The sequence below is a fragment of the Triturus cristatus genome, chromosome 5_1 (genome assembly GCF_964204655.1).
Source record: "Triturus cristatus chromosome 5_1, aTriCri1.1, whole genome shotgun sequence".
In the NCBI taxonomy this organism is placed as follows: Eukaryota; Metazoa; Chordata; class Amphibia; order Caudata; family Salamandridae; genus Triturus; species Triturus cristatus.
This window is the reverse complement of record NC_140587.1, coordinates 214,571,138-215,724,570: the sequence shown is the minus strand read 5'-3', so window position 1 is coordinate 215,724,570 and position 1,153,433 is coordinate 214,571,138. Positions and strand designations below refer to the sequence as shown.

Sequence of the window (1,153,433 nt, the reverse complement as noted above, 5' to 3'; positions counted from 1 at the left end):
CATACATTCTCCCCCAGTCAAGAGATCTGGGTTAAATCCATCGTTCTTTTGCCCACTACACCACCCCAGTTTAGACATGGCCATATGCAAATCAGTCTTGACCCTGTGCCTCATGGGAACAGTCCAGCCCGAACTGCCAAGCCATGTCTTCCCTGGACCGGAATCAAGCATCCTAGGACCGGTTTCTGGCTATCAGCCGTCATCAGCCAGGATAGCTTGACTCCAGTGGCGTAGTGAGCACGGGTCCCACGTCTGGGAATACCCATCCCACTTGGGGCGATAAGCGTTACAACAAACAAATGATGGACGGAATGCTGACAATGCATACATTCTCCCCCAGTCAAGAGATCTGGGTTAAATCCATCGTTCTTTTGCCCACTACACCACCCCAGTTTAGACATGGCCATATGCAAATCAGTCTTGACCCTGTGCCTCATGGGAACAGTCCAGCCCGAACTGCCAAGCCATGTCTTCCCTGGACCGGAATCAAGCATCCTAGGACCGGTTTCTGGCTATCAGCCGTCATCAGCCAGGATAGCTTGACTCCAGTGGCGTAGTGAGCACGGGTCCCACGTCTGGGAATACCCATCCCACTTGGGGCGATAAGCGTTACAACAAACAAATGATGGACGGAATGCTGACAATGCATACATTCTCCCCCAGTCAAGAGATCTTGGCAGTTCGGGCTGGACTGTTCCCATGAGGCACAGGGTCAAGACTGATTTGCATATGGCCATGTCTGAACTGGGGTGGCGTAGTGGGCAAAAGAACGATGGATTTAACCCAGATCTCTTGACTGGGGGAGAATGTCTGCATTGTCAGCATTCCGTCCATCATTTGTTTGTTGTAATGCTTTTCGCCCTAAGTGGGATGGGTATTCCCAGACGTGGGACCCGTGCTCACTACGCCACTGGAGTCAAGCTATCCTGGCTGATGACGGCTGATAGCCAGAAACCGGTCCTAGGATGCTTGATTCCGGTCCAGGGAAGACATGGCTTGGCAGTTCGGGCTGGACTGTTCCCATGAGGCACAGGGTCAAGACTGATTTGCATATGGCCATGTCTGAACTGGGGTGGCGTAGTGGGCAAAAGAACGATGGATTTAACCCAGATCTCTTGACTGGGGGAGAATGTCTGCATTGTCAGCATTCCGTCCATCATTTGTTTGTTGTAATGCTTTTCGCCCTAAGTGGGATGGGTATTCCCAGACGTGGGACCCGTGCTCACTACGCCACTGGAGTCAAGCTATCCTGGCTGATGACGGCTGATAGCCAGAAACCGGTCCTAGGATGCTTGATTCCGGTCCAGGGAAGACATGGCTTGGCAGTTCGGGCTGGACTGTTCCCATGAGGCACAGGGTCAAGACTGATTTGCATATGGCCATGTCTGAACTGGGGTGGCGTAGTGGGCAAAAGAACGATGGATTTAACCCAGATCTCTTGACTGGGGGAGAATGTCTGCATTGTCAGCATTCCGTCCATCATTTGTTTGTTGTAATGCTTTTCGCCCTAAGTGGGATGGGTATTCCCAGACGTGGGACCCGTGCTCACTACGCCACTGGAGTCAAGCTATCCTGGCTGATGACGGCTGATAGCCAGAAACCGGTCCTAGGATGCTTGATTCCGGTCCAGGGAAGACATGGCTTGGCAGTTCGGGCTGGACTGTTCCCATGAGGCACAGGGTCAAGACTGATTTGCATATGGCCATGTCTGAACTGGGGTGGCGTAGTGGGCAAAAGAACGATGGATTTAACCCAGATCTCTTGACTGGGGGAGAATGTCTGCATTGTCAGCATTCCGTCCATCATTTGTTTGTTGTAATGCTTTTCGCCCTAAGTGGGATGGGTATTCCCAGACGTGGGACCCGTGCTCACTACGCCACTGGAGTCAAGCTATCCTGGCTGATGACGGCTGATAGCCAGAAACCGGTCCTAGGATGCTTGATTCCGGTCCAGGGAAGACATGGCTTGGCAGTTCGGGCTGGACTGTTCCCATGAGGCACAGGGTCAAGACTGATTTGCATATGGCCATGTCTGAACTGGGGTGGCGTAGTGGGCAAAAGAACGATGGATTTAACCCAGATCTCTTGACTGGGGGAGAATGTCTGCATTGTCAGCATTCCGTCCATCATTTGTTTGTTGTAATGCTTTTCGCCCTAAGTGGGATGGGTATTCCCAGACGTGGGACCCGTGCTCACTACGCCACTGGAGTCAAGCTATCCTGGCTGATGACGGCTGATAGCCAGAAACCGGTCCTAGGATGCTTGATTCCGGTCCAGGGAAGACATGGCTTGGCAGTTCGGGCTGGACTGTTCCCATGAGGCACAGGGTCAAGACTGATTTGCATATGGCCATGTCTGAACTGGGGTGGCGTAGTGGGCAAAAGAACGATGGATTTAACCCAGATCTCTTGACTGGGGGAGAATGTCTGCATTGTCAGCATTCCGTCCATCATTTGTTTGTTGTAATGCTTTTCGCCCTAAGTGGGATGGGTATTCCCAGACGTGGGACCCGTGCTCACTACGCCACTGGAGTCAAGCTATCCTGGCTGATGACGGCTGATAGCCAGAAACCGGTCCTAGGATGCTTGATTCCGGTCCAGGGAAGACATGGCTTGGCAGTTCGGGCTGGACTGTTCCCATGAGGCACAGGGTCAAGACTGATTTGCATATGGCCATGTCTGAACTGGGGTGGCGTAGTGGGCAAAAGAACGATGGATTTAACCCAGATCTCTTGACTGGGGGAGAATGTCTGCATTGTCAGCATTCCGTCCATCATTTGTTTGTTGTAATGCTTTTCGCCCTAAGTGGGATGGGTATTCCCAGACGTGGGACCCGTGCTCACTACGCCACTGGAGTCAAGCTATCCTGGCTGATGACGGCTGATAGCCAGAAACCGGTCCTAGGATGCTTGATTCCGGTCCAGGGAAGACATGGCTTGGCAGTTCGGGCTGGACTGTTCCCATGAGGCACAGGGTCAAGACTGATTTGCATATGGCCATGTCTGAACTGGGGTGGCGTAGTGGGCAAAAGAACGATGGATTTAACCCAGATCTCTTGACTGGGGGAGAATGTCTGCATTGTCAGCATTCCGTCCATCATTTGTTTGTTGTAATGCTTTTCGCCCTAAGTGGGATGGGTATTCCCAGACGTGGGACCCGTGCTCACTACGCCACTGGAGTCAAGCTATCCTGGCTGATGACGGCTGATAGCCAGAAACCGGTCCTAGGATGCTTGATTCCGGTCCAGGGAAGACATGGCTTGGCAGTTCGGGCTGGACTGTTCCCATGAGGCACAGGGTCAAGACTGATTTGCATATGGCCATGTCTGAACTGGGGTGGCGTAGTGGGCAAAAGAACGATGGATTTAACCCAGATCTCTTGACTGGGGGAGAATGTCTGCATTGTCAGCATTCCGTCCATCATTTGTTTGTTGTAATGCTTTTCGCCCTAAGTGGGATGGGTATTCCCAGACGTGGGACCCGTGCTCACTACGCCACTGGAGTCAAGCTATCCTGGCTGATGACGGCTGATAGCCAGAAACCGGTCCTAGGATGCTTGATTCCGGTCCAGGGAAGACATGGCTTGGCAGTTCGGGCTGGACTGTTCCCATGAGGCACAGGGTCAAGACTGATTTGCATATGGCCATGTCTGAACTGGGGTGGCGTAGTGGGCAAAAGAACGATGGATTTAACCCAGATCTCTTGACTGGGGGAGAATGTCTGCATTGTCAGCATTCCGTCCATCATTTGTTTGTTGTAATGCTTTTCGCCCTAAGTGGGATGGGTTTTCCCAGACGTGGGACCCGTGCTCACTACGCCACTGGAGTCAAGCTATCCTGGCTGATGACGGCTGATAGCCAGAAACCGGTCCTAGGATGCTTGATTCCGGTCCAGGGAAGACATGGCTTGGCAGTTCGGGCTGGACTGTTCCCATGAGGCACAGGGTCAAGACTGATTTGCATATGGCCATGTCTGAACTGGGGTGGCGTAGTGGGCAAAAGAACGATGGATTTAACCCAGATCTCTTGACTGGGGGAGAATGTCTGCATTGTCAGCATTCCGTCCATCATTTGTTTGTTGTAATTCATAGTTTATTAACAGCATTTTCATCAGGGCGGGGGCAGAAATGTTTCTCAAATCATGTTTAAAAACTATCACTTTAAAAAAATACATACCTAAAGCATGAAGTGGTAGTACACCGTCAATTGTAATAAGCAGATTTTACATTGAAATGGCCACAAACCTTCCCACTGACATGCAGCTTTACTGCTAAAACTATATAGTGTACAAATAATAATGTTTGGAAATAGAGTTTCTACAAATATGTGTCATTGGCACATCACCAAGTAAAGTGTTCTGGTTTGTTTTGCTCCTATTTAACTTTTTGTTTGCGTCACACTTCTTAATTACATAAAAGTGTGCTTTTGTAATTCACAACGGCCAAGGGTTCCGATCATACTATAGCCAAGTCTATGTTACCAATTAATTGATGAGTCTGCTCCTGGATATATCTCCCAGGTATAAATCCTTTTTGGTCAACATTAATCAGCTGTGGGGCTATCTTAACCAATCTCCCTGCGAGAATACTCAAAGATCTTATAGTCAGCATTCAGCAGGGAGATTGGTCTATAGGAGTCCGCCTTTAGGGGGTCCTTCCCAGGTTTCAGAATGAGCACAATGGTTGTTTCTTTCCAGGATCTGGGAGCCTGACCATCGGAAGGCTAGGATTCTTATCACTGTACATATTCCTCAACACTTTCATCAGCGCTTTGTTTCCTTTTTTTTGTTTTTTTTTTTTTTTTTTTTTTTTTTTTAAAAACCTTTATTCGTGCATCTTAAAAGAACAAATACGGGCCTACAACCGTCAGGCCGGCCACGATACAATGAAGCACTGATACCCACATTAAAGCCCCCGTGCGTCAACAGTCAGGATTAACAACAAGTTATGGATCACATGCTGGAGATATCTTTGACACCCGGGGAAGGAGAAGTGAAGGTTAATTTTAAGTTTTTAGATAATTTTATCAAGAAAAAAGTCAATGAAGGATAGGAACAAAGGAGACTCGAGTCCGCAAGATAGCCTCACCACACGGGAGAGCAGCAACAGCAGTAAGAACAACAATTGAAGTAAAAACTCAAACAGTGAGGCGGTGCAGAAATATAAAAGGATAGTCACATGAGCAAGTACGCACCCCTCCGGAGCCGCCCCCACTCGATCCACCCCACACCCGGACCCCGAATCGAAGAAAGTAGAACGCAGAGACATAAAGGAAAAAAGGCCCATAGAACTAATTAAGAACAGAGTATTACCCCCCCACCCTACACCAATGCGGAGGCTACGGCCTACCCCCCCCCCAGCATAGTGCCTGTCGCCCAATGAACCCGAAATATAGAGGAGAAAGAAAGTAGGAATAGAGGAAAGAAAGTAAGAAAACAGAAAAGAAGGCGGGGAGGAGCCCACGGGACACCAGAGCGCCCCAAACCATCAGCCAATCATGGCCCCCACACACTGAGAGCCCACTACGCCAAAAAACGGCATGCGAAGATACCATGGCACCACAGTGTAAGCGAAGGGATACAAGTCGCAACAGTGCGCGCATAACATACATACAGTTCCAGTCCCAGGCCAGCCCGTCCATAAACCATGACAATAGAAATCAGTCTAGCCCTGGCCCGATCGCGGGCTTGGGATTAAACCAGCCCCTGCATGAAGGCCCCGTGTCCCGAACAAACAAAAACAAGATGGTCGCTTGTGAAAGGATGGTGAAGTAGGATCACGAAATGGCCGCCGCCCATCGATTAAGGTCCCTCTTTGCACCACATAAAATCCAAACCTGGCAAGTAAGGTACAGGAGTTCCACAAAAAGTCAGCAGTGGGCCACCGCGAACGGTTCCTCGAAGCCGTTAGGCATCTCTCAACAGGATAGTCCAGTGGACGCGGTGAGGCAGGCAACAATGAAGCAGGCAGCCATGACCAGGGGGACAAAGCATCCGCAGTTGAGGTGTAGAGCGGTGTACCCTGGGCGCCGGGAGCGCCAGGTGAAGGCACCAGTGTAACACAGTCACACACCGCCGTTGCGTCCCCGCAAGCGGACAAAAGCACCGGGAGACCCACGCCCTGTAGATGGCACACAGTACGCTCACGACCCGCGGCCGACAGTATGGGGTCAAACCGCTCACTCAGCGCCTGCAGGCCAGCGCACATCTGTAGTTGGAAGTCCCGCAGGGCAGCCAGAACGGAGCCGCATGTAAGCGGAGGCTGGGCCCCCACAGCGGCAGCAATCCGGGACGGCACCGTGGAGCTGGTGTCCGGAAGAGGGGGGGCGAAGTGGGCAGCAGGCGAGACCGGAGTATCGCCCCCCAGCCGCAAGCAGGCACTAAACGCCATGTTTTGCCGCTATACGGTGCAATGGCCGGGGGGGGGGTCGTAGCAAGGAGTCAATTCCCCTCAGGTCTACGCCGCAACGGGAAAGGCCAACAGTCGCTTCTCTTCTCGCAGGTTCCCTCCGCCGCTGGCTAGGCAATAGGTGAAGGGGGCAGCTGCCTCCCACAGCGCGGTCCTCAGAGCGGGGCAGGGGACCCGCCGCACCGGGGCCCACCCCACAGCTCCAGCCCGTCCGGCACAGGGTGCAGAAGGTGTCCGGCCGTCCCTCTCCGGGCTCGTCCGGCAACGATCCGTGGTGCGAGGTGAAATCGGGACCGCGGGGCTCAGGTTAGCGCTAGCTGGTCCGGCAACTGCGGAGCTTCCAGGGGGCCAGCAAAGGCCGTAATGGCGCAGGGTTTCAGTGCAGAGGACAAAAGCACCCAAAACTCGGGCATCCGGGCGGGCTGAGACTCCGGGAAAGCGGCAGCGCGGTCAGCGCGTCTTCGCACACGTTGCACCTCGAAAATCGGCGAGGATGGGCATCAGGATAGTAGTCCGAGGCCACGGACCGACGGAGCCGGGCGCTCAAGCGTCTGCTCCGGTCGCCATCTTGGCTCCTCTGCTTTGTTTCCTTTTAAACAAATTGTGACGTTCGAGCATAATACTCGGTTCCTCATCATATTGCTTGTCCTTTTGTGCCAAAGCTTCCTTGTATGGATCCCAGCCATCCCCTTGTGATATAAGCATGGTAAATTGTCAAAAACTTGCTGCTAATCCAATCCAACTGTATAGAACTGCTGCTTTGCGTGTGGCATCAATTGCCACCAAATAATTCTCAAATAGTCTTACCCATTGGCACCACTTAACGGTTGGCTTGCCAGGTGCTTGTAGAAAAGGTGGTGGCAAATTGATCTGTTGTGTTGAGGCCATAATTTAAGTTAAGATTAACTTCACTTGAAGAAAATGCAAAATGACAATGAGCAACAACAGAGTATTCGTGGGCAGAAATTACAGTCAGGAATTTAAAAGGAAAAAAACTCAATATAATTTAAAGAACCAGATTGACGAGTATGTACTGTCTTTGACTCCAAAGACCTTCCAGCGTCTTGCACAAAAAAGAATGAAAAAAGTATCTGTTTTCCTTGAAATGCACATGGCAACTTGTAGTGAAGACAAATGCATGCACATGAAGAAGCACGCTGAAAATGCAGGGCAGAGATGCGAGCACACCCAATATTGAAAGCCATGGTGTGCGCGCGCATATGCACGAATGTGAAGCTCTCAGGCGCCCTGCACTTGTGTGTGTTGAGGGGGGGGGGCTGGGAGGGGGGGGCACGCGCGGATATCAAATGTAGTGAGCGCGCGCGCGCACTCATGTGACCTGCAGGGCGCCAGGACTGGTCTGACCCAATGGGAGGTGTAATGTTGCCCCTTCCTTCTATGTTCTTGCCCCCCACAGATGACAGAGATTGTTGGTAGGGTTTGAAGGGTTTATTCCTAGATATACAACTCCAGCAGGAGCGCCGGTACGGAGCTCCGTTCGCTATTCAAATCGGCGCGCTAATGCCGAACCTAAGATGGCCGCCGCCGGAAGTCCGGTGACGTCACGCCTCGCGTGCAGCAGACTAGACAGCAACACCACATCTCCCTCCTTTATAACACAACAGTCACAGTCCCTCCTTAACACTAGAACAGTCTTACTTGTGGTCTAGGCTGAACTCCTCGAACCTTCGTGGCAGCATTATTCTCCTCCCGCAGCGTGTCCTCCTGCTTCCTGCGCCTGCGGTAGGGGTGTTGCCCCCCCCACTCGGAAACGCCTCTCCACTCGCTTCTCGTGGTTCAAGCCCGCACAACTCTGTCTCTCGGTCACTTAGTCCCGGAGTCTCGACTTCCCCTCCTCTTGGACTCCAGGTTCCTTTGGGAACGCTTCCTGCTCCTCCCTCTGGTCTCCTACTTTCGCTTTTTCCCGCCGGTGTGGACCCGGCTCCTGTCCCGCTGTCCAGCTCCATGTTCTGCTCAGTCTCATCGGCCCTGGTACATCTTGCCATACGATCTTGTGCCCAAATCTTCCCGTCACTCAGTAAGGCTGATGTGGAATAGGGTTCCACCACTTGGAAGGGGGGCGTGAACTTGCTGTCCCCTTTCCTCCCCGGTGTTGGCAGTTTCACCCTCACCCACTCTCCTCTCTCCAAGGCGACTTCCTTGGTGCTATGCCTTGAGTCGTAGTAGTTTGTGTACACGGCTTGTGCTTTCTCCAAGTTCCTGCGCACCACTGCCGGTGACCAATGACTCTGCACCGTGAGCTTCTTCCAGGCCACATTGTCTCGGGTGAACGGCTCTCTTCCCCTCAGAATGCGGAATGGGCTGTAGCCTGTGGACGAGGGAGTTATCCGGTACGCCCATAGCAGACGCTTGAGTTCTTTCTCCCAGCTTGCTCCCTGACCGATGGCCGCTTACACTGACCCCATTATTACCCTGTTGAATCTCTCTACTGCTCCGTTCCCCGCAGGGTGGTAGACCGGTGTGCGCCTGACGGTTATCCCGTTTCTGTCCATGAAGGCCTCCCACTTGACGTGAACTGTGGGCCGTTGTCGCTGAGGATTCCTTTGGGGATCCCTTCTCTGATGAACACCTCCGTGAGGAACCCCAGGATGGTATCTGTCTCCGCGTTTTCATCCACATGGACTTCTGGCCACTTCGAGTACCTGTCCACGACCACGGTGAGGTACTTCTGGTTGCCACTGGCGTCTTGTATGGGACCTAGGATGTCTATGGAAATCTCTTCCCACGGGTTTTCCGGGAAGTCGAAGCGTCCCAGTGGTGGACGTAGCACTTTCTGCGTCTTGTCTGCATTGTTGCATTGCTCACACGTTCTGACGTGTCTTTCCACTGCAAGGTCCAACCCTGGCCACCAATAGTCCTCCTTCACTCTTCCCTTCGTTTTCACGATTCCCAAATGTCCTTCGTGGGCAATAGCCACCACTCTAGGTCTCAGCGCCATCGGGGGTACTACTTTGTTGCCCCGGAACAGGAAACACGGGTTGTCCCCCAGCGACAGTTCTTCCCTGACCTCCCAGTACTGTTTGAGTTCTTCTCCGAGTAACCTCTTCTCCGGCCACCCCTGCGTCACGTATGTTTTGACCGCCTTCACCCTCTCGTCGGAACCGTACTCTTCTTCCCATTCCTGCTTGCTGATTGCTCTTTCGTGATCGCCCATGAACGCCACTGCGTACTCTGCCCAATTCTCTGCGTCTTGCGCCTCTGCCGATTCCTTTGCTGCCGCCCTGCTCAGGTAGTCCGCTACGCGGTTCCTGGTGCCTGGGATGTACTCTACGTCGTACACATAGTCGAGGAGTCGCAGCGTCATCTTAGCGATTCTTGGTGTTGCGTGCTCATGGCCGTTGGACGTGAGAACTTTTACCAGGGGTTTGTGGTCTGTTCGTAAGAGGAACCGTCCTCCCCACAGGAACTGTCGGAATCTTTCCACTGCCCACACGACAGCCAGCATTTCTTTTTCGATCACGCTGAATTTGCGTTCATTGTCAGCCAACGTGCGGGACGCGAAGCTGATTGTCGCTGTCATTCCTTGTGCAGACTTTTGAGTTAGCACCGCTCCTAGGCCTCGGTCGCTCGCGTCTGTGGTCAGGGTCGTGGGAGCTGCTGGGTCGAACCCTTGAATGGGTATAGCTTCACATATTTCTCTTTTCATCTCCTCGAACTCCAGCTGTTGTTCCTCCTTCCATGTGAACGCCGTTTTTTCTTTCAGGATCGACCTCAAGTGGTGTGTCTTTGACGCAAAGTGGGATACGAACTTGCTGTAGAACTCAGCCATCCCTAAGAATGTCCGTACTTCCTCCTTGCTTGCGGGCGTAGGTGCATCCCTGATGGCGGCTACGTTGGATGCCTTGGGTTTTATGCCTTCCTGACTGATTTCGTGCCCCAGGTAAGTGACATTTTCCAGTCCAAATTTGCACTTGTCCCACTGGGCCGTAAGCCCGTTTTGCTCCAGTACTGTCAGGACACCTGCTAGCCTCCGGTCGTGTTCTTCCGTGGAGGCGCCCATCACCAAGATGTCGTCCTGGAAGAACTGGATTCCTTCCATCTTGTTGAACAGACGGTACATCAATTTTTGGAAGACTCCGCTGCCGCTGCCGAGGCGAGCCCGAACGGCATCCGTAGGAATTTGTAGCACCCGAACGGTGTTTGAATGATGTGAGGTGGTTGCACGATTTGTGGAGTGCGATCTGGTGATACGCAGACGTTAAGTCCACAGTGGAGAACCACCTGGCGCCCTTGGTCTTGGCTAACATCTCATTGATGCGGGGAAGGGGGAACTTGTCCACTACAATGTTCTTATTGAGTTCCCTGAGGTCCACACACAATCTCACCTTCCCGTTCGGCTTCTGCGCCACGACTAAGGGGGCCAACCATTCCGCATTGTCGATGGCTTCGATGATCCCGTTGTCCTCTAACCTCTGCAGTTCCTCTTGTACTGCCTCCCTGGTGCGGAACGGGATGTTTCGCACTTTGTGGGACACCGGTCGGGCTCCCTCCTTAAGGTTTATTTTGTGCGTGAATTTGGTTAGCTTCCCTATGTCGTCTCTGAAGACTTCGGGGAACTCCTCCTTCCACTGCCTTGCTCCCACTCTGGGGTCCTCTTCCATCATGAGCACTTGTACGCGGCCTCCCGGGTTCAGCTTTATTCCCAGCTTCCCTTGATCCTTCCATCCTAACACTGATGGCCCCTTTTCCGCCACATACAGTTTTCCTTCGCACGTTCTGCCCTTGAACTCGAATGTTAGGGGGCAATACCCTACCATAGGTATGGGTTCCCCCGTAAATGTCACCGGGTGGATGTCCGTGGGACGCAGTCGGTGTGTTGTAACAGGTGCGAAGTCCTCCTCCCATATCTTCCTCTTTATGATCGTGTAGGGGGAACCTGAGTCTGCGACCATAGTGACTCCTACTCCCCCGATGGTCATGTCGCACCTCGGTTTCTTGTCGACCGCGCCGTCGATCCCCAAGATCTGGTCTTCTATCATCAGGATCTCTTCGTCGTCCTCCTGGCATTCTTGCTCTTCCTCCTTGCTCATCTCCTGTGCCACGTACTTCACTTGCTGCCTTGGTGTCTTCCTTCTGCATACTCTTTCATAATGACCCATCAGACCGCAGTACGTACACTTAGCTCGGAACGCTGGGCACCCTTTGTCGTTGGCGGCATGTCTTTCACTGCCGCATCTGTAGCACGTGTTGGTGCTCCCTTGTCCCTGCGTCTGCTGTTTCGCGCCCCGGGTCATGGGCTTCCTGTGCTGCCGTGTGTTGTGCTGTTCCGCCGTCGTCTTTCTCTCGCGGCTTTTCCGATCTTCTATCCTGCACACTGCTTGTTCGGGGAGTCGGTCCTTCTTTGCTGTCTCCGCACATCTCTTGGACATTTCTGCTTTCTTCACCATGGCTACCACTGTCTTAAGGGGTTCGTCTCCATTAGCCCACAGCTTATCCTGGATGGACGCGTTCGCTGTGTGCATTACTATTTGGTCCCTAATCAACTCTTCCTGGAAGGCTCCGAATTTGCACGTTAGGGCCAGCTTCTGTAACGCCGCCACATACTGGTCAATCGTCTCCCCTTTCTGTTGCGCTCTGTGGTAGAAGTTATACCTGTCGACGGCTACACATACGGTCGGGCGGTAATGGGCATCCATGTCGTCGATCGCGTGCTGAAACACATTATCGTCTGCCGCGGGCCGCACCACCTTCACCAGATCGTCGTATACTCTCTGACCTGCAGGGCCCAAATGGTGTAGCAGTATCCTCTTCCTGCGCGTGCTCGGGAACTCAGCGCCGCTTTCCTCCTCTAAAGCGAACAAGAAATTCAAGAAATACGGCTTCCAATCCTCCCACGGCATATCCGGAACCCCTGCTTTCGTGAGGAAAGGTACCGGGTTCGGCAATCCTGTCGATGTGGCACTCATCTTACTCCTTGCCTCCGTTCGCCGCGGTCTTGGGCTCGAGCTTCTCGACCCCCGGGTGCTGTCGGGGCTCCCTGCGCCTGGGTCGTCGTCTCGGTCTGTGTTGCCGCTTCTCGCGTGTTGTCCTGTGACCCCCGCCACGGTGTGTGCGTGCGCGTCGCCACGTGGACTCTCCCTGGCGCCGTTCCCCGCCGCTGGGCTGCTGCTGTCCGGAATCGGGCTCAGGAGGGACCCGTCTGAATGGATGCGCGCCCTCCTCTTCTCTCCGCGACACTGCCGCGCTCCTGCTGGTCAGGGGTGGTGACCGTGGGTGTCGATGGTGTGCTGACCACGAGGCACTCACCCTGGAGGCAGCGCTGGGCCGTTTCACCTCCTCGTCGCCATTGTAATATAGCCCCTTCCTTCTATGTTCTTGCCCCCCACAGATGACAGAGATTGTTGGTAGGGTTTGAAGGGTTTATTCCTAGATATACAACTCCAGCAGGAGCGCCGGTACGGAGCTCCGTTCGCTATTCAAATCGGCGCGCTAATGCCGAACCTAAGATGGCCGCCGCCGGAAGTCCGGTGACGTCACGCCTCGCGTGCAGCAGACTAGACCGCAACACCACAGGAGGGTCTCCCTGTCCCAAAGCGAGTGCAACAGGACTCTGTGTGAGAGCAGGGGATCCCTGCGGCAGAAGCACAGCGAGGTCCAGCAATGAAAACTGAAGCGGTAGCTCCGTCGAAGCAGGGAGCCGTTGAAAGCAGCGTGGTCCGGTGCAAAATGACAAAAAAGTAGGTCGGCGGGTGTGCCAAATTGTCCCCCATATGAAGTGATGTAGGCAGTGAGGGAATCAAAATGTGATGTTGTTTGAGTGTGATGCAAATACACCCAGACTGGGAGCGTCCGGCATCTGCAGATCTCCACTGCAACTGAATCAGTAGCCGAGATCCACAGTTGCCATTCCGCTATCCAAGCGTGGAACCATGATCAAATAACAAGAACCTCCAACATTATTATTATTGGTCACGAGGAGACCACATGGCGCTTGCCTCGCGAGGAGCGGGGCAACTAATTATATATCACAACAGCCTCCCAAACGGTGTTCTCCAACAAAATTGCCAATGCCAATATTCTGTGATGGCAACTCATTACCTGCCGCTGTGCTGCACATAACTAGCTCCAGTTCTGAGTCCGATATGACTATCGGCTTGTCTTCTTCTCTTACGGGCACCGCGATCTTGGGCACTGATAACGGCATTTTATCTAAAGCTTGATGAACACTACCAGCCGTCAGCAGTGCCCCTGCCGGCAATTAACAGTCACCGCGCCCACCTGTCCAGGCGCCCTCTCACCCCAAACCGCTCACATGCTCAGGCAAGGACCCACCTCTCCTGCTTGATATAAGCGCTGCTCCTCTTCACCTGCTAGAAGCACAGGAACACTCTCCACCGCTGCCACTGTCGCCACATCAAGCTGTAGAGGCTCTGGACCCGCATTACAAGGTACTGTTACCGCCATTCTGGTATAATTTCTTTTCACCTTGCTTTTAACACCTTTTTCTCATGGCGATAAACAAGCAAGCACAGCCTTGGAAACTCCTTCAGACCACACCCTTTTTGGGCGCATTAAACCCACTCATGCTTGCTCTAAGACCCTTGCTTTAGTAAGGTCCTCTCTGCCTTACTCTGAAGCCCCCTTAGTGCTTCAGCTACCAGGTTAACTCCGGACAAATTGGGTTACTCACCTTAAAACAAGAAACCTGCCCACTCTCAGATTGATCCCACTTCCTGGCCTACTCAACAAAAGATTGTCATTATAATTAAACGTATATAGCGCTTACTACGCCAGATGAGGCGTCAATGCGCTTTTTGGAGAGTAGCACCTACCCCGAACCCAAGGAGGATTAGTGGTGAACTAGTATAGGGAAAGATAAAATTAATTTGAGCGGTGGACATGTGAGTCGGTTATTTGGTTTGCAAAAGGATAGTGGAAGGATAGAAGAGAGAAGGGTTTGCATTTATATAGCGCTTGGTACCCCTGATGAGGCATCAAAATACTTTTTGGCCTGTCACACACTTCTCAATCAATCAATCATAGCATTTGTATAGCGCGCTACTCACCCGGAGGGTCTCAAGGCGCTGGAGGAGAGGGGTCCGCTACTGCTCGAAGAGCCAGGTCTTGAGTTGCTTCCTGAAGGAGAGATGGTCCTGGGTCAGCCGAAGGTGAGTGTGGAGGGAGATCCACGTCTTGGCTGCCAGGTAGGAGAAGGATCTTCCTCCGGCGGTGGCTCTGCGGATGCGTGGTACGGCGGTGAGGGCGAGGCTGGTCGATCGTAGCTGGCGGGTGGGTGTGTAGAAGGTCAGGCGGTTCTTGAGGTACATGGGGCCCAGGTCATGGAGAGCTTTGTGTGCGTGGGTGAGGAGCCTGAACGTGATCCTCTTGCTGACGGGGAGCCAGTGCAGGTCTCTCAGGTGGCCGGAGATGTGGCTGTGTCGAGGGATGTCCAGGACGAGTCGTGCGGAGGTGTTCTGGATGCGTTGGAGTTTTTTCTGAAGTTTGGCTGTGGTTCCGGCGTAGAGGGTGTTCCCGTAGTCCATTCGGCTGGTGACGAGTGCCTGGGTGACCGTCCTCCTGGTTTCCGTGGAGATCCATCGGAAGATCTTACGGAGCATGCACAGGGTGTTGAAGCATGATGATGAGACGGCGTTGTCTTGTCTGGTCATCGAGAGGGAGGAGTCCAGGATGAAGCCCAGGTTGCGTGCGTGGTCCGTTGGCTCGGGAGTGGTGCCCAGGGCAGGGGGCCACCAGGAGTCGTCCCAGGCCGAGGGCGATGATCCCAGGATGAGGACTTCCGTCTTGTCTGAGTTCAGTTTCAGGCGGCTGTTCTTCATCCATTCGGCGACGTCTTTCATCCCTTCCTGAAGGCTGGTTTTGGTGGGGTCGCTGGTGAGGGAGAGGATCAGCTGGGTGTCGTCAGCATAGGAGATGATGTTGAGGTTGTGTTGGCGTGTGATGGCTGCGAGGGGGCTCATGTAGATGTTGAAGAGGGTCGGGCTGAGTGATGATCCTTGTGGTACGCCACAGATGACTTCGGTGGCGTCGGATCTGAACGGGGGGAGGCGGACTCTCTGAGTTCTTCCGGCGAGGAACGAGATGATCCACTTCAGTGCCTTCTCTTGGATCCCGATGTTGCTGAGGCGCTGTACTAAGGTGTGGTGGCAGACAGTGTCGAACGCTGCAGAGAGGTCCAGGAGGATGAGGGCCGCTGTTTCGCCGTTGTCGAGCACGGATCTGATGTCATCGGTGGCTGCGATCAGTGCGGTCTCGGTGCTGTGGTTTGCTCGGAAACCGGACTGCGATGGGTCGAGGGATCCGTTCGTCTCGAGGAAGGCGGCGAGCTGTCTGTTGACGGTCTTCTAGATGACTTTGGCAGGAAAGGGGAGGAGCGAGATGGGGCGGAAGTTTTTGAGGTCGGTGGGGTCCGCTGTTGGTTTCTTCAGGAGGGCGCTGAGCTCGGCGTACTTCCAGCTCTCCGGGAAGGTGGCGGTGTGGAAAGAGGTGTTGATGATGTCCCGAAGTTGGGGTGCGATGATGGAGTCGGCCTTGTTGAAGACGTGGTGGGGGCAGGGGTCAGTTGGAGATCCGGAGTGGATGGTGTTCATCGTGCGGGTGGTGTCTTCGGTGCTGACCGGGGTCCAGGCGCAGAGGGTGGTGGTGGGGGGCGTTGGTTCGGCGGTTGGGTGCGTGGTTGGTGCGCCGAAGCTGTTGTGTATGTCGGTGATCTTGCGGTGGAAGAACGAGGCGAGTGAGTCGCAGAAGTCTTGTGAAGGAGTGATGTTGTTGTTTCCGGCGCTGGGGTTGGAGAGCTCTTTGACGATGCTGAAGAGCTCCTTGCTGTTCTGGGCGTTGTTGTCCAGTCTTTCTTTAAATGCTATCTTCTTGGTGGTGCGGATCAGCTGGTGGTGCTTGCGGGTGGCGTGCTTGAGGGCGGTCATGTTGTCTGTGGTCTGGTCGTGGCGCCAGGCCTTCTCGAGGGTGCGGCAGTTCTTCTTGGAGTCCTTGAGTTCGTCGGTGAACCAGGGGGCCTTCTTGTTGCCGGGTCTGCTGCGATGTTTCTTCAGTGGTGCGAGGTCGTCGGCGCAGGCGGTCAGCCACTGTGTGAGGTTGCTGGCTGCTTCATTGGGGTCCGTTGTGCTGACGGGTGGGTTCTGGCTGAGGGAGGTGGTGAGCTGCTCGGTGGTGATCTTGCTCCAGCTCCGGCGAGGAACCTGTTGTGGGTGGTGGTGGGTCGTGGTTCTTCTGAAGCTGAAGTGGACGCAGCTGTGGTCCGTCCAGTGGAGTTTGGTGGAGTGACTGAAGTAGACGTGTTTGCTGGAAGAGAAGACGGGGTCAAGCGTGTGGCCGGCGTAGTGGGTGGGGGTGTTGACCAGTTGCTTGAGTCCGAGGTTGGCGAGGTTGTCCAGCAGGGTGGTGGTGTTGTTGTCGTTGTTGTTCTCCAGGTGGAAGTTGAGGTCCCCTAGGAGGATGTAGTCAGCGGAGGGGAGGGCGTGCGGCCTGATGAAGTCTGCGATGTCTTCGCTGAATTGTGTGCGCGGTCCCAGGGGTCTGTAGATGAGGGTGCCTCTGAGGGTGGTCTTTGGGTCGGTGTGTATCTGGAAGTTGAGGTGCTCGGCGGCTGTGAGGGTGTCGTCGGAGTTGGTCGTGATGTGGATGGTGTTCTTGTGTACGATGGCGATGCCTCCTCCGGTCTGGTTGACACGGTCCCTCCGGGTGATCTTGTATCCATCCGGGATGGCTGTGGCGATGTCTGGCGCTTAGGAGGCGTTCATCCAGGTTTCCGTGAGGAAGGCGACGTCTGGTGATGTTGTGTCAAGGAGGTTCCAGAGTTCGACGGTGTGTCTGTGGACGGAGCGGGTGTTGAGCAGGATGCACTTGAGGTGGTTGTTGCTGGAGTTCGGCTTGGCGGGTGCGGTGCGGGTCCGGAGGCAGGAGAACTTGCAGGTTTGGCAGGTGAAGGGTCCGTGGGCGCGTTTCGGGGTGGCTCGGTAGCAGGCGGGGTCCTGTCCGGTGTTGAGTGCGTAGAGGGTGGCGGTGTCGTACGTCCGTCGTGTGGGCTGGCATCCACGGGGGCCAGGGGTCCTGGCGCTGGGCGCGGTCCAGGCGCGGACGGGCGTAGACGGGCTTGCCTTTGGCGCGCCTTCGGAGCGCAATCGGCGCGCCCGCTGCGCGTGCTCGCTGCGCGTGCGCGTGGACTCCGCCATAAATGGCGAAGTGGGAGGGAGGAGCAGCTGGGAGGCGGGAGCAGGGCGGCGAATGGGTGTACAGAAGAAAAAGGGGGCGGGCCGCAGGGGAGCAGCGGCGGGGAGTGGGGGACAGGAGAGCGGGAAAAATGGGCGAGGGGGCTGGGCTAAAAACGGGCAGACAGCGGGCACAGAGACAGGCAAAATACAACAACCAAGAACCAAGAACACAGTACAGAGTACAATACGTACAATACGTAGCAAAATCACAATACTTAGCGGGGGCGGCGGCAAGAACAAGGGAGGAACCGGCTCGGGAGGGAACACAAGCTCAGCTGCCGGTAGCGGCGAACTCGAGGCAGCAGCGGTGGGGGCTGGCACACTCACGGGGAGTCGCGCAGTGTGTGGAGCGACCGGCCCTGAAGCAGGGACAAGGGTCACAGCTCACCACTGCGTGGACTTCGCCATAAATGGCCAAGTGGGAGGGAGGAGCAGGCGGGAGATGGGCGGCGAATGGGTGTTCAGAAGAAAAAGGGGGCGGGGCTGCAGGGGAGCAGCGGCGGGAGTGGGGGACAGGAGAGCGGGAAAAATGGGCGAGGGGGCTGGGCTAAAAACGGGCAGACAGCGGGCACAGAGACAGGCAAAATACAACAACCAAGAACACAGTAAAGAGTACAATACGTACAATACGTAGCAAAATCACAATACTTAGCGGGGGCGGCGGCAAGAACACGGGAGGAACCGGCTCGGGAGGGAACACAAGCTCAGCTGCCGGTAGCGGCGAACTCGAGGCAGCAGCGGTGGGGGCTGGCACACTCACGGGGAGTCGCGCAGTGTGTGGAGCGACCGGCCCTGAAGCAGGGACAAGGGTCACAGCTCACCACTGTGTGGACTCCGCCATAAATGGCCAAGTGGGAGGGAGGTGTCAAAGGCAGAGGAGTGGAGTGACCCAAACCTACATGACGCACTACAAAAGACTATATTAGTCTATATACGTGATTTAATATTCTTGTAAATTGGTTAAAGCATCAAGGTGCATGAATTCTTTTCTTTTTACAAATTGTCAAACAGTAATAAACAGTAATAACAATGAGGGATGAAAACTCGAACATCAGTTAATCAAAATCATGATAAAATGAGGAATAACAGGCATATTCAGTCCTTCAAGGTTTTTGACCTCGTAAACAACATAAACAATATTTTTTCGTTACAAAGAAAATTCCCAATGCATTTCGGGTTAATAAAACCCTTCTTCAGGGGTAACACATTGTAGAGGGGAAGTCAATGTCCAAATGGTCCACCATTTTGAGAGCTACAACAAAACAAAAAGTCTCATTGACTACATATGAAAAAATTACAAAGTCATCAATAGGATTTGCACTCGTGAGGACTGGCTGTAAGGGAGTACTAAGTGACTATTGAATAAGAAAGAATCTACTTTTAGAGAAGTCACCCAAACGTGCCGAGAGCATGCGTGTGGAGTGACACTGTAAAAGCGGAACCAGTAACGAGTGCGAAACAAAAAACGAAAAGAGAAAAAATGAAAAATAAGAGTGCTTGGTGAAACGAATGTACTGATGAATTCAGTGCTAAAAATAAAGTGTCGCTAACTGTTATTTAATACTCACAACGGAGTCAATCAAATCTCGCAATGGAATTCACCGCTTTCAAAGAGAGACAGGTATCTGTATTGGCAAAAAATATATATGTGTGAAGGATCTCTCCAAGTCCTCACAATGTGTGTTACCTTTCAATAAACACCCAGGTGTTTTATCCAAAGTCTTACCAAAATGACCATAACGCTCCACACGTTCGGAACGGGAAGGCTGAAAAGAGGTAAAACAATGATTGAAAAGGAAACTCCGAAAAGAGATCCCAGGTAACAACCGGGATTGTAGTGATTGAAGACGCCGCTTACCTGCAGGTCAGGGCAGGTTCCGGCGAGTGCGTATTCCATCGTCAGCAGAGAACGTGCGTGTTAACGCATACGTTCCCAAGTTTTTAAAGGGGCCGTGCTTTCAATTAGGCAACTAGAATACAAAACTTTATTTAACGCTGGCGTGTGCCTAAAACTATCAAGAGTCAACACGAAAGAAACTGAAGAAAACTAAAATAGGAAAGAACATAAGAAGGAAAATAAGAAACAAAAATAAATAAATATAAAGAGGAGTGCAAATCCTTTACAAATGGAGAGTAAATGACTTCAATGCTGGATTTGTCCTGCAGTGATGGTAAAACTCTTAATGAGTAATGTTATTTTTAGAATTTTTAGAAAAGCTCTTTACAAAAAGCATAACAGTTCCACGTGGTCATTAAGGCCGCCCGGGGTCAGCGTGCCAAGTTTTTTTATCCAAACAGTTTCTTTACGTGCTAAAGTTGTGTTAAAGTCAGTGCCTGACATAAATTGAATTTTTTCTAACACGGTAAAGCGTAACTGTGGTATTGTGTGTAAGGTGTTTACCCAGTGTGTTGCTAGACAAGATTTGAAGTTTTTATTGCGTATGGTGCTTTTGTGTTCCACTATTCTCGTTTTGATTTTTCTGGAAGTTCTCCCTACATAAACTAATCCACAAGGGCACTGAATTGCGTAAATAACGCCCTCAGTGTTACAATCTGAAGAGTGTCTCAATGTAATTTTTTGGCCAGATTGAGGATGTGAAAATGTGTTGCCTACGATGACGTTACCGCATTGTCCACAGTTGTAGCATTTTTGCATGCCTTTATAGGTTTGTCTGCTGGGCAGATGCTTTGGTTTCAGTAACTCTCGAATGTTCTTAGATCGAGTATGGGCAAACAAAGGAGGGCCTCTGTACAAGTCCTTGAAATCCGTTTCCTGTGAAATAATCTCCCAACGTTTACGAATGATTTTCTTTATTTGTGACGCTTGTGCTGAGTATTTTAGGACAAATACCTTGCGTGGGTTCGTGTGTTTCTGTGCTGGTTGAAGAAGTTCTTCTCGTTTTTTAAGTGCCACGATTTTTTGAGCTTGCGAAAGCACTTCCTCTGTATATCCTCGTTCCGTGTATCTCATTTTTTGTTCCTCAATGAGTTTTGTACATTGCGTTTCCTCTGAGGTTATCCTTTTAATCCTTATGAATTGAGACACAGGAAGATGTTTTTTGAGCGAATATGGGTGTGCGCTTTGAAAATGCAGCGCATTGTTGACATCAGTGGGTTTTTTGTAAACTCGTGTTTCAAGACCTGTAGATGTTTTTGAAATTTCAATATCTAAAAAGTGAATTTGATTGGTTTGAATTTCTGAGGTGAACTGAATGCGGAGATTGCACTGATTAAGATCTTGAATGCAACCTTCCAGAACGTGTTTTGGACCTTTCCAGATGACCATGAAATCGTCTATGTATCGTAAAAGAAGAATGGTGTGCTCACGCCATATGGGATTATGAAGAATGTGTTGGTATTCAAAGTGTGCCATGAAGGTATTGGCATATGCCGGTGCCCCGGGAAATCCCATTGATATGCCTGTTTTTTGCAAGTAGAAGTGCTCTTTCCAGCTGAAGTAACTATGATAAAGTGAAAAGTGTAAAAGTTCCAAGAGGAACACACTCATGTCTTGTTCCAACGTAGATTCCAAAAGTCACCATTCCACCGCTTCGAGACCTTCATTATGAGCTATGGATGTGTATAATGCCACCACATCTATTGTGCATAGTACGATGTCTTCCTCAATTTGGTATTCTAAGGTCTTCAGTTTGAGTAAACAGTCCGTTGTGTCCTTAACATAAGTCTCCCATGATTGTACCAATGGTTGTAAATGAAAGTCTAAGAATTGTCCGATGGGTTCGTGTAGGGATCCACAACCGGCCACAATGGGGCGGAAAGGTGGTTTAGTTGCATCCTTATGTATCTTAGGTAACATGTATATGTGAGGTGTTTCAGGCGTTTCAACAAGTAACATTTTTTTAATGTTCTCAGTAATCAAGCCGTTCTCCATGGCTTTTGTTAATAAGGTACCTAAGAGACCTTTGAATTGTCTAGTGGGATCACTGTCCAACTGAATGTAAGTTTCAGCATCATTTACATGTGTACTCACACTGTCTTCGTAAAAGTCCGTATCCAAGACAACTAGGGCTCCCCCTTTATCTGCTGGTTGAAAGGTTATTTCCGTGTTTTGCTGTAGTGCGTTGAGAATCCTTAGTTCCTTTTTTGGTAGGTTACCAAATTTAGGTTTGGAGTATTTGATTTGTTCAAGATCTTTTTTCACCAATAGTTCAAAACTGTCTAGAGTTTTATGTGAGAAGTGGGAGGGAGGAGCAGCTGGGAGGCGGTAGCGGGTGGAGAATGGGTGTACAGAAGAAAAAGGGGGCAGGGCCACAGGGGAGCAGCGGCGGGGAGTGGGGGACAGGAGAGCGGGAAAAATGGGCGAGGGGGCTGGGCTAAAAACGGGCAGACAGCGGGCACAGAGACAGGCAAAATACATCAACCAAGAACACAGTACAGAGTACAATACGTACAATAAGTAGCAAAATCACAATACTTAGCGGGGGCGGCGGCAAGAACACGGGAGGAACCGGCTCGGGAGGGAACACAAGCTCAGCTGCCGGTAGCGGCGAACTCGAGGCAGCAGCGGTGGGGGCTGGCACACTCACGGGGAGTCGCGCAGTGTGTGGAGCGACCGGCCCTGAAGCAGGGACAAGGGTCACAGCTCACCACTGCGTGGATTCCGCCATAAATGGCCAAGTGGGAGGGAGGAGCAGCTGGGAGGCGGGAGCGGGGCGGTGAATGGGTGTACAGAAGAAAAAGGGGGCGGGCTGCAAGGGAGCAGCGACGGGGAGTGGGGGACAAGAGAGCGGGAAAAATGGGCGAGGGGGCTGGGCTAAAAACGAGCAGACAGCGGGCACAGAGACAGGCAAAATACAACAACCAAGAACACAGTACAGAGTACTATACGTACAATACGTAGCAAAATCACAATACTTAGCGGGGGCAGCGGCAAGAACACAGGAGGAACCGGCTCGGGAGGGAACACAAGCTCAGCTGCCGGTAGCGGCGAACTGGGGGCAGCAGCGGTGGGGGCTGGCACACTCACGGGGAGTCGCGCAGTGTGTGGAGCGACCGGCCCTGAAGCAGGGACAAGGGTCACTACTCCGGAACCCACACACGATTAGTGGTGAATTAGTGTAGGGAAATATGATATTAATTTGAGCAGCGAACACGTGAATCTGTTTGTTGGATTGAAAATGATAGTGGAGGGATAGAAGATGGAAGGGTCTAGAAGCACAAGTTACTTACCTTCGGTATCAATATATCTGTAAGAGACATTAGTTAGTGATATATACCTTACCTTAGAATATCCCCAGGCGTCAGACTGGATCCGGAAAGTTTTCATCAGCAGTACCCTGAGCGTCGGAAGGTGGTGTTGTGCGGCTCCGCGTCCGTTGTAGGCGTCGTGATCACCGGGATGACATTGCAACAGCTACTTAGCCCCCGCCCTCGCTCGCTAACGTCAGTTCTGTACATGACTTCCGCGCCAGGAACGCAGGGCCGTGCAATATACTGACCACTGGTGCATTGAAACTAGGGCCCTGAAAGGGATGACCGTAACCCTAGAAATCAGTTTGCAGAACGGGGAGTATCGGTGGGGCAGTAAGGAATCTATCACTAACTAATGTTTCTTACATATATATCGTTACCGAAGGTAAGTAACTTGTGCATCTGAAAGAGACACGTTAGTGATAGATTCCTTACCCTAGAACCCCAGCAATACCAACCCCGGTGGTGGGTCTGCGAACCAAGATCACACCAGAAAGTCACGGAGAACAGAACGGCCAAAGAAGCCGTCTCTCCGGACTTGGCTGTCAAGGCAATAATGTTTAGTAAAAGTGTGCAGCGAGGCCCACGTAGCTGCCTGACATATGTCTTGCAGGGGGACACCACATCCCAATGCAGTAGCAGCTGCTGTCGCCCTGGTAAAATGGGCGTGCAACCCCACAGGAGGTTCCTTTTTAGCCAGAGAATAGCAGGCTTTAATACACAAGACGACCTAGTGGGAGAAAGTCCTCTTGTGTACAGCCCGGATTTTCTTGGCGCCTACGTAAGTAACAAAGAGCTGGTCATCCACCTGGAACTGTTGTGTGCGATTCAGGTGAAATGAGAGTGCACGTTTTGGGTCCAGACGGTGGAGCCTTTCTTACTCTCTGGAAGGATGCGGAGGCGGAAAGAAAGTGGGCAAGGTGATAGCTTGCCCGATGTGGAAGGCAGTATCGACCTTTGGCAAGAAGGAAGGACGAGTGCGAAGCAAAACTTGTCCGGATGAACAGACAGAAAAGGAGGTTTACAGGAAAGAGCCTGGAGCTCACTCACGCGCCTAGCGGAGGTGATGGCAACCAGGAAAGCAGTCTTCAAAGTCAATAAACGAAGAGGACAATTGGGCAGTGGCTCAAAGGGAGCGCACATTAAATAGGTAAGAACCAGATTCAAGTCCCACTAGGCATCACAAAAGGAATAGGAGGGAAAAGGTGAGTAATGCCTTTGAGAAATCTGTTTAGAGCAGGGGACTTGAAAAGAGAGGGCTGATCAGGGACCCTGAGAAAGGCCGAGATTGCATAAAGGTAGCCCTTAATAGTGCCCAGAGCAGAGCCCTGCCGGGCCAAAGACAGAAGAAACAAAAGGACTTGTGAAAGAGGGGCAGAAAGGGGATCCACAACCTTTGCTGTGCACCATGCCACAAATTTGTTCCACCTGCAGGCGTATACCGATTTAGTGGAGGGATGCCTGGCTGCCAGAATGATATCACAGACTTCAGGAGGCAAGTCAAATGGAATCAACTGTCGCCGCTCAATCTCCATGCAAGGAGGTGGAGGCTGGACAGGTTCAAGTGGAGGACCGTTCCCTGCTGCTGCGACAGAAGATCCTCTCGAAGAGGCAGTTGGATCGGGGGATCCACGCTCATACGGAGTAGCTCGGGATACCAAACTCTTGGAGCCCAGTCCGGGGCCACAAGAATGACTTGGGCCCGGTCGCGCCTGATCTTCTTCGGCACTCTGGGTAGAAGTGGTATAGGCGGAAAGGCCTACAATAGACCGCAACTCCACTCGTGACGAAAAGCGTCTCCGAGCGAGTGCCGCATTGGAAATGCTAACGCGCAGAACTGCTCACATTGTGCGTTTTCTTCGGTGGCGAATAGATCTAACCAAGGCTCTCCCCACTGTCGAAAGAGACCTTGCGCCTCCTCCAAGTGAAGACGCCATTCGTGATCCAACATGCACCTGCGGCTGAGTTTGTCCACCCTGGCATTCAAAGAACCTGCCAAGTGTTGACCCACCAAGGAAATGCCTTGACGTTCCAGCCATGTCCAGAGACGCAGAGCCTCCTGACATAGGGTCCCCGACCCCACCCCGCCTTGCTTGTTGCAGTACCACATGGCGGTGGTGTTGTCTGTGAACACGTGCACTACTCTCCCCTTGACAGAGGGAAGGAATGCCTTCAGTGCAAATAGGATCTCCTGAAGCTCCAGAAGGTTGATATGGAGCCTGGACTCCGCTGGAGAAGAGAGGCCTCTGATCTCCACCTCTCCCATGTGGCCGCCACATGCCAGGAGGGACGCATCCATCATCACTGTGTGCTCCGGTTGGGGAAGGGAGAGTGGTCTGCCGCTGACCTAGTGCTGGTTCGTGAGCCACCACTGCAACTGTTGTGCTGTGCCCTCCGAGATCTGGACGTACTCGGACAGGTTGCCCTGATGCTGCACCCACTGGAACCTCAGGTCCCACTGCAGAGCCCGCATATGCCATCTGGCATGATTTGTCTGCAGGATGCAGGAGGCCATGAGTCCCAGCAGCCTCAAGGTCATCCTGACCGAAACGCAGGACAAGGGCCAAAAGATCAGAATCATAGCCCGAATGTCCCGGACTCGCTGTTCGGGAGGATAAATCCAAAACTGCGTCATTGCCCAGAACTGCTCCGATGAAGAGGAGCCTCTGAGAGGAAATCAGGTGCGACTTCGGCATGTTGATGGAGAACCCCAGCAAATGCAGGAGGTCGGCCGTAGTCTTGAGGTGAGAGACGACTGCCTGTGGCGAGCCCGCCTTTAACAACCAGTCGTCGAGATAGGGGAAGACTGAAACCCGTGATCTGCACAGATGAGCTGTGACCACCACCATCACTTTCATGAACACATGAGGAGCGCTGGTAAGGCCAAAAGGGAGCATGGTGAACTGAAAGTGTTCGTGGCCTACCGTGAACCACAGGTAACGCCAGTGGGCCGGCTAGACGGAAATATGAAAGTAAGCATCCTGCAAGTCCAACGCTACCATCCAGTCTTGCAGGTCTAGGGCAGATAAGACCTAAGTAAGTGTGAGCATCTTGAACTTCTCCTTCCGGAGGAAGCAATTCACGTTCCGAAGGTCTAAGATAGGACGCAGGCCCTTGTCCTTCTTTGGAATCAAGAAGTAGTGGGAATAACAACCACAACCTACTTCTGGCGTTGTAACGCGCTCGATGGCCCCGTTGGCCAAGAGGGCCGCAAGTTCCTGCTGGAGAAGTGCCAAGTGATCCCCCGACATGCAGTGGTACTGAGGTGGCGTTGCTGGAGGTGTAGTCTCGAAGGAGAAGGAGTAGCCCCTTCAGACTATCTGCAAAACCTACCTGTCCGAAGTGAAGCCACTCCAGTGGGGGAGGTGATGGCGAATCCTGCCGCCCACTGGCGTTTGGTGGGCCTTAAAGACCGTACTAGGAAGGTTTGGAGGCAGTGGTGGCAGAGAAGGTGGTGAACTGACCCGCCCGATGGCCCCGTGACCCACCTCGGCAGTACCCACGTCTGTAGCTGCGCTGATACTGCTGCTGTGCAGGCCTGTGGCTCTGAAATGAATGTGTTTGGGCGCCCCTGCCTTGACCACGAAAGGAGCGAAAGGCATAAGCCGAAGGAGTGCGTGTAGCCAACAGGCCTAAGGACTTAGCCGTAGCTCGAGAGTCCTTAAAGCGCTCCAACGCACTATTCGCCATGTTGCCAAAAAGGCGAGTGCCATCAAAGGGCATGTCCATCAGAGTGTTCTGGACATCCCCTGAAAAGCCAGTCGTTCTCAGCCAGGCGTGACGGAATAGCGCCACTGTCGTGGAAATCACTCTGCCCAGCGAGTCGGCGGTGTCAAGGCCACAAAGAATCGTGAACTTGGCTGCATCTCTCCCCTCAGCAATAGCTTGAGAGAGCACCGTCCGGGCCTTCTCCGGACACTGAGGCAGCACCTGCGCCACCGTATCCTACAGAGTGTGGGAATAACGGCCCAAAAGGTATGCGGTGTTCACAGACAGCAACCCTAAACTGGCGGAGGAGAAAATCTTCTTTCCAAATTGCTCCAGTTCCTTGGATTCCCTGTCCAGAGGTGCGGAAGGGAATGCACTGGGGGACGCAGAGGCTTGGACAACCAAGCTCTCAGGGGTAGGGTGTTGGGAGAGGTAAATGGGGTCGCCCAGGGCCGGGCGATGGCGTCGGGCCACGTTCTTATCCACAGGAGCCCCTGTCGTGGGCCTGGACCAGGTGCCCAAAAGAACGTCTGCAAGTGTGTCATGTAAGGGCAGCAGCGGCTCAGCAGAGGAAGACGCTGGCCGAAGCACCTCAGTCAGGAGGCTAGTCCTGATGGCCACTGTGGGGAGCTCGAGGTGAAGAGCCTCGGCCGCACTACGCAACACCTCTGAATAAGTACCACCCTCCTCCGTAGCCATGGAAGAAGGAGAAAGTGCGCCAGGTTTTGGAGAAAAATCCAGTCCACCTGCGTCCTCCAAATCCTCTTCGCAGTCCAGCTCTAACTCGCATTGGTCTGCGAGAGGGTCTTCAGACCCCTCCCAGTCCTCTCCATCCTCTGGAACCTGCAGAGCAGGTGGGAAAGAAGGTCGGTAGATAAAGGGATACAAATTCCCCATCGGCGTCGGAATTGGCATCGGTCGACACCGGTCCGGCACCGTCTCCACGTCGGGGTGGAAGCTGGGGACGGCATCAGCTGGGCGGCCGGCCGGCACCATAGGCATCGATGTCGGTTGAGGTTATATGAGGCCAACCGGCATCGGCTGTGATCCAGGCATGGATCCACGGGGGTCTCGCGGCACCGAGGCCAGAGCCGTCGACGACGTCGGGGCCGGAGCTGGCAACGAAGGAAGGCGAGGACCCCCGGTCAGGCCCGCCGGCGGGGCCCGACGGGCCAAATAGGCGGGCCATAGCAGACAGGAATTCCTGCAGCTGGGCCGGATTCATCGACAGACCCGGGAAAGCCGCAGGGGTGGCACCACCCGCACCTTCAGCCGTGTTGCACGACAGGGTAGGGGAAGGCGACTTCTTGTGCTTCATCTTACCTGACCCCAAGTGCGAAGACTTCGTCGAACGATGGATGCGGCTCCGCGGCCGGTCCCTCGACCTCCCACGGGTCTGGGACCTTGAACGGCGCAGAGCCGACTCCTGGCCCTCTAACAACTTTCGGGATCGCCCCGCAAAGTTTTCGGAGCCATGGCCCGGCAGTCGGGGCACGACGAGGGGTCGTGGGCGCGCCCCAGGTAGTAGAGACACTCGCGGTGCGGGTCCGTCACCGACATCATGCGGGTACAAGCCTCGCAAGACTTAAAACTGGGCATCCCTATACACCAGGAGTCACAAACTCAAAAGAACAGAGACAAAAAGTCACAAAAAACTCAGTCAAAAATTGACTGGGGGTACTGCTCTCTCCGGATCTGCGCTTGCTGGTGCGGAAAATGAAAGAACTGACGTCAGCACGCGAGGGCGACGTATAAGTAGCTGCCGCAACGTCATCCCGGTGATCACGCCGCCTACAACGGATGCGGAGCCGCACGACGCCACCTTCTGACGCGCAGGGGTACTGCTGACGAAAACTTCCCGGATCCAGTCGGACGCATGGGGATAGTCGAAGGTAAGTAATCTATCACTAACGTGTCTCTTTCAAATAGTGTTTATTTGGAGATTATAGCAGCAGGAGGACATTTGGAAGGAGTAGAGGGAAGGGGGAAGGGTCAGAGGGAAGGGTTTAGAAAGGTTTGCTTGGGAGATCTGAATAGTAAAAGTGGTTTGAGATGATGCAAAGAGGGGTAGAGGATCGAAGAGTCTAGAAAGGGTTATTTTGGGAGTCATAGTAGTAGAATGAGGGTTGGGATGAGTCAGTGAATGTAGATAATATATTAAGCGTGAGTGTAGGTAGAGGATATATGGAGAGAGGTGCAAGGTGAGATATAGGGTAATGCATTGGAGGTGCTGAATTGGGAGTAAAGTAACTGCTTATATACACAGGGATATGCTGTATATTTACGTTTGAGTATGGTGGTTATTTGGGTAAGAGCCAACTCTTGAGTAGTCGTGTGAAGAAAAGGAAGTTACTCGTGGATCTTATGTTTGGGGGTAAAGAGTTCCACAGTTTTGCTGCTTGAACAGAGAAGGATGTGCCACTTATGGTTTTTTTTATGGTGGGATTTGGAGACGAGGTGCCAATCTAGAGCAGAGTTCCTTTGTTTTTGTTTTTTTTTTCTTCCAAAAACCTTTATTCTTTTAAATCAGTGACACAGCTATTCAGCCGACAACCCGGAGGTACGGCAGCTTTAGAGACACAACACATGCGAGCGTCCACGTTTCACTGACAGGAGAGTCAAAGGTTCAGTTTTAAATAAACACAAACCCAAACCTAAGCACAAGCAAGGCGATAAGTACTGAAAGCATAAAAAGGGTTCCCATCAGGGGGAGCGAGCCCCATTTCGTCCAACAGACACAGATCGATAGCAAGGGAAAGGAGGGGAAGTCAGAGACTCAAGAAGACAAACACATACCAGCAAGAAGTACAAAGCCGGAAAGAAAGCTAAGGGGAGAGCTGCTCCTCAGGCGGGTCCGGGTCTGGGGGCAGGCATATGCCCCCTCTGTATTGGTTCCATCGCCCCCATACAGAGTGCCATTTCCGAGGGCGCCCTCGAGCACAATACACTGTCTTCTCCCTAAACATGCTCCAATCCATGTTTTCCATCCACGCTGTCAATGTAGGAGGCCTAGTAGAGCCCCACAGACGAGCGATGTCGCGCTTGGCTACCATGTTCCCTAGGGTCACCCATTGAGTCTGTGCCACGTCGTGGTCAGTAGGACCCCAAACATTCAGGAGACAACACCGCGCCTCAGGCTGCATGACGATGCCCGTCACCTCCCCCATCACATCGTGGATTCGCTTCCAAAACTCCATAATCACACCACATTCCCAAATAATATGTAGGAAGGTGCCCACCATACCACAGCCTCTCTTACATAAGCCTTCCTCAGAGAAACCCATATGGACCAGCCTGGGCCCCGTCACGTAGACCCTATGGAGTATTTTAAGCTGCACCAGCCGCAGGCGCGCGGGGATCGCGACCTCTTTGGGAGAAGAAACTGCATACTGCCAATCCTCATCATCGAGTTCGAGGCCATCCCTGGTCCATTGATCGCGCAACCCTAGAAGAAGATCCGCCCGAACATTAATTAGTTTCTTATAAATGAGCGAGATCGTACTCTCTGGCATATGGCCATCCAGGATCCGGTCCTCTAACGGAGAGGACTCAGGCACCCTCTCCCCTTCTACAAGGACTGACCGCAGGGCGTGGCACACTTGAGCGTATCGGAAGAACTCCGTGCTCCCCAGCTCGTATTCCTTCTGCAGCTCCTCGAAGGACTTTATCCTACCCTTAACCAAAAGGTCTCCAACCCTGGATATGCCGATCAGGTCCCATTTCTCAAACCCTTTTGTATGCCAAAGCTTTCCCAGAATATCGGAGTCAAACAGAGGGGTGGCAAGGGTAAGCTTACCCTTCCAGCCCAGTGAATCCGTCGCCACCTTCCATACATGCACGGCCACCCTGGTGGGCCCCGTAAGAGTTAAGTCCAACGACTTCGAGTACAACGCTCTGTGGTAATTACCCCCACGAAGTAACCATCGGTCCATGGCGAAGCCGGGGCTCAGCGCCGGACCATATACACCATGGTTAATCGCGCTCAACTGAGTGGCCCAATAATAACGTCGAATGTCTGGAAGTGCGATACCACCGTCATACCATGGAAGCGTCAACTTAGTAATCGCTATGCGCGGGCGCCCTTCCCACAATAGCGCGCGCTGGTGGCTTTCGACCTCACGGAAATAACTGGCCGGGACCAAGTCAAGGGTATTCTGCAGGGCATAGAGGAAACGGGGAAGAGACATCATTTTAAACAGGGCGGCACGGCCAAGGAGGGAAAGCGGCAACCGCCGCCAGCCCGCCACATCCCGTCGCAGACGTGCCAAGGGAGGGAGCAAGTTCTTCTCGTATCGTAAAATGGGGTCGGTGGAAATATAGATCCCCAAATACAAAAAACCCCGCTGGGCTATCTGGATCGGGCAGTTGCGCGGGACAGGCGGGACATCCCCACACAGGACATACAAGTATGACTTCCCCCAATTGATGACAAGACCAGAGTTCCTACCGAAAGAAGTCAAGACGTCACAAACCACTATAAGAGATTTCTTAGGCGAGGCGAGGTATAACAGAATATCGTCGGCGTAAAGTGAAATACGGTCTTCGTGGTCAGGCGACCAACGAATCCCACGTATATTGGGGTGCCATCGTATCCACGCCGTCAGCGGCTCAAGAGCAAGGGCGAACCACAACGGCGACAGGGGACAACCCTGCCGGGTGCCTCTCCCGAGCTCGAACGGTGTCGACGCCCGCCCGTTCACCACGACGCTAGCAAGAGGCCCCTCATAGAGCAACCTCACCCAGCCTACAAATCCAGGCCCAAAGCCGAACTTGGCTAGCACAGCCCACAGGTATGCCCACTCCACCGTATCGAAGGCCATCGTGGCATCGAGGGACGCCACAATAGCCGGCTCTCGCATCGTGCCCGTCCTAGCAATCACTCCATGGAGACGTCTAAGATTCAGTGCAGTGTTACGGTGCGGGATAAAGCCCGACTGATCCGGGTGGATCAAGTCGCCAAGCACCCGGACCAGGCGGTTAGCAAGGATCTTAGCAAGGATTTTCGGCTCGGCGTTGAGAAGTGATATCGGCCGATAGGAGCCACACTTGTCCCGGGGCTTACCGTCTTTATGTATGACCACAATCGTCGCCAGCCGTTGATCAAGCGGAAGAAACCCATTCACCCGCGCCTCCACGAACATGGCGCGCAGGTGAGGAGCCAACTTATCCGGGCGAAGCTTATACAGCTCAATCGGCAAACCATTTGGGCCCGAGGCCTTACCGGAGCGCAACGCACGGATAGCACACGCCACTTCGTCTACAGTTATATCGCCATCGAGGTCATCCCTATCAATGGCAGAAAGGCAGGGCAGAGCGATATCACGCAGAAGGTCACACGAGTCCTCAGTCGGCCTATCCGAGACCGAGGTGTATACCGCACGAAAATAGTCCGAGAAACACTGAACTATACCGTCGGGGTCAGTGACAACCTCTCCCCCATCCATCGACAACTCCGGCACCACTCGATTAACACGCTCTTTTTTATCCAAAAACGCCAGCAATTTCCCGGCCTTATCACCAACATCGTACAATCGACCCTGCTGCTCCCTATTGAGGGTCTTGGCAGCGTTCGTCACCAGATCCCTATATTCCAATTGCTTCAAGCTCAAATTATGCAGTGTGGCCGTTTCAACATCCTCTTCCAAGACCACTTCTAAAGCCGCTATCTCGTCCTCTACTTGTGTCACCTCGGCGTCTCTCCGCCGCTTGGCGGCCACTACCAAGGAAAGGGCCTCCCTTCTCAATACAGTCTTAAAAGCTTCCCACAAGGACACCGCAGATTCAACTGAACCCTGATTATCTTGAAAATAGTGGTCAACTGTCTTCAGCAACGCACTGCGCAGCTTGGGGTCACAAAAGTACCAGGGGTTAATGGGAGCCACCCTGCCCCCCACCACCCGGCCAATATCCAGACGGGCCCACACCGGCGAATGATCAGATATGCCCCATGCCATGTGCCTAGCCTCAGATACCAATGAGGCGTGCGCAGCCAAAGTGAGCAAGTAATCGATCCGAGAGAGACTCCCGTGGGCCCCGGAATGAAAGGTATATTGTCTCTGAGTGGGGTGCCGTAGCCTCCAACAGTCTACCAGACCAAAAGTATCTATAAAGTCGGGGAGCCACTTCTGAGCACCCCCGGTGTCCCTGGGCGAGTACCTATCGAGCATTCCAGACCCAACCGCATTGAAGTCTCCTCCCACCACTAGCATCCCTTCGGGGAGTTCCTTGCCCAGATCAGCAAACGTGGAGGCCTGCAGGGCAGGAGGGACATAAACAGAAACCAATACCAACGTTCTGCCCTCCCACCTCCCCGCCACGGCCACAAAACGCCCCCTGTCATCAGCGATGGTGGAGTCAACCTCAAATGGTAGGTAAGCTCTAACAAGTATGCCCGCACCCCTGGAGCCCGAGGAAAACCCAGAGTGAGCAATGAATTTATAACCCTTTCTGTTAAGTGCATAACATGTATTCCCTATAAGGTGGGTCTCCTGCAGGAGGACCACATCTGGCGAGGTCCGTTTCAAGAATTGCAGGACTATCCCCCATTTAATACGATCCCCTAAGCCATTGACATTCCAGCTAATTATGTTTAAGCCCCTATCCCCCATCCCCAAACACAAAGAGACCTCCACCCCCCCGGAGAACCACGATTGGACAATACTGACAACCATTGCTACGCCTTGCAAGAAAAAAAAAAAAAAAAAAACAACCCCCAACAACAACCCCAACATCCCGAATCCCCCCCCCTCCCTGCACCCCTGCGTCAGCTTACAAAGCCCCCCCAACTTGCAGTGTGCCTGTCGCCCTATCAAAAACAAATCTACAAAAAGTACCCCCAGGGAGGAAAGAGAACCTATCTTCCCCCCGCCGCCCTCCCATTACTGCAGTAGGGTACGAGTCACTGTCCGGGGCTGAGTCAAAACAGACCGACACCGGAGGTATCACTTCTGTCCATCCCGGTCGCCTTCCGCTCCATCCACGCGGTCCCGGCCGGGCTGCCGCCGAGGGAGCGCATCCAACCAGTCCCCCGCCATGTCCGGTGATTCGAAGAAGAAAGTCCGATCCTCATACACCACACGTAGCCTGGCGGGGAAAAGCATAGCATACTTCAGGTCCATCTCCCTAAGCCGCCGCTTCACCCCCAGGAAACTCTGCCTCTGTTTCTGCACCATCTGGGTGAAGTCAGGATAAAAGCTCACAGAGGCATTCTGAAAAGGCACCGGGCCTGACACCCTCGATGCTTGCAGGATAGCGTCTCGATCCCGAAAATTAAAGATCCGGGCGACAATCGGCCGCGGGGGGGCTCCCACCTTAGGCCGTCCGCCAGGCACTCGGTGAGCCCGCTCCACCGCAAAAAACTTGCCAAGGCCCTTAGGCGCAAGATGATTCACCACCAAGTCCTCGACGAGTAAATCCACGGAGAGCTTCTCCGAAGTTTCCGGGACCCCAATAAGACGCACATTGTTGCGCCGGGCCCGACCTTCAAAGTCTTCGAGCCGGCGGGCGGAGAGGTCATTCGCGGTTCGTAGCTTACGAACCTCAGCCTGGAGTTCCGAGACATCGTCCGCGAGACCAGTAGTCTTGAGGTCCAGGGACTTGACCCGCTCATTGGTTTTGCCCAGGTCCGCGCGAATCAAGTTGACATCAACCAAAATCATGTCCACCTTGTGCGCCAGGGTCTCGAATTGTCGCCCAATCGAAGATTGCATCCCATCTATCGCCCCCTTGATATCCTGCAATGATAACTCCGAGGCTGGGGATGAATCGGCCTTCTGTGCTTCCAGCGACTGTCCCGATCCACCAGGCGACCCCTTCTGCTGGGCATAGCGATCCATATTGTTGGATTGGGTATAGCCTCCCCGCCTGGTAGTCTTAGACTTCGACTTGTCTGCCTCCGATTTGGTCGACATCTCGAACAGCAGGGCGGTCAGTCGCAAAAAGACGTCCCTCACTCAGCCAGAGGAAACAGGGTCAACTAGGACGTCAGCAGCCAGCCAGGGCCGAGCGGAGGTCTTCCAGACAGCAGGGGACCTGCACGAAGCACTCCCAACCCAGAGCAAGCAAAGGGCGAGAAAGCGAAAGTGAAAGTGCAGCGGCACCCGTCCGCCTGTTCACACCTCCCGAGGCCGCTGTTGTTCAATTAGTGGCCGGGCATCCTGCCAACGCAAGCCCCTGGCATCCTTCGGAGGTAGGCCGCAATCTTCCGCCATGCACAACTTCGGTTCCCGGTGGGCGATCTTAGCCCAGACAACGTCAATCGCCCCAGCTGTGACTCATCTGCAGGATTCCGTGCATGAAAATCAGGATTTAGGACAGGATAATTGCAGGAGGGCGCGAGGGTCGCGGGAGCTCAAGGCTCACGCGGCCATCTTGGTCAAGCGCTAGGCTCCTCCTCCAGAGTTCCTTTGTTGAATTTATTTGGTGATTTTATTCCTGAAGAAGAGCGGTACAGTTCCATGTATTTCTTTGTGGGTGATACAAAGCAGCTTGAATGTGGATCTTCTGGCAACCGGTAACCAATGTAGGGCCTTCAAGGCAGGGGAAAAGTGGGCTTGTGGTTTTATATGTAAGAGTAAACCATCCTGGTAGATCGATGCCTGGCTGCCAAGACAGACTTCGGGTGGAAGGTCGAAGGCTATCAACTGTCACTGCTCAATCTCCATGCAAGAAGGCGAAGTGTTGACAGGTTCGGGTGGAGAACACTCCCCCGCTGCTGCGACAGAAGATACTCCTCAAGGGGCAGCCTGATTGGAAGACCAATGGCCATGCTTAACAGCTTGGGGTACCAGATTATCCGTGACCAGTCCGGAGCCACAAGAATGACTTGGGCCTGTCGTTCCTGATCTTCTTGAGAACTCAGGGCAGGAGTGTTATGGGCAGAAAGTCGTATAGGAGGCCTGAGCTCCACTTGGGATTAACAGTGTCTCCGAGCAAGAGTCACCTTGGAAACTCCAGCACACAGAACTGCTGACACTGCATGTTTTCGTTAACAGCGATCTAACCAAGGCTCTCCCCGCCGCTGAACGAGACCTTACACCACCTCCGGATGGAGACACCATTCATGATCAGCTAAGCATCTTACGCTGAGTTCAGCCTTCAAAGAACCTGCCTGTTGTTCCAGCTATGTCCAGAGGTGCAGGGCCTCTTGACAAAGGGCCCACGACCCCATTACACCCTGCTTGTTGCATTACCACTGGGTGGTGGTGTTGTACATGAACACTTGCATTAGCCTTTCCTGGATGGAGGGTAAAAAGGCTTTCAATGGCAATTGGATCGCCCGGAGCTCCGAGAGGTTGATGTGGAGTCTGGATTCTGCTGGAAACTAGAGTCCTCTAATCTCCACGTATCCCAGATGGCCACCCCATCCCAGGAGTGACGCCTCTGTCACCACTATCAGATCTGGTTGGGGAAGGGAGAGGGGTTTGCTGCTGACCCAATCCTAGGAGATTCTGAATAGAGGAGCAGCTCCCCAGCCCCAGCTCCACCCCCAGGCCTGCAAAGCTAGGCCTGCTGATTGGCTCCCAGGCAACCATGTACCCTCCTCTCACACCTGGCCAGGCCCCTTATGGGCTTGCTGGGTGAACCACAAAACATTCACATCCATTTTGTGAGTTGCAGTTTACCTGTGCCCCAGCAAAGTGCAGGAAGTGGTAAGGAGGCAGACTAGTGCTGTCTGTTTCCTAAAATGTAAAAAGCGATTTTCCCTACCCTTGATTGCATAATTTTTTCTTTTTCTTTTTTATTTGACTGTCTCTGCTTGTGGTTGTTACTGTTTAACAATTGTTGTTTTAACCTGCCTGTGACTGCATAATTGATCCCTGTTTCGTGTTTAAACTTGTGGTTTTTACTGGCCTGTGACTGTCTACATTTAACCTGTTGTATTGTGGGATTTGCCGTCCAAACTCTGTAGTTTTTCCCTTTCATAACATAAGTATTTGTAAAGCGCACATTCTCCCAGAGGTCTCTTGGCGCTGAATAACAGATGTTCATTGTTACCCAACTCAATGGTACTCATTTTATCGACCTCAGATGGATGAAAGGCTGAGTGGACCTGCCGGGATTTGAACCTGTGACCATGAGATCGAACACAGGCCCCTGCAATGGAAGCATTAGTCCACTGAGCCACCAGAGCCACACTCCCCGTGACTCAGTTTTTCCCTCCAAATTTCTCCTTTGCTCTGTGCTAAGACCTTTATGTTAAGCAGTGCACCCCCACCTCCCATTTTGTGTTAGCAAGTGAGTGAAACCAGCCCCCTTCCCCCCCCAGCACCAGGGATATTCTACATCAGAGGGTGCTCTGAGACAGCAGTAATCTGCTGTGAACTGTTTAAGCTGTGTTTTAAAGGGGTTGTGCACTTCGTTTTTTGTCTGAGAGTGAGTAGAACAGTATTGTTAGAGGACATAATTTGTTAAACCCTTACCTAAATAAATCCAAAGTGTGGATTGAGCCTGTCTGTCTCCTAGGAGATTTTGAATAGAGGAACAGCTTCCAACTCCCATGCCAGCAAACCTGGTCTGAGGTTGCTGGGACCTTATATAGTCTGCTAATGGTTGTTACATGTGTGCACTGATTGGTGGTTGTATCTGGTGTTTCTATTGGATTAGGGTTAGTGTTTTCATTGGTTGGTTATTTGAGGGTTCTGATTGGTTTCTGGGTGTGTGAATCAATCAATGTAGGGTTGGGACTAGGGCTAGGTTTTTTTTTTGGAAGTAGGGACCAGGGCTTCCTGTGTGATTGGTGGTTGGAACTAGGGCTAGGGTTAGGACTTCTATTGGAAGTAGCGATTAGGGCTTCTTGTGTGATTGGTTGCTGGAGTAGGTGTGTTACTAAGACTAGGGTTAAGCTTTTTATTGGAAGTAGGGAATAGGGTTTCCTGTGTATTTGGTTTCTGGAACTAGGGTTGGGGTTAGGACTTCTATTGGAAGTAGCGATTAGGGCTTCTTGTGTGATTGGTTGCTGGAGTAGGCGTGGGACTAAGACTAGGGCTAGGCTTTTTATTGAAAGTAGGGACTAGTGTTTCCTGTGTCATTGGTTTTTGGGACTAGGGTTGGGACTACAGCTAGGGACTCTATTGGATGTAGAGATGAGGGTTTTTGTACCTGATATACAAGTTACTTACCTTCGGTAACAATGTATCTGGTAGAAACGATTCTAGCCGCAGATTCCTTAATGTAGAATTATCCCTAGGTATGAGACTGGACCCGGAAAACTTTCTTGCCCAGCATCTCTGAGCGCCGGGGGGCAGTACCACGCGACTCCGCCCTGACGTCCTCCACAGGCGTGACGCCAGCGAGGTCACATAAGCCCCACCCCGGCGCGCTGACGTCAGTTTGCTTCGGAGAACTTTTCTGGCCACATCGCGGAGCCATCACAACAAAACTGGGGAGAGCATGGGAACAGTGTGCAAATAAACCAGAGAAACAAAATAGAAAGAAACACAAGGTAAGAAACATCATCAGGTGGCACCAATGCACCAGAAGATGTCAACAGCAGGCCAGAGCAGGAAAAAAGAGCAGAGCACCACCCCAGGACCAACTGTGCAAGCCCGGGCGAGGTACCAGGTGGCAGTAAAGCACCAGAAGGCCAGAGCAGCGAAGCCATAGCAAGAAAAACGCAAATCACCACACCGTGGAACCACCTTGCAAACCAAGGCGAGAGCCATCCTGGAGGTACAAGCACGTGAAAGCTCCGTGATAGAAAGAGAGAGAGAGAGGGTCTACAACCATAACCACAACCACAAGGGAAGGGCCACAAGCCAGGAACAGAGGAGCAAGAGCAATCCATCCCCAGAGTACAACGCCAAGGATGGCCATACCTCCTGAAAGGAGCAGGAGGCCAAAGCACAGGAAATCCATCCACCGACTACAGTGCCAAGGAGGGCCATAACCCCCGAAAGGAGTAGGAGGTTACCCCTGAAAGGAGTAGGAGGTCAAAGGACAGGTAAGCCATCCGCAGACTACACTGCGAAGGAGGGGGACTGGCCAAAGAGCCCCCAACGAAGAAGACCGAGTGAGGATCAGAAACTCAAAAACCAGAGGGAAAGAGCAAAGTAGGCTCTCAAGCTGGAGAGAAACCAGCTGGTGAGACGCTTGACATGAAGAAAACGAAGACAACACTCATAGAAGACAAGCCACCCATAGGGAGGCGACTGCAGACACCCAAGCAGAGGGTCCTCGCAGAACGGGGAGGAAGGGCGGGTCGTGAAGGAATCTGTGGCTAGAATCGTCTCTACCAGATACATCGTTACCGAAGGTAAGTAACTTGTACATCTGATAGAGACTACTAGCCACAGATTCCATAACGTAGAATACATATCCGAGCCATACCCAGAAGGGAGGAGGGCCTGCGAGACAGCCTCCTTACCAGGAGAGACACAGGGCCCAGCAGGGGGCATGTCACAGGGACAAGAAGGGAAAGACCAAGATATCCTAAGCCCAACCAAGGGAGAACTGCCCAACACCCCGCAGGAGCAGACAGTGCCCGAAAAAGCCTCAAGGTACATAAGGACCACCTCAACCCCTGGGGAGAAGAGGTAGAACTGGAGGCAGGGCCCACCTGAAGAAACACAGACACAGTGACAGAAAAGAGCTCAACACACCTCAGCTGCAAGCAGCGGATAAGGCAGGGACGGCTCCACCGCCAAAAGCGTAGACGGAAGAAGATGGGCACAATAGAAGACATCGAAGGCCACAATGGTGTATCAGAACAAACAGGCCTGCACTGGCATGCACAGCCAGCAGCAGACAACACCACGGAATGGTGCACCCAGGACAAGCGAGACGCCAGCCGAAGGCAGAGGCCAGGAAGCGCCAGGAAGGGCCAGGACATGCCCCATGGGAGGGGCCGGCACACACGGACTCACAAATGAAGTGGAACCAGGCAGAAAGAAAAAAAGAAAGACGGAGGATGGACCAATCCGTCCACCAGAACACCACAGAGGACCAAAGGGAACAGAAGTGCAAAACCGCTACAAAGCGATGCCGCAGACAGCAGGCCAGACTAGGCCAGCGACACAGCGATCCAGAAGAAGGAAGCAAGAAGATCGCACCTGCGACATACCGTGACGCCACGGAGAGCAGAGGCCCAATGGGCGATCACACCTCCCCAGCACATGAGAGAGCTATATAATAGCTACCATTACCCCACATAGGGCATGTTACATCCCAAGAACATGGGAACCCTCTTAGGAAAACATTTCCGCAGCAGAGGACAACAGAAAGACCTGCGGAGAAAACAGCAGACGGCTTGTCAATCAACCAATAAAGAATACACAGAAGGCCTAATCTCAGGGCCTACACGGCTTACCAACAGCCAAAACACAAGTCAAAAAAGGGCTGGACCAGCAGCCAACAGTCCCAACAAAAGGACCTGAAGGCACATCAACCACACAGAACACAGAACCGGAGCCACTCGCCACAAGGCCCCAAGAAAACAACAGAAGAACACCCTCCCAAAACACAGACCGACGTACAGGTCACTGAGGGGGAGGAGGAGGAGGACGACGAAGCCCCGCAAGAAACCTCTGAATGGCAGAATCCGCAGGGGCGTTGAACAAAAGAGTGCCATCAAAAGGAAGGTCCACCAACCGTTCCCTCACGTTTTCCAGGAACACACTATCCCGTAGCCAGGCATGTCAACGAAGGGCTACCGAAGAAGCCATAGTACGACCAAGCACCTCCGAAATGTCCAGAGCCGAGCGAAGAATAAAGGCTGCCTGCTCCCGGCGATCCAACACATGGTGCCACAGATCAACACAGGCACCCTCCTGAGAAGCGGCAGACATAAGGGACTCCGCCGAGTCCCACAAGCAAGAAGTGGCCCTTGCCAATACACAAAGAGTGTTAAGGGCCCGCAAAGCCGCACTGGTGGAGGCGAAGATATTGCGCCCCCAGGAATCTAACCAGCGGGCCTCCCGTGACGGGGAGACAACACCGATGGCAGGGAGGGAAAGGCAGTTGGTAAAAGAGGGCCCCTGGTAGAGGGGTGAAGGGAAAGACAGACAGGATCATGCGGCGCAGGACGGTGGTGGTGCAGAAGTGGCTGGGGCACCGGGTCCCCAATGGCGGGCCACCCCCAAAAGAGGCATGTGGAGTGAAGCCTCAAAGGGAAGAAGCAGCTCCAGACCACCAGAACACTGATGGAGGACCTCCAGAAGATGATCCGTGGGGAAATGGGCAACTGGATCGCCCATGCGCAAGATCCCCGCCGCCGTGGAAACAGCCCAAGCGAAGGAAACACTGGCCTCCGTAGAGCCCCACGGTGGGGAAAGCAGTTCCTCTGTGGGCGACGGCTGCAAGCTAAGGCGGCCGTGCCCCAGTCCAACCAGATGAAGGAAAGGCCAAGCCCAGAAAGGAGGAAGGGGGACCGAGGAATGGGGAACCTGAGGTCCTTCCGGCGAAGAGTGCGGGTGCGGCGATGGTGAAGAGCCGTCCTTGGAAGACGCCGGGGAAAAAGTCACGACGCGGCGGCCCGTCTCCGGAGAAGATGAAACCAACAACCGCCGAACCTCTGGAGAAGAGGGGGGCTGTAGTGAAGATTGCTATCTATAGACGTATAATGCTAAGTTAGCACAACTGCGTTAGATGTTAGAAAGCCATCTTGCCGCGTTTGCTGCTTTTGCACACGACACTGTAGTCACATGTTATTGGTTGAGAAATGCTTGCCCGACTTTGCTTCACATGAGAACGGTCTGTTGTTCACATCCCAAACAGTGAGCAGCGACCTTGGTCTGAACACTGTGTAAAGAAATAGTCTGGGTCGCTAGACGGTGCATGTTGTTGGGTTCAGGTTGATCGGCCCACTATTTAGCCATAACACGCACGCAGCTGCAAATACCTGAAAGTCGGGTGCTTTTAATATTGCAGTGTTGCATGTTTTTCATGACATTCGGAAGAAGAGCTTTCCCCGGAGCAGAGTCTAGCTGATCCTGTGATGTGATCCCACTAAGCTGATCTTTACGGTATGGGATTCCCCATTCAAGCCTAGAGACCTTTTATTAGTCTAATAATAATAATATTAGTTTATTAGCGAAAGGAAGGTGGCTGATATCCACTGTCATTTTATTATGATTACTCCTTTCATTTTCTATGGTATTGTAACTATGCTGATGGTTTTGATCTTAATCATTTGTCTGCTTATGTTAGCCAAAGTACTGCATCTTAGGACACGAGGTTTATAAAATAAACTCTTTAAACTTTACCGTGTCTCTGTTTATTCTGTTGTGGACTGATATGAGAATAATTACGAACAGGTATTTCTGATTCCCACCATTCCTGAGAATACTCTATGTCGCTTGTTCTGGGTTGTCTATACATTGGGACTGCCGAGATAAACCTCGGATAACGAATGGGACACTGATGCTGGTCGGATAAGGGGTTCTGGGTTCTGAGGTGAGTTTTTGGTACACCACAATTCACTGAGGTCCTGGTTTCCTGTGCATAGTTCTGTGCATAAGCAGAATCCCTGCAACATGGCGCACCTAACGTTTGGTCTATTTATTTGAAACGCCTTAGTAGTGCTTGTATTAGTCCACAACACCCTCACTCTGGTTTCCGGTTGACGGGAGTGAGGGTTTAACCTACCTGTGTTTCGACTAATAGGTTCATTCAAGCTTGATCATTAAAAAGGTTATTTTTTACTGAACCCCAGTGCTACTGTTGATATCGTTGATACTCGTTAGTGTGTCCTTATGGCAGTCGAGATAGCCGTGCATAGTCGTGCACCTCTATGCCGCCATTTGAAGACGTATGGGGTGCCAGATGATGGGATGGCTGTTATTTTTGTGGTGAGCGCTGATGCATCTTACCCGTATGAGTTGTTCTACTCTTGGGTGACTTTTCCGGTGGTGGTTGACGATGATACTTTTCATTCCTTTACTCACACACAGCTACCTGCGGTCTATACCCCGTATAGGACACAAGAAATTCCAATATCTGCCTGGCAGCATACCATTTGGTTTAATGGCGCCCTTCCCCATGCGGTTGCACCGGCAAGAATGGGCCTGTTGTCTATTGCAGGGGCCACATGGCCGGTGCTGGCCGGCTTCACGCCTCATCCCCGCTATCTCACGGTGGCGGTGGCTGAGTTGCGGGTACTACACACAGCCCTGATTACAGTTCATAGGGCTTTAGTGCAGTACGTGTCACGCAACGTACAGGTGGGGGCACCCGCTGTTGCGGGACAACCAACTGACCACCACACGGTGGTTATTAGTCCTGTTATGGTTAATTCGGTAATGGGCAAGCGCCCCCAGAGTAAGGATGATTTTCCTTATTGGCTTGCTGAGAAATTTGACCAACTGGAGGCGGTTTTTCCGCATACCACTCCTGTGGAGAAACACAGGATACTCACCATTAGTTTGCCGAAAGACTTAGTTCCAGATATGGCTGATTGCACAAACTGGGGCAAGGTCTTTGCCGCGACCTACTCGGAGTGCTTCGGCACTCAGTCTATGTCTGTACTACCCTCCGTCATCAAACGTTTTCAAGAGAATCACGGTGCGGAGGCTGCTGTTGAATTAGGAATGAGGCTTGTCGGAGTGTTCGATGTGGTGGCTTCCATGGTAATGGGCAACCTCAAAGGCGATGCCATGCAGTTCCAAGTACTAAATAAGCTGGACAGCGTGGATGAACTCGACAAGCCCAAGGAGTTCGCTAAAATAATTGCGCAGGCCTATAGGCAGGTGGGCCGTAGTGCGTTGGGTGTTAAACCACCCGTTATTCCTGATATAGTACAGCAAACTAAGGTGAGCTCGTCGACTAAAGACGAACGCCCAATTTTTCCTAAACAAAGTTGGCGAGCAAAGAAACAGGGGAAGCAGCAACAGAAACAGGGGTCTTGTCCTGCCTCGCCCGTGCAGTCGTCCAGCGAACGCACATATGATCTGCGCAATCGATCTCGTATTAAGTCACCTGATAGATTTCAGGTTTCTGAACATCGGCTTCATAATCCGATGGCGGAGACCGTGGGAAAGGAAGGGGTGCCCAAAGTCGTGATCAACCCCGCCAGGCTGACGGAAAGGCAAGCAGGACGAGTCTGCACATCAACGACCCCCGTTTCAGAAGAAAAAAGTTGCTGCGCTAACAGCGAGGTATGCCACAGATGGTGCGGACGCAGCTTCAGAACCTGACATGGGCACTAACGCTGCTCGACAGCGCGGCGGAAGTTACAGTAGTGCGACAAGCACTGCGTCCATATCTGGTGGCGACAGCAACTGATGCGTTCATAACTGTAGAAACTGCTGATACTAGAGTGGCTCCCCCTGATAGACTATATAATATAGTCCTTTTGATTGAAGGTGACATACAACGTACGATTAAAGGGATTTTTTTGGATAATCTGACCACTTCATATGATATTCTATTAGCAGAGGCTGATTGGCCCCCTGCTTTCATTTTAGATGCTCCTAGAGGGGAGGAGGTAATCCTCCCGTCCTTCGCGCACACAGTGCCAAAGGACCAAGCTAAAAAGTTCGCCGAGGAGTGGGCTCTGGTGCTTGCACCTGCGCTGTATCGTAATCAGGTAGGCTGGGATAAATTGTCCCCCATGTGAGAAGTTGGCCTGATGTATGATGTCACTAGTTCTAGTGTACACCTTATATCAGTCCAAACAACCCTTATGGTGATTGGTTGTAAAGTCAACCTTATAGACCAGCTATCCTAGTGGTAGCATGGACAAGAGCAGTCTTAGGCTAAACTCTGAATGGCATGTGAAGCCAGTTGTGATACCATATATAATCCCTTGAATACCAAATGAAAGGACACCACAACAGATATATATATAAAATAAAGTGTATTTATTCTAGACAATCCCTCAGCACTCTTTATGAGATTAGAGGTAAGTACAACACAGTCTTATTTAAGCATACATTAAGTCACACAGGTAAGTAATACAGTTAGGCTCTAGGGGCCACGCAAACCATATACTAAAGAAGTGGTATAAGGACCACTGTCACGGAAATAGGATAGGCCTAGGCCTAGGGAATCGCTGGGGCTACACTACACTACCAACAGTTAGGAAGTGGGAGGCCCACGGGATTCAGGTGCAGAGTGGAAACACTCACGCGTAATGCGTATAGTCGATAGAAATAGTACAGTTTTGAAGTAAGCAGTTTAAGGACACTTCTGAAGCAGCTAGAGAGTCGAGACTCGGAAACTAGACCCTAGGATAGTCACTACCCTTGTGAGCATCGAAGTACCCAAGTTACCTAGCCCACGGGCTGCGGGTGCATAGGTGTGAACTTGCTTCGGGTTTCGTCGTGGACTTCTATGGAAGCCTGAAGGAAAGTTGCTGACAGGCAGTGTTGGAAACCGGGCAACCGGGTTAGCAGTCACCAGGTTCCCAGCACAGTGGTAGCTTGGCTCGAGCGGTTGGGGGTCAGGCACCGTGTTAAGCGTACGTCACACCCTCACAATAACCATGCGTTCATCCGTTCCAAAAACGACACTACACCGTAAAAATTATGGAACACAAGATGAAAATATATATGTCTTTATCTTATTTTCTCTTAGTTGCAGGTTTCATAACATAAATACAATACAATAGGATTTTTCTACAAAAGAGCAGGTCAAATAAATAATGCTACTTTGGAATTTCAATAAATAGGTTCAGGTCATCATTAAGCAAAGAATAAATAGGGTGCAATAAATACAGACGGCAAATAAATACAGTCAGACAATAAATACAGTGCAAGAATAAATTAGTGGAAGACAATAAATAAAGCACCTTCAATAAATAAAGTAAAGCAATCAATGACAGTTACAGATCAGATCACTTTCATGAGGTAACTTGGTCTTACTTTGCCCATATACAGCTTGTGGTCATTTGGATGGCATGGGGGTGTCCCACCTAGATTGGTCAAGGCTGGGGCCTAAGCTGAGGCAGAACAAGGGTAACCTAAAGATCTGGCCCTCCAAACTTCACAGCCCCACACAGATGTCACTGCACCAGTCTCAGTTCACCCCTGGCACTCCCAGGCTGGTTCTAACACCCCTCTAGCCCCTAGAATGGTCTTTCAGGGCTCCACGGGGCCTCAGACGCCCCCTCTACCACTTACTGCCCTTTTCACGATGATCGGCTCCGCTCGGCACCGTGTCGACACCGTGAGGCGGCTCCGGTTCGATGTCGCTGGGCGGCCTCGACTCGATGTCGCTGGACGGTCTCGACTCGATGTCGCTGGGCGGTCTCGACTCGATGTCGCCTTCCGGCATCGCAGGGACACGGTCTCCCTGCTTCCGGGTGTCTCCGGAGTGCGATCTCCACTCCCGACCTCCGGCGCGCTTCACCTCGGTTTCCGGCGACTCCGGTGGGCGGACTTCACTCCCCCGTCGACGCCTCACCTCGACCTCGGGTGAATCTCCACTCGACCTCCGGCGCCTCTCCACGACCTCCGTCGGCGCCCTCACCTCGACCTCGGGTGAATCTCCACTCGACCTCCGGCGCCTCTCCACGACCTCCGTCGGCGCCCTCACTCGACCTCTGACGGCTCCGGGTATGACGTCTGCTTTCTGTCAGCGCCGCTTCTCGACCTCAGGCCCCAGGTCTCCAGGCTTCTCGACGTCAGGACTTCAGGAGGACACTGCTAAACAGGTCAGGAGCTTGCTGTTCTTCCTCTTTAAGGCCTGTTCCAAATATTCAGGTCCTTAAGATGGTTCTTCTGGTCTTGGTCCCACACAGGGCTTTAGGCTGGGCTTGGTCAGTAGGGACTAGCATCAAGGGTGGGTTTCTGGACCCCACTCCAAGCACTGGTTTCCACCCCTGCTGCCTTACTCCGACCTCCTTCTATCTCTGTCCTCTCTCTTCTCCAGTCAGATGCCAACTGCCACTCTGAGATGGCCTCCCAACATTCTAAACTGCCTCCCACTGTCACAGGGTTCTAGAATGTTACAGAAGGTTCTAGAAACCTCCAGTGGGTTCTGGTGATGTCACAGGTGACAATGGGTGGCCACCATTTTGTGTCTCAGGCCCTCAGACAGAAGTTCCAGGGGTAGGGAAAATGGCTCCCTGACCCTGCATCAACACTAAAAAGTCTGGTGGTTCCCAAAAAGGAAAAAATATAACAGGGTTTGAGGCAAAAGTGGGACAAAATAAATAATGATGAGGAGGGGCCACCCAAAGGGCTGACAGGTCTAACACGCGTCCCCCCCAGCTGAAAGTGGGGAGAGCTACCCAACCCCTTGGGAGTTCTCATCACTAAGGCGGAAATACCTTGAGAGACCGTCTGCATTGGCGTGGTCCACTCCAGGCCGATGTTCCACCTGAAAGTCCATTCCCTGTAGGGAGATAGACCACCTTAGCAACTTGGGATTCTCCCCCTTCATCTGCATCAGCCACCGAAGGGGTCTGTGGTCGGTCTGAACTAGGAAGTGCGAGCCAAACAGGTATGGCCGCAACTTCTTCAGAGCCCATACCACTGCAAAGGCTTCACGCTCTATTGCACTCCACTTCTGTTCCCTGGGAAGTAGTCTCCGGGATAGGAAGACCACGGGTTGATCCAGACCCTCTTCATTGAGTTGCGATAATACTGCCCCAATGCCATGTTCCGATGCATCCGTCTGGACAATGAACTCCTTGGAAAAGTCTGGGGCCCTTAAGACCGGGGCCTCGCACATGGCTTGCTTCAGTTTCACAAAGGCCTGCTGACAAGCCTCCGTCCAGACTACCCGTCGAGGTTGCTTCTTGGACGTAAGCTCCGTGAGGGGGGCCACAATGGTCCCATACCCTTTCACGAAGCGGCGGTAATATCCGGTGAGGCCCAGAAAAGCTCGGACCTCAGTCTGAGTCTTGGGGGGTTCCCAGGCCATGATGGCCTCGATTTTCGCCTGGAGGGGTTGCACCGCTCCCCTACCCACCAAGTGTCCAAGGTACACTACCGACCCCTGCCCGATCTGGCATTTACTGGCCTTGATCGTTAAACCTGCTTGCTTCAGGGCCTGGAGAACAGTTTGCAGGTGACGCAAGTGATCCTCCCAGCTGTTACTGAAGACGGCAATGTCGTCCAGATAAGCAGCAGAGAAACTCTCCATTCCAGTGAGGATCTGGTTCACCAGACGCTGAAACGTGGCAGGTGTGTTCTTGAGCCCAAAGGGCATCACGCAGAACTGGTAGTGGCCCTTGGGCGTGGAGAAGGCTGACCTTTCCTTAGCTCCATCAGTCAGAGAGATCTGCCAGTACCTGGAAGTAAGGTCAAAGGTACTCAGATATTGGGCAGCTCCCAGCCGGTCAATCAGTTCATCCGTCCTCGGGATCGGATGAGCATCAGTCTTGGTTACTGAATTCAGTCCCCGGTAGTCCACACAGAACCTCAGTTCCGGTTGGGCACCCGGTGGTACAGCTTTTGGTACTAATACCACCGGACTGGACCAGGGGCTGCTAGAAGGTTCAATCACTCCTAGCTCCAGCATCTTAGTGACTTCACTGTGAATACTGGCCTTCAACTTGTCTGTCATCCGGTAGATCTTTGACTTCACAGGTGGGCTGTCTCCTGTGTCCACGTCATGGACGCACAGGTGAGTCCTACCCGGAACAAGGGAGAACAACGAAGAGTACTGCCCCAGGACCTGGCGGCAGTCCTCCTACTGTTCAGGAGTTAGGGACGGGGAGAGAATCACTCCCTCCACCAACCCATCCTTCTCTTGAGACGCAAATAAGTCGGGGAGAGGCTCGCTTTCCACGTCCTCTGCTCCGTCAGTCACCATCAGCAAGATGACTTCGGGCCTCTCATGGTGGGGTTTGAGGCGGTTGACATGCAGCACCCGTAGGGGCTGGCGAGGGGTCTTCAGATCCACCAAGTAGGTAGCCTTACCCTTCTTCTCCAACACCTCAAAGGGTCCTGACCAGCGATCCTGGAGGGCGCTAAGCTCTCCTGGTTCGATCACCCACACCTTCTGGCCAGGCTCCAATTCCACCGGGTGAGCATTGTGGTCATACCACGCCTTCATTACTGCTTGGCTGGCTTCCAAGTTGTCAGAAGCTTGCTTCCACAACTTAGCCATTTGGCTCCGGAAGGCCTGCATGTAGCTCACCACATCCTGGGGAAGCTTTCTGGGAGTTCTTTCCCATCCGTCTCTCACCAGGCTGAGAGGTCCACGCACAGGGTGCCCATACAAAAGCTCGAAGGGGCTGAAGCCCACTCCCTTCTGTGGCACTTCCCTGTAAGAAATCAATAGACAGGGTAGGAGGACGTCCCATTTCCTCCGCAGGCTTTCAGGCAGACTTCTGATCATGCCTTTCAAGGTTTTATTGAACCTCTCCACCAGACCATTGGTCTGGGGATGGTAAGGGGTGGTGAACCGGTAGGTCAATCCACACTCCTTCCACATGGCCCGCATGTATGCTGACATGAAGTTGGTCCCCCTGTCAGACACAACTTCCTTGGGAAAACCCACTCGGGTAAAGATTCCCATCAGGGCCCTAGCCACAACAGGTGCAGTAATGGTCCTCAGAGGTATAGCCTCTGGGTACCGTGTGGCATGATCCACCAAAACCAGGATAAACCTGTGACCAGCTGTAGTAGGCGGATCTAACGGAACCACAATGTCGATGCCCACCCTTTCAAAGGGGGTGCTAACGACAGGAAGTGGTTCCAGGGGAGCTTTCAGCTTCACCCCTGTTTTCCCACTGGCTTGACAAGACACACACGTCCGGCAATAGGTGTCGGACGACACTTTCATTTGAGGCCAATAAAAGTATGGGACAAGCCGGGCAAAGGTCTTGTCTTGCCCCAGGTGTCCTGCCAAGGGGATCTCATGAGCCAATTCCAGGAGGAAGGCTCGATAACGTTGAGGGACAACCAAGGCCCGTGACGATCCGTGCATGGGTGCCTTGGGTTCACTGTAGAGGAGGCCATCCTCCCAGTAAATGTTATAGTTCCCCTCAACGTTCCCTGCTGCCTGGGCTTCGGCCTGTCGCCTCAGTCCCTCAAGGGTAGGACACTCCCTCTGGCCCTTGCAGAATTCCTCCCTGGTCGGCCCTCCCTCCACGTGCCACTCGGCCGGGATGGGTAGGTTCTCCAGTTCGGTAACATCCCCCTCCGCGGACTCCTGGTCCACCACCTCCAGTGGCCTATCCGTCACACGGGGCGCGGATGCCGAGGCAGGCTCCTCCTGCCCTCGGTTCTTCCCTTGGTCGGCAGCCGGCGGTGCCTTTGTTCCAGGCTCCTGCCTAAACGAACTCCCTCTCCGGGTAGTCGCAGACCCTGTGCTGACACAGGCCCAGTCAGGTGTACCCAGCATCTCAGCATGAGTCCGGTATTCCACCTCCTTCCAAGCATTATGCTCCATGTCATTCCCCAGCAGACAATCGACTGGCACGGCAGGGCTTACGGCAACTCGAAGCAAACCTGCAACCCCTTCCCATTCAAATGGAACCTCGGCCACCGGATAGTGGCCCATTCTGCCGTCAGCCATCGCGGCAGGGTGGAGCACATCGGGAATCACCTGCTCTGGAGACACCAGTTGGCTACGTACCATAGTCATACTGGCTCCTGTGTCTCTCAGAGCCTCCCCTCTTTGGCCGTTGATGGTGACCCACTGCCCATACTTTGTGGTATTTGCGGGCACCTGGATCTTAGGAACCATCTCCCGTTCTCCCAGGGACACTAAAGTGACACCCGCCCACTCCCTTCCCTTATCTAAAGGCATCTCCTCCCCGAGCACTACACTAGCTACTCCGGGGGCCTTTCCTCCGATGGGAGGGGGTGGTCTTTTCGGGCACTTCACATCTCCCTTATAGTGTCCGACACCACCGCACTCGTAGCAATGGACAACCCTTGGCTGCTGACTCTGGCCAGGATTAGGGTTTCTGGGTGGGTTAGCCCTAGGGGTGAATCCCGTTCCCTTCCCTTGGAAACTATTTTGGGGGCCTTTAGAGAACTCCGTTTTCTTTTCCCCTCCCTCTTTCTTCTGGGGGGCGCCCTGTCCGGTCTTTTGAGAGTCCCCTCCAGTCCCCCTTGTGGACACCCGGGTACTAGCCCAAATGTCCGCCTCCTCAGCAAGCTTCCGGGGTTTGGTCAGCTCGCTATCCACCAGGTGTTGACGCAGTTCGGGGAAACATTTTTCGAGCAGGTGTTCCTTCAACATCAAATCAAACAACCCCTCGTAGTCCCTCACCTCGCTGCCCTGTATCCAACCCTCTAATGCCTTCTTTGCATAGTCCAGGAAATCCACTCAATTCTGTGTGCCCAGTTTGTGGCTACCCCGGAACTTCTGTCTGTACTTCTCAGGTGTTAGTCCAAACTTCCTCACGAGCGCCACTTTCATGGTGGGGTAGTGGGTCTGCTCATCCTGCTCTAGGGCCAATAATGTATCCCTGCCAGCTGGAGGCATGTATTTGTACAATCCCCCTCCCCAATATTTCTCTGGAACCCCATGGACTCTTAAAGAGACCTCATAGGCCGCTAGCCACTTGGCGATGTCATCTCCCGCACTATAGCTGGCTACTATGTCTTTTGGCAAATAAGGTTTGGGTTCCCTGGTGATTTCTCTTTCTTCGCTGCCACCATTTGGAACAGTGTGTGCCCCGACCTGTAGGATCTGGAGATCTATCTCCCTGAGCCTCAACTCGTGAGCCATCCTCCGTTCCTCCTTTTCTTTCTCCAGCTTCGCCAACTCCCATGTGAGCTGTCTTTTCTCCCTCCGGTCAGTTAACTCTGCTTCTAATAAGCCGTTGCTAGAGACACTGCGCCCTTCCTTGAAAGTGTTCTGGGCCCCGCTAATAGGTTCCCCACCTCAGTTTGGTACAAACCAGCCCCCTCGCTGTCAGGCTCTCCATCCCTGTCCTCCTTCTCAACCTTACTTTCTCGTCGTGCCTCCCACCAAGCCCTCAAGCTGGTCTGGAGCTCACCCTTTTTTGCACCTTGGGGACAAAACACCCCCTCTCGCTGACAAAACTCTCTGCGTTGGGCCACAGTGTAAGTTTCCACATCCTCCAATACAAACTCCATTTTGCCCACTCAGGATAGAAAACAGTGGCTTACAGAAGCTATGCAGGGGGGTACCTTTTGTAATACCTCCTCCCACCACCAGAACTAAATTTGGAAAAAACAAAACTCAAAATTAGGAAGTCCGCTTGGAGAAAACTCCCGGTGTAGGCCTATGGACTACCCAAAGTTATTGTCGAGTAGACGCAAGCACAGCTCTATCCCACCGCTGAACACCAATTTTATGTTGGAAACCGGGCAACCGGGTTAGCAGTCACCAGGTTCCCAGCACAGTGGTAGCTTGGCTCGAGCGGTTGGGGGTCAGGCACCGTGTTAAGCGTACGTCACACCCTCACAATAACCATGCGTTCATCCGTTCCAAAAACGACACTACACCGTAAAAATTATGGAAGACAAGATGAAAATATATATGTCTTTATCTTATTTTCTCTTAGTTGCAGGTTTCATAACATAAATACAATACAATAGGATTTTTCTACAAAAGAGCAGGTCAAATAAATAATGCTACTTTGGAATTTCAATAAATAGGTTCAGGTCATCATTAAGCAAAGAATAAATAGGGTGCAATAAATACAGACGGCAAATAAATACAGTCAGACAATAAATACAGTGCAAGAATAAATTAGTGGAAGATAATAAATAAAGCACCTTCAATAAATAAAGTAAAGCAATCAATGACAGTTACAGATCAGATCACTTTCATGAGGTAACTTGGTCTTACTTTGCCCATATACAGCTTGTGGTCATTTGGATGGCATGGGGGTGTCCCACCTAGATTGGTCAAGGCTGGGGCCTAAGCTGAGGCAGAACAAGGGTAACCTAAAGATCTGTCCCTCCAAACTTCACAGCCCCACACATATGTCACTGCACCAGTCTCAGTTCACCCCTGGCACTCCCAGGCTGGTTCTAACACCCCTCTAGCCCCTAGAATGGTCTTTCAGGGCTCCACGGGGCCTCAGACGCCCCCTCTACCACTTACTGCCCTTTTCACGATGATCGGCTCCGCTCGGCACCGTGTCGACGCCGTGAGGCGGCTCCGGTTCGATGTCGCTGGGCGGCCTCGACTTGATGTCGCTGGACGGTCTCGACTCGATGTCGCTGGGCGGTCTCGACTCGATGTCGCCTTCCGGCGTCGCAGGGACACGGTCTCCCCGCTTCCGGGTGTCTCCGGAGTGCGATCTCCACTCCCGACCTCCGGCGCGCTTCACCTCGGTTTCCGGCGACTCCGGTGGGCGGACTTCACTCCCCCGTCGACGCCTCACCTCGACCTCGGGTGAATCTCCACTCGACCTCCGGCGCCTCTCCACGACCTCCGTCGGCGCCCTCACCTCGACCTCGGGTGAATCTCCACTCGACCTCCGGCGCCTCTCCACGACCTCCGTCGGCGCCCTCACTCGACCTCTGACGGCTCCGGGTACGACGTCTGCTTTCTGTCAGCGCCGCTTCTCGACCTCAGGCCCCAGGTCTGCAGGCTTCTCGACGTCAGGACTTCAGGAGGACACTGCTAAACAGGTCAGGAGCTTGCTATTCTTCCTCTTTAAGGCCTGTTCCAAATATTCAGGTCCTTAAGATGGTTCTTCTGGTCTTGGTCCCACACAGGGCTTTAGGCTGGGCTTGGTCAGTAGGGACTAGCATCAAGGTGGGTTTCTGGACCCCACTCCAAGCACTGGTTTCCACCCCTGCTGCCTTACTCCGACCTCCTTCTATCTCTGTCCTCTCTCTTCTCCAGTCAGATGCCAACTGCCACTCTGAGATGACCTCCCAACATTCTAAACTGCCTCCCACTGTCACAGGGTTCTAGAATGTTACAGAAGGTTCTAGAAACCTCCAGTGGGTTCTGGTGATGTCACAGGTGACAATGGGTGGCCACCATTTTGTGTCTCAGGCCCTCAGACAGAAGTTCCAGGGGTAGGGAAAATGGCTCCCTGACCCTGCATCAACACTAAAAAGTCTGGTGGTTCCCAAAAAGGAAAAATTATAACAGGGTTTGAGGCAAAAGTGGGACAAAATAAATAATGATGAGGAGGGACCACCCAAAGGGCTGACAGGTCTAACAGGCAGTCAGTGCAGAGTGTCCGGTGGATCCCAAGGCCGGGATCAAGAAGGAAGGGTACCTGCAAGCAGAAGGGACAGAGTCAAGGTCACTAGCCAGTGACCACGTGGAACCAGGAAGGAACCAGGCGATGTCGTGAAGATTGCAGGTGAAGGGTGAAGCTTGTCGCTGCAGCCACGGGTACCAGGAGATGTCGAGGATGACCAGGACCAGGAGGCAAGCTGTCCCACGAAGGCTCTTGCTGTCGGCGGCGTTGAAGTCGAACTAGGACTCACCAAGCCTTGGCAAGCGGAAACCATGAAGAACGGAGGACTTGCTCCTGGTGCAGACCAGGAAGGTCTGGGGTGCTTCTCTTTTGCAAAGAAGCGGGAGCCAGTCTGGAGGAGCCAAACCAGCAGTGAAGGTTTCAAGGTGTGTCGTCACAGAGGCCGCTAGCCAACGGGCAAGCAACCGGACAGACGCGGCAAGCAGGAAAATGCAGAAGGGCCCCACGCAGGACTCGTGGAGTGTGGGGGGCTGATCTTCGGTGCAGATGGTGCTTGGGGTTGGGGCTTCTCAATCCCCGGTGCACAACTTCGAGGGTACCTCAGAAGCTGCGCTGGAAGATACTCGCCACTTTTCCCAGGTAGCCGGTCCCACGTCTCTCGTCACCTCCACGGATCTCAGCTCGGCTGTGGATGTGGATCAGGGTCGGAGAAGTCTGGAAGTCAAGGCTCTGGTCGGGCTCTGCAGTCGGTCCCTCGTAGAACTTCAGCAAAGCAAAGGGTAGTCTCTTGATGGTGCCTGTTTGCACAGGGTAGCCACTCCTTGGCCACAAGGGAGATTCTTCAGTCTTCTTCTTTCGTCGAATGTCGAAGGTCCAGAGTTTCTGTTCAAGTTGCAGGTTCAGGATAATCTAATCTCCTGGGGCCCAGCTACCACTCTTATACTAATCTGGGGGGCTGGGTTGCCTGCTAGGTCACGCCTTATGGGTGGGACCTGGGAGGGGGGTGATTACACCCCCTTCCCTTTGTCCAGTTTCGTGCCAGGACTGGGGCTGGAGTGCCCCAGCACCGGTTTGAACTGGACTATGCATGGAGCACCTTGTGTGCCCCAGGCATGTCTCATTCCTTTGAGCCCTCCCTGCCCCAATACACTAAAGTCTGTCTGGGGAGGTGCTAGCACCTCCCCAAGCAGGAAACCTATTGTCCAGGCCTCCCTGGCTGGGAGGGCTCCCAGCAGCAGGAGGTCAGACTCGTGTCTGTGGCAGCAGCATCCATTTTGTGATGCTGAGGCTTTGGTGAGAGTTAAACAGCAAAGTAGGATTTTAACATGTCTCTCCCTCTAGAAGGGGGGAATAATATCCTCATCACCAGAAATGGTATGGGGGTATTATTCCAAAGTGTTAGACACCTTACACGACATGTTTTGATAAAGCCAAACCATAGTTACCATAACCGTTTAAGATTATAAGGCACTTTAAGAGTATATGGTAGACTATATCATAGAACAGCTATAAGGACGTGGTTCCGAAAGCTGCAGACAGGCTCAGCTCATGCTAGAGCACCATCTCACATGTTACCAAGCACTCTGCCTCCAGGATTGTTAAGGCCTGCCATAGGAGTGGCTGATAGGTACACATGTGTCTATATATAAGGGTAGATATAGGTATACTATATCTAAGCAAGGTGTGATTACACGACCTTGCCCCAGCTGAGTGATCAGCCAGTTGTGTCTGATTGGAAGGCCAGACCAGGGGTGGCATAATACATGCTGCAGCCCCTGGGAGGCCTAGGGTACACCTATGCCCTGGGTACCTAGGGTACACTGTACAGGGTCCAATAAGGTGATCCTTACCAATTGGGTATGTACCTAGGGTACATGGAGTCCATTTTAAAGAGAGAGCAGACAGCCTGAGACCCTGAATGGCAGGATCTCAGGCCAACTAAGTCGAAAAACCAGCTAGACACTAGGCAAAAAGTTGGGGGTAACCATAGTCAGATATCCACCTTCCTACACCCCAGCCATGAAATTCCGTTGCGGTCCACGCCCAAGCCACAACCCCAATATCCCATGCGTCGCGAAGCAAGACCTCGCGTCGCGGCTATCCTTGAACAATTGGAATATCAAGGTGTAATTGAAACATGTGTGTCACCAATGAATAATCCTTTATTCACTGTGACGAAGCCTGACGGGTCGTACCGCCTAGTTTTGGATTACCGGCATTTAAACTCTCATTGCCGGACATGCGCAGTACAGAATACCCACAGTTCGGCTCTCGTCGATAGTCTCATGAGCAAAAGGTTTAAAACCACACTTGACATTTCCAATGGCTTTTACAGCCATAACCTGTCCTCTCTTAGTAGTGAGTGGACGGCATTTACCTCGGGTGGCAAACAAAAACATTTCAAAAGATTACCGATGGGCTATAAAAACAGCCCTGGTGTCTTCGCCGATCGCGTGGTCTCTCTGTTAGAGAGCGTAAACCCTGATGCGTACTCGTATGTGGATGATATTTATCTCACAGATGACGAGTTGGGACCGCATCTCCGTCGCGTTGATCGCATTATTGTTTTGTTTGCAGACTTCGGGTATAAATTCAACTTTGCGAAGTCTCACATTGCGGAATATACAGTGTTGTTCTTGGGATACGAACTCAACAATGAAGGTCGAGGATTGGCTCCGCACTTCCTGGAGAAATGCGCATGCCTACGTGCTCCTACAACACTGAAGAAATTACAGTCTCTGCTGGGCTTTCTGAATTTCGGTCGAACGTACATTCCTGATTATGCCCAGCGTATCAAGCCGCTTTATGCCTTGGTACAACCTACTTTTTCCAAATCATGTTGGCTGCCAGAGCATTCAGCTATATTGCAATCATTGCAAGCTGACCTTCTTGCTTCAAAATACTTATTGACGGGTGATAACCACACTAACCTGGTAATAAGAATTGTGCCAGGCGCTGTGGGTTTCACATACTTAACGTTCAATGAGGGCGACACCGTCCCCATTGCCTACAAATCACACTTGTACACTTCGGCTGAACTGCGATTTTCCGCTGTCGAGAAAGTTCTGACGGCAGTACAGATGGCGATTCTGAAAGAGCGAGCGCTATTGCAAGGTAAACGCATGTTGGTGGTAACACCATATCCTGCTCTTGAGGCGGTGACGAAAGCAAGTGTACCAAATTCTAAAGCTTTGCATCCAAGGTGGATACAATGGGCTACTTCCTTGACATCGCCTGACATATATCTTTGACGCGGCACTTCAGACTCAAGAGTTTTTGCAGTATGAATTCGTTCATCCAGCTCCTTTGTCTTTGCGCCCGCTCGAGGATTACCATTGTGTCATTTACACTGATGGTTCTGCGCAACCGGCTACTGGATCGAAGCATGCCTATTCAGCGGCCTGCGCAATTGTGGTCGGTACTTTCGTAAATGGTGAATTCCAATCCGATGTCGTGCATACGCAGTCATTGGGTGATTGTACCGCACAGTTGGCGGAGCTTTGTGCTCTGGTGCTTGCACTAGAGTTTGCTGATCCCCGAGTCACCACTCTTATAGTGAGTGACTCAATTTATTGTGTCCAATCGTACAACGACAATCTACATTTTTGGTCTCAGAATGACTACCATGATTCCAAAGGTAGCACGATTAAGCATAAAACGCTTTGGGTTCGAGTGGCAGAACTTAAAGAACATCTGCCTCTCGTGAATGTTATTCACACTCTTGGTCACCAACGAGTTGGTGTCCATGCTGTCGGCAACAGCCTAGCTGACGAGGCAGCAAAAACAGCAGTGGCGACATACTTAATAGCAGCAGTTACAAGATCCAAAAGTAAGATCGATGATGACATCTTGGCGGCTATTGCTGCTACAGAGAAGGGAACAAAATATCCAAGGGGTTTCCCTTCTCGTTACCATTATCGCTTAAGTTCTGATAAAAACGTCCCATTAGTGAGGATTCACGACGTTGGTGACAGATTGATTCCCAACGCGGACTGCAGACCATCTTTGATATTAGCAGCTCACGAGGGCATGGCGTCCGCGCATGCCGGTGTTGTAGCTACTGTATCTCTGTTACAACAACGTTACTGGTGGTGCGGTTTATACAAACAAGCTCGCGCTTATGTTCTTAATTGTGACATTTGCCAGCAGATAAAACCTTCCACTGCGGCGCGCCCACCACAAACTCAGTTGTACATATCTAAGAAACCACTGGGTTGTGTTTATTTAGATCATTGCGGTCCATTTACCTCTGATACTGCATACAAATACATCTTGGTTGCAGTGGATTCGTGCACACGTTTTCTGTGGGTGTGGCCACAAAGGAGTGCTGATGCCCGTACTGTCATCAAGGATTTGCGTGTCTTTGTTTTGCATGTGGTACCTTTCATTCTGATCAGAGCCCTGCGTTCGCCTCAAAGGGGTACAAAGAAGCCATGAGAAATTTGGGGGTCCAAGTCAAATTTTCGTCTCCATACCGACCTGAGGGTAATAGTGTAGTGGAGCGGATGAACCGTGACTTAAAGCAATCTTTGACAGCCAGGGTTTTAGGTACTGGCCGGAACTGGCTAGCCCACTTGTATGACGTGCAACGTGCACTTAATAATCTCCCTAGAAGGTCTCTGGGTGGGCGGACCTCATACATGATGCTCTTTGGCATACGAATGTTTGTCCCGGACCTTGATGGTCTAGACATGGCGGCGTCAGCCGCACCCTTTGACGTAGATGATCACTGTGCTGTATTGCAGAATCTTCAAGAAGCCAGAGACAGTCTAGTGAAGGAACACGTACCCTCCACACCTGATGCTGCGCTTCAGATTCCGGTAGTCGGCTGGCTGCCTCGAGTTGGTGATCTGGTCCGTGAGAAGGTGGAGAACAAGAAGGAGTTCGGCCCCTCTTATCGTGCACCAGTTCCGGTGCTTGGAGTACAGGGTACATGTACAGTCATTTTACCTCCACTTCCTGGTCGAAAGGATAGCAGGTACATCTCTATTGACAATGTCAAGCTACAGCGAGTGGCCGATTCTTCTTAGTATGACACCGGCAGTTTCTTGCCCTTCGATGCTGAGAAATTCTGTTGTGGCCCCAGCTTCTGACACCTTGCCTGATGTTGCCGTCGAGATGCATACAGTTACTGGTCCTTTATTGCCACCGACACCTAGTGGTCTACCTGAAGATATTGAGTATGCTTATCCTGCGGATGTTCCATTGCCTGTTTTACAATCCACCACAGTTACCCAGTCACGATACTCTTTTGACACTAATTCAATGACTTCCATTGCCCCGTCCAAAGTTTCGATTTTTGTGGCCTGGTTCAAAAGACATTTTTTAATTCCCCCTTGGACTTACATTTGGCTGGTGCTCATATGTATTTTTTTGTTTATGTCCATTGGCTTTGTGGTAGTGTTTTTTAGACTTATCAATGGACACTACCTGAAAGAAAGATCTACAATTCGACTAATTGATGGAACTTTAGCCCCCCACTTCTCATCACATATCATGAAAAGGGACCAGACTTTTGTGAACATTACTGCCTGGCCTGTACGTGATGGGATCGCTTGGGATGCTGTAAAATTTCAAATTCATGGCCCCACTGAAGTAATCAACGTGCCAAATGTATTTCGTGTTTCTATGAGTGATGTAGTTAAGCAGAACATCCACTCGGATGATTGGGATGTACAAGTAATAGAAGCACTGTTTTCTGATTTGAAATATTATGCTGCATTTGATGCTGAAGATTTGTATTTAGATACTGCTAATTAAGATGAGAAATTCTGCTATCAACATTATGGCACACATTTCCTACACAAAGCAAATACGTTTAGAAATTTCGTAAATTATACACAATGAGAACATTGTCCCGCCCCTAGGCTGGGCAGCTCCACCACGTTAGTGGACAAATTCACATATTTTTCTGATTTCAGTGTGTCCGAATCCGGCCTCCTTTTATTTTAAGGTTGCGGCTGAGTCTGCTTCTAAAGTTAGACTGACACACACCAAATTGTTGTATTCCAAGTCCTTTATGGACGAGTTGGCAATTGGAGGATATGATCTGTGGAAAGCTACTATCGATCTTAAGTCGGTTTGGGGTTCTAAACCGTGGCAGGTACAGGGAACAGAAGCTTTGCATCGTGCCTGCCTCATCCCGAACCACATGTTATTTTTAAATTCGTCAATTTTTCAGACCACCTGTTTTGGATTGGCTACTTCCAAAAAATTTTCAGCCTCATGCATCAAGCCAAAATCCAGTCGGTAAAATACCGAATCGCAAAAATCACCCGTTAGCGATTAAAAAATACCTACTTCAAATGCATGAACCCAAAACGTGAGCAAATAACGAATCGCAAAAAATAAATCCGCCTAAATACCGAATCGCTAATAACCAAAATGCAAAATACCGAATCGCTAAATACCGAATTAGCAGTTACCGAAATCACTATTAGCTCCCGGAAAGTGCCAATAGCAAATAACGATTCGCACCCCAATGCAACAACAGTCGCTAATAACGAAAATCCCAAAAATCGCTATTTTGCCAGAGCTAAATAAGGGGAATCAAAACCTGGAGGTAAAGTTACAAAAAATAACGCAAATGCTAAAAAAAAAATTCAACATGTGCAAATGATTGAGGCAATCACAAAACCCTTAAATGTGGCCCAGGAGACCCTGTTGGCTCCCACAAAATGGCTGCCCTCTACGTGCTTGCGAGGAGGATGCGTATCAATGCAGTAGGACAGCGCAGGAGAAGGGTCCAGGAGCGAGTTTTCAGACTGCGCATAACCTTGCTCGGGCAGAATGAGGACGAGGTGTACGAGAAGTATCGCCTCAATCGTGCAATGATCATGCGCCTGATTGCAGACCTGGAACCATTACTGCAGCACCAGACACACCGGACCAATGCAATCCCTGCGCACGTTCAGGTCCTATGCAGCCTGCACCTACTGGCCTCAGGGAGTTTCCAGGGGGTAATTGCGGTGGCCGGAGGCGTATCGCAAAGCGCACTGTCACGCTTCTTCAAGAAATTCCTAGATGCCATGCTGACAATGCTACACACCCACATCAGCTTCCCCACAACCCCACAGCAGTTGGACCGCACCAAACAGGCATTCTACCAGGTGGCACAATTCCCACATGTGATTGGATGCATCGACTGTACGCATATCCCCATATGTCCACCCGCAGCAAATGAGTACATATTCCGGAACCGCAAGTCATACCACTCAATCAACATGCAGGTTGTGTGCGATGCCAATAACATCATAACGGACCTAGTGGCACAATTCCCGGGGAGCACACACGACTCCTACATCTTCCGCCACAGTGGAATGCACAGGCGACTAATCAACGGAGAATTTGGAGAGGGACTCCTGCTAGGTACGTAAAAATACGCTTCCCCACACCAACACCACACATGTATGTACATCACCAATGCTAAGTCTATGCTTCTATCTTCTAGGTGACAGTGCTTACGCCCTGCGTGAATACATACTCACCCCATACATCAATCCAGCAACCCCACAGGAACATCGCTACAACGCTGCACACATCAGCACTAGGAATGTCATAGAGAGGACATTTGGGATTCTGAAGAGTCGCTTCAGAATCCTACATAAGACTGGCGGCGCCTTGCTATACAAACCTGAAACATGCTGCCGGATAATTGCTGTATGTGCAATGCTGCACAACATTGCGACCAGAAGGGGGATACCCATAGAGGTGGACAGGAATGACGACCACTGGGATGACCAACCACCCGCCCAACAACGACAGGCACACGTCCCTAACACAGCAGAGGGCCATGGGAGGCGGACATACATCATGCAAAATCATTTTTTAAACATGTGAGAATGAAACATTACAAGTTAGTTTGGGGTGCAACTGTTTAATGCACAGTAGCACTGAGGTTTGTGCAACAAAACTAGCTATGTAAATCATGCTCCAATTGCATAAAGTAAAATAAAATGTGCCTTAAAGTCACGCCTGTGCATACTCAGTAAGTGGATGTCCATTGTTGCTCCACCATGGACCTGTATGCATGTCCAACTGTCTAGTGGCGCTTCCCACGTACCCCAAGCCTCCGCTCAGGTGTCTCCAAAGCCTCACCACGGCCTGTCCCCGTGGATGCCCGCGAACTGCGGCGCCTGGTGCTGGCCTCTGCCAGTGACACGCTGCTGACACTGGAGGCAGCCTCACTAGCGTCATCCCCCCCCAAAGCTGCAGCACTACATGTGCTGCTCTGGAAGTGTTCCACAGCAGTGGTCAACTGCCCCAGTGCCTTTGCCACATCCCCGCAGAAGTGCCCAAGGTCGACCTGCAAGGACACAGTGCGGCGTGCCAACACTGCGGTACTGTTGCTGTGGCGCGTGATAGCCTTAGTAGCGGCAGCGGAACGCAACAATTGCTGTCGGTGCCTCCTCTTCTAGCACTCATGGCCCTCCCTCATGGCACTGGTGAGCTCTTGTATATCTTCCCTGAGGTGACCATTGCCCTCTGCCACCACAGTGCTCATGTCCCTGACCGCCGTGCCCATGGACGTTACTGCGGCAGTCATGGCTCGCATTTCACGAACAAGGTGCACAATGTTGCTGCTGATGGTTGCCATGTGGCGGCTCTGCACGCGCTGTACAGACAGCATCCTCTCCTCAATGCCAGGAGTGTGTTGGAGATTCAGGTTGCCTGAGGAGACCGAACGTTGGCGAGACCTGCGCCGCTGTGTTAGCCTGGCGCGGACAGGTGGTGCATCAGGTGGTGTGATGGCGCGCTGACCGTGTCCCGTTTGTGTGGTGGGTGTTTCCATCACCGTCAAGGGTGCAACCTGGGACCTGCGCCGCGGCGCTTTGGTGGCTGTCGTGGCAGCAGCTGGTGTGGCTGGTGCTGGTGCTGGTGGTGCTGGTGTTGCTGGTGCTGGTGTTGCTGGTGCTGGTGCTGGTGGTGCTGGTGGGGTGGCAGGTGTAGGTGATGTGAGGGCATCCTGCGCTGTCTCAAGGTCTGATTCAACCGGTGTTTCGGAGATTATCAGCCGGCCGCTGTCATCTGAATCCCCAGGTGATGCATCTGTGTGTGAAACAGTGCATGGTTAGTGGGATAGTTAGACCTACGTAGTGTTGTACACATACATGTCCCTCTGTGATCCACTAAATATACTGTCTATACCCAGCTTCTACTGATCTAGTGAATGGTTATTGCATTTACCCATGTACATGCACACTTGCCTGAGTAGACTACAACTCCCATGATGCACTAGTGTTAGGAGTAAAGCTGTGTGTTGCAAAGCTGCATGCACACTCAGATCCTGCTGGGGGTCTGGAATGGGATTTACGCTATGCTGGGTATGGCAACAGGCATGCATCTTACCTTGGGCACTTGTGGCTGCGCCGGACGTGTCCATCTGGGTCACTCCCATGACGGCTTCCCGCTCAATTGTTCCTTCCACCAGCTCCTCCAGGGCAGTGTTAGCCTGGACCGTGGAAGGGCCGCCTCCCGTTCTGCTTGCGTCCCGGAGCCTCTCTGCTATCCTCTCCTTCGCACGCTTCTGCAGGTCGTACCACCTTTTTTTTAGGTCGTCGATGCTGCGGGGCGTCACACCTACTGCATTCACCCTCTCGCGGATGCGCAGCCATATGCGGCGCTTCTCCGCCTCAGGCACCTTGAGGGACAGCTTGCCGAAGAGGCGATCGTGCTTGCTCGAGACTCCCTCAATTAGGTGCTCCAGCTCCCTGTCGGAGAACTTGCGCTTGCGCTTGCGCGCAGCCTCAGCGCTGGATGGGGCTTCCTTCTCCATGGATGGTGTATTTTGGCAGCTGGAACAGTCTGTGTGGCTTCAGTCTGCACAGGCAGTCTGCAGTCAGTGCTCCTGTTTGCTCCTCTGTCGATGCAATGAGGGTGGGGCTGCTGTATTTCCTGGTTGGTGATGTAATCTGCACGTTCCCGGTGCGACGCGGTCATTTGCGATTTCGCTAATACCGAATTCGCTATTTGCTAATTCGGAATTACCGAACTCTCTATTAGCTAATCGGAGTTTGCATGCCCCGCTATTGTATATTCGGTAAAATTAGCGATTTTTAAGGAATCGCTAATAATTACCGAATCTGTTGATGCATGCCCAAAAGCAATTCCTTAATAACGATTCCTTATTTCTCGCTATTAAGGAATCGCTTTTGGTTTGCTTGATGCATGTGCACCTTAATTCTCCCTCCTTTCCGGGTCTGGGTGCTTATCCTAATTGGGGTAATCATACGGATCTGTCCCTTGCTACGTTGCAGTCATACATTTCCAACACATCCTTCAATATTTCTGAATTGAATCCGGAAGGGTGGTTGGTATGGCAAACGAGCTCAGACTCCTGTCAACATCGGTTTCTGGATTTAGCACCGGGGTATACACAAGTTCGTGTAGACCCCCGTTTTGAGTCTTCTCACACTGTAACTACCTACTCAGTAGGGAAGTTATGCCAATCTTGGCTGCAACATTCCACCTTAGCATCTGTTAAACTTCATTTATCACGATTAAACTACAAAATAGATTTGAATGATTTTGTTAAGGGTCCTGCAGTTGGCAGGTCCAAAAGATGGGTATATGCTATTTATAACGAAGTTTGGAAGCTATCACAGATTGAGGCTGCATCCAGATTACGGGCTATTGATCAAGTCAATATGGAAAAGGTATTGGCTGTAATAGATAATAGTATTAACACCTTGTCTTCCAGAATTTATACCTTAGATAATATTGTTTCATCTGTGGTAGACATTGTGCAGGATGATTTGTCTGTTTTGTATCATGGTCAGAATTAATTGCGTTCTATTATGCAGTTTGCATGGACATTGCAAACGTTAAAGGCTGGGAAAGTCCCTTGGGATTACATGAATACTTCATCTTTGTTCCTCCCTTTTAATTTAACTGCGAAACAACAATTTATGTCCATGAAAGATGCGACATATTCATGCTGCACATTGAAAAGTTAGAACCGTTACCTTTCTCTGTGGCCGAATTAAACTCCGCTGTGTGGCTTATCCACGGGTTGATTACATTACCTTTCCCCCTGTTTAAGTTCAGTTCCTGCATGAAACATTATGCCCTTGGCAGATATGAAAAACTTGGTACTGCCTTCCTGCACGAAGTTTGGTCACTCCCTTTCACGTACAGATGTGTGAGGGACGGAAAAGAGGTTTTACTTAAAAGGTGAAGAGTGCACTTCCACTCCGGATCACTCTGTAGTGTGTAGGCACATTCAATTGCATGGTGCATGTAATGTGCACGCTCCTAATTTAGCTTGCGTCCTGAAAGGGATCTCGGTGCCAGTTATAACACCGTCTTTTACGCTGCTTGCTAACGGTAGTTATTTGCTATTAAATAATGAAGCTAGCTGTGGGATGTTAGTGGGAATTCCCTACATAGTGACTGTATCACAGAGAGTAGTTTGCTGTAATAACGTCCTTTTCCCACCCCCGCATGGACGGCTCGATGTATCCATCTGGCCTTCCATTCCAACCTTGAAACCAGAGTTCAATAAGATGAGCAGAATAAGGGCTCTATTGTCTCAGAAAGAAGTCGCGTTGACTTCGTCCAGGGAAACATTTGTCCTTCACGTAGCAAATACGCGCACAGAGGTGCAGGCGCTTGTGAATACTGATCTCCCACTAACTTTAATGCCTCGTCAACAAGTGGCCTGGCTCATTTTTTTTAAATTGTGGGCTCCGGCCTCGTGACCTCCTTTCAAACTATTTTTGGTGTGATCCCGGCATTTTTTCATTCTATTTTTTCCAGCGTCTTCGGAGGTCTCCCTTTGCTTCTCGCCCTCGTAGCTGGGGTACTTTTGTTGATCTGCGCAATACGCTATGGATGCACAACTTGCGTCACACGACAGCAGGTCCCGGCTGCTCCATCTTGGTGATCGGATGCTTGAATACTATGGCACTTTACCACTGGCGACCTTAGGCATAGCCTATGGATTGTCCTTCCGGTTTCCCTACTTTACTTGTGTGCAGCCTGTCTTTCATTGCCTAGATTGTCCATTCCAATGGGCTCTGGATTTGTGCCTGTCGAACTCGGTGTCTCCTGCCCCGGATTATGATCGGCTGATGAGCCCCTTAGTAGCTCATGAGTTGGACTGTTCTGGCATCAGGATTATGGCCTGTGGAGCAGCGCATGGAGTCCTTGGGAATTGGGACATCGGAACGGCTGCAGCTGAATTCTTAGCGAGAAGTTATCTTGAAGAACACACCGGTTGCCCTCGAATGGTGCTGGAGTCTCCGGTTATCGAGGAACATGTGTGTTCCTTCCCCTTGCTGAACTGGATGGCAGATAATTTTGCAGAACGTTCCACTGATTTCCTCTTGGAAGCTGTTGCAACTTATTGTGCTTATACTTTGATGGATTGACTTTTTGCCCCTTCGTTTCGGCATTCGTCCTTCAATGATGTTTTTTTTTTTTATCATTTAAATGGTTTTTCTTTGAATCCTTTTTATTTTTTTCTTTGTTTTTTTTTCTTCGAACTTTTTCATTTACCTTATATGGACTTACAATTCATGCCCTTGGTTCCGTTCTATCACATTTGAACTCTGCGTTCTTGCAAGAGCGCCCCTACTGGTTAGTGGTCCGATCAAGGGGGGGTGTAGTGAAGATTGCTATCTATAGACGTATAATGCTAAGTTAGCACAACCGCGTTAGATGTTAGAAAGCCATCTTGCCGCTTTTGCTGCTTTTGCACATGACACTGTAGTCACATGTTATTGGTTGAGAAATGCTTGCTCGACTTTGCTTCACATGAGAACGGTCTGTTGTTCACATCCCAAGCAGTGAGCAGCGACCTTGGTCTGAACACTGTGTAAAGAAACAGTCTGGTTCGCTAGACTTTGCATGTTGTTGGGTTCAGGTTGATCGGCCCACTATTTAACCATAACACGCACGCAGCTGCAAATACCTGAAAGTCGGGTGCTTTTAATATTGCAGTGTTGCATGTTTTTCATGACATTCGGAAGAATAGCTTTCCCCGGAGCAGAGTCTAGCTGATCCTGTGATGTGATCCCACTAAGCTGATCTTTACGGTATGGGGTTCCCCATTCAAGCCTAGAGACCTTTTATTAGTCTAATAATAATAATATTAGTTTATTAGCGAAAGGAAGGTGGCTGATATCCACTGTCATTTTATTATGATTACTCCTTTCATTTTCTATGGTATTGTAACTATGCTGATGGTTTTGATCTTAATCATTTGTCTGCTTATGTTAGCCAAAGTACTGCATCTTAGGACACGAGGTTTATAAAATAAACTCTTTAAACTTTACCGTGTCTCTGTTTATTCTGTTGTGGACTGATATGAGAATAATTACGAACAGGTATTTCTGATTCCCACCATTCCTGAGAATACACTAAGTCGCTTGTTCTGGGTTGTCTATACATTGGGACCGCCGAGATAAACCTACGATAACGAATGGGACAGTGATGCTGGTCGGATAAGGGGTTCTGGGTTCTGAGGTGAGTTTTTGGTACACCACAATTCACTGAGGTCCTGGTTTCCTGTGCATAGTTCTGTGCATAAGCAGAATCCCTGCAACAGGGCGTCCGAAGACGAATCAACGACCCGACGCCGGCCCGGCGCCCTAGAGTCCGTGACCGGCGACAGGTCAACGTCGACTGGCGCCGAAGGGGACGCCGGAACGACCTCCGCCATAACACGTGGTGCAGGAGACAGGGTCAGAGCCGGGGCGGCTAAGGAACAGTGCCGAAAAGGCATCGACTCGACCTCCAACGAGGCAGCCGCCTGCGTGGAGGGGCGAGGGGGGCCTGGGGACACGCCCCGATCCCAAGCCGGCCCCAGCGGCGCCGTCAGGGCCTGCAGCCGCCGGCGCCTGAGCGGCGTCACCTCGGCCTTGGACAAGGCTGCGCCTGCCCAGAAGGGCGGCTAAGGAACAGTGCCGAAAAGGCATCGACTCGACCTCCAACGAGGCAGCCGCCTGCGTGGAGGGGCGAGGGGGGCCTGGGGACACGCCCCGACCCCAAGCCGGCCCCAGCGGCGCCGCCAGGGCCTGCAGCCGCCGGCGCCTGAGCGGCGTCACCTCGGCCTTGGACAAGGCTGCGCCTGCCCAGAGGACCGAGGGGGACTCGAGGACATGCCTGAGCCCCGGCAACCTCCCGCGACACCACAGGGAGCCCCGCGGGGTTTGCGGTGAGGCAGAGGCGCCGTGGTCCGAAGGAGGGGACCCCGAAGGGACACACCCCGATAGCACCACATCCACCGAACCTCAATCCTGTCGGCGTCGGAGCCGCCGGCGACGCCGCAGAAGTCGCCGCACGCGGCAAGGGATCCGCAGACGTCCCAGAAAGAGAAGGAGGAGGCATAGGCCTCCATCTGGGCTCTGGTCGCCCCCGTGCCGGGGAACGGCAGATAGGGTGGTGACGTGTAAGGCCGCACCACCCGCAGAGAACCCACGCCCCCAACAGGCTGGGAACCGGGCTTCGGGGTCAAACTGTGACACTTACCAACAGGTGGGCGACGCCCTTGCGGCCTGGGAGAAGGACGATGCCGGAGACGGAGGCGGCGGTTCTTGAAGACGTCCACGGGGGAAGGACGCGGCGACGCCGCTGACCTGGACATGCGTGCCGAAAGGAGCTTCATCCGGCGCTCACGTCGGGACTTCGGCGTCATGTGCTGACACGCCTCATAGTCTGTGGAGTCGTGGTGCTCCCCCAAACACCACATGCAGATGGGGTGAGGATCCGTTGCCGACATCTGGCGCGCGCAAGACGAGCACGTCTTACAGTCTGAAGGCATTTGCACACTGTTCTCAAGAAATTAGCCTAAAAGCAGAAAAAAAGAAGGCCTGAAACAGGCCAGGGACAAGATCCAGATCTGCACTGCACGCGGAAAAGAAGAAAACTGACGTCAGCGCGCCGGGGTGGGGCTTATGTGACCTCGCTGACGTCATGCCTGTGGAGGACGTCGGGGCAGAGTCGCGTGGTACCGCCCCCCGGCGCGCAGAGATGCTGGGCAAGAAAGTTTTCCGGGTCCAGTCTCACGCCTGGGGATAATTCTACGTTAAGGAATCTGTGGCTAGTAGTCTCTATCAGATTGAGTGCTTGGACTAGGGCTAGGATTGGTCTCGTATTGGTTCTAGAGTTTAGGGCTAGTGTTGGGATTGGATAGGGTTAGGGCTTTCATTGGCTGAAGGGGTCATCTGATTACTAGGTCTATAAAAGGCCAAGGCTTAGGGCGTCTCAGCCCGGGCGGAGTGGGTAATGGCGGAGAGGACAAGGGCAGGTGCCTGTTTGAGCCTGTTCGAGACTGGTTGGGACTAGGGCCAGAAATGTTGCCCATTATTAATACCCACCCTACACCAACCACAAACAGAGTAACACACCCACGCCAAATGTACACCACACACTTACTACAAACCAACCCTTTACACATATCAATGTACCAGCATACACTGCAAAATCACACAAACCACGTCTATATACCCTTCTATCCTAACTACCACACATTTCCACCATCACCTACAAACAGTACATAACTCTATCCTATACCACTAACCAATGCACTCATCACAAACACAACCAAAATCCGTACCATACTTAACTACAACCCACCCAGACACACACATCCCCACTCTAATTGCTCCTAACAGACCCCCTTTTATCATTAACAAACCCATACTCAGCCTTCCATCATTTGTCCAACCAACAGCCTCCTCTTCTTTCTACCACAATAACACAACACAACACTTACATGCCACTACACCAGACATTTTAACTCTTGCAGCAAACAGGTCTAAAACAAACTGTCTTAAATCTACTTCATCCCCTCCTACACACAACATACACTCTACTCACAAACACATCATAACCCCCTTTACCTTACAAATTCCACTCGCAAATAATAGTATACAAACAAATCCATCTGATGAAACAAATACATCAACAACTCTTTTCACTACTCCTCAAAAACAAAACATATCACACACACATCAGCACAACAAAATCTCTCAAGCACAACACCTCATAATACTTACAGTCACAAAATACAATCATACACCCACCTTTCAAACTACACAAAGGAACAAACCACAATGCCAAGCTTTCTCTCTTCCACCACACCTAACACACATACAGCAACTCTCTTCCAACCGCCTCTCATCCATTGGACAATTTAGAAGCTTACTACATGACCCACATGCTGCACCACCACCACTGACTCATACACCTTTCGCCCTAAACATACGCAAACAATATAGGCAACGTGCCACACTACTTTGCTTCTCTGTGTCTACTGCACAACAAGGTTACACCACAAAAACAACATAGCACACCAACTTACTCTCAAACACTGTCCCTACCACTTACGCACGCAGACCCATCAAAATGCCATCTTAGCCTGCTGGACGAGGAACACGTTACAGAACAGCTACACGATTGCTATCCTAATACAGATAATACTAGCACTAAAAACACACCTGCTACTAACCCACACAATACTGATAACTCTTCTACAAAACTAAGTCTCACTGTCACCAAATCACATTCTCTAAACTGTCTACTAATAAATGCTCGATCACTCTCTAAAAACAAACATCACATCTACGACCTTCTCACCGATGCTAAACCAGACATACTATTCATAACTGAATAATGGTTGGGAGAGGATATGGCTCCAGTCCTGCATGAAGCCGTTTCTCTAGGCTATCAAACGATCACCCAAAATCGTATAGGCAAAATGGGAGGTGGTCTAGCTGTTGTGTTCAGGCAAACATTACATATCACTAAAGTAGATGACATCTCCATAACGAATTGTGAGGCTCTTCTCACAAGATGCCATCCTACACCATCTTCCTCCTGTTACTTCTTGCTCCTTTTTCAGACCTCCACCTAGCAAGGCGACATTCCCAGACACATTTCTAGACACGGTTTCTAACCTGATAACAATACACTCCAACCAATGCATTCTGGGTGACCTCAACATTTGGTTTGACAAACCCAATATGACCCATCCAAAAACAATAATCAATTGACTAGACACACTGAACCTGCATCAGATTGTCCACAAACCCACACACATCGCTGGACATATCCTAGATGTCATTTTTGCTAATACCAAACTAGTTACCTTTCAAACTATAACTCCGGTCACATGGTCAGACCACCATTTGCTTGCTTTCCAACATAAAACAACACTATGCGACTCACCTAAAACCATCTTACCTCCATCCACCTATCGACTGTGGAACAAACTCAATTTGGAACACTTAGAAACACAACTAACATCCAGTACAGATCTGGAAACAATACATTCTGCTCAAAAACGATATGAGTGGCTACAGCAAGCTTTTGATATCCTAATACCACTCAAAACCACACAACAGAACAAAGGAAAACAAGCACCTTTGAGAAGTACAAAGATAAAAGACATAAAACTACAAATTAGAAAGCTGCAACGTGCCTGGCTCAAAACAAAAAACAAACAAGACAAACTTCACCTACAGAAAATTAACAGATTATACAAGTCAGCTATCAAAAAAGCAAAGAAAAGGTACTATTCAGACAAAATTCAAAATGCTAAATGTGCAAATAAAGAATTCTATAATGAATTTCGTTAAACAAATTGCCTAGAAGGAACTCAGCCCATTACGCAAGATTTCACAGACAAACTGGCAAATCATTACAAGGACAACGCAGACACATTTGACTTGTACTTAAAACAAAGACAAAGCACCAGCACTAACCCTTTTACAAAATAACAATCCAAGAATACTCTAACTTTAATACTTTCAACACATTTCACACGATGAATTTATGTACCTGGTCAAAGCAAGCAGGCCTGCCGGCAACCCTTCTGACCTGTGTCCACCGCAAACATTCAAGACAATTCTTCTAATAACCTCTGCTGCCAATCCAGTAAGAAGAATCAATAATTCCTCAACTATTGGAATATTTCCAGAAGAACTCAAAAAGTCATACATACGTCCTTTACTGAAGAAAACAAACTTGGACCCACTGAACATGGATAACTACAGACCCATTACAAATGGACCTTTCCTGGGCAAACTGATAGAAAGAGCAGCATTCGCCCAGACGTCACAATTCATTGAAGAGAATGCCATACTTTCAGAGTTCCAAACAGGATTCCGTCCGGGAAGAGGCACAGAATCTGCCCTCCTTGCCATCTGAAATGACTTGTAGAACACAGTTGACCGCAACGGGGTTGCTGCACTACTCCTTTTGGACCTCTCGGCTGCCTTTGACATGGTTGACCATGACACTCTGGTACAAAGACTCTACGAAGCCGGCATAGAGGGGACTGCTTTAGACTGGATCACGTCCTACCTTTGAAACAGAACTAATGTCATCCATACCCCACCTTTCTCATCCAAACCGTACTTCACCAAAGCTGGGGTCCCTCAAGGCTCTATCATCTCGCCCATGCTGTTCAACATCTACATGAAGTCATTACGGGTACTGATCAATCAATTTCACCTCACGTGCTATAACTATGCAGAAGACACGCAAATACTCCTTCAACTGGAATGCCCCAAAGAAATTGGAAACTCGCCAATTTTCAGTTGTCTCAGAGCCGTGGATCAATGGATGACGTTGAGCCATCTCAAATTGAATGCTTCCAAAAAGGAAATACTCACGTGTGGCGAATGGAAACATTATGTCCCGCTTGCCGCCTGGACTGATGAACTGGGATCACCACCTAAAGTATCGAAGGAAGTAAGAAACCTCGGAATGACCATGGACTCCGAGCAGCTGATGAATGCCCAAGTGGCCAAACTAACAAAATCAAGCTTTGTTACTATAAAAACTCTGTGACAAATCTTCCCCCATTTGGGATTTCCACACAAGGTCCAAACTACTATCTCCCTTGTTCTGTCCAAACTCGATTACGCCAATAGCCTCTACCACGTATCACCTTTAACAACTATGAAAAGACTACAACGGATTCAGAACTTGGCTGCCAGACTACTCTAGCATATCAAACCGCAAGACCACATCTCCCCTGCCTTGAAAGCCCTGCATTGGTTACCGGTTGTCAGAAGATCGACGTTAATCTGCTTTGTTTCACCCACAAAGCGATACATGGAATGGGACCGCTCTTCATCAGGAATAAAATCACCAAACACATTCATCATAGGAACCTCCGCTCTAGAGTGGCACCTCCCCTCAAAATCCCAAGATACAAGAAAAAAGACATGGGTGGCACATCCTTCTCTGTTCAAGCAGCCAAAATATGGAACTCTTTACCCCCAACATAAGATCCACCGACAATCACCTTACCTTCAGAAAACTACTCAAGAATTGGCTCTTCCCCAAATAAGCACCATACGCAAACAGAAATATACAGCATATCCCTCTGTATATAAGCATTTAATTCTGCTATAGATATGTACCTATATATGTGCATTGCTTTGTATAAACATGTCAAATAATTATGTTTAAAAAAAATAAAAAATTAATAAATACATGTTTAACAACAACACTTGAAAACCAGAGTTTATCGAATGCATCTTTAATCTACTTATACTTCCTTCCATTATGCATCTATATACCTTCCATGTACTTGGATCTATGTATTTATTACTTTCCTCCCCACCAAAAAAATGCATATTCAATGCAATACCCTATTTCTCACCCTATACCTCTATCAATATCTTTAATCTACATACAGCTCCTTTATGTATCTATTAACTTTCCATGTACTTATGGATCTATATATTAATTACTTTCTTCTAATTCAGCATATCCAATGCACTACCCTATTTCTCACCCTATACCTCTTTCAATATATCTTCTTCTTCAACTCTCCGACTCATCTCAAACTTCTTTCTACTACTCTTTCCAATGCACTACCCTATTTTTCACACTATACCTTTATCAATAATTCCTCTTCATCCACTCTCACATTCATCTCAAACCCCATACCACTACTATGACCCCCAAAATAGCCCTTTCTAGACTCTCCCCTTCTCTACCCCTCCTTGCACCATCTGACACCTTTTTACTATACTGATCCCCCCAAACAAGCCTTTCTAAACTCTTCCCTCTGACTCTTCCTCTCCACATCCCTTTTTTCTCATCCCAAACCTCCTACTACTGCTATGACATCCCCCCCAAAAATCTAAATCCTTCACTCTTCTATGCCTCCACTATCATTTTCAATCAAAATAACAGACTAACATATCCACTTATCAAACTTCATATTTCACTATACTAATTCACCACTAATCCTTTATGGGTTACAGAATAGCGTGCTACTCGCCGAAAAAGCACTTAAACACCCCAACATGGGTAACAAGCGCTATATAAATGCAAACCTTTTTTCCCTTCTCTATCCCCCCGCTAACCTTCTCAATCCAAATAACTGATTAACATATCTTCCACCACTCAAATGACTTTCATATTTTACTATAATAATTCACCACTAATCCCTATGGGTTCCGGAGTAGCGTGCTACTCACCAAGAAAGTGCTTCAACGCCCCATTAGGGGTAACAAGCACCATATGAATGCAAACCTTTTTTTCCCCTCATCTATCCCTCCGCTATCCTTCTCAATCCAAATAACTGACTAATATATCCACCACTCAAATTACTTTCATATTTCACTATACTAATTCACCACTAATCCTTTATGGGTTCCGGAGTAGCGTGCTACTAGAAAAAAAAAGGCTTCAACACCCCATCAGGGGTAACAAGCAGTATATAAATGCAAACCTTTTTCCCTCTTCTATCCCTCTGCTATCTTTCTGAATCCAAATATTTGACTAACCTATCCACCACTCAAATTACTTTCATATTTCACTATACTAATTCACCACTAATCCTTTATGGGTTCCGGAGTAGCATGCTACTCACCCGAAAAGGGCAGACCAGGCAAGCCTCACTCCCCCGCGAACCCCACAGGGCTTAAAAAGAACAGGCATTGAAAATGCAGTAGGTCTCGCCCTCGTTTAAATTAAAGCAATTCTGTGGCTTTTTAGCTTTGCTTTTAGTATTGTTTTGCAAGCTTTTATTTACATAACATGCATATGTATGCATATATGTCTATGTATATGTATGCATGCATTTATATTTGTATTTATATAGATATGCAGATGTATATATATGTTTATATATGTATGTATATATATACACATACATATATATATAAATGCATATGCATATATATGCATATATATATATATATATGTAAATATGTGTGCGCTTAGAGAGGTAGAGAGGTAGTGAGTACTAGAGAGTGAGTAGTAGAGAATGAGTAGTAGAGAGTAGGTAGAGAGTAGTAGAGAGGTCAAGAGAGGGAGAGGTAGAGAGGGAGAGGTAGAGAGGGAGAGGTAGAGAGAGAGAGTTAAAGAGATAAAGATAGAGGTAGAGAGAGAGAGGTTAAGAGGTAGAGACAGATAGAGGTATAGAGAGAGAGAGAGAGAGAGAGAGAGAGAGAGAGAGAGAGATATGTAGAGATATGTAGAGATAGGTAGAGAGGGGTAGAGAGGAGTAGAGGAGCAAAGGTATGGAGAGTTAGAGAGGTAGAGGTAGAGATGGCTAGAAAGTTAGAGAGAGGTAGAGACGTTGCGAGAGGTAGAGAGCTAGAGAGAGAGGTAATGAGAGGTAGAGAGAGAGGTAGAGAGAGAGCAGTAGAGAGGTAGAGGTAGAGAGTTACAATGGTAGAGAGAGAGGTAGAGAGAGGTAGAGAGGTAAAGAAAGGTAAAGAGAGGTAAAGAGGTGTAAAGAGGTAGAGTGAGAGGTAGAGAGTGAAGTAGAGAGGGGAGAGAGAGAGGAAAGAGAGGTAGAGAGAGAGGTAAATAGAGAGGTAGAGAGGGCTTCTTGGTATGAATACGCATTCTGAAGCCCTGTTTCATCCTTGCCTTCAGCTTTCATTCGTGAGTGTTGTTTGTCGTCACAAATTATGCCAAAGGCAGTGCAATGATTGTACCGAAGGCATGTCAATTTCTCCTTGTTGCCACCCTGTCTCCTTTTAGTTATGCCTAGCGGGACCTCTTATTGGCGGCGTGACACAATAGGTTTATTATTAGCTGCATTTTTTTTTTTTTTTACAACTGCATGCTACCTTTCCCTCTTTCCTCATTTCTCTTCTTTTTCCACTCTGTCATTGATTGCTGTGATTAGTCCCATGTTACTCACAAAGGCGCACTATCCTCAATCGATGTATATGAATGTAAAACTTTTCCTAGGATATATTAGGGTGACCTTGATATATGCTCTCTGTATACCTTGCAAAGATCAATAAAGTAATTGCAAATAATTTCTTTTTTTTAAAAAAAGAAACAATTGCATGCGTTTGTGTGTGGGATGCATTGTATGTTTGTATGGTATTTTGTATTGTGTTATTATTAGCTACTTTGTTGTTATGTGGGTATTTTTTATGTGCAGATGGTGGGTTATTTAGAAGGGAATATTTTGTAACTGTTCGCTTAATGCTACACAGAGTTAAGCATTTTTTTTAAAAGTTGTGTTTTGTCAATGCTGTTTGTTTTCCTAGTTTTTTGCGACCACAAGGTAGAGAGAGAGGTAGAGGGGTGCAGAGAGAGATAGAGAGCGAGGTAGAGAGAGAGAGGTAGCGGTAGAGAGGTAGATAGGTAGGAGGAGAAGTATAGAGGTAGAGAGAGAGGTAAAGAGGTAGAGACAGGTAGAGAAAGAGGTAGAGAAGTAGAGAGAGAGATGTAGAGAGAGGAGGTAGAGAGAGAGGTAGAGAGAGGGAGAGAGAGGTAGAGAGAGGGAGAGAGAGGTAAAGGTATAGAGGTAGAGAAATGTAGAGAGGTAGATAGGGGTAGAAAGGTAGAGTTAAAAAGGTAGAGAGAGGTAGAGATGTGTGGAAAGGTAGAGAGGTAGAAAGGTAGAGACAGGTAGAGAGAGAGGTAATGAGAGTTAGAGAGAGGTAGAGAGGTAGAGATAGAGGGGAGAGAGAGATAGAGGTAGAGAGGCAGAGCGAGGTAGAGGTAGAGAGAGATAGGTAGAGAGAGAGAGGTAAACAGGTAGAGAGGTGAAGAAAGCTAGAGTGGTAGAGAGAGAGGTAGAGAGATAGGTAGAGAGATAGGTAGAGAGGTAGAGGTAGAGAGGTAGATAGGTAGAAGGAGAAGTAGAGAGATAGGTAAAGAGGTAGAGAGGTATAGACAGGTAGAGAAAGAGGTAGAGATGTTGAGAGAGAGAGAGGTAGAGAGAGAGAGGTAGAGAGAGTTAGAGAGGGGTAGAAAGGTAGAGGTATAGAGGTCGAGAAACGTAGAGGTATAGAGGTAGAGAAACGTAGAGAAACGTAGAGAGGTAGAGAGAGGTAGAGAGGGTTCGAAAGGTAGAGGTAGAAAGGATGAGAAAGGTAGAGAGAGGTAGAGATGGGTAGAAAGGTAGAGACATAGAGAGAGGTAGAGAGAGAGGTAATGAGAGTTAGATTGAGGCAGAGAGAGATAGGTAGAGAGAAAGATAGAAGTAGAGAGTTAGAGAGAGAGGGGTAGAGAGAGTTAGAGAGAGAGGGGTAGAGATAGGTAGAGAGGTGTATAGAGGTATAGAGCTAGAGAGGTAGAGAGGTGGAGAGGTAGGGAGAGGTAGAGAGAGAGGTAGAGAGAGAGGTAGAGAGGTGTAGAGAGGTAGAGATGTGTAGAGAGGTAGAGGGTAGAGGGAGGCAGAGAAAGAGGTAGAGAGAGAGAGGTAAAGCGGAGGAGGGTAGATAGAGGTAGAGAGTTTTAGAGAGGTATAGAGAGAGTTAGAGAGAGGTATAGAGAGAGGTAGAGAAAGAGGTAGAGATAGAGAAGAGAGGTAGAAAGAGAAAGAGGTAGAGGAGAGAGAGTGGTAGAGAGAGGTATAGAGAGAGGTAGAGAAAGAGGTAGAGATAGAGGAGAGAGGTAGAAAGAGAAAGAGGTAGAGGAGAGAGAGTGGTAGAGCGAGGTATAGAGAGGTAGAGAGAGGTAGAGAGAGGTAGGTAGAGAGAGAGGTAGAAAGGGAGGTAGAGAGGTAGAGAAAGAGGAGAGAGGTTGAAAGAGAGAGGTAGAGGATAGAGAGAGGTATAGAGAGTCGTATATAGAGTGGTATAGAGAGTGGTATAGAGAGAGGTAGAGAAAGAGGTAGAGAAAGAGTTAGAGAAAGAGTTAGAGAGGTAGAGAGAGAGAGGTAGAGAGGTGTAGAGGTAGAGAGAGAGGTAAAGTGTTGGAGCGGTAGAGAGATAGAGAGAGGTTGAAAGATAGAGAGAGGTAGAGAAAGGTAGAGACGTAGAGAGAGGTAGAGAGAGAGGTAATGAGAGTTAGAGAGAGGTAGAGCGGTAGATAGAGATAGAGAGAAAGATAGAGGTAAAGAGTTAGAGAGAGAGGGGTAGAGATAGGTAGAGAGGTGTATAGAGGTATAGAGGTAGAGAGGTGGAGAGGTGGAGAAGTAGGGAGAGGTAGAGAGAGAGGTAGAGAGAGAGGTAGAGAGGTGTAGAGAGGTAGAGAGAGGTAGAGAAAGAAGTAGAGAAAGAGAGGTAAAGCGGAGGAGGGGTAGATAGAGGTAGAGAGTGTTAGAGAGAGGTAGAGAGAGGTATAGAGAGAGGTAGAGAAAGAGGTAGAGATAGAGGAGAGAGGTAGAAAGAGAGAGTGGTAGAGAGGTATAGAGAGAGGTGTAGAGAGGTAGAGAGAGGTAGGTAGATAGAGAGGTAGAAAGGGAGGTAGAGAGGTAGAGAAAGAGGAGAGAGGTAGAAAGAGAGAGGTAGAGGAGAGAGGTATAGAGAGTCGTATATAGAGTGGTCTAGAGAGTGGTATAGAGAGAGGTAGAGAAAGAGATAGAGAAAGAGTTAGAGAGGTAGAGAGAGAGAGGTAAAGCGGTAGAGAGGTAGAGAGAGGTAGAAAGATAGAGAGAGGTAGAGAGGTAGAGAGAGGTGTAGAGAGAGAGGTAGAGAGGTGTAGAGGGAGGTGTAGAGAGGTGTAGAACAGTTGAGAGAGAGTTAGAGAGAGGGAGTTAGAGAGGTAGAGAGTCAGAGAGGGGTAGAGAGGTAGAGGTAGAGATAGAGAGAGAGGTAGAGAGAGAGGTAGAGAGAGAGGTAGAGAGAGGTAGAGAGAGAGGTAGAGGGAAAGAGGCAGAGAGGTAGAAAGAGATAGAGAGAAAAGTAAAGAGTTAGAGAGAGGGTGAGAGAGAGAGGTAGAGACAGGTAGAGAGAGAGGTAGAGAGGTGTAGAGGTAGTGAGGTAGAGAGAGAGGTAAAGCGTTGGAGCGGTAGAGAGGTAGAGAGAGAGGTGTAGAGGGAGGTGTAGAGAGGTGTAGAAAAGTTGATAGAGAGTTAGTGCGTGGGATTTAGAGAGAGAGAGAGTCAGAGAGGGGTAGAGAGTTAGAGGTGGAGAGAGAGGTAGAGATGTAGAGAGAGGTAGAGAGAGGTAGAGAGACGTAGAGAGAGGTAGAGAGTGAGTTAGCGAGAGAGTTAGAGGGAAAGAGGTAGAGAGAGATAGAGAGAAAAGTAAAGAGTTAGAGAGAGGTTGAGAGAGAGAGGTAGAGACAGGTAGAGAGAGAGTGGTAGGTATAGAGTGAGGTATAGAGAGAGGTAGCGAAAGAGGTAGAGAGAGAGTTAGAGAGAGAAAGGTAAAGCGGTGGAGCGGTAGAGAGAGGTAGAATGATAGAGAGAGGTAGAGAGGGAGAGAGGTAGAGAGGGAGAGAGGTAGAGAGAGAGAGAGGTCGAGAGGTGTAGAGGGAGGTGTATAAAAGTAGAGAGAGGTAGAGAGAGAGAGGTAGAGAGGCAGCGAGGTGTAGAGAGTTAGAGGGAGAGAGAGGGTGAGAGAGAGTTAGAGAGAGAGGTAGAGGGAAAAGGTAGAGAGATAGAGAGAAAAGTAAAGAGGTAGAGAGAGTTTGAGAGAGAGAGATAGAGACAGTTAGAGAGTGAGTGGTAGGTATAGAGAGAGGTATAGAGAGAGGTAGAAAAAGAGGTAGAGAGAGGTAGAGACAGGTAGAGAGAGGTAGAGAGAGTTAGAGAGAGAGGTAGAGAGAGGTCGAGAGGTGGAGAGGGAGGTGTATAAAATTAGAGAGAGGTAGAGGTAGAGATGTAGAGAGAGGTAGTGAGAGAGGTAGAGAAAGGTAGAGAGGTAGAGGGAAAGAGGTAGAGAGATAGAGAGAGAAGTAAAGAGGTAGAGGTAGAGAGAGGTTGAGAGAGAGAGGTAGAGACAGGTAGAGAGAGAGTGGTAGGTATAGAGAGAGGTAGAAAAAGAGGTAGAGAGAGGTAGAGACAGGTAGAGAGATGTAGAGAGTTAGAGATGTAGACAGAGAGTTAGAAAAATAGAGGTAGATAGAGAGGTAAAGCGGTGGAGAGGTAAAGAGGTAGAGAGGTTATAGAGAGAGAGGCATAGAGAGAGAGGCAGAGATATGTAGAGGGAGGTGTAGAGAGGTGTAGAAAAGTAGAAAGAGGTAGAGAGAGGCAGAGAGAGGTAGAGGTAGAGAGAGGTAGAGAGAGAGGTAGAGTTGTAGAGAGAAGTAGAGAGAGAGAGGTAGAGAGGGGTAGAGAGAATAAAAGAGAGATGCAGAGAGAGAGGTAGAGGGAAATAGGTAGAGGTAGAGAGAAATAGAAAGGGAAGTAAGGAGTTAGAGAGAGGTTGAGAGGTAGAGACAGGTAGAGAGAGAGTGGTGCAGAGGTGTAAAGAGGTAGAGTTGTAGAGAGAGAGGTAGAGAGTGAGAGAGGTAGACAGAGGTAGAGAGAGAGTTATAGAGTGAGGTAGAGAGGGGTAGAGAGAGAAAGAGAGAGGGAGAGGAGAGGGAGAGAGAGAGTTAGAGAGAGAGGTAGAGAGAGAGTTAGAGAGAGAGTTAGAGAGAGAGGTAGAGAGGTAGAGACCGTTAGAGAGAGAGAGGTAGGGAGGTGTAAAGAGGTAGAGAGGGAGCTGTCTGCAGAGACCTGGAGTAAGGAGTTGCTGATAGCGCTGTAGTTATCCTCAACTTTCTCTCGCTCTCTTATGTCCACCTCTTCAACTCCTATTTTCCCCTTCTTCCCAAGTTTATATTGAAACGTCGCAATGTAGCTTCTCAGGATACTTTAGTCATTTACCAATGTATTTAAGGTAAACTGCCGCCGCATTTTAAGCATTCGAACACAAAAGCGTCATTCACAATCAAAATAATAGTATAATCCTAAAAAGAAAAACAACTAAGGTGCCTGGAAACAATCGTGTGAAGCTAAGCGCTTGAGGTTGACAGGATATGCTCAGACGTGAGTCCCTTGCTCACTTTGCCCCTGGATTCAAGCAAGCCTGGCTAAAGACGGCTGAAATGCCAGAAACCGGTCCAAGGATGCTTGTTTAAGGTCCGGGGAAGACATGGCTTGGCAGTTCGGGCTGGACTGTTCCCATGAGGCACAGGGTCAGACTGATTTGCATATGGCCATGTCTGAACTGGGGTGGCAGAGTGGGCTAAAGAACGGTGATGGATCAAACCCAGATCTGTTGACTGGGTGTGAGTGTTTGATTGGTTCTGATGCTCCGTCCATCACCACCCCCTTTTGTACCGCTTGGTTCGCCATAAGTTGGCAGGGTATGCTCAGACGTGAGTCCCTTGCTCACTTTTCCACTGGATTCAAGCAAGCCTGGCTAAAGACGGCTGAAATGCCAGAAACCGGTCCTAGGAAGCTTGTTTCCGGTCCAGGGAAGGCATGGCTTGGCAGTTTGGGCTGGACTGTTCCCATGAGGCACAGGGTCAGACTGATTTGCATATGGCCATGTCTGGACTGGGGTGGCAGAGTGGGCTAAAGAACGGTAATGGATCAAACCCAGATCTGTTGACTGGGTGTGAGTGTTTGATTGGTTCTGATGCGCCGTCCATCACCACCCCCTTTTGCACCGCTTTGTTCGCCATAAGTTGGCAGGGTATGCTCAGACGTGAGTCACTTGCTCACTTTGCCACTGGATTCAAGCAAGCCTGGCTGAAGACGGCTGAAATGCCAGAAACCGGTCCTAGGAAGCTTGTTTACGGTCCAGGGAAGGCATGGCTTGGCAGTTCGGGCTGGACTGTTCCCATGAGGCACAGGGTCAGACTGATTTGCATATGGCCATGTCTGAACTGGGGTGGCAGAGTGGGCTAAAGAACGGTGATGGATCAAACCCAGATCTTTTGACTGGGTGTGAGTGTTTGATTGGTTCTGATGCTAAGCGCTTCATTCATTGACTCATTCCACACTTTTTTGAAGCGCCTACCGAGTTGGCGTCCTTCGTGCGCTCCAGGGACAGCAGAAAAAGACCATAGAGCGTACCCAGTCTCAGCTTTAATCCAACAATGACGGTCCATAGAGCGCACCCAGTCTCAGCTTTAATCCAACAATGACGAGCCTTTCCATGGCAAAGCTTGTGGCACTTTTGCTTACATTTAGAAACGCAGGTAGCATGCAGCTTCACACGTGATATTAGATCAGTGGGCGGCATCTGCGCTTGTGGCATTCATTCCGCTTCTTGGCATCGTTCGTACATGCGTGCCTTTTCTGCGATTATGTGGCTACATGTGGCCTGTAATTGTAACAATTAAATAAGTCTGCTGCATGATTAAACTTATAAAGTCCTAAAGGCAAGACCTATTGCCTATGACAATGCTTGTTGTTTTTTGCGCTGAAGTAATGAAAACAATAATTTTGTACGGGAGATGCACGTTAATAAGCGGTGAAGCGCATAGAGTTATAAAATAGGCATCTACTAAAGAGCACATATACAGCAAATAGATGCAAGTGACCTGCAGGCGAGGTGTACTTTATTTAAATGTAGAAGAGATGTATTGTAAAGCAATAGTGACGCTCTAACAAAAATTGCAGTGTGGCGGTGTTTAGTTTAAATTGCATAAATAAGCAAGCGATTACTATACATAGTATGCGTCGTTATCACAGGAAAAACTATAATCGGGCGCCGTGCTCAAAAATGAATTAAAGCAGCACTGAAAAGGGGGCGTGTAGCGGTGGGGAGGAATGGGGGGTATATAAGGGGAGAAATAAAAGCGTGTCAGGCATTGTTGAAGGCAAACGTGTATTACGAAAAAAAAGTGCTTAGCGGCTAATTGAGAGACACTGTTTCCCACCGCACGTAAATGATCCAATACCGGTGCGCGGGGCCAAAAGGGGACAAGGTGGCAACCCTCAGTGTACTCCTTGCCTCCGGTGCAATTATCACACAGTGTTTTGCATCAGCCATGATTTAAAACGACCTGCACCAATGAAAATTGGAGGCAGAGCCGCGAGACGACTTCTGGAATCGTATCGATTCCAAGAAGCCTGGTAAGACGAGAGCAGCGCATGCGCTGCTTATGTCACGAGACCTAAAAAGGATTGCCGTGGTGCGAGGCCACCTTAATGATAGAAAAAAAAGGAGCAGCGTAAGGCTGCTCATAAAATACGGAGGTCTCAGGGTGAACAGTGTAACAATCTCAAGCAGATGGTGTGGTGCGGAAGAGACGACAGAATCCCCCACTTATTGTCTGTTACACACTACATCACTCCCTTAGTGAAAACACAAGATGAGGCTGGCACGACATGGTGGGCCCCTCAAGTCCCATGACCAGTGCATGAGGGATGGCAATTAACAGGACAGAGTGATTATGGCGTCCCTCACCTCCAAACAGCTGCACCAGCGGATTCGATGTCAAATATGGGAGATATGCAATGCCACATTCTCAGGTGTTGAACAAAAGCTCGAGATTATCTGACCTACCCATCTTTACCAGTTCTCCCTCTACAGTTCTGTTCCCGAGAAGTCAGAGACAATAAGCCCCTAGGAAGGAAGGAAATGGGGTAGTTCCAGAGTCGGTCAGTGTCCCATGATGGGTACCAAGGCCTGTGACTATCTTCCTGGAAAGCCTCTCTTGCAGTGTTCATGACTACACATCCAGACCCTGGTTGGCTTCAGTTTCCAGGAGGATCCTTGCTGGCACCAGGTGTTGGGCTCCTGCTACACCCACTGGTGGACCTCCGTGTGTATGAGTGTGTCCGTCCATCCGCAACCCAATCTTCTCCTCTGGATGCATTGTATCCATCACACTGTACACCTAGTATTGTGTGATAGAAATGCACATATGCATACAAGAGCAAGCATTTGTTTGAAAGATTATGTGAAAAACAGTGAATAGGATGATCGTGGGAGCTCTTCACGATTTTGTGGGTGCATTGTATCCTTCACACTGTACATCGCACCACAGCTTTACAGGTAGACGTGTGCAATATAAATCCACACAAGAGCACACACTGATTTGCGAAGCATAGAAATAGCACGGGCCGGGAAGGCAGACCAGACCCATGAGGCGTCCGCAAAGAACGCCTCCCTCCTTCTTCGGTACTATGTTGGGCATAGTACCGAAGAAGGAAGAGGGGAAACACCAAATTATCTACCATCTGTCATTCTCACGGGGTGAGTCAATTAATGATCGACAAGACCAGGGGAGCTGCTCTGTATCATATGCCTACACAAGGTACTCGACCTGATTAGAGCGATGGGTACGTGGGCGTTGTTGGCAAACATATATATTTCGCCTCCTGCCAGTACATCTCGACAGCTACCATATGTTGGGTTTTCAACTGGACAATGCATACTAATTTTACAAGTGCCTTCCCTTGGGGTGCGCCATCTCCTGTGCGTATTTTGAAATATTCAGCAGCTACCTCGAGTGGGAGGTGGGGTCACGACACCCAGCAGGGGGTGAATACACTACTTGAATGTCTTTTTGTTTATTGGGAAGCCAGGCACCGCGGAATGCGCAGACCTGCTGCACAACTTCATTGACCTAGCAGCAGAGATAGGGGTGCCATTAGAAGAAGAGAAGACAGAGGGTCCGACCACACAGCTAGCCTTTTTGGGAATTGAGCTGGATACGGTGGAAGGGGTGTGTAGGATTCCGAAAGGTAAGGTGGAGGAGCTGCAGGAAATAATACAAAGGCTGCTCACAAAGAGGAAGGCCACACTGGGAGAGACTGAATTACTATTGGGGAAACTCAACTTTGCCAACCAGGTGGTCCCGGCAGGAAGGCGTTTTGCTTGGCGTCTGGCATGACTAACCAAGGGGTTGTTAAAAAAGCATCAAACGGGGCGGCTTCCTCAAGGAGTGAAGAAAGACGTAGGGCAGTGGGCCATCTTCCTAGCTAGCTTTAATGGGACACTGATGTGGCGCAAGCCATGGGTGACAGCCAAGCAACTAGAGCTATTCACAGACGCCGCTGGGAGCAAAGGTTTTGGGGCCATATTGGGCACTGCCTGGACTGTGGCCCGGTGGCCAGAGTCCTGGTACATAGCGGGGGTCACCAAGAACATCACTTCGCTCAAGCTCTTTCCCATCATCGTTGCATTTACAATTTGGAGGGACAGGCTCACCAACAGGCAAATTACGCTGTGGGTGGACAAGCATGCGGTAGTGCAGGCCTTGAATCAACATTTGTATGCACTGTCCACCATACCCTCCTGGTACAACATCCATAGTATGCAACTTAGTCTTATTCTCAAGGTGCTTCCCATAACTTTTCTTTGAAATAATACGAAGGTGCGAACACGAGTCAAACTTCATATGCAAATCTACTCCATCAACCTTTACTAGCTCATTGGGATGTTCTTCACCTCCTCCAGCCTCCCCAATTTGAAATAAAATTTCCTTTGAACTTTCTTTAACTTCCTTTCTGTTCTTTCCTTGACCTATTTCTGCAACATTCAAAAAAAATTACCTTTTTTTCCACAGTCATTGTAGTATACAGCCATTAGCATTCGCACTGTGTCCACTTCTACCACATCTGAAATACTCTCCAGTAAACATTATACTTGTATCTTTTTCAGACTCTTTCTTTTTTACCCTCACACATCATTTTCTCTGTCTTCCCTGTCACTATTCTGCATTTCTCTTTAGAACTGTTCAATTCAGACACACATTTAAGCTTATATTCAACTCGTCTGGCCACCAAAATTACCACTTCAAATGGTGGTTCATCTTTTAACCAAAGTTCTTCTCCGATCTCATCACTCACTTACCTCAAAATGATTTGGCAAGGGATCCTTTCCTAAACTGTTTATTCCACCTCACTGGTAGCTCTGGTGGGCTGCTAAACCAAATGGTTGGGTGAATTTCTGTATATTCATTCTCTCTGAATCTAACTACTTAAAATACAGTGTGTTAATTACTACCTTATATAGCTCACATACAAATTCCCAATATACAACCTTAAGTTATGCAAATTTTCTAATTCGATTCCCTGTTTGCACAATAGTTAGTGTGCCTGCCACTGTAAAAAGGCAGTTGCCGCTGGTGTACCTATCATCGTAGATGAGTTCCTTTGCACCTGCAAATTATGACAGACGGGCTGCTAACCAGAGCAAACGTCACAAGTATGCCAGTCACCGAGTCCTCCGAACATTTTTCCTCTTGATGCTAACTGACATGAAGTTGCACTGAAAATGTACAATACGTAGCAAAACTGCAATGAAAGGTGCACTGAGATATGATCCCGTGATGACTGATTGCCACAACACCATGTCTGGAGCTGGTGACCTCCCCACTACTCTCCCCCCCCCCCTCCCCCCCTTGGAGAGCGAAGATTTGGTTCCCGTTTCGCCTAGAAATGACCTGTGCGAGTCTGATTCTGATTCAGTTTCATTGGAATCTCCTTCTGGATCCCACTTGCTGATATTGTCTCAACACCACTCTCTGGTAGCTTGGAGGGTTTCATGGTCAGTCCCAGGACTTTTGAAAGAGGCTAATGACTTCATCAAGCAGGCCTGGTCCTCCAGCACTCACAAGCGAGGCACTTCTGCTTGGAAACGTTGGTTGACTGGTGCCATGAACGGGGTGCCGATCCCGTTGGGGCAAATGTCTATCTGGTAAAAAACTTCTTGTCTTCCCTGGCTTCTGCAGGTATGGCGTACAGAACGGTTAACAATTTTAGCTTTGCCATTTCTGCGGGACATTGTCCAGTTGATGGTAAAGCAATAAGAGAACATCCCATGGTGTGTAAACTGTTGAGGGGCTACGCATGGTTCGACCTCCTCTTCCCTAATATTCGGAATTGTGGGATGTGTTGGTGGTTCTGAGATTTTTCGAATCGTGGACCGACAATATATATCTGTCCTGTAAGCAGTTATCAGCCAAGGTGACTATGTTATTGTCTCATATCTTGTAAAAGAATTTCAAATGTGCGAGCATTAGATCTGGCAAGATGTTTTTTTTTTCCCAGGAGGAGTTACGTTCTCAATTTCTCGACACACCAAATGCAATTTGTCCTCAATTTCTTATCCCGCTGTCCCAGATAATCACAAGCGGTGCGGTGTAATGTTTGAAAGCGTATGAGGGGAGTAATGCAGAATTTTGTTCTGACATGAGGGGCTCATTGCTTTGCAGAAACCCTTTCGTCCAGTTACCTCTGCCACTCTGGTGAGATGGGTGCGTTGGCTGATGAGTGCAGCTGGTATTGATGTGTCAATTTTTGGGGCTCATTCAGCACATGGCACGATGGCTTCTAAATCATTTGCTTGGGGTTCTAGTTTAACTGACATTCTAAAAGCAGCCGACTGATAGGTTGAATCTACATTTAAATCATTCTATTGTAAGCCTATTTTATATGTTGCTTCTATTGTGGCGGCTCAGCTTTGAACCAGCATAATCGGAGTCTCTGGTCCGGACACAGAATTCAAATTTTCCAACATTTGTAACAAGAATTTTCAATTCTATTAAGGACACGGAGGCGAGGACTATCCCACCCATGATATTGTATTGATAATTGCTATTATTATTGAATATTGTATTATGTTATATTGTGAATTACAGTTGATAATTATTAATCTACTTTTTCATGATTCCCGCCCTTGTGACTATATTGATTATGGAATGTCTTGGGTGAGGTCAGTTTACGTCCTGATGCTTTTACTCCCTGTAAAGAGCTGATGGCAAATGATGGTCGGATCAACAGCCTTATCTGGAGATTCAAATCGCCTGGTCAATGCAAAAATGGTTCCTGACGGAAAAGTTCAAGGTGTTCACCGGAAGGTCATCTGCTCCTGTTGGACCGAGTTCCGCTGTTGACCCAAGTTGGGTGTCAAGTTTGCTGTTCCAGATGACTGATGCTCTGTTGTTGCAGGGTCCTGAACTTTGGGTGTAGCCCGACTTTGTGGATTTCGATCTGCATTTCTTGAATCTATGCACAGAAAGAGGATGATCTTACGTTGTGCGGGGATTAATAGGGCAGTGTCTCTCTGGTTAGTCATGTGAGTAAGGTCTAATGGGAAATGGAGCATTTTAATGTAGTATTCTGATTGACTGCTGTCAAAAAGTAGCAAAAGAAAGAAGCATAATCCTCACCTCCGTGTCCTTAATAGAATTGAAAATTCTTGTCACGAATGTTCGAAAATGTTGAATTGGCACTCTGAAATTAAACTCCGTAGCACGCTTCAATTAGAACACGTACTCCTTATTTATTCAAGTGTACCACATCCCAACAAGTTAAAATGGCCACCTGACCTTTCCCAACATCGTTTTCTGCAACCGATAGGGATTACTTTGGCTGCGTCACTGACTGCAGCTGATGGAGCTTGCTTTGGCTGCGAAGTATGTGCGTTAAACTAACAAGCGGTGCAGCTTGTTTTCCTCAAAAACGTGATGCCGAACAATAGCATGAAAGATGTGCACTTCACCAAGAAGGTTGTGTTGGAGCAGGTAAAGCTAAATTTTGTATACCTTCTCCATTTGCATGACAAAATACTAATTACGTAACTATTCTAAATATTTACCTGTATTAACCGTTTGGAGTGTTATTATTAATCAATATATACACCTTAATAAACACAAATTACACGTGGGACTAAAAGCTAATTGCATGGCTAATAATTCTAATGATTAACTGTGGTACGCATATTAACCGTAAGATGTGTTGTGATAGAAATTACATGATTTATGTTGCTTTTGTAATGGTTTGTGCTCCTGGTATTGCGGAATGGTGAGTATTATTGCTTTAAATGTTGCTATAAGCTAGGAAAATACTAATATATATTGGGATTAGTTGGGGTTTGAACATTAGAATCTTAATTTCTGTATATTAATTATGTTTTATGTTTGTTTTGCTTAAGTTTGCATTCGGGCCTACTAGGCCGCGATATTCAAAATGGAGCTCGGAAGTGGCCACCGTCGTGTGAGCGCGATGTCTACTGCGCAGATTCGGATGGCTCTGAAGATCTCCAGGCGAGCTCTAAATCGGACTGCGTGTTCCTTGTCAAGGATAGGAACGTGGAGGATTGCCAAGACTCAGCTAGTGTGAATGACAGAAAATACAATGGTGATCTGTATCCAGAGGTCTACATGTTGTTACTTCGGAACTTTTTGCATGAGAACTGTACAAACTAAAAGATGACATTTTCAATTCCCTGAGAACCAAGAGAACCAGGGAACAGAGTTCAATATTTCAATTTTTAGGGATTTAGCCAATCAGGGCTCTTCTACTCCTAGAAAATGTTGCATATTATCCGAGTTTTTACTATATAAGGGGAACTTTAGAAGAGGGTGGGTAGAAGTGCGTTTCAAATTTCCGTTGGTGACTACTGGTGAGGAGGGTCGATTTACTAGCACGATTGCCTGGTCCTTTGGATACCTTTGGGACTGTGTTGTGCGAAATAACTTTTCCCGGACTGATTTGGGTCTCAGCCTGCGTTTGATTGAACGATTTCATCAGAAGGGATTTGATTTCTGCAGGGCTGACAGGTTTTGGGAAATGGTCACCGGTATCAAAATTTAGGTAAATATAAATTGTTATGTAAATGTGTGCCAAAATATTCATTGGAACTCTGAATTGATTAAATGCTGACTATGCCATTGAAAGTGAATTAATTAGATAAACTAAACATTGATTTACAGAAAATGAGTTTGTGATTCTTTTAATAAGGTATTGATTAATCAAGGGTTCCGAAGCTTTAATGTGTTTTAGCTGGTTCTAAATCACCATCAACCAGTCCAACTAATTGGTTCATCGACCAAGTGGTGGAGTGCCTTGATGTTAAAGTTAGGATTCTAATGTATATAATGTAAAGTGTTTTCTTCCTATAGGTAATAAGGTACCCCCACATGTCCAGAGCTTCTTTTCCTCCTGTGTGCAGATTCAGAGTGAGACGTATGAGTGTTGGTGTTATGGGCCCCACCAATGAATGCATGTGAATGAGTTAGTGCGATGACGGGTCTGTGACGCAGTGAGGATATGTAAATTTGCCCTTTCCGCTGACGCATTGAGGATATGTAAATTTGCCCTTTCCGCTGGAGCAGCTGCAATGCAGCCTCAGCACTTTACTTGTCACTGTGGAACGCAGTCATGCGTTCCACCTCTCGTTTATGGCCACATTGCTGGCTTGCCAGAACAGACACCCGCAAATCCAACGACGCCCCAAAATACCAACACTTCACCCAGGCTACAACTCTGCTTGTCTCCGCTCACCAGTCTTCAACTCTGCTCACTGGCCGATACTCACAGATTATTGCAGTTTCTCTGACGCACCTTTCTAGTGACCGATTTCCCTGTTGAGGTGTTTCTCAGGTTCCTCGTCGCCAGTGTAACATGCAAGAACACTATTCAGGACACTTAAGATGTTGCGGTAAGTAGATTTAATGCTGTAACACCTCATCCATCAACTGCCTCCATGTAACTGACACTAAGGAACACTCACACATTCCAAGCTAGTTGTAACTTAATGGAACATGTACACATCACATTGACTGCAGCTATAATTTTCCAGGTGATTGTGGTAAATAATTTAATTACCGGGACTTAATTTGATACAGAACATAATAAAAATAGCTCAATAAATAAGAGGCAGAATCCGTGGTATTAGAGGTTAAGAACGGGCTTTATTCCAATGGACGATTTCGAAATCGTGGACTCCAGGTTCCATCACCACGGAGGCTCAGGAAGTGAAGTACATACATTATTGATAATTAATAACTTTTATACAATAGGCATTACAGCGAAGCAAATGCAAGAGGCGTAACAATTGATAGCAAAGATAACATTTCACATGCGTAGCTGAAGGAGGCGTAATTGGGAGTAACAAGGAAACGTCATTGGTTGTGATGTTACATATGGGTGGACCTATGAAATAATTTCGCAATGTCAGCAGAAATACTTTGCAGAGATGCGCGCGCAGCAGTATGACGTGTGATTGACGTGCAGCTAGGGGGTGAAGGGGACTTGACATTTAGCTCTACATGTGGCGACAGATGTCTGGAGGGTCAAGTCAACCTAATCCTAAATCATATCTAACATCCTATGTTTAAAGAACTATGTTATCCAAAAGAGAGGCCTTCTTGGAGTAGAATCTTATTCTATACTGACTATACTGACTGTTAGTGCGTGTACAAGCGTCTAAGTGTCTACACTAGATGCGAGGGCAGGAATCTTCCATAGTAACAGGGCTATGAATTACTTGCATAAAGACAGAGAAGCCGGGCCTTTGCTCGGTAGCTGGCAGAATGTTTACTTAAGCTACTAGACAGGAATGCATTGGGCAGGGAGCGGAGCAGATAATTTCGAAGGTGAAATACAGTTCTTGGCAGGCAGCAAGCTGATGTCAGGCATCGTGAGCCGCGCAGAGGATGAGACAAAGTTCATGGTCACAGATGCAGGCTCGGACTGGAGCTTCAGAGACAGAAAGCAAGAAAAGCTTGATGACAGAATCAGGGCCTACTTGTCTGAACTGTAAAATGGCATAAGTGAACCATATAAAGGCGGTGGCCTTTCGTACTTGGGAATGGAATATCCGGCCCATTCATGGCGGATCTGAAAGAGGACATGTTAACGGTGGACGCACATGTATTTGCGTCTTCATAACTGGAACTGGAGGGAACATACATGTACTTGTAACATGCACATAGAACCGTTGGGGTCCAAGATAGGGGACATAACTGACCAGAAAAATCCATATTTCCACATTCCCTCCTTGTCCCCTACTTGCCCGTCAAGAGATATCAATCTTCATTAATCCATTGATCTGTTCATATAGCATCATTTGTTCTTCTTTCTTCTTCCGGGATCTTGAACGAAAATCTTGATGTGGAATACACGATGTGGCACACAGACCACAAATCGCTGGTCCACATTGCAGGCATAAGCAGCAACTGAATAGTATGAGAAGGCCAATACCTAGGAAGGATAGAACTCTCCATCCCCAGGCTGATAACACGCTCCAAAACCAACCGGACCAAGTCCAGGTGCCTGGATTCTGGTGTATCTGGCTTACAATCTTATGAAGGTGGGTTATGGCTTTATATACAGATGGCGAATTTTCTGGTATGAATACGCAGCAGCTTGATCCGATGACCCTACAAGCTCCGCCCCTATCGGCCAGGATGACGTCAAGGACAAGACGATTTTGAAGCACAACAATCCGCATAGCAGACTGCTCTTCTGTTAAATTGCCTAAGGCGGAAATAGTTTCGTTCACTACTGCTTCAAGGGTTCTAGTCAATCTACGTATCAGCTTACTATTAGTAACGGTACCTATATAGGGAAAGAGACCTTTATTGAAATCTGTGTATTTTTCCCATGCTGTTTCAGTGTAATCGACTATTGGGAGATCTCTCCTTTCTCTATTGTGTACTAAATGAGTATTTCTGTGATAATCAGGAGGAGCTAGAAAAACAGGTGGCAAAAGGAATCCAATGTAGCAGGTACCATCCCAATCTAGAGGCAAACGTACATATGCCGTCTGACCACACATAAAATAGGAATGGCGGGAAGCTCTAAATGTCGACTTGCCTTGATCACTGAATTCTATTACAGTGGTGCATCTACTATGGCCCATATTTATGGAGCCATTCTTTCTTACACATAATTCACCTTTTACTGGAAATACTGACATGGCGGGCAAAATTGGAGTAGCTTCGGATTCGATATTTAGGATCATAAGATTAAGCGTAAAATTACCTAATCCATATACTTCATTTTCTAGATCAGTTCCTGTTCTTTTGGGAAGTCCCTCCTTGTTGGGGTGGCAGACTTTAAGTAAAACTAAGTTCAGATTTCCCCATACCCAGTTGTCTTGATAAACTGCAGAATTTGAATCTAAGGAATTAATTAAACTAAACCATGCTCCACAGGAGCCGTTGTGTGTGAACGGGTATGGAAAAAGGGGTAGAATTCCTTTATAGTTCTGATAGGGAGGGAGTCGGCCACATATCCAACAATTTGTAGCATTGCTAACCTGATGGGAATGATGTAACATACTAATAAAAGTGTTATTGCGCAGCGCAAATCTGTATGACAATTCATGCGGAGGTAATTCACTAAAAGAATGTTCAGCAGTAATATTATAAACATGTCTAGAAATAGGATAATATATATGCAAAAATATACTTGCAATAATTATTAAAAGACTTAAGAAAAACAAAATTAATAACGTCACTGTGCAATGACTACGCAGTGATTTACAGTATGCATGTTGTTTCAACATTTTTCGGGTTTTTCCTCTATTCAGATCTAAGGGATACATGTCGGAGACAAATTCAACCGCTTCACCTTGGAGAGGACTTAAACAATCAAATTTCCTGACTGATTAGATCTGAGTTTTAGTTTATAATGTTCGTGACTACCTGAGTCAACCAAAGGAAGTTTTGAGTCAATGGGTGAAGACACACGAGGTGTAGTTTTTATATCTGATGGTAGTCCATAAAATTTCTTGATATGACTTGAATGTACCCAGCCTTTTCTGCCTTCGATCTTCACGGCTGTCCTTGTGGTGAGCAAGACCAATTGAGGCGACTTCCACCTAGGATCCAGCTGAGTCTTTCGATCAAAGTTCCTCACTAAAACGAGATCCCCCGGAATTACGTCATGGGGTTTCACCTCAGTGTTGTCAGGAAAAGCTGCAGCTACCTGTGAACGACAAGATTGTAGTGCAGACATCAAGGAAGCCAAATAATCTGTCAGCATATTACAGTCAATATCAGTTATTTTACGTGGTATAGGCGTCCCCCACATATTAGGTGGTCTGCCAAAGATCACCTCATACGGGGATAGCCCTGTTCGAGAGTGTGCTACCATTCTCATGTAAAAGAGTGCAACTGGTAATGCTACTACCCAGTCGACACCTTTCTCCCTGCATATTTTGGACAATCTAATTTTCAGGGTCTGATTATGTCTTTCCACGAGACCTGCTGCCTCGGGGTGTCGGACACAGTGGAATTTCCACTGATAACCTAACAAAAGTGAAACGTGTTTCATTAGTTCGGATGAGAACGGCTGGCCGTTATCTGAGTAGACAGCACGTGGTAAACCGTATCGTGGGAAGAATTCTCGAACTAATTGTTTGGCAGTAGTCGGGGCAGTGTAATCTGAAACCGGGTACGCCTCTGTCCAACGGGAGAGAGCACAGACAACTACGAGAACATATTTGAATCCTCGACATCGTTCCATCTGGATATAATCCATCTGGAGGATTTCAAAAGGGTGATCAGGAGGCTGAAATCCACCCTGCTCTACGGGGATGCTTTTTCCTGGGTTAAACTGACAACAGATCATACAGGTACGAACTTTTTGTTTCGCTGCTGCTCGTAAATGCTTGTTGAACCAAATATGTTGAATGCTGTCTAGCATAGCTTTCTCTCCTAGATGCGCTGGACTATGGACAGTGTTAATAATGACTTGGACCATTGAATCAGGAAGGAACCACACAGATTTTTCCTTCGTCATCCATCCTTGATCCGTTTGGATCCCTCCTAATTCAGTCCATTTCCTTATTTCGTCTGGAGTAGCATGTGTCTGTATGTCCATTACATCAAGAGCGGGATCCTTAACCATCATGCAATGTGTTGGTGTCTGGACTATTGTCTTTGTCATGTCGGATGTTTGAGTTTGAGCAGTCTGTTTAGCTGTTCTGTCAGCTAGATCATTGCCTTGAGAAATGATATCAGTAATTTTCGTATGAGCTTTACATTTCATAATCGATATTGCAATGGGTAGATGTATTGCATCTAATAAGGCATGAATGAGGGGTCCGTGCTGAATGTGGGCACCGTGAGAAGTTAAATAACCTCTCTCTCGCCACAGCACGCCGAAGTCATGTACAACTCCGAATGCATAACGTGAATCAGTGTATATGTTGACTTTTTTATTTGTGGCTTGAATACAGGCCTGTGTCAGAGCGACGAGCTCTGCTGCTTGAGCGGACAAGGTATTTATACACTTGGTTTCAATAATTTCAGTGTCTGTTGTGACTGCGTAAGCGGCCACTAACTCTCCTGTACCTGTTCTCATACATGAACCATCTACATACAACGTCAGGTCTGGATCTGACAATGGGACATCTGTCAAGTCTTGTCTGGGTTTCGTCGTTATTGTAATAACATCAATACAATCATGAGCTAGTGGGTCTGTTCCATTTACAGGTAAAAGTGTGGCAGGATTCAATGTGTTACAACGTCTGATTTCTATATGTGGCTGAAACAATGTTAATTCGTAACCTGTAAGTCGCGCTATAGTCAAGTGTTGTGTTTGCGTTCGATTCACAAGAACCTCTACTGCATGTGGTACTTGGACTGTCAATAGATGTCCTAACACTATGGCATCGCTTTGTCTGATTGCTAAAGCTGTCGCTGCCACTGATTTCAGGCACGCAGGCAGAGCCTGAGCTACGGGATCTAATGTACTAGAAAAATAAGCACACGGTTTGTGTGATCCTGCTTGTTCCTGTGTGAGTACTGACAAGGCAGTACCTTCTCGTTCTGTAACAAAGAGTGTAAAATGTTTTCTGTAACATGGTGTTGCTAAAACAGGTGCTTGGCATAGAGCTTTCTTTAAGCTTTCAAAAGCTAGTGTGTGTTCCTGAGTCCAAGGGAGGACAGTCGATGTGGCTGCCTCCTGTGTTGTTAATTGAATGAGTGGTTTTGCTAGAAATGCATACTGAGGGATCCACTGCCTACAATATGAAGTGAGGCCTATGAAAGCCCGCACCTCCTTTTGTGTCTTGGGTATTGGCATATTTGCAATTAGCTGGATACGATCTGGTGTAAGCTGCCTTCCCTCCTTGGACAGCGAGTGACCAAGGTAAATAACTCGCTGGACACAGAATTGCAGCTTATAAGGGGACACCTTGTGCCCCTTTTCGGCTAGAAATTGTAAAACCGTCAGTGATGCTTTTTCACATTCAGGTTCGCTTCGGGCGGTGATCAGCAGATCATCGACATATTGAAGCAGAGCAGTGTTGACTGGCATGTGTATACTGTCAAGTTCTCGTTTCAATGCTTGGCTATAGATGCTGGGGCTTTCTGTAAATCCTTGAGGTGCGCGTGTGAATTTAAAGCTACGTCCATTTAAACTGAATCCGAACAAGTATTGACTTTCTGGATCTATTGGGACGCTAAAAAAGGCATTCTTGAGATCAATTACAGTAAAGAACGTTGCTTCGGAATCAATAGCTGTCAGTAATGAAGAGATGTCTGGAACTACGGGGTATTGTGGTACAATACATTTATTTAATTCGCGCAGATCAATAACCAATCGATATACTGGGGGAGCCTTTGGATAAGTTCGTTTAAGAATCGGAATTATCGGTGAATTACATATATTGGAGTCGGTCTCCACAACCACTCCTTGGCCAATAAGCTCGTCAATGATTTGCAGTAAAGCCATTACAGCATCTGGGGGTAACTTATATTGTCGCATTCGTGGTAGTACCACTCCTGCCTTTAGTGTGACTCGATATGGCGTAATGTTCATGCAACCAACATCTGTAGGGCCTTGTGCCCATAAATGTGTGGGCAAATTCTGCAGTCGGGAATCCATGTCTCGAGACACATAATGACCTTTGAAATCACGTAAAAACAATCTTACTCCTTCCGGAGAACAACATATTATAGCTCCTAGAGCTTTCAGTGTTTTTATACCTAACAAGTTTTCTGGACATGATTTAGTAAGCAATAAATCTGTAGTTCTGGTCAAGGGTCCTATCGTAAGTGGAAGAGGCTGTGATACTTCATTAACAATAGGTTTTCCTGAAAAACCAAGGGAAATATTCTGTGAGCCTGAGAGGGGTGCCCCTGGAACTTCACTACGTTTTATAGTTGTTCGACTTGCCCCTGTATCAAGTAAAAATTTTCTATCTTGGCCTAATAATTCACTATGTACATAAGGTCCTTCTTGGTCTACAGGGACCTCGATAAGGGGTAAGTCAACTTCCCTCTCTAGGCTGGTTCATGCATATCGTTGATAATCAGGATAGTCATACTGTGCGGACTGGTACAGCTGCCGTGTCGTGGTTTGTGTGGCAGCAGCAGGCAACGCTGGTGCGGCTGGCACAAACTGTATAGACTGTTGTGGAGCTGACATGGCCTGTGCATGCTGCGGTGCTCCTTGTTCATTCTGATCCTGTCTAAGTGGCCGTGATCTTTCTTTTGTAATACCTGTGGCGATATTACGCTTCAGGACTGGGCAATCGTGTATGTAATGTCCTGGCTGTTTACAATAGTTGCATGTCCCTTTTACAGGTCCTGCTGAATCACCGGACTGTGTCGTACCCTTTTTATGACCTTCAGCTGGAACTGTCTGGGAGACTAGCATTTTCATTTTCGTGTCTTTCATGCGTCTTTGTTCATGTTCTTGTTCTTCTCTAATTCTATTGTAATGGTACTGTAACATTTGTAACATTTGTGATGGGGTATTACCTTGCCAGGTACTCTCGAATTTTAATACTCTATTCTTCACTTGGGGCAAGGAATTTTCAACTAATTTTGTCACAAACAGATGTGGGTATGACTCGCTACTTGCTTTTATACCACTATTTATACCAAAACATTTTTCGAATCGGGCATAGAAATCACTAGTGTCTTCATCTTGCTTTTGTTTACAGGCTGAGATTGCACCCCAGTCTTCCTTTTTCGTAGTTAATAAACGTGGCAGTACCTGTACTAATAAACCTGGTAGTGCTTTAGTTTTGTCCCCAAGCCCCGAACCTGGACCTCGGGCCTTTTCTTCATTTTCTAATGCTGTCCAATCTATCTTTTGGTCTCCTACCTCCCACTCTTTTTCCTTGAGTTTTTCATAAATGCCAGCAGGCATTAATACCTTTAATATTGTCATAATGTCGGGATAGGTATACTCTCCCATGAGTAACATGTCTTTAATTTCTCGGTGGAAACCCGCTGGGTCTTTGTCATGACTGGGTACCACTTTCTTCATTTCTAACAATTCTATTTTCGATATGGGCGTATATACATATACACGTTTAAACTGATTGTCCTCGCCCTTTATTGGGTGCACTTCTCGTAAGGGATTCTGTCTGTCCATGTAATACATCGGTCTTTCCTTGATGGGCAATGAAACATGTTCTGGACATACAAAAAGAATGTACTGCTTTCTGGATTCTAGTATTTCCTTAATTAACTTAGTACCTGAACCTCTCCATCTATTCGTGAGTAATTCAGTCAATATATCAGGTAAGGGACCAAGATCTGAATGTTGGCTTTTATATAGTATAAGAAGTTGTTGAATCATATAAATCCCAGCTAAACGCTGTTCATCTGGGGTGAGGTTCAAAAATGTGTGTGCTACTGTATCATCACCATATTTTCCGGGACTGTCAACCCAATGAACGGCTGACCTGGCTAATTCTTGTTCATCCATAGAATCGAGTAAATGATAACCCCTTCGTTCTCGCAGTAATTTGTCAGCGGCTTGGAACGAATGCTCGGGGGACCTCATATTTATTATAGGTGCTTGGAAATTCCTGTTATTATCTGGACATATCGGACGTATTGGGTCAGTAAAGTATCTAGTATTATTACAAGATCTTCCTCTACCTACATAGGCTATCGTTTCTGACTGTCCTGTGGACGGTCCTGATCCTTCTTCCTCCTCGTTTTGTTCAAACTGGTCTACCGCTAATCTTTCTTCGTGTAGGCGTTCTATTTCTTTTCGGATCTTTCTGCACATGGCTATTATACATTTTTGCCTATCATGTCTCCCTTCTGATATATTCTGGCTCCATCTGGTAAGAGTTTCCATTGTTTCCGGGTCTACCCCCGGTCGGTCTTGATTTCTGATCACACAATTTATGAGGAAACGTAACAGTTCCCCCTGTATCTCCACTTTCTGGTATTCCATAGCTCTGTTAATACTTTCAGAATCTCGCCCTGTTTGGACAAAATGATATATATTATCTAGATGCATAGTCATTCCTGGTAACTTCCCTAAATACACCGCGGCTCGTCTGATACGTAATGATGCCAGGATCATTTCGTCCTCTTTGCCGGGCACAGGGTCATATCTACAATCTATAAGAAGTTCCTTAAGCGTGCGGGCATTTATGAGTTTGGGGGTACGTGGATGTGCTGACTCTTGAAAGGTAAGTTTATTTACTCTGGGTGGCGTAGAGAAAATGTTGGTAGCACCTCCAGTAACCCCGTCTGGAGTATCGGGCGTGAAAGGATTCGTAGAACGCGATACAGCAACTATAGGTGTGGACACAGCTATAGAAGTAGCTGTAGGAACAGATGTGGAAACGGACGTGCTTGCCGGACCTTGTGTCAGGATTTGATGCTGTAAGGATACAGATACAGGATCTTGGCGTTGAACCTCCCCGGCCAACGGTCTATGTGGGGCGGGGTTAGCATACTCGGGAGCTGCGTCATCTAAATATGAGGAAAGAAAAACATCTTCTGCGGTTCTAGGATGCCCCTTAGGATGTACTTTTATTGGAAATAATGGGGGTGGCAAGTCTTTTGGTATCCCCGGAGTAGCCTTAGGTAATCCCTCGGCCAGAAGGGGATACATACCCTTCAAAAGGGCATGTCTTTGTCTGTCTACTTGTTCTGATTTCACTCGTGTACCTTCTTCAATTAATAGATTTTCTTGAACTTTATTTGAATTCTCTTTACTCTTCTCTTCCTGCCTACGTGCTTTTTCTGTACGTCTATACGATTCTTTACGCCATAATTCAATGGCGTCTTTCTGTGATTGTCTAGCTTTCTTTTTCCATAATTCTTCCTCTACTTTCACGATGCACTCTGCATCCCAGGTCCCAGCTGCGGGCCACCTCTGACTTTCTGGTAATTCCTTAGTGTAGTCTACCCATAGATCAAGAAATAATATAGCGTCTAGGCCGTGTTTATGATACATGAAGTACCCTGGAGTGTCCCTAGGAGGAATAGGAACAGCTTCTTCGAGTACCCCTTTTCTAGTTGTGATCTGTCTTAGTTTCGAAAAGAGCGGCATATTGAGAACTGGTCTGATACTTGGTCTTGAACAAACTTAATACAATAAACCACGATAATGAACAGTCATTCACACCACAATATGCAGGACGTATTAATACATTTAACATTTAACATTTTTAAATGAGCAACAATGAAGATGACGATCTAAGAAAACTTAATCATAAAACGTAATTCTCGACATTAAACGGAATTATCCTGAATTTATATACTTGATATACTAGATATACTGCTAAACAGTACAGATACACTGCTAAAACAGTGCAGACCGGATTTGTGTACCCAAACCCGTCTGGACCGGCACAACTTATGTGCACGCCAGAACGCCTCCCCAGTAATGGTACTCACCGGTTAGCTCGGAACGGAAGGCCTCGGAACGGAACTGAACTGAACTGGACCGGACTGGACTCGACTCGACAACTTCGGACACTTCAGGACATCGGAAACCTGGTGGGCCTCTGTATACCTCGGATCTTGCTCTCTCAGCTAGGCTCTGGTCGGGATACTTCGCACTTCTCACCGCCTCGTCTGGGTGTTGATCGCAGCCTCAGTCGCCCCCGCTAGACCGGAGGGAGATACAGGAAATCCTGCTGGTACGCGTTGTTGTCCGTCCAGCTGTGGCAGGAGACCGGGCCTGCAACGCACCGCCGGCGCGTGAGATGAGAAAGTGTCCCTGTTCGGGCGCCATTTATGTGGTAAATAATTTAATTACCGGGACTTAATTTGATACAGAACATAATAAAAATAGCTCAATAAATAAGAGGCAGAATCCGTGGTATTAGAGGTTAAGAACGGGCTTTATTCCAATGGACGATTTCGAAATCGTGGACTCCAGGTTCCATCACCACGGAGGCTCAGGAAGTGAAGTACATACATTATTGATAATTAATAACTTTTATACAATAGGCATTACAGCGAAGCAAATGCAAGAGGCGTAACAATTGATAGCAAAGATAACATTTCACATGCGTAGCTGAAGGAGGCGTAATTGGGAGTAACAAGGAAACGTCATTGGTTGTGATGTTACATATGGGTGGACCTATGAAATAATTTCGCAATGTCAGCAGAAATACTTTGCAGAGATGCGCGCGCAGCAGTATGACGTGTGATTGACGTGCAGCTAGGGGGTGAAGGGGACTTGACATTTAGCTCTACATGTGGCGACAGATGTCTGGAGGGTCAAGTCAACCTAATCCTAAATCATATCTAACATCCTATGTTTAAAGAACTATGTTATCCAAAAGAGAGGCCTTCTTGGAGTAGAATCTTATTCTATACTGACTATACTGACTGTTAGTGCGTGTACAAGCGTCTAAGTGTCTACACTAGATGCGAGGGCAGGAATCTTCCATAGTAACAGGGCTATGAATTACTTGCATAAAGACAGAGAAGCCGGGCCTTTGCTCGGTAGCTGGCAGAATGTTTACTTAAGCTACTAGACAGGAATGCATTGGGCAGGGAGCGGAGCAGATAATTTCGAAGGTGAAATACAGTTCTTGGCAGGCAGCAAGCTGATGTCAGGCATCGTGAGCCGCGCAGAGGATGAGACAAAGTTCATGATCACAGATGCAGGCTCGGACTGGAGCTTCAGAGACAGAAAGCAAGAAAAGCTTGATGACAGAATCAGGGCCTACTTGTCTGAACTGTAAAATGGCATAAGTGAACCATATAAAGGCGGTGGCCTTTCGTACTTGGGAATGGAATATCCGGCCCATTCATGGCGGATCTGAAAGAGGACATGTTAACGGTGGACGCACATGTATTTGCGTCTTCATAACTGGAACTGGAGGGAACATACATGTACTTGTAACATGCACATAGAACCGTTGGGGTCCAAGATAGGGGACATAACTGACCAGAAAAATCCATATTTCCACATGATGACCACTCATGTCATCCAAAGTCCTGTTGCCTTTCTCATTCTCTCTCTCTCTCCAGGGAGGGAGGTGGGCGGGAAGCAATCAGGATGTGGAGCTGCTCACTGTAAGGGAGACATGAGGAGGTGGATTGAAGGAAAGCAAGAGGAAAAACTGTGCAAGAGAGCAGAAGGAAGAAGCAAGAGGTAGAGTGGCGAGATTGATAAGGGGAGTAAAAATCAATGACAGGGTGAACGTATGTGCTAGGGAATGAATTGAAAATAACGTTATATATACTAAGAAGGGAGCGCATAAAAAGAAGGTAGTGAGAAGGAAAGGGAGGAAAAAAGTATAAGAGCATGGCCATGAAGAACAAGTTACTTACCTTTGGTAATGATCTTTCTGATGGATACTGAATGCAGATTCCTCACCTTGTGGATATTCGTCAGGCGTCAGACTCGATCCTTAAACTCCAAAGCAATACTCTTGCATGGCAGTAGGTGGTATTATGCAGCTCTGTACCAACGGTATTCCACTCTGGAAGTGATGAACGGAGCCGCTTGTAAGCGCCACTCATGCCCAGTGATGTCAGTTGCTTTTTATGGGCTGTCAACACCCTCAGATGCAGAGCCTATCAGCAGACTGGCATTACCAGTGTGCAGATCTCCAGACCGGGAACGGTTTAGATGGAAAAACAGCCCTGTTCACAGAACAGAGAGGTGGAGGGTCAGTGAGGAATCTGCGGTTAGAGTATCCACCAGAAAGATTGTTGGTGAAGGTAATTAACTTGTTCCTCTCATGCATACTTCTAACCGCAGATTCCACACCTTGCGACCAGATACTAGTCCTTCCAAGGTGGTGAGTCGTTGAACTGGGTCAGACCAACATGTTCTGCAGGACCGAGCGAGCAAAATGCCCCTCTTGACAGACCTGACTGTTGGGTTAGTGTTGCTTCATGAACACATGTACTGATACCCACAGTGAATTCTGTGACAGCAAAAAACCTCGGAGTAAGCTTCACCTTTTCTGCCATGATTTCTACAACTTGTTTCACCTTGCTAAAATCACCCTAAAAAATATTTGAAATCTTGTCTCAATTCTCATGTAAAACAGTGATCCATACTGTGAGAAGTTGGCCTGATGTATGATGTCACTAGTTCTAGTGTACACCTTATATCAGTCCAAACAACCCTTATGGTGATTGGTTGTAAAGTCAACCTTATAGACCAGCTATCCTAGTGGTAGCATGGACAAGAGCAGTCTTAGGCTAAACTGTGAATGGCATGTGAAGCCAGCTGTGATACCATATATAATCCCTTGAATACCAAATGAAAGGACACCACAACAGATATATATATAAAATAAAGTGTATTTATTCTAGTCAAACCCTCAGCACTCTTTATGAGATTAGAGGTAAGTACAACACAGTCTTATTTATGCATACATTAAGTCACACAGGTAAGTAATACAGTTAGGCCCTAGGGGCCACGCAAACCATATACTAAGTAAGTGGTATAAGGACCACTGTCACGGAAATAGGATAGGCCTAGGCCTAGGGAATCGCTGGGGCTACACTATACTACCAAAGGTTAGGAAGTGGGAGGCCCACGGGATTCAGGTGCAGAGTGGAAACACTCACGCGTAATGCGTAAAAGTCACTAGCAATAGTACAGTTTAGAAATAGATAGATTTAGGACACTTCCGGAGTAGCTAGGAAGTCGAGACAGGAAAACTAGACACTAGGATAGTCACTATCCTGATGAGCACCGGAGTACCCAAGTTACCTAGCCCACAGGCTGCGGGTGCATAGGGGTGAAGTTGCGTCGGGTTTCGTCGTCGACTCCTATGGATGCCTGAAGAAAGATGCTGACAGGCAGTCAGTGAAGAGTGTCCGGTGGATCCCAAGGCTGGGATCAGGAAGGAAGGATACCTGCAAGCAGAGGGGACAGAGTCAAGGTCACTAGCCAGTGACCACGTGGAACCAGGAAGGAACCAGGCGATGTCGTGAAGATTGCAGGTGAAGGTGAAGCTTGTCGCTGCAGCCACAAGGACCAGGGAATGTCGAGGACGACCAGGACCAGGAGGCGAGCTGTCCCACAAAGGCTCTTGCTGTCGGCGGCGTCGAAGTTGGACTAGGACTCACCAAGCCTTGGCAAGCGGAACCCACGAAGAACGGAGGACTTGCTTCTGGTGCAGACCAGGAAGGTCTGGGGTGCTTCTTCTTTGCAGAGAAGCGGGAGCCAGTCTGGAGGAGCCAAACCAGCACAGAAGATTTCAGGATGCGTCGTCACAAAGGCCACTAGCCAGCGGGCAAGCAACCGGACAGACGCGGCAAGCAGGAAAATGCAGAAGGGCCCCACGCAGGACTCGTGGAGTGTGGGGGGCTGGTCTTCGGTGCAGATGGTGCTTGGGGGTGGGGCTTCTCAATCCCCGGTGCACAACTTCGATGGTGCCTCAGAAGCTGCGCTTGAAGATACTAGCCACTTTTCCCAGGTAGCCGGTCCCACGTCTCTCGTCGCCTCCACGGATCTCAGCTCTGCTGTGGATGTGGCTCAGAGTCGGAGAAGTCTGGAAGTCAAGGCTCTGGTCAGGCTCTGCAGTCGGTCCCTCGTAGAACTTTAGCAAAGCAAAGGGTAGTCTCTTGATGGTGCCTGTTTGCACAGGGTAGCCACTCCTTGGCCACAAGGGAGATTCTTCAGTCTTCTTCTTTCGTCGAATGTCGAAGGTCCAGAGTTTCTGTTCAAGTTTGCAGGTTCAGAATAATCTAAAGTCTTGAGGCCCAACTCCCACTCTTATACTAATCTGGGGGGCTGGGATACCTGCTAGGTCACGCCTTATGGGTGGGACCTGGGAGGGGGGTGGTTACACCCCCTTCCCTTTGTCCAGTTTCGCGCCAGGACTGGGGCTGGAGTGCCCCAGCACCGGTTTGAACTGGACTATGCATGGGACACCTTGTGTGCCCCAGGCATGTCTCATTCCTTTCAGCCCTCCCTGCCCCAATACACTAAAGTCTGTCTGGGGAGGTGCTAGCACCTCCCCAAGCAGGAAACCTATTGTCCAAGCCTCCCTGGCCGGGATCACTCCCAGCATCAGGAGGTCAGACTTGTGTCTGTGGCAGCAGCATCCATTTTGTGATGCTGAGGCTTTGGTTAGAGTTAAACAGCAAAGTAGGATTTTAACATGTCTCTCCCTCTAGAAGGGAGGAATAATATCCTCATCACCAGAAATGGTATGGGGGTATTATTCCAAAGTGTTAGACACCTTACACGACACGTTTTGATAAAGCCAAACCATAGTTACCATAACCGTTTAAGATTATAAGGCACTTTAAGAGTATATGGTAGGCTATATCATAGAACAGCTATAAGGACATGGTTCCGAAAGCTGCAGACAGGTTCAGCTCATGCTAGAGCACCATCTCACATGTTACCAAGCACTCTGCCTCCAGGATTGTTAAGGCCTGCCATAGGAGTGGCTGATAGGTACACATGTGTCTATATATAAGGTAGATATAGGTATACTATATCTAAGCAAGGGGTGATTACACGACCTTGCCCCAGCTGAGTGATCAGCCAGTTGTGTCTGATTGGAAGGCCAGACCAGGGGTGGCATAATACATGCTGCAGCCCCTGGGAGGCCTAGGGTACACCTATGCCCTGGGTACCTAGGGTACACTGTACAGGGTCCAATAAGGTGATCCTTACCAATTGGTTATGTACCTAGGGTACATGGAGTCCATTTTACAGAGAGAGCAGACAGCCTGAAACCCTGAATGGCAGGATCTCAGGCCAACTAAGTCGAAAAACCAGATAGACACTAGGCAAAAAGTTGGGGGTAACCATAGTCAGATATCCACCTTCCTACACAACCCCCCCCCCCCCCAAACGAAAGGAGATAAGGCTGTCCTTGACCAGGTAAGCCTATATTGCCTAAGTGGCCATATAAGGAAGAACCAGCACTGGCATGGTTACCCCCTGTCTCATGGTCCACTAAGCAATCCCTCATCCTAAAGGTATCATAGGGTCTCCACCATAGGGAATCTCTACCTTGGGTGTGTCTTTGCAAAGTAAAAGGCTGGTGTTGAGATGGAGTACTGAAGTGAGTGTCCTCAAAGTGAGGCCTCAGCTTCCTCCAATCATCCTCCACCATGGATGCCTTTCTTTCTTTAACTGAGTTGCACTGTGCTCTCAGGGTCAGCCTCTGGCTACCTAAAGCTGGAGGCTGGGTCCCTTTTGTGGGCTTACTGGAGGGACAGGTCAGGTTTGGGGCCCTAAGGTCCCATGTTTGCCTGTGCCCAACAGAATCCCTCTGGGGGAGGACCCTAACTACCTGTAAAGGGGATCCCTCAGGAATGTTTTTACCCATCACCTGGCTAGGGCTACTAGCCAGGCAATCCTCATTCTTTTGATGGGGGGGTTCTTGTGGACAGGGGCCCTCTTGGGGTCCACTGGCCTCCCTGACCTCTGCAGCCCTGGGCTGACTGAGGCAGGGTAGAGAGAGGCAGGCTACCTGCACCAGACTGGGTCCCACCTTGGAAGGGGCCACTGACATCAGAGGCTTTGCCAGGCCAGGCCTGGCTACCTCTGGGGCAGTTCCTTCACAAGGGGTGAGGTCAGATCCCTGAGGAGGCTGACCTTTTCCTAATGTCTGGGGAGAGGGAGACTTTTCTTCCTCCCCACTACTCTCTGTTTGTGTGGAGTGATCCATAGTTTCAGGCTTCACTACACCTATGTCAGTCTGAGTATGGACTGAGACCATTACAGCCCTGCCAACCTTTTCAGGGAGGCACTCAGTTTGGGTTTGAGCTGTGACTGTCACAGCTCTGCCAGTCTCTACAGGGAAGTCTGTCTTTGCCTGGGCTGTGGCTACCACTGCCCTTCCAACCTTTTCAGGGAGGAAATCTACTTGGACAGGGGTTGTGGCTGGCACAACCCCACTACCCTTTTTTGAAAGGCCTACCATTTTGGAATGGGTGTCTTGTTCAACTCCAGCCCAAGCTGAGAGTTCTAAGTCATTCCCCAGTAAGCAGTCCACAGGCAAGGTTGGAGACACTGCCACCCTTTTAGGGCCAGTGACACCTCCCCAGCTGAGACATACCTCTGCCATGGGATGACTGTTCTGTTTGCCATCAATGTTAGTCACCTGGTATGAGAAACCAGGCAAAAGCTGCTCAGAGGGAACTAGCCTACGGGCCACCATAGTGATGCTAGCTCCAGTGTCTCTGTAGGCCTCAGCTTTTCTACCATTGATGTAGGGCTCCTGTCTGTACCTACCCAAAGTGTTGGGACAGGCAGTGAAGTTGGCAAACCCCATGCCACCATCACAGACAAGAGTAGCTGCTGTAGGGGAATTGGCTAAGCCAGAGTCCCCCTGTGTTCCCCAACAAAACCCAACCAAATGTTTGGGGGCACTCCCAACACCCGGGGGATTACTGCTGACAGTAATAGGTGGTGTGACAGGAGTAGTTGGAGGAACAGTTTTGTTTTTAGCCTTTGGGCAACTGCTGTCAGTTTTCCAATGCCCAGGAGTTTTACACTCATGGCAGTAAGGCTTTTTAACTGTGGTAGAGGAGGGAGCTTGGGACCCACCACCCTGTGTGGAGTTTTGGGGCCCTGAGGAAGATTTCTCTTTTGTTTTATCCCCACCCTTCTCTTGAGGCTTGGTGGTATCTTTCTTTTGGTCACCACCCTGATTTTTAGGCCTAATCCTGGTCCTGACCCATTTATCTGCCCTCTTTCCCAATTCTTGGGGAGAGGTCAAATCTGAGTCTACCAGGTGTTGATGGAGAAGCTGGTTCTGACAATTACTAAGGATCTGCTCCCTCATAATCAAGTTGTACAATCCTGTATAGGCCTGCACCTTGCTGCCAGTTAACCAACCTTCCAAAGCCTTAGTGGCACAATCCACAAAATCAGACCAGTCCTGTCTGTGTCTTCTGGGTGTCTCTGAACAACAACCTATATTGCTCAGTGGTTAAGCCAAACCCATCTATCAGAGCAGTCTTCAGGACTTTGTAATTGTTAGCATCCTCATCACTGACTGTGAGGAGCTTGTCTCTACCTTTGTCAGAAAAGGAGAGCCACAAGATAGCTGCCCACTGACTCTGGGGTACCTGCTGTACTTTGCAGGCCCTCTCCAAAGCAGTCATTCACTTGTGGATGTCATCCCAATTCTGATATGGGGGGACTATCTTGCTTAGGTTTCTATGGTCATAAGACCTATCCCTATCTCTAGGAATGTTGCTGCCACCAGTGGGTTCTGACCCACTTAACTTTTGCTCTCTAGCCAGAGCAAGCTTTTCCTTGGCAAGGGCAAGTTCTTCCCTCTGAATCCTCAGATTAGCTTCCCTCATTCTGGCTTCATGTTCCTTTCTCTCAGGGGAAGTCATTCCCCTGTGAGAGGAAACACTAGAGATGCTAGAGACATGGAAGTGGATGGATTCCCTTGAAGGGGATCTGTCCCTCCTGCTTCTCTGTGTAAGCCCACTTGGGGGTCTGTATGGGGGGACCCCATGCAAACTCCCATGTAAGCTTAGGTTAGCCTGGCTAAGTCTTCTTACTTGGCCCTGGCTGTCTACCTCTTCATCTGAAGTCCCATCTGACTCATCTGTGGTGGGTAGACCCTTATCTACAGCTATGGCACCATACTTGGCAGCTCTTTCAGCATCATAGGCCTCCAGAAGCTCCACTAGCTGTCTAAGGGTAGGGTTGGAACCCTGTTTTAATCTCCTGGAGGTACACAGTTGTCTCATCTCCTGGAAAGTGAATGCATCATATCTAGAGGGAACCTGTCTAGGATTCTCCTCTCCTGAGGGAGCATCAGTGTGATCTCCATTCAGGGACATGATTCTAGTGAGGGTGTGGTGTGTGCACCTACCTACACTAGTTGTATCTACTAAACCTCTCTAGTAGTTGTAGTCAGGGTGTGTTACTCCCTTCAACCTACAACCACTAAGTCCAGTAGGACTTAAGTATTATAATCTATGTTATATGTACCTAAACAATATCTGTGTGATCTTTCAATTTAGTATCTCAAGATTACAATGGTATTACAACAGCAAGCTCAGATCCCAACCGCTGCTCACCAATGTGAGAAGTTGGCCTGATGTATGATGTCACTAGTTCTAGTGTACACCTTATATCAGTCCAAACAACCCTTATGGTGATTGGTTGTAAAGTCAACCTTATAGACCAGCTATCCTAGTGGTAGCATGGACAAGAGCAGTCTTAGGCTAAACTCTGAATGGCATGTGAAGCCAGCTGTGATACCATATATAATCCCTTGAATACCAAATGAAAGGACACCACAACAGATATATATATAAAATAAAGTGTATTTATTCTAGTCAAACCCTCAGCACTCTTTATGAGATTAGAGGTAAGTACAACACAGTCTTATTTATGCATACATTAAGTCACACAGGTAAGTAATACAGTTAGGCCCTAGGGGCCACGCAAACCATATACTAAGTAAGTGGTATAAGGACCACTGTCACGGAAATAGGATAGGCCTAGGCCTAGGGAATCGCTGGGGCTACACTATACTACCAAAGGTTAGGAAGTGGGAGGCCCACGGGATTCAGGTGCAGAGTGGAAACACTCACGCGTAATGCGTAAAAGTCACTAGCAATAGTACAGTTTAGAAATAGATAGATTTAGGACACTTCCGGAGTAGCTAGGAAGTCGAGACTGGAAAACTAGACACTAGGATAGTCACTATCCTGATGAGCACCGGAGTACCCAAGTTACCTAGCCCACAGGCTGCGGGTGCATAGGGGTGAAGTTGCGTCGGGTTTCGTCGTCGACTCCTATGGATGCCTGAAGAAAGATGCTTACAGGCAGTCAGTGAAGAGTGTCCGGTGGATCCCAAGGCTGGGATCAGGAAGGAAGGATACCTGCAAGCAGAGGGGACAGAGTCAAGGTCACTAGCCAGTGACCACGTGGAACCAGGAAGGAACCAGGCGATGTCGTGAAGATTGCAGGTGAAGGTGAAGCTTGTCGCTGCAGCCACGAGGACCAGGGAACGTCGAGGACGACCAGGACCAGGAGGCGAGCTGTCCCACAAAGGCTCTTGCTGTCGGCGGCGTCGAAGTTGGACTAGGACTCACCAAGCCTTGGCAAGCGGAACCCACGAAGAACGGAGGACTTGCTTCTGGTGCAGACCAGGAAGGTCTGGGGTGCTTCTTCTTTGCAGAGAAGCGGGAGCCAGTCTGGAGGAGCCAAACCAGCGCAGAAGATTTCAGGATGCGTCGTCACAAAGGCCACTAGCCAGCGGGCAAGCAACCGGACAGACGCGGCAAGCAGGAAAATGCAGAAGGGCCCCACGCAGGACTCGTGGAGTGTGGGGGGCTGGTCTTCGGTGCAGATGGTGCTTGGGGGTGGGGCTTCTCAATCCCCGGTGCACAACTTCGAGGGTGCCTCAGAAGCTGCGCTTGAAGATACTAGCCACTTTTCCCAGGTAGCCGGTCCCACGTCTCTCGTCGCCTCCACGGATCTCAGCTCTGCTGTGGATGTGGCTCAGGGTCGGAGAAGTCTAGAAGTCAAGGCTCTGGTCAGGCTCTGCAGTCGGTCCCTCGTAGAACTTTAGCAAAGCAAAGGGTAGTCTCTTGATGGTGCCTGTTTGCACAGGGTAGCCACTCCTTGGCCACAAGGGAGATTCTTCAGTCTTCTTCTTTCGTCGAATGTCGAAGGTCCAGAGTTTCTGTTCAAGTTTGCAGGTTCAGGATAATCTAAAGTCTTGAGGCCCAACTCCCACTCTTATACTAATCTGGGGGGCTGGGATACCTGCTAGGTCACGCCTTATGGGTGGGACCTGGGAGGGGGGTGGTTACACCCCCTTCCCTTTGTCCAGTTTCGTGCCAGGACTGGGGCTGGAGTGCCCCAGCACCGGTTTGAACTGGACTATGCATGGGACACCTTGTGTGCCCCAGTCATGTCTCATTCCTTTCAGCCCTCCCTGCCCCAATACACTAAAGTCTGTCTGGGGAGGTGCTAGCACCTCCCCAAGCAGGAAACCTATTGTCCAAGCCTCCCTGGCCGGGATCACTCCCAGCAGCAGGAGGTCAGACTTGTGTCTGTGGCAGCAGCATCCATTTTGTGATGCTGAGGCTTTGGTTAGAATTAAACAGCAAAGTAGGATTTTAACATGTCTCTCCCTCTAGAAGGGAGGAATAATATCCTCATCACCAGAAATGGTATGGGGGTATTATTCCAAAGTGTTAGACACCTTACACGACACGTTTTGATAAAGCCAAACCATAGTTACCATAACCGTTTAAGATTATAAGGCACTTTAAGAGTATATGGTAGGCTATATCATAGAACAGCTATAAGGACATGGTTCCGAAAGCTGCAGACAGGCTCAGCTCATGCTAGAGCACCATCTCACATGTTACCAAGCACTCTGCCTCCAGGATTGTTAAGGCCTGCCATAGGAGTGGCTGATAGGTACACATGTGTCTATATATAAGGTAGATATAGGTATACTATATCTAAGCAAGGGGTGATTACACGACCTTGCCCCAGCTGAGTGATCAGCCAGTTGTGTTTGATTGGAAGGCCAGACCAGGGGTGGCATAATACATGCTGCAGCCCCTGGGAGGCCTAGGGTACACCTATGCCCTGGGTACCTAGGGTACACTGTACAGGGTCCAATAAGGTGATCCTTACCAATTGGTTATGTACCTAGGGTACATGGAGTCCATTTTAAAGAGAGAGCAGACAGCCTGAGACCCTGAATGGCAGGATCTCAGGCCAACTAAGTCGAAAAACCAGCTAGACATTAGGCAAAAAGTTGGGGGTAACCATAGTCAGATATCCACCTTCCTACACATACCTTGATCAAATCGCAACTGGCTACAGATATTTGCTGTACCTTGGCATCCCTAAATATCTCTTGCTGAGTCAATAAGTCGTACAGAATGCAGCTGCCCATCTCTTCTTAGACATCCCCAGACATCACTTGATTTACACCTTACTTAAAAACCTTGGAATGACTCCCCATTCATAAGAGGCGCAGGTTTCTATTGACAATCAAAACACTTTCTGGTATAGACCTGTCTTATCTGCAGAGCGTGCTGTACGGTACACTACCTCAAAAACCTTCTAGATCTTCTTAAGACAAACCCCTCAATAAGCCACATCACAGGCTGTCTTGCATGGGTGGGGGCTCTGTTATGTTATGTTACAGTTTACTGCCTAGATCTGATTGCCAACCAGCAGAAGACCAGACCAAGTTGGGTTGCCCAAAGATGATGATTTAGGCCTTTTATGAATTTAGTTTCAAACAGCTGTCACACATCCATCTGGCAAAGGTGGAGAGGAAGGCTCTAAAATTTCCCTGAGTGAGAAAGTGTTTTGGTAGTGGAGAAAAATACCCGGGAGCCATCTGCATAGGCAAGAATGTCAGTTTCAAGAAGAGAGGTGGACCATATAAATGGTAAACAGAGTGGGACTTAACGAGGAGCCCAGAGGTACACCCTTGTCTAGCTGTTGTCTGATAGAAGCTTTAAAAGGGGGGCAGGGCGTGACAGTTTGAGAACTGTCTGCGAGAAAAGAGCAGATCCATTACAAGGAACTGTCACAGATGCCAAGTTTAAAGTCCAGTTCAAGAAGAGTAGAATGGGATACCATGTCAAACATGTAGGAGAGTAGGTTCTGCTTCTTATGGTTACCCCCACTTTTTACTGATGTTTCACTGTCTTTCGACTTTAGTCTGGCTGGGACCCTGCTATCCAGGGCCCCAGCCTAGCTGCTTCCTCTCTAAATTGATTGCATGTACTTAAGTACACCACAGATTGGATTCTGGGGTACCCTTATAAGTCCCTAGTAAATGGTACACTATTTACCTAGGGCATAAGTACCCCAGAGGCCTCTCAGGGGCTGCAGCATGTATTATGCCACCCCTGGGAGACCATTTAAAATGACACCACAGGTCTGCTACAGCAGCCTGTGTAAGGTGGTGAATGCACCCCATACCTAGATATAGGTTCCCTATATCTATCCATATCACTGCACATATAAACCTATCAGTCACCCCTATGGAAGACCTTATCAATCCTGAAGGCAGGGTAATGGGTTTTATGTGAGAGGGAGCCCATGCATGAGCAGAGCCCATCTGCAGCCTTCGGAACCTTTATTACGGGGTTGTTTGTGATGCATCCAAACCATATGCTCTTAAGTGCATTATAACCTCGCGGTAAATGCTAACTTTGGAATGGCTGCACGGAAACTTGTCGTGTTTGGTGTCAAACACCTTGGAATCATACCTTCACACCAGTAACTGGTGTGGGAGGTACGATTCCACCCTACTAGAGGGAGAACCATGACTTCATCGGTACACCCGGTACCAGCTTCACAGACCCTGGCATCATAAAATGGATGCTGCTAGCCACAGCCCTCCTGCTGCTGGACGAAACTCCGGCAGGGTAGGCATAGACAATAGCTTTCCTGTCACAGGGAGATGTGACCACCTCCCAGACAGGCTTTAGTGTATTGGGGCTGGGTGGGTGCACTCCAAGAGTGCTTTGATGTCTGCACTGCGGGCACAATTGTTGTCCCTGTGCATAGTCCAGCTCAAACTGGTTGCAGGGGCTGCCAGCCCCTGCTCTGGTGTGAAACTGGACAAAGGATATGGGTGTAGCCACCCCTCTGTCCTCACTCTCCCATAGGTGGGTCCCCAGAGTTTGTCCCACCCCTTCCTTGGGTTGACACGCTAGTTCACCCCTGAGGCGGAAGCCGGGGGTCTGCTACTTATCTTTTAAAATTGTATTCTTTTGCACGGTTTGGCTGGTATTTTAATCGCTATTTGTTGTCCTACCTTGCTGCTTCTGCTTCGCGCACTGCTGGGGGAAGATCAATTTCCCGGCATCGTCACCTCCCACGTGACTCGGGGCCACGCCCCCTTTTTTATAGCCACGCCCCCTCCCGGAGGCTTGAAAACGCCGCGCTGAGCAGCAGCCGGTGTTGACACGCTAGTTCACCCCTAAGGCGGAAGCCGGGGGTCTGCTACTTATCTTTTAAAATTGTATTCTTTTGCACTGTTTGGCTGGTATTTTAAACGCTATTTGTTGTCCTACCTTGCTGCTTCTGCTTCGCGCACTGCTGGGGGAAGATCAATTTCCCGGCATCGTCACCTCCCACGTGACTCGGGGCCACGCCCCTTTTTTATAGCCACGCCCCACTCCTCTTCCCCATTACTATGCTCATCGCTCGGAAGCGCAGCGGACGAGCACAGCGGGCACTTCCTCGGCACGCCGAAGACACGCCAAAGACTAGCCCGTCTGTGCCCGTCCGGGCCCGGACGGGCGTAGGGCATACCACTCTACTTAACTCTTCTAGCCCTCGGGCCCCTTTTCACAGGTATTCGCGGGACACACTGCTTGCTCTACGCACGGCCAGACACCCCAGCTGTTGCTATTATTGGATTGAGGGTTCCACATTTAGACATTGTCTTGTCTGTCGCCCGCATAACACTTGCAAGGACCCTGACCCACTGACCATGGCTCTGCTTAATTGCAGATCACTGCCTTGTCATGCCACGGAGGTTCACTCCGTCCTTTTGGACCATAGTCTTGATGTCTTATTCCTGACGGAAACGTGGCTGACTACAGGTTCTGACCCCGACATTATCAACGCTCTCCCCCCAGGATACCTCATGTTCCATCTTGATAGGCCGGATGGGAGAGGGGGTGGAGTGGCCATTGTCTACAGAGACACATTCTTATGCAAAGCAGTGGACTGCGGCATCAACAACGCTGAAAGTTGTCAGTTTACCCTTTGCGTCTCCTCTACTGTCTCTATTTCTGGCCTCCTTGTGTATCGGCCCCCCGCTACGCTAGGGAACTTTGTGGATTCTTTCATGGAGGCTGTTATCCCACTGGCTGCTGCCTCGTCCAACTTTGTCATTCTTGGGGACTTCAACTTTCATTTTGACGACCCCAATGACGTAGTAGCAAGGGATTTTCTAAGTTCGCTCGGGGCACTGGACCTACATCTCGTTAATATGGGAGCTACTCATATTAGAGGTCATCAGCTTGATGCGGTTTTTGCTAATTCTGCGAACCTACTGGCTCTCCAGATGCTGGCTCTCCCCTGGACCGATCATCATCTCATTCCGTTTAGCTGGTTGCTGGGGAACCGGAGAGACCCCGCACCAAGACAACATATTGTGGAACGACTCTGGTCGAAGCTCCCGGTGGACAGTTGGGCGGAAGAACTAGCTAGAACCTGTCCTCACCCCGTAGATGACCCCAACACCGCTGATAAGCTCTTGGGCGAATGGCTGACTAATTCTCTGGACTTACTGATCCCGAATAAAAGGAGGCTTGTCAGGGAGAGAAGAATTGGCTCTGCCCCCTGGTATACCCCCGAACTTAGGTGCATCAGAACCTCTTGTAAAAGGCTTGAACGTGCTTGGAGGAGAGAGCAGACGGAAGAAAGCCGGGCCAATTACAAAAGGGAGTTGAGGAAATATAAAAGCACACTGAAGGACGCAAAAAAGATTTTCTTTAGCGACAGGATTGAGAGAGCAAGCAATTCTTCTGGAGAATTGTTTAAAATCTTCAAGGAACTTCTGAAAGCCCCGGTCCCTCCAGTGCTGCATGATAATCCCAAAGAAAAATGTGAGGAACTGGCCAGTTTCTTCCATTCAAAAATAGAGAAAATCTTATCTTCCTTACCCACTATTCCTCAAAGCCATGAAGCGGTGACTAGCCTCACAAGTCGCTTGATTGAGCTAGCATCTTTTGGCCCCTTCTCGGAAGAGGAGGTGATAAAAGTCCTGTTGGAGATGAAGAGTGGCTCCCCGAGTGACCCAGTTCCCATAAAACATCTTAAGCTCGTGGCTAATACCTTGTCAACTCCTCTGACTGATCTCTTGAACCTCTCACTCGCTCAGGGCACAGTGCCCCAGAGATGGAAAAAGGCTGTGGTGAAAGCCCTATTGAAAAAAACCAGGACTGGATCCATCCAATTTGACCAACTTCAGGCCAATTTCACTTCTGCCTGGATTTTCTAAAATTGCAGAAAAGTTGGTCAACCGTCCGCTCTCTCACCATCTTGAGTCTAACCACCTGCTAGGAGATTCCCAGACTGGTTTCCGCCCCGGCCATGGAACAGACACTGCCTTGCTGGCAGTAGTGGAGGAGGCAAGGAGCACTCTAGATACAGGAGGGTCAGTGGCAGTGATCCTCCTGGACTTGAGTGCTGCCTTTGACACCATGAGTCATCAGGTGCTCCTCCAACGTCTGTCAGAGGTAGGTGTCTCAGGGACGGCCCTGAAATGGTTGGGATCTTTTCTTTCTGACCGTTTCTACCAAGTCTGGGAAGGGTCAGAGCAATCTGCCCTAATCCCTCTTCAATGTGGAGTCCCGCAGGGCTCATCGCTGAGCCCTACCCTATTTAATATATATATGACTCCACTTGAAAGAGTGGTCGCCCCTTCAGGGGTGAAGAGCATCAGTTACGCTGATGATACTCAGCTGGTGGTGGGCCTCACTCAGCTGGCGGAACAACCTGAGGTGTTACACGACTGCCTTTCCAATGTTTTTCGTTGGATGTCTATCTCCGCTCTAAAGCTTAATGGAGGTAAAACCGAGCTGATGCTCCTGGGCAACTCCAGCCCCTCCATTATTGCGAGCTGCTGGCCCCGGTCTCTTGGTGACCCACCATCCCCCAAGAAGGAGATCAAGTCCTTGGGAGTATGGTTGGAAGAAGACCTGTCCTTCAGGACTCATGCCAGGAAGACCGCAGGGGTTTGCTTTGGTTTACTGAGATCAGCCCGAAAGGTGCTACCTCTGCTTCCTGATCCAGCAAGGAAGCTGTTGATACGTGGCCTGATTCTATCGAGGCTCGATTATGGGAATGCGCTGTTTCTCGGTGCTCCTGAAGCGACCTTCAAAACCCTCCAACAGGTGCAAAACGCAGCTGCGAGAGTCCTTATGGATGTTCCCAGAAGGCAGTCTGCTGCCCCGGCCCTCAAAGCGCTTCACTGGCTCCCCGTGAAGGAGCGGGTGAAATTTAAAGCGCTATGTACAGCCCACAAAATTTTACATGGCAAAGGCCCCCCCATCCTTGCTAACATGGCCCGTCCTTACAAACCCCCACGTCTGCTGCGCTCGGACCAAAAACACCTTTTGCAGTTAGCGAGAGTAAGAAGAGCTCGTTCTGGGGGCAGGCGTTTCTCTGTGCAAGTGGCCTCTCTTTGGAACTCTCTGCCCCTCAAGATTCGCTCAGAGCCCAAGATCCTACCATTTAGGAAACTTCTTAAGACCCACTTGTTCCCATAGTAGTGATTAGCTGAGTCTCTCCTTCGGGTCTTTTGCGCCGGGATGCCCCCGGGTAAGCTGAGCGCATTATAAATTTCATATTATTATTATTATAAAGTAGGAACCCCTGACTACAGGACTTACCTAGACAAAACTCTGCTAAAGAATCTCAGAACTTCTACTATTTACACGACGTTGGATGACCGAAGAATCTCCCTTGAAGTAAAGGAGTTACTCCCCTGCAAGGAAGGCACCAAAGACGCATCTGTCCGGTTTGCAACTACGCAGCTCCTGAAGGACTCCGAAGACTTTGCAACACAGGAGGTGGGTTTCCAAGCTTCCCCGAGCTCTCAGCAATCTTGAGATCCAAAGCCCTTATGGGGACCGTGCAACCCGAACCCCTGGACACCGTGCACATTTGCAGCAGCATATGCTTTTTGGCGATCCCTGAGGCTGTGCTTTGGGCTGCTTGTAGTCCAGACCCCGAGCAGTGATTCCATCGAAGATTACTTGCCTACACTCCTCGAGTGACCCGTGGGCTGGTATTTAGTGATTCCTCTCGAGGTCCCTTCGCGATCCCTTGTCCGTCGACTTGTGGGTCCCTGAGAAGGGTGCTTTGACTTTCAACGGGCTTACCTGGTTGCTCGAGACGTGCCCTGACTCTCCATTACTTGGGGAGTCCACAGGACCTTGCTGGTCCACACCGAAGCTGTTTTTCTCTCACCGCGTGGGTTGCCGTTGCCAAGGCTTGTTGGTCTCCAATCCAGACACCGACGCCCCAGCATTCGACATCCTTCGTGGGACAGCTTGCCTGCAGACTCTGGTCATCATTGACGCATCCTGGTCTCCGTGGCAGTAAAGTCAAGCTTCACCTCATTGCACCTGAAACACCTGACATCGGTGGGCATTCGTCTATCGTGCCCCTGATCACTGGCAAGTGACCCAGACTCTGTCCCCTCTGTTTTCAGGTTCTTCACATCTTCGATCCAGGCTTGGATCACACCGGACACTTTTCCTTTCCACGGCAGCAGCACTTTGCAGCAACTCTCCATTGAAGACATCGAAGATTCCCGACACCATTTGACACCTATGCACCCGGCTTCCCTGGGTTAGGTAACACGAGTACTCCAGTGCTCACGTGGGTGCTGGCCTTAGAACCTTCTAAGTCTGAAAGGGTATGTTCCAAGTCCTCTCCTAAGTGTCCTTAATCTCTAAAATTCCAACCGCTACTTTCCCATATGATTGTACGGAGCTCGCGGCTGTGTTCTCACACTGCACGCGTCCCCCATGGGTCCCCTGCGTCACTACATTGGGTGGTTCCTTGGGGTCCCAGCGATTCTACGTGCTCTGGGCACTGTGTCTAGTCAAGTCATGGTTCTTATTCCACTTTCTTTTTTTTTTTTTATAAAATGTTATTAAAGTTATAGCACAATATCTTTAATACAGTACATTTATGGGGTATATTACTTAAGCAGCACATCAATTGATGTCGAACATATCACACATTAAGGCATTCTGGGTTTTCAATTTTGGTCCGTCTCATTGCCATATATTCTGTGGGAGAAGTACATATTTCCCCCCTAAAGGTGTTCCACCCTCCCCATTTTTTATCCCACTTCTTAGGGCAGCCCCTTTTGTAAACCTCTTTTTCTGCAATCATGCATTTGTCCATTTCAGCTACCCAGCCTATCGTAAGCGGCATTCTGCTGGAACCCCAGGACATTGCTAGGGCTCGTTTAATCAATAAGTATCCCAATGCCACCCATTGCTGCTCGACTTCCGTTAGGTTGGTAGGCTCCCATATATTTAGGATTCCCATTTTTGGCAACAGTTGAATGTGTTTGCCCAAAGCATCTTTTATCTTTGTGGTGGCTCTGACCCAAAACGGGCGTATCTGGGGACAATCCCAGAGGATGTGATAAAAGGAGCCGTCTTGGCCGCATCCACTCAGGCATAACGCATCACTCCTGTTACCAATTTTAGCCAGGAGGATGCCAGAGTGGTATGTTCTGTGGAGTATTTTTAATTGTATGAGACGGAAGGAGTAGTTTCTTACCTGTAACTCCAGTTCTGTAGTAGGGGTATCTCTGTTATAGTCATAATCTATGAATAGTCCCGCCCATGTGCGGGGACCCCGGAGCAATCAAAATATCTCTTAAACTATCCTGCATTTGCAAACCTGCAAAGACACTTAAGAGACAGACAAAATAATACAGCCTAATAACAATATGGCTGCACTGGCCAGCACTTCATCTGAAGTGAACACAAAAGCCAAAATAAAGTTTAAATGTCATTTTTATTCACATCTGACATGTTCCTTTATTGTATCACACTCCCTTCACCAAAATCCCTTTAAACAATAGAGAGGAAGGGGTGGACAGACAAGCCCTATAGGCTGTCATTATGTGTCTGCTAAAAGTATACCGTGCCTTTAAGAAACTCTCCAGAGACCCCCGGTATCCCAGGATGCACAGCCAAAGCAAGTTACTTTCAGTTCTTTTGGAAGGTGTATAACAACAGGCCTGATACTGTCAGGTTACTCCACCGGGGAGGAGGGAGGGTCGCTTATGACTATAACAGAGATACCCCTACTACAGAACTGGAGTTACAGGTAAGAAACTACTCCTTCTGTAGTAGGGGATCTCTGTGTATAGTCATGATCTATGAATAGAATGGCAAGCCCATCCCAACCAACAAACAGCGGTGGAGTAAAAACCGAACACCAACAAATTACTGTGCAAACAAATTCCTCAGCGAAGCCTGTCCAACCTGCGCATCTGCCCTAGCATCAGAGTCCAGGCAGTAATGCTTTGTAAACGTATGGACCGACTTCCAGGTGGCAGCCTTACAAATGTCAGCGATTGGAACATTCCTAAGCAAAGCTGTAGTCGCTGCTTTGCCCCTAGTCGAATGCGCTGTAGGCTTACCCCCTAACGTCTTATTAGCTTTCTGATAACAGAGCTGAATACATGACACAATCCATCTGGAGATGGACTGTTTCGAGGTAGCTGGACCAGTTCTTACTGAACCATAATTTACAAACAGTTGATCCGACCTGCGGATGTCTTTTGTCTTATCTAGATAGAATTTCAACACTCTACGCACATCTAGCGAATGCAGAGACCTCTCCGCCGGAGAGGAGGGATGCTGAAAAAATGTAGTCAAAGTTATCATTTGATTTACATGGAAATCAGATATCACTTTAGGCAAAAACTTAGGATGAGTACGCATTACCACTTTAGAAGCATGGAATACAGTATACGGCTCTTGACAACACAGAGCCTGAATCTCACTTACTCTCCAGGCCGATGTAATGGCCACAAGGAAGGCGGCCTTCCAGGACAAATGCTGCAGAGAAGCCTTATGAATAGGCTCAAAAGGCTCCCTCATTAATCTGGACAACACCACGTTCACTTCCCATGGTGGAGAAGGTCGTCTAACAGGGGGAAACACCTTACGCAAACCCTCCAGAAATTCTTTAATCACAGGGATTTGAAAAAATGAGGTTTGGGACGGGCCCTTTCTATACGCAGTCAAAGCTGCGAGATGAACTTTAATAGACTGAAAATTAAGCCCAGATTGAGCTAACTGCAGCAGATAAGGCGAAATAACATCTTCTTTACAGGATGTAGGGTCAATGTCCTTTGCCGTGCCCCATAAGCAGAATCTCTTCCACTTATAGGCGTAAGAAGTCCTCGTAGACGGTCTCTTCGCCTCTTTCAAGATCTCCATACAGTCCTGAGGTAGGTTCAAGTGTCCATACTGCACTAGCTCAGGAGCCATGCTGCCAAACTCAAGGACGAGAGATTGGGGTGAACCATCTGTCCTCCGAATTTCATGAGAAGGTCCGGCCGACACGGCAGGCGACGGTGTGGCAGAACAGACCGGTGAAGAAGGTCGGTGAACCACCATTGCCTCGGCCACTCCGGAGCAATCAGGATCATCCTGGCTCTGGATTGCGACAGCTTGATCAGCACCGCCGGAATCAGGGGAATGGGTGGAAAGGCGTAGAGAAAGCTGTTGGACCAGCTGATCCATAGGGCATTCTCCAGTGTCCCTGGTTGGTAGTACCTGGACGCGAAGTCGCGGCATTTGCTGTTTTCTGCCGTAGCGAATAGATCGATATCCGGAGTGCCCCACTCTGCGAAGACGTCTCTTAGCACGCCGTCGTTTAGCACCCACTCGTGATTTTCTTGAACGAGCCTGCTGAGCGCATCGGCTTGGGCATTCTGCACTCCCGGCAGATGGGTTGCCGTGATCGTTAGGTTCCTGGCCACCAGCCAAGTCCAGATCGTCTGTGCCTCCCGAGACAGCGTGCGTGAACGGGAGCGCCCCTGCTTGTTGAGGTAATACATGGTAGTAGTATTGTCCGTCTGAACTAGCAGGGAGTTTGTCTTAAAGGAGGGATGGAACGCCTTCAGGGCCAAGTGTACTGCTCTGAGTTCCAAAAAGTTGATGTGGTAAGTCATCTCAGTCGGTGACCATATCCCCTGAATCTGAAGAGGGCCCGAATGCGCTCCCCAGCCCTGGAGAGACGCATCGGTCACTATGGTCTGGACCGGAATATCCTTGTGAAAGGGAGTCCCCTTGCAGACATTCTCTGAGGAGCACCACCATGCGTGTTGGGACAGATGAATCTTGTCCTCCCAATGCCCCCGCCTCTGGTCCCATCGATCCTCCAGACATTCCTGCAGAGGCCTCATATGCAGACGTGCATTGGGGGTGAGAAAGATGCAGGAAGCCATCCACCCCAGTAAAGAGGACACCGTCCTCACTGTAGGAGAGTGGGCTGAGAGGAGGTGCAGGGCCTTCCAACGGATAGATAAGCGTCCCTCCTCCGAAGGACACACGCTTGCGTTCAAAGTATTGACTGAGGCCCCCAAGTACTGGAGACACTGCACAGGGATCGGCACTGACTTCAACATGTTGATGTGCAGTCCCAGGCGATGAAGCAAGGCAGCTGTCCTGTTGAAACGACACTGGGCTTCCTGGTACGTGGAAGCTTTGATCAGCCAATCGTCCAGGTATGGATACACAAACACTTTGTTCCGCCGCAAGTTTGCTGCCACCACTGCCATGCACTTGGAGAACGTCCTTGGTGCAGACTTCAGACCAAACGGGAGTTCTGTATACTGGTAATGGTTGTTGCCTACCAGAAACCTCAGGAACTTGCGATGCTTTTGTGCGATCGGCACATGAAAGTAAGCGTCCTGCAGATCTATGGCACACAGCCAGTCTCCTCGATGCAACTGAGGGTAAATCTGATGCAGGGACAACATACGGAACTTTGCCCTGCGGATCCACTTGTTTGCTTGACGCAGATCTAGAATAGGCCTGAACTCGTTCTTGTCCTTTTTTCTGACGAGAAAGAACCTTGAGTAAAGACCTTTTCCTTTTTGCCTCAAAGGAACAGTTTCTATCGCCTTTTTCTTTAACAGAATGTCCGCCTCCCACTGGAGCTCTCGCACCATGAAGGGAGAGCGCACTGGTGGAATCTGTGGAGGCGGGCTGGTGAAACGAAGACTGTACCCATTGCAAACAATAGTCAGCACCCACTTGTCCCGAGTTATTGTTCTCCACTCTGCCAGGTAGTATTTAATACTTCCCCCCACCGGAGCGGGTAACGGATGAGGGGGAAGTGACTTTTCAGGGCTTCGACCCGGCCGGGTCTTTGTTCCCCGACGAGGATTGATGCTGGCCTCTGCCCCTCTGGCGCTTTTGAAAGGACTGCCTCGGGAACTGTTGTTGTTGCTGGTGTGGTTGTTGTTGACCAGACTGACGCCCTTGGCCGCATTGTTTAGAATAACGCCTGCCATAGGTGTGGTAAATATTTAAATTACCTGTACTATTTTTTATGCGGTAAAGTCTAGTAAGAATAACTCAGTCAAAATAAGAGGCAGAATCCGTGGTATTAGAGGTTCTGAAAAGGGCTTTATTCCTTACAAAGGAATTATAGTTCGAACTAGGCAACCATATTCCATCACTACGAAGGTTCAGGAAGGGATCAGCAATACATTATTGACAAGTAACAATATTTATATGGAAAGCATTGCATTAGGACAGATGCAGGAGGCGTAACAGCTGATAATACAGATAAGAATACACATACGTAATGAAAATAGGCGTAAATACAGGCGTATACTAGAAACGTCATTAAAAATGATGTCACAAGTGGGTGGATCCATAAGAGAATCCTGCAGTGTCAGCAGAAATATTTTGACAGAGATGCGCGCGCAGCCGCATGACGCGTGATTGACGTACAACTAGAGGGTGAAGGGAACTTGACATTTGGCCCTACATGTGGAGACAGACGTCTGGGGTGTCAGGACAACCTAGTCCTAAATCATATCTAATATCTTGTGTTTAAGGAACTATATTATCTGGAAGGAAGGGTCTTCTCGGACAGATCCTATTCTATACTGACTGTTAGTGCGTGTACAAGCGTCTATGTGTCTACATGCGATGCGAGGGGGCAGGAATCTTTCATAGTAACAGGGGCTATGAATTACTTGCAAAAAGACAGCGAGGCCGAGCCTTTTGCTCGGTAGCTGGAGGGATGTTTACCTAAACTACTAGACAGGAATGCATTGGATGAGGAGCGGAGCAGATAACTTGAAGGCTGAATACAGTTTTTGGCAGGCAACAGGCCGCGTCAGGCACCGTTAGCCGCGCAGGGAGTAAGACAAAGTTCATGGACACGGATGCAGGTCCAAGCTGGAGCATTTCAGAGGCAGAAACAGAAAAAGGCTTGATGGCAGAATTCAGGGCCTACTCGCCTTAACTACAAAACTAGAAAAGTGAACCACAAAGTCGGTGGCCTTTCATACTTAGGAATGGAATATTCGACCCATTCATGGCGGATCTGAAAGAGGGCATGTTGATGTTGGACGCGCATGTATTTGCGTCTTCATAGCTGAAACTGGAGGGAACATACATGTACTTATAGCATGTACATGGAGCCGTTGGGGTCTAAGATAGGGGACACAATTGACCATAAAAATTCATATTTCCACATTCCCTCCTTGTCCCCTACGGACCCTCATGAAATATCCATCTTCATCAATCCATCAATCTGTTCATATAGCATCATTTGTTCTTCTTTCTTCTTCCGGGATCTTGAATGAAAATTTGAAGGCGGGATACACGATGTGGCACACAGACCACAAATTGCTGGCCCACATTGTAGACACAAGCAGCAACTGAATAGTATGAGAATGCCAATACCTAGGAAGGATAGGATCCTCCATCCCCAGGCTGACAACACGCTCCAGAACCAACCGGACCAAGTCCAGGTGCCTGGATTCTGGTGTATCTGGCTTACGATCTTATGAAGTCGAGTTATGGCTTTATATACTGACGGCGCGTTTTCTGGTATGATAACACAGCAACTTGATCCGATGACCCTACAAGCTCCGCCCCTATCGGCCAGAATGACGTCAAGGACAAGACGATTTTGGAGAACAACAATCCGCATCGCAGACTGCTCCTCCGTTAAGTTGCCCAAAGCGGAAGTAGTTTCATTCACTACTGCTTCAAGGGTTCTAGTTAATCTACGTATCAGCTTACTATTGGTGACTGTACCTATGTAGGGAAAGAAACCTTTATTGAAATCTGTGTATTTCTCCCATGCTGTTTCAGTGTAGTCGACAATCGGGAGGTCTCTCTGCTGTCTATTGTGTACTAAATGGGTGTTCCTATGATAATCAGGCGGGGCTAGGAAAACAGGTGGCAGAAGGAATGCAATGTAACAGGTACCATCCCAATCTAGGGGTAGGCGTATGTATGCGGTGTGACCACAGATGAAGTAGGAGTGACGGGAAGCTCTAAATGTAGATTTGCCTTTATCACTGAATTCTATTACAGTGGTACATTTACTATGGCCCATGTGTATTGAACCATTCTTTCTTACACATAATTCGCCTCTAACTGGAAATACTGACATAGCGGGCAAGATTGGTGTAGCTTCGGATTCAATATTCAGGATCATAAGATTAAGTGTAAAGTTACCTAATCCATATACTTCATTTTCTAGATCAGTTCCTGTTCTTTTGGGAAGTCCCTCCTTGTTAGGGTAGCAGACTTTAAGTAAAACTAGGTTCAGGTTTCCCCATACCCAATTATCTTGGTAAACTACTGTATTTGAATCTAGGGAATTAATCAAACTAAACCATGCTCCACAGGAGCCATTGTGTGTGAATGGATACGGAAAGAGGGGCAGAACTCCCTTGTATTTCTGATAGGGAGGGAGTCGGCCACATATCCAACAATTTGTAGCATTGCTGGTCTGATGAGAATGATGTAACATACTAATGAATGTGTTGTTGCGCAGCGCAAATCTATAGGACAACTCATGTGGGGGTAATTCACTAAAAGAATGTTCGGCAGTAGCATTGAAAACATGCTTGGAGATAGGGTAATACATGTGTAATAATATACCGAAGATAATAATCAGAAGACTTAGAAAAAACATAATTAACAATGTCACTATGCAGTGACTACGAAGTGATTTACAGTACGCATGTGTCCTGAGCTGTTTCTGTCCATTTTTCTCTCTATTTCGGTCTAGAGGATACATGTCAGAGACAAATTCAACCGATTCACCTTGGAGAGGACTTAAACAATCAAATTGTCTGACTTGCTAGACCTTAGTTTCAGTTTATAGGTTTCACTCTTGGTTTGTTCAACCAGGGGTAATTTTGAATCAGTCTGTGAGGGAATGCAGGGCTGAGGGTTCACGTCGGACGGTAGTCCATAAAATTTTTTGATGTGGCTCGAGTGCAACCACCCTTTACGTCCCTCAATCTTCACGGCTGTCCTTGTGGTCAACAAGACGAGCTTCGGCGACTGCCACCGAGGCTCCAGCTGGCTCCTCCTGTCAAAATTCCTCACAAACACGAGGTCCCCCGGAACCACGTCGTGGGGCTTCACCTCAGTGTTGTCGGGAAAAGCTGCAGCTACCTGTGAACGACAAGATTGTAGTGCAGACATCAAGGAAGCCAGGTAATCTGTCAGCATATTACAGTCAACATCAGTTATTTTACGAGGTATAGGCGTCCCCCACATATTTGGTGGTCTACCGAAGATCACCTCATACGGGGATAGCCCTGTTCGAGAGTGTGCTACCATTCTCATGTAAAAGAGCGCAACTGGTAAAGCTACTATCCAGTCGACACCTTTTTCTCTACATATTTTTGACAGTCTAATTTTCAGAGTTTGATTATGTCGTTCCACGAGACCTGCTGCCTCGGGATGTCGGACACAGTGGAATTTCCATTGGTAGCCTAACAGAAGTGAAACATGTTTCATTAGCTCGGATGAGAACGGCTGGCCATTATCTGAGTACACGATACGGGGCAAACCATACCGTGGGAAGAATTCTCGAACTAACTGCTTGGCAGTGGTCGGGGCAGTGTAATCTGAGACGGGATACGCCTCTGTCCACCGGGAAAGAGCACATACAACTACGAGGACATATTTGAATCCTCGACAACGTTCCATCTGGATATAATCCATCTGGAGGACTTCAAAAGGGTGATCGGGGGGTTGAAATCCACCCTGGTCTACAGGTACGCCTTTTCCTGGATTGAACTGACAACAAATCATACAGGTACGTACTTTCTGTTTAGCGGCTGCTCGTAAGTGTTTATTAAACCAAATGTGTTGAATACTGTCTAGCATAGCTTTCTCTCCTAGGTGCGCTGGACTATGTATTGTGTTAATGATGACCTGAACCATTGAGTCGGGGAGAAACCATATAGATTTTCCCTTCGTCATCCATCCTTGATCCGTTTGGATCCCTCCTAATTCAGTCCATCTCTTTATTTCTTCTGGTGTAGCATGTGTCTGTATGTCAATTACATCAAGGGCGGGATCCTTAACTGTCATGCAGTGTGTTGGTGTCGGAACTATTGTCTTTGTCGTGTCAATTGGACGAGTCTGATTCTGAGCAGTCTGTTTAGCTGTTCTGTCAGCTAGGTCGTTACCCTGACTAATAATGTCCGTCACTTTCGTATGGGCTTTGCACTTCATGATAGATATTGAAGTAGGCAGATGTATTGCATCTAACAGAGCTTGAATAAGGGGACCGTGCTGGATGTGGGCACCGTGAGAAGTTAAATAACCTCTCTCTCGCCACAGCACGCCGAAGTCATGAACGACTCCGAATGCATAGCGTGAATCTGTGTATATGTTGACTTTCTTATTTTTGGCTTGAATACAGGCTTGTGTCAGAGCGATGAGCTCTGCTGCTTGAGCTGACAAGGTATCAATACAATTTGTTTCAATAATTTCAGTGTCTGTTGTGACTGCATAAGCGGCCACTAATTCTCCTGCATTTGTTCTCATGCATGAACCATCTACATATAATGTCAGGTCTGGGTCTGACAATGGAATATCTGTCAAGTCTTGTCTGGGTTTCGTTGTAATAGTAATGACTTCAATACAATCATGTGCCAATGGGTCTGTTCCATTTAATGGCAAAAGTGTGGCAGGATTTAATGTACTACAACGTCTGATTTCTATGTGTGGCTGGAACAATGTCAATTCATAACCCGTCAGTCTTGCTATAGTCAAGTGTTGTGTTTGGGTCCGGTTCAGGAGAACCTCTACTGCGTGTGGTACTTGTACTGTCAATTGATGTCCTAACACTATGGCGTCGCTTTGTCTGATTGCTAAAGCTGTTGCTGCGACTGATTTCAGGCACGCAGGAAGAGCCTGAGCTACGGGATCTAATGTACTAGAAAAATAAGCACATGGCTTGTGTGATCCTGCTTGTTCCTGCGTGAGTACTGACAAAGCAGTACCTTCACGTTCTGTAACAAAAAGTGTAAAACGTTTGCTGTAACATGGCGTTGCTAAAACAGGTGCTTGGCATAAAGCTTTCTTTAAGCTTTCAAAAGCTTGTGTATGTTCCTGAGTCCAAGGGAGGACAGTCGGTGTCGCTGCCTCCTGTGTTGTTAACTGAATGAGTGGTTTAGCTAAAAATGCATATTGGGGAATCCACTGCCTACAGTACGAAGTGAGGCCTATGAAGGCCAGTACCTCCTTTTGTGTCTTGGGTGGTGGCATGTTTACAATTAACTGGATGCGATCAGGTGTGAGCTGTCTCCCCCATTTGGACAGCAAGTGCCCTAGGTACACAACTTGCTGGACACAGAATTGTAGTTTCAAAGGGGACACTTTGTGCCCCTTGTCGGCTAAGAAATGTAAAACCGTCAGTGATGCTTTTTCACATTCAGGTTCGCTTCGTGCGGTGATCAGCAGATCATCGACGTATTGAAGCAGGGCAGTGTTAGCTGGCATGTGAATACTGTCAAGTTCTCTTTTCAGTGCTTGGCTATAGATGCTGGGGCTTTCTGTGAATCCTTGAGGTGCGCGTGTGAATTTAAAACTTCGTCCATTTAAACTGAATCCGAACAAATATTGGCTTTCCGGATCGATTGGGACGCTAAAGAAAGCGTTCTTGAGATCAATTACAGTAAAGAACGTTGCTTCTGAATCTATGGCCGTTAATAATGAAGAGATATCTGGGACCACGGGGTATTGTGGTACAATGCATTTATTTAATTCTCGCAGATCAATAACTAGTCGATATACTGGTGGTGCTTTTGGATCGGTTCGTTTAAGAATCGGAATTATCGGGGAATTACATATATTGGAGTCGGTTTCTACAACCACTCCTTGTGCGATGAGCTCGTCAATGATTTGCAGTAAAGCCACAACAGCATCTGGCGGTAATTTGTATTGTCGCATTCGTGGTAGTACCACTCCTGTTTTGAGTGTGACTCGATATGGTGTAATGTGCATACAACCTACATCAGTGGGGCCTTGTGCCCATAAATGTGCAGGTAGATTCTGTAACCGGTGATCCATGTCTCTAGACACGTAGTGACCTTTAAAGTCACGCAAAAATAGTCGTACTCCTTCCGGAGAACAACATATTACAGCTCCTAGAGCCTTCAATGTTTTTATACCTAACAAGTTTTCTGGACATGATTTCGTAAGTAATAGATCTGTAGTCCGTGTTAATGGACCAACTGTAAATGCAAGTGGTTGCGATACTTCGTTAACAGTAGGCTTTCCTGAAAAACCAAGGGAGATATTTTGTGAGCCTGAGAGGGGTACCCCTGGGACTTCGCTGTGACGGATAGTGGTTCTGCTTGCCCCTGTATCGAGTAGAAACTTTCTATCTTTCCCTAATAACTGACTTTGTACATAAGGACCTTCTTGATCTACTGGAACCTCAATAAGGGGTAAGCCAACTTCCCTCTCTAGGCTATTTCATGTGTAGCGCTGATACTCTGGGTAGTCATTTTGTGCTTACTGGTACATCTGTTGTGTCGTGTTTTGTGTTGCAGCAATAGGCTGTGGCTGTTGTTGTAATTGTTGTTGTGGTTGTGGTGCGGTCTGTTGTACAGCTGGCATAGGCTGTATATTCTGAGGTACTTGTTGTTGGATCTGATCCTGTCTAGGCGGACGTGGTCTCTCTTTCGTTATACCCGTAGAGATATTATGTTTCAGAACTGCGCAATCGTGTATATAATGACCTGGCTGTTTACAATAGTTGCATGTCCCTCTAACAGGACCTACTGAATCATTGGACTGTGTCATACCCTTTTTATGACCGTCAGCTGGAACTGACTGAGCAACAAGCATTTTCATTTTCGTGTCTTTCATACGTCTTTGTTCATGTTCTTGTTCTTCCCTAATTCTATTGTGATGATATTGTAACATTTGTAACATCTGTGACGGTGTGTTTCCTTGCCAGGTACTCTCGAATTTTAGTACTCTACTCTTGACTTGGGGCAGGGAATTCTCAACTAATTTTGTCACAAACAGATGTGGATACGATTCACTGCTTGCTTTTATGCCACTATTAATACCAAAACATTTTTCAAATCGGGAATAGAAATCACTAGTGTCTTCATCTTGTTTTTGTTTACATGCTGAGATTGCACCCCAGTCTTCCTTTTTCGTAGTTAATAAACGTGGTAGTACCTGCACTAGTAATCCTGGTAATGCTGTAGTTCTTTCCCCAAGCCCTGAACCTGCAGCTCGGGCCTTTTCTTCATTTTCTAATACTGTCCAATCTATCTTTTGGTCTCCCACCTCCCATTCCTTTTCTTTGAGTTTCTCGTAAATACCGGCGGGTAATAGGACTTTTAATATTTTCATAAGGTCCGGGTAAGTATACTCTCCCAGGAGTAACATGTCTTTTATCTCACGGTGGAAACCTGCTGGGTCTTTGTCATGACTAGGTACTACTTTCTTCATCTCTAATAATTCAATTTTAGTTATGGGCGCGTACACAAACACGCGTTTAAGAATATTGTCCTCACCTCTGACTCAGTTTTGTCTGCCTCTAATCTGGCTTTATGTATTCGTTCTACTTCTTTGCGGATCTTTCGGCACATAACTACTATACATGTCTGTTTATCGTGTTTTCCCTCGGATATATTCTGACCCCATCGGGTAAGTACTTGCATTTCATCCTGGTCTACCTCGGACCTATCTCTGTCTCGGATCACGCAGTTTATGAAGAAACGTAACGGTTGTCTCTGTATATCCGCTTTCTGGTATTCCATGGCTTCGTCAATACTTTCAGGGCCTTGCCCTGTTTGGACAAAGCGATATATATTGTCTAAATGTTTAATCATTCCTGGTAGCGTCGTTAAATATAGTGAGGCTCGTCGTATACGTAGTGATGATAGCAGCATTCTATCATTTTTACCGGGCACTGGATCATATCTACAATCTACAAGATGTTCCTTAAACATGTCGGATGTTGCTATTTGGGGTGTACGTTGGTTTGCTAAATCTCTAAGAGATGATTTACTTCGTGATGGTGGCGTGGCAAAAATTGCTGTCGCACCTTCTGAGGTGCTAGGCATGAAAGGATTCGTGGGGTGTAAGGTAGAGACTGTGGATGCAGGAAAAGCGGTGGAAACAGATGGACCTGTTGGATTGTGCGGAGGAGTTTGTTGTTGCGGAGGTGGGGGTGGATGATCTCGGCGTTGAGCACCATCGACAGGTGGCGTGTGTGGTGGATCATTAACATATTCTGGAGCTACATCGTCTAAATAAGAGGAAAGGAAAATATCTTTTGCGGTCTTGGGATGTGCTTTAGTCGGGAGTAATGGGGGTGGCAAATCTTTCGGTATTTCCGGGGTGGCCTTAGGTAAACCTTTGGCCAAAAGAGGATACATACCATTCATAAGAGTGTTTCGTTGTCTGTCTACTTGTTCTGTTTTTACTCGGATACCTTCCTCAACTAATACGTTTTCTCGGGCTCTATTTGAGTTCTCCCTACTTTTCTCTTCCAGTCTGAGCGCTTTCTCTGTACGCCTATGCGATTCTTTACGCCATAACTCAATAGCATCTTTCTGTGACTGTCTGGCTTTCTTTTTCCATAATTCTTCTTCTACTCTCATGATGCAATCTGCATCCCATGTCCCAGCTGCAGGCCACCTCTGACTTTCTGCTAGATCCTTGGTGTAGTCCACCCATAAGTCAAGATATAATACGGCATCTAGGCCATGTTTATGATACATAAAATACCCTGGAGTGTCCCTAGGTGGAATGGGAACAGCTTCTTCGAGTACTCCTTTTCTAGTTTTGATCTGTCTTAATTTTGAAAAGAACGGCATCTTTAAACCTTGTTACTTGGTTCTTACTCGAACTGGACTTGAACACAATTAATACGATAAACACAATATAGAACACTCATTCATACCACAATTTTTGGACACAGTAAAACATTTAACATTTAACATTTAACTTTTAACGAACAATGATAATTAGAAGAAAACTAGTTACTGACATAATACTAATACTAGATAATACTGAATTATATACATGAACATACTGGATATACTGCTAAACAGTACAGATACACTGCTAAAACAGTGCAGACCGGATCTGTGTACCCAAACCCGTCAGGACCGGCACAAATTAATGTGCACGTCTAACTGCCTCCCCAGCAACGGTACTCACCGGGTAGCACGGAACGGAAGGCCTCGGAACTGAACTGAACTGGACCGGACTGGACTCGACTCGACTCGGAACTTCGGAACCTGGTGGGCCTCTGTATACCTCGGATCTTGCTCTCTCAGCTAGGCTCTGGTCGGGATACTTCGCACTTCTCACCGCCTCGTCTGGGTGTTGATCGCAGCCTCAGTCACCCCCGCTTGGTCGGAGGGAGATACAGGAAATCCTGCGGGTACGCGTTGTTGTCCGTCCGGCTGTGGCAGGAGACCGGGCCTGCAACGCACCTCCGGCGCGTGAGATGAGAAAGTGTCCCTATTCGGGCGCCAATTTATGTGGTAAATATTTAAATTACCTGTACTATTTTTTATGCGGTAAAGTCTAGTAAGAATAACTCAGTCAAAATAAGAGGCAGAATCCGTGGTATTAGAGGTTCTGAAAAGGGCTTTATTCCTTACAAAGGAATTATAGTTCGAACTAGGCAACCATATTCCATCACCACGAAGGTTCAGGAAGGGATCAGCAATACATTATTGACAAGTAACAATATTTATATGGAAAGCATTGCATTAGGACAGATGCAGGAGGCGTAACAGCTGATAATACAGATAAGAATACACATACGTAATGAAAATAGGCGTAAATACAGGCGTATACTAGAAACGTCATTAAAAATGATGTCACAAGTGGGTGGATCCATAAGAGAATCCTGCAGTGTCAGCAGAAATATTTTGACAGAGATGCGCGCGCAGCCACATGACGCGTGATTGACGTACAACTAGAGGGTGAAGGGAACTTGACATTTGGCCCTACATGTGGAGACAGACGTCTGGGGTGTCAGGACAACCTAGTCCTAAATCATATCTAATATCTTGTGTTTAAGGAACTATATTATCTGGAAGGAAGGGTCTTCTCGGACAGATCCTATTCTATACTGACTGTTAGTGCGTGTACAAGCGTCTATGTGTCTACATGCGATGCGAGGGGGCAGGAATCTTTCATAGTAACAGGGGCTATGAATTACTTGCAAAAAGACAGCAAGGCCGAGCCTTTTGCTCGGTAGCTGGAGGGATGTTTACCTAAACTACTAGACAGGAATGCATTGGATGAGGAGCGGAGCAGATAACTTGAAGGCTGAATACAGTTTTTGGCAGGCAACAGGCCGCGTCAGGCACCGTTAGCCGCGCAGGGAGTAAGACAAAGTTCATGGACACGGATGCAGGTCCAAGCTGGAGCATTTCAGAGGCAGAAACAGAAAAAGGCTTGATGGCAGAATTCAGGGCCTACTCGCCTTAACTACAAAACTAGAAAAGTGAACCACAAAGTCGGTGGCCTTTCATACTTAGGAATGGAATATTCGACCCATTCATGGCGGATCTGAAAGAGGGCATGTTGACGTTGGACGCGCATGTATTTGCGTCTTCATAGCTGAAACTGGAGGGAACATACATGTACTTATAGCATGTACATGGAGCCGTTGGGGTCTAAGATAGGGGACACAATTGACCATAAAAATTCATATTTCCACATAGGAACGGAATGATCTCTTCTGTTCCTTGGGCTTTTCCAACCCCACGGCCTTCAGGGTTTCTGCTTCGGCCTTCATGCGGGCCGTTTCGTCATCCGCATGAGACCCGAACAACGTCGTGCCAGAGAAAGGCAAGTTAGCAATCTTTTGCTGCGCTTCAGGCTTTAGAGAGGTAAGTCTCAGCCAGGAATGTCTCCTCATGTGTACTCCATGACAGTACCCATGGGCCGCCAGCAATGACACATACCCCGCTGCACTGATGATCTGATTGGAGACCATCATGCCCTCATTCAACACCTCCTGGAAGTCTTCCCGTTTATCCCTAGGCAGGGAGTCAGCAAACTGTTGCAGGGAGTCCCATAACGATCGGTCATAGCGACCCAGCAGAGCGGAGGCGCTAGCAGCCTTCATAGTAGAGGCCGACGTAGAGCACATCCTCCTCCCCAAGGAGTCCATCTTGCGACTCGCCTTATCCGGAGGAGCTGTGGAAGAGGGCGACGTGGCATGTTGCTTCCTAGCCGCAACCACAATGACAGAGTCCGGGGGAGGGTCCACCCTGAGGAACGCCGGGTCCGAATCAGGGGCCCTGTATTTCTTTTGCAACCTTGAGGGGGCAGACTTCACCACGGCCGGTGTCAAGAAGACCTCCATGGCTGGTTCCTCCAGACCTGGAACCAAAGGGAGGAGGGGGCGTGATAGATGCGCCTTGTGTAAAGTCTCGAATATCACAGAGGTAGGGGGAACTGGTACTGTCACTGAGATTCCCAATTTTGTCGCCCCTCTCATCAGAACATCTTGGAAAGTGGCAATATCATCCACTGGCGAGATTCTAGTAGGCGGCGTTTCCGATAACGTGGGGGAAAGCCGGCCAGTGCCAGAAGAGTCCGAATACCTCGTGCCTCTGGATCGAGATCTATACCTCCGTCGTCCATGCCTTGTGTGAGTGGACGATCTGTGTCTGCTCCGTGACCTCCGGCACGATCTAGAGCGTGATCTCAGTCTCTTAGGAGCCACTGGTCGCCGAGGAGAAGGCGGGAGCTGTGGCACCGGAGGCGGTGGTGGCGGAGGTGGCGTAGGTCGCTTAGGAGGCGCCACTGGGACCCGGGAGTCAGGTGGAGGAGGAGGAGGAGGAGGAGGAGGCGTGGGAGGCTTAGGTTGCGGTCGCGGTAGAGGCAGCGGCAGGGGGTCCATTGGAGACTCTCTCCCATCACTCCTTGCGGGAGAACCCGGACTAGCCCTGTCCGGACTTCCGTCCACCCTTCTCTTCTTTGCGGGTCTACTCCGTGAAGAGGCCGAAGTGAACGAGGGGGAGCGTCCCGCTCTCCTAGAGCCACGACTGGAGATCGTAATCACTGAAGAAGTGTTACCAGGTGATCTCGTCCTCGACGTCGAGCCGTGCGTGGACCTCGTACGGCTTCTCCTCGCCGTTGAACGCAAACGGCGTCCCCTCGAGATCGAACGGCGTCTTCTCGACGTCGAGTGCCTTCGTCTCGACGGTGATCTCCTTCGCCTCGACGGCGATCTCCTTCGGCTCGACGGCGATCTCCGTCGGCTCGACGGCGATCTCCTTCGCCTCGACGGCGATCTCCTTCGCCTCGACGGCGATCTCCCTCGACTCGACGTCCGTCGCCGGTGGCTTCGCGTCGATGTCGTCGACGTCGATCCATGAGTCAACGGCGAAGGAGGCGAGCGGGCTCGCCTCAACGGCGAGCGGCGCTGGCTGCGGGGCTCAGTACGACGTCGATGGTGTGTCGACGTCGACTGTGAAGCCTTCGACGGCGACCTAGTCCGAGGTCTCGCCGGCCCCTCTCTCGACGGCGAACGTCGAGGACGCCGAGATCAAGAGCCCTGGATTGACGGCGAACACACCGGTGCTGTACCTTTCGCCGTCGACGTCGTAGTCCTCGACGTCGAATGGGATCTTCCGGCCGGTAGGCGTCGTTTCTGCTCCTATTTCTGCCCGGAGGTCCCTCCAGTGGCTGAAGCATGGGCAGAGGATGGGGAAGGAGACCTTCCATGCCCAGAAGTCCCACCTGTTCTCTGCTTCTCCTGTCCCTGAAGGCGAATCTTCTCCCTGTCCCTCAGGGTCCTACTGGAGAAGGTCTTGCAGATGTCACATGTAGCAGGGACATGTGAAGATGATAAGCAGAGAATACAGACATCATGTGGGTCCGTCTTGGCCATCTTCCTCCCACACTCAGGGCATTTATCAAATAAAGCCATGCTAAGAGTGGGTCAAACTGCACCAAATTGCAGGATGCAGCAGAGAAAGGCTCTAGATGTCGAATGAACAAACTTTTTTTATCAAAAAAAACAATTTTTATCCAAAATATCCACCCAAAAGGGTAGAGCTCAATGCTCCAGGGTCCTGCTAGCAGGAGCCGGAAAAAAGAACTGAAAGTAACTTGCTTTGGCTGTGCATCCTGGGATACCGGGGGTCTCTGGAGAGTTTCTTAAAGGCACGGTATCCTTTTAGCAGACACATAATGACAGCCTATAGGGCTTGTCTGTCCATCCCTTCCTCTCTATTGTTTAAAGGGATTTTGGTGAAGGGAGTGTGATACAATAAAGGAACATGTCAGATGTGAATAAAAATGACATTTAAACTTTATTTTGGCTTTTGTGTTCACTTCAGATGAAGTGCTGGCCAGTGCAGCCATATTGTTATTAGGCTGTATTATTTTGTCTGTCTCTTAAGTGTCTTTGCAGGTTTGCAAATGCAGGACAGCTTAAGAGATATTTTGATTGCTCCGGGGTCCCCGCACATGGGCGGGACTATTCATAGATTATGACTATACACAGAGATCCCCTACTACAGAAGCGGTGGTTCACGGCTGTTTCTCTGGGGGACATTAAGGCGGTCTGCCAGTCCTCATCGTCCAATTTCACTAAGTCTGCTTGCCAGCGATTTCTTAGAGCTTGAAAAGTGTCAGGTAAATTGTTGCAGAGTTTGCGGTAGGTGCAAGAAATGGCTTTAGTCAGAAGTGGTTATGTAAGTAATCGGTCCTCTAAAGGGGAGGCGTCTAGTAGGGAAGAGAGGTCGGAGATATTGGTGAGAATGGCGTGTCGGATTTGTAAATACCAGAAGATCTCTCCTTGTGCGAGTGTGTATTTGGTTTGCAGTTCTTTGAATGTGAGGATTTTCCCTTTGGCAACTAGGTCCCCTAAATTAGTGATTCCGATAGTGTGAGAAAGTGGCTCTGTATATACTGTTCCTTAATAGGTACAGGGTGTACAGAGTCCACAGACCCCCAGGGTTTAACAGAGGTTAAAGTTAGATATAACCTTACTCTCTAAAGTGGTAGCTTGGTCGAGCAGTAAGGCAGTATCAGAGGACAGTGTAAAGCATTTGTTGTACACACTCAGCCAGCAAATGGTCTCACACACTCAATAACTGAACTCTAGGCCAATGGTTTATATATAAAAAATATATGCTTGTTTTATTTTAGAACCAACTCTTGGATTTAAAATATACTTTCTCGACAGGAGATGTTTCATATAAATACTTTTGTATATGCAATAGACTTTAGTAAACAGTTACAAGTGGTTGCAGTAGGCAACTCTATTTCTAAACACAACAATACATTGAGCTCAATGGTAAATTCAAGTTATTTGCAACAGATTACTTTTTAGATTACTTTTGTAATTCCAGGACTGGATCCTAGATTCAGTCCTGGGTCAGTTCTCAGAATCAAGTGATGAAAGTCGATTTAAGTATTGTAATGATTTTTAACTAATATTTTGCTATTTTAAAAGTTGACACTTAAAAAATATTTCAGAGAAAACAGTCAATGATTCCCTATGGAAGAAAATTCAGGTTATAGGTACAGTATGTTCTCGTTACTTTTGTAATCCAGTACTGGGTGCCTAGACTCAGTAATGGGACCTTTATCCAAAACAGGTAAGTAATTACGTTTTCAGATAATATACGATTTTTGAAGAATATTTAAAGATTGCAGAAATCGACACTTAGAAGAAATTTCACAGAAAAACAGTCAATGGTTTCCTATGGAAGAAAATTGAGTTAAGGGTAAGTACAGTTGTGGGTATTTTTCAGAGTCAGTGCTGGGCACCAAGATCCAGCACTGGGAGCTCACCTAAGAGCAGGTGAGTAAATTCGTTTTTGTCACTCGGGTGATTTTTGGTGAATATTTGAAGATTTGAAAAGTCCACACTTAGAAGAAATTTCAGGAAAAAGCCAGTCAATGTTACCCTATGAGGAAAATAGAGTTTGCGGTTTAAGGGTAAGTACTCGACTGGCAGAGTTAAGGTTCTGGGCACAGACTCAGGGGTCTCTCAGGGTCAGGTAGGTACAGTTGGTTCACCCTCAGCGGCTCTAGGGCGGCCGGGTGCAGAGAGAGTTAGGCCCAATGTTATCCTATGAGGGATAGGGGGCCTTGTTTGGTGGCTGCTGTCTGGCAAGCCACGCGGCTGTGGGAGCTGGGCTCCTGGTCACTTACTCAGGGCAAGTGGGGAAGTAGGTAGGTGTAGAGTTTTCACTGCCAGGGCCACTCGGGCGGCTGGGTGCAGAGGGCTTTTGAGCCTTCGAGCGCTCAATGGATTTCAATGGGAAATCTCCGGTTTGGAAAAAGACTGCAAGCTCGGGGACGAGGACTCTTCAGGTGCCACCACCACTTCGAGAGGTAAGTTGGGTAGTTGGAGGATAGGTAGGCAACCTGGGATTGGGCACAGGGGGCCGCGGGGCGCCGCGTGCAGGGGTGCCTTTAGGTGTCGGGAATTCTTACCCTCTGTTGATCGCGGTTGGGGGGGCACCTTATTCTGAGACTGCAGGCTTCTTCAGGAGTGTCGAGGGAGGTCCTTGGGTGCCGGACTCGGGGTCACAGCCGCCGTGGGGTCATCCTCAGGGTCTTTGTTCACTCCGGCACTGGGCAGGCTTGGCTGGTGCAGAGTGTGCTAGGTTCGCGGTTCCGGGCTGCTGCCAGGGATTAGAGATAGGTTTTCGAGTAGAGCCTCTACTCATGGGAGTCCCAGGGGCTTAGAGCCAAAAGGTAGCCAGGTCCTCCGGGGTTGGTGAGGTTGCTGGCCACAAGAGGTGCCGGTTTGGAGCAGGAGCAGGTTCGAGGGTCGACAGGCCGGTAGGGCTGCGGCCAAAGCAGTTGGTGTCTTCCTCTTCTCGGCAGCTGCAGGGCAGATCTTCTTTCTTCTTGCTCTTTGTAGTTTTCGAATCTGGAATCTGGGGAAGGAAGGTTCAGGGTGCCCCTAAATACTAGATTTAGGGGCGTTACAGGTAGGTGTAGGGCAGGGACCAATGGGTCCCCGTCCTGGGGTGGGTACACCCCCTATCCGGCCTCTCTCCTGTGGGAGGGGGGCAGTAGCCTAGTCCTGATAGGGTAGGGCTCCCCATCTTCAAGATGGCGAGAGCCCGGAGATGTGCTTCACCTCGCTTCCCCCACCTGAGGGGTGGGGTTGGCAGGCTGGCACATCCCCTGTCCTTATTTGGGGTTTCCGGCCAAAGCTTCCCACCAGAGTGGGGGGTTGCAGGGGCCTGGGGAAGCTCACAGAGGCGGCATGCCTTTGAAGCTTCCCCCTGCCCATCCTGGGCGGGGACGAGGACTCTTCAGGTGCCGCCACCACTTCGAGAGGTAAGTTGGGTAGTTGGAGGATAGGTAGGCAACCCGGGATTGGGCACAGGGGGCCGCGGGGCGCCGCGTGCAGGGTTGCCTTTAGGTGTCGGGAATTCTTACCCTCTGTTGATCGCGGTTGGGGGGGGCACCTTGTTCTGAGACTGCAGGCTTCTTCAGGAGTGTCGAGGGAGGTCCTTGGGTGCCGGACTCGGGGTCACAGTCGCCGTGGGGTTGTCCTCAGGGTCTTTGTTCACTCCGGCACTGGCCAGGCTTGGCTGGTGCAGAGTGTGCTAGGTTCGCGGTTCCGGGCTGCTGCCAGGGATTAGAGATAGGTTTTCGAGTAGAGCCTCTACTCATGGGAGTCCCAGGGGCTTGGAGCCAAAAGGTAGCCAGGTCCTCCGGGGTTGGTGAGGTTGCTGGCCACAAGAGGTGCCGGTTTGGAGCAGGAGCAGGTTCGAGGGTCGACAGGCCGGTAGGGCTGCGGCCAAAGCAGTTGGTGTCTTCCTCTTCTCGGCAGCTGCAGGGCAGATCTTCTTTCTTCTTGCTCTTTGTAGTTTTCGAATCTGGAATCTGGGGAAGGAAGGTTCAGGGTGCCCCTAAATACTAGATTTAGGGGCGTTACAGGTAGGTGTAGGGCAGGGACCAATGGGTCCCCGTCCTGGGGTGGGTACACCCCCTATCCGGCCTCTCTCCTGTGGGAGGGGGGCAGTAGCCTAGTCCTGATAGGGTAGGGCTCCCCATCTTCAAGATGGCGAGAGCCCGGAGATGTGCTTCACCTCGCTTCCCCCACCTGAGGGGTGGGGTTGGCAGGCTGGCACATCCCCTGTCCTTATTTGGGGTTTCCGGCCAAAGCTTCCCACCAGAGTGGGGGGTTGCAGGGGCCTGGGGAAGCTCACAGAGGCGGCATGCCTTTGAAGCTTCCCCCTGCCCATCCTGGGCGGGGACGAGGACTCTTCAGGTGCCGCCACCACTTCGAGAGGTAAGTTGGGTAGTTGGAGGATAGGTAGGCAACCCGGGATTGGGCACAGGGGGCCGCGGGGCGCCGCGTGCAGGGTTGCCTTTAGGTGTCGGGAATTCTTACCCTCTGTTGATCGCGGTTGGGGGGGGCACCTTGTTCTGAGACTGCAGGCTTCTTCAGGAGTGTCGAGGGAGGTCCTTGGGTGCCGGACTCGGGGTCACAGTCGCCGTGGGGTTGTCCTCAGGGTCTTTGTTCACTCCGGCACTGGCCAGGCTTGGCTGGTGCAGAGTGTGCTAGGTTCGCGGTTCCGGGCTGCTGCCAGGGATTAGAGATAGGTTTTCGAGTAGAGCCTCTACTCATGGGAGTCCCAGGGGCTTGGAGCCAAAAGGTAGCCAGGTCCTCCGGGGTTGGTGAGGTTGCTGGCCACAAGAGGTGCCGGTTTGGAGCAGGAGCAGGTTCGAGGGTCGACAGGCCGGTAGGGCTGCGGCCAAAGCAGTTGGTGTCTTCCTCTTCTCGGCAGCTGCAGGGCAGATCTTCTTTCTTCTTGCTCTTTGTAGTTTTCGAATCTGGAATCTGGGGAAGGAAGGTTCAGGGTGCCCCTAAATACTAGATTTAGGGGCGTTACAGGTAGGTGTAGGGCAGGGACCAATGGGTCCCCGTCCTGGGGTGGGTACACCCCCTATCCGGCCTCTCTCCTGTGGGAGGGGGGGCAGTAGCCTAGTCCTGATAGGGTAGGGCTCCCCATCTTCAAGATGGCGAGAGCCCGGAGATGTGCTTCACCTCGCCTCCCCCACCTGAGGGGTGGGGTTGGCAGGCTGGCACATCCCCTGTCCTTATTTGGGGTTTCCGGCCAAAGCTTCCCACCAGAGTGGGGGGTTGCAGGGGCCTGGGGAAGCTCACAGAGGCGGCATGCCTTTGAAGCTTCCCCCTGCCCATCCTGGGCGAGGAGATTTAGCACCTTTTCCAGGATGTGCATTGTTGCAGGACCAGGAGAGCAGGGTCTCTCCTACCCAGGGGTCCAGCAACATGTCTGCTGGGTGGCAGCCTAGGCAGCCTCAGAGCAGACGTGATTTCGTAGGTTAGGTTTAAGGGGGCACCTCTAAGATACCCTCTGGGGTGCTGGGTACATTAAATCCCACACTGGCATCAGTGTGGGTTTAATGTGCTGAGAAGATTGATACCAAACTTCCCAGTCTTTAGTGTTGCAATTATGGTGCTGTGGAGCTCGTGTTTGACGAGCTCTCAGCACCATGTACTCTTAAATGGCAGCACTGCACTTATAGGGCTCAGGAATTGACCTGGGCACTGTAGGGGCACTGGGCTCCTGCTCCTGTGCCCACACCATTGGCATAAGGCACCCAGCTAGAGGGGTGACTGATGTATGCCATGGCAGTGTAGGTGATGGGCATGGCACACAGGGATGTGTGCCATGTCGACTTTGTTTTTGTCTTGCACTCAAACACTCAGCCTACAAAGGCAGTGTGTGTGTGTAAGGGTACAGGCCTCTAAGGGTGGCACAAGGTGTGCTGCAGCTCTTAGAGGTCTTCCTTGGTCACAAAGCCCTGGGTACTTAGGGTACCATTTACTAGGGGCTGACATGTGGCCAGGATTTGCCAATTTGGGTGTGGTTTGTTTTAGGGAAGGAACATAGGCCCTGGGCACCTGATTGGCAGGAGTCCAGGGCACACTCAGTCAAAGTACATTCAGCAATTCAGCAAAAAGTGGGGGCATACCATGCAAGAAAGATGGCACTTTCTCACAGATAGTATCCATCTATCAAATCCTTTATGAAAGCAGAGCGACCCTAATCGTTGCGAGGACCACAACGGCGTAGCCTTGGTGAATTGTCCGCCCAGCCCAGGCGTTTGTTGGCCTTGTGCCAAATAGTCACCGTATGTGACATGGGTCCTAAGTACCGGCTATTGCGGACTTTGCTATAGAGAGCTCCCATATAACCTTCTCGGCCTGTCTGATATTTCTCTAAATGAAAGTCTGGGTTCGTTGGGCGTCCATGGATCCAGTGGTTGATGGGTACTAGTTGAGAGGCCCAGTAGTAAAGGAGGAGATCCGGAAGGGCTATTCCTCCGTCATACCATCCCTTGGTGAGTTTCTGAAGAGCGATGCGTGGGACTTTCCCGTCCCATAGTAATGTACGGAGCTATTCTATAGTGGTGAAATAACTGTCTGGTATGGGGAATGGGCAGTTTTGAAGGACATATAAGAATCGGAGAAAAGCAAGCATTTTAAATAGAGCCGCCCTGCCAAGGAGGGACAGGGGCAGCGACCACCAGTGTTGCACGTCCTCCTGTAGCCGCTTTAGGGGGCCTAGGAGATTGTGTTCATAGAACAGTTTGGAGTCGAATGTGATAAAGATGCCCAAGTATTTAAAACCTGCCGATGCGCATTGGATTGACTATCCACAAGGGAGACTAGGTGGAGGGCCATGGAGCACATATAATACTGATTTTGACCAATTGATAGAATAGCCTGCGTATTTGCCGAAATTTGTGATGATATTAAATAAGCTGTTAAGGGAAGTTCGGGGGGATGCCAAATATATAAGAATGTCATCAGCATATAGTTATATTTTGTCTTCTATATCCTCATTTCATTTTAGTCCCCGTAATGAAACATCCCGTCTGATCCAGTGGGCTAATGGTTCCAAGGTAAGAGCAAACAATAACGGGGATAGAGGACAGCCATGTCTGGTACCTCTTTGTAATGCAAATGTGCGGGAGGTGCGATTGTTTACCCTGACCTGTCCCAGTAAGTCTTTGTATAGTAGTGCCACCCAACGTCTGAAACTTGGGGCCAAAGCCCAGCCGAGCCAGTACTTCGAAAAGATAAGGCCATTCTATCGAATCGAAAGCCATGGTGGCGTCTAATGACAGTATGACCGCCTCTTCCCGCAGATAGGGTTGACTACCCAGAACGTTTTGGACCCTTCGAATATTGAGACCTGGTATGAAACCTGATTGGTCTTCATGGACCAGAGAGGGGAGCACAGCTATTAGTCAGGAAGCTAGAAGTTTGGCCAGCACCTTGGCCTCTTAACTAATTAATGAAAAAGGCCTATATGAACCACAGTGTGTTGCTGTTTTACCTAGTTTACGGATGACTACTATGTTAGCTAATCTTTGATCTAAGGGGAGGATCCCTCTCTCTCTACTCTCATTGTACATGCTTTTGAGGTGTGGAGCTACCTTAAGAGCCATCCCCTTGAGGAATTCAATGGGGATTCCATTAGGTCCCATCGCTTTTCCAGAATTTATGGCAAAGATAGCTTTGCAAACCTCGTCCGCCGGGATGTCGGCGTCCAAGGCGTCCTTGTCAGCATCCGATAATTATGGCAGAACCATTTCTTCTAAGAGCTGGCGAGAATCCTCAGAGGAGTATGAGGTTTTGGAGGTGTATATGTCTTCCAGGTGATTTGCAAACATATCTGCTACCTCTTGGGGGTCTGTCACCTGCCTCCCATCTTCTAGTATGATTTCTGGGACCCATCTCGACTCCTGATCTCGTTTTTCTAGCCAGGCCAGCATTTTCCCAGCCCGTTCCCCGAGTTCATAAACCCTGTGTCTAGTTTGAAGCAGCCTGACTTGGGCTTTTTCTCTTGCTAGCTCTTTGTATTCTAATTGTTTATTGCAGAGTTTGTGGGATGTGTTGTCAGTGGTAGAGGTATTGTGCTCTGTTTCCAAAAGAAGCAAGTGGCTTTCTAGCCGGGTTAGTTGTTCGTTGTGGTTCCGGAGGTATCCTATTTTTAACACCAGAGCGCGACCCTTGATGACCGCCTTATAAGCCTCCCATATGGTATTCGCTGAGTCTATAGAGCCTAGAATTTCAGTGAAGTAGTGATCTGTGTGTTCGGCTAGGTCTTCTTTGATGTCAGGAATTGTGAGTAGCCATGGATTGATAATTATGGGGCCACGGGCCAGGTGTCGATGGAAGTTGAGTTTTACCCTGAGGGGAGAATGGTCGGAGATTCCCCTTGGGAGTCCCTGAAGATGTTGGAAGTTCCCTACGTCTGGGAGGAAGGTGAAATAATAGCCAATGCGGGACATGCTGTTGTGTGCGTAAGAATAGTGAGTGAAGTGAGGTCGATCTGGGTTCAACGAACGCCATAAGTCTGTAAGTCCCATAGCGTGGGTGAAGTTCGCTAGGGAAGTGTGACGTCCGGGAGAGATTTTGTGTGGGTATCTGTCGATCATGTCGTCCATGGTCCTGTTGAAGTCTTCACCTAGAACGAGTGTGCCCGGGGGAAGATCTATAAGTATTTTGCCCAGTTCTTGTAGTGCCAGTTTGCCCAGGGCTGGTGGGAGATCAGCTGAAATTATGTTTAGTTGTTTTCCTTCCCAGGTGGCCTCTAGAACTGCGAATCTGCCCTGCGGGTCGGCCCAGATACGGGTGGGATTAAGAGCTAGGTTTTTGCATATGAGGATACCGGTGCCTCTAGAACTTGACGTAAAACCTGCGTGGGCTATAAGTATGTATCCCCATTGGTGGAGTGCTTTGCGGGTATTACCCACTAGGTGGGTTTCCTGCAGTAATACCAGATCTGGTGTTTGTCGTTTAAGATATTGCAGGACTATACCCCCTCTTAACCATGCTATCCAGTCCATTGATGGATAGTTTCCTATCTGTAGAGTCAGCCATGTCCAATATTCCAAGGAAGCGAGTATGGAGCCGCTAGCCAATAGTTTCGGCTCTGGCACTGGACTCGGTGGTAAAGAGCAGTATTGACGAGTTGTCTTTGGGAACCCCTCTGTGCTACATTTTTTGACTGTCAACAAATGTTGTTGTGTGCCACGGTGAGTCAAACATTCCCCATTGATTTGTGTATATCATGCAACAAAAACCAAACTATCGAAACCCCAACCAATCCCCCTTCCCCCACTCTGCGCCCCCCACCCAGCCCCCCTGCCAGTGGAATCTGAACTATCCACTCCCCAACAAGGCAGAGTGCCTGTCGCCCTCCCACCCATTCGTGAGGTGCCTGGCTAACCACTTCCAGCCCCCGCCGTCCCTCATAATATTAATGTTATGCAATTAAACGATTTGTAATAGTGTCCAATCCAATAGTAACTTTCCGATCGTGTCAAAACAGTGGAGCTTCGCTCGGTTCTGTAAGTCCCCCAACTAACACTTAGTTTGATGCAGTTTCATGGGGTCTGCCTATGAGAATTAAGGATTATCAATTCAATAGGTGTGGATCTTGCTTCTGAGTGAGATCTATGGGACCTTACAGCTTGAGTCAGTGTGCGTCTTTCGGTTCTCCCTCCGATTGTCTCCCGCCCGTTGCGGGAAGAGTCCGTCGGCCACCAGTAATGCCACCATTATTTCGTCCATCTGGGTGTTTGCCAGCTCGGCGCCAGCCTTCTATCCAATCCCAGGCCTCTTCTGGGGACAGGAAGAACCAAGTCTTGCCTTCGGACTCTACTCGGAGTTTGGCCGGGAATAGCATGGAGTATTTGATATTCTCATCACCGAGGGCTCTCTTTACTGCTGTGAAGCTGCATCTTTGCTCAATGGAAAAATAGCTTGAGAGACGTTTGGGTTGGAGTTTATTGAGGATAAGGTCCTCAACGAAGAGGTCAGCTGCTGGCCCTTCCATTCGTTCGGGTACTCCAAGGATACGGATGTAATTCCGTCTGGCCCTCCCTTCATAATCGTCGAGGAGCTCCTCCATCCTTTTCTGTTGGTGTTGTAATTGTGCAACCTGATCCTGGAGGGCAGTGGTATCAGTCACTAGGGTTGCGTTGGTGGTCTCAACCTCCCGAACTCTAGAGTCCATCTTTTTCAAATCCGCTCTCAGAAGAGTCACCTCTATGTTGACGGAGTCAATGCGCGATTTCAGGGATGTGTGCACCTCTGCTATGGCCTCCATGACATCCTCTAGGGTAAGTGTTTTAGCTTCGGGGCGAGGTTGGGATGTTTTAGGATCATCTCCTGGAGCCATATTGGTTTCCTCACCTTGCTTCGTCCAGGCAAACTTGGTCAGTTGCTTTTGAACTTGTGTTTTGGGGCCTCTGCTGTTCGCCATGGGGTTTTACTGGGGGGTCACACCTGTAATGGCCGCTGCCTGCGCATGGGAAGAGAATTCCCTTGCTGGCCTGTCGGTGTTCCACGTGGATCCTGTGGGCCAGGAGACTAATTGAGGCTCTTGCGCAGGTCACTCTCAGCAGCCAATGTCCGTAGTTGGTGGTTGTCTGAATTGACTGAATGTGCACCCCTGTTAATTCACGGGCACCAAGGGTGTCATGTGAGCCTCGGATCCCAGCTGCAGCGGTTGGGGCAGTTGCACATCTGGGTACTTTGGAATTGCTCAAGTTTACGTGCCCCTCGCTGCCGCCTCCGTGAGGGTAGGACTTATCACTGTTGGTTTCTCACTGGGGGCCGCGTCGATCTGGGCCGCGCGGTTGCATGGCCATGTGTGTCTCCCCGGGCTAAGCGCTATGCCCCTCATCGTTCAGGACCCTGGGGAGGAGGCTGGTCCTGGGTTGGGCGCAGTTGCTGGCAAGAGTGTGCCGTATGCGGTGTCCCTGTGAGGTAAGTCTTGCTGTTGTTGGCGCCTTGCTGGGGCTACGGTGATTTGGGACGCGTGGCTATCCGGCCTATTTATAGCACACCCGGGCAGTGGGCTATAAATGCTGTCCGGGGCACCATTTGCTGTCCGGGGCACCGAGGAGGGAGCAAGTCCAAGGGCAAGTGTGTTTGCCGGCGGGAGCGTGTCTGTAGCAGTGTAACCGCATCCGTGATGGCAGGCCGCAGAGCCGGGGGCTCGATTTTGTTCACCGCACCGGCCGCTCTGTACACAGTCCGGACTACGGGGCGAGCGCTGCGTGCACTTCCTCTCACCGCCACCCCCAGCTCCTCACCTTATGCTGCCGGAGGGCCCAGCATAGCCCGATCTTGCTCAGCAGTGACCCAGAGAGGCCCCCGAGCCAGGGACCCTGGTCGGGCAGCTCCCCGACGGGAGAGCAGTGTGTGGTTGGTTCTCTCCGCAGCCCGCTCATTCCACCTCCGCACCCGATGAATCCACTTTAGCGCCGATCAAGAAAGGATCGTGGGGGCCGCAGCAGTTAGGTCGAGGCGGTCACGGCCTGCAGATCACGAACCTGGCCGCCGGAGCAGTTTGTTTTTAGGCCGCCGTTTTGATGACTCCGGGGCCGCTCCGAGTCGGGTGCCCCTCCAGGCTCTAATTTCTGTTGTTTTGCCTTGGAAGTGATGCCTCTGAAGGGAACTGGGATATGAAACGTTCCCTGCTGTTTTGGGGAAGTCTCCGGTGCGTATTTCGGATATTTTTCCGTACTTGTCGGCGAGGGCTGTGGAGCTGCTTCAGCAAGCGACCATTTCCATCGGCCGCTAGCCACGCCTCCCCTTATACCACTTTCTTAATATATGGTTTGGTCTCCCCCTGGGGCCCATTGTATATTGTGCTATTTACTGTCGTTTTAGTATCAAAACTGTTTTATTGATGGAATACAAGGTATAGAAACAAAATGAGATCGCCTACAACCCTGCGGGCCGGCTGTCTGTAATCGGACTGTATAAGCAATGCGAGGGTCAAAGTGAGGACTCCGAGAGATAAACACAGCAAGCCGCCTACAACCCAACTGGGCCGGCCGCGTCTATAGGAAAATAGTAACAGTCTGATGTTGTTATGGCCGAGCAATCATGCCTGAGAAAAAGGAAAGAGGTCGTAGGCAATAGTATGACACCTCACTGAGGCCGGCAGGCGTCGAGTAAGTTCCACGGTTTAACACTGAACAAAGTCCAAGAATAATATAGAACATGTAGAAAACCCAGCAAGAAAATCCCCTACCCCCACCCATCTCCTCAGTGAGAAAAGAAAAACAAAAGGGAAAGGGAGTGTGTCCGCCTATGAACTCAAGGTGTCGATACCGGCCCAATACAGCTGATGGAATTAGGCGGCCAGGGAGCACAGTCTTACAGGGTAGCTGCTGCCGCTTCCAGGGCTAAGTGCAGGACGCGGAGGTATTGTGGGCAGGTCAATTCCCGAAATTCAGTGGAGAGAATCGTTAAGAAAGGGACCCAGACTTTAGTGTAGTCTTTACTTTTCCCTGCAGCTGCCACTGAAAACTTCTCCATGGCTAAGAGATTCCATAGTTGGTGTATCCAGTGTGTGTGGTCGGGTACCTTATCTGATTTCCATCTCGATAATATCACCCTATGTGCAGCGTTTAATGCAAGCACCATTTGCCGTCCTCTGGTCGAGTGCAAGGGAAAGGTTAGCGCATTAGGGAGACCCAAGAGAGTGTAAGCAGGAAGCCGGGGAATAGTGGTATTAAAGGCTAAATCAGTGTCATCTAGTATCTGTTCCCAATAGCGGGTTAGTTTGGGGCAATGCCAGAGCAGGTGAAGGAGTGTCCCAGGACTACCGCATCCGCGCCAACAGAGGCCGTCGCATTGGGGTTGCCATTTCGTCAATCTAGCAGGAGTGTAGTACCAATAAGTTGCGATCTTGTAAGCTGTTTCCGTGTGGCTCGAGGAGTACGAAGCATTATGTGCCCGATAAAAAACATCCTCCCATCCTTTGTCAGACATCGTGCGCCCTAGTTCTGCTTCCCACCGTCTCTGTCCCGCAAGGAAGGGCCGCGGTAAGGAAAGAGTAGATTTCAGAAACGAGACTTTTATCGTCAGTTTTATCAACGAACGCCATAAGTCTGTAAGTCCCATAGCGTGGGTGAAGTTCGCTAGGGAAGTGTGACGTCCGGGAGAGATTTTGTGTGGGTATCTGTCGATCATGTCGTCCATGGTCCTGTTGAAGTCTTCACCTAGAACGAGTGTGCCCGGGGGAAGATCTATAAGTATTTTGCCCAGTTCTTGTAGTGCCAGTTTGCCCAGGGCTGGTGGGAGATCAGCTGAAATTATGTTTAGTTGTTTTCCTTCCCAGGTGGCCTCTAGAACTGCGAATCTGCCCTGCGGGTCGGCCCAGATACGGGTGGGATTAAGAGCTAGGTTTTTGCATATGAGGATACCGGTGCCTCTAGAACTTGACGTAAAACCTGCGTGGGCTATAAGTATGTATCCCCATTGGTGGAGTGCTTTGCAGCTATTACCCACTAGGTGGGTTTCCTGCAGTAATACCAGATCTGGTGTTTGTCGTTTAAGATATTGCAGGACTATACCCCCCTCTTAACCTTGCTATCCAGTCCATTGATGGATAGTTTCCTATCTGTAGAGTCAGCCATGTCCAATATTCCAAGGAAGCGAGTATGGAGCCGCTAGCCAATAGTTTCGGCTCTGGCACTGGACTCGGTGGTAAAGAGCAGTATTGACGAGTTGTCTTTGGGAACCCCTCTGTGCTACATTTTTTGACTGTCAACAAATGTTGTTGTGTGCCACGGTGAGTCAAACATTCCCCATTGATTTGTGTATATCATGCAACAAAAACCAAACTATCGAAACCCCAACCAATCCCCCTTCCCCCACTCTGCGCCCCCCACCCAGCCCCCCTGCCAGTGGAATCTGAACTATCCACTCCCCAACAAGGCAGAGTGCCTGTCGCCCTCCCACCCATTCGTGAGGTGCCTGGCTAACCACTTCCAGCCCCCGCCGTCCCTCATAATATTAATGTTATGCAATTAAACGATTTGTAATAGTGTCCAATCCAATAGTAACTTTCCGATCGTGTCAAAACAGTGGAGCTTCGCTCGGTTCTGTAAGTCCCCCAACTAACACTTAGTTTGATGCAGTTTCATGGGGTCTGCCTATGAGAATTAAGGATTATCAATTCAATAGGTGTGGATCTTGCTTCTGAGTGAGATCTATGGGACCTTACAGCTTGAGTCAGTGTGCGTCTTTCGGTTCTCCCTCCGACTGTCTCCCGCCCGTTGCGGGAAGAGTCCGTCGGCCACCAGTAATGCCACCATTATTTCGTCCATCTGGGTGTTTGCCAGCTCGGCGCCAGCCTTCTATCCAATCCCAGGCCTCTTCTGGGGACAGGAAGAACCAAGTCTTGCCTTCGGACTCTACTCGGAGTTTGGCCGGGAATAGCATGGAGTATTTGATATTCTCATCACCGAGGGCTTTCTTTACTGCTGTGAAGCTGCATCTTTGTGCTTGTACCTTGACCGTGTAGTCTCGGAAGAATGTGATATTTGCATTATCTATTTTCAGTGGAGGTCCGGTTCTTGCAGTTTGTAGGATAACATCTCTATCCCGAAAATTGAATACTCTTGCAATCATCAGACGTGGAGGAGCTCTGGGTTTAGGGCACCCACTGGGAACCCTATGAGCTTGCTCAATGGAAAAATAGCTTGAGAGACGTTTGGGTTGGAGTTTATTGAGGATAAGGTCCTCAACGAAGAGGTCAGCTGCTGACCCTTCCATTCATTCGGGTACTCCAAGGATACGGATGTAATTCCGTCTGGCCCTCCCTTCATAATCGTCGAGGAGCTCCTCCATCCTTTTCTGTTGGTGTTGTAATTGTGCAACCTGATCCTGGAGGGCAGTGGTATCAGTCACTAGGGTTGCGTTGGTGGTCTCAACCTCCCGAACTCTAGAGTCCATCTTTTTCAAATCCGCTCTCAGAAGAGTCACCTCTATGTTCACGGAGTCAATGCGCGATTTCAGGGATGTGTGCACCTCTGCTATGGCCTCCATGACATCCTCTAGGGTAAGTGTTTTAGCTTCGGGGCGAGGTTGGGATGTTTTAGGATCATCTCCTGGAGCCATATTGGTTTCCTCACCTTGCTTCGTCCAGGCAAACTTGGTCAGTTGCTTTTGAACTTGTGTTTTGGGGCCTCTGCTGTTCGCCATGGGGTTTTACTGGGGGGTCACACCTGTAATGGCCGCTGCCTGCGCATGGGAAGAGAATTCCCTTGCTGGCCTGTCGGTGTTCCACGTGGATCCTGTGGGCCAGGAGACTAATTGAGGCTCTTGCGCAGGTCACTCTCAGCAGCCAATGTCCGTAGTTGGTGGTTGTCTGAATTGACTGAATGTGCACCCCTGTTAATTCACGGGCACCAAGGGTGTCATGTGAGCCTCGGATCCCAGCTGCAGCGGTTGGGGCAGTTGCACATCTGGGTACTTTGGAATTGCTCAAGTTTACGTGCCCCTCGCTGCCGCCTCCGTGAGGGTAGGACTTATCACTGTTGGTTTCTCACTGGGGGCCGCGTCGATCTGGGCCGCGCGGTTGCATGGCCATGTGTGTCTCCCCGGGCTAAGCGCTATGCCCCTCATCGTTCAGGACCCTGGGGAGGAGGCTGGTCCTGGGTTGGGCGCAGTTGCTGGCAAGAGTGTGCCGTATGCGGTGTCCCTGTGAGGTAAGTCTTGCTGTTGTTGGCGCCTTGCTGGGGCTACGGTGATTTGGGACACGTGGCTATCCGGCCTATTTATAGCACACCCGGGCAGTGGGCTATAAATGCTGTCCGGGGCACCATTTGCTGTCCGGGGCACCGAGGAGGGAGCAAGTCCAAGGGCAAGTGTGTTTGCCGGCGGGAGCGTGTCTGTAGCAGTGTAACCGCATCCGTGATGGCAGGCCGCAGAGCCGGGGGCTCGATTTTGTTCACCGCACCGGCCGCTCTGTACACAGTCCGGACTAGGGGGCGAGCGCTGCGTGCACTTCCTCTCACCGCCACCCCCAGCTCCTCACCTTATGCTGCCGGAGGGCCCAGCATAGCCCGATCTTGCTCAGCAGTGACCCAGAGAGGCCCCCGAGCCAGGGACCCTGGTCGGGCAGCTCCCCGACGGGAGAGCAGTGTGTGGTTGGTTCTCTCCGCAGCCCGCTCATTCCACCTCCGCACCCGATGAATCCACTTTAGCGCCGATCAAGAAAGGATCGCGGGGGCCGCAGCAGTTAGGTCGAGGCGGTCACGGCCTGCAGATCACGAACCTGGCCGCCGGAGCAGTTTGTTTTTAGGCCGCCATTTTGATGACTCTGGGGCCGCTCCGAGTCGGGTGCCCCTCCAGGCTCTAATTTCTGTTGTTTTGCCTTGGAAGTGATGCCTCTGAAGGGAACTGGGATATGAAACGTTCCCTGCTGTTTTGGGGAAGTCTCCGGTGCGTATTTCGGATATTTTTCCATACTTGTCGGCGAGGGCTGTGGAGCTGCTTCAGCAAGCGACCATTTCCATCGGCCGCTAGCCACGCCTCCCCTTATACCACTTTCTTAATATATGGTTTGGTCTCCCCCTGGGGCCCATTGTATATTGTGCTATTTACTGTCGTTTTAGTATCAAAACTGTTTTATTGATGGAATACAAGGTATAGAAACAAAATGAGATCGCCTACAACCCTGCGGGCCGGCTGTCTGTAATCGGACTGTATAAGCAATGCGAGGGTCAAAGTGAGGACTCCGAGAGATAAACACAGCAAGCCGCCTACAACCCAACTGGGCTGGCCGCGTCTATAGGAAAATAGTAACAGTCTGATGTTGTTATGGCCGAGCAATCATGCCTGAGAAAAAGGAAAGAGGTCGTAGGCAATAGTATGACACCTCACTGAGGCCGGCAGGCGTCGAGTAAGTTCCACGGTTTAACACTGAACAAAGTCCAAGAATAATATAGAACATGTAGAAAACCCAGCAAGAAAATCCCCTAGCCCCACCCATCTCCTCAGTGAGAAAAGAAAAACAAAAGGGAAAGGGAGTGTGTCCGCCTATGAACTCAAGGTGTCGATATCGGCCCAATACAGCTGATGGAATTAGGCGGCCAGGGAGCACAGTCTTACAGGGTAGCTGCTGCCGCTTCCAGGGCTAAGTGCAGGACGCGGAGGTATTGTGGGCAGGTCAATTCCCGAAATTCAGTGGAGAGAATCGTTAAGAAAGGGGCCCAGACTTTAGTGTAGTCTTTACTTTTCCCTGCAGCTGCCACTGAAAACTTCTCCATGGCTAAGAGATTCCATAGTTGGTGTATCCAGTGTGTGTGGTCGGGTACCTTATCTGATTTCCATCTCGATAATATCACCCTATGTGCAGCGTTTAATGCAAGCACCATTTGCCGTCCTCTGGTCGAGTGCAAGGGAAAGGTTAGCGCATTAGGGAGACCCAAGAGAGTGTAAGCAGGAAGCCAGGGAATAGTGGTATTAAAGGCTAAATCAGTGTCATCTAGTATCTGTTCCCAATAGCGGGTTAGTTTGGGGCAATGCCAGAGCAGGTGAAGGAGTGTCCCAGGACTACCGCATCCGCGCCAACAGAGGCCGTCGCATTGGGGTTGCCATTTCGTCAATCTAGCAGGAGTGTAGTACCAATAAGTTGCAATCTTGTAAGCTGTTTCCGTGTGGCTCGAGGAGTACGAAGCATTATGTGCCCGATAAAAAACATCCTCCCATCCTTTGTCAGACATCGTGCGCCCTAGTTCTGCTTCCCACCGTCTCTGTCCCGCAAGGAAGGGCCGCGGTAAGGAAAGAGTAGATTTCAGAAACGAGACTTTTATCGTCAGTTTTATTAATTGACCATTTCTCGAACGGCTTCATTGGATGGATAGCCAAGGGGCGCGTCCCTGCCCCAGAGATCCAGTGTATCATCTGTGAGTGTAAGTAAAGATCAGTGGCGGGCAGATTGTAGTCCGATTGTAGTTCCTTGAACGGGATAAGGCCCTGAAGGTGAAATAAGTGACCGATACGTTTACAACCTCTGCGACCCAGTGCGCTGTGGATCTGGTATCTAATCCAGGCGGAAAGGCAGGATTTGAAAAAAGGGGAGTCAGGGGGGAGGGAAATGTGGTCAAGTTAGCCCTCCGAGAGACCCTGTCCGACGCGAGCATGGTGGGGCGCGTAACCGGGGACGAGTAAAGTCCCCAAGCGCGCGCCGGCTTCGGCAACCAGGTGTCGTGCCAGATGTGGTGACCTGTTACCGTCTGGTCCGTGAAGACCCAGTATTTCTCTGTCATGGGGCAGTTCCACTCCACCAGGTAACGGAGCAGTGAAGCGCGAAAATATCGAGTAATATTAGGGAAGGCTAGACCCCCGCTTTTCTTGGGTCGTTGAAGTTGGGATTTATGTAAGCGAGGCGAGGTGGGGCCCCAGACAAAGCACTAGACCGCTGTTTGGATTTGTCACAGGGTGTGGGGCGGGTGTTCCAATAGTAATGTTTGGAACAAATACAAGGCGCGCGGTAGGATTGTCATTTTAATTGTGGATATTCTTTCAAACCACGTCAGGTGCAGACAACGCCACCGATGGAGATCTGAGTGCAATCGGGTTAACAAAGCAGAGTAGTTCACCTCCGCTGTTTTCGCAAGACTTTTGTGGAGGGTCAGTCCAAGGTAGACGAGTCCCTCTGAAGCCCAGTCAAAAGGGAAGCGAGTCTGGAGGGCCGTAACTGTGGGCTGGTTCGCAGTGAGATTGAGGACTTGGGATTTCTGTATGTTGATTTTGAAGCCAGAGCACTGACTGAAAATCTGAAGATCTTGCATGATAGCCGGCAGGGATGAGAGGGGGTGCGCCACCGAAAAGATAATGTAATCTGCGTAAAAGCTAATCAGGTGGCGGTCTAATCCAAAGGGGATCCCTCGCGCTAGGTGTTTGTCGCAGAGGTGTTGGGCTATAGGCTCCTTACTGTCGTTTTAGAACTGTATTATTGTGTGCCTTGCTCTCCAATCTCATAAAGAGGTTAGTAGAGAGTGTTTAATAATAAATACATATATATATATATACACACCTTGTGTGGTTCTCCGTTTATTTAGTTATTCAAGAGGTTATAATCTGGTAAACCAAGCTGCTTTACATTCCTTGGAGACTTAGCCTGAAGGCTTCTCTCCATAGCTACCACTAGGATAGCTTTCAATAAAGGTTTTCTTAAACCTAATCATCAATAAGGGTTGCTTGGACTGGTGCAAGGTGCCCACTATAACTAGTGGACAGCATATACCAGGCCAACTTCTCACAAATGGTATTCAGTGGTTCGGATTCAAGCTTGCTATTGCTTTACCATGTAATCTCATTTGTGTGAAAACCACTATAGGTACATAGGTCCATATAAATCAAGTTTAGAATACAGTATGTTCTACTGAACTTAGAGTTTTATGTCAAGGGCTTAGCACACCCTTTCTACAGCTCAAGAGAGTTTAGTAGTTCCCACTAGGTTAGGTAGGTGCAACACCTCACTACACTAGTATGTCTTCAAGAGCAGAAGCCAGTGGCTCCTTGTTGACGAAGTATAGCCATCTCTCATTTCAGGAATTGAGAAATATGTGTGCATCTAGGAAATTAAAGACAGGAAAGAACCCTAGGACTCAACGCCTCATAGAGGCTTTGCTTATAGATGACCTCAGAAAGACCCCAGGGTCTGATGAGGCAGGCAAGTTGGGTGGGGCAACAGAAGATGACAGGACTGGAAGTGAAAACATACAGGGCCTGGAATCGGAAGCTGACCAGGAGGATCAAGAGGATTCTAACCTGGACAATCCAATCCTTCCTGAAGTTGAAGGTGAAGAAGGCATTAATGGCCCTCACTTTACCCCACCTGGAAGGGTTAGCAGTGTACCAAGAAGGTCTAGATCTCTTTCTCAGGAATCAAATCATTCTGGTACATCTGTAGGGACCTCTGTTTCTAATAGGACCACTACCTCTCATAAAAGGGAGTCCTCTTATGACAGGAAGTGCAGACTGCTTGACTTTGAGAGAGCAAAGCTCAGAATCAAGAGAGAGCAGCTGGCCTTAGACAGGGAATCCCTGGAGCTCCAGAGAGCTTTACAAAAGTTGGACACCTAGGCCAAAACAAGACTTTCATTGGCTTCACATGTCTGAAGACACCAATGAGTTTTGTCACTCCTCTGTCACCTGTCAAGCCAGTGGTAAGGCAGGTGGTACAAAAAAGGCCCCCCCTGATACTACTACCTCTGGTGGGGGTTCCCTTTGAGAGGGTTGGGATTGATATAGGTGGTCCCATGGATCCTCAAACAGCATCTGGGCACAGATTTATACTGGTGGTGGTGGACCATGCCACTAGGTATCCAGAGGCTATTCCCCTTAAGACCAACACAGCACCTGTGGTGGCAAGGGCCCTACTTGGAATCTTTTCCAGAGTGGGTTTCCCTAGGGAGGTAGTATCAGACAGAGATGCAAATTTCATGTCTAGTTAATTGACTGCTATGTGAAAGGAGTGTGGTGTGAATTACAAATTCACCACCCCTTATCACCCACGATGCAACGGGTTAGTTGAAAGGTTCAACAAAACCCTCAAGGGCATGATCAAAGGTCTCCCAGAAAAGCTTAGGCACAGATGGGACATACTTTTACCTTGTCTTCTCTTTGCCTACAGAGAGGTTCCACAGAAGGGGGTTGGTTACAGCCCATTGAGCCTCTGTTTGGACATCCAGTGAGGGGTCCATTGTGTCTAGTGAAGGAGGGATGGGAGTTACCTCTCAAACCCCCTAAACAGGATATTGTGGACTATGTACTTGGTGTCCACTCCAGGATGGATGAGTACATGAAGAAGGCATCCAAAAACCTTAAGGCTAGCCAGGAATTGCAAAAGCCTGGCATGACCAAAAGGCTGTGTTGACTGTTTATCAGCCAGAACAGAAAGTATGAGTGTTGGAGCCTGTGGCCCCAGCAGCCCTCCAAGACAAGTGGAGTGGCCCCCATACAATCATTGAGCAAAAGGGAGAGGTTACCTACCTGGTGGACCTTGGAACTCCCAGGAGCCCCCATAGGGTGCTCCATGTGAACAGGCTCAAACCATATGTTGACAGGGCAGACATGGGCCTGCTCATGGCTACTGATGAGGGACAGGAGAAAGAGAGTGATCCACTCCCTGACCTGCTCTCACAGAACCCTGATGATGGTTCAGTTGATGGTGTAGCCTTGGCAGGCAGCCTCACGGACCAGCAGCAAACTGATTGCAGGAGAGTCCTGAATCAGTTCAGACATATGTTCTCACTGACTCCAAGTCCGACTACCTGGTGCACTCATGAAGTGGACACAGATGACAGTCTGCCTGTTAAAAATAAGATTTACAGGCAACCTGACCATGTCAGGGACTGCATCAGGACTGAAGTCCAGAAAATGTTGGACCTGGGAGTAATTGAGCCCTCAGATAGCCCTTGGGCTAGTCCAGTAGTCTTAGTGCCTAAACCTCACACCAAATTTGGCAAGAGAGAGATGAGGTTTTGTGTAGACTACAGGGGTCTCAATGCAGTCACTAGGATTGATGCCCATCCAATCCCTAGGGCAGATGAGCTTATAGACACTTTGGCCTCAGCCAAGTTTCATAGCACATTTCTCCTGACAGCTGGCTACTGGCAGATCAGACTAGCTGATGATGCAAAGCCAAAGACAGCATTCTAAACCCCTAGTGGGCACAACCAATTTGTGGTGATGCGCTTTGGTTTGAAAAATGCACCTGCCACTTTTCAAAGGTTGGTGAACAAAGTCCTTACAGGCCTGGAAGCCTATAGTGCAGCATACCTAGATGATATTGCTGTCTTTAGCTCCACCTGGGAGAATCACCTTATCCACCTAAGAATTGTTTTGGGGGCCCTGCAAAAAGCAGGTCTAACTATCATGGCCACTAAGTGCCAGATAGGGCAGAGTCAGGTTGTGTACCTCTGCCACCTTGTGGGCGGAGGCCAGGTTCAACCATTGCAGAGCAAAATCCAGACCATAATGGACTGGGTTGCTCCAACCACCCAGACTCAGGTCAGAGCTTTCTTGTGCCTGACTGGGTACTATAGAAGATTTGTCAAAGGTTATGGATCCATAGTGACCCCTTTGAATGACTCGACTTCTAAGAAAATGCCAAAGAAAGGTTAGTGGACAGTCAGCTGTCAAAAGGCATTTGATGACCTGAAGCAGGCCATGTGCACTGCTCCCATTCTGCAAAGTCATAACTACTCCAAAGAATTCATTGTTCAAACAGATGCATCTGAGTTGGGGGTAGGGGCTGTGTTATCACAATTGAATGATGACGGTCAGGATCAGCCAGTAGCTTTTATTAGCATAAGGTTGATCCCGAGAGAGAAACGTTGGTCAGCTATTGAGAGGGAGGCCTTTGCTGTGGTTTGGGCTCTGAAGAAGCTGAGGCCATATTTGTTTGGCACTCACTTCATTGTTCAGACAGACCATAAGCCCCTCTTATGGCTAAAACAGATGAAGGGTGAAAACCCCAAACTTTTAAGGTGGTTCGTTTCCCTACAGGGGATGCACTATACAGTGGAACATAGACCTGGGAGTAACCATGCCAATGCAGATGGACTCTCCAGATATTTCCACTTAGAACATAAAGACTCATCTGCTCAAGGTTAGTTTAATGTCCTTACGTTGGGGGGAGGGGGGTTGTGTATGAGAGTAGGATCTGTTTCTTATGGTTACCCCCACTTTTTACTGATGTTTCACTGCTTTTCGAATTTAGTCTGGCTGTGACCCTGCTATCCAGGGCCCCAGCCTAGCTGCTTCCTCTCTAAATTGATTGCATGTACTTTAGGTACACCACAGATTGGATTCTGGGGTACCCTTATAAGTCCCTAGTATATGGTATACTATGTACCTAGGGCATAGGTACCCCAGAGGCCTCTCAGGGGCTGCAGCATGTATTATGCCACCCCTGGGAGACCATTTAAAATGACACCACACGTCTGCTACAGCAGCCTGTGTAAAGTGGTGTATGCACCCCTTACCTAGATATAGGTTCCCTATATCTATCCATATCACTGCACATATAAACCTATCAGTCACCCCTATGGCAGGCCATATCAATCCTGAAGGCAGGGTAGTGGGTTTTATGTGAGCCAGCACCCCATGCATGAGCAGAGCCCCTCTGCAGCCTTCGGAACCTTTATTCTGGGGTTGTTTGTGTTGCAGCCAAACCATATACTCTTAAGTGCATTATAACCTCGTGGTAAATGCTAACTTTGGAATGGCTGCACGGAAACTATGTATCCGGTGGAGACGATTCTAGCCGCAGATTCCTTCGCGTAGAATTATCCCTAGTCGTGAGACTGGATCCGGAAACTTTTTTGCCACAGCATCCCTGTGTGCTGGGGGCGGGGCGACATCACGCGACTCCGCCCAGGCGTCGTCCGCGTATGTGACATCAGCGAGGTCACATAAGACCTGCCCCGGCGCGCCCACGTCAGTTTTCTTTAGAGAACTTTTCCGCACCACAGCGCGGAACCACCAGATAAAAAACTGTGGAAGCATGGCAATAGTGTGCGAAGAGCAGAAAAATTGGAAAGAAATAGTGACTAACAACACCCCCAGAGTAGTGCCAACACCACAGAACCCAAGGGCAGGGAAAGAAGAAAGAACAAGCAGAAACCTGCGCAGTCACCCTGCCAGCACACGCATAAAAGTCATGGCACACGTAGGAAAGCCCAACCTCCCCCCCCCCCCCTCCCCATCCTGAGCAAGGAATGGGGCCAGTCCCAAGACAGACAGGGACAACAAACCTCCAAGCCACCCCAACCTAGAGGGCAACCACCTACAAGGGACAAGGGCAAGACAAGGCCAGATGACCCGTAATCAGAGGATAGCAATGGAAGGAAGGGAAGGGAGGAAAGGGATAGAAAGCTATCCCCTCAAAACCTGGAGTAGCCAGAGCAGCAGGGCACCGGAACCCCATCCTCCAAAGGACCAAGGGAGGAATGAACCGCCCCCAGATGGAGCCACCCGTCAAGAACAAGGAAGGCACTTACAGGAGACACAGCCACCCACCAGGAGGCGAGTACCGAAGACCAACCCAAGGGTCCTCGCAGAATAGGGGAGGAAGGGAGGGCCGTGAAGGAATCTGCGGCTAGAATAGTCTCTACCAGATACATCGTTACAGAAGGTAAGTAACTCGTACATCTGATAAAGACTACTAGCCGCAGATTCCTTCACGTAGAATAGATACCCTAGCAATACCCCCTGGGAAGGAGGGTCTGCGAAAGGACCCCACCAGCCATGCAGAACAGAGGGCCCCACAGGGGACCAGATCTGTGGACTAGGTAGAACCTCGCCCCTGCCAGGCCAAGGGAACCCCACAAGCAGGACCCCACCGACCCCAAGGAGATGTAGGAAGGAAAAAAGGCTGAAGAGGCTTGTACACTCACAGCAGAGGAACCAAGCGCAAGGATTGAGAGGCCGAAGCACCCCACTCCCCCACAAGGCAACATAGCTTCCGCCTAATGCCAAGACAGGAAAAGCGGAAGAAAAATAAGAAAAAGCCTAGAGGGCCCAAGGAAACTAGGGGAAAGAAGGCAAACCCACTCCAGATGGAGAGCAGCCTGCCAGCCAGAACAGCGCCAGCAGTCAAAGCCAGAAGCAAGAAGAACAGCCCGTGGCCCCAGGAAGGCAGAGTAGGCGACACCCGGCAAGGGAGACACAGGGTCATCCCAGGCCTCAGGACAGGAGCAGGGAGAGGAGGAGATGCCCGGGCCACCACTACGAGTGGCCGTACACACGACCTCAGGAAGCAAAAGCAACCTACCTAAACGCCATGGAGAACAGGCACCCGAAGGCGACCAGAACCCTCTAGCAGAGCGCAAGCCATATGACAGCTACCACTACCCCACATAGGGTATGTTAAGTCCCAAGATATGGGAACCCTCTTTGGAAGAACTTCCGCATTAGAGGAAAAAACAAAAGAGCAACGGGGAAAAAAACACCCGCGCTGAAGGCTTGACAAGCAGCCCAAGCAAAGTGGAAGGCCCAATCTCAGGGCCAAGCCTGCGCAACAACTCCTGCAGAACCACACACAATCAACACAAGGGCCGTGCAGCAGCCAACAATGCCAAAGTCCCAAGGAAGGACGTAAACGGCCAGAAAACACACTGCACAGCCAGAACAGCCAGCTTAAGAAGCCCCAGAATCAACCCAACTCAGAAGTCACTGAGGAGGGGACGGAGGAGGAGGACGGAGCCCTGCCAAGAGCCTTTGGATGGCGGTGTCGGCCGGGGCATGGAACAACAGGCTGCCATCAAACGGAAGGTCGATGAGTCGCTCGCGAATATTCTCAGGCAATACTCTGTCCCGAAGCCAAGCATGGCGACGGAGAGCGACTGAGGAAGCCATGGCCCGGCCCAGCACCTCTGAGATGTCCAGAGTGGAGCGGAGAATAAACGCCGCAAGCTTCCGGCCATCCAATGCATGATGCCGTACATCCACCAGGCCAGACTCCTGGGACGCTGCAGATCCCAGAGACTCAGCCGAGTCCCACAAACAGGAGGAGGCCCTAGCCAGCACACACAAGGTGTTAAGGACCCGCGCTGGTCGAGGCGAACATTTTGCGTCCCCAAGAGTCCAGCCAGCGGGCCTCTCGGGATGACCAACTGTGGTGGCAGGGGGAGAAAAGCAGTCCGCAAAAGGGGGCTGGTGGCTGAGGGGTGAAGGGAAAGACACGCCGGGTCACGTGGCGCCGGGAGGTGCCGGTGCAGAAGCTGCTGAGGCACCGGGTCCCCTGAGGCAGGACGCCTCCAAGCCCCCATCAAGGAAGAAAGGAGCGAACCTTCAAAGGGAAGTAAGATTTCCCTCCCACCAGAGCCCTGGTGGAGGACCTCCAATAGATGGTCTGCCGGAAAGTGAGCCACCGGGTCACCCATGCGCAGAATGCCCACAGCCGTGGACACCGCGTGAGCGAAGGCCGCACCCGCCTTCGTAGGGCCCCGAGGTGGAGAAAGCAGCTCCTCCGTGGGCGACGGCTGCAAACTAAGGCTGCCGTCCCCGAGGCCAAGCGGGGCAGGCAAGAACCAGACCTGGAAATCAGAGGGAGCCGAAGAATGAGGGACCTGCCGCTCTTCCGACGAACACCTCTGCCTCAGGAAGCGCGGGGAGCCGCCCTTCGAAGCCGGTGAAAAAGACACCACACAGCGACCAGTCTCCGGGGAGGACAACACCAATATACAGCCTGCCTCCGGAGAAGGAGAGTCCGAAGACGAATCCATGGTACGACCCCTGCGCGGAGCCGTAGAGTCCGCTGCTTGAGGTAGGATGTCGGCACCAGCCGGCGTCGCCAGACAAGGGACCCCCAAGTAACCCCGCACCGGGGACCGGAGCAGAGATCGGAGTAGAGCTGGAGCCGCACCGGCCCCAGGGCGGTGCCGGAGTGACGCCGACCCGACCCCTGCCGAGGCAGCCATCTGCGTGGGGGAACGAGACGGGCCTGGGGAGTGGCACGAAGCCCTCCACCAGCTGCGGCCCAGAATGAGGCGAAGATCGCTCGGCAACCCATGTGGAGGCACCAGGGACGATTCAACCTCTGACTCGCCCTCCGACGAGGCAGCCGCCTGTGGGAAGGGATGCGAGGGGCCCGGAGAGAGAACAAGGGTCCTCCCTCGGCCTCGACCCGGAGCGGGATGAGGAGGGTCCACCGACCCCTGTGGCTCCGCACGGTCCAGCTACTGCCGGCGCCGTAGCGGCGTCACCTCGGCCTTAGACAGGACCACCTTGTCAAAGGACAGAGAGGGGCTCAGGGATGCGACCCGAGCCCCGGCGACCTCCCGCGACACCACAGGGACCCCCGCGGGAGTTTGCAGCGAGGTAGAGACGCCATGGCCTGAAGGAGGTGCCCCAGATGAGCCGCACCCCTACAGTACCACATCCTCCAACCTGGATCTGAACCAGTTGGCGCCGGGGCCGGAGCCACCGGCGGTGCCGCAGAGGGCCCTGCGCAGAGAGAGGGATCTGCCGACGCCCCAGGAGGGCAAGGAAGAGGAGACGCCAGCAAGGCCAGCAAAGCCGCCGCGTATGTCTCCATTTGGACTCTCGACGCCTCAACACCAGGAAACGGCGGATAGGACGACACGCGAGGCCACATCACCCGCGGAGGGTCCACGTCCCCGGTAGGCCAGAAACCATCCCCCGGGTACAAACTGCGACACTTACCCACCGGGGAGCGACGCTCACGTGACATCAGAGAAGGGCGAGGACGACGACCACAACCGTATCTGAAGCCGTCCGCCGAAGCAGACCGAGGGGAGGATGTCGACCTGGAGAAACGCGCCGAGAGAAGTTTCATCCGGTGCTCCTGCCGCGACTTCGGCTTCAACTGTTGGCACGCCGTACAATCTGTGGAGCTGTGATCCTCCCCCAAACACCACATACAAATGAGGTGAGGGTCCGTCGCCGACATAAGATGTCCACAAGACGTGCAAGTCTTAAAGCTCAAAGGCATTCGCACACTGTTCCACCAAAAGGAAATGGAAGAAAAAGGGTCCCTAACAGGCCCGTAGCAAGGATCGGAAAAGGAAAAAACTGACGTGGGCCCGCCGGGGCGGGTCTTATGTGACCTCGCTGACGCGGACGACGCCTGGGCGGAGTCACGTGATGTCACCCCGCCCCCGGCGTGCAGGGATGCTGTGGCAAAAAAGTTTCCGGATCCAGTCTCACGCCTTGGGATAATTCTACGTGAAGGAATCTGCGGCTAGTAGTCTCTATCAGATACACCCGACATCGGTGGACATTCGTCTATCGTGCCCCTGGTCACTGGCAAGTGACTCAGACTCTGTCCCCTCTGCTTTCAGGTTCTTCACATCTTCGATCCAGGCTTGGATCACACCGGACACGTTTCCTTTCCACGGCAGCAGCACTTTGCAGCAACTCTCCATTGAAGACATCGAAGATTCCCGACACCATTTGACACCTATGCACCCGGCTTCCCTGGGTTAGGTAACACGAGTACTCTGGTGCTCACGTGGGTGCTGGCCTTAGAACCTTCTAAGTCTGAAAGCGTTTGCTCCAAGTCCTCTCCTAAGTGTCCTTAATCTCTAAAATTCCAACCGCGACTTTCCCATAGGATTGTACGGAGTTCGCGTCTGTGTTCTCACACTGCACGCGTTCCCAGTGGGTCCCCTGTGTCACTACCTTGGGTTGTTCCTTGGGGTCCCAGCGATTCTACGTGCTCTAGGCACTGTGTCTAGTCAAGTCATGGTTCTTATACCACTTCCTTAATATATGGTTTGGTCTTCCCCTGTGGCCCATTGTATATTGTGCTATTTACTGTCGTTTTAGAACTATATTATTATGTGCCTTGCTCTCTAATCTCTTAAAGAGGTTAGTAGATAGTGTTTAGTAATAAATACATATATATTTTGTATATATACCTTGTGTGGTTCTCCATTCATTTAGTTATTCAAGAGGTTATAATCTGGTAAACCAAGCTGCTTTACATTCCTTCGAGACTTAGCCTGAAGGCTGCTCTCCATAGCTACCACTAGGATAGCTTTCAATAAAGGTTGTCTTTAACCTAATCATCAATAAGGGTTGTTTGGACTGGTGCAAGGTGCACACTTTAAATAGTGGAAAGCATATACCAGGCCAACTTCTCACAAACACAGCTGAGAGTTCAAGAAGTATTAGCACAGCTGAGCCTCCTTGGTCAAACAATGGTCAGATAGATTCCGTTGCTGCTAGAAGGGCCGGTTTGATACTCTGGTAGGATCTGAAGGCAGATTAAGATGGCTTGAACTAGAAATTGGATTTAAGGTAAGAGGGGAGTTTGTGATTGAGAGGTTTTTCTAGAATGTTTGTGGGGGAGAGGTCATAATGGGCGATAGTTGGACAGAGGAAGGTTTCTTTAAGAGTAGAATAACAAACACCTGTTTCCAGATGATGGGGACCATGGAGGTAGCTATGTAGGTGTTCAGTAGCTTAACCAAGATATGGATGGATCAATTCTCTGCCTAATCGCTGCTTGCTGCCTGTCACTGCTATTGCCTGCTGCCTGCCTGGACGGGGGACTTCTGTTCCCAGGATTCCTCGCTCCCTGGAGGGAGGAGACACCGCCACACACGCGCTGTAAAAGCGCAGGAACATACCGCATCACGGGACGCGTGCGGGCAGCACCCGGGCCCGTCCTTGCCCGTCAGTGCCCGGAGGAGACTGGACTGGGCCACCACTCTTTCATTTTGGTCATTACTGAGGCTGCTACACAGGTGAGCAAAAGCCATTGTCATCTATTTACACCATCTGTGCTGTCCCTTTAAGTATTACCACAGTAACCATGGGGAGGCGCACGATATTACCGGTTATTAAACCGGCCACAACGAGCATTGAGAGTATGCTGGAAAGGGCTGTCAGCATTGTGAGCAATGAGATCGAGCTCACTGAGAGGCGTCTCTCCCTTGGCTTAGGGCAATCTATGCAAACCCTAGGACCGATTGTTGAAACCACTGACTCAATCACAAGCGTCTCTGATGTTCCCGCTCCGGTCTGTAAAGAGGTTTGCAATGTAACTACACCAGACTCACTTGAGCCAAATCTTGTAACAGTTAATGCCCCTCTTTTAGGGGCTAAACGCAAGAGGAAATCAGGGAAAACAGTGAGTGTGAAGAGAAAACAACCAATTTGCCCATGCTCTACCCGCACAACTCTAAACTCGTGGATTCGCTCATCTTCTAATCAAACATCTGTTGAGGCCCTCGTGCATGTCCCACCGATTGAACTGTGTTCTCATTCAATTGGAACTCAGACTGAGTCTGATTTTCAGTTTTCTATTATGGATAATGATAATCTTAGCAGGGCAATTGACATTAACCTCTAACTAACATCATTATTGACTGTGTTAAGCCTGCTCTCGATAATTTTCTATCTTCTTTAAAAGATTGTATTTTTGCTGCCCATTCTGCACAGCACGTGCAGCCTGTATCTCAGATTATGAATACTGTCCCCCGAGCTGACCCCAAGGTACCTGATTCCATCAGTGTTAGAAAGCTGGCACAAAGTGTACCCACTATTAATATCCTCACCCCTCATCAAAATACCCATGCTCCATCGAACCCAAATTTGGGAGTTAACGATTGTGTGACATGTGATAGAATTCGTTCATGTCTTGACAAGAAGGGTACTATGGGGGTAAAAAGACTGTTGGAATATATTACTAGAGTCAATAATGATAACCCGATAAACAATATTTTAACTGTTACAAATGCACCCATCTCCTCACACTATAGTAACAGTACGGATAACACACAACAAGAAGAAGACATTGACCCAATCCCTACGATCCACACCGAGGGTAATAGTGTGGTGTTAAATCTACCTCCGGAGGCTTGTCCATATGTTGTGGTTCTAGCAGGCGTTCCCCCTCTAAGGAAAGATCAGATGGAATCTTGGGAGCAACTACGCTGTAAATGCGTTGATTGGCTCTCCAAACATAGGAGATTTAGGCCATCCCTAATTGAGAACATCATTATGGTACGACGAGTGGGCTGGCTGGGTACATCCCCCAAATCTATTAAGGGGGATTGCATAATCATTAACTTTCGCAGGCAATCAGTGGCGAAAACCATATTATCATCACAGATGGAGCAGACAGATCATAGAACTAGTATATGGGCACTACCCTTAGGTTATTTTTATAAACCAACATTTGAAGCATTCCGTCCTAACTTGTATACCTTTACCTCAACTTCCAACAGATTTACACCTTTATCAGGTTTGGATTGTCAAGATTGACTGTCCACTACGCTAACGAGTGAAGTACTAAGCAATGCACCAATATTAGCACCAACCCAAAAACGCCTTCAGTTTAGTCAACCTGACATATCAACTACAAGGAATGGTGACCTGACACTTAAAATACTGAGTTGGAATGTTGCCGGTCTGGCATCTAAGTTAAATTTACCAGATTGGAAGGGGTTCATAAGTAGTCAGGACATCATAATGTTTCAAGAGACCTGGGCGACCCAGGAGGTGTTTGTGGAGGGTTTTGAATGTTTTATTATCTTGTCCCCCATTCCCACACAAGGAAGGCCCGCTGGTGACCTTTCCACTTGGATAAATATCAAGGCAGGCGGTCGTGCTAGAATTGTATACACAAATAGTGATAAATTTCAAGTAACCCTCTATACACGGGGGGCTTCACTTTACTTGATTAACTTTTATAATGATGATTTTAAAACTGTTCCCAATATGAACTTTTTTAAGTTGTTTGATGTTATCTCTAAATTACAAATTGATTGTGGTGCCCTAACTAAAGGTATATGTTTAGGTGGTGATTTTAATGTTAAAATTCCAAGGGATATCTATCCGGCCATTCAGCCTACTACTAATGGCTCACTAAGCAAAAGAGGAGAGCAGCTAGTGAACCTCCTAAGTTCGCACAATTTTCTTAATGTAATGGAGATTGCAGCTGCGCCTCTTACTGATGGATGTATAGTACCAACTTATAGAAGTCGAGGCTCAAGCTCCACTATTGACTATGTCTTTCTAACTGCTCCCCTTGAAAATTATGTGCTAAGGGCTGAGGTAATTCCAACAATACAAGGAGACCATAACCCCATTTGCACTATCCTTAGTTTCACATGCCGTCCAGCGTATGATCATACGAATGGGGCAAGTGATCTAATGACAACAACTGACAATCTCCGACTAGTGTGGCGTGGTATTGATAATAATGCACTCTTCGACAGAATGATAAAACTCCACTCGAATTTGGTCCATACCTGTCTGACATATAGTGTAGACAACACAGAGGTAGTTGATGCCTTCTCAGAGCTCTGTCTTGGAATTAAAAATATACTGACCAAGCCAAGTAGGAACACCAATCTAGAGTCAGGCTGGTTTAACGCAGATTGTCCTGCGGCTAACAGAGCACTGAGAAAGACACTTATAAGCAAACCTAGAGATATTTATCTTGTGTCGTCATTGAGGAGAAGCTATAAAAAGGCTATCATATGTAGGAAGGAGGAGCTTATTAATGACCACTGGGCTAATCTCATGTGAGCAAATGTATTGAAAAATGGTAAGAACGTTTGGAGGGCTGTTAAAGATGTGAAACTTGTGGGAAATACAGCTACACCGATCAGCTGTAACATCTCTAGTGAGTCCTGGGAGGCCCATTTTAGCAAGATCTTTGTTGCCCCGGACTCTTGCGAACCCAAAAAGGAGTACATACACACCTCCGAGATTCAGATCGAATTATCTGAAGTCGAAGAGGCTATCACTCAAAGCCTGGGGGGTAAAGCCCCCGGACCGGATGGTCTTCCGATTGACTTTATTAAGAGCTATCCCTATTTTTGGGCACCACTACTAGTAAATGTTTTTAATAATTTGAGGAACTCATCCATTCCTGAAACATGGTCTTGTAGCATTATAGTCCCAATTTTTAAGAAGGGTGACCGATCAAATCTGAGTTGCTACAGGCCAATATCGTTGATTGACAACACTCTGAAAATTTTGGGGAGGGTACTGTTCAATAGGATTAAGTCATGGGCTGAGGAATGCCAGGTTTTACACCCATGTCAGTTGGGGTTCAGAAGTAAGGTTGGCACTGTGGAGCAGTGCCTTAACCTCAATTTGATCATTAGTAAATATAATATAGCCAAGAAAACTCCTGTGTACCTGGCATTCATGGATCTTACGTCGGCCTTTGACTTTGTAAAAAGATCACGGCTGTGGCTAACCCTTTTGAATCTTGGCCTAGACGATTCGTTAGTCTCCTTTTTGGCATATCTTCATAGAGACCTAAAAGCCAGGGTGCGTATTAGTAGGAATGGTGAGATCTCCAAAGCCATCGAAGCTGGAAGGGGGGTCAGACAGGGTTGTGTCTTGGCCCCCCTCCTATTTATCTTATATATTAATGATTTAACTAAATCCTTGCTGATCTCAACTAAAGACGTCCCAACCATTGGTGGAAACAAAATCCATGCATTATTATATGCTGACGACGCAGTCTTAATGGGGCGCACCCCTAAAGCTTTACTTGCCCTGGTTCAGGACTTTGTGAAGTTTATGGCAACTTTGGATTTATGTACTAATTTAAAAAAATCATTTTTAATGTCGTGTGGGCCCAAGAAATATTCTAACCTCTCAATTGCTATAAACTCCAATCAACTACTAAGCACTTGCACTTTCCCGTATCTTGGGCTGATATTTGCATCGAATGGTTTATGGAACGACCATGTAACTCACTGCAAAAGGAAGTTCATTAACTCTATCAATACTATACTCAGGCTACCCAAGCCAAGGAATATAGAGGTAGTGCCTTACATTGTTAAAATCTATAGATTACAATGCACACCAACTGCCACATATGGAGCGGAGGTTTGGGGGAATACGATTAGTATGCCCATTCAGCGTGAAGAGAATAGATTTTGTCGCAAAGTTTTGGGCACTCCATTCTTTTCCTCCACGTATGCTGGCCACAGTGAACTCCATTTACCCTATATAGAGGATTTTATCAAAGCTCGCCCGACTGTTTTGGCTGAGAATCTGGAAGAACCCGGCTGCACATTTGACAAGGGAGATAATTTCAGATTGCTTAAAATGTGACAGAGGGATGGATATACCGTGGTTGGCAGGGGTCTACAAAAGTTTAGGCAGCCTGAATATGGAACATCTTTTTCTAAATCCTTTAGATAACAGTTCCATCAGTACCAAAATTCTGGAAAAAACCCTTTACGCTTCATATAAAGAAACAAGATTTGCAACTGAGTGCAATAAAACCTCAGTTGCTAGATATATGCAGATAGAGAATGTGACCCCCGCAATGCCTAGATATCTCTTAAGACCTATCAATTGCTGGGAAAGGGGTTTACTCTTCAGGCTAAGGACAGACACTATGAAATATTTGTTGTCATTTCCTACTGGCTTTACTCCTAACTTTGACCTTCTACTCTGTCCTTGTAATAACACACAAAAGCAATCAATGTTACACTTCCTATTCTTTTGCTCTTATTATCTATCCTCCACTAAAAAATGTTTGATCCCATATTTTAAAATTCGACATATTACGGATTATAAAGTGGCTTATGAGATGGTGCTAGCTATAAATGATGATGATCTATGTTTTCGAGTTGGATCCTTTTTAAAAACGGCGGTGCGTATGCACAATCTATGCACCCAGGTTAACTTAATTGTTTTAAATACTTGAAATTTTTGTTCTACATTAATTATGAATGATATTATATTTCTACTTTTATGGATATGTTGCTTTTATCCGAATAAAGTTCATATTGATTGATTGATTGAATTCTCTGCCTAAATACAAGATATGAATGGGGCAAGGACCTAAGGAGAAGTCCAAAATGCAGTTGTTAACCTTAAGAATCTCTGTAGAGGTGATGGGGTTGAAATTGGGCAGAGAAGATTCATTTGGAGCCTTTACTAGCTTTTGAAAAAGGCAATTTCTTGAGGCTGGGCGTTTATATATATGTTCTAAATTTTGTCTTAGAAAAAAAAAGATGCCAGATTTTCGCAGAGTTTCTAAGAAGGTAGTATAGATTCCACACTGGCAGTGAGGTATACAAAACAGAGTTGGCAATGGAAAAGATTGTGTTGGGCGAGTTTTTAGATGTAGAAATTTGATTGACTAGGAAATGAGTTCACGATTTTCTCAAGCGTTTATGGTAGCCTTTCTGGGCTTCTCTATAGATATAGACTAGGCGGTGGTATTTTAGCTGAGATTAAATGTAAATAATGGCTGTAATGCATTCATTTATACAAATTTAGCCTATTCATTAAAAGTTACAATAATCATATACAAACTTCGCATGCAGTGCTGCAGCGGTCATTGCCCTGGCCCGTGAATAAATCTGGGGGAAATCTAGATTACGACGTGTACTAGAAACAACATGCGCATGCGTGCGTGGTGTCTAGTACACTTCTATTGTACCAACACCTTGCACTTGCCTTTTCCTGCCTTTAAGGAATCCAATAACCAGGGGGCACTAGGAATGAATGACATGTGTTGGTTAAACAGATTTGAGTGGGGATATTTTTTCAAAGGCTTCAGAGATATAGTTTTGAAAATTGTCTATGTCGGAATCAACATTCCCCATAAAGCGAGGGGAATTCTAGCAAAGAAGAGATTACGTTTTCTAGCCGATTTTCAACCAGGATCTGAATAGTTTAGGAAATTTGTTTTATGAGGGGGGCAGGTTTGTCCACGAAATTTTAAGCAGAGGTTAAGTGTGCTAGCTTAAATTTCAATCGGGATAGTTTCGGATATTTGTTTTGTGAGGGGGTAGATTTGAACCAAGAAACTTTAAATGGCACGGCTGAGTGGTCTGATATTGCCAAAGTAAGTTAGGGGAGATGTGAAAGTCTAGCTGTGTTTGTGTGGCTAGCTGTTCATGGTAAAGTGTCTTAAAGATATCAAAAAGACATGTTGTGTAGGGGTTATCCTTCTTGTCTATTTGGATGTTGAACTCTCCCACAACACAGAAAGTGGAAGATTTAAGACCAAAAGGGACAAGAGTGGCTGCTATAAAATCGAGGAATATAGTGCGGTAACCTGATAGTCAGTAGATGAGGGCTCCAGATAGGTTGGTAGGAGGCTTGATTTGGGGGATAACAGCAGGCCTCCAACCTCAGTAAAGGTAACAATTACTGACTGCAGAGCATGTATATAGAAAATAATATTTAATGGTCAGTCAGTCAGTATTCTTTATTCGATGAATAAAACATCATAAAAGCACATAAATACATGGTTAAAATACAATTAAATCATGTCGAGATCCTGACTGTTACAACACATTTAAAAGAGTAAAACAACTCGTCAATATATTTCATTAACAATAAAAAAATCGAATATATAATATCATAATACACAACTTATAATAAAAAGCAGATATGCTAGATAAGTGGTAGGATCATACTACCCACTTTCCAATTTGTCTAATGCCAATAGTGTCAAATCTATATTGTTAAAAGCCCTCTATCCTGTTGGGTAAGTTGGGACTTAAGTCTCCTTATTCGTATCAACCAGGCTCTTCCAATGAATTTGGCTACGCCACATACCATCAAGGTGGAAGACGTATCAGTACAAAGGACCCTCAGCGCCATTACATGGCACCTGAGGCCCAATTGTTTACACAAAGGTTTTAACCAAATCCTCCTCGGCACCCTATAAGCTGGACAAGCAAACATAAGGTGTGCTACAGATTCTAAAGGTGCTGCACAGCACGGACAAGCCTTAGAGGAGCCACATAGGTTGTTCCACCCAGAGGTGAATGCATTTACTGGGAGGATCCCAAACCTAACTTTTAAATACAGTGATCTATCCAAGGGCTTCTCAATAAAATCAAGAAGTGGTTCAAATATCCTAGACCATTTGAACTCTAGGAATCGCTCAGTAAGAGCACCCCCTGTGCCTCTTCTAGAAGTCTCACACTGCACCCAATCCCAATACAGCTTCTTAATAACTAGCTTGGGTGGGGGGGATTGACTCCTCCATAGATCGCTCAGACCCAACAAGCCAACCATCTGTCTCAGGTTACACAGCCACTTAATCCTATTGCCTCTATCGAGTAGGATAAGATCATCTAGAGCGGCTACATAGTTTTGGAGCTCTTCAGTTCTTCTCAGACGCACCCAAAAAAGTAAAGGGCGAAGGCGCACTAATTCATTAAGGGGGCGCCTGCCCATATCAAGACGTAAAGGGATTAATGGAGTGGAGACTGGTAATGCTACAAGATCCCTCAGGAACTTGTTTTCTGAAGTGGTTATCTCCGGGATGTTCTCAAACCCCCATAATTCAGAGCCATAGAGTGCCGATGGCAAAACCTGTCCTTCATAAATTGCGAGGATAGGTGCCACTGGTTTGCTCAATGACGCCCTATGTTCTCGCAAAACCGCCCCAGCTACTCTTTTAAAGTTTAATAGCATTTTAGCCAGAATATTTAATGGTGATGCCTCCCATATGGTCGGTGTGAGAATGCTGTGGCCCTTGGACAGGTCTAAAACAATGCCAGGAACCGATGAGTCAGTAATTCAAGGAGCTTCTGGGGCGTATAAACGTATCTGAATGCGTTACCTGGCTTGTAAAGGCCAGTGGTCCTGGCGCTGAGCACAGTCCAGGGCCAGGCAGGCTTGCTTTTAGCAAGTAAATTGCACATCTGCTGAACGGGCGGACAGCAACATCTTTTCTAATAGAAGCTAGAGTGCGTCCCACCCTAGACCCTGGTGGCTTGGCAGATAACGTTATGATACAAAGTATAGGCAAATAAAATATCCCAGCAGCTGCTGCGCCTTAAGGCGGGATCTGCTGTCTGAGACCACTACAAGGAAATAGATGTAATTAAAATAAAAGTGAGAAAGAGTAAAATCATAAAAATAAAAGAAAGACTCCCTGAAATCTCTTTCCAGATCACAAGCCAGGCAACTTTTATAGTAGATACAGGTAAAAAAAATGAAATCCTGAAATGGCGCCCTTGCCTCATGGACATCCGCCAACAGGGGAGCCTGGTGTTCTTAACGGATGATAGCTGATGGGCTAAGAGGGTGTGGCTTTACCAGAGGCTAAAGTGCACTTCTGCCCAGACTGTGATGGCTTGGGAAATAAAGTATGAGATGAAGTGTGGTCAAATAAAATATCCAACTGGAGCCCTTCTGCTCCAGAGGCAGATTCCCCTGCCAGAGGTCATGACAAGGAAGTAAATAGAAATAAAATAAAATGAGAAGAAGAAAAAGCATAAACTAAAAGAAAGACTCCCTTGAGTCTATTTCTAGATCAGGAGCCAGGCAACTCCTATAACAGACACAAAGAAATAAAATACATTCCTGCAATTGGGGAATTCACACATGTACTAGTCATGCAAACAGAAGTTAGTGCAAGGTTTTGGTTATTCACATAACAGCAGAACTGTACGCGAGAGGGGCAAAAGGTCACTTGCTCACTGAGTTTACAGACAGTGCACAAAAGTTCTGTAGGTTAAGGGTTGATGGGTCCCGATCTCTTACTATCCGTTGGATAATGAGCAAAATATATTATTTGTTGTGTTACTTGTCCTTGACAGGGGGCTACGCCTAGCCCCTTAAATTTAAGCGAGTTCCAAGGTGGTTCGATCAGAGACTACTCTCTGATCGAACCAGCATGGCATTACGCCGAGATTTACAAGATTGAATAAGGACCTATTTTTGCCAACGACGATAATATTCTCTTAGATACTCGAACACTCCCTGAGGAAGCCCCGGGCAGGATGGCCGTGTAATGGGGTGAAAGACGTGTTGGCTGTCTGTTACTTCCTTGCACACCAACTCATTTTTCCTTTAATGAGTGACAATACCTATAAAAAAAAAAACATTTTCACAATGAATCAAGCTAATTGGAATTATTCCTAAAATACTACGATTACCTTTACTTGCCCTGACACCCACCTTGGAGTGCACAAAAGTGATCGCAATGAGTTAAACAGTCAAGGGTCAAAGAACAGTACATAGATTCAAAAGGTGTACACATCAAGTAAGTATGAACGAAATTAAGGTCCCACTGCATTATAATAAAAAAGCAGGAGGAAACAACTATCTAAGTCTCTTCAAAATTGCATCACAATGGGTGACTTAAATAAGGAGGGCTGATCAGGCAAATGTAAGAAGGCTGAAAAGGCCAAAAAATAACCTTAAATGATGCCCCAGGTTAAGCCTTGCCGGGCCAAGGAGAGGGCGAATAGAAGCACATCAAAAAGCATCGCCTGAAGTGGATCAACTCAATGGACCTCACACCAGGTCACAAACTTTTCACAGCCGGCAAAAAAACATCGACTTAGTGGATGGGCAGCAAGCAGTCAAGATGACATTTTCCTCTACAGGTAAGTGAAAACCAATTAGCCAGGGGTTCTCAATCGCCAGGCATGGAGGTTTAACTTGTGGAGATTCTGATGACCTGTAGCTGGGACAGTGGATCCTCTCGAAGAGGTAGAAAGACAGGAGGGCAAATGCACAGGCTCAGCAGTACCACAATCTCTGAGCCCATCCAGGCTTTTCTGAATGAGCCGAGCTCGATCTCATCTGACTTTCCTTAGGACTCTAGGAATTAGTGGCAACAATAGAAATGCATACAGGATACCAGAGTACCACTGAAGGCGGAATGTGTCTTGCGAGTAACATCAATCAGGAACTTTAGGGTGCAAAACAGCACAACACTGAACGTTCTGAGTGGCAGTGAAAAGATCCTAGCACAGTAAGCCCCACATAGTGCTAACGCCTTGAACAACCTTGTTATGTTGATGCCATTCCTTGTTGGCCAGATGGTGCCTGCTCAGGCACTGAGTGATTTGGCCAGGTCAATGATCATCAGGGATATATATCCCTTGAAGGTACAGCCCCACCACTTCCTAGCACAGTACTTGTGCCCCCACACCACCATGCATTTGCAGTACCACAAGGCAGTTGTGTTGTCCGTCATGACCTGGACATGCTTGCCCTTAATGGAAGTAATTCCAAATGACCAACGGGATGGCACCTAACTCCAGGAGATTGATGTGGTGCTTCTGCTCCACCGGTGACCAAAGCCCCTCATAACCACCTTGTTCAGATGACCCTCCCCCAAATCCAGAGGCAATGCAACCATCCCCACTGTCCGCTTCCTGTGGGACAAAGCGAATGGTCTGCATTAAGTCATGTTGGCAGCCTTCAGCCACCACCGAAGGTTTCAGGCTGCCTCTTCTGAGACAAGGACAGTATCTGAGAGACATTCCCAGTGCTGAGCAAACTGGAGGTGAAAGTGCCACTGCAGAGCCCATATGTGCCACAGAGCACAAGTTACTAGTTGGATGCATGAGGCCAGGAGACCAAGAAGCTTCAGAACTATCCATGCCAGAACACAGGAACAAGCTCAAAACATTGAGATCATATCCTAAAACTCTCACTGCAGGTTGTCAAGTCTCTGTATGGTACCGTATCCAAGATACCCCCTATAAAAGGAATCCTCTGCACTGAAGGTAGGACTTTGGTACGTTGGCAGAGAAGCAGGAAAACAGTTCTCCACCGAATGTCCATGACTGAGGCAAGTCTACATTCAACAACCTGGTGCTGAGGTACATGTATCCCCGACCAGTATAGAAGGGCAACCATCCCAATCACCTTCCTAAATACTTGGGGGGCCAAGGTGAGGTTGAAAGGCAGGATGGGGAACTGGAAGAGTTCCAACCACACAACAAAGTAGAGAAAATACCTGTCAGATTGCAGCGGGCACATGAACAAACAAGTTGTGCAGTCTAAGGACACCATCCAGTCCCCATTATCTAGGCCAGACAGAACCTGGGCCAGGTTAACGTCTTGAATAAGTCCTTTTACCGGTCCAAATTCTGCCCCAACCAGCTATCTTACTTGCTCATGAAGACATAAGAACAAGTTACTTACCTTCGGTAACGATGTATCTGGAATAAACATTAGTTAGTTAGATTCCTCACCTTAGAATATCCCCAGGCGTCAGGCTGGATCCGGAAAGATTTTTGTAGCAATACCCCTTGCGCGTCGCTAGGCGTCGTCTACGGCTCCGCGTCCGTCGTCGGTGTCGTGCGCCGGAATGATGTCGGAGTACTTAGACGCCGCCCTCGCGCGCTGACGTCAGTTCTTAGACATAGCTTTCCGTGCCAGGGACGCTGAGCCATGCAAGAGACCGACACTGGTGCCAAAAAATCTAGGGCCCTGAAAGGGAGAACCTTAACCCTAGATGTTGGTTCGCAGAACGGGGATGCTGGGTGGGTCGGTGAGGAATCTAACTAACTAATGTTTCTTACAGATACATCGTTACTGAAGGTAAGTAACTTGTTCATCTGAAAGAAACACGTTAGTTAGATTCCTCACCTTAGAATAGATACCCCAGCAATACCAACCCCGGAGGTGGGCCTGCGAACCAAGATCACACCAGAAAGTCCTGGAGAACAGAACGGCCAAAGTGGCCATCTCTCCGGACTTGGCTGTCCCGGCAATAGTGCTTGGCGAACATGTGCAGTGAAGCCCACGTCACCGCCTGACAGATGTCCTGCAAGGGGACTCCCCGTCCCAGGGCAGTTGTCGCCGCTGTGGCCTGGGTGGAATGGGCTCGCAGCCCAACAGGAAGGACCTTTTTCGCCAAGGAATAGCAGAGTTTAATACACAGCACGACCCATCGCGAGATGGTCTGCTTGTGCACAGCTTTACCCTTCTTCGCACCTACAAATCCAACAAAAAGTTGGTCGTCCACCCGGAACTGTTTTGTGCGGTCCAAATAAAATGACAGCGCACGTTTTGGGTCCAGACGGTGGAGCCTCTCTTCATCTTTTGAAGGATGCGGAGGTGGAAAGAAGGTGGGAAGCGTGACAGATTTCCCGATGTGAAAGGGAGTCACGACTTTAGGAAGAAAAGAAGGACGTTTCAGGAGGACAACCTTATCCGGATGAACCGAAAGGAAAGGAGGCTTAGCTGACAGAGCCTGGAGCATACTCACCCACCTAGCGGAGGTGATAGCCACCAGGAAGGCAGTTTTCAGAGTCAGTAGACGAATGGGACAGTTGTGAAGGGGCTCAAAGGGAGCGCACATCATAAAAGTGAGAACAAGGTTCAAGTCCCACTGGGGCATTACTAAGGGAACAGGAGGGAACATATGAGTAATGCCCTTGAGAAAACGTGAGACAACAGGGGACTTGAAAAGAGAAGGCTGATCAGGAAGCCTTAAGAAAGCAGAGATTGCAGCAAGATAACCCTTCAAGGTGCCCAGAGCAGAGCCCTGCTGGGCCAAAGAAAGAAGAAAGAGGAGAACCTCAGAAAGAGGGGCAGAAAGGGCATCCACAGCCTTTGCTGTGCACCATGCCACAAATGTGTTCCACCGGCAGGCGTATACCGTCTTTGTGGAGGGACGCCTGGCTGCCAGAATGACATCACAGACTTCAGGAGGCAAGTCAAATGGAATCAACTGTCGCCGCTCAATCTCCACGCATGGAGGTGGTGGCTGGACAGGTTTGGGTGGAGGACCGTCCCCTGCTGCTGCGACAGAAGGTCCTCCTGAAGAGGCAGTCGTATCGGGGGATCGATGGACATACTGAGTAGCTCGGGATACCAGAACCTTCGTGCCCAATCCGGAGCCACCAAGATGACTTGGGCCCGGTCTCGCCTGATCTTCTTCAGCACTCTAGGCAGAAGTGGTATAGGCGGAAAGGCGTACAACAGACCGCAACTCCACTTGCGACGAAAAGCGTCTCCGAGCGAGTGCCGCCTTGGAAATTACAACGCGCAGAACTGCTGACAATGCGCGTTCTCTTCGGTGGTGAATAGATTTAACCAAGGCTCTCCCCGCTGCAGAAAGAGACCTTGCGCCACGTCCGAGTTCAGACGCCATTCGTGATCCATCATGCACCGGCGGCTGAGTTTGTCTGCTCTGTTCAGAGAGCCCGCCAGATTTTGACCCACCAGGGTGATGCCCTGATGTTCCAGCCATGTCTAGAGGCGCAGAGCCTCCTGACAAAGGATCCACGACCCCACCCCGCCCTGTTTGTTGCAATACCACATGGCGGTGGTGTTGTCCGTGAACACCTGCACGACACTGTAGGAGAGTAGGGTCTGCTTTCTATGTTCACCCCCACTTTTTGCTTTTGCTTTACTGGTTTTCGACTTCGATGTGGCTGTGGGCCTGCTAATCAGACCCACAGCCCTGCTGTTCTCTCTCTAAATTAATACTATGTACTTTAGGTGCATAACCCATTTGGATAGGATCACCTTATTGGCCCCTGTACAGTGTACCTTAGGTACCCAGGGCATAGGTGTACCCTAGGCCTACCAGGGGCTGCAGCATGTATTATGCCACCCTTGGCCTGGCCTTCCATTATGACACAACTGGCTGATCAATAATCTGGTGATGAGGATATTATTCCCCCCTTCTAGAGGGAGAGACATGTTAAAATCCTACTTTGCTGTTTAACTCTCACCAAAGCCTCAGCATCACAAAATGGATGCTGCTGCCACAGACACGAGTCTGACCTCCTGCTGCTGGGAGCCCTCCCAGCCAGGGAGGCCTGGACAATAGGTTTCCTGCTTGGGGAGGTGCTAGCACCTCCCCAGACAGACTTTAGTGTATTGGGGCAGGGAGGGCTGAAAGGAATGAGACATGCCTGGGGCACACAAGGTGCTCCATGCATAGTCCAGTTCAAACCGGTGCTGGGGCACTCCAGCCCCAGTCCTGGCACGAAACTGGACAAAGGGAAGGGGGTGTAACCACCCCCCTCCCAGGTCCCACCCATAAGGCGTGACCTAGCAGGCAACCCAGCCCCCCAGATTAGTATAAGAGTGGTAGCTGGGCCCCAGGAGATTAGATTATCCTGAACCTGCAACTTGAACAGAAACTCTGGACCTTCGACATTCGACGAAAGAAGAAGACTGAAGAATCTCCCTTGTGGCCAAGGAGTGGCTACCCTGTGCAAACAGGCACCATCAAGAGGCTTACCCTTTGCTTTGCTTAAGTTCTACGAGGGACCGACTGCAGAGCCCGACCAGAGCCTTGACTTCCAGACTTCTCCGACCCTGATCCACATCCACAGCCGAGCTGAGATCCGTGGAGGCGATGAGAGACGTGGGACCGGCTACCTAGGAAAAGTGGCGAGTACCTTCCAGCGCAGCTTCTGAGGTACCCTCGAAGTTGTGCACCAGGGATTGAGAAGCCCCAACCCCAAGCACCATCTGCACCGAAGATCAGCCCCCCACACTCCACGAGTCCTGCGTGGGGCCCTTCTGCATTTTCCTGCTTGCCGCGTCTGTCCGGTTGCTTGCCCATTGGCTAGCGGCCTCTGTGACGACACACCTTTAAATCTTCACTGCTGGTTTGGGTCCTCCAGACTGGCTCCCGCTTCTTTGCAAAGAGAAGCACCCCAGACCTTCCTGGTCTGCACCAGAAGCAAGTCCTCCGTTCTTCGTGGGTTCCGCTTGCCAAGGCTTGGTGAGTCCTAGTTCGACTTCGACGCCGCCGACAGCAAGAGCCTTCGTGGGACAGCTCGCCTCCTGGTCCTGGTCGTCCTCGACGTCTCCTGGTACCCGTGGCTGCAGCGACAAGCTTCACCCTTCACCTGCAATCTTCACAACATCGCCTGGTTCCTTCCTGGTTCCACGTGGTCACTGGCTAGTGACCTTGACTCTGTCCCTTCTGCTTGCAGGTACCCTTCCTTCTTGATCCCGGCCTTGGGATCCACCGGACACTCTGCACTGACTGCCTGTCAGCAACTTTCCTTCAGGCATCCATAGAAGTCCACGACGAAACCCGACGCAAGTTCACACCTATACACCCGCAGCCCGTGGGCTAGGTAACTTGGGTACTTCGGTGCTCACAAGGGTAGTGACTATCCTAGGGTCTAGTTTCCGAGTCTCGACTTTCTAGTTGCTCCAGAAGTGTCCTAAAACTGCTTATTTCAGAACTGTACTATTTCTATCGACTATACGCATTACGCGCAAGTGTTTCCACTCTGCACCTGAATCCCGTGGGCCTCCCACTTCCTAACTGTTGGTAGTGTAGTGTAGCCCCAGCGATTCCCTAGGCTTAGGCCTATTCTATTTCCGTGACAGTGGTCCTTATGCCACTTCTTTAGTATATGGTTTGCGTGGCCCCTAGGGCCTAACTGTATTACTTACCTGTGTGACTTAATGTATGCTTGAATAAGACTGTGTTGTACTTACCTCGAATCTCATAAAGAGTGCTGAGGGTTTGACTAGAATAAATACACTTTATTTTATATATATATATCTGTTGTGGTGTCCTTTCATTTGGTATTCAAGGGGTTACAAATGGTATAACAGCTGGCTTCACATGCCATTCAGAGTTTAGCCTAAGACTGCTCTTGTCCATGCTACCACTAGGATAGCTGGTCTATAAGGTTGACTTTACAACCAATCACCATAAGGGTTGTTTGGACTGATATAAGGTGTACACTAGAACTAGTGACATCATACATCAGGCCAACTTCTCACATTGGTGGCAGCGGTTGGGATCTGAGCTTGCTGTTGTAATACCATTGTAATCTTGAGATACTAAATTGAAAGATCACACAGATATTGTTTAGGTACATATAACATAGATTATAATACTTAAGTCCTACTGGACGTAGTTGTTGTAGGTTGAAGGGAGTAACACATCCTGACTACAACTACTAGAGAGGTTTAGTAGAAACAACTAGTGTAGGTAGGTGCACACACCACACCCTCACTAGATCATGTCTCTTGGAGGAGATCAAGGAGATGCTCTCTCAGGAGGGGCAGGTCTGAGAAAGATCCCCTCTAGATACGATACCCTCACTTTTCAGGAGATGAGACAATTGTGTACCTCCAGAAAGTTAAAACAGGGTGCAAACCCTACCCTCCTTCAGCTAGTACAGATCCTAGAGGAATATGATGCTCTTAGGGCCTCACAGGCTGGTACCCCAGGTACAGGGGAGGGTCTACCCACTACAGATGAGTCAGATGGGACTTCAGATGAAGAGGTAGACAGTCAGGGCCAAGTAGGAAGACTTAGCCAGGCTAACCTAAGCTTACATGGGAGTTTGCATGGGGTCCCCCCATATAGACCCCCAAGTGGGCTTAGCCAGAGAAGCAGGAGAGACAGATCCCCTTCAAGGGAATCCATCCACTCCCATGTCTCTAGCATCTCTAATGCCTCTTCTCACAGGGGAATGACTTCCCCCCCAGAGAAAAGAGCATGAAGCCAGAATGAGGGAAGCTAATCTGAGGATTGAGAGTGAAGAACTTGCCCTTGCCAAGGAGAAGCTTGCTCTGGCTAGAGAGCAAAAGTTGAGTGGGTTAGAACCCACTGGTGGCAGCAATATCCCCAAGGATAGAGACAGGCACTATGATAATAGAAACCTGAGCAAGAATGTCCCTCCCTACAAGTGTGGGGATGACATCCACAAATGGATAACTGCTTTGGAGAGGGCTTGCAAAGTACAGCAGGTACCCCAAAGTCAGTGGGCAGCTATCTTGTGGCTCTCCTTCTCTGAGAAAGGTAGAGACAAGCTCCTCACAGTTAGTGATGAGGATGCAGATAATTACACTGTCCTGAAGAGTGCTCTAATTGATGGGTTTGGCCTAACCACTGAAAAATAGAGGTTGTTGTTCAGGGATACCCAGAAGACACAGACTCAGGACTGGACTGACTTTGTAGATTGTGCCACTAAGGCTCTGGAAGGCTGGCTAGTGGGAAGTAAGGTTAAGGACTATACAGGATTGTATAATTTGATCATGAGAGAACAAATCCTTAACAACTGTCAAAACCAGCTACTGCATCAACACCTGACTGATTCGGATCTGACTTCTCCCCAAGAATTGGGAAAGAAGGCAGATAGATGGGTCAGGACTAGAGTTAAGCAGAAAAACCAGAACCAGGGCAGTGATCAGAAAAAGGCAGACCAGAAGGGTAATGATCAGAAACAAAAAGACCAGAAGTCTTCACCAGGCCCCCAAAAGGCTCAGGGGGAGGGTGGTCCCAAAAAGGATAAAAAGAAAGATGGCCAAAAGAAACCATGGTGCAACTATTGTAAGTCCAACTCACATTGGTTTAGTGAGTGCACCAAAAAGGATAAGCCCCCAGCCACCATTGCCCCTAAGGCAACTGTACCCCCTAGTTCAGCTGTAAGTGGTGGTTCCCAGCAAAAGGGTGTAGTAGGGTTAACCCTGGGAACTGAGGAGGATTCTGGCCTAGTCAGAATACCTACTCAGGCTGTTCTGATCTGTGATGGGGACTTAGCTTTGTCCTCTACTATAGGCCCCAGTAACCTGGGCAAGTACAGACAGACTCCTTTTATCAACCAAAGAATGGCTCAGGCCTACAGGGACACTGGAGCTAGTGTCACAATGGTGACACCTGCCTTTGTGGACCCTGGACAGATCATACTAGGTGAGAATTACCTAGTGACCAACGCTAGCAATGCCACTACCTCCCATAGTGTGGCTATTGTTAACTTCTCCTGGGGAGGGGTAACTGGCCTCAAGAAAGTTGTTGTTAGTTCAGACCTTCCTGTGGAGTGTTTACTGGGCAATGATCTTGAAACTTCAGTTTGGTCTGAAGTGGAGTATAGGACCCATGCAGAAATGCTAGGGATAGATGCACATGTCCTTGCTGTGACCAGGTCACAGGCCAAAAAGTGCACCACTGAACAAGTGCTGGATCCTGGAACTATGGGCCAGTCACAACCCAAGAGAAAGAGCAGTAGGGTAAAGACTGTGCCTTCCCCCCTGCCTCAGGTACTGGATCAGCCCTCACAGGAGGATGATTCCGAGAGCCCTGAAGGAACTGTCCTAGAAGAACTTGAACCTGATCAGGTTGAGTTTCTTGGGACAGGGGGACCTTCAAGGGCAGATCTGAGGCAGGCTCAATTAGACTGCCCCTCTCTTGAACCCCTCAGACAGCAGGCTGCTGCTGATGCTGCAGGGAATACTCAAGGTACCCATAGAGTGTATTGGGATGAAGGGCTACTGTATTCAGAGGTTAGAGACCCCAAGCCTGGTGCATCCAGGAGGTTGGTCATACCACTGAAGTTCAGAGGCTTCCTTCTTACCTTGGCCCATGATATTCCCCTTGCAGGACACTTAGGCCAGAACAAGACTTGGGACAGGCTTGTCCCTCACTTTCACTGGCCCCATATGTCAGAAGATACCAAGGAGTTTTGTCGCTCCTGTGTCACCTGCCAAGCCAGTGGCAAATCAGGTGGCACCACCAAGGCCCCCCTCATACCACTACCTGTGGTGGGGGTTCCCTTTGAAAGAGTGGGCATAGATATTGTAGGACCAATGGACCCACAAACAGCATCTGGGCACAGATTCATACTGGTGATAGTGGACCATGCCACCAGGTATCCAGAAGTTTTCCCCCTGAGGACCACTACAGCTCCTGTTGTGGCAAGGGCCCTGCTTGGAGTATTCTCCAGAGTGGGCTTTCCAAAGGAGGTCATTTCTGACAGAGGTGCCAACTTCATGTCAGGATACTTGAATGCAATGTGGAAGGAGTGTGGTGTGAACTACAAGTTCACCACACCCTATCACCCACAGTGCAATGGGCTTGTTGAGAGATTCAACAAGACCCTAAAGGGAATGATAAAAGGTTTACCAGACAAGCTTAGGCGAAGATGGGACATCCTTTTACCCTGCCTTCTGTTTGCTTACAGAGAGGTCCCACAAAAGGGGGTTGGCTACAGCCCTTTTGAGCTTTTGTTTGGGCATCCTGTAAGAGGACCCCTATGTTTAGTAAGGGAAGGATGGGAGAGACCTCTCAGACAACCCAAACTTGATATAGTGGATTATGTACTTGGTCTCCGCTCCAGGATGGCAGAGTATATGAAGAAGGCTTCTAAAAACCTTGAGGCAAGCCAAGAACTCCAAAAAGCTTGGCATGACCAAAAGGCTGTGCTGACTGTTTACCAGCCAGGGCAGAAAGTGTGGGTGTTGGAGCCAGTGGCCCCAGCAGAACTCCAAGACAAATGGTCTGGACCCCACACTATTGTTGAGAAAAAGGGAGAAGTCACCTACTTGGTGGACCTTGGGACTCCCAGAAGCCCCCACAGGGTGCTTCATGTCAACAGATTGAAGGCATATGTTGACAGGGCAGACATGGGCTTACTCATGGCTACAGATGAGGGGCAGGAGGAAGAGAGTGACCCTCTCCCAGACCTGTTGACTCAGAACCCTGATGATGGCTTAGTTGATGGTGTGGTCTTTTCTGACAGCCTCACTGTCATCATCATAAAATACTTTATTTTGGTTCTTTTACAAACCATAAAAGTGCGTATACAATATACAATACTTTGTCAGAAAGGAAAAGCCATACATTTCACCAAGTGCCAGTGCAAAGGAGGAAATACATTGATGGTATAGGCACATAAAAAGGACAGAGTTTCACGATTTAAACATTACTGGTCCAGACAGTTTCTCAGTCTGACAGATAATTTTAAAAACTCCTTGATTTGGAGGATACTGTCACCGTGCAAAAGCTGCAAATACAAAAGTGCCGGCCTGATTTGTTTAAAACCAAGTTTTATTAAAAGAGTTACTAAGTATCACTTGCGTGGAAATTCATAAAATTTACATAAAAAAATAAAATGCAGCATATCCTGCGGAGACTTTCCGTCGCAGCCGCAAGGCGCTGCTGATTTATTAAAAATATCAGTCTTAGGTCTAATAAGCAGGTGATGGAACAGATTAAACCTGAATCTGGTCAGTAAGAATTTTTCATGTGTGGTCAGTGAACCTGCCAGGTATGGTTCAAGAGCCTCAGTAGACTTTAGCATAACAAACTTCCTCACACTATGTTTCTGAAGCTCCACTTCTTCTCTCAGGGTCCTCCTGTCCATCAAGAAGGCCTGTTTAACGAACTCCAGATCTCCCTTTGAAATTAGGCATGGATTGGCAAAAAGTTCAGATCGTCCAAGTTTTGCAAAGTTTGACTTTAAATAGTTTAGCCAAGGGGAACACATTGCCTTGTCCAGGCCCATAAAGTCCTTCACAATTAAATGTGTTAGGGGTATGTCCTCATTTAGCCATAATTTGAGCCAGCAGGTCAGGGGACGTAGAGAAAGCAGACAACATAAATATTGCGTCCCCTACTCCTCATGTACAACAAGGTTAGACGTACCAATGGGGACACACAGTAGGCGCTTCATGAATGAATTTTCCACGATCCGTAATTGCTCCCCACCAACATACCCCCAGATTTCGCTGCCATAAGATGCAGTTGCCACGGACTTAGCATTATACAATTTCAGCATGGCGCAAATGGGTTTTTTCCCCAGTTTGGCAGCAAGGTTGAAAATAGATGCATTAACCCTCACCATTTCTCCTTTCTTTTTTACAAGATGAGGTTCCCAATTTAATTTTGTGTCAAAAAGAACTCCTAGATAGAAGAAAGTTTTAGATAAGGGAATTCATTCTTCACCAATCTTAAATGAGAAGGACCTTTTTGGTTGCTGACCAACTTGTAGAACAAACGATTTTGTATTATTTACCAGAAGGTCTCTGTCCGTCATAAACAAATTAAAAACATTTAACAAGGATTGAAGCCCCTTCTCTGTTCTTGAAATTAAAACCGCATCATCTGCATAAAGAAGTATTGGAATTCCACGCCTGCCTACTCTTGGGCAGTCAGCACAAACATCCTGTAACACACCATCTAACTCATTAATATAAAAGTTAAAAAGAAAGGGGGCCAGAATACAGCCCTGCCGGACACCCTTTCCAATGCTAAAGTTATTTGTTACTCTCAGATCTTGGGAGTATCTCACGTTGGCTCTGGTATTACAATGTAAATCAACCAGAAAATCAACCAAACCGCTATCTACCCCCTTCGACCTCATGGACTGCCACAGCTTTCCCCTGTTTACACAGTCGAAAGCGGAGGACAAGTCCATAAAGGCGAGATGGATGGTGCCTTTTTGTATTACGGTGTATTTGCTTAATATCAGAAAGAGGTTGAGGCATTGGGTTATTGTCGAGCGGCCTTTACAAAAACCATACTGCGAGGGGGACATAATATTCTTTTCCTCAACCCAATCTGTAAGTCTTTGCAGTACAATTCTTCCTACAATCTTGACCATAGAGTCTATCAGCGAAATGGGTCGGTAACAGTGTGGCCTACCCTTGTCCCCCTTCTTAAAAACCGGGACAATTGTAGAAACACCCCACGATTGTGGACATCCTTCTTTCACAGCAGCATTGAAGACAGACTCTAAGATGGGTGCCCAAAAATTAGGTTCAGACTTAAATAAGTCAGGGGGAATCCCATCAGGCCCAGGGGCTTTCCCACCTGTGAGCCACAAAATGCCCTCAAAAACTTCCTCTGTTAAAAACAATTTGTTCACCAGTATCAATACAGGCAGAAGTCGTAATCGCATCCACTGTACAACAATATAACTTCTTAAAATGCGCTTCCCAATCCTCCTTGGATATATGGCTTTCTAGGCCGTCTCCCGGCTCCTGGGCCAGGAACGGTTTCCTCACCAAAGCCCAAAATCTAGTACTACTCCGAAGGGTGGCAGGATCTAGAATCTCTGACCACGCCTCTTCCCTAAGGGATTCCTTATGTCTAGCAATAATATTTTTATAGGTCTTTCGACACAACTGAACATCAGCTTTAATCCTAGGTTTTGACGCCAGTGCTGCTCTTAGATTTCTTGCGGCTTTTGAGCAGTCATGATTAAACCACCTAGGTCCTTTAAGATCCAACTTCTTTACAGGTGCTGATAATAGCTGAGACACCTTATCCGCTAGACATTGGAAAGCATTTAAGACAGTATTTGGGAGTGCACCCTCTTGTGTACAAACCGTGATTTCATCTGCACATGTAACTTTAATTTCATTATACAGCAGATCGGGGGTAACCCTGGACCATCTCAACCGGCGTCTGCGGTATTCACCCTACCAATAGAGGAGTCTTCTCTTTCCTTAGCTATCAGTGGACCCCTCATGAAAACAGTGAGAGGGTTATGGTCACTGAATTCATTAGCTTCAATGGAGAAGGATCCCACAAAAGACTGCATTACTGATGTTAACAGAACAAAGTCTATAAAGGTTCCCCTCCCATTCCCCTTAAATGTCGGGGTATCAAAGCACTTGGTAGGGGCCATCAAAGCCATCGTAGTTGTTAGGTCCAACTCATTAAGCATGTCATTTAAATGTTCCCCGTCAGTTGTATGCTCAAAATGAAAATCCTCACAACGTGAGCAATTAAGTTCTGTAATCGTTTTAGAAAGGGGATCTCCACAGGGATGCACATTGAAATCCCCCATCACTATGAGGTTGTGAATGCAATCCTTCATAGAGTTACTAATGAAGGTGTTCAGTGTTACTATCTGACTGGAAACAGTACTTAAATTAATAGCATTATAGAAATTGACCAGGCCAGCCCTACAGGTATCCCCTGTTAAAACTAACCCAATAATACCAGTATGGTTTGTTGTGATTCTCCGCACCTTACAGCAAAGTGCTATAGAAATAAACACAACCATTCCCCCTTTGGGTCTGCCCCTAGTGGTCGCTACTGCAGGGACATAATAAGCCTTATACCCTTCCAGAAAATGATTGCAGTCAGTTGACCAGGTTTCTTGCAAACAGATAATTTGGTACTTCTTAATGTACCCAATCCAGTTGCAGAGAATTAAACAATAAAAACTTCAGAGGGTCCCTGTACTTGATAATAGAGGGGTAAGTAAGCAGGGAGTACACAGTTCAAAATACAGAAGGAAAACCCCTATTAGAAGGATAACCTCTCCAATGCCACAGAAAGAATCAAAATTTTATGACATTTTTTTCATTTTTTATTATAAAAATATAAAGTTATTAATCAATTTTTCTGTTTTCAAATACATGATTCAAAATATTTCGTTCAAAAATATTCATGTGTAGCCAGCTATTCATCAGGCTACAGTCAACGAGGCAATACAAATTACAAACAGACAACAAGGCATATAAGCAGTGACAATCAGTGCAATATATCAAACAAAGTACCATACAAATGTGTAGACAATACAATAAATAAACAAAAAAGAAACAAACAGGCAGATTCGCCAATCAACAGGTACGCCGACGCGCGTTTCGGAGCCTTCCTTCCTCAGGGCGTTGATGGCATTTCAAAAGACAGAGAAAAATTCAACTTATAATAACAGATAGAAGATAATTCAATGGTGACTAGAAAGAATAAACTTTCAATGCCTCGTGAGTCTTATCTGTGGGAGAAGAGATAACTATGTTATCCTTTTAAACAATAAAATATAAAATATACAATACCAAAATATATCAAGGAAGCCAGTATACAACGGAGAGTTAGAAAACAGATCAATTAGAAAGATGAAAGGAGAATGAGGAGATATCATTTTATACACAAATAATCAAGGAAAAGAAGTTAAGCAGTCTGGAGCCATGAGAGGGTAACAGAAGAGGATGTAGAAACACCTGAACGTGTGACCCTAGTGAAGACGAATGATGTAAACACAATACACACTTGTTAATCTCAGGAGACATGTCGCAATCAGAATGACCAAGAAATGGAGTAGGCGAGGAGTAAATCGGAATCACGATAAACTCGAGGGCTAATAGATCCCAGAGTAGTTTCCAGTTCGACAGTATATGTCCAAAGGCTAAGGAGAAAAAATATCTAGATGAATCTGAGAAAACCTTCGTAGCTATTTGGCCTGTGAAGGATGTAACAGATTGAGACTAGCCAATTTATGCAGGCCATATAATAAAAGTTCGAAACAAATCCCTGGAACTTACAAAGAACAATATAATGGTTCAAAAGATGGTAAAGGCCACTGCTCATCAAGTCCAGATCTAACTGACATCAATTGAAGCCATCTAACTCTAGTTGGAATCGAGGGTCAACCTTAATTCAAAGTAATCTATAGAAAAAAACACGATAATACTCATGAGAAAGATAACTAGAGGCAAGGTAGTAAAGTACTAGGTAGATTATATACGCGCAATGGCTAATAGCAATCTGGCTAATAGTAGTTAGTGAAATAGCACATGATCAAGTAAGGCAGATTAAAAAGGTAGGCCCTAAGGTGCTACGGGAATATAAAACATCTCTATGGCCAATAGTCAATATACCGCTATAGAAACAAACCAAGTTAAAGCCCAACCCTTTTACCTCAACACAAACTAAAGGAAGGTACTCTGTCGTATAATTAGTATAATGGAGGGCGAGACTAGTGCTGTGGAGGGTACTACGTAGAAAAGCCAAGATAAATAAGCACTACGATAACAGAGGGGAAAGGGGGTAGAGTTAACCCGTTACAGGGCATCACGAATACTGAAGCAAACTTACTTGGCATATCAAATTTTTTGATGCTTTTCTCGATGTCGTTAGATAGTGTACAGAAAGTACTAACCAATGTCAGGCGCTCGAGAGGTGGCTTAGGTACTGGTGGTTCCAACAAGGCTTCCCGATTATTGTTCGAAGCTCTTTTCAGGGACCGTTTGACCAGCTTGCGTGGGTAGTGTCTCTCCCTAAGTTGCTCAGTAAGAAGGTTGGAGTGTTTGGTAAAGCCCTCAGTTGTAGAGCAGTTCCTCCGTACCCTAAGAAACTGGCCATAAGGCAAATTATCCCTTAAGGCCTTAGGGTGCTGACTGTCGTATCGCAAAAGCGAATTGCGTGCCATGGGTTTATGATATAATTCGCTTTCCAAACCTTCTGATGTTGCAAAAATGGATAAGTCCAGAAAGGCCAAACGACTCTTGTTCACCTCAAGTCTAGAGTTTGATTATGTGTGTTAATTACCTTGTCTCCACAGGTGATGCTTGCATCCTGTGATTTTGAGGATTAGGACTACTTGAGGTTGTATTTATTACTACTTCTCTAGTTTTGTTTAATTTCACTTTTTCTTATAAGTGGGGGCACACTGCACTATAAGTAAATGTATCAGTTGAATGCAGTAGCATAGTTTTGAAGCATAAAGGTCCTGAAGAAAGCCGTGGGCCACTATCCCTTTAAGGCTGAAACATGTCGACCCTCATCTAGCAGCGACTAGTTAGTACTGCTGGTAATTTTGTCACATCTTTTTAATCAAGGTGTGTGGAGTGAACTGAATTACATCGCATTCTCCACACAACCTCTTTTTAGAATTCACAGTCTCTTTTTCTGCACTGCACTTCTATTTTATTTTGTCTGGTGGTCACAGTCTCTCACGTGTCCTCTTGATGCTTTTCCGTCAACCTAAAGGGAGCAATAGAGCCTTTAACTAGTGAGGCAGTCTCTACGATCGAGAGACATACCTTTGTTCTAGTTGGATACCATATGATATAAACGATCAAGAGAGGTGTCTTTGCTCTCATTATCTGTCTCATTGGATGAGTAAGGTTGATGGTAATCCATGCTCTGCTCTGATTATGCATGGGTTTGACTGATTCTACACACCCTACTCCTTTCTTATTCTTTGTACTGTCTACCCGTAGACCCCCGATTCTCTTATGTGGTATAGTCTAGTTTTTTGGGGATTAGAATCTGGGCAGGTCTCTAAAATGTTTTCCCTTAGACCCTTCTTCTAGGTGGTAGTGTTGAGGGAGTAAAAGTACCCCAGAGGGCGTATGCAAATGCTATTAGGAGTATGAACCATTGATGCTGCTCTTAGTAAAACCGTGGCAACATGTTGAGGATGCCTGAAGTTAACAATAATACAGTCACCATTTGTTAACTTACTAGATGGTCCGATCCAATTCACCCTTCTTGTTGTTATTATTTGGTCAGCAAATTTAACAGGAAACCCACAATTTTTATTGAGCCAGGAGACCGTTCTATTCTTTAAAGAATCATGAGTTTCCTCATGGGCCTGATATGCATGGGACTCAATGGGAGGGACATTTGTAAGTACAGCCACATAAGGTGCACAGTCAGGTGGAAGATTGACATGGCGAGTTTTCTTTACATAACCGTGGACTGACATGCCCTCAGGAACTCCCGTAGCCCTTATGTTCTGCATAATTGGTGGGTTGGGATCAAATGGGGCAGGCTCAGCAGCAGATGTATACTGCCTAGTATTTTTTAAATTAACTCTGCCTGTTCCCAGACCCTTAACAGTTGGTTTATTATTCTCTACATTTGCGTTTCCTGGTGCTAAAGCCAAATGCGATGTTAGCAGCCCACCTAGTCTTTCCACTTCCAGAGCCATTATGTCTAATTTAGATAACAGGGGTTGCATCAGCTCAGTGATTTTTGCCACTATTTTTTCTTCCAGAGAATGAATTAGAAGAGCAAATGGTTCCAAATCTATATTAATACTGGTGCCACCCATACCACTACCATCCTCTGGGTCCTTTCGAGCTACCACACTACTTGGGGCTAGATTGCTCTTTCCTGCTCTAGGTTTACAATTCTTCCCCCCACGTTTAAATTGTACCTTCCTGCACAATCTTACTGGCCTAAGGGGGGGGTGATAGGGGTGGTGTCTCTTCTTCTGACGAGTCAGGTACTGTTACTGGGTGGTCTTCAGTCTGATCTGCATGTACCTGCGCCACAGTAATTGCGATAACCCTATTACCCCCTTCCTGTCTATCTGTAGCAGCTAGATCCACCAGAGGGGGAGGCAACTCTGCTGATAAGACAGAATCATTACCTCGCCCTAGAGACGCTCTGCGGGTATTATTAATTTGATTAACCTTTTGTACAAGATTATTTTCCATGGAACCTGCCCCAATTACGGGTTTATTAGCCTTAACCTTAGCCATTTTGCCAAGCTTGACAGTAATCCTCAGCACGACACAAGTTACCGGCGAATAAAGGACAAGCTAACTTCTAGTGACAAACAAATTAAAACTCACACTTTAGTGAGTAAAACAAGTCCAAAAGGTCAGAGTACAGGGTCCATGGCCCGGCCCAGCCCAGCCTCTTCTGGCCCGCCCTTTGCCCGGGCTTAGCCCGGCTTGCTCCCACGCGGGCAGTCAGGTAAAATTTATGCCCCTCCTGGTGTGCCTTTGCCGTAGGCGGCTTCCAGCTGGGACTCGTAGTCCCCACAACCCTGGCTCCCCTCCGCACAGGTGGCAGGAAGTGCGGCGGCGGGAGAGAAGCGGGAAGAGTCGCAGGTCTGCCCCGTCAGCAGGAGTAAGCAGGCGCAGGCGCAGGTGCTGGTACGAGAACCACAGGTGCGCTGGTGGCTGCCAAAGAACTCAATTGCCCACAATGCCACATCAATCCTCCGCACTAGTTCAGAAATGTAGCCAATAAGATTTAATCAGGGTTTTCGGCAAAGGTGGTTTCCTGAGGTAAGTCTAAATCCCACACAGGCAGTTACTCCCTTCGATTCCAAGGAGCACCGGCAGGCAATATGCAGACTGATGAAGCATGGAGGCGCACTAGCTCAATAAGGAGCCAGTAAGATTTTTCTCAGTGTTTTCAGCAAAGGCAGTTACCCAAATGGAGATCCGCTACGCCAGTGTAGGCACCTGCACTGGGCCATTCAGCTAGGTAAATACATAAATACGTCCGCGCTATACCGCTTCTGTGCTGTTTTCATTCCGATCCTGTTTCCCGGCTCCCACTGGTGAATTCGCGGAGCTCAGCAGCATCCCGTGTCCCGCGTCTGACATCAGCTCCGGCCTCACCTTCTCAAGTGCTGCCGCATCAATGAACTCCTCCGGTGGCCGCCGAAATGAAAACGCCCGGCGGACAAACTCCGGGATGGCTTAGTTGATGGTGTGGTCTTTTCTGACAGCCTCACTGTCCATCAGCAACAGGACTGCAGACACGTTCTGCAATCCTACAGACATATGTTCTCTCTGACCCCAAATCAGACAAACTGGTGCACCCATGAGGTGGACACTGGTGACAGTCTGCCTGTGAAGAGTAAAATCTACAGGCAACCTGACCATGTCAGGGACTGCATAAAAGTTGAGGTACAAAAGATGTTGGAGCTGGGAGTCATTGAACCTTCAGAGAGCCCTTGGGCTAGTCCTGTAGTTCTTGTGCCAAAACCTCACACCCAAGATGGTAAGAGAGAGATGAGGTTTTGCGTGGATTACAGAGGTCTCAATGCTGTCACTAGGACAGATGCCCACCCAATACCTAGGGCAGATGAGCTCATTGACAGACTGGCAGCTGCTAAGTTTTTGAGCACATTTGACCTGACAGCAGGCTACTGGCAAATCAGACTAGCTGAGAATGCAAAGGCCAAAACTGCTTTCTCGACCCCAGGAGGACATTATCAATTTGTGGTAATGCCCTTTGGTTTGAAGAATGCACCTGCCACTTTCCAAAGGTTGGTGGATCAAGTCCTTACTGGGTTGGATGATTACTGTGCAGCTTATCTTGATGATATTGCTGTCTTTAGCTCCACCTGGGAGGATCACCTGGTCCACCTGAGGAATGTTTTAGAGGCCCTGCAAAAGGCAGGCCTCACTATCAAGGCCACTAAGTGCCAGATAGGGCAGAGCAAGGTTGTATACCTGGGCCACCTAGTTGGTGGGGGTCAGGTTCAACCACTGGAGAGCAAGATCCAGACCATAAAGGACTGGACTCCTCCAACTACCCAGACTCAGGTCAGAGCTTTCTTGGGCCTGACTGGGTACTACAGAAAGTTTGTTAAAAACTATGGGTCCATTGTGACACCACTTAATGACTTGACCTCCAAGAAAATGCCAAAGAAAGTTCAGTGGACAGTAAGCTGTCAAAAAGCATTTGATGACCTGAAGCAGGCCATGTGCAGTGCACCTATTCTGAAAAGTCCAGACTACTCCAAAGAGTTCATTGTCCAGACAGATGCTTCTGAGTTGGGTGTGGGAGCTGTTCTTTCACAACTTAATATAGATGGTCAAGACCAGCCCATTGCTTTTATAAGTAGAAGGCTGACCCCTAGAGAGAAACGTTGGTCAGCCATTGAGAGGGAGGCCTTTGCTGTGGTTTGGGCCCTGAAGAAGCTGAGGCCATACTTGTTTGGCACTCACTTCAAGATTTAGACAGACCATAAGCCCCTCTTGTGGCTAAATCAGATGAAGGGTGAAAATCCCAAACTTCTTAGGTGGTCCATTTCCCTACAGGGGATGGACTTCACAGTGGAACATAGACCTGGGACTGACCATGCCAATGCAGATTGACTCGCCCGATATTTCCACTTAGAACATGAAGACTCAACTGGTCAAGGTTAGTTTAATGTCCCTAAGTTTGGGGGGGGGGGGTTGTGTAGGAGAGTAGGGTCTGCTTTCTATGTTCACCCCCACTTTTTGCTTTTGCTTTACTGGTTTTCGACTTAGATGTGGCTGTGGGCCTGCTAATCAGACCCACAGCCCTGCTGTTCTCTCTCTAAATTAATACTATGTACTTTAGGTGCATAACCCATTTGGATAGGATCACCTTATTGGCCCCTGTACAGTGTACCTTAGGTACGCAGGGCATAGGTGTACCCTAGGCATACCAGGGGCTGCAGCATGTATTATGCCACCCCTGGCCTGGCCTTCCATTATGACACAACTGGCTGATCACTCAGCTGGGGCAAGGTCGTGTAATCACCCCTTGCTTAGGTGTAGTATTCCTATACCTATGTTAGATATAGACACATGTGTACCTATCAGCCAATCCTATGGCAGGCCTTAACAATCCTGGAGGCAGAGTGCTTGGTAACCTGTGAGATGGTGCTCTAGCATGAGCTGAGCGTGTCTGCAGCTTTCGGAACCATGTCCTTATAGCTGTTCTATGATATAGCCTACCATATACTCTTAAAGCGCCTTATAATCTTAAACGGTTATGGTAACTATGGTTTGGCTGTATCAAAACATGTCGTGTAAGGTGTCTAACACTTTGGAATAATACCCCCATCCCATTTCTAGAGGGAGAAGACATGTTGAAACCTACTTACCCGGTTAAAGTTAACCAGAGCCCCAGCATCACAAAATGGAAGCAGCTGCCACGACACAAGTCTGACCTCCTGCTGCTGGGAGTGATCCCTGCAAGGGAGGCTTGGACAATAGGTTTCCTGCCTTGGGAGGTGCGAGCACCACCCCAGACAGGCCTTAGTGTATTGAGGCAGGGAGGGATGAATGAAACGAGACACTGCCTGGGGCACACAAGGTGTCCCATGCATAGTCCAGTTCAAACCGGTGCTGGGGCACACCAGCCCCAGTCCTGGCGCGAAACTGGACAAAGGGAAGGGGGTGTAACCACCCCCCTCCCAGGTCCCACCCATAAGGCGTGACCTAGCAGGCAACCCAGCCCCCCAGATTAGTACAAGAGTGGTAGCTGGGCCCCAGGAGATTAGATTATCCTGAACCTGCAACTTGAACAGAAACTCTGGACCTTCGACATTCGACGAAAGAAGAAGACTGAAGAATCTCCCTTGTGGCCAAGGAGTGGCTACCCTGTGCAAACAGGCACCATCAAGAGACTTACCCTTTGCTTTGCTTAAGTTCTACGAGGGACCGACTGCAGAGCCCGACCAGAGCCTTGACTTCCAGACTTCTCCGACCCTGATCCACATCCACAGCCGAGCTGAGATCCGTGGAGGCGACGAGAGACGTGGGACCGGCTACCTGGGAAAAGTGGCGAGTACCTTCCAGCGCAGCTTCTGAGGTACCCTCGAAGTTGTGCACCGGGGATTGAGAAGCCCCAACCCCAAGCACCATCTGCACTGAAGATCAGCCCCCCACACTCTACGAGTCTTGCGTGGGGCCCTTCTGCATTTTCCTGTCCGGTTGCTTGCCCGTTGGCTAGCGGCCTCTGTGACGACACACCTTTAAATCTTCACTGCTGGTTTGGCTCCTCCAGACTGGCTCCCGCTTCTTTGCAAAAGAGAAGCACCCCAGACCTTCCTGGTCTGCACCAGAAGCAAGTCCTCCGTTCTTCGTGGGTTCCGCTTGCCAAGGCTTGGTGAGTCCTAGTTCGACTTCGACGCCGCCGACAGCAAGAGCCTTCGTGGGACAGCTCGCCTCCTGGTCCTGGTCGTCCTCGACGTCTCCTGGTACCCGTGGCTGCAGCGACAAGCTTCACCCTTCACCGACAAGCTTCACCCTTCACCTGCAATCTTCACGACATCGCCTGGTTCCTTCCTGGTTCCACGTGGTCACTGGCTAGTGACCTTGACTCTGTCCCTTCTGCTTGCAGGTACCCTTCCTTCTTGATCCCGGCCTTGGGATCCACCGGACACTGCACTGACTGCCTGTCAGCAACTTTCCTTCAGGCATCCATAGAAGTCCACGACGAAACCAGACGCAAGTTCACACCTATGCACCCGCAGCCCGTGGGCTAGGTAACTTGGGTACTTCGGTGCTCACAAGGGTAGTGACTATCCTAGGGTCTAGTTTCCGAGTCTCGACTTTCTAGTTGCTCCAGAAGTGTCCTAAAACTGCTTATTTCAGAACTGTACTATTTCTATCGACTATACGCATTACGCGTGAGTGTTTCCACTCTGCACCTGAATCCCGTGGGCCTCCCACTTCCTAACTGTTGGTAGTGTAGTGTAGCCCCAGCGATTACCTAGGCCTAGGCCTAGGCCTATTCTATTTCCGTGACAGTGGTCCTTATACCACTTCTTTAGTATATGGTTTGCGTGGCCCCTAGGGCCTAACTGTATTACTTACCTGTGTGACTTAATGTATGCTTGAATAAGACTGTGTTGTACTTACCTTGAATCTCATAAAGAGTGCTGAGGGTTTGACTAGAATAAATACACTTTATTTTATATATATATCTGTTGTGGTGTCCTTTCATTTGGTATTCAAGGGATTATATATGGTATCACAGCTGGCTTCACATGCCATTCAGAGTTTAGCCTAAGACTGCTCTTGTCCATGCTACCACTAGGGTAGCTGGTCTATGAGGTTGACTTCACAACCAATCACCATAAGGGTTGTTAGGACTGATATAAGGTGTACACTAGAACTAGTGACATCATACATCAGGCCAACTTCTCAAAGGTGATGCCCTGAAGTTCCAGCCATGTCTAGAGGGGCAGAGCCTCCTGACAAAGGATCCACGACCCCACCCCACCCTGTTTGTTGCAATACCACATGGCGGTGATGTTGTCCATGAACACCTGCACGACACTTCCCAGGACAGAGGGAAGGAAGGCTTTTAGTGCAAGTCGGATCGCCCTCGGCTCCAATAGGTTGATATGGAGCCGAGTCTCCGCCGGAGACCAGAGTCCTCTGATCTCCGCCTCTCCCATATGGCTCCCCCACCCCAGGAGGGACGCATCCGTCACTACGACATGCTCCGGTTGGGGTAGGGAGAGGGATCTGCCGCTGACCCAATCGCGATTCGTGAGCCACCACTGCAGCTGGTTCGCAGTGCCCTCCGAGATCAAGACATGGTCGGACAAGTTGCCTCGATGCTGGGCCCACTGAAACTTCAGGTCCCACTGCAGAGCCCGCATCCGCCACCTGGCGTGAGGTACCAACAGGATGCAGGAGGCCATCAGCCCCAGAAGCCGCAGCACCAAGCTGACCGAAACCCAGGACAGAGGCCGGAAGATGGAAATCAGGGCCTGAATGTCCCGGACCCGCTGTTCCGGCGGATAGACCCGGAACTGCGCTGAATCGAGAACCGCTCCAATGAAAAGGAGCTTCTGGGAGGGACTCAGGTGCGACTTCGGCACATTGATGGAGAACCCCAGCGAGTGCATGAGGTCGGCCGTAGTCTGGAGGTGGGAGACGACTTGCTGGGGCGAGCCCGCCTTCCACAGCCAGTCGTCGAGATAGGGGAAGACTGGAACCCCTGATCGGCGCAGATGGGCTGCGACCACCACCATCACTTTCGTGAACACCCGAGGGGCACTGGTTAGGCCGAAGGGGAGCATGGTGAACTGAAAGTGCTCCTGACCCACCGTGAACCGCAGGTAACGCCGGTGGGCCGGCAGGACGGGGATGTGGAAATAAGCGTCCTGCAAGTCCAATGCTACCATCCAGTCTCCAGGGTCTAGGGCAGCCAGAACCTGAGCTAAAGTGAGCATCTTGAACCGGTCCTTCTGGAGGAAGGCGTTGACGCTCCTGAGGTCCAAGATCGGGCGTAGGCCCCCTTTGCCCTTCTTGGGAACCAGAAAGTAGTGGGAATCACAACCACGACCTACTTCTGGACCAGGAACGCGCTCAATGGCCTCTTTGGCCGAGAGGGCCGAAACTTCCTCTCGTAGAAATGATCCCCCGACATACGGTGGTTCAGCGGTGGCATGGCTGGAGGGGTCGTCTCGAAGGGGAGGGAGTAGCCCCTTCGGACGATTTGCAGCACCCACCTGTCAGACGTGATGGAGCGCCAGTGGAGCAGGTGATGGCGAACCCTGCTGCCCACTGGCGTTGAATGGGCCTGAAAGCTCGGACTAGGAAGGCTTTGAGGCAGATGCTGCCGGGGTGGATGTGGACTGACCGGCACGTTGATCTCCAGTACCGCCTCGGCGGAATCCACGTCCGCGTGCAGGTTGGTTCTGCGGCCGGTGGCTGGGCGGACGTGAGGAGGCGCCCCTTCCTTGGCCACGAAAGGGAAGAAAGGTGGAAGTTTGCGGCCGCGGGGCCGAAAGACCCAAGGACTTGGCCGTGGCCCGGGAGTCCTTGAACCGAGCCAGCGCACTGTCCGCCTTCTCACCAAAAAGGCGAGTGCCATCAAAGGGCATGTCCATGAGGGAACTCTGGACATCCCCCGAAAATGACGTGGACCTCAGCCAGGCATGACGCCGAAGCGCCACCGTGGTGGAAATCGCCCGACCCAGCGAGTCCGTGGTGTCAAGTCCACACCGTATAGCGTGCCGTGCTGCATCTCGACCGTCAGCAAGTGCTTGAGCGAGTCGTGTCCGGGCCTCCACCGGACACAAGGGCAGCATGTCCTCCACCGTATCCCACAGAGAGTGGGAATAACGGTCCAAAAGGCAAGCGGTATTTAAAGACCCCAGTCCCAAACTCAGGGACGAGAACAGTTTCTTGCCAAACTGTTCCGGATTTCCGATCCGGAGGAGCGGACGGGAAGGAGGATTGGGAGGTTGAGGCCTGGATAACCAGACTCTCGGGGGTGGGGTGTTGAGAGAGGAAACTGGGGTCGCCCGGAGCAGGGCGGTGGCGCCGGGCAACGTTCCGGTCCACAGGAGGGACTGTGGAGGGCTTGGACCAAGTGCCCTGCAGAACGTCAATGAGGGCCTCTTTAAACTGCAGCAGAGGCTCAGTGGAGCTTGCTGTCGGTTGAAGGACCTCTGTGAGGACGTTCGTCCTCACAGCCACAGCAGGCAACTCCAGCCCTAGGGCTTCGGCCGCCTTGCGCAGCACCACTGAAAAGGCTGCACCCTCCTCCGAGGCCACAGTCGGAGGAGAGATGAAACCAGCGTCCGGGGAGGTATCCAGACCGCTGGTCGGGGACCTGCGGGGCCGGAGCCGTCGACGGCGCCGGGGCCGGAGCCACCGGCACGCAAGTTCGCCCAGTCGAACCTGCGGGGCCCGAAGGCGCGCCAACAGGCGTCGACGGCGGAGCCAGGCCCCTCATGGCCGAGAGGAAGGCACTGACCTCCGCCGGAGTCGCGTCTTTCCCAGGGACCGGCGGGTATGGGGACGGATGCGGCTCCTGCGGCTCCGACGGAGCCGCGGGGGTGGGACCACCCTGACCCTCAGCCGAGTCACGCGACCGGCGAGGGGAGTCCGAAGAGCGATGTCGTCTCTTGGACTTCTTGGAGTGCTTCGACTTACCGGAAGATCCCGACGAGCGATGACGATGGCTGCGGCTCCGCGATCGATCCTTGGCCCTCCTCCTGGACCGGGACCGAGTGCGGCACAGAGCCGAGTGCCGAAGCTCGAGAAGCTTACGGGACCGCTCCCGCCTAGCTTTCGATGTCAAGGCCTGGCAATCGAGGCACGACTCAGCGTCATGGTCGGCCCCCAAGCAATAAAGGCACCGGCGATGGTGATCCATCACTGACATCAGGCGATGACAGGCGTCACAGGCTTTGAAACCAGGCATCCTACCGGCACCAGAGTCGAGTCGATAGACAAAAAAGTCAAAAAAGTTAGTCAAAAAATGACTAGGGGTAAGCTCTTCCCGGATCGGCGCTTACTGGCGCGGAAAAAAGAAGAACTGACGTCAGCGCGCGAGGGCGGCGTCTAAGTACTCCGACGACGTTATTCCGGCGCACAACGCCGACGACGGACGCAGAGCCACAGACGACGCCTAGCGACGCGCAAGGGGTATTGCTACAAAAATCTTTCCGGCTCCAGCCTGACTCCTGGGGATATTCTAAGGTGAGGAATCTAACTAACGTGTTTCTTTCAGATCATATGTTTCACCCATTGCTCTTTTCTGCCTTGGGCACTTCTTTTCTTGCCCAGTAATGAATGAACCTCTTTGGCAAGCAAGTAGGCAAGTTCTGCCGAGGCCTCATGAGAAATAGGAGGGGTTTTTACAGAAAAGGAACGGTGTAACCATGTGGAATAACCTGTAGGACCCACTGGTCTAAGGTAATTGCACACCGCTGAATAGACAAAAATGTATTCTGCCCCCCTACTAACTGTAAACGACTCAAAGGTGGAATCAAAAGAGCTTGATGGCAGTTTCACCAGGTAAGGAGGAAGAATACTAGTCTTGCCGGTAGCCAGGTCCTCTGCCACTGCCACATTTCCTACAGTCAGAAGAGGACTCGGAGGCGGCTGAAGAGGCCGATGTGGCTTCTTCTGGTCATAACCCGGTCACAGAGTAACCTTCATACTGTGTTTTCCCCAATGGCAAGGTTCACTGGACGTCTGGTAGATTCAGACTATTTGTGTTTTTCCAGGGGGACAAACCAATCTCACATATTTAAATGATTGCTCTTGCATGCTCCGTGACATATTCACACACACACACGCGCACACGCAGCACGCACGCACAAACACACATATCTATGCTCACTCTCAAAGCACCGAAGAGGGTGTTGTATTGAAATACTGTTTAAGAAACAACTGTCATGCACATTTTGATGTAATTAACTTAATCCATCCTAAAAGCAATGTTGGGTAGAGGTGGGAGTTTCTTAAAAACACAACACCGGATTCACTCAACATTCTTACTGCTGCTTTTTGGCACTTGTTGTAAGCCTACACAGACGTTTTGTCGCCATAAGGTGAATCATAGTAGCTTACAACTTACTAGCGTAAAATTTCTACCCTTCTCTTTTTAATCACAAAAAATACCTGCATTCCTAAACATATAGTTTCACTTTGCCATTGAAAGTATGGCCTTAAAACAATACATGCAAAATGCTGCATGTTAAAAAGTCAAGACTGGCTGAACGTGTCACACATGACATTGAGTTACCTGGCAGCAATGACTTTTGGGATTATACCAATTTGGCAAGTGGAAAGTGTTGTGTCATATTTTTCCCTTTCTCCCACACACTTTACCAACATACTTTCCATGTATACCAATCATTGTATCATGAATGTCATTATTAAATGAAGGGGCATTTGGCTTTCCACTGGCTAGTGATTTGATAAGGATTCCGATGAACAAGCCATTTGTCATCGGAGACAGTTAAAAACATCCCCACGTCAACGAAACGTTAAGAAAAAACAAAATATGATCAAATGCAAAACCACTCCTGTTTCTAAACATTAAAACACAATTTGACTACTCCCATGCTAATCTTCCTTGCTTCTGCCTTCCATAAGAAAGCCACATAGTGTTGGCCCCTTCAGTACTAAATACAAAAATGTGATTCTTTTTCACATAATTTACTATGGATGGCACTTAAGTGCAGGGGATAATGAGAAATATGTGTATCAATGTATGCTGACAATGGCGTTTTACCTATGCTTAAAGTGAAAACAGGAAAGCCTATTTTGTAGTCTTGGACCGTATGTAACTATAGTACTACATTTGGTTTCTCCTTTTGATCACTGAGGCTTAAAGAACAAGTTACATATCTTCGATACTGCATTATCTGGTAGAGAAAATGGGCTAGATGTACGATCGTTTTTGGCAGTCGCAAACGGGAAATTGGCATGTTTGCGACTGCTAAAAAGGGTTGTAGCATGTACCAAACCTATTTTTGAGTCGATAACCTGTTGCTGACTCGCAAAATTGGTTAAGGCGCAGGGGGATGAAAGATTGTTTTGCGACCCAATTTGTGGTCGGAAATCAATCGCATTTACTACCAATTCTAAACTGGTGGTAAGCCGGTCACAATTGGGAAGGGGTCCCTAGAGGACCCCCTTCCCCTTTGTGATTGACAGCGAAAATGGTTTTATGGGCCGGCAGTGGTTCCACAAACCACTACCTGCAAGGAAAACAGGCTCCATTTCAAAAAGAAAAAAAAACTGCTTTATTGACAAAGCACTTGATTGGGAAACAAGGAAACCCTACCCACAAGGAGCCTGGGTATTATGTGCTGTAAGGAAACAATAGCTCATGCGGATTAATACTTAATAATATAGTATGTAATCTAAAATAATGATCAAAGAAAAGAAAAAGAGGGGATTATAAAAGATGTCAGAAGAAAAGGCAAAGCCATACACGTTGGATCTTTTTATGAAGAATGTTCTTCCTTTATATTTCTGAAATATTTACACAAAAAGTGAACATAAATTTACGATACAAATTGACATTAAACAAACAAATTACAAATTAGTGTCCCAATGAAAAAAACCTTACACAGAAAATTGACATAACATATAACATACAGACAAGGTTTCCATTTCTCTTTACAAAGGCAATCACAAATAATTAATGATTCAAATTAGCAACAATTAATTAATGTAGGTGTTGATTTAGTGATTTGCCTATCGCGTCAACGGCGTTTCGACCCTATTCCAAGTTTAAAGGGTCTCGTCAGGACTGTCTAATATAGGGACACCTGAAAAGGAAATGACGAAAATGTGTCAGAAAAAGGGCCAAAGAGTCTAAAGAAAATAAAATAAAAGAAAATAAATTAATATGGGTGATGCGCCTCTCTACCTTAACGTCCAGGACTGGTCTAGCGTGTAAGTGTACAGTGACACCGTGTTGCAAGTGAAAGGATAAAATACTCACAGGTACCCGGCCGGGTGCTGTGTGAAGATAGAGAAAAAAACCAAAAATATTAAAGATCATCTTGTAAGATCATCAATGGAGAGTCCATGCCAAAATTTGAGATCATTGGAATCAACCTGGGGCTTACCAGATGTTAAAGGTCACTATAAATGTGGCAACTGTGTCGCCTGTGAATTTACAGTAAATACCAAAAAATTCACTCAAAAAATTGACGCGATAGGCAAATCACTAAATCAACACCTACATTAATTAAGTGTTGCTAATTTGAATCATTAATTATTTGTGATTGCCTTTGTAAAGAGAAATGGAAACCTTGTCTGTATGTTATATGTTATGTCAATTTTCTGTGTAAGGTTTTTTTCATTGGGACACTAATTTGTAATTTGTTTGTTTAATGTCAATTTGTATCGTAAATTTATGTTCACTTTTTGTGTAAATATTTCAGAAATATAAAGGAAGAACATTCTTCATAAAAAGATCCAACGTGTATGGCTTTGCCTTTTCTTCTGACATCTTTTATAATCCCCTCTTTTTCTTTTCTTTGATCATTATTTTAGATTACATACTATATTATTAAGTATTAATCCGCATGAGCTATTATTGACAAAGCAGTCACAGATATGGTGGTCTGCTGATCCCAGCAGGCCACCATCCCTGTGAGTGCCAGCCATTCCCAATGGGTTGCAAAATTTGACCTGCCTTGTGAATATTAATGAGGCAGGTCCTTTAAGTCCCATTTGGGAATTGCAACCAGTGCCTTTAGACACTGTTGTACATCAGTGTTTGCGACTCGCAATATACGAGTCACAAAAAATTGCAAATTGTGAGGTGCAAACACTGAGGGTCATACATCTGGAGCAATTTCTAGCCGCAGATTCCTTACCTTTGAATTTCCCAGACGTCATACTGGATCCGGAAGATCTTTGCATGCGCAGTACCCCTGCGTGCCGGTTGGTGGCGTCGATCGGCTCAGCACGTCGTCCATGTCACCTATATAGGCACCACCTCAGCACACTAAAATCAGTTACTTTTCACAACTTTCCACGCCAGGAGCATGGAGCCATGAAGTGTACTGACACTGGTGGGCCCAAACCAGGGCCCTGAAAGGAATTAACTCTAACCGCGCGGAGCGGGCAGGATGGGTGGGTCGGTAAGCATCTGCTGCTAAATAATGTCTCTACCAGATAATACGTTACCAAAGGTAAGCAACTTGCTCATCTGATAGAGACATCTAGCCGCAGATTCCCTAACTTTGAATAGATACCCAAACAGTACCGTCCCGATGGTGGGCTGTGGACAAATTCTAAACTAGAAAGTCCTGCAGGACCGAATGGGTGAAATGCCCATCCCTGTGGACCGGACGGTCCAGCCAGTAATGTCTGGTGAACGTATGCCGGGACGCCCAAGTTTCGACTTGGCAGATGTCAAGGTCTGGGACTCCACGTGCTAATGCAGTGGTTGCAGCTTTAGCTCTGGTTGAAAAAAGCCCTTAAGCCCTCAGGGGGCTCCTTCTTGGCCAGTGCGTAGCAGATTTTAATATAGAGAACGACCCAGAGCGAAATGGTTAGTTTCTGCAATTCCAGACCCTTCTTCGCTCCAACATACCCCACAAATAGTTGGTTTTCTACCCAGAACTCGTGTACGGTCAAGGTAGAACGACAATGCTCTTTTTTGCTCGAGACAGTGGAGTCGCCCCTCTTCTTTTGAGGAATGTGGATGAGCATAGAAAGTGGGTAAGGTGACGGATTAGCCCACATGGAATGGTGTTATCACTTTCGCCAAGAAAGAGGCCTTAGTGCGAAGCATCAGTTTATCTCGAAAAAAGAAAGGAATGGAGGCTTGGATGATAAAGACTGCAGCTCACTCACACTTTGGGCAGATGTTATTGCCATGAGAAAGACTGTTTTGATGGTGAGCAGACGGCGGAGACACATTAAGAAAGTGAGAACTAAATTAAGGTCCCACAGAGGCATGATGAAAGGAGAAGGGGGAAACATATTTACAAGACCATTAACAAACTTATTTACAATAGGGGACTTAAAGAGGCTTGGTCAGATGGCCGCAAAAAGGCAGACAGAGCAGAAAGGTAACCATTTAGAGTGCCCAGAGAAGAGATCTGCTGGGCAAGGGTAAGCATAAAAAAGAGTACATCAGGAAGGGAAGCAGAAAGAAGGTCAATAGACTTTTCTGTACAATGTAATACAGATTTGTTCCACCAGTAGGCATATACCTTGGTGGAGGGACACCTGGCAGCCTAGATAACATTGAAGACTTCTAGAAGAAGGTCAGAAGCTGTCAACTGTCACTACTCAATCTCTACGTAAGAAGGTGTAGAGTTGACAGGTTCGGGTGGAGGACCCTCCCCTGCTGCTGCGACACAAGATCCTCCTGAAGAGGCAGCTTGATTGCGGAATCAATACTCATGCTGAGTAGCTCGGGATACCAGACTCTCTGTGCCCAGTCCTTAGTCACAAGGATGACTTGGGCTCAGTCATTCCTGATCTTCTTGAGAACACTGGGCAGAAGTGGTACAGGCAGAAAGACGTACAGGAGGCCTGAGCTCCATGCAAGATATAAAGCGCCTCCGAAAAAGAGCTGCCTTGGAAACTCCAACTCATAAAACTGCTGACATTGTGCGTTCTCGGTGAAGGCAAACAGATCTAACAATGGCTCTCTCCACTACAGAAAGAGGCTTTGCACCACAGATGGATGGAGACATCATTCGTAATTCACTAGGCATCGATGGCTGAGTTAGTCCGCTCTGGAGTTCAAGGAACCCGCCAGGTGTTGAACCACCAGGAACATGCCCTGCTATTCCAGTTGCAGTACCACATGGCAGCGTTGCTGTCCGTTAACACCTGCACCAACCTTCGCTTGATGGAGGGTCGAAAGGCTTTCAATGAGAGTCAGATCGCTCAGAGCTCCAGAATGTTCATATGGAGTTCAGATTTCACAGGGGACCAGAGTCCTCTGATCTCCACCTGTCCTAGATGGCTCCCCCATTCCAGGAGTGAAGCATCTGCCACTGCTGTGAAATCTGGTTGGGGAAGGGAGAGAATTCTGCCTTTTGACCCAATTGCAGTGCGTCAGCCACCAGTGCAGGTCTTTTGCAGTTCCCTCTAAGATCTGGACCAGGTAGGAGAGATTCCTGTTTCTGTGCCCACTGGAACTCCAGGTCCCATTGCAGAGCCCGCATACACCATCTGACATTTTCTCACAAGCAGGATGCAGGAGGCCATGTGGTCCAGCGCCTCAGAGTAATTCTCACCAAAATCCAAGATAGAGGCTGAAACATCAGCGTCATAACCTGAATATCACAGACTTGCTGCTCCCGAGGATAAGCCCAAAACTGCACTGTATCCAGAAGAGCTCCGATGAAAGGGAGCATCTGATAGGGAGTCAGGTGCGACTTCGGCACGTTGATAGTGAACCCCAGAAAATGTAGAAGGTCCACTGTAGTCAGTAGGTGGGAGAAGACAGCCTGGGGTGAGCCTGCCTTCAGGAGCCAGTCGTTGAGATAGGTAACGACTGGCATCACTGATCTGCGTAGATGAGCTGCGACCACCACTATCACCTTGGTGAACACCCGAGGGGAGCTGATAAGGCCAAAAGTGAGCACAATGAATTTAAAGTGCTCGCGGCCTACTGTAAACCGCAGGTAACACCGATGGGCAGGCAAGACAGGGATATGGAAACAAGCATTCTGCAATTCCAACGCTACCATCTAGTCTCCTGGGTCCAGGGCAGACCAAACCTGAGCCAATGTGAGAATCTTGAACTTCTCCTTTTTGAAGAAGAGGTTCAGGGTTCTCAGTTCTAAGCTAAGACAAAGCCCTTTGTTCTTTTGGGAAATTAGAAAGTAGAGGGAATAGCAACCACAGCCCACTTCTGACACCAGAACCCTCTCTATGGCTCCCTTGGCCAAAAGAGCTTTGACTTCCTCACTGAGCAAATATAGGAAAGTGCCCCTTTTTGCATGGTTACCCCCCACTTTTTGCCTGACATATGATTCACTTTTGACTTGGTGTGCCCTGGATCTCTGCCAATCAGGTTCCAAAGGCTTGTGTACTTTCTCAAAGCTGTACTTCTGTGCCCACAATTTGCACATCCCTGGCCACATGTAAGCCCATGTAAAAGGTACCAAGGGCACTGTGACCAGGGAAGGCCTCTAAGGGCTGCAGCACCTATTGTGCCACCCTTAGAGGCCCTGTACCTTAACACTCACACACTGGCATTGCAGGCTGTGTGTTTTGGTGCAGAGAAAAGTGAAGAGTCGAAATGACACCTATCCTTGTGTGCCATGCTTACAACCCACTGCCTGAGGCCTAGGTAAGCCACCCGTCTAGCAGGGTACACTAGCCCTCAGGTGAGGGTATAGTGTCATGAGCCTTGTACCCAGTCCATTCTTAGACATTATAAGTGTAATAAAACCATAAAGAGTGTATGATCTGGGAGTTGGTCATTACAAACTCCACAGCTTTACTAAAATCTGGGACGTTGGGTAGCAAACTTCTCAGCACATGAAACCCACACTGACGCAGTGTGGGATTTAATGTAAAATGCACTCAGAGGGCATCTTAGAGATGCCCCCTGAAAAAACGACCAGCCCTGGTGTGGTTCCTGAATGGCTGCGAGCCATTTGCCACCACCACACAGGTTTCTGGACCGCTAGGTAGAGAGCCATCGCTCTCTGGGTCCAGAAACAAAGCCCATCCTGGGCAGAGGTGTCATGCCTCCTCCTCCACGATGGGCTGGGTCCACGTAGGGAAAGCCTCAAAGGCCTGTCGCCTTTATGAGTTGTCCCTGCCTTTTGCTGCCTCCCACTTTGGGCGGGAGAATCAGCAGGAAAACCAAGCTTGGAGGAGAGGTGTGCCCACCTTTGCCAACCTTACCCCCCAGGTGGGGGAGGCGAGGTGAAGCACACATATCAGTCCCCTCCATCTTGAAGACTAGGGGGTATACCCCACCCCAGGGAAGGGACCCAGTGGTTCCAACTTGCACACCCCTGTTAACACCCCTAAATTTAGTATTTAGGGGCGACCCTGAACCTTGCCTCCTCAGATTCGAGGAAGAAAGAAGAAGTACCGAAGAGCCATGCTGACCCAGGAAGAAGAGGACACCAACTGCTTTAGCCCCAGCCCTACTGGCCTGTCCAGTCAACCGACAGCGAGAAATCCAGCGAGTCCAGCAACTCACAGAGCACCTGCCATGCAACCATCTTACAGACTCTGTCTCCTGCGAGCATCGGATTTGCTCAAGCCAAGACTCACCCACAGAATCCAGAAACTCTGTGATTCTGCACCACTGAGCACCCAACGCCCACGGCCTGAGTTTAAGTGGCCCAACACCACGTGGACGTCTCCCCAGTGATCCTGACCTAGGACCTGGTGATTCCTAACCTCCCTCAAGCTTCCAGCCTGCAGCCTGAATCTGAAGGGCCTCTCTGACCAGAGCTGGTAAGAAAACCAGCTGCCTCAAGACACCCCTGCACCAGACACCCCACGGCCCTGGGTGGCTCAACTGACTGTGTCAAGGCAGCCCCATTGATCCCAACTTACCTCTCCAGCCGGTGGTCACCTTCAGGTAGTCTCCCAGCCCGAGCCTGCAGAGTCTTTTCTGAACTGGAGGTCTCCATTGGAATTCAAAGGGCCCGACGTCTTCTTGGCACACTGCACCCGGCCGCTGGTGGTGCAACTCCCGTGCGGATTGTTGGCCCCTGTAGTGCTGAACGTAAACCTAGGAGCCCTGCTCCCACACCAGAGTGACCTGCTCATAAGCAGACCCTAACCAAAGGCCCACTTAGCCCCACTACCTAACATTGGGCCTCTGCACTATGCACCTGGCTGCCCTACTGCAGCTGGTGGTGCAACCAGAGTGCCTATCTAGACCTTGGGGAACCTTGGTCCTAAACCCCAAAACTCCCACATGAGACGTTTACATGAGACCGATAACCATTTTTTCCAATAGGAACCCATGCCATGAGAGTTTGGACCTAAAAATGTTCTAAGTTCACAATTACATTTCTGTATAAAGGTATACAATTGAAAGTATATTTGACCTACCTGTACCAAGCCCTGCTTGGTTCTAGAAATAAAATACAAATATACCTTTTTTATACTTACCCAATTGGTCTGGATTCATTCTCTGAGTGTGTGCAATCAGTCCCTGAGTGAGTGAATAGAATAAATGCTTAACACACCCTCTGGATAAGCCAAACTGCTTGCCCGCACTACCACAAAGAGAGCTGTTAGTACTTACCTAATTTAGCCTCTGCTATACCTCTGGAGACTCCCTGCACTCTTCCTACAGCAAGGACAAATGATCCTCCGTTAGCTGGTCGTGAGACGGAGGCAAAGGGGGAGGGGAGGATTTGAAGGGAAGGGAGTAGGCCCCTCCAAATAATCTGTAAAACCCACCTGGCCGATGTTATAGACTGCCAGTGGTGGAGATGATGGCTGATTCTGCCACCCACTGGGCGCCCATGATCTTAAAGGGCAAGATTAGGAGGGCTCAGGGGCTGCGGTTGTAGAGGTATTGGTGGTTGTGGCAGACCTCTGGCTACTTGACCCACGGGATCAGTATGAACCGTGTCCTCACCCTCGAGTGGGGTGGTGGCTGGCATATGGTTGCCACCGTTGATAGCCCCTTCTACGAAAGGGGCGATAGGCAGTCTGGGGATGACGCATAGCAACTGTGAAGCCCAAGGACTTTGCAGCAGCATGAAAGTTCTTAAAGCGCTACAGCGCCAAGTCTGCCTTGTCTCCGAAGAGACTGTTTCCATCAAATGGCAAGTCAATGAGGGAAACCTGGACATACGCTGAGAAGCCTGATGTTCTCAGCCATGCGATGCATCTAAGTGCCACCGTAGATGAAACCGCTCTGCCCAGCAAGCCGGTCGTATCCAAACCACATCTAATGGTGAACCTCGCTGCATCTCTCCAGTCCTTGACCGCTTAGGAGAGAATGGCCCGTGCCTCCTCCTCGACCTGTGGCAGCACTTGCACAACCGTGGCCCACAGAGTGTGGGAGTAGCGGTCCAAAAAGCATGCAGTGTTTTCCAGCCGCAATGCAAGGTTGGTGGAAGAAAACATTTTCTTTCCATGGCTATCCAGCCTCTTTGATTACCTGTGTGCCAGAGGTGCAGCAGCAGTGAATGCGCCATGGGATGTAGAGGCTTGGACCATCAAGCTCTCAGGGGTGGGTGTTGGGTAGGGAATTTCAGGTCCCCAGGTGCGGGCAGTGGTGGCGGGCAATTGTCCAGTTCACAGGAGCCCCTGTGCTGAGCGTGGACCAGGTTCCAAATAAGACATCTGTTAGTGCTTCATTAAAAGAGAACAGAGGTTCGGAGCGAAAGCTCCCTGCTGTACCACTTCTGTTAAGATATTAGTCTTAACAGAAGGGCAACTCGAGATCCATGACCTCAGCTGCACGCTTCACCACCATGGAATAAGATGATCCCCTCCTTAGCCACGGTGGGAGGAGAAAGCCTTACCAGTATCTGGGAATGTGTCCAGAGCACTGGCATCACTGAGTTCCTCACACCAGCCCATATCTTCCTGACCTTCAAACTGGTATTCTAAAGGGCCCATTGACCCCTCCCATTCTTTCCTGGGGCCTAGCCCTTTAGAATAGGGCTCAGACGCCGAACTAGGACACAGGGGTCTTGTCAGTGTCAGAATCGGCAGACTCTGTTTCGGCTCAGCCTCGGATTCATGGATATAAATGGAGCTGGTGCTGAGGGCATCAGCATCAGGGCCGGTGTTGGGAGAGATTGCTGTGGCAAAACCAATGCCGGTCAAAATCTGTGAACAGATCCACAGAGGCCCATTGGAGCAGAAGCCGCCAGTGTGGAACCAGATGTGGGCGCCATCCGACCTCGCGGGCCAGAGGGGTTGGGCCACTCAAATACTCAGCGCATGGCCTCGTAAAAATCTTTTACCTGATTGGGTAGCTCCTGAAAAAGCTGGGAGGCTCGGAGTCGGCCCTGGCAACAATTCCAAAGAACCGTGCCTTGAACGGCTTAATCCTTTTGGAAAATGTATGTATTACATTTTCCAAAAGGATTAAGCAGGACGGGGAATCCCAGAGCTAATAAGAGCGCGACGTGAGAGCGTCAGCAGGTGAGGAGGTGTATGTATCAAAGCCCCTCGACCTTGGACCTCATATGCGGGCTCTTTGGACAGACAACTAGAAAACTGGGGTTCAGGTTTGAACCGTTCAAAAATATACAGCAGTTGGGAAACTGGGATTATTCAAGTCCGTTTAAGAAGGGGGTCCATTAAATAGACTATTCTTTGAGTCTGCAAAAGAAATACAAAAATAAGTGCAAATATTAACTCCTTTTCATTCAGGGTATAAAAATCAAATATACCACTAAGAAAAGTGAACATAATGACTGTCTTGATAAAGATGGAATAATCAGATACCCATTGAAACGCGTTGATGCATTTCTATACATTATCCAGAGGACAAGTTGGACCTGTAGATACAAAAAAGAGCATATGTATCCAGGCTAATCTTGCTAAAATTATTTCCAGGGAATTGTTGAGCCAAAAGACAAAGTATGCTGTCTATCATTGTTGTTGTTCTTTTCCCCTATTTTTTAGGGTTCCCTGCGGTAAAAATATTATAGGATGTTATGTTATGTCCTGATTTGATAAATTGTATCGTTTTTTAAATTATGTTAAACTGACGCATTGTGTCTTATTATAGGTGTTTTTATATAAATTGTGTTTTAATAATTTTCAAATGTACTAAAGAAATAAATCGTCTTGTTTGCACTGTATGTTATAGTAGTATCCTTTTTTGAGTGTTTCAGGGACTTTGATTGAGATCTTTTTGAAGTTTACCTATGTGTTTTATATGAATGAAGAATTCCACTATTGATAGGGTGTTTTTGTTGATTGAGTGAATCAAGGGACAATTTGTTTTTTTATATCAAACATGTGCCCTATGGGATGGGAGGTTCCAGAGTCCTTTGAACACATCTTATTCTTCTGCACGGCATACAAAAAGCAACACACAGGCTGGATCAGGACTCTTTGCAAATTTATGGGCTTTAATGACAGTATAACAGCACTGAGTGTATGCAGAACGAATACGAGTGGTCCAGTTGGCTTTTCAATTGGTACATTTTTAACAGCTATATGGTATCTGAGGTCCAAGAACATTCTTGTCCAAGAATGGACCTTAGGGATATTTTAAATTCCTCACATCTCTGTCAAGAGGGCTGTAACTTATTAGCATTTTATAATCTATTGTGTTTTATATGTACATATATGTATTTGATTTTAGTCTGTTTTATTCATATATGATTAATGGGATTGGGAGAAAAGGGTAAGCAAAGATTCCTTACCATCTTATAGAAAAGACATTCCCTCACGATCTTGGTTGTGATCTCAACTTGCATAAAACCAGCATTTACTATTCTGATGAGTCGCAAACAGATCGGTCTAGACTTGGTTTGCCCCAACAATGGAAGACATTGTCCAGGACATATTGTTTGAGCTCCTACTCGTGGCAGCTGTTCCTGCTTAAGGTGTTCGCTAAAACATTTTTTATCCCCGAGATGTGCTCTGCTTTTAACTGGGCTTCTTGAGACAGCGGTTCAGATCTTGTGCCTCCCTGCTTGTTGATAAAGTGCATGGTGGTTGTAATGTATGTACTTATTAGCACTGACACTACCTTGATTCCAGTGGGAGCGGGGTGGGGGGGGGGGGGGGGGGTTGAAGCGGCCTGTCGACTCAATGCGACTGCCTTGAGCCCCAACAGACTTATGTGAAGATTTTGTGATGTGGAGCTCACTTCTCCTCGATTTGTAAATCCTGAAGGTGTGCACCCCATCCTTCTAGGGAGGCATCGGTTGTCACTACAAAATTGCCTGCTTGAGGCAGGAAGTTCAATCCTATGGAAAGATGTTCGGCTTGAGTCCACCACGGGAGACTCCTTCATGGTCGTAGTGATCTGGATGATGTACTCAAAGGAGCCGTGAGTTTGGAGCCATTATTTGTCCAATTCTTCTTGTAGAATTCACATTTGGAGCCAGCAAAATGGTACTAGAGAAATTCAGGATGACTTAATGCCTAGAAGGAATTTGAATAGGCGAACTGAAATGGACTTACTTTACATACATTTTTCTGCTAATAGCTTTAGCCTTGTTAATCTGTCTTTTGTGAGATATGCTTTGTCCTGAATGGTGTCTAGAATAGCTCCCAAAAATGTTATGGTTTTTGATGGATAGAGCAACTATTTTTGAGGGTTGAAAGTTAAGACTAGATTCCTGAATTGAGATAGACAGGCCGTTGGCTCCTTAACCGCTTCCTGGCATGTAGGGGCTTTTATTTAACAGTCGTTAAAATATGGAAATATTTGATAACTCTTCTGCCTTAAGTAAGCTGCTAGTGGAGTAAACATTTTGTAAAATTGCAGGGCGCTGATTTGAGTCCAAATAGGAAGACTTTGATCGATAATGAATGCCTGCTACCATGAATCTTAAGAATAGTATATGCTCTCCACTCTATTTGCCTGGTGTGTTTTTTTACTGCGTATGTGACATACCCATACCAATTGTTATGTTAAGAAAATCAATAAAAGTTAGTAAATAAAAAAGAATTATTGATGCTTTGGGTGAATGAGAATGTGAAAATAAGCATCCTGAAGGTCAAGGGTTGTCATGTAGTCTTTGTGGCTCAGAAGCAGGAGGATGTCGTAGAGAATAACCATACAAATTGATTGTTTAAAATAGATATTTGTTTAACCTCCACAGGTCTAAAATGGGCCTCCATTCTCCAGTCTTTTTCTTGATCCAGAAGAAGCGGGAATAAAACCCTTCTCCTTTCTGATGAAAGGGTACTTTTTCTATGGCACCTTTGTTGAGCATTTCCCTAAGCATCTGTGTAAGATGAAGAGGGGATCGTTGTCTGAAGAGGCGTATGAGGTGGTCTATTTGTTAACTCCAATGTATGGCCAACGTTGAATAGATCTAAAACCCATTTGTCCATTATGATTAACTTTCAATGAGCCAAATAGTTTGCTATTCTGCCCCCAGTTGCTTCTGGTACAAACCTGTAAAAGGCAAGTTTGTCCTCTCACTGCTTCCCACATGTCTCTTTCCTAGGAAGTTTGCTTCCTCCCTGCAGTTTGTTGTAAGTCGCTGACGGTGGTTGCCTGTACTGCTGTTGAGGGTATTGCGGTCTGTATTGTTGCTGAATGGGCTGGCAGTGGTGTGATCTATAAGGTTGGTATCATCCTCTGTAGGAGAACATACTCCTGCCCTTCAAAGCAACATTTCCCTCTTTTGCAGCAAACCTAGCAATTTCGCAATGTCCGCTCTACATCAAAAGGCAGGTCTAAATTCTTGCTCTGGATTTCAGGTCTGAAGGAAGTAGCTTTTAGCCATCCCAGTCTGCAGAGTTCAGTAGCATTTTCCAAATTCCGAAAGCCTGTGGAAGCGGTATCCATTGCACAATCAATTTCTGAAGAGGCTTACTTGCCTTCTTGTAGAATCCTTCTTGCTTCTGTCTTTACATTCTCTGGTAACCGATCTATGTAAGGAACAGTATCTGACTACATTGGTCGGTCATATCTGCCAAGGATAGCCTGAGAATTGGCCGCTCTAAACACAGTAGTTGATATTGAGGAAAAACGCTTTCCTATGTTATGCAGGTGTTTACCCTCTCTATTCGCTGGTGTTGATATAGGAGTAGAAGAATTCTTGGAGCATTACGGAGTTTCTTGAATCTGGTTTAGGATGTCCTATCAAACAGGCTGTTGAATGTTCTGGTGCCTTACATTTTTTTATCCAATGAGCTAGGACTGCAGAACATGTGGCTTGATTCTTCATCATTTTCACAACTTCTGCACAGATATAGTCCGCATCTGGACGAGCTCTAATGGATTTTGTAGCCAGCTCTTTAAAATCCAAAAGAAAACAATATGATTGCTTCACTGGTATTGGCAACTCAAATCGTTTTGCTGCTCACTCCATTAGAGTATGGAAATTCTCAATATCATCAGGAGGGGAATCCACTGGATGAGGAGATGGCGGTGAAAGTCGGTAGCAGGTAATCGTCTCATTCATTAGACGCACCGTGGTCGTCTGATACTTTTTTTTCACCTTTATTTTTCCAGCTCCCCCCCCCCCCCAATTATCAACAATACAACGTTATTTAAGTCACTATTTGTCATAATCACATATCAAGGTACATACAATCGTTAAAACAGAAATAGCTTGCACAGTACATCTAGAATCAGTGCAATAACTGCGTTTGTACAACCCTCAGACCCCTGTCTCCAGTTTCATACGTGCAGTATCACCCAGAGTTGAGGCTATCGTTTTGTCCCTCAATGTCCGTAATGCTCCCCCATACTCGTAACAAGGTCATTGTACATTATCCCAAATCTGTGACTTGATCAGTATACAACAATATTATCGATGAGTGGGACCAGTTACTCCACACCCTCTGGTACCAATCCCTGTTCCAATTGGGCGATTGATCTCTGCAGTCTCCTTTCTACATATGAGCGATACAGGCCCCATTATGTCTTTAGGGCGAGACGAGCTGGGCATTAGGTTTGCATATACCTCGCTATTTACATTACAGTATGCTAGACTACGAAGCCATCCCTGTAGCGTGGGCACCACTCTACTTCCCCAAAGCAATGCTATCTCTCTTTTTTTCTCCAGTAGTAGTCCCAGGGCAGCGAATCGCCTTCTTACGGAAATTAACGGTGTACCCCAGCAGAGCTACCAATGGGGCGGGGACAAGGGTAAGACCAGTCATGTCGCCTAGCGTGTTGTGTATTAGCTCCAAATAACTCTTCAGTTTCGGACAGGTCCATGCGAGATGGGCGAAATCCGCATGTGGGGCGCTACATTTTAGACAAGTGTGTGGCCTAGATGGGTCTATTTTGTGTGCTTGGGCAGGAGTGAAATACGTTCGGCGGAGGAATTTAAAATGTAGAAGTTTGTGTCTGCTACTCAGAGAAATTTCCTTCGTCACGGCACAGCACTTCTTCCATTGCTCGTCAGTAATAGCGTGGCCCAGGTCACTTTCCCAGGCAGTACGAATTTTATCCTCTTTGACGGGTCTCATGTTAGCGGCTGCTTTATAGAGTTTAGAAATGAGATGGGCACCCGATTCACTATCTATTATTAATGTTAGTGGTACGAAAGCGTCAGGTTCTATGGGATAGGAGGGCAAGGTGGCACACAAAGCAGAACGGACTCGTCCCAATATAAGGTTGTCCATGAATAAAGTATCGTGGAAGTGGGTGTCTTCTGATACCGCAAAGATGTGCCACTCTGGGTATAGATCCCCCATTTTGGAGATGTCAAATTTGGCCAAAGTGCGCTGTACCAGTTTTTCTCCGGTAATGGGCAGCCTGAACGGGTTGGGGAGGGGCAGGGCAGAGGAGTATAATATATCGGCACCAGCGAACCGTCTCAGTTTGTCCCATGCCCAGCTTGTAGTGGACACCGGCTGTATGTCAGCTTGGTCTCTGGGGACACCTTTCAGTAATACAGTGGCCAATTTCTTGGGTAGGACAAAGTCCGCCTACGGGCGCAGGAATGGGATTATGTTGTCTGGATGAAACCAGGCATAGGCATAGCTGCATTGGGCTACCGAATAGTATAAGTGGAGATCGGGGACCCCATAACCGCCTCCGTCATAAGGTAGAGGGAGTACTTGCCAGTGAACTCGCGCCCGCTTTTCCCCCATACCAATCTTAGAAGGTGTGCACGTAGTGTTGAGAAGAAACCGTTTGTAAGGGGTAAATATAAAAATTTAGGGAGTACCACCATTTTAAGTATGGCCACGCTGCCAGCTATTGACAGCAGGAGTTTCAGCCATCTCTCGACTTGAGATTCCAGGGCGCATATAGCACGGCCATAATTCAGACTTAGAATCTGGTCTGTATCAAGGTGAATGTGAACACCTAAATAATTCACTGATTCTTTGCACCACTCGAGAGGGAACCCGCAGTCCCATTGAGCCATGCAACTAGTCAAGGGAAATATCACAGATTTATGCCAATGGATGCCCAGTCCTGAAAATTGCCTGAACCGGAGTATTTCTCTAATCAAGGGTTCTAGGTTGTTCTGTGGATCTCAAATATAGAGGACTGTGTCATCTGCGTATAGGGAGGCCAGCAAAGGACCCGTATTAAACTGTAGGCCTCTGTGCAAGTGCCGTTCCTGGAAATGATGAATTAAGGGGTACATTGCCAATATAAACAGAGGGGGGGACAGTGGGCACCCCTGCTGAGTGCCGCGGGAGAGCGCGAAGGGCCGGGATAGCGTGCCATTGAGGCAAAGTCTTGCAGTGGGTTTGCTGTATAGTAATGCTGTGGTGGCTATAAAGCCTATTGGCATGCCCATGCGCTGCATAACTGAGATGAAGAATGGCCATTCCAGAGAGTCGAAGGCCTTCACTGCGTCAAGAAGGATTGCCGCAGCTGGAACGTTAGGATCGATTCTATGGAGAACGGAAAATAGCGTTCTGAGGTTTAAAGAAGTTGAGCGATGAGGAATGAAGCCTGATTCGGCCAGTCATATGAAATATTCCATTAATTGAGAAAGGCGGTTTGCGATAATTTTAGCTAGAATTTTATAGTCCAAATCTAGCAGCGACAAAGGTCTATATGAGCTACAGAGGGATGTCTTTGCCTGATTTAGGGAGCAGAATGACTGCCTCACGAAGTGTTGGGGGGGTGGGGGGGGGGGGGACGAATCTGCTTTTCCAGTGCTTCGGCATATACTTCTATGAGCTGTGGTGCATACCTGTATAAGCCTTGTAAGCCTTATAAAAATCTCCAGTGAAACCGTCCAGCCCCGGGGCTGTGGAGGGCATCTATAGCACCCAGGACTTCGGCCTCAGAAATGGGCTCGGCTAGAAAGTCCTGCATGTCTTTTTCAAGATATACCATGGCAATTTCGGATAAATATGTTTCCTGGGCTGAGGAGTCACCCCCTATCTTTGTAGTGTATAGGGCAGAGAAATAGTCTAAGAACTCATTACGAATCTCTGCAGTGGAGGTGAGAGTCTGAGTGTCGGAAATGTGCAATTCTGTGGTGTATGCCTTGCAATAAGGCGGTCGAATCATCTGCAGCAGAACTCTGCCAGGCCGTTTCCCCTACCCGTACCTCCAAGCCGACTGATATTTGCCCAGACACAGCACTTCTCGGTCCGCAGTCTTGCGAAATTCAATAAGAAGGGCCAATCGTTTCCCCTCCGCATCCGAATTAGAAGTGTGGAGTGTTGTGGCGTCTAATTCCGCGAGCTCCTGTTCTATACGTGCTAGTGTGTTGCGAAGGTCTTTAACCCCTTGTGTGCCCCGCCCTTTCCCCGCCCTGTGCCGTGCGTTGAATTAGCGGGCGAGGTTCATGACGAGATAGTCTCGTCATGGGCACAGCGCAACCGCGGCCCATGACGAGACTATCTCGTCATGGGCACTCAAGGGGTTAAGTACTCCGGAATCTTTGGAAATGCATAAGGTCCTGGATATATGCCTTAAAGCCCTCCCACAGAACGGCCCAAGTGTCCACTGAGCCGGTGTTTGAGGTGAAATAGTCCTCAATAGCTGCACCTACCTCAGCATTAAAGAGAGTGTCGTGTAGAGCCCAGCTTGGGAAACTCCACTGTCGCTCATATCCCTCTGGGCGCAGTACCATATGGTGCAGTTGTACCGGGGAGTGGGCGGAATACGTCCTTGGCAGCACTGCCAGCGACTGGAACCAGCCGGCGACATCGGGGGACACTAGCCAAAAATCTATCCTGGTCAACGTGTTGTGTTGGCCCGAGTGGTGAGTATACTCCGTATGTGTAGGATTACGGTGTCGTCAAATATCTAGCCGAGATAGCTGCTCACAGAGGCCCAGCAGAGCGCGTCGCGCCCTAGGTTTGGTGTTTGGCGAGGCGGCAGTGCTATCCAGGCCAGGATTAAGAAGTAGATTGAAGTCCCCCCCTATCAATAGAGAGCAAGGGTCTAACCTCATCAGATGTGCAGTTAGTGAATGGAAAAAAATCGGGAGAGTCAGTGTTCGGGCCATAAACACACAACAGTGCCGTGAAGTGCCCCATGAGTATGCCTGTGACAATGACGTATCTATCCTCCTCATCCGCCACCACGGAGCTGAGGTGAAAAGGGACTCTCTTATATATAAGGATGGCGGTGCCCCTCGCGTAATTGCTATAGTTAGATGGTCGTCTGATATTTTGTCTTCTCTGTACTCATCAGAAGACATTACATCATCTGGAACAGCAATGTTTGAAACCAGCATTCTTTTTGGTGTATGCAGCACCAGGAAATTATGCGGTGTGCGAGGAGTTGAATCCAAGGAGAGTGAACTGTTGATGTAGCTTAAGAGGGATCCGAAATCTTTTGTGATAGTCCTGCCACATGCTCTGCACCATTTCCTCCGGAGGTTAATGACGTTTGTAGGGTTAGTAATGCTTCATATATGGAGTAGACTTATCAATAAATAGTGTTCCTGAGGAATAATAATAATCTTCACAATATTCCTCACTCTCTTGATATTTAACATGTAGTCCTGAAGGACAATGCGCTGTTCCGAAAGGTCCATCATCATCTGAATCCTCTACATCTAACAAATGAGTTGGTGGAAGTTAAACTTTGTTGTAATGATTCTCGTCTATGGAATCGTTGTTGAAGGCCTTGTTAGCATTATTGGTGTCTTCATCATCGAAAGTGTTAAATCTATTGCCATTGATGGAGATGTTGACTGTTTTCTCGTCGACAATGCCCCGTAGGTGGCATGACCGACAACGATGCCGTCATCACAGTCATCAACAATATTGTTGTCCTCGACGGGGCTAATTTCATCAAAAAAGCTGCCTTCGTCGACGTTGTTGTCGCTGATGACAATTATTCTCTTTACAGTGGATTTCACCATTAACGGCACTGAGGAGGGCTTTTTGAACTGTAACAACAACCATTGAGAAGGTTTTTGTAGGCTCGGATTTCAAAATTTTTGAGGAGACATCCTCTTTAGAATGCTTATGCAGACACTCAGTAGACAAAATACGCTCCTCAGATGATCCATAATGAGTCTTTTTGTGTTTTGTTTTAGGTGGAAAGAGACCCGTCCATGGTCTTCTCTTACTTTTTTGAAGCCATAACAACAGACTACTCTCTCTATCTTTAAATTTGTTTAAGGAAAAAGTACAGCAGGTCTTTTACCTCATGAAAAGGGTGGAGGCAGTAAATGGAGTCCTCAGAGTGCAGCCTCTTCTTGCCCACAAGCTCTGAAAATAAATATTTTGCTTGAATCTGACATTTTAGCTAGTCAGGTTCGAATATCAGATGAAATCCCTTTGAAAAATAATGTTGTAAATCTATTTCTTGATTGAAGTAGGAGTTACTTACCTTCGGTAACGATGTATCTGGTAGAGACATTGTCTAGCCGCAGATTCCTTAACTTAGAATATCCCCAGGCGTCAGACTGGATCCGGAATATTTTTTGCAGCAGCATCTCTGCGTGCTGACGCCACACTACCCCGTCCTGACGTCGTCCACGTACGTGATGTCAGCGAGGTCATATAAGTCCCTCCCGGCGCGCTGACATCAGTTTTCTTCGGAGAAACTTTTCCGCGACTCAACGCGGAGCCACCAACAAAAAAACTGAAAGTATGGGAACAGTGTGCGAGGGATGTAAATCCGTGAATAAATAAGGAGGATGGTGCAAGACACCACTGTAAAAGACAGAATTAGACACTGCCTACATACAAGTGAAAAAGCTGTGAGAAAGAACCCCGCAAGCTAAGCGAAGACCCTTCCCAAGTGCAACAAGGGAAGAATATCTCAACAGACAGAAATAGACTGTTATTACCATGCAGAACCACAGAGAGAGATAGACTGTCAGTACCATGTAGAACTGCGACGTCTAGCAAGAACGGTGCACAGAGAGAACAACAGTCCACCGCAGGAAGGTATGAAAAGAAAAGACTGGCACTTCCCCTATAGTAATGGAGGTCTGAAACAGAGGTCAACAGATCCCCAAAGACGACGACTGTAGGGGAGACCAGAACCCTGAGCCAATAGAGAAGGCGGGAGGGAGGGAAGGCAGCAGGAGAAGATAAGAAAATGAAGATGAATCACCTGGTGAAGGTTAATCAAAAGGCATCATTTTACAGGTAAGAAACCCTTGAGAGGGAGTCAGCTGTATTATGGTAACAGGAACCCCTGAGAGGGAGTCAGCTGTATTATGGCAAATCTTAAAAGGACGCAACAATGTGAGCACCCATGAGAGAAAAACCACTGCCAACTGTAAAAGGGGTCCAGCAGAGAACCCCACTTGGCAAGGTCCTCGCAGAACGGGGAGGCTGGGTGGGCGTTAAGGAATCTGCGGCTAGACAACGTCTCTACCAGATACATCGTTACCGAAGGTAAGTAACTCGTACATCTGATATAGACATCTAGCCGCAGATTCCTTAACTTAGAATATATACCACAAAGGGGAGGTGGGTCTGCGACAGAACAACAGAAAGCGGCAAGCATTTGAGCCGACAACAGAGTGACGGACAATGGGGAAAGCTGCGGCGGAACAGCCAGACATCAACCCAAATAACTCAGAAGAGCAAAAGATAACGGGATGCAAGACATCCCAAAAATGCCATAATGGTGCTACACCATACCTGTATAAGCATGAGAGGTAGAAACGGCACCAGCCATATGCCAGAACAAAAGAAAGTGAGAGGAAGAAGGACCACTCAGCGTAATGGCGCACTATCAAAGGTTGAGAAGAAACATGAAGAGATGCAACCAGAGCCTACCAGGCTAGCCCACGGAAGGAAGGCCAGAGAGGCTACAGCCAAGAACCAAAGGTCAAGAGATAGAAATTAGCAATGTTTTTCAAATTACAGGCGGAGACAAGAAACACGCCAGGTGCACACCCAGTCCCAAAAGGGGGGAACAGGGGCGAACAGTAACAATCTTAAGCACGCTGATGCAGGCCACCACAGAAACATGCGCAGAGCAAACTGCTACAGAGACCATAAGGTGGCGTAGCTAAAATAAGCATAAGGTTGCTCGACCAGGCAGCGGTAAGACCAAGGTGAAAACCAACACACAAAATACAGATATGCAGGGTGGAGATCTAGGGCGACTGACATTAGAAGAGCCGTCCCGCATGCCCAGCTGATACAATATAGCACAGCCGAAGGAAGGTGCAGCAGAGGCACCAAAGTACTAAGGCGTAGAAACGGAGGAATAATCACAGAATTTCAGACCACACCCTCCGACTGGAAGGAAAGTAACCCTTGTCCAGAAGAGAGAATCGTTCAGTAACTGAACACGAAGAAGGGAGCAATGTAAAACCGGGGAACCACCCCAGTAAGTGGAACGAAAAAAGGGCCTTATTGGTAATGCCGCATGCATCACTGGAAAGGTCCCGGAAACATGGAGATTTTGGACCAGACCTTGCAGAGAGGTGAAGAGTTAGGAAGAAGAGTACCCATGGAACTTGTATATATACCCAATTACAGATATATATAGCATAACCGGGTAAACTAGCCACAACTATGGAACATGGTTGTAGAGGAACACACCCGGTGCCATAATGGCAGACAGAAGCTGCCTTTAAAGCGTGATGAACACCCCGAAAACCTCAGAAGGAGGAGAATGAAGCAAATAAGCAAGATAACCAATAACGTAAAGAAGATGACGCCAAGGAACAACATTGAGCACCGTACAACGGCAGATAAGAACGCCAGAGGACGCCTAGAGGCCAAAGGAACTCTTAGGTCCAATTGACATAAACAGAGCTATATAATAGCAAACAAGTACCCCACACGGAGTATGCACACCCCAACAACGGGGAACATGATTATTAGGGCAAGCCAGTCAGAGGAACAATCTGTGGAACACTGCCACAGTAGGTTAACCGCCAGTTGCAAATGCATAATGCATCCAAAGGATGGGAAATGAAAGGATAATCACCTCCGACCATGCGAAAGGAAGACCTGAGGCTTACTATCAGCCTAAAACATATAACGCATCAAAAGGATGCTGAATGAAAAGGTACCACCCCAGAACAAACGCCTGAGGAACACAGGCCTAAGGGGGGGCGGGGGGAGGGAAGCCCGCAAGGAGGCGCTGAACAGCCGAGTCGGCGTGTGCATTAAACAATAAAACCCCATCAAAGGGTAAATCAACAAGACTCTCCCGGATATTTTCCGGGAAGACGCTATCCCGTAACGAAGCATGGCGCCGCAAGGCGACTGAACCAGCCATAGCCCGGCCTAAGGAATCAGCAGTATCCAAGGCGGAGTAGATCATAAACTCAGCAAGGTCACGGCCATCTCGGAGAAGATGAAGTAGGTCAACACAAGCGCCTTCAGTACTGGTGGAGAGCAAAGACTCTGCAGAGTCCCACAGGGCACAGGTAGCCCGAGCCAGGACACACACTGTATTTAGTGACCGTAGTGCAGCACTAGTGGAGGCAAAGATGTTCTGACCCCATGACTCAAGCTATCTGGACTCTCGGGAGGGAGAATGCAATAGCCAGGGCAAGGAAGGAAAGGCAGTTTGCAAAACAAACCCCTGCAAGTCGGGATGCACAAATAAGCAGACCGGATCATGTGGAGCAGGACAGTGGCGGTGCAAGACCGAACGAGCCACTAGGTCACCGGAAGCTGGCCGAACCCAGGTATCCAAAAGGGCATCATAAAGTGAAGCTTCAAAGGGCAGAAGCGGCTCCACATTCCCTGACCCACGCTGAAGGACATCAAGTAAAGGGTCCACAGACAAGGGCACCGAAGGGGGTTACATGTTCAAAATCCGAGTGGCCAAAGAGACTACTCTCAGAAAAGCTCCACCAGCCTCGGTAGCCCTCTGAGGAGAAGATAGTATCTCATCAGTAGGTGAGGGCTGTAGGCTAGCCCTCCCAAGACAGTGAGGGTGCGACCAATGCCCAACTGAGGGGAGCCCCATTGACGAATGGGGGTCCTGATGAGGCTCTTGAAGAGGCGAGGAGCCTGCCGGGTGCGGGTGCTCTTGAGGAGGTGGGGATCCTGCCGGATCCACATACTCTAAGGGAGGCACAGGCAAGAAGACATCCGACGCTTCCGGAGAAGAGTCAACAACCCAGTGTCGATGCGGCGCCAAAACTACTTTAGTTGTCGCCGATCGAGCTTTGTTGGGCGCCGTCTCGACTCGACCCAGGGTCGAGTCGCCTCCGTCCGGCGCCGAATCCACGAAAGGCTCCCCTTCCGAAGAAGAAGGCGCCAGAGCTGGGGATGCAAGCCTCCGGCGCCACACCGGCGCCGACTCAGCTTCAAACAGAACCGGCTCCGACTCCGACGAAAGAAGCGGAGGCAGAGCCGGGGAGGCGACAAGCCCTTCTTCCGAAGAAGGAGAAGGCGCCGGGGAAGCAAGCCTCCTGTGCCGCACCAGCCTCAACCACAATAGGCTCCGACTCAAGAGAAAGAAGCAGAGGCAGAGCTGGGGAGTCGAGTCGAAGGCGCCGGAACGGTGCCGACCCTGGCTCCGGGCAGGCGGCTGCCTGCCCAGAAAGCCAAGGCGGGCACAAAGCGAGGCTTTGAGCACCAGCAACCACCTGCGACGCCACAGGGAGCCCCACGGAACTATGTGGCGCGGCAGGGGTACAATGGGTCGTAGAGGGGGACCCAGCCGGGCCACGCCCTGACAATACCACATCTCGGACATCCCTGGAGGGCAAGGGCTCATTTGACGCCGGGAGCATACCCACCGGCGAGTCCGTCGGGGACCCCACAGGTAGCGGAGGCCCCAAGGACACCCCAGGGACGGGAGAGGACCCAAGGGAGGCCTGCAAAGCCGTGGCATAAGCCTCCATTTGGGCCCGAGTCACCCCAGCACCAGAATAGGGCGGATAGAGGGGGGGACGACTGTCGGGAGGCGCATATCCGGAATGGTCCGGGAACCAGTGCTCCTGACAACAGATGAAAGTGAGGTTGAGGACCTCCGCGACATGCGCCGCAACTTACCAAGAAGTGGTGAACAACGGCCCCGGGCCCCAGAGGGCGATTGATGGCGGAACTGCGTTGAAGAGGCCGTGGGACGAGATGACTCCGACCCGGACAGCCGTGCCGAAAAAAGCTTCATCCGGCTTCGACTCGAGGTGTTGGCAGGCATCGCAGTCCGTGGAGTCGTGGTGCTCGCCCAGACACCACATACAGATAAGATGTGGTTCGTCGCGGACATTTGCCGTGAACAGGAAGTACAGGATTTAAAGCCCAAAAGCATTGCACACTGTTCCAGATGCGAAGCGTCGAAAAAAGGGCCTGAAAACGGGCCAGAGGAACCGCTCACTCCAGATCCGCGTTGCACGCAGAAATTAAGCAAACGGACGTCAGCGCGCCGGGAGGGACTTATATGACCTCGCTGACATCACATACGTGGACGTCGTCAGGGCGGGGTCGTGTGGCGCCATCCCCCGGCGCGCAGAGGTGCTGCTGCAAAAAGATTTCTGGATCCAGTCTGACGCCTGGGGGTATTCTAAGTTAAGGAATCTGCAGCTAAATGTCTCTATCAGATAATTCTGGATAAATGTGCAGGGCTCGGGGAGACTCATCACACGACATGCTGTAGAAATCGGAGGTAGTGAAGTATCTGTGGAAAATGTAATAGGGGTGCTGTAGCCTGATTTGCAGGAGTTTGGTTCTTATATAATAATGGAGATAAGTTACTGAAGTGAATGTTTTTTAGCCCTTCTGGACTATGTATGCCCTATACTGCTTTTAAATGTACTGTAGGACTCCCACTATGACGACTGGGAATGATTCAAGCATGTGGACCAATGTAAGATCCAATACTGGAGAATTAAATGTACCCGTGCCCTACTGCAGTCTCCTATCCTCTGGTGACAGCAAACATCCCCAAATCCAGACACATGCACAGTACGAAGACCACTGGATACTTTCATTTCCATTTGTCGGTAGCATGAACAGGGGTCTAAGAAGAGAAAAACAAGGAAAAAGAAGTGAAAGTTTTGAGGTAGACAATGACAGATCACTGAGAGTTCAACAGTGAGAACAAATAGGACAGAGCAGTGGATCCAACTAGACTATGTTTGTTGTGAACACAGCTTATATCGTTGGTATTCCTGGCAAATCCTGTGGGTGGAAGCAAATCCCAACTGAAAGGCAAATATATTACTCCAAGATCATTCACTGGTAACACCTTTTTAATAGGTCATAGTAACTGTACAATTCATTATATTCTTCCTGAGAATAATTTATATCCCCCCCAACAAACTAAAGGGAGCATTTTTTAACAAATGTGCAATGGAAAATGAAATGTGTGCGGGGTAGGAAAGAAGCACCGCTTTGCTTTTGTACTCGCAGGAAAGAGACTTAGATAGGTTAGGAAAGTACTGACATTTTAAAATATTCAACATGGCTTTAATCTTTGTTTATAAATTATATAAAAATGGGAAACATATTGTTACAGAAGTTCATTTCTAAATGCTGTGTTCCACTGCTTGGAGATGAAGCAGAAGTTCCGCTGCCGGAGGAAATAACATGTCCATCTGTACAAAAAAACCTGTCATGTTATTCTTGCGGAAAAGGATGCAGAAGAGTTTGTCATGTTCTACAGCTAGTATCCAATTAAATGCTTCACATATCCACATGAAAGGTAAAAGATGAAAAAACCTTTTTAGTTTTTAAATGTCTTAAGTCTTGAAAATATAGCTTTTTATGTTCTTTCTCTGTAAATTGTGATTAGCATATTGTGACTTAAGTGTTGCAGAAATACAAAAATTCCAGTCTTGACAGTTTCTTGTAGTGTGTGGGCAAGAATTCTCAGCCCTTAGGTGTCCCCGAATTCTCCATACCCCAATACTTTCACTGTCTGCTGCGCACAAGAATTTTGGCTCTGTGGTTTCATGGCAGGAGGACTTGTGTGTTCTTGATGCGAGTATGCCAAAATAACTGGTTTCCATGATCTGTGGGTGTTTTATACAATCGTTGCTCTTTCACAATGCCTTGTATGGGATATCGAACCATCCCATAACTCTAAAACGAGAGAGGTACAAATATGCTGCCAGTCGTGGCTATCGGACCAGATGTCCCCGGATAGCCAGGACTACTTAGACATAATCCTCGCTGCTGGTAGGAGGCTGGATGTCATCCTTGAAGAATGTGCTTCCGTAAAAGATTTACAAGTCAGTCACAAATGTCTTAATGCGGCCTTGAATGTCCAATCATTTTCAACCTGGCCTGATCAATGACATCTAGCAGGTTTTTGGCATCCACAGCCAAAGCATGAGCCGCAGTCAGCATTTGCTTCTTGTACTCCTGCTGGAGGCTGGTCATTACGTATTGCTGTGCGAGTTTCATTTTGTTGATCAGTTCAGCCAAGTCAGAGTTCAGCAGTTTTTGTGCCATCTCAATCTGGAAGAAAAAAAGGCTCAGTGAGATATGTCTAAATAGGAAGAACTTTTATGAGATGCATACTCAACATCCAGAATTTATACGGTATGACAAAAAGAAGAAGCCAAGGAGCCGTAAATATCCTGACCATCCATTTAAGAATCAAGACAGACTTTATAAGGTTTTACAGTCTCACCTCCTCAGCAGAAGGCCAAGCTCCCTGGATCTTACCCCTTCATTCTGGAATGCCCAACCCTCATCTACAGACCAAGCTGGTGGGCCAGGTTCCTTTGAGTGGTTAATACACCACCAGAAGGGCCTCTTAAAAGGCTTGTTGATAGAACCTCATCAGTCCAAAGGCACTATACAGTCTGTGGCCATAATGTCTGAATTCCCTACTATCATGACCCACTGATACATTCTCATCTCGCTCTCTCTGTCATTAAAGTCCTGCCTAACTTATGCTCTGAGGAAATTCTGAGTTGCTAGCTGGGATGTGTAGAATAATGTAATAAATCAAATGATGAGACTAGCTGCTTGACACCCTAAGGTATTGGATGGAGCCTAGAGAAGTTGGAGGAGAACCATTACAATCCCTACTTTCCTGCTTGCTAGAGAAAGGATGTCACAGAAGTCCTATTGCTTGAGAGAGGAATCAAGAAGTAAACTTAACTAAGGACCAATAGCTGGACATCAATGATGAGGAAATGAACAGGCTTTTGTCGTAAATCAAACATTCAGAAAGAATAGGCTAGGACCTTGAACATACCGAGATCACATGTGTAGTGAGTAAATTTATAAAATACAAAATAAATTAACCAGAGTTGGCTACAAGATGCTTGGCACTATTACTCACAAAGGCGGTGCCTCCAAATCAATCTAAAATGAAGTATTTCAGTAAGTGGCCAGAACAAGTGAACACGAAAGCTTTTAATCCCTCCCTGAACAAAAAGCATATAAGCACATTACATATCACTTGGATGGCTACCAACTTGATTAAATGGATCAAAAACTGCTTCAGCAATAAGTGAAAAAACAAGCATTGGCATAGCCAATAGGTCTCGCTTTTGGGACCTTATAAATATTTAGTTATGCAGCACAATATCCTTGGTGCAACAACATCAACTGTTGCATGGCTAAACACTTATAAGGTCCCAAAGGCGAGACCTATTGGCTATGCCAATGCTTGTTGAAACTTCACTCCAGTTCTGACCCCGGGAGGGCTGGATCCCAGGGGCTGGTGACCCTCCTGCTGCTCTGGCCCTCTGGGGCATTAGCACACGGTTCACCTCAGTCCTGACTTGCTGATCACAGAAAGTAAATGCATCACTTCCATGCAGTTCTGTAGGTAACTCCTATAGCGTGAGCATAGCTTCGAGGAGCGGCCTGGCGCTCTATACAGGCAATGGGCCCGAGGGGGCCAATAGGCTGGGGGTCGGCGCTGCATTGGCGACTAAACCAAGCCTTTGGGCTGTGTTCCATGTAACCCTCCTCGGGGCATAAAGCTGCCGCTGCAGGGCATCCCCAAAATGCTGCTCCAATAGTACTGCAATTATTGTAAAAATTATTTTTCTTAAGACATCACTCTGTCTGCAAATCCTTGTGAATGTGTGTAATGCAGGGACGGAAGCCTGCAAGGGACAGCAAACCTGTGCACCCGCTTCCTGTCTACATTGAGCTGGTATTGGGACCCAGTCGGATCATCAAAGTGGCATCCCTAGAGGGACTCCAGGGGACAGGCATGAGTTCTTGGGACCCCCTCGTCAGACTGGGACAAAAATTAGGCCCCGGCTCCAAATAAAAAGGTGAAGCCCCATTAGTGAATTAGAAACCTAAAAAGTGTCCCATGCTTGCAAATTGGGGCAGTTTTGAACTTGCAAAGACACCCTGTATAAGTGTTTTACAAGGTGTGGAAGGATCCAGGCATTTGAGCTTACTGCAGATGCTCGTTTTAATATTAGTAAAATCAACAGTAAAAAACAGTCCACCAGACCATAAAGGGGGTCCACAAACTCCCCAAAAAACGGCCCACACACTGAGCTGACAGGCCAGCCCGTCTGGCACTGACTCAGTGGAAGCTGTCCCTCACAAACGGATGTTTTCACGTTACAATATTGCGTTTTTGTTTTGCCCCAGAAAAGCCTGAATAAAGTCTGAAGCACCGGACCTGAGGCTACTGACTGACTCAACGTCCTCGGACACCGGATGTTTCTTTCCAGCTTTTCCCTCCATCAAACCATTGTAATTTGAAACTGTAGTCAAACGGGTTCATTGATATGAATCAGGACTACAACTCCCAGAATGCAATGGTTTGATGTAAGTATGCCTTTCAGCTGACGGTATCTTCAACCAGAGTGAAGTTAGGTATTTGTGGTGGGTGACACCCTTCAAGCCCGTGACAGTATAGGGCCCTCATACAGCTCTGGGGGTCACCACCCCCCTCTCTTAAAAGGGTCTGGGTACTGGTTCTGTTTTTTTCCGCTTTGTGTGTCTGCGTTTCCTACACAGCAACACTTTAGATTTGCAGGAAGCACCACCCCTTGTCTGTTCCGTTGGAAAAAGAATTGGAATTCCACCCCTAGCGCCCAGCCCATTGGCTTGGCGCTTTCAGTAAATCACTACTGGAAGGCGGAGACACCGCACCTAAGCTATTTCTATGTCTTGAACCCCAAAACAACACACAAAGATACAGAAACAAGGATACGTCAAATAAAAAAGCTATGAAATGTTTTATTTAGTTTACAAACACAAAACATGCAGAAACAGGAATCTGAATGTGTTGATGCAATTGTTGGAGTTTTTGAAATATTCAAGCTGAAATCGTAATTTTAATGGAATGGTTATAACTTTTCAAACTGTAATTTTATTTCTGAAGGATGAACTGATATGCTAGACTCCAGGACACAATGTCGTGTATTGGCTCCCAGTTCGTGCTCGGTTTGTGGCGCACACCAGTGCTCCAGTGGAGGCCTCCATCCTCGGACAACATCCCCGATCCCTGTGCTGGTTCCACGGTTCAAGAGAAGGCTACCATCTTCATTCATATCCTTCAATGTCAAATTCTCTCACATTTCCAGCGCGTTTTACAGTTTTGAATTTCGCTCTTTTATATGTCCATACTTTAAGCTTCTAATATTATTTCATTTTCTAATCAGTCGTGGGCCCCCCGAGTAGGGCTAAATGAGCCCCGGAGGTCTGCGAACCCTAGGTTAGGATTTGCTGGCCTGGTCTCCCAGAGCCGGCTTCCATGGCTCCAAATACACATTTCGGCACCATTATGGCAGAGTTTAGGTAGCTGTTGACAACGATGGACAGGGTCTGGTGGGCGACAAGCTATCCACCCCCAGTAACGGAGACCCTGGCATGGAGTGACTTGTCAGTCATTTAGCGTATGGCTCTCTAGCCCCAACCATAGCATTTAATCACTTTTCACGTGTGCCCAAGATCAGGCAGTGTGTAAATTAACTGAGCTGGGACTTAGTATGCACACATTCCGCGATTAGGCACTCTAGGTAACAGAGTATGGAAAACATCTGCTTTAGTACTAATTGTACCAAAGTGGAGTGCGGGGGCTAACATCCCGGACAGAAGCACCCCCCTGGCTTGTTCTCGTGTGTCTGCTTGCTGCGGTGTTGTACACTTGTGTAACCTTGAACCGCACGCCTGGCGTCATGCTCCCTCACATGTGCCCGTGGTTGTTGTACCACCTGCCTGCAGAATCCCCAACACTGGCCAGTAGGGCCCAGTACCCCTGGGCACCCGGCTGCCTGTCAATTAACTCAAGGCTAGAGATAGGGAATCTGTAACACCCCTGCAGGCGCGCAACACCCATTGGACTCAAAGGGGTTCAGCCCCCCCCCCCCCCCCGTCGTGTGCGGCGCCCGGGATGAGACAGCTTCCCGGCGCACACCCAGCCACACCAGAGCACTTCACAGGTCTTTAAAAGACCATTTGCATGTTAATGAGGCCTCGCTGTTGTTTCACCCCTTCTAAGAGCCCCTGCAGTTCCACTCTGCCTATGGCTTAAAAGATTCAGCCCCCCCCCCCCGAAATCTTTTCTTAGCCCCCCCCGAAATTTGGCTCTAGTTGCGCCTCTGCACCCCTGTGCGTGCAATGCATATCACATCGGTGCATTCAAGCTACTCCCAAGGGCTAATGCGCCTGCAGCTGAAACCTAAGCATAAGCTGCATGCCACAGGTTAGAAACCGGAGTGAGTCCATTCCGCGTTTCATCCTCTCGGGCCGATAACAAAAGAAGTACCGTTAAGGTGTAGTTTAAAAACACAGAAAACAGCAACTAAGAACGCATTCGCAGCTCTTCGATACCGCCAATTTCTCACAGAAATGTGCAGTGTTTTTGAAGCTCTACCGAGAGAAACTGCTTCACTAAAACGTTTGTGTGAGAAAGTGCCATCTTTCTTGCATGGTATGCCCCCACTTTTTGCTAAATTGCTGAATGTACTTTGATTAAGTGTACCCTGAACTCCTGCAAATCAGGTGCCCAGGGCCTATGTTCCTTCCTTAAGACACACCAACTCCAAATTGGCAAACCCTAGCCACATGTCAGCCCCTGGTAAATGGTACCCTAGGTACCCAGGGCATTGTGGCCAGGGAAGGCCTCTAGGGGCTGTAGCACTCGTTGTGCCACCCTTAGAGGCCCTGTACCCTTACACACACACACTGCCTTTGCAGGCTGAGTGTCTGGGTGCAGGACAAAACAAAGAGTCGACATGACACACATCTCTGTGTGCCATGCCCATCACCTACACTGCCAAGGCATATATCAGTCACCCCTCTAGCTGGGTGCCTTACGCCTATGGTGTGGGCACAGGAGCAGGAGCCCTGTGCCCCTACAGTACCCGGGTTCATTCCCGGGCACTGTAAGTGCAGTGCTGCCATTTAAGAGTACATGGTGCTGAGAGCTCGTCAAACACGAGCTCCACAGCACCATAATGGCAACACTGAAGACTGGGAAGTTTGGTATCAAACTTCTCAGCACATTAAACCCACACTGATGCCAGTGTGGGATTTAATGTACTAAGCACCCCAGAGGGCATCTTAGAGATGCCCCCTTACAACTAACCTACAATCCACGTCTGCTCTGAGGCTGCCCAGGCTGCCACACAGCAGACACGTTGCTGGACCCCTGGGTGGGAGAGCCCCTGCTCTCCCGGGCCTGCAACAATGCACATCCTGGGTGAGGTGATAAATCTCCTCCCCCAGGATGAGCAAAGGGAAGCTTCAAAGGCATGCCGCCTCTTGGAGTTTCCCCAGGCCACTGCAACCCCCCACTCTGGCGGGAAGCTTGGCCGGAAACCCCATACAAGGACAGGGGATGCGCCAGCCTGCCCACCCCACCCCTCAGGTGGGGGAGGCGAGGTGAAGCACATCTCCGGGCTCTCGCCATCTTGAAGATGGGGGGCCCTACCCTATCAGGATTAGGCTACTGCCCCCTCCCACAGGAGAGAGGCAGGATAGGGGGTGTACCCACCCCAGGACAAGGACCCATTGGTCCCTGGCCTCCACCTACCTGTAACGCCCCTGTATCTAGTATTTAGGGGCACCCTGAACCTTCCTTCCCCAGATTCCAGATTCGAAAAACTACAAGAAGAACAAAGACCTGCCCTGCAACTGCTAAAAAGGGAAGAAGACACCAACTGCTTTGGCCCCAGCCCTACCGGCCTGTCGACTCCCGGACCTGCACCAGCACGGCATCTCTAGTGGCCAGCAACCTCACCAAACCCCGGAGGACCTGGCTACCTTTTGGCTCTACGCCCCTGGGACTCCCATGAGTAGAGGCTCTACTCAGAAACCGATTTCTAACCCCTGGCAGCAGCCCGGAACCGCGAACCCAGCACACTCTGCACCAGCCAAGCCTGGCCAGTGCCGGAGTGGACAAAGACCCTGAGGACGACTCCACGGCGACTGTGACCCCGAGTCCGGCACCCAAGGACCCCCCTCGACATTCCGGAAGAAGCCTGCAGCCTCAGAACAGAGTGCCACCCCAACCGCGATCAACAAGAGGGTAAGATTTCCGACATCAAAAGGCACCCCTGCACCCGGCGCCCTGTGCCCAATCCCGGGGTACCCACCTAACCTACAACTACCCAACTTACCTCTCGAAGTGGTGGTGGCACCTGAAGCATCCTCGTCCCCGAGCTTGCAGCCTTTTTCCTAACCGGAACATTCCCATTGATTTCCATTGAGCGCCCGACGGCTCAAAAGCACCCTGCACCCGGCTGCCCGAGTGGCCCTGGCAGTGCAATCTCTACACTAGCCTACTTCCCCACGTGCCCTGAGTGAGTGACCAGGAGCCCAGCTCCCACAGCCGCGTGGCCTGCTAGTCAGCAGCCACCAAACCAGGCCCCCCTATTCCTCATAGGCTAACATTGGGCCTAACTCTCTCTGCACCCGGCCGTCCTGAAACCGTTGAGGGTGAACTGACTGTACCTACCTGACACTGGGAGACCCCCGAGTCTATGCCCAGAACTTCAACTCTGCCAGTCAAGAACTTACCCTTAAACCCCGATCTTCATTTTCCTCATAGGGTAACATTGGCTGGCTTTTTCTTGGAAATTCTTCTAAGTGTGAACTTTTCAAAACTCAAAATATTCACCAAAAATCAGCCGAGTACAAAAAACGAATTTACTCACCTGCTCTTAGGTGAGCGCTCAGTGCTGGATCTTGGTACCCACAACTACACTTACCTTTAACTCCTTTTTCTTCCATAGGAAACCATTGACTGCTTTTCTGTGAAATTTCTTCTAAGTGTTGATTTCTGCAATCTTGAAATATTCTTTTAAAATCGTACAATTTCTGCAAACGTAATTACTTACCTGTTTCTGATAAATACCCCAGTGCTGAGTCTAGGTACCCAGACCTGGATTACAAAAGTAACGATAAAGTACTCTACCTGCAACTTGAATTTCTTGCCATAGAGATCCATTGAATGTTTTCTTTGAAATATTTTTTAAGTGTTAACTTTTGAAATAGCTAAGTATTATTTAAAAATCAGTACAGTAATTAAGTCGACTTTCACCACTTGATTCTGAATATTGTCCCAGGGCTGGATTTAGGAACCAGACCTGGGATTCCAAAAGTAATCTGAAAAGTAATGTAATACAAATAACCTGAATTTATCATTGAGCTCAATGCATTGTTATGTTTAGGAGATAGGATTGTTTATTGCAACCAACTGTGACTATTTACAAAAATCCATTGCTTATTGCAAAAGTATTTATATTCAACCTCTCATTCTGAGAAAGTATATTTTTATTCCCTTTGTGGTTCTAAAAATAAAACAAGCATATATTTTATATATATATAAACCATTGGCCTAGAGTTCAGTTATTGAGTGTGTGAGACCATTTGCTGACTGAGTGTGTACAACAAGTGCTTTACACTGTCCTCTGGTACTGCCTTACTGCTCGACCAAGCTACCACTTTAGAGAGTAAGGTCATACCTAACTTTAACCTCCATCAGCCCCTGGGGGACTGTGGACTCTGTACACCCTGTACCTATTAGGGAACAGTATATACAGAGCCACTTTCTCACATTGGTGGATCAGCGGTTGGATACAAACTTGCATTTGTTGGACTACTTGGTTACCATCTGATCACACGACAGAACTCTTAAAAATTGCCTTTAGAATTCTTATTGGTCTTTCCCAAATTACTAAAAGTCTTGCTAGGGCCTTGCTTAAGTCCCATTAGAATTTAGAACAATAAAAGTCACTATAGTCAGGGTAGAGGGTTAGAACTGTCAGGTTAGAATGTCTCAAACAAACCCAGCTATTAGTGATAATAATAACATGGACCTGGTGGAGGAGCTCGACCTCACACCTTACTTACACTTGTCTTTCAAGGAATTGAGGTCCTTATGTAAACTTAAAAAATTACAAATGGGTCTGCATCCAACCAAACTAGGGCTCCAGGAGCTCTTGGCTGAGTATGCTAAGGACCACCCATCTGAACATGGTGATGGCCAGTCAGATGAGGAAAGGGAAGCAGAAGAGGTTGACAACAACCCCCCTGGGCTATTCCCTAGGGAGGAGAGGGCACCCATACCCTCCCTCTCAAGAATTAGCATCTGGGAACCTAGAGACTACACAGGTGGCTCTGGTCCCAGAGAGAACACTGGGGGACCCCCCAGTGAAGAGGGCAGCCTTGTGAGGCTGGCCAAGAGATTAGAGCTAGAGTCCAGGCTCCTGGCTCTAGAAAAAGAAAGGAGAGAGATGGGTTTAGCATCCATCAATGGTGGCAGCAATAACAAAAATAAGGATAGGGAGGAAACTTCGGACCTTAAAATCCCCAAAGGGATTGTCCCTAAATTTGAGGAAGGTGATGATATCACCAAATGGTTCACAGCCTTTGAGAGGGCTTGTGATATCAGAAAAGTGAAGAAACCTCTCTGGGGGGCACTCCTGTGGGAACTGTTCTCTGGTAACTGCAGAGACAGGCTTTCTGACCCTTTCTGGGCCAGAGGCAAGATCCTATGACCTCATGAAGAAATATCTGATTGAGGGATTTGGATTCACCACTGAGGAGTATAGAATTAGATTCAGGGGGGCTCACAAAACCCAGACCCAGTCCTGGATTGATTTTGTAGATTTCTCAGTGAAGACACTGGATGGTTGGTTAGCTGGACATGGTGTGCAGGATTTTACTGGATTGTACAATTTATTCATGAAGGAACATATTTTGAGTAACTGCACAAATGAAAAGTTGCATCAGCATTTGGTAGACCTAGGTCTAATTTCTTCCCAAGAATTGGGAAAGAAGGCAGACCACTGGGTCAAGACTAGGGTGACCAAGACAACCACTGGGGGTGACCAAAAGAAAGTGGTCACAAAACCTCCCCAGGGGAAAGGTGGTGAGAATCCCCAAGATAAAAAGTCTGAGTCTTCCAAAGGGCCCCAAAAACCTGTTCAGGTGGGTGGGACCCAAACTACTCCCTATGTGACCCAACCATATAGGGGGAAGAACTTTGATCCCTTAAAGGCCTGGTGTAATACCTGTAAAAAGCAGGGACACCTAACTGTAGCTTGCCCCCAAAACAAAGCCAGCTACTCCTGGGGCAGCAAGCATACAAATGGGATCAGAGGTGTACCCTGAGCAAATCTGGGAACACACTGAAGCAAGTTTAGTCTCCTTGGGAGAAGTGGAGTTTGCCACTGTAGCTGTGTGGCCCCCCAACCTAAAGAAATACTTACAGTACCCCTGGGTGAATGGAACTAGGGTAGAAGCTCTGAGGGATACAGGTGCCAGTGTCACTATGGTGAAAGACACACTGGTTTCCCTATAGCAATACTTGATTGGGAAGTCTTACCCAGTCACCAACGCTGACAGTGTCACCACTAGTCATCCCATGGCCATGGTAACATTAGGCTGGGGGGGGGGGGGGGGGCTTACTGGCCTGAAACAGGTAGTGGTCTCTCCAAAGTTGCCAGCTGCCTGTCTGCTTGGAAATGATCTGGAAACCTCAGCCTGGGCTGAGGTTGAACTGAAGGCCCATGCAGCCATGCTGGGCATCCCTGAATTGGTGTGTGTGCAAACCAGAGCAAGAGGAAGGGTGAAAAAGTAGGTCTGGAATAATGGCCCAGCCAACCAAGAGATAAGGAAAGAAGACTGGGGAACCAGCTTCTACACAGCAAACCATTCAGGACCCCTCTCCCCAGGGAGAGGATTTGGATACCCCTGAGGGAACTGAGTCCATGGAGCTTGACCCTTACCAGGTTGAACTCTTGGGCCCAGGGGGATCCTCTAGGGAAGAGCTGTGCCAGGGTCAGCAAGACTGTCCCACTCTTGAAAGCCTGAGGCAGCAAGCTGTTTCAGAAGCCAGGGGAGATGTCAGTGGTACCCACAGAGCTTATTGGGAAGAGGGATTACTGTATGCTGAGGCAAGAAACCCCACTCCTGGAGCCACCAGGAGGGTGGTAGTGCCACAGAAGTACAGGGAGTTCCTCCTAACTTTGGCACATGACATCCCCCTAGCTTGACATCTGGGGCAATCCAAAACTTGGGAAAGGCTAGTGAGTCACTTCTAATGGCCCCAGATGCACCAAAAGGTGAAGGAGTTTGTCAGCTCCTGTGTCACCTGTCAGGCCAGTGGCAAGACAGGTGGCCACCCAAAGGCCCCCCTCATTCCACTACCAGTGGTGGGGGTCCCCTTTGAAAGGGTAGGAGTGGACATTGTAGGTCCACTTGAGCCACCCACAGCCTCAGGGAACAAGTTTATTCTAGTGGTAGTGGATCATGCCACTAGGTACCCTGAAGCAATTCCCCTTAGGACTACTACAGCTCCTGCAGTAGCCAAGGCCCTCCTGGGTGTCTTCACCAGGGTGGGTTTTCCTAAGGAGGTGGTTTCAGACAGAGGTTCCAACTTCATGTCTGCTTACCTAACACACATGTGGAAGGAGTGTGGGGTGCAGTATAAGTTTACTACCCCCTACCTCCCACAAACCAATGGCCTTGTTGAGAGGTTCAACAAGACATTGAAAGGTATGATCATGGGGCTCCCTGAAAAACTCAAAAGGAGATGGGATGTCCTGTTACCATGCCTGCTTTTCGCTTACAGAGAAGTGCCACAGAAGGGAGTAGGTTTCTCACCCTTTGAACTTCTGTTTGGTCATCCTGTAAGGGGACCACTTTGTCTTGTAAAAGAGGGCTGGGAGAGGCCTCTTCAAGAACCCAAACAAGACATAGTGGAGTATGTGCTTGGCCTAAGGTCCAGAATGGCTGAGTACATGGAAAAGGCATCCAAGAACCTAGAGGCCAGCCAGGAGCTCCAGAAGCACTGGTATGACCAAAAAGCTGCACTGGTTGAATTTCAACCTGGGCAACAGGTGTGGGTTTTGGAGCCAGTGGCACCAAGGGCTCTCCAAGATAAATGGAGTGGCCCTTACCCTATCCTAGAAAGAAAGAGTGAGGTCACCTATCCAGTTGACCTGGGCACTAGCAGGACCCCCAAAAGGGTCATCCATGTGAACCGCCTTAAACTCTACAATGATAGGGCTGACATCACCATGCTGATGGTGACTGATGAAGAACAGGAAGCAGAGAGTGAACCACTCCCTGATCTCCTATCCTACAGCCCAAAAGATGGGTCAGTAGAGGGTGTGATTTTCTCAGACACCCTCTCTGCCCAACAGCAGACTGACTGCAAGCAAGTCTTGCAACAATATGCTAGCCTCTTTTCCCTGACCCCTGGTCTGACAAACTGGTGTACCCATGATGTGGACACTGGTGACAGTGCACCTGTCAAAAACAAAATCTATCGACAGTCAGATCAAGTCAAGGAAAGCATCAACGCTGAGGTCAGCAAGATGCTGGAGTTAGGGGTCATTGAGCCTTCAGAGAGCCCCTGGGCTAGCCCAGTGGTTCTGGTCCCCAAACCTCATCAACAGGGTGAAAAGAGAGAAAAGAGAGAGATGAGGTTCTGTGTGGATTATAGAGGGCTCAACTCTGTCACCAAGACAGATGCTCACCCTATCCCAAGAGCAGATGAACTGATAGATAAATTGGGGGCTGCCAAATTCCTCAGTACCTTTGACTTAACTGCAGGGTACTGGCAGATTGGCATGGCCCCAGGAGCAAAAGAAAAGACAGCATTCTCCACCCCTGATGGGCATTATCAGTTTACTGTGATGCCCTTTGGGTTAAAGAATGCGCCTGCCACCTTCCAGAGGTTGGTGAACCATGTCCTAGCTGGGTTGGAGTCCTTTAGTGCAGCTTATCTTGATGATATTGCTGTCTTTAGCTCCACCTGGCAGGATCACCTGATCCACCTTGGGAAGGTTTTAGAGGCTCTGCAGAATGCAGGTCTCACTATCAAGGCATCCAAATGCCAGATAGGGCAGGGCACTGTGGTGTACTTGGGCCACCTTGTAGGTGGAGGCCAGGTACAGCCCTTACAGCCCAAGATCCAGGCCATCATGGAATGGATAGCTCCAACAACCCAGACCCAAGTCAGGGCATTCCTTGGCTTGACTGGGTACTACAGGAGGTTTGTGAAGGGGTATGGGTCCATTGTAACCCCCCTCACAGAACTCACCTCCAAGAAAATGCCCAAGAAAGTTAACTGGACAGTTAGTTGTCAAAAGGCTTTTGACGCCCTAAAAGAAGCAATGTGCTCAGCACCAATTCTAAAAGCTCCAGATTATGCCAAGCAGTTCATAGTGCAGACTGATGCCTCTGAGCTAGGGATAGGAGCGGTCCTATCCCAGACCAATGATGAAGGCCAAGACCAACCCGTTGCTTTTATAAGCAGGAGGCTACTCCCCAGAGAGCAGTGTTGGAGTGCCATTGAGAGGGAGGCCTTTGCTGTGGTTTGGTCCCTGAAGAAGCTGAGGCCATACTTGTTTGGCACCCACTTCCTAGTTCAAACAGACCACAGACCTCTCAGATGGCTAATGCAGATGAAAGGGGAAAATCCAAAACTACTAAGGTGGTCCATCTCCCAACAGGGAGTGGACTTTGAAGTGGAACACAGACCAGGGACTGCCCATGCCAATGCAGATGGCCTTTCCAGGTTCTTCCACTTAGACAATGAAGACTCCATAGGACAAGGTTAGTCTCATCACCTTTCGTGGGGGGGGGGGGGGGGGGGGGGGGGTTGTGTGAGAAAGTGCCATCTTTCTTGCATGGAATGCCCCCACTTTTTGCTAAATTTCTGAATGTACTTTGATTAAGTGTACCCTGGACTCCTGCCAATCAGGTGCCCAGGGCCTATGTTCCTTCCTTAAGACACACCAACTCCAAATTGGCAAACCCTAGCCACATGTCAGCCCCTGGTAAATGGTACCCAGGGCCTTGTGGCCAGGGAAGGCCTCTAGGGGCTGCAGCACTCGTTGTGCCACCCTTAGAGGCCCTGTACCCTTACACACACACACTGCCTTTGCAGGCTGAGTGTCTGGGTGCAGGACAAAACAAAGAGTCGACATGACACACATCTCTGTGTGCCATGCCCATCACCTACACTGCCAAGGCATATATCAGTCACCCCTCTAGCTGGGTGCCTTACGCCTATGGTGTGGGCACAGGAGCAGGAGCCCTGTGCCCCTACAGTACCCGGGTCCATTCCCGGGCACTGTAAGTGCAGTGCTGCCATTTAAGAGTACATGGTGCTGAGAGCTCGTCAAACATGAGCTCCACAGCACCATAATGGCAACACTGAAGACTGGGAAGTTTGGTATCAAACTTCTCAGCACATTAAACCCACACTGATGCCAGTGTGGGATTTAATGTACTAAGCACCCCAGAGGGCATCTTAGAGATGCCCCCTTACAACTAACCTACAATCCACGTCTGCTCTGAGGCTGTCCAGGCTGCCACACAGCAGACACGTTGCTGGACCCCTGGGTGGGAGAGCCCCTGCTCTCCCGGGCCTGCAACAATGCACATCCTGGGTGAGGTGATAAATCTCGTCCCCCAGGATGAGCAAAGGGAAGCCTCAAAGGCATGCCGCCTCTTGGAGTTTCCCCAGGCCACTGCAACCCCCCACTCTGGCGGGAAGCTTGGCCGGAAACCCCATACAAGGACAGGGGATGTGCCAGCCTGCCCACCCCATCCCTCAGGTGGGGGAGGCGAGGTGAAGCACATCTCCGGGCTCTCGCCATCTTGAAGATGGGGGCCCTACCCTATCAGGATTAGGCTACTGCCCCCCTCCCACAGGAGAGAGGCAGGATAGGGGGTGTACCCACCCCAGGACAAGGACCCATTGGTCCCTGGCCTCCACCTACATGTAACGCCCCTAAATCTAGTATTTAGGGGCACCCTGAACCTTCCTTCCCCAGATTCCAGATTCGAAAAACTACAAGAAGAACAAAGACCTGCCCTGCAACTGCTAAAAAGGGAAGAAGACACCAACTGCTTTGGCCCCAGCCCTACCGGCCTGTCGACTCCCGGACCTGCACCAGCACGGCATCTCTAGTGGCCAGCAACCTCACCAAACCCCGGAGGACCTGGCTACCTTTTGGCTCTAAGCCCCTGGGACTCCCGTGAGTAGAGGCTCTACTCAGAAACCTATTTCTAACCCCTGGCAGCAGCCCGGAACCGCGAACCCAGCACACTCTGCACCAGCCAAGCCTGGCCAGTGCCGGAGTGGACAAAGACCCTGAGGACGACCCCACGGCGACTGTGACCCCGAGTCCGGCACCCAAGGACCCCCCTCGACATTCCGGAAGAAGCCTGCAGCCTCAGAACAGAGTGCCACCCCAACCGCGATCAACAAGAGGGTAAGATTTCCGACATCAAAAGGCACCCTTGCACCCGGCGCCCTGTGCCCAATCCCGGGGTACCCACCTAACCTACAACTACCCAACTTACCTCTCGAAGTGGTGGTGGCACCTGAAGCATCCTCGTCCCCGAGCTTGCAGCCTTTTTCCTAACCGGAACATTCCCATTGATTTCCATTGAGCGCCCGACGGCTCAAAAGCACCCTGCACCCGGCCGCCCGAGTGGCCCTGGCAGTGCAATCTCTACACTAGCCTACTTCCCCACGTGCCCTGAGTGAGTGGCCAGGAGCCCAGCTCCCACAGCCGCGTGGCCTGCTAGTCAGCAGCCACCAAACCAGGCCCCCCTATTCCTCATAGGCTAACATTGGGCCTAACTCTCTCTGCACCCGGCCGTCCTGAAACCGCTGAGGGTGAACTGACTGTACCTACCTGACATTGGGAGACCCCTGAGTCTATGCCCAGAACTTCAACTCTGCCAGTCGAGAACTTACCCTTAAACCGCGATCTTCATTTTCCTCATAGGGTAACATTGGCTGGCTTTTTCTTGGAAATTCTTCTAAGTGTGAACTTTTCAAAACTCAAAATATTCACCAAAAATCAGCCGAGTACCAAAAACGAATTTACTCACCTGCTCTTAGGTGAGCTCCCAGTGCTGGATCTTGGTGCCCAGCACTGACTCTGAAAAGTACCCACAACTACACTTACCTTTAACTCCTTTTTCTTCCATAGGAAACCATTGACTGCTTTTCTGTGAAATTTCTTCTAAGTGTTGATTTCTGCAATCTTGAAATATTCTTTTAAAATCGTACAATTTCTGCAAACGTAATTACTTACCTGTTTCTGATAAATACCCCAGTGCTGAGTCTAGGTACCCAGACCTGGATTACAAAAGTAACGATAAAGTACTCTACCTGCAACTTGAATTTCTTGCCATAGAGATCCATTGAATGTTTTCTTTGAAATATTTTCTAAGTGTCAACTTTTGAAATAGCTAAGTATTATTTAAAAATCAGTACAGTAATTAAGTCGACTTTCACCACTTGATTCTGAATATTGTCCCAGGGCTGGATTTAGGAACCAGACCTGGAATTCCAAAAGTAATCTGAAAAGTAATTTAATACAAATAACCTGAATGTATCATTGAGCTCAATGCATTGTTATGTTTAGGAAATAGGATTGTTTATTGCAACCAACTGTGACTATTTACAAAAATCCATTGCTTATTGCAAAAGTATTTATATTCAACCTCTCATTCTGAGAAAGTATATTTTTATTCCCTTTGTGGTTCTAAAAATAAAACAAGCATATATTTTATATATATAAACCATTGGCCTAGAGTTCAGTTATTGAGTGCGTGAGACCATTTGCTGACTGAGTGTGTACAACAAGTGCTTTACACTGTCCTCTGGTACTGCCTTACTGCTCGACCAAGCTACCACTTTAGAGAGTAAGGTGATACCTAACTTTAACCTCTATCAGCCCCTGGGAGACTGTGGACTCTGTACACTCTGTACCTATTAGGGAACAGTATATACAGAGCCACTTTCTCACAGTTTGTCAAACAGGCGAAAGAGAGTGGGTGAAAAGGACGGGGGTGCGGAGAGAGGCAGCGCGGAGGAAGGAGGGACGCGGAGAGAGAAGAAAGCTGAACAGGGAGGGTTTAGGAAAACAGAGTGGAGGAGTAAGGAGAAAAGGACGAGAGGCTGCGGGCGGAAGGAGAGGGGGGAGGCATGGTCAGAGAGGAGAGATCGTTTATGGAAAAATTGCATGTAGCAGACGATGCCGCCTGGAGGGAAAGAAGATCTTGCAGACAATCTCATTGCTGGGCAATTCCTTCTTCTGGACTCCAGATCATTAGCGACGCGCGGCCGCGAGGGAGGGGGAGGAGAATTGAGGCGCAAAAGTGAAAGCAGGCTGGCGAGTGGTGTGCGATGTGCGCGCACCATGATGAGAGGAAAGCCATATGGCGCCTCTGTTCGTCATTGAGCGCATAACCGCACGCCCGGCGCCAGTGGCCTGAAGCGCTTCCCCAAAAGTGGATTGCATGGCGGCACGATGCACGTGATTGTGCGCGTGCTCGCCATGCAATCCGCTTTTGGGAGCACTTTTGGGAGCCCCTTACTAGAGTCTCGCTGAGCGATCGCTTACGCGATAGCCAGGCGAGACCTAACAAGAGTTCAATCTTTTTTTTTTTTTTTAAATTTTTTTTATTAAAACAATAAGGCAGTTACAAGCATGGGCCTACAACCACCAGGGCCGGCCGCTAGACTCAGAAAGGATCGTACATTAGGTAAAGCCGTAGGCGACACCTGGGGCCCAGCCCCGTAAATGGCTCAGGATAGCTCAAGAGAAGCAGGAGACATACATTTGACATAAATAACAACAAAAAACAAAAGGCGAGGCATACGGGCAAAAAGCATGGGTCAGGCTACATCCGGGGGACTTTTACTCCAAACCTTCAATTAGCTATCAACAGGAGGGAGTGCTGAAAGATCGGGGGGGGGGTAACGGGAAAGGAACATCTATATTCGATTATTACAATCAGTTGCAGGGAACCATCAAGGGTCAGGGGGACAGGGCAATATCGGTGTCCACTAGGGGAGGCGTACAGATACCCCCACGATACACGTTCCATTGCCCCCAAATTCTACCCCATGCCCCGGGTTTACCGCGGGCCACATATACCGTCTTCTCCCTGAACATACACCAGTCCATGTTTTCCTTCCATACTGACACGGTGGGTGGCCGCTGGGAGCCCCAAAGCTGCGCTATATCCCTCTTAGCAATCATGTAGCCCAGGGCCGCCCACCGAGTCTGCGCCGCGTTATAATCATTGGGCTCCCACACATTCAAGACACAGCGACGCACCTCCGGCAGCAGCGCCACCCCGGTGACTTGTCCCATGACCCCATGAACCCGACGCCAGTATTCCGCCACCTCCCGGCACTCCCAAAGGATATGGAGAAAGGTGGCACTGAGCCCACACCCCCGCTTGCAGAGCCCATCTTCCGAGAATCCCATCGAGACCAGACGGGGGCCCGTCACATACACCCGATGGAGAATCTTTAACTGGACCAGGCGGAGACGGGCTGGAATGGCGACTTCCTTGGGGGACGATAGTGCGGACTGCCAGTCCTCGTCGTCTAATTCCACCCCGTCCCCCGTCCACGTCTCCCGAAGGCGCACCAATAGGTCGGCCCGATTATTAATGAGTTTTTTTATAGATTAAGGAGATAGTACTGTCGGGAACATGACCATCAAGTATGCGGTCCTCGAGGGGCGAAGAGGCCGGGATCTTGGTCCCCTCCCCAAAGACAGAGAGCAGGGCATGCCGAACCTGGGTGTATCGGAAGAACTCCTTTTCCGTGAGTTCGTATTCGCTCTGGAGCGCCGCGAAGGTCTTAACCGCGCCCTTCATCCATAAGTCTCCCACTCTACTGATGCCAATCGTGTCCCAACGGTCAAACCCCTTCGTTGTCCAGAGGCTTCCCAGTCGGTCGGAGGCAAATAAAGGAGTCGCGCATGTCAGTCGCTCACTCCAGCCCATGGCTACATTGGCCGCCTTCCAAATCCGTACCGCGATCTTAGTGGGGCCCGTCAGGGTCCGTCCAGCAGAGCGGGAGTAAAGCGCCCTGTTATAGTTACCGCCGGGAAGCAGGAATTTATCCATCTCATACGCCGGGTTCAAGCCAGGCGCATACGTGGCATGGTTAATGGCTGATAGCTGTGAGGCCCAATAATACCTGCAAATGTCGGGAAGCGCGATGCCCCCGTCGTACCAGGGGAGAGTGAGTTTGGCCAGGGCGATACGCGCCCGTCCGTCCCACACCAGTCTCCTCTGCAGGCTCTCTACTTCCCGAAAGTAGGCCACTGGAATGATGTCGAAGGAGTTCTGAAGTGCATAGAGGAACCTGGGAAGGGACATCATTTTAAACAATGCGGCCCGACCCAGTGGGGACAGGGGCAGCCTACACCACCGAGCCGTGTCTTCCCTCAAACGCCGAAGTGGAAGCAGGAGATTGTGCTCATAGCGAGCTACCGGGTCCAGCGAGATGTGTATCCCCAGGTATTTAAAGCCGGACAGAGATATTTGGATCGGAAGCCGAGGCGGCAGGAGAGGGGGGCCACCGGAGATAGGATAGACGCAGGATTTAGACCAGTTAATCGTGAGACCCGAATTTCTCCCGTAGGAAGTCAGAACATCGAAGAGAACGTTAAGCGACTGCCGCGGCGAGGTAAGATACAGGAGGATATCGTCAGCATATAACGAGACCCGATCCTCAAAGCCCGGGGCCCACCGGATCCCCCTGATCGAGGGCTCCCAGCGGAGCCAAGCGGCGAGTGGCTCCAGGGCGAGAGCAAAGAGCAGAGGGGACAACGGGCACCCCTGCCTCGTACCCCTACCGAGAGCGAAGGGCCGAGAGACCCGCCCATTAACCACCACCTGAGCCATGGGTCCCGTGTAGAGAAGCTTCACCCAGCCAAGAAATCCCTCCCCAAAGCCGAATTTGGTCAAGACAGCCCAGAGGAATGGCCACTCGATGGTGTCAAAGGCCATCGTGGCATCTAAAGAAACCAGCACGGCCGGTTCGGAGAGGTACTCCGCCCTGGCGAGGGCGCCATGGAGACGCCGCAAGTTGAGGGCGGTGTTGCGATGTGGGATGAAGCCGCATTGATCAGGATGAATCAGATCGCAGATGACGCTCAACAAACGATTGGCAAGGACTTTAGCCAGGATTTTAGGCTCTGCATTTAGCAGTGAGATAGGCCTGTAAGAGGCACAGCGGTCCCGTGGCTTACCTTCCTTGGGGATCACGACTATCGTGGCCAGTCGCTGGTCGACCGGAAGGGAACCGGCCTCAAGGGACTCCTGAAACATACGACTGAGGAAGGGAGCTAGTTTATCTGGGCGCAACTTATATAATTCGATAGGTAGACCGTTGGGACCCATGGCCTTGCCCGAGCGAAGGGACCGAATCGCAGTCGCGATTTCATCCACCGACAAGGGAGCGTCCAGCTGCTCACGGTCCTCGGCAGAAAGGCCAGGCAAAGCAATGTCCCTCAGGAGAAGGAGAGAATCTTCCTCATCCCTATCAGTCACCGGGGAGTACACAGTCCGGAGGTGGTCGGCAAAACATTCCACAATCTCACCAGGCTCAGTCACACACACTCCATCCGAGACACGCAACTCCGGGACCACACGATTCACTCTCTCCTTCTTGTCCAGCCACGCAATCAGCTTTCCCGCCTTGTCCCCGGCATCATACAACCGACCCTGCTGCTCCCTATACATAGTTTTGGCAGCGTCGGTGACAAGAGATCTGTATTCAAACTGTTTCAGGCTGAGGGCATGGAGCCCGTCCGGAGTGACAACCGCCTCCAAGGCCGACTCCAGCCCCGAGATGTCAGTCTCCAGCTTCACCACCGCCTCACTCCTGAGCTTCTTGGCCACCACTATCTGGGAGAGGGCGTGTCCGCGGATTACGGTTTTAAAGGCTTCCCACAGGGACATTGCAGACAACACAGACCCCTCATTTTCAAGAAAGTATTGGTCCATAGCCTTAACCAGACTATCGCGGGTCGTAGGGTCTCGCAGGTACCACGGGTTAATGGGAGCGATCCGCCCTGCAGACCGCGACTCGGTGTCAAAGAGAAGCCACAGCGGGGAATGATCGGAGATACCCCTCGCCAGGTGCCTGACCTCTCGAATTCGACCCGTCTGCGCCGCGGGCATAAGGAAATAGTCTAACCTAGAAAGACTCCCATGTGCCCCAGAGTGAAAGGTGTATTGACATTGGGTCGGATGCATTAATCGCCAACTATCCACCAGGCCGAAGGTCTCCAAAAGACCACCTAGCCAAGCCTGGGCAGCGGGGAGGGCCCTGGGTGGGTGACGATCCAGGTCCCCCGAAACCACCGAGTTAAAATCCCCGCCCATAAGCAAAAGGCCATCCGGAAGTTCAAGCAGCATTCGACCCAAGTCCGCGAAGGTGGAGTTCTGGAGGCCCGGTGGGACGTAAATTGAGACCAGGGCAAGGGGATGCCCCTCCCACCTCCCAGTCAGACAAACATAACGCCCTCTGTCATCTGAGACCACCCTCGTGATCTCCAACGGAAGTGAGGATCGCAGGAGAATGCCCACCCCCCTGGAGCCAGTTGTGAAACCAGAGTGAGCCACTAGGCGGTATCCCCCCCTGTTCATTGCATGGCAGACATTGCCAACCAAATGCGTTTCCTGGATAAACACCACATCAGGAGTCAGACGACGCAAATACTGCAGAACTACACCCCGTTTGATACGGTCCCCCAACCCATTGACGTTCCATGACATCAGCTTCAACCCGTCCCCCCCCATCCCCTCCAATAGATCAGAGGTCCCCCCGCAAGTAGCACAAGTCCCAAAGGTGGCAGAAAATCAATACCTCGCCCTGCAAACAAAAACCACACTACAAAACAACCCCTCCTTCCCCCCCACCCCCCCCAACACCCAACTCCCCCCACCCTGCACCCCTGCGGGCCAAAAAACCCCCCCAAATTGCAGTGTGCCTGTCGCCCAACTAACCCCAGTCTACAAAAAGACCCCGGAGGAGGAAAGGGACCCGTCCCCGCCCGCCCCCCATACAGGTACTAGCAAAACACACTGAACCAAAAAAGTACAACCCAGCTGAGCAGTGCAAATTGGCAAAATCAAGGACCAAGAGTCACTCCAAAGGGGACCCGTCACCGTTGGCACCCGCAGAGGGCCCGGGACGGCCACCTCTGTCCGGCAGCGAGTCCAACCAGTCACTCACGGCCACAGGAGAGTCAAAGAAGGCAGTCCGATCCTCATGTTCCACTCGGAGTTTGGCAGGGTAGAGCATAGAGTACTTTAGGCCCAGCTCACGAAGACGACGTTTCACCCCCTGGAATCCCATCCGCTGTTTCTGGACAAGTTGAGTAAAGTCCGGATAAAAGTTGATGGATGAGTTCTCATATCGAACCGGGCCATGGACCCGCGAGGCCTGCAGAATCGCATCCCGGTCTCTGTAGTAAAACAGTTTGGCCACGATAGGCCTCGGGGGGGCCCCCGGCCGTGGCCGCCCGCCCGGAACTCGATGAGCCCGTTCAACGGCAAAAAATGTACTCAAGCCCGCAGGGGTCAGCCGTTGGAGGATGAGTTCCTCGACCAGGAGGTCAACCGGGCGGTCGTCGGAGGACTCCGGTACGCCGACGACACGGATGTTGTTGCGTCGGGCCCGTCCCTCGAAGTCCTCCAGCCGCCGGGCCATCTGCTCATTGACCACCTTGATGTCGCCGAGCGCGGCCTGCAGGTCCGCCACATCCGCACCCAGGGTGGAGGTCCGCGTATCGAGAGTTTGAACCCTCTCGTTTGTTTTGGAGAGGTCTGCCCGTATTAAGGTGACATCAATCGCCACCGTATCGATCTTGCGGGCCAGGGCCTCGTATTGCGTGGCGATGGTCTCCCTGATGCCATCAATGGCGCCCATGATGTCCTGTAGGGAAAGTTCCGAAGAGACGGATGTGCCACCACCGGCGACGTCTGAGGGGGGACCGGCCGTTACAGGAGAGCCTCTGCCCTGAGTGTAGCGGTCCATGTTGTTGGTCTGGACCGATCCTCCACGGAGGGAGGATTTAGTCTTGCGCCCCTCGGGGCCCCCCTTGCCCCCCATGCGGCCACGGACTCCGAGGGGGACCGCCGAACAAAAGTAGTTGGGATACCGGCCCTGGAAACCAGCGCCTTACCCGAGGCCACAGTATGGCGGTGCGGGGGGACCCAAGGCGATAGGCACTCTAGTGGCAGGTGGTGACAAAGCTTTGTGCAGAGGTCAGGGAAACACCCCGCCACCTCAATCGCTCCACCGGCCAGCCCCCCGAGGTCTGAAAGTGAAACCGAAAGTGGCCGAGCGGCCCCTGGCACCGCGCCGCAGCCGTTGTTGTTCAACTGCGACACGGCCCCGCGGCTCACCTTCGCCCCGGGCACCTCCGTCGGGTGGGTCCCAAAAGTTCAAACAACGATAACTCAGGATTCCCGGGTCCGATTAAATTTCTGAAAGGAGATACGTGCTCAGCCGGTCGTCATCTCCCAGATTCCATAAACCAAATCAGGATATTGTCAGGATAAATTCCGTGGAGCAGCGAGGGTCCGGGGAGCCCTGTGCTCACGCGACCATCTTGGATGCGCGCTCAAGAGTTCAATCTTAAGAGGAATTATCAGTTTCCTGTCTGGGTTGCTCCAATGAATTCATAAGTGACATTTCATAGGAGCTGCTGGTTAAAGGATGCCTTTTTGTAGATGAAACAAAGTTTCACCATAGGGCTGAAATAGCAGAGGAAGCATAGAAATGTGAGGTATAATTCAAAAAGATGGAAAGTGGACTAGGACAGGGCAACTAACATTGAATGGAACCAAGAGCAAAGTCAGGTATTTGTCAATTGAACTCCAAGTGACTAAACAATATGACAAGGTCCAACAGAGAAGCTCTTGGACACAACTACAAAGCTTGGTAAATCCTTCATATTAAAGTTAATGAATTCATCTGCTCTTTGAATTTGCTCCCAATGCACAGTTACGTGGGATGCGAGAAAGCTGCAGAGATCATAGTAGAGGATTGCACTGTCAAAACCTGGCACCAATGCTGGAATCAATACCAGAAGAATATAGCATGTGAAACCCAAGTGGGATAATTGGCGCATCTCAATCTTGAGAACTGTAATCTTTGTCATTTACCTTGTGCAATAGCCCAGAATTGTGGTCATTTGAAGGTCAGTCTTTTGCAGAGTGGGACTGACATGCTATTCACAGTAAAGAAATAAGGTTTATGAAATAAACTAGGTTGCTGTCAAATGTATTTATTTAAGGCAATAACTTGATTTCAGGGCTCCAAGCAACACAAATACATCCTGAAAATGTTATGAAAAGTATCCAACAGTGACAGAAGATGGAACCTCTGGAAAACTCTCAAAACCTCCAGAATTGTCTATAGTTTCTGCACGGAGACTGGCATCTGAAAGATCGGGCCGTGCTCTCCTCACCCTATATATTTAGAGGGCAGCATCAGCCTTTTCTCCATAGAGATGTGCTCCATCAAAGGGCATATCCATTAATGTTCCCTAGATATCGCTTAAAAGTTGGCTGACTATTCTCTAAGACTTCTAAGGAGCCCCTGGCCCTGGCTGCCGAGTTAGAGGTACTGAGCCCAGCTCCGATATGTGTAGAGATTTCCTGCCAGTCACGGACCACCTCCACAAAATGTTGCTTGAGGTGGTCCAGCAGATGTGGCATCATCATTCCAGCCATGTCCCTCAGGGTGTGGGTGCCTCTCCTTAACAAACAGGCAATGTTAAGGGAACGAACAGCAAAACTGCCAGAAGACTTTCTTCCCCACTGCTTCTAATTCTTTCGATTTCCTGTGTGGTGGGACAGCAGGGAACTTACCAGAATTATTTCTGTTTTGTACATGAGGAGGCAAGTACAACTAGGCCCCGTGGAGAGAGGTGGACTGACGAAAAGGCAAATTCTCTGGGTGCTGGATTGTATCTCCTGGACATTAAGCAGTTTACAGCTGAGGCTGATGTGGGCTTCTTCCAAATAGCTTTTGCTAGGCCATAAGTGCTTCACTAAAGGGCAAGAAAGGCTTCAATGCCTATGCGGATGTCTGGAGGACATCTGTCAGAATGTTTGCCCTGGCTTCCAAAGCGGGAGAGGGCACTCCAGTACTTCATCTGCATTTGTGAAGACAACGTAAAAAAGCCACCTCCAGGGACACACTGTCCCGTGGGACACTTCATTTCTGTTTTTGAGTTCAGATCCCTTACATTTAGCAGTACTAAGTACACCACTGTGTCAGAAGTAAAGGATGTAAGCAAATTGCAGGCACATGCATCAAAGGAAAAACCGGTCGCAAACCGGCAGATTCTCAGAATCTGCCCCTTTGCGACCGGTATTTTTGCATTTGGGATGCATCATCCCAAATGCAAAAATTGCAATTTAAGGAATCTCTAAATTGCGATTACTTAAATTGCGATTGCATTTAAGGAATCCCAAATTGAGATTCCTTAAATGCAATGCATTAAAATAAAAAATTTGCGATTTCGCTAATAGGGGGAGCAAATTACCATGATGTTGAACTTCATGGTAATATGCAAAAACTTTGAAAAATGCACTTTTGTGCATTTTTCAAACTTTCATGTTGCGCACACACATGCCCTTCGGGCATGTGTGTGCAACATATGTGCACTGATCAATTTCAGGGGTGCAATAGGGTGTCATTTTGACACCCTTGAAATTGCATGAGCAATTTGCGAGTACCTACTGGTACTCGCAAATTGCTCATGCAATCTCCAATTCATTCCTATGGGCCTGGAGGCCCATAGGAATGAATGGGACGGCATTCCTTAATTGCAATTTGCGAGTCGCAATTAAGGAATGTGTAGGAATCGCTATTTTTATAGCGATTCCTACATGCATAGGCTTTTGCGATTCCTTAATAATTGCAATTAAGGAATCGCAAAAGCCTACGTTGATGCATGTGCCAGTTGGTTCCTTAACGACAGTCATCAGTATTCAAGCTGTACGCTCTCTGGTACCTGAAGGAAATCTGATTCAGAACTGAAAATATCATGCAGTCTGCCGATAACATTGGCGTGAGGAGGTGTCTCCCTGTGTTTCTCCATTTCTTCTTGAAAAACTTAGACAAAGGTGAGCAACGACATGTGGAGGGAGAGCTCGACCTGGAGTGCTCATCGTTGGGAGGGCCATAGAAAAAGTTTGGCATTTCGTTCTTTTATGGCTTTGAGGTGCATGAAGCTGCACTGCTCTTGTGACCTCGAGTTATGCCTGGAACCTATGCACCACAGGCAGAGCTCACGGAGTCTGAATTGGACACTTACCCATTACAGTTGGGCATGAACACTGACTTCTTGGGAGGTGACATTCCCAAAGGACTGCACAGGAACGAATTTTGTGAGATCTCTGTGAATTTCCAGCAAAGTGATAAAAAGATTAGGAGAAAAGCTACGGATCTGCATTGAAGAGTGCAGAAAAAACAGGAACTGATGTCAGAGTGCCCTGTGAATTTCCAGCAAAGTGATAAAAAGATTAGGAGAAAAGCTACGGATCTGCATTGAAGAGTGCAGAAAAAACAGGAACTGATGTCAGAGTGCCAGACAGGGTTCTTGCTATATGGCTCTAGTGACATCCTTCTGGTGTCACTTCCAGTGCTGTGATGAAGCCAGCACTCTCTGGCAGCGAAGGGGAGCTATTGACATTTTCGGGACCAGGTAGAAGTATTAATCAGATGGGCCTGAATGTGGCAAAACAACAGCTAACACATTTGACAATTTGAGTCCAAACAGGGAATTTGTCAGCTCAAGCTAGGTGCAATGGTCTCAATGGGTTGACGTAATCTTTTCTAAAATACTACTTGTTGATGTCACATCTCACTCTTGAACTATTTTGTCTATCAATGCTTACAAACCTTGCCAAATGAGGAAATCTAAGCTGGAATAATTGACAGTTGCTGGTGAATCAATGTGTTTAACTTTGCGCTCACTTCCCCAAAATTGGAACCAAACCGAATGCCTCTTCTGTTTTAGACTCTTGCAGGAGGAAAATATTGTCAACCAGTTTGTTTTCAGTTTCACAATCTTTTTTTCTATTTCTAAGACGCAGAGAATTTGCGTATTAATCTTCCCTTTTTGCCACACGGAAGCCACCCGAGTCTTTCCCACGTGCTCATAAAGAACCAAAATGCAGAGGAGTTATCTGTCTTGGTAAAAACATTAACTGAGTTCTATAAAAGTGGCACCAATGAATTACATTTTGGGGGGGATTTTGTCATTACCAACAACCTTAAAGTCCCAAGGGATGACACAAGAGATGCTCCGACGTGGCAGAATGACTTTTCATGATGCTTGCTAACAAAAAGAGCGGATTTAGTTGCCCATTAAAACATGCCACCTATAAATAAGCTAAAAAAACATGACTGAAATATGAGAAGGAGGCAGATATGTACAAATAGCAGAAGTACTAGTGAAGAGTAATGTAATATAAATATTATTTTCAAATTTAAGCTTCCTTTAGTTTACAAGATGAATGAACGAAGGTTTAGCACGTTTTAGGATTGCTCCTACTGCTCTAACGGGCACATTTTATACGAAACATGAGAATCAGAAATGCAGGCTAAAGTGGTGTTAAACACACAGTCACTTGCTTAATCCACATGAAGGCTTACTCTAAATTGGAAAGTAAGCATCCTTGTTGTTCCTGTACAGAACATGGGCTGTACATCTTCTTTTATGACTCTCTGCAAACAAACATTCTAACAATCCTAAGTGAGCAGATCTTTCAATGTCATAGAAATGGTAAAGTATTTGTGAACTATTTAGTTATGTAAGCAACGAGCATTGGGCCTGCAATAAATTGTGGGAGTGAAAGGAGGGTCTCCCTCAGCTCCAGCACCGATTAATCTTTGCTGTAATGTGGCTAATGCCGACAGTGGTTGATCCTTATCAGCCTTGTTTTCTTTAGCTCTGTAGACAACATATGGCTATCGAGGCTTGTTTTTATACACAACATGGAGCCCTGCATGCTCTCCATGGCTGGCTGCTGTATGGACAGCAATACCTCGATAATTCAGGTTAAAAAATGAAACCCACAGGTGAGCGATACCCCATGGACCCTATGCACATAAAAAGCAGTCCATTACTTTTTTTGCCTAGCTATACACAGCATTTCTGTCATGGTGCAAGTGAGGAATGCATTAAGTGATTTCTACATGGGGGAGAGTCCCATGGATTCTCTTTTCGAACCAGCTCGCCAGTCCACTACTCAACTTCTGACTCCAGCACACTTCAAAACCCACTGCCTACTTTAGTGTAGTTGTGTCTTAATTAAAAAAAAACAAAAAAAAAACATCTGTTCTTAATCTCATTCCCAATGGAACTACCCCCCAACTAGACCATAGACATTCTGGCCCAGCCCCTCCCAGAACCATTCACATATTTATCAGCCTTCATTCCTTCAACTTCATTCCTCATTCCCACTGAAACCATTATTCGTTCACGGACTAGCCCATCTTCCTTATTCAGGTTCATTTCACAACCTTGCTTGAAAATGTGCAGATTAATGTCTCCTGAACACAAAAGCTATTTTAGACACACAGGCCCATATATGGACATAAAATGGAACCTTCTTCAGTCAGAAATGTATTTGCTCAAATGGCCTTTCCAGGACATCGGGATCATAGACCGAATGTCCTGGAGTCTCCACTCCTGTGGAAATGCATGAAACCGTACCATATCCAGATTGGCTCAGATGAAAGGGATTGACTGCAAATGAGTCAGGTGGTACTTCGGCACGTTGATGGTGAACCTCAACGATTTGAGGAGGTTCACTGTCATCTGGAAGTGCTTGACGATTCAGTCGAAGTAGGGGAAGACTAGCACTCCAAACCTTCAAAGGTTTGCTGTGACCAATGGCATCACTTTCATGAACACCTGAGGGGCACTTGTGGAACCAAAAGGGAGTATTGCAAACTAAAAATGCTGCTGGCTCATTGTGAATCGCAGGTAGCACCTGTCAACCTGCAGGACGAAGATATGGAAAAAAGCATCCTGCAGGTCCAATGCCACCATCCAGTCACCCTGATCAACAGCACAAAGGACCTGGGATAGTTTAAACATCTTGAGTTTGTCCTTTAGCAGGAAGGTGTTGAGATGGTGGAGATCTAAATTAGGGTGAAAGCTCCTTCCATCTTCGGCACCAGGAAGTGGCAAGCCCCTTTGACCAAATGGGCCTGCAGTTCCTGCTGCAAGACACACAGCTAGCCCTTCGTCAGTCACCTTGATGGTGGCGGAGGGTGCACCGGGGTGAGAAGAAACAGAAGGGCATAGCCCTGATGTACAATTTGGAAGATCCACTCGTTTGAGCTGAGGGCTTTCCACCCCTGGGGGTAGCTGTGTGCCGGAAAAGACACGGTAAAACCCGTATTGTTGTTGCTGGAGGTGCAGGGCACTGGGCTGCACATTGCTTTGGATGTCCTGGCATTGTTGTGATGAGCCGTGACCTTGGCAAGAAAAGGAGGAAAGCCTGCTGGGCTGGGGGTGCCTGATTTTGGCAAAACTGAAAACCCATGGCATATCCTCAGAGGGGATTAAAAGGCTGTTTGAATTGTCTGATGGTAGCAGCCATAGCATAGGAATGTGCGGTGGCTCTGCGCTTCTTATACCATTCCAGGTCTGAATCTACTTTTTTAAACAAAAGGCGACAGCCATCAAATGGCATGTCCTTTAAGGATATCTGATGTACACAAGAAGTGACGTATGCAATGCTTGAATTAATCTCAGCCACTGGTAACTACATGGGCTACATCCCAGTCCATCATTATTTCGCACACAATGCCAGCCATGGTTTGAACCCAGCCATATGCAAATCAGTCTTGACCCTGCTCCAATGATAACAGTCCAGTCTGAACTTCCAGGCCAGGTCCTCCCTGAATTGAACATAATCAACCAAGGACCAGTTTCACCCTAGTTAGGGTTGGTTCCAGTGTAACAAGGTGCATGGGACCCACATAGAGACATACCCGTTCCACTTAGAGCGGCACACTATAGTATTAAAAAGAAGTATTTGCAATGCAATAGGTCTCACATCTGCAAGAGTTTGAACTATTGGCACTGTAAATGACAATGCCTTTTATTTATGTTTTGAAAACCAGCAAGCGGTGCCTAAACACACACTTTGTACTTATAATCGTTGCTTACGAGAAGGCTGGCAGTAAAAGAGGCGCAGTTACTGCCAGCCTTGCTTTTTGTAAGCAACAACTATAAGTACAAAGTGCACATTAAGGTACTGTTTGCAGGTTTTCAAAACAAATACAAAACACTGTCATTTACAATGCCAATAGCTCAAGCTCTCGCAAATGGAAACTGGAAACTAGTTTGTTTGCTTTGGTTGCTCGCTGGAGCCTAGCTTTGGCTTCCTATATTCAGGAAGGAGCTATTATCACTCATAGAACAGGCTGGTGCCGGGGAAGGGAATGTTGGCTTCCTGCGAAAAATCTGCACCCATGCATTGGTTTTTGTTACAAATTAAGCACTGATCTACCTAGCCCCAAGAGCCTTTGTTTGGGGTACTTTTTCACATAGGAAACTCTCACCCTGGGAAATGAGTTCAAGGGATCAGGGTTGAGTCTTTAGACCCGTCACCAACTGTAGGGGCTTCCGAGTGTTGTCTGCACACATTTGTAAACCGCCACTGCTGAATGCCCTGTGCCAGGGGTCGCCATAAACAGGCCAACAAACTAACTGCCGGCTTTGGAGCTGTTGAAGCAGGATCGAGTCTCGGTGTGGGCTGGACCAATCACTTCATCTCCCCTGTGCCTACCAAAAATGAATTTGTCCTTTGTCTAATGTAACCGGTGCTAATGTAAAGCGCTCCACTACCTTCGGGTTGAATTCGCACTATATAAATCTGCAAAAAAAAAAAAAAACAAGCGGCACGCGTTTGGTTCCAAGGAAGGGGGAGACAGTGGGCGGGCTATGCATTTATCGCTCATATATTCATTGGAAAGTAGAGTCCGCATGTCTAATGCATAAGAAACACTTACATGCAAAGCACACTACAATATTACGGAGTAATGCGAGTATCTTCAAATAATACTTGAAATATAGACGGCAATATTCAGTCTGCAGCCAAGAAAAAAAGTAAACACATATAAACAGGCCAACAAACTAACGGCCAGAACTGCCGGCTTTGGAACTGGAGAAGCAGGTTAGAGTCTCAGCGTGGGCTGGGCCAATCACTTCATCTCCCCCGTGCCTACCAAAAATGAATGTGTCCTTGTGTAATGTAACCGGTGCACACATAAAGCGCTCCAATACCTTTGGGTCGAATTCGCGCTGTATAAATGTGCAAAAAAAAACAAGCGGCACGTGTTTGCTTCCAAGGGAGGGGGAGACAGTGGGCGGGCTGTGCATTTCTCGCTCATACATTCATTGGGAAGTAGAGTCTGCATAAGAAACACTTACATGCAAAGCACACTACAATATTACCGAGTATCTTTAAATAATACGCTTTATAACTGGAGAAGGAGGTTCGAGTCTCGGCGTGGGCTGGGCCAATCACTTAATCTCCCCTGTGCCTACCAATAACAAGCAGCATAAAAATAAAAAGTGTTTGCAAATTCATCCAAAAAAAAAAAAGAAAAAAATAAATAAAACCGCACCCCAGCACTCCTAGCAACCCGGCAAAGCATATTACCATTAAAGCAGCAATTACAGGCTTCTGTTGCAGGGGTGTTTCCCTGGTTAATGTTTCAGAAGATCCTGTTCCCGCTTTCAGGAGGAAGCCGTGAGCCATTCGCCATCTCTTTGGGGTTTCACTCGTTAAAGGCCTGCTCAGAAGTCTGTTGAGCACACGGTGAAGTTAACCCTGGGTTTACACCGCGAGTCCTATGTTTGTGTTGATTAGAACGATTAATCCCCTATCACAACTGAAATGTGAAGTGAAGAGAGAAAAAATGCCTTTTTGTCATCTTTAGAATATTATGTTACTGACAGGCTTATATTTTACGACGAGCTGAGAGACTGTAAACGGACACTTTTCGCTACTTCTCGTCCACAGCTTTCGTAGTCTTGGAATAAAACCAGAGCTTCCTTCTAACATAGAATGAAAACAATAAAAGGTTTTCAGCACTGGACTGGATTCTCTCCTGCTCTTGTCTGTGCGTGAGTCCGGAAGTCGGTATCAAAACAAGCTTACACTGTATCGTAACCTACCAGCCGGCCCACCCGACCTCCACTCTGACATCACCGGGCGCATCCATCTCCAGCAGCCTTTAGCGCCGAGAGTAAGGTGAAAGTGACGGCGCGCCGAAGCGTTGTGCCCACACAGCAAACGCGTGCACATCGCCTGTCTGGGCACGTGGAGGCACAGCAAAGAGGAGTCCAGGCGCGTGCACATGCCCTGTCCGGGCAGGCTCTCCGAAGGAAGACAGGGAGGGAACCAAATATGCTTCCCTCCCAATAGAAAGCAGGGATTTGGCAAGTGCGCCAGTAAGAAGCGTGGGTGGAGCTTCCACCCTCGCTTCGCAAGCCAAACCGACGACAGTAGGATCTCTCCAGGAGTGAGCACCGCATGCGCTGCATCGCTAGGCGAGACCTAAAACGGTCGAGGGAAGGCATGGCTTGGCAGTTCGGGCTGGACTGGTCCCATGAGGCACAGGGTCAGACTGATTTGCATATGGCCATGTCCGAACTGGGTTGGCAGAGTGGGCTAAAGAACGGTGATGGATCAAACCCAGATCTGTTGACTGGGTGTGAGGGTTTGATTGGTTCTGATGCCTCGTCCATCACCAACCCCTTTTGTACTGCGACTTCACCAACCCCATGGTTCGGTTCCAATGCAGAGTGGGAGCAAGACCAGGTTGTATGATGACACCCTCGGGTCCTTTTTGGAGTTTAAGAGTGGCAGGAATGGGTAGGTTTTTATGTTTCTTTTTTAGACTTGCCCTAAGATTTTGGGCACGACGACCTGCTATGGGAAAAAGCCTTCCTTTTGACTTCAACTGGTCCTGGCGCGAAGCCTTCTGATATTTGGCGGCAAGCAGCTTTGTCTTGTGCTCCCGAATGGCCTTCAGATTCAGCTGGGCGCTGTCATCACAGGCCCTGGCCTCTGAACCTACTAAGCAAAGGGACACTACGTAAGGGTCTGTCATTCGGGTATTTGCGTCCCTACATGGCTGGAACCCTGTTGTCTTAGATGGTGACATTTCCCTTGCACACTGGTACAATTGTACTGAGAAAGGACTGGAAAAGAACAAGGGTAACTCCGGATCTGCGCCAGAAGGCATAGAAAGAAATTAACTGACGTAATTCTGCATGTGTGGTGCAGGAGAACTGCCTTGGGAATATTCACAACCTGTGGTTAGAAGCATTAATCAGAATTGTATTTCTTTAGGCTCTTATCTACATTGTCATTTCAGCCTCTTCTAATACTTTGGCTAAAAGTGTCTGGAAAAACTCCTATTACTTACTGGACGGCATATGTTTGATTTTCCATTTCCTTTTAACTCAAGATAATGTATGTCTTTCCTCAATGATTTTGAGAAATAGAAGAACAGTCTATATTTTCATTGGTTTTGGAGGTTGCCATTCTAGTCTTGGTTCTACAGCTCATAAGTGGGACATTGCGATGGTAGTGCTAATTTGATGGCTCAGTGACTGCAAGTATGTATCGCAACCTAACCTTTATGGCTATGAGCAGGAGATTGACTGGAGTATTATAACCAATTTCATAGTCCTTTGCCCACATTTTGCATCTGAGAGTTTAATACAGTGTGGCTGTCTACCACAGGGCATATAACCACTTTGAAACACTTCATATACATGCATCATTCACCAAAATAAAAATCCAGAGAAAAGAGGCGAACAAGTAAGAGAAACAGAAAATCCCAAAACATGTAACTCACATTTTACTCTAGGAAACGTGGATCCACTAAATATGTTTTTCTTGAATGTAAATTGACATTCATACCCTGCCACCTTAGGGTGGACAAAGCAAAAACAAGGATTAAACCCAGATCTGTGACTGGGGTGAGTGTCTGAAAAGTTTCAGCGCTCCATCCATCATCTCCTTGTGTTTGCTTTGTTTGCCCTAAGTTGGCAGGGTATGCTCAGACGCGAGTCCTTTTCTCACTTTTCCACTGGATGCAAGTTGCCTAGCTGATGAGGGCTGTTACCCTGAAACCGGTCCCAGGATGCTTGTTTTCGGTCCTGGAAAGACCTGACTTGGCAGTTCGGCTGAACTGTTCCCTTGAGGAACAGGGTCAAGACTGATTTGCATATGGCTGGGTTTGAACTGGGGTGGCAAAGTGAGCTAAAGAACGATGATGGATTCAATCTAGATCTGAGACTGGGAGCGAGCGTCTGAAAAGTTTCAGCTCTACGTCCATCATCTCCTTGTGTTTGCAAGGTACAGTGACATGTACCAGAGTACTGAAGGGAGGAACTCATTTAATCATGTCCAAAAGTCACTTAAAGACTACTAATACAGGGACAGCCTGCCTCAAAATAATGAATCAGCTTTGGTCTAGTGCTGAAATAACCTCAGAAGACAGATCCCTCAATACCCAGTCACAACAACTCAAGTGGGCTTGAGGAAGGGGCTCAGCCACTTTAAACTGACTCACAATAAATTTAAAAATACCCAATAAAGATCACATTACCTGGAATTACGGAAGCAAGTATCATCAAAGGTGGGGATAATCCTGAGAGGCGGATCCCACTATGGCCCAGCACAACTAAAGTAGACTTGAGGATCACACTTATTTAAATATGCGCAAAGCCAGCTTAAATAAGCCCTGTAGAGGCAAAGCGACCTAGAACTGGTGAATAATATGTCCCCATAGGCTAGGAAAATGGCTGAAAAGCAAACAATATACTTCTGTAAGATTCAGAATCTAACTGTTCAACTCGTTTCAGCTTTGACTAGCATAGCACTCGGTGGACTCCAAAGGCATGCCATGTCCTCACTATCAGACAACATGTAGTCTCTTTCTCCGCAGAAGCATACAAGCTCTGGAAAAGCTTCCTTCTAGCCACTGCACCAGGCAGTCAATCCACAGATGAGTTCCTAACCTTGTTCACTCTAATGAAACTATGCACATAGACCTGCTTTGCATTTGCTACATCTAAATCAAAAGGTGCTCTGTGATTAAGGTTTTCAGATTTGACACATTGTGCATAATAAACAGAAGAAGCTTGTAGGACATGCAACAGCATTGGATGCCATGCATTTACACACAATGCAGTACTATGCTATTGCCAGAATGACAAAAAATAAAACAATTAATTTGCACAAATGCAGGATTGTTATCACCTAAGTTGATTGGAAGGTACTTTAAAATCATTTTTTAGCACATTAGTTTAGCGAACATCATTGTATCTCAAAGACTCCGACTACTATAATAACAGCATTGCAGTGCTAAATTAATTACAGATACTGCTCTGATTGAGGATCTATTTCTCAGCAGTACAATTATCCTTTTTTAAGAAATAACCTAGGATTTTAGTAGTGCAGCCTTCGCCATTTTACATACTATGCACATAAGAAGCAAGTAACATTACACTGTACCTCTCTGTGAGTGCTTGCAGGTAGAACTGGAATGGTTTCATCTACTGTTGCCAATAATGTTCTTAGTGCCAAACCAACACCCTGTGGGAAAGATTTACAATAAAATCAGAATTTAATAACAAATGCATCTTTCTGTGTAACCGTGAATGCTTTAAGGTCCTAACGGAAATATCCATGAGCTTCTAATTTCAGACTGCTATTGAACACTGAACACTATAATGAATTAAACAAATGAAAATGGTCAGTCTTGTCACTGTTAATGAATATCGGAGGCCCCTGTACAGCTCTCAGGATTCCAGTAGACTTATTTTTGGGTCACCTCAGATCTAATTCCAAATATCATTTAACTTCTGTGATTTAAGGAATTGTAACACATTGTACACTCCCACTGTTGCTTCACTGACCACTGCACCAGTCATTTAACCTTCACTGACTATGCGATGAAAAATAAAAGCAGGAACAATAACCAGTTTTGCCGACTGGCTTCAAGGTCAACAATGTTACTACAACATAGGAGCGTCAGTATTATATGCCACTCTGCTAGGGCTTTCAATTAATATGTGTTATGAGAATCCAAAGCAAACAAACACTAGTAGGTATGCTGCGAGGAAAGGGGTGATGGGTCTCAATCCCTTACTGACCGTTTTGTATTGAGCAGATATAGTTGCTGTACTTTTCCTAGACAGGGGGGAGACCCCTAACCCCCTAATCACGATAAAGTTCCAAATGAGAAGTCAGGACAAGTAAAAGTAATCAGGTAATTCAAAAACAATTCCAATACTCTGGGTTCATAGTGATAATTCTTTATATGGACGTGTTGTAGCTCATTTAAGAGCTTCTGACGAAGAAGAGCAAGAAAAGAAAAGGACAGCCAACACGTGTTTCGCCCCCTTTTACATGGCCATCCGGCCTGGAGCTTCTTCAGGGCTGTGGGGTTAATAGAGCGAACGTGCAGTTTACAAAATACAGAAGTTATGACAAAGAGAATGAGAAGGGAGGAGGTAGGGTTGTTTTTAGAAACATGATAGGATTAGGGAAAAACGTATGTCAGAGATAATCAAGATATAGAATTAAAACCAGTAGGGTGCAGTTTAGACAATTACATTAGTGATCATATAGTTGATGTACGATGAGATTTGAGAAATAGAGAATATGATGGGGGTAAAGCATAGAGGAAAGATCAGATGAAGAGGGGAAATGGGGAGGACAGATCAGAGGGAGCAGTATAAGTAAGTGGAAAAGACAGAAGAACAGTCGGTAGGCAATAGAGTGTGACGGCAGTGGACATAGTCTTATGTGTTAACATAAGATGTGGCATACGTAGAAACAGTATCAGGTGAATCAGTCTGGAGGTGGGAGACTTCTGGCACCGGAATCCTCTCTATGGCCTCTTGGTCAAGAGAGCTGTGACCTCCTTTGCACAGAAGGCACAGAAGATTGTCCATCAGCGGATCACGAGATGGTGGGCGATCTGCAAAATCCACCTATCATCAACCGGATGCCCCTGGTGGTAAAGGGGCAGACTAGGAGGCTGTTTCTGTGGTGGTGGTGGCGGACTGACCGGACCACTGGCCACCTGACCTACGAGGATTGTGGGTACCAATTCCTCGGTCAAGCAGAGGCAGGGGAGCCTGTGCGACGAGGTAGTTGGGGTGGAATTGGGAAGGCTGTAAGCCCATTCCGTGGCCGCAAAAGGCAGATTGGGATGGACGTGAGACTGCAGAGAGGCCTAAGAACCTGGCCGTAGCATGAGAATCCTTAAAGCGTTAGAGGGCAAATCGGCCTTGTGTCTGAAGACCTGGGTTCCATTGAAGGGAAGCCTGGCCATCCCCTGAGAACTCAGTCGTTCTCAGCCAGGCATTGTGCCTAAGGCCCAATTTTGTTGAAACCACTCTGCTCAGCGAGTTGTGTCAAGTCTGCACCAAGTTGTGAATTTTGTTGCATCTCTCCCATCAGCAGTAGCTTGGGAAAGTATAGCCCGGGCTCCTCCGGGACCTGTGGCAACACGCGCGCAACTGTATCCCACAAAGTGTGAAAATAACGACCCAAAAGGCATGCGGTTTTCATGGACTGCAAAGCCAGGCTGGCGAAAGAAAACATTCTTTCCAAATGAGTTAAGCCTCTTGGAATCCCTATCTGAGGAAGCAGTAGGCAAAGCGCCTTGGGAAGTGGAGGCTTGGACGACCAGGCTATCAGGGGTAGGATGTTGTGTCAAGAAGTTAGGGTCCCTGGGTGCGGGCAATGGCGGTAGGCAATCTTCTTGTTACACAAGCCCCTATGTTGGGTTGGGACCAGATAACCAAATGGACGTCAGTGATGGTGTCATTGAACGGGAGTAAGGATTCTGGTGTGGAGACTCTTGGTTGAAGCACCTCCGTCAAGAGATTAGACTTGACTGTCACCGTGGGCAACTGAAGGTAAAGTTCCTCAGCCACCCTACGCATCACCATTGTGTCAGATACTCCCTCCTCCATAGCCACAGTAGGGGAGAAAGCATACCAACAACTAGAGAAGTATCCAGGTCGCTGGCCTCGCCCAGGTCCTCACATCAGTCCACACTCCACACATCATAGGACTGGTATTCTAAAGGGACCAGCGACCCCTCGCAGTCTTCCTTGAGGCCTAACAGATAAAAATAAAGCTAAGGCACTGATCTTGGAGGCAGGGCTTTCTCTGGAATGGGAGTCAGATGACACCCCTCCAGCTCTGTTTCAGTCAGAGACGACGATGGGGACAGTCTGAATCCAGCAATGGATCTGTGGGGTCCCACCGGAACTGGAGCAGCAGGACCATATGAGGCCCCTTCCGACCACGCAGGTCTGAAGGCGGGTTGTTGGGGTTGGACCTCCCAAAAAAAAGGTGCATGGCCTATAAAACTCTTCCATCTGGGCGGGGGTTGCTCCGGCCTTTGGAAATTCAGGGAAGTACGGAGTTGGCCTAGGCGCAGGTTCCAGATAACTAGGCCTAGAACGCCCACGCTCCCTCAGACTTATTACTCTTCTTCCTATGCCTTCTACCTGACTGTCCCAATGAATTCGAGCACAATGAAAAGGAGTTCAGGCTCCGTGATAGGTCTCGAGACTTTCCCATTGACCGTTGCAGTCTCGTACGCTCCCTCAAAGCCTTCAGAGCCATGACTTGGCAATCGGAGCATGTCTTGGTTGCACTCCAAACACCAAAGGCAAACAAGGTGCAGGTCCGTCGCTGACATCAGCCGGTGACCAGCGCTGCAGGGCTTGAAACCCGACTTGCCCGAGGACATCCTCGACACACCAGGAAGTAAACCTCAAAAGAAGTCGAGAAAACATTGAGGGGTGCTCTTCTCGGGATAAGCACTGGCTGGTGCAGAAATAATATATATAGGTACAAAGATGTCACTTCTGATGCGGACGACGACAAACACAGAGCTAATTGACACCACTAACTGGTGCAAAGGGGTACTGCTGACGAATAATCTTCTGGATCCAGTTTGATGGCTGTGGAAAGTTCTAAGGTATGGAATCTACGGCTAGAAGTCTCTATCAAATAAGGCTATCTTCTGTCTTATCTTGTCTCATGCACGCATTGTACGTTTATTTCACCCGTGCTGTAACAGACTTAATTCTATAATGCTACATTCAAAGGTGTTGGATGAGCTACATCAGTTCCAACAGCAAGGTGGGCAAGTATTTGGGGGCTTATAGGCAAAGTGCGCCCTAGCCCTAAGAAGTAAAGCTCCATATCTGGTACAGCAACCCCTTCCATATGGTATGGTAGTGTTAGGGTGGACCAGGCTACTTGCCGTTATTTACCTGCCCAAGTGAGCTGCACTAGAAGGGTGGGGAGACTATTAAAAATGATTTGGTCAGTGTGATGGGTATATTCACAAAGTATATAGAAATCCATTTCGTCCCGCCATGGATAATGGCAGCTTTAGCCAACCGGTTATTTGCTCCTCCAGCTTAGAGATGGCTCTTTCATCATTTAGAACTAGTACTTCCTCAGTGTCTAGACTAATCCATACTCCCAAGTACTTAATAGAAGAGTCTGACCAGGCCAATGTGTACTGTAGCTCAAATGTATTTGTGTAAGGGGAATATGTTTAACTTTTTCCAATTGATGGAGAGTCCTCACATTCTCCAAATTGAATGAATTCCCTTAGAAGGAGATGAAGCCCAGTCTGGGGATTACGTACGTATAAAGTAATATCATCTGCAAATAGAGAAATCGAAACGGGTCTGCCACTAAATCACAGAGAGTAAGGACTATAGTCTTGGTGTAGAGTAGATGCAAGGGGTTCCAGCGCTATAGCGAAATGTATAGGAGATAGTGGACACCTCTGCTGGGTACCTCTGTTAATCTTAATAGGTGCTGAGACTTGCCCATTTAGGTATAGGCTAGCAATTGGTTTTGAGTAGTGTAATTTAACTAGTTGTAGAAAGGAGTGGGGGATACCCATACGTTGTAGTGTTGCGAACAAGAAGCTCCATTCGAAGGAATCAAATGCCTTAGTGGCAACTAGAAAAATTACAGCAGCTTCAGTTTCCAGAGATATTTGGTGAAAAAGGGCAAAAAGTGATCGCAGGTTATATGCAGTTGTTCTTCCCGGCACAAACCCTGCTTGATGGGGGAAGGACCAGGTTCGGCAGCAATGGTAAGAGTCAGTTTACTAGAATTTTCGCATTGCAATTCATCAGCAACAGCGGTCTATAAGAGTCACAATCAATATCAGATTTATTGGGTTTAAGCAGAGTAATGATTATGGCTTCATGTATTGAGCCAGGTAGTTCACCCCTCTACTGGGCTTCCATACATACAGCGTGTAGGTGAGGTGCCAATGAGTCTAGTCCCACAATGAATCGGAGGACCCACCGGTAAGCCCTTTTATACCCTAAGAAAGGGGTTAGGACGACTCAGGGGTCCACCCAAGAGGAGGAACTGGACAGAGGGGAGGATACTCCCATGTCCATTGTCCAGTTTTGTGCGGGAGCCAAGGGCTCCCTGAACTGGCTCAAACCGGAGTATGCAAGGGTGGGACCAAATGTGCCCTTCAAAGCAGTCTGGTGGCCTGGCAAGTGCCCCCAGCCCAATGAACAAAGTCCTGTCTGGGAGGTGGTCACTCCTCCCTGTGACAGGAAACCTATTGTTCTACCTTTCTCTGCTCTAGCTCAGCACAGCAACAGGAGGGCAGAATCGTGCCTGTGGTCGGCAGCAACACTAGTTTGCTAGCAGACCCTGAAAGGCTGTTACCGGGAGTACTGGGGGCTTCCCGGAGGAGCCCTCCAGTGCATGGAATCATACCGCCAACACTGGAAACTGTGTTGGGGTATGATTCCAACATGTTTGATACCAAACTTGCCCAGGTTCGGCACAGCCACTATATAGTTAGCCATCGCTTAATGACACATGGCCACTATATGTATCAAAATGGCTGACCGCACAAAGCCTGGAGAATTGACTCCGGGGTTTGTAGGGGTGTCCTGCTCATGCAGGGGCGCCCTCACACTTATAACCCAGCACCCTGCCTTCAGGATTGGAAGGTCTGCCTTAGGAGTGACTTACAGGTTTTAAGTGTAGTGACCATAGACACAAGGAAACTTATATCTGTTGTAAGTGGTGCTAGCACCAGCTTAAAAAGGCTGCAATGTAGTCACAGGTTGAGTTGTCTCTCATGGGTGGCATAATACAAGCTGCAGCACATGGAAGACCCCTGGTGTACCTATGCCCTGGTACCTTAGTATCATATACTAGGGGCTTACTAGGGTACATCAGTAGCCAGTTGTGGAGTTACCAAAGTACTTACCATGTCAAATTTAGGGAGGAAGCACAGTGGCTCTGGTCCTGATTAGCAGGATCCCAGCCAGACTAATAAAAAAAAAAAAAAAAAAAAAAAACATATCTACACCAGCAAAAAGTGGGGGTAACCATGAAAGTAGATCCTACTTTCCTACAGGGTCATAGTGATGTCAATCGGCATCCGGTAGGTCATTCACCTCCGTAGTCCCCTGCAAGGCCCACAAAGCTGTTCATCTTCGAACAGTGACCAGCGGCACTTTGCCACTAACAGCTTGTAGTCATCAGGATCCCCACAAGGGTAAGCAGTCACCTGCTGTGGCTCAGTGAGGATTTTTGTTCCTTTATTAGATTATTCACAGCCGAGTAACATGGCATATTGAATGTTAAGATCAGGTAGTCTCTTTTTTGCAGGCAGAAACGTGCAGCAATTTGGCTATAATGGGGCAGGCAGGTGTGCTCAGACGAGGTCGGGAGCCAAAGATCTATGTGCCATTTCAATGAGGAACATCTTGGATAAATAATGAATGATGCTGCGCCAAACCGTTATGTTAAAGGACTCGACAAAGGTTTCTATCTTACCGGTGTTTAGCGACTCAGCCACTCCTAATATGTGCAGGTTGTTGCGTCTTTTTCAGTTTCAATTAATTACTGGATTTGATCCACATGTAGCTGTTTCTCCTTATCTGCTTCCTGTGTCTCTTCCACAACCGATATGCAGCATTTCGCTTCTGTGATGCAGCCGTTGACATGCCTATTTTCTCATCTATGGAGGAGAGGCTGGGTTGGAGATTAAGCATTAATTGTCGGACCTCCATAGACTCCCACTCCTTGTCCATTGTGGAGGGTGGTTCTTCATTCTCTGCCTGTTTAGTTGTGTTATGCCTCTGTAACTGCATTCCAACATGTTTGATACCAAACTTGCCCAGGTTCGGCACAGCCACTATATAGTTAGCCATCGCTTAATGACACATGGCCACTATATGTATCAAAATGGCTGACCGCACAAAGCCTGGAGAATTGACTCCGGGGTTTGTAGGGGTGTCCTGCTCATGCAGGGGCGCCCTCACACTTATAACCCAGCACCCTGCCTTCAGGATTGGAAGGTCTGCCTTAGGAGTGACTTACAGGTTTTAAGTGTAGTGACCATAGACACAAGGAAACTTATATCTGTTGTAAGTGGTGCTAGCACCAGCTTAAAAAGGCTGCAATGTAGTCACAGGTTGAGTTGTCTCTCATGGGTGGCATAATACAAGCTGCAGCACATGGAAGACCCCTGGTGTACCTATGCCCTGGTACCTTAGTATCATATACTAGGGGCTTACTAGGGTACATCAGTAGCCAGTTGTGGAGTTACCAAAGTACTTACCATGTCAAATTTAGGGAGGAAGCACAGTGGCTCTGGTCCTGATTAGCAGGATCCCAGCCAGACTAATAAAAAAAAAAAAAAAAAAAAAAAACATATCTACACCAGCAAAAAGTGGGGGTAACCATGAAAGTAGATCCTACTTTCCTACAGGGTCATAGTGATGTCAATCGGCATCCGGTAGGTCATTCACCTCCGTAGTCCCCTGCAAGGCCCACAAAGCTGTTCATCTTCGAACAGTGACCAGCGGCACTTTGCCACTAACAGCTTGTAGTCATCAGGATCCCCACAAGGGTAAGCAGTCACCTGCTGTGGCTCAGTGAGGATTTTTGTTCCTTTATTAGATTATTCACAGCCGAGTAACATGGCATATTGAATGTTAAGATCAGGTAGTCTCTTTTTTGCAGGCAGAAACGTGCAGCAATTTGGCTATAATGGGGCAGGCAGGTGTGCTCAGACGAGGTCGGGAGCCAAAGATCTATGTGCCATTTCAATGAGGAACATCTTGGATAAATAATGAATGATGCTGCGCCAAACCGTTATGTTAAAGGACTCGACAAAGGTTTCTATCTTACCGGTGTTTAGCGACTCAGCCACTCCTAATATGTGCAGGTTGTTGCGTCTTTTTCAGTTTCAATTAATTACTGGATTTGATCCACATGTAGCTGTTTCTCCTTATCTGCTTCCTGTGTCTCTTCCACAACCGATATGCAGCATTTCGCTTCTGTGATGCAGCCGTTGACATGCCTATTTTCTCATCTATGGAGGAGAGGCTGGGTTGGAGATTAAGCATTAATTGTCGGACCTCCATAGACTCCCACTCCTTGTCCATTGTGGAGGGTGGTTCTTCATTCTCTGCCTGTTTAGTTGTGTTATGCCTCTGTAACTGCATTCCAACATGTTTGATACCAAACTTGCCCAGGTTCGGCACAGCCACTATATAGTTAGCCATCGCTTAATGACACATGGCCACTATATGTATCAAAATGGCTGACCGCACAAAGCCTGGAGAATTGACTCCGGGGTTTGTAGGGGTGTCCTGCTCATGCAGGGGCGCCCTCACACTTATAACCCAGCACCCTGCCTTCAGGATTGGAAGGTCTGCCTTAGGAGTGACTTACAGGTTTTAAGTGTAGTGACCATAGACACAAGGAAACTTATATCTGTTGTAAGTGGTGCTAGCACCAGCTTAAAAAGGCTGCAATGTAGTCACAGGTTGAGTTGTCTCTCATGGGTGGCATAATACAAGCTGCAGCACATGGAAGACCCCTGGTGTACCTATGCCCTGGTACCTTAGTATCATATACTAGGGGCTTACTAGGGTACATCAGTAGCCAGTTGTGGAGTTACCAAAGTACTTACCATGTCAAATTTAGGGAGGAAGCACAGTGGCTCTGGTCCTGATTAGCAGGATCCCAGCCAGACTAATAAAAAAAAAAAAAAAAAAAAAAAACATATCTACACCAGCAAAAAGTGGGGGTAACCATGAAAGTAGATCCTACTTTCCTACAGGGTCATAGTGATGTCAATCGGCATCCGGTAGGTCATTCACCTCCGTAGTCCCCTGCAAGGCCCACAAAGCTGTTCATCTTCGAACAGTGACCAGCGGCACTTTGCCACTAACAGCTTGTAGTCATCAGGATCCCCACAAGGGTAAGCAGTCACCTGCTGTGGCTCAGTGAGGATTTTTGTTCCTTTATTAGATTATTCACAGCCGAGTAACATGGCATATTGAATGTTAAGATCAGGTAGTCTCTTTTTTGCAGGCAGAAACGTGCAGCAATTTGGCTATAATGGGGCAGGCAGGTGTGCTCAGACGAGGTCGGGAGCCAAAGATCTATGTGCCATTTCAATGAGGAACATCTTGGATAAATAATGAATGATGCTGCGCCAAACCGTTATGTTAAAGGACTCGACAAAGGTTTCTATCTTACCGGTGTTTAGCGACTCAGCCACTCCTAATATGTGCAGGTTGTTGCGTCTTTTTCAGTTTCAATTAATTACTGGATTTGATCCACATGTAGCTGTTTCTCCTTATCTGCTTCCTGTGTCTCTTCCACAACCGATATGCAGCATTTCGCTTCTGTGATGCAGCCGTTGACATGCCTATTTTCTCATCTATGGAGGAGAGGCTGGGTTGGAGATTAAGCATTAATTGTCGGACCTCCATAGACTCCCACTCCTTGTCCATTGTGGAGGGTGGTTCTTCATTCTCTGCCTGTTTAGTTGTGTTATGCCTCTGTAACTGCATTCCAACATGTTTGATACCAAACTTGCCCAGGTTCGGCACAGCCACTATATAGTTAGCCATCGCTTAATGACACATGGCCACTATATGTATCAAAATGGCTGACCGCACAAAGCCTGGAGAATTGACTCCGGGGTTTGTAGGGGTGTCCTGCTCATGCAGGGGCGCCCTCACACTTATAACCCAGCACCCTGCCTTCAGGATTGGAAGGTCTGCCTTAGGAGTGACTTACAGGTTTTAAGTGTAGTGACCATAGACACAAGGAAACTTATATCTGTTGTAAGTGGTGCTAGCACCAGCTTAAAAAGGCTGCAATGTAGTCACAGGTTGAGTTGTCTCTCATGGGTGGCATAATACAAGCTGCAGCACATGGAAGACCCCTGGTGTACCTATGCCCTGGTACCTTAGAATCATATACTAGGGGCTTACTAGGGTACATCAGTAGCCAGTTGTGGAGTTACCAAAGTACTTACCATGTCAAATTTAGGGAGGAAGCACAGTGGCTCTGGTCCTGATTAGCAGGATCCCAGCCAGACTAATAAAAAAAAAAAAAAAAAAAAAAAAAACATATCTACACCAGCAAAAAGTGGGGGTAACCATGAAAGTAGATCCTACTTTCCTACAGGGTCATAGTGATGTCAATCGGCATCCGGTAGGTCATTCACCTCCGTAGTCCCCTGCAAGGCCCACAAAGCTGTTCATCTTCGAACAGTGACCAGCGGCACTTTGCCACTAACAGCTTGTAGTCATCAGGATCCCCACAAGGGTAAGCAGTCACCTGCTGTGGCTCAGTGAGGATTTTTGTTCCTTTATTAGATTATTCACAGCCGAGTAACATGGCATATTGAATGTTAAGATCAGGTAGTCTCTTTTTTGCAGGCAGAAACGTGCAGCAATTTGGCTATAATGGGGCAGGCAGGTGTGCTCAGACGAGGTCGGGAGCCAAAGATCTATGTGCCATTTCAATGAGGAACATCTTGGATAAATAATGAATGATGCTGCGCCAAACCGTTATGTTAAAGGACTCGACAAAGGTTTCTATCTTACCGGTGTTTAGCGACTCAGCCACTCCTAATATGTGCAGGTTGTTGCGTCTTTTTCAGTTTCAATTAATTACTGGATTTGATCCACATGTAGCTGTTTCTCCTTATCTGCTTCCTGTGTCTCTTCCACAACCGATATGCAGCAGGAGAAGTGTAGCTCACTGGTTAGAGGAGGCATACCCTGAAGCAGAGATCAGACCCGGGACCTGGGTTCGATTCCCGACGCGGCAGGGTCCAGAGCCCAATCGTCCACGGACTCGATAATTCTCGCTTCGGTGCCCACTCTAAGCACGAGTTCACACTATGCAGCTCTGGGCAACAAGCCTGCTTAATCTCCACAACGGCCCCCCGCGGCGGGATGCCTGGCTTTCACCTTGGGGATGCCCAGTACGGGTTATCTTACAGGGAAAAACCAGGACGGGTTCCCAATGCAAGCGCCAAGATGCCCGTAGGGTGATAGCTGCGCTCTATAAGTACATCAATCAATCAATCAATCAATCATTGTCTGGAGTTAAGAGATTTTCCCCCCATAATGCTTTGTAGAGCCATCGTAGTGTCGTTCAGCGTTATGTTGAGTAGTGCAGTCACAGCGCCTGCTTGCTCTCACTGCGACCGTAGTGCTAGGCCCTACTCTCTTCGGATGCTCTGGGCCCTCCTCACACATGGTGCAACCTCAGACTCTCTTGCTTCAAGCAGTCAGCCTCAACCATCCACACAGGTGAACCAGACAGTCTGCTATTGCGCCTTCCTCTTGTGTGCCCCACACTTCACCAAACCTGGTGGGGTTTGGCTAGCTGGCAGCTCGAGGCCCAGTCGCCCTCCTTATTTGAGATCTGTCAGCCTCTTGCACAGCCAGGTATGCATTCAGTGTCGTCAACCTCAGTCTCGCCCGACCTCAATCTGCTCCTGTAGGTCTTTGGCCCGCACGGCATTGCCAACCCCCCCCCCCGATGACTCCCTGCCCATCACTGTCCCTGGCGCAGCTCTCGGGCAGTATTCACTCTGCAGCCACCATTTTGTTGATTCCCCCTTGGGCGCAGGCTCCACTGTTGGATAGGAGCTGCGGCAAGGTTCATCTCTGCAACCAAGGAGGCTTATGGTGGCCCCTGGTCTTAAGGCACCATCAGGATTACAGACCCTCTGCAACTGATATCTGCAAGCGGAGGCCCCGATTGCCGGAGCTCCCAGGTCATGCGGCCATCTTTACTCCAAGCAGGCCATGCCCCCTCAAGATGAACAAGTTACTTACCTTTGGTAGCACTCTTTCTGGTGGATACTCTAACTGCAGATTCCTCACCTTTAGAACATGCCAGACTGCATCTGCATAATTTTAACAGCATTGCTCCTGCCAGGTAGGTGGTGTTTTGATGCTCTGTGTTGATTTTGTACAATCCTGAAGTGACTATGGAGCTGTAAATAAGTGCCACCCCTGCAGATCAACATCAGTTTCTTTCTTGACTTTGTCTGCTTCCTCGGTAGTGGAACTCCACAATAATCAGATGTACGAGTGTGCACATCTCTAGTTTTGGATCTTTGTAGATGGAAACAAGAGACTAATCCACAGAACAGGGAGGCAGAGGGGAATCTGTGGTGAGACAGAGTATCCACCAGAAAGAGCGTTATTACTTTTAATGGATACTTCTAACTGCATATTCCTCATCTTTAGATACTAAAGCAGTACGTTCCAAGGTGTTTGGGGGAGGGGGTCTGAAAGTGGGTGTGGTGTGTCTGTGGAAAGGCTCAGATCATTAGGTTAGGCAGAATTCCCTACCTGCAGACCTGGCTGCCAAGCAAAAGTGCTTTGTGAATGTATGTACTGACGCCCACATTGCGGCTTGACAGATATCGAAGCATTCTGGTTGCCAAGGAAGTGGTAGCATCCTTGGCTTTGGTGGAATGGGCGCTTAATCCTTCTGGAGGCTGCTTCTTGGCCAGCAGATTTTAATGCAGAGGACTATCCACATTGACAATGTCCTTTTCTGCACTTACTATCCACATTGACAAAGTTTTTTTCTGCACTGCCTTCTCCCCCGCCCCGGAGACCCCCTACCAATGGTTTTTAGTGCATTCTATGTAGAAACTCAAAGGTCTTTTGGGGTCTAGCTGATGGAGTGTCTCCTCCTCTTTGGAGGGGTGCAGCAGAGCAACAAAAGTTGGGTGAGTGATCGATTGTCCAACATGGAAGGCAGTCACGACTTTTGCAAAAAAGGCCGCCCTGGTCACCAATACCACTTTAACTGGAAAAAGGGTGTTGAAAGGCAGCTGCACTGAGAGAGCTTGAACTTAAATCATGCAACAAGCTAAGGTTCCGGAGACCAATTACACAGCCTCCAGAGTGCTTAATTTGAAGCAGTGGTTTCCGGTGTTCGGCACCGTCATTTAATTGTCAACATCGAGACATATGACAGCCAGCCACATGGTGGGGCGGTTTATCCAATTTTGTGATGAACACAACAATAGTATAATAATTCTGAACACATTAAAAATGACTAAAACCTGCCACCCAAAGCAACAAAAATCGCTTGGGTGGTAGGCACTAGCCATTTTTAATGTATAAAAAGTCTGAATTGTCACTAGTAGCGCAATGTGTGGTGCAAGATGCTGTGGTATCCTGATCAGGGCCCTGACACTTATTTATTTACAAACTAAGTACTACGTAGCTGACAGCTGTGCATTGGTTCGAAGGAAGTGCATATGAGGAATCTGAGAACCAAATTTAGATCCCACCGAGGCCTTACAAAAGGTTTCGGAGGAAACATACAAGTCAAACCTTTTACACACCTCATCACAACAGGTTATTTTGAAATGGACGGCTGGTCTGACAAACATAAAAAGACCAAACGTGCCAGCAAATAATCTTTAATAGTACCCACTGCAAGCCATTGCAGGGCCCCAGATAAAACCAACAAAACATCCAACAGTTTGGCCTGTAATGGTTCTGTATTGACAGTGCCACACCAGGCTACACAATTGTCTCAGTGCCTAGTGTAGTCAGACTTTGTAGATGGAAAGGTTTGGCATTGAAACACTTAAAAACGAATTGTAAGAGAAAAGTCTTCAAAGCTTTCTTAATGAAACGTTATATGTATTGTCTTGAATAAATTGAAGATGAAAAATCGTCAGTCCAGCCAACAAGTATTTTGTCCCATCAAACTTTCTCAAAGCTGCAACTGAATGAAATACAATCCTAGTTACATTGAATAGAAGTAATGTCCCTGAACTTAAGTGATTTGCAAAGTGATAGCGAACTCCATACATCCCCTTAACTGTGATCTATGTACAGTAACTTTTAAACTCTATCGGAGCTGTTTTAATAGAAATTCCAACCGTAATGGCATCCTTCACTTCTGAAAAATCATCATCTGACCCTCGCCAATATCTCCAACTATACCACACTGGTTTAAAAACTGCTCACTTTTCAATTCTTTTGCCATATTTTTATTTAGATTTTTTGCGAAAAACCAAAACCAAAAGAAACCATAACAAAATCGGTCACAGTCTAGCAGCAACATACATATACAGACCATGCATCATACAATCCCACATCGTAACCCCTTAGGGCGTCTTGAACCCTCAAGTCCCAGCCAATTACATTTCTCCGTTGTAACGTCCCATTTTCCGTCCCCTTCTGAAATGCTCAAAAACAAGAGAGTCGAGACTTATATATATAATTAAAAGAGGGACGTCCGAACGGTCCGCTAACCTTCACCCAGCCCCCCATCTAGACCATAATATGCCCTCCATTTGCCCCATAACTTGCGGAATTTCCTCGGGCACCCTCTTGCCTTATAGGTGACCCTTTCTGCCGCCATGTACATATCCATTCCTGCCTTCCACTCTTGGAGCTGGGGCACTATTGTGCCCCCCCCCCCCCCCCCCCCAGTGCGCGCTACATCCCGTTTTGCCACCGCCACCTGGAATAGTTGACAAGCAGGATGTCAAGAGCCCAAGAAGTCTCAAACCAGCTCTCACTGCGAATCATAACCATAATGTCCTAGACTCATAGTAACGGATGGAACATCTGAAACTGCAAATTATACCGGACGACTCTGATGAAGGGGAACCTCTGCAAAAGAGTCAGGTGTGACTTTGGCATGTTGGTCTATGGCCGACTGTGGCAAGCCCTCCTCCAGCAGCCAGTTGTTGAAGTAAGGTAAAACAGAATCCCCAAACTCCGACATTAATTTTGTGAACATTCGAGGGGTACTAGTAAGGGGGAAGGGCAGCACGACAAACTGAAAATGGCTCTGACGTACCTGGATAAACAAGTAGTGTCTGTGACTGCAGGACTGGTACATGAAAGTAACCACCAGCCAGTCACCTGGCTCAAAGGCTGACAGAACTTGGTCCAACATGAGAATCTTGAACTTTGTCCTTACGAATGAAGGTGTTCCAAGGGTGGGGATCGAAAACAGGACTATGGCCTCTGTCCTTCTTCGGCATGTGGAAATAACAGTAGTAAATGTAAATCCCAATTTCTGGGGCCGGAATCCTCTGTGGCCCATTTGGACAAAAGAGCCTGCTCCTCTTAATGCAAGATGGACAGGTGTTTCTCTGATAGCCGTTCTGTTGTGGGTGGCAGATGCACGGGATCAAAAAGGAATGGAAGGGCATAGCCTCATTAAAAGACCTGAACAGCCACCTGCCGGATGTTATGTTTTATCAACCCTGAAGGAAATGTCTGATCCCGTCTCCCACAGGGTGGTCGTGTGTCACGAAGTGCAAACTAAAGTGGCCTGGAAGCTAATGGCGCAGGGGAGGGGGGAATGCTAAGTTTGTTGCCCCCTAAGGCCTTGGCGTTCCCAGTACGTCAAACCTCTGGAGTAGCCTCAATAGGGACAAAACCGATGCACTGCTGCACAGGGGTAGTAAGCCCTAAAGAACGCGTCATGACCTGGCTTTTCATGATGTGCCCATGAGCATAATAGGCCTTCTTGCTAAAGATCCACAAAACAGCATATCCATCAAGGAGGCTTGCACGTTTGGCACGGATCTGTGGCCACCGTCAAACTGCCTGTTCACCTACGGGCAGGAACAAAGTTTAAACCAGGGTATTTGTTGAGGCTTTATTAAATGCAGTAAAGGTTCATAGAAAATGTGTTCAGGTTGCAAAACTTCTGTCAACACATTAGTTTTGACTTCCATAGTTGGCAGCTGTAAGTCTAATACCTCTGCTGCTCGTCTCATTACAGCAAAGGAGACACTCTCTTCTGCTGATGGCCCTGGGGAGAATACAAATCAGTGTCCGGGGAAGAGTCCAATCCGCTAACTTTCAGCAAGTTCGTGAACACATATTCATACTCACCGTGCTGGGAAAACAATCCCCACCATCTGTGTTGTCATTTCAAAAGATCAGAGTCAGAACTCAAAGGTTGCTGGAGCGCGGAAGTGCAGTTCTGAGACAAAGGCATGCTTTTATCTTCAGATGCCTCAAAGTTTTCTGCATTCAGGTAATGCAATTCCAACTAATGCAGATACAGAAGATCTCATCTTTTAATATCTGTCTTTATCTGAAGCCAACTATGTTGTAAGTGATAGAAATGATGAAGTGACAAAGTTGTCAGTGCAACACAGTACCAATATCTGAAAGAACATGGAGAACAATGATTTTATCTGTGAGTTCTACGCAGAGATGTGCCGTGGAAACACTAAAGATATGTATTTACATTTGTAGTTACAAAGGATTACAGTTTTCAACATTTATTTAAGGAAAAAAAATAGTTTAAGTAACCTGTTACGAAGAACAAGAGACCATAAGTATAACTTCCCAAAACAACAAGGCTATAGACAGGGAGAAGATTTAGCTTAGAATTTCAAATTACTTTACCATTATTAATTAGTATAAGAAAGCAAACCTGCTTTGCAGCAGAATCTTTCAAAGAAATAGTTACTGTTTCAAATGAGGTGCCAGAAACACTAGTGAATTAAGTCTTGGCTCCATGTTTCGTGCACAAGTTAGGGAATATATTTCGCCACCTAGGAATCTGAGCACCACAGATTGGAATTTTATTATTATATTGCACCAAAATAAAATACACTTGACATCCTTGCCCTGTGGGTAAAGGACTATCTTGGTTTCATGACAAATAAGAGAGCAGGCACAGAAAGACATCTGGTGCCATATGGACAGAATTTAGAGATTACCCACGCCACATTGCAATTCCCAATGTACAAAAACATACCAGTGTTAAATAATGATCCTATGGGTCGCAAATCGGTGTATGATATGAATATTAATGAGGTATGTAGCAATTTGAGACCCATTAGGAAATGCAGCCATCAAAGGAATGCTGGCCCGTAGACCATCATGACTGTGATTGCTTTTTAATAAAGCAATCGTTTTTATTTTATTAAATGCAGCCTGTTTTCCTTAACCCCTTCGCCGCGGCAGGAATTCCGCCGCGGCGCTGGGGGGGATTTGGAGGCAGCGCGGTGGCGCTGTGCTTGTGACGGAACCGCTCCGTCACGAGCCACTGTTGAGCTGTGCTCATGACGGAGTGGTTCCGTCACGTCTCCGCCCACTGCGCTAATCGCCCGCACAGGCGGGGAATTAGCGCCGCGTGGGCGGAGCGGCGGCCAACGGCCGCAGCATGACGGAACCGCACCGTCATGAGCACAGCGCAACCGTGGCTCATGACGGAGTGGTTCCGTCATGAGCAGGGAAGGGGTTAAAGGACAACTGGATGCGTTTAAAAAAATAAAATTAAACTTGGTTTCATTTATTAAGAGTAGGCAGTGGTTCACTAGACCACTACCTGCTCTTACAAAAATATTTTTTCAACATTCACAACATTTGCGAATGGTTACAACCATTTTTGAGGTGCAGTAAAAAAAAATGTTTTGCAACCATAATTCGGTTGATAAACATTCATACATAGAACTGCAATTAAATTTTTGGAAGGAACGTCCTGAACCCACGCCTTCCAAATACTGATTCATTAAACACAGATTCTGATTCGGTAACATATTACTGAATCACACTTTGTAATCTATACATTTGAAAAAGAATGTCTGTGGTTATAAAAGGCTCAATTCTGCGAATCATGCAGTTTTCAAACATTACAATGTATGTACCCTATCAGAAGATCAGCTCCATTGCTGTGAAACCAACCAAAAAGATTGTGAAAAACACTACACCATCTCCTTACCTTCACCATTGGTACGTACTCCTCTGGAGGGGCTGGTTGAATCCTACTTGACATTTCAATCACAGCTTTTACCAGCCCCGTCACGTTCTCATACACTTTGTCATTGGTCCGATCCAGGTTTGCAGTAGGTGGAGGGCTAATTTCTTGTGGCTGAATCTAAAAGAACAAATAAGACATGATGATTTAGTACAAATCTCTCTTTACAGCAGATATTCCCATGCAGCATAACATTTTATTGTACAACAAAGTAAGAAACAGAATACAGCAGAAAGGGGAACATCTTGTCGAAATTGAATGACACCTTGCAGGAATATCTTAGCACTTGTGGTTTATTTATAAGAAATATAATAATTCATTTCTTCAGGGAAGTAGAAAATGTTAAATCAATCCTAATTTTCTTAATAGACATGCCCTGGATTTGGTAAAATGTAAGCTTCTATTGTTTACCAATATGTAAAGGTTTATAGAGCAGATATGGAGTACAAAATGGCACAAGGCCACTGACTCTGCTAGGACAAACAAACCAAATACACAATGAATTTATCATTCTGGGTCAAAGTTTATGATCAATTGTAATCCAACACAAGCCATCATCAAAACTGTCCAAAAAGAAACCATATTTTAGACCAACATTGAAAGTAATTCAATTGAATAAATTTAAAGAAGAAAAACAAATTACACACTGCTTAGTTTACTATTAAATTAATACAAATAGGATCTAGGCAAAAAAATATTTGCCCTAGGATGATTTAACACCTGAATTATTGCAAGCCTGAGCTGTATCATCTATTTATGACCTTAGAAAATCATGAGATAACTTGTGGTTTGTATTATGAATCTTGTAAAGAGAAAACCCAACATCTGATGAAGAAGTACAACAGACAAAGCTTTAAAAGCTTGGTACTATCTAAACAAATTGCAAACATTAAGCAAAATGACAAATACAAGATGGATCAAGAGTTTCAAAGTACATTTTCAGGCAATGCATTTTTATTAGCACACAAAGCTTAAGGCCCAACGTAGGGTCCTTTGGAAGGGCCAAATTTAATCTAAATAGTGTTGCTCCTCCTGAGGTTTGAAGATTTGAGTTACCAAGAGTACAGTACCATTGCTACGACATTTTAACATTATCACCAACAGATTGCTAAAACACATTACACGTGCTGCCTGGAAAATGCGCTATCAGCAGTAAAGCATGTTTAAAATGAAAAGTTTGAACCTCCTGTATCCAAGTCTGGTTTTGCATCAATAAGACATGATCCTTTCAGACCCAATCTCATCGAGATAACAAATGCTTGCTTAAGAAATAGGTCTAAAAGACAATGGTGACATCCTTGCTAAAGGACTTTTATGTTTCAAGGTGCAGCTTCTGCACCCTACATTATGTCATAGTTTCACATCTAAAAGGAGTGTTTATGATGTTGATCTATAGACCATCTTAATAACACACCTTTTGTGCTCATCAAATAACTAACTTGTCAGTTGTGTATCTAAAATATTCACTGTTTGTCAGCATCTTGCTAAATATTTAATCTTACATTTCTAGATTGTTAGATTTTCATGGTCTATATTTCTCTATGCTTACTACTTTGCCCTGAAGTGTCACATTTTTAAATGTGAAAAAATTTAGCTGTGTTTTAGATCCTGTAAAACAGAGGTGGAGTTTGGCCACAACAAACAGTATTCTAACCAATCGAATTTTGCAGTAAGATTGAGTCATTGCATTTTTGATTTGTTGCAGTATTTAATTTTCCACTGTAAGGGAACTGCAACAAATGTGATCATATTGCTCAGTTTAGACCATAGCAAATGCTATGGTAACTAACTATCTACGGATACATAGAAACATGCTCCACTTAAATACTGGGTATTGAGTCGTGAGGCTTTATAGATCCTACATGAACTTATTGCAGACAATGCAGACATTTTGCAATGTGAGTTCCATTCAATGGGGATCTGTTGAAGGAATTAAAAGTCTTCACTATTAACCAAGTCCACCTTTTACCATAGGTGCCTCTTCTGTGGGGTTGTGGCTCTAATGCCTCGGATCCACTGGCATTCATGACCGTCACCAGACGAAACACTGTCCTAACCTGTGCTGTACATCTCATCTTTAGCCAGACAGATAGGATGATATAACATCTCCCTTAATATATTTGCAACAGCTAATATCAGGCAGTGGGTGACTTTCAAAACCATATTCCTAGCAAACAGACACACACACCTTCTTCCTCCCACCCCTCATATCCCACTAAAATACTGTAGTCGGGGAAGCTAATTTATCATAACCGATGCTTCAACCAGGAGAGGGGACCACATAATGGAAATAATGTGTAGATGTACTCTACATATCTCAAAGTAGATTTCATGAACTTCAGGTAAGAGCTGAAAATATGCTCAATCTGTCAAGTGTATGATCAGGGCTCCAACTAACTGGCCATTGCACAATGTTATTGTCTTGGAAGCCTAGTCCACTCCCCCATCTGAAAGTGCACTTAAAATTAGCTGCAGGGAAGTACACTTGCCAGACAAAGGCAACAAATGGAAAAAAGATACATACGGTATTAATTTACGAAATATATGCAGGATTCTAAAATGCACCAAAATTCATCACTTTTCTTGGGGAGGTAGTGTGGGCAGTTAAAGTATGACACCTTTACATCTCCGAGGGAAATGTAATTACACCAAACATCCTCTACTAATTCACAAGTACATAAATCTGCAGGTGAATGTCAATTGCATCGAATGGAAGGCCGTATATTTCAGCTGACCCTGTAATGCACACAATTATTTTAGACTGCTGGTTCAGCCACATTTCCTATTTGTTCACCAATATTGATCTGGCTCATTTGAACACTACTCTCCTTTTCAGGACTTTGGGACGGAACACTCTTCTGCATCTCTGCTGTCTATTTAAGGAACCAAAGCTGATGCCAACTTGGTTGGCTTTGTATGGTTACAACTACAGTGGTCGAGTGTCTCTGTTCATAAATGGCATCTTCATATAACTTACCACAGATGACTCCTGGATATGAAAGAGAGGACTCAAATTAAATTATGACAGAATCACGGTGGCCTGCTAGACAATAAGGATGTTTTAGCTTGAGGTGTGGTCGATGGCCAAGCACTTGTCTTTAACCCATTACTCCACCACTGACTTATTGTCAGTGAAACTGCTCTCCCACCATTGCAGCTCCACCATCAAATGAGGCCCTCCTGAGCCCCAGCACTCTCGAGTGTTGGTGTTCGAGGCCCTCCTCCACCTGCAGGCTATACCTGCGCCTCAATCCTGGTGGTCCAGTGGAACTCTCAATCTTTCTCTTGCTCCGTTTTTCTGCTTGCTTTTTCCTTTCACCTCTTTCCTTTCACCTTCGTTTTCACCCTTTTGCTGTCACTCTCTTTTTATCACTTTCCATCCTGCTTTTCACGTTTACTCCGTTTTCACTCTACTCTTTATTCTGTGCACCTCTCTACTGTTTTTTCCCCACCGCTGCTGCCCCCACGGCCTCTCGCCCCCAGCGTGACCAGCCCAAGCCAGTTTCCCCTCCCCTGCCTCCCAGCTGTCCAGCCCTCCCCGACCCCTACTTTATGGCAAGCCCGTCAGCGCCTGTCCGCGACCCGAACGCGACCAGCACCAGGAACCCTGGACCACCAAACCGCCACAACCCAGTGGCACTCTACGCACTCAACTCAGGTCACAACAACTGCAAGCTAGCATCACCAGCCGACACTAACGGACCCTTCAGCTGTCACCGCTGCTGCCACTTCTGCAGTATCGCCATGCCCACGGGTCCAGCACAACCCGTCCGCAACAACGTGACCGCACCAAAGACCCTGCAATGCATCCTCCTCAACGTCCGATCCCTCGACAAACATGCCACCGAAATCTGAGACCTCTTGACAGCACCACCCCAGACGTTGCATTCTTCACTGAAACCTGGACCAACACCACCTTGGGACCTGACATCGCTATTCCCCAAGGATACAAGATCTCCCGCATGGACTACCCTACCCGCCCTAGTAGTGGGTTGGGGGGGAGGGTTTGCCATCGGCCAAAAATCCACCCTCCGACTGAGCACACTTTACAACGTGTCCACAGACCTGATGGAACACCTACACTTCAAAATACAGGCCAGCCCTATCACCACCCTATCGGGAACCCTCATCTACCAACTCGCGGACAATTCACCAAATCCATCATGGACAGCATCACCCCGCAGATCATTGCATCCACCAACTACACCTTGCTGGGAGACCTCAACTTCCACCTCGACAACCAACAAGACCCCAACACCACATCCCTCCTGGACAACCTCCACAACATAGGACTCCACCAGATCATGACTGAGCCCACGCACTCAGCAGGACACACCCTCGACCCCAACTTCCCCACAGGAAACTATCACTTTCAGCCACACCACGAACTCCCGTGGACAGACCATCGCTGCATCCATTTCACCTTCAGAACACCCACCATCCACAGAGCCCAACACCTGCTCCCACGCAGGAATTGGACTAAAATCATCGACGACCAGCTCACCACCTCACTCGGCAACTCCACCCCAATCATCGCGGACAACGACGACCCCAACACCGCAGCTCGAACCTTGCACAGATGGATCTCTGACTCCGCCAACACCATAGCCCCCTCAAGAAGAACAACACACACGACAGGAAAGCCAGCTGGTTCACCATCGAAGTCCGAAAGTCCAGACGTACATGCCGCCGCCTCGAAAAGGCCTGGAGGAACTCCTAATCTAAAGAAGCCCACAACAACTTCAGAGCCACCACAAACGCCCACCACCACCTCATCAGACATACAAGAAAGAAAGCGATCAAAGACAAAATCTCCACGCACGCGCTCAACAGCAAAGAACTCTTAAGCATCATCAAGTTCGCCCAACCCATCAGCGAGTCTACAGACATCCCTCCCTCACAAAACCTCTGCGAGAAACTCAGCACCTTCTTCCACCACAAAATCAAGAACATTTACAACAATTTCGACGAAGACAGTCAACACAAAGAACCCTCATCTACCAGCCCTGACACCCTGAAGCCAACGATTGACAACTGGACAGCCCTCACCACCTAGGACACACTGAAGACGTTGAAGTCAATCCACTGCAGGACCCCATGGACCCCTGCCCCAACAACATCTTCAACAGAGCCTCCGACACTATCGCCCCCATGCTTCGCAACACCATCAACCGCTCCCTCGCGAATGCTTCCTTCCCCTAAGACTGGAAGCACGCTGAGATCAACCCGCTCCTGAAGAAACCCTTGGCGGACCCCACCGACCTCAAGAACTACAGACCCATCTCCCTGCTCTCGTTCCCAGCGAAAGTCATTGAGAAAGCCATCAACAGCCAGCTCGCCACCTTCATCGAAGAGCACAACATCCTTGACCCCTCCCAATCCGGCTTCAGAAAAAAACACAGCACGGAAACCACCCTCCTTGCCGCAACAGACAACATCCCCTCCCTCCTGGACAGAGGAGAGACAGTAGCCCTCATCCTCCTTGACCTTTCAGCGGCCTTCGACACAGTCTCTCACCGCACCGCAACACGCAGACTTCACGACGCAGGGATCCGGGACAAGGCCCACGATTGAATGCGCTCATTCCTCTCTGGCAGAAAGCAGGAGGGTTAGACTCCCTCCCTTCTTCTCGGACCCCACACCGAGCACCTGCGGAGTCCCCCAAGGATCCTCCCTCAGCCCCACGTTGTTCAACATCTACATGGCTCCGCTCGCCCCCATCGTCAGAACCCACGGACTCAACATTGTTTCATACGCAGATGACACTTGACTCAACCTCTCCCTATCCAACGAACCCAACGCAGCCGAACACAACTTTCAAGAAGGCATAGAAGCAGTCGCCAAATGGATGAAGAGCAGCTGTCTACAACTCAACACGGACAAAACAGAAGTACTCATCATGGGCCCAAATGCTTACGCATGGAATGACACCTGGTGGACCCCCGCCCTCGGAAGCCCGCCCACCCCCACGGACCACGCATGCAACTTCGGAATCATCCTGGTCTCCGAACACAAAATGGACTGCCAGATCAACTCTGTCACATCCTCCTGCTTCCACACCCTCCGCAAGACCTTCAAATGGCTCCCCCTCGAACACAGAAAGACCGTCACACATGCCCTCGTCACCAGCCGACTTGACTACGGCTACACACACTACGCCGAAATCAACAAAAACCTCACCTGCAAACTTCAAAACATCCAGCACGCCGCAGCCAGACTAATCCTCAACCTGCCACGACACTGCCACATCACTCAGCACCTGCGTACACTCCACTGGCTTCCTATCGAGCTAAGAATCACCTTCAAGATTCTCACCCACGCACACAAAGCCCTCCACAACACCGGACCAGCATACCTGAATAGCCGACTCATATTCCACGAACCCCAAAGGACCCTACGATCAGCCCAGCTCTCCCACGCCGTGGTCCCTCGCACCAGGAAGTCCAGATCGGGAGGCCAGTCCTTCTCCTTCCTCGCGGCCAGAGCCTGGAGCGCCCTCCCGCTCCACCTCAGACAGACAACATAACTCCCCAACTTCATGAGGGACCTCAAAACATGGCTCTTCGCTAGACCTCCTCCTTGATAGGACCCTGCGCACCCACACCCCACAGTGCCTTGAGACCCTTACGGGTGAGTAGTCGCGCTCAACAAACCTATGACTGATGATTGACTCTAATTTCAAGAAACTTGGTTTGATGGTGGAATCCCTTTTTCACAAGACTAGCATGAAAATTAAGCACGGTTTATTCCGTGGATGCTAATTTCTACTAAAAGAGTACGTTACTTACCTTCGGTAACGATGTGTCCAGTAGAGACATATTCTAGTTGTAGATTCCTTACCGTTACAATTTCCCCCAGGCATTAGTCTGGAGCTGGACATTTTTCATTAGCAGTACCCCGCGCGTCGGTAGGTGGCGTCGGTCGGCTCCGCATCAGTGGTCGTGTGCGCCAGAAATTACGCTGAAGAACCTACATAGACGCCGCACGGACGCCAGTTATTAACACGACATTCCACACCTGAAGCGCAGATCCACGATAGACACTGACGCGTCAAAACTAGGACCCTTTAGGGTTATCCCTATCCCTAGAAATCAGTTCGCAGAGTGGGGACGATAGGTGGGGTAGTAAGTAATGTACCAATAGAATACGTCTCTACCAGATACTTTGTTACCAAAGGTAACTTACTCATCTGATAGAGACTTCTAGTTGTAGATTCCCTACCTGTAGAATAGATACTACAGCAATACCAACCCCGGAGGAGGGTCTGCGAACCAAGGTCACACGAGGAAGTTCTGGAGGAGCTAATGGGCAAAGTACCCGCCCCTCCGGACTTAGCTGTCCAGGCAGTAGTGTCTGGTAAACGTGTGCAGAGATGCCCATGTTGCCGCCTAACAGATATCCAGTACTGGGACTCCACGTGCTAACTCAGTGGTTGCCGCCGTTGCTCTAGCCTAATGGAGAGGAGTTGGCCTAACGGCTAGGGCGGTCGACCTCGAATCTGGGGAACTGGGTTCGAGTCTCGGCAATGACACTGAACATCCTGTGATTCTGGGCAAATCAGTTAATGAATGTGTCCTCATGTAATGCAACTGGTGCTATGTAAAGCGCTGATACCCAAGTCGGGTCAAGTTTGCGCTCTATAAAACTGTGTAAAAAAACAAAAATAGTAGAACGAGCACGTAACCCCACAGGAGGTTCCTTCTTTGCCAATGCGTAGCATGATTTAATGCAGAGGACAACCCATCGAAAAATGGTCCTTTTCTGCCCTGACCGACCTTTCTTGACACCCACATAGCCAATGAAGAGTTGATCGTCCACCCGGAAGTCTTTGGTACGATCAAGATAGAAAGACAACGCATGTTTTGGGTCCATGCGATGGAGTCTCTCTTCTTCCTTGGAGGGATGCGGGGGCGGGTAAAAGGTGGGCAGTGTAATGGATTGTCCCACATAAAAGGGCGTGACCACTTTAGGGAGGAACAGAGCATTTGTTCAAAGCACCACTTTATCTGGATGGACAGAGATAAAGAGGCTTGGATGATAGAGCCAGGAGCTCGATACCTCTGTGAGCGGAGGTGATGGCAATGAGGACACCAGTCTTAAGGATTAGAAGCCTGAGAGGGCAATTATGAAGATGCTCGAAGGGAGCATATATAAGAGAAGTCTAGACCAAATTTAAATCCCATTGGGGCATTATGAAAGGAGACGGAGGAAACTCTAGTGAGTAAGGCCCTTAAGAAACCTATTGACAATGTTAGATTTGAACAAAGAAGGCTGATTTGGAAGTCTCAGAAAGGCAGAGATAGCCGAACGATAACCCTTAAGAGTGCCCAAAGCAGAACCCTGCCAGGCCAAAGAAAGCATGTACTATAGAACCTCCGAAAGAGGGGCAGAAAGAGGATGCCACAAATCTGTTCCATTTACAGGTGTATACCGTTTTTGTAGAGGGACATCTGGCTACCAAGATGACATCACAGACTTCGGGTGGAAGGTCAAAAGCTGTCAACTGCTGCCGCTCAATCTCTATGCAAGGAGGTGGAGACTAGACAGGTTCGGGTGAAGAACTGTCCCCTTCTGCTGCGACAGCAGATCCTCCCGAAGGTACAGTCTGACCAGAGGATCGATGGCCATGCTCAGAAGGTCGGAATACCAGACTATTTGTGCCCAATCAGGAGCCACAAGAATGACTTGAGCCCAGTCATGATTGATCTTCTTGAGCACTCAGGGCAGAAGTGGTATAGGCAGAAAGGCATAGAGGAGGCCAAAGCTCCACTCGTGACGAAAAGCGTCGTTGAGCAAGCGCCCTACCCCGCCCTGTTTGTTGTAGTTGTCCGTGAACAGCTGCACTACTTTCCCTTTGAGACAGGGAAGGAATGCCTTCGATGCTAGTCTGATCGCCTGGAGCTTCAAAAGGTTGATATGGAGATCGGACTATGCTGGGGATCTCTGCCTCTCCCAGGTGGCCGCCCCATCCCAGGAGTGACATCTTTCACCACCGTCAGATTTGGTTGGGGAAGGGAGAGGGATCGGTCTCTGACCTAATCTTGGTTCGTCAGCCACCACTGAAGTTGCTGAGCAGCTCCCTCCGAGATCTGGACGTAGTTGGAAATATTACCCTGATATTGCGCCCACTGGAACTTCAGGTCCCACTGCAGAGCCCACAAATGCCATCTGGCATGATCCACCAGTAGGATGCAGGAGGCCATGAGGCCCAACAGCCTCAGAGCCATTCTCACCGAAATCCAGGATAGAGGCTGAAACATTGGTATCATACCCAGAATATCCCGGACTCGTTGCTTGGAGGATAGATCTGAAACTCCACTGTGTCCAGAATCGCTCCGTTGAAAGGGAGTGTCAGAGAGGGAATCAGGTGTGACTTTGGCACAATGATGGTTAACTCCAGCGAGTGCAAGAGGTCCACCGTAGTCTGGAGGTAGGAGACGACAGCCTTGGGCGAGCCCGCCTTCAACAGCCAGTCGTCGAGATAGGGGAAGACTGGTACCCCTGACCTGCGCAGATGAGCTGCGACCACCGTCATTTTCGTGAACACCCGAAGGGCACTGGTAAGGCCAAAGGGGAGCACTGTAAACAAAGTGCTCGTGGCCACCGTGAACCGCAAGTAACGTCTGTGGGCAGACAGGAAGGGGATATGGAAATAAGTATTGTGCAAAACGAACGCTACCATCAGTCTTCTGGGTCTAGGGCAGAAAGGAACTGGGCCAAAGTGAGCATTTTGAACTTCTCCTTCCAAAGGAAGAAACTGAGCATACGACACAGGCCTTTGTCCTTTTTGGGCACCAGAAAGTAGCGAGAACAACCACCACGTCCTACTTCTGGCACAGGGACCCTCTCTTTGGCCCCCTTGGCCAAGAGAGCCGTAACTTCCTTGCGAAGAAGCGCCATATGATCCTCCGACATATGGTCATAGGAGGGTGGCATAGAGGGAGGTGTAGCCTCAAAGGGGAGGGATAGCCCCTTCGGACTATCTGCAGAACCCACCTGTCAGACGTGATGGACTGCCAACGGAGGAGGTGATGGCGAATACTGCCTTCGACTGGCCGATGATGGGTCTGAAATGTATGACTAGGAAGGTTTGGAGGCAGTGGCAGAAGGGAAATGGTTAACTGGCCCGACCACTGGCTCCCTGACCCACGAGGAAGCTGGGTCCCATGTCTGCGGCCATGCAGAGGCTAGACAGCTTGCATGACTTGGTGGCTGAGCTGGACAGGACATGGCTGGGCGACCATTCCATAGACCAAAAAAGGACAAAGGGCAGACTGAAAGGGGGTGGGGTGGAGCAGTGAGGCACAGTGGCCTGCCCGTGGCCTGAGATTCCTTGAAGCACTCAAGCCCCAAATCAACCTTCTCATCAAAAAGGTGAGTGCCATCTAAGGGCATGTACATCAGAGTAGATTGGAAATCCCCTGAAAAGCTAGAAGTCTTCAACCAGGCATAGAGTTGTAATGCTACAGATGAGGCAACATTTCTGCCCAGTCAGTTGGTGGTGTCTAGTCCACAACGAATGGTTAATTTTGCTGCGGCTCTCCCGTCCGCAACTGCCTGGGAGAGAACCACCAGGGACTCCTCCAGGCACTAAGGCAGCACCTGCGCAACCGTATCCCAGATGGCATGGGAGTATCGGCCCAAGAGGCAAGTGGTATTCAACGACAGCAAAGTGAAGCCGAAGAACGCCAATGCTTCTTTGACTTATTCTTGTGCTTACCTGAACATCCCGAAAATTTCGAATGGGACGAGGAGTGCGGGCTACACAACCGTTCTCGGGACCTTCCTCTCAATCGAGAATGGGAGCGACACAGAGTCGAGCGCTGGACCTCCAAAAGCTTTTGGGACTGCTCCCGCAAAGCTTTCGGATTCACGTCCCTCCAATCAGAGCACGACTTTGGGTCATGGTTTCGCACCAAGCACCAGAGGTACACGAGGTGCAGATCCGTCATGGACGTCGTCAGATGACAGGATCCGCAGGGTTTGGATCCGGTCCTACGCTGGGATGTCTCGATGCTACCAGGAGTTCAATCTCGGAAAAAACTTCGACAAAAGTTGCAAAAAGGGTAGCCAAACAAACAGCTAAGGGGTAGGTTGCTATCTACGGATATGCGCTTAGGATGGTGCGGAAAAAGAAAGAACTGATGCTAGCGTGTCCGGGCGTAGGCTATATAGGTCCTGCGACGTCATTTCTGGCCGACTATGGACGCGGAGCCGACCAACGCCACCTACCGACATGCAGGGGTAATGCCAATGAAAAATCTCTGGATCCAGATTGACGCCTGAAGGAAATTTGAAAGGTAAGAAATCTACAACTAGAAGTCTCCATCAGATAACACAAAAGTAGTGCTGGCATAAAATAAGTTTGCAGACGTGTTTAGGCTTGTTGTACATATGTCTAATCTAAAGCTATTCTCTCTATATTTCATTGTTATTTTGAAGATGAGAGTCAAGGAAATGGTTAAAGCACACCCCATAAATCTTGAATGTTGGCACATAAGGCACTTTCTTCTTGCTACCATCAATGCTGGAGAGTTCTGGGTAATCTAAATGGCACTAAGACCGATCTGAAATTTTTCAGAAAGGTATTTGTAGTAATTAAGTTGGGGAATAACGACTGCAATAAAATGTACTTGGCCTCAGTTCCTTTAAGGTCTGTGAAATGAAGGTTGCCGTTATTCAAAGTTAGTGTAAAGCAGTATAACTATTCAATGGCTTTCTGCAGCATATATGTTTTTGCTTTTTTGTGGTCATACGTTGACTAATGACTGCATGATATGAAATGAGCAGTATCTCGATTTCTCCTCTACAGTACTAACACACTTGATTCACTACCAAATCTTCAACAACAACAAAAAGAACCACCAACCTAGTCTAAAAGCAAGATTTAAGAGAAATACCTAACTTCATGTTTTAGGAGGCTCTTGAAAACTGAACTGCTGAGGCTGGCATTAAACTGAAAATTCCTTCAAACCGGTGTTAAAATGAAGAAAGTAACTAGGAAGTAACAATTCACTTCCAACTGGAATCATTATCAGCACAAGTTGTGTCTCCGTATATTGGTCTACTAAGCAATCTGAAGTACCCAAAAGTGAGATGTAGCCACTTACAAAACTTTCACTTGAATCTAAACAATGTAGATTCTAACTGCATGACAATCATGTAGAAGTGAGTTGGTTGGGTGGGTGGCTGGCATTAATTCGTGAACTTGTGAAAAAACATAAAAAAGGAAGAACTTTATTTGCCCTTCCAAAGCATGCTTAGAAGACAATAATAAAGACCACTGGTTTAAAATGTGCAATTATCCCATAACACTATTACGAATTACAAACGCAGAAGGTTGCAAGCACCAGGGTGCACCTACCCAAAGAGAAAAAAGAGCTCTCACACTGGCCACTCAAATTACTTCGCACCCTTGGTCATTTCAATGGTTTCACAGCAAAATTCCCCAATATCAATTTTTAACCAATGACCCGATCATGATTTCAGCCATACAGTACAGACCACAATAGAGTCTTCCAAGTATAGTTCCCAGCATATTGAGTAGTTCGATAATGAGCCATAGTGGACAGTATACTGCAGTAGATCAAATAAGATAATGACTATGCCTTATCCAGCACATGTACTCCATCATGGGCGCCAGACTTTAGGGAGGATTCTCCAGCCTCAGGTCTATCTGATGAGTAACTATTATGATCTAAACTCCCGTCTCACCTCAGTATTGTTGATGCCTCATCTTTATCCTTCCGTCATCTTGCACTGCTATCAGAGTGGACGGCATACCCCTCTCCATCAGCCCTCATCTGTTAGATGTCCAATTTTCTTGTTTGCGGTAACTGATTTGAGAAGACACCATGGATTTCTTGGCCCCAGTATTACCCCTCTTGAGCCAGTCCCAAAGAACTGCCGGATGCATGAAGAAATGTGATCTCCCATCATGCAGCATCCACAGCTTGGCTAGATAAATCAACATGCACTTCAGTCCCCTAGCGGCGAAACTTCTGTTTTACAGTGTTGAACGATTTCCAAAAGTTTTTGCACATTTTGCGTGTAACCAGGGAAACTTCTTATGACATGATACTCGTATCTCTGGTCATCACAGCTAAGTGCACGTTGCACGATCACATCTCTGTCTGGATGTATGCTATATTTGCCCTTGAGTAGGAGCAAGGAGGGGGCACAGGTGCCAGTGCCCTATGAGCTTGCTCTATAACAAAGGAAGTAAAGAAGCCCTCAGGATTCAAAATGCTTCTACTACAAAGTTCTAGGAACTATTCTGTGTGTTTGCGCTCAGCCCGTTCTGGGAATCCAACAAATCTTAGATTATTGTGACCAGATCTTCCCTTCGTGTCTTCCAGTTTAGTATTCAGGTGGAGAAACAAGTCCGATATGGAACAAACCACGGTCTTTAATGCCTTCATTTCAGTTTTCAGGGCCAGCACGGACTTTTCTCTGGCCAGCGGACTTTGGGGAGATCTATGCGCAGGATGTGCACTTCAATTCAGACTAAATATTTTTTGTTCTCCAGAGTAAGTTGCAATCTTTCTAAAGCACCCAAAACACAAAAAGGTACGGTGGCTATGTAGTGCTTTGTTTACATCAGTGTTACATGCACAAATCACTGATACCTTAAATTACCAAGATTCTGGTGTAGATGGTGGTAACACAAGAGAAGAAGAAAGACCAATCTTTTTAGAAGAAGCCTCTTTCACATAGGCAACCTCTCCCCAACCTGGTAGTACAATACCACCAGGGTGGACCCAACCTCATACTGGACCCGATGGTGCATTTAAAACAAACTATGTGATGGAATGAGAGCCCAATGGCTCTGACATCGACTTCTCACCTTCCATTGTCCTATGGGTGGGAAGAGGTTGCCTATGATGAAGCATGTCACATTATGTGAGTGAGGATTCCTCTCCCAAAAAGATTGGTCAATTAGGTATCAGTGATTTGTTCATATAACATTGATGTAAAAAGCACAACATAGCTACCATACCTTTTTGTGTTTTTACCTTGGGAGGAAGTGTGGTGGCTTTTACTCCCCCCCCTCTCCTTCCCTGTGTTTTGAGATCTTTCTAAAGCACCCAGTACCTATGTACATGTGATGATGGACAGCTGGGGATCGTCTTGAGACTCCCCACACTCCCCCGAAGCTTGCTTACTCATTGCTTCCCCATGTATTGCTCAAATCTGGTTTGTCTGGGTTTAAGTGCTTTATCCCTGCCCATGAATATGACAGGCTTGTCAGGAAGAGAAAAGGGATCTGCTCCACAGTCTACCTACAAGCATGTACCCTAGGGTCCTACTGCGCAAAGCCCGCATCCAGGACACCTGGCAGGCTATGGCTCTTTTAGCCATTGCATGTGCCTCAGGCCAGTGATCAGCAATCAAGGTCTCACCCTACTGCCGCCATTCTCAAGGTGCACCCAGATTGCTTCTTAATTTCCCAGAACAAGACAGGCGCCAGTGTCAACTGCCAGAGGGCAGCCCACCACAATCCACCTCAGTCCTCCGTGGTACTTGCCTCAGGAACCGATAACAAACCTCTCATAGGGTCAGGATATGGCCAGCAGACAGATCCTCCACACTATGCAACCTCTGTGGCCGCAAAGAGCTTCGAGCTTCCGCCCAGAGCGTCCGTGCGGTCAGTCCACTCAGTGTCGGGACTAAAGCGAGTTTCTGCCTTTCTAAACTGTTCTTTGCTCCGGGTCCTTTGTGGCTCTTGACATCAGGCTTGAAGGAGCTACATCGCGCAACCCCAAGTCAGCACAGGTCACTATGCAACTTCTCCTATGCCCGAGAATCTAGAAGCGCTTTGAGCCCCACAATAGGCCGCTCTCACGGCTTGCAGCGACCTTAAACTCTTACAGTCCCTGGGCAGCCTGGGACCACAATGATGTTCTGGCAATCGGCCAAGCTCCTATCACAATGTCTTAGAGGGTAGCTGATGGCTTTAAACATCATTAGGTATCCCCAAAAGAATGAGCTTCGACACAAGAGGGATAGGCTCACCCAGAATATTACTAAGCTTCTTAATAATCGCCACTCAAAACTCATGAATTAATAGGAACCCCCAGTGTGTGTGGAGGAAAGACTCATCTTCACCCAGCACCGCAAGCAGTTCGGAGACATCGCCCTTCCCATACCATGCAGTCTCTGTCTGTCCTAATAGACTCTGTGTAGAATCTTAAATCCATCATTGCCGTGATTTTATTGCCACTTCTCTAGGGTGCATCAGTGCTGCCTTCCAATCTATGTGTTTTAAAGAACAAGGGTACCCCTTATGCGAACCTGGGGTGATACAATGTGGAAAAGAACAATGGTTCGGGTTGGCCTGAGAAGGTCCGGTGAAATGAACAAGCCCTTAGGAGGGCGAAATGATTTGGTATAGGTACAAGGACTCACATTTGGAGAGTGATACTTAATATAGAGGAACAAGGGACAAGGGAGGTCAGTGTATGACACTTATTTATTGAATAAAGATTGAATTCAAAGTGCTCACATATTTAGTGACAAGAAAGCGTGGCATGCAGGTGAGGGTGGAGTCTTTAAAAGAGAACATCGCATTGGCAACAATTGAGAACCATTTTAAATTAAATTAGTACAAAATAGGTTCGAGTTGCATAGGGTCGACGGCGTTTCGAACTCAGTTATTTGAGTTCATCATCAGGACAAAATGTGAGCATATGAACTCTAAAGGTGAGAAAATTTCAGAAAAAACAAATCAATAACCAATTACAAAACATAAATTAGTCCCTGAACTTTAACAAGCATCACAAGCAATTAATGAGCGGTACATAGTGTTCTCCAAACAAAAAAGTGATGCAATTACACAAAAATGAAAAATCGGTAACCTGGCAGAGTCAGCAAGGTGAAGGAACTGAGCAGTCTAGTGCCCTGAAGGAATGCGCAATTACATGAATAGGATGTGAGGAACTCCGAGCTCATAGTGACGAAGTAACTTATAGCGCTAGGGGCGGAGGTAGGGGCATCTTTACGCGCGCATGAAGTGAAACACTTACTGAGTATATGAGCGGTAGAGTGACCGAATAGTCGTCAGCGAAAAACGTGTTCGTCGCGGGAGTGGACGTCTTGATTTGAAACCAATAGTCTAGAAAAACGGAGTGACTATGGGTTACAACTGGACAAGGCGCGTGGTGATTGAAGCAAGAATACCGCGTGGTGTCAGGGTAGTGAAGACACTTACTGAAGTAATAAATTGGGTCCAGACTTCTCAATGAATGGAAGCGCGGTGTCAGTGCCGAAACATATTCAAGCAGGTATCAGGAGGAAGTTGCCTGAAGGAAAAAGGGGGGGGGGGGGGTGTTAAGGGGGTGTGTACATGTAATTACGGGCCGGTGTCAAACTTAGAGTGAAGACACTTACTTGAGTTAGGGTTGTAAACATGCCTGCTCAGCGAGTTTAGGCGAGTTTTTGCGGTGCCGAGGAAATTAATCTGTAGGGGAGGATGCGGGAGGTTACCTTCAGGCGGATAATAGAGCCGCGAACAAGTGGAGGGAGGGGGTGTAGTTAGAAAAGTACTTACTTAATCCATGCGGCATTCGGTGCAATCAATGGGGGTCACGGGGAGTGGAGCGAATCCTGTGTGCGTGTGGTTATGCGCGGCGACTGGCCGGGTGGTGGGAGGGGGGAGGTTTTAAGGGGCAGGGTTGCCATTGGTTACTCGAGGCGTCCACAGCTGCGTCGAGCGCAGGGTGTGAGGACCCAACAAGGGTAGTAGGCTCAAGGGGTGCCTGTATGCAATTAAAACGCTAGCATGAATGGGACTGCTGGAGTTACTAGTTAATGTCGTGGAGCATGATTCCATAGTGCTGGGCAACCAATGTTGAGAAGTCATAAGTCTGGGGTAAATACTAAAAGGCCAAGGGGGGTGTGTTTTGGGTGGTTCAGTAGCTAAAGTTGCAGCATTGATATAGTAAAGGCAGCGTAGGTGTTCAACTACTTGCCCGTTTAGTCTACATTCAACTATATTCAACTATATACAATTATATACAATTAGTACAATAGGGAACAGAGAGGTTGCTTTACATACAAAAGTACAGAAGTCTCAGAGTTGGCAAGAGGAGACTGGAGTTTACAAGAGTCAAAGGCATGTTTGAACACAGTAGGTGGTTACAGAATGGTTCTGTATTCGTCCAAGGTGTTAAGTCCTTGTTCAATGGAGCGGCATTTAAAAATCCATTTACATTCCATGCGGTTAAGGATTTGCTGTTGATTTCCTCCTCTGTGGTTGTGTTGTAAGCTGTCAATCACTTGCCATGTGAAGTCAGTACCTTCCCCGGGATCAGAGTTTTCGGATTCTAGAGAGGAGGTTGAGAAAGTGACCGGCTGCCTATTTCTGAATCTACCCCAAGTGCCTGTTGGGTACCTCTGTTGATCTTGGTTGTTTTGAGTAAACTGCTTACGGAATATCTGAAGGCAGACATCATACCAGTAGGTTTGCAAGTACGCAACATCCCTGCAACTAGAACGAACCATTGTTGACTTCCAAAACTTTGAACACCATAAAAAGTCAACCAAAGTGACAAAGGACATAAGGACCTACAACAAAGAACAAACCTACCCTTACCTCAGAGAAGACTTCTTTACTCAAAACAACCAAGATCAACAGAGGTACCCAACAGGCACTTGGGGTAGATTCAGAAATAGGCAGCCGGTCACTTTCTCAACCTCCTCTCTAGAATCCGAAAACTCTGATCCCGGGGAAGGTACTAGCTCCTCTACATACAACCCCAATTTTTTAGAGAGAGGCCAAACATTCACAGGGGAGAGACCGAGAGGCAGAGGTCGAGGCAGAGGGAGGCCCAGGTACAACCTCCCCCCAGGGGAGCGACAAACACGCAGGAAATTCTACCAATGGGGATACCAATACTAACACCTTTCCCCCTCCCACCTCTCTCATCCAACATGGACCAAATGCCTATCTTCAACCTCTCCAAACATCAGCTGGCCTCGACTGACATAGCCCTACTTAGTAGAGGACTTTCCTTTGTCATCACGGAAAAACCTAACTGGTTTGACATCCACACCGAAATTCTCCAATTCTTTAGGAAAGTAAGACTCAATGTATTTTTCCAAGATAAAGAGACAACCACTAGAAATGATATCACAGGACTGCGACCCAAATCCACATTCAACCCACCTACTGGTTCGATGCCCCCGGAAGTTATTGCCTTTGAACATCTCGTACTTAAAGACTTCAACAACATAAAAACTAACTACAGGTTCACTCCCTTCAATGTTAGCCTTGAAGAAAGACACAGTCTCAACGCTCTGAAAAACCTAGATGACGTGGTGATAAAACCCTGTGACAAGGGAGGCGGAATCGTCCTACAGGACAAAACCGCCTACGACAATGAAATCCAACGCCAACTCAGGAACACGTCACATTATGAACGCCTTATGCGCAATCCTCTTCAAGACATCAGTGACCTCATCCTCACAACTACCAAAATGGCTCTAGAAGAAGGCTACATCAGCAAACACGAATTTTCCTTCCTAAACAATAAAAACCCTAGGACTCCTGTCCTATATACTCTCCCCAAGATCCATAAGAATCTGGAAACTCCACCAGGCAGACCCATCCTCTCTGGCTGCGGTTCCATTTTAGAACCCTTAGGGAGCTACATTGACTTTTTTATAAAGGATTTGGTACAAGACACCGCCACTTACGTTAAGGACACCACTCACTTTATCAATCTAATTGAATCCCAGCCTTTTGACCCCCAAACTGAACTCCTGGTCACTCTGGACATCGAGTCACTATACACCAACATTCCCCAAGACAAAGGCATAGAAGTTATCACTAAACATCTCAATCTACGCCCAGCACCTCATCGGGTCCCAACAGAATTCATCACCTCACTTCTGAAAATAGCCCTCACCAGAAACTATTTTATGTTTGAAGACCAGTATTACAGGCAATGTAAAGGCACTTCAATGGGGGCCATTTTCGCTCCTAATTTTGCCATACTTTTTGTTGACGATATTGAAAACAAGTTCATCCTCAACAACAACCCCTTCTTTAACAAAATTCGCGTATGGCGAAGGTACATAGATGACGTCTTTATGATTTGGTCAGGCACTGAAACTGAACTCCAACTATTTAGTGCATGGCTCAATAACACCCAGCCGGACCTAAAATTTACCTACAATTTCAATAAAAACAAAATTGACTACCTAGACGTCACGGTCAAAACGTCCGAGGGTGAACTCTACACTACCCTCTTTAGAAAACCTACAGAGCGCAACACCCTCCTACAGTACGATAGCTGTCATCCCAGGGCTCTGAGAGATGGCCTACCCTACGGTCAATTCCTCCGCATCCGCAGAAATTGCAGGTTCAAAGAGGATTTCTTCCAAGAGGCTGAAATCCTATGCAAAAAACTCACCGATCGCGGTTACCCCAGACGTCTAGTAAAGAGGTCAATGAAACGAGCATGGTACTCACATCGTGAATTCCTGCTGCAACCCAAAGAAAAGACATCCCTCAACAAAATCACATGCGTCACTACCTTCTGTCCGGTTAGCAATAAACTAACCAAAATGATAAAGAAACACTGGTCAGTGCTAGGCCCATTGGAACTCAATACAGGCACTCCACTTTTTGCCTTCAAGAGAGGACGTAATATTAAGGACCACCTAGTTAGAGCCCAGAAACCAGTGCACAAGGACAATACACTTCATTCTTTCCTTGGCCTCCCTCCTCTACAAGGCCACTACAAATGTAACAACTGTCTGTCGTGTGATTCCACCTGTAACACCCAGTCTTTTGAATATAATGGCACCAAACACACTTTACATTTTTTCTCCAATTGTAATTCACAAAATGTGATCTACTGTATAAAATGTCCCTGCCAACTACTCTATATCGGGCAAACCACGCAGAAAATCAAGACCAGGATCTCGCAACATAGGAGCAGGATCCGCTGCAAAATACAAACAGCACCACTTGTGGAACATTTTCTGGCCAAAGGACACTCTGAATCTGACTTCACATGGCAAGTGATTGACAGCTTACAACACAACCACAGAGGAGGAAATCAACAGCAAATCCTTAACCGCATGGAATGTAAATGGATTTTTAAATGCCGCTCCATTGAACAAGGACTTAACACCTTGGACGAATACAGAACCATTCTGTAACCACCTACTGTGTTCAAACATGCCTTTGACTCTTGTAAACTCCAGTCTCCTCTTGCCAACTCTGAGACTTCTGTACTTTTGTATGTAAAGCAACCTCTCTGTTCCCTATTGTACTAATTGTATATAGTTGAATATAGTTGAATGTAGACTAAACGGGCAAGTAGTTGAACACCTACGCTGCCTTTACTATATCAATGCTGCAACTTTAGCTACTGAACCACCCAAAACACACCCCCCTTGGCCTTTTAGTATTTACCCCAGACTTATGACTTCTCAACATTGGTTGCCCAGCACTATGGAATCATGCTCCACGACATTAACTAGTAACTCCAGCAGTCCCATTCATGCTAGCGTTTTAATTGCATACAGGCACCCCTTGAGCCTACTACCCTTGTTGGGTCCTCACACCCTGCGCTCGACGCAGCTGTGGACGCCTCGAGTAACCAATGGCAACCCTGCCCCTTAAAACCTCCCCCCTCCCACCACCCGGCCAGTCGCCGCGCGTAACCACACGCACACAGGATTCGCTCCACTCCCCGTGACCCCCATTGATTGCACCGAATGCCGCATGGATTAAGTAAGTACTTTTCTAACTACACCCCCTCCCTCCACTTGTTCGCGGCTCTATTATCCGCCTGAAGGTAACCTCCCGCATCCTCCCCTACAGATTAATTTCCTCGGCACCGCAAAAACTCGCCTAAACTCGCTGAGCAGGCATGTTTACAACCCTAACTCAAGTAAGTGTCTTCACTCTAAGTTTGACACCGGCCCGTAATTACATGTACACACCCCCTTAACACCCCCCCCCCCCCCCTTTTTCCTTCAGGCAACTTCCTCCTGATACCTGCTTGAATATGTTTCGGCACTGACACCGCGCTTCCATTCATTGAGAAGTCTGGACCCAATTTATTACTTCAGTAAGTGTCTTCACTACCCTGACACCACGCGGTATTCTTGCTTCAATCACCACGCGCCTTGTCCAGTTGTAACCCATAGTCACTCCGTTTTTCTAGACTATTGGTTTCAAATCAAGACGTCCACTCCCGCGACGAACACGTTTTTCGCTGACGACTATTCGGTCACTCTACCGCTCATATACTCAGTAAGTGTTTCACTTCATGCGCGCGTAAAGATGCCCCTACCTCCGCCCCTAGCGCTATAAGTTACTTCGTCACTATGAGCTCGGAGTTCCTCACATCCTATTCATGTAATTGCGCATTCCTTCAGGGCACTAGACTGCTCAGTTCCTTCACCTTGCTGACTCTGCCAGGTTACCGATTTTTCATTTTTGTGTAATTGCATCACTTTTTTGTTTGGAGAACACTATGTACCGCTCATTAATTGCTTGTGATGCTTGTTAAAGTTCAGGGACTAATTTATGTTTTGTAATTGGTTATTGATTTGTTTTTTCTGAAATTTTCTCACCTTTAGAGTTCATATGCTCACATTTTGTCCTGATGATGAACTCAAATAACTGAGTTCGAAACGCCGTCGACCCTATGCAACTCGAACCTATTTTGTACTAATTTAATTTAAAATGGTTCTCAATTGTTGCCAATGCGATGTTCTCTTTTAAAGACTCCACCCTCACCTGCATGCCACACTTTCTTGTCACTAAATATGTGAGCACTTTGAATTCAATCTTTATTCAATAAATAAGTGTCATACACTGACCTCCTTTGTCCCTTGTTCCTCTATATTAAGTATCACTCTCCAAATGTGAGTCCTTGTACCTATACCAAATCATTTCGCCCTCCTAAGGGCTTGTTCATTTCACCGGACCTTCTCAGGCCAACCCGAACCATTGTTCTTTTCCACACAGCCTTCCAATCTATGTCCTCAATGTCTCCCACATCACACTCCCACTTTTCTCGTTGTCTACTGAGGGTGTCTGGCATGTTGTTATTCAACGTCTTGTAAGTAAAGGGCGATAAGGGAAACTGCGCTCTTTCCCAGTTCTTCTGTTAGCAACTGCCCTTCTAGTGGAGCATATTCCGGGATGTCCTCCCCAGGTAGCCCCTAAGCCCACCATGGATGCTGTATCTGTGCATATTTCAAGAATTGGTTAGAGAACATTCCATATTCATGTTGCAAAGAGGAAAATGGCATGAGATCTCTATTTTACAACAAGTCCCCTACCTCTGAGACCCCGATAAGGTCCCTGAGTCCAAACCCCTGTAGCTTCCCCATCTTCGGAAGCCAGGCCCCCTCCCACAAAGTCGTTTTTCAGGTGAATGTACGGTTCCAGGCCAGACATTTTGTGGCTGTGGCCACTCGAGTGGCTGGGAATAAGCGCAGTGACCCCCTTTTCCTATAGAGGTAGTGCATGTATGACTGTTTCCCCAACTTCGCCTGTTCGAATCTAAAGGTAGAATGGTCAAAAGGGGTGACTATCCAATCGTTAATATTAATTAAATGTGCCGCCCAGTAGTAAGCTTCTAAATCCGGGAGAGCTATCCCCCCCATTATAGGGATTGCACTGCAGTGTCTTCAGGGCAATTCTGGGGTGTCCCCCATTCCACAACAGGGAGCACACATCCCCATCCAGCCTGGTGAACACCTCTTGAGGGACCCAGCAATAGGTGGTCTGTGGAACGTATAACAGCTTAGAAAGCAAGATTATTTTAAAGATGGCTGCTCGCCCCAGCAGGGTAAGTAGCAGCCCCCTTCATCTGTTGGAGTTCTCACGAAAGGCTTAAGTCATTCTCTCCAGGTTCCTGTAGAGGCAGAACTTCCTCTCTGGCGTCATAAAGATCCCCAAGTACTTAAATCCGTTCTCCACTAATGCCAGATGGCGTGGGGCATGGGAGCATTCATCTGTCCCCATGGAAGGTACACCACCGACTTATTCCAATTAATCCTGTAACCGGAATAAGCCACATACTCCTCAAATAATTGGAAGATCAGCGGGAGGGTCGTGTTCATATCGGTAACAAAGAGCAGGATGTTGTCTCAAAGTGTATTTGTTTCTTCGTCATCCTCTACCTCGGAAATTTTGAATCCAGGTATCGTAGGATGGTCCAGATCTACACATGCCAAAGACTCTATGGTGAGAGCAAAACAAGACCCGTGCTCAGTCCCTCTGCCAATGGGGAAGTCCAAAGACACTGTCCTATTTACCTTTACCATTGCAAACGGAACCTGGTAGAGCACCACCACCCATTTCCGATATTTGGGACCAAACTCATACTTCATCAAGGTTTGTTTCCAAAAAGGGCCAGTGCAATGCATCAGACATCTTCTCTGCGTCCAGTGTGAGAAAGACGTGTGTGGTCGGGCGGCCTCTCATCTAGTTCATCCAATTGTTGGTCCGCCTCAGGTTCTAGTGCGTTGACCTGCGAGGCATGAAGCCCGACTGATCCCTGTGCATCAGGGGTGTAATGAGGTCAGTATCATAGCCAACATCTTAAACTCAATTTTAAGTAATGAAATTGGGTGACATGAATCACAATTTTTTCGGTTTGCCTTTGGTATGGTACACAACAATGGTAGCCCGTCGGAGATTAGGAGCAGGGAACCACTGCATTTCGGCCTCCTTAAACATATTCAGCAGATGGGGACCCCACAACCCGGCATAACGCTTATAAAATTTCGCTGGGGTCCTGTTGGACCCCAGGGAATCACTGGTCTTCAGTTTTGCTATTGCGAACTGGAACTCGGTCTCTAGTGCATCTATAGCCTCCACGTTTTACACCAGGATGACTACCGTAACCAGGTATTGACTTACCTGTGGTGCCTCGGGCAGTGGTCTGGCCCTACAGAACAACTGGTAATACTGGGCAAATTCCTCCACCATGTGCTCGTCACGGTCGTAGGCCTTCCTGTTCAAACCCACAATGTTCTGCACCCACCTGGCCACTATTTCCTTCCTACCCAGCCAAGCCAGGAGTTTTCCGTCCTTATACAACTGATGTAATTTGGCAAGCATTTGCTTCTTCGTCCCTTCCTGTGCTAAGTTCTGATATTCAGCCCTCAGATTTCTAATTGTCTGAGATTGGAGGAGCCTAATACCGACCCTGGGTCACCCACTAACTCAAGAAGCTGGCGGTCAAGGTCATCCAGCGTCGCCACTGCGTGCCTCTTCTTTTGGGCTACAAAATTCTGGGCTCCATCGTGGAGGACAATCTTATACTCTTCCCACACCACCACCTTTGATGTAACGGAGCCCTTATTTTCCTTGACATCCAGCTTGATATCAACATGGAACCCTACAGCAACATCCCGGTCCTGTAGAATCCAAGCACTGACTGAGTTTCCACCAAGACACCCTACCTTGACTTCATCGTCCAAGCTTAACCAAAAGAGGGAAGCGATTGGATAGCCCCCGAGCTAGGCATTGTGCTTGTTGTATGGTGCCAAGATAATCTAGAAAAAACACTATGGGCCCTGTAAAAATATGAGTATCTTCTATCGGTGGGGTGCTTGTGACACCACAGGTCTGTAAGACCAATCGTAGCAGCAAAGCGCAATAGACGGGTATCCTGTGGGGCCATCTCTGGGGTTCTGGATCTATCCAAGTCCACCACCATGACACCGTTCAAGTCACTTCCCCTATTACATGCAGCGTGGAATTAGCTTCCAACAGAATCTCAGTGAGTTTAGTCATCGAGAATGATTGCAGCCTTGGGGGTGCATACATGATGAGCAGGGTGACATCAGTCCTTCCCCAGAGTCCTTTCACACCCACATATCTGCTGTAGGGGTCTGTCCACTGCTTCACTACCTGAAAGGGGGAGGATTCTTTTTAATCAATATAGCCACTTCACTTGCGCCAGTAGTATTCTGGCATGTGTTAGCAAAGTGTAAGTCACTCTCCCCAGAAACTGACAGTGTCCCCTGGAAGTGAGTTTCCTGTAAGAGGATGACATCTGGCTGCAGCCATTTGAAGTACTGGGCCACCAAATCCCTCTATACTTTGTCACCCAGCCCATTATCATTTCATGACAGGACCGAGATTACTTTGGTGTCTAAGTGTTGGTTATACGCCATGTCTCTGTATAGCTGCTTAATATGTAAATGCGTGCCAGTCAAGGACTGTATAGCAACCGAAACTTCTGAACTTCCCCTCCCTGAACAATTAGAACCCTGAACCTGACAAGCAACCCACAACCCTCCACCCTCTCCTCCCCATGAAACCCCCACGAGTGTGAAAAAATAAAACCGCTCATCAGGAAAGAATGAGAGGTCTGTAGCCCACCATCCGTCCCAGCAACTTAGTTCCGAAAAATATGCTCAAACACAACCAGAGTCTCCTGCCCCTGTAAGCAGTGGTTTTTCTTTTATTCTTAATCGTTGGGTAGTAGCATCAAGACTTGATGAATGGTTCAGGTCATGAATGCTCTGGTTTTTGGTCCATTATTCTCAGTTTGGCAAAGTCCATTAGGTATTTAGCATTAAGGTCTTCTCACAAGGTTTCTAGGTCTGAGGTGTGCTGTGGTTTGGACCATCTATGATTTACTAAACCTTTAACTCTCCTAGTTTGTTGACTGAAAAGGGATTTTGCTGTGATCCACTGTGCAGGGATGGGCAAAAAAGCATACTTGGAAGATTGATGCCTTTACGACATGACGATAGCTCTGTCTGCACAACCAGAGCTGTGGTTTTGGTGTTGTGTTGACAAAAAATTGAGCGTGCAGCCAGTTGTATACATTAGGATGCTCACTGCCTGGCTTAAGGTAAGTAATATGTATTTCCATTACCGTTGTCACAGAATTTGTTTCAGGTCAGTCAATCCGAAACATAAACGTTTGAAGATTATAGGATTTTCCAAGCTATATTCTATAGGGTAAGGATAATTTAATAATTTTGACCAATATTATAGTGTTGTACTCTGCTTGGTACATCCCTTACGTGATCACAATTATTTGTTGATTTTACAGGTGATATTCACACCCCATCCTTTGGTTTGTATATTTTTATAAATGATTTTGATCTGGAAGATGGTCATCTTCAACAAACGTTTTGTTTAGCTCAACTATGAAACATTTGTTTTCAGCTAATTGCTTGAATTGAAGGGTAGGTATGTTAGCCAAATGTGTGTGTCAATTGAGATTGTGGCTGTGTACTGTTCAAGGCCAGTGAGGAGATCAGGTGGTGGGTATATAATAACATGATAGATAATTATTAAATTGGTATTATGCACTTTCCATACTTTTTGTGAATAATCACAGCCTCTTTAGATAGAGGCAGCACAATTAATTGTGTAGTCACAAGGAGACGAAGAATGGGGCCAGGCCTGGGGCTTGCATATCTATTTTTGGTCCAGTCTGGGGAAAGGGGTACAAGCCAGACTTGGCTTTGGGATTAACCTGATTGGGAGGGAGAGAAGGTGTATGTGAGGGTGGATGTTAGCTACTGTAAAGAAAATCAAGTATGTGTAGGCTGGTAGGCACAGTAGTAGGTGAGTGGAAGTCCAAGACGAGTGGGAACTGGTAAATGAAAGGAAATGAGAAGAAACAGGTGCAAGACTGTAACTGTAAACCTGGGGAACTGGACTTTGTAAGAAGAAATGCCCTAAGGAATGGGTGTCAGGAACTGATGGCTGTGAGGCAGCAATCTACTGTCAAGTACATATCAACAGGACGGTTTTGCATGCAAGGACAACACAAAAGTACATCCCTTATGGCATTGCAATCAGGAAAATGAAGGGTAGCGGAAGGAAGGAAGGAAGGTAGGTAGGTAGGTATGGTAAAAGAAAGCCATCTCCCAAATTAAGATGCAGCATGGTATGAGGAGAGGGGGACTAATTTGCTTAATAGCCGAGTTAAGTGAGTTCAGGGCTGAATAGGAGGATCTATTGCAGGCAGTAAATGGCCAGCATAATTTAGGAGTTTAGGGTCCAGAAGATGCTTAGTGCCTGAGCCAGGAACAGGGAATATCTGACATGGCATCGATCGGGCCTGTTGGCTGAGCAAGTACGGCATCCAGTGGAAATGGGAAGGCGAAGGGAGCCTGCACCACCAAAGGTCTGCAGCAATTTATCCTACAGAAGAACTACAAATTATCTGGTCTGAACATAGTGCCCACAAGAATCAACAGTGGGGCTAGAAAAGCATCACACCCTTTGAATCTTCTGATTTATAGCCCAAAACAGCGTCAATGTGTTGGAGCCCTAAAGTATAGTCATGAGGAAAGAAATAATGACAACACCTAACAGTTTAGCATTAGAAGACCTGTAGAGGCACTTCCACCAGACAGATGTATTCTCATGCTGGTGCTGAGGTTTGTAGAAATGGACAGCTAAGCAGGGAGGAAATTTCATTAGATGTTTCCTTATAGAGAACTGAACTGCTGACAGAATATGCGGTCAGTCCACCACTGTAAGCAGGTATGCTGGGATGATTTGGGCCTAACATCACTACTTTGTCATGGATACAAACCATCCATTTGATTTCATCCTGATAGAATGCAAGAGAGCAAGCTCAGCCTGATCTTAAATAAATGTATTTTCTTTGAATTTTCTGAATGATTTTGGATGGGTGACATTGGCTATGATCTAAAGAAAATATAACAACATCATGTATGTGGTGTTAGGCTAACTTATGAGTAACGCACATTGAAACTATGATGAATGCTAATAATGGTATACAGACACACACGTAATGTGCTTACCCGCCATGGCTAGTGTTGAACGAAATGAGAGGGGAGGTTACAGAAATTTACCAGAGGAAAGGGAAAAAAGAAACACAATATTAATAAATCCAGCAAAGAAATGCAAAAAAATACTGTGCAGCAACAAGTTAACAAATAAAAGCATACACAAATAATGCATTCAATTAAAAATGAGCACCACAGAGTTAGCAATCATACAGTCTGTTATGAAAGCAGAACATATGCCATATGTTCAAAGCACGGACCTACATATACACACGCACCCAGGTTTTTCATGCATGCATACTAACTTTATATGCAAGATCAACTGAAAGCTGCATGCAATGCTTTGAAAACAGGCGAAGTGTGAAAAAGTTTAAAGGAGAACTCAATTTCTTTTTTATTAGAAAGTAATATGCAGGGAAAATGGCCCAATAGTTGGTGTGCTGCCTACACGGGAGTCAAATCGTCATTGTTTTCAAATAATTCCTTCAGATGTAGACATTTTTAAAAAAATGTTTTTTTAACATGGCTCATCTCTCTAGCTATCCAAAAAACCTTGCGTCACGAGGAACACAACTCACTTTGTGTGTGAAAAACAAATTCCTTCTAGGAAGTCAAAACCCCAGGCACACCGATTTTAAAAATATTCAGCTTTCTTGTTCCAACCACTGGCAGTTGTCAGTTAGGGAAAAGTCAAACATCTTTCTATTTACTTTATTTTCCAGGCATGCAATTAAACAGGAAATGCTAAGATGAGATGGCTGCCTTTGAAGGGGATTGGCTGGTTCGCATGTGGAACGCATGGAATATATATGGAATATATGCAAACAGCATATACAATTCGAAGTTGTCTGAAATAAATCCGCTCAGATAAACGTTTTGTCAAGAAGAACAATTCACTTTAATCCATATCTCCATCCAGCCAAGACATGTGGGCAAAGCCCCGATAAATGACCTGACACCAACAACAAATGCTCCTACTTTGCCAGAACTATGTTTGGTGCATACAGCAACATGCTTCACCCCCAGCATATTTTTAAACACATCAGTAGATCATTTTATCAGCCACCTTGACTAAGTGCTTAAGGTATGATACAAGTAGGGGAGAGGAGTTGGCCTAACGGCTAGGGCGCTCAACCTAGGACCTGGGGAACTGGGTTTGAGTCTCGGTAATGACGCTGAACATCCTGTGATTCTGGGCAAATCACTTAATCTCCCCATGCCTAACAAAAAAAATGAACGAGTGTCCTCATGTAACGTAACTGGTGCTATGTAAAGCGCTCGGATACCTGATTGGATTCGGGTCAAGTTGGCGCTATATAAAACTCTGCAAAAAAATTAAAAGTATGCATAATTTGCTTTTCTAAGATCCACTACCATTCGTTCAACATAGAACAATTACAGAAGTAGAAACTACTGAGAGGGTGGAAACAAAACATGTCAAAACGAATACAGGCGAAAAGTCTTCTGAGTTGCACCTGTGGTTGTTTTTTTGTCTAGGAGGTAAGATCAAGTAACTAATTTATAGATCGCAGGGCGATGCATATGCCTCCAAAATGTTAGAGAAGCAGTTTTCACTCTGATAGGATGGAAAAAATGTCTGGACTATAATCGGCAGTAAGATGTAGCATCTTATGAACTTCAGCTGCTAGCCTGTGATAATTGAGACACTTTTTGTAATTATTTGTAAGAGCTCTAATATCCAGAATTGTGCTGCTAACATTTACACAAGTAGATGATACCCAATAACTATTGACCCCACTCTTTAGCAGAATACCTCTGCCTACCAGCATTTAAGTTATTCAATGCAAATAAATCTAAGTGAAGATGAAATAGAATCTGTTTTTGGTGTGTTGGTGAAATGAGACCTCTTTAGACCATGGACCCTTCCACTATCGAAAAAAGATAATTGCCAAATCCTGCCATTTAAATCTTACAATCCTTTGAGTTCTCTCCATGCTGTCAGAAGACATTAAACATACAGAAAGGCTTCTACTATAACTAATTCACTGATGCTGGACTATTGGAATTCCCTCTCTGTGGGTCTTCTCAGGATGTGCTGGCTCTCCTCCAGAAACCTGCCTAACCTATTAAAATCATACATATATGATGTCTTGAATTTTTCCATTAACTCGGATGCCTATATCTTCCTATGCCGTCCCCATTATTGAGGTGTCTTAAAGGCTATTTGGAGCTCATCTTTAAAGGCTGATTAAAGTTTTCTTTATATTTAACCAAAATATAGATAAATGCTGGTATTCTAGTGATGTGTCCGAATTTATGCATTGCTAGAGCTAGCCTTATAGTTAAATTCTGTATCAGTAGAAATCTGAACAAACATTTTTCAGGCAAGCCCAGATGGCCGCAATTCACATAGTTGATCCTGGGAAGCATGGAAAATGCAACTACCATAACCCAAAACTGAAATTGGACGGCTCATACTTTTCCTGAGTAGTTTAATTTAGTAGGAGTATGCAGACACTACAGCGTTAATTTGTGTTTTGAAGGACAAGTCTTTGACAATCTTAAGCCCTATGTGTTTACCACATTGACAAGATTAAGTGGAAACTCAAAGTTTAAATGCCAGAAATGTGTTCCATAAGGAGTCAAGGCCACATATTAAAATTTCTGTTTTGCCCATGTTAATTTTAGTAAGTTTAAATCATCAAGCTCAACCAGCAAAACAGGGCTTAATAAATTGCTGAATCTCTTCGCGCAAAAAGCAGTGTCTCGTTAGAATACATCATATAGTCCAGGCCAAAGAAATGAATAAGAAGAATCAAAGATCGAACATAAATCTTGAAAAAAATCGGGAATAATAAGGAGTCCTGGGGGACACAGCATTTCACCTGAACTACTTTAGTTCCGGTAGTTGCCATTGGTAACGAGTTACTTCGACTTGTCTGAAACGAGACAACCAAGCAATGGCGGACTCTGAAAATAGTCAATCATGATAGCATGATCGACTGTGCTGAATGCTGGAGGTCTAAGAGGATGAGACCTGCTGGATGTCAACTGCCCAGACTCCGCCTTAATTCAAGATGGAGACCAAAGCAGTTTCAGTGCCCATCTGAGGTCTGAACCCCAGTTTGAGCCGCATTTAATAGATTATTTTGTTCTAAGATGTTTGAAAGGCACTTAGTCTCTCTTATTTTTTTGATCAAAGGGAGGAGTCCAGCAATTAGTTCAGATTGTTTTTTCTTTCTTTTTAGCAAAGGTTTGACTATACTTTCTTTCCATTTTACTACAAACTGGCAAGAATGACTGACTGTCAGCGTCACTCTTTCTGCCTTGCCATGTGAAATTCTTGCAGGGAAAATTTCAGGATGTCTAGACTTAACAGTAGTTGGATTGTATTGTATTGTCCTCATTAACGGTAGGGATAAGGTCCACTTCGGAGATCTCGTGCTTTAATTGATATAAGCTGCTGAATGTCACCAACTGCTATATATGAGCTGTCTCGTGTGTCAGGTTAACTGCAAAATGCTCAGCTGCTCAAGTAGTGAGGCCTGCACTATATAAATACGTTTAATAAATACAGAAATGATTTTAATTTCCTCAGAACAAGGATGCAAGTCTTGTTACAGGAGCAGTAGCAGATTAAATTATACCAGTTCTGAATGAGACACATTGGTTGCCAGTGGAGCAGAGTGACCTGTTTATTAAGCATCTGAGTCTGTCCATAAAGTCTTACAGTCAAGGTAAAGATATACTCAATTATGATTATAGTGGTATAGTAAAACTGAGAACCTCCTTTCCTCTATAGACTCAATGTTTCAGAATTTCAAAATCTGCTAAGAATGTGAAATAGAGTTAGGTCGGTTAAGGAGAAACACTAAACATTCCATTCCAAAAGAGCTGTGTTGCTACTTCAGACCTGGCTAATTTCAAATCTCAGGTCTTCCCGATAAGCTGCAGTACTTCTAATGAATCTTTCATTTAGCAAAAAGTAGTCACTTGAGGTAATTTTACAGTTTATGAAATAGGATTTGTAGGATTATTGTTGATTTTCAGAGTTCTTCTGACAACCAAAAAGTAAGATGGTGCGACAAGATCTGAGCCACCAACACCTATTAGAGAGAATCTACTTTCACCTTAGGATATCTCCTTACCACCACCTACAGTCTTAAACCCAAAGGGAAATATTTAACATGTCAACTATAGGTCTCCAGTTACAGGACTCATTAGATGACTGAGCTGCAAGTGGACCCTTTGGAATTAAAATGCACTTAGGCACCTGTTCCTTATCATTGCCCACCAGCCATGTTTGAAGAAAATAGAGGCTCAGGCCATGGATTTAATGGTATTGGAAATACAGGCTACACTCAGACTTGTTTATGTCCTAAACATAGAACATCCCCAATGTCTGCATCTGATGTCAAATCTACAGACCTCACTAAAGGAAAACATCCATATTGCTTCAGAAATTCCATCTATAACTGCTTGAGATGTTTGCAAGGAAAGTTATGTGCAAAGCAAAAAAGGCACCTTTGTTTCTTTCCTAGAACCGTGCCACTGGGACTTATCTGCCTCCCTAGCCCCCTTGACTGCAACATAAGTTTGATGAGTCAATAGTCTTCATCCTTCTCTTTCCCCTGCATCGTCCACCATTGTTTACTGCACAACCTTCAATGCCATAGATCGCTGTGGCTCTAGTTTCATTTCAGCAAAGAAAATGCATCAGACAGAGGTCAAATGCCAGGCTAAGTCTTCAGAGAGACTGCTTATTCTTTTAAAATTGGGATTGGTTTTTACTTTTCTTCCTCTGATTCCAAAGTATACTATGTGACAATCTTACATGGTACATGGAGTGTGAAAGGATGTAATTCTTTGTCACACAACAAAATGTAAATAGACGTAAAAGAACTGTACGCAAGTCAGAATCTATCAGCAGTTTAAAAAAGCAAAAATGAAGCACATCATTTGTCATTTTGAAATGTGATGGAAACGGATTTTAATAGTGATGCACGCATAATAAATATTCACTGAAACCCAATTCACACATTTCATTTGTGTGCTATTTTAGTGGCCATTTCGATGGAAAATGCGCTGTCTGTAAATTACAGTGCACTACCCCACAATGCTTTCATAGTGTATTTGCAATAGTGTGCTTCAAAATGCTCCGCTACACCCATACCACGGGCTTGCTGAATATATTTGCAACACTTTGTGAGAAGAGAAGATTTTTCACAATCCTGATGGCATCACTGATGTGACATTTACATTAGCACCGCCACTCTGAAAATTGTTTCAGCACCATTAGTTCAGTTTTCAAACAAACCCTATTCCCAAGCACGAAACAGGGTGCACCTTCCAGAACTTCTTCGTGCTTTTTTTTTTACTTCACAAAGCCATTTCAACAGAGAATGTGCTCACTATATGTAATCATACACAATCATTCCACTTGTGTATGATTTTCACACAAAAACCGCCGAAGAATATGGAGGGGGCCTAACGGTCAGATCTGCCGACTTTGGATCTGGGGGGGTCCAGGTTTGAGTTTTGAGGTTGGCGCTGAGCAAATCACGTAACCTTCCATGCTTAATTTACCTGATGCTAAGTAATGTCATCTGGTGCTCATGTAAAGAGCTCCAATGTCCTTGGGCAGTGATATATATACATTTCTTTCTCTCCAAAATGCACTGCTAGCCTTTCTTTTCACACAAAAATCAATGTGAGGCCTTACCCCATACTGTGGTGCATAACGGTTCACTGGTATAAAGATTTTACAGAAACCTTGTGATTTTGGTGAACTTCTGTCTAAGGGCAGCACCCTGCTTTGAAAAGTGTTCTAGCCTCAGTGCAGTTCACCCTCTGCCACTTTTAAGGACAGATCAATGTCTTGCCAGAGTGTGATAAAGACATGTTGAATGGCGTGGTCAAGGTCATGACGTCTACAAACAATTGCTCTTACAGAGGAACGCAAAAATAAAAATAAAGCATGATATTTTTGTAATTCACAGCATTTCAAAAGCATGTGTACTCTTAGATTAAAAAATCGCCCCGGCATGAAGTCAGTTACAGCTAGGTTTGTAGTTCTAAAAACTGGGTTGTGGACTAAAACGTTTGGGAAGTACTACGATAGGTGTCATCCGTGCCATCTTTGATATTATCATGGCACTTCTTTCACATTGTGCTAGTCAAAACATAAATAAATGTACTAATTACCAGCAAAAAGAGGGATACAAAAATAAATCTGGCAGAGCAGCACAATTGTAGCACATAATGGTCGGAAAGAAAAAGTAACTGATGGTTAGTAACAAAGGTGACAAACATGGAGTGGGCACTTTGAGATAGAAGGGAAGTATATACACCTCTGGCCCTTGGGCACTGCTCAAGCAGCCTTAGAATATTTTCTAAAACTGGTCATCAGATGGCACTATTAGCAGTAGAAACCGAATGATGTATTTCATTACAGAGAAAATTAAAACTTAGGAAAGTATATATAGTAACATAAAATAAAATCATCTTACTCTGAAATACAAACACTGTAATCGCCAGAAGGGCATTCAACATTTTAGAACATTGCAAATGTAAGTAATATATGTTTCGAAAAAAATAGGAGTGTGACACCTGGAAAGAATACGAAAAAGCTTATCATGCTCACACCCTCGAGTACTAAATGGGAATCAGTAGCTGGTAACCGACCAGGAAAAAATATAAGTCAACTGAGCCATCATTTTTTCACTCGCAGTATGTCTTTGGGTTTGATGCCACAGACTTATGATGATTCACATTTGAGATGTCAAAACGCTTTCTGCTAAAATAACGCCATACTGAATCAGCAAGGACAGCAATTTATATTATTTTCCACACCACTATAGCATCAGTATGGTTACTGCTTTGTGCAAAAGCCTAGTTTAGTCAAACAAATGTTTTAATTCTCCAATATTCGGACGCTTTGGAAACTTCAGAAGCTCCGGAATAGTTTTCTTAAAAAAACATATTTTTTCTAAGCATTAAGATTGACTCTGGTTAGCCAGGTGCTTGATAGTAGGCAGTTTCAAGGTGGAAACAACATTCCTGGAGTCTATTTTGGAGGCAGAAGGGAAGAAACCCCCACCAGGTCAAGAAGTGCGGAACTGCATGTGGCTATTAAGGCAGTTGTGTACCCTGCTACCAGTTCCTCATGTACTGCAAAGGTTAAAACACTGTGGGGAATACAAAATAGTTGTCTTAACCCCTTCAGCGCGGCGGGAATTCCCCCGCGGTGCTGAAGGGTTCGAGCGCGGGCGGGGCCATGACGGAACGGTTCCGTCATGAGCACAGCGCAACCGATGCTCATGACGGAACCGTTCCGTCATGGGCATGGAAGGGGTTAAAAAAGTATTTTCAACTGTCTGCAACGGATTCTGATTGGTGTACCCCAAAAATCTTACTTCCTTAGAAACCTTTAGAGATATATTTGACGTGGTAAACCTGTAATAGTGCATTGATGGGTCTTCTGCTCAATCTGGAGGCAAAATTAAAAACTGCTGCATTGGACCTTGTAAAATCAGCTTTCTTTCCATCTGCCAGGGGGCGCCAGCTTCGGTAAGAGTCAAACAATATACCCAAGTATGAAAATACCCTGGTTTTGGGTAATGTGTGACTTCCCAGCATAAAAGATTGCATAGGATTTGGTAAAGTTAACTGATAAATCCCGGTCTTTATTATCCAATTTAGATTTTGATGCCTTCCCTTGAACTCTTTTACTGCACCTTGGAACAGGGGCTCTTCAGACACACTTTGCTACTGTCCAAGCTGCCTTGAGACAGAGGAGACGACCAAGCATATTCTTTTTGCATGACCTCTGTATAAAGATCTAAATGGTTAGCCCCTGCCTGTAGACAACTAGGAACTCTTAGTCATTTAGAGGCACTACGTATCCTCAGAACAGATACAAGGCCACTGATAGTATGTGCAGTGGCTAATTCGTGGGGAGAATGTGGTTTATCAGAAGACAGATGCAAAAAATGAATTAAGCGCACTCTCAGATCAAATATTAATCCTTATTTAGTGTTTAGACCACATCTGATATTTTTTGTATATATTTAACTCAAGCCTAAAATTACTGAGAATTTGTGCAATATTGTATTCTTGCACGTTATGCATGAGCACTTTATGTATATTTACGGCTTCATACATTTTTTTTTAAATGTGTTTTTAGCTTTGCTCTCATGATTTTACCTTGTCGAAGTTGTCTCATTAACTTATTTCTCAGTTTTTAATGGTCTGGTTTTACCATCTTTTGCTTTTATATAAATAATGTCATCCATCTTGGCCCACAATACCTTACATGTAAATCTTTGTTATATCTAATATACTGTATTGTACGCCTATGCACTTTGATGGTCGTAATGACCGAATAAAGTTTGATGATGACTGATAAATCCCGGTCTTCCGTGAATGCAGCAAAGGAGTCCAACAGTGCCTGCAGGCCCCTTGCAGTTCTGGCCATTACAACTGCATAAAGTAATACAGGCAATTGACGAGACCCAACCTGTGGACAATCTGCTTGAGTGTCTATCAGGGCCTGCTACAGCTTGTTTATGTATAAGGTAAGCAAGAAATGCATCCGTGTCTCACCCCTCTTCCACTCTTAAAACAAAAGGCGCACTTCAAATCTGTAGAATAACACACCAAACCCACAGTATTAGCATGGAGGTCCCTTAAAAAATAAACCACTTCCCAGTCCACCCCTACAGATAACATAAGCTGCCACAATTTGTCTCTGTTAAACAGATCAAAGGCCGAAGTGAGGTTCATAAAAGCTAAATGGATAGAACCTGAGTGGGCAACAGTATGTTTGCTGAGGACCAGATATAGAGTCAGACATTCGTCCACTGTTGACCTGCCCGCCCGCCCGAAGACTATACTGCACTTCAGATAGAATATTGCTTTCCTCCACCCAAACACTAGTTTGTCCAGGAGGGCCTTTTCCAACAATCAATCAGTGATTTGGGCATGTAGCATTGGGGTTGGCCCTATCACTCTTTTTAAAAAAATGGTACAACAATAGAGGTTGCCCACGACTGTGGAGGGCCCACCACAACTGCAGCATTTAAAGTTTGGGTCAATAAGGGGCCCAGACCTTCGTCATTGATGTATAGGTTTTGTGCTATACCATCCCGTCCTGAGCCCTTATTCTTGGACAAACCTTGTATACCCTTCTTCACTTCGTCTAAAGTAAATAGCAGCTTGGAAATACCATCCTCCCGATTACCTCCATTACCATTGTTCGTGAGGGGGGAGGGGAGGGAAAGGGGGAGAACACTGCTTTATGTTCAGAAACCCAACTATCTTCACTGATATGCAAATCAAGAGATGCTACATCATCAGATGCAAATCGGGGGTGGTTAATAAGACTCCAAAATGTGGCTCTACTGCTTAGCGTGCTTGCTTCTAGAAAGTTATCTATTGCTTTATCTCTTAACGCATTCTTGCGTCTCCCAGTTTCCGCCTTGTACTTCTTATGGCAATTCTCAACAAGGGCAGAATCCATGGGATTTGCATTTAAGACATGTTTTAAATGTTATAACGCTTAGGAACAGATCATATCAAACCATTTCAGTGCCATATTGCCCTGCTGAGGCGCAGGAACATCCAAAAGATTGGGCACAGGGTGAGAGATGGATTTAAAGGCCCTCCAAGATATCTCTGGGGTTAGAATCACTAGTCAAACAGATTGTAAACTTGGTTTTACAGTTAGCAAAATGGGACTGATTAAAGCTTTCCGGCACTACTTGAGACCATCTGAGCCTTCGCTCCTGACCGGCTACCTCACAAGTACAATTAACCGTTAGGGGAATCATTCTCACCGCCTGTGACCATTGTTTGGATAAGCAAACTGGGTTATGGTCGGTGAAGGGGCTCTGCAGGATTGAAATATCTCAGAAGTTGGGGAAAATGGGTGCTGAAACAAAAATAAAATCAATGATTATATCGCTCCCCCTTCCTGTAAAGGTGGGGCTTACATCCAGTGTGTTAGAAGCAATAAGCTTGTCAAAGGAGAAATCAAGATTAAATTGATTCAAAATCCCATTTAGCATTATGTCTTGATGAGAATGTTCCACTTGCAACCCACAGGGGGACATACAACATTGGGTGCTGTTGGCTGCTGCCTGAGGAAATTACAGACACCGTGCAACGGGCCTTTGGAAATATAAAATTCAGCATCAGAGTTTTCCCAGACCCTGCAAAACAGCATAATAATGTCCGTAAAGTGGAAACCCCAGTAGATAGTACTTCAAACCTTCCTTTAACTGCCAGGGAGACGAAAATGATCAGAACTTCTTAAGGTCTGCCGGCCCGGGACTCAGTAGCAGGAGCAAAGAAAGACATGTATCCCTCCAGGGAGAAACAGTTGGTAGTAGCCCAGGTTTCTTGTAAACAGATGACCACAAATCTTCCAATAAATCGATCCAGTTATCCTCCTTAAATCTGGTCAAAAGTCCTGCAATGTTCCAGCTTATTAAATTCAGCATCTTGAGATTGGATCCAACTAAGTCCAAAACAGGGGGTGCAAGCGAAGACTGGACACCATTGCTTAGAATATCCTGCACTACCAGTCAATCACAGACATCGAGGGAACTCAAGGGAGCGTATCTATTCGAAGTGGCCATCTGGTAGGAAGCTGAAAGCTCACCACGCTGATCCTGGGCCTGATACTTTGAAGGGTGGCGGGGGCAAGACAGAGCCTTAGGCCTATTTAAAAAAGCCCAAAGGAAGGGCTAGAATTGCAGTAGAAATGCTGCTGTTATAGGCACTCTCAAAGGATGCAAGAACTCTCCCCGCAGTTAAGGGCCTAATAAAGTTTATTATCAGGCAGTCCCCCTCAGATACTTTCACGTCTTTTCCAATCCGATTCACACTCTTTACTGAGTTAATCCATAACATAACATGTGTATTTGTAAAGCGCACATTCACCACTACGGGTATCTTGGCACTGAATAACAGATGTTTTTGTTATCCAAATCAATGGTACTCATTTATTCGACCTCAGATGGATGAAAGGCTGAGTGGATCCGCCGGGATTTGAACCTGTGACCAAAACAGGCCCCTGCAGTAGAAGCATTAGTCCACTGAGCCACCAGACCCGGCCAGTTGATCCATCCACCTTTATGTGGCACAGAGAAGAGTGCATCCCCAAACAGTGAGTTACCTTGTTCTTTAGTTGGATATGGTTCTATGAAATAGGAGGTTTAAGCAGGGTCAGATTTCCCAGCACCACAACGTATGGCGTAGCTTCTGGTGAGAGGTTAATGACCACATCTTTGTTAGAAGGAGAAAGGAGCTCACATTTTAAATTACCAAAGTTCCCTACCATCACTCACTGCAAGGGATGCTGCAAGTTGTTACTACCAATGTTGGATCTGCGTGGCCCCTCCGAACTACGAACAAAGACAGTTTTAGCGCCCACAGCCTGTTGGGCGATTAAATTGTCCTGTATAGCGGAGACTGACAATAGTGGGGGTTGCAGCAGGGAATCCATGTTGTTGAAACATTCTCTCCTTATTCCCTGGATCCCACTCCTGACAAAAGAAGGCACCGCCAGGGGGATAGCCACTGGGGGAGAGGTGGTTGCCGGTGCTTCGGGAAGTGTCGAGGGCAATTCACAATTGAATCGCTCAGTTTCTATTGCCACCAGCCGGTCAAATATCGGTTGCAATTTGCGGTCCACAGCACCAATACGTTTCTTGAAGAAAGAATCAAATAATACCCCCATCTAATCTTTGTCAGACGCATCCACCTCCATCATCTTGGTGGTGGTTACTTGGGACGCATAGATTTGGAGCAGGCATCCACCCTCTTTCTTTTCCCTGCATACCAAATACCGGCCATGGAATCCAACAGTATCTCCGGTTCCAAAGGAAGAGGGGCTCCGCTAGGCCTCGTTGGACCTCCAGCAGTAGGCATAAGTGAGCCATGTGTAAGAATAATCAGACCCTGATCCAATAAGGAATGGGTCTCCAGTCGTAATCCCATCTCAGGGTACATTCGCAATTGCTCTACTTGATGGTAGTGGGGGCATGGGGGGAGAGAGGAGAGGGAGTGCTGGCGTTCTGCCAGTTGGATTTCCTTATTGAGAACCCCTACAGCACGTTGCAAGAACCCGTCCAGGGATGTCATAGTGTTAGGCTTCGAAGTATCTGCAAGTGGTTTACGTTTTCCTATGCTCAAGGAAAAGTGTCAAAACAAATGCTGGCAGAAAAAAGAAAGGAAAATAAAATAAACAGAAAGAGAGTGTGAGTGTGTGTGTGTGTGTTTTGGAGGGGTGGCCCAGCCCACCCTCCTTCAGGTTATGTCTATGCTCAAGCACGTGCCTGCGGTCTCAGTTGGCGCATAAGAACACTGCAGGTTTGCTTGCCCCTCCTCTTGGGCAAGCGGGCTCCTGGGTGTTGGAGTCTTTGGGGAATGCGGCAAGTGGGTTGAGGGTGTCCCACTCCACGGTTGACAGGATTGCCGGCCTCTCCTCCTCTGAAAGCGGGCTCCTGTTTGTTAGGGCTCCCCAGGAAATGCAGCAAGCAGGTTGAGGGCGTCTTCGCCTTCTAGTGAGTTTTTTGTTGATACCTAAAATATTAAGCTTTGACCAGTTGTGTGACTGGGTGGTGGGTACTCCCTGAAGTAAGCCCCACGTATTAGGAGCTTCATAAACTTCTCCATCTCCTTCCAGTGAGATGGATTGTACCTGGATAGACAGCCCAGTTAGATGCCCCAGGTGTTGGCCTTTGATTTCTGGTATCTCTTACTGTGAATAGAACCCTTTCTTGCGGTGAAAAAAACCCATTATCCAACCCATGGCTGAAGGGAGCTGCTGGAACCAAAGCATAAGCAAGAAATAGGAGACCTGGTGCATTTAAATTAATTGCCTTTGGAGCAGCAATCTCGACTGTCCATGCCGGATTGCAAGAGAAAACACTCTAAGGTAAATCTTGTGTGCTGTTGCATTGCGGACAGATGGTGAAGTCTTGTGAATCAAACTTCTTTGACTAAAAACAAGTTGCAAATGTCCAGATCCAACACAAATCAGCAGAAGTATGCATGGAATGTATATTTACAGCAACACATGCTAATATATATATATATATACATACACACATATATACAATACACACATGCATATACACACACACATATATAACACATATATATACATACACATATATACACACACATCTATACATATGCATACACATATGCATACACAAATATATATACATACACACATATACATACATATATGCATACACACACACATATATATACATACACACATATACATACACACATATATACATACACATACGAATGAGTTACTTACCTTCGGTAATGATGTATCTGGTAGAGACATTGTCTAGCCGCAGATCCTTAACTTATAATATCCCCATGCGTCAGACTGGATCAGGAAAACTTTTCCTGCAGCAGCACCACCTCTGCGCGCCGGGGGGTGGCGCAGTCCAGCTCCGCCCTGACGTTGTCCCCAGACATGACGTCAGTGGAGCCATATATGCCCCTCCTGGTGCGTGGACGTCAGTTTTCGTCTGAAAAACTTTTACGCGTTAGAACGCGGAGCCAGTACCAAAAAAATTTGAGAATGTGGGAACAATGTGCAATATGATGAAGAAATTGACAGGCGAGAGAGTAGAGCTCTGAAAAGCCACCCTGCAAAAGCGAACGTGCAATCAATGTGAAAGGAAGACAAGGCTGTTGAAAACAGCCTGGCAGAGATTAGAATGCCACATCCAGAATGGAAAATGGTAAAGTTGAAAAAGTGTGGAACGAGGAGTAAAGAAAGTACACCATTAGACATCACCAGAAAGAGACGTCCGAACCCAAATAAAAAAAAAAAACTAATGTACAGAGCCACAGATCTGAAGTAAAATGGCGCAGGGGTGGGAAAGACCCCAAGGCAATGGAGAAGGGGAGAGAGGGAAGGTGGGAAATCTCCAGAAACTGATGCCACACCGTACAAGTCAGGCTGATGGTTTGGAAGAACACATGATGTATGAACACACCGCTTACTCCTGAGAAGGGGCGGAGTGGATTTGAGAAACTGAATGAAACAGTCTGTGTTAGAGTGAAGAGAGTACAACACTGTTCAAAAGTGCAAGCCACCTTAAGGGAGGCGAGTATAGAAGGCCCCAACCTGAAAAGGTCCTCGCAGCGTGGGGAGGACGGGCAGGCGTTAAGGAATCTGTGGCTATACAATGTCTCTACCAGATAGATTGTTACCGAAGGTAAGTAACTCGTTCATCTGATAGAGATGTCTAGCCGCAGATTCCCTAACTTAGAATAGATACCAAAGCCATACCCACAGAGGAGGCGGGTATGCGACTGAATCCCATGAAGTTCTAGAAAAAACAGCGATCCATAAGGTCACTTAACACCATAAGGAGGACAGAGCGCAGGTAACAACCACAGCACGTCAGCGCGCCCGGAGGGGCATATATGGCTCCACTGACGTCATGTCCGGGGACAACGTCAGGGCGGAGCCGGACGGCCCCCCCCCCACCCGGCACGCAGAGGTGCTGCTGCAGGAAAAGTTTTCTGAATCCAGTCTGACGCCTGGGGATATTCTAAGTTAAGGAATCTGCGGCTAGACGTCTCTATCAGATATATACATACATACACACACACACATATATATATATATACATACACACACACATATATATAAGTACACACACACACATATATATACACACTCATAATATATATACACACACACATATACATATATATGTGCACGTATGAAATAAAATTACACCTTGCACTCTATTTCTCTGGGTCCGTGGTCGTCTTTCCTCGTGGATGGGAGTTCGAAGACGAAGTTATATATATATATATATATATATATATATATATTCACTGAAAAAACCATAGGTTTCACACATGTTATAGTTAGCTGGACATTTTACTGATAAAAAACCAATGAAATTCCCCCGTTATAGTTACTGTAGGCAACTATAACTCACGCGACCGCAATCCTCTGCTGATGCTAATACTGTATTTAGACACTTATTTGCCCATATCTTCTTCCATTTAATTTTAGCTATACATATATTACAAATATTTTTTTTTCATAAAGACACATATGTCATCAGCAGAGGATTACGGTCGCGTGAGTTATAGTTGCCTACAGTAACTATAACGGGGGAATTTCATTGGTTTTTTATCAGTAAAATGTCCAGCTAACTATAACATGTGTGAAACCTATGGTTTTTTCAGTGAATTAGCAAGGTTTTTTAAATGCTATTTCCTAACTATAACGTGTGTGAAACCTATGGTTTTTTCAGTGAATTTGTACGGTTTTTTAAATGCTAAGTTACTTTACGCCATTTGTGGCGTGCGCGCCCACTTAACGCAGTTCGTTCCGTGCACGGTTTTTATCAACTTTAATAAGCCCTGTACATTTGGTGGCCTTCGGCCACCAAAAGCACAGGGGGTGAGGTCAATGTGGATAGTGTTTTTTTTATTTCGATTTTATAATTTCATGTTGCCAAAATTACGTTTTTTTTCTCTATTAATAAGCCCTGCACATTTGGTGGCCTGCGGCCACCAAAAGCACAGGGGGTGGGGTAAGTGTGGATAGTGTTTTTTTTATTTTTATTTTTTTACCGTAAGCGTACGGTAAGCTTACGGTAAGCGTACGGTAAGCGTACGGTAAGCGTACCCCGCGAAATTGCCGAAAAAAAAATAAAACCGTTTTTCCTCTTGGGGGATGTTTGGGGACTCCCTCAACATGACTATGTGGGAGGGAGTTGTCAAAACAGCCCCGTAACATGTTTTTGGCCATCATGTTTGATAAACAACACTCAGTGCGAGAGACAAAATGGCGGACGCCGCTTCCTGGTTTCGGCCGATTCGAATGTTTACTAAGATCTAAGAGCCAATCAGAATCGCGCTCGCGCACGCCACCGTAAGCTTACGGTAAGCGTACGGTAAGCGTACGGTAAGCGTACCGTAAGCGGGCTCAGATATATATATTGATTTAAAGGCTATTTTCTCAGAATCTACTGAACAGATTTACACCAAACCTACAAAAGGCACTTCCTTGACCTAGGGACTACCTCTCTGCCAAATTTCTAGTAATTCTGTTCAGCCGTTCGGGCTGTAGCTCGTTCTAAAGGTCCTATGGAAAAATGCATGGGAAAAACGCGTTTTGGGACCCCCCTTTTATCTCAGCCCCCGCTTGACGAATCCCCCCGAGACTTTCAGGGTAGGAGCGGAGCGTAGCGCCCCACCTATTTTGAGAAATTCGCGAGGATTCGTCGACCGGCGCCAAAGTTATTCAAAATAGAATGTTGAGGTTTTCCTATGGAAACGTGGTCCTAACTATAACTACCTACTGGCGACCGCCAGTAGGTAATATATATATATATATATATATATACACACACACACACACATATATCAGAGCTATCACCTTCCCACGGTGGTAGAAGTCATTATATGGACTAATGTATATAGTACAGCACATGGCCCTTAAATAACTTCAAAGCCTGTGATCCAGTATGAAAGAACGCATTATGATATAGACACATGTTACTAACAAATACTCAGGACTTAACAAAGAAAAGCAAGACAGGACAAACAGGTAGATTTACCAATATGGAAAATGTCAGCCTGTGGTAGAGACAAGGCGAGATTTAATGGAGTTTTCCCAATATCAAATGTAGAAAGGAACCCAGGAAAAAGGAGGGGCTAATATTTCTAAATCCACATATCTCGCTCAAAGAGGGATTTAGTGCAGGTGAGATGCTGAAAACGGACATATTTGTTAGGAGTCTGTGTTACGTGGGCATGAGCAAAACTGAAAGAGCTTGATTGAGGCATCTGATTATCTACATACAACCAATGTACAATTGAATGAAGTTATTGGCCAGCTGACATGTTGGGTGCCTAGCATGCTTGACATAGCCGTGATGTGATTAAGCTACAACATTTGCTATTGTACAGTCTGCATTAAAACCCTTCAGGTCCATATCAATTGCAGATTCATTATCCACGTGTAAATCACGACAGCAATCACTCATTAACGACTGAAGTTTCTTTCTTCTTCTATCATGTAGTTTTCAGGCTATTTTGCCTAATAGTTCAGAGACTGGGCAGATATCTCAGAGCTGTAGCCTCCTTGCGCCTTTTTTTTTTACATGTAAAGAATGCTATACATACGATCCTGAACAAAGCTGTCATCCCTTCGTTAACATATAAATAAACTTACCTTTATTCCTTCATTATAGCTGTCTACTGGATTGTTAAGACTTGCAATGCTACCCAGATGGCTTGGGGCTCCTGGACGAGGAGGTTTCTTTGGTGGAGCTGCATGATCTAGTGAATAAAATATCTTTATGCTCAGACTTGCTCTTCGTGGAAATTAAATATAATATTTGAGATACAAATCTTCATATGGCAAAAACACAGAAATTATAATAGCAAACAGATCTACTAAATATATTGTTTTTATTATACCCATATCTCAGTCTAGTTAAGCTTAATGGTCCAGAGAGGTCTCCAACCTTTTGTGTAATAAGAGCTACTTCTGTTCAACAAAAGTCATCCCGAACTACTGATGTTAGAGTAGTGATAGTGAGCACCCCATCCAAGACTGTCTGCAGTGTCACACCAGTGCATTAGGCAGGGTTGTCTGCCCCAAAGTAAAACAGCACCATCAATTTTGAATACATCTACATGGGTAATAAAAAACATTCATAGCTACAACCCTCCAGCACTAAAATCATAATATGAGTAATAAATCTCTCCAACTCAAATAATATCTTTAAACTACTTTTGTAAATTAACCATTTTTCTCCAATCATTATCTTAGGAGGTCTGGAAATACACACATGTTCATCTCGAGTACATGCTTTTTAATATTGGGATACTAATAACTCAACAATCAAAACTTTCGAATTTCATAGTCTGGGCTGCACAGAGGAGAGCTACTCACAGGTAGCTGGAGAGCTACTGGTAGCTCACGAGCTACTCAGAGATGCCTGGAGACAATTCATTCTCCTGCTGAGGTAATCATCTAAGACTAGCGAAACTACACACAGGTTAGTTGTGATATAGAATCTAGCTACACATACAACTTTTAAAAACCTGGCTTGCATATACTGGGGAGGATTCCAAAATTGGAAAATTCAGACACAATATCAGATGTACACAATTCTAGCTATTCCAGAGTATCTCTAAATTCTAGTTGGTTATCAAAGGACAGCATGGAACTTCAGAGGGAGCTGAAAGAATTGGGCATGGGGAAGGAGTGTATCTCTGTTAGCAAAGAGGGTTTTTTCCAGTATAGGCTCTAAAAACTCTAAATGGGCCTTTAATGCAGGTTTTAAGCTACTCGTGAATCCAAACTGTGCAAAGTCTTCAGTGGACCTATAAAGCTAAGTAGGCAGAGCTTCAGCTGCTGATTAAGTTATATGTTAACTAAGGTTAAGAATCTCGACTTCATCATCGATAACAACCTCTCCCTTAAGCCTCAGGTGTCTATGGTCACGGCTACCTGCTTCTCTGTTCTCAAATGGCTCAAGAAGATCCTCTGGCTCATCCCGCCAGCCGTCCAGAGAACAGTGAAGCAGGCTCTGGTGACATCCAGATTGGACAATGGCAATGCACTATACCTGGGCGCAGACTAATCATCGATCCGTCACCTGCAGATCATTCAGAACACGGCCGCTCGTCTTATTCGGCTGCCTAGATATGCTTCAGTTTCATTGCTGCTTCACAAACTACACTGGCTTAGGGTTGATAAGCGTATCAAATTAAGGCCTTAGGCTATATGTTCGGGCCAGACATGGCTTGGCCCCTTCATACATTAAAGGCTTGGTAAAACCCTATGTGCCCACCCAACAGTTAAGATCATCCAACCTCTCACTGTTTACAATGCCCAGGTTTCATCTTGCTCGCATGAAGGGTCGCTCGTTTTCCTACCTGGGCCCGAAACTCTGGAATTCCCTCCCGTTTGCTCTTAAGAACTGTCACTCCCTACTTATCGTTCGCAAGAACCTGAAGACATTGCTTTTTAGCCGTCATGTCTGACTTTACGCTATATAGGGTTGTGGTTAGCTGCCCACTGCGGTTTTGCTTGCTGCCTTGTCCAGCGCTAGGAGGCCCTTTTTGGGCAGCCACACGCTCTATAAGTTTCAATAATAATAATAATAATGATAGAATGTCAGAAACACTTAAAAAGATGGAGAGGGTGTGCTGTCTGCACCACGTCTCTAATGGAAAATGTTTAATTCTGACAAGGTAAATAATTATGTGAAGCTTACTCCTGTCAAACAATTTTAAATACCTATGATTGAATAAGCTGGCTCGCTCACCAGTTCCTCAGACCTATCAACTGTCTCAGTTTTAGGCACTGACACTACTTCTCCATGGCCTCTTCAATTGGCCAACCTTTTCTTGAGATAAAGTCCAATATGGCCTACAGGGGCTGTTATTATCGAAAGGGTACACTGTCCTTGTTTTTGTCACAGTGCATCCTTAAATAGGTGCACCGGGCGCAACCAGGGACAGTGTATCCTCCCCTGTAGTAAACCCAAAGGATGTAGATGTTTTTGGGGGGTGCTGGATAACCCAAGATATTGCGTGCAGCCAAAGGAGCAGCGGGCAGATGGCTCCAGCAGGGCACCCATGGCCTTATCTGTCTGTGTCCTTCTTAATTTTTTCCATCATTCAATGAACTTGTATTCCAAAGAGGTGCTCACCGTCGAAAGGTTAGCTGAGGAGATATTGCACCCCTGGTTTGAAACCAGACATGTACAGCAAAGTTTTTAAGCATAGGACTAGCACAGTGCTATCCATGCCGAGATGTAAAATGACAAAGGCCTTTTACCACTCCAGGTGCAGTATTACAGCTTTGAACAGGGGTTGCTTATATTTATTTCAGGTTTGCTTGGTTGGTATTTTACCAATTCAAAGCTGTAACACTGTGCATGGAGTGGTAAAAGGTTTTTGTCATTTTACAGCTCGGCATGGATAGCACTGTGCTAGTCCTATGCTTAAAAACTTTGCTGTAGAAATGGCAAAAGACTTTGTCCCTTTCAATCTCGGCATGGATGGTACTGTGCTAATCCTATGCTTAAAGACTTTGATAGAAAAGCGGACATTTGAGGTGAGCAAATTAGAGTGTCGCTGGTGTTAAGGGTGCTCTATACAGGAGCGTCTCTCCACCTAAAGTTGAGAACTACTCAGAGTTCTCTGCTTCTTTTTTTTGCAATATATATATGTGATCACCGCAGTGACCGAAACGTGTCAGAACAAGCTGGAGCAGTTTATGTAATAAAAAAGAAATTTGGCACGTTAAGTGGAGTCCGTACCCTTTTTACCCGTTGGAGAATGGACGGTTTGGGAACTTGTTGATTGGATATATATATATATCTCAAATATATATATATCAAAATTGCTGTTACTTTATCATATATGCAATTGTAACGCCTAAATCCTTATGTTAATGTAGTATTTCAGGATAGCTTGTACTTAACAGAATTTCTTCATTCTAGCTATGAATGCTCAAGTTTTTCTTACCTGGTTTACCGACTGGCTGGTATATGTGCTGGTTAGCAGTCTGTTGAAAAAAAGAAACAAAATAAAAAAACTGTTAAAAAATAAGTCTGATTATTTTAGTCACATGCACCACAATCATGACATTTCACAATAAACTGGCATGTAGCAATCCTGTTTTATTTATTTGTACTATCAAACCCTTGAAAATGTCCTTGTAAAGTGTTCCAACCACAAACATTCCAAAGCATTTCCTGGCATGCCATCATTCTGAGGCCTTGCGGGGGACACAAAAAGAAATGTCTATAACTGCACAGTGGATCAAACCATTTGGATGATAGAAGCGAGGGTACTCATAACAAAACTCTGCACTGTTAAGAAAAGGCAGTTTTGGGACAAAGAAAAATAAAAAGGTGGCACGAATGCCAAATGGGTGGTAGATACTGAAAATTGTCTGGGAATTGATGTGGGTGATAAATAAATCTAATGGATAACAGATCTCTCTCCCCCCCCCCCCTCGCGAACAGGCCCCATGCCAAGAGTTGTTGGACAAGCAGGCTTGATGTAGAACCATATCCTGGCTGCAATTCCTGCTGCAGATTTACAGGCACAGCCAAAGAAGGAAATGGGGTAAAGGAAAATAGAGACCTAACAGAGTGGGGGGCTGAGTAGATAAAGGCAGAATGTGGGTATCATGAGGACCTGTGGTTATTTCACGACAAAAAACACTAGAGGATACAGTCCACCTTTGTAAATCAAGTGGTTACTTTTAGCTTCACTTGCATGACTAGTTATGGAACATAAGCACCAATGTGATAGAAAAGCTGGTGGAGCGGGAGGGGAGTTTTGAATCCATGGCTTACTGGAGACAAGCTACAGCCATTAGCAACAACAAAAACTAAAACCATATCATGAAAGATGCTTCAGTCTCATTCCATATAGACAAAAAGCATGGATTTTGCCTATGTAGATTGTTAGGGAGAATAGAGGTAACGTGAACAAGACAATATAACATGGGAATATTAAAGCCTATAAGGGAACCAACCTGATTTACTGACTATTTTGTGGAAATAACAGTATGTCTAGCTGCTGAAAATCTACACCTGGGATTAGCGATGCGCACAGTGTGTGAACGTCATAAAACAAAGATTAGTAACATTTTAACAAAATGGGCGTGGTTCCTGCAAGCATGCAAACTGAGCATCAAGCAGGATGTGTCCTTTCATAGGTGGAGGTCAGAGATAAGACAGGCCAAACAGTCCATGCCTAAAACCATGATGCAGATTTGGCAGAGATAAACTCATTGAAGAAGCAGTTACTTTATTTGTCAGAAGCAAGGGAGAGAGATCAATGTGCCAACGAAGCAAGACTCGAAAATGTACCTGTATCAAATGTACTTGTTAACGTAGAAATGTTCTGGAGAGGTAGCTAGGATAGGGATTCCATATAAAGGGATAATATGGGCAACATTTCCTTGGTGAGCTTTCATGAAGAAAACATATTTAGACTCCTGCAGTTGCCAATATTTATAGCACTCTTCATAAGTATTTAGGAGAGAAAATCTGCTGGCAGCAGACAGAACCCACTTCGCTGTTTAAAGATACCTACAAGTGTATAATTATGACCTAAATGTCTGTGTACCTACAACACCAGACCTTGATCATCTTCAAGTTAAGAGTGCAACTAAATAGGGAGCTATCGTAAATAACTTTGGTGAAACCAAAAATTTTTAGAACTCCCAAAGATAGAGTTCGACAATATCAATTAATATACCATCCAAGAATATATATATCATTCTATTAGGTGAAAAATCCAGCAACATTAATGCGGGTGCATTAGCTAAGTCTGATTATGTAATATGGGGCTTTATTTGCTGTGGGCTCCATCACTGAGGGACCCCACAATCCAGGCAAGAGGAGAAAACAGTCTTAGTCTCAAAATTCTTCAACATTTAACATGCCACAGCAGGGAGACACCCCTTTAAGTAGTGCCCGTCCTCACTCCTCTGATGTGCATTCCTGACAAAGACATATTAATGAACAGTAGGGTGACGCCCCTGCACCCCAATCCCATAATGCCTTACATAAAGAACTCAACCAAACCACCATCATAATCCACCCCTCCAAGAAGACGCAAAGCTGCTAGTCAACATCAACTAAAGGCACTTTCCTTAGTGGTGAAGTGGCATGTCAGCATTGTGCAAAACACCTTCCTAAACAAACAACTGGTTGTGAGTGTGTACCTTTGTGTATTACTCGAACATACATTTATGAGTAGGGTAACTGAGAATACATGTTACTGCCCTTAGCTGTTGAGCTGAGGCAGGCTGTCATTTTTCTCATACTCCTGCAGCACAGCTGTTCACCCTTTCGATCCACTTCTACTCCAGTGCAAGGGTTCCGAAAGAGCCTTCTTAGAAGGAATTATAACTTCCAAAGCATAAGAACTGGCTTATGTGGCTCTGCAGTTAAGTTAAACTAATGCGGAACCATTTAGCAGACCTGTTTTTTAGCTGTGAGCTGCCCTCTTTCACCTTAGCCTCCAACCTCGGTCAGACTCTTGCCTCTGCATTCCCTAGTGTTCACTGAACCGTACAAATCCTCAGGAACACTCTGCTGCTTCAGTTCAGAGGTAGGGTCCTGAGAGGTTCGGAAAGCTTCATACATACCTAAACATGTAACGTTCATATATCACTTGTGATGGTCCAATAAAACGTTCCTTTCGCCGCTACAGAGTTGATTCCTGTTCAGATTTTCCTATCAAGCATTTTTGAAAATATTTGCTAGATATTTCATGAATGCTAAAATAATATTATATGAAACCACAAGACATCCTTTTTAGGAGAACCATCCTATTTTATATGCATTCATGGGATTTTCTAGAGACAGGTTAAATTATCAGCTAAATCACACAAAACGGCCTACAGATTACACAGGTTTTTCCAAACAAAGTGTTCATTATGATCCGACATCACAATTATCCAACTGCATGTTCATCTGCTTTATGTCTCTATTCCTAATAAAAGAATAACCCAAAGAGTCTTTGGTCGGTTGCTTAAAATCCCTTTCTATATCTTCCCAGTGATACAGAATCACACAAACTGTTGAGACACTTGAAAAATCCAAAGAACGGAGTCCTCAAACATGTACATGCATGACCTTTATTTGATATAACAAGCTATAATGGAAACAGACTATGGATCTCAGCATCCCAGGATTTATATCTTATGGGAACAGGGGCACAGTGGTGACTAGCAGAATTGCTCAGGAGCACACAATCTCACCAACTGGGGCAAATAGGGTAAGAACTCAGGTCAACCGGTTTGACAGTGAACAGCTTCACCCCTGAATACACCACCGAATTCATGGATACAGTAGATGTGGCGAAGAGCTGGCGTCATCATCTGAACAACACATTGACTTTAATAAGAAATTAATTTTACTTTAATGCAAAATACTGATTAATCCAATTAGTATTTCTGCCTGAAATTCAAAACTATAGGCATTTTGTGCTATGCTTGTATTTTTTTCAAAGTGGATTCATTAAAAAGCCATACGGGAAGTAGTGGGTTAACAGTTTGAAGCCTCTTCGATGTGATGCACTCCAAGCTGGTACTGGATTAAACATCCTTTGTACACTACCAGTACAACAACATCTTGAGACAACACCACGGGTTAAGAGTTCTTTGGCACCAGTCCCAGCCCAGCCCCTTGTCTGGATGCTTAAGTCCTGGGAAACTGACTTCACCTCCCAGGCCGCCACATTTCACATGGACCATCCCAACTGAGAATGTGTTCTAAAAATAAGCTAAAAAGAAAACATTCTGAGGAAACCGATCTCATTCAAACATCATTACAAGGCATTCCTTATTCCCATTCTGATTTCATAGTAAAACAAACTTCACCACTTTAAGAAAAAGGGAAGATAAGCATTCAAGTCCATTGTATGTGTTTTTTAGAGAACTGTAGTTTTAAATACAAACAGAGTAATTCTTGAGATGTCACTATTAAAAATATGTACTTGAGCTAATGACAGCAACAAGAACGAACACGTTTTGCTCGGTCTTTTTTTTTGTTTTACATTCCATTCACCAGCAAGCGCACCGAAGAAACACAGATCCGAGCACTACACAGGAGCTACTTCTCTTAAGCACTACTACCGCACTTCCGCACAGAAAAAGCACTACAAACTCCACGTGTGAAGGCGAGTGAAAGATGGCAAGTGCTGGGAGCGGCTCCTGCATACGTTTACAACACTGGGAAGAGGGAGCTGAAGGTGAAGAAGCAGTACTAGGAAGAGGAGAGAGAATGGAGCAGACACGAGACAAAAGATAATAAAGGGGAAATGAGAGCGATGTAAAATGATTAAGCATGGAATAGGGCACAAGAAAGAAAAGGGAGGTAAGAGCGAAACAGTAAAAGGAGCGAGAAAGCACCAGGATTTGAGACAGAAACGAGAAAAAGGAAAACAAAGGAAATGTGATGAGAAAAAATGTATTAAAGAGATAGATGAAAAACAGGAGGGAAAATGAGGTGCGACATTATGAGGAACGGAAAGCAAATGAGAAATAAACGGAACCTGCAACAGTGGATAGAGAAAAACACACATACCATACTGAAGGGGAGACAGAGAGCACGTGCGGGAGGTGATGGGATTAAAAAACCGAGAATTTTGAGACGGGGGAAGAGGTGCAGTCATAAAATAGAATGCGGCCTTGGGAGTCCACTTACCGGGCCCTGGAGGCCTCCGTCCTCTCGGTCGATGCTGCCTCTCGAGATCCTCCCGTCAGGCTTCTAAAGAAAGACAACAAAAACGGGGCCGGCATGAAACAAAAATACGAAAACGGCAAATATCAACGCAACTCAACCCAGAGCTGTCACAGGTGCAGAGGAATCCGCCCCGTTTCCGACTCCCACCCTCTTCACAGGGGCGCCCCCGCGCAATTCCGCCAAATAGCGTCACGCGTGCCCAATATATATATATTTAGAAAAAAAACACACACACACAACGGACGGTTAAAATATCCACTCTACCATTTTCAGTACACAGCATTTGAAGTGTTGCATTTGGGCAGCGGGCGCTCGGTTCTGTGACTACTTCACAGAGAAACTACCAACCGCAGGGTAAAAAAATGCGAAATGTTTCCCCGTTTCCTGCTGGGGGACGGCTTAAATGTACTTGGCTGTATCTGCAAAACGGCAAATGGGCCCAATTACCGAGGCGCTCTAAACATTGCACAAGCCTTTCGAGGCAGTGAGCACTAATGAAGAAATCTGGACACAATACGAGTGCAACGACCAAAATTCAGATTTCGCTGTCCTTACGGCGTGCTGGGAAGGGAAACAGAAACGTGATGAATGCGGCCGAAATCCAGAAATGTTTGGAACTGCGAATGATGCGGCCATGGAGACACTGGGCTCCCACTAATGTTTAGCATTCGCTACTCGGGTGTTCATGCGTCCTTCTGATGAGCCAGGGAAAAGGAATTAGTCATAAATATGTCATAAAAGAAACCAAGTGCTCAACTATATTGCAAGTCTCTTTCGACCGATCCCCATGACGAAGATCAAAAGTGACACGTCAGCCCCGAGGGCTAATGTCGAAATGTTGTGCTGTGGAATGCACTTCTTTGGAGGTCACCCTAACACTAAAGAAAATTGCAGCAAAATATACAGTACTAAAAAAAATAAAAATCAACATACTAAACCTGCGAGCTGAAATAATTGAATCTGTCTGTCCATATGGTAGATGCGATTTCCACCAACCTATGGCCCAGTGGTAACCTTTTGGCCTCTAAAATGTTTTAGAATACAATTGTTTTTAGGTACTAGGACTTTCCTCACAGTACAACCCTAAACCCTACCAAAATGTCTTTCCTGATTACAGATTACAATAACACATTTAAATAATATCTAAGAAAACACTAGTCTCTTTCCATTATAGGCAGTAATCAAAATCAATCAAGTTTCTTGTCAAGTGCGACTACTCACCCATTAGGGTCTCAAGGCGCTAAGTGTGGGGAGAGGGGGAGTTAAAGAGCCAGGTTGAGGTCCTTCCTGAATTGTTGAAGTGATGGTGATTGCCTGAGGTGCGGAGGCAAGGAGTTCCAGGTCTTCGCTGCGAGGCAGGAGAAGGATCTTTCTCCAGCCGTGGTGATGCGGATCTGTGAGATGGTGGCCAGGGCCAGTTGGGCGGAGCACAGAAGTCTGGTTGGAGCATAGTAGGAGATGCGGTGGTTGAAGTATGCAGGTCCGGCATTGTTAAGGGCTTAGTAGGCGTGCATGAGGAGCTTGAAGGTGACTTTTGTTGACAGGAAGCCAGTTAAGGTCTCTCAGATGGCCCGTGATGTGGCTGCGGCGTGGTATGTTCAGGATGAGTCTGGCGGCGGCGTTCTGGGTGTTCTTCAGTTTCTTTAGGAGTTTCTGGGTGGTGCCGGTGTAGTGTGCGTTGCCGTAGTAGAGTCTGCTGCTGACGAATGCATGGGTGACCGTTTTCTTGGACTTAGTGGGATCCACTTGAAGATCTCATGAAGCAGGCAGAGCGTGTGGAAGCTGGAGGACGAGACAGCGTTGATTTGGCGGTTAATTGAGAGTGAGGAGTCCAGGATGATGCAGAGGTTTCGTGCGTGGTCTATGGGTGTGGGGGGTTCTGAGTGCTGCGGGCCACCAGGAGTCGCCCCGGGCGGAGCCCAAGATGAGGACTTCAGTCTTGTCTGAGTTGAGCTTGAGGCAGCTGTTCTTCATCCAGGTGGCAACTGCCTTCATCCCGTTGTGGAAGATGCTCTTGGCAGCTGTGGGTTCATCTGTGAGGGAGAGGATCAGCTGGGTGTCGTCAGAGTAGGAGACAATGTTGAGTCCGTGGCTTCTGACGATGGCTGCAAGTGGGGCCATGTAGATGTTGAAGAGGGTGGGGCTCAGGGAGGATCCCTGAGGCACTCCGCAGCTGATCTCTGTGGGTTCCAAGTTGAACGGTGGGAGTCTGACTCTCCGTGTTCAGCTGGTGAGGAAGGACCGGATCCATTCCAGGGCTTTGTCGCGTCGTGAAGTCTTGCACAGAGGGCGTGGTGGGAGACAGTGTCGAAGGTGGCTGAGAGGTACAGGAGGATGAGGTCAGCAGTCTCGCCTCGGGACCGGATGTTTGCACTTGTTTTTGTCATGGAAAAGTCTTTGGAAGTCACAAGATAGGTGACTCCTCCTTTCGACGATAGTGTGCATGGGCATCGGCTCCATCTTCAGATTGTTTTTGCCAGAAGGGAAATGATGGAGTTTTGCGAGAAACAGATAAGATGCCCATGTATGCTATATCTAAATAAGATAGTACTGGAACAGATGAAGGTAGCCGGGGAGGCGGGTGGGCATGTGTGGATCTCAGCTCTACATGCAAAGAACAGATGCATACTGGTAAGTAGCATTTTCCGTTCGAGACATATGAGCTGCAGATCACACACTATGCATAGATTGTATAGCAGTACCCATTCCTAGCGGCAACCACCAGTATCTGCTGCAGTAGTTTGAAATAATGTTTTGAGTACAGCCTGGCCCACACTAGCTTGCTGTTTTGTTTGCACATCTACACAACAGTGCTTTGTGAATGTGTGTGGTGTAGACCAAGTAGCTGCTTTGCAGATGTCATCTAAGGGAATGTTTCCTAAAAATGCCATTGAAGCCCCTATCTTTCTGGTAGAGCGGGCTTCAGGGGGAACTGATAATGTACGTTTTGCTTTGTGATAGCAAATCTGTATGCATTTGACAATCCACCTTGCTATCCCAGATTTTGATATGGGGTTGCCTTTATGTGGTGGTGAAAAGGACACGAAAAGTTGCTTTGTGTTGCAAAAAGGTTTTGTTCTTTCAATGTAATAAAGCAGTGCTCTTTTTACATCTAAAGTATGAAGAGCTCTTTCTGCGACTGTTTGTGGTTGCGAGAAAAATAATAGCAACTTCACAGACTGGTAGAGGTGGAAGGCAGAAATAACCTTAGGGAGGAATTTTGGATTGGTTCTGAGAACCACTTTGTTATGATGGAGTTGTAAAAACAGATTCTTGAATAGTGATTGCCTGTAGCTCACTGACTCTTCTAAGTGAAGTTATGGTCACTAGGAAAGCAACTTTCCATGTTAGAAATTGTAGCTCGCATTTGTGCGGAGGCTCAAAAGGAGGGCCCGTTAGTCTTGTGAGAACTGTGTTTAAATTCCACACAGGTGAGGGTGGTACCCTGGGGGGAATTATTCTTTCGAGGCCTTCCATAAATGCTTTGATGGCAGGTACCCTGAATAGCGACAAGTGTTGTCTATTTTGTAAGTAGGCTGCTATGGCTGCGAGGTGTAACCTAATAGATGTGTATGCTAAGTTGCACCTTTGGAGATGCAGTAGATAACCTATGATGTGTTGAACAGACATCTAGAGGATTGATGGTGTTATTGTGACAATATATGATGAATCGTTTCTACTTGGCTGCATAGCAGGCTCTAGTGGTGGGGTTTCTAGCTTCCTTGATAATGTTCATACAGTCAGGGGGAAGGTTAAGGTAACCGAATTCTAAGACCTCAGGAGCCAGATCGCTAGGTTGAGCTGTGCTGGGTACAGGTGTCTGATCTCTCCACGGTTCTGGGTTAAGAGGCGTGGGGAGAGGTGTAGTTTTTGGTGCGGGACTACGGATAGTTCCAGTAATGTGGTGTACCACGGTTGTCTGGCCCATGGTCGAGCAACTAGGATGAGAGTGATTGAGTGTTGCTGTAGTTTGCGCACCACCAATTCATCCATATCGCATTTCCTTTGGACAATGGGAGTGGATATCTGGCGGCGAAGCTTGGGCATTTGGTGTTTTCGTGTGTGGCGAAGAGATCTATCTGTGGTTGCCCCCACATGTGGAAAAATGGTTGAAGAACTTGCGGATGAAGTTCCCACTCGTGAATCTGTTGCGTCTGACGACTCCCGGGACATGTTGGGCTAGGAGAAAAATGTTCTGAGGAATAGCCCATCTCCATATGTTTTGCGCTAGTTGAGAGAGCTGTAGGGAGTGTGTCCCGCCTTGTTTTTGTATGTAGTACATGGCTGTCATGTTGTCGGTGTGGACTAGGACAGCTTTGCCTGATATTTGTTTCTGGAAAGCCTTCAGGGCTAGGAAGATGGCTAGTAACTCCAAGTGATTGATGTGGATTAAGTTTTGTTGAGGCGTCCACCTGCCCTGCATGGTGTGAGGTAACAGATGAGCTCCCCAGCCGGAGAGCAATGCGCCCGATGTTAGCACAATCTGTGGAACCGGCTAGATGAATGGTCGCCCTTTGGAAAGGTGTTTAGTGTTCCACCACTGGAGAGAGTGGTGTGTGCGTCCGTCCACCAACACCAGATCTGTGAGCTGACCTTAAGCCTGGTTCCACTGACGTGCGAGACATTCCTAGGGGGACGCATTTGGAGTCTTGCGGGAGGTACTATGACTATACAAGAGGCCATCATCCCTATCAATTGCATGAACACTTGAGCTGGAAGAGAGTGTTGCGGCTGCAATTTTGATATGAGGCTTTGTATGCTTGCTATCCTGGCTGGGCTGGGATATGCAAGTGCTTTTGAGGTGTTTATTGTGGCACCGAGGTACTGTTGTATGTGGGACGGTTGTAGGTGAGACTTTGCGTGGTTCATCGTAAACCCTAAGTCGTGGAGTAGTTTGATTGTGGCGCGAGTGTGATGTACACACTGATGGTATGAGTTGGCTTTTATGAGCCAGTTGTCTAAGTATGGGAAGACGTGAATGTGCTGTCTTCTTAGGTGAGCTGCAACTACTGCCAGACACTTGGTGAATACTCTGGGTGCTGTGGTGACTCCGAATGGGAGGACCTTGAATTGGTAGTGCTGACCGTCCACTACAAACCTGAGATATTTCCTGTGAGAGGTGTGAATGGGAATATGAAGTAGGCATCCTTAAGATCTAGAGTGGCAAGGAAATCGCCTTGTGAGAGAAGAGGAAGGACCTGTTGAAGCATGACCATGTGAAAATGGTCTGAGTATATGTACAGGTTTAAGGGTTTAAGGCGTAGGATAGGTCTTAGAGAGCTGTCCTTCTTGAGAATGAGGAAGTACAGGGAGTAAACCCCTGTGTTTTGCTGTTACATGGGGGCTGGTTCTAGTGCATGTTTGTGCAGGAGGGAGGTTACCTCCTGCTTTAGCAGCGATAAATGTTCCGATGACATTGGGCGCTGTGTGGGTGGTATGTTTGGGGAGGCAGAAGTGAGTTCTAGACAGTAACTCGATTTAACGATTTGTCTCACCCAACTGTCTGTGGTGATGTTGTTCCAGACAGGTAGGAAATGTAGTAATCTTTCCCTGACCGGAGTGGAATGGTCTGGGGGGAGTGGAGGGAAGTCATTGGGTAGTGGTGGAGGCGGAGCAGGTATTATTGGTCTTGGCTCTACCCTTGTTATTATTGCCTCTGTAGCCTCCTCTTTGATAGCCTCTGGTGAATGTGGTCTGGGTGGGAGATTTATAGGACGTGGAGGTATTGTCAGAGGAGTAGCCTCTTGAGGTGCCCCTGTAAGAGGAGCGACGAAAGGAATGTCTGGGAGCCTGTGATTGCAAATCTCCCATTGATTTAGCCGTGTCTGTATCTTTTTTCATCTTTTCGAGAGATGAATCCACGGCAGGGCCAAATAGATGCTCCTGGTCAAATGATTGGTTGAGAATGGAAGTCTGTACCTCCGGTTTAAACCCTGAAATGCGTAGCAATGCATGCCTACGCCGGAGGACACTTGTGTTGATGGCCCTGGAGGTAGTATCTGCCACGTCTGGAGCGCAACAAATGGAGGTGTTTGTGATGATTTTACTGAGTTTTTTCGGTTCCGATGTTTTCCTAGGTTCCGATGGTGTTTTCAGTTTCGAAGCTTGCGAATGTGAAGTCTTTGGTAGCATCTTTTTGCTCAGTTCCGACTGCTTCTTCAGAGTTGAGGGGTCGGTGCCGGTAATTTTGGGTGCCGAGAGCGTGGATGTGGAGGCAGCGGTCAGCACTGATATGGAGGAAGGTTTCTTTTTCGGTGCCGGAGCTCGAGTTTGGGCACCGACGGCAGGCTGACTTGAGCCCGAGTGGCCTGAAGGCTTTGTTGTGGACTTCTTTGCCGGGCCCGAAGACGGGGCATGAGAAGTATTGTCTCGGTGTGCACCTGGGCCCGAAGGTGTAGGTGTCACTGAAGCCTTTTTGGGTGCAGGGGGAACGGGGTCGGGGTCGACGTCACTACATACGACCCGCTGCCCAGGAGTGATGTCCTCGAGGTCGGAGTCAACAGCTTCGGAGGCGCTGACGGGGGCCTTCTTCTATTTGCTCCTATTCTGGTACATCAACGCCCTCCTGGAAGATGTCATCGGGAATGAGTGTCGACGAGCCAGCCATTGTTCTTTGAGCTTGACGATCCCGAATGGTCATCTTGGAGCAGAAAGAGGCACAAGCTGGACAGTCTTTGGCCTTGTGCTCTGGTGAGAGGCAGAGGTTACACACCCCATGAAGATCCGTGTGTGGGAACTTCAACCCACATTGAGGACACTTCTTAAAAGGAGTCCTTTCCATGAGCCAGATGGAGTGGCCTAAGTAGGTACGAAGGACTTCGTCGACTACCGGAATCAAGGACTTCGAAATTGAAGAGATGCGCGACGACTAGGGATTGCGATCGAGACAATACCGGAGAAAGGGTGAGGATTGCGCGTCGGAAGTTGGATCGGTAGCGGCACCGAACTGGAGCACGATGAACACATCCGAGCCCGATGGCGGAAAAAAACACTATCTGAAGATGGAGCCGATGCCCATGCGCACTATCGTCCAAAGGAGGAGTCACCTATCTTGTGACTTCCAAAGACTTTTCCAAGACAAAAACAAGTGCAAACATCCGGGCCCAACACCAGATGGCGATCTATGCATAGTGTGTGATCTGCAGCTCATATGCCTCGAACATGTATTTTTTTTGTCCCAGTCTTTCATTATCCTAATTTGGCTAAAACAGGTTTGTTTTGGTAGATATACATTCCTATCAGTAAGGTCAACCCTAACCACTGGGTTACATTCTGAATCCTACGTTTGTGCTTCCTCAGACCAAACACTCTTGAAAAATGCCTAACAGTATGGATGCCATGTGAATCCTACACCTTGTAGTCCCTTTGCTTTATGCAACATTTTCTACACATTGATTTGCACACGTATGATTCATTGCCTCTGTATGTGTGTGTAATGTAAAGTGCTCCAATACCCTACACTGGTATGCCGCGCTATAAAACTAATGAAATACATCTGAGAGAAGTGCTATGGAGAGATGAGAGGCAGTGTCGGAGGGTGATAGTGAGGGAATAGGTAAAGGGCCCCAACAAAGATTGTCGTATCCTTTGCACTGTAAAATCATCCTTTAATGAATAGAATTGAATATATAATGAAAAATGTGTTGTAGAATGCCCCCTTTTCGCAGTTTTCCCCCAAATGTTTTGGGAGAGAGAACCCCCCCCCCAAAGCATCTTTGTAGTGGGCAGGCCCGCTAAGCACCAATTGGGGGCTGGTCTGACAAAATTTGCCAGAGCTGCTTAGGGTTTCAAGTCCGGCCTAGCTTACAGCGAACAATGGTCCTATCTTTTGGATAACACTAAGAGGTGAATTAAAACTGCGGCAAATTGCTATACTATGCTATACTATTTTGCTGTTATTTTACTCTGGAAACAAATATGCTGGGTACTCCAAAATTGGCTAAATTAACAGAGAATGAGTCAAGGAATGCGAGTAAGTGAAAAATCTAATCCCCAAACATTAGCTAAATATCCATAAAAGTGGAAAGACAAAGGGACAATCGCGATTCCCTCACACCAACTGCGTTCGGTGCTTTTCTTTCATCATTCAAGTACATTTGTTTACTGGTACAACAGAGTCTGGTTAGCGTATGGGACCCAGGATGCTGTTTCAGAAAGGGATAAAATGTGAGCATTCCCATAATCTCCAAAGCGTAAGCAAGAACAAAGGGCTGTCTGAACCCACTGGGGTTCCTGACGAGCAGGGCCAATAGTAATAAGTGCTATTCTACAGCTGCAACATTTTCTGCATAATTATTGAATTGCCGCATGTGAAACATAATCCATCATTGTCTGCAAACTATGCAGATTTCAACAACAAAATGCTTCTAGCTCAAACGGATCAAAAGTTACTAAAGAACAAGTTACTTACCTTCGGTAACGCTTTTTCTGGTGGATACAGTATCTGCCTGTGGATTCCTCACCTTATGAATATCCCCTCTGCGCCAGCATTCCGGAAACTTTTCGTAGCTCTCTGCGCCGACGAGGTCGTCACAGCGTCATGGCTCCGCATGACGTCACCGGAGCCATAAGAAGACCACGTCGGCGTGATGACGTCTGTTCCACCCATTTTTCCATGCCACAGAGGCAAAACGGGTGGACTGACAGAGACAACATATACAGAATTCACACAAATACACTCAGTGTATAAAGAAAGAAGAAAGCTTGCACTTCAAACAAGACAATAGTAAATAAACAGAGGTAACAAAGTTTTGAGTACACATAATACGCCAAAAAAAAGAAAACCTCAGCTTTTATGGTATAAAAGGTGGACAACGGGGAGGTGGGTGGGTCTGTGAGGAATCCACAGGCAGATACTGTATCCACCAGAAAAAGCGTTACCGAAGGTAAGTAACTTGTTCTTCTGATGGATACATCTTCCTGTGGATTCCTCACCTTATGAATAGAATCCCACAGCAGTACCTCTCCCGGAGGTGGGTGTCCACCCTTCTATACCAAAAAGTCCTGTAAAACAGAGCGCGCAAAATGGCCGTCCCTCCTCACTTCGTAATCTAAGCATTAATGCTTCGCAAAAATATGGAGGGAATCCCATGTTGCGGCCTTACAGATGTCCAAAACAGGTACACCTCTAGACAATGCAGAAGTAGAAGATTTAGACCTGGTGGAATGAGCTCGAATGCCGACAGGAGGCTCTTTACCAGCCAGGGAGTAGCATATCTTGATGCACAAGAGGATCCATCTTGATAAAGTGCGCTTGTGCACCGCCTTGCCCTTCATATGACCAGCATATCCAACAAAGATCTGGTCATCCTGACGAAAGTCCTTTGTTCTGTCCAAATAGAAGCTAATCGCCCTCTTTGGATCTAAACGATGAAGTCTCTCCTCCTCCTTGGAAGGGGGAGGATAGAAAGTAGGAAGGGTAATGGACTGACCTAGGTGGAAGGGAGTCACCACCTTAGGCAGAAAAGCAGCCCTGGTTCTAAGTACCATCCTTTCAGCATATATGGTCAGAAAAGGAGGCTTTGAACTCAAAGCCTGGAGATCACTCACCCTCCTAGCTCAAGTGATAACCACTAGAAAGACCGTTGTAAATGTCAGAAGTCTCAATGGACAACTATGCATAGGGTCAAACGTAGAACCCATTAAAAAAAGTCAACACCAGATTTAAATCCCACTGGGGCATAATAAAAGGAGTGGGCGGAAACATGTTAGTAAGCCCCTTAATGAACCTTAAGACTAATGGAGACTTAAAAAGAGAGGGTTGGTCGGGCAAACAAAGAAATGCCGACAAGGCCGACAAGTATCCTTTAACAGTGACCACAGAACAACCCTGCTGAGCCAAATGAAGTGAAAAACAAAGAACATCAGAAAGATGCACTTTCAGAGGATCAATAGATTTCTCTCCACACCATCTAACAAATTTCGACCACCTGTAGGAGTAGATAGACCTGGTGGAGTGTCGCCTGGCCGATAAAATAACATCCACCACGTCAGGCAGGAGAGAAAAAGAAATTCAAGTTGCCCCGTTCAATCTCCAGGCATGAAGGTGCAGGCTCTGGAGGTGGGGGTTTAGAATGTGCCCCTCCATCTGAGAGAGGAGGTCTGCCCTTAGAGGGAGACGGAGCGGAGGGTGCAACAAGAGGTGAAGAAGGTCCGTGTACCACAGCCTTCTTGGCCAATCCGGGGTTATCAATATAACTTGGGCCCGGTCTTGGCGAATCTTCCTCAGAACTCTAGGAATCAAGGGTATGGGAGGAAACGCGTCAAGGAGTTGAGAGCCCCAACTGAACTGAAACGCGTCCCCCAATGCTCCCTGCCCCGGAAACTGGTGACTGCAGAATGACGGGCAGTGCGCATTCTCGTGAGTGACAAAATGTCCACCCGAGGAGTCCCCCACGTCCGGAAGATGTGTCGGACTACATCTGGATGAAGCGTCCACTCGTGGTCGGCGGAGAACTGCCGACTGAGACTGCCCGCACACACGTTCAGAATCCCGGCCAGATGATTTGCCATAAACCAAATCCGATGGTCCTGAGCCCAGGACCAGAGTCGCAACGCCTCTCTGCAGAGACGGTACAACCCTACTCCTCCCTGCTGGTTGACATACCACATCACAGCAGTGTTGTCCGTCAGGACTTGAGCCGACTGACTGCGAAGGGAAGGGAGAAAGACCTAGAGCGCCAAACGTATTGCCCGCAATGCCAAAAGGTTGTTGTGAAACAACCTTTCTTCTGGAGACAAAAGACCCTTGATCTCCTGATCCCCCAGATGTGCTCCCCACCCTAGGGTAGAGGCATCCGTTATCACTGTGGCCACCGATGGAGGAAGATGGAAAGGCTTTCCTTGAGACAGATTGTCCTCCACGCTCCACCAAGACAGATCCTCTGCAGCTTCTCTGGAGATCCTCACAGACTCCCCGAGATCTCTGTTGTGCTGATACCACTGCCTGCGGAGATACCACTCCCTGCAGAGACACCACTGGAGCGCCCTCATGTGCCAGCGTGCATGGTTGACCAACAGGATGCAGGAAGCGAACAGACCGAGCAGCCGAAGGACCTTCAGAACTGGAACAACCGCTCCATTGTAAAACAAGGACATCATTTCCTGTATGTTGAGAATCCTTTGAGGTGGAGGGAATGCTCGACACACAGTGGTAACCAGTACTGCCCCTATGAACAGGTTGCGCTTTGAGGGCACCAGGTGAGACTTGGTGACATTTATTGAAAAACCCAATTTGTACAACAGCTGGGTTGTTACCTGCAGATGACGACACACCATCTCTGGAGACTCTGCCTTCAGAAGCCAGTCGTCCAGGTAAGGGAAAACCGGAATTCCCAACCTTCTGAGATGAGCTGCCACCACTGCCATCACCTTGGTGAAGACTCAAGGTGCAGTAGTAAGACCAAACGGAAGGACCACAAACTGGTAATGTTGCGACCCAACCGTAAAACGGAGATACTTCCTGTGCCACTTCAGGATTGGGATGTGGAAATACGCATCCTGCAAGTCGATGGACGCCATTCAGTCCTCTTGTTGCAGCGCCTGAAGAACCTGCGCTAGAGTGAGCATCTTGAATCTCTCCTGCTTGAGAAACAGATTCAAGATTCTGAGGTCCAGGATAGGACGCAGCCTCTATCGCACCTTTTTGTAATAGGGCCATAACTTCCTTCTGAAGGAGATGCAAATGATCCTCCGCACAAAACCCTTGGCAAGGAGGGTAAGGAGGGGGGAATTCCCTGAAGGGAAGGGCATACCCATTTTCCACAAAGTCTAGAACCCAAAGGTCCGAAGTTATTAATCTCCAATCTTGAAGAAAATGGGTAAGCCAACGTCCCACAGGACCCACATGATCCAGGATGGCGGATCTAGGGGAGGTAGAGGAGGAGGAGGAGGAGGAGGAGGAGGAGGAGGAGGAGGAGGAGGAGGAGGAGGAGGAGGAGGAGGAGGAGGAGGAGGAGGAGGAGGAGGAGGAGGAGGAGGAGGAGGAGGAGGAGGAGGAGGAGGAGGAGGAGGAGGAGGGATGTCATCCAGCTCCATGAAGGCGACCTCTGTAGGATTTATACAGAGAGTTTTGTTGCTGTTGTTGTTGTTGCTGAGGCTGACGGGAACGAAAGGAAGACTTTCCAAAGCCACGGTACCTTCTGTAACCATACCCTCTTGACAGAGACTGCAAACCCAGAGATTTTGCCGTGGCTTTACTATCTTTAAATCTCTGCATGGCCAAGTCTGCTTTCTCCCCGAAGAGCTTAGAACCATCAAAGGAAGGTCCAAAAGGGCAGCTTGCACATCAGGTGAGAATCCTGACGATCTTAACCAAGCATGCCTCCTAGTGGCAACAGACGAACCCATCACCCTTGCCACTGAATCTGCAGTGTCCAGACCCGACTGGATTACTTGTCGAGCAGCAGCCTGGGAGTCCATCAAGACCTCACTCAAGTTGTTCCGATCCTCTTCAGACAGCTTAGGGAGAATCCGCTTAGCAGAGTCCATGAGGGCGTGGATATATCTGCCCAATAGACAAGTTGCATTTGTGGACTTTAATGCCATACTGGCCGAAGAAAATACTTTCTTTGCCGTTTGCTCAAGCTTTTTTGAATCTCTATCAGCCGGTGCTTGAGGGAAAGAGCCAACCGACTGCTTCGAACAAGAAGCTTGAACTACCAGACTTTGAGGTGACGGGTGAGAAGACAGGAAATCAGGGTCCCCTGGTGCCGGCCTATATCTCCTAGAAAAGGATCTAGAAACCGCAGGAGCAGAAAGAGGATTACTCCAGACTGCCAATATCGGCTCCATCAGAGCACCATTGAATGGTAAAAGAGGTTCCACCACAGCAGAAGGAGAATGAAGCACCTCTGTTAAAAGATTAGGCTTATATTCAGCCATACGAAGCTGTAGGTCCAACAGTTCAGCTGCCTTCTTGATAACAACATGATAAGGAGCTACATCCTTCGAAGGAGAAACCTTCTGCAAAGCAAAGTCCCCTTCTGAAGAGACACCGCACCACTTGCTTCACACAAATCTTCCAATAAGTCCTCAGACCCATACATTTCTCCCTCCTCTATGTCACCAGCCCGATATTGCTCCTCCTCAATAAGCCTTTCAGCTTCCCTTCTCAAATGCATCCTCGGCTGCGGTGTCGGCGCGCCACCCGCGGCATCGACGGATCCGGCAACGGCGTCGAAGTAGGCTCCGTGACAGGGACCCGCGGCGAACGAACCCTGGAAGAGGGGACGCCAAACTGAGCCGGAGACTGCTCAAGCGGCGTCGACACCCTCGGCGCCGGATACTGTCATCACAGCGCCATCGGCATATAAGGCATAAAGGGGGCCGGAGGATAATGCTGAGGCACGCCCAAATTAAATGCCGAAGGGCCCATGGGACCCAAAGGTGCTCCAGAGGGGCATGTGGCTCTGGTAAAAATACCATACATCGCATTCATGAAATGTGACGGATCCGATCCCGGCGCCGGGAACGAAGGAAACTGCGCCGGTTCGACTTCCTTACGAGGAATCTCCGGAGTCGGATCCACTGGAGTAAGAGATGGAGCCACAGGAAACTCTTCCTCTACGGCGCCGGGAACGAAGGAAACTGCGCCGGTTCGACTTCCTTACGAGGAATCTCCGGAGTCGGATCCACTGGAGTAAGAGATGGAGCCACAGGAGCAGCAGGAAACTCTTCCTCTACTGGATTCGAATCCCCATCCGAAGCTGGAGAATCAACCGGCACCGGAGAACCCAAAACAGGAGACCGGCCTGGAGAAGCCAGTGGAGACTCAGAAGGTGAAGGAGAGATAACATCCTTGGTTTGACGTTGAGGAGCAGGCGACTTCGAAGCTCGAGACTTGGACGATCGATGTCGAGACCCATGTCTCTTCTTCTTGTGCCTTCTCTTGGATCCATGCGAAGTCGACGACCTCTACTTCGATCTCTTACGACCTCTTTTCTCCTTTCTCACCTTGGACATGTACAGTTTGGCCTCTCTCTCCTTCAGCGCCTTAGGGTTAATTTTTCTACAGGATGAACAACCTTCGACGTCGTGATCGCTAGAGAGGCACCAGAGACAGTCATCATGCGGGTCAGTAATGGACATGTGACCTCCGCATTCCTTGCAGGGCTTGAAACCCGACTTCCTAGGAACAGACATAGTCGAAACAATAACAAATAAAGTCTCGAAACAAAGTAGTAGTTGAAAGACAGGAGAGTCCCAGAAAATCCGTTAGCTTGTAACACGGAAAAAAAGGAACTGACGTCTTCTTATGGCTCCGGTGACGTCATGCAGAGCCGCGCGCGGAGCCATGACGCTGTGACGACCTCGTCGGCGCAGAGGGCTACGAACAGTTTCCGGAATGCTGGCACAGAGGGGATATTCATAAGGTGAGGAATCCACAGGCAGATGTATCCATCAGAAACTGTTACCACATGTGTTGCAGCGCTGCGGAATGCCTTTTGTCGCAAAGAAGCAGCTTGCATTTCAATCGCTGATTGTTGAATTTAGGTACCAAATTGAAATTAATGGGGTGAAGCTGTTGCCCATACAGTGTTAACATGTAAAAATGTCAAACCAGTTAAGTGCTGCATTACACTGCATAATTGGCATTTTCTTGCCCCCTTAACTTAGTCAACCCTGCCTAAATTTGGTGCGCCCCTGCAGCATAATTCCAGTGGAACTGCTGATAAGTTAAGAGTGCAGGCTAGTTCTGGACGTTACACAAATCTCCAGAACTCAGTCATGAAAGAAAATGTACTTTCTATAACATGATAGAATAGTGCTTTCCCTTCTGGTCATAAGTGATAAAGATATTTATTTTGAGTATTTATATAGCACACCTCATCGGATTGAGGGTGCTTTATCCTAAAACATCTCTAAACAGAAATTGTTACATCGATATGCGGAGGGAGCAGAAAAGGTTAGCAGTAATACATAGAATCATGAAAGATAAGGGAAATGGTCCATGAATTAAAGAGTACGAAATGGGAACTGGAGAATTACTTGTCTAAATAGATGAGTCTTTAGTTGTGTTCGGAAGGTGATGATTGGTATCAGAGTTCTATTAACAGGTGAAGGATTTCTGTTGATATCTAGAGGTGCTGAACTCCATTGTTTCGAGCGGAAAGATTTAGGACTTCTTACACCTCTTTGACAGTCAAAAAAGTGAGAAGATCAGCAAGGTAGGAAGGGTGCTACCACTGATGGCCAATGAACAAGGCAACAGATTTTGAACTATATTTTAGGTAATGTGCAATATCCACTAATTTCTTTTAGTTTCTGTGTCTACCCAACCCTCCTAACAAATTGCTTTGACTGACATATCGCACAATACGGAACAACAACCCAATAGGATCTTTGGACGAAAGTCTACAGTTCAATTAATCCGTGAAAGCCCTAGTTTACTAAATTTCACATATATAGGTTTCCTTAACTACATTTTACTCAATGGTTATATCTCACAATTGCTGCCTTGAACGACTTGACAATTTAGGGAATTAATGGATTGGATGCACATTGACCGGATGAACATATGAACATAACTAAATATCTTACATCTTGTTGAGAATTTTTTATTTATTGAAATAAAGATAAAGCAATAGTTATCGAACTTCTTTCTGCACGGTGCTTCTACTCCTATCTAGAAGTTGCTCCAGAATATATCCGTCATTTTAAATTAAATGTGAATGTATGACAGTGAAATATACCTCTAGACTTGCAAGCTGCAAGAGAAATTCACATCCCTTCAAAACACAAAAACAATTTTAACATTTCTTTATCTACAGGGTGTGTACTGCCAATCCTGCTTAGGTGATGGGAACAAGGAATCTGCTACTCAGCCTCTCATTTAGGAGGACATTCTCTTGAAAACTGCCCCTTTCTTTATATTATGACAACATGAATAAATTAGGTTCAGAAAGACTATGTTATATTTGGCCAGGATTGGTGACAAGATATAAATTATGATTTTTGGATTTGGAGCAGATATAGCATGTTGTTCTGTCTTTATTAAAAAGGTCAAACCAGAAACAGTGGTAACCAAAACTATGCATAGAGTTGGTCTTGCTTTCCTACACCTGTGCAAAAATAGTGTCTAAGCATTCATGGATGCTTACAGATGACAGCTTTACTACATTTTTTCTGGTGCAGGCCAAAATAAATCAAAACTATGATACGTCAGACATTTGGCATAGGGCGTGTATCCTGAAAATGTTGTCTACAGTTGCTGAATGTGTATTCATTAAAAGCATGTTAGTTTAACAAAACAATCAGATACAGCAGCTACTGGTTTATGCCTCTCAGATGAATTCAGCCTCTTCTCGCCGAACATCTGTCAACCACCACCTGTGCCACTTCGGAGTGTAACACTGACTACTTTAGTCTTTGTATATAAGAGCTAGAAAAGCCTCCTCCAAAGTCAACTACAACAAAATCACAAAATTGCAATGATAAGTTCAGCCAATGGAACTCCTATAAAAATCCCTTATCACCACATACTCAGAAGAGCACATTTGCTTCTAGTAAACTTCTAAAATTGACTTCACACTCCTTACCACAATCCACAAGGGGATACATAGCTATATGAGATCTCCACACATATGGTTGTCACAAGAAACTGAGAACAAGTGAGAAAAAGATGGAATCCAAATGAGTGGTCTTGAAACTACTTAACATATTGAACTGTTGGATTTGATGGAAAATATACATACGTTGATTTACTAGAAACCAAGCACAATAAAGCAAGGATGTTTGGCCCCAAGTGATTGCTAGAGGGGGAGTTTAATTCAAGCTTTCCACCCATCACCTTATTGATGTTGCTGTTGCCGCCCCAAATTTATCCCAGCTCCCACATAACCAGACTTTGTTGAGAGATGCCTGGCTGCAAGGATGACATCCACAGTCGTAAGAGGTAGATTGAACGCAATCAACTGCCGCTGTTCAATCTCCATGCATTGAGGTGCAGATTGCGCAGGTTTGGGGACAGAACCTTTCCCTGCTGCTCCAACAGAAGATCCTCCCGTAGCAGTAGCCTGATAGGTGGCAGATGCTCATGTCTAGAGGTTTCAGGTACTACACTCTCTTGGCCCAATCTGGATCCACTAGGCTTGGTCGTTCTTGATGCTATTCAGAACTTGGCACTGCAGTTGCGCAGCCTGAAAGGTATACTGGAGTGCCGTGGTCCACTCTTGTCTGATTGTGTCTTTCTGATAGAGCGTTTTTGGGAATTCCAATGCAGCAAAGTTTTGATACAGCACGGTCCTGATGTTGACGAAAAGGTCCAGCCAGGGCGCTCCCCATTGTCGGATGATGTCCTGCGCCACCTCGGATGCAACCGCCATTTATGACCCACAAGGCGCTGATGTTTGAGCTTGTACGCTCTTTCATTTAATGATCCCCTAGGTGGTTCTTGATCAGGGAGATACCCTGAGGCTCCAGCCAACTCCATAGCCACAGCGCCTCTTGGCACAGGATCCCATTATGCCCTGCTTATGAAGTATCACTTGGCAGTGGTGTTGTCCCTGAGAACCGGCACTGGCCTTCCCTTCATGGACGATGGGAAGGCCTTCAATGCCAGACGCATAGCTACAACATATTTACGTGGAGCTGGGTGTCCGTCGAAGACTAGAGTCTTGATTTCCACCTCTCCCAGATGACCTCCCCAGCCCAGCAGGGACACATCAGTCACTATTGTCAGCTCCGGGTGGAGAAGTGAGATGGGTCTGCCGATGGTGAGGTTGTGGTCAAGCAGCTATCACTGCAGATCTTGTGCAGTCTCCTCTGAAACCGGGATGACATCCAACATGTTTCCTTGGTATTAGTCTCACTGAGACTTAAGATTCCACTGTAGAGCCTACATGTGCCACCTGGTGACAAAGGCAAGAAGGCTGCATGAAGCCAGTGGGCCAAGGAGCCTGCAGATGCTCTCACCATGATCCAGGATCAAAGCTGAAACATTGGGATCATAGCCGAATGTCCTGGACTCGCTGCGAAGGAGAAAAGGTTCAGAATTGGCGCATGTCTGATACTGCCTCCCACAGTTGGTTGTGGGCCACTAAGGGCAATCTAAAGCAGTTCGGGGGACCGAGAAGAACATTGTTCATGGTGAGCTGCACAATGTCTGCTTGATCCCTGTCCCCATCCAAGAAAGGACTGTGATGGCAGTTAGAGAGGTGGTGGGGTCTGCCATGGTCTATCCACCAGTCCTCTACAGTAGCCTTGGAAGGATCAAAACTTATCAGTAGGGGTGGAAAGAAGAAAGAAACACGCCGCTGCTCTGGTTTCCTTGAAGTGCTCGAGGGCAGAATCAGTCAGTTCACCACATAGGGGGACCCATTAAAAAGGCATATCCATAAGGGTTGCCTGCACATCTCCAGAGAAGCCAGAAAATCACATGATGGCAGAGCACCACACTAGTGCCCACTGCATGCCCCAAGAAATCAGTAGATTCAAGGCTAGCCCCAATTACATACTTGGCTGCATCCCTGCTGTCCTGAATGGTTTGAGCCAAAGAGGCCTGAAACTGCTCCGGGACTGCCGGCAAGATGTCGCTGGCCATTTCCCAACAGGCAGACTGCACTGACTAACCTCAATGTCAAGCAGGCCGAAAAGAACATTTGCCTCTTGAATGCCTCAATCCTTTTCCACTCCCTGTCTAGAGGAGTAGACCGGTGGAAACCTGGACCAACAAACTCTCAGGAGGAGGGTGCTGTGTACGAAAATCTGTCTCGCCAGTTGCCAGTACATTACTTCTAGCCACTTGCTTGTTCACTGATAGGCAAGAGCAAGGCTTAGCCAAAGTACCCATTAGGGTGTCAAGTGAGGGTTTCTTTAAATGGAAATAAGGGTTCAGATGAGCCTGGCCCACAGTGCACAACTTTAGTAACGACATTTGTCTTGACTTCATCAGAAGGCAGCTGCAGGTCTAGGACCTCAGCCAAACACCTAATCTCTACGGCAAATGTAGCACTCTCCTCCATTAGGGGGCCTAAGGGGCAAAATCAACTCTGCCTCAAGGGAAGTATCAAGCCCACTGGCCTCCTGCAAGTCCATATTTACACTGTAATCATCGTAATGTTGGGGTACAGGTCTTGGAGCTGGAGTGAAAGTCAGCACCGGAGCCGCATGGAACCTGAGCTGGGTCCTAGGGGCGCAGATGGTGCAGAGAATGGGTTTATCGGTTGGCTCTTTGATTAGGAGTGAGATAGATTGGCACTTTGATGCCCTCCCGACTCTCTTTGGACAAAGAGTGGAGTGATGGAGTTGAGTGCCGCTTTAACTTCTTATGCTTCTTCTTCGACTTGGACTACGACTTACAGGATGGTTTTGACCATGAAGACCTGTTACAGGAACTTCCTCAAGAGTGGGAGTGGGTCCCTGCATTTGTCTTGGAGAAAGACTTACGCGAGGTCCATGAATCCTTTTGGTGTCCCGCGACAATATAACTTCGCTTCATTGCCCTGGGTCATCTTCGGGTGTATGAGGGCACATTCTTCGCACATCTTGGAGTTATGATCCCGATCCCAAACACCTAAGGTAGACCTAATAAGGGTACATCACTTACATCGGTTTCCAACAATCACAACACGGTTTGAAGCCTGTAATCTTTGGTGGGGAAGCACACTAGGGGTAAAAAAAAAAAAAAAAAAAAAAAAAGTTCTTTAACGAACGGAAAAGGGAACGGAGCTTCGGATCTGTGTTTGAAGGCACCAAAAGACAGAAACTGATGTTGCCGTCCAGGGGTGGGGCAATGCCACTTAGCAGAGCACATGAGCAATGCTGTGAAAACTTTCGGATCCAGTCTGGTGCTTGGCGAATATTCTGGAGGTTGGGAATCTGCTGCCATAAGTATCTAACCGAAATTCCACATTGGTATACTAAGGCCTACCCTCTCAGGCCAGGACATTAGCATTTGGTCATTGTCTAAACTTGCTACATATTCCTCTATCCCCCTACCGTCTTCCCTTTGTGTACCTACTGATGCAAAGGAGTCTATCCATACTCCCCCGGCTACTCCCTCATGCTGCGGGTTTAGAAATAATTGCTTCTCCGATGTCAGAGGCACCTGTAACCCACCCCCCAGAACTAACATTAAGCCTTCAAATGTTCTTAGCAACATTGTTCATGTCCCTGTATTTCCTTCTGCAGAGGGAAGAGACCAGTTCTTGTCGGGGTGTTGGCTTAGTTTCCACCAGCCTTCGACCACCTCTGGCCTTCTCATTCTATCACGCGTGGGGATAGCAGAGCTCTGGTTGGGATACTTCAGGGCGGGCGCAGCCCCGTCTAAGTCTCCATGGCCGTCACTGATCCAGCTGCTCGTTTTGACCCATCTTCTTCCTGGATATCTTCTCAGTGCAATCCTTGGGCTGCCCATTGTATTTTGCCTTCATCTTTCCGCTATACTGCCAACCGTTCCCAGGTGTCTTTCTGGCTTCGTGAAGGACCATGATTTCCCTTCGGACAGAACCAGCAACTTCACAGGAGAGGAGTATGTTACTTACCCTGCAAGCATCTGTTCGTGGCATGTAGTGCTGTACATTTAAATGCTTTGCATACTCCTGCCATCTAGGGTTGGATCCGGATGTGTGCAAGTGGTTTTTCTTCAAAGTCATCTTTGGAGTCATGAGATCGAGCGGCGACTCCTCTTGGTGATAATGGGCATCAACACCATTTTTAAGATTGTTTTCCCAATGGTTGGCGAGAATGGAGTGTAACATGAGTGCAGTAAAGAGAAGTCCATGATTAGCAATGAAGGTAAAGGAAACTGCAATGGCCACAGGTGTCCAGGTGGGCGCATGTGAATCTACAGCATTGCATGCCACAAACAGATGCTTACAGGGTAAGTAACATAATCCATTCGAGGAATGTGTAGCTGTAGATAAATATACTTTTCATAGATTGTAAAGCAGTGCTCCTCAAAGCGGTGGCTAACCTGTGGGTGTTGCAGTTGTTTAAAAGAGTGAACGTAGGACTGCCTGTCCTACATTAGCTTGTTGGCGTGGTAGAACATCCACACAACGCTTTATTCTGGAGGTTGGGAATCTGCTGCCATAAGTATCTAACCGAAATTCCACATTGGTATACTAAGGCCTACCCTCTCAGGCCAGGACATTAGCATTTGGTCATTGTCTAAACTTGCTACATATTCCTCTATCCCCCTACCGTCTTCCCTTTGTGTACCTACTGATGCAAAGGAGTCTATCCATACTCCCCCGGCTACTCCCTCATGCTGCGGGTTTAGAAATAATTGCTTCTCCGATGTCAGAGGCACCTGTAACCCACCCCCCAGAACTAACATTAAGCCTTCAAATGTTCTTAGCAACATTGTTCATGTCCCTGTATTTCCTTCTGCAGAGGGAAGAGACCAGTTCTTGTCGGGGTGTTGGCTTAGTTTCCACCAGCCTTCGACCACCTCTGGCCTTCTCATTCTATCACGCGTGGGGATAGCAGAGCTCTGGTTGGGATACTTCAGGGCGGGCGCAGCCCCGTCTAAGTCTCCATGGCCGTCACTGATCCAGCTGCTCGTTTTGACCCATCTTCTTCCTGGATATCTTCTCAGTGCAATCCTTGGGCTGCCCATTGTATTTTGCCTTCATCTTTCCGCTATACTGCCAACCGTTCCCAGGTGTCTTCTGGCTTCGTGAAGGACCATGATTTCCCTTCGGACAGAACCAGCAACTTCACAGGAGAGGAGTATGTTACTTACCCTGCAAGCATCTGTTCGTGGCATGTAGTGCTGTACATTTAAATGCTTTGCATACTCCTGCCATCTAGGGTTGGATCCGGATGTGTGCAAGTGGTTTTTCTTCAAAGTCATCTTTGGAGTCATGAGATCGAGCGGCGACTCCTCTTGGTGATAATGGGCATCAACACCATTTTTAAGATTGTTTTCCCAATGGTTGGCGAGAATGGAGTGTAACATGAGTGCAGTAAAGAGAAGTCCATGATTAGCAATGAAGGTAAAGGAAACTGCAATGGCCACAGGTGTCCAGGTGGGCGCATGTGAATCTACAGCATTGCATGCCACAAACAGATGCTTACAGGGTAAGTAACATAATCCATTCGAGGAATGTGTAGCTGTAGATAAATATACTTTTCATAGATTGTAAAGCAGTGCTCCTCAAAGCGGTGGCTAACCTGTGGGTGTTGCAGTTGTTTAAAAGAGTGAACGTAGGACTGCCTGTCCTACATTAGCTTGTTGGCGTGGTAGAACATCCACACAACGCTTTGAGAAGGTGTGCGGTGTTGACCATATAGCTGTGTTGCAAATGCCAGCTAATGGGATGTTGCCTAGGAAAGCCATAGAAGCCCCTATTTTAAGAGTTGAGTGTGTTCTAGGGGGTGCTTCATCCTGCTGAGGTCCACAAAAGTGTCTCTTCCTGGAAAGTGTTGTGACGTAGAGCCCAGCGCCAAATGCTCTGAGATATGCGTGAGAGCTGTGGAGTGCCACCTCAACCCTCCATTTTTGTAGCTAGTACATGGTTGTTGTATTGTCCGGTCCGTCTGAACTAGAACAACTTTGCCAATGAGGTATAGCAGGAACACTTTCAATGCCATGTGTACAGCTTGAACCTGTAGGTAGCTGAAGTGGAGAGTCTGGTGCTTGGCATCCCAGAGACCTTGGACTGTGAGGTATTTTAAGTGATCATCCCAGCCTGTGAGAAATGCATCTGTTGTCTGAGTGATTTGGAGAACAGGGTCTTGAAAAGGCTACCCCTTTAACAGGTTATTGGTGTTCTGCAACAGCAGAGAGTGATGTGTGTGGCTGTATATCAACACTAGATCTTCTAACTGACCCTGTGACTGAGACCACTGTTGTGCTAGGCCAAGGGTACTTGTAAACATTTTCCCATGGGCCACAAAGTTGGGGGTGAAAAGGTGTGTCTATGTGAAGAGAAGCATATACATCTATTGGCTGAATTGCACAATGTGAAACCAGAAAACCTGGAATGAATCCCAGCTTCCACACTTTGCTAAATTGTTTGGTCCGAGGGAATGGTTTTATTTAACTTTCTCTCCATTTTCTTTTAGTATTACATATAAGAGGAATTCAAAATCCAAGATGTAAGTATGTGTGCTATACAAAACCTTGCCCTGTTTTTGAATCAATTAACTTAAACGTTCATGATAATCGGAACCTTAGGCCACCCTAAGACTGCACATAACAACTGACTTGCTTCTTGGTTCTCTAATGGCATTCTTGTCAGTGCGGTGGAGGGGGAATGTTTCTACTGTGAGTATCACTGTGCTGGGCATTTCTGTGTCAAATGCACGTGAAGTTGAGCATGTGGTAGTATTGAAAATACAGAAAACCATCATGCCTAGAAGCCGCATGACTGTGCGTACTGTGAGTTGCTGATTGATTTGAAAACAGATATCTATGTTTGGCTATTCTTGCTTTATTGAGATATGCTAATCCTAGTTGTGTGTTTAGGATTGCCCTGAGATACTGTTGGATTTGTTGAGGTTGAAGGTGAGATTTTGTTATACTGACCGTGAAGCCCCGCTCATGAAGTAGATCTATGGTAGCTTGTGTGTGTTGATGGCATAGATGATTTGTACTGGCCTTGATGAGCCAGTCGTCCAGATAAGGGAAAACACAGATGTTTTGTCTGTGCAGATGTGCTGCTGCTACTACTACTAGGCGCTTGGCGAATATCCGTGGTGCAGTAGTGACCCCGAAGGTTAGGACTTTGAATTGGTAGTGCTTACCTGCTTTTACAAATCTGAGGTATTTGCGATGTGATGGGTGTAATGGAATATGGAAATAGGCAGCCTTTAAATCGAGGGCTGCGAGAAAGTAGCGTTGTTGAAGGAGTGGGATCACATTTTGGAGTGAAACCATATGAAAGTGTTGTGACAACGTGATGGTTTAGGGGTCTTAGATTTAGAATAGGCTGTAGAGATTCGTCCTTCTTGGGGATTACAAAGTATATGGAGTATACTATTGACCCTTGATGGTGTAGTGGGACGGGTTGTATAGCTCCATTGAGAAGAGCTTCAACTTCCTGTTTCAGTAGGTTTTATGTTGTGGTGATAAGACAACATCCATGTTGGATAATGTCCAACATCAACTGGTCTGATGTTATTGACTGCCACGTGGGTAGAAAATGCCTTGGACTACCCTTGGCAAGGTTACCCCTGTCGTAACCTCTGGAGGAGGAATACTGACTTTGGCCACGTTGGTACAAGGTGAAGGCTTCTAGAGATGTCGTTTTGGAGCCCCCCCCACCCCCACTGTAGCAGCGAAAGGAGCCTCGAGGTGAAGGAGTTTGAAGGGTCCCCATGGCTTTCACTGTTATTGTGTACTTTTTAATTTTCTCTAGGGCCTCGTCAACCTGGGGCCCGCAGATATGTTCTTTATCAAAAGGAACATTCAGGATGCTCTGTTGTATCTCTGGCAAAAAAACAGAATTACACAGTCAAGCATGGCGGCGGCGTAGGATGCTTGTATTAATTCCTCGTACCACTGTACCCGCAGAGTCTAGGGCACAACGTATAGAAGTATCATAGATAAATTTGCCCTCTGCGACAAGTTCTTGTCCCCTTTTTCTGTGCTCATCGGGGAGATTTTGGAGGAGCTTCTCCATTTCATTCCAGCAAGCACGGTCTTATCTGTCCAGCAAACCCTGTGAGTTGGTGATACCGCAGTGTTTTGCAGATTAGGCCTCCACTCTCTTCCCTGCTACGTCAATGTGCTTGTTCTCCTTGTTGGGGTAGGGGCGTCTCACCCCTTGCTTGAGTGTTTACTCTTTTACAAGCGAGCCAGGTGGTACTTGTCCTCTGATATAAACAGGATCTGAGGGAGAAGGCTTGTATTTTTTGTTGACCCTGGGTGTTATTATACGGGCCCAAATACGGTGTTTGAAAATGTCTGTGTGACACAGCATCCCTTTTAACATTGTCAAGTACTGTGACCCCCTATGTGTGGATAATGTTTCAAAAAGGAAATCCTCCTATAGGGGTTCTTTGTGTATTGGATATCATGGATAGCAGCAGCCTTGTCTAATAGCTCCTGATATGTGGTGGAATCATCAGGAGGTGAGGGGCACGCTGGATATAAGTCAGGATCGGAATCATTGTCCCCTGGAGGGTACACATCGGATGTGTTCCAGGGGTCATTGTGTGGTGGTGTACCAAATGTGTAATCCCCAGCATCGTGTCCACCTGTGCCATCACCGGAGTTCCCTGAAGTGCCAGGTCTTGGGGATCCGCAATAGATCGTGGTGGAGTCTAGTGGTGGTGGTGGCAGTGAGGCTGGTTAAAGTGGTAGAGGACTGGTAGCCTTGTCCATCTTTTTCGGTGGGGTAGGTAACTCAGTAGCCTCTTGAAAAGACAACTGTCTCTTTGATCGTGGTGTGGGAGCCGGAGACTTTGTGAGGATGCGTTCAGTTTGAGGTTAAATCTGGATCTGCCTCTGTTTAGCATCTAATTTCTTCTGCAGTATATGGAGAATTGGTCTGACCAGAGTTTTGACTGTTTTTTTTGGTGTCGACTTGGAAAGTTTTAGTACTGTGTTTGTGCTTCGGCGCTGGGGTTACGGCTTCAGCCACACAACACAACCCCTCTGGACTGACCACCACTGCGTACATTTCGCCTTCTCAAAACCCACTGCACACAAGCCTACAGCACGCTCCCAGCACAGAAACTGGACCAAGGTCACCGAAGAGCACCTCAACACCGCCCTCAACCGCGCTCCCCCTTCTGTCACGACCGACACCAACTCTGCTGCCAAGGAACTCCACTGATGGATCACCGAATGTGCAAACACGCTCGCCCCCCTCCGGACCTCGGTCAGACAAGGCCCATGAAAGCCACCTGGTTCACCACCGACCTCCAAGAATCCAGACGCATGTGCAGACCTCTCGAGAAGGCATGGAGAAACAGTAAAACCCCAGAAGCACGCACCACCTTAAAAACTGACATGACAGATTATCACCAACACATCCTGAAAGAAGAATCCTGCAACCCGAAGGAACTCTTCAGCATCATACAAGAACCCACCAAACCCCCCCAGCGAAACCTCAGACGTCCCACCACCCCTCCCAGGACCTCTGCAACAAGCTCGGCTCCTACTTCCATCACATCATCAAGACCCTCTACTACAACTTCAATGAACAGAAACAAGGCACCAACACTACACCTACCTCCAGCAACATCAGCCAGTCTACCATAACTGCCTGGACCCCTGTCACCACAGAAGACACCGCTAAGACCATGAAGAGCATACACTCAGGAGCCCCCACTGACCCCCTGCCCGGCACACATCTTCCACAGAGCCGCCGCCGCCACAGCACCCAAACTACGACGCTCCATCAACTCCACCTTTGAAACTGGCATGTTCCCCGACGACAGGAAACACACAGAAGTCAAGCCTCTCCTCAAGAAGCCCTCCGCAGACCCGACAGACCTCAAGAACTACAGACCCATCTCTCTCCTCCCCTTCGCAGCCAAAGTCACTGAGAAGATCGTCAACATCTAGCTCACAAACTTCATAGAAGCTAACTCAATCCTTGACTCCTCCCAATCTGGATTTCGCAGCAACCACAGCACCGAGACCGCCCTCTTAGCCACCACAGACGACATCCACACTCTCCTCGACCAGGGCCACACAGAAGCCCTCATCCTAATACACCTCTCTGTAGCCTTCGACACAGTCTCCCACTGCACACTCACCGCCAGACTCCACAATGCAGGCATACAGGGAACTGCCCTAGATTGGATCCGCTCATTCCTCACCGGCCGAACCCAAAGAATCAGACTCCCACCCTTCCTCTCCGAACCAACAGAGACCAGCTGCGGAGTACCTCAAGGATCATTTCTAAGCACCACACTCTTCAACATCTACATGAGCCCCCCTTGCCACCATCCTCAGACAGCATGGACTCAGCATAGTATCCTACGCCAACGACACCCTAACTCATCCTCTACCTCACAGAGGAACCCCACATCACCAGACACAACTTCAAGGAAGGAATGAAAGACGTTGCATCCTGGATGAGCAGCAGCTGCCTGAAGCTCAACTCGGAGAAAACAGAAGTCCTCGTATCTACCCTCTCTGCATGCGACATCTGGTGGCCCGCCACCCTCGGCAACCCCACATACCCACGGACCATGCCCGCAACCTCAGCATCATACTCTACTCCTCCCTCACCATGACCCCACAGATAAACGCCGTCTCCTCCATGTGCTTCAACATCCTCTGCAAGACCTTCAAATAGATCCCCTCCCCGAATCCAGAAAGGCTGTCCCCCCCACCCACTCAACCAGCAGACTGGACTACGGAATCACCCTCTACACCGCGATCAACAAAGCTCTACTTTGCAAACACCAGACCATCCAGAACATCACTGCCAGACTCGTCCTCAGCTTCACACAAGACCACATCACGCAGCATCTACGAGACCTCCATTGGCTCCCCGTCAAAAAGAGGGTGTCCTTCAAGCTGCTCATTCACGCCTATAAATCCCTGCATGATAACGGACCCCAATACCTCAACGAAAAAGTCTCCTTCTACGCCCCTAAGAGAAGTCTCCGCTCTGCCGACCTTGGCCTGGCCTAAACCCCTCGCATTCACAGAGCAAGAACAGGTGGAAGAGCCTACTCCTACATTGCGGCCAAGATCTGGAACAAACTCCCCCTCAGCATCAGACGATCCCCCACTCTGCAAGAATTCAGGAAGAGCCTCAAGATCTGGCTCTTTGGATGAGATGGAGCTGCACGAACCCCTCCACCCCTCCCCCCCCCCAATCTAACCCCAGCCCATTGAGACCCTCACGGGTGAGTAGCACGCTTCACAAATCCCTGATTGATTGATAGCCTGAGTAGATGAACTGGCAAACTTTGAGCAGGCCATGGAAAGTCACCCAAGGGTACTCTTCCTTGGTGCTCAGCAACAACTAGAGGGAAGGGAAACACCATTACATTTACAACCCCGACATTGCTCCTCTCAGGGGCTGAAAGCTGCAGGCTTCGGGCTCCCTTGGAGCAGTAAGCAGATAAAAGGATGAAAAAAATGATACTAGTGGACCCTGCATTCTTGCTGGGGCATTAAAACAAACCAAACGATCTGCAGGAACTGTAACCCTTTCTTCTCCTAAGACCTCCTGCATAGGGGGTTCCCAATATTTGTCCACGCGGACAATGTCATGCCAAACATTCTGGTTACTCAAACAAGATACAGTTATACACAGCGAATTTAAATATCATCAGGGTGTCATGAAAAGCTGGGAGGTCTGCAGCATTGTGTACCAAGACTTGACACCTGTGGTCTGCAGCATAGGAATCAGTGGAAGATCTAGCGCAGGGAGCATCAGGGTTAAGTGCTACCGAGAATTTCTCTCGTAAGACGACGTTACACACAGCGCACGGGCTGTGAGGGGGCGTCCTGTGGGTTTACACAGAGTGCTGGCACTGATAGTACAGATTGATAGCACTTCCTTCTTGTTGATGGATTCACCAGGCGCACACACACACACACAAGGAGGAGAAAGGCATCTGCAGCCTTCAAGGCCAGTTTCACATTGACGGGAAGTTACACAATGCTGATAACAGATGGTGTTTTCCAGGAGCCATATATGAGCAACTGGCAGCAGGCACACATGCATGCAGAATGAGGGAATTGTAAAACACCAACATCACACCCAAAAGGATTAGGAGACACTGACAATGTACGAACGAACACACACACACACACAAAAACGCACTTGGAGGTACTGCACTGTCAATGCACGAGCACAAACAAGGATTTGGAGACACTGCACAGGCAATGCACAAGTCTGTGTGCACACATAAGCATTTGGAGGCACTGCACTGTCAATGCATGAGCACACATGCATTTGGATGCACTGCACTGTCAATGCACGAGTGGGCGTACACACACAAGCATTTAGAGATGTTGGATGCATGAACCCACACACACATTAAAGGCTAAAGACACTGACAATGTACTAACAGTAGAAAATGAATATGCTACTTACCAGTATGCATCTGTTCTTGGCATGTAGGGCTGCTGACATTCATATCTGTGCATAGATCGCCGCCTAGTGTTGGGTCCGGATGTTTGCACGTTGTTGTCCTGGAAGAGTCTTCGAAGTATCCTGGGATAGGTGACTCCTCCCCTGGACTACAGTGCGCATGGGCATCCTCTCCATCCTCAGATTGTTTTTCGCCATTGTGGCAGTGATGGAGTAGATATAGAAAGTGATGACCATGCTTACAGTAATTCTGAGAGCTGCAGCTGCTACAGGCGCCGGGGAGGAGGGAGGGCGATATGAATGTCAGCAGCCCTACATGCCAAGAACAGATGCATACTGGTAAGTAGCATATTCAGTTCGAGGCATGTGGGCTGCTGAATTCATATCTGTGCATAGAATATATAGCAGTGCCCTCTTATTAGCGGCGGCTACCAGTGCCAGCTGCAGCGGTCTGAAAAAGAGTTTTGAGAACAGCCTGTCCTACAGCTGCCTGCTGTTTTGATTGCACATCTACACAATAGTGTTTGGTAAATGTATGTGTAGTGGACTAGGTGGCTGCTCTACATATGTCATGCAAAGGAATGTTTCCTAGGAAAGCCATTGAGGCCCCTAACTTACGTGTAGAGTGGGCTCGTGGGGGAATCGTTAAAGTGCGTTTAGCCTTTTGATAGCAAATTTGAATACATTTAACGATCCATCTGGCTATTCCTGCTTTGGAGATAGCGTTACCTTTGTGGTGTGGGGCAAAGGCAACGAAAAGTTGTTGTGTTTTCCTAAAGGGTTTGGTCCTGTCGATATAATACATGAGGGCCCTTTTGACATCTAGTGTATGGAGTGCCCTTTCTGCGACAGTTTGTGGGTTTTGGAACAAAACGGGCAGTTCAATGGTTTGATTCATGTGGAACTGCGATACCACCTTTGGCATGAATTTGGGGTTGGTACGTAGTACGACCCTGTTGGCGTGAACCTGTATAAATGGCTCTTGAACGGTTAGTGCCTGGAGTTCACTAACTCTTCTCAAAGAAGTGATCGCTACTAGGAAGGCTACTTTCCAGGTAAGGAATTGAATCTCGCATGAGTGTAGAGGTTCAAAGGGTGGACCCATCAGGCGTGTGAGGACCAAGTTGAGGTTCCACATCGGAGCCGGTGGGTGGCTTGGTGGAATGACTCGTTTGAGTCCTTCCAAGAATGCTTTGATGGCAGGCACTCTGAATAGAGAGAGGTGCTGCCTGGTCTGCAGATAGGCTGATATTGCGGTCAAATGGACACGTATAGAGGTGTACGCCAGATTGCATCGGTATAGGTGTAATAGGTAACAAATAATGTTTTGGATGGATGCGTCCAGCGGGTTAATGTCATTATTATTGCAATAAATGACGAACCTCTTCCATTTTGCTGCATAGCAAGCTCTGGTAGTGGGTCTCCTGGCCTCCTTAATGATGTCCATACAGTCAGGTGGCAGGTTTAGGTAGCCAAACTCTAGGACTTCAGGAGCCAGATTGCCAGGTTCAGCTGTTGTGGATCTGGGTGCTGAATCTCTCCATGGTTCTGCGTCAAATGCTCGGGTTTGACCCGCAGCCTTTGATGGGGCACCACGGAAAGTTCGAGAAAGGTGGTGTACCACGGCTGGCGTGCCCACGTTGGAGCAACCAGGACGAGCGTCAGTGAGTGTTGACGCAGTTTGCGTGCCACCAGCGGTATCAGTGGTGCTGGGGGAAAAGCGTACGCAAATCTGCCGGACCAGTTCATCCATATCGCATTGCCCTGCGACTGCGGATGTGGGAACCTGGCGGCAAAGCTTTGGCATTTTGCGTTTTCGCTTGTCGCGAATAGGTCTATCTCTGGATGACCCCACTGTTGGAAGTACGGTTGGAGTACTGATGGGTGTAACTCCCACTCGTGCATCTGGTGGCTGTGTCTGCTGAGCAGATCCGCCATCTGGTTGTCCTTGCCGGGGAGGTGTTCCGCCATGAGGAACATGTTCCTCTGAATGGCCCACTTCCACATGCTCTGAGCCAGATGAGACAACTGTGGAGAGTGTGTTCCTCCCTGCTTCTGTATGTAGTACATGGCAGTCATGTTGTCCGTTCGGATCAGCACGACTTTGTTGCACAAGTGTACTTTGAATGCTTTCATAGCTAGGAAGATTGCCATCAGTTCTAGAAGGTTGATGTGCATCTTCTTTTGTTGTGTTGTCCATAGTCCCTGCACTGTGTAATTGAGTACATGAGCTCCCCATCCCTGGAGAGACGCGTCCGCCGTCAGTATTATCTGTGGGACAGGCTCTTGGAACGGTCGGCCCTTGCAAAGGTTTTGTGGATTCCACCAATGCAGAGAGTTGTATGCCCGACCGCTCACCAACACTAGGTCTTTCAACTGTCCTTGAGCCTGATTCCACTGATGTGCTAAGCACTCCTGAAGCGGGTGCATATGTAGTCTCGCGTGGGGGACTATGAAGATGCAGGAGGCCATCATGCCTATCAACTGCATGAACACTCGCGCGGGAAGGGAGTGTTGTGGTTTGAACTTGGAAATCAGCGTTTGCATGCTGTTGATTCTCACCAAATTTGGCTGAGCTGTGGCCGCCAGAGTGTCTATAGTCGCACCTAGGTACTGTTGTACGTGTGCGGGCTGTAGATGGGATTTGGGGTAATTTAGTGAGAACCCCAGATTGTGAAGGAGGTGAATGGTGCGGGACATGTGGCTGGCACATTGCTGGGCTGACTTCGCTTGAACGAGCCAGTCGTCCAGGTAAGGGTAGACGTGTATGTGTTGCCTCCGTAGATGTGCCGCCACAGTAGCTAGGCACTTTGTAAACACCCTTGGTGCCGTTGTCACGCCGAAGGGAAGGACTTTGAATTGGTAGTGCTGCCCTTGAACAATGAACCTGAGGTATTTTTTGTGTGAAGGGTGAATGGGTATGTGGAAATACGCATCCTTGAGGTCCAGTGTGGCTAGAAAGTCTCCCTGCTTGAGCAGCGGGAGGACTTGCTGTAGAGTGAGCATGTGAAAATGCTCGGAAAGAATGTATCTGTTTAGGGGTCTCAGGTCTAATATAGGTCTGAGTGACCCGTCCTTTTTCGGTATTAAAAAGTACAGGGAGTACACCCCCGTACCTTGCTTGTGGACTGGTACGACCTCTATTGCGCCTTTTAGAAGCATACTTTGCACCTCCTGCTGTAAGAGCGTTAAGTGCTCTGAGGACATAGGACGGTTTTTTGGAGGTATTGTGGGTGGAGTGGAGGTTAGTTCTAGACAGTAACCGTATTTGACAATATCTTTGACCCACCTGTCCGTGGTGATGGAGTTCCACGTGGACAGGAACCTTTGTAGCCTTCCCCCGACAGGTGTTATGTGGTCGGGAGGAAGGGAGAGGGCGTCACTGCTTGTTCTTGGGGGAGGATCTGGTGTTGCCGTAGCCGCGTCCTCTGCCCTTTGTACTGGAGCCACGATATCCACCCCGGGTGTTTTTATCGTAGGTGGTTTGTGTATTGCCCTTGTTGTATGTTTGCTGTGACCCCTGTCCTCTACCTGCTCCTCTATTTCCGGGGCGACGAAAGGAGCCGCTCCGAAAGGACTGAGTCTGGAGAGCCCCCATGGACTTTGCAGTGTCTGTGTCCTTTTTTATTTTCTCTAGGGTGGTGTCAACCTCCGGGCCGAATAAATAGTCGGGGTTGACAGGCTGGTTGAGTATGTTGTTTTGCACCTCAGGTTTGAATCCGGAGATTCGTAACCAGGCATGTCGTCGCAGCAGGACGCTAGTGTTTATGGCCCTGGCAGCTGTGTCTGCGGCATCCAGCGCACACTTGATGGATGCGTTTGTGAGGAGCTGTCCCTCCCTGATGAGGATCTCTGCACCTTCTCTGTATTGGTCAGGGAGATGTTGGATTAGTTGCTCTAATGTGTCGTAGTGCGCTCTATCGTAGCGAGCGAGGAGTGCTTGAGTATTGGCAATGCGCCATATGTTGGCTGCCTGGGTGGCAACCCGTTTGCCAGAGGTCTCTAACACCTTGGACTCTTTGTCCGGGGGAGGAGCGTCACCTGTTGTTTGTGAGTGTGCCCTCTTGCGAGCATTCGCAACGACAATGGAATCCAGAGGTAATTGGCCTCTGATGTAAGTAGGGTTCCCAGGTGCTGATCTGTATTTCTTGTCGATCCTGGGGTTTATCACTCTTGCCCTGGTGGGTTCCTTGAAGATGTCCTTTGCTGGTTTGAGGACACCCTTCAACATGGGTAGAGTTTTTATATTCCTTTCTGAGGATGCAAAAGTATCCATAAGAAAGTCGTCCTCGACGGTGTCCGAGTGAAGTTGCACCCCATGATTTGCCGCAGCACGTTCAATTAGAGCGTTGAACGCTGCAGTGTCCTCTGTGGGAGATGTTTTTGCTCCATAAAGTTGCGGGTCTTGTGCATCCATAGGTGCACCTGGGTCCACAGGGTCATCCCAAGTTTGATCAGGGTCCTGTTGGCCGTCAGGGTCCATGTCTCCGGGGTAGGGGACTTGGTCACCCATGTAGTCCACCAACGCATCCGTGTCGGAGTGTGTGGGAGAGAAGGATTGTGGATCCTGGTAGGGTGAGTGGAAAGGTTCGTAAAGAACTGGTTCTGAAGCCAGAGGCAGCTTTCTTTTAAGTGGAATCCTGAAGGAGTCCAAAGCCGGCTCCGAAGTTATTTTCCGTTTGTGGATAATCATCCTGCCGGTGTCGGCGTCGATTAGATGCGATGGAGACGTCTCCGCAGAGCGTTCGGCAGGCGTGATCGTGGTATGGGTTACCCGTGTCCTGATTTGAAACAGTTTCGGGGCCGTGGATGGTGGCAGGCCAAAAGTAATGTTGGCTGGTGCCGAAGAGGCTGCTGGAGCTTTAATTGGTTCGGAGCCCGACGTGTCCTGGAGGACCATTTTCTTTTTGGTGCTTTGCGCAGCAATGGGTCGCCTCTGGAGCGCCCTCGATTCTTTTGCACCGACCGGTTCTGTCGAGGCGGTCGTGGATTTTTTCGGCACCGGTGGGTCATCGAGTCGAGGGGCGGGAATGGCCGTCGACTTCTTCGATGAGTGTGGCTTTGGTGTTGCCGTGGAAGCGGTGTGAGACGCAGCAGGCTGTTTGACCTTTGGGGTCGGAGTCGATTGCGTCGGTGCCGGGAGCCGAGCAGGTTTGGTGGTACCGAAAGCCTTCTTCCTTATGTCGACTCCGACGTCGGCCGCTTCGAGTTCAGCACCGAAGTCTCGTTTGGTGCGCTCGGTGCCGATGTGTTTTGCTGGCGTCGAAGGTGTGGAGGGCCTCGATCCGACCAGCGCCACTTTCGGTTTCGGTTTCAATTGAACCAATACAGCTTTCGGTTTCGGTTTTGAAGAAGGGAAACCAGCCGTTTTGGGCATTAATGGCTGCCGCTGAATGTCCGAGGCCGGGCCCGAGGGCGGGGCCGAAGAACTGCGGGATAGGTCTTGGGTAAGGCCCGAAGGCGATCCCTCGACCGGAGCCATAGACTGTTGCACTGGGCTTTCTTCATTCTGAACGGGTAGGCCTTGCTCATCACCGGAGCTACTCTCTTCGGCCCCTAAGGCCTCATTGTAGTCTCCTACCTCGGTGTCGTCTTCATCTCTGCGAAAGAGTGTTTCGTCGACGTCTTCCGATCCGGAGTCATGTTCGGAAACGGGACTGGAGGGTAGGTTCTCCACTTCTTCGACATCTTCGGTCTCGGCGTTGAAGATGTCGGCCGGGGCCGGTGCCGCTTGCTGCGCCTCGAGTCTCGCCGCTCGTCGATTCCGTAGAGTCTTCTTGGATCGAAATCTGGCACAGGCCATGCATGTAGATTCGTCGTGATCCGGTGAAAGGCATTTGTTGCACACCGGATGGACGTCGACGTGGGGATATTTCGCATTGCATACCGGACACCTCTTGAATGGTGTCCTCGATTCCATCGTTGATGTCGAATCGACGGTCGGGTAAGATGCGAAAGTTTGTTCTGGAAGTTAGTAAACTAACAAAGATATTATCGATACCGATCGAGAACAGTACCGACGCGAACTAAAGGCCTTTTGGCCTGAAAAAAGATTTTCCTAACTTGAGTCAAGATAGCACATCCGAACCCAATGGCGGAAAAAAACAATCTGAGGATGGAGAGGATGCCCATGCGCACTGTAGTCCAGGGGAGGAGTCACCTATCCCAGGATACTTCGAAGACTCTTCCAGGACAACAACGTGCAAACATCCGGACCCAACACTAGGCGGTGATCTATGCACAGATATGAATTCAGCAGCCCACATGCCTCGAACCTGACGACACCCTGGAAATTGTGTACACGCATACACGAGGCACTGACAATGCATGCACACTCACATACAAGTAGATTATGAGAGAATGTATGAAAACAAAAATACAAACTTGCAAAATGTCATACACACTACCTAAGATAATAAGGACTAGCAACAACCATCTAGCACTCACACAAGCAGTAATTTTTTAGAAGACGCATATTATATGTGTGCTCTGATTACCTTCTTGCAGAGAAGCACTGTCCCTGACCACTTCTACAGACTAACAAAAAAGCTTACATTAACACAATTTTTATTTAAAGCAGTAGTAGTTAAAATGGTTTTATATTCTGGGGACAGGAAGTTTCCCTTTGCCCAATACAAGCAAACTCCTGCAGGTCCCAGCATGCATCGCACTGAATCTAGTGGGTTCCCACATTCCTTATGAAGTCATGGGCACAATGGATCCTTTTGGCGCTGTCAGTCCTTGTTATCAGGGAATTTGCTGCAGAAGCATGGTGTTTTAAGAATTTTTGCTGGTGGATGTAACCCCCACCCTCTCGAATCCTTTCTGTGTTTCGTTCTATGTTGCACTGTATTGTTACAGGGAGCTAAGGCACGCGGCAGCCGTACTTAAAGATAAAGTGCAGCGGCAGTCGCGCTGATTATAATTTAAAAAAGCAAGCACAGTATCCATGAAGCGGGCGCTTTGCCAGGGCGCTGGGCGTGGCCTAATACGCCTGATAGAAACAGGAGACCCTTAGCAATACGGCATAACAAACAGAGCTGTCGCCTTTGGGCCAGGGGAACTGGGCTAGGCTAGAGTCTCGGTGTGGACTGTACAAAAAACATGGCAATGGTAAAAAATACATTTAAAGTATCAATAAATATAATTAAACAATAGTTGAATATGTATATTACACGATCGGTGAAGAAACCATGCAGGAGAAAAAGAAAACGAGCAGGAGGGAGGGAGTCATGGAACAGGCGGTCTCGGAACATGTCTAATGAGATGCAAATGCAGTGTGTGTTTGTTAGCTTGAAAGCCAATGCAGGAGGGGGTAGCGCACAGAACAGGCATCCTTGGAAGCATCTGATGAGTCCGGGTTGGGGAAGTGCGTAACAGTCATGCCGGCAACGCCAGCTAGGACGAAAAAGTAATTTAACAAAAGAGTGCTTTGAAACTGTAAATAAAACGGAGGGACTAAGGAAGGACTACTGAAGAAATTAATTTTAAAAAAATAGGTATTTCCAAAAGACAGTCAAAGGAGCCAATTAAAAATATGGGCGGAGCTTAAAGCCCATATTCTTTATACATCATGTATTGGAGAGACAGAGCAAGCGCTGCCTAGGCGAGACCTAAAAAATAGGTGCTGCAAGACTGTACGCGTATCTATGATTCATGTTAGATGTGACACTCAGAAGTAAACCCCACCCACTGAGTAGATAAATAGACAAAACCAGACATGCTCATACCAAGAATCGTTCTTCTTTTTCCAACCAGCGTTGATCTTCCTCCATTTCTTGTTGTTGCCGTATCAACCTCTCCTCCATTAGATGGGTAGGCAGGACTTGCCCGATGCTCCTCATGTCCAGGCTTCCAGAATCCTAAAGAAAGAGCAATTGTGAATACGAGGGCAACATTCAGAAAACACATATATATAACAAATCTGTTATTTTTGTTTTCTTAACCATAAATACTGTGGGCATCTTGCCAGAACTAAAAATATGATCCATATTGCATCCTAAGAATACAGTTTGTTTAAATTAGTTTCATTCTAAGCTTTGGTATTACTTAAATATCTAGTTGTTTAGCATCTTAACACTAGCTGTTAGCCCTGCTTTTAAATACTCCTGTCACAATCGTTTTGGGGGTATTGGGGCGTGCAGGGACTACTGCACCACAAGGTGGTTGAAGCCTCTTGCCACAGATACCCCATGGCCTGACATACTCGGATTCTGAAAAATGAGCACCAAGTATACCCTTCTGCATTTGGCTCTTAGAGTCGCGAGTAAAACAGTTCAAGGCTTATCAAGAAGATAGTGTGGGTGTAGGAAAGAATTCAACAACCATACAACAGAACTCAATAATGACTGTCCAAGCTGGTGCTTTAATTTTATAAAAAGGAAAATTACTTTTTTACACCAACTATGTAATACAAGACAAACAGATTATTCAGGGGAACACAGGGTTCAAACACAGTACTACAGGTAAAGCAATAGCCATCATTTGAAACAAATGGCAGATGCAGGATTACAATGGGAAATGCTAGCTGGTTATTGTGTCTATAATCCATGGCCCAATCCCTTATAGGTAAATGGTTAAAAAATTAGACCCAGTCTCAGTTTTAAGGCACGTGTCCCCTCAGGCAGTTAGCGTTTACTGCTGAGGTAAAGCAGGACCCATGAGCAAGCACCTTGCTAGATGTGCTGTGAACAGGTGGCCACATTCTTTCTCTCTCTTCACTGCCAGTGGAGTTTTAAATCAGGCCCAATTACATACCCCACCCACATGGTGATGAAAGCCCACCCACAGGTTAGGTACCTAAGTCGCTGGTGAATTAGTCAGGGGTCTGGGTTGGTCAAAGACACAGCACAAGCGAGACCGCAGGAAGTTGTAAAACATTTATTTGATGGTGCGGTGTCACAGGTTCATGAGGGAGGGACAGGATCACTCAAACACTCAGGTAGGCTCCTGCAACGTTCCTCCTGGAAGGGTGACCACAAGCAACGGTCATGTTTTGGATCTTTGGAGACGCACACCAGACTCAAACTGCAGGAAGTCCATCCAGCACTTCGGTTGGCTCCGCAAACTTCTCTGAAGCCAGTCCGTCCCCCCCTTCTGGGCAGTTCCCTCTTCCTGATCACTTTAGCAGGGCTTCTCTCTGGGCAGACTGCATCCTGCAGGGAAGCCAATTCCTTTCCTCTCTCAGCAGGCCAGGTAGTTTTCTTTTTAAGGCAGACTCAAAGCTCTTCTACAAGTAGTTGCAGACTTTCAGGTGAAGTACCTCAACTCTGAGAGACTAGCTGTTAGTAACACCATCCCTGGATCTCGAAAGTTTCCCGAACACTCTGCTGAGTGTCAGCTCTTGCATTAGCGAAAAATCATGCAAACATTTGAGGAGGTTTCAAGCGCTTTCATACAGTCCTTTTCTGGACAGGGAAGTGTTGGTTCACCTGGTCTGAAACTGTTTCGCTCATTTCTTGTATTCATCCAGAGTAGACATATCATTTGTCTTCAGGTGAATGCCTCACAACAAGGAGTGGGGTGGGGTGTCTCCAGAAACAGCACCCAAAACCAGAGGAGCGAAGGTCTCGAACACAACAGTCATTTATCTACCTTTTGCACAAGCACCCCAGAGAAACAAAAGGCAGGCCTAACAGAAAGACTCACCCTGAACTACAAACAAGATCACTATTTTCACTGACACGCACCCTCCAAATGTTGTAATGGGAATTCTTAGTAAGGACAAGTCAGGTAAGCCACTGCTGGAAGGTCACAGCATCCAAGCTCATTTTAAGTCTGGTGCTTCAATAAAGCTTCAGGAATGTAAACTTTATATTTTGCTCATCTGGGAGGCAGTTACCCTAGCCTCCATTCTGTGCCAGGCTTTATGCAAAACTACCCAAAATGGGATTCCGCGCTGGTCCCACAGCCACACACTATTGCCATACAGATTCATAATACCAGTCACCTGAGACTTCCTGCTTGCCAACAGGGACAGGAACAAGTCTTTTGTGGTGATAGAGATTAAAAATGGTATTCTGCCACCACAGTTAAGCGTCTGAACCAATACATCATCACTAGTCACATGTAAAAAGAAGATAAACTTGATTCACCTCAGAGGCCAAATTTCGGTCTACAGTACCTTTTACACATACAGGGTTAGTGTGCATGCATGATCTTTGTGCGCTGGGCACTAAAAATCAAAATACCATGGATACATGAGGTTTGGCAACTATAAGCAGGCAGCACCTCAAGTTTGCAAGACGATGCAGAAGATGTCCCCTTTCAAATTTGGAAAATGACAGAAATGAGGGACAGTGCAATAAGGTGCTTTACCTAACATCACTATCTGACTAAGTGGTACAGCTAGGATTATTATTGGGTTTTCATAATCCACAGCCGATAGCTCAGCAACGAGACCACATCTCCTAATAGGCATCTCATCTATTAAAGTTACGGTGGTGGAGTTCCTGGAAGTCACCCCTCCGCCCCTCCAAGAGAGTTGCCTTACGAATAGACTACAGTCAATATTCCTGTGTATCAGTTAGTAGATCAGTTATGAAGTTGTACTTTATAATAATAGCTATGTAATCTGGTCTGTATGGCTATCATCCGCTCATCAGATATGTATAACAAGATGTACTTGTAGACACAGTGTCATATGCATGACCTCCTTTTGTTGTGATCCAGTACCGACTTCAATAAAACATGTTCCCAAAAAAAAATATGATAGTGTTCTTCAAGGCGATTTTGCCTACCCAGAACTGGTCCTTGTGCCTTGATCCTGGGATTACATTTCTAAACAAATGCAGCAGGAGTGTATTGTGTAATGTAAAACTTAGACTAATCCTTTTCTACGTCACAGAAACGTATTTTATTTTCTATTTTCTTTATTCGCCATATTTTTCAGATTGTAAGGTGGTGGCAAGTTTAAGAATGTCAGAAAAAGCACAATTTCTCAATCAAAACAATACAGCTAAATATTAACTGAAGTATGTTACCTCCATGTTGGGTTGCCACATGGATACTTCCTGAGTCCGATGATAACAAGAATCAATATGATCCATTAGGGAGGCCTGACCAGGGTATATGCTTCCAGACATTGCAGGCATTCCATGGGAAACTGGATAGCCAGAGACCTACACAACAAGAAAATGTAATCATCATAAAATGTCAATAATATGACCGTTCATGTGAAAACGTAACGATAGATGCCATCAATGCATCATATGTGGAAGTACACGTGTCTCAGATGAACAAGTTATCTTCACAAAAAGAAGAAAGGACTGGCACCGACAAGCCTTGTTCGTACAGCAAGGATCACAGATATTAATGAGATGGGTTAAACTGAGCATTAAATTCCAAGGTGGGAAGCCTCACCAAAGAAAGCAGCGTGAACTTTATCAGATCGAACTGAGCAGAACTCTCTTGCTTAAAAGAGACTTAAAAACCGGCAACTCTCGGAACGCTACTGCATCACCATTGCATGAATTTGTTTTTGAAAGTGGCACCCCACAATTATGCAGGGCACTATGTTGTTTCTACTGCGACATTCAAGCAGGGGGCAGCGCCTGGCTGAAGTGGGCTCTGTCACTACAGAAGTCAGCAGGAGAGGCAAGCAGTCGGAATTCTACTGAGTGGCTATAGTTTAACTTAAACTTTTACCCTATCTGCTCACTGTGAGATGAAGAGCTTGAAAACAAGGCCCCTGGAAATTTGTGCAAAGGACACAAAGCAAGAAGTGTTTTTCTCTTCTCACACACATGAAGCAGAAACCTCAGAAATCTTAAAAAAGATACAATGAAAAAGATTTTTATAAAGAGTAATATTTACCTGGTAATGGTTCGGCTGCACCATATGCTGAGGACTGGGATAAAACCCTTCACTGGACCTTGGACTGGGGTAACCTGGTCTACTAGGCTGCAAATAAAAACAGTACTTTAAAGAATACAACACAAGACAACATCTGTTATAACGTATTGGAAGATGTGTCATAAAAACATTCTATTAAGTACACATCAAACTGAGGAACTGGTCCTAAATGTCAGATGATTTTGTTGTTGATTTCAAATATCTACAGTACAAGTTTCCTTGTTTCAGCAGATAACATCAAGTATTTAAATAGCACAAGCAACAAACTCAAATATGTATTGGTCCTAAGAGCAATAATAACCTGTATAATGATACAATGGTACTGATTTTTAGATTCCTGAAGTGCAAGAGGTAGGGTTCCATTCCATATTTGAACCTGTGACCTGCACGGCACAGAGACGTTTCTTCAGCAACCAGGTTGCCCACTGGACACCTTGAAAGGTCTGTGTAACACATTTCCTGCGAAGGAATCTAAAGTTCTCTGGGTTTGGGAGAAATTACTGTGGCTAGAAGAATATCGAAGAGTTCCCACAGACTTACTGAAGTTAAACTTGTTATAGATCTCAAGGACAATTTGCGGCGAGGTTTGCTCTCTGCCAAGGACAATTTTGTAATAATCGTGAAAATTCATCCAATTTATTAAGATTTAAGGAGAAATGTTCGGACAAATAGAAGCAGAGAAATAAGTGTAACCTGCACAGACTGCAGTACAGCCTTTATTATCATGGTATGCTGATAGTTAGCAAACATTTTGAGTAGCTTCCGCATGGAGTCGGATTAGCAAACTTGGCATGGCTGTAGATGGCAAAGAATACTCGTAAGTCCAATGTAAGAAAATCGAGGGTCATCATGGTACCAGGAACAGAGTTCAATACTAAGTCCTAGACTCAAAGCATTCAGTAGTGACATCACACTGGAGAAAAAATGAACACAGGACTATTTCAAGAGAGTATCAAGAACTGCCAATGATTTTGATACTTTGCAGGCGAAGCCTCACAATTTCGGCTTCAATTCTCTGAGGAGCATACCAACTGGAAACCAAGGTTTTTAAATGCCACCAAACAGGACAGCATTCTTGAGGTTACATCATCCCTGGGCCACAAAGTGGTTTAATACTGTGGCATAACCTTAGAGAGTAAAAGACTAGTGGTTAGGTGTATAAACCGTGCAAAATACAGGAGTGAGGAGCCGTTTTAACGAACGATGTTATGCACATGATTGATAAAATGTTATCCTCAAACCGAATAGAACAAGAATTTTACTTCCTAACGTTTTTGTGCTCAATCGCACATGCCAGCATAACCTAACACGTACATACAACGAGAGAAACATGTTACTTGAGGTAACACTATTGATAGAAGTGTCCCCTCATCATAAACACTCAAAGGGATTAACTTGAAAATTACCTTTGGTATTGTGAGGGAACAGTTCAAGGTTCATCACTTCCATTTGAAAATAAGGCAGCATATTGTCACGTCACTCAATCAGAGAATGTTGCATTTTGCTGGGACCAATACACTTTATTTGACCAAAACATTGAGCATGGTAAGCAGACTCAAAGGTGGCAAATAGCGATTTGTAAATCCATGATAACAAAACACATACATGTGATATTTTTGTGGTCATTTTGCAATCTAAATAATAGTTATCACCCATTACAAAACACAGCAAGTTAAACCCAGAAATAAACCCAAATACCATTCAATCAAGCCATTTCTATAAACTTGACAACCCAAAATACTGTGGAGGACACACAAAAAAAAGCTAAAAAGTGGTATATCCAACACCTACATAAAACAAACTGTTCTTGATATGGTATTTGATTTTAAAACACAAATAATTAAACAATCCTATGGGGCAACGAACCACTGAAAGTGACCTAAAACACAACGCATGAGGACTATAAATGTATAGAAAATGCCTGATAGCGGTATTCTCTAGGATACGTCTGTTATGGTCCATATTCACTTGTGAGAGCGAGAGCCACAGAACTCAACTGAGCTGTGAATCTGTTGTTACACACAGTGACATTTTTTTAAATAACAGCTTTTGTTTTTACATAGTGCTCACTAGTGCAGTTAAGACATTTGAGGCCAAATGTGCTATTGTCCTGGTTGCAAAAAGCGGTCACAATTTGCAACCAATCTTTTTGCAGCTAGAATCTTATTTTGCAAACCGATGTATGTAGAATTAGCTCAGTTTGAAAATTAAGGAATTAGAAAAACTATCTAATTAATATTCATTACGTAGGATAAAATTGCGACCCATTCAGATTAGTCATTATCACAAGGAAGGTGGCCTGCAAATGTCTCTACATCACCTTGCCTGACTCTACATTTAAATAAATAACACATTTTTTTAAAGTGCCTCATTTCCTTAAAGGAATTCAGGACTGCTTCGGAAAAAGTTTTCTTTTTTTGAAAACATTCAGTGAGAATTGCCAGTGATCCCTTGTAACACTGACTACTCTCCTTGAACGTTATACCTCCAATTCATGAAGGCGAGAAACCCTCTGCTTTTTTTAGAATGACCCCAACATTAGAGTCTCTAACTTTTCAGTGGTTTGTCGCAAACCATTAATGCGTGTAACCAACTCACAATTTAGAAGGGATGCCCTTCCAACATGCTATTTTCCGGTCTCAAGCACTCCCATTTTGCGAATCATTGTTTGAAACCACAAAATAGGTTAGTACATCTGGCCCTTAATATGATTGTAAAAACCAGGTTTTATATGGCTCCAACTCAATGGAACTAATTTTATAAATCCCGTAACGACGCAGCGTTACCCCACCGGGATCCAAACCTAGAACCTTCCCGATAGACAAAAATCTCAGCAGTGAACATTGCCATGGTGTGCTGCTCTGCGGATGATGGGCTGAAACAAAGGAGCCACGCAGTAGACCCCACTATGGTGCGGGACCTGGATATCTCCGGTGTCGTGGCTGGAGGCCTTCTCTAGATTGGCATCTCGCTGCTTGGGGATGTCTGACAGAGGTCCACTATGAAAACGTTTCAGGAACTACAAGTCCTACAAGCCAACGTTTCAGGAACTACAAGTCCTCATTTTCGCTTGCCCCCACCCAATTCCATAAATATCGACAACTACGGCACATATTAGCCTGTCACCGGAAGACCATGTCGGACCTCCTGAAATGTTATCCTCTCAAAGCCAGACTTCTTCGGGGCATGTTGGGCAAAGGGAGACTTTCTAAGATTTATAAGACACATATATAACTAACACACAGCGAGCCCACGGGTCCAGGTCTGATACATATGTGGACTACATAAAACCATACACCAGAAAGGGGGGATATCCCTTTTTAAGGACGGTTCCCCTCACACACCAGAGGAGCCATGCTTCATCATAGGGGTGCCTCCTCGCATCAAAAACCTAGTCTTGCTGAGGGATATTTTTTCAATTTGAGCACATGAGTTGTCCTAAAAGCCCTATGTGAGAGTGGTATATGAAAAAATATGGTGTGCAGTGCTGAAGTGAATGTGAATTAAAACTTCCTACAGAGCTAGCTATCAACAACCTTTATTCAGCTACCCTGTGACAGGATTAAAAACAATAGGCTGGATAATGAGACTGTCAACATTAGCGACAGCTACATTAACAAAAGTGTATGTGAGCAAATCAACTAAACACAAGGATCCCTGGTTCAGTATAAAACACCGTTGTTCCATAATAATTCTTTAAATTTTTTTGCACACATTCACTTTTTGCAGTAGCTGTTTTTTCTGATCTTGATGAAGGCTGTGACACTTTGATAGGTCTTGAGGGCCGAAACATGTTGATCTTGCTAATGTAGCTGTGTCTAATGTCGACAGTCTCATTATCCAGCCTATTGTTTTTAATCCTGTCACAGGGTAGCTGAATAAAGGTTGTTGATAGCTAGCTCTGTAGGCAGTTTTAATTCACATTCACTTTAGCACTGCACACCGTATTTTTCATACACCACGCTCACATAGGGTTTTTAGGACAATTCATGTGCTCAAATTGAGAAAACATCCCTGAGCTCCTCCCTCGTAGAGAGGGGGTTGTAGCCCGCGCTAAGACTAGGTTCTAGATGCGAGGAGGTACCACTATGATGAAGCATGACACCTCTGGTGTGTGTGGGGAACCGTCCTTAAAAAGGGATATCCCCCCTCTCTGGTGAATGGTTTAAGTAGTCCACATACTTATCAGACCTGTACCCTGAACCCGTGGGCTCATTGTGCGTTAGTTATTACGAGTGGGAGTATGCCCACGCAGGTCCTAAAACCTCCTCTAGGCCCCCTTTTGTGTGTGAGACATATATAACTCCCACACCAAATCTGATGATCTGAAAGAAAAGTGGGACCAGTGGGTGGGCTCGTTAGACTGCTCAGATTGGCATGTTGCCTGAATGGCTCCCCACATCATAGCCATCCCAGGCCATCTCAGGAGCATCCAATTAAATTACCTACACCTTACCTATCTTACACCCAGGTGGCTCTGACAGGCAGGTAAACACACTTCACCGAATTGCCACCAGGGGCCACTCGGCTGATACTAATTTCTTGCATATGGTGTGGGCTTGCCCCGTTATAATGTCATACTGGAGTGCTATTGCTGACATTGTAACAGGTGTCTTGGAAAAACCTGTGGAGCTTACCCCCAAGAGTTGCTTTGCTGGGCATCGTGGAGGACTTGGGGTTTAACTGCACAGATTGGTTGGATTCGCCACAGTTCTGGCTAAAAGAGACATAGCTCGATTTTGGACCCAACCTGCAACCGCTAGCGCCTCTAAATGGACTGCCGCTATGAACTGGTGCGCAAAAACGGAGGAACCCATCTAGAAGGTCAGAGGCTGCCCACGGAAACATGACCAAATCTGGGGACAGTGGGGAGTTTTTCAGGCTTAACATCTAGTCACCATTCTTAAGGTGGGTGTGCTGAAGATGCTCCGAAAAAAATCACTCTGCAGTGGGGGTGGGGGGCACCCAAAAATAGGATGGGATAGAACTCCTCGAAGTGATGTTATTTCATGGTGTTGGGCTAAACTCAGTTAGTTATAAAACATTTATTTTTTTTAGATCTCAGCAGTGAACATTAAGTAACTGATCCTATAGTACACATATTTAAAAACGTTTGTCTACTTAGAAAGCATTGGTATTTAGTAACAGCATATAAGTGCCTCCTCTTGGCACAGCAAGAGTAGAGGGTGGATGCAAACCAACTGAAGCGATGGATTGAAATATGAATAAATATAGCAGCATGTGTAGAAGATACAAAGCACTCCCTCACACGTCCTCTACCTTTACTCCAAAAAGGGCTATGCACGCGTGAAAGCAGGGCAAGGGTGCCATCACACAGTACCTTGGGAGGCGCTTCTTCAGAGCCACCAGAATCCCAGGACACGGTGATCTGCCGCCTGGATTCCATCCGCATCCTTTCTTCTTGCTGCAGCTTCTCTTCCTCCAGTATAGTGCTGCGGAGACGGAAGAAAGGAACGACACTGACATCTCCGCTGCAACAGATTTCCATGCGAGACAACTCCGACACAATACTGCACCAATACCGGCGCTATGTATTCATAAAGTTTATTATAGCGCGAACAAGACCCGTGAGGGTATCGGAGCGCTTTACAAGGGGAGGGAGTGGATACATTGGTAAAAGACAGTATTAAAGTGCATTTACGACATAAAATGTATACATAGAAGAGTATCAAAATCTAGGTGCGTGATCTCTTTGGGAGACCAGACGGAGGTGGTCGTGATCAACAAAATAAGAGTTCATCAGGTAAGTTCGATGAATAAATGATATGGTGACGACTTTTAGTCTAACCATTAAGACATCAGGAATGATTTCACTATGTTTAGTCTCCGTAAAATGCTTAGTATAAGGAATCAGGAGTGGGACAGAGAGACACGGACCTGGCAAAGGAAACTAGACAATGAGGCAGGACGATATAAACCACAACACAAAAAAAAACACCACTGGGACAGGGAAATACAGACAGGGAGACGCAGCAAGAGAGACAGTGGGACAGAGATACTGCAAAACGAGGCGAGGTGGACACCTGCATGGAAACAGAGACAGTAAGACGTGGGAAGAAGGAGACAGGAATGCCGAAAATGGGACACATCACCCAACAATTAAACATGGCATCTTGGCGCAGAAGACTGCCGACCTCCATGTACCGAACTGAAAGATGTGCTTCACAATCACCATGGACCATCAACAATAAACTTTAGAGGAACTGGGGCCTGCATAAGCGCCGGGACTTTCCATGCCTCCTATGCTAATGCACATAAACCGGTTATTAGAGCTTCAAGCACTTCTTGGACATTCTAAGCATCTGGAGGAATTGGCACTAGTGTCATGTTAGCCTACAAATTACTGACGCCTGCCTCCTAAGCAAGGCCTTTCATCTCCAATGGAGAGTGCCTGCTTTCTGTTCTGCTTCTTTCCTCCCTCTTTATCACGTGCTTTCACCCAGCAAAGTACTGATACTGCTACACTCTCCACTGACAGAAGTCACTATTCTGCGGCCTTACTGCACCATACATTGCAAGAATATCTGGTTCCATATCTACACATTTACCTTGATGACCACGGTAGTTGCTTTCAAGCATCTCTGTAACGTACGTTAGCATCATTCGGGGTTAAGTCTGCGCACTGACAAACTGGAGTAACTAAATCTGCTTTGACCATGCCCTGCTGAGACCACCCTCTCTGCCTCCAGCAGGTTAAAAGATAGTAGAATCGTGCAGTATATTACTTCGGCAGGCTCATCTCTGCAAGAAGCAGGGGAGCTCTGAAGATGAGCACAGAGTCCGGATCTGTGGTCAGAGGGATGGAAAGCAGCTGCCATAGGAAAGACTCTGGCGCGTGCCTGAGAGCTCTCCACGCGGCTCTTAATAATCCACAGATGGAAACTGAGAGGCAGCTCTGAGCCAATTTCACCAAAGGCGCTACTGCAGATTGGGCAAACCTTTCAAGTAAAAACTAAAAGAACATTTGTGCTTCTTTCAAAAACGAATCATTGGCAAAGCTAGTAGGTCTCGTCTTGAGGTCTGAAACTTAATGCAGTTAAGTAGTACACTGACTCTTCCCCCTCCAGCTCCCATTTTACTCATCCCTCTCCCCCTCCCTTTCACTCATCCCAACCCTTGTCCTACTGCTATGAGCTCCAAAAAAAAACAAAAAACATCTAAATACTTCCCTCCTATCCCTCCACTATCCTTTTCAATCCAAAGAGACTAACATGTCCACCACTCAAATTAATTTCATATTTCACTATACTAATTCACCACTAATCCTTTATGGGTTCCGGAGTGGCGTGCTTCTCGACAAAAAAAGCACTTTCAACAGTTCATCAGGGGTAGCAAGCGCTATACAAATGCAAACCTTTTTACCTCTTCTACCCTTTCGCTATCCTTCTCAATCCAAATGACTGACTGACATATCCACCACTCAAATTACTTTCATATTTTTACTACACTAATTCACCACTAATACTTTCTGGGTTCCAAAGTAAGCGCTTTGACGCCTCGTATGGGGTAGTAAGCGCTATATAAATGCAATTAATATACAATACATTAGTTGTGGCACTAAAAAGGACACCTTCCACATAGTATATTTTCTTCAAACAGATATCAGTTTTTGATCACTGAATACGTTTTACTTAGGAGGGTCGGAAGTCCCTTTCACGAGGTGCACATGTAAAAACGGTGGTTTAGCAGAAGGCACTGCGTAGTGAGTAGATGTGGCACAGTGGGAAGCAGATATGGTCTGGTGGGGCTGGGTGGAGCAGTAATAGCTTAGAGATCACATCTCTTAAGGAGCAGACGTGGTCCGGTGGGGCTGTGTAAAGCAGTGATAGTTGGAGGTCACATCTCTTAGGGAGCAGATGTGGTCTGGTGGGGCTGGGTCTAGCAGCGATAGCTTGGCGGTCACATCTCTTAGGGAGCGGATGTGTTCTGGTGGCGCGTTGGATCAGTCAGACCTGCATGTAAATTGGACTTCCGAAAGTAAAAGGCTGCAGAGAACAGCTTAAACGTTAAGTACTCCGTGCTGAGAACTACAGTCTCCCTGCATATCGCAGGCCTGGATTCTCTCCAGACTGACTCAGCCCTTCACTCCTCTGAAGTGAGGTCTGTCCTCTGGTCCTGGGGCAGCCAGTGCAGTATTCGTGGTGGGAACTCTCGCACTGTTCAAGGAAACTATTGCACGCCTTCCGCTAAAGAATTTGTGCTTCACTTGCAACGGGAAAAATATGCAACAAGAAACCGCAAGCTCATAAAGGAAAAGAGAAATATAATTACTGTTCATACATCAGTAGCGTGCCTGTTGTAGAGAGGGCTCGCGCTGCACCCTTGAATCCAGCGCCTAGACAGATATCTGCGGTCTGCCACGCACAGTCTACAACAAACAAAACAGAAGGCGAGAATCCGTGCGAGCGCAGTGATGTAACTGAACTTTCCCCCTTTGGTATTACTGCCCGGGGTACAACTTGGCGAAAACCGTCTCGAATCCTTGTTCACATCCACTCTCAAAATACATGCATTATTTTAAGTGAATTGCACAATACATTTCTTTCAAAGAGCATGCATTTTGGTCTGGATTCTTTCAATGATAGTCAAGGCGTAAACTAAACGGTGTACACCTAATTGACGAAATGGGACTTCACAGCGGCGAATTATGTGCTTTGTTGATATTTTTATTTATATCAAGTGAGGCAGAACCATTCAAATCATACTGATCTATGCGTAGGTTAAGCTATAATACCCTGCAGATGTGTCTCCTCCGGGAAACTAGCGCCCTTCCGCCCCTCCAGGTGACTCCCTCCCCAACAGATGTCTTCCGTCAGACTATGCGCCCTTCCCACACCCTCCAGGTGTCTCCTTTCGGGTGATCACTCTTGCCCGACGTGCCGCCACCTCAGTGCCCCCGCCGCAGCCTCCTCCAAACCCGACAATGTGTGCTATTACAGCTGAAGGACACCCCTCCCCCGCCCCCCAGGGGTTAGAAAGCGCTTACCTTCGAGGCGCCTTCTTGGCCTTGCGTCGAGGAACCTTGAACCACGCCATGGAGAGGAGCATCGCTCGCGTGCGGGCCGCGGCTGGAGATCAGCGCTCCTGGCTGCCGGCTCCGGAGGCGGCCCTTGAATTACTCATGCGGAGGGGGAGGCCGCACGGCGGCTCTGCCTATGACTGACTGGGGAAGACGAGGCTGCGGAGGGGGGCACCGTCCCTTCTGTGGCACCGCGAGAACACCCCGAGTCCGCGTCAAGATGTTTTATTTTCAGTCGAGGAAAGAGCGAGCGGCTCGCATTCTTGGAGCGGTCTGTTGACAAACCTCCCCCTGCAGACGTAAAGCAGAGCCCCCTGCGTGCGTAGAGAAGAAGCGCGCAGGCGAAACAACTGCAGCGAGCACCTGCACCTTAACAGCAATGTCGGGAAGCATGCACCGTGCGAGGCTGCCACTTCGCACGGCGAAGGCAATAACTATTTAACAGCTTGGTGGTAAAGTGCACTTTACAACAGTTGCTCGTAAAAGTACACCGTTCGCACGGCATCTCGGCCCACTGCTGCACCATACTCACGACCTACTACACACATCAGTGCGTCACATATACGTACCGAGTTACTTATCATTAAGCCTCTATGCACTAATGCAAGGGTGTCCAACATAGGTCCAGAAGGAGCTGACCCATATATACCATGGAGTGAGAGGTCACTATTTGCTGGGTCATCTATCCAATGAGTCAGACCACAAGTCCAGACAACTGTTTACATAGTCTAGGAGTATAACCTTCATAAGTAGGCTTCATTTGTTAAAATGTCAATTTCTTTCAAATAAAAACTCCCCCCACATTTTGTGAAGGGTTGTGTCATATTATAGGGAAGAAAGCCTTCCTGGGATGGAGTTGAGAACTTTCTCTGTAGTCAGTCTTCATGGTACCTTGCCTTCCAGTAACCCATTGTCCATACCCATAGTTCCCGTAACCATCGAGTAAAAGTGCCTCAAATACGGCCGAGCCCATCCTAGCAACAGTTACTTAGGATGGGATACTAACCCAATGATGAAGCATGCCACAACATGCGAGTGAGGGTTCTTTTACAAAAGTAAAGGGGCATTTTACCAAATTTATTCTAATCAACAGGGTTATATTGCTAGGCGATGTAAACAGTTCGATGGACTAGTGGTATGATTTTCAGGATAACCAGTGCTTGTGTAAATCAGTTACATTTACACAAAATTGACAGTTTTTGTTCAAGGTTGGTCTATAGCTTGACGAGACAGCCAAGCACACGCCAGATCCACCCAAGGGAGCCAGCCACGGCCCGTGGTGTGAAAGCAAGATAAGAAGCTTGCTCACCGCGCCTGAAACTTGAGGAGTTTTATCTATGACTGATGGATTATGCTGCAAAGTAATTTGCCAGTTTGAGGAGGAGGAAAAACACCTGCAGCATCGGTCAGAGAACCAGCTGTTCCTGGGAGGCTTCTGGAGCCGGCGTTTTGAACTAGGAAATTGCAGACAGCTGCTCAAAATAAGGAAACTTGCAGAACATGAACAGAGATAGAGGGAGACGGGGAAGCTTGAGCCCAGTCCTTGAAGGTGTGATCTCTTTGCCCATGCCCCTCCCCTGTGCTGTCGGAGCCTGTGTGGTACTTTCAGTTACAATCTGCACAGCTGGTGAAGAGTGTCCCGTACAGACCCCCACCTTCCTTCTTGTGACATCTGGGGGTATCAGGGTGTACTGGCACTCTGGCCAGCCACTACCCTCCTACAGCTGGGCAGTGGCTACTGGACTAGTGGGACTCCAGTAAACTGTGCCAAGACATCAGGAACCTGTGATCAGATGGCTGATGCCACAGGAGCTGTGTCCCCGCTCAGGATGGGAGGGCACTTCTGTTTCTTTGGGTGGGAGGTTAAGGGCTGATCAAGAACATTTGTTTCACATCAAATGCTGAAACTATTTCACTTCAATATAAGGATTGATATCATGGCTCTAGCAAATGAGAGCAACTCATGTAACCCCCAAGTGCCCTAGTGCCCAGGAAGCCGGGTCTAAAAATACATAAAATACAATTTCATTAATCCCATCAGCCAAAGCCACATCCAGCCCTCAAAATATTGATTACTATCTCAGACATTAATAGATACCCCATGAGGGCCGCAATGACATCCTTGTTCAGTACCTACAGTGCAATAAAGTGCAAGTGAATGGCTTGGAAAGCATGATGTGATCAAGTGTGCCACTGGTCATTCTTTGTCTCCCAATTGACAACGATTTTGAGGTGCTCTCAGGTTAAATGGGCTTGCCAGGCAAATGATTCTCCTAATTACTTGAGATCTGCGTTGGTGTGTGTTCATAGATTTTTGGTTGTGGTGTGTTGTTGCATGACTGAGTTAGTGTTCCCTGCTGAGCACCTGGCGTGTTATGTTTATGTGCTGTCTTTGGTGTTGTGTTATTATGCTTTTTATTTTTTTGCTGTTGCGTTGGCTCGTGTTACTTTTTTGCTGTGTTCTTTTTGTGTGCTGTGCTTTTCTGAACTGTGGTGTTGTCTTGCTCATGTCATTTTTTTTAGTTTTTTGTGTTGTTTTTGAGTTATGTTATTGTGTTATGCTCGTGTGGTGTTGTGTTATGTTGTCGCTGAGTGGTGTGATTCTACTGTATCGTGTTGCTGTGTTAGGTTGTGATGGTATTTGTCATTATTTTGTGCTGCTGTGCTGTTTTATTACTGTTTTGTTAAAGTGATTTTATTGTAATTTGATTTTTTTGTGTTGTGCTTGGATACCACAACTAAATTAGGTGCTTAAACATGCACCAATGCTAGTCTTACAGTACTGCTGTCTGAAACTCACTTTAATCATGTGATAGTAAATGTTGATGGAGCCAAAAACTGCACTTTTTACCACCATGAACGTGTAATGCACCCACTGCAGCGATCTATGTCTAATCTACTGATCACAATTTCAAACCATCATAAAATAACGTAGAGGGCTTACACCCCTGCTGCTGATCAAAGCATGCAACTTGTTCGGTTCATATCCTAGGAAGTCTTCTCATCAGATGAATGCTTCCTTTGTCCAGCATCACATTTGCAGAGCATAGTAAGGCTGATCGGTGGGCATGTAAAACTGGGCTACGTTTGAATATTTGGGGGTTTCGTCTTAATATTTTGTTTCTTCTAGCTTAATTACCAGCAACTATCAAGTGCCAAAACCAATTTGTGTGTGTTATTTGAATAGTAATTACCAATTGCCCTTCCGTTTGGCACAGAAAGCAGACGTTGCAACACAGCTCAGATATTCCATGGAATTGGCCATTAGCCAACTCACATGACCAACTGTAATAATAAAAATCCCATCCCCAGTATAACAGTCAGAAAACGCACGTGCGTACAACACAGTTCAGAGGCATTGTATCTTTGGATCTCAATGAAACACAACACCACACCACTTGTCGTAACACAGTTTACCTCTCCAAGAGAACGAATAACCCCCCAACCCTAACAAAATACCATGGTCTTTTGCGTCATAAACCAACTCACAACTTGAAAGGTACACACCGACCCCTCAGGTGCAGATATTGGAACTGGTAAGACCTCTGGTTACACACAAACACACACACATATTCCAAGCAATACTAACTTACTAGTACACAAAATATTGACCGCATCTACAGTTCGGATAATGCCACTCAAACAGAAAACAGACTTCAGTCTGTGAAAAAATCTGTTACCAGGGCATGAAAGTATCCACACCCAAAAGCGTTGTGAGGCAATACTAATTGCAACACAGTGCCATTCAAATTTCTGTTTGCATAATAAACGAGGAGATGTTATGTTATTGAGATTTTTAAAGTGCACGATTACCCCGAAGGCGCTAGCTGGAGAGAGCAACAACTAAAAGAAAAACAGTTTAAAAAGGCAGCTTTTAAGTTTCTTATGGAGGCCAGGATGATTAATCGTGTATTGAAAGTCAAGCGCGAGAGAGTTTCAGAGTTCTGCTGATAGGTAGGAGAAAGCCACACCACCAGATCTAGACCGCCTTGGTTGTCCCAACTCAAGCTTGAGTAGGAACACTTACTTTTTCCTAACTTCTAACATTTCCTATCACAACTTAACTTCTTGACTCGACTATGGAGAAAGCCTTTACTTGGATCATCCACACTCCTTCAGGGTGTTTCATGAACGATTTCACACCTCTACACCAAAAGTCACTGACACTCACTTGCCAGTGCTCTGTTACCACCACTGCTTCTTTGTAGCCGCAATAACTCATTTCAAAGCCATCTGTACAGTCCATGAAGCTACTGTAGCAAGGCCTTATTTTCTGCGCCTACAAAGTCAACTAATACTACACATCCCTGAAAATCTTAAGATTGCAACACAAGCCTCCTCAGGACCCACATTGTGCACAAGGCAGAAAGTTCTATTTGCAGGCCACAACCAATGTTCCCTCTAATTTATTTTCTCTGTGTGCAGCAAGGCTAAGTGCACCAAGAAACTGACCATGCATGCATGAGTTACTCTGATTTCCACTTTAGGCCAAACAGGCATGTACTCACATGTTTCTTTATTAGCATTTGTTATGCTAAACAGGTTTATAAACCCACATTGTGTGTTAGCCCTTCTGTGATGCAGCTTTACCCTGGCATTCATGCTGCACGAGAGGTAGAGATATGCAAGACTGGAAATGCATACGGAGGGTTGAGCCAGATAGAATCCTTTAGAATATCCCACATGAAATGATACAGCAAGTGGCATGCTAAAAATATGACGACTCTTTGAAATTAAAAAGAGATTATTTTGTTAACAGATGAATTTGAATGTATTCGTTGTACAATAGATGACAGCACAGCAAAATGAGGATGACAAACTTTGACACCATAGGAATTGGGTAGCAGACTGCCAAAACCCTAAAACCTAACACATAATTGCACTTAATATACAGCATCAGATTGTAGCCCCAAGAGCCATTCTTCAATATCACAACATGTTTCACATACCATTAACAATGGGATTTTTCAGTTACTACATCAGGCATAACACAACAATGCGATCTACGACTGAAACAAGCAGACCTTGTAACAATGATCTTGTTAAGATAATGTGAAATGAAAATATCTTCTCTTAACACATATCCTTTTTGTCCCCACAGCTTTCTGAAATCTTCAACATGCATATCTCACATATCATTTCTTTCTTCTTGTGCACCATTTTTTCACTCACTCCTAAACATATTTCATTTCACCTCCTCTACTTTAACACCTTCAACACACACACACACACACACACACACACACACACACACACACTTACATGCTGCAAGTGCTACATTTTGTTTCTCTTTGGTAATGTCTTAGTTGTAAAGATGTGCGAGTCTTCCATCCATTTTTCACATTTTTACAATTAATATTTATTTATGACCATCATTCTCTGTGTTTGCACATGAGCCAGAATTGGGGGTGGATGTAGTCTGAACAGCTTTAGGACTCACTGACAGGCACTGTGAGAAACAGGCACTGCATTCTGTCTTAACTACAAAGCTCTCAATCATGTCCCATCATAAGCAATCACCCACAGTTTCTACTCAATTAAGCATGCAAGGCTGCAACTCAGTTCACAGTATTGTAAGAAACTGTCTCTATATATACTGCACCAAAGTGAGATACAGTGTGTATAGAGTCCAAGAGCCTCCAGAAGTTTGGCAGAGGTTAAAGGTAGATAGAACCTTACTCTCTAAAGTGGTAGCTTGGTCGAGCAGTAAGGCAGTATCAGAGGACAGTGTAAAGCATTTGATGTACACACTCAGTCAGCAAATGGTCTCACACACTCAAGAACTGAACTCTTGGCCAATTATTTTGGATAAAAAAATATACTGTTGTTTTATTTCTAGAACCAAGCAAGCCTGGTACAGGTAAGCATATAAATACTTTGCAGTAGTAATGGTCTTGTTTGAACAGTTCAGAATTGCAGTATAACTGGTACTGGTTTTGATTACAGATTTAAGAAAGCAGATTTTAACACATTGCAGGTATAGTACATTCAACTGAACGGGCCTTTTAAGAAAAATGCAGTTAATTACTTTTCAGATTACTTTTCGAACCACAGGACTGGATCCTAGATTCAGCCCTGGGACATTTCCTGAAACCAGGTGAGGAAATGCGTTTTGGTTAAAGGTATGATTTTTAACGAATATTATTGTATTTCAAAAGTTGACACTTCACAACTTTTTCACACAGAATCACCAATGTTATCCTATGGGAGGAAATTCACTTAGCAGGTAGTTACTTTTGCGTTACCTTTGTAATCCAGTGCTGGAATCCAAGATTCAGCACTGGGACATCTACTTAAAACAGGTAAGTAATTACGTTTTTGCAGTTTGTACGATTTTTAAAGAATATTTTTGTATTTGAAAAGTTGACACTTAGAAACTTTTTCACAAAGAACCCATAGGATAACATTTATCCTATGGAAGGAAATTCAATTCACAGGTAAGTTACTTTTTAGTTACTTTTCTTACTCAGTGCTGGACACCTAGGTTCAGCACTGGGACCTTTCCTGCAAATAGTTGAGAAAATTCGATTAGGTTATTTGTGCGATTTTTAAGGAATATTCTTAGTTTTCAAAAGTCGACACTTAGAAACTTTTGGGAGAAAAAGTGTCAATGTTATCCTATGAGGAAAAATGAGTTATCGGTTTCAAGGTAAGTAATCGGTCTTTTGAGTTAGGGTTCTGGGGTTAGACTCAGGGATGCACTGTTGTTTCACCCCCAGTGGCACTAGGGCAGCCGGGTGCAGAGTGTTGAGGCCACATTTTATCCTATGGAGGATAGGGGGGCTCCGGCTGGTGGCTGCTGGCAAGCAGGTCACAGGGTTGTGGGAGCAAAGCTCCTAGGGTTAAGCTCAGAGCACGTTGGGGACCAAGTTAGCACCAAGGTGCAGGGTGCAGTTTTGAGGTCGGGTGCCCTGTTTAATTCAATGGAAATTCTCTGGGACAAAGAAACACTGCAGGCTCGGGGACGAAGATCTTCCAGGAGTGACCACCACTTTGAGGGGTAAGTTGGGATGTAGAGGGATGGTTAGGCACCACTGGGTTGGGCACATAAGGCCGCGGGGTGACGGATGCAGGGGTGCCTTTGGACGTAGGATTTTCTAACCCGCTCTGGTTGCGGTAGGGGGGGGGGGGTCTCCTGGATTGAGGCTGCAGGCGTCGTCTGGAGGCTTGAGGCAGGTCAGGGGTCGCCGAATCTCGGGTCAGGATTGCCGGGGGACCTCCTCATGGTGTTTGTTCACTCAAACACAGGCCGGGCTCGGCGGGTGCAGTGTGTGCTGGATTCGCGGTTTCTGGCTGGCACCAGAAGCTGCAGTTCAAACACGTCTGGTGTTCACGGGAGAAGCAGCTTGGAAAGTGAATGCAGGCAGGTCCTCCGGGGTTTTTGAGGTTGCTGGCCGCTGGACAAGCCGGGGTTTCGCTGGAGCAGGTTCGAGGGGAGACAGGCCGGTAGGGCTGGGGCCAAGTCAGTGGGCGTCGTCCTCTTGTTAGCTCTGCACGGCTTCTCGTCCTTCTTTTCTTGTTGCTGGATCTGAGGAATGAAGGTTCAGGGTGCCCCTAAATACTAAATTTAGGGGCGTTACACGTAGGTAATGGGCAGGGACCAATGGGTCCCTTCCCTGGGGTGGGTACACCCCCTATTCTGCCACTCTCCAGTGGGAGCGGGGCAGGAGCCTCTCCCTGGTTGGCTGGGTCCCCCCATCCTCAAGATGGCGGGGACTCGAGGTTGTGCTTCACCTCGCCTCCCCCACCTTAGGGGTGGAGTTGGCAGAGGTGGGCACAACTCTCTTCCTCACTTGTTTTTCCCGCCAGTTCTTCCGCCCAAAGTGGGGGGTAGAACCAGTGGGGACCAGTTGCTGAAAGCAGCAAATGGTCTGGAGAGGCTCACAAAGGCGGCATATCTTTGAAGCTTCTCCTTCGTGAACCCTGCCCATCCTGGGGGATGAGGCTTGGCACCTCATCCCAGGATGTGCATCGATTCAGGCCGCAGAGAGCAGCAGGCTCTCGACCCAGGGATCCAGAAACATGTCTGGTGGTGGCAGCCTGCACAGCCACTCAGTCAGGTCACTGGTAGTTGGTCGTTTTTCAGGGGGCATCTCTAAGATGCCTTCAGTGGTGCAATTTACATTAAATCCCACACTGGCATCAGTGTGGGTTTAATGTGCTGAGAAGTTTGATAGCAAACTTCTCAGTCTTCAGTGTAGCCATCATGGTGCTGTGGAGTTCGTGATGACAAACTCCCAGCACCATATACTCTTGATGGCAGCACTGCACTTACAGTGACCAGGAATGGACCTGGGTACTGTAGGGGTACAGGGCTCATGCACCTGTACCCTCACCACTGGCATAGGGCACCCAGCTAGTGGGGTGACTGATGTATGCCAGGGCAGTGGTTTGTGGGTATGGCACACAGGGATGTGTGCCATGTCGTCTCTTTGTTTTGTTCTGCACCCAGACACACCACCTGCAAAGGCAGTGTGTGTGTGTGTCATGGTACAGGGCCTCTAAGGGTGGCACAATAAGTGCTGCAGCCCTTAGGGGCCTTCTCTGGTGACAGTGTCCTGGGTACCTATGGTACAATTTACCAGGGGCTGATATGTGGCCAGAGATGCCAACTGGGTTTAGGCTTCAATGCAGTTTTAGGGAAGAAACACAGGCCCTGGGTACCTGATTGGCAGGAGCCTAGGGCACACTCAGTCAAAGTACATCAGCAAATCAGCAAAAAGTGGGGGCATACCATGCAAGAAAGAGGGCCCTTTCTCACAAGTATGCACTGTCATATAGTGCAAAATAAATTGCAAATAGAGAACGTTTGTAAACAATCAGCCTCTCGGGTAATGCACAATAAAATAATACATGCAGCATCCATGCATCTTAGCATAATTTGTGTAAAATGGGCTGGTAACGGAGTGACTGTTGATGTAAGAATGTGTGCGATGTGCATTTCCAAAACATGGATTTATTGTTGTATGTACTGTGCAGTGATTATTATTACTCCTACTTTTATAACAGCAAACTGTTTGTAAATGAAACAAATGGAAACTTTTATTTCAAGTTGAAGGGAAGTCTGCATGATCCAAGAAGAGCCAGGAAAAGGTTTCACACCTGCTCAAACAGTGGTGATGCAGGTACACGTAATAAAGTTATTGTTATTTGTGCGAGGTCCTGAGCAAATCCACTTTACAATCAAAAAATACAGTCCTCCATCTTTGCTAGCAGTGGCACGTAGCTAAGAGTTGTGCATAGTTTGGAAGGACCAGGTAGCCAGAAGCATAGAAATGATGCCATGGGCTCTGGAGCAAGCAAGGAAAATGGCCCTTCTGACTGTTGTTGGGATATGAAAATACAGAACTTCACATGGGTTAATGGTCCCTGGTACTGCAGCACCAATCGTAGCTACTTCCGTGGTACTGACATCAGGGCATGTCCACTACATGGAAACATTGAGCTGGTGCCTCTAAAAGAAAATGTTACAATTAGTGTTATGCAGGTTTGTAGCTTCCATTGGTGCAGCAGGTGCAATGACAACGGGGCACAGGGCCTGAGGGGCCCACTGGATGCTGATTATTGCTGGATTTTACAGTTCAAACACCCATTTAGTGGCTGTTTTGTAAAAAGTAAAACTAGAAAACCTGGGATTGATCCCGGCTTATAGTTTATTTCAGCATGCCATGCAATAGGTGAGCTCAGCATAAGAGGCATACAAGTATATTGTTTAGATTTTTTTTTCCTTCTGTATTTTATATAGTGCAAACTTGACCCGTAGGTCTCAGAGCGCTTTACTGGAGCACCAGTTGCGTTACAGACTGACACATTAATTTTTGTTAGGCACAAGGAGATTAAGTGATTTGCCCAGAATCACAGGTTGTTGAGCGTCGCTGCGGAGACTCAAACCCAGTTCCCCTGATGCGAGGTCGACCGTCCTAGCCATTTGGCCACATCCACTAGACTATAACGTTGTTGCTCTCTGAACAAGAATGTGGGCCACATACAGGGTACACATGACAACTTCTTTCCTCAGTTCACAAATGACATTGCTACAAGGGGAAGGGAAAGACAGGTTCTATTTTTAAAAACCTACTTTTAATCAGTGTTGTGTACTTATATATTGTGACATATTAATGCCAAAGCTTCAGCGTGTTAAAGAAAGGTGCATGTTTGTATTTTGAAGAGGCTTTATCTTATTTTAGGTGATGTTTGCTGCATGATTAATGTCAAAACATTTCAGGGCTCAGCTCGTAAAAGATGCCTGTGCACTGATATACTAAGAACTGTCAGGCTGACCTTTATCCACAAACATCAGCTGTCCCGTCATAAGCACGAACAATGCACAGAGCACATTATTACCCGGCCTTCCAAAAATGCCAACTGATGCATGGCAGTGACAAAATACATTAATCAGAGACGCCACTGCTGGCTCTATATCCATGTAGCCGCTGCCAATTTCAGCAAAACTTTTGAAACAAGTGACATGTGCGCAGCTTGAGACCAGCTCATAATGTACTTCAGAGTAATTCTTAACACCCCATCACTCCCCTGCCCTCCTCCCATCTTCCTCACATCTCTCGCCGGCACATTGAAACGACCCCTGCCCCCATAGTATGTACGAAACAGCATAAATTATTAACTATTTTATTTCATGTTAAACCTAGGCAAAAATCGAAACTGATGGGATGGTTGGAGCTTCTGGAAAATATAGTTTTATTTTTAAAAGACGAGGCAAAATGCTAGACTCTGGAATATCACCTTTTTGTACTGAATTTAATACAAGCCCTTTTTTTGGCAGTGCATACCAGTGCTTCCATACTGGATTCCATTTGCTATATCTGATCGAGTTGTTCCTCTGAATCAATATAAAGTAAGCAACCTAATTTTTTGCCTCTAATATCAAATTTGTTCGTGTTTACAGAACATTTCAAAATGTTAAGTTTTCAATTTTGCTTTTTTGTTGTTTATAGACATTATTAATCTCCTCATATTGCTTCATTTTCTGCTACAGATAATCGCCCTGCCTCCGGATTATTGACTTTTTAATCAAATGCTTTCCAAATTATGTTCTTCATACCGTGGACGTTGCATCTAGCCCCCTAGTGGCAGAATCTATACGTTCAAAACACTAGACCAGATGGCATTAAAGCCTAATGACGCAATTTTAAGACATTTGTTGTGCACATAATATTAACAGTAATGAATATTACGGTAGGACTACAGGGCATCAGAATGTTGCACTGAAATTCCAGCTGCGATGCACATGGCTCCATTGAGTACTGGTATGTGGGATGACCTGGCACGACTGAAAAAAAATGTCAAATATTTTTCTAAAAACTCCAGCTCAGGCACATTTGTGTTCAAGTAATTAGATTCTTATTTTGCTAACTCAAACATGGTGAGGCTATTTCTCAGAACAAATAGAAACAATTGATTCAGCATTAACAGTCCTGACACAATGTTCAATCGTATTTTACGATCTTGGTGGAGCAACTTTGGCCACAGGGGTCAATGTCCCTTGAAGGCCTGGTGGGTCCAGCTTAAGTCCAGTTGCCAACGGACTAATAGTTTTTGATCTCAACTAAACCAGTGGTTCCCTTAGGCAAAGGTTAGTGTTCTCCTTGGGCGATTAAACTGTACCCCAATGACTCTCCCGGGTCCAGCGGACTCGGTTCCCCAGGCTGCATGTCGGCCGTCAGTAGTGGTCAAGAGACTGCGGTCAGGACATGCAACAGGAAGTCAGCCAATTGACTCTTGGAGTTCACCTCTTCTGTCTGGGGCTCAGGATGACCTTTCCTCGAGCAGAGCACCAAAGACACAGTCCTCTCTAGTTTGCCTAGGAGCAGCAAGTGCAGTCCAGTCTTTGGTGCAGCCTCTCTTTTCCAGGTCCAGGGAACAGCAGGACAGTACTTTATCGGTCATCTCTCCAGTGCAGACGTGAACTGATGACTGGGTGCCATATTTATGCCCAGAAAGTGCCTTTCAGAGGATGAGGTAGTAACTAGCCAATGGGCTACTAGGTCCCTTTTCGTCTGATGAGGACTTCCTACGATAATTGGCATCTACCTATCCCAGAATGCAACATTCTTTCCACTTCCAAGATTGCAGGCCCTCCTCTCGCAGTGTGGAGGTTGGTAGCTCACCTTAGAAGTGTGGATACCCGAGGGCCACACGCCTATGTAAAACCCATTTTGACTACTGTTTTCGCATTTGTCCCCGTTGCCCGCCTGTCTACCAGAACAAAAAAACAAAAGGCACTCCTCTTGTGTGACCACCATTTGCCCTTCAAAGGCAGCTTCCCATTAGAAGAGGGCTGTTTTAGCTCACACCCTGTATGGCTTCCTGACTGGGAACAGTGACATCTCTTCCAAGGCAGCCTTCTATTGTTTAATTTCCTGGGAGTCGTTCACACTTCTCTCCAGGAGGGCTGAAGGCTGGCTTGTGACCAGCATCTGCGAATGACCACTGAAAAAACTTGGGCAACAGATTGGCAACTTTCTAAAGTAGCCTTTTTACTTAAAAGTTAATTTAAATTCAACTTGGGCATCAAGTTGAGTTTAATGTAACTATTATTTTGATACCTTGAAGTACTATATTTAGTAGTTCCTTTCGGGAGTTAGCACAGCTGAGTGGTCAGCGTGTAACCCTGTACTCACCAAAGAGACTACTAGCCTTTCCACAGGAAAAACGACAATTTTTTTTTCTTTTTTACTGTTAGGGCATTCAAAGATATATGTCCTACTTTTGAATTTACAGTACCCTGCCATAGGACTTGATAGGCTTACTGTAAGGGTGACATAATATTAAAGATGGAGGTCTGGATTTTGTCGTTAGTTTAAATGGGAAAGTCGAGTTAGCATTTTAAAACCACTCTACCAGTCTGCAGTGGCAGGCTGAGAGGCTTATTTCGTCACACTCATGGTGGCACTATAAGTGCAGTAGCCTCTGAAGGACACTTTAACTTACAAGCCCTGGGCACCCCAGGTACCATATACTAGAGACTTAAAAGTTAACTTATGCCAAGTGGGTATAAGCCAATCCAACATACATTTTTAGGGATTAGAGCACTGTCACTAAGGTCTGGTTAATAAGCCTTAGTGTAAAAACCAGCAGCACCAGTCCAAAACTTTGGGTTTAGTCATGCAAAGAGAGGCATTTCCTTATATTACTCAAACCAGGGCTGCGTTTACGCAGTTTCCAGTTTTTGGGTAGTCCAGTTTACCCAGTGAACCAGCTCTCAAAACCCGCTCTCAATAACTAGTATAATAATAAATCACAGATTTCTCTACCACTTGATGTCCCCTGTCAGTGGCCGGACTGCAACTAGGCCCATTGACCTGTGGCTGGCTCCATCATGACTTGTAAACGGTTCTTAATGACCTGGGCAGTTTGGCACCGCACATCTAACGCATGCAAACTAGAATTATAGAATTCAGAAACCTTTCTTTTGCGGGAAAGAAGGCACAGTCACCCCATGAATCCCTCGCCCTTCTGTTTGATGCGCTCCCCACACCAAGCCCGGCAACCGGGGCGTGCACGGCCATCACATTCGCCACTCCCTATACTTTTCTTGTCCCCTGTCTGAGGCCCTTCCATTCCACAGCCCAGTCACTGTTTCTCTTCAACTTCTTGCCTTCTCCCTTTCCAAACGGTGGCACTGTCCATTCCAGAGAGCCCTCATCTTTTTCTTCCACTCCCAACACTTCCACCTGTCTTCCCTCTCAGACAACCTTCCCACGTGGGGACATGGTAGTCTCTGAGGAGCAGGCCCGGTTCTAGAGGGTGGGCCAGGCCCACCCAAAGAAGATCCTGGCCCACTTAAGGCCATTCAGAAGTGGAAAACCAGGTGTGCGTATCTGGGCCACCTTTCCTGATGGCACACAACCCGAAAGGCTGGTACAGCTCAAGTGGGACTCTCTACAAGCCACAAAGTCAGCCGGTCCATTGTCATGGGCAGAATGACAATGGGCCGACAGAGGAGGCACAGCATGGTGCATATCCACCCATCCCAGGCCTCAGGAGGGGACTGATTTCTAAGGGAGATGCTGATACTTTCGAGCAGCACAATTAACAAAGCCTAGGCGGGGGATGTTGCCTTTAGTCCCTACACCAGGCTTCAACAATTGTCTAGAAAAGCTACAGGGGGGTGGCGACTAGTGCCAGCATTTTTGGTTTAAAAAAGCTGTGCAGTGACAAACCAGATTGAGATTGGAAGTTTAATTCTAATTCTATTCCATCCATTTATAGATTGGGGAGGGTACTGTACACAGCTAAGAGCGATGGAACTTCAGAAAAAACACTAAGGACTGAAATAACTTTACATTTAAAGACAAGCATTTGGAATGCAATAGGCCTTGCATTTGTGAGAGGTTGAGCTATTGACATTGTAAATGACACTGCCTTTTATTCATGTGTTTTGAAAAACTACAAGCGGTGCGTAAACACGCACTTTGTACTTGGCAGGTTTTCTTAACTCATAAAAAAAGTCATTGTCATCTACAATGCCATATTGAATTGTAAATGCTTTTCACAGTGTTGGTTATTCTACAAACTATCCCTTCTGTGTCTTCCCTCTCACGCTTTTTTACGACATTCTCTCCGTTTCCACAGTTCCTCGCTGAACCTCCCTCCCTGCATTACTTATACAGTTTAAACAACAATGAAGTTAAATAAATCAAATCAATGTAGATGTACATACGCTTTTTGGTGTTTGGACCTTTCACAGAAACAACAGGCTGCAGCTAGTGAATAAATAATTCACGGTCCTGGAAAGAACTTTTTAGTGTGATATCGCAAATATCGTCTTGGATAATGGTTCTCATGACTGGCTAGCCTGAGAGAGTAATGCTCTTGGAAATACAGTAATGCTCGTGAAAATCACAAGCGGCTCTTCCTACGGAGAAATGAAAGAATAACTGGGACTTAATCCTATGTTACATTCAAGTTGCAGATGCCTCGTGCCCAGAATGGCTGTTGTCGTGAAGCCCAGTAAAGCTGGCTGGTCGGCGTTAGCACGAAAAGGACTCTATTACGTCATCCTCAAGGATATTTTCTGTCCAAATAGTTTTTTTTAATGTATGACGGGCAGCTGCACTCGGCGCTACCACAACCTTGGAAGTGAGGACAAGGACATAGGATACTAACTGATATGTTAGACTAGTGCTACACACACGCTACGTTGATAACAAGATTGTGAAACTCGAGTGTCCCCGTCCAGGATTAGACCCCCATGTGGTCTGGAATTTTAACCACATTAAAAAAAACTATTTGGACAGAAAATAGCCTTGAGGAAGTCGTGGGATTACTTTCCCTATACGACGAAACACGTGTTGGCTGTGAGTGTGATGTTCCACTTGAAATAAAGAACAAAGAAGAGAGACTTCGTATATTCCTTATTGATGTTTATGTACTGTTTTGACTTACATAAGTGAAACGTTAGAAACTGTAATAATTACGTGTGCTGGGGACTTGATAAACATTTATGTTGAGCTCTTGCTCTCTCCTGTAGAGTTGGTGGTTTCTCTACACCTTACAGCACCGTCATAGAAGTGAACAACAGAAAATGTATGTGAATTTTCTTTGAAGCGCCAAAATACCTACGACCCATACCACACACTTTGACCTCTATTACGTCACCAATTTTCTTATTGTCATTAACATGGTAGTCCCGACTCCTCCATAGAAAAAAAAGACTGCTGTGCATGGCGATAGCTTAGAGTTGCATAGCAACTCACCTGACAACTCAATACTAGCAGTTCAAGCATATTGTTACTTCTTCCATTAAGTGGGAGACGTGAATGCTGGAAGTATTACCACTACAGAGAAGACTACCAGAGGCTAGAATGGCCATTGTGGAGTATCTCAGAAAAAGCTTGGATGGCCTCAAAACAGATGGGAGAGAACCCCAGGCCTGGTGAGAAAGGGTTTTAAGCATGATGGGCAACATGAGATCTGGCCTGTATTTTAAGGGTTGATTACCATAACTGGCGGGTTTTCGTGGTTATGCACTTTTGTCAAAACCATAACTTCGTTTTTAACTGTGTTTTTTAATGAACATGTGCATAGAAAGGGAGGATAACTAATTGTAAAGCCTGCATTATTTTATTAGGTAGGGGTGTGCAAAGTTGTCAGAGGTCTTACTATGGTGCATTTTTAAACTTCAGTGCTATGCAAACTTCAAAGCTGACATTTTTTTAAATTTTTTTTTTAAACCTGATAAGCCACAAAGGGATATGTGGCAGCAGGAAAGTTTCTGCTGCTGCACATGACCAGAAGCAGGCTGCAATAATATATATGCTGCGTCCCTCACCTTCCACAAAGCCAGAAGCGAAGCAGGGAAAGCGAAGTAGGATGGTGTTTATGGTGTTAAAATGGCAAAAGTTGATATTAGATTTCAGCAATACTTTTTACCACTGCCCATTCATTTTCGTGGCCTAGCCATCCTTGTTCAAGGCCCTCCCTGAGCAAGAAACCTAGAGCCGCGCCTGCTGAGGGGGTGCCTTCTCGGGGGAGCTTGCGAGCATGCGCGCATCTCGCGGGAGCAACTGCATCCAAACCGGGGACGTTCGTATTGTGCAGTCTGACTTATTCCACTGGTGTAGTCAATATCTTTTTTTCAAAAAGCAAGCATTGGTAGAGCCAGCAGGCCTGCCATCGGAAAGCATGATTTGTTTTCAACAAGTTTCAAACATGTAAGTGAAAAAAAAAAACGTGGCAAACAAAAGAAGTATAAAGATAACGGAGTGCTTCAGCAGGCCAGGCGCTAAGTTGGACAGATTAGTAGGCGGCTATTACACAGCTCATCAAGCAAGAGGTCGTCACTCACAGTGAAAGACCGCCAATGGATGAAGGGTTATGACCCCTAGTGCATGGCTGTATGGTGCGGTGTGAGGAAATTCAATGAGAATAACACAGACGAGAATGAAGACGGCACACCAACTGCCCCTATATGGGTCAATACATATTTATTTTGAAAGCATGAGACTAGCGAGTTTACTAAATCTATCTCTAGGCCAGACCTAAAAATGTTAACGCTGATGGGTACATCACTAACAACTTCACACAACAACTTCTGCCTAAATGTATGCAAAAGTCAGAAAATCGAAGATTGCAAAGGTGCTTATTAAGGCACGTGCTTGGATAACCTGTTCAACATCATCTGTTCTGGCTAGCACGACTAACTTATGAGGAGCTTGAGAACATGTGTGTATGAACCAGGCATCGTGGGAATCCGTTCTGGAAAGCCTCCATCCGAGGAACTATATACCCCGCTACCCCCCGCCCAGTCGTCTTATCTCAATATGCCACTGCATACCATTCAATCCGCTATCATCATTGACTAATCATCCCTCTGTCCCAATCCTGCACCATGGGAGGCCGCACATTCAGAGCTGTAGTGTATGTAAACACCAGCAGTTCCATCAAACACCTGTGACTACTACTTTGACAGCACACAAAAATTTAAAAAACTTGAAGTACACAAGAAACACCCAGAGCGTCCTATTGCCCGTTGAGAAGAACAGTGAAAACCAAGATGTCCGCCAAACATGGCAGCTGGATCACTTTCCCAAGAGAGCGCCCAGGGGTTGTGGGAAAGATCCTCCCTTCATCAAAAACAGCTTGGCTGCTGCCGTGGAAACTACACTGGAACTGTATCGTTAAACAAAAAGCATAACTAAATAACCGAGAGGGTAAATCTAATAACCAAATGCAAGTAAATCCGTTTAAAAAGCGCACACAACCTTGTTTTGTCAATGAGAAGTGCAGTCCATATAAGGAGTAAAGACACTCGACGCCATTCGTGAGCTGACCTCTGACAGCTGTTTGGGATCGCTGGGCCAGCTTCATAAATCATAGGTCACAAGTCAGAAAAAGACATTTTCCCAAAGGAGGGGTATTTTTAGACGGGAAAGCACAAAAACGTAAGCAACAGAAACTATTCTCTGGCAATACACACACATAGCAGAAACAATCCATCTTAGAAGAATGTTTTATTCCAACCAGCCAGAAAAAGGTATTAGAGCCAGGAATACAATTAGAAAGACATTTATTATGACAGTTCTATCTTACTAACCAATAGTTTATGCTTCTTGTGTACCTTGGATCTGGTGTTTATCCAGCAGTGAAATGGGACGCCAGGTATCACAAATCTCTCAAAGTCAGATGACTTGGGCCAGGCTCCGCCAGACATTAGTAATGCTCGCCTTTCGCGTAGCTTGCATCAGAGAGAGCATTTCAGCTGCCTGAGGGAGACCAGAGCCGCCATTTTGGGAGAATACACCTCTGAATGAGACACAAGATGGGGGAATGTCTTTGGAGCTATCCACTGGACCAGGACTTCAACTCAGTTCAGAAGAGTGCTTAGAACAAAAGTGACAACCCTGAAAACAGCTTACATTTTTTTAATTCTTAGAAATCCTATTTTTCCTATTTGATGGTAGCACTGGAAGCTATGTCACATATTCTTTCAGCAACATGGCAATTAACATTCAATAAGTGAGCTTTGAGGCCTCTCACTCACTGCATGCTTGAAAAAACCATACAAACTATGGATTTTTTCGTTCCCGCTCTTATTTGCTCATGTCATGGAACCTTGGTGTGCCAACTCATGGTGGAGCTTTCAAGCTGGGCCATAGAAGTCAATAGCAGGAAATACCTAATGTCATTGTATGCAGATCTTTTGCTGTATATATTAAACCCAATAGATGCTATGCCAAGACTTTGGAAGATTTCGGCGTACAATCAGGCCTAAAGGTCAATAAACAAACTGCGTAATGGGACGTTATCAGTATTTGTTGATTCTTTACGTTAACAGGCACATAGGACTCGTACCCCCCAGGATGGCTCCCGGCCCTGCCCCCCAACCAAACCCACAAAGCGATGCTTGACTACCAGAGCTGTGGGTTAAAAAGGCCATGTTTATTACAAATCATCACACAAACATGACAATATATAATTCATACAATTTAATACGATATGGATTATCAAATTCAATCGTTAATTAATATTTAAATTTAAGCTGCCCCTATCTTCATGCTCCATCCGCAAGTCGGGCAGAACTCAATTTATTTACACGAAGAACGTTGTCTATTGCTCCAGCACTAAGGGGCCTTCAGGCTCGCGTCCCCCAACCAACTGAGAACCACGCAAGGCGCAACCCACCTGCGTCCTTGAGGGGTGAGCCCCTGTCATCTGGTCTAGGTACGCCCCTTGAGGGGCCCACCCCTCCACCACCAGGCTGCCCATCGGGGCTCGTAGGGAATAACCAGGAGCGGAAGCCCCATGCCCTATTTTAAACTGGCGCCCTTGCCCCCAGCCGGTGTCCCATTCTCTCTGGGGCGAGCTTACCGTCTCTCCACCTCAGTGCTGGCCTAAGGAGTATGCAGGAGGACTCCCCTTAACAATGTAAAGGCAATTTATGTGGCCTCTTTACCGCCGCTCTCTAATCCAAATCCAACACCTCCCCCAGCACCATCTTTAGGGACGGGTGGGTGGGAGATTACAGGAGACCCCTGTACACCGGGGCCGGCGCAGTCAGAAAGAGAGGGCGAGGACAAGGGCAAGTTGCCCTAAATAGGCCCATGCCCTCTCCCCCCTTCGAGGCGCCGGCCCCGCGGACGGAAGTGACGTCACGTCGTCGCTGACCCGGAAGTACTCCTTGCTGTGGTCCCGTTTTCTCCAGGGACGAGAACCACCAAAGGGGAGGGGCGTGCCCGGGGGGCCGAGTCCTAAGTGCGCGCTTCATTATATTTCGCGCTTGGCATATTTGATTTCACTTTTTCCAACATAACGAGCCTAATAAAATATATCTTTAAAAAACATATGGATTTTATCTGAACAGCACTCTGTGGCCCTATTATTAACTCATCTTTGCCATCACAGTAGAACACCAACTATATGTAAATACCAGAGCTACACCTCAAAAAGCAGTACACCGTAGCTGCTAGTTCATGTCCTCTTTGGAAAAAGCAACCTTACATGCAGCCATAGCCCTTTAACTCAGTAAACAAGGGCCTGTGCCTCAAATCTCAAAATAATTCCAATCTAGAAGTAAAGAACAGCTCTATAAATTTATAAATTTCCAAACTAAAACCAATGTGTCAGGTTTTTATTTTTTCTCTTGGACACTGTCATATCATCTTGGTGTTCAGGCAGTCGGACGAAGGTGAGGTAGTGGGCTGAAAGGTAGAAGCACCTTTCAAAAGGTGGAAATGCTACTTACTAATGAACAACAGTGTCAACTGCACAGAGTGAGCTGCATACTTATTGACGATGGTCTAGTGCTTAAGGTGTGAAACATGGAAACGTAGGTTCTAATTTCAGCAACCCCTGCTAAACCCAATTTCATTACACTGTGAAATCCAGGGCAAAAAAACATAGCTCTCTGTAACACTTCATGGGATACATTTTTTTTCTAACTAGATTTACTGTTTTAATATACAAACATACTGATCACAGTTCTATGAGGAACTAAAACTATCGTCCTAAACAGTAGGGGTGGGCCCTAAATTCCACGCTGCCAGATGAGATTTTTTCTGGCATACGACTCACCAACAGTAAGTTGGCGAGTTAGATTTGGAACTCAAAGCGCCATTTTCGGTCACTAGGAGGGCACCCAGCGGGATGTCTCCAACGCGGGAGGTCACAACCGTTCTTGGTCAGAAAGCTGCTACTCGAATAAAAAAAATCACGAGTAGAAAATCTACTCAAACGGCAGCAAAATCAACTCGAGAAGCAGCGCCCTCTGGCATGGCGCGTGGTGCCGATTACACTGACTTTTAGCACAGAACAAGCTCGTGGCGCTAAAAATCAGCGCAACATGCCTAATTCTGCCTGTTCGCGGAACTCAGCAAATCTCAGAGTTTTGATGTAACTGCGGAATTCCGGAGTGAAACTTCACAAGTTCAACCCAACCCTACTATACAGTTCAATTATATTAGCTGAACAGTTGTTTAGTGAGCAACTATTTCTCAACAATTATACATTGCATGCCCAACCCTCAACACCCATCAATTTACCCATTCCCCAATAATCTGGTGACAGCAGTTTAAGGGGGGGTCTATTATTGGGAGGATCCATGATTGTAGTAAGCATCTCACACCAAGTGACAAAATAGTCAGTGACTTTTTCATCTCTCTGGGTAAGCTTAAAGTTCTGCTCATGTTCAAGGTAAAACATTTAACAGAAAAGGCCGGATCGAACAAAAAATGCAGAAGGAAGCATGAGGTTGACCAAAATAGACACACACAGCTCATTTCCACATCAAAGGCACACGAACAACAGACCATTTATTAACCTAGTTCTAGGTTCTGCTGAAGAGCAGATGCACGGGTTCAAGCAACAACTTACACCATATCTCGAACACCTGCACAACAACTCCAACACACAGGAAATAGCAGTCCAGCGTGCCATGAGGTACGAGGATAGGAGTCGAGAGAGCAGGTGGGGATCAGGGAGCGAAATACCTCACTGAAGCCCGAGGAGCAATTATCAGTTCAATACAATACTATGTGCTTGGCCCCACTCCCACAAATTAACACCACTTTCGATCATGTATTCAGTGCATAATTTGAGCTGGTGGCTGCATGTGGGGCTCAGTGGCACTCATTAGGTCTCGCCTGATGCAGCGCTTTAGCGCTGCTCTCGTGAGAGCTTTTGTTAAAGGGGGATCTGGAAGTGCAAACAAGTGCTTTTCAGGCCTCCAAATACAGTGCATGTGCGCTGGGCGCGCGCACCATTTGGCAGCCTGAAAAGCACTGCCTGATCACTTTCACGGCCGCTTTGATGTCCTCAGTGAGCCGTGCGGCCACTGAGGACATCAAAGCGGCCGTGAAAGTGCACACCATTTGCCACCCCCTTCCTGCTTGTTGCCTTTGCTTCCTGTCACGCTACACTCCCTTACTCTCCCACCCAGACCTCTTACACAAACTAACGGGGTGTTTTACCCCTTCGTATATCTTCTCCCGTTGTTTCTTCTATTAATTGTCCTCCCGTTGCTTCCTCCCATTTCCTCTGCAATAAAAGCGGATTTCTTGGCAAGTCCTCCCTAATTGCTTTATATAGGCGTGTTATCATGTGGCGTCCTTGTGCCATGTTCAGCATTACTTGTAGGGTGCTCGTTACCAGGAACTCCTCTGGGAACGTTGGCCAAACCTCTCTGGCCACTTGTGAAATCTTAGCATATTGTAAGAAATGCCCCGTTCCTAACTCAGTTGCAGCTTGCGCATTTTCCCGCGTGAGGAACTGAGACCAGGGGGCCATATGTAAAGGTAAGGGGGGGCCACATGCGGCCCCTGGGCTGTACTTGTTAGTATCCATGTTCTAGTCCCTTGATTCATCCCAACAATCAACTGCATGATGCCAAAAAGCCGCTACGAACGACGTCATACAACGCATATTAATGAATTTTCACCTAAAACAAAGAAACTGAAGTCGATGCATGGAACGATTTCTCTGAATGAACAAGACCAAACCTAACAATCAATATACCAATAACCACTAAACTTGGTTTCTGGAAACGCATGCTCCTCGCCAGAAAGCGCTTTAATGCATTGTCGGCTGCAGAAAGCATCAGTGGCGGCTGGTGACATTTCAAAATGGTGAGGAGTAAAAGCGGGGAGGAATCTTACGTACCGAGCGAGTCCATCCGACATAAGGGCACTCAGCCCATACATCATACCCCCCCATAAATTCATCCAGGTTTCCATCAGCCACTGCATTCATCTGTTCATGCATCCATCCATCCATCCATCCATCCATCCTTTTAGAGACTCTCTCATTCACTCATCCTCCCACCCATACCGCGCCAAGCATCCTGCCAGCAGACACTAAGGGCACTGAAGCCTTGGGTCAGGCGATGATTCTCGAAATGAGAACGCAGCACTACAGGGGGAGAGAAAGCAGTTCAACAATGCACTTAAAAGTGCCCCTTCTAAAGAGAGGAGCCTGATGATAACGTGTATTGCAAATTTCATGAGTCCAATTCATCAAAAGGCACACGCTCTGGGCTGCATTCATAGCATAGGCCCTGCGCCAGCATGAAGGTAGGTCAGGACGATAGGTAACTCTTGAAAAGAGTATCACCAGTCAGCATGCATTTTGCCATTGACCTCCATTCCTTATGATATGAGTGACAATGCCCAACACGATAGAGCCATCGTCTGCACGTCTTCACGGTTGACTTTCTTTACCATGCATTTATTTACTGGACAGGGCAAACAGTGACATTTTACAATTCAAGACGCCCAAAATGTACTGCAGGGAAGTATTTCAGCAAACATTACAAATGTAATTAGTAAACTAGTGCTGCGCGTTGTAGCTTGGATTCTTTAATTTAGCGAGGTCTTGCAGCCGGTTACCGCTGGGCTCGTCTTTGTCTGACCCCAGCACTGAGGGCATATTTTCTGAAAGTGTTCTATCTGTACTGGCACACGGCGCAACAATAACGTGTGAACACAGATTGAGGCTAATGAACTGCGACAAGTGTCTAGAGGAAGCTAGGAGCAACAAGCATTTGCAATGCAATAGGTCTCGCAATTACGCAAGTTTAAGCTATTGGCATTGTAAATGACTCCGCCTTTTATTTATGTTTTAAAAACAAAAATAAAAGGCATTGTTATTTGCAATGTTAATAGCTCAAACTCGCGTAAATGCGAGACCTATTGCATTGCAAATGCTTGTTTTTGGGGACTGACACTTATTCATCAACAGACTTTGACCAAGAGCAAAAGAGAGAAAAACACAAGCAGGAAGAGCAAGACGGAAAATCTTTGAAAAAGGGATAAAGCAAGGATGAAAACAAACCTGGAAGAGTGAGATGAAGAGGCAGGGAGTGCCTGGTGGTGGATAACAGAGGCATGAAGTGGAATCAAGACTACACAGTCTTGGTATTAGGCACCCTGAACTTTGATAGCATAAAACGCAGTCTAGGCAAATCTTTGGGCTCTGGCACTTATTATTTTACAAATTACGCACTGCATGTCTGTACTTTAAGGTAATAACCATTCCTCCATGTTTTTATCTTAAATTGCCCTGTGGACCTAGTAATTTTCACATACCATCTCCATCACAAATACACTTTTCAGTAGTGCAATTCCTCATGCCTAATGCGTACCGCATTAGGTCATTGTACTTGATTAGTGGTAACCACTGCACATATTTTGCCTCTGTGCAACTTCTAATGCGTAGTTCTCTCGGTTTAAAGCACACCAGAGTAGCGTAGCAGTCGATAAGCAATTCAATATCTACACAGTACCAGTTCAAACTCTTAATGCAAACAGAGGGGTCTCCACATGGATGTCCTCGACGGATTGGTGTGGGCCGACGGGGTTGAAGGAATATTACTAACAGTGATGCTGTTGGAATTTGATTTTGACGAAAGCGCGGGCGGGGTTAGCGGATCAAGAACACCCGTGAAACGTAGCTGTGGCATCATTGGTTGGTGGGTGCGGCGAGGAGGGGCTTCAGGGGGAGTTTATGCAAGACATGATTTAAGGTAGATGGGCTTTCGATTTGCCATCTCACTCCTGACTGGACGCCCTGCAGCTGCTAGTTATCTGGGCTGGCTTTCAATTGCTGGCGTAAATAATTTTGTGGTACTATCGATATTTTTGAGGACTCAAAATGTAATAACTGTTTTATTTCTCACTGTTCATAGGAACGGCCGGAGAATTGTTTCCCCCAAACCTAAGCTGGGTCTCACAGCATTTATTATTGTTAATTTTTTCATTAGGTGGGGAGGGGGGGGGGGGGGGGGGGGTTGGTTTTGAAATGTTTTAAATGCTCTTGCGTTTCTGCTCCTGCCTCGGTGGGAAACTCTACTATAACCCTGTTCACTCTTCAGTGAACCCCGCAGCTGGTTAAACTGGGCTGTCTCAGGTGACTTTGAGCTCACAAACGTAGTGCCTGGAGGTTCACGCCTCTCTCGCTTTTCAAAAGGCCGTGGCGTAGCTGGGGACGGCGGTGAGGTGAGCAATTTCGGTGAGTGCAAAATAAATGGTTTTCTTCATTTTATTTTCCCTTGTTATCGTCTGTCGACTCCCTCCCTTTACTCTTACCTGCACCGGCCGTCCCTGGGCAGCAAACTCAGGGACTGCCCTGGGTGGCAAAGCTCTGGCATTGCCACTGTCAAAGGGATTGGTCGCTATGGGCCAAAACAACACCGCTCCAATTCCGAAAACCTCCAACAGGAGCTGCGGCTGGTAGGTTGTCTGAGGGAGTTGGAAGCTTGTTGCTAGTACCGACAGTGGTCAGCAGGTCACACATTTTAATCCCAGCAAGGCAGACAGAGCCTTTGAAGGTCTAGCTCTAGCACTTCTGTCTCCCCTGGAAAAAGGCACCTGATTCAAACTGCGTGCACTCAATACTAGGATTATAATATTACTTGGGGCCCACTCGCACAATTTCTAGACGATATCGTGAAGAAAACTCCTTTACCTGCTCCCTCACAACAAGAAGTGACCAAGCCTCCGTGACCTCCTATTGTTTATTTATAATTATGTTTAATTTATCATTTTCTATTATATATATCTATATATATATTTTTTTTAATTTTAATTGTGTATTTTTGACATGTACTGTTATTTACGATTTCTGTGAACCTTTGCTTGTATTCATATCATCTTCTATATTATCCTTTTACTATTTTAATGGATATTATATATTGTTATTGTTCTTTATTACACCTTCATGTATTTATGTATTAACAAATAACTGCATATATGAAGTATTGTTTTTATGATCATAATAATCTTTCCAATAAACCTTTTCTTGAACTTAAAGGATTATAATATTACACACAAGTCACATGAAAAATCCAATAAATGACGTGACTGGCATCATGTTGTAGGTGGCATGGGTGACCTTGCCATACAATACTGTCACACCAGGAAGATGTAATGGGGCACTGAAACATACCCTGTCTTCGTTCACTTCCTGGGTCGTGTGCTGTATGGGTGAATATCCCAGAAGGGCACTCGTTGCTCCTGGGCGCAGTGCCCACTTCAGAAACGCAGGTTTCTGTAGTGCCAGTACTAGGTCCTCAACAGTAAAGAACCAATGGTTCTTAACAGCAGTGCAGACAAAGAGTGGGATCCCGGCTCCTGCAGCTATCCTATTATTCAGTCGGATCCGGGCCGACCCATTTGCAGACACTGGGACACAATCAAGAGAGACTCACATTGTCTGCTCTCCATTCTGAGCAGCAACCTGCAGGTAGTGAGGGGGATTTCCGATTTACACTTCCAGCTGGGCCCAAAACAAAGGCCTCGTTTAAGGGGCCATCAGCCTTCCTTTTGTTCCGGTATTATCTAGCTGGAAGCGATTGGGAGTCTAACACCTAGACACCAATGCAATTCAGGGAAACAAAGGCACAGAGCTTATCAGTCCACAAGTACTTAAGAGAACTATGATTTGGAGGCAGTTTTTTTTTTTTTTTTTTTAAACTTTGTTCATCCTCTATGTAGGGGCTATGCAAACCCTATAAGAATGTCATGTGTCTATATGAGTAATTAAACTGACGATTAAATAACACCTTTTTTTAAATGTAATTATTTTATAGAGCTACTCATCCCATTGTAGGGTGTCAGAGCGCTTTACATCACACACATTATACAGAAACAATAAATCATACCCATGAGTAAAATGCTACATTAGAAAATGAGAGTTACAAGGTGCAGGTGTCACAACGTCTCCTGTATATTGTGTTGCAATACTGTCACTATTTATCTGTATTTACTGCAAATGTTAACTCATGTTATTGCTGCTATGCCAACTCTGTGAAGTGCTCTGATACCTTTGGGTCTATTTCGCGCTATTCAAAACGCGATAAATAAATAAACATATCGCCTATTATGGTAGACATCATTTGTTGAGAGTGCATGGTCGGGAGAAACACAAAGTCAGGATTTAAAATGTAATGCAGTGGCTGGGGTTGTCTGTACAAATACGACTTTATTACTACTCACAGGATCTCTTTTTAGAAACCATACAATAAACGACAGAGTGAGAAAACAATAAGGTTCAATCTAAACCCATGCCTTACAGTTTGCATGCAGTTCCTAGATGCCAGTTCGTAGCTCATTGTGCTATAATAGGCCTGCAACTTATGAACTGAAGCAACAGGAAGGATCTCTGTGTGAAAAGCAGTACCCTCTTACCTACTACATCAAATACAAATCTGTTATCTGCATGTTATGTGATGCGTTTGGCAGCAGGCACATTATGCCTTTATGCTACTTTAGGAGTCAAAATTGTCTAGGCAAAACACAGATCTCTTACGCAAATGCATGAACCACCAGAGTTATCAGCCCCAGAAAATTCCGGGGCATGCAAAGGTGCCTTAACCATGCAAGATATTTCAAAACGCAGTCTCTTTGTGACCAATTAAGTAAGCCAGAATAGATTTACTGTCCCGGTTGTCCTCGTCAATTTCTTTGAGCCAGAGACTAAAATAAGATAGAAATGTGTAAGTTTACTGTGACACTTCGCTTTTCACACCTCCACCCCTCCTGCCTCCACACCCTCTCCACTGTCACACCTTGGCCTCCCATTTATGGGTTCCCGGACCAAACAGTTCTAAGCTCCAGCACAGCTTAACAGGGGGCGTCTTGGGTAACGACCTGCTTCTAACCTCTGCTGGTCAAACTCAAAACAAAACTTGCAGTGGCTTCCTATGCTTGGCTCCCTGCAACAAGCGCGCCATTGTTTGCCCCGCCGGCGCTGCACATCGGCCTCGTTCGGCGCTGTCTCAGATGTACTACGTTGGCATGGTGCCCGCATTCCACAGGCAGGGGAGAGGCAGGCGGTTCAGGAACAGACGGCTGGATCACTTCAGGTGAAAAGAGGTGGCGGAACACTGCACCAGCCTGTTGCAAGATGAGGTGCTACAGGAAACGCACCTCACTAGATTCACACCTGCCCCATACCCTGATGTTTAACTCCCGCTTGGGGTTTACTCTGGCATTCTCAATTAACTGCTTCATGGATTTGTAAAGCGCACGTTCCCCCAAGGATATCCTGGCGCTGAATAACAGATGTTTATTGTTACGCAACTCAATGGTACTCATTTTATCGACTTCAGAAGGATGAAAGGCTGCGTGAACCCGCCGGGATTTGAACCTGTGACAATGAGGTCAAACAAAGGCCCCTACAGTGGACGCAGTAGTCCACTAATCCACCAGAACCCTCTAAATAGTGCAGTAAAAGCCGAGGCACCGGGGCCAGGATTGTGAGGGCTCCGCTGCTCCCCCATTATTGCTGTCTTTTTACTATCCTGGGGTGGGGTTCTTGCTTGTATTGGGGTCCAGGGCACCCTTGCTAGTGCTGAGTCACTGGCTGTAGGTTTTCAACACTGTGCTTTCCCCAGCGCGCTCGCTTGTTTACACCACAAACACTCTTAACACAGTGCGATCACAAACACTCTTACCGCAATGAGACCAAATGTAAATGTGCAGATATTTATATAGCGCAAATCACCAACCGGTCTCTAAGCGCTTGCTTAGGGAACCCGTCCTGGTATTCCCCTGTGAGATAACCCAGTAGGGCATCCACAAGGTGAAAGCCAGGCATCCCGCCGCGAGGGGCCATTGTGGAGATTAAGAAAGCTATTGCCCAGAGTCGCAGAGTGTGAACCCATGAATCGAGTATGCACTGGAGCGAGAATTATCGAGTCCATGGACAATTTATGGACTCAAGACCCAGCCGAGCCAGGAATTGAACCCTGGTCCCGGGCTGACCTCTGCTTCCAGGTCTGCCTACTCTAACCAGTGAGCCACACTTCTCCACTGAGACCACACACTCAATACAATGAGAGTCAGGGCCGGCTTTAGCGCTGGTGGGGCCCGGTGCGACAATCACTTTTGGCGCATGACCGCCTCCTCGGATTCTTTCCCTACCACCTGCAAAAGGGCCCCTCATCTTTCTTTTCATAAGATATTGCAAAACACAGTGCCCCCCCCCCCCCCAAAGTCACATCGCCCCCCTCAACAGATCAGCGCCCAGTGCGACCACACCAGTCGCACTGACCTAAAGCTGGCCCTGACTGGAGTCATAATCTCAACAGGGCCAATTTGGCGGTTCATTCTCTCAATATCAGCCACTAAAATGCCATTACCATCTGAGATCCAAACTTTTTAGCGCCAAGAAACATCAACAAGGTAGCACAAACGGTTACAAAACAGGGTATTAATTCTGCTTACCATATGCCCCACCAACCTTCCAGCACATATTACAAATACTTGACGGTCACATTAGGCTAACATTACTCTCTGTAATTCACTTTCACAGATACAACCTAAATACTTAATGAATTATGCAGCGTAGCCTGCGGAGCGTCGCCCCTGGCGCCCTGTGACGCGGTGGGATGGGCGCCGTGCCCTCTACTGACTCACTGCAGTGGCAGTCCCTGCGCCATTCCACGCATCCTCAGACGGCCTGGTGTCACCGGCTTCCTGTGGACAGGCGGGGACAGGCCTTGGTCTCCTGAGGAGAGGCTTCGATATATAGGAGTCATTGCACAATCACATGCCAGCACGCAATGCAGTCCATCGACATTTGTAACCGAGCTCAGTGGGTTAACACGTGCAGCTTACAGGCCACGCACTGGAATCCAGGGAGAAGCAGACCTTCATCCTACCAAATTCGATAAAGTAAAATAGGCTGTTGCAATCGCACTTAGTCTGGGTAATGCACAAACAATCTCTATGAGATCCAATAAAACCAGGCAGCATAGAAAGAAACATTGTGGTGAGCAAAGAAAGCTGACGCAAGTACAATTCTATCACACGCATGACCAGAGATATGACAGACTACTGGCCGAACGCTGGAAACCCATCAGTTAGGCGAGGCCCTCATACCGCGCATTATTTTACCGTGAGGACTATTATCCCCCGGCCAGCCTCTCTGAAATGCAGCATCGGATACAGGCGAGAGTATTACGAAGACATATTTTTCGGTGTCCACATTGTTAACTGACATTTGCTCTGTTATGTTTTTCTGTTTTGTTGCTTTAATACCTCAGACTGAGCCATTTGGTTTTAATGTCCCCTAGGGTTTTAATATTTCCTTTGATCGGGGATCAGCTGCAAGTGGGGGAGGTTATAGCTGGCCTTTGCTCGGACAGCGCTCAGGGCGGAACCAACTTTAATGGGTCTGTGTGTCAAACACTTGCAGGGAAGGGAAAGTTTAAGTTGCGCCATAAAAAGAAAAAAAACGCAAATGTGGATGCCATCAGGCTTCAGAAACGGTTCAAACAAATGTAGTTGGATAATTCAGAGGGACACTGCTGCAGACAGACCCTGCGCCGCTCTGGAGGTCGCCGCCCTGGGCGTTGGCCCAGATCACACACGCTGAAGGTCGGCCCGGGATCCGTAGAAGCCAGGGTTTTGCCGAGTTCGCAAGTGTACGATCGAAATGACAACGCAGGTCTGCGGTGTCGGGAGAGCCCCCCGTGGGACCTGGTGGAGCAAGCAGGCTCAGAAGTTGCCAAGCCGCTTCTTCTCGGATGCAGGTATGGTCGAGATGAATGGCTCCGGACGCTTGTTTCGCACGAGCCATCATTTTGGATACACGGGTGCGTGGGGTCAGCAGCGTGTTGAGAGGGGGCCGGACTGGTTTCAGTTTCTGGGGATCGCACAATCCATCAAGGGCCCCTGGAGACCAGCTTCAGAGCAGACCGCTGCCTTCTACAGTTTGGGCTATAACTGACTGTCACATGAGCCTCTCAGAGGCTGCGCCCTTAAGAAACAGAGCTGCACCAGAGCATTCAGAGATGGAGACCGCTTCAGTGCATGGCAAGCTATGCCCTACTGTTGTATACATTTAACTCGGCCGGGGAAGCCCCAATGGTACCCAAGACATCTCACTAGGAAGAGGTGTTCAGCGTTCACACTTCTGAGGTCAAGGCCCTTAAAGTCTAACCCTGGCCTTTTCACTTAGCCAACTTGGTTGATCCTGGGCAGATCACGTCACAACAACATGCTTTAATTTTCTCATCTGCCAAAACAGTATTTTTCAGTCAGCCTGGATGTCAGTCTAGAGCGCGAGCGGGAAACAATGAGCGGACATTTCCGCTTTCGTTTGCTCCGTGAATGCCACGAGACAATTACCGATAAATCAACATTAGAATGCCCTCTTCCCCCATAATCCAAGGCACGGCTTCGCCGTCCACTCGTTATCATTTTACAGATTCCTAACAAAAGCCCCGTCAGAAAAGAGCAGCAGTTTCCAGTGGAAAAAAAGTGGGAAACCACAGAAGAGGCTGCGAGCAGCAGCGGCGGCATTACGTCTCTCGAGTAGGAATGCTAGAGAGAGGAACGGAAAAGCAGGAGGCCCAAGAGCTGCACTACCAATGTCCAAATGAACATAAAGAAGGGATTCACTTAAATACAATTTCACACAATGCGCGGTAGAGGAAAGGTAGCACCGTGTGCACCTATTTGACAAGCACATATTAAGTCTATATGTGTGATGGCGTTGCAGATATACCCTGTGTGATTAACCATAACCGGTGATGAGAAAGGGTGAAACTGTGCCACCGCCTAAGCCTGCGGGGTAAGCCTATGGTGCCACAGAAACTAAGTCCAGCACTGCTACAAAATCAGGTCAACTCTACCGGCAGTGACTGTGCAAGGGACTGAACCCCACCAGTCTGGAGAATAAGTTCCCCACAGCAGACAATGAGGTCAATTCTACTTGACAAAACCATACCGCATCCCCTTCTGCGTCACTGAACAAAGTAAGGTCACGTCCATTGGTAGTAGCCCAAATGGACCAGAAAAAGCACAACTATGTCAGAGAATACTTCTAAACTGTGCCAGAGATTGGCCAAATTGTGACACCCAATACATATTTTGCAGGCGAATAAGAGAAACTGACAGAGAAAAAAAAATCGCCTCAAAGAATGTGTTGAAATGTACAGAGAATAACGTCAACGTATCTGAAAGAACCCAAAACTGTGCTTATACAACAAACTCAAATACGCCAGGACAAGAGGCCAACTGTACAAGAGAAGAAGTCCAGTCGGGAGAGGATAAACCCACCCTGCCAGACTATACGAGCAGTTGCTCCATGAGCACCTCTTTTAGATAATATAACCAGCTGCACCAAATATTACAACCAGCTGTACGACAGATAATAACCAGCTGCACCAAATATCACAACCAGCTGTACGACAGATAATAACCAGCTGCACCAAATATCACAACCAGCTGTACGACAGATAATCAGCTGCACCAAATATCACAACCAGCTGTACGACAGATAATAATCAGCTGCACCAAATATCACAACCAGCTGTACGACAGATAATAACCAGCTGTACGACAGATAATAACCAGCTGCACCAAATATCACAACCAGCTGTACGACAGATAATAACCAGCTGCACCAAATATTACAACCAGCTGTACGACAGATAATAACCAGCTGCACCAAATATAACAACCAGCTGTACGACAGATAATACAACCAGCTGTACGACAGATAATACAACCAGCTGCACCAAATATTACCATCAGCTGTACGACAGACAATACGACAGACAATACGACCATCGGCGCCTTGACCACCTGCATCAGATAACAACCAGCTGTACCGAATATTCAATTCAGCTATGCAAACAATACCGGCTGTACCAAACAGTATAACCAGTTGTTTCAGAAAATACAACCAGCTGCACCATGAACACCAGTGCCAGAAAATACGGCCAGCTGTGCCATGGCCAATTGCGCCAAATAATATGACCAGCTCCACCAAATATTACACCCAGTGGTACGACAAATACAACCAGCTGCACCAAATATTACACCTTGTTGCACAAGTTACTTACCTTCGGTAACAATAAGAGACATTAGTTAGTGATAGATTCCTTACCTTAGAATATCCCCAGGCGTCAGACTGGATCTGGAAAGTTTTCGTCAGCAGTACCCCTACGCGTGGGTAGGCGTCGTCACGCGGCTCCGCGTACGTCGCTGGCGTCGTAGTCGCCGAGATGACGTCACTAGAGCTACTTAGACGCGCCCACACGCACTGACGTCAGTTCTTGAAAGTCAATAAACGAAGAGGACAATTGTGCAGCGGCTCAAAGGGAGCACACATCAAATAGGTAAGAACCAGATTCAAGCCCCACTGCGGCATCACAAAAGGAATAGGAGGGAAAAGGTGAGTAATGCCTTTGAAAAATCTATTAACAACAGGGGACTTGAAAAGAGAGGGCTGATCAGGGAGCCTGAGAAAGGCCGAGATTGCAGAAAGGTAGCCCTTAATAGTGCTCAGCGCAGAGCCCTGCCGGGCCAATGACAGAAGGAACAAAAGGACTTCTGAAAGAGGGGCCGAAAGGGGATCTACAGCCTTTGCTGTGCACCATGCCACAAATTTGTTCCACCTGCAGGCATATACAGATTTAGTGGAGGGACGCCTGGCTGCCAGAATGATATCACAGACTTCAGGAGGCAAGTCAAATGGAATCAACTGTCGCTGCTCAATCTCCACGCAAGGAGGTGGAGGCTGGACAGGTTCGGGTGGAGGATCGTCCCCTGCTGTTGCAACAGAAGATCCTCCCGAAGAGGCAGCCGGATTGGGGGATCCACGCTCTTACTGAGTAGCTCGGGATACCAAACTCTTCGAGCTCAGTCCGGGGCCACAAGAATAACTTGGGCCCGGTCGCGCCTGATCTTCTCCAGCACTCTGGGTAGAAGTGGTATAGGCGGAAAGGTGTACAATAGACCGCAACTCCACTCGTGACTAAATGTGTCTCCGAGCGAGTGCCGGCTTGGAAATTCCAACACGCAGAACTGCTGACATTGCGCGTCTTATCTGTGGCGAATAGATCTAACCAATGTTCTCCCGACTGTTGAAAGAGACCTTGCGCCACCTCGAGTGACGACGCCATTCATGATCCATCATGCACCTGCGGCTGAGTTTGTCCGCCCTGGCGTTCAAAGAACCTGCCAAGTGTTGAACCACCAAGGAAAAGTCTTGACGTTCCAGCCATGTCCAAAGACGCAGAGCCTCCTGACATAGGGTCCACAACCCCACCCCGCCTTGCTTGTTGCAGTACCACATGGCGGTGGTGTTGTCTGTGAACACCTGCACTACTCTCCCCTTGACAGAGGGAAGGAATGCCTTCAATGCAAGTAGGATCGCCCAAAGCTCCAGAAGGTTGATATCGAGCCTGGACTACACCAGGAGACCAGAGGCCTCTGATCTCCGCCTTTCCCTTGTGGCCGCCCCATCCCAGGAGGGATGCATCCGTCAGCACTGTGTGCTCTGGTTGGGGAAGGGAGAGTGATCGGCCGCTGACCCAATGCTGGTTCGTGAGCCACCACTGCAACTGTTGTGCAGTGCCCTCCGAGATCTGGACATACTCGGACAGGTTGCCCTGATGCTGTACCCACTGTAACTTCAGGTCCCACTGCAGAGACCACATATGCCATCTGGCATGATTTGTCAGCAGGATGCAGGAGGCACAAACAGCATGAGGCCCAGCAGCCTCAAAGTCATCCTGACCGAAACCCAGGACAAGGGCCGAAAGATCGAAATCATAGCCCGAATGTCCCGGACTCGCTGTTCGGGAGGATAAACCCGAAACTGTGCCGTGTCCAGAACTGCTCCGAAGAAGAGGAGCCTCTGAGAAGGAATCAGGTGAGACTTCGGCACGTTGATGGAGAACCCCAGCAAATGCAGGAGATCGGCCGTAGTCTGGAGGTGGGAGACGACTGCCTGGGGCGAGTCCGCCTTCAACAACCAGTCATCGAGATAGGGGAAGACCTAAACCCCTGATGTGTGCAGATGAGCTGTGACCACCGCCATCACTTTCGTGAACACCTGAGGGGCGCTGGTAAAGCCAAAAGGGAGCACGGTTAACTGAAAGTGCTCGTGGCCTACCGTGAAACGCAGGTAACGCCGGTTGGCCAGCAGGACGGGGATATGAAAGTAAGCGTCCTGCAAGTCCAACGCTACCATCCAGTCTTGCGGGTCTAGGGAAGACAAGACCTGAGCTTCTCCCTCCGGAGGAAGCGGTTGACATTCCGAAGGTCTAAGATAGGACGCAGGCCCTTGTCCTTCTTTGGAATCAAGAAGTAGTGGGAATAACAACCACAACCTACTTCTGGCGTTGGAATGCGCTCAATGGCCCCCTTGGCCAAGAGGGCCGCAACCTCCTGCTGGAGAAGTGCCAAGTGATTCCCCGACATGCTGTGGTACTGAGGTGGCATGGCTAGAGGGGTAGTCTTGAAGGGGAGGGAGTAGCCCCTTCGGACTCTCTGTAAAACTAATCTGTCCGAAGTGATGGTGCGCCAGTGGGGGAGGTGATTCCTGCCGCCCACTGGCGTTTGGTTGGCCGGAAACACCGGACTAGGAAGGTTTGGAGGCAGTAGCAGCAGTGGTGGTGGTGGACTGACCCGCCCGCTGGCCCCATGACCCACCTCGGCGGGTCCCACGTCCGCGGCTGCGCTGAGACTGTTGCTGTGCAGGCCCATGGCTTGTAAACAAACGTGCTTGGGCGCCCCTTCCTTGGCCACGAAAGGAGCGAAAAGTCGAAGGAGTGCGTGTGGCCGAAAGGCCCAAGGACTTGGCCGTAGCCCACGAGTCCTTAAAACGCTCCAACGCACTATCTGCATTGTCGCCAAAAAGGTGAGTGCCATCTAAGCGCATATCCATCAGAGTGTTCTGGACATCCCCTGAAAAGCCAGTCGTCCTCAGCCAGGCGCGACGGCGTAGCGCCACTGTCGTGGAAATCGCTCTGCCCAACGAGTTGGCGGTGTCAAGGCCACAACGAATCATGAACTTGGCTGCGTCTCTCCCTTCTGCAATAGCTTGAAAGAACACCGTCCTGGCCTCCTCCGGACACTGAGGCAGCACCTGCGCCACCGTATCCCACACAGAGTGGGAATTACGGCCCAAGTGGCATGCAACGTTCACAGACCACAACCCTGAACTGGCGGAAGAGAATATCTTCTTCCCAAAGTTCTCCAGTTTATTGGATTCCCTGTCCGGAGGTGCGGAAGGGAATGCGCTGGGGGTCGCAGAGGCTTGGACAACCAAGCTCTCACGGGTAGGGTGGTGGGAGAGGCAAATGGGGTCGCCCGGGGCCGGGCGATGGCGTCGGGCCACGTTCCTATCCACAGGAGCCCCTGTGTTGGGCCTGGACCAGGTGCCCAAAAAGAACATCCGAAAGTGCGTCATTGAGGGGCAGCAGTGGCTCCGCAGAGGAAGACGCTGGCCGAAGCACTTCTGTCAGGAGGTTAGTCCTGACGGCCACTGCAGGGAGCCTCGGCGCCATACGCAACACCTCTGAATAAGTACCACCCTCCTCCGTAGCCACGGTAGAAGGAGACCGTGCGCCAGGTTCTGGAGAAAAATCCAGTCCACCTGCGTCCTCCAATTCTTCTTCCCAGTCCGGCTCTATCTCGCATTGGGCTGCAAGATGGTCCTCAGACACCTCCCAGTTCTCCCTGTCCTCCGTAACCTGCGGAGCAGGTGGAAAAGGAGGTGGGTGGATAAAGGGATAGAAATTCCCCATCGGCGTCGGAATCGGTGTCGGTCGACACCCTTCCAGCACCGTGTCCACATCGGGTTGGAAGCCAGGGACGGCGTCGGCCGGGTGGCACCGGCGTCGTCGGTGGAGGTCGTATGAGGCCAACCGGATTTGGCTGTGATCCAGGCATGGATCCACGGGGGTCTTGCGGCACCGAGGCCGGAGGCGAAGGAAGGCGAGGATCCCCGGTCGGGCCCGTGGGCGCCGGCAGGGTGCGACGGGCCAAAGCAGACAGGAATTCCTGCAGCTGGGCCGGAGTCCCGGACGGACTCGGGTAAGCCGTTGGCAACTGTCTAGGCTCCTCTGGAGCTGTGGGGGTGGTACCACCAGCACCCTCAGCCGTGCGACAGGCATGGGGAAGGCGATGAGCGACACCGCTTCTTCGACTTCTTGTGCTTCATCTTACCTGACCCCGAGTGCGAAGACTTCGTCGAACGATGGTGGTGGCTCCGCGACCGGTCCCTCGACCTCCCACGGGACCAGGACCTTGAACGGCGTGGAACCGACGCCCGGGCCTCAAGAAACTTTCGGGACCGCTCCCGACGAGGTGTCTAGGTCCGCTCCAGGCAGTAGAGATACTCGTGGTGCGGGTCCGTCGCCGACATCATGCGGGGACAAGCCTTGCAAGACTTAAAACCGGGCATACCTATACACCAGGAATTAGAGACTTAAAAGAACAAAGACTATAGTCCCCTAAAACTCAGTAAAACATTGACTGGGGGTACCGCTCTCTCCGGATCTGTGCTTGCTGGCACAGAAAGAGAAAGAACTGACGTCAGCGTGTGTGGGTGCATCTAAGTAGCTCCAGCGTCGTCATCTCAGCGACTACAACGCCAGCGACGTACGCGGAGCCGCATGACGACGTCTACTGACGCGCAGGGGTACTGCTGACGAAAACTTTGTGGATCCAGTCTGACGCCTGGGGATATTCTAAGGTAAGGAATTATCACTAACGTGTCTCTTTCAGATGTACAACAAACAATATGGCCAGCTGTGCCATGACAACCTGGGTCAGCTATTACAATCAGCTGCCTGACAGACAATACTATGGAAATGAGGATGGTATACACCAACGTTGGTTCGGTAAATAGTTTTTATTCTCAAAAGAGCAATTATAACTGAACATGAAAACCACCTTTAAATATCCCAGTGCTGAGATAAATGAAAGACCGTACTGCAGCCATCCATGCCAACCCCAATTACTAACCACAACTGCCACCTCCTGCACCACCATTGCAAATGACATACACAGCATTCTTCATGATACTCACATTATTCTACACTCTTACCACACTGTCACAAGATCCTTTACTCACACACACTAACTAGGATATAACACACATTACTTATTTTAACAAACAAAAATACAACACATAACTATGCTAAACTAAAAATCTTACCACAACCAACCTCTACTCCATGGCCCTAATCCGACCACAACACAAAACCATCAAACTTCTTAGGATGATACTTATTTTGTACACTGTGTCTCACCACATTCTCTCCAGAAACATCACTCTCCACATTTTTCACTACAAAATCGTTAGGCAACCCTTGCGGGACAACCAATCCCTTGGTATTTGAAGAAATTCCAGATAATTCAACATACAAAAACACATCATCATTAATCTCCTCAACAACAGAGCTGTCTTCACCACACTGACACTCTATTCAAATTCCACACCTTCAAATCTCACTGCTCTCTTGAAAACTTGAATATCTGAGGAGGGTTCTACAATGGAAAATTGTTTCCATTGGTTGCTTTTTTTTTTTTATTCTAACCAATTAACCAACTGGAATTTTTACCTCTGAAAAATTGCCTGTACTAGAATCCATCATACATTTAATCCCTGCTTTGACTTCCTGTATGTGAATATACATGTCTTTCAAATCATGAATTACTTTGTTTCCTTTATGCTTGCTTAACCACCTAAGACAACCTCAAACCAGGAATTCACCCCTGCAAAAGTTGAAAAAGGGTGAAACTGGTTGAAGGATGGACAGTGTGCTATACAATAATAACACTGATTGTAGACATTTCCTCCACTACAAACCTGAATTAAAAGTTAACTGAACAGATTTCTTGATTACGCTATTGAACCTCTCAACTTGACCATTTGCTTCAGGGTGGTCTTTTTATGTTCAATCCCTATATTTTTCTAATAGTCCTCAAAACAATAGCTTCAAAATCGGAGACCATTATCAGATAATACATTTTCAGGGATGCCATCCCGAGAATAAAAATAATCTAAAAAATTCTATGATGTTCTTAGCCTCTACCTTTTCCACCATCCTGACCAACGGCCATTCTGAAAAGTAGTTAATGAGAACAATCCTGAAAGCTTCCCTCCAAGGTAATACTGCAAAAGGGCCAATGACGTCAATACTCACTTGTCTACAAGGACCTTCAGGAACAGCTACCGGACAAGATTCTACCGTAATGGACGTAGCAATTATTCACTATTCATACACAGACATCTAACTCAATTGTCAATAACAACATCCATGGACGGCAACTAGTATAATTCTCTGGCCCGTCGTTTGGTGGACGACAGGTCAAGATGACCTTCATGGCACAACCCAATAATTTCCTCTCTTACGCCAACAGGTGGGACCATCTTATCATCCCTTGAAACAATACCATTCAAGACATTCAATTCATCTTTCACTTTGAAGAAGGCACTTAACTCTCCTCTTAATTTCTGCTCTTCAAGGAATATAGTAGAAAAAAACTCTACTGCCTTGCTTAAGACAGTATCACCACTCATCGCTACTTCCCATTTTTATTCAGTTATCATTTCTACTACTCTATTAACACCATCCGAAGTAAATGCAACCTCCACTTCACATTCTACTTCTCCACCAGAATTAGATGCAAAAATCCTCACCCGGGATCCTGGACATAAAACCTACATGTACATTTTTGCAACGGGGTACATATTCAATCATGTAATGGAAACGTTGTAACTTGCTGGCTAATCTACTCAGCCTTGCAGTCAAGTTCTTTACCCCATCAGGAGACAAAATATTCACTACAGGTTTATGATATGAATCATACAACTCAAGAGGTGGTGTGGGCTCAGAGATGTGCACACTGGTGTATAATGCTGGCAATTAGTCACTGTACTTCAGCCACGCTCTACTTCTTGTGGTCCCACCGCCACTGGGCCACTTCTAATCAGACTATAACCAATGCAAAAAGGAGGGCCTTTGTAAATGATCTTCTCAAGCTAGGTGCTTGATAATAGTCTTTTAATAGTGCAATTCAAAGAAAGTCTATATGGAGGCTTTATGAATTTCCAATTCGTTGTTTATTTCACAACCTCATTATTTCATCAAGAAAACATCACAAAAAACAATCCAGCCAACGTGTTTCGTCCACACTGGACATCATCAGGGCTGCAATTTAAAAAACAAGCACATCAGTGAACATTCCTCCACTGTTCCCCATTTGGGTACATAACAAACAACATATAGGCAGGGAGTCGAATGGACGGGTTAATGGAAGGATTTAATTTTGTTTGTTATGTACCCAAATGGAGAACAGTGGAGGAATGTTCACTGACGTACTTGTTTTTAAAATTACAGCCCTGATGATGTCCAGTGTGGACGAAACGCGTTGGCTGTGTTGTTTTTTGTTTTCTGGATGAAATAATGAAGTATTGAAATAAACAACGAATTGGAAATTCATAAAGCCTTTGTGTGGACTTTCTTTGAATTGGACTATTAAAGTACGAGTTACTTACCTTCGGTAACGATGTACCTGGTAGAGACGATTCTAGCCGCAGATTCCTTAACGTAGAATTATCCCCAGGCGTGAGACTGGACCCGGAAAACTTTCTTTGCCCCAGCATCTCTGCGCGCCGGGCGGCGGTACCACGCGACTCCGCCCTGACGTCGTCCGCGGGCGTGACATCAGCGAGGTCACATAAGCTCCACCCCGGCGCGCTGACATCAGTTTTCTTCGGAGAACTTTTTCGCGCCACACCGCGGAGCCATCACCAACAAAACTGTGGAGAGTAGCGGAACAGTGTGCGAAAAATCAGTGAAACAGTAAAGAGAGAAACAAAAGGAGGGGAACAGCCTCGGATGGACAAGTGCAGAGCCCCAAGGCACAAAAGACCACAGCGAGGAAGGCCATAGCAGCGAAAGAGCAGAGCACTGCACTGAGGAACACTGTTGCAAGGGAAAGTGACAACCGTCCAGGAGGCAGAAGCATGTGAAAAAGGGCACAGCAGAAGAGAGAGAGACTGCAATCACCCTCCCACAACAGTGTAGGGCAACCAGCCCAGAACAAAGAGGAGCAGTAATCCACCTCTAGACGAAACCCTCAAGGAGGGCCGTAACCCCTGAAAGGAGCGAAAAGGCCGAGGTACAGGCAAAAAAAACAAAAACTCAGAGGACAACAAAAGAAGCAGAACCCCAAGCAAGTAAAACATAGAAGAGTAAAAACAGGCCCCGACACCAAAGAAAAGGCAGGGTGGAGGAATGCAAAAGCACACATGAACCAACCGACCACGTATCATAAGGGAAGGGTTGGAATAATCAAGCAAAACCAAGTATCCTGCCCGAGCAGAACGAAGCGGACACTTATAGGAGACCAGCCACCCGGAGAGGGGGAAGAGTCCAGAAAACCATAGGAAAGGTCCTCGCAGAACAGGGAGGGAGGGCCGGCCGTAAAGGAATCTGCGGCTAGAATCGTCTCGATCAGATACATCGTTACCGAAGGTAAGTAACTCGTACATCTGATAGAGACTACTAGCCGCAGATTCCTTAACGTAGAATAGATACCCAAGCCTTACCCAAAAGGGAGGAGGACCTGCGAGAGAACCTCCGCAGTAGGAAGAGACACAAGGCCCCAGCAATGCGAAGGGAAGACCAGGAGACCCCAAGCCCATGCAAGGTACAATGGCCACAGCTGCAAAGGAGCACCCAGGAGGAAAGAACAACCCCAATTTCAGGGAGAAGAGGCAGAACCGGAGGCAGAGCCTGCCGCAGAAAGACACACCACGACAGAGGACAGCCGAACAGGCATCAGTCTCAAGGAAGCAGGCAAGGCAGGAACAGCCCCACAGCCAAGGAACGCAGGCAGAAGAAGAAAGGCACAGGTGCGCAAAGCCCCCGCAGAACAAGAGGCAGGGGCATAAGGTAGCACCACAAGGGCCATGGCGGTGGGCCAGCACAAGCAGGAGAGCACCGCCGACAACAGACCGCACCAAGGAGTGCCGCACCCAGAACAAGCCAAGCGCAAGCCGAGGGCAGAGGCCCGTAAATGCAGAACAAACCCCAAGGAAGAAAAAAGTGTGTGTGGGGGGGGGGGGGGGGGGGGGGGTTGAACACGGAGGACGGACCAAGCAGTCAACCAGAAAACAGGAAAGCCAGGAGAGACCCAGCCCCCCCTGGAACACCAGACAGAGGACCAGGCCGAAACGCCGGACAGGAAGGCGGAAACGCCACAACACGACACCATAGACAGCATGTCAAACAGTCAAGCAATGAAGTGAACACCGTGAATGACGGAACCCGGAGCAGCGCCAGCCGTGCCCGGACAAGATACAAGAGACGGCACCAGCTGTATACAGTAATGCCAAGAAGGCAGGGAACCCGAAAAAGGGGCAACCATACCTCCCCAGCGCAAGACAGAGCTATTCAATAGCTACAAGTACCCCACATAGGGTATGATACATCCCAAGAAAACATGGGAACACCTCTTAGGGAAAAACCCGCAGCAGAGGACCAGAACATACAGGTAGGGTATGATACGTCCAAAGAAAACATGGGAACACCTCTTAGGGAAAAAATCCCGCAGCAGAGGACAGAACAAAAAGGACCTGCAGATAGAACCACAGACGGCTTGACAAGCAGCCAATCAAAAAACACACCAAAGGCCCATCCTGAGGACACATATGGGCGGACCACAACCAAAGAACCACAAACTCCAAAGGGGCTGTACCAGCAGCCAACAGCACAAAGGGGTCAACTTAAGGACCCAAAGTCAAGTTACGGAGGGGGAGGAGGAAGAGGAGGACGGAGCCCCGCAAGGAGCCGCTGAATGGCAGCATCCGCATGGGTGTTAAATAAAAGCACTCCGTCAAAGGGCAGATCAACGAGACGCTCTCTCACATTCTCAGGGAAAACGCTATCCCTCATCCAAGCATGGCGAGGGAGAGCTACAGAACTCGCCATAGTGCAGCCGAGAGCATCAGAAACATCCAGGGCCGAACGAAAAATAAACGCGGCCAGCTCCCGGCCATCCATCACATGGCGTCGCAGATCAGCATGAACACCTCCTGGAGAGGCAGAAGACAGAAGGGACTACACGGAATCCCACAAGCTGGAAGTAGCCCTGGCCAACACACAAAGCGTGTTGAGTGCTCGCAAAGCAGCACTAGAAGAGGCGAAGAGGTTCCGCCCCCAGGAATCTAACCATCGGGCCTCTTGTGACGGAGGAAACACCCCCAGAGATAAAGAAGGAAAAGCAGTCTGCAGAAGAGGGCCCTGAGTAGAAGGGTGGCAAGAGAGGCAGACTGGGTCGTGCGGAGCAGGACGGTGGAGGAGCGGCTGAGGCACAGGATCCCCCGTGGCAGGATGCCCCCAGGCCCCCTAAAGAGAATTATGGAGCGAAGCCACGAAGGGAAGAAGCAGCTCCCGTCCACCAGAGCCCTGATGGAAAACCTCCAGCAAATGGTTCGTAGGAAACTGGGTAGCAGGGTCGCCCGTGTGCAAAATGCTAACTGCCGTGGAAATGGCCCTGGCAAAGGCCGCACACGCCTCCGTATGGCGTTGTGGGGGGGGGGGGGGGGGGGAGGGGGAGCAATTCCTCCTTGGGCAACGGTTGTAAACTAAGCCGGCCATCCCCGAATCCAGCTGGAGGAAGAAATGGCCAGTCTCGGAATGGTGAAGATTGATGGACGAATGGGGGACCTGAGGTACCTCTGGGAGGGCTGTGGCCGTGGGGACGGCGAGGAACCCTCCCTGGAAGACGCAGGGTAAAAAGCCACGACACGCCGGCCCGTCTCCGGGGAAGAAGAGACAAACAGTTGGCAAACCTCCGGAGAGGAGGGGGCCTCCGGAGACGAGTCGATGACCCGGCGCTGGCACGGCGCCATGGAGTCCGCCACAGGCGCCGGCGTGAGATTGACCGGCGCCGGAGGGGACGCCGGGACAACCTCGTCCACCACTTGCACCCCAGGAGAATGGAGTGGGGCCCGCTCCGGGGCGGCGAAAGAATGCCGCCAAAAAGGCACCGACTCTACCGCCGACGAAGCAGCCGCCTGCGCGGAGTGACTAGAGCGAACCGGGGACACGCCCCGGCCCCTAGCCAGCACCCGCAGTGCCGCCAGGGTCGACAGCCGTCGGCGCCTGAGCGGCGTCAGCTCGGCTTCTGGCAGGGCCGCTGCCTGCCCAGAAGACCGAGAAGGACTCGGCGGCAAGCCGCGAGTCCTGGCGACCTCCCGCGACACTAAAGGGACCTCTTCAAGGTTTGCGGCGAAGCATAGGCGCTGTGGGCCGAAGAGGGGAACCCCGTAGGGGCAGAGTCGCGTGGTACCTCCCCCTGGGGCAAAGAAAGTTTTCCGGGTCCAGTCTCACGCCTGGGGATAATTCTACGTTAAGGAATCTGCGGCTAGTCGGTCCTATCAGATAGACTTATCAAGCATCTAGCTTGAGAAGATCATTTACAAAGGCGCGCCTTTTTGCTTAGATTATAGGTTTATGATATGTCCTGCATTATAACATCTGCCACAAACATAGGTTTTGTAGTACAAAGAAGCTCAAGTGGAAGCTAAAAGCTCTCTTTCAATAACTTCCCTTAATTAGCTGGAACCATAACCAACCAACCAACCACTCCTTACCATCTCTCTGAATCAAAAAACCTCCAGAACCAACTGCACCCGCATCCAAGGAAATTATACATTCTTTGTCTATTTCAAAATGTTTTAAACAAGGTGCTCTTATTATTTCCTTCTTTAGTAAACTGAAAGCATTTTCTTGGTCAACACTTCAAATTTCACAATCTTCCTCAAAATCTTTATTAAAAGCTCAACCTTAGAATCATAATTTTGTACAAACTTTGAATAGAATTCAGTTAAGCATAAGAAATAGGCCAATTGTTCCTAGACTGCGGTGCAAGTGCATTTCAAATAGCTTTAACATGATCTTTGGGTGTAATTCCTTCTGATGAAACGCAATTTCCTAAGTACTCTACTTTGTCACTCGCAAAACATTTATCCATTTAGAGTGCCAACCCCTTCTTGTGCGAAGCTTCCCAAACGTTCCATAAATTTTTGTTATGTTCCTCCATGTCCTTCCTAAAAACCAAAATATCATCCTGGAAAGCGACAGCTCATTTAATGCCTTCAAGAATCTCTTTCATAATCCTTTGGATTACAGCAGCGGCGCTGGCTAATTTGAATAAAATGTGTTCATACTGAACTAAACCCTCCGGTGTAATGAAGGTGGTAAGAAACTTAGTATCTATCTGTAACACTACCGCTAGTGAGGGTGATACGCACTAGCCAAATCTAAGGTGGTGAAAATTGCATCTCCAGTAAAAGGGAAACTAGTTCATGGATATTAGGTAAAGGGTGTTGATCAACCTATATTGCCTCATTCATAATGCGGAGGTCCACCCACAACCTAAGATCAATAGACCAACAAAAGAGGCCCTTTTACATTGTTGGTTTAATGCTGCATGCACTGCTACCCATAAGCGTTTTAAAGCTTGCATTAAAATCTATCACACTATGGTTATTCGTAGAGCTCGATAGGCATATAAGAACATTGTGGAGGCTAGGAAAAAGGAAATAAGAACAAAAACCTGGGAAGACTTGACAGCCACTGCCTCCTTAAGGCTCAGCGCAAAATTCTGGGAGGTAGTAAATCACTTTTTTTGCTCAGATTCTGACACCCCCAAGATTGAAGCTCCCATCCCCGAAGTTGAGTGGGTATCCCATTTTACGGGAGTTTTCCACACTGATCAGGAAGGTCAACTCCACATTGTTGATCCACCTGGGCATGTAGAGTCGGATGTAGCTCCAGCCCCTTTGCTCAGGCCTATTGAATTAGGAGAGGCAGTTTTGGTGACAAACCGCTCAGCCCCTGGCCCCGATGGGGAGCCTGTTGATGTATTTAAATCAAACATATACCTTTGGGGTCCGGCCTTAGCAAACGTTTTAAGGTGCATAGTGGAAGGCCACATACCCAAGTTGTGGCGCTCTGCCACCTTAATCCTCATTTTTTTTAAAAGGAGATAAATCGCGAGGCTGCGGCTGGTGCAGCTTCGCATTTTGCATCGCTCATACTACACCAGGTGCTTACTACATAAGATGGGCAGAGCATTGCACCCCTTCTGTTTGCGTGGTTGTGGGGAGGAAGGAACCTTTTAACACACTATTTGGGAGTGTCCTGCCGTCCAAGACTTCTGGAAACAAGTGATGCGGACAATGTCGCAGGCATGCGGGGTGTCGTTGGTGCCGTAGCCTCGGCGCTGTCTGTTAAATGTGTGGGAACCCAATGATCTCAGCCACCAGGCGCAGGGCTGGGTAACGCTGGGGATAATGATGGCCAAAAGGAACATAGCCCAAAAATGGGGAGCGGTGGGGGTGCCGTTGCTGACCGCATGGAGGGGAGATATGGATGTAGCCATGTTCGCTGAGCGATCAGCATTTATCAGGCGGGGATGCCCTCGCAAGTGGGACAAGGTATGGGGGCATACACTTAAAAATACAAAATCAGTTTCGCTACTTAGAAATAACTTTTAGCTCTACTCTAGATGGAAGGCACATATTCAAACGAAATTCTTATAAATGGGCATAAATACGGAAGCTATCTTCCGTTTTTCAAGGACTCTAAATCACAAACCCCTGCCCGAGATATGATTGCATGTTTAAATCAAAATGTATTACGGCTGCTGTGTGGAAGTTCCAAAATGTGGATAAACTGTATATTGAAAATTGTTTTAACCATAGATTGCTGGCACTGCCAATTTTATTTAACACCTGAAGCTGGGCATCCCGTTTACAGGGGACCAGATAAAAAGCGCCCCACTCTTGTTGTGGATCAAATGCTGGCTGAATCCTAAGGCCGAGCTGGTAGAGTGTATCTCTGACTGCTTAGCCATACAAAATGTTAACAAAATCCTGTGGTTGGTTTATATTAAATCGGTTTTCCTGAAATTGGGCCTTACTGATATGTTCACACATCCCTGGGGCATTAAGGCAGAGGAAAGAGCAATTGTGAAATCATTCCATGCCGAGTTTTGTAGGGATGAAAGAATACAGAGCGTGTTCAAAATGAAGTCTGTGGAGTTGCATGCCCATATATCAACGGGCACTAATGTCAAATCTTACTTGATCTGGATTGATAATACATTTCACCGCTTGGTGTTAAAATGTTTTAGACTAAATCTTGTTAATTTGAAATCTGCTTCCCCAACACTGTGTACATAGAATTATGAATTACCACCATGTCATTGTAACAATGCGTCTTCACATAGCACATGCCACTACCTTATTTTATCCTTTATACTCCGGTGCAAGAGTTGCCGTCATAGTACCTGTACTGTGTCAGGAAGGAATTACAACTTGTCTGCCTGCAGTGGAGTGCTTACAAAAATTTGACTCAAAAGACTTGTGCTATGCAGTCCTAAATTTTGTTAAGCGTGCGCTAAATATTCGAAGACGCTATGAGCCGATAACCTTTGGCTGTAAACAGTATTTTACGTGATTACTTATTATATTCCTTATGAGTACTATTGCTAGATACTAACGAATGCATGTTTTCGTCCATTTAAGATAAATCTTTTAAAATGACTATTTTTAAAAAAGTAATATTTTATCATGTTTTTTGTATATGTTTTATGCTTTTATAGCAAATATAAATATAAAGTTGATTTTGACTTGCCTGGCCTAGGCATTTTATTAAAGTGCATTCAAACACACTTTGTAATTTTCATATTATGGGGGCAACAGCAGTGGTAACACCCATTCTTCATAGAACAGAGCAGAAATTGTGCAAGCTTCCCCTAATCTGAGGAGAAGTACGGCACAAGCTTTCTCCATCTCAGGACAGATACAAATTGGGCAGGAGCGCTACTTCCTCAAAGAACAAATACAGCATGGCAATTGCAAAGCATTCTTTCCGGTCTCGCAAAAGACAGCACGTGCAATCTTGCATTCCCAGCAGGCTAAATTCAGCAGGCCAGATAAGTACAAGCTTTCAATGCTCGCAGATCATGCACAGCATGAGTGGCATATAGGTCACAGATATCTTGAGCGTGTCATTAAGTCACTCAGGGCCGGCCTTAGGCATGTGCAAGCTGTGCACCTGCACAGGGCCGCCAAACCCCAGGGGCCGCCATGAGGAATCGGATACAATACATATTCGTGGCAGCCCCTGGCAGGGATTTGGCACATGAACGACTGAGGCGTGCTAAGTTGGATGGACTTTTCAATTAGTTGCACTCATGCGAATATCTTGTTTTGTTTTTTCTCTGGAACCGAGGGCGTATAGATTCTATAAGTGAAGGCCCTCTGTACAAGTTCCATTTATTTATTTATTTGGGGGATTACATAGGGCTGACCACTCATTGTGAAGTAGCGCTTTACAATGAAGATGGCGGACATAAAAAGAATCGCTTTAAAAGAATACTGCCCCGACATACAATTCCAACGAGCAAGTAGATGCAACAGAGGAACATGCGAGCAAGTATACACTGCGACCATCTTGTCACATATAATCTAAGTGGGGGTGCCAGTTTGGGGTTTCTGTAAACGAAGACGCGGGTGGGCGTCGAAGTTTTTCCATCGTGTTATTTAACAAGTGAGCATGACGTCACACCCGTTCTACTGTCTAACTGTTTCTCTTGGGGTTGCAGGTCAGGCGCTGTCATTTGTAACATGGACATCTTAATGACCAACAGGACCAGAGAAACACCTTCCTAAACTCCGGCTCACCCGGACCCCCTGTTCCGGGGCCCCCTACCTATGCTCCCTGCACAGGACCACCATGAGCCTAGAGCCGCCCCTGAGTCACTGAGAGGAACGTATAGATGAATGAGTGAGTTAATAAGTGAGTTTTGACACCATTCTCACTTATGTGATAGTCCATATCGGATTCCTGATGGTCCTGCTGCTGTCGCTCGGTGACAGTCGTCTGTGTTGATTCTTCGTGTTTTCTACCTATTGAGGAGTAGCTGCAGCCTAGTAGGCCACTGTTTTTGAAGAAGCACACCTTAAGTAACTATGCTTTAAACAGGAACACAGGTGCCAACCTATTTGAAAAAGTTTTGAATGCACGCACCTAAAGCTGTGCAATCCCTGTTTGGGGCTGCACCTGATCAAAATGCTGAGAGCTGTCAGTGGTCATTTGTACATGTGTGAACTTGTGCCCGCAGTGGTGACGTCACACTACTGAAGTCTTTTCTTCAACGCAGAGGGCAGGGGTCCTTCACATACAGGTGATGTGCGTGGTAATCTCCTCTTCTAAATCACCACCTCTAACAAGAGATGTGATTAGACAGACGATTTCTGACGTCGACAGCAATCCTAAAGCGTCGTTATATTATGTTTTCGTTGTTCATCGTCTCTCATTTAACTTTAAAGCAATTGGACGCTCCCTCGTTCCTTCTGGGGTCTGTTATTTGAAGATCCCTCTTTACATCAAGGCAGCGGCCCAGGCGCAATGTTCCTGTTTCTACCTGGCGGACTTTATTGTTCTGTAGTGCATACATCATCCGGCATTCATGTGCTGCTGAGTGAATTTGTTTCATGGCATAACTCATGATGTACAAACATACCCAACAACCACCAATTCTCAGTTTTCAGTTTTGCGTTTTGTCCTTCTGGCTCCAGTGCGCAGCTGAAAAAGGCCAGCACTGCATAGGGTCACACATGACGTATTCACCGAGGAGCTATACCTGAACATCGCCGAACGAAGCGGATTGGTTTCGCACCAAATGTAATCCAGGACAGACCAGGCTGTAAAGCTGCATTCAGGAGCAGCCGGATTGTCAAATAACTTACATCATATGTCCGGGCCTGTATGTACTCCTTTCCTTCAAGTATGGGGTATGTTTTAGGTACACTTATGGTAACGTCACATAAGGCTCTTGAAGGATGCCATTCTATTTGCCCTGGGCTGTAGTCTGACACTGTGCTTGGTTGATGCTTTGTCGAAGAGCCGCTCAAAGTGTCACACGCATGACATTGAAGAGTCACACATGAATACAAGGAAACCACACAAGTGTCACTCGCAGGCAATCGTAAAACTTGGCAGCTATGGGTGAGTGGCAATATTTCGACAATGCTGCACCATTTCTGATGTGGGTTCGGCCGCCTGCACCCAGTCTATAACAGCAACGAGAGCACCGTGGCCCAGGTCTTTAGAAAGCCTCTGGTCGCGCTGGCACCAGCCGGATGGCAAGGAAGGCAAGGCTTAACTCAAACCAAAAGGAATGTTCAGAGTAAAACCCCTCGTTCTGATTGGCTGACACCCAAGTCTTGCAACAAGAACAGCCTGAGGCGTGCACACGAGCAGTTGCCCTGGAAACCTGCGAGCATGGACCTCAAACTGAAGAAAAACATTGTGCAACCTCCCTTTAGCAGTTCCCTCGGTTTATACTCAGTTTGAAAAACAATATTCTTCGCTATTCACGCGTGCAGTGATTATCAGCGATTTGTTATGCTGTCGGCTCTACTAACAAGCTGCTTCAGAAAACTCCAGATTGCATTTTTTCATCAAATTCTGCAAACAATCTAAACGCCTTTAGAGCAGTGAAGTTATTTTCTGGCAGATGTACACTTTCCTTTTGCTGACTATGCATAGTGTTCGGTCTTGACTTTTTTTAAACAGAATATACTTCCCTGCGAATGCAACAAATTCTGACTATACTGAGTGGCATAGCACAGGCCTGTAGGAAGCTGGCTCTTTATATAAAATACCAAAAAGATGTATACTGTGCAAAGGGCCCAAGTATTCCCTTACAAGTGGACAGGGGCTTGCTCTAGCAACCTCAAGGTGCTCTTCTAGGGGGCAGTGTGGTCGAGCTGCCTTGGGCATGATCATACGACGTTAAAGATCTTCCGCAGCGACTGCAAGTAACCACAAGCCAGAAGCTCTGCGAAGCGCAATGCTGTGACATTACAGCGATGCAGACATTGTGGCTGAATACAGGAAGGCACTAATAACTCGGTGAGACACCAAGAGGTGTTCAATCAGAACTTCAGTGAACTCCTTTCTTCTGTCCTGCAGATCATCAGCAAACACCTGCACTGACTCCCATAAGACTTTACCAGAAAGGCGCAGCAGGGCTTGCCTTGTTCAAAGCTGCTCACGCAGCTCCATACATTTTCTTTACTAGGGTATCTTGCATCTAGCTTCCTCTGTCTGGTGGAATGATGGTCTCCAGGGTCAAAGCATGTCACTTCCTCACTAAGAATTGCTGAGTTTGAATCCGCTTTCAGAAACGCAGTCTTGCACTGGTGGGCTACACGTCTGTAGAATATGTGCGGCTGTGTTGGAAACAGGTAGCGTGGTGCAGAGCGGGTGGGCCAAACTCCAGAGGAAATGTGTGAAGCATCCACGCAGTACACACAGGCGACACACAAGGCACACTCCAAAAAGAGACGCTACACAAGATTGTGTAAGAATAACTTTTGTATAGAACACAAGGTAAATTTCAGTAATCTCTATACTGCACCAACCGGCGCCAGGTCAATATTTACAGGGGAAGAGTATATACATGGCAGGGCCAATTGGGCCCCTGCCAGAACCATTGCAACGTACAAAGAAAATGACGATAAGTCCATCAGCCTCAGTTCCTGCAATAAAAACACATCAGGGCGTAACATTAGGCATTAGGCCGGAACAACTGCAATGAAACATCCTGGCATCACCATAGGCATAAATGATATGAATGACCCCTAAAGCAGGAACTCTTAGGCATCAAACACACAGTGGTCAGGTATACAGCCTGAATTAGCCCCTTATGCAGGCCGTCACAGGGGACCTGAAAACATGAATACCATGGGCACACCCAAAAACCTTATTAGCATAGGTATAAATCATGAACATGGGGCACACTACGCATAACCACAGGCACGAAACATAAGAGCATGGAGGCATATACCCATTTACATAAATCACTTTAGGGATATACTAAGTAGACCTTGGACATATTCACACTGGCATAGGTCTTAAACGCATGAGGCATAACCCTAGGCGGTCAGGCAGGAAGACCTGTTAGACTGAGCACCAACCATCAGTAGTGTGACCCTAGGAAAGGGCGTTAGACCACGTTATTGGCATAAAGACATTAACATGCATCACCTCGTGAGCAGGAACACTCCTGGGTGCAAACCACCTTAACGTAAGCCCATTATGCCCTAGGCCTCACAGTAAGCATTTCAAGCATGGATACAACACCTCCTATCCGGCATGCACATGAGGCAAAAAAGCATGAGGCCTAAACATAACCTTGTGCGTAACCTTAACCTTAGCAGTGGGCAACATCAAGAGCATGACATTATGCATCACATCAGGGCTTCATAAGCTGTGTGCCAGCATACCCTGGCCTCAAACCCAAACGTGCCCAATTTTGTGGGTTAGTCCTTGGCGTCACTGTTCCGTCGCCAGAGCACTGGCCAGGTGGGAGTCCCTCTTTGGGACTCTGAAGTTCCAGAAATGCACCCTCGTGGTCCTCTAACACTGATATTGCCCACCGGTGCAGCTGCCCGCTGTCAGACGGGGCAGCTGTAAAATTACACAAGCGCAGTGGGCAACGGCCTGCAACAGATTACTGGCACCGGGGGCGGGCACCGGCAATGTGCCCCGACGCACCCCCCAACCACTAGCAGACTGAGCCCCACTCACCAGGCTCTCGGGGCAGGCTCCGGGCGTCTGCTCCCAAGCCCCCTTTTCTTCTTCTTGGCCTGGACACGGCCCGCTTCTCCTGCTGCAGTCAGCAACTCCTCTCTTCCACCGGGTCCTGCTCCTGGGGCCCGGGACTTTGACCAGGAGTCTGCGAGGCTCTGGGCAGCGCAGGCTTCACGCGGGGTTCTCCTCTGCTCACGGGGAGCCCCGCCAACGTCAGCACCTCGCCGGACTTCACCCGGGCCCCCTCCTGGGACCCGGGACTTTTAGGCACGGCTCGAGGGGCTCTCCCTCCACCATGGGAGCCCCGCTGACGACCAACAGCACTTCCGCTGCCTCCGGCTTCCTGTCGGACCCTGGGCCTGCCCCCAGCGATGACGCGACTCCGGGAATCTCGGTTGCTGGGCAACACCTGGTCCCCGTACGGCTCCCTCGCTGACTCGCGGCCATGGCGGGGATTTCAGGCAATTTAGGAGTGCGGGGTGGGCTCCCGCCTTCAGTTGCGAATGCGCCCAGTTGCGGGGTAGGCTCCCGCGGGTTGACAAAGCATCAAGGCGGGGTGGGCACCTGCCCCAGTAAGGCGAATGCGGCGTAGGCTCCCGCCCAATTCAAATTACAAAGCGGGGTAGGCAACCGCTAAAGGCGGCATTCCCGCAGGGTGGGCACCCGCGACAGGCTGCAACATGCGGGGTGGGCACCCGCTGGTGTTAGAAAGTATGAAAAGTGCCGCCATAATGCAGGGTGGGCTCCCGCTTTGACTTAGGCAGTTCTCCCAGGCCTCACAGCGCTGCTGGGTCATTGAGTATATCGCTTCACCGGAGCTTTAGGGGCAAAGGGTAGTGCTCCTCTCCTCCTGGGCACTCAGCACATAGTGCCGCCCACACCAAGCGCTAGATAGCAGGCAGGATACAGTCACTCCAAGCACAGCGCCCACCAAAGATGGCGCTCACCTTACGCAGGGCACGCAGTCAGGGTCCCCCGAGGCGCTAGGGTGCAGGCAGGGAGCGCCGGCCAGTCCAGTATAGCGCTCTTCCTCCTCAGGCGCTAGTCAGCAGAGCAGCAGGCACTCGGAAGTTGATCTCCCTGGTTCCCCTCACACTGGGCAAGGTCAGATAGGCAGGCAGGATTACTCAGCTATCTTGGGGACAGCAGAGCCTCAGCTCAGTCAGCCACAGTAGTGTAGTCTCCTCCTAGCTCCAACCGCCTATACTCCAACAGAGGTTCCCCTGGTCCAGTAGCGCCCTAACTATGGCACTCCCTGGCCCTGTGGACAGCAGAGGGGTGCAGATAAGCTCAGGGCCCAGCACACAGGCCCATGTTGCGGTACCCCCTGGCAGCAGGTCCCCTCTCTCTCAGGTCCACGCTCTGACTGAGCACATGGCAGCCCAGCTCCGCTTTTATATGCCCCTCACCCCACCTACCAGACAGTGTCAGAAGCTTCTAGAAGCGTCTGGGGAAACTGGCTCTAACTGGCCTAGGGAGATGTGTCCAGGGTGCCAGGCTTCCCTTCAAAAGCTGGGGTTGCTGGGAAATAACAACTAGACTGGTAACCCAGCTCAGTCAGGCGGCACAACCACACAGCCATGGCATCCATTTTAAAAGTAGCATGTTAAAATAGGGAAAGTCAGTCTGCGCACGCCATTGCGCAGCATGCATTATGGCATCTCACACTACACATGGCCTATACATTTCTCTACCATGGGGGAGATAAAGGTGCGTACACCATTGCACAGCATTTAACATTGGCGTTCAACATGCATTTACATAACCTGTGGTTTCCCATAAAAGCGAAAAAATTCAGGGAAAAGGGCCAAGTCCAACAGGCTGTTGTTTAATTTGCAGGTGTTATAAATGAAGCTTCTACAACTGCTGCACATCACGGCATCAAGGGAAGCTATGGTACGGATTTCATTCTCTTTTGTAGTGTTTCCATAACTACAGAGATTGATGATTGTGATCTTTCCAACAGAACGCTGAGCTTTACAGCATCTCTCAGAAGAACCTCCTTGAATGTGGAGATATTGTTTGCAAGGAGCACCTGGAGATGATGTTGGGATGTATGAGTTAGAGCAGGGGTACTCATAGTACGGCCCGTGGGCCGCCAGCGGCCCGGCAAGCCTTCCCTGGCGGCCCGCGGACCTTGCAAACATCGTACCTGTGCAAGCACCGCCGGTTGCAGCAGCGCGGAGCTATGGGGGCCGGGCGATTCTTTTAAAAGCCAAGTCACTTGTTAATGAGGTTTTGTTGTATTTAACCTCTTCTTAGCGCCCCTGCATCTTCCCTCTGAATGAGTGGAGATGCAGGGGCGCTAAGAAGAGATGAAATACAACAAAGCCTCATTAACAAGTGACTTGGCCTTTAAAAGACCTGTGAAGTACTTGGGTGCGGCGGCTGTTTGTGTTCCAGGGTAGCTGACTCAGCGCCGGGTGAGGTGACGGGGGGGGGGGGAACAGCAGCTAGTGAGAGTAGCCGGTGAGTTTAAAGCAGGAGGAAGACAGAGTGCGACAGAGGGATGGAGAGAGGGGGAAGACAGAGCAGGAGACAGGGAGGGAGAGAGAGAGACAGACAAGTTGGGAGAGGGAGGGAGACAGAGGGAGGGAGGGGGACAGAGGGAGAACAGATTGAGAGGGAGGGAGACAGAGAGGGAGGGAGACAGTGAGGGACGGAAACAGAGAGAAAGGGAGACAAACTGATTGAGAGAGAGGGAGGGAGACAGGGAGAGAGAGAGGGAAGGAGAGAGAGGGAGGGGGAGAGAGGGAGGGAGACAGAGAGGGAAGGAGAGAGAGAGAGGGAAGGAGAGAGAAAGGGGGAAGGAGGGAGACAGAGAGGGAGGGAGACAAACACAGTGTGTGAGGCAGAGGGAGAGGGAGACAGGGAGGGAGACAGAGGGAGGGAGACAAGAGGGAGGGAGGGAGGGAGGGAGGGACTGAGACAGACTGCGGGAGGGAGAGAGAGAGAAAGGGAGGGAGAGAGAGAAAGGGAGACAGAGGGAGAGAGAGAGAGAGAGAGAGAGAGAGAGAGAGAGAGAGAGAGAGAGAGAGAAATAGATAGAGAAGGAGAGTGAGGGAGGCAGAGCTAGATAGATAGATAGATAGATAGATAGATAGATAGATAGATAGATAGATAGATAGATAGATAGATAGAGATGTGTGAATGCCGGGTCTGGTGGCTCAGTGGACGAAGGGGCCTGTGTTCAACCTCATGGTCACAGCTTTTTTTTTGATCTAGCCCCGCCCCCTCCCCCACTGCCCCCGCCCCCACCGGTGCGGCCCTCGGCCACAAACCACGCTGTAAATTTGGCCCCCGAGAGAAAGTTTGTGAGTACCCCTGAGTTAGAGGTATACTAGTTATAGTGTGTGACTGAATGCTTGAAGAGGACGACAAAGATGACCTTCTTTATTGAGATAAACTATCGTGGGATGGATGGAGGCTCCAGAGTAATACCAGATTTTGGAGTAGACCCATTTGGAGGAGTTTTATCAAATGGTACGATCTGTACCTTAGATTTCGAGGGTGGAACCAGAAGGTGCAACAGTATCTGTACCGGGACAGCTGTATAAACTACAATACCCAGCTAGCGGTCTTGTATTGGAGACCATGCTGGTGGTGCAGATGAAGAGCATATCCTCATTGCTGTAACAGATTTCTTCTTCGATGGAAAAGATTTGTGCAAAGACTTTGAGTGCCTAGAGTTAAACGTCCTGATGACAAACTGCCTTGGCATTAAAGCAGCAAATGTTTTACAGCATTAGGTTTCAATGCCAACTATGTCTCCGACGGCAATATCTTGGATAGCCTTAGTGTCGACATTGGGGTTGATCCAGTTTCCGACAGGGAACAGGTGGGTACAGCGAAAGTCTTTGATGTCAAAATGTTTGATGTCAAAGGGCGTGATGCCCTAATCTGGAGCTGTATTGCTTCCTGTGCTGCCTCCTCTCTTGGACCCCCCTCTAGCCGATCGATGGGTCACTAGCTGTATCCCAGCGGAAGGAACCCCTACACTGAGTCACTGGCTGCTTTGCTTCTCCTACTGCCAGAACACTTAACTGGGATGGCCTCTAGATGGCAATAAAGAAGTGGAAAAACACAAAATTCCTGTCAGAGAAAACCTATAATCTCAAAAAGGCATCAAGTGAATAATTTCAAGAACAAAACCGAGCTGTAAAATCCTAAAAGTTGTACGATATCCCCCCCAAAAAAGTGTCGTTTTCATTTTTAAGTCACACCACAGTCCTAGCTCTCCATTACAGGAAAAACACCAACTGAAAGGAAGTCCACCAATATTCGACATGAAACCAGAACTTTACAAATTCTGTCTTTCATTGGTTTGATGTAAATCAGTTCATAAATTTAGTGCTAGTAAAGTGTCTCGGAAGGGCATAACATTTATTATAGATTTCCAGGTGTACATGTTGGCATCCACGTTAAAGACGCAGGGACCCTTGGCTTATGGCACGGGCATCAAATAAATCATACAATATAAGTAACCTGTTAAACACTGGGACCTAACAAACAGCCCTCTGCTGCTGGAAGACGCATTACACTTTTCTGTTCCTCTTAAGTCAAGTTATTCTGTAAAGTGTAGGTTTACTAGTTTGGGGGGCGGGGGTGGTACCAATTAATACAAATTGTCGAACAGTAGGTTGTCAACTATCAGTTTGAGAGAACTAGTATTAGATCACATAAAACTGCATTGCAACAAGTAACTTCCACAAACATGAACATTTGATGAGAGAGTAAGAGCATGATCTATGATACATTCATAGGTAAAATATAACAGGTGAGTATATAAAAATATACAATGATTTTTTCAAACAGAAGTGCTGTTGCTCTTTGCTGCTCCCATACAATTCCTCTATCCTGATTAGCCATTTCCAGTTGCAATATGTTTAAAATCGCCACTCAACATGGTCCCGTAACACATTAACTTTAGCGAAATTTCAGGTTCCTATCTAGTCAAGGATTATTTAAATATTCGTACAACACCATGCACCGAAAACTCTCAGAATGAAACCGGAATCCAAAATAGTTCCTCTCACACTACAATCTCGGCTTTGCCCTTATTAAGAACTCCATTGTGCCCAAAGTGCACATAAAACCACAGTGGGGCCTAAAGTGGGCCTAAGCACAGGGAACCACTCCGCACCTTTCTAACATTTTATCAAATACTCTAAAGTACCTCTTTCCAACAGCCTCCTGAGTTCCTTACTGTTCACGGACCACTTCACACTTGTCTCATACTAAGAAGCTTAGACGCCCCACGGTTACAGCAGTATACAAAAAGACATAACTTCGACAAAATATGTGTTTGTGCATACCAATTTAGAAAAAGTACTTAAAAAAAGCCATTTTAGGTGGTGTAGGGAAGGATATATCTTTTACAGAGGTTTCTCTTCAAAACATACAAAAAAAAAATCACTCCTTACATATTTGCGTTTTCCTCGAAGCATTCAATATATATAACTGTTATCCAAGCATCCTTGCCTGATAGTACTCGAGTGCCCTTACCTAAGTTGTGCTTTAAGCTCCGTGAACCTGGGCCTTCGGCTGGGGTCATACGCCCAGCACTTCGTCATAAGGCTGTAGAGAGTGGGAGGGCAGTTCTGAGGCATTTGTAACCGTTCTCCATTCTCAATTCGACCAATCACATCGTTGTTCTTCACTCCTTGGAAGGGCTTCACACCATACATTAAAATTTCCCACATGCACACACCTTTGGAGAAAAAAAATGCAATTGAGTACAAAGACCACAGGAGGAACATACACCCTTTGGAAATTCACATTTTACGGGTAAGGATGTGCCCTAACAGCAAGAGTGCATCACCTGAAAGGAATGCACTCATGAATCAAACAGGACCAGCTAATCCCAAAGGAAGGTGCTTTAAGTAAAATAGTCTCTGACATCTCAAACAATAGGTGTTACACAATAAGTAAAAACAGAAATAGGGGTGTTTTAATACTTCCCTCTAAAACACTGACTTACTATTGCAAATACTTAATGGAAAATTCAGTCATATGCACATTTAGGGAAGGTGTGCTGGAAGTCACTGGAATAGCCTGTCATGTTACCTCTGCATGAATTTCTCAAATGTAGTTATTTTCTATGTAGATATCACATGCTAGGGATCCTCCACAGTTGGAAATGAGGCACTGACTACACATAAGAAGCAGCACGCTTTTCTGATGACTTGCCACATGTATCTGTGTATTTGACAATCACTGCTTGCCCGGGCACGTTTTCCACAATTCGCTTGGGCACACAGCAGGCACTTGTCAATGCCTACCACCTCCCCAACTCCCACAAAAAGACCAATGTCGTCTCTGTAAATGTCATCTTCAGTGTATTACAAAAAGTGGCAATTTGGTCCAAAGACAAAAGTGTTTGTGGAAAGAACATTTGCATGCTAAACAAACCAAGGGTTGCGAGTAGTCCATATTGCTGTGTAATGGCAATGCATATACTGATTACCCAGAGCCCTCAATAGGCAGTGTGTTCAATTATTATTTCGAACAGCGGTTTCATCTGACATTTGGCTTCACTGTTGAACTTGTCTTTGGAGCTTTGAGGTATTGGCGATTTAGAACACTGAATACACCTCTATATATATGAGGAGAGAGGGAGACAGAGAGGGCGGTGACAAAGTAAAATACCATGAAAAGCTATTACTGCCTTACAGCATCCCAAGCCACCATAAGTATACCCTTCTCTTTATTTGAAGGGTTGGGGCTAAATTTAAACGATGCCTCAATTTCCTTGAGTGCTTTGCTTAGAGACACTTTGGGGGTGAGTTCTTGCTTGATTCAATAAACATGGGAGGCTAGAGGTGAAGCTGGGAGATGTTATTTGAAGGTCTGCAGAGCTTTTGAAAAGATAATGGAAGGAAGACATATGAATTCGTCTTTTTAAAGTGGACAGCATCGTTTCTTCCTACTGGAAAGCGTGGTCTTTGTGCCACGACTATTCATATAGAGCGCGGCGTGGGGCCAAGGTGCGCGATTTGAGGCTAGGCACTCCAGAAAAATATAACATGCTTTTTAATGGCCCATCTGATGGCACAATCATGTGTGAGCCAAAAGTACGAATGGAGATGAAAGTTATATATTAACAATCACAATCTTTAGTAACACCGTGGGCTTAAAACCATGTATGCTTAAATTGTCATAGAATATCAAAATAATTTACAGTCCATACGGAAAGGACCCAAGTTTGTAGGTGTGCGGAAACTCAAAAGGCCCAGCTATTTTGATAAAATCACAGGATAGTTATTAAGAGTTCAAGTGAGTAAGACTGGTAATAAATCTGCTGCGTGAAATGTTGAGGGCAAAAAGCAAATTAGTCATCTGACACTATCTGACATGCGGCATCACATGAATTTTTAAAACGATGAAGCATTTCCTGCTAAAACATACTACAAAAAACACAGGTGCCACGAGCAACAACTGCTCGAGATCTGGCAATTCTTGTTGTTACTGCGCGCTTGAGGTAACATTTCACAGCGGACAGCACATGATTGTGGGATGAGGCATAGTGGTGCAATTCCAGACATTTTTTGCAGCAAGTGTATAGTGAAATTCCCAACATTAAGCTAGTGTGATTGAAGTATCATACAGTATTTGTCCCGGGTGTCTGCTGGCGAGGTGACAATAGTGTACAGAGGTAATATGTAAACACAACAGATGGTAGTGCTCTGGATATCCGGCATTTTATCCCATGCTGACTAGGCTCCTTCCCTTAGTCCACCATGTTACAAGACATGCAGGACTGCTAAGGAGAGTAAAGTAAGTAAAAATATTTCTAAAGAGCAACGTATGCCGAGGTGTCTTGGCGCTAAAAAGCAATGCCTCAACTAGGTTGGGAGAAGAATTACATTGACTTGGGGGGGGGGGGGGCGCTTCCTAAAAGAGCCTCTATTAGATTGAGATCTGAGGGAGGAAGGCAAGGCATTCCAGAGTTGGGCCGCCAGGTGGGAGAGGCTCCTGCCTCCCCACTTAGCCTTTCTGATCCTAGGGATGGCGACCAGACAAGCATTAGCGGATCTTCAGTCTCGCTGGGGGACATACCAGACATACAGTCATGAGTCAATTTTAAATAAAAGGAAAAGGGAATAAGTGATATAGTTCTCTCACACAAACTTACTAGCCATCCTCCTTCCTTCTCTTCTCATCCATCTCTCACAAAGACAAAAAGCACAGGGCAATTATGAAAGGATTTTTATGTGAGTTCCTAAAAAAATTAATTCAAAGAATACCATTTTTGAAAAAGCATTTCATCTAAACTGTTAATCAATATTTTCAATCTGACTGGCAATTACTATTAGGCAGAAACCAAATCAGAGAAAATACCTTATACTTTTTTTAAGAAGGTCTAAATGTCATTATTCTCTGTTTTGTTTGCTTTTGTAACAACCTTTGACTAGTTGCCTTTTTCATTTTACCCCACCCTCACATCTTGTCACTGGGTGTCTCTTTCACCTGCTTTTTCTCTTCTCACCCCCTCTGATCCCCCACAACTTATTGTTTATGCTTTTTGAGGAGAAGGGAGACTTTTTTTATGCTCCATTATGGACCCAGGTTCTTTCTCCTAACTATTTCTCTAACCTACATCACTCCAGAATTGTTTTCTATCCTTCCTTTAGCATTAAAACTATGTTCCATAACCTGGATTCAACCGTGTGGTCCACAATGCTTCTCTTTTAAGAAGGGATTTTCTTCACTTATTTTAAATAATATTTTTCGAACTCTTCTTGGTTTCTTTTTCTTTTTTATGTTATACCAAAATGTATGCATATGAATGCTCGACCAAAATGTATGTTTATGAAAATGCTTATAAGCTAAATGGGTTTTCAATTATTCCCGTCCTCAGTAGTCGGAAGCTTTGTTTCCATGACTTTAGAAAACCACATTAAAGAAAGAAAATGTTAGTTACTGAAAGTTACTACGACTATCCCTTCATGGATTTCTCAAAATGACTGCCTTTTGACATATTTATCATAAACAGAATGAAACATGTTTGTATTTAGACTGTTTGGTTACACTTTTTAGCTTAAGAGTGGGATGACCAAATATCATTTTATCACAACTGCAGCAAATTATATTATTACTACCACGTTATAAATTTTTGTCATAGTTTTTTTTTGTACTGTCTAAAAGTGGACTTTAGAGGGAGTGGTCAGGAGAATAGATATGATGTTTGACACACACAGTATGTAAGCTGCTGAACACACAAGGACTGGATTTTGTCACATGGCAGGGGGGGGGGGGGAGGGGCGTGATGCAACACATTTGAACACATAATTAACAGATTTCGGGTTATTATAAAGGTCTGGCCTTTTATACCATGCAAACATTTTCTGTAGAGTTCTTCCAAGGCAGCTCAAGTGATTGAACTCCTGAGAGGGTTGGATATGAGGGGGGCATGGACAAAAGACAAGTGTTCTCGGGATCTATGTATCATCAGCCCACAATGATGCACAGTTAATATTTATTCGAATGAGATACGTGGAAGATGGATATACATTCTCCTGCACTCGCCACGTTGGAATAAGGATCAACTATACACCTTTATGGCAAAATAGATGTAGCATTTGCTTCTGGGCTCCAAGTGGGGTACATCAATTGCCTGAAAATGTCAGAAATTGTATCTGGAAGTTCACTTACTGATTTGATGACGGACTAACAATGGGTTTCTCTCCTCATGGCTTCCATTGATATCCGATATCCCTACAAAATGTATGCTCGAAAACACTAAGGCTGATGAGATTGGGGTAGGATACTCTGGTAAGACGTCCACTGAGGTGCACCAGTAGGAACAGTGTGAGGAGGAGTGTGACCAAATGACAGGGCTTTGTTCTTGAAGGGCTTGTTGACTTACATTAAATGAACCTATAACAAGTATTTTGGTGTGCAGGGTGGAGGAATTGCTTTTTTTTATATTGGGGTTTCTTTTACTTCAACTCGAGACAATTTACTTCAACATACCAAGAAAAAGCAATTTTTAAACCAAAAATACATGAAAATTTCGTGAGCACTATTTTTGACAAAACTTACCAAACATCCACACATCACTAGCTGAGGTAAAACGTCTAAAGTTGATCGACTCTGGAGCCATCCATTTGATGGGTAATTTCCCCTTGGAAGCTGCAAAAGATGACATTATGAGCAATTAATACACTTATCGATGGAAACGGAATAGCAGCTCTGCACTTCGTGATTATATGTGGCAGCAGCAATTATAAAAGCGGAAGTGCTGAGATGACTGCAATATTATGATCTTAAGTCACTTTAAAGTGGATAAAAACCTCATGAGAACAGAACCCTTTGTGGTTGTAATCCTGGGCACATCAGAGCATCGGGCTTAAAATGCAAAAAAGCACATCCTGCAGATTGTTAATTAAGGACTGAAGCAAGCAGACTTTGCGCATTCGTCTGTAAATGTCAGAGAATCCCTGTTTATACAGTTCTGGAACACACGGAGTATAAGCATCATGTGTAGAGCAGGGACAACCCTCCCAAATCTTCCAGCACCCAAAGAGTGCTGAAGCTTTTGCTTCAGTGATTGAGGTTCTATGAAGAAAAAACGAGGAAATGGAAGACCTGACTGGAGTGCTCAAGCACCATATTGTGATGACACCAATATTACTATGTCATGGTTTTTAGATGTTATGGGGGCTGGAGTTGCCCAACATTCCTAAAATACAAATTTCTACCTTTTAGACTACAGAGTATATCACGATGCCTTAGACAACACACTCAACAAAGACACAAAACAGAAGGTAGTCAACAGTAGTTGGCAATGCTCAAACCCCCACACATTATCAGATCCCTGTACATACAAAGCACAGACTGAGCCCGGTTAAGCTCTAAAGTCGCTCCCTTATAAGAGCAAAGCAGACACTAAATTAAGTGTCATATAATGTGAATGGACTTGCAGCAGACAGACTTCCACTAAGGTTCACATCCAAGATTAATGGCATATTTTGCACTAAATCTGGAGACATTTTAATGATTTATGATTTGTGCATTTAAATAAGTGAAAGCAAAGGCAAGCAAAAAGAACAAATATATGCTTTACTAGGTGGTCATGTAGCCTCCACACAACTAATCTAAACTAATTCACTTCTATGCCTTGGGATGACTCCACTCTTTTTAGAAGACAGACGCTCTACATAAGTTAGGTTAAACACCGTTAAAAAAGAAGTCCTAAGAATAAGTACACTTTTATTGTATGCTTTACAATAGACGAGCTACAGTTTAAGTGTTATGCTGGGCTTATACTTTCAGTATGTGTCATGATATTCATCAAGCCAACAAAACACAAGACTTAAAAAAAAAAAAAACAAAAAACAAAAAAGGAAGCAAAAAAAATCAAAAAAACATGCTACCAGAAATTGCAATTAGAAGGGAATAGATTACCTTTGTAGTAGGTACTGTCTTCCATATACCGCGACAGACCAAAGTCGCCCAACTTTACGCAGTCCGTGGAAGAAACAAGTACATTTCTAGCAGCAATATCCCTGAAAAACAAATGGCAAATCCTTTGTAAGATTGAACACTTCGACATTCGGGAGTATATCAAGGTCCATCAAAATATGCGACTAAAGCAACACGGCTGAAGAAAGGTTCTGTCTGCTGATGTAATTTAAATACCTGAAATGGGCGTTTCAAGATTAAGGAAGGCACTTAACATATTCCCCAATGCAAGACACTTTAACATTCATGAAATACAAAACACTCTATAATGTGGATGGCATAGGGAGCAGAGTACTTGGCCGAATAGTTTCAGTAAAGTGGTTATAACTTTTCTAGAGGTGGAAGCAGTCACAGCCACTGAGTTCATAGGCTCAAATAAACTAAGATTTACCAAACTCATCTTAATGAAAGTGGGGTCAGGTTTCCTGCAAATGATAAGCAAGGAACTGTAAACTCAATGCTGCAGTGTAATCATCCGTGAAATACCTTGGCCTTGTAGTAATCAATCACGCTCCCAACAGCCAGCTAAAGAGGTCCTTACCAGACTCTAACAAGCATTGACAAAGCAAATAGCTCTCACTTTTATAATGAAATTATCACACTGTTGGCTTTGCCAATGTTTGTCTGTCAAGTATTCTTTAAGAAAAGTCAAAGAACAACACATTCAAAATATTGTAGGAAACTAAAACACTGAACAGAATTTACAATGCAGAAGGAAGTGTCAGAATGTAAAGGGATACTCTTGCTAAGATCACATTTTCTTCCCATAGGATTCAGCCGTTTGGTCCTCTGTAGTAGCCAAGGGAGCAGGTTTATGGGCTTCAAGGAGAAGGGTCATGCAAGTTCATCTTTTGCAACAGATGCTAGCTGAGTGAGCGCTGAAAAGGGCCCTTACCCTTGGGCCATAAAAAGTTTATGTGCCAAACCGTGTACTTTCATACAATATGTGGAATGCAGAAGAGGAAATAAAAACATTTGATGTCAGCTCTTCAGCCACACTGCAGTAAAAATATCCCTGTTGTTGTGCTTTTACAGACAAACTGGGAGGAGGGGAGGGCAATAATTAGGGGGGCTAAGCAGTACAGAAAAGAGAGAACAGAGAGCTAAAAAACACATGCACTCCCATGAAGTGCTAAATGAAAAAGAAAAAATCTTGTTTCCTAAATGTGAGCAGAGGAAGGATACATGTCACCAATCAAAAGGATTGTAAAGAGACTATGTTCCAGCGCCTGAACAAACACAAAAAGAGGAGGGCAAGCCATTAAATAGAGAGCAAGCAAATGACAGTGACAAAGTCAACCACTCATTAGCAATGGACGGGATGCAACTTCACTAAGTTCAAAATAGGACTTTCGCAACCAGACAGCTTGTGGTGACTGCAAGGTAATACTTCTAAAGCACTAGTTGAAATGGCATGTGACAATTCTCTTCAGCCCTCAAAAATCAAAGCTAGCCAGTGCAAGCTGGAGAGGACGCATAGCAGAGTGCACACTGAAGGACTAAGCTTCTGCTCTCTAATGAAAGAAATAGTAATACCTCGCCTCTGCCCAGACCTACCAAGACCTTCCAAAAGAGAAGCTAAGAACAGGACAAAGAGTCCCACATGACCAAAAGAAAAAGAAAAATACTTCAAAAAGTAGAGAGAAAGTGTCTCATTTGATTTAAATTGACTGCATGAAGGGATCCGACGAAGCAACCTTTCAGTCCCGTGAAAGCCATTGACCCTTAGGGCGCAAAGTTGGCTGAAACATGTTGACTGGGCTCTTCCAGAGATAGATGTGAGACACACCCAACGCCTCTTTTTTTCACATCTCAAATTTTTAATACTACCACTACCTTTGATCTTCTTAATAAAGTGTGTCCTTTCTAAAGGTGGGAAGTATTTTTAAACCTTTTTTTCCTCACAGGGTGGAACCCATATGGTCTCAGATTCAAGAGACAAGCCCTCCTTGTGGAGGAAAAGATCCACTGATGTAACGATCAGTGGCTAAGTTTGCCAACAGGAGACATGCCTTTGGCGGAACAACACTGGTCTCACAACAATTTTGGTTTTCCCTTTAGCCCCCCTTCTCAACACAACTCTTCCACTCCATTTGATTTTATCAATTCTCTTCAGCCACCGCCCCTCAACAAAAAGACAGCAATGGTGTAAGCATACTGTACCTATGTACAAATCTCTTGCTCTCCAGGTAGGCAAGCGCTGTGCTGAGCTGGTATGCATACAGAATCAAAGAGGCCAGATCCAAACTGTACTTCCGCACTTGCAGGAATGACCGTAGCTTTTTGAGTAAATAAAATAAACAAGGTGTCAGATTGCACACGCAAGCAAGCAATTCAGTAAGAAAAGGCTTTTTTTTTTAACATCAACCACACAGCTCTGACCAATGCACCTTTCTTTAGCCTTTATTTTTTATCCTTTTAAAAACTCTGGTTTAAACACATAATCATACATTTACATCAACAACAACCAGTACATAACCTTTCATAGCATAACCATGCCATCATACCAGCACATGTGCATCATATGGAATAAACAGACATCTAACAGAGCAATTACTGTCAGACTGTGCTATAAGTAACGCGTAGCAAATTCATAATTGTATAGATTAACTACAATTTCTGCTTATAAAAACCCTAGCCTGCATAAAAAACAATTCAGCTACACGCATATGACAAATATCTTTTTGAAGCACAGTTTTTCCTTTTCCAACATGCTTAAGTCAAACTTGGGCGCTGAAAAGTCTTTGAGAATTAGGCCATGAATCTGCACAACTAATGACCAATATGAAAAAAATATTTACTCTCATCCCATACTTCCTCAGGATCCAGTTTACAGCCTTTGGTCTGCCTGAGTGACAAAGGATCAACATGAATCAAAGAGGACACCGAGAACCTTTGCCATGCAAGCTGAGGTCAGTCACAGAAATGATTGGATGTCTTGTAGGAATCAGAAGGTGATCATACCCCCCTGATACGATGCAGCACCCACGGCAGGCGAGATTGCAGCACCCCATTATAAAGGAAACTGAACAGAGCGAATTAGCTAGCGAAGGAGGCACAGAATAGACACCAATGACACAACCTCAGGCTTTGTGAGAGAATGGAAGGAAAGGGAAATTCATGGGTTCTGTCAGACACAAAAAAGCTTGGTAACAACAACTGAAGCCCGATAAACAGTTAATGGCTTAAAACAGCATGATGCGGTGTGAGAATGGTGATCCACACTGAATGGAATTAAAGAACAGACAAGTGCTACTGGACAATGATTGCATGGCCTTTTGCTGGAAATACCAACATACATTTTTTAGGCGAATTGGCTGTCAATTACCTTATTATTAAAAATAACTTCTGCAAACTTGAAGCTTCCTAGTCCCAGCAGGAGGAATGCTGTTATTTTTCCACCCAATCATATTGTTGGAGAACGTAAGATATCATGGATACATGTCACGTTTTTTCAGCAGAGTGAGAACTATGCTATTTGAGTTCCGATATACGATTTAAGATCTCTGCCACTTTTAGGTCATATATAAGCAAATAAATAAACTATTGGAATTTAGAGTTGTTTCAAGAAATGAAGCCATCAGGCTCCAAACAATTAATTGTCAGAGGTAAAAAATAAAATACATGCCACTAGTACATTGTGCGTTAGATATTAAAATCGGCGATAAAATAAGGGTGTTAAGGTCCATAGAATGCAGCATTTTGGAGTTTATACTGAGTGAGACGTGCGCTAGGGTGAGTGGAGGATGCCAGAATAGTAAAATGAAAGGGAGCATCGCCTATCTAGGCAATGGACAATGATGGAGCAACAGAGACTATTATCAATAAGGGAGAAACACATGCTCTCAATCTACCATCCCTCCTTAACTGCATACTTGGCTCTTCCCATTTCTTTCACTGCTGTGATGAGAAACCATTACATGGTCTGATCACAGCAATTATATTTTGGGGAAACACATAAAGGCAGCTGCTAGCATCCCTGCGGATTGGTCGCGCCATGTTCTCTGTGGCATCCACCACAGCACAAAGGTTAATAGGTGACACCAAAATCTGTCCTCAAATGCCACAAATGACTGAGTAGGAGGAATCACCTCCTGGGTATGTTACAGTAGGGGCCTTCACTACTACCAAGAAAGGGGAATGGTCCCACTGTTCACTAAAAGGGAAGGAAACTATCTGAATGCCCCTCAACAGCTCAATAACAAGTGGAAACAATGCGTTTTTGTGGTCCCCAGTGTTCCAATGGACGGACTGGTAGAATTAGTTTAATACATAACTTGATTCTGAGCAAAACCACAAAAAGTTGCCTATTTTTATAGATTCATTCCACTGCAATGCATTTACTTGTTTTAATCTTTGGCCGCAGTCTTCTTTTATAATGACATTTCATCGTCTGTTTTCCTATAGGGTAACCAGATTTTGAAAACCAAAAACTGGGAGATATCGCAAAAATAGAAGGACGACTACAATTTTGCATCAACCGAGGGGCAAAGAATGTCAGCACTTGTCAACATAGAAACACACTCGAGGTTCTAAGGAAATAAATACAAAGTCAATTTTAAACCCATTATCACGCATCTAAATTACATTGCTTTCTAGTAAGAGCTGCTAACTGCTCGTGCTTTGGAACACACAAAAAACAGCCTTCCACTGTTTTAAAATGCGCCCAAATCGGGCCGCCTGGTCGCCCTAAGCTGAAGTTACTACTCGTATGGCAGACTCTTTAAAATACGAGGTAAACGTGAGTTCTTTTTTTTCATCGAGTGTCTGTCACATCACTTTCATCTTAAATAGCCGAAGGGACAGTCCTAGCCATCTTTTCCAAACTGCAAACCGATTGCATTCAACAGGTTAGGTTCGATTAGATGTGAGAGCTGTACTTCTGTTTATGGTCCCAGTAGTGTGGTATGATTGCTTCCTGCCTTTAAAAAATCTTTTCGGGTTGCCCCCTGCTGTACACAAGTCAGGGCCTTCAGCAGAATAGCAGGAGCGCCGTCCGAATGCCAGTAAATGGTTTAAGATCAGTCATAAGATTCATATCATTCGGCCACCTAGTGGTGAGATCCAGAATTACAATTATCTGAATAACGTTTTATTTTCTTATGTTGCACATCCACACAAAAGCAGTGATCTTTATGTGGCAGGGACAGAGCTGCTGACAATGTTAAATATAGCACTTCAAACCGATTAGCAAACCTGTGCGCCATCTTGCATGTGCACAGACAGGGGTGGCTTGCAAATGTGTGCAATGAGTGCCATGAGGTAGCTTTACATTGGCTCTGTAAAGTTGTCTTGCAATTGGTTCTGTAAAGAGGTCTTGATAGTGAGTTCTATCGTGAGTGCATTACTCCTCTTAGCACATCCTATGGATGCACTGCTTAGCTGTTTATAAGCTGTGCAATAATTCTGTTAAAAGCAATACACAATCCATCTTTATGTGCCATATGCAGCCATTCTTCTGGCTGTGCTTCAAGAAGTAAAGAAGAAATGCATTTGTTTTATTACTATAGAAGCCACCTCAAAAGCAGAATTAGCTCTCTTTTTATTTGAATCTCATAGAAAATGCACTGATTTGATCGACAGAAAAATCGATTATTGTTACTGAGGTTCTAAAACGACATTAGTTCAGGTCAATTTAGGAATAAGGCCTGTATTCTCTCAACCTCCGATATTGATATTATCACAGCCAGAAAAGCGCACCCATAACTAAGGCAGAAACTTTGCATCTGTCTTCTATTCTGGTTCAAAGTGTCGAACTCTTTGTCTAGTTAAAGAAAACACAAATCTCCACTTTAGCGATGGATAATGGACCGAGGGAAGGTGGTCAGAGGGTTGATGGAGGAGTCGTTACTGTGAAGATTTCCTAACTCTCCGAGGACACCCTAGCCAGAGGTGCCCGAAAGTTACTCTATGATGTGGGGTATATGTGAACATGTCCTGAAAAATCACTAAATGGTGACTGGTGGATCTCAGCAGTGACTGTGGTTTGCAGAGTGAAGTGGTGCACACACGTGCGAGCGCACTGGCCCCGAAGGGAGCATTTCCACAAAAAGCACACTGCAAGAAGACAGGTGGTACAACATCGAAGAGCAGAGGCGAATCTTCAGATGAACAGCAGAACTGTGCCGGAGGTTTCTTTAACTCACAAATGAATGACATAACTCCAAAATGTGCTGCAATAAACAAGCACGGGAGCAGTTCTACTACAATAGCAATGAGAATGCTGGAATCTATTTAGTAGCGGATATAAAAAGAAATGGCAGCAAGAGAACTAGAAAACACACAGGTCCATCTCTAGACAACATGAGCCTCTTGAAAAAATAGGAATAATATTTTTTGTGACTAGCACAGCTGCTCGAAACTGAGCGTCTCTGCGCTGAAACCGGTAAGCGAACAGACTCAGAAGGAGAGTCACTAAAGAGAAAACAGCACGTTTTGGGGAGTTTTCAGAAGCAGGATCCAGATATGGTGGAGTGTATATGCAGAGGTAGAAATTCCAAAGTCTGTCAGTCCCGTGAGTGAAGGACCGACCAATGACGCGGGACCTACAGACTCCATGGATAAGAAGTTTGTGTCCTGAGGACCTAAGGGCTCTAGCAGGGGCAGCATACCAGGCTAACAAGTTCTGGAGATATCTGGGGCCTTTGCTTGTGATTGTTCTAAAGGTGAGATTGAGTGCTCTGAATTGAATTCCCCTGGGGATGGGTAGCCAATGGAGAGTTTTAAGGGCAAGGAATATTGAGACTCAATCATTCTGAACAACCTGGAGACTAGGAGTCCGAAATGTAGGGGCTTCCAGCAGCAGGGAACTCCCACAGTCTACCCTGGAGGCCATCAGTGCGTGGACCACTGTTCTCTGACTAACCCTAGCGATAAGCTCGAAGACCTTCCTATGGACTTTGAGTAGGGAGGAACATGTGGCAGACCCGGCACAGTTCTGTTTGGAAATGGAATGACTGGAGTCTACTTTGATGCCCAGATTTCTAGATGACAAGGTGGACACGGGAGTGGAACCCAATTTATGAAGCCACCAGGCGGGGGACCAAATCAGAGAAGAGGGTCCAAAAAACAAAACAAAAAAAAAACCCCACTTATCCGAGCTAACAGAAGAGAGATGAGATTCTAACATTTGTCCACCTCAGAGAGACACTCCTTTAAATTGTGCTGCAGCGTGACATCCCTTTTGAGAAGGGCTATCATCAGGGTTTGTCATCTGCATAAAATACTACTTGGATGTCAAAGATTGTATCAATTTAGCAAGTGGTGTTATGTACATGTTAAAGAGGGCTGGGATAAGAGCCGAGCCTCCGGAAGGCAGGTCTATAGATCCGGACAGGAAGGGAGGTAGGAAAACCATCTGAGAACAATTCGTTGGGATGGAAAGGAGCCAATCGCGGGTGGCTTCACATATCCCAGACAACAGTCAATCAGTACAGTACATGACACTGCGCTGAAGACTGCGAACAGGACTAGGAGAACAAGGGTGGCAGAAGAGCCTTAGCCCAGATAGGCGTGGATGGCTTCTATAGCAGCTGAAAGAGCAGTTTCTGTGCTGTAGTGTTGGCAGAAGCTTGACAGCGTGTCACCCAGGAGAAAAAAAATGGTATCCAGATAACTAGATAATAGCCTGTAACAGGGTCGACGGGGCTCATGATAAAGATAGGGATAGTGACCCTCTATCTTTGTTGCAGAATCGGGACTGGCCCTTTAACGAAGACGCGGACTCGGAGTTTGCCCCTGTGACGTCAGCCTTTGTCGACCTATCCTTGACCTCCACGTCGTTGAAGAAGGACGACCCGGAAGACGCCAGCGCGGAAGCCGTGGACAGCAAAGGAGAATCGAAGCAGACGCCGGAGGAGAGGAGACGACGGGAACCCGACAGGGACGACGGAACCGATCCCGGGAGCAGCGCAGAACCGACAGAGGAAGGGCCAGGAGGCCGAGGACACCGCGCATCGCCCAGCCACACTTCAGGAGAAGTGTGGCTACCCCAGGTACGCAGGAGGATCCGGGGACTGTTCTCCTTTAAAGGGGGAAGCGGGTGAAGTGCAGAAGGGCTGTCAAGAAGGAGGGGGTTGAGGAGCATGACTGATTAGGGGTATTTCGCCTTGGGGAATACGGTTATGCCCTCTCACGCTTGGTGGCGGTCCCTGGTGAATTAGCACTCCCAGCACTCCCTTTCCCAACCATACTGTAGATACGCAGAACGTCCACCTAAAGCCCTGTTCTCTTTTGTTTCATTCCACATCCACTGCCGCCCGTGAGGAAAACCAGAGAGGGATGCAGAAGTCGGGGGAACAAGGAGAGGACCCAAAGAGAAGGAACATCCCGGACACGAGTTAACTGGACTGTTATACTTGGTTACTCCTGCTTTAAATAAACCACCTACGTAAACTTTCAACCGCTTTATTGGCTCCTTCCCTTCTTGTCCACTCTACTGGGTGACATAGCCTATTTATTTATTTTTCCAAAATATTTTGTGGGTAGTAACAGCTGAACTGCAAGCCTATAGTTCGATATGGTGGCGGGATACACAGCTGGCTTCTTTAAAAGGATTACATGGGTAGATTCCCAGATCAAGGGGACAAAGTGACTGAAAGACAGCCGTTGCCTAAGAGTAGGACAGATGGATGAACGTCACTTAGCTAAGTCAAAGGGAGGGCAGGGGTTAAAAGCGGGTCTGGACTTGCACTTGCAGCAGACATACAGTTAATGAACAGAGTAGACAGGGCTAGAGCTCTTTATCTGCTGTCACATTTCATATTTCTGTGAGCAATCTCTTAGTCCTGCAAGCCCTTGACAGGGCTGTCTTTAACACTTCCACAAATAAGTATGTGACAAGAATATGCTTTTGCTCACATCCGTCTACAAAATGTAAAATAGCCCTTGGTTACATTTACTGTACAGACGTGACTCTGAAAGCTGCAGACTCGCTTCTCTACAGGTTAAAAACCAAATCTATGGTGCAGCGGGGCTTGGCAGACTTCAACAGGGATGTAATCTTTATCGTGCATGAAGAGTATGTGCTTTGGAGGCCTCGGTAGAAACTATTTTCAAGCACGGAGACCAGCACGTGGGGAGTGAGATGCAGAGAGCCATTTGGAGACTAGAAGGGTGCAGAGGGAAACGGATTTACACTTTGGGATCAAGAAAGCAGTGACCCTACTCATAGGTCGATGCACAGAGGATTGTATACTAGGTCGGAACTGCATTCTGCTTCAAGACACAATATGATCCTGGGAAAGGCTTTTTGCTCGCTTCGTATTACCTTTACAAGCTATTTTTATACTGCTATTTGGATATCCTTTGGGCAGAGGCCACAAAGAAAGTACGTGCTGCAACTTGGTATTTCTGGAAAAAATCTATACCAGACCAACCAGATTCTCATGTATATTAAGGGACTGTGCTACAGAAAATATATTAAAGTTGACGGTAGGGAACGAGTTCTACCACATAACATAAGGTTACCCCTATTCTAAAAAAAAAAAAATTAGACCACAACAACAACCACCCTATTTCCAACATCCCTACTCTGGCCAAAGTCCTTGAGAAATGTGTTCATTTGCAGCTCCACAATCACATTGAATAATTCCTACTCCCCGACCACTGTCCACCTGGCTTCCGTTCGGGTCAAACTACCATGGTCAACGTTGTCGACGATGCCCTGCGCTTACTCAACTAAAATGAATCTTGCTTCCCGGTCCTGCTGGATCTGTCTGTAGCCTTGGACACCATCAACCATGCTACGCTACTTGACCTTCTAGAACATAGGATGGGCCTCTCCAGCACCGTGCTAAAATGGTTCTCACAATAGATCATAGTGCACTCGATTCAATCACACTTTTTTCAGGAAGCCTCTGCTATCGCTGGGCATTTCCCCAAGGTTCTATCCTCTCTCCGACAATGTTCAACCTCTATATGGAGCCCCTTACTGAAGTCCCCAAACTCTCCCTCATCTCCCACATCTCCTACCATATGAGGGCTGACGACACCAAACTCTACATGAGAATAACCTCTATCGAGGACATCCACACCCTTAACGTCACTAACAAAATCTGAACAATGGCTAACTTGTAACAACCTCAGACTCAATGCCCTTAAAGCTGAATTCTTACTGATCGCTCCACCTACTATCACTCCTATAGTCAACGACTGGTGCCCTTTTCTTTCTGCCTTGAATTGCACTCCACACATCGTCGACTTCACCAAATCCCTAGGTATAACACTAGACAAAGTCCTCTCCATGCAAAAACACATCAGCGCCATCACTAGAAAAGCTAGCCATCAGCTGCATATCCTTAGGAAACTAATACCTGTCCTCCCCGCGGCCAACCTCACAACCACTATTCATTCACATGTGCTCTGAACAAGTGACTACGGTAGCACTACCCTTGAGGGCCTCCCGAAAACCTCAATTTAACCACTGAGGGATACACTTCATGCTACAGCTAGGCTCTTCATGGGTTAAAAAAAGTGATCCCACCACCTTTGACCTTTGTGCACTGAACTGACTTCCCTTCGAGGCTAGGATGCATTTCAAAATCGCCTGCATGACCTAAAAGCACTGCACCACGATACCTCCTCCTACATGTCCCAGAAACTGACTATCGGGAGGAAATAGATCCCTCCAGAAGGACGACCGCCTTGCTTTTCAAGTCTCAAAATTCGAAGAAAAAGAAAATCTACAACCGTTCCTTATCTGGAATGGAATTCTCTGCCCACGGAGAGGAGATGAAACCCATCCACATCCCTCTTCCGGAAAGAAGTCAAGTACAAGTTACTTACCTTCGGTAACGATGTATCTGGTAGAGACGATTCTAGCCGCAGATTCCTTAACGTAGAATTACCCCCAGGCGTGAGACTGGACCCGGAAAACTTTCTTGCCCAGCATCTCTGCGCGCCGGTGGCGGTACCACGCGACTCCGCCCTGACGTCCTCCGCGGGCGTGACGTCAGCGAGGTCACATAAGCCCCACCCCGGTGCGCTGACGTCAGTTTGCATCGGAGAAATTTTCCGCGCCACAACGCGGAGCCATCACAACAAAACTCAGGAGAGCATGGGAACAGTGTGCGAAAAAACCAGAGAAACAAAATAGAGAGAAACAAAAGGTGGGAAACATCACCAGGTGGCACCAAGGCACCAGAAGGCGACTACAGCAGGTCAGAGCAGGAAAAGAGCAGAGCACCACTCTGAGGAACAACGGTACAAGCCAAGGCGAAAGCACCAGGTGGCAGTAAAGCACCAGAAGGCCAGAGCGGCGAAGCCAGAGCAAGAAAAGCGCAAAGCACCACTCCGTGGAACCACCTTGCAAGCCGAGGCGAGAGCCATCCTGAAGGCACAAGCATGGGAAAGCGCCGTGACAGAAAGAGAGAGGGTCTGCAACCACAAAGGGAAGGGCCACAAGCCCGGAACAGGGGAACAACAGCAATCCATCCCCAGACTACACTGCCAAGGATGGTCATACCTCCTGAAACGAGAAGAAGGTCAAAGGACAGGTAATCCATCCGCAGACTACATTGTCAAGGAGGGCCATAACCTCTGAAAGGAGTAGGAGGTCAAAGGACAGGTAAAAGAACCCCCAACGAAGAAGACCGGGTGGGGATCAGAAACTCTAACAACAGAGGGAAAGAGCAAAAGTGGGCCCTCATGCTGGATAGAAACCAGCTGGAGGGATGCCTGACCGGAAGAAAACGAAGAGGACACCCACAGAAGACAAGCAACCAAGAGGGAGGCGACCGCAGAAACCCAAGCAGAGGGTCCTCGCAGAAAGGGGAGGAAGGGCGGGTCGTGAAGGAATCTGCGGCTAGAATCGTCTCTACCAGATACATCGTTACCGAAGGTAAGTAACTTGTACATCTGATAAAGACTACCAGCCGCAGATTCCTTAACGTAGAATAGATACCCTAGCCATACCCAAAAGTGAGGAGGGCCTGCGAGAGAGCCTCCCCACCAGGAGAGACCGGGGCCACAGCAGGGGACATGGCACAAGAACAAGAAGGAAAAGGCCAGGAGATCCTAAGCCTAACCAAGAGAGAGAGCACCCAACACCCCACAGGGACAGACAGCACCCAAAAACTTTAAGGAACACAAGGGTCACTTCGAACCCAGTGAGAAGAGGTAGAGCCAGAGGCAGGGCCCACTGGAAGAAACACATGCACAGAGATAGAAAAGAGCTGAAAACACCGTGGCTGCAAGCAGTGGACAAGGCCGGAACGGCGCCACCAGCACAGGCGGGAGAAGAAAAGCACTGTTGCACGAAGCCCCAACGGAACCTGAGGCAGGGGCGCAAGGAAACACAGCAAGAGCACCACAGTGGAGTAGAACAAGCAGTCCTGCACAAGCATACGTCGCCAACAACAGGCAACACCATGGAACAGCGCACCCAGGAAAAGGCAGACGCCAACCGAAGGCAGAGGCCCGGGAAGACCAGGACACACCCCAAGGGAGGAGCCGGGCCAGAACACACACACACACACACACTGACCAAGAAGTGGAGAAACCGGCAGAAAATAAGAGAGAGACGGAGGATGGGTCCAAGCCGGCCACCCGAACACAGAGGCCAAGGAAACCCAAACCCTCTGGAGCATCAGCATAGGACCCAGCTAAAACACAGGACAAAAGTCCGGAACCGTTACAACACGATGCCGCAGACAGCAGGCCAGACCGGCCGAGTGGCATGGCAACAAGGAGAAGGATGGACCTAGCGCAAGCTGCTCCAAGACAATTGGCAAGAAGATCGCACCTGCGACATACCATAACGCCACGGAGAGCAAGAAACCCAAAAGGGTGACCACACCTCCCGATCACATAACAGAGCTATGTAATAGCTACAAGTACCCCACATAGAGTAAGTTACATCCCAAGAACCATGGGAACACCTCTTAGGAAAAGATTTCCGAAGCAGAGGACAAAACATAAAGACCTGCAGAAAATACCCGCAGACGGCTTATGAAGCAGCCAATAAAGAAGAGACAGAAGGCCCAATCTCAGGGTCTACCGGGCTTACCAACAGCCAAAACCACAGGAGAAAAGGGCCGGACCAGCACCCAACAGCACCAAGGGCCCCACAAAAGGACCCCCAAGGCACATTAACCAGACAGAACACACAACCTGGGCTACCCATACAAGGCCCCAGGAAAACAACGGGAGAACACCTTCCAAAACTCAGACTGACAGTCACGTCACTGAGGGGGAGGAGGAGGAGGGCAAAGACCCGCAAGAAACCTCTGTATGGCAGAATCCACAGGGGCGTGGAACAACAGAGCACAATCAAAGGGGAGGTCAACCAGCCGTTCTCTAACGTTCTCAGGGAAAACACTTTCCCGTAGCCAGGCATGGTGACGAAGGGCCACCGAAGTAGTCATGGTACAACCAAGCACCTCCGAAACGTCCAGAGCCGAGCAAAGAATAAACGCCGCCAGCTCTCGGCCATCCAACACATGGTGCCGCAGATCAACACAGGCACCCTCCTGAGAAGCGGCAGACATAAGGGACTCCGCCGAGTCCCATAGGCAAGAAGTGGCTCTGGCCAATACACAAAGAGTGTTAAGGGCCCACAAAGCGGCACTGGAGGAAGCGAAGATGTTGCGCCGCCAGGAATCTAACCAGCGGGCCTCCCGCGACGGGGGAGATATAACCGATGGCAAGGAGGGAAAGGCAATCTGTAAAAGAGGGCCCCTGGTAGAAGGGTCGAGGGAAAGACAGACAGGATCATGCAGAGCAGGACGGTGGCGGTGCAGAAGAGGCTGGGGCACCGGGTCCCCCGTGGCAGGACGCCCCCAGACCCCCAAAAGAGAACTGTGGAGCGCAGCTTCGAAGGGAAGAAGCAGCTCCCGTCCACCAGAGCCCTAGTGGAGAACCTCCAGCAGATGATCCGTGGGGAAATGGGCAGCTGATTCGCCCATGCGCAAGATGCCCGCAGCCGTGGAAATAGCCCAAGCGAAGGCAGCACTCGCCTCCGTAGGGCCCCGTGGCGGGGAAATCAGTTCCTCCGTGGGTGACGGCTGCAAGCTAAGGCAGCGGTCCCCCAGCCCAACCGGAGGAAGGAAAGGCCAAGCTCGAAACAGGGGAGGATGGATCGAAGAATGGGGAACCGGAGGCACCTCTGGCGAAGACTGCGGGCGCGGTGACGGCGAAGAGCCGTCCTTAGAAGACGCCAGGGAAAAAGCCACGACGCGGCGACCCGTCTCCGGAGAAGATGAAACAAACAGCTGCCAAACCTCTGGAGAAGAGGGGGCGTCTGAAGACGAATCAACGACCCGATGTCGGCCCGGCGCCATAGAGTCCGCCACCGGCATCAGGTCAACGTCGACCGGCGCCGAAGGGGACGCCTGAACGACCTCCGCCACAACGTGCGGCACTGGAGACAAGGGCTGGGTCGGAGCCAGGGCGGCTAAGGAACGGTGCCGAAAATGCGTCGACTCGACCTCCGACGAGGCCGCCGCCTGTGTGGAGGGACGAGGGGGGCCCGGGGACCTGCCCCGACCCCTAGCCGGCCCCTGCGACACCGCCAGGGCCAGCAGCCGCCGGCGCCAGAGCGGCGTCACCTCGGCCTTGGACAAGGCCACCGCCTGCCCAGTGGACCGAGGGGGACTAGAGGACACGCCCGAGCCCCGGCAACCTCCCGCGACACCACAGGGACCCCCCACGGGGGTTTGCGGAGAGGTAGAGGCGCTGTGGTCTGAAAGAGGGAACCCAGAAGGCCCGCACCCTGACGGCATCACATCCTCCAAACCTGGGTCTCGGGGACAAACTACGACACTTACCAACAGGTGAGCGACGCCCTTGCTGCCTTGGAGAGAGACGATGTCGGAGACGGAAGCGGCGGTTCTCGAAGCCCTCCGCAGGGGACGCCTGCGGCGACGCCGCCGACCTGGACATGCGGGCCGAAAGGAGTTTCATTCGGCGCTCCCGCCGGGACTTCGGCTTCATTTGCTGACACGCCTCGCAGTCCGTGGAGTCATGGTGCTCCCCCAAACACCACATACAGATGGGGTGAGGATCCGTCGCCGACATCTGGCGCGCGCATGACGAGCACGTCTTGAAGCCTGAAGGCATTCGCACACTGTACCCAAGAAAACGCTCAGCGTAAAAAGAAGGCCTGAAAACAGGCCAGGAACACGATCCGGGTCTGCGTTGCACGCGGTAAAGAAGAAAACTGAGGTCAGCGCGCTGTGGTGGGGCTTATGTGACCTCGCTGACGTCACGCCCGCGGAGGACGTCAGGGCAGAGTCGCGTGGTACTGCCCCCCGGCGCGCAGAGATGCTGGGCAAGAAAGTTTTCTGGGTCCAGTCTCACGCCTGGGGATAATTCTACGTTAAGGAATCTGCGGCTAGTAGTCTCTATCAGATAATGATTTTATCCAACAAATTTCTCTCTCACTAGGACTAAACCACTGGTATCCCTTCCCCACACCCCCATATATCCTGCACATCACTACCTCAGGGAAAACTATGCCTTTACTCTCCCCAACCTATAACTCCTACCAACTTCTACCTCAGAACCTGGCTTTCACATATTCTACTGTATATTGTTTTAGTTACATATTTTACATTCTGTTACTTAGTATTTTTTATTTTAGATTATGTAGCATGAGTAATTGCTGCTATCTTGTTACATATCCCACAGTACATCGTTTACTTTTTTTTTTTTAACCTTATTATGTATATTTATTTACTCTATGTTTTTCGTGTTATCTGGTTGTGCTTACCTCGGGTCATGTTCGTCCTATATAAAACTCCTCAAATAAATAAAAATACACATTCAGAGGCGGATGACCTGGTTTCCTATTCTGGCCACAAGGTGGCAGTGTTCGCATGCGTTTTGGATGCAAAATACATGTTTAAAAAGATTTTCCTTGTGTATCCGCCAGTGATTTCTCAGATGTTCATTTGTACACTTTACAGAGAAAACATTCTTCAGCTATAAAACCAGCAGTAATCGTTGCTCAACACAACAGACCCAATATTCCACAGTACAGAGCGAGCAGGCGCTACCAGTGGGACAAGGGCGAGCAGGGGCGGCCTCCATACCTCTCCCAGCGTGCACAGCTCCATGATGATCCACACCGGGTTCTCCGTTATGACACCAATCAGCTTCACGATGTGAGGGTGGTCAAACTGGCGCATGGTCACTGCGGGAAACAAGCACACGTGCTGACTGAGGCCACGGATGGTTTACACACTCGAGTCACATGTTACAGTCATGGAACAGTTACGGAGGGGTGGGTGCTTTTAAACATTCTTCTTGGGCACTATGCATATTATTCACAAATCTTTTTTGGGCTACAGAACTTATGTCTTTCTTAAAAGGCAAAGCCCTCCTATTTAACACCTACCTGCAATGAGCATTTATCGGGTTGCAGTAACAGAGAATAGATCCAGACTAGGAAGGTACATCTAGAAGCTGATGGCCAGGGGGGCATGAACACTACATGAATGTAAGATAATTCCCCCGGATCTGTCAGACTCAGTGGCCGAGTGGGAATGGGTGGAGAAGCGAGTGGGGTTGGCTGTGGAATATGGGAGGTGATAGGGTCACCAGGGCTGGGGGAGGTGAGTGGGTGCTACCAGGCAGGGGGGGGGGGGGGCCTGATGGTGGAGCCTCGCTGAGTGACCTCTATTGGAAAGGTCGCAGGAGGCCGAGTGACTGATATTTCCGTGTAGCTCAGAGAAATCACGTGTGCTACCTTCTTCCTGGCAGACTAAGCTCGCCTGATAGGTCGCGCATTGTCCAGAACGCCAGGGCCAGCGGTCTGCAAAGGTTCTTGTCAGAGGTTAGGTAGCTGTGCCCAGGGGTGCCTAAAGTGGTGTGTGGGGGGTCAGTTGATGACTGCGACTTGGTCCATTAGTGAATTTTAAGAAGGCACGGTAGGCTAGCCCTTCTAGCAGTGAATTCTAAGAAGCAACAGATGCTGTTTCTGCCGAGAGGACGTTGCAGCTGTTGATTTTAAGAATACCTGCTCTTCTAGCCCACCGAGAGCCGCTGCAATCGTTCACTCTAGCTCGTAACTAGCACACTGATCACAGCCCTGAGGCGGAGCACGGAGGTGGATCTTGCGGACATGCAGCATGGTACCCGGAGAGAGGATACTAAGGGTTCTGGAAGAGGAGGAAGGCGTTTGGGTGTCTGAGCGCAGGGTTCAAATTTAGCGCCATGTCCGCTTTTCGCTGTAGCGCACACTCAACCAGGCACCAAGCACAGACCGCAAGAGTGCTTCGAACTATGCAAAAAAATGCAATTCGCTTAGAAGATGCATGGACCAAGACAGTTTGCATCAGCTCTTAGGAGAGCATGTTAATAAAGACAGGGCTACAGATGGCAACAGCAGCTTTGTCTTTCACTAGAAGCAGACCAGCCTCTGTTTAAAGGGGGGGGGGGGGCACCGCCCTGCAGACGGGTGCAGTACATTAATACACCTGTTATTAGAGGCGTGCATGGGAAGTTCCTGGGACCCCTATTGCACCCTGGCAAGGGGCGCCCTCGAGGTCATGCGGACATTGCACCATTTCATGTGGCGCACAGCCAGTGTGCCTCCATTTTCTTTGCGACTGCTTCTCGTTCACAAATGCGGACGCAAAGGGCCCCTCCTTTGCATGGGGCCGTACATTGTAGTAGGGGCCCCATGAGCACCTGTGACCCTTTTCTAATATCAAAGTGCCCCGGGGGTGCAAGATGCAGCGCAGATGCCCACTGCACCTCGTGGCACAATCTGTAAAGTGGCCCCCGACTGTAAGAGAACGGGGTCAAATTAGCAGCTGGGGTTCACGGAGGGAGGGAAGTATGGTACAGATCAGCATAAGGGAGAGTTCACCCTAAGGGAAAGAAGGGCCATCCAGTGGGATGAAAACCACAGGCAGGAGAGACCGATGGGAAGAAGACAAAGGGCCAAGCGCCCTTCAAACTGAAAAGGGCAAATGGCGACGTCAAGCCAACAGGGAGGAGGGTAGAGCGCCAATAGACATTTAGGGGCCCTGGTGGAGCTGGTGAGCATCACCACGAGGCTGAAGGGCTGGGTGGAAAGTTAGGAAGAGTAGAGTCAAGCACGGAGACAATGGCGGCACGTGTGAGCATGGTGTGGTGGTCAACGGCACTGATGACGAAAGATTAAAGGACAGGCATTCGTGGTGTGCTGCGGGGATAACAAATGATGACCGTGTCTGTGAAGCATAGCGCCCAGAAGTCGAAGTGGAGAGTATTCAGCATGTTGCATATAATTGGATAGAGGGAGAGTCGGCTGCACATGATACATCTCTGTGATCAGTACATACACAGTCCTCATCCTGCTAAATTAGGAAACAAGGGATGTGGAAAGGATCACAAAAGGAGGCTTCTGGACCGACGCACCCACCACCCGTCACCACTTCCAACTGCAGATCCGACTCTCCTCTCCCTCCCTTGGGAGAGGAGATGAACTTCTTCTCCACCCATCTAATAAACCACTTATACACCCCTCAGTAAATGTCCTGGCGCCTCATTTGCAGACCGCGCCAAAAAGAACTCATAACCTGTTGCAAATCTTGCTGGATCTGCCCTCTGGCGCATTTTGAGCTATGCACCTATATACACTCACAGCAGGGTGACCAGGCGTCCTGCATCCCCACCCCCCGGACAGACCCAGGTATGCAGGGTAAGTCTCTGCATCCCTACCCTGCTGCCTTGGCCCATCCATACATCGCAGCAGGCACTAAAGAACTGCAGCCAGCCTCTGAGGGCACTTAAGCCAAAGAACAGGCCTTCCTCTGGACTTAATCACAGCATGGTGGAGGGAGAGGGGTAATTTAGGAAAACCATTTTGCAGTACTACTGTCAATCAACTTTTAACAGAGGATGGCACAACTCTAAGGCTTTATCTAATCTGGAAAAAGAGCCCTCGAATCTTTTTTTTCCTCCTTCAATCCAAATAATTGCCTTTACGTTGTCATGTGTATTTCTTTCCCATCTTCCCCCTTGCCTCAAAGGTTTCATAAGTAACTTTCAGGAGCTTGAAGTTTACCATTGGAAAGGCTGGACTACACGTCCCAGAATGCAACTAGAATCAAGAAGCATAGGAGAGTAACGCAGCAGATCTTTATTATCCTTTCTTTAGGGCTTCCATAAGCTTCTGAAATGTGAAAATACACCGCCTCGGAGACACTGGTCTTTTTTGCCCGTGTTAGGTCTAGTTATCATTAGAAGTCTGTAGATGCGCCTGCAGTCCTGTGCTGTGTATTCTGCCACTGTAATCCTTTCTATGTCTAACGTTGGTACCAACTTAGTCCCATTTCAATGTTCCATCCCGGTTTTTGGGTTTGAAAGAAGTGGTCACTAAATTCATACATGCAGCAACTTTAGCTGAAATGGAGGGCGCGGAGAACAGTGATACTTACAGGCTTCTTGTAAGAACTTTTCCCTCACACTGTCGGAAGTACAGTTCTTACACGTCTTGATGGCGACAGCCATGGCGGGGTTTTCCTGTACAGCGAAAAGAGAGTAAATTAGATCCACTTAGAAAACAGCACAATACACAGATCTGATCAATGTCAGATTACTCCCTAGAGAAAGACAACGGACTCATTGAAAGCGGTACTGTAGCTTGATAAAAATACTTTTTGCAATTAAAGGAAATCTGGTTGAATACAACTGCACCCCGTTTGTTTAGACCACTTTTCAAAGCACTGTGCTATGTTAATTATGTTTAGAGCAGCATTTTCAGCTAGTAAATACCATCCAGTTGTACCTCAGTGCCTTCACAGCCATTCAATTTTAGTTGGCACGGAGAAGCCCGCATAGTGAGAATTGCAAATGACTTCCTTTCCTGCCAGATGTGCCTCCCCCGCAGGCAACGTTTTACAATACACAGAAGCGAACATTCATGAGAAAAGGCAGGCATGTGTTCGAACTGGAATGTTACTGTGTCCATACTGTCCAATCTCAGCCTATGAATAGCTCCACAGCGCACATTCAGCACGACCCAGGGGGTCTGGCGGCAATGAAAGCTACATTTCTAGGCTGCACGAACATACAGACATGGCTAGGTTCACCTCATCAATCCATATGCATCAGTTACATCCTTATCACTACTAGGGCTTGCCAGTGGGCTTTGTAGTGTTTGTGCCTGCGCAGGACATTAAGAAGTCTTTCTTCTATGTGCAGCTGGCGGCTCAACTGGTGTTGAAGCGCACAACAGTCTTTCTTCCATAGCCATCGCTGGCAGAATACTATCCAATCACACTCCAGTTGGGAATCGTGACAAAGCTGAGGCCTGCACTGAGAAGCTGCACTATGGTCTGAGTTTATAAAGCAGGAGCTTCTGGGCTTCTAGCCGCTGACTTGAACTGCCTTGCTCAAACGATTAAGTCATGTTTGCTCTCTGCGCCTCTTCTGTCTTGACACACCCAACTGCTGAAACGTCAGCTTGTGCTCGGAGTGTAGCATAGGTCAGGATCTCTATGATGCTTAGATCCTGCGCTGTTTTACACCACCAGCATCGACCGGTGTAAAAAGACAATCATTTACCTAAAAAGGAAAACATGTTTCCAAAATGTCAATAATCTGACAGAGAAAGCAGTAACCATGGGAACCTGGACACTTTAAGGGGAAAAAGTTCAAACCAGTAGAGTGTTTGAACTCTTTGCACAATCCAACAGAAAGGAGTGCAAACAGACTCTCCAAGAATGTAATATTTAACAATTCTTCAGGATTTCCAAAGACAAACATCACTATCTGGGCCATGCAACATTAACCACTTGAGCCAATCTAAAAAAGTTCCATGAGACTGGCGCAACGACGACGCATTATGGTAAGGTCGACTACTGACAAATTTGTCTAAATGCATAATACATGTCAAAATCCCTACCAAATGTGAAATCCAAAAATCACATACAAGTCTACTATTACACCAATCAACATACATACACATTTGCAATAATGATCCATCAATGCAACAATTATATAAAAAAAGAGGTCAGCAAACTTTACGCAAGATAAGACACATTCATCTAATTTACACAATTTTTGCTGGTTTCAAATGGACACTATAATCTCCCATAATAAAGCTTCTGCTGGTTCAATGGAATCACAAGGGTTCATATGCACTTCTTCACAATGGTGTTTAAGGAGATCAGCATTATAAGTACACAAGTCAATCCGTTTTGGTGAAGGAATTGGAACAATGGTGTCAACCAGGAGAAATGCAAAAACAACAGTTGATGGACATAATTCAGAACAATGTCATACATTCCCCCCAGTGCAGAGATCTGGGCCTAAATCCATCGTTTTTTTGCTCACCATGCCATTCCAGTTTGAACCCAGCCATATGCAAATCAGTCTTGACCCTGTTCCTCATGGGAACAGTCCAGCCCGAACTGCCAAGCCAGATCCCCCTGGACTGGAAACAAGCATCCTGGGACCGGTTTTGGGGTTTCACCCCTCTTCAGCCAGGATAGCTTGATTCCAGTGGCATGGAGAGCAAGGGACCCACGTCTGGGCATACCCGTCCCACTCGGGGTGACAAATGCAAAAACAACAGTTGATGGACAGAATGCAGAACAATGTCATACATTCACCCCAGTACAGAGCCAACCAGGAGAAGGCATACCTCAGGGAAATTAACCCTGATAAGTTGGTCATTACATAAAGAGGCAGAGTTTACCTCTGTGTACTGGCGTGATACCTGAGAGGGGTTGATAGAGTAAATCGTGCCCAAAGCAGCTACAAATATAGATGCAGAAGGACTCTTTAATAGGTATTGGCCAACACTTAGCACACCATGAATAAGGATAATTTCAATATACTCCCAAAAGGAACATCAGGTGCACGGCTTCCCTCCATCTGGGAGCACAACTGGGCTACAATCTCAGTATCTCGATGAATAATCAAATAGAAACCAAATCGCGGGTGATCCAATTTCCTACCGCTTCCGAATATTTCACACATCGTTTCATTAGAAAATGCAGTTGCAGCATTTTTATTTCTCTGAACAGATAATTAGCCCCATCAGCACTACAAGGAACCACTCTCATTAAAGTTTACCATTTCTAATAGGGTAATTAAAATGTGGCTAACTAAATCGATAATTTGTATGGAAAAGGATGATTGTGTTTTGCAGGCTGTGCATTTTTCCTCGGAACAGCAATAGTAAGTAATTGTATTTATGTTATAGATTACAGCATACGATGTCCCGGCAGAGCAGGGGGCAGCAGAACCTTTACATAACAACTGCATGCAAGAATTTTATTTTATACTGTTCATTTCGATATTTATTTAGAATTTTACTAATCGTATAGTCTGTGCTCCTTGTTGAGAGTCCTCAGTAAATGAGATACCTTGAACAGCTAACTGAAGCTGATCACCTGCGTCCCAAAGAGAATGAAGAGACCGTGCAAGGGCTGTTAAAAAGCCAATGGCGTGAAAGAGAAACTGGCCACATGTAAATAAAAAGAAGATAAAGAAAGGGAACAAAAGAAAGTGGACAATGTTGTAGTATAAACATTTGATGGACCTTTCTAAAACAAGATTAGTAGTCAAAAGACAGGTGTTTTTGAGGCACACGGTTTTTCCATTCCTATATTTGTCAGCATTTTGGAAAATCTCAACGTTATAAACAGTGCACATTCAACAGTGGCCCGTCCCTAAAGGTGGAGGAGCCATGCCCACCCACCTTTTGGCTGACATGAAGAGTATTTGTCAGGCAGAGCAAAGGTTAGACAGACATGTTCAGGTCAGGCAGCCAGGCACTAAAGATGCGCTGGCTGCCTGAGCTGAACTTTGCCGGGCTGAAGATGTCACAGCTTCTGTGGGTACGACCTCTTCAGACTGGCAGAACGCTTGGAGGCCCTCCCCCTCACAAAAAGTGGAAGCGTCACTGACAACCTCGGACCTGGGCGCTTCAGATTTATGCCTTGAAGTGCCCAGGCCCGAATGTCTATCACATGCCTTGTCACAGAGTGGGCAAGTCTCACTGACCCCATCCCACTCTGTAACAAGGGTGGGACAGATGCCTCCTCTTACTGGCTGACCTCGAGAGGTGGCAGTTCCAATCCTGCAGGAACCTTGAGGCCAAGATCTCATCTGAAGCCGGTAGGTGTGGTTGTGCAAGTGCGCTTGTGAATGGTGGGTGTATGTGTATGTGTACACGTTAGTGAATGCATGGGGTATGAATGAGTGTACATGTAGCTGGGTGAGTATGTGTGTGGCCTGCCCGCACCCCTTCCAGCATGAAGGACCAGCCACCACTGTCAACGTGTTTCTGACCTCATCCATTATCAAAAGATTTACACAAAGTCCAAAATTCAGCTGGTTCGGTTGCTAAAGCCCTCAAAAGGATGTGTCCAAGCCCTTCCCTTCCACGGGAATGCAACTGTCTTAGAGCCAAGAGTCGTCAATTAACACTGTTCGTGATCTAAAGTTTTGTCTTGACATTGATTCGTCCAGGAATCGCAGGTCTCACAACTGATGTCCCTCTCGCTTCCCTCATCTCTATCTTTTTAGGTAGCAGTAGCAACACTTCTCTATACTAGAACTAAAACTCTGCAAACCCTACATATATGATTTTGACTTCTCAACCTCCAGGACACCTGCAAGTATTGAACAGTACTTAGACTACCTTCCTTACTTCCCAGTACTGTTAATTCATCTCTTTAGCAAGATGCCTTTCCTTTTTTCTTTAAAGGCTAGTCTGGTTGCTCAACTGCTAAATAGTTTTAACTAAACGCTTCTGGTCTAAGTAGCTTAAGATGAATCAAGACTCTTCAGGTTAAATGATCACAGCATCTTTCATTAGTTTCATCTCATGCAAACCATAGGAACCTCTATGTATATCATCCCTGTTGCAGCATCAAGGATGGACAAATTCATTTTCAGTAAAAATAATGGAAGAACCGTCAGCTATGGTCATTGCATCTCCAAACCAACTGACAAATGTGATCAACTTTCTATCCAGCAGTCTTAAACTAAGCGATGTGGATGGCAGCCTACGCCCTTCAGGGCTTCTCTTCTTTCTAACCATACTCCGCTTGTTCTGGTGTCGTCCTCCTGGGGCACTCCCTTTGAATCAGTTTTATCTCCATTAATTTTCAACGTTTACACATACCCGACAGATTTGGTCACTGGATGCTGCATTTCTCATCCAGTAACCAGTGAATGTCATCCACCGCCTGAACGAATACTTCTTTTTGACTGAATCCTCAATAACGTCATTTTTTACTGAAAAATCAGTGTTCAGGGAAACTAATTTCCGATATTCTCTTACGACAAAGTGTCTCTTTCTGTTTAATTTACTTGTCTGATATTTGGTTCTGCTGCAATGTACACAGGCGTCAGTTAAGAATCTCACCCATTCAATTTTCTTCAAATAACTCCGAAGACTCAATGCACCCGATCCGGTCTCGATTGAGCAACATTAAACCTTTCTTCCATCCCATCATTTATACAATCTCTAGAAAGGCCGCCTAAGAACGACGGCAATGCTTTGATCTGCCTAATTTTGCTTTCTGCCACAGCCAATCTCTTTTCCTGGTCATTGCTCGTTAAGCTGGTTGTATTACTTTTAAAAGCCCCATGTCTCTAGAAACCTGCTCAAATTTCCAAAAGGCGGACACACGGAAGGCTCATGCTCTACTCCAAGCAGGTCAATGATTTGGTTAAGGTACTGAGCAAGTTTTGTCCATTGCAGCACCACTTATGTTGTGAAAGGTGCTCCCACTTCCATCTTCAGGTTGATCCCTTCTCAATTCTGTTTAATAAATAGTGGGGTAGTGTTGTGTGACACTTCATTACTGTACGATAACAGCCTGGAGTATGATGCCAAACACTGCTTTTTTCCAGAAATTACATTTTTGATATGTTGTGCTTGCACGACCATGTATTGGTAATATAAGGGCTATAAACAACAAATCACATTAATGATAACTGAAGTGCATTGTTCTTGAGGTTTCAGCTTCCGGCTCACTTAATGGATTCAATCTACAACTCAAACTCATTAAGAAGGCCTCGTATTGCTTGTCTTGGATGCTGGGGTACCACAGTATTAAGATTTCAGGGCTGAGGTCACAAGGATATGTACACAGCTGATTTTTACCTCTTAAAAGAGGACTATGAAGACACTATACTTTCTCGGCTTTCCTTTGTAAGCTGACTTGACTCGGCCACGCAATGGACTATGACTCTAGGGGTTAATGAAGGGCAACAGATGCTTTCCAGACTGAAGAAGGAGAAGCTATAAGGCCACCTGAGGGGCACTGGAAGACATTCATTTGATCTGATGTTTTCAGTTGTTGTGAAGCTGCCGTCTAGTACACCGCTGCAATGGGAGATGTGGATGGGGTTACTGAATGTTCAGATTTGTTATAAATACAGCAGGACGGGTCCCTCAAAGACTTGGGATAACCATGTAGGATGAAATTATGGTGAATTGAAAATCCTTGTCATGCCTATTATATTATATACAACAGATAGGTTGGGCGCCTGGTTGGATCTAAAGCACTTGAATTGACTGTTGGGGGCTTTCATTTTGGAATAATTATGGAGAGTTTGCTGCTCTTCGAGGCCTACTATATTTAACCAAATCCAATAGTGCGGTTAAACCATTGCATTAATGTACATGGCGCTATTAAACACATCTTGTTCCCAGCAGTCCACTTAGCTCCAGGCTAGCATGTTTAGGGCACTTTCTTGGTGTCTTTTTGCTTCACAAACGCCACATTCATTTCTGCTGCTCTAGGCGGGCATATTTCGATCTCAGTGACATCCTTCCTGTTCAGAGGGGACAAGGGTCTAATAAAGTACTTCAGTAGTAGCTTGAACAAGGCCAGCGACAGACTCCCAACTGTGTGGATAATGCTTCTTTATTACAGCCCTTCTGAAGTATTTTTTAAATGATGTGATACATTTATTCTTCTTAAGTTGTAAACATTTAAAAACAAATTCAAGCCCTCCTCTCCTACTAAAGGTTTTATGTCCAAGAGGACCCGTGACTCTACCTCAAGAAGAAGAAACAGACACAACTCTTAATTTGATTCAAACGTGTTCAATGTTGTTTACAACTCAGGAGTTCTAACCCTTTCGTTATATTTATCCGCTAAAATACTCTTTGGTCACAAAGTACCTGCCACAGCGAAATGTGCTGCTTCTAGTGCTGCATAGAATGGGTGCTATTGTTACTCAAATCATTAGTGTTACCTAAATAAATGTGACTATTTCTGATTTTCAGGACAACTCAGCAGTACTGGAAAGGAGACCAATGTTTTTCAAGTAACACAGCGACCCAGTCAGTAAGCACATAAAGCTACCTTATGAGCCAATCAAAGATGCAGCACTACCCAAAGAAGTATTGTGTGAGCAAATGTGGGAGATGTTTTGATTAACCTTTACTTGCACCTGAGCAAGGAAATGTGTGAAAGGAGAAAAGAGGAGTAAAGATGAAAATATCCTGAACAAAAAACAAATAGGCAATTCTTTTAATGGGAAGTCATTTCCCCAGAAAAGGTCTGAGCACTAACAGCCAACGTAGAATTATGATCATGGTTTTTAAAACAAGTATAATTAAATCATTGTTAATAAAAAAAAGTGAATGCCCTTAGAACAGTATTACTTAACAAGGGAATATTATAGCTGAAGATGAACATATCTGGGTACATAATTTCTCCATTCAAAAGGAGAAGTAACACGTTGGACAACTTGCCAGTTTGGTGAAATGACTTCTCATTAAAAGAATTGCCTATTTGTTTTTTGTTCAGGATATTTTCATCTTTACTCCTCTTTTCTCCTTTCAAACATTGTCCTTGCTCAGGTGCAATTGTTTGGTCTTTTGACCGATCGGAAGGGACAAATATTTTCCTTGTGATTTTAAGTGCCTGCTTTCCCGCTTTCTGCTTTTAGGAGCCTACGCGCCCATTCTTTCGAATACCACTCTTAGTCGGAGTGTTTCATGGTCTCCCCCTCCTTCACAGTCCTGATGAAGACCCCTCCGTAAGGGATTAAATAACCTACAACCTTTTTGGGGGTCGAAACTTCGAAAATCCGACAACTTGCCAGTTTGATAAACAGTGATGATTCATTGTGATTTGCAATTCTCAATCATGACTATGCATTTGTGTATATTTTTTCAGTTATTAGACTTAAGGACAAGCCATCCCTTAATGCAAATAATTGTTTGATGTTAATAATGTCATTACCCTTCCTGTACACTGCTTCAACCCTCACTTAAAGCACACTATTTTCTTTTTTCCCCCTTTCTTCTCCCCGCTTGGGGCACTGATTTTTGGTACATTTTTTAATTTAATTTAAAGATTCACTAAACGTATGCATTGTTCAATGTGATTAAATAACATTGTACTGAATACTCTTAAGGTATTGGTTTAGGTTTTGTTCATTATGTCTCTCATGATATGTGTCTGTTAAATATGCTAGACCCTTGTTCTATTGTACTATTTCATACCCAGGTCCCAGTGGCTTTTTGGGTTTACCCCTTTTATAATTTATATGTGTAAACAGCGGCGGCCCTGATTAGTGCAATTCCACTATTACTTCAGCCCCTGCCAGTGCGCATGTCAGATTGTCCGGCTGTCTAAAGCTGGCCAATCTGACATGAGCACTTCAGAGCTAGCAATCCCTGGGATAAAAAACAGGCGTGGGATTGCAGCGGCAGGTCCTCAGCCTCAAAATGAGTGCTGGGTTAACCTGCTCCAACCAATCCTGGAGCTACGCTGCAGCTCAAGGATTGGTTGGATTCACTTTCCACAAGGGAGGAAGTCCTCCCTTTCTGCCCCAAGTCACCGCCAAGGAGAGAGCCAGGAAAAGAGAGAGACCGCAACCATACGCTATGTGTCAGCAAACGCAACACACATATTTTGAGTTTTTTGGGCATTGCGGCCCACCATATTTTAATTATTCTGGCCGCTACTGTGTATAAATCTAGTCAAATTGAATTAACACGTGATTCTTAGGTTTACTGAACATGGTACACTCATTTAGTAAGTGTTAAGAAGTGAATACAAAGCATTGTCCACTGGAGGTAATGGCACAGAAAAAGCGATTTTTTCTGTGGCTAAAAACACAATATGTAATTAGGAAAACTGGATTCAAATCCCAGCTTTCTCACTTGATCAAATTGCTTGATACTATGGAAATCACTTTACTTCACTGTGCCTGTGGTAATTTGTATTCTTTCTTTTATGTTAATTCTTTTAATGTTTAACTTTTGTACAGCATTCTCTTGCGTGTTAGCCGTCAGGGAATGTGGAATTTATCTATGCCATTTTAGAATTCTTTGATGTAATTTAGAATTTATTATGTAACAGTTTGTGTTTTAAGTTCCTAACAGAAGCGGTTGGAATTTGCTGGAGCTGGACGTCTTAAGCTCTTGCACCAGTAGGTCGCTTTGTGGCACTTAAATTATCTATTTTCATAAATTTGACTCCATTGCTTCTTTACAGTGCCTCATTTTAAATGTGTGGGAAATCTGAGATCGACGAAGGAAATCAGTTCAGGATGTACAATAAATAATGAATGAATGAATGAACCTATTTCTAAAGCGCACAGCTTCTCCTTGGAGTGTCTTGGTGCTTAGAAACAAACAACCCCTATATCCCCGCTTCAGTATGCTAACGTAAAGAGCCGGGTTTTCAAAAGCTTGCAGAACTGAAGTTTATTATCTCTCTTAGGAAGCCGAACAGGAAGACGGTCCCAGGCTTGAACTGCCAGGAAGGAGAAGGCTGAGCCCCCCCCTTCATTTGCTTGATTTGTGGGATGCATAACAGCCTGCATCCACAGAGAGAAGAATGAGAGGACAGTAGTGAATGAGTCTATTAGATAACTACCTGAGACCAGGGCCATAAAAGGCTCAATGCGCCAATACCAACATTTGAAACAATATCCTTTTTTTAACTGGCAGTCAGTTTAGGTCTGCAAGATAAGGATAGGTCAGAGTACACAGAGGGATCTTTAACCGCCCCCAAATATCCCCTGAAAACACCCTGGGCATCGGAGGCCTCATTCTCAAAAGATAGGAATAGCTGCATGTTACCCAGGTAGGAGACTATCTTCACCCCCAAATGACTCCACCAAGGTGACATGTAGATGTTAATATGCAGGGCTCAAAGCAGAGACTTCGGGTACCACGTAATTAAGAGCTTTGGGGGTAAACAAGTGATGAGCAATCCACACTTCCTGACTCCTATTTTCTAAGAACGATCGAATCCAGGCCAGACCTGACTCCTATATACTCCAAGCTTTGTATAAGAATGCCACGGACAGATCCAGTAAAATCAAGACTGCTCCATTTACTTAAGTTTTTAACCAAAGACTTCACTTCGAGTTTGGCAGACGGGTTACTCCATCACAAACTTGGCAGATGTACCGCCTGCCATATTACAAGTTCATTATAGTCTATGACACTTGTACGGTGGACCGGATATCTTCCACGTTTTGACAGAGTATCCCATTAGCCAAACTTTAACTAGGGCATTTAGTTAAAGTCACACACTCTTCATTCCTCTAGCTGGCACAGTCAAAATGATGTACACATTGTCTGGAATGTGCATGGTACCGTGGAAATAGATACAATCTCAGCATCACTTCAAAACAACTGTGGTTTGACCAGTGCTCCATTCACAATTACAATTAGTTACCTAGAGCTACATTCAAGGATGTGTTATCATTTTGTGCTCATTTGTGTTCTCCCTTTCTAACACTAGCCTGCCTACCAAGAGATGAACCTGAATGCTTCACTGGTATGGTGGAAAAGAGTGTTTCTGAAGCTTTAAAAAGCCGCCCCATAGCTGAAAATGGCCCTCTCATTCCATAAGCAGCACCTGCCATCTGTGATAGTCTATATCAAGGTAAAATTGTTTCAAGTCATATTGCATGAACTGTATGGGTTTGACTAAAATAATTTTAACTGATGTATTAGTTTAAATGTATAATGAAGAGGAAATAATATTGAAAGCAATACATTTGATTGAACATTGAACTTTGTTGATTTTGATAACGTAAGTTATTGTGTATTTTGTACAAACCTTTACAATACTTCTGTATTTGACCATAAAGGCTTGCATATTTCTACCATGGGAAAGTTAAGCCAAGCAAATAAATAATGACTAACAACGGCACACCTAATATCTCAGACCATGGGTCAGTAGGGAGAGGATGAACCATTACACATTTAGCACTGCAGTACCATGTGCATCATATGACCACCAGAATCTGGAGAAAGAAATGCACGACTGTGACTTAGTGAAGCTGGCTCTGCCTTTCTTGCTCATGTAGTTTAACAAAGTTGCTTTGCCTGACCTGTACCTCTGATTTAATGCAGTTTGCTCTGCCTGTCTTGCCTTCTGTCTGCCATTCACAGAGGTTTACTCAGTACCAGTGATCTATAGAAGCTTTCTCTTACTCTAACATAGCTATGATTTAAAGAAGCCTGCTCGCCCTATTCCCTATGTATGAATTAGAAAAGCCTACAATACCCGTCCTTCAATTTAAAAATATACTTTTCGGTCCTACTATTGTAATGAACAAGTTACTTACCTTCGGTAACGATGTATCTGTAAGAAACATTAGTTAGTTAGATTCCTCACCTTAGAATATCCCCAGGCGTCAGACTGGATCCGGAAGATTTTTCGTCAGCAATACCCCTTGCGCGTCGCTAGGCGTCGTCTGCGGCTCCGCGTCCGTCGTCGGCGTCGTGCGCCGGAATGACATCGGAGTACTTAGACGCCGCACTCGCGCGCTGACGTCAGTTCTTGTACATAGCCTTCCGCGCCAGGAACGCAGAGCCATGCCAGATACCGACACTGGTGCCAAAAAATTCTAGGGCCCTGAAAGGGATAGCCTTAACCCTAGATGTCAGTTCGCAGAACGGGGAGGATGGGTGGGTCGGTGAGGAATCTAACTAACTAATGTTTCTTACAGATACATTGTTACCGAAGGTAAGTAACTTGTTCATCTGAAAGAAACACGTTAGTTAGATTCCTCACCTTAGAATAGATACCCAAGCAATACCATCCCCGGTGGTGGGTCGGCGAACCAAGATCACACCAGAAAGTCCTGGAGGACAGAACGGCCAAAGAAGCCATCCCTCCGGACTTGGCTGTCAAGGCAATAATGCCTGGCAAACTTGTGTAGCGAAGCCCACGTTGCCGCCTGACAGATGTCCTGCAAAGGGACACCCCGTCCCAAAGCAGTAGTAGCCGCCGTGGCCAGAGTAGAAAGGGCGCGCAGCCCAACAGGAGGGTCCTTTTTTGCCAAGGAATAACAAATTTTGATGCACAAAACGACCCACCGAGAGATGGTCCGTTTGTGCACAGCTTTCCCCTTCTTAGCACCCACGTATCCAACGAAAAGTTGGTCGTCCACCCGGAACTGCTTTGTGCGGTCCAGATAAAAGGAGAGCGCACGTTTTGGGTCCAGACGGTGGAGCCTCTCTTCCTCTTTGGAAGGATGCGGAGGCAGAAAGAAGGTGGGCAGGGTGACAGACTGCCCAAGATGAAAGGGAGTCACCACTTTCGGAAGAAAGGAGGGACGAGGCCGAAGGACAACCTTGTCCGGATGAACAGAGAGAAAAGGAGGCTTTGATGATAAAGCCTGGAGCTCACTCACCCGTCTAGCCGAGGTGATGGCTACCAGAAAAGCAGTCTTAAGCGTCAGCAGACGAAGAGGACAATGATGAAGAGGCTCAAAGGGAGCGCACATTAGAAATGTGAGAACAAGATTCAAGTCCCACTGAGGCATTACAAAAGGGACAGGAGGGAACGTGTGAGTAATGCCTTTTAGAAAGCGTGTAACTACAGGGGGCTTGAAAAGAGAAGGCTGATCAGGAAGCCGCAAGAAGGCAGAGATGGCAGCAAGATAACCTTTCAAGGTGCCCAGGGCAGAGCCCTGCCGGGCCAAAGAAAGAAGAAAGAGGAGGACCTCAGAAAGAGGGGCGGAAAGGGGATCCACACCTTTGCTGTGCACCATGCCACAAATTTGTTCCACCGGCAGGCGTATACCGTCTTTGTGGAGGGACGCCTGGCTGCCAGAATGAGATCACAGACTTCAGGAGGCAAGTCAAATGGCATCAACTGCCGCCGCTCAATCTCCACGCATGGAGGTGGAGGCTGGACAGGTTCAGGTGTAGGACCGTCCCCTGCTGCTGTGACAGAAGATCCTCCCGAAGGGGCAGACATATCGGAGGATCGGTCAACATACTGAGTAGCTCGGGATACCAGTACCTTCGTGCCCAATCCGGGGCCACCAAGATGACTTGGGCCCGGTCGTGCCTGATCTTCTTCAGCACTCTGGGCAGAAGTGGTATAGGCGGAAAGGCGAACAACAGACCGCAACTCCACTCGTGACGAAAAGCGTCGCCGAGCGAGTGCCGCCATGGAAATTCCAACGCGCAGAACTGCTGACATTGCGCGTTCTCGTCGGTGGCGAATAGATCTAACCAAGGCTCTCTCCACTGCCGAAAGAGACCTTGCGCCACTTCGGAGTTCAGACGCCATTCGTGATCCATCATGCACCGGCAGCTGAGTTCGTCTGCTCTGGCGTTCAGAGAGCCCGCCAGATGTTGAACCACTAGGGTGACGCCCTGGTGTTCCAGCCACGTCCAGAGGCGCAGAGCCTCCTGACAAAGGGTCCACGACCCCACCCCGCCCTGTTTGTTGCAATACCACATGGCGGTGGTGTTGTCCGTGAACACCTGCACGACACTTCCCCTGACAGAGGGAAGGAAGGCTTTCAGTGCAAGTCGGATCGCTCTCAACTCCAACAGGTTGATGTGGAGGTGAGACTCTGCCGGAGACCAGAGTCCTCTGATCTCCGCCTCTCCCATATGGCCACCCCATCCCAGGAGGGACGCATCCGTCACTACGACATGCTCCGGTTGGGGAAGGGAGAGGCTCTTGCCCGTGACCCAATCGCGGTCCGTGAGCCACCACTGCAACTGCCGTGCAGTGCCCTCCGAGATCAAGACATGGTCGGACAGGTTGCCAAGATGCTGGGCCCACTGAAACTTCAGGTCCCACTGCAGAGCCCGCATGCGCCGCCTGGCGTGATGCACTAGTAGGATGCAGGAGGCCATCAGCCTAAGAAGCCGCAACACTAGCCTGACCGAAACCCAGGATAAAGGCCGAAAGATGGGAATCAGGGCCTGAATATCCCGGACCCGCTGTTCCATCGGATAGACCCGGAACTGCGCCGAATCGAGAACCGCTCCGATGAAGAGGAGCTTCTGAGAGGGACTCAGGTGTGACTTCGGCACGTTGATGGAAAACCCCAGCAAATGCAGGAGACCCGCCGTAGTCTGGAGGTGGGAGACGACTGCCTGGGGCGGGCCCGCCTTCAACAACCAGTCGTCGAGATAGGGGAAGACTGGAACCCCTGATCTGTGCAGATGAGCTGCGACCACCGCCATCACTTTCGTGAACACCCGAGGGGCACTGGTAAGGCCGAAGGGGAGCACGGTAAACTGAAAGTGCTCTTGACCCACCGTGAACCGCAGCTAACGTCGGTGGGCCGGCAGGACGGGGATGTGGAAATATGCGTCCTGCAAGTCCAATGCTACCATCCAGTCTCCCGGGTCTAGGGCAGCTAGAACCTGAGCCAAAGTTAACATCTTGAACCTTTCCTTCCGGAGGAAGGCATTGACGTTCCGGAGGTCCAAGATAGGGCGTAGGCCCCCTTTGCCCTTCTTGGGAACCAGAAAGTAGTGGGAATAACAACCACGACCTACTTCTGGGCTCGGAACGCGCTCGACGGCCCCCTTGGCCAAGAGGGCCGAAACTTCCTCGTGGAGAAGATTCAAATGATCCCCCGAGATACGGTGGTGCTGCGGTGGCATGGCTGGAGGGGTCGTCTCGAAGGGGAGGGAGTAGCCCCTTCGGACGATTTGCAGCACCCACCTGTCCGATGTGATGGACCGCCAGTGGAGCAGGTGATGGCGAACTCTGCCGCCCACTGGCGTGGAATGGGCCTGAAAGCTCGGACTAGGAAGGCTTTGAGGCGGATGCTGCCGGGGTGGATGTGGGCTGACTGCGTCGTACTCCAGAACCGCCTCGGCGGAAACCACGTCCGCGACCGCGCGCAGGTTGGTTCTGCGGCTGGTGGCTAGGCAGACGTGAGGAGGCACCCCTTCCTTGGCCACGAAAGGGGCGAAAGGCGGAAGTTTGCGACCGCGGGGCCGAGAGGCCCAAGGACTTGGCCGTAGCCCGGGAGTCCTTAAAGCGATTCAGCGCACAGTCCGCTTTCTCACCAAAAAGGCGAGTGCCATCAAAGGGCATGTCCATGAGAGTGCTCTGGACATCCCCTGAAAAGGACGTGGACCGCAGCCAGGCGTGACGTCTAAGCGCCACCGTGGTAGAAATCGCTCTACCCAGCGAGTCCGTAGCGTGAAGCCCACATCTGATAGCATGTCGCGCTGCATCCCTCCCATCGGCCAGAGCCTGGGTAAGTCGTGTCTGGACCTCCTCCGGACACAGGGGCAGCACGTCCTCCACCGTATCCCACAGAGAGTGGGAATAACGGTCCAAAAGACAGGCGGTATTCAAGGACCGCAGGCCCAAACTAAGGGAGGAGAACAGCTTTTTGCCAAACTGTTCCAGTCTCTTGGAATCCCGGTCCGGCGGAGCGGTCGGGAAGGAGGATTGGGAGGTAGAAGCCTAGATAACCAGGCTCTCGGGGGTAGGGTGTTGGGACAGAAAACTGGGGTCGCCCGGAGCAGGGCGGTGGCGCCTGGCGACGTTCCTGTCCACAGGAGGAACCGTGGAGGGCTTGGACCAGGTGCCCTGCAGAACGTCAATGAGGGCTTCATTGAATTGCAGCAGAGGCTCAGTGGAGCTTGCTGCAGACTGAAGCACCTCAGTGAGGACGTTAGTTCTCACAGCCACGGCAGGTAGCTCGAGCCCAAGGGATGCGGCCGCCTTGCGCAGCACCACAGAGAAAGCAGCACCCTCCTCCGATGCCACAGTCCGAGGAGAGATGAATCCAGTGTCTGGAGAGGTATCCAGACCACTGGCTTCCCCCAGTTCATCTGCCCAGTCCTGTGACAGCTGAGCCTGAACGGCCATAGGATCCTCGGACCCCTCCCATTCGCCCCCGTCATCCGATTCCTGGTAAACAGGAGGAAGGATCGGAGCCGGACGATAGACATAATGTGTCTCAAGCGGCGCCGTACGTGGCGTCCATCGACGCCGTAACGGCGCCGGGTCCGGAGCGGGGCTGAACTGGGGCACAACGCCGAGCGGAGCCGGCATCGGAGGCGGAACCGGTGTCGGAGGCGGAACCGGTGTCGACGCCGGCGGAGGAGGCGTGACGAGATCGACCGGCGTTGGCGGGGACGAGTCCCTCGGGCACTTGCGGCGTCGGGGCTGGAGCCGCCGGCATGCAAGGTTGCCCAGTCGGGTCCGCGGGGCGCAAAGGCGCGCCAGCGGGCGTCGACGGCGGAGCCAGGTTCCTCATGGCCGAGAGGAAGGCACTGACTTCCGCCGGCGTCGCGTCAGTCCCAGGGACCGGCAGGTATGGGGACTTGCGCGGCGCCTGCGGCTCCGCTGGAGCCGCGGGGGTGGAACCACCCTGACCCTCGGCCGAGTCGCGCGAGGGGAGTCCGAAGAGCGGTGTCGCCTCTTGGACTTCTTGGAGTGCTTCGACTTACCCGAAGACTTGGAGCCAGATGACCGATGACGTCGGCTGCGGCTCCGCGACCGATCCTTGGACCTCCTCCTGGACCGGGATCGAGAGGGGCGCGGAGCCGAGTGGCGAAGCTCGAGAAGCTTACGGGACCGCTCCCGTCTAGCCTTCGAGGTCAGGGCCTTGCAGTCTAAACACGACTCTGCGTCGTGGTCGAGGCCCAAACAGTAAAGGCACCGGCGGTGATGATCCGTAACCGACATCAAGCGGTTGCTGTCAGCACATGCTTTAAAACCAGGCATCCTACCGGCACCGGAGTCGAGACAAGATCAAAAAGGATCAAAAAACGTAGTCAAAAAAGACTAAAAGGGGTAGCTCTCCCGGATCTGCGCTTACTGGTGCGGAAAAAAGAAGAACTGACGTCAGCGCGCGAGGGCGGCGTCTAAGTACTCCGACGACGTCATTCCGACGCCGACGACGGACGCGGAGCCGCAGACGACGCCTAGCGACGCGCAAGGGGTATTGCTGACAAAAAATCTTCCGGATCCAGTCTGACGCCTGGGGATATTCTAAGGTGAGGAATCTAACTAACGTGTTTCTTTCAGATTGAATATGCTACTTACCAGTATGCATCTGTTCTTGGCATGTAGGGCTGCTGACATTCATATCTGTGCATAGATCGCCGCCTAGTGTTGGGTCCGGATGTTTGCACGTTGTTGTCCTGGAAGAGTATTCGAAGTATCCTGGGATAGGTGACTCCTCCCCTGGACTACAGTGCGCATGGGCATCCTCTCCATCCTCAGATTGTTTTTCGCCATTGTGGCAGTGATGGAGTAGATACAGAAAGTGATGACCATGCTTACAGTAATTCTGAGAGCTGCAGCTGCTACAGGCGCCGGGGAGGAGGGAGGGCGATATGAATGTCAGCAGCCCTACATGCCAAGAACAGATGCATACTGGTAAGTAGCATATTCAGTTCGAGGCATGTGGGCTGCTGAATTCATATCTGTGCATAGAATACATAGCAGTACCTCCTATTAGCGGCGGCTACCAGTGCCAGCTGCAGCGGTCTGAAAAAGAGTTTTGAGAACAGCCTGTCCTACAGCTGCCTGCTGTTTTGATTGCACATCTACACAATAGTGTTTGGTAAATGTGTGTGTAGTGGACCAGGTGGCTGCTCTACAAATATCATGCAAAGGAATGTTTCCCAGGAAAGCCATGGAGGCCCCTAACTTACGTGTTGAGTGGGCTCGTGGGGGAATCGTTAATGTGCGTTTAGCCTTTTGGTAGCAAATTTGAATACATTTAACGATCCATCTGGCTATACCTGCTTTGGAGATAGCGTTACCTTTGTGGTGTGGGTCAAAGGCAACGGAAAGTTGTTTAGTCTTCCTAAAGACTGTAGTCCTGTCGATATAGTACATGAGGGCTCTCTTTACATCTAGTGTATGGAGTGCTCTTTCTGCGACAGTTTGCGGGTTTTGAAAGAAAACAGGCAGTTCAATAGTTTGATTCATGTGGAACTGCGATATCACCTTGGGCATGAATTTGGGGTTGGTACGTAGTACGACCCTGTTGGCGTGAACCTGTATAAATGGCTCTTGAACGGTTAGTGCCTGGAGTTCACTAACTCTCCTCAAAGAGGTGATTGCTACTAGGAAAGCTACTTTCCAGGTGAGGAATTGAATCTCGCATGAGTGTAGAGGTTCGAAGGGTGGACCCATCAGGCGTGTGAGGACCAAGTTGAGGTTCCACATTGGAGCTGGTGGGTGGCTTGGAGGAATTACTCGTTTGAGTCCTTCCAAGAATGCTTTGATGGCCGGCACTCTGAATAAAGAGAGGTGCTGCCTGTTCTGGAGATAGGCTGATATTGCGGTCAAATGGACACGTATTGAGGTGTATGCCAGATTGCATCGGTATAGGTGTAAGAGGTAACAAATTATGTTTTAGATGGATGCGTCTAGCGGGTTAATGTCATTATTATTGCAATAAATGACGAATCTTTTCCATTTGGCTGCATAGCAAGCTCTGGTAGTGGGTCTCCTGGCCTCCTTAATGATGTCCATACAGTCAGGTGGCAGGTTTAGGTAGCCAAACTCTAGGACTTCAGGAGCCAGATTGCCAGGTTCAGCTGTTGCGGATCTGGGTGCTGAATCTCTCCATGGTTCTGCGTCAAATATGCGGGTTTGATCCGCAGCCTTTGGTGCGGCACCACGGAAAGTTCGAGAAAGGTGGTGTACCATGGCTGGCGTGCCCACGTTGGAGCAACCAGGACGAGTGTCAGTGAGTGTTGTCTGAGTTTGCGTGCCACCAGCGGTATCAGTGGTGCTGGGGGAAAAGCGTACGCAAATCTGCCGGACCAGTTCATCCATATCGCATTGCCCTGCGATTGCGGATGTGGGAACCTGGCGGCAAAGCTTTGGCATTTTGCGTTTTCGCTTGTGGCGAATAGGTCTATGTCTGGATGACCCCACTGCTGGAAGTACGGCTGGAGTACTGATGGGTGTAACTCCCACTCGTGCATCTGGTGGCTGTGTCTGCTGAGCAGATCCACCATCTGGTTGTCCTTGCCGGGGAGGTGTTCCGCCATGAGGAACATGTTCCTCTGAATGGCCCACTTCCACATGCTCTGAGCCAGATGAGACAACTGTGGAGAGTGTGTTCCTCCCTGCTTCTGTATGTAGTACATGGCGGTCATGTTGTCCGTCCGGATCAACACGACTTTGTTGCACAAGTGTACTTTGAATGCTTTCATAGCCAGGAAGATTGCCATCAGTTCTAGAAGGTTGATGTGCATCTTCTTTTGTTGTGTTGTCCATAGTCCCTGCACTGTGTAATTGAGTACATGAGCTCCCCATCCCTGGAGAGACGCGTCCGCTGTCAGTATTATTTGTGGAACAGGCTCTTGGAACGGTCGGCCCTTGCAAAGGTTTTGTGGATTCCACCAATGCAGAGAGTTGTATGCCCGACCGCTCACCAACACTAGGTCTTTTAGTTGCCCTTGAGCCTGATTCCATTGACGTGCCAAGCACTCCTGAAGCGGGCGCATATGTAGTCTCACGTGTGGGACTATGAAAATGCAGGAGGTCATCATGCCTATCAACTGCATGAACACTCGCGCGGGAAGGGAGTGTTGGGGTTTGAACTTGGAAATCAGCATTTGCATGCTGTTGATTCTCACTAAATTCGGCTGAGCTGTGGCCGCCAGAGTGTCTATGGTCGCACCTAGGTACTGTTGTACGTGTGCGGGTTGGAGATGGGATTTTGGGTAATTTAGTGAGAACCCCAGACTGTGAAGAAGGTGAATGGTGCGGGACATGTGGCTGGCACATTGCTGGGCTGACTTTGCTTGAACAAGCCAGTCGTCCAGGTAGGGGTAGACATGAATGTGTTGCCTCCGTAAATGTGCGGCCACAGTAGCCAGGCACTTTGTGAAAACTCTGGGCGCTGTTGTCACGCCGAAGGGAAGAACCTTGAATTGGTAGTGCTGCCCTTGAATAGTGAACCTGAGATATTTCCTGTGTGATGGGTGAATGGGTATGTGGAAATACGCATCTTTGAGGTCTAGCGTGGCTAGGAAGTCTCCCTGTTTGAGCAGTGGTAGGACTTGTTGCAGGGTGAGCATGTGGAAATGCTCCGAGAGAATGTAGCGGTTGAGGGGTCTCAGGTCTAGTATAGGTCTGAGCGACCCGTCCTTTTTCGGTATTAAAAAGTACAGGGAGTACACCCCCGTACCTTGCTCGTGGACGGGTACGACCTCTATTGCGCCTTTTTGTAACATACTTGGCACTTCCTGCTGTAATAGCGTTAAGTGCTCTGAGGACATAGGACGGTGTTTTGGCGGTATTGTGGGTGGAGTGGAGGTTAATTCTAGGCAGTAACCGTGTTTGATAATATCTTTGACCCACCTGTCCGTGGTGATGGAGTTCCACGTGGACAGGAACCTTTGTAGCCTTCCCCCGACAGGTGTTATGTGGTCGGGAGGAAGGGAGAGGGCGTCACTGTTTGTTCTTGGGGGAGGACCTGGTGTTGCCATATCCGCGTCCTCTGCCCTTTGTGCTTGAGCCACGATATCCACCCCGGGTGTTTTTATCGTAGGAACTTTGTGTGTTTCCTTTGTTGTAGGTTTGCTGTGACCCCTGTCCTCTACCTGCTCCTCTATTTCCGGGGCGACGAAAGGAGCCGCTCCGAAAGGTCTGCGTTTGGAGAGCCCCCATGGACTTTGCAGTGTCCGTGTCCTTTTTTATTTTTTCTAGGGTGGTGTCAACCTCTGGCACGAATAAGTAGTCGGGGTTGACCGGCTGGTTGAGGATGTTATTTTGTACCTCAGGTTTGAATCCGGAGATTTGTAACCAGGCGTGTCGTCGTAACATGACGCTAGTGTTTATGGCTCTGGCAGCTGTATCTGCGGCATCCAGTGCACACTTAATGGATGCGTTTGTGAGGAGTTGTCCCTCCCTGATGAGGATCTCTGCTCCCTCTTTGTATTGGTCAGGGAGATGTTGGAGTAATGTTTCTAATGTGTCATAATGTGCGCGATCGTAGCGAGCTAGGAGCGCCTGAGTATTGGCAATACGCCATATGTTAGCTGCTTGGGCCGCAACCCGTTTGCCGGAGGTCTCTAGCACCTTGGACTCTTTGTCCGGGGGAGGAGCATCCCCTGTTGTCTGCGAGTGCGCCCGTTTGCGAGCGTTCGCGACTACTATGGAATCCAGAGGCAACTGGCCTCTAATGTAGGTAGGGTCCCCAGGCGCCGACCTGTATTTCTTGTCGATCCTGGGGTTTATTACTCTTGCCCTGGTGGGTTCTTTGAAAATGTCCTTTGCTGGTTTGAGGACACCTTTCAACATGGGTAGAGTTTTGATATTCCTTTCTGAGGATGCGAAAGTATCCATGAGTAAATCGTCCTCGATGGTGTCAGAGTGGAGTTGCACACCATGATTGGCCGCAGCGCGTTCAATGAGGGCGTTGAATGCGGCAGTGTCCTCTGTGGGAGACGTTTTTGCGCCATATAGCTGCGTGTCCTGTGTATCCATAGGTGCACCCGGGTCCACAGGGTCATCCCAAGCCTCGTCAGGGTCCTGTTGGCCTTGAGGGTCCATCTCTCCGGGGTAGGGGACGTGGTCACCCATGTAGTCCTCCAAAACGTCAGTTTCGGAGTGTGTTGGAGAGAAGGACAGTGGATGTTGGTAAGAGGTATGGAGAGGTTCGTAAAGAACTGGTTCCGAAACCACTGGCAGCTTTTTCTTTAGCGGGATCCGGTAGGAGTCCAAAGCTGGCTCGGAAGTTATTCTCCTCTTGTGGAGCATCATTCTGCCGGTGTCGGCATCGATGATGTGCGATGGTGACGTCTCCACAGGAGAGCGTTCGGCAGGTGTGATCCTGGTGTGGGTGACACGTGTTCTGATTTCGAACAGTTTTGGGGCCGTGGATGGTGGCAGGCCAAAAGTGATGTTGGCCGGTGCCGGAGAAGCTTTTTGAGCTTTTTTCGGCTCGGAGCCTGACGTGTCCTGGAGGGCTGCTTTGTCTTTGATGCGTTGCAAGGACGCTGCAACTTGCCGCACCTGGAGCGCCGACGGTTCTTTGGCGCCGACCGGGTCTGTAGAGGCGGGCGTGGACTTCTTCGGCGCCACTGGGTCATCGAGTCGAGGAGAGGTAGTAGCTGTCGACGGCGTCGATGATTGTGCCTTTGGTGCTGCTTTCGAAGCGGTGTGAGACGCAGCAGCCATTTTGACATTTGTGGCCGGAGCCGATTGTTTCGGTGCCGGGAGCTGAGGCTGTTTAGCGGTACCGATGGTCTTTTTCCGTGTGTCGGCGCCGACGTCGGCTGCTGCAAGCTCGGCACCGAAGTCCCGTTTGGTGCGGTAGGTGCCGACGGGTTTGGCTGGCGTCGAAGGTGTGGTGGGCTTCGATCCGACCAGTGTCACTTTCAGTTTCGGTTTCTGATGAACCAATACGGCTTTCGGTTTCGATGAAGGGAAACCAGTCGTTTTGGGTGGTAATGGCTGCCGCTGAATGTCCGAGGCCGGGCCAGAGGGCGGGGCCGAAGAACTGCGGGATAGGTCTTGGGTAAGGCCCGAAGGCGATCCCTCGACCGGAGCCATAGACTGATGCATCGGGATATCCTCAGTCCGTACGGGTAGGCCTTGCTCGTCACCGGAGCTACTCTCTTCGGCCCCTAAGGCATCATTGTAGTCTCCTACCTCGGTGTCGGCGTCGTCTCTGTGAAAGAGTTGTTCTTCGACGTCTTCCGATCCGGAGTCGTGTTCGGAAGCGGGGCTGGAGGTCCACTTCTTCGACCTCTTCGTCCTCGGCGCTGAAGATGTTGGTCGGGGCCGGTGCCGCGTGCTGCGCTTCAAGTCTCGCTGCTCGTCGATTCCGGAGAGTCTTTTTGGATCGGAATCGGGCACAGGCCATACATGTGGACTCGTCGTGGTCCGGTGAAAGGCATTTGTTGCACACCGGGTGGACGTCGACATGGGGATATTTCGCATTGCATACAGGACACCGCTTGAATGGTGTCCTCAATTCCATCGTCGATGTCGGGTCGATGGTCGGGTAAGATGCGAAAAAGTTGTTTTTGAAGTTAGTAAACTAACAAATAACTATCGATACCGATCGGGAACAGTACCGACGCGAACTAAAGGCCTTTTGGCCTGTGAAAAGTTTTTCCTAACTTGAGTCAAGACAAGCACATCCGAACCCAATGGCGGAAAAAAACAATCTGAGGATGGAGAGGATGCCCATGCGCACTGTAGTCCAGGGGAGGAGTCACCTATCCCAGGATACTTCGAAGACTCTTCCAGGACAACAACGTGCAAACATCCGGACCCAACACTAGGCGGCGATCTATGCACAGATATGAATTCAGCAGCCCACATGCCTCGAACATAAAGATACTTGCTCTACTTGTTGGTCACCCATGGTTAGAGAAATGTCCTGTGTCTCCTGCACCTGAAGTTCAGAAACACTTGCTGGAAATGTCTAGAACAGAGAGTGTAGAGGTGAGCGCACTATTTGGGCTGCACTTCTGGTTGAGGGGAGCTTGCTCTGCCTGTCCTGCACTTGTAGTTTAGAGACGCCTGAGGTATGTGCCGAGAACACAGAGTTTAGAGACTAGGGCTCTACATGTCCAGCACCTCTGGTGAAGGGAAGTTTGCTCTGCCTGTCCATGACCTATTACTTAATGAACCCTCCTCTATCCTGAACCTATGGTTAAGGGATGCTTGCTCTGCTATCCCTAGACACAGGGTTAAGGGACTGCTCCGCCTGCATCTTTACTATGGAGAAGCTTGTTTTCCTTTGATCTAGGAAAGTCTAATTTGTCTGTCCTGCACTTAAGGTATCACAAAGCTTGCACTTACTGTAGGGCATTCATAGTTTAGAAAAACCTGATCCACCTTTTCTGTATCTAGAGTTTATAGAAGTTTCTTCTCATATGCTTGTTCACTTATGCAGCCCAAAGGGTCTAGAGAAGATAGCTCTGCATGGCCAGCACCTGTGGATTATAGAAGCTTGCTGTGACTGCCCCGCACTGAATGTTTAGGGTTTTTTAGGGTGCGGTTATGCTTGCCCTGCAACTACAGTTCAGAAAAGCTTGTGCACCTGTCCTGCATGTAGGGAAGAATGCAGCCTATACCCAGTCATTGAGCCGTTTATGTGCTCCCTATTCTGTGGACAAGAGCTCTCGTCCTCTGCTCAAACGCTGCACTTGGACAACTCTGTAACAGGCAGTAATAGTGAGGTGTCTAGATTGAGCAGCGGTGTACCAGGAAGGGGCATTGAGTCCTCTGTCACCATGTTTTTTACTTACAATACTGGGTGAGTATGTTGCCTCAATAGGTCTTTGGGCTCCGTAAGGTCCTTGATTATTGATTAAAACGTTATCGCTGCATATCTCTTGCCTTCTTTCATTGCTCTCTATCCAGCTTTTCCTACATTCTGTCTCATCCAAAGCTGCCACCACCTCACTCCTACTTCAAAGGGATAGCAGGCAATAACCCTGTCCAGGAGCTCGGATGAGCTGGCAGTGAGTAGACTGAGCAGGACAGCTCATAAGGGGAATAACATGATTTCAGGACATGCCAGAGTATCTGAAGGACCATGGATGGTCAGTTACATGACCCTCAGACCAAGAGGTCTATATGAAATTTTTAGTTTACACTTAAGGCAGGCACCTAGCTATCATATCTGTAGCAGGTGTATTAACACCATGGCACGGTGGCATGAGGGAAACCCGAATCCCTAAAAATAACGGCCTTTCATTACACTACTTTGCAGCTGGGGAGTTGGGTGGTGGGGCATTTTCTTCACTTGCACTGGGATCTGTGGCACTCTTTCTACGCCACTTACTGGTATGAGAAAGCAAGATGCAGGAATGGGAAGGTAAGATGCAGTAACAGTAGTCACACCCCCAAGTTCATATTGATTAATTTGTTCACCTATAAAGTGTGTTAACAGTGGTACATTAGACCACAGCATTAATGAACTCTCTTACCTAATTCTACAGATTTATATCGAAGATCACTGAGGAAGGGCATACCCTATTTCGCATGTTAGAGAGCGGGATCATTAGAGCATGTTGGAAGCACTGGCCCAAATTCAAATAATGGAAAACAATTACTAATTCAATGGGCAACATTTCTATTGAGGAAGGTGGACAATAAAGGGGGAGTGAACAATATGGCCTTAAACACTCTGGTCACTCAATTACTGGTGTTAGAATACTTATATATATATATATCCATCACAAAGTAGGGAAGAAACTGCAAGTAACACTTTCATAGTTATGGGCAGAATTGAACTTACAGGCACAATGAACAATCTACAGGAAGCAGTGGACACTAGAAGTTGTGCAAACCTTTTAAATACTGCAGAAAATGTTGATCTAAATTGCTTCCTCCATTAGAAGGTTTGCTTGTGTGCAGCCAGAGTTATGGTATTCAGAATAATGAAAAGGTACTGATTGTTTATAATTAAAACAATGCTCTTGAAACATTTTATTGTGGGTATAAAGGTTCTGCCTTTCTGCTTCAGCTTTAATTTTAACCAGCCTTAATGGTACTCACATTAATTAAAGATAGAAATACAAACACGTATTACATGGAAATACCGTATTTATTGTAATAACACTTACTGGACTCATGTAAACTCCTTGATGTACATCACCAAACTGCCCTTCACCAATGCAGCGGCCAAGTTCGATTCTATCCCTCTGAATTTCATAATCCCTGGCTGTAAAAGTTTTACATTTAACATCAAAACACAATTTAAAAACGAGAAAGCAAAGATACCATTTTATAAATAAGCATACGGTCTTACTCTTCATGCAATATTATTTTATTAAGGTCACTTGACATGAACCAAAGTAAAGGCTTTTGAGAACTTCAAATTTGACTGCGAAAAAGACTCAGTGTATGGAAGATGAAACAGGGACATCCAGTCTAAGAGGCAACAAATAAAATAGTAAAGCTCTCACTCACTTTAATAACATAACCCACCCAGAACCTATTCATAACCCCTAACATACCGTCAGGTGCCATTCATTGTATATATTTCTTTCAAGATATACATGCATACAAATTCCAATATATTATGAAGAAAACACATTTCTTTGAGTGATCTTCACACTGCCATATAATGTACGACACGCTTACTCACTCATTAGACAATGAACTGGGAATTTTAAAAAAGGAAGCTGTATAGACCCAACTTGTAAATACAATTATCATTTTAAGACTTTTAAGTAACATACAAGTTGGCGCTGGCATTAAATGTGTATTTGGAAACCATCAATCATTTGTAAACTAGCATTTCTATTCACTTGTCATTGATATACACGTGATAGAGTATGCCTTACATATATGGATATAAATAGTTAAAAGTTGAAAACAAAAAGTTTAATTTATTTGAAGAACAAGACAGTAGTCAGCCAAGCTGTGAATTCTACTGTCTAGTAAACACTAGGAAGACATGATCAAACCAACTACGTCTATACAACTATAACTCCACCGTAACGTCAGTGTTTCTAAGATATGTGCAAGCATTTCACTTTAACTAACCCACTGAGAATGCTCAGGTCGGTGCTAGGGAACAACAGCTACTGTTTAAAAGTAATTAAAATAAAATCTAGAGATTGCACATGCATGACTCAGTAACCAGTAAGAACCTCGTCTTCCACAAAAGAGGTTATCTTGCTGATTCTTCAACCTCCAGATGAAGCAAAGCTGTGAGGGCGTGGACAAGTGAAGAGTAGATGTGGAAAAAGTCTGCCTTTATTGCCGGAAAATTACAATTTCCTTTGCCACACTTTTGGATATTGTCTATCCCAACCAGCGAGAACTAAACCACAGTCGGAATTTATGAGTAGGGGTGAAGGTATTGAATTAAGCCTTTAAGAGGAAAGGTAGCGAAGAACAACAATGTATCTGCTCTGACCAGAGACACCCTGAACTTCGAAGTAATCGATGAAGAGTCACATCAGCCAAGTTGAAATAAATACTTAAAATCTTGAAGACCGGGAACCTGGAAGTCAGAATTTAAGGAGAGATAAGGAGAGACGCAAATTAAACTACTTCATGTATTGATCAAGTCTGTGGAGGTCATGCTTTATTCTTTTTGGTCAATGAAATAACTAGAATATAAATAATGCCCTTCAAACTCCTTCCTTTGAGACAGGCCTTATGGCTGCAAACATCAATAAGAGAACTATGACCTGCTTTCAATTTTGAGCCAGGCACCCAACACGAACCTAGTCTGGTAGTGAAGAAAAACGGGCACTCACATTCGTTCAGTGAATATGTATTACTTTATAATTAATTAAGACTGTTGGCTGCCATTTTGGACACTGACCTGGATTAGAAAAAGAGCTTGTCAGGATTTTACCTAAATGCATGATTTTTGTCTTGCAGTCTTAATATCTTGTAGGCATGGAGGACAAGGATAGAGTAGTAATGCTAGACTTCATAATTTTAATCAGTAGCTTCAGATACGAGTGGTGTTTCTTTCGCTATGGAAACACAAGAGTCATGGTGAAGGTAGTGCAGTTCTTCCGAAGGCCACAGCTTCCTCTTTCAAATCCCCATCAAATATACACATTTACGTAAATATAATGCAAAAACAAACACACTTCTTAAAAGATGAATAAGTCAAAATCCAAAGGAAAAAAGGTGAAGCATTCTGCAGATAACAAACGTAGGTGTTTTAAGGAAATCCTGTTACCTTCTTCTAATCCATAGCTCTCTGCATTGCATTCAGAGGAAAGATAAAACTGACTTTTTAAATCTTAAAAGTTACTAGCTTTCATGAAAATAAATTATTTCCAGGATGTGTTAAAACCAAGATACATAAACAATATAACAAAGAATAATATTTTCAAAAAATCCCAGAAGTGTTGCTTGCAGTACCACCAACTAAGCATAAATAGTGACATCGAAGAAGTTGGTTTACAAGTTACTTACTCTGTAAAAGGAGCTTTTCTCCAGTGACTTCTCGTGGCCACCGGTTGCCACCAGAAGGAAACCATAAGCAATTACAAAATGTTTACTGGGACCTCATCCATACCCACATGTTCTGGTTCTACGTCATATTACCAAGAGGTGGGCCAAATCTCAATGTGAGATATTCCTCTTAAGATATGAATAATTCTAAAGCCTTTAATCCAGGAGATGTAAATCGTGTATGTGCTAAAAAGAATTTGAATTACTCAATGATTAACTTGTTGAGGTTTACTCCGAGGTCGACTACCATGTTATTAGAATGTCGAATGGAACTGCACAGGAAAGAAGAACAGCACAGGCCACAATCGGTGAAGACCAAACAGACAATATGGTTTGTAATAGCTACAGTAAGTAAGTCAATATTTAGTAGCATGTGGGTCAGCTCCGTAAAGGCCAAGGTTATACTGCCTGCTTATCAGACATATTAGCGCTTCTGCATCCTAGAACAGAAAGCAAAGATCCTAGAAAAACTGGCAATCCAGAGTACTTTCAAGCACCATATTTATGCATTTTGCTTTGATTTTGTGTCCCTTCTATGGTTTTCGTGAAAGCACTTTACCATAGCAAGAGGCACAATAAATAAATACATAGAGTAGAAAATAAATGGTGGATACAGGAGGAAATTGCGAAGGAGGCAGCTACAAAGAGATGAAGTCATATTTTAAAAAATAAACATAATTCAAGTAATTAAAGAATGCTTAAAATGATCACAGTCCATACTGTGGTTGCTCATGCTAAAGGACTGTGACTCAAGTGTGGTTGGAGCAGATTGGGAGAGGGAATATCAGGGGAGGGTAGCTCGAAAGAAATAGTGGAGATTTACAGAAGTCATAATAACCCAATACTGTTTAAAAAGAAGGCGGTGGAATCGTGAGTTACAACACTGACTGCTTTACAACTTAATTCAAAAGTATTCTGGTAAAAGATTTTGTGCATGTGGACAAGCAAAGAGCAAGATGCTATCTTGAAACATATTATAACTTTTCTAAAGACAGGAAGGAAAAGTCCCCAAGTAGGTCTATTTAAATTAAACGTAAACCCTCGGTGCAGAACATAAATCAACATGTGAGACTGTCACACTTTAAGAAGGACCCTCCAAGCAGATGTAACAGAAACCAGAGAAACAGCTTTCCAGTTCACTAGCTCAAAATCACTGCTGGACAAGGGCTCAAAAGACCTGCAAGCCTTAACTGAAAGAACAAATTTAACATCCAACAGAGGACGAGGTCTACTAATCAGGGTAAAAATGGTAACATAAAACCTACAAATGATAATTGACCATAGTGCTGTGCAGAGCAAAGTGTGCTAATATTGCAGTTTGCCCCCTCTAGCAGTCAACTCTGACCTGCAGCAAATTGTTGACAACCCTTCCCTCCACCTTAAAAAATAGGTAAAATATCATTTTTGGGGGTCATTTACTGATCCGTCCTGGTTCAGTAAATAAAACAAATGGCGCCAGCATCATTTAGTACGCACATGCATGATGATGCTTCCCAAAGGAAACAAGCATTGGCAATGCCAATAGGTCTCGCATTCGCGAGAGTTAGAACTTTTGGCCTTGTAAATGACAATGTCTTTTACCCATGTATTTTGGTTTGGAGTGGAGTGTTTTGGTTTGGAGTGGAGTGGATGATCGTGGAGTGGAGGAGAATTATGTGGGTTGGTTTGGAATTGGTAGTTGTGGAATTGTGTGGTGTGGAGTGAATTTATGTAGTGTAATTATGTGGCATGGTGGATTGACAGTGTTGAGAGCTGCACAGAACAGAAAGCCCATATCAGGATGTGTAATCACCAATATATACTGATGCTAAAATTAAGGTACACCGATGTCAAGATACGCCGTCATCAAGATATGCCGACTTCAGCATACAGCAACATCAATATTCCTTGCCGCAATTCCATTAGAGATCTGGTTGAAAGCATAGGGTGTTTTGTTCTTCTGGCTATCCAATGCATCTAGCATGAAACAATCGAAATATTATTAGAGAAAACACATGGCTGTATTCGTGGACCGGAAAGCGATCACCTTAGGAAATGAGTCTTAAACATAAGATCTTTTCCGATGCGTTCCTGGAGTGCAGGTTGGACGTGCTCTTGTATTGTGGACTTTAACACATTAGCAGAGGGTGTGTGGTCGCTCACACAGTGCAAAGAATTTCTAGTAATTTCTAAGGCATAATAAATCAAGCCTAGGCTGATGTTGAGATTTAAATAACTTCTGTTGAACAGGTCATTGATAGTACCAAATAATGAAGGTATAGCAGAGAAGCTAGCATCGATTAAAAGCGGTCAGGTCTGTTTTGTTGGTGTCAGTTTTTTCCCTCCTATGCTTCTTGAAATTGCTTTGCACTTTTCAAATTTGATCTGCATTTTTAACACTTGCTTTTTTCAAATTAATATGTAAGCCTCCGCACTAATGGGAAGCTTTTGCACATATTATCTGGTAAATGCACAGGCACTGTAACAATATATTTCAAATGCATATTCCAGCAATCTAGTTAATGGTTTGTACATGGTCAAGTGGGCAGCTTTTCGCGCGATAAATAGCTCTGCGTGCAGCACCGGAGGCCTTGAAAAAACACATTTATAGTAGGAACCGAGATGTGCGTTCTTAAGGAGACGGCATTGTATTTTCTACTTGCTCCATGAATATATGTTAAATACAAGCACTTTATTGTGAACAATAACAGAAAGTTATGTTAATATACGCAGCAATTGAAGATCTTGTTAGTGTAGAGTAAAACGATACAGAGACCCTAATGTTATAATAAAATGTGACCTAATATATCGCGTTCAGAAGATTGAAGGACTGAGCTAGCGCCAAGAGGATTGTCAACAAACACTGCGTGGTGGAAAGTGTTCTGTTTTTCCGAGTGTAAAAGTTGGGGAAAAAAAGGTTTTCATTTCACTTTTAAAAGCGGGTAAATAAAGCTGGAGAGTGTGAGTGTCACATCTCTGTGTAATGGAGCATTTAAAATGATAAATCGCCAAAGTAGTTTGAATAATGTGGATGGAGTTGCAATCAGTGTTAAATAGGTTTAAAAGAAAGTTGACAAACAATTTTGTTTTATTAAAGAAAGAAATGCAAATCATTATGAAAATGTGAGTGTGTTTTAATGTGGGCAGGTATTCATTTGGCATAGAGGCAGGAGGAGCAGCCGCACCCCTACCTTTGAGAATGAAGGGTCCTCAGTCCCCCTTTATTTTTCAAGCAGAGCAGTCGACCTTTCTCGGTTCCATAAGCAGCAATTCCAGGGGTGCAAGGGCAATGGTGGAGGATGTAGCTACATGTGTATATTAAAATGGTTGTAGTTGTCATTTACGCAGCAAGAGCAGTTGCCCCGGGATAGGAGTATGAAGGGCACACTGGTCCTGTTCATGTTACAACCAACAGGGCCGGCTTTAGGGCAGTGCGACTGGTGTGACCGCACTGGGCGCTGACCTTGGGGGACGGCTGCCCGGGGAGGTGGGGGGTGGCTCTGCATTTAGTAATGACATATGATTGAAGAGATGAGGGGCACTTTTGTGGTAATGAGAGATTTCGAGGAGGCGGTCGTGGGGTGTGGGGGCACCAAAAATGGTTGTGGCACTGGGCGCCACCAGGGCTAAATCCTGCCCTGACAACCGAAGCAGTTGTTGTGTAACGGCATTTCCTTACTTCCACAAAGAGCAATGATTGGAGGTAGAAAATAAAAAGATGGACAGGTTTGTGAAGGTAGAAAGAATAGAGTGGAGCAGAAAGGAGGGAGCATTATGGCACAAATGGTGATACACGATGGTAGGGATTAAAAGTAGCACACATTTGAGAGGACAAACAAACTGTCTACAGGGTTTGACAGTGTGGTGTAAAAGCAGTTAAAGAACACACTTTGAAACACTAGAAACAGAGCGCACCAAAGAAAGAAAACCCACAGACAAGAAAAAGAAATTGTGATTACAGTACATAGGATCATGATTAACAAGAAGTTATGACCATATACATTGCTGAAGGGCAACAAGCCATTGAAAATCGACCAAATGTAGGCAAATGTAACCACGATAGGAAAGAAGAAACATTTCTTCCCACACTTCTGCCGTAAAATCTTAAAAATATTATTTTAACATGCTCAGGAGCAGCGGCGCACACCCCTCTCCTTTTAGCCCATTTACCCCTCATCCTGCTGGTTTTTACTGGTGTTTATTTTCAATCTGTCTGCAAAATCATTGACAGAGGCCAAACCAGAGGAGAAGGAGTTATTTGCATAACTGACCGTTCCTGTCATGGCGGCCAATGCGTTAAGGAGCCACGGGCCATTGTCGATCACAAAGGGGGTAAAAGCGGAAGGTGCTGAGGTGTTTATGCGACAAAACAAGTACATAAAGCACAGCGCTCGTGAAACGGGCACAGCGCTGAGTGAGGCGAGCCATGCTGAACAAAGAAAGGGGCAGCCGCCATACTAGATCATGGGAAATACGAAGACTTCAGACGGACGACAGCCAAAGTTGCAACCACAGCTATGTAAATTAAAAGAGTGTGCCGAAACTAAAAATATGGTCGATAGGAAAGGAACCATGTAACAGAGGGAGTCTCCAGGGTGGGAACAAAACAGGCACAAGGTGGGACAATTGTAAACATTCATCAACGACAGCAAGGGAATTTAGAAAAACAGAGGAAACAACCAATGAAAAGCGCTGGGTGTGTTCAAGGCCCATAGAGTGAATCCTGCACGTCTTGAAGACTGGGTATGCACGCTAGCTAGGCTGGACCTAACAAAAAAGGTAGGTTCACCTTATTTCAAAACATACAGCAAAACAAGGGGGCATGCTTGTTCACATCGTCAAGTCATCTCACTCAGGAGGCTTGAGTGAGAAGGGGTAGCAACTGGTCAAACAGTTCGACAACCCTTTGACTCTTACCTTTGTTGGCAAATATTGGTGGGAATAATGTATTATTAGCCCTGCTGCATCAAATGATTGATTATTCATAATCTGTAATGTGTGGCGCACAAGTACACTGTCGATTTTTGTTTATCGCTGTAGTGCTATGCCCGATACAAAATTAACATTGTAAGTGCTTAACAAATGTTAGAAGTTATCCCCTGCATTGTCATCAATACATATTTTAATAAACTGCATGCAGAAACTTTAAAAATAGCTTACTTACTGGAGGGCATAGTGTAAGTATCTTCTTCATCTATAATTTCGGCATAGTCATCAGTTTCTGTTGAAAAAAATGAAAGAAAGTTTAATGGCAGAAACTGCATTATTATTCTGTATCACTGTATTTGCTGTGGTGCTTTTCTTATGTAGGGAATATGCGTGCACACCTCCCACATGAATGCATTTTCTATTGGTTGTAATGGAGATGCTTTTCAGTCTTCTCCACTAAAGCCAGGACAGTCTGGCTCACAGAAGTAATATTTTTATCAAAATTGAAAGATACAAGTGTGCAGGAGACGTGCAGGGAATAATTATCAAAAACATAGCTTGTTTGAAAGGAGGTAGGGCATATGGACTGAATTTTTGACAGTCCGCTCATGCTACCTCATAAAGAACAAATACAAAATTATGCTAGTGCAGGAAGACAACAAAACTGCTCAAGAGGTGCCTTTATAAACCACAACTGCAATAGGAAACAGAGCTTCGTTATGGTGGCACAGACATGCCAGTGGAATCTGTTTCTCATCAAAGTGCCCCTAACAAAACTTTCCTTGCTCCATTTCTCAGACCCTATGGCTGCTTATAAACACTCCTTCTTCCTTTGGATCTTTTAAATATATCTATATCCTGTTGATGACCTATCAATAATGACAGGGGCGAAACGCCAAGGACTATCATATACTTGAACAATACAATGCTTTGAAATCTGTAATAAACCTATTATGTTTACCAAACAATTTTAGCTTAGTGGTAGTTGGTATGCACACATTTGCATTTCAAGTTAAGCACCATGTAATCCACTATGACCACTATTTTCAAATTTTGTAGTTATGCATTTAAAACAAAATAAATTGCAACGTCTCACATTTTTCAATGGAGTAGGCCATGTTCATTTATATACTGATGCATTTAAGGGCAACTTCTGAACCCCTCACTAGTTAATTGTTTTATATAATTGCAATTCATTACTTTGCTGGATCACATTTCTTGATCCTATGACTCTTGAATGTATATGTTCAAATAATATAACTAACCACTTTTCCAAGGTACAATTTTCACCTAGGGTTCTGTGGTATATTACGCTGCTCTTGCTTTTCTCGTTTATGAAAGCAATAGCCAAGATCATGGTGTACTGGAAAAAACATACCTATCCTTGTTGGTAACACTTATTTTACGTCTAAACAAACTGCTAGCCTCTCTACAAGCTGCCCTGTGCTTTCACGCATCACAAATATTTAGCAGGAATTTTGGTTCCATCTGTGGCCAGTCTGATTATCCCATACCAAGGTTTCGCCAGTGACCTACATTCCAGAAAATCAACATTGATCAAGGAACCACTGAAAACAATCTTAAAAGACACCAAAGTTAAAAATAAACACAAATGCCATCCTATACCACTTTTAATCCAGTAAACATTTCCCCCATCCAGGAATATAAACATCCTAAAACCATTACTGAAAGCGTTTCTATTGGCACTACAGGAGCCACCTTAAAAGTGCACTATAGAGACCATATCAAGGCCTCACAACTGTAGAATACACAAGGAAGCTCAATGGTCGACCAACAGGAACCACACCAAAGTACAAAATAATAAGCACCCAAATGGTAATTACGCTAAAGGAAGGATATTTAATGGTACACAACATAATTCACTACTAAATGGTGCACAATCGGAAGAAACTCAAATGGCTTGCACAATAGGAAGGACTTGAAATGGTGCACAACAGGAATAAACTAAATGGAGCACAACAGGAAGGATCTCAGTACCGAAAAGAAAGGTACACAATACTGCACAATAGGTCACACCTTAAAAGTGCATGATAATGCACCATACAACTGCCTCAATGGGGCACTACATGAAGAGCTTCAAGGGTGCAATTCACCAGCTGTGGGTGGGTCTGACTGACTCTAGGTCAGTGTTGTTCGCCATCAAGGTGATTTCCCTACTTTTCAGGACACCGGTTCTGCATGTCCAATGGCCTTGGCTCCAGGCTCAAAATTCTCCCCAGTCGAATTCTAAGCTGCAAGTTACAACTCCCCACAAGAAATACTTCTTCAAGCAAGATCCATCTCTTTCTTATGCTCAATCAATCAGTTAGCCTGCATCCAAAACTCTGCCTCCTTCAAGTCACCAGAGACAGCTTCAACATGACAAGCAATGTTCTTGGTGGACATTATGAGCTCTTCTCCAGACAACACATTAGGGAGGAGAGTAATAACCGCATCCATACAGTTTTTGTCACCACCTCAGCCAGTGCCCTTACATGAATGTTAAAAACCAGGGGTAGTGGTGAATAATCCCTGGAAAACTTTAGGGCCAGGGACAGCATCGAGAGTTGTTAGACTCGGATAAAGGGATCTAAATCAATGGCACGCTTTGGTACGGGTCACATCATTTTTGACCATCTATCTCCCGTAATAATACTAGTTGATGGCATACATCAAACGTTTTGTTTGACCCTCATCCATTACTAAACACTAATTGTGAGAGATTGACTAGATTAGACTGGAGGACTGCAAAACCAGTTTTAAACTATATCTTCTTCCACAGGCACTACCACTGACACCAATGCGCTCAGAGTATCTGGTGTAGAACACAGACCTGGCTTCATTGTTAAAAGACCCAGTGAGCATGACCTTTTACTATGATACACTCAAGTTGCCGGCTCACTGGCCAGTCAGTGTTCTAATACTCTTTCACTATTTTTGGGCCTTCTGTGACAAAATGTTTGTTGTAGTTTATAGTGCCACCTGTAAAGGTATCTACATCACCTTCCCAATTAACCCCAATGCTATATCCTAAATAGAGGTATTAACAATCGTAAGTTTCAAAAACTACAAAATATGGGCTAAAGGTAATTTCACCCATATCTCTATGCATCATGACTGGTATCATATGCATGGTTCTAACTCGAACATGTATCAGCTACTAAAGAGCTCATTCATACCCTTGGAATTAAAAGCCCCATATAGTTCTAAAGAATGGAACAGCCACAATGTGTGTTGAGGTGTTCAATGTCGGGTAGGAAAAAGCCTGTCTAGTAGGATAAACTTTAATTGTTGTAAAACTATTGACTTTACATTAAGGTCAACCTATGAATACTGTGCACCAATAGTGTTGTAAAGTGATATGCTAAAAGAGTGTGGATTTGTCAGATGATGAGTGTTGGGTGAAAGAAAGCCTTTGAAGTGAATCACAGAAAGTATAGGCAATGCAGTAGTTTTGAAGAAAAAAAGGGCTTCCGAAAATATACAACTAAAAATTCATAATCATATATTCTCTTTGGCTATCAGGCCTGAAAAGAGGGAACCACATCTAGCCAGCCCTGAAAGTACATTGGACACCGGGGTAAAAGAAAAAATACAACATGAGAATCTTTGCCTTGAATATCAGCCACTCCCTTGCCACATGCCTATCTACCTATCAAAGATTTCCCATTCCAGCCAGCCACAAGATTTAGGTCACCATTCCAGACACTGCTAGCCACCCTCCAATTCCTGCACATACAATTCGGCAATAGAATTATAAATCACAAAGACTGTGTGCGTGCAGGAACTCCCTTCTACCTCATCTTGTGTGGCTTACTTTACATTAATTAAAAGGCTTAATTTTTACCTCTTTTGATCTACTGACTATTATTTGCTGTAAAGGCGTTTGCTCTTCACTGAATGCATTAACTTCTTGAATCTGTGTCTTCCTTTCAGCCTGGTTGCTATAGGCCAACAAATGGTTCCGCTCTCGTTACCTAAAAGTCACTGACAGATGCTAAGTGAACACTTCCACTTCAAAGGCTTCACTATTGTTGTACATGAAGATGGCTGTTAAGAATATGGTCAATAATGTTCTAGTTTCGAGCACAAACCATATATATATATATTTTTTTTACAGCTATATTGCTTGCCCTGTCTAGTGCTATGAGACAGTTCCATAGTGGTATCAAGCATTCCGCAAAAAATAAATAAATTGAAAAATAACGAATCTGCTAAAAACGGCATCATATCAGTGGCTTTCAAATAAGGGGATCATTATGGTAATCAATGGGCAGCTTGTCCGGGGAGTTGAGGTGCCTGGAACATAATGCAGTTATCTTGGTAAGATGATGATAAATGTTTTTTTTAAGTAACGCTTCATACTGCACAATCAAGAGGATGGTCAATAACTGGCTTTACTACTACCTAACTGAATAATAGTCTACTGACCACAACGGGTGAAAAAGCGGAGTTGCCCAGATCACAGGAGATATCAGCTAAGACCGCTTAACTCATTGACCTATTTCGCTCACTATTGGATGTTGTGGTCATCTACTGTGAATGCACAGCAGAATCTCGGCAAGAAGTTCTAGACATCATTTCAACAATGGAAACATCCATACACAGATAGGAATGCTTTGCATCAATTTGCTTGTGTAAGGAGCCTATCTGATGACTTTAATGACAAGCTAGAATAGAAAAACTTTTCAACAAATCTGAAGTGAATTCATATCACCTTACATCCATCCCCTACTTCCTTAATTCCCTCCGCTCGCTCAGGTGTTTGCGGTTAACTGTGCTCTTGTGTTGGTTTACTGTTTGTTGGTCTGCTTTTTAGACCAAGGAGGTTCCAATGATAATGAAAGATAGTTGCACTCAAACTTGCATTTATTAATAGCTTATATTTTATAGAAAGTGTAAGTCAGCAACGAGGAAACAATGATGTTCTATTGGTCTGGCACTGGACAAAGATGCAAACTTACCTGTGTAAACATGAAGGGAGGCAATAACACAGTTTGGTATAGCTATCAGTCATTCACAAGAATAAACACTTGCAGAAAATAAATTAAACACATAGATGAGAAGCACATTCAAGTTATTAACACAAACATCTGACAAAGCTTCATTATTAAAACACAGATGGCATTACCGTCCCCACTAAATTCATCTGCAGATCCAGGTGGCATGCAAGGAAGGAGCAGAAAAGGAGAGGGAGAAGAAAGGGAAAACACAGCATTAATATCAGCAGCACACTATTAATGATACACAGTTCAAGATATCCCAAGCTCTATCTGACAACAAATAGAAAAGCAGAGTTTAGGTCCAATGACACATTAACATCATTGGTATCTTCATACACATGCATGTAAATTTGAAGCTTGCATGGTGAGAATATTCTGCCAGAACAATATAATAAATGTTGACTCTTTAATTACGCATTATCAGGGAAGACCAGCAAAAAGTGTACGTGCACCTGCATGCGTCAGTACATGAAAAGTATTACAGAGGGCAACAGCAAGGCATGCACAATCCGCAAAGCACAGTTGGAAAAAAATGTAACAAAACTTGAAGTGTGCGCATAGCAATCACTGGCGTATGAATCTCAGACACAAAATAGATATTCATTAGTAAGGGATAAGACAAGCATACATTTAAATGCTCACCAGCTAGTGCCAAAATCTCAACACACTGTGGTCCCCGCATCTTGATTTTAGAACACAAGGTAGATTCATGGTGGGATCAGACAGGATCGGCAGGAGCCACTGGTCGATAGTTTATATGCCCCCTTGTTATGGAGCATTTGGCGCAGTAACTTAAAGTAAGGGGGTGCAGGGGTACTTCTGCCTACGACAGCACAACTTAGGCCCAACTTTAACATTAGCTCTCTTTTGTCCACCTTCTTTGTTGAAAATGCTCAACATGTGTTTTCACTTATGCCTGCAAGTATGATGGTAATGAGATAGGCTCCCACTGATGAGTTGATCATATGTGCACAAATATGGGTGTAAAATGTGCACCCTCTATTTACCCTTGCTGTGTGATGCAGTAATTAGAGGGTGTACAATTTGCAGCAAATTGCGAGTTGCAGACATTAAAATGGAGAACGATGTGTAATTGTACATGATTTCCTGGTTCATAGATATGTTGTGCAACTGGCAGTTTTTAACTGAAGCAAATCATGCAAATAAACACCAGGGTAGGGCGCAATTTGTGTCCAATTAACGATCCCACATCAAACACAATTTAGAATTTGCTTTAGTAACGAGTGAGCAAACAGGAATGAGGGCCAAGTGTGTACAAGTATATACAAGTTCAACCTAACCTTTCAAGACAGGCCCATAACCAAACAATGCTAAACTAATCTGGTCAGGATAATTGATTTATCTTATTAATAACCCTTTCATTTATTTGCAACCATTAGTAAATCTGCATAAATGTTAGCCAGTAAGCACACACAATGAGAAAGCATGATTTGGGATACTGGGATAATATTCTATTCAAATGGAATTCTGGCTCTACTTCTGTAGCTTCTGAGGGGATAAACCCATAAGTTAATAAAATAGTAAGCCTCGTGAAGTGAGGATAAGATAAATGTAGTAACCCAGACTTCCCATAAGTCAGAAACCCTTACCTGCTAGTTTTGAACTCTGGATGAACAAATATTAATTATGAAATAATTTATTTGGGCATCCCTTTATTGCACCAGCCACAGAATGAAGTGATGTACTGAAAAAGGTTTGTGCAGGCTATAGCTTGCTGAGGGTATTGATCCATACTGATGCGGTTGGTGACTTTATAAAGTAACTGATTTCTTTTTTTTCTGATATCACAGAACTCCGTGAAAATGTTTAATTTCATTGTTATATAATGAGGAGAGATGTTGGCATTTAGCTATTGCGCATCACAGCCTATCCTTGTTTTACTGTGGCATTATGCAATGTCATAGCACCAAAGCCATTACAAGACATTGAAGGCAGCTTTTCCTTCTCTCCACAACAATGCCATCTCTCTCTTGTCTTTGAAGCGGAGTGGGAACAATCAACTGGCTGTTGAAGGACAACTTTTCACCTGCCCTGACTGTGCATTCACTGCTCATTTGATCGCAAAACCGATGCAATGTCACGATGTATACAAGTTGTCACATAGGGTTCGTGAAAAACTCTGCCATACCAAATGTGACAGAAACAAGGGGCTGAACCCCGAAGTCTACAAGATGGGTCTAGGTTGAACACGTGAGGGACCAAAGAACTCAATGCTCACACAGTGAAACTTCAGACACAGGCACTTTAACAGATATGGGGTCTTCTTAATTATGAATGACATTCAGTGTCAATAAGTAAACATAGGTCCTGGTGCATGGACTCGGTTTCTTTGAGCTCTCAAATTAATCACAACATCACCACATACAGATATATTACATTAATTGACTGAATTTATGAACACAGACCTGCTGAGGGTCATCCTCGGCACTGACAGGTTGATTTCTAATGCTAAGGTCTCATCTAGAACTGACAAAGTCAATAGATCCTCCAGCTCTGGAGATTTCAACCTCCCCAGTTGTTCGGCTGTCTGACCAGCACCCAAAAAGACCTTCTCCAGATGGACTTGGCCACTGTACGCCTGTTGCTATCATCAGGTGATTTCAGCTCATAGTGGCACAGTGACACCATCAGTGCGCCTACCAGTTACTCACAAATGTACCATTTTTTGCTGCTTATTTGTTATAAGTAAACACCACTCCAAGGAGCCAGGTATGATGCACTGAAAAAACCTTAAATGATGTTGCTGCACAGGCAAGAGTACCCAAGGAAATCCAAGTATGCCCGAGCTGTGCTCATTAATAAATGACTGTGTTATTACACTAAGGGTCACTACAATACAGCTACTACATAGGTATGGTCAGCATTCAACTGAATTACCGACTTCAACAGGGACTTCAACAGTATTCTTTAAACTAACCTTAGACTTCGCCTTAAACTTCATTCTAACCCAGAACTTAACCATAACCCTAACCCATAAACTCAACCAGTCCTAACCCTAAGCTTAAACCCACGCTAGTCGAACCCCAAGTCTAACCCTGGCGACATATTACCCTTCGCTTAACCGTACCCTTCAGCTTAGCCCTAACTCTTGGCCTCGGCCTCACCTGAAACTTTACTGAGAGCAAAACCTTTCCCTTGTTCCAAGACTGCCCCTACTCAAAATCCTAACTTTAACACTAAAATACCCCCATCCTTTCCATAAACCCTAACCCACCACTATCATTAACCCCAACTCTTGCACTAATCTGATAGGAAGTAGTGGTGCTCTCAGAAGCTGTATTTTTAAACGAGAGCCTTCTCTGTAGTGCCATGTAAATGCAGTGGATTTGAAGCAGTGGACGCACACACAAGATGTGTCTGTGATTGCCTTGCAAATTCAAATGTGTAGTTCTTTTGAGTGTCTGGAACCGGGATCCCATAGAAAAGGACTACTGCCCTGAATGGGTGGCCTGCCAATTCGGATTGTCTGAACCATGCATAATCCATGCCCTCCTTTTAGAAGAAAGTCAAACTGGCACTTAGTCAATGGGACACAGTGGCATTGTAATGGTAGCTCTTTCTTTTTGTTGGGGCACTGCTCTGAACATTATTCAAATACACTGAATGGCCACAATTTTTCTTAGAAGCAGACAGTGCCATTAATATACCTTTGAGAGTCAGATGCGTCTTGACCGTAAGTCAAATATAACTCTTCTTTAACAAGCCAGGTGCAACAATTCACCCCTCAAAGCATTATTCTGCACTGGCCCAGGCTTGCTCACTAAGACGGCAATGACGAGGACAATGAGAAAATATCAGCTGGTTTCTTGGCAAGCTGCCCACCCACAATCTTAGACCACTACTGGGATAGCTCCATGAAGTTAGTTATTTGTCTTTTTTTTTTTTACTCTGTAGGACTCCCTTGGTAATGACACATTACACCAGGGGCTGGTCAAGAGAGAGCTGCATGTGCTGGTAAATAAAGGCAATGCTCCTCTGCTTCAACAGTGAAAATATCAAAACTTTCAGCTCCAAATCTTTACCACCCACCAATTAGCATGGAGAAAAATGAACATTACCATTACTGTGGAAGCTCCTCCAGAAAACGACCACCGTGCTGGATGAGACATCAATCACAGGTGCTCTAGCTGGCCCTCGCCCCTAACCTTTCATCGCCATCTTGTAAAAGGACTGCAGCACATGAGATACTGAGCAATTTGAGAGGAGCTGGGTCACAGCCTCTCACTGCCATCCTGTGAACAGTTTCAACTATCCCTGGTTGGCATAGCACAAGTGCAGAGGTCGTGGATGGGGGGAGGGGTGTGTGTACAGGGCTACACTTTGCCTCACACACTCAAGGTCCCCAACTACATTGTTATGTTATGTTAAAATTATATCTAGAGCGCACGTACACCCAAAGGTTTCATGGCGCTATGGCAAAGGTGCACTAAATCAGGAGGTTACTGGTAAGCTTGGGTGAAAAGGAAAGTTTTGAGGAGAGATCTGAAGTGCGGCAGGGAAATTTCAAGTCTGAGATTCAAAGGAAGGGAGTTCCACATCTGCGGTGCCAGAAAGGAGAAAGAGAGTCCACCGTGTCTTTTTCGTTTGAAACGAACAGGGGTAAGAAGGTTGGAGTGAGACGATCGAAGTGCACGAGTGGGAGAATAGCGAGATATTAAGGAAGAGATGAAAGCAGGTGTCTTGTAGGTAAGGGCTTTGAAGATAGTGCAGCCCAGTTTAAACAAACAACGTTTGTCAACCGGGAGCCAATGAAGAAGTTTCAGCAGTGGACGGACGTGTTGAGTGCGTGATTGGGAAAAATGTGCGACGGATACCCCCAATGTCTCTTAGAGCAACACTAGTAGCCAGAAAGGGGCGCAAGGCGCTTAACGGACAGTTCGACAGTATGATGTACAGGAGTAAGTCTGAATGTGCACACAGTGGATATGATGAGCGGCTCATGGATGCAAACCAATGGGTCTCACCCTGTAACTCAGACAGGGCGGGGACCTGAACCGTCCCGATGAATTAACACTGCGCCGAGAGGAAAGAGACAGTGCTGGAGTACGCTTGCCATCCAACCCTGCACTGAGGACTCAGGCTCCTTAAAACTGAGAGGCTTATTCAAGAGAGAAGGAAATTGAGGAGGAATACTGTGAGGGGCCAGTCAAAGACTGAAAAGGTATAGCTGAGAACATAAAAAATAAGTGCAAGCTACTCCTTAAAGTCACAGGCTGCGAATGCATTTGCTTCATGGCAGAGATCCTTACTGACAAGTACACAAGACAACTGCATATCGTGAAATTAAACTGATATATAAATGACATTAAAATTATAGTTAGAGTTGGATGTGGCCGCTACAAACCACCAGGACAAAAATAAGTCAAAGTTAATATTTATCCGAGAGGTGGGGGGAGCGCTTTACTTCAGACTTGAGATACCTGTTTGAAATTAACTTTCGAGACATGTCCGGAAACCACCTTTTCCCACAGAAACGCTTAAACCGGACTCGAGGAATGTGACGGCGCACAAGGGGCGCTTTCAGGAGAGATTTGGATTCTTGGCACGAGTCAAACAACACTGTGCGCGCATTGTGCTGCTCCAGAAAAGTGAAACCATTAATTCAACTGGACATGTACTTATGCAGAGCCACTCCGTGCTATTTACGATTACACTTTTCTTCATATGCAAAAAATATTCTTCACAATAACTGAATATGCATTTTACATGTTATGAAACAAAAAAAACCAAAAATAATAGAACAATTACTTGCAATGCTTTCCAAGATGGAGACGAATGGTTGGAGGTTAAGGGCAATAAAAGCAGACAAGGCGATGTGGCCTGGTGGCCAGAGCTGCTGACTTTGGACATGGGTTAACAGGGTCGAATCCCTCCCAGCACACCTGCGAACTGCGCCGCCCTCCCACTGTCCAGGACGCCCATGAAACCTCCCCACCTTCCTCGTGTGCCTGCATGATCATGCCTCACCGCTAACCCTGAAGTCTTCACAGAGAGACTGTCCAAGCTTACTTTAATGTTCACTGCGGTTCTACCTCAGTTGTATTCTCTACAAGTTTATTGCCAAGAGCAATAACAGCACACAGTGTAGGAGAAAACTGATAAAACAACTGGTAAATAAAGAATAACACAATGAAATGAGCCTTAATACAAGAACAGTAAAGTTCATTTGAATGGGCTCCAGGGCTCTGAAGAAAGTTTATAATAAATCGACAGGAGACACTGTAATTTTACATACATCGCTGTCCGCTGTCACCTTTGCATCTTCCCTTTACGTAATGTAATGATGCCTATAAACAGCTGAGTGGGTTCGGTGGTAGCTCACGGGCCTGCGAGTTACAGGTTCGAATGTGAGAAGGGTAGATTCAGCTTCTCATCCTTCCAAGCTGAACACACGGAGTACCCGGAGTCTGGCAATTATAGCTCTAATAACTGAAGCGCCTAGTGAAAACTCAGTCGCTAATGTAAGACTCAATTACACATATATCACTGGACAGGTTCAGCCACAAAAAAGAAAGGTAAAGAGAAAGGTTGGGCACGTCACTCGAGAGTATCCTGAACACGGAGCTTTATCAGAAGAGACTCTTACAACTGACCTGATAGGTTAGCAGAGGTGACTAATAGGAGTAAACATAAAGGCTAACATTTGAGTGACAGACTATAGGTCTTGCTTTTTATACGCGATCATGAACATATTTCCCCATACATATTTCATTTTTTACACATTTTTTCTTCTCCTGTAGATGAGCACTATGTATGTTATACGACAAATCATATTTATTGCATATCATACGGCACGGATAGAATACACAGGCGTATATCGAATATACGAACAGCTGCAAACTACCATGCTAACCTGCTCCAAACACATCTAACCTAAGATCTGCCAAACTTCACCAGAGCTGGACTGTCCCTGTGGGAGACAGGAAAACGCCTGGTAGGCTGAGAGCCATCAGGCTTCGTTTAGGGGAGGATGGACGAGAAATCATCACCTGTCAAGCAAACAGGGAGCACTTCATTCTACCTTGGGCACGTGTGCCCTCTCCTCTCCAGCACACCTCTTCCAATTCTCCTGGAGGTGGTCACTCATTCATTGGACTCATTACAAGATGAGGCTGCAACTTTACTCTCAGTACAGTACTGATTTTCTCCCAAACTGCCCTGCACAGACTCCAGTCTTTCAATCTTAGGACCAATCATTTCCACTGCATATCTGGGACACCCCTCACTACTAGAACAGAAAGCAACTCTCAATAAAAGCAAAATACACATCTTCACTCTCCAAGGGATAATGATTGGAAAGCATGAAAAGGGCCAGACTAGGAGGTAAACAGACCTCTGCTCCTCATCCGTGAGTGCCTCATCATTGAGTTTGTACTCAGCTTAGACTCATGGGTATCGTTGGCAGTCCATTTATACAATGACACTAACATGAGTCATTCCAAACTCAACATACACACCGCTATATGAAAACTACCTGTTCTTCCTACAGTCCCATAAACTAAACACCACAACAGTTTCTCTATTACAGTTAGATATGCAACCAAATGCACTGATCAAGACCTCTCACATGACTTCACAGAGGATATCACAAATTACATCACCAACATCACTGGTCGCATCAATAGGACAATAGTCTCACACACACGACTGAAATTCTATTGAGTAATTTTCTTATACTGATCACATATAAAGTTAAGCTTGCACTGCCACCATCAGCAACTAGATGTTTCTTCTGGAAATTATACGTAAAAACAAGGTTTAAACATGGACACTCAAATGTAATTAATATCCTCTCATGCATTAAATGCAGGCTTAACCCCTCGGTAGTACTGTCAACATGATGCCCTCGCAGATCATATCTTAAAAAAGTGAGGTTGTTGTGGTCACAGAAGCAGCATATATCCTCAAGGACATTAAATGCACACAACTTACATCAGCTCAACCTCCAATCCAAGTCTGAAAAGTGCACTCTGTTGTCTCCCAAGGGTCAATCCTATCCCCACTGTATTTCAACGCATATACGTGAACCATAGCCCCGACTCTACAACATCTAAGGGCTCATTTTTACATGCACGTGGATGGCACAAAGGCCACGTTTAGCTTGTCTTTAACCCTAGTGACAACGCACCCACAGAACAAGATGTAAACCACTTATTAACAGCCGCATTGTAACATGCAGGTGAATGTCGGTGAATTTCCTCAAGTTGATCCCAGCTAAAGCGGAGGTGCTGCTAATGTCCATCATCCCATCCTCCCGGCTACAACGTGCTGGACAGAGTCTGCAACCTCTGCCTTCCTTGGCAAACGTGGTACATAATCTTTGACACCAACCTTTCTCTTAAATCGCAAATAACTAAGAAGTTAAGTTTATGTTTTAGTCGATGCAAAATGCTTCGGAAACTCCTAACTCTACATCAGCAACCAGAACATTCCAGTGCCAGCCGCCTTAATCCAGTCTAAACTGGACTATGCTACTGTCACTTATTCAGTTCTGCCTGTAAAACCCTACCATTGCCTCCAACTTGTGCAAATTGCTGCCGCCCGTTTAATATCGGGCATCTCAAAACGTGTTCGGGCATCTCCTATTCTAAGGTCTTTGCGCTCGCAACCCAGTTATTCAAGAGTGTCCTTCAAAGAACTCACTCTCATACACACAATTCCAGACCCTCACATTCGTCCTTTTTTGATGCTTTAATTCTAATATTACCAGCTTAATAGGTCCCTATGTTCGGCCAATCTGTTCTTGTTATTCCTGGACACGTTTGGAGACAGATTGGGCTAAAGAACGGTGATGGATTAAACCCAGATCAGTTCACTGGGGGTGAGTGCTTGCAATGTTCAACACCCCGTCCATCATTTCCTTTGGTTTTTGCTTTGTTCGCCATAAGTTGGCAGGGTATGCTCAGACGCGAGTCCCTTGCTCACTTTGCCAATGGATTCAAGCAAGCCTGGCTGAAGACGGCTGATAGCCAGAAACCGGTCATAGGATGCTTGATTCCGGTCCAGGGAAGACATGGCTTGGCAGTTCGGGCTGGACTGTTACCATGAGGCACAGGGTCAGACTGATTTGCATATGGTCATGTCTGAACTGGGGTGGCAGAGTGGGCTAAAGAACGGTGATGGATTAAACCCAGATCAGTTGACTGGGGGTGAGTGCTTGCAATGTTCAACCCTCCGTCCATCATTTCCTTTGGTTTTTGCTTTGTTCGCCATAAGTTGGCAGGGTATGCTCAGACGTGAGTCCCTTGCTCACTTTGCCACTGGATTCAAGCAAGCCTGGCTGAAGACGGCTGAAATGCCAGAAACCGGTCCTAGGAAGCTTGTTTACGGTCCAGGGAAGGCATGGCTTGGCAGTTCGGGCTGGACTGTTCCCATGAGGCACAGGGTCAGACTGATTTGCATATGGCCATGTCTGAACTGGGGTGGCAGAGTGGGCTAAAGAACGGCGATGGATTAAACCCAGATCAGTTGACTGGGGGTGAGTGCTTGCAATGTTCAACACTCCGTCCATCATTTCCTTTGGTTTTTGCCACGTTTGGAGACAGGTCCTTTTCCAATGCAGGAGCGAGATTAGGTGACTCCCTAACAGCTGCCCTGCATGCAGAACCAATCAAGGCAAGTTCAGCAAAGCGATAAAAACCTGGCTTTTCAATCAGTAATATCAACCTTTCCTTTCTTGACTACAGGCTCGCAATGCTTACCTCTCACCGACAAGAAACCTAGCATCAGTGTGCTCTATAAATAAACACGACCAAATTCATGCAGTACCACTGTCGGCCAGGCGATGGCCTTGCAGAAATGATGCACAGAACAAAGGCTGCTGGGCCGGCACTTTGAATTAACAGCACGAGATGTAGGGCTGCAGTTCCTATGTCAGCACCTAAAAATTCTTCAATAGGTGCACAGAGAAGAAACGCTGCTGCTTTTACGCTGAGAAGTAATCCATATCATCAGACAATAAATGCAGCAGCATGGTGAAGAACCGATACCAGCAGTTAGAGGTCCTCGCAGAAATGATATCGACAAAGGCTGAGTTATTCCACTCGCAGGCAATAAATATGTCTAAATGCGTTCAATGAGCTGTGGTACTGGTGCAAAACATCCCTGTAGACATGAAAAGCTTTCGCTATCAAACCGATGTGAGCTGTCATCTCTTGAAGGCTGTGTGATGTCACAGATGATGCATTATATGATGGTATCTGTGATGTCAATCATTATGTAATTTGTCAGACAAACTGTAAAGTCAAGTGTTGAGTTATCGGCAGGGTGGAGTTCTGACTTCATTGCTAACCAAGCCTGCAATCTCAGTGGGTTTTGAGCAATGGACACAAGCATAATATTCTTGTGACGAGGTTCCTACCGGGACACGCACACGGCCATTCATATTGGCTAATTTATTAAAAATTCATGCAAACTAGAACAAAACAACAAGTCTCAACAACAAAGACGTCCTTATCCTCGTGCAGTAATCGGCCTCCTTTGATCTTGGCATACTGAAAGGTAGCATGGGGCAGACTCAGGGCGCACTTTAAACCGGCTAGACCAATTTCTCCTTGACTCTTTCAGGTAGAAATGTCGGCAAAAATCAACAACCCCCTGGAATGGATAAACTGTGAGAGATGACAGGCCTCCTCCCAATAGGCTTTTACTTGCAAGTTGGAGCAAATGGATGTTCATATAGTCCTGCATCACAAACGCCTTAATCATAAGATGCACTGGGAACCTCAAACTAGCTGCATATAGTGGCCCATGCTCAGAGACTGTAATTGTGGGAAGGTCTACCCTACTGCTGACTATCAGCTGAAGTGAGGACTTACCCTTCCAAGGTCCAGACAGCCTGGGCCCTGGAGGTTATGATCTAAGGACATAAAATGAAACATTTTACAGATGACATTACGGGTTTGGAACACAACGACTTAGTTAAACCTGTAGTTCTGATCCTTCGTCAGCTACCCTTAAACCACTCCTTTTTTCAAGTTTTATGCCACATACATTTGGCACAGGAGACAATTTACCCTGACACCATCAGAAGACATTCTCTTACTACCAATAGAATTAAAACCTGTGTTTCGTTAGTTGTCACTTGGTAAACACCGTACCCATGTGAGCCAGAGCTGTGTGCAGAGGTATGACCATAAGATCTAGAGACGTCAGTCTGTGCAATAACTTACCCAGACTGAACGGCTGAAAATCTACAAGCAAGACCACCCCTTAAAGCCATCATATCGGAATTGATACTCAATCCACTCTCATTTCCAGCAGCTGCATTTACAGCAAACTATTGAGAAGTGAACTGCCCGCGGCAGCACGAAATACAAATACCAACGGATACCACAAAGAACATACAAACTACCATCAGTGGTGTAAATTAGTACTTTATTGCTTAATGTGTGAAGAATGTGAAAGGAGAAGAGGCAACTACAATAGAAGGACAGACCAAAAAACACCAGCAGCCTCGTTCATGAATTCTACTGTTTAGTCAGGCGCAAAAGGCGATTGTCTGATTCCTGTATTCAAACTGTGCGTAAATTTCACAATGACCCATGGCTTTCCATCGCATACATTTCTTCTAGTATTAACAAAAAAAGAAAAGGTCGGGGATTTGACAAGTGGGACGCTATAGGGATCTCTACGATTGGCGAAATGTGGCATAGGAATGACGTTATCACATTCGACCGTCTCCAACAGCAATATGAGCTGGCGCCCTCCGAATGGTTCCGCTACACGCAAATTAAACACGCCTTGCTGGCACGGCTAACACCGGGTGTGGCGGTAACAGAGGCATCGCCCTTGGAGGACCGGTTATTAACGGATTATATGCCGAAAAGGGCCACATCGTTTACATACCGTAAGCTGATTAACAACCTGCCGGACCCAATGGGCCCTCTCCGCGAGAAATGGTCCCGTGATCTGGGGGAATTCGACGAACCGGAGTGGCGAGAGGCGCTGGCCTCGCCACGGGAGGCGGGTATACCATCGAGGCTCAGGCTGGTGCAGCTTCGCATCTTCCACCGCTCCTATTACACCAGGCACACACTGCACAAGATCGGCAGCGCAACACATCCTTTCTGCCTGCGTGGTTGCGGGGAAGTGGGAGGCTTCTTCCATACCATATGGGAATGCCCCGTGCTTCAGGAGTACTGGCGGGGGGTGATGAACATGCTGTCAGAGTCGGGGGGAGTCACGCTGGCGCCGGAGCCCAGACGCTGCCTGCTGAATATCTGGGAGCCTAACGACCTCTCGCGCCTGGCGCAGGGCTGGGCCACATTAGGATTAATGATAGCTAAACGCAACATAGCTCAAAAATGGGGGACAGGGGAACTGCCGCGCCTCACTGCTTGGGGCACAGACATGGACGAGGCCATGTTTGCAGAGAAGTCGGCCTTTATTAGACGGGGCTGTCCTGGCAAATGGAGTAAAGTATGGGGAGCGTGGAACTCCTATATGGGTGACATCTGTGACCCGCCCTCAGATCCTGAAGACGATGCCTCAGACACAGACTAGGATGGGGGATCCCGGGGGTGGGGGAGCGAGATGGTGGATGTTGGAGAAATGTACCGCTGTTGAACTGTTTTCTGCCAACTTGCCGCATTCAGGGGCTACTGCATTGCTCTACATTGTGGAAAATTATGTGTCTGATTACTGTATTGTGCTGCTGCTAATGAATACAATAAAAACAAGTTTAAAAAAAAAAAAAAAAAAAAAGAAAAGGTCGAAATGAGGAAACATTGGCAGTTTTCACGTGCTGGAAAAGGGTTCCCACGGATTATTGATCAGTCTGACCTGGAGAACTTGAATCAGGAGGTAAAACTGCCCAGGAGCACAAATGCAGGGTGTGCTATCAGTACTCCCCTTGGCTGGTACTCGCACATCAATCTCAAAGATGATCAAAGTGGGAAGTGCGGGCTCAATAGAAAAGGTTCATATGGTGGGCTATAATGGCGTAGGGGGATGCAACGGAAGTAGTGGTATCCCCCCCGTTTGCTGCAAATTCAATGGTAAAAGAGGCCCCTCTAAAAAAACACAAGCATTGGCATAGAAAATAGGTCTCGCCTTTGGGATCCTATAAGTGTTTAGTCAGAGATATTGGCAATGTTTTTAAGGTATGATGTAGAGCAATGTAGCTGCTGTGTTCAGTACTGTAAAGTTTGTGTGCAAGTTGTGCTTAGTGTAGTGACGTAAGGGCAGTGGCATGGAGTGGAATGTAGTGGTGAGTTGTGATATGATGTGTGTTGGTGGGATGCATGTGTGTAGTGTGTTTTGCTGGTGTGTATGTTGGTGGTATATGTCCTGGTGGGCTGGAGCAGCTGACTCCTACTGACATCACGTTCTACTTCCATAACGCGCCGATGAGCAATGCTGCCCCTTCCCGTGCTGCTGTAATGAAGAAGGGGTGGGGGGTCCAGATGAGGGCAGCACCAATCCCCGGCGCTGCTGGGGACGAGTCACAGCTCTGTAGTAACACACACAAGCTGTGAGGAGAGGTGAGAATCCACGGACATTCCCTCAAGGACGAATCGCAGCTAAATAAACATCAGAAACATGCCTAACATAAAGAACAGCATCCCGCGAGTGGTGCGCGCGCGCTGTAAGGAAGAAAAAAATGAGGAATGCAGCTGCCAGCCTGTGCGCTGCTGCTCGCTCCCAGGCAAAACGCTATGGGAGCAACATAGAAAGTCTTGTATACAGAGAGAGCGAGACACGGACAGTGAGACAGGGACAGGCATAGATAGATACGCAAGCATAGACAGAGACAGAGTGAGACAAGGGCAGTGAGACAGGCTATACAGATAAACAGAGACAGTGAGAGGTGGACATATAGACAGAGACACGGTGAAAGTCAGACTGACGCTGTGGAGGAACGTGGCACGAGACAGATAAACCCACAAAGTTACAGAAACCACGAGACCGAGGTGCGTTAACAGAAAGACACAGGGACAAGCAGAGGCCCCCAGAGAGAGAGGCCTTGACAGAGGGTGCTAACGCTCACACCGACAGGCACAGCGGCTAGAGGCGCCAGGCGCCAGGAGAGAGCGCTTCTCCACACCGTGTGTGCAGAGAGCAGGCCCCGCTCTAATCTCGCTGATAATCTGCACTGTTAACATCGCATTATCCCCAGATACACGGGATCACCGGTGTCTTTGCAACTCAAGAACACCTTCCTCCGAGTCGGTCCATGTAATTCTTTGCATTTTTACATGGTTATTGGGAACACCTCTGGATCAGGCTACAGTCGCCTCCCCGCGTGCCCACAACACGGAGATGTTTTCCAGGCCGTGGTCGCCGTACGCGGAAGTCTGTTTAGTGATCATGTCAACAAGGGTCACTCTTGGATGAACAGTTAGAAATGTTAGAACTAACCCAGATGCTGGATTACTAACTGCAGTTGAGAGTAAGACAGAGACAAACTGGTTAGACCGTGTATTGTAACCGTGCACAAGTGTGTGTGTGTGTGTGGTGTTCTGGTGTGAAATGTTCACAGATGAGCTGTTATGTCCGCAGAGGCAGGCAAGAAGCGCTGTGCACACGAAGTCTGTCGTGCATCCCTCCCCCTTCAAGCAATATGGGCGGGGGGAGTAAAGCCACCCATTCTTGCACCGTATCGACTGTAACGTGACTATTTTAAATTAGCTGATGACCCCCCTTACTCATAAACACACACCTTTCTGTTCGCTGTGCAGAAGTGCACAATCCCCACGTCAAGCGGCGTCAGCACGCGCAGTCCCCAAAGTGAAAGCGGACCGCGCTACAAATAACAAACAAAGAAGAGTGGGAGGGGGTGCAAACATGGAGCGCAGGCTGCTAATGAAAACAAGCAGCTCAAGAGGAGTGGTGGGGGCGGGTACAGGAATACATTTGCCGCCCTGCGTGCCGCTGCTCGCTCCTGAGAGCAAAACGCAGTGGGAGTCAGCATTACAAACAAGAGGTGGGACATGCACCTGCCTTCAGCCATTTGCGTGCTTTCATTAGTAAAAAACACACACAAAAGCCAATCCGATGTGCGGGAGGAGTCAGACCCACACGAAGAAGTTTAGAGTACTTACAAGAAGCCTCCCATAGAGCAGCGCATGCACGCTGCGCTAGGCTCGACCAAACAGCCGTTGGCAAAACAAAGTCTTCAACCTTGGGACCTATTGTTTTTGCCAATGGTCACTGATGCTGTGAAGCATGGCTTTTAAAGGATAAAAAAAACAAAAACAGCACCAGTTTGTAGGCACATGCATACCAAGCATGAGTGCGCCCACAAAATGCAGAAAGCACTTTTTTTATATTTGCCAAGGGAACTCAATTGGGGCAACACAGGAGGGAAAGAAAGTAAATATGGGCGGGAGATGCGCCTAGTACACTGGAGGGAGCAGTGGGAGGGGTAAGCAAAGGTGGGGGAATTCTGAGGGGGTGTGTGAAGCAACACAGGGAGCGGAAGTGGGGAAAGCAGCACAGAGGGCACGGGCAAAGAACACAAAGTGGAATAAAAAGAGAGAGGAACGTGAAAAGAAAAAGTGAATGAGAAAAAGTGCAACATGGAGGTGTGGCGCACAGGCGAAAAAGCAAGGTAGGTGGTGGGATATGCGCATGAGGGCAAGGAAGCACACTGGAAGCAAAGGTGTAGAACAGTAGATATACTCGAGGGAGACTGAGGGAAAACACACGCACTCTGAGTGCTTAAATTAAAAACAGAGTAGTCGAAGGGCACAAGTAACGGGTCCATGCCCAAGGGAAGGACAAACCCAAGATGATGAAGTGAAGTCACACATGCTAGCGAATTAGAAGCAAGCAGATGAGATCAACAATGAAGCCAACCAATGACACATTTCTGGCAGGCTCTAACCCCCCTGTAAGGTAAGAAATGTCTTACAACACACAGCGCTTGCACTGTCTTAGACAGGACCTAATAAAAAGTAAAACTGAACAAAGAAAAACATTCTCAAATACAAATGCGTATACATCAACATTTCTTTTCAAAGATATTAAAACATGAAATGGAGTATGCGGGCTAATCTACCAATGATGGAGGAATAATCACAAATGCATTCACGTTTGGCTCAATAGAATTCAATATGAAGAACAGCGTAAAAGTATACTGCGATCGTCACTTGATATTTTTAGATATTCTGAATTCAGAGAACCGTAAGGATTCATGAAAATACTATCTATTTGATAGCAGAAATCTCACAAATAACTGTCAGTATTTGATTTAGCAAATACCACAAGCCTACCTTACATCACATTATCAATAATTATGCTTAATGCTACAACCAAGTGTGTTTTAAACAACCACTGAAAAGAAAATTATTCTTTTGCAGCAGGCCAAGCCAGCTACTGGTTTAATATTGTAGGGACAACGGTCTTCTGTGTTTTTCTTTTTAGGTTTAAATCTTTTTATTAAGGTTTTCAACAGGGGAGAGCACGACAACAAACAATTACACTGTCCCTGGCTCCAGCGGAGCGGGATAAGCTTGGCTCGTGTCCACCGCAAACAATCGGGGGGAAAGGCAAAGAGATGTGTGCCAAGCCCGTCCTCCGCTATCCTAGTCGCCCCCCACCCCTAACCCAACCCCCTCAAACCCACCCCCCTCACCCCGTTAACAAAAGAGACAGATGAGAGAAAGAAAGAAGAAGGAAGAGAAGAAGTAAAATCCTATCTCAGTGTAAAGAGGACCCGAAGGCTGAGCATGGGGGGGCCACCTCTGGGCCAAAAGTCCAAACATGATGCCTGAGCGGGTTCCTCATCCCCCGAGTCTGTGCTAAGCCGTAGGAGGCGCAGGTATCGGGGACAGGTCAGCTCCCTAAAGTCCCGAGCCAGGAGGGATCGGAACGGCTGCCATAGGTCTGAAAAGGAGGCGCCTTTACCTGCCAGTGTCAGAGATACGCTCCATCCCCAGGATATGCCAAAGGCTGTGCAGCCATTCCAGATGTGTGGGTATGCGGGGCGTGCTCCAGCAGGATAGCAAACACTGTATGGCCGCCCCCAGCGCCAGGGCCATCTGCCTCCCCCTGCGGGACTTCAAGGGGTAAGTTATGGCGTTAGGGACCCCCAAGATGATGTATGCGGGGAGTCTGGGCAGCTCTGTGTCAAAATACCTGTCCACCTCATCCAGGATTTGTCGCCAATATGAAGATACCAGGGGGCAGTCCCACAGAATATGTGTCAGGGTGCCCAGATGACCGCACCCCCTCCAACAGCTCTCGGCGCGAGAGCTATCCATACGATGTAGGCGTTCCGGTGTGTAATACCAGTAGTTCACCAATTTGGTGAACGTTTCCGTGAGCCCTGTATGTGTAGCCGTGTGGCGGGCCCTATAGCAAGCACCCTCCCATTCCTTAGCCAGCAGATCCCTTCCCAAGTCCCACTCCCATCGTGCCCTCCCCGCATGGTATGCGTGCAAATGTGCCGAAAGAAGCATCTTGTAGAGGTCCGAAGTCAGCTTTTTATCCGTGTGTCACGTAATCAGCCAACGTTCGAACAGTGTGAGCCGACGTTGCGCTGCGCATTTCTCCCGCGGCTGGGAGGCCCAGTGTTTAATCTGTAAGTAACCAATCAGGTCCGTGGTCGGAATTCCATAATCAGCTGCCAACCGTGCCAGAGGGAGGAACCTGCCCCCCTCGTACAGGACCCCTAAAGCTCTGCAGCCGGAGGATCGCCAGCCCCGGAAAGCGGACTCCGGAAGCCCCGGCAGGAAATCTGAATTGCCAAACAGGGGAGTTAGTGGTGAGGGGAACGATGTCAGTTCCAATCTCTCACCAGTCTGATCCCAGATCCGTACCGCTGCCTGAGTCACCCACGAGGCGTATAGGTTAGGGGGCCGCTGATCCCGGCGAAGAAACGGGATGGCGGCTAGGGAAGTCCCTGCCACCGCCCGGTCCTGGAACAGCCACTGTTTTTCCGATTCGGACCTCATCCATTCCGCCAGGCAGCGTAGCTGTGCGGCCTGGAAGTAGAGCGCCAGATCGGGGGCCCCAATGCCCCCGTAGTCCGGCGGGAGAGAACTAATCTGGCGCTTGAGGTGCGGTTTCCTGCCCTGCCAAATAAATTGTGCTAATTCAGATTGTACCTGTTTGATCCAGCCCTTCGGCGGGTATATGGGGAGCGCATGGAACACGTACAGTATCTTAGGCAATATCGTCATCTTGATGGCCGCCACCCGCCCAAGCCACGAGAGCGGCAGATGTCGCCAGCGATGGAGATCCGATCTGATGGTGGAGCGGAGACGGTCGTAATTCAGGGTCCTAATGCCCAGAATCGTGGGGGTCAGCTGCACCCCGAGATAGGGGACTGGTCCCAATGTCCAGGGGACCGGATATCGTGCGCGCAGGTCCGCTACCTCCCCCGATGTGAAAGAGAGGGAGAGCGCCACCGATTTAGCAACATTAACCTTGAAGCCTGATACCGCCCCGAACGCAGTGAGTTCCTCCAGGATCGCTCCCAGGGACGTCAAAGACTCTCTAAAGGTCAGGAGGACATCATCTGCGTAGAGGCAGATCGTGTGAATGTCCCCCCCAAAGCGAATACCAGTAATCCGACCGTTCTGCCGGATGTGCTGGGCAAGGGGCTCCATATACAGTGCGAAGAGCAACGGGGAGAGGGGACAACCCTGCCTAGTGCCCCGGGAGATCCGGAATGGCTCAGATGTGTGGCCATTAACTCTAACCGAGGCGTGTGGATCTCGGTAGCAATTAAGGATGCGCGCCCGCATTTTGTCCTGCAGGCCAAATCTTTGCAGGACCGCCTCAAGGTAGGGCCAGTGCACCCGGTCAAACGCCTTCTCGGCATCGACCGCCAGGAGGGCATAGTCGGCCGGGAAGCGGGAGGCTTTCTCGATCAGATGCAGGACCCGTTTGGTGTGATCGCTTGTTTGGCGGCCTGGAATAAAACCCGCCTGGTCTGGGTCTATAAGATTCGGCAGGTGCGGCGCAAGCCGGGCCGCCAAAATCCCAGTGTATAACTTGAGGTCCACGTTGAGGAGGGAGATCGGTCGGTAGGAACCGCACTGTGTGCCATCTTTCCCGGGTTTGGGGATCACCACTATTGCGGCGTCTAGCAGGGAGGAGGGCAGCCCCCGAACGATTCAAACGAATTGAAGAGCCGCGTAAGGATAGGGGTGACCAAGGGGCAGAATTGCTTATAGAACGAAGCCGTAAAGCCGTCGGGGCCCGGGGACTTGCCCACCTTGAGCCTCGAGATGGCCGAAATCACCTCCTCCGGCTGGATCGGCGATTCCAGCAGCTCGGCCTGGGCCGCTGAGAGGCCCGCCACCCACGCTTGTTCCAAATACGCGTCAAGCCCGCTATCGTCAAGCGGCTGCCCGTCGTAGAGCCGGGCATAGAAATCCCGAAACGTCGCGGCAATTTCCCCGTCATCCGTACGCAGGACCCCGTGAGCGTCCTCTATCGCCTTGACACCCTCCCTCAATCTACGCTCCCACAGGCAACGGGCCAAGAGGCCACCACACTTGTCACCCCCCACATAATAGCTATGCCGGAGGCGTAGAGCTGCATACTCTGCCCTATCGCGGTCAAGCGCCTCCAACTGCGCCCTCTGCGCTTTTAGTAACCGCCAGACCCTCGGAGCACCCGTGCGACTATGCGCACGCTCTAGGTCCTTAACTTTCTGAGAGAGCTCCATGCATTTCACTTGTCTCTCTCTGTTCTCTGCCGCCGAGAGAGCTATAATGGCCCCCCAGACCACCGCCTTCAGAGCAAGCCAGCGCGTGGGCAGGGCCGTGTCGCCATTGTCGTTGAAACGAAGATACTCCTCAATGACCCCTTGTATCTTTTGGACCACCACGGGCCGAAGCAGGAGTGTATCCCGCAACCGCCAGTGGCGTTTCCTCCTGCCCGCGGGCGGGAGCTGCAGTGTCATAACCACCGCCGCATGATCCGACAGGGATGCCGCCAAGATCTCCACTCCAGAGGTCTCCTGACAGAGCGCTCGGGTGACCAAAAAATAGTCCAGGCGGGCATAAGTGCCATGCGCGCTGGAAGTATGCGTATATTCCCGGGCCGAGGGGTTATACACCCGCCAGAGATCTACCAGATCCAGCTCCTGCAGTGCCGCGTGCCCCTTCTGTGAGAGAGCGCCTACTTGCCCCGTGCGGTGCGCAGACAGGTCCGAAAAGTTGTCGAAGACCAGGTTCAGGTCACCCCCAAGCAGTAACCTCCGGTCCGGAGAGGCCGACAGCTCCGTCAGCGCCGTGTGGAGGAACTGTTCCGACCTGTCATTGGGTGCGTATATCGTGCATGCCGTGAATGCGTAATCTCCCACCTGGAACCGGTACACCAGCAACCTGCCCTTAATCTCAGCCACTTTACACATCGAGAGCCCCCTGAACTTCGGTGCCAAAAGTATCGCCACCCCCGCCCGCTTAGTGGAGTCACAGGAAAAGTACTGTATGGGAACTGACCGGGACTGCAGCCGGTGCGTGTCTTTCGCAAGAAGGTGCGTTTCTTGGAGCAAGCACAGCTCCGCCCCCGACTGTGCTAGAAGGGAGAGAACGGATCTACGTTTAATGGGGTTATTCAGGCCCCGGACATTGAGCGTGAGGACCTTAAGTGTTGTTGGAGGCATTCCCACCCGCCAATGAGCACTGGCTGACAGCAGGCCTCCCAGTAGGGAGCGCGATGTACCCCAGCCGTCCACCCACTGCCCTTCAAACCCGACACAGGACAGAAAAGGAGAAAGAAAGAAAAAAAAGAGAAAAGAAAGAAACCCCAATGAACCCCGCACATCCCCCCTCCCCCTCCCCAACCACGTTAAGCGAACCAAAAGTCCATCTTCCAAGGAAGATCAGAATGTCCAAAGTCAATGGGGGAAACGTGGCCTACCAAAGTGCCCCCTCTCCCCCGCACGCCCAGCCCCGCGCCCGCCAGCAGTGCCCCAACAGCCCAGAAGCAATGTAAGCAAAGGGGAATTACAAAAACCCTTCCCTCAGGCAGCCCCACTCAGGCGGCGTCGTCCTTCAGAGTCAGCGACTCCGCCACCGAGGCTATGGCATCTTGACGACCCTGGGCGATCTCCTCGGGGGGCGGCCTCCGCCGCCTGGCACCCCTGTGATGCTGTTTAAGTTGGCTCCAACCAGGGCCCGGGCCACTGACCCTTTGAGAACTCGGTGTCCGACCCTCCTCCTCCTCCGTCGGACAGTCAATGTCCAGTAGCTTACATGCCTCCGTCTGCGAGCGAAGCTGATACAGCCGGTATCCTTGCCGGAAGATGAGACGAAACGGGTGCCCCCAGGAATACCTAATGTCCCGCTGTCGGAGGACGTCCGTAACCGGGCGGAAGGTTCTGCGTTTCTGCAAGGTCAGGACGGAAAGGTCCTGATAGAGCACCGGGAGAGTGCCTTAAAAGGTGATGGGGTGTTGTGATCTGGCTCTACGGAGGATCTCCTCCTTGGTGCTATAGTCCTGGAGACAGACCAAGATATCGGCCGGCAGAGCATTGTCCGGGCGCGGGGGTCCGGGCGCGGGGGCCCACCCGATGGGTCCTGTCCAGGATGAGCGCCGTGCCCGCTGGCCTCCCTAGAATCTGGTTGAAAAGCTCACGTGCGAAGGCAAAGATGTCCCCCGCTTCGGCGTTGCGTTTCACCCCTCGGATTCGGATATTGTGCCGCCGTGACCTGTTGTCCAAGTCCTCCAGGTGGGTTTGAATGTCCACCTGTTGGTCGTGCAGCCGTAGAAGATCTTCATGCACCAGGGAAAGCTCCGTGTCCTGAGCATCCATCCTGTCTTCGACCGCCTGTACCCTCTCTCCCATACCCTCCAGGTCCCTCTGTACCTCCCGGAACTCCGCTGTGAGGTCTTGCTTCATGCTTTTAAGTTCCTCTCGTTGTTCCGCGAACAGCGACAGTAGGAAAGCCCTAGTGATGGGTTCCGCTCCAGCGTCCTCGGCCCCCTTCGGCCGCCCCGCTTCCGTCGCGGTCGTCAAGGTCTCGGGGGCCGCTGCTGCTCCCCCCTGAGTCTTAGCAAACCACTCCTGCAGCGAGTTGCTCTGCGCCTTGTCTTTGCTTTTACCCCGCTGGGTCACCATCGCGCAAGTGGGCCCACCGCCAAACTGTCCGTGCGCGCGAGGCGATGGGATTCGGGCCGCAGACCGGCCGGCCAGGCCCCCGGAGTCCGCAGCTGCAGGCCTCGTCCACCGCTAGAAGGATATAGGGCCCACTCTCTCTCCGGCGCTGTCCTCCCCCTGCTCCGAGGAGCCCGCTTCAGCCTCCGTGTCGACGGGCCGCCAATCACCTCACCCGTGGCGTGTGGGGGGCAGGTACCGCCCCGGCCTCTTTCCTCTCCCCGGGGGCTCCCTTGTCGCCGAGGAGCTGCGCGGCGGCAACCACCGCCCGTTCCGGTTCCACAATTATGGACTCGGGGCCCGACCTTCCCGCTCCACGCTCTCCTGGTACCTCCCGGCCTCTCCGCGCTCAGGGGGGCTCGGTCTCGCGGGCCGCCCTGCGTCGTCCGCTGGGTGTGGGCCATAGGCCGTCTCACCGCTGGGGGCCTTCCCCCCCCAGCTGCTCCACTCTCCGCCGCTGGCTGCCCGCCGCCGGCGCCGCCGCCGCCCACAGGCCTCGATCTGCCGTCGCGCGTCAGCCAGACATGTCCCCCACTCAGGCGTAGATGGGAGGCCTTCACTCCAGTCGAGGCCGGCACCGCACCGCGCCCCTGTAGGCCGCCAGCCCACTCGCCCCTCTTCCGCCTCCGGGTTCTCCGGGTCCGTGCTGTAGGCGTCGGCGCCCCGACTCTGTGCCTGCCTGGTTACAGTCCCGGGTCCACCCAGCCACAGCTGGGCCGCAGGGCATCCACGCTCCTCAGGTGCTGCCTCAGGGGTCGCTCAACCCCGCTAGATTCGCTCCACGCCGGGCCGGGGCTGCGAGGCCCGTCACCAGGCCGCAACCGGCCGACCACTCCTCCGCCGAAGGGTCCGTACCGCTCAGGGGGCCACCTACGGGGTCTCAACAGGCTCGTCCCCCTCTTGGGCGCCGCCGACGGTGCTGTGAGCCGAAAACGGGGGAAGCCCTCGGCCCCGTTTCGGCACTGGTATCGGGCGCGCGAGGGAGAGACAGGGAAACACGTCTCACCTCGCCGCCATCTTGGTCACGCCCCTGTGTTTTGCTTTTTAAATGTAAATGTTATTTATTTTGCTCGGATGTAATTTTCACAAGTACTTCATAACATGGAGAATCATATCCGGTTGATACAAATAAACATTGGCTTGCAATGAGAATATGCAAGAGAACAATGTTCACAAGGAACTAATTTATCAAAGCAATCTACTATATGCAAGCTGAAGTTTACTTGCTTAGATTTAATCTTAATCACAAATTTTCAATTACGACCTTCCTAATGGGGTTATAGTAAAAATACCTAAAATATCTGTACACAATACTTTACGTGGATTCTTAAAAAGCCCAACACAACAGTTAACGCTTACTTCAGCCGAAGTAAGTGGAATTTTATTCTGCAATCACAATTTTACCACATATGTATTTCCTTATACATGGGCGAATTGGAACGTTTACAAGTGAAATGTGAGCCCCAGTGAAGTGACCATAACCTATCTTAATGAGTGCTAAGTGAAAATTTGTGAAAAAAAACGGGAGAACAGGTTATTGGTAAATATACAAGGGTGAGCTGTATGTAATGGAAAATTATTCATTCAGGCTCTCTCCTTTGATAATGTCGACGATGTTTCGACCCTCTCTAGATACAGGGTCTCTTCAGGACAGCGTTTCTGGGGACAATACAGCACATGACATCTGTATCTTGGAGTAATGGAAGGATGCCAGATAAGAAGGCTAGATTCAGGAACAGCAATATTGTGAAACCTGTATCTTGGAGTACCTTGGAGTAATGGAAGGATGCGGATATGGACGGTAGATTCAGGAACAGTGAATATGTGAAACTATTGGTCTGTTCCCAACATTTAGTAAGCAGGGATATTTCCAGGGTCAGTGGTAGAAAGCCCTTTGCAGTTACGTGACAAATTAATCGTCGCATCCTCGGACCTCTCAGTGGAGCGGTTGGTGGTTGTCATTTTTTTATTTTATCAAGTGTATTTTCATTAATATTCAATTCTCAAAACTGCAAACTAACAAGGCAACCCTTCCCAAGTCACTTGGTTGCAAACCATACAAGAACACCAAACAACATTGATGGCAATTCCATCAACATATCGAACCCACCTCTTCTGAACTCTCAGTGAATTTAACCTACAGTTTAGCATGCCTTTTCCTATAACCGTACCACTGGCACTTGTGCTCACAGATGCAATAGTTTTATTCTACTTTTAACTTCCATAAATACCATCTGTACACATTTCCAGAACCCCTCACCAGAACTACAGGTTGTTATTAAACCCAGAACACGATTAATAGCCGTGCAAGCGGTCTGAAGTTTGGTTAATGACAAAATAATTCCCAAGGTTGTGCTTTTGTCCGGTATTCTCATGTGAATGAAGTTGCCTTCTAAGGATGCTCGTTTCCGGTCCAGGGAGGTCCTGGCCTGGCAGTTTGGGCTGGACTATTCTCATGAGGAGTAGGGTCAAGGCTGATTTGCACATGGCCCGGATCTCTGTACTGGGGTTGCATGTTTGACATTGTTCGGCATTCCGTCCACCAACTGTTCTTTTTGCTTCTATCGCGAGGCAGCATTCAGTTTAGTGTGTTATTACAGTTCCATAGCTCACTTGTTATATGCACACCTGGTGCAGGTATTTAAATGGTATGGATTTAATTCTGACACAGAAGGATCTTAGTCAATCCACAGAATGTCCCACACTGGATACAGTTCTTTATTCTGAGTCCCCATTTCCACGACTACCAGGTTGGACTATCAGAGCCACATCTCTCATAATGCCAAAAAAGCAGTGACTTTTGAAATGCTTACAACTACTTATCAAGATCACTATTGGTACCCCACTAGGGGGCTCTTTGTGCATTTATAAAAAGCTGGAATGGAAAGCATGAGTCGTCTGACATGTACATATTAATATAAATGTCGCTTACTGACACTGCAGTTCTTATCTGAGCAATGTCAATCGCTAAGCACCCCCATGCAGAGTTGTTAGAGAGACGAGGTCAGACACCAGAACATTCACGAATGGTTCCGTAAGACACTGGGCCCACTGCCAGGCCTAGTAAGCACAAATTATTGAACCTACATCTGCTTCCTCTATTAGTAAGTTTGGCTTGGTGATGTTCCACAGTTGTCAACAGGGCCTTTTTCAAGCGATTCCATGGCCAGCCAATAAGCAAGAAGAAAATCTGCAGAGATATTTGTATATGGGTTCTGTGCTGTGCCTATAATATGCAGGCACCTCACGAAACCAGGATCTGGACAATGTAATGCTGTGGATATCCGGGGAGGTTGAACCACTCACTGCTGTTCACAGAGGATGCATTATTTTTATAGGACGCACCACTGACTAGTCTCAAGATGCTTCCCTTACATTGTCAGGAAAAAAATCATGCCACCTGCTCCGATCACAGCCTTCTTCCCCGTGGGCTCAAGAGGGCAGGGATCCCAGGCTGCCAAGCTCCCCAAAGCCTCAAATGTGACCCCTGCAGACAGGCTTATCACTGCCCCACCACCCGGTCAGGGCAAGTCATGGTTCCTTTCTGCGCTTCTACGGCAACTCTCTCGATCTTGGCATCTCTGTTGCTTGTTCCTTTGTGCCGGCTGCTATATGACTTGGATTTTAGCAATTCAAGCAGGGTGACCGAGGATATCGATAAACAGTTTCATAATTTGTATCATACCCATGGTAACATATTAGACCTAGGTGAGGTAGAGAAAGTTCGGGCCACACACCACCACTGTACGTACGGTGGCCCCAATGCCTCAGGAAAATTATAATGCAAAAGGATTGATGAGCCACTGTGGCAGCTATGGCCACACTGACACTAGTTCTCATTCTTAAAGGAATGAGTTTCCCTTTTACTTACATTTTTACAACGAAGATTGAAACCGTGGGTGGATATAAAGAAGACAATTACACATACACACTTACGAAACAAAAGTGTTAAATGGACTGAACCATTCATCTTACAGCCGTAGTCAAAGGAGAGAATTAGAATCCAATGTTCAGACACTATATTAATAACCTCTATCTTACATAGTCCTCATGCCACACTTCTGACTTTACTACACGATGTAAACACCAGGTTTTATCCAACTGAATAGTACTCAAATTACCAATGTAAGACGGGTAGAAGCCTGAGTTGCCTTGGTCGGATTAACTCAATTAGCTGCCTTGCCAGCATTACTTGATCACAGGTACAGTCCTGCCTTAGCACATCTTCAAAAGATGCCCATTTAGAGGCTGATAAATTGACACTGAGATGGGAGGTAACGCTGAAATGTTAGTTGTTAGACCATTCAGCCTTAGCAAATGGTCTTCCCCTAAAACGTTTTGTCCTCTCCCCTCCTGTTTTGTTGAATACAATTTTGTAGGCCTTAGGAGACTGTGCACTTTAATATTGCCAACAAGTCCTAGAGTGCTTATACAAGTCCCTTGTTAAGTAGTATACGATAACCTCAGGGTCAGTAAATTAAATGCTTCTAGTGGGCCTGCAGGACTTGGTCTGCCACACACTTAAGTAGCCCTTTAAAACATGTCGCAGGTCTGCCATTGCACCCTGTGTGCGGTTTTAAACTGCCAATTCGACTTGGCAAAATCAACCTTTTGCAAATCCTAAAACTACTTTTCTAATGCATACAAGTCACCTCTAGGGAAGGCTATAAACATTACATATGCCAGGGTACACTGTATTTGAAAAGTTAAACATGCACTTTTAAGTTTTATATGTCCTGGTAGTAGAAAACTCACAAATTTGTTTTTCACTACTATGACGCCTACCATTCTCATAGGATAACAGTGGGTTACTTTATTATATTTAATAAGTGATCATTTTTGTTTCAGACAGGTAGAAATATCATGTTTGGTGTCTAAAGAATTGTTATTTAAAATCATCTTTAATAAGTCGAATTTGAAGTAACAATTCTGAAAATGCCACTTTGAGAAAGTTTACATACAAAAGGTGTTCGCGGAGGAATTATTTATACATTATTCAGTAGTCAATTGGCTATAACAATTATGCAACTACTTGTCACAATTCAATCACTTGTGTATTCGAACACAGGCGTATTGTTATCATAATTGTTAATATATTTTTATATAAATGCATCAAAATATCATAAAAAATTGTTGTCCAAAGACAAGACAATATATACAGCAGTACATCTGTATAGCAACACAGGGGCCACCCTACAATCCCTTCAAGCTAGTAATATACGGGGATATAGGGAAGTGCAAACTACTCTTAACGATGTAGGTTCAAAGAATCCACAGTCCCAGTAGATTAAATACTTATCTTTCAACTGGCTGGAAAAGACTGAAGAATCACAAGATGTAATCAATGGTGTTAAGGAGGATAGTCTGTCTACGTTTTGGTCTCTTGTGGCCCAAAAGGTCTGTGAGACCATCATCAGCACTCAGTGTTCAAAGAGAATCAATCCTGCAGGCCCTTGCCTTCAAATTCTATTCCTGCATAAAGGATCACCAGATGCCTTATGCATCGAGTAAAACTGCCCGAAGGCAATTTAGTAAAGGGTTATTCAATTTGAACACTGATACAGACCATCCCAACAGCTTCTTGAATGCAGCCAAGAAGTTGTTGGGACGGTCTGTATCGACCAACTACCTAATTTCTCACAATAGTCAACTGTCTACTATGAATGTAGTTTGTGCTGTGGTGTACTTAGTAAATATGAACAAAGGGAGGGTAGTAGTGGATTCTTTATTTGCACTTCTTATAGACCGATCTATGTAAACCGTGGGCATAGGGTAGCAAAAAACAATTCGAGTAATGTGGGGTGGTGCTATCAGGTTATATAAACCCTACTACCCACGGTGTAACTTGCACACTGTAAACAAATATTTAGCAAAGAAAACCAAAGCACTCAGACAATGTAACGGATTAGTTAAAAATCCAAAACTTTGAGGATTCGCTAATCAAAGATAGAAAGTAGGATTTATTGTAAAGTCTTCAGTACATTCAAAAGTTCACAGTTTCCTTCGTCATAGACAGCCAAAGAAACTGTAAACTTTCGAATGTACTGAAGGCTTTGCAATAAATCATACTAACTATCTTTCAATACAGAATCCTCAAAATTTGGATTTTTTACTAATCTGTTACACTGTCTGGTTGCTTAGGTTTTCTTTGTTAAATACTCAGTAACTATACTTGCATAACGTTTGATAAAACAACAAAGCAAAGAAAGCAGATGCATCAATATCACTTTACTTTGTAAAGGTAGCACTGGCATTATTGTTTTTATATGTATCCACTGCCTTGGGCAGGAGGCTTCCGGCAGTTCAAGTAACAGACATTATTACTACTAAAATTCAAATGCATAATTGATTTTTTTCAACCACAGAAAAACTTGAATGGGAAAATAGACACAAACTCAAACCTGCAGAGCACGGCCTTCTGCAGAAGGCACAAAAGGCTACTGAGCCACGTTATTCACTAAGCACATATGGCCCGTTAGGTCTGCATACCCCAACACTTGTGAATAAAATGTAATCTTGGACATATTCCTCACAGGGGCCATTCACCGCATACTATGTAGGTCTGTAATGGTCAGGTGACTGAGTAAACAAAGAAAGACAACCACAGCGGGCTGTAATCAATGGCTCCTGTGGAGGTCTCAGGTTGCCTACAGTGCATGTTAAGAATGTGCCTTTGTGTAGTGGGTTATTTTTCAATCACCCTGCAGAATTTTCCTGCAAAAAAAAAAAAAAAAACACATTTTGACATATATTAATCTGCTTGGATTCTTGAATTGTCCAAATTTTAGATCTCTAGGTGATTTTTCTGCTTTTTGTGGCACGGTTCTCTTTCTCTGTTAGCGCTGGGATGCTTATGGGTCCAATGCGCTCTATAAATCACATAGTATACTATAACGTTTCCCTCAATACCATTACCAATTTACATGTTTGATTCAGATTAAAATCGGTACGTTGGCACGTGGCTCACTGAGACAACGAACACACAACATTCCTGACCATCCTGCACTGAATTGTGAATTTGAAGATAGAGGATGAGGTTAGAATAAGTATTCACTACTCACACACACACAGAGGAGAGATTGGACGGTTTATGGACAAAATCTCTTATCCAAACTTCACCCGCAGCCACAGTGGGAGACCATGTATTCTGATTTTTCTCCGACGCATGGGATGAACCGTGTCAAGAGTGATCATCCTGGCTTGAGGCTTTGCCCCAGGCTAGAATCAGTACATCTATAGTTACTAGAGCTAAAGTAGTGTTGGGGTCTTTGGAGAGTTGGTTGTAACAGAATCCTTCTCTGTGACTCTGGTCAAGCAAGTCATATTGCAAGAGGTCTGAGTGGCTCGGAGGGGTCTCAGCTGGGTAGAACATTAAAGATTTGACACAATTGGGAGTCACAGTCTTTCAGAAAATGTGGGTAGCCGATAAATGTAAATAAACTACAAAGATGCCGAGTAAAAGAGTGTGAAAAACCAATCTGGGATTTGCTTCTCAACAGGTGGTGCTTTCTTCTACATTGCGCCCAAGACATGGAACGACTTCCCTTAAGGCATCAGAGTCTCCTCACTTTCTGAGGTCCGCAAGAAGCTGAAGACCTGGCTCTTCTTTTAAGCACCTTTGGAACCACAAACCTACACACCTGCTCAAGCGCCTGGATATCCTCTTGGGTGATTAGCGCGCTATACAAACCAATATAACACAAAATAGGAGAGGGGCTTCTATTTCAGAGAATCTCTGGTAATTAAGCTGTTGCCTACAGAGTAGTGGTCTGCAGTGGACACAGGGAGGAACTCAGAGGACAATAGTACATTACCCCGATGGAACATCAACCAAAACGTAGTTGACAACTTTTCAGAAAATGCTTCAGTTAAGAGTGATCTTGCTTATGCCCAACATTGGCTTCTAAAATATACTTCTGGTCATTTTGGTGTGGTGTGCATGGGAAGGTGTTTGGTGTTCTACTTAGTGACGTAACTAGATAATGGGGCTCCTTGCAGAGTATTTTGAGTGATAGTTTCAATCTAAATGGAGGCCCTGTGGAGGGACCCCTGAACGGTGGAGGGTCCCATGAAGGATGGGCCTCGCATGTCCACAGGGGCCCGTTACACCCAGTAGTTATAAGCAGCGTTGCCAGACAAGCAGAGGCAGGACTTTAACAAACATTCTTTACAAACCTGCTCTGACGGTGATAAAATCCTAAGGCAAATAATGTGACCGTTATGACAAGTAAAAATGCCATTTCCTCATATTTAGATTCTGAGTGGACTTGCAAATGGAAACAAGCCGGCATTCTGAACAAGACATTTGCATATTTCAACTTTCTACTTATGCTTTAACTGTGCAGTGAAACACACATAATGGGTAGCTATACAGTCTGTGTGGATAATCAATAGTGTTCATTCTTTGTGCTGCACACCACAAGAGATTCTTTTAGTTGGCCAGGTCACTGGCCAGGAAATTCAAATTTAAGGTGTGAATTGGAAAGCCTACTGCAGCAATAGGCGGCATCATTAATAAAGACATAAGAGCACAGACAAACCCTTTGGTTGATGCATGAGTCACTGTCCTCTACATAAGGCTGGGAGTCTGGAAGGAGGGACCCCTTGGAAAAGAGGATCTAGAAACGACTACCCGGGGCAGGAGACGTCCCATCACAAGAGACAGCTTCTGAACAGTGAGTCAGGATTCTGAGGTATCCAGAGTGGAGACAGGACATCCAATGTGTGTAGTTGCAAAACATGCTGTAGGACTTCATAAGCACAAACAAATCACACAACAGTGAAATCAGAGCGCATTGCTGTGAAAACTGACTGTTGGACAGGCTCCATTCTTCACCGAAGAACTAACCGACTTAATAACACGTTTCTCCCTAACAGACACGAAAAACGTGTCCCTGGGTGACTTCAATATCCACTGGAATAACACAGATGTCGCCACTACCCAGAAACTCTCCAACCTGCATGAAGTAACCAAACTCTGCAATGAACCAACACACATTAAAGGAGCAACTCTGGATGCAATCATCACCAAAAATGATATGGTCTCTCTGAAATCGATCTCCCCTATTGACTGGTCCGACCACCACCTCATATTGTTTAACATCTACTCACCTCACAGATACCAACCAATACGATCTGACAAACCCAAGCACTGGATCAGGAACCTCAATGAAGTCCCTATCTCCGAACTTGAATCCAAGATTCATGCCCGCCTTCAGTCCCAGCCTACCTCTTCATCGGCAGATGACCTCACAGTTCACTTTAATTCAACAACGACAGCGGTGTTCGATGAAGTGGCACCTCTCAAACTTAAACAATTGAGATCTACCAAATCTAAATCATGGTTCAATGTGGATCTCAATACCGAAAGACAACAACTCTGACTTGCGGAAACGACTTGGAGAGAAAACCAATCAAAAAGGCACTTAGCGCTACTTAGATCTGCACGGTCGGAATATAAAAAGCACATCTTTAGAAAAAAGGCCTCATTCCTCTACTGCCAGCTAGACCAAGCCAAGAATAGATCGAGACAACTCTTCAACATTGTCAAAATGCAAACAAATGGAGCATTCCCTCACGAAATAACAGCGACCATAGATCGATGCTAAGAAATTGCCAGCTTCTTCACTGACAAAGTCACAAAAATGTATCAATCCTTCATCCAAACCACCTTCAAGCTTTAACCTGTCCATCTATACTCAGCCTAGACCAAGCAGATCTTATTCATACCAAAGACAACCAGGTCTGTCACCAAATGAAAAATGACGCGTACTGGTCGGACTTCGAACTTGTGTCGGAAAATGAAGTCTTCAACATAATTGCAAGCTTAAAATCCACCTCTCACACTATGGACCCTCTCCCAGCCACAATAGTACAAAAACTCAACCACACCATTAGCCCATTCTGGACTAAAATCATCAACTCCTCTCTAACTTCTGGCTGTGTCCCAGTCTCCCTTCAATAAGGACAAATCACACCCATACTCAAAAAGCCAGGGGCTGACCGCAACGATTTCAACAACCTCAGACCTATCTCCAACCTCCCGTTCCTAGCCAAAACACTGGAGAAGTGCGTTCTCAAACAACTTAAACATATCGATGATTTCAACCTCCTCGGCACCTTTCAATCGGGATTCAGGAAAGGGTGTACAGCCATGCTCAATATTTCAGATGATATCCACAGAGTCTTAGATGATGGTGAAGCCTGTCTTCTCCTCCTTATTGACCCATCTGCGGCTTTTATCACAATCAATCATCCAGCTTTACTGGAGTCTTTGAAGGGCCGTTCTAGCATCAATGGCATAGTACTAAAATGGCTCACTTCCTACCTTCAGCACAGCTTGCAACAATTTAAAATCAACTCCTGTCTCTCAAAGCCAACACGAGTCACACTTGGGGTCCCCCAAGGCTCGATCCTCTGCCCTCTTCAATCTCTTCATGGAACCCCTTACAATCATTCTGAAACAAGCAGGAGTCAAATATGACCTATATGCTGACGACACTCTACTGAACTACAAAATTCAATCTCCCAGTGACATCCAACACCTCAATGTCACACTAAACAAGATCCAATCCTGGTTTAGTACAAATCTCTTAAAACTGAATCCGGACAAAACGGAACTAATACTGTTCGCTACAGAAAGTAACCACCTTCCTATCCAAGACTGGCTCAAGAACCTGGATGTCACAACAAACAAATGATGGACGGAATGCTGACAATGCAGACATTCTCCCCCAGTCAAGAGATCTGGGTTAAATCCATCGTTCTTTTGCCCACTACGCCACCCTAGTTCAGACATGGCCATATGCAAATCAGTCTTGACCCTGTGCCTCATGGGATCAGTCCAGCCCGAACTGCCAAGCCATGTCTTCCCTGGACCGGAATCAAGCATCCTAGGACCGGTTTCTGGCTATCAGCCGTCATCAGCCAGGATAGCTTGACTCCAGTGGCGTAGTGAGCACGGGACCCACGTCTGGGCATACCCATCCCACTTAGGGCGAAAAGCGTTACAACAAACAAATGATGGACGGAATGCTGACAATGCAGACATTCTCCCCCAGTCAAGAGATCTGGGTTAAATCCATCGTTCTTTTGCCCACTACGCCACCCCAGTTCAGACATGGCCATATGCAAATCAGTCTTGACCCTGTGCCTCATGGGATCAGTCCAGCCCGAACTGCCAAGCCATGTCTTCCCTGGACCGGAATCAAGCATCCTAGGACCGGTTTCTGGCTATCAGCCGTCATCAGCCAGGATAGCTTGACTCCAGTGGCGTAGTGAGCACGGGACCCACGTCTGGGCATACCCATCCCACTTAGGGCGAAAAGCGTTACAACAAACAAATGATGGACGGAATGCTGACAATGCAGACATTCTCCCCCAGTCAAGAGATCTGGGTTAAATCCATCGTTCTTTTGCCCACTACGCCACCCAAGTTCAGACATGGCCATATGCAAATCAGTCTTGACCCTGTGCCTCATGGGATCAGTCCAGCCCGAACTGCCAAGCCATGTCTTCCCTGGACCGGAATCAAGCATCCTAGGACTGGTTTCTGGCTATCAGCCGTCATCAGCCAGGATAGCTTGACTTTAGTGGCGTAGTGAGCACGGGACCCACGTCTGGGCATACCCATAACCATTTTCCAGTCCAGGGAGGACCTGGTTTGGCAGTTCGGGCTGGACTGTTCCCATGGGGCACAGGGTCAAGACTGATTTGCATATGGCTGGGTTCAAACTGGAATGGCATGGTGAGCAAAAAAACGATGGATTTAGGCCCAGATCTCTGTACTGGGGTGAATGTATGACATTGTTCTGCATTCTGTCCATCAATTGTTGTTTTTGCATTTGTCACCCAGAGTGGGAAGGGTATGCTCAGACGTGAGTTCCTTGCTCTCCATGCCACTGGAATCAGGCTATCCTGGCTGACGAGGGCTGAAAGCCCGACACCGGTCCTAGGATGCTTGTTTCCAGTCCAGGGAGGACCTGGCTTGGCAGTTCGGGCTGGACTGTTCCCATGGGGCACAGGGTCAAGACTGATTTGCATATGGCTGGGTTCAAACTGGAATGGCATGGTGAGCAAAAAAACGATGGATTTAGGCCCAGATCTCTGTACTGGGGTGAATGTATGACATTGTTCTGCATTCTGTCCATCAATTGTTGTTTTTGCATTGTCACCCCGAGTGGGAAGGGTATGCTCAGACGTGAGTCCCTTGCTCTCCATGCCACTGGAATCAAGCTATCCTGGCTGACGAGGGCTGAAAGCCCGAAACCGGTCCTAGGATGCTTGTTTCCAGTCCAGGGAGGACCTGGCTTGGCAGTTCGGGCTGGACTGTTCCCAATTGGCACAGGGTCAAGACTGATTTGCATATGGCTGGGTTCAAACTGGAATGGCATGGTGAGCAAAAAAACGATGGATTTAGGCCCAGATCTCTGTACTGGGGTGAATGTATGACATTGTTCTGCATTCTGTCCATCAATTGTTGTTTTTGCATTTGTCAAGAACCTGGATGCCCTAAACTGCTCTCTCGCCCTATCTGACTCAGTTAAGCCACTAGGCATTACCCAGGACAAGACTTTATCGATGAAGGATCACATCAAAAAAAGTAAACCTTTCATTCCCCGGGATGATTTCAAGATTATTGTTCAATCCCTAGTCCCCTCCAAACTGGACTATGGGATCGCCATCCTAACAGGGACGCCAAAAGCTCACCTAGCCCCACTAAGGTCAGTCCTCAACATGGCAGCTAGACTCTTAACTGGGGTAAAAAGGTTTGAACACATCACACCAACCCTCCACTCCCTCAACTGGTTGCCCATTGAAGGCAGTTGCATCTACAAATTGGCCTGCATCACACACAAAATCCTTCACTCGCATTCTTCCAACTACCTAAACAGCAAACTGGTTAAAGCTGGAAGATGCAGATACCTGAGAAGCTCCAACTTACTTCTCCTCATCCCTCCGAAATTGAAAAAGAAAACCACTCTGTCCAATCCTTTTCTGGCAACATACCCGGGTTATGGAACTCTCTACCGATTGACCTCAGATGCAACCCCTCCTTCCCCTGCTTCAAAAGGGACCTGAAACTCCTTCTCCTCAAGAAATACTTTACCGTCCAAGCCAACGAACCTAGACTTCAATAACCTGGGGACTCCCTGCTCACTCGTCCATCAAGGATTGGTGGTTATTGGACTGTTTGAACCTCTTGAACGCCCTCCCTTCCCCTCACCACTGTGCCTAATCTCAATACATTACTTATATCCGCATGCATACTTATGTCCTACTATGTAATGTTTGCCTAATTATGTTTTACTTATCTCGTTATGCATCTCTATGTCCTGCTATGCAATGCAACTTTTGTCCCCTATGTATGTAATGCGCTCTGATACCCCCAGGTCTAGCTAGCGCTATATAAAACTTACAAATAAATACATAAATACATAAATAATTGCCGGATGAGACAGCAGCTCCAGAGCTGATGTCAGTAACTAAGTACAACAAAGACAATCTGGCAGTTTCTTGAAGTCTGGTGAAAGAAGGATGTCAAGGAAGGGAGAGAACGGAAAGGTCATCACCTCAGTCAAGAACAATTTTGAGATATTAGCATCTTTTAGAGTGGCAAGCTCCACCTCCTACTGAGGAGGCAAGTTCAAAAACATAAGACAATGCAATCTGCAGCCAGGAGAGCAGTAGATTGCTCAGCATGCTATGCCAGGCGGCAGGATTCAAACTATCAGAATTAAGAGGACATGTCCTGGGCACCAGGGGCAGGTCTGATGCCCAGGCCTCCTACAACACAATATGGCACTAAGTTTCTGGCTGCACAAAAAAGGGGCTGAATACCTTAGCAAATCTGACAAAGCAGTCAAACTGAGTGATAAAATGCTGAATGTTAAAGAACTCCATGCAATCACACAAAAACGACAGAGCAATTTGTCCAAACTTAATAGAATGAATACAGATTAATAAGGGGCTGGGGGAAATACATAAAATGCAGATTTTACAGGGGGGAAAAGAGGAGGCAGCGCATGAACACCAATCACGAAAGACAAACACTGCAGAGCCAGCACTGGCGCAGCTCATTAACCTGGATAGTTTAGGGGTGAGCCAGTACAACTTACAGACCATACCATCCGTCGCTGTCATTTCTTAGATCACTCATGCTGGCTGGGTTTACTTGTATGATCAACAGCTGCTCTTTACAAAAGTACACACTACACAATAGTGTGGTTCAATGTCGGCCATTCTGACTCAGCCCTGCTGCTGATAAGGCACGGCTCCCATCAGTCTTACTGACAACACTTTCCAAGGAGACATAATACAGGGCAGCATGCAGCCTATGAAAAGGCCAGACGTGGCCTTACAACTCAATGAGAAATGGATCTCCTCTGCAATGGGACAATTAACCTCAGGCCTACAATGCGCCACTGTGCCACGGCCTTTACATTTCACTTCCTCTGCACAAAGCAAGTGGAAGTGAAACAAGCCAGCCTTTGAGTTCATGCTTCCCAGGCACCACGGGTAAGGAGTGTGCCCCAGCTGTCAGAGAGCTATAAATGACTTTTTTATTTGGCGACTTGCTTAACTGTGTCTCTCATAAATGGCAACATGGGAAATATCTGTATTCTGCAGGAGCGGCCAGGAAAGCTGCAAAGGGTATTTTAATGCATATCTTTACCCTGGCAGGGAAGGGGGGTCTCCTTTTGTGCCACATACTCATAAAAACTGGCCTACACTTAGGCAGAATGTGTCATACGATTCCGAGAACTGCTTTAAAAACCATCTGTGTAGGAATTTGTCACTGTCGATGAATTTCTACAATATCAGGACATTTTGTGGGGGACTTTAGTTAAAACTGCACACTATGTGTAACAGGCATGCAAAATATCGATGTAATCCATCTTAAAAATAACTATTTCTTGAGTAGAGAAAAATAAAAACGGACTATTGTTCAAATATAACATCAAACTGCATTACTTTGTGGCGCGTGAATAATATGCAATCCTGTTACAAGACACAATGGTATTCATATTATCAGCCTCAGAAGGATGAAAGGCGGAGTCTAGTCTGCCAGGAAGGAAACCTGTTACCAACAGGTTACTCACAGGGCTGGCTGCTACTCGTTTATCTTAAAGCACTCCTCACACCCCACAAGGGTCCCAGAGAATGTAGGATTTGAACTCTGCATTAAGTGCAGAATGGGTAAACCTGAAATGTGCTCGGATTTATTTAAGAATATTAACAAATTAAAAATTCAGTAAATAAGGCTAAATGTAATGCTAAAGCGAGTTCAAGTGTTCACAGGAAAGACATACATTCTGTGGCTGTTTGGAGCATGATGGCAAAATATTTGAAAGTGTTTTGACATGTATCGACGAGCTGGATGTTTCAAAAAGGCATTTTTACTGGGCAGCGCGGAAACAGCCGGTCAGCTATTTTGCCGCTCCCTTACACACACAAAAATGTACACTTCAGTCAGCCTCGCGAATGTTAAGAAGCGGCTGCTGCAGCGACTCAACATGCATGAAATCAATATGCCATACAACAAATCAGATTCCTGGGTGGTGAGAACAACCGCGCTAACTATAAGTTAACAATATAGGAAAGCAATCAGCATTGTTCGGAAGTCACCTGCCGGGAGGTGAAGCGGGCGCTTACCTGAGACGGAGACGGCGTGCGTCCGGACCCCCTGCTGCTTCTCGTTGTTGGCCAGCCTGCAAGAGAGAGGGAGGAGGCTGTGAATGGAGGTCATTCTTCCCGCACACACACGCACACACTGACGGCACTCACTCGAACAGGGCACCTACTGTCATCACCGGGCGCGAGCCGCTGCAGGCAGGGGAGGGCGCGAGGCGGAGAGGGAAGTACCACTGGCGGCCCTCGGAGGGGAGCGGGCTGCAGAACTTGGAAGGCAGGCCGCGGCAGACGGGGAAGTTGTGCAACACGTGTCTGGGGCCGGTTTCTATGCACCGCTAATGTCAACAGTTTACATAAGCGGGCAGGGCTGCGCCGAGCTGCGGTGCGAGGCGCAGCGCGGCCTTGTGTGTGAAGGGCTTGTGTCAGCCCCGCAGCTCCGGAGAGCTCGCTTTGCTGAATCTGCTTCTTAAAATGGAGTCTGAGAACCTATAAACACCGGCCCGAAGCGGAGGGCGGGAGGCACGTGCCGTTCGGCTAGCTCTGGGTACGGCTAGGGCGTGCACGCACCGGGCGCTCTCGGGAGTGACAAGTGCACGCTTCAGAGCACGGGGCAGCGAGGAGGTGGGGAGCAATCCTGGGAAGGCCGCAGCTCCTGCAGATGGAGAGTTCTACTGCTGAAAGCCAGAGGGAGCGACATCTTTCCCTCAATAAAAAACACACTCTTGGCAGCGAGGACGCACAGATCCCCGTCCCTCCTAGATGGGCCTGGCCTGCGTCCCCCGCCGGGCCTATAAACACAAGCGGCTGTGAAAAGGATGACGTGCGGAGAACAGAAACTCGCCGTCATCCAGGACTCACTTATGGTTGCACAACGGCGCGCCGCAGACCTCAGAAATATCAACTATAACTGGAAAAGAAACCCAGGGAAACGTGCACCATTATCCATCTTATATAGCGCCAGAGGGGAAAGTCAAGCACCTCACTGAGCGTCTCTAGTAGATAAATCAAGTTAACCCAGGGAGGAAGTGATGCTCACGCGCGGAAGGAATCTTCACAGGGACCGATGCATTCTGCCGGCCACTGCCAGAGTTTATCCAAATCTTGCCGCCAGTCACTCTCACCCTTCCACATCCGTGTGTACCAGGCTCTACCCTCTCACCTGTGTCAGTTACTCATTCACCAGCTGGTCACGCCTCTCAACCCTGTAGCAGCCCCCCACCCACACTCCGTTCCTGTTACCCATTTACTTCACCGCCAATTCTTTTGCTAAATTGGCCAAACATCTCCGCCTGACTCCTTCCATCACCCAGGGTTCCCTTGTGTCACTCACAACCCCCTCATGCTACAGTCCCATCTTCTCCACCTCTCTTACATCGCTTGCTTACACTGTCTGCTCTCCACATACCCTTCCTTTCCACCTGTGATCTCTACCCAGGGGGGATTTAGGAAGCCCTTTCAGATGGAAGCAAAGGCCTCTGCTGCAACGGTGGCACCAGATCTGAGGACACAGGAAGGACATGCACTGTAGCGCCTGGAAACAATTCTGAAACAAAGAGAGCCAGACTCTACTTCCGAAGTCACTGTGGATGCGGACTTGGGAATAAAACTAGGGCAACACAGAGCTCCAAGGGAAGGAGTTGCCATTCGTTCACTCAGGCCTTCAGGAAATATCTGCACTTCATGCCTAAAAAGTTTCAAATTAACATAAAATTCCATTCATTTGAAAGACTTTTTATTTTTTACCCGACAATGCACTGCAGAGGTGACATTTACCCTAACCAATGTCTGTTTTGAGAGTGGATCCCCCTGTGGTACATCCCATGGACGGTACATTGTTTCTCTAAAATAATAAATGCAGGACTCCTGTCCTGGATACGGACTTTGAAATCCCACTTAGGTTAGCAAGCTTTGTAAGGCATTTGCTGCAAGGGACTGCAAGCCCCAACGGCAACCCACAGACGGGATATGTGTTTGCCCCCTCGGGTCCCTAATTCTCAGTCGGGTTTAGCTTGAGCAAGCTAGAAGATAAAATGTCTTCATGCATCAAGCTGTCTGATTTTCTAATTTTAATGTGAGCCCCTATCTACTACAAAAACACCAGTTTCACTTCAACTGTTATGGACCATGCATGATTTATTAGTCGTGATTTTTCAAAAATACTTCGATGTAAATCCAGCACCCACAACACATTTTTAACAGCTTTGCACTTGGAAAAAACAAAAGCATACATATACATTATTTTACAACTGGCTCGCTACACCACCCCTTACTCTCCCTACCTCATACAAACAAGATAAAGTGAAGGATAGTGGGAGAAAGAATGCAAAATACAGCTCTCCCCCCTCCCTGCTCAATGGTGCGAAGGAGATTAAGAACTGAAATACCAAAACTGTAACATATGACTGCTTACAATTTTATGGTCACAACTCAAAAGTATAAAAAGATCTTTCAAACCTCTCCCAAACCAGGTTACCATCATGGAAAAGAAGGAACACTCTTTCTCAAAGTGTGGTACACTCCACAAATATACTACAGTACGTGAACAGTTGTATCCCATGTTAAGCAGCAACACAAACTCTACCTGAAGGATTTCCAACAGATGTACTGCCACTGCATGGACTCTACACAAATGTATTACAGAAGGCTACAATTTCCTTACAGCTGACCAGTGATTTACCACCCCTTAAACAGGCAGTCTTCAACATCTGTGCACTATGCATCTTGGCTGGTGTTCCCTGCCTCCCCTTTAAAGTACCTGGAACATTTGGTTGCCTGCTGCAACTAAAGAACTACTGAGAGTGAAGAGATTAAAACAATCTATGTTGCTCACGGGATAAACAACGGAACAGGAGAAAAAAAAGCAATGGCATAACCAACAGGATTCACCTAAGCAACCGAATGACTGTCACTTTGCACACCAGCACTGCTGCTGTACTGAAAGTTTTTTTATTTTTGCTTGCGGGAGGCAACAACACCCTCCTTAATGCAAGCCCCCTTCGAGATGCCTCTCGCCCTCCTGCCAAGTATATATTTTTTTTAAAGAACCATGACGCAGCAATCGCTGGTGGCGTCATAGAGCTTTTTTTCCTGTTTAAACTTTCAGCTATGCTGCACAGCAGCGTCGTTCCTGTGCAGCATGGCTAAAAACATTGACATAGGTAATGGCTCGCATGGGTGAGGCCTATTGGCTTTGCCAATGCTTATTATTTGTGGGGAGCATTCTAACCAATGATAATCTCACAGCTGCTCACATTCTTAATGCATCAATCACGTGTGCGCCCAGAGCTTATAGAGCTGCAGAAGTATACCAGTGATCTTTGCTTGCTATCTTTACCTTTCAACGCGGGACAGGAGGAGGCACGCAACAACGGAGTGAAGCAAAACAATTTGGGACAAGAGGTGGAAGCAAAACAAAGCTGAACGGGGAGTGGAAGGAGGCAAGCAACAACACAGGCAAGCAACATTGCGGGCAGCGGCGGTTCCTCCATTAAGGTAGAGGAGCGTCGCCGCTGTCCCCTGCCAGCACAGCACACATGAAAATTAAAATGGTAATAAAGAGATTTTATCACCCTTTAGTTTTTAGTGCAGCCAGCCCGAGCCAATTGTCAGGGCGGGGTCATTGCTGCAACAATGCGGAATGGGATGGCATGTGCAAGCAACAATGTGGGACGGGAGGGAGAAGCAACAATGCGGGTGAGGGCAAGCAACAATGCGGGATGGAAGGGCAGGTGGGAGCAAGCAACAATGCAGAACAGGAGAGCGGGTGGGGGCAAGCAACAACGTGGAGTGGGACAGAAGGGGGAGATGGCCTGCAAATATGCACTCTTTGAGTGCTGCAACTAAAAGAAAAAATAAGCTTCTAAAGCGTGAGCAGTGGAAGGACACTGGGCAAGGAAGCAGTACTTGGGTTATGCTCCAGGGGAGAGAGAGGGAGACACGAACAAGAAGAGAAGGTGGCATGCCCTGACCAAAAGAGAAGCAAGGAAATGAGAGTGACAATGAAGCCAAACAATGGGCTGGCCTCATAGCCCCTGTAGACATGCGCTGTCTCAGACGAGATCTAAACACTTTACTGGTAAAGATTTCAGTCCTTCTAAGTTTTATTTACCATTATCCATTGCTTCTAAACCCAAAATTTAATTTTAAAGATTTATCCTAAAATAACAAGCTTCGTGGTGTTGTGCTGCACTATGATTGACCATGCTTGAATAATGAAGGATAACATGGGAGATGTAACCAACAGAGAAGTTCAATTGGCCACAAGGAACAGATCAGAATTAATCATTTCTGGCAGTCGCAGTAAGTTAAATAAACCCTTAGTATGGACAGAGGGTCTTTTGTGTAAAGCATACACCCATTTTAACTAGCAGCAGCTGAGAGGTGTACTATGCAGTGCATTCTACATGTCCACTCAGTCTCGATTTTTGAATGCAGAAGAGATGCATGGCAGCTGTAAGCTACCTTTTAAAATGGGTATGTGCTTCAAAACCTATGAAAAGGTGGATCCAATTTGGAACAGGCTTGCAAAGGATAACATCCCCTGCGCCTTAAGTTTTGGCAAATTTCTTATTCCTGAAATTGCAAATCCAGACACTAAATTGTTTATTTATTCGAATATACCAGTTTTGGGGGCCTTTATCGCAAAAACATCCATTGGTATAATTAATAACCGGTATTTTACAAGAAACTGGAAATATGGAAAATATGAAGCATGGTGAAATAAATTATTCAGCAAAAAAGCGCACACATTAAATAAAAAATATATTTAATATAGAAGATAAGGGCATGCCTGTAATGCTGGCATTTTGGTTTGCCAATCAAAACTGCGTATCAGCCTAGAAACCTGCCAGTTACCAGATTAACCAAATTTTACATTTAATGATGTAAAATGTGATGTGGAAAGAAAAAAAAACAGTAATCTACCCTATTACATTCATTAATGTTCTAGTGACAAAATCCAAATCACTGCTCTGATATTAGCATCATTAGTTTCAACGCCCCGTGGCATCTTACTAGAATATAGTGTTGACCATTTATACAGGGAACTGCGTAAGTTGGTCTGTCCCTTAGTGTCCCTATAAGGCATATTATTAGTATTTGAAAATATACACTCCGAAAAAGCTATGAGGCCTGGGAAGAGCAAAGAGGGATAAAGCTCATCACAATTACTCATTAAATCCACAAGGCTTGTGGCTTCAGCACTCCACATTTAGACTTTAAATCATGAACATGGAGTTCCTTCATAAGAAAACCCCATTGGAGGGGAACACGGGGATGAGGATGTGTATTCTTCAGAACAATTATGAATATATCTACACTCTTAAGAGAAACTAAGAGAGGAAAAAAATAGACAATCCAAATACCAGAAAGTAGTAAAAATGACTCACCCAAACCACAAAGCTACAACAGCACATCAATGCAACATGCTTAATACAGTGAAACATTTTGCTCACACAGCTTAAAACGCGTATGCTCCGTGCCCCTTGTAAACAGTAATGCTCCTCTCCAACAACCACTGGAAATTTCACTGGGAACAGGACACTGGCTTGAATCCCCAATTCAATAAAGGTCTTTCACAAATCCTGCAAATAATTCCTCTTTTTTGTTGTAGCCAGTCACACATCCCGAAAAACCAAAATCTGTTGGCCATGGTAGGCAGTCACTTTCTGTTCGGTTGCCTGCCTCAGAATCCCTTCTTTCAGGAAGTTGTCTCATGACAGCCAAGACCTTACTCCAGCACTGCTCATCATCTTTTTCACCACTAGACAGGGTTCATAAAGTTCTGAGGCTCACCGGTTGTATCCATGTCTATTTTGATGAGAACTACTTTCCCTTGAATGAGTTGGGCTGTAGAAAACAAAACAATGAAAACAAACTTTTGCTAGACAAATTTGATGCCATGTCTTGCAATGTCGATTTACTATGGTTCTGTGTGGACAACATGGTGGTAACTAATGCAGTGTGTGCAACCATACAGCTAGGAGGGGGGAGGTGTAGACGTGTTCAGAAGTTGAGGGAGCACAGCACGCTGTGATAGCGAGTTGGATTGATGAAAGCTCGAGGAAGTTGGAGACGATCCTGATATTGTGAGGGTCACTTACCCTGCATGGTCTGGTGGTCTATGTGAGCACCCCCTCTGGGAGAGAGGTGTGTGTTATAATGGTCACATGCAGGACTGGGTGCGTGAAAGGCCTGTCTTCCACCACGTTGGTGGGTGTCTACAATTGCAGCGTGATACGCTTTGGCCTGAACCAACACAAGAACTTCGCACTGACCCTGAGCTTCTGACCATTGGACAAGCAAACACTCCTCCAAGAGTCTCATGCGCAACCTTGTTTATGCAATCCATGCAGTCATCATGCCTAGCAGTCACACGGATGTGAGGGCCGACAGTTTGATTGAAAACGAGGCAGCGTTTGTTGTAGGTTGGTTGCCGATTTGGATAAGCTTTTGCCTTGACAGAATCTAGTATGTAGTCTAGAAAACGCAGAATCCAAGGCACAAGATGGCATTTTGTGGTGTTTATTGTGAAACCCAATGCGCGAAGCAGAGATTCTGTTGCCTGTCCATTAGGCATTGTATTTTGCTGCTGCTCTTGATCACCCAATTGCCCAAATATGGGAAAGCATAGATCCCGTCTCGATGCAGAAGGGCTGCAACCACTGCAAGATATTTGGTGAAAACTCTTGGTGCTGTGGTAATTCAGAAAAGTAGATCTTCGAATTGATAATGATGACTACCTACCTACCATCAAGCGCAGGTACTTGCATTGCATAGGGAGGATTGTGGAAATACACATGTGAGAGTGAGCTCCGTCATTAAATCTCCTTACTGCAAAAAGGGGATGACCTTTTGTAGTTTGCTCATTTTGAAGTGCTCTGAAATGATTTATTAGTTCTGTGGCCTAAGATCTAGTATTGGTCTGAGGGACGTCCATAGACTTGCAGTTTCAGTTTCTTTATAAACTAATTCTACCAGCTCATCAACCTGCAGTCCAAGCGCTGACTTGTGCATGGCAGCCGCATTGTACCATTAAACTACATCAATTACATACAATACATCGAACTCTGGGACCTACTCGACACCACATCACCGGACGTCGCCTTCCTGACAGAGTCCTGGATGAACGTAGCCTCCTCGCCAGACATCGCCATAGCCATCCCAGACGGGTACAATATCACCCGCAGAGACCGCACCAACAGGAGGAATCGCCATCGTCCACAAAAACACCATCAAGATCTCAACAAACAGCAACGACACCCTCAGCACTGCCGAACACATGCACTTCCAGATCCACACGAACCCAAAGACCACCCTAAGATGCACCCTCGTCTACAGACCTCCAGGACCCGGCCTCAATTCTGCGACTCCATCGCCGACCTCATCAGCACACACGCGCTGACCTCCACCGACTACATCCTCCTCGGAGACCTGAACTTTCACCTGGAGGAGAACAACAATGACAGCAACTCCTCCACCCTGATCGCCAACCTCGCCAACCTCGGACTTAAACAGCTCGTCACAACGCCAACCACACGCTAGATGTCATCTTCTCCTCAAGCCCCCATGTCGCCTTCAGCCATGCCTCTGAACTCACCTAAACAGACCACCACTGCATCCACTTCTCCTTGCGAAAACCACCCACACACCACCTACAGACCCCCCGCCACCGCTGGGGCAAAATCACTGAAGAACAACTACAGACAAACCTCGCACTCAACCCCCCGACGATCCAAACCAACCCGGATGAAGGTGCACTCGCCCTCGAATGCTGGATGAACGACTGCGCCAACACCGTCGCTCCACTGAAAAACCCCACCAACACAGACACCAGCAGAAGAGTCAGCTGGTTCACCCCGGAACTCCTCAACTCCAAACGCGCCTGCCTGAAACTGGAAAACATATGGCACAACGACCAGATGCCAGACAGCCGCACTGCCCCCAAAGACGCCATCCGCAACCACCACCACCTCATCAGGACTGCCAAAAGAACCTCCTTCACAGACCGCCTTGACAACAACGCACACAACAGCAAGGAGCTCTTCACCATCGTGAAGGAACTCTCCAACCCCAACTCCAACGACATCCCACCATCGCAAGCCCTGTGCGACTCCCTCGCCACCTTCTTTCACCGGAAAATCACCAACATCCACGACAGCTTCAGACCCCAGACCACCCCTGCCGACCACACCGCACCGAACCCACCGCCCACGACACCCTGACAACCTGGGCCAACGTGAGCATCGAGGACACAATCAAGACCATGGGAACAATCCACTCCGGATCCCCATCCGACCCTCTCTCGCACCACATCTTCAACAAAGCCAGCAAGTCCATCGCTCCCCACCTACACAAAATCATCAACCTCTCCTTCGAGACCGCCACCGTCCCTGAGAGCTGGAAGGTTGCAGAGATCAACCCCCTACTGAAGAAACCCAAGGCGGACCCGAGCGACCTCAAGAACTTCCGGCCCATCTCCTTGCTTACGTTCCCAGCAAAGGTCATCGAGAAAATAGTAAACCCCCAGCTCACCCGGCACCTCGAAGACAACAACATCCTAGACCCGTCCCAATCAGGATTCCGCAGCAACCACAGCACCGAGACCGCCCTCATCGCCGCCACAGACGACATCAAGATCCTGCTGGACAATGGCGAGATGGTGGCCCTCATCCTCCTGGACCTCTCCGCTGCCTTCGACACAGTCTGCCACCGCACACTACGCACACGCCTCCACGATGCAGGAAACCGTAATAAAGCCCTGGACTGGACCACCTCCTTCCTCTCCGGCAGAACTCAGAGTCCGCCTCCCCGAGTTCCGATCCGAGGCCTCCAAGATCATCTGTGGCGTCCCTCAAGGATCCTCCCTCAGCCCGACAATGCTCAACGTCTACATGGCACCTCTAGCACGCATCACCCGACAGCACGACCTCAACATAATTTCCTACGCCGACGACACTCAGCTGATCCTCTCCCTCATAAAGGACGCCCTCACCGCCAAATCCAACCTCCACCAGGGAATGAAGGCCGTCGCCGACTGGATGGAGGACAGCCGCCTCAAACTGAACACAGACAAGACGGAAATCCTCATCCTCGGATCCAACCCCTCCGCATGGGACGACTCCTGGTGGCCCACATCACTAGGGTCCCCCCCGGCCCCCACCGACCACGCACGCAACCTGGGTGTCATCCTCGACTCAAAACTCTCCATGACCAAACAACTCAACGCAGTCTCCTCCACCTGTTTCAACACCCCCCGCATGCTCCGCAAGATCTACAGATGGATTCCGACTAACACGAGGAAAACAGTCACCCAGGCCCTAGTCAGCAGCAGACTCGACTACGGAAACGCCCTCTACGCCGGAGCCCCATCCAAGCTCATCAGCAAACTACAGAGTACAGAATGCTTCCGCACGCCTGATCCTCGACGTCCCGCGCCGCGACCACATCGCCCCCCACCTGCACTAGCTCCCAGTCGACAAAAGAATCTCCTTCAAGCTACTGATCCACGCACACAAGGCACTCCACAAAACCGGCCCAGCCTATCTCAACAGTCGACTCTCCTTCTACGTACCCAACAGGAATCTCCGCTCCGCTGACCACGCCCTGGCCACGGTCCCACGCATCCGGAGAACCACTTCCGGAGGCAGGTCCTTCTCCCATCTCGCCGCCAAGACCAGGAACACCCTCCCCCTCGACCTGCGACAAACCGCAAACCGAAGACCTGCTGACTTTCAGGAGACAACTCAGGACCTGGCTCTTCGACCAGTAACAGCACCCCCCCTCCCCCCCCCCCAGCCTTGAAACCCTACCGGGTATGTAGTGCGCTTTACAAATAATGTGATTGATTGAATACACACCTAAAATGGACTCCTCATGACAAAGAAACGATACAGACTTCTGTAGATGTTAGCAAAAAATCCCAATGTTATGGTAAATAAAACCAAAAGGAAACACGCCTTTAATGCGCATTAGAGAAGAAACATTCCCTCCGAGCACCATCTCTACTACACTATGTGTCTTTAATGAAGGACTCCAACTCTAGAATCAGAGTTGTAGTAGAAGAACTGGGGATGCAGATGTTTACAGTGGAAACGCTACTTTTGAGGATCTGCGACTCATTATACCCTTATCGAGCCCCAATCTCTGATGAAGACAGGCTTTAAGCAGTCCTGCCAAAGCCTAGGATATAATTCTGAATTTTGGCTGGAATCCATGGAGATCACTTGCAAGCATTCCTTGCATTATGGTTTGCCTATTCTCAGCTTCTGCCTACAGTTATATTCATGAATAGGAACTCAACATTTTACAAGAGCAAAGAATTTATATACCATAGCACCATGTCAGGAAGATGTCCTAAGATACTTTTTGATTTCTGAGGTAAGGGCACCACATAGATACTAAGATCAAAACAGATCAATTTACCAAGCTATAAAAAACTTACCATGATAAAATATCATCATTTAATATATTTTATTTATATTTACTGATACAGTTGCACATTTCTGCCAATAAAAATAGTTTGTTTTAGATCCGTTAGTTTTGGAACAGGAATCAAATTAGACTTGATGCTTGAAAAGCAAATACAAAATCATACAATACTTTAAACAATACTTACTTTGGTATGGATGGTAAAGCCCTTTCGCCTTCTACAAAAAAATACAGCAAAGGAAAATTATAAAACAATTCACATTCTTTTACTTATTACTTCTAATACTTTTTTACATTGAAAATTAACTTTTTTTACTGTCTTCCCATCACTTCGTCCCCTTTTTATATTCCTATTCTTTTTTTCCCTCTACTTTTGCTTTTCCACATTTAATGTTTATTGTACTTTATTTTTTCTGGATTTTTAAATATATTTTTTTCCTAACAGGGATACGCTCCTGCAGTTTCTCCTTTTTTCTCTTTCCTTCCTTGTGTGCTTACTCGCTCCTCTCGCTCTGTTCCTGAAAAAGGGAACTGTTCCTTTCTGCTGTCCCCGATTGTTTATTTTTTTTTACATTTTTGTATTTTGAAGTAATAAACATTTAATGTTTTTATTTTACGTAGTCACTTTAGAAGAGTTACATTTTTGCAGTGCTAATTAAATTTTTTCAGGCAGCACTGTAGAAAACAACATAATGAAAACTGAAACTCTTGCTATACAAGGTGCAATGTTTTGCAATGTTGATTTACTGTGCTTCTGTGGGAACAACATGGCGGTGTTGCAGAGAAAACGACTGCATTATAGACAACCATGCGCTAACATGGAGAAGTGTTCAGGAGTTGAGGGAGCAAGGCAAGAAACTAAAATAAGAAGGCAGCAGAGGATATCTATGGGTTGATATTTCACGGGTATGCTTACTAGGAACTTCTGCTCATGCAGAAATGGAATGGGCAGATAGGGCAGAAAGGAGACACCTTAATGCGGCAACCAGAGGTAGCAAGCAAGTGTGGCTGTCAAGGGGGTCTGCCTACCCATTTAGAAAACATAATGAAGGCACGGGAAAGGGGCAAGTCCAGCACCCTATGCTGTAATTCCAACCTTAAGTTGATCAACTTCGATCATGACCTGCTGAAGACGACCCACGGCAGGTATGACAGAAATGCATGCACACCACATCCAAATAATTCAAACCATGCTTGATGGCCAATCTGCCTTAATTCATAATATTTTTAACTTCATCCTGCTGGTCATCCATCAAGAATGGGAGCAGTTTTGGTATCTTTTCCTACGGCTGCCCATCATTTTGAGTAAGCAGCACTGCCACACTGTCTGCCAATATGGTAATGGATGGCATCTCAGAGATCCTACTGCTATGCCCTCCAGTTTCCTGTTGTTCTTCTCCTTCAGCACTAATAAAACAGAGACAACTTTGAAGGGATGCCAGCATGTGACTGCAGCAACCTTAGGGGTTGGTTTAATAGCCAGGGGGCATGCTGGCAGAGTGTGGGGCCCTATAACTTTTATCATGCCTCCAGCGGATACCCAGCATCAATGATGGGTTATTGAAGACAGTGTTCCTCTTTTACCAAATGTGGTCACCCTGAAACATAGTCCACAATGATTCCTCCGGCTTCTACTCCACGACAAAGATGAATCCTGGATCTTCAGCACCGACTGTATGGTCAGACAAAAATCAAAGGCACTGTGCTTATCAGTGCCACATAGGATACTGTTAAGTGGTGAGATGCTTCGCCTGAGAAGATGGCAAAGCTCTTGGTGGAAGAATTTACTCAGCTCCTTAACCACAATTTTGGGTAAGATATTACTCATCTCCTAGACCAGAATCCTTCTGCAGAGATACATCCTACATAATGGTTTTTCTCAACCACACAGTCCAGTAGTGGGGCATTTTATTCCTTACAAGACCGTTAGGCCACTTTCCCCATACTATTTCTCCATTTAGCCACCCGAGGTCAACATCCATTGTTTGCTGATCAGTTTCTTAGCGGTCTTCTGAGAGCTAAGAGTTTTGTCTTTGTAATCCATGCAGATCTATTACACCACATAATGAATACCTCTGACATCCTCATTTTACCTGGGAGGAGTGACCTGGAATGAATGTATCTTTCTTTCAGCCTAACTCCATCTCTTTTCAGGATGTGATGTTTATACTCCCTCTTTTTCTGCTTTTTTTCTTTCGTCTCCTTGCCTTTCTTGCACCTTTTACAATCTTCTGGTGCTTTTTTAGTGTTGGACAGCAAAGGCCATATTATGTTAGATGCTCCTAGTGCTGACCATGATGAGGGTAGCACCAAAGGTATTGACTGTTTAGTTTCCACTGAGGTAGTTGCACTCATTGACTTGGGAGGCATCAAAGATGTCAGTCCTAGTGATACAGCCATTACACTTCGAGTCTGGCTTGACAGCTTGGAAGCCCATCATGTCAAGGAGCGCATCTGAGTGAAGCTAGGGCGGGAAATTGATCCTCTGACCGAGAAGCACGTCATGGCATAGCAGTTACGTTAATGGAGGTAGGTGGCTAAGCTAAAGGGATACTCCTCCCTAGGCTTCGCAGTACACATCCCAAAAAGGGGGTTTATACTAACGTGGAATCCTACAAGAGAGGACAATTTAGCTACCACTTTGGCTGTTTTCTTGATTTGTCTAATACCTGTACAGAGCTACAATACATAGACATTACTCTATCATCTCTTTTTTTTGTTCGTGTAAGAAAACAAGCATTGACACATGCATGTTATAAGATATGGTCTGGATGACAGGAGTCTACACACTCCAGTTGTGGAACTGCTTCAGAGATGTAACCCTGACCACAATGCCACAAGCTTTAAATAAAGCCACCTTCTTGGAGGTTCCATTAGAGAATAAAGAAAGTACACTGTATGTTGTTCCGGAAGAATTAGAGGACTACAAGAAATAAACCTACAGGCAGCAACAGAGCCTTCCCTAGTTCTGATTAAGTAAATTAAACGAGCAGAGCTATTACAGGAGTCCCATGCATTAACGCATGCATTACGAATCTTCAAAAAGCAGAGGCTAGATGGAGGAATCCCCGCACATTAAAGTACATTGGGTAAAATTGAGCTCCAGCGCCTGCGGCAAAGTGTCTGCTTCATTCTCAATGGAACAAGATGTTTAACTGGAGGTTGCCCAGCTTCACGTATTGGAATTATAAAAGAGCATGTGAATCTATAAAATGCTGGAGAACTAGCCCAATCTAACACCAACTTTACAACGTTTCAATTTAATGATTTTCAGCATGAATCTTTCGGCGCATCAGACCATTATCAATCATCGATATAACAGGCTGAAAAGTAAATAAAAAAAAGCTCTGTGTAATCTAAAATTGAAATGGAATAAAAGAATAATAGCACATTTGAAACATCCAAAAAAGATGAAACGGAAAATGTACAACATGCATGAAGTCATGCTGGAATGAGAAACAGAAAGGCACATTTATAAAATCTAATCTAATATAAAATTCAACTATTAAAACAGATTTACCACATATTTGACCAAACTTGCGCGTTTTCCTGGCATCTGCTTTCAACGTTTCACCATTTAAGGTTGCTGCTGCAGGGAAATTTAATAGGACATCTGTACCTTATTGCAACTGTGGTGGACACATATAATGTAATAGTTGAGGCTGATGCATGTCTGCTCTGTTTTGGAAAGCAGGAAAAGCAAGAACCGCCTATCTCAGTGGTCACTGAAACTAGCACCTTAAAGTTCTCTTATTTGCAGTATAGTTCTGAGTGGCCATCTATCACAAACCCACCAATCTAGAATTGACAAAATAACTTTAGGTACGGAGGGGGCACAGCATTAGATTCTGAAAATGAAAGTGTATTAAAAAAAGGGTGCCTGTCCTGGAAGCCTGACAAGCTTATCGTTTTAAATGTTCTGCCACTTTTTCGGATGACCTTTCTGATAGTATAGAAACCCCTCTCATTGGGCAAATGAATGGGACGTTTTGGGGGCGCTATACATTTTTGCACAGTTCCTCATAAATGGGTAATAATTTGCAACGGCTTGTGTGTTACCAGTTTCTGGGAACTAGACAGGAGTCCTGCAATCAGAACCGTATTGTACCCCTTTCAAGGACCTCTGTAGCCTACCTTCCCAACTACTGAGATCTCCGAAGTTAAAGTAGCAGTGAGCTGGGGCTACGCCTGTTCGAACTGCTACTATATTTTAGCTATCTAAGTTATAAATACTCAAGTGCAAACACATCAGCAAAATCAAAGAACATTCAAATAGAAGCATATCTATTTTTGTAATTAGATTTTTTATATTGTCTTTCTTTTCTAAGGGCGCTACGGAGAAAAATGAGACTAAAGGAAACAAACCCATGGCCCTCTGTCTATCTGCTACTCTACAAAGCTCTTATAAGTGCATTAGACTCAAAATACAAAAAGAAAAAAATATACAAAAACACTTCAAGTTTTTAGGCACAACCTGCGGTATTTCAGGGGCGACGACACAACTTTGTGTTTCTCCTGCAACACTATGCCTCCAAAGAACGGGGGGAGAATTGCAACAAAAAAGGAAAAGTCAAACAAAAAGGAGTCAGTGGGTAGGAATGTCAAAAAGTCCGAGTAAACAACAAGTTAAAAAGGGGCCCAGAGAGGATGGAGTAAAAGAGAATAGGTGGGCGAGAAAAAAAAAGCATTCTCAGAATAAAATTAAATTGAGTTATCACTGAAGTAACTAACAACGTAAATATTTTCAGGATTTATACATTAACAAAGAATCATTAAAGGGCAACCATTTGACTCAATGTGATTATTTTAGAAGGAAAATACGAAAAAGTTCTTCTCATAAAAAAATCACAAATCTTCCTAGTTAATTAATACATGTTCTGTGTGTTTTGGGCTCTTACAAGACACTGAATATATTATTCAGTGTCATGTATTGACAAAAAAGTTACTAAGTCACTAAGTGGAGGGTCAATTGGTGCTCTGTTCGGAAGGGTGCAAGTACATTTGATGCAAAGATGCTTAATGCCTATATAAGTCCCAAAATGCAACTGTGCAAGCTTAATACAATCAGCATCGACTTTTTTTTAGCTTACTTGGATCATATCATAATCTTGTGAAAACTGTGTGAAGACTTTGCAGAAGTCAGCACAAAGTCCTGATAAATGTTGATAATGTTAAAAGTCAAAATAATTATCTGTAACAACAGCATGCACTTTCTAACCCGTACAAAAGTGTATTATCTGTGATCCTTTACAGTTCAAAATTGGCTTGAGTGGCTGTGAACCTAGCAGCTGTCTGAGCACATCTTAGATGTGCACGGATTGGCGAGGGGACCTACCTTTCTGCGGCCGAATGATAAAGGATTCCGTGGCGCCGTTCACCAGTCGGCAGTATCCATCGATCAAGTCCGCCATGTTCTCAGCAATGGTTAAGGACGGCGCTGTCACCGTCAGTGGCTAAGGGAAGAAAAAAAAGCCAACAGAGGCACGATTGTTGAGAGGCACCGAAAGGAACAGCCGCATCATTACATCAGAGCCCTTTGGAGACATGTAAACAGAAAAACAGAGCTGGGGTTGAGAGGGAGCTAGGAATCTAGGAAAACTACTTTTATATATATATATATAAAAAAGACAATTACAAATGAAACATGGACACTTTGATCTTAACAATGGAACACTGGGGTTTCTCTTTTCATTTTAAACATTAGATAGGACAAGCATTGGTAATGCATCGGTTTCCCCAATGTAATGTATGAAGAGCTGTTTTCATCTATCATCTTCAGTGAGGAGGAAAGAGCTCCCTGACAGATAACATGGGAGTGGAGAGGATGGGGCGCAGCGCAGGGCTTTAAGTGGGATGAAAAACTGGGTGGTCTCTCATGGGGGTGTGGTCGATGTAATTAAGGGCATGGCTTAAAACACAAGCTAAAAATCTGTACTTAGCATAGTGCTGCCCCACTGCTATTTTGCTGCTTCTGTCCATTCATCCAGATATATAACACACGTAACAATACACCTACAACAAGCCAGGACCATTGGCTTTGTCAATGGTTGTAAATTGCATAAGAAAAAAAAGCAACAACTATGACTTCGTTGTATAGAATATTGAAAATGCATTCGCTGTGGGCGAGATTGTGGCAAAGGCTAGAGCTACCGACTTTCGAGGTGAGAAAGCAGGGTCGGGCCTCACGTCGGCTCAAAATCTTGTGATTCGAAACATGAACATGTTCTTGTGTAATGTATCACGTGTTCAGGTTTGCTCCAAGTTTGCGCTATATGAAACTGAAAAATGAGTCTCTTTGAAGGTACATCAAAAGAAGTGACGGGTTGTACTATTGCAGAGTTAAGCTTTGTTTTCCCCTCACTCTGAAAGTAAAAATGGAGAGCCCAGTATGGACCTGTCTCAGCACCTGCTTTTAAGAGATGCTGGTGCTGAGCACCGGCAGGACCCGGCCTACTTAAAGCCCTGGCGCAGCGGCCAGTGTTGCTGACAAGAGCTGAGGATCCCGGTTCAAGTCTCGGCGCTGGGGCTCAACATCCTGTGATTCTATGCAAATCACTTAATCTCTCCGGGTGATAAATTGTTACATAAATATGCTGCAATAGTAAAGGGCAAGACTTTATGAAAATGTAGTTCCACCAAGGCAGAGGGAAACTGATAAGAGAAGCAGACGAGGAACAAGCATTGGTAAATACAGGAAAATATGCTACAGCCAATAGAAATGGTGGAAAGGTAAGTGGCACGCACAGGAACCAATGAGAAGCCAGGAAAGAGAGGAGACGGGATGCAAGTTCCTTCTAAGTTTATATTATAAATAGTTTCTCAAGCACAGTGCAAGTTAGTTTCTCAAGCATAGTGCAAGTGCTGTGTAGTCAAAACCTAAAAAGGAACATAAGGTTTTCCTTTCTTCACTTTAAACAATAGCTCAGTGGGTATCTAGTGCCTGAAAAACTCCCAGTTGAGAAAGCTCAAAAACACCAAACTAAGAAAATTCAAAATATAGAAGGATGTAGAGCATAAATGTGCAGGGATTACTAGATAATGGCGTTTGTGGGGCATTAAATAACAGGAACTGACCACAGTAGCATGGTGGTGCCTCTATATGGTTTCTACATTACTTCTGGAGGTAATCCTAGCGACTCTTTGGCGTAAGCTGCAGATCCACCAAAATGAGTGGTTTGCAAGGACAGCTGAGAAAAACTTCTGGATCCAATCTGATGTCTTACGCCATCTCTAAGAAGATGAATGTGAGAAAACTCCAGGTTTTTACACCTTTTATTGGATTTGCAAACAGGATACTAAGGTGGTACAATGCATCAGGTTTGAGATGAACAGCAGACTTTTTTCTCAAGCAAATAAAAACATTGGCATTCAGTCCAAAAGCGACGGCATGGGAACAGCATAACACTTAAATCTGTAATAACCATGCACTCCAGCAGGGTGTCCAGTAATGTCAAAACATATGGAAGTGCAGAAACCGAGGGGGACACATGAGGGGTGAGTATTCAGAACTACTGTTCTGAATAAGAGCATGATTAAGTCTTTGTGCTCTCTTTCAGACTGATATATCCCTTTTTACAGGTAATCAATACCGGCAATGGCTGACATGGGTAGAAAGCCCACATCGACTGGGACAAATTGCTATTGACTAGTCTAGCGGACATTCCCTTGTACTCCAAGGAACATTACCACATCTATCAAACACTGAGGGATCTATATGTTCCCTGGCAGGCAGCATGGACGTTTAAGGCAACACATTTTAAGAAATCTCACTGTCTTGCTATCAAATTAGCGATCTGTTTCTAGGATCAAACCACCCAAGCTGTACCATGGCCAGGTTATTAGTGTACGATGATTCAACCAGAAGGAAGCCTTCTCTGGACACACTCAGAGTCTGAAACAAGCTTCACGACTGATAAAAGTGCACTGCCTTTAAACAACTGTAGCTGGAGTTAAAAAAAACTAAAAAAAAAACTTCAATGGACTCAAATTACAAGGTACCATCTGTGAATTCTTCACCCCAGTCAATGTGATCACTAAATGCTCTCTGCAGCACGCAGCACCATTCTCTTGAGGTACAATGCTTGCGCTATGTACACTATCCTGCGTACGTCATACCTTGTAAACCTTGAAGTTAATGGGAATTTATAAGGTTCCTCAAACCCGGAGGTATGCAGGGTTTGGCACTGACACTCAAGGTTTGAAGCTCTTTCTAAACATGCCTGATCAAGTCACACTTCTGCACAAATTGCTCCACGGTTCATACCTCTGGTGCGCCTGCTATTTTGAGCTGCAGCATCCCTTTCCGGTCCTTCTCTTCGCTGTTTGAATACTGGATGGTCTGGACTTGGTTTAAATCTGCTAGATGGGTGGGCTATTAAAAAACAAAGAAGGCATAGGAAATATGAACATAGAAAGATGAAATACCAAAAAAGCATTACATTTACACCGCACAATACCAATTGTATATGGGTATTTCATGGAATCCAGACATTTCTTGCCCTTGCTCGAGTTAGCCGGCATCCCACTACAATGCAAGGTTAGCATAAAACTCAAAGAAATTGCATATTTCAAAGTAAGCCTAAGAAAGTGCAAATTTATAAATGAGCTTAAGAAAAGTCCGTTTTTCAAGAGAGACTAAGAAATGTTACATATTTATTAGTTTGGGTGGGGTCTTTACCATGGCCACTGGTAGACTGTGATGTCTTTGATGCATTTTGGTTAGGCTTGTTTTGGAAAAGGGCAGGAAGTTCCCTGATAGGGAATTCACCAAAAGGGATGGAAGGATACAATATATGAATCAGATCGGCTTCACTGCAGGCGAGCCGCCTCCAACCAGCAGCCAAGAGTTGGTGCCAGGCTGCCTAGAACGTCAGCGCCAAGCCCAAGGCATGGCAGAGTGTGGCCTCCAGCACGCGGAAGACCCTTCAGTCTCACGCAGAGCATGGTGGCTTGGAGGATGTGACGGTGAGAAAACTTAGTGAACAGTCCACAGAATCCATAAAGTGCAAATTAACTTATAAAATTCAAATTTTTTACAGATATTTACTTAATATGTGCAGGGCGTGCTGTGAGTCATGCCAGTTTTCCCCATCACAATCCTCGCCTTGGTTTATTTCTGCCGTCTAACCAGGCGCCCTGCCTCTGCCGGCTGCTGCTTTAATAGAGCCGGATGCTGGCCTGCTTCTCCCATCTAGTGGCTGCATCCAGATCAGCGCCAACACATCTCAACATTATTCAGCAGGCATCAGCAGAGAGGCTCAGCAGAGAGGCTCAGCAGGCGCGCGCTGACAGGAACATCAGAAGTCTCTGGTAGTTTATTTATTATAATTCAGCCTTGCAGCCCTTACAGCATTTGTCCAAAGGAACGTTTACCTTTTATGAATTTAGAAATTAAAAATGAACAGAACAAAACAGAAGAAACGATCACACGTGCGATGGAGCTGCCTGTGCGGAAGGTGAGGGGAAGGGAATTTGGATGCTGTTAGGCAGAAAGTGCTAATGATGATAAAATAATATTAATAATGATGTACACAAGGCAGAACACAAGATCCTCCCTTTCAGCGAGCCGCAGCCTTTCTGTTTCCAGTATTAATATTTAGCTAACTGCGACCTTGGTAGCCTCTTTGCTAAAGTTGACTATCAGGCCCTGGGTGCCCTGTCTGTGACTTACTCCTTCCCCCACCCCGGTGAAGCAAAAGTAGCAAGGCAGCTCATGAAGGGACATCAATGGTACAGGGGTTTCCATGCAGGGTTTCTCTGCTGACGAGGAGCCCTGCTCGTCTACAGCTGCAGTGGTGGGGTTGGGGCCTTGTCTCACAGTGCACACCGTAAGAGTTCCACTAATTTACTGAACTCCAAAAGCATCAGTTCTCTTTATAGGAGTGCATGCTGGCGCGCCTCACTGTGTCCCACAGGGGCCCAGGACTTGCATCTTTCAAAGATAAACGAGACCAAGGTTTGTGTGGTGCAGAGAGGCAATCCCCTCTCCCACGCGCAGTAATCCATCACCGTGTGCCAGATTCCCCTTCTATCTTAGTTCAGCAGTCTTGAGACAACTCCTTGTGGCCAACGGTGAGGGCCTCCCTTCCTCGGGATTCATGATGCACAGTCTGAGTGGACAGAGTCCTCAGTGCTGTCTCGCAATATTAGGGAGTATTCTTGCACATTTCGGACAGTGAAAAGGTTTCAGTTCGAGCAGCAGCAGTTGCTTTCCCTCTAGTGGACTTCTGCTCTTCGAATCAGGAAAAGGGCTGGTTTGTTACTTCTAAAATCCCCATTAATAAAACTTGATTTCAGATAAATCTTTCAACGAGCAGAGGGCTGTAAGGCCACACAACTGTCGTGAACTTTAGTGCAGATGTATCATTTAGTTTTGGCTCAAAAATAATTTACTGCTTTTTATCATCTGCTGCACGTAAAGAATATCTGCTGATAAGCGGGGGTGAAAAACGACAGCAGCAAAGCAAAGTTCTGATTAACATGGCCTCAAGTACAAAGATCCCAGAATGTTTTGGAGTTATTGAAAGAAACAGTGCCATCATTTTCAACTTTTCCCAGAACAAATCCCGCTATTGTTCTGTTGAAAACTAAGGATGCAAAGAAGCCTAGACCCCTGGAACATGAGGTGAAGCAGTTGGATATGGTCGAGGTGTATTCATGTAGATTGGGGTGGTTAGAAGGTCTGAGAAATGCTTCCATTCTAGCAGGTTTGCTCTCGATGGTTCAAGAGCCTCAGACAGAATGCCCAGCGACACATACACAGAGCTGAGCTATTCAGGAACAAATGAGGCTTTATAACACAGCGTGACCGAACCAATAATGTTTACCTGCAGTATAGCAAGAATATCAAGCTACAGATATCAGAAATATGTCTGAATGGACGGAAACAGAACCTCCAAGGTCAAGCTCACCTACCAAATATTTAAAATGAAACTAATGTAAAAACAAGCAAATAGAGTCGGTACAAGCACCAATAACTGCATCCATACAGGGGAGGTAATGTTTTGTATAGAACAAGTGGCATGCAGTTTATCCCCGGCTATCACCTTTGCCTCCTTGCTGCATTTGCTACATCAGATGTACATGGCATACAAGAAAGCTTATCTTTATTAAATGCAGCAGGTGTATCCTGCCACCCTGTTCCATGAGGAAGTACATTACCATGGTGATACTTTTCTGAACCAAAACTGCTCCTTCCTCGTACCCGAGTCAAGTTGTTTTATTCTCTTTAGTTCCAAATGAATTATGTAAAGCGTTATTTTTTAGATAAGGACTATTTTGTCGCGCTCATGATCTTGCTATCACAAGAGCAAACTGATTGTCACAATTGATAGTTCATTCTTTCAGTCACAACGCTAAGTCAGGAAGGCAGAACTGATGAGGTCTCTTAAAGGCGTGGAGACAGCTCAAGAGTGAAGGGGAGGAAGACAATGACCCCTCTAACAACCACCTCCAGGAGGTGGATAATAACATGTCCATTTCTTCCAGTACCAGGTTCACACTTCCAACTAAGGGAGGGAGGGGGCGGCTCCAACACAGAAGGAACCAGAGCGGTCACTTGTAGAAAGACAACTTGAGGGTCACTTGGCATCCATAACCTTAGAGAAGGAGAAGCTAGAGTAGAAGTGGGAGAAGGAGGAAGAGAGAAGAAATTATGACAGCAATGAGGAGGGAGATATTGGGATGTCCAGGGGTGGCCGGTTTGAGCTTAGGCTTCCCAAAGGGGTTGTCCCTTGGTGCCAGGAGGGGGATGACCTTGATAAATGGCTGACTGCATTTGAGAGGGCCCTACTCAAAGTATTGGGGCTCACTCCTGTGGGAATTGATCCAGATAGTCGGGAGGGACAGGCCATACTGGGAGATGAGGCAAAATATTACTCCCACATGAGAAAATACCTAGTCTAGAAATTTGGTCTGACTCCAGAGCAGTATCGGGTGTAAGTTAGGGACACCCAGAAAGTAGATACACAGTCCTCGGTGGACTTTGTAGAAATCTCAGTAAAGGCACTAGAGGGATGGATTGAGGGTAAACAAGTGAGTACTTATTAGGGGCTGTAAAATTTACTTCTCAAACAGCACATCCTGATTCATTGTGTACAAGGGAAGTTACACCAGTATCTAGTGGACTCTAAGCTGTCTACTTCCAGACAGCTGGTGGAGATAGCTAATAAATGGCTGAGAATCAGGTTTCTAATCAATACCACAGGGGTGCTCTGAAGAAGGGGGGCAGGGAATCCCTCAGGAGGAAGCCCAGGGGAAAGATGATAAAAATCTGAAGTCCTCACAAGACACACAAAAACCTGCACAATGAGAGGGGCCCGAGCCAATCCAACTTCAAAGGGAAGGGGTATCAGGGAAAGCCTTTTGACCCTGCAAAGGCAGGAACGTTCTTTTAACCTTCAAAGGTGGGTAGATATTTTGACTGTAATCAGCCAGGACACAAAAGAGTATATGCTGTCTGCACAAAGAAGCTCCCCGCTAGTGGGCCGTCCCAGGGGATTGTCAGTGTAGGTGTGTGGGTGGAGATTGTCCCAGAGATGGAGAAGGGGCCAACAGAGGCAACTTTAATGTCCTCGGGTTGGGTGGAAATATCACCTCTTGCCTCCCAGCATGAAGAGGTACAGGCAGAGGCCTAAAATCAATGGAACGGAGGTTGGGGCTCTGAGGGACACTTTGGTCACAGAGAACCCCGTTTCTGAAGAGCAGATCATACCAGGTGTGTATCACCAGGTAACCTATGCAGACAGTACAGCCAAACTCCATCCCATGGCAATGGTTAGTTTGGAATGGAGAGGTGTGACAGGCCCTAAGGGGGGGGGCGGGGGGGGGGGGGGGGGGGGAATGGTCCATGCAAGGATACCGGATCTCACTGAGTGGGTATGTGCTGTGACCAGGTCACAGACTATCTAGAAGGGAAATGATGGACACTTGAACCCTGAAACAGTGGGACAAACATCCAAAGTCAAGTAAAGGGCAATGGCTCCGGTGAGGCAACCCAAGGAACTCAAGATGTGAAGCGGGTATCTGGACCTGAGGGGAAGGATCTGACCTCTGTGGTAGTGATTCTATCCTTGCAAGATGTGTCAGATTTGGCAGGTGGTGGTGGCCCCCTCCACCCCACAGAGTAGTTTGGTCAAAGACAGAAAGCTCTGGCCTTGTAATCTTCTGGCTGAGAAAATATCCTTGTATAAAGTAATGTATCAGTTTATGCGCGAACAAACATGTTCACTATTCAAGTCCAAAATAGGGTGTTATGTTCTGGTGTTCTTGGTAGTAAAAATGTAACAGCGTATGTTGCACCATGTAATAAAAATTGGTGATGGATCTCACATTCACATTTAAAAATAGAGATACACCCTTCTCTCACAGAAGTAAAAAAAAAAAGCCCTTGTTCATACCATGGCTGAGAAGTGGAAGTTTTGGGAGGTGTCTAAGAAGAAGAGGATGTGAAATGGAATCAGTACAGCATTGTATCCCTGTTGGACACCTTATGCTATTCCTGGCTATCTCTAATCACCTCACCAAGTGGAGGACATCTTTGAAAGAAGATACTAAAAGCTACAGGGATGCTAAGCAATACAATATATTCTTCAGCACGAACATGTCATCACACCATAGTAAATGGACTAACTGAGCATGCAGCCCAAGTCGAACATTTATTTCATTTGGATCCATGCATAGAACTAAACATGGAGAAAACTTATATTAATTGTTGTTATTCGGTCTCATTCTCCTGAATGTATCTTTCATTGATGTGCAACAATTAATGAAAAGGTAACTGCATCCAATGAAAAGGAAACTATAAAACTACTCCTAGTAAGAGGTTTTATAAGTCGGTCTGTCCAAACTGAGTTACAGATTCTGGTATTAGAGTTGCAATGTAATAGTTAAAGTGTATAGGGGAGGAGAACAGATAATAGCTGTAAAGATCTGAACGGCAAGAACACAGCAAGACAAAATGGCAGATTAGTTTAGTTGGATTACCCTTAAATAGATGACCTAATCTTCCAAATTAACTTTTCACTGGTCAGAAGACCGTTCAAATTATTCGCTCTAAGACACAAGGTACTGCACAAGGCCCACGAGAACTCAAAAGATGTTCTGTCATTCAAAACGTATTCCTTTGGTGGCCAAAGATTTTTGGTACTGGATGTTTTCCTCTGGATCTCCCTAGTTCAACACTGGCACGACACATAAGGATTTCCCTGCCATAAAAATCTGAAAATGTGTTTCTTTAAGTAAGCATTCATGTAACTTTTTCCTGCTTGCTCTGGTTGGGTGTCTCTAGGCATTTTGTGAAAAGACTTTCTTACAGATAGTGAGGAATAAAAATACATAAAAGAAAATATATACTGGCCTAAGCTTCTTATTGTCAAACCTTTTGCCTATATTTCTCTCATATGACCATGATGTACTTTTCATCAATTTGGATTATTGCAATATTCCACTAGTCAGGCTTCCTCAACGCGCATCTTAAGCAAGGTAAGAATCCCATAAGGTCCTCCTAAGCACATGCCTACATACTACTTGTCATGAAACTGGCTGATTAGCAGCAAAAACAGTGCAACTCACAAACTACTAGTTCTGGTATTCTGGTTTTTAAAGCTATAAATGATCTGTCTCAAGCTACCCATCTTCAAGACAAACAAGATATTTAACTTGGTGCAAGCTTCATGCGCTAGTTCAGGATTCTTCTCACTGGAGCTATTGAACCATACCTATACAATCACTCACTGATTAATTAAATGAGGAGATACAGGAGGGAATGCAACAGTATTCGCTACAAACACCAAATGTTGTCATGATCCCTTCAGGTAAACAGACAACTGTGCCGACACACCAACATCAGCCATAATAAAAGTGTTAGAAGAGGATACCCGACGGGCACTTCATGTCTTGAACGTAGCTATGATACTAGCACCATCTTTCCATACACATGTACTTGTAAAGTAGTACAGTGAAAAACAAGCTAAGAAAATACAATGGATGCACAGTGATATTCAACTTCAGAGCAGTTACCTGAATGGGAGTATAAATCAGGAAAGGCAAGCTCAAAGTAGGCTAAGGCTTGTTTCTTTTATTTTTTGCGGGGGGAAAAATAACCTACCTTTGGCATTTGCTCCTAATGAATTACTTCGATAGAAAGTTTGCTGGAGGCATAAGAAGATTGCAAGTGGTTAAGGTACATACATCTCCACTACGAACATTCATTATCTGAACGAGCATAACTTGTAGTGTGGCGTGACAGAGACACATGCTCATTAGCATTATCTAAGAAGAGGAAGTGTTATGTATAAATACTCTTTGGGCTTAGAAGATGTACCCAGATGTGCCCCCCTTGAAAGTGAGGGTCATGACCCAAATGGGCTGCTGAGTTGACTTCAGTTTTCAGAGGAGCCAAATAAGTTGCGGGAATTCGAGTCTGTACTTCACTTGAACTTCAACAGGACCATGGGTTTGAAGGTATCATTGGGTATGAGGGTTTACTCTGTTAAAGAGTAGGTAAACTGTATAGTAGATAGTCACGGCTACATGGAAATTTAATGATGGGTGACGATCAATAATAGACTGATAATTTGTCCAAATCTACCTGAGGGCACAGCTCCCTAGCCAGATAAACGAGCCTAGCTATGTTCTCGTGGGAATATAGAATAATTGGAGAATGGGGTGAAGGATTCAGCTTTCAGAGTATTCAATTTAGGTGGAACTGCTCATCTACATATATTTCTAAATTGTCCCAGAATAGCTTCAGGCACAAATGTCACCAAGGAAAGTCCCCTTCGAGTAGAGCCTCATCTAATATTGGTAGAAGATTCCATGTACTGATCCAAGGCAGTTGGGACCAAGACGAAACTCTAGATGACATCAGTAAATGTGCAACTCGGGAGGACTTGGTGATCAGTAACTGGTTCCAACCAAAGGAGGAGGAGAACCAGACCAGAATGGGGCCACCAATGCAGTACAGTTTACCCTGAATGCAAAGCAATAGTTAGCGCCACCAACTTTTAGCAAAGGTTCCTGAAATTCAAGGCCAAAATAAAAGCTGAAATTGGAAAAGAATGTCACAGGCTAGACATTTTAGGCACTTTCAGTTGAAGTAGTGTAGTGTTTTATGGAAATAACCCCTGGGCAATTAAACAACTGGTATTGATGCTTTAAAACTGAACTTTCCTCAACTGAGAAATATTAAGAAGTGTGGAAGATAAAAGCATAGATCACAGGATAGGCATCGGTTGGATTTTCAATTTGAACTTCCTGAAATTGCCATAACCAACTGCAAATAAATAGAACATCTCCTTAAAAACGTCTAGTTTCCAAGCTTACTCCATGTTGATGTGCAACCAACCAAAGGGAACAGTTTTAGAGGAATTGCAGTTTACTAATTTTATTTTTAACTATTTAAAATCTTACAATAAAAGCTGAAACGGGTCCGGGACTAAGAATTTTTACAAAAACAAATGTAGTTGCCTGTTACTCTGATGCTAAATTAGTTTTTTTGTTTTTAAATCCATGAACTTCTCATTACAAGTAGACATTCTGATGTCCTTTTCATTCAAGTGATCTCTCAGTGCTTCTGATGAACTGTGGATGCAACTTATCAAAAAACAGTTAATAAGCCTCCTCTGCCAACACGCTAGCAAATTAAGACAAATTGCATAAAACACATGACAATGTCTTTCCTTATAAAGATGCCATCGATTGGCTCTTATTCATAAATTATCCCAGGATGACGTAAATTCACATAAAGGTATTAACACAAACCTAATATGCAAAAGGCTATGCCTCCTTTACCCTTGCCAATGGCATCCTCACATGATTTGGGAACATATTTTCAATATAGCTATGTCATATACAACTTGATCATTTAAAATATATATATATATATATATATATATATGACACTACTAAATGAAAGCTTCATATTTTTTTTTCAATTGGCTTAGAATTTTAAAAATACGAGGTATGCTATAATCTCTACAGATGTAGACACAATAGACACAATCTTTTAAATAAATTGCCCACAGAAACGACGACTCGAAGTTCTTGGATATTTCCAGCCACCGCCCAAACTTTAAGATTTTATACGGAGCAGAATGCAACAATAACAGTTGTAGAGAAAAGGTGAAAATAATTTAAGAGGCTGTTGCTGCAGATCAAATGCCAAATGTCAACTCGATTTGAAAACCAGATTGAGGAAGTCTGAAAATCAATCTGAGAGCAGAACGACGAATTAAATCCAAACGTTTTACAGTCTAGCCATAAATAAGAGAAGGGATACACTTAGCTGCAGTAACAGATGGAATTGCGATAATGTCAGGGGAATATAAGCGGTTATAAAGAAGATGCATGGCATGCATTAATAAATGTGCTCTTATTTTCAGATGTACAAAACTGTTTTTTTGCATGGCGTCCTCTTCCAAATATTTATGTTTTGTCATTATATCCTGTATGGCATCACCAATATACGATAACAATACAATAACTTATCCTGCAATGTTCCCGCTAAATACACGCACCACAGATTTTCTGGTGTTAACAAATAATTTCTTCTTAAATTTTAGGCTCCAAACTGAAATACTTTCATACAGCTCGTACCCAGACTGGGAGCATTGGCACTTGCTTTCAAAATCTTAAATACCACGTCGGCTGTGTAAAGGGTGAATAACAGAGGTGTGAGAAAGCGATCGCGTTTTTCTACGCCATTTGTCGAAATACTCTTAGAACGGTGACCGCTTTTAGCCAGCTAAACCTGGTACTATGTATTTCAATACAAAGATTGTATAGCTGTCAACAATGAGGGTGGAATACCCCACATTGTGGGTTTAGACCAAATTATGGCCCTGTGGAATTTATAGATATTACCATAGAGTAACATGGCGGCAGCCATGTTGTTAACCACTGCTAACAAGTTGTGCCCACCCCTGATGTAGCCTCATCCTCATACCCAGCATTGTAGATGAGAATTCCTGAATAGCTTCAACAGCTGTGAAAAGTTTACATTTTTCTATCAGTGTGAAGGTCGAGTGTGTACTATCACACAATTTTAGTTTGTGCACCTGTATGGCGCCTCTGTTTTGGTTTCATCACACAATCACCATGGGAGCTGTGTGTAAAAAAGCAAACACATTTCTATTCCACACATCTGTGCTTTGGTTTTTATGCTCACTGGGTGTCAGCTCTATGATTCACAAAATATTTTTCTTCTGTTAATAAACATTTTCAGACGTACTCGGCATGAGCACAGATTTCTTTCACAACCTGATCGTCTCCATCGAAAGCAAACCAATCATCAATGAAACAGATAAACTACAGTGTTTCTAGTAGCATTATAAATCAACATTGATAGTGCTTAGGTGATATCTAATTTACTGCTATTTGCTCTGAACCCCATTTGATGGAGAGGAGGTAAGTTTACTTAATTGGCTTATTTCTCAAGAGGATACAGGCATTCTAATGAGTCTCAACCTTCTACAGGGCTATCACTCTTCAGCTGTGTACTAAACTGTAGTTGGTTTTCATGTGAATAGAATGAACAATAAATCCTCTCAAACAGGGGTTAATGATGTGTGCTTCAAAGTATACAATGGAGACAACCACTTGGCACAACAAATACATTATCAGGAATCCCATTAGAGCCTGGGACACCATCAATTCTAGAAGATGTAATCAGTCCTTTACTGGTACAGTTCTAATGGAATGTTCTGGAATAGAAAGAGCCTCAGCTGACAGTGCCATAAACATTTAACATATGTATATGTTCCCCCCCACAACTTTCCCAGAATGTGGCGTCCTACAGGTGCCTCCAAGATCACCGTTTAATTAATGAATGACCATTGGGCAGCCATCTTTACAAATATGAAGTATGGTTTCTGACTGTCTTTCAAACACTTCCCTTATGTGCCCACTAAAATGATTGATAGCTTTTGCTTAATGTTTTAATCCTAGACAGTGAGACCAGTGTCTGGCAATTTCCTAAGCACCCTTAGTGTTTTGTTAACGTTTCTTCTTTGGCGTTTGATGCGTGCATTGAACCCTTTTGCTCATACTTGCCTCTTTTGAAGTTCACATCCAGATAAAGGCCAAACTTCATTTTTAAGAATGTACTAGACCAAATGTGGTGGCCTGTTATACCTATAGGGAGGATCCTTACTCACAGTTTAAAAAGCTAACAAGCAATTTTGTCAGAAGCTAGGCAAACTTTATTGTGCCCTCGCTAAATCTCCAGACTGGGGGTGTGCTTAACTCTATGAATGAATGTAAGGCACCCTAGATTTCAAATTTCTTTATACCTGGGAGTGAACCTAAGATTGCAGAATGATCACTGTTGTATTCTATGAATGATACCAAACCCTGAAAAGTAGTCAAAGGCTGACACAAATGTGTAGCCCAACACCCCGTTACTAAAGGAACAATAATATGTGTAGTTGATAGGAACACTAAGCCCATCTCCCATTTAAAGTTCTTGGACTTAACAAATGGAGTGGTGTTAATTGGCTAATCCTTTTTAAGTCTCTGCACCAAGAAAAGTATTTTAGGCAAGGTTGAGATTAAAATCACCCATTAACAGAACACAAACATTGTCCTGGCCATTAGACAGCAAATATAAATTATGTCTGAGCTCTTGTGCATTTTTTAAAAACTGTTTTTAATGGTTTTACAGTCATAACACCACTGAGGAGAAGAGGGGAAAAAACTAACATTCCACCATTTCTTGTACAGTCTACATATATTATACATACTTGCAGAAACATCCACTTGTGCTTTGAGGAACCCCTCTGACTCCTGAGAGACTTGCATTATTATCTTCGTTTTACTCTCCCTCTCGGGTTGACGGACTATAGGGTTACCGCGCCAAGGGGTTGGCATCCCCAAGAGAAACACTGCCATGCCACTCGGTGTTCTAGTTGATTTCCGGGATCCACTCCAAGTCAAAATGTTCTCTCCATTGACCCTCACTCTGTCAAATTTCTTTGGGCAACCTCTTGCAGTGTAGATAACTCTCTTGGCCTCCATACACTACATCATTCCGCTCACCCACTGATGCAATGAAGTGGGGATTGAGGTGTGCCATCCCGTAGCAATTTCTCTCTTCAATAGGGCAAAACCCAGGGAGCTGTTTCCGCAGAAGGTCCATGTCTCCCAGGATGCATAGTATGAGAAATTTGGGGGTGTAGGGAACCTGTTCCCCAGAATTGCGGGCAGTTTCGAGGTGACCGTCCTCCAATATGGTTGAATATGTGGAAAGTCCCATACTGTAGGGAAAAGGGTGCCCTCCTCATCTCCACATCGTAAAAACATAGGGGACTGCGCCGTGTCCATATTGAACAGCATTTTTCTATAATAGACCCTCTGCAGAACCTTCAGTTGTATGAGTCTTAAGCTCGTTTTTATAACCTCCTCCCTGGGGTGCATCAGGGCCGCCTCCCAGTCTAGACTGCTTCCCAGTCCATATCCTTCATTGGGCCCAGGTCAGCCTCCCATTTTTCCCTAAGAGCCTGGAGTTTGTTGGGTCTATTATTTATTATGAGTGTACGATATGTGCTGGAGATGGCACTGAATGTCGTTACCTCAGAGAGCATCCTACCCTCCACAGGGCTGTAGTCTAGCAGCTCGTTCCAGTACACTCATGTGGCATGTAGTGCATGTCTAACTTGTAGGTATCTGAGGAACTGTGCGCCTCATAATTGGAACTCCTACCGTAGGTCTTGGAAGGACTTCAAACCCTCTCTTCCCGCAATGTCCCCGAGAGTCGAGATGCCTAAGCTGTCCCATGGCTTAATGTCATTAAGCTGTCTAAGCTCTTGCAGCCAGCCACCCACGCACAGAGGAGATGTCCGGGTCAACCTACCCTTCCAACCCACGAACGCTGTTGCTTTATCCCATGCCTCAAGAGAGGTCTTTGTTGGACCCGGTAGTGCAGATCTGGCGGGTCCGCCGTAACTGTAGGGTATATGGGACTTCTTTTCCATGAGGTGTCTCTCCAGTCTAGCAGCCGGGTCATCTCTAGGTGCGGAGCACGATTCATTCACTGCTTGCAGTTGAGCTGCCCAGTAGTATGCCCTGAGGTCTGGCAGTGCAATATCACCATTGGATACCGATCTGCATTAAGTGCAGAGAGCAATGTGGGGTGCGCCCCCATCCCAAAGGAGGGTACGCACTGTCGCATCCACCCTTGCGAAGAACGTCTCCGGCATGGACCGAGGGGAATGCTGAAGTATATATACAAATTTGGACGGTGCGATCATTTAGAAAAGGCTGCCCTACCCACAATCAAGAGACGCAGACGTCACCAGTGGTCCATGTCTTCCCGGAATCTTCAGTATACCACCTCCAAATTTTGTTTCAGGAACAGTGCAGGTTCACATGTTATTTCGATTCCCAGGTAGCAAAAGCTCTCCATCGAGACCACTAGGCTCCCCACTCACCCCAGGACCGCCAGCAAGGATATCGCTGGTTCCACCAGATATAACAATATGTTGTCTGCATTTAATGACACTTTGTCAGATTAGTTTGTTACTTCCGGGAAACCCACTATGTCCGCTATAATTCACAAACACATCACCAGCGGCTCCAGACATAGTGCAAAGAGTATCGGTGACAAGAGGCACCCTGCTGCAGCCCCCTTCCCAATGAGAACTCCCTCTAAATCACCTTGTTGACTCTCACCAGTGCCACTGGGTGGCTCTATAGGAGTCATATCCAGCTACAGTACTTCGGTCCGAAACCAATTCTGCAGGACCCGAAAGTTAGACTGCCAACTGATGGAGTTGAAGGCCTTCTCCACATCCACCACTAAAAAGGCTAGGAGCTCCTGCATGACACCAGTGTGATCTAGTCAGCAATGGAGTTGCCGCAAGCTCTGTTGTGTGGCTCCACCAGTTATGAAACCAGTCTGGTCCCTGTGCACCAATGTGGTGATGACCTGCACTAAGCCTTTGCCAGGAGTTTGATCTCTGTGTTTAAAAGGGAGATTGGTCAGTAGGATGCACGCCTATGAGGCTTTCCCAGCTTGGGAAGTACTACAATTGTTGCCTGTCGCAGATCCTGGGGAGGATTCCCCCTCTGACAGCATTGCCAGTATGTGAGGCCCCATAATTGAAAAATGTACGCTTTCAGATCTCCCCTGGTAGGACATTAGAGCTCTTGTGCATTTTTGGACTCCTCTTTAGCTGAGAGATGCAGATAAATATTGACCAAAAACAGGGTGTCAATGTCTCCAATCACTTTAAAAGTTTGTTCTACAACCTAACTACATCTACTTTCGACATCAAGCAACATCAAAGAGCTTGTATGAGCAACTGAGGCAGAAATATATCCACTCAAACCTCCGTTTGTCCTACCTTTTAAGCTGCCCCACAAAGCATCTCCTGAAAAAACACAATACCCCAGAAAAGCCGCCATTTTACTGACCCGGATTTCATGGGTACAAAAGAGCTCATATTTTGAAATCAAATTAGTTGTTTTTTCATCTTTAAAAACTAAAGCTAAAACTGCTACATTCCAAGAAATTAGACAGATGCAGTGAGTCGAAAGCACATTCTTGGGTGCAATAATACCCGAAATAACTGTTAGGTAAAGTTGCACTTTGTGTCTCAGTGCTAGCCAGGTCCAATCTTCAGTCTTACAAGTATTCAGGACATACATAAATACAAACATACATACAAGCCCACCTTAGGGGGCTTCAGCTGAAAACAGAAAAGATGGACATTTTGTAAAGTCACCCTTAATGTCAAAAGAAGAATCAAAGTTAACCTGTTAATTGTGCCGGCAAACACCCACTGGAAAGTTGCGAAAAATTAAGTGAGAGATTGAGCACCCCCAAGGTACTTACATTTGAACCTTTGTCTGTTAGGTAGCTAATTCCTTCTTCCGGGCCAATGGCCAACTCGACAGAGATAATCCAACTGGACTGTGTATGTGAAGGTTAAGATAAAGAACAGGAGACAAAAAAAATGTCTTGTTAGCAGAAGGTCCTAAACAGCATCTTCTGTGCTTTCGTTCTAAGTGGATTTTTGAAAATGACTTACTTTGCTAATAGAAAAATAGAATACTAACCCCTCAACACTTTGCTTTATCAAAAGAATCACTAGCTTTGAGTATTTATTTTCAGCACAGTCGATGCCAATATTTGTTTCTATTGCTTGAGATTTTTTATTAAAAGAAAATAAGCAACACTAACCAAAATCTCTTTTTAAATAACTAAGGACCCAAAATCTCTTACAGAACAACAACACAACTGAAAAGCACCACTTGTTTAGCCATATGCTCTGTTTAATAGAGTTTTATACTTACACCCAGAGCACATTTGAAGCATTCCTTGTCAAATCTGTAAACCGGAGAGAGGATCTCAAAAAATTTCAAAATACTTTCTTCTCGATTTAGGTTGGCAAATTGTCGAAACGTCTGCTGGATTAATTTCCTTAGTGTTTTTGCCTAAAAAGCAACAATAGTTAAAAACTGTTGAATACCAAGTTAACAGAAAAGGTAACTCTTTCTTGGTATATGAAAACAATCTGATGGAAGTTACTGACTTGACATATTATTGTAGAAATACTGAATAACAGACAGTATGGGTGCGATCTGCTCAGTATGCAAACCGTTATCAAAATCATGGCGTAGTAATTTCTATTAATTTATATGATACTTCTTTCTCCCAAACACATTAAGCAGACGAAAAGCTCTACTGTCACGTTTAAGTACGTAATTGTATTGTGTGCACTCATTAAACAATCCAATAATTATTTTGGAAACAAATCCATTACAATCGATATAAAATACGCAACATCGCATCATTCACAATCAATTTAAAATAGAAGGTAACATAACATCATTTTGAGGAAAAATACCTACAAATAAAGCGGAAACTATTTATGTTCATAAAACCAGAATATTGTATATAATACGAAATAATACATAATATCACTCTTCTATTTTAAATATATATTAAGTCTAGAACAGGTTCTAAGACACAACATACTCTTGCCACTACTATGCAGAGGTTTGCTTTCAATATGTAGAACAGATAGAAGTGAGCCCGAGTAATTCCATATAAAACATACAGCCAACGCGTTTCGTGCAAATAGATAACTTGAACTTCATCAGGGCTTTTCAATTTTCAATGGATTGTTGGAATATTACCAATACTTTGAACGATAAATTCATAATATTCCTCCTTTTTGTATAACCACACTCTCTCTCAGATGCATTTAATTTGATTTACAGTGTGTCGGACCACTTTACATCACACACATTACACAGACAATCAGTATGTGTGTAAATCACTGAATAAAAAGTGTTACATAAGACTAAGAACTACATGGTATAGGAGTCACATGACGACCATACTAGTAGGCCATATAGTTTAATAGTGATTGGTCTGGAGAAACACAAACTCAGAATTTAAAACGTAATAGCATGGTTGGGGTTTCTCTTTAATAATCAGAATTGATTTCTATCCAAAAGAACACTTTTTGCAACAGTAGTTTAATCAAAGACTGTTGGAAAAAACATAACATAACAATCACAATTTCGGTCCTGCAAGTGTTCAGCTTCAGACAGTTGGTTTTATCCAGCAGGGTGTAGGGCATCTTGTCAGTGAAGGAGAGAATGAGCTGTATGTCATCGACGTAGCAGAGGATGTTGATGTTGTGAGAGCTGATGATGCTAGCTGGAGGTATGATGTATGTACTTAAGAGGGTCGGCACAGGGAGGATCCTTGCGGAACTCCACAGAATAGGTCAAGGGCATCCAACATGAATGGTGACAGGCTAACTGACTGGGTCTTTCCAGTCAGAAAGGAGCAGATCCATGCATGCATGCACCCGCCCCAGTTTTGCCAGGATAACAAGCAAGCGATAGATGCGGCGTGAACCTCTGAAGGACTATCACACTTCGGAGATCAGTCACAGAGCCCGCAGTTCGACGGAAATGTGTGATGAGGTAAACACAAATGAAAGAAATCCTTTCTCCATGAAAGGCACAGGGGATCATTGCAAATGACAATACTAAAACAGACTACCTTATACTGATCTCTCCTGCCAGAGTCATTTCTAAACCTTATAGACAAGGAAGCTGGGCTTCTAAGAAGCAGGGGCATGTTATGTTACTATAACTTGATATAGCGCAACGACTCCACTTCGAAGGGGCAGCTCGGCGCTTGGATAGCAAATCAATTAAGAATCAACCATTAAAAAAGCCAGGTCTTAAGATGTCTTTTAAAGCTTGAAAACTCAGTGCAGGCCCTCATATGAAAAAGATCGACCACTGTATTTTAGAGTTCGACTACGTCGTGGGTGGAGGAGAAGCTGGTTACTTGATCTGAGGTTTCTTTGGGGAAGATTGGAGACTAGTTTATCCTGCAGATATCTTAGTGCTTTGCCTGACCTGGCTTTAAAGGTCAGACAGAGTAGTTTAAAATTTGCTCTTTTCTTTACAGGTAGCCAGTGAAGTGCCCTGAGCAGAGGTACTGACGGTGTGTCCGGTGGCTGTTTATTAACCAGTCAGGCAGAAGTATTTTGCACCACCTGTAATTTCGGTAGACGGGATTAGTTGGATGCTGCGAGTAGCGCATTTCAATTATCTAGACAACTGATTATCGGCACCAGGACTAGGGTCTTCCGGGAGGACACCGGAAGCCACTGGAATACCTTCTTAAGGAGGCTTATTACCCAAAAGAACGTGCCACAGGTAGCTATCACCTGCTCTTTCATCGATAGTTTGTCGTCTATCAAAATACCTAGATTCCTTGCTTTATTTTTAGGAAAGGGAACAGGGCAGAGCTCGATGGGCCACCAATCAGTTGTCCAAAGGGACTATGCCTTTCCAAACAATAAAATCTCAGTTTTATCCCCTTTCAACTGAAGGCAGTTTAGGGACATCCAGGTAGCATGGTTTCTCATGCACGTAGTACAATGTATTTTGACATTCCCTATCTGTGGTCCAAGGGCGCTGACCGGTTGTGTGTCGTCCGCATATGAAAGTATTTCAAAGCCACAGGACTTAACCAGCTGAGCCAAGGTAGATGTAGACATTAATGAATGTGGGGCTCGGGGTCGAGCCCTGAGGCACTCCCCTTCCCAGGGACAGAATGTTGGATTGGAAAGGACCTAGTAAAAGTTTTTGGGGTCCTGTCCTGAAGAGAGTCAGTTAGCCAAATCAATGCGGTGCCACGAATTCCCATCTCGTGCAGACAACAGGTCGGGAAGAACCAGCATCGCAGCTGTACCTGCATCCGTGGAAAGGCTGAGCAAGTTAACTACCGGGTGGTTTCTGTACTATGAGTGGGACGAAAGCCCGATTGAGAGGAGTCCAGCAAATGATGTGTCTCTAAATAAGAGGAAAGTTGGCTATTGACATGAGATTCCAACCACTTGCTAATCAAGGGCAGGAGAGAAATAGGACGGAAGTTTGCCAGGTCCATATGATTGGCTGATGGCTTTTTTAAAATAGGTTTAACAAAGGCAGCTTTCCAATCCTTAGGCACCGTGGCTGATGGCAAAGGTAGGTTGCATAGAGATGTAACCAATGGTGCAAGAGAAGTGGATAGCATGGCTGTGATATGATGGAGGCAAAGATCTGCTGGAGAACCATATTTTGTTATAACTAAGAAATCCAGTACTTAAGTACATGTGATCAATTCAAATCTTTCTAATATAGCCTGGGAGTTATTACCTGAAGAATTATTGAGTTCTGCGTATTTTGCCGCCAACGTGTTATTATAAAAATTGCAATAGATATTATCTATTTTTGTTTCAAAGTGCAAGGCCATGGTGTCACAGAGTGTTTGGGAAGCTATTGTGCCTGAACTGCAGGCCAGGGGATTTGAGTTCTCCTTTAAGAATTTAAAAAGCTCTTTTGCAGAATTTCCTACTTGTTCAACTCTGCCTATAGTATAGAGTCTCCTGGCTGATAAAACTGTTTTGCGTGTTAAGCTCCTAGCGCTTTTTTTTTTTAATTGGTGTCTGTGGGGGGCGCCTTTCGAAGACCTCCATATATGTTCTAATTTCTTACAGTTTGATTTGTCAATTTTTAATCCTGCCGTGTACCAAGGGGCATTGGCTCTGGACAAGTTAGTCACATTAGTTTTGTAGGGGACCACTATGTCAAGAACCCCAAAAAATGACTCTGAGAAATCATACCAGGCCACATTCCTGTCCGGTATATTTTCCAAATCTGGGGTTTTAAATACAGCTTGAAAGCTGGCTGCAGATTGCAGATTCCAGCATCTTATTCTAACCTTTTTTCCTGTTTGAGATTTTGTAAGAGAATATTTAAAAGAGATATTATATTTGATTAAAAAGTGATCTGTCCAGGTGAGAGCTTCAGGTTCGTCGATATGTATATACTGGGAATTGTAGAATAAGAGGTCTAAAGTGTGGGCGGTAGTGTGCCTAGGGCCAGTTTTTGTCAAATGGAGATCGAGCATTTTAAGGTTAGTCAACAAGTTAGAATCATCTGGGTCGGATGCTAGCTCAGCATGATGAATAAAATCTCCAATTAGAAGGAAATTAGGCGAGGATAACACATAGGGAGGCATTCATTATGTTAATTTAAGACTGAAGTCTTTCTTAAGACCCAGGTGACGGTATACTATAGCTCCTTTCCAACTCTCCACCGTGGGAAAATTCATGTGCCGAGAAACACAGTTGAAACTCTGCCAGTGCTGTGAACCCACCCTCTGCGATGGAGGCATTACTTGAAGTCATCAGTGCTTGCATTTGATATATATCAGAGTTATAAAGGGACAACATCTCGTTGAAGTACTAGTAGAAAAAAAATAAGAATTAGAAATAACGTGCACGAAATCACTGAAACACAGATTCATCCAATAATATGCTCTCTCCACGCATCACCACTACACCACTGGCTGAACTGCAGCAAGGTTTCCTCGCACACATACGCCCAGCACAGTCAGCGGAATAGAAGTGGTCCCAGAGTATAAATGGAGATTTAAGAAAGATCAACAAAAATTGCAACAATTATAAGGCAAAACCATAGTGTTATTTAATCACACTAGGAACAGGCAAATAAATGCATACAGTAAATCACACTATTTACAAATGTGCAGGGTGCCACGGGGGTGGGAAGGGAGTGAAGGAATGGGTAGGGTATTTGAGTAAGTGACATAAACAATTTCAAAACAATGGTACAAATCAATTGTTGGGCACCTTAGTGGCGTGCCAAAGGTTCAAAAGTCATTCATGAACAAAATCAAATATTATTGCCAAGAAGCCATATACAAATGAGAGTTCACAGTGCTCAACGCACTATTGAGGGTACTGGCATGATGGGATGTCGACGTTTCGACCCCTCTTCAAAGGTAGGTAAATTAATTCCTTACAGGTGGGGTCTTCCTCAGGACGGAAGAGGATGGTGAACCGGGGAAGGTAGGCACCTATGCAAAGATATAGGTGAAGATTAAAAAGGGAATAGTGCCAGGCGGACATTCAACTGTAGGACTAGATAAGGATATGACTGCCATAATTACCAGAGAAAAAGAAGGCATCAAGTCAGTGACAGCTTGGCATCTGGGCACAGAGGCTCAAAAGTCAGGTGGGAGTGAAAGTCACCTACAAGTTAATTTAAAAGCGACAGTAAGGTCAAAAGTGCAAATGGCTAGAAAAACGGGAGGTGGGTGATGACTCCAAGTAAATCTAGACTCACGTTTATTATTTGAAAAAAGGAGGAAACGAATACTCCATCGGAAACACACCGCTGTATAATCGGTATGTGGGGTGAGACGAATCACCAAAGAAACAGCCTCTAAAAACAAATGGAGAGAGCGCTCTATAAATGAGTGAAACAGAAGGTGGTCCTAAACTAGAGAAATACAGAGCTAACAGGACCTGGTAACCCACATTATCATCCGTAGACTGAGATGTCATGAAACGGGACTAAGAAGTCCAGTGAAAAGCAAAACTGGGAAAATGTATAAGTCGAAACCAGCAGGAATTGCTTATACCCAAAGGAAAACCAAAAAGGGCGATTAATCATATGGTGCACATAATAAAAACAATATATGCGTCCGAAATTAACTGTGAGTGATAGAGGGGGACTAAAGAAATAAACAGGGACAGAAATTCTAGGTCAAATAATCCAAGTAAACGGAGTGTCATCCGACAGGTTCCCTTACCTAGAGACGGCGTACCAGACTGAGCTCGCTCGATTCTAACAGCTAACTGAGGACGCGGAGCGGCTCCCAGATAAGGAGAACGCTGAAACCGCGTGACGTTCAACCGGGTGCAGCAGCTGGATGCTGCCAACAACGGGAGATTAGAAGAAAGACCATTCGAGTCGGTCATTTGCAAAGTTGGGAAAAAGAAGGTGGGTAAATAAAGTCCCACACTAAATAAATAGAGTAAATAGAATAATTTAAAATTAAATGTGTACACGGAAAATACAAAACTGAAAGGGCATCGTCAGGGCCCGGGGGAACAACCTTAATCAAAGGAATGTATACGTAGGGGATCACGTAGAAGTAACAAGAGAGAATCGATTGTACACTTTGGGATTGCAACATGGCATAATATATACAGTGAGGCTCTTGATCAATTAAGTAATCACATAAAAGAAAAAACAATTGTAAAATGAATGCATTTGGTTCAAAGCGTCTCAGGGATGAGAACCGGCACAATATATTAACGAAAAAAAGGGGGAACAGTGGTTGTTTAAAACAGACAGACATATGTGCTCATTTCGGTCAGCAATTACAGATGAGAAAGTAAAAAGAGGTTACATTAGAAAAATGACATCAAAAAGTAATGTTACTACATGTCAATGGATACAAGCTTGCTGGATAAGACAGACTATGGTTCCTGTGAGTGAAAAACAATGCATGTGCATAATACGTACATTTGGTCGAAAAAGCTCATGGTCAGCATCATACAGTGTCTAAGAAATAACGTTAACCACAGGTTAGAGAAAGGGCTGGGGAGAACAGAGCAAAAGAGAACCTAGTTCATGTGCTACCGAGGGTAGCTAATTGGGCATTACTCGGGTCTTGCTCATTTAAACCAGTTAGGATAGTGTCAAAACGGATCATCATTTTTGACTCTCTAATGAGCAGGATGGAGGATATATTACCTCCCCGAGGTCCCAGTTCTGTCTTTTCCAAGACGATCCATTTCATTTCTTCGGGATGGTGTCCCAGTTGGTGATAGTGATCAACTAAGGGTGCACCTGTCACATTACATCTGATTCGACTTTGATGTTGAAGGATTCTTGCCTTGACTTTCTGTTGTGTCTGGCCAATATATAGTCGGTCACATGGACACAGGATCCCATAGATGACGTTGCTAGAATTGCAGTTGGTATGTGATTGTAAAATAATGGTCTGATGCTGGTATTCGAATTTCTTTGATTGCATAGTTGTGGGGCATGCTTTACACGAGCCGCACTTGAAGTGACCTATGATGGGTGGTAAACTCCAGAGTGATAGAATCGTTGGTTCAACCGGGTCCTCAAGGAAGGAATGTACCACGTGGTCCTTGATGCTCATTGCTTTCTTAAAAGAGTGCATCGGTGGGTCAGGTTGGTCAATCTCCGTGGATATAATGTTCCAGTGTTTATTGATGATCTTTTTCACTGCATTACTGCGCGTGGAGAATGTTGTAACACAAATCATTTTGTTATTTTGACTTGATGTATCGCGATGTTTAGGCGAAAGCAGAATGTCCCGTGGGTTGTACCATGCCCTCTTCCGGGCCCTCTTAACCAGGCGTTTAGGGTAACCTCTTAGTATTAACCTGGCTGTTAGGTTCTCAGACTCTGTAGTGTAGTCAGATCGTTTCGTGCAGTTCCTGCGGATCCGCAGGAACTGTCCCACTGGTAGATTGTCGCGCAAGCCGCGCGGATGGTGGCTACTGTATCTCAGTAGGGAATTCCTTTCCGTTTGCTTCCTATACAGGGTAGTAAGAAGTTTATCATCTTTGTGGAAGATTTTTAAATCGAGGAAAGGTATCTCCTGTGTGCTGGACTGCATAGTGAACTGAATGTTAGGGTCGCACTGGTTTAGCCATTGGTGGAACAAATTGAGTTGGATAGTCTCACCATTCCAAATCATCAATATATCGTCAATATATCTCTTCCAAGTGTTGACATGTGCCAAAAAAGGGTTGTTGGTGAGGACAAACCGCTTCTCAAAGTTGTCCATATAAAGGATCGCTAGATCTGGTGCGAAGGCAGCCCCCATCGCGACTCCTTTTGTTTGTACATAGTACTTCCCTTGGAAGTAAAAGAAATTCTTTTTCATAGCGATGGTCAAAAGAGCTATGATAAAGTCTGTAGGTACCCTTGTTGGTGCTGGTCTTAGATCCAGTGCTTCTCGCATAACTGTCAATGCAGGCTCCTGCGGGATGCTAGTATATAGTGAGACTATGTCGCAAGTGACAAGTAACTGCTCGCATGGGTTGAAGGGTTGTTGATCAATCATTGTAATAACTTGCATGGTGTCTCGGAGGTATGTTTCTGTTTCTTCTGCCAATGGTTTCAAGAAAATGTCTATGTACTTACATAGAGGTTCCAAAAGTGATCCGCAGCCGGATACAATGGGACGACCTGGTGGATGTAGGATATCCTTATGTATCTTGGGTAACGTATAGATGGTGGGTAGTCGTGGATGTTGTTGATTCAGATACTCATATTCCAATTTGCTTAAAAAACCACAGTTTAAAGCATCCAGAGTTATTAAATGGATTTCCTCCATCAGGTCCTTCGTTGGGTCAGACCTCAACAGTGAGTAACTAACACCGTCTTGTAATTGCCGTAAAATCTCCGATCTGTATGCAGTCGTATCTTGCACCACTATAGCCCCGCCTTTGTCGGCAGACTTGATCACAATATCTCTGTTATTTCGGAGGGTTTGGAGAGCCGCTTTCTCAGACTTACTGGTATTCGGTATGGTGTGTTTGTATGTTGAGAGTAAAGTGCCAACATCGTTCAGAACCATGCTCTCGTAAGCCAAAATCCTGCTACTCATAGCATTAGCCGGTGGAAAAAACTTCGATGGAGGCCTTAATCCAGTGACCGACTTGGGTAGGATGTCTTCCTTGTTTTTAAAAAAATACCTGAGACGGATCTTACGGAAAAACCCTTGGAGTTCAGTTTTAAGGTTGAATGTGTTCGGATGGGCAGTTGGGACAAAAGATAGGCCCTTGCAAAGTACCGCCTGTTCGTCGGCGTTGAGGTTGTATGTAGAGATGTTGACCACTGGACTGTCACTGGGCTCTACCATCTGTAGACTTTGCGCCTCGTCGATATCTCTCCGTGGTTCTCTGGCTGGAACCGAACTTGTTTCGGGGTTGTACCTCGGCCTCTGTCCCAATTGGCGCTCGGTGGGTTCTGCTGGCCTCTCGGAGGCCCTCTTGGCCAGTTGCCACCTCGTCCTCGCGGTGGTCTCCATTGGCCTTCCCCTAAAAAAGGGAAATAACCTTGGGGGGGGTTGTACCAGTTGTCTCGGTAATTATACTCGTAGCTGGGGCCAGGAGCCTCCGGATCACTATCAGAACTAACCGTAGAATCGGAAAAAGTGGTGTAGTTCCTTCTTCCTCTGAAGGCTCCTCGTCCTCTGCCTGTGAAGCGGCCAGAGGTATCCTGTTTATAGTAGTCTTCGTTGAGATAGGGATATGTGTTCTTTTTCTCATAGAACCTGATGTCTTTGGAGAGTTTATCCAGTTTTTTATTCTGCGTAGTGGTTTCAAAGTCTTTGAGTGATTTTGTGAGATTCTCAAGAGCACTTTTAGCATTGGTCAAGGTTGAATCCCCTGCAATTTCTTGTTTGAGGGCGGCTATTTCCCTGGTCAAAGTCTGAACTTGCTCAGCCGCAGTTTCTACTCCGAGAACCATCCAATGTCGCGAAGCATTGTTCGCAATGAAACTAAAACCCTCCTTGAATTTTGGTAGATCTACAAAAATAGCAGGTTCATTTCTAATCTGTAGCCCAACTGGTATTATATTCGCCTGTAGATATTTGGTGAGTAAGTGACCATGAAGTTTTGTACGGATTAGTTTCTTTTCCAAGCGTTCAAGTTTAGCTATTTTGTCATTGAGTGTGAAATCGATATTGGGTGTATCGGATGACAGAAAGAGATTCCTGGGGTCCTGTAGCAGCTGGTGAATGTATTCCTCAGTGTAGGAGAGGGTTTCACTCTCCACCATTTTATAGAAGGGGGAAGAATTCACAAAGAAAACCTCGCAGGTGTGCACCTGCTCATTAAAGCGTTAGAACTAAGGGTAAACCCAATAATCACTGGGACCTGGGTAACATACAGTGGAATAGAAGTGGTCCCAGAGTATAAATGGAGATTTAAGAAAGATCAACAAAAATTGCAACAATTATAAGGCAAAACCATAGTGTTATTTAATCACACTAGGAACAGGCAAATAAATGCATACAGTAAATCACACTATTTACAAATGTGCAGGGTGCCACGGGGGTGGGAAGGGAGTGAAGGAATGGGTAGGGTATTTGAGTAAGTGACATAAACAATTTCAAAACAATGGTACAAATCAATTGTTGGGCACCTTAGTGGCGTGCCAAAGGTTCAAAAGTCATTCATGAACAAAATCAAATATTATTGCCAAAAAGCCATATACAAATGAGAGTTCACAGTGCTCAACGCACTATTGAGGGTACTGGCATGATGGGATGTCGACGTTTCGACCCCTCTTCAAAGGTAGGTAAATTAATTCCTTACAGGTGGGGTCTTCCTCAGGACGGAAGAGGATGGTGAACCGGGGAAGGTAGGCACCTATGCAAAGATATAGGTGAAGATTAAAAAGGGAATAGTGCCAGGCGGACATTCAACTGTAGGACTAGATAAGGATATGACTGCCATAATTACCAGAGAAAAAGAAGGCATCAAGTCAGTGACAGCTTGGCATCTGGGCACAGAGGCTCAAAAGTCAGGTGGGAGTGAAAGTCACCTACAAGTTAATTTAAAAGCGACAGTAAGGTCAAAAGTGCAAATGGCTAGAAAAACGGGAGGTGGGTGATGACTCCAAGTAAATCTAGACTCACGTTTATTATTTGAAAAAAGGAGGAAACGAATACTCCATCGGAAACACACCGCTGTATAATCGGTATGTGGGGTGAGACGAATCACCAAAGAAACAGCCTCTAAAAACAAATGGAGAGAGCGCTCTATAAATGAGTGAAACAGAAGGTGGTCCTAAACTAGAGAAATACAGAGCTAACAGGACCTGGTAACCCACATTATCATCCGTAGACTGAGATGTCATGAAACGGGACTAAGAAGTCCAGTGAAAAGCAAAACTGGGAAAATGTATAAGTCGAAACCAGCAGGAATTGCTTATACCCAAAGGAAAACCAAAAAGGGCGATTAATCATATGGTGCACATAATAAAAACAATATATGCGTCCGAAATTAACTGTGAGTGATAGAGGGGGACTAAAGAAATAAACAGGGACAGAAATTCTAGGTCAAATAATCCAAGTAAACGGAGTGTCATCCGACAGGTTCCCTTACCTAGAGACGGCGTACCAGACTGAGCTCGCTCGATTCGAACAGCTAACTGAGGACGCGGAGCGGCTCCCAGATAAGGAGAACGCTGAAACCGCGTGACGTTCAACCGGGTGCAGCAGCTGGATGCTGCCAACAACGGGAGATTAGAAGAAAGACCATTCGAGTCGGTCATTTGCAAAGTTGGGAAAAAGTCAGCAGCAAGCTATATACCAGATGCACACACCTCCTTCTCCTAGGGTAAACGGAATTTTAAAGCCAAAAACCAGGACATTTCACAACAAGCATTGGCATAGCCAAAAGGTCTCGCCTTTGGGGCCTTATAGGTATTTAGTTATGCAGCACACAATCCTTCCTGCAACAACATCAACTGTTGCAGGGCTAAACACTAATATGGTCCCAAATTGGCTATGCCAATGCTTGTTTTTTTAAAGATACAGATTCCTGTTGTGAAGCAGAAACATTTGAAAATGACCTTAGATGATTAGAAACGTAAGTATCAGGAGTTAAAATTTAAATCGCTCCGTCAGGGAAAGGATTACATATGTGAATTATCTGAGGCAACCAGACACACAAATGACTACCACAAACAGGTCCCGCTCACATACCCACAACTACATTAGATGCACAGTACATAAACAAATTCAAACAAGAGCGACCGCGAGAGAAAGAGAGAGAAAGAGAGAGAAAGAGAGAGAAAGAGAGAGAGAGAGAGAGAGAGAGAGAGAGAGAGAGAGAGAGAGAGAGAGAGAGAGAGAGAGAGAGAGAGAGAGAGAGAGAGTGTGTGTGTGTGCGCTTTGGTGTGGGGGTGTATATGTTTGTTTGCTTGTGATTCCATGTGTGGGTAGGTGTGCAGAAGTTTGGTATTTGGATGTTTTCTAAAAAGGGCTATTATCACGTGTGTGCTACGCACTGAGGGCCCTGAACATTTTCAGATGCTTGCTAGTTCCTAGCAGGGATCAGTCTCTCAAAATGTGTTTATTGACATTGGAGAGAACAGGACATTTTTAGATTCAGACATCCAAGCAGAATGTGTAAATTGCCACACCAGCCAGAGTCTGACAAAATATTGTATTTAAAATCTTGGGAAGGAGGGCTGGTTATCGGATCTGTCAACAAGAGTTCAGGAAGGATGAGTACTAAATCTAACCGCTAAACTCACTATTGCAGCAAGAACAGTATTTAGTCGGCCACCAGAAGTCGCTACACACGCTACCTTCCCGATAAAAACAAAAAACCAATAATCTGAAACATGAAGCGCGGTGCCAGTGAAGTGGGCGCTGTGCTGAAAAAATAAAAGCCATGCGGTCTCCAAAATCATATAATAGAACAAAGATTGTTTACGCTTCCGAAATGAAAGACAATGTAATTCAAACACGCATAAACACGCTACCTTCTCTTTAGTAAAAAGTAATTTTAAAAAGAGCTCGCACACATCCGCTAACATTAGAACTATGCCTTTAGGCTACCACAAACAGGAAACCAAGTACTGTCCTGGGAAGCGCTGGCTGAAAATACACAGCCCGCGAGTGATTCACGCGTGAGAGAGAGGGGGGGGGGGGGGGAGCAGGAGGTGAGCCCGGGAGTGGTGTGTGCGTGCAGTCTGCTCATTTTCAAGCACTGCACTCGTGCTTGTGGTGCGCCACTGCCCGCTCCCGCGAGGTGGATGCCGCCACAAGCACGAGTGTGTGCTTGAAAATGAGCAGAGCGACGGCTAAAGGCCCTCCTATGCAGCGCATGAACGTTGAATAGGCGAGACCTAAAAATAGAAGGACTACAATTTTACACAGAATGACAGTGCTCATTACCACAGAATTAGAGAAGAGGCAGTGAGAACATAAATAAAATGCACATTTTGAAGCCAGTATCATGTCTCTTAATGATATTGCTTTCTTGTAGCAGCTGCTAACTATCCCTGCTATGGAAAACATAAAAAAGGCACCTGTCACAGTTTTCAGTTGACCCTCTCTGAAAACCAGGACATGAGGTATATTTCCCAGAATCTGCTGGTACAATTGGTGAAAAACGTGGGCTGTCCTAGCAAATCCGAGACGCCTGGTCATCCTACTTCCCCTCCACTGCAAGTTTGTCACATACACCGAGCACAGGTACAAAACTAACAGCTAACACTGCAAGGTTCCCTTATATAGCACGAGCAGCACTGTAAGCCCCCACACAAATGCAAACATTCAGCACATGCAACCCACACACTCACGCAGCCAAGAGACTGGAGGTCCAGCGCACACCCTCTCCTTCCCTAAACATGCCTAGAATCATTGAGGTTAAATTCTATGCCCTGTCATCACCCCGTAACCAGGGAGCAGCAATAAAATCTGCAGACCTAACGAACGCTGCCTCTTCTCACAGTGTAAATGACCAACCTGGGTGCATGGCTGCAGTGGGAGCAAGGAAGGTGGGCTCTAGGTGTCAAACCACTCAGTCGGCTGTGCTAGTTACCCCTTGTATGTGGAAACATTGTGAAGGGCCTTTGGTGCTGGTGACTGCACATCCCTTCCCCGCACAAAACTGGGATAATCCTAAACTTTTTAAAACCACCCAATTTTTAGAAAGACAAAAATTTGCAGCCTACCTAGCTTTAACGGACACGAGTCGGAAGTTTTTTTTATGTAACTAAAGCATCGTGTCGTAGCAAACTGTTGTTTATAGACAGCACATCTTCTATTGAGATGCCACTACAGTCGCACAGACATACAGTTTTACTGATAAAACTATATTGCACACAAATTATGTATGCAAATCGTGTTTCAGTTAATATTTATCATTTGTGCATCACCAAGTAAAGTGTCTTGATCTTTTTTTTCCATTACACTCTAGAATTACAAAAGAAAATATGCTTCATTTTTTTTTGCTTTCTTAACTGATGAATCTTTACAGTTAATTTACAGGCATTTATATTTTGTTGTGTATTACAAAAAAATGCCATCATGGAGCCTATTCTTTCATACACCCTGTACCAAAGCAAGATTGTTGCATAATTCTCTTTTACTCATCTTTCTCTGACTGCAAAGAGGGAGGAGTTTGTAAACTCCAATCCCAATGGTGAAAAAAAAATAAGTACCAATTTATCAGAAGACACAGACGGATATTCAACCTCTGTCTTCGAAGCGCAGCCAATGTGACAAGATAAATACAGAATTTAAAGCCATCTTTATTCGTCGTTTTCATTTTCGCGACACACCAAAAACCGCCACCCCCAGTTTGGGCAACACTGCTCTAAATTGTGGGGCGAGGGCTGCAGAAATAGGTTAGGATTAGGTGTGCAGTGCACTTTCACTGTCCAAAGCAGGAGTCATAAAAAAATGTGGCCATGTGCTGTTAGGTAACAAGGGCGCATATCTTACCCAAAGGCCACCTTCATGTAAGGCCCCCTTTATCCCAACTGGCGGCAGCAACCCTGGGCAAAGTTCTCTCCCTCACTTCAGTTAGACCAGGGTTCTTCAAAGTCGGTCCTGGAGGGCCGGATCCATGCCAGATTTTTGAGATAACTACATTTATCGCTAGACAAAGGGAGACCTCTTCAGCCTGCATACTGGAGGACCAATGCACCATGCATTTAACTGCGCTTCGCTGTGGCACACACACATTTAGCAGTCTATGTAGAGTACAAAACCACAGGGTACAAGCCTGTCTGACTAAACCAATATTAATACAATATTTCACTTTCCTCACTGCGGCCACAACTAGAAAGAGATGGTTTTAAGGCCATTCCTAAATTTCTATTGCTAAGTTCTTTGTTTAGGTTTTTGGTCAAACATATGTTTGTATTAGTAAAATGCCTACAACATTAAGAAAAAGTTCAGAAATGGAAAATGGTCATTGACAAGTGTAATACATTGTTTATTTAAAGCAAAATCTAATCTTGCTTTACACACTTAAGTAATGCTTAGTAATAATGAATAGATAGCAATGCAAATAAAACTGTTAAATAGCCTTTAATTAAAATATTGTGCCTACTTTTTCAAAACCAGAACTATTTTGTGATTGCTGTGTTGTTATTGAAAACGGATAGATTACTTGTGCTGCTTAATCCAAGGTCAGCAGAGGAATGTGGATCCATTCCATCGGTTTAATGAACTTTCAAGACAGGGATGAAGGAATGTTTCTGGACAATTCACAGAAAATTCTCCAAAACTTCACTGGATGCGTTCTACCTATGTGCGATGGGCCCTCAATCAGGCTCGAATTGGAAGTATTTTTGCAGCACAAAATGAAACACAGGGCCATTAGAGCAATGCGCTAAAGGGATGCTGTTTAAAGGTGTGCCCCCAAGGGTTGATGTTTAAAAACGTGCCCTCAAGGGCTGCTGTTTAAAGGTGTGCCCTCAAGGGCTGCTGTTTAAAGGTGTGCCCTCAAGGGCTGCTGTTTAAAGGTGTGCCCCCAAGGGTTGCTTCTTTTAAGACGTGCCCCCAACGGTTGCTGTTTAAAAACTTGCCCCCAAGGGTTGCTGATTAAAGACGTGCCCCCAAGGGTTGCTGTTTAAAAACGTGCCCTCAAGGGTTGCTGTTTAAAAACGTGCCCTCAAGGGTTGCTGTTTAAAGGCGTGTCCCCATGGGTTGCTGTTTAAAAACATGCCCTCAAGGGTTGCTGTTTAAAGGTGTGCCCTCAAGGGCTGCTGTTTAAAGGTGTGCCCTCAAGGGTTGTTGTTTAAAGATATGCCCTCAAGGGTCGCTGTTTAAAAATGTGCTCTCAAGGGTTGCTGTTTAAAGACGTGCCCTCAAGGGTTGCTGTTTAAAGACGTGCCCTCAAGGGTTGCTGTTTAAAGACGTGCCCTCAAGGTCTGCTGTTTAAAGGTCTGCCGGCTTTGCTGGATATCTGTTTCTGCTCCTATGCTCTACGATACGGGAAGCCTGCAATGTGCAATGTCTAAATGCCAAAAAGGTCACTGTATCACAATGAAAGAAAATTCTGAATACAACATCTATACGTTTTACCGTCCTCTCACACAACTGTTGCACACAAAACACTACGATGCTGTCTGTGAGTGAACACAATGTAGGTGCCTTGTTGGTAAACTGATTGCTGGCTACATTTCATCCTATACCAGAAATCAAGTGTTTTTTCTTCAGCTGCACAGAAAAGGTTACTTACCTGTAAAAACAGTTTTGAGCCTGAAGCTATCCTAAACTGGCATGCTGTGTGTTATTCCACCATCTAGTGGTCGAGTCTGGAAAATCATCTTGCTGCCTATAAATTATAAATTTGGCAACTGATCAAAGGCTTTAGTTAGAGTGAATCATGGTAAATGTCCGATACCACCTTCTGCATCACAATACTTGTTTTTGTAAGCTTGTGCCATTTGCAAAACCTGTCAAATTTTGATCATCCCTCTGTTTTGATAGAGCCTTTTTCTAAAATAGAACACACATCCTTCATACCTATTTTTCATAACATAATAAATATTTTCGTTTTCAGAAGCTTTTCTAACACTCTTTCTAGATTCCAAGGTTGCTCTTCTTTAACTTCCTTGCCCCTAGTAGTAAAACTCTCTGCAGCCTTTTTGAGGCATGGTTATGATCCGTATAAATTCAAAAACTCGGGTGAATCACACATGCATTTACATTCCAGTAGAGGCTTATCACACATTGATGTCCCAATGTATGATCTGTCGTGGCTGGTTTAAGGCCCAGGTCACATAGCACTTGGCACACTAGCTCCTGTTATTTCAACACACTTGCTGTGAGGCATTGTACTATTCAATTTAACTAGACAACAACTAATTTTAAGTCTGAGGTTTCAGCAGACCACTTTACGCACAATTGCGCAAGGAAAGTCCTTCTCAACACCTTCCTTTCCACCAATTTAGGATAAAGCAGTGATTTTCTTCAACTCGAAAGAGACTTCAGGCACTATTATTCACAGGAGAGTCACTGTTTGTGTAGTCGAAGCCTTACACACTTTGTTGGACAGTTCAATGAACTCTATACCACAAAAAGGCATCTGACGATCAATTTGTGCTAATAATTAACACGACTCACATATTTCACACAAAATATATTTAAATTGGAACTCCACTGAATATAGGCACCTGATTCCCATTTATTTTCACAAGCATAAAGATTATTTTTTAAATTATATAATAACTTGTGTGATCTGTTGAAACAGTGATATCAGAGCAGTAACATATGAGCACACACATTGTAGAAAGCTAAGCAATTGCAAATTGTAGAAAGCTATCATCTGCCTGTACAAATTTTTATTTTCTCTTTTAACAAAGAAGATTAGGTATGCTACAAAGAAGGTAACACATTCACATAGTAATCCAATATGAATGCAAGCGCGTCATGATTGTTATGTACAAGCTAAACGGCTCTCATCATTAAATTCGTGGAACCGCCTGGCGTAGAATATATCACTTGATTTTTTGGTGGACGAAAAATATTTCTGGCCAAAACATTTTGCATCAATTCACATAATAGTAATGAGAATACCTTGACGGAATCCAGTAAGCTCTTCGGGAAAAACCTCTTCAGCCCAACGTCTTTCCTGAAACAAGGAAATAACAAATAAGAAACCTCAAAGTGCCACACAAGTAACGGAATAAATGCTCATACCACCCATTCAAATTAGCCAAGAATCTTCGAGGGATATTTAAATCCATATCCCAAATGTATTTAATTGTTTTATATAGCGCAGAGAACCAAAAGAAATGACACTGCCTTGAGATATATCGGCCACGTATGAACAATTACACAGGTCAGGCCTTCTCAACTCGAAACGTGCAGACTAAGCCCATGAGTAAAGTACACAGTAGTAGAAGAATGCATTTTAGACCATCTGCTTAATGGACCCTCTGCCCTAAATCTCACTACAAGTCTCACTCATTGCAAGCTCTATTATAATTAGGGCTCCTGGTTTTATGGTATTTATTTTTAGAACATTTCCGTCTGTATTTAATTGTTGGCCATCTTACTGGTATTTAGCCCTATTTATTTTCTGGTTTGTCAACAAATGGAGTAAAAAATGGAACATTTTCACAATGATTTAACTGATAAACACGCATTCATACTTTGATGCCTGTCACGGTTTAGCAAATTCAGCAGCCATTATAGCAAAATACTACAACTGCAGGTCAATATTAGCAATTTCCTACAAATTTATTTGAACATATCCCTGTATTCAAAGATATTTTAACTTGTTTTGAACTCCCCGTGCTGTCTATCTGTTCATCCGTTGGCTTGGAATTCACAGCAGGCAGCATGGAAAGTCCCTCATTAGAAGCACAACTTTCAGTATTTTTCCGCTTTTAAAAATAAATACAAACGGGAAAAACATTTCTTTCTGTCTGTATTTATCTGTAAAAATCAATAAAAACAGAAAACCGGGAGCCTTATTTATAATGGATTGCCCTTCTGCGAGAGCAAGTCTCATTACATGAGTCTCACTCAGTGTAAGCTCTGTTATAATGGACTGGGTTTGCTAACCACCAGTGTCTGCCTTTTAAGACAGATAAGAATCTCTAGGCTTACTGCATGTGAACATGTATGCGCATGTGTGCGAGTGGAGTCTGTAAGACTACGGTCTAGCTCCGCCCAGTACCTGTGTAACATAGTTTGTCGCAGAACAAACCCTTCAGAGACTTGTGCTGACTTGGTGTAGACCTTATAATGTGTATGGGCATTGACAGTGTACACCTGTAGTGATTTCTGAAGTGTGTATGCTTCTATGTATTATGGACTATGGGAAAAATCAGCAGCAAACTACAGTTTCAGTATAGTAGAGATATTGTGACACATTAGTCATATGGTAAAATGAACCCCACGTGCAGATTCAATGACACTTTTGTCATATCTGCGTTCCTTCTGAAGCTTGAGTGTTCTAATCCTCATGGAAGCCAAACCTTAACCTCACGGAAGCCAAACTGGAAGAGGAGTATTGACGTGACAGCATTGTCAGTATGTTCCTTACTTGAAGATAATAACCTTTGCTGTAATCACTCGGATGACAGCCGCCATTTTGTGACATCGTTATTACTAAAATAGAATATAATGAAAAGATGTATCCAGCTGTCGTATGAAAATATGCACCATTGTAAGTCTGCTATTGCGGAGTAGTGATTGACTTAAAGGCTAGTAACAGTTGCAAAATGGAATTGCTCTTGATAGCTGGGATGGGTGGAAATTGATCAAGAGTGAGCAGAGGTGGGTGGAGAAGATGCTAAATACACGGATAGAAACTCTGCCAGACTTTACTAGGGCTGTGGAGTAGGCCAGTTTATCACCAAGTGACATATTGCTGTGACAAGGGCAGTGGAGTAGGCCAGTTTATCACCAAGTGACATCTTGTGATGACAGAACAATAAAAGCAACCAGTAAGGTTTAACCTCCAGGTAACAGCTGTTGCCCGCAAGGTACTTGAACAATTAAAGTCTCAGCAAATTTTAAGATTAAAAAACGTCAAACATCTGACTTTTTAACATATCAATGGACCGTACATGAAATAACTACATGTTGTGAATTACTCCACTTGGTTTTTCCCTTTTCTCCCCTGTCTCTCTGTCCCCCTTAAGCGCTTCCTGTAGAACCTTCGGTGGGAGCCTAATTTAGAATGTTGATCATGAGACTTGAGACCTCTCTCTGGCAAGCTAAAGGTGTATGTTCTTAACCTCGCATTAAAAATAATTACTGGTCTTACCTGCCCCCGTCATTCATCACTTCACTACACAATGGGTGAGAAGTAATAGCTCCATACATAATATTTGCATGAGAAACATTCAAAGTTATAGACAAGCATTAAGGGTATTTTCAGTCCCTTTTGGAAAATTATGTTCTCGACCAGTGCTCTGAATTCCATACCTTATTATACACGTTGAAAACTACAACTAATTATGTTTTATATTCAAATGCATATTTTATAAATAAATTCATAAAACAAGAAAAACATAGTCTGAAGACTAAATCAATTTAATGAACAACGTGATACATCTGGTTCTAACTGAGTGACCTGCCGAGTTACTATAGTTAACATTTAAATCGCACGAAGCGAATGCCATCTGCACCGGCTGGCTGCTGCGCGTGAAACAGTTGGTTTGCCGTAGGAAGCCCATTAACAGAACTCAAGGAGGTTTCTAGTCATCAAATGGATGAAACGTCCTCTAAAAGTGTTCACATTACATCACTGAGAGGAAATCTTTGCCAGCTTGCCACTAGATTCCAAGTTTTGATGTCACCTTCCTTTGTGCCATAGTGTCACATATACAAGTCCAAAGGGCTCTGAAGCAGCCACAACAATTTTCTGAAACACAACTGCACTCCAGCATCAAATGAAGATAGTGCTTCAAAAGAAGCGCCTGTGCTATTAAAAAACAGCCCACTAATATTATACAAATTTACTTGAGTCTTGAACAATATCTTGGTGTCTAAGAGGGTCTCCTGAACCATTCACGCTGCCATGCTGTCTAGACTTGCCTCTTCAGATGTCTAGGGTCATCATACCACAGCAGATCTACTTAGCTCCACCCTTATGCTGCTTCCTTGATGCACCCAGTCCGGGTTAGGACGAGGACAGCAAGCTGCTGAGCAGACTACACAGTGTGGTCAGAGGGGACCAGAAGAAATCACAAATATCCCTTGCCAGGCCTTGAGGCTCTTTTAGCTATGACGCTCATGTGGCAGCACTCTATCTAAAGCAACAATTCCAAACTACCCTCTCCACTGCAAATGTTAAACCAGTCTAAGAAAAGGGAGAAACACTAGCAGATTCAGACACTAGAACATCTCTAGATCCAGGAGCACCAGAAAACGAGGTTCTCGGGGTACCAGAACTTTTCAATGCGTATTATAAGGCTACAAAACATTTATATTTAGGCTATCTGGTTTTAGGTTTAAACCTATAATAACTGATAAAACCCCACTGAAAGGAAAATAGCCATCACTGGTGTAAACATATAAACACTGAAAAAACACCTTTGCAACCACAAACTAAGTGCCATACAAAGAAAGGAAATGATGAGTGAAATAGTCATTTTTATTTCTTCCTAAAGGGGCCCATACAATGAAACTTTGTTATGCAAGGTAGCATCAAGAAAGACTGGGCAAACATTATTCTGCTTGAGTTTTGTTGTTTAGGGATGTCACTAAAACATTGTCTCTTCTTCCTTCTGCTTTTTTCAGTTTTGTGGTCTTTGGTCTAAAGATGCAGTGCTTAGATGCATGTTCCGCTCTTAATTTGATGTTTTATAAACTGAAGATATTTGATATTTTGGCTACATTTGATTTCACTGATAGTTAAATGCCTGGTTTCATAAGGATCTTTCCTAATATGTACCATCACATTTACCCATAGACAGAGAATGGGTGAAATCTTTTGATACATCAGCCCCCTTTTCTAGCGAGTCAGTATTGATTGTAAGTGAATTGCCAAACACCCCAGGCTTTAAACATTCAATGCAAGATGTAGTGACCGGTATATGTGAAATGAATGCTGTCACCAAGCATTTGAGATAGTGGTGAAAACATGACACCAGACGTTTGGGAAACATGGAACGCAGTGTCACTTGGAATGCTGCTGAAAAAAGTTGCTACCAAGCTCAATAAAAATTGGAGTGATATTGTCTGTATTCACAGTAATTCAGCTATCCATATGAAAAAGTTATAAGATGGCCTGTCAAAATCAATACCTGAGCTGAAGTGCTTCCCTGAAAGAGATCCTTGTCACTTGCTAGATGGTATGCTGAAAGCATCTTTACAATGTTCAGAGATAATGAAGAATGCTATTGACTTTGTAGTCTATTCTGGTGCAGTAAAAATGTATTTGGACCACCTATACCCTGTGCACATGCTAGCTATACACATGCACTATCAGGGCAGAAGGCAAGCAATAATTAAAATTAAAATAAAATTCCATACACACTGAAAAACACTGTTTCTGTTGTTTTTAATGGCGCGAAAATGTGTAACCACTGATAACCACTGTTTTTTTAAGGTTTCGAATAAACTGAAAAAACCCCACCAGAATTTACCAAAAATAGAAACTGAAAACAGGAAAGCCTATTTATATTATTTCCTCGGGATAAGCTTGGATCGGTGTGTGGTACAAATGTACCGTTTCGGTGGGACAGTGTTTTCCAAGTTTTTCTGTTATTGTGTACAGCTACTTGCACATGCTCCTCCTTTCTCTCTTGACTGGTGTGGTTCCTCTACACTATACATACAGTGGTGGCTGCCAGCAGGGACAAGTGATCAGGCAGTGCAGGGGACAATATAAAACAAATTGAAAAGAAAACTTACCGGCTGCCTCGCCGCCTCGGTGCTCTTCTGCTCCTGATCACAGGTACCCAGACTCCCCTGGGCCAATCCAGACGATGCTCTCATGCTGGTAATACTAATACCAGCATAAGAGCAGCGCTGGCATTGCACTGAGCGGGCTCGTTTTACACCCCTAGAGGTACTGGGAGCCTGTGCCTGCTGTATCTCCATGTAAAAGCTTGGAGATATCCAAGTGCGCATGTCGGTTTGGCCGTCCCAATACAGCTGGCCAAACCGTCATGCGCACTTGCAGTGCCCTGTGCCTACCACTCTTCCTGCTGTTGCTGTCAGAGGATGGCCCGCATTCAAGACTCGGCTGTGGCTCCGCCATGTAAAATGAAATGATAATAAAACTGCTTTATCATTTTATTTTACATGTTTTTATCTGCTGGCTGGGTCAGTGGGGCGACGCTACTCCACCATAACAGAGGAGCCACAGCTGCCTATATAGTAAAGTGTCACAGTTGTGTCTAATAGGAGCCTACATATCACAGAACAATGCCTCGCCTGGCCCTAAGCGAGGCAATGACAATTTAGATTTGATGCTTTTCTTTAGAAGAAAGATGCACAGAGAATTTCACACTGAAGAATGACTTTGTATAGGTACTGACCATTATGCCTTATCATACCGCTGGTCAAAGGAAAGAAACAGTAAACATTTCCCAAAAATATCTGCTAATCCTTGGCAATGTTTTCACATTTCTGTACAATCTATGGGAACGTTGAGGAAATCTCAGGATACACCGGAGAAAATGCGAATCCAATTCAATCAAAATAGATTATTTTGGTCAATGACCGTAAAAAACACTGAGGAACAAGGTTTCAACATAAAAGTTACCACAATATTGCCAATACAATTTACAAAATGTGCCATCATTAATTTTACACAATGAAACAAGAAATAAATAATTAAGATATGCTGCGTCCTAGACAGGTTTGCACTATATACCCATCTGAAATTAAAATGATATTGCCTGTAATTTTTTTAACTGGCAGCTAAATCTATTCTCCAAGGGCAACTATCACTAAGAGATGCTTTAATAAATCAGGATAACCCAGAAACGAAGTAAAAAATTATTATTAAAAGATTTTGAGAAGCAGGTCTTCAGTGTCGGTGATAAACTGATGTAGAAGATCCATTTTTTTTTTTCGATTCAGTGCAAGCAAGAATTAAATTATCTAGAAATTGCACGCGCTGTATTCATTATTGGCTAAGCAGGGATGCTGGTTTACAGAAATAAACAAGGAGTCAACCACGCGCCGCCCTCTGCAGAAAGGCCCTTTGGTGGGTGCAAATATCAAGGCCTCTCATTGGCTGCCTGTGGTCTGATGGGGTGACCTGTGCCCCCCCTTGTCATCCTAGCGCATACATGTTCACCACATTCAGTCATAGGTACCAGAAGAGTGCCTGTCTAGAGGCTTAGTATGTTGGGATAAGCAACAGGTCTCACATGACCCACCGCACAAAAGAACCTGCTTCAGCCTACAGCTGTGATGCACAGACCGCAGGTGATTATCATACACACTATGACCGGTTTGGAATGTTATTAACTCCATCAAGGACTACGACTGTGCTGAAAGGTTTGAAAATCAAAGTAAAAATCTTTCAATGAAGATATACAGAATATGACAAATTTTAATTGTGATGGGGAACCACTGCTTGTTTCCTTCAAGAATCATCTAACACAAGATTAGACAAGAGTGAGAATTGGATGCGTTACTGGAATAGCCTGTCGCCAACCTTGTTATGTTGCAAATACAAAATAGCCTTTCAAGGTGCATGAAAGGCTTTGGCAGTGCGTTTTAGGTAGACACAATTTTTTGCAATTACCTAAAATTGCGACTGTAAATGGTTAATCGCAATTTGCGATTCTCTAAGCACATGTACCAAACATTTCCTCATAGGAATAAATGAAGTAGTATTACCTAATAGCGATTACCTAATTGTGATTGCGACTCTGTAGGAATCACTATTAAGTAATTGCTATTTCCTTGCATTCCATTTTGCATTCCTTAAATAGCGATTACCTAAAATTAGCTATTTAGGGAATGCAAAATGGATATTTGATACATGTGGCTCCATGTCTCCGATTCATCACTCTGTGCCCTAGGGGGCGAAACTGGACTAATTACACAAACTGTGCAGATGCTGTGCGCAGTTCAAGTGGTGACTTGGTACTGGAAACAACAACCATGGTAGTGGGAAATTTTGAAGTGAGATGTATAAGAAACGAAGCAAGTATCGCTGGCCGTATCTCACGATCAGATGGAGGAGGTGTGTGTGATGTGCTGGAAGTGTGTGGTGGTCAGAGGCAGGTGCTACTGAAGCAGATGGTTTGTAAGCTCTTGGAGGGAGGGCTGGTTACAGGGGTACACAGCTGTTGACAGTACATGAGAAGTCTGCAGGTAGTAGTCAACTGCAACAGCAGCCTGCTAGAGGAGAAACCTGTTTTAGAATGCGTTTGATGAGTGGGGTGGTCGGTGCAGGAGCTGCTGACACAGGTCACTTGTCAGCTGCAGGAGTGCAGGCTACAGGGGCGCACAGCCGTAAGAAGTACACAAGCAGTGTAGCAGATAGTGGTCATCTGCTGCAGACACCTGCTTTAGGTTGTGTGGGCTGGGAGGGGGCGGGCAGAGGCAGAAGCTGTTCCTGTACATGGGGTTTAGTGCACGTGCTGCTGGCTATAACAGCATCCAGGTATATGATGTGCTTGGCTGTGTGTCGTCAGATGCTGGAATAGGTGGTGTCAGGCTAAAGGCTGCCCTGGGTCTTAGAGGTAAAAATAAACAAAAGCTCCTGCTTCTGTAAGCTTCATTCAGTTGCAGAAGAGCTTGGCACAGATTAGCTCAGCTGTGGGGTCTTTGGATTGCGTGGGTTGCTTGAAGGCAGCAGTTATTAGAGCAGAGTTCTGACGTCACAATGCCTGCTGCTAGAGGCAGCAGCAGGGGCGAAAAGGGCAGGTCAGTTCATGCAACAGTTTCACCCAATGAAAATGAAATGTGGCTTTTCTTTCCTCTGCACTACTTTCTATTTTTCTAGGTTACAGTGACAAACAGAAAGAACATGTTTATTTTTTGCACTCCTAAGATAATTATAGAAAAGTTAGAATATTTTTTCATGTTCCTACACATTTCCGACATACTGCAGCGCTTTTAAAAATGTGACTTGTATTGAACCATAAATCTTTTTGTAACAAATATCTAACAGGTTTTTGATGTGTTTAATTTTGAACTATAGGTTTTATTTTTATGTTTACAAATATGCTTCTCTCTTTCATATGAAAAGGCTATGTATGCACCAAGGTTTTAAATGGTTTGTGGGAAAGAGCGTGGTCATGTATTGTATGGGCTAAAGAACTCCCTGCTATACATGAGGCTATTGCAAGTCACCTCAGAGTTCGCTTAGTTTCTCTATATGGTTATGAAACTCCCAAGTGACTTGCAATAACTTTATAATGTGTGTCAGGGGGTACTTTATACCTCACATAATAATCAGTGCATGTTCTGTACATCTGTAAAGGAGAACCTTAAAAATATTGAATACCAATACAGAATGCACATTTCTAAGCACTCCGCAGAGGAACTTAATGAAACCTTTAACAAAAGACAACAGAATTTGCATCAAAATGATCAAATGGGAATTCGATGGCAGTCCCACAATTTATCAAATGAGAAAAAGACGCTAAGTGTCTGATAAGCACAAGTACAAAAGAGGACACAACAGGTAATCATGTAATATGAAAAAATATTGTCATCTATGGTTTCCGGAGGCATCATAAACCACAAGCCAAAAGGCCTAGTGGTTGGCATACGTCACCAGGACACTAAGTTGGGAATAGAGGACAATATTAGCTATGTTATATTGTGTGCATTTTTTCTATTGCATTATTTTGGAGCATTTGAGTGGACTACATAAGGTATGCAAAACTAGAGACAGGCAAAGCTATAATGAATAATCAAATCTCTCTACCATCATTGTCAACAACATGAAGACTGTAGCATCGTCTTTTCTCATGTAAGTGGACCACAACCAAACTAAAAGCACTCCAAAGTCAACACCAAGCAGCAATCTGATGGCAGCAAGTCTACCTTGAATGCATCAGAAAATGGCTCTGCTGCAATGGTTCAAATACAGAGACCCTGCTCGTATGCTCAGTTAACCAAATGAACTGACTTCATTTGACTTGCAGCATGCACCGGATTCCCTTTACAAGCCTTTACAAAACGTATGCATCCAGGGGCAAAATTCCAATTAAGACGTGCACTTTAATTCTCATGTTAACTGAGGCACTATAATGCCAGCGCTGGTTATGTCCCATTAGAATTACTACAGCATCCTCGATAAATGCCTGCCTTTCAAGTATATCTCCAAGCTCCCACACCTCCAGAACAAGCTGAGAGGCTTTAGTGTTTTAAAATGCCAAGACCACATTTTGCTCCCTGTTAATGGACAGTGCATTTAGTACATCATGTGCTTAGGTAGACACCACGTGCGGAAGGTGACACTGTAGCCAAAAGCGCAATTATGTCTGTGTCTGGAAGTAGAAACCAGGTAAAGAAGTTGGCATAATTAATGGAAGAAGTATGCATTAAAGGAGCATTATCAGCTGAAGAGGCATCATATGCTGGAGTGAACACCATGAGATGAAGTGGCCACTATGTGTCGAAAGCGACCCACTGTCCTATATTGCTCTAGAAGGGACCATTTGAATACAAATATTCAGGAGGATTACGTATTTGTACGGTAACATAAGAGAATACTTACTCTAATACTTCATAATTCGACTTCTTTTCAAGTGCATTGCCTCTCATTTCCCAATAGGACCGCCTAAAAAGAGAGATCATTAGTTAGTTATAATCACTTTGGAAAAACATCAAGCTAGAAATTAACAATCCTGCTAGGCATTTTAGGGGTATGTATTGATTGTTTCACTTTAAGCATGTTAACATATATATAAAGCAGTTATGTTCTGGGGCAGTTCAGGGAGTGATCTGACTAGCGATTATATTTAGATAAGATTAAGTGACCTAGACGTTTTAGCTTTTTTTGCTCATATGCCTGATGAGGTTTTTAACACCGACTCGTGAGATGAACCGAAAGCTCCTTCCCAGTCATCTATGAATAAGGCTGAGTTGCCCAAACAAAACGTCTAGGGGACAGAACCCAAAAAACCTTCTGCGAAACGTCACTGTAGACAAATAAGAGTATAAGAACAACAGGAGAAGATCCTACTCCATCCATAGGCGTTTGGGCAAAGATTCCATAATTCCCCTCAAGGGTATTGTTGAAGCGTTTCACCTACCCATTTATTTGTGGATGGTGCAATATAAAGAACCATCTTGCTTCCATAAAGCCAAATAGGAAATCTGTTTCTCTGTCAGAGATCACTTTATTATTGAATCTGACTCTAGAAAAGATTCCCACGAGTGTCCCTACTACCAGCATAAAGGTGGTGCCTCTCAGAGGTACTAGCTCTGGAAACCTAGTAGCTTAGTCCACCAGAACTAAGATGTACTTGTTGCTGGAAACTCAGGGGGAAATCAAAGGGACCAACAATGTCAATATCCATTCAATCTAACGGCATATCTACAACAGGCAGCGGCACCAGGGGTGCACAGGTCTTACCTTCTGACTTACAACCCAACTGGATTGATATTTATCCAAACATCTCAACACATAGAGTTGGAAAAGTACATTTAACCTATCACCATCCAATCTTAGTAAACAATAAATTGAAGATTTCAAATCTCTATATAACAATGATACAATGAGAAGAAGCACAGATGAAGGTTGTGGGAAGCTGTTATTATAATCATGATGATATTAAAGAAGCTTTAAAACAACTGAATGATGCGGTCTGCTACAGACGGGCTACAAAAATGGATTGAAAGTAATGTGAAACCAAGTTAACTATGATATTCGGTAAATGGAAGGAGCTTGGTATACTTGATGATAAGTATCGCTATCTCAATGTAGCCAAAGCTAGAACTCTTGTTATATACTTTTGGCTAAATTCACAATGTAGTAAGTCATCCCTGGTAGACCAATGGTCTCTGGTAATAATTCTTGAACTTGAAGAGTCTATGAATTCCCGAAGATATATATTGCACCACTAGTGTAAACCCTGCCCTCGTATATTAAAGACACCATACATTTTCTGACATCTATTTCTGACATCACTTGGGAGAATAGGTTACGTGTCACAATGGATGTGAAATCATTATATACATATATTTTACAAAAGATGGACTACACGCTATGAAACAATATTCCAACAGTAGGCCTGCAAACCTTTTATCACACGCAGACATGAATGATTATGGAGCTTGCTATATTTCTTTTGAATCCTAACTTTTATCTTTACGAGAACGTACATTCCAAAAAGATAAGAGGTACGGTAAGAAGGTCGTGATTTGCTCCTTCTTATGCTTCTCTTTATTTGGGATGGTTAGTGAGGGAGTGGATCTTGAGGACAGATCATCAACAACTTGAGAATAACATAATACTTTAGCTGCGCTTCTTAGATGATGCCTTCTTAATATGGAAAAGTGAAGGTGAAGATCTGGTTAAGTTCATCAGGTATTCAATATAAATTAGCCCAATACAGAGCCAGTGTCCGAATTTTAGCAAATCCAACATCTGCTTTCCTGCCTGTGAGGTACATTTTAGAACATGATACATTTTAAATTGTTTAGAAAGTCTACATTTGTGAATAGTCTACTATAAGCCTTATCTGCACATCCAAAGTACCAGATTAATAATATTCCCTATGGGGAATTTTGCCAAGTAAGAATACTATGTATATCTAAAGCTGCCTATAATCTAGAGGCAGAATCCATAAAAATGTTTCTTGGAGAGAGGATATGATGACATTATTATAGATTAAACAAGCAGTAGAGCCTCACTAATTGACAGACATGATTTACTTTACAAACAATTTTTATTTTAACTTGTTGATTTTAGAAACAAGGTGCGGTTCATCACAAATTACAGTCAGGAGAGTTCCCAAATTTACAAGATTATTAACCGACGGCAACTCTGGATTTATGTACAAATTTAAAAAAATCGTTTTTAATGTCATGTGGGTCCAAGAAATACTCTAATCTTTCAATTGTTATAAACTCTAATCAATAATTAAGCACTTGCACTTTCCCGTATCTTGGGTTGGTATTTGCATCTAATGGATTATGGAATGACCATGTAGCTCATTGCAAAAGGAAGTTTATTAACTCTTTTAATACCATACTTAGGCTACCTAAGCCAAGAAACATAGAGGTAGTGCCTTCCATTGTTAAAATCTATAGATTGCAATGTACACCAACTGCCACATATGGGGCGGAGGTTTGGGGGAATACGATTAGTACCCCTATCCAGCGCGAAGAGAACAGATTTTGTCGTAAAGTCTTGGGCGCGCCATTTTTCTCCTCTACGTATGCTGATCACAGTGAACTCCATCTACCGTACATAGAGGATTTTAATAAGGCTCGCCCGACTCTGTTCTGGCTGAGAATTTGGAAGAACCCGGCTGCACAATTGACAAGGGAGATAATCTTAGATTGTCTAAAATGCGAGAAAGGGATGGACATACCGTGGTTGGCAGGAGTCCACAAAAGTCTAAGCAGCTTGAATATGGAATATCTCTTTTTAAACCCCTTAGATTAAGGCTCCACCAGTATTAAAACTCTCGAAAAAACTTGTTATGCCTCATACAAAGAAACAAGATCAGCAACTGAGTGTAAAAAAACTTCAGTTGCCAGATATATGCAAATCGAGAATGTGATCCCAGCTATGCCTAGATATCTTTTAAAACCTATTGGCCGCTGGGTGAGTGGCTTACTTTTCAGGCTATGGACAGACACAATGAAATATTTGTTGTCATTTCCTATTGGTTTTACTGCCAACCTTGACCTTTTAAATTGCCCTTGCGATAACACACATAAGCAATCAATGTTACACTTCCTATTCTTTTGCTCCTATTACTTATCTTCCACTAAAAAATTTCTGATCCCATATTTTAAAACTCGACATGTAACTGACTATAAGGCAGCCTATGGGATGGTGCTAGCTATAAGTGATGATGAATTATGTTTTCGGGTGGGATCCTTTTTAAAAACGGTGGTGCGTATCCGCAATGCTATGCACCCCGGCTAATTCAAATGTTTTAAATGTCTGAAATTTTCTTCTTTATTAATTTTGTATGATATTTTAACTGTACTTTTATGGATATGTTGTTTTTTTATCCGAATAAAGTTCATATTGATATTAACAGACATTGGTACCCAGTGTTACTGGATACCCATGTTTTGATAATATCTGCCCAAAACTATGAATAACGTTTAAGAGGGGGCTACTCCTAAAAAATAAGCTGTGCATTATGCACAGGACTTGGTTGTGTCTGTAATACTTTGTGACATTTCAATAAAAAATATTGTTTAATAAAAAACATGCTGAGGTCAAGTGGCATGATTAAATATTAAAACAACTTCTGCAGCGATCAGGGACGATCACAGATTTACAAGGGTTTTTTTTAGATGGGACAACTGTATTCGACAGGCAACACATTTTCTTTCAAAGATACCCAATGGATCCGAGGATATATCAATGACTTCATGAGCCATCTGCTGTTCCTGCTGTGAGGGCGAAGCTGTGCCCTAAGAAACGCCACGCAATGCTGGGGAGACTACAGCTCCCATCAACCCCCTGCCTGCCTGACTCACATGCATAAAAGCGGGACGTGTGCCCGAACAACGCCCAGGCCAAGGGCATGCCAGTCCAAGCCAGTCATCACCCGGAGGAGGCAGGGCTGGGCCCCCTCTCGAAGCTGTGGTTTTTGGGAAGTACTTGTGATTTCGAACAGATCATAAGGAGACCATTACTAATGCATAAGCGAAAAGCGACCACCCAACAGACTGGGGGGAGATAGCGAAAATACTTGATTCATTTCTCTCAAGGGCAGCCAATGTACTGTCACAAGAAATTGAGCTGACGGAGGAGGGCAGAAGAGGCATGGACCCAGTAGTACCTCTCCCAGAGACTGCTGGGATGGAGGATTCATGCGTACCTTCTAGCTGTCCTTCCTCAAGTTTGCATGAAGATGACTCAAACCCCATTATCAGACACAATAGTAGAGCCACTGGTCAAGAGAAAAAGAGGTGGTGGGCAACTGAAACCAAAGAATTCGAATATTACCAGAACGCCCAACATTCTCAAAAGGGCAAAGCTATTGACTAAAACCTGTCTGATAAAGATACCTATTTGTAAAAGATACCATTTTGTAAGACTTGAAAAGATGGTCTTTTTGATGCTCCAGCCGTTATTGCACAGATTGACTAGGATAGAAGAAAGTTTATCTACCCTCATTAATGGTGGGATTCTCCGGGAAGTGGGTTTGAACCCAGTGCCTTATCCCATCCCGAGAGTGCCCCAATCACAAGGGAATAGCACAGCGGGGTAAGCTTGACTACTTTGCCCAATCTACTCGGCTCTCAGATGGCCCCAGATCTTTGAAACCAACTGTCTCAACCCTCTCCGACCCTTATGTGTGCTGCAAAAACTGTTACAGGGGACAAAGTAACCGAGATACTAAGACCATCTGCTAATTTAAGAGACAATGAAAATGGGGGTGGGGGGAGGAGTGGCCCCTATGATAGCTATGGAAACGGCAAGGCAAGAAATTGTATCAATGATTAGACCTCTTCCCAGCTGCCTCACCTAATGTCTTGGTTTTGGCAAATGTCCAGGAGCTGAGAGAGGGACAGAGGGAAGCGACGGAACAGATTATGGCCAAAGCACTTTACTGGTTAACAAGGCACGCGAGAAGCCATGTAAGTAGGGTTGGTGGTCTGGATAGATATATTACCATATTGAGGAGAGTGGGTTCCTCATTAAAGGAGATTGAGTAATAGTTACCTTTAACGATACATGTGTGACCAGGAATTTGCTAAGGGAACTCCCAAGCGCTGCTCTACCAGGCACTCAGATTTTTGCGCTCCCACTGGATTCTTTTTATAGATCTACTTTCCCACTGTCTTTTGAATTCATGGGAGGTCCCATTCATATGCCCCTTTCCACTCCTTTCGCCAATATAGGCCCTGTTAGACCAGGGATACGGGTAGAGAATCATTTCGGCCCCTTGGCAGACCTAGAGTCCAGCGATTGACTGATTCCTGGTGAGTCAATTTGTAACTTGGCCAAACCTAACGTTTCAACATACCAAATAGGATCAATGACTATAGGGGTGTCCACAGGGGCAAGCAACGTATGTGTGAAATTAGCAATCTGGAACATTGCGAGTCTTGGTTCTAAGTTGGGTAACGTATACTGGATGTCCTTTTTGCAGAATCCGGACATACTATGTTTTCAGGAGACTTGGGAAATAGACCCAATATTTGTGGACGGATATCGATCATTCTAAACTGCAGCAATCCCTTCACTGTCAGGCAGAGCAAGAGGTGGATTACTGACTCTAATATCGAATACACTGCCTATTAAGATCAAAATGTTTGAGAGCCTATGTCCCCACTTTCACATTTTGTTATATGAGGGGCAAGGAGACTGGGACTGGCTATTGATAAATATTTATAATAACATTGGAGGGAACATGGCAGCTGTGGTGGTCTCATTGGAAAAAGTGATCAATAGAATCAGCAGAGCATTGTCAAAAAAATACACTAATATTTAGTGGGTAAGTGACTTTAATGTCCATCCCTGCAAGTATCCAATGGATACTGTCTGCGGGTTACTGGACCTTGAGGGCGATGCAATTCAGCATTTCACGCACCTCAAATATGGTAACTGTTTAAATAGGATGCTATCCACTAGGAACTTGGAAATAATTAATAAGGTAGACCCACATACAGGAGGCTTTGCGAAGACATTTGTATGTAGTAAGTAGGAGTCCACAATTGATTTTGCTTTAGCCGCTGAATCCCACCGTGGAAAAATTATCCAAATCGACTCTAAATTTTCCACCTTCAGTGATCATGCAATTCTTTTTTTTCATTTATGACTTGGGAGGGCATCAATACACCGGTAGCAGCAAAGGTGCCAAAGCCAATTCTGTCCAGAAAGATTGGGTACCAACTAAAATGGGACAAAATTAACAAGGAGAAAGTGATCGCACAGATTTTATCTAATAATTTGCAGACGGTATTAAGGTGTTTGGATCCCGACTTATACCCCGAATCCTTACCATCACTGTTCTTGGAGTCACTTGGGGAAATCAAATTTGCCCTGACTCGCTTTAAATCTCCCAATGAGGCCCCTTTAACCGCTGGTTTGATGCGGCTTGTTCAAAGTCCTTAAGAGATCTGCATAGGGCTCTTAGAGTGTAACCTAGAGACCAGGCTCAGATAAAGGACTGCGTAAAGTGTGCAAGACAGCTCGAACATCCAGGGAAAGGGGTCTGAGGGAAGCTGCTTGGGAAAATTTGGCTCAAACTGCTATTATTAAGAGCAGTAGGGAATTCTGGAAAGTGATACAGGCTCCTTTTAAAAAAACAAAAAACAACGATGTGCCAATGCTGGATACCCACGTTAGCGAGGACGTTTGGGTGGCTCACTTTGGGCAGATTTTCTGGGCAGAGGACGACTCCATCGCTGATCCAGTCCTAACAGTGGTAGTTCCAACAGAGTATTTGGTATTCCATTTGAATGATGTAAGAAATGGGTTGGCTAAGTGTAGCAGTACTAAAGCTCCAGGCCCAGATGGGGTCTCCTTGGACTTGTTTCTACGGTACCAAGATTTTTGGTCCCCATTGCTGAACAATATTGTTAATGTTACATCTAAGTTTGGTCCCTCTGCTTCATGGAGAAGCAGTATAATAGTTCCAATTTACAAAAAGGGGGACAAAGCTAAACCACAGAACAATAGACCGATCTCCCTTTTGGATAGTACTTCGAAATTGATGGGCCATTTACTGTTAAATAGGCTGGAGGATTGGGTCCGGGTGAAAAACATCCTGATTGTAGCGCAGTCTGGTTTCCAAAGGGGTAGAGGGACGATAGACCAGGGCTTGAACTTGAGCCTGACTATCGCAAAATATACCACGGCCAAGAACAGAAAGATTTTCATGGCTTATGGATTTAATGGCTGCATTCGATTGTGTGAGCCATCCTAAATTATGGCTAAAAATGGAAACGATGGGCAAAGATGTAGCAATAAGCCATTTCATTTGCAGGCGTACTCAAAAGACACGGCATGTGTGCGTTACGGTAAAAATGGGGAATGCACGAGATTCTTTCAGATCACGAGGGGCGTTAGACATGGCTGCGTCCTTACCCCTTTTCTATTTTCGATTTATACTAATGCAGTTGAGGCCTCGGTCATAGGATCTACACCAGATGTTCCATCTTTTAATACAGTCCCACTCCTGATTTTGGCATATGCAGATGATGCGGTATTAATAGCAAGAACTGGGGTGGCTTTACAAAGTCTTATTGTGACCTATGTGGACTTCATGAAAAGCTTAAATCAGAGGGTGAATGAATCAAAATCCTTTGTATTAGTGAAGGGGGCATCTCCTTCCCAAAAAATCCTTTCACATAGGGACCCGTAGATTGGAAGTGGTGGAAACCTTCCCCTATCTAGGGGTATCGTTTGACAAAAAACAGTCTTGGTTAAATATAGTGGCCAACAGGGCCCTAGTAATGGAGAGAAGTATGGCAGCAATTTTCAATTTCATAAAAAATTGTGATCAAAATCAATTGAGGCCTATATAAAAGGTATAGAGTGCAAAGACCATTCCAACCACTACCGTGTGGGGCAGGAGTTTGGGGAATGGAGGCTATAGGCTCCCTCCAAAAGTTAGAGGATGGATTCTTTAAGAAGGTTGTGTCCCTCCCTGGTTCTTGTTCAAATTACATCTGCCACATACAACTTGGTTTACCATACGTGATGGACACTATCAGGCTCGCACCCATTCTGTTATGGCACTCTATCTGGAGAAGGAATACTGTTAATTAAACTCAAAATATAATAAAAGACTTTATCGTTGGATATAGCACATAAGATCATATGGCTACAGTATGTAAAATCCACACTGACATCATTAGAGCTAGCCGAGCTGTTCACTAACCCCGGTACCTGCCTGAAATTTTCCAAAATGAGATTAAAGGCCATTATTCTATTCAAGGCAGAATACAAGAGAAAAGAAAAAAATCACTTGACATCTTCCGTAAAGTTATATCAAATGACCCCGCCCCTTAAGGAGGGAGATTACTCGTATTTAGAGAGGGTGGGAAACCAACAACATAGATTCATCTTGATGAGGTTTCGACTAAATCTAATCCCCCTGATATTGATCGGGCTTCCCTTGTAAGAGGTACTCTTTTAGCGAATTTAAACTCATGCCCATGTAACGCTAGCTATGAGTAGACCGATCTTCATCTATTCTTTTTCTGACTTAAATATAGTACCCGTGCATAGGGTTAGATTTGTGCGCTTTCAGATCATCTCAGTATAAATTACATTTTGCTCCAATCTTTATGTTTTGATCAACTTCGAATTAAAAAAGAATTTTGTCCATTACAAAGTTTCCAAAATAACCCCAGGAAAACAAAACGTTCCCCTAATGTCCCATGCTAACTGCACAATGGTGCCAGAACAATGAAAAGCAAACAAAAATGTTCCATTCTTGTGAAAACTAGAGCACAGACTACAATTTATCCGTGGAGAGTACTCTCAACATGGTGTTGCAACAGTAGAGGAGAAGCCAAGAACACAAACTCTATGACTGAGTAAAATGTAACGTTGCCACCATAGTAATCTACTAAAAAATAAACTCTCTAAGATCCCTTTCATGTGCATGGCATGGTCCTCACAGTGGCAGATACAAATAGGCTGGAATTAGTGGCAGCAACAGCTAACGAGCACAGAATTTCCTGGGATGGGTACATGTTGCCGCTCAACTGATAAGAATCTTTGGGGACCATTCTTAGATAGAAAGGTTTTAATAACTACATCAAATATACTACGGGAACACTATGATCTTTACTGTTACAGATCATGTTTGGACTGGGCAGCCGCTCTAAAATGTTATTGACAACGTATCTCTAGTAATGGGTAAGGTCCCTCCTGTCTCCTTTAAAGAACCAAGGGGGCCCTTGTCTATCTCGTTTACCTTACTAGCAATTACATCCAATGAAGCAAGGCAAGCGGCAAGCTTTCCCTAAATTAAGAAAATTAAGAAATGTATAAATCAGATTAATAACCATGCTCAAGTTTACATTTGGATATAAAAATGGCTTGTAAGAATTAAATCAATGTGATTAAATGTTGTCTTTGCTGATCTAAAGGACATTTTAAGTTACTGTTGATTAAGTGTGGGGTCTGCGGTCTACTAAACCTTTTTATGTGAACTCATTATTTAATATCACAAACTGTATCTTTATGAATATTATTAGTAACGTGCATAATCTTTTTAATTGGTTTCTTTTCCCTCTACTCTGCGTGTTTACGAATCTCCTTTTCGACTATCGTTTTTTCTTTCAATCAGTCTGTTCATATGCAATTTTTTATTCATTTGCTTATCAAGTAGTATAAACCAAAGCCTGTATAGAACATGAGAGAATAAAACTTCCTACATATGATTCACTAAGACGTTTTTCTTCATGTCCAACCAAGGAAAGAGGTTTGTTTGGAACCAGTTGATGAAATGAATAAAAACAATGAGTATTTAAACTCTTTATGGTTTTACTTGTTCATAGGATTGTCTTCTTGTATATCATGTTGTTTAAAGGTTCTGCAGAGCTTCTGTATCACTGCACACCCCTAGCCATAAAAACCAAAGAGTCCAACCTGTTCTGAGATTTCTAATGCCCAAGTGCCCTGCCAATGGCAAGCCCAAGGCTAGTGGTAACAGAAATGTACTGTGTACTAGGGGAACAATGAGTTTCTTTCTGGCTCCTGGTCCAGGGTTCACAGGCTTACTCACCCATGCTTTCAACCAAAATAATACCTTCCAACCACTCCCTTGCCGACATGTTCAGGTTTGAGAGATTTCATCTCAATCATAGTCCAGTAAACACCTGTATCCGTTATGGCAGGAACCTCCCCTTGATATCTACTTCTAAGCCAAAACCCATGGTATTGGATAGATGTTTTTAGGGCATCTGGATCTATTTGCTAAAGGTCCATAGCTACTGTATTAAGAGTTCTCTGCTCCCTTCGCCCAGTTAACTCACTACCCATCACAGGGGCAGATGGTACAGGATATTTCCTCTGCAAGCTTTCGTGTAATGCCCTTCTGTGGCATGTATTACATCTCAACACTTTGGGCATGAAGGAAACTTTCTTCACTCCGTTGTCCTTTGCTTCTGATTAAGAAACCAATTTCAATTCGGTTTGCGTTCCATCTTGGACCCGTGGGAACTGCCCTGCCCCTTACTCTCAGGTTTAAAAACATTCTTTGGAGATATCCTCTCCCCTTTGGTTTAGAGCTGTAGAGTTCTAGACCTTTGTTTACCCTGTTAGCTAACCATCTATCAGCCAACACTGCAAGGAGGAAACAAACAAGAGGTCAATGACTTTCACCTGGGCTTAAGGACCAAGGTTGAAAAGTTTAAGATCAGCCTCGACCAGTGTGTTAATGGCCCTGGTGGTGGTGTTAAGACATCTCATGACCGCTTAAGGACCTCAGTTCCATTGAGGAATTCTGGTTTTGGTAGAGGAGACAAGGTGACCACCAACACAGAGATGCCCTCATTCTCTAGAACGGGTGCCAGTGTCCTAATGAACAGTCTCAAAAGTCTTTCTATCACCACAAAGTACACTGGTGGTGGGTAAAAGAGTTTGTGGTGATCAGAATCTACATAAACTGCAAGGTCCTGTCATATCTGCTTCACAAAGCATGGCTTCCTTATGTAGGGGAGGCCAGGGAGAATGAGGATGAGGTGGGACCATGTTCTGATAACAGCAGAGATCACACACTTGCAACTGATGACTGATCTGAAAATAACAGATTTATGGGATATATGGATTAGCAGCTCTAAACGGCTGGAGGCAGGATACCAAAGGCTTAAATTCAGAGAACTGCGCCACAGGTGTCACTTCATTTATATATTTGAATTCTTTGGATAGTTCTGCTATGTATGGACGAATGTAAGCAAATGATCGCAGGTACTCTACCATCTATGCCTCAGGCATGTTCCTTCAATACCAAGTACAACAGGATTGGACAATACTGCGAACAAAGGAAAACTGAAATTATGTTTAGTGCCAGCAGACTAAAGAAAAGAAAACCCTACACTGCCCATCCACCCCACCTTTGCTTTAGTTTCCTGATGCAACTTCCCTTCTGCTTCAAAGACGAACAACTACTTATGACTGGAGGGACACATTTACCTGTACATTTCAGTGCCTCTACCTCCCCTTCCAAACCTTAGAGGCACAGAGAGGATATTTAACAGGTAGGAACACCTACACTAACATGAGCTAGTTTCATGTGCTACTCCAGACTCCACGCCCGACTCATGGTACCTGCAATAGATTTAAAAACAGGCATCTGAACTATGTTTTCATAGTCCTGAGGAGGTTGGGTATGGGAGCCAACATGATATTATGGATCAAAATGATATACACTAAACCAACAGGGAGTGTGTGTACCAAGTACATGACTTCAGAATTGGATCAGACAGACAAATGAACCCGTCAGGAATGTCCTCTTTCCTCATTAATATTTACGCTGGCGATAGAACCTCGAGAGAAAATAGTGAGCCATGGTGGCAGTGATGAGGTATTGCTATGTAGGACACACTACGTTCCTTCTCATAATACGCCGAAGACACACCGCTGTACATTAAGGACAAACCGCCATCGCTGGTACTATTGGAACAGAATAGCTGGGGCTCCAGATTATGAGCAAATTGGGCGAAATACTCTATCTTCCCTGTCATATGCAATTTGCATAGGGACACCACAGGCTGGCACAGCTTTGACATTAGGTGGGCACAAGATGCGTTCTTGCAACTGGGGGGATGGATCTATCACAGCGAGCTGGACCTGCAGAAGCAAAAGTCGGCACAGAGACTAATTACATACTTTCAAGCACCAGCAGAAAACATACAATAGTCTTAGTATGGAGTCTGAGGGGCAACGTAAGTAATCAATTTAGTGGCAGTGGCAAATAAATGCTGGGAAAGCCATTTAAAGAACAAGTTACCCTTAGCTGCGTATACCCCTTTCCTTGTAGTTGGTAGCTTCCTGGCCTACAGGGGAGGCACTGTGGCCGATCACAGAGATTATGGCGCAATTCAGGTGGTTAAAACAATGAGAGACCTACAGGACCCCGAGAACCTTTCTAGACCTCAAACAAAATGCAAACCTACATATTAGAGAATTTCTTATAAATGGGAGAATGATGAATGAGCTGAGAAGACTGTGGGGGGCAACTAACTTTGAACCATCCGCATACAAAGTAATGCAGATGCTGCTTTCACTGGGATCAGGAAGGAGGGAGGTCATGCTACTGTACAAAACTCTACTGAATATTGCCAAAAAAGCATTTAGACCTAGCGGAGAAATGGCTGGCTAGTCTAGATTGGGTACTCCATGACTGGCAAATGACATTGAGCTGCATGCCCTAAAAACTCTTAAGAATGCACGCTTTACACTAATTCAATTGAATTATCTGCACAGAATGTATGTGAGGAAGATATGCAAGATGTACCTGGTATCAGGGGCCTAATGCACTAGAGGCAGCCTCCTGGATGTGGCATTCCTACATATCGTCTAGACTTACCCACCAATAGCAGAACATTGGGGAAAAGTTATCAAGCTACTTTCCGACTCTAACGGGCAGTAAGGCGTAGTTGAAACCTAAAGTGTGCTTGATAAGTTTAATACCAAGCCCGAAGGAGAAAAAGGTCAGCAATAAATGTACAGACTTCGCATTAGTACTGGGCAAGTGGAGTATAGCAATGGCTTGGAAGTAAACAAGACCACAAGATGCTAGACGCTGGTAATCACAAGTCACGTACTGGCCCTACTGGAAAGCACAACACTCCCCAGGGATCGATAAAGAAGGAAAAGGGAGCTAGACTCGGTAAGAACTTCTCATACTCACCGAAAGAAATGAGTGACAAACAAATGAGAAGCCCTAACACATTTTGCGGGCACATTGACGTGGACATGCATGCTACCCCAGGGGTAGTCCTTTTGCGACACAACACACCTATCGCATAGCATACTATCACTCTCCTGCTAATAACCCGAGACATGCACCAGCTGTGTTTTAATATTCTGCCTTTGGGAGGATGGGGTTCATTTCTCTTTTTTATTCCAAACATGTGTCTTTAAAAACCAATAGAGGCTTCGGATGCTTAACTACAAGGACCTGAACTGTGCAAGAAAAGCCTATAAGAACTGCCAACCTTAATCAGGCTATCAGAAGGTGTAACTCGTTAGTTTTACAAATTCATCAGATGTACACAATCTGTGAAATACAATAAGGATATTTTGGAAAAAATGGAAACCTTAAAGAAAAGAATATATTTAAAAAAAATTAAGACCAATCTCACCGGATTTCAAGACAGCCTAACTTCAAAGCAATTTCTTGGTCCACTTGATCTGCTATTTCCATCATGTAGTCATTTTTTACCTACAGAAAAAAGCAGAACTGTAGAAGACCGATAACATTTTCATTAGCGCAATTTGACACTTTTTTTGTAATATGGCACAAGCTGAAAAAGTTTTCTTGCTTAAAAAAAGGAAATTAACTGCATTACTTACGTGAAATAATTCATCACAAGTTTTTTTGACTTCTGCTGCAATAAAACAGCGTTCAAGAAGCATTGTGCCAAAGGGAGGTAGAGCGCAATAGAAGATGAACGATGATCAAGTCCGCCATAAAACTTGCATCCATAATGCTTCTGGAAAGTCTACTGGGGTCATAAAAATCCGAATATTTTCCAATTTTTATAATATTTGACAGACTATTTGTTTCAATCAGTTATTATCATTAGCTAGTAGAAATGCTCCCATGTCTACTAGCCGCCAACGTTCTCAAAAACGTTTTTAAAAACAACAATTACGTTAAAAAAGTATTTCCTTTCCCTAAAATCCTTACATCTCCAGGACCTGTCCTAAATGTTTGTGATGCTGGAAGGACAATCTCGCTGCCCCACCTGCCATATCCCAGGACACTGAGGTTTAGCAAATAGGTGCATCTTGGGCGGGACGACTGCCCCGGTCAACTCACCACTCACTTTCAAGCACTTTTTTCTTAATCCCAGGACCTTTTTTTGAGCATTGGCTCAAAAGGCATCGGTAAGAGAAAGCATGAGAGGCTTGTAGGTGCTTTTCTTTTTCTCCATGAACCTATCAGCTCTGAAACCAACTTTAATTTCCCATGCTTTAGAACCTGCCTGAGGTACAGGCGTAGTAAAAAAAAACAAGTGTTGCTAGATAATTGATATAATGCATTACGACCTATGGGGCTTCCGACCATGTTGGGAGCCAAACTCTACCTTACTGAACATGAGAGGATACTTTCTAACTGCGGGAGACAAAGGTAAATTAACAGCATTAATCCTACTGGGACGACCAGAAGGTTGACCTACCTTATCCACTCCACAGCTTCCATTACCAACTAAATTAAACTAAGTAGTCAACAGATCAACAGTGGCAGTGGGTCGGGGCAAACTGGAGAAATTACTTTAACTAAGCTATGCTCAGATGCTCCTCTTAGGTGCGCCAAATAACAGTACAACACATCTAGCTACTGTAAACTAGGACATCGAAACAGGAACGAAGTCTGACAAAATCCAACTATGCGCAATCAGGCTTTTGGGACGTTCACTGGCTGTTGTGAAACAACCTTTCCTTAAACTACTCTCTGTGGCTCAAAATGTCTTTTGAAGATAGAATCCATGCTACCAACCCTCTGGTAGCCTCTACTGCACGATTTGGCAAACCTTTCGGTGATTCAACTATTTTCCTTCAGGGATTGCAGCTATGAGAATATCTGCCCCGCTACTCTTTATTTGCAGCAGAATGGTGGGTGTGACTTACATGTGAGTGAATAATTACTATTACCAGATGCTTTCAACACAATTTACTGCCTCTGGGCATAAGCATAGACGTGACTGATAAGCGTCCCCCTGGCCAACCTCATCACAGTTGCCAGCAAAGTGTCACCAGGATCTTATTTCAAAGATTTTTTTAAAAATAACTTTCCTTTGGTAAAAATGTTCTGGTGCCTATACCTTTGAATATCCTCCCAGACATCGGATTGGTCGGGAAAGCTCATCCTTAGTAATGGCACTCCAGAGGTGGCGCATGCAGGTTCAGCCGCAACTGCGCCCACCGGACATGACATCAGAGTATATTCGGCATCAACTGGAACACGGACACTTGCTTCTGTAATTTTTTTCTGTACCCCAGAGAGGCATTTAGAGAGGAGCCAAGAGAGGACAAAAGAGAGTGACACATACACTTCTATTCTGTGCAGGGGGACAAAGATATTTAATATTTTGGCTAACACTAGCCTAGTAAGAGCTTCCTACAGAGGGCAATGGGCAGGGATACGATGGGCACGTTCCACAGTGAAGAAGCTTGGACAGCTAGTCCTCCATAAATTTAGTGGCATAAGAGCCCTCCGACTATTCCGGCACACCAATAATGTGGATATTATTGTGCCAGGATCATCTCTATGCATCTTCTATCCCAGCCTTTCAAATAAAAGAAAACGTATTTAACAGAGCAGTAAATTGCTCGTGGAGCTCCACTGTTTGTGGCTTAAGTTCTTACAAGGAGGTTTCACTCTTCTTCACATGTTCCAAAAGCTTCAGTTGGTTGTCTTATAACAGTGCCAACTGGATCACCACTGTTTCCACAGCCGATATAGCTTCCACGATGGTGTGACAGATCAGGACAATTTTCTCAGTTGGGGGGTAGCCTAATTTAGCCACTCCATGGACGCTGCAGGCCTATGGGATGTGCCCTCTAGTTGATCTTGCGTCATGGTGTGGGCTATGAGCAAGGGGCGAGGTTTTTGAGTTCTGAGTCTCCCTATCTGGGAGACAGCTCAGAGTCTACCTACATGGGAGAGTAATGGAGTATCTGGAGTGCGATAAAGCCTCTTGCACCTCTCCCCAGTGATGCACTAGGATGGTGCACAGGGGAAATGATGGCAATGATCCACCGTGGCAATCTGTGTCATGGAGACCCATCTTACCCCAGATCAGTAGAGAGCACGGCGGTGAACAGAGGGCGCACAAGCAGTCTCAACCTCTGGCAAACTGCCGAAGAGGTAGGCACCCACCCGTGCAAGTAGGCGGCTGGATGCTCTGGACCTCGTTTGACAAAGAGCATGATTTAGGGACTAAATACAAGTAAGTCACACATTGCACTCAGTGTCAGTTCACGACCAGGAAGACCATCCATGAAGCTTGTTGCTGATGGGCCTATAGCGCCCATGAAGCAGGTTCCGCAAAATGGTTAAGTGCAATCCTGTAAAGAGCAGCAGTGGCTAAAGCAATCATTCGCCCTTCGTGCCGTGGGGTAATTGTCTGCCAGGAGTGGTACCCGCATCATCCAGGAGGGTGACCCAGGGAGGCATGAGCTGTCCATGGACTCGGAATCACTTTGCAGGGAGGCCAGAAGGTTTCTTACGCAGACAATGTAAGGTTTGTGCCAGGAGCAGGGGGCCTGGCCCTGGGTCGCATGGGGTGCTTAGCCCATGAGGATTCTCGGATATAGTGTGCCCACGCCCCGTAAGTGCAAATTATGGTAGATCTTCAACATTGTAGCCTCTTCAGGCCTGGGCGCAGGGTCACATGTACAGAGACTGCAAATTAAAATGTAGTTCACTTTTGCACCAGAGCAGAGCAATGGGAGAAAATCCAGGCCCAGGACAGGCAGAAGCCACAGGTCACACAGCGGTATTGTCTAAAGTGTTGCTGTAGGGGGCTAGTCAAGGTAGATGAGGGCCTGCCACAAAGATTAACTGGGTCTCAGAAGGAGAAATCTCCATGGGCCCCCTGTGGTGTATGTAGGGTATGATCACTGCTACGCTGTCTCCGGGGGCCACCAGGGTGGGTCAGCTCCAAAACCACACACCCACGCAGTGCAGATGTGCGCTCATGTGCACAGACCCCATCCGCACGTGTGGGGGAAGCAGACTGTGGCTAGATGACCATCGGCAGCAATTGGTAGTGGTTAGTGGGCAATAATTAATAGGTAGGGGCGATATGAAGGCGAGGTCGCTTTCTCACAGGCATGCTGCGTCAAGCCTAGGTCACGCACTTCTGCAACCCGTCACATGCACTGCTTCCAATGTCACAGACCCCGGGAGCAGGTTAAGCCTCAACCGGCACGTGAGAGCAGCTTGCTCAAATGGAGCTACCAACGCTAAACTAAAGTGCGCTATTGGGACCCAACAGCTCCACACGTGAGAGACCCAGGGACATGTCCATAGGGTCAGATCGCCTGGACGTCCAGTCTATGGCCCAGAGGAGTGAAGATTAGGTGGGCTCGGTCGGGAGCTCACTGAAAGAGCGCCAACCATCTTGTGGCACCACACCCCCTTATCAGGGCGAAGATGTTGCTACTCTATTTCGTTCACGCATTGACATCTGCTTATTTTGCCTGCAGATGCTTGATTTCATTATTGCCAACTGTCTATATCATTGTCTCAAGGTTCTGCTTCTCCTCAATACTTTTTGTTTGTTTCGCTGCAGGTTGCCGGGCTCTGGCTGTCTGAATTATTTACTTCAATTTTATTTTGGGGACATTTAGCATGCGTCTCTGAAGTTGTGTTGAATGACACTGTAGTAATAAAATGCTGTAGACTCCAGTATATCTTCAAGCCAGATGTTGATTACTGGAAATGAGCCCATGACCAGGTCAGATTCTGGTAGCTCTGAACGACCAGCAGCAACTGCTCATTCAGAACCATGGACACCACTCTGGAAGTGGAATGTAAATCAAACAAACAGCAGCAGAATGCAGAACATATACACTGCATGAGGCTACTACCTCCTGACCTAATGAAAGGTGAATGGAACATCACCCAAAAACCATCTGTGATCTCATTTGTAAAGGGGATCATAGAAAGTACAAGAGCATGCCAGTGACCTAAGCGTGAAAATGTGACTTCTCCATATTCTCTGTCTGTCCTTGCTTTGCATGCACTAGTGAATTTAAATCCTTTGTAATATGGTTGGTTTGTGGTGAAAACAGTCATGAAGTGCCTTCACAACCCTGTCATAATCAGTTTTAGGTTAACTCTCCAGGTAGGACACACAGCAAGTTATAAACTTTATGCCCACAAAATGTATACGTTTTCTTTTTTGTGTGTTACGTCACTTCTGTACCTTCTAAACAGTTTTTATATTCTCCTAGCTACACTACCCCGGGAGCCCCCTCCCAATCTCTGTATTAACTAACTGTGGTTCGAAAATTAAGCAAAGCTGCATCATCAAAATATTCATATTCCTCAGTGCCCTGCATTGACCTTCATTTAGGAGGGGTGCGGTGTCCTCATTTTCTGAACTCACATTTTTTTTGCCATTCATTGCCTTCATTTTTACTCTATTTCATTCTCTTTCTTTCATCGGCTCCTATTTAATATTCCTGCTAGCGACCGTTGATATTCTGGCCACTAGATGGTGCTTTCACCTCAATCTGTAATCAGCATTTTGTATTTTCTGTGGTGATAATTTATATTGTTATGTTGACTTGTACTCACACAGTGTTCTGTGCCAGCTAAGTGCCACCACCTCTTGTCATTCTGATATTACTTGTGAGTAATCTAAAAACACCATGAACTGCGTATATCATTATACAATTTATTTAAGAGCTTTTTGTACAGCACACGTCACTGGAAGTACCCACACGGCATATTATATTAGAGAGAGAATGGTTCAAGAATAGATATAGGAGGCAAACGCTTTTGAGGGCATCTAAGGTACCGTACTACCTGGGACGGAGAGGTAAATTCTTGACTGGTTCAGAGGTAGGGCCTCTTCTGGAATGAACGAAGTTATAAGTCTAACCGGCCGGCCAGGGTGAAGGGTGCCCAGTAGTCGTAAAGCCAAGCAAACGAAAACAGCCAAGGCAGAACTGGTGCTAACTTACTAGCAGGGTGTTTCCTTCCACTTGACTTATTGTTTATGTTTAGGACTAAACATGTGGACAGCGACTAATCTGATTATAATTAGGACTTCCGGTTTTATGATATTTATTTTTTCAACATCTCCGTCTGTATCCATATCTATTTTTCTGCCCCCATGAGCTGTAACCATATTTATTTTGTCTTTCGCGGACATGTTACGTTGTAAAACTGTACATTTCCATATTTAACTGATAAACGTTGAAGTCTGTGGTGTTTTGGTTATTTAAGCTGCCAAATATTACATAACAAAACACACACAGGTAAAATTAGCATTATTGTTATAATATAAATAAGTCCATTGATGCCGAGATGTAAATCAAATGAAGATGGTTTATTGATTAAGATTGTAGATGGTAAGATCAGCATATATGAACCCCACCAGGAGCAGCTCCCTTGCTGCTCAGCCCATCCTTCCAACTGACACTCATCCACCAGGCATCCCCAACATTCCATTACATCACATGCACCAGCATTCTACAACACATCCACACAGAACACATGCACTCTGGCTGAACAGCAAGGCAGGGAAGCAGGAAAGATGCATGGCAACGAATACAAGATACCACAATTATACCACAAATGCATGTTGACATATGCTGTTAAAGAAACTGCATCCTGTTTTTAATTTCCCATGCTGTCCATATGCTCAGCTGTTGGCCTATAATTCATGAAGGACAGCAGAGTCGCTTAAAACCCCGATTTTCTGCATTTATCCACTTTTAAAAATAAATGCAGACAGAAAACACTGTTTTCTGTCTGTATTTATCTGTAGAAATCTGTAAAAACGAGACATTGGGAGCCTTAATTATAATTTAACTATGCGTGGTGTTGCTCTTATTTTCTCATTTTACGATGTGATTGTGGTGCGACCGTAGGGAGTTGGACAGAATCCTCCGGGAGACCGTGGGCGACGCAGGTCAGACAACCCTCCGAGGCCACGCACACCTCACGGGAAGGGTCACGCGCCAGCACCTCACAGCCACGGCTGTTCCGTAACGGCAGAAGCGCGCACACGAGAAACAACTTTCAAAGGTAAAATAAACGGTTACAGATGTGTTTAGGAGGGGCAACTTACAGGACAACAGATAAACTGGCGTAGAAAGGTGGTGGCTATCGAACGATATTGCCAATTGGGCAGCCACACAGAAGACTTCTCATGAACACAATTTGATATTTTTAAAACAGACCTGTCAAATATCAGTGTGTCATTCTGGTCCGCCTAAAATGATACAGGCAACAGAGGTCTGTGGATTTGGCCAACAGTTAAATGAAGGTTTGTTGCTGGATATGAAGGGCAAAAACGATACGTAGAAGGGATAAAATGGCAACAAAATTCTGTAGGTGGAGATTAAAAAGCCCAGTAAAACCATGCGGCTGTTGAAGGTGTGTAGCTGGAGCTAAAGACTCAGACTGTATGGATGTTACAGCCACACCACTGAAATACAGCAGAAGCTGATGCCCAATTAATCTATACAGGAAACAGCTGAAGCCACAATGAAAAACTCTTTGGTGGGTTGAATCCCAGAATACAGACCTGAGGTAGGAGTATGTTGTAAATGGACAGGAGTAAGCAGGTATCTCCTTGTAGAGTAGTTTATTAAGTCAGAGCAAACACAAGAACGGACTCTCCACGACAGAAGCCAACAGCAACTGTCTTGGAAGAGAACCTAGAACTCACACGACAATAAAGAACATAGGAGAATAAACATTCCATGAGCATAGAGAACATTGAGCATGTACTACACATCTTCTTCCTTTCTAAAGAAAACAAATAAAATAGAGCAAAAACAAAACAAAAAAACACATCAACGTACAAAATCTTGCAAGTAAGCTGGAGCCCTTCTAAAACGTGGGGTGCGATTAGAGACCAAAGGCATGGGTAAGGGAATAGGATTAGATGTAGACGAATCCCCAGCACCCCCAACCACCTGAGGTGCAGCAACAGCAGAGTGAGACTCTAAAGGCAGAGAAGCCAAAAGATACCCCCTGCTTCCTTCTTCAGAAGAAGGAGATTCTCCAAGACCTTCCAGAGAAACACCTCTTCTATACAAAGCCACCCGCCTGAAATTCCAACATTCCCCATTGTTAAGAATGACACAATGATCCAAAACCTTCTTAACTGTAAAAGGCCCCTGGAATTTCGACAACCCTTTAATTATCCTGCCCCTTTTTACCTTGACCAAATCCCCCACACAAAAAGGACGCACAGGAGAAGTAGGCAGCAGTGCAGAAAGATTCTTTTCACCAGAAACCACCCTCTTCATCCAAGCAGGAATAAATTTAGAACCAGGGACTCGCCCCCTCATGATTTGAAAAGGAGACAGCTGACCATCAATTAGGGGTGTAGTGCGATATGCCCACAACATTTCATTGACCATTTTCCTTACAATAGAACCATCAGAAAAAGCCATCTGTATGATGCCCTTTACCTCCCTATTGGCCCTTTCACAGATTCCATTGCCTTGTGAATTGTATAAGGATGTGCGATGATGAGATATCCCACACCCCATGAGAAAGGATTGCATATCAGAAGAGATGAGTTGGGTACCATTATCAGTAATGATTATATAAGGAAGACCCTCATCCTTGAACAAATCTCCCAAAAATCTGATAGTGGTGTCAGTAGTAATATTGTTGGTAAATTCCACAACTAACCATTTTGAGTAGACATCAACCACCACTATGGCAAATCTATCTCTCTCATGTAACTCACCCATAGGACCAATAAAATCTAAACAAATAGTGTACCACGGTGAACCTGGATTAGGTAGATGCCCCTGCGAAGTACCAGGACAAATCTTGAGTCTCTTTTCCCCCTCTCTACATGTTGGACAGTTTTCCACCCAATCCACAACCTGAGAATCCATACCAGGCCACCAGAAATGATCTTTAAGACGACGTTGAGTGAGAGTTTGACCCAAATGCCCTTCATGTGCCAAGGCCAAAAGTTTGCTTCTTAGGCCACAAGGAGGTATGAACCTTTCCCCTTTTGCAATAAGGTTGTCCCCTACAAGCGAGAGATCATCCAAAACCTTGAGAAAAGGACGCACAGAAACTGACACCGCACTCTCCCTTCTGGAGCCAAGCGAGATAAGTTTGATAACCTCATGCAACGTTGCATCCACAGCCATCTCTCTCTCCCAATCACAAGCTTGAAAAGCCCCTTCACCAACAAACACAGCATCTTCCACTGAAGCTACCGCAATATCATTAGAGGTGCTGGAAGTCGAGGAATCAATAACTGACCTCCAATCTAAAGACAACCTTGAAAGGCAATCAGATTGAGTGTTCTTCCAGCCCTGGATATGTTGAACAGTGTATTGGAATTCTTGGAGCTTAGAAGCAAGCCTAGCCAGTCTAGCAGAGCCCTTGCCCGTGCCCCCAGGAGAGAGAACTTTTATGAGAGGTTTATGGTCAGTTTTCAGCACAAACTTCAAACCCCACAAATAAGTTCTAAAATGTTCCACCGCCCAAGCAGCAGCTAGAGCCTCCCTCTCAATCACCGAATAATTTTTCTCCGCATCAGTCAAGGTTCTAGAGGCAAAAGCAACCGTACACTCAGATTGATCATAAACTTGCGATAGCATAGCTCCTAAACCAGTAGCACTGGCATCCACCGTCACCACAGAAGTCTTTTTAATGTCGAAAGGAGTAAGCACTTTTGCATCACAGATCTCTCTTTTGATGGCCTCAAAAGACTCTTGCAACTGGGAAGACCATACAAAACTAACACCCCTCTTTAGAAGTGACCTCATAGACACAGTCTTATCCGAATTTTTTTTTACAAACTTGGAGTAATATTCAATAAGTCCCATAAAGGAACGCAACTGATCTTTGTCCTTAGGCCTAGGAGCAGAGTGAATAGCACGACATAAGTCCTGTTTTGGGCACACACCACTCGCACTAATAGTGTATCCTAGATAATCTATCTGTTCAGTCAAAAACTTACACTTGTCTCTGCGCAACGTCAGCCCAGCCGACAAAAGCCTATCCAAAACAATCCTGAGAGTGACATTATGTTGCTCCTCAGAATTACCATAGATCAAAATGTCGTCTTGAAAAAAAAACGGTATTGCCCACACCTTCAAAAAGATCAGTTACCATCCTCTGAAACACACTGGCAGTCGAAATAAGGCCAAAGGGCAAGCGTGTGAATTGAAAGGTGCCAAACGGTGTGATGAAGGCTGTCAAGTGTTTAGAGTCCTTGTGAAGATTAATTTGGTGATAAGCACTTCTAAGATCCAACTTAGAAAACACCCTAGCACCATGCAGAGTAGTGACCAGTTCTGAGATATTAGGAAGGGGAAAAGTATCCGCAACCACACAGTCATTCAACAACCTCAAATCAACACAGAAGCGGAGTTTGCCATCCGATTTTTTTGTAACGACAATGGGAGAAACCCAAGGTGAAGCTTCCACTGGTTCAATAACCCCAGAAACAAGCATATCATCGATCATACTCTTAACCTCTTGCCTGACAACTATAGGAATGCGCCTGGCTTTGTGTTGTACTGGAACAGAATTCTCCTTTAACACAATACGATGGGAATATCCCTTGAGCTGACCCAAACCCTCCCTGAATACCAAGTTGGCCTTCTCTAGGATATCCTGTAAGCCACTATCTTCTACAACCATTACTTGTGGAGAAGCACGGGGGTTGACAATTATCCCTAAGTCATACTGATGGATCCACCCAAGTATCGCTGGACCCACCTTTGACACATAAACCTTGCCGTGTATTTTCCTATATGAAAAAGTAATGTTCGCTGTGAAATACCCCACAATGTCAATGGTCTCACCTTGATAACCACCCGGGGAGATGTCCTTGGGTAAAAGACACCTAGAACCCCATTTGTCCCTGAAAAGTTCATAAGGAATGATTGTGTACCTCGAACCTGTATCCACCATTAAGTACACTTCTTTACTATCAATGGTGAAGAGAGCTTTAGGCCTAACCTTGCGCATATCATCAACTTTCCCTGCAGAGTCCTCATCGATGACTAAAATTTTATGACCCTCCTCATCAAATAGAACAGAGTCTTCGACAGTAGTGACCGAAGAGCGAGGTTTGCCGCGACAGACTCTCGCATAATGGCCCATTTTACCACACTTAAGACACTCTTGTTTGGCTGCAAAACAAAATTTTGAGTCAGAGGAATGGACTGAACTACCACATCTGTTACACATGCGAGATGAAGACAACTTTTGTGTACTTGATGGTTTGGGAGTAAAGTTCTTTTTAAAAACATTTTTGTTCTTCACCGCAGCAACATCAGACAGTTCACCAGAGGCAAAAGTTTGTTCTGAGTACTCTTGAGTCGAGATTTCATTAACATCACTAGAAGGCTTCTTCTCCAATTCTTTCATATATCCTTGTGACTCTTCTACAATTTTTGCTAACTCAATAGCGGTTTGTAAGTTAGGATTTTTAGCCGCCCAAAGACGCTCTTGGACTTTCTTATTGTTACATTGTACAATAAGTTGATCTCTAATGAGCTCGTCAGTCATATTGCCAAACTTACATTTCACAGACATTTCTCCAAGTCTCTCCACAAAGTTATCAATCGATTCGCCCATCTTTTGACCCTTGGTATAAAATCTATACCTATTCATGACCAAATTCTCTTCTTTGGCATATCGGACTTCTAAGCAACAAATTGCTTCCTTGTACTCATCTGGGACAGGTTGGCAGTTTGCCTGTAAGGCTTGTGGTAAATAGCGAAAAATGCGTTGACCTTCTTTGCCCAAAGAACCCAGTAGCAGGGCTTTCTTCCTTTTCGCAGAATACTCTTGTGCATCCAAAGCGTCTAGATAGTTCTCAAACATCAGGAACCAATCATCCCAAGAGATGCAGGGTTGACCAGGACTAGCTAGAAAACTTGGAGGGAGAACTATCGACGGATTTTCATTGGTCATTTTAATTAAAGAGAATTTGCGCGCATACAGAGAAATAAATTCAAGAACAAGGAACGGAATACACACACACACAGGAAGAACAACAGTACCTGGGTGTCTCTTCATGTGTGTATCGCCGCTGTTACTAGCATATGGCACGAAGGAAGATCGAGGACAGACGGTGAATCGCGGCCGTAGTCTACACACACACACACACAGGAAGAACAACAGTACCTGTGTGTCTCTTCACAATACACAAGGCGTGTGTATCGCCGCTGTTACCAGCACATTGCACGAAGGAAGATCGGAGACAGACGGTGAGCCGCGGCCGTAGTCAAGGCAACAGTGTAAGTAAACAAAGATGGCCGCCACGTACAGGGCGTGTGGACGTCAGAGCGTCAGAGCGTAAGAACGCTAGAGCTCCTCACACCGGACATCAGATTCTGAAAGGCGAGGATTCTACTACGCCGCTGCAGAAGAATTCTACGACGTCACCATTCAGACTGCAATCACCAAGAGGGACGGAGCTCCTCCTGCATCAACTGTCATCTCAACGCCAGACGGAACAGGAGACAAGGCAGAAGGCAACGATGAGTAGCGACTTGCAGCTGGAGATCCCCACGACTTGGCTCAGCCTCACACACCACCAAATCGCACTTGCAGCGACTCGATGCACTTCAAGCGACTCAATCCTGTACAACGAGTCTTGAAGTCAGGATTGTCAAACTCACTGCCTCAACGCTGACGAAATGTCGAAAAATCGATCCTTGGGCCGATGAAGACGTAAATCAGGAGGCCAGAAGTGAATACCAGAAGGTAAGCGTGGGTGTGGAGGGTGAAGATCTTCCGCTCTTGTGAAAGAACTGCTGTGTGCCTTGAAAATGCAGCGTAGGTTGATAGCCAGTAGTCGCCAAAATTGTTGTAAATGGACAGGAGTAAGCAGGTATCTCCTTGTAGAGTAGTTTATTAAGTCAGAGCAAACACAAGAACGGACTCTCCACGACAGAAGCCAACAGCAACTGTCTTGGAAGAGAACCTAGAACTCACACGACAATAAAAAACATAGGAGAATAAACATTCCATGAGCATAGAGAACATTGAGCATGTACTACAGAGTAGTTTCCCAAAAAGATTACATATGGAGTACAAGTTCCAATGAATTGCTGCGGTGAGAGGGTAGATGAAGGAACCCGCCGTCAGGCAGAGATTAGTGCTGACAATTCACAAGAAAGGTTTCCTGTACAGAATACTACAGCCTGTGCATGATTTTTGCAAACAAAAATACTCAAAATGGAAGTCTTGTAGTGCTTCACTGCTCGAGACCAGGTTTCCATGCGCTTCAATCAACTCATTAACCGAAACAGAAGTTTTGGCACACACTTCCTGGAGAATATTACAGGGGAAATCACAGAACACGGAGTGTAAAGCATACATGCACAGAATATGTGAAAGTTAAACAACAACAAAAACTGAAGCGGTCTGTTATATCCTGATTGTACTTATGTATGTTTCGCAGCCTAGCTGTTTCTCTGTTGCTCGGCCAGAGTGAGAGTTGGTATTGAAATGTTGGTGTGACTGTGATGAATGGAATGCCTGGGTGCCTGTGTGGATGAGTGGGGACAGTTGGAGATTGGCTGAGCAGATAGGCAGGCTGCTCCTGGTGGGGCTGGCATAAGAGCTGAACAGGCTGGTGTAACAGGATTACCAGGATAAGGACTAATGTACATATTTACCATCCAGCAACCAAAAAGTTAATCAAGTTATTAATAAAACTCAACTCGGCTACGTCTGGTAAGGCACAACACTGTCTACTTGTAAAACTAGTGTCCCCTCACAGAGTATGCCTGCAGACAGGTGCATAAATAGACCAGACACAGGACAACTCTTGAGTGGCTGTAGGATGTACATCTAATAAAAATACTGCTGAAGCACTAAGGCAAAAAATACAAGAATGAAAAAGGCAGGGGATGTGTACTCGAAACCCGACCTGATATAAACACTCTTTGATACCTATTCTGAAAGTGGCATTACAAAGGTGCCTTGAGCCCTAATGCAATTAAGGACCATCATGGGTTTCCGCACATCCCTGGGGTCCAGGGCCCCTGCTGCACAGAAGATACGTAGGTCCGTGGTTATTGGGAAGATAACAGAATAGAGGAAGTAAATCTGCATTTGAATTCCAGGTGAAAAGCAGCATCTGCAGTTTGGAAGACCAGGAAAGAAAGACTAGCAATATAACATGTATATTCAGACGACTGGTGAAGAGCAGTGCTTAATTTAAGCAGATGGGGCCCACCGTAGCAATTTATTTTTCGTAATCAGACTTTGAGCCAGAGCAAAAGAGAGAATAACAATGACAAAGGGAGAAAACAGGATGAAAACAAGCACTTGCAATGCAGGGCTCGAAAAATCATAAAAAATGCACTAGACCTGCAGGTCTAGTAACTTACAAAATCTCCTCGACCCAACTGAAATGCACTTGACCTCTAATCTGGAAGCTGAGCAAATGTGACATGTTAACAAGATTTAAAAGCATTTTTATTGCTCATTTACTTTGTGAGCAATAAAGATGCCTTTAAATCTTGCTATCTTGTCACATTTCGCCTGTTTTCAGAGATAGAGGTCAAGTGTCAGTTTGTATTCCTACTCCCCAGTAAGGGCGAGTAGGACCTAAAAATAGCTTGTGCTGAATTAATCTGACTTGCAAATGCGAGCGGTCAAGTGAATTTTTGGAGCCCTGCAATGCAATAGGTCTCGTATTCACATAAGTTTGAGCTACTGGCATTGTAAATGACCATGCCTTTTATTTAGGTTTTGGGTTTTAAAACCTAAATAAAAGGCATTGTCAATTACAATACTACTAGCTTAACCTCTCGCAAATGCGAGACCTATTGCATTGCAATAAAGGGCCTTCTCAACCGCTTCTTAGATTGTAAATATCAGAGGAACAGACTGGCCTGTGACGTCTTCAAAATAGTGATAAATAGTGCAGTGAAGAAGATGTGTAAGTGTTGTAAATTACACAATACAAAGTGTGAAGTGAGAGTTACATATGATCCGCGCTATAAACACTAACAAAGCGCTAAAACACCCTTTGCTCTGTGATTACACTGTTGCGGCTCAGGAGGAAGAGCGGGGTGTGGGGGGGAGGCTATTTCCTGCCCTCTCTGTGATTTGAGTGTGCAGTGTGGCATTGCGTAATGTAATTGCTATATTTGGCCTAATAAAAAACACTCCAGCTGTAGAAGGGCCCTGGCTTCACCACCTGGTGCAGGGCGGGCTGTGCTTTATGGCAGGCATGGAGGGAGGCAGGGATAGTCTCCGCTGCAGCTTCGGCCTTGTAAGGTGCCCCTACTATTACTAGTGAGCGCGAGGTGCTGAGGAGTTGGTATTGGTGGTGGTGGTGGTATTGGTGGTGCTGTTGGTGGCGGCACTGGTGGTGGTGGTATTGGTTTTGGTGGTGGCGGTATTGGTGGTGGTACTGTATTGGTGGTGGTGGTGGTGGTATTGGTGGTGGTGGTGGTATTAGTGGGGGTATTGGCGGTGGTGGTATTAGTGGGGGTATTGGTGTTGCTGGTGGTGGTATTGGTGGTGGTGGTAATGGTGGTGGTGGCATTGGCAGTAGCATTGTTGGTGGTATTGGTGGAGGTGGTGGTATTGGTGGTGGTGGTGGTATTGGTGGTGGTGGTATTGGTGGTGGTGGTATTAGTGGGGGTATTGGCGGTGGTGGTATTAGTGGGGGTATTGGTGTTGCTGGTGGTGGTATTGGTGGTGGTGGTATTGATGGTGGTGGTAATGGTGGTGGTGGCATTGGCAGTAGCACTGTTGGTGGTATTGGTGGGGTTGGTATTGGTGAAGGTGGTATTGGTGGAGGTGGTGCTATTGGTGGTGGTGGTGTTAATAAAACAGGCTTTTGAAAAGAACCTGTCAGGTGGCTTTAGTGCAGATGACATGTAACACAGATGTGCTGTTGTCAGCTTCACCCCATTAGCACATGATTATGTGCTACCTGGATTTCAAATTACTTTATTTGTTAATCATTTCTAAATCCATTTTACTTGGGGGCGGGATTTGAAACAGACACGAGATAATGCCGGGTTAAAGTGATTGAAAGCAGGCGCCCATGTCACGGGGGCGGCCGTGCTGCTTAAAAAACACACAACCGGTTTCAGCTGAAGCAGCGCATGTCCGGCCTGCAGTAAGAGAAACTCAATAAAGTAAATAGTACTTACAGACTAAATAACAGGTCCTGTGAAACAACCGAAGAAAAGGGGCCAGTCGCCATGGGAGGGTATGAATGAAGACAAGGTCGTACTAAGGAGGGACTAACAAGCCTATTAAGGAATCCAAAGGCAGCATTTACGAAAGACAATGACAGAAGCCAATGAAAAATATGGGAGGAGAGTGGTGCGGCTTCTCTCCCATACGCTACTACAGCAGTCTTGCAGAGCGAGCATTGCATGCGTGCTGCCGCTAGACTCGACCTAAAGAACCTGCAAGAGGGAAATTAAGGGACAGGGAGGATCTTGTCATGGTTGAAAGTGGAAACACGTGTAATCTAGACTACGCAGTGTTGGTACTCGCAATCCTGACATTAGTCAGCGCTACCTGTAGGCTTCTGAGAAAAACTTTGGGCACCAGCACTTATTTTTCTGGCTTGGCCCTGCCTGAAGCTCAGCTGTAGAAAGCAACATGGGTAGAGAGGGCTCCTGGATCCTGATGCCCAAGGGCCCAACCAAGACCGATAATTCCAAATATTCGGAATTAGGAAGTCCATTAAGCAAATATTAAGGGCAGCACGCCTCTGTTATCCTCACCGACCAACAGGCTAAGAAGCAGTATGGTGCAGTTTAAGCACTGCTACACTAAAGGGGTGCAACATCCAATGTTAGACCCAGCAATCATAAAATTACAGTGAATGAGAATGCTCACAGCTCCAACCCTGTGCTGGATGATGCCTCCAAGGACTGAGGGCAAAACTCAAGCACAATGCAGATGGAGGCATGGTCAGTGCTCACAGCGAGCACAGTTTGAAGCAGACTGTTGTGTTTACGGTGAATCAACTAAACTAGACCTGAGACACAGACGAGCTGAGAACTCCCCATAAAGCATGTGTGCTTTAACCAACTCTTGTTAAGCCAGGTTTTGTGTCGGAATCGAAGGTTTAAGAGCACACGCATCACTTCATAACTGCTCAACTGATATATGGCATTCAGTAATAATTGGAGAGGGGGACCTGTGTTATGTGATCAAGGGTAGAGGTAAAAAGGTGAACAACAATTTATATACTTGCCAGATATTTTGGACAATGATCTGGGGCAATTTCATTGCAAGGCTGACATATGGGTAAGGATGCTGCTCTCAGCTGTAGGTGTATTCACACATGATTATTTTGCTAAAATTCTAGTATGCATTTGCAAACGCGCTTGTAGCACCCCTTATGTAACATTTCAAAATGTCTAAAGTCATGATGACTATGCTAGTAAGAAGGGGTTTGCGGCTGAAGTACACGTGCAAGTAGGGATGGGTACGATGACAATATCAATTACAAATGGATAGTCTAAATGCCAAAGATTCATATAGCAGGGCAACTCCAACATACTGTACATTGTATGACAGACAAGAAAGAATGAAGCGTTAAAATAATAAAAGAACAAATCGCTTAATTCGGTATGTCTAATCTTGCCATACCAGACTTGGCTACGTTCATACATGGAACACCAATGGGCTACATAGTTGTAATATGGAGGTGCACGCTTAAGGTCAAATGCCCATATAGCATACTTGATCAGATACTGAACTCTGCACAAAGCAACACTAGGCACTACTCTCCTTAGACTCTTAAGTAGCAACAACATGCTAGGAAACTCTTTTACAAATGATAAACTGATTTTATTGACACAAAGAGGAGGAATTGGAGCAACTTACAGTAGTAGCCTTCAGTTATGTTATGCTATATTGGTTTATATAATGCAATAATCACCCAAGAGGGTATCCAGGCACTCGGGCAGGTGTGTAGTTTGTCGTCCCTAAGGTGCTTATACAAAGAGCAAGGTCTTCAGCTTCTAACGGAACTCAAAAAGTGAGGAGGAGGCTCTGATGTGTTGAGGGTGGTCGTTCCAAGTCTTGGGTGCGATATAGGAAAATTAGACCTCCAGTTTTGCTTTTGTGGATGCAGGGAGTGTGTGCGAGTGAGACTGAAGCAGAGCGTAGGTGTCTGGTGGGCTGGTGCAAGTGTATGCGGCTGTTCAGGTCTTCCGCTACTGTGTTGTATTTGGTTTTATACGTGTGCGTGAGAAGTTTGAAATGGCTGTGCTTGCAAATGGGGAGCCAGTGAAGCTTCCTGGGGCAGCGTCGGAGGTCGAGTATGAGTCTTGCAGCTTGATCCGTTTTACGTGATGAGATCCACATGGTAAATATTTGTTAGTTTGGGTTTACTGCTGACCAAACCTTGAATGGGCCTGAGGTGGATAAAGAAACGTGCACCATGTGTGAAAAGGCAGGTTAGAGAAGTGGTTACATGATGTGACAGGGAAGAACACTACAAGAACCCGGTGCACCATAAGCTCTAGATCCTTCTCTTCTATCCCTCCACTATACTTTTCAATCCAAGTAACAGACTAACATGTCAACCACTCAAATTACTTTCATATTTCTCTATACTAATTCACCACTAACACTGTATGGATTCCAGAGTAGCATGCTACTCGCCAAAAAAGTACTTCAACACCACATCAGGGGTAGCAAGCGCTATATAAATGCAAACCTTTTTCCCTTCTCTATCCTCCGCTATCCTTCTCAATCCAAATAACTGACTAACATATCCACCGCTCAAATTAATTTCATATTTTCAGTATACTAATTCACCACTAATCCTTTATGGGTTCCGGAGTAGCGTGCTACTCGCCGAAAACGCGCTTCGAAGACTCGTCAGGGGTGGTAAGCGCTAAATAAATGCAATTACAATACAATAAGCAGCTTCCACAATGTTTATGGGCTGAGTACAGTGAATATATGTTGAGGAACCCTATACTGAAAAGATAAGGTATGATGTAGAAAGATGAATTTAATAGAAACGGACAAACCTACAATACATGCGGAATCATATTTTATGTTAAAGCGAGAAGTATTGTCTTGAAAATGGATACATAGAAAGGCCTATATAAGTACCTCAAGTGATGGAAGCTTTATAAGATGGACTTACAATATATGCAAGAGTTATATGTAAAACACTAGGATGGCTCAGCGAGTTGAATGTTCACAGCTGATAAATGCAGCTCGCAAATTTGAATCCTAGCCTTTCGGACTTCCAAATTAGGAAAATGGGCACCATTATATTGGAAAATAATAGCAACCGAACCCGTTATGTATAATGTTTACAAATTGTAGAAGTGAGATAAAAAGCAGTATGCACGAAAACAAATGATTATTCAGACTGCAAGCACATTAGGTGATTATTAATATGCATATGTAAATATTCGTTACTAATAAATAATACAAAAAATAATGGACTGAAAATGCTTTGGTATAATGGAGTTAATGGGTGCTGTGCCGTAATTTACCAACAATACATAGTGGGCACGACTTCAAGGCATCTTCTGTTCACCTGCAATAAGTGGCAGTGCACCAAGAACTACCCGTAACCTAAGAGCGCAAAGGGAAGCAGGCACGACACCATGCACAAGTGTGGTCGAACTCAAATTACTCACGCACTTGTTGCGAGAATCCTGCAAACGATTTGACATTTAACACAAACTCCTGTAATGCTGTATTATTCATCAGTACAACTTGGTTTTGGATTAGCAGGTCCCAATAAACAGTTGCCATTTTACAAAGGTGAGGCTAAGTTCATGGCCCTCTGTATCATGAGTTTGCCTCCTGGCGTGGGGCGGCCTTCTGTGGGGCTGACAACAGATCCCAAACGGCCTTATGCTGGGCACCAGGCCATGGAAAGCAAATAAAGTTCAGGGCGCAGCCCCCAAAGGGAGCAGAGCGGGGAGGAACCGCATAGAGATGTTACAGAGGCTAGCACGCAGTAAACAGACACCGACAGTTGTCCAGACCGAAGAAACGCAGAGATCAAGTAGAATAGAGACATTCGAACAAGTAGAAATGTTACTGGAAGGAATGAATGAATAAATTAAAATATTTGGAAAGCGCTACAGCTGCCTGAAATGGGGTCCTGGCGCTACAGTAAGATAGGTACAACAGCATGCTAGCTTAGTTTATGCGCATTAACCAGCCAGGTTTTCAATCTTCCCAAAATTGAGTCTCTGGACAGAAAAGGGACTCTGGAATAGCTGGACAAGTAGGCAGTCACTGCATGATCAGAAGACAGGCAGGTGGATGAATGAAATCCACACACGTGGCGAAGCAGGAGACCAACATTGGTGTGCTGCATTCCCTGTCATCTATCCCTCACTCGCTTACAACAGCTGTGAGATCTCCTTTAATGTTATGCTGACTAGCGAGCGTCCGCTGCAAACCGACCCACTGCAGTTTGATGTGGGTGAGCGCAGCAGTGTTCTGGTCCATCATCCCCTTGGAGTGCAATTTTGAGAAGTTGCGGTTACATTGTGCGTACACGTCTTCATGGCGGCTGATGGGGTTCGGCATTGTGGCACTGCGCCCAATCTACTGTACAAACACAGGTTGCGTGTGCTACAGAGCGACCATTTGGAATTGGGTTCATCTTCTTGCCTGCCTGAATCCAAAGCTGCTTATGTGAATGGCAAATTGGGGATACATCCTGATTCCAGTTCCATTCACAACAGGAGAGTTTCATCCAGAGTAAGAACTGTTCCTGCTAAATTTCAGGATTATACCAGATATTAGCCACTATGTATGTACTGTTTTGGCTGTTGGTATTTCTCAATTCCTTGTAAAAAGTATACATTAGATTTAGTTTCTGTTAATGCTTTTCTGTTCTGTTTCCCTGATATTCTGTTTCATGCTTTTTGTTATTATTTTGTGAAGAAGGGGGTTTGTTGGGACTGGAATGTGAATGTAGGCGCTTACGGTGTTCCCTGTATGGAACTCTGGGGTGGGTTCAGTTGGCAGGTGCGGCCGGGTGTTGGGAGCCGACGGATTTTAAACAAGAAGCTACTTACCTCCGTTTCTGAGCTTCTTTTAAAAAAAGACATGCAAATAATTAGGGCTAGAGCAACATCTGAAAAGATAGAAGAGATTCTGGACAGTCAGAGAAGAAGAGACATCTAGAAAACAAGAAGGGAGACAAGAAATATTGTAGGTATGGCGTTTGCCAAGACCTTAGGAGTTTGCAAAAGTTACATACATAAACTAATTAGAGGACCTTTTAGCCAACATTATTCTTCTTTTAGGCTGTTGTTGCGTCATTTACATTGATCTTCCTCTCACTGCAGCATCAGATAATGGGTCAGCCTACTTTTACCGTTGGCTAACTTCATTTGGAGTGACAGCATTCTGCCCTTTCACAAGGAACACATCCGCACAAAAAGTAGTTCCCACTAGGGCTAGAAACTACTACTGCAATGTGTGCTTTTAAAAGAAAAAATGTATTTTTGCTTATAGCCAATATTTTTTTTATAATCCCAAGGGCCCACTACATACCCCAAGAATAAAGATTTACAAAAAACCAGGGCAAAATAAAACAGGCATTGGCAAAGCCACAAGGCTGGCAGCCAATGCCATATCTACTGGCTTTGTAAATGCCGATTAAAACAAGGGGGGCTAAAATAAAAGAAATAGTCTCAAGGATGGAAAAGCTGTGCTAAAAGACGGTACAGAAAAATCAGCGCGACTTCTTAGAAAGACTAATAAGAATAAAAAAAATACTAGGAACATCAGTTGACTGCCAAAAGAATACCAAATGTTGTGGTTAAATTTACAACTTCACTTCAAGTTATAGAAAAAGCCAGATTCGGCATTTGGATTTAAACAGAAAGAGCAAATGTTAGTTAGGCTGTGTGCTAAAAATAGAGTTCTTGGCACAAAAAAGAAATACAAAATACACTGCACAAGCAGCACTCATAAGAAGGCCTGAAAGTCAAAGAAAAGTAGTTGGACTGACAATGTTGGCAGGCTTACAAAACATGACTTCATGTCCTCGAGTATTTCATTTTAACCTAATTAAAAGCTCTGCTTGCAGGAGGGCAACTGGCCCGCTAAGCCTACACACTCACTTTCTGTTACACGCTGTTACTATAGTGTATGTTCTCTCATCGAGAAGCCGTGCATAATTACTGCGGGTGAATAGTCCAAGTGTGGCTAATGTGCACAAAAACAACAACAATGGGAGGAGGGACGGGGAAAATAGTACAAACACAGATGTTAGGTTACTTGATGTTTCTATAGCCACATAGTGCAGTGCGGTAATTCAGCTGTACATGATATATAAGCAATGAGAATGTAAAAAGGCTAGAGTCTATGTATAAAATGAAACGGTAGTCTCTGTTGAGACTGGAGGTGACCTGTCATCATAACTTCAGAGATGGCAACAACCTTTGTTGAGAGCTGCTCAACTGGCTATTTCTGCTGTTCCAGAAGACACAAAATTATCAAATTCCCACCCTAATAGCACCCCTTCCCTATTATCCCCGTCTTGCCATGGACGGACTTTATGCGGGTCAGATGAAGGCGTTTAAAGGAACACAGCCTACCTACCACGTGCATGTCTTGTGTCAGTGAGCTAAACTCTACCTATGTGCTGATGTGCGGGTTGTGCACATACTATCGCATATCATTCCATGTGCTGCCCCTGCCATACACACATGAAAATGAGGGGCTAGAATTAAATATTTAGGATCCAACGCACCCTGTTAATCTTCTTTCTGTTTCAAGAAAATTGCCAAGCAAAAAGCAAAAACACTGACCTTCATGTTTCAAACTATCACTGCGGTCAAGGTGTCCAACTAACAATCAACCACAACACCACTCCTCACTGTCCTATACAAGTCCCCCAGCCACAATTCCAACCCCATTTGCATAGGCATGTTCTGAATAACCAACCACAGCTAACAGAATAATTTCACATGCACACAACGAAGTGCACTTCCCTTTTGGGACTGGTCCTCGAGCAATCCAAAGCTCCAGGTGGTGGTGCACACTTCCACAGCTCAGGTAAATTTCTTGACAAGGTTACTGGTGCCACATTAAAGGTGCAATTATTGGTTGGCGAGGGAAGGGGATGGTTTTAGTTGGTTTCATTATCCAGGGCCTGAGGCCCCAAGATGCTGCCCTGGCTACCACTTTCATTAATTTTTGATCTACTGGATATCTCAACTGGGACTCGGTTACAAACCAGAGAAACTTAAAAAAGGAACATAATCGTTAGTCTACAGGTGTCTAGATCGAAGAACATTTTGGGGTACGGCTGGAGGCCTGAATAAAGCAAAAACACGAGAAACATAAAATGGTATGCGCCTTGGTGTAGTCAATAAACCTAGCATGGAGTTTGTACTTTCGTACTGCAAAACCCAGCGCCCTGATACTGAACAACAGTGGGTTACACTGCTCTACTCCTTAACAACTGTGGCGGGAAACCAGCAATAATTCCCATTAAATTTGGCCGGCAGGCACCAGTGGGAGAACGTCATCCGGGGCTGCCATGCATAAATCGGGACACGTTCCCGCCGCTCACTGACTGACTGAGGCATGGTAGGCTGCCATGAGATTCAAGCTCGGAAGGCAATTAAATCTAATAAAATGAAATAATTAGAGAGTTGGATGCCCCATTTTCCTTTAGGCTCCCAGATGGTATGCTCTTATTATTCAGTTCATAGACAGCTAAGCGGCCCCATTTGCTGACATAAATCATGGGCATGAAATGTATCCAGTCTCTCAATTAAAAGCTTTAAGTATAATTTAAATATCATAAACGAGTCTATCTCACAGCACCCTCTGCCGACTTAATCTCTAACCAGATATTAATAACAGCCGCCTTCTGTGTATTTCGAGATTGTGACACACATATACGGGAAGAGAGAGCAGCAAATCTTCATGCTTTAACGAAAGCAAACTCTTCTACATCTCATCCCATTGCATCAGGCTGATGGCCTCATAGTTCTAACCCAACAGCAGAAGTGTCCCGGTATTCAGCATATGCAGACTTGGACACCAGTCCGCAGTTTGAGCAGGTACAATGATTTCAACGCATGGACACACAACAAGAGACTGCATAATCAACCAGGAGGCCAAACCTTCCACTAACCTGCCGAGCAGCATCATATCCAACAAACCCCGCTGTGCCCTTCACTGCACCTTCATCCACAGCGTCTTCTCAAGTTGCTACCCGCTTCCTAGCGGAAACCTAGTTCTCGCATGACAACATTCCCCACCCTCCCTCGTCTCACCACCATGGCTCCTCAGGTTTAAACATCTCTGGAGTGCCACCACAAAAGGAACGGTGCATAGCAGTCAACCATGTAATTAATAACTCCTCCACTGCCCCTCTCCATCATCAAGGGTATGTGTTATATTCTCCAATCTAATTAAAGTATTGTACTTGTACATTTTATAAGATGCATTGGAACACTGGCTGCTCCCTAGCAACCTGTCTTCTCTGAGCCTGCTTTGGAATGTAGACGTATGAGAGGGAGAGCAGTTGCAGAGGAAGGTGGCTGGTGTTTCCAGGGGTCGTTCCTGTTATCTCATTAAACCATCTTTAAATCTCCTTATGTGTCCTGCCTCTTCAAAACTGGCGACGAGGATGGGATACTATTTTTAAGGAAGAGGACACCAACGTATGAGATTTGTATTTACAATTTACTGAAGAGGAATGCGTTTCAAACTTAAGTGACCCCTGGATTGTTGTTTTTTTTCTGGACATATACTGACACTGATGTTGTAGTGTCCATCCAATCAAGGAGGTGGTAGCGGTGCCCATTTTGAACATTTGTACTACCATTTGGGGTTGCTTCTTTAGTTAAGGAACATTTAAAGAAATAAAAAGGTGGTGGAAAAGGGGATTCTGCTGAATATATGTAGCGAGGGAAGCTTTTGATTCTGCCGAATATATACTGCGAATGGAAGCTTTTTGTTAAAAGTGAAGCGAGGCAAGTTTGTTTTTGAACACTCTGACTTTCGTATGGTGAAGCTTGCCCCTTCCGAACTGCACTCTGGCAGAAGTGCGTTCGCCTTGTTGTCAAAAGACTTGTATGTTTCTTTGTTTCGGTTTTTCAACTAACTGAGCATCGGTTTAACCAAGCAATGTAATGTGTTTACACTCAAGGGGGCATACCAGTTAGACAAGAAAGGCCCGTGCGCTTACTGTGTATTCCGCACAAGTTTGAATCTCGCCACCTCGCAGCCTTCTGGAAGTTCGAAGTATCCCCGATGACGTCTCGCTGCAACTAAACAGCAAGACGTTCCTACCTAAAGTACACGCATGACGTCCACGTAAGACGTGCCGCCATCTTGAAATCACTAAACACCGGTGACACGCACACCATTACTTTGACACTTGGAGCGTGCCACCAGTTTGACTTGCAGTTTGCAGATCTAGCATTTTTCTCTGCTCTGATTACACACGTAACGCGGGAGTGCGCGTTTACGTTTATGTTCTCTTACAGTGTTTTCATCGCCATTCTTCGGTGACACGCTCACCACTACAAGCGTGTCACATCATTTGAAACACACGCGCACCAGGAAGTGGTGCATTTACATTTGTTTAACTTTCACTGCGTCCTCATCGGCATTCTTCGTTGACACGCTCACCATTACAAGTGTGTCACAGACAGCTCAACCATACGGTAAATTATTTTCTAGGCACCTCAGTGACATTTATTATTATAGTGAAACACAAACTATCAGACTTCCTCGCAGAGCACTACCGACCAGGAAAGACACATGTTAATTACTTAAACCTCATTCAAAGTGTAACAACCGTAACATATTCTGTTATGTGATGCATGAATAGTAATTTCTAGTGACTACATCACATCTGGCATTTTAATTTTATTTAATCTCGTCTAAGTGCATTTCCTACTACATTTAAACATCCAACGATGACATCACAAGTGATTCCAGCACCACCATTTTTTCTGCAGAATCCAGGCCAACCATGCATGATGTGGGAACATTAAAAGGAGACTTTCGAAACATATTTAGAAGCTATAGGTGGGGATGTATATGTTTAAAAAAGATAATTAGCAATTCTAAAACAATTCTTAGGGTTAGAAGGCAGAAATGTTTTAAAAACATTACCTATGGTGGAGGCTATCAACATTGAAATTAACACAGAGGAAGAAGCTAGTGGCGATAGTACGATTGATGTATATGACATTGCTCTTAAAGCATTGGAAGAAAATTTGCAAGGTTGGATTATATTTTTGCATCACACGATATAGCCATACATAGCTCCATAGATCGACTACCTAAAGCACTGTCCGACCATAACCCTTTAATCATTGGTCTTGACACTTGTAAAATAGAATCAAAACACAATAGATGGACTTTTGAAAGGGCACTTTTGCTGAATGAAGAATATTGTAAAGTTATAGAGAAATGGATCCCCGAATTTCTAGAAAATAATCTTGGCAGTGCATCACTGGAAATCGTCTGGGATACCCTCAAGGCGGGAATTAGAGGAGAAACTCTGAGATTTTCTATTAGAAATAATCAAGAAGAAAAATTAAAATTAAAAAACCTTCAAAACGAATTAGCTAAAAAAGAGGAAGAGCTTATTATGGCAAATCGGGATAATACAAACATTGAAGCGGCAATCAGAGATGTAGCCATTACAAAAAACCTAATTATAGAAGTGTTCTCCAATAAAGCAATTAGTAAAGCCACTCAACATAAACAAAAAGTTTATGAGTTGGGGGAAAATATTGGCCATCAACTCGCTATTCGGGCCAGACAGGAACAAACGGATAGCAATATTAAAGAAATAAACGATCCTATTAAAGGCCTCACCCAAGATCCCAGAGAAATTAGAGATTGCTTTAAAAAATATTATTCAGATCTTTATACAGAAACTTGTAAAAATCAATCCCAAATTGATGACTACCTGGATACGGTTTTATGGACTCAGCTCTCTCAAACTGACAGAGATAGCCTGGCTGAGGCCCCGCAATGGATCGAAATATTACTATCCATTAATAGTCTTCCTCCGGGTAAAGCAAGTGGGTTTGATGGAATCCCCTCCGAATTTTATGTCAGATTTAGCAAACAGCTAAAAGAGATTCTTACAATGTTAATGTCCCAGGTCTTTAATGGTGGACAGCCACCAGGATCTTGGGCACTTGCGAAAATAATTGTATTTCCAAAGAAAAACAAAGATCCAACCGAACTAGGGGCTTATCGTCCAATTACCTTAATTAACAACGATTCCAAAATTTACTCTAAAATGCTTGCCAGCCAGATTGCCCCACTTATACATAAAATTATATCGGTTCGGCAACACGGATTTGTTCCTGGTAGATCTACCATCGAACATATACAGAGAGTTATTACTCTCTTTGACATGACCGAGGTGGCAGGAGACCCTATGGCACTGATATTACTCGATGCCGAAAAAGCGTTTGATAGGGTCTCCTGGCAATACCTATGGACAGCCATGTCAAAGAGAGGAATCGGGGAAAATTTTATTAATGCAATTCGCATGATGTACCTTAACCCAGAAGCAGCAGTGGTGATAAATGGGGACATATCAGAAAACTTCAAAATAACGAGAGGAACGAGGCAGGGTTGTCCCTGCTCCCCATTGCTCTTTTCATAGACCCTTTTATTCGGAGGCTAGAATCAAACCTAGCAATAACACCTGTGAGGACGCCTCATGGAGACACCAAAACATTAGCCTACGCTGATGACATTGCCCTAACTACTACCAATCCCACTAACGCTATAAATCTAATTGAGACAGAGGCTAACCATTTTGGTGAAATTTCAGGTTATAAATTAAATCAAAACAATACTCAAATAGTCATCAATAATCAAATTAATTGTGTTGATGAAAGGATTGTCGAAAATGCGACCTACCTAGGGGTAAATATCACAGCTAATCTTAATAACTTAGTCTGTTTAAATATTAATCCACTTTTGAAACAAACAGGCTTATCATTGAGGAAACTACACAATTTACATCTGACAATTATCGGAAGGTGTAATTTAATAAAAATTGTATTTTTTCCTAAATTTTTATATCTCTTTAGAAGTATCTGTTTAATTTTTGACCAACATATTTTTACAGAACTGGATCATATCTTTTCTCGTTTTATCTGGGGGTATAGTAAACCGCGAAGAGCAATGAAATTTATTAATCTACCCAAAGATAGAGGTGGATTCGCCCTACCCAAATCTAAAGTATACTGGTGGGCCAGCACACTTAACTACAGCAGAATGCTACTAATCCCAAATCCTAATCTAAATTTTGCATGTAGAGTTCCAACCCCACAAGAACTTATCCTCGGGGCCGCAACCGGAGACCATCTTTGGCGTTTGACCTATGACTGTCATTTTAAAAAGGTTCGGTTTAAAACCCTTAAAGGAATTTACTCAGTTTGGAGTAACGTACGCAAAGTATTGGGGATTGGTAGATTTTCGCATTATACAACTATCTACGGCAATTAAAAAACCTCCCCGCAATTTTTACAGATTCATGTATGAAACGTTGGGTTACGTCAGGAATTACAAAACTAGGTTTATTTTTTAATATATCTGTTCTTAATACATTTGAGTCATTAAAGAATAAATTTCTACTAGAACACCGTGATTTTTACAAATATCTGCAAGTCAGAGACTTTCTGTTGAAAAAAGGGGGTGGCAACATAGCTTTTCAGACAATACAGATTATAGATATGATTATAAACAATAATACAATAAAAATTGGTGAAATCTACAACAATCTAATCACTAATTTATCTGATGATCTTGACAAACATTTTCAGATTTGGCAGGATAAATTAGAAATAACTAACAATTCTATTCAAACCGCATTTAACTTCTCGCAATCAATCTTAATCTCAACCAAATTTCAAGCACAATTCTATAAGACTTTCTTTCAGTTATATTACACCCCCAAAAAGATTGCAAAATGGAGCTGTGGAAAGGGGACGAAATGTCCAAGATGTGCTCTCCCCGAAGTGGATGTAATACACATGTTTGCCACTTGCAAAGAACTTTATACTATTAAACGGGATATCTCGATCTTTCTTTCAAAAATTTTTGAAAGAGATATCGAAATAACAACTGCAGAAATAGTTCTGGGCGTTGAGGGGGAGTCTCGTCCAACCCCAACAAGGGGATTTATATTTATTTCAATGTCAATACTAAGAATCTGTTTAGCGTCAGCATGGTTAGATCCACAACCACTCTCGTTTCAACAATGGCTGGCACGTCTACTTGCTACTTATAGCTTTGAAATAGCAATATATAGATGCAAGGGTTTGAATAAGAAAAAGAAAGGTCTAGCTATTTGGGATCCACTAAGAGCATGGATAGAAGGTATCGCATAACTCAGATTAAATGTAGCTATGTTATAACTTTCTTTTTTTTTGTAAAATGTATATATATACAAATCAATTGTAATGCCTGTAATCTGCTGGGTGGAGGGGGGGGGGAGGCGGGTTGGGTGGGGTTTTGTAAAATAAGTCATAAAAGTTCAATAAAGACTTGTTTAAAAAAAGGAAGAAAATTATGGAAAAAAGGTTAGTGTTGTGGTAGAGACACACAATTTTTTTTCATGTGCACAATTACCAGAAGAAACGATTGAACAATATGTCACAAATTTAAGAATGTTAGCTGTTACTTGCAAATTTAACGACATGAGAGATGATCTAATTAGAGATCAATTAATTAATAGAATGTCGAACCTCAAGATTCAAGAGAAATTGCTGAGCTTAAAAGATCCTTCTTTAGATAAAACATTATCTGTAGCTAAAAGAATGGAGAATACATCCAGATATGTGAAAGAACTCAACACAGTATCTAAAAAGGTTGTTCATGATGAGACAGTGCATAGCATAAAGGGAGGTGTTAAAAATTTGATGAAAAAAACGTGCCTGAGAAAAAACATGATGTGGTAAAATCCACACCCAAATTTTGTTTTAGGTGTGGTAGTCCAAAACACACGGCTGACGCTAATCATTGTCCGGCTACTAAAAGCAGATGCTACAAAAGTAGAAGATTCGGGCATTTTGCTAGATTAGGCAAAAGCTCTATACCTTCCGCAATTTCTAAATCTGTTAACATGGTAAATCAGTCAGATACTTTTGAAAAGGAAGAAATTTCATTCGACAGCGATGACGATAATATAGAAGTTATGGTCATAGAGTCGAACCAAGTGCTAAAATGTGAAGCTGGAAAGCAAGATAGTTATCGTCCACCAAAATGTACTATTAGAATCAAAGGCAAGGAGGCACAAGTCTGGGCTGATTCGTGTTCCCCATTCACTATTATAGATAAATCTATTTGGGAAAATTTGGGGGGGAAATTGGAGGATATACAACCCACTGATGTCATTCCTGAGGGCTATTGTGGGGAAAAACTACCTGTTGTGGGATTCGTAGAAACAGAAATGTGTTTTTTGAATAGAAAAACCACAGCTAAATTATACGTTGTACATAAGGGTAGATCACTATTAGGTTGGCAAGAACAAATGGCCCATGACATTGTATTGAATCCCAATCATCCTCAACTAGTGTTATTAACATCCACTACAAATACTATTGACTGGGTTACTAAATTTCCTGAATTATTTAGTAAGAAACTAGGATGTCTAAAAAAGTTTAAACATCGGATCATTCTAAAAACCGATGCTATTCCAAAAGTACATAGAGTTAGGAATGTTCCGTTTGTATTAAGAGACAAACTCAAGGATGAACTGCAAAGACTTTGCAACGAGGGAGCAATTGAGCCCATTGAGGCATCTGAATGGTTAAGCCCCATAGTTTTGGCCAGAAAACCCAACGGAAATATCAGAATGTGCATTGATTTGAGAGACTTGAATAACAATATCTGGATACATCGTCACCCTCTTCCTCGTATTAATGAAATGATAACAAGAGTAAAAGGAGGTACACACTTCAGCACGTTAGATTTATCCAATGCATACCATCAAGTGTTATTACATGAAGATTCGAGACATGTCACTTCATTCATCACACCAGAGGGAGCTTTTCAATTCATTCGCATGCCATTTGGTTTGGCATCGGCTTCGGTCGTATTTCAAAGGGTGATGCAATCTATTTTAGCAGATCTAGAGAATGTTTTAGTGTTTCAAGATGATGTATTAGTATGGGGGTGCGATAAGAACAATCATGATAACATTTTATAACAGGTACTCAAGAAACTCTCGGTGGCTGGGCTCACCTTAGCTTTAGATAAATGTAAGTTTGGTGTAAGCGAGGTTGAGTATTTAGGCCACACATTGACATGCAATGGGGTTAAACCTAAACGGAGCTTAGTTGAAGCAAAAGAGAGAGCACCTGCTCCTAGTGACAAAGACCAACTCAGGTCGTTTTTAGGTCTAGCTGAATATTACTCAAAATTCGTACACCATTTCTCCGAAAAAGTCCATGAATTAAGAAAATTGATGAAAAAAAAAGCCAAATTCGAATGGTCTGAAGCATGTCAACGAAATTTTTGAAGAATTAAAACAGATATTTCCAAGGCTGTCACCTTAAAACCGTTTGATCCAGAAGATAAAACCATAATTTCCACTGATGCCAACAATCATGGTCTAGGTGCTGTACTTATTCAAGTGCACAAAGGAAACGAATAAGAGTAGTGGCCTACGCTTCCCGTACTTTAAAGGGTGCAGAACATACATACTCCACCATTGAAAAGGAAGCTTTGGTGTGCTGGTGGGGAATACAATACTTTCGTACTTTTGTGTGGGGAACCAAATTTCAGTTACACACAGACCACAAACCTTTGGTGGATCTTTTTTCCACCAAGGGGGCGGGCAAAGCTACTTCTAGAATCGCTAAGTGGTTATATCGTCTTCAGGAATATACATTTGAAATCAAATATATTCCTGGTGCTAAAAACATATATGCAGATTGTGTATCAAGGTTACCATTAGATAATATACAGGACGAAGAAGATGATGAATAGATGGTAGCAGAGGTAAAAGATGTTTGCAGTGCCATCAGTGAAGAGGATTGGAAGGAGGCTCTTGATAAAGATAATGTGTTGACCAAAATCAAAAGTGTTTTAAATCGTGAACATGGATGGAGATTGCATAAAGAATAAAAGTCATTCAAGTTAATTTGGTCTGAATTAAATGTTGTAAATGAATTACTTAGGAGAGGGAGTAGGTTGGTGGTACCTGTGACATTGAGAGAAAAATTATTAAACACCATGCATGGAGGACATGGTGGAATGTCCGCCATGAAAAGGAGAGTTAGGGAGGATTTTTGGTGGCCCGGGATGGACATACAAATCGAACGATATGTTCGTGACTGCATAGCATGTGCATGCAGTGACAGGACCCATTCATCTCAGGAAACCACCATTGTCCCGTCATCTATTCCCAAAGGTCCTTGGGACAGATTGGCCATTGACATTTGTGGAACTTTTGACGTTTTAAATGTGACTGATAGATTTGCCATAGTGATGGTTGATTATTTTTCTAAGTGGCCAGAGGTAGCCTTTGCAAGAGAAGTTAAGTCTAATAACATTATTTCGTTTTGTGAGGATATATTCAGAAGGGAAGGTTGTCCTGCTGAGATAGTTACAGATAATGGTCCTCAATTTATTTCAGAGGATTTTGAGAAATTTCTTGTCAGGTGGGGCATCAAACATACAACAACACCTGTTTATCATCCTAGGGGCAATGGTATTGTGGAACGCTTCAACAGGGTATTGGTGGAGTGCATTCAACTAGCCTGTATGAGTGGTGGGTGTTGGAAGCAACACGTAAAGGACATGTTGTGGTCGTATCGCACTACCCCTCATTCTGTCACCAAAGAGACACCTTTTTCCTTACTCAAGGGTAGAATACGATGTTCTGTAGCTGTACCAGCTTGGATGAATAAAGCTGGGAAACATGAAACTGATTTTAAAAAGGTACAACATAGGGTAATCAAATACCAACAAGCTTATTGTCAGAGACATAACAAGAATATTGTAAAACACAAACGTTTGTTCACGCAGGGAATGTTTGTAAGAGTATATGTGGGTGACAAATCTAGGAAGGGGTGTTCAAAACGGTCCTTTCCCAAGAAGGTAGTACTAGTTAAAGGGAACAGTTTAAAGTTATCAGACGGTAATTGGTGGAACACGAGAAAAGTGTCGCCATGCTCTGACACTGAAGTTGTTGCATCATCCAATGTTCAGCATGATGCGGACGTACGCAAGCCTATGTCTGATCCAAAGGATGTACCTGCGTCTAGAGTTAGAATTGGTTCTGGACGCATACGCGTAATGCCAAAAAAATATGATGACGATGTATGTTCTTAATTATATGTTTTTCTTTCTGTTGAAATGTTTTTGGAAGGGGAGATGTGTTATATTCTCCAATCTAATTAAAGTATTGTACTTGTACATTTTATAAGATGCATTGGAACACTGGCTGCTCCCTAGCAACCTGTCTTCTCTGAGCCTGCTTTGGAATGTAGACGTATGAGAGGGAGAGCAGTTGCAGAGGAAGGTGGCTGGTGTTTCCAGGGGTCGTTCCTGTTATCTCATTAAACCATCTTTAAATCTCCTTATGTGTCCTGCCTCTTCAAAAGTATGAGCAGTGGCACGTACATCACATGCACCCCATCACCCGCACTCCAGAGACAAATTTTTTCTCAGCTACCACTTCCATGCACTCAAAGAGCCTTCCTCACGTAACTACCAATGTCTCAATTAACGAGGACTGACATCAGGTCGAAGGCTCATGAGCTTTAAGTTGTTGGGTGAACTCTCTTAAGGAAAGAGGAGATCAAAAACAAGGGAAAATGTGGAACGTCTGGCAACAGAAGTCAAGAAAATGTACTTAGATCAAGGATAGCGACTCATTGTATGAGATGGATAAGAAGCAGAAACAAACTAAGACAGTCTTGAGAAGGCAGAGTTAAATTCTGTGTAACATGTGCACACAGTTCTTACACTCCAACCACGACGCACATTCATGGAAACAAAACACTCAGCTAAGCAGAACCTTTTACACAGAGGAGGCCAATAGGCATCTCCTTGAAGGAGACAGATAAAAAGGCTAGTCACTTCACCAGAGAGAATACTCACGGAAAGATGTACGTAGTGGGGCCCCTTCACCTCACTTCCCCCACCCACCACCCCCGACCTCACAAAAATGCTCTGGGGTCTGAATCCATTTAAAATGAAGGCCTCTCATCGAACTTGCATGATCGTCAGGCTCACTCGTGGAAGAACAAAGATGACAGAGTGGACAGGAGTAGATGTCAAGCTTGGCGGCATGCTCGTCAGAGCCATGTAGGAAACTTTTAGTCCCAACATTATAAAAAAATGGTGAGCTCGGACTATTTTTTCCTGTTGCACAAACATTTTATTGCTGTTGACTAAATCTTTGTGCCATGGATACAATGCTCTAATCAGCACATGTATGTCTGCTACTGCAGAACAGAAATCTTGATTGGATTAATTAAAATGTATTATTAGATGCATTAATCATGCTTAATTTAAAAAATGTGCTTCAACAGACATTTCTCAGAAATATTGTGACTGCCTCCATGCACTCCTTTCACTCTTGAAGAAAGCGCTTGACTTTTTCATTGAAGTCACATCATGGCTTTGGGTGGCTTGAATCCATTATGAATTCAGCAAAATGCCTGCGCTACAACCCTCTTGTATTATGCTGGCCAGAGGAGTATCTCCCTGATAAGGCATAACAGCTCTCAACACACGTTCCCCTAACAAATAAGAGAGGTTAAAGACATTGCTTCTACGTGCTTCTTCCAGCATCAGCTGTTACCTAAAATAAAGCCTTTAATTCACAGCTCCATGCTCACATTGTGGACAGTGGCTAATCTTGTGCACCTCGATTGTGTAAGTGCATTGTATTTGGTGCTGCCCGAAGAGAGGTTAAAGAGCGCCATGTCCAAAATGTTATCCGTTTGATAAAACAATTGAGAAAATCTCAACTTGTCATTGAGGCCTGCATTGGCTGCCCATTCACCAACACATTTCTTTTTTTAAGGTGCCTTGCATTGTTCGCCGGGTGAAGAATGGCATTGGCCCTCTTTTCTTCAAGATCTGCTTTTTGGTTCCACCCATGTCCCTTCTAGACGTTTGTGTGGGGCATCACATGGGCTGCGTTTTTAAAAGAGATGGGTGCGATGGACCTTCCTTGCAGTATTAACACCTAAACGCTAAAATTCTTTTCTGCTTTCCCGCCCGAGAATTGCTGACTAAATGGCCTTTGGTAGTCCATAAAAACATATCAACTTTGCTGATCTGGGTTTACAGTACTTGCTGTTCTTCTTTACTGACTCTGCTTTCAGCTCCAAGAGGTGTAAGGGTAAAGCGCTTTTAACAAGTGTACCTTAATCAATCAGTTCAATAAACAGAGTCAAAGCAGCCTATGCTATTAAATGTCCGTGGCATGATTAGTTGGCCTGTGCAAGTAATATGGAGCACTCCACAAAACCATTACAAATGTTAAAATGCTATTATATACATGTTGTTTTTAACACTGTTCTTTGCGTCATAAGCCCAAAACAAAAGATGTAATCTACATGCCCACCCTGCAGAATAAGTGTTGAAGCAAATAGAATCCATCAGGAAGTAATCTAGGTCTGGACACTTCTGCACGGAAGACGTCGTGCCGGGACAGTAAGACACCTGTTGTACTGGGCAGCAGTGGTGAAGTGGGGTTGAGACTGTCTTAGTGTGATAAGTTTAGGGTTAACAACCACTCTCGATTACATCTCATAAATATAGCCAGTGACATTAATATGAAAAATCAGCCAGTTAGCACAAGGCTCATGCTACATAAACCCTCACCCGTGAACTAAAAAAACTCACAAAACAAACAGCAACCCATAGACCACACAAATGTATTGGCTCAAACAGAACAACTTCCGTGGGCTATGTCTTCCTGCCAGGCACCAGTCACTCATTCCAACCACTCACCGTCCTCAAATCACCTTGAGAACCCACCTTCAAATATTGTTAACCACAAGAAACAGACATCCACTGGGGTTTTAAAATATGTTGAAATGGGTGTGGTATAAAAACGACAAGTCTGTGTATTTTAAGATGAATTTATGGATCTGTATGAACACTTCCAATCAAAATAAAATAAAAAATAAAGATCCATCCACAAACTGATGCCAGAGTCTCTGTCTCACTATTCAATTATTAATTGTACCAAGAAACCGTTCACAAACCAGCATAACTAACTGTATGCCTTTACAAACCAGCTCCTGTTCCCACAACACAGAATGAATTGCAACCTCTGGGCCTCACAGCCATTAGAGCCACTCTTGTGTTATACCCCCAACACCCTCAGACGAGACTAACACACATGAACCATCCTTAAACGTCCAAATACCAAAATGTATAAGAAACAATACACCATTGTTCAAGCCCAATGCCTCCAACATGTGTACTTGCTATGCGGTAGAATAATCAATCATACACAGGGGTCTGAATCCTGCACATTAAAAACACAAGACGTATAGGAATATGCATCTTGTTATTTTACTAAATTAAATATAGACCCGGTTTGTACCTCATTTTACACGTCCTTTGTTTATTCAGAAGGCCTTGTGTTTAATTTCCAATTTGCATTTTTGCATATGTAAATAGCACTAGTCTTAATGAGTAGCTACTTTTCTAAGCCATGCCATTAGAGACAGATGAGATGCCATTTGCATGCTGCAAATTATTTTCTAGACTTCCACAAAGGTCTCCAATCAACAGTCATTAAGATGACAAGCATTTACTTGGCAGTGCTGGAATGTAAGGCCACGGGTGGGACATAGCTGTCAACACTCCAGAAGCGCAGAGCAAAGCTCTGTGGAGCTGGCACACTAATGTGAGCAGGGGCTGATGGTGCCGGCTGGGGCACTGAAGCCCCGACACCGCTACAAATTATTTATCCATTTATTAACAAATACCGTTTACATATAAACCATAGAGACAAACAATTATTACAACTCAAACATGAATAGCGTTGACATAAATATTCAATCAGTGAAATTATTGCCTCTATAACTCACAATCTTGTGCAATCGATAATTACAGTAATGGATAAACTTCGAGAACTAATGGTCATCATTTCTTCCAAATACACAGAAAAATGGCACATGAAATAATCATATGCAGACATGACCAGTCAGTATTCACAAAGGCAGCAAGTCCGATCTCTTACAGTCCATGCACCTCTGCACCAAAATATTGCTGCATATCCAAGCCCAGATCTCATTTTCTTTCTCACCTTAAAAGGAAACCTCCAGGTGAGGGCTGCTAAAAAAAACTAGTTCTATACATTACCAAGTTCTGGAAATCTACCTCGACACATTCTATAAAGTTGCTTTTCACGACAACATTAAACACGGAGTGTAGTCGAAAAAGATTGAAAAACCCTTTAAGACCAAAGCAATTAAATAATGTAATACTGCTATTGCCATAGAACCTTGATTTCCCCTTTCGCATTGACGTCAAACTCAACTCATGTCAAGTTCAATAAAGTATTTGGTGATGCCAACTGACTGCAAAGAGCAATAACTAGGTCAGAACACCCACCGAGCTGTTTTCGTTTTTGTGGATCCTAAAGAATGTAATTCCTTAACCCCTTGCCTGCTCATGACGGAACCACTCCGTCATGAGCCACGGGCGCCGTGTGCTCATGACGGAGTGGTTCCGTCATGCTGCGGCCGTTGCGGCCGCTCCGCCCACGCGGCACTGATTCCCCGCCTGTGCGGGCGAACAATGCAAGTGGGCGGAGTCGAGACGGAACCACTCCGTCATGAGCACAGCGCGCCCGTGGCTCATGACGGAGTGGTTCCGTCATGAGCATGGCAGCGCCGCTAACACCCCGAACCCCCCCAGCGACGCGGCAAAATTCGTGCCGCGTCGAAGGGGTTAAGGAATTGATGTGAACAATAAAAAACACTGGGTAAAACTACGTCTGGGGAATCCAGAATTCTTCCAGGTGTCTCTACGTTTCCAATATTGATAGACATCACATTTCTAAAGAGGTTAAAACAAGTAACAGGTGTTAGCATGCCCACAGTGAATCATGGCCAAGTGCCTAAAACACAAAATGTAAACAGTAACATGCTCCCTTGAAATCAGTTTTCTTAGGTCTGCAATTCCTTATACCAGCAAAACACCAATATCAGCCCCTGCTCAATATGGGTGAAAAAGCAGCACTTTTCTTTAGAAAGCAAAGTTGGCCAAGTATTTGCATGCAGTTCATTTTACTTCCTTCAAAATATTGGAAGATGCCAACATGGGACTAGTCCCACAAAATACCAGCAAAGGACAAGCGTATCAAAGAAAAAGCATCCCAAAAGGGTGTGTTTACACAGGCTAGGGAGTTGTTACACAGGTTAAACTAGACTGTAAATATTTTTATTCTCACTGAAGGGACCAGAAAACAGAGGAAGAGTAACTTCATTAACCAAATTTAAGGCTGAAAATAGAACAAACAGATATCAACGATCATACACTGTGGTGGGGAGCAGAGCACAAAATTGCTATTCAGAAGGCGATGGTATGAAAAATACAGAAAAACATTCCAATAAATACTGATAACAAGGCAAATCGCACATGAATAATGAAAAATTACAAAATGTTAGCGGCTGGAACAGAGAACCTCATCTAAAAAAGAAGGCAGTCTCTAAGACAGCAGAGTCCTGGAAGCAATGCATCCCTGCCTGTGGAACAGATCTGATGGTCAACAGTTCTTAGCACACATCTCCAGGCTTCCAAGTCTCCAATCACAATTTCTCTCCGTAACAGACCAAAGGACTTTCAATGGACATTAGGTCATACAGGAAGGAAGGGAGGGTGGACTAAGGGTCACGAGTACACGCTGGACCAGCGGTTACTGGTATATCTAGTTCAGTTTGCTAAATGCTTTTGAGACAGGTTGCCCAAAAATAAAAGAGTTTTTATGGAGGCGGATGTTAGTCCAGCTAGGTTACAATAACCATGAAGGCTGTTTAGCCAGGCCTGTCCAAATTGTGCATCCAATTAAGAGTCTGCGTTCAAACAACTTTACTTGTAGGATGCATGTGAAGGCCATTGGAGTAGCCATGCACACTGCATCCCGAGCGGCATAGCACTGGAATGTCTCATAAAGCGCCTTGGCTCTAACCTCATGTACATGCACAGCCTTAACAGGTAGTATATCCCACAATAAATAGCAGTTAAGGATTTCAATCAATCATTTGTAAAGCGCAGCATTGTCACCCTGGGAGTATCTGGGCGCTGTTTCTCCGTCAAAGAGCCAGGTCTTGAGTCTCTTTCTGAAATCTGTCAACGAGTAGTCTGTATGGAGTTGGAGGGGAAGGTTGTTCCAGGTCTTGGCAGCCATGTTGGGGACTTCCTGGCGGAATATACAAGCATTTGCTGTCTGCCAAACTTATGTACCTTCAAAATTCACAAAGCGCCTCTCCTGTAAGCAGAAATCCCTTGTATGCTGCAGGTAGATGAGAAGATCACTACTAAATTATGAATAGTAGGGGGTGCTGTCAGCATTGGAAGAAAGATATTTTTTTTTTAAATGGAAGGCAATCATTAATCAGGGTGTTTGGAAGAAGGGAGGGGTGCATCAGTAGAAGAAGTAGTTCCTCTTGGAAAGCACAGTTGCCATATTCAGGTGAAAGAAAGAAATTGAAATCCTACAAATTACTAAGCTGAAATCACCCCCGCCCATAATGCAGTGTTCGATTTCACCAATTTAAAGCCACTGTATACCATGGACTCTGGAGATATGGCATACAGAGCCACCACAACTTGTATGCACCAAACTATAGAGCCAGTAATAAAAACATAGCCACTTGTGCTGTAACAGTATGAGGGAGCAGCTCATCATTAAGAAGATATAAATATTAGCCTCAGACGTCTAAGAGATACAAGGCCAACTCTGTACGAACAAGATGGACAAGACATAGAAAAGTGGGGAAGAATGGAGCATCCTGCTAGCCTTTTGGGCTGCAGAACTTTACAGACGAGGTATTACAGAATCTGGACCTACTGTCATGCCAAGTTCGCGTCCTTCCTCCCTAGAGTCACCAACACTCTTTGCCCTTGACAAGTTGATCTCTAACATCAGCAACCACTGTTTGATCTCCAAGCTATACAAATCCACCCAAGACGTTAACACTGGGAAAACTCATAATTAAAGTAAATGGGAAGTTTGCAATTTAACGGCAGCTGATGGATGACCAATGGTCATACTGTTGCACATGTACTGAAGCAGTCTCAGTGACCGCTTCCAAGGGCCTCATAACAGGTTGACATCGAACTATCCCTCATCTTCAACCAACTCCTCAGGGCCACGACAGGGCCAGCCCAGAAACCCAGCCGACAGAAACATCAGGTCGCACATAGCCCAGATCAGCGAGCAGAAAATGAATCGTAACCGTGACACCTTAGGTGAAGACGAAGCACTGAGTAACTGTCCCTGAGAACGGAAATATACACTGAATGAAACTCATGCGAATTCCTTCTAGTCTTTCGTAACACAGCTCCCTAACAAGACCGCTCCGAATCACCTTCCACCCCGATTCATCTTTGCAATGTGTCAAGTCACCGGTTCAGTTGAGATCCTCATCCTGACATTTTTCTGTTAATCTACTCGACCCCCACAATTATACAGGGACTGCCCAGTCTGCACTTGCTCATTCCACCTTATCCCTCTATTGATTTTAGTAGATTTTTACAGCACAAACCCGTTAATTTTTTATGTTCTTAATTTTATTCCACCATCTCACAAGAATTACTCTTAAATAATGATAATGGGGCATTGTGATTTCTTAAAAAATATCAATGACTGTTTGCCATATTCTTTTATGAGGTTTTTATCACAAGTACTGGAAATTTGTACCAATGGGTAAACGTCTAACCCAGTCGCCCACATGTAATAATTTTTATTACGAGAACATGAATAAACTAGTACTCCTGAAGCAGTCTCCTCCAATTACAGACGTAGACTTTGCGCTATAAGTTCCTACACATGACATATCAGATACCACTTGATATGATTGGAAAAGGTTTGGCAAATGGCTTCAGATAACGTCGCTGTTCAATCCGAGAGGTGGATTTGTGAGTATGCCAGGAGGATGCAAAATTGGGTACACCATTTTTTAGACTACATGACAGGCTTGCAGATACTCGAAAATTACCCATAGTGGCCCTCTTGACAGTAGCATTCCATACATTTGCAGCACTTGACCTACTACTGGTGAATAGGACGGTTGCAATGAGATGGTGAAGGGGAAAACTTTTCTAAGTATCAAAACTGGTTTAAGGATCTCATATATTGTACAGAAAACTTATAAATCATTGCCACTAAGTTGCCGTCAGCTAGACCAAAAGGTATTTGGGATACTCTGAGGGCATTCCTGCTCCATCAGGATATACCAAAAAATGCTCCCCAATAACCCACACAAATCAAAATGGGGAAGAATTACGTTCATGTCGTGGATGTGAAGCCACAGGTTACAGTCAACCTGCAGCACCTCCATATGCTCCTGGAAAGATAAATAGGCCCACATGCCTCACTAGAATACAAAGGACAGGAGAGCAATGATACATTATGCTGGGGATACACTGAGATTTTATATTTACGATGGTGGCTATTTGGCAAATTGAGAGCACTCATAATGGCACAATTGGTAGCACCACTGAGCGGTATACGATATAACAATTTAACAAATGTTGACTTATTTTAAGTTAAACTGATAAGTAATGTTCGAAAAGTCCACAAATACAATTATTACAACAACAAAAAAGACTGCACACGAGGAAGAGGCAAATAGGACTGCCTTTAGGGAAACCTACTCACCTTTCATGCTCTCTAACTTGTGAATTCAAGACAGGGCATATAAGGGAAGGCACACATGAATCAGATGTTTCAGAACTCCAGGAACACGTGGCCTAGGGACAATGAGCCTTAGGTCATCCAGGACACATGAACCATAGACAGTACTTTGGTTAGCTCTTTAACAATGAAGTTCTAATTCACAAGAAAAGTAAAATAGTGTGCCTTTGTAGTCTGCCTAAGTGTTCTTGCTCACTGCCAGGTGGATGGGCAAAATTGTGATGCCCAAAGTCCATCTCCAGAGCTGGACCATCAGCACACACAGCTGAGGGTTGGAGTAGGCAAATTCCTCCCAGCCTATTTATATACAGCAAGGTTGTAGTGTATTATACGTATACTTTTGTTGAGGGAGGAAGGCTTTAAAATCCCAGCACCTACTACTTCAGCTCCAAAATACGGCCTAAGGCAGGGTGCTGAATATGCTACTTACCAGTATGCATCTGTTCTTGGCTGACATTCATATCTGTGCATAGATCGCCACCTAGTGTTGGGTCCGGATGTTTGCACGTTGTTGTCCTGGAAGAGTCTTCGAAGTATCACAAGATAGGTGACTCCTCCCCTGGACCACAGTGCGCATGGGCATCCTCTCCATCCTTAGATTGTTTTTCGCCATTTTGGCAGTGATGGAGTAGATACAGTAAGTGATGACCATGCTATACAGTAATTCTGAGAGCTGCAGCTGCTACAGGCGCCGGGGAGGAGGGTGGGCGATATGAATGTCAGCAGCCCTACATGCCAAGAACAGATGCATACTGGTAAGTAGCATATTCAGTTCGAGGCATGTGGGCTGCTGAATTCATATCTGTGCATAGAATACATAGCAGTACCTCCTATTAGCGGCGGCTACCCGTGCCAGCTGCAGCAGTCTGAAAAAGAGTTTTGAGAACAGCCTGTCCTACAGCTGCCTGCTGTTTTGAGTGTACATCTACACAGTAGTGTTTGGTAAATGTATGTATAGTGAACCATGTGGCTGCTCTACATATCTCCTGTAAAGGAATGTTTCCCAGGAAAGCCATGGACGCCCCTAACTTTCGTGTTGAGTGGGCTCGTGGGGGAATCGTTAATGTGCGTTTAGCTTTTTGATAGCAAATTTGAATACCTTTAACAATCCATCTGGCTATACCTGCTTTGGAAATGGCGTTGCCCTTGTGTTGTGGAGAAAAGGCAACGAAAAGTTGTTTTGTCTTCCTAAAGTCCTTAGTTCTGTTTATATAGTACATGAGGGCTCTCTTTACATCTAGTGTATGGAGCATTCTCTCTGCGACATTCTGTGAATTTTGAAAGAAAACAGGCAGTTCAATAGTTTGATTCATGTGGAACTGCGATATCACCTTGGGCATGAATTTGGGGTTGGTACGTAGTACAACCCTGTTTGCGTGAACCTGTATGACTGGCTCTTGAATGGTTAGTGCCTGGAGTTCACTAACTCTTCTTAACGAAGTGATTGCCACTAGGAAAGCTACTTTCCAGGTGAGGAACTGAATCTCACATGAATGGAGAGGTTCGAAGGGTGGACCCATCAGTCTGATGAGGACCAAATTGAGGTTCCACACCGGTGCTGGTGGGTGTCTTGGGGGAATTACTCGTTTGAGTCCCTCCAAGAAGGCTTTGCCCTGTGACTGAGGATGTGGGAACCTGGCGGCAAAGCTTTGGCATTTTACGTTTTGGTTTGTGGCGAATAGGTCTATCTCTGGATGACCCCACTGTTGGAAGTACGGTTGGAATACTGATGGGTGTAGCTCCCACTCGTGCCTCTGGTGGCTGTGTCTGCTGAGCAGATCCGCCATCTGGTTGTCCTTGCCTGGGAGGTGTTCCGCCATGAGGAACATGTTCCTTTGAATGGCCCACTTCCACATGCTCTGAGCCAGATGAGACAACTGTGGAGAGTGTGTTCCTCCCTGCTTCTGTATGTAGTACATGGCAGTCATGTTGTCCGCCGAATCAACACGACTTTGTTGCACAAGTGTACTTTGAATGCTTTCATGGCTAGGAAGATTGCCATCAGTTCCAGAACGTTGATGTGCATCTTCTTTTGTTGCGTTGTCCATAGTCCCTGCACTGTGTAAGTGAGTACATGAGCTCCCCAACCCTGGAGAGAGGCGTCCGCTGTCCGTATTATTTGTGGAACAGGCTCTTGGAACGGTCGGCCCTTGCAAAGGTTTTGTGGATTCCACCAATGCAGAGAGTTGTATGCCCGACAGCTCACCAACACTAGGTCTTTTAATTGTCCGTGAGCCTGATTCCATTGACGTGCCAAGCACTCCTGAAGCGGGCGCATATGTAGTCTCGCGTGCGGGACCATGAAAATGCAGGAGGCCATCATGCAGGAAGGGAGTGTTGAGGTTTGAACTTTGAGATCAGCAGTTGCATGCTGTTGATCCTCACTAAATTTGGCTGAGCTGTGGCTGCCAGAGTGTTTATGGTCGCGCCCAGGTACTGTCGTATGTGTGCGGGTTGGAGATGTGATTTTGGGTAATTTAGTGAGAATCCCAGACTGTGAAGAAGGTGAATGGTGAGGGACATGTGGCTGGCACATTGCTGGGCTGACTTTGCCTGAACAAGCCAGTCGTCCAGGTAAGGGTAGAAGTGAATGTGTTGTCTCCGTAGATGTGCAGCCACTGTAGCTAGGCACTTGGTGAAAACCCTGGGTGCTGTTGTCACTCCGAAGGGGAGAACTTTGAATTGATAGTGATGTTCCTGAATAGTGAACCTGAGATATTTCCTGTGTGATGGGTGTATGGGTATGTGGAAATACGCATCTTTGAGGTCTAGTGTGGCTAGGAAGTCTCCCTGGCTGAGCAGCGGGAGAACCTGCTGTGGGGTGAGCATATGGAAATGCTCTGAGAGAATGTATTGGTTGAGGGGTCTCAGGTCTAGTATAGGTCTGAGCGACCCATCCTTTTTTGGGATTAAGAAGTACAGAGAGTACACCCCTGTCCCCTGCTGGTCGGTGGGCACGACCTCTATTGCACCTTTTTGCAGCATACTTAGCACTTCCTGCTGCAATAATGCCAAGTGCTCTACGGACATAGGACGGTGCTTTGGCGGTATGTTGGGTGGAGTGGATGTTAATTCGAGACAGTAACCGTGCTGGATAATGTCCCTGACCCACCTGTCTGTGGTGATGGTTTTCCACGTGGACAGGAACCGCTGGAGTCCACCCCCCGACAGGTGTTATGTGGTCGGGGGGAAGGGAAAGGGCGTCACTGTTTGTTTTTGGGTGAGGACCTGGTGTTGCCGTAACCACGTCCTCTGCCCTTGGTGCTGGAGCCACGATATCTACCTCTGTTGGTTTTATCGTAGGTACTCTGTGTGCCCCCTTTAGTGTATTGCTGCTGTGACCCCTGGCCTCTAGCTGCTCCTCTATTCCCGGGGCGACAAAAGGAGCCACTACGAAACTGCTGCGGCTGCAGAGCCCCCATTGATTTCGCAGTGTCAGTGTCTTTCTTAATTTTCTCGAGGGTAGTGTCAACTTCAGGGCCGAATAAGTAGTCGGGGTTGACTGGTTGATTTAAGATGTTGTTCTGAATCTCCGGCTTGAAGCCTGAGATTCTCAACCATGCGTGTCGTCTCAACATGACGCTTGTGTTGATTGCCCTTGCCGCTGTGTCGGCAGCATCCAGGGCGCACTTGATGGATGCATTGGTAAGGAGTTGTCCCTCTCTGATGAGGAGCTCCGCTGCCTCTTTGTATTCATCTGGCAAATGTTGGAGTAGTGATTCTAGTGTGTCGTAGTGGGAACGATCATAACGGGCCAGGAGTGCCTGTGTGTTGGCAATGCGCCAGATGTTTGCTGCTTGCGCTGCAATCCTTTTGCCTGATGTCTCCAGCACTTTGGACTCCTTGTCTGGGGGAGGAGCATCACCTGTTGTCTGCGAATGGGCTCGTTTGCGAGCGTTAGCAACTACCATGGAGTCCAAAGGTAACTGACGCCTAATGTACATAGGGTCTCCGGGTGCAGGCTTGTATCTTTTTTCAATCCTGGGGTTTAGCACCCGTGCCCTGGTTGTTTCCTTAAAAATGTATTTTGCAGGTTTGAGAACTCCTTTCAACATGGGCAGAGTTTTGACAGTTCTTTCGGAAGAGGCGAAAGTATCCACCAAGAAGTCTTCTTCGACATTGTCAGAATGGAGTTCTACTCCATGATTGGCAGCTGCCCGTTGTATGAGGGCATTGAAGGCAGCAGTGTCCTCTGTGGGAGATGTCTTTGTGCTGTAAAGCTGCGTGTCATGGGTATCTGGTGCGGTACCCTGGTCTGTAGGGTCCTCCCATGCCTGATCTGGGTCTTGCAGATGCTCATCAGGATCGACATCCCCAGGGTAGGTGGTATCATCCCCCATATAGTCCTCTACTGCGTCTGCCTCTGAAGGCGTAGGAGAAAAGGACTGGGGATCCTGATGGGAGGGTTGTAAGCGTTCATGAAGAACTGGTTCCGACCCCACTGGTAATTTGTGCTTGAGAGGGATTCTGTAGGAGTCCAATCCCCTCTCTGGCGTGATTTTCCGTTTGCGGAGCATCAGTTTACCAGTGTTGGCGTCGATGAATTGTGGCTGTGAAGGCTCAGAATCTGTGTGTCCAGTAGACGGGGACTGTGTCTGGCGGACGCGTGTTCGGATCTCGAACATCTTCGGCGCCATGGACGGCGGCAAGCCAAAAGTGATGTTGGTCGGCGCCGAAGGTGCTTTCGGAGCCTTGTGCATGTCGGGGCCCGACGTGGATCGGAGGGCTGCCCGTTCCCTGATGCGTTGCAACGATGCCGCGACTTGTTGCACGGAGAACGCAGAAGGCTCTTTGGAACCGGTCGGCACCTTGGAGGTAGGCGTCGACTGCTTTGGAGCCATGGGGTCATCGATCCGAAGAGAGGTATCGACGGCCGTTGGAGTCGACTACTTGGTGTGCGCCGCTGTCTTCGACGTCGACGCAGATGGGGCGGCCACTTTGACTTTGGTGGTCGGGGCTGACGGCTTTGGTGCCAGAGGCCGAGGCGCCTTGTGGGGACCGAGGGCCTTTTTCTTCGGGTCGGCACCGATATCCGCTGCAGTGAGTTCGGCGCCGAAATCCCTTTTACTGCGTTCGGGGCCGACGGCCTTTGCTGGCGTCGAAGGAGTGGAGGGCTTCGAGGCCTTCGAGCCGATTACAGCCAGTTTCACTTTTGGTTTCGGTGGAACTGGTGCGACGATTGGTTTCGGTTTCGCTGAAGGGAATCCAGTCGTTTTCGGTAATAATGGCTCGTGCGGAATGTTCGAGGCCGGGCCTGAAGGCGGGGCCGAAGAACTTTGAGATTGATCTCGGGTAAGGCCCGGAGGCGATCCCTCGACCTGAGCCTTATGATGACGCACTTTGTCGGCCTCCGTATCGACGGGTGGGCCTGGCTCCTCGCTAGAGCCATCTTCTTCGGCCCCAAAGGCCTCATTGTAGTCTCCTACCTCGTCGATGACTTCTTCCCTTTGAAAAAGCACCTCATCGTCGTCTTCCGATCGGGAATCGTGTACGGAAGCGGGGCTGGAGTCTACTTCTTCCACGCTCTCGGCGTCCTCGTCTTCGGTGCTGAAGATGTTGGCCGGGGCAGGCGCCGATTGCTGCGCTTCTAATCTCGCCGCCCGTCGATTCCAGAGAGTCTTCTTCGATCGGAATCGGGCACAGGCCATACATTTCGACTCATCGTGATCCGGTGAGAGACATTTGTTGCATACCGGGTGGACGTCGATGTGTGGGTATTTTGCGTGGCATAAAGGACACCTTTTGAATGGAGTCCTCAATTCCATCGTCTATGGAAGTTCGATGTTCGGACCAAACTGATCCGAAAAGCTGGAAGAAGGTTCTAAAGTAGTAAAGAAACTAGTCGATACCGAACGGTAACAGTACCGACGAAAACTAAAGGCCTTTTGGCCTTAAACTGAATTTTCCTAACTTGAGCTAAGATAAGCACATCCGAACCCAATGGCGGAAAAAAACAATCTAAGGATGGAGAGGATGCCCATGCGCACTGTGATCCAGGGGAGGAGTCACCTATCTCGTGATACTTCGAAGACTCTTCCAGGACAACAACGTGCAAACATCCGGACCCAACACTAGGCGGCGATCTATGCACAGATATGAATTCAGCAGCCCACATGCCTCGAACTGAATATTACATGTGAGGGCATACCTGCATGAGCAGATATGCCCCTGTGCTGGTCAGTCCTATTACTGCCAGTGCAAGTGAACAAGGAAGCCATTTTAAAACCTGCTGGAAAACAAGTTTCCCAGCTACATGATGGCTTCACTGAAAATAGGGATGTTTGGAATAAAACATCTCACATTAATAAACCCACACTGATTCCAGTGAGGGATATACCAATACATGCAAACCAGAGAGCAGGTTAGAAGTGGCCCCTGAAAACCTAACAACTCTGGTGTGACCTTGAATGGTTTTTGCCAGCCTGCCACCTGAGATAATGTTCTGACCTCCTAGGGTGACAGCCTTTTGCTCTCAGGAGACCCAGAACAAAAGCTTGTCCGGGAAGAGGGTGTCACACTCCCTCCCACAGGATGACCTATTGAATAGCCTTCCTAGGCTGCCGCCTTTGAAATGTGAGTCTGGTTCTCCTCACAGAAGAGGAAGCCGACCCCCTTAGTTCAGAGCCCCTTTGGCACCTGGACAGGCGAGAAAATTAACTAGTCAGGTAGGCATGCCACCCCCAAGCAAGTACTACCCCTAAGGTGTGCTACACTGAGGTGGACACGACTTTTCAAAAGTAGTTATCTTTGTGATGGCATACTTAGGCATTCTGGGACAGGGTTATGCACACTTCCCACAGGAAGTGGTGATATAGGGGGCGTAATGACCCCCAAGGATCAGCAGCCCATTGGCTACTACCCTACACTCCTCTAAATTGAATATCTAGTAAAGCCCATAGCACCAGAAGAGCAGATCCTGACAACATGAAGAAAGAAGACGGACAAGAAGAGTTGCACAGCCAGAACAGACGACCCAGCAACTGACTTGGCACCAACCCTGTCAGCCTGCTTGCTGACTTCACCCATTGCACCAAAAGTTGACTTGTCCTATAGTTGCTGAGTCCCCAGAATCTGGAAGGCCTGCCAGCCTTTGCCCAGGAACCATGATCTCCCGAGGGATAGTGGTGCTGTCCCCTTCATCCTGCGGACAGCAAAAGAAGGACCAAGAGGAATCTGGCCCTGCCAAAACCGCACGCTGCCAAGCACCAGTACACACATGCCCCTAGCCCGTGTTGAAGTGGGCCAACGGTGTCAGCCTGGTACACAGGCCCTCAAGGTACTGAGTCCACTGTGGAGTGACTCCCCTAACATCGCCTGCAACCTCTGTTGGCAGCCCCCCTCAACCACAAATGTTGCTGGACGGAGAAACCCGATACCCCAAAGACCCTCTGCACCCAACCACCCATCCCGAGGAGAAGAGAACCAAAGGTGTCCCCACGTCCCCCAACATCGCAAGAACCAAAGCCACTCTGTTTCACTGGACTGGCCCCTCAGTCACCTCCTGCCGCCTCTTTCTACCACGACTGTTCTTTAATGGATAACATTAGGCCCTAATGCCGCTGTTCTGTTGATGCTGCCTTGGACCTTGCCCACCACTAACCCTTAACTCCTGGAGAAGGATCCCATAAGATGCTGAGAAGAACTGGTAACCCGTGCATGATTTTCCTCCCATTGGGTTAACATTCCAGAACTTGGAAATTGCACTGTCGACTTTTTTATACTTAAAATAATTCATATTTAAAAACATACTTACCTGAATGATCTTCTTCTAATGCCTAAATATATATAAAGTTCTTGCTACGTTTATGAATTGGTGTGGAACTCCTTCTTGAGTCATGTCTCATTTATTGACCACTGTGCAAATTATCAGATGTCTTGCACTCCTCTATGATAAGACTATGACTACTCGACCACACTACCCCCTAGCAGAGTACCTTGGGATAGCCATAGCCAGCCCACTGTCCACTCATAAGGGAGCCCCTGGATCCTTTATACGATACATCTCGTTTTTATATATCAATTAAAGAGTCTGCTTCCAACACCTCAATTTTCATTTCACAGCAAAAAAACATCAGCATCCGATAACTGGTTTTCTTGGTTGTGAATAAAAAGTGCTTCCTTATCACAGATTTCTCAGTAATCCCTCATAGCCCACATACAGGGAATATGCAAGTTCGCTACTGCAAGGTCGTTTGACTTGATATCACTACTCAAACACGACCAATGGCTGCCCTCATAGCTTCTTACACACATTCAACCAGAAGACTGCTCTTCTTGCCTGCCAACGTACAGGACCAAGACATCCCAATTGATAGCTGGAAGGAAGCTTAACCTCCCCCCCTGGACTCTAACCGCACCGGAGGCTGCAAAGGACAGCAGTTACAAGAACAGTCTTGTTACCTTTCTATGTGCAGTGGGTAACCCGTCTGCAATCCTGCACAGAGCTAAATTGGGGCTTAGCAAAAGAAATAGGAAAAGTAGGTGCTGCCAATGAGCGTTCTGTGTCTGCAGTCACCCATCCATAATAGTACATCAGTACACCGGAAGTAGTTCTCCTAAAAGGATTACTGTTATCGAAATACTCATCATAGTTAAGTTCCCCAAAATAATTCTATTTCTTGGTTTGCAAATCATAGTCAAACGACCTTGTGCTGCACAAAAGGGCTATATTGCCAGCACTGAACTGTTCATGATTACCCTAGTTATACGACTGTTCAATAGCGCTGTACTGGTAAACCAACAATTCCTGAAGGTGTTTGGCCCTTTTTCTACAATTCTAATCCGGGTGGAGTCACACACACGTCACTTTAAAAACACAGAGTAGGGCCTCAGGATACATATCACTACTTCATAACCAGACTTGAATAAAGGTGCCTCTTATCTGCCTAAAAGCACACAAGTCAAATGAGAACCGATTAAAAAATGCCAAATATGCAACCCAAACCTCCGTGATGTCTTATAATCACCTTTAAAAAAAATTGGTTGCACAGCTACTTCATGAATATGAAATATAAAATTCAGCACCCTCTGGGGTAATATCGTGCAAAAGACCCGTATTGAGCCACTCTATAACATGAACTTCATTACCTACAGTTATTGACAATCCAAAACAGGGACAAAGTATTAATACGATAAATACATCTGAAGTCCTGTTAGACAAATAAAACAAGTACCGCTTCCGGAGGCAGTGGTGTCAAGGGCACGCGCCGGCCGCCGAGCGCGCCCAACGCATCCCCGCGTGGAGGGCGTGCGGTCGCGCGCCATCTGCGCTCAACGGGCCCTCGGAGGTCACCGTCTCCGCGCGCCCTCTTGATCTCAGCCGTGACTCACTCTCTTCACCCGCTGTAAACTAATTACAGAGGCGTCGAGATTAGCGGGAGTCAGCAGCCCCTCCGCAAGGCGCTGCGGAGGACAGAATGGGAATAATTGCGCCTTCTGTCAAAGAGGCGGGAGGGAGGCTGCAGATGTCACTGTGAGGAAGGAGCGTCCTCTCAGCGCCGCTGTAACGGCCGATCAACGGCTGCGCGCGCCGTGGAGCCGCCCCCACACCGAGCGGGTTCGAGTCAATTAAACCCGCTCTACCTCTTGATCTCCGAGAAGGCGAAAACCAGTCTAAAGCATCTACGAAAGTAACAGAGGTTGAAGTCTCGTGCAGCAGCGTAGGGAGGAAGCCATGGATCCTTGTGCAGCAAGGAAACTGGTCCCATTTGAGTGCTGCTGGGGTGGCTATATACAGCAATTATCAAGATGCTATTGGCCTCGGTGCCACAGCACCTGTAGCATTAATGGTAGCTACTCCTCTCTTTTCTCTGGAATTGCAGTGTTAACGTGAGGGGGCTTAGCTGCCACTTGGCCCCTCTCATGAAAGTTACTGTGGGTCAAGTTTGGTTTTTTTAAGTAAGAGCCACTAAGAATGCTGGATCTTGGGTAATGCACATGCATATTGCAAAGATCACCATGGCATTCTCACTGTGGGATGCAAGTAACTAAAAGCCCGATTAGTCGCCAGTTCCTTTTTACTCTTAAAGGTCAGGCCTTTATCTCTTCTGCAGTGTATAAACTACCGAAAACATTTTCTGAAACCCAGCAATTCAATGCTCTGACGTAAAATTGAGGAAAAACCAGTCTCTGATGACAGAGCTCTGACAGAAATTGACCCACTGCCTCCCCAAGATGGCCAACAACACAAGAACATCTGTTGAATGGTGATTCATGGTCTTTCATCTAGCCTGCCATGTACCTCCCCGCCCACGTTTGTGCAGACCCAAGGGGGAATGTGAGAATGCAGGTGCCACTCTTGTACTGCCACCAGCTGTCTTTCAAGTAATCAGGTGTGTTAGAGGAGCAGGTAGGGAGATTTTTACAGTGGCGGCTCCTCTGCTAAGGCGGAGGAGCGTCGCCCCAAACGTAAAATAAAATGATAACACCATGTTATTATCATTTTATTTTTCAGTACAGGCTTTGTTGTGTTTCTTTTAGGTGCAGGCGGGGCTGGGCTGACCACAGAGCAGGGGGAGGAGTGGTGGGCACTTTATAAGTGCGCTGGACGGTTCGTCCAGCCGACTTCGCCCGGCCAAACAGACATGCAAACTTAGCATGTTCTCCACCTGGTTGTGCAATACAGCCTGGTGGAGAACATACACAGGCTACCACTATTTGTCTGAGCGCTGAACCAGGCTGCTCAGATCAATCACAACGCTGCTGTGATACTGACGACAGCAGCGTCGTGATTGGCTTAGGGGAGTCTGGGAGCCTATGTGCTTCCTGTGTCAACCGAAGAGGAGGGAGGAGAGGTGGCGGCCGGTAGGCAAGTGACATTTTTTTTGCCCCCTTTTTTTTTAAGCCCCCGCCCCACCACTACTGCCCCGTAGCAGTTGCTACTGAGGGAGAAGTCAATGTGGGACAGGAGGCACAACTGGAAACAGGCAGGGAGCAATGGAGTTGCTTGTTGAAATGAGGGAAAGAATTAAACAATACAAAAGATGGCTAGGAAAGCAATGGGCCAAGGGAGCAACAGGGAGCGTGCAGGGCAGGTGAGGCAGCACCCAAGATATAGAGCAAGAAAACACATGCACAAAAGTAGCTCCCTGAATGTGAGCAGTCAAAATAGACAATTCAACCAATTAAAAGGATGGAAAAGAAGCTTTGATCAATGGGAGGTTCAAACACATAAAGGGGAAGGAATACCATCAAATAAGAAACAAGCAAATGAATGATGAGAAACGCAACCATTGGTAAGCAGCGGACTGGCAAAAAGCCCACTTTAAGTTTTAGGTATGGTCCATAATCAGTCTTTTGACAACAGACAGCTACAAAGCTACCTGTGAAAGAGACCTAAGAAATAGGGCTAAAGGGGAAAAACAGACACATATTCAGAACCTGTTTGGAGTAAATCAAAACGATAAACTACTTCAAGAGAAATATGCAAGACCTATGTGATCATAACCACCTCTCAAAATAGTACCTGCTTTAAGGAGAACTGGGAACAGGAGGCGTGCACCCTTGCTGGCCCCACCTTTCTCTTTGCATTATCATTATACTGTTTAAAGATTGCCAAAAAAAAGGAATGGATTTAAATATGCAGTGAGTTTCTTCCAATATTTTCATATGCTGCAGGTATTTAATAAGTTTTAAAGATACGGTTTTGACAGACAATTGTGTATACAATATGCACAGTACAGGAAGCAGAACTTGATCTCCCAAAGGTAACTGGCTCCAAGAAAACATTACATACAGATTGCAGTGGAGCTGCTGAGAGCTGACAAAAAAATGAATCACGGTGCAAGGTTTCGAAATGCTGAAATTACATGAAATGAGTACCTGCTGATAGAAGAAATTCAAAGTAGGCTTGTCTTCTGTAAACTGGTTTAAAAATCCTTTTGGCAAATACCGGAGTCGGAGTTCATATCTGCAGGGGGGAAAAAAGGTACATTAATATCTGTCGATGTAAATTAGAAAAACATTAAAAAAAATCTTGTAAGTAAACTGTATGATGTTAACAATCCTTGCTTATAGATCCCAATAAGAGATTTTTACTTTATGGCGTCCAAATACAAAGAATTAGCCCAAAATTTACTGAGATTCACTCGGGTCTACGGTCTTCTGAGGCACGCATGCATCGATAATAAATGCACATTTTGAGGACCATCTGATTGAAACTTTGGGTTGGTATGTGAAAGAAAGGAACTTAGTCAATATTTCAAGACCATGACCATAGTCCCCTTGGTGTTTTAATTTAATAACTGCTATGGCACCATTATTTGGATCTTTCCATGGCCCATAGTTAAGCACCTTTGCTTTAAGATACACCCAACAAAGGGGGCCAGACTCTGGTAAGAGCGTGCCACTGAATTTTGTGCACTGCTGTGTGGAGCTAAACTAAAAGTAGCTGTTACAAATTCTATTTTTCATACCCATTCTGTTGAGTAGGTGAGGGACCTTCAGGCGTCCTATTCAGAATCCTGAACGACCAGAGCTGAGCCACAAAGCCCCACCAACTCCTCTTGGCCACGTTTCTCCAGGCTTTCCTTTAAACCCACAGGATTGCAGCACTGCCCACAACTCAAATGAATGTAGCTTTAAGCTACATAAGATTATGACTAGAAAACACTGCAGCCATTATTGTAAAGTGACTTGTGTATAAGAGTGTATACGGCAGCAAGTGAGGTGCGCAGCCCAGGAATTCCAACTCATGTAGTTATGTGTTTTTTTTAACTTTAGAGACAATTTCTCGATGATGGGATTACATTAACGTGTACTGGCAATGTTCGATGATCTCCATTATGGCATATGTGTCTAGTTAGCACCAACCTCAAGTAACAAACCAATCAAATGATGATACCACGCATCTTAAACCTACTCAGACGTTATCATGACCTTCCTGTTAGCTACACTGCACCATCCAGAAAGTCTCCGCAGGACGGGGGCCATTTTAAATTAACCTAATTCGTTACGGAACACAGTACCACTGCAATGTAGTAAACAATACGTTCCATTCAATTGAGATTAAAATAGAGATTCAGCTGGGAGAGATGCCAACACAATCAAAATCCAGCCCCATTAGGAGGCTAATAATAGAGCACTTAGGTCATCATACGTAATACAGAAGTAAATACATGCAGTAACAAAGTTACACTAAAATTGAGGAAGCTTCTCACAAAATTTGGATTGGAACTTGGGGCTTCTGGTTTCATACCGCAACCTACATAACAGTCACAAGATTGCCCGTTTGTTCCATATATGCATATGAGATCATGTGCCAACATGGATGGTATTAAGTTTGGAAGATGCACCCTTGGGAGCTATATTTCTGCAGGTGAAACATTCAACAGAGATGTATTAGAGGATGACAAAAAGTGGATCAAATCTGAGATAACACATTTTCTTTCCCTGCTGTGATAAAGGACCACAAGGATCATGTGTGACCCTCACAGAGCGCGCAAAATATCCTTATAAATGGCATATTCAAACTAATTAAAATAGATTTCACACAAATTTCAGAAAAATTAAGGTTTTAAAGTTGGAAAGTAAAACAAATTGAGCCTGAAAACTAACTCCCCTTCCATACAAAGTCCTCAAAGTAACCATGGCTTTCAGGTATGGATATCTTACAAGCCTTCAAAAATCACACATACAATTTAAGTATGTACTGGTAAGAAAAACAATGAAGCAACACATTCTTAACAAAAGGGTTAAGCTAGGTTCAGAGATCACTCACTGACCTTTCAAAGAAGTAACATTATGAGTGATGTTTCAAACACAGGCATCATGTACACGAAGCCATTTGCCCTACATCTGTGCAGTCCTCATTTAAATGCCCCAAGTCAGCTAACAAAGAAACACACACTTCCGTTTAGCACGGTGTATTTTTTAATTTTTGAAATCAACATCAACTTTGCTGCAGTCCTTGTCTATAACATCGTTACTACTGCCCGAAAAACTAGACCAAATAGGAGTAACCGAACTACTCCAATGGAACAAGCAAGCATCTTATTACTATTTTACAATATCAGAGACATGTTAAACAAAGGTTTGGATAGTGCTGATCACCTCTGTAAACGTATGTGCCCAAGTGATCCCTAGAGGTTGCACTCGACATTTTACATTTCACTTCTATATCTTGCACTTGCTTTATTTCCAGTGAGGCTTTATGCTGCTCTCCAAAGAGTAAAGATTTTCCATTTTAGTTAAACATTTTCTTAACAAATAAATCAACGAGGTGAAGGAAAAATCCACGTCTAGCTCATCTCATGCTTTGCACCGTGCCATAATAAGTAAGACAAAAAGTATAAGGTAGGAAGAAAAAGTGCGCAATTTCGAAGAGCACAGAGGAAGAGCAAGGAGAGCCTTTTACGTTCTATACAGATGTCTTTCTATTGGAATTGGCACAAGACATCAAGCTAGTAAACAGCCTTTTGCTTTTAGTTTCTTTTTTCAATATTCATGTAATTTGTATGCTCATGAACAATAGAATGCAATACATATTTTCTTTGAAGCCGAACTCTATATGTCAGCTTTACATTTTTTTTTATTATAGCATAATGTGTATAATATTACATAACAGCAATTATATAAATACGTTAAACAAATGTAAGCAAAAAGTATGGCAAAAATTTAGCAAGAGTGTACGGGAACCAGGCAAACTACTACAACGTGAGCAACTGCTGCTTTTATTGCTTCTGATTTTTTGCAATTTTTCAGAGTAAAAAGAATGCAAGGAATGTCAGTTTTGCATTTCGAGTAATTACGTGTAATTTTGCAATTTTGTTTGCTACATTTTACATATTTATGCCGTTGATGTAAATTTCACACACCTTTAGTAAAAACGAACAAGTTGCTTATCTTTGATAACACTCTTTCTGGTGGATACTCTATGTAACAGCAGATTCCACACAATATCAGTACCCCCAGTACCCAGACTGAATCTGAAGATTTTTCTCCGTAATTACCTCACACACCACTAGGTGGCACTGTGTGGCTCTGTGACAGGTTCCTCACACCCCCTCCCCCCCTCCCACCAGACAATATAACCGCCACCTCTGCACGCTGACGTCGGTTTCTTTCGGATATGCACTTGGATGTGAAACCATCAATATTCAGATCGTGCCAGTGTGAAGCTCTCCAAGTGTAATCTTTTAAATATGGAACAAAGAAGTCTATTCAACAGAACAGGGAGGAGGTTTGGTCGGTGAGGAATCTGCAATTGGATAGAGTATCCATCAGAAAGAGCACTGCTGAAGGCAAGTAACTTTTTCTTCTTATGGATACTTCTAACCACAGATTCTTCGCCTTATAAATAGACACCAATGCAGTATCTCACCAGGTGATGCGTCTGTGAAATGACTCACACCAGAATATCTTGCTGGGCCGAACAGTCAAAATGCCCCTCCCGCAGGACCTGGCTATCCAAGCAATAGTGCCTCATAAACCTGTGGACTGACGCCCATGTGGGAGCCTGGCAGATGTACAATTCAGGCACTCGTTGAGCCAGCGCAGTGGTGGTAGCCTTGGCCCTGGTGGAATGAAAATGCAGGCCTTACGGAGGCGGATTCATGGCCAATCCGTAGCAGATCTTAATACAAAGGACACTCCACCAGGTGAGGGTCAGTTTCTGCACTGCCTTTCCCTTCTTTGTTCTAAAAAAAACCCAAAGAAGAGCTGATCATCCACTCGATGGTCCCTGGTGGGATCAATGTAGAAGCTCAGAGCTTTCTTAGTGTCTAACCAAGAGAGTCTTTCTTCCTCCTTTGATGGATGAGGAGAAGCAAAGAATGCTGGTAAAGTGATAGACTGCAAGGTGTGGAACAGTGTGACAACTTTCGGAAGGAATGCCACCTTAGTCCTTGGTATTGGATTGTCCTTAGCATTAAATTGTCCAGAAAGGTGGTGGTGAACGGTTACAGGGCTGACACGATTGCTATGAGGAACAATATTTCCAGGGTTAGTAATCTTAGAGGACAACTGTGGAATAGTTCAAATAGGGTGCACATTAGAAATGTGAGAACAAAATGTATATCCCACTGGGGCATCACAAAAGGTTTTATCGGAAAAATGTTGGTCAGCCTTATTAGGAAATACATCAAAACAGGTCATTGTATCAGAGATGGCTGAACAGATAACCATAGAAAGGCTGATAAGGCCAACAAATAACCTTTAACTGTGGCCACAGCAAGGCTTTGCTGGGCTAAAGAAAGGGAGAAAAGAAGTATGTCTGATAAGTGGGCTTACAGAGGCTGGACATGCCTACAAGACCAAAACACAACAAAGTTCGGTGGAGGGATGCCTGGCAGCCAGAATTACATTCACTACCTCAGGAGCAATTTCAAAAGCAATTAGCTGTCTCCGCTCAATCTCCAAGCATGGAGGTGTAAGTTGTGCAGGCTTGGGTGCAGAACCCTGCCCTTCTACGACAGAAAATGGTCCTGAAGAGACAACCGGATCGTAGGCCAGGAGTTCATGACCAGAAGTTATGGGAACCAAACACTCCTGGCCCAATCCGGAGCCACTAAGATGACCTGGGCCTAGTCGTTCCTTATATTCTTCAGAACTTTGGACAGAGGCAGAGGTGGGAAGGCATATAGGTGCCTCGCGCTCCAGTCAAGGAAGCAAATACTGCCTTGAGAACTCCAACACGCAAAAGTATGGACCCTGTGCATTTTCGGCAGTGACCGGAAACAGTAGGATGGCTCCAATTAAAGTGATTTTGTCTGAAAGAGTCAAGTGTGACTTTGACACATTGATGGACGAAAACCCCAGAGACGTCAACAGGTCGGCTGTGGTCTGGAGGTGGTTCACAACCAGTCCTCCAGGTATGTCTCATTCCTAATCTCCTTACATGAAAGCAACCACCGCCATTACTTTCATGACCACCTGAGGGGCACGAGGGAGCCCAAAGAGGAGCACAAATAACAAAGTGCTTGTGGACTACCTAAAACGCAGGTAGTGTCTGTGGGATTGCAGGAAGGGAACGTGGAAACAAGCATCCTGCAAATTCATTGCCACCATCCAGTCACCAGGGCACACAGAACTTCGGTCAGAGTGAGCATCTTTAACTTGTCCTTTTTGAAGAAGTTTTTCACTGGGCATAGGTCTAGAATAGTGCAATGTCCTACATTCTTCAGCACCAGAACAGAATAGGTGTAGCAGTCAGTCCCCATCTCTGATGATGGCACCCTCTCTATGGCTCCCTTCTATAAGAGTCTGTACCTCATCAGTAAAATAGACAAATGGTCCTCTGGAAGCCGCTATGGTGATGTAGACACATCTGGAGGGGTGGATAGGAAAGGTAGGGCGTAACAATTCGGGACGATTTGTAGCACCTATCTATCTGATGTGACACTTTGTGGCCAGAGGAAGTAATAACTTATCCAGCCTCCAACCGGATGACAGTGCACCACTATGGGCAAACTAAAGTGGTTTTGCAAGGACTGCGGCAGGAGAGACAGGAGATTGGGTAGTTTTTTGCCCCTGTGGGCCTGGATGATGTCAGCTGCACCACTGGCCTATACCCCAAAAAAGCTTGGAATGCCTGTTGCTGCAGAGGCAGGTTTTGGTTTTGCTTATGTTGAATGCCTCTCTGAAGCCTCGAAGGGGCAATACTATTGGAGGAACTGCTGCACAGGCACTAAAAGACTTAGTGAACGTGGTGCGGCCTATTTGTCTTTAAAACACTCCAAGGCCAAGTTTACCTTGTCCCTGAAGAGACGGATGCCATCAAATGACATGTCCATTTGTGATGTTTGGACTTCACTTGAGAAGCCCATGGATCTAATCCACACATGGCATGAAGCACCACGCTAGTACTGACAACCCTACCTAAACAGTTGAAAGTGTCTAGTTCTGAATGAATAACATTTTGTAGAAGTATTGGCCATCCTGAATTAATTGAGCTTATTGGCACAGAAGTCCTCGGGGACTGCTGGAAAAATCTCGTCAACTATGTTCTATAATGCATATGCTGAATGTCCAAGAGGCAACTCGAAGTGGCTGAACTAAAGGCAAGGCTTGCAAAAGAGAAGATTGGTTTTCCAAAGATCTCCATGTGTTTGAATTCTCTATCCAGAGGTGTAGAAGGAAAAGAATTTGGGTAAAAGCCTGAACCACAAGACTCTCAGGTGTGGGGGGTTGGAAGAGGAAATGGATCCCCCTGCAGCAGGTCTATGCCATCTTGCTATCTGTGAATTGAGTGGCGGACAAGATTATGGTTTCATCCAGGTGCCCATGAGGTTATCTGTTAGGGCCTGGTTGAATGGACGGAGTGGCTCTGACTAAATCGGTCTTGCCTGCAGGACTTCAGTGAGGACGTTAGTTTTCACTTCTATAGAGGGCAGCTACAAGTCAAGGATTTCCACAGCCCTCTTAATGACCATGGCAAACGATGGAGACTACGCTGTAGTGAGGCCAGGTGGAGAATGGAGGCCAGTGTCATGGAATGTGTCCAGGCCACTGGCATCCTGCAGACCCAGAAATACGTTTTCATCAGAGATTTGAGACTCATCACTCCCACTGTCGTCTCAGTGGTGTTCAGGGACTGAAAACCTTTGACAAAGTGGAAGCATATCTGAGCCAGACAGAGGATGTAGGTGAGGTGGCCACGACTTTGAATGAGGTTGCAGCGGATTTGCAAAAGGCCCACAAGCTTTTCCTCCAGCATCGTTGATGGCACTGCTGACATCGATGCACTGAAAACTGGTGCAGATCTCATGACTGGAGACAGAGTTGGGCGGGGTGGGGGGGTTGTGGGGGGGAGGAGGAAGGTGGGGAGTGACGCCGCTGCTTTGGACTACTGAACGGCGGGATGGGGTTGGGAGGCACACTTGGTCAGAGACGGATCCATTGGCGGTAACTTGACTGGTGACCTCTGCAGATCTCCGGGGCCCACAGGCGCTGCACCCTTGAACCCCACAGATCTGCAGAGGCAACCAGTAATGGCTCAGGAAGGGTAGTGAAGTTGCTGAACATGGCTTCTTTGAAAGTCTGTTTCAGTTGTTGGGAAGAGGTGTGGCGCCGCGGCCAGGGCGACTGACTCCGGAATCTGGGGATCACGGTTCGATCCCTGTCGCCGGCAGCAGATTAGCCCAGCACCATGTGACTCTGGGCACTAGCTTGCTTAATCTTCCCAACGGCCCCCAGCGCCTAGATACCCTTACGGGTGATTGTTTGCGCTTTATAAATGTGGATTATTGTTGTGTTGTCAATAGGCCCAAAAACTCAGGCGGAACTGAAACCTGGCTGGGGATCGTTTCTGAGGTGGGAGGGATCTGCCTAAATTCTCCTGACAAAAGTGACAAGAAGTACATGGAGTCACATTTGGACTTCTTGAGTTTATTTCTTCGATTTGGACGTATGTGAGGATTTGGAGTGGGAGGTCGACCTCTTTTGGTGACTGCCTCGGGATCAAGAACGCATCTACGTCCTCAATGTCAACTGGGCCTCCCATTAGCGCCCGGGGATGTAAAGATTAGCCTCGCTGTCCCGGATTGCCTTCAAATTTATCCGCGCACATTTGTTGTATGTCACCGAGTGAAGTGACATCAGAGACAGACCTTGTGAGGGTCCATCAGTGCTAACATCAGTTTGTGGCAATCTTTACGGGTCGTTTTGGGGAGAGACATGTCCCCTATACACAGTTTAAAAAAGAAAAAAACAAGCATTTACAATGCAATAGGTCTCGCAACTGCGAGTTTTAGAGCTATTGGTATTGTAAATGGCAATGCCTTTTGAAAAATTAACAGGTATTGTAATTTATAATAGTAATTTTCCACCAGTACCATAACTACCACTATTATTATTACTATCACCACAGAGTAGTAATAGTAATAATTGTAGTGGTGGTTATGGTACTTGTGGTTGTAGCGGTGGTGGTAGTGGTGGTGGTATTGGTACTGGTGATGGTGATGGTGGTACTGGTGGTGTTAGTGGTGGTGGTACTGGTGGTCTATGTGGATTTTATTTCATTACTTATGCTAATGCTGGAATATTTTTTAACAAAAAAATACAAAAACTAACAAACATTATCATTTGCAATGCCAATAGCTCAAACTTTTAGTAACGCCAGCCCTATTGCATTGCAAATGCTTGTTTTATGTTGCAGGCATGGGGTGCATCATCTACTACCCAAAATACAATCTCAGATTTGTAGACACTCGTAACAGTCCTATGGTAGAAGGCAGTTGTTCAGCCAGTGTAAGGCTAATAGCTCACACAACTTTGCATTTTGATACCTGAAGTTTTAAATTACAATAAATGTAGTAGACCTCAGGCAGGAGACTTGAGTTACCAGTAACTGTGGAAAGAGCAATAACTTTAGAAACTGGTGCTTTATTTCACCTTTTCCGTGGTGTGAAGGTTACGTAACTGTTTTATTGCGATCGAATGGGCACCATGGGACTTATTTACAAGTCCCTTGCACCGCCGGTGCTTCACTTTTTGTGTGGGAAAAAGTGATGCAGCGGTGGCGCAAGGGACTTGTAAATAAGCCCCAATGTCGTTGGCAGAATGCTTTAAAGATGCCAGTCGATTGCCGCTCACTCTATGCGCACACACATATCCCAGAGAAAATCCTGCTCTTAAGCAGGGTTTCCACCTTTTGGTGTCCGGTGAAGCTACAACGGCTCTGCTGACCTGTTTCTCTGGCTCTAGAGCAGGTTTGCTGACCTGGTTCTCTGGCTCTACAACGGCTCTGCTGACCTGTTTCTCTGGCTCTAAAGCAGCTCTGCTGACCTGGTTCTCTGGCTCTACAGCGGCTCTGCTGGCCTGGTTCTCTGGCTCTACAGCGGCTCTGCTGGCCTGGTTCTCTGGCTCTACAGCGGCTCTGCTGGCCTGGTTCTCTGGCTCTAAAGCAGCTCTGCTGACCTGGTTCTCTGGCTCTAGAGCAGCTCTGCTGACCTGGTTCTCTGGCTCTAAAGCAGCTCTGCTGACCTGGTTCTCTGGCTCTAAAGCAGTTCTGCTGACCTGGTTCTCTGGCTCTAAAGCAGCTCTGCTGACCTGGTTCTCTGGCTCTAGAGCGGCTCTGCTGACCTGGTTCTCTGGCTCTAGAGCGGCTCTGCTGACCTGGTTCTGTGGCTCTACAGCAGCTCTGCTGACCTAGTTCTCTGGCTCTAGAGCAGCTCTGCTGACCTGGTTCTCTGGCTCTACAACGGCTCTGCTGACTTGGTTCTCTGGCTCTACAACGGCTCTGCTGACCTGGTTCTCTCCCTCTAAAGCACCTCTGCTGACCTGGTTCTGTCCCTCTAAAGCAGCTCTGCTGACCTGGTTCTCTGGCTCTAGAGCAGCTCTGCTGACCTGGTTCTCTGGCTCTAGAGCATCTCTGCTGACCTGGTTCTCTTCCTTTAAAGCAGCTCTGCTGACCTGGTTTCTCTGGCTCTTGAGCAGCTCTGCTGACCTGGTTCTCTGGCTCTAGAGCAGCTCTGCTGACCTGGTTCTTAGGCTCTAGAGCAGCTCTGCTGACCTGGTACTCTGGCTTTGAGGCAACTCTGCTGACCTGGTTCTCTGGCTCTAGAGCAGATCTGCTGACTTGGTTCTCTGGCTCTAGAGCAGCTCTGCTGACCTGGTTGTGACAGATATAGGCTCGATTCTGGAGAAAAGTCACCCAGGAGTAAATTTCCGACATCTTGGAATTGGCAGAGGATTGCAGGAGTACTGCCGGGAAACTATGATGACAATCACACTTTCGTGAGGCCACTTCTGGAATTCTTTGTATATCTCAACGTTCTCACATGCTTATATGGGTATTTTTGTAAACAAATATAGGTAACGTACATTTACGCATGCACAAATCCCTCTCAATTACAGAAACCCATTCCCCTGCATCGCAAACAATTTTGGGTGAGTCTGTTCTCCGTTTCCACCCTCCTTAAAGACGTACTCCTGCCCGGACAATATTACATTTTGGACCGTGTCACAGGAGGGAACGGATTGCGAAAACACCCACAAACACGCAAGCTTGGCCGGGAGAAACTACCAGTCCCAGAGCATTGCCACCACGTAACGTCTTCGCCCCGCCCCTTGGTCACACAATACATGGAAGTAAATCTCTTTACTAATGTTATAAATCCACACTGTGATTCCTACACCTCGATTAACCTCCATAAAAGAGCCAGGTGTGTTCAGAATGCCGGAAACGCAGAGAGCAAAATTGATGGCCGTGCGCGTGCACATCTGCTGTCCGCACTGGCACAGCGAGCAGGAGACAGGGAGGGACTGGCGATGTGTACGCGTTCACATCTCCTGTCCATTTGCATGCACATCTCCTGTCCCCCTTCGGCCAAGAAACCAACAATAGATCTTGCCAAGGCGAGCAGCGCATGCGCTGCGTCGCTAGGCGAGACCTAAAAAAAGAATAAAGAAAAGTTTTCTGTCAGGTGTCAGAAGAAAAGCAGGGAAAGAAAGGAACGCATGTGGATGCACACAATTGACGGTTATATTGTGGCCCGTAGATCACTTCTGGGGCATGATGGAATTGCTGATAAATCTCCCCACATTCAGTCTGGTGCCTGGGAGTATTTACAAGGTGAGGAATCTATGGTTAGAAGTATCCATCATAAAAGTCATATTGAGACATGATGCACACTTCTGTGAAGCAAACGAGACAGATATTATAGAACCCCCCGGTTTTCATTAAAGCAACAATACATCAGAGACTGAAATTCCCTCTAATTTCCTTATTACGGTCGAGTTGTGATGTCTGTAGTCATCTGCATTAAAGAAATGACTTAGCTACTCAACTGTAATAAGTTACTACAGCGGAGTTCTGACATCACATGCGACCAAGATGAAGGGCAGACATGGAGCATAATTACAGTTGCAGTTTAAACAATTACAACAGGAACTGGCTTTTAGTTCTTTTGTTTAGTTTTTCTAAACAGAAAACCTGATTAGCCGAAAGGAGTTTGTCAGCATGTTTATTTTTTTCCATGCTGTATGTCATAAAAAGAAAGACAGTATCGATGCATATTTCTTCACTGCTTGAGCCACAGCACTCTTGCTTAGCCTGATGTACATTAAAAAAAAATTAATATGTTTTGGTAAAAATTACTCCTTGCTTTTTGATGCGTTTAATTGTGTAGTACAGGTTCTGCTTACATTACTCTTGTTTGCAATGAACATGAAAGAGCAAGGATGCAAGCGGTTTATAGTAAGGGTGATGGTGAGACCATGTATTATGAGGAATAAAATGTCCTCTGCCATATATTAAATGATTATTACAAGTCACCGTGGAGTGCCATTTATTTATGAAAGAACTCGGCCTCGCTCCTCTATGTCGTCATGGAATGCCTCGATGACTTGCAATATTGCTATAATGTACGACAAAATGTGCTTTATCCCATATACACAGCATTCTTACATTATAAAATATTGTAGTTAGAAGCGTGTAACTACTCTAAGTCACTTGTGCACAAAACATGGGTGTAAAAAGCAAAATCCTGGAAAGACGTCATTAATCTTTGCAAACAGGCAAAGTTTGTTAATGAGGGGTGCCCTGCACATACCTCGAGGGGCAGTAGACGTAGGGGAAAGGGCAGCAGAGTTAATGGTTAAACTTTAAGCACACTGACTTTTAATAGTGTAAACCAATAACACTATGCACATCCCTGGCTCCAGCCTCCACTGCACCCACGAGTATGTCACACCCGCTTCATTCCATACCCCACTGGAATCACTGATTAGGTGTGCTTTGATAATTATCACTTTGTCACTCAACTGCTGTGAAACAAAGTAATAAGCCCCGCTGCGGCTGCATCGGATTGAAAGCAGTAACACACTTTGCATGTAATTTGCGTAATCTGCCTCCAGAGATATGACGAGCAAATACTGTCAAACAAGGGAAGGACGCAGCTCTGCTAGAACGCACCTGCCACTCTCCAGAGCCTGCCACTGGTCCAGCTCCAGTCAAAGCAGATAAGGGAGGGATGCTTATCCTGACATTCCTTCACCTGCTAACTTGAGAATTTCATTTCTTTTCCAGATTTAAATGCAAACCCCTACATATACTGAAATACTCGGTTGGTGGTGTCATTTAGCAGGTCAGGCAAGCAATGTACAGCCAAAAAACTGAAAGAAAAAAAAGTTCGTATGTATACTAATGGAAAAGGCAAGGTGTAGAATTTAAATGAGCATGGCGTTTGAAAATAGGTCCTCAATTCGTTTGCATCAGCGTCAAAATGAAGGATGAGATAAACTATGATGATTTACACGAGATATGTGTGACCTACTGCACCTACGAGTGAAGGACTCAAAAGAGGTTTTTAGGTCGAGCCTGTAACAGCGCGCATGTGCTGTTCTGATGAAGACTTCATGTAGGTGCTTCGGAAACTAACCTAAGAATCGCACACGCTCGTGCTTTTTGTTTTGGCCCACACTATTGGCCTTTACGTGCGTCTATTTAACAAAGACAGTACGCAATAGGCCAAAGGCGGGCGCATTGCTCCGCCCATGGCCTATTGGGGTTACCCGCAGGCCCGACATCTGTTTGCAATTATCGTGCACAGAGGCGTGCGCGATAATAGGAAACAGATGTCTCGGTGTGGCTCGCGCACGCACCACTCGTTATCACAATGGCGACACCTTGTTTGTTTAGAGTTGATGGGTATCAATTGTTAACTTCTCTAAATCTAAACATTTAGCAATGGATGCCTTTATTTAACCATTGTGCAAATACCTAATTATAGTCCATAAATAATGTATCAGCACGGCGCCTGTTTCACGAGTGCCGCACTGGTTTCGCTTTCATTGTTGGGTTGTTTTCCCAGCTCCAGAGTAGAGCCAGCGGGTGAATGAGACAGAGGGCTGTGCTGTTTGCCTCAGAGCAGGGGACACTGCTCCTCGCAGCTGCCTCAGCCATGGATTGGCTCTCGTCTCCCTGAACAACTCACGGTATGAGCTCTATTAGCGCGCACCGCGCTGGTTAGGGACCCATTCCCTGAAGCTTTCGAGCTTGCACTATACGTAATGTTGACAAATGCTAATGTCAAATATACTGGTTTGTTCCGCTGCTCAGCTAGGCAGACACCTTCCCTACCCCTTATAACACCACCACAGATAAATACGCCAGCATTGGCAAGTAGCCCCGTGTTGTGTGTGACATGTTTACGCACTTTTGGCTTTGTAGCTAAGCACCCTTTGAATGCTGGGAAAGTCAGGTGGGGTTTCTAGGTTTATTAAGATCGCGGGATCAGTTTCGAGTGGGGCACATCATTGGTGGGGTCACTTCGGTCAGTCACAGTCTCTGTGTTATGTAGCATGCACCTATGAGACATGGCAAGTTGCTATCTGATCCTCGCCGAGTGAACTCTGAGGCGCTGCGGACTCTTGTCGCTCGCTTATCTGCTTCCCTTTCCAGACCCGCCTTCCTCAGGATCTCCGAGCTCTTGCACACGTGCCACTTGTTTATAGTTTCCATGGTTACACGTTCCAGTCCGCAAGACCACTGTTACAGAAACAACTTGCCCTATCAGCTCATTAATTGCAAATCGAAGAACTTGCCGCTTGCATGAAGGTAGGAAAACTACACTTCTGTTTTTTATTTGAAAACTTGCCCTTTTAATCCATAGGATTACTATTTTAACTAAACTGCAAAATAGAGGGTTATTAGTTGTACCGAACTGCCCAACTTTTATCATTTTCGTTATTTTTTTCTATTTTTTTTTGTTTTTTTTAAATGCCGATGAAGAAATCAGCACATGCCAAAATGATTGTGTGCCTACTTGTGGCGTGATCCCAGGGCAGTATGCGGCGGACCCCATAGGCCTAAGCAAGTGCTCCTCACAATGTGATGTCTCCAGATGCCCAAGCCCCAGCTGCCCCAGCAAATATGTGCCTGACAGCAGCAACTGCTGTCTCATCTGCGCCGCAGGTGAAGGGGAGCCCTGTGGCCGCAATGACGACTCACTGTGTGAGGACAGTCTTGAGTGCAAGCACCCAGGAGGAAAGCGCATGGCCAAGGGGTGGGTATCAGTGCACGCTGACGTCCAAGGTGTGTGGCAGTGATTGAAGGACCTGTGACAAAGTGTGCCAGCTGAAGGTGGAGAACCGCAAGGTGTTGCAGCAAGAGCTGCCCGCCATCCTCTAGATGCAGAAGGAAGCCTGTGAATCGGGTATGGGTGTGCAAGCATTACCGGCTTATTTCACCAGTAAGCCTTATCTGCAATCTGCTCTTAGTACTGTTACCAAATGTAAATAACGGGAACTTAGATCTGGGAACACGTGGGTCCAAAGTATACCACTAACAATGGTCGGAGTGGACCTTATCCTTTAGGCCACCGTTTACTAGTTAACTGGCAGATATTTGGAACAGAGAAGCGTGTGATGGACAGAAGAGAGCTTCATATGCCGACGAGGATATGAGACAAAATGAGATAAATATCTGACGTTATAACCATCTGTTTTTAGGTCGAGCCTCGGCAGCACATGCACTGCTCTGTGAGGCATGGCTATTCAGGTAGGGAATTGAAGCTCCACCCATATTTGTCATTGGCTTGTGTGATTGTCCACTGTAAACTGTGGCTGTTCATTGGTTAAAAGGCTTAGTAGTCCCTCCTTCGTACCGCCTTGTCTCATTTTGTAACATCCCATGGCGACACCCCCTGATACTGTGTTGTTACTCGGTAGACTTTAATTACTGTCTCCGAGCACTATTTTCTCAAATAGCTTTGTCCGCCAAGCTCTTCCCTTAGGTCTCAAATTTGCAATAGTTTAAGCTATTGGCATTGTAAATGACAACACATTTTATTTACACTACACACCACATACACTCTATAACACATGGTTAAAAGACATGGTCATTTACAACGCCATTTACAACGCCAATAGCTCTAACTTAAGCAAATGCGAGACCTATTCCATTTCCAGTGCTTATTTGAGACGCCACTAAATCATTCCGGTGTATGCATAAATACATTCACATTATTTAATTATTACATATAAGATACAGTACAGTTATACATACACATGTATACATACTTCTACAAACATTAACTATATGGAAATATATTACAATACAAATATACACACTTTATGGACATAAATATTTATTATATATGTACATCACATGTTCACCCATATTAGAGTTCCCCAGGTACTGTGCACGAGCATCGATATACGTCCCTTACTCTTCTCCTTCCCGTCATGTGACAATCTTTCAGCTACAAGGTGCACTTCCTGCAGTTGCACGGCATTAGCAGAAGTGCGGTTTGAAGTGCTAGTAAAGAAATGATTGAGAGTAGGATAAGAGGCATGGTGGGAGAAGATGGGACAGTGACTGGCCTGCCGACTTTGGGGACTGGGTTAGACAGCCTGGTTTCAGCACTTAAACTGAAAACCGTGTGATTCTCAGCAAATCAGTTAATCAACCTGTGTGTAAATATGTTTAATTAAAAAACAGATGTAAATCCCCGATGAATCTGCACGATCTTCTGCACCCTCATATTGTACAGCGCTCTGCTGCACCTCAGCTATGCTTGTGCTACATAGTCAACAGTAGATACATTATTATTATTACTAAATGTGTCAGAAATACTTTCAGTGTGCACACTAAGGTATATCGTGAAAATGTTTTCAGGCAAGCCTAAGAGCTTGAGGAGCACTAGTTGTAGTAGCAAGGCCCAATCTGTAGCAGCATTTATACTTTATCTTCTAAAGTATCTAACTTGATAGGGATCAACCAGACATTAACTCAACCCACCCCGCAGGCATAAGAAGTGTTTCCTTCAATGTGTATTATCTGGTTTTGTTCACTTTCATTGTTCAGATTGTGCTTTTATAGTGTTGATATATATATTTTTTTTACTCAATACATATTTAGGTCTAATCTTTTGTTTTCAACGATGAAACAAAGGATAAAGCACCTCTTCGATTCTCAAGCCGTTGTCTGCCGCCCATATTGATGCCTACTGGTACTGGAAAATTTGAAGAGCCCTCCTTCAGACCACCCTTTCAAAGCATATGTTCTATTAGCCACCTTAAGTGAGAAATAGGCTATAAAATGCACAATTTGACTCGATTTTGGATTTTTTATATTAGGGGTGACTCCCCCACAATCCTTTGGTTCACTTGCTAAAAAACCATCTGTGGGCATCGTAGAGGCAGGCAGCAGGCAGTGCCAGTCTGGGAGTAGGTGGCAACCTCCTGAGAAAATGTTTGGGCACCTGGATTTTTTATTCATTCATTCATTCATTTTTAACAAATTAAGTAGTGGTCCTGACCAGGCTTCTTTGCCATGGATCTAACCCACCAACAGTTGCAACTCACAACACAGCAGGCACAGGGAAGCAGTCATGAAAGAGCACGAGGCAGGACCAAGATAGACACCTGGAAATCATTGAAGAGGCAAATCCCTCTGCAAGGAACTGGCCTCAAGCGAAATGTGCAGTAATTATAGCACACACTGTTATTTCGCTAGTTTGGTATGAACACACAGCACAAAGCAATATTTGTGTCTATAGAAGACTTCATAAGTTGTGCTAAAGTCTCGATCTGGTTTATTGTAGACACTGAAAATCTATTCTTATAAACTGAATCTGCTGTTAATCTATCTACTGCTCCTGTGGCTAGTTTCCGGTATTTAAATGAATATGAGTGACTATGAAATTCAAACACTTGCCACTGTCAAGTAAGTATTCTTACAGTGCAGTTGGAAATGAGTCGCTCCGCAATACAACAAACTACACCAACATGATTACTGTGAATCTTTCGCCCTTTGATGCAACACCAGGCAGCCAAAGCACATACAGAGGGTGGCATACCCTCTGCAATCTGCTAACTGCATATTGCAGAGATAGGGGCCAGGCTAAATGCAAAGGACGGACAATGCTACCAACTCAACTCACATGCTCTATGGTACTGTAAGTAAAACTCAACAGTTCCTGGTGGCAGAAACCATACACTCACACCATCAAACCAAGTCAACCCACACATGGCACAATCTGTTTGTAGGTGTACGTGAAGGCCTCCTTGTGTGTCAGGTTACACACAAGGCGCCGCAACCTGCCACAGCACCATCAGCCCAGTCTGTGTGTGCCTGTCTCAGTACAGCCGAGGCAGGCCTCCTGTCAGTGACTTAACTATTCAGTACAGTACGCTGTTATACCACATACTTTAAAAACATTGCCAAAGCCAATAGCACTTATAAGGTCCCAAAGGCAAGACCTATTGGCTATGCCAATGCTTGTTAATTCGTATTCTTGCAGTGAACGGAGTCCACGCACCAGAGGGTTAGAAATCCGACCCCTGTGGGGGGGGGGGGGGGGGGGGGGATCCACAGATTGTCACAGTTCATTGGCACTTGACAGATGAGCTGAGTAAAATGATTAGAAACAGCACATCAGCCTTTTAAACTGAGAATCGTGTCACAATCCATTGGGCAACAGTGTGTATTGTACTCTTGCCAGGTTTTAAAAATGATGGGATCGAGACTTAGAGCTCCAAATAAATGACTGGGACTGGGATAGGATTGTAGCACATATACCAGATGTTTCTAGAAAAGCTAGCTTCAAATAAATTAATTTCTATATCCTACATAGAACTTACCTAACACCTGGCAAGATTAACAGGCTCTATGTGACTGCTGCTGCAAAATGCCCTAGATGTGGGAGTTGGGGGCAGAAATGTTTTGCATGGTATGGTCCTGCCCTACATTAGCGCGGTTCCAGAAGAAAGCAATAGAATATATTAATGGAATAACCTTGCAGGATATCCCTGGTACCCCCTTGGTCTGCCTCATAGGGGGATACCCTCGCCCCTAAAAAATAAGAAAACTACTATTAGTTTTACAGATTTAGGTTTGATTCCAGTAAAACGAGAACTGACTCTGCACTGGAAATCAGCGCATGGTCCTCAAATTACTATATGGCGTAAGGAAATAGTAAATGGGCAAGTTGGAGATAAAGAGAGTGTGTGAAAATATTTTAAAGGTTAAAACATGGGAATACCTGGTGGATAGTTTGTTGGCCTTGGAAGCAGACACAGATTTGTCGAATACCTCCCCGAGTCCTTAAGGGTGAAAGAAAGAAAATCTAGTTTAATACAGATATATTGGGTTTATTTAGGACTGCCTTACTTGATGTGGGGTAACTGTGGGTGGGTGTGGGTGGAATTGATGTTCTAATTTTATAGTAGTAGTTTTAGTGGACCTAAGATATGTATGACATTTTCATTAGTTAAAATATACTTGAATGCTTGTGGATGCATGCCATATAAGATATAATGATGATCACTTTTAACCTTTTAATTATAGTTATCTTGGTATTTCTCCCTTTCAATCTATTTATTATAATTATCTGTATACCTTTTAAAAGCGAATTATTGTATATGCAGTTCACATCATTTATGATCTGTTTTATATGCCAGTCTATTGCACTAAGGTCTACTTAATGAAACTAATAAAAATTATTTAAAACTAGACTATTGTACTTTAAAGGATTCAGGGCGTGAGGTGCTGAATGGCAAAAACCCTGCAGTATAGTGGGGAGAAAATTTCAATTATATATAAAGACAATGGGAAGAGGGAATAAAGCTGAAGGACGTCTGCATTAGCCAGAAGAGAAACCTGATTTTAGGGCCAAGAGCATCCTTGTGAGAGGATTCTAGATGCACGACTGCTCGATGGGGGACTTAGTGTGGACAGAAAAGCCTAATTGGTTACTAGCTTTTTTCAGGAAAGGGAATTTTGTACTGCAGATTGTGTGGTACTGTCTGTGTGATTCAGTAAGGACAAATCAACTATACTTACAGCTGATCGTAACTATAAGCCAGTGCTTATTATTTTTGGAGTTGACAAACAGGCTCCTGTATGTAAATCAGCGACACCCGATTATTTAGGGAATTTTTGGGAAACATGAGGAGGATTCTCCCATCTTTGAGAGGTAGAAATAGATGTTATTAATACAGGCTATCTGGGGCCCCTGCAAAGATGTTTTTGTGGTTACAGAGCAGGTCTGCATGATTAGTTTGGAGCGCGTCCAAATCAAGGAGATAATACTGATCCATGCCTTGAGCAGTAAAGACTACCCCCGTTATAGCAGTGTTAAGCACCCGTAAGGCAAACAACGCATACAACTAAGTTTCTGTGTGGTTGATGTGATCCGTTGAGTCCAAGCACTTGATTCTGTAACACCAGCGCAAGGTTAAAGAATGGCTTAATACAGATATTGATAAAGTATTCCATGCACGGTCCTGATTGGACGATAGCAGGTATGTCAAAATAGCAGGAGATCCCACTCAAACTGTTCTCATCCGCCCTTGCAAAGTGTTTGAATGAGTGGAGCAGTGTGAGGCGCCTCAAACTTGCCAGAGAGGACAGGCAGGACCAACGTTACTATTTATTTATAAAGCGCATACTAGTACCCGAAGGCGTCCAGGCGCTGAAATCCAAGAGGTTATAGCCCTCATTCGTCATACAAATGGCGTTTTCCACTAAAAAGAGCAGATACAAGTCCATCCAAGAGAACCAAATCCATGCTATATTTTCAGGATAAACAAGTACTATGTTAACAAGTTTCATCTATAAATCACTGTATGCCAATATATCTTATCTGAACAGCTTAATCTGTGGCGTGGCTTTGCCCCTCCTTGATTTACCGTTGGCATACATGATCTACCCTCGAAGGTGGGTCGGTCTCAGAGAACCAAAACAGACGTAAACCAGGCTGGCTGCAGTGAAGGTGAGCCTATGCAATAAGTGGATATTACTGACCACACATTCAAATGCAAAAACGTTATTTTCCTGAACCTATTTATTCCCAATCGTAGACGCAATCACTTTTCTACTATTCGAGGGTTAGCGGGGGCGCCCTCTCTTACACGAGGAATGGAAAGAAATATCTAACTGGCCTAATTTATAGGAAGGTGCGGCAATTTCCCGATTAGTCATGGACGGATGTGTCAGCAGCCTTTTAGAAAAGCAGGTTAACGTGCATTCATGTTCTGCGCAAACACCAAGAGCACACACATTGATTTACGACAGGGCAAGCAAAAAACCATAACAGCAGTACATGCAATTCCATCAATTATGCCAAGCCACTAGACGTCCAACTTCTGAACTGGAAAGATCATGCGGGCAGCCTTTGTGCAGCGGGCATACTGCGCTTGTGTTCCTTCGTGTTGCTGTAGCAGGCGCTCAGCTATTGCCTGATCAGTGTTGACACTACTATTTTAAGTTTAAAGGGCATACTCCTATTTCAAGCACTTATGGGGCATGCACGGAAGGCAACAACCATAAATAACTAATGAATAGTCTTTAAAATGAGAAGAACATTGAAGTGTGTCTTACTATGCGATGACATGACAACAAAATATGTAAAGACAAAGCTCTCTAACACACTGTCTTTTGGAGCAGACAGTGTACAGCCTCTCACAGAAGGGATGGTCTCTGGTCGCTTTTACACCGTGATCTCAAGCAGTGGAAAGATCCGTTTCCTTAAAACAAAGAAAACTGCATAGCAGACGTAAGCGAAAAAGAAAGGCAAGCAAATGCATTATGGTTTGTTCATGAAAAATCAGAGAAATGTGCACACACACAAGATCGTGACCCGATAACGTGCTCTTTCCTGATCAGACACGTGTCATTTTTAACGTACCAATATCTTTTAATGTCCTACTGCAAATTATATATATTTTATTAAAGATTGCTTTTCGACACCAACAAGTGCCTTTTGCAGAACACTGGCAGAGACAGGTAAAAGTTGGCACACAAGAGAATGTGCAACACGCACATTACAAAAAACCCCACAAAGGCCATTATTTTGGAATAACAATTACCCAAGAAATCTATATGGACTGCTCCGTAACCCAGGTGAGGGAACCAGTCCGATTGCTGATCTGTCAGAGTAAGTATGCTTTATCATGCTTCGGATAGATTTAGTGTCTTGGTGTTTGTGTCCTTTATAAATCAATGCACCATCGTCATACTGCAGAATGTCCCGAAAATGTGGACATATTGCCTGATGTCACTTTCCCGACTGTTATCAGGAGGCTTAGGATATGATGTCACTGTCCGTATCAATGACCAGCAGGAAAAGCCGATATCTAATGCTATCACGCAATATTGCCTCTCAAAGGTAAGACACTGCTATGCCAAGACACACAGTGTGCCAGCCTTTGAAAGTTTTATTCCAGTAACCAACATAATCAAACTAAACACTGCTTTGGAAACAGGGACAGCTTTTGAATGACACATGGTATAGAAGCCAGTCATCAAAATACTTTCATTCGGCTATTTAGCCATAAAAAGACCAAACCAACCATCGTGTATTACTTCCAAGTGTGATTTGAAAGCTGTTATTTCTTCACTGCCTCTTCACTGTCTTTTTCCCAGAGCCGTTATATACCGGAAGAGTCAATGGGGTTATACGTAACTTTGGGAGGCAAACTATTGTCTAATGAGAGGGAATTTCAAGGGAATTAACAGCCTAAACTTGCCCAAATTTGTGTCCGCTGCGTATCTCTTGACTTAGGATATCCGTGGGATACGACCCCATGCAAGATACATATGGACAGGTTCTCAACAGAGTGGACATCACAGATGTTTAAGGAGTCCCTGTGGAGATAAGGAGTGTGCTGGCTGCTCTTGCACTGTTCAGTGCACTCACGATAAAGCACACTGACCGGTGAAGAGAAAGGATTTCAATTTCTTTCAGAATACAAGGAGCACATGCAAGGACGGCTGTTCCTGGCAGAGGAAGCTAGAACTTAACAAGCATTTGCAATGCAATAGGTCTCACATTTATGCGAGTTTGAGCTATTGACATTGCAAATAACAATGCCTTTTATTTTTGTTTTCGTTATTAAAACATAAATAAAAGGCATTGTCATTTACAATGCCAACAGCTTCAACTCGCATAAATGCGAGACCTACTGCATTGCAAATGCTTGTTTTCTCTGTTGGGAAAATGATTTACGAAGTGAGGGAAAGCTCCTTCCCTACTCCCCCCACAAATCTGGGAGCGATCCGTTTCCCTTCCCTTCGTGTAAAGTGCCCTTGACTGAAGTAAATCTCTGACTATTCTCAGGTTGGAAAGGAGTTTAGAAATACCCAGAAATATTCAGGTTTGTGGGTGTTCCCAAGAACACTTTGGAACTTCCACTCTTTGAATGGTCATTTACTACTGTGGATTTCTTTTCTGTGCACTCCACAGTAGTTAATGCATCTGTGCTCGTCAGAGTCCCTCTCCGGGTCCCTGGTGAATTTGCGAGCCTGGGGAAACTATCTGTGAGTAGTTTGTGAATACCCACAATGTATGTGTGTGAGTGTTCAAGCCTACTTATGCAGACAGGATAATGCAAGCATGCACACCAACCCTCCCATAATACTAAATTTGCATTTGTGTAAATTCCAGTACTATGGTGGGACTGCCACATTTGCAAGTGCACTTTGTGTGTGTGTGTGGTGGGATTTCACCACTTCAAAATCTGTGAATCCAGATGAGTATTTTGCCCTTGCTAATGGCTGGTAAATCCTGTCCACACGAAGAAAATGGCCCCAGATGCATCTTGTGTCTGCGTGTTTTAGTAAGTAGGGCATGTCTGGCTCGTGCACCAGTACCATTTGTAAGAATGCCTCTGCCTGTCAATTTGAGACCAGGGAAAGGTTTTGGAAGTAGGGACAAGTAAACTCCTGTGGCAGAATAGAGAGTGGTGGGGGGGTCATCTTGAATAATTGGGTGTAAGGGAGTGTTTGCATTGGCTATTGGAGAAATGCTTTGTGCAGCCTGGCAGTAGTTTTGTTTGTGAATGGCATCAGAGGTCGATGTATTTTGTCGAATCAATACACCATAGTACGAGGCAAACGTTACGTTTTCTGAGTATTATAGACGACATGTGCGAGTTAAACTACTGCACATCGAAACTCTTCTCATTATTATAGCTATCTTTTGTATAAAAAAAAAGAAATGTTTACAGGCAAATGATTTACTATACAAGTAAAACATAACAATGTGAGGCTGGGAACTGCTGACGTCGCACAGTAAATAAATATCACTAACTTGAGAGGGATGTTAGGCATTACCATGCCTGTGCACAATGTGTTAATGCAAGCACAGTCCGCTGTCTGTTGAATCTAAACTTCACGTGCTTACAACGGGTAACAAGAACCCAACTTTTTTTTAAAACAAATTTAATCCACCGTCTAGATAAGGCGCTGAATGCAGAATGCTCTATGCTGCTTGAATGCCCCTCTGCCAAGCCACAGTCCACCGAAGCGGTGAAGTGAAACCTTTCAAGTTTGCAGTAATACTAGAACATGTGAGTGTGCGTGAAACTCCGGAGTAAAATAAGGAGGTTCTTCCCAGAATGGATCAAAGGATGATGGTCACATTTGTGTACAAGCCACAGATGCAGTTTTCAGAAATGGGTATCAGAAAAGCCAGGGGGAGGACAATCAACCAAATCATTAAATAAATAAACCTAGCGCGGCGGCTAAAGTCAGCGGACCGCGCTCCAAATCAATAAAATAAATAAACAAAGCGCGGCCACTAAAGTCAGTGGACCGCGCTCCAAATTAAATAAATAAACAAGTGTCAGGACCGCGCATTAGAGCTGGGTATCAGAAAAGCCAGGGGGAGGACAATCAACCAAATCAATTAAATAAATAAACCTGAAGTGGCCGCTAAAGTCAACGGATCGCGCTCCAAATTAAATAAATAAACAAGCGCCAAGACCGCGCTGCAAATAACAAAACAAGCTGTCGCCATTGCGTGAATGAGGAAAAGAGTGCACACAGAGTATATGAAGGAGACTGTATAATGCTGCAAGTAAAAAATCCAGTACAGATGGGCCGTCAAAGGAGGAGACAGGGTTGTAACAAAAAAAACTCATTCTCAATCACGACATAGCGTTTAACAAACGATGACGCCAGCCAATAAGATTGATGGGCGGGGCCTCAAGTCCCCTTCTGAAATATTATTGATTACAATAAGCCTCGCAGAGCGAGAAGTGCATGCGCGCTCCAGCGCTAGGTCTGCAAGACCTAAAAACCTCCCTGTGCTAGCATTTGGAGATTCAATGAAGGGATGGGAAGCAGGTGAACATTAGATTAGACAACATTAGAAAAACAAGCACTGTGAATAACTGCTGTGGCCTTGAACGTAATCCACTGGAGAACAGACAGCAGGTGGCGGTTGAGTAAGCCTCAGAGGTACGTTAAAGAAGAATCTAATGCTGCTGACTATGGGGCGAATATTTCTCCTGCGTATTAGTAGGCTTGGACAAGGGGAGGAAAGAGTACTGATGAACAGTTCCGAGCATGCTTTTTGTGGAAGAGGGTCAAGTAAGTCTTCAGTCGGGTTTAACATTGGAAGCAATAGAGGTCTTATTACAGTTAGTCTAGAAGAATCCGTCAAACCCCATGCTTTCAGAGCAGAGCACCTTGAAAGCTCAAATCACCAACCCTAAAAATAAGCCCAGTTCTAGTACCAGCTTCCTTATATTGGAGCAGAGCCACATGTAGCAGACAGTTCATTGAAAGGTCAATGGGATATTGAAAAACAATTCTATAGATTTAAAAAGGGTAGCAGGGGTGCTATGTTATGCAGACTTGTAGAGCACACTAACACCCAGTAGAGTATCCTGGCACCGCGCAGGTGAGAGTCTGGCCACACCGATGGCCTTATGGAACTACTCGAAAGCCAGGTCTTCAATTTCTTGTGGAATTCAGGAGGTGTGGAGATGCTCTTGTGTGCAACAGGTACCAGTGTACATTTGAAAAGAATGATATGAGGAATAAGACGTGCAGGATGCTACTGGTGTCGGGGATGTGCACAGACAACGCAACATTCTGAAGTGTCGTGAACTGAAAGGAGATGATGCATCGGTGGATAAGGTGCCTTGGTGACACTGGCAGTGTTTTAATAATCTTCACAAAAAGTTGGGTAAATGTTTTATTTGAAATTGCCCCATATATAACTATTACATTTAGTGTCTGTTGAATGCTGTATTGCATTACAGTTACATATGCGTAATTAAAATTGATTTAATTTTGAACTGACAAAAGCTACAAAGAGTAAAGTTAATTGCTTTCTTTATAAAAACGAATCAAAAACTGTTCACTTCCCTCGTCTCCGGGAACTAATTTAAATATTTATGCCTTCTGACATTTGCACCATCTAATGTACTATAATTACAAATATGGAAGCAACATTATGATTATTCAGAACAAATCTCTTCGGTAATAAAAATGTATTATTTTGCTGCATGCTCTTAAACTGTAAAAATTAAAAGTAACGAGACAATTAATAATTTATACACAGAAACAAACTAAAATCTATTCTCATGCGCTGCAAGAAAGCCTTCTAAGTACATCGTCTATTAGGAACTGAATCTTGGTTCCGTTCTATGTAAGTCTGTCACAGCTTCGTCTATCTAAAAAGAATACATACAAACAGGTGACGTTATTTAAGTGCCAGCAATATTTCCACTCAAAGAAAGAAAACTAGTACCCGCCATTATGACCTAAACATCTAATGTCACAGAACGGACAAGTTTAGAAAGACTGATTCTCTCTCAACTAGTCCATTTTACCATAACACATGCCCATTAATCCATTCATCCTCCTATCCTTCAATCCACCATTTCAGCTTACCATCCTTCTATCGACCCTTTCATCCAGCCATCCGTTTAATACGACACCCATTCACCATTCCTTCCATCCACACATTTTTCCATCCTTTCATCTAGCAATCCATTCCCACACTGAACTATTCACAGGGCCACCCATCCTTTCACTGCTTTATCAATTCATCTGATAACCAGTCCATCCATCCTTTCACTTCAGCCGTTCAGCCATTCTTTCACCAGCTGATCCATTTGTAATATTATGGAACACAAAACGCTGCAGACGATAGCTGGTTCTGGAAGTTGCATCACATTCCAAAAGAAAACTGGCAGCCACACTGACAACAATAAATTCAAAATAGATCTTCTGACAGAAAGGAAGTTTAAATGATAAACTACCAAATGCAGACTAATCACTGTGTGTTGGACCTGAAACAATGGAGATTACCCCAACAGGAATTGTAGTGACACCTAATACTATCTTTTTCAAAGTAAGAAATGTCAATGGAGATTAAAGGGAATTTAACAATATGTTTTTCAATGTATGTGTATAAATGTCACCCAACTTAAGGTAGTCACCTGCCAACACAAGTACCCATCACCTGCACCAGACAAAGTTCTCTTTCACCTATACCAAATCAATCCCTTGTTCAGATAACCGACATCTCGCTCAGAGTAGATAGAGTTATCTTTCAACTGTCTCCGAGACCATGGGTGCCACGTATTGATGACACCCTTGCTCAGCTAGCTTATTCTTTGCTTAGGGTAGATGGGAGAGTTCGCGCTCACCTTTCAAAGCCAACAGAACTGCCCCCACTTATGACAGTAGGCGAAGCTACCTCGCAGGACACACCCTGGAGGTACCCCTTACTTTTGGCTCAAACTCTTGATCCGCTGACTAATATCTTGCCTAGAGTAAACAGCAAAGATACTGCTTCTCGGTCATTCAAGAGTTAGACTGTACAGCGATGTGCTGATCCGTTGATCTATGTAATTGTAACAGTATCTCAGTAGGAGTTATTGAATTATTTGTAGTCGTATGTACAAGACATTACAAACACACAGAGAGAAAAAAGAGGCTGCAAAATTTTTTGATTAATGCGCCCGTAGGCGTCATGTATTAAGGGAAGATTAACAAATTATAACAGCACTATACGGTCCAATTACCAAAACAACCCTAAGGGAAAAAGTGTACAATGTGCTCGTGACATAAGTGTGACGGCGCAAGTGACAACGTGTATAAAACCATAGCAAGGGGCGCAACACAGTAAATACAAAATATATACAAATTCAAGGTTCCAAGCAACAATTTCAATTATTCATTTGAAAGTTCTCAAGGAGTAATTTTCGGGAACCAAAAAGATCAAAGAGCGCCAGGCGATTGATCTTTTTGGTTCCCGAAAATTACTCCTTGAGAACTTTCAAATGAATAATTGAAATTGTTGCTTGGAACCTTGAATTTGTATATATTTTGTATTTACTGTGTTGCGCCCCTTGCTATGGTTTTATACACGTTGTCACTTGCGCCGTCACACTTATGTCACGAGCACATTGTACACTTTTTCCCTTAGGGTTGTTTTGGTAATTGGACCGTATAGTGCTGTTATAATTTGTTAATCTTCCCTTAATACATGACGCCTACGGGCGCATTAATCAAAAAGTTTTGCAGCCTCTTTTTTCTCTCTGTGTGTTTGTAATGTCTTGTACATACGACTACAAATAATTCAATAACTCCTACTGAGATACTGTTACAATTACATTGTTATCACCCTGATCTCAGTTGGGTCTACGGGTTACACTCCTGTGGTTTTGTCTATACTGATCCGTTGATCTAGCCATGGACAGGTTTGAAGCCATATGTCTTATCTCACTATTTGTATGTCTGTCTTTGAGTAAATTCATCCATCAATCCCAGGGAACTTAGGACATGCAGTCCCAAAGATCCTCGAGGAACAGGGAGCCAGGAGCAGGTGACCTTGTGGAATAGGAACCTCAGCAGCAACCCTGATGGGACAGGGAAAACAAAAAGACAGATATAGATGAAAAGAGGTCGGAAGGACTCGGACACTGAGTGACTTTGGATCAGGTACCACTGGACAAGACACAGGGACATTGCCTTTAAGATCGATAGTTCAGCCAGGAGTCCGTGAAAAATTAACCAAGAGTAGAATGTTCCCATTGACAAATATATCAGAAACCATACACCACAGATGAGAAGTATAAGGTTCACAAACACTGCACTAGAAAATACTATGCTTAGAAGCACATACTTAAGTGATTTGGAAGGTCGCTAGACACATTAACTGAAGATAACAAAACTACCATAGTTGACAAAGGTTAGGTGGAGAACAACCAGGCAGAGAAGCCTAACGTACACACAACAGTCACATAGGTTGGGCTCGAGAGACCTACCATGACTTTGAGCACCTCCATAAAGATAACCCACAAACTTGAAACCACCCATTCCCACAAATGTGGTTGGGAATTGAGCTCCCATGGAGAACTACTGAAGGATGAACCTCAACCACAACCCAGCGTGCGTGCAAAGCCCAATAACACCATGCAACTTGTGATTGCTAAGCCAGGCAAAAAGACAACATATCACTTTACATAACTTAATTAACTTTGACAATGTTTTTGTTTGCAAAATAATGAATACTGTCACAGAAGTAGATGCACTTTTATTATCCATAAATTGCCCTTAAAATCAACACCAAAAACACCAAACAACTCTTTGCAATTGAATCTCAACTAATGATGTGAGAGGAGAAGACATAAAAATAATTGGTACACTAATTGCAGTAGGTGAAGCAACAATTAAAGCCACAATATTTATTTTGCGTCTTGTGGCTACAGAGCACATCCTACCTGGCACAGCTAGCTGACAACCACTACGTGTGTGTGTGTGTGTGTGTGGCATTCAAATATTCAGTGACCCCCATATCCACCTGGCAGAGTAAAAGCACTGCATTATTTGAACACCACTCCATGGTGCTCCCAGGGTATCAGAGCTGTGGCCCCACTTTATAGTGGTAAGAAAAGGGACAAACAACAGTTATAGTCAGAAAATGATTCCGTATTGCGGTTCAAAATGCAACAGGGACCCTTAATTCTCCACTGCACGCAACTCAAAACTTTGTTTCATCGAGTCAGTATGGATGCATATCTGCTTTATGCCTCTGTAGTTCGAATAAAAGGTATTTAACCGAAATCAGAATGCAATTGGGTACATTTTTGCATTATAGTAAAAACACATTGTAGACACCTCATCCTATTAGGAGAATTGTTTGCCATTAAAACGTTGTGGAAATATAATCATATGTACTTCAGTGTCATCAATTTTCATATGTGACTGTCTGTACCAATATACTTTATAATCAAATGTGAATGTTGCTTTTATTGATTTGAAGGGTCTTTTAGCTTCAATTATGCTCATACTTTCTAGTAGGCCAAGAAGTATAACCTCGTTTTCAGTGTTGGCAGTCGGAAGGCGGATTTTAAGAGACCAATAAACTTAGTATTCTACTCATGAATTATAACTTTTCCTCAAGGACATCTCTTGCTTCCTGAATGAGAAGATCCTTCCAACTGCTCATTAGATACGTTTTTGCAGAAAGTTACAAATCACTGTCACATGATTAGGTTCCTTAGACTTGTACTGAGAAAAAAACCAAATACTGTACTCAATTTAATTAATTTTAACATTAGGCTCCAACTGACCCTTTTTTAGGTCTCGCCTGGCGTAGGCTGCGCGCATGCGCAGTCTCGCTGGCGAGATTTAATGAGATGTGGTATTTTCTGTAAGGGGCATTATGCCCCACCCCTCTTTTCCATTGGCTGGCGTCACCGTTTATGCTAAACGGTGGCCAGCCATTGGAAAAGTGGTGTACGTGACGTATTTGCTTGGTTTTCTGAGCCGTCCCATTTGGACGGACTTGCTTGCTTTGCGTTGGTCGCAAAAGGTTTCTTATCTTTATGGGGCCAAACACATGGCCCCATGAAGACAAGAAACCCTTTAACAGGTGAGGCCGTCCAAGTGGCTCAGCAGAAAAAGCAGAGCAAATACGTCATGGCAAACGCTTGTTTATTTTGGGATTTGAGCCTGTACCTAAGAAGGATCCCACCGGGGACACTTTGTTGTATCGCCAAGTCCCACCTTAAGATGTCCGCCTCATTTTTCCCAGGCCTTTATCATGACCAATATATATGTGGGACTTCACTTAACTCGCCTTGCCCACCAGTGGAGTAGTACTTCTCATCAAGGCACCGGTACGATATATAGTCCTTTGAAAAACAGACTAGACCCTGTACATAATTTGGATGCCACTGGGGACACATTACTGTTTCCATTTCACCTCAAGATGGCCGCCATCTTTTTCTCCGGCAATATCAACAGTTACTGTACCAGCTTCTCACCTCATGTGTGGCTCATAACCTCATCCAACCTTTACGAGATACCGTATATAAGGATTGGGTTGCTTAAGTCTTAAACAATCTGCGGAAACGGAGTCCAGAGGTGAGGTCTACACATATCGGTACTCTAGTAAGTATCCACAGAATACTCTGGGAGCATAACAGGGCAGCAAAGACAGTCTTCGCATCTTGCTCGGTGTTTATTCTGAAGCTTGCTTTTTAATCTTACGACTTATAGATCCATTCATTTCTCTACTGTGGACTCTGGCCCTCTAACCGTCGGGGGAGTAACAGTCCAGGACATACAGTTTGGCATAGCCCTGTAAGTATTCCCGTCCCGAATAGACATAGAGGAGGGCTTTGATGGTTAGTTCATTCAGTTTCCTAAGTATTGCCTCTTATTTTTGTCTTTTAGAGATCAGTCCTGTGACACATTTTTATCGGCAAGGAGACTATACAGGAAGACCGTCTTTTGACTTAGAGTCTTATCTTTCTATGATAAGTGAGTTAATTCTTACTATCAACCTCGTGAGTTATTTTATTATGTATGGGATGTTAGATTTATTTCCCTTAACTCTTTCAGTATTTACAGCGTTACCGTGATGGCCATGTTTCATTCATCGTTATCTATAAGGTGCCAAGTTGGGCAACTACATTTATAGTCATTCGTACTTAAGACCGACAGACTGACTACTTAATTATAGATAGAACTTCCCTGCTATCCTCAACATTCTTGGACTAAATGATAGAAGTAGGGTTAACCACTAATTAGCATTCTTTTGTCTTTTTTATAGAACAGCTGATCTCACAAATATTAGTCCTTTCCAACCTCTAGAAGTCCGTTTACTGGCTGGACTCATAAGCTTAATAGCCCATGTGCCCCGGTACTCTTTATTTGTCTCCGAGACCCTGCGGCGCATACTTGGAATCCTGGGACAGTATGTATATTCTGCACCATTGCCTTTACTTCTCTCTTTAGTTTTTTTCCTCCATTCTGCTTACTTTTTATTCAGTCAATCTTTCCTCTTATTTGTCTCAATATACTGTGTATCACGAGGTTTATTAGGACTGTTGTATGAAAGGTGATGTCTTTGGCTATACTCGCACTATATTTCGTCTTGGTTTTTTGTATTTAACTAGCTTGCTTCATTTCTGTTTAGGAATTCAGATATATTGTATTAAATGTATTGCTTGCTTGTTCCCACAGACTTGTGTTTTATATTGTACTGAGCCCTGGTGTACTATGATATACACAGCATACGAATTACAGATGGCCTTATGACCACTGCATTAATCATAAATTCATCGCCCTGAAGGAGTGTTACAGTACACGGTACCTGCAAAACGCACGTCGACAGGTGCTGTACTTATGGTCACTTGTGCCCGGGAGGTTGATGGTAAGCCCAGCGGGGGCTGTAGCCAGCCACCACTGAGAGAGAGACTGGGCCTCGCACAAGTGGCCTGGCTAGGTCTGGGTGAGGTTTCATAAGAGTCCAACTGAGGAAGTTTACAGTGGGTGGACATGCCCATAATGAAATCACAGTAAGCGCCCAAGATATACAGGTGGCATCGGGCCCCTCTGTGGAGGTGGTTGCATTAAGGTCTGTGTGGAATGGTTCTGGGTAGCCTGGGGTATTAGCCACTTCATGGAGGCAAGAGTGAAAGCTGGGGTGATCCGCGTCCAGTGTCCAGTGAGTGAGTAACTATGGTACAATATTAGAAAATAATCCTCACTTGGAGGTGTGGCGAGTTGGAATCAACCCACCTTGGTGTGAGTTCTAACTCTCTTACAGTTGGCCTCGTTAAAGATTAAGGAAAATACGTTCTGGCTGATTAATTGCTGCAAATAATCTATCTAATAATCCTCTGAAATTAAAAAAAAATCTAGTTGCAGGAAAAAGTCTCAGCTGCTTCACCTGAAGTCTTATCCTTCCATTTCAAACTTTTTTCTATGAACAGTAACTATAGAGGTGAATAGAGAAAAGGATAAGGCTATCGAGATGGATTTAGATTTTAAGGCATGTAAAGATCTTTCGTCCCCTTCAACCGCCTCTGTGTGTGCCAAGGGGCCCAAGTCGGTCAGAACCTTCATCTCTCATCAGAGTCAAGAATGCTGATCAGGTCGTCTGGCATAAAAGAGGCAGGGGTTGGGACCAGGGAGGTCGCACCAGTAAAGTTTTCTAAATCAGGAAGGTAATGACTCTGAGATGACACTCAAGGGCAGGTCTTAAGTCCCGCTTGGGAAAACCCTGAGAACTCTCACCATGGCATGGAGGATGCAATCCCAGCCCCAAATGACATGATGTCCATGGTAAACTTTGTTGAGTCTGATGGTGAGGTACAAGTTATGTTGGAGGATTTTACTTTGCCGGATATAGACTCATCTGTTAACTTGCTGAGGGAGATTTGTCTGAAATCATCTGGAAAAAAACAATTGATTGAACAGAATGCTGAACAGTATCTAACATTCACCCCAGTACAGAGATCTGGGCCTAAATCAATTGTTTTTTGCTCCCCACTCCATTCCAATTTAAACAAAGCCATATGCAAATCAGTCTTGACCCTGCTCCCCCTTGAAACAGTCCAGCCCGACCTGCCAGGGCTGGTGCTCCCTGGACCAGAAACAAGCATCCTGGGACTGGTTTCTGAGTATCACCACTCATCAGCCAGGCTAGCTTGATTCCAGTGGCATGGAGAGCACAGCACCCACATTTGGGCATACCCGTCACACTCGGGGAGACGAATGCAAAACAAGCATTTGCAATGCAATAAATTGTGCATTTGCGAGAGTTTAAGCTAATGCCATTGTAAATGACAATTACTTTTATTTATCTGTTTTGAAAACCAACACATAAATAAAAGGCATTGCCATTTACAATGTCAATAGCTCAAACTCTCACAAATGCGAGACCTATTGCATTGCAAATGCTTGTTTTTTTAGCAAGAGGTTTGGTCTGCTGAAATGGCAATTGTTTATAGCATTAAATGCATGTTAGATTAAAGGGATTCCCGAAACGTTATGTTTTATTTTCAACAAGGTAACGGTTACACACAATCTATGTGGCAGTAAGAAGCGTTATTCTCTAGACAATTTTGGTTTACTGATGTAATAAACTCTAATTTGACCTTTGACTAGTAATACATGTATGAATGTGTATGCATTAGTACAGTAGCTCTAAATGTGTTATGTGGTCATATTTATGTTTCATTGCCATGGTGCAGTGAAGGTTCCCCCTGGATTTAGTGCAAGAGATCAACTACTTGGGTTTAAGCTAGAACTTGTGAAGAGACTAGTAAGTCCAAACTGGGAAAACCCTCCAGATGGCGAGTAAGTCTTCTTTACAATCAATAACCTGAAGGCGCAGGGTAGTACTCGATCCATATATACCATTAGGCACCAATCAATAAAATGAGTAATCAAGCGCCTTGTAGGGTGCAGAGCTATGTGGTGTACAAAAACTTGTTACAGGTTCCATATAACAACTTTCTAAGGAAAATTACCGGGCTTCCCAAATCCACACCACTAAATGCATGTAGGAAGGAGCAGGGAAGTGTGAGAATAGATAGGCCAGCAGCACCCAAGCCACTCTTGTAACAGGGAGGCTTGCATTGAACCCCGTGTGAACCTGGAAGGTTTATTTGAGGTGATTCATATCATCATGAACAGTTTCCTTAGATTTGGTACATCTTCAAAACGTCCTTAATTTTGGGCTTGCACTGTTACTGGGTCATAACTGAATCTTTAATTTTAGATGCTAGCACAGTCAATAAGATACTTTTTTTGAGCCTTGCAAATGTGAAGACTTCAATCGGTTGGTTGATTCTAAAATTGGCAAAGAGGTTTGCAAAGATACCATTTGTCTGGACAGAAAGGAATACATTAAAAGCTTTAATATCTTTTTTCTTTTAACAATTCACCTGGAATTCATTCAATTTAATAGTTTCACTGATAATTGGAGTATGATGTTCTCTCGCTACTGTTGCGGTAACAAAAGAAATACAGAAAAAGAACGCCATCTTCTTTTCCTTTGTCCTCTTTACTCTGATTTATGATATAAATAATGTGCAAGAGGCTGATGTGAAGAACTAAATAGAGAAACTAGCATTAAATAAAGGAACAAGTATTCAATAATGCACAACAAGTTACTTTTGGTGGACCTGGTGGTGAAGAAAGTGGAAGTTAGTACAAGTAGTCTAAAAAGAATAGTTAACTGTAAAAAATTATATTTTTCATATCTGCTGGCCATAACGACTGTCAATTACCTGGTGAAGGCAAGCCCAATCAGTCGAAGAAAAGTAAAATAGGTCTGAATATATTTTTGTACTTAGAAGAGGCAGGGGGTGGCCAAGATGGCATCCAGATAGGACGTGCGAACCGGTCTCTCCCGCTCTAGCCGGCCTTGCCCCTTGTTAGCCTCTGGCTTGTGATACTCCTGTGGGCTAAATAGTGACTGGAAGCAGAGTTGAGGCGTAAGCGGTCCCTTTGTGAGGCTGAACAGCATCAAGAGCGGACGGATGAGCTGGAAACTGGCCAACAGCGTAGCAGGGCGGGTCGGGCCTAGTCTCGGCTGTGGTCTACATGGGGTGTGGCGAGGTGGAGGCCCTACGGTAGCGCTGGACTGGGGGATAGCCGTTCTTCATCCTCCTCCTGGAGAATCGCTGCGATCTATGAGGCCCGCCGGTGACGAGCTGGGCAGTCGATACGGCAGCAGCGCGGAGCCTGTCCGCTCGAGTGACAGAGAGATTGGAAGTAAACCGGAGGCGATTGCGGACCTTCAGTGAGGCGGAAAAGCGACGAGGGTCAACGAAGGAAAAAGGAGTTGCCCGACAGCGTAGCTGGGTGGGTCGGCTCTGGTCTCGGCGGCGGCCTACATAGGGGCCGGCGAGACTGGGGACCTGCGGTGACATCGGACTGGCTGAAGCTGCTCCCCGCCCCTCTCCTGGAGAATCGTGGTGGATGGAGAGGCCCATCTGCTGGGGGAGCTGGCGGCATGCAGGGCTTCGGTGGGCACCGGAGCAGGCGCAAGTCCCCGAGGGCAAGGCTGCGGATATGCGCTAATCAGGAAAGACAGCGTGTGACGGACGACTCCTCCCCGGACCCAGACAGTAAGTGCTGGCATCGCCGAGAGGGGTTTAGAACTGGAGTGAGGCGGGAGACGCTCTAGCTCAGTGGGAGCAAGGTGTGTCTGGTCTCGGCGGCAGCCTTGTTCAGGGCCGGCGAGTGCGGGTCCCTGGTCTCCCCTGCAACACCATAGTGCCGTGCACTGCTTTGACCGCCCCCCCCTCCCCCCACACATGAAGAAGCGAGGCATAAGCTATCTATCGGAGGGAGAGAGGAGAGGACCCAAGCTGCGAGAGAGGCGAACTTGTGCTCTTCTGGATACAGTGCTCACCCGAGGGGGGTCCCGAGTAGCACAGCTAGTTTATATAGGCGCTCTGACTTTCGAGGCACTTTGGGGGGGCACGAAGGGGCTGAGGCTCCCTTTATAAACCTACGGGCAGCGTAGGCCTTGGAAACTCCACAAGCCGAACGGCATATGTAGCGGTTGACACCAGTGGCCCGGTGGGCCCCTCATCTGACACTAGCTCCTGTAAGAGGAAGACCCCCAAGCACAGCCTGAGGACCTGACACACTAAACTTTGCCCTGACTGGAGGGGATAGCAGCAGCTGGGGCCCGCGACATACAGAGCTACAAGCCAGGCATTCGACGACAGTGCTCCTCCGCCCCCAGGGCAAGACAGTCCAGAGCATAAAATTTACACTGCCTGCTCCTCATAGCCTTCACCATCCACCCACCTCAGGACTGATAGCAACGGCAAGGAATAAGAAGGGGGCCACCATCAAAGACATGCTCTTAAAGCAGCAGACCCAGGAGGGTGCCCCCCGGCCCGGTCTGAGCTGCCCTGCCTCCCCCTTGGGAGAGGACACGGTGGTCCCAGTTACCCCACCCTTATCTAGAGTCGCTATTCTCAACTCTTCGTGAGGACCTCCTAACGGTAAAGAGAGACTTGACCCATGAACTACAAGCAGTACGCAAGGAAGTCACTGATATTGGAGACAGGGTGGATGCATTGGAGGGAAGAGAAACGTCCCGGGATGAGGAAATAGAGCAACTCCAGCACAAGATAATTAGACTCTCGGAGCAGCAAATCAACCTCCAAATGCATGCGGAGGACCTGGAAAACCGCTCCCACAGGAATAACATACCTATAAGCGAAGCCCCACGGAAGCAGAAGACATAGCGGCCTATGTCACAGGGCTATTCGCCCAAATCTTGGGAGACACGATGGCGGGGGGAATCCGCCTTGACAGAACCCACAGGTCAGAAGCGGGGGGCCAAGCTCCTCACTTTCGCTGGACATCTTGATGTGCGTTCACAGTTTCCCCCTCAAGGAGAGGATCTTGAAAGTAGCCCAGGCATCCTCCCCATTGGTCTTCCAGGGTCACACACTGCATCACTTCCAGGATCTTGCAGCATCCACCCTCCAGAAGAGCAGGGAATTTCGCCACATCACGACATTCTTGAGAGAACAAGGGGTATCATACTCCTCGGGGCACCCCTTCAGATTGATCATCCGATGGCAGGACACACTACACCAGGTCCGATCGTTGAAGGCAGCAGGTGGGCTGCTACGGATTGATTCCCAAGGGGGCAACCAACCGAACACACACACAGGTCGCCGAAGAAATAGAATGATGACAGGAGATGGAGGAGAGTCTCCACGACGCGGAAAATCGCTGGGCCCGACTCGACGATGATAGCCTCCGAGAGGAAAGCCCTGATTGAGAAGCTGGCAGAGGACACGATGACAGAAGATCCCGCTTAAGGACTAGTACCTTGCTTATACTTTAACACTGCCGGGGTGGGCTTGGCCAGCTGGGGTGGTGGAAGACCGGGAAATTCTAGGAGGATCGGCCATGCATCCATCAATTAGTTCACCAAGCGGGGAGAGGAAGAGTCTTGCTCCTCCCTGCCATGAGGACTTTGTTAGTTCATTCTCTGGGGTTTGTTTTTGTTGGGAGAGGGGGTGGGTTAAGGGAGCCAACCAGGATTGTTCATACCACACTGCACTCTAGGCTTACAGCACGTCAGGGAATAGAAAGGAGGGTGACAGACTCTAGAGGTTCACTCCAGCATACATCTTCATTAGCCCTACACTACGTCTTTCCCCATTGCTAACTTGAAGATACTGACCCTCAATGTTAAAGGCTTAAATAATAAATAGTTAAGAGAAAGGCGGTTCGATCTTACTTCGAGCACTCCCAGGCAGATGTATGCATGTTAGAAGAGACTCATCTCCTGCCTAGAGACACATACAGACTTAAATCAAAACGTTTCCCCAGAAGTACTTCTCTCAGCCGTGTAAAGTTGTGGGAGTAGCGATTTTGCTCTCACATACGTTTTGAGGGACGGTAGGTGCTAAGATAGCTAAGATAAAGGGCCGGCTACTAAGCTACCAGATTCAACTAGGCCACCATTCACTAGTACTGGCCTCCATATACACCGCCAACGAGGGCCAAGAGTCCTTCATTCACAGGGCAGTAGCTGAGGTGTTGTTGGCACAGGACCACTGGGTCCTAATAGGAGGGGATTTAAACATAGTTTTTATTAACGACATAGATCGATCAGTACCCAGGCAAGGAGTAGTCGGAGCGATCAGTCCAGGGAAGGTGTTATGGCTACAAGAAATGGATCTTGGATACCTTTGGAGGGCTTTGCATCCAAACTTGCTGGACTACACACACTCATGCGCATAAGTCTTACACCCGGTTAGATTATTTCTGGGATCTCAGGAGGTACAGCAAGCTATGCGAGCGGTCGAAATCTAACGCCGATCATTACACGACCACTCTGCGGTAGTGCTGGGCCTCTCTCTCCCAGCCCTGGCCTAGACATCTCGTACGTGGGGACTCTAAGAGACTCTTTTACGCAGACCTGAGGTGATCATGCGGCTTGAGAAAGAAATAGATGACTATAAAGCGCTAAATGACACGCCTGAAGTCTCTCTGCCCATTATCTGGGACGCCATGAAACCCATCCTGAGGGGGGAAATAATCGCAATAGCCTCTGCCGATAACAAATTGAGGCGGGAGAAGAGAACACATCTCCAACAGCAGGTCAAGGAACTGGAGCAAATACATCACTGAACTGGGGCCCCTAGGGTTTGGCGCCAGCTAGAAGGTGCCAGAAAATAGTTAGAAGGACTGGACTTTGATAGTGCGGAATATTCAATTTTGAGACTTAAACAATCCTTTTAATGTGGGGGGGTAAAAAAAGTAGACTAATGTTTGCGAATAAGCTCAGAGGGGTGCGCAAGGCGAACATGATTAAGACTCTGAGGGCCCAGGATGGGATGGTAATTGGGGGAAATGGGAAGAGGACATAGCAGCTCACTTTGGAGCTTTCTACCCAGAGCTATACTCGACGCAGGATCTTTCTGAGCAAGACATCATGCAGCATTTAGAGGAGACGCAGGTGGAACGCTTAACTGAAACACAAGCTACAGACTTAGAGAAGCCAATAAGGATAGGGGAAGTCATATCTGCAATCTCCAAATTACAAGCGCATAAGGCACCAGGGCCAGACAGCTCCCCAGCAACGTTTTATAAATCGCTCTGCGGTAAGCTAGCCCCTCTTCTTACAAAAGTCTTCAATTTGATTTCGTCAGAAGAATTTCTCCCCCTTCTATGAAGGAGGCGTTAATAACAGTCATAGCGAAACAGGGCAAGGACAAACAATGCAGATCATATCACCCAATCTCACTTTTATACGTAGACGCTAAGCTCTTCACGGGTGTACTGGCAGCCTGACTGGCGCATTTGCTCCGGGGATCGACTGAAACAGACCAGGCGGTTTTATACCGCACAGAAAATGCTCTAACACCAAAAGAATACTACACTTGATATATAAAGCCACTCGCTCCCCACAGGAAACCATGCTTTTTTCTATCGACGCTGAAAAAACGTTTGATCGAGTGCATTGGCCTTAACTAAACGAGGTACTAAAACGTTCGGTATTAATGAACGCTTTTGCTCCTAGTTCCTTAGTAATTATGGCTCCCTGAGTGCATCAATCCGAGTTAATGGTACAGCGTCCAAACGCTTCCCGATAAGCAGGGGTGCCTGCTCTCCCATCTTTTGTTTGCTCTATATATGGAGCCTTTCGCACAAAGAGGGAGGGCCTAGAAGGAGATCACAGGCATACGATTTGGAGGGGAGGAGCACCTGATAATGCTCTGCACCGATGATGTGATAGTAGCTTTAGAGAACCCAGGGAGCGATCGCCTGGCTTATTTGGAAGAAGTTGAATCTTTTGGTCAGGTCTCGAGCTTTCGCATTAACCTGGCTAAATCCCAGGCTTTGAACCTTACAACAAGAGCGAGCACTAGAGAACGGTTAACCCGATCTCACTTCATACACTGGGCCTCTGGCCCGGTGGCATACCTAGAATCCAGCTGGCCCCCTCAATACGAGAGTTTGCTCCTTATAATTACCAAGATTTACTTGGGAAAGTTTAGGCCGACCTAACACAATGGCAAAGCTATCATGGATGGGCAGGATAGCTGACCTGAAGATGATGATCCTCCCCAGAATACTATACAAATTTCAAACCTTGCCAGTTGGGCCTCCACGGGGTACACTTGAGACCCTTCAGAAAGCCCTCCAAAATGTTGCATGGGCGGTAAGCACCCACGGATGAGACGAGACCATAGTTGGCGGCCCCTAGAAGAGGGGCTCAGGTATACCGTGTGGCTCGTGATGTTCAAGCGTCACAACTTAGATATTTGGTAGAATGGTCCAGGGCTGAATCAGGGAAGACATGGTTATTTATGGACAGGGCACTAGCTGACATGGTGCTGTGGAAGATCCCCTTTCTGACCCTCGCTCACCGCTCGCCGAATCTATACCTAGCGACCATTGTGGAGCTCACTTCAAGGGTCTGGAACGCACCTGCAACACGAGCGGGAATGACGTCTTTTCCGTTCCCCAATAGTTGGAAATAGAGCGCTTCCCCAAAGGGTTGGATAGCACCACATTCTCTGCATGGAAGTAGACGGGATGCAGATCTATTGGTCACTTCTTCGATCAGGAAGGTTTTAAAACATTCCAGGACCTGAAACAGGACTATGAGATGCCGGAGAGCGAAGGCTACAGATATTGACAGATATGACACTGGGTGATGAAACCGACGGTGAGGGAGGCAGCATAGCGCCGTCTCACTGACTTTGAGAAATGGCTTCTCTTAAAAGATTCAGATCGACGTCTGACCTCGGAGAGGAGCAGGGGATTAAGACGACCTCCCAGCTCCAGTGGGAGAGAGAGCTGGCAAGGTCGCTCTCCCAGGACTAGTGGGACATTTATTACAGAGCGCGACATACCTCCACAAGTGTATTTAGTATAGAAACCGCAACAAAGGTGGCCACTTACTGGTACCCCCACCAGAACGGCTAAAGAAAGTGCACCCAGACAGGGATGACAGAAGCTGGCGGGGTGTGATGGACCGGGGACACTGGTTCACATTCTATGGAAATGCCCTCACTTGAATGGCTTTTGGGAGGAAATCCTATCAGACATAGACACATACTGCGCTACCAAACTGCCCAGGTTATCCACGTTTGTAATACTGGGCCTCCCTAACCCCCCCACCTACGCCCTAAAATCTCCACGGGGTAAGACTATAGCACTGGCATTGGGGGCAGCCCATCAATCGATTATGGCGCTATGGGGAACGGACAAGGTCCAGACACGTCAGCAGTGGGCCCATCGTTTATGGCACCTTCTGGGGATGGAAAGGCTCTCAGCCACACTCAAACAGCAAGAAGACACGTTCAGGGATGCTTGAACCTTATTTATAGACTTACTGTCCCAGGAGTTCACCGACTTGACTTGCCTCAGGTATTAACTAATACGGAGACTAGTTGACCAGACTGCCCAATAGAGTAATCCTACACACGACAGAGATCAGTGGTTTGATAATCAGCAACACAAATTGTTCAGGCACCCGAGGGGAGGAGGGTGGATTTGGGAAGGGGGAGTTGGGTTTTTCTATGTTTTAAACCACTGCGTGCTACCTATGGCTAAATGCGGACGCCTAACTTGCAGATTTTGTTTCCGCTTCGACGTACAGTGAAATTTACACCGTGTAATTATAATAATAAAACAAATTTAAACAAAAAAAAGAGGAGGTAAAGGGAGTGCTACATGAGGATGGAGATATTTTTACCACCCAAACCTTCAGGAGAAAGGCTGCTCATACTCAGGCAGCACTCACTATCTGCCCACATTCCAGATGCTGGAAGAGGACCAGTCAAAGAATGTTCCTTTGCGGGCCAGTAATCTTACATGTAGCCATTGGTGGGCCAGTAATCTTAGGTGCAGCCACTAAAGTGAATATTCGGATTGGCTGAAAAGCTCCCAACAATAACTGTTAAAGTAATGCAAATTAAAGTGGGATGGAAATGAGAAATTTGGTTTTAATCTTGTGTGCTGGTTTTTATGAAAGTTTCAACGCTGATGTGTTTTTAGACTCAACTGGATTGTTTTATAAGATGTAAGATTTTAATTGTTTTAGAAGATGATTCTTTGGATTGTTTTTTTAAATAAATCAGACTATGAATGACTGAATGAAAAAGACTTCCTGGAAAGAAACTAATGAAAGACAATAATTAATTACCCATAGAGCTGGATGTATGTGTAATAGAGACAGACAACATTTACAGTTCACATCTTTGCGTGCCTCTACCATAGCTTCATGGGGAAGTTCCAGGGGAGAAGGGTTGTAAATCCTATACAGAGGCAAAACACTGTGCAGCACTCTGTTGCTTTTTGGCTAGGTTTGTGCTAAAGAATTATCACATATATACATTAGTGGGAGTCAAGCAGCATTACTTTTTTTTTATTTAAGTATTCTGCCAATGGGGAGGAGACACAGTATTATGGCAGAGTAAATATTTCTTTCACTGTTGAATCATTAAATGATTATGCAGGTGTGGAGAGTGGACGGAGTGGATATGCCTTAGCTAGGTTAAACAGGACGCTCAACGGGGGGCGGTGGGGTGGTGCCTGTGTGTGTCTGTGTCTCTCACATTCACCGAAAGGAACATGCAAGACACACACAATAGTAAGGCTGTATTGTCTAGGGCAGTGGTTCTTAACATTTTGACTTCCTTTTGGGTCCCGTTGGTCTGCTGATGACTTTCTGTTTTCTACCTGCTGCCTGATCGGTCTGAGGGGACCGCAACGCTTGTCTGGTGCTCTTGTGTACGCCCGGTCACTGGCCCTCACAACATAAGGGGACTACATATCCCAGCATTCCCCCTGACGCGCAATTTTACTCCCGCCATCCAGAAGTACCAGGAGGCGTTTCAAAAGCCATCGCGGGCTCCCGCAGCACGGGGGCATGCCCGGGCCAAGGGCGGGCCCGTCCGAGACTGACAGAGGCTGGGCTGGGCCACATCTCTAAGACTTGTGACTTTAGGTATTCTTAGACCCTCTTAAAGACTTTGCTGTGCAGATTTTATGTTTTGTATGTGTACCTGTGCTGCTATTTGAAAATGAGTAAACGTAAATACATCACAGGGCAGGGGGTGGTGGGGATTTTAGATGTGTTCATACTGAGAGCCGAATCAGCATTGATTCATGAGATAGAATTAACAGAGCATAGGTTGTCACTAGAGCCACTGCCGTCCCAATTCAAGACAATTCAGGATATCCCTGCTTCTCTTTCTTTGCAACTTAACAATGAAACTCGCCCTCGGGTAAAAGCTGTGTCAAAAACCATAATAGAATCCACTTCTTCCCCAGATTTACTAAGCATACGCAACAGCCCTTCTACAACAGATAAAGGGCAGGAAGTTGTTATAAACTGTAATACCACTCAAGAGGCACCCTTAAATAAGATGAAGGGGAGGGGCACACAGAGACCAAACTTTAAAGCCTATAGCCCAAGGATTACGAGACGGAAAACAAGAAATAACGTTAGAGATATCAGTCAGGGACCTACTATTCCATCGCAGTCAATGGTACCAAATAGTCCATTACCCCGTCACAGAAGGATGATTTTTTTAAAAAGGGTGGAGATGATGATATCTGTTTTACTAGAACCACTGGCCCAAAAATTGACTTCAATAGAGGATAGCCTTACGAAATTGGAGGGGCCCGTCATGAATATTACTGATGATGTCCATAAGATAGCCAATAGGGGGGGGGGCTTAGAATAACTAGGGGACATCCAGGAAATAGCGTAGTGGCAAATAATCATGCAGTGGGCTTGCCTGGCGACCAGCGGCTAAATTTATGCCCCAATTTGAATACTGACCTGATTAGAGATCAGTCCAAGAATCAGCCCCTTAAACAAAGATCCTTGCCTTCTGCACCCCCTTTACTTAACCAGCCGAGGCTACGGCAACAATTTGGGGCACTTGGAAGTAATCAGAGCCCTAAACCTCCCACCACGGTACCTATAAGAACAGAAGGAACTGCATTGATACATGGGGCGGGAGTATCTGTATCTACGCATACTTCGGGCTATAATCAGGGTAACCAAATGAATATACATTTTAACTTGGATCTCCCACCCGAAGCCACACCATATACGATAGTTTTGGCCAATGTTCCGCATAATGAGGGTGAGCACTGGTCTACTCTAAGGAATAAATCATTGCATTTATGGTCTGGTAGAACTGGGCGGACTGATGCTCTCTTTTCAGAATTCAAAACGGCTCAGCGAATATCTTGGGTTGGTAAATCACCTAAGTCCCTGGGAGGAGACTGCATGGTCTAAACTTTCAGATCACCCAAATTAGTACTGTCTATTCTCAATTTTGCAGGGACTCAGTTTATCTCCCCCCATAACATAAGTATACTGCCTTTAGGGTACTTTTATCAATCGTGCGGATTTCCTCGTGGATTTCCGGGAATTAGCCCTGTGGGGAAACTACCCCCAAGAAACCATTGCCCCAGATACTCTATCCCAGTTAGTAATCGCTTTGGCATCCTTAGTACGTTAGATTAACAAGACTGACTTACTCCCCCTCCAAGCCTCTCTCTAGAAAATAATTGTTGTGGTGATGAGATTTATAAAGATAACAATCCTGTAGGCCAAGACCAACAAACCCTTTAAACTATGGAGGCTCAGGACATGGCCCCTATTTACTTAAGTACTAAGGCTACTAACGAACCTAGAAGTATTGCCATGATAGAACAGCTTCCAATCAGCAGAGATTTTGGATTTGTGAGCTCATCAGATACACCATCCCAACATGTTATTATAGAGAAATTATGTTGTGAAATAGTATCTTGCAATATTGCTGGTCTGTTGTCTAAACAGTTGAATCCCCTTTTTGGGGAATTCATAATGACATTTAATATTTTATGCTTGCAAGAAACGTGGGTAAAGGAGCCAATACATATTAATGGTTTTAAGACATTCCACACTCCAGCTATTGAAGGGCTTAGTGATAGAGCAAAAGGGGGACTTGGAACGTATATATCAAATAGGCTGGAAATGAAAAAGGTAGAGCTTATTACCGGGGAACCTTATTACCAACTGATGTTAATCCATGTTGATGGTAATTATTGCATACTACTGATTCAATTTTACAATAACATACCTCTGGCCTGAGTGAGAGATGTCTTAATGCAATTACATAACAACCTGCAGTCTGTATATAGGAAAGATTACAGAGACATGATGTTGGTTATGGTAGGTGACTTTAATGGTGCACTTTGCCCAAGCGAAGGAGGGAAAACTTGTGGCGTTGTGCCAGAGGAAGGTATTGGCAATACCCATTTCCATCATTCCCCTTTGGGGGATTTGTATAATAACTTGATTTTTAGTATGAATCTGGGCTTTGCTAATGAATTAATCAACAAACCTGTACCTATGCCCCATACTTTCAACGGTAGGGGTTGTCATACTACCATAGATTATATTCTTATATCAAATAGCCACGCTCATAGATTGAATTCATTTCATGTGGATGATAATTCTTTAAGTGACCATTACCCACTGTGTCTCTCTGTTTAAACACCACCTAACAAGTGACACAGGCAAGATGTAACAGACTAGATTTTATCAGACATCACTATTAATAAGATAAATGGCTATAACCTGCGATGGTCGACAGTGGACCCTGTCGCTATTACCAGAAAAGTGATATGCAAGTGTAGCTTCGCCATCGATTTGTGTTTGGATGAGGCAGTAACTCCAGCTGGCATTCTTTCATCTTTTGAGTTAATATCTGAGGCAGTAAGAGATTCACTATTTGTTACAATGAAAAACAAAAAAAACCCTCGTGGGTGGTTTGATTCAAAGTGCTCTCGGGCTTACTCTAATTTGAAAAGGGAACTACATAAGATTCCCAAAAATGTCGAAAATATAAGGAGAGCAAGAGGGGAATATAGAGTGGCACTCAGGGAACGAATAGCCACAGTGAGAAATGAGGCTTGGGAATCCCTCCATGAAGCATCCTTAAGGGGTGATAGTTCGGCTTTTTGGAGGGTGATAAAAACACCCTTTCTGAATTCTAGGGCGGGGACGTCTGTAGAGGTCGCTATTGCAGAGAACCAGTGGATTGACTACTTCTCGAGGGTGTACAATATTGATGGAAATATTATTACCTCCTTCGCGAGTACACCTAGGGAATCTGTTATTAATCCTATCTGATCTTAGGTTTACATTGGAGGAGCTAACCCGTGCTCTTGCGGCGAGCTCAGGGGGGGAAGGCCTCGGCCCCGGATGGGTTTCCCCATAGATCTCTTTAATTCCAACATTGAACTATGGGGACCAATTATCACCCAGGTTTTAAACGCTAGTTGCCTCGCCCCCTTTCCAACAACATGGGTGGAATCTACCATTGTTCCAATTATTAAAAAGGGGGATCGTCAGGACCCGAAGTGTTACAGACCTATTTCTTTACTAGATGCTCTGACTAAGGTGGCCAGACGCATAATACTGGAACGTCTAAGTGAATGGGTGGAGGAAAACAACATTCTGGCTGACATACAATATGGCTTTCGGACTGGACTGGGGACAGTAGAGCAGAGTCTTAATTCATCTATTTTAGTGGGAAAGATACACAAATTATCAATTTCCTCAGATGCCTATATTGTGATGCTAAGGCGCAAGTACGCTCTGGTACAGGTGGAGAACGCACAGCCCCATTCCCTATTAGGAAGGGGGGTCAGGCAAGGTTGTGTCCTGGCCCCCTTCCTTTTTAATCTTTATATTAATGGTTTATGCAAGGCATTAATTAAGGACAATCACGACTTCCCACAAATAGCTGCATGCCCCAGTCCTGCACTTCTTTACATAGATGATGCAGTTTTAATGTCCCGCACGCAAGTAGGTCTACAACGGGTTTTAAATAGTTTTACTAAGTTTATGGGCCAACTGGATCTCAAGGTGAATATCTCTAAGACTTACATTATGAGATGTTGGCCCGGGAGTCACAGATGTAGGGACATGTTCCCGGAGGGCCAGAAAATAGAGCATACTATAAGCTTTGCATACCTACGAATATTGTTTGATTGTAATGATTCCTGGACATGAGCCATCACAACAACAAAAAACTTATAATGGCTAGATCAACCATGGCCCCCGCAAACTTTGCGAGGAAACTAGGGAGAAGACCACTGCGGGAACTCATACAGATTTACAAAGCGAAATATGTCTCTGCAGCTATGTATGGAGCGGCAGTATGGGGTTTTGCGGAGACTCAGTCGCTCCAAACGGTGGAGAACATCTTTTTGAGATATATCCTAGCTGTCCCCAGTAGCATGTCTGCATATGTCTGTCACTCAGAGCTAGGTTTGCCATTTATCTCAGACCTGATACAAATGGAGCCAATTCTCCTAAGCCACTGAATATGGTCTAAACCTGAGACCAAGCTAAATCAGGATGTTTTAGCAGACAGTTTAAAACTTGAAGGAGCGTTACTGATCCCGTGGCGGAGGTTTATTAGAAATTTTATGCTTGATCTCGGCCACTTGGAATATTACATTAACCTGAGCTCTATGCAATCGATCAGTAGAAAGGAATTAAAAAAACAGGGACTATTTCATCTGGACTCTATTAGACTAGCAATTGAGACTTTAAAGCCTACTGTCCGGTATAATCAACTGATTTTATCCTTTTTTAGTATGCAGTCTAATCTACTGTTTGTACCTGGTGGCTATGATAGGTTTTTATTAACCCGTTTTAGATATAACATTTTCCACAGGCTAGTGAGCTTCCCAGGTACGAATGATTGGTCGCGAACATTAGGACTGTGTCCGTGTGACAACTGCTCGGATCAATCGACAATACATGTCGTTTTATTCTGCAGGTAACCTGTGGAAAGTTTGGTGTGTCCCGATTTTAAAGGAGCTGGGCCTGAGACAATGCCGTCCTGCATTGCTTGCGCTGCAGCAACTGGACGATGTACAAAGAGCCTGGAGGATAGGCATGTTTCTAAAAAAAAGTATTTAGCCACAGGAAAACTATTACTTTGTAACCATGGAGACTATTATGATTGTATGACGAAATTTTAATACAATTATGTACTGTTTATAATATTTTATGATTTTAATGAATTAATTGTTTATATGCACTTTTATGATTGTCTCAAAAAACAATCGAATAAAGTCTCTTCTGATTTGATTTGACTTCCGTAGAGACACACTTAATCATTACTGGAATCCAAGGACCTCCACTAAATCATTATTGGAATCTGGGAACCCCCACTAATTCATTGTTTGGAATCCGGGTCCACAGCCTAAGCAATTTCAATGATTTGAACCACAAATACAGAAACAAGCTTCAGCAAACAAATACACTAGTATTCCATTTTATTCACGAACCAATATTAATAAACAATCTACATTTTAATGGGAAGGTTGGAGCTTTTCTAAATTCAGTTGAGGCCACCCACTGTCCATATTATATTCTGCTCAATGCACCTGCACTTGTCTCACAAATCAGTCTGTGGATACCAAGTGAATTTTTAGTTTCTAATTTACAACTCCTTCATATTCACAGAAAGTTTTAAAACTTTCAATTTTACATTTTGCTTGATTATTTATAAACACTATTATTCTGTTAATATTATTACATTTTTTAAGCAGTTGTGGACCCCATGAATAGGTGTTGCGGACCACCAGGGGGTCACCAGATCACATATTAAGAACCACTGGTCATGCAGCCTAAAAACCTAGCCCACTGAGTAACTTTTATGAAAATTTAAATATTTGTTTAGCTAAACACATCTTTCTCATCAACCCCCCTCTAATCTCCTACAAGTGTCTTGGGCGGGTGGGCACAGGGAAAATTCTATTAATGGAAATTTAAATAAATAAAAGGGCCAGTCAGATTTTTTTATGTGCCATTAGTTGACTGGCCTCAAAGGTTTTGATACAATTTGTTGGAGGGCTCAATTATGTACTTAATTTGTTAAACTGAATACAATGTGGGTGAGATGGAGGTTTCCTGCAGCACCCATGGAGTCGAAGCACTGCTGTTGGTTAAGTAGCTGGAAGTAGTGCCTAGTGCCATAATCTAACATCGCTCTGAGTGAATGGGCATGGATACAACCAATCATGCTCACAGGAAAAGACTCAAGACAGGTGTGCAAAGCTGGATATTTGGGCCGGGAAAACCAGACTGTTTAGAATCCAGCCATTTTCTGCAGACCGGTACATCCGCCTCTGTCTACACACTTTCAGTCACTCTGATCCCCTACCAAACCCCCCATAATGACAGATGACACTTTATTAGTGCTCCTGGACAGCACCTGTCCCTTTACTTTACCCCTGGTGATCTCGAAACCCAGGTATCCTGCCTTGCTTTGCTCACGCTTTGCTCCTCTTTCAACTCTGATATTGCATTCCAGAACAAACCATGCACCCCCCTCAGAACATCTCACCCCTAGCGTATTAAATCACTTCAGCCCCGTTCTGCTCCCTGCCAACTCCAAAACCATATTCAAGTGCTGCCTGTCACACCTCCAGCGTAGGCAGGCAGCGAAACTTGCAGCCTTTCCTTGCCCCGACAGCCCAATTACAATGAGCCCACTGTGGGGAGGCCATTTTAGAATGGATTACATTATTTGATAAGATGTATGGATTCCCATTTAAACCAGATAGCAAGATTTAATTTGGTGGCTTACTATAAGGCATTGTTAGGTTGAACTGAAAATTGAAAAGCCTAGATATTATTCAACAACAATTTTGAACGAGGAGAAGGAGTCTGATAGATACTACATAGAATGATAAAAATAATTTAATTATTTAAAGGCGTCTGTACAATTGTAAGAGAACTGGGTGGAAGTCTTGATTAGTGATACTTGACTGTTAAAGCGATCGAACTTAAACGTTCTTCAGAACCAAGACTTCACCCACAGATGAAGATTACGCATTCTCCATTACAGAAAAAAAAACTGGACAAGAGTATTTGTGAGCGGATGCAAAGTTTGTTACCATACAATTTTCCTAGTTCTCACGCCAAATTAACTAGAACCACAAACTAGGTTAGTTACATCTTAATTCTGGGACATAAATTGTTCAAATAGCACTTGAGGATTTAGTGACCAATGTATTTAACCGGCATCTGAGAATCAAACCGGAGGGAAGGTAATTCAGGTGGAGGAGAGTCGACTGCTTTGCACGCCAGAGGGCATGCCCAACGCAGCAGGGAAGGCAGGAAGTGCAGTTCTACGGGTGGAAACGAAGATGTTGACCATGCCCATATCACTGGTCACGTCTCAACTTTGCATTCCAGAGAGTTAACTAGCAACCCACATTTTCAAGAAACAGGCACCCTCAGGTTCGTGGTGGTTCACATGTGGTATTAAAATAATTGAGTTCTCTCTCTATAAGATGATACCATAGAGAAATACTACCCTGCAGTTTATGTTTTGCATCTTCTTCAAGGCTATTTCCTGGGTCTACATTTAATATGTATCACAAAGAAAGGGCTGGCAAACAACCTTTAGTGAAGCATGTAATGGAATATATAAAACCCACCCTGTTCTCTTTGTCTTGTAAATATATAGCCATCTGTATTTATATTTTCATTATTCCACCTGCATGTTGTATGTGGATTACAGACAGTGACAGATAAAAGCTTATACAAATGATGGTAACACAGCTGTGCTGGTGAAGATTAGGACAAGTGGGTCAGTAATTTTCTTTCATGTGCCATCAGTGCCAAATGTGATGGGATGTGAACCAGTTAAAGACCTACCTGTTGGCAACTGAGTAACCAGAGGAAGTGACATAGCAAATGGATGTGTACTGCAAGGGACTCTCTATGGTGTCTGAAGTAAGAGGCCGATCTAGCGCGTTTAACAATGGATAGGTTATAAGAACTTGTGACTCTGGCTAAAAAGGAATAACTACTGATTAAGTCATCTCTCCAAGTATGGGCATTTATCTCATTAAATAAGTGACCACCGTCTGTAAGCCTCAAGTCAATTTAACAACCTCATACGATCCCTAGTTCCCACTCAGCAATAATTCCAGAAATGTCTTTTTTTTTGTTAGAAAGACTGTAATCACTCTAGATTAATCCATTAGTTCAAAATATAATCGAAGGTCTAAATGTCCAAGTGATTTCGTGGAACAATAATATACTAACTGAGGCATAGTCTATTCAGAGAAGGAAGCTATGCGTTTAAGTGCTGGACACAGAAATGTAGATGATGAAATAGTATAGAACTCTTAATGCTTACTAGTTAATTACATTAAGGGAGGGGAAAGATACAAGGCTGCTACAGAAAAATAAATGCCAACATCAATAGGAACCAAAGGCAGTGGAAACAGAAGCCAATGAATTTGTTTAACACTGACTAATGGTTGCTCCAAGTGAAAAAATATGGCCAATGTACTTTCATCAAGCCTGGCTAGCATCTTTTAAAGAATGAGTTTAAGAGACAGTCCGACAGTAATGCTCATTTCAAATTTCTCTTCATGTCCTCAGTTCAAATGTATTTTTATGTATATTCAAGGGTCATACTTTCATACTGCCAGCACGACTTTGGCTTGTTGCATCTGTATTTAGGGAAAGGTGTAGACACTGTTGATTGTTGCCTGAATTTCATTGAGTGTTTTACCTTTCACTAACGTTTTAGCTCTCTGTGGCTGAAAGACCACTTGTGGACCATAAAAAAACTTGGCCCAGAAGTGGGCTTTGGGACCGCCCATTGCTTACCATTGGTTGGCTTTTTTGTCAGTCTTATTTGTTTGCTTGTTATTCAATGGCTTTCTCCCACTTTGAGTTTGGTCCTCCCTCCATCGTTTTGATTCCACTGCTCACATTCAGGGAACTACTTTTTGCTTTTGGCACTCCAACACTCAAAGCCCATGATAAGAATTGGTACTGTCCACAATCGATCGCTCCAACACTGAAAACATAATCATCAGATACAACAACCTGCATCATCAGTCCTCATATATCAGGCATCCTTCTATTCCTTCCCAGTCCAACCCGTCAAATGGTACTTCCATTACAAAGTCCATAGTAAAAACGAATAGGCCTGTGCAGAATGGTGGAAAATTCCAAGGATATAGGTCCATTGGCCACAAGCACTCTTTACCTCCTAGAGTTTTTTGCATTAACCAAAACTCCCAGGAACTCTTGTTGCACTCTTATAATATAAAATTGATGCTACTGCTATAATTACATGGCAAATAATACTTTAGATCCTGCAAAGAGGGGTAAACTTAAACTAAATGGACAGATACCAGATCAAGTGTTTTGTACACATTAGTTCCTTTTTCAGGGATCGAAAAAATTAAGAAATTAAATTTGAGTCTACAAATAGAATAAGTCATACATAAAAAATGTACTTGTCTCATTAATTCATTATAGAAAATCTCAAATTCAAAGACTTTTGGTGTGTAGCCCCCAGCTCTCCCATAAAGAATATCCTAAAATGAAGGAACATATTGGGCACCCCCGCGATGCACAATGCTGTCTTCAATGAGGTCATGATGTTATATCAGATGTCGCATCCATGTTATCAATGATGTCACAGAAAATGTCATGAGTGATGTAGTATGTGAGGTAATAAGCAGTGCATGGCGAGGGTATAAGTTTTAGTTTGTTTAGGGCACAAGTTTATAGGTACCTGAGATAACTAACTGTTGAATTTCAGTGGTTTGGTTACATTGATATAGTATATCTTAATAACATCTTCACTAAACTAGAAGGCCCCTATAAACTTTGTTTTGTGCTGTGAATTTCTACGTTTTTGTTACCAAAAAGTAACATGTTATTTCTATGCCTAACTATTACGTCACTTGAACATTTGGCCAACCCCCGACAGCAGCCAACTCCACACCACGCATGCCTATGGCCATGCTTGGTGTAGGGTAAGGGGTCCACATGCCGCCCCTGCCCCCAATTGGATGCTGTTGTATGCAATATCCACCTAAGAGTTGGCTGCGTGTGAGGACTTATCTCGTGCTTTGGTGCGATCAGAAGATACAGGGCCTTATCACAAGTGTTTCATATGATTACCATTGAAGTCCTATGGCCAGAATAATAGTGGACTCCAATTCAAATGAGAAAGTACTCCTATTTAGCAGTTAACTCAGTCTAGCAAGGATGAACAGTCTTGCATAAGAATATACAATGCAGTATTATACAATAAATAGTGCTTAATAACGTTAACGTTGAGTTAAAACTTTAAGTAAATAGAACTTTACTAGGAGGTAAGTATAATAGTATACTAAACACTATGGTCGCCAAAGAAACCTCAAAGATCGTGCACCTTCTGGGCGAGAGTACCAATCCCAAATATTATTCAGTTCCCTCGGACTAGGCATTAAAAAACTGTATAACAATGACCAACTAAGGCCAATATTATCTTATTCAGGGCGATCTGGGCTGGGCTCAATCAAGTTTAGAAGCTCTCCAATCTCTTCTCTAAAATAGGGGCTTGAGTGACTGGCTCAAATGTAGCTCAGAGGCTTCATATCTAGAATTAGCCACGCTTGCAACAGCTGTCCACCCTTCATAAATCAACATACCACTCCATCGCCACACATGAGACACTAAACCAACACTCACTTAACAAGTAGTCTGGTGGGGGGGGGGGGGGGGGAAAAGAGTGTTCAGAATCACCCAGAAACATAACACCCTCACGACTAGTTACAGAAGAAGCACTGAACAAACCTGGGGCACTCAACCAAAGTGTCGGATGAATGGGCCCTTGAGAAGACGCCATCGGAGAAAAGCACGAGGCACTCCCGTTGAGACCAATACTTATCAGAGTAACACAAGATCAGGTCCTAATTCCTGTTGCCCAACAAAGGCATGCCCATAAGACGGCGAGAAACATATCAACTTCTTAAAATCAGATTTTAAAAAACAAGATGAAATGTATTGAAACAACAGCAAAAAATAGGTAAGAACCAGTATGAACTCTCTCAATCGTCTTCAGTGAGTTTCAGCAGGTCCTTACAATTGCAGTTAGTGGACGAGGACATTTTAATATGCTCATCATTTATTTTCTCGTCCTTGGCTATATTTGATTTGGACTTCAATTTAGAGAAAACTGTTTAACTTTTCTTAATCACCACCCCAAAGCTGAATCCTACAATCACAAATGGTAGTGGTGACATCACAACAAAATTAGTTATTAGATCCATGTGCATTTTTTAATATGTTTTTACCTCTCAAAAAAATATAAAATAAACACATGAAAACTTTCCCAGAAGATTCACAGGAATAAACATTTCCAACAAACGTTATTGCATTACATACCTTAGCATTTTAGATTTTCTTGACAACTGAGCTTTAGAATTTGGTTTAAAATGCTACCAGACAGGAGTTCTCTTTGGTTACTCTAAGAAAATGCACAATGGCAGGGCGGCACAGCTTCACAAAAGCTTGCAAATCAATTTTGTCCCAACTGTGTGTGTGAGGTGTTCGGTCTCGTATGTTTTTTTAAGTTTCATGTGTGTTGTTATTTAGCTGTAAGTGCTGTTACGGGCGCGGTGATTCCCAACTGTATGACAAGTCTGCGCTTGTGCTAGTTGCACAGGGTTCTGTTGAATATGTTCTGCAGATTGTGTTAATCAAGAGAGCACCTGGAGCCTCGAGATAGCTGCTAATGACGTATCCGAGTTGACCTGTATGCATGTACCTACCATGCTCTATTCTAAATGTATTACTGCACTAACCTGTGGAACATTCTTGAGGAAAAATACTTAAGGTCGTATCAATCTAGAGTAAAAAACAGAATAACCGAGTGCCATTTACCATAACAAGAAATATTGCAACACAGTGTGCTAAACCTAACATCCCAAATTCTGCCCGAAAGGATTGACAATCATAAAAAACAGTGAATTTTTTTCAAATATCATTATGAAATTTAATGGAGGCAATGATTAAAAACAAAAAAAAAAAATCAGAAAAATGAAAATTGGCAGGAATTATGAAGCAAAAGTGTATCCAAAAAAGAAGGGAAAGAGCTGGTGGAAGACCGATAAAGGTGACTCTAAAATGGCATTTGAGCATTGCTGTTTCTGCAGCGTCTGTGACATCATGGAGCCAGTCCAGTTTTCGGAGTCCAATGATGCAGAGAGGCTACAGAAAAGTGTTACCCTGAACCAGGATCAGCAGGAACCTCATTGTGCACCTAAGGATAATTCAAATGAACGACTATCTATCAAAACTAATGGTGGAGGAGATGTAGCACATTAATAAGAGGTCTGAAACGCACCCCAAGCCTGCGATGCAAAGATACTTAACTCCCGCAAATGGAACATCTATACCAGCCCCGCTTATAATCTGTATGCCCAGATCTTAGCTGCCTTTTTGCTATGAATCTAAATTCTTTGCCCTTTTCCGATGTGCGAGTGATCTACGGTGGTGATCATCATCAGAGTGAAAGTTGACATGAGGAGGAAACTCAGTGAAACCGCCTGGAAAGCCAAGCACTGATTCAGTTCCTTTGGAAAACCGTTTTGGTAAATTAATATAAAGGTACACTTTTTCCACTTGCTGTTTAATACAGGAGGGTGCTAAAGAGATAAAGCAAAAGCACAGAATGTGTTTCGTCTTACTTCCATTCCTCGGGCGGATGTGCACACTCGTACTTCTCCCGCACATGGGACACGCCCATGTCGGGGTGCAGCCAGTGGACCTCCTCCGACAGCAGGTGGCTGAGCCGCAGCCCGTAACACGACACGTTCTTCACTTTGTGGCTATCTACAATCTTCTGAATGATGCCCTAGAGAAGGAGAGATATACACATTTTGCATGAGAACCTAAAGACTAGAGGTCTTAGAATGAGCAGAAAAATGCACCAACTAGACCTATTATAACACAAGGTATCACCCGCTCAACACTCAATCAGCAAGTTTATTTGGCTTAGATGTTTTGTTGACAGGTTCCAAATAGAACACAGTTCCTGGGTTTACAACAGACACATGCAGAGCAAAAAGCAGTGGATAAATTAGCTCTTTGAGGTCACAGTTGGTTAGTTACTTATTACAAAAAGCCCAAATGAATAAATAAATAAACTGAGTTTTTGGCCTCCAAGCCCTACTAGGACAACTCCGGTTCAAAGTGACCTGAAGTTTTGGGTATGACAGAAGACTCACTCTGCTCTCCTTATATCCAAGAAGGTAAAACATACCCAACACCCATTGTTCATTTCCAACCTCTTCTGGTATGAGGATTGAGACCATCTTTTACTACAATAATTTACTAACCATAGCGTACCAAAGATTCTCTAGTGGCCCCACCACTTCCACTGGCTCTCCATTTTTACCTTCCAAGAAAGGCTGCACACATGTTTTGTCACCCGAGTGCATGACCACACTTGCTAAGACTTTCTTACCTATCTCATACTCAGTACAAAGTGACACTAACTGGACAGACTGTTAGGTACTGTCCTAGCTCCCACTCAGTGGCACATCATAATCTACCTTACACGGACAGCATGGGCTGGTGTACGAGCAGTGTGAGAGCGACTCTTTTGTGAACTGAAGTCGTCTACTTAAAAGAAGAAACTATGACAATTCAATTTGTAAACATACTCTAAATATCAGTCACTTAATTCTCAGGGTAGCAGTCTTTACAAACTTTTAGGGACTTAGGTGGGTTTTCTTCACCACTGTAGGATATTCCCTTCTAGTCCACCTTTCAAGTCAGTTTTCCAGGATTGATACAACCTCCTTCTAGGGAAATACTTTAAAGAGGCTCTCCTTCCTGCCTATTCTCTGGAGGAATAGGTCTCTGTTCCTGGGAGAGAGCCAAAAAGCCAGCCGTCAACCCCGGTCTCTGTCTAGGAAAGTTCTGCACGTTCGTATTTTCTTCGCAGCCTTTTAAGGGATTGCATAGATATGACTCCTCCTAAAACCTTACCTCCATCCCAGCGACTGGCTCTTCCCTCCTCCTATGGGTGACTCCTTTCCCCCACAGCTTCCTGTTTGGCTGTTTCAGAAAACAGAGCATCCCTGACACGCCCGCCTCCTTCTCCTGCTAGACTGGAATAATGTTCTCAAGCTGACCACTGTGTCCCAGTGTCTGTTCCTTTCAGGGAACTTCCTGATGCATCCACCCAACCTGTGAACCCAGCATACTAGTTTCTGGGATCTTAGCTACATGCGAATAATGGGTCTTTTGCATCTTCATTTGCGATTTCTCTTGTCTCTGCATGCCTATCCTTGATTGATAGTGGGAGATTTTGTGGTTATGTTTGTCCTACCTTCTGTATTAGGCATCTTTATCAAATTATGCTAAATACATAACCAATCTCTCACTTGGGGCATGATGACACTAACTGACCTGACATAGTGCACATCTCTCACTTTATGCACAGTGTGAGATAGTGCCTTAGCTTATAACGAGTGCATGGTGACACTAAGTTCCCATCTGAGGTAATGTTAACATCTTACACTACTATTATACAATTTATAGAGATGGAAATGTTTTAAAAGTTTTAAAAACCTAACAGCCTCACCTACTTTGACAGACTGGTAGAGGCAACTCTGGTCGCCGATAGCTATGGAGATGCTCTCATATGATCTGCTAGATGAAAGGTACACATTTGAGCTCATCTGGAAAGTGCTAATAGATTATCTTGAAGTTCAAATATTGTCCCTAGCATACCCTAGAAAATCGAGACCCCCCTACGCTTCTGTGGGACCCTTATTTCCTGGTACCATACTGTGTTGAGGGAATGATGGGATGCTATGAGGATACTATGAGGTGTTATTGAATAGTAGAAAGAGACTTTGCCTCAGCCCATGCATGAGGCATAGGCTTGGATTGGGGGCTGGGAGGGGAATAGAGACCAATTGATCACACTGAAGCTGTGTTTTGTCTAAGAACAGTTTCATTTTCGAATGTGCCAACTCAGTATACAGCTTATAACAAACAATGACTGTTTTTATATTAAGTAACAAAAACAAAATTCTTTTGTTTTTAATTAACAAAAACAATTCGAGTGCTGCTCGGATATTGCCTTCACAAATGACGCTTTTATGTATCTTCATTACATTTGCACAGACTATTTGTGTAAACTTTTAAACTCTCTAAAACATATTGAACATAAAGCTGGATTTATCAATGCCTTCCCAAACTCCTATCATTTGCCGAGGTAGACCTAGACCCCCGACATTAAAATAGAAACATAGATGCTGTACCCCCTCCTTTAAAGAAGCTTCAGATGAAGCCCCTGAGACTCTTCATAATGATATTCCAATAGATAGGGAACAACCGCTTGACATTATAGCAATCATGCACAAGATCAGAATAAAATCTTTGCTCACACATTTATTTTTCAAAAACCTTTAAAACAAAGATAAAGTAAAACATGAAAAAATATCATCCAACAGTCAAATTAGGCTTGCTCCACGCCATTTTAAACTAGCATTTCCGTAAATGCCATTTATTTTTATTTTCGTTTTTAAAGCATAAATAAAAGGCATTGTCATTTGCAATGCCAATAGCTTAAACTTGTGTAAATGTGAGACCTATTGCATTGCAAATGCTTGTTTTTTTGCTCACAGTCTGTTGAACACTGGCATTGGCGGCATCTTGTTTGTATTTGCAGCGCGCCATGCGCGCTTTCACTCTGAGGCGAGTGCTGTGAGCGACGGCAGCTATTCTTTTAAGTGAAAGCACGCATTGTGCACTGCAGATACAAACAAGTAGCCGCCATTGCCGAAGTCGGTGTTCCATTGTTTTGCGCCCTTGTTGTTTTGACGGCTGCTTGTTTGTATTTGCACTGCGCCATGTGCGCTTTCACTTATAGGAGTAGCTGCAGTCCCCCACAGTACTCGCCTCAAAGTGAAAGAGCGCCTGGCACGCTGCAAATACAAACAAGCGGCCGCCATTGTCCCCATTAGTATCAATAACACAAATAGTGCACACCCACTAGATAAAGCAGACCGTGTAACGAGCCAAGTAAAAGGTCTAGTCCTTATGGGCATAGCACATGGAAACAAGGCGGTACCAAGGAGGGACTATCAAGCCTCATAATGAATCGGAAGCCAGCGTTTACGAAGGACAATTGACACAAACAATTAAAAATATGGGCGGAGAGTGGGCGGGGCTTCTAGTGCATACTCTACTACAGCATCCGTCGCAGAGCAAGCAGTGCATGCACGCTGCCGCTAGGTTCGACCTAAAAAGGAACTTTAACTCTACCATGCATCTTTATGGAATTCGTTTGATATAGCAAGATGAAGAGAATTGATAGGATCATTACATAATTGGGCAGGAAGTGTTCAATATTTGCGCAAAACCCTTATTAACAATGTTAGTCATAAGAGATTCCAGACACAAATGCTCTTGACAGACACTCGCCTTCGGACCGTCAGGAATACTTTCCATATCCTACCCTCTCCTATACTGGTTCACATGAAAGTACTTTCTTTTGCGAGTACCATTCCAAACTGAACTGAATTAACTCAAATAGCCTTAAGAGGCTCTACTTACGCTTCTCCACAGAGGCAGCAAAGCCCTTACTGAAATGGTGCAAAGTACTACATGGGTGATTCACTGAAAAGGTCAGCATCAACTACACATATGTAATTGTTGGTTGTCTAATACCCATCTATTTCTTTACTATGTTGCAACTCTTCGGGAAAAAACATGATATCGCTTTTATGTATATTTACTTTCAATAGGATCAATTAAACTAAAAATTGAAGTATCTTTTGCTGATGGCCTACTTGGCATGGTCCTAGCACTATGAGGTTATAGATATAAAACAAAATAAATATTTGCTGCAACCCTATTTTTAGGCAGAAGTACAACGTTGCAGCAATGTATTTTAGCCGATAAGAAATATATTTTAAAAAACAATAGAAGAGCAAGAGGACAACCGTTCAGGCAAATCAAATTTAAATGTACGGAGAAATTCCAGATATTTGGCAAGAGGTTGAATATTAAAAGAAAAAGATTTGCTACATTAGTGAGTCCGACAATTTTTCAATAAATCCACTAAAATGGCATCTCCAGGTCCGGGATCTAATTTTAAATTAAAATAATCCCCAAGAAACAACTCTGCCTGAGGACAATAGTTTACCGAAATCTGTATATTCGATAAGTAAGTAAGACTTTCGTGAAATTTCCTAGCTCCCTAGCAATCTAATATATATTCAAATCCAAGGACATTTCGCATTCAATTGCTTCATGGATCTAGAACATTTAATTGAGACAACAGGTAATAAAGCACGTCATTGAGATAACAGATAATATATCACTTGAGGGGTGTTATCTACTGCAATTTGTGCAGGGTTTGCTAAGAAAGCTAAATCTTTTATTCAAATCAGCCGACGTCTAGTAGCTACGACTACTGGAGGAGCATCACATCAGATTTTCAAAACATTACTCCACACATAGCTTACAATTCAGGAATAATGCATTGCCATGTATACTTCACATCAGAGGTCTGCCTAAACTAGAGCCCCCCCAAAACATATTGAACAATTACTATGGCCACAAATTTTAGGCAAATGCCTGCCCTCCAGCGGTAACCTGCAGTAATTTCAGTCATTTAAATCTCTACGAAAGAAACCATCCACCACATTTCTATCTCGCAATACAATTTGAAGATTATTATAACTCCCATTAGAGTCCTCATTGAAGGATTCAATTGTTAACGTCGCTTTGGTCTAGCTTTCCCATAAATTTCAACAAAGTCTAGCTGATTCATTAAATTCAACCAATCACACGAGGTGAACAAAGTGATCTACCAAGCCTCTCTTAAACAGTGGCTGAACAACATCTTCTAGCTCAGGGAACTGCCAACCAGCTCGTATTAAGTCCTGCTCTGCATCCATAATAACGCACCAGACCACATGCGAAAACATTAATTTTTTTCCCGACCCTTGTCCTTAACAAAGAAATTCTATATTAAGTCATATGTGGTAAGCTCTCCAAGTTCTAGAACGTGTGTTGAGCAATAACTGGCGGAAGATCGTTCTCCTTCCTTGGCCCAAGGGCCTGGAATAAACTCTCCAAAGAGGTCCGGTCCATTCCAGAGCTCCCGGTTTTAGTAATAAACTAAAAACATGGCAAAATGAATAATATGATCACTTGTCGCAGAGAGCAGGCTTTCCTTGTACACGTTCAGCGCCAAGACACTCCTTTAAAGTATTCATGTGCTACATAAATGCCATTTCATTCATAACCTCTAGAGGTTTGGAGACCTTAACTTGCGGTGCCTTTCCTAAATGTACCCAAATACAAATTTCCCCATTAGCAGAGCAATGAAGGTATTTACCTTTGGCAACTTCAAAGAGTAACATTGTCGAGCTTATTCGATACTCCTGGGTACCCCCTTTGGCTTCTAAGCTGCCACTGGCCTTTTTGAATTGATCTTTCCACTTTCTTCGATGAGATAAGGTTTTTGTAATTTGTAAAGATGGAACACTTTGCCAACAGTCCTTCTCACTTCACTTATTTAATATCAAGCTATGAGAAATATACACAGCTGCAGCTATTTCTTTACCCAACCAATGCTTACCCTAAACACCCTTGTAGGGGTCAGATAATCAAATGATGTGTTTTAATACTGCATTTATTTCCAAGTTCATTAAGGTCAACAGATAGATTTCAAAAAAAAATTTTATGTTGAATAGAGCAGTGGTTCAAGCATTCCATGCTGTGTTTAGTACAACAGAAACATAATTTCTAACATAAATCTAGGGGCTGGTGCGAATGCAGGAGCTGGAACAATCAAACATCTGTGACTCTGAAGAGGGGCACGTAAACTTATTAATTATGTGTGGTCAATGACACCACTACTTTACTCTTTGCACAGCTCAGACTGCTGGAGTCTATGTGAATAACAAAAACATTAACCATTTCCTAAGTAATTTTCAATAACCTAAGGATAGTGAATAGCTACCCCTAGCACCTGGTTCCTGCTGGTCTTCCCTTAGCAAGATATCCGGTGAGTTTCCACATTTTTGATAGCCCTGCTTCATTAACTCTATCTTAAAATGTGTTTCAACAAACCTCCAGGTGTATGAGCAGCCACATCACAGGCTGCCAAACGACTGACAGGACCAGTGTGATACAAGTCTTGTGAAATCTAATGAGGCCATCAGATGCACAATTACAAAACTTGTTGACTGACATTTAATATAGCCTTATAGCCCGCCATAGCAGGCTATACCGGCCATTAAAGACCTGCTCCCGCGTTAAAGGCCCAAGCCGAAGGAGAGGGACTTTAACAAGGGAGCGGGGCTTTAATAGCTAGTGTAGCCCTGCTAGGAACGTTCTGCCACTAGAGGGCAGAATGTTCTAACAAATTAAACAAAGGCTTCTCGGAGCTCGAGGGGATTTAAAACCCCTCGAGCTCTGAGAGGCCTTTGTAAAACATTGGAATGTTGCCTTTAGCAGCCCGTAGAAGCAGGGAGCACTCCATTGTCTTCAATGGAGCTCCCAACATTACAATGTTCTAATAAGACAGAATCCCCATTAACCATGACATTCCCTCCAAAGGTGATGCAAAGTATCATAAAAACCGAACTGCATCACAAGAAAGAAATACAGATCAAGCAAACGAAAAGTCTCTAATCTTCTGAATAAAAACATATATCAAATGTTTCCTACATACATTCACTACATACTGGTGTTTTCCGTATTTCTACCAATTCTAGGTCTATCACACAAGTAGTGTAATCTCTGCATGACAACCTTTATCCATCGCTAGCTGCTGCATTGTGTTTCAAAGACTAAGAAACCTAAATTTATCTCTCAAACATTCTCTCACTTGGCAACCAGATCTCGGGAAACTACCCTTAGAAAGTCACTGTCAATGAAAGAGCTCTTATTCCTGAATAGTAAAGCACCTGCTTAGACACAAATATGGTTAACATTTTCATTAATTTTTCTCAGCCTTATTTTTAGGTTTCGCGCCTAGCGTTGCAGTGTGCAACACTACTCGCGCAGCGAGAGTCCTTTTGTCTGGGATTCCGAAGCTCGTGCGTGTGTTTTTACTTTTCTGTCCTGCTATTGGCCTTGGCGTGTGTGTTTGTTACTAAGACAGCACGCAATAGGCCAAAGGTGGGCGCATTGCCCCGCCCATGACCTATTGGTGTCTATTACACGCTTGGTGCGCGTAATAGACACCAATGGGCCATGTGATTTCAATTATCATGCCCAGACACGGGCACGATAATTGAAAGCACCTGGCTCGCAGTGGCGCGCGTGCGCACCCCACTCGCGGGCTTCTTTGTCTTTCAAGCGGAAGTGAAAGCGCACGCTTTTCCTGCCGCTTTTTTTTTGTTGTGCCCGGGGTGCCCTAGGGATGCCACCCTCCTGCCTGGCACCAGCTGCCATCCACCCACTAGGGCACCTCCCAAACCTCTCCCCGCCTCCCTGCATCGTGTGGGGGAGCCAGGCAAGCCCGAGGCCTCATCCCTGCATGGAGAGGAGGGGCTCGGCACCCGGTGAGCCCTCTTAGTCGGGCCGGGCCAGACCGGAGTGCGCCAGCGCAGAGGATGTGCAGTGACCCCAAGAACGGTCTGCCCCAACCCCTCCAGCTGGGAGCCCCGTCCTCCGACGCCACAGGACCTTGGCCTTGCTGCTGGTAAGCTCGGGGTAACTTACTCGTAACTAGTCTCTTCACTCCCTCAGCAACTCAGATCAGTGAGTCTATGCTGGATCAATTTCAGCTTCCCTATAATACAACCTCAATTGCATTTGCCGCCCTGCGAGTGCTTCACGGCCCTCTGCTTCAGACGACCATCAAAATGGCTTGACAAGAAAGAGAAACCCAGTCCGGGGTCCACAAACTGGAAATATGGTGCTAATTGACTTCAATGTGCTATTTGGCGCTATACGAAATAATGTAAACGTACTTCATTTTTGCAGCAGTCAGTACAGTCTGGAATGTTTGCGTGTTGCCTATATTTAATTAGCAACCCCATATGGAGGTGGCACGAAATTGTCACAAGATTTGCATGAAGATGAATGACTGCAAATTGTACGGAACGGAAACACCGTGATTAACGGTCACCGTTATGCTTTACTAAATCACAAACAATGGAGAGCCAAGGTAAAGTGTGCTCTTCGCAAAGCGCTGCAGCGCCTCGTCAGGGGCAGGAACCGCTGTATATGCACCAACATCAATACAATATGCACACAAAATATGAATATTTTTTATTTTGGTAGTACATTTCGCACAGTGTTCTATACACAAGTACTACTTAAATAGAACTGGCACTTGTCTATATATCCAAAGGCACGGAAATGTAGGTTGGGTGATATACAGGCAGCACAGTACTCCTAGCACAACCGGTCAGCAGACTAAGTATCGAAAGAACGGTGGGTAGAGCTGGGCACTACAGTGCTTTTGACAGGAGCCTACAAAATTAAACAAGCATTTGCAATGCAATAGGTCTCGCATTATTAAAGTTTGGGCTATTGGCATTGCTAAATAATGCAACACCAATAGCTCAAACTTTAATAATGCGAGACCTATTGCATTGCAAATGCTTGTTGGTTATAACTTCTGGTCCTATGAACAGGTCCCAGTCCAACTTGATTGCTTTTTCCATCCAGCAGAGTGTTGTAATTTGTTTTGATTCTTTTTAATTAAAGGCAAGTATTTACTAATTGCTTGTTTTTATTTTATGAGAGAGCCGACTCAAACGCTCCATTAATTTAAAATGAATTATGTTTTATGCGTTGTAGTATGACATGCAATGTCTTTCCTTCTCTGGCACCCTGGGCTTCTCTGGCACCCTGGAGACACATCGCACATTGTGAATTAATTAAAACGAGACAATTTTGCAGAATGATCTGCTGTCAGGCATTCATAGTGCTGTGATTTCTCCCTTTTCTTGCTTGGTGCACAGAGGAAGGCACTGGAGATTATGGCCTGGGAAGTTCAGGTTTTGCTTCTTCCTGGTCATGTATCCTGGCCTCCTTTCCCTTGTTTAAACTAATGCCATGCGGCAGGTCATGGAGACTTTTCAAGGGACATGGAAAGATTCAGTCGTGCTGTGATTGTCGACCCAAAACAAACAAAAAAGAATCTGTGGTTTTCCTTAAGACAGGGCACGTCAGTAAGTAAGATCCAAGCGGAATAAAAGGCCATAAAAAAAGGAGAGCAACACAACTCTGTGGGGGTCTCCAGATACCAATAATGATTAAGTGGGAGTCCACAGAAGTCAAAAGGCTGAGAACCACCGTTTTAGCACTTTAACCCTTCACTCGGTCCTTCCACCCGGTCTAATTGGGTCAGCAGAATCTGCACACCCGTTTCTATCACAAGATTTTTTGAAGGACGTAGAAATATGTTGACTTCACTGTGAGGCAAGTTTAATTTGTATTGCATAACTAATAAAGACACCGCTCATGCATAGAGAATGCACCAGTTGAAGCCAGTATGCTATACTCCTGGTCACCATAAGGGGTATAAAATGTCTTTCGATACAACGCAACTGACTTCTAAGTAAAGTGATGGATTGAACAGTTGATGGATTAAGTCGTTGGGCGTCATTGGCACTCCAATCCGATGGGGTGGGCTTGCGCCTTGGCACAGCAGAATATGACATGTCACTGTCCCTTTAATTTTTTTTACCAGGCGTAACGTGGAGCCCTACTAAAAAAAGACCTTATAGATACAAATGCACTGGTTGGTTGAAGGTGGAACTTTGGAAAAGGGCAACTGCAAAGAAACCTTATAACTATTATTACAGAGGGTGGGGGATACAGCCTTAATAGCAGAAAGCATCTTTTACATATACAGTAAGAGATTATACAGGAAAAAGCAATGCAGTGTTTCTTTGATGCTTGCAAAACGTCTGGTCGTGCACAGCAAAAAAGGTTGGGAATTTCTCGTGATGGTGCTGACCGTCCACCATCATTCTACAGCGGCTGTGAAATCATGGTGGATCTGTGGGTGAGGTGTAGTAAGAGGGTATCCTTCCTTCAGTCAACAAATAACTACTAAACCTGTCCGCAGCAGGCTGACTACACAGAAGAGCTGATGCTAATTGTTCCACTCTTTTATGTTCATGCCCAGACCCCAGCTGAAGCCATTTGTCCTGAAAAACAAGATTAAACTTGAGATTCCTAAATAAACTATGCAAGCTGTCTCATGACTGCAATCAAGGCAGGGGGGACAGAGGTATGGAGCCGAATCTAAAAAACACAGCTGTCAATCCCTGTTTGTACACCCTTGAGAGGCGGCAAGCACGGAACGCGTCTGGCACTGTACGTGGGCCGCGAGTGGAAGCATTGAGCCAGAGAGCACCGGCTGAAGGTGGCTTTTAAGGACAGCCACAAGCGTCACACTGGTGTAATGACATGGCTGTACGGGGCAATTCAAGAACACACTGGAGTATCACTGCGCCAGGATGAGGGATCAGTGGGACTCAAGACTCGCTGCGCGCCTTTAATGAGGCAGACTGCAAGAGAGCCCTGGAGTATCCTAGAAAGGTCTTCAGAAATGCCAACCTCCAATTTATACAATGTAACAATTTACACAGAAGTATCTCACGCCCCGGAGGCTGCAAAGGATATTTACTGGGGCTCCCGCTGACTGCCCCAGATGGCGGGCTGATCAGGCACATTTTTGTAACATATGCTCTGGGCTTGGCGTTGGATGGCAATTGGAGGGACGTTGCCAGCGGTTGAAGTGGGCGGGATCGGCAGGGCACGGCGTGCCCCTACTTCTTTAATTCTAAAGCTTCCGTTCCCCTACTCCTTTATTTTGAAAATGCGTCCCAGGACGCAAGAAATCGCTATTGCCTATAAATAAAGCTCAGCGTGCCTGGCGTTCGGGACGGGCGGGGCGGCAGAGAGGTAACAGAACTCTGTCTTTTCCTTCTTGCCTGGAGAAGAAAAAGATAGTGTCCACTTATGCTCTGTCGCTTCAGCTGCCCCCCACTCTTTCCTTCTTCCCTCAATTTCTGTCTATCAGTTCTTCTCGTACTGAAAACCGTCACTTCAAGACAGGGTTCTCACTCTCTTTCCTCTCCTTTCTTTTATTTGCTTCCCTGTGAAATGGATCCAAAAAAGAAAAACACTTTTGCTGGAAATGTCGTATTTTTCTGACATTTTATTTTCAAAGTGCAGCATAGGGAATAAAAGGTTAAAAATATGAAAATAACTAAATAAAGTAAGAGAGAGTGGTAGCAAACCGGCCAGATTCATTTTATACACACCCAAACACATTAGCGCCACTTTTACAGAGTTTGCCAGTGAAGCGCTATTTTTGTTTTAATGTCTGTTTTACCTGCGCTTGCAGCCGGTGCACCAATCCTGGAGGTACTGCAATGTGTGGATTGGATAACAAAATGTGTACTGCCGCTCTGCGTCCAGGGACGTGGTCTTTTTACCATACTGCTTACGTTTTGTAAGGATATAAGCAATGGGCATTGAAATGGGTCCATTCAGGGCCCTGTAGTCATGTCCTTAACTTTTCAGGCAAAAGCACTCACTGATTTCTGAATAGTGAGTGTAAAAGCGTTAAGGTAACCATGTTGTTCCTGCTTACATTTCACATGGTTTGCTAAATTTTGCATTCCCTATGAGTGTTTGATTTTTCCAGGATGTTGTTACTTTTTTTGTAGGCCGCATATTGCTCTCGTCTAGTGTGTAATTTAAATTGAGCTGCGTTCAGGTGTGAATAGCCGGAAACTATTGGGTTGTAGTTGAAGGCAGTGTGAGTTTTTCTCAGTGGAGCAGTTTGGTGTTCAGTGGGGGAGAGGATGTGGCACTATGGCCAGAGCTGCTGATTTTGGAACTGGTGAACCAGGTTCAGCCTTAATTACCAGTCCACCAGACCACTTTCCTGAGAGAGCACATTCCCATGCTAGACCTTAGAAGGCCCCACAAGATCTTAAATGCCCTGGTGTCTTAGCACCTGCAGGTGGACCCTAGCGGTGGAAAGTGTGGGTTAACCTTGAAGACCTGTCCACCACAATCCATACCGAAGTTCTCCTATAGTCTTGTGGGCAGGCCTTTGAAGCAGCACACCCTAGAACCACAGTGACTCTGTCACTGAGGTCACAGGACCCTTGAGAAGGGCCAGCTCTAGGGCGGTGCGACCGGTGTGACCGCACCGGGTGCGGACTTTGGGTGGAGGCATTATGTTTGCAAGTATATTATGGTTTTAAAAGCGCTTGCTGCCTCCTTCCTGGCCTCCAGCGATTTTTGGCAACAATGAAAATGTCATGATGACTCTGGTGTTTAATATTCTTCCTAGAGAGAGAGATCGGAATTTTGTCTAGTGGAAGTTTTGACTCATGGAAAGTTAGCTCCGAGGGTTAATGTGCCTGCGGCAAAGAACATTTACCATGCAGATCACAAAGTGCACATAATGTAAATAGGTTAGTGGGCTACTGCTTTTGTCAGAGAGATCCTTTTGTTACTTGCAGTTTATAAGTTAAAATCCTTACATAGAACAGTGAGGTATTAACTGTCATCTAAGAGCTGCATACTAACTGCAAGGTATAAATTAGAGTGTTATGTTTTTCCCCCCAGTCTTTGATTATCCTGAAGTGGCAAAAAGTGTTCTTTTGGACAGAAATCAATTCTGATTATTAAAGAGAACCCCCAACCATGGTATTACGTTTTAAATTCTGAGTTTGTGTTTCTCCAGACCAATCACTATTAAACTATACGGCCTACTAGTATGGTTGTCGTGCGACTCCTACACCTTGTAGTCCTTAGTCATATGTAACATTTTCTATGCAATGATTTACACGCATATTGATTATCTCTGTGTAATGTGTGTGATGTAAAGTGCCCTGACACCCCCTACAATGGTAAGTGGTGCTGTAAATCTAATTAAATGCATCTGAGAGAGAGGGTCGATATGGAGACTTGAGGGGCACTGTTAAAGGGTGGTAGTGATGGAATCCATGGCAGAGGTGGTCATTGGGGGGCACTAACAAACATTAATGCACAGGGAACCACCAGTACTAAGGCCGGCCTTGCCCTTGAGGCCAGTCTGCCTCACCCATAGGTACCTCCATTGGCCTTGTTTCACCAGGGATTGGCAATGCAGGATTTGCATGCACACCAAACTAAGTTTGCAAACTTCACAGACTTTCTGCTTCATTCATAAGCACTTTTAATATGGGCTGCCTGCTGTGGGGCCACTGGAATTAATTATGCAGCAAAGGAGGACAAAATGATGCCACAGTGTTGACTAAATTATGCATTAAAAAAAAGGCTGCAGCGTAATGCAGAATATTTTCTGATATTTTATTATTTAGACATGTGTACACATGCTAACAGTCTCTGGAAAGATTTTGCCTTATTAGTACCATTGTAACATACAAATATAGCAGTGAAAAAGGTGATCAGTCAACCTTTGCAATAAGCCATCCACTTTGCAGCACCACAAGTCAAATTTTGTATTAACTGTTGATACGTATGAGCTATAAACAATTTATTAGTTTAAATGGTCAGATCTTGCATTATGAGGCAAATATGGCAGAGCCATAATTATATAGAAAACATTTGCAAACTAGGATATTTTGCCATTCATGTTTGAACTGCTGTTGTGGAAAAAGGGAGAAGTGCTGATGACAAACTCCATGGCTCGGAGACAAATGGCTTGTGCTTCCACATTTTATCGTATTTGGGACATTCTGTGATCAGAAGCACATCCCACTTTGTGAATGTATTTTAATGTCAATAACTCATTATAACCTTAAATAATCATGTGTATCCATTGGTTGATTAAACTGGGCAGTGAAATGGCAATCAAATACTAAAAATTGGGATGTTTGAGCATTCTGGCCACACCTCTGGCTCTGCCCACTGAACCAATCCTTGGGGTATTCCCGCCCTCTGATTCTCCGCCCACAGTTCCCCTACTTTTCCCCTCCACTTCGACCACTGGACGTCACAGAATGTATAGCTGAGATCACGGCTAAGCCACGACTAGAAACTGTTTAAGCTTGTCTGTTGGGCTGTTATCCGTGGTCCCTAAACGTTAAAGCCACTACAAAATTCACCGATCTAGCATTTATACCGGCCAAAAGATCAATCACCATCTGATGGGAGACACCACTAGCACGGCGGGGGTGCACAACGAGGAGATCCGGAATATTGGGCTGGAGTCAAGAGCAACGCACTGCAGAGGGAGGGCGCTCTGGGGCTTTGCAAGTGTCCCACGGCAGAATACTGGGCCGCACTGCCCTATGGGACCTGGAGAAGGACGATTAACATCCGCCATGACAGGCACATCTTACTAGGTCTGGCAAACCCAACGGGAACCCCCTCGAGTTGCCCTCCCCTAGGGCCTCCTAATCCCTTCTACAGGTGTTGCTCTGTCAAAAAAAGGGTGCCCACCTATACTACTTGAGTTGCCCAGGTTGCTTTATAGTGATAGGAGGCCTCCTTGCGTTGATTGGACGCTCTGCCTGGCCAAGAACAAGTGCATACAGCAGTCACTTTATGGTTATGGTAGTTCCTACATCCAGAATACGCGTAGCACTGAATTGCTAGGTTGTTCCTAAATGGGATTGGAGGGGAGAGAGAATCTTGCCGAATGACAACAATCCTGCCTCTCTAATGTAAATAAATACTGATAAGACTGTGACCTGACTTTTAGGCCTTGAACCCGATAAACCATTAAGCATAACTATGCACCCACCACTATTGATATAACCCATACGAGGGTAATTTGTGTTTTTTTAACAAAATGCTTATACACAGACTTAAAAAAAAGTGTCACGCTACTGTTGTGTGGGCTTTCCGGATAGCCACAACTATCACACCACTGTTGTACGAAGAGAAACTGAACGACTATTAAGAAGACAGCTTCACTCGGGACAGTCCTGTTGTCATTGCCCCAAAACTATTACCATTGTCCTCAAAACTGTGTTCCAAGTAAGAGATTGTTTTTGGGAGGCACTAACATGGAATTGTCCAGGTCACTGTGCTGGGGATAGCCACTGGACTGCTCCCAGTCCCAGACACAGCATGTAGGGAAAATATCCATCTCTCCTTCCTCCGCATTGCAGAGGACACTTCCTCCCGGGTAGAATCTACCACAGGAAGAACATGTAAGGGACTGCCATCTCGTCCCCCTCCTTTCTCCATTGCACTGGGACAACTGACTGGCATAATCACTCATGTTGCTTTTTTCCTGGAGTACCCAGCCCCAGTGTAGGAGTACCCACGCCTTTCCTCGGAACATCCCAGTAGGAGAATGCACCTCTTATTTGCTCCACAAAGAAGCATCAGGAGAAGAATCCACCTTCCCACTCCCTTTGCACCACAACCAGGAAACATACTTCATCCCCTCATGAGCCATATCCTGGAATCCCGCTGACCACTCCTCAGACTGAAGTATTGGCGGAGGAGACCACTTCCATTTCATGAAGGCAGCACTAGTAGGGATTATTCCTTATCCATGACCCCTGCCCAACACATCGATTCCCCCACCCCCAAAAAGCAGGCTAAGGATCCCTAGACAATCAGATTTCTGCTCTAGCCATTAGGGCCACTAGCTGGGGCTCCCCATCATTTGTAGTATAATCCCCCTTTCTGCTCCCAAGGATCTCTTGAAAAAAGGTTTCTTTCCCTATGGTCTCTCATTTTATGGAAACCCTGTTATAGACAATCTTTTTCTACTCACGTTACCGGAGCAATGTGAGAGAGAATTCTGTTCTAGCGTGCAGTAAAGTATGGTGCGAAGTATTCACGCTCATCTTTCAATTCCTCGGGGAGAAGAGGTCCCGCATTTGAAAGTAGTCACAGTCTTTACCTCAAAAACCTACACGCATACCACAAAAACCACCAATTGTCAGATCTTCCTCCAAACTGCCCCCATGAGATATAGTTGCACTAGCTTGTGCATTTCAATAAACAACACATTCAAAATAAAAGGCTGTTCATCTCATTCGAGCTAGCACCTAAAAAACAAAAACGAAACCCAGACCTAAAGAAAATGCACATAGAAAACCCCTCGACTTAGAGCAATTTACCCAACTTCAAACTACCAGTGCCATCAATCATTCAACAAGCATTGGGAAAGCCAACAGGTCTCGCCTACACAAAGGTACTAGATTTATCATTGTGTTTTTTTAGCTATATTGCACAACAGTAAGTCTCAAAGTTAAAAAAAAAATAAAAACAAAAAAGCATTAGGACGCGGTCAGTGCTGGCTATGCCGTTTTTTCCTGAGGCTGGGGAAGAGTGGGAGCAAACAGCGAGGGAAGTCAACATACGGCAGCGGGTGAGAAGGGAAAGAACTACCATGATGCGGCCACTCGTGCCCGCAACATAGCACTTTTTTTTGTTGGGGGGCTAACAATTACAACAGAGAATGGGGGTGGGGGAGTCAACGTAAGGAGAGAATATGAGTGAGGACAGGGCAAGTCAACATGGACAACGAACTGAGGAAGGGTGGGGCAAGCCAACATGGACAGCGAACGGAGGGAGGGTGGGTGGGTGGGGGAAGCACGACACACGGAGAATTAAATGAAGGGGTTTTGGGGTTAAGATAACACTGACAACAAATGGAGGGAATGAGGGTAGGGACAATCCAACATGGGCAAACGGAAAGAGGAAGGGAGGGTGGGGGTTTTCCGACTGAAAGGGGAGGAAGACCGAGGGGGGAGGAGTACACAAGGGACCCAGCTGAAATGATGCACCTGGCAGGTGCTTAAATCCCCCCCAAAAGTAGTGGGTGAAACAAATGAGCAGTGGAAGGACACAAGTAGTGCGTTCATGCTCCAGGCAAGGGACAATCACATGAAGAGGAAGGAAGCCTACAGCAGCCGGCCAATAAGAAGCAAGCAAATGAGGGATAGTGAAGTCAACCAATGGTAAGCAAATGGTGGTCTTTAATCCCACTGACAGAAAAAAAACGATCTCTAAGAGACTGCACAAGCACTGTCTAGGCGAGACCTAAAATCCTAAAGATCTGCTCAGTCATAAACATATAAGCTAAGGCAAATGAAAGAGCAGAAAAAAACCTTACAAGATCCTGCCAAACTCTATTTGCTCTATTCTAGAATTTTGCTTTCATTTTTAAGTCCTGCCTATCACAACATATGGTGAGATTACCTAGAGCTTTGAGTGGGCGTTAAGCCCAGCCACTGCTTTCCATTGGCTGGTTTAATGATCACTCATTTCCTTGCTTCTTATTCAATGGATTCCCCACCCTCCATGTTGCGCCCTTCCTCATGTATTTCTTTTCCCCTCTCCCTCACCCACATTTAGTTTTGTGTAATTTCTCTCCCTGCTGGCTGCTCCCCATTGCTCCACCCCATCCGCTCCTCCGAGGTACCGTCCACAAACCCCTAGAGGACTAATCACTATTTGATTTCATTTTGAAGGGTCCACCAGCTATTTGCTGCCAGACAGCTTCAAAGTGCATCCAGCACTTGTTAAAATGTTTTCTTTTACCGATCCATGTGATATCCACAATCTTCGATCATAAAAACAAAAAAAAGAATAGAAAAAAAGGAATATGATAATGGTGCATACAGCATCACACATGCACACACCAACGTCACAACAGGCAGCATCACTGCACCTTTATTTATTTAACCACTATGCTGCCCAGCATCTCTAAAAAGATTTTCCCAGTACTGCGCAGCTTATGCAAAAAGCTTTGGCAAAGTCAAAAGGTCAACTAAAAACCACTGTTTTTTCAATGCTTTTTTTAAATCTCAAAGCTGAATGCATATTGGCAAAGTTAATAGATTAGGTTTCAAAGCATCAATAAAACTACATAACCTGGTCGCCTTTGGGCCAGGCTCTCCTGATCTTGCTTACTATAAAATCTATATTGTTCTAGGAGTCACTATGCACACCTTGAAAGACATTGCCAACTAGCTATATTACTTACCTAAATCTAAGGCGTTTCCTTATTTCTTGTAAACATTTCATATTAAACCAACCTCCCAATAACCCTTACCTCATTCAACTGAACTCAGAATTATCAGATCCACTTACAACTACCCCTAACACTATATGGACTCTCATCGCTGAAGACTTCACAACAAACACAGTACAGAACTTGCCCTACTAAGCCAATATTTTGTAAAGTAGCAGCTGATGGCCACCTTTCTTTGCTATCACTCCTGAGATGGTGAGCAACTTCTGTTACCAGTGACCTGCCTACACATAAAAGTTTTAACGCAGTTCAATTGCTGACTGACGTCATGCCTGAGTATCTGAATACATTCAACATTGTATTTTATCTCATCCTCATTCTGCACCTCTGGTATGGCTTCAATATCTCCACTGCTCTTTATTCTTTTCAACCTACACTGGCCACCCGATCTCTCTTCTTCCTCACACTTGTGTCACTGAAGCTAAAATGGCTCAATCAACTGAGAGTGGAAAGCCCACAATTATGGGCACTCATCGATTAGTTTATGGCTTACAATCAACCCACTCCATACTTTCACCCACAAACTTCAAGCATCACTTTAAATTACATTTGCAATTGAGAACATTCTCTAGAATTTACTTTAGTTTCCATAGAGATATTATTTTAGCCTTCTGAGAAGCATCATATCTTGTTTCAAACACAACAGACAGTCCATGATAGAGCAGGTAGAATACTTAGCATTTCAGGCCTTGACTAGACAAAGAAATTTAAAGAGGCAGAAACAACTAGTTCTTTAAATTATCTTTAAATAATCTATGTCTAACTGCAGATCACTACATTGGATCACACCGCTGATGCCTACGTGACTAAAAATTAATCTCCACATAAAATGTTAAATGTGTCTCATCCATAAGTACTTGTACTAACATATCCCTGTAAATGTATTGAATTGTCATCACTACCACTAACCATTCTGGGTAATCGTATATCCAAAGGAGGAAGGCGATTTACATTATGGTGTCTAACTACAGAACTGCATACCTCTCAATCTATGACTTTAAGAAACAAAGCCATCTTCAGAGACTATTTAAAATCTTTGTCAGGTCCATGATGCCCGCAGTCATGCAGCACCGAAGGTCAGGGACTAGAGGCAGTTTAAGTCATAATGTGATGGTCCTAATGTGATGAGCTACTACTATTTCCTGATATCTGTGGATTAATTGGATTTATTTCCCAAGGATCCCACTACAGCTACGTATATAACTACATTTTTTTTCGTTCACTAGATGGCGAAAGGTTGTATGAAATAAATACTGAAGTGAAGTCTCGGGCGAAGGGACTTTCCTATTACATCTATGATGTTCCTGGCATCCCTTCTACGAACACTTTCAGTAGATCCTGAAACACATAATAGGCCCGCTGTCTTATTTCAAGTGTCCTTTCCTTCTGGCTATTTTCCAGTAATGTGCATTTTCATGCTTAAGAGATTAACCAGAAGAGGTCTTGGGCACTGATCTGGGCAAAGTGCCACATGTGACATTAATAAACCTTACATAACATAATGTGTATTTGTAAAGCGCACTTTCACCCAGAGGTCTCTTGACGCTGAATAACAGATTTTTATTGTTACCCAACTCAATGGTACTCATTTTATCGACCTCAATATTAATTTGTACTGGACGTTTATGAATGTACCATACCTGGAGTAAGTTTTAGCAAAAATATACATTAAATAATTTGTTTTAATTTTCTATTCTTCCCGCCAATTGTGTGAACGATTTTTACAGAAAGTAATAATAGGGGCTGTCTAAAAACGAGAACACAATAACAAATACAAAGACAATTCAGTGGGTGACTGTGGTGACATATAGTGCAAATGAGTGAACTTTCAAACTCAGGCAGTAAACAAGACAATAACAAATTCTCTGTCCTTTTCTGGTATTTCACCCTAGCTACCACTATTGTCTAAAATAATCGCTATAGTGAGCCTGGACATGAGATGGTTGCACGTCGACGTTTCGATCCTGTGGGTATAGGTGTTTGTAGATACATCAAGTAGGGTCCTCTTCAGGACAAAAAGGGACTAGCGACAGCCCTTGGTGGTTGGATATGCACAAGAATAAATCTACTCCTCCAAGCCCGGAAGGAGTTTGTCAGCAAAACAACTCTTTTTCATACGGTAATCAATGTGTCTCCATAAGTATTAAGAAAGTAAAAAATTAGAAACTTGAATTCATACAAAAAAAAAAAAAATGATCCGGCAAACTGAGCAACAGAACCAAAACAGGGTGTGGCAGCAACCAAGGCGGGTCATGGCAAGATACACTAAGAAAGCTCAGACAGAAGGCAGCACTTTAATTACCTTCATGTTTTCAAGAAATAGATCAAATCCCAGTTTTAAAATTATATTTGAGCAATTTGATACAAAATAGTTGCAAGAATGTGATGGAGTGCAGATGATTCGGATGTCCAGAGCTTGTGCATTACATATATGTTACCTAGCTGTGGTAACCAACAACTGTCTTTCATTTCCTCTGCCCTGTTTTTCTTGTGGCATCCTTAGCCCTTGGTGACCCGACTTCTGGGGTAACCTATGATTCATTCACTCCCAAAGGCAGATCATGATACAGTGCAATCCTTGAACCCTGCATGTATGTGGACAATGTCCGAGATCTCCCTCGGCTAAGAGCTCACAGAAGAACTTCTAGGCACACCCGAGCGGCCACACGTGCAATTTATTTTTAGGGTGGAATTGTGTGCTCGTGTGAAGGATGTCATGATGAATGCACCAGACCTGTAGAGCTATAAGACTCACAGAAACATGTAGGCCCCCGAAGAAAGACGAGCCCCTATCTTATTACCTTTTGAATCTTGGGGTAGTTGGCAAAAAATAGGCTTGTTGGTGACCTCTAACACACGTTTTACTATTCTGCAGCTTAATCATTTTATCCCATGATAGCCACACTGGTAAGCCAGTAAGGCTGTACCATAGTGAGTGAGGTTGTGATACATGCTCCATTCTGGAGTTCAAGAATTTTGGATTATGTTAGCTCCTTTGTATAACAGCTAGAATCTCCACTCATTGAGACAGACCCAATGATAAAACCTGAAGATGCAAATACTAACACCAAGTCCATACGGTTAAATGGCTGTGGTAGGAAGCTAGCCCTGAGGGGCGATGCGGAGATGCATCCATTTTCAGTGTACTTGGAAACAAAACCTCCATTCAGTGCTCTACGGCCATCAGCTCCCATTAGCCATTCACCAATCCACCGGCTTCAGGTTAAATCCCAAACAGCATCACACACAAACCAGATTAGGCATTCGGACCAGCCCTTATGGAACAAAGAATCCAGTCACTGATGTCATATCTTCAGATCACATGGTAGGGGACAGGTTGGGGTGAAGCGGGGACCCCGTGGGTTTTATCTGAGAGCGAATGAGGCTGAGAAGTGTCAGTGTGAGTCCCAGCACTGCAGCTGCTTGCTTTTACAGGCCCTGGACACGTGTAACCTGGCTTTAGGGTGAACCCCCCCCCCATCCCCACTTCCCACTTGCAGCTTCCCCTTTATCTGCAAGATAGGGCCAGTGGGGGCTATCTTTGAATCTCCTACCTTACGCTCTTAACCCTTTTATCGCCTAACACCAGCAGAAAACAAACATGCATTACCAGCAAGTTTTAATGTTAAAAATATACCCCAAGGACATTTTGTGTACACTCTAAACGCAGGTTAAAGATGACACACTATGTTTAAAAATAGTGTCCCTTTCAGTTATTTCTGAACTCACTTAAACATATGTATGTGGGTAACCTACCTGATACTTAGAAAAGTGAAAGACTGAAGAAATGCTCTTTTCAAATTTCTTTACGATTATGTGTACTTCTTGTTTTTGTTAAATATGCCAGTTAAGTTTTAAGTGAGGACTATTACAAATGTATGGCTTTATTTTTGTGACGTCACTATGAATGACATATGCTTTTTAGTCCCCACACATTTTTCGTTGTACTTGTGTCATGTCACAGGGTGAGAATTCCCGATTGTTCGGGCCTAATCTTCAGCGGAAAGGAGACAATCCTGCCTTCTTCTGTATGTCCTTTGTCCAGGTGACAATTCTGCATCTCTTTGTGATGTCTAACATCAGCTGACATGGGATGAGGAGTCCAGTGTCTGGGTCGCCAGGCTGTACTATCCTCAAAGCTGGAGCATCACGTCACTGCCATCCTCCTCACAATCCGGGACAAAACTGAATTCACTGCCCATCAAGACAACAAATGAAGAGAATTCTAGAGAAAATCCGAGACTCTTATTTTTCTATGATAATTTCACTCTACTATGAACCAACAATGATATACCCCAGCAGACCACTCTTCCTGACAAGGAATTAGGCATGTCCAAGCCGCTCACACGCCACTCCCAAGTTCTCATCATGAGTACATATCTAATGTTTTGCCTCTGGCTGCAGACAGCTTTTAGCTTTTAGCCGTCCGTTGGCAGCACTAATGCAATCCATACTGTAAATACAGAGCCGCAGCATCCTGCAGAAATTTTCTTAGTACCATTGAAAATACATTGTAGGATGCGCGGCTAAAGCAACTTACTTTTGACAGCGATGCAAGCATGAAAGCGCCATGTGCAAGCTCTGTATATTACAGACAATCCAGGTGCGTTGACTTTGTCAGCGCTAGACTCCTGTGCCAGCAAAGCTTCTCTCGGCGAGCAACTGTGCCAATAACTCAAGTACTGCAAGGCAGTAGAGTTAACACTCTTAGAAACACGGATCCGGACCATGCAAAGAGTAGCAGACATGCTAATTTACACTCATGTTGAAGGTCCCCAACATGAAGAACACTGTGGGACAGAAAGAGTTGCTGTTCTGTCTTCTCCTCTAACCTCATATGCGTACCTCGATCTGTTGGTTTCCTTTTTTCCTGCTCTTTATTTACAATCGTGTTTTTACATACACCTTTCATAAGTCTCACCTCTAGCTAGTCTTTACCAGCAGTCCCTCATCTCTATGCCACCTACCCAAACTTTTAGGTCGAATTTTATAACTTAATGTTAGACCTACTTCTCTTGTTTGAACGGCGATTATTGATGCTACGCGCACATCATTACATCGCGGTTTGTGTCTATTAGTTAATATCTTGTTAAGTTTTTAAATACCCCAGAAGAGTTCTTTCTTGTATTCACTAAAAAATTCAACAAAACTTTTAGAACAAACAAAAAAAGTGTAATATACAGGCACTTATTTTTTTAAGGACCTAATAATATTTAATATTACGTAGATTAACTGGCAGTAAGCACACTTCCACGCTGAGTCATAACAGGATATTTCACAGAATGTAAGCTGAAAAAAAAAAAAATCAATGCACATGAACATTATATGTACCAGAAAATGGGCTTGTGGTTTGGGTCTAGAGCTCATTCACGTGGATGCTGTACTGTTGTTTTTTTTAGGTCTTGCCTGAGCCAGCGCACATGCGCTGCCCTACGAGGCTTCTAGTAGGGTCTTCCAACTCGGACCACAAGCTCGTGCGTGTGTTCTTTTTTTTTTGCTCACATGCTATTGGCTTTTGCGTGCGTCTTTCTAAGAAAGACAACACGCAATTGGCCAAAGGCGGGTTCATGTCCCGCCTTCTCTCTCCCCCTGGCCTAGGGAGCGAGCAGCGGCCCCGCACTGTGCCTGCTGCATTCCTTAAATTCTTTGCAGTGCGCATGCACCACAGGCGGGCTTTTTTTTTCTTTTCTTCTAGCGTCTTCCACTCGCAGGCTCACCTAAACACTTTTATAGTACCGCACAGAAATATACATTTCTGATAAACCAGTTAACGGACGTTTTTTATGAACGTCCCAGAACTTCCTCAATGTTCGTCGGGATGGGAGGGGGCAATTCTGTGAGCATGGGAATAGCAAATCTCCTGCTACCTCATATAATAATGCATAACACTTCGGCATATAACACCGTCCAAACTACGCGTCATGTCCATCCAACCGAATTTCTTATTATATTGTTTTTCTTTTGTCCGAGCCGCCTTGCCATACTTTTCCGAGAACTGTGTCTCGTGGATGGAATGGTGCTTCATACTAAGAATGTTCTCTGAAAAGGCCTTCACTCCTTGCTCGGCCTAGCACCACACTATAACCAATACACAAACAAGTAATGCTTTAGAACGTGAGACAAAAGTGCCTGCACGTAAGATTACAATCGTTTTTGCAAGCCGCCAGGCCGTCTGCATATGTGGCACAGCACCACTCAGCACCACCGCAGTCTGCCCTTGGTAGCTGGAATCAGTTCATTCTTCCCTAAAATCTGTTCTCTGCTTGTGAAGTAATTCAGGTACTGTTTGCCAACTTCCACCATCCCGCTGTTTATGCCCCCCCACCCACCTCCATAACAAAAATAGACAATGATAAACAAGCATTACAACAGGCAGGAAGAAGTTGCCAGCATGACCAGGAGAAAAAAAAGACTAGAAGTCTTTTTTTATGTTAATTATTTTTTGATAGGGTCGTTCAATTGTACTTATTGTCTTCTTGGTTACATATTTATAACATAACAAATGTTTATAACACTTTATTAAAACTTTTCAACATGCTGCACAGCAGCCGCAATGCTCTACACTATAGCTTTAAGAAATTGGCAAAGGCAATTGCTCTGGCTAAACACTTTTAAGGTCCCAAAGGCGAGACCTATTGGCTATGCCAATGCTTGTTTTCTTTTCGGATGTGCAAAACTCCTGATTCAAGGCACTCACTTCTAATCCCGGGAAACACTTTGCATTTCAAGGGAAGGCTAGAAGTTAAGGGACTCGTTTTCTTTGCTTCGGTTTTCTCTTGCAAATACACAAATACTATCAAATTGGCAGGTAATTTTGGTTATGTCATGTCAGTGAAAGAAACATGGCATCAGTTTTCGGAAAACAGGCAAACGCAAAAACCCTCCATAACCAGATAACATTATAAAACACTGCGACCACCGCCAGCCGCGTCTGAGCTGCCACATTCCCGCCTGTTCTTTGTCTGAACCTGCCGCCCCCTCTCAGACACCTTCAATACGCCTCACCGACACTTCTAATGCTCCTCACTTAAATATAACACCATCCTCCATCGCGCTCTCATTGCCAAATTGCATTTGCAACGTGCTATTTCCATGAGTCCACATATCTCAATTTGTCTCCCCTTTCCTTTCTATTTCACGTCACTTAAATTCCGGAACAATAAGAAATTACAATGTCAAGACCTGTCAAGTGAATTTACCACGATTGTTCATCCACCTCCTGGAAAATGAGCAGGAAAATCTGCTGCAAACGAGCAGCACGAAACATATTAAGCATTTCTGTTTTTTTTTCCACAGGCCGGGTGCGAACTGCGAACTTACCCTGACGTCGGTGGCATCTCCGTGTCGGATAATGGTGGCCCACGTCATCGGCTCATTGCTGCTCTCGAAATAATGGAAGACCTTCAGCACGCGCTCCATGGCCCCGGGGGAGCGCTCCAACCCCGCGCTCAGGCGGGCCTTGGCGCTCGAGCCGGGCGTGTGATTCAAGTTCGGGTCGAGGTAAGCGGCCGCCATGTTTTTGCTGGGTGCTAGGTGTCGGTCATATTCTGAAAGAGGAAAGGGGCGACAACACAGCGTTAGTGTTAACTTGCCAGATGAGGCGTGGAAATAGGTATACGTTTTAAAACTGAAAACTTTATTTCAAGGAACAATTTACATCCTGCCGCCTTCACTGTGCATTTAGACAGTTATAGAAAAGTTGGCATTCTAAGGCTGAAAAATTCTGTTTGCCCGTCAGCAGTAACTGCAGTAGTCCCTTTTAATGGCGGGTCAGCTCACCGTGGTGGGTTTGGCAGTGTGACCGGTTAGTCTGTGGAGGGCAGTGTGCATGGAATAAAGTTTGCGAAAACTATAAGCAAGGCTTTAAGTGGGCCGGGTCCTGCAGGTGCTGAGACAGGTCTCTTTCGGGCTCTCCATTTTTGCCCTGACCCTCAGGGTGAAAAAAAAACTCACCTCTGCAGCAGTACCACTGCTCAGAAGCCTTTGATGCAACTTCACAGAGACTCGTCTTACTTCTTTTGCAGTCTCATCTTATCAGAACTGAATCATTTTCAATATTATATACAACAAAGCCATAGTTGCTGCTTATTTATCTTTGGCAACTAACAACCATTGACAAAGCCAATAGTCCTGGCTTGTTGTAGGTGTAATGATACTTGCTGTATCTTATATATATGGATACAATGACAGAAACCGCAAAATACCAGTTTGGTGTCACACTATGCCAAGCACAGATTTTTAGCGAACATGTTTTAAGCCACGCCCTTAATTACATCGACCACCCCCCTTTGAGAGACCCCGCAGTTGTTTCACCCCACTAAAGCCCTGACTATAAGAATATGTTACGTTTGGTGGAGGTTGCCCATCGGAGCACTTTAGCTGCCCTTTGACCCAGACCACCACAAATCACAGGTGCCCAATCACCTGACCTTTGAACCCAACTAGATAATTGATGTTCAAGAACTGTTCAGATCCCACCCAACACACCTTAGAAGCATCTGCAGACACCCCTGTCTCTCATTACTTGTCAGTTACTGTAGTGGGAGGCGAGTAGGCATCAGAGGTAAAGGCAAGTAGGACATGCACAGGGAGTAGAACTACAATGAACATTCCAATTCATGCAACATAACGAGGACCACCATTTAAGACATTCTATAATAGGTGGAGAAACCAGAGTAATTTTCTGCACCTGAGGTCAGAAGTGAATAATAAAGCCTGTTTATGTAGGCACAGACTGGGCAGAGTGAAGGTCACTGTGGAGGACAACGATGGGTCCCTAGAAAAAGAGTAAGTAGAAAAGTAGTCTAATGTACCTAAGGGGCAGCGTGAAGGGGAAGAGCGCTTAGTAGAACAGTGGAGGGAAGCAGACAGGGCTCAGCACTTAACTAAAGGTGAGCAGGGGGACTGCGACAGAGACACAGGGAACCACAGGCAAGGCACTGAAGATGAAGGAAGCAGGATACATTCTGGACTCCCTGGCTCTCAAGGAGGAAACAAATCAACCTCTGTCTACTTTACTTCTTCAAAATGACAACACACGCTTTATTTACAGTTTTTGGGGCACCAAATCTTACTTTTAAAAGACAATTTTGTGTCAAAGCACTGCTCTGTCATGTGAAATTGTTCATTTGTATCACACAGGTGGTAATACACCTTTAAACGTATCCAACACCACAAATGATATTTACGACACATTTTTACACCACATCTACATTTTACAAGGTAACTTACAACACATTACATTAAAAACGCAATGTAGAAGTTTATGGTAATGGGCTCTTAGGGTTCAGGGTAGTGATAACGGGTAGTAAGGAATTTATATGGTACTGGAATGGTTAGTATTAAGTGATGAGGAGTTTTTAGGGTACTGGGTAAGTTAGTGTTAAGGGGTAGAAAGGGTTTTTATGTTGATGGTAGAGCTAGCAGTTCAGGGGTGGGAATGAGTTTTTTGAATTTAGGAGTAGTAATAATTAAGAGTTCAGAGTAAGGTAGATTTAAGGGTAGGTAAGGGGTTTTATGAGTTCAGGTAAGGGTAGCCTTACGGTGTACATGGAAAGCGAGTCCACACAAGACAAGGTTAAGCAGGTTTATTTAGACTGATAGAAGAACATCTTAAAATCCACCAAGCTGGGCTCTAACTACCCGTAGCTCAAATCCCTTCTTGTACCCCCTTAACATTCTAACCATGCACCTGGGAAATAGGAGGCTTTAGGGTTCAGGGAAGAACAGCGTTACATGTTTATGGTTTTTAGGGTCCAGTGAATGGTAGTGTTAAGGGGTAGTAAGGGTTTAGGGTTCGGACATCGGTAATATTAGGAGGTAGTAAGGGATCTGTAGGATTCAGGAAAAGGTAATGTTAAGAAGTGGTAAAGGACATTAGGGTTCAGGGACGGGTAGTGATATATATATATATATACATATACATATACATATACATATACATACACATATACATATATATACACATATACATATATATACATATACATATATATACATATACATATACATATATATACATATACACATATATATACATATACATATATATACATATACATACATATACATATACATATATACATTACCTACTGGCGATAGCCAGTAGGTAGTTATAGTTAGGACCACGTTTCCATAGGAAAACCTCAACATTCTATTTTGAATAACTTTAGCGCCGGTCGACGAATCCTCGCGAATTTCTCAAAATAGGTGGGGCGCTACGCTCCGCTCCTACCCTGAAAGTCTCGGGGGGATTCGTCAAGCGGGGGCTGAGATAAAAGGGGGGTCCCAAAACGCGTTTTTCCCATGCATTTTTCCATAGGACCTTTAGAACGAGCTACAGCCCGAATGGCTGAACAGAATTACTCAAAATTTGGCAGAGAGGTAGTCCCTAGGTCAAGGAAGTGCCTTTTGTAGGTTTGGTGTAAATCTGTTCAGTAGATTCTGAGAAAATAGCCTTTAAATCAATATATATATCTGAGCCAGCTTACGGTACGCTTACCGTACGCTTACGGTAAGCGTACGGTGGCGTGCGCGAGCGCGATTCTGATTGGCTCTTAGATCTTAGTAAACATTCGAATCGGCCGAAACCAGGAAGCGGCGGCCGCCATTTTGTCTCTCGCACTGAGAGAGATTTTTAAAATCGGAAGCCCAAAAACATGTAAAGGGGCTGTTTTGACAACTCCCTCCCACATAGTCATGTGGAGGGAGTCCCCAAACATCCCCCAAGTGCAAAAACGGTTTTATTTTTTTTTCGGCAATTTCACGGGGTACGCTTACCGTACGCTTACGGTAAGCGTACGGTAAAAAAATAAAAATAAAAAAAACACTATTCACACTTACCCCACCCCCTGTGCTTTTGGTGGCCGAAGGCCACCAAATGTGCTGGGCTTATTACAATGGAAAAAAACACTATCCACACTTACCCCACCCCCTGTGCTTTTGGTGGCCGTAGGCCACCAAATGTACAGGGCTTATTATAAGGGAAAAAAACTTAGCATTTAAAAAACCGTACTAATTCACTGAAAAAACCATAGGTTTCACACACGTTATAGTTAGGAATTAGCATTTAAAAAACCTTGCAAATTCACTGAAAAAACCATAGGTTTCACACATGTTATAGTTAGTGGAAATTTTACTGATAAAAAACCAATGAAATTGCCCCGTTATAGTTAGCGCAGGCAACTATAACTCACGCGACCGCAATCCTCTGCTGATGACATATGTGTCTTTATGAAAAAAAAATATTTGTAATATATGTATAGCTAAAAATGTATGGAAGAAGACATGGGCAAATAAGTGTCTAAATACAGTATTAGCATCAGCAGAGGATTGCGGTCGCGTGAGTTATAGTTGCCTGCGCTAACTATAACGGGGCAATTTCATTGGTTTTTTATCAGTAAAATTTCCACTAACTATAACATGTGTGAAACCTATGGTTTTTTCAGTGAATATACATATACATATATATACATATACATATACATATATATATATATATATATATATATATCAGGCCAAGACTCAATTTAAGTTACGCTGCCGTTAATTTGCTAAATTTTGCGTCATGCTTGTTATATGAATTCCCGAAATACACTATGACGTTACTTCTCATTATCACGCACTATTTGTGGTATACATTTTCAGTGAATGGTGCTATTCACTATAATAATTTACCACGAACGCAAGTGAACAACAGAACGCGAGCAACTGTGGTTCATTGTGCTTTTACTAACTGCATCCGCAACCCAAAAATTGATGCAAGGGAGTAAAATATAGCATGAAATGAGAGGTTTGCATTTGACGTAAATATGCGCGACTGAATAATTTTGTAGCAGTTACGCAAAAGCAAGTTACACCAATTTCACATACCCTTAGTTTATATGTATGTAATAGATAAGTATTCATGTGGATGTGAAACAATGCAATTTAAATTTGGGGGGTGCGGTTTGCTTGGTGATGATAAATATCACTGTTTTGATGTGCGTTTTGAGTGTACTCCTTGAACATGCGTGGTAAAGTCATGCATGGTGTTGGTGTGCACGGTGCTGACATATTCAAACAGATTGTTCCTAGGAGCTTCTAAACATCGTTGCTTGAAGAGTGCCATGAACCCACAAGGTTACTGCATTTCAACTAAAATAATGGGAATAAAGGCAGGATATAATTTTGCAGAGCAATCATTGGCAAAGCCAATAGGTCCCACCTACACAAGAGCTACTGGCTTTGCCGATATGTTTTAGCCATGTAGTTCACTAGCGTGGCTGCTGTTCAGGATGGCTAAAAGTTAGTGGCATGAAAGTAGAGTGTCGGGGAATAGAGCGAAGCGTTATGGAGTGGCGTCGAGTGTTGTGGAAGGAGCAGAGTGACTGTAAGTGACAGTGTGTCATGGAGAGGTGTGGAGTGGCATAGAGTGTGCTGCGAAGAGTGGCGTGTTGTATACTAGAGTGGCATTCAGCAGAGTAGATTGTCATGGAGTGGTATAGAGTACTGTAGTAGAGTGGAATGGCAGAGTAGAGTGTTGTGGAGTGGCAGAGTGTTGTGGAGTGGCAGAGTGTTGAGGAGTGGCAGAGTGTTGAGGAGTGGCAGAGTGTTGAGGAGTGGCAGAGTGTTGAGGAGTGGCATACAGTGGCGTGTAGTGGAGTACTGGAATGGAGTCAGGCGGAGTAGTGGGTCGTAGAATAGAGTGGAGTATAATGGCATGAAGTGGCATACAGGGAGTTGCGTAGAGCATCGTACAGTGGAGTAGTGTCGTAGAGTGGCATAGAGAGGAGTAGTGTGTCAGAGTGGAGTAGAGTTTAAATGAGTACAGCATCATGGAGTGCAGTGTCGAAGAGTGGCCTAGAGTGAAGTGGAGTAAAGTACAGTGGTGCAGAGTAGATTAGGGTAGAGTGCAGTGACGTAGAGTGCACTGCTTTTGAGTAAAATGGTGTAGAGTGCAGTGACGTAGAGTGGAATGGAGTAGCGTAGACTGCAGTGGTGTAGAGTGAAATGGTGCAGGGTGGAGTAGAGTGTCGTACAGTGCAGTGGTGTACAGTGCTGTGGCATCTAGATTGTTTCAGAGTGGAGTAGGATAGAGTGCAGAGGTGTAGAGTGGCATAGCGTGCAGTGGCCAAGTGACGTGGGTACATTGGCGCAGTATACAGTAAACAGGCACAGAGTTAAGTTGTTAAAAGTAGAGTGCAGTAGCATAGAGTGCAGTGGAGTAGTGCAGCGTAGAGTTCAGTGGCGGAGAGTGCAGTCTTGCAGAGTAGTGTCATAGGATGCAGTGGTGTAGAGTGCAGCGGCATAAAGTGCAGGGGCACAGAGTACAGTGCTGCAGAGTACAGTGCTGTAAAGAGCAGTTGCGTATAGTAGAGTTGTACCAAGTAGCAGAGTGGCATAGAGTGCCGTGAACCAGAGTGCCATGATGTAACGTGGCGCAGCATGCATTGGAGTAGAGTGTTGCATATTAGAGAATAATGGAGCAGAGTGCAGTGGTTTAGAGTACAGTAGTTCAGAGTAGAGTGGCGTAGAGTACCGTGGCGTAGTGTAGATTTTTTCAGAGTAGAGTGAAGTGGAATAGAATGGAGTGGTGCATGGTAGAGTGGAGTGACATAGAATATGGGCGTAGAGTGCAGTGGTGCAGAGTGGCACAGGCTAGACTGCAGTGGCACAGAGTACATTGAGAGTAGAATGAAGTGACGTAGAGTGCAGTGGCGTAGAGTGGAGCAGTGCAGATGAGTGGTGTAGTGTGTAGTGTCGTACAGTGCATTGGCGTAGAGTAGAATGGCGTAAAGTTCATTGGCGTAGAATGCATTGGTATAGGGATCAGTGTAAAGTGCACAATCAATAATGTATGGAAATGGCATCACCTAGTGTATTGATGAGTTTTGAAAGTTTTCAAATATTGGTTTCCCAAATTACCCAAAAAAATCTACCTAATTTTTACTTTCCTAATTCTAATACATTCTGTAATATGATCACAGTTCATACTGTTGTGTGCTAGAAAAAAGACTCGTTTTCCTGTAGGATTGTCACAAGGTATTTCACTTTGTAGTCAGAGAAAGAAAAATAAACATCGAGCTCCGAGCGCGCGCACCCCTCACCTCCCAGAAGACAGAGCGCGACATTGGACTTCTGTCTCGGAATGCACAGCAAATTTGACAAGATAAGAGCAAGAGTTAAATGTCTGTTTACAGAAAGGGTGCACACGGAAGGGTACCGTAAATAAGGTTACTGAATGGGCAACGGGACTAACTGATGCTGGCCACCCTAAAACACCAGCAAATAGAAAGCAAGAACATGCGAGTTACAAACCACAAAGCCAATGGTAAGCAATGGGCGGAACGTATTCCCACAGAAGCTTTCGCATGTCCCCAAGATGTTAGCAAACCAGACGGTGCAGGCTTCGACCTAAAACGGCGATGAGTAACACAGATCATGGAGACTGGAACAGGGACGCAGACAAGCTGACGGGGACCAGCGCAACACTGGAACACACATTGTGGGACAGGGAGAGGGGGATTTGCATACTACTGAGGCGGGGAAAGGTGCCCTCAGGGTGAGGCAAGGTGAGGGACATGGGCCCTTTCACAAGAGACGGGGACAAAGAGACTAAGAGGTAGACATGATGGGCAGGGAGGGACACAAACTGAACACAGACCCACACAACAGACGTGGGGCATCTCACACGCGAAAGATAAGAGACTGCTAATGAAGCCGAGACAAGCCTCTGCAGTACGAGACTGCGCAAAAGGCAGATGCTGTGTTATTTAAATGCTGGAAGACATATAAGGAGGGCTATACAGTGTGACATGGGGCTTCAAACGGCTCAATCTCAACACCCACGTAATTTGTCCAGCTCTTTTTGAGGATAGAGCTGCTGAAAAGATTTGTGCAAACTGGAAGTCATCGGTTCGAATCAAGGACAGGCCTCTGCACTGCTTCGAGTTTGACAAGGCAAGTACCTTGGGCCGGAGTCAGCACACCACCAGTGATCGTTCACAGCTGCGAGGCCCTGGCAGCCGGCGCTGCATGGACACTATATCAAGGGTATTATTAAGGAACCAGCCTGGCATACACACAGAGCGAACACTCTGCCACTTCAAATGCTCCTCTCCTTGAGATGTACATGCCCCCTGCCGACCTACCTGGAGGTCTAACCTGCTACACCAGGCTGCTTGCATCAGACAATAGAATGCCTCAGAGGCAAAGCCCCTCTGCTAACCCGCCCTCGGCTCGAGAGAAAAACGCCTCTCGCCTTGTACTGTGCTTAGAAGCCCTGTTGGTATTATATGCTAACAAAGTAATAAATAAAACGGCCTGGTATTGGGTGAAGGGTCTCCTGATTATTCTACAATAAGGCAAACACCACAAATACCCCACCATGTAAAAACAAACACGAGGTGGTCACAACACGCCTGCAATCCTTTGGTGTACCTGCATAAGAACAATGTCCAGGTACTCGCGGCGTACCTCGCGCCTCCAAGCCTCCTGGGTACTATTTCCACGTACTCGCAGGCATTCAAATTGAGGCCACTCGCAGACTGTCCTCGAGCGCTAATTGCAGTGGTCATTCTCCGAAATGAATATTTATGAAACATATTGGCACACCATGCATCTTAATGGGGGGTCTTTTGCATAATCATTTGTCAGACTGAAAGCCTCGCTCACCGTTACCCCAAGAAACATCCGCGCATTCCAACACTTCAAATGAATGATCAGTTTGTCAAATTCACCCCTATACTGTGGGTTTCTTTTATAAATACGTTTAAACTGGGGTTCTAATATTGTGCTGCGTGATGAAAATAAACCCAGCTGCAGGTGAGGCGAGGCGCGCGTTACTATGATATTCAGGTTAATTGCACTGCACGTTTCTGCCTCATTAATTTGAGGGTCATTCGCCCGGGCCTCAGTGTCGCGCTCCAGCAGCGGATGGGGGTAGAAGACCCACAAAGCCTTTCACTGTTCCTTTCCGGCAGGGCTGCACCACGCCAGCCAACAGTGGCATGTTCTGAAAGAGGTTACAGAGACCCAGGCAAACAGGAAACGACACTACAAAACCAAACAAAAGAGGATGGAACTTTTCACACACATAGAAATCCAAAAAGTATGCATGAGTTGGTTAGAGTGGAGCGAGTTTTAGTATCTGGTGTACTGTAAGGGTCGCTAAAATGTATGAGAGAATACATACATGCATACATATATATTAATATATATATAGAAAGAGAGATAGACTATATTATAGATTTATAATGATACATTCAATTATATATAATTATATACACACACACAGATATATATAGAAAAGATGAAAGGTTAAATTTGTGGGTTTATATATTGTAACAGACTGATTAAGAAAATGCCTGTTTATATAAATTGTTTCAAACATTCATAGGATGATGAATTACATAAAGGGCCACTTGGCCATGAGGATTTCTTTATTATTGTGCACATTTGCAAATTAAGAATAATTTAATTGAATTTGTATTATCTAAATGTTGAAACTGGCGCTTGGTTATTATATAGTAACCAAAGTGCGTTTCATTTGTAGATTGAATGTTAGTCTGTTGTCTAACTCTATGCTCGGGTTGCGAGCACTTTGGTCCGTCGTTTATGTTTTGTTTACACATTTTAAAATGGTGGACTTGTAAGTTGACAATGTTGGCCTGTGAAGAAGAGCGTCTGCTTGAAACGCGTCGCCATTAACTAAAAATACCTTTTGAAAACGAACCCTAGAGTGCGAGTTGTTCCTTTGTTTAAATACTGTGGAATTTCTGTAATATATATATATATATATATATATATATAAACACACATGCATACATAGGTATAAAGTGCTATATAAGGAAAAGGCAGTGAGGTGATGACGATCAATCAAAATTGAAAAGCGAGGGAAATGCGTAAGTTATGAGTTGAAGCACAATCTATAACTCGCACAAGAGCCATACAAGCCACAGCTCACACGCCAAATGCAATGCTCACGGCCTTACCCTTAAGGAGGCAGATGGGATTACAAATGTTGTAAATCATCTTACAGATGAGATTACAGATCACATTACACTAACCGCTTTGAGGAAGAGGACTATGAATGTACTAACAATTGGTTTGAGTACGTTTTGTTGATTAATTACATTTCGCTTTTAGGTGTTGTCATTTATTGGTATAAATAATCTGAGTTTCTAAGTTATAATTCACATGGCTGTTGTCCAGGTGATGAATTGAGTTGTTAACAGTAACTAGTCAATTTTCATGGTTTTCCATATTTAATTTGTATTCATAACTGCACTTTAACTGTGGTTTTTGGGTGAGTTTTGAGGTATTCTTTTAAAATACACATTTATGTGTTATAACCAAAGGTAACCATAACTTCACTTTAATCTTTCTTGTTTAATTAAGTGAATTTTTATTGGTGCTTGGAGGCAATGTTTTTGATTATGTATCACACCCAAGAGATTTCTATACCCAACTCTTCATGGGAATCAAACACCCGCCTAAGATCTGCATAGTGTCCATTCCTCTGCGGGTCAGACAAACTTCACTTTGCCTGTAGCTTGGCCTTGCACAGCAATGTGTTGGCCACTGGACCTATGCTGCACCCAGGCCCTGCTCCAATACCACTACATGTGGCCAACCCACACTTGTAGCTGTTCACCAACCGCAGCACTGCAATGAATACTTTTTGGGACCCCTCCATTTTGGCCTGGACATCAGGGTAGGTTCACCTGGCCAATAACATCCTTATAATGTTTCCCAACGGTGTTTGTGACACCATGTTGGGTAATTGCAGCTGCAACATATTTTTTTGACAGCCAGGCAATCAACGCTCAGTGGATTTGTGAATCACAACTCAATTTGTGAATCCGCAAAGGATGACAGGGAAAAAGCACTTTAGGTCAATGGCGTGGCTTTATTTTATGGACTGGATTCCTGAACCCACTGTGGACTGGATGATCTGAAAATGATGGGTCCAGATAGCTCTAAAATGTAACTCCTTGATGCCCAGATTTACACCAAAACAGGTAAAAGCACTACCTTGAGTAAAGTACTATTTACAGGCCAAGAATGGTGTAATTCCCTTATGCCTTGATTAGATCTAGCTTGACAGCGCAGTGGCAGCCAGACCTTACCTGATGACCAAAAAGGAGCTGGGCTTACACTTCGCCCACACGTGAATCCTCTACTCTACTAACATTTGATTGGATCAAAAGTGCCGCTTACTGAAAATTATGATTGTAGTTCTCTTTGAAGCGTTCATTAATTGCACTGGAATTGTACAGTTAAAATATAAAAGGACTGTAGTAAAAAAGATATTAATTGATGTCAGTTTATCAATAGAAACAGCGGTTGATGCTGCATGAGCCAGCAATACTATAGCCAGCTGGACGCGGCATGATTACCCAGGGAGGCCCTGTGACGTGTAATAGCCCACATTATGTAGAGCACAGATTTTATTTTCTATGTTTTAGTGTTTCACTTGTCCATGCTGCATTGTTCTGCCTCATTTGTGCATAGAATGGGAATGGGTGTAAGGCCAGCGCTTAGGTTGCAGTTTCTGGTCCAGTCTCACCACCCTGTGATTTGAGCCTCTCTGATGGTCTCTTCTCTGACTTTACCCAGGCTCGCAGGGAGAAGTGGGACCAGCTTAACTTCAGAGACACTACAAGAAGTTTATCCACCCTACGGGGCTGTGTCATCTGGCACCTTGCTGGCCACAGAGATGGGCAAGGTCTGCGGAGCGGGACCATAGGTGGGCTACAGAGAGTAAGCAGGGTGTTGCAGGACTTGGTTAAGTATCCCACACAGTTCACATCACTCAATCCCCATGGCGACCACAACTGGTCCCTCAGTCTCCAGAGTGGAGGCTGCCTGGGTGTTCTAAAGCCTTTCGAGGGAAGGGGCTGAGTGATACCAGCACATTTCGAAACCGAGGAAGAAGTGATGGCAGCAGTTATGTGTACGAGGTGGGTGTGGTGGGCACGAATTACAATGTATACGACGTGCTGGGAATGCTGATGTAACATGAGTGATAAAGTAATGTGATGGAAGTGATGCGATATGTGTCCTGGTTTAAATTATGTTGAATGCTCTAAGCAATCATGTCATGCAACATGCGTGTGACAGCTGTGTTATCTGGAATTTCATGGGATGGGAAGCTACATGATATAAGTAGTCCTGGACTCCTCTTCAGCCACGGACATGGTCAACAACAGCACCTTCGTCAGAACCCTGGAAACTCGCATTGGCACATGAGGCACTGATTGAAGTGCTTCTCCTCAATAATCAATCTCAAACCATCAAACTGAAAGACGCTCAATCAAAACTAACATCGATAATCCAAGGGGTTCCCTAGGGCTCTACACTTTCCCCTACACTCCTTAACCTCTACATGGAAACCTGACCATAATCCTCCAACAATCCAGGATTGCATACCATCTAGATGCTGATGACACCAAAAGTTGTCTAAAAATCTTCTCACTTAACCAAGAGCAGCACCAAAACCAAGCACTTTTAGAAGCAGAACAAAGACCACACTGCAATCACCTAAAACTCAACCCATGGAAGATGGGCTGATGCTCTTCTCTCCTCCATACAGTTCCCCTCATCTTTAAGACTGGATCTCACATATGGACGCACTCAACTGCACCCTGAAAACCACAGAGTCAACAAAATCGCTGGGAATAACACTGGAGAAGAACCTTAAAAGGATTGCCCCTATTATTGCCACGTCCAAGTCATCGCCACATAGCCTACGGCTGATAATAAAACTCAAGCCATTCATCTTTGAAAACGACCTCAAAGACATGGGTCAGGTGTGCATCATTTTAAGGCCGGACTATGGAAACGCAACTATCACCAGAACTCTAAAAACCCATAGGGCCCCCTTGAAGGCCACTCTCACTGCTGAAGGCAGGCTTGCCTCCGGAGCCCAGTGATAGTCACATCACACCAATACTCACCGGGCTCAACTAGTTCCCCGTTAAAGCCCACTCTATCTACAAGACTGCATGCATTACCCATAAATAACTCTATTGTGGAACTCCAAAATACTTAGCATCAAAACTGTCAAGATCGGGAGGGCAGCATTAACTACGCAGCCCCAACTAGATAGTACTGGAACCAACCATATTCAAGAAAGATAGATCACAGCCACGTTCGTTTTCAGGAAACGCCCCAAGAACATGGAACCCCATACCAGTAGAAATAAGAATTATTCCATCCCCAGCCTTCAAGGGAAACATTAAGAAATTCTGCTGGAGAAACACTGGAGTCCTTAATCCCGGACCACCACTTTATCAACCACAGACGGACAAAATCCAACGTAATCACTCACAGAGCACTGCTCGTACTCACGGACGGTGATAGATTGAAGCTTATGCTACCGTAAATTACCTGTACAGAGTAGAAATAAGCATCACCTGTATGTTTTACCCAGGGTCTTGCATTGTATGGTTATGTGTACATATTGTAAGTAAGTACCACCCTTATGTTTTATTCACATTCTATTTACAACACTCTGCTACCCTCAGGCCATGTACGCGCTCAATAAAACTCTCTAATAAAGATGTAATGGTGTATGTTGAGATGTATTTGATGTGAAGTGGTTTAAATGATGTGATTTGATGTGAAGCAATTTTTGCAAGCGAGGAGTTGTGACTTTGGCATTATGATGTTGGTGATAGGGATTGAGTCAAGTTTAAGGCGGGGCAAGCGATGCGATGAGGGTTATATAAAGCAAGGCACATGTCTTACTTTATGTGATGAACGATGCCTGTGATTTTTTGGTTGCGAGTGAGAGGTAGCAGGTTACTGGAATTTATTTCAGTTAAATTTCATCCTGTTCTGAAAAGTGTTTCTTGGAGAGGAAAAAGGTTTGACAGGATCGCTACATTTGTTCAAGTTTGATTTCTTTTTTTCTACAAGTGGTTTAAGCCTTCAACATTCAAAGTTATGAATTTAACTGTAGTCCTTCATGTCTCTGATGTAATCGACTTTCGATCAACAGGACCTTTCCGTATCAACCCAAAGACGTGCATTTGTAAATTGCAATAATTTCTTATATGAGGTATATGAAGATAAGCATACAGAATAACCCTCTTATTTTCTGCCTCTCAAATAAAAAAAATTATAGTACAGTCCAATTTCCTTTTTTCCCCCCTGAGTTTCTATCTACCAGACGCTTCTCCCCATCCACCCCTTGTAGCAAGAATAAAGAGCAGACTTCAACTTATTTACATCCTCTTCCTTCTGTGGTGATTAGAAAAGGAACTCGGGACTAAGACAGAAAATAAATGAATAGACGAATAACTGTCTCGGGCTGACGCCGATCTATTCCCTTTAATAGAATTGTAGTGGAGGGTCCATTTAAACTGCTTGTCCTGTCCTAAGCGCTTCGAGGCCTCCGGGTAGTAACGCGCTATAGAAATTTAATTTCATTCATAAGTTTCCAGAAAATGTGACCGGCGTCAAAACGTAATGCGGGCCAGGCATTGTGCCGGTTAGAAAACGAATGTAATGTGCGCTATATAATAGCACGAGCGAAACAAAGCCTGTGTATGCCACCATTTCCTTTCTTTGGTTGCCAGCATATTCTGGAGGACAACTGTGACATACACAGAAATGGGATAAGGGAGGAACACTCACTCTGAGGACACATTTAAATTTGTGCATCTGCAGAGAAGGTGGCGGCGTAGATGGAGCCTAATGGAAGCAAGGACGGGATGACCCACCCTCTTCCCCCCCCCACATATCAGATGGGTAGTATGAAACACTGGTTTGCATTGTGCTTTAGGGATTTCTTTTGGCAGAGGAGGCAGCAGGTAATTGATTTTTTGTAGAGTCACCTGTTGTCATGCACACCTCATTGATGGCTGCCTGCCCAAAACTCTCCTGGGCGGCTTATGCACTACACACTGATTCCCATGTGAGTGTGAGAGAGAGAGCAAGAGTGAACCGTGCCTGATGGCTGCAGGAGGTATATTCCCATCAAGTATTTACACACACAGCACGTGTTTAGTGACTTTAATATCCTACGTATGACTTCAGTCTGTGAATTACAGGAAACAGCTCACAGTTAATATCTCTTTTCTGTGAAGTACAGGGATAGAAACCACTGGCAAACACGGATTAAGAAAGGGTATCCTCATAATATGGTATACAAATTTAAACTATCAAACTCACTGATATTCACCAGTTCTAGTTATCTCAAGTAACTATAACTCATGCCCTAATGCAACTATAACTACACCTCTGCCATGCACACTGTTGCCATCAACGATGTCATTTTAGATGTTACAGTCATGTTATCTATGATGTTATAGATCATGCCAAGAGTGATGTAATATGTGGTCATAAGCAGCACATGGCGAGGACGCGAGTTATAATTACTTTAGGACACAAATGATAGCTACTTGATATAACCATAACTGGTGAATTTCAGTGGTTTTGTTTGTTTTAAACGGCAGGTTTAAAATGACATTTTCATCTAACTATAACATCCCTTTAACCTTTTTTTCCAGTGAATTACTGAGGTTTTTTTTATGTATAGTAAGATGTACTTACAATTCTTAACTATAATATCACTTAAACCTTAGGTTTTTTTCAGTGAATTTCTATGGTTTTTTTTTACGGAAAGTAATATTTTATTACCATACGCAATGCCAACCCCATGGCTGCGGTCAGGCCCTGCATCCAAACCGCTGCAGGTGCTATCCCTCCACTGCGCACGGCCTTTGGTTGTGCACAGCGGTGTGCAGGGCACAGGACCTAGTGCCCAAACCCCTGCAGCGCATACTGCCGAGTATGTGTTGTTACAATATAAATGGTGTCATTTTAAAAACGACACAATTACTGACTTTGTCAAAGGGTCAGAACACAAAAAATAAAAAGTGGGCCTATTGGTTTTATGAAGCTGTCAGCATTTCAATATATATAAAGCAGACAACTTGTTTTTGTCAACAAATCACCAATAATTATAATAAAATGTAGATTTCATTAATTTCGACAGGGCAATGTTTAATAAAAATGAGTATCAGAAAAACATTTAAAATAAAGCTTTATTAGAAAAAATACATTAACATGTCGGCGATTTTCTTATAAACAAAATTCAGCCCACAAAATGCAGCCATAAAAACAACCACAAGAGGGCATGCACTCCAGCTGAAGAGCATACATCTCCAGCTGGGCATACTCTCAGTACTTAAAAAGAAAATATGGTTAGCTCTCCTAGGGTCACTGATTTAATGACCCGGGAGACTTACTGGTTTTCTTTTCTTAATGTTGCTGGGGGACTGCTGCATTCCCTGAAGCCCCCTACAACATTGCAAAAAATTCTTTGAGGTGCCCCTGCCCCTCCTACAGGCACCATCAGGATCTATCAAAAAGTAAATAATAAGCAGCAGGGCATTATGGGGTGCTCCATGCCGGGGCTGTGAATAGTAAATGAGCCGCTCCTGCCTCTCATTTATTATTCCTTTGGTGATTTTTTAAATTTTATTTTTTCAGTGGAAACCCAGGGCACCCACATCTTCACTTTGCGGGGGGAGCCCTAGGGCCCCACTGTCTTCCTGCAATCAACCAACGGGCTGCGTAAAAGTTAGCAACATTTTTATTTTTTAATAAACTGAGGTGTCCGGTGCCCACCACATTTCTTTTTTTTTTAAATCCATCGGACCATGGTGGAGGCCCAAGGGCCCTCGCAGGGGGGACTCCGGGTCCCAAGCAGCCCATCGGGCTCCCTGCAAATAGACCCATTGAGGTAACAGAAAATAGAACTGTAAAAAACGTTTCCAATATCAAATGAGACAGTAATCAACATTAGATAATGCCTTATAAGTCCACCGACTTTCACTGAGAGGTCCAGGGGATGAACAATTATGACTGACTTGGGCTCTTACAAATGGAGAAGAATTGCTCTGTAATGTCCCAATGAGAGCAAGACCCGAGGGGACTGTCAAATGTCACAACCAGAGATGCCAGGTATCTTGATTGAACATTTTTTACCTATGTCGACCAGTCTTTACTTTATATTTGTATCATAATTTATTGCTTTACTGTCTTTTCCATCACTTTAGAACAAACGGAGCCAAAACTGGAACTGAATGAGATATCAGCATCACCAGAAGCCACAGTACTGGACTTGGCAACACAAAGCGACAGCTTCCAGCTCAGTGGCCGACCATTTTATGCAATGAGCAAATTCGATAGCGTGGAGTTGTTTGGTGATATCACCCTCACTGCAGGCAATAGATGCACCCCATCATGAAACAAGCATTATTAGGCTATCAACAAGCATAGTAATCTATATAAACTGAAACAAAAGACCAGAATCCTCATGTTTACCTCCATCAATAAATTATGCTGTGTTCACATTATGCCTTTATTCAAAGGGGAAGGCACAATTTTAAGAGGAATTGCACAAAAGCTCACAGGCAGCAATACATTTTGCAATGAACAATAGATACATCTCTATGTGTTCGTGGTTACATCTTAGAGCAAAAGTACTTTTTGGATTAAGTTGCAATGATGTGAACATATTGAGGCAACATGGCAATTGAAGCTAGTCTTATTAAGGTCCTCAGAGGTTGGTGCGAGGCTCTCAGAAGCCTCCAGGCCACTCATACTAGGGTAAAGAAAATACCTCCCTCATCAATCTGCACTTCGTTTAGGCATCTCTTTATGGGCCCATATTAACTTTATTTTTTTTCAAGCAAGCCTGCCCTCAAGCACAGTTTTTTTCCCAACAGGCAACAGCATACATCAGTGGTTCATACCTCTTCTCCAAACTTCAAAAGTCGGGCTACTTGCACCTCAATATTTGCTGCCAACATCTCCCTGGTGCCAACAGCACCTCCCCACCACCTTATGTAAAGGGACCAGTTGTGTGTAGGCACATTAATCCCTCCATGGACATACAAGTAAAACCAGCTGAAGTAACAGAGCAACACCCCCACTGCTGAGAGTGTGGCTAATTCATTATTTATCTTTTTTTCTGGGCGTTTTTGTTATTTTTAGGTAGTCGTTCAGAGCGCAATGCCTTTGTTGTTTTGGTTATGCTAATTTGTGGTGTGCCCTGGTTTGAGAGGTCCTGCCTCTCTTGCCTATGCCTGCGTCGGCTTGTCTCAGTATGAATGCCTCCATCACCATGTACCATTGTTGATCCCTGCGCGGGGTTGACGCCCCTTGTCCCAGTCAGAGTCCATGCATTCTTGCATCCTGCAGGCTGGTACTTTGGGCGACTTGTATGCGAGGTATGCGCTTGCGTTCAACCCCACACAAGATACCACAAAGTGCAATTTGTATACTCGTGTAATTTCACATCATTTTCATGAAAATTATACGTTTTGCAAAAACAAATTTCACCCAGCCATTGTCTAAGCGAAGGCAGCATTTCAAATGATTTGCTAAATTACACAGAAAACAGCGTCCTCAAAAATCTTTGTCCACCCTCACCATTCTCCAGAAGCGCAACCTCTTCTTAATATACTGTTAAAATTATACAAGCAGAAAACCCAATGATATTAAAATCCCTCATGGCTTATAGTATTTGTTGACTTCTATGTAATATTACTTTCTTTACTCCCATGCAAGCTTTGCCATGATCAACAGTGCTCGTATGTGATATTTTTCCGTCTATGTGCCTCCCTTCTCCCAATCTCGTAGACTGCGTGCAGCTGCACTGTACTCCCACAACAAAACTAAGACAACTTAATAATGCTCTTTCCAAGATTAAATATTACCTGTTTCATTTAATTCTAACGTTTCACAAGCTAACGAGAGGGAATTAACGAGCAGCAGTGAGATGAACAGGCTGAAGCTTTAACACGCTTCACTTGGGCCGGAGAACTCCAAAGTGGCACAGAGTACAGGGTACAAACTTGCAAGATGCGACCTTGCCAGAGGCACACCTCGGCTTCAGATGGCCTCAGTACTGGGCTTGGCAATCTAAAACAACAGCTTCCAGCTCAGTGGTCAACCATTTTGTGTGATGATCAAATTCGATGGCGTGGAGTTGTGCGGTGAGATCACCCTCGCTGCAGGCCATAGATGCACCTCATCATGAAACAAGCACAGTGATCTATCTCAACTGGAACAAAAGACCACAATCCTCATGTTTACCTCCCATCAATAAATTATGCCGTTTTCACGCTTCAGGCTTAATCTAAAAGGGGAAGGCACAATTTTTTAAGAGGATTTGCACAAAAGCTCACAGGCGGCAATAAATTTTGCAGTGAACAATAGATCCATCTCCATGTGGTTGGCGGTTACATGTCCAGCGCATCTGCACAGGCTTTGTGTAGCCCATGCGGGTCACAGAGGGGGACAGCCTGGATCTTCGGAGACGATGGATAGCCCACCCTCACTTATACATCCCAACATTAGAGAACCAGACCTCAATGTCCTTAATGGCATGGCGCTGCCTGTCCACAAAGCTTTTTCCTGCTAGGAAAGGGATAGAGAGGCGGCAACAGCAGCTGCCATATAATTTCATTTACTTGACGGAGCTTGGCTGAATATTATCTCACAAGATAAAAATTAAGTCCTCTTTTTGTAAGGAAAAAAGCCAGCAATCTATTATCCAGTGGCTCAATATTTTATGCACATATTTTATGTCTAGACACAAGTGCGTCCAATCAAAAAAAGATTAATCATAGTGACCTGGTACATGGACCAGTCCATTTGCAACAACTGCGACAATATTTGATCTTGCAAGGACAGTCAAGAAACTGGGTTGAAGGAAAAACAAATATCTTAATGGACAGGGATGCACCTGGTACTCAAACGAAAATAGACTTTATAAATAAGGTAATTGAAAAAATACTTTTTCCCTAGTAAGTTACATGGGCATCTTTCTTAAACCACAAGAGACTGTGCATTGCTAACAAGACTATCAACAGCATCCATCTAAATAATTTTTTTTTTTAAACATAGTGCTGTAAATAACAGTGTTATTGTCGCCATAATATTAATTCTAAACCATTTTTTTTATCAACAGGTCCATTTCTTTGGCATATGTTTTATCTGAAAGGGTGAAAATACGCAGGGCTTGATTCACAAGACAGAGTTTGTGGACACCAAGTACAAGTTAAGTGCGATTTAAAGGCAAATGCTATTCTATATTCCAATTAAGTGGATTATTAAAAGTAGTGTCTGTAGAATTTCAGAAAAGGCACCCAGGAACCCGGTCACCACAGTATATTTTCTTCCAAAGACATTTAAGGGTGGGGCACAAAAGAGAATGATTCTCAAAGGAACATTTTGGGTTGAAATGGCTGGATCAATAATTTAAGGTTGGGTATACACTGAAGAGGCTGTGCCAAAAATAAATAAAACATCCTTGCGAAAGTTCCACGTGGCCCTTACTGGATAAGGCTGTATTTCTAAGAGGGCACTGCTCCTACAAGGCTTTCATTGGGACTTAAAACGCTGTAGTCAGTTGCATGAAGTAATGAAAGCGTTATAATGGAAAACATCTACTTATTGCTTGCAGCACTGTTTTTGCCCCCTAAGCTTGTGGTGATGGTGCAGCGAACGCTTGGAGAATACAAAATAGGAAGGCACCGACCTTGGAAGCACAGAAAGCGGAAAGTATAGCCTTTGTGCACATGTATGACTGAGTTTGTATACATCATCATATTGAAGTCCGACCTATTGGCATTGCCAATACTTGCTTGAAAGATGGCGGTTTTGTTTCATTGCAGAAAAATGATAATCTTTTTTAGAAGATTTTGTTTACACAGTTTGCACAGCGCAAACCCAATCATTTCACAATCTAGATGCGAATACATCGAGTGACTTAAGTAAAACAAAAAGAATAAAAGGAGAAACTTAGGGGTGGAGGTGGAGAGGCAACCTAGAGGATTAGACAGTCTGTGGCATACAAATATTCTTGAAGGGAGTGGTTTATTAGGGAGGTTCAGAAAGCTAGAAAAGCTAAGATGAAGAGTTTTGCACTCAAAGGAGCAAAGGTCAAGGAGGCCTCATTTCGTGGTGTGATCTCCTTACAGAAGAAGACCCTTCAACCTCATTCACTGATTTGTTCGAAGGCCCCAGGGCTCCACCTGTGAAAGAGCATTCCCATCCGATAAGCAAATCGACCCAAAAAAAAAAAACCAAGATCTTGCCGTTTGTGCTGCCGCCTTTAAGAAGAGTGAGGGTGGGTAGGAGGAGTCAAGCCAGTGCGAGTCATGCAGAGACTTCTGCAAAAGGACGAGCTCCAGAATCGAAAGCTACTAATGAGGGAAACCGGGAGCCGACAACAAACCCAACAAGTGGGTTATCTCCCATCACTCTAACTCCATCCATAACGACTGTCGACCAATCAAACGGTCTTTAGAGAAAAGGGGAGTCATTAAATAGTAACAATATTTCTTGCCACATACAAAGAGGGTCCAACCTGTTGGTAACCCCCCACCCCCCCGTCCCATTTCACTCAGCAAAGGCCAATGCTTCAACTTTATGGGAAACCAAGTATGAGGATGACCTCACCATTCCAATTATATACAAAACGTCATATTCCCTTAAGAAACAATGAATGTTGGAATTCTGTGGGCCTTAATGTGCCTAAAACCTTTTCAGTTATTTAATGCACAAATCATCAGTCAATCAAATGTATGTCAGTAACCTGTTCTACTAGCTTTTAATGTCTTGTTTGTTAACATATAAATTATGTTACACTTAAAGCAATTTTCATTTAAGAAAGACCATTTGTTCCATAAATCAGATCTTTTTTAAATGGAGATCTCAAAATAAACAAGATAGATGTATTACAGAATTGGCAAAATTTGTGATACTATTAGAAAACCTAAAAATACCAAATTGTACTAAAACAGCCATTATTTTTTCTGGATTCTTAGAATGCCAGATGCGTATTGAGTCTAAGTTCCCAGTGTTTATATTTTGAAAAGTTAATAAAACAAAGAGCCCTGTCATAAAAGGAACTTAATCTGCTTCAACATGACTACAGTTATTCTGCCACTCAGTGTGCCAGGGATGCAAATTGCTAATGTGTTAATTGAAAACCTTTTGGTAGACATCTCCTGATATAGATTTTGTGAAACATAGCTACTCTACATCCTTTATTGGAAACAACATCAATTTATATAAAGGATTTGCGGGATTCCATCTGATTTCTGGCGATCTAAATCAGGGTCAACTACCAAAGAATATTTGATCTCCCACAAATCATCTGAGCTTCTGTAAAAGATCAAAAAACTTGGTCGCCTAGAGAAGCTTTACTAAAAGTTAACTACCAACTGGATGTTTCAATATGTCAACTGTTGATAAATGTTTCACTTGCGTTTTTCTCCTTTATACTATTGGCGTTGGCCACTCAAAAAATTGTTTCTACTACAATTCTTCTGAAGCATTACTTTACGTGCATTGGACTATGTATGTTCGGCAAGGGGAAAAACTACGGAAACTGCACTAATTATGTAGAAATTCCAATAGAAATTAATAAATGGCTTAAGACCATCTGTCCAAAAATACAAATACAACAAGAATCAACTATAATTCTCACCTAACAGATTATTAGATGTTAAAAATCTTGCATTGCAGTAACTAGAAAGATTGAAAAAAAATTGTAACAGTCAACTCGAATGTTCACCTGGGTGGGTTCTATCATATCCTTTCCTCGAAATACTGTCCTTTCTAGCCTCAAAGTTCGAAAGGGGTGAATCGAGAGCACGTTAATGCTGCAAATGCTGCTAAAACAGGTACGAGGAATAGGAATTAATGTGTCTTCTGCAGAAATCTTGGTGTTACCTTAAGGTTATGCTCTCATCCCATGAATGTAACCTTGAATCCTTCATCGGTCAGAACAAAAACACCACTGAATTGAATAGTTCTGTGGTGGTTTATTTTTATATTTTTTTACTAGTAGTAGCTTTTGCTATTCAGCTGCTGAACCGGAGAGATCAATACCAACTACACATACACAGAAAATTCAATATTGAAGGGAACACAATGTAAAAGGGGAAAGGAGACGTGTAGTCAAAACAATTCACAGCGGTCAGCTTAAGACTTGGGGATTCTAGTACAAACAAAATTAGGCATTTTAGTAGTGCACATAGAGCCTGTAGTAAAAATGTACACTGCACGTGTAAGGAAAGCCCCCATTTATAATGATACAAGTGTGTGGGGTGATCAGGTCGGATTTAGGAGATCTTTTAATGTTGATTTGAGTCCTGTAATGAAGGAGATAGCCTTGTATCAGTGTGTGGAAGACTTCACAAGAAAGCAAGTAAAAGGTATACTTATTGGGCCCCACACGTGTTGAATGCTCAAGAACATTAGCGGTCTACCTTCAGAGACGACGAGGAGGGCCGACGCTCTACAAATGTAAACACCCTTACGAGTATCTGACGGCAGGCACAAAGGAGAGGCCAAACATACCACGAGACACTAAGAAAGAAAGATGGAAGGGTAAGGAGACAAAAGACAGGGAACGGGCGGTGGGAAAACACACAGGCAACAGCATGAAAGATTATGAAATACAACACAATGAAAAGAGGGTTCCATGTTAGGGGCCATTCCATAAGCCGGCGTGCTTGAATGTGGATGTATTGTTTGAAGCAGTGTTCTAAGGAGTGAAGATTTGCTTCCCAAGGTCCTGTTTAGGTGGAACCTACAAGATAGTGCATGGGTTGTCTGCTGCAAGATAGCTTCAGAAAACGACTCAAGAATTGGCTCTTCCCCAGATAAGCACCATATACAAACAGAAATATACAGCATATCTCTGTATACAAGCATTTATTTGTACTATAGATATGTACCTATATATGTGTATTACTTTGTGTAAACGTGTACAACAATTATGTTTAAAAACAAATTAATTAAAATAACTTTTTATGGTACAACACTTGAAAGCCAGAATTTATTTAATGCATCTGTAATCTACATATAATTACTTCATTTATGCATCTATATACTTTCCATGCACTTGTGGATCTATATATTTATTACTTTTCTTCTAATTCAGCATATCCAATGCACTACCCTATTTCTGACCCTATACCTCTCTCAATATATTTTCTATCTCAACTCTGACTCATCTCAAAACTCTTTCTACTACTCTTTCCAATGCACCACCATATTTCTCACCCTATACCTCTATCAATATATCCTCTACTGCCACTCTCTCATTCATCCAAAAACACCATACAACTACTATGATTCCCAACACAACCCTTTCTAGACTCTTCCCCTCCTTGCATCATCACATACCTCTTTTACTATACCGATCCCCCAAAACAAGCCTTTCACATCCCTGCTTTTTTAGTCTAGAATTTTGAAAATTGGGGGTGCATTATTTAGCATGAAAGCAGCAGAATGAATCTTTACAAAAACAAGTACAAATAAATCTTTACAAATATCAGTAAGACAAAGGTAAGGCACCACTAAAAAGACACTAGCAAATTGTCAAAGTTTATTCAAAAGTTATGTATTATTTATACAGCAAATAAATATAGGATCTAGTGATCAGCAAGGAGCAAAAATACTTAAAATATATATATAACAGAAGAAACTTTTAAGTAAACAATAGCCTGGGAGGGCCAGGAGACATTATAAGCCATCAACTAATGTAGGCCACCAGACGCTCATAGAGATATCAAATTTTTGCACAAAAATAGACCATATGGTCAAAGAAAAATATTGACGTTTTGGCCCCAAAGGCTTATTTCACCAGGGCCATCATCGAGCAAGGGCTTACCTTTTCGTACTGATATTTGTAAATATTTTAAATGATACAACCCCACTTTTCTTCCATTTTCCCCCAAACCCCCCTCCTCCCCCCCCCCCAAGTCAACCACCAAACCTTATATACTGCTACTGCCCTGGTTCTAAGAGTTATCAGGCTTACCCACGTTTTTAGGTATCACGAGGCAGCGCATATGCGGTCTCTTCGAGACATGCTGTATCTACAATGTGGGCTTCGAGCACCTCTCATCTTTTTCATTGGTTCCTGTTACTGTCCTTCATAAATGCCTATTTTTAATTGGTGGAAATGCTTAATAGTCCCTCCTTTTGGCCTTTTGTAACCCTCCAATGAGGACTGCCCCGGTTACATGCATCGTTTTACTTGTCTCTTTATAGCAACAGCTAAAGGAATTTTTTTTTTTGTTGTGTAAGAGCAGTTCACTTATGGGAGCGCTCTATGTGGTTTCACTCCTCAGAGCTTTAAACAGGGCGCAATTCTTATCTCATCGCATTTGCTGTTCATGAGAAGACAGAGATCAAATGTCAGACAAGGTTTCCCCGAGAGCGCGTGCCAGACCGCGCCCATTCATTGCTCTAGCTCACTCATCAACGAGCCTCAGGGTGCAGCAATTCCCAAAGTTACCAGGTAACAAATAAGAGTTGCTGCTTTATTGCTTCACAAAAAAACTTTGCATAGTCATAACTATGCTACAGGTCCGCTCCCTCCCCAGCCCAAGCTTGCATCTCCCCAGCAACAGGAAATGCGCAGATCTGGTTGGAAGGGAGCCAGGCCTGTGCTGGCCAATCAACGACTTGTTGTTTATGCAGGGGACCCTCACAGCTCCAGGCTTTGAACTTCTTCCTTTACTTTTCGGAGGATTTCTTTGAAAAGTTATTTTTTTCATGTTTAGTAGTAGATCAAACACACCATACAAATTATCGAGAAAGTCTGGGTACACACATCTGTAATGCATATCTTCCCATACGCACAGCAATACACTTTTTAGATAAGTTTCTTGCAGTAGAAATGAGCTTCATACGTACAGCTATATATGTTTTACATTAGTGTCTTTCAGTAGAAATAAGTTGGTTTTTACACGTGCGTTCCTGCAATATGTGTACCCATGACAACGGGTCTAGGAACAGTAATGATGATTCTCTTAACTCACATAAACATGGCAATGAGTATACCTTTGTTTCACTCTTCACCTAGGTTAGGCTCCTTTCTATGGCCGTGAAAGCGTGGTATTTAAAGGACACCAACCGGGTGACTAAGTAGAACGCAAACGGAGTTACTTCAGGCGGTTTCAACAATTGTTCTGGTGAGTTATAATTTTTGGGGCGGTTTTTATCTTTTCATTTACCATTCCTAATAGATTGCTTGATCTGGTTGGTTTCACTAATTCATACCGACATAGCGATATGGATTTGTGTGGACCCTAATCATTTGCGATACATGTGGCCCCGGCGGGCAAACACGCATTTCATATTCACCCTGCCTGTTGGGGATTCTTCGTTTCACTGTTATTACAACTTCATTAGACTTACATGTAAAAAGTGGTCCCCACTGAGACACACAATTCGGACGTTCGCTCACATGGCATGGTTTTCTGTGCGTTTGTTTCCACTCAATAAGGCACAACTTACAGAAGCACAAAGAATTCACCGACACTAACACAGTGGTCCTAAACTATTTCTTATATCTTATATCTCCCTTGCTCCACAAATTACATTGGCTGAAGGTTGATAAATGGATTAAATTCAAGGCCTTATGCTTTATGTTTCAAGCTAGATACGGTCTTGCCCCTTCTTATATCCAAGATCTGGTGTCTCTGTATGTCCCTTCTCGATCGCGGAGATCAGCTAACCTCGCACTATTTATCACGCCTAGGTTTCGTAGAGCTCGTATTAAGGGGCGCTCCTCCTTTTCAGGACCAAAACTCTGGAATTCTCTTCCGGTATCATTCAGGAACTGTAACTCGTTGCTTACCTTCCATAAGAACCTAACATCCATGCGCTTCAACTGCCCCAACTGAACTCTTTTGCCACCTGGTTATGTTGCTGTCTTTCTTACTTGTTTTAGCATCCCTGCCTACTGTCTGCCTCCAGCGCCGGGAGACCCTTTTCGGTGGCTGCGTGCTCTATAAGCTTCTTAAATAAATAAATATTTCTTGAACCAGAACCAATCAGGCAAATGGATCGTTTTTGTATACCCGGGACGAGATGATTGCTTTGTAATTTCCCCAGACTTCCTTGTAAAACGTAGTTCCCACAGATGGCGGGCCCCTCTGATCCCCTGAAGAGGATGCTCTTCTCCAAGGTGGACGAAATAAACATCAGTGGGTTCTCTCGAATCGCAGCTGACCAGGCACGGGCCTGGTGCAGCAGGGGTGGCACTTGGGCTTCTCTGGGCTAAGCAATGCTCAGTAGCAGCACAGATATAACTGATGGCTCAATGCTTAGTACATGAGGAGTGACGGGGAGCAGCAGAAAGAGCCAGCTTCTGTCTACTGTCAGTGCTCAGCCTGTTGCAGGTGAGCATATAAACAGTCGGGGCAGGCAGCAGCCACATGGGGTATCTCATGTCATAACATCGATGGCTCCCCATGCCAGTGCATCACTAATGAGCCCCTCTATCACAACCACAGCGCTAAGTTTCAAATCACCAGCAGCCAGTTTGCCACCGGTGAGCCCTTTTTCTCCAGCTATAAAGACGAGCTCCGCACCCCTAGCTTCTCGGTCTCCACACTGCCCACTGCCAGCCCTCAGTTCCAAAAGCCTACTCAGCACAGCTCCATGTCACATTCAGATCCTGCAGGGGTAGTCAGCAGTGCAAGCAGAAATAGTTCAAATAGGACTATTCTATGTAGTCCCAAAAGTGAATCTCCTGCCACTCATGAAAATCCACTTCAAGCCTACTCGATGTATGGCGCCAACCAGTTCTCTGTCTAGAGACCCCAAGCTCACATAGCAGCCATTACACAAAATGGACGGGAGTTGCTTGAAAGCTGTCGGACCTTAATTCTTCGGCTTTGTTTCCATAAAAGAGTTGTACAATTTCACAATGTTTATGGGAGAAAGTTCACTTTTCACACACTTCTGTTTTGTTCCATCATCTCTCCAGTGTAGTTTTACCAGGCCATAAAATCTCATATTCTGTGTAGACTTTAAGAATCACAGTACACGCTTCAGGTGATTCAGTACCACATGACTTAATGCATGGTTTTATTCCAGTCAACCAGTCTTCCCCAAAACCTCTGCTAAACAATGACCTACTATGTCTAGAATATAAGCGGGACTCCCAGGGTTATGTTTTTTGTCATTTCAGTCTGTATTTTTTATTTTCTACCACATTGTATCTGCTTGTCAATTTTATTTTTGCTTTTGTGAAAAAAGCTGTGACTAGTTTATTTCCATATTTACCTAACCTATAGATGTATACTCCTAGTTTAATGTCTGACGGGTTATAAATCTTTGAACAACCATATATGATACAGCAGTGGTCACGGGAATTCACGAGAATTCTAATACAAACACGTAAACATCTGCTTAGTAAACCACCTGTCTTTTCCTGCCTCTGCACTCAAGCTGCACAGCAATTGGCCTAGGAGTCATGAGTGTCTGCATTGAGTCAGGGGCGTAACACAGGCCCCCGCATCCCCTGCGGTGCGGGGGGGGCCCCAAGCTGCAGGGGTCCCCTAAGCACAGTACTCATACCTAAACGCTCCGGATTAAATCCGGAGTGGGGGCCCCTCTATGTACATTGCAGGGGGGCCCTTAAACTTTTGTTACGCCACTGCATTGAGAGTCTCTCAAAAAGGACCATTTTCAGATCTTATCCATATTTAAAAACAAATGCTGAGACATAAATGGGTTTCTGTCCGTATTTATTAGTAAAAACCAAGAAAAACTGGAAGCTTAATTTATAAGCCGGTTCAATTTGCAAATACTACGAATGGCACCTGCATTAGCAGTTAGGGCTACTAACTAGTTCAAGTTTATTTATGTTACGGGACTCCACATAAAATCACACAATACCAATATACACCAAAATACAAATAAACAAGCATTTACAATGCAACGGTCTCTGCATTTTTAAAGTTACAGCTATTGGCATTGCTCATGACATTTTTGTTTATGTTTTTGTTTTTAAAACATGTAAAGAAACAGCATTGTTATTTACAATGTCAATAGCTTAATCAGTGTGTGTATAGGTGGCTCTGTGTGTGGGTGCAAATGCAATAGGTCTCGCATTTGAGAGTGATTAAGCTATTGACATTGTAAATAACAATGCCGTTTCTTTAACCCCTCCCCTGCTCATGACGGAGCCATTCCGTCATGAGCCACGGTTGCCGTGTGCTCATGACGGAGTGGTTCCGTCATGCCGCGGCCGTTGGCGGCCGCTCCGCCCACGCGGCGCTAATTCCCCGCCTGTGCGGGCGATTAGCGCCGTGGGCGGAGTCATGACGGAACCACTCCGTCATGAGCACAGATCAACCGTGGCTCATGACGGAGTGGCTCCGTCATGAGCACAGCGCCACCGCGCTGCCCACCCCACCCCCCCAGCGCTGCGGCGGAATTCCCGCCACAGCGAAGGGGTTAAATGTTTTAAAAACAAAAACATAAACAAAAATAATGTCATGAGCAATGCCAATAGCTCTAACTTTACCAATGCCGAGACCATGAGAGAGCCCAGTAAACTCTCCCTCACACAATGAAAATGCTCTGGTCACATTACTGATTCACAAAAAACTGAATTTGCTACTATCACCCAGGGTATAGACAATGGTGCTGTGCTCATTAAAATGGCACACTTTGTACAACCTCCGAAGCCATAGGTTAGGTTCTGGATCTCGCATCACCAAAGACCAGCCTAGACCTCTGAGCAAAAGAATGATTGATTAAAGCTAGATCTCTGTGACTGGGGGTGAATGTTTGCATTGTCCAGCATTCCGTCCATCAATGGTTTCTTTTGCACAGGATAGAATACCACAATTCCAGGGTCAAAATAATAAGTCTCAAATGCAGTCGGGCATTCACGGCAGTGGTGTGTGCCTATTTTCTATGCAAGGGACGTTCACAATTTAGTTGGAATCCTGTGGTTTATAACAATGATCCACAAGATTGCAAACAGAATTCAATCAATGAATACATCTACAATTGCTGGGAGGAGGAATATGGCATACGCTGCAAATCATAAATATAGAATGTACTGAAACCCTACTGCTTCACTTTTACAGCGGGTGACCTTTATCACAGTTCTGTAACCATTTAACAGTCTATTAAACTTCCAAGATTTCTTTGCAAATGCGTAATTATGAATTGTATAGATTACATGTAAAATATTTGTAAGCATACTGTTTCGTTTGTCACAAATAGTTACCATCACTATATATACCCATTCCACCGCATTTTTGCAATCAAATCAAATACAAATTGCAACAATCTACCTCTGTTCCATATTACCCAATCTTTAATTTTCAGGCAAAAACTTGAAGCAGGTGAAGAGTGAAGAGTGGGAGGGGGATACCAAGCAGGGCAAAACGAAATGGCAAAGTCTGATGGTTACAAAAATACGGAAAAACACAAGTACTCATGACACGGGGTGTTAATGTGCTCTAATATTTCCCAACCGTTTCTCGAAAAAATGTCATTGACAGTCCAATGATTCCAAAAACACCGCCACAGGGTGCCAACGCTACCAGCACTTTAAGACCACCCTTGAGGCACCCCAATGACTACTTTGCAATCACCTCCAACCGCCCATGCCAGCAAGCACGGATCAAGGCCAACACAATCAACCCACATTACTATTATTAACAAACTGACGTCCATACACACAAACTACCACCACAACCTTGCGTCCGTATGATCAGGAGATGACGAAGCACAGTGTCAATAGAATGAACATCGGCTGCACCCCCAGAAGTAAGTCCCTCGGCCTCACACACCTTTCACCCAGGCAGACTTGGTTTCAAACTTGGTAAGCATCGTCTCTCTTCTCCGGTCCACAAAGGAGGCTCCCGCAGGTTCACCTGTTACTGTGGACCCAGAGCTGACAGAATATTGCCCAGGACTTCAAATGACCCTTTCCTTCACTCTCTTCCTGCAGACTACCGGCAGCGCTTCCCCAGGCCTCTTCTGCTGCTCCACGTCTGCGCACCGGAAGTGCCGCGGTGGAAGAGCAGTCGACGTCTCTGGGTTCAAAGATTGTAAACACTGAGAAAGGACCAAAATTAAGCGACCAGTCCGACCTGTTGCCCGTATTTGAAAGGCTTTTTAACTTTATATTACCTCTGATCTCTAAGAATACCGCAGTAGATTATAAATGTGGATTTTCCAATATTTATTCCGAAAAAGCTCTAATCTCATGAAAGAGTCGGGGCCAATGTTACGATGATTTCGTGGCTGTTTATTACATAGCAGTCAGATTGCCAATAACAAGCACACCACTGCCTTTCTCCGAGGCGAAGCAGAAATGCCTCGGAGAAAGGCAGCGGCGATTTCGGATTCGGGGGCGTGCTTTGCTGTTATCTCCTCTTGCCATTGGCTGGAGGAGATAATTAGACTTTCTGAAAAAAACACGCCCCCCGATCCGAAAAGGACGGGGCCTGATCGGAGTGACGGGACCTCTTCTCCAATGGCTGGCCAGCATTGAAGAGGCCAGCCAATGGAGAACAGGGGAGAAGAGGGGCGGGTTCAAGCCCCTCTTCTCCAAGTCATTAAATCTCGGATCGAGACTGCGCAAGCGCAGCCTTCGAGCCGAGTCCTAAAAATGATCTAGGGCTACTAGTTTTTCTGGTTGTCAAGCTTTAGGTGATGCTCTTTATGATGGTCCATTTTAACGAAGTAAAAATTTGTGCTACCTCCCCAAACATCACCTCCGCCCTTTTCCAAAACAAAGAAACTGCTATAACCTAATTGTGGTTAGTTGGTGCATCTTCCTTATTCCTGTTCTGTCCCTTGCTGCTCAGCCAATAGTGATGCCATTTGGAATGTTGAGTGTGTGGGACTTGAGGAGATGTCAGTTGGAAGAGATGGGCTGAGCAGCAGGGAGGCTGCTCCTGGTGGGGCATTACATGGACTTTACCACGTTCCAGTTACCTTTATCTGAAACTGTTACTTAATGAATAAACCTACAACGTGTTTCTACGTGACCTGTCTACGAGCCAATCTTTCATTTTAACTGCAACCTTTTATCTTGAATCTTTGTCCTTTGTTTATAACTTCACTGTTGAAGGATTCTTACAGCAAAATATTTGTTTCCCTTTCTCTAGGATGAATTTTTGCCCTCACACGGTCCCCCTCTGGTGCACCATGGCAGTACGATCTGGCTCACGGAGTGCTTTCGTCTGCACGTGCATTGTAGGGGTTCTCACTTTGGGTGAATCATAATGGACTCAAAACTGAAGGAGGCCAGCTAAGCATTGTCAGTGCCCATGCATAGCATCTGCTGCCCGTGAAATCACACTTAAAAGGTGTGCGTCTACCAGATGATGGTCGACTTTCTGTCCGGCCTGCTCTAAGGATATCCATGACCGGCCATGTGAGAGCCCAGCGCATTGCTTGCAATGGCCATTAAAGTCTTGGCTAGTCTCAATAGGTTTAGTCTCAAAAGGCTCAGTGATACCTCTGAGCCACGTTTTCAGTGTAGAACGTGTTTCTCGTTTTATTTTTTTCAAGTTGGTCTCTTGACTTTTAAAAGTATTATTTCACTCTTATTTTTTAGAAGTTTAATAACAGATGCAAATGTTGCTAAAAGAAATGTGTTGTACCACACAGTGGCAGTTCCTTAGAAAAGCAATTGTTTCTGGTTCAGCTGACTGCTGTAGGCCTGTGTTGAACTGGTACTGATAAGGTGAACATGTTCAAACTGCATCAGTGTGTTCAAATGTCCAAATGGATCAATAAGGCTATGGTGGAGCGCACTGCAAAGTTTGCACCTCTGTTCCTGCCTAATTCCAGTGGCTCTGATAACCCGTTGCCTTCCAGCTCCAAAGTGAGACTCGCCATCGTCCACTACTGAAGCACTTTAAACATGCGCTGCTTGAGTGCACAGCTTGAGAGTTGCAGAGGGTGTTTATGTAATAGAACTGGTCCTCAGCAGATGTTGTAGCATCCAGGATAATGTGCCGCATGGCTACATAATCATAAGGTCCCAAAGCGAGGCCTATTGGCTATACCAATGCTTGTTTTTCTTACACATCCCTTTGAAACAAGTCAGGGGGGGCAAATAAATCCTCCATTTTTTTTTTTATATCTCCCTCTTTATTCTCTGCAAATATTAGCAAGTATGCCAGTGCTATATTAAAGAAAATTCACATACCTGTATTCACATTATCCAAGCACCAGGGATGTGCAAATACATTGCAAAGAACGCCGGTTTTGGAGAGTAAATCGTCGGGGAGAGGGTTGGGTGTGCTCGGTGGGGGTGTACACGCAGTTAAAATAAAAGGATGCGTTTACACAGCAAGCTTCACTTTTTCCGAAGAGCCTACGGCCCTTTTCTGGTCACGTTTCACCTTGGCAAAGTCGACGGTTTCAGTGGCCACACAATGGCGGCGGCATGAGTCATGAGGGGGCAGGGGAAGGGGCGGGCTTTCGCCATCAGCCCCACGGGCCCAGGAGCAGCATTACATCATGGACTCTGAAAACAATGCGGCCTCGAGGGGTGGAAACACTGAAACCCGAGGGGCTAACCCTGCAGACGAGGTAGCTCCAATTCCAGCAGAATGAGAGCAGGCATGGCCGCCCCTGGGGGAAGGGGGCAGAGAATCCCTGGGAGCGGAGGGATGGAGAGGTGGGGGGGATGCTTTTACTGACCGGGCACGGCTGAGCTCTGCTTAAGAACTATCTAAACAAATGCTATCTGTGCGGAAGTGGAGTAAACAGACTCGAGTAGAACACCATTGTGTAATTAATATATATATATTCCACTTTTTGCGGAAAAATACCTGCAGTTATTCATTCCTTCAGTCCGATACGTTTCAATGAAGTTGGCCGATGTTACGCTACATATAAGGTATTCTGATAACTATGCTCCCAGGGTGCTCATACCTCTACAGCGATTTGCCCAGGATCACACGATTTTGGTTAAGTTGAGAAAAGAGGATTAGAAAGCGGGTGTTCGGCGTACAAAGTCAGTCTCAGCCAGCAGACACGGACGCTCACACATAATCCAAAGTGCACGCCTTGCCTTTAAACACGTGCCCCTGGCGAGCTTTCTAGCAGAAAGTTTAAAGAGGCCTTTCTGAAAGGATGTAGCTGCCACTGCAGTGACATACTATGGTAGGCATCACGCCAAGAGGCAGCTGACAATGTAAACAAAGCTGTATCCTGGCCAGGACAGAACAAAACCTATTCATGGCTCTGACTGAACTGCAAAACATATCAAGTCTCGCCTACTGGCTGCCACACGGGGTCTGTTTTAAGGCTCAATTAGAAATGTTAGGGGAGAGGATGTGGTCCGTCGGCTAGACTGCCGACTTTGGTGCTGGAAACCAGGGTTCGAGCCTCTGGGTCGCGCTCACATCCTGTGATTCTGGGCAAATCACTTCATCTCCCCGTGCCTGAATGTGTAATGTAAATACGGTCCTCATGTAAAGCGCTCCAATACCTTCGGGTCGAGTTCGCTCTATATAAATATGCACACAAAAAAATAAATGTTGCAAATATTGATTTTAGTTCAATGTATGGCTTTAACCTCTTCTCATATTTTACTTTTTGTATGATCAACCAAAAAGCATTACGGTGGAATCATAATGCAGATGGATTAATTTCTGAAAACATGGAGAACTTGTAAACTGCCGACTGGGCAACCGGGTTCGAGTCCCGGCATCAGCTCAACATCCTGTGATTCTGGGCAAACCATTTCCTCTCCCCGTGCCTAAAAACACGAGTCCGCCCTTGTGTGATCTGGTGCTCACGCTAAGAGTTCAATGCCCTCCCCTCGGTTCGAGTTCGCGCTACGTAAAAGTGCCAAAAATAGGTCTTTACTTTTTGGGCAGTTTCACTGACTTCATTTACTTTAGAGGAGTTTCAGATATGGGAACCTCGCGCGATGGAGATATGCGATATGTAAAATATGGTACAACGGATACAATAGGCTGATGGATATAGGAGACTGCAAGAGAATGTATAGAAAGGCCGCAAGGCAGGGGTAAAAGGACTTACAAAAACCAAAGCCGGCAGAACCGACTACAGGTTACAATCTTCCTCCAGAGGCCCTGGCCAGTAAATAAGCATCACTGGGCGGGGTCATCTCAACACCTGCTTTTATTCTCTACTTGTGGTGTGCGCCAACGAACATTATTATTACGAACAGACAAGGAGGCAGAAACCCTTTCTCGGATTTCCCAGTTCTTGGCAAGGGATGTGATAAAGATCTCTGGAGGCCAACGCTCCATTAGAGGAAGGCGGGATCTCATGTAACCCTATTCCCAGAACGGATGTGGCTTATGGAGCCCTGTCTATGAAGTCTTAGGATCAGTTTGTAAAAAGAGATTTTTCAGCTATGTCAACATGACCAGAGTCACACAGTGCGTCAATGGCGAGTAGGGACTGGCTGCATCTCGCCTCTTGAGCGACCGCTATACTTTCTGTGCATGTTGCAGCATCTTGTGTGTCAACCTACACCTCATGCTCATGAGCAACAGTGGAGAGGGTCCTGTCCCAGTGGATGGTTTGCCCCATGAGGGGCACTCATCGGACAGAGAGCTTCCAGCTCGTTGTACCTTGGACACGAAGGAAAGGTGCACAGTGTGTGTGTGCTGTGGAGCAGAGCAGCTCTAACAAAGGTACCAGCAAAGGGCCCGGATGTCAATGGCAACAATCACTGTCCCAGCTGCATTTGAGGGCGATGTGAACGTTCGATCTGCTGCAATTAGCATGAATAGGTTTCGTTTTACTGCATGGCTCTATGTTGAATGACATGTTCTACACATTGAGCCTGAAACAATATAACGCACAAGGCTGGCTTTTTGGGTACATCTATCAAACGGTGAACACCACCATTCAAAAGGCTACACTTATTTGAGCAACCGATAGCTGTCAAAGTGCAAGTGTAAACGTTATTAGTATGTATACATATATGTGTGCTAAATATATATGTGTGTGTGTAAGCATAGTGTGTGTGTGTGTGTATATATATATATATATATATATATATATATATATATATATATATATAAAACTTGTACAGCTGGTCTGTGGATGTGCACTAGCCAGCAAGTTTCTTATTTTAATATAATCTCACCCCACACCACTAGAAGCGCTGTGAAAACATTTGTCTCTCTCTAATGACTCTCTGTAACTTCTCCCCTTTTGTACAATGTGTGTGAATTAATGACATCTTTTTGCGGAGGTGTACGTGTGTCACAGCACCCTCTCAAAACCCACTCTCGATACGTTTGCGATTCCTCTCCTGTACCTCTGGCCCTAGAGAGTGCACGCAAAGGCGTGGACGCTTCAGCATGTAACAGATATCTTATAAATAGTGAGCCACCTGGGGTGAGAAAAACATTTGCAAGGCGGCAAGACGCTGAATCCTGCTGTCTGAGGCTTGCAGCCTAAGCCATCTACCCACAGACAGCTGTCACGTGGATCTGAATGCGCCTCGTCCGTAAGAATACAACTTCAACAAGAATTGGCATAGCCAATAGGTCTCGCCTTGTGTACCTTAAGAGTTCAGCCATGCATCACATTATCCTGGGTGCTGAGCCGCCAGACATTGAAGAGCTATAGCAGAGAAGGTCCAATGAAGATAGAGTTTTAAAAGATGTGCAGCATTATGCCCCATAATTTAGCTTTTCTTGTCACATAATGTGTCTTTGAGGAGGCCCTTATCTCACCGTCAAGTCAGTCTCTGAGTCTGGGGAGTAGTTTCCATTGGTGCAGCAGGGGCAGTGGCACCAGGGACCACTAATCCCTGAATACTGGAGTACGAGCAGTGCAGTTTTCAGTGACGCTGGATGGGTTTTCGAGGAAATCTGGACTCTTTTGAAAGCTGTGGGGTTTCTTCAAACATATTTTTATTGAACTTTGGCATAGTACAGCGTACAGTAGTTCCATCACAGTTCCCACACGGATGACATTACAGACGCTCAACAGGACTGAAACTGTAAAGAGTTGCACATCACTAGAGATTGTCCTCAACCCAAGCTTAATATATTGCATCGGAAGGGGGTACAGTTTCGAACGGTGCTGGGGTTAGGGCAAATCCCTGTGTCCTGCATGGAGCAATAAACAAGGTAGAAAGTGTCCCATCGTTTTCCGTGGTGGCTCGCTCTGGATTCCTTCTGGACAGAAGGTGTTATACAAGAAGTACTACAGTTCGTAGGGAGACCGCTCCATACCGTGGAGCAGTGACTTAAAATAAGTAACCAACCCTCACCCAACTCCCTCCCCTAACATGGTTGCAGCACAGAGACAAAACCGTGTTCTCCAATTCGTTGTGATAGGTTGCAGTTCATATCTGAAAAAGGTGTAGTGCTCTAAGAGAGGAAGGACAAACAGTGGATGGTAGACCACGGGAAAGAAAGGCGACCAGGGGCCCCCATTTCAATTCGAAGTTTTTGAAATTATCTCTGAAGATGTCCGACATTCGTTCTAGACTAAGCAGCTTCCATAGCCTAGAGTGCCAAAGGGCGAGTGCCGGAGGTTCTCTTCTTTTCCAGGCAGCTGCCAATGTGATCCTTGCCGCCCCTAAACAGAGCCACATAATAGTTTTATCACAAAGTCCCAGAAGGACCTCTGCCATAGTGGTTGGAACAGGGTATCCCAGCGTTTCTTTGATGCGTGCAAGTATCTCTTCCCAGAAGGGCCGTATGTGAGGGCAGTCCCACCAGATATGCTGGAAGTCCCCCAATAAGCCACAACCTCTCCAGCATCTATCAGACGAGTTGGGGAAGATCTGGCGATGCAGCTGTGGGGTTTCAATGATAGTCTAAACACGTGCGAAAGAAGGAGTGTGGCTTCACGATCTTTGCACTTGAGCTGAACAGGGCCGACTGGGTGAGAGTTATGCTTCCATTAGAGGATAGTGACGAAAAACACAAACAAAGGTTCTATTTATTATTTAGGCCAAACTGTAATAAAATAGCGCTGTGAAAGTCTGATGTTGGAATTGGTTGCAGGGACCCCAGTGGTTACAAGGAAATACAATTCTACAGCGACCATTTTATTTACAGGACAATTCACTATATGTGAAATCATGCGTCTTGTTAATCAACAACTGGGATGTGCGGGAACATAAAAGCTGTATACGAGATAGGTAAATCAGGTTGAACATGCATTACCACCAAAGAAATATCCTGCACTATTTAACACTTTATGCTGCTTATGGCATTTTAGACAACATAAAATCAATTCCGGGAATTGTAGCTCCTCTTTAAATGCGTTTATTACAAATTCAAACAAGGAGATAGAGGAAAGTAATCGCGGGCACAGGTGCTGCTACGCAATGACTCCCCTAGTGAAAATCATCGTGTTCTTACAGCGCCACAAAGGCACACGAGCTACATAAAAGCAGGAATAAAAAAATATATACAACGCTGACTTTGGAGCTGGAGAACAAGGTTCGAGCTTCGGCGTGGGCTGTATTAATTATAAATAAACGTAGATGAGACAGATAAAACAAATGCGGTCACTAAAGTGAAAGCGACCGCGCTGGGTTAATTAGTAACCTGATCCTGGCTGGAATGCATCTGGCACACTGCGCGCCGCTGCTCCTCCACTCGCTCCCGAGACACACAGGCCATGGGAGTGAACGTTTAGAAGAAAGGCGGGACATGCACCCGTCTTTGGCCATTTGCGTGCTTTCATTATTGAAAGCCACACACAAAGGCCAATGAAATGTGTGGAAGGAGGCCGACCCACACGGAGAAGTCTCTTGGAGTCTGGAGTGATTCCAAGAGGCCCTCTCCTAGCGCAGCACATGCACATTGCGCTAGGCTCGACCTAGAAAGCAACCTTCTTTTAATGTATGGGGATGAAATATTAAAACTTTAAGCTGCAGTTTGTAGAGCTAGGAGGTCCTGGCCAAGATATGGCCAAGATATTGCTGGATAGAAATTTTGGGATAGCTGTTCTTTGTCAATCAATTAATGAACTCAGATTTATAGAGCACGGCTACTCACCGCAATGGTATCCAGGCGCTGTGGGTTTATCACGGTTCAGTGAGTAACTGTTGTTAGTATAACTACTTAACTGAATGATACTCCTTTTACCACCGTGGAAAGAGGAAGGCTGAGATGCTCATCTTAATTTTGGTACCAACATTATGAATGTTTTACACTTATTTCCACCAGTAGGTACATAAACCTACTGATCTATCTTACCCGCTGAAATTAAGCCGCCAAACAAACCATGAAAACTGTAGGAAAAGCATCCCCAGTCCTAGGTCCTTTGATTTGTATATCTGGATGAATTGAGGGTTCATGTCTTTTTAGGTCTGTCTTGAACTCCGTTTACCAATTCTTAAAATTAGACTGTGGGCTTTGGTTCCTCACACAAGAGTATCTTCTCTCTCACCTCATGCGATTGGCTGCTTGGTGCATCATTCCACCTCATATGGAGTGCTTGCACTACAGTGCACGAGGGACTAATTTTACATCTCAAAGAAATTACCTTCAATAAGATTTCTGGTGCATATACATAATATTCCTGCTGATTCCAACCCTTCGTTATATCCTTCCCAGAGTCAGACTGGTCCTAAAAGTTTTTTCCCCAGTAGTGGCTCTCCAGGGCCGCCATGTGGCACCAGGCAGCTTCCGCTGCTATTCCACCCACTGGATATACCAACCCCAGCATGCAATGGATGTCAACCTGTGCGCTGACACGCTTCCAGCTGGTGTTTTCACGCCCCAGCGAGGTGTGCAGAGAGGAACTGAGAGATCATCAATGGAAGAGACAACAGCAGCACGTAACACGTGTGGATACCATGGGATATTTTTATATATACACACACACATGGCACTGACTCATCAGGGAGGAGGGAAGGTGATGAAGAAACTGCAAGAAGAACACATACCCACCAGAAATATCACCGCCCACGACAAATAACGTTTTTCTCATATCTGCAGAAGCTGACCACCACAATCTGCTTTGAAGCATCTAAGCCATCACTGACCGAGACTGGCTCCTTCGAGTGGCTGGCTAAGCTTAGAACTGCTAGTTTGGATAATTACCCCAAGGCATGGACATACTGGCCTACACAGCATGTTGCATTCACAGTACAGTGTGCGCATCTACCTTACACAAACTTATTTTGCCTACTGCATCTCGTCGCTTGGATTCCACATCTGAGGGGGCAGTGGGGATGTCATTCAGGTTAAATTTTGAAGATGAAACCTGAACCATAGAGCTCTCAACTTGCAAAGAGCGCGAGGGCTGTACTTGGACTGTGGGGATTGGACCCGAGCAGGTCAGCTGAGAAGTAGGAAGTTTCAGATGGATCTTTTGCAGCATTGAAATCAACTCAAACGATGAGGAAACAATACTAACATCGGAGAACAGCACAGTGACCATGAACTGTCCCTGGAACACAATAGTTTCCTTGAGGAATTGGGGATTTCTCCTTACTATGACATGTTTTTGAGTTTCTTGTGGCAATACCACTTGGGACACTGTTCCCCATCAGGAAGGGGTGTGGTTTGGCACATCACTGCAGACATTAGCCAAAAATAACTTGCCCTCCTGCTCTCTGATGGACTTCAGAGGCAAACGTTAACAAGAGTCTCATCCGGCACAATCTTGATCAGAACCAAAACACCACATGCAGATGTCCTGTGGATCCGATAGTAATTGGTAGCATTTGGCGCTTATGTGAGTGCTTGAATTCTGAAAATCTTTGGACAAGATATCTAACCAAGTCGCTTGTTGATACTGAGGAACTTTCTTAAGTAAAGCACCAACAAAGCTTTCCAGACAGCATTGATGGGACACCGAAAAACAGGCACTGATGGCAGCGCACAGGTTGGCACCAAATATATGCTGGTGAGGTCATTTCCAGTGGGCGGATTCTTGGCGTAGCCAAACAGCACCACATGGTGCCACTGGAGATCTACTTTTTGGGGAAACAGATTTCTTGACCAGTCTGATGATGCCTGCTGGGATATTCTTAAGGTGAGGAATCCGTAGAATGTTGCATACATCAGAAATTTGTCACACATGAAATTATGTATCTCTTAGGCGCAGTAAGAACGAGAAAAATAATTATATATATATATATATATATATATATATATATATATAATTATAATCCTCTGGCGTACTTAAAAAAAGAATGTTTTAGTCCAGATGCAAAATTGGCAATTGGCTTCGACAATTCTTGATTTAATTTGTTGAGGAATTCTTGTTTAAACTTCATTTTATTTTTCTCTCAGTGCAGCGCCTGCTAATGTTGTCTGCCAGAATGCAAATCCTGGCACTGGGCTAGCACTGAGGGGAGCTATAAATATTACAAACTGGATACATGTACGGCAGACGGTAGGGTGTGAACGGGATCTCTTTCCTATGGGAGAGGGGATAGAAATGAAGCCATGAAAGCGAACGAGTGTCGACGCGGCCAAAGCCAAAATGTCATGCAGAATTGAGACGTTCATGTGCGCTTAGCGGGTATTCTGCCCAACAATAGGAAATATAGACTGCATTCACCTTCCAAATTTTAATTGCAGCTGATGAGGGCGCTCAAAGAGAACATCTGATGTTATAAGTGGTCTACCTTCACCAGCCCTACCCGCAAGGAGTTAGATTCGATTAGGCACATGGATTTTGGCCCAAACTCCGGATCACTGTCAGTGAATCCACCAAGATGGGAATGTGTATGGGTTCTCATCGCTTGACCTGTGCCAAAGGTGGTCTTATAGGAGGCTAAGCAGCAGCAATGCCTCTGCACTGATCTAAGGGAATAGACCACACCAGGCTTAAGAATGTCACTGACGTTAGCCAAGCTGACCTGGAGGGACAGGGCGGAAAAGGAGACGAAAAGTTCTGGTCTTTAAAGTCTGAAGATTCATCGAAATTGGACTTCCCTTAGAAACGACTCTGGGAAAAGCCGCGGCTAACAAGCCCAGATAGACTTCACCCAACCCTACCGTCTCTGTGACACTCGCGGCCGACTGAGATCACCGGCTTATGTTTTCTAGGGGCAAAGCTATAATACAAGAGTGACAAGCGGCCAACAGCAAAATGAATGCGCTTCCAAGAAGCCCAAGAAGCACCGCTGCATCATTAATCAGACATTGGCCGGTGCATCGAAAATTAACAGGCTGGGTTTTCAGATTTACAAAAAATTGTGCTACTAGTTCTTAAAAGACTCTGCTTTTAGTAATCAGAAACCCAGGCGTAGAATCATCTACAAGGTGAATGCGTCCACACAAGAGAGCGAGACACTAAAGATCCAGGAAGGAGGGCTGGACTTGGAAAGTAGTCCCTCATGAAGCTCATGCAAGCACTGGAGCGAGGATGGAGCCAGCCAATAGCATCAAGTGAGACCTGTGTCTAACGTACAGGTGGGCAGGTCTGAGGCTGACCCACCTTCCATTTCACAAGGACGATAAAAGGAGTGCCTCTGATCTGGCCACATTAAAATCGCCAACAATCAATTCAGGTTGTTGCGAATGCCATATACATTCTAAATTCAATAAAGACTCTACTAAAAAAAATAATAAGATCCAAGCAGCACAAACTTTGATCAAGAATAACTTTTTCAGCTCATTGTGCAGTGAGAATACTAATGGGACAATAAATGAAACACGTTTTTAAATGTTAACAAGGTCCTAAAAGTCACCACTTCCAATGCAACTGAAGCAACAAAGCAAGATGGAGTATACGAGTAAAGAGCTCTCCTTGGATTAAAGTATCTGTAGGCCCTTTGCAGGACAAAGTATCAAACGTAAACACTGATGCGGCGGCGGCCATGACACTCACTTGGTGTTACACGTTTCAGTGCTCAGAGGGACGTCGCGAGATCTAGAGACCTAAAATCAAATAAACTGACAAACCTGACCCCAGCCAACATAAAAGAAATCTGTTCTAAACGTAGGCATAACCTTACATTCAACATACCTTTTCAAAATCGGGGTTCATAACCCCTCAGAAGAAAAAAATCTCAAGAGGGTCTGATTTGAGTTCTTGTAAATGGAAGGTTTATGAGACTCGTATGAGCACCTCTTAAGTAACCCCTATTACAGTCTACTGTCTACAGCTCTACTAACCTGTATTAAACAAATTGCGTTACTGCACTATGCTCTTCTCCAACAACCTATTGTGTCATAGGTTCAAAGGTAATCACGCTCACCCTTAAGAGTGGCATCAACCTAAACTCACAATACATTCTGTATCGTCGGCCTAGAAGACTGACCCGCCTTGGCAGGTCCCCTTCAGGAAGTAGTGACAGTCTTCCTTAAAAAGCGCCTACTCTATAACCCCTCCGGCTACCCGAGGTCTTCAGTGCTGGGAAGCCCACGGGTAGCTACGTGGTTTATAAATCTGCATAGCATATGACTCAAGCGTACATACACAGGCTGATGTGTCAACGTGCACACAAGTATATGCGTTATCCTCGAAACTGTGGACCTTCTCCACAAGGAAAATACAAATCTCACGCTGAAGGTTTCCATTCGATGGACTGCGCCATCAGCCTTCCCACACTTCAGCCCACCTACAATCCAGGAGTCAATGCCCGCACCGCAAACCACGATCACCCCGGAGAGACTGAGGCCACAAGACGAGTGGAGGCCTCCAGTCTTCATACTGCGCCTGCCTCCCTGCACGCCGCAAATGTTGCCTTGATGATACAAGGGTATACCCCTCGCTACAGTGACCCGGATATCTAAGAACCTTCAGGAGATCTCAAAAGAATATTGACTCTAGTTCCAAATCTAGAACCGACCACTCCCAGCAAGACTACCCGGAAAGAGATCATAACATATCTTCAAGAGTGTATCAAAGTACACCAGCTTCTGAGTGGGGAGTTTACGCCAACCTGCGGCACTGGAGCCTCTTGGAAGGGAGGAGTCTGGAGTGGGTCCCATACAGGGTAGGAAGAGCAGGGGATGTGCAATAGGAGAGAATGAACATCAATCTATGCAAAGTGAAGAGAGGACCACCTGGCCTAGCTTTAGTCATTTTAAAATTTGTTTAGTTTTGATGATATGTATTTGTAATGGTTTCAATACACTGTGCAAATAAAGATAGGACTTCATTTGAGTTAAACATTTCAAAACAACCGTAGAGTAACAACGCGCCATAGCACAACACACAAGACGGAAGGGCTACAAGGAGGCAGAGACGGCGAAACCTGCACACGGACATGGGTGTAAGGTGAGGCGAAGGAGAGTTGCACGTTTCCTGTGCTCCTCATTCCTTCCGGTTGCATATGCTGTTTTTTGGGGTTCTCGTTCAGGAAATGGTCCAGGACTGCTGGGAGGACAGAAGCATTGTCTGGAGTGGACACATCAAAGAGGGTCGAACTCTCCTCCCCTTGAGCCCCAATTATCCACCCAATGAACACGTTAACTTTCGCCCACAACATGACCAAATATTGAGTGGGTAGTAGACTCAGTGCGATTTGTAAAGCGACAAGGGCCGGTAGGGGGCATGCTTGCTAGCTTGCAATACTGTGTTTGCAGAGAAGAGCGCCATGGGGCGAGTGTTGAGAATTGCACGTCGACAGCTCCTGTTAACAATGACCACATCTCTGCTGTACCACAAGCATGGAGCTCAAGCATATTCAAAACAGCAACTGGGGGGCCTGTGAGGTAAGGAGGGACCTATAATAAGGGTCGGGAAGGGTCCATGCTATGTCAGACTGCTCGCTTGTATAACACTGATGGGCTTCAAAGCAGTAAAGATGTACAGATGCGGAATGGTGGTCTTGGGAACGGAGGAAGAGAGAAATTCGAAAGCCACGTAGACTAAGGGATCAAGGAACTGGGATATTTTAAGGAGGGTAAGCTGAGAAAAATGTGAAATAGCATCATTTTTTGAGAAAAATAGCAATACTGCCTGGGGCTAAGGATAACTGATCTTCAATCCAACATTCCAGCCCAACCCGTCCATCTAAGTTACCATTGTGAGCCCCACGCCTGCGCTCATCTCACTCCATCAGTCTTTAGAGGATGCTCTTTGCATGGGATGCACCGGGGATATTACCGGCACTCACCTGATTTATCTAGGGCTGTAAATGAAATTGGAGTAAAGAAGGGAGGCCAGGCACCCCTCCTTTATCATGGGCTAGGATACCAATGGTGTGCGTTGCCACGGTAATGCACCAAACTATTGCCATAAGTCTTGGGCCTGCCAGAGCTGGACACAGGAATTTTGATGGCGTTGTAGGTTCCAATGATAATATGACCAGGGACCCCAGAACCTGCAAAAAGTCAGCTAACTAGAGTGTTCTTCTCATAGCTCAAGAAATATGCCAAACCCAGAAGATGTGCCCGAAGAGAGCCAATGGGAATACAGCAGCAGAGAGACCAAGATCTCAAGGAGCAGGGACTAGTGACAGAAGGAACCAGTATGGTGGGGTCTGGTAAAAAGGTGTGTGTCCATAGTCATAGTAAGTGTCAGATAATCTGCTTTTAGTGGTTTGGAAACAGTTTCCACCCTCTGACTCGCCCACCCCTGTACAATGATCAGAGATGCGATCTTCTTCTGAAGTCATTCAAATTGAATCCAGCCCCTCCGAGTTTGAATTCAGAATTGCCGTGTCTAAAGCGTACAAGGCCTCTTAATGTGCAACATCACACCATCAGCAAAACCCGACTCCAGGGGCGTTTTGCAGCAGGTGAGACGACTGTATGGTGAGTCGCCCTCCTCTTAGCCCCACCCCAAAAGATCATGGTCTTGGCTCCACCTCTGGAAATTTGTAACACCATCACACAGAGCGCCCAGTCACGACCATCAGCAAACTCCAAGGCATCTGAACTATGTTGTGTGGGCCTTCTTCGTACATGGCTGAACCAACTCCTTCTCGGAGAGCTCTTCCAACCAAACGCAATTAAAGACAATGTGCCTAAAGCAAAAAGCACCTCAATAAAAGCGCAAGACTTTTTTGCAACCATAATCCAAAAACACGACCAAACCCTGTTTCACTGACTATATGAAAACACACTCAGCAAGTTACAAGACCCCGACAAAGCTTCTCTGGATTCCCATGCCCATCCATTTCAAGACCAAAGACTTCCAAAGAGCTCGCCGGGGGCAGGAGCCTTGCATGATTACTGCCGCCTACAACCTTCCGATGTCGTGATTCAACCAACTGCTCCTTGAAGATCCCTGCCCGAGTGGGACACAAGCTCCTCACCGGGAAAGCCCTGAATCACCGGATAAAACACCTACGTGCTATATGAACAGCAAAATGTGTGACCTTGGTACATTCACTACCTTTAAACAAGCAGATTCCTTTACATTTCAAACTCAGGAATGCCTGTGATCAGAATCAGGTGCTACATAAAAGGACACATGAACCACTTTCCGTTAGTTATGAGGACAGATAATCTCTCTAAAGAGAACCTATCTTTCTTTTATTCTCTTTCACTAAGTTCTAAAGAGAGACTGCCTTAGAAAACGAATTTCATTATCAATTAAGTAGAATTAATCTCGCACAGGTGAAGGGGTAGTCTCAATAAAATGCTGGCTTGGAGCCATAAAAGACTTTTTCAGCCATGCACTGTCAATAAATGCCTGAGCACCTCGAGCTCCGTGAAAACAAAAATGTTTTAAAAATATGTATATAAACGACAAGGTTATTTTCCTGGTTGGCACACGCCTGGAGACCGCACCCTGCCATGTAGACTCCCCGGCCCCTTCTTTTGATCCAGATCTTTTCTGGTCTTTTCCGCAAATGGCGGCCTAACATGCAGAGCCCGGGATCCCACCTGCTTTCAGTTTTAAAGTATATGTTCAGAATAGCTGTACATACAATGTTCAAAAAGATGTTTAAATGGCAGAGAAAGTTCCATTAGCAGCCCTTTACATCTAAGTGCATTCTAAATGCTGAAAAGGATATTGTACAACATTAGAAGGGGGTGGAGAGGCATGGCACAGGAGGGCTTCAGGGGTTCTAATGTTACTCTTTTTAGCTCAAACTAGGGGAGCATTTCTAAATGCAAGGCTGATATCACCACGTCATCATTCACATGTGCATAAAGAAATTCTGCTAATGAATTCTTAGGTTTTACCTATTGATTGATTTAATTACTGCTCAATGTCACAGGCACAAATAATTAGCGTCTAATTTTGGATCCTTCCCATAATTGGAGCGGCCGTGTTTAAATCTGATTTGCACTACAAAAATAAAGACCTGTATCAGAAGGCTCTTTGGGGACGCATGCATTATATGGAGGGCGCTACAATGACGCTATTCTGCAGCTGCTGCGTTTTTCGTTTAACTATGGATTTGCTGCCAAATAATCCATCAGCCGCTGCAAAATTCGCAGTTTTTAACAAAAAACCAAAAACTGCTTTTAACTCAAACGGATAAAAAGTTACTAAAAATGCAGTGACACGTGGGGATGTAGAGCGGAAGGCACTTTGCAAAGGTTGACTTTCCACCTTTCAGTTGCATTTTGCTGTATTTGGGTGTTAAACTAGTACTGATAAAGTGTCTAGAGTTAACGTGTAAAAATGACAAAATAATGAACTGACACTATCACAACATTTGCTGCATTATGCCGCATAATTTGCATTTACTTGCCGCATAATTTGGTCCTTCCTTGCCGCATAATTCCAGTGGCCCACACTAAATGAATGATACAAAATAATGCTATTCAATATTTGAAACAGAATTGGCCCTGCTGGCTTCAGGAATATGTGCACAAATTCAAGCCACAAAGCCTTTGCCGAGCATCACATCCTTCACTATGCCTCGATTCCTTTTCTGCAACAGGACGCACTGACGGGGCTGTCTCGGATCACAGATGGGTATTTCTCAGCCTCCCCTTCAGCAACCTTCACATGACAGGCAGAAAGCAAGGCTAAGACCCTCTGGGATGAGGAGAAAGGATGCTTTGCTTGTAATCCGAGTGTGTGCGCCAAGGGCAGATCAGTGCAGAAACTGCTCCAGATGGGTTCATCTGCAGGGAACACATCGGATTCTGTGAGACCTGGTCACAAATCTCTCCCTGGATCACATGGTGAATCAAACTAATCCCTGGCAGTCAATGTAATGAGTCCAGCAGGCCCAGCCAGGGCTGCTGGTACAGGGCGCGTAATTGATGTGGAAGCTGATTACCAGGACACATGCTCAGAAGTCTATTGTGGCCCTATTTAATGAGGCATGATAATACCAACCATACGCAGAGTCAGCATGGACCACAGATTGTCCCTGGTCATTAATTACTCAAACGCACACTTTTTAAAAATGCTTTCATCTGATTCTTCCTACCTTGCCTCATCTTTTGATGGCTACCACCAACTGACCCATCACCAAACAAACTGAGCAAAAGGTGACTGTTCAGTCAAACACAATTAGCAAAAGGATGGCGCAATTGTGCGCGGAGCACGCGGCGATCTCTCGGTACGGGATGCAGTGAGTAGCTTCAGAAAAAAACAGGGCGAAATGTTCTGCGGCCTACAAAGAAATTGCTGATCCATTCATAAAGCGGGATTTAGCTCAAATCCTTTAAGATCTGCGCAGCAAATGTTTGACCTCGTAGAGCTGTCCCATGGATTTTTCTTCAAAGCTCCCATCCTTTGGTAAACAGTATTAACAGTAATAAGGCTAAACAAGCACTGGTAAAGTCAATAGGTCAGGGTTTAATGTGCTAATGCATGCAATGTTAGCACGCAAGGGAAATATGCACCTACACAGGCAATAGCATTAAGCAAGTGATGAATACTCCACTGGGCTGAACCAGGACACCACTGACAAATTCTCGGGCAATCGCTGAAAGAGGCAGGTCAAAGTAAGCCTATAGTTGAAAGGGATGGAGTCAAAGGTCACTGAATACTGTTAACAATACGTCAGTTTGACAGCTGGACTGTCCTGAGAGATATAATATAACTGGTTTTATAGGAACAAATTAACAGAAAAGGAATGTTGTACTTTCATGACTTCTCCCAAGAGGTATCAAAACATGATCTCAAATAAGTTCAAAAGCTCTGTATTGAAACGAGTTCCTCTGCTTGGGCCCTTTAAAAAATCTAGGAGCAACAGTGATACAAATGGATTTGCTGTCTACAGTGGATCAATAGTATTCATACTTCCACGTGTTTATCCAGGAAGGCCATACTTGTTTTCTCATACTATCTGGTGTTTGGGAAGGGGGGTATTGGGCATATGGGAAGGACAAGGAAGGGGTCAACATTTCAAGTAAAAACATTTGAACTTCAGACTGAATATGAAGGAAAGTTTGAGAAACTGCTTCCCACAGAGGCGGACTTCTCATATTAAACTATACAAGCCACCTTTTTCACTCAGTGGTGATTGTGCACTAAAATATGGGAGTGGACTTTAGTCCACTAGTCCCTACATGGTGGTTAAGTTTCCAGAAAAAAAAAGACTGAAGTTGTACCCCAACAATTTTTGACTCCAGCCCATCTTATCCTTCCACAGAATATGTTTGCTTAAAATACAGTGTTGAACACCACTAATTTGCTTCTTTGGGGGAGAGGGGGGAGATAGGGCTGCTTTGTAAGTCTGTGATTAACTGATTTGGAAACAGTACAGAGAAGTGAGAAATGCATGACCAGAAACAGAATTCCACTAGTCCCAGCACAACGCAACAATGCTACTGACCGCAAAGCCTGAATTTGGAAGAAGACAGCCTAATGTCTTTTTGTATAAAAAGGGCAAAAAACACTCATGAATCATTAAATTGTTTCAAATTCAAAGTTGGGAATTCTAGCTCTCATTCATACGAACCATCTTGTGGGTGAAGTCTGCTTTCAGGAAAGTCTCACAAAGGATTCTTTATGAGACCCTGTGATTTAGGTAGTGGACCATGAAAAAGAAAATCAAGCTAACCTTGTACAATGAATGATATTATGTTCCATATCGTTAACTGGAAGAGTTTGATTCCTGCAGAAATCCGCTGGTCTGCCCTAGGTCCATAGAACATGCTTTAGTAGTCACTTTAACAACTTAAATTCCAATTTGATTACCTAATAACGACCCGTTTCCAAGGCCACATAGGGTGATTGTGCTATAATGAAGGGCTGACCTGTTTCTGACAGTGCTCATTCACACATACTTTGCTGAGACCTGTAAACCCTGCCAAGGTCACTTTTACATCCAATTAATCGTCATCGTATTACTGGTGGGGCTAATTCTGGTACTCCACTGACGAGAGGAAGCTTAGACAGCTCTGTACCCACGAACCCTGCAGCCGAAGTAAATTTCACATCCTGTTTCATGATCTACCGACATCCTTGAAAAAGAGACCGTGGCCCGTTAGGGTTTACCATAATCTTGGCTCTACGGGCATCCATTAGCAAGTAACAAATGCCTATTTGTCCTTCCACTACACCTGGTTCCCACATGGCCAGATGACTGTTTTCCCTACTTAGATATTTTCAAGTACATATGATGTTTTATGGAAATGTTCTGCACTGGGAAAAGTAAGAGTGGTTCAGCACAAAAAGGCAAATAAATGCCACAGCGTTTGCCATGTACACCAATGGAAACATGGGGGAAAGCTGAAGCAACAGGGATGTGCCCAATCAGTAGCCTTGATCATGGATGAATAGGATGCTCAAAGTGGACCAAACTGTCGTGTAAATTACCCAATGCCAGGCAGAACCCCTCAAAGGAGCAACAGCCGTTTCTCGCCAAGCACCCGAAGGATGCTACACGGCTCTCTCAGGAACAGGGTAGGATATTTCCTATATCGTGGGTCACAATATGACAAAACATCCTTGTGATGTAATTAGGGTTAAAGGCTTTAAAACTTCTCAAAATCTCCTCCGCTGAACTCTTTGGGTGAGTCACTGGAATGCAGTCATAAAAGTTTGAGTTTCTGTAGTTGTGTTCTTGTGGAGGGTCAGTGGATGGGGGTGAGGGCCGAGAAGCCACAAAGCACAATATATCTAATAATAGTTAGCAGTTTCTTATGTTCTAGACACTGTAGAGAGCTGCCGCCATTTTTAAAAACGAATAACAGTAGACCTGAACAGCCAGCCTGCCGCTGAGGGTCTACCCTGTAGCATCTCTGCCTCCTCATCCTCAGGGCACTGCATCTCTACTGCCTGGTATCTCCGCACCCCAAGTGCACTACAACTCTACCCTCCGACATCTCTGCTTAGGTGCCCTCAGTGGACTGCATCTCCAGCCTCTGACATCTCTGCTTCTGCGCCCTCTGTGCATTGCATTTATACCCTCTGGTAAGTCCGCCTATGTACCCTCTGTGTGCTGCATCTCAACCCACGGTACCTCTGCACCCTCTGGAGCCTCTGCTGGTCTACCCCCTGTACCCTCACTGAATAACTCAGCACAGTGCAGCAACACCACCCATGTGGTTCTAGGGAGATGTGACATGCATTCTTCCAGTTCACAAGTGAGCCGCTTTATAAACGGAGGTCAGAAGGCTGCTTGCATTACACATGCAGGCCCAGATCTCTGTACTGGGGTGAATGTATGACATTGTTCTGCATTCTGTCCATCAACTGTTGTTTTTGCATTTGTCACCCCGAGTGGGACGGGTATGCCCAGACGTGGGTCCCGTGCTCTCCATGCCACTGGAATCAAGCTATCCTGGCTGAAGAGGGGTGAAACCCCGAAACCTGTCCTATGATGCTTGTTTCCAGTCCAGGCAGGACCTGGCTTGGCAGTTCGGGCTGGACTGTTCCCATGAGGCACAGGGTCAAGACTGATTTGCATATGGCTGGGTTCAAACTGGAAAGGCATGGTGAGCAAAAAAAACGATGGATTTAGGCCCAGATCTCTGTACTGGGGTGAATGTATGACATTGTTCTGCATTCTGTCCATCAACTGTTGTTTTTGTGTATGTGTAGGATGCGCTTCAAAGCCCAGGAATGCACACTGGTCAAATGCTTCTAAAACGTGTTTATCAACTCTGGGAGCTGTTGCCATAAACAACTAGTCGTATGTCATTGGCTGATCTCTGGGATAGCGATTTAGTATTCAACTGCGTGTTAAAAATACAGTTGGGTACAGCATCAATAAAGATTAAATAGAGGTGTCAGGGTGGGTGCTGTGCAGTAATTCTTTACAGACTTTTATAACGTAAACTCGACCCGAAGTTATTGGAGCGCTTTACATGCGCACTGGTTACACTACACACATTATACTGCATGGGGAGATTACGTGATTTGTTCTGAATCATAGGATGCGGAGTCGACATCGAGACTCTAACCTGGTACTCAGCTCCAAAGTCGGCAGCTCTGACCGATACACTACATCCTTTCCATTTCAATGGTGCTTGGGGCGGGCATGGTGCGCATGGCACTCACCTATGTCGGAGTTGCAGAAGGTTCCTCGCTGGGTTCGCAATCTGACAGGAGCTTGTGATTCTTGCAGGTGCTCTTCTCTGCCTCCGCCTCCTCCGTGGAATTCTATGGCTCTTTGTTTTCCGTCCTGCTGTGCTGGCGCAGAAGAGGGAGCCAGAGCAAATTGCGCTTTTTAAAGGGCTTCCTTCACTTTCCGCCACAGAGTGACCTGGCAGGTGACGCCACACATTGCTCTGCTTTGGCTCGTCACTACCGGTGACAACTTGCCACCATGTGAGCATGCGCCACAGTGAAGAAATGTGATGCATGTTCACACGATGACTAATTGTGACCGGAAATGCCAACCTGTTGCAGTGAGTACCGGTACCCTCCTTAGTAACAGAGAAATTCTGGTACTCTAGGGGGGTGGGGGGAGGGGGGGGGGGCAAGTGCCAGTAGACAGTAGCAGCGAGTACCGGCCCATTTAAAGCACGGATTGCGGGCCTTCACTGACGTCTCGCAATCTTAGGATTACTCTAATGAGGCACATGATTTCACACTTGCAGCTTGCTAACTTCCTAGGTATTTTTTTTTATTTCTTCTGCAGTGTCCCTTGCATTGCAGTTACTGTCTTCCACCGTCTATATCATGGGTACTCACAAACATTTTACCGGGAGCCGCAAAGTTTGGTCTATGGTGTGACCGAGGGCCGCACTGATGCCAGCGGGGGTGTAAAGTGGTTGTAGGGGAAGTAAAGCATGTATATCTAGCGGCTGTCTTTAAAAATAAAGGTGTTCCTAAAGTGAAGGGTCTAGTTACTTCCTTTCCCTAACTGCAATTAACCTTTAAATAAGTGTTTGCTGTATATATTCAACTTTTTTTTCAAGTCAGTGCTTAGACGAGGCAGCCCAGTGTTGCTGCAGCCCAGGGGGCCGCATGTAAAGGTCTGGGCTGTACTTTGAGTATCACTGCTCTATATAGTGCTTTATCAGCTACGAAGCTCAGTGTCGCACACATACCTTCCTAAGGATTTAATGACTCGGCAGTCATCATCCTCTTTCACGGATAACGCAGCACTCTCCTGCAATGTACAGCATTAAAGTATTTCTGAAATCCACTTAGGACACACAGGTTTCTAGCTTTGAACCTATTCCTACAGTCAGAGGTCACCTTTGGCATTTTTAAGCTGGCATCTAAAGCCCCTTTTCGACGTTCCCTTCACTGCATCCTGGGTACCATGACCACACCTGGTCCAGACACATCTGTACGGAGTTAAAGGAACAAGGACTTTATGCAGACAGGAGCTCCGCGTCAGGTCAGCGGATGCCACAGGTCCTGCAGTTTGGTGGCCCTAATGTCTGGAGCACTGCAGCCATTTCCATTACGTCTGAATAAAATCATGAGACCCCAATGACATCTTTGGATTAGCGGTCTCTTTTCGCACCCGCGGCAGAGCAGATGAGTCTGCTCACCTCTGCAAGTGTGCTGAGCACTCAAGTCTAAATCATGTGTGTGGAACACCTTGGAGGCTCTGTACTCCGGTCCAACACAACTCTGCCTGTGTGCCGAGCGCTCGGGCCTAACTCACGCAGGCACGTGGGAAACCTTGCACTCAGATCCAGCACACCTCCGTACACGTGCCAGGCTCTCAAGCCTAACTGACCTATGCAGCTGTGTAGGACAACTAAGGTGCTATGCACTTGGGCCTAGCACACCTCAGCACGTGTTGGGGACTCTGGCCTGACTCACCCTTCCACCTGTGTGGGACACCGTAGATGCTGTGCAATGAGGGCTACTACATCTCTGCTCACGTGCTGTGCACTCGGCCTAACCTGGTTTACGCACTCGGGGCTAGCACACCTCAGCACATGTGCCATGCACGCAGGCCTAACTCACCTGTGTGGCAACGCCAAGTGGCGGCTTCTTCATTAGGGGGGGGGGGGGAGTGTCACACACCCACCCGCTGCGAGACACGCATAGCAAATGAGAAAAAGAAAATGGCAATTAAATGATTTCATTGCTATTTTATTTTTTAGAGATATGGGGCTGCAGCCTGCCCGAGCACAGTGCGAAGCGGGGCGTGTCATCTGCAGCTGATTGGCAAAATGGAGCACTCCGAGTGGTGGCCAGTTTGGCAGGCTTTCTTGCGACGACCAGCCTGACGTGCACAATTTGAAGTTCTCCAATCCAAGCTGTGTTAGACAGCTGGGTGGAGAGCTAGCACAGGCCTCCTGGCCTGAAGGAGTGTCCAGGAAGCCAGCTCCATCCAATCCTGGCGTTTCTTTCATGCTAGTTAACAGCATGAGAGCCGCATATGGATTGGTTAGGAGAGTTAGCTCTTCAACTCTTGCTCAGAGACTGCAGAAAAACACCGAGGGCGCACAGTCCGTAAGTAACATTTATTTTTATTTAAAATGTAAGTGTAATGCATGTCCGTGATTTCGTTTGTGTTTATATTGCATGATGCTGGTTTTATTTTTGGCTTTTGGGAAGCGGTGGTGCTCTTTGCTTGGCCGATCACTTTCAAGTGTTACCAGCCGCCCCTGGCAACACCTTAGGTGCTGGGCACCCAGGCCTAGCAGACATCTGTACATGTGGGGCACAGTGATGCTGTAAATGCAAGCCTTGCTCGTGTGTGGGTCACAGCAAGTGCCATACACTCGTGGACAGGGTCACTTGGCCAACTCACACCGAGCTCTTAGGTTTCTCCAGGCCCGGGGCAGGAGTTACTCGCTCAGGACAGGTTTTTTTTTATATTAATATTCTCAGACTTAAAATCATACATTTATAAGTGGAATTAATAGCACCACAAGTCACAGAATGCACAGGAAATCGCTGGACTCTATGATCTACCCACCCCGGGAACCTGGAAACTCCAGAGCTGTGACACAAGCCATCCGAAAAAGAACCGTGAGGAGGTCTGCCTCCAGCGCACTGAGGAAAGGGCTTCAGGGCGCTCACAACCGCCGCTCACTACCATATTCACGATGACAAAACACCACAGTTTATCGAGACGCGAATGAATCTGACATTGATTCACGTGTTCCGGTTATCAGTAAGAAGAGTATGTTCTGTCGACGTTAATTACAAGATTTTACACAATTAATTACCAACTAGGTGCCTTGCACACAATAACAGAGTGGGCCCCACCAGGCGGGGAAGCCAACAGAGAGGGAAGCTTATGGCGAGGGAGTTGGTTCGCAACGGAATGGACAAACAATACAGATCTCCAACCCGACCCCCCCTTTAAAAAAATAAAAAGGCTGAAATCTGACCGTGACTAACCAGCTTTTAAACAATGCTTTCAACCTGCACATCCGGTGCTGGGTTACAACTATATTAAGAGAGCAAATATAATAAAAGGGTGTAAAGAAAAATGAGCTTTTAACACCTCTGAAGTGCACGAACTGCGATGCAATCGAACACGTCATACAGACGCACATTTTTCTTGTTGTCAAAATGACAAAACGTGCAATTTATTTACTATTTGCAGAAACAGCTGCTGCAGATCGATGTCAAAGACTTCCAGCTGCAACCAAACTGTTCAGAAAAAAACAGTTCTCGCCGTCAGAGCCGAAAAAGAAAGTCCCTTCCCCGCCCCTCAATATTTAGAATCCAAAATAGCTTCCGAGGGCAGTAAACCAACCCACGTTCTTCTTCTAAAGCATATTTGTAAAGCACCCGCTTGTCCTGGTGAGCAAGTCGGTGCTGGAAAACAAATGTTTATTGCTACCGACTTAATTGCACGTATTTTATCACCAAGAGAGGGTGAAAGGCTGAGTGGTCACACCAAGATTTGAACCTGTGAACAAAGCAGATTCCTGGGCTGAATGAATGAGTTCACTGGGGCCCTAGACAGTGCACTGAGCATTTACCAACGTCGAAAAAAACACCAAAACGTGTATTGGACATTAAGACTATGAGGTGACTTACCCAGTCCTGGTTTTCCTGTCACCAACACAACGCAAGATGGACTTGCAATTTCAATGTTGCCAAGTCCGAACATGCATACTGTTGGTTGAAAAACCAGATGTAGCTGGAAGTTAATCTCAAAACACGGGCAAAGTTGACAGCTGTCCAATACCACATTTTAGAAAGTTGGCGAGTACATATTTTCGCCATCAAACACACAAAAGCTGATGGGAGGAATGCTTGCAAATAGTGTAACCACTGGCAATCACCGCTAAGGGTAGCATTCCAAGCCATCGTTTTTTGTCCACTATGCCTCCTCAGATTAGAGACAGAAATATGTAAATCAGACTCAGGTCAAACTGATGATCCAGGTCCTCTATGAAAACAACACAAGCAACTCCAGAAGAGTTTCGGCCTAGTTGGGCCTCTTCAGCCAGCAGCCGCTTGGTTTCAGTAACATATCGAGCGCAGGTCCCACGCCTGGGCATTCGTTTAGCTCCTTCGGGCGTTACATCAAACACACAAAAGGTGATGGGAGGAATGCTTGCAAACAGTCTAACCACAAGCAACCACTCAGGGTATCATTCCAATCCATCGTTTTATTGCCTACAAAACCACCTCAGATTAGTCCCAGCCATATGCAAATCAGCCTTGGTACTGCTCCAACAGGAATGGTCCATTCTGAATTGCCAACCCGGGTCCACTCTGAACCAGCATAGTGGGCGCACACACACAAAAACCCGATGGACTGGGATGCAGTCCAGAGTAATTTCAAGTTGCTGAGATTCATTCAACCATTCCACCCATCACTCCTTTGTATTCTGCATGTGTTCCCAGCAAGCAAGACGTTGGGAAGGGGTGGTAGATTCAGCTGAATGACTTGCAAACAAATATAGCTTAATCGTAAAGGAAGCGGACCCAGTATGCAAGACGAAGTAACAGCATAAAATACACAGAGGAGGGGAGGGTTACAATGCTAAAATTATTTTACTATATACCTGTCAACATTGTACCGCAAGCTTACATTTATATAATTTGAAAGGTGAAACTACAAGTCCCAGAATACAACATGGCATACTTTAAAAGGCCAAGACTTCCTGGGTTGCATGGGGCCACTAAACAGCTGAGCTAAGGATAACTAAGGAGGGGAATTTCCTAACATACTGAAAGGTTATGCTTTACAAAAACACAGAGAGAGGACACTGGCTGCCAACTAAAGCCCTGTTCTCAACCCGATGACTGAAAAATAATCCAATGGCACGCTCGGGCTTTACATGAGCTTGAGGTAAACATATTCCTTCCCTTGCGAAATACTATAGCGCATTATGGTTTCATGACATTGTTTTGTTGCTGCTCACGGTCTAACTTATGATTTTGTCCTAATTTTTTCAAGCTACACCTAAGCGAGGAACACAATGCATGCACATACATAACGCGCTAGGTTACTCATCTGAGTCTATAACATGCCACACAAAACCTAAAAAATAAAATTACGTAGCTCCTGGTCACGGCAAAAATTTTAGCCAGTCCTAGGTTTTTAGCCACCAGCAAATTGCATGATAATCACACCTTTACATGAGAATCTTCAAGTCCCTAAGATCAATCCACTGAGTTTGTTACCGAATTGTGATAGGAACGTAGTGCCATTTACTGTGTAATATGGTGGGATCAATGGTCTTCTTGGCATTTAGACGGAAATGGGAAAGTCAGAGATGTGGCTGTAAATTTTCCTGAATGTCACATGACATATTCCTAACTCCCAAGATGCCCCTGAATCATATCAGACACCTATAGCCAATCCTCGTTTTTAAGGAACACTACTTCACCTTCTGGACCTGTATGTAGTCTGGCTTTCTTCATTAAAAGTATGGGCTTGGAACTGTCAACAGGAAAAGAGCAGTTGGTTCAAATGCAAGGAATGGCTGTGGGTGGCACACTTAAATCCACTCTATGATTTAGTCAACAGGAAGGACTTGCATTTTTGATTTTTATATTTTCAGAATATGCATAAATAACATGCACAACAAAAAATGTGCATGAGTTTCGCTGTGTAAAACAGAAAAAATATTGTGCTGGCCCTGCTTGTAGTCTCTATATCTTCCATTCTATTAAGATGCAACTTTTCAAGGAAAAAGGCTGGGGTCCGTTGGCAACCCTGAACGTTTTCATGGTCTAGTAGTGTGAAGTTTCTTTCACCATGAATGAACAAATATACATTTATTGTGCAATGAGATAAAATAGTTACAAAAATTACAACCATGAAGTTTCTTTCAGCAGGATATGTACAGAAAGAACTGACAAGGAAGCATGAGGATGTGCAAGAGAATGAATTCACACAATGAATTTTAAAGTCGTTATTTTCCATTGGGCAGAAAGATTATATGAATAATAAATGCTCGCTCCCGTACTCGCAATGTCAGTATACTTCAATAAATGCATCCGGACAGAAAGCAGGAGAAGTGTATTTCATTTGATTAAACTTCTTGTTTCCTAAATCAGTTTCTAAGAGAAGGTTATGTATTTAATTAAAATGACAATATTTGTCTGTAGAACGTGTATTGTTTAAAACATTGTAAAAAAGGCTTGAGTTTTTTTTAAAGAGAGCTTTAGTTTCTTTTCCTCAGATTCCTACTGACTTGAGCTGCTCTGTTTTTAGGTCATGCCTGGGCAGCGCATTTGCTGCTCTACGAAGCATGCTGTATTCAGGTATGGACTTGAAGCTCCGCCCACTCCTCGCCCACATTTGTCATTGGCTTGTGCCACTGTAAACTGTGGCTTTTCATTGGTCAATAGGCTTAGTAGTCCCTCATTAGTACCGCCTTGTCTCATTTTGTAACCTCCCATGAGGACACCCTCTGTTACGTGTGTTGTTACTCAGTAGGCTTTAATTATAGCCTCCGAGCACTATTTTCTCAAACAGCTTTGTCTTGCCTTGCACGCTCTCTCCTAACGCTTGAAAAAAATCTTTATAGCTCGGGCGCCGAACGAATTTGCAATGCAATAGGTCTTGTGTTTGCGAGAGTTTAAGATATTGCAATTGTAAATGACAATGACTTTTATTTATCTGTTTTGAAGACAATACATAAAAGGCATTGTGATATACAATGCCAATAGCTCAAACTCTCAAAAATGCGAGACCTATTGCACTGCAAATGCTTGTTTTATTTGAAGATATTTTTGCTAGAATATTTCATTACTCTGCACTTGCTCGTAAGTTTTCATTTGCACTACAAGCTCACTGTCTTTAACTTACTAGACACAAAAGTAACTGTCGGTTTTAGTAAACTTAATATCGAACTTTCCTGACAAGTACAAGTTATGGCTTTTTCTCTGAGCAAAGGATTTCTCGTTGGTGACTTATTCAATGTGACATGGTTATTTGATCATTTCTTTTTAAACTGGATCAGGATTGTTTCTTTGGAGAATTTATGTGCCAAGAGGATAAAATTGATTTTCTGCTCTACATTGCTTTTATAGCTACAAGGCTAGATTGGCTTACATAATTTTATACACAGAATAAATTAAACGATAAAAAGATCAAGTGAAAGCCATTTGGCAAATTATTTTTGGCTCAGTTTTGAATTCATTTTGCATTCTCCTGGTTCTGCGGATCGGCCCTTTCTGATAGAAGTGTTGACACTTGCAAGCACAGCAAAGCAGTCCTCACTAAACGTACATGGTGGCAGGACGGGGTCATGCCCGACGGGGTCAGACGCATACTATGCGCGAGAGAGTGTGTCAAAATTCTAGCAGGAAGCACTAGCTAACGTAGTTTGCCAAATATTTTATTGAGTGTTCACTACCTCGAACACAAACTACTTGGGTTTTCTCTTATAAAGATAGCACAAGCATTCAGGTATTTAAAAAAATATTTTTTTCATTAAAGCACTTGTGTTTGAGTACCAAACACTGCACCAATGGAAAGTGCAGCCACAGTGAGCGTATCTAGCCAGAGTGCTTCGAAGGGAGATCCACACTGCAGTCAGCAAGTACGAAAACTTGGGATCTGTGATACCACAATTCTGCAGCCGGGTGGATCCCACGCGCCCTATTTTTTTGCAATTAGCCAAGCTTTATTTTTAGGTCTCGCCTGACCCAGCGCATGCACTGGTCTGGCGAGACTTATTGAGAGGGCTCCAAAAAGTGCTACCAGGCCAGCCTAGAGCTACAGTGCATGAACGCGGGCGCGCGCGCCGCGCTTTACCGCGATTACTTTCACTTTCGCGGCCGCATGGCCGCTTTGATGTTTGATCGTGATAGCGATCACTTTCACTTTCGCAGCCGCACGGCCAATAGGTGTCGCTTTTGGGACCTTATAAGTATTTAGTTATGCAACTGTTGCATGGCTAAACACTTATAAGGTCCCAAAGGCGAGGCCTATTTGCTATGCTAATGCTGGTTTTTAATGGGTTTGTTAACTTTGCTTCAGTCCACTCAGTCCACGTCACTGAAGTGGGCACCCCTGCTCTGCATTTGTGTATGCGTGGGGGGTTTGCTAGTGAGAGACTGGCAGAGGGGAGGTGTCTGTAGGGTTGGTGGAAGTGAATGCGGCTGTTCAGGAAATCATGGCCAGTGTTGTGGAGAGCTTTGTAGGTGTGGGTGAAGAGTTTGAAGTGTGTGTGATGTAATGTAGGCTCGTCATGGGTGGTTGAGGACTAGTTTGGCTGTGTTCTTCTAGTGAGTTGGTTATTTATCCTTGCGTACGGGGTGTTTCCATAGTCTGGGATGCATGTGATGAAGGCTTGGTTGATCGTTATCCTGGGGTTGTCCGGTAACCACTTGAAGACTTTCCTCAGCATCCTTAGGACAAAACCACTGCATTGACTTGGGCGGTCATGTCTAGTTTGCCACCTATGATGATTCTGAGATTTCTTGCTTGTGATCAAAGGGTGGGTCCCTGGTCTGTGGGCCACCAGGTGGAGTCCCTTGGTGAGCCATCTTTCCTTTAGACCACCGCTTCGGTGTGGTCTGTGTTCAGTTTAAGGCACTTGGTGACCACTTAGATCATACATTTGATGAACTTGTTCCTGATGTTGGGTGTTTATTCCAAGTGGGACAGTATCTATTGCGTGTCATCGGCACAGGCGAGGATGCTTATGTTGTGAAACAGTATGATGTCTGCTAGAGCAGTTAAGTAGATGGTGAAGAGCGTGGGGCTGCGCGAGGATAACGATGGGAGTCTGCAGATACGTTCTTGTGCTTCAGGAGAATAGTTGACGGTGTAGGTTTCTTCCAGTGAGTAGGCAGCAGATCCATTCGAGGGAGTGAAACTGGATGCCTGATTCGTGAAGTTTTCAGATTAGAATGGGATGGGAGATGGTATGGAAGGCTGCTGATAGGTCTAGAAGGATGAGAACTGCGGTTTCCCACCTGTCGAGGATCATCCAGATGTAATCCGCTGCTGCTATGTGGGTGGTTTCCGTGCTGTGGTTGTGTCTAAATCCTGATTGCATGACATAGAGAAGCTGGTGTTTAGAGAGCTGCTCGGAGAAGCATTTGCAGACAGCTTTTTCCAAGACTTTGGCTGGGTAGGGAAGGAGGGATATTGGGTGTAATTGGTGAATTTGGTCGGCTGAGGGTTTCTTCAGGAGGGCGTTGACGGCTGCATGTTTCCATGGTTCCAGAAAGGGGCCTGTACGGATGGAAGTATTGAGGGACTCCCTGAAAGGGATCACTCCTTTGTCAAAGGTGTGATGGGGGAATAGTCTTCCGGAGTGTGTGTGGTCTTTATGACTTTTGTGGTTTCCTCTGTGCTAATGGTGTCCCACGTGGTGACTGACGCCTGCATGCCATGACTTCCAGCTTAGTTATCCTAGATAAACCCTGGCAAAACAAACTGAGCCCTTGGTTTTTCTAACAAAGATATAACTATGCTGGGCAATAGTAAAACATTAAGTAAGCACTTATAAATGTCAAAAACGTTATGCGCTATATAACTTATTATGTATGTCAGAGCATCAAAAGACAACTATCACCTGTATGCCTGTCTGAAAGTACAACTACAGGATCCATGTCTCGATAGGGCAAACACCGAAACCTCCGACAGTCAACACAACGCATCCGCCCACCTTGCATTTTCAGGTCCCTACAGGCACCAGAGTGCCATGTTTTTCCTGCCAAGGCAGCAACCAGAACCCGAAGAGCGGCTTAGATGACACTCAAGGGGAGGGATTTAATGACACAAACGTTTTACACCAGACGCCTTTCCAAGGGGAGGCCCAAGTGCGGCTCAGAAGACTGTGCACTTTGGCCCCGTGTTACCCGCAAGTAGCCCCGTTGTGAACGGAGGTGCGTCACTGTGCGGCCAGTGACGCGAGCACTTCAGAACGACAACTGTTCCGAATGCTTTTGGGACAGGGCGCGCAATATTACGGAATAGATAGGAGAGTAGTTAAAAAACACTGCATATATTTTTAAGCGGGATAAATGCCTTTCAAACAAAGCCATGTTGGCTTCCGAAAGCAGAAGACCCCTTTATGAATCATACACCTGCGATTTCGGAATAGAAACTCTATTCATAATTTGTACGAGCAACTGCCAATTATGGAAAGGGGCTATACTTTTCCAGATAAGTATTACTTTAACCACTTACTACAGGAGTAATTATTCACACAACAGACTAGAAAGAATGTTGGGTTCTCGACGCGCTGCAGGTCGGCGCTATAGAAGAGCAACAGTACAGTGGGACAGTGTCCCCGGTCTACAGCCAGCAAAACTATGTAAATGAGATGAAAGGAGGTGGTATCCCTCCAGCCCACTGCCCTCTCCACGCCAACAAACAAAATTGTAACTGCATTTATATTGCGCCTCGTACGCCTGATGAGGCGCCTAGACACATCAGGGGAAGGGTAGAAGCTCTACGACTTAATATTGTTTGGCTAGAAGATTCCTGAATTGCACAGTGCCCTATATGCAGGGCCATTGGAATTATGCGGCAGGGGAGGCCCAAATTATGTGGCAGGGTTGAGTAAATTCTGCGGCATAGTGATGCACATTTGTGAGAGTTTAAGAGTGTCCGAACATTGGTTGCACCTTGTTAGTAACAGTTTAAAACCCAAACACAGCAATAAGCAACAGAAAGTTGACCAGCCAAACTTTGCAGGGGGCCTCCCAGCGCAGCAGCGTGTCACTGTGTTATTGGTGACTTTTGAACCGTTTGAGCTAGAAACGAAATTACTTTTTTGTTTAACTCTGCAGATTATAAAGCCGATGATGGATTGTGTGGCAAATCGCTAATTATATGAAAAACACTGCGACCACAGAATGGCCTAATTCCATGGAGCTGAATCTATGGGAAGCATTTCACAGCCGTGCGCGAGTCACCGGAGGGCTGCTGCTCTTCTTATCCCCTCTTAGGTCCCTGCGCCTCAGCACGTGATGGCAGGAAGGAGTGAGACGCAAGGCGGGCACCTTGCAATAAATGGCGTTGTGCACCACCTCTACGAACGCACCAACATCTGGGTACAGGCTGCCATAGCAAATGCTCTCAGAGCAACGCGTGAGTGATAGCAGGCATGCACTGCGTACGGTAAGGCAAGTGCATCGACCTCTCGTTCATTTGGGAATGATGCGTTAAGTCATAATAAATGCACTTCCGGAATTACCCAGCAGCAGCCGCAGGAGTGCATGGCTGAAAGGCGCGTAGAACAAGCCTTGGCATAGCCAACAGGTCTCACCTTTGGGACTTCATAAGTGTTTAGCCATGCAACAGTTGATGTTGTACCAATGATATTGTGCTGCATAATTAAATACTTTTAAGGTTCCAAATGCGAGACCTATTGACTATGCCAATGCTTGTCTGATTTGGATTCTTGGTTGTAGCATAAAGTGTCAGCGCAGGGACACAACCAGGCGCTTTATACATCCATATTTCATTATTATGAAATGGATCATTAGTGTTTTGCTTGCAAACTGCTGGAGGCTGTCACACTGCGGTGGTCATAGCACTGCATGAAGAAGCGCATGCTGCTGGAGTTCTACAGCACTGCCAGGGCACTGCAGGGAGTAGTCACACTGCGGTGGTCATAGCACTGCATGAAGAAGCGCATGCTGCTGGAGTTCTACAGCACTGCCAGGGCACTGCAGGGAGTAGTCACACTGTGGTGGTCATAGCACTGCAGGAGGAAGCGTGTGCTGCTGGAGTTCTACAGCACTGCCAGGGCACTGCAGGGAGTAGTCACACTGCGGTGGTCACAGCACTGCAGGAGGAAGCACGTGCTGCTGGAGTCCTACAGCACTGCCAGGGCCCTGCAGGGAGTAGTCACACTGCGGTTGTCATAGCACTGCAGGAGGAAGCGTGTGCTGCTGGAGTCCTATAGCACTGCCAGGGCCCTGCAGGGAGTAGTCATACTGCAGTGGTCATAGCACTGCAGGAGGAAGCGTGTGCGGCTGAAGTCCTATGGCACTGCCAGGGCCCTGCAGGGAGTAGTCACACTGCAGTGGACATGGCACTGCAGGAGGAAGCGTGTGTTGCTGGAGTCCTATAGCACTGCCAGGGCCCTGCAGGGAGTAGTCATACTGCAGCGGTCATAGCACTGCAGGAGGAAGCGTGTGCGGCTGAAGTCCTATGGCACTGCCAGGGCCCTGCAGGGAGTAGTCACACTGCGGTGGTCACAGCACTGCAGGAGAAAGCGCGTGCTGCTGGAGTCCTACAGCACTGCCAGGGCACTGCAGGGAGTAGTCATACTGCAGTGGTCATAGCACTGCAGGAGGAAGCGTGTGCGGCTGAAGTCCTATGGCACTGCCAGGGCCCTGCAGGGAGTAGTCACACTGCAGTGGACATGGCACTGCAGGAGGAAGCGTGTGTTGCTGGAGTCCTATAGCACTGCCAGGGCACTGCAGGGAGTAGTCACACTGCGGTTGTCATAGCACTGCAGGAGGAAGCGTGTGCTGCTGGAGTCCTATAGCACTGCCAGGGCACTGCAGGGAGTAGTCACACTGCGGTTGTCATAGCACTGCAGGAGGAAGCGCGTGCTGCTGGAGTCCTATAGCACTGCCAGGGCACTGTCAGGGCACTGCAGGGAGTAGTCACACTGCGGTGGTCACAGCACTGCAGGAGGAAGCGCATGCTGCTGGAGTCCTATAGCACTGCCAGGGCACTGCAGGGAGTAGTCACACTGCGGTGGTCATAGCACTGCATGAAGAAGTGCATGCTGCTGGAGTCCTATGGCACTGCCAGGGCCCTGCAGGGAGTAGTCATACTGCAGTGCTCATAGCACTGCAGGAGGAAGCGTGTGCGGCTGGAGTCCTACGGCACTGCCAGGGCCCTGCAGGGAGTAGTCACACTGCGGTGGTCATAGCACTGCAGGAGGAAGCGCGTGCTGCTGGAGTCCTACAGCACTGCCAGGGCACTGCAGGGAGTAGTCACACTGCGGTGGTCATAGCACTGCAGGAGGAAGCGTGTGCTGCTGGAGTCCTATAGCACTGCCAGGGCACTGCAGGGAGTAGTCAAACTGCGGTTGTCATAGCACTGCAGGAGGAAGCGTGTGCTGCTGGAGTCCTATAGCACTGCCAGGGCGTGGTCGCACTGCGGTGGTCATAGCACTGCAGGAGGAAGCGTGTGTTGCTGGAGTCCTATAGCACTGCCAGGGCACTGCAGGGAGTAGTCATACTGCAGTGGACATAGCATTGCAGGAGGAAGCGTGTGCGGCTGGAGTCCTTTAGCACTGCTAGGGCACTGCAGGGAGTAGTCACACTGCAGTGGACATGGCACTGCATGAAGGTGCGCGTGCTGCTGGAGTCCTATAGCACTGCCAGGGCACTGCAGGGAGTGGTCGCACTGCGGTGGTCATAGCACTGCAGGAGGAAGCATGTGCTGCTGGAGTCCTATAGCACTGTCAGGGCACTGCAGGGAGTAGTCACACTGCGGTGGTCATGGCACTGCATGAAGGTGCGCGTGCTGCTGGAGTCCTATAGCACTGTCAGGGCACTTCCATTCCGTATTTATGACAAATGTAAGGCAAAACAGAATGCCATGTTGCTAGAATCAGGGTTGTGAAACTGAAAGTATCTCCTACAGAGGAGACTGAGATCAATGAATACAATGGATTTCATTTTGTCATAGAAAGTATGGTTAGCGCTCTAGAAAGCTAAAATGAGGACACACTTTCTATAAATTCTCCAATATCTTCCTATTCCAGGTCAACGTGCTGACTGAAGCATACTTCCAACAGAGGCAGCCGTCAGTTAGTGGACTCCCGAGTGATCTACTGTAGTTTCACCCGAGTCCTAACGAACAACTACAGTGCTAACATTCTGTATTTAATACAAAATTGAGACACCCCTAAAGGCCATTTTTTGGTAATATGAACTGCTGAGTTTAAATACCTTCCTGTGGAGCAGGCTGAAGTAAAATAGCATTGAGGTGTCTGAAAAACGAGGGGAGGTATGGGTTCTGAGTCAGTCAGTCAAACCACTTCATTCGGTTACTAAAAACCATAAAAGTACAACACAAACAACATATAACACAACACAACACCTCTAAGATACAGTTCATTAATAAATATGGGCGACCTAAAAAACAGAGTCTAAATTTCATTAACACATAAAAAGCTCAGATTGTCGTTAATACAATTCATATACATATATGAACACAGATAACTAAAATAAAGATTAAAAAGCAATTCACGTTAACAGCGTTAAAACAGTAAACATATTATTCATGTGGGTACTCTCGAAGAGCTTTTTAGGGGATGCCTTTTCCTCCCAAGTCTTACGCCTGCAACTAGATAACTCACAATATTAAATATCTCCCATGGGTCATTCAACATGTGGAGGTAAAAAGTAAGGCAGGTCTAACCTGTATAAAACCTTTTCCCCTTAAAATTGGAAGTAAAAACCTACTATGAATGACACTATAATTCATTTGAGGAATAATATATTTTAAAGGGGTTAAAAACTAGATAAAGAGAGAGATTCCTACTTATCTTCAACACCCCCTTTCCACATCTGTTTACTCAAACTGCCCATCTTTGATATTGTTCCTAATTTTAAAATAAATACATTTCTGTAGACTTTTTGAATCTTCCATTTTAGTGTACATGAGTAGATTCTTTTTTAAGAGGTGAAAGATGCTATTTACAGACCGATCTCATAATAAAAATTAATAGGTGTGTGTTCTAATCCAGTGCGTTTCCCTAACTGTGGGTTGCGTGCCCTCCGATTTTTGGTGGGTAGCAAAAATCCAAGCAATAAATAAAGACACCTTTCATTTCTGTATTTATCTTGTCACATTAGCTGCATTTTAAGGACTGAGCTCAAATGGGTTATGTCTTGTGATAAATTGCTGATTATTTTTTATTTATCTTTTAACATGCAGTGGGTGTTTACAAACTCTTCTCACTTTGCAGTCAGAGAAGGAAAAATAAAGTGAATTATGTGATAATCTTGCTTGGTACAGGAAAAGTGCAAGTAAAGGCTGTAGGATATAATTTTTTGTAACAACAATGTGTAATATTTGTAAAATGTGAACTGTACACATTGAGCAGTTAGGAAAGCAAAAAGGAAGCACGTGGTTCTGTAATTCTGAAGCGTGATGGAAACGAAGGTTTTAATAGGATCAAAACACTTTACTTGGTGATGCACAAATGATAAACTGAAATCCGATTTATGCATAATATTAACACTTGTGTGTAATAAAGTTTTATCTGTAAAACTAATTCTGTGCAAATTTAAGTGGAAAGGGTGTTATCTGTAAATGACAGTGCACTACCATACAATGGTTTAGTTCCAATAAAAAAAAAAAACACCTACCTCATGTCCTTGAAATTTAGGTGGGTCGTGAAATTTTGTCATTCTAAAAATTGGGTCACGGTTATAAAAAGTTTGGGAAGCACTGCAATCAGTAGTGAGGGCCTCAGAGGCACTGCTGTAGAGACATTTTATTTTTTATTTTTCCCCATATCTCCTCAGTAGTTGCAACTCCCTGCATGAATCTGCACGGGTTTAGTTATAAATCATTTTTATATCAAGTTTAATGTAAATAAATGATCAAATGTATTAAATATATATGTATTTTCTATATAAAAGTGCTTATGTACATCATATAAACTGCCATACTCCAAGACAAAACATTTTAAAATAATTAACACTGTGAATCAAATAAAACAATCATTGTAGTATTTTAAAACACAGTGAAAATATGTAGGAACACTTGGAAAAGGATGCTTTTGAGGATTTGCTTATTTCGGGAGCTTGTAGCAGCAGGAACAGGAGGCATTTTCATGTACATATTGAGGTTGGTGCGCTATGCAGTCTCCAGCTTTACCCCTTACTAGTCTGTCTTCAAGGGAAGGAAGTGGAGCGGTCACTCGACTCGCTGGTACCGGCCTGGAGCGGATCCGAACAGCTTGTAGCCAAGACTGAATCTGAAACGCATTTATGCTCGCAGCTTCAGTCCTCAATGTAGCACAGTGGCGGCTGCCATAAACCAAGGCGGGTAGGGTGGGTGGGGTTTCGTGAGGAGGCTTCACGGGAGGGCGAGGGGGAATTACAATATTACATTTTTTTTAAAAACTACCTTTTACAGCTGCGGCCGGCCGTCTCGAGCGTTGCGTTTGCTGCCTCCTCACTTCCTGGGTCCCAGCAGCCCCTGGAACCCAGACTCTCATCCAATCTCCGTGCTGCATAACAGTGCAAGGATTGGTCTGAGCAGGCAAGAAAGACGCCCGGCTCAGACCAGGGAGTCTGTGGGGTTTCTCCAGCCCGGCTGCTCAATGCACCTGGGTTGGAGAAAACCCAAGCGTGCATGTGTATTTTGGTCGGCCTGAGACGGCCCGCCAAAACACAAATGCGCACTTAGGGAGTGGAGTGCACTAGCACTCCTCCTCCCTCACCTCGACCACACCCCTCCCAACACCGCTGGCTAAGAGCCGGCACAAGTAAAATAAAATGGAGCAAGAGCATAGTCTTTTTTTTTACATTTACTGGCTCGGAGACAGACGGTGAGCCGACGCTCATCCGCCATTGCGGAGGAGCCGGCACTGATGTAGCACTGTATATTATATTATCCCTCATACTTGTCCAGACACTAACACTTCACAAAAATGCCCATTGGCCTGGCACACCAACATCTGAGCAAGCAAGATATTAGGGCCGTGCAGCAAAAACAAACAGTACCCGACACCTCTCACAACAAACACGGATTGAGCTGCAAACATAGGCTGCGCTCCACTGGTTTATTGAAATGAGCTGTGGATGTATTCATCATTTTCAGAAAGCGATAATAAATCCCTATTTTTAGAGCCTGCGATCTCCATAATCACAGAAGAGGTTGTAAATGTGAGAAATACATTCACAATCACTGTTCATCTAGGCCGAAATGCAAGAAAGTGTGAAGTACATCACACAGCCATGACTTACTTACAGGCTGCCAAGCAGATTTCAATTAGATTTGTGAAAGAAATGTTTGCATTATCATTGACGTCAATACATTTGTCTTCCAGCTCCGTGGCTTGCACTGTGAACAGAGTATGTGTTAGGATGTTGTTTAGAAGAGGGTGCACAGCTGAGTGGAGTAGGAGAATGTGTGGAATATGATGTATGTAAAAGAAAAGTGTGTATTTGAATAAGGGACTAGGCAGCTTCTGCCCTACCAGTCGATATACGAAGATACTGAGAAATAAATACTTAATAACCAAGTTTTACCTTGCGGACGTATCGTTTTATCTCTTTAAAAAGATATGACTTTATATCTTTTTATTGGCGACGAGGATGGGATAGGAACACACGTGTGCAAAGCACAATGGATAGACCGGTCGCTGAGAAGAGATGAGGCCATGCGTGATAATGGGGACATAAAAGATGAAGAGATAATAATTAATGAATTATTTAATGTGACCGTTTCTGAAGAGGAGTGGACAGAGGTATTGGAAAGGGACTTTTTTTGAGTGGGGTAATGGACTATGTCAAGAAGGGTTGGCCAAAGGGCAAATTGTCAGATGCCAATTTGGATGTGTACAGACATGTGGGCACTGAATGTACTTCGAAGAGCGGAAGTCTTCACTGTACTGGAGGCTCTGAGGGTGAAAGTGGTTGAGTTGGTGCATGAAGGCCACATTGGTATGCGTGCAATGAAGAGGAGAGAGTTAGGGTTACTTACTGGTGGCCAGGGATGGGCCGAGAGGTGAGAGATATGTAAGGCAGCGTGTATATTCCGTTGCCAGTGACAAGGTTCAGGTGACTGTGCCAAGTTCCAGAAATGCTGTGCCAGTTCCAGAAAAGGATTCATCTAAACTGGCTGTGGATATTATCAGACCTGTGAATGTCAATAGTAGTCGGAAGAAATATTAAAAAGTTGTAGCACCAGGATGTTCATTCTAGAATGACAGTTGCGCTTTACACATGCTCTATTCATTCATTCATTATTACTTACGGTGGCCGGAGGTAGAGTTTGTAAGTGTCATTTTGTCATCCTTGGTTCGAAGTGTTTTGGAAAATATGTTCTTGAGATAAGGGGCCCTAAATAAAGTTGTTTCCAAAAACGGTCCAGTTTGTGTCATGTGAGCTTAATGAGTTCATGAATGAATTTGGAATCAAGCGCATCACCACTTCACTATAACACCCTAGAAGCAACGGCCTCGTGGAGAGGTTCAATCGTGTGATAAAAGAAAATCTACAAGTATCAGCTGTCAATGGGTTAAATTGGAAACAAGATTAAGAATCTCGTGTCGGACCCCCTGGCCCAGGTCGTAGTCAATAAGAAATCAACGGTATTTAAATTGAGTCGGGGGACCAGTCAAGGATGTCCCCTTTCACCTCTACTATTCGCCCTAGCCTAGGAGCCTTTGTCTGCTTGGATTTGTAGAGACCCTGTCATACGAGGTCTGCGTTGGTCCTCCGAATGGGAGGACCGTATTTCACTCTACGCAGACGACATTCTGCTCTAGCTGGCCTCCCCGAAGGTATCGCTCATAGCGGTGTTGGATATATTGGCCATATTTAGGAGATATGCTGGGTTTTCTATTAATTGGGGTAAGTCCCTCATTTACGTTTTAAAGGGGGATCCACCTACCCCTCCCAGGGACTGCTCGATTCAAATCAGTACAACGGGCTTCAAATATCTAGGTATTTTAATCTCCCTAGACCAGACACTCCGTTTTCATCGTATTCTTCTCCCGGTCCTTCAAAGGTTGAAACGAGACATAGCAAGCTGGAAAACGCTTTTGCTTTCGCTACTGGGCAAAGCGGCCCTTTTTAAAATTATGACTTTGCCTCGCTTTTTTTTTTTTTTTTTTAAACCTTTATTTAGCACTGTGTACAAGACAAATACGGGCCTACAACCATCCGGCCGGCCTCGACACTTCTGATGCTTGATAGCAAAGTATACGTCCACTCGGTGGCACGGCAGCACATAAAAGCATACGACCTATGTTGCAAAATCCACGTGCACTGAGTGGCAGGAGACAGTAAGGTTAATTTTAAAAAGTTTTAAAGGTAAGGAGATACAGAGCTAGAACGGATCAGTGCACAGAACAGACGAACATACGATAAATGGGTAACATCCAACAGGAGAGTAAACTAACAGTGAACATATCTAAAATGGCGGCACGAAACTATAATACCAGGAGATAGATACGCAGCGAAATGTGCCTCCCAACCGCTACCCTCCTAACACCATTCCCCCCCACTGACCCTAGAAAAAGACGTAGGAAAAGGACGGAAGAAAGAAAAAGAAGGCCCATAGTAACAAAAAACGTATCGAAGAAGACCCCCCACCCTACACGCATGCCGAGGCTATGGCCTACCCCCCCCCTAGCTACGTGTCTGTCGCCCCATAGGAACCCGAAATATAGAATTAAGGAAAGAAGAAAGGAAAAAAGACCATAAAGCGGGGAGGAGCCCACCACACTGCCGAACTCCCGGACTCCCGCGCCGCTCATACATCCTGCGCCATGTACAGTACAGTATCAAAAGACCCACGTAAACCCGGTGGTCCCGATTCATTAACACCCAGCACTTCAGCACTTCACAAGTCCTCCCCCCGGCAGAAGAAGGAAACAGGAGGCAAAATCACAGCGACATGTAACAAAAACTGGTCATTAAAGACTACTCATCCACAATTACAAAACGTGTATCAGTCCAGGGCCCCGTATGCCGATCCGACCAAAGCGACAACCGGCATGCCGTCACCCCTGTCCGGACCGGCAGATATGATTCAGGCCCGTCCATTGCTGCGAGTCACCTTCAGCCAGGACAAAGAGACAAGATGGCCGCCCTCGAGGAAAGGGGACAATGAAGACGTATCGCACCACAGGGTCCCAAACGCAGCAGTAACATGCCACAGAGGCTCGAGCGATAGGTGCTTTCAGGGTAACATCTGGCAAGGGAAGCGAAAGGCTAGGTCTCAGCAGGTAGTTCGTAGGCAGAGTCACAACGTTCAAAGTGAAGGGTGTCCCTGCAACTGTATCCGTGTCGATGGGTTGACGCATTACATTGTAGCCAGGAGGACTCCGCACCACCGGCCCCCCACTCTGCGACATTGTTTCACCTCCAGGAGAAAACAGGGGCGGCGGGGGAACCTCCAGCCGGGAACGTCCCGTTGCAACCAGTGCCTCATCGATTCTCCGGGTCAGCGCCCGGCAAGTACTCTGCATTGCCACTTTTAACGCCACAAGGGCGGCCAATACATCCCCACAGGTCGGGTCCCTCTGTACCAAGCATCGGTCCGCACTATCCCGCTGTTCCTCCGATGCGGCAATCAGCTCCGGGGCACATGGGCGCGCAGACACTGCGAGTCCAGGGTCAGCCAGCGTCTCAGCAAGAAGAGCAGACGCCATTGTCATCTCCACTGCGGGCAATTAGTGACGGGACAAAAATGACTATGATCCGAGGATGTAGACACCGGGAAAGCGTCGTGCTCCACTCGGGAGCTGCACCGGGCGAGAGCGCCCCACGGCCACCGCGAGAACCGGCCGTTCGCCGCAGGAAGACGCTACAAAATGGAGTCCGCTCGCTTGTCTTCAGGGTGGCGGAGGAGAGCTAGCATTAGGGGGCTCCGACGTCGTCCACACCACTGCCGGCGCTCGGGGGAGTCCGACCCGGACATAAGGGTCTGCCTCCAGTCGCACGGCCATCATTTCCTCCCCCGCGATCACCCGCAGTATTCCAGCTCAGCACCCCGTCCACATCCCTCGGCGTCCAGCGGCGGCCATCTACGCAGGGACCCGTGAGAGCGCCGGAGGTCGTAGTAGACACCGAGTCAGCCACCAAACCCGCCGACAAAGGTGTCAGGAGAACGCCAGTCACTTCAGTGCCGGTAATCCGCGGCGGTTGATTGGCGCAGGTCAGGAGAATTAATCAGGATTAACAAAAGAAGCCAGACGGTCCACGGAGCCGGGAGCTCAGGCGTCCGACCCGTCGGCCATCTTGGCTCCTCCCCCCAAGCCTCGCTTTTTATATGCATTGCAGGACTCTCTAGACCCAGTTCCGGCATCATATTTTGAAGTAATTGAAGGCCTACAGAGGGACTTATTGTGGGATGGAAAGCCCCGTATAGCCATAACCAAATTGACACTAAATTGGTATGATGGAGGGATTAGCTTCCCAGATTTCCAAAAAATACTACTGGGCGACTCATCTCGCAGCCATTAATCGGGGCACTTATGGACGCCCAGATGATCCAGGGTACGCCATGGATCGGTGGCTCCTATCAGGCGGAAACTATAACAGAGCACTCTATTCATGACCCCGAAAACACTTATTAACTGGGCCAACTAAACACTCAGTACATATTTGGCACGTGGTAAATAAGCACTTGGGTTGGGACCGTAAACTCACATTGGTACCCCCTTTGTGGGACTCCGAGAAGCTGGGGAACCTGTGGAGGGTGAAAGGTTTTGATAAATGGGATCTCACTGGGATCTCGTATATTAGAGATGTATGGGTTAAAGGCGAATGATACCGCTTGCCTCCTTGCAGCAACAGTACGAATTAGCCGACTCAGAACATTTAAGATACACCCAGATACGCCATGCCCTTGAATCCCAGATTCCAAGTGGCTCATCCCCCCCAGATGCCTTGCCACTTGAGAATAGACTGCTAGATGGCTACCTGCCTGAGAAGGCCATCTCCTTGACTTATAAAAAATTAATCAATAATATGGCAGACCCCCTACAGTCACTCAGGGAAAAATGGATACGTGATGGGATTGAGCTGGATGATGAGGAATGGCAGGAGGCAGTGTCTTCCACGCGGGAGGTGGCTATCCAGGCCAGACTGAGACTGGTCCAACTTAAAATCCTCCACAGAATCTACATTACAGGGCCTGGTTTAGTTCGCATGGGTAGAGCAGATATATTTGATATTTGATATTTGTGGGGTATTTATAGAGCGCAGCGTTCGCTCCGAAGGGAGCATCTTGGCGCTAAAGATCCTATGAGAACCAGTCCAGGAGGATTAGATAGCTGCTTTGGAATAATTGTCTGGAAGAGTGAAAATCCAGGTTTTAAGAAGTTTTCTAAAAGGTTTTTCCTGGGTGAGTTGTCTGAGGGTTTTGGGCAGTTTGTTCCAGGCTTTGGTGGCAAGGAAACTGAGGGTTTTCCCACCTTTAGTTATCAAATTGTATTTGGAAGGAAGGATGAGATTGTCATGGGTCGAGCGAAGGTGTCGACTAGGGGTGTAGTGGGGAAAACGTCTGTTAAGGTATTTAGGGCCTGTTTTATTGTAGGCCCGGAAGGCTATGATCAAAATTTTAAAGAGAATTCTTTTGTGAAGAGGTAGCCAGTGAAGGGATCGAAGCGCTGCGGTGATGGAAGATCTGCGGGGTAGTCCAAGGACTAAACGCGCGGCTGTATGTAGTACGCTCTGTAGTTTCAGAATTGTGCTCTTTTTTGCCCCTGCGAGCAGGCCATTACAATAATCCAGGCGTGAGATTATGAGAGCCACTGTCACCGTTTTTCTGGCGTCGAGAGGGAGAAAGTCGAAGAACTTTCTGAGGGATTTGATCAATCCGATGCATGTGCCTGCGACAGTTCTGGCATGCTGATCAAAAAAGAGATCGGAGTCGAAGATTACGCCAAGATTCCTGGCTGATGACACTGTCAGAGGGGGGGCAACTGAATTGTCTGGCCACCAGAGTGCAGGGCAGAAGGAGATGTTTTTTCCGATCGGAAGGATCTCCGTTTTACTCGAGTTGCATTTTAGGTGGTTGTTGTCCATCCATCGGAAGACTTCGGTCAAGCAGTGTTTAAGGTTGAGTTCTGCTTCAGTAGAATTAGCCTCTAGTGGCACAATGAGTTGTGTATCATCGGCATACGAGGCTGCAGGCGACAATGTGGGAGAGAGGGTACATTAATGCACATATTATGGGAGTGCGACCTCATACAAGCATACTGGCGTAGCATACACGGTATCCTCAGTGAAGTCCTCACACTAGATCTGCGCATGGAGGCTCGGAGATGCCTTCTGAACGTGTGGGAGCCCACTGACCTCTCTACCTACAACAAACAATGGGTCACACTGGGGCTCATGTTAGCGAAGAGAAATATAGCACAACTGTGGGGAGCCTTGCAACCACCTAGAGTTGAAGCATGGAAAAAAGATCTAGACTGGTGTATGTTCAGGGAAAAGAGAGTTTATGTGGCCCAGGGCTGTCCCAGGAAGTGGTCTCGGATATGGAGTCCTTGGAACAGTTACCGAGGGGACATCTGCACGCCTTCGCAGTGTGCTGCTCAGGAGGAATCCACTACCCCATAAAATCGTTTCCATTGTGTGCTGTTGTATGAATCTACTAGAATCTGTACCTGCTGTAAAGTGTAATCTGTCTCTTCTGTCTCGTATACTGCATGTCGATGAATACGTTTAATAAAAATACTTAATTTAAAAAAAAAGAATCTCTTGTGAGCTGTACGTACTACACCTAATGCAGATACTAAGGTGTCACCTTTTATACTGTTGAAAGGAATGGTGCCAGGTTCCAAAATGAACAGTGTGTGGATGGGTAAGCAGGTTCCATCAGAAGATATTTTGAAGGATGTTGGAGAGAGAGAGAGAAGGAGAAAGGCACAAGAGAAATACATCAATGTGAATTCACGAGATGGTGAAAGACGGTGTTATGGTAAGAAAGAGTCAAAAGCCCAGTGAGAGGAGAGGGCAAAAGTTGTTTTTCCAGTCCTGTAAGAGTGAAGAGAGTGGAGACATGTTGTGACACTAGAAGATAAGTGCTGGAATAAAGACAGAATGTCTATTGGGCATTGTGGGGAACAAATAAGGAATCGGGATCAAGTAAAGCTGGCATCCAGGAGATTAGAAATGTTCCAATCAAACTCAAGGACTATGATATGAGAGGGTAGGTTCTAATTTTGCAGTTTTTGATCATATTTAAATGGTAAAATGTACCATTTTAAGTATTCATGATTAGCACAGAGAATTATTTCTTTTTTGTAAATTGTTGGACTAAAGGGAAGTTCTGTTAGGATATTGTTTAGAATAGTGTGGGCGGTGGGGTGGAGTTGTAGAATGTGGGGATTATGATGCATGTAAAAGGAAGGTGTGTATTTCATTTAGGGACCAGGCAGTTGGTGTGGGCCTGTGTCCCATCTAGTCCATATACGAAGATACTCACAAAAGAATACCTAATAACCGGGTGCCTTAAATGGGTCGGTACTATCCAATACGGAGTACCGGCACTTCTAAAGAAAAACGTGATACTTTTAATTGGAGAGTACCGGCACTTCTAAGAAACAAGCAGGTATTTATTTATTTATTTATTTATTTATTTAATGCAGTTTTATGTAGCAGAGATTTTACCCGAAGGTGTCAGAGCGCTTTACAAGAGAACCAAGTATGTTACATACGAGATTTACACACTAACAAGTTACAAATACAATCAGGATAACTGAAAGAGTAAAAATAAAATAGGAGGTGGCAAAATTAGGTAAAAAAAAGGTATAGAATACATATTTACAACATTAAGCTCAAGTAAATGCCAAGCGAGCTTGAGGGTCATGAAAAGGGGTAAATTAATCGTGGAAGTGTTTTTGGAAGAGAAGAGATTTAAGATCGGTTTTGAAAGTCCGGATAGAGGTGGTGGTTTGGAGGCTTAGAGGAAGTGAGTTCCAGATTCTAGCTGCATTGCCTGAGAAGGATTGAGCCATAAATCTTTTTCTTTTGAAAGTATGGGGGCTCCAGCAGTAAGTTTTCAGCATTACGTGATGATCTAGAGCTGCCTGAGATTTTGAGTTTATTTGCCAGATAGCGAGGGATGGAGGTGTGCAAGGCTTTGTGGGGGATACAGGCCGTCTTGTAAATTGACCTTGCTTTGATGGGAAGCCAGCGAAGAGAAAACAGTATGGGTGTGATGTGATAATTTCTTTTGGCCACATATACAAAACGTGCCGCGGAATGGAGGACGGATTTAAGAGGGAAAAGGTACGTTTTGGGGAAGCCAGCAAGGAGAGAGTTGCAGTAGTCCAATCTGGAGATAACCAGATATTGGCCCAAGATTTTTAGGTCTTGCTCAGGAAAGAAACGCCGAACCCCAGGAGAAGGCGAAGTTGGTAACGTGCATTCTTGGCAATGGTTTTGATATGAGTGTGTAGGTTGAGCCTTTTGTCTAGAATGACACTACGGGACTTGGCGCTGTCGACAACAATAGGTTTGTTGTTAAGTATGTTAAGATTGTCCATCCAAGACTGAACAGGAGGAGGAGAAAGAGTACCTGCACTTCGATTTTTCCACTTCAAGCACTGTTAATAACGGAGTTTTACCTTGTGGATATATCTTTTTAGTATCCATCAGCTTCTGACAGGGAGGCCCACAGTTTCAAAGGTATTAGCTGCATGTGGGTAGTTATCCATCTAAGCTTGATAAAATGCACGCCACCGAGTTGGGTTACAATAGACATCTTATCAGCGCCAAGCTGTTGCACTGGGAGTGAGCGTGTTCTTTGCAGACTTATGTTTATGTAGTAATAATCACAAAATACACACGGCCTCGTTAGGGTCATCGGGCGGGCGCAGTGAACCGCATTATTCCTGCTGGTGGCAGCCACATGACCGGATGTCAATCTGCCTGAGGCCCGCCTACAAGACGAACACAGAGGATCTATTCCTCCGATGACTTATGATGCATCCAAAAGTAAACAAACAAAAACCAGCAGCTCTGGGAAGGCAAACAGCGACAGGCCTCTCACTGTCATCTCTAAATACACAACACAGAACAGGGAGCTCGCACTGGGCACTCGGCGTCACCAGCTCCACCAAAGAGCAGACCCTGCAGGGCGGCTCACCGCTACTAGACCCAAGATGGGACAAAAACCCCAATAATATACTTATATCAATGCCACCAGATTGAAACTACATCTTTCTCCAGAAATGTCAGTAAAGACGCTTGGAGACCCCCGCAAAATGACCGATTCACTCAAGCCCTAGCTATATTTTCAGCAGACCTCCCATGTTGTTTTTAGGTCTCGCCTGAGCCAGCGCATGCGCTGCTCTGGCAAGACTTTTAGTTTAGTAAGGGCTTCAGAAAATGCTACCACTGTGGCCTAGAGCTTGCTGTTACGCACGCGGGCGCGCGCTTACGAGCAGAGGTGCCATATGGCTTTCCTTGTCATGCTCATTAAGCACATCGCTCGCCGTGCTTGATCGCGATCACTGTCACTTTCACAGCCGCGCGGCCAATGCTTGTTTCTTATCTCTTTCAGTATTTTCCTTTCTACCCATCTCTTCGCCCATCTCCTCCCCTCCTTTCTTTCATACCTATTCCAAATCTCTTTCAGTCACTTCCTCCCATTAGTTTCCGGTCTTCTCCTCCGTTCTCCACCCTATCACTCTCACAACTGTCTCCCTCCCTTAATCTCTCTCCCTCTACTATCCCCTCCCCCCACGCCTCTCTCCGTACTCACTCCCCTGCAAGCGCCTTGGCTGTGACTGAATTCACTGCATGGAGCTTCACACTTCTCACGCTGCACGTGACGCTCCCAGGCCGCCGTTATCATTAATTATTCATGAACTCTGCAATACCAGTGCTAAATTCCGACGCCTCTGCTGTTCTCCAATTGGTTCAGAGTCATACCTGTTAATGCTTGCAACCCTGGCTTTCCACTACCTGCGCCGACACTCAATTCCACTATTATATTCAACCTCATTCCGACACACTTTGGCCCTTGTACTCTTGTGCAGTTCAGGACTGCCAGTGAACTAAGATGAGACCATTGAATGTTAAAAATAAATCTGAGAAAAACAAAGTTTCCCTAAGGCTGTATGTGACAGCACCATCTACTAGCCGAACAAGCATTGGCATAGCAAATAGGTCTCGCTTTTGGGACCTTCTAAGTATTTAGTTATGCAGCACAATATTCTTGGTGCAACAACAACTGTTGCATGGCTAAACACTTAAAAGGTCCCAAAGGCGAGACCTATTGGCTATGCCAATGCTTTTTTTTGTCATGCGATGCAAATCTTATCTTAAAAACTTGGGTACAGCACAGTGGCGACCTCGGACGACGCTGAGTTGTCAAACATAGATCAACAATCCTAGTCACGACCCAAGAAAGAGGAGCAATTTTAGCTTTCGCCTCAAGGTCCGAGGATTTACACTTGTCCGGTGTGGGGTAGTGCGTCCACCGTTTGGCAGCCCCCCTGTGCCAAGTGTGGGCTGGGCATGGCTACCTTTTATGTTTCTTAAGGCTGAAAGTCATACGAGTAAACAATTGTGCATGCGAGGTTATGGCCTTAGGGCTGGAGGGTCGACCTCGAAGCTCCGGAACCGGGTTCGAGTCTCGGCAACGATGCTCAACACCCTGTGATTCTGGGCAATTCACTAAATCTCCCCGTGTCCTAACAAAAAATGAATGTGTCTTGTGCAACGAAACTGCTGCTCATGTAAAGCGCTCTGATGCCTGACATCTTTGGGTCTAGTTTGCGCTATAAAAAAACCAAAAAAATCATTTTATTTTACCTCACAGTCTGCACCCACTGCTTCGCTCTTCGCCAAGCAACCTTTCCATCTTTGGGGAGAGGAGTTGGCCTAACGGCTAGGGCGCTCGACCTCGGACCTGGGGACGAGTCTCGGTAATGACGCTGAACATCCCAGGATTCTGGGCAAATCACTTAATCACCCCGTGCCTAACAAAAAAAACAACAACAAAAAAATGTGTGTCCTCATGTAACGTAACTGGTGCTATGTAAAGCGCTCTGATATTCGATTCGGATCAAGTTTGCGATATATAAAACTCTGCAAAAAAAAAGAAAAACCCTTCAAGCGCCTGAAAGGCCCTTGCCTAAAAGTTTTGACGCAACTAAACATAACGGAGGCGCTCAAAAAGGCATCTTTGATTGTAAAGTTTACATTCTGATTCCAAGAATGACGAGAAGTGATTTTTTAGAATCGTGATGTGCACTTAAAGTGGTGCAGAATATTCCAGTAAGTCGGATTTGCACATTAATAGTGCTTGGGTAAAGGGCAGCAAAGGATGAGACTGAGGGTGAATAAGCAAATTGCGTGGAGACGTCACAACATGTTGCTCTGTGTATTCACAAGCATTTTGCAAGGCCCCGCCCATACAGAAACACCCAAAGGCGTTTAAAAAAATAGTCGCGTTTTCAGGGTTTTTACCGAAAAAGAGACAAAAATATTTTCCATTTGAAAAACATAATGGGCAATTGAATACAGCATGTGTAAATACTGACCAACAGACGTACTCACGGAAACGTACAAAAGTTCTAGAACTTTAGCACTCTTTGTGGGCATGCATGTGAATCCTCACAAAGAGACATCTAATCTTAATAACGAAAGAAACCTATATTTCGACTTCTTGAGGCAAAGCTTTCGAATCTGGTCAACAATGGTTTAGGGTTGGCTGTAAGTGTGCCGACTTCAACAACACTGAAGGTAAGGGTGATCCGCGAAAACTTGAAGCATGGACAAATAGGGATTATTACACTTAACGGTCCTGAAGAAGGCAGACTGACCCACCGGGCATTAAATAGTCTGAAACATGTCGACCTCAGATGTCTAGGACCATTGCACTTCTGTAGTATCTGACTGTTTTTAACCTTGCCAAAGGTCCTTCTGATTAAACAAGATATTTGGATCCGGCCGGCAATTTTAACTCACGCTTAGACCCTAGGCAGTAGTTTTAAGTGGTCCGCTTACAAACGCGTAGAACCCATCCGCCCACACTAGGTGAGTAGGGTGGGGGTCAGATGATGAAGCAGGCCACCTGTGGGCGAGGACCCAACAAAATATCCCAGAGATGTGCTGATCCCCAGAAAAAAATATCCCAGAGATGTGCTGATCACACGGATTTACCTGGGTGAAGATCTCGCACTCTGAAGAGATATACTATGGGTCACACAACAATCTCGCGGACATAATGGGATTTAAAAAGATAGGTTAACCCTCTATAGTGCAATTACTTCAGACAGTTTGGGAGGCTGATGGTTCTTACCTAATTATAGCTTCTCGCTCCTCCATAATGTTGGTCTTTTTTTTGTTGCAAAAAACACAGTTAAAGATATGTGACTCACTCAGAGTGTACCATTATGAAAACATTTAACGATTATAGGTAAGTTCGCCCATCTGCTGCCAGTAAAACGTCTTGTGTCACTCGATTGTGTTGGTGAGTGTGCAAGGAAGTCATTGTCAACAAAAGGACACGCTTCCTTTTCCTGTAATTTTATTTTTGTTATCCCGGCCTTTGTCCTGTTTACCCTGTGTGTGGTGCTCCTAAGAATTTGTTATGCTAGTAATTCAGTTTTAAGGATGGGATTTTGGTGCTGCACCTGCAGTAGCGCAGCAAGGATGCTGCGCACCCTGTTGCAAGCAAGAAAAAATGCTAACGTTGGCTTCTGTTGAGGTAGGAAAATACAACAATCCTCAGGGTTTAATGGGCACCTCAGGGATCTGAGACCAGATGCCACTGCAACTGCTGCACCAGTAGCTACGTAGCTGCACATCCGAGTAACGAGTACAGGTGTACCATTAGCTACGCCCCTGTGCATAGAGATGGGGCAGATAATCCACATCTCTAAATTTAGTGTCGAAACGCCGTCGAAACATACATAAAGACAGACTGTACTGTTGTATAGGTGGCATACTGATAAAATTCTCTGTGTTTTCCATTGTATCGAATCTAATTGGCTGTCTTTTTGATGAATTAACCAGTATACCGCATATGTTCACATCATTCACTATTGTGTTTCCTTCTGGTTCGGTTTTGGTTTTCTTTCACTTGGGGCTTATTTATTCTTATTTTTTTCTCTTCTCTTCAAGCAAAATATTATATCACTCACTTCTTTGACAAACCTCTTAGATTGTACAACTGTTTTTCTAAGAAAAAGACAAATTTGGCTCGGTTGAATTAAAGTACGCCACTGGATACTGGCTTCTCTCTTTTTGAAATAATTTTTATATTGACTTGTAATTAAGACAATTTCTGCCATGAAAAAAGCTTAAATTGAAATGCTTACATAGATTAAGTCCACACAGAAAATTCTGTGACACTACGAAGCTTTTCCCCAAATGAGTTCCATGTGAAAACTTGTTCCAAAGTCTCTTGATACACATGTTCACGTGGACATTAGGGTTGCCCTTGTTCTCACTCAACTCAATTGGTTAAAAATCTTAACTATGTGGTCACCTGACTGCAGCGTTATGACACCCTCTTCCTGTTCACATCCACTTTATTGATGGGGACTTGTCTTTTAGTAAAGCGCTGGAAACCTTTCTCCTTTCCAGAGCTTGCCAACACCTCTCTCCGGTCACTATCCTAGCAATCCCTTAGCGCCATGATGCCCTCATGGGCGACAGAGTGAGTCAGAAAAATCTTGAAAAGATAAATACCAATGCAGGCACCTAATCATTTTATAAGTCACCACAGAGAAATAAGATGTCACTACGTCCATGAAATTTTTTTTAGACAAAAATGTATTGTAGACCTTCAGACATATGGAATATCAACAAAACTGTTGCATCTTTTCTTGTGAAAACAATCCAAACGGTTAAATGGCCATTCACATCATGTTGTGTAGGCATCAGACATGCATAGCGGACTGCAACTTCTTCAGTTTCTCATCACATCCTCTGTAAACTTTAATAAATGTTTGTCACATTCATATGTATCCGTAGGATGAGTTCTAGCAGACCAAACCACCTAGTCATCTCTGTTTACTGAGAGGTGATGTACGACTCCAGTTATCCCTTCTGAAGGGTTATCACTGTTTCCACCTGGCTTTCATTACAGCGAAAGGGCCTGTACTTCAGCAAGACCTGGACATATTTTATGGACAAACTTGAGCAACATCAGCACCAGACAGATCTGTGAGAAGGACCCATATTTAGGCAAAACTAAGCAAATCACAAGAACAACGAGGAGTTCACAAGTTGTAATGAGCCCTTACTAAGAAGTTATTTCTCTTCTGCGCCAACGATTACACGTTCCGGGAATCAAAACTGAGGAATCTTTGTCAGATACACAAAGAACATTACTCACCCATGTTTAACACAGGTGCACATTTGAGAGGGTAAATTTCAAATCCCAATTCATAGAATCAGGAATGGAAGCTGCTTGCCAACACAAACTACATTTGTCAATGAGGGAATTCTGCCAGCACAGAGCTACTGCCACAATATTAATTTAGCGTTTAAGGAAGCCATGTGAGTGTTCCTGTGTGGGTCTGCCTGTAAAGGTAGGTGGACACCCACAGTATGTGGATATTCACACACATCCTGCAGGAGCTTTGCATCCCTGAAATACAAATGTACACCTTTCAGAGGCAGGAGTAACAGTTTATTGTCAGATAATGTGAAGGGAGGACTATAATATCCAATATTTGAACAGAGGTAGAAGTTTCATCGCAGGCGAAAAATATTTTTGCCAGACACAAAACTAAACATGTGCAAGCATTCCCACATGCAAGAATTTCCATCTGGTTGGAATTCTGTATGCCTAAAAATACATACTGGCTAAAAGAAATGTATGACTGCCAGACTTCAGGTGCTGCTGGGTCCTTTATTAATCTCCAGAAAGTTAAAACCTTGAGCCAAATGTAAGAATAATCTCTAGGAAGAACATTTCAAAGATTTTCTACAATACTCGTTTATGAATTGGTACCTAAATGCATCATACGTGAAACCGGATAAGAGCTGGGTGGGTTCTTAAATTCTGCCCTTGCGCTCTTGTGGATATGAATCTACTTGCAGCAGATGCAGCTCGACATGTAAAGGATCCCTCTATGTACATACGTTAAGGATCGTACTGCTGCATTTAAGGATTAATTCAACTCCCTACCAGTGGGATAATCTGATGTTTCGACACCAGGAGAGACAGGCAACATAATTTGACACACACTGACACACACTGACACACACACTGACACACACACAGTGACACACAGACACACACACACACACACACACACTGACACACACACACACACACACACAATCACCTCGCAAACTTGTCTTTGGTCAGACTGTCAGACAGTGAACATTAAATGTAAACATTTTATATGTGCCCCAGTGGACAACGTTTTAAACTTTGTCACAAGGACAATGTCCGACCACAGCAGGTATGCGCCTGCATCTTCTTGTTGACACCAAGCTAGCAGGTTCTCAGTTAAACACAGAGCTATTTACATGGTCCAAACACCTGAAATTGAAGCAGTGTCCAGCTGTGCTCTCAGGACCCTCTCTGACACCGCATCTCGCTACCATCCAATCTGGTACCAAGGACCACTCCGCATTTATCACTGAGCAGCACCTAAGGCACCCCTGAGCAGCTTGCAAGCTTCCATCAGTTCATCTTCTCACCCTCTGCCCTGGAACTCTTTGCCATCGGCAGGGCATCCCCTTTCTCCGAGAGTTGGAGAATAAACTGAAAGAACATTGCTTGCAACTTGAAAGAGTAGACTGAGCGCTGCTCTAGTCATTCAACGGTGGTGTAATATGGATATTGCCCATCTGTATGCCCCTAATAGTAATCGGCTTATTCGAAGAGCACATGCCCGTGTGTCTTCACCTCTGACACAGATGCCATTAGGCGTACTCAACCCAATATCTGCGCACACAAATGGACCCGATCTCCCAGAGGAGGAAGGTGGTCCGTAAACATGCAAAGCAAACATGACCCACCGAAGGGCGCTCTCATAGACTGCCCATTGTCCGGGAGCTCTTCATTCAAGGATTCATGCCTCATAATATGTGAAGGACCACCCGAATTCACAAAAAATTGTTAGTTATGGCGTCACATGGCCCCCCAGGGTGTCATGCTTCATCACTGGCCGTGCCACATTCACCAGATAGATTTCTAGTGGTGAATAGGCTCCCCATGGTAACAGGGAGTACTTTTTTGTGGGGGGGATAATGAACTTAGATGGCAGAGAACTTAAAAATCCCTAGTCCCTAAACTCAGGAATTTCGTTTTAATACGGGTGAGAGCCTAAGGGATTGTTAAAAACCTGTGATAGTGCATAGGACTGACCATTTTCCCTACATCAATGTAAGGCATAGGGATTTTTAGGTTCTCTAGGTCCTGGTTCCATTAGCCCTTCCCACCCCCCTCCTCCCCCCCACCCCACCCCACCAAAAAAGTACTCATTGTCGCCACAGGGAGCCAATTCACCACTAGAAATTTCTTTGGCGAATGTGGCACGGCCTGTGATGAAGCATGACGCCCAGTGGGACGTGTACGGCCATGTCTAACAATATTTTGTGAATCCAGTTGGTGCTTCGCGTATTACGAGGCACGACATGGTCAATGAAGAGCTCTCGGATAATGGGCAGTACCTTATGAGAGCATTTCAGTAGATATTGTTTGCTTTGTGTATTTGCAGTACTCAATCCAGTCTCAAATATATTCGAAGCATTATTGGTAGTGACCATCTATTGTTCTATGCAGTCTTCATTCCAACTCATGTGAAGCGCCTCTGATCCAAATTTTATACTTGTTCCTCAATAAATAAATAAAAATTACACCAAGCATTGAAGATCTACTGGGGAAAAAATAAAACGTAACTAATTTTATGGTCAAAATGCCGCTCTTAAATGTTTATGTTGCAGAAAGCGAGCTCATCGTATTCAGGAGAGCTCTGACGCCGCGCTACAAATGCTGCAATACAATATAATGCGCATGGGGTCTTCACTAGAAAAAAAACACACACTTTGTGTTTGGAGTCACTGTTAAATTGTGGTAGTTGAATAATTAATGAGCCCAATTACAACACGACTAGTGAAGCGAAATTATACGAATGTATATCTAATGAAAATTAATGGCAGGGCCAATGCACAAGAACCCTCCTCGTCACATGCTTCCTTCTACGATTTCTGCAGATTTCTGACTTTCATAAGGTTCCAAAAACCCTCCAGGAGTGTGTATAGAAATTAACACAAATTGCAGAGTGGCCCAAGCATAAGAAGCATTAAGGGGCACCAATGCAGGATGTGTTAAACTCCCTGAATCATATGGCTGACAGCACATACTGCTCCCTATTCAGACTAAACCACCCTGTGCACACAAGGAAGTCGAGTGATCGGCATAATTGTAGCATTGAAAGCGAGCAACAGAACAATGTCGACCAGGACAATAAGTCTGACTGTGCCAATAGAGATAGGCTTTTTTGTGTTGCGATGTTGAATGTGTAATCATTTTCTAACAGGATTTTTTTTAAAAGGAGAGTGCGCAGTCAAGAACCCTCATGACTGGTTTCCAGAGAATGAGTGAAGATAAAATTGTAGTTTAATTAATGTCTGTGGTGTTGGTGGGAAATGGGCCAGTCAGTCGAGCATTTAGTGTCTTCTCTACTGTCAGTGTAAATGTAGCTACTAATCACAATACACACAACTCATTGTTCGCAAACTTTTAAGTGCTTGTACTTTCGGAAAAGGTCACAATCTACATACAAATTATTCATGGCACATGGGGTTCTCAAAGGTACTCTCTTTGTCTTTCGAAGTAAACCTGCCACACATTGGATTCTTTTCTGGCGTAGACCAACAAAGTAACATTTTGTGACATATGGTGGATAGAAAAAAGCAGCTGTCTTAGTCGGAATCTCATTGTTACACAATATTAACAAAAAGGCATCTGAATCATTGAGTTAAACATGTCTTCCACAAGACCTAACAGGGCACAAATTAAGCTTAGCAGCCTCAAACCCTAAGCATCAACTCCATATACTGGGACCATGAGACGTGTTTGACCACCTCAGCAGGTCAAACAGCCAAGGTGCTGTCTGACTCTTTAGAATTAGTATACAGCTGCCTGTAACATGCAAGACAAGGTAAGCTGGCCGCGCAGAAGGGATCATTCGAATTTAGTCAACAATGTTGAACACAGAGCCAGAAATGTCAGACTGAGAACTATGGGCACAACCCTCAGTCCAGTACTGTGGCTGCCAACCTCGTGGGCATCTTGAGGTAGGAACCTGAAGACTGGCATAAGGTGACCGTAAGTAGCAGCAGCCCTTCCATATTCTACGTCTTGTCTGCCTTCATCCCGTTTCCATCATCCTGATGGACACACCAAGGCAAAGTCTACATTAGCTATTAGAAATCCGCCTCTACGCTAAGGGGCCAAAAACAGCATTCTGTAAAGGCTGTGAAGGTGCACATGGAAACTCACTGAACATTCAACACTTATGCCTCTAAAATGTGCATAAGCCACTCATACAGTCACTAATATCACATCCCCTCTTTTTCCCCAAACTTAACTACGCAGAGGGACACGGATGGTAGACTTCCAAGATTCATAATCTGGTGTGGAAGTTAATTTTTTAAAAAAATGTCATCCTTTCTTTCCCATCCTAAAGATATTCTTTCAGAAGTTAGCTACTCGGTATATTTATTGTCTGATCTTCAGACCAGTATAGAAAGTTTAAATATCTTAAAAGTACGGTGTTAACTTTATAAGATGCAATAACAGAATAAGTTTGCCAAATCACCAGCGTTCATTGGGCATACAAGTACTAGTGATCAGTTAATATGGAAAAAATAGTCCTTCCAAATTAAACCTGACAGTATGATGATAAAAAAAACCTTAGGTTGTGAAGCAGTAAATGATTATGAAAAGATGACGAAGCGCATGAAGGCGCAAACATACCACCAATCACTAGCAAATTCAACCATACCCAAATCCACAACAAAACGGAATAAATTAAAAGTGACACCACCGCGGCAGAGTCTATTTATTTACCCCAATGTCCACCGCCTCAATGCCTGCAAAGAGCTAGGGTGCGGTAAGGTTTCTGCCCTTTCTCCCAGCTCCACCCTTTCGAGGGATTCTTCTGATCAGACCAGCAGAATGCTGCCAAGACAGTCAGCCTTAAACTGAGTGATGGGCACTAAAGAGTAGGGTCGTATGCAGGAGCCAACATCAAGCCCGTTTGTTCTAAATGCTCTACACTGGCTGCCAGTTGGCATCCGGAATAAATTTGAGGTTCTCTGCACTGTCCACAAATTTTTTGGGAGAATTAGGCCTTGCGTAGCTGAAAAAAAGTATCTCCACGCCACACCCAGCCAGAAACCTTCGTTTTAGCGGCTCGGACTACCAGGTCTGAGACTGGATTTCTTTTTTCCATCTCCGCACCTCGTCTCCCCCAACGATATCAGAACCACAGCACTTGCGCTCCAGGAAACTCTTCAAAGCGGAACTATTCACAATCGCATTCTCTCACACTGCCCTGACCACAGTATCATCGGCCATTAGTACCCGCCCTGCCTGATCTGAAGCATCTCCCTCACACTGAATTTTTTCGTCAGAATTGATACACATTTAATACTTCAGTAATGCAATTTGACGTAAGCAAAAGTTTGCATCCTCGCCAAATAAACAAATAAAGGAGCTAGGCTGGGTGGAATGGGCCAAAAGACAATGGGCCAATATAGTCTGTGACCTTTGAGAGACTGATGTGAATGTCTGGGTGCTTATCTCTCATTACCAAAACTATGATTTTCAAAAAAACACTTAACATAATTAGCTAGACTCCTATGTTTAGCAAGTTTTCTTCACAAGGTCCAGGCTCGGGTGGACAGACAAATCATACATCAGTTAGCTGCATAGACGACTATTGGAACATCCTTTTATCTCGTCCTCATACAATTCCCCCTTGAAATTCAATATACTCATATTCAAACATTAGGAATTCAATAATAACTACTAGCAATAAAAAAATTACTTTCTTTTCAGTGGCATTATGCTAAACGAACTCTATGCACAGCAGCAACTGAGTCTGGAGCAATGTGTGCATAGCCACGGAGTTGGAATTCAGCCAAACTTTGCCATTTCTCATTATCTGAGTCAGGAAGGTCACAGGAAATGTAGCAAGCAGCTCCTGTATCCTGCATTCAGTGCAGAGGCCTCGCCCCTCCCAACATATGCACTGAGACATACAGAGGAGAACTCCAGCCTAACGTTGCATGGCCATTCCATTGGGCCGCGAGACCGCTTTGGCCTGTGCAGCAGAGCGCTCGCGGTGCCGCCACTCAAAGCTTTAAAGTTGCTCCTCTTCTGCCATATTGAATAATAAAGGTTGGGTAGGAATTCAACTGGACATTGCGTAGCCTCGCTCCGCCCGACACTTGCATACATCGGGTTTTGCGTCGACCAGCAGAAGGACCATGAGGCCACAGGGGAAGAAACAGGACTATCACACAGATCACCCAACATCGATACACAACCATTAAGCCTATTGTAAGTTGCTTACGGCTCACAGTTTACTTTTCATCAAGTAACCTACCTGCTCAATTCAGCTGAATTAACATGAGCAATCGCTTCTTCTTTTGTACCAAACATCATTTAATCTCGCAAACACATTTTACTCCTTGGTTCCCAGATCCGTCTAAACTGAGCTGGTCCACTGGAATAAATATATTTATTATTTTTACACCAATCCTTAAGTCCGTCCATAATTCAATCTTACAGCTAAGGTTGGGGATACACAGCCCTCGAGCCTGTGATTCAAATCTAAAACTCCCAACCCAATGCACACTGCAAATCCTCAAAAACCTTCAATACCACAGCACAACCACAACAGCGGCATGGAGAAGAAGTATAGCTGCTCAACAAGAAATAAAGGACTCTTAAGAGCAGCGACTGCCTTTACATGAAGGAACCAGATCACCATACACCTACGCTCTGCCTCACTCTCACTCATTCTCCGCATTCGTAAAAGCAAAACGGAAGGTCGCTCTTTGTCCTACATCGCACCCAAGACATTGAACGACCTCCATCAACACATCAGAGCCTTCTCCTCCCTTTTTGAGTACAGCAAGAAGCTGAAGACCTGGCTCTTCATATAAGCACATTGGGTGCCTCACACCTGCCCAAGCGCCTGGATACCCTCTCGGTGATCAGTGCACTATACAAATCAATATAACATGACATAACATGGAGGACGGGAATGCACAGGGAAGTTCTAAAACATATGGGAGACATGGAGGGAACAAATGATGAGGCTGACAGAGATGGGGGTTGACAGACCGGGTAGACCAGAGGTTCCCAGACCTCTTGAAGTACACAGAATTATTAACGCAAACTTGCCTGTGAAGCTGGCATCTTGCGATTAGGGTTAGAAAAACAATAAGATCGGTGGAGACTGCTTTCAGTCTCTTTCCATCCGGATCTATTTAATTTGATCTAATCTGAAAGGCACCCACTTCCTCAGACGTACCTTTTCCTAAGTCAAGCAAGATCTGATTAAACAGCACTAAACGTAAGCAAGCCCTGCACCATCAATACTCTAATTTCATTAACTCAAAGACGACAACACTATAAGTTATTTAAAACAAATAAATCCATGAGCATAGATTTCCGCTGGTCCATTAATGGAATTAGAGGCTACATTCCACTACCTGTCTGCGTCCCAGGATGGGAGAGTTGGGAAACGCGGATTGCTCCATAAGGTACAGCATCTTTCGCCGTCATTTGCCAGCTATGACAAGCCATAAGTTTTGAAGTGGGTCCAGCCATCGCCTTCAGCTGACCACACGGTCTGTCAATAAAAAACTAATGCTGCAGATGGCCTTTTCAACACACATCATGACGATGCAAATTGCCTGGGGAGGCCAACTCTGGTTTGTCGTCCACACCCTAAGGTTTTGCAAATTGCAAATAAAGGTTGAAATGCGACACAAAGCGGCTTTCAGCTGCAGGCCTCATATTTCTCTCCCTCTGCTTGCAAATGTCAACTTGGGGTGAGTGCCTTTGTTTCAGAGAGGCGCTCATTTTCAGGAGCCAAGATCTTTCCTTGGGTACATCGCAATATATAGGCATCTGGTAAGAGATGATGTCACATTTCAAAGGCGCAACCATGGTAACATTTCGTTTTTATCCCACTTCTGGTAGCCAGGAGACCCAGGTAAAAGGACAGATCGGAGGTGGGGGAATGGACGCCAAGATCAGGGCCAACCATGGGTTCAAAGCCAGAGCAGACCACCCGCCAAAAGTATTTCCAGGGCAAGCGCCTGGTGCCAGGCAGTCCATATAAACTTCACAGATGGCTCTACATACACGCTTGCTTGGGGGTTGACAAAAAGACTTCACTCACGGTCCAACACTAGTTTCAGTCAAGATCATAATAGTTTGCGCTATATAAAACTCAATAAAAACAAAATAGTAATAATAGTTAAAGGTGAAGAATTTAGGAAAAGGTGAGGAAATAAAGGAGAGGATACAGTAAGTGCAGGAGGAGTAAAAAGGGGTAAAATGGCCTAGAGTGCAAAGTGGTGGAATGGAAGTCAAGGTAGTGAGAGATATGTGGGGCCACAAGTGGTGGAATGAAGGTACAGATGACGAGAGACATGCAGGGTCACAGGCGGTGGAATGAAGGTAGAGAGGCGGAGGGATGTGTAGGGTTACATGCGGTGGAATGAAGGTAAGGAAGCGGAGGGATGTGTAGGGTTACAGGTGGTGGAATGAGGGTAGAGTAGCGGAGGGATGTGTAGGTTCACAGGTGGTGGTGTGAAGGTAAGGAAGCGGAGGGATGTGTAGGGTTACATGCGGTGGAATGAAGGTAAGGAAGCGGAGGGATGTGTAGGGTTACAGGTGGTGGAATGAGGGTAGAGTAGCGGAGGGATGTGTAGGTTCACAGGTGGTGGTGTGAAGGTAAGGAAGCGGAGGGATGTGTAGGGTTACATGCGGTGGAATGAAGGTAAGGAAGCGGAGGGATGTGTAGGGTTACAGGTGGTGGAATGAGGGTAGAGTAGCGGAGGGATGTGTAGGTTCACAGGTGGTGGTGTGAAGGTAAGGAAGCGGAGGGATGTGTAGGGTTACAGGTGGTGGTGTGAAGGTAAGGAAGCGGAGGGATGTGTAGGGTTACAGGCGGTGTAATGAAGGTAAGGAAGCGGAGTGATGTGTAGAGTTCCAGGTGGTGGAATGAAGGTAAGGAAGCGGAGGGATGTGTAGGGTTACAGGCGGTGTAATGAAGGTAAGGAAGCGGAGTGATGTGTAGAGTTCCAGGTGGTGGAATGAAGGTAAGGAAGCGGAGGGATGTGTAGGGTTACAGGCGGTGTAATGAAGGTAAGGAAGCGGAGTGATGTGTAGAGTTCCAGGTGGTGGAATGAAGGTAAGGAAGCGGAGGGATGTGTAGGGTTACATGCGGTGGAATGAAGGTAAGGAAGCGGAGGGATGTGTAGGGTTACATGCGGTGGAATGAAGGTAAGGAAGCGGAGGGATGTGTAGGGTTACATGCGGTGGAATGAAGGTAAGGAAGCGGAGGGATGTGTAGGGTTACAGGCGGTGGAATGAAGGTAAGGAAGCGGAGGGATGTGTAGGGTTACAGGCGGTGGAATGAAGGTAAGGAAGCGGAGGGATGTGTAGGGTCACAGGCGGTGGAATGAAGGTAAGGAAGCGGTGTGATGTGTAGGGTCACAGGTAGTGGAGTGAAGGTAAGGAAGCGGAGGGATGTGTAGGGTTACAGGCGGTGGAATGAAGGTAAGGAAGCGGAGTGATGTGTAGGGTTACAGGTAGTGGAATGAAGGTAAGGAAGCGGAGGGATGTGTAGGGTTACAGGCGGTGGAATGAAGGTAAGGAAGCGGAGGGATGTGTAGGGTCACAGGCGGTGGAATGAAGGTAAGGAAGCGGTGTGATGTGTAGGGTCACAGGTAGTGGAGTGAAGGTAAGGAAGCGGAGGGATGTGTAGGGTTACAGGCGGTGGAATGAAGGTAAGGATGCGGAGGGATGTGTAGGGTCACAGGTGGTGGAATGGAAGCAAAAGCAGCGAGAGGTGTGTATGTTCACTCGGGACAGGGGTTTATTAGAGAGGGTGGTGAGAGATATCTGCGATACCGGAGGTGGAATAAAGGTAACGGTGGTGAGAGACATGTAGCGCCACACGGGGTAGAATGGGTGTAAAGATGGTGACCAGTGTGTACGGTCACATGGGGAAGTTAAAATGGGGACAGTAGCGTAGAGTCAATGGGAATTAATGGAAGTCAAGGTGAGGGGGGCAGGGTCACGGGATGTAGTGACAGTAAAGATGCAAAGCACTGTAGAGTAGCAGAGGTGGAAATGGAGCAAAGATGGGGGACAAGAGAGGGTGGAACTGAGGGAGTGAATGACGGAGCTGTGTAAAGATGGCGGCAGATGGAGGAGGAGGTACGGGGGTGAATTGAAGCAAGAATGGGAAGGCAGCCAAGAGTGACAGGAGGAGGAATGCAGGCAGCATTCACAGTGCCCTTCAGTGACATTATTTTATAAAAAAAACACACACATAAAAAGTCACTAGCAAACGCACATCACTTGGCCTCACTCTGCAGCCTGGTTCAGGACGTGTTTGTGCATCGTAAAAACTGGAGAAAAAAAAAGTTACGCGTGAAAGTCTTTCAGCGGTGCCTAAGACCATAAAAATGCAATTCTGTTATTTTCCATTTAGTTAAAAACTCGTAAGCTAATCACGGAAGAGCAGTGTGCCGAATAACTCTAAACAATGTCCACCGGCAGAGATTGACATCTGTTATTTTTTTTAATTAAATGCACTTTTTCTCTAATCCTTTCATCAAACATGCCTCTAGAGACAGTGGTAGCGCACACACACCCCCACCAAGGTGCACACAAACACGGAGAAGCAAGGAATGCCAAACACCCCGTCCCTCACTCCCGAAACAAGGACATTTGGCCGCGACTGATTTAGGAAGCCGGGACAAACATGCGGCGCTACCTCGGGTCCAGCAGACCGGGAAGGGGCTGCAGCCGCTCCGCTCCATGCAGATGGCACCTGCCGGCTGGAGCACCATGGGCGCTCGGCGGAGGGGCGCGGCCGGCTCGGGGGCGCACTCCGGCGGTGTTCCCTCGGGCGGGGGAGGCCGTCGCTCCGTCGGATCGCATCCAGACCCACCGCCGCCTGCGGCAGGAAACGCGACGACCTTGGCGGGCCCCGGCGGCCGCCACCTCCTCCTCCTCAGCGGGCTCCGGGGGAGGGCGGGAGGCGGACCCGGCCTCTCCTCGGGCTCCGGCACCGAGCGAGGCGAGAGCACGGCGGCGGCGACCAGGGACCGAGGCTGGCTGCCTAGCGCCGCTCGGGGAGGGAGAGAGGGAGGAGGCAGCGCTGGAGATTAGCAGGCACCTTATTAATATGCTAATCTCACCCTACTGCCTGCCTCTGTTTACAAGACCCGAGGCACAGCCCCAAACCGGCTCGGCTGCAAACCGAGCCAGGGCCCGGCTCCAGTTGGCATCGGAGAGGGGGCAGTGACCTGCGGGCACCTCCACCCAAGGACTGGGCATCAGCGCTTACCCACTGCTGCAGCATCATAGGCAGTTATTGTGCAGGAATTCCACGTCACACAGGTGCAGCACACCTGTCACCCCTACCGTGCACATGTCTACTAATAACGAAGTGCACTCGCTTATATTTTTATCAAATGCACAATAGCAATTAATATTATGCCAGTTTCTTTTCCAGATATTTGCCATTCAGGCGCACTCACATCATAAGCCACTGCACAACAAATCACACAGCACCATTCTTCGTACCTCAGGGAAAGTTCAGTTAAAGTGACTACATACATTGGGAGGGAGGGGTGAGGGGGGGAAGCAGGCCACTGACCAAGTATTGTGTGTAAAAGGCCGCTTTATTGGAAACAGGTGCACATTACAATTAAAAACCTTGGCCGAACGCCTTCCAAAACTAGACCTCACTAAATATAACATACCTATCCCCGCCCCCCGCCCCCTCCCCTAAATTCCCTCGAGCCCGCACATTACAACATTACAACAATATCAAACATTACATTCCTGTATAAACCCCCCCAACAATCTCTAAATACAAACCTTCCGTTAACCAAACTCCCCTGCCTGCCCCTTTACAGCTATCGGCCCCCAAACTGTGGAAACGAACTAAACTTACCAACCTATCCTTTCCCTGTCGATAACCCAACTCAACAACATAACTCCACCAACCTCCGGTAAAACTGTCCAAAATTCACCATAACCCCCGCCACCCAGAAAGAGGGGGGGGGGCAACCACCACCTACCCCTCTTTCTGCCCCCCCCTCAACAGAGAGCTTTAAACCCCTCGAGCATGACTCTGCACGTTCATACACCGAGACAAAACCTCCCTAATTTCCAACAAATAAAGGTCCATGCCCAACCTAGACAAATGCACCCCGTCACCCCGAAAAAACTCTACCGTCTCAAAACGAATATCCTTGTGTGTCACTCTCCCGAAACCCAAACCACGGCAAAACCGGGAAATCTCTGCATTCACCTTCCTCCGAGCCCTGTGAATAGCTCTGGGATTCAAAGCCCCTCTCAACACCCTCCGCGGGACCAATTCCGACCACAGCACATGGCAACCCGACCAGCGCTCCCTCACCACAGCCAAATCCCTTTTCTTGGCGCGCAATAAGACCACCCCTTTCACACTACAAAGCTCGGTCTCCCCCAAATGTCTCAAAAGGATATCCGGGCATTGTCCCCGCACCAAGGCCTTATTTAAACTTAGAATAAGCTCCTTCCAGAGCATACCCCCTTTCCCTCTCCAGATCAACCGAAACAGGCTGTCATTGAACCCCAAACTTCCCCCAAAATAACTTTGCACGCTTGTAAAAGTGCCCACTTGACGAAGGAATGCCCCACAATCCACACCGTCAATTCCGTAGAGTGGGGTCCAGCCACCGAACCTGAAAAGAAAAAAGAATGAGACTCATACCAAAGAGGTGGACGCATGCGCCACTGTTGCCTTTGCTCTCACATATTTGCGAAAACAGTCTGATGACCAACGCCCTAAGCGCATGATATCACCCTGAGACCAACCACGGTTATGCGCTTCAGTCGCTGCCCCAATCCTAAAAGAGTGAGTCCCAAACTGGGCCCCGTCCAAACCCATGTGCTGTAACCCCTTACGTAAAACCATACGTAGCCGATAGTCAGTGGCGCGTGACCCATTCATATGTGTAAAATCCAAGCCGCCCCCATCTCCCCCTGATAGTGTCTTCCATTGCCTCGCCAAACGCAGCGGGCAAGTACCACTGGGGGTTGCTGCTTCCAACCATACCCCCTTCCCGACACCCCTCTGATCCGTTTTTTGACTTGGCCAGCCAAATGTGCACACCTGTGTCCAAAAAGAAAACGTCCTGCCAACAAATGCCCTGCTTCACCGTAGGCCCGAGGAGCTCAGAAACCCGACAAGCCCCAAACAACAAGAACACCATAAGGTTAGCAAAGAATGAAGCCTCAAAATCTTCCCTGCAAACAGCAGGCAAAACCGCCAACAAACGAGCTAACGTCAGCCAGGAGATAGGTAAACGGGACATAACGGTTCCACCCCGCTCCCCAGCCCAGCCCTCAAGCATCCCGCGTCCGGTTTCCCCAGCAGAAGGGGAATAACCCCAAACAAGCTTACCCATAAAGGAAAACCCAGCCAGCTTCCCAGCAATGGTGACTCTAGACAAACCTCTCTCAATGAGGTCCAGGATAAATTGAATTACATCATCTGCACTGTGCCGCGACTCCTCCCGCCTACAAGCTCCTGAGGACAAAAATTCCTTCCACGCCAAAGCATACGCAGCACGCGTGGAAGCAGACACAGAACCTACCACCAGTTGAAATACCCTACGTTTCCGACAGACCAGAGGTGTTCCGGCATCGGGGTCGGTGTCCCGTCCGCCTCCTTGGCCAGTCCACGGAATCTCCTCCACTGCGAACGAGACTTATGTCCTAGTTCCTTGCCCCAAATAGTCAAAGCGACAAGTAGTGGAAAAAATTCCAAAAAGGTAATGCTCCGCCCTCCATTCCTCCAACCCAGCGGCCATTGCTCCGCACACCATCGTCCTTGCCAGTAAATACCAAAACCATCACTGCCGCTGCATCCGAAAACATTTGCACATCCCACTGTACATCCTCGTCCCTGGCCAGTGGTACTCCGTTAAAGGAGCGCAAGAAAAAGGACCACATCCGCAGGTCCTCCTTCACACCAGCCGACAAGCGCACATGATGGTGCGGTAAATGCTGACCTGTCAAAGCCCGGCCCAAGCGCCTGCCAAAAGTCCGACCCGCCCTTACAACTCTGCAAGCGAAATTCAAATGGCCTAACAAAACCTGGATGTCCTTCGCTGTCACTTTCCACCTACCCAACATCAAGTCCAGCAACTCCAACATTTTGAATTTCTTATCTTCCGGCAAACGAGCTTGCATTGCAACTGAGTCAAGCTCAATACCCAGAAAGGAGATGACCGTATCAGGCCCCATTGTCTTTTCCGGAGCTAACGGCACCCCCAGCTCTTCCATAAGCTCATGAAAAGAGTCCAGAGCGTGCTGGCACTCCGAAGATCCCGGGGAACCCACAGAAAAGAAGTCATCCAGCTAATGTGTAACCAAGGTGTGGCCAGTGCGAATCGTGAAAAACCCACTGCAAAAAAGTGCTGAAAAGTTCAAACAGAGCACATGACACCGAACAACCCATTGGTAAGGCCTTGTCTACATACCATTACCTTCAAATTGAATCCCCAGCAAAGGTCAATCGTCCGGCTGAACCGGGAGCACCTAAAAGCCGATTTGATCTCACACTGTGCCCTGCCTGCAGCTGCGCCCGTGGTCACTACAAGTGACATGGCGACGTCAACTGAGGAGTATGACACCGAAGCAGCGTCCACATCGATAAATCATTGACTGACGACCCTTAAGGCCATGACAAATGTTGAATCAGCCGAAACTGCCCAACCTCTTTTTTGGGCACCACACCAATGGGGGAAATGATCAAGTTTTGAACTGGCCACTCTCCAAAAGGGGCCTGCCATCCTCCCCTCCTGCACTTCTTTACTCAATTTCTCATGCACCACCAGTTTGTGCTCCGAAGCTGATTTCAAATTATCTGCCCACCTCCTCAGTCGGGGCCCGTGGTACCCCAAATGAAAACCCCACTGAAAACCATCCAGAAGTGTCTCTTTTTGCCACCAGATCCCCGTAGCCCTCCAATGCCTTCTCCCGCTGAGCCAATTTAATTGGCGTAGGAGCCCTTTGGCCCAGAACAATGTGCGCCCCTGCCCCCCCGTCCACCCCGCGACTGCTGCGCATTGCCAGACATCCCTGCACCCACCTGGTGCCCCTGCTGCCCGCCTGATGGTCCAACACCCCAGCAGTTGACGAGAGGGGGCCGCTTACCGCACTTGGAACCCTCGTGTCGGTATTAACAAGATTCCCGTGTGCATAAGCCTTTGTTAAAATCCCAACACGCCCCAACTCCAGACTGCGATGCGGCTGAGCCTCCCACCCCACCCCGGGTGGGCTTTCCCTGAAAGGGCCGGTAAACTAGAGGCAGACCACTAGCCGTAAAATTAGTCTTACCCCCTTGGCGCGGCCCCCATGGTATGTTGCCACAAATAATTATCTAACTCACCCCATTTCGCCTCTCAGTCCCCAGCCATGCGTGCCCTAAATTCCTCGTTATACTGTGCCCAAGCGTACCCGCTACCTGTAATCTGGGCCTTCCGAATTACATCCATATATTTGAATATGGCCGCGCAGCACTCGGGAAACTTCTCAAATGACACACTGGCGTATATTAGAACTGCCGCCGTCCAATTCTCAATTGTCAGCGGCACCTTAGGGCACTTAGCAAGTTCGAACTCCTCCTCCCGAGAACCCTCCTTAGACCTCACCTCCCTGTGTAATAGCTTCAAGATCTCCACATAATCGCCCTTCCATATACGCTCCTTTGTTGCTAACATTAAGGGGGGCCCCAGAGGCTTAGTCACCCCCATATAAGGAAGCTTTTTAATCTTTAACTCTTTACTCTGTGGTTTGTCTTTAAAATCCCCCGCCTCTGCTCTGTACTCGTGCCAAACCCCTGTATCTTTAACATACTTTCCTTTATACAACCTCCCCTCCGACACACCCCCACCCCCATCCACTCCAGACCCCACAGACACCATAATAGGTCTGGCCTGTGTTTTAGCGCTCTCACCTGGCTCTAAAGAGGGTGTGCGGACCGACTCCGGCCGCCTCGCCGACCTCTCAGAAGAATCCCTTGGAGGATGAGCCCTCACCGACGGGCCGTGTTCTCCCTTAGATTTCGCCACCACAGCCTGTTGAATGGGTGCCTCACCTGAGACCTGTAAAAAACTACGAGAGACATGAGAGTGACCCCCCCCTTCATAACCCCGTATTTCCCCTTCCTCGGGGCTGTCCTCCTCATAATCAAGCAAGAGTGGCTCTTCCACTTGCAAAATCTCCTCAGCAAAATCCACCACACGGGCCTTACTAGACCCTGCATTAATACCACCGGCCTCCACGGCCTTAGAAAACCTTGCGGGGGAGCCGACTGTACACGCCGGTCCTCCCCCTTTTGCTGATTTACATAAAATTCCACCTTATTAGAAAACTCCGTCCACCTGGAGCGTCGTGACGTTGGGGCCAGCGAGGCCGCGACGGGATCCCCCGCCGGTACGGAATGTGCCGCGCAAGGCCTCATCCTCCCTTCTCCTCGGCGATGATGGGCCGCACCTCGCCCTACCGAGTCTGCTGCTCTGCTACACGTCCTACCCTGCGAAGAGCGTCGTGACGTTGGGGCCAGCGAGGTCGCGCCGGACCTTCGTGAGCTGGCCGCGACGGGATCCCCCGCCGGTACGGAATGTGCCGCGCAAGGCCTCATCCTCCCTTCTCCTCGGCGATAATGGGCCGCACCTCGCCCTACCGAGTCCGCTGCTCTGCTACCCTTCCTAACCTGTGAAGAGAAAATTTGGACTGGTGTGCCGGGAACTTGTAAACTACCCGACACCTGTGGCCCGAGACCACTCAACAAACCCTCGCCTGACACATTACCTCTAGAAAGACCCACTGAACCCGTCCCCACATGAGATGGCGAAATCATCTCTTCCTCATCCCCACTCCACTCCAACATAGCATGTCCCAAAGTAGACGCAGGACCCTCGCCAAATTCCTCATGAACCCGCGAAACTCCCGACCCAAACCGCTCGCGACCACTCGCCCCATAGACCTCCCTCGCTGAACCTGCCCCCACCTCATCCTGCCTCCGAAAGCCTGACAAAACCGATGCATCCCCCCCATCAATGCCCCGAACGCCTTCTGCCCAGGACGAAATATGTCCAGGCCCTCTCCCTCCAGGCCCCCCCCCAGCCGAATCCCCTCCCTCTAAAAACCAACCCTCGCCCCTGCCACCCCTATCGCCAGCCCTCCCCAGAGCCTCCTTACTCAATGAACGCCAGCCCCCTCATCTGAAGATAGCGGCGTTCCGAAAACCCGCTGTGCTCCATGAGACCTCCAACCCTGCTGAGAACCCCACCCCTCAACTTGCGCCCATTCCCCTTCCCCTAAAGAGCTCGCCCCCACAGAAAAAGACGCGCCCCCACAGAGGAACCCGGAGAAAACAACAACTACTGGGCTCTGCCTCCCTTGGAACCCGGTGCCTCTCATCTACCATGTGCGCCTCCTGAGTCCCTTCAAAACCCAAACCACCTGCCACCTGTTCCCCTGCAAACTCTCCTCCTGTCTCCCGCCTACTTAAACTCCTCTCGAGAAAACGACCCTCCACAGCTCCACTCCCCGCTGGCCGTACATGCAAAACTTCCCCGCGCTTCTGAAAACAATGCCATTCCTAAGCCGGCAGACCGAGCTTCACACACTGCGCGTCCCCCCTCCCTCGCGCTCAATAAAGAAACCTCCGGCATTGACGAAGAGCGCCTCTTCGAGCCGCGCCCGCCCCCGCGCTTACCCCCCACCGCGGACGATGCCAAGGAACGCGCCGCAGATAACGGGAAACCCGCCCCAGGCCCAGCCGCGTTCTCCGCTAATACCCCCCCCCCCCCCGCCTCCTCTGACACCTCCGATTGACGCATTTTGCCATAACGAGCGGGGACCGGCTTTCGCAAACGCGAGCGGCCCCGCTCACTCACCGACATCTTTGAGCGCTTCGGTGAAGCGCACTCGCATCGTGGGCTGCCAACGCTGAGACAAGACAATTTCTTCACTAGAAAACCCTGACAAAAAACACTCCACTCGCAAAGCTCCCGGCCACCAGGTCACCAAACCTAAAATGGTGGCCGGGAGCAGGCGCCCAAGGCATTTATACCTGGGCTATGTTTGGGCTACATTCCGGCTACATTTGGGCTATAAAGGAGCCCAAGTTTGAAAAAAGGCCGCGCGAGGCCAGCCACGCCCCCCCCACACGCCCCCTCCCAAACTGCCCGGGGGTGGGGACTCCCTACGGTCGCCTACCCCCCCCAAGCCCCCCTTATAGCACAACCACGAGAGTGCGAGCAGAGAGTGCGTGTCCATACATGCAAACACACCCGATTCAGGTCGGAGGGCTTTCATCTCCCTCTATTCTCCTTCGAAATGTCAGAGTGTTCCCAACATGAACTTAACTTAAGCCATCGAAAGATGCCATGTTCTTGTCTGTAAGTGATTTCTCAGGTGCATGCGTGGGTTGTCAATCCAGACGTCTTCCATCTTCTGCTGTCGGCTGTTGGTGTCCACGCTGAGGTGGGGTTACCTGGTATGTGCTTGTGACTACTCATATTTATACCATTAATTTAAATCACAATCTCTTTTATTCTGCGCCCTATTCCCCTCACTGTGAGATATTTACCCTTTCTTTTTTTGCAGAAAACTTACCAACCATGACTTTTTACGTGATAGGCGAGGGTCTCTCCCACTGTTTACCCTTGCACGACTATTGTGTTTGTTAGCATACTCACGAATCCTAAACCTTCATTAGTGCCTGCATACTTTTATTTACAGGTGCTTTACAGGTGCTCTCCAGGGTTTTGGGTACTGATATCTTTCCATCTGGCCTGGATGTAACTTGGTGACCCTTACCTTTGATCTGTGCAGATAATCTGCACAATACCATAGTTTTAGTTGTTTGCTGACTTGAGTTCTCTTTCTTTGAGTGGTCACCGTTGGTGGACGAGGTAGAATTGACTTGCTCATCTTGGATCTGTCACCTTCAGGGTGACCATTTCATTACTTCACATGGTGAAATATACTATATAGATCTTTACACTTGGCCAGTGCTTAATTTGAGTCGGTGGTTTCCTGTGCTCAGCACCGGCACTTAATTGTCAACATCGGCGCATGTGAGTCTGCCACAAGGTGGTGCTGACTGGCTAATTTAGAGATGACCACAACAACAGTTAATTATTAATTCAATTTACTTTGAAAATGACTATTACCTGCCGCCCAAGTCATTCTTACAGCCTTGGGGACCTGGAATAGTCCAAACTGTCGGACTTGTAGGATTGTGATGGTTAGTAATTGGGTTACTATCATTGGCAGAGGCAATGTGTGGCGCACGCTGCAGTGGGCTTGCACCACACATTGCCCCTGGCACGTATTTAAAAAAAAAATAACGAAGCACTACATTTGGCTGATCCACGTCTGTGCATTAGGTGTTTTCTACTGTTTGGTTGCTGTGCTTTCACAAACCGTGGGTGCATTCCTGTGCACTTTATTATGTATTTCCTTCATATTACTCATACAGATGCATATACTTATGTTTATTTTCAAAGGGTCCATATTTACGGTCTCATGGAATCCCTCCACCCGAGGCCAAAATGTTGGCAACTTTCCCACATCGACCATGAGATTCACATTTGATGCTTCATTTTTGACCACTCGGAGACTTTACGCTGGGGCTAATGGTGGATACACAATCTCGGGCATCTTCTTTGGTTTGATGCTGTTAATACTTGATTGGGCCTGGTTTGGCGTGTGCTATTAGTTTTGATCATCCATATACATAAAGGACTATTCTTTCTGCAATTTAATATTGAACAAACTAAAGCGTAACTCCTTGTACTGAAAAATCATGTGTGTGTAATTTAGCATTGGACGACCCTACTTTATGTGAAAAATAAATAGTTGTATTTATCATATACACCAACACCCTCATAATTCCATTTCATATACAAGTTGCATTATATGTCTTTGCATAAAATTTAATTTCATGTGGATTGGATTCTCAGTGACCAATGATTTGCATTACAGATTCTATCCTATAAAATTATTCCTGCAGGAGTTCCCATGCTTATGACTGATTTAAAAAAAACAGTCTCCTGTGGGATTACCGGGTTGCCCTATTGTGTTTATAGCACTTTCAAAGTGGAGTATACGCCCAACCCTCTTGGACAACCTGCACCCAACTAGCCCAGGAGTGGCCAACGGTATCAAAATGATCAACAGCAGGAATAGCTCCTTTGGCCAATCAGAATAGCATATCTATCTATAGTTATCTATCTATATGTAAATATATATTTTTTAATTTTTGGGTACCGCTGGAGTGACCAACTATTCAGATATACCTAAAGTTTTCTGAACAATAATCCCTTCATGTTCAACCCAAGCACCTTTTAAAACATACATTTTTTTGAAAACGTCTGAATTTATTTACAACAGATCACAAAAACTATGCTTTTAAAGTAAAGTTCTAACTTTTTTTCAAATTTGGTGTAATTCCGTTCAGCTGTTTTTTCTGCATCTGACAGCGAAGTTTCCTATGGGAAATAACACTTTTTGGACCCCTCTTTTTCTTGGACCCGCATGATGGATGAGCACAAAGCTTTCAATGATATGAAGGAGCCAGGTGGGTGCACTGTGTTTGGGAAGGTTTGTGCAGATTCATCAAACGGCGTCAAAGTTATTAACTAAACATTTTTTTCTTCGCATGAAAATTGACCTGACTATAACTAAACACACACACACACAGACACACACATACACAGATACATCGATAGAGATGCACAAAGTGTCATTGCTATCACCATTGTTCAGTGAATGGCGGGGCCATGGCTCACAAGAGGCGAAGCCTCGAGTGGGTCACGACGCATCTCCCCTCCCTTACCAATGGGAATACATAGAAATTCTGCGCACCTGCGTAAATAGTTTATGGCATGACTTTTTTTCCCCCACAGTGGTTTTAGAAGAAATATTTTTACCTAAAGCCAGGATGCAAGCGGTTATATTTGTGCAGCATGATAAAAATCATATTGAAGAAGCCATGTGACCATTACAATTGTTTGAATGTGTAAAGTATTTCTAATATGCAATCTGCGAAGCAGTAACAAGTGTTTTTATCCTGTCGTTTTTGCTGCACTGTGGTAATAAACATTCCAGTATGCTTCATCAGTACAGTTGCTCTGAATACCGTGTCTTTGGGCCACATTAGTTTTCATTGCCATGGCACACATACATATACTATGCATTCTCATGTGCATTGACGAGCATGGAAAGGAGTCATGAATCTTGAGACGTAAAGTCACAAGAGACTCATGACACCCTTATCCTCCCTCAAAGGTAATAAAAATATTTTACGCACAGCACATCTGCAATTACGGCTTATGCGAAGCTGGTTTTTCATGTCTCGAAGCTATAAATGCAGGTATGTGCACAGAGTCATAGCACAAGGGTGTAGTTTGTCCTAAGGGATAAAATGTCATTAAAGAGGCCGAGTGAGTTGGGGTCATTTATTTTACTCTGTGGTGTGAAAGTAATATGAGATCTCCGAGGCATTGCACTTTATTTGTTCACTTAAGTTAGGATATATACTGGAGTGGTAACATGGATTTTGTTCTTCCCGCACTAGTAACAAATGTGCACATTTGCTTTTATTAGTACTCTTACCCAAATAACACCACATTCACTTGCACCGGCGCACCGTAAACAGATATTAACGGCATGAGGCACTCTTCATCACACGGTATAAGGCTATTACAATTCACCATCGAGTTCACAGTTTCTTGGAGGGGACTTTCATAATACTTATTACAGTAGGGGAATGTAATTCCTTACAATACAGTTAACAAACTCACCCCTTCCGCAAACGCTTTTATGGGCCAAATCTTCTTTAATATTTTATATTCCAGTTAACAACTCCTATAACCAGGGGCCGGCAGAGAGGGCAAGTTATCTATGCAAACAAACGACAAGATGAAACTCAGGAACTGAAAACAGAGTATGTAGGGGTGGAGAGTCAAATACTTCCCTCCCTGAACACCTTTTTAATCAAACCTCTGTTCCTCCTTCGTTCCACGCCAAAACCAATTGCTAATTCTTGTGAAAGACATAACACGTTTGCAGATATGTGGAATAAATGTGGAATTTGTACTGTGACAACAAACTCAGCGAGATGTCCCTTGCAATTGGTTGCAAAATATATCTGAACCAGTTGTACTTTACAACGTGTGATAATATGTGCTTAGATTCACGCCACCTTGTAATGAACTCAACCAGTGCAACAAAGAGGCCACCACAATGGGCTCTATATAAGCAGACTGTAAAGTTTCACGAAAAACTAGTGAAGAAAAATAGAAGTACTTATTGCTCGTCTCATTTAATTAAACAGCAGTTGTAATTCTGGCCAGTGACATGCCCTTCACGCTGCTGACTGACAGTCCACACTGAAATGTCACAACTCAATTGTAATAACTTATTAAAGTACAGCACCAATGTTATTTTCTTATTACAGTCTAACAGAAATATCACAACTAGACTGTACTAAGAATATTAGAGTTAGCTCGTTACAGTCAGCGCAGAATTCTAGAGATCCTGATTGCTGCCTTTCTTACCTTTGAGGACTCCATTGCCCAGGGGGCCAAGCGGGACCGAACACTTGCCGCACCTGTGTGAAGGGAAATACTGCTCGCCGTCTAGAGACCCTGATTGCTGTCTTTCTTTCCTTTGAGGACTCCATTGCCCAGGGGGCCAAGCGGGACCGAACACTTGCCGCACCTGTGTGAAGGGAATTAAATACTGCTCGCCGTCTAGAGACCCTGATTGCTGTCTTTCTTTCCTTTGAGGACTCCATTGCCCAGGGGGCCAAGCGGGACCGAACACTTGCCGCAGCCGAGTCATCAGCGGTAGGACATAAAACTATCTTATTGTTCCAGGCGCGCGGGCGCGTGCCGGGCGAAGCCCGGGCCAAGGGCGGGCCCGTTTGAGGCTGTGTTACGCTGGGCTGGGCACACTCTCTTTCTAGCTCCCTCCGGAGGACTAGTTGTCCCATGGCCTGAGACCATTGCCAGTAGTATATTAGCCTTTTTTCTTTGGTTGTGACTTGGTTGTGATATACACAGCTTGTGCTTTTTACCTTTTGTAAACGCATCATGGCTACTGGATCTACGAGGCTGGCCTCTAAGGGTTGCAATGTGGCAGGGACTTTGGGTAATTTTATCACCCGCGCTAGTAATGTTCTCGCCTATGAGATTGCTGCTACAGAACGCCGTTTATCCTTAGATCCACTTTCAGGAAAACGTTCTTCATTGGGAGGTATTATGTCCGCCCCTTCCCCTGAAAAGTCCTTGATCTCGCATGCTGATGGTCTATTAGATGAGCCATTGTTATTAGATTTAGTCTCCACAGCTGGTTCTATGCCATCTAAACCCACCGATGCAAAGTTTACAGAGTCCAATGTATCAGGTCCCGAGCTTCTTCCATCTGCTCCAATTTTTACTAATTTTGCAACAACAAGGTCTATGACGGACCCGACTGTAAGAAGTAAGGGCCCAGGCGTGAATCCATTAGTTACAAAGGGGAAGAATCGAGAAGGGGGCCCTACGAGGAACTCTACTAGGAGAAAAAACAAAAAAGCACGCCTAGTATAAATTTTGGCCCCAAATCCCTAACCCAGGAAAATAGTCTGCCCGGAGGACCGATGTTGGACTCCGTGGTTCCTACTTCACTTTTACCGATAGGGGAAGAGGATTCACGGTGCTTAACTAATGATGCTTTTTGGGCAATAATGGAAACTGTAATTGCTGGGAGTTTATCCCCTTTAATTAAGCGTCTATCCACATTGGAAGAAAAAATAACGTCGATTGCCAATGCTATTAACTTGAATTGTGCAGCAACGGCCCAGCTGATCCAGAAGGCTCTCTGCCGACAAACTGCTCTACCATGTGTTGATAAACCAAGTGAGTCGGGCCAAGATATAAATCCTCCTAGTAATCTACCTTCAACCGAAAGGGTCATAGTACCCAATAAAGATGGAAATACTGCTTTCCCACTTATCCCCCAAGTCGCGCAGGCTTCTGGTGACACGAGTTGATTAGGGTGGTCTTCACAACATCTCAAATTACCACTCCCCACCAATCCCAGTAAAAACACACCTACAAGACAAAAGGATACACCGAGAATTGATCTGCCCCCAGAGTGTAGTCCCTACGTTGTGGTTCTAACAGGCGTCCCTGAACTCCCCCCTGATAGAGCTGAACCATACCTGTCCCTGAAGCACAAGGTAATTCACTGGTTGAATTTAAATAGACCCCTCCCGCCCCAATTAGACGGGGAGATCATGATGGTACGCAGAGTGGCGTGGGTAGGCCGGGGTGTGAAAAGCACAAGGGGAGACTGTATTGTTGTTAACTTTAGGGACCTAATGGTGGTTAAGTACCTGGGGGATGGGGGGTGGACCAGAACAGTTGACGGAATCCAAACTTCTTTTCTATCACATTTTTATCCGCTGGAAGTATTTAACCATAGGTTGGGCCCAGAGAAATTTTATGGGGCCATAGGGGGGGGGAAGGGTATGGGATCGTATGGAATTCCAGAGGCTCACCCCCACGATTTATGTTTTACTATACCATGCCACAATAGGTATAGCTCGCTTGAATGTGTCGACTGACTGTATTCAGCGGTTGATGCTAGACCCTGTAATGTTATGAAGGGGGAGGCCCCTGCCTGGGTGGGTTGGCAGGTAGCCCCCCAGGGTCAGGCCATTCCACAGAATGATGGTGTGATAATACGGAAGGAAAGGAATGCCCCAAGAATAGAGGGGGGTGACTGCAGCTCCCCTGTCCATGCTTTGATCCCTGAGCAAGATGATAGATGTATCAAAGGGATACACCAACAAATAAGGGTGAATGCACTAGCGACATGCTATCCTAAGATAAGTGAGACCCATTTTGATACCCCTCCCAACCATTTTATGTCCCCTAGGCTTCCCATACCACCAGGGTTAACTGACAATACTAGGGAAAAAACAAGAAATCCCTCTGGAAACAACACCACCCCCCAACCCATACATCGTGACATTCACTGCTCAAATCATACTGAGGGCCTAAAATTTTTATCCTGGAACGTGGTGGGCCTACCCTCACTGATTGACTCCGCGGACTGGGGGGAGTTCATCGATGAGCATGACATTTGCCTATTCCAGGAAACATGGGCATTGAAGGCTTACCATCGCCTAGGGTATGTTACCTACTGGGAGCCGGCAGTGAGGGCCACAAGGGAGAGGCCATCTGGTGGGCTGACCATATGGGTGAGAACGCACCTGGGTTGTGTAATTAGGAAAATCAACACTGACTCGGCTGATATCATGTGTCTAGCCATGGCTTTTTGTGACAACTACGAGCTGAGATTGATTAACATCTACTCTCGCCCAGTGAATTATGGCCAGGTTTCCAGTGCTCTTATTAGTCTAGAAGAATTTCTGTGCTCATTTACTAACCAAGAACAACTGATCATTGACGGCGACTTCAATTGCCATTATGAACCTTTGAATGGGTTGCCCACCCCAGTCTCACAGGAAGAGGACCAAGTATGGGCAATCCCCTTATGTAACTCATATACTACGAGGGGATGGACACCTTTGGTTCTCCAACTCACTTCGCTAACCCTCACTTTCTCACTAAGGGCATGTAATGGAAGGTTTCCGGCAGATAACCCAGGCAAATTTACATTTGAAAGGAATGGTTAAGCTTCCATCATTGACTACATATTGCTTAATATGGGATTGTGGTCTAGGATCCTGGATTTCCAAGTAAAGCAACGTTGTGAAAGTGATCATAAACCCATTGTTGTAACCATGGAGGGTTTTAGGAATAGCTTACATCAGGGCAGAGATTTGGTCCCTATAACAGCTATGGTCACAACCTGCGGTGCCCGAAGAGTTAGATGGGAGAAGATCGCCCAATCCCAAATAGAGTTAAAAGATATGTATAGGGAGATTTACCCCCTCTTGGAGAGGACGTTGGGTGAGGCTGCTCTGGGTGAGGGCCCCCCAGACCAGGTTATGACAGGTTCCACACATGTAGAACTCTGCGGCATCTTGGCGGGCTATTTCTACCGGGAAACTAGGAGGAAACCGGAAGCCACGAGGGGGAAAAATGCATGGTATAATAACCCCTGTAGGGAAGCGAAGTTAGCTCTTTTAACAAACTTAAAAAAGGGAAATAAGATATTGATCAAGGAAGCGAGGGAATATTTTAAGAAAGTTACTGAAGAAGCAAAAAAAGAATGGGAGCTTAACAGATGGGAGGAGCTCTCTATTGTGTTAAAGAAAAGGGACCCTAGGTCATTCTGGAATAAAGTTAAAACAGGGTCATCTGGTTCCCAGTACGCAGTACAACCTAACCTAGGGGAGGAAATATGGCGTCGACACTATGAAGACCTCTATGCTTCTAAAACAACAGAACCAGAGGCCCCTGCTCCTCTGCTTAATGAAACCTTACCCCTCAATCTGGGCGTGGTTCAAATGTGCGCGCTTGCAGAAATTAAAATGGCTCTGAGTAAAGTTCTGCCAAACAAATCCCCAGGCCTAGATAGGATCCCAGGTGACCTTTATAAGAGCGAGCCGGACATCTGGGTTCCCTATCTACAGGCTCTTTTTAACGCAATCTTGGCTGGAATGCCGCCACCTCCGACATGGGCCGGCGCTGAGATCATACCCATCCACAAAAAGGGCACTCCCCTTGATCCGGCAAACTATAGGCCGATCAGTTTAATTGATGTGGCACAGAAGATCTTTGCGCGTATTTTATTGGGGAGACTCCAAGAATGGATGGATGACTCTAACACTTTAACACCATTGCAGGCGGGCTTTAGAGCTAAAATGTCAACAATAGACCAATTGTTTAGATTACAGATGATCCACTGGAAATCTATTATCCTAGAAGGAGGCAGCCTTTATCTCTCTTTCGTAGATTTAAAGTCTGCCTTCGATATGGTAGACCACCGACAGTTGTGGGAGTTGCTAAAAGGGATGGGAGTGCCCCCTTACCTATGCCACCTATTAGAGTATTTACACAAAGATACCTTCGCTAGAGTAAGGTTCGGGCTAAATGGGGAATTAACTTCCCCTTTCCGAGTTGAGAAGGGAGTTAGGCAGGGCTGCGTACTTGCGCCAACCCTCTTCTCTCTTTTTTTAAACGGGCTGGTTGATGAACTCTTGGACCTAAGAGATGTAGATGCACCCAGGTTGGCGGGCAGGAAAATACCTGCATTAATGTTCGCAGATGACACCCTGCTTCTGTCCAGGAACCCTATGGGGATGGAAAGAGTCTTGGATGGATTTGCTTCATTTTGCAGGAAAAGGAACCTGGTCATTAATGTGAGCAAGACCAAATATATGGTTCTCCATGAGGACACTACAAATTGCCCTATTCCAAAATTGGATGGATTACATCTAGAACGGGTGAGCATCTTCGACTACCTGGGCTTAACACTCAATAACAAAATGGATTGGGGTCCCCAGATATCAAAAGCTAATTTTAAATTTACACAGATAACAGGGGGCATCTTAAAGATGCACAAAGTTAGCCCACTAAAGTTAATTAGCCCACTCGTAGAGGTATACAAGGCCCAGGCGAGAGGTGTGGTGGTCTATGGTGCTGAACTTTGGGGTCACCACCCAGCTCAGATTTTAACTAAGTCAGAAAACCGCTTTATGAGACAACTTCTGGCACTACCTATGAGTACCCCCATCCACCCTCTTAGGATGGATCAGGGTATACACCCAATAGCTGACCTGGTAGCTTCACGTCCGGTCATGTATTGGCGCCGACTATGGAGCACTCCTGAGCTTGTCAACTTCCGGGAGGAACTGAAATCAATTCTGATGCTCCCAAAGGCAGGCGCCATTCCGTGGCTTGCCTACGTTAAAAAATCCCTGAGGGCAATTGGGAGAGAAGATCTCTGGCATACACCTGAGGAATTATGCCCTGCCTTACCAAAAAAGTCTCTGGCCAAAGCCTTAGAGGAACATAATTTGATGCAGATCTTACGGTCAGAGAATAGAACTAATCTGACTTCGGTATTCCTAGAGGCGAAAATTGGATATAGCTTGGAGCCTGCACTGGATCTGATCGATCCGTTAATTGCCAAGAAATTATACATGCAGTTTAGACATGGATCACTCCCTTTATATTCTAGGACGAACAAGTGGGCTGGTTCTAGTAGGCAGCCTTGCCCTGGCTGTGGTGTTGACGAAGAGACAGAGGTGCATGTTATATTCTTCTGCACGGCTTACATAAACCCCCGCAGAAAATGGATCATTCAGCTTGCCAGAAACCTGGGGGTTAGAAACTATAGAGATCTGTTTAGGCTGTTGAAATATGATCCATCGCCTGTATTTGTCACAGTGATACCCAAATTCTTATTCTCAATGTGGTTGACAAGAAGACGTTTAATATCATGATGAGGTACTTTTTTGCACCACCCTTTTAACTTTAGTGATAAACTTCTTGTTTTTGGTCTAAGTGTATATTTATATTTCTTAATTTATAGTTTTAATGCTGGTCTTTTTTATCACTTTTATCGTTTTATAAAATTGTGATGTATGAACTTTTATGGCTGATAGCCGAAATAAAGTTTTCTGACTGACAAAATATATATATACATATATACACACACACAAACACATGCAGACACAAAACTTCTATATACATATTGTATATATTATCTGTTTAGGTGTTTTATTGCATTTTGTGGTGGTATAAAAACGCATTTCTCAAGGCCTCGTGAAATGCGGGCGTGATTCGACCCGGTAACAAGCATTGGCAGAGGCAGCAAGAGTATTAGGAGAATTTATGAAAACACATTTCACATGGACTCCTGCAATAAGGAAAATCTTTCACAGGTCCCTGCGAAATGTGTTTCATCGTCCTAATACCATCCACAAACCACTTTGACAGGTTTTATCAGTGTCCATTATTAAATCAACATTCTGTTTATGAAGGGTAAATAAATCCTGAACGTTCCAATTCCAAACAGTACCCCACGGTAGGCAACACCTTGTGTAGCAGAGCGTCACCAAACACTCCATGTTACAAACAGGATGTGATACTTTTTTAAACAAAGCAAAATGTTTTTTTTTCTAAAGTTTAACATTCTTAACGATGTTTGTTTTCTTTCTACTGCGCGCAATCAAACAATATAGTCCTGTGTTTTACTTATTGTTTCAATAACCATTTCCTTTTTTGGGGGGGAAAACACAATTTTCAAGCCAACTACCCCCACAATAAACATGTAATATAGATAAAAATAAAATAAAAAAAATGAATGAAATGTCTTCTTTTACATCCCCGTTTGCTGGTGATAGTTACAAACCACTCAGCCTTGTAGTTCATGTCCTCAACAGAACTCATCAATGAGAATATAATTCTAGGGCTGTGTGAAAGTCACGTCATTTGCTTTTGCGTAACTAAGCACACTTTCGACAAAATTACACAAAATGCAAATCCGTCATTTAGTGGTGCATTTTAACATGAAATACGTCTTGGTGACAATTATTGATGCAATGTCGCATTTTGCACTAAAAAAACAGGCCAAAAAAAAAAAAAAAGCAACTGCAAACCACCGCTGGTTCATTCTCTTGTTCCTGTAGGTTTGCGGTTAAATGGCTCTTCTGTCGTAAATTTTTACCATGAATGGCACAGAATTATCTGATGTGGCATAATGGCGTATTTTGGGGAATTTAAATAGGAAGCATAACATTAAATTCCCAAAGTTATGATGGTATAATTTTTATTTCGCCCATGCAGTAAAACATAGGGACAAAAAACATGGTTACCACCACCAAACTACCTATCTATCCATCCATCCAACCACCCACCCACAGAGGAATACAGTTTTGTGTTGAGGATCACTTAGTTGGATCTAAGAGAGCAGGCGAAAATATTTAGAAGTAACGTGTCCTGGTGCTACAGTTAACAGCTAACCACTAAGCCCCAGACCTTCAGTTCGAGTAAAAAATACTATAATATAAATCAGGGCCACTGAAATTATATGACGGGAGAGGGCCAAATTATGCGGCGGGGTTGAGTAAATTATGCGACATGAAAAGGCCAATTATACGGCATAATTCAGCACATTTTGTAATAGTATTACTTTGTTATTCCATAATTTTTAAACTTGGTAACACTGTCTGGGCATTGGTTGCGCCCCAATTACTACCAGTTTAACACCAAAACATAGCAATAGGTATCAGAAAGCTAACCAGTCAAGTTTTGAAAAGGGCGTTCCACCCCACTGGAATACTAGTCGCTGCCTTTTCAATAATTTTGTAACAGTTTTAGCTAGAAACTCCTTTTTTGGGGGTTAAAATCTGCAGATTATGAGGATAATGTGGTAAATGCAGCAAATCTATAATTATGCAAAAATCGCCGAGGCCACACAATCGCATGATTCACGTGGCCCTGAATATAATGCAACTGATTTGCTTGTCAAAGTATCCCGATGCAGCTGTCAGAATACATAAAATCTAGGCTCTGCGTCAGTACCACATCCAGCTCCTCTCAAAGGCACTACAAGCACAGAATGCCTCTTTAGGTCTCGGCTAGCGAAGGCTGCGCTTGCGCAGTCTCGCTCGCGAGATTTAATGACTTGGAGTAGTGGGGCTTGAACCCGCCCCTCTTCTCCATTGGCTGGCTTCCTAAACGGAGGCCAGCCATTGGAGGAGAGGGGCGTCTGTCCGTTTTTTTTCGGATTCGGGGGCGTGTTTTTTCAATTCTTTCTCTCCTCTGGAATGTAAACATTCCAGCCAATGGCAAGAGGAGAGAAAGAAAAAAAAACACGCCCCCCAATCCGAAAATGACGCGCTGTTTCGTCCCCTCCCCCTGCTCCCAGATGGCAGAGAGAGGAGACTGCAAGCAGAGGTAAGCAGGGGCGCTGCTGGAAATGGTCCAGTTTATGGCAAAGATTCCATGTTATAGCTCTACAATTGTAGAAACTTCTGAGGATTAGTGTTTCTGCCAACAGTAAGTTTTCAAAACTGGAGTGTTTTTTAGGCAAGTCAGTTTACGTTTGTTGCACAGCGTCTTCCTAAAAGTTTCCATGAACAAAGTTTCATTAATGGCACAAGTTAAAACGAAGGCCTAGGTATGGTTCCCACAAGGCTAGCAATTGCGCAGAAACCTTCCAGAGTACAAATTGAAAAAAAGCACAATCAAGACCACCAGCAAGCTACCGAGACACGTACAACCTACAAACCGGTATTCAAACTAGATCGCCTACCCCCCCCCCCCCACTTCTATTTTCGATTGGTCAGGTGTCATCTCAATCAACGGGACGTGCCTAAATTACACTCTTCCAGGCCTATCGCAAACGCTACGCCCCTTTAAGTTGCACATTCATCAGCAGCTACCACACACGTTCCTAAGATCGTCACAGAAACCAAAGGCTCAACCCTCAACATTGTTTTCAGCCTTCTTTCTGTGAGATACCTTCTCCCCATCTCTGGCAGCGTGATATAACTTTTTTTGACGCTGTTAACCTCCAGGCTGAGCTGAATGGATTGGCTGCCCGCCGCATCACTCTCGAAAAGGACATGGTACAGCCTACTTCGGAGTCTCATCCGTCGATCTAGAAAAGGGACCCATTATCAAAGGTGTCTGCTGTAGAGTGGTTTCAGAACTGTGGATGCTAGGCGTGCATGTCAGAAGGTGACTGAGAAATGCGCAACAGTAGTTGCGAAAAAACAAGACGTCGTTCAGCAAACAGAATGTATACAATTTATACACCGCAGCAGTCATTTATAAGTGGCAGGTATCTATTTTAAAAAGTTGGAACCTTTTAACATTTAAAAATGTCGTATCGCTGTATACGTGAATATAATTATTTCATTGAAGCTATGTTTGCATTTAATTTGATCTGTAATTTAATAAAATGTTTCGTGTGTGTCTGCTGTCGATCATTGACTCGTTAAAGATGGTGACTTCGCAGGGGAGAGCAGTGGCTGCAGACAGAGCTTTAGAACGCTCTCTATGTCTACATCGTGGGCTCTACTCGGAGTGTTGTCGGTTGGGGGTGTGCTCGAGCGCTGGGCCCGGTCTGTGTTGGTTGCGAATTGGGCAAGGGGTCGGGGACTAACGGGAGAGGGCAGGAGTGGACACCCGGGGGAGTGGGCCACTCCGCACTGACAAGTGGTGCTGGTTCAGGAGGTTCCAAGGGGGCCAGAGCCAGCAGCCTTCGGGCGGACATGAACGTACCCCGGGGCATGTGCGGGACGAGAAGTGACCGAAAGAACGAGCGGACAGCAGCTTTTGAGCGCCGCCCCCTGTCGGGGACTGAGCCGCCAGCATAGCCGCAGCCATGTCGGCTATCTCTGCATCGGAGAAGGTGGACGGATTCACGCGCAAATCCGTGTGCAAGGCGCAGCGCCAGAAGAGCTCCCAAGGCTCGTCGCAGTTCCGCAGTCAGGGCAGTGTGGTGGAGCTCTCACCACTGCCGCAGCTCCGAGGTGAGGGGGCCTTGTGGGTGTACTGTGCAGTGCGATAGGAGGCTTGTAAGGCGCTTCCACTCAGTATTATAGTAGAATTGTACGTCCTCCCTAGCACTGCTTAACAGGTAAACTCAGTATGTGATGTGTGAGTAGTTTATCCAGTATTGTTCTCGTATCTATAGTTTACTGCCCCTCACAGTATTAGTTCCGGCCTGTCATTTCCAAAATACAGGAAAGAGCAGACTATGCTTTATATGATCAACGATAATTTGTGGATCAACGGGATTATTGACGCAATTCTTGCATCCCCGAGTTTGATTCGAGGTCTAACCGGTCAATAAAGAACAACCAAGTAACTGGACGAACATTTCACATTATAGGATTAAAACCCTGCTGTGTACGTCTAGGTTAGTGCTTGAGTGGACGGGGATGTCAAATCAAGTTCTCATGTACAAGCTGACACCATGTGTTTGAGATGCAATTTGTTTATATATATATATATATATATATATATATATATATGTAAATATGAGTATTTGCTGGGGGGCGCCGTGTTCACTCTTCTGTCCTCTTAGGTACAGACAGGCCAGTAACACTTTGCGCCCGAGATTACTACATCATGTGGCTCTTGTTTTGTTCATTCCTAGTGGTACTTCTGGATGAAAGGTGTCCCTGCATGGAGGTCTAGTTTTGAGAAAACATGGATTGTGGACGATCTCCTTACTTGACCTACTGAGTTGGAGCTTGCTGGCAGTGTGTGAAAGCCTGTACTGCTCAAAAAGCATCCTTTCACCAGCACTTCTTTAAACCCCCAAATATGGTTGAGTTCGTAGCGTGCATTCTAACCACGGTCTCTGAAAATAGCACGAGTAATGACGGAGGTAGTTGCCTTGGCCATCAATGTGTGCACCATCTTCTGTGTAGTTATTGCTAGTAAGTAATCGCGCTTCAGTTTTATAACACATGACTAGGTTTTGTTGCATTTTTGTTTTTCCATTGTTTTGAAAAGAACGGTAATAATCGCTTGGTATGTCAGCTTACCTCACAAAATGTAGAGGCGTTGGTACATTGGTGTGGTTTAATTTCAGCTCAACCAAAAACACCACACGTGTTCTTAGTAGTATTCAGAACAACACTTCACACTTTCTCAAAAGTGGCTTGCTGATACTTATGGCTCTCCATTGATCTTTTGAAACTTCAAAGGGTTCATACACCTGGTTTTCACTTCAAAAGAATAGTATGTTGGTCATGAGCACTGTTTCACAGCTAATATTGCAAAATTAAATACCTGCCTTCAACCTATACCCACAGTAGGGAACCGTGATTTGGACCACACGCATAAGAGATCTATAACAGGTGTCCCTCATTGGTAAAGTTGGAAAACTAGATCTGATGAACACAAATTTGCTTAACCAACTTTCACTTTGGGGTTGCTGTTCGAACAGGCTGTGACTACGTTTCCATAATTGTATATACCCGCTTGATGCCCTGAAGATGCTCGTTCTAAGTCAGTGGTCTTCTATATCCTTATAGAATATTATGTTGTAGCTTGAGTCAGATATGTGTGATAGTGGCGCTAGGTAAGGCTGTAATGCAAAAGGTTTATAAAGGATAGCGAGACTTTGGTGGTACTGGTGTTTTCTACGCAAGATCTTTTTCTGTACCCAGTGTTGTCAGCATTGGGACTGCTTTTGACAGCTTAAGCTATTGACATTGTAAATAACAATGCCGTTTCTTTAACCCCTTCGACGCTCATGACGGAACGGTTCCGTCATGAGCGTCGGTTGAGCTGTGCTCATGACGGAACCGTTCCGTCATGACCACGCCCGCGCAAGCAGCAGTCAGCACAGCGGGGGAATCCGCCCCGCATGGAAGGGGTTAAAATGTTTTAAAAACAAAAACAAACAAAAATAATGTCATGAGAAATGCCAATAGCTCTAACTTTAACAATGCCGAGACCATTGCATTGTAAATGCTTGTTCACTAGAGCTGGCGAAAAGGTCAACACAGATCCTTTAAAGTCGTGACTGAAAGAGGTCGAGCGAGCTGCAGCCAGGGCATTTTCTAAATTCCTTAATGCTTCGAGCGCGTGAGGGACAATGCTAGAAGCAACTCTACCAAGGCTGCCCATTCACCCGAAGAAACAAGGGTTCGCTGCTAAAATGGCGGCCTCCACGGCAGACACAACACATGACCTGCACAGATGACTCAGCAGAAATGATGCTCTCGAAAGGTCACGGCGGGAAAATAAACTATCTGACAACAGTACAGTACGTCACTGTACCTCGCACCAAGCTTCCAAGAAACAACAGGGCTATTCATGGTACACTTATACTTGTTGATAATCAGCAGCTCCATAAAACAGACCCTTTAGGAAGTGAGAGCGGCTTTAAAATAATATTTAACTAGATTAAAAAAATATTTAAATTACTCTTACTGCTGTTGGGGATGGCATCCTTATGTGACTGTGTTTTTCAACGTAGCCAAAGTAGAATGAATATATATATATATATATATAAAAACCATAGGTTTCACACATGTTATAGTTAGCGGAAATTTTACTGATAAAAAAACAATGAAATTGCCCCGTTATAGTTAGTGCTGGCAACTATAACTCACGCGACCGCAATCCTCTGCTGATGCTAATACTGTATTTAGACACTTATTTGCCCATGTCTTCTTCCATACATTTTTAGCTATACATATATTACAAATATTTTTTTTTCATAAAGACACATATGTCATCAGCAGAAGATTGCGGTCGCGTGAGTTATAGTTGCCAGCACTAACTATAACGGGGCAATTTCATTGGTTTTTTATCAGTAAAATTTCCGCTAACTATAACATGTGTGAAACCTATGGTTTTTTCAGTGAATTTGCAAGGTTTTTTAAATGCTAATTCCTAACTATAACGTGTGTGAAACCTATGGTTTTTTCAGTGAATTTGTACGGTTTTTTAAATGCTAAGTGACTTTACGCCATTCGTGGCGTGCGCTCCCACTTAACGCAGTTCGTTCCGTGCGCGCACGGTGCGCTTCGCGCACCGTGCGCGCACAGTGAGCACGCGGTGCGCTTCGCGCACCGCGCACCCACTTTACGCAGTTAGTGCCGTGCCCACGTTACGCTAGATGGGCCATGTACGCACGATGCGCTTCGCGCACCGTGCGCACATGGAGGACATATTATGCGCTTCCTTGTGATAGGTAATCTGTTGAAATTTTTTGGGAAATTTCTGTGCTCTGATAAGCCATGCACAAATGGTGGCCTTCGGCCACCATTTGCACAAGGGGTGGAGAAAGTGTTGATAGTGTTTTTATTTTTTTTATTTTTTTACCGTACGCTTACGGTAAGCGTACGGTAAGCGTACCCCGCGAAATTGCCGAAAAAAAAATAATGCCGTTTTTGCTCTTGGGGGATGTTTGGGGACTCCCTCAACATGACTATGTGAGAGGGAGTTGTCAAAACATCCCCATAACATGTTTTTGGCCATCATGTTTGATACATAACACTCAGTGCGGTAGACAAAATGGCGGACGCCGCTTCCTGGTTTCTGCCGATTCGAATGTTTACTAAGATCTAAGAGCCAATCAGAATCGCGCTCGCGCACGCCACCGTACGCTTACCGTAAGCGTACGGTAAGCGTACCGTAAGCGGGCTCCGATATATATATTGATTTAAAGGCTATTTTCTCAGAATCTACTGAACAGATTTACACCAAACCTACAAAAGGCACTTCCTTGACCTAGGGACTACCTCTCTGCCAAATTTCTAGTAATTCTGTTCAGCCGTTCGGGCTGTAGCTCGTTCTAAAGGTCCTATGGAAAAATGCATGGGAAAAACGCGTTTTGGGACCCCCCTTTTATCTCAGCCCCTGCTTGACGAATCCCCCCGAGACTTTCAGGGTAGGAGCGGAGCGTAGCGCCCCACCTATTTTGAGAAATTCGCGAGGATTCGTCGACCGGCGCCAAAGTTATTCAAAATAGAATGTTGAGGTTTTCCTATGGAAACGTGGTCCTAACTATAACTACCTACTGGCGACCGCCAGTAGGTAATATATATATATACATACATATATACACACATACATACACTGCTTAAATGCTGCGCTAAACCATAATCATTTTATATGGATTACTGATATATGCATCACATTTATAAAAATGACCCACAAAACTTTGTTCGAAGTCCTTCCCCACTTGAGAGTAAAAGAACAGTGGCCCAGGGAGATCAGTCATTTGCTCAGGATCACACTTATTTATACAATAGAAGAGTCGGGATTACAGACAGTTCTCTTGAATCCACGAAAGCTCTCTTGCTAATATTACATGATAATTCTACATCATCCCATTTGAAAACAGTCGTTTTCAAGGTGGCGCGCAATGGGAAAGACAGTCATAAGGCGCGACCACGAGATGTCAAAATTATCTAGTCCTGGCCAACTATATTTCCATGACCTTTTAACCTCAATACTTTACACTCCGGTTTAACGAGTCCAAACAAGAAGAAAAAGGGGAAGTTTTCGAATGGAAAAAAAAAGTGACAGGTGTTTAAATTCATCATTTTTATTTTTAATTTGCAGTAAATTGCCGCTGTGTATATATTTCGGTTCATGAAGATTTATTTTCTCAACCTCTGTGTGATTTTGTGGGTGACGTGCTACTGAGTTTTCTCTCTGAAGAGTCCAGCAGTTATCCCAAAAACCAGAATAAACCTTGCGACAAGTCCAACTCCATAGGTGAATGTCTTCAGGCAAGCAGACAAAACCACCTTTGTGGACGGCTCCCTTGTGGATAGCAGATGGTATACACAATGCCACACCTTCCATCAGCTCGAGAAATCGGCCATTTTTGTCATACTTGAAACTCCAATTTATAAACAAGACTTTATACACAGATGTAAAAAATATATTTTTTTCTTTACAGCCACACCCTATTTGATGATACTCACTTAACGTTCAGTTGCAAAAACAACAGTTGATGGACAGAATGCAGAACAATGTCATACATTCACTCCACTACAGAGATCTGGGCCTAAATCCATCGTTTTTTTGCTCACCATGCCATTCCAGTTTGAACCCAGCCTTATGCAATTCAGTCTTGACCCTGTGCCTCATGGGAACAATCCAGCCCGAACTGCCAAGCCAGGTCCTCCCTGGACCGGAAACAAGCATCCTAGGACCGGTTTCGGGGTTTCACCCCTCCTCAGCCAGGATAGCTTGAATCCAGTAGCATGGAGAGCACGGGACCCACGTCTGAGCATACCCGTCCCACTAGGGGTGACAAATGCAAAAACAACAGTTGGACAGAATGCAGAACAATGCCATACATTCACCCAAGTACAGAGATCTGGGCCTAAACGCATTGTTTTTTTGTTCAGGTGATACCCCGAAACCGGTTCTAGGAAGCTTGTTTCCGGTCCAGGGAGGACCTGGCCTGGCAGTTCGGGCTGGACTGTTCCCATGAGGCACAGGGTCAAGACTGATTTACATATGGCCAGGTCTAAACTGGGGTGGCATGGTGAGCAAAAGAATGATGGATTTAACCCAGATCTCTTGACTGGGGTGAATGTTTTGATTTGTTCAGCATTCCGTCCATCAATTGTGTGTCTTTCACTTAACGTTCAGATCACGAAGATAAACACTTAAGCTAACAGATGAAATAATAATTCCTTTTTTTCATGGCACTTCACATGGTACCTCTGACACTCACTTGAATTTTATTGGGGTTCAGATAAAATAAAAAGCAAAACCTCAGGTATGTGCAGAGGCCAACAAACAGTGATAAATACTACAGAACACGGAATAATGTTTGCTGCAAGTGTCTGGGGCGTGGCTGCTGTCACAATGCGATAGTGGAGTGTAACAAATTAATGAATTTATATTGCATTATTAATATTACGCAAAATAATATTTCACACTTGTTTCTACATTTACAGGCGAATTTAGAATAATTGCTTTTGAAATGAGTTCTTATGGTGTCTATGAGTGTATCCTTCTAGTGTATATTAATTAGGCCACCTATCTGTGTAAAACATAATCTTGACCAAGATGGAAGACATCCGTCACTCATTCTGTGGGTCTCCGCCCTCCTCTCACACACACATCCTCTTCCCACTAGCTTAGCAGCACACAGTCAAGCTGAAATGTGTTAGCAGATTTTCACTGTTCTTGTTCTGTTCACGATGAACCTTCCCCAGTTCAGATGTAACTTGAAACATGTGTTGCTGTGTCTTCAGTTTATTCACGAAGACCTATTCATTCGCACAGACTTTCATTGCCAATGTATCTTTTTTCATCCGAACATCTCGGGATGATGCTAGCGTGGGGTGTGAATTATTCCTGGAGTGAGTTAATGCCTAGGTATTAAGGTAATGTGACGTTTATTTTTCTTGTGCTCTGGTTTGATGAATACATTATATATTCGCTCACACCATGATGAATCTGCACAGTTTCCATTTTCTATGTAAGAATTGATATAAAAGCTCTCGATTCTGGGGGTGAGCCAGCAGACATTCCTGTTCTACTAGGCATGCTGTCAGATTGTATTCTGAATTTGCTGCCCCTTGAGACTGAATATTTTCAGATTAGATATAGTCTGTATAACTCTGCATTTTAAAGCCTTTATGGCACTGACTCTGTACCATTTATTTTTTAATTGTATATTAAAACCCTTTGAAATTTTCATTGATCTAGAACTCAATTATTGAGTGAACATTTCAGAATTCCGAGTTTTGGGAGCGGCCTAAATGCGGGGACACATTACCATATAAAATTGAGGTTCAACACCATTTTGGATCCAGTAAATGTGGAAAGTTTGGTTCAGGTAAAATTTTGAGGGGGCCAGATTTAGGGGTACACTTTCGCTCCCACAAAAGCATGTTTTGTTTTTAGGTCTTGCGCGCTGCGTAGGAGGAGACCTCTTGGAATCGATTCGCTTTTAAATCCAAAAACGTGCACGCATTGCATTGCTTTCAATGACAACGCGTGCATGTTCTGCGATTTCTGATAAATGCAGCTCGCTGTTGACTCTTCACGCGGCACTTCATAACATGCTTCAGTGTTGCCTTTAATGTATCAGTGGCTCGGGTAGGACAGCAGGGGTTTGTTTCTACCTTATGAGGAATAGCTCGGGCCTGGCTTACTCTTCAGCCTGTCCCTAAAAACTGCAAATTGTTACTGATGTAAATACGAAGTGCCGCGTTCTTTGCAGATCGATCACTTCGCTAGATAGATAACATGCAGTCAAAGCTGCTAGTGCCTACCTGGCTGAGCTAGCTGGTGGGACTGGGAGCCGGGCGGTGGAGGTAGCGAGCATCACAAAGTCACCTGTAGCAGCGCAACCTCAGGCCACGGGGAGTGAGGTGACCATGTGGAGCTTTGGACGTAGGCGCTGATCTTGGCCGCTCAGTGTGGGCGCAGCTAACCCTACCGGCACTCATTCAGCTGGGTGTGCGGGTGTTGTTGATCTGTGTCACTGTGTCCATGGCTGCACTGGACCTGTCAACCTTGCCAGAACTTTTAGCCTTCAGTCTAATGTCCGGCCGAGGGGTAAGTGTGAAGAACCTTTAACGTGTGACGCATGGTGCTGTGCGAAGCACGGCTAGGAGCGTATTTCCTGATTTAGCTGAGGGGGCGGGTCCTGACAGGTGAGATTCTGCTGTCAGTTCCTGTCTTGCTGCTCTTTCTTGACTGCTGCATTGTGACCTCACTCACCACGCAATACTCAGAAAAAAAAAAAATCGCAAACCAGCTCCACATCCTCCAGGCTCTTGCATCTTGTGCCGGGCTTGAGATTGCGTCGCTTCCCATTGAAGACCAGCTCGCCATTCGTCTTCGGGAGAGCTTGTGGACTACTGCGCAGTGCTAAGTACTACAGCGTGGTGTTTGAACCCTGCTCATGTGGCTGCATTTAGAGGTTTAATGGCCTATCCCTGCAAATATAGTTTAATGTATAGAATCTAGCAAAAAAACAATTGAAGTAACGAACTTTATAACTGCTGCGGTCACTGAATGGAGTCATTCTGGAAATATCAGGGAGTGTTTATTTGTTTCCGGTTAAAGAGACCGGCAGTTTCACTACTGGAAGTGCTCCAGGGACATTCCTGGATAACATAACCAGTCTAAGACTGTTGAAATGGTCAGTCTTTTTACTCTTAACAACCGTCGGTTGATTCAGTAATTTCTTTCCTTCGGTGTGTAGATATGTGGTGTGATGGAGCTTTCAATATATTTTTGTTCTGTTTTATCAAAAGTATAATTGGAGCTCATGGCATTTAGATCAAATATCGGGTCTTGGGCATACAGTGTCTTTCATTTATCTCTTGGTGTTGGTTCCAAGTAGTATCATGCCTTACTGGTGAAAGAGATGCAAGGGAGATAACGCCGGGGTGTCCTGATTTACCAATTCTAAACATGCAACGTACCTAGTTGTATGATTTTTCACACCTTTCTGGATGTGAAAAGGACATCATATCGACAATCTAACGTCCAAAGCACTTTCTTTTTAGGTCTCTCCTACTAGGTAGTGCAAGCTGTGTGGCTGCAAAATTATAACTTATAAACATGCTGCACGACATTCACAATGCTCTACAACACACATTAAAAACGTTAACAAAGCCAATAGCTCTGTCTAAACACTTATAAGGCCCCAAAGGCGAGACCTATTTGCTATGCCAACGCTTGTTTAACAGTGGGGGCCGGAACAAGCCAGAAACTAGGTGAGCAGTATAAACACAAAAGATGTGGCAGGCCTAGTGAGGAGCTGGCGAAAATTCCAAGTGCATTCAATGGAGAGGTGGTCTTGTGCCACCCTTCTGATGCCCAAACCTTCGAGGATCTCTGGTTTGCCTCCTGAGAGTAGTAAACTGTGATTCTATGCCTCTTTATTGCACAATGTCTTTTGAAGGTGGTGGTCCTCTGTGGGGTACATAAGGGTCCCAAAGAGAAGAGAGGACCCTCAAGGTCCAGCGGGGCAGCTGAATTGGAAAAATGAGATATGTCAAGCAGATGGAATGTTTTTCTCCCCATTCCTCTACTATCTTTCATATTAGCTCTGATGCGTGGCGAGGGTCGCCGGGATGGCTATTTTGTAGTTTGCATTTGTTAGGTATCGTCAATGCCATGCGAAGTATTTCGCTTTACTGTAGCGGTCTCCTCCAGACTGGGATGCCAACTGGACAGGTTCCTTCTGGAGGTTCACTCCAAGATCCTAGTTGCATCTCCACTAAGTTTATGCCTGAATGTTGCTATTCACACTGACTATTGTATAGTCAGTGTGTGCCTTCCCTGACACATTCCCTCACGCAATTCGCCACCAGGTGTGTGGGGACCCCCAGAAAATCTCACAGCACTCTTCCATTGGGTCTCTTGGATAATCACTAAAAGCTTCCCCCAAACCTCGCCTAAAAATATTTCGTTCATCTCCTTCGCTCACTTGGTTTTACTCTTTTTAGGGCCCCTTTTAACCGGCCTACTGAGCGACAATATGGTACCTGGGTACCACGTGTTACCAGACATTTCCCTTTCGAATGTGGTCTTTTAGTTTAGTTAATGAGCGCAATGCCTATCCTCTTACCTCTGCGGCAGTTATTGCAGAGTATGCCCAAATTGGAGGTATCTGTGAAGGTGCCTATTCAAAACATCAAATTTCTTGCATGATTCCTCAAATAATTGCACCTCCCCCTGTTCTAACTTTGAGAAATACCTCAGTACCCACTCCTACCATAAGGCTATGATTGCTTTAACTTTGCCTGCACAAAAATCAGTCTTCCACAGAGGAGCTATTAAATGTTTTAATAACTAGTCAGGTACACAAAGTGTGAAACTTCGTTTATGTGACCAGTCATAGGTGGCCTAGAGGTAGAGGTACTGTCAGCCTACGTCCATTTGGACCCAGACCCTCGCCAAGTCGCCATTTAACTGAGCAAAATAAATTATTCAGCCTCACAGTATCACTGGAGTAGGAAATCCAGACCACCATCCAGCTTCCTGTTTTGTGGAATCCCCAGGAAGGCCTCACCCCACAGCGATAACTCGATATTCCTGTTCAGTACATTTAAATCCAGTTCTCCCTGAGGAACGGGCAGGCATTGGAATAAATGCTCAAATAGGGTGTCGGTGCAATGTCTGCCAACTGGTTTAGAAGGAGTTCTTGTTGCACTCAGTGGTTCATTTGGAAAAGAAAAGTGCTGGGGCCTCGTCAGGAGGCGGTTTGCATCAGTCCATTTCTCCTATTAGCACCGTCTAAAACAGAACCAACTACTAAATATGAAAGTGGGGAGAGGATAAGGTGCAACGGCCAGAGCTGCTTCCTTCGGAGATGGGGAACTAGGCTCGAGTCTCTGCGTTGGCTCAACATCCTGTGACTCTGGGCAAATCACGTAATCTCCCCATAAATGATCGCGTCCTAACTGGTGCTCATGAAAATTGCGGGTGTTGATGATTAAGTGCCGGTGTTGAGCAACGGAAACCACCGGCTCAAATTAAGCATTGATTTCACTGTGTGTTGAAAATCTCAATGACTTGAAATGTTTGCAATTGGCCTAACGGCTAGGGCACTCGACCTCGGACCTGGGGAACTGGGTTCGAATCTCGGTAATGACGCTGAACATCCTGTGATTCTGAGCAAATCACATAATCTCCCCGTGCCTAAACAAAAAATGAATGTGTGTCCTCATGTAACATAACTGGTGCTATGTAAAGCGCTCTGATACCCGATTCGGATTCGGGTCAAGTTTGCGCTATATAAAATTCTGCAAAAAAAAAAATATATATATATTGATTTGATCTTGTCAACACGCAGACTATAAGGAAGATTGTATCATGTATTAATTAATCAAAAATCTATGAAGTCAAATTACAAAAAGATAAGGTCCTCGGACGGAGGTTCATTTGAATGATATTGACACTGGGGATCTCAACCATCTCTTCAGGTCATCTTCAGGAGTATGCAGTTGTGAAGTGTACTTTCGCTTGTTCAGGAGTCATGCATCTCAGTAATGTGAATCCTCGAGTCCTCATCCTCGTTTTAGAAGTTATGTCTTGGGTAAAAGGTTTCTTTCTCCTGTCCTGTACCACTGCTTTATGCCCCCAACCTAAACCATTTAGTCTTGTTGGTATTTACCTTCTGTCCAAAAGCCCTTCCAAAGTCATGTAAGCATTTCATAACTCTTGGAAGAGAATTCACTGAATCCGAGAGATCCTGCTGTTAACCCCAATGACCACTTGTCCCACTAATGTTCTTATTGGTTCAGATACTCACCACCAGGGGCTCTAAAACTATGGAGAACTCAAACAGAAGAGGGCAGACTCTTACCCACCCTGGTCTACCGGGCCCAACAGTGCCATGTTTGCCATGATGCAGGACTTGTGTATTGTCTGCTATTTGCTCAAGAATTCAATCGGCATATAAATGGATAGCCAAGTCTATATATCACCTCCCTGATGGATTGTGACAAAGCGATCAAAGACCTTCGCCTCAAGTGCCATTACGGTTCTTTCGCCCCTGGTTTCCGCTGAGGTAGCCTGGACAGGTAGAAGGCATCTGACACTGCCTCAATCCATCCTTTCATTTGTGAAGCCAATTTAATCAGCATGGATGGGATGGGGCATAAGCAGGGTCACTGGAATTATATGATTTTGTGGCTGGGCGTTTTTTTTGCATAATTATAGATTTGTAGCATTTGACACATAATCCATCTTCTTCTGCATAATCTGCAGAAGTTAACAAAAAGAAAATTCATTTTCTAGCTCCGAGGGTTCAAAATGTACTAAAAATGCACTGACACTTGTTGCCGCACAAAGGAAGGCCCTTTGCACAGGTTGACTGGTCTCCTTTCTGTTGATTATTGCTATAGTTGGGGTTTGGGTGTTAAACAGGTACTAATGAGGTACAACCAATACCCAGATTGTGTTAATTATGTGTAAACATGACAAAATAATTAAGTAATGCTACCCAAAAATATGCTGCATAATTTTCCTTTTCTTGCCACATAATTTACTCATCCTGGCCACATAATTTGGCCCTCCCATGCTGCAGAGTTGCAGTGGCCCCGATCATCAGCCACTGTCACCATTTCGCCAGCAGTTTGGTTGCTATTTTATGGTCTGATGTCATTTTGCTTTGATCTCACCTCTGCCATATCTAAGCACAGTCAATAACTAGTGCTTTGAATTTGGTAATAATGAAAAGTAAGAATTCTCTCTGCTCTAGCATCTACATTAATACCAAACCACCAAATAACTCCACAGCAGCGAGGCGCTCCATGAGGTAGCCCAAATTAGTACTGGATTACATCAAACCAATACCAACTGCTCACTGTATTATTAAAAACAAGCATTGGCATAGCCAATAAGTCTCGCCTTTGGGACCTTAGAAGTGTTTAGCCATGCAACAGTTGCATAACTAAATACTGAAAGTGATCGCGATCACGCTCAAACATCAAAGCGGCCGTGTGGCCGCGAAAGTGAAAGTAATCGCGGTAAAGCGCGGCGCCTGCGCACATGCACTGTAGCTCTAGGCTGGCCTGGTAGCACTTTTTGGAACCCTCTCAATAAGTCTCACCAGACCAGCGCATGCGCTGGATCAGGCGAGACCTAATTATCCATGGAGTTGCACGAATTTACCTCTAGCAAGAAATTGGAGATTATACTCCAGCACAATCAGCCATAGCCGCTTAAGGCCTAAAGTTCACCATGTGCATCTGAACGATTCAGTGCTTGGGCCCTTCCTATGGGATGTCTCTGCCACAGTCCAGAGCACTCTGTGCTTCCACCTCTGTGCTATCCCAGTTCCTAACAAGCTTGGTCTCCAATAACAGTTTATCCACCATCAACGAGGAATACCAACCTCACACAAAGTAACCCACCATAACCAACCCAAGCAGATGGGAGCGATAAAGTCTCCCGACCTTCACAGCACACTACGAGTCAATATTCCTAGGATTCTCTATCCACACACCACCAACGTTTCTTTAATTTCCATTTAAAGACCACAAGTGTAAAAATTAACAGAAACGGCTACCTAACCAATAGCAAACATTATGCTAAATCACCACACCAGGAGATCTCGGCGTCAAGTTTCATTAACCTTACAAATGTCCTTCAAAATACCTAATCACTAATATAGAAACCCAACAAATGAAAAAATTGATTAAAGGGCAAATTCAGTCAAGAGGAAACACATTTGATGCAATGTTAATTTCCGAGACCCTCTTAGCCACACTGCTACTGCAGAATAACTACTCATCCTCTTTACAAGCACACTAACCAAAAATAGCCCCTTTACAAAATGCACTTTTCAATCAGCAAGTTGAAGGCATTGAATAAAAAAAATCCTCCAACAACAAACTTAACTCTAAACTGAAGCAAGATCAGAACTCTTGCTGTAACACATCTATAAAGGACCGTCAAAGGGTTGTGAATGCAGGACCAACGGAGAACCTTAGTTGTTCCCACAAGAAGACATCCTCGAAATGGTACACAACATTACTCTCAAAGTTAGTAAAAAGAAGATATCAACGTCTTGAGTAGAAATAGCGCTTGTTCCCCAACTAACACAACAAACTGGACTACGTCCATCTAAGTCATCCAAAATGCAAGAAAAGCCCTCTATATCTACCAAAACTCCACAATTCTCCACCAAAAGAATTTCCAAGTTTTGCAACGCTTAAGCAACCCAGCAGCTCCAATGAACATAATTGCAGGAATTATGAACCAATCTGCCCAAACACTTTACAACCAATGTAAAAAAATCAACCAACTCATCTAATCAAACATCTCACCTATCTTCGGCTTAGTGCTGTCAACACAATGTTCTCCTGCCCTGTGCATAAGACTCAATGACCCAGGAGCCAGATGCTGATCAGTTTATAGCCCATCTCATAGTTCCAATTAAAACATTCAGCCAAAAAATGTAAATTTGCCTAATTTTTCCCCCCAGGTCCTTGTCCACCACCCATTCATAAAGCCAGTAACACCCTACCTATCAAATGCAAACTCTTCTACGCAACACTGCCTTACAGAGAGCAACAGCCTCAGAACTATTCTATCAAACAAAGATAATGCTTATCCTGAATAACCTGGTGACCCACCTGAGATGGACACCTACAGAGCTACCCTTCCAGCTTTGACTCCGTCAACCAAGACACTCTTCGAAGACCTAGGGATCCAGGGCGTGTACTAACTTGGTTCTCCTCCTCCTCCTTTCCAGACCTAACAACTCTGTACATACCCCACTCACCCCATCACTCGGAGTGCAGCCAAGTGCCATGCAGACTTTCTAACCCACTGTGCAGCCAACAGAACTCATCCTTACCTGATGGTCTAATCTGGGATCACCGCAGAACGGCTGAAGAGTGGCCCCGCTACAAATGGAAATGAAGACTCTTCTCAGCTAGCAACACTTTGTTGCTGTGTAACTCCCAAGTTCTTGGGCTCTCACCCGCATCTCTCCTGCATATTTGCTTCAAGAAAACCTCTCCTTGTTCTCGCCTGTGAACCGCTCACCCATCTGTGTCCTATGTACTCTTTTCTCGTTCTTTCTGGAACCCTATCCGCCCACCCTGCATTCCCCTATGCCTCTCAGGGCACGGACTGTTAGATCTCCTTTGACTTAAGTTCTGCACTGCAAAGAATAGCACACTGTACCTTAGCTGAAAGGTTTACGTTTCATAAATACCTCAAATCAATGCATACACAATCAACAAATCTCAAATCAACCACCAGTCTCATTACCAGCCATGCAAGAGAGGTCAAACCTGATGCAACATCCCACGCCACTCCACAATATATCAAATTAGAGGAAATCACTTCATACACCAGTACCACAGGGCTTCTCAGAACCACATCATACAAACACATTACAGATACCATCATAGGTCCAGTACACAAAGATGGATTACCAGGACATATACATCACAAAACATGCAACAGTAATGCAATACGGTAGTAATATACCATAACAACTGCACATCATAATAATAAAACACCATTTCGCCACATGTCTGAGAAAATACCTCATTACATCTCATATCGCCTCACCATAACCCACAAGCCATCCCACACAGCATCTGACATACCCACATTAGTCAGCTACACTAGTTCTTTGCAAGAGGTAGCTGTACATACTCTCTACTCTACCTGCACCAAATCCAAAAGAAGTAACTTCAGCACAAACACAAATTTCTGATTTGGAAATCTACCTCCATATTACCACTTGAAAGCTGCCCTGAGATTTTCACTGCCAGAAATGAAAGGCCTCATAGTGTAGAAACTACAAATAGCTGAATAAGGGAGGCACATGAGCATCATGAGGGGTAGAAATGAAGGCAATGTCCTCACAGCTCAGCTCACCGCTCCTCCGACATTCCTTATACTTCCTTGCAACTCCAACCTCCATTCACAATTGACATCTCAGAGGCTACCATCACAATTCGCCTCTTGCGAACAGACAGTGTCACTGAAAGGAATGCCTTCCAACTACCTAAGCAGGAAGGAGGCTCATACTGAACCCAGTGCTGAGAACCCACACCTACATCCTGACACTTATTCCTTCCTGGCGATGGAATTCAGTTTCTCTTTAACACTAGTTCACACTTATTCTGCATTGGAGCCAGGCAGTTCTGGATGGACCTAGTTCTGATGGTAGCACAGAGAATCACAGACTGTCACTGAACAACAGGTCCCCAAGCAAGAGGCATAGGGGTGATGTGGATAAACGGCTGCAAACGACAGACAGATGGAGTGGCACACATGACTTGAAGCCAGAGATGTGTGCCATTAGTTACCAGAATTGAATAAGACTCCAAGAATAAGATGTAAGCCATACATAAAGATGTTCTGAGTGCTAGAGATGCAGGGTTCGACCCAGAAAATAAGATGTGCCTGTGCATAGGATGGGGCATGCTGCATGGTACAGAAACAGAGTCTGGTCCTCCCACTCAAGTAACAAGAATGCCCACAGGTTAGGAAAAGCAAGAACCTGGAGAATAATACCAGTCTCCATCCCAACATGGAGAGCTTCCCTTGCTGAAAGCCATCTGTACAAGCAGCACTGGAGGTTGCCACCTGAAAGGTCTCTGGGAAGAAGGGACAGGCCTTTTAGTGTCATGATGTGAGGAGCTAAACGGAAGTATCATGGGCAATCTCTGGCAGACATAATGGGCAAAACTCAGCATAGACAACTTATCTTTTAAAACCCAAGTTGCAAAACCTCTGCTGCCTTGCTGTTAAACAAGCTGGATGTGCCTCTCTGGGACATAAAATACTGAGGATGAATGTAGTCTTCTATCCTAGACCATCAGAAGCATACATGGCCCACCAGGCACAAAACTTGAGACGGGTCAAAGATGGACCGTAAAAGATGAACAAATGAATGAAGGAAGGAAACTTGAAACAGGAGGTACCAGTGACAGGGACCTGGGAACTAGAAGATGGAGCGCCACGTGCATTAGACAACCTAAGTTGCTAAAGGAAACACCAGGACAGGAACAAATGAGAACCAGGAACTGAAGGGGAGGTCGCAACAACTGGAGTGAAGCATGTTGGGTCAACCCCAACGGGGTGTAATTATGACCCCAAAAAATGGTTCCAGAGGAGGGTTGTACCACCCCCGGGAAACAACCCATAACCTCCATCACTCTAATATGGATTTGGCTGCCAAGTCGTGAGAACACACCGCTCTCTGAGTACAAATTTGGAGAAACTCTACATATTCTAAACCACACTAAGCTCACTCACAAAGGCCTGTATCCCTCCAACACCCCATGGAAGACCTTCTGTGGGAAAACATACTACCACCGAATCTGCAATGAGAACCACTAACCAGGTCGTATGAAAGGTTAGGTTGCATTGTATAAAAACTCTAAAATGCAACACAACATTCACTTTCCTGTATTGATGTGTCGCTTTGGAAAGCACTTGTATTTCAAATAGAAAACAAACCTACACAAAACTGGGGATTCTTGTACTGGTCCATATAAGCAATCTTTTGGTAGGTAAAACCATGCCTGAAACATAGCCTGCTCAAACATATAGTAAATTGATAGAGGGCCACAGGAAATATTTATTTAGCGGCAGCCAGGATGGACGACTTATTTTACATAAAAGCATGTCCTCCAGCTATCTGTCCATGGACTTCCTCTGTAGTTGCCTTTTAAACTCAAGTCCCCGAGAGGACTCAACAGCAACAGAGAAGGATGTGAGCAATCCTGCCATTCCCTCAGAACCCTTAACCTAGCAGCCAACGCAGTCCATCATATCTGCTGGAACAAAGAGCCGGAGTCTCCGAGCCAGACCAGACTTGCAGAGGCCTCCAAACGCACACCTCTAGGAGCCGAGTCAGCTGAATGGATTACTAATGGCAAGCCGAAGCCATGCCATCCATCTGGAGATGGAAGGATGCATCTGGAGCCCAAGCCGACACGAGATCAATACTGGGCGGGAACCAATACCCTTTTAACTATCTGCAGCCTTGAGCAAAGACCCAGATCATTAATTATGAGCCGGAGCAGAGCAGCAGAATTGGACAACCTAATAATCGACGCTTTACAGGGGAGGTCAGGTGAGGAATAGCAGAAGCTCTTTTTACCCAGAATTATACATTTGTGAAATTCTGCAATTTTACCTCCAAAAAGTATACTTCAGTAAAAATGTGTGTATTTAATACGCAACAAAATTCAATACTTTTCATTTAAGTGACGTACTGTTCTCTTCATTTGTCACACTTGACTAATAGCTCCGGGGGCAGGCACTACATTAAAACACAAAATTAAGCCTCGGTCAGCTAATTGACATTGGCGCTATTAATGCCGATGGAATAATGAAAACAGCAGGAAAGGGGGCGGAGCATTTACAACGTATCCTGTCCCTTTTATAATAAGGTTTCATCAAATAATAGGCACTTACTTTCTGCTCTGGGATGACCGACAACCAACAGTTATTGCTGGCAGAAGCTAATGAGCCCTTTGTAGTTACAAGCAGTACTTTACGACCTTTCAGAAGGTAATGGAACAACAATAATTTTAAAAATTGAACAAATACAAAAGACTAAACCCTGGGAGCAGAAATTCCAGAAGTCAATGGCTGTACTTTGGTTAGGCCATGTCAAGGGAATAAAATTCTAATGAGAAGAAATTAAACTAATCACCCTTCATCGGAGCTATTTTGCAGGGGAAAAAAGCTAGTGCAGTCAATTCGCCGCAATACAAGTTTGCTGAAGCATGACCCATCTCTGCACACCTGAATGCAAATGGCGAAGCGCTCTCCAACTGGAACTGCATTTGCAAACAAATTTGCAGAAACACGCCTATGGTTGATTACATTTACCTTGACCCGGGAATGTGATAAATTGGGTGTTAGCCCTGCAATAAGGCTGTGTAGATCTAAAGCTGATAAATCACTTGAAACCATAGTTAATCTCCACAACATTCCCACCAATTCAGTATTCAAGGCCCCTGCCCAAAAAAAGAGAACTGGTGACTTTGTATGCATGCAGCATCCCTTCGTTCATTTATATGCTAGCAGTCTCGTGTTCTTATCTAACGCGGCTAAACAGGATCACAGCGAAATATCCGCGATCTGTGTAGGCGAGCATGGAACTCACCGCAAGCTACGGCCATCAAGTATTCATAGAACATCATCCCCATCGCTGGAGAAGCAGGAAGCTGCCTTACAGCAAAAATAAGGCACTATCTTTGAGTAAACATTGGAATATGGTATTACAAGAAGGACATGCTTACGGGCAAGTAAATCGGCTCATTTCCCAGTGACTATGAGCGCGCCTTCTCCCGGTTGTAGATCAGCCTCACCTAGACTGGGCAAGAACAACCTTCTCCACACCCTACGTAGACACACTACACCCATTGATCACAGAGTTGCCACATCCCCGGATATTGCCCCCCACCATATTTACATTCTTTGGCTCCCATAAAACAATCTAATGTGTTCTGGGAATTGTAGGCACGGCGGATAAAGATTTTTAACAGAAAACCCCAGAGCAGGAAACGAGGTACTCGGTGGACGTGGTGCTAGGTAGGAACCCCAACTGATATAGACAACTTTTCAGACGATATATACTGGGAATGGGGGGTGTCTTGCAGACAAGATTGTACACTGGGAATGGGGGGTGTCTTGCAGACAAGATTATATACTGGGAATGGGGGTGTCTTGCAGACAAGATTGTACACTGGGAATGGGGGGTGTCTTGCAGACAAGATTATATACTGGGAATGGGGTGTGTCTTGCAGACAAGATTATATACTGGGAATGGGGTGTCTTGCAGACAAGATTATATACTGGGAATGGGGGGTGTCATGCAGACAAGATTATATACTGGGAATGGGGGGTGTCTTGCAGACAAGATTATATACTGGGAATGGGGGGTGTCTTGCAGACAAGATTATATACTGGGAATGGGGGTGTCTTGCAGACAAGATTATATACTGGGAATGGGGGTGTCTTGCAGACAAGATTGTACACTGGGAATGGGGGGTGTCTTGCAGACAAGATTATATACTGGGAATGGGGGGTGTCTTGCAGACAAGATTATATACTGGGAATGGGGGGTGTCTTGCAGACAAGATTATATACTGGGAATGGGGGTGTCTTGCAGACAAGATTATATACTGGGAATGGGGGTGTCTTGCAGACAAGATTATATACTGGGAATGGGGGGTGTCTTGCAGACAAGATTATATACTGGGAATGGGGGGTGTCTTGCAGACAAGATTATATACTGGGAATGGGGGGTGTCTTGCAGACAAGATTATATACTGGGAATGGGGGGTGTCTTGCAGACAAGATTATATACTGGGAATGGGGGTGTCTTGCAGACAAGATTATATACTGGGAATGGGGGTGTCTTGCAGACAAGATTATATACTGGGAATGGGGGTTTCGCCAAGCGCCAACCATGGACAGTCCCAGCATCAAGAACATATGCCCAGAAGTAAACTCAAGAAGCAGCCTATGAAGGAAAACCCATAGGCACATGCGGAGGGGAGGCACCACAGACAGCTGAAAGCACTACGAGGCCTTACTGATGGAAGACTAGGCACTATACAATAACAACTAGCATAACCGAATTCTGCTTGTAGTTGCTCAACCACTTCAACGAAACCGTAAAATTTGTTTAGCTTTTAATGGGTGCAATAAAATTATCTTAACATGACTGTTTGGCTATTGCCCATAAGCTTTCATTAAAGTCAAGTGCAATGAATGGATTTCCACTATTGCTTCCAAAAAATAAGGCACTACAGGTGTGTGTGTAGTGTATGTCTTAGGCCTGGCCTAGAGCCAGCTTTAGCTATCTCACCAATCGTATTACTGAAAAATATCATGAAGACATACATATTTACATATATACTGGGTGGGGCGGGGGTGCAATGCATCAAACTCTCAGCCTCCTGCTTTTGGTGTTATTACAATTTATTTCGAAATCTGCTTTTCAAAGAACGTCGGACCAGATTCAAAAAATGGGTTGACGTTTATAATTTCACAAATGCATGTGAAGAAAAAAACATATCTGCGCCGTTGTGGCTGCACGCTCACCTGCCACTCCTCGAGTTCTTGAGGAAGGTGACAATATTAATAATGTCATTATTGTGACTAAACACATTAAGAGCAAACAAAATGTTATTATAACGGTCCAGCACTTTGGAAGTGGACGAATGAATACACTGACAATCTTGTGCAATGTACAGCTTTCATTTGTCTCTCTACTATTTGCACAGTTTAACTAACAATTCACTAAGACATAACTTATACATTAAACCCTCTTATTACAGACTGGCGCAGAGTGATGACGTCACGACCAAGGCTACTGAGGAAAGTTTCCCGTAACTCTGCCACGAGCCAGTCGTTTGGTGCAACAACAAGTCCACTGCTCAACAACACCCAGTCAGTATGACACCCCCCCCCCCCCCCTTCATTATGTTAAAGGTTAGTGTCTAACACACAGGAGTAGATGAATCTGTATATGTAAAGTACTCTGCTGCACAAGGATACAAGTGCGTTGGAGATAACGTCTCACATATGCGCTTGCGCGACTTTGCGCAAGCGCATATGTGAGTATTTTTGTGTTTGTAAACATGAACATCAACAATTTTCATAAAATATAAAACACTTGATAGGAAATCTGCAAAGGATCAGAACTATCCACTTCTTACACACACGCACGGGTTAAAAGTACACGTCACAAAAAGGCTGTGATTTGAAATGATTCCGTATGTAAAGGCAGGCACGCGAGCCACGCGCGTCAGCACGCGGGAGAGGACATTAAGTACCATTTAATGACGGAACATGTCTTACCTGTCGCGAAGGAAGCCCTTGAAATATCTGCAAGAGATAAGAAGAGATTTCTTGCTTTAGGAGACAATTGCTCATTTTAGAAGTGTCCACCCAAAGACGAGTAATTACATGACTTATCGAGAAATTACAAGAAAACATAATTGGCATAAGTTAAGCAACGTGCACAATTACAAATTATATATTTTTTCGTTTTGGCAGCCCGCATCTGAACATGGAACACGTAAATGCTCGCCGACCAAGTCCTAATCTAGGCTTTTACCAAGAGTTTCTGTATTGTTGAGCAGGCCTGGCCAACGGGTGCAGTGTTTTAACATTTTTATACAACACTCTTAGGAAACCCCGATGGAACTTGCAAGGTTAGCAAAATTTGCACGACAAGTTCATGGAATCGTAAGCAAAGATCCAGGAAGGGTCTAAAGGCAGTCGGAAAGTTAAAGATTGTGGTCATATATCAATCTTAATGGTTTTATTTTTCCTTGTGAAATCATAGTATTTCGAAATCATCCAAATTAAATGACATGTTGGTGTTTTAACTATGAACTAATAAGATTCCCCCACGGGCTACATTGTGTACGGCTTTTGTAACAATTTTCATTAATTGAAAAATATACATTTATTCATTCGTTCTTTCATTCACTGTACGTGGCTGGCTCCCGATTATGCCCAGGAGGACTTTCTAGGTTTGCATGTAACATGCCCCCATCTAACATAGTAGCACTTGTCTGCACAAATCAACAAGCATTTACAATGCAATGGTCTCGGCAATATTATAGGTAGAGCTATTGGTATTGCTCATTATTTTTTTATCATTTTTGTATCCCTAAATAAATGGCATTGTCATTTCTATTGGCATTCGTTTTTTTTTTGCATATGTGATACCTATTGCATTAGCAGAGAGAGAGAGTGAGGTGGTGAGATAGAGAGAGAGAGTGAGGAATTGAAATAGAGTGAGGTAGTGAGAGAGAGAGTGAGGTAGATAGAGAGTGAGGTAGTGAAAGAGTGAGTTAGTGAGTGAGGTATTTTCTGACGTAGAGAGATAGAAACAGCGATTAGATCGAAGCCAATTTGAGATGGGGGTGTTAAGCGTGGTAACAGTGGCAAGGCTTCCACCCTGAAAAGGATACTAAAAAATGCAAAGAGCGTGCACGGCACCCCTCCCCCTGCGGGGAAGCCATGTGTGTTTCAGGTTACAGCGTTATGCAAGTGTACACGGACATGCAGCAAGAGTACCTGGGTGCAAATGTTGTTTTTGCGAGGAGTCAGGTCACCGAAAGCAGACATGCAGCATTGTCAAAATACACTCGTGAATGAAAAGGAAAACGATGTACTCTGCTGTTGTAATTAGAACACAACAGCTCAAGGAGGACTGCAGGCATCACACACAGGGCAGCACAACAGCAATGTGATGTTCCCAGGTACTCCCATCATAAATAAGGCACTTTCGATGTCGGGATATATTAAGTAAGGTGTTTGGACCACTCATCTCTTCGATTGGTAGTTAAAACACTGCTGTAACTGTGCAGCAGGTCCCGCTCACATCTCTGGGTCCCGGTGCCACCGACCTGTTGCACAATGAATAACCAAGCCCTTGATTTGGAGGTATTCCCCCATAAAAACTAAACGAAGCAAAGGTTTAGGATTTTACTGCATGCGCCTTTCTGAAAAGTTGGTAAAAGCAGCTCAGTGGGTAAATGCGCCCACTGCAGAGATATGTTTAGTCTGAAGGTTGGAATAAAAGACAGCCGGGTAGAAGAGGCACTGGCAAATCCCGGCGCGCCCCACGACTCCTGTGTGCAACGGGGCTCGCGGCTGATGTACGAGGCGCCTACTTAGGCATGGGAGGTGTGTGGAAGGGGGGTGGGGGGTGCGAATGGGGGTAGAGAAGGAAACAAGTGCTGGAACTGACTAGCAAGCGGGGAGGGGAGGCAGTGAAAGGACAGAGAGCCACTGAAAGCAAAGACAGGGAGGACTGGCGTGTGCAGGTAGGAAAGGCTCGGAGAGCTCGGATTTTTATTTTATTCTTTGCAGTCTTAAATAGCGCGGATTTGATCCCAGGGCATTAGAGCGCTTTCGATGACCTCCAGATTACATTACACAAAGTCACATTATTATTTTTTAAGACACCTGGAGATTAAGTGATTTGCCCAGAATCACAGGATGTCGAGGCCAAACGGGGACTCTGGACTGGTTTCCCAGTGCCGAAGCCAGGCAGCAGCTCGGCCCAAAGGCAACATTGGGCATAGAAGAGCGAAGTGCACGCGCTGTACTTTATGGAGAGGGTGGAGAGCAAAGGAAGGAATGAAAGACAGCCGGGTAGAAGAGGCAGTGGCAAATACCTGCGTGCACAGCCTGAGAGGACAGGCGGAGGAGACCAGAGCAGCAGCCGGACACGGGAGCACCGAGAGAGCCGAGAGCAGGGGGAGAGGACGCCATGAAAACCACCGCCTTTCTCCGAGGCAAAGCAGAAATGCCTCGGAGAAACGCAGTGGCGTTTTCGGATTCGGGGGCGTGTTTCTTTTTCTCTCCTCTTGCCATTGGCTGGAGGAGAGAAAAACACGCCTAAAAAAGGGCGTGGCTAAAAAGTGGAAAGTACAGCACGGAACACGCCCCCGAATCTGAAAAAGACGGAGCCTATTTGGAGGGACGGCTCTCTCCTCCAATGGCTGGCCTCCGTTTAGGAAGCCAGCCAATGGAGGAGAGGCAAAAAGAGAGGCGGGCTAAATAGCCACTCTAAGAAACAAAAGATCTCCAGACTTCTGGTTCTGCCTTCGGCAGACCGGACGGTCCCTCGACCTAAAAACGTGGAAATAAAGCTGCCGAGGGGATCCATACCACGTGACCTGGGTGTTTAACCAAGAGCACTTTCCATGCTGGGATTTTTAAGCCCGTGCATGTAATGCTCAAACTGAAATCCCAAATCATGGAATGAGGCTTGCTGGTGGCTACAACACCACGACTGGCAAAAAGTGCAGAGATGCAAATGTACTCATGCTACAGCTGTTGTCATCAAAATAACATTTAACAATGGAAAAATATGGATTTTCCGCACAGAAATGACGTAATATGCTGCAGACCAAACTGCAAGTAAGCCATAGGGGTCTGGTGACATCACACTACTTACTCCCCATGCTCCCTACGTCACGCCTATTCCCCTCAAGGCAGTCCACTACTCTGGTGGTAGATGGTTCACTAACTCCGACAAACCGGACACAATTCTTTCCTGCTCTTTCACACCCTCAAGTGGTCACCTCTGAAATCTCCTACCTACAAGACCGCCTGCCTCACACAACACACCATTCAACTGCAGCCCCCCCCTACCTACTTCTGACGGAAGAGGAACAGTCTGGCAAAACCAGAGTTCCTCGAGGCCAGCCTTAATACTTCTCAAGCCAGGCATGCAACGCCCATAGGGTTGAAAGGGCTTCAACCCTCCATTCGCCCCCACTTCCTCGTGTGTGTCAGCCCGGGCTGAGACAGCTTCCCGGCACACACAGACAGTTATTGAGCTGATGTAGGCTGGCTGGCTGGTCCGGCGACCAGGGCCGGACTGGCCATAGCGGGCACCGGGTGTTTCCCCGGTGGGCCGCCAGGGTGGGGGTCTGTTTTGGGTCTCCGGGGGGACATTTTTGTACTGTGGGCCAGCAACATCAGCCCCTATAACAAATTCGGCCGAAAGAGGCCCTAGCAAATCTCAGCCGCATCCCCCCTGGGCCCACCCGAGCAGTTCGCTAAGGCCAGTTTCAGTTCCCAGTCCGGCCCTGCTGGCGTCCATCTTATTGCAGCTGCACCCAAGTACTTCACAGGTCTTTAAAAGACTTGAGGAGTTGTTTTTTTTCACCCCTTCCCAGAGCCCCTACATCTCCACTCTGCCTATTGCTGGAAGAATTAGCCCCCCCAAACGAAATTTTTATTAACCCCCTCACCCCCTCTAGTTGCGCCTCGGACTCAAGCTACCTGGTTCAAGACAACTGCTCTCCAGCTCTCTTTCAGGCAATGCCCCGAGCATCAGGGACACTCATCGGATTTTTGTAAGATTACCAACCTAATTCCAGCGCTTCAGGTTTAAGCCGAAATAACACCTACTACATCCTGCCTGGACTACTCACTCACACATCGATAAGACTCAAACGTCTCGCTGACTGATGAAATGCTTTTCTGTGTCTGGAGTTTAAAAATATATATATATATATATATATATATATATATATTCACTGAAAAAACCACGGAACGCACTGCGTTAAGTGGGCGCGCACGCCTCGAATGGCGTAAAGTAACTTAGCATTTAAAAAACCGTACAAATTCACTGAAAAAACCATAGGTTTCACACACGTTATAGTTAGGAATTAGCATTTAAAAAACCTTGCATATTCACTGAAAAAACCATAGGTTTCACACATGTTATAGTTAGCGGAAATTTTACTGATAAAAAACCAATGAAATTGCCCCGTTATAGTTAGTGCTGGCAACTATAACTCACGTGACCGCAATCCTCTGCTGATGCGAATACTGTATTTAGACACTTATTTGCCCATGTCTTCTTCCATACATTTTTAGCTATACATATATTACAAATATTTTTTTTTATAAAGACACATATGTCATCAGCAGAAGATTGCGGTCGCGTGAGTTATAGTTGCCAGCACTAACTATAACGGGGCAATTTCATTGGTTTTTTATCAGTAAAATTTCCGCTAACTAGAACATGTGTGAAACCTATGGTTTTTTCAGTGAATTTGCAAGGTTTTTTAAATGCTAATTCCTAACTATAACGTGTGTGAAACCTATGGTTTTTTCAGTGAATTTGTACGGTTTTTTAAATGCTAAGTTACTTTACGCCATTCGAGGCGTGCGCGCCCACTTAACGCAGTGCGTTCCGTGCACGGTTTTTATCAACTTTAATAAGCCCTGTACATTTGGTGGCCTTCGGCCACCAAAAGCACAGGGGGTGGGGTCAATGTGGATAGTGTTTTTTTTATTTCTATTTTTTACCGTACGCTTACGGTAAGCGTACGGTAAGCGTACTCGGCGAAATTGCCGAAAAAAAAATAAAACCGTTTTTGCTCTTGGGGGATGTTTGGGGACTCCCTCAACATGACTATGTGGGAGGGAGTTGTCAAAACAGCCCCGTAACATGTTTTTGGGCATCATGTTTGATAAATAACACTCAGTGCGAGAGACAAAATGGCGGACGCCGCTTCCTGGTTTCGGCCGATTCGAATGTTTACTAAGATCTAAGAGCCAATCAGAATCGCGCTCGCGCACGCCACCGTACGCGTACGGTAAGCGTACCGTAAGCGGGCTCAGATATATATATTGATTTAAAGGCTATTTTCTCAGAATCTACTGAACAGATTTACACCAAACCTACAAAAGGCACTTCCTTGACATAGGGACTACCTCTCTGCCAAATTTCTAGTAATTCTGTTCAGCCGTTCGGGCTGTAGCTCTGTCTAAAGGTCCTATGGAAAAATGCATGGGAAAAACGCGTTTTGGGACCCCCCTTTTATCTCAGCCCCCGCTTGACGAATCCCCCCCGAGACTTTCAGGGTAGGAGCGGAGCGTAGCGCCCCACCTATTTTGAGAAATTCGCGAGGATTCGTCGACCGGCGCCAAAGTTATTCAAAATAGAATGTTGCGGATTTCCTATGGAAAAGGGGTCCTAACTATAACTACCTACTGGCGACCGCCAGTAGGATGGATATGGATATATATATATATATATATATATATATATATATATATATATATCTCCTACTCCACATGGACGAGAGCACGCTCACGAGGGCTGATGGATTAGGGCTTTTTTTTATTTCATAGGGCCTCCTCCGACCCAGCAAACAGGAGAGATGCGTTTCGGCTGACTCATACTTATAGTAACTTTGCGTCAGCGCTCAATCTATTGTTCTGAAATCATGTCATTCGCATTGTTGTTCTGCACACGCAGCATGGCACAGTGAGTCTGCCCACTGCAGCCATTAGCTAACTTCACTGTTAGTGACAGCATTCTGCCCTTCCCAAAGAGCACTGCCGAATTCAAAGCAGTTGTGTCCAGTGCTGAGGACTACAAGAATATGTGCTTTTTGAGACCCAAAACATTTTTCGCTCATAGACCATTTTATTTTTATTGATGAGAGCCTGGCAGATCTCCCAATATTAGTTTTACGAAAACCATGAGAAAACGAGAATTGATTAAGCCAAACGGCTGGCACTCACCAGATCTATTGGCTTTGTCAATATTTTTGCACATTATGCTACGCCCCTCTTGATGCATTCGTGCAATACTAAAAAACAACAAAAGAGTGACTGAAAAATTCCAAAGAAAAAGGCACTAAGGAATTAAACGGCACGAGAAAAAACCTCTTTGTTTAAAAGAACCCTCAGTCACCAACCTAGTTGGTGACATGCTTCATCATTGGGTTCCCACCAGAGAGGCTTTTGTTGTTTTCTAGTATACTTCTAGTATACTTGTCAGGGGGAATAAGAGTGACTATCTCTCCCTCTCTTGTTGTTAATATAGATGCATTTGTGCAATACCCACTGATGCATTTGTGTTATACCGACTGATGCATTTGTGTCATAGATACTGATGCATTTGTGTCATAGATACTGATGCATTTGTGTTGTGCCGACTGGTGCATTCGCCTTGTGCCGACTGGTGCATTTGTGTTATATTACGGATGCATTCTTGTTATACCGACTGATGCATTTGTGTTATAGGGGCTGATGCATCTGTGTTATAGGGGCTGATGCATCTGTGTTATAGGGGCTGATGCATTTGTGTTATAGGGGCTGATGCATTTGTGTTATAGGGGCTGATGCATTTGTGTTATAGGGGCTGATGCATTTGTGTTATAGGGGCTGACTGATGCATTCGTGCTATGCAGACTGATGCATTCGTGCTACGCCGACTGATGCATTCGTGCTACGCCGACTGATGCATTCGTGCTACGCCGACTGATGCATTCGTGCTACGCCGACTGATGCATTCGTGCTACGCCGACTGATGCATTCGTGCTACGCCGACTGATGCATTCGTGCTACGCCGACTGATGCATTCGTGCTACGCCGACTGATGCATTCGTGCTACGCCGACTGATGCATTCGTGCTACGCCGACTGATGCATTCGTGCTACGCCGACTGATGCATTCGTGCTACGCCGACTGATGCATTCGTGCTACGCCGACTGATGCATTCGTGCTACGCCGACTGATGCATTCGTGCTACGCCGACTGATGCATTCGTGCTACGCCGACTGATGCATTCGTGCTACGCCGACTGATGCATTCGTGCTACGCCGACTGATGCATTCGTGCTACGCCGACTGATGCATTCGTGCTACGCCGACTGATGCATTCGTGCTACGCCGACTGATGCATTCGTGCTACGCCAACTGATGCATTCGTGCTTGCCGACTGATGCATTCGTGCTTGCCGACTGATGCATTCGTGCTTGCCGACTGATGCATTCGTGCTTGCCGACTGATGCATTCGTGCTTGCCGACTGATGCATTCGTGCTTGCCGACTGATGTATTTGAGTTTTGTACACACTCTTTGTAGTTTTATGTAAACACCCATTGCCATTATCCTGCATCACCTTTTGTGAAGGGCTCTCGCATCCTGTGGGTTTAGTGGGGGAAGGGAACGAGTGCTCATTCAAAGATCGCCATTGCTACGCATATTAGCATGATTTGCGATTCCAGCATCAGCACCAGTCACGCTGGAAGCCTTAATCCGCTCGAGAGATTCTTCTAGAAGAAATATTTGGGAAAACCTTGAGGCATGACGGAAACAGAAATTCTTTGAGAACACAATGAAGAAATGCGCCATTTGCACTGTGCCGGCACAAACACCATATAAAGTAAAAACTATTAATTGCAATTTAAATGGGTTGAAGGGCAGCATATTATTCAACATTCACAATAGAACACGCGACAAAATATCACACGAAGAGAGGATTGTGCTGGCCCGTTAGAACATTAAAGATGGCCGCAGTATGCTACATGTTAGAAATGCAAGGGGTCCAGATGAGGCCCGGTCTAGCACAATGAAGGAGGTCAGAGTGGCACGGACTGCACGACCGCGCCATCTTCAATCACCCCCTAGTGACAGCAGCGGCTGCCAGACACCGGGCCGGGGCAGCTGTCCACCCACCACACAGAGGGGCAGGTCACCCTGATGACCCCAGGGCAAGGGGCAGTGATGGATTCACTTGTAAAAGTAAGGGGCTTGTATTAGGACAGTGCAACGAGACAACAGCCCTAACTGCTTGGGGCTAGTAATCTTGCTTCATGGGGAGGAAAGGAACCTTAAAAGGATTTTTTCAACAATCATCCACAGCTCGCATTGTCCCCGATTTCACACCTTGGTACAAGCGGGTCTTCCTCTGCTGTCCAAGGATGAGCACAGAGCCGGCTACACGCACACAGCTTGGAGCTCTGCAATGCGCGCCGTTTGTTCTAAGAGGGCAAAGTCCTCTCTCTAGCCTTGGGGGCAAATGTCTATTATAAATGAGTCATAAAACTCACTCGTTCTGTGTATCAAGGGGGCCTTACTCTGCATTCTTCATTCCACTCAGAGGAGGTGAAGGGAGGGTGGACAGAGCTGTACGGAAGAGCAGACACCTTTCTTTTTGGGTTCAGAGTGGGTCTGGTTGTACCAGAGGGAGACAAATACAAGGATTTTAAAGCGAGACACCTGGAGCAGAATGACGTGACATTTCCTGATCGACTTTAGAGCTTGGTAGGATCTTTCCAATCACTGAGACTTTGTTCAGTTGGTCCCCTGTTGGTCTGGACGGAATCCAAATTGGAGACGCCAGGACCTGGGGAGAACCTATACCAGTGATCTTCAAACTTTGTTAGGGAGGGTCCTCACTGCATAAAATTTTTTTGTTTTTCTTCCCCTCAAGCTCTGGCGGGTGGTGATCGTCACGGATTGTGATATGATCACTAAAGTGCTTTCAAACATAGGCCCAGTGGAGACTGTACTCGTGTACTGGGCATGAGGGACATCGTTTTGAGCCCTTCTCGTCCTCTTTTTTCAATGATCCACGCAGTTCTTATTTACGACAATCATGGCCCCTCTCTGGTCATGGGCCCCTCTTCTATCACTGCCCCATCTTGAATCATAGCACACCTGCCTTGTCACTGCCTACTGTAGTGTCTTGTGAGTTAGCAATGACCGAACTCTTTTGGCTCCTGATGGACTCTGTAGAACTGTGACGTTTTGTGTTAGAGCGGAATGCAATGAAGGTTGGTTTAAAATGGTTTAAAATGTTTAGTTGCAGTTACATGCAGAAGAATAAACATGTTTAATATTAAGCTTCATGTGTGGTATAGTCATGGGCCGGTACCCAGGCTGGAGCAGATGCTACACCTACGTTATCGTGCAGATATCCCACATTGCATCTCTTTCCCGTAACCGTTACCTTCTCACTCTTCAGCATCCACCTGTTCTGTCCCTGCGCACCTCTCCCCAAAACTGGTCCTCTCACATGTCCACCACTTTCCTGTCACTTCCCCTTCATCAAGTCAGCATTCAATTCTCCTATCCATTAATACCTCTCTCACATCTCACTGCCTAACTCACAGAACAGTGTCCACCTTTCTTATCACTGCCTCCCCCCTCCACCGTGACCCGCTTGCTCCATCATTGTCCATTGTCAATGTCTACCTCTGGTAATTTCCTACTCCCCTAGCTTCTCCTGTCAAAGCTCAACTCTCCTATCACACCCTTCATATTCAGTCTTTTCCCCATAATTTCACTTTCTCTTGCATATCACTCACTGCACGTCGAAGCTATATCTTTTGTCTGTCTCCTGTCATTGGCCACCCAACAGCCACTGCCCTTCTGAGCTGCCATTGCCCCCCTAACTACCATTACCCCCCTAATCTGCCAGTGTCCTACTTTTATTCCTACCCACACTCCTGTCCTGTGCTGGACCAGGAGCCACGCCTCCTGAATAATGTATTGGACTCCTGAGGGCACCCACATCAGACCACTGAGCTGGTGTCCCTCAGCACTGAACGGCGACGCAGAAAAACCTTATCCACTGAAAACACTACATTGCCGGACCACATAGCCGGCTCAGGATATCCTGGACTAGTAGTGGAACAGACTCAACACACATAGAAACTGCCTTTTTATATCAAAGGACAGTTTCAGCCATGACTCAGAAACAAGCTCTGCCTGTGCATGGATAACAGATTCCAATTAAGAGCAACTAATATTCAATAGGGAGTGATAAAGTGAAAGAAATGCACTGCTTCTATCTTAGGTTTTAATGAAGGCTAACGCATCCACATTTGCGAGATGGAAAGGGAGAAGGGGAGGAGGAGATTGAGATGGTGTGTAAGATGGAGAAAGAAAGATGATCTGCCATTAGGGCACATGTTTCAATCCCCCCTTGGTGAGATGGTGGTCATTTAGCGCTCGGCCTCCTGGCACCTGGTGCTCCTTCTCCCTTCCGCTGTACAGCTGAAGAAAGATTTCCTCTGCCAAAGCGGAAGTGGTGAGTAAATTAGAGGTGCTTAGTATAGGATTGGAGGAGGCACGAGGAGGATACAATGTGGTTTTACTCAATAAATTGAAACCTGTTCGCAACTGATAGCAAAGAGATCACAAAAGAGAAATGAATTGTGATATATCTAGATATATATCTATATCTAGATATATATATATATATATATATATATATATATATCTAGATATAGACATTAGTGTTCCGATGCACACTTCAATTATGAAGCACTCTCGAACGGGTGGCGGCAACGCGGGCGTGTGCCGAGAATTAAATCAAAGCTCCACTGTTCCCCTTACAGTAAACAGAAGGAGCTTTTAAATATATATACACATATACATACACACATATATATATATATATATATATATATATACATACACACACACACACACACACACACACACACACACACACAAAAAACCTTTCTAGTGTGGGTCGTTCCCCAAAGCCTAGCAACATATACCAAACACTGTCTTGGCTACAGTGGCCGCTCCAGTTGAGCGAGTCAAGGAAGCCTGGTCTCATTCACAGAGAGCCTGTTAAATTACTTGGATTTGATGATAGCCAGCTCAATGTCCCACTCCCCCTTAACCACAGACCTTTCGTCCCTATGGTCAGCCTTCCTCAATACGAGAGAAGAGCGAGAGGCATCTTACCACATGTGATTGAAACCAGACAAGAGATCAGAAAGGCAGACGGCGAGCCAAGATGGAAACTAATGGCTCATACATCTGAGTCAGCTCTGGGTATCGTGAGGCTGCACTCGCTGGTAGTGGAGTGACTTGGCAAGACGTGCTTTCCAAGCATCTCTTCACCTTTGCTACATCCAGAAAATCTTCCGAGAGCCTCATGCCAAGTACATTTACGAGTAGTCCAGATTTGCGAAACTGATCCTGGCCTACCTGCTGAAGTAAACCAGCAAACTGTCCTCAGTAGATACCACACTGGAAGCAAACACGCTGGTAATGAAAGGGCGTCAACATGGGAGGGATGTCTATGAAAATGGCTGGAGTGTTAAATATGTTGGAATCATTGTATTTATTTACACTGATAACCTTGATCGGTATTTATTTGGTTTGAAACTTTGATGTAAAGTGTATTTTAGTTTTTTTAACTAAAAAAATATTACATTACAAATAAGGTTAAGCTGTCCCTCCACAGTGGCATGTACAAGCTCCGCATTCCTTCCTTCTTTCACAAATTGACTTTCCAAGTTGCCAACAGGACCTTTAGCAGATTTTAATGGCCAAACCCAAAGATGCAGCAGCCTAAAAATAGTTCCTTGGCTGTTCTACATTACAGGAATTTGATTATTAGTTTCCCAGTTTCTGGAAGGAGAAGGCTAGCTCAGAATCATCACAGTGTGAGGTAAGTGGTCACATGACACCTGCGCGTTTCTATACTGAGAGATGTGGAATGATCCATTAAATGTCACTCGGGGGCTTTGCTAACCTATCTGTAAATGTTGGGAACAGGCAGGGTCTTGACAGAGCACACTACACTATGCGAGTGGCCTCCTGCAGATGGCCCATTGGCAGCAGAGCAAAACACCGCCGGTGGAGCCTACGTCAGGCTTCACCATAGAAATGACCATACGCAGAGGACTCCAAAACAAGGTAATCGAAGGGAAGACACAACTTGAGGTGGTAAAATAAGGGAGGTTAGTGGCTGAGTGACGGGGAGGGCAGGTGGCCTATTCACTAGAGATCACTGAGGGGAAAAAACAGAAATCCCGCCAAGAGCTGGGTTCCATCATCAGCACATTACAACAATGACTGCGGTGTAAAGAAAGAGGATAACAAGTCTACCTCCAGAGAGTTCTCACAGAGGGATGCAGGAGGGAGTGCCTGACACTGGCTTTCTTGAATGCCTGATGACTCTCAAAGATGGGGGAAGTGGCGACAGTCAATTTCCTAGTTTCGTTACTTAAAAGGAAAAGTGCATTTGCAAAACCATCAACTGGACTCATATCCTCAACAAACATTTTGCCAGTACCGCACAGCACAGCAGTATTATACGTTACATAATGACGGCCATAATATATATAATTAGCATTGCTGAAAACAAATCTAGCGATAATCTATCTGCATATTTTCTTGTTACTAGGTAAGGGAGCAAATAGTATTTGCAAGGAGGCAAACCGGCAGCGACTTATTTCATATCGCTCGATGTAATTACATACTAACAAGCGAAGTAAAACGTTTCTCCACTAATCAAGTGTAAAAGAAAAACTACGCTTCAGGTCAAAAGTGTTCCAGTTTGGACGATATATATCAAAAAGACTGCAAACTCAGTTAAAGGCACCGCTCCTTCAAGGGCTAATCTTTCTTTTTAAAATGTCTTTGATGGATGTTAATCTAAACAGGTAAAACGTTAGATTCTGCATGTTTAGCCAAGTTACACAAGTAGAATCGTTGTACGGGAGAGTCACCGTTCCTATGAAAGAGTGCGATAGAAGGAGGAGGAGAGAGTCGTTCTCTTGAAATAATGCCAGAGGACAGTGTGTCCTCGTCTTGGTGCCCTCACACACCCTGATGGAGGTCATGCTTCATCATTGGGTGGTGCTCCTCGTCGGGCCAGCGTTGCAATGCCCTACGGGTCCCCCCAAAGGGTCATTTTTTTGGATATCTTTTGAGTGATAAGGCTGTAAGGGTGTGTGCGGGTCTGAGTCGGAGTGGTATCCTGTGCAGTATTTCGCGCAGATCGTGGTCCTGAAGAAGTGCATAGGCCACGATCTTCGCGAAACATGTCGACCTCTAACATGTTCATAATGGACGTGACACTTGTCTAGCTACCGGGGGGTCATTATCACCCTCAAGCAGCACAACCCTCTGTTTTTTTATTGATGACAGAGAGGTTATTTCTCATTAAACCTACTAATTACCCCTCCAGCCATCTTTAAACGCTGCAAAGGACACCACTCCGACTGAGCCCTTTTTTAAAAAATGCATTTTAGGTCTAGTTTTTGAAAAACAGTGGTGAAGCACATCTATTACATTCAGTCTTATAATTCAACCTTTGGATTTCATTCACATCCTTAGATGCGCAAAGTCAGATCCCAAACAGTGCAAATGGGGAAAACTAGTATACTGCTTTTAATCTTTCATCCTATGAAGGATGAATGTGAGATCGAAATAAAAAATGCATTTTAGGTCTAGTTTTTGAAAAACAGTGGTGAAGCACATCTATTACATTCAGTACACCGAGTGGATTTAGTCTTCGCCCGTCTCTCACCTACTAGGATTTGTTATTTAGGAGTATTCTTATGGCTACTCCCCGCGCTTGCTTTAATTTGCACGGGGCACTAATTTACAACTAGGGAGATGCAGTAAAGTCTGCCTTTTACTTATTGTCTAGGTTTTAATGTGCTTAAGTTATAAGCGTTGGCATATTCCAGTATATCCATAGAGGGCCAATGTCTTCCATGTACGAGGCCTAACATACGGCTTCCTTTCTGCCAGGGAAGAGGACGGAAGAAGGTCGGGAAATCTGGAAATTTCAAAGCACACAAAAGTCCCTCTATGGCTTTAAAAGCAGATGCCTGTGACAAACATGTACTTCTTGTCTCTAAAATACAGGTTATAAAAAGGTGCATAGTGAATCTCGGCCTCGTCTGCAGCCTACTCCCTTCGCACAGCAAGTAAAGCAGCCCCCCACCCCCCTCTGATGGCATCCCAAAAATAGAGACGAGCAAACCTTAACGAGGCGTTCGGGCCTTATTTTTACAGGGATTATTGTTCTCTGATTCAAACCAGCACAGACACAGTTTAGGTTATTTTAAAAATAGGTGCAGGTTTAAGTCAGGACATCATCCAGCCTATGCCACTGTGAAAATCACACAGTGACATACATTTTTTAGGCTGCATCACTTTGCATTACATGTATTTCTCAGCCTGCTAACGCAGACTTACTGCAGGGAACAGCGCTAGTAAAATGTGTCCTCATCTATGCTTTGATATAAACACTGCTTATTATATTACTGAGCGTGCTTTTACAGGGCAAGGACAGCACTATACAAGTAACCTGTTTTCTCAGCTATGCTTTGTTGTGAACGGTGCTTATTATACAACTGAGCGTGCTTTTACTTTATTATCCCCCACTATTAACTGCCAATACCCATCCCAGTCGAGGGAAAAGCAGCCATTGCATCTTCATGACAGACGGTCAGTGGTGATTTAAGTACTCGAAGTTTAAAATTGAGGATTGTCAAAAGCCAAATCCGACTAGGCCACACTTCACCGGCAGCCCACTATGTTAGTCACAGCAAACAGAAGAAGCCTGATGGTGCAATCCTCTCGAATAACGTTTAACACTATAGTCAACCTGTTTTGTAAATACTAATATTGCATTACACACTTTTTACGGTATCCAGGGGAAGCTTTTCTATGTGTATTACTAACAAGTAACCAGAGTGTCTTAAAATGGCCGACAAAACGCGGGAACTTCACTGCGCATGCGTCTACTGCATCTACGTAGTGTGACGTTTTCTATGCTTGGAGGGAATCTTTTGCAGCTGCGCAATAGCTCTTACAATGGCCGCTTGAGACTCGCATGTTAATGCACATGCTACTACTTCAACCAAACCTTGCAAGTTCTACTAATTGCTAATGCGAAAGATTCTTATAAATAAATGGGATTAGAGTAGTGATAAGTGGTATACAGTGAATTCATTTATTTTGTATTCTAACATGTCTTTTTCTGACTTTATTATTATTATTATTTTATTTTGTATTATTAGTTCGTATTTGGGCCTTGGAGGGTGACTGAAATTCCTACCCCACCTGATCTGTGCGCACGTGCACTAAACCCTGCCCGGAACCATGATGACACCGTCGAAACCCAGCCAAGGACAAGCTGGGGAGAATCTCATGGTAACTTAACCCATCAACCAGGACAAGAGCAACAATTATAACAAAGTGTGTAAATTGTATTGATCATAATATGAAATACGGGTGGGAATAAAGATTTGGGAAAGTAAATTAAGGGGCGGAAACATAGAACAAAGAGCCTAAAGAAAAATATTACATTTAATATGATGTGATGAACTCACCTCCTTGCCCTGTCCAATCAGAAATAGGGGAAAACACGATATTGAAACATTTGGGGGTGGTACACGAACACAGAATAGTATAATTGATGCAGGTAAGTTAGATATCTGAATCCGACCCAACACGTATGCTGCCACAGAAGCTGTCCGAGATGCTTTCTCAGAACTTGCAGATTACAGAGACCCTGCCTGATAATCCAATCATCTAGAAGGGGAGTCGCGGAAGAAAAATCAAGGAGAGTAGTGCCAGAGAGGGGTGCGACACTGGGTCACCTTCCCAGTCCTGAACCTGTCCTGATCCTATGTCTTCCACCTGTCCTGGTGGACTCCATCCGGCTCATCTTCAAGGAGTTGGGTTCATCCGTCACCCTAGGTAAATCTAATTCTGTGAAGTCTGTCCTTGTACCTGCGCTCTGGTTTTTCCTCCCTTTTCAGGTACTGTCATCACAAATATTTTATTGAGACTTATTATTTGAACTAAACTTGATTTCTTCCTGAATGAAGCTCGATGTTAACATGTATTTGATCTCAGACTCACAAAATTATTTATTAGATAAAACTCTTAAAACTCTTTGAGCCTGTGGTTATTTGGAGAATAAAACTTTAATGGCATCTCTACTTAATATAACTCAGCAACTAGATTCATTGACCAGAGGAAATGTATTAATCAAGGAGATCGAGTTGGTAAGGATTTGGTAAAGGTAAACAATCTTGCAGGTAACAAAATTGACCCCAGCGGAACTACTAGCTTATTGTATGAATGTTTATGGGCCAAAGGTGGGTATAATGTGTGTGTGTGTGTGTGTGTAAACCCAAGCTGGTAATCCGCCGGATCAATGACAGACGGTCAGTGGTGATTAAAGTACTCAAAGTTTAAAGTTGAGGATTGTTAAAAGCCAAATCTGGCTAGGCCACACTTCACCTGCAGCCCACCATGTTAGATTCACAGCAAACAGAAGAAGCCTGGAACAAAAAGCTCCCCCGGCAAGCGAACAAATCTAGACTATTGCCCTACTTAAATAAGCAGTATGTCAAGCGATTGGTCTAGATGCCTAGCTATTTGTCCGGCAAAAAGGCATTAGAAGAGCAAATTTGATGAAAAAAATCTGGACGCAAATAGCGAACAAGCACTGACAAAGGTAATCCTCACAAAGACACTTCTACACACGGTACAGCAACGTTCTGAATGACTAACTCGAACAATTGCTTCAGTTCCTGTAGCAAATAAATTACTCTCGTTTTAACAAGCCTAAAAATTCCATTTACACAGGGGCCACATATGAATTGGGGCACCAGAGGAGACACGAAGGAGAGCAGGCACAGGGACACCCTACACAAGGAGATAACCGGTGCACACTCTGGACTCGAATAGAATTGTCCTCAAATGTTTTAATGCCGCCTGCAGCCCCTCGCGTCAAATAATGTCATTGGCGTTTTTTTGTTGTTGCAGTTTTATATAGCGAGAACTCCACCCAAAGGTATTGGAGTGCTGTACATGAGCACCGGCTCCATGACACATTCATTTTTGTTAGGCACGGTGAGATTAAGTGATTTGCCCAGAATCACAGGATGTTGCTCCAATGCCGAGACTCAAGCCTGATTCCCTAGTTCCAAAGTCGACAGCTCTGGTCGTTATGCCACATGCTCTCCACAGTTCTGTTCAGTTATTCCTTATAAAAGTTCACTCATATACAGGATTCCCACCATGCTATTGGTAGCCCTGTATTCATATACGCGTCCGTAGATTGACCCTACCTCAGAAACGAGGGGTGAGAGAGTAGAAGTTCTTTCATTTGGAGGCCAGCCAACAACTATTTCTCTGCCAGAACATGACTGACAAAAGACACAAGTCTGCTCTGTTTTCTTTCACTAAGTCACAATGCTGTTTTTCAATGTGATGTTTGTGTTCCTTAGCGAAAAACTAAGTACTTCTCTTGGCCAGGGCATTGCGCCTCTCTGGAAATGTTACAGCCCCCTCCTGCCCCAGAGTAAAACACAAAGGACACAGTATGCATGGGTTGAGAGGTACAGAGGGCGATGGCAGAGCTGCAAGGATGCGGAGAGAGCCATGGAGGGAGCATGGAAATGAGGACGGTAGAGTCAATGAAAAGGGTAGGAGCACAAAAGTCGCAGTAGAAGAGTCAAGACACAAAAGAAGAGCAGGGTGGTTGGGGGTAGGGGGGGTAGGGGGGGGTGGAGGAAGGGATCGAGCATAGGGCTCCTACTCTCCCATCAGCCCATACAGCCACATACTCATAGTAGGAAGGATGAAACAAAACGCTGAGGGCCAGGCATTAGGATCTAGCCATTAAAAGGTCAGGCAACAAATCTAGCCATCAAAGGGTCAGGCAACAGCAGCCTGCCCCTATAGTGAGCTTGTCCAGTGGACGTCCTGCTCTCCCAACAATAGGCTGGCAAACTTCAAATGTTGGAACAGCTGCTGCGCAGCAGAAGACAAGCCAGGTCACAGAAAAGGAGAGGGCAGACTGTACCACAGGGTCGAGCACATGGCTCCTCCTGCGACCCCAAATTCACAGGGGGAGGGGGCGGGGGAATAAAGCTGTAGTCCAGGCATTGGACTGTGTCCATCAAGGGGGTCTGTTTTCTTACAGTTAGCCTGCCCAGAGGATGTCCTGCCCTACTAGAGAAGCTGCAAAACCTCAAAAGTTGGATAATGCCGCTGCACATCACAGGAAAAGCCAGAGTTAGGCCGAGGAAAAGGGGAACTGTACCAATGGGTTGAGCACAGGGCCCTATATTCACAGAGAAATCAAGGAAACAGCAAAGCTGAGGGCCTGGCACTGGGCTGTGGCCATTAGAATGTCAGGCAAGAGCTGCCTGGTCCTTTCCTACAATTGTCCTGTCTCGAAGAAGTCCCACTCTCCGACCTAAAGGGATCTCATCAATATGGTCGGTAATGTAAGTTCCATGTGAAATGCTCCATATAATTTTGATTCAATTGATTTTTTCCTTGTGAACTGCCCATTTGTTTTGCTCCATGGGGATTTGCTGCCTGTGATGTGCTCCATTTGAACTATGCACACATAATTTTGGTCAATGTGATTTCCTTTATACAATTTGCTCCATATCATTTGCTCTCCATATGATTCTGTTCTTAATTTGCAGTTCCTGCACCCCTTAACAAATCCATCCACTGCATATACACCAAAAATGAAGACTGACTAATCAGATCAGATGACAGGACTTTTATAATAATACCTCAGAGATCGTTTTCCCTTCGGCTCTTTCCAAAAACACCATGCAATATTAACAAGCATTGGCATAGCCAATAGGTCTCGCCTTTGGGACCTTTTAAGTGTTTAGCCATGCAACAGTTGCATAACTAAATACTTATAAGGTCCCAAAAGCGAGACCTATTGGCTATGCCAATGCTGGTTTTAACTGCTGCAATCTATTGAAGCATTGGCTCACAGAGAACATCAAAGCGGCCGCGAAAGTAGTCGCGATCAAGCGCAGCGCGCGCGCCCGCGCACATGCACTGTAGCTCTAGGCTGGCCTGGTAGCACTTTTTGGCGCCCTCACAAAATGTCTCGCCAGACCAGCGCATGCGCTGGGTCAGGCGAGACTTAAAAACGAGCGCCTTAACCTCAAATCCACAAACTCGCAATAGTGAGAAAGAGCAAACTGGGACTATCTAAACAACCTACTCTTTTTTACAAATGAAATAATATCTTAGTCTTAAATGCACACTCTATGCTCTTTCTTCTCAGCCCTAAGAATTATTAAAATTCCACATTGGAACAGACTAACCATCGCTGGCTACCAAAATCAGGAACACAGTCTTAACATAACTTACCGGATAAAAGTCAGATCATGAGCCACTCCTCTGACATACACCTGCACATGTACACTACAGTGTGTGACACACATATGGCTCCTATATCTTCGGTCAACAGTAGACACACCAACAAGAACAGCTCAACCATGTCTGGTGTGGTCTGTGAAAACCCCAGCTCAGCCCCTCCCACCCGCTTAACCACACCTTTACTTACTCACCCACTAGATTGTGTAACCAGCCATCTTGGTACCAACCCGCAACACATCAAGCACAGCCAAAGCTGAAAACCATCCCAATCAAGCAAGAACAGAGAACAGAATAGGACTCTTAGCTAGGCAAAGTGCACTAACACCTCAACCGGCGCGGACAGACGGCGGTCAATAATCTTATAGCACAATCACCAGCCCTTCTAGTAGAATGCACACCTCATCCCACACCTCCCTCCCACAAATCTAGAATGAGCTCAATTAACAGCATTAAGACCTACTCCGCACTTAATGTCTTCACTAGCCCATCCATGCAGTTTTGACAATCCCACCCTATCAAACTAAAAAATAAATCACAGGCTCTCATGCGAATGGGCTAGCACCCCCTCTTCATACCAATGTACCTTCTTAAACTGTAGGTTTGCTGCTCCGTGCTATCCTAACCAGGAGTGTGGTCAGGACATATTGTCTGGGGTCAAAGACAAGTCTGCGTGTATATTTTCACTACAGGTCAAATAGGTTCCACCATTAGGATGACAGTTTACAGCATCACGCTGTGTGGGAAAGAGGGCTGCTTGCAGTAGAGGCAAGATATGTTCCCATATGTATAAAATGTTTAGATTGGCATATATAACTCATTACTGTAAAACCTTTACTGTTCAAGATCTTGAAGGAAATGCAGTGAGCTATCAGGTCAGCTTGCATTGATAACAGTGGTTCAAATATAACAGGTGTACATGTTTGAAAAATGAAGGAATTTGTGCCTATATATTATGCACCAGAATGCTCCTTTATTGTGTGCAAATGCATCCAGAAGAATGGAGTAAGATTGGTAGTTTCATTTTGAAAACAATGTACCCAGAAATATTTGCAACTTGAAAAAGTGAACAAAGGTTACAGTTCTGCTAAAACTATTGCGCAATTTGTTGTTTGTTTCTTACTTAATAAAAAGTACCCCAGTGGGCAGAAAGCTAGCCTCAACACAACACAGTCGGTGCCCCTTTATATGCAGAGCCTGTGAATGCTCAAAGATTTAAGATGGAGAGAGCCATGGAATATTCAGACTCTGGTACAATTAGAAAGATGCACGACTGGACCCTTGTAAAACACAAACCCTGACCCAATAGGAGCCCTGGCATAGTCAGAAAGGATGCTGCTCAGAAGTCATGAGAAAACTGTGATAATTTGTCACTTCATTTTATGTCACCAAATTTGACAAGTATCTAGTCCTTGGGCAGGTAGTTCTGTTATAAAATGACAATATCCCCTTTTAGGTTGCAAGTTCTGTTAATGTTTGTTATTGCATCGATTATTTTCTAGGAAGCATAGGGTGTAGGTAACCGACTCAGCACTGCGTGTGATTTCCAGTGATTTGAGTGATACGGTTGTTAGTTTAACTGTAGAGAAGAACACAGGGCCCGCTTTACCTGCAAGCAGTGCTTAATTTGAGCCGGTGGTTTCCGGAGCTCAGCACAGGCACTTAACTATCAACACTGGGGCGCTTTTTATGAACACCAGTTAAGGACACATTCAGTTATGGTAGGCAGAGGGAGATTAAGTGATTTGCCCAGAATCACAGGACGTTGAGCAGACAACAAGACTCAACCCTGGATCCCCAGGACCGAAGTCGGCAGCTCTGGCAATTATGCCACATCCTCTTCCCACTTTCATGGTTAGTAGGAAATGGACTAATGCAAGCTGCCTCCTTACGAGAGCTCAGGCACTTTTTTTTTTCAAATAAAAATTAATCATTGCCTGCAAGTGCTTCTGGGTATTCAGATGAATTCTGGGAATGGTTTGTCTCACTTGCATATGGGGGAAAAAAGCAGGCTTGCCACAAACCTAACAGACCCTCGTGATCTGGGAAGGTGGTACTGCGTCATCTACAGGTCTTGGGGGCGAGGTTGTGCAGTGGCGTAGGAAGGGGGGTGCGGTGGGCGCAGGCCGCCCCGGGTATCATCACTGAGGGGGGTGACAAAATGGCAAAAATGTGTGTTTTAAACACATATTTTTGCTATTTTGTCAAGCCGGGGGTGACAAGAAATTTTCCGCACTGCGTACCACCTGAGCTTGCTATGCCGCTGAGGTTGTGGATCAGCGGATGCATGGGAGATTGTGCATGTATAGATTTCCTATCTGAAGGACTTCAATGAAGTCTGTGGTATGGCTTGCGAGGGCACTGTCCACAGTATTCCCTCCAATGGCTCTCGTGTGCCACAGCATTTCCTCCGAGGGAATATTTTAAGAGAAATTAATCCTGCCAATAGTGCATTCCTTGCAATAAAAACTTTAGGTTTTTAGGAGTGCTTCATACCACTGCTCTGCAACTTGTAAACTCTGTAAATAACAGGTGTTACCATTATCAAATTAATATCGAGGAAGGCAGCGCACGTCTTATGACCAACTCTAGATTTTTAACAACAATAAATAACTGTGTTTCTCTTTAGAGAGACCTTAAGAGGCGAATTTGCTTAGTTTATTTTGTATTGAACTTTATCTACCACAAACCCCAGTGTCCCATAGTAATGAGAGATAGCAAGCATCCTTGTGTTAACAGGCGGCATGACCACAATTTTGACTTGACCATAGGCCTCTTTGAAAAAGCTACAATCCCAGTCTCCTCATGAACCACAATTTTCATCAACAACATGCAGTAAGAAACCATGGTCAGCAGCCCATGCTGCTTAAGTTATTTTAACACACGCACGTTGCGTCTTTCCAAAAGGCCCAATAAATCATGTACACTTACACATTTCTGATGTATTTTCTTCTAGTGCCTCCTAAATGCTCATAATACTCTGTTTTTCTTTGGGATACGGCTTTCACTCTCTGCCGGTGACTGAAAATGTCACTCTTTTCAGCTTCTTCAGCTTAGGCGGTCAGTTTATCCCTCAAGTGTTACAATTACCATTAACAATTCTCTACACCAGTCTTAAATAGCCAGCTTCTTATGAACTCCACCAAATTACAATATGTTAAAGTATCCAGAAGAAGGGTCCACTCCTTGTAACAAATTACGTCTTTCTAGGTCATGCCTGGGCAGTGCATGTGCTGCTCTGTGAGGCATGCTGTATTGAAGTATGGAATAGAAGCTCCGCTCATTTTCTGCCCATCTTTTCAAAAGGTTCTTGTTACTGTCCTTTCTAGATCACTGCTTTTCATTCATGAATAGGCTTAGAAGTCCTTCCTTGGTACCGCCTTGTCTGCATTTGTAACCTCCCATAAGGACTGGACTTTTTAGGTCTCGCCTAGCGTCGCAGGGCATGCTCGGCGAGATCTATCGTCGTCGGGTTGCTTTTGGAAGTGGGGTTGGTGAACGCCCTGTTTCCTTTAGGCCCGGCCCGCCCACCCGGACTGGACTCGTCCTCAGTTGCTTGTCATGCGCGCCCCGGGCAGTGCGGTCTGTATGAACCTTTTTTTCTATTTATTTACTTTTGCTTACAATAGTGGCACCCGCGCTTTAAATATCTGAAGTTTGAATGCGGGTGCCGACATTGTAGCAAAAGTAAATAAATACCATTTATTTTTCAGGGGGATTTTTAAGATGCGTGGCCTGTGCGGCGCACAGTCACCCCAGGTTTTTTTTGAGCACTATATGCAATTCTTCAGACTACGCATGCTGTGCTACCATCATTTGCTCGCAGTAACTTCCGTGATGTATTCGTGCTGTAGTCTTGCACGTCATCCAAAACCCTCTCGCGCCACTCTTGTGGAGTCTGGAATTCGATCTGTGACCAGCCCTAAAAGTAGGACTTCAAAATAAAAGCTTGTCCTGCACGTCTAATAGGAAATCAGCAACTGCCAAACTTAACGCGAGCCGTTTCACGCTAATGGCGCTTCGTGCAGATCTTGAAAAATGGCTGACTATATCAATCAAATGTATTTCAGAATGTAATACACTAATAACTATTTTTAAATGCATACCTGTAAACCCTAGGACGAGACCCCTATGCTGTATTACATTCCTTTTACTTTACCTGCGGCCGCGCACTGTTCTTTACCGAGCTGCATGTAAAGAAAGGGGCGTGTCTGCCAGTCAAGTGAAACGCATATGGAGCGCTTTTACAAAATGAAAATGGTTTTTTAAAGTTCACAAACAAATGCTTTGCTTTTTTTTGGGTAAAAGCACCCCATAGCGCTTTCACTTTACAGGTATGCTCAGACGTGAGCCCCGTGCTCTCCATGCCGCTGGAATCAAGCTATCCTGGCTGAAGAGGGGTGAAACCCCGAAACCGGTCCTAGGATGCTTGGTTCCAGTCCAGGGAGGACCTGGCTTGGCAGTTCGGGCTGGACTGTTCCCATGAGGCACAGGGTCAAGACTGATTTGCATATGGCTGGGTTCAAACTGGAATGGCATTAGGCCCAGATCTCTGTACTGGGGTGAATGTATGACATTGTTCTGCATTCTGTCCAAGAACTGTTTTTTCACTTTAATGGCGGCCACGCCCCTTTCTTTACATGCAGCTCGGTAAAGAAGGGGCGCAGCCGCCGGTAAAGTAAAAACAGGAATGCAGCACAATACGGCAAGCTGGCTGTTAACGTTTTTACAGAAAGCAAGCTCTTTCAATTTTTAGTGTTTTCCTGTTTTTTTTTCCATCTGTAGGAAAACAGTTTGGCTACTTGAGCTATCGTAGATGCTGTATGCACTCAGCTGCCAGAGGCCGCATTCAGGCGCATAGGTTAGGACAAAGAGCTACGAACAGTAACACCACACTTTTGCGCGTGTCACAAGGAATCCGCTCCTGCCTGCCTACAAACCTCTGTGGTTCTTTAATTTGCTGCCGGAGCACGTTTACATCAAGCTGTGCTGCAGCCTTCACAGATAGAGAAGAAAGACACAACCGCAAGAAGAGTCGGACTAAGGAGAAAAAAAGAGCAGAAGATATTAATTTCAAGCTGTAAAATGTAATGCAGCCTCCTCTCTGCAGCATGCGCGCTCGATTTGTGAATGTGTTTGTGCTCCATCCCCTCGCTCTAACGCCCTGCCGGCACAGTTTACTGGGTGAATGAAACCGCCCACCATGCTTTCTCGTGCCATCACTGCGAGACACCGGTAGCCCTTTTGGCATGTAGAACAAGCATTGGAAATGCAATAGATCTCGCCTTTGTTTAAATTAAAGCCATTTGCATTGGTATTGTGTTATAGCTATGTATTATTTAGTATAGGTATGTGATACGTTGTGGTTGTATGTTGTTAGAATTGTATTGGTTAGCTGTGTAGTAGTTTAAAGCATAGCATTAAGAGTACAGGAACGAGAAAGCAGCGTGTATTGGGGGAGGGCAGGGCATCATGGGGAGGGCAGGGCATCATGGGGAGGGCAGGGCATCATGGGGAGGGCAGGGCAGGGGACACGCACAGGCGACAGAACGGGAGAGGGGAGGATGGAAAACACGGAGAACGGGAGGGGGCGTGTACAAAGGGATGGGGAAAACAAAACAGGAGTGAGGGGGAACGGATGAAAAGCAGACACCACTTTTAACAAATATAGCTTTCACTGTTTCAAACAATGACTAGGGCAATTTTTACATAATAAAAATGAAGAAAACCTTTGACGATTATGGAAAGGACGCTCGGAGGCAAAATCAGTTATGCAGCAAAAGAATGCAAACCCAGGATGGATCCTTATTCCTGGGCTGGAACGTTTTTGTTTAGTGGTTATTGCTCGTGGGTGAGTAGCTGCGTAAGCGGTGAACGAGCTGTGGGTATGTAAAGAGGCTTTACAGTCGGCGTTTTATATTTCTGCCCTTGTGCCATCGTCTTTTCTGTATTGTAAAGTGGAGCAATCCTCGCCTGTTCTATCCTGTTGCACAAGTAACAAAACATAGGACATACAGGGCTTTAAGTGGGCCGGATCGCTCCGGGTTTCAGACCCCATAGCATTTTAAAACGGACATTGAAACGGGCCTCTTTCGGGCCCTGTATTCATGTTTGTACCTCTTCATGTGTAAGGCACTGATCTATTCCTGAACAATGGAGGTAAAAAACGTTGAAGCATTCCATTTCGCCCCTGCTTATATTTCACAACCTTTACTTAAACTGGCATTCGCTATGAATGTTTGCTTTTCCACGCATTACTCTTGTCTGGTGCATAGCTCGAACGGAGTGCCATCCAGGTGTTTACAACAGGGTGCATGTGAGTTTTGGCTGAAGGCAGTGCTAGTTTCTCTCGGTGTTTGTCAGGGGCAAAAAGTTGCTCAGAATACGTGCTCATCCAATACAGGGCATCTTTAAAAAACACACAAAGCCATGAACCCGTATGCCAGATGCAGTTGTGATTCTATGCAAATGTGTGGGTACGGTGACACTCTATGGGAATTTTAGTGCACATGTTTAAGCCACGCCCTTAAATATATAGGCCTTGCCCGTTTCAAGGACCCTCACTTATTTTTATCGCACTTAAAAACCTGACGACCCGGATTACCCTTGTTTGCACTAGTGTAACGTGTTTGCGATGCAGCGGGGCTCTTTAACCCCTTCCCTGCTCATGACGGAACCACTCCGTCATGAGCCACGGGCGCGCTGTGCTCATGACGGAGTGGTTCCGTCATGCTGCGGCCATTGGCGGCCGCTCCGCCCACGCCTGTGCGGGTGATCAATGCAAGTGGGCAGAGTCGTGACGGAACCACTCCGTCATGAGCACAGCTCGCCTTTGACTCATGACGGAGTGGTACCGTCACGAGCATGGCGGCGCCGCGCTCACCCCGAACCCCCACAGCGCCGCGGCGGAATTCGTGCCGTGGAGAAGGGGTTAAGGAGGACAGGGCAGGAGGAGCACGGACTCCGGGCAGAAGAGGCGTGGACTCCGGGCAGGAGGCTCGTGTGCACGGAGGAGACAAATATTTGCTCTGCGACGCACTCACTTCACAGCTTGACGTGTTCTCCGGAGCAACCAGGTGAGAGAGGGTCACATGGGAGCAGCTGTCTACTGTCTCCGCCCATGAATATGCCAGGCCGCCCATGAACCCTCCCCAAGCAAACACACAAACGGATCGAGAGGTCTGACCCCCAAAGGGTGGAGTCTTCAACAGGTCTGTCTGCTGCTCAGGAGGTTTAGCGCTGTTGACATAAAATCTGAAAAATGCCCAACACAAACGCACGTTGTATTTATATTCTCCACTTTATGAATTCTCCAAGGCCGCTGCAATACACGCATTTTCTAGTTTACCTTTGTTTACTCTCTGCCCACGTCTCCCGGTTCCGTTTTTATTAATCTGCTTGCCACTTTCCTACCCACGGTTTGTGCTTTGACTTGTGGCACTCAGTCAGTGTCCTTCCTTGGGACGCTCTGGAAATAGATAAGTGTACTCCCGACCCCCCAGCAGAGCTCCCCCACCACACACATCTTGCACCAGACAGCAGAGCTCCCGAACTGTCCTGTCTTGGGCAGCCACCCTCCTGCATTATTGAGGCACTAAGGCAAAAGGACAACTTCAAGTACCACAATGCAAAGCAGAAAAATAAAAACAGGCTCTGATCTAGGACAGCCGGGTGCGCGCCCTCTCTTTGGTGTGAATGCTGCCGGGGGAGGAGGAAGGGGTGGGGTGTCAGGACTTTTCCTCTGTGACCTACCTCCCCCTCCACTGAAAGACTAATAATCACCTCAGGTTTCTTATCTCAGCCTCTTTCAGAAGTAGAGGAGCTTTAGCCTTTGAAAATCATCCACATATCTCCTAACATCGGGGAGCCGCTAAAATGGGTGCTTCAGTGAGCGAGGGCAATTAAACATACAAAACAGTAATGAATAACAACACAAAAGAAACAAAGGCGCGGACTGATGATCGCCCAGAAACCAGGGGGTTTAACAAAGAGACCACAATGGGTATGCGATTGTCTCTGACTCAATCCCCCAAACCGGACCCCACCGGCTTTACCATAGATCCCCCCACGGCCCTGTATAAAGTGGTCTAGCATGCCACTGGTCCCTTTCAGGACTCTCCCCGCCCTACCGACCTCTCTCAAACAAGGTAGCATACATATGACCTCCCCATAGCCGTACCGGCCTAGCCTGTATAAAGTAGCCTAGAGTGTAACTAATAATCCTTTCCCGCACTGATTCAGCCCGGGCCCTGTAGTCCTTTCATTGAGAATTCACTGACATGGGACAGACTCCTGCCCAGCCCCGTGCGAGTCAGTGCGCAAGAGGCCAGCATGGAAAACGGGAGACCTTACCCTTCACAGGCCCATCGCAGTGACTTTCACCAGCTACCACATCACAGCAATTTACTGTAAACCAGAGCATTCTTTCACTTGCCCCAAAACCAAAGTTATTTAATACCACTGCCGGTGTGGAGGGCGTCCTGAACAAACCACATGCGGCCTTTTTAAAGAATGCAATAGTAGTCGCGTGGCTGCCTTCGCCGAACCATTTTAGTGAACACCCAGGTGTTCCACAGAGCTTTCGGTGTTTGTCAGTTTTGAAAAGCATTCTCTGCGGTTTCCTCCCACCCGTTACCTAACGACTTTACTTAAGAAACGTCCATCAACTGCGGATCATAAATATTGCAGAGCTTCGTTTGAAGAGCTGGATTAACATACTTCAAAGCATCTGTTATTACCCACGCAAGCAGGGTGGATCTGGCGTGGTCCCACTATTATGTGTCTTTCTCCGAGTCGCAGCAGAGAACAGGATGCATGCGCACAGCACAAGTGCGGTTTCGTTTGCTTCATGGCCATCGTCAAGACTTTACTTATCTGCTTATTAAATAAACCAGCAGATAAGAAAATTCTTCACGACATCTGGGAAGCAGGCGAGCCAGTCTGGATGGGCCGAACAAAAAAGAGAAAAGGAGGCACCCTAGAAACCTTATTCCCAATGGCAGCCTACCGTTTCACATAAACATAACAAACGTTTAACACAAACGGTGACGCAAGCCAATGGGTATGAGGGGCGGGGCTTCAAGCCCTTTTCTCAAAGTCCTCATCTGCAATAAATCTCGCCGAGCTAAGCATGTGCGCAGCAACGCTAGGCAAGACCTAAAAATCATCTGTATTTCAGTTTATTAATCTCGCTGAGGAATCTGCAGTGCACCAGCTCCTAATGCGTGATGTGAGGTTAAAGCAGATACATATACAGTTTTCTTACAAATTAAGGACTATCCCTCGAAATTAAATGACCCTATACAAGTTCCCAAGTTTTTGGGATCAAACATACATTAGTGTATATTTAACGATCATCATACACCACCAAAGTTATGTGTTTTTTTGGTGTACAATGTAGTCACGATAAAAAATTAAGAATTAATTTTGCACTCCAGAAACATTTTAACGGTTACTCGTGGGCACCTGATTCTCTGCAATATCACATCGGGAGCATGTTCTATAGGCATCTTCTGATAAAAAAAAACAACAGTCCCAGAGAAACGCCCTCTCCAGGCACACCTTAAACACTCGTTTCTGACATCTGCAGTAATTTGCAGGCAGGTTTTAAGTTTGAGTCCTGGCAAGGGCAACCTGACCCCCATGCTTTCTGCATCCAATAAATTCAATCCCATCAAATTTTCTGCAAATCTCAAACTTTAGGGGAAGTTTCCTCTTTAAGTGACAGCAAGGATGTTTTTCCTGACAGACAAATATGGAATGAATGGATACGCTGTGTTTGTGCGTGTGGATATCCCCTGATAAACTGCCTCGCTATGGAACTGATGTCCTGACCTATATCACAAAATACTTTTTTATTATGTTTTTAAACTGTTATCTGGTGCTATTTACATATACATATGGTCACCTATTCCTCCTAAACATCAGCTCCCTTCTTAATCCGTATTCCATATGACGTGTGCCTAAAAAGTCTACAGAATTTTTTATAATTCCAGAGCTTAACTTTTACGAGAAGCAAGGCTGGCAGTAACTGCGTCTCTTTTACCGCCTGCCTTGCTTCTGGTAAGCATGGACTACAAGTCCAAAGAGGCACAGTTACTGCCAGCCTTGCTTGTCCTAAGAAACGCCTATAAGTACAAGGTGCGTGTTTACACAATACTTGCAGGTTTTCAATACACAAAGAAAAGGCATTGTCATTTACAGTGCCAAAAACTCAAACTCTCGCAAATTCGAGACCTATTGCATTGCAAATGCTTGTTACTAGTGTTATTACACAATTTGCTTTATCTACTATGTGAGCACTATTTTCTTTAATAGCTTCCAGTATTCCAATCATGACGTGCTTCCCTACAAGGCAGCACACCACCCGCTTTTATACTTTTAATAGTAATAGCTGCGGGTCCGCTTTCAATATAGCTGCAGCGCTTATTTATTCAATTTGCAGCGCCGCCTGCTTTAGCTATAGCGGACGAGCTTTTTTATTTATTTAATTTGCAGCGCGGTCTGCTTTAACTGTAGCGGATGCGCTACAGAACCTTTATGTTTTGGGGGGCGTGGGGGGACGGTGTGGTGTGAAAGCGCCCCATAACGCGCTTTCTTTAGACGCTGCTTTCACTGTAACCTGAATACAGCGAGCAGCGCCTAAAGAAAGGGGCAAGCCACCATTAAAGTGGTCTCCCTTTGCGAGAGTTTGAGCTATTGACATTATAAATAACAATGCCTGTTATATGTGTGTTGGGTTTAAAAACACAAATAAAAGGCAGTGTCATTTACAATGCCAATAGCTTAAACTCTTGCAAATGTGAGACCTATTGCATTGAAAATGCTTGTTTAGGTCGAGCCTACTAGACCGCGTACACACGATCTGTTGTGAGGCAAATTGTGGCTTACCAAGAACACAGAGGGGTTTGAAGCCCACCCATAGTTTATCATGGGTTGGTCTTCTTTGTCATTCTAAGTTGCCTGCTTCTTAATTGATTGTCCCAGTTTGTCAATCTTGTTTTTGTCCCTTTTGTTGAACATTGCCTCTTTATAATCTCCGATTGTCTGGCTTCGCTGCTTCCACTGTTTGCTTTTCAAGCACAACTTTTTTCTTTTGTGTGAAGCACTCCAATAGAGTGCATGTGTTTTTGAGCCTTCTCCTTCATGTATGTCTCTCCTCTTACACTCTGTGCTGCTCTCTGTTGCCGAAATGCTGTTCCCCCGCCACCATCCCTCTTGAGCTCAACGGCGTGCCTCTCCCCATTGCTTCCCTACACCTGCGTGTTGTTTTCTCCCAACCCCCATGTTCCTTCCCTCCCGACACCCCCTCCCAGTTTGCCAAATCTGATTTCTAACTAAAAAGGGGGAAAACGTGCTTGGGTCATTTTGCAGGCGAGTGCAAATGCGATGGGCATGCCTACCAAATGACAGGGCAGCAGTGTCAAAGACTTGCATTTCATAGTTGTTGTTTTTTCTTTTCTCTTAACTTTAGCCACGCTGCACAGCTGTGCAACTAAAAACCATTGGCAAAGCCAATAAGTCACGAAGGTCAGAGCTGTTGGCTTTGCCAATACTTGTGATGCGAGTGTAAGGCCAAAAGGTGGGGGCCGACTAATGTCTTTATTTCTTTTAACATTTTTCCTTTTTTTGTACAGACAACTCCCCAATCTGAAACATACATAGCTGGAGGGTGGCGGGGACTTACTTTTTCTGCCCTCTAATGTCAATTCAATTCTTCTCACAGAGGCAACCCTTGCTCGTCCTTTCCTTTTACAACTACAGGCTTCCTACGAGAGCCAAGGTGTGGAAACCTTTCGCTGTTTTGCGCTTTATGTAGCAATAAAATGCTGCTCCTCTCCTCACAGACATGGATGATACAGCCACTATCCTATTACAAAGGCAAACGAGTAAAGCATAAAAAGATTTTTTAAAGTCACCCCCTACGGATTGATTCTTCATGCTCTGGCGCCTTCCCCCACCCTTCGCTTTTTTAATATTTAACCATTCTATAGCTACGGAGAATCTGAAGCTTTTTAAATCCTCAAAAGCATGCTTCTGCTTCACATCACTTTAAGGCACAAATCTAAAAGAATGCAACATTTCCTACACATCTCTCCAGGAAACAGCGATGACTCATGGTCTGCGGGAAACTGAGTGAGTGAGAAAAGCAAAAGGCAGGGCGGTGCGGAGGCAACTATTGCTCCACAGAACGGTTTCCTGGCAACAAAGTTGAGAGGATGTCAAACTAGTTAGCTGGACTTTTCACTCGTACAAAACCATTGAAATTCCCCCGTTATAGTTAGTTCAGCTAACTATAACTCGCGCGCCCACAATGCACTGCTGATGACGTCACATATTACATCACTCATGACATGGTCAGTGACATCACTCATGACATCACTGATGACATCATCCAGTGAATGTGTGTTTTGCTGAAAATTACATATGTTTTATATATGTATATCTCAAGGTCGATGGAAGAATAAATGGGTATATAAGTGTCTAAATGGATGATTTGTTTTTGAAAAATTGATTGTATAACTGACTAAGTGTATCTTAGTGAATACATGGCTTAGTGAGTAATGTTTAAATGTGTAAATATCTGTAGCAGTCTCTCACTTTGTGTATAAGTGGCTGCATGGGTTGGTGAGTAGCTACATGACTGTCTATATAGGTTATTAGTTGGTTTTTTGAGTATCAGTCTGAGTGTCTGCATGGTTCGGTGGGGGGTATTACGTAGTGCATAGGTGTATGAATGAGTGACTCACTGTTTGTATGTGTTGAAGACAGCATGTGTGCAGGACTGTATGGGTGGATGAGTGTGTGCATGGGTGTGTTAGTGAGTGGATGGCTGTCTCAATAGTGTCTTTATGAGTAACTACATATGTTTTAAATTAGTATATGTGACTATTGGTGTATATAAGTGAGTATATGAGAGAGTGAGAGATTGAAAGAGTTCCTGTATGAATAAGTATGTGTTTCTATAAGTGATTGTTTAAAAGACTTAAGTATGTGTAAGTTTCTGTAGAAGTAAGTGTGGTGGTCTGTGTATAACTGTATATGCAAGTAAATGGATGTTTGATTCCTTATTAGCATGAGTGACTGTGTGTGTGAATAACTCTATGGATGAGTGACGTTGTGTAACAGGATGTATAGGTTGTATGAGTACATATGATGAGTGAGTACATGTATGAGTGACTGTATAGGACTGTTGGTGAATGAGTGGATGTGTGGATCTTAGAATTACTGAATAGGTTGTTGTAACTGATATCGGTATGTCCATTCTTTTGAAAATTTTAGTTTCTATTTTTGAATGTGTGTATCAAAGGTTATATTAGGGGGAGAGGAGGTCTGCCACTCTATCACAAGGATGATGTCATCAGTGATGTCATTTGAGATGTCATCAGTGATGTCACTGACCAGGTCATGAGTGATGTAATATGTGACGTCAACAGCAGTGCATTGCGGGCGCGTGAGTTATAGTTAGCTGAACTAACTATAATGGGGGAATTTCAATGGTTTTGTACGAGTGAAAAGTCCAGCTAACTATAACGCCCCTGAAACCTATGTTTTTTTCAGTGAATTTCTAAGGTTTTTTAAATGCTAATTCCTAACTATAACGTGCCTGAAACCTATGGTTTTTTCAGTGAATTTCAAAGGTTTTTTAAATGTTAATTTCGAACTATGCCTACAGAGATAGGACATGTGAAGAAAGAAGAAAAAACGCACAGAAAGAAAAAAAAGAAATACAGAAAGAAGCAACAGAAGTCCTCAAAGACGAAGAAAAGCGCAGGAAGAAGGATAACGTGCAGAAAGAACAAACAGAAGAGCAGAAAGAAGCCTTGTTGCAAAATCATCCTGTACCCTCAACTTTTTCAAACGGATACTGGTGGTAACTGAGTCTGACTAACCAGTCCTACAGCCAGTGCTATGTTAAAAGACACTCAGAATACAGTGAAAACACCTACATACACTAGGGAACACTATGCGTTGGGGTCCCCCTGTGATCCGCATGACCTCCTCTGTAAGCCCCTAGTATATAATAGGGCAGGGGATTAAAACTACCTCTTAAAACGCGCCACAGGGCGTGTTCGCACACGTCACCTCAGGCCCCGTCCCCTCCCTTTCCTACTGTGTAAACACGCCCTGTGGCCGTTTTTTTAAGTTGGGAGATTAAGTCCCCTTGAATCCTGAGGATCCGTAGGGGCAAAATAGCCCACTAGGTACGTCCAGTAAGCGCCATTGCAGAGAGGTGTAAAAAGGGGCATGGCTTGCACCACCTCTCTGCAACGCAGAGCAGTGGCGCTTACTGGAAGCACCTGGTGGGCTAGTTGGCCCCCTGGGTCCCTCAGGATTGAAAGGGAATTATTTCCCCAACTTAAAACGCGCCACAGGGCGTGTTTGCCCACGTCACCTCAGGCCCCGTCCCCTCCCTTCACCACTGTGGAAACGCGCCCTGTGGCCGTTCTAAGTTGAGAGATTAAGTCCCCTTGAATCCCAAGGGTCCCTGGGGTCAAACTAGCCCACTAGGTACCTCCAGTAGGCGCCACAGAGCTGCGTTGCATAGAGGTGTAAAAAGGGGCGAGGCCTCAGAACACCTGTCTGCAACGCAGCTCCCTGGCGCATACTGGAGATACCTGTTGGGCTAGTTGGCCCTCAGGGACCCTCAGTATTGAAGGGGAATTAATTCCCCAACTTACAACTGGCCAGGGGGCGCGTTTGCAGAGTGCTGCAAGGAGGGGGCGTGGCCTCCGGCACGATGCCAGTCTTTTATTTATTTGATTTTTTTAAAGAAGGAGGGCTGTGTGGCCCCCCTTCTTTTTCTAATTTACTGGCCCTAGGGACCCCATCCCCCACGGCCTGCACCCTAATTTTTTTTGTTGAAAAAAATTAATTTGGCCCTCCCAAGGCCTTAATCGGCCCCGGGGACCCCAACCCCCGGGTCATGGCCTTTTTTTTTTTTATTCTTTAGGAGGGTGCTGCGTTGCCCCCCTCGTCCGGCCACTTATGGCCCCGGGGACCCCATCCCCCGGAGCCGGCCTTTGTTTTTTATTATTTTTTAAAAATTTATATTTATAGAAAAGCCTAGGACATGCTGGACAAACTGTATGTACCTATCACCATGACGATTTGCGTGATATTCATTAAAAGGCGACTATGCATAGAATGAATCCACATGGAACGTATTTACACCACTAGTGAAGCTCTGACGTCCTACCGTGCCTAATCCCGGCGCCCCCGCCGGTGGGTAAACTCCAAGTAGACACCCTTGTTGTTTATTTATACAAACATGGGTAGCTATTGACGGGCACATTTAATATACACGCACACCAAGCCATTCAAAGGGGATTTAACAAAAATTCGACCAAACTATGCAAGAAACCCCCCTCACGGTTAATAAAACACATCCACCGCCGGATGTGTAATACTTTTTATTTTACTCTCTGGAAAGGAGACGAACCTCACTTGAGAGTCACAGTGTGCTCCTGGCTGAGCCCAATGCTGTGTTACACCCACCAGTGCCCGCCGAGTGCCTCACACCTCTCTGTTGTATTCCACCAACTAGTGCGTATGCTATGACACTCTCTAGCCCATGTGCACTGTAACACCACCCCGTGAATATGTCATGCCACACTTGCCTTCGCAAGGGTTATATTGCCCCATCTAACGTGCCTTCCTCGATGCCTATGTTATAACGCACAGCGCTATGCCATACATATTACAATCTGGGATCCATACCTTTGTCACAGTGCATATGCAACGTTACACTCCCAAGCACATATTTTATATTACAACTTTAGAGACTAGTTAGGTTACACAACACTGCCCTGTGCATATTACACTCCAAGGTGCATATCGCATAGCACGCGCTAGTGCCTGTGCTATCTCGCGCTCTCCAATGAATCTGTCATTGCGCAGAATGTATTGCATATTATATTTCACGCCCCGGATCATCTTATATCACACTTTTTGGTGCATAGTTTATACCATATACTATATCTAGTTTTCATTTTCAATCGTGCTCTCAGGACTATGTTCTATATAACACTGCGTCCACCTACCCTTTTCACGGACATTACATTTTGCGATGGGGGGTGGAAGGTCAGGGGGTGTTTCTGCCAAGTGAGCCCAGAGTCACAGTCACAAACGTCCTCTTCTTCCTGAATAAAAGTGAGATTATGCTGCATACTTGTTCATATTTTAAGTAGTTCGCACAGACACACATTTTAAAAACAATAAAGTTCCTAATACCCACCTTCTCTGAACAGTTAGCTTGCTGCCCCATCCACCTCCTCCCTATCCTCTGTTGTCTGAATCCATGGACTAGCCTCCTCCCTCCTGCCATGCATGGTCTGATGTGCTGCCACTGCCCTCCATTTAGCATGATGTACCAGTCCACTCCTCCTGCCCTCCATTGCCCAATTCTATGGCCCATCATTGACCTCCTGCTTAGCCTCTGTGCTTAGCTTGCTGCCCCTATTCTCCTTCCCCCTGCCCTCCGATGTCTTTGTGCATGCCCCTGCTCCATCCTTTTTGCCCACCATGTTCCATGGACCTGCCACTTCTATCTACTCAGTGTTCTGTTGAGCCGCCACTCCCCTCCCACCTGCCTAGCATTGTCAGATGACTGTAACCTGTCCCTGCCACCTCCACCCTGCCTGCCCACATGCCATGCCCCTATCCCCTCCATGGTCCATTTTACTGCCACACCCTTCTGCCCTCCCTGGTCTGTTGTGCTGCAATTGCTCCTCCTGCCTGCCCCGCGCGGTCTGTTGTGAGGCCCCTTCCCTTGAACTCTCTTGTCTGTGCCCAGGTCCTGACCCCCCCCCCTTCTATCCTCCATGGTCCTTTGTGCATGGCCCTGCACCCTCCTTCTTGCCCATCATAGCCATTGAGCTGCCACTAACCCTCCCGCTTGCCATGCATGGTCTTCTGTGCTCCCATGGCCCCTCCTACCTTCCCTGTGTGGTCAGCTAGCTGCCCCTGACCCCCTCCCACCTTCCCTCCATGGTCTGTGTGTATGCCATCATAGTCTCATTGTTGCTCTCCATGGTGTGTCTTGTTTCTAGTGCCCATCCTGCCTGACCTCCATGGTCATCTTGCTGCTCCTGCCCTGCCCACTTGCCCCCAGCCCTCTGTTTCCCTGTGCAGACCCCTATTCCCTCCCTCCTGGCTTGTCTGTTCCATTGTAATGCCCCTGATCCGTCCCTCCTGCCCTTTATGGTATGTTATGCTGCAGCTTTCTCTCCTGTCTGTCCATTATGGTCAGCTAGCTACCATTGCCTCTTTCCCCTCTGTTCTCTGTTGTCCATGTGCATGGTCCTGTCCCCTCCCTATTGCTTTCTATGAATTGTTGTGCTGCACTCCCGTCCCGCATGCGCTGTGTGGTGTATTGTGCGGCTGCAAACCCTGATGCCTGCCCTGTAGGGTCAGTTTGGTGCACCTCTCCATGTCCCTCCTGTCCTCTGTTATCCGAGTCCATGTCCCAACCCCAATTCCTCCTGCCTACCATGATCCAATGTACCATACTTGCGAACATTTTGAACTTGGCAAGAGGGAGATTTTGGAAAAAAACTGGGGTATTGATTTTCCCCTTTGAGTTACATTGAAAAAGAGGAGATTGTAGACAGGAGACAGATCAAATAAAGCCCATTTGAGCTTAAAAACATTGGACGTTTCCTGGCTGAAACGGGTCTGTTGGCATGTATGGTTGTACTACCACTGCCTCTTCCTTCTGCCCACAATGGTCTATTATATTGCCACAGCCTCTCTTGCCAGTCTGGTATTGTTGGTTTGTTGCCCCTGCCCTCCTTTCCACTGCCCTCCATAGTCTGTTGTGCTGCCACTGCCCTTCCTGCCTGCCCAGTGTGGTCAAATTGTTGCATCTGCACTCTCCTACCTGCCTTCAATTTTCAGAGTCCGTGCCCCTGGCCTCTGCCTCTCAACAGTATCCCAATGAACAACTAGATTGCTAACATTCTATATTTATTACAAAAGTGTGGAACGCCTGACGTCATCTTGATGTAATCAAAACTGTAATACCTAGAGTATTTCCTTTAGAAATTACATATATGAGAGGGTCTTATTTGCATCAAAATTATGGTTAGTGCTCTAAAAAACTAAAATGAGGACATATTTTCTGAGTTTTCAAATAGCGACAAAGAACTTTTAAATTATTTGTAATCTTTATGTTTTTTTATCCAGTTGACCACTTGATTAAATGTTGCACCTAGGGGAGAGGATGTGGTGTTACTTCCAGAGCTGCAGACTTTGCAACTGGGGAACCAGGTTGGAGTTTCTGCTTCAGCTCAACAGTTTGTGATTCTGGTCAAATCACTTAATCTCCCCATGTCTACAACCAAAATGAATTTGATCTTGTGTGATGTAACCAATGCTCATGTACAGCACTCCAATACCTGACAAGTCTGCACTATATAAAACTGCAAATACACAAACAATAAGTGTTTTGCACACTTCTGTCATTGGGCTACATGTGGGCTACATCTGGGTGATATTTGTGCTGCATTTGGGCTCTTTTGTCTCTGGTGGCCATCTTGGGAGATTTATTTGTTATGAACTTTCCTAATTTCCTCATTTACTGCAGTCTCCTCAGTAGGAAATGCTTTCAGTGTTTTACTTTGATTCCATCAAGAAGGCTACATCTGGGTGATATCTGTGCTGCATTTGGGCTCTTTTGTCTCTGGTGGCCATCTTGGGAGATTTATTTGTTATGAAGTTTCCTAATTTCCTCATTTACTGCAGTCTCCTCAGTAGGAAATGCTTTCAGTGTTTTACTTTGATTCCATCAAGAAGGTATTCAGATATGTCACACATTTGCCATAAATTCTGAATATTAGCACTCTAGTTGCTCATTAGATCACTGTAGTAAAGCTACTGCTCACCACGGAAGTCTGCGGCTGGTATTAAAAGTGCATGTTTCAGTCTGCATATCAGAATTTTTTAATGAAATAGAAGAGGATTTGAGAAGCCACTCAAAATGTGCCCTAATTTTTCTTTCTTCAGCACTAACCATAATTTCTATGGCAAAATGAACCCCCTCGTTGTGTTCCTTTTTAAATTAAATGTTTTAAGTGTTAACAATCAATTTATTCCAATCAAGATGGCTTCAGGTGTGACATACTTTTGTCATAAGTAAGACTGTTAGCGCTCTAGTTGTTCGTTAGAACACTCTGGGACATTCTGTCATTGGGCTATACTTGGGCTACATCTGGGTGATATTTGGGCTACATTTGGGCTCTTTTGTCTCTGGTGGCCATTTTGGGAGACTTATTTGTTATGATGTTTCCTAATTTCCTCATTTACTACAGTCTCCTCAGTAGTAAATACTTCCAGTTTTTTACTTTGATTTCATCAAGAAGGCATTCAGATGCGTCACACATTTGCCATAAATTCAGAATGTTAGCACTCTAGTTGCTTATTAGATCAGTGTAGTAAAGCTACTGCTCACCAGGGAAGTCTGCTGCTGGTATTGAAAGTGCATGTTTCAGTCTGCATGTCAGAATTGTTTAATGAAATAGAAGAGGATTTGAGAAGTCACTCAAAATGTGCCCTAATTTTTCTTTCTGCAGCACTAATCATACTTTCGATGGCAAAATGAACCCCCTCATTTTGTTCCTTTTTAAATTAAATGTTTTAAGAATTACCACTTTATTCCAACCAAGATGGCTTCAGGTGTGCCATACGTTTGTCATAAGTAGGACTGTTAGCGCTCTAGTTGTTCTTTAGAACACTCTGGGAAGCTGCAGTAGAACACAAAGGAATCAACTGACAGTCCCTGCCCTTGTTGGATGTACATGTTTTACTGAGAATGTCAGACTTCATTCTCACATGACTGAGAAAGATAATGTGAATTTACAGAAAATATGCTCTCAGTTTAGCTTATAGATCACCTTCCAAACCTCTGTGGGAAAAGCATGAGAAAATAGTTCTCTCTCAAACATAATTCATGATATCACAGCAGAAGGCTTTTTCACATGGTAAAATCACCTAAGAACACACCACAATTCCTAAAATGAGTATGGTACCATCAACAAATGATTTATAATGTAACTAAAGTCTTAAAACCTTCTATTAACTGCAATGCTTTTTAATGAGGTGCTATCATGTATATTGGTCCCAAAATGGCGGTTAACACTTCTTGGATGAAGTGCTGACAGCCAATCAGATCTCACGATGAGATGTGTGGTTAGGCTCCGCCCAGATATATATGTGATTTTACTTTTGATTTTCTCAGGAACTACTGAACGGATTTACACTATTTAAGCAAAAGGCACGAGTCTGAACTGAGGACTACCTCTTTGCCAAATTTGGTGCAATTCCGTTCAGCACTTCGGGCTGTAGCTGCGTCAACAGGTCCTATGGGAAAATGCATGGGGAAAACGCGTTTTGGGACCCCCCTTTTTTCCTCGGCCCCCGCTTGACGAATCACCGTGAAATTGTCAGGATAGGAGCGGACCGGAGCTGGCCAAAAGTTTGGAAAATTTCGCGAAGTTTTATCAATCGACGCTAACGTTATTCCAAATAGAATGTTGCGGATTTCTTTTGGAAAATAGGTCCTAACGATAACTACCTACTGGCGACTGCCAGTAGGTAATATCTATATAGCTATAGGTATATATATATATAGCTATATCTATCTATATTATATACAAAGTTATTCCAAATAGAATGTTGCGGATTTCCTATGGAAAATAGGTCCTAACTATAAACTGGTGAGAGATAGAGAGACAGACAGACAGACAGACAGACAGACAGACAGACAGACAGACAGACAGACAGACAGACAGACAGAGACAGACAGACAGAGACAGACAGACATTTTGTTTGGTACAGCTGCACCAGACATCACCTGGTTGCCAGGTAAAAGACCATGATCTAATAAACGACGACCAATGGCGTCTGGGAAGAGGGACACGTGGGATAGAACTAGTTGCAAGGATGGTCGAGAAGGACATCAAGTGGGTCTGCAGACCAAAGATGGACACACATTGGATCTGTGCAGCTAGAAGAAGGAACAGGAGTGGGTCAGCAGATCGAAGGACGCTTGCGAGCAAAGACCTTGTAACTTATTGGCCGCTAACGGTTTGTATGACCAATGCAGCTGTCAGGCGTTTCCCAAAGAACATCTGGAAATAAAGTTGCGTACTTGGATGTGTGGCTTTAAGAACAAGGAGGGGGGCTACATGGCTCCCAATGTTTTAGCTGTGTTAACTTGCAGGATACTGTGACTAGAAAAAGGGGGTGTGAGGATCGTAGTATGACACGCGCACTAGGTAACCCTATGGCAGAGAATTCTGTTTCCGCTATAGTGAGGCATAACGTTTTCATTCGTCCATTTTTTAAGAAGCGCAAAGTATGCAAGATTTCACTAACTGATCTGTACTGCTTCCTGGGAGATACAAGCAATCTGAACAATATTCAGTACGTGCAAACATCCCATGGTGACACCGTAGCAGTGAAAGCAATGCATGCAACGTCTTCCAGAAGGGAGATAGCAAAGCCGCTATGTACCAAGAAAGTCTTTTTCCATTTTTCCATAACTCTGGAATTATTAACAAACCCACTTTAAGAGGAGGGACTGGAGACTTCTCTTAGATAAAGTAGTTATTTTTTTAAGTCACATGCTTGCATTCTGTCAAGTGGGCATGCACTGGAATGCTGACACTAACTGGGGCTGGCATTAAATCAAGCATTCCGTTGATCACTTTTTTGTCTTCCTCCGTGTGACCCTCTGCCACGCCTCACAGTGCTGGAGATGCAGGTGTACAAGGCTTAGACCATTCGCTGCACACCATGGCAGCTGGAGGCCTCCAACCTGTCTCCATGCATGTATGTATGTCTGTGCTCTGCAGCAGCCATGCAGTAGTCCAAATGCAACATACAAGATATGCCTTCAGGAGTTATGGGAATACCACACCCCTCAACAGGAGAGTTTGAAACTTAAAAGGGGACATTGCTTGCTCATAGGCCTGCCTTGCAGGTTTCCACTGTCTGTAGCCCCGCTCCCTAGGACTGCAAGTTTTGGGAATGGAATAAACCACGGAAAGGAGCCTTGGGTTTAAATTCTCTTCTTGGCCACATTCCTACCTCACCGACAACCCAACCCTACCCTACACTACAAAGGTCATAGCGCCTGTGGTGGCCTACGCTAGCTTCTATTTTTGGGGTCTGGCAAAAGGAAAAAGGCATTTAAAAAAAACTTAGGTTGATCTAGCACAGAGGTTCTTAATCTGTGGTCCAGGGACACCTGGGGGCCTACGTAGCCTACCCACGGGGGTTAGCAACTGCTTAGAAAATTAAATAATATTAACAGATTAATAGAGTCTATATAAATAAGCAAAATGTAAAATTTTAAAACATTCTGAAAATGTTCAAGAATTTGAAATTGGTATGTAACTTAGAGCTGATAGTCACCAAAAGAGACATTGCCAGACACTGGGGAGCCACGAACCTGCCCACACTAGCAGAGAGGAGAGCCCGTATGGACCTATACATGGGAGCAGAGCCCGTATGGACCTATACATGGGAGCAGAGAAGACAACCGATGCGGCCAGAGGAGGCCCCAAAAAGTTTACTGAGATATGCGCTCCATGGCTGAGCTACTATGGCCTAGAAATAGAAGGGGCAGGAGTGAACAACATGCACCCAACTACGCAAGAGTAGAATATATTCAGTGGCTCCCATCACTCTTCACGCATATGTTATTAAGAAGGGACCACCGCTGGGTACGGGAAGTGGGGGAGGGAGGTAGCGATTTCTGGAACGTACTCTTGTAACTCTGTTCCCCTGAAGTGATTATTGGATGTATTAACGGAAAATGTACTGTGTGCAATGGTTCTCCTACTGACGCAATGGCTGGCGTTTTCTTTTGTTGAAAATTAAAATAATAAAAATATTAAAAGAAAATAATTGGAAATTGTAGGCTAAAAAATAAGTTAGTATCCCCAGATCGATTTGTGGGAGCAGTGCAAGTACATCCAACAGAATATAGTATGGAATATTGGTGGCCTTAATTGAATTTAGAAAGGCTCCATCCAACCTTACCATTAACACTAAAATGTTGATTTGTGTCTACTTATTGCTGAATTAAATTAAATATTTCATCATTTGTGTATATGCTTGATGAATTTTTCTTTCTGTACTTTTTGTGCATTACTTTACGTTCAAATCAACAATGCTTACGCCGTGGTCTCCAGTTTACAGTAATGATCGGGGGGGGGTCATGGGGGTCAGATTCCAATAATGATGCAGTGGGGGTCCCAGGGTTCCCGTAATAATTAAGTGGGGGTCCACAGAAGTCAAAAGGTTAAAATCCACTGATTGCAGCTGAAGATGTTAGCTCCTAGATTACTGTGCCATCCCTCCGTACTACACAACATTCATGACGTTGCAGCGCCTTAACCCTCATCCCCCATAAGGCTTCGAGACAAACCCTTTTCATTTTTTTTTTTTTTTTTTTTAAAACATGTTTTTTTTATTGCAACATTTTCAGCAACATAACCATCGGGGCAACCGGCACCCCCTACAATCTCCGATCATATTCTTCGGTTTAGCAATGCACACAGCCATTCAGCCCACATCCCGGGGGCTGGGCGGCATATATAGACAGTTAAGAATTGTAACACAACTATCGCCTCACAGCGGTGCCTGGATCATGCCCCATGGGAGCCTCTGCTTTTCTGTCCCAACAGCTACATTCCTCATCCAACTCAAAATAGCATTACCCTCCCACCTCAGGGAACTCCCCCCCCCCCCTCCCATCCCACCCCCCAACTGCTGCTGTTGTGGGCCCCTCCAGTGGTCCCTAACTCTAAGTCGTGCCATCCATCAGGGGGTACATCTATTGTCCTCAGCCTCAAGGACCTCCGTTCTCCTCACGCTCCCGTTCCGCCCGCTCGAGCCGGCAATCCTGCAGGGCCTGCTCGATCTGCTCCCATGCCCTTACCCACTCTAACCCCTTTTCATTGTCCGCCTTAATCGCTTGGCGCCGTCTGACTTCACTCTCGCATCTAGACCATTTTAATAACTCGGAGATCCACCGCCCGATTGATGGGCCCTCCCGGGACTTCCAGTGCCACGTAATCTCTCTCTGAGCCAGCATAAGCCCCAAGTCAATAAATTTACTCGTCACTTTTGTCTTTGCTGTGTGAGGGAACCAGAGCAGCAGGCACGCCCCCATATCAAACTCGACCTCCCTGTCCGTCGCAGTATTCAAGATCTCTCCCACCTCAGTCCAGTACGACCCGAGCTTCGGGCACCCCCACAGCATATGCTCTAGTTCAGCTCCCAGTGTGAGGCAGCGCGGGCAAGCGGCCTCCTGTACCTTAAAGTGCCGGCTAATCTTTCCCGGGGTCAAATACGCCCTGTGAATGATGAAGAAGTGCACCTGCTGAAAGCGGGCATTCCCGCTACCCTTCCATGTCCTCCGCAAGATGTGGCTCCAGATCGTGTCCGGAATGGGTTTGCCTATGCTTTCCTCCCACCGCTCCTTCAATGCCGCAAGCGGCTCCAACCCCTCCTGCAGCAGTCTAGCCTGTAGGCATGTCACCGCCTTAATCGTGCCCGCCGCCATTGCCAAGACAAACCCTTTTCATGAACCGATAACCATTTCGCTTATTTTTCGAACAACAAATCCAGTAAAATATAACAATAGAAATATATTTATTTTTCTAGTCATATTCTATATTATGTTATGTCGTCTAGCATCTTATGTAACCCCCATTGGCACAAGGAAGGCTTCGAGGCACTCAACCGTTCACAGCATGCATGGTGTGGCCATGTCACGGCAACCTTGAGCCTGCAGATGTGTACCAAAGCTTATAGGGGTCGGAAAGACGAATAGTGAGCGCTTTGTGCAAAATGTATTTTTCGCACCTGATAGAAGAATCATTGCAAAGGTGGCAGTGCTACCCCTTCACTTTTAGTGGTAAAAAAAATCAAAAGGCACCACCTACACGGTGTGTAGGCTCCACTCAGAAAGGTGGTGGCACAATGTACACAAGCGGGTGCTACTAGGTAATCAACATGAGTACTGAAATACACGTACTTCCATATACACCTATGATCACTAACCCAAAATAAAACAGGTGGATCGGTGCTTAATTTGAGCCGGTGGTTTCCAGTGCTCGGCGCCGGCACTTAATTGTCAACACCAGCACCTGTGAGAGTCTGCCACAAGATGGCGCTGTCTGGCTAATGTATAGATGACCAGAACAGCAGGTATTTATTCATTTAATACACATTAAGAATTACTATTACTTGCCGCCCAAGCCATTCACATAGCTTTGGAGGCCTGAAATAGTCCAAACTGTCGCACGTGTAGGAGTGTGATGGTTATTACTTGTGTTGTTACTATCATTGGAAGCATGGCGGGGGCAACAGTGGCCTCCTGACGAGAGCCCTGGCATTTTTTTAATTTTTTTTTTTTACAAATTAAGCACCTAGGTGGATTACTTTCTTCCCTGCAGCGAACCTGCAATATTGGTTTCCTTGCGCCCAGGATCACAGGCTCAGTAGCCAATTTCCTGATTTAGGGTTTTCTACATAAGCAGGCGTCTCTGGGTTTGTCTAGCCGTTTCCACAGATACCCCCAACCTGTCCCACGCAACTACCCCTCTTGTATCACGAGTGCATAGAAACTCTCTGTAGTAATCAAGTCCACATCCAGAATGTAGTTTTATGTAGATTTATTTAAGTTGGTTACAAGATGTAGGTTCAATTGTATTCAGCCCCACCAGGAGTAGCCAGCAAGGCGCTCAGCCCATCTCCAACTGTGGATTTCATAGATGAACATTCCATATGCATCATCTCCACAGTGTTCCACTGGTGAAGCAGTGAATGGCAAGAACAGCACTATAACAAGATACTACATATCCTTCTTTCTTCCATAAGGAAAACAGAAAAGAGAAATATAGAATAAGATGTAGAAACTAGAAGAACGAAATAGGGAGGAGAGTACTAGAAAGAAACAAAGTAGAGGTAGAGAGAAAGGAAGCAACCAAAAAATAATAAAGAAACAGATAAACATAACCTGTTTCCCATCCTCCTTTCTAATAATGGAAGAAATAAAGAAAAGGAAAAGAAACCATCAATGAGTACTCTCAGTACACAAACTGGCCAGGTAAGTATGCGAGAGCAATCCACATCAGGAAGAAACAAGATGGCAGAGAAGAAGAGAAATACAATCACAGAGAAGAAGAGAAATACAAAAGATTACTCATGTTTCCCTGTAATAGAAAAATATTAAGATAATAAAATATTAACAGCACTGGGTGACACAGTCTCCTAAGACAAGAAGCAATACATAGTGAATACAACTAAAACCCAGTGTACTGAAACCCTTCCCGCAAGAAATAGGACAAGAAGAAATCATACTAGGCACCCAATAAGGGTAATAATAAGCGTGTGCAGGAATGACCGAGAGAAACTCTGAATAATGTGCAGTGTTAAAAAAAATAACATGACCAACACTAGACACCTTAGGAAAGGTAAAACATGCACTACAGTGAAGGTATAAGACATGTAATGTGATGTCCATGTATGGACGCACCTCGACTGGAGGTCAACTGATGTGCACTTGAAAGTGGGAAATAAACCCAAAACACACCTCTCAGTGAGGTCATTAGATGTGCATGAGTGAGTGGGACTACAGTCCACGCAACACCTCGTGTACCTGAGGAGAGACACTGTGCACTGTAACAGTGGGCGAAAACAACCCAAGGAAAACCTTGTGTGGGGAAGGAAACGTTGTGCACTAAAAAAAAACAAGGAGTAAAGGCACCTTGTAAAGAGGTAAAAAAACAATGTGCACTGTAAATACGGAACTAAAATCCCTGTGAAACACCTCGTGTTGAGGTAGAGATTGTGCACTGTGAGAAGGTAAAGACCTTAAATAAACATTGTGCACTGTTAAAAATGGGCAAAGGACCCATAAACAAAACCTTAGACACCCTATGTAGAGTCAAATGTAAGGTAAACCAGGACTAAAACCCACTCCCATCCCTTATGCAGGGATACAACAACTGTGATGAAAACATGGATGAAAAATATCGCCATACCACAGGCAAGAAGGTGAATAGAATCAGCAGTAGATAAGTTACTATGCGTAAGCATGACATGTTTAAAAAGTACACACACTTATCTTGAAAGAATGAAATCTCAACCATTTAGTATGTACTGTCAGAAAAAAAAAAGAACATGCTTGGAACGAAGACAACGTCAAAGGTGTGCCTGTCACCGGGATGATTAGACAGGCGTGCGACAGTTCTTGTTGAGATCCCAGAAGATTGTACTCTGCAACAGATACAGTGCCCAACGAAACTGAAAAACATAAATGCTTGAAAGAACCAAAGTACTTGCCAGCATATCATACTACTAGACAGTAGATTGCAGAAGCCATTATGCCCACAGGAGATTGAAAGAACTGGTGTCCAGTGTTGAGCGACGTGCAGAAGGGAGACACTACTCAAACGTTGGGGCCGATGAGGAGTAGAGCAGAAAACCCCATGTTGAAAAGGAAGTCCTGACATTGTGCGCTGCTAAAGACGTGCCGTCCTAAAACAAAACTTTTTTCATTGAACAATGGTTGGCACGTTATTGGAGGGCACCGTAAGCAGACGATAATAGGCAAGGTAAAATGCATGGATCTGCCAACACCAAGATGGCGGGACGCACAGGAGACACATGGCGAGGGGTTCACGACACGCTCCTGCTGCCAAACGCCCATAGACAGCATCAAAGACCAGGAAAGCCAAAGACGTCATGAAAGGCTCAGGAGAAACTCCGCATGGCATTGTGGTCAAGGTAGGCTGCGCGAGCCAATTTTGAATTTTAAACAAAGCGCAACTGTCATGACTCAGGAGACATAGCAGAGAAGGAACCATTGAAATTAACAAAAATAAACTCCACCATGGTCACAGTGTTGATCTCCTCTCCAGCAGGCGGGGAGACTCGGAATTCAACAACAATTACGGCCTTGATCACACTCAAGGGGCCAATCCACAAGTAAATAGGCACCAGTAAACTACATAACGGTGCTGAGCCAACACGAAGCTGCGCCCCAAAAAAAAGTCAGACATCCAACCCGCAGAAAAGGAAAACGTGGGTGAAAAATGATATTGATGTTGAACCAGCAAGCAAACGTCTTGCATAAACCAAAATAACTGCACTTCCCACCAGAGACTCAGTCAGACACAGTATACCTTAGATCTTGAAGCACATAAGACGTTAGTAGTGGAAGCGTAGACTTTTGTTGTTACTTAGTAGACCTTAGTAGAAGCGAAAACGTAGGCAGCTTTGATGACTTATTCCCAGGTGTTGAAACGACTTCACAGCACGCTTGGGATTGGGGTGCTGTGCTGAAGGGACAGCAAACAGACCTTTTGGGATGCTGAAGGAACAGCAGGGAACACACATTGATGAGTGCTTGGCTTACCCTTTGTTGAAGGCACAGTTCAAAGTGTTGTAGAGTGTCAGGCTTACCCTCACTGAGGGCACAGCACGGGAACCGACTGGATAGTTGATGAAGGCGACCGATGTATAGGTCACTGGTGGGGCTGACGTGGCATTTTGAAAGTAGTACGCAGACCAGGTACTGAAGAAGATTGCTCGAGGTTCCCAGACACTTCCACTTGAACTTGAGAGGTACAGATCGCAGGTTCTTTCTTTAACTCGTCGCCAATAAAATGTAGTAATCAAGTCCACATCCAGAATGTAGTTTATGTAGGTTTATTTAAGTTGGTTACAAGATGTAGGTTAGTTGTAAATCAGCCCCACCAGGAGTAGCCAGCAAGGCGCTCAGCCCATCTCCAACTGTGGATTTCGTAGATGAACATTCCATATTGCATCATCTCCACAGTGTTCCACTGGTGAAGCAGTGAATGGCAAGAACAGCACTATACTACACTCTCCAACGAGCCAGAGTTCCTAACAGAACTGCTTAAGGGGAGAGACCCTATCAGGGGGGCACAGGAATCTACCTTTAGAAAGCACGCACACAAAATGTCTCCCCCTCTGTAAGCAGGAGGCTTTATCTTGTATAGGTTATCACAACTTGTGGCATGTCATACAACACAACATCCCCACAGGGCTTGAAATACACAGGGACAACTAGCAGCATTACAGGGGGTTGGCAGACTATAGCAACAGAGCTCCTAATAGGGTGGCACAATAGTGTCACACTTCTTCACAAGCCCTCCCTTCCTGACACTGAGGTTAAGGCTTCCCTCCATGATCAGTCAAGTGCACAAAATATGGCCATCTTTTACATGTCTTCTGGAAAGCTCACTTATCATATAAAACGCCTACTCGACAGGCGTGCAAAAACAATACATATTGATTTCTGTGAATATATATGATGTTGACAACACCGGATATTTTTATTTATGAGTGTTGGATTGTACGGTTACACAGGTAAAGAATTTATGACAAGCGTGGAGGGAGATCCCACTAAAGGACATTTACACAAGGTCAGATGAGCAGACATTTTTCAAAATTGCAAAAGATGGGACATGAGAGAATTGTATGCTATGTATACCATCCAGTGATAATGGGTCGCGGAGGCCGTAATACGTTGGGTTCTACAGGCTGTGGTGAGGAAGTTAAACCTGCCCTGACTGAAGGTAAATCGAGAGTGTGTAATGGGCACCCCTAATAACAGATAGATTTTTACTGGTTAACGAAAATGGTACCCAGTTTTAAGCAGCTAAACATCCATGGTGCAGTACAAAGTAACACCAAAAACTGCTTAAATCTTTCCTCAAACAAAAGTGCAGAAGTACCAGAAAAAAAACATTCTTCAAAATCTTTTTACGTTTTCATACAAGACCAAAATATTAAAATACCCAACCATGACATCTTGGAAAAAATAATGTTGTCCATCACTATGAAAATTCATCCTAATCAGCCAGCCTCAAAACACAATAACCAGATGCAACTGCTGCGGGAGTTTAGGATTTTAATGAGATAGAGGTGTATAGCTTCGAATCCCTGCAGGACCAATCCAATCTTTCATGCGTCCTAGGTCGATAAACTTAGTACCATCAAATTAGGGCATAGTTACACTTCCAACTTATAAAGTTGCAAAATAGTAGAAATAAATGCTATATTAAAACAAGCTATTATCAACACACTGGGATACCGAGCCTTTCCTTACCTAAAAACTGTGCTACATGAACTTGTTTTAGAGTGCTTCATACTGCACTGCTGTGGTTTCCAAGCGCTGCAAAACAGGTGTTGCTATTACCCAGATTGATGGCACTCCATTTGATAGCCTCAAACTGAGCTCTCATTACTGAGGTTCAAACTCATGACCTGCAGCACATTTCATTGGCAATTGTTCAATTCAGTGAGGCACCCTGCTAGCATCAAGTAACCAGACGCAAAATCTGACTTCACATCACCAACACTAAACAAGCCCAGGCAAAGCCAATAGGTTTTCTCTATAAAAGACATTAGCCTATCTTTATTTTTGCTTTGCCAGCGCTTGTCGCGGATGCTGTTCAGTATTGAAAGAAAAAAGAATTGTGTGTGCCCATGCATATGTCACGATGCTGACGCCCATCTTGACAATTAAACAAAAACAAATCACATTAAATTAAAGGAGTTCAAGAGCACCTTTACAAAAAGGAGAGGCCGGGTAGAAAAGTGCATCTGTAGGGCACTCCTGTAAAGTTTAAACGATGCAAATATATATTTTTTAAAGGGCTGGGGAAACAACAGACGAGCTGAGTGTAGGAAAGAAACAGAGCACGTGAAGGTGGGGACATGAAGGGGAAAGAGGCACACAGGGTAAAAGGCAAAAAACACATGCTCTCCCAAGGAGTGTAAAATCAACAAAAAAAGTAGTTGCCTCAATATTAGCAGTGGGATGATACAAGTCATCCAATCAAATAGATGGTAACAACGTTATGCGACAAGCACAAGAACAGGAGGTAAAGGGCAAGAAGGAAGAAAATGAAATGGACAATAAAGCAAACCAATTAATAAAAAGCCGGCTGACCCGAAGCCCACTTTACCCCTTTCCGTGCTCATGACGGAACCACTCCGTCATGAGCCACGGGTGCCGTGTGCTCATGACGGAGTGGTTCCGTCATGCTGCGGCCGTTGGCGGCCGCTCTGCCCACGCGGCGCTAATTCCCCGCCTGTGCGGGCGATTAGCGCAGTGGGCGGAGACGTGACGGAACCACTCCTTCATGAGCACAGCTCACCCGTGACGGAGTGGTTCCGTCACGAGCACAGCGGCACCGCAACTGCCCCCAAACCCCCCCCAGCGCCGCAGCGGAATTCCTGCCGCGGCGAAGGGGTTAAGTGTTGGTATTGTAAACAACAGGTATGTCAACAACAGACCGCCTGAGCGGTCATGATTGACTCAGCCCTCAGTTCCACCTGCTGCATACAAGTTGAGCTTCTGCTCTGTACATGTTCAGATTGTAAAGTCTGGTTACCACATTTCAAAATAAGTGCAGGTGCATGCTTATCACAGTCTGTGTCATAGCTTGGTTTGAAGGTGGCTGCCCCATCAGCTGGTCAGACATCTCCCTGGATGAAGCACCTGCTGTAGAAATGTATTTGGTACTCACAGGGCACTGAATGGCATCCAAGAAGGAATAATAAATGATTATATATCTAAGGTAGTTATAAATAAGTGCTATTAGAGTGACCAATGACAACAAGTGCTTAAGTGGATAAGATTACCAGTACATTAGGGTTTCTACAAAAGAGTCAAGGTTCACCAGCTCACCAGATTACGTCAAAGGAGGAGGACACCAGCTGATGTGACAGCATGCAGCCCATAGGGCTGGCCAAGCACAGAGGGCATGTATTGATGAATACAGGGCTTCTTCCTAAAATTCGGATGTTCATGCGCTACTGATGTTCCTGGAGTCAATTATCTCATGATAATTGCCCTCTAAACTGGTCATTAATCCTTCCTATCTTTTAGGCCTGCCTGATGAAGCAAAGGACAGATCGATCAATCAATACGATATGTATTCGGATTATGCAAAAAATCCATAAAAGAATAAAAACAATGAACATCAAATACATTAACAACGATTCTCTCATGTAGGAACAGCATAAAATGATTAGATAAAGCGCTCAGCGCAAAATGGTATATGAAAGTTGCGGCCAGACATGGCTTATAACACTTGGATTAATGAGATAATATATCTAAAATGCAGGTAGAGTGGAAAAAACACGATAAACATCATAATACATTAATAGCAGCTCTCATATGGGACAGTCCTCATAAAAAAACATACAGTGCAAATTTTGGATGCAAGAATTACAACAGTAATTACATCAGAGGCGTAATTTATAACACTTTTCATCAAGGGGTAATCTGTCTAAAGTGCAAGTAGTCACAAGAAATAAAATCGAAAGGACACAAATATAAAATAATAACATAAAAACCATTCTACAAAGATATCTTATGTGCAAACGGACGCAGGTGTAATAATCTAGATCTTAAATCAGTCTCCCTCCTACTGTAATATTTCTAAATGGGAAACTGACTTCCACCTCCTACTTGCGGATTTAATGTATGTCAAGATTGAACAACAGGTGTAAACGTCATTCAATTGACGTAGAAATGTAAATACCTCTTGGTATTAACAATACACACAATCTAATGTCTTTGTAAAATTTACAAAACAACATGAAATGTATAGCGGCTGGCTATCCACTGCATGGACGCTTAGTAATTTTTCTATCCATGCCTCTGATTTTGGGACCGTGACTATGCATCAATAAGCATAGTGTGGTTAAATAATAAGCATAGTGTGGTTAAATAATAAGCATAGTGTGGTTAAATAATAAGCATAGTGTGGTTAAATAATAAGCATAGTGTGGTTAAATAATAAGCATAGTGTGGTTAAATAATAAGCATAGTGTGGTTAAATAATAAGCATAGTGTGGTTAAATAATAAGCATAGTGTGGTTAAATAATAAGCATAGTGTGGTTAAATAAATTCTAACATGAGCATCTGTTACAGTACTCGGGTATCCTTGTATCCCCTGTTGCAAGGCAGTGTCTATCTACGGTCGGCGTCACTCTGTAGCGCAATTCTCCATCAGCCTCCCCTTGTTCCCAAATAAACGGTTCTCAGTTCGTTTGTACTATCTTGCAGGACACGGGCAGGGCCGTGATGCTGTCAATCAAATAAGGAGACACTGTTCCATTAGAGTAGAAAGGAGATAAAAAGGTATGTAAAGAGGGTCCTAGGCTAGACGAGACCCAAGTGTCGAGGGAAAAAGCAGAGTTTTTCTCTTGCTGCCCTCACACACCCCGAGAGGTGTCATGCTTCATCATCGGGAGTTTTGCTCCTCGTCGGGCTGACGCTGCAATGCCCTACGGGTCCCCCGAAGGGTCACTTTGGCGGAGATCTTTTGAGAGAAAACGCTGTATGGTGCATGCGGGTGTGTGGTGTGGGTCCTAAAAACAATTGTGGTGCAGTGGTGTGTGCAACGTGATTTCTAAAAATGTCTAAGGGTTGCTCAAAGGAAATTTTTAATGAAAGGGGGTGGCACCCTTGACAGGTTAAAAAACCCGTAGGTTAGGTGTTACCTTGGTGGGCTTAATGTCCCAAAAGGTAACTACAATGTGGTCGACATGTTACGCGCCCCTGTGGTTGTGATGCTAACATTATCGTCAATTTCCTGCAATAGGTTGGACAAATCATTCACAGGCGCTTTTTAAAAAATCAAACCAGCTTGTGGAGGAGGCAGAATGAGGCGGGGGAAGGGCAGTCCATAGCAGACCTAGAAGGACCCCCAGGCCAAGACTGGCTTCACACCAGATATACCCACCTTTGGAAAGTGTCACATGGGTGGGACCTCCTAGGGTGGATTGTGCAGCAGAAACAGACCAGCTTCGGAACGCTCCTACCAAGAACCAGAAAGATTACTTAATCTTACCAGGAGTTGTAAAACCTAGACTGTTCCCCCCTCCCCTCCCCTCCCTAGAGTATTATACAACACACACACACCATCCATAAGGCAACCGAATGTCCTGCCAAGAGACCAGGCAGAGATGGTACACACTGAAAAGTGCCATCAACACGCCTAAGTGACAAGACACATAATGCTGCCCACACAGTATGTGTTACACAATACACACTCAACTGCCCGACCATATACATCAGGCAGGGCACAGATGGGCACAATTTCTCATCTACACAACCTTGTACATCACTGGTACGCGTAAGAGCATTAAGTCTTCAACAACACAAAAACCATACAAGCACAATACGCAATGCTTCCTGCAGTTATACGACACTCTACCGCCCATTTCTACTCGGCCACACCAGTTGTACAACACAGCAAAGACTCAACCAGGCGCCCCTCGAAGGGGGGGTTCTTGCACTGTGTGAAATGGAGCCCTCTAAATAAATGTCCCGAGTGCAATCACAACAGGCACACTAAACACACAGTCCCACCGGGCAGACTTAATAAACGCCCCCAGTGCAGGGACAGCGCACACTAAATGTCTCCATTATAATGAAATGTGGCAGCTTAAATAAAAATCCACAGTGCAGTGCCATCGAACACACTAAATAAAGGTCCCCACTGCAATGACACTAGATGAATAGCCCCATTGCAGAGATGTCTGACACAGTGCATGCAGGTCCCCAATGAATGGAAATGTGGCATGTATTTATAGGGCTTTGAGTTCACTCGAAGGAATCTTGGCGCTAGTCACAAAAGGTTAAAACAAAAAAAATCCATCTCCATATCCAAAGAAGAAACTGGCAATCTGCAGGAACCAGCCACAAACCTGAAAACTCGCCTTTAACCTGCCGATTAGTACCTGGTTCCCTGGGCAATGTGGACTGACAGACGGCGTCCACCGGGGTGCAGGCTGCTGCGCGAGAGAGTGAACCCGATTTAAGGTATTTTTAAATCATGTTCTGCCTCGTCATGCCGTGATACGGACGTGGTGGTCTTTAACGCCTGGCATCTCTGTATGACGGTCAAGACCAGTCCACCTACGATTACCCGCCACCCTCACGCGCGCGGCCATCAGAGCCATGGTGCAAGTGTCGGCGGGACAGGCGGCTCGGGAGCAGCAAGGAAAGCCCCGAGAACGGATCGATGCTGCGGAGTCAATGGACGGCGATGAGACGGGGTTAGCACCGGCGGGCTCGCGCGCAGCGTCCCGCAGAGCACGGAAACCACAGCAAACATCAGTGCAAGCAGCCGCAGCAGTTCAAAAAGCAGCACTGATGGAGGCCCGGGCGACTGACAAAATGCACTCAGGCGCGACAACTGTTAATATATCTCGTATTGCCCCCTTACCATAGTATGTGTGTTCCATGAACGACCCCACGCATGCACACAGCTTCCCCAATAACGCGGGATTCGGTTTCAGGAGCCGGTCCTTGGCGCCCCGGTACCCGGCTGGCATCTGGTATTTTCCCGCGACTATTGAAGTGCACCTGAAGTGGGCAGAGCGCTGCTTCCCCGCGGGCAGAGCGCCATCCGTGTGAGGGGCAGGCCTCTTTTGTGTCCTTTCAGTCAGGCAGGCGTCAGCAGACAAAGGCCTCCCTCCATCAGAAAGTCAGCCGGCACCAGATGACGAGCCGCCGATCCGCCAGATGGGCAGCGCCTGCCGGCAGACCCGCACTCACCGGGGGGAGGAGCGCTGCAGAGGGGAGGTACCGCCCCTCCCTGCCCCAGGAGGGCACTATTCAGGGGAGCGGGAGCAACCCCAGCTCCTCTGACACTGGACTCTAACGCACCGCTCCAGCAGCAATACGGCGCGCTATCAGGAGTGTAGAGCGACATTCTGTGCCAACGGGGCCCTCTTTACGCGAGGGTTAGCGCCCGTACCTCCGCTCTAATACCGCGCGCTAGCAGGAGTGTAGCGCCAACTGGGGACTCAACGCTAGGGTTAGCGCCCGTACCTCCGCTCTAATACCGCGCGCTATCAGGAGTGTAGCGCCATTCTGTGCCAACTGGGCCCTCTTTACGCGAGGGTTAGCGCCCGTACCTCCGCTCTAATACCGCGCGCTATCAGGAATGTAGCGCCATTCTGTGCCAACTGGGGACTCAACGCGAGGGTTAGCGCCCGTACCTCCGCTCTAATACCGCGCGCTATCAGGAGTGTAGCGCCATTCTGTGCCAACGGGGCCCTCTTTACGCGAGGGTTAGCGCCCGTACCTCCGCTCTAATACCGCGCGCTATCAGGAGTGTAGCGCCATTCTGTGCCAACTGGGGACTCAACGCGAGGGTTAGCGCCCGTACCTCCGCTCTAATACCGCGCGCTATCAGGAGTGTAGCGCCATTCTGTGCCAACGGGGCCCTCTTTACGCGAGAGTTAGCGCCCGTACCTCCGCTCTAATACCGCGCGCTATCAGGAGTGTAAAAGCAGCTGCTGGTGCGTCCACAGGGCACTCTTAAGGCGACCGTTAGCGCCCCCTGGTCTAATGACACGAGCGCTTTCATGGCCTCACTCCAATACTGCACAGAAGCGGGAGCCAACCACAGACTCCATGCCAGCGTTAACACCTCCAAGCTTCAATAGCGCGCTCTAAATGCCACTGACTAACCAGACCGTTAGCGCCTCCCTGTTCCAACAGCACACTCTGATATAGGCGCTAGCACCACTCCCTCTCCAATTTCGCACTATAAACACGAGTATTACCCCTCTCTGCTCTGATTCTGCATAATGAGGTAAGTGGTAGGCCACCTTGATCCAATACCGCACTCCAGCGCGCGCGGGCTCACCACACTCCAAACTACCCCACCTCAGATATTGAAGAGCCCGAGTGAAACAAAGAATGGAGACCTCGCCAGGCGCTCTTCACTGATGGCTATGAAGCGGGTGTTCTAAAGTTTAGCATAAAATAATCCTAGTGCCATACACCACTAATCCTTCATGGGTTCCGAAGCAGCGCGCTACTTCCCGAAGAAGCGCTTCAACACCCCATCAAGGATAGCAAGCGCTATATAAATGCAAACCTTTTTCCCTCTTCTATCCCTCCACTATCCTTCTCAATCCAAATAACTGACTACCCTACAAACCACTCAAAAAACTTTCATATTTTCACTATACTAATTCAGCAGTAATCCTTTAAGGGTTCCGGAGTAGCGTGCTACTCGCCGAAAAAGCGCTTCAACGCCTCATCAGGGGTAGTAAGCGCTACATACATGCAATTACAATCGCCCCCTTTCAGGCCGGGCACCAACGTTGAATGCTAGTGCTCACAAAACATTCAGATATTGCCTACTGAGCCGTGCACACACCGGCCTCTGGACACAAATCTATTCAGAAAGTCACACACTTCCAAGTATGTTTATCCCTTTAAATAACAGCAACACTGTGTTACTGGAAGCTGCCGGGTTCGCTTTCATGCCTAGGATGGCTAATCATTTGAAGGCTCAAAAATGAATATGGTCCGGGCCAACAAGAGCCATTGATCCTTCTGGGGTCGATAAATTAGATACCATGGCACATGTGCGGTATACAAAGCACTGCATGCTATAGTTATTTAAAAAATAAATACAAGACTGCCTAAAACTGAAGGTGATGGTAAAAGCCTGCAGAAAAAATAAAAAAAGCAAACACAAGGAGATGATGGAGGGAGCGCTGAAACTTTTCAAACACTCACCCCCAGTCACAGATCTGGGTTGAATCCATCATCGTTCTTGTAGAAAATATAATACCGTTAGCAATAGCAATACGTCTCCATACAGTGTTCTGATTCAAAGCACTGTACATAGAATATGTGCATACATGCTTGTAACCAAACGGAACTGGCAAGATTGCTCAGCGAAGTAGGCACCTATTGCTGATGTTTGTGTTGGGTTCGGAAGGTGGAATTCTGGCAGGGCCAGCTCCGCCCATACATCTCAATGGGACAATAAACTAGGGGCATTTAAATGCCTCATGCTAACAACACTACGTAAAGTACACCACCGGTACAATTGTAGTGTTAAGCACTATACAAACATTACTTATATTTTATCATGTGGGGTGGTCTCTAAAGGCATCATACAGAACATAACTGTGCATCTGTAAAGCGCAGGTTCACCCCAGGCATCTTGGCGATGAAGAACAGATGGTTATTGTTAGCCAACTCAATGGTACCGATGTTATCGACCTCATATGGATGAAAGGCCAGGAGTGGACTTGCTGGGATTTGAACCTGTGACCCTGAGAGCGACTCAATGGTACCAGATGTTATCGACCTCATATGGATGAAAGGCCAGGAGTGGACTTGCTGGGATTTGAACCTGTGACCTTGAGAGCGAACACAACCCCCAGTAGGGAACGCATTAGTCCACTGAGCCACCAGACCCGACATAATCACAGCAGCTCGTGCTTCGCTCACTAAGGTACCTAGGAGATTTACACACGCAATATACACAAATGTTTCTCCAATGGTGCACTAACGTCATCGGTGCACGCAGGGCCCGTGATTCTGCACGGGAGCGGCGACGCCCCACACCCTCTGGCGCCTTTACAGAGAGCGGTGGGTGAAATGGATACCGCCTTGAGTGCAGAAGGCCCAGAGTGGGCGGATGAGTGGATGAATGCACCCCTTGTAACTTACACTCAGCGCAGCATCGGTGATGAATGCCTTCTTAAAGTGGGAAGTGCCCCCCGGCTTCCTCGCGCTCCCAGCCCGCCTGCAGGCGGGGTCCCAGGGGCCGTCAGGGCCACAGTGCGCCAGCTGAGGCCCCACAATAACGCTCGGCCTGACGGGGGCTGCAATGCGTGCAAATTGTCCAACAGCTGCCAGACAGACGTAATCCAACCCGCAAAATTGAAGTTTTCGAGTTGTAATGAAGAGAACATAATCATTTTAAAGCTTTTGGGCACAGCGCATTTTAAAACGCGTTTATCCCACTCCCTATCGTGGGGAAATAGGCGGATGACACCTGGTCGGATTTGTAATCTGTCATCGCTACGCATCACCCAGGAGACGCTTTCCTCAGAACGCGCAGTTCAAGGCTCTCAGCTGCAGCGCCCCGCCGATGACCTTCAATGCACTTCCGGGGTAGAGCGCGAGGCTACAGGAGGGTACAAGTCCTCTGGCAAGGAGGCCACGCGCAGTCTCAACTGCAACCAGAAGGGAAGGGTGAGTACTGGCAACACACAATAAACACGGCCCTTTATCTAGATCTGTTCTACTTGTGCAATCATATGTTCTATCTACTGATTTACTTTGATCTTCGATCCTGCTGTGTAAATTTCATGAAATCTGCTCTGTCTTCAATATAACCCAATATATATTGGAAAAAAATATGAAAAACCATGCAAGGCAGGCACAACACACTGAGACCCATCGAAGGAAAACAGCTTCAAGACCTACCCCATGGCAGAAGTGCGACGTGAAGCGCTATATGTGACAGTGATTAACATATAATAGTGTTTAATTCTCTCAATCAACATAATAATAGTGTTTCTAGTGTTTCCACAATACAAAAAAAGGAAAACCAAAATACAAAAAAATGAAACCAGAAACCTTGCTATATGCTTTTAAATCGTATGTAAGTCGCTAACTCGAGGCCTATATTATCGCCTACACACACACACATTGTTACGGTAGGCGCTACTTACTATTCTTCACCTCCTGTCTAGCTAGCGCTGTAGCTGCAGTGGTGCGATTTTTGTCACGCAAAATATAAAACATGCAATACAATGGTCCTGAACCCTGCTTTCCACCAAAGAGTGGCTTGAACTCACTCCCAGAGGACAACTCTGTGCGTCAGAAATCGCTTGTTCACCGCACTTGGGGATCCCCCCTCAAGCCTGGAGTCCTGCTGAGGCTGCCTGCCTTGGGCTGGCCTTTGAAAAGTCACCAAAACATGACCAGTCCAAGTTCACAAAGATTGCACAGACTATGCACCGAGTGTGCCAGCACAGGCCTTCACAGAGGTTTGAGTCTGGTGAAAGTTACCAAACAGTGAAAACCAGAAACATGTGAATTATACGAAAATATTCTTTAAAAATTCAGGACACAATCTAGATACATTTTAAACATGACTAGGATAATAAGATATTTGGCTGTCAGAGTCCTCTCCAATAGCAATTCGGATATGGGCTATAAAATGGCACGCATCAACGGATGCCTTCTAACAGAGACTTCCAGGAAGTTACATAAGAGGCCTAAAACTGCACAGCAGGGATTAGTCCATTAGTACACCAAACAAGCAAATCTGACAAGCCTGTCGAGAGCTGCGATAACAATTACAAAACATTACCTTAATTGGGATTTAATGCTCTTAATGTTTGATCCCCCTAGTTAGGTTCACACCTAGTTTGAAACCATACAGCAAGAAGTGACTTGAAAGCATTCACATAACAAGCCGTGGCAAAGTCAATAGGTCTGGGGCTGTATTACACAAATGCCCAGGGGGCACAACGGGCGTTTGAACCTGCTTTGCGCGTCCCCGTAGCACTTTGGTATTACAGAAAGGGCAACAAATAGTTGTGCGTTCCATCTGTAGTAGAGATAGCGCTGGCACTATGTGTGTGCCAGCGCTATTATTAGGGGGCGTCCCCTAATTTGCATAAGGGCATGGCCCTATGCAAATGAGGGAATCTCTTTGCATTTGCGCCCTCACCGTATTATTGATGTGGGCGCAGAGACAAACATGCGTTTAGAAGGCGCATTGTAAATGCACCACAAAAAGGTGGCGTACTTTCAGAACGCCTTCTAAATGCAGCCCTCAAAAGGGATAAAAAGGGGAGGCCCATGGACCCTCCAGACATCCCCTTGCAGGTGGGTGCAGTCACTCACTGCACTCACCTGCAAAGGGATCTCTAATCCCTTTTAAAAGGGAAGGCGGGTTGCCGCCTGCACAGAGAAACACAAAGCAGCTTTAAAACAGCTGCTCCGTATTTCTCTTGAATGCCCTGCCCTGGGGGGCAGCACGAAATAGTGGCGACCCGAGGGCAGCGCATTCTTCCTGATCGGGCGCAGTTTCCATGTTTGCACCGGGCGCACCAGCCTTAAGATGCGCCGTGGCGCAAACATGGAAAGTGTGCCCTACCTGTAATACTGGCCCTGGTGTTCGATGCCAGCCTTTTTGTTTTGTCAATGCTTGGTTTGTTCTTCCAAATGTTACTGTTGGGCTTGGTTTGTTCTTCCAAATGTTATTGTTGGGGAAGCTGCTGACCCTAGTTTATCCCAGAACTATTAGTTAATAGCAGAAATATGTTTTTAATCTTAGAAACACACATTGCCATAGTATAACTGGACCTGGCGCTGAAGAAAACTATTTTCTGTGCTGCTTATGAAAGGGCACAATACCGTCACTCAAAGTGGAGTTAGCCAATAGCTGAAGTGGGTGGCGAGGGGGAGAGGGAGAGACACACAGACAGACTCAAGTACATCTCTTAATTCTTTTAACCTTATCCCGATTCCCGGAAACAAAAAAAAAACGATTAGGGATACTGGGGATAATTTTAACATTCATCTCACAAATCCCACTAAAAAATTCAGTTTACAAGTGCTCCCACAGAGAGGAGGTTCAGTCCACTGAGCCACATTAAGTGGCCGAGTGCTGATCCGATGATTAGGCATGCCACAGGAGAACCTCAGTGGGTGAGGGTAAAAAAACAAACAAAAAAAAAAAAAAATCTTAAGGGATTCCAAGTTCGATTAGTTTTTTTGACGCAACCCATGCTCCTCAAATTTTTGTGGTATAATCACGCACTCCCCTTTGATTCCTTTTTTTGTTTACGATTGAAAGTTAAGTGAAGTTATCAATCGTACTTCTAGCCCCGCCTCCCTTTTTGATTCTTTACATGGGTACTGAAGCGACAGGGATTGCTGATAGGCTGGCGTAGGTCCAGTTTTCAACACGCTCTAGTTCGTCTCTGGTTACACTGTTCTCAGTAAAAACTTGTACAACAGAAGTATTTCTGAAGTGACACCGTTAAGGAAGGCTAACTGTAGAAGGTTACACATTCTATGTCAGAACAAGAGCAAAATAAAACAGTGTAATTTTTACTCTTCTCGCCCTCTGCACAAATACCCAAAAAGTTGAAGACACATTTTTAGATCGGCCTGCTTTATTTTAAAACGGGGACTGCTCCAGGACCCTCCTCCACCATGATTGGGAGTCAGTCGCGGTACGTCGCCACTGCTATAGAAATAACAGTAACCTGATCCTGATGATGGCCTAAACACAATAGGCCGAAACGCCGTCTACTTTTACAGCGAAAATTGCAGCGCTATTTCCTCAAGGATACCCAGCTTGGCTCCTTTTGCATATATTATCATTTATTGTTTGGGTATAACAACTATGTAAATCTTACCATCATTTGTGTTTGTTTGTTGTGCCCTTTCCTGTCGCTGTACATACTTCCTCACAGGTCACTTGCACCGTCACCATTTTTCAGGAGCACTTGTGCACAGTATCCCACAGGTTACATGTCATTCAATGTAACGCAGTGCCACACTTACATATATTTGAATATATGAAGTTAAATATGACAAATATATGCATTTACTAAACTCTATTCTATGCTGTCAAAAAATTTCTTGTCTCCCTGATTTCTACTTCCGCTCCCAGCAATTAATAGCGATGCTTGGAATTGACCTTTAACTAACATCCTCAGAGACATTGTAGTACATTACATTTCCTGTGAAAAGCACCATAGTCACTCACTCCTGCCTTCCTCCTCCTACCACACATCCTCTCCGCACAGGCTTCGCAGAGCACACAGTTAGGCTGATGACATAATGGTTAATTCCACTGCTGTAGTTGTATTGTTATGGCTGAACTTGCTGCGGTGCAGATTTAAGATGGCAACACGTTTTAAACTGTTTGATTTCATACTGGAGCAATTCATTGAGAGAAGGCCATATTGATAATGTCTCATATTAGTTAGAACATCTCCGGATGACATTAGCATAAAGGGTGTTAAATATGTTTTTCCGAAAACTGGGATGGTGCTTATGTGTTAAGGAAATGATGTTTATTTTCTTTGTGTACTGATTTACTGAAGAATTGATACTTCTGCTCACGCCACAGTGATATAGCACTTTTCCTAATTTGTTATGCAAGAATCGTGTATAAAAACCCCTTGATTTTGAGGACGAGTGAGATTTTGAAATTTACTTAATGTTACTAGAGATGTGGTCAGTCTTCCTTCTGCTTTTGCTCCTTATCTGGGACTTACAATAATGTTCTGATTTTACATACTCTGTATACTTTTGCACTTAACAGTCTTCATGGCACTGACTTTGTACTGCTTATTTTTGAATTTTGAAATAAAATCCTTTAACTTCTCACTGATCTAGAGCTCAGTTATTGAGAGGGCCACATTACTCATTAAACTGTTTTACTCTGCTAATTGATGTTTGAGAGGTGCTTTGACGCACAACTCAATTGGTGGGAGAACGGTACAAGGTACAATTTTGGGGTGTTGACTTTTTGGAATGTCTAAAATTTGGGGGTACAGTTTTCCTTCCACATGGACCTCCTGGGCTTCTACCCCCAAACCCCGGGTTGGTATCTCCCTTGTGCACTGCTTGTACCCTCCTCCATGGCCTCCTTTTCATAATAACACTCCTCTCTGCTCACTCCTTGTTGTCTCCTCCCTCTCAGGACGCATACATTCCCCTACAGTATGATGCAACTGCATCAACATGCCCCCCTCCCATACCAAGGAGCATCGGCCAAAAGTATTGTGCCTTTTACAATGCTACATTGCCAAGACACAAGTGGTAAAGCCAATGGGTCACAAAGGCGAGACCTTTTGTCTTTGCCAGCTCTGGTTAGATCTGGCCTAAAGACTTCCTTAGCCAAATCGACAGCCTTGTGTGTAGGAAAACAAATGATAATAAAAATTCCTATCCACATACACACAGCAGCTTTTGCCCCTCCCCCTCTTCATCCATTGTGCTGTTCAAGTGCCAATCATATTCTGCTCCCGCCCACCACAGGATATACCATGGGACAACGGGTCAGCCCACTTAATCCACTGGTTGTCTGGTACTGTCAGTGATGACGTTTTGCCTGCTCACATGTGTACAGCTGCCTGAAAAAGAGTGCAGTGTAGAGCCAGGGCTGGTACATCTACCAACTACACCTCCTGTTCGCTGACCCCGCTTCCTGTTTCAAACAGCTCACAAAATGGGGGTGGGGCGGTCATTACAGCAAGATCAATGGCGACTAAAAGGTATAAAGGGTTTTTCAATATATATTCCAGAATATAAACATATTATATTTTATTATATTTTATAAGGAGTGTTTAACGGCTTCACATAAAAGGAGGAGGCTGGCCTAAATTCTCTAATTGCAGGGTCATTACTCAGCGAAAGGCGGCCCTATGTGTTCTGACACATCGCATAAACATTTCCTCCAGTCATCCTGAAAAGTCTTCCTGCCTGCTAAAAACACAATGGTCAGATGACTCATAGCACATTTCAGCCCGGGTGAATTAAATGAAACGTGCAATGCAAAAAATATGTTAGAACCACAGCTGTTGAGGGTACGGATGACGCTAAACATACAATCTGAATTCAGCAGAAAACCGCAGGGCGTCAACTTATCAACCGCAGCACAAAAGCAAAACATGATTTATAGCATCCAATTCACTTATCGCCATCAGTCTACAAGGAAAGCTAAGCACACCTACCGCACCTCCTCCCAGAGAGGTTCAAGGACAGATTGTGCTCTGGGGGGGGGGGGCTTCATTTGCATAGTACATCACATGTACAACAAGGCCCAGAAGTGCATTTCAGTGGTGGAGTAGCACAGCTATGTGTGGTTGTAAGAATATGGTTACATATAAAGAATGGAATATATGGAACGTGCCTTGCTATTGGCTGTCATGACCAGAATGCAGGGTCATTGGAATTATGTGGCAAGGGAGGACCAAACTGCCTGCCTGCCAGATAAATTAATTTGAGCATTGGAATCTTTCTAACTGATCAATGATAGACTGTTAGACAAACAGACAAGAAAGCCATCAACTTCATGCTTTGATGCCAGCCAAGCACCTGGGGCTTCCTCCCATAATACTCAAGTATGCACTGAAAATTCAATTTTGTCAGCAAATATACTGCCGCATGCATGGATATCCTTTCAAACAGACATTTTGAAACCACCTGAATCAAACCAGTAAAGATTTTCTGCCTGCAATGGTCAACCTCTGGATCCTTCATTTAGTTCCACTGATCCTGCCAGGGTCTCAAATTCCTGCAGTAGGTACTGCAGTTTGTCAACAAGCCAAGCTTCCGCATCATTGGAATAAGTTTTGTCTGAAACACAGTCTGCTGGCTTCAGTTCCAGGCACTGAATAAGAGACTTGGAAATATGGCTCTCACCGCACTCGGCAGGTGTTTCATCACACATTAACTTATCTGTGTCGTATCTTCATCTAGATTTATTTCAATAAGATATGCACTCACTCTCAACATACCCACCCCCCTTTGTTGTTCCCCTTTTCTTTAATTCACTAGACAAATTATATTGTATATAAGCTGGCCTCCTGTCTCCCTCCCTACCAATTTTTGTCTCCTCCCTACCAAGCAACTTTCATAGAAAATGTACTTCTTCCTTCCCAGCCTCTCCCACTGTCCCTTCACTTTACCCCAGGCTCACTGAGTGCTCGGGTTCCTCAGGTGTTAGTGCCCTGGAATAGTGGGATGATGTGCTGGTAGCATCCTAGGGTGTGTTGCGTCAGGAGAGGTCAATGCACGCCAAGGACCAGTGACACCGTGCACAGGTGACAAACTGTCAATGAATGATAGGACATGGACTAGTGACTGCTGACAGATGTTGTTGAACCATCAAGCAGGACAAAAAAGTAGTAGTCACCATTGGCTGCCATGAAGATGGCAGAGTCTACAACTTAGCCAATTGCTATCTCGGTGCGGCAGCAGGGTCTGTAGTCTGAATGGTAATTATCGAGAAGGGAGTAGTTGCCGATTAGGTCCTGTAACTGGATTGTGTCTTTCTCAGTTGTTGATCACTTGCATATCTTTTTCAGTAAGGCTACATGGGTGATTTGCGGATAGTTGGCACGGTCAAGATTTAATTTTTCAATGCTGTTAGGTAGCACTAGCCAGGTTTTCCCCCACACTTAGGGATTCACAGTGATCTCAAATGAAACTAAAGCAAAGGAATGGCGCGTACAATGATTTGGCAAAACATCTTTGGAGGTTTACGTTTCATTCACTTTCAAATACAAAACATCTCCAATTCTACTGCAGTCCTAGACTGTGAATCTGGAATAGTCTCAAATTATCCTGTCTAAATAGAACCCTGGTGACGATGGTGAGAATTAAACATTTAATAAACCCAAGGTAGAGGCACTGTGGTAAAAAATGCAGGCTCTGACATATTATAACTAGGGCTCCCGGTTTTATGGTATTTATTTTTTTGACATTTCCGTCTGTATTTATCCATATTTATTTTTTGCTAATTTTATCTGTATTTATCCATATTTATTTTGGGATTTGTGGAAAAATGAAGCTAAAATTAGTATATTTCCACATTTATTGAACCGGTAAATATGCATTCATGCTTGAGTGGCTGCGGGGTTTCAATGTTGTAAACCCCCACAGAAGATAAATCAATGCACTGATAAGAAAATATGCATATTTCAGTATCAAATTTGTGCATAGCTACTGCTGTTAAAACCTCTTTACTAAAATTCCTTTCTTTTTCTTTCCCATACCTATCAATCCACACAGCAATTGGCCTGGCAGTCATGGCAGACAGTATTTAGAATTACTCTAAAAGCAACCCAATTTCCGTTTTTATCCACATTTAAAAATAAATACAGATAAGAGAATAAATGTTTTCTGTCTGTATTTATCTGTAAAAATCCGTAAAAACGGAAAACAGGGAGCCTTAATTATAACCAAAGGGGATGATGGACGGAGTGTTAAACATTACAAGCACTCACCCCCAGTCAACTGATCTGGGTTTAACCGATCATCATTCTTTAGCTCACTCCACCACCCCAGTTCAGACATGGCCATATGAAAATCAGTCTGAAACAAGCATCCTGGGACCTTTGGTTTTGCTTTGTTCGCCCTAAGTTGGCAGAGTATGCCCAGACGTGGGTCCCTTGCTCACTTTGCAACTGGATTCAAGCTAGCCTGGCTGATGACAGCTGATTAGCTAGAAACCGGTCCTAGTAAGCTTGTTTCCGGTCCAGGGAAGACATGGCTTGGCAGTTCGGGCTGGACTGTTCCCATGAGGCACAGGGTCAGACTGATTTGCATATGGCCATGTCTGAACAGGGGTGGCGGAGTGAGCTAAAGAATGATGATGGATTAAACACAGATCAGTTGACTGAGGGTGAGTGTTTGATTTGCTCAAACGCTCCCGTCCATCATCCCCTTTGGTATCGCTTTGTTCGCCCTAAGTTGGCAGGGTATGCTCAGACGTGGGTCCCTTGCTCACTTTGCCACTGGATTCAAGATAGCCTGGCTGATGAGGGTTATGAACCCAAAACCGGTCCCAGGATGCTGGTTTCTGGTCCAGGGAAGACATGGCTTGGCAGTTCGGGCTGGACTGTTCCCATGAGGCACAGTGTCAGACTGAGTTGCATATGGCCATGTCTGAACTGGGGTGGTGGAGTGAGCTAAAGAATGATGATGGATTAAACCTAGATCAGTTGACTGGGGGTGAGTGTTTGATTTGCTCAAACACTCCGTCCATCATCCCCCTTGGTATCGCTCTGACATATTATAACCTGCTGCTGAGGGCTTTAACAGTTGTTAAAAACTCTCTCTCCAAGTCTGCCAGGACCTATAACAGGATTGAAGGCATTTAACAACCATTACAGCCAAGCCAGAAATGTAAGGTCTATAATGCTATTAGGCCTTTCCACCAACTGAGGCCAAAATATTCCAAGATCAACATGGAGAAACTAAGAAAAGCATTGGAACACTGAAGCAGAAAGCATGCAACCCTGTGCCGCTCCGCTGTCTTCAATGGAGTTCCCGACATTCCAATATTCTAATAAAACCATAGTCAATATACCAGCGAACCAGAGCCTCTGGTGTAATTAAACTAGTTTGTCAAGAACATTCTGGCTGCAGTGAGTCTTGAAATTTCTCTTGGGGATAGACAATCAAATAATTTCTAACACATACTGTCCTGATGAACAATCTGCCAACATGTCCCCAAGAATGGTCCCACGAAGGCCAAGGGCATAGGGGTACAACATCTTCCTGATGCTATTTTGAGGTTACACTTCAAGGAGGGCCGAGGAACGCCGAACTATGCGAGTCCAACTCAGCACATAATGTAGCCCAGGAACAGGCCATCCGACAACTGGTACCCTAAGCAGACGCAGAGTACCTCTTGTCAGCCTATTAATATAAATTGTATTCTCCAACAGATGGACATGGATGATGGTGGGGTTGTCGGTATGCAGTACATACTTCACTGCGGACAAATGGCAAATGAACAGACCAGCATCCACGTGGAACTTATTTTTACATCAATGCTCGTGCTTCTGGTGACCCAAGTACACTTGGACATCTGCGGCAACCAGAACAGCTGCTTTGCAACTAGGCCATCAGCTCCCAATGTGTGTTCTGCACTCTTGACCTCAACTTACCCTAAGAGATTTGGGCTGGTCTGTGGTCACGGTAAAAGCAACAAAACGCAGAAACAGAGCCCTCTTAGGGGACTCTGAGGGGCACTGGCGTAAGAGCAGGGCTAGAGCAGGGCTATGTCTGTGGCTCAATGATGCATACATATGATTATCAAATAACTCCCCACCACCAATCCTATACAAACAAAAACGGAATTAGTAACGACAGGTTGTATGGCAGCCCAGCAAAACATTAGAAAGAAGACATACATACATCCTCCCTAAAATACTACATTTGTCTTTGGGTACCCAGCTTGACATCCTGAATGCAACAGAATTGGGCCAAGATCCAACATCCAGCAAACCTAGATGCTCAATTTGTACCATTATTAGATTTTAATGGTGCTGGTTAACTCATAAACTACTGGTTCCCTTTCACCACACTCCACCAGTTCCAAATTACAGGGGAAGGGGGAGAAAGATCCTCTTATTTTCAGTAAATGCACATGAGAACATAACCGGCTAATCAAGAAACAGAAACCCAGGACGAGTATTAAAGTAAAACGTCAAGGAGCCACCCTCTTTGCAAGCCAATATTGTGAGAAAAAAACCCTCGACTGCAGCCACAAACGAATGGACTAATCTTTTGGTTGATGTAATTACAAAACTGAATTGATCAGTGCTCGAACAACCAATAAATTGCCACAAAGTCTACAGGTGGAGTAAGTTTATGAAGTTACTAGACGCACAAACATTTCTGATTTATTTAAAGTAAGAGCGAATTCTATATTGAGGTTTGTAATTAGTCACAACTATTGCATTAGGTATGGCTGTCTGCACACTGGACACATGCATTCGCTGCAGGGACCGACAGCTTAATATTCCAGCAGAGGCACTCGGCCTTTCATCCTTCCCAATTTATAAAATGAGTACCATTCAGCTGCAAGTTGACAAAATGAGTATCATTCGGTTGGAAAGCAAGCATTTGTTATCTGTCAAATGTCTGGGCGAACTTACATCCAACAAATACCCCTGTTCTGTTTGTTTTATTCTTACTCAAGTTTCATCATGTGATGCAGCAGTAGAGTCAATCAAATGTCTAAGAGGGCTTGGCCATGTCGGAGTCCGCCCCGTTTCAGATGTATACAGGCGTATGACTTATTCTGTCCCAGCCCAGCTGCCATATGAGATACGATTGGCTACCAATTCAGTCATTGGTCCAACATGAGACAATCAAAACCAGCATTCCTGAGGCAAGCCAGTCATGTGACAGGTCATGTGACCAACCCTTACCCATCCCTGCTGGTCTATAACAGGTGACCCCGGCATGAGGCTGGCCATTGCTCCCTCCTGTCAGCCTGCCACTGGTAATGCTGGTGTGTGACTGACTGCTCATCTTTCAGAGAACATGCTGACCGGTGACGACAGTGTGAAAAGCAGCCCCCTATCACGTGTGACATCAGCCGGTTCAGGCTCTTTAAGAAGCAGCACTCTGCCTGCTGGGACTTGTAGTTTGCTTTTTCCATAATAAGTGTGTGCTTCTAACTCTCTATATGTGGCGTGCTGCTTTTCAATACGCTAGAACAGGTTGCAGTTTGCACTTGGCAAGGGGGCATCGATGCTGACGAGTGACTGACAGCTCCCTAGCTACCAATCTTTCAGATCATATTGGCGAACAGGAGTCATACATGCAATAAAATAGAAATTATATTACTACCAACACAAGTTAGAGAAACATTTGTGAAGTAAAGGCTCGGTTTGCTAAAATTATACACAATTTACAACGTTGTATCTCATGTTGTTCCCATGGAGAGATTTGATTTCTTCTCAGCACATATAAACACACATCTAAGCCTTCAGATCTAGATCACGGACAGCTGGCTTTAAAGAAGTTCACGCCTGCAAAATTTATATTTTGAGATTTGGAGTGTGATCCACAAAGCTGGAAAGGCAGGGGGATTCACTCACGCAACACCTGAGAAACATAACACAATTTACACCTTTATCAACATCGACACACAAACTCAAAGACACCTCAACTTTTAAAAAGAGCTCATTGATAAGTCAGCAAAGAAAACTTTATTGAAGATGGTGATTTCAACATTTATTGTGCTTCAACGAATAGAATTCTCAAGCTAACAATGTGCCCTAGACAGTGTAAAAGCATTTTGGGAGAACAACCAAAAACCAAAGATTGCTTGACCTATGGATTAATGGGCTACAAAATACCTTGGAACTGAAATTTGCCCTTGAAGTTGCCCCCATCATAATAACCTTTGGATGTGGATCGAAGCAGTGCTTTAAATGGGCCGGTACTGTCCGGTACGGAGTACCGGCACTTTTTTTTATTTTGAGAGGGAGAGTACCGGCACTTCTCAGAAACAAGCATGTACTCTGGTACAGAGTACCTGCGCTTCTATTTTTCCATTTTATGCACAGGATCGAACCAGCCACAAATCCCAGATTTGCCAGTCTTCTCAGTGACCAACCAAGAATAGCTACCACTCAATTTAGGGTTTGCATGAAATTATTTCATAATAAGGATTTTTCTGAATGCTTAGCGGAAATGTTACTTGAAGCTTATAAAAGTTAAAATACTCCAGTAGTAACATCTAAACAGAGCTTTGAAAAAAGCAGCAAAAACTCCGAATGGAGGGACTGATGTCGTTTGGAACAAGCTTATGACGAAGACCTCAATCACCACCTTCGCTGAGACACCCAAATTTGAATTTAATGTTACATTTCCCCATGAGGCAGAATGCACTGTACTCCACATATAGGCAAAATGCTATGGCGGAGGCGACCGATCAGACATAGCAACAGTGAAGTATCTAAGAATTACAATGGAACGATGAAAAATCATGATGGTTAGAAACAAATGACCTTTAAATTAAGGACATTGGTATATTGCATTTGAGCAAAAAATTTTAAGAAAAACTCTACATCGCAAGATCGAAATTAAAGATGAACCGATTAATGAATTCAGCTCTGTGCCGAGAACTGAATTTGTGGTTATAGTCTTGACCTCGGCAGTCTCAAATAATATGGCTGGGGAAGAGACGGACTCCTTTCTGAAAGGCTGTTACAAAGGATAAGCCCCTGGACCAGGTAACTTTCTGCCTAAGTTCTATATAACATTTGAAAGTACATATATTGCCTAGAAGTCCTCGTTATACTCCTCTTTCCATCTGTCCAGTAAACCTGAAGGTCACTTTGCTTAAGTCTTCAATACTCCCAGTAGACAAGATGCCTCCCTAATTGCAAATAATTACCATTCGATCTCTCGGTCAAGGCCGACTGCAATATCTTCTCCAAGATCCTTGCCTATGAAAATGCCTACCCCTTCCAATCAAACCTGAACACTTGGTTTTTGGCAAGGACATGCTAGCTTCTAAAATTACTGCGTTATTCACCAATATCCATCATTGCCTAGCTCGAGAATTCAACCGAAGACTGGTGCGCCATGTCCTTAACTGCTGAAAAGAAACTGGAGAGGCTAGAAGCATAGAGTATGGCTCTACGGGAATTGAGTATGGGAATGGCAGAGTTTCTCTTGTTTAATTTCTGTGGTCAAAAATCTAGATCAAGTTGTTGTTGTATATTTTTATTTGGCATATATAGCCATAAAAAGTGCCACATTACAAACAATTAAAAATGTAAATTGTACAAACACTGTGACCATAAGAACAATATAAAACACAGTAAAAACCTGATAAAATATTCAATGGGAACTCAACCCACCTATAAGGAACACTTAATTCATCACCAAAATGGACACTTATGCATTATCTATACATTTATACATCCGTACAGATTTCTGAGAAACAGGGATCATCCACAAGTCATGGGTACAATCGAGTTACTACCACGTGCTTGTTTCAAACTATATTTCCATTTCCTTCAACGACTCCTGTATTGCAGTTAGATCAAATTGAGATCTCAAAAGAAAATCCTCACTATTTATCAATGGTTTCTTCCACTCACTTTGAAAGATTACAACATAGGTCTACACTAGCCATCAATTCCCCTTTACATTTCTGGCCCAGGGATCTGGTTCTGAATCATATGTTCCACTACAAAAGCCATCCACTACACAGTCAAAGTTCTCCACTCCACATAGTGCACTTTGGTCCTCAGAAAGACAGCAACCCAGGTCTTAATCAAGACACAAATACTGTTGTTTTATTTGTTAGCAGTGGTTCGTGGGACCAGCATGTCCTAAACACAAGCTGAAACTGAGCAGAATAAGTGAGGGAGTGTTTAGATTCTCTCACAAGGTTGGTAGCCGCCCACTGAAGGCAATACTATCTTTGGGGGAGGCCTGTGGGGTAATACACAGAGTCAACCCCTGCAGACGAAAGATTCCTGGTTTCTCTGTCTATTGCGCGCTCCTAGATCAGTGTCATCCTTTATATTACACAAGTAGGCTAGGTTGCATTTCCTAGAGGATATATTAGCCTCAAAACCCCTTTTAGTTTGGCAGACTATTTGGGCAAAAGAACTACCAAATTTCACCAAGTCTATTATATCGGACTGCACAGCCCTCGTCCATGCCTTGAAAATATCCTGGTTGTTTTAGATCAATGATCTGTTTAAATTACTGTTTGTTGTATCGATCTCGACTAACCCCATTGGCAGTTCCTCCTTAGAGAAAAGTGCAGTGAAAAATGCCCTTTTTAATCACAGAAAGGAGCTCATAATACTCGAAGAATTCAATAAGCACGCTGTGGCTACCAATATTTCATATGGTCTGTCTGAGGGATGTCAACACTCAGCATCGCTTTGTGTTAATTTGACTAAGACTTGGCATAGTCCATCATCTTGTGCCTTCCCTGAAATGAAAAAGCACCAACCTGTCTTAACACCATGTCCTTGCGATGAGGCGACAGTTCAAAGCACATGGCACTTTATCTTATTTTGTGGTTTTTTTAAGGGCTGAAGGAAATACTATTTGAAACCACTCGAGGGCAATGTCGGAGATCAAAGAGATGCTCTAAGGCTTATATTTGCACTAGAGAAACTCTGGTTTGTGTTAGGACCGCACTTTATAAATGAGGGGCTATACATTTTAGAAGAAGCATTATACTGTAACGTATTTTATGTGGGGGGGAGCTAAGATGGTTTTATTTTAGTCTTACTACTGTTGAGTATGTATGGATTACTGACAATGCACGCACTCTATATCCGTGACGTATGTACACTATGTATGATATTGTATTAGCATGTTTTTTCAATATGTGGGCAGTTTAAGGTTTTACTATCGTTTCAATATCGCTAACGGATTTATTGACAATCATAGATGTATGTACTTTTATGGCCTGTTGCTTCTGGGCCGAATAAAGACTCAACTGACTGACATACAGAAATACTGTACATTGGTCAACTCCATTAACAATATCATCCAACCTGATTCCAAAATGAACCTTGAAGCTCTTGTGATCTAAACACTAGACTATCATACATCAGCTCACAACTCCCTACTTTATGATCTCTTATGCTTCAGAGGACGAACAGTGATGTGGAAGAACCAGACACTCCAACCTAGCCACGAAGGTGAACATTCCCTGTCATGGAAACTGACTTGAGGATGCTCCTCACTGGAACAATGCAACCTACATCAAATATAACAATGCAACCTAAATCAAATGTAGTTTAACCATGCAACCTAAATCAAATATAATTTAGCAATGCAACCTACATCAAATATAGTTTAGCAATGCAACCTAAATTATATATAGTTTAGCAATGCAACCTAAATCAAATATAGTTTAGCAATGCAACCTAAATCAAATATAGTTTAACAATGCAACCTAAATCAAATATAGTTTAGCAATGCAACCTAAATCAAATCTAGTTTAGCAATGCCACCTAAATCAAATATAGTTTAGCAATGCCACCTAAATCAAATATAGTTTAGCAATGCAACCTAAATCAAATATAATTTAACAATGCAACCTAAATCAAATATAGTTTAGCAATGCAACCTAAATCAAATATAGTTTAGCAATGCAACCTAAATCAAATATAGTTTACCAATGCAACCTAAATCAAATATAGTTTAGCAATACCACCTACATCAAATATAGTTTAGCAATGCAACCTAAATCAAATAGTTTAACAATGCAACCTAAATCAAATATAGTTTAGCAATGCAACCTAAATCAAATATAGTTTAGCAATGCAACCTAAATCAAATATAGTTTAGCAATGCAACCTAAATCAAATATAGTTTAGCAATGCAACCTAAATCAAATATAGTTTAACAATGCAACCTAAATCAAATATAGTTTAACAATGCAACCTAAATCCAATATAATTTAATCACCACCATAGGGATTTTTGCATGTCACTTCAAGACCTGGAGCCCTCCACCAGAGAGTAGACATCTCGACTGGGGAGCTCTCCAAGCCCCTTTAAAGTTTCACCATTCTATGCAAAACCCACTCCCCTGATCCTATCCACACACTGCTTAACCCCTTCATTTCCTGCCTTTTTTACTGCTTGCCGCTTTTCAGTTGATTGCTCTTACCTTTCCCCTGACATTTACCTTACTCACTAAATTAGAATTTGAGAAGCTCACCCGCTCTCTTTCTAGATTTCAGTTTCATTCTTTCTGGATGTACGCTTTGATATAACCTTTAAGCCCCTGGTCACTATTTTGTCCCTCATTACATTGCACGTCTCTTGTTGTTATTGTTACTATTCCCCAAAATTCAATTTAAAAAAAACAATATAAAACGTGGTCAAACCTGGCTGTTAATAGGGGTTCAGTGCAATAACGGGGCACGACGCTACATAAGACTTGAACTCAAGGGCTGCTGCATGAAATCAAACCGCTTGAATGTGTTTGTAAATGAGATACTTTATCTTAGCAACTATGAATTTTTTGCTCACATGAGAGTTGCTTTAAACTTAATAGAAGTTATCTAGGTATTGCCTTGGTCAAATTTAGACAACAGTGTACGCAAGAAGGTTATTATTGGCCAAGTTGAGAAAACATGTCTACTATGGAAAACCTATACAAGAATGAAACGTTGGACAAGATTCCTGATTTGTCCCGCTATGTCTTGCTCTGTGAAATTGCAGCACAGTGCATATCCCTCGTCCACTGTTCCATGCGCTGCCATCAAAACATAGATTCAAATACTATGTTAGTGGAATTCACAAGCCCAGAGCGGTGAAGTTCCAGTTCCTCGTAGGATGAGAGTTGATTCAACTCCCTATGTGCAAGTTGTAGCTTGAAGAGGATTTTCAAGTTTTACTCTGACATCCATGCAGATTTTTTGACTCTGTTCTGGCGAACCACCAAGAGCTGCAAAAAAGCTGGCTAGCAGACAACAATTTCTTAACCACTTTATAAAGCATGGAGGCAATATTTAAGCAGCCGTTGCAATGTAGAGAAGTGTGGCTCAATGATTAGAGCGGCAGACCCTGATGCAGAGGTCTAGCCCGGGACCAGGGTTCAATTCCCCGCCTCGGCGGGTCTTGGGCTCAAAAATTCCACGGGCCTGAAAATTCTCGCCTCGGTGCCTATTCCAATCATGGAGTCCCACTCTGCAACTCTGGGCAATGGCTTGCTTAATCTCCACAACGGCCCCCACAAAGCTAAGGATGCCTGGCCTCCACCTTGGGGGTGCCCAGGAGTGGACGCCTCACAGGGAAAGCCAGGATGGGTTCCACAGCGGTATTCGTACAAGCGCCTTGAGACCCTTGCGGGTGAGTAGTGCGCTATACAAGTATCAAATTTTTTACATTTAATGTAGGCCTGGAGAAAGCCCCATCTAGCCTCTTACCTACTAGCATGCAACTCCGGTTGCATTTCACAACATGAGAAATAATCAGCTTATAATTTAAGTACTGCATATGCGCTGGTCAGAAATGGCAGCCTCTGTAACTGCACATATCACTGAACGTCTTGTAAAAATTAAAGGCTTAACAAATATGAAAACATGTATTGGATTTCATTAGCAAGCAACAACAGAACATCAAATTCTACCTTTAATCAGAGGGAGGCAAGTGACACTAGGCGAGAGAAGTTTGCAGAAACTGCATCTGCTGAACAATGTTTTATCCTTGGTGTTGTTCTAAGCACAACTTCCACCAGTGCGAGTCTGGTGGCTGAGTGGACTAATGCATCCACTGCAGGGGGCCTGTGCTCCACCTCATGGTCACAGGTTCAAATCCTGGCAGGTCCCCTCAGCCTTTCATCCTTCTGAGGTCGATAAAATGAGTACCATTGAGTTGGGTAACAATAAACATCTGTTATTCAGCGTCAAGATACCCTTGGGTGAACATGCACTTTACAAATACACATGTTATGTTTTCTGCAATAAAAGTTCCCCGTCTGCAAGCCGGTGTTAAAATGAGAACTTTGAGTAAGGTTATAGATTGTGTGACAGATGCAGATTGCTTGAATGAGGGCTTTATGATGGATGCTGGTTACAAACTGAGGCAATGATAACACTTGCCTGAACGGGGATGGCATGATCGATGTGGGTTACAGATATATTGTGATGGATGCCAATTACCTGAATGGAGATTATGTGATGGACGTTTGTTTGGGATTGCATGATGGATGTTGGTTACCTGAATAGAGATGACCTGATGGAGGCTGGTTATGGATCGCGTTGCTGGTTATCCAAATGATGAACGCATGGCATGATGAGCGCATGATGGACGGTGATTGTCTGAATGGGGATTGTGTAAAAGGTGATAGCTGCCCAAATTTTACGAATATATGTGATGGTTACTGATTGCCAAAATGGAGATACCATGACAAATACTGGTTGCCAACATGGGGTTACCATGACGAATATTACCATGACGAATACTGGTTGCCAACATGGGGATACCATGACTATGCTGGTTGCCCAAATTGGGTTATCATGACTGATGCTGGTTGTCCAAATGGGGATATCATGACGGATGCTGGTTGCCCAAATGGGGATTGTGTGACGGACGATGGTTGCTTATTTGGGGGATTGCATGACAGATGCCTGTTGCCGAACTGGGGATTGCTTGTGGTGGTGAAAGCTTCCCGAATCAACTTCAGGAGAAGAGTTACTGCAGCCCCTCACCTTCAAGAAAGCTGTGGTTAGAAAAAAAAATGCCTCACTGTAAATCATTCCGCGTGAAGGTATTTTAGTGCCAGGTGTGACTGCGTCTCCAGGTCGTAATGGTCTTAAGTGCTCCTTAGGATAAGTCTATTTTCTTCATAATTGCTTTTAAAGTCGCTAAGAAGCCCAGGCTGAAAATGGAAGGTATTTGTCCCATGCAGAAACCAGCACGCGGTTGTCACTAGGATAAAAATGAGACGCACCGTGCCCAGCCTCCCCGATAATTACAAAACTGATATTAAAACACAGAGAAAAAGCAACAACAGAAAAAAAAAATATTTAACGATCATGAAAAGCAAAGACAAGAGATAATTTTGACAATGCCCCTCCAGCAACGCGGATGTTTTTGCACCAAGGTTGTGGTGATCAGTGGGCGGGGGAGTTTACATCCGTTATCTAAATTAAAGAAGCATTTTTTTTTTATTATTTTCGCTCTACAAGTGTGACTAGCTTACAAAGATCGACCTCATTACTAAACTTAAATGAAGACATTCAGCATGCTGGTTCGGGCAGAAGGTTTGCACAGAGTCCATGTAAAGATGCGCCCAGAGGCCACATCAATGGCAATACAGAGCTATGCAATTGTGGCTAACATAGCACAACATTCAACAAAATCTCAAGTGCAAGGGGAAGCTAAAACAAACAAACCCCAAGCAACCATGGAGGGCTCGCAGAGGGCGTGCCCGGCCATGGCGTCTAGTTACCACAGGCTATTAATGGACATCTATTTTAAATCCTCTTCACGTTCTGCACTGATCTGCTTGAACCAGGTGGCGCACGTGCCCGCGCTCTCAGCGAGTGTCCCCACACACAGGGGTGCTTCTCCCACGCACCCCCACACTCAACGCGCCTACTCACCGACGCTGGCGCAGTTTAAAAACCCCAGCACCTGCATGGTCCGTCAGGCGCCCGTGTCCGAGCCCAGCTCCTCGCGCCGAAGACTTCCGGCTTCTCGGCTCTTCTGGCGCACACCAGCGCGCGGGCGAAGCTCCCTCTCACCGGGCAAATCAAAACACGCCCGGACGCGGAAAAATGTAACGCAACCGAGGTGATAAGGAGGTAACTGTGATGCGCACTCGGAGAGCCCCGAGTGACGGAGGAAGCGGCCGAGGCATTAATTACGGGGTATTTAATCCTCCTCGCTGCACTAAAGAGCTCCTGTGCGGTGGGTGTCGTGTTTCCCCGGAACCACAGGCAAAACAAACTCGAGGCAACCTCGAAAGAGGCGCATCTGAATGTTTGAAGGAAGCAGCAGGCCAGGATAGCACAGCAAGGGGGCTGGTCTGCTGCTTAAAATATTTAATGTCTTTTGACCTGAACTGTGGGTTCAAGTGAGTGCTTGAAATAGAAGTGTAATAGTGTCAGTACTCACTATCCGAGAGTGCTGAGAGGTGCAGGTATTCTTCTAGTAAATGTAAACTCTCCCTTTCAGACTAAAAAGTGCGTGCCCATTTAAAGCACGGGTTCGTGTGACCCTAAAGATTGGACCAAATAGGGGTCATATGGGAATGTGCAATGTTTGTAACATATATATAGATTTCACTCCTTCACAGTGATGACTTCTTCAGCGTCTGCACAGGTGTGTTTACTTAAGTAAGGTATAATAATTCAGATCGGCGACATATTTACTAGTCTCTAGCAATGCCTTGAAGTTTCAGGCGCTAATTTTAACGCACGAGAAGGCGCAGTCTACATCGCACAGTTGTGATGGTTTAAAATATCAAACCACATCCTCAAAAGAAAGTCATGTTCTTGAAATGCTATTTTTTCCAGGCTAGGCTTCAAAAGAAGATGCAGAAGGAGTGTAAGGTTTCAGAGACCGAGCCCTCCGCTGACTGCCAGTGCTCATATGTATCCTCTTCAAGGCACTATGCGTTGCACGCCAGGCTGCTGATGACAGAAGGCCAGCTTTTCTGCAATCCAGGCTTCTGTACATGCCATAAAGAAGCAACCTCAGATTCAGAACATCCACTGATTTTAGCCAACTTTAGGAATTGAAACCTTGGTGGAGCTCTGATTTCAGTACAGACCAGGAAGGTCTGGAATTCACCCCCTTTCCAAACCACCTCGAATTCTGAAGCACCTAAAAGACTTCGTTTTTCCAGGATCACATGACATACTACACACCGAGCACCCAACCTGGGAGCAAACTCAACCAGATGGCCCCATGTCCATGCCACCCCTAAGGATTCAATAACTCTCCCTTGTGGTGGGGACATGTGCGCTCTCTGCAATCCATTATCTAGAGGCCTACTCGGGGGTAATTATTCTCTATCAATATTACACTTTTCGGAATCGCTGTCCGGCTGAAGCGGTGTGCCAAGACTTAAGGAACCATTTGTGTGCCATACAGGACACCTCTGGAATGATACTTACGACACACAAGAACATATACTCTACAAATCATGCACACCCAGACCTGGTGTTCCAGACAAGATCATTACTGTGCTTCGGGGCCACACCAAAGGTTGTAAACCGCAACAGCAAAGCTAAATGCAAAGCAATGCAAACCTATATGAATATGCCCGCCTAGCTATACCCAGTTCACTTCTAATACAAGGCAGAACTCTCATAAAAAAAAAATGACAGCCGATGCATCACAGACAGATTTACAAACAATACGATGCTTCTATAATCTAAGGAGCACCATGCCATGCCTGATGAAATTACCTTCCACAAAACTTAATAGGTTAAAAAGAGGATTTTCAGTGGGCCATGCTGGCAATCACAATACAATCGTTTCTATAGGTAGAAAATAGTTTGATCCAGGATCATACTGGTGATGCTGCAAGAGGTTGGCGTGCAAAGCCAATAATTCTAGCTTCCACATCCAATTTTCCAACCTCGCTTTCTGTCGTCTTCTTCCTCCTGTTGATTTGGTTTCTTTCAAGGGTGTTTTAGCAATTCCACGTCTTCTATCCCTCTCAACGCCGTGCTTTACCTTTCATCTTGCAGCATGGTTGTTTTTACTCCCTGATGTACTCTGCATCTTCTTCACCCACCTCACACTCCCTTCCTCCCTATTCCTCCTCTCACTCCATGCTCGCACCATCTCTTGATCCTCCTTGCAGAGCTGGTTATGTATTACAATCCTGCTTAGAAAAAAATAAGTCTATCTACCCTATTTAACATTATTTTATCTTGCGATTCCAGAATTTTGAGGAGTTGCGGTAAGTTGAGCTTTTAGTTTATTTAAATGTTTTGAGGTACGCTTGACTCCATACCAGATCAATGTACCTTCCAATGATGTTGGCTATTCATCAACGTTACTTTTTTCCAAGATGACTATGGCAATTGGACCTTCTATATGCAGATTTTTAGGTCATTTTAAAAGTAAATAACAAGTAAGACCGAGTGATTTGAAGTGGCTAATTTAGGCTCTAATTGGTTTAGCAAGTAGAAATGGGACGATTTGGGGTGCATTTAGATTTATTTGCTGATGAAATGGGGTCCTGTATTTTCGTTCCTTGCTAGGTCCCTTTCACACGCTTCCTTCAGTTTCATCCTGCATTGAAAAATTGTTTCCAACACTAACCAATGTTTAGTGGGGAGATCACAGCTTAGACTGTGAGCAAATTAAATTAGACATCTTACAAGGACCGACCTCATAAAAATCCAGGCAAATGAAAAAAATGTCACTGGAGTCGAGACAACACCTCTAAGCACGAGAGAAGAGGAGGCTATAGGTGCTGGCCTCAAGAAGTTCAAGGGGGAAACTGAAAACATAGTAAAAGGAGAAAATGCATAAAGTCTATGGCATTCTGGAAAGAGGGAATGAAACATAACCTGGGTAGATGCCTGCTTTTTGATTCAATATTCCAAAGGGAGTCACTCAAGTGTGGCAGTCCACTGGCACCAGTAGGCTTGAGAAGTTAGCACTACATTAGGTGTGGCACGGAAAGCCACAACGACTCATAAACAGTGTTGCAGCGAGTACGCATGCTTTCATTTAGCAGCAAGAAACACATTCACATCTCTTTGGGCCTGTCAGCTGCAATCTTTCACAATATTACTATATCTATCTTGACACCATAAAACCCACCCACACTTCTGGACCAAGTTCTTCAGGGAGCCAGGAAGAACACACCCACAAATCTGTCACTGTCAAATAACTATGCGTCCAGGAATCCAGGAATGCCGCGCCCAGAGGCCTTTGCCAGGGGTCCACTTTGACAGGCAAGAAGTGTAGTGAAGAGCTATGTAATGATGGACAGGTTCGCAGCAACCCGTCATGCTTCAAACTCGATTTAGCCAACTTAAAAACAAACATTGCGAGTACAGTCAACTGCACAGAAAAAAAATGGCAAGAACAAATAATAGGAAACGATTGCAAACATTATGGTGACTTTTAAACCCTGGACTGTTTTTGCAGATGCTGGCCAGCGTGGCAGTACCTTGGCGACTGAAGTGTTTGAGAAAACTGGAAAAACCATTAGCTTCCTAGAAACTATGTAGGGTCTCGCTTTCATCACTGGCTAGGATTTGACCACTCAAGCATATAAGAAAACTGTTAGGTCTGTTAGATTTTACTTTCTGTTTGACCTATTCGGAACTGAAAACATTCTCTTTTTACGCTGTTTCTTACTCAGTCCTTGCCTGTGACATGCCGGCAACTCCTATGCAGGGCACAAGACTCCCACGGTATGGCCTGCCTTGTGTTTTTCGATTTTTTTGTCAATAAATGGTATGTCGAGGGGCGTCGAAAACTGGAAAAAAAGTCCTTTCCTCGTGAGGTCTTGAGAAGAGCGTTGTACCACAGTCGTGCCTAACACACAGCCTTGTGAGAGTGCAGAATGCAGGCTTCTAGGCGCTAAAACACCATCTTCTCCTGGATCTTTTATTTCACCCTCTTTTGACCTACAGCTGGTATATTGGGCGCGACTTCTTAACACCTCCGTACTGTGAATCAGAACTAGGTGGCACGTATGTGTGTGTGTGTATGTATGTATGTAAGGACCATTATGCAGCACAATGGTGAGGCAACGGAGCGCTCTTCAAAAAGGGATGAAAGCAAGTTAGTGCAGGCAAGGTAAGCTTACAAGCGAAGAGGGGACTAAGTGAGAGGATCTTATAGTTGAGTGGGTCCTTTTCCTTGCAAGATGCAGGGGTTTTGTCTTTTTTAGGATGGTTTGTCCTTGAAGTAGAAGGTTCAGAGCTTCTTCTTGCAGCGGTGGAATGAGGGCACATGACGAGCGGAGTCCCTAACCCATGGGGTGCGGCTTCATTAAGTCCATGATGACTATTTGTGGAACACAACCTTCTCCCAGCAAAGTGCTCTTGGCTTTGAAGAACACAAATCGCAAGGAAGCAATCACAAGTTGTAAGATCAAAAAGCCACGTTTTGACCTTTCGACAGTAGGATAACACCTTGTAATCTTCCTTAAGTGGAAGGGAGAGGAGACTCCAGATTCTGGAGCCCTGCACCTGGGATGAACTGTTCCCAATTCTAGCCAATCTAAACGATGGAACAACATAAAACATTTAGAGCAGAGGTTTAGAAATGAGGAAGAGGTTTAAGTGTCATCTTGTGAAGTCATCCCTTTTTAGGTCTCGCCTGCGAATTCAGCGCATGCGCTGCTTCGCCTCGGCGAGATCTATTGTCGTTGCTTCTGTGTCCGGGGCCTGTGGAAGCGGGGTTGGTGGCAACCCTGTCGGCATTAGGCCCCGCCCACCCTGCCTGCATATCGGTATTCGCTGTGGCACATGCTGGGTTTCCCTCGCTTTCTCCGCGAATGGCGCGTAACGTGCTTGTTCTTTCATCCCCACGAGAACATTGAGAAAGTATTGAGAAGAGGCTGTGGCCTGGGCAGGGCCATGTATTTCGCTTCAACACCGGTGGTTTACCGACAGAACAATAAAGTTTTACTATGTCTTGTTCTCCGTATGTGGCGAGTGAAAGATTGAAAAATGTACAAGACGTTTGTGACATCTTTATGCTGTGTACGTCACAGCGTGAGAGAGATCGTTGTCCACTAGCTAGCAGATGCTCGCATGTGTTGTTTGGTGGAAACTGTCAATGGAAGGCACTGCAGCCTTCTTCCTCCTCTATTAGTGAGGGGGGCGCGCAAAGTGTGCCTTTTCTTTCAGGAGGACGTGGTTTTATCTGGTGCCAAGGGTTGCAAGCGTTGATTCTTGGGATGGGAGTGAGGCCTTGTCAGTTGCTTCTCTCCACTGCCATTCATGTTGGGCAAAGGAAGAACCGCTATCCCCACTAAAAGCCACATGAATGACATTTGTCTAATTGTGGCATAGACGTTCAGTCAAATGCGCTCGCTGGTCTCTTCTAAAGCTTTAAGTAGGGGTGTTTCTCAAAGGGGCGTGGCTCAAACGTAAGCTAAACAAGCATTTGCAAAGCAATAGGTCTCGCATTTGCGAGAGTTTAAGCTACTGGGTTTGTAAATGCCAATGCCTTTTATTTATCTGTTTTCAAAACCAACACATAGATAAAAGGTTTGTCATTTACAATGCCAATAGCTAAAACTTTTGCAAATGCGTCTGAGACCTATTGCATTGCAAATGCTTGTTAGGTCTGGATTTACTTGCAGTAGTCGGCAGACATTTTGTGATAAAAAAGAACTTTAAGAAGTGCTACTAAGAGGGGTTTAAGCCACATGTTGAGTTCCCCGAGCACTGCATTTGACTGGGCAGACGCTGTGTGCAGTTTTTATCTTGGAAGGGTTATGATCAATGCAGCAAGACCAAATTGGATATGGCGACAACCCAACGATGAAGGCTGGAGGTCTGATCCGAACATTAAAGTTGTGGCAAAGACAGTAGGCCTATACACTATGAAAAGCGCATGTTAAAGCCAGTAGGCATTTACAGGTGGATTGTTGTTATACTGTGTTAAAGCCTACTTGTCACATGGGATGGGACAGAATATCACAGTGGGCAAAGGGGTTTGGTTAACCCTCTCCCTGACAAACGTGGGGGGAGCAGATATGCAAAGTGTTAATCCTTGTTGGAACTTTCATTTTGTATATTTGCATTTTTATGACTGTATGCCTTATGGGTTGCCTTGTATGAAAGCTTACACTTAATTCAGTAGGCCTGAATTGGTTTGCGGACAAGCCAATGAGAGAAGCCACAGAACATAATGGTTCATTGGAAAAAGATATGTCATATGCTCGAAGTCTGATTGTTTATTTTGAAAAGCTATGACCAAGGCTGTAGGCCCAACATATTCATTGTGAAAAGATCTGATAAAGGCAATAGCCATTTGAGGGTGGTTTGGTATTATATGGTGTTAAATCCTGTAAACCGGTATTTTGTCACATAGAATGTCACAGACTACCATAGTATGCAAAAAGTTTGGTTAACCTCTTCCTGTCTCATTGAGGTCCTTAACCGATCTGCTGCAGTCCAGGAAAGCCCTCAAGACTTGGCTCTTCCCCAAGTATTCTTGAGTCGAGGCTCGGTTATCAATCATCTGACATTAATTTTGATTATTAGTTTTTTTTCTTTCCGTCTGTGGTCTCTCCGCCCTCCCCCCAAGCTCTTGTCTCTAAGCGTTTCAGCGGCTAGCTCCAGGATACCAGTTGGTGACAGAGCGCTTTATAAATTCTATAAATAAATAAAACCACTCTGACAAACCCCGAGGGCAAAAGATTTAATGGGGGGTAATCCTCGACAGGACTTCTTAAAAAGAGTAATAAATTACTTTGCCAAATTTAGCTTTGTTAAAGGGCAATTTTATGACTATGCCCGACAGTGGCCTTGTGGGAATGTTCACACTATATTCAGTAGTTCTGAGTTGGTTATGGTCAGAGCCACTGGCGGCACGGGAGGACCAAATTATGCGGCACATTTAGGGATAGTATTACTTCAGTATTTTGACATTTTTAAACTTGATAAGACTGTCTGGGCATTAGTTGTAACTCATTAGTACCAGTTTTAACACCCAAACACAGCAATAAGCTATAGAAAGGTGACCAGTCATCCTTTGCATAAGGCTTTCCACTGCACGACAACACATGTTGCTGCATTTTACTAACTTTGTACCGTTTGAACTAGAAACAATTTTTTGTTAAAATCTGCAGATTAAGCAGCAGATGATGGATTATGTGGTAAACACTTCAAATGTATAATTATGCAATCCGCGCCACGGCCGCACAATCTCATAATTCTATTGGACCTGGGTATGGAGGCAAAACCAGAGATAAGGGTATAGGTGTGATTATTTAATTGTGAAAAGTAAAGTAAGATGTCCTCGGTCTAACCTGTTTATTTTGAAGCGTGATAAATAACAGTAGGCCTCACTTATTAATTGTGAAAACCCTATGAAAAAACACCAAAAGGTATTTAAGGGACAGATTATTATTACACTGTGGTGAAGCATGTGGACATGTACTGTGCTACATGGAGTCTTGGATTTCTGTAGACTGCACGGGTTTTTGTGCCGGCTACCCCATTCACAAACCATGGGGTTGAAGCTTGACACTTTGACAATCCTTGCTAACACCCCTTAGGAGGTTAGCAAACTCTAATTCTGTACATATTTGCAATCTTATGATGGTATGCCTGGTGACCGCTTCATAGGACAGCTTAAGCGTAGTACAATAGGCATGCGCGTGTCACGGTGAAAAGCAGAGGATAATGGCTGTAGGCCTGATTGGCATAGCAACATGTTACACAATGACCCAAAGGTTTGACCTCTTTATTATGAATGTTACTACAAAGGGAGTACGCCTGAAGTATTTATGTTAAAACATATGTTAAACCAATAGGCCTTTAAGGGTTGATTGATATTACACTGTGTTAAAGTCTACAGACAGATATTTTGTTACATGGAATCTTATAATTTAACTTAGTAGGTGAGGGCTTTGTTGTTGCTCCCCCAACAAAGCTTGGAGGTAAAAGATTTGCACTGTTTGAATACTTATTTGGCCCCGTAAGAGGGTGTGTATATTATTTTCATAAGTACAATTTTGTACTTATTTATAATTTGCTGGTTACCTTGTGGGAGAGCTTATGCTTAAAATGGCAAGCTTGGGCTGCTTATGGAGGCAAGCCAATTTTAAAGAAGATATGCTTGATTGGCTCATTGGGAAAGGCCAGGTCAGACGTCGTAAGTCTGCTCTATTTAATATGAAAAGATATGAAAAAGGAATAGGCCTTTAAGGGTGGATTGTTATTACACTTTGTTCAAACCTGAAGGCAGGAACTTTGTTACAACAAGTCTCATAAATGACTTTAGTTGGCTACGGTATTGGTTTAGTATTGGTAACCCCCTTGGACTAAGCCTAGGGTTATTTGATCTGCGCTGTAATAATCCTTCCCAGGCCCTGCATTAAAAAAGTCATAAACAATACCTCCCTAAATAAAGCCATTCATTCAATATTTAGAGGGGCTTTGGACCAGCCTCATCCTGCAAGTGGTCTGTTCTGCTTCTGGCCATGACCGCATATACTATGGGGCGATGGGTCAACCCAATTCAGAAACTGGCTCTACTGCACGGTGAGTGATGGCATTTTGCCTCATCACATGTCCATGTGCCTACAAATGAGTGCTCTTCATTGCCAGGGATAGTGGGATAATGTGCTTTAGTTTTCTATTTCTCCTTTCATAGTTCCTTTTTATTTAGTTCCTTTTTACAGAGCATCTTACAGCTCCTAAGACCAGGCGCTCACTTGCTGTTTCATTTGCTATGTGTTGTTTCCCTTGTAGCCACTGCTTCTAAACTGAGCGGCCATCTTGGAATCGACTGGGTATAATTGTTTTACCCTTTCAAGATGGCAGACACGTTTAGAAGCATCATGTCAGTTATATTGGATCTGTCCAATGATACACCATGCACAACGTGGTTCCAAAACGGCTACTCAGTGTGATGTTTCCTGAATGTCATCTTGGAATTGAAGCGTGCATAGAGTATCTTTGTTTTATTGCTCTAAAGCGGTCAACACTTTGTTTCTAATCTGAACACACATGCTGGAAATTCAATACAGCATTGCAGGGCAGCCATCTGCTGCTGTATTCCATATGATCATTGCAAGCAGATGGTCACCATGTTTATGCACCATCATGTATTCTGCTTGCAAGTTAATTTGCATACAACTGTTAGGTTTGTGAGTGTATTTAACTGTGGTTGGATAAGAGGATAAATGCAATAAAGAATAAGTGGGTGGATGAATTGATTGATGTATGATTGCTTGAATTATATAACTGACCAGGTGTAAGCATGATGATGACTTACTGAGTGCTTAAACTCACCCGTCACTGAAGAAGCAGTATCATTTAGTCAGACCTACTGGCACGTTTGCGCCTTTCTTAATTTTTTGTTATTGCAAGACTAGACATGTTCTGGCTGCCTGTATTGTGTTCAACACTAAAGATCTTGACCATGTCTGCTAGGTAGGATGATGTGTTTGCACCACTGTTTTGACGATGATGGGGATTTGGGCTTGGAGCTGAAGAAAGTGTAGTCCATGGAGTGTGCATGTAACTTGGTTATAAATTACCCATCCCTGGAGGAGTCTTGCTGTTGCATGGAAAATGCTCTTCAGTGGTATAAGGTAGATGTTTGTGATGTCAATGAGCGGAACATTGCTGCCTTCTAGGTGAGACAGTACAAGAGCCTGGGTGATGGTTCTGAAAGCGGGCCTCGGATGGTACATTCTGGTTTGTAGATGATAGAACTAGTGTCAGGCAGGCACAGTCTCTTTAGCAATGTAGAACGTGGCGCAGAGGCGGTCACTGATCTGGAATCCGAGACACTTTGCATTGTGGGCAAGTTAGTGAGAGAACCCATCAAGAATCAAAGCCTTGAGCCCTGTTCTGTACTACAGCATATTTGATACCTCCGAGAATTGGGACAAATTACGTTTTTAAGGATCTCAACTTCAAAGAGGTATTATAACATTTAGGCCTATATGTTGTCAAAACAACTGCTTGTTTGTTGACCAATGTCAGATGAGGTTTTTTTTAAAGCTAGAACAGGGTGTCATCAGAATAGAAGTGGGTTGTGAAGTTCTTGTAAACCAGGAGTCTGACCATTGCATGTCAATGAGATGTTTTCTGATCCAGCAAAAGATGTTTTGGACCAAGCAGGTATCTGGTCATCAAAGGAACTATTCAAAGAGCAGAAGTAAAGTGATTGTTTTTGGAGAAGAAATGAGACTTCAAAAAGCTGAAGGTAAATCATTATTAATACAAACTATGGAAAACGCCGTGCTAGCTATTCAATGGTGCATGCGGTTTAACAGTGGGATAAAGTGATTGCCGCTTTGTGTCAAGCTCCAACGCTCTTGGTTGACAATTTCATAATACATGATATGGAAGTATTAGGGATTGCAGGATTATGGAGGGTACTGGGCAAAGCCAGTCTGCACAATTCAATTCATGATCAACATCCAAATGGAGGCATGCTAAAGTACTCAACTGTAAATAAATCAATGATCAAATGGCCACTAAAAACAACATAGAAACGATCATCAAGAGACTACGCATCATTGTCATTTTCATAGTGTGCCACTGGTGGCCCATCGTGGACCACACGAAGGATAAGGGGAATAAGTGCTGAAGGATGGTGATAAGCAATATCCACACACTCAAGAAAAGCAACGATGATGCCTACACCGGACCTCCAAATGCTTATAGTATTAGTTGAACCAAAATCAATTTCAGGTACATGAACAAATGGCAAGGCTTAAATAGCACTGCGGAGGAAATGACACTTGTCCGGTGCAAGATTTTAAACTCTACATGTGTGTTGTAAGATACATACATCGCCCTACCAGGAGCCTTCGTGACTGCTTAGTCTCATAATTGTGGAACTCCGCAGAAATAATTCCTCGTAACCCACGCACCGGTTGCAATACTCATGGAGAGGGTAACACGAGACGCAACACATTTCTCTTCCTTCAAAACACAACCAAGACCCATACACAGGCTTGCCAGTAGGTAGGCAAACAAAGGCACAACGGAAAATGAATCTAATATATATTAAGCACTCCCACTTTGACAAAACCACATTAGATGAACTAACCAGAGAACATTCATGCTTTAAGACCCTACATCCTTCAGTCTGCATGTCAGTAACCACAACAATGATACTCCTAGAGAGAACAGTAGCACAAACCAACATGCGAAACCACAGAAACCTTAGTGTGACACAATCAACCAGATGATTGCACAATATTTGAACAACAACACATTCGCTTGACAACTGCAGCAAGCCCATAAATCAAGAGACATCATATTAACTCTGACATCTCCAACAAATATATGGGACGGCGGAAACACATCCACATAACCACAGGTCACCAAAACACCCAGCAAGTCACCACAAAATGCATTAGAAATATTGCACAACAACCACATGGAGGAAACAGTAACTAAAAAGTCAGCCTTAAGTAACACCATGCACAGAAAAATCATTTATCATCTAGTAGAACCTTAGACAGCAAACCCTCAACAACTCTGCCCCTAGATCCAGTGGAGGCTGCTACTTAACGGCGTCAGAGACTCATCTCATCACAGTCCTTGCCACTGGACACAAATTCATCTTCCCACCGAGCTACGCCACATCCAATGTGGAGACAGTCCTGTCCCCTTGCACCATCCACAATGCCCACATAATGCCAACACACCCGAAATTCAACACCCCGCTGCAAGCATTGAATCATAGTGGATTGCTATGGTGCAGAGTCCCCACTCTATTATGGTTTCTTTCAGGTGGCCGAACACAAGGCTCACAGCTTTCTTGGACTCTAGCAACACGGCCCAGGCATACATGTAGGATAGCCGACACGCACATGTACCGGCCTTCTCAGTCCATGGCACTGCCAAAGAGATGCATAAAACAGAGACAGTAAGCGCACACAGTGGACCATGTGCACCTGAGAACGTACCTTACAGGAGCTTCCTCAAGACGTTTGAGAAGCTGAGGAGTTAGTATAGCTAATCAGGATATACCATGAGCTATACTAACATGGTACCACTGTCTGCCGATAAAACCTATGCAATGAAATTGAGATACGTTCCAAATTTTATTTTAACTAATACTTGTAATACCTCGACGCCCCATGTAGCATGCACATTAGGATTATGAAAATAACTAAGGATATTAAAAAAAAAAAAAACATACTGAAACAGTGTACCCTAGGACACGTAACCATATGAGCTTAGCCTCTGCATTTAAATTCAACAGCCTGAATGCAAACGTTCTGCAGGCAACGGTGAGCCTATAATCCGGCAAGAGACCAGCAAATTTACCCTGTTCCATAAGCCTCATGTATGAGAAATTTGTCCTATATTGGGGACCTCACGTAAGTGGGTATGTGTATATTTATATAACGCAAACCTAGCCGAAATGCCATCGGAAATATGTGTTGCACCCCCCCAGAATCTAGCGGGATCTAACACAAATGTGATTTTAGATTTTCAACGACATTTCCTGTCAATTATTTTAATGGACCACCCATACACACGATATAAATGAATGGTTTGCAAAATGAAAACTATCATTTGCTTCAGTTCATTATTTGTTTTAGCAAAGGTTCTTGCACAGTGCAATTAAAATATTTATTAGATAAATACTTCCTTCTTGTGGGGCCGCTTAGAAGGTATATGCGCGTTATGGTCTTCCATGCTGCAACACCTGCACATCATTATCCTCCAGTCTGTGTAGCCATGCTGTATTATTTGCAAGAAAGTAAAATGTTGCAAAAGATGCTCAATATTTTACTTCAATAAAAAGATTTATATGGAAAGTGAATTGTTGTATTAGCCTCGAATCACGCGTTCAGCGTCTAGCGATATCATTCCAAGGCGACTTTGCTTGAGGAACAACACAGCCAAAGCACCTTTGGCCAACTACACTACACAACAGCCTCTCACAGGCACCCAGAACCAATGTACTCATCACACAATACTCCCCATTTTAGTCACCCCATAACAATCTTTGATCCCCATATACATTAGTTTTAATAAAACATCTAAAGATCTGTTTCACCAACTGGACAATATAAACAGCACAAAATACTTGTAAAATACCTGTACCCATCTGGAAGGAAGTAGCACTTATTGCAGTTTGCTTGAAAAAGTAGGTCCACTTTAACAGCGCCCCAAAGTGTGCTTTTTTTTACCTCTTAGATTCCTCTATTACTAAACATCTCAGTAGAAGTGAAGGGCTTACAATAGAGAGTCACCATGAACATCAAGTATCCTTAGTGTGTAAAAAACAAAACAAACATAAACGCCTTAGCTCACAGGGCTCTGTACACCTTCCTACAATGGAAGTGCCCATGAGTTCATCACTACCTTACCCCCAAAAGAGACAGAAAGAAAAGCATAAGCTACCAAGAGTAACCCATCAAGCAAAAGGCCTGCTTGAGATTACTGTTTTTTTAATGACATTTACAAACTAAGACGCGAGAATATAGGTGGGTAAAGGAGGAAGGTGGGCAACACCAGAAAAATACATGAAGAAGGACCGAGTGAAAAGAGCAAGGACGTGTGAGATATGCATAAGGAGATTTTAGGAAGAAGTGGAAAGAAAATGGGCGTTAAGCAAAAACATTAGAGACTGTAGAGGTAAGGGGCATGAAGAGAATGTGAGTGACTACAACAAAGATCCACCCCTTCCACAGTCTTTTCAAAGCAAACAGCGGCGACTCTTCCGTTTAGGTGGAGGAACGTCGCCCCACTGCTCTCAGAGCAGTGCAAAGGAAAAATAAGATGATAGCACAAATTATCATTTTATTTTTAGTATTGAGTCAGATCAATGGTGGGCTCTCTCTACGTGCACATGCCAGTTTGGCTGGCCATCTTGGGATGGCCAAACCACCATGCGCAATTAGCATTTCTCCACCTGGCTGTGTTGCACAGCTGGGTGGAGAAATGTACCAGGTACGGCCTGAGCAGTCAAACAGGCCGCTCAGACCAATCACAACACCGCTGTCTTGCTGGTGGCAGAAGCATCTTAATTGGCTTACAGGAGTCTGGGAGCCTCGGTGCTGCCCGGAATAGAGGGAGCACGGAGGAGAGGCAGCGACCAGCAGGTAAGTCGTCTTTTCTTTTTTTTAACCCCCACCACCACCGCCCCCCATCCGCTCCCCCACCACCATTCCCTAGCAGCCGCCACTAAAAGCGAGGTACCAAATACTGATCATTGTTTTGCTTTTCTCGTGGGAAAGAGCGACTCAAAGTGTCACTCATTTAGTGATGGAATGCCACTTATATGAATAGAAATGACACACATCAATAATCTGAAAAACCTGATAGCTATGTCCATTTAAAATAAGGGGAACCAAACCAAGACAATAGCATTGAGTAAAGGGGGAATCTTGCTAAAAATGCAGTAAAGCACCAGAGTTGGGCAGTTCCAAATCCTTGGGCAGGTGGAGGGTGTAATACCAACGCACCAAGAGTGGATGAAAGATTCTTGACCTGGTGACCTCAAGAAACACTGACCCAGTGTCACATCTGCGAGCAGCAGGAGCCAGGTCCTTGCGTTTCTTAAAAGGACAGAATTAGAACCTCCTTAATTAAACTGGATCCAAGAACGTACAATAAGCTAGGCCCAAAAAAAACTGACTGCGCATGCGCAAATCGCATGCAGCGGCCACGTTTTTCACCAGCCCCCACATTAGCCGGCTCGAATCTGCACGCAGAGTGCTTTTGCGAGGGAGTCGTGTTCATCCGACGAGGCTGTTTGTTAACTCCGAGCCCGAATTACTAAATCTAATTTTGACAGGGAAAACCAAACAACACAGTGATTCTTCTGACACGCCGCCAGGGCGATGGGCTGTGGTTTCCGTAATATATTTAAATGAATGCACTGGAAAGAAAGCTATAAAACCACATCGGAGACGCACTTGGAGCCAGCCGGCTGCACTCTGTGAAGTCATTCAGGAATCAACGCCAGACGGATCAAAAGAGCCACTGGAATCTTCTAGACTGCCTTCATAGCGCTGTATCTCAGACACCGAAGAGATACCACACAAGTATGACAGGTGAAAGGGGTGTGACGGTAGGAATAAACTTACTTTTTCCCCAACCGGATGAGGCAGCGGCTTTAAAAAGTACAAGCACTGGCGCCCACTAGATGCAACAATACAACAACAACAAACATATCAGTGGAACCACCAGCCCAACACATAGCTAGCATCCAACATTCTTGTCATGAGCTACAAACGTGAGACTGCCAATGCCATCTCTGAAACAAACAAAAAATAAATAAGGAGGTGTATAACTGCATTCTTAAAAAGACACTATCGCATCCAGCTTCAGGATACCTGCAAGAAATACATTTAAAAACCACGAGACTCAAGAACAGTCCGTAGTAATCATAAAATAATAATAAAAAAGCTGGTTGGCTGCCAATGGCGGCTGCTGTAAAATGAAGGTGAAGGGAGAGGTGGGGGGGCGGAATTAGAGTAAAATAATAACTTTGAAAACGTACTTGTTGCTGCCGCCAACGGCCACCTCGGTGCTTCTCTCCCGGCAGTCACTGGGAAAGCACAAGCTCCCCACCCAATCCAGACGCTGCTCTCATGCTATTTGAGATGAGAGCCGTGCCAGGATTGGTCTGAGCAACCTGGTCTGGGCTCAAACAGTGCCTGGGAGCCTGCAGCTTTTCTCCAACCCAGCTGTGAAACACAGCTGGGTTGGAGAAATAGAAGTGCGCATGTCTGTTTGGCCGGCATAAGACAGCCAGCCAAACTGCCATGCGCACGTCTAAGTGCCCACCACCCCTCCCTGTCATGGCCCAGCCCAGCCCTACACACATACGCCTTGGCCAGAGCCAGTCACAGAAAATAAAATGATATTATTGTGTTATTGTCATTTTATTTCTCTGTGACTGACTCTGATGGGTGGGGCAACGCTCCTCCGCCATTACGGAGGAGCCGCCCCTCTTGTATGCATGTTCTAGAGGATCGTGGTTGAATAATGGAGATGTTGGTCCTGTTTCCAGAATCTATGAGGGAGACCTGTCCACACAAAGAAGTAAGGCTGTCTTCAAAGCAGTTCACACACAGGCCAGTGGGAAAGGATTCTGTATGCGTGCTGGTCCCAGAGTTGCAGTCATCTCTACTCAGAATCTCCTCTACCCTCTCACTCCAAACAAGACCCACAAACCCTACCGGACCTAACCTTCTTAACTACCACCCTCGCTTCCACGGTTTTCCAGTCAATGTCACATTGGGGTCACAAGGGACAGTTTCATTTACGAGGAGTCACAGAGAGCTTTAAGATTCACAGTGCCCAATTGGCATATACATTTAGCAAACTCTTGATGTTAGTCCATGATATAAACCTCAAATAATGCTTTTTTTCCCCACGGGACCAAGTACAAACCAGTAAAATCTCAGAGGTCCAGACAGGATGAAAAGGTTTGAGTGGGCACCATCTTCCCAATGTGGATATGGAACATTGCTTTCAGGAGCCTCTTCCAGGATATCATTGGACACACGTGTCTGGTGTTGGTTGCGTTAAGTTGTACAACATATTTGAGCAAAAAAGGCGTTTGGGAAGTACTGAAAGCCTAAACACAAAATAAACACACGTAACTGATTGCGCCACCACAAACGTGGTTACAGAGGCACCAGCAGAAGATGAACGGGGTATATCGATAAAGGGACACCAAAAACGTTTTTTTTTTTTTTAAAGAGTAATTGTTTATAAAAAGTAAAAGATACTAGTTTTTCACTGTCGCGTGACACTCGGGAAGGGGTATCGGCACTAATAGAAATAATGAATGTAGTCATCGGATTTTGCTCTTTTTGTTCAAAGATGTACATGTAATAAGGCGGGGACTCGCTTTTTTAATAGATAGCATTTTAAACATCCCAAGTAGGATTCGTTTTCTGTACAACTTGTCATCTCCCCCTACCAGGTTCGATGAACGCAGGGAGAAAACACCCCAGGTACGTGAGCAATAAGAGTGCACGGTATCGAAGCATGTCAGTTTTTGGCCTCAAAATTAGATATTCAGGCAACACTCTAAAGCTGCCCATGAAGATGAACCCTTTTTTATTTTATAATATTTTGTGCTTTTTAAAATGATACGTATATACATACAATGTATACCAGAATCAATAAACAAAGAAAGACAAGAATAATAAATGGGTCTTCACGTGACAAACTAAGGAGCTGAATGAAAAGACCAGAGTAGAATAAAAGGTAGAAATACAAATATCATGAAATCATGAATTTGCCTTTAGAAGCAAACATTACATTACATTCAATATCTACCATCTTTAGAAATGACCCGATTTGTTTTTCAAACACTTTTCACACACAAATCCCTGAACAGGTTTTATAAAGCCTGTTGCATGCGATTCAGCTTACAAAAAACACAGAGGACTAGTTACAGGTACTTAAAATAACATAACAGCTCTCAGAGGAAGTGAATAAGAAAGCATCAACATTTTAAAGTTATCACTCTCCACAAGTCTCTAAACTGAAACAAATACCCTTGCTAATTGACACTCCACATCAGCAGAGGGAGCACATTTGTGAGTTTGAGGGAGGAACATGTCACTTATTCAGTCAAGCTAAGCACGCCTCCTGCCTCTAGTGCAGCCTGAGTGCAGCAGCCTGCCAATCCCCCAGCACCAAAAATACTGTCTTTGTGCCAAGACCTGGGATTCCATGCAACATGTGGAACAAAGAACATAAAAAAAAGCAAAATTGGATACAGTCTGCTCTTCACTCAAACCCTGGCAAAAACAGACCTTCTCGTATCGGTTACAGATGAGCTACTAGGGTTAGGGATGAACACAGAGTTTGGGGGGTGGAGGGCTGAGTGCGGTAGGAAGTTGCCCATGGGTTGACAGTAAGAAACCTTATGAACTTCCATGGAGTGCTTAAATTAGAAAAACGTAGTTCCCCGATCTAAGCCAAGCAATGACACAAGTAGTCCAGACAAATGGATAGTAAGGAAGCTATACTCGAGGGAAGAAAAAACACACTTGAAGTGGTAAGAAAACCATTAAATAAGAATTAGATTGACAAAGAATGTCAACCAATGAAAAGCAGTGGGCTGACCCTCAGCCCACTCGAAGTATTAGTACTGTCCACAATAAGTTCTCAACAGCAGACAACTAAAAGTGGTCTCTAGGCAAAACTTGATAGCATAGGGTCACTATTGTTCAAAATAGGAAATGAAGCAGTTAGTCAAAGTTTTGTTCATACCTACATATAACATACCCTGTACAATTGCCACTGATGTGAGCATTTCATTAGGGAACTATGGAAATCAACAAAGACCATTAGTTGAAAATCGGTTCAACAACATGAACATAGCTTATGTGGAACAAATCTGATTAAGAAGAATAGAAAACTAGAAACATATGAAAGCTCTCTCACTTGGCTTTAAAAGTGTAAAAACCTAATGGCCTTATGGCCCAAGAATCGAATCATGCGCACGTACGAATAGTAGCCTTTGACTTGCCGAACAAATCCTCTTTTCAGAGGCTCTTCTATAATCTACAATGATGTAACATTTAAAGGCAGCTGCTTTATATTCTTAGACATCAAAGACACTGAAAGCTATGGATTTATATAGATTAAATAATGGAAACCTCAACAGCAATTGTCGATAGTATACTGACTGCAATGTGCTACTGTTTAATAGAAAATCCAAATAAAACAGTTTTCAAGAAAGAAAATACAAATCATAGCTCATGAACCTGCAGCAGGGTTTCAATGGTATGTAAAAAAACATAAGATAAGTCTTCAATAAACATACCACAAAACACCAGGAACACCAAGAGATTCAGTCTATATACCATTCACCAGCATTGGCAGCCATCTTGTACACCACCCGTGAGGTGAAAGATGAACAGCTCCTCATTACCCCCGACTGATCAGCAACCTTCGACAATGATGCATTCCAATTCACTAAATGAGTTGAGCTTGCCCTTTCTTGAACAAGTGGTAACTTCAGGTAAGACCGTGGCCCTAACTCTTGGGCACCATGGCTACTAACTCTAGTAACAAGCATCCGCCCTCCACCCGTTAGGATTAAGGACTTGGCGCTCCTGCTGAGGTACTCTAGTCTCACATTTCACTGTTTTGGTCACTGATCCGCTGAATGCATTATGTGTCATTGCTGTGGAAATGATGTCCAGATCACGGGTACCACTGAGTCGAGGGACCACTCTTGATTATTATTTTGATAACCTCACCAAACTTTAAAAACTGGATGAGTGGAAATGGATTGCAACCATCTGGATCGAAGACAATGATTAGAGTTGTGGCCCTGACAATTTCATGAATTGTCAGGATCTCAATCAGGTATGATTCGCTTTCCCCACAATTTTTATGGTGGTGAATTCAAGTCTCCTGTGAAACATTGTCTACCTTGCATCGATAGCAAGGCGGACATTTCGCTGCTCAGTTCTGCTCGCCATTCACACTTAATCAAGTACTCTTTTAACATGAAGGCTGACCGGGATATATATTTAGTTCCCCAACAATCCAAAAGTCACATGGTAGTTCGGGAGTGGGTCGTTGCCAGACGATAACCATGAGGAAAAAATTGTCAACTGCATGCAATCAATATCTATAAGAAACTGAGTCAGGGAAATTGCAAATGACATTTAGAGTCCCTTTGAGACCAGGACACATTGCAAGATCCTTGTGTCACTGAGCCAACATGAAGAAGGGCAAAGTATTGAAAGGAGAAACGGCAAATACAAGAGCCGCAAGGGAACCAACTGCAAGCCTGAAACAGCCTCATTACAGACCCTATCACACTACTCACTACCCTTCACCCACCGTCCAGAATGCAATTGATTGATGGTAGAGATAAGAGGCAGGTTGTTAATGGAAATAGTGCACAACATACTGCCTAATGTTAGATCAAAGATGGTGGCACAACTCCCCACCATTACCCTGGTCCTGGCCGACGAGTATTCAAAAATCAGGCTCAAGCGGCTGCTGGAGATACCTCTGTGAAGTGCAGTCTGTAGCATCCAAACCTACTAGTGCTACCAAACCTGCTGGCCTTCGATAACCACTGGAAGTTTTGCTGGCTCTTCTAGACTTACCAGAGTGCTCCGTAGAATCGTTTTCTGTCTAATAGAACCCTACTTGCAGTCGGCGACTTCACTTCCCGCTGCTGCTTGTGTACACTATCTTTTTCCAGCATGTTAGCTGCCGCTCTGCATTTGCAGTCAAGTACGGATAAGTTGTTAGCTAAATTAAATGCTGAATACCAGGGTGTCACATCAGATTTTATGAAACCTAATGATGCCTTTCACTGCCTCATGCACTTCACAAGCGAACTGTTGCTTGGCAGCGCTGACACATCTTTTTGAACGTCTATAGACACTTCTCAGCATGGGGTGCTAAAAGGGCTTGTTTGTATCGTAGATGGTAGTGGTTAAGCACTTCCTAAATTAAATTAAATCTAATCATCGAAACACAAATTGCATTAGGAGAATTTATCCTCATGGCAGCAATGCCACCAGCCGGAGCTTAAAATCGCGACTGTAAGCGTAGCCATTTTATTATTCTTCAACATCATACCAAAATATTATAGCAGTAAAAGGGGGGTGGTGTGGTGTGGTGTGTGTGTGTGTGTGTGTGTGTGTGTCCCCTCCCCTCCCCCCCATACAGAGCTATAAACTGAGACAAACCAATTTCACTGATAAACAATGGAACGACATACAACTTCACGGAACCCACTGGCATAAATACACATTTTGTGATATTAGTAAAAGCTACAAACTGACAAATCATGGCAGAGATGAGATGATCCAAAATAAAAAAAAACTCCTGCATTTTATTTGGTTATGCCACATAGACCTGAAGGCTGACCTAGGTAACTCTAGGTAGACAGGGGGTCAAAGCCACCAGGAGGCCATGCATCATGCCATCATTTACCTTATAAAATTGAACCCATTGCTGGACTCATCCACTGATATCAAGCCTTAAACTAAGATTGACGCTTATTAATAAGACATAAAAGATAGCTCATACAAGCACAAGAAAATCCAATGGGTCTGGGTTTAAAGTGCTAATGCGTGCAGATTTGATACATGAGAGCAGGGCACACAGGAGGGAGCCAGCAGAGAGAATATACTGTTGTAAAGTAGCACCCCATGCAATTCTGAACTCTTATGCAGGTTAATGCAAGCAACTGAGTGGAGGCAGAAAGATACACCCAAACAGCCAATGACAGTAGAAGCTGAGCAGGATGCATCAGTCCAACGGCTGAAAGAAGTCGGCTGAAGAAAGCCAATGGATGAAAGGGGCAGATCCAAAGCCCATTCTTTGTATATTGTTAGCAATAAGTCAATTTGACAACTGCGCTGTCGAAAACAAGACCTAAAAAAGGGACTGTCTGGAATAAGCATAACATTGATCCCTGGAAGAACTCAGTTAACACTGGAAAGTAGAATGTATATGAATTGAACCGCACAATCAAGCCAGTAATTTGCAAGATTTTCCCATGAAGTAGGGAGAAGAAAGTACAGGAGATTCAAGTAAAAACACATTCCACTGGTAGTAATCCAATAATTTCCACTGGCAGAAGGACATAATACCTTAAGACAACTACTTCATTATTTCTCTAATGTGCACGTAGTCTGGTTGAGATGGATAAAGTTGTCCAAGCAGAACCCACAACATCCTTCATGGATTTGTGGCCTGCTCATTGACCAGAAGGGAAGAATGGAATACAAATACGCAAGAAAAATTATCAGGTGCAATTGTGTCATAGCAAATACCTTTATCAGGGGGAGCAACTCCAGTACCCAGCATATGAACTAGTCAAACACCTCTGAAAACAGGCAAGCCATGAGTACTATTTGCCTATCTTAAACATGACTCCTAGCCTGCCAGAAACCACCAGTACAACAGAATGCGCAGCACTAGTCTGGGGGTTGATATAAAGCTCAAGGGAGTCAGAATTTAATTCAGAAAAATAGTTACAATGCAGTCTAACAACAATAGTGTTCATGAAGCACCCACCACCGACATTAGTCATACCCTCCAAACATTACATCAAGCAAGAATTTACACAGAACATGAAACACTCCACACTCTACTCAACCACACACACACTCACAACTGCTCTCTCCATTTCATCTCATCAGCTGAAAAAAGACAGCCTCAAGTATGACGTGATGACACACAGATGCCAAGTCAAGTCAGTTAACACTGGTCCTTTCCCCAACAAAGCTACCGACTCCCCAATATTGGTTAATAGTAATCTATTAAGCTCCCCGACACCAATTTGTTACCTGCTTCTGCAACACAGGTTGTATGCAGACCAGAAACTGCTACCCTGGATAGAGGCATGAACAGCACAAATGAAAATATACAAAATCTCTCTCATCCCAAAAAGGGGGAAACTATTCAGAGACAAAGCTTATGCAAAATAAATAAAAATCACCTGGGAACAGGTAGAACACCCGGTTCAGGAAGTCTACCAAGATGGCCAGGTAGCAATCTTGTTGGAACCCTGGGAAATTATCAGTCGTGACTGCTCGTGATGCTGACAAAGTTTCATGAACTCCACAAACGCCCCATAAGATTTTTGATATGGAAACATGCAATCCAAAGCCACTCCCACTGACGAAGTTCCTGAACCGCGCCTCGTCAACTAGCATTCATCACATAGTCCCCCCCGTTGCATTAAGAAAAATATTTTCACAAGCCACTCAAGCATAACTAAAAACATCCATACTCGCACCCACACCTTCTCGTACCCCTGTCCCCAAGGGAAAAATGTTGCCACCTTTTTTTCATAGGATAGGGGTAGATCTATTCTCTCTACCGCTCACAGTCTTGCTTATGGTGGATATCAAGTCTTTCTTACACGTAGCCAGGGCAGAGCGCCCCCAGCAGGTGCAAGCCCTCCATTGCAGGTGTCCGGGAAAATCCCATCAGGTCTTTTCCTTCCCTGGGATGGTTTCCAACTATACCAAAAGTATGGAATTTGTGCGAAGTCACCTCTTACCTGACCAATTGCAATCTCCCTTTTAACAGCTCCTCCCCTGGGACAGGATCTGCTGCCAGGTTTATCAACCACTCTGTGATCAGTGACATCACCTTATGATCTTGCGGGGCATCACAAGATGCAAGACTTCATGAAGACCCCTAGACAGTCAGGATGTGCAAGACGATAGAGCACTTGGTGATCTGGTACAATCTCAAGATATGGCCAAGTTTCTCCTGACGTTTGCTCATGAAAGCACACTGCACATGCAGACACAAAGCACAGCGCTTGGGCAAATACATGGTGCAACACCGAGGCCTATCGAAAGAGAGAGGGCAAAGTGGCCACGCAACTATGAAAATGTAATACATAAGACACCAAGGGCCACGCAACTATGAAAGATTAAAGCGTATGGCCACAAAAGCCTGGTGCCAAAAGAGAGGCGATCCCTCCCAAGTAGTACCGACAGGAAAGTGAAAACGGGGTGTGCGAGGTGCATTAAGGAGCGCGCAACCACATAAAAAGAGCACTTGTAGACAGCAGAAGATTGGCCACAGAGGTAAAACTGTAAGCAGGCTGGCAACAAGTTAATTACTGTGCCCAGAGCATAGGCAAGGCTGGTACACTGAATCTGCCACAACATGAGCTGCACAGAGTCAAAAAAGACGAGGACACAAACCAGACCAAGTTCCAACCCGCATGTAGATGGAAGGACCAGGAGATTAAAGAGAAGATGGCCACCACACTGGTGGATGTAGCTTCCTATAAAGAAGGTGGCAGATGGAAATCGAAGCTTTATTTCCATCTCACATGACAGGTCCTTCTCCGGCACCAGTTCCAGGATCAACTCATTTGACACTGGACTTAATACTTCCACACTCCTAATGAAAAACACACATTCTAATTACAGTCGCACAGCAACAACACTAAAATCTGTCAATCAGGGCCGGACTGGCTATAACTGGCACCGGGCGTTTCCCCGGTAGGCCATTAGGGTGGGGGCCGGTGTTGGGCCCCTGGGGGCCGGTTTTGTTGCCGGGGGTCAGCAATATCGGCCCCTGGTATCAAAAATGGGCGAAACCGGCCCTCACAAACTGCTCAGCTGCACTCCCCCTCATCCCGGGGTGGGGGGAGGGCTGAGCAGATTGCCAGGGCCAGTGTGTTCCCAGTCCGGCCCGGTCAGGCACACACAAAGATACCACAAAATCCGCTGCATTGTGGGTGTTCCAGCTCTGGTATACCTCACCTGGATTAAATTTGCTGATTAAAATAGTTAAGAGTAAAGACAACAAGGTGTCCCCAGTGGCTTGAACCATCTGGTATCCCTGCTCCCCATGTATTTACCACATCAGGATAATTATCCATTCATACCAAAAACACAATGACTCAGCCCGATCACCACTTACCTATACTGCTCTTATTTCAGGCTTGCCCCCTTCTGTTATGGTCTACATGTGTAAAATCAAAGCAGTCTAGTGGGACATTGTTTTAATAGGCAAGATCATTCGTACTACTCACCATTAGTTTCACAGCAACAGGCAGCGGTATGCTCTGCAACTTACTCAAATAAAAACCTTGTTTCACTGGGATCTACCTCCCTCCTAAGTCCAGCCAATGACACCCTTTATAAATCAAAGCCACCAACCCGAGCAATCAGATACTAGAGCACACCTTGGCAAGCACGCTGGCAAATGTGCCTCAACCTTGTGCCATGCTCTGGGCCACACTCTTGTAGGGAAGGCAAACTTGACATACAAGTGGTAAAACTCAAGAAAGGGGCTGAGATAATCAAATAAACTCTGCCGTTCTTTACATGTGTTATGGAGAAAAAAAAGCAATACATTTCATAAATGGTTACTAATTGACCCACGTCACTAAGCATGCAAATTAAAATTAAAATAAAAAAATTAAGGTGGTGCAGCTTTAAGAATAATGCAGTGAGTATGCTCCAAGTAGGAACAGCCATTTCCTCCAGATCCTCAGGGACCCGGAAGGAAATCCTGAATGTACAAGCTGTGTGCCGCAGTGCAGCATGGGAAGGAGGTAGGGGAGAGGCTGGCGGGCTTTCATTGACATTAGAGTGTGTGTCTGGCAATGCATTCTCAGCATAACCACAAAGCGAATTAAAATCTATATCCTGCGAGGAGACTGAAGTCATTCAGACCGTACGCTTCAGACTCAGGATGCATTTTTTTTTCATAAAGTGCTGCCGCCCCAAAGGATCCATTAGCTGAACCGAAAGCACAGAACAAAAGATTTTCCTGTTAACCAATTAAAGAGTTTATTCAGGGTGTCTGCTGGTTTACCGCACAATTTCCGGAAATTCGAACAAATCTTTGCTCATTAAATTACATTTTCATCAAATGGCAGAGAATGCATAAACTTTTTTAATTGTTGCTTGGATCCAATCATCAAACAATAAAATATTTTGCTCCAAATTCGAGCGCTTAAACCAGCATTCGATTCTGGTTAAACAATGCTCAAAAGTGTAAGAAGAAATCTAATTAAATCCAGCTTTCAGTGTTTACTTTATCCGCTCACCACCAATATCCACATTTCCTCTCAGAAATTTGTGTTGTGGGGAAGCCGTTGGGGCATGTGGTAAATCAGCGCTGCGGATGTGTGCTTTGGCTTGGCGCCCAATGAGGATGAGCGAAGCAGCACAGAGGCCTACATGGTGGGCGAGAGGACAAAAGACCTGCTCAACAGCGACGGATTTTTGGGTACATGATGGCAGGATCTCCAACGAGATTAGATTAGGGCAGGGCGCGCGCACTCAAGCGAGGTGTACACCCACTACCACACATGTGCTAACACAGCACAAATTAGCTCTTGGGCAAAGCCACACCACAACAGATAAGCAGATGCCACACAGATAGGCGATACATTATGCACCCACATTGCACAATAATCTTTTGAGTCTTGCATGCACACACACGTGTACCGGACTTGTGGCAACAGCGAACACACATTACACAATGGCCTTGTGAGGCACGTACGTACAGCTATACACACACATACAGAACATTATATCTGTGTCAAAATCAGCCATCGCAATATGAAAGCAATTACTTTCAACAAACTATGACTAATTAATGAAATATACTGGTACACAATGCGCATTTCTCAGTCTCCCACGTACATAAAGATGTATGTGGTACACTAAACACAATAACCACAAACCTTTGTTAGAATAAAAGGTTAATAATCTACATTTAGATAGGTTTATAGCTACCTTGCTTATTTCTTAGTTTTTGTATATGGTTTGGCATTGTTTGTTTCTTTATTAAAATTCAATACAGACATATAAAAAAATATATAGTTTTATAGTTCCAAATCATTAAGTTAAAAATACATTATAAAATCAACCTCACTAATGACCCCAGGTACCAGCTTGAGCAGCCCGCCTTGGTCTCGACGGGGCATTATCCATATGGTCCGCCGCTCCTCCTTGATCTCCCAGAGATCACCAGTGTGATATCCTGCTGTGGAGGGCAGTCAACAGACTCACTGGCTGGGACGGGCGAGTGACCCAACAGACCCCTCTTTGGAAGGGACGCTGGTTGGAACCCACAGCGCGGTCGGAGGGCTTTTGTTCTTGGGATCACAGTATTGGGAAATGGGTGGCACGGGTCTTCTATGTACTCCTTCACAGACCTCCAAACTCAATATACACTTTCCTGTACTCAATTCCACAAATAACTGCATTTGCGACACGTACTCTGTAAATACCGCGCACATTTACCGGATTGTCCTCAGATTGTCCAGTATTGGATCCGAATAGGTGCTGCCCTTTCTGTGATTTTAGGCAGGCCCGTCAAGTTGAGCCAGAGGGTGGGCCTTCAGAGTCTTTTACAGGAGTGTGGCGTTCCGAGGGGGGCAGGACACTGGTGGGATTGGCAGCGCTGGGAGCTAAGAGAGACATAAGCGAGCTCCTGGAAATTGCCATGCCCAACTAGCTTGAAAATGTGGCAATCCGGTATGGACTAGTGTGCCACGGAAGAAGAACCGATTTATACTGAACGGTGCGGACCTCGGAAATTGAGTAAAATTTGGGGCAGGTGATGGGAATAATATGGCCTGTCCTTCGTATCGGAGGCAGAACCTGGGAATGTTTTTTTGCCTGTATAATCTGCTGAAATTGGGGGTTGTTCCGGTCACTAAAAAACCTCCCCAAAGTACAAACATCCCCCCCAAACGACTGCCCATACCCTGAAACATCTTTCTTTCTTCTTCCATTCACAGCCCTTCATTTGCATCCTCCAATCTCTCTCGATCAAGCCCCACCAAGCAACCCCGAGTCTATAGCCCTTCACCTGCTCCAAAGCCACAAAAGTAGTCTTACACTCCTCTATGCCCTCCCCCATAGGTCCCATATTCTCCATCCCCAAAAACTATTGCTATCATAACATTATAACTACAAGTACCTGTCCTATTGTGGCATAAATGTTGAATGTCAACTTCTTTCCCCAGTACTTATTCAATCTTTCCCTATCTACCCACGTGGTGATGGAGTCAGCAAGAGGCTGAACTTCTGACCTTGTTTTCCTTAAATATCCCTGTCACTTGTCCCCGCCCATTCTTTCCCTGAACCTATTCCTTGCCCTTAGTCCCCCTGACCTGTGCCACCTGAAAGAAGCCACCCGGCTGTGGTGGTGGGGTGGAAGATTTGGAAAATATGGCTCCGATTTGCTCCCCCAGGAACCCCCATTTTACCGCACGGACAGGAGATACCCGCAGTGAGGCTTCTTAGCTGCGCATCAAAAATCACATTTGCCACATTTTTGGCTGACACTGCCATGTGCCTTGCCACGTTTGGGTTTAATTCTCAATCAAGGAAAGAAATTGTTTAATGCTCAAGGACTGCAGTAGTTCATCTGTCGACTGAACTTTTTTTTAATCACACTGAAGCAAGTAGGTTAAACTGGAATGGAACCGCAAGGGAAATTAAAGTAATACAATGATTAAAAGAGGCGGAGCCTGGTTGGAAGAATAGACCGTGGCTGGTGATTCAGTGAACATGTGATCCAGAGAGAAAGTGTCCACCTAAAAGACACACTAACCCTGAACAATCACTCTTCAACAAATCTAAATGTATGTCGCTAATGCATTGAGGCCTCAGAAGGTGGTGCTCACCATTAGCCTTCCTGTTTGGGGTCCATTAGAACGCCACTCGTTCATCTCAGTTTACCAGGCACATTGACTACCCTTCAGTTACTTCCTAGATCAATATTCCATCCCCACTCGGATTGTGCCGCATTAGGTTTCTTCCAATCAAACAGCATTTGTAAAGCACAACACCGTCAACCTCTAGGGGTATCTTCAAACCAAAGTGTCCATTGTATTTTCCCCTTCAACAGTTGTATGCATGGTCTCATGAATACCTCTGTTACCTTCTAATATACAACTGTTATTTAACAGCATTTAAAAAAAAAAAACAAGCCATGATCAGACCTGAATAAGGGTGATCGCCACCCTTCATATCTCCTCAACAAATGATGGGGCGCAGAAACAAGTGCAACCCTCAACTGCAAGGTTGGAGATCATGCAGGATTTTGTGACTGAGCTGCTCTAGGTTCATACTATCCATAAGTGAATATTGAGATTAACATGTCCCGGCTACATGCAGACACCATTACAGTCCATCACATCACTTTCTTGCAAAGTGTTGTCTTTTTAGGTCCCACCTATTAGACAGCACATGCAGTTTCTATTCCAAGACATATTGTAGGTTTACCAAGAACATACAAGGCTTGGAAACTTTCCACTGCTTACCACTGACTGGCTTTCCCGTCACTCTCATTTGCATGATTTTTATCCATGTCCCAGCTTGTCTCTGCCAAGGAGCATAGCCTTTGTAACTTCTCTCTATTAGCTGGCTTCTATGCTTCAATCAATCAGGTGCTTCCACTGCTTGCTTTTCAAGCACTACTTTTTGGTTAAGCATTCCACAAGAGTGCATGTATTTTCCAGTTGTGCACCATATAGTTCTCTCCCCTCACTCATTTTTGCTACCTGTCGCCCGTCTGCTTCTTACCGCCCCCTTCATGTTGTGCTTGTCCTTATGTACACCCGTGTTCTTACCTCGCCCATGTGCTTCCCCCACTCGCTGTACGTTGTTCTGTCATCCATTTGCTCCACACCAGCGCTCCACTTTGCTCTCTGTGTTATCTACTTTCCCCCATCTACGACCTTCATCTTACTTTCCCCCACCTACACGCACTGTGTTGCTTCAGCCCCCGCCCACTCCGCCTACACCCCTTGTACGCTTCCTCCCCCCACCTTTATGTTTCTCCCTACGCTTTTGTGTTTTTTTATTTTTAGTTACTGGTCCAACGTGACCGGACACGTCAAAGGCTTTCTCTTTTTAAATTCTTAAGCCATGCAGTGCAGTATAGCTAAAAACACATTGGCAAAGCCAGTAGGTCCCAAATGCAAGCCTATTTGTTTTGCCGAGGCTTGTTTTAAATGGCTCAACACAGCTTGTATGCAAACCCACCCAAAAAGAGATACCTTTTTGGACATCCCCATCTTAAAGGAGATCACCAGTTGTACAGCACCAATGGGTCAGGGACAACTGTACTAAAATGAGGTTCCCCAACCACAAAACTGGTATATGGTGCAACTGTATTGTGGTTTGGGCATACACTCCTCTGGCATAGTGTTCAACTGTTTTATTTCATATTAATCTAAATGTGAAATATAGTTGTACCCCAGGTTTCATGAAGCTACTGGTTTGTATTGTGTTTTGAAGCTACATTGTTTTTTTCACTGTATTTTCCCTGCATTTGTTATCATAATACATGGGATTTAGCATTCCCTGTATAAACGGTATCTAATTTCTTTATAAATCGGTGACTTGTGACAAAACCAGTCTCTGAGTTATTACAGTTGAGTTCTGACATCACAATGCCTGCTGCCAGAGCCAGCACCTTAGGTGAGAGGCAGGTCAGATCAAGGAGCAGCTGTTTAAAGCAAGGAACATTAAATGTTGCTGCTATTTATTCGGAAGTATTTTTCTAGCTTAAAGTGACCAGCAGAAAGAACACAAGTATTTTTTGCATTTCTTAGATAATTATAGAAAAACTCGAATCTTTGTGCATGTTTCTACACATGCTGAACTACTGCAGCTTTTTTTTTTTTTTAAAAAGCGGATTTGTATTGGACTGTTTTTGATAACTTTTTGTAACAAATATCTAACAGGTTTTTGATGTGTTAGATTTAGCACTAAATGGTCTATTTGTATCATTCATGTTTGCAAACATGCTCTCTCTTTCCTATGAAAGAGCCAAGCACCGAGATTTGAAGTGGTTTGTTTAAAAGGTGATGGTATCACCATTTATAGGATGGGATACATTACCCCCAGCCTTACATGATAAAGATATGGCAAGTCACCTCAGAGTTCCATAACCTTACCAAGGAACTTGGCCTTCAGCCATGTTCCTCTATATGGTTATGGAACTCCAAAGTGACTTTCAATATCCCTATAATTTGCAGCAGCTGTACTTTATCCCTTATATAATTGGCGACTTGTGATGCAGCCTGTCGCCAATTATAAAGAAAAGACATCAGAACTCAACTATTATAAGTTATTACAGCCAAGTTCTAACATCACAATGCCTGCTGCCAGCAATCAGGTGAAAGGCAGGTCAGGTCACGGAGCAGAATTGAAGCAGCCGTTTAAAACAAAAATGGAACACTGCTTTTTTGTCTGCTCTTTGTACTAGCTTACAATGAGAAGCACAGATGAATAGGTTTCTTTTTTTAATCTTTCTGCATGTTTCTACACATTCCAAGCTACTGCATCTTGTTTTTTTTTTAAACCGACTTTTATCGAACTTTCTGTAATATATGTTTACAACAAATATCTAAAAGGTTTTTGTCATGTTTAATTTTCCACTAGAGGTTTTATTTGTATTCTTCATGTTTGTAAATATGCTGCTGTTTCATATTAAAGACCTACAGACCAAGGTTTTAAGTGGCTTGTGGAAAAGGTGATGGTGTGATCATGTATTATATGGGATAAAGTACCCCTTTGAGTACATGATAATGACACTGCAAGTCCCCTCAGAGTTCCATAACCTTATAAAGGAACTCGCCTTTCGGGCTCGTTCCCCTATATGGTTTTGGAACTACTCAGTGACTTGCAATATCCTTATAATTTATGGCAGGCGGTACTTTATCCCTTATACAAAGTATTTATGTGCACTACTGTGTGCAGTACCTTTGTTACCTTTCTTTAGTGAAGAATGATTGGCTGAGCACAGTGAAGCCTTAAACCCATCATTATCCACAGGTCTTTGATTCTCAGGTGAGCACCAGTGCCACCGGTGACGTCACTGATCTATGAAGTTACGAAAAAACATCATGAACCTTTTATGAGGTTGGACAACAGGGTTAAAGAGCAAAAAATAAACGGGTGAGGAATACCAGTACGAGAAATGTAAAGGCATAAAAGAAACAGAAGGAGGCCAACTTAACACTCATTATGCAAAAAGCCACAGGTCCCATTACGCGAAAAACGTTAGGTCTGCACACTAAGAAGACTAACCATAACGCAGTGCATAGGATATAAATAAACAAATGACTCTGGGAATAAACAATAAAAGTATACAAAGCCAGTCTTTGCCTTCTTTACTGTACTTTGCACCAGTAGCCCCTTCCCCCAACTCTTGCCTACATCTGAACAATTCCTACAGCGGGTTTTGGGAGCCTGCCTCCACAAAGCAGTGGGCTTACAAAGGTAAGTATAATAATAATAGAACAAAAATAATAATATAAAGCATAAAAAGATCTGAGGACTGTCATAATGGAATGGTGCGTAAAGAAATTATGCATTTTGTAATTCTATATTTGGCCCTCTAGGTGGGCTCGTCTGACAGATCCATGTGTGCCACAGTTTCTTAACACTTGGACTTTTTTTATGGCAATTGTGAGGCGGGTTTTGTGGCCAGGTGGGCTGGTTCTTACTGTTTTATTTCCTTAATATTACCACTTTTTAGCTGACTGCTTCGCAAATTAGGGGCACTTTTATTTTGGTGCCAGATCCTATTTTTTGTACCAGTCCGAACCTGCTTATGAGCCCTTGTCCACGCTACTAGGGATACTGTCCAATTTCTTACTGATTCTGCTGCTCATTTGGCTCTTGGACTATTTTTGATTTTGCCAATATTCTGTACTGGGAGCCCTCATGGCAAACTTTATGCATCTGTACTTATAATTTCTGTATTGTACCTTTTGAATTTTTATAATAAATCTTTACAAATTTTCTAATTCCGTCCTAGAACTCACTCAGCCGGTCTGTTCGGAATTTAATGAATTTTTATATTCTGTTTTGCACCTTATCTTGGGACATATTGCCTCATGAAATGGAGTTTTAACACTGTCCCCGATCCACCCTCCTCTCATGGGCAGGCTACTGAGGTGCAATTTGTTGTATCAGATTTTAGGAGTATCCCACGCCCACAAGGGCAATGCCAGGTTAAGTCCATAAGAATGCGTGGTATGTACAAATCAGATGCCTTAGAACAGGTACTTCTATGGGTATAGACCTTCAAGTCTCAGGCTTCAACATTATAGGTTCCTTGCCTTAGGCCGGGAACAACTGTCTCGGTGCTAGCACAGTCTTTCCACACAGCATAACCAGAAGGAAGAAACCAAAGGCGGATATAAAGGGGGTGTTTAGAATCCCTTGACCATTAAATTAGAACGGCCCCAAGAACAGCACAGGGTAGTCCATTCTGAAGCATGCAAGCTTCTAAGACCAGGACACACTTCCTACTCGCACTATATTCACAATTCCCACCTATATTACTATTTTAAAGTTTTTTTTTTGAGGGGGATGTCCTGCACCCCCATTTTCTTCGACCAGTCACGTACCTTCCTTCCCAGCTTTACACCCTTAATTTTTACTCCCGCGTACTCCTGGGCCTCCATCCTTTCCACCTAATTTACTGTTTTGCCTTTTCTGCTATCTCCTGTTTGTAAGGCTGTGTTAACCCTCTAAAAACGCCCATCCCACTGCCCTCTGACGCAGCCGCCATTTTGAAACCACTTTTGGGCTTTAAACATACCTTTGACATGGAAATGCACACATTTTTCAATATACATTTTTTTCCTCTACCAAACTTATATTTTGCCTTTTTGATACTATTTTTAACAACCAACTGTGCATATTCAGTACCTGTTAATAACAACGTACCAGGAAAACAGCGAACAATTACCAACGGCACAAACAAAGATGAGGCTTAAAGTGGCGGGAGCAAGTGATGACAATGTACCTAAAAACTTATTGTAGGAAATAAAACAAGCGTTAATGCTGCACGTGTACATCACCTCGTGATGTAGAATAGGTGGCCGACACTGAGGAACCCTTAAAACATATTTATTGCCACGTTTATTTGCTCTTTAACAAAATACATTTAAAACCTTTTGTAGAGTTAGCCAAAAGCCTGAAGGTTATTAAAATGTTACAGTCATCATAATAAGAAATATATTTTCTATAAATCGTTTACAGCTATATTTTGTCGTGGATCATGACACTACATCAAATCATTTATATATCTGCAAAACCCTTCCGCTGGTTAATTGCATAATACCCCATTATTTGCCTTGGTCTTTGCCTGCAGGACTGCAGCGCGCAAAGAGGACTTGTAGGGGTAGGGGCAGTGTCCGACTAACATAATGACAGTCAGTGTATTACACTGAAGAACAGCGCACATTGCATTGCGCATTCCACGCAATAGCCAGGGCCACTGGAAATATGGAAATGTTCAGCCGCAGCGAATTTCGCATTATTACCGATTTACCGCATTTCCCACATAATCCATCATCTGCCGCACATTGTGCAGAGTTTAACAAAAAAATAAATTGCTTCTACCTCAAACAGTTCAAAAGTTACTAAAAATGCAGCGACAAGTGTTGCTGTGCGCTGGAAGGCCCTTTGCAAAACTGGACTGGTCACCTTAATGTTGTTTATTGCTCTATTTGGCTGTTAAACTGGTACTAATGAGGTGCAACCAATGCACAGACAGTTTTACCAAGTTTAAAAATGACAAAATAATGAAGCAATACTATTTGAAAATGTGCTGCATTATGCTGCATAATTTGCCTTTTCTTGTTGCTCAAACCTGCCACATAATTTGGCCTTCTCCTGCCGCATAATTCCAGTCACCCTGGTAATAGCACAGAAGTGAAAGTACATCCGTCGATGTGGGACGGGACACCATCAAGCCCAGACTGTCGGGGTAGCAGCCGGCTATGACCAGTTAGATTAAAATCTTACTGTGTGTGTCAGAAAATCTGAAATTGATCCAGCCCTCTGAGACTTACTTTGGACACCCCTACTTCAAAAGTATGTCTTATACTTTCAGGCAAAATAGTAGAGAATTGTTATGTTAAAAGCGTTTGTATTTTGATTTAAATAAATCCTTTAACACACAAGTTGATTTTGGGTGACTGACGTCACAACCCATTTCAAAAACCCAGCTGATGCTCAGCAAAGCAACTGTCTAGAACGCCTATTGGTGACTTTAGTGGCGTCGGACTGGGTAAGGAGGACCGGTTTTCCTCTACGCTGGACCGACGGCACTTCAAAAAGTGTTTTGTTGTTATAGCTAAAAGCAGTTTCCTATTTCTAACACAACTATTGATTTATTGCATGCGGTCAGCTGTTAAAGTAGAGTTTTACGACTTTCTGCGCGGCGCTTATGCCAAGAGCTGAGTGAATTCATATGTTTACATCTACTTGATTTTAACTTAAAATCAAGTGTATTGATATAAACTCCTTACAAACTTTAAGGAGTTTATATCAAATACACTGCGAACTGAATCACCTCCAGGCATCAATGGAAGAACACGTCATCAACACAGTTTAACAGAGAATTTCATTTTGATACCCGAGGCTTCCATCTGATAAAGTGGAAGCAACGGCAGTTAAAGGCCATATGAAGACTTTCTGTAATATTCCGGCAGTTGCACTTGGCTGTGTTTAGTACCCGCAGTTCAACCCTTGGATGAGTTCTACAAAGACTTGCGCTGCGATGCCCCCTAGTGGCAGGAGACTGGTACAACTTGGAACGGGATAGCAAAAATACAAGGTGGTGCTGTGCACGTCAGCTCTGAGCCAGTGTGAGTGTCAAGAATTCCTGTCATACAAGGGAAACACGCCCTTATGTAAACAGGAGAGCTGTTACATAACTCAAGGGAAACACGCCCTTATGTAAACAGGAGAGCTGTTACATAACTCAAGGAAAACACGCCCTATAAAGGGAGGAACCGGGAGGTACAAGGCTGTCGGATATTGTGTTTACACCGACGTACCTGCTTCGTGAAGAGCAGTGTTCCGGAGTGGTGCTCCAGTAAGGCAAGAACGGAGGTAGGTCGAGTCGTTACTCCCTGGGCCGTGTCTTGCCCCATCGTCACCTGTGAAGGACCCGGAAGCTCTACCGGTCAACCATTGAGCTTCGCTTTTTGACTCGGCTGAGTCAAAGCGCAGTGGCGCTTTAGCTGGTTGGAGTCGTTACTCCCAGCCCGACCAGAGATACAGGGACTGCCAGCTGTAACGCACACCAGGAGGTGTTTGCCGCGTTACAGACTCGGAAGTCCACAGGATTGATCGAGCGGCTGCTCTCGGTTCAGTCTTCTTGCTTTTGATTGGGGTATCGGTGACGCATCACCAGGAGGTGACTCCGCGTCCCGGTGCAGTCGGAGGAAGAGGTTGAGCGGCTGCTCCCTTCAGGTAGAGACCCCGGCTGGGTGTTTCCCTGACTCCTCGATTCTCCCCAACACTCGTCGTGCCCCTCACAGCCTACCGATTGGCATTGTCGGCCATTTCATTTCTGCCCTCTGTTGGCATACGCCGGGATCGGCGTATATGCAGAGGACGGTTAGGACCATCCGTGCTGTGGGCTGGTAACGTACTTAGCCTGGAGGATTCCAGTGACTATAACTTTTGTTTATTCGTTGTATTGTTTTTGCCTTCATTAAAATAACTAACCCTTCACAAGTGGTTGCGTCCTCATTATCGTGTCTGTTAAACGATCCTGAGACGTTCCGGGCGTTACAAAATATCCGACCGTAATAACACTAACTGTCTCCCGGTCGATAACAGACATGGCAACACTTGATGATGTGCTGGCTGCTTTAGCGACCGTGCAAGTTGAAGTGGCTGCCTCTAGGCAAGAAACAGCCGATGTAAAAGCCAGACTGGATGCTATCCAATTGGACCCGCTCACGCCCAGCACCTCCCTCACGAACCAGACCCCTGCGGTAGTAGTGGAAATGCCGGTAGCCATCCCCTTGGCAACACCAGAGAGGTACAGTGGGGATCCTAACACAGTGCAGGTATTCCTCACACAAGTGGCGCTACATTTATCGTGCAAACCAAAGGCGTTCCCCACGAGTCAGGCTCGTGTGGCTTTCCTTATTTCCTATTTGGCTGGAAACGCGGCACAATGGGCCGTACCTCTGGTGAGCAGGGACGACCCCATCTTATGTGATTGGGGTGCTTTTCGCGAGGAATTCCTGAAGGTATTCGACAGAAGGGCTGACTCGTACACGGCGGACCGTGAAATGCTTGAGTTGAGACAGGGATCCAACGACCTGGTGCAGTATCTCAACGCGTTCCGACGGCTAGTTGCGGAAACCAAGTGGCCTGTTGCTAAACAGACGGCGCTCTTCCATCACGGGCTGTGCGATGAGCTCAAAGACGCCGTGGCTCATATTGACCCTCAACCCAAGACATGTGAGGGCCTTATCAACCTGGTATTACGGCTGGAACATAGGCTGAGTGAAAGAAAAGGGGATCATGGGAGAAAAGGAAAATCCCTTCCATCCTATGTGACGGTGGGAAGTCCTGAAACTTCCACCGCATCCAAGGGAGAACCCATGGACATCGGCGCAATACGAGCGAGCCTCACAGCCACGGAGAAAGAGTCACGCCGTAAACAAGGATTGTGCCTATATTGTGGCAAAAAAGGCCACTACGTACGTGAATGCCCTGCCAAACCGAAGACGTCACGTTATCGGGCCAACCGGTCGGTAACAGCCGTGGTGGACATACCGGCGGAAAACTAGAGGACTCCCAGACCAAAGAAGGGGCATCTCGGAGTCACTCATCCATCCCTTCACTCTCCAACTCGGTCACTAAGGGACACAGACACCTGTTTCTCACGGTGCACGTGGGAGTGCATGACCAGTGGATACCCGTTGTGGCCATGGTGGATTCAGGGGCCACTGGCATGTTTATGGACCACAACGAGGCATGCAGGCTAGGGCTAGTGCTTCTTCCCAAAGCTGTACCCGAAGACGTCTATGCTGTAGACGGAAGGCGATTGGTGACGGGGCCCATCGGGCAGCACACGGGGGTCCTTCCGATGAGATATGGGAGGAACCATTTGGAACAAATCGATTTTAACATCATCCGAGCGCCCCAATACGGCGTCATATTGGGATTGCCGTGGCTACAGAAACACAACCCCTCTGTGGATTGGCCAACACATCGCGTCGAAATGACGTCACCGTATTGCATCCTGCATTGTGGAAAAAGAACGGAATCCCTTGACGCAGATGAGAGCGGGAGTCAGACGGTGGCTACAGCGGCAGAAAAAGATGTGGCTCTCCCCCAGGCTTATCACAGTTTTGAGGATGTATTTGATGAGGTGAAGGCGGAAGTGCTACCACCACATAGACAGTTTGACTGCCAGATCGACCTGGTGCCGGGGGCCAGCGTTCCCAGCGGCAGGCTGTATGCCCTGACGGAGCCTGAAAACGTGCATCTCCGGGGGTACCTGGATAAACTCCTCAAGCTAGGATTCATCCGCCCGTCCAAGTCTCCGGCCGCCTCGCCACTCTTCTTCATCCCGAAAGCTAATGGGGAGCTGAGAGCCTGTGTGGACTTTAGGGCATTGAATGCGATAACCATAAAGAATCGGTACCCCTTGCCTCTCATCAGTGTACTGCTGGAACAGGTCAAGAAAGCTCGTATCTACACCAAGTTGGATTTGAAAGGGGCATACCATCTGGTGCGCATGAGGGACGGAGACGAGTGGAAGACCGCCTTTAAGACCAGGTTCGGCCTTTTTGAGTACCTCGTCATGCCGTTCGGTCTGTGCAACGCCCCGGCAGCCTTTCAGTACTTTTTGAATGAGGTATTCAGAGAGGAGTTGGATATCTACGTGGTCGTATATATCGACGACATCCTCATCTACTCGTCCAGTGTGGAGGAGCACGTACACCACGTCAATGCTGTGCTCCAAAAGCTGAGGGAAAACAAGCTGTTTTGTAAACTCAGCAAGTGTGACTTCCACGTCACGTCCGTGGAATTCCTCGGAGTGATGCTGAGTCCAGAGGGACAGGAGATGGCAGAACGAAAGATCAAGGCGGTGAAAGAATGGCCGGTGCCCCAAAGCGTGAAGGACGTCCAAAGTTTCATTGGCTTCGCCAACTTTTACAGGCGGTTTATAGATGGATTTTCAGGATTGGTGGCCCCAATCACACAGCTACTGAGGAAGTCCAAGGAGTTTGTCTGGTCCCCTGAAGCGAACACAGCCTTTGAGGCCCTGAAAAGCGCCTTTGGTAAGGCGCCGGTGTTGGCTCACCCCGATCCGGATCTCCCCTACGTGGTGGAAGCGGACGCTTCGGATGTGGCGCTGGGGGCTATCTTGTCCCAACGCAACCACGACACAGGGGTGCTTCATCCCGTTGCGTACATGTCCCGCAAACTCAACGACGCCGAACGCAACTACCATATTGCGGAGAAGGAGCTTCTCGCAATCAAGGACGCCTTCACCGAATGGAGGCATTGGTTGATGGGGGCAAGACATGTGGTATCGGTGTACACGGACCATCGGAATCTACAGTTCATGACGGCCACAAGACACCTTTCTCCCAGGCAGCTGCGGTGGATGATCTTCTTTGCGGGGTTCAACTTCCGCATCACATATCGGCCGGGGACGGAAAACCGGAAGGCGGACGCCCTGTCCCGTCAATCTGCAGTTAAGGAACCATTGCCTGCGACCGAGCGTTCCATCATTTCCCCGAGGATGGTATTGGGGGTTATCCAACCGGATACTTTCCTGAGGGGAATAAAGAGAGGGATCAGGTCATTCGCATGGCGGAGGTGGCTCCTCAGTCACAGAGAATGGCAGCTGAAGGACGGGATACCCCTGAAGGGCAGGTGCCTGTTGATACCCACGCCTAGGCTAAGGAAACAAGCATTCATCTGGTGCCATGACTCTCCATGCGCAGGTCATTTGGGCTTTGAAAAAACGGTGGCTAGCATGGGACGGCATTTCTGGTGGCCAACCATGAGAGTGGATGTCAGGAGGTGGGGACAGGAGTGTCCTACGTGTGCTACCATGAAGGCCGACCATGGCCGAACCCAAGGGCTCTTACATCCACTTCCGACCCCGGATAGACCATGGGATAGCATATCACTGGACTTCGTGGTGGGCCTACCGGTAGACCAGGGGATGACGGCAATACTGGTGGTGGTGGATTACTTGACGAAAATGGGGCACTTCATCCCCTGCAAGAGAGTCCCTACGGCCGGGGAATTGGCGTCACTACTCCTAAAGAATGTGGTACGACTGCATGGATTACCTGGGGTGATCGTGTCGGACCGGGGGTCGCAGTTTACTGCGCAATTCTGGAAGACTTGGTGCACTGCGCTGCATGTTAAGACCGCCCTGTCCACCAGCTACCACCCTCAAACGGACGGCCAAACCGAGCGCCTGAACCAAACGCTCAAACAGTATCTGCGATGTTTTGTGGACCAGGGCAGGGAAGAATGGGTCGACTTGCTATGGGTTGCAGAGATAGCCTATAACAACGCCACTCACAGCTCCACACAGTCATCTCCGTTCTATAGCAACTATGGCCAACATCCCAGGTTCTTGCCATTTCTACATCCGTTCAGAGAGGACAGGATTCCCGCCACAGCGGACAGGGTGGCACACATAAAAGACACGTTGATGCGCTCAAGGGCTGTCCTAATAGAGGCCAAGAGAAGATACAAGGCTGCGGCAGATAGGAAGAGAAGGCCCGGGCCACTGTACCGCACTGGAGACTACGTCTGGATATCCACAAGAAACATGAGGTTTCGAAAGAACAGTGTGTTCCATCCCAAGTACATGGGCCCCTATCGAATTACCAAGTGTATGGGTCCCGTGAACGTGAAGGTGTGCTTGCCCCAGTCATTGCGGATACACCCTGTCTTTCATGTATCATTGCTCAAACCAGCACCCTCCAAGCCGTCTGGGACACCTAGGCCGGTATGCGTGGAGTCGGAGGTGGAGTATGAAGTGTCGGGCATACGGGCGTCCAAATGGCGCAGGGGGAAGCTGTGGTACCTGGTTGCGTGGAAAGGCTATGGCCCGGAGGAGCATTCATGGGAACCGGCTGAAGGGGTTCATGCTCCGCGCTTGGTCTCCTTGTTCCATCGGCGTTTTCCTGCCAGCGCTGGACCCGTGGGGAGCCGCTGAGAGGGAGAATGTACTGTCAAGAATTCCTGTCATACAAGGGAAACACGCCCTTATGTAAACAGGAGAGCTGTTACATAACTCAAGGGAAACACGCCCTTATGTAAACAGGAGAGCTGTTACATAACTCAAGGAAAACACGCCCTATAAAGGGAGGAACCGGGAGGTACAAGGCTGTCGGATATTGTGTTTACACCGACGTACCTGCTTCGTGAAGAGCAGTGTTCCGGAGTGGTGCTCCAGTAAGGCAAGAACGGAGGTAGGTCGAGTCGTTACTCCCTGGGCCGTGTCTTGCCCCATCGTCACCTGTGAAGGACCCGGAAGCTCTACCGGTCAACCATTGAGCTTCGCTTTTTGACTCGGCTGAGTCAAAGCGCAGTGGCGCTTTAGCTGGTTGGAGTCGTTACTCCCAGCCCGACCAGAGATACAGGGACTGCCAGCTGTAACGCACACCAGGAGGTGTTTGCCGCGTTACAGACTCGGAAGTCCACAGGATTGATCGAGCGGCTGCTCTCGGTTCAGTCTTCTTGCTTTTGATTGGGGTATCGGTGACGCATCACCAGGAGGTGACTCCGCGTCCCGGTGCAGTCGGAGGAAGAGGTTGAGCGGCTGCTCCCTTCAGGTAGAGACCCCGGCTGGGTGTTTCCCTGACTCCTCGATTCTCCCCAACACTCGTCGTGCCCCTCACAGCCTACCGATTGGCATTGTCGGCCATTTCATTTCTGCCCTCTGTTGGCATACGCCGGGATCGGCGTATATGCAGAGGACGGTTAGGACCATCCGTGCTGTGGGCTGGTAACGTACTTAGCCTGGAGGATTCCAGTGACTATAACTTTTGTTTATTCGTTGTATTGTTTTTGCCTTCATTAAAATAACTAACCCTTCACAAGTGGTTGCGTCCTCATTATCGTGTCTGTTAAACGATCCTGAGACGTTCCGGGCGTTACAGTGAGGCGTTAGCTTACATTGGTGAAGAAGAAGGGCTTCAGAGTCCGTGATTGGCCGGGGTTTTGAGGAGGTCGGGATATTTTTTCCAATTTTTATAGAGCATGGAATCCAAGTTATTATAGTAATAAGAATACTAGCTTTTCTAGATAAACACTAAATTAAAAGCCCAAGTCTTACCTTAGATGGGTAGGGGTTGTACCGCGACTGGGTTTCTAAGAAGCGCCCTGATTAAAACTCCTCTCGTCCTTCACTGTTTAGGCTTCTGGGACCAAATTCCGGCGGCAGTATCTGTGCACAAGTTTCCTCGCTCTATAACAATCCTGCATTCCGAAGAACAAATTATTGCTTTAAATGTGCTGTTGATTATTGGCATCACACCGTATCTAGGCGCTAGGAAAGTGATCAAGCAAGAGACTCAAAACTGAAATTTGGCAGAAACATCAGGTATTCTGAAGGACAAATGAGGATTGTTCAAAATTAGAGTTCAACCCTGTGTCGTAGACTGGCACCTGCTAAGGACTACCGTCGGTGCCCCTCATAACTCGCATTTTGGAAGACCGATTGATAGGAGATGGGAAACTTCAGGCCAAAGCCATCTGCTGAGTCCATACTGTAGGTAAAGTGGCAGAGCACATGGAAAGAAGGAAGACTCCTGGAGAAAGAAGGAAGACTCCTGGAGAAAGAAGGAAGACTCCTGGAGAAAGAAGGAAGACTCCTGGAGAAAGAAGGAAGACTCCTGGAGAAAGAAGGAAGACTCCTGGAGAAAGAAGGAAGACTCCTGGAGAAAGAAGGAAGACTCCAGGAGAAAGAAGGAAGACTCCAGGAGAAAGAAGGAAGACTCCAGGAGAAAGAAGGAAGACTCGGGAGAAAGAAGGAAGACTCCAGGAGAAAGAAGAAGACTCCAGGAGAAAGAAGGAAGACTCCTGGAGAAAGAAGGAAGACTCCTGGAGAAAGAAGGAAGACTCCAGGAGAAAGAAGGAAGACTCCAGGAGAAAGAAGGTTCCGTCATGAACTTGACATTTATTCACAAGACGGCATGGACAAGGCAAGTAAGAGAAGCCAGCTGATACCTCTAACTTCTGCCCCGCCAGATATATATATATATATATATACAGTCCTTGCACACACAAGGAAGGCATCATCTGAAATAGGCACAAGGGTTACACAATGCATGTCGCGCTCTGGTCTAATCCATTACAAAGGAGCACTATATGAAAAGAGCACAAGCATAACCTAGACAACATGTCACACTTGTGTATTTAACACACCTTCCCCCCTTAACATTTTTTTTGAAGTTAAAACATATTCCTGGATCCGCATGTGTCTCCTAGGTGCATCTCTGACGATATCTGCTCCTCTAGAGTTTTTTGCATCATTCATTCCTGTGTTCTTGACACACTCCTGTTAAGCCACATCAAAAAAAAAAATCCCCTATTGAGATTCCAGACACCCCCACCCATCCACTCCCACAGCATTCAATACTTCAATGACTTGTGTGGGATCCGATCAACTAGCAAATCTCCTACCATCCATGCTCCCTTTCTTGAGGCGGCCCGTGTCACCAACCTTCACTACCTGCCTGCTTGCAGCTCCCTCCCTCAAGTCATTTCTCATTTTAAACTTGGACTCCTCCACTCTGCGTCGAATCCCTTTAAAATCCACCTCTGCAACTTCAGCCACAATTTTCTTTTTGTTCTTCAGCAACCAGTGCACTAGCCTAGTGCTAGGTTTCCGCCCTCTCACTAATTCCACAGGACTCACAGAGGTCACAGATTTGGGAGAGGTCCTATACGGCAGCAATATAGATTGTTTCGCATTCCTCCAATTTAAACCTCCCTTCACAGATAGCTTAATAGCTACTTTGACCACACGTTCACATCCATTAACCTGACAGTTCGCCTGGGGAAGGAACACAGCATTTTTTGTGTGTCACCCCACACTTCTCTAAATAACCCTCTATATATTTACTGACAAACTGGGGGCTATTGTATGTTACCGCTTCCTGGGAAATACCTTCATCCTCAAAAAAATGTCATTCAAGAACTCTAGAACATTTTCTGTAGTGACTTCCCTTACCATTTTAATCTCAGGCCATTTTGAGTAGTAATCAACCAGCACAACCTCAAATGCCTCCTACCTTGGCAACACAGCAAAGGGACCAATAATATCCATGCCCAATTTGCGCCATGGTGCTTCAGGAAACCCAACCAGCTGCGGATCAGTAGACAATGATTTAGCCGATTTGTCACTAGAAGCACACTCTCTGCACAGCTTTACTTGGTATTGAACAAAAACATCTATCCCCAGCCACCAAAGACTCACCCCGACTCACCTTCTAGTTCTTCAAATACCCATGTGACCTTCATGAGCCATGTCCACAATAACTTTTATCAAATTTAAAAGGATCTATGAACTGGTCCCCTCGCCCCACGATACCATTCTCCATAGCCAATTCTTCCCGCACTATGAAATAACCCAACAATTCTCCTGAAATCTTTCTTTCCTCTGGCCAACCTCACACAATAACCTGTATTCCCTTGTTCAGCTCACCATCTTTCTCCATCTCATCTTTCTATTTAGCTTCTTGAACAATGGGGTCTACTAAACCTACTAAATTGATATCTTGTAACATAAATGCTACTTCACATTCTTCCATATCTGCCTCATTGGGATCACCGCCTGGTACTGGTAACCTGGACATGCAATCAGCAGGCACTTTAAACTTCCCAGGTACATACTCCAACTGATACTGAAACCTTTGTAATCTAGAGGCCAATCTGGCCAACCTTGCAGTCAAAGAAACCCCCCCACGAGGTGCCATCATGTGCACCAGTGGCTTGTGGTCCATCTTAATGATGAGGTTTGTCCCCTACAAAAAGTCCTAAAATGTTCTGCCCCCACACACAGGCCAACTCCTTCTCTATCAGAGAATAATTATTCTCAGCATCTCGCAAAGCTCTTGATGCATACGCCACAATTCACTCCTTGCCATGATCTCTCTGCATCAACACACCACCCAATCCACGGTTACCGGCATCGACCTTCACAACACATTGCTTCCCATTTATAAAAGGGATAAGACATGGTGCATTCACGATTAAAGCTTTCAAAGCATCAAAAGCTGCAGTCGTACCTTCAGTCCATTCAAACTCTGAATTTTTTTTTAACAAGCACCTGAAGTGATTCACGTTAGATGTGTAATTAGGAAAAATCTTCGCATAAAATTCAGTTAGTCCAAGAAACGCTACTAACTGCTCTTTGCAGGTGGGAACAGGAGCATTAGTGAGGTTTTCCACATGATTACGTTTGAGTTTAATGCCCACACCGCTAATGCTATGCCCCAGATACTCCACTTCACATTTCTTAAATTTACACTTGTCTGAGTGCAGCGTAAGACCCTTTGATGATGGAGCCACTAAACCATTCCTTAAGTTGTCATCATGCTCTTCTGCATTTTTGCCAAACACCAATATGTCATTGTGAAAGGCTATTGCGCCCTTTAAACCTTCAAGAGTCTCTTTCATTAGCCTTTGAAAAACAGATGCTGCGCTGGCAAGGCAAAAAGGCATCCAGCAAAACCTAAACAATCCTTCTGGAGCGATGAAAGCTGCACCATTTTTTTAATCATCATCTAAGCAAACTTGGTGGTATGCACTAGCCAGATCTAGACATGAAAACACCTGTGCCCCTGCTAAAGTGGTAAACATCTCATGTAAATCAGGAAGAGGATGGACATCCACACAGAGCCTCGGTTCCCATGAAGTTATCACAGAAATCACAACCGGAGACACAAAGGTGATGACTCCACAGGTTCAATAATATTCTTCTCACACATATCCCGCATCAAGTCCTTACGTTTGCTCTTGTAAGACGACGGTACATTCCTCACCCTATGACGTGTCACACAATCTAATGCAATGCTTAAACCCCTGGTATTCACCCAACTTGTCACTGAAAACATCAGGAAATTGTGATTTTAACTCATGAATGAATCCATCCAGTCCTCCAGTTATTCCTCCACAATTGCCAATGGAACTATTCCCAATGGTGTACATGGGAGAGTCAGCCCTCCGGTCCAATCTAATACCCATTTCTTCTTGGTGTGGTCAACCCAACAAGGATTTTCCACTCCTAGCCATGTAAATCTTCCCATAAGTGTGACGTCCAGAAAACTCTAAATTAGCCCAACAGTACCCAACTAAGCCAATTTTATGACCTGTATCGCCATCAGGTGCCACATCTGGAGGCAATAAAATGGGATTGGGCCATTTCTCCTATACGTGATATAATAGTGTACCAAGCGCATGAATCCATTAGCACACATACATGAACTCCATCAATTGCAATTTCACATGAAGGAAATGTAGTTATACTTTTCACCCCACTTGTGTTTAAAACAGTGTTGATATCCTGGTCACTACTGTCATATATACTGTCATTGTCATCATAGTTCTGTATCATATTCACTCTCCTGGGAGTTGACCTGCACACATTACTAAAATGCCCCTTCTTGTTGCATCTGCAACACATTTTATCTACTGCAGGACACAATTTTGAGTTCCCTAAATGTCCACCACTGCCACACCTATAACACAAGGCTATACCACTTCTTCCCTCAGGTCTTTGCCACTCAGTCTTCATCTCGGTCTTTTGAGTTGTCCCTTTCTTATCCCCATCCTTTGATACAATATGTACTTCATTCTTCTCTTTGCCCCTTATTTCCTGTACAAAGTTTTCGGAATGCTCAATGGCCTTAGCAATCTCAATAGCAACATTGAGCGACATTTCAGTAGTGGTCCATAGTCTTCCTGTATTTTCTTATTAGTTCTCATCAAAAATTGTTCCCTTAGTATTTGTTCATATGGAATATGCTCAAAATCGCAAGTCACATCTAGTGATCAAAGCACAGAAACATAATTCTCTATAGACTGCTCAGAACATTGTTTACTAGAATAAAATATAAATCTCTCCATCACCACATTAGTTTTCCTACCTTACCGTAAACCCAACTGTTTAGATGCGTATTTGTAGACGTTAATATTGCTAGGATTAACCAATGCTGGCAAATTCCTAAACTCTTTCAAACCAATCCCTCCTAAACAATGCTTTAAAAGGGCTAATTTCCTCTCTGATTTGCACTCGACCCCCTCAAGAACCTCCACATATGTTAAAAAAAACCTCCCATGTCTCAGTATATGGGTGGTTCACTCAGTGCTGTGAAAAAAGGAGGAGGCGGCGGCACTATTTCAGACATAGTCCTATTATTTATTTGCATGCAAGTTTTGCTGTATTTACCAAGTAAAGCAATGCCAGAAATATACACACTGTAAATCTGAAAATAATAAAATTATTCACTGTTGTCAATTACATAGGAGGTGTGCGCATCATCATAGAGAGACGGGCTTGAATATCCAATAGACGTAAAAGTGGCACCACCAAAGAAAACCCCTTTTTACTTGCCTTTGTAAGATTCCTCACGAAGAACGAGAAACACTTGCTGTAGTCAGCTGGAGCGTTACACAAGTGCTGTGGAAGGAAAGCACTCCCCGCAGGTAACCGCGGTGTCCTTACGCTCCCCGTAGGTGCCGGCAGCGTCCTAACATCCACAAAAACAAGCCACATATCAGGATACACGGCGTCGTTATGCTCCCCGTAGATGCCAGCGGCATCCTAAAACTAAGAGTTGCATCTACAGGAACAAACCACAAAAACAGGATGCCCAGCGTTGTCCTCGCACCAACAGCAGTGCTGCACAGTTTGACCCGTGGCATAGATTAAATACATTCAGTAGGAATTGAGCAATGTGTATTATTTAAATGTACATCATATGTTCGAAGGGAGATGTATGCTTTTTTTCACAGAATAGAAGGCATTATTGGTAAATTTAGGAGGGATGAAGCCTAGTTTGTCATGAACATAGGGGCAACACAGAAATTAGTTTCCGCAGGGGGTTTAATGAATGATAAAGACGTGATAAATGTCAAACTGTACATTATTACATGGGATATAATCAAATGTGAAATAATTTGATGTTAAGCATTGCTGCGATGGTAATGATTGTTTGTATTATTGTCATTTTTAGCGCACCCTGATGAAGGGCCCTCGAGGCCCGAAATGCATTGGCCTTTTAAAATAAACGCTGCTTCGGATGAATCGTTGTACTTGTCGTGTTTAAGCAAGAGGTCCGGATGGGCACAGCTTTCACATTAGAAACCTTGAAAATAGCATATCTTCCTGCGTGTGGATTAAGAAAACGTGGAATGAAAGGAAAAACATTCAGAAAATGGTTTACGTGACTAAACATTGGATTAGAAATGGATGAAATTTTGTACTGTTAGCCAAAAGAGGCGCAATCTCAGCTGTGCGGTCGGTTGGGGCACAATGGTGCCCCTTCTTGTTTATGTTGTACCAATTTTGCAGACGACATTTCTTAATACTCCCAAGCGCACAGCATTTTGCATTTTCTCCAATTGTCAATGTCCATTTGAGACGGATCATTGCCAATGGTTTCATCCTGCAGTTGCATATAATGATTAAGTCACATTTGATGCGAAATCATAATTTTGATACAAGTGTCACAAACTCAAAAAATGAAAGGTTACAATATGCAACATAGAAACTATACAAGTAACAGATCGTGTCCCAATAATGTCATTTCAGGATTAATTGTGCGTTCACAAACCCACCCTACGAATTACACAGAGTATAAACTTCTTGCAACTGGCTGTATCAAGCCATCGAGTTCAGGGACCTTAAATCGGGTAAGGTATACAACCCATCCGCAAATAGTACACTCGTGTGTACAAACAACAGAAGTAGGCAGAATAGACCCTTGCTATGGGGGGAAAAAACTAGCAAGCAGCTTTCACACATCAGCACATCTGGTAAGAAATATTTGGTGTGCCTGCTATGTAGAGGCACACTCCCTTGCTGTAAATCACAGGCCCCTGGTAAAGCAAGCTGCAGACACAGGGGAAGACAAGCCAGGGCTTTGTTTGGATAGCTTACCCTCACCTGGCAGGAAAGCATTAAAGGTGGTTATGAAAACAAGCAGAGTGAGGCCTATTCATATTTGAATTTGTTAAAATAGCACAGACTGGGCCCTGAGGGGTACTGCAGCATAAGAGCTAGAGGGATTACAAGGATACTGCAACGTGCCAAGGAGTTCTGTGCCACGAAGATGCACAAATCGACCAAGATGCCCAGAGGTAATGATGCTGAGACGTGATGACCGTGTGCTCCTACCCCTTTTACTGTTACAAAGCTGGAAGCTGTGGCTCTATGAGGTCACAGGATTTCAAGGTGACCTGCACTATAATATTTAATGTACAGTAGAGGGTATTACATTTTATAGAATAAGGGGGTGTGTTTCCAGCTCTCACAGTCTTCCAATTTGTCCTAGGCATGAGAAATCTACCCGGTCTGGTGGCTGTATTCGTATTCTGAGACTTTTTAGTTTTGTTTTTACATCTACAAAGCAAGACTACAAAGTTACAGAATGTAAAAAAATAAATGTAAAAAAAGGATTGGATTCAATGCTTCTGCCTGACAAACTGAGAACAGCGCACCCAACCAGTGCCCGATATATGCAGGCGGTTGCAAGCAGTGGGCACCAGCTCTCATTTTTGGGAAATGTTTTTTTTTTTTAAATTGGTATAAGATCTGTATGGCATGTTTCCCAACTCAAGTAATTCATTATATCTTATTAGATGCTACCAAATCATAATTACCACATTAAAAGTAACACTTTTAATTTAAGGTCAGAAAGTGAAGGGGGATAAGAGAGAGGGGCAGCGCGTTGAATGGAGACGGGGCAGCCTGGCGGCAGGCTCCCAAGGAAAGCTTTAGATTCCTGCACTTATTATTGCACACATTTTTCAATGCACCTACCCTAAAACTTTTTTACTCTCAAACCGGTCCAAGTTGCCTCCCCTATAGATCTTCTACCATGCTGGTTTTAACTCTTCTGACCCAGAATGTTTTCCAACTGCACATCGCTGGACAAGTGCACCAAATCTTTTTTGTCACACTGTAAATAACAAGGGGACCCGAACAGGTAGCTTTGGACCTCGGGTGATTACTTATTTTTAAAGAACAAAGGTCCTTGGCTCAATGATAGATAATAAAGACATTTCGACATAGACTTCAATGAGACCTATGGAAGGACTTCCAATGTCCAGCCGGACAAAGGAACATTTATTTCTTACAATTCAAAAGGAATAACAAGGAATGAAAGACCAGGAAGAAAATAAATTAAGGGCACAATCCTGTACCGAGCTTTAACAAAAGAAAAATGAAAAAGAGAACAGAAATGACAGGCAAAAACATGGGGAGCAAGTAGTGGCTTACAATACAGTGAAAACTTAAGTAAGCTCTAACCAACAGTGGCCACAATAAAATTCAGCTGTCTACTAGTCAAACATTATCTGAAAATATTATTTGCCGCATCAGAATACGCGCCAAACCTGCAGCCTCCACTGGGCCATGTTTGTGTGCTCTGCACGTTTGTGATACCGCTCTGCTGTCTCCTGGCTTCACGAGAACATACCTTCTGGTTTGTTTATAATTGGCTAGCTTGGTGGCAAGGTACTATGTATGTGTTGGTGGCTTCATTGGAATTGAGATGAATCACAAAGCAAAAGATTGCTCAACGCTTTTTGACACTAGTTCACACTTGAACGGAGGTATATCTCACGGAAGAGAGGATGAATTACATAGCTTTGTATTTGGCGATGGGGCAGGGGGCGGATTGACACATCTGCCCCTCACTGGGGCAAGCTAAAAAACATGCAGCGGAACTTTAAACAGGTACTTTACAAAGTCGTCAAATTCCTTTGGTTGTGTGAATCAGTGCTAGGCTTCCCTCAAAATTAAGTTGTATTGGTTAGTTCTTTGGTACAAAGGTGATATTCTTAACAGTATTCATTTTTATTAAGTTCAAAAGGATGAGAAACTCATATATTCCAACTCGTCATTATAAATTAAGGCCCAGTCTCCGCAGAAGTGCACCGGGCCAGCCAACCATCCCACTCTTACAGTCTACAATCATTTTTAATAGATTAATTTCCAGTTCGAATACATGTTGCTCGTGACATCTCATCTTTTACCTTTCAATGGTATGTTCTGGGAAGATGCCTGCGATCTCAGGTTCTTGAAAACTTGTGGTTAACAGATTTGGGAGACCCAACCGGGGAGGCCATAGCTTTTTAACTCTACCGCCAAGGAATAGAATGCACTTCCTCTTTCCATTAGAGTAATCCCAGATTTTCTTCAGTTTAGGAAAAACCTAAAAACATTGTTGTTCCCGAAGTAATCCTTCTGTTCTCGATCTCTCCTTTGGACCAACGCCTTGATACATCTGGGTAATTGTTTGCGCTAAATAAATCCTTTTAACAGAACATACTGTTGTTTTTACACGTTGAAGTGGTTATCAGTATCTTGAAGTCCATAGATTGTACCATCAAAATGTAGTTATCATTTACACCATTAATTAAATTGGCCAGGAAAATTGAAAGTAACAAAAAGAATCTCTGCACTCTGAACCCCAGACTTCACACTATCCTCACTCAGCTGGTGTGCCACACTGCACAACACGGAGGGAGCTTTTACCTGGTTCTTCTGCCACTTCACCTGCAGCCCTGCTCCCGCAACTGCAACATCCACCAAGAACATTCCCACAACACCCAACCCCACACCCACTTAAACGCCTACCAATAAACACTCACAACCCTCATACACCATCGTGCATGCTCCTGAACACCTGCTCGCTCAGCAGACACAGCACACTGATCTGGGACCTGCTGGATGACGCCTCCTGGACCTCCTCTCCATCATGGAAACATGGCTGACCACAGCTTCAACGCCAGACATCGCTGCTGCTAACCCCGCTGGACACAAGAACTTAAGGCAAGACTGCCTAAAAGGCCAAGAGGAGGAAGTGCCATAATGTATAAAGACACCGACAACTGCACTGCCTCAACAGAAGACTGAACAAACGATGTGGAACACCTCAACTTTAAATACAAATCACAACCAATTTCATCCTGGGTGGAACCATGGTCAACTGCCCCTTATGCCACCAGATTCCGGAGCCAACCTTGCCAACATCATTATGGACTTTATTACCACACTAGTCCTTAACCCCAGTGCATGAATCCTACTAGGAGACCTCAGTTTCCATCTAGAAGACCAGACTAAATCCAAATCAGCTGCAATACTTGCCAACCTCGGAAACCTGGGACTAGCCCAATGCACAACAATAACTGAGCCCACCCACGTTGCTGGACACTTCCTAGATTTCGTCTTCACATCCTTCAACAACATCACGATCAACACACCAAGACTAGTTACCTAGACAGACTATACCATAGTCAGTTTCACAATCAACATCCATCAGCACAGAAGAACCCCACAGCAGACCCGATGTGACAACACTGAAACAACCCAGCAGAGATGGACTGGGCATCCGCCCTCTACGAGAACACATCGGAACACACGGGTCTCCTATAATGCGGCATCGAAAACCTCACCACAGACACCTTCCTACCTTCCTTCCTCCCCCCTCCCCCCCACCCCCAAGAAACAAAACCCCCCAGACAAAGCTACAACACAAGCCAGCGGGTACACTGAAGGCATCAGGATGACCAACCAACACTGTAAACTGGAATGGAGATCAAGCCATGGGGGAAGTGGAAAAAGACACTTTCAGAGCAGCCGAGAGAAGGTACCATCAACGAATCCGAGAAACTAAGAGGAAGGCCCTAGTCAGACAAATAAATACTAGCTCCAACAGCAGCAAAGAAATCTTTGCAAACATCAAGGATTTCAACACACCCATAGCTGCCTCTGGCAACACCAGCCCAAGCCAAGATCTGTGTATGACCTTTCGGACTTCTTTTGAAGCAAGATCACAACCATATACAGCAATTTCACCCTGCAAACAGACTGCCTGACTCTTACCAGAAGTCTCCCAGTGAAAAACAAAGACAACCGAATCACAAAGTGAGACGCCTTCAGCAAAGCAATCATGAAGACCATACACACTGAGGCCCCGTTAGATCACTGTCACCATCACTCCTTCGACAAAGGAGTAATCTCCATCAGCAAAACTCTCACTCCCATCCTTAGCAATTCCATCAGTACAGCCACCTTCCCAGAATCATGGAAAATGCAGCCGTCAATGCCCCTCTAAAGAAGCCCTCATCCAACCAGACCAAACTTGCCAACTACCGACTGATATCCCCCCTTTCTCACCCAGCCAAGTTCCTGGAAAAAGCCATCAACAAGCACCACTCCATCTACCACGCCAACCACCAGCTTCTCAATGCCACACAATCAAGATTTAGACCCAACCGCAGCACGGAAACCACCCTCATAGCAGCAACGGACAACATCCAGATGATCCTCGACAGGGGAAACTGCAGCCCTCATCCTTCCAGGCCTATCAGCAGCCTTCAATACGGTCGCCCATCCCATACTGATCAGAAAACTCCATAAACCAGGTATCTAAGGACATGCCCTCAAGTTGATCTGCACCTTCCTCAATAGAAGAATCCAAACCATCAACATGCCGGACTCCTGTGAAGCACAGCATCTCATCTGCGGAGTCCGAAGGGCTCCTCGCTCAGCCGGATGCTCTTTAGCATATATATGACTCCACTGGCCAACGTCATCCGGACTTCCAACATAAACATTCTCACATACACCGACAACACGCAACTGATACTGTCCTTTTTGGAGAAAACACCAAACACCAGGAACAAGTTCACTGCATGTATGACCGAAGTTGCCACCTCCATGAAATCCAATGGCCTTAAACTGAACACGGACAATATTGAGGTGGTGTTTTTCAGGAAAGATGCCAGATCGTGATACTCCACCTGGTGGCCCACAGACCTCATACCCACCCCAACACCAAGCTCACAAGCAAGAAACCTCAGAATCATTACTGACAACAAACTGGACATGGCTGCCGAAGTCAAAGCAGTTGCCTCATACAGCTTCAACACCCTAAGGATGCTGAAGAAATTCTTCAAGCCTCTAACAGACAACATCAGGAAAATGATCATCCAAGCCCTCAAGCTAAGCAACCAGCTCGCACGAAGTCTTCAGACACCTAGAATGCAGCAGCCAGACTAGTCCCCAACCTCCCCCGCTGAGCCCAAATCATACCACGCTTTAGGGAACTACACTGGTTCCAGATACACAAGCGTGCACACTTCAAACTCCTCATCTGAACCCACGAAGCCTGTTGCGGCTGGTGTTAAGGCAGAGTGGCAGGGCGGCGGACCGAGAATGAAGAAAAAGAAGAACTTACCTGCCGGCCGCCTCATCGCCGCTCCTCTGGCTCCACTGCAGGCACAGTCTCCCACACTGCCCTCAGGCCAATCTGGATGCTGCTCTCACAGCATGAGAGCAGCATCAGGATTGCCCTGAGCACCCTCCATTTGCGCTCCCAGGGAGACTTTGAGCCTGTGCCTGCTCTCTTCAAGCCAGCAACACAGCTCGGGTTGGAGAAGTATGTGGCTTTGGCCGGCCTGAGACGGCCGGCCAAACCAACATGCGCACTGATAGCAGCACCTACCACTCTCCTTCATGACTGCCCCCGTGATGGCCCCACCCCAAGGACTCGGCACTTAGAAGTCGAACAATAAAACGATAATACACCTATTTATTATCGTTTTATTTTTCAACTTTTGAAGCTGCTGGCAAGGAGGGTGGTTCTCCTCCGCCGTAGCTGAGGAACCGCAGCCGTACCAAACACCCACAACACTGGCCCCATTTACCTGAATAAATGCATTTATTTCCACCAACCTTTCAGACACCTCCACTCTGAAGGTCTCTCACTAGCACGAACCCCATGCATACACAAAAGCAGAGCAGCATATCATACACGACGTATAAAGATTAGAACAACCTCCTACAAAACACATCAGCGCCTTCTCTCTTCCTATTTTTATTTTATTTATTTTTATTTGACTGCCGCAAGAAACTGAAGACCTCACTTTTCGAATAAGCCCTCCGGGGTCAGCCTTAACCTCCTGGATACCCTCAGAGGTGATAAGCGTGCTATAAAAACACTGATAACAACATAACAAACAATATAATGTTTGCCCCACTTCCTTACATTCAGCTAACTCACAGCCTTTGGATTTTTTTGTCAGTTTGGCAATGGCTACAAGAAGTCCACAAGCCTCAGAATTGGGTGTGAGTTTGCCTGGACTTCCCAGATGCATGTGAGAACAGGCACACCCTCGCCACTGCCGCTCCACTGGCCAGTTTGCATCTTCTGGTATGGGTGAAGTAGTGGGGGGGGGGGAGGGGGTACACAGGTGAGTGGGCAGGCATTGGTCTGCGGAGCATTTTCCAACTATAGTATTAATCGCTGTAAATTGCCAGGGTCCCCTTTTGACCCCCTGAGGCTCACAGCATGCAAAGGAGGATGGAAGCTCTCAAACACTGAGAAGCAAAGACTAGATGAAGCAGTAACATCACTTCTAAATTGTAAAAGGTTATTACCAGCTTATAACACAATTTTTTTCAAGCAATCATTTTCTGGCATCAAAAATGCACATGTAATATAAATGGAGGCTAGCAGTTTTTAGCGAACTAAGTTTACAATAAACAGAGGCTAGAGACATCAATGACTTGAAAGGAAAGTTGTTTTTGCTTTTGCTAGTAACTTTGTCTCCCTTTGACAATGCCTTAAACAAATCTTCAGTGGATCTTAAAAAGCTTTGTGAACATTGATCATTGCTGAGATGGTGAGGAGTATAATCCCAAAAATGTACATTTTTCTCCAATTAGAAAGGGAGCTTTTGCTCATGGACATCTCAATATTTTCTGAACAGGATTTTTTGGGACTGGTGTAAATTATCTCAGTGTGATTTTGAAAAATACTCCTAAAATGAAATATATTATATATCTCCCCGCAGGTAGCTACAGATGCAAAAGCCAAATCTTTGCTCAGACTGCACTTGAATGACGAACACATTTACCCCAGCAACCATTACTGGAGTCGTGGATCAAACATGGACCAATAGAATCTATTCTGTAAAATATTTTGGTGGCCTTCAGTCAGCCATTGGCTTGCAACAGCAAGGTAAAGACATCCCCCTCCCCAGAGAATGCTGGGGAAGCGCTCAGAAGAGTGCAAAATACTTTTGTACCGAGTATAAAAACCTGGCATCGGGTCCGAAAGCTGAAAAGCAACATTTGTATTAACACCTACTCATTAATCATTTCCTTTAGCCCATCTCTGCCCACTGTAGTAAATACTGTGTGCAGGGCATTGGCGAAAGCTTTACATATCTCTGTTAAGATAATATAAAAGGCCATATGATCATTTTTGATTTTTAAAAAAAGTATCTAATGTACTAACAGCACTGATACAAGAGTTTTTTCTGGGACTAGGAAAGCGCATCTGTGAAATATCAAATGAATGCTGCTTGGGCGTAAATTGATTTTACGTATCCATATAATGTTGGCGAGGATATCCATGTATGTTATTGCAAACGGAGACTTTTTGTTCACTGGTAATATTGTGGATGAGCTTTATAGGCAATCAATGGAACTGAAGCCCTTTTTTCCACATCGACTTTGTGAAGCAATTTGTGGGCTCTCATTGGAATGGCAGCCTTTCACATCCATGGAAACTCTATGAGGACACCTGTTGGCTGTCAGTGGAACTGCAACATTTCAGGTCATAAATGAGGTCGTCAATGAAGTTGTTTCTGTGCAGGAGTCTGTGGTGTGTTAATGGAGTAATATGGTTGTGTGGCTAATCATAGCAGAGAATTGCTACTTTTTTAAAATATACATTAGTATGTGATATTAGTAAAGAATCATAATGTCCCTTTAACAAAATGTCTTTTTTTCACCCAGTCATTCAGAGGTTTTGCAGTTTTACTCAGAGAAGTCATTTGTAAGGTCACTAGAAAAATAGCACTTTTCGAACTTCGCAAATATTCTGAGTGTCTCATAAATAGTCCTTGTTTGTTGGTACACATTGGCAAAAAAATGGCGCTTTAACTGTGGGCTGAAAAGCTGGCCTTTAGAGACAGCCCTACCCACAGACTAACCTTGACATATTTCAAGTTGATCGTTTTTGAGGTACTAAAAATGCATGCTGGAAGAATTGTGAAATCCTAAAGCAGTTCATCTCCGTTTCATAGGGAAAGCTCTATCCTTGCAGTGCTTACCAGGACAGACAGAATATGAGCAGGCAGATGCCAACAATCTACTTATAGAGAACTTTCCACAAAGAGCGTCTTTAACAGGTTAAAGATGAACTGCACATCATCTCTGAAGCAGAGGGGCGGCCACCGCCTTCACCTTGAACGTGCGCCTGAGGCTGAACTGAGGAGACAGAGATAATACAACATAAACTAAACACTTATGATGTGGGCACAGTTCTAGGCCCTGGCAGAGCAAAATCTGCCCAACTGGTGGTTTAACCAGCGGGCCTTCCACAATTAGTGAATTTACAATATAAATCAAGGCAGACAATACTTTCTGCACGTTGCTGGTGCTGCTATTGGCCATAGCAAAAGATTTACTGGCATTTCCCTTGGGTGCGTCATTTTCTCCTACAACACCAGACATCAAGAATAGGTGAACTGACCCGGAGCACCGCAGTCAAGACATTTAGTCTTCAAGATCAGGAGCGACCATCCCCAGACAGCGTGGGCAAGAACCAGCAGACTTACCTGCTAAGGTACAGGCCATCAACCAAGAATCTCCAACCACCTCTGCCCTAGGCTTTTCTTTCAATCTGACTCCAGGTGTAGCCCATCTACCTGCAGTCAGCCTTCAGGCCTCAGCGGCAGGCTTTTCTTAGCCTTCCCTCGAGGGTTCCAGTGCAGGGCGGGCCTGGTGAACCACCAGAACTACATATTAAAGGTGCCAAAGGAACCCTCTGAAAGACTCTTTAGTGGACACTCAAGCAACAAAACTGCATTTTGCAGTTTCCTTTACCAGCCAGAGCCAAGAGAAACCACCCACATTTGACTTGACTGGCAGGTAACGCAATTCTCCATCTCGACATTCACAAAAGCAGGATACTCAAGACTACGCCATTTACTGGGAGGTTTGAAGCGCAAGCTGGTAATGTACAACTAGTCAAACACAGGTCAGTCACAATTTCATTTGGGAGATACGTTATTCTTCGAAAGGATGTGGCACAACAGCTAGCCTCAAAGCTGGGGAACCGGGTTCGAGTCTCGGCAGGGACGCTCAACATCCAGCGATTCTGGGCAAATCACTTAATCTCCCTGTGCCTAACAAAATTAATGTGTTTGTCATCTGTAACGCAACTGCTAATGTGTGTCCTCATGTAACGTAACTGGCGCTATGTAAAGCGCTCTGATACCCGATTGGATTCGGGTCGAGTTCGCGCTATATAAAACTCTGAAAAAATTGCAACTATTTCTTATTCATTTAGCCACTTGCAGATATTCTATTTGTCAAAAAGTAAAAAAAAAAAACTTTATTTCGGCTGTACAGCCATAAAAGCACAATTAAATATAACAATCGTTCATAGATTACAAAAATTATAAAACACAGCAATTTATGGAATTAATAATAATACAGAATATCATTCAAAACCGGCAAGAAATGATTTACCACAATTTCATAAAATGTTTACCGGCGCCACTACTACTCGTCACCCTATAAATTACAGCCTTAGGTATCAATCGTGATCAGGAGATCTATTAACACAATTTAAAAGATTAAAAAACATTTAAAAACAACTAGTACACATAGGATTAAAAAGAAAATAAAAATAATAAAGTTCTATTTGTTATTGTCAACTTTCCATGCCTATTTGGCCCCAGAAAGCTAAAAAACATTTACATTTCATTAAAGGTGTAAATGATAAATACATTTTGATGGACCCTCAGGATACTGGCAACCATTTCAACATGTAAATGCAACAGTAAAAGATGAGATGTAACGAGCAACATATATTCAAATGGGAAAATAATCTATTAAAAATGACTGTAGACTAAGAGGAGAGTGGTTGGATGGCCGGGGCACTTCGCGTACACTTGGCCTTAATTTAAGATGACGAGTTAGAATATATGAGTTTCTCAGCCTTTTGAGCTGAATAAAAGTGAGCACTGTTAAGAATATCAACTTTGTACCAAAGATATAATGAAGACAACTTCATTTTGAGGGAAGCCTTGCACTCTGATGCGTATGACCAAGGGAATTTGATGACTTTGTAAAGTTCCCATTCCAAGTTCTGGTGCGTGGTTTCAGTTTGCACCACTAAGGGGCAGATATGTCCAGCCGACCCCTGCCCCCATCCCCATAGACAAAGCCATATTTCCGAGAGACATACCTCAGTTCAAGTGTGAACTAGAGTAAAGAGGCGTTGTAGGATCTTGCTTTGGGATTCATCTCGATTCCCATGAAGACACCAACACAGCCATAGTACCTTGCCACCAGGCTAGCTAATAATAAACAAACCAGAAGGTAAGTTCTCGTGAAGCCAGGAGACAGCAGAGCGGTGTCACAAAAGTGCACAGCACACAAACATGGCCCAGTGGAGGCTCCAGGTCTGGCGAGGTACTACAGAATTCAGCATATTCTGATGTGGCAAATAATAATTTCAGATAATGTTTGACTAGGAAACAGCAGAATGCCTGAGAGTGTAAAGCGCCACACGGTTCATTCATTTCCATTTAGCCAAATCCTTAAGGTGCGGATCTAAAAAGAAACATGATGCATGAAAGTTTTGGTGCACTCGTCCAGCGATGTGCAGTTGGAAAACATTCTGGGTCAGAAGAGTTAAAACCATTATGGCATCATGGTAAAAGATCCATATGGCATGTCTCCCAACTCAAGCAATAAATAACATCTTATAAAATGATACCAAATCATAATTATCATATTAAAACTAACTTTTTTTAAATGTTATATCCTGAACAAAAAGTTTAGCTAGTCCAATACATCCGAACTGCACCTTTCGTTTATGTCAGAAAATCAGCTGAGGAGCAAAACCATGCATTATTACGAGTAAGGGACGTTACTATTTTTGCTGATTTGACAGAGCCCATTTCCACAGCATGGAGCTATAACTTGGTCATGATAAACACAAATAATCTACCGGCATCTCCTAGTGGTAACAGGGAGCTTGGTAACCATATACTTACTACTGGGAGTTATTTCCTATGTTTTGCTAAGCACCACCGCGAATATGGTTAGGCCAAAACTTAACAACAAAGGATGGCATACTGAAACATATGAAAGACCGGAGAAAAGCTCGTGCTACAAGAACCGATGTCTTACTAACCTCTAGATGACATCAGAATTGTGTGGTAGGTGGAACCCCCTATTTTGCAATAATAGTTATGCATATGATGCGTGGGTTCGTGCCTATCATAATACAAGTAAATCTACAAACAGGTGCCAAAGGTACACGAGCGAGTGTGCGTACAAACAGTAGGAAAATCCGATTTTTGATTTTAAAAAAATTAAGTCGAAATGCGAGCAGGCTACTTGGAACTGGTGAATTTAGACTGCTCAAGGTTCACTGGAAATACAAAGGAGCATGACGTCTACGTGCCAACTCGCCTCACTTTTTTGGTATGCTCTGATGTCTCCGCCAGATGTGAGGATTTTACAAACATCGTAGCCAATTTAAAAAAAAAAATTCAAACAAACTTTAATTTCATGCACACAGGGCTCAAAGACTCACCAGTCAGAGCGCGTAACTCCAGGTGAAGGGGGGATAAAAAGTGAATAATCGTCACACAGGCCGCAGTACCTCCTAGACAATGTATGACGACCTGAACACTTCATATAGAATACACATGAATCGGGCACCCCGAGAAATGCTTTCTTTATTGAGGGGGATGTTTGAGTTTGAAAGCATGACGTGAGGGCAAGTTATCTCATCTGCCGCGAGGTTTTACTTCTCATCTCACAATGTGCACAGTTTATAAATGTGCATACTTTACGAATGTGCATAAGAGATCCGCGTAATTAAGAAGTAATACATTGTAATTGGGTAAACACAAAGCTACAACATAGCAACAATTAAATGCGGTAATGAAATACAGCTCACCCAGAAGAAAGACCTCAAGATTATAGCTTTACTGTGAAGTTATAGATTCTTCAGTGTCGTGTTTATTCTTGGGGCATTCCAATTGCCCCCTGCCTTCTGCCCCATCCAGGAAGGCATGGAACCAATCTCTGTCCCTGACCAAGAACACATGTCTACACTTCCTGGCGCTGGGAGGTGTGTGCGGGCGCTGCAGTTACCTCACACCTAGCATACTTGGCACCTCACCAACCATAACCCCAGGCTAGATGAACACTGCTACACCTTCCAGAACTGTCCAAAGCAGCTGTTAGTTCCCGTTAGAAGCGCTGGCACTGCCCCCCGCTGTGTGTGCGCATCCCTGCCCTGTGAAATAAGGGGCGATCTGAAGCTAGGACTGGTCCCACCACCCCACCCCTTCCCCACACACACATCCTGTTGGATTTCCCAGGCTCTTCCTGGGTAGAGCACAGTGTAGGACCATGTCTGCAGGACACTGCAGCGCGCGCCTACACCCCCTCCCAGCCCCGCCAACACACGTTTTGAACCATTTTCCTCAGCCCACAAAAATCCGTGTGCAGTGCAGAATTAAACACAATGGGCTGCCTCGAGCTCGGTTCACAAACGAAGGGAATGCAGCAAGGATCAGGCTGATCCTAGAGGGGGCAGACAAAAAGACCCCGAGCAGGGGTGGCACAGGGAGGCTCATGCCCATCCTGGTGGGGGCTCTCCGAAGCCCCGGCGGGTTCTGCTCACCTCCTATCCCGGCTGGTGCTATGGAGTCTCCGCGAACCCCTCGCTCCCTCCGACCCTTCTCCGATGCCTGATCCCTGCGGGTCTGCCTCAGCCCGGGTCGGTGTCTGGGAGCCGCCGGTCCCGGGTGTCCCCCGTGCCTCCCTATCCGGTGCACTCCTGGCTTCGGCGGCAGCAGGGCCCTCCCCTCATCCCGCACCGCGCTGCAGCCTGGGAAGCGTCATCCCGGGAGCGCTCCTCCTCCCTCCGATCCGGGCCCGCCTAGCGCACAACATGGCGGCGGCGGGGGCAGGACTGGGGCATCTGCGGGGACGGGGGCATATGGGGCTGCAGGGTACCCATCCGAGCTCTCCGTGCAGGAGCAGCGAGCATCGGTACCCGGCCACAGCCCAGGGATACCAGGGTGCCACTCTATGCCCCCGCAACACGGCGGGAGCTCATCGGTGCTTCTCATACCTGGTACAACAGCTCGGAAGCCACTTTCATTCCTAAAAAAGTAAAACAGAACGAATCCAACCCAGGGTCCTTTTCATTTTGTAAAATACCGGGAGGTAATAAAAACACGTTTTGGCAAAGCCAATAGGCCTGGCTTTTCTATAAAGAACAGTATTTCATCCAAGATTGGGCAGTGGGTAAATGCACAGCTCACAGGTTTCTTATTTTCTCTTTGCCTTTTGTAATTTGTAGAGGGCTTGATCACTTTACAGAATAAGGAAGACAGTTCCAGGATGAAAAGAAAAGACCGGGCAAGCTCCACAAATCGAAGTGGGGTCCAGAGAGTTCTGTGCATGGTAGAATGAGGCAGAGGTTTGACGAGTGGATGGATGAAGGTATATGTGATAATTGTATTTTTTTTTATATTGCACATACATATTATAAAGCACGGAAATTTATTTTTCACGTAGCTACTGTAGAGCTGATGTAATACAGAAAATATAGTATTTACTATAAATAATTAGGAATAAACAATACTCTAGTTGGTGAAAGTAAAAAGGTCTACAATTGCTCAGCCAGCGGTTCAAGAAATTAACAGGGCGAAAATAAAGTTCAAAGTAACATGTAACGGTTGAGTGCGTGAATGAATAAAGTGAAGAAAGTGTGCGTCTCTTAAAATTACCTTTCCGGTAAATAAACTTGGCATTTTTTTCAAGCGATTAAAATGTGCACAGCCAAGTACTTTGCTGCTCCCAAAATAAAAAGACTCCTTAGTGGGTTGTAAAGAGGAGTCCAGCACTTCAGAGCCTCTAAATGTCACACATTTAGATCCCAAAACCCTTAAGACTGCAGCAGCACATGGAAGAGAGGTTGGCACGTGCTGTTTACAAACTTGGAGAGGAGACCCTACCTTGCAACGCAGAGAACCCCCCACCTTGCCGTCTCCAGAGAATCCCTCACAACTCAACCTGTACAGGAGACCCATCTTACAGCCTTTTCTGCTTTACTGTCCCTTCTCCACAGTATGGCGTACCAGCACCACGAAGCACTGGGTGTGTATGTCATAGTGGACACGTGTGCACAAAGGACAAGCGCTCCGGCATGAAGCAGGACGTTATCAGCTGCACAGTTCTAGAATAAGTAAATGGAATGTAGTTCAGTGGAAAGTAACATCTGCTTCACCACCAGGGCTTTACGTGGGATGAAAAAACTGGTGGGTCTCTCAAAGGGGCGTGGCCAATGTAATTAGGGGCGTGGCTTAAACCACATATGCTAAAATTCTCTGCTTAGCATAGTGTGCCGCCCGACTTGTATTTTGCTCTTTCTGTAATTGCATCCATATATATGATACAAGTAACATCATACCTACAAGTCAGGACTATTGGCTTTCTCAATGGTTGTTACTTGCATAAGATAAATAAGCAGAAACTATGGCTTGTATATAATATTCAAAAAGCTTCCACTTAAAGCCTTGGTGGCACCACAACGACGTTGCTGCTCCTGAGTTTCAAAAAGAGAAGGGAAATCCAGAGAGTAAATGACTCTCTTTAAAGGATTTCCCTTCTCCTACAACACTCACCTGGCATGACATCATGCCATAACTTCTCCACTAGTGAGAAGTGAGTAGTGTGAGCACGTGCACATCGATGTGCCTGCTGTCACCGCAGTCCGGAAAAAAACAGACCGCCTGTGCCAGGGCACAAAATAGAGCCCAATAGAGACCCATTTCGAGGCCCCCTTTAAACAAGCATTGGCATAGCCAATAGGTCTCGCCTTTGGGACCTTATAAGTGTTTAGCCATGCAACAGTTGCATAACTAAATACTTATAAGGTCCCAAAAGCAAGACCTATTGGCAAAGCCAAGCGGCCGCAAGGCTGCGAAAGTGAAAGTGATCCCGTTCAAACATCAAAGCGGTCGTGCGGCCACGAAAGTGAAAGTAATCGCGGTCAAGCAGGGCGCGCGCGCCGCGCACATGCACTGTAGCTCTAGGCCGGCCTGGTAGCACTTTTTGGAGCCCTCTTAATAAGTCTCACCAGACCAGCGCATGCGCTGGGTCAGGCGAGACCTAAAAACTGCTGTGCTCATCACCGGTGAGGCCCGGCCCACTTTTAAGCCCTGTTCACCACCGTGGTCATCAGATCACTCTCTTTGTGCACTTGATGACGTTTAAAATTAAACATAATGTTTAAAATAAAACATAGGGGGGCGTGGCCAAGATGGCGGAGTGGGCAGACGTGTCTAGTCTGAGCTCCGCTCTCGCTGGGCCTACAGCACACTTCCAAGCGCCCACAACACCCCGATTACCGACCGGAGGCAGGGGGACGACAGCAGGCACCAGCCGTCCCCCAGGGGCCCATGGTGAAGGTACGCGCTGCCCTGTTGTGTGGAGGACAAATTGAGGCTCAGCCTGCAAGAGAACCCGGTGCACGTGGAGCGGACGTTGGCCCTGCAGCGGTGCAGTGGAAGAGCGCTTCTGGGTTGACTGCAGGCCATTGGACTGAGTGGCCCCCAGCATCACTATTACGGTCCCCCCGCTGAGCGCCTGTTATGTCCCGCTGATGAGTGCTTCAGCTGTCTTTTTGAGGCCCATCGCAGAGACTCCCGGGAGGTGCGGGAGAGCGACACGTTGGTTGGCTGGGAAGCCCTGTCCCATCCCCCACTGCTGAGTTTCCCGGGCCGGAAACGCAGGCCCGGGGCGTCCGGGCGACTGCAGAGACGTATGTGCTCGGCACAGTCTCCGATGAGTGTGGAACATTGAGGCACGCCGGAGTGGTGGTGGACCGGGTCAATTGTGAGCAGAGCCACCCCAAGGAGTTGCTCAGGAGCGAGGGCTAGCTCTGATGATGCCCTAGGGGCCCTTGCTTGCAGGTGAAGAGGGGCGACCGTGGTGGCCGCAGGGAATCAGACGGACAGAGGTAACGCCTCAGGTGATAGCAGAAAGGAAGACCTCGCCTACATATTCAAAGCCGGCTGGTGAGTGGGCACATCGTCACCCCGACGCACCTTCCCTATGTGGGTGAGGCGGCCACGGAACCTCATTATGACGACGGCCAAGAGTAAAAAAGACCGTTCGGTTCGACACCTCCTCATGAAGTCGGTCACGACCGGGGAGGGCTCAGAGGGAGCGGTCACAAGAGAGTTCCTGGAATCGCTGTTTGCCTTCCAATGGTAAGACATCATGATCATCAAGACGGACTTGCATGTGAACCTCCGGGAGGTCAGACGGGATGTGGATGCAATAGGGGAGAGAGTGGCCGCACTGGAGGAATCGTCAACAGCTAGGGATGAAGACCTCGCTGCACTTCAGCAAGAAATCCTTCGACTCCGAGATCAGCAACTAGACCTCCAGTCGCACACCAAAGACTTGGAGAACAGGTCGCGGCGGAACAATGTGCAAATCCGTGCTGTCCCTACAGGAGCAGAGGGTGAGGATCTGGAGGGATATGTCCAGGTGCTCTTTCGGGCAGTTCTGAACGCAGCAGCGGATTCCTCAGTCAAGATAGACCGGTGTCATTGTGTGGGCCCTCCCCATCAACCTAATCGCCCTCCTGCAGACATCTTGGTGTGCGTACACAACTTTAAGGTGAAAGAGGAGATCCTCAGGCGGCTCGCTCCTGTCAACCCCTACAGTTCCGGGAGCACTCACCACAGCTCTTCAAGGACTTGGCGTCTAGCACCCTACAAAACAGAAGAGACTTTCGCCGCGTGACCAATCATCTCCGATCAATGGGTATATCATACTCCTGGGGGCACCCGTTCTGCGTCATATTCCTCTTTGAAGGTAAACTCCAGCAGCTGCTCTCCTTGGCTGAGACCTGTAAGCTGCTGAACTTGGATCTCGACAACTTGAACGCCCAGTCTGCTGCTTCGGGGTCAGAGACACCCAAGCCCCCCGACGCGGCCCACAGACAAACCTCAAGTTAGATCGTCTCCGTCCGGACCCTGCCACGATGATCAAGGAGCGCTCTGCGGTTCTCTGGACCCTCGCGGGCACAGAGGGCGACTCCTTGGACTCTAATGACTGAGGGTAACATATGTGTAGGGTCTTCTGCTCTTGTATAGGCCTGGCGGGAGCGGGGAGATCTTTTACCGCTGATTGGTGCAGTCCCTTACTCCCTGGGCCACCCCCATTTTTCTCTGGCCCTCTTTCGAGATGGACTCTATGTGCTTCCTTTTGCTGATGTTTTATTGTTTTTGGGTTTGGTTCTATGATTGTTGGGTTGGGTGGGTCTCCTCTCCGGCGAGCTTTTTAATAGAGGTCCTCCAATGGTCTATCTTGTTTTCCAGGCTCCACAGCATAGGATATATAGGCCAGTGGTCCGCTCAAACCCGATGGAGGTTACATTTCAATAAATTTATTAAGCATTTGGATCTCTAATGAGGTCCACTTAAAACGTACATGAATAACCATAACATGAACCCAGCAGCCATTAAAACAATACTTCAATAATACCATTCCATCTACACCATTATATCATTTTAAATAAAGGTAATCATACAAAACATAAAAGATTTGTAAAATTACCACTAGAATATTATTTAAACATCAATAATGCCCAACTGTGTAGGAGAGCTAAAATAATCACTCCATGAAGAATTATAAAATATGTACAAAAAGATAAATTAACATTAAAAAGCAGTTTCAACTGATAGCCTGTTGTCGAATAAAATACTTCATATTGCAACAATAATAACAAGTCATTAGGTAAAGTGCATCTTACAACGGCAATAGGTAACAGCAATCAAGCAATTATCTCCTGTACTAGAACAATAAGAGATCAGGTCCTGTTAATTATGAATACAATTAGGAAAGAAATCCTATCATGACAGCATCATATATTTTTATCTAAAGTGCATCAGAAAGCAGCAAAAATATTTCCCTTGACTTTTTTTTTATGATGGAAAAAGGGACTTAGTTAGTGCCGACAACAGAGAATTAGCAACAGTCATATATTTATAATTGTCCACAAATGAAAAAAAACAATACATGAACACAAATTAATACTTTGTGTAACCAACCATACTCGGGGTCAAATAAAACCATAAAAAATATATTCATATACTCCCTAAAAAAAGTAAAAAAGTTTAGTGCATGCTATTTCATTTTTTGGACAAAGCAGAAATTCTCTAGCTGATGTAACATTTTTAATGCCATTCTTCATAAACATAGGACGTAGCCACCTATATCGGAATGAGATAAGAGCCGGGCATACAAACAAGACATGATCGAGATTCTGAGTAGCTTGATTGCAAAAGTTGCAGTTTTTTCCACCTTCCCTATTAGGTGACCAATTTTCGATTAAATCATTTAAGGCGTAAGAGGCTCATGCGGAAAAGAGTAATCCATCTACGGATACCGTGGCTTAGGTTCCACAGGAGATATTTCTGAGAAACTCTCAGGGAAGCATTCTTAACTATTGTTTCCTGTCTGGCTCTCATTCTTCAAGAACTACTATCTCTCTGATAACTAATTAGGCCACTAGAAATCTTTAAAAAAGATTTTAATTCTATAGGAGATAAAGATAACACAAAATCCTCTTGCACATTAAAATGTTGCAGTGCCAAAAGGAAATCATTATAAAAGGAGTATTTGTACATTTGTCCTTCAAAAATGTCCTGTTGGATAAAACTCCTCAAAGAAAAAGGTGCAGTATTCTTTAGTTGATATCCCCAACAAATTACCTTAGCTAGGCCTTGTGAGAAGGAGCTTACCAAACCAAATTCTACCCTAACAGCAGCTATTGGAACCAGTGTATTAAAATTAGTTTACTCTCCCGCATCCATAAAGACCTCGCCCAGTGGCGACGTCTACCATTATCGTGGCTTGGGAGATTAGCTTTGGTTAAGATGAACGTCCTATCGCGGGCCCTCTACATTTTCTAGATCCTCCCCTTGACTCCCCTACCGAGCATGCTCATGAAAGATACAGAAAGAAAAAGAACGCTTCATCTGGGGCCCGGTTTCCCCCAGGTCACAGAGGTCTATGTTACAGCGCCCTAAGAAAGAAGGCGGCCTTGCAATGCAGAATATCACTGGATACTTTCAGGTCTCTTTACTGGGCTACTTGGTAGAGTGGAACCGTCCAATGACGGAGAAACATTGGGTTTTTATGGACCAGATGGTGGCGGGTCAACATATCTGGAGGGAGGCATAGTCACCTAGGACTTCACGCTCCTGGGGACTCTACTCCTCGCCGGTCACACGGCGCCCCATGCTAGTATGGGACAGCGTGGCCAAATGGGCTAATCTCACCATGTTCCCTTCTCCTATGTCCCCCATCTTTTCTAACCCTGACTTTCAACCCGGGACAGGAAAAGGGGTGGGCTCACGTTGGGTTGCGGGTGGTTGCAAGCGTTTAGGGCATCTGTTTGACCTCCAGGGCCTTATTCCCTTTGATCGGCTTCGGACAGACTATGGCCTCGCCGCCTCTGACCACTTCCTTCACACGCAAATGCTGAATTGGGTGACCGACCCTCTCATACGCCCAAAGGTCAGCAGGCCAATGATCCCTTATGAAAAATGGCTCTTCTTGAAAAAAGACGATCACAAGCTTATCTTGGAAATTTACACATTCCTCTCTAGGGGTGCTAGTGGGGATAGGACTGCTGGGCAAAAGCGGTGGGAGGCGGAACTTGGACGAACCCTGTCAGACAAGGAATGGGAGGACATTTTCTACAGGACCCACCACACCGCACACTCCATGGGCTACACAGAAACCACATTTAAAATTATATCCTACTGGTACTATACCCCAGCCTGCTTAACTAAATGGAATTCACAATGTGCCGGTCTCTGTTGGCAAGGTTGTGGGAGTCCAGGTACTCTTCTTCACTTGCTGTGGAACTGTCCGAAGCTTACAAGATACTGGGATAAGATCCTTGATGAGATAGATAAAGCCTTTGACACTACCATTCCCAGACTTCCTGCATACACTATTTTAGGGCTGCCCAACGCCTTGACCTTCCCTCTGTGCTCGATCAAAGGTAGGCAGATTGCCCTGGCATTAAACACCGCTCACCGGGTGTTCCTATCAGGCTGGAAGACAGGCAAGACCCCGGACCACACTCAGTGGTTTCAGCAGCTGTGGCCCCTTCTGGGAATGGAGAGGTTGTCCATGGCCACCCTGGGGAATAGGTCAGACTATGCAAAGATATGGGCCCTCTTTATTTCTATTTTATCCATGGAATTTAGGGAGCCGTCTTGCCCTGCTTACTTACGCATTTTGAAATTGATACCGGAATAGCCGGTGGTTAGAGTGCGCAAGCCTTTGATGGGTTTATTGGGACGTCAGTGACCGACATGTCGGACCACACTAACTCGGGTGTTTGTAATCATCCCCTCTCACCTGGAGAGGATTGGGGATGGAAGGGAGGGAGGGTTTTTGCCTCTTTTGTTGGTCCTTGTGGGTTAGGACCTGTTACTGTTCTACTTTGTTTGGCTCCTATCTTGTTTTGGAAAAGGCAGACACTAGCGCCACGGATTTGCGATAACGAACCTTTGCTTCTTCAGGGAACCGGCATACCCTACACGGAGCAGCCCATCTATAGTTCTGTGCCACACGCGGCTTTGATCAACCATTGTTTTTCCCCTATCAGTCGCGGCCGGCCCATGCTGTGTATCTACCCCATGCAGATAATGTGTAATCCGTTGGCTTTTCTCTGCCTTCAAGTTCTCTAAGTAGCCGGCCCGCTGGGTTGTAGGCAACGCTGCATTGTATTGTCTTATCGTGCGTTCTGCCAATAAAACTGATTTAATTCTAAAATAAAACATAACAGAATGAACATAAAACATACTATTGTAAACACTACTAACTTAAAACACCAGTAGAAGCAGATTTATCTCAGGCTGTTTCTTACACATTTTGAGTCCTATTTGCTCGACCACTCATGGATTGGAGCAGCTGATGTAAGCTGCCAGCATATTGCAGAGTTTGTTCCATTTATGCCACTCCAAATTCACGAACAGGCAATGCCGGACAGAAGAATGCACAGCCAAGCAACCTTCACATGCAGGGTCAGTCCTAGGACTTTTAGGGCCCAAGACAGAAGGGGAATGTGTGAGGCCTCCCTAATTTGCATGCAACGTGAAATCACAGAAAATGACACCATAGGAAGTGCCATCAATTGACTATTGTTGAGTGACTTTGCAAGAAGTAACTTTCTTGGCGCAGATATCAGTAAAACAAAAACATACATATTAACACTAATAAAATAAGCACCCAGAGTTTAAATTTCATTTAACTGGACATTTATTATATTAGTCACACTGGATTGAAAGGGTTGGCCTACGTCTCTCCAAAACATATAAGTTCAATCAGATGTTAACAATTTGTTTCCAGATTAGTGCCTTTGATATGCATGGGGTATTTATGTAGCGCAAACCTAACCAAAAGGCTGCTAAGCACTGTACAGGGTCAAAGACACAGTCAACATGCGATAGGAGGAGTAGATAGTGTGTGGATCATGACTGATTCCTGATTTTTTTGATTTTTTTAAGTTGAGTATTAGCTGTTTCCTAAATCAGAGCTGACCTCAGGCTGTCCAGATGGATAGGGGAATACCATTCCAGATCCTTAGGGCATGGATGGGAAAGGCTTTTTTCTTTTTTTTTCTTTTTTTAGCACATCTTCCGTCTGAAGGTGTCCTTGCCGGTGTGTGGGGAGCCACTGGAGATGCCATGCTTGTCACCCAAGAAGGCAGGGGTGTCAGTCGTATAGTGCAAACCTAGCCTCAAGTAGCAAAGTACTGTACAGGGTCAATGATAAGCATACATTCAAGGAGTGATGGCAAATGTAGCTGGTTTGTGGACTGTTAACACACTGTGATAGCCTTGCAGATAATAAAGCTGCACTTGAAGATGGTCAAGGCCGGCCAGGAGGATCTGTGGAGTTCCATCACAATGCTATTGTGTGGTCATATTTCTTCATGCCCTAGTGACGTGTGCCGCAGCATGTAGAATGGACTTAAGGGGGGGCCAGAGTGGATTAAAATTCCAAGATGGTTACCCAGTTACCCAGTGAAAGACAGGGTATGGGCAAAAAAGATATGAAAGCAAGTAAAACAGTTTTAGCTTGACTTCCATTAAAGGCATCACCCTAGTCACTGAAAAACACAAGAAACTACCAGAATATGTAGGCTAAAAGGGTTTAACGTCATGTGCCATGAGCCTTGGCTACAACACCTCTATCAGAGTCCTCAGAAGCCTTAAATGTTCTGATACCAATAATTTGCATACATTTATATGGTTCCAGAGTGCATTTCATTTTGTAAATGAGCTTGATGCAGATTCAGTTAACAGATTTGTGATACATCTCCTCTCATTTGATTTCTCCTTATTTAGAACAAAATCTGGAAAGCACATGTTTAAATATAATTAAATAATGCTGCAAGCCAAGCCCACTAGCTGGTCCATTTCCTTGGACCTCATAGCACTGGACTATGGCTGCCGGGCCCATGGGCGAGAGGCCAGACCTCCAGGGCTGTGTCTGGTCACTATTTCACCATCATGGATAGTATTTTTTATGTCTAAATCAGAGCAAAAAAGCAAAAAATCACAATAGAACTTCTAGGGATATGACAATATAGTACAAAATATCTGTGCCTCATCTGCTAATTAAAACCTCTCAAATTGGAAGTGCAAAAAATATAAAGACAAATGGTGTAAGCAGAGGTCTTCATATTGGAGTGAGGCTCCCCGAGGGATCTCAATGTATCCTGGGGGGCATCAGCCCCAGCAGTGGCTGAGATTAATTCAAGCGTTCCATCCTTCACTTTTTTGTATACTTTAGTGAGTCGACCAAAGTGGCTTGGGTATGCCCAGACGTGGGTCCCATGAACACTGTGCCACTGGAACTAAGCTATGCCTGGCTAATGATCCCTAACTAAGGTGACACCTGTCCTGGGTTGCTTGTGTTCTGGGTAGTTCGGTCTGGACGGTTCTCAATGGAGTAGCATCAAGACTGATTTGCATAAGGCTGGGTCCAAACTGAGGTAGCATGGTGTGCAAAATAACAGTGGAGTGGGATGCAGTCTGAGTAATTCCCAATGTTTGTGATTCATTCAAACATTCCATCCATCACTGTTTGTATACTTTTTTTGTGGACAGTTAAATGCAGCCATAATTTGGGCGCATTAGACCCATAACCCCATGAGGCCATAGTCCCATTGCACTTGCTGCACTATTGCTATCAATGCCCTTCATAGGGGCCTCTAGCCCTGGGCCTTGCAGCCATGGACCAGTGCTGCAAGGCCATGAACAGCAGACATCCTCCCTTGGGCCTCTCAGCACTGGACCATAGCTGGTAGGCCTAGCGGAGGATGGACCTTTCCTGACCTTCGCAGCGTCACGTGGCAAATAGGCACATTGTCGACATCGCTAAGTTAGCATGAGCCCAGCAGCCATGATGCTGCTTTTGCGCATGTTACTACATGACTTTATTTTTGCAAGACTCTGTTTATGCCTTTCACATGAGAACCGTGAGATTTGTTCGTTCTCTGTCTGTTCCTGGAGTTTAGTCTGACCACTGTGAGCAAGGTCGATAAACAATGCCCCTTGTTATTCTGTTCTGGTCAGTTCCTAGCACCTAGACAAAACATGCTAATGCAGCTACTGCTGGAAATTCATACTTTGATATTATGGGGATGCATGTTTAGGTAACACACACTTGGAGAGGGAGCTTTCCAGGGAGAAGAGCAATGTGGTTCCTATGATGTAGATATACCATCTAGGCACTAGGGTATGGGGTTTGCTGACAAAGTCCAGAGATCTTCTATTATATAATAATACTTCTTCTTACCAAGGGGGGAGTGGTTAGGCTTTATAGTCCTTTCTCCACTGTCTTTATCTGATGACATCTCCCTTTATGATATATGGCCTAGCTGCAATGCTAACTGTATTAGTTTTATGCATTCTTCTGCTGGTTGTGGCTTGTATACTGCATTTTAGAGCACAATAGTTACAATAAATATTTTACATTATATTAGTGTTTCAGTCAGTTCTTCTTGTGGACAGGTACGAGAGTGTGAGTGAAAAGGTGTGTCTTGTTCCTCGGATTCCTGAGAGATCGGGATTGTTGTGTTCAGGGGTGTCTAATCATTTGCTTATCTATGAGTGTGTAGGAGAGCGAGTGAGACACTATAGCTAGTCAGTCCTGGGCTCATGGGCACTAAGGTGGTGGGAATGCTTAGCCCCTATTCACCGAGGTCCCATATTCTTGCGCATAGTTCTGTGTATGTTCAAAATCCCTGATACATGGCGCCACCAACGTTTGGTCTGGTACTTATACACTAGACCCGCTGAGTAGCGCTTGTGCTTGTCCACAATACCCTCTCACCAGTTTCGGAGATGTCCGTGGTGCGAGGGATTAACCTACTATATATAGGATTTATAGGTTTTTTCAAGCATGAATTTTTAAAAGGTTTAGTTTTCTTTGTTCTTCACCCAGTGTTGCTCTACCGTTTTTCTTGTTTAGTTTCCAGTGTCTGGCATGGCGCAACCAATTATCATTGCTGTGCCTAACTGCGCCGCGGTTACTGCTCATTTGACTCAACATGGAGTCCTGGTTGCAGGAGCAGATTTTATATTTGTAGTAAAGGCGGACGCAGCTTACTGCTTGAAGTTTTTTACTCTTGGGTTAAGTTTCCGGCTGTTGACGGAAACAATCACTTCTTTCATGAATATGAACGTGGTGCGGTTGCACGAGTTTATTGCCTGTATCGTTCACTTGAAGGTCCTTTAGCGGCTTGGGAGCACAGCATATGGTTTAATGGCGCCCTTCCTCACCCTGTATCTGTGGTCCGTCTTGGCCCCTTTCGGTCGACAGAGCTACATGGCCCGTTTTGGTGGGATTTACTCCTCATCCAAATTATCTTGGAGTTACAATCATAGAGCTACGTGCGTTACACACATCTTTAATTAAAATACACAGAAGTGTCATACAATATATGTCTCGTAATATACCAGCGGCACCGGCTGGTGCCACTCAGCCACCAGGGCATGGTGGTGGTGTTTTTATTAGTCCTATCATGATTAATTCAGTGATGGGGAGTCATCTACAGAACAGGGCTGATTTTCCCTTCTGGTTGGCTGAGACGTTTGAGCCACTTGAAGCTGTTTTATCCATATACGTCTCCCGTGGATAAACACAGAATACTTACAATGAGCTTACCTAAAGGCCTTATTTCCAATCTGGCTGATTGCACCACTTGGGGAAAGGTATTTGTGGCGATTTATTTTCTGTGTTTTGGCACCCCCTCCATGATGGTGCTTCCATCGGTTCTTAAGAAGGTTCAGATGAACACGGGGCAGAAGCTGCCCTGGAGTTGGGGATGAGATTGGTGGGTGTATTCCCTATTGTCTCGGACATGATCCTTGCTAACGTCAAGGGGGAAACAGTTAGCTTACAGGTGAGTCAGCGCCTAGAGGCGGTTGCTGACGTGGATAAACAACGTGAATTGCCAAAGATTATTGCGAACTTATATAAACCTTGTGGCACAATAACCTGGGAATTAGACCTTTTTTTCAAATGCAAAATAAGCCCCCGCCTGAAAAGGAGGGGCATCCAGTCTTTCCTAAAAATGCTTGGAATAGAAATCAATGGCAGCAACAGCAGAAACAAGGTTCGTGTGCGGGTTCACCGACACCTGATGCTTCTGAGCGTAGATATGATTTGCGTGACTGCTATAAATTTGGACACCAGAGAGGTTTTAAGTTCCTGATCCGCGCTCTCCTCGTTCCTTTCAGGAATCATTGGATCCACATTTCGGCAGTGGGGAGCGGCAGGATCGCAGAAAGGGCTAGACCACTTAAGAAAGATGTGATCCGCCACACCAGTTTGACGTAAAAGCCAAACTGGAGGGATAAGCTCCTTTTCGTGCCCCGTTTCAGAAGAAAAAAGTTGCAGCTTTAACAGCAAAGTATGCCTCAGACGATGAGAACCCTCCTCCTGGATTTGAGATGGGCGGTGACACTCCTCGACAGCACAGCGGAAGTTGCCACAGTGCGGGTGGCACTCCATCCTTGTCTGGAGGCGGGAGCAACTGATACTTTCATTACAGTGGAGACAGCAGATACACGAGTTGCACCCCCTGATAGGCTTAATGAGATAGTCCTTCAATATGAGTGATATCAAACGGACAATTAAGGTAGTCTTTTGGGACAACCTTAGCCCCTCTTATGACATTTTGTTGGCAGATGCAGATTGGCCTCCTCCATTCGTTTTGGCTTCTTCCTGAGGAGAGGATGTGATACTCCCGAGTTTTTCCTGTTACGTCTCTGAAGAGGCTAAACAAGCTTACGCGTCAGAGTGGGCATTAGCCCAAGTGCCGGCTGTGTATCTTAATCAAGTGGGCTGGGATAAAGATTTACAGGCAGATGAAATTCCGTTAAGATCAATGCCACAGCCACAGGCACAATACCTGAGGCTAAAGCATCTGAAAGTGAAATTTTGACCCAGTTGGAATATCAGGGTGTCATGAAACCCTGTGTTTCATCCATGAATAATCCTCTTTTTTCGATATCGAAACCGGACGATTCATATCGTATAGTTTTAGATTAAAGACATTTAAACAGTCACGTTCGTATATTTGTACTACAAAACACACACAGCTCTGAGTTAGTGAATAATATTGTGCGCAAAAAATACACCAAACCACTGGATATTTCCAATGGATTTTATAGTCACAATTTGGCTGTTGGTAGCCGTGACTTAACCGCATTTACTGCAGTCGGCAATCAGAAGCAATTAACGCCTTTGCCTATTGGCTATAAGAACAGTCCTGGGGCTTTTGCTGCATGTGTTGTGTCTCTTTTGCATAACATAGACTTTGATGCTTTCTCATACGTTGATGATATTTATTTGACAGATGACGAGTTAAAACCGCTTCTTGTGCGTGTGGATCGCATCATTCTTTCTTTTGCCGATTTGGGGTATAAATTTAATTTTGCCAAGTCACACATCGCCTATTTGGCGGGGGGAACAGCCATTACAACGCGGTTTTTACCACGCGCAGCTTTTACATCGCATGCGTTACAACGCATGCGATGTTACAACGCAATGCCAATACAACGCAAGTCTTTACATCGACTTGCGCTAGATGGCGTGCTAACATTACAAATAGTGTAGTTTACTATCCCAACACCTTCCCTACTGTTAAGTGGACTGGAGTTGGAATAGAAAATTACACTTTTCTAATGTTAGCACGCCATCTAGCGCAAGTCGATGTAAAGACTTGCGTTGTAATGGCATAGCGTTGTAACATCGCATGCGTTGTAACGCATGCAATGTAACTGCATGCATTGTAATGACACGCGTTGTAATGTCATACATCCATTTAGCGGTACTCATCTTGGCTATGAGCTCAAATGAAGGTCAGGGGTTGGCCCCTCACTTTCTGGAGAAATTTGCACAATTGCAACCTTTCTCTACATTGAAAAAACTGCAATCCTTGCTGGGATTTTTAAATTTCGGGAGGACATACATTCCTGATTACGCCCAGCATAACAAACCTCTTTATGCGTTGATACATCCCTCTTTTTCGTCTTCCAGCTGACTTCCGGATCATACCACGATTCTTCGGTCTTTGCATTCTGATCTGCTTGCGACCAACTTCTTGTTAACACGTGACAATTCTATGAACTTGGTCATACGAGTTGTACCAGGGACTGTAGGTTTCACATATTTGATGTTCAATGAAGGTGACACAGTACTAATCGCTTATAAATCGCATTTGTACACATCGGCGGAAATGCGCTTTTTCATTGTTGAAAAATGTTTGACGGCTGTCCAGATGGCGATTCTGAAAGAACGCTCTCTGGCACAGGGAAAACGCATTCTTATGGTCTTGCCAGTACTTGCTTTAGAAGCAGTGACAAAGGCGAGTGTTCCAAATTCTAAAGCTTTACATCCACGTTGGATACAATGGGCAAGTTCTTTGCCATCAGCTGATGTCACTTTTATCTTTATTCTCTCTTTGCAGACACAGGAGTTTTTACAATATTAACATGTTCATCCTCCTCCGTTGTCTTTGCTTTCTTTAGTTCAGTACAAATGTATAATCTATACCGGCGGATCTGCTCAGCCAGCCATCGGGTCAAAGCATGCTTATTTGGTGGCTTGCGCTATTGTGGCTGGCTCAATTGTAAATGGTGAATTTAAGTCTTCCATAGTACATACACAGGCACTTGGAGACTGTACGGCTAAATTGGCGGAGCTGCGTGCTTTGATTTTAGCTCTAGAATTCACTGATCCTGATGTGAACACTCTTGTAGTGTGCGATTCCTACTATTGTGTGCAAGCTTTCAATGACAACTTATTGTTTTGGTCTCAGAATGACTATCGAGACTCTAAAGGTAGCGCAATAAAGCATAAAAGGTTTTGGGTCCGAGTGGCAGAACTTAAGGAAGGTTTGCCACTCACACATGTTATTCATACTCTTGGCCATCAGCGTGTGGGAGCACATGCTGTGGGTAATTCTTTGGCTGATGAGGCAGCGAAATCTGCAGTGGCCACATGTTCAGTAGCGGCAGTTACTAGGCCCATTACTAAAATTGATAATGATATTCTAGGGGCAATTTCCGCTACGAAGGGTGGGACGGAGTTCACGCAAGGGTTCCCTTCAAAATATTCCTATCATTTATCACCTGAGCAAGTCCCATTTGCTATGATACAGTCCATTGGGGATCGGCTGATTCCCAATGAGGACCGCAGACTTCCTTTGATCATAGCCACACATGAAGGCATGGCTTCTGTACATGCCAGAGTTTCTGCGACTGTTTCCATTTTACAGCAACGTTATTGGTGGCGTGGTTTATACAAGCAAACCAGTAATTATGTACTTTCTTATGATATTTGTCAACAGATTAAACCGTCTACAGTTGCACGTCCACCACATACACAGCTATACATTTCTAATCAACCGTTTGGTTGTATTTATCTTGATCACTGCGGTCCTTTGACATCTGACACTGCATATAAATATATTTTAGTTGCAGTTGATTCGTGCACTTGATTCCTTTGGATTTGGCCACAACGCAGTGCTGACGCTCGAAATGTCATTAGAGATTTGCGTGTCTATGTCGGGACTTTTGCCTGTGGCACCTTCCATTCTGACCAAGGTCCTGTGTTTGCCTCTAAGGCTTACAAGGACGCAATGAGGTCTCTGGGGGTGCTGGTGCAGTTTTCGTCTCCATACAGGCCTGAGGGCAATTCTGTAGTGGAGCAAATGAACCGTGACTTAAAGCAATCTTTGACAGCTAGAGTCTTAGTTACTGGTAGGGGTTGGCTGGCTCATTTGTATGGGGTTCAACATGCACTAAATAATCTCCCAAGAAGATCTCTGGGTTGACAGACCCCATACAAAATGCTCTTTGGCATTAAAATGTTTGTGACAGACCTTGATGGTTTAGACATTGTGGTGGCTGCCGCAACATTTGATGTAGATAACCATTCTACTATGTTGCAGGAACTAGAAAAGACCTGTGACACACTAGCTAAAGATCATTCTCCCTTGTCCACTGAAGCAGCGTTGCTGAATCCTGTTACCGGCTGGCTTCATAAAGTTGGTGATCTGGTACGAAAAAGCAAGAGAACAAAAAATATTTTGGTCCCTCTTATCGTGCACCAGTCCCAGTTCTTGGATTGAAGGGTACTCATACTGTGATTTTGCCTCCTTTGTCTGGCCGCAAGGAAAACATATTTATTTTTATTGACAATGTCAAGCTACACCATATGGCCGATACTGAATAGTATGACTGCAAGTATTCCAAGCCGAGATCTTTCACTGAACCCGATGGCTTCAACTTCCTTGACTACTCCCCGCGTAATGGAGGGCGAGTTGGACACTGTCAGGGTACACCAGTCCGGTGTACACTGACTGCCGTCAATCGTATTGAGGGATGAGTGGGGACAACAAGAACTACAACTCCCGGCATTCTTTCTGATGGGGACGTTCTGCGTGATCAGGACAAAACGTCAGGGACCCCTGATGTAGTCGAGGAGTGTGAGCAGGAGGCTGCCGATTATTTTGTGTATCCCAGTCCACTGGCAGTTTCTGTTCTTCGTGAGCAAGTTGCAGTTAGGGTGCTCTGTGCACCATCGTTACCCTATTCTGCGCATTCCTTGGTTGGTTCTCCAGCGGATTGTGTTGTTTCTCTTTTGGTCTCTTCCGTTGGCGAGATGGCGGTTGCGGCAATCTCATGCGGGGGAGAGTGCTGATTACTTGCCTGTTGTTCTACATAACTTCCCTGTTGGAGAGACCTGCAATTTCAGCAGCCTCATGCAGGGAAGACTCTAAACGACAAGTTTATTGTTGATTCCATTGTAGCGCGCTCACTCTCGTATTCGTAAGAGCGGGGAGTGTATTGTTTATTTGTGCTTAAGTGCCTGGTCTTCGTTAAACTTCGTCAAGCGGAGACATCAGGATTGGATGTTATTTTCAATGGGATTTAAATCTCAAGTCTTGGATCATAGAGACTAAAACTCAGTAACTTTCAGAGGACTAGGAGGACATTCTTTGCCCAGTATTCTATTTTGCTTTTCTCTTTGTCCATTGAAAGCAGAGTGCTTATAACGGTCAGGCTAACCTTGACTGCTCAGCTGGCTTATCGTATGAACTCCATTACTCATGTTATATGGTTCATGAATACCAATGAAGTTCCATTGAAGTGGAATACATACAAAGAAAGATATTGAGCTTGGGTCTTTCTTTTACATGTTCGTTCTATTATTAATTGTAGGAGAGATTACTAGGGGTTGTCCAGGAAGACAACTGCCTTTGCACGCCAAGCTTTCCAGCACTTAGACGGGGTAGGTGAGATTGTGTCTCATACCTCTTTTTGGTAAAAGAATTATTGCTGTATGAAAGATGTCCCATTGTGTGTCTCATACCTCTTTTTGGTAAAAGAATTATTGCTGTATGAAAGATGTCCCATTGATTTTTATTTCTTCATGACAGTATTCATGTTGGAATGTGGAAACCACCCTCTCATCTCTCCTGATAAAGCTCCTTCTTTCCTTTAAAGGTAGTGTGTCAGTACAAATGCTTCTATGATTAGGATTGTAGACTCTGTAAATGTTATGTATTGAGGGAAAAGAATAATTATGGTGTTCTTATTTTGTCTTTCTCAGATCTCCCTCACTGCAGTTCCTACCCTTTCCTTCACTTGCTTGACTATCTCACTAGTCCGTGTTAATATATATTCCGGACTTGGGGCAGTCGAGAGGTGGACCCCTCTGAGCATCAGCACAATCCTGATGATTACATCGGGGAACCTTGACAGACACTTCTATTGATTTTGTGCCAGTTGTCCCTTCTACTTCCACTAATGCAGAAGTCAGTATGATTCTCCTCTAATTGAGGTTGTTCTTGAAGTTCCTGACAGTACTCTACATCATCAATCTGATGCTGCACAGCCTCTATTGATTTGTTTGGGAGCGAGTGGAAATTATATGGATCGTACTCGTTATTTGTTAGACTCATCTTCTTCTTCCTCATCTGTGCCGACCCCTCCGACACGTACATGTCTTTTCATTGCCTGGTTTAAAAAGACTTACCTGGACCCACCAAGGACATACATCTTGATGGTGCTCACACTTATATTCCTTTTTTATGTGGATTGGGTTTGTGATAGTGTTCTTCTTCCTTATTAATGGTCATTATTTGCCTGAACGCTCTGCTGTGAAATTTGTTGGTGGAGTTCTGGCTCCCTATACATCATCTCATATAATGAAAAAAGATCAAGCCCTCGTGAACATTTCGGCCTCCCTGTTGCTGATGGCATCGTTTGGGATAAAGTTGCATTCAATATCTATGGTCCGATGGAGGCCCTGAACATTCCATACGTGTTCCGCTTTTCATTAGGAGATGTGGTATCACCCGACATACAATCAGACAACTGGGATGTTGAGGCCGTTAATAATTGTTTTCTCATTTAAGATATTATGCTGCTTTTGATGCTGAAGGTTTGTATTTGAATTCCGCCAATTATGCAGATTTATTCTGTTACCAACATTATGGCCATCATTTCTTACACACAACTAACACGTTAAGACCAATTTCCAATTTTACTTAGTGGGAACTGTGTCCGACTCCTTTACAGGGGAGTTCTAATACTCAAAGGAGTAAGTTTACATACTTTTCCGATTATAATACGTCCAATCCAGAGTCCTATTTCCATAAGTTTAAATTGCCTTTTCATTCTCAATTCATATTAACTCACACTAAATTGATTTATTCTAATTTCTTTAGGACTGATTTGGCTTTACATGGTTAGGATCATTGGAAAGACACCATCAATTTAAAATCCATTTGGAATACTAAACATCGGCAGGTGCAGGGCACTGAAGCTCTACATCGTGCATGTCTAATTCCAACTTAAATTTTGTTTTTAAATGACACGGTGCAACAGAGTACTTGTTTTGGTTTGGCCACAGCCAAAAATGTGAATGTTCCTTCTATTCCCTCATTAGCTGAGTATGATGCGTGGCGTATACACACCAATCATACGATTGATGTATTGCTTGCCCTGTCCAAGAATGGTAGTTTAAATGTTTCTGATGTCAACCTCTTGGGGTGGTTGATGTGGCCAACAAGTTCCAATGCATGTTAACTGTGTTTTCTTAATGCAACGTCAGGTTTCATGCAAAGCAGGCCAGATTCACATATCCCTCATTCTCATTCAGTCACCACGTATTCAGTGGGTAAATTGTGTCAGCAATGGTTGGGACACTCCACACTGTCATCAGTGAAACAATACCTATCCCTTTTGTCGGGTGACATCAATTTGACTGATTTGATTGATTTTTATTTTAGGATAGAAGCTGCGGTATATCTGCGCCAAATTGACCAAGCTAATTTGGAAAAAGTTCTTGCAGTGGTAGATCATAGCATTAATACATTATCTTCCCGTATTTACACCTTGGATAATATTGTTCCCTCTATTATTGGTATTGTACAGAATAATGTATCTGTGTTGTATCATGGTCAAAATCAATTGCGCTCTGTAATGCAATTTGCATGGACGTTACAAACGCTCAAAATGGGAAAAGTTTCATGGGATTATTTAAATGCTTCTGCACTTTTCTTACAATTTAATATGACTGATAAACAGAATTTATGTCCATGAAGGACGGAACTTACACATTGCTACATATAGAACAATTAGAACAGTTGCCTTTTTCTGTAGGAGAGACTAATTCAGCTGTGTGGTTAATACATGGAGTTATTTCACTGCCCTTCTCACTATTTCAGTTTACATCTTGCATGAAACACTTCCCGTTTGTACGCTTTGAGCCCCCGGGAAGTGCTTTTATTCATGAATTGTGGTCATTACCTTTTACCTACAGATATCAGCGTGTGGGTAAGGAAGTTCTCCTAACAGGGGAGGATTGTGATTCCACATTAGGACATTCCCTAGTTTGCAAACAAGTTAAGTTGCACAGTGCCTGTAAAGTGTCAGAACCTACTCTGGCTTGTGTTTTTAAAAGGTACACCCGTCTCAGCAAATATTCCCACACTCATGTTGCTTTCAAATGGCAGTTATCTTATTTTGAATAACCACGACCGCTGAAGTTTTGTGGGCCAGCATCCCGTATATATTAACAGTTTCACAACGTGCTACTTGTTGTAGCAATGTCCTTTTTCCGCCTCGCATGGGATTGAAAATAGTTCACTTTGGCTTTCCATTTCAACTTTGAAAATAGATTTCAATAAACTAAGCAAACTCAAAGCACTATTGTTTAAACAAGAAGTGTCTCTCACATCAGCGCGAGAGACCTTTGAATTGCAGGTGGCGAGAATCGCAAGTGAAATACACTCGTTACTGAACAAAAATCTCTCACTTCATTTTGGAGAATTAATACACCAAATATTTAATGCGTCTGATACTGAAGGCCTTGCTTATTTTCTATACTTTTGTGGGATCTGGCCTTGTTTCCTCTTTTCAGACAATTTTTGGAGTAATACCAGCCTTTATTCATTCTATTTTTTCCAGCTCCTTCGGAGGGTTTCCATTGATCCTCTTACTAGTGTGCGGCGTGCTGATACTTCTGCTCCTGTTACGCAATTGCTGCCCATCTTGTGGTACTGCACAGACCCGACCAATTGCAACTGAACTGTGACCAAATGCAACAACTTTTTGGATGCTTGCCACTGGCGATCCTTGGAGTGAGTTATGGACTTACCTTTCGCATACTTCACTTACGTGCAACCTGTGTTCTATTGCAGACGGTGCCCTTTCCCCTTTCTGTTGGGCCTTGTTTGTCCGCCTCTCCAATACATCTGGCACTGACCTGGATTATGGTCTGTTAGTTGGTCCATTACTAGCCCATGACCAGGCCTTTTTAGGAACAGCTGTTTGATGCATGTGGCTGCACTTGGAGTGTTGGCAGGTTGGCATACCTGTGAGGCTGCACAAAGCCTCTTGCAATGGAGTTTCATCAAGCATCACGCAAGTTGCCCAGAAATGCTCCTGCAGGCATTGGATTATGAGGAGCACGTGTGTTCCTTTGAACTGCTCAACTGGATGGCATCCCTCATTGCTATGAACAACATGGATCAGCTTTTGGAACAGCTTGCATTCGACGGTTCACATAATCTGGTGAAATTTATGTATTCACCTTAAATACATTTTACATTAGAATTTTTCAATTTTTATGATTTGCCCTTTTTTACAAGCTTCTACGATTCTGCTTACAGTTGCATTCTGTTTTTCTATATGCTACAGCCTTACCAAGGGGAGGGTGTTGCTTGGCCGATAGGGACATTGTCGACATTGCTAAGTTAGCATGAGCCCAGCAGCCATGATGCTGCTTTTGCGCTCGTACTACATGGCTTTATTTTTGCAAGACTCTGTTTATGCCTTTCACATGAGAACCATCTGCTTTGTTCTTTCTCTGCCTGTTCCTGGAGTTTAGTCTGAACACTGTGAGCAAGGTCGATAAACAATGCCCCTTGTTATTCTGTTCTGGTCAGTCCCTAGCACCTAGACAAAACATGCAAATGCAGCTGCTGCTGGAAACTCGTACTTTGATATTATGGGGATGCATGTTTAGGTAACACACACTTGGAGATGGAGCTTTCCAGGGAGAAGAGCAATGTGATTCCTATGATGTAGATATACCATCTAGGCACTAAGGTAAGGGGTCTGCTGACAAAGCCCAGATATCTTCTATTATATAATAATACTTCTTCTTACCAAGGGGAAGGTGTGGTTAGGCTTTATAGTCCTTTCTCCACTGTCTTTATATGATGACACCTCCCTTTATGTTATATGGCCTAGCTGCAATGCTAACTATATTAGTTTTATGCCTTTTTCTGCTGGTTGTGGCTCGTATACTGCATTTTAGAGCATGATAGTTCAGATAGACATTTTAAACCATATTCGTGTTTCAGTCAGTTCTTATTGTGGACAGGTACGAGAGTGTGAGCGAAAAAGTGTGTCTTGTTACTGCGATTCCTGAGAGATCTGGGAGTGTTGTGTTCTGGGGTGTCTAATCATTTGCTTCTTCATGAGTGTGTAGGAGAGCAAGTGAGACACTATAGCTAGTCGGTCCTGGGCTTGTAGCCCCTATACACCAAGGTCCCATATTCCTGCGCATAGTTCTGTGTATGTGCAGAATCCCTGCAACAGTAGCACTGGATCATGGCTGTGTGGTGCATGAGAGAATGGACCAATGGCATAGTAATCTAGCCATGGACCCTGACGCAAGAAAATGATGCCAGACAGCAAACCACAACCATAATCTGGGTGCATTGGGTTCCGGAAATCCATGAGCCTTGTGCCACTGCACCTGCTGCACTACTGATAGCTACACCCCTGAGAGAGGCTCCCAATGAGCCTCACAGTGTACTCCTGCTGTGCTAAGCTCATGGGCTGAGGCCTCTTCCAGAGTTTCCAACCCGGTCAGCTGCAATGCCCAGGGGAGGGAGGGCCTCTCCCAGGCCTCACAGTTCTGGAACATGGCTGCCATGACCATGGAAGAGAGGCAAGTAGCACAGCAATGGTACCATGGGTGCTGGTGAAATGTAAACACGCCTTCTCACTCTTGTCCACTGCACAGTAAAATAAAGCCATAATTTGGGAACACTGGACACTTAATACCCCTGGGCCCAGTGTCACTTCACCTGCTGCATTACTGATGGCTGTACCAATGACAGATGGCTGTGCCAGGCAGAAAGGGAATGTGGTAGGCCCCCTCTAATTTGCTTGAAACGTGAAATCACAGGAAATGACATCACAGTATAAGGGCCTTGATATCGACCTATGCACAGAGCTATGGTACCGAGCTGTGAGAAAGTTTCAATAGGGCCAAGGGGAGGGGCCTAAACAAGGCACACATACCTCCTGGGCCTATCAGACATTGTGTAGCACTGAGAGGATTAGGGGAGGGAGCCCACAAACCCATGGGCCTTGCAGCACATAAGCATGGCTGCAATGCCCAGGGGAGAGAGTCCTCCCCATTGCCTGGCAATGCTACACCATGGCTACGAGTCAAATAGGGTAGGGGCCTCCATTCCCCTAGGTCTTGCAACCATGTTCTAATGTTACAAGGCTTAAGAGAGGGGCCTAGGATAGGGGAGCCCTCTACCATTGGCCTCACAACAATAGTGTAGCACTGCAAGGCCAGGGCAAGGGTGTACCCTCCCATAGACAGACCCCACAATGATCTACAAAACCGTGAGGCCCATGGGAGTGTTGTCCCATTCTCTGGCCTCACTCTATGATGTAGTGCTGCAAGGCCCATTCGATGTGGCCCCACTGCCCAGGGCTTTACATCCATAGTCTGGTGCTGCGAGACCCTGGGAAGGAGTGTCCCTTTCCCTGGGCCTCACAGTCATGGTCCCCAACCATCGCTTCAAGAGCCAAGTTGGGTGGCCAATTTTCCATTATCACTTCACAGGACAATTTATGCCTTTGGAGAAACACTGCACATGTGGAGACACATTTTGTGTGCAGAGACTTCGGAAGATGTTTAGTGGGGAGCAGGGGAACTTAGGGCCAGATGTACGACCATAGAATTTTCTGACTGGCAAATTGCCCTCAATTGCGAGTCGCAAAATGCTATGTACAACAGTGTCAGAGACACTGTTTGCGATTCCTAATGGGGTCGCAAATTGCATGCCTCATCAATATTGATGAGGCACTCGCAATTTGCGACCTCATTGGAAATCGCTGGCCCTCCCAGGGATGGTGGCCAGGTGGGCTCAGCAGATCTCCATGCCTGGGACTACTTTTAAATAAAGCAGTTTTTTTGTTTAAAATGCAGCCCGTTTTCCTTAAAGGCAAATGGGATGCATTTAAAAAAAGAAAAATGAAATGTTTTCGTTTTATTTTTTAACGGCAGGTAGCAGTCCCTGGGACCACTGCCTGCCCCTAAAAATATTTTCCAATGCATTCACAAAGGGGAAGGGGTCCCATGGGGACCCCTTCCCTTGCAAATGGGTTACCACCATCTTGAAGAGGGCGATAAATTGTGAGTGTTTTGCGACCGCAATTGCGGTCGCAAAACATTCTTACATAGGGTAGCTATTGGGAAAGGGATGCCCTTGGAACACCCCTTCCTAATAGCGAGTCGCAAATCCTATTTAGCGAGCCGCAAAAAATTGTGACTCACTAAATAGGGTTTGTACATGGCCCTATTGGATTCTGCATGCGCAAACGGGTCGCAAATCCGTTTGCACATGCAAAATAGGGTTGTACATCTGGCCTTAAGAGTCATATCGCAGGTTTTTGAGGTTTCATTCTAAATCCTCCCACTAAAACAGGTCATGTTCAAAGATAGCTCAGCTGAAGATTGAGTTTATCAAACGTGATCACTCTTCACACTATATTTTAGTTTTAATTCCTTTACCTTCTGCTGGAGTAAGCCTTGACTGCTCACAATTGCACATTTTGAGAAACAAGTTTAAAAAATGAACTCTGGTATCCAAACAGAATGAAATGGACTTAAGCTTTAAAACACCAGTGGTAAATATCAGCATCTACCACGCATACTGTCCAGTACGTACCCACTGCCACAGGACCTGGTATAAATCATACATTTTAACCATGGAACTGGCATATTTGACATCTAATCTCAGTTTTATGATGGAAATAATCACCATGTTCTAAAGCTGAGCAGGACTGATAATAGAGTGGCGATTCCCTGGGAGGGGCAGCCCCTTCACCTTGCCATCAGAATCTCGAACACCCCAGTTGTGGTCCAGTGGACTATTTGGAGATATGTACCAATGAGGCGCTTTTGTTAATCCTGGCCTCCCATATGGCTAAATTGTGTGCTCTTGGGCAATCCCTTTTCTGAATTTATTGCCAGGCCCACTGGAAGTATGCGTTTTTTCGGCCGTTGCATTTTTCGCATAATTATATATTTGCCACATAATCCATCATCTGCTGTATACGCTGCAGGTTTTAACAAAAAAATGTTTGTTTCTAGCTCAAATGATTCAAAATTTCCTGAGTACACATCACGTGTTGTCACGCAGCTGAAGATCCTATGCAAAGCTGGACTGATTCTCTTCTGTTGCTTATTGCTACATTTGGATGTTAAACTGGTACTAATTAAGTGCAACCAATGCCCAGGCAGTGTTAATAAGTGCAAAAATGACAATATATTGAAGTAATGCTATCAGAAAATGTGGTGAATTATGCAGCATAATATACTTTTTCTTGGTGCATAATTGGCTCATCCCGGCAGCATAATTTGACCCTCTCCTGCCACATAATTCCAGTGGCCATGTTTATTGCTGCGCTGCTCCCTTTTTGGCAAGATTGGTAGTATTTTTATTCAATGTAAAAAATACTAGTCACCAAGACTTTTAAAAATACACTGACTATTTCCTGAGAGATGGGCCTTGCCCAGTCATATGCAATAGTAACCTAAATGCAGTACAGTGGTAAATATGTAGTCCTTGTACCAAGTAGCTGGGTACTGCAGTCCTGGGTCTACTAATTTAACAACTGATTCTGGGCAAAGAAGATGTGCCTCGTTCACTGATCTGACAATAGGCAGGACTTTGAATTCGGCTTAATGTGAGAAATAGACACCAAAGGCGTACTCCCTGGCTCTGCTCGAGGGCCAGTTTGAACCACAAGTCCATAAAGAGCTGAGCTTTTACTTGGCTTCTGCCTGCCACCTTTCAACTATCCCGGATGTGGATTATGGCTATAGCTGCTGACTTTATAACTGGGGATCCAGGTTTCAGTCTTCGCGTCAGCTCAAGATACAGTGATTCTGGGCAAATCACGTAATCTCCCCGTGCCTAAAAAATGGTGTCCTTGTTATAATGTAACTGGTTCTCATGTAAAGCTCTCCAATACCTTCGGGTCACGTTTGCGCTATACAAAACGGCAAAAAATGGGTTTCATTCCACATTCAAGACTGTTTGCATCGTGGGTTGGCACCTGGCTGGTTTTCTGTCCTGTTTTGTTCTGTTTCATGTCCAGGCTGGTACAAAAATAAGCCAATCACCTAAAGCCGTTAATTTTAGCCCCTATCTGTACATAATCAAAACAGCAAATATAAACGGAAAACACACTTAGATGTGTTCTAGAGCTTCGTTCAATACCTGAGTAATAATTACGGTTCCCTGTTTTATGGTATTTATTTTTTAACATTTCCATCTGTATTTATCCTTATTTATTTTTTGGTCATTTTATCTGTATTTATCCACATTTATTTTTGTCTCAAGCAAAAAAAGAGGCTGACGCAAGTATTTCTCCACATTTATTTAAATTGACTTGCCCTCGGTTGTTATAGCTGTTTTTGAAATTGGAGTCTATTCTGAGTGCACTTTACATATTTGGAGCAAATGTCTTCCCTGTCCTCTAACAAAAGAGGCATGAATTAGTGGTATTGATTAGGTCTCGTTTGCGCAGCTGTCTGGCAAAATGTCAACGCATTACTCCCTCTTTTACTCACATTTTATCAGCCATCACAGAGAGTGTCTGCTCGAAGAATATCAGGGAAAAGTTTGGTGTGCAGTAGAAGATGACCTACCCCACGAGGCATTGTAAATCACCAAAATAGCTAAAGAATCCTGCACCTTTATCTGTACAGAATAGTGTTCAGATATGGACTCTACGGATAAAATGTAGAGCACAGGCAGTCCACAGTCATTTCTGATATTATTTTTATTAAAGTGCTACTAATTTTTCAGACTCTGGCTGCGATTGCTAATTTTAATTACGTCATGCTAACTGACTTGCACACCTCTCACTCAGCCTCACTGCCCCACAGCGTGCATACTCACTGAGAGATGCATCCAGGCTTTATGCTAATAGTTGTTGGAGGCATGTCTGCTCCCGTGCCCTGCCACATTGACCACCTTCCCCCTCCCATACAACAAAAAATCAAAAGGTTGCTGGGGCTTCAGACGGTGTCCTGGGGTGTTTTCACACCTATTGATGGACACCGGCTGCTTGCACTGCTCCAACAATGTACCTTCTGTGCCCACCGCTATGAGGATGCTGTAGGGTCTCTGCAGACACAGCCCTCCCAGTTGCACTTGTTCACCCCTCTCCAGAGCTGTAGCTATTTCCGATTTCTTTCGGCAGCCCCGGTGTGCCTCTGACACTTATTTTATAGAGGAGCACAGAGGTGTTAGGAGCATTTGTTTTGTTAGTATTTTCCTGTTTTAATATATAAATACAGTCAAAAAACTAAAAGTTTTCTGTCTGTATTTACATGTAAAAATCAGTTTAAACGGAAAACTGGGAGCCTTAGTAATAATTAAGGTAAACAAAGACAGAAACGTCTTGTTACAAATGAATACATACGGTTTTCTTTAAAGTGCTATTTAGTATTGTGTCCCGGCCTTTGCAGACTCCTAAAACAGCAACAAAGGGCTGGTATTTTTCTCTTGGGAATGTGGCAACCCTTTTTGTAGCCCAATAGTTGAAGGTGATCCTGACCCTGCATGGCGCAGAACCCCTCCTGTGCACCAGCGCCCCCTCAGACACTGACAAGCATCTCTTTCACAGCTCATCAATGGCTGAAGGAGTGAGAGTTGCTTGTCATTCTGAGGGGCCTTCCTATATTCTTGGCAGTGCTACACATGCCTGCGAGGCCCAGAAGACAAGTGACCCTCCACTGAACCTCGCAGTACTGGAGCATAGGTGTGGGGGCCTAGTCTGAGGGGACACTGGCATGAGGCCCCATGTTGGTGGGCTGAACGCGGGGCCCTAGGCATCTGCCCATGAGCGCAGGCCCTGCTCACAGGGCCACAACCATTTTTTTTTTTTAAAATATCTTTATTGGTTTTTTATCTTTTTTTTTTCTTTATTATGTTCCACATTTGTCCGTATTCATATAACACATTACGAAACAGAAATGTCAGAAGTGTTGTTCCATCAGTACATTACATCTCAACAACGCTATCATAAAGCAACGACTCATAATATAACAGAGTGTTCTTCAATGAGTGATGACACACCAACTTGTTACCAACAAATCGCTTCTCAGAGCAGTTGTGCGATTGCCTGTCCTCCGCACCGTTACACAGTGTCCAATCGGCGTTGCAGAAAGGATTTGGCCGAAGAGGGGAAGAGAAGTCACCAATATCATTTGACAGCATCGTTGATATCAGTGGAGTCAGTATGTGCGAACCACCTCAATCTGAACAGATGGTGGAGATAGGTTCAGATGGCCAACGCACTAGACCGACGAGTGGATTCGTCCAAAAGAAAAGGAATACGGAGTTCACATGGTCTCTACCATGTTAAAAAATGTATGACGGTACCTCATATGCCTTTACCACACATGTAATACTGCATGTGGACCTCAAACACATGTGACATTACATCATAGACCTTTACCACATATGTTTATACATATGTATATTTCCTTTTTAATATAAAAGCAAAGGTTAAAATGACATTATAGTTAGGTGTGATAATATCTTACTTTACAGTAAAGAAAGCCTTTGATATTACCTAAAAAATAAGGTTAAAGTGACATTATAGTTACATGAAAATGTCAGTTAAACCTAAGATTTTAAACTTAAAAAAACATTGAAATTCATCAGTTATAGTTAAATGAATGACTATTACTCCCACCCTCGCCAAGTACAGTGTTGTCATCAATGATTAATTTCAGATGTTATCAATGATGTCATAGACCATGTCATGAGTGATGTAATATGCAAGGTCATAAGTAGTGCATGGCGAGGCGTGAGTTATAGTTACTTTGGTTAACTCTAACTGGTGAATTTAAGTGTGTTTGTGAGTTTAAAATGTCACGTTTAAACTGACATTTTCACCTAACTATAACATCACTTTAACCTTTGTTTTTTTTCAGTGAATTTCTAAGGTCTTAAAAAAATGTAAAGTAAGATATTATTACCACACCTAACTGTAGTGTCACTTTAACCTTTGTTTTTTTCAGTGAATTTCTAGGTTTTTTTGTAACATAAAGCAATATTTTATTACTATACAGAACTATGTCAACCTCCAGTCGTGCGCACCTTTGGTTGTGTACTGCGTGGGGTTGGCTGCAGAGCCAGACATATGGCAGACCCGCCACACTACCCCCTCAAGGGGCCACCTCCCGCTGCGCATGGCGAAAGGCATGTTCAGCGGTGGTTAGGCGCAGTCCCAACTGTTCATACCTGGTCTACCCACCACAAACACCAATGCCCCCTTTTTTTCCATGGTTTTCCGATCTCGCTGGACTCTTGTGGGAGCCAGCGTGGACACTGTGCTCCAGTGCCTGACTTCCGCAAGAGTAAAGGAGTCACTCTGGCTCCCACAAGAGTCCTTCAGGATTATGGCAATCGAAAAATAAATAAACAAATTTGACTCTCTGGGACACCTTCACAAGGTCCAGGGGTTCAAGGTATCCCTATCCTGCCCACTTAAACTTTATTTTGTTTTAATTTTCCGGATTTGGGAACCATTTCCCTGCTTCCTGTTATAGTGGGCGCAACATTTCTCTTCATGTTGTAGCCAGGCAATCAGAGTGAGAGCTCCCTCGAGACTCACAGGAGCTTCTCACTCCCATGGGAGAAAGGCAGCCGACAGGAAAAAAAGCCTCCTATCTCAATCAGATCACTCTACTATTTGAAGTCCCATGTCCGCAGGACTCCTGCAACAGTCACACAAACCCGACATCCAGATATCTTTAAATTTTGAACTTTAATTTTTTTAACGGATTTACTCCAAATAACAAAAAGCAAATTTTCTGGGTAAAGATCTAGCTTTCTGCTAAATTTCATGTAATTTTCTTCATCATTATAATAAGAAACACATCATTTAGCACTATATCCATAGCACTTTGTAGAAAGGTGGAATCTGACTGCATGGTTACCCTCACTTTTTTCCTGGTGTTTTGCTGGTTTTCGACTTAGTCTGACTGGGATCCTGCTAATCAGGACCCCAGTCCATCTGCTTCCTCCCTAAATTGGTTGTTCATGTACTTTAGGTACACTCCAGATTGGATTCTTCTGGGGTACCCTTATCAGTCCCTGGAATATGGTAAACTATGTACCCAGGGCATAGGTACCCCAAAGGCCTCTCAGGGGCTGCAGCATGTATTATGCCACCCCTGGGAGACCATTCAAAATGACACAGCAGCCTGTGTAAGGTGGTGTATGCACCCCTTACTTAGATATAGGTTCACTATATCTACCCCATATCACTGCACATATAAACCTATCAGTCACCCCTATGGCAGGCCTTATCAATCCTGAAGGCAGAGTGCTGGATTTTATGTGAGAGGATGCTCCTGCATGAGCAGAGTCCCTCTGCAGCCTTCGGAACCTATATTCCGGGGTTGTTTGTGATGCAGCCCACCATATATTCTTAAGTGCATTATAACCTCACGGTAAATGCTAACTTTAAAACGGCTGCATGGAAACATGTTGTGTTTGGTGTCAAACACCTTGGAATCATACCTCCACACCAGTAACTGGTGTGGAGGTATGATTCCACCCTACTAGAGGGTGCAATATGACAACACCGGTATACCCGGTACCAGCTTTACAGAACCTGGCATCACAAAATGGATGCTGCCAGCCACAGACACAAGTCTGCCTTCCTGCTGCTGGATGAAACTCCAGCAGGGGAAGTCAGGACAATTGGTTTCCTGTCACAGGGAGGTGTGACCACCTTCCAGACAGGCTTTAGTGTATTGGGGCTGGGTGGGTGCACTCTGAGAGTGCTTTGATGTCTGCACTGGGGCACATTTGGTGTCCCTGTGCATATTCCAGCCCACACCGATTGCAGGAGCCATTTGCTCCTGCTCTGGCATGAAACTGGACATGGGTGTAGCCACCCCTCTGTCCTGACCCTCCCATAGGTGGGTCCCCAGAGTTTGTCCCACCCCTTCCTTGGGTTTATAGTAGGAACCCCTGACTACAGGACTTTAGATTTACCTGGACGAAATTCTGCTACAGAAACCAAGTACTTCGACTATCTACACTATGCTGGATAACTGAAGAATCTCCCTTGGAGTAAAGGAGTTACTCCCCTGCAAGGCAGGCACCTTAAACGTATCTGACCGGTTTGCATCTCCAGAGTTCCTGAGGACTCCGAAGATTTCTGCAACACAGGAGGGGGGTTCCCAAGTGTCCCCGAGGTTGACTAGTGCTCTCAGCAATCCTGAGACCCGCATCCCTCGTGGGGACCTTGCAACTCGTACCCCTGTGCACTGTGTCCATTTGCGGCAGCATATGTTTTTTGGCAAATCCCTGAGGCTGTGCTTTGGGCTACTTGTAGTCCTGACCCTGAGCAGTAATTCCACCAAAGATTTTCAGCCTACACTCCACGAGTGTTCCGTGGGCTGGTATTTTGTCATTCAGCTCGTGGTCCCTTTGCGATCCCTGGTCCGTTGGCCTGTGGGTCCCTGTGAAGCCAACTTTAACTTTCAGTAGGCTTTCCTGGTTGCTCCAGATGTGCCCTGACTCTCTATCGCTTGGAGAGTCCCCAGGACCTTGCTGGTCCTCACCGAAGCATCTTTCCTCTGACTGCGTGGGTTGCAGTTTTCAAGGCTTGTTGGTGTTCAATCCGGACACTGACCCCCCCAGCACTCGACATCCTTTGTGGGACAGCTCACCTCCGGGCTTTGGTTGTCGTCAACGTGTCCTGGTCCCCGTGGCTGCAGAGTCAAGCTTCACCTCTCCTCACCTGAAACACCCGACATCGGTGGGCATTCGTCGATCGTGCCCCTGGTCACTGTGAAGTGACCCAGACTCTGTCCCCTCTGCTTTCAGGTTCTTCTCAGCTCCGATCCAGGCTTGGATCACACCGTACAATTTTCATCTTCCCGGCAGCAGCACTTCTTCGCATCACGCCATTGAAATCAACAAGCGTTTCCGACACCACTTGACCCCTATGCACTCGGCTCCTCTGGGATAGGTAACATGGGTACCTTGGTACTCTCAAGGGTGCTGGCCTTAGAACCTTCTGTGTTCCAAAGGGTTTGCTTTGCGTCCTCTCCTAAGTGTCCTTAATCTTTAAAATTCCAACCGCAACTTTCCCATAGAGTTGTACGGAGCTCGCGTCTGTGTTCTCACACTGCACCAGTCCTCCGTGGGTCCCGTGTGTCACTACGTTGGGTGGTTTCTTGGTGTCCCAGCGATCCTACATGCTCTAGGCACTGTGTCTAGTCAAGTCGGGATTGTTATACCACTTTCTTAGTATATGGTTCGGTCTCCCCCTGGAGCCCGCTGTGAATTGTACTATTTACTGTCGTTCTAGTGATTTAATATTGTGTGCCTTGTTCTCTAATCTCATAAAGAGTGTTTAGTAATAAATACATATATTTTATATATTCCTTGTGTGGTTCTCCTTTCATTTGGTCATTCAGGAGGTTATAATCTGGTGAACCAAGCTGCTTTACTTTCGTTCGAGACTTAGCCTGAAGGCTGCTGGGTACATGCTTTTCATATCTGTGAGTTACAGTTCTGAGGTATAAACTCAAAAGGAATAATGAGAAAACAGTGTAGGGGACATAAAATCTCTTCTAACTAAGACAGAATGCTCCGCAAGTGAATTCATAGCAGGTACGTTTGACCATAATAGTCTGCCAAACAAGACTCACTTATATAAAGGTCAGCGTTGTGATGCAATTTCCAATCCCGACAAGTCCTGCAATAGTAAGGCACACTGCATTTGCTAATGAGCCCTGTTGACCATGAAGGAATAATGCCCTGGGCTGCTTAAGTTACACCTACAACACTGTAACAATAGTTTTTGCACTGTACCAGGGCATACTTATTTATTTTAAAGTTTTTTATATGGTACTGCTTGACATCATAGGGTGAGAGAGCTGTTTACACCAAAGGTTATTTGAGGGGATATGAAAAATTTCACAACTGCATGTCTTACAGATGTATATAATTTGGATTAGCGCAACATTAAGAAATAGTTATAATAAAAGGAGTCTGCAAACTCTGTATGAAAAGCCAATCATTTGCACAACTGCATTTCATACCGATGTATACAATTTGGGTTTGCTCACTACTAAGCAATAGTTACAATACCAGGAGGCTGCAATCCCTGTAAAAAAGCCAGTCTTTAATTTCCTTATTACAGTTGATTTGGGACATCTCTAGTCACCTGTAATAAAGAACTGATGTCATAATACCTTCTGCCAAAGCCAGTAGCTAAGGTGAAAGTCAGACTTTTACAGCTGAAGTTAAAGAAGGAAAACAAGAACTGTTTTTAATGCTGCTGATGTTTTTCTAAAATACACAGTGATCAGCAGAAAGGAGCTCTCTATGGCAGCATGTTTGTTTTTTGCATGCTGTAGGTCATTACATGAAATATACATTCTATCTGCATGTTTTTACACATTCTGACCTACAGGTCTGGCAGTATCAGGTTTCTTGGTAAGGTGTTCCTTGAGGGTAAGGTCAATGTCCATTTTGAATCCAAGTGACTTTGAATTGGGCGATGATTGGGGTTTAAATCTATCCAAGTTCATACTGTTTTTGGACACACTATTGCAATTCTTTGGTGAATAGCAGGAATTTTGTTTTGGTGAGGTCAAGCTTCAGGTAGTGGGTAAACATTCAAGGTTGGATGTGGTCTACGTAGTGTTCGAGGTGTTGTCTGACAGGAGGAGAGGAGACTTTCATATAGAATTGTATTTTCTTCAGCATACTGATGAGTTTGATGCTGTCATTTGGAATAGCCCCAAAGGGCCTCATGGAGAGGATGAAGATGAGGTGGACAATGTGTTACCCCAGGAGCCATCATAGGTATAAGAATCTTCTTGGATCCAAAGGCTCCCTTGTGAAGGAACTGTTTCTGGTTGCATAGGTAATAGGAAAACCAGTGAATAAATGTGCTAGTGAAACTCATTTACGACAGCTGTAGTGAGGTCTGAAGCAGGATTGATAGTCATGCAGGAGGTGGTTGGTATTGATGTGAGCTTGAAATTGTGCATAGACTAACTTTTTTGATAATCTTGCTGATAAAGGCTAGGAGACCGATGAGCGGGTAGTTGGTAAAGTCATCATGGTCTAGATTGGGTTTCTTCTGGGTTGGGAAGATCTGGTCTGTCTCGAACTTTAGGGAACACGCCTTCAGTAAAGTAGAACATTTTAAGTAGGGACGAGAGATCTTTCCCAGATAGGGCTTTGATGAAGGATGAGGCTAAGACATCATATGGAGTGGCTTGGAGGGAGTTGGCGAGGTCTGTGAGAAACAGGAGCTTGAAGGTTCCCTATTGTGTGATGTAGCAAAGAAAAGTGCATGTCAGAGAGATGGGGTGAATGTCAAAGGAGAAGCAGGCTTGATGCCAGTGTGCTGTCTGATCCTCTGTATTGTTTCAATGAAAAATCAGGCAGGGGGTTGATGCAATGCTTGATTGTCTTGAAGTTCTCCAACTGCCTGCAGCTTCATTTGTGGTGTTGTTAGAGAACATGTCGGATTTGATGAGTTGTCTACTTGTTGCATGGAGAGACTTCAGAAGACTGGGGCCATTAAAGGTTCTGTTTGGTTTTTTCCCATTGGTTTCCTGTCTAGATGGAGCATCTTTTGTTGGTGAGTCTTTAGAGTACCAGGGTTCTGAAGAGTTCAACTTGCACTTGCATGATTTAATTGAATGGTGGCTGCTCACGTGGTTTTTAAGAAATATGTTTAATTTGTTTTGAAGAGTGTTGATCACTGTTGTAGAGGCAGCAGGTCGCAAAATTATTGTGAACTTTAGGTTGTTGCTGGAAAAGTCTTTGAAGGATCTAGAGGTTTGTTAATCTACTTTGGGGTGACCTTCGGGTGACGATTTGACAGAGAGCAGGGAGCTGTGGATGACGCAGTGGTCAGTCCAGTCAAGGGGATGGGCTGTTTGTGTTGCATGGTTGTGTTGTAAGAATCATGTTTTCTAGCGCAGAGACCCCTTTTTCATTTCAGTTTGAAGACTTGTTATTGAACATGTAACAAGTAATGAATTGCTATTTCATCAAATGCCCGTTTCTGGCATTTGCTTTTATTATGTAAATGTATAATGAATACGTCTGATAAGCAAGATCAATCAAAAATACATTCAGTGATAATGTAGTGATATTTAGTTTAGAAATGATTCCAAGAATGTCACAAATCTTATGACTGTTTCCCTCCATAATTCTATTATTTTAACAACTTGATTTTAGTCTTCTTTCTTTTAATTTGAGGTTCTTAAACACATACAGGACAGGTTCCATTGCTATAGTCGCCATTTTAGTTAACCTGTTCAGCTTGTTTACCTTTGGCTCCAAATCCATCCTAGGTAATGGAGGTCGCCATCTTTGACAATGGAGGCTGCCATTTTTCCTCAGATTATATAGAATCATCAACATTGATGTTTGATGTAGATGTCTATGCCTATCTTTCCAAGAACTGTGAAAGTGTCAAGCAATTCAGATACAGACATCAACAAAACCCCCAGTGCCACATCAGTCTGGGACAGGCGCCTTTTTCAAAGTCATATAACAACCATAACCCAAATAATGTAGCCTATATTGACGTATTTTTACCTTATTAATACATCCACTGATGTATATGATTATGGCAAAACATTCCTAAGGTGACATTGCAAATTCCATCTTAGATAAGATACAATATAAAAGGACTATCACTTGTCCACTTAGTTAGGAGAGAAACTTCACCCAGGTCGCAGATCCAGATGAGCACCGCATCAGATTCCATCTCGACAGAAGAAGCCTCCCGCAAGGCTCTTTGAGACTTTGTGAAGCATTCCATTCTGCCTTCACAGACTGGTGCCAGGATTGTATTCTCTCATAGGCACAATCTCCTAACTCTTGGCCTTGTGCTCAAAATAGCCGACAGAGAACAAACCCTGTTATCCAGGTGTGAGCATCACCCCCGAAACTTAGACTTAATATTTATTCATCTGCTGGAACTAGAATGGTACTTAGAGATAGTGCAGTGAGGGTGCAAGGGCTATAAATTGGAATGTTATGATTTTTCCCTGTTTTCACTGTTCTTGAAAAGCTGAGCTGCTTTTTATTATCTTCTGAGATATTACCAATATTATGTTCTCTAGATCCCAACATTTTAAAATACCTTTTTTAAAACAAACATGTTGAAATGCATAACGGTTTCTAGTGATCTTGAGTGTGGAAATCATTAATGAATGATCATTTGGATTACAACTGTTCCCTGTTAGGAACCCAAAAGCATTGACACCACCTCATTTATGGACTTGGTGGGGTTCTGCAGGGCTACAGTAAGCTGTTTTTCACATTCAGCGCTGGTGCATTGGACTGAGTTCACTCGTGTCACCTGGGGATGTGAAAACAAACCTTGTAGAGCTGAGTCACAGGACTTGTACCCTGGAGCAGTGGGCCTCTAATTCCCTGCCATTCTTGCACAGCTATCCATGTTTTGTATTTTATTGTGCTCATTAGAAGATCTCCATAACACAACGACCTGCGATAGGACACTCTCCCTATAGGTCTCTTTCCCGAACATGCATCCTCTCATCTGTCCCTTCACTCGGGGAACGTAACGCATTGGACACACTTCACGTTATCCTCATAATGTCTTTAATATAATACCATAGATAAGATATGGGAAGATATGTGGACTACGTGCTGTTTTTTTATTCTAGACTAATAGCATGATTGTCCACAGGATCTGTGTTTATGAATATTATAATACTGTAATGGAGGTCCTGACACTATATTCTTGACGCTGCTTATTCAATCATTTATAACTGCAAATGTTTGTCTATCACATGACCTTATGGTCAGTCTATATAAACGTGTCGGCAACAAGGATCTACTATGGCTCCAATCTAACCGCATTTCCATTTGTCACTCCATTTGTAAGTTTCTTTTGTAATTTTTTCTTTCTTTCTCTTTTTGTAATTAATTAGCATTTACAATATCATTTGTAATTGCATATCTTCTCATGACGGTTTGTGTATTTCTTTATTTTCACTTAAGTCCTCGCTTTTCTTAAAAATCCCAATAAAAATTATTTGAAATGAAAAAAACCTCAGTTTACGCAGCAGTTGGTGATGTTGAGAAGATGAGGTTGAGGATTTGGTCTTTAATGTGCGTTGTTTGGTTAACAAGCTATACCATGTTGTGTCAAAGAGGCACAAGTAGCTATCTATGATCTTAAGCATGGAGGTTTCTATACTGTGACTACAAAGACATCGATTCCCCAAAATGTTAGGGGTAACAGGAGTGACAGCACACGCCATTTGACCTTTACTTTCACACAAACCCACATGCTTACACAAACACACACATTCACTAATATAGAAAAATGCCTTATTTAAGTAAGAAGGTTATGATGTCCAGCCATAGAGGCAGGAGAACAGCAGTATGATCCCTGGTAAGGGGTGTTGACATCACACCGGAAGCGCAGTGTAAGGGCTTGCTCTTTGAAATAGCTGTTGTCAAGTCTGTTTTGGGACCTGGGCTAAAGGAGAATAATGACATCGATGCTGCTTTCCTGACTAGGGAAATGCGCTCAAACTCTAATTGGGTGCTTATCAGTCAATGTCATCCCTATTCCTTTGAATTTTTGGGTGAAGGATTTGGCTAGGTCATTTCAGCTGGAACTTTGGTTGGAGGGGTTGTGGCTTTGGACTATTATTCATGATTGATTTTAAAACTCTCTCTGAATTGACCACATTGTGCAGTTCATGAAGAGGACCAGAAGAGGAGGCGTATCTCTTAACAACTATCTGAAAACCAAGATGTGGAATACCCTTCCTCTTAAACTCAGTAGTTGCTTTCAGAAAGTTGTTAAAATGTTTCTTTTTAAGTTAAGTTAAAGCAGCTGCTGGCCCCTTCTGCTCCCTTCCTCGGGTGATCTATACCGCTGGCGCCGGGTCGCCTCTTCGGAGGTATCTGTACGCTCTACAAATGTGATTGTATTGTATTGTAAGATGGGAAACCAAGACTTACAGTGAAAAAGTAGCTTTTAGCTGGGTTATTTTTCCTCTCACAGAGATACAAATGTGGCGGGAATTGCACTGGGATGCAAATTAGGAGGGGACAGAAAATTGCCTCTATTTCCTTTCATGGGCGTGCAGTATCTTTCCTCTGATTGTTGCTTCCCTTCCTAAACTAAAGACTGGTCAATTTAGGGTTGTTGTATCTACTTTTAACTGCAGTAAAAATGTTAAATATGCTGGATATTTGAACATCCCAAAGGTGAATTGATGTAGTAGTGTTAAAAGTGGTTGGTTGATGCGGTGCGGGAGAGCCTTTCATGGAGTTTTCTTTTTGTTATCAATGTTCATTACCTCTCTGCCGGTGGTTAGTACCTTCTCATTCTTAGCTTGGATGGGGAGAGGTAAGAATATCAAGTAGGAAGGGCGCATGCGCACAGGGTCAATTAGACTTGTTATTAAGTGCTGAAATGAGCACAACTAGCAATTGGCACTTTTTTAGCACTTGCTCACTTTAGAGTCTGTGAGTAAAATATGCTTGCTCCCATTTTGCAAGGGTACCCCCAGATTTTATCTTGGGGTAACTCCTCTGAAAAACTTTATGCAAGGGATATTAATCCCTGCAAAATGGGTGCAGAAACTCATCCCCATTTCTTTGCACAGAGGTATCGATGTGGTACGACACCCAGCAAAAATGTTACTTGGAGTTGGGTTGTTTTTGCATCAGTTATTACTTCATGGTTCTAAATAACCCCATAGATATGGTATTCTGTATTACACGTTTTTAAGTGTTTACGTATCAACGCATTAAAATGACTTTTCAACGCAAATAGAATAGACTCATATCACTTTGCCTTAATTTCTCTTTTCTTTCGAATCTCCTTGTCTGGCCGCTCAGCCTTGGAGACAAACCATTGCCTGATGCGCGTGCTCAAATGTGGGAGATACATTTGACGTGGCTTTAAATGTAATGGATCCAATAAATTCTGTTGTCAGTCCTTAGACTTTTCAACTTCAGATTCTGAAACATTTCATTTATTTATTTTCCTTTTCCGACAAAGTTCACATCATGAATGCCTTACTTGGTTCACATAATGCACTCTGTCTACAGCTACCTGCTTATGCTCTTCGCCAGTCGCAATTAGTGCATAGTTCGTCTGCCAAACTGGGATTAAGCCGGAGGAGAATGGATCATGTTTCCCCAGCGTTGGTCTTTTTCCACTGGTTCCCTCTTAAACAAAAAGTTCTCATTAAGTCTTTCTGGTTAGTACACAAAGCTCTCCATGACCCTGGACCACCTCTTTGTCATTCAGCTTTACTTGGTATAAATCTTGCCTCAGTTCCAGATCTAAAGATGCATCCTAAATGGAATGCACTTCCCCTAGCACTAAGATTTTAATTCTCTCTTTTGCAACTCAGGAAAGCTTTGAAGACTTGGTTATTTCCTCATCCTTCAGAAGAGGAGGTAATATTGGCTCCTCTTTTTACTGTTTAGCATTTGTTATTTTTTAGCATCAAGTTACCCAAGTGGTGAATGTTTGCATCTAAGCGGCTCCTCCACTAGGGCGGAGGAGCGTCGCCCCACTGTTTTCTCACAGTGCAAGAAAGCCAAAACATAAAATGGTAATAACTTTTGGTCATTGCCATTTTGTGTTTCTTTCCGCATTGCAGGCGGGCAGTTGGGCGGAGATGCCCGGACTGGGTAGGAGTGGTTTCCCCACTCCTGAGTACGCATGACTGGTTTGGTCGGCCATCTCGGGCCGCCCAAACCAGTCATGCGCATTTTGCACTTCTCCGTGCAAGCTGCATTGCAGCCTACATGGAGAACATGCAATCCCCTACATTGGGCGGCGCCCCTACCAATCTCAACGCTCCTCTGGAGCATTGTGATTGGCTTAGGGGAGGGGAGGGAGGTTGTCTGCGTCCTGTTCCTGCCGGAGGCAGGAGAGCAGGAGCAGACCGAGCAGTGAAGACGCAGGACCCGGGACCCGGGACCCGGGCCGGCAGAAAGGTAGGTTTTAATTTTTTTAATTTTTATTATTATTCAACCCCCCTTCCCATTGCGAACCCCTCTTCCCCTCATGACTCCCACTTCCCCTTGCGACACCCCTTGCCCTCGTGATCCCCTTCCCCTCACGAACCCCCATTCCCTGCCACCCCTCATCTGACCACCCACCCCGCGTCTGCCCCCTCACCCATGAGCCATGCCAACCGCGACGGCCTTTGGATGGTATTGATGTGACCTTCATGTCCAATACATAGCCAATCGGGCGCTGTGGACGTGAAGGTCATGCCCAAGTATCCACCCTTGGGGAAAGGGCTGCTGTTACCCTCTCAATGCCCCCCCGCCTCTACAAGATCATGATGTCAGCCTGATTACCGTTTGCTTCCAGCACCTGTGTGAGCATGATCTCCCCAGAGGCAGGCAGCCAGGAGGCACACTGGAGGAAAGGTTAAGTGTTTCTTCTGTCCTCCGGTGCTCCTCCGATGTGGATTCCTGTGGAGGGATCTGTGGTGGACCCTGATCCCTCAGTAGGAACCCACACTAGACCCTCAGCATTTGTTTTATGATGAGGCGAGGTTGGCTCCTGACATATGGCCACTCCAGCATAAAAATAATGTAATCAGTTTAGTTTCCACACCCGGTGGGGCAGAATTGTCATTTTTATAGAACTCGACCAGGGTGAATGGCACGGCAGCGCCCATCCCTCATAGCTGCCCACCCAACCTGTATTTTTTAAATTCATAAACACCTGGGCCATGGTTTCGGCCTCCCCTAAACCCATGGCCAGATCAACCATCTTCCTGTGGCCAATGTCTCCCCAGGGATGGTGGGTATGTAAAATAAAAATGGGTTAGGAGGTGGCTCATCCTGGAAACGGGCTACGCCGTCCTCTCTTAAGCCCCAACAGTCTGTGTACCCCAATAGGGGGCAGATAGGGGAATTCACCCCTAATGTGCCCTCTGGGCATGGAGGCAGAAAACCTATTTGATGCCAGTGATAGATTCTTTTAAAAAAGAAATAGGGTGGGGGTGCTCAGTCTAGCCTTTAGGCCATACCCCTCACCCCTAAAGCCCCAACAATCATTCTCTCCTGTGGGTCCTGGAGCTTGAGTATACCAAAGTTACCCTCAGGGCAAGCAAGAGGAAACTGGTATTCTTTAGGGACTCATTTTGACATATGGGTCACCAGAGAGAGAGTTAAGACCACCCCTTTCTGCTTCCCCTTGGGTGCAGAAAGACAGGTGCCAGGGGGTGATGGCTGTAATGCAGTGTCAAGAGGGGCAAGCCCCTCACCCCAGTCTATTTCTCACTTTTTCCCCTGATGGTCTGGTCTGACCTCCCCGGTGTGGGGTGATTGATGGTTCACACATCAGTCTGACCATCAAGGGGGGCTGGAAGCCCACCAGACTACCAGAGGAAAAAAGAAAAGGGATGGGGCACTGGGTTGTCTTGACGTCATGCCCCAGACACCAGACAGCATTTCTGCCCCCCAGGCACAGGCAGAATGGGGGGTTTATACCCTCTGTGCCAGCCTATATGTCACAACTATACCCAAATCAATCTAAAAAGAATTCTCACTTGCCATGGTGGCTGGCTCCAGTATTTGAGCTCTGAGTCAGTCTGAAACAAGGGAACTTTACCAAGCCTGGTAGTTCTGAAACCTAGAGACCCAGCGAAATCCAGGGTATGATAATAAATATAATAATAATCCACATTTGTAAAGCGCGACCAATCACCCGTAAGGGTCTCTAGGCGCTGGGGGCCGTCGGGAAGATTTAGCAAGCTATTGCCCAGAGTCACATGGTGCTGGGCTAATCTGCAGCCGGCGATCGAACCGTGATCCCCAGACTCCAGAGTCAGTCGCCCTGGCCGCGGCGCCACACCTCTGTGGCGTGCTTATACCCCAGCACGCTTTCCTATTTAGAATGCTCTGCCAATGTCACAGTATTGGTCAAAAAGGTCTATTTTTCCAATATTTATACGATAGAAAACTCTGGCACTTTCAGCCAATGGCCAGAGTCTTACCACATTTATCCTGATTGAAACTCTGTCTCCCAGGTGTGGGTGCAAATGAGACACGTCATAGAGGCAGTCTAAAACTCTAACCATCTGAAGACCTTATTGACATCACATTAACTTCACACGGTCCAAGTTTTGACAAGTTTTTTTTTTGCGTGCGAAAGTCCCAGCCACACAAGTGAGGGACCGTTTTAAGCAAGAGAAGTGTCTGAAGGCTAAGTGACAGGAATTCTGTGGATCCCCACAGATTCCTGAATATTCTCTTCCAGATATGTGAGGAAAATGTGAGATTTTTGTCAAAGTTTTAAATTTCCTGGGCATTCTGGGTAAGTATAATACCTTTCGATGAGTCTTCGATGATCTACGATGATAGTGTCCGAAGCAGTTCACAGCCAGGGCTGGACTGGGAACCAAAACCGGCCCTGGCAAAGTGCTCCGCCAGCCCCCCGCGGGGGGTTGGGGGTGCTGCCGAGCTCTTTGCCAGGGCCGGTTTTCGACCTATTTTGTTACAGGGCCGATTTTGCAGCTATTCTGCAAAAACGGCCCTGTAACAAAAATGGCCCCCAGGGACCGAAAACCGGCCCCCACCCTTGCGGTCCGCCGGGGGATTGCCCGGTGCCCGCTACGGCCAGTCCGGCCCTGTTCACAGCTCTTTAAAAAATCTGTGCCGCCTCCCCCAGTTGTTCCTTAACCAGAAATCTGTATTCCTGCCATCCAAAGCCATTCAGATATTACCACGCGGTGCTACTAGGATGATGCAGGCACTGATTTCAGGAGCCCTAGAGGGGAGTAGCTGCTATTTATTGCACCCAATAAAATCCAACTCTCCTGGGTTTGTAATTTTTCATGTGCAATAAATATTTGGAGAATAACATGCAGATGTTGGTGCTACCTGCACCAAAATGTGCATATCATGGTAAATAACATACTCTTTTACCCTGGTAAATTCCACTGGATGAAACCTGTTGAAATTTAGTGAAGGGTTAACAATTAATTGATCTTTTTACAAATCAATTAAACCATAAATTTGAAATCTATTTTTGGATTGCTGCTTCCTTTATGTATAGGGTAAATTATCCCTTGCCATACATTATAAAGATATTGCAAGTCACTGAGCGGATTCGTGATCATGTACTTTATAATGTCATGGAACTCTGAGGTGACTTGCAATGTCCTTATAATGCATGTTGGGTGACTTTATTCGGTATAACACATGGCCACATCACTACCCTTCTCATCATCTGCTTAAATCCTTAGTTTTTTGCTCTTTCACGTGAAACAGATAGGACGTTCTCAGACATGAAGATTCTGTAGAACACAATTAAGCCCATCAAAAAGAAGTTGGATGTTTGTTTCAAAAATATATTAGAATTAGTTTATTGTAAATCAGATTTAAAAAACGTTCTGGCTCAGAATGTGTAGAAGCATGCATCGCGATTCTCTCTCTCCTTCCTACGGTTACCTAAAGTGTGCAAAGCATAAACATATTCCCATAAGTATTTCCTTTCTGCTGATCACTGTTCATATAGGAAATCAAATCATTAGAAGTAAAAGCCAGGTTTTGTTTCCGCTGTTTAAACTGCAGCTGAAATTATGCTCCGTGACCTACCACTCAAGCACTGTGGTGTCAGAACTAAACTGTAATACATTATTACAGTTAAGCAGCTGCATCCTTTCTTGAGCACATCCGACTGGAGACGTCACACATCGCCTGTAATAAGGAAGTTAGAGAAGGGCTTTTATAGAAAGATGGCAGGCTCCTGTGTGATATATTAACCAATTCACCCGTACGCTTTGAGCCTCGAACCTTCATGCACGGCGCTTCGGAGCTGTCAGGGGCCTGTTGTCAGCTATTTAAAACCACATAAATGAATACACGAATAAATCTATGAATTTTGTTCATGTGGAAAATGAAAGTCGGAGTGACGCTGTTCCACCGGTTCGCTTCGGTAGCACATTGTGCTTTTGGAGAAAATGGCCACGAAAATATTTTCCTATTCAACCGAGTTAACATGTCAGGTTATTTACATCTTATTTGGAATTTTGCCTCTATTTCATATCTGTCACTCAGGAAGTAGGCAGTCGGATTGCTGAAATGATTTTTGTACGGCACGGGGGTCGCTCATACGCGGCGTCATTATTTTGTTGACAGGTCTATTTCGGCCTCCGTTCTCTGCGCCGTCGCTGTGCTCGGGGGCGGGAACCGCTGGCGGACCCCTCGTGACCCTGTCAATCAGAGATCACTCCACAGTGACAGCGTTGACACTAGGCATCAACATGACCGGATCCCATGACCGCTGTCTGACCTGGGCCGCATGGAGAGGCAGCCTCTGTCTCAAGTTATGTTTGTGCGTTTCTTCAAGTACATGCAGTGGAGGCTGCGAGCTGTGCACCTCTGTTTGCAGCGTTCCTTCCCATGTGTATGTATCTATGTATGTAGCGTCCCTTCCCATGTGTATGTATCTATGTATGTAGGTCCCTTCCTAGGTGTATGTATGCATGAATACAGGGTCCCTTTCTATGTGGATATATGTATGTATGCATGTAGGGTCCCTACCTAAGTGTATGTGTGTATGTATGTATGTAGGGTCCCTTCCTAGATGTATGTATGTATGAATGTAGGGTCCCTTTCTATGTGTATGTATCTATGTATGTATGTATGTATGTAGGGTCCCTTCCTATGTGTATGTATCTATGTATATAGGGTCCCTTCCTATGTGTATGCATGCATGTTTGTAGGATCACTTCATATGTGTATGTATGTATGTCTATAGGGTCTCTTCTTATGTGTATGAATCTATGTATGTAGTGTCCCTTCCCATGTGGTACGAATCTATGTATGTAGCGTCCCTTCCCATGTGTACGTCTCTATGTATGTAGGGTCCCTTCCTAGGTGTATGTACGTATGAATGTAGGGTCCCTTCCTATGTGTATGTATGTATGAATGTAGGGTCCCTTCCTATGTGTATGTATTTATGTATGTATGTAGGGTCCCTTCCTGTGTGTATGTATCTATGTATGTAGGGTCCCTTCCTATGTGTATGCATGCATGTTTGTAGGGTCCCTTCCTATGTGTATGTATGCATGAATGTAGGGTCCCTTCCCATGTGTTTGCATGCATGTTTGTTGGGTCCCTTCCTATGTGTATATATGCATGAATGTAGGGTTCCTTCCTATGTGTCAGTCAGTCAAAATACACTTTATTCGATTTTTAAAATCATAAAAGCCATAAAACATCAATATATACAATTTAAAAATACATAGCTCATGATTTAACACGCCAAGGCACAATCATCATATACAAAGATACAAATACAAAAATACAAATAGGGAGTGCAAGACAAAACAAACTTATATGGTCATACTTCACAATTTTCCCAGTTCATAGTTCATACAATTTCCATAGTGGGCAAAGATCTTTTTTTAATTCTGTATGCTGCTACCAAAAAACTAGCCACAGAAAATATAATGGGAATACTGCCAAGAGACTGCAGATAAACTAAAGCTGGCCTAACTTGAACAAACCCAGCTTCTTTTAAAATGGGTAACAGATATTTGTTCCTAGCAACCCTATAAAAACTGCAAAACATCATAAAATGCATGGTGTCCTGGATAGAGAAATCATCACATTTACATGGCGGGCCCCTTTCTGGTTTGCTCCAAGACTGGTAGCAGCCTAGGGTGTATGGGATTAAATTAAATCTAAATTTAATTAACAAATATCTATGAAAGGACTTTGTTACAAGAGTAAGGTAAGGCTCTTGGGACGGAGAAGATAACAACATATAATGAGATCTGACTGATGTTTTAGTCAGTTCATGTTCCTCACGAGCCAATCTCGCCTGTCCCATAAAATGTATTTTAACCCAATTAATATCCTCCTTCCTAAGAGGAGAAGGTAAATTAAATAGATTGGGGCGTCCTAACTGAGCAAAGTTGTGTCTCACATACTCCAACCATGGGATTTTATTCATGTGATCGAGAGACATGACATCCTGCAAAATGGCATGGTTAAGGGATAGTTCATTATTTAACCATGTCTTCAGCCAGCATAATAAGGGAGCCAGTCTAAGCTTATCTGTTACATAGTCTAGACCCACTTCCCCGTGAATCGAGAAGGTAGGAGTAGACTGAGGAACAGAGAGAAGGTGTCTTAAAAACCTATTTTCTACTCGTTGCAAGGTTTCCTGGGTAACATACCCCCATAATGACGAACCATATGTAGCTATGGAGATACACTTAGCGTTATGTATTTTTAAAATGGCCTCCATAGGCCTTGCCCCCAGCCTATTTGCAAAACCCAAAAGGGCCGATGTGGCTCTCGCCATTGAGAGATTCTTTATCTTGATCTGATGACCCCAGGTACCCCTCACATCGAATGTTACCCCCAGGTAGGGAAAAGAAGCAACCCTGGACACTACCTCGCCCTTACAAAAAAAGGAGATATTTTTGCCCTTACTACAGAGGCGAGTCGCCACCATAGTGTGGGACTTGTTGGCATTAATTTTCAGGTCCAGCTGGTCCATAAACACCCCAAATGAGTCCAACAAACGCTGGAGTGCCATCCCGGTACGGGCTAACAGGACTGCATCGTCCGCGTATAGGAGAGCAGGTATTCTTATCTCTCCTACACGCGGCACGTCCCCTCCATGGCCTCGAGATGTTTACCCAGGCCGTTTATATAGATGGTGAAAAGGAGGGGAGCCAAGATGCAGCCCTGCCGCACTCCTCTCTCCGATTTGAAAAGGCTAGTACATCTTCCCTCATTTGTAACCCTTACTTTTGCAAAAAGTTCCTGATGGAGTGATGCCATGAAATTCACAAGTGACTTATCAACCCCTAGTTCTAATAGGGCAGCCCACAGTTTTGACCTATTCACTAAGTCAAATGCCGAGGAGAGGTCCATGAACGCCAAGAACAAGGACCCCTCCTTTGCAACTGTGTATTTAGATATTAACATGTGGAGGTTTAGGCACTGGTCCACGGTGCCCCTCTTTTCCCTGAAGCCATATTGCACATTTGAAAGACCTCCTCTCCTCTCGATGTTACCTCTAAGTTGATAGAGTAAGACTCTGCCTAAGATCTTAATAGCAGAGTCTAGGAGGGAGATAGGCCTATAACACCCCGGGTCGTCGCGCTGGCTCCGTCTTAAAAATTGGCACGATGACTGATGTGACCCAGCTGCTAGGAAAGATGTTACTGTTAGCAGCTGTAAAAACATGGCTCAGGACCCCTGCCCAAAGTTTTGGGGAATGCATATAGAAGTCGCCCGGAACCCCATCCGGCCCAGGGGCTTTATTTTTGAACGTCTCCAAAATTGCTCTCTCCACCTCCGCTGCAGTGAAAACTAATGGAGCACACTCTAAGGGCTCCCACCCATTATCGGTGGTGCCCAATTCGCTAGCGCCATAGACTCTTCTGAAGTGGTTAAGCCATTTTTCGTCCGGGATAACACAATATATTGTTTTATTATCCACCTCTGAAAAAAAGGATTGATTCACCGTGGCCCAGAACTGAGAGCTATCGCGCAAGACGTCATTTGACATAAGTTTCTCCCACGCCATCTGCTTTATAGCTTGCTTTCTCCCCGTAATGGTAGCCTTATATACCTTTCTTGCTTTAGTGATCTCAGTCCTAACTCTCGGTTTTCTCTTCAGAGCCGTCATTAGCGCCCTATGGGCTTTAGAGCACTTAACATCAAACCACCTATGCTGTTTTTCCACCCCCCAGGTGCGTTTAGTAATTAGGGCATCGGAAATTTGCACACAGATACCTTCAAATGCCCCCATAACTTCATGTGCTGGGGCACCCTCCTCCTGACAAATCTCCAAAAGCCCCTCTATTTTAGGGAGTAGATCCAGCATAAAGTTTTCGGGCACCACATTCGTCCATTTAAGCCTTCTCCCTTGATCTATAGGGCAAAGGGCTGGTCCCGGAATACTGAGTTGGAACTTGACGCCCAACCGTTCACCCCATATAACTACAAGCAAAACAGGGTTGTGGTCACTGTGGATTGATACTATTGCCCCATAAGACACTACTCTAGGTAAAAAGTATGCGCTCAAAAAAATATAATCAAGTATAGAACCAGGGATTGATCCTTTAAAAGTGACAATTCTTGCGTCTTTCTCCAAAGTGCAAGCTTCATACAAATTGTGATTAGCGAGTAACTCCTCAAGGGCTTCACCCCCCTTGGAGTGCTCAAAGTGGGGGATCTGTGGGGCCATCATATTCTCCTGGTCTACTGCCACACACAGATCGCTACATGGGTGAACATTAAAATCACCTAATAAAACCAACTCATAATTCGTGTGATTCTTTTGACTAAACATAGAAAGGAAAGTGTCCAGGCAATCTAAGTGACCTGTTTCCGTTTCTCTATCCCAAGAATTATAAAAATTAATAATAAGGACATTGCGGTTCACTGAGACGGACCATTCTACAATTAAAAGGTTTAATGAACCACTTTGGACCTGCCTAAATGTACCTTTCAAATTCAAAGAAAAAAGGGACATAAGACCTCCCTTCGCCCTACCAAACTTACTAGGGACCGCTGGAATAGAAAAGGTAATAAAGCCATCTAACCAAAAATCAGGAGAAGTATCCCAGGTTTCCTGGCACGCTATGATATCATGGGCACTGATAAAATTTGTCCAGACTGCGTCTCCCCTCTTGGATCTTGCCCCTGCGATGTTCCAACTAATCAATTTGCATACTTCAGGCCCACCAAGACTAGGGGTTCTAGGGCTAATGACTTGTACGGGGACTGGCTGTCAATCAATTTCCTCAATATCAGAAAGTGGGGAAAATCTGTTGTTCAAGGCCAGTCCCTCCACTTCCTGTACTCTATGCATAGGGTGTCTGGTCAGAGCTGGCCGAGTACCAGGATCCCTCACAGGGGTATATTGTGTCAATAACGCTGAATCTGGCCTGCCCGCTATATAACTCGTACACCCCCTAGCTTGCCCTAAGTAGTTGTCGCGGGAGCCAAAAGATGGCGGTGGGGGAGGGTAGAAATAACCCAGAGGGATAGGTCTCAAACAATCGGTCCCTAAGATATCCGACCCATCCCAAAATAATCTATCAGCCAGGTCTGGGCGATCAAAGTTAACAATAACACAATCGCCCTGTACTTTCTTAGTTCTTTTCCCAATCCACCCTACCCTACTAGCAAATATCACATTGCTAGCAATTTCTGACCCACCGCAGCTTGCCTCTGCACACCATGACCTTGCCTTAGTAATTAAAGCAGGGGCCGATTCACCCATTCCTTCAGCCAGTGGTGGTACGCCAATAAAGACTGCAACTAAGGGAGCTGCCTCCGGGGGCAAATCGATGCTTAAGTTACAACCCTTTAGCCCCCTAACTGTAACAATCCCGCTAGGATTAGCACCCCTCATTTGAGGTCTTCGCTTGGTCCCTACTGACGCTGAACTTAGGTCAGTACTGTTGTTCATTGGGTTTCATTCCCCCTCCATATCTGAAACCCTCCCACAACTAGGTGGACTAGGATCAGATATTTCTCTAGTATTGCAAGACCCTATGTCCCATAACACACTTCCCCCTGCCAGTTGAAGGGAAATTGTGGAGAAGTCTTTAGCTAGTTTATCAATAATGGAACATTTTGTCAATAAACCAGCAAGGCAAGTATTCAAGGTCTCAACGATGTCCTTCGCAATACCCAACAGTAAAGGCTCGATACGAGCTGTAAACAATGTCTCTAACTGGTCTCCGAGTGTGGCCTCCCGCACTCGGGCTATAGTTGGGTTGCTCTCCACGTTCCTTCTCCTTTTTTGGACTTTCTTAAAGACATGAGGTCGTGGCTGTGTGTTCTCATGCGAGGTCGAAACCTGGGTATCGTCAGGTAGGAAGGGCACAGTGGTTGGGGTACATATCGCGGTTGGATTGGCCTGTAAGATAGCCCCCTCCGGTTCAGTTGAGGTAGGTGGGGCAGCATCAGTAGCATGTGCAAGCGGTAACAAAGGGGTAGATGGTAATCCCAGCTCTAATTCAGCATTAGCGATTTCCTTAGTAAGCACTCCCACCGCTGAGGAAAGATACGAGATGATGGACTCGGACTGTCTTGGCACCTTGGCCTTTCTGGCTCCATAGTCTGTAGTTACATTATATTTACGCTTACCCATTGCACGTTATCAGAGGGCTGGCCCAGCCCTGCCTCCTCCTGCCCACGACTGCCACAGACTGCCCGCCCTTTGCCCGGGCTTCGCTCGGCGCCACCCGCGCGCGTCCGCGACGCGGAGGAAGCAGCTGGTGTTTATGCGCCTCCGGGCGCGCTCAGGCGGTAAGTGGGCGGTGCAGGTCGCCGCTGTGCAAACTGGGAGCTGTAGTCTCCCCCCAAAGCGGCCGTGCGAAGTTAGGAGCAACGGTGGCGGGGGAGAACTCACAGCGTCAGGGGCCCAGCAGTGAGGATGTCAGGATGTCAGCCGCTAAGGATGCGTGTCAATCCGGCCCCAGAGAGTAAGGGATTGGCATGCATGTTTGTAGGATCCCTTCATATGTGTATGTATGTATGTCTATAGGGTCTCTTCTTATGTGTATAAATCTATGTATGTAGTGTCCCTTCCCATGTGGTACGAATCTATGTATGTAGCGTCCCTTCCCATGTGTATGTCTCCTATGCGTATATATGCATGGATGCAGGGTCCCTTCCTATGTGTAAGTATGTATGTATGTATGTATGTAGGGTCCCTTCCCGTGTGTATGAATCTATGTATGTAGCGTCCCTTCCCATGTGTATGTATCTATGTATGTAGGGTCCCTTTCTAGGTGTATGTATGTATGAATGTAGGGTCCCTTCCTGTGTGTATGTATGTATGAATGTAGGATCCCTTCCTATGTGTATGTATCTATGTATGTAGGGTCCCTTCCTATGTGTTTACATGCATGTTTGTAGGGTCTCTTCCTATGTGTATGTATGCATGAATGAAAGGTCCCTTTCTATGTGTATGTATGTATGTAGGGTCCCTTCCTATGTGTATGTATCTATGTATGTAGGGTTCCTTCCTATGTGTATACATGCATGTTTGTAGGGTCCCTTCCTATGTGTATGTATGTATGTTCCCTTCCTATGTGTATGCATGTATGCAGGTAGGGTCCCTTCTTAGGTGTATGTATGCATGTATTGTATTGTAATTGCATTTATATAGCTCTTACTACCCCTGACGAGGCGTCAAAGCGCTTTTCCGGTGAGTAGCACGCTACTCCAGAACCCATAAAGGATTAGTGTTGAATTAGTATAGTGAAATATGAAAGTCCTTTGAGTGGGGGTATTAGTCAGTTATTTGGATTGAGAAGGATAGCGGAGTGATAGAAGAGGGAAAAAGGTTTGCATTTATATAGCGCTGTTACCCCATATAGGGTGTTGAATAACTTTTTGGGCGAGTAGCACGCTACTCCGGAACCCGTAAAGGATTAGTGGTGAATTAGTATAGTGAAATATGAAAGTAATTTGAGTGGTGGATATGTTAGCCAGTTATTTGGATTGAGCAGGGTAGCGGAGGGATAGAAGAGGGAAAAAGGTTTGCATTTATATAGCGCTTGTTACCTCTGATGGGGTGTTGAAGCGCTTTTTTGGCAAGTAGCACGCAACTCCGGAACCCATAAAGGATTAGCGTTGAATTAGTATAGTGAAATATAAAAGTAATTTGAGTGGTGGATCTGTTATTCAGTTATTTGGATTGAGCGTAGAGTGTATGTAGGGTATTTTCCTATGCGTATGTATATATGCATGTAGGGTCCCTTCCTATGGGTATATATGCATGAATGTAGGGTCCCTTCCTATGCATATGTATATATGCATGTAGGGCCCCATCCTACGTGTATGTATGGATGAATGTAGGGTCCCTTCCTATGCATATGTATGTATGCATGTGGGCCCCTTTCTATATGTATGTTTACATATATATAGGGTCCCTTCCTATGTGTATGTATTTATGTATGTATGTAGGGTCTCTACCCATGTGTATGTATTCATGTATGTAGGGTCCCTTCCTATGTGTATGTATGTATGTAGGGTCCCTTATTATATGGATGTATGTATGTAAGGTCCCTTCTTATACGTATGTATGTATGTATGTATGTATGTATGTATGTATGTAGGGTCCTTTCCTATGTGTACGTAGACATGTATGTTGGGTCCTTTCCTATGTGTATTTATGTATGTTTGTATGTAGGGTCCCTTCCTAGCCTATGTAGGGTCCCTTCCTATGTATAGTCATTTTTACTAAAAGGCTTTTTAAATCTATCAATATTAATGTCACCGTAGGGTGTTGCTAGGGCGACCATGACTAGAAAACCAAATTGACAGGACACTGTGCATGATTGTTTTTTGTGTAGTCTTTACAGGTCTGGAAACCTTTGTCTTTCACTCTGTTTCGAAATATGTCAGTTTACACAAGACAGCAAGGTTTGGGAGAGTGTTAAATGTTATGGAGGAGGCGCACACATCTGCGATTTTCACTGAAGATCACTTTTTGGCTTGCTTATAACTTTTGTCTCTGTTTATGAAAATGCACCAATTTCGCCCATAAATATATCTGTTCCACTATAAATGGTTGAGCTACATGTAGGGCAGAATCTCCAAGGATAGGGAAGGGATTCTGAGTTAGTGGAGGGTTTTCAAAAGTATGCTTTTGCAGAAATCTACACTGTCAATTTTACTCTGCAAATAACTCAAAAACATCTGAAAAACAATTAAGGCACATAGCCCTTGACTCCATTCAGTGCTTTTTCCTGATTTTGATGAAATTCTGTCCCAATGTTGTCAAAATTGGCAAATAGTTTCTGTGCAATGATCACACCTTTATTTTCTGCCCCATTACACACTACAATCTTTTTTTGTGAATCACATCCAACGCTGTAGGGGGAACAATCTTATTGCAACACTACCCTTTCCTGAAAGCTAAGTTCCACAGAAAATAGCTACATTCTAATGGACCAGGAATTGCTGTCAGTCAAGGTGACATGTGAGGAGTGTCCTCATTACCTTGCAGCACCGTGTCATCATGTAATATGTACACATGATGGTGCTATGCTGTGTCAGTTCGGCAAAAGCCTTAACTACTTGGGAACTACCATTGTCTTTCTTCTTTACTAACAACGAGTTTGTCATGATTAGAATATACCACTGAGCCTTCCATTTGCATCTTTCAAGTGACAAGATCTACCTAGCTATAACGTCTCCTGGCGACCTGACCAAGTGGAGCACAACAGTCATGAACCCAACCGAAGCAAAGCAATGGATCTCAGAAGAGCACACGCAGGAAGAAGAGGGTCTCGACTAACACAACAATGGACTGTATTCATCCATACCGGGATTGCGGTGACTGATGGCTTAGCGCATGCATGAATATCAGCCAGGGGGACATTCAGGGTAGCCAGAATGCTAGCCCTTCTAGAGTTATCCTTCTGGTGGACTCACATGAAAACATTAACTAAGTTAAGATATGTGCAAGATGGACCAAGCAAGGCTTATGGGTCTTCTATCCAGATGACACTACCCTGTCCTTGGCATAGCGTGTTCATGGACTTTGATCATAGAGTTGCCTTTTAGACCATAGCCATGTCACCATCCTGGTCTCTGAGTTCCTTTTCTCTGAGATGGATCATTTCAAACATGTGACAGCCCGCCTTATACTGGGACGTATACAAACCTTGATGACTGATTTTAATGTGCTGTCCCCACTTCAAGCAGGGTTTCGTTCACACATTGGGACCTTGGACCAAGCTTTTAGGGTTGTATTCCTTTATTGGAAGGAGGTCTTTTTGAGGGGTGGTAAGCTCTATGCGGCCTTCGTGGACCTGTGGTCCGCGTTTGACCTCGTGCCGAGGGTCAAGTAATGGGAAGCACTCCTGGAGATGGGCATTCCAAAAGAGTTGGTGTCCTTCTTGGTTACTATTCATGATAATACATATGCCCGTGTCCGATGGGGCAAACCAGGGGAGGTGACGGACAGATTTAAAGTATCCAAAGGAGTCCACCAAGGGTGTGTGCTTGCACCCACCCTGTTTTCACTATTCATTAACAGGGTTATAAGCTATTTCTCCAACTACCCAACTGATGCCCCCTCTTTGGTTGGAACAAAGATTCCCCTACTCATGTTCGCAGATGACACTCTCCTGATATCGAAGACGAGGCAGGGCTTGCAGTTAGCCCTGTCTCGCTTTTGGTCTTCTGTCGCGAACATGAGTTGGAAATAAATGTTGGTAAGACCAAGTTTATGGTTTTTCGAGGCCCTAGGCGCATTAATGCGCAGGTACGTTTGGGTGGAGCCAGCTTGGATCAAACGGCCGTGTCTACATATCTAGGGGTCACCTTTAGCGAGACTTGCAGCTGGTCAAACCAGCTGGATCTTCTCGCTCTTAAACATGCCCAATTAGGTGGAGCTTTGTTGAAGGAGCACAATCACTCTTTAACAAAACCAATAGCTCCCCTAATGAAGATTTATGGCTCTAAGATTCTTCCTGCCATTTTATATGGTGCTGAGATTTGGGGCTTCAGTAATCTGTCCAAGTTGACGACTGCTCAGAACAAATTTCTTCGGTCAGCAATAGGGCTTCCACAATCAACACCGCGCATTCCATTACTATTTGACTTGGGAATTCAGTCTCTAGAGGACTTGGCAGGGTTTAGACCCCTGGCGTTTTGGCGACGCCTGTGGACTACTCCCGAATTATCCATCTATGCAAAAGCCCTCTTGGAGGTTAAAGGATTGGAGGGTTCATATAGGATACCATGGTTGTCCGGTATCAAAACCCTGTTAATTGATCTTGGGATGGGTGACCTTTGGGCTAATCCAGCGACTGCAGTTTTCCCGTCAAGAAATGCTTTAAGGGACGCATATTGGTTTATGATTAAGAACAGGAGATTTGCTTCCCTTTCGGGTACCTCTATGACTGCTACATTCTTTTTTTTAAAGGACGAGTGTGTTTATGAGGGTTATTGGGACACCATTATGAAACATCATGATCGCAAACTGTACCATCAGTTTAGAGTAGGAGCCCTACCACTGCGAGGACTCACTAAAAGCTGGAGTCCTCTTGGTAGCGATAAGTGCCCCTTTTGCGTGGATATGATCGAATCTTTGGATCATTTTCTTTTCTGTTGTCCAACCTACCTTCTGCCCCGACGAGTATGGCTTCGTCCCGTTTGCAGACTAATGAGTACCCGTTCTGCACAGGTTGCTAGCAGAATCTTGAAAACGGACCTATCTAAACCTGTTGTAATAGGTGTCGCCAAATTCATTAGTTGGGCGTGGACCCTTAGGCTACGGAAACTCAACCCATGAAATCTGCCCCAGATGGTTTTAGCTGTTTTAAATTAATGTTATCATTATGGATTTCTAGGCTTTTCTGGTGTGTGTTATTGATTTCTATTATGGCAAGTCTTATGTTTTATCCATTGAATAATATGAACTACCTCACATGATTTTAACATTTTTATCCTGTTGTAAGTTGATATTGTATTTTATTGAAATTCTGTTGTATAGTATGTCTTTTATGATGCAAATCGAATAAAGACTTATTGACTGACTGACTGACATGTGACAGACTTACCATCTGCAAGATAAATCAGTGACTTCTTGCTTCAGCATGTGGTGTGACCACACATATTGCCCTCTGGTGTCCTCTCTGATCGAGGTACGCAGTTTGTTTCCTTATTCTGTGTGGGTTTCTGTGCTACTTTCAGTTTAGAAGTAAAGCTTACTGATGCCTGCTGCAAACCGACTGATTGGCAGAGAAAGGAGCAATTTTGCTTTGGATCAAACTAACAAGAGTGGTTGAAACTTTTGTGGTTGATAGAACTTTGTTATGCTAACCATCTGGATGCATCCATGTGTCTCTATTCGAATATTTTCTGCATAAATTTAATTGAGTAAAACCCAAAGGCTGTGGATGGAATGCTTACAGAATGTCTCATCCAATGGCATTTCCTTCATGCCGCATTCCAGTCCATTGTTTTTCATCCACAATGCCACATGAGAGAGACTCCAGGCATAAGTAAATCAGCTTTGGTCCTGTGTCACAAACCTCTTGTGCTCTGGTTCCAACTGGAGCAATGCACTCTTCCACCTTTCCCCACTACCACTACTGACCACACATGATATGATACTTGAGACACAGTAGAAGCAGGGAAAGGGGAATGGGCTAAGAAAGAAAACAGAGACACTGGCTATAACTCTGCATCATCACTCTGCTGGGGCCCTATGCCTACAGGATGAATGGAGATCTACAGGCAAATAAGGAAGTGTTTCGCGTTCTGTCATAACTCCTGCATCTAACATCAGAAGTGAGCAGATATACCTTTAGAGCATCTCTGTAACCAGCTCTTTGTCTTTTAGTGTGAACTAGATGTTCATGAAACTGAAATACAAGAAGATATAGGCGACCAATGCAATGCTGACTCAAGTCCCTCTTTAGTATAAAGACAACTGCTTCTGATTACTTACATTGTGCTCCTTCTGAAATTAAGTGGTGCTACTTAAAAAGATATTGTTTCTCAAACATGAATCACAAATCAGTAAAGCTAGGGTCCTGTTTGTAACAAGATAGCAACTCGATAAACTTGCGAGGATGCTGTCACACACTAAAAAAGCTATACTCAATAATCTCTTGCGTAGCTTTCCAACCCATCAGTCCTTCTCCCGTCAGCCCAACTCAGTAGTGACCCTCCCCCAAAAGGAACAGTCCACCTCTGACTGCAACGCCAGGCCCCCCCCCCCCCAAATCGAAACTCAGCAACCCAAGACTGGTTTTGTCCTGATTGGGGCTCATCAGTTGGGTGCAGCTTGGTGCCAGTGGCACAGTGAGCACTGAAATCTCGTCTGGGCACACCTTAATCGCACAGCATAGCATTCCAACCCATTGTTCCTTTGCCCACTGTGCCACCGCAGTTTGTACCCAGATATATGCAAATCAATCTTGACCTTGACCAAGGAGCAGTCCAGCCCGAACTGACACTGTGCACACATTGCCAGCCTTTCATTTTCAGCTGTAAACTTGGCATGGGTACGTTTTGAGCACTGTGCCCTGCATTCACTGAGAAATGAATGGTAGATCTGTTCCTGACGACCTGCTCCAATAAGAACAGTCTGATCGAACTGCCAGGCAAGGGCACCTCTGAAGGGAAACTAACTGTAGACCACATACTTGTCCATTATGCCGCGCTGGCCATGGATCAGCCATATGCAAATCAGCCTTTGTCCTGCTCCAACTGGAATAACCCAATCCAAACTTCCAGGCTAGGTCACCTCTGAAAGGGAACACAAGCAACGCCAGACCAGTTTCGGCCTACTCAGGGCTCATCAGCAAGGTACAGGTTGAATCCTTTGGCCATGGAGCATGGGACCCTGCCACTCTGAGGGCGTTGCACCAATGAAAAGAAAAAGGTGATATGTGAAATTCTTCCTAAATGTCCCAGCCACTGACAGTATCTTGGAACTGCGTTCCAGCCCATCACTTTTTGCCACTATGGCATTGCTGACGAAGGCCGGCCTTATGCAAATCCGCCTTAGTTTTGCTCGAGCGGGAACAGTCCGGTCCCAACTGGTAGCCCAGGTCCTCTCTGAACATGAACACAGAGTACCAGAGCATATGGTCCCAAGTAAATGGGATGATAAGCTGAAGATGGAGCATCATCACATGGCCACAATAACCATGCCTAAGGACATGCCGCCACAACACTAATGTTGCATACCTCTAAACATCCATATACAGGTCACAGAAGCATGCATACTTGCGGTCATGGCTATCTTCTGTCTGCATAACTGTGCCATTCTAAGAAGGGTGAGAATGTGCCGGACAATCCACTTATGGGTGTGCCATCACAGGTGGACCACCAAGTAGCGGTGTACTTTTCATTTGCAACCAAGCGCTATGCAAAAGCGCTTGTTTGTACTACACTGTGGACTGTGACATGTGTCACATCAAGCTCTGTTCACTAGAAGTAGGTGATGGAGACTGGCAGAATATTTAGTATAATGGTCTCCCTTCACCTGTGCCTTCCAGCACTGAGAGCAGGTGACTAGTTACTTCTTGCTACTACTCCCATGTGTCTTTCCACTTAGAGTTTCCTTTCCTTCCAACAGTGCTAGCCATTGACGGGCTACCTCTTAATACTAAAAACGATTTTTATTTCCATGTAGTATTTCACTCTCTTCCAACAGTGACAGCAACAGACCGGGTACTTCTTGACACTACTACAATTAATTTCTCATTTAGCCTTCCCTCCCCTCTAGCAGAGACAGCAAATGACGGGATACTTCTTGACACTACTTCCATTTCGTTTTCCATGTACCTGTCCCTCCTTTCCGACAGGGACGGCAAATGACAGGCTACTTCTTGAGACATTACTACCATTTGTCTTTGCATGCAGCCTTTCCAACTCTTCTAGCAGTCGCAGTGACAGCGAATGACGGGATACTTCTTGACACTACTACCATGTCTCTTTCCATGCAGCTTTCCCCTCCCTTCCAGCAGGGGCAGCGAGTGGGGGGCTACTTGTTGACACTACTACCATGTCTCTTTCCATGCAGCTTTCCCCTCCCTTCCTGTAGGGGCAGCGAGTGGGGGGCTACTTGTTGACACTACTACCATGTCTCTTTCCATGCAGCTTTCCCCTCCTTTCCGACAGGGACGGCAAATGACAGGCTACTTCTTGAGACATTACTACCATTTGTCTTTGCATGCAGCCTTTCCAACTCTTCTAGCAGTCGCAGTGACAGCGAATGACGGGATACTTCTTGACACTACTACCATGTCTCTTTCCATGCAGCTTTCCCCTCCCTTCCAGCAGGGGCAGCGAGCGGGGGGCTACTTATTGACACTGCTACCATGTCTCTTTCCATGCAGCTTTCCCCTCCCTTCCAGCAGGGGCAGCGAGTGGGGGGCTACTTGTTGACACTGCTACCATGTCTCTTTCCATGCAGCTTTCCCCTCCCTTCCAGCAGGGGCAGCGAGTGGGGGGCTACTTGTTGACACTGCCACCATTTCTCTTTTCATGCAGCTTTACCCTCCCTTCCAGCAGGGGCAGCGAGTGGGGGGCTACTTGTTGACACTGCTACCATGTCTCTTTCCATGCAGCTTTCCCCTCCCTTCCAGCAGGGGCAGCGAGTGGGGGGCTACTTGTTGACACTGCCACCATTTCTCTTTTCATGCAGCTTTACCCTCCCTTCCAGCAGGGGCAGCGAGTGGGGGGCTACTTGTTGACACTGCCACCATTTCTCTTTTCATGTAGCCTTTTCCTTTCCAGCTGCCACTATGGTATTAAAAATAAAACTGAAGGTGTTACTTTGCCTTTTTTTCTTCCACTGTTAGGGGCCAATTGGAACACCACTGATATGGCATTTGGTGGGCAGTGAAAGAACATTCTTAATCAAAAGTTAGTTGGTTATTATGTAGATGATGTTAAATTGTGTTGGAAATATTAAATATATTATATAAGTAAAATCTCTCTCCTAGATAGGGACTGCTGTACTTAGCAGATTGCCCAGAACCAAGGATGATGTACAACTAGACACAGTGCAGTCCAGGAAGAGCAGAGTGTAAAAAACGGAGTACAGATAAAAAGAAATCTCTGAAGGCAGGCAATAAACAAGCAGAGACAAAAGGAAGGATAAATGAATGAAAATAACAGCTCGGGTGGCTCTTGAGCGAGCAACAAATACATACTGTTGCCCCTTGGTGAAACTCAGTTCGAGCCTGCTTATGTAGGCAGCTGTGTCCTTTGACCTGGAATTGCCTTTAGGCCATCTTGGATTGGGAGGTTACCTGAAAAAAGGTAAGGCAGCAAAAATTATACTCAAACTCAACACTTCACCTCCCCTCACTGCGGCTTGGTTTATCAGGTGAGTGCCTATGACGTCTTTTAATTAATCAAAGAGCATGAACATAGGTAGCTGGCTCCAAGACTTTTCAGAAACGGAATATCCTTCCCATGCAACTCAAGTACTGAAATTGTCCATGGGAAATCTGTAATTGCAAATATCTTCAATGATACATTCTTCAATTCCTTCCACTATAATAGGCGTGGGCGGGGTCTTCATTTTATGCATCAGAGAAAAAAGTTGATAAAATATGGCACAAGAAAGGAAGGATAACTCTCCGGAGGGTGAGGTAACTTATGTTTAACAGTCATTGGGCCTAACACTTTAGAAACTTGGAATGGACTCAGAAACTGAGGCGATAGTTTTAATCAACTCACACTTAACGTTGCACAGGAGCTGTATCCTAATGGCTGCATATATTGTGGTAATTCCTGTGTAAACCTCAGGCTGGGCATCTCTTTTGGGATTAGGGTGAGCACCCCCCTCCAGCTCAGCACGGGCACCGTTTCCAGGCCTGTTTTATTTTGAGGGGGCCTGAGTGTTGTAGTCTTGTTTTCCTTCCATTTACCTCAGTAGACTCAGACACTTGGAACCCGTGATTTGTCGGTGAAAAGTTCAGGGTCCATAGAACTCTGAAATGAGAGGGCCATCCTATGTGTGATGATTTTGGAAGTGATGTTGCTGTCTTTGGCACTGATACCTATCCCACTGGCTCTCCTGGTGAGGACTTTGTAGGAGGCGAGCATGCATGCGTCTATCGCATGTACTAAGCGTGTGCTGTGCTGTCGGGCCTCTACAACTGCATACATCTCTCTCTTTAACATGATCTACCTTGTAACCTTTGGAAAGCACTCTGTCAACCACTGGAAGTTGCAGCAAGACTTGTCTTCAACCCGCCCCGCCACACCCACATCTCTCCACATCTCAAAGAACTTCACTGGCTCCCCATACATAAGTGCACTCAGTTCAAACTACTCGCACACACATACAAAGCATTATACAACACAGGCCCCACCTACCTCAATAGCCGCATGCACTTCTACCACTCCTCTACACACCTCCGATCAGCCGGACTTTCATTCGCCCATGTACCCCGCAAACACAAAAACAGAACAGGTCGCGCCTTCTCTCGCATCTCCCCCAAACTCTGGAACAACCTGTCTCAGCACAGGAGAGCCTCCTCATCACATCTTGTGTTACGCAAGAAGCTGAAGACCTGCTGGTGGAGTGATCTCACCTTGGAAGTCCACTGCTTACCTACCTGTGAAGCGCCTGGATACCCTCTCGGGTGAATAGTGCGCTATACAATTAGACATAACCTAACAGGGTTTTGCCTGAGCTACATAAAAACGCAATAATAAATATGAATAAATGATAAATATAAATAAACACTGTCTATACCGTTTTATATAATTAAACAAATAAAAGGATTTAAAATAACAGAAAAGGTTAGTGCATATAAAACAAACTAGTCAGCTGCCCAGCAGCTATGCTTTTTAGTGAATGGGACTTTCAATCCCATGCGTTGGAGCCGTACATCGAAGGAGAGTCAAACTACAATTCCCAGAATGCAAAGAAATGATAGCTGAACAAATAGGACTGGCAGTGCCCACAACCATGGGGCACTGGGGAGAACTGGAAATATATGCGTCCACGTGAACTTAATTTTAAATAATGAACATCTACAAGTATGTTTTCAGAGACGCTGGCACATGGGAATAACACCCCTGTTCAGCAGCGTGAGAGTGAACGGCAGACTGCTCTGCAATTCACGAGGCACCCACCGGGCAGAAATAACAGCTTCATTATGCAAAGACAGACTACTTGGTCTGCATGAAACAACGTTCGCTGCTGTCAAACGAGACGGTAAGTTTGCACAGTTACACAGATTCACATCATATCTCATTTTCTTCTGTTTGTTCAGCATTATAGCGCTTCTGAAGACGGCGGAGGCTCTGTTCCGAGGCCTTTAAATTTGACCGTGCGCAGAGGAAAGTGCGTCATCAGGTGAAGCACCGGGATTTAACGGAGGGAACGTAGGTTTAACTCAAGTAGTACGCATTACGTGATGAGCCGCACATACGACTCATAATAATGCTGTTTTAATTATTCAAAATCAAATCGGTTACAACTCGAGTCCAGCCCCGTCACTGTTTTGCAATTTTTTTTTTTTTACAAATATTTATGCACAGACAGCTTTTAAGTCCCGTCTTCTAGTATGTGCAAGCCCGGCACTGTGCCAGCCCCTGTGCCAACCTAGCACTGTGCCAGCCCCCCAGAGGGCGCCAGCTGCCACGAGTCTCGTCTTTGCCTGCAGAGCTCTGCCAGCACCTGCCTGTCAAGGTGCGTAGCTGAGAGGGTGGGTGTAAGCGGCTCCCTGTCTCCCCCGCCCCTTCCTAGGGTTAAAATATAAAGTTCATATAAATACTTCCCTAATCACAGCAACAAGCAGGTACGATTAACATCCTGTGATCCTGGGAAAATCACTTAATCTCCCCGTGCCTGACAACAAAAAAAATGATGAATGTGCCCTTCTGTAATGCAACTGGTGCTTATGTAAAGCGCTCTGATAGCTTCGAGTCAAGTTCGCGCTATATAAAACTCCGGAACATATTTCAGACAAAATATTGCACAATAACTAAGCCATTGAAATAGTCCATATGTGATCCAATGATGACATCTCAGGAAATGAAAACCCGGGATTTGTGGCCAAGATTTGATCAAAGGAAATGATGAGTAGGGGTGGGCGGAATTTGTGAAATTCACTTTCGCAAATTATCGCGAAAATGTTAAAAATCTGCGCAAACACGCAGAAATATCGCGAAGATGCGGACTTTTTTTCCCGCCCGTTTGCAGTATTTTCTGCGTGATCGCGACTCGCCAACTTACCCATGCGGTTGCTCGCGGGTGCGGCCATCTTGTTTTCACTTGTCTCGCGGTGCATGATCGCGAGAAGAAAGACGTGATCGCGCGACGAATGACATTACTGCGGGCGCAAACTGTCGCGAGACAGCACAAATGGCTACCAACAATCCAACATCTCGTGGAGAACGCGACCGGATCGGGAAAACTTGTCGGCGAACACGGAGATTCAGGTAAGGTGATCGCGCGCACGCGAGAATTTATTATTTTACAGGGCGAGCAAGCAAAAAATTTCCGGTAAAATGCAGATTGCGGAAATTTTGACATTTTCGCGCTCTCCGCGGAACGCGAAAATGTCAAATCGCAATTTCCGCGAGCGGAACGGATTTTTAGCCCAGGCCTAATGATGAGTCGCTTCTGATGACATCATGAGAAACGACTTAATAAAAAGGTCTTTATCAGGCGATGGGGTTCAGTTCTTGTCCCAGTTCTCTTAGGCATTAGAACTCAGAGTCCTGCCACATTTATCACATCCCCCAGGAAAGGGCTGCACAAGGGCCTCTTGATGCATTAAATACCACTTCCACATCTTACGCCTCCTTTACAAGTGCAAAAGTGGGGATAGGAGATGTTTATTTCCCCCAGTATTTATCTCATCCCAGAATAATGTACTTTTAACGTATGGTAAATATCTCACCCTGTTCTGACCTTCCCAGAATCAGAGGAAGAGGAGCCTGGGTGCGTCGTGGCGCTGCTAATACATCTCACCACCATCAACTTAATTACATGATAAAATGTGTGACCGATGCACTTTCCTGTAATGCCCAGTACGAGAGCTGTACTCAGAACCTGGCCTGGCAGTTCGGGATGGACTGTTCCCATGAGGGACAGGGTTAAGAGAGATTTGCATCTGGATGGGTCCAAACTGGGGTGGAATTGTGAGCAAAAGAACGATGGATTAAACCCAGATCTGTGACTGGGGGTGAGTGGTTGAAAAGTTTCATCTCTCCGTCCATCATCTTGTTGTGTTTGGGACCAAACACAGAGAAGCCTGAAGTGGATGCATCAGTCCAATGAGCCACCGAACCCAGCCCTCTGGATTTTGCTTGAATGGACATCGCTATGGGTATATTTCATATGACAAATAGTAGCCCTGATTAAATAATTAATTCTAATGCTATCAAGTCCTCCAAATTAGGAGAACCCCATTTTGTTTAACCTGTCTGGTTCTTATAACACATATCGCAAGAGACTGGGCATCTTACGTAATTGTGGGTTTTGGTGGCAGGAGTCTAGTAAGCCTTTAGATACTCTATTTTACCTGGATCCCTAGTAAGGTCAGGGGCAGTTTACATTTTTAATTTTCTTGGTAAAGCCTCTAGTGGCTTCTGCATAAAGCAAGTCACTTCTATGTCTCTTCTTATATATCATCAGGTCTTTTAGGAAATATTTATTCACACGCTCTAAGTACTGGACTGTTGAGGTAAATATTAAATGGGACAAAGGACACTCCATTGCTGGACCTCTATGAAGCTGACGATGATGCACAATTGTTGAGTGTCATTGTTTGGAAGCCAGACCTACTGGCTTTGCCAATGCCTCTTAAGCAAGGTTTAACAAAGCATGTCCTAAAATGCATGCCGATGCCTACGGTTTGTCTTATGGCTTCAAAGACTTGAGACACGGTCAGAGAATATTTCATTGTCAGTGGTTGCCTGCCCTCTCTGCAGTCTTTACACAACCCCATCCTCCTCCTAGTTGCTGTCATATGTGCCTGACCCCTGCCCCATTTGTAAGTTAGGTTTCTGACTGGTACAGCTCCCTAAAATAGACCCCACTGGCACTTTCAGTGATAAACATGTTACATATCTGTCAACTACCCAATGCCAGAAGTAGGACTTTCAGCCACTAGTGGTATTTAAGGAGATAGCACTTAGCATGCTGGGGGTTGTGGTTCCTTAATATTAATGTGGGAAGTGAAACTACAACCCTCACCTGTCGCGGGTTTGAACGGGAGATTGAAGTAGAGACTGGATCACGATACCTCCACAGAAGGAAGCATATTTACCTTTGCAAATTCTGTCATCATACGTGCCAGCATCAGGGATATAATGCAAACAGTGGAATATGAAGTAGTGCATTACAGTAAATATAACTTGCTTCAGCCATGTTTTCTTGGCCATGCTAACATTACTCACAGGAAGTGCCCTTCTGTGACATTAAGCTCTTCTAACTTCTAGGCTTGGCCTTTGGAGGGAAAAAGTTTTCAGCTGCAAGAAACAGTGCTAATGAGGAGAACACATTAATTGAGTGGCCTGAACATAACTGCACCTATAATATGATAACATAGGGCCTCATTATCATGTCGGTCGGACCGACCGCCCAACCGCCGCGGCCAAAGTCCGGGTTTATACCACCGCGGCTGGGAAAGTTCCCCCCAATGTATTATGATGCAACTGCTGCTACAGTGGCGGGCTCATCTACAGCGGTGCACATACCCCCGAATATATTGCTTCAAGTCCTTACAAAATCACAGGGAGTGTGATATGTTCACACAAGCATGACATATTTGGGGGTATGTCTTGTGCACCATTTACCCCATTTCTGGAGTGTGCCGATTTGTGCACAGTCCAGTCAATGGGGATACATGCCACCTACGGACTTAACTGCATTCTGGCACCCACACCGTTGTAGTCTTCGGGGTTCAGCTGCCGTGGTGTAGGGGGGACCTGAAGAAAGGGATGCACTCCAGAGACTGTCAGGGAGAAACTGATTTGGGTGAGTATGCACCCCAAATCCATTGTTTCTGACGACTCGAGGCGGGCAGTCGGACCACCACGTTCGGGTCATCAGAAACACATATAGTAATCCGGACGGCAGTCGGAGATCCCTGTATTGCCCTATGGATGCTTTTTTCCCCAACCGCCATCTCGGCGGTTAGAGAAAGGCTGTCGGAGTCAGCGGTCTTTCAGCGGTTGGTCAGAGTACAGGAGGCATGCTGCGTAATCCAGCAGTTGGCCTGACCGCTTCCAACGAGACTGCAATGCTTGGACTGCCTTCAACAGCACCGCAGAAACCCGTCCAACTGCCACTGTAATCAGGCTCCAAGTAATTAAGGCCCCCAGAAGGCGTTGTATCATACCTTAGTGGCTGTCATTACATCTCAATGCCCATTAGAAAAGGCACTTAGGCTAATATTGCATTTTAACTGTAACTTCTTTTTCATAGAATTTATTTATTTATAAAGTTTTGTATAGTGCGAACATGACCCTTACGGGTATCAGAGCGCTTCACAATTTTGGGTAAGAGGGATACAGTATTGGGAAGCAAAAACATTTGTTCATTACAGAATGTCTGTAAGGGAAGGTATGTTCTCTCTAAGACGATGCCCAGAGTCTGGATTGTAGCTGGCCACTGCAATATAACTGTCACAAAGAAGTGCATTATGGGAATGTAATTGTTTAGCTCATTAACAACTCCTAATGAGAGAGTATAGCTTGTTTCAAAGTAGCCCCAATTTTTTATATTTAGTTTACTAAACTTTGATGTATTGTCAGGGTACAAATGAAATGTCACCAGGATGACCCAATTAGGTCACGTGGGTAAGTCAGGATTAGAAGTCAAATTTGCACCCCCCTTAGCAAACAGCTTATCTACTACCTAGCCCTCATTTCTCAAATGCACACTTTTTGGGCAAAAGGAGCATCTCTTCATTTATCAAAGGCAGTGAGCGCGGTGAAGAGAACACAAGGATTTGTCAAAGCTAATAGATCTAGTCTTGACAAGTTCCTAATGTTTATTTATTTAGTTGCAAAAATAAGCACTGGGCATTAAAATTGTAAAAGTAATATAAAGTATAAGTAGTGCAGTCTAAAATTAGCTTCCGTATAGATGTAAGTATAATACCATCAGAAAAATAAAGTAAAAAAAATGAAAGAAAAGCAGAGATTGGCCTTTCAGCCTTGACATTTAAGTGCACTACCTTTTAAACTGATGAGCACATACAAGCAAAATGCAGACTCTCACGGTGGAGACGCAATGCTTAAGTGGGCTGACCCATTGCCCAATGCGAAATACATAATATGAATGACACTTGAACAGACAAATGGATAAAGAGTGCTGAATAAAACTGGGGCTGGAGGGTTGTGTTTGTGTGTATTTTTATTACGATTTTTTATTTGGGATACCTGAGGGTTGGGAGACAGATAAATCTGCTTCTAGTCCAGCCCTAAAAAGAGGCGCTGGCATTTCTTGTCAAGAGCACTCTCATGGAATGCACGAATGCAGTGGTCATTTCAATATATGGCTTTTGACATTCACATTTCGAATACTTATTTAGAAATAAAGTACATATTTTGAAAGTAAAACACATACAAGCACAATATGTCATTTATAAGTATAGAAACGTGTGCAGCATGCCTATGCCCACAAATAAATACTTATATTATAATTGGGATCATTTGAGATGTGTTCAGATAAAATAAATGCACACATTTCAAAAGTATAGATATGCAAACCAATAGAACAATGGATTTTATCATACCCTAATTTTGGTTGCATAATCCCAGTTGCCCTGAACATAATTTAAAACGTATCGCAACATATTGTTTAGCCATATTCCCAGGGCCACTGGGTGCCGCTTTTATTTTGGTAATTTGGGTCTTTTTGAGCTAAAAACACTTTTAGGTCAAGCCTATCCGACAGTACAGCTGATGGCCTCAAAATACCTCAAAAGACCAATTGTGGGCTTACCTGCCAGCCCACTGCTTACCATTGGTTGGCTTTATTGTCACAGTCCTTTGTTTGCTTCTTATTCAATAGCTTTCTTTATTGGAGCTGTCTATCTTGTTTGTCCCTCCCCAGGAGCATGGCCGTTTTACCATCTGTCTGATTGGTTGACTTTTATACCTTTCACTGCTAGCTTTTAGCAAACTACTTTTTCTTTCATCTTAAGCACTCCATTTTGAGTGCATATGTGTGCTTCTATCCGCAAAGCCCCATCTTCGCTCTGTATTGCTCTCGCTTGCCTGTGTGCTTCTCTGCACTTCCACTCTCTGCTGCTGTCTTATTTGTGTGTTTCTCTCCCCTATATGCTTTTCTGCTCCCGCTCTCCATGTTGATGTCTCAGCCACTAGCGTAACGAAAACTGAGGGGGCCTCCCTGCAAGGAACGTGAAGGGGCCCACTCCGAGCTCAATCAAGAGCTCTCTGGCAAGAGTGCGGTGCTGAGGGGTCCCCTGGAGCTTGGGGCCCCCCGCACCGCGGGGGGGGCTGCAGGGGCCTGTGTTACGCCCCTGGTCTCAGCCATAGGCTTCTATCCCCTCACCTGCACTCTAAGTTGCTCTCTCGTGCACGTTGTTCTTCCTTGTTTGCTTCCCCCGCCATGTAGCTTCTCCCTCCTCCCACCCTCTGAGTAGATTTGCCCTTCCTCCCTCCCGCCGTTTACCTTCCACCGCCCACCACGTTGCTTTCCTGGGCTGCCTGCCCATTTAAAAAAAATGCGTTAGCACTAATTTTTAGAACGAAGCCTACCAGACAACGCAGATGTCTCGTTTGCTAATAGCATTTTGTGGGCCTTCTGAAAGCTTCCCTGGGAATGCATTACGCCCATTGCTTACCATTGGCTTGGTATTTTGTAACTCACATTTGCTTGCCTTCTATTTGCTGGTTTTATTTGTGTATCACTGTTCAGCTTGAATTTGTCCCTCCCGTTTACTGTATCCTTCCAAGTGCTCGCTTTCTGTAAAAAGGCCTTTAAATCTTGTTCTTGTTACATTTGCTGTGCATACAAAGACAGAGGTAAAATTTCAGTCTCTATCTTCTGAGGGAGTTTGGTGTTTACTTTTCTTTCTCTGACTTTAAAGTGAGAGAATTTATGTGACAATCTTGCTAGAAAGGCTTTTTTCAAGCAGACATCAAAAAACAATTGTGCTGATATTTCAGAATATATCAAAATTAGGAAAGTATAGATTAAGCATTTTTTTGCAACTCTGAAGAGTGGTGGCAAAAATAATTGAATATGATCAAAATTCATCAGTACACTAGGTGATGACATTTCCACACATTATTGGTTGTGCACAGTAAAACTGTATGTCGGTGCAAATGTAATGGTCATTTCAATCGAAAATGTGTTGTTTGTAATGGCAGTGCACTACCACACCATGCATACTCCGCACTACACCACTCCACCCTACACCACTCCACTCTACAACACTCTACTCCGCTCTATGCCCCTCCACTCTATGCCATGCCACTCCATTCTATGACATTCCACTCTATGACATGCTACTCAATTGTACGACACTCCACGCCACAACAAGCCGCGCCACTCCACTCCACTGTACGACAATCCACTCTATGAAATGCCACTCGACTCTACGCCCCACCACTCTACAAAACTCTACGACACGCCACTCCACGCAACTCTACACTACTCAACTCTCGAAACTCTACATGCCCCTCCACTCTAATCTATGCCACTCTAATCTACACCACTCCACAACACGCCTCTCCACTTCACACTACATACCCCACTCCACTCCAATCTACCTCATTCTACCCTGCTCCACTGCAATCTAGCCTATATGCCTCACTCTACTCAACTCCAATCTACCCCACTTCACTCCAATCTACCACAATCTAACCAATCCACTTCAATCTACCCCACTTCACTCTACTCCAATCCACCCCACTCCAATCTCCCCAATCCACCCACTCCACCCCAGTCTAACCCATTCCACTCCAATCTACCCAACTCCACTCAATCTATCCCTCTTCACCCCAATCTACCCCACTCCTCACCAATATATCCCACTCCATTCCAATCTATCCCAATCCACACCACTCCAATCTAGCCCAATCTAACCCACTCCAATCTACCACGATCTACCCCACTCCACTCCAATCTACCTCACTGCAATTCACCCAATCTACTCCACTCCACTCTACCCCAATCTACCTACTGCACTCCACTCCAATCTACCCAACTCCTATATACCCCACTCTACTAAAGTCTACCCCGCTCCATTTCAGTCTAACCCACTCTACCTCAATCTACCCCAACCCATCCCACTTCAATCTACCCCATCCCAATCTACCCCCTCCAATCGACTCCACTCAAATCTACCCCACTCCAATCTACCTAATTTCCCTTTAATCTACCCCACTCCACCCCAACCTACCCCACTCCATCTTAATCCAAACCACCCCACTCCAAACTACCCCACCTCTCCCCAATATACCCCACTCCAGTTTATCCAAATCTACCCCATCCACTCCAATCCACACCACTCCACTCTACCCCAGTTTACACCACTCCAATCTACCCCAATCCACTCCACCCCAGTCTAACCCTCTCCACTCCAATTTACCCCATTCCACTCCGATCTACGTCACTCAACCCCAGCTACCCCATTCCAATTAACCGCACTCCAGTCTACCCCACTCCTCTCTAATCTATCCCAACCTACTCCAATCTACCCCACTCCACTCCAATTTAGCTCAATCTACACAACTCCAACCTAGCCCAGTCTATCCCAATCCAATCTTCCAAAGTCTTCTCCACTCCAATCTATCCCCACCTGCCCCACTGCAATCCACTCAATCTACTTCACTCTACCGCACTCCACTCAACCACAATCTACCCCACTGCAATCCACTCCAATCTACCCCATTAAATTCTATCCAACTCCAATCTACTCCAATTTACTCAACTCCACTCCAATCTACCTCACTCCACTCCACTCCACCCCAATCTACTCCAACCCACCCCATTTCAATCTACCCCACTCCACCCCATCCCAACCCAATCTACCCCACTCCAATCTACCCCAATCTACCACACTCCACCCAATCTACCACACTCCACTCAACCCCAATCTACCCCACTCCACCCCACTGCACTCCAATCTACCCAACCCTACCCTACTTCACTCTAATCTACCCTACTCCACCACAATCTACTCCACTCCACTTCAATCTACCCCAATCTACCCCACTCCACCCCAAACTACCCCACCCTACCCCTTTCAAATATATCCCTCCTCACTCCAATCTACCCCACTCCACTCTACTCCAATCAACCTAAACCCACTCCAGTCTTCTCCACTCCAATTTACCCCACTCCACTCTACCCCACTCCACTCAGTTAAACCCACTCTACCCCCACTCCCCTCCAATCTACCCATTGTCACACTACCCCAATCTACCCGACTCTACTCCAATATACCCCACTCCACACAAATATACCCCATTCTACCCTACTCCAATCTACCCCACTCAACTTCAGTCTATTCCTCTCCACCCAATCTACCCAACTCCACCCTAATCTACCCCACCCTACCCCTCTCCAATATGCCCTACCAGCTCTAATCTACTCCACACCAATCTACCCCATACCACTCTACTCAATTTAATCCACTCTACCCCACTCTACTTCAATCTACCCCACGCCACTCTACCCCAATCTACCCCACTCCACTCAAATCTAGCCCACTCTACCCTACTCCAATCTAGCCCACTCCACTTCAATCTACCCCCACTCCACACCAATCTACGCCACACCACTTAAACTACCCTACCCTATCCCTCTCCAATATACCCCACCCCAAACTACCCCACTCCACTCCAATCTACCCCACTCCATTCCAGTATATGCCAATTTACTCCAGTCCACCTCAGTCTACCCCACTCCAATCCAATCTACCCCACATCACGTCAATCTACCTCAATCCACCTCCTTCAATCTACCCCAATCCAAAATAATCTACCCCACTCCACTCCATTCTACTCACTCTAATTCAATCTACCCCAATCTACCTGACTCCATTCCAATCTAATCCACTCAACCCCAATTTACCCTACCCCAATTTACCCCACTCCAATCTACCCCAATCTAACCTACTCCAGCCCACCACAATATACCCCACTCCAGGCTACTACAATCTACCCCTCTTCACTCCAATCTTTCCCACTTCATGCGACCCCACTCCAATCCACTCCACATTGATCTCTCCCACTCCACTGCAATCTACCCCAATCCAATCTACCACAATCTAGCCCACTTCACCACAATTTACACCACTCCACCCAATCTATTTTACAAAACTCCAATCCATCCTACGCCACTCCACCTAAATCTTCCCACTCCACTCCAAGCTAGCCCACTCCACTTCAATCTACTCCTCCACTCCAATCTATCCTAATCTACCCCACTCCAATATACCACAATTTACCACACTCCAACACAATCTACCCCACTCCATCACAATCTACCCCACTCACATTAATCCCACTCCACTCTACCACAATCTACTCTACTCCACTTCACTCCACTCCAATCTACCAGTCTACCACACTCCACTCCAACACAATCTACCCTACTCCACTCCAATCCACCACCATCTACCACACTCTGATCCACCCAGTTTACCCAACTTCACTCCAATCTACCCCACTCCATACCACTCTACCCCAATCTACACTATTCCACTCAACTCTACACCAATCTGCCCCACTCCACTCTACCCCACTCCAATGTACCCATATCTACTCCAATCCACTCCAATCTAACCCACTCCCCCATTCTATCCCACCCCACTCTAGTCTACCCCCTCTCTACCCCACCCCTGTCTACCCGACTCCAATCTACCCGACTACGATCAACCTCACTCTAATCTACCTTACTACAATGTACCCCAATCCACTCAACTCCAATCCAATCTACCCCACTTCAATTCACCCAATCGACCCCACTCCACTCTACCCCAACTTACATACCCCACTCCACTCCCATCTACCCCTCTCTATTCCACCCTAATATACCCCACTCCACTCCAATCTACCCTATTCAACTCCACTCCAATCTACCCCAATCCCCTCTACCCTAATCTGCCCAACTCCACTCTACCCCACTCTACCCCAATCTACCCCCTTCTACTCCAGTTTTACCCAATCTACCCCACTGCCCTACAGTCTACCCCAATGTACCCCACTCCACCCCATGCTACTCCACACCGCAATCTTTTAGCCACGCTGAACAGCAGCCACCCTGGTGTACATGGCTGAAACACATTGTCAAAGCCAGTAGCTCTCCCATATGCGAGAGCTATTGGCTTTCCCAAAGCTTTCATAGTTTTTAGTTACTGATCCATCTCGGTTCGGTACATAAAAAACAGAATGTGCCTGGTGTCATTTGGTAGGCATGCGGATGTCCTCACGTGCAAAATAATATGGCTGCAGTGTCTTTTTCTTCTATTCTTCAATTGTTCTTTACGGCACTGCCAAAAACCATTGGCAAAGTCAATAGACCCCAAAAACACGACTTATTTAGCCCTGCTTGTTTTTGTTGCAATCTGCAATTATGCGGATTATAGTGGATAATGTATTAAGTGTAACAAATCCAAACTTTTGCGAAAAATGCATCATCTACAAAATCGCATAATTCCAGTGTGCAAAACACATGACATGGGTTAAATGAACAATTTAGAGCAGTGCTCTGTTAAGTATCTCTCTGAAAGATTAGCAGAAAGACGAACTCGCCAGCCGCTATTGAATGAAACCATATTTTTTGCCCGTTAGGTCGTGTGGAACTGCAGCTTGGTAAAAGTGAAACCTCTCGTATCGTTTCAAAACACGCGGCGATACATTTTGGGTTGAACGTTTTTGAAAGGGAAAAACGAAAGCGGGCAGGCGATAACCATGTGCCGGAGATGTGTATCACTCTGACACCGAATGGAGGAAATAGGAATTAATCAGATCTGTGCTCTGCAACTTTTTCGGCTTGATTTAGTAGTTTTAAGAACAAGCGACTTCACAGAAACTGCAGGCCCATAAGCCAAGACTGCGGTGTAAATGCAACCTTAGTCTACTTTGATGTCTGACTCCAACTCTCTGTAATGAACATTAACCTCACACATCTTCAGCTCTCCAATGCAGGTGTGCTTATTTCATTTACAATCCTCGCGCCCTCAGCAGTTGTAGTGGCAAGTCGTAGGCATTCCATCTCTTTTTTGTTGTGTTGCCAACCTTTAAAAATACATTTTATTGGAATAGAAACCATGTTGGCAAAAGCCAACACCTCACTGTGTTGATCGACCAAAGCGGTGTCACAGCAGCAGTCCCCCTCCCACACCACACACTGTCTTATAACCTCCCCCTCCCTCCTTTGGAAATATAACCAGTGCCCTACGGTCTCTTACAAACAAATACCACTGCGTCAGCTAATACCCACTGCCTTCAGTAAACCAGCTCAGACAAAATACAAAGCCAGCACCTCCCTGGCTTCAGGAAACATGTTCCACAAAAACATTTCTCCCTCACTGTCTTATACAGACGAACAGAAAACACAACCAGTACTCCACTGTCTTCCCATAACGAGCACCACTGCAACAACTAACAACCTTCGGCTTTCACTAAGCAAACACAACAACAATAGCCAGAAACTCTGTCTTCAACAAACCTGTACCAGAGCAGCATTGTCTCCTGATTGTCTGATACACACAAACACCAGCGCAAACACAACCAGTACCACACTGTCTTACCCCAACAAGCAGCGCTGTAACAGCTAACGACCTTCTGCTTTCAATAAGCAAACGCAATAACAACAGCCAACAACTCTGTCTTCAACAAACCTGTACCACTGCAGCATTGTCTCCCTGTCTGATACATACGAACACCAGAGCAAACACAACCAGTACCCCAGTACCCCAACAAGCAGCGCTGTAACAGCTAACGACCTTCTGCTTTCAATAAGCAAACGCAATAACAACAGCCAACAACTCTGTCTTCAACAAACCTGTACCACTGCAGCATTGTCTCCTGATTGTCTGATACACACAAACACCAGCGCAAACACAACCAGTACCACACTGTCTTACCCCAACAAGCAGCGCTGTAACAGCTAACGACCTTCTGCTTTCAATAAGCAAACGCAATAACAACAGCCAGCAACTCGGTCTACAACAAACCTGTACCACAGCAGCATTGTCTCCCTGTCTGATACACACGGACAGCAGAGCAAACACAACCAGTACCACACTGTCTTACCCCAACAAGCAGCGCTGTAACAGCTAACGACCTTCTGCTTTCAATAAGCAAACGCAATAACAACAGCCAGCAACTCGGTCTACAACAAACCTGTACCACAGCAGCATTGTCTCCCTGTCTGATACACACGGACAGCAGAGCAAACACAACCAGTACCACACTGTCTTACCCCAACAAGCAGCGCTGTAACAGCTAACGACCTTCTGCTTTCAATAAGCAAACGCAATAACAACAGCCAACAACTCTGTCTTCAACAAACCTGTACCACTGCAGCATTGTCTCCCTGTCTGATACATACGAACACCAGAGCAAACACAACCAGTACCACACTGTCTTACCCCAACAAGCAGCGCTGTAACAGCTAACGACCTTCTGCTTTCAATAAGCAAACGCAATAACAACAGCCAGCAACTCGGTCTACAACAAACCTGTACCACAGTAGCATTGTCTCCCTGTCTGATACATACGAACACCAGAGCAAACACAACCAGTACCACACTGTCTTACCCCAACAAGCAGCGCTGTAACAGCTAACGACCTTCTGCTTTCAATAAGCAAACGCAATAACAACAGCCAACAACTCTGTCTTCAACAAACCTGTACCACTGCAGCATTGTCTCCCTGTCTGATACATACGAACACCAGAGCAAACACAACCAGTACCACACTGTCTTACCCCAACAAGCAGCGCTGTAACAGCTAACGACCTTCTGCTTTCAATAAGCAAACGCAATAACAACAGCCAGCAACTCGGTCTACAACAAACCTGTACCACAGCAGCATTGTCTCCCTGTCTGATACATACGAACACCAGAGCAAACACAACCAGTACCCTACTGGCTTCCCCTAACAAGCAGCGCTGTAACAGCTAACGACCTTCTGCTTTCAATAAGCAAACACAACAACAAGAGCCAGAAACTCTGTCTTCAACAAACCTGTACCAGAGCAGCATTTTGTCTCCTGACTGATGGACACGAACACCAGAGCAACAGCAACCAGTACCTCACTGTCTTTCACTGAACACCACCACGCAATGGATCTTGTCTCCTTCCAAATGTCCCGGGTGGCTGCGGGTCAGAGTTTTCCTTGAATAATGTTTGTGGATCTTCTGATTCTCGGTATATTCTTTCTGAATTTGGTTCTCATATAAGCATCCTGTGTTGTTTACCTTCTGTCTCCTTGCGTTTGGAACACGGCTGTCCCTATCTTGCACCGTTTCTGTTGTACGCGAGTGCCTCATGTCTGTGTGATTGTTTGTGATGTCGCTCAGCAGTGAGTCCCTATGTCCCCTGTAGCCATGTCTCCCTTTCTCCTTATTTTTACTCACACCGAGCCATCTTTGAGATTCTTTCTCAATCAAATGTTCTCTGAGGTCCCCTTTCTCCAATGCTTCATGTTGCCTTGAAAGTCACTGTCATCTGAGCAAGAGGTAGTTCTGCTGTCAGTGTCAGGTGTATATGTGGTCTGCTGCACCTGTCTCTGGATAGGTGGCAATCTATTCCTTGCCTCAGTGCTTGGATATTCTAAGGCCTATGCCTGGATGTACTGTGAGGACACAAGGACCGTGCTGATTTCTTTCACTAATTATTATATTTGCATACAGGGTCAAAGGTATGCTCCAAGTTGTAGCAAACTATAAAAGGAAGAAGACCTGGGACATCCCAGTCGCTCATTTCCCCATAGAGTTAGTTGGGGCTTGGGGAAGAGGAGGAGCCCCAGGGTTTGAAACTCTATCCATCTTTGAGCTCCTGGCACTTTCCAATAGCAGGATAGTGGACCCTGGGCAGTCCGATTTCTTGCCCAGGTCTGCCCCAAAAATTCCACAATCCTCTGGACCTGAGAGGGCAAAGCCTTCCAGGATTATGCAGATGCCGGGAGCTAACGGAGCGCACTCTGTCAGGTTCATTTTAGAATTTCTGAGGAAAAAAATCGATCCCAGTGCAAAGAGTTGTCAGTATTCAAGGATAAAAATGTACTCCCCAAGCAGAATATATTCGACAGCCAGCATACTCCACCTGTATCAACCTAGGTATCCGAGGAGAGAATCCTGGACCGCTGAGATTGAGGAAGGCAGCTGGCTGCTGTAGCAAGCACGTCATGCAAAGTAGTTGCTGGAAGATGTACACACCAATGGAGAAGCAACAAGATGGTGTTTAGTAGCACCTGTATTAGAGCAGCGAACACAAGAAGAATGGAGCAAGCGAAGGAAGGATTCAGAAGGTAAGCAGGAGGTATCACTTGAGGATGGCTAAAGGGTATGGAGGGACAAGGAACCAAATGGAACAAAACAAAAGAGATGAGGGTAGAGAATGCTGAGTGTGAGAAATGGATTCCACCTCATTTAATTTTCCTGAATGTTTTGCTTTTTTGGTCAACCTGGTTTATGGACTTCTGTCATGATTGAGTCTCACTACCTCAGCCCCACTCACTGTAAACTCTGTTACAATGGATTGGGGGTGCTAACCACCAGTGTTTACCTTTTAAGTTAAAGTCCACAGCTGCAAAGCTAGGATACGAGGCTCTGGGCTGGTTGCAGGAGAACACGCATGTGCACTAGTGTGTGGGCTGAGCGTGTTATTGTCTAGCTCAGCCTGGTATCTGCGCACAGGTGGTCTGTTGCAGAAGGGACCTGGGCAGGCCTTGTAATATGAGTGGGCATTAATAGTGTAAGTATGTACTTTTATAGGAAGTACTAAAAAGTATGTGTGCTTCACTGTATTATACACTATGGGCAAAATCTGCATCAACCTACCGTTTCGCCACGCTTTGGCCCAGACCCTTGGTCAATGCCCAGTATTATGGTAAATAAGGATTATCAATGAAGTTCTGATATTAAATTCTTCATATCTGCACTCCTAGTGGCTTTTCAAGAAATACTATTTTCTCCGGCTTCGTTAATAAAGAGATTTGGGCCTCGGAGTCACCCTGCTGGGCCAAGTAATCCTCTTCTGGCCAACTGGACTATCAAAGGCCTCCAGACACAACTGGGCTATTAGCCAGTAATCAGGCCTGCTGCGGGGAAGAATGAATTATCGACCACCATATATACTGAACCATTAGTAGTTTAATCTGTATTATGTCAGTATTAGGCAAATATAGAAAAAAACAGGTAGGTGTCCCATGGAATGGTGCGGTGAGTTACTTAGTGACAGAACTGCAAAAAGTGTGCTGTGATTATAACAAATAGCTTTGACTGTAATACAATTGAATTTTCAAAGCACCAACTCTATTTCGAAATCAGGTTTGAGATTTGTACATTTTGTTTGCCAAGCCAGCGCAGACGTAAGTCGGCGTTTTAACCCCTAAACTATAAATTGTGGGCAGGGTCTTCATCAAGGCACAAGAGAGGTAGCGATTTTTCAGTCAAGCGTGAATTGCTTCTACCAATAGACCAAATTTGTCCAAATCCAGCTTAGTCAATAGACATTTTAAATCACTCTGAGGCATATTACCAAGCCCCTATCGCCAACACAACGTCACTTTTTGTGACGTTGTGGTGGCGATAGGGTCAGTGCCCTATTACCAAGGTAGCGTTAAACCACATAATGTGGCTAAAAGCCACGTTAAGTGGCTTAACGCTACCTTGGTAATAGGGCCCCTTTCACGCTAAAATTAACGTGAAAGGGGTGTGTAGTGGGTGTTGCGGTGGGCGTTCCACCGCAACACCCATTCACTTCGACGCTGCCACCTATTATCAAGAGAGGCGATAATAGGTGGCAGCGCCAAACTTAAGACCAGGAAAATCCTGGTCTTAAGGTGGTGGAGAAACGAGGAAAAATGCTTCATTTCTCCTAGTTTTTGCTTTTTCCATGTGTGCTGCCTTGTGCAGCACCCATGGAAAAAGCAAGATGCCAAGGTTTGTTTATGTACAGGAAGGTGCCTCTTCCTGTACATAAACAAACCTTTTTTTAAAATGCCATTTTGTAACTTACATGTGTGCTGCGTGAAGCAGCACACATGTAAGTTACAAAATGGCATTTTAGGTTTGTTTATGTACAGGAAGGGACAACTTCCTGTACATAAATATACCTCCCTGCTCGCAGACACCCTTGCACTCTGGTGCAAGGGTGCCTGCAATGGCGTTAAGTCGTGAGACTTAGCACCATCGCAGAGGGAAACGCCAGGCTGCACCATATCCTTGGTAATATGGTGCAGCCTGGCGCTTCTGAAGTGGCGATGAGAGGCGTTAAGCCAAGGAGGCTAACGCCTCTCACCGCCACTTCCTAGATAATATGCACCTTTGTGTTTAATGCTAGTGCACCTCCCAAAATGCTAGCAGTTCTCTGTCAGTTGTCACGGTGAGATCAGTTCATCATATGTGGTTGTTTATTATCAATTTATTTGGACGTTTTCAAATACAAAATTATTAATTTGAGGGAACCATTGTACTGTGATTCAAATGACTTATCCAGGTTCCCAGGAATACAAGTTGCCCTTATTAGCTTTCCTTGATTCTGGGAACGGATAGGGTGGGGATGTAATCTAAATGTGCTATTTTCTTTTTCCCACTTCACCTGGTCTTGGAAAACTGAACCCCAAAAAAGGCTAGCCAGACCTCTGCAGCCATTCACAGGACAAGATACCCTTTGACGTTTTGGAGGTAAGGGACCAGGCAGCTGTGACACTTAAGGCCAGGACTGAGGCTCTCAGAGAAGATCTTTCAAGAGACCAACTGACCTCACTGTCTTAGAAATTCCAAAAATACAGTGCAGGAGGGTTCGGGCAGGGAGGAACTGATGATGTGTCATGTTAGGATTGGGCACAGCCACCTACCTTCTGGAACTTTCTACCCCACATAAAAACCCCTGCACAAAGGAGAGACTTTGGACAACAATCTAAACCTGTGAGGGGTGACGCTGAAGAAATACCCAGCTGGAGGAAGAAAGACACCCGACTCCTACTGCAAAGATGGACAGAAGGACTAATGATTTCAGTTGACACTCAGGGACTAGGATTTGTTTCTCCATGGCCAGTGGCACTAATCTGTGTGCCCTATTGGGGACAGCCATGCACAGTCTTGTCAACAATTATGTAATTTCAGATTTTGCAGTCATCGTTTAAACGATGTTATAGATCATGACACAAGTGATGTAATATGTGAGCTAATTAGCAGTGAGGGTGAGTGAAAGTTACTTTAAGGCATGAGTTATAGGTACTTGAGATAACTATAACTGGTGCATTTCAGTGTTTTTATTTTAGTTTAAGACAGTATGCTTTAACTGATGTTTTCACCTAACTATAATGCCCCTCTAACATTTTTCAAGCTACAATGTGTAGACATAGAACCAGCCACAAGGGGACTCTGTGCTCTAGCTGAAGAGCTTATAACTCTAGCCAGGAGTGCTTAAAAAACATATGGTAAGCCCTCCTAGGTTCATGGATTCAATGACCCAGGAAACTTACTGTTTTTATATGTTGCTTGGGGGCTGCTGCACTCCCTGCAAACTCCCACAACATAAAACAAATGTTTGGTGGTGCCCCTGCCTCTTCTAGGGGCACTACTAGCATGAAGATATATATTGTTACAAAGCCCCGAGGCATTATGGGGCACTCCTTCCTGGGAGCAGTGAATAATAAATGAGTGGCTCTTGATACTTATTTATTATTCAGTTTTGTTCTTTTTTTTACACTTTGTGTGTACCGGTGCCCACCTGGGACACCCAGAGGCTTATTTTGTGTTGGAGCTGCATGGGGAACCCCAGGGGCCCGCTGGCTCCCCTGCCAGCACTCATCTTCTTTTTTTAAATGTGTAATAATACTGGAGAGGGGGATCATGCAGCCCCCTCCTTGAGGCTTTAGAGCCCCCGGGACCCCCATTCCCTGGGGCCATATTCATTTTTATAGGAGGGGATGCATGTGCCCCCCTTCCCTGAGCCTTTATAGGACATGGGACCCTATCCCCGGGCTGTATTTTATTATTTTAAAGGGAGGAAGACCGTGAGCCCTCCCTGACTAAATACTGGCCCTAAGGACCCCATCCACTGGAACCTTTGGTGGGTGCTCCGGTGCCCCACTCGGGCACCAACAAAAGAGAAAGATGGGGGCTGTGGTGGAGCTCGAGGGCTCCCCCAGCCCAGCAGGTCTCCACATGCACTCATTCTGGGTGTAAAAGGTTCCAGCATTGCTCCCACCTGGTGGAAGCAGGTATTTTTCTATGCTCCGGGGGGGCTGGAGCAATCGCTGTCTTCCTGCCCACAAGAACAGGGGCAGGGAAAAAATGTGCATAGCATAATTTGAGCCGGCCCCTGAATATGAGGTCCCTGGGGTCTGCATGCCCCCTTCACCTTTTTACATAAGGCGGCTACAAGGAATAGGGTCTCTGGGACCCTATGAGGCTTCAGGTGGGGGGCCAAGCTCCCCCTTCCCTTTTCTAAATATAATGACCCTGGGTGAAGCCGTCCCTGGGGCCTTCTGAGGCTCGTGAGGGAGTCACGCATTCCCCTCCCCTTAGCAAAATTTGACAGTACACGGGGGATGGGATTGGGGAGGTGGGGCACCACACAGGCCCCCTCATCAAATAAATATATTTTGACCCCCCAGGGACCTGACCCACTCTGGGGTAATTTTAACTTTTTAATGGTGGTCACCATTTTGGTTTGTTTGCTGCAGGATCACTGCAAAAAAAAACAACTAATTTTGTCCCCAGCTAACAAGGGCTAGGGGGCAGGGTATCACTACCTTGCCCCCTTATATTGTTTTAAATAACATTTTCAGGATAGAAGTCCCTCGAGTACTGTAATAGCCACTGAAGCATTTGCTTCCATGTTGCAGACAGCCAAGCAAAGCTCTCACTCCTGCATGACCCTTACTCGCATGAGAGTGAGGTAGCCTAAGGGAAGAGGCCCCTAGACCAATCGGAATGGTGTATTTTTTCAAGTTGTGCTAGTAGGATTCTCACGAGAGTCCCGCAAAACCAACAATTGAGATATCCATATATTTTTCAACCTTAATTTTCTTAAAACTACTTAATGGATTTACACCAAATCACAAATAGCACGCTTTCTGGACCAAGATCTAGCTTCCTGCCAAACTTGGTACAATTCAGTTCATTCATTTTGGCTGTAGAGCATTTTAAAAATGTCTATGGATGGTGCATGGGGATTTTGCATTTTGGGGCCCCCTTTTTCTCGACCCCAGCTTGACGGATCACCCGAAAAATGTCTAGGACCTAGCTGAGCAAAAGGAGCACCTTTTTTAAAAGCTTTGTGTGAGATTCGTCAAACGGCACCTAAATTATTAGGAAGTCAAAAAAGCCATTTTCTACGGAAATACCATCTTACCTATAATCAACTAACTGTAACATCCGGCCCTGTCATTCTCTGGTTCCGGTCTCAAAATGACATCACTCATAGAGTTAAATTAGATCATTAATGACATCTCAAACAACATAATTAATGACATCATGGATTGAATCATCCAATAACTGTGACAGTATGTTATAAGCGTTGTGGGCTGGAAATAATTTAAGAACCTACATCTGTGCCCAGATTCCTGTCACCAGTCAAGTGATAATAGATGTAACCTTTCGCAATATGCAGGACACAAAGCATATTTGACAACTCCCCCACATTTGATGGATGTTATCCTCTTTCTACTGGTATTCACCCACCTAAGAAACAAAATGTCTCCATGGAGTTTATTGTGGAACCAAAAACTGACTACCCAAGAGCAAAACATGACGGGCAGTGTAAGCTGTGGTGTGAGTTGCATACCATAAAAAGCTAATTTAACAGGTTTTAGGGGTTTGCATTGACTGAACAATAATTAACCTTCAACTGTATTTTTTTAAATATATATATATCTATATATATGTGTGTGTGTGTGTGTATATATATACATGCACACATGCACACACACATATATATATATATATATATATATATATATATATATATATATATATATATATAAATATATATATATATATATATATATATATCTCGCGATTTCCACAGCGTCTCAGCCTTTTCGCAGCCACACAGGGACACGGACCACAGAATTGTTCCAATAATCGTCTTTATTCAGATGCCGCCATGCATATATATATATATATATATATTACCTACTGGCGGTCGCCAGTAGGTAGTTATAGTTAGGACCTTCTTACCATAGGAAATCCGCAACATTCAATTTTGAATAACTTTGGCGCCGGTCGACGAATTCTTGCGAAATTTTCAAAATAGGTGGGGCGTTGAGCTCCGCTCCTACCCTGAAAGTCTCGGGGGGATTCGTCAAGCGGGGGCTGAGATAAAAGGGGGGTCCCAAAACGCGTTTTTCCCATGCATTTTTCCATAGGACCTTTAGACAGAGCTACAGCCCGAACGGCTGAACAGAATTAAATGAAATTTGGCAGAGAGGTAGTCCTCAGGTCAAGGAAGTGCCTTTTGTAGGTTTGGTGTAAATCTGTTCAGTAGATTCTGAGAAAATAGCCTTTAAATCAATATATATATCTGAGCCAGCTTACGGTGCGCTTACGGTGCGCTTACCGTACGCGTACGGTGACGTGCGCGAGCGCGATTCTGATTGGCTCTTAGATCTTAGTAAACATTTGAATCGGCCGAAACCAGGAAGCGGCGGCCGCCATTTTCTCTCTCGCACTCTGAGTGGGGCAGCATAAATGAAGCCAAAAAATGTGTAAAGGGGCAGTATATTGAGATAATAATCACCCAGCAGTGATATACGGGTCCCCAAACAACCCCCAAGGCCAAAAAATGTTGTTTTTTTTTTCGAAAAATCGCCGATTACGCTTACCGTACGCGTACGGTGAAAATGTTTTAAAAAAAAAAAAATTATCCACACTCTCCCCACCCCATGTGCAAATGTTGCCCGAAGGCCACCATTTGTGCATGGTATATCCCAATAATGAAAATAATAAAGAATACATTTCACAACGATGCGCATAATATGTCCCCCATGTGCGCACGGTGCGCGAAGCTTATCGTGCGTACATGGCCCATCCCGCATAACGTGGGCACGCGGTGCGCGCAGCGCACAGCGTGACCACCGTGCGTGCACGGCACTAACTGCGTAAAGTGGGCGCGCGGTGCACGAAGCGCACCGCGTGCTCACTGTGCGCGCACGGCACGGAACGAACTGCGTTAACTGGGCGCGCACGCCACGAATGGCGTAAAGTAAGTTAGCATTTAAAAAACCGTACAAATTCACTGAAAAAACCATAGGTTTCACACACGTTATAGTTAGGAATTAGCATTTAAAAAACCTTGCAAATTCACTGAAAAAACCATAGGTTTCACACATGTTATAGTTAGCTGTACATTTCACTCGTAAAAAACCAATGAAATTCCCCCGTTATAGTTAGTGCAGGCAACTATAACTCACGCGACCGCAATCTTCTGCTGATGACATATGTGTCTTTATGAAAAAAAAATATTTGTAATATATGTATAGCTAAAATTTAATGGAAGAAGACATGGGCAAATAAGTGTCTAAATACAGTATTAGCATCAGCAGAGGATTGCGGTCGCGTGAGTTATAGTTGCCTGCACTAACTATAACGGGGGAATTTCATTGGTTTTTTACGAGTGAAATGTACAGCTAACTATAACATGTGTGAAACCTATGGTTTTTTCAGTGAATATATATATATATATATATATATATATATATATATCAACAAACAAGCCTCCTGTTACCGGAGCCCCTGACCCTTCATGGTAGCCTCTTCACAATGGGCATGGAGCAGCCCATCTCTTTAACACAGCAAAACAACAAGAGGCTCAATACTGGCACAAACACAGCGTTTATTCATCGTCCAAACACTGCAGGTTCCTTCTTTCACCTAACGTTTCTGCCTTTTCAGCCATGTACACAGGTAGAAGGACAATAATTCAAACACACATTGCATTCAGCTTCGTGTTTTAAATTTCCACAGACTCACATGACTCAATTGAAAATACTGGTCCCAGAGTGCACCGCCAGTGTGTTGGTTGTACAGCTGGAAATCCACAAATCCACGTCTCTCTGGCCAAAGTTAATGCCACATCTTGTTGAAAAAGCATGAGTTTCAGTCCGATAAGGGAATCAAAGCATATGTTGGAAAGATTTATCGAAGGTCACAGCGCTGCCTCCCTAATTTTGTGGGCAGGTGGAAACAGAACTTGTGTAGAACAAGTGACTAAGGATTTAACCGTCACCAGAAAAGCGATGCCCGGTTCCATTCCACAGCAACCTTGATTATTCAGCATCAAGTAGCTCCCATTCGAGAGCAATTTGAAAACTGGACATATCACAGCAGCTGGGATCCCTTCAGATAACATGACAAGTTTGCAACAGGAGCAGTATATGCCCTGTGAAAAGAAATGCTCTTGCAAACTAAGGAACCACTTAGGGCATCCTTACAGCCGGAACCACTAAGAAAAACGCCTGTGTCCTCTTTCCTGCACTTAAACCTGAAAAACAACTCCCAATACTCGTGCACATATACTTCCCCTAGCGCTTTGTATCTGCCTACCTGTTGGTATTGGAGACAATAATGGAAATGGAAAGTCATGACCAGTAGGGTGATATAACCATGGATAATCCAGTCTGTGGATGGTGTCTCTGTCATGGTAAAAGGTCATTGGTCTCATTTTACAATGTGCAACATGGTGTATTTCGCATCTCTGCATACCATAGTTATCTGTCTTTCCATCAGATCGTATTCAGAAAACAGGCAGGTAGTGTTGATGTAACGCCATGGCACGTGGCCAGAACGTAGTGTTTGCAATGTCCAGCTCAGCATTACGATGGAACGTAATTGTGATTTTCCATGTTGTAAAATAGACATGTCCTGCTGTATTATGTCAATTGCAGAATACACAATGTTGCCCAGTGAATAAATTCACAGCCAGAGCCATTTCCATATTTACCCTGTCGATCTCATGCAATATCTCTGCAGCTTCCTGCTGATAAATCTTCTATAGCTCATATATTCCATACAAGAAGCGCTTTGACGTGGGTTTTTGGGACCTAGTATAAAATCCCTGATATCCAGGTCATCAGACAGAAGGGACATGTGTTGCTTCACCTGAGAAAGTGTTCAGGTCTTTAGCCAATCTAGGCATAACTTCCCAACACTATACGATGTAACCATCCCTGTGTGTTCTGTTTGTACATAGTGTAGGTCGGGCCTGTTGATCTTAAATCCTTCCGTGTTACTCTGGAACCTAGACTGACATTTGTCTGTGTCTGAAGGCCAAATCAACCAACCCTGATGATCGTGGTCTGATGTATTGTATGATCCATTGGGGAGTATGGCATCTAATGTATCCTCACTATACTTTGTGTATTGTTGCCAATGTTCAAAGTGTGCAGGTGTAGGTGCAAGCCTATAGTAATAAGAGGCTGGGTCTGATGTGTCAAAACCAGAAAAATATGCAAACTTCTGTCAAATGTTTTTGAACTACATTTCGGCTGTGTTGGGCAATGTTCTCACTGCGTGTAGTTGTAAACAGCACGTGGGATACTAGCTTTGTGTAAAAAATGGTGACCATAATGTTGATAACAGAGCATGTCTCCAAAATTACTTGTGCCATCATACAATTCAATATTGGAAAATGCTGCTGATTGCTCTAGATCTGAAAACAAATTATGCGGAGTTTCAATGTCCCAATCATCAGATAATGTGCTATAGGTCATGATATCATTTAAAGTAATGTTAAACAAATATGGAATTTGCAAAAGTTCAGTAGGACCATATACATCATATGATACCCTGTCCCATACTATTCCATCTGGAACTGCTGTAATGTTCACCAGGGATAGGTCCCTTAGTTTGCGGTGCGATGATTCTCTATCGAGGGAGCCATCCACATCGGCAAGCAAATTGTCAGAATTCTGTGTTTTTCCTGTGGGCCCGTATAGGGAAAAACCGCTTCAAGGTGTGGTATTTCTGTGTTATCCAGAACGGTACTTGTTGTTATGGAATTTAGTGTTTGAGGGATGGTACTCGTGGTAGCCAATTGAGGTTGTTCGGCCTGAGCAGCTCTCACATGTTGAACTATAAGTGTTTGTATTATATATCGTATAAGAAAGTTGTGTGAAGCTGGATGTATAAACAAAGTAGTTTCAGATAAACTAATCCAACATTGTCGTGCATGCAAATTTGTGCAAAAGGGCACAGCTGAAACGATATTTTCTAGGACAATGTAAGGAATAAGCTACCTTGCTACATGGGCCTAACTCGCGAATATAACAATATTTTAAGCTTATTATGCATAGAGCTAAGGAAAACACATAAAGACTGGTGTAATAGTGTGCCAATTATATGTTCATCTTTGTGAAATCTGCATTATTTATTTATTTATTTTCACATCGCTGGTACTGTGGTACTTCCTAGATACAATCACGGTAGTACCACAATATATTTCTCTTGTACAAGAAAATCTGATTGGCTACAAACAATGCAAATTAGAGGAACAAGGAAGTTTACACCCCTTTCTCATCATTTCCACTGAGCAACTTGAAGAGGAAGGTGGTGTTATTGCTGTGCTGCAATATTGACAGTTCCTGCTGTAATTTTTCTGAAGAATGGCTGAACAAGATCTTTCTGGCCAGCATGAGGAGGAGGAGCAACAGGAAGAGAAGCAAATTCTGCCCCAGGAGGAACAAGAGGAGGAGTGGAGGAGGACGCTGAAAGAATCAGTGGTGTGGCAATTCTTCATCATGGCACCAGGAGAGAAGAAAGTAAATGATCCACAGGTGATCTGCGACCTCTGCCACAAATGTTTCTCTCATGGTACACGGCAGCAGTAATCTTTTAGGACATGCGGGATACAAAAACACCTAGTGTGCACCGAATACCGAAGATTGTCGATGGGCGTAAAACAGGTGGGGGCAAAAGACGGAAGTGGCTACCTCTGCCACCTCATCAGCACCAAGACCTTCACACTCTGCTAGACCTTCTACTTCTGGAGCATTGGTTCTATCACCACCACCACCCACTCCAACAGTTTGCACTTCTCTACATGCTCCTGGTAGACCGGTGCCTGTACACCTGCTGAGGCAGGATCAGAACATTGTTGGCCAGTACCTGCTGTGTCACAAAATTATAGTTGCAGGAGATAGGGATTTACATATTCATATGCAACTTGTTATTGCACACCAATGTCCATACCAACATTCCTAGTTTTTCCCGTTCCTTCCTTTCGCTTGGGTATCCTCTTGACCTTTTTTTCTTCTTTTGTTGGCCCCGTTGACCTGTATAATCAGTAAAAAGTTTAAAAAGCATAAAAAGACAAACACAAAATGATTCTCTTCAGAACTACCCAAATATTTTCAACAATAGAGAGTTGGTGGTAATATGAACTACTTTACAGGTAACATCAAAATCAAATTGATCATTAGATAGTAATGAATTATAAGTGTAAGGTAAGTGAGATATTAAGGGTTGAATTGAGCGGTGAGTCGTATAGTTGAGTGGAGTCTTATACTGATAAATGATCTTCAGTCGAGTGTTGTTAAATTGTGTGTCGCGGAGTGAAGTATTCGGGAGTCGAGTATGTTGGGGAATACTATTAAAAAGTGTAATACAGCAAGTATAATATTGTGGAGTACAGTGATGTCTAGAAAGTGTTGTGTACTACAGGACTGTGTTGTACAGTATGGAGGTACTTAGAGTGGAGTGGTGTAGAGTACAATCTACACTACTACAGCGAAATCTGAATGCAAGTGATTAACAGAAGTAAAGGGAAATCCAACTACGTTTTTCCTTTTATGTGTTTCTCAGATATAAGTGACATTATTCTTACACAACTCTGCCATCATTTAGAGCCTTTATAGGTCAAGATGATCATATTGTGTAACTCATCATGAAACAGTTGGGAAAAACAAATCAATTGGATTTTGAAAACAATTCATAGATGCTGTGCATGTCCCACTGTTCACATTTCTATTTAACTAATTAAATATATGTGAAACCATAGAACACAACCATACTGACAGTAGAATTGTTTTGATGTCATCAACCATGCAAGGCCACATAATAACATATCTACTGAATTATATAAGTCTCTGTGGGTGTTGGTAGTTTCTGATATTATTGGTGTGTGTTGATATCCCACTTTCTGGTAGCAAACAATTAGATAATGCTTTACTATTTAATTGTGTTTGTGGTGTATTTGCTTTTATAGTCATGTAAGCATAACTAGATTTTTAGTGTTTTTAGTATTATTGGGCTGTGTTTGTAGCCATTTTGTAGTAGTAACCAATCACAGGAAGCGTAACATGTATATTGAATTTATTATATATTTTTGTATTGGTTGTCATGTGACCAGAAACAGGTGTTTCAGATGGCATTATTATGGTTATGAAAATGCCTTGATGCTGCTTAGTTTATTTTGTGACATAAGTTTGCTGTTTTTGCTAGTGTTGTGCTACATTAGTAGCCCAATTTCTGTTTCAGACAACAATTGAGCTCCTTGTAAAATGAAGTTCTTGATGTAATGTAGTTGTGTACTGGCCTATCCTATAATTGTGTATATATTAGTGTTTGTCCCTCTGTTCCCCATTGTTGCACACTTAATGCAGGTTCAAGATGGTTTGTGTTTAGCTTGTTGGCCACGGTTGCATCTTTTGTGCCAGAGAGCATGCCAAGAAGAAACTCTTGTAGCTGATTTATTATTCAAAAGGAGTAGACATAACATGGATTGGACAAAGAGGTTTGAGATAGAATCAGTTTCCCCAGTTCCTATCTCTTAGTGCATGTGACCATCCCGACTTTATGGTTATGCACCGTGGTTGCAATGACACAGGTGAATTAACTGGAGTGAGACCTGAAATTACATGAAGGAGACATTTTCCACCGTAATGTCTATATGTCCATGCACACATTTTGTGTTATTGAATATTTGCCAGAGACAAACATGGAAGAGTTTGACTTTAAATGCTGCTAAGCTTGAAAAAACTTGAAGACATATTAACAAGACAGTCTCAGCATTCCTTTGAGATCATGGAATGTCTTCTATTTATCATTTCAATATCAAACATTTTAAAACAGACTACATCCTCCAGATGGTACCCATTGTACCACCTATGGAAGCCATGGTTTCCTTTCAAATCTCAAAACGTGGCTTATCCATCATATGTAACTATGTTAGCTATAAGGGCTTTTTTAAGAAGCACCATGTTATGCCAGGCATCCTTGGTATGGTTTCTCTCTAACTTCTTGCCTTCAAACCTCCTGTTTTTGCTGACTTCGTTTTTGCTGGCCGTAGGAATCTGCACAGTTTACCACTGCTAACCGGTGCTAAAGTACTTGTGCTCTCTGCTCAAATCATGGTAACATTGGTTTATACACCATTGGCATATTAAATGTCCTTATAAGTCCCTAATAAAGTGCACCACATGTGCCCAGACCATGTAAATTAAATGCTACTAGTGGGCCTGAAGCACTGAGTATGTCACCCACTTAAGTAGCCCTTTGAAAATGTCTCAAACCTGACAATTCGGAGTGTGTGTGTGCAGTTTAACTTACCATGTCGACCTGAAAAAGTAAACCTTTTGCCAGGACCAAATCTTCCTTTTTAAAACATATGTCAACCCTAAGGCATGCCCTGGACAGCATAGTGTGTCTGTTTAGGAGGAATATGCAAAGCCCAACTGTCAACTATGCCCAGTTATGTGACCATAGACAGGCTGCAGACACCAAATGGCTAAGGGAAGAAAAAGCCAAGAAAAATCGACTTCACCATAAGCTAGCTATATACACATATGAATGCCTCTGAGCCCATAAATCACAATATTGCCTTAGCTTTCAGTCCTTTTTATTGACTGAAAGTATCAATATTATTTTTCTATTTTACACTTAGTTTGAAAAGAGAAAACACTTCATCAATAGACTTTTTTCTTATCTCTTACATAAAACACACAAATATCTTGTACACTTATTTACACTTTTTGACATAAACATAAAACAAATGGTGTATCGATTGCGCAAATCAAATCTCCAACATGAAATGTATTTCCTATACAATACAGTACACAAATGTCCAACTGTTTACACCTTTGGGACCTTAACTCGGTTGGTCCTCAATTATCACAGTCTTTTTTTGGTCCTTAGCAGGGTCAGAAACGATTTTTTAGATATTCTTATTAGGGAACATTAGATTTGTTATATTTCCTACTCAAGGTGAACATAAACACTTTAGTGCTTTTCCCGATATGTTCTGAGTCTCTGCTTGTCTATTGCCGACGCGTTTCGACCTGTAATATGTGGACCTGCGACTTCGTCGTGAAGTCTTCTTCAGGGCTTATTATGTTTCTGAAAGGACATCTTTCGCCGTATTTTCTATTATTCGGGTTTTCCCAGACTGGCAGCTTCCTTTGTCCCAGTCTTATTCGTAAAGAGATAAAAAGCTTGTCCAATTTCGTAATAACTGCAGCTTTGTACGTTCATGCAGTTGCTTGTTGTTTCTGAAAAAAGGGATCTCCGACTTTCCTTTTCTTTCCGCTCGTTCTCTCCGCGTCCTCGCCGTTTTGGAGCTTCTTACGTTTCTGTTGCCGGCTGTTTTGATTTGAAATTCGGATTCTAGAAACACCAAACATGAACGCGCATCTCTTCCCATTTGGAAGTTACACTTATAAAATGTAATAAGGCAACTCCAATGTTATCCTATAGGAGAGCTAGGCTTTGCAGTAGTGAAAAACTAATTAAAGAGCTTTTCGCTACCAGGACATGACAAAACACAATATGAGTGGTTAATGAAACTTCTTCAAAAATAAAAAGGCATCCATGTTGATAACAACAGTATTTTACTGTGTTCTGTGTTTCCATATGAAATACTCATCCTGTGTAGTAAAGGAATAAAGTAGCCACTGTAGTAATACACACTTTCCTACTGTGGCTACTTTATTCCTCTACTACACAGGATAAGTATTCAGCAGTATTTCATATGGAAACACAGAACACAGTGAAATACTGCTGTTATCAACATGGATGCATTTTAATTGTTTAAGAGCTTTCATTAACCAATCTTATTGTGTTTTGTCATCGCCATGTACTGCCGTAGAACTGCGGTACTACTGTGATACTACCGTGATACTACCGCCGTATACCTCGGCCTCATATATCACTAAGTTTTTGTGCCTTATAACTTAACAAGTACTGAACCAATTGACTTTAAATTCATGAAAGGATCATCTACATACTATGATCTATGCTCCTGCCAAATCTCAAAAAAATCAGTTTATACATTTTTGAGCAACGCATGAGTATAATGGCTATGGAAAATGCATTGGTGCCAAAATCTGTTTTGGGACGCCCCTTGTTTCTTTGCAACCCTTAACGAAGGTCCACAAAACTCTCCATCATCAGTCAATGTGGAAAAAGAAATAGGTCTGCAAAGTTTCTTTGAGATTCGTCAAACGGGCACAAAGTTATCAACAGTCAAAAATCCGAGGATTATCAATCCCCGGGAATCCTAACAATACCTACAGAATGGCTACCACTACTCTGAAAAAAAAAAATAAAAATATATATATATATATATATATATATATATATATATATATATCACTGAAAAAACCATAGGTTTCACACATGTTATAGTTAGCTGGACATTTCACTCGTAAAAAACCATTGAAATTCCCCCGTTATAGTTAGTGCAGGCAGCTATAACTCATGCGACCGCAATCCTCTGCTGATGACATATGTGTCTTTATGAAAAAAAAATATTTGTAATATATGTATAGCTAAAATTTAATGGAAGAAGACATGGGCAAATAAGTGTCTAAATACAGTATTAGCATCAGCAGAGGATTGCGGTCGCGTGAGTTATAGTTGCCTGCACTAACTATAACGGGGGAATTTCAATGGTTTTTTACGAGTGAAATGTCCAGCTAACTATAACATGTGTGAAACCTATGGTTTTTTCAGTGAATTTGCAAGGTTTTTTAAATGCTAATTCCTAACTATAACGTGTGTGAAACCTATGGTTTTTTCAGTGAATTTGTACGGTTTTTTAAATGCTAAGTTACTTTACGCCGTTCGTGGCGTGCGCGCCCACTTCACGCAGTTCGTTCCGTGCGCGCACAGTGAGCACGCGGTGCGCTTCGCGCACCGCGCGCCCACTTTACGCAGTTAGTGCCGTGCACTCACGGTGGGCACGCGGTGCGCGTAGCGCACCGCGTGCCCACGTTACGCTGGATGGGCCATGTACGCACGATGCGCTTCGCGCACCGTCCGCACACGGAGGACATATTATGCGCTTCGTTGTGAAAGGTTATCTATTAAATGTTCAAGAAATAATATATATGCCATGCACAAAAGGTGCACTACGGGCACCTTTTGCACACGGGGTGGGGAAAATGTGGATGTTCTTTTTTTTTTTATTTATTTTTGACCGTACGCGTACGGTAAGCGCAATCGGCGTTTAAAAAAAAAAAAAAAAAATTGCATTTTTGGCCTTGGGGGATCTTTTGGGACACCCTAACCATGGCTAGGTGGTTAGGAGCTGTCTAGCCTGCCCCTTTTCATGTTTTCCAACTTTGTTTTTCCTCCCCCCCTCAGAGTGCGAGAGAGAAAATGGCGGCCGACACTTCCTGGTTTCGACCGATTCGAATGTTTACTAAGATCTAACAGCCAATCAGAATCGCGCTCGCGCACGGCACCGTACGCGTACGGTAAGCTTACCGTAAGCGCACGGTAAGCGCACGGAGCGCGCTTACAGATATATATATATTGATTTAAATGCTATTTTCTCAGGACCTACTGAACAGATTTACACCAGACCTACAAAAGGCACTTCCTTGACCTGTAGACTACCTCTCTGCCAATTTTCAAGTAACTCTGTTCAGCCGTTCGGGCTGTAGCTGTGTCTAAAGGTCCTATGGAAAAATGCATGGGGAAAAGGCGTTTTGGGACCCCCCTTTTTTCTCAGCCTGCGCTTGACGAATGCCCCCGAGACTTTCAGGGTAGGAGCGGAGCGTAGCGCCCCATTAGTTTTAAAAATTTCGCGAGGATTCGTCGACCGGCGCCAAAGTTATTCCAAATAGAATGTTGCGGATTTCCTATGGAAACAGGGTCCTAACTATAACTATCTACTGGCGACCGCCAGTAGATAATATATATATATATATATATATATATATATATATATATATATATATATATACACACATATACATACAGGGCCGGACTGGGAACAGAAACCGGCCCTTGCAAACTGCTCGGCCGGCCCCCCTGGGAGGGGAGGGGGTGCGGCTGAGCTGTTTGCTAGGGACGGTTTGGGCCGATTTTGTTACAGGGGGCTGATATTGCCAACTCCCGGTAACAAAAACGACCCCAGGGGCCGAAAACCGGCCCCCCACCCTGGTGGCCATCCAGGGAAACGCCCGGTGCCCGCTACGGCCAGTCCGGCCCTGTATACATAGATATATGTGTGTGTGTGTGTGTGTGTGTGTGTGTGTGTATGTGTATATATATATATATCACTGAAAAAACCATAGGTTTCACACACGTTATAGTTAGGAATTAGCATTTAAAAAACCTTGCATATTCAATGAAAAAACCATAGGTTTCACACACGTTACAGTTAGCTGGACATTTCACTCGTAAAAAACCATTGAAATTCCCCCGTTATAGTTAGTGCAGGCAACTATAACTCACGCGACCGCAATCCTCTACTGATGCTAATACTGTATTTAGACACTTATTTGCCCATGTCTTCTCCCATTAAATTTTAGCTATACATATATTACAAATATTTTTTTTTCATAAAGACACATATGTCATCAGCAGAGGATTGCGGTCGCGTGAGTTATAGTTGCCTGCACTAACTATAACGGGGGAATTTCAATGGTTTTTTACGAGTGAAATGTCCAGCTAACTGTAACATGTGTGAAACCTATGGTTTTTTCATTGAATTTGCAAGGTTTTTTAAATGCTAATTCCTAACTATAACGTGTGTGAAACCTATGGTTTTTTCAGTGAATTTGTACGGTTTTTTAAATGCTAAGTTACTTTACGCCGTTCGTGGCGTGCGCGCCCACTTCACGCAGTTCGTTCCGTGCGCGCACGGTGCGCTGCGCGCACCGTGCGCGCACAGTGAGCACGCGGTGCGCTTCGCGTACCGTGCGCCCACTTTACGCAGTTGGTGCCGTGCACGCACGGTGGGCACGCGGTGCACTACGCGCACCGCGTGCCCACGTTACGCTGGATGGGCCATGTACGCACGATGCGCTTCGCGCACCGTCCGCACACGGACATATTATGCGCTTCGTTGTGAAAGGTTATCTATTATTTGTTTGATTAGAAACTATATGCCGTGCACAAAAGGTGCCCTTCAGGGGACCTTTTGCACACGGGGTGGGGAAAGTGTGGATATTGCTTTTTTTTGTTTTTTCATTTTTTACCGTACGCGTGCGGTAAGCGTAATCGGCGTTTTTTGAAAATTTATTTTTTTATTTTTTGGCCTTTGGGGGTTCTTATGGGACACCCTAACCATGGCTATGTGGTTAGGAGCTGTCTAGCCTGCCCCTTTTCGTGTTATCCAGCTTTGTTTTTCCTCCCCCCCTCAGACTGCGAGAGAGAAAATGGCGGCCGACACTTCCTGGTTTCGACCGATTCGAATGTTTACTAAGATCTAACAGCCAATCAGAATCGCGCTCGCGCACGTCACCGTACGCATACGGTAAGCTTACGGTAAGCGCACGGTAAGCGCACCGTAAGCTGCCACAGATATATATATTGATTTAAATGCTATTTTCTCTGGAACTACTGAACAGATTTACACCAGACCTACAAAAGGCACTTCCTTGACCTGTAGACTACCTCTCTGCCAAATTTCAAGTAACTCTGTTCAGCCGTTCGGGCTGTAGCTGTGTCTAAAGGTCCTATGGAAAAATGCATGGGGAAAACGCGTTTTGGGACCCCCCTTTTTTCTCAGCCCCTGCTTGACGAATCCCCCCGAGACTTTCAGGGTAGGAGCGGACCATAGCGCCCCATTAGTTTTGAAAATTTCACGAGGATTCGTCGACCGGCGCCAAAGTTATTCAAAATAGAATGTTGCGGTTTTCCTATGGAAACAGGGTCCTAACTATAACTATCTACTGGCGACCGCCAGTATATAATATATATATATATATATGCTCGATATTCCTTCCACCACCTTCCCCGTTTCACGGAGCTTCGGCGAAGGATCAAAGCACCACAACCAGCAAGTAATTCCAAAGTGCTTTATTCAAAACAAGGTGACATAGACGATAAGGACGGTCTACGCGTTTCGGCACCCAGCCTTCTACTGGACCATAGAGTCCTGGAGCCTAGAGTGTCATTTTTAGAGTGCTAGTGCAAATGCCCATTTAAAAAGTGAAGACAGACTAGACAAAAATGCATCAATTCATTCAAAATTAATATTTTTCTTTGTCCGAATATACTAATCCATTATTTTTTAATTGGAGCAGCATAATGATAATTTGTAAAGTACTAATGAACATTAGGAGTAGTATCTGTTTTTTTGGGGGACGATAGTAAAATTCATTTGGGGTATAAGTTTTTCTCTTTACTCTTCCCATCATTGTATATCTCAGTATGAAAATTGTGGTTGTGGTTATTTTGTGAACGTAGATATGCAGTATATTTTTGGCAGCATTTCCTCTTTTTTTTAACCTTAACAAAAGTGCATTTTTTTATATATATGTAAAGTACAATTTTTTATGTGTATGTTGGTGATTTTTACTCCCAACAATGTCTATATATCTATACTTTTATCTGTTTGGAAAAGACAGCCTTTACATTAATAACTTGATTCCAATTTTTGAAGAAAGATAAAAAATATATATACAGCTATAATGATTAAATGTATAGTCAATAGTCAATACCTAAATCCTGGATAAACGTTCGATTGAAAAATCGAATTGAAAAAATCACCTTTAGGTTCTAATCAAGCCACTTCGAAAAATACATGTATTAAAGTTCTCACAATAACAACAAAAAAAGGGAAATATGATTTTAGTCCATACTGAGCAAACATTATTCCTCATGATCCCTCTCCCATCTATTCCGTATGTGTCAAAAGAGCAAGTTATTAATAGCAGTAATAGTGTTTTTCTGACTTTGTATTAGTTCAGGATTCCCGTGTCTATTTTAATGATGTAATTTCATTAAGGATCTCATCAGTCAATTTTTATCCTCCTTTATCATAGGTGTACGTGCAGTTCAGCGTCTAAGTTATGTCCTAACGGGTTCTCGGTACCAATGGCTAAGATTGTTCTGGACTCAGTTCTTCGTAGATCAAGGGTTCTGTTGCTTCCGCTTTCTTTTTGCTTTACGATCTTCATTCCTGAGTACTTTAGTTGCTTACAGTCACTAGAATGAAATTCGTGAAAATGTTTTGCCATCGGATATGTAAAATCTTTGTGTTTTATGGCACGTAAATGTTGTAAAATTTGTAATTTTAGTTTGCTGATGGTACTTCCTACGTATAACTTTTTGCACGGGCATTCCATAAGATAGATAACAAATTTTGATTCACATGTTATATGATCCATAATTTTTTCAATGTAACCATTTTGAAGCCGGTATGTGTTCATGTTTTGACCGTGATCACAGGCTTTGCACTTTGAGCATTTCCAGAACCCTGGAGTGTTGAGCCAGGTTGAGGAGTTTTTTGGACTCAAAGTGACTCTGTGTTAGTATGTCTCCCAAAGAAGCTGCTTCCCTATACGTTATTTTTGGTAAAGGAGACAATACTCTCTGAACGGTCTCATCTAACATCAAAATGCCTCAATGTTTTCGAATAATCCTTTTAAGTTCATTGCTTTGGTTGTTAAAGTCAACGATTATTCTGGTCGTGGTCTCATCTGTTTTTTTACTTTTTCCTGGATTCTCTTTGTTTGTTTGTAGAAGATCAGATCTTATTTTTGTGGTGACTCGATTTTTTGCAGTAATTATTACCTCCGGGGGTATCCTCGTTGTAAAAAGCGCTCACTCATTTCTTTTATTTGTAGATTCATATCAGAGGTTTCAGAGCAATTCCTTTTTGCCCGCAACATTTCCCCATAGGGGATGCTCCATTTTAGATTTTTTGGATGCCCACTGTTCGCGTGTAAAATGCTATTTCTAGCAGTTGGCTTTCTATGCATTTTAGTGCATATTTTTTTGCCTTGAATAAAATCCTCTACATCCAAAAAGATGATATTTGTTGCACTTACAGTGAAAGTAAAGGTCAAATTATACTTGTTTGTGTTGAGAGAGTGTAGGAAGTTCTGGAGGTCGTTGTTGTTACCTTCCCAAATAGTAACAAGCATTGGCATAGCCAATAGGTCTCGCTTTTGGGACCTTATAAGTATTTAGTTATGCAACTGTTGCATGGCTAAACACTTATAAGGTCCTGAAGGCGAGACCTATTGGCTATGCCAATGCTTGTTTCGGATTGCTGTTTGTCTTTGAAACATGCTCATATGTGCTGATAAACATGGTTGAGAAATGCCAATCCGTGACTTTGAACATCATAACGAGATATGAGGCTGTGACTGTTCAAAATATTTGAGAGATGCCGGTCTGTGTTTGTTAAGTGTATTTCACAGATGCCAATTTGTGATTAATCCAGTCAGGGAGAAAGCACAAAGCTGTGTGAAAAAAGTATACTTTGACAGCTGGAGATACTACACCGCCATACTAAAGCAGGAAATTTGCCATCTTAATGCTTATAACATAGACACGTTTATGCATGATGGCTAATGAAGAAACACTCCACCTTCATTACCTCCACAAATAAAATGAGTAACAATGATGCTAGGTAACCAACCTTTCCTGTTGAAAGTAAAAACCAAATGGATCGTCTTGTGATATGCAGAGGTGGAAAAGGGTCACATGTGTAGGAGTAAGAGTTTGAGAGGTGTGGTGACCAGTGAGGCTGGTGACATCTGGAAGTGGTGAAGCGTAAAATTTGTGGTGGAGTGCACAGCGGCGAGTGAGTGTAGCGAGAGTGGCAGGACCACCTTATGGATGTTTGGAGGGGATGTCCCCCCGAGATTTATTTTTAAAAAGAGCAGGCAAATGGTGCATTTTCAAGCAAATTTGATAAAGCAAGGTTAATAAAGCAATTCAACTGTTCGTCTGCATTAGGAGCCACAAAGCTGTAAAAGTTTACTTATTTTAGAAAAGTATTTATTCAGCTTTTTCTTCAAAAGCACTAGATAGAATAAAGAGCACATTAACATGAACAAATACTTATACACATAAAATGAAAACATTAAATAGAAAGTAAAGGACAAAAAAGCATATTCTGCTTCTGCATAGCCACAGCCTATGCATGGCATATATATACACTGTTTACCTAAAAAATAACACTAGCTACTTTTATAGCAGTTGCAACTCTTGTAACCGAAGAACGCATGGATGGGATGTTAGGCTACAGACTGAGTGACATTAACAGCAAAAGGCAATTCACCCCGTTGGGCCGTCAGCAGACAGAGGAGTTTGATGCCTGAGAAGACACTTCCTTTGTTAATTAGTAAGTCTACTATTATGTGCGTTGGGGCAGGCACAGACCTGCTAGCTGCTGCCTGTATTCAGACCGGCGCCATTTTTGCCTTTCCTGCCTTCCCGCCGAAATCCGAATTAGTTCTGTTTTTGTTTGAAGAGACATGTTAACTGCCTGAGGTTTTCTGCCCAGTAGGTCTGTCAACTTTGCAGGAAATGTTCCCGGATTAGTCAATACAACTGCGGGGTTTTCTGTACAGGGCAGGGATTTCATTTCTTATTATTAAAGTCTACAAAAAATGGGCATAAAAATAGAAGAGGGGATCCATTTTAGGAAATGAAAAACTGCGGCCGGTGTTGAGACCTACATAAATAAACAAAAGTCCACTATATTAAAAAAAGTAGTGCTGAGCACATACTGTTGTGGATATGTCTCTCACAAAAGAGGTGGAAAATCGTGAAAGATATTAAAATGGACAGGATTTTCTGTTGTTGTGTTCCCAATTTCGAAAGCTCAATCCATTCGGGAAAAATGTGTGTGATGACAAAGGCCTTGTGGAAAAAGGCAAGTGTACAATAAGCTCTCTGTGCCAATGGAAAGTTGATGATAGTGGGTAGGAGGCAAATGGATGATCAAGGGCATATGTCACCAGTTTTTAACTCTATGTGGTACAGTGGTCTGTGTGTAACATCGTAAAAAGTTGCAATTTTTCCAGGTCCAGCCTTCGGGAAAAAAAAGGGTTATTATTACATAAGAATGTTAACGTTTTTCAACACAAAATCAGTGTTTTACCACATACAAGTAAGAAATCATCTTTAGTAATGGTGCTACATCCAAGTGTAATGAACTCTGGTGAATTTTCTGTCCCTTTAGATTAATGACCTCCTCGCCACTGCCCTCTTGTATCCGCCCCATGGCCCTTGTCTGCCTCTACTCATCTCTTCCCAGCTCGCTCCTCCTTTTGCTTTTCTCCTCCCATGTCTTTCCTTTATTCCCCAACATTTCCTCGCATGGTCTCACCCATCTCTGTCCGTTTCATTCCCTTTCCCACCACAAGGTGCCCACTCGTCAGCTCCTTTCTTGATGCCCTTCCCCTGCCCCATTTTCCTCCCTTTTCTCGAGGTTTCTGAGTCACTTACCTTATTCCGGTGCCCTTTATCTGCACCCCCTTGTATTTACACTTCTTTCTCCTGCACTCCCCATCTACCCCATGCTCCACCGCCGCCTTATCTTTTTCCCCAGCTCTGTCTCTCTCTTAGCCTCCTGCCATATCTCCCCCCCTATCGTTCCCTCCTTCTTCTTCATAAGTATTACCTTCCTACTCCCCTCCTTCTCCCAAAGAGCTCTTACTCCTTCCTCCCCTTGTGAGTGCAAGCAATAGTCCCTATCTTTAGTAGAAATGCACCCTTCAGATAGCCGTCATTGCCTCGAGGCCCAAACAATGGCAGGGTGACGCTATAAAAGCAACGTATTATGGCTTCTTATTAAGCTTCCCGATATCTGCACATTTCTCATTTTTCCCCAAATAATCCCACCTCGTCTCTTCCTCCCATTATCTCCTTTATTTTACCCGTGCCCAGTCTCCCTCTCCATTTTTCTCGCCCCATACTACCTCTTCTCTAAGTGTCTAAAAATCTCTCTCCTTTTTCTTAAACTCCCACCTCTCTGGAAACGTATCTAGTTTAAAGATCTTTCAGAGTCGCCGGTGGAAAAACAGCAGGGAAAGATCCGCAAATAGTGCAAAATATATTGCAAGCAATATCTGAAGTTGCCAGTGCGGTGGGACAAAGAAAATCGTATCCATCCAATCAGCATAGTGGCATTTTAAGGGTAGAATTCCGTGGACACAGCTCAGAAATCAAGGGCCGACTGACGGAATATTGGATTACAGGCCAAGGGAGATGGGATGTGATACTGCACTTCTCTGAACCCTCCTGGTAACAGCGTACTGCAGTGCTGACATTCCAGTTTTTAGCACCTTCTCTTAACGCCCAAAAATTCTGTCGGCCTCTTCTCTGTCCACCCAATTTGTATCCACCATTTAGACAACTGACCCATCAGCTAAAGTTTGCTCATGATTTGGGTAACTACCACAGTACAGCGAGTTTGCAAAAGTGTAAAAACAGCAAAAACAATAGTAAATAAACAGGTTGAGTACCAGAATAGGCCGTTGTATAAACAAATCTCTACTTTTATGCACTTGCCTTCTAACCTGCAATTATCCCATTTCAGTCGCGGCTCGCAGTACTCGCGGGGGTGAGGGGGGGCCGAGGGAGAAAATGTAAAAAATGAAAACTTACCTGACCGCCTCTGCTCCTGGTCCGCGTTGGCAATGGCGCCTCTTGGAACAGGACTGGAGTGACAACCCCTCAGCCAATCCTGGCGCTGCTGCAGCGCCAGGATTGGCTTAGGGCACGGTTGCTCTTTGCCCGCCGCCTGCCCATTAGGAGACCGAGGGGCTCCTAATGGGCATGCGCAAGCCAGTGGAAACGCAAGTGCGCATGACTGGGCACGGGTGAAAAATTCGCTCACCTTCCCCACTCATGCGCACTTGTGCTGCTGCCTGTCCCTGGCTGGTCTGACAATGCATGTCAGTCAACATGACGCCGGACCGCCCACCCCCTTCAGACTCTGAAGGGGGTGGGCAGTCCGACGTCATGCTGACTGACATGATTGTCAGTTCTCCCTCGGCGATCTGAACTTAAGTAAACTAAGTTCAGAGACGCCGAGGGAGCTGTGGGTGCGGGCGAGGGGGCAACGCCCCAACGCCCCCAATGGACGCAGCGCCACTGGTGGTGACGCGGCTACATTTAATTGAAGGCTGTGCAGAGGACAGAGAGGCTCCTGTACACACAGAACAAACCAGATATGTTGAGGACTCAGAATATAAAATGTTATGCCATTACGGATATCAGAAGAATGTATAATTCCAAAGTGTTTCAACTCCCAGTTTACCTACCACTTTGGTTTCAAGGAATCAGAAAATAAGCAAGAGTAGCCACAGCCACATGAAACAAACATGATTCATGTGCAACACACAAACCAAGAATTTATATATACACATGAGCCATCCATGTCCCACATGTATGGAGTGAAAGACCCGATTGCACAGGACTGGCAAACAATTTAAAGATACAGGAGAGGCCTGCAGAGGTCTTTTCCTGGCAGGTTACAGGTAAAAAGGCCTGTCCTTCCACTATAAGCTGTTGTTGCCACCACTGTTAGGTCTCAGCTCTCTGATGAGGTGAGCTAGTCACGATCAGTACTTAAAGGGCCTACAAGGTGTACGTTTCCGGACCATAGAGCCATGCACCCTATCACATACTGTGTTACAGGAAGCCCTCAACGTAAATGCATAAGTGTCGTGTGCTGCTGCGAAAAAGTAAAAACACCTACCGAACTTGCAAAGGAGAACTCAAGAAAGGGAAGCATACTCAGTCTTCAGAGTTATATAGGGAAACCTTTTCTGCCCCAACACCATCTGATTGAATTGCTAAACCTGCCTGGGTTGCCTTTGTAAAGACTCAAATTATTTAGGTAATTCATTCTGTGTGATGACACTACAAAACAAACAATTTCACACTTTTTGCCAATTTGGAAAATATTAGGTTTCTTTTGGGCTCCTCTTTAATTCTTATTATTCGCCAGGAACAGGGCTTTTAAATGGACAGGCACTGCCATGCTCTGAGAACATGCATTTATTTTATTTGATAGGGAGATGACCATCCCAGTCTGCGGAGGTATACATCATTATCAGTGGGAGAGTTACAGCTTGTCTCTCTATGCATTTCAAGCAACGGCCCAACCTATGGAACAATGGGACAGATGTAGTAGAGGATTTTGCAATTGCAAACCCTATGATTTGCAAAATCACTGGGATTGTGATTATAAAATTGCTATTTATTATGTACAAACCCCATTTTACAAGTCAGAAACGTTTTCAGACTTGTAAAGTGTTTTTTGTGGCCCTTCGTGTGTGATCTACAACAGATACTTCTTAAAACAGTGCAAAGCTGTCCAGACCTGGAGATTATGGAATAGATAGATCACAGTCTCATGACTACTAGTTGTCCCTTCGCTAACTTCTTTTCATGGGTGCTTTTGAGACAGACTGCATAAGGCCTCCCCCGGCTTTTCGGTCACAACCACGACCTTCTTCACCGACATAAGTCTATTCCACTTCTGTGCTCCGATGAGTTCTGTGTATGTCACATGTCACCCTTTGGAGGGTGCAAGCCGGCCTTCGCAGGATCCTACCCTGCCAGACACTCAAATCCGGTTGGACCGCCTGCCTGCCTTGTACTAAAAGGTGACGAGTAACAGAGTATTTCCAGTAAGGTAGAGTAGGCCACGTAAAAGTTGCACTGCATTTGATCAAACGGGTCTGTGATGAACGCTGAATGTAACATTAAGTGCCCTTACTATCCCTTTCTTCAGCTCTATGGAGAATTAAGACACACTGGTTGAAAGTTTGTATTCGAAGAAACTGTGCATTCCCAAAATACAATGTATAAACGAGGCTATATTTGAATATTGTCACGGAATCAACAAAAAGGAGACCCGAAAACTCAGCTACTCTTTGCATATAGGTCATCAAAGGTTTACTTGCCACTCAAACAATCCGGAAAAAGCCTGAGCCGAAATGATGGTCCTTTATGTTCCTTCCTCTTTATATAAGCTTCATTCGGTCTACACGACGTGCTGCTGTCTTGATGATGACAATAGTTATTTAAAACACGGTCTACAGCGGTAACAATCATTGTGCTATATAATTTGTGATTTAGGAATATAGCAGAATGTCTAACGTAAGGCTAGCATCTTTCGGAAATAAGGATTTTGCCTATAGTGCATTTTGATAAAAAGGAACATCACAAAAGTGGCCGTAGAACACACCACCCAGTGACCCAGCCCTAGTGCATGTGATTAGGTAGGGTTCTGTCATGTTAACTTACAGAGTCCATGCCCACCCAAAGCAGACAGATCGAGCAGTGGACAGGAGACTTGAGCAGGCGCCACTGAGCTCACAGAGGGGCAGAGAGGTGCCCTCGGGGCTGGTTTGTGTATGCCACGTTGTGCTGGAAGTTTATAACTATAACAGCTCTGTAATGCTAACGCGAAGGTCTTATTTTACGCGGATTCCTTGAATCAACTCCACAGACACAAATAAATACATTCCCCGAGTGCGTAGGTGGTACAACTGGAAGAAAAGGACCTCTACAAGAAAGGGGTGCCCCTTCTATGCAGAGGGAGATTGACCTCTGAAGGAACTGACGATGAGAAACCACAAAGCAAAGTACAATGAAAACAAGAAATATTAATGTGCAATTCCGACATACTGGAATATTATGCACCACTTTAAGTGCACGTCACGATTCTAAAAAAATCATTTATCGTGATTCTTGGAGTCAGTATGTAAACTTTACAGTCAAAGATGCTTTTGTGTTTGCCTCAGTTATGTTTAGTTGCGCCAAAACTTTTAGGCAAGGGGCTTTCAGGCGCTTGAAGGGTTGTACGAAGATGAAAAGGTCGCTTGGCGAAGAGCGAAGCAGTGGGCGCAGACTGTGAGGTAAAATGGAATTATTTTTGTTTTTTATAGCGCGAAATAGACCAGAAGATATCAGGTATTGGTATCAGAGAGGGAAAAGAGAGGCGAGAGAGAGGATGGTTGGAAAGACAGATATAGCGCAGGAAAGGAAGGGAGAGAGATTAAGGAGGGAGGAAAAAGGTAGAGAGAAAGTGATCAGAGTGGAAAAAGAGAGAGGAGAGAAGGAGAGAGAGAGAGAGAGACAGGATGGTTGGAAAGAGATACATAGCGCAAGGAAAGGAAGGGAGTGACTCTGCTTTGATCATTTTTGCCTGGGCTGCTTTTGGTTCTCCATGTGTCTGTCCTTTCCGTTGCTAGACTCCACGCAAAGCATATGAAGTATGCAATATTGTTTACACCCAGAAGATCAATAGTCCTAATTCAACATGAAATATGGCACGGGCCAACATGCGCGCTAAGTGCCGACGCCCCAGAGTTAGCATAAATTCTGATAGCTAATTAAATTCAGCTTGCCAGTGGGAAGACAACAACAGCTGACTGCTGCAGTAAAAGGCAACAGGACACCTTTCGCTGCATGATACATGTTCATTAAGCGTCACTTGGACTTCGGGGCTGCCACCGCGTTGGAGAATGGATACAGCCGATCGTTCACTGCGCGCTGCAAGGGATCCATCTTTTCCAAGGAGCCTCTTCAACATGAATGAGCCTGCACTGGACAAGGCTCTGGCAACGCGCGTGGCACTTCCGCCTTCCTATTTACTTCCTGCCCGTTTGTCATCGGATTAATTAAACAAGCGGCCGCATGGCCGTGAAAGTGATCGCGATCAAACATCAAAGCGGCCGTGCGGCCGCGAAAGTGAAAGTAATTGCGGTAAAGCGCGGCGCGTGCGCCCGCGCACATGCACTGTAGCTCTAGGCTGGCCTTGTAGCACTTTTTGGAGCACTCTCAATAGGTCTCACCAGACCAGCGCATGCGCTGCGTCAGGCGAGACCTAAAAAGGTTGTCGATATATCTTGATCAAAATTTGATATTCCCAGATCTTTCATATATCATCCAACTTAATAGATCTAGGCTTTCACCCTGTGAAAAGGAGGAATACAAGGCAAATTTGGAAAATCCCTTGTGAGTACGACCCATATTCTTTCTCGGGAAGAAGTTGGATGAATGATTGCGGCTAGGCTCCACCGCGGGGATTCACTCCATCAGAGAGCGCCGGAAAGCCAGCACACAGAGCCAGTGACGGAAGGAATATATATATATTATATATATTTTTTTTTTTAATGCTCCAAGATTGCCCACAGGCGGGAATGCACTCGGGTCCCAACAATTCCTCTCAGACCAAAATTCACATACTAGGAAGTAGCCTGACGTGTTTCGGAGAAGATTCCTTTTTCATAGGCTGGTTCACAATTTCGCATATAGATATATATATATATATATATATATGTGTGTGTGTTTTCGGTGTAGTGTTTAAGAGAAGACAATAGTATCTGAGCCATCAATGGGTGACAGAATTTTCCCTCTCTTTCTTATCTTTCTTATGCTCCCTACGAGCACAGCCCTTCCATCCCATTTCAATGCCTCTTTCACAGCCCCTTCCACACTCCTATATTTACCTCGAAGTATAGATAGTCAGGTGGTATACCAGCTCCTTTTTTATGATCTTCCTTGACAGTGCAGTTGTCGACAGACTATTATGCGATCATCACTAGAGAAGGGCTTTGGCTCCGCCCACATGCTGCAAGCCAGGAGTACATGTTTTGATTGGGCAGAAGTTGTGTGCCTCCACAAAAAAAGTGCTTGCCCTCCATGCAGCTGTAACATTTTTTTATTTATTTACCCAGCTCCCTAAGTTGGATGCTGTTATAGTTTCTTAGCTAACTAGATCATTTATGTTCTTTTTCTCTGGCAGCATCACAAATGGGAGGAGGGCGGTCATTAACCTACATGGTTTGCAGGCCTGGCTTGACAGTGCATCTGTCACCTGATGTTTAAACGTACAGCAATATTTTTCTACAGTTATTTGCTTCTCCAAAAATACATACCTACTACCATGTATTTGCTTGTAATACTTGACATTACCATGCTACATTTCTTTAAAGACTGATTTTTTTGGCAATGCTTGTTTAAAAGTGAAGTATTTCTATAGCATGGCATGCTGGGCTCTGGATGGCTGAATGTCAAGTAGTGTTTCAGTAGCAGCTGGAGGCACAGTCTTACTCGATTTTCAAATCATTTAGCACTGGGGATTTGGAAAGAGATCTGTGATAAGCCATTTTCGCTGCTACTGCAAAAGAAGCCTCTTCCAAACCTTCTCACATCTTCATTATCCAGTGAGGCGCAGCTTCTGCCCGCTCATTGAACTGGAGCAGCATTCCTCCCGCTAGCTGCCTGACGAGAGATGTGCTGGCTGGGCTGCATACAGCAGTGGTTGTTGGCAGGGCAATTTCAGTGTCTGTTCTTGTCCACTCAGTGTCGTCTTAAGGATTTGTGGGGCCTCAAGAAAGAGATATTTTAGGGATCCCTGTTCATAATTTTACTGCCCATTTTCCGCATGTGTGCTGGCAAACTTTCAGAATTGGGGTTCACACATAAACAGTTAAAATATGTCTTTCCAGGGCCCGCAGAAATCCTTTTGATGTCACTGGCCAAAGAGAGCGAGAGACTCAGAGATAGAGTTAGGCAGAGAGGAGAGAGGCTGACATATGGAAATAGAGATGGGCTAAAGAGAGAGATCCTTTTCAAAAGGGGCCCCAAGAAAGGTAGGGGCCATGGGCAATTGCCCATTTTGACCATCCCTTAAAACGTCTCTGTGTACACGGCCGATTTTTCTACTGTGTGTTTTACATGCCTGTGAATGACAGAATGGTGAAAATGTGCAGCAGGAGAGCTGATGTGCACTGCCAGTCATGACATTAGGGTTCAGGTCCAGATCCGACTGCAGCCGGCCTTTGCCTCTTATAAACATTATAGGCCTCATTTATGAAAAATGATGCATTGCTGCGTGAAAACAGCGATGCGTTACTTTTCGCTGCGCCCTCCTTGCGACACGATGGATGCGTCATATTTACTGAATGACACATCATGTTGCAAGGAATGACAGATACGTCAGTTTTTCGATGCAAAAACGACGCATTGCAGGAGTTGTGCCAAAAGTGTTATGTAACTCCAGGAATGCAGGGGAGAGGGCTATGGAGAGAGTACTGCATCACCCGTACGCCTGCCATGAGGGAGGCGTAAGGTTTTGACGCATTTGTGTCATAGAAGTGGCGCAATGAAATCTCATCGATTTCACTGCGTCACTTCTACGAGGTTTACTTGCGTGTGAACGCCCCCCTCATACATTATACCTGACGCAGGTATAATGTTATGCAGGGGTTTACAAAGTGACGCATCTGCTTAGATGCATCACTTTGTAAATAGGGCGCAACAAGGGGCATATTTTATGCCGACGATGCGTCACAAAAAGTGACGCAACGGCAGTGCAAAGCTGCCGAAAGGCCTCATAAATAAGGCCCTATGTGTGAACTGCAACTGCTGCAAAAGGCAGCCGAGGCTCAGTTACATCCCCATAAGTCACAAAGAAAGCTTACTACAGACTCCTGGTGGCATTATAGGATGTGTTTGCAGGGCTTTAAATGGGCCGTGGTTCTCCAGTACTGAGTACATGCTCTTTTAACATTTGAAAAAGTGAATCCCAACACATCTCACCAGGGTTGCAATACTTATAATGAGAGAGCACAGGGATTTCTCAGTAGCACAGATGCACTATGGGAAAGTGAGTACCTTCATTTTTTTATATTTTCATTTGAAGCACTGTGCGCATGCAAATGGGGACTGAAAATAAGTCTAGACCAATTATAATATCTGCCTGCTCTGTGAAGCTCCCACTACTAGTGTTGGTGCATAAGTGTTTGCTCTAGAAAAAGTCATATTTTGTTGTAATGTTGAGATGGCAAAGACTGACATTATGTTTTTTATATGAAGCAAGCATGCACCCAGTGCTGGTTTTGGGACGACATATTAACTTCCGTCACAACAGAATGTCCTTGGGAACATTTGATTAACTGTGATTGTGTCTGCAAAGAAAAGAAAGATGTCTCCAGTAAAAAGGGCTACAATAAATCAGGACTTTTTCATTTGGACACCATCATTTATTAAAAGGGAAGTAATTTTTTGGTGCGTAAGGTTACAAGAATAAAAGATGTTTAAGTATGTGGGAAATCTTACCCGCAAATTGAGTTTTCCCCTGTGTATTTAAAGACTTCTTGGGGACATTCTGAAAGATGTGCTATGAAGGCATTACACCCATTGCTTACCGCTGACTTTATGATGTGTAACTCACTTTTGCCAGCTTCCTATTTGCTGTCTTTATTTCTTTTAGGCTGTTCAGCATATCTTTGTCCCTCGCATAGAGCATAGCCTGTTTACTGTATTCTTCCACGAGTGCTTGCTTTCTGTAAACAGACCTTTACATTTTGTTCGTATCTTGTCACATCAGCTGTGCATTCAAAGACAGAGGCCAAATATCAGGCTCGGTCTTCCAAAGGAGCTTCGTGTTATATATTTTTTTCTCTGACTTTAACTTGGGAGGATTTATCTGGCAATCTGGGGGTGAAAAAGCAAAGGCTTTTTTTTTTTAGCACACAACAAAATTTAAAGTCTGTAAATGAACTGTGCAAATATTTCAGAATATATCAGAATTCCTGACCAAGACTTACAGGTTTCCAAAGGACTGTATCGATGGAGATTGGGAAAACAAAGAAGTATTCTGAATATGACGTTGATTAAGGTGGATTTTTAACCATTTGCATAAACATTTACCTGAACTTTTTAGAACTGGAGTCTTAACATTCAGCTACAGGTTACGTTTTAACAAAATACGAAGGATCTTTAAATTGGACAATATTGCATATGTAAATATGAATGTGATGGACAAGGTATCAGATTTCTAATATGACCACTTCAATTGGTACGAGTAAGGAACAACAAATGTTAACAATGCTGGTTACGTCAAATAGAAAATATTACATCTTCTACAAGAGAATATATGATGATGATGCTTGAGTCAGTTATTCAAAACATAGGGAGAAGAGGCAGTGCATGTGTATATGTAAGATATTTATTGTATGTTTAGTTTTCAGGAGTTGACAGTTTCACATCAAGGTGCAAAGAGTTGATTGCACAGTTACAGTTAAGCTTAGCACCCTCAATGATACGTTACTTCAATTATCTCTTTATCTTGTAGGGAACCACTACACCCTACAGACCTCCTTCACAAACAGCAGTGACGAAGCATTGTGGTGGAGTCCAGTGTCTCTGTTTTATTTCTTATCCCATATTCCTTTCTCCACTTCTAGCTCTGGCCTTCATACTCGAGTGCATCTGGTCACTCCTGGAGTTGGTAGAAGAGAGCATCACTCCCGTTGATTCCCGAGCACAAGGTTAGTGCATAATGAGAATAGTTCACCTTATGTGACTTTACCTTGGTGAAAGATACTTTTGAACTATTGTCAACTGGCCAATGGGATATGGATAGGGAGAGTAGAGCAGAAATAGTGCTGAGAAGAATGTGGTTGCCCATAGCACAAAGAGGGCCAGTTGATGCTTGCTTCCCCCTCCAAGGGATTACGTATATCGCCCGAATCCTTCCATATTGCCACTAGGTAGCAGTCCCTGTTAAGTAATGTTATGTTGTTATGGTATGTTATGTAAATTTGTAGATTGTGCATCTCATACGGAAGGGTCTCCTGCAGTGGTACTTGCTGAGACGCATGTCATTGGTGTGCTCTGGTTCTGAAAGTGGTTTTAGTTTGGAGAGGGACCATGGTGTCTGCGCAGGAGGTGACCCAGTTGTTGAAGTTGTCAATGGAACGGGAGAGGCATATGGTTTGGTTTTAGGCGAGGATGGAGAGATACAAAGCTCTCTGCGGAAAGTTACCTGAGTAAATTGATATTGGAGTCTAGTGAGGTAGATTCATTCAGTAAGGCACCTACATAGGCCCCTAGAAAGTGCCATCTTGGTTCTTCTTGCAGTTTAAGGCAGATCGGTCATTAAAGATAAGGCCACAGGTATTATATTAGTGTGTGGCTGCTGCCTTTCCACATATTTATGAATTTGTCCCACTTGCCATATAATCCATCACCTGCTGCATCATTTGCAGATTTCACCAAAAGACACTTTCTAGGTCAAGCAGGATCAAAAATGACTAAAAACTGTCACAAGTGTTGCTGTGTAGTGGCAGGCCCTTTGCAAAGATTAACTGGTGACCTTTCAGTTGCTGAGTGCTATATGTAGGTATTAAACTGATACTAATGCAGTGAAAGCTCTCCCCAGACAAGGTTAACATATAAAAATGTGAAAATAATGAAGCAATACTACTACAAAGAGTGGCACATTATGCCGCATAATTTACATTTTCCTGTTGCATAATTTAGTCAGTGATGCGGCATAATTTGGTCTCTCCCTGCTGCATAATTCCTGTGACCCTGGTTAAAGTCTACTCTGAGTTTGCCCATATGTGCTAGAGGGCTTGCTGTTCTGTAGATCACGGCTGGTGCTAATAATAGTGTGGCATTCTAAGATGGATGACACTTTTTGCTCCACGTGACCCTGTTCATTGGGGTAGTGTGCCTCTGCTCAAGCAAGCCCGTGTTTTTGGGGAATACTCCATAAGTGCTGTTGCAGCGCCTGACAGATCCCTTTTCTGTTAGAATCGATATGAGTCTTGTCAGGAAGGTAGCTCACGAGTTCTCAAACACCTTAAATTGCCTATCCAGTTTTTGGAGACTTCAGAGGACTGACGGTTTCCAGGCCTTTTTGTCACCCTCCACAAACATATAGGCCTGAGGCTTTTTTAGGTCACGCCTACGCAGCGCGCAAGCGCTGCTTTGGAGGGACCTCTTGGAATCACTCTGGAAACTTGTGCATGTACTGCACTTTTTCCAATGAGCACTCGTGCATGTACGGCGTTTACCTTGCAGGAGCGAACAGCGGCACCATCTGTTTGCAATTAACACGCCCGCACTTTGGAAACAGATGGCGGCGCTGCTCGCTCCCGCAAGGTAAACACTGTACATGGACTGAGCCTCGAAACCGCGCTGCCCATTCCCCACCGTGGCATTGCCGGCCCTGCTCCACTCAAACCCCTTGAGTGGTGCCCTCAGCGTCCACAGGCATCTAGACCCCTCCACTCCCTTTGTTACTACGTCCACAGTGCCCTCCTTATCCACAGATGGCAGGCATCTTCCGAGGGCCCAGGGCTGCTTCATTGCACAGGCACGAGCACAGGACAGGACACTGTACCGAGGGCCCAGGACTGCTTCACTGCACAGGGCATGAGCACAGGGCGGTCTTCCGAGGGCCCAGAACTGCTTCACTGCACAGGCGCGAGCACAGGGCGCAGCCCCCCGGCCCAGCCTGGCTGCGTGGGACACTGTGCTCTGTTTATGTTCAGGCCTCAAATCCAGGGGCTCAGATTTCGTTAATTTGCACGGCCGGTGGCTTCTCTCTGCTAATCGGTCACCTGCCCCGGATCTTCTGAGTCACCCACAGCAGAGTGGAAAAAACCTGCCGTGGACGCCTTCCAGGGGGAACAAAGGACCTGGCAGGTGCCAGTAGAAGCCGAGCTTCTAGCTGCTGCCTGCACATCCAAGCTTTGCAAAGCTGCGGCCAAAACTTCAAAAGAACGCACACTGCAAGTGCGGACAACTAACTACAGGCCTGGGCAGCGCCGACGGGCCTTTAACACCGTGTGATCTGTGGCAGGGGCCAGCAGAGTGTGAAGGACACACTGGGGGCCCCAAGAAAGTCAAACCCCCACTAGGCACCCCTCACCAAAACACTGCACCCTACTGTGCACTGAAACCAAGTAACGCATCACGAACACTGCAAAACACAAGTCTAATGATACAAAACAGTGGCACAGACACTGCGCCTGGAAGGCAACGCCCTAGGTAGGCGCAGTATTCCATCGCAATCATCCATTCCATCATCTGGAAAAATATGTGTATTATTGAGAAAGTGCCAAGTAACCCTCACTGTCTACTCCACACAATTGACTCACTCAGGCGCGCAACACCCATTGGACTCAAAGGGCTTCAGCCCCCCCCCGTTGTGTGTGGCAGCCCGGGATGAGACAGCTTCCCGGGCACACACACAGCCGCATGTTAATGAGGCCTTGCTGTTGTTTCACCCCTTCTAAGAGCCCCTGCAGCTCCACTCTGCCTATTGCTTAAAGATTCAGCCCCCCCCCGAAATCAGCTCCACTCTGCCTCTTGCTTAAAGATTCAGCCCGCCCCGAAATGTTTTCTTAGCCCCCCCCCCCCCCCCCCACCCCCCTGAAATTTGGCTCTAGTTGCGCCTCTGGACTCACCACAGACCAGGCGTGCCAGCCTCCCCCACATGTGCAGGACGAGCATCCAATGAACTTGTGTTCTGTGCTGAATGAACAACATGACAGTGGGGGTGGCGCGTCTCTATGCAGTGTGTCAGTTACAGTCACTACAACTATTTGTTTGCCGCATTTTCCGCATATTTATAAATAAGCTGAGCTTGCCACCTAATCTGCAGTCTTCTGAATGACATCCAGATTTTAAGAAAAACACAGTTTCTAGTTTAAACAAAACAAGTTACTCAAAAGTTGGTGCTTCAAATGTTAGTAGCCATCTTTCAGCTATTCATTGTAGCAGGTTAAATAAAGCTCCCCTTGCAGTCTCCCATACCTCACAGCTACTTACTGGCCTTCTACTGCCGCCCCCTCCCCCGCCCCCCAAGAAGGGTTGGGCCCCCTGCGCCACAGGGGCTTGTGTTACACCCTTGGTTCATTGCTCCATCCCCTCATTAAAGATGGGATGAATTGCCCATATGCAGGGCCACTGGAATTATGCGATTGTGCGGCCGCAGCGATTTTAGTATAATTATAGATTTGCCGCATTTGCAACAGAATCCATTACCTGCCGCATAATCTGCAGATTTCTTTTGTCTCTAGCTCAGTTATGTTGTCATCCAGGGTGTCTGCTGCACAGACATACTGGTAAGATCTGGCCTTTGTTTAAGCGAGCTGCGCCTCTCCTCACACCTCTCTCCTCCTCCTCCTCTCAGCGCTGCTCGGTGCTTGGCGCTCTGTATTTCGTCCGTCTGCACCAAACAAGATTTGCTCAGACCCATAACTGTTTTTCTGTTACCAGTGATGTGATGCAGGTGAGTTTCATCTACTCCCGTTGTCTGCATTTGCTCCTGCCCCCCCTCCAGCTGTACTTTCGGATCCAGTTTTCTACTTCGCTCCTGCCCCCCTTCCCGCTGTGTTCACCATGCTCCCGCCCCCCTCCCTTTGTCTGCATTTCCTTTGCTCTATCAGCCGTCCCACACCGTGACTCTGATCACTATTTCTGCACAGCCGCAGAGCACCTAGGATAATGAGCAGCATGACTAACCACTTATACGGTCCCAAAGGCGAGACCTATTGGTTATGCCAATGCTTGTTTATAATAATAACAGCAACTTGTTTCATATGTAGTGCTTCATACCCTGCAGTTTCTAAGTTCTGTAGCTAACAGATGCTACTATTACCCAATTTATGGTACCCAGTTACAAACGTTCTCATTTTGCATGATTTGTATTTGGGGTTGACAAGTGGTCAGAAAAGTACTTACTGTTTTGATCCTTTTTCAGAACAAGTCCCAGTTAAAAAAGCAGGGCCACATCACATGGCAGTGACCCTCGAGACACCTGGTGGCTCATCAGTTGAGGGGTACTATCCAGTTCTTGGAGCAGGAGTGTCCAACGTAGGCCCTAGAGGGACAAGTCCATGCTAGATTTTCACGATAACTGATTCCCACTATTTCTCTCAATTTATGACGGATGCGGAGTCTCGCATCGTTTCCAATCAGGCCCTGTGAAGGTGGACATCCCGATTAGTCTGCCATGGATAGGACCCTCTTGAACCCACTTTGGACACCCCTTCTGGAATATGATCCATCAGCTTCTGTATATAGGTGTATCCTGCAGCTATTCCAGGTCTTCCTTCATCACTGTGGATGCTGGTAAATCTCATCACTGAAACTGCAAAAAAATAAAACACAAGAGAAAGTCCAACTAATCTGTTTAAAGCGCACAAAAGCGATACAATTGGACCATAAGACACAGCTCTGTTGTTGGTGCCGAAACCCCAATCACACAATTTCCTACACTTGACCCACAATCTGCAGTATCTAACAGTAGAGGGGTGCTTGCTACATAGCTCCGGTCTTCTTATCAATAATACGTGGTGCATTCAGCCTAATCAGAGGAAGGCACCAGTAGGGAATTCATTCTCAAATTAAAAGCTTCGTGAGCTGCCAGCAGCACAAACGTGGCACAGCACACTTCTGCTCTCTTTTCTGTGTTATGCAACATCCATAAACCTAATATGTCCATTCAGTTGATAAAAAAAAGGATCCCTAACCGTCATTAATTTTGAGAGCGCAGGTGGTTCTGTTTAACCAGACCAGAAAAACGGCTGTCAGGCCATCTGTTGCCCGTCAAAGATGTAATCTGCCATCTGACGAGAACCAGCGAGCCAACCAGCCCGGCAATGTGTCAAAATTGAATCTGGGCGCTGAAGACGGGGGTTATTAAGAGCAGCAGCAGAAACAGATCTTGGAGGGCAGTCCCGGTTCTTTCCGTCCCCAGCAGCACCAGCGAGTGCGTGGAGGCCTGGCCTGGCAGGCGTCTTAATATGTAAATTCCAAGCCACCCACCGCGTCTGCTTTCGAACAGGAACAGAAGTGTGGTCGCTGAACGCCGGATTATTTTGATAACTGCGCGCGGCGGTGGAGCGGCCGCGCAGGGGCCGATGGGACGTGAGCTGGGCGCAGTGGTGCTGGAACAATTTTTAGAGTTGCGGTGCTGGCCATCAACAACAAACACCTCACAAAAGGCATGTGCGTTGTGGAAATTCCTTTGAGTGCTGTGCAGAGCCCATCTTTAGATTTTAAACCACATTATCAGAAATGCGCAGCTAAAAGTTGAAAGGAATGTGATACATCACTATTCTCTGTAGGTCATAATGGAAGATACAGATAGGGTAAAGCACGTCATACATATGGTTTTAGCATTAAACTCAAAATGCGGGAACACAGTAATATGTGCTGGTACTGGGTCTCTCAAAAAGTTGCACTGCACTTTAAATATGTACTTACGTGTATGATGGAAAGTAGATCGTGGCGTTGTATGCCTTGAACTTGCCTGTCCTACAAAAATAATAAAGTGATTTTTGGTTTTATAATTAGTTCATTTTTAATTCAAATGAGACAAAAATAAATCAGCGCAACTTTCGCCGCATATCAGTTTTATTTTAGTTTGAATCCGCCTGAATCTTTTGTTCAATATGCTCCTGGGACGTTTGAAAATGCTTGTTTAGGTTTTTTTTTATTTGCAGAGTTTTATATAGCATGAACTTGACCCGAATCCAATCAGGTATCAGAGTGCTTTACATAGAACCAGTTACGTTACATGAGGACACACATTCATTTTTGTTAGGCACGGGGAGATTAAGTGATTTGCCCAGAATCACAGGATGTTCAGCGTCATTGCCGAGACTGGGAACCCAGTTCCCCGGGTCCGAGGTCGAGCGCCCTAGCCGTTAGGCCAACTCCTCTTCCCTTAAGGTTAGTTTTTTAGGTCTCGCCTGACCCAGCGCATGCGCTGGTCTGGCGAGACTTATTGAGAGGGCTCCAAAAAGTGCTACCAGACCAGCCTAGAGCTACAGTGCATGTGCGCGGGCGTGCGCATCGCGCTCTACCGCGATTACTTTTACTTTCGCGGCCGCACGCCCGCTTTGATGTTTGATCGCGATCACTTTCACTTTCACGGCCGCATGGCCGCTTGGCATAGCCAATAGGTCTCGCTTTTGGGACCTCATAAGTATTTAGTTCAGTGCTTAATTTGTGCCGGTGCTTTCCGGTGCTTAGCACCGGCACTTACTGATCAGGGCCGGGTCTACAAGGCTGCTGCTTGCACGTCACATTATTTGCATGATATTGTTGACTTGCCTTAATTGTTAATTGATTGAATACTATCTCCTCCTCACTGACTCGGCACAGAGTGTTGTTTTCGATGTCTCTAGTGACCGCCTGAGCCATTAAGATGCCATTGGCGCTGCGACCCTTAGCCGGTGGGCGGGAGACGGAGTGGGACAATGATTGGGCTGGATTTGGTTCTTCCGGGTAGGGGTTGTGCGGCAGCGTGCGCAGATTTCATTCAAACGATTGCCACGCCCCGGCACACGCGCGCACTTCGGGAATCCTCCTCATCAGCAAGCATTAAGGCAGGCAGCCCCACGACGTTGAGGGCAGGCAGCACCAGGCCCAGTTTCTACTAGGTCTAAGACCCCAAGTAAGTAACTAGCTATAGTCCGTGCTGCTGACATGTCTACCGCTGAGTCCGTTAGATATAAATCTCTGGGCATATATAGCTCTCGCCAAAAGAGTGTTATAGTAGTGCATCATAACAGTGGCCCTATTTAGATTGCATGTTTTGCATTAGCTCTATTCACATTCTATAGGCAGTAAAAGTTATACTTGTCTATTGCCAGCGTTTTTAACTACCATCGCTGGAACTAACCGATATTTATGTGACATGTTCAGAATTTAAATGCGCAGTCATGCTAATTAGCTGACTTTAAACACCAGTGCGGCACACGCATCATTGACCTTCAGTATTGCGCACCGGATACACCTTAAGTGTAAATACGTTCTAGGCTATAATTCAACGCTCCATGCTCGTTTTTATAAAACATTTAGTGCTATTTCAAACGTATGTTCTTCCTTTAAAAGTTCCCGATGTAGTATAGCTTTTGTGCCATAGCAATACGGCAGTGTGGCCCAGCCCACCACATAATGGTCAGTCCATAAGTAAGTAATACATACTTACTAGCAGTATCTATGTATATTAGTAAAATATAGCAGGAGCCATAAATGCGGACTTGTTACTGTCCGCCTCCAGCCTGTGGCATAATTTGGGCCGCAGACAGAAAAACAAGCCTCTTGGTGTGACACTGCAGGCACCAGCGTCTTGTCTTTGTTTAACTTTAAATTAGGATTTTCTTGTGCCGGCCTGGCAGCTGCACAAACATTATTTGCTGGCGCTTTTGCTGAGGCTGCGTTTGACACTGTACATATTAAACAAGTGTTGTAAATTAATGTCTCGTGCAAACTGCGTATTTCAAATAAGTGTTGTAAGTTAATGTCTCGTGCAGAAGAAGTTGCACGTAGAAGTTCACACCTGAGAATTTTTGCTTGCTTGTCGGGTCAATGCAAGTGTTTATAGATGTGGGAATATTGGCACCAGCCAGCTTTAATGACGTCTTGTCAAAGGCGCTGAGGGACATCTCTATGATGTATTTATAGATGTGTTTAAGAATACTTTTAGCCCGTTGTTAGAGCCTTGGATGTGGGTCTGTGTCAGTGTTTTTTTCGCCTAACAATTGCCACATCTAAATGCGTGCGCGTGATGGAGCGCGTGACAGAGAAGAAAAACTAAAGTGAGGTGCGAAAGAAATGACATTTCTAGAGTGGGACATGTAAAGTCATAACTAAACCAAAGCAAAACCTAAAGTGTCAGTTCAGAACAAAAATGTGGTTAGAACGAGAAAATAAATGTTAAAAGCACAGAAAAAACTTCATTGCACCATGTTATTTTCACACATCTGCTGAATGCGGGTCCTGTATTGTTTTTGCGAGGGCAGTCAATCCTTGAACCCCAAAAATGATCATAAAATAACAATTACAACAAAGCACTTAGAACTAATATGCTTCTTTCCCAAAAATCCAAAGGGCAAGATTTGCTGCAACTTTGCGTTTGTGCTGAACTGGTTGGTGTAGCACCAAGTAACTGTAGGTTGAGTAAAGCTTATTTTCCTTTGTACCAATAACAGTTTGTGGTACACAAAGACTGCTTAGAAATGGAAAGGCCAAGTGTGCTCTGTACACCACAGTAACTGGAGGTGGAGATACAAAGGCCAACGTTAATGATTCCGGCAGGTATCTCCACTCCAGTACTCACAAGTTACCGGTCTCGGGATCAGGCAAAACATGTAGGTCTCGGGCTTACAAGGCCCATTCCTGCATGCGGTTCCCTGAACCCAGGCTCTGGTGTGGACGTTTTCCATCTGCTTCTGGCTGGTGGAAAGTGTGCGCAGTAAAGCATTGGCGATTCTTGTATTTTTGTTTGGAGTTTTATATAGTGCAAGCTTGACCCGAAAGTATCAGAGCGCTTTACATGAGCACCAGTTGCATTACAAACAGACACATTCATGTTTTTTTGTTTGGCACGGGGTTTACTAAGTGATCTGCCCAGAATCACAGGATGTTGAGCATCCCTGCCGAGACTCAAACCTGGTTCCTCAGCTTCGAGGTAGACGGCTCTAGCCCTTAGTCCACATCCTCTCTGTGCTCCTGTATCCAGAGTTTGACTAGATCAGAAAATACACAATTAGGGGTGTGGCCTAAATCATGTAAACTAGAATCATGTGTTTAAGGAATTCATAAAGTTGCATTTAACTAAGGCTCATAAAATAGCAAACTTTTACACGAGACCTGTTCACAGCATAGCCATGCAAGGCACACAAACTAGCATGCTTAAACAATAGTGATGTTGGTATTGTGTCATGATGGGCCCTAGTGCAAGAAAGGAAATGGGTCAGCACTGAGAGTGACTTATAAGGGAAATATTTTTGTTCTCGCAAACTGAAGCAGCAACTAAGTACTTATTGAGTATGAAAGCTTGCAAGAGAAGCCCTGGTGGTGATAAGACTTAGGTGCCCGGGGGTGTGTTGGTGACTGTATGTATGAAAAATAATGTGCTCACAAGTACAGCTTTTTGATGTTATAAACCCAGTCTGGTAATTGGCAAGCTACCTGTTTTGGTCACCTCCCCCTGTTAAAGGTGCTCTCTCAGGTGAGAATAAAAACAAAGTTTACAAAATACTTATTAAAATCTTTAAATTTATTTAAACTTAAATAGAGTTGTTATTTTGGTAACAGTGTTTTCCTAAATTCTGTTCTGGAAAGAAGACTGCTTATTCTCTTTGCATCTGTTATATAACACAATTGAAATTAAACCCTATTTTAAGCTATTGTGTAATATCAAACACCTAGAAACCGTTTGTATAATTGGAAGACCTCATTTATGAGAGTTATTAACTGTCTTAACTGTTGCACAGGAGTCTATATTGGAAATGCCTAAAGAGAGTAGAGTTTAGACTGATGAGCGATAAGAGCACCATTTGAAGTATGATTGTAACTAAATGATTTATAAAAACAATTTTCGACAAGAGGACAAAAAGTCACAACAAGTGAAACCACTGGTTCCCTAGCCCAATTGGTAATCATCTTTTTTTTATTGTTTCTCTAAAAGTAATCGCTTTAACGGAATGCTCTACTATTTAAGAACCCCCACACCCCTTCGGCCCCTGGAATTGACAAAGTGACTCATTCAAGTGTATTGCATAATTTTATTCAGTTTATTTGTTTAGACATCTCAGAACATTTTGGTTTATTTTGTCACATAAGCTATGTAAAAGTTGTATCTTTGAACTCATAGACTCTGTTAAAAATGGCATACCCCAGTATTGTCCTTTCCCCAAATCGGCAAATAGAGCACTGTAATTGTCCCTTTTCAATACATTACTGATTTTAGCTAATTTATTCCAAAATTGTGCTTTAAATGCACTTCTGATTTAATCTTTTTCAAAATTTTCACAGGGCAGGGGAACCTCCTATCAAAACCTTACTATGAGGAAGGCTCACTTGCTGAAATTCAGATCGGGTATTACATCTGACTTTTAGTAGTGCCTAGTTGAGGATGTGGGAGGAGCTAATAGAGGAAGTGGGTGGAGCCAGTGGAGGAAATGGGTGGAGCCGGATAAAAGTAGGTGTGGCCTGCGACAAACATTTGAGCACCTGCACTTCATATTTTACAAATTAAGCACTGATTTAGTTATGCAACTATTGCATGGCGAAACATTTATAAGGTCCCCAAGGCGAGACCTATTGGCTATGCCAATGCTTGTTAATAAATGTTTTAGTTACCTCTGGGTCAAAACGTCTCATGCTGTTTGTGAGTTTGTGAGAGGAAAATAAAAGATGGGGCTTCATGCTAAAATAAGAAGCAGCATTTATGAGAACAAGTTGCCTGACATTTGAGTTGATCTTTAAAATCACAACAAATGCTTCCAAAAGAAAAACATTTTAGTGGGCCTCCATATGGTTCCTTCTTCATCCAAAATCCTTTAAAGTTATCTGGAGGTCCTGCAGCACCTCCCACATCCTAGTTTTAGCACCTGTGGCTGAGAGTATACACAAAATGTTTTTTTTACTGTAAAATATTCAAGTGGTCAGCGCACCTTTTTCGCTAACAGTGCATAAATCGGACCTTTTTTCAACAGTTTTTATGTCTCGTCTGCCGGGTATTGCTTTCTATACGGGGCTTAGAGCTTGCCCATTGCTTATCATTTGTTGGCTTCATTGTCACTCTTCTTTGATGCCTCCTAATTGGCCAGTGCATGCCGGCTTTACATTCTCTTCTTTTGTATGGAGCATGGACCAAGTATTTGATTTAGTTTGATTAGTGTCCTTCCACAGTCCATCTACTGCTTGCGCTGTGATTAAGGTACTTTTTTTCTTTTTATGTTTCCTGTCCGTGTTGCTTCTACCACTCCCGCCCATCCTGTTGCATCATAGAACTTTTTTAAACATCATGTTCCTCATGCTCTCATAACCTCCCATTGTCCCAGTTACCCACATCCATCATCCCTCCCATTGTCTGTGATGCCCACTTCCATCTGCCATAAAGAAAAGCATGATGAACGTGGCCAGTGGAGGCCACATCATTGTACTTTTTTAGTAACTTTACTCTTAGCCATGTTGCGCCACGCTGCTGTACAACATGGCTAAACAATGGCAAAGCCAATACCTTTCGCGTTGGTGAAGCCTTTTGGCTTTGTCAATGGTTGTAAGTAATTTAGAGTTGTGCGCAGAATAGCAAATTGTGGGGCAGATCAAGATTGAGAGGTAGCGGGATAAATTTAAGTGGAGTATCAGGGGATATGCCCACTCTTCTCGATGTATTATGCCTCAAGACAATAACATTGCATCCACTATATTGACCTACCCATTGGGGAGCATAGTAAATATAAGTAACCAGATGTGGAGGTAAGAATAGTAATAATATACTTTCCTTGATGATGTAGTGGTAGGCGATGCCCTGGGTGGGGCCTAAAGTGTTTCTTAGGAGTCCACCATTGGTGCTGGGATTGTTGAATACCAAGGCTGGCTAGTCTTGATTCCACCTCATGCCTCTTTCTTCAACCACCATACACTTTCACTTTGTCTCACGATTGCAGGTTCTTTTTCTTCCCTTTGTTTGTCCTTTGGCATTGTTTTCCTATCTTTCTCTTCTTCCTTATTTCTACCTTTACTACTATTTTCTCTTTTGCTCTGGGTCAAAGTTTGATGATGAAAAGTAAGCCCCGGTCTACAACAATAAGTGCTGGTGTCCATCACCTGTAACCACCGGAACAATTTAAGCATCGCGTACCAGTACTGGCTTAGGAATGGATTCAGGCCGTGAGGTTTCACTCACATAGGACTTCTCCAGGTGTAAGTGTCCCTTGTGCCTCAAGTAGGCATACGTAAATCTGTGTAATTTGCACCTGCTTGGCAAAGTGTTGAGCATGTATAAATGTACACACTGTGCAGCTGTGTAGTCAACTCACTCATTACACAGCCAATGCATTTTACTCCAGTTTCTCCTTGAGTGGCTGTCAGAGGAGTTGTCGGGGAATCCTATATCAATCGTGAGAGCCCCAACTCAGTCTCACCTCTGTGGTGGTTCACAAACACTTGTGATGGCATTTCTCACCAGCTACACCTGAAATATTTAGGTGTACACACCACCTGCTCTTAGAAGAGTCTCTGCAGTTTTACAGGGTATGCATTGTAAAGAGAGAAAAGCTTAGGAAACAATTTAAAACTTGAAATAAAATTTTAAAAAGTTTAATGAAACCATTTCCACATTTCCTATCCATTGATATGAGGACTACATGTAATGCATACACCGCAGAAAGGTCCAGTTTGGAAGGCAGGTGTAAAAGTGTTTTTTACGGGTACACCAATCATATAAGCTTGTTTTTACAACATTAGAGCTGGCAGTACGGCATCCATTGAACACTGATATTGCTGCTTGCGATGTTTACCGGGTGCAGTATTTTGACCTCATGAGCTCCGCACCTTACAGTGGGGAATAGACCAGTAATAATGCATTGTACCCTCTGTTATGTGGAACATTGCAATTGTCCCCTTATAAAAAGACAGCAGGTCTTACCTTGTGAAATTTTTGTTAAGAAACACCACAGCAGACCTCCCAACTAAACTAACAATTTCACAGTGTGAGGAGGGGAGTGGGGCCTTGTAGGCTGCGGGGCCGCATGCTGAGAAGTACCTCCTAAAATAAATAAAAACTTGCTGAGGCTGGTGCCGATGTCTTGAGTTGTTTTCATACACCTTAATGGACATCGGCAGTTTACAGCCTCCGAAAACGATCTGAAAACCACGCCACCGTAAACGAGCTGGAAATCCACTGTTTTGCATTGGTTTTCAGCTCATTTTCACTGCCACTGCGCAATATCGGCTCGTACCGGGTGACTGTGTGAAGGGAGCCGATAATGTGTGTCATCAGTTTTTAGGATGCTCTAATAATCGCACAACTGAGAATTCAGATATCTGAGCAAATTCTGGTTGCACAGCGATTGGAATTTAACGCAGCGTTGACCCCATGTGGGATTCGAGTCAAATATGTGTAGTTAGCATAATGTATCTTAGACTGTATTTCTACTCCATATGCATCGAGGACTACTTTATAAAGTAACTCTTCGTGTCTCCGTGTCTTGCATGATAGAAAGGGCCGAAAAACCATACTGTGGCCATCTTGAATCATGAACGGTCGTGCTTCGAATCACGTGTCTCTCTCTACCCCCTTCTGTATGATTTAGCTCGTACCAGCCTAGAGACAGGGTGAATTGTATTACGGCCGAGGCCCAAGGTCACATCTGCAGTAGGGAGTACTAAGCTAAATTCCTCTGTGCCCGAGACGAAAGGGAGTCACCCGGCCGACCTTCTTTGAACGAGATAGTAACCTTATACGCGCAGATGGTATGAGCTCATTTAGGAGCTCTAGGACTAACTGGTACTTTTCCACTTGTAATGCTTTGTATGCTGAATCTGTAATGTATATAAGTGTGGTTCTGTCAAGGAGCCAGCAGTCTTCCTCGGCGCACCTGATGGGTGAGGTTCCATGAGGCTCCTCTATGTAGAGTTCTGTTGTGGCCAATAAACGCTTGAACCTTCTACGTTGCCAACTGCTTATTATTGACTTAATATTGCCGACCACTGGTAAGTGTGGCCCCTGGGATTACTATTAGATTACTTCAGTTGGCGACCACGAAGGGACCCCGTGACAGGGTCTACTCCCTCCCCGTAACCGGGTGAGGGGATCGGGGGCGTCTTGGCCGGGTGGGCGGAGGGGAGTCTGCGTCCGCTCCGCGCTCCCACTCGGGGCACCCTCTGCTGCTAGTGACCCTTCACCGGGGTCCTACGGGCTTGACCCAGGAGCTGACCGTATTGGTGGTAAGAAGTTGGCAGCGGAGAACGAACATTCGTACCTGGGTGCACTCGGTGAGTAATCTGTTTGTTTGAAACATGCGCTGTTGAGCGGTGCATTGGTTTGAAGCACGCGCTGTTGAGCGGTGCATCTGGAACAGTTAACTGTATTTGATTTGAGGGGTCGTGAGTACCCTAGGAGAATTACGGAGGTCTTGCAGGGTGGTCCAGTAGGGACTGACTGTAGAGACTCCGCGGATCCTTTGTGATGTTTGAGAGACAGATCAGATGCCTAGTTGTTACTTGTGGGTAATGCACGGCCGGATTGCACTCGGAAAACCCTGCGGCTATAACTGGGAAGCCATGAGACATATCTGAGGTACGGCTTGGTCTACATCAGAACAGTCGCAGTGGTGAACCAGGGAGGTCATGGGATGGTCCGTAGTCCAGTCCGTGGTCACACCTGTCTGACCGTCTCCTGCCAGTACGGCCTGTTGTGATCTTGTTGATCCTTTTTGAATAATTCTCCACGAACGGGAGTCGACGGGCTCCGTTCGTTTGTTTGGATGCATCCAATTTGGATAGGTTGAACTGCAGAGAAGCAATGTCAACATATCTGTTATCTGTGGCGTAAAGTCTGTTATATGGTATTTGTGTTTGTCTACTAACCAACATGTCGTGTTTCAGCAAATTGAACTGTTTTGGTTGTTGTTGTCGGACCAGCGACTCTCGGTTAGCCGAGAGTCAGCCTGCCCCACCGGAGGGCAGCCCCAGCCATTTCATGTATGTGAAGCACGGAATTGCCCCCATATTGTTCAACACCCTGTGGCACAAGTATACAATGGGTAATGAAGAATTGCAGTGGCCGAAGACTGGGTCCTTTGATGAAAAGAAAGTTGCCTTTCTACAGGAGCAACTATTCTCCAGACGCAGTAGGCAATCTATGTTTGATGCCTTAAATGCCTGGCAGAAAGAGGCCAAGCAAAGACCGATGAGGGGGGAGAAGTTGGCGAGAGCCAAGGCAGGACAGACTGTAACTCAGAAAGCTGTAGCCTATGACAGAGCGAGAGTAGAGAAAGGAATCGATTGTATGAATCGGGAGTTTAGATTAAAAGTTGACAAAAGTTATGTGGCCCGACCCAATGCAGAAGATGAGATAGAAGACCTGCTGGACATGCGACCACCACCCCCGTATTTCCCGCAACGGTTGTATCCGGAGATAACAGCTGCTGTTGTATCAGCCGGAGCACAGACTGTTGACCCCGCGCCGGCGCCCGTTGCCTCTCCAGCAACTTCAGTCGCGTCAGCGCCTCAGCCCTCCTCCCTTGCACCGGTCATTGATCATTCGCGGCTGTCCTCCTCTGTCTCGGAAAGTATGGCCCTATGGCCCAATTTGCTGTCGGCCTCGACAGCTGAAGCTCCACAGCTGTCACCGGGGCCATGTATTCCCCTTCCGCCCTGACCTCTTCCTCCGCGAGTGCAACCCCTTTTTGCAGCTGTTTCAACTCCAGTGCATCCGACCGGTTCATTAGATGGTAGGAAGTTGTTCACTCGGTCAGCCTTAGGAACCGGGGAGAAGGAGGCCATTGCAATCCAGGCATCCCAGTGGATGCGGCAACCTATACCCTGACCGACATATGGAATACCATGCGAGATTATGAACCAGTAATGCAGCAACACGCGTTGGCCCATATGGCCCAACGCCTCATCTCATTGTGGGAACAAGCCTATAAAGAGGACAGGGCTCCGGCCATCCTATATGATATTTACACTCAGGCCCATAGATCTCAGCTGAGTCCAGAAGCGGTGTATGGGAATGTGAACACTTTGGTCAGTTACAGAATGCGCCTGCCCGCAGCTAGCCCTGTAGGGGTACAGCAGTTCCCAATGCGTGAGGTGCACCCTATTTATCACCCCGAAGTAACCGAGGTAGTAGACGCACAAGGGGCGGTCACCCGCCCAAGAGTAGCCGCCCGTTTTCAGGAACAATGTGTATATACCCCCTGGAAACGTAGTGAGGTACTTTCGTTGAAAACTCAGTTGCCTGACCCCAGGAAGAATCCTACCGCATATTATAAAGAACTGACAGAAGCCGCCTCCTCGGCGGTGATGACACTGGCTGACATTGAGCTATTTTTTGCTCTATTGGTACCTGTGGACATATGGCGGCAGGTACATGACCAGGATCATGTGGCTGAGTTCGGAGGAACATGGGAACAATTGAGAGACTGGGATAGGGATCGTAAGCCAGGAGACAAACCTAGAAGTGAGATATTGGCTTTACCGGAGAAAATAATAACCTATATGCATTCCCTAATTCCCCCCAGGAAGGTGGATTGGGACAAATTGACTGCTTGCAAGCAGAAGAAAGACGAGAACGTGTCTGACTTCTTCACAAGGTTCGAGGGAGTTTTTATTGATTTTAGTGGGCAAGATTTGTCTAAGGAGGGTGGCATACGTCTGTTTGTCAACAGGTTTGTGACCAACCTGTTGCCTGAGATATCAGCCCGACTTCAAGCTGCTGAGAGTACCTGGACTACATCAACCCCCTTGACGATTCTAAGCATGGCGCAATATTATGAGCATCAGGAAAACGAGAGTAAGGAAAAGACGGAAAAGAGGTCGAAGGACTTGAAAACTAGGGTCTTGTTACAGCAAGTTGAGAGGGGACATGGTAGGGGTAGGGGAACACAGAATTTCGCCCCGCGAGGGGCGGGGCTCAGACAGGCTGGAGGACGAACTGATTTAGGAATAAATCAGTGTGCCTTCTGTAAGCAGGAAGGGCACTGGCGAGCTCAGTGTCCGTTGCTGCAGGCGCAGAGCGGGGCTTCAAGGGGTCAAGGAAGAGGCCGCAGCAGTGGTCGTCGAGGTGGATATACGAGACAGGACGAAGTTGGGCAAGGTGAGGATAGCCAGAATTGTTTCGACCATGGTCGAGGAAAACAGTACTATAATGACGGATGTGTAAGTAATGACTCGGCAGGCTACAGTGAGGCATAGGGAGGCCGAGGACAGAGTGGGGGACGC

The 1,153,433-nt window shown here is 45.7% G+C and overlaps 1 protein-coding gene across 18 annotated transcripts; it reads right to left on the bottom strand.

Annotated features, from left to right (window-relative positions):
* Positions 1 to 225,946: 225,946 nt before the first annotated feature.
* PTK2 (protein tyrosine kinase 2) lies at positions 225,947 to 1,025,493 on the bottom strand. 18 transcript variants are annotated; one of them, XM_085604850.1, is made up of 35 exons: positions 1,025,252 to 1,025,452; positions 886,098 to 886,124; positions 749,304 to 749,530; positions 723,703 to 723,869; positions 668,520 to 668,607; positions 615,261 to 615,340; positions 601,510 to 601,572; positions 591,930 to 591,984; positions 574,295 to 574,435; positions 573,834 to 573,911; positions 559,266 to 559,373; positions 556,338 to 556,455; positions 554,523 to 554,591; positions 551,190 to 551,220; positions 540,596 to 540,651; positions 502,989 to 503,006; positions 498,093 to 498,149; positions 492,672 to 492,692; positions 490,588 to 490,685; positions 465,236 to 465,320; positions 461,900 to 462,000; positions 448,032 to 448,147; positions 445,812 to 445,912; positions 444,447 to 444,536; positions 439,908 to 440,112; positions 378,314 to 378,425; positions 372,934 to 373,020; positions 372,102 to 372,239; positions 368,850 to 368,981; positions 332,123 to 332,185; positions 327,417 to 327,456; positions 324,103 to 324,209; positions 279,099 to 279,254; positions 261,522 to 261,602; positions 225,947 to 227,174 (listed from the first exon to the last, which is right to left on the bottom strand). In XM_085604850.1, the coding sequence occupies exons 3-35, from the start codon at positions 749,496 to 749,498 to the stop codon at positions 226,962 to 226,964; spliced, it is 3,270 nt and encodes a 1,089-aa protein (XP_085460976.1). In that variant the 5' UTR covers positions 749,499 to 749,530; positions 886,098 to 886,124; positions 1,025,252 to 1,025,452; the 3' UTR covers positions 225,947 to 226,961. The 18 variants fall into 18 exon arrangements, with proteins under 18 accessions (XP_085460976.1, XP_085460963.1, XP_085460975.1 ...); XM_085604837.1 differs by lacking the exon at positions 1,025,252 to 1,025,452 and adding an exon at positions 963,985 to 964,083; XM_085604849.1 differs by lacking the exon at positions 1,025,252 to 1,025,452 and adding an exon at positions 940,786 to 940,987.
* Positions 1,025,494 to 1,153,433: the final 127,940 nt, after the last annotated feature.

Bases quoted from the DNA above. Each gene is read 5' to 3' on its own strand.
- PTK2 (XM_085604849.1), bottom strand. From the start codon at position 940,894: ATGCCAGCCGGGTACCGGGGCGCCAAGGACCGGCTCCTGAAACCGAAT. The intron at 540,652-551,189 runs GTAAGTATTGTT...TCTCTCTTGCAG, and splicing joins GCTTTACCATCCATACCAAA to GCTGGCCAACAACGAGAAGC. The intron at 445,913-448,031 runs GTACAGTATGCT...TTTGTTTTTCAG, and splicing joins AGCAAGAGATTTGTACATAG to GGATATTGCTGCTAGAAATG.